Source organism: Zosterops lateralis, assembly GCF_965231275.1.
Source record: "Zosterops lateralis genome assembly, chromosome: 1".
Lineage (NCBI taxonomy): Eukaryota > Metazoa > Chordata > Aves > Passeriformes > Zosteropidae > Zosterops > Zosterops lateralis.
This window is the reverse complement of record NC_139762.1, coordinates 4,472,424-5,625,856: the sequence shown is the minus strand read 5'-3', so window position 1 is coordinate 5,625,856 and position 1,153,433 is coordinate 4,472,424. Positions and strand designations below refer to the sequence as shown.

Below are 1,153,433 nucleotides of genomic sequence, written 5' to 3'. Positions count from 1 at the left end.
TCAGGCTGACACCAGTAACTGAGTGGTGGGAAATTGTGTTGTGCACCTCTTGTCCTTCTTGGGTTTTACTTCTCTCTCTCTTTTTGTTGTCTGCCTTTTCACTACAATTATAATGATTACATTTTATTGTTAATACATTTTATTTTATTTCAATTAATAAACAGTCTTATACCAATCCATGGATTTCACCTTTTCTTGTTCCAATTTTTCTCCCCCCAACAGCAGTGGGGAATGTGAGCAAGCAAGTGTGTGGTACTCAGCCCTTTCTTCCCACTCTGGAGACCAACCCTGTGCCTCCCACAGGGGAGAGGCAGTGATGGAGGGGTTGGCACATCTGGCAGCAGCTGGGAGGGCAGTGTCCCACAGCTGGCACCCTGGGCACAGCTCAGAGCTTGGGAAAGGAGAGACCTGGGTCACCCACTAGCCCTGGCTTCTCCCTTGGCTCTCATTTATCACCAGTACAGGCACAGCAGGGCGCTTTTTTTTTTTTTTTTTTTTTTTTTTTTTTTTTTTTTAATGCAGCAAATCATTAAGAAGAAAGGAGGGAGGGGAAAATAACTCTTTTAGTAACAACTGTAAAAAGAAAAAAAAGGAGCAGGGGGGAGGCAAGCATGCAACCACAGACAGATAAATGGAGTCTGGTTACAGAACACTGGAAGTTCAGCTGGGAAAGGGGATCATAAGGAGGGTGAGGCTTAGCAAAAACCCCCTGGTGCAGGGCTGGTCTCAAGCCAGCAAAGAGCTTCAGTCTCCTCCTGGGGCCCAGCATCAGCGATCACAGACACAGGTGAGCATTTCCATTAAGTTTTTTTGGCCTTTCAAAGGACACCTGGGCTCATTGAGCCCTAATAAAGGCACACAGGGAGGAGACAGAGTGACCCTCCAAGGATGGCTGGGTCAGCATCACTGTGAGGCATTTGGAGGGGCTTGGCTCTCTGCACCAGGTTTGAGGTGGGGCTGTGGGAACCTGTGTGAGACATGGGGTACCAAAGAAATACATCCAGGTCTGTTTGCAGCAGAAGATTCTCACCAATCTGCAGCAGACTCCTTGCACAGAGTTATGTATCTTGTTCACCCTCCCCAAGATTTAGCAAAGTCAATGCCCTGAGAAGGGCTTGCTGGGTTGGCTTTTACAACATCCACCTCCTTGGGACTCAAACTGGGGTAGGCAACTGCCAGAATCTGTCATTACCCTCTTTCTTGCTCCTTGCCAGCTTTATTTTATACCTTTTTTTTTATTCCTCAGTGTAAAAGCTTCCCTAACTAGTCATTAACCTCAGTCACAGGACACAACCATTAAACATTATTGTGGCTGTAACATGGTACATTACTTGCACGCATTTCCTCCAGCAAGGAAGGAAAAAAGAGACCTGCATTAAGGTCAGGATTCTCCTGCACATGTATTAAATCAGCATCTGGCACCAAAGACCTGTTGCAAGGAGTGGGTTTGAATGGAAAGGGCATTTTACGGGAAGAGTGCATCTTTATTAATTAAACACCCAAGTGGGGAAACCCATCTTCAGTTTCATCTCAGAGAACAACCCAGGCATTCAGATCCCAAACTCAGCTGTCCCCACGACACCACAGCCCACTGCCAAGTGGGTGATATGTCCTTGTGGAGAGGATATGTCCTCAACCTCCTCAAAACCTTCTCTGTACTCCCAGCCCTTCCTGGGCTCTGGAAATAGCAGCTTCTACAGGAATCGATTTTGTGGATGGGACATAGAGGGGTTCTCTGTGCCACATGCTGCTTGTAGACACCAACTGGGGGAGGAAAAACGGCTTTGGAGCTCACAGTAGACCCAGCTTTTGCTGCCCAGCAGTGCTGCAAAGGCCCTAGGCTGGATCTCAGTCCTTAAACACCAAGAGAGGGAGGGATGGTCACTACAACCATTCCTTCATGCAGTGCCCTGTGCCAGCTGATGCTGCAATCAGCTGTCTGGGAACATCCTACATTATCCAGGGAGCCTTTCCTGAGAGGATGACAAAGCTCCTGTGTAGTAATGCACCCCACACCCCCAGCAGGTGTTTCCAAATAGGGAAAGAGTTTCAGTTTACTTTTAGACATTTTAGGAAGATTATCTAGATTTTTCCAAACCCTCCTGGCACTAATTGGTTCAGGGCCAAAAGATAAGCACCTATTGGACCTTGTCACTGTTCTTCAAATCCTGTATCACTCTCTCTATTGGCTGCAAGCCAAATTGTCCCTCCTAAAACGTTCAGTATTTAGGAAGGAGTACAAATAGAGGAGAGGCTTTTTGGAGTGTAGTTAGCAGAGTGTCAGACTTTTCATTTGCTTGCTGTAACATTTGTTATTTTTCTTTATTAAACGTTTTACTTTTCAGAACACCTCTGAAGAGCAGTCTGGCTGCAATTATTTTAAGCCAATCTGCAAAGGCTGGAACCTCAGAGATTGATACATTTACAGGTGGTTTATAAGCCTCTGACCAGGTGCTGTGACCTGTATCACTCCTGTGTGTCAGTGCAGGAGGAAACACAGCCCGTGGTGCCCTGAAGTGAAATCTCTGTGGAGGCTGCCCCGGGCTGACGGGGAGAGCTTGTGATGGGTCCTGCCCGTTTCCATCCATCAGAGGACCCAGCCAGACATGACTGATGTGAGTGGAGCTGACAGAGGCTGAGGACCACTTCCCCATCTGGGGATGTGCCACCAGGCAGGGGGGAAAGGCTGCCTTTTCACACGTAAGGGCTGTGTCATCCAGCAGCTCCCTTTTGACAGCACAGGGATCCTACAGCTGCAGCACCTGCTCCACAGCCTTGATACGAGCTCCCCTTCCACCTCGCTGCCTCCAAGAGCACATCCTAAATTGGAAGTGGCATGACATGAATGTTCCCCCCCTCCAAAACCAGGCTGACCTCCCCCCCAGGCTGGGGATCCCCTGGTGCTCCTTGTCACACAGGGATGCCCGTCAGGGGAACATGATCCGTGATTGACAGGGACTAATGAAGACCTTTGATGTTCCAGGGAAGCGATGGCTGTTTGGCAAGGTTGGCTGAGTCAGAAGAAAGGGGCAGGCTGAGGCTGGCCAAGCTGAGCCCCATCTGGAGCATTTAAGAGCTGTCTGGTCAGAGCCAGGCAGGTTGGAGGTGGGTAGTCATGGGGGGTGGTTTCATGCTGAACGCCAAATGCCTCCCCAAGTCACCGTCCCTGTCACTCACCTGGGGCCAGCACCACTGACTGCAGGTCAAAACCTGGAGTCCTCTCTTGTTCCTTGTACCCCGGGGCTGAACTCACACCTGCTTTACAGACAGAAATGGAAATGTCAGTCTTTAATCAGAGAAGTTGTTAACAAATAAGAAATCTCTTCAAGAAAGATCTGGATGTACAAATGCACCCCACACCCAGGTGTTTCCATATAGGTAAAGGTTTAAGACTCACCTCTTGTTGTTCTATTAAGGTAAAAGGACTCTATTAAGGTGAAAGGACTTTTAAGTAAAAGGTAATTCCTTCTTTTCTCTCCTGGCAATAATTGGCTCAACACCAAGACAAAAACACTGACAGGTCTCTTTACCTGTTCCTCAGAAATGTAGCTATTCTCTATTGGGCTGTTTGCCAAAAAACCCACCCAATTCATTCAATCCTTAAGGGAAAGCATGAGGATTCTCAGAGCATTCTCAGGGTGTTGTAGCAAGTGTGTGGGACCTGTCCCTACAATGTGTTCAGCTTCGTTCTTTTGTTTTTGTATTATTTTCTTTTTTTATTAAAACCTTTTTGCTTTTTCAAGACACACTGGACCATGCCATCTCGCAAAGTTATTTAAGCCATTTTCTGTGAGGTGCTGGACACCCTCAGAGGCATTGAACTCTTTCAGAGCTGAATACATCTGGCTCTTCAAGAAATTCAGTACCTGGGAATTGCAGTTAATGACCCCACAGTTTCAGCCTCTCACTGGGGTCATTGACGTGGTGAGGGAAGCACTCATCTTCATGCAGCCCCAAAATATGACTCTGCTCAGTGAAATGAATCAGCATCACCCATCCCTGTGGTTGAGCACCCTCCATGTAGGTGTCCAGGTCAGTGTCCATGCTCTCACAGACATTCTCCATCCCTGGATGTGTTTAAGGCTGGGTTTGTTGGGGCCCTGGGCAAACTGATCTGATGGGTGTCATCCTTGCCCATGGTGGGGGGTTGGAACTGGATGATCTTTAATGTCCTTTCCAACCCAAGCCACTCTAGGATTCTATGATATTATTCTATGATTCTATGATTTAAAGCTCTTACACAACTGGAGCAGCTTCAGTGGGAAAATGAAGAAAACCCTTGTTTTGCCCAGCAGTCTGGGAGTTTTCCTGGAGATGAGAGGGTAGATGAAAAATTCCTTTAAACAACAGGGGGTTTCGCTTCCTTAGAGCATGAAGATCAAGTCCATTCAGAAGTTTGAATTAGTAGCTGTAGAAACAGCCATCTGGATGTTTCAGAAGTATGTCATTTTTGTTAACCATAAATATTTTTTTCTGACAAGAACAAAGGAATATTAACAAAAGACACAACAGTATTCTTTTTGTCCAACTCTGGTGGTGACATATTTCAAATTTTTCCCCTGACAGAGTGTGTTTTAGCTACTAATTGCATCCCCATGTCCTTTCTAAATGCTTTCTTTTTGTCACCCGTGATACAAAGGCAGCAGATTAAGGTAGAAGACCAGCCCAGTTTTACCACGATGGCCAAATCTACAGGCACTGCTCATCAGCAGAACAGCAGCACTGCTCATCTCAGAAACAGCAATATTTGCAAACAGAGAAATATTTTCAACAAAAGGAGAGGAACTGAGACAAGTCTGACCAGGACTCCAAACATGACCTGCTTAAGGCAGTGATTGTGGGTATGCATACCCAGAGCAGGAAGAAGAGGACAAATGGAGATTTGTGAGGTAATGACCTTTGTTGTTTCCTAAAAGGTTTTTCCAAGATTTCTCTGCCCAAGTTCACCACATAGACAGAGCACAAGCTCGACCCAGCCCCAGCAAACAGCAAAGGACCTGGACTTTCCCTGTTTAAACCGTATACTACTGCAGTGAATAGTTCATTTCTCACTCAAGAGGAGGTTAAAATATCCCTATAACTTCTGGTGTGGTTCAGGCAGTGTCTGAGCACCCTTTTACAGGTTGTGGAGGAAGGTGGTCACTCTGGAGGAAGCAGGTTGGGATTTTTTTTCTGAGTCAGTCTTGTGGTCCAGAGACTGACTGTATTTGGAGGAATGACATGGGCATCAGCCTGCTCCAGGGGAAAGGGCTGAATGCTGCAAAGAGTCAGGGAATTCCTCTACTCCTTTCACCAACCTCATGGAGTGGAAAAAGGCACTGATGACAATTTGTCTTGTAATTTCTGCTTTGGGAAGTCATGTCAGGGTAGCACTGCATTAAAATCACCTCCAAGACCTTTCCAGAGGCTTCATTACAACCTTAGGAAGAGTTTTGGTCTAGTTCCCTGGGGGAATGAGGCTTCTGTGACTCTAGTACCTGTCTGTGCACATCTCAGACCTGGCTTTTCCAAAAATTTCCAAAACCCTTGAGCAATTTTGGCCATTTGACCACCAGTCCACAAACACATGAGGTTTGCCACCAGCTCATGAATGTGGGTGGGCAGGGAGAGGAGGGAGGCACAAGAAGCAACACAAGCCCAGAGGCATCAGCAAAGAGCAGAGAAGCCTCCTAGGCGAGAGATAAATGCTCTGGAGATGTTCCAGCCAGAGCTGGTACCCCCTGAGAGGTGGGATACTCTCTCCACAAGGCAAAAAGCTATGGGAAGACTACATGAGACCTGAATAAACATCTTCCTCGCTAAAGAAGAGGGAACCTGGCTGGCTGCTCATGATGGTTTGGGTCTGAGTCCTTCAGACTGGCCCCACGGGCTGATGGAGGAGTTCTGCCCTCCTCCCTGCACAGGCTGGTGGGCAAGTGATTCATGTCACGAGAGGGGAAATGCAAGAGCAGAGCAGAAATGAATCACCCTCCGCCGCAGGTCATTTAATTCATTCTCCCTCCAGGAGGCAAGTGCTTTTGCACACTAATTAGATAGTTCATCCTAATGGCAGCTACATGATCTTTTTCCTTCCTTCTTTACAACTTTCAGCAAAATGGCATAAAACCTGATGGATGTTTAAAAGGAAAAGGAGCAGTGCTACCCTGGAACAAGCCCCCTGTGCCATATGGCTGAGACAGGACAGTTGCAAAATCCCACAACGTGTTTGCTACGTGGGTTTTCTGCTCTGTAGTGCTCTCTCTGCTCACCGCTTCCTCTGCCCTAGTTCCCAGACTTGGGGGTATAATTATAGAAAAACAGTAACTGAAGCTGGTTTAAAAAAGATGGTCTTTTTCCATGGAAAAAAAAAAAAAAAAAGTGCTCTGTACAAAATAATAAAAAAAAATTCTTGGCAATATGTTAATTTTCTCTCTCTCTCTCTCTGTCTCTCTCTGTCTCTCTCGTTCTTTTTTTTTTTTTTTCCTTTTTTTTTTTTTTTTTTTTTTTTTTTTTTTGAGAAAAAGTTCTATCTTCCTCCCCCTCCCTGCCTACCTGTTTTTGGGAGAAAGTGAGGAGGAGAGACAAGGGAAAAACCCTATATTATAAAGTTTGTTGTTTTCAAAAGTATTAAAACATTTCTACCAAAGATGACATTTTCTAAGGAAATTCTCATTTTACCTGAAAACCCCCTTTGAATTCAGGAAAGTACAACTGCCTGTCAGAACAAAAAGAAGAAGAAGAAAAAGAAGATAAAAAAGCCTATTTTTTAAACTTTACTCCCCAAAGCTTTTGCAAGGTGGCACTGAAAACACAGACACTTCTGGGTGAGGAGCCTTGGCATGCAGATTGTGCAGCCTGGGAGGTGAGGAGTATTTCCCCCATGGATATGATCTGCTGAAACTTTACCATCATGGTGAGACCTCTGTATGGGGGCTGGCAAGGCTTAGTCTTTATGATTTCAACCACATTTTGTTAAATTAAGCTCAGGATTTGAGGCAGAGTCAGGGTCCTCATGACTGCTTGAACATCAGTCTGAGAGGCTGCAGAGCCAGCAGGGCCCTTCCACAGGCTCACAGGGGATGCAGAGGCTGCAGGACCTCACTCCTGCTGAAGGACACCAAGAAATGCCCAGGTGTAGATCTGGTGGGAGGAAGGCAGGTTTGGCCCCACAGGTATGAAAAACATCTTTATTTCCCTGAATAAAGGGTGTCTGAACAGCACAGTATGACCCACACAAGGTTTTGAGACCCCTTCAAGGAGGGTTCAATGCTGCAGGAGGGATCAGTCACCTCAGACTTGGGTCTATTCACTGCTGGGTGCCAATCCATCCCATACCAAGAAAAGCCATGGGCTGCTTTTCCTGGCTCTTTCTCTGTCATCTCCACCCTTCCCTTCCCAGCAGAAGACTGAGGATTCTTGCTGGTACCACCCCTCCATGGAGATCTCAGACCACCCCTGGGCTACATTTACACTTCCACCCAAGTGATCAATTTATTGTGGGATAAATAGAGGAATGCAGGAACTGGAGGCCAAATCTCTCATGCATGATCCATGTCCTTGGAGAAGAGAACACAGTTTTCTCCACACCTTCAGCTGGGAAACAGGTGAGTGTCCAACCCTAAGGCCACCACCACCAACCTCTTACTGCCCTGTCCCCTCCATCCAGGTGTGGGCTGGGAGGACAACAGCCTTGCAGTGAAAGCCAGGCTCCTTGCAAAGGCTTCCCCCAGCAGCTCCCACACTTGGAAGCACAGTCTCACTCTCAGTTCCCTCATCTATCTGCCTCGAGCCCTGCCCTGCCTTTGATGGATGATTTTCATTAACATCTCCCTGCCGAGGCTCCCGCCGTGCCAGCGACACAGCCTGAGAATCCGCAGAGGGCTGGGTGACAAGTGGTGAAATGTTGCTGGTCAGGCCAGAGAAAAGCTTTTTTGGGACTGCCCAGTGCTGTCCTGTGCGTGCTTGGGTGGGATTAATACCAGCCTGTCCACAGAGCAGGCTGTGATGGGAGAGGGAGGGGTTGTTCTGCTCCAGCTCTGGCTGTGTCCTGCCTCAATCCTTCCTTTCTTGATCTGATGCCTCTTCTCCACCATGGGGATGGTCTGTAAATCCCCCGGGGATGATTAATGCCCTGCTGCCTGTACATGCCCTGCATTTCTAATGTCCTTCTGCCCTCCACTGACAGGATGTGCTGCTGCCTCTGGGTCATTTGGGGGGATTGTTGTTCCCTGAGGAATGAAGTGTTTTACAGCGTTTAATTTGGTTTATTCTCGGGTTTTCTATCACCAATTCATACCATTCCAATGAGAACAATCAGCCATTGGAATAATCTCCCCAGGGAATAGTTGGATTCCCCAGTGTTGGACACATTTAAGATTCAGCTGAGCCATTTTTTGCCAAGAAAGGTTGAACCAGCTCATCATTTAAGTCCTTTCCAACCTGTGATTCTATAAAATTATCCTCTTAAAAATAAAGCAGTAGGTAAAACACTGCATCAAAATTTACTCTTTTTTTCCCCCTTTTTTTTTCTTTCGAGGGAGTGCCAAATAAAGCCTATATTTATGCATAAAAAACTTTTCAGCTGAGACGTTTGGAAGTCAAAAGAACCTTGCCAAGAAGGTGCAGAGAATGTGTTTAGGAAATGTCAGAGGTTGTGAGGTCACAAAAGGCCCCTGAGCCACACCAAGCCACACAGGAGGCACAAAGGAAATGGAACAGCAAAACCCCAGCGTGGTTTACAACACCCTCTACAATTGCTTAGCACCCATGTCTGACATTTCACACCTGAGCCTGAGCCCTCCAGCTGAACGGGAGGAAAAAGCCTTTCAGTGGGATTACAGCTCCTAAAAGGCTGATTATCACACTCCCCCAGGCTTTGATCCAGACTTTGCCCAGCCTCTCAGGGGACAGGCTCCCTAAAGAGCCATCTCCTCCCTGATTGGCATCGTGCAGGTGTCACATCTCATGTCACCAACACCACTGTGCACACACTGCTGACTCCCTAAGCACGAGCTCCAGAAATCCCAGCACAAAGGCAGGATTCCATAGGTTGAAGCAAATCCATTTGGGAATGTGCACCTGGATTGAACACGAGCTGTGCTGATCTCAGGAGTGACCCCCTGCTCCATCCAGGGTAAACACTCCCAGCTGACAGCCTCAGCCTTGCACCTCCCCCACAGGGAGCCAGCCCAAAGCTTAAAAGGCTAAAGCTCTTCCCTGGGAAGTTTTGTTTCTGAAACTTCCAAAAGTGGCACCAGTTCATGTATCACCCAGATTTTTTTTTCCATTTCTCTACCGCAGCAGTGTCTTGGCAGAAGAGCAAAGAGCCCCTGAATCCCCCTGAAAAAGGAAAAGGAGAGAAATGGGAGTAAAAAAAGGGCTGGTGGTAGGACAGGAGGGTCTGACATTTTTCCCTGATCCAGAGAACTCTGATTCCCTATGACCTTGTTAGGAGGCTGGAAGCTGCTGTTTAGCCAGAGCTGCCAGGCAGTGGTTCTGGCAGGAGATGGATGAGCTGTGGTGTGGCTCTGCAGAAGGTGCTGTGAGAGGAGACAGGCTGCTCTGAGGAGCAGCTTGGGGAAAAGGCAGCAGGAGAAGGCTGAGGCAGGACAGAAATGCCAGGGAAAGGACAGTCTGGCATGTCTGTGTGAAAGAGCCAAATGCATGGGGCTTCTCAAATAGCCAGAGACAGCAGAGCTCTGGGGTATCTTCAGGCTGAGCTGACAGCTGGCTCTGAGGGAATATGGGACCTGCCCTTGGTGCCTCAGGATCTTGATCCTGTCTCCTGCAAGGTGCTGATGGGCCCTTGGTTGTATTCCCCATCATCCACTTGGGCTGTTTGAAGAGAAGGGAGATGTGTCCTCCAGCACATCCCAGCAGGACCCCACCACACTCCTGCTGCCAAACCTTTATCCCAAACACTAGCGTCTCAAGGCAAACCCACAAAACAAAGATGCTGAAAGTTTTGCTTTATTTTTTTACTGTGCAACATTAATTACGAATTTACTTTGACATTCATTGCACTTCTAATGCCAAGGGTGTGATTTCCCCCTGCCCTGGACTTGGGTACAATCCTGCCACTGCTCTGATGTAAAAATCTGGAGTTTGCTTTATTGCTTCCCTGTGATCACTCCCAAGACATCTGACCCTGCCTTTCTCAGCTCTGCAGTGATGCTCTTGTCACACTGCTGGGTCTTTGCAGGACATCTGCAGCTGCCCTGATGTAAGCCCAAAGGAGTCAGTGATCAGAGATATTGTGCTCCATGAATTGTCACTGAAGTGCCTGGGCTCTTTTGTGTGGCTGTTTCTGAAGCAGAGGCTTGACTTTGTTTATAGCAGATGTTCACAGGCTTTGCCGTGTCAGCATCCCCAGCCTGTTCTGGTCAGGAGAAGACCTCCTGCATGGACACTTCCTAGGTGGGAGAGCAAGCGCTGACAGAAGTGTGCTTTGGGAAATAAGAAAAATATTTGCCTCTTTTGTATTCAGAGCCCCTTCCCACCCCCAGGACCTCCTGCTGGAGGGAGCCCTCAGTCCACATCTGAGGCAGCCTAAAGAACTGCAGCTGTGCTCCTGCACCAGGTCCTCTGCTGGAACATTGGTGGGGTAGACATTCCAGCTGAGAAGTAAGACAAATCTCTGGCTAACACCTGCCCTGGGATTTGAGAGACTTCTTCTTTGATATGCCAAAGGTTCCGAGTCAGTTAGCCCCTCAGCTCCTGGTCTGTAACAGAGGTATTGGTGTGCCCATCCCTCTCTGCCCGGAGAACTGTGTGAGATGCTGAGGCAGCAGCCACAGAGGTGGCCTGAGCAGTCTGGCAGAAAGAGACAGCACGTGCCCAACACTTTGGTCCTGCAGTGGTCCTTTAGGATAAAATTCAGCCCCAAATTTTTCAGGAGTGATCCAGCCCTGGTTTGATCTGATCTGATCTCTGCAGCATCGTTTGTTGGCATTTTCTGTTTGGCCTCTCACAAACTCAGGGCTCCTACCAGATGTTTTTAGCTGGGAAGCTGCATTTCCAAGAGGGTGAGATGTGTGGTCCCTCCATTTCACTGTCAGCGTTTTGCTGAACAAGGAGACCGTGTCTACAGCAGCAGATAAAAGGGGCTAAGAGCAGTGGTGCAGCTGGATGGCACAACACAGGTCTACAAACCAAACCCTCTTCCCTCTAAACCCTAACCAGGGTGGCCTCAGCCATGCTGACAGCTGAGGCTGGTCCCTGCCCTATGCCAGCCCTTGAAGAGTCCCCAGGCCCTCTCTGGGAGAGGAGGATGCTGTGCCAAGGAGCTCGATGACAATTTAACAGTATTGGCCATTGTGAACGCCTGGTGCCTGGCTTAGTGCAGAATTATGAATGTTTCCACAGAGATTTGGGGCTCCCCATTGGTGTTGTCCTCTCATGACACAGAGATCTTCAAGTGGGCACACCCAAGTGTGAACCAAGCACTGGGGTCCCACCTTTAAACCCCCTTTATGGGTCTGCACAGAATTCCTGCATCACAGAGAGCAGGATGCAAAACTTTTGTGCTGACACCGTGCAATATAAAGGGATGGTCTATCCCCACTGACTTTGCATCCACTTCCAGCAGGTTTAAAACCACAGGACCAGAGGCTGTCATACACAGTCCAGGAGCTGGACTGAGTCTGGCAAACACTTCCATAAAGCCCTGCCTCCCAGCTCAGTTCTGCTGCACAGCTCCAATTGTCTGCTTCTTTGTATCTTTTCTCCTTTCTACTTGAGAGGTGTTATTTTTCCCTGCTCAGGGTATCCAGGATGGGGTCTGGAGGGGTTAATCAGGATACCCAGGATGTACAATCAGTGTACAAATTTCCTGACTCACAGAATCACAGGACGGTTTGAGTTTAAAAAAGGGACCTTAAAGATCATCTTGTTCCCAATCCCTGCCATGGGCAGGGACACCTTCTACTTGGCCAGGCTGCTCAAATGTGTGCAAACTTACCCAAAATGCACCTCCTCTCTCAGGGTCATGACATGTGCACTTTGCTGTTCATCTCTGCTCATCCAGTGACTGTTTTTTTCCAGGAAAATCCTGGGTGAACATGGCCAGGAAAATCTGGATGCAGCAAAATCTAAACAGAGACAGGCACCTCTTGGAGTGCTGTACAACACATTTGCTCAGCTCGGAGGGGCACGAGCTGCAGCACAGCAAAGAACAGGGATCTTGATGTCTCTCTTGGATCAGATACAGACAGTAGCCTGTCTGGTTACAGAGAGCACTTTCTTTGATTAAAAGCTAATAAATATTCATCCCTCTCCTCCCCTGCCATCCCTCCCAAATCCCCAGAGACAAAACTTAGACAAGCAAAACTGGTTCATTTGTGATGTATTCCAGTGCATTGCTCCAAAACACTTGGAATCCTTCCAGATAACAGAGTGTGTCTGCAAGGGCTATGGATCACCAAGGAAAGGGACAATATTTTGCATTCACTTAAAACAAGGCTCAGGTCATAAAGGGCATGCTCATTATTAATGGTGGGTGTTGGGAAGCAAAGTATAAAGTGTACACAGATCCTTATCCCCAGCTAATTCCTCAGTAAATTGGCAAAGATGCATCACTGCCTGCAGAGCAGCAGACAGAGAGGAATTGGATGTTAAGGACAGCTCAGTTTCCCAGGAATACAGATGTGCCATCAGCTGATGAAAACTACGGTGAGGAGCAAGGGGAGAAGATATATCAGTGGTGAAGGCTGTCTCCTTTTAAGGCAAGGAAAACTAAACTCTCCCCAGGAAAGAGCAGATCCAAACAGATGCAGAGATCGTGGCCAGTGCAGCAGCGCAGCACCCGCTGAGCCCATCCTGGTGAGACACAGACTGCCAAACCAAGCCACTGTCACCCAAGAGGAGATCAGAGGAGCCAAGGGCTTATTCAGCACAGAGATATTGCTGGGGAAAACCTGCCCTGGCACAGAAATATGGATTAGATGCAATACTGTGCTGTCTCAACACAGATTTAAACCACAGCCCTGTAGGGAAAGTCCCCTGAGGGCATTAGACTGTGGTTGGAGAAGAGGTTCCCATCTCTATATGGAAGGCTATCCCATAGTTATCTCTGAAGTTGCTATAACCCTGTGTTTCTCCACTTCTTGACTTCCAGTCAGAGTATAGAGCAATTATTTCTTGGGGAAGAGCTGCCTTCAGCCTATATTGGTCAGGGGGTTTAGAAGCAATCACACAATTATTAGTAAATTAGTATTTATAGGATAATAATTGATATATAAATAGTAGTAGTGTATATCAGTTATAATAATTTATAACCACAATTATTATTTCTTATGATTCATCTAAGAATCTGCATTTTCCTGCATCCTGGGAATGTGGTGCTGGGACCCCAGGCTTGGTCTCTGCTCAGAATGGGCAGTAGAATGTCATCCATGTGCTTCTGCAACCCCCCAGCCCCCAGCTCTGCACAGCACTGAGCTGGATGCCACCAGAATCACAGTGACAAACCTCCACCCCATGATCTGCATGCATTTTAGGCACAAATAAACCCGTGTCCACTGCCTGGCCCTGTAGAAACCAATCACTTTGTGCCTTGCCTTGAATGCTCAGGCCTCAAGCTAAAGGCTGACAGCAGAAGTGGGTAGATGATGAAGTATTGCAATTTTCCAGCTTTTCTTATGGCATCCCCCAGCTTTGTGGGGGCTGTTGGGCAAACAAAAAGCAAGCAGATTCATGGCTGTGTTTCAGCTGGCACAAGCCCTGCAAAGCCCAAACCATGGGCCATTTTCTCTGCTGAGCAAAGATTTGCTTGGCACATCCCTGGGGTGGGTCCTGAGGGAGCCCAGGGTTGCTCTCTGATCCTCCAGCTGGGTCCCAGCCAGGCCCTGCCAGGACATCCCTGGTGTGGAGTCAAGCCTTGTCTCAAAAACAGCTCAGCTGATCAAAGCAATGGAGCAGGAAAAAAAGCTGGGCAACGGAGGATCCTCATCATTGAATGCAAAATCCCTCCCCAAGGACAGTATCCAAACACCCAGATGATACTGGAGAGCACAAGGGCACCACACACATGGCAAAGGGACTCTGGTCCTCAGTTTGCAGAGATCCAGGCTCTGGAGTACAAGCAGGAAGCTTTTCCTTAAAAATAAAAATAATAATTAAAAAAAAATTTAAAAATAGGGAAAAAAAAAGAAAATGCAAACCTTGCCCTTTCAGAGAACTTCCCAAGGAAATGGGATGCTTGTAGTGATACCCACATAAATAATCCCTTTTTCCAGAGCCCTCATGTCCCCTTTGCCCTCATGAGCTGAAAGAGCTCTCAAGGACAGCAACAGCCCCATGAAATACATGGCTATGTAAATAATTTATTTAAAATTATAAGAGGGAAAAATGGAAACTCTTCCTTTTTTTTCTTTTTTGTTCTTCCTTTTTGCTACTGCTGCTGTTCACTGTTTCAAGCCCTTTTCCACGTTTACTTCCCCTTCATGTGTGGGGTCAGTCAGATTTCAGCACTTTTAGACCTCTGGTAGCTTCACTTCACAGGGGTGTCCTATAACACAGACCTCAGTACTCTTGGAGATGCTCTGCATGTTTCAGGGACTCAGGGGTGGGACAGATTTTCTGCACCAGGGAGAGAGTCAGGTATAGTTGGAAATTTGTGCTTTCCATTTGCTCTGTGTACCCCAGGTTATCAGGCTGGCAAACTCCCTTACTCCTTTGCAGGACTCTCCTTGGTGACACAGAAGAAAATCTTCTGAGCAACTTGAAGAAAAGTACTAAAGGCACCTCTAGGGCTGCAAAAATGGGTACAGTTAAACCTCATGCTTGACTTCATCTTCAAGGTCCTCTTGCCATGGCAGTTCAGCAGGACATAACAAGGAAAAATCCTTCAGTAAATCTGGCAGGGGAAAAGTATATTTTGGGGGGAGGAAACTGTATCATCTCCTAGCTAATCTTTTTTGTGAAGCCTAAATGTGCACATATGTAGGTATGCATGTGTATATATATATATTTATATATATACATATGTCATATTCGAGGCAGGTCAGATTAGTTCATATGAGTAATTTGCACAGCTTTGCTTAACAGAAAATATTGTGTCCATGTACAAGCTTAAATATATATAGATATATATAGAGCTATAAAACAGGAAAAAATTAATCTTGGATGGGGACAATTTGCTGAAATTTTCTATAAAGGTCCCAGATGTATTTTTGCATTTGTTTGCAGTTTTTCAAGACCCTGGCTATGGTCCTTTTGTGTTCAGAAGGTTCAGACTTCACAAATAGCATGGTTTAATGCACAATTGTTAATGAACTTATTCGGGATTTAAACCAGCACCAGAATCTGACCCACTGTATCTATATGCAAATACACTCTCAAAAGTACTGTGCAGAAAGTGACCTGCTTCCACTAATGCCCAGATAATGAGGAAATGTGGATTTATGCCATCAGAGACACTCCCCCCTTGGAGCACATCTTCTGAGACATTCAGTCAAGGAATTGCTTCAGCACAGCCTCCAGAGGGAAGCCTCATCATAAAAAATGACATTTCTGTGTCGTGTGATGAATGACAATTGGGCTGGCAGCTCAGCTTTCATCCAGGCTGAGGATTCATCCCACCAGAGCACTGATGTCAAGAGAAACAATCCTTTCCATTTAGAGTTTGGGCCAGGCTTCAAATGCAGGGACAAAGGGTGAGAGTTTGGTTTCCTGGGAGTCCCAGGCTCTGCTGCAGCATCCTCAAAACCCTTCCACGAAGACATCCCACAGCTTAACTCCTTTGAGTGTCTTTTCACTGCTCCCAAAGCAGGCATGTCCCAGGTCATACAGCCCCAGCAGTGTCAAATTCCAAAACACAGTCCTTTTGCGCCCAAACCAAGACTCTGGAAGGTGGGCACTGGGGGTCATGGTGTCTTGTCTCATGTCCCTCACACCACCCATGACTATCCAGAAGGGCCGTGGTTTGATACAGATCCCAGCTAGGAAACACAATCATTCCCCAAACCCAGATTATTTGGGAGATGAGGACAAGTTTATCCTTCACAAGGGAAAAAGTTGGGGCACTGTTGTGTTCGTGTGTCCCTTCAGTGGCAGGGCTGGGGCTCCTACAGCTAATGAGATGGAAACAAGGGTGGGGACAGGTGTCACCCCGTGAAAGACATCTGGGCTGATGTTGCCTTTCTGAACACCTCACACAGGACTCCCGCTAGAGACAATGGGGAAAAACAGATCCCTACAAAGAGCTCCCCACTTTCCTCTGCTTTGGTGCCTGTTTTGGATGAGAAGAGTCACACTCTGGGATGGGCCTTCACATAAAAAGGGCCGAGGGCACCAAACCCAATGCAGACCTTGTACCTACCCCAGAGGTGACTGTCATATCCTGCATATCCTGCCTCAGGCTCTGAGCTCTGGAAGTCCTTGTCCCATTTTGCAGGCCTGTCTAAATTCCCCACCAAAACCAAGAACCATCTCATTCTCTCCTTGTGTTTCACTACAGCTGGGGCCCACCAAACTTGCTTTTCATCCCAGCAATTCCTGTTCATGATCCTGCACATCGAACAGCTCTGAGCTGCCACCAGACACTCCAAATGCTGAGATGTTATAACCAGCCTTATGTCACACCCTAGGCAGGCCCATTCCATCCACCCCAAAGAGGAAGACACACAAAAGTGTCAGGAAAGGGGAAAATCCAGCTGTGGTAATTCTGGAGTGCCTGTAAAAAAACCCTAAAACCAATGTAATTGGATTATTTAAGACACTCTTAACCAGTCTTTTCTGCTTTCCTGCCACTGCAGCTGGAGGTGCTGGATTCCGTCACATTTGGCAGTGTGCAGAGAAAGTTCTACACTGTCCCAAGAAATTTCTTTATTGTCAGCACATTGCAGACCCCCTTGGAGATTCCTGGGGTGCTTAACTCAGCCAAAGAGTGATATATTGAAGAGTTCTACATTTTTTAATTGCTGGCCAGCCAGAAAAAAAAATGCCTGTAGCCACTGAAGCTCTCAGTCACTTTGAAATGGAAAGTTTCCCCCTTTGCACAATCTCCCAAGTATGGCATGTGGCCTAATTCTATAATTACAAAATAGATCTGAATTGCTTCAAAGGAGCTGTTGTGTTCCAGCAGGTACATAACAAGTTTATAGTATCAGCTAATTGCACTGTTATATAAGGGTTCAGAATGACTTTTGAAACCAACAGTCAGACCTTCTAGGTATCAAATTTATATTGGTTTGTTTGGGGGCTTTTTATTAATACCTCATTTGCAAGGTAACCTGTGCTTTCTCCATCCTTTCCAGAGAGGATATAAATGTTAATACTATGCAGAAAGTGCTGGGCTTGATGAGCTGGTGCATATCATCTCCACTGACCTCAGTGGGTCATTTTAGACACCAGCAAAATCCAAATAATACGTGTAAGTCAATGGCTCAGAGCCCACGTTCACCAGAGCTGTGGTGGCACCATCAAATGGGAATTACAATGGTTTAAGCAGCTACTGCCAGCTCTTGTCCATCTTGAGTCAGGCTGGTTTGAGCTCACATGTTCAGCCTCACTGGTGAGAAGGATGTGGGATCACCCAGCTGAAGGGCAGACCTGGTCTGCCACAGCAGCTCAGTCATATCCAGCTGTGCCTTTACACCCCTCACCCAAAAAAGACATGGAAATGAAGGTGGGGTTTGCCACAAAGAGCCTCTTGCTGTTAACCTCTCTCATGGCTGAGACTCGTGAGAGCTCTGGGTCTCACAGTTATGAAAAAAACCAGATTTTTATAAAGACCTTCAGGGCTGGGGTCATGCAAAACATGGGCACCACTTCACCACGCAGCCTCAAGGATAAATGGCCAGAGTGGATCGAAGTCATCCAGAAGGCCCTAGGAGGAGTCACAGTACTTAGCAGATGGGATGAGGGACAGCCTCCCAGTTTTCTGCCTGGCTATCCACATGTAGAAAGTTCCCTATCCAGCAGGTAGCTGGGCATTACGTTCAAAGGAACTCAAATTCTTTCCTAAGCCTGAGTTCCTTTCCTCTCCTCTGATCTGGCCTACCCAATGCACATCCAAAATCCAAACCCATCAGCCCCCACCTCTTAACACCTCACAGGGCACTTCCCTGCTACAGCTACTGCCTGTCCTGGCAGCAAAGGAACGTGAAATCAGGAATCCACCTCCTCAAAGCTGCTGTGATGTGAAGGCAGCACGATGAGGGGGGCACCCTCTGACCCAGAGCACAAGTTTGCACTTTGTTATCAGCTATTCACCCTTCAGAGAGCAGCTGGGACTCCCCAGCTGCAATGGGATATCTGTGGAGCTATAACTTTGTAAACTCAGCTCAGCCTTTCAGGAAGAGATTTCTAATTTTATCCAGGCCATTCATCCACCCTTAATTTGCAAGGAAAAAAAAAAAAAAAAAAAAAAAAAAAAAAAAAAAAAAAAAAAAAAAAAAAAAGCAAGCTGTTGCAGGGTTATTATTAACTATTGGCCAAGACAGAATGAACTCCAGGCTTGGCTGACTCCCTCTTTGGTAGAGAGCAAGTGCACAGACAGCAGACACATTGCTGGTTTGCTTCCCAAGCGTTTCTGCTCCTGAGTGAGGATGTCTGAAAGCCAAAGCAGAAGGAGAACCTTCATTTCACAGGTGTAGCTGCATTGTCCAGGCTCCACTTCAGCCAACTGGTTTGGAAACTTTGGGCAGCCTGCAGTGCTCAGCCTTGAGCCATTTATAATGTTCTTGCCCTGCAAAAATGAGTGGGAAAGGTCTCCACTGGCCTCACTCAGGCTCTGAAATCAGATCTCAGACCCAGGAGAAATGGATATTTACCATTAGCTTGTGTAGTTCGTGTGTCCCCACTCCCCTCTGAACACTCACTGGGAGCTCAGTTCCTTGCAATACAGAGGGACATATTCAAACTACTCCACCGAGCACACAAGATAATCCTGGGCCTTGGAAGCAACGTTTTAGTCTTCCCCAGCACTGCTTGCCAGCAGAGATGTAAAATTCCCTAACCTGGATACCTAGAGCCAGTCAGGAGAGGATCTCCAGCCATACCCTCATATCCAGCTATGCCATTAGTCAGTCTGCCTGTGACATGTTGGCAAGAGGTGATTAATGACAAGTGTTCAGCTGTGAGAAGTCTTTTTAATAAAACAGCTGAAGTAACAAATAATAGCAGAAAGAAAAGTCAAGAAATACACATCCTTATTAGCTGAGGTGGTAGCCCAAGGATTCAAGAAAACCCAAACTATCTTAACCAGAAATATTGCAAAGGTTGTTACCTTTTCCCTAAAGTCTCCTAAAAAAACCCTCAGCTATTCTTATGCCCATTGTTGTGGGATTTGCCACTTTTGACTTTGCTGAGGTAGAGGTTTCCTCTAGACAGAGCTTTTAGAATATAATGAATACTCCAAGAGAGAGAGGCTACAATATAATATTCAAAATGCATTGACACAAGGGCACAACCATTTATCTTGGTTGAAATTCATGTAGAGCTGTCTTGATTTTATGTATTTTTGTAATTCAGGTTTCCTTTGGCAGATTATCCCGCTTTAGGTAATGTGTATCTATTTATTGTAAACATAAATACAATTATAAGTTATTCTTTCCATACAGGTGCAAGAGTTTGTGATTAATTTTTTTTTGATAGCTCTACTTTTCCCCAAATTCATCTCAGAAAAATGTTCTTGCTATTCACAGCAGGTATCCCATTGCTCCACCTGCTCTTGCTCGCATCAAGAGAGGATCCACACAAATCAGTTTGCAGCCCACATCCACCCCAGAACCTCATTCCAGGACTTCCTACCAACTCCTGGCCAAGTGAGATGGGAGACAAATCAGGTCCTGGAAAAATACACCCTGGATATGGGAATATGCAAAGCTGTGGGGCCTGGGGACTTCCATGGTAACTCTGTGTATAAACAGGACCAAACAGCTTGAAGTAGCTGCTTTCCTTGCAAGGCCCATGAACAAAGTATCTCTGTAGCTTGGCCAACACAGCAAGCTCCAGCCAAATGTAAATAGCCCGCGGGGCTTTTTGGCACTTTGCACTCTACTTTGCATACAGCTGGTAATGTTTTAAAGGCCAGGCCCAGCCAAGGGTAATGCTTCCAAGAACAGAGCAGGAAACACTTTGTGTACAGAAAAGAGTCCCAGGAGAAATCAGGGAAATCTTAAGGCCTTTTGTGTTTCTTTCTCCCTCCCCAAATCAATCAAATCATTTTTATGTTAAAAAATTTCCAGGGCTCCAGGTAGATGTGGCTGCCTTGCTCCGGGTGCTCGGTGGGAAAGGGAATATTTTGGCTTCTGCAGGCACATAAACACTTGCTGTGTGTAGGCAAGTCCTGCTGGGCACATCCATGACGTCTTTCAGGGCAGAATTTCTGGAGCTGGCTGGCAGGAGTGCCGAGTTTGAGAGACAGCATCAAGGGAGGAGCAAGGTTGTAATAAGCATCTGGTGACACTCCTTGAGTCTTCCACAGTAACACCACCAAGGAAATACCATGGTATTTCCAATTATCTGGGTATCACTCAGCATTTTGGTAAAAATTAGCAGGACCTGGGACTTAGGATGGGTTGGTGTGATAGAGTGAGGCAGTCACTACCAAAATGCTACTAAATCCCTGCTGTCCAGGGTCTTATCCTTGCAGGCAGGATGGGATTTCCCTCTTGATAGAACACTGAGGAACTGGGACTCCACTATTTTGTTTGTCTTACCACCACTATGTAGGGCATGGAAAGGACAAATCTGGCTGTCCTGCAGTCTCTCCCTGCTGCTGGGTTCAGGAGAGGGATGCAGATGAATTGGAGAGAGCAGAACCACACTGAGCATGCAAGGCTGATACAGGCAGTCACAAGGCTTAATATTGCAGCAGAAATTTTGTTATCGTGTGTTTAAAATCACTGTGTACCAGCACACACTTCTTGCCCACCTGGTCCTCTCCTTTTCAACCTGATTGTGTGTGAACCCATTTGTTCATCAGCACCATCATGTCCTAGAGGGAGGCGGTCCTTCTGTTAGCTGTCCCAGTCACTTGATTATTCAGGGTTGAGAGATGAGTGCTGGCTGAGTTAGCAGCAGCTGTCAAAGCTGGCAGCAAAAGGGAATATATGTCAATAACTCAGAAAAGGGAAGCAGAGACAACTTGGAGAAGAGTCATTGCTACACCCACATGAAGGGAAATCAAAAGCCCTGTTTATGGTAATTTAGTGTCCTTTACTTCACATCTTAGACAAATGTCTGTCCTTCCACAGGTAATTCATATGTGCAAAGCCAAACCACTGCCCTGCAGATAGGGCTGGAGCACAATGGAGGGGTCAGGCTGCAGAGGGACCCTGGGGACAGATGGGGGCTGTGTGCTGCTGTCAGATGGCACAAAGGGCTGTGCTTTCATGTCTTTGTCTTGTGGCTGCACATGGCCAGCCAGGGAACAGAGAAATGGGGGGAAAGCAGAGTTGGGATCTATAAAGAAAACCATGCATTTGACCCCTCTGGCTGGGGACACAGACAACATTTCATTGCTGGCTTTAAAGATGACAGAATCGTGTCCTCTGCCCTCAGTGTTTTTCCCCTGGACCAGATTTGACACCTGGGTGTTGGACCTTCCACAGGATGCAGAAACTCTTGTGCTGCCAGATTTCAAGGAGCCAGACTGTCCTTGGTCATGGGGATGTGATGATACACAAGCATTCAGCCAAGCCCTTCCTTGCAGAGCAGGTACCCATGGGCTGCACCAGTTATGGTTCAAGATCTCAGCAGGCTGCTGAGCAGGTCCTATCCCAAACTGCTGAGAGAGGCTGGGCTCAGCCCCAGCAAGGGCCTGCAGAGCCACTTGGCTTGTACCTATAGGAAGCCAGAATAAAGCTCAGTTGTGCCTTACTGATGCCAGAAGGATTTTTGCCTGGATGTCTCCAGGGAGTTCCAGTCCTGCCCAGCACAAGCTGCAGTATCAGAATTCACCCCTTTGCTGGTCTCAGGGAATGGAGGTGGGATGGCCTTGCCAGAGAAGCAAGCACAAACAGCTAAAAAAGCAAGATAAATATGGGACATAAATATGTGATGGTACAGGAGGCGGTACCATAAACTTATTTTATTGCCACTTGTCTGCAAAGGCCAACATAATTCACTCCCTTTGCCTCACTCTGTCATCTGTGAATAATGAGATGGCCCAAACACATGCCAAGAAATACTTCCTCACACCCCACACCTGGGTAAGGAAATAAAGGAATTGGAATTTTTAGTAATGATCAATGCCCTGGCTCTCTATATCCTGCATACCTGATGTGGTTTGTACTGATTACCAATACAATCTGGTCACTCATGTTAGTCCCTCCCCAGCTGCCCTCTGACTTAGCCCCTCTTTCAGGAGTTCTTCAGGGGTGATCCAAGTACAGCAGAGCCCAGATTCTGCAGGCAGAGGGTCACAGTGTCTCATGAACAGCTCTCAGCCAGTGCAGCCCATGCTCTGGGCTGAGCAGGTCTGTGCAAAGACAGCCAGCACAGTGGCAACACCTGTCCTGGGGCTGAATTAACCTATCCTGCCTCTCTGTGGGGCTTTTGGCTCACCACAAGCCACACAGGAGCACTCACAGAGCCAGGCTGTGCCCAGAGGTGCTGACAAGGCTTGACCTGTGCCTCCAGCAGGAGCAGGGAATCTGCCTTGTGGTTTTAGAGAATTGCAAACACTGTGCTAGTCATACTGGCAGATGTGAAATTAATATTTGCTACCCTTTTAGCTGAAAATCATCTTCTTCCTACCTGCCCCAGAGGACTGTGAATACAAGTGGTGTTGTCCTCCCTCCCTGCCCTGGCCAGCCACATGCCCACAGCCTGCTCCAGCCCCTGCATAAACCAACACACCCCAGGAAATGTGGCAGGCATGTGTGGGATCAACTGTGGCAGAGCCAGAGGGGACAGAGATGGATGAGGTTCACAGATATGCAAAGCCACAGAGAGGTTCTTGGTGCCTGTGGTGGGGCTGCAGTGCCCAGCCCTTTGCTCTGGCACAGGGATGTGTGAGATGCCAGAGCCCACATCCACACAGCCTCTGGCTCCTGAGGGGAAACCACTCCAGAGATGGAACATCTCTGCCCTGTGCTCACAGCCTGAGCCTCAGCAAGCAGGAGGAGGAGTCAGAGCCAGAGTCACTCATCCTCTGCCAAAGGGCAAAACAAGAACAAGACAGTGAACAGGGAACAGGGGTCAGCAAAAGGAGCAGGGCCTTTTTCCACAAGGGAAAATTGCTGTAATGCCACGCACAGGATGTGCAGGAAGTGCCTGCTGGATGAGGCACAGGCAGAGAGCTGGTCCCCAGCACTACTCCTCTTTCCTCCTGTTACAATCCAGCACTTCTGAGCCACCATGGTCCCAGGGACAAAGGAAAGCAGATGGTTCTTGCTGCCTTCCCACGAGTGGGTGGCAGCAGCATTTCCCCAGCTTGCTCAGGCTGCATCACCTGCTCCATCTGGGCTGAGAGCTGGAAGCTGTAAATCAAGGTGTCCAGTGGAGGTTGTAAGGGGATAAAGCATCCTCAGTAAAATTTCTCTGACAAGTAGTCACAGCTGAGATATCACTTGATGAATAGCAGCAGAATTCCCAATGCAAGGTGATGGATTCTCTGTGGCTGTGAGCAGGCTGAGCTCTGTTGGGGCTGACAGGGCTTTAGGACACCTGTCACTCGAGCAGGTACATGTGAGGATACACCCAGCCACACACCCCTGGGATGTGCCCCTACACCCCTCAGCAGGAGCAGCACAGGTGGCTTTTCTCTCCCAGCCACCCCCAGCGAGGGAGAGCTGACTTTGTCATCAAGCCATCAAACATAGAATCATTAGTATTGCTCCTATCTGGAGTACTTTACTCTGCTCCACTTCATGGTCCATGTAGATAAAAAAAGAAATAGGTAATTGCCTCATCTATCAAGGGTGGTTTCTCCAGAGCAGAGCCAACAAGCAGTGACAATCAAAATGGGCACCTCAGAATGGCTTGTTCTCTTTAGATTGGTTTATAACAGATTGAAAAAGTGTTATAAAGTGGAAATACCTGGACCATGACACCCACACCAGGTGCCAGGACATGGGGCTCACACTTTGTCAGATTATGTCCCTAGAACTGGAGCCAACACCACAGATGGGCTCTGCTGTGATGGGAAGGTTCCCAGGGGTGAGTTCAAGAGATACAGGATAAAGTTCATGTCCTGATTAAAACCAGGGACCCCAAGGGTTATTTTCAGAATGGTGGGAATGTGCTTGGTCTCATGGAACAATCTCCAGCCAAATCAGGATGTACAGCCACCCTACAATAAATCCTCATCCCCATTTATGACATGATTATAAATGTTACAGCAGGAACTGTAACAGAGAAAATAGTCCCAGATATGGCTTGGAAAAAAATAATCAGAGCAGAATGTTCCATTTCTCTTTGCTCTCCTGGAGATACCAGGAATTTCAATAGATGTGGTACATCTCTGAGATATTCTGATACTCTGCCTGCTGAGCAAGAGCCTTGAGAATTATTTGGGCTGTAAAGAAGTGAGGTTGTCATAGGCATCTTCTCAGAACTAAAGAATTGCATTTCCACTTCAAAACCACTTACAGTATCTCAAAAATAAAATACAGGTTGCTAAATTCACGTGGCTGGAGCACATATTGGGTGGGGTTCACTTTGCCTGTTTGTCTTCTACCTTCACATTTTTTTCTGCCAGCTTCATGTGCCTCAATGTCCTGACTTTTTTATCTTCCACCTGGGAACATGTACCTGGCATTGCCTGGATGGAGAGGTCCCAATAAGAGCCAACTCTCACCTAAAGAAGAGTATCATGGCCCTGACCTATTCATGACACCAATATGCCCACATTGCTCTTATCAGACCCAACACAGAATTCTCTCATACACTGGGGAAGATTTCTGAGAGGTGAGACCCATTTTTCAGCTCAAGACTTCAGTGCTCAGCAGATGTGGTTGATGGAACAGGAATTCAGGCAAAAAAACACTTGCTTTTCTTTAAAAAAGAAGTATGTTTAAACCTCATTTATTCTTGGGAAAAGTCCAGTGTCATTTTGTGAGTGGCTGTGGGTGATGCATAACTCAAGCAGCTGGAAAACCACTCTGGTTTGTACCAAGGGACAAAAATGTGCATTAGAGCTGAGGACCTCTCACCCATATTTCCTTTCTGCAAGGCCCAGCCACAGAAGCTTGTTCAGCTGAGAAGGAGAGTGATAGAGCAGCTTTGATGAGTGTCTGGTATCCAGTCAGGGTCAACACACTACCACATGCTGTGGTGATGCTCCTCCAGATACAACCTGCACTCAGCAAAAGTCACTTCAAGACAACCTCTCTAATTTCAGTGAGAGTCTTCTCAAAGAGAGCAAAAAAATTAAAATCCAGAGATATGCAAAGAAATCCACAGACTAAAATGACACCTGGGTCAGGTCCTGGTTTAGGTTCTATTAGCTGGAGCAGAGATCCAGGCTGTATTATGGGATGTCCAGACTCCCAGGTGAGGGACTTCTGAAGAGCTTGGAAGTAACTGAGTGCCATGAGCTGCTAAGCAGCATTTGGGGGCTACAAAAAGTTACCAACCCTCCTAAACTCTCTTCTTTCTTCCTTTTCTGGATGATGAGAAACTTTTCAGAGGACTGAACTGACCTTGTGCTGTTGGAATTCTGGAAACCTAGATTTAAGATTTTAGTATATAGTAATATATATGGAGGAAGATTAAGGATTTGGGGCATTGTCTAAGTCCTTCTTTTTTACCTTCTTCTTCACCTTCTTCTTCATGGGTTTGGGTGGTTTTCTGTAATTGGTTAATAAAGTCCACATTGCGAAATTCAAGTAGTTAGTTATTAGGCTTAAAGTAAAAATAATTTAGGTGGCATTTCACTATTGGATGATTGGCTTGAAAAGACCTTGTAGAGATAGAGAGGTGCTCTGTTTTGCACCTTGTTAACTAGAGGTACTGCAGAACTCATGCCTTGTGAGCCTGCAATACAGATAAGAGTTAATAAACACCGAGTCCGAACACGAACTCTGTCTCTCGTGCTATTAATCCCAACTTTGGCAGAAAAAGAAGCCAGAACCTTCCCATTGTACTTCCCTCCCTCATCCTTCCACTCTCACTGTGTCCTTCCCTGGCTTTGGTACCAATCTACAGTGACAGTATATCATTTTAGTGAGGGGAAGGATGACATTTCCTAAGCACTGGGACTTTCTGAGGTTTGATAGAGATGACAAACTACATCAGGATAAGGATCTGGTTGTTCTTGTGCGTGACCCTAAAACAGGGAGCACAAGAGACTCACATGCTTGGCAGAGGGGACATCAAGGTTAAATTGTTAGCTGGCACCAAGTCCCCAAATAGTTCCCACTGGTGTGACAATCACCTCCTTGGTGAGCACCAGAGTCTGCTGCGGGGGCTGAGCTGTATGAGCACTAAAACAGGGGTCAGCTCAGGCACTCAGGAGGATCTCAGCTGTGCTTCCTAGCAGGTGATGCTCAAGAATTACATCCTTCTGACAGACATTGAGTTGGACCTGTAATCCAAAATCTGTCACTGCTATAGAAACTGCTGCACAGGAAAAAAAAATGTCATGTGGCTGTTACCCTTCAGCACTTTGGCTTCATCTTCACAGTAACTTGCCTTGCTGCTAATATAGATTAGATTAACACTGACAAGGAACAGGATGGAGTCTAACCATGCCAGGCAGCTGAAGAGCTGCTCTGATGATGTTTAAACCAACCAGCACATTTGGAGAGGAGGTTGGTTTTGGTTTAGTGTGGAGGACAAGGCCAGCCCAAGGCAATGGTAATAAGGGGAACCTCACAGTTTCCAGGAATTTTTGCCTATATCTATATTTTTCTCATGCATTTATATGCCCTTAAAATCTGCAGAAAAAGTAGAAAATTCCAAGAATTCCTTTTATCTTTTAAGACCTCTGTCTCCAGGGTCACATCATTAACTGGAATAGGTGGAGTTACACTGAGAAACTCTACAATGAGGGTGGGGAGGCCCTGGCACAGGGTGCCAGAGAAGCTGTGGCTACCACATCCCTGTCCAAGGCCAGGTTGGACAGGGCTTGGGTTAACCTGGATAGTGGAAAGTGTCCCTGCCCATGGCAGGGGGGTGGAATTAGATAATCTTTGAAGTCCCTCCCAACTCAAACCATTCCATGATTCTGTGTTTCCACTGCAGATGCAGCTTGGAGTCTTTGTGATGAGAGAGATTGGTGTGGAGCATTTAAGTTGTGCAGACTGGATATCAAAGAGGGAGAGAAATTATTCCTGAGGGGCACTAAAAGTGCCCTGGGCTCTTTGATGGGACCTGTCTATTCTACATTAGGTCAAAACACCTCATGAATTTAAACAGTTGCTGTTTTCAGAAGGAGTGACTGCAGTAACCGTACAGACACAGCTGCCGCTTCCCAGCTGGTGGAAGAGGTTATCAAAGATGGTCAACTTAAAGAGTCCAGGGATTTGTCTGAACCAACATCTGAAAAACCTTCAGTGCTTTCCTTGGACTTTGGCCACTACAGGCAAGATCCAGGTTGGCACTACTGCACAGCATTTTGTATTGTTTTGATGTCTGGCTACAGTCTGCTTTGAATAAGTGTCCATGAAAGATGAAGCCCTGATCATATGTTGGAGTCGTTTAGGTGTTGGCCAGGGGACAAAGGATTAGGACTGGCCTTGGAAGTGCTACTTTTTTATCCCTCTTACTCCTCCTGTGCCAGGTGGCTTTGGTAAACTCACTCAACACTTCTTCTGCCACATCTCATTCGCAAGAGGAGCATTGCCCTACTCCCTCTTTTCAAGACTTGTTCTCTTTCAGTGTCAGGCTTTATCACTGATGATATTTTTCCTGTGTTCAGGTAAAATATTAAAAGATTACATCTTGGAGGGAAAAAGTGTGAGGACTCTCTTCTTCTTGGGTTTATAACCTCTTGCATACTCAAAGATTGGTGTAATTTAAATTAAAGAAGGGGGTTGGAGGAGAATTCCAGCCTAATTACACATTACAATGGTGTTGTGCTGCTTCTGGGAGACCAGCCAGGCATTTGGAAAGAAGTCCAGCTCCCAGCGGGGATGAACTGACAGGACAAAGGAGAGGAGGCTGGAGAGTAATCAGACATAAAATACAACCAGAGGAGGGTGGCCCAGCTTCAGCCAGGGACTGGCAATATTGCCCACACCAGGCAGCATGGACACAGCAGGCACGTGGCCAGCCTCAGAGGTAAATCTGGGTCACAGTGGTTTGAATTCAGGTGCTCTGGGCTGTGCCTTCACCTTGCTGAAAACCTGGGGCCAGGAGCACAGTCGAGTCACAGCTGAGACTCACTTGCCATGGGCCACCTCAGAAGTTGTTTCATCCCAACACAGCTCCTAAGAGCTCTGCTCCCTTTGGAACACTTTAGAGGCTCTTTCAGTCATCCCAGCACAGTTCCTAAGGCCTCTGCTCCCTTTGGAGGGGGCAATTCCTAAGACAGTTCCTAAGACCTCTGCTTCCTAAGACCTCTGCTCACCTTGAAGGCTGTTTCAGTCATCCCAGGACAGTTCCTTAGAGCTCTGCTCCCTTTGGAACACCTCAGAGGTTGTTTCAGTCATCCCAACACAGTGCCAAAGAGTTTAGTTCCCTCTGGAACACCTTAGAGGACCTTTCAAAGCACCATCCTAACACAGTGCCCAAGACTTCTGGTTCCTCTCTCATCAATGCAGCAGCTCTGGAGGTTCTGTCAGAACCTCACTCATTTCCAAGATGCTGTTAAAATTATCTCCCAGTTTATCTATCTTGCACAAACTCCTAGGGTAGAGGCAGGACTACAGGATCCTTCCCCACACTCTTCCTACATCCACGAGGTTTCCATGGCCAAGACCAGCTGCTGAGGGTGGTTTATAGGCACTGAACTCATGTCCCTTGCAGACAACGGTTGATCTGGACTTTCTTGGCATACAAAGCACAGAAGAGGGTGTCCTGGCAGCTGCATTTGAAAGCTCTGCTTAAGTGACTGTGAAGGGCCAGATGGACTCCAGCCCTGAAGACTTGAGTGCCCTATTTAGTGGGGATGCAGTGATGTTTTGTGTTCAGGCTGTCTCAGTGCTCTCCAGCCCTGGTTTGGAGGACTCCATCCAGGCTGGATCTCCAGATCCCTTCAGCCCAGCCAATAGACTGCAGGAACAAGTCTGGGGAGCTGAACAGTGAGGAGCTGAACACCAACCCATTTCACCAGCCCTTCAGATGTAACAATCCTTTCCAGCCCACAAGCCTGTGAGCAGAAGAGGGGAAAGGCTCCAGATTTCATTCTTAATCGTGAAAGCTATTCACACTACCCCTGTCACCCAGCATTAGGAAGGACAAGGTTCCCTTATATGGTGAAGAAGGAGTGGGGAATATCTGCAGTACATTCTCACATCTGTGCTCAGCCGAGCCTGGCAGCGCATCCTTGGGAATGCAAAGGTCGGAACTGCCAAGAGCTGTGGAGCAAAATTCCTCCACCCTGCTGGGAAAAGGGGGATGAACAGACACGGGTGGAAACACTGCAGAATGGGTCAATGCTGCTCCGTGGGTCTGTGGTGTCTGATCTGGGATGTTTTCCCCTGAAAGTCTGTAGCCCGGTGGGAAAAGGTGACTGGGAAATGTGAAAACAACAATAAGAAAACACTGCAGGGCCAGCTCCTGGAGAAGTCACTAAAATGGGGCACATAGAACCTCAAAGGAGCCAGAAGGAAACTGGTCCTTACTAAAACAAATAGGTGCAGGTTCCCCTAATGAAATCCTTCAACATCTTCTTGTCTGATATGAAGGTCAAGGTTTGAAATTGTGGAGGCTTATAAGGAAGAAGGAGGGTTCAGATAAGTTCTCCAGGGAAAAATTAACAGGACCTTTGGGGAGATCCTTCCAACAGGTAGAATTACAGATATATAGAGGGAGATGTTGACACATTTCTCTGCTGACGGAGAATTTTGGAGTTTTATATACCAATATCTCATGCACAAGACACATCTGAAGGGTTGCCAAGGCAGTTTTTGCTAATTACCAAAAAAGCTCTTCACCACATTGATTTCTCACACCCAGATGTCCAACCTTCTTTTAGAAAGGATCAGCTGTGCAGTAGAAGGGTTTAAGTTTTGCAGGACCCTTGTATGCACTTTAGAGAGACCTAAGCATGTTTTTAAGTGCAGTCCATGAGTCTGAGAGTCTGCTGGGACAGCAGACAGAATGTTCTGTTTAGGTCTCTTGTAGCTGATTGTAAGAGACACACTCAGTTTCAGAACCCAGCAATGCTGCTCATAGCCCCCCTCACCACCTCTGCCCCCAAGGATTTATGGACACTCTGGAAATCAGAGACTGTCTGTGTCAAGCTCCATATTTGAAAAACTAAACAGAGGCACTCTGATTTTCAAAGATGCCAAGCACTTTTGGTTCCTTTTTCTCCTAATGGCCTTTGTTGCTTTTTAAAAAGTAGAACACTTGAAAAAACCCTTTAACATGTAACTAGTGTTCAGGGAACATCCTGTTCCAGAACACAGCTTTACACATCAGAAAATGGCCTGATTTGCAGGAAAGGCCTTTCCTCCCATTGAGCAGTTTTTGAAAGACAGGCATCTTAAAATTATCTGGATTCAATAATCTTTAAAAAAAACTAATACCAGGCAGTAACCCATCCAATGCCACCCAGCACAAAAGCTCACCACCTCCATATCCTGGAGATTATGCAGCCCCAGGAAAACCTAAAGCTTTGTTGTGATGAAAATATCCCAGCACTCTGATTTTGTCCAGCAGGTTGTATGAGATGTGTCTGGCAGCACATTTTGTGCCTTCTCCAGGTCATCCCTTCTCTGGCTGTAAACATTTTGTCCCTTTCTGCCAGCTCTGTACCAAAAATATCCCTGTCCAAACACCCGGAGGGGAAACTGCTTTCTCTGTGTTGGGACAAGGGTGCAGAAGAAAAGTTAGGTGCTGGCTAATTAGGCTTTATTAATGAGCAGGCAAATAGGGACAGCTGCAGTAGTCATAGCTGCAATGAGGGACATGTTCCTACTTCATGGATGTCCCTTAACTGGGATTTTCTAGGAACAGCCATGAAGGATGATGGACGAGGAAAAGCAGACTCCAAGTCCCAGGAGTGAGCCAGGACAGGAAGGGAATTCCTGGACTGCCTGTATACAACCCCTGCTGTACAGCCTGGACTTTCAGGCTTTTGTTCAGACTCCAGGTATGGAGCTCTTGGGTACAGCAGAAAACAAAAAGTTCCTTTCACTGCCAGTACTGTGATGTGTGTGTGCACTGCAGGTCAGCCTGGGGGTCAGGTGTCCTGTGTTCTCCATGTCCAGAGCATGGCTGGGACACAGCCACCAGCAGGGAACAACCTTCTCAGGAAAAGAGGACTAGGGAGGAAATGGACTGGATTCAGACAGAGTTCAGGTCCTTCAACCTCGGGCAATTTTCTTACCTGTTCTGCCTCCTCCTTGGTGGGGGGATGTCAGATGTGTGATGTGCTCACTGCACACCCTCTGCTGCCACACCCAGTGGGGCAGAGAGTACAAAATCCATTCCCTCCCCCATCAAAGGCTCCCAACTCTTGTTTTTAAACCGATTTTCCCCTGGATCTGTCAGTTCTGTTACAGTCAGAGAGGGTGCCAGCAACGATGCCTTGACATGTCTGTGTTTCTCACAGTGAATAATCAAAACCAATGACATATCTCAGTGCTATGATCCTCTGAGACATCCTCTGGAAATCCACCAGATCCTGAAGTGGAACACTCCCTGATTCATACACGTAAAATATGATTTCATTTGCTCTGTGTGTGGCTCTGGGGATGCTGCAAGGATGGAGCTGCCCCCAGCCGAGGGCCCTGCAAACACATACAGAGACAAGTTCCCTGCTCCAAGGACCTTCACCCAACCTTCCACAGCTGATGGGGTGAAGACGAGGGAAAATCCTGCTGCAGAAATGCCCCCAAAAAATGAGGTGGAAGCGCCCTCTTGTGTTCTTGGAGGAGGCCGCGTGGGATCGTCGTCCAAAAATAGGTTTTGCAGAAGGAGGAAACACCTTGGCTGCCTTAAGGACAGAGGGTGGAGGACAGGGAGTGCTCCCAGTGTGACACCGTAGCTCCATCTCTTGCTGCAAACGCAGTGGAAAAGTGCAGAGGTAGAATGGAAATGGGCTCTATCACAACATTGAGATACCCAGCAAGGAGCCCACCACACTCAGGCAGAGAACTGTGGGCAGGAAAATGCCAGATGGGGGGACAGCAGTCAGGGGATTTGGGAAAATAAACTGCACAGAAAGTTAAAATTAACTACAATTATGTTTTCAGAGTATTTTTGCCTTCTAAATCCTTTCCAGAGTAGGATGTGGTTGGGAGGCTGGCTCAGGGGTGCCAAGGAAGCTTTTATGCCCTGAACCAACTAAGCTGCTCTAGTACCTCCCACTCCCCCCTCTCTGCTTGGCATAATGCCCCTCCAGGTACAGAGAGAGCAGGGAGGTGTGTAACACTGATCCACACATGGAAAAAGGCCCTGCCCAAGGCTCTGTCCTGTCCCTGGAAGTCCCTTTGCAAGCAGGACCCTTGAGCATCAGTAGAGGAGCCATGTCTTGGGCTCTGTGCCCTGTGCTCACTCAGCTCAGATGCATCAGGGGGAGCAGGGGGATGCAGGTCTCCATGCAAAGGCAGAAGCAAACTGTGGGCATGTGGTTCAGGACAACTTCCATAGTAAAAAACCTATTTGGAAAAGACCCATCTGGAAACAACACTTTGATAGCCCCCAAAATCCTACTATTTTCAATTTTCTGTCTTCTTTAAATGGACAAATGCACTTTGGGGTACCCTTGGCTATTTTACAATGGACCCTCTGATGTCAGGGGAGCAGTGAACAGCAGTCCTTCGAGGTGAAAAAACTGTAACAACCCAATATTGATTATGGAAAATGTGCAAACCTCATTACAAACACCTTATTTAGAGTATTTGCCTCTGCAGGCATGAAGACAAGACAGAAAACAGGGCTCTAAATAGAGAAACAAAGCTCAGAATTGCAAAGGGGACACAAGCAAGGAGAAAGGAGAATGAATCAGGGCTTTGAGCCTCTCCAGCTGGGGGTTTATCCACAGCATCTGTCCACAGGTAACCCCGAGTTTCCCATGCTGACAGCAGAAGTATCTGGCTGAGCAGAAAGAAACCCCCCCCCTTCCCCCTGCTGTGTGTGCTCTGGGCTCGCTGACTCCTCTCCATCAACAGCCCACAAATCCCAGAGGGGTTTTTGTCTTGTCAGAGGCACGACAAGCTCCTGAGGGCACAGGCTGCACACGCCTGCCAACACACTCCTCCATATGTCCACACTGTGGCTGCAGACAGACTCTCTCTCCTGGTGGGGACATCCCTGTGTTTGGCAGCTGTGGGATGCACACAGGCACCCCCCCCCCAATCTCTCAGTGCACCATTTCCTGTGGCCAGAGAGCACTTTCTGTATTTTGAGTTAATGGTGGCACCACGGGCTGGGTGGTTTCAGGCTTTACAAATCTATTTACATAAAATTAAAAAAAGAAGGGCTGGAAGCAATCTCTTATTTTTACCTTTTCTGCCTTCCAGAGACTCGCAGAAGCACGCCACTGTTAATAATAATAATAATAATAATGCAGAATAAATCTCACTTGGAGCCTACTTTGGTATGCAAATGCTCCCTCCTTATTTGCATCTTTCCAAAGATGCATGCAGATATGAAACCAGATCTATTCCTTAACAGTTGCATAAGGTTGGCATGTGAAGACCTTCAACATAATTACACAGGATTCAGGAATACAGCTCCTCAGTGAGGACTTGCAGGCATTAAAGTGAAATAAAACTGATACCCAGCCAGTTCATCTATAGTCTGCAAGCCCTTGCAGCCCTCTGCAAAATAAAACAAACTTCTGCACCTTTCAACCTTGCAGTTCCATCTGGTGTCTGATCTTGAAGGTCAAACTAGCCTTGATGGAAGAAAAAACAAAAAAAGCTGTTTTTTAGGCTAACATGAGCAGTTTGGAGTCCTGGCACATGCAAGACTGATGTAATTCTGCCCCATACCCCATCCCCTGGCCCAAACCCCTTTCCCTGTTCCTAACCACGCACCAGGAGGGAGCTGAGCCCGAGGAGCACCAGGAGGGAGGCAGTGACAGCTGCCAAGTGCTCTGGCCAGCTGGAGAGAGGCTGAGCATGGAGCAGGGCTGTGTGAGCCCTGGGGAGGTGCCCCAGCCCTGCCAGCATCCCTGGATCCCGCTGTGCTCCAGCTGCGCTCGGGGCCGGAGCCCAGCTGAGAGTGATGGAGCAACACACATTTTCCTCCTCCTGAGACCAGGGAAATCGGGTTTGCTGCAGAGTTTCAGCAGCAGTGCAGTGATGCAGGACCTGAGCTGCTCCTTGGCTGCAGTGGGGAGCAGCTCCCTCTCACCCAGATACAGCCCCACTCACATTCCCCGGGCAGATCTTTACAGATTTCTCACCTCTTTGCTGCGAGGCTCGTGGTCAGGGCTGGCAGGCACCAGGCATTCACACAGATCTCCCAGAGCTGCTCTCTTTCCTCTGAGTCTGCATTTTCAGGTACAAGAGTTTGTGCTGCCAAGAGTTTGTAGTGCAGGCACAGGGGAAAAAAAAAGAAAAAAATGCACAGTTGTGGTCACCAAACCTTTGCACTCTTTTCAAACAACCCAAAAATACACTGCAAACTGTGCCCAAGGGTGTGTTAACCAGGGATGCTGAGAGGCTGCTGTTGCCTTTCCCCTTCCTTTAGCATCAATCAGGGCAGTGTGTATGCTCCAGGCCTTTAAACAAAACAGGGATAAGCCTTATATTGTGTGGCTTTTGCCCCATATTTGCCCAAAGAGTACAAAAGCACAGGGTATGCACACTGTGCAGTTTGCAGACACACACACACACACACAGAGCCCCCATGGTGTCTTAGAGGCAGCCAGGAAATATTTCCTCCTCACAAGAAATGTATTTTTGCTGGTTTTAATTTTCAGAGCTTCCCAGGGGGGAAATAAAAAAAGATACTTTTCAATGAGAAACTGAAGCCTGAACAATCTGCGGTTTTGCGTTTTGCTGGGTGGAAAGAGGGTGGAAGGAACATCCACCTCCAAACACTTTCATAAAACCATCACAGGCAGTCACCCCTTTTCCTGTGGAAAGGCCTGTGAAATAAAAACATGATCAGCCCCAAAGGGACACTGCAGCCCCATACAGTCAGGATATGATGGTTTATACACTAAAGATTGAAAAGATGAGGTTTTCCCTTGAGAAAAGGGATGAGCAGAGCACTCAGCATAAGGAGAGTCACTCAGCTTTTAGCTGCATGGGCTTATTGTATTCAGAATTAAAGGTAGCTCCAGTTCTTCCTTTCTTTCCTTCTTTTTTTCCTTCTTTTCTTCCTTACTTCCACATAAACAGGCAGTTTCCCTGCTGTGATAAGTGAGTGAAGATTGAGGGGATGTGACTTATACCAGTGGAAAGGTATGGGAGAAATTAAGGGGATCTGGGGGACAGTCATTTGACTTGACAGTCATTTGACTTTGAGAACAACTCAGGAAAGTCTGGGGTGTTGACCCACAGACATGGTTGCAGCAGCGTATCCTGCAGTGTGGGGGAAAGCTGATATTCCCCTTCCAAACATCAGCATGGGAGATCCCTGGTCAATCAGTGGATCCAGGACGGGTGGACACAGCTCAAGATTCCCCCAGATGGAGACAGCCATGGCGATGGGCACAGAATCCACCTGGGAGCAGGGCAAAGCAGTTTTGGGGAGATGGGTCATGTTCTAAGAAGGGGAGCTCACAGCCCTGGCATTAAGCTGCACCACAAGAGGCTGTGAACATTGAGAGAAGTCCATCAAGGTGCAGCATCTGGCCATGGTGGAGAGAACTGACCTAAAACTGCCTGGAAGGAGCAGGAGAGAGGTGGGGGTTGGTCTCTTCTCCCAGGTAACAGGGATAGGATGAGAGGAAATGGCCTCAAGGTGCACTAGGGGAGGTTGTGGTTGGAACAATTTCTTCACCAAAAGAATTATCAGGCACTGAAACAGGCTGCCCTGGGAAGTGGTGGGGTCACCATCCCTGGAGGGACTTAAAAACCGTGCAGATGTGGCACTTGGGGACATATTTTAATGGTGGACTTGGCAGTTCTGGGTTAATGACTGGGTTTGATGCTCTCAAAAGCCTTTTCCAACCTAAATGATTCTTCAATTCTCCTTCATTCAGTGGGGGATGCTCTGGTGTGGAAAGGAGAGACATCATCAGGTATTGCTCGAGGCCAGCTCTGGTCCTCAGGAAGGTGGAGGCTGTGTCTGAGTGCAACCCCACACAGTCAAACCCCAAAAACCATCAAACACCAAAGAGACCTGCTGGTGTCCCTCAGCCTGGTCCTGTGAACCACAAGACAGTCAAATCTGGGCAGCATTTCAGGGTGTTATCTACTCACAAACCCTGCCAGGTCCTACAGGCTGTGCCAGTACTGTTCTCAAAATCAGACCCTAAAACTCTAAACTGAGGGCACCAGAAGCCTTCTCTCCTTTTCTGTGTATCAGGACCAGTGTTCCTTTCTTACAGTCCAGAATGAACTTCATTTCACACGCCCTGTGGTGGTGAGTGGATCTATGGTAACACTGATGTCCTGAGAGCCACATCCTGGCTCCACTGAAGTCCAAGATTTGCTGCATTTCACCTATTGAGGCCAAACAGGAGCTGGAGTTGGCCTGGGATGTCTCCATACCCTGAGCCCTACATCCTTTGCCATCTCTGCAATTCAACCCCCAACTGAATTTGAGAGCATGGAGTCCAAAAACCTTCAAAATTTGTATCTTTTCATTTCCTTGCGGAAGCCAGGGGCTTCTTGGAGTGGAAATTGCCATCACAAAACTCAGCAACTACAAATTTCCCCCCGAAAAATCCAAGCTTTCCACCCTGCACTAAAAAAAATCAGAAGAAAAACCTGGCAACCAGGGAATATTCAAAGGGAACATGCATCCATGGAGGCTCTTGCAGCTTCCCACAGGCCAGGCATTTGTGTTCCTACATGTTGGGGTGACACTGGAGCCCCACAGTCCCAGAGGGCACAGGGTGAGCACACATGGAGTCACCCCCCAGCACGTGCCAAGGCTGTGGAATCTCATTAAAATGGAGCAAGAAATGTGCCAGCTGCAAATGCAAAGACAGGTCTTTTCAAATAAGCCCCACTAGTTCCACATGTGCATTTGATAGATAATTTTTTTGGTTACATAACATGAAACCAATAATTATGGAAATGAGTGTGAGGATCCAGATAGTCTCCAGAAGAAGAAGGCTGAGAGAGGGAGAGCAAACAATACCAGAGACTTTGCAGGGATTTTTCCTCCCTTAATGCACCCATCCTTAGCAAACTGCTCTTGCAGAGCCCTACTCAGCAGACCAGAGGAAAGGAATTGGCTCTGGGAGCTTCATCTCCCTGGAGCTGCACAGGGCCTTCAGCTGTAGGATTAAAATCTGGCTGTGCAGTCACATATCCAACCCTGAGGCCACACAGGCAAATGGCTCTCCTCACCCCCAAAAAATGTGGAGAATGTGCTGGAAAGAGTACAAAATCTGAGTACAAATTCCCTCAACTGCTTGTAGCTGGTTTGCTGTGAATTCCTTGGTTGGGGATCAAATCTGGAGGAAACAAACATCACAATCAGTATTTTTCAGAAAGCCATTTATGCATCAATCTGTTTATAACAAATAGCAGATCTCTATTCACACCCAAACTGATTTATTTCCTCATGCTTGCTTGCACCCCACCATCCCCACTCACTCCTCTGACAAGCAGAATACAAATCTGTGTGCAGCAAAGCTGGGCACATCATTGGGTGGAAAAAGAGGAGCATCCAGGTTTTTAGTGGGAATACAGCTACCAAAACAACATTATACAATTGGGGAGGGAAAAGTTAAAAACAAAAACCAAGAAAAAAAAAAAAAAAAAAGGAGAGGTGATTATGTAAACTGCTGTCCCTGTCTGGTCAGCACAAATCTCTTGTGGGCTTAGGTCAGTCTGTTTGACCAGCCAGAAATAATTGTCTATGTTAACCATTAGTAGCTCCCAGTTCAAAGTTCCCTGCCTGTGCTCCCTGCAAGTATTCCCTCTGCCTGCCTCAGGTAAGATGAGGCACCACTGCACATCCCTGTCCATGTCCATGCTGGAGAGCTCAGCACTTCAGCAGGGAACCAGACACCAAATCTCACCTTCCAGCCTGGATGCTCCCACAGAGTATCTGACTATAGAGGGAAAAAAAAAAAAAAAAAAAAAAAAAAAAAAAAAAAAAAAAAAAAAAAAAAAAAAAAAAAAAACAGGCCAGTGTTTATTGTTCCTAGTGTAGTGCTCAGAAGATGTCCTGAGAAGACAGTGAGGCCTCAGAGTGCCTGGAATAAAACTCCAGCCCCTACCCTGGAGCAGTTCTGGGATGCAATCACAGGACAAGGAAGGGTGGGTGGTTCTAACAGGTAAAGGCGTGATCCAAAGGAGGAGAATGGAATTGGCATCATCTGCTGCCTGTGGAAGCATCTGGAGGAATTTCTACCACCTTTCTCATGTTCTGCAGGGAACCCCCCCCATTGTTTGAGGGAAAAGGGTGTGATGTGGCTGTTTGTCACTAGAGGAGAGAAAGGGAAGCTTGGATTCTTAAAACCTCCCAGCTGATTTTTCTCTCCAGGTGTCATTAGGATAGAGACACACATAAGTAACGTGGTTGTTCCCACCTTTCTGCAGGAAACAGAGAAGGTATTTGAGGCTGGCTGTTGTTTCTATCTCAGCCACCAGTTTTTAATTAGAGTTAAGGACATCTGGAAAGGCCCTTCCAGAGGTACAGTCAGTGCTAGACTGTTTGCTTCCCTTGGAGAACAGGAGCAGAGCAGCCAGAATACCATCTGTATCCCAAATATGTCAAGGGTTGCTTGACAAATGCTCCCCAATGAGCATCTGGGGACCACAGAGGTGCTGAATGATCCCCACAGCACCTCTTTACCCCTTGTTCTCTACCCTGGGGGAACTGCTGGAGCTGAAAAATCACATCCCAGCAAAGCTTCCAGTTTCTTCAAAGTAGTTCTTCAGCTCCTCACAAGGCAAGACACAAACATCAGGAGTCTTCAAGAGTGATTATTTCCCTTCCTTGGTTCTGGGAAGAAAAGTTGTTTTGGGGACTGGTACATCCAGTCCCTCCATCCTCTAACAAGTCCCCCACTGCCTTGATTTGCTACCTGGAGGCAAATCAATGTGATTCAGGCCCCTCTTCCCTGTAACATCTCAGCATGAAGAATTCCTTCCCATCTTCCCACAGATCCTTGCCAACAGAGCAAACCCAGAGCACTGCTAATGGTGAAGGCTGAAATCTCTGTGAGATGAGCAAGGCCCCCAGCAGCGACAGTAGCTGAGGAATCAGCCTAAGGCTCTGTAATCCTGGAAAAAACTGTTTCAAAACACACTTTATAACACACTTTATCTAGTGAGGGTGCCTCAGAGCTGTGCAGGGAATTGTTTCATGCAGCCCTTTTATGGAGAGAGGAGCTGGAGAGCAGTAGTCCCCAAAATAATTCACGAGGCTTTTAGCAGCCTCTATTACTCACTATTGGAAGGACTGCAGCTCTCATTGTTTCATTCTGGCAGCCAAATCCTCCTCCACTAAAATAAATAACTATCAAGGATGCATCCCAGCTTCAGAGCTTTGGGTTGCCCACAAAATTAAAATCCTTCTGTCCTCCCATCAGATTCGTCTCTTGATAATCCAGCAGCTGCTGCAGTCACTGGAATTTTCCCATTACCATGCAGGGCATCCTGCACAGTCCTCCAAGAACTGAATTGTCCATCAGTTCAGGGAGACCCTGGGAGAACATCTGGCACAAACCTGAGCATGAATAAAGCCAGGGCTCAGCTCCAGGCTGGTCTTAGGCACTGCTGCAAGGAACACAACTGACACCATGACCGGAGTCCACCATGGGGAATCAAACTGTATCTATCCACAGGACAGAGAATTGAAACCATTAGTGCTTCTCAGTTGTTTTAGATGCTGAAATAAAAGCTCAGGAAGGAGGTTTGTTCCAGTAAGAGCTGAATCAGAACAGATGGAGAAGTGCAAGCTATTATTTCCTATAGCAGTGACATGGACACTCCATTTGTTTATCCAGATATCTGCCTCGCCCTGACTCACTGTCTCCTCATTTCAAAAGGTTTCTTGCTTAGTTTAGTCATTTCTGGGTAAATTATTTCCCAATTTTTGATGTTAAGTGTAGCTTCTCTTGTTCATTATAAACCAACACAGTGATCTGCTCTCATATGTGCACTGGCTTTGCTGCTTGGTCAACTTTCCAGCATGAGGCAGAATAAATGCCGGGAAGAACTTCACAATAACCCAGTTATTGTTAAGTGAAAAGCAGCTATTTTTGTGGCCATGGTGCTTTTTGAGAGGTTGATGAGGCTACTTTTGCCAGACTCTGATTTTAATCGAACTTAGATTTTGGCTAAATCAAATCTCCTCAGAGGGTCCTGCCCTCTGTTCCCCCTAATGGTGGATTATTTAATTTCATCTGGACTCTGGCCTGCCTTTCATTTTTGCCAGGAGGAGCAGTGTGTTCCCTGGAGCTGTAACACCCCACAGAGAAGCCCTCTCCTGCAGCTCCTGCACAGCCTCCCCAGCAAAGCCCAGGGAACCACAAATTGAACTGAAAACTTTCTCTGGTTTGGAGTGTAGGTGTATGACCTGTGCCAGAGGCATCCATTTAAAAATCCCCATATTACAGGGGAGCTGATTCTGAGACAAGGTGGGGACACAGATTCCAGCAGCCTCCCACCTAAATCAGACTCCAGTTTTGGGTCCAGATGGCTGTGGGTGCCCCAGCCAGGATCTGAGCTTATCTGATGATTTTATGGGGAGAAATGAGACCTCAATAATTGACAAAAAGCTGACAGGAGGAAGGAGGAGGCTTCATCTCCTTCGCTTTTCAGTGCCAGCTCTCCAATTCAGCACCATCCCCATTTGCACATCAGCTTTTAATATTTAATTGCAGTTCTGCCAAGGGACTTTGCCTCCTCTCTTGCACAGAGGAAGGAGTCAGCAGCGTGGTGCTGGAGAGCCCCAAGGAGACTATCAAATGGCAGATCCCAGGCAGAGGGAAGCGCTCTAGCATGTAAGTGATTTTTACACAAAATCTCCTCCCAGATCACAGGAGATGGAATGAATTAATATCAGAAAAATCTCTGTAAACCCTTAGCAGCTAAGGGGAAGCTGTGCTGGCTGTGGGAACTGTTCAGGGTGGGCTGACAAGGGTATTTTCCTCGATTGCCTGTATTTAAGGGAAAGGAGGGATAGGGAATACTGCTCTCTTAACAGGCTCATTTTGCCACAAAGTAAATCCCTGGAGGGCCCTTAACCTGGAATTGTTTAATGTTAGACACCACCACAAAAATGAGAAACAACCCCTTAACAGTGGGAGGTGGGAGCCTGTGATCTGAAAGATCTGTCTCTTCTCTAACACCATGGAAAACCAAAAAAAAAGAGGAAAATTTTAAAGCAACTATTAGAAATATATTTTCCTCCCTCTGGTCTTTATTTCAGACATCTGAATGGGCATGAGAAGGGAAGCAGATATTCACAAGCTGCTGAATTACATTCTTATCCCCCCAAAAATCTGTCCCTTTTGAGTGCATCTGGAAGTGGGCACCCAAACATGGGTGGACAATGACTGGACACTGAATAATATTCAGGCCAGAGACACAGAAACTGCTGATGAGACTTTTTTTTTTTTTTTTTACAAGCAACGTGGCTTTTAGAACAAATACTTTCAAAATGTAAATACAAGTACTTAATAATCCCATGGTTCAAATGTCTGTGTCAGTAATTAAAAAGCAATTACATATAACTTGTAGATCCCCAGAGCTCTGCCTACATTCAGAAAATGAACCCCAGATGACCTAATGTACTTCCAAGTGTCAGATCAGTCACTGCAAATACAATGCCTGAGACTTCTGCTGCACATTGCTGAAGTCTGGAAAACAAGAACATTTTTGGCAGAAGAGGCCAAGGGATACTTAAATTTCCAGTAACTGTCTGAATCCAGAGCTGGTTCAGGTCTATGTGACACTGGAAACATCAGAAAAATTTAACTAATGATGCATATGCAAATTACATTAAATAACTTTTAAATTATTTAAAGCTAATTTTCTTCACGTCTTTTCTTTCCTCAAGTCTCTCACTGTCACAGAGATGAACTTGGGGATGCAAGAGAATGAGATAAGTGGTAGACAGAGTAGAAAAGACCAATTCCCTTCATTAAGTGTGATTTAATTTAACTCTTGTTTGCTTTAACCCCTTTTTTTTTTTTTTTGAAAAGTGAATTTCAGTGGTGAGGTTTGCAGATTTATCCCTGAAGACAGCACTTGTTTCACAGCCCTTTCCTGATGGCCTGGTCCCCTGAGTGGAGATGGACACTCTGAGTTTTGCCCTCTTTTCCCTGAGTCTTCACATCCAGCACCATAACCTTTGCTCTCTTGTTTCAGTGCCAGCAGACAGAAATCATGGAAAAAGCTGAGAAGCTGAGGCCAGCTCAGTCCTTCCCTTCCCTGTGCCATGCTTCCAGGAGCAATCCAGAGCTCAGGACTGTTCTCCTGAGGAAAGCTGTGTCTGTCTCAGAGCTGGTTGCCAGGTGGGTGTTGAATCTGTGGTTGCTGCTCATCTCAGGTCTGAGGGGTTCCAGGGAGGATTCTTCTTTTCCACCTCTGCAACAAACAAATCTCACTCAGATAAGATATTTTCCAAGCACAGCATCCCAAATTGTCAGGTCTCAAGTGAGAGGTGAGTGTTTTCTGTCAGGAGTGCTCCTGTCTGTTCCGTATTTCCAGTGCATTATTATGTCTTGGAAGACAAGCCCTGATTTAAAATCCAGACACACTCGACAATCTTCACTAAATATAATGACACAGAGGAATTTGCCCTTGACCCCGAGGACTGGAGCATTCCCAGGTGGACAATTAAAGCTTTTAATCTTGGTAGTTTGTAAGGTGCCACAAGGGAAAGAGCAAATGCTGGAGAGATGAGCTGATGGGGAGAAAAGAGGGGTACAGGCACTGCATCCCCTCCTGGTTTCTCTCAACTGTCTCTTACCAAAAGGCTCCAGGGAGAGTCACATTTCAGCCCAAGCCTCTTAAGGGCTGATTTCTCTTCTTGTTACAACCCATAACTGAGATCAGACCAAAAAGCTGCCAAGCGTGAGACGAATGAGATTAGGAACAGAACCCAAAGCACATCTCCCTCCATGTAAGAGTGACAGAGCAGCTGTCAAGTCTGTCTCTTGAACTTCCCCATGGGACAGTTTAGTTCCAAATATCCCAAAGATTGGTTAGTTTCCACTGTAAATAGCCATCTCTCTGCCAGGGGCTCTGGAGAAAGCTGAGAGTACACTCCCCAGAGCACAGAAGAGAAGGAAGGTGGTTTCCTCTGCAAAGGTCTCACTCACCACCGGTGTTATGTTAGGTCAAGTACTGACTTAATAAATCCCTTTACATTAGGTTAAAGCTGAATAAATTGACCTTCTGGAAAGCCTGAGTTCAGCTCCAAGCTATAAATCAGAAAAGTGCAGTAATACACCTCGTTCAAGCAACTTAAACTCAAACACATCCCCCAGCAGTGGGGACATGGATGCTCCAGGGACACTTCTGCATGGAGCCTGGGAAGACAGAGCTCACAGTGGCTCTGGCAGTGCTGCCCTGAGCTAAAACCAGCCCTCTTTGGGAGATTTCTCACATCTCTGTCACTCTTCAAGCTTGCCTTTGGAGTCTATTGGCTTTGATATTTTCCAGAGGGTAGGGGAAGGCAGAACAATATGCAAAAATAAATTCAGGCTGAGAAGGGACTCAGGTGCCATTTCCTGTCTTCCCTGCAGGTACCAGCGCATCCTGAATGGTGATAAAAACATGACCAAGCAAGAACATCTCAAGGTGAGAACCAAAGATTCAGAGCTGGTATGGGCTGTCCTCACAACATAAAGCTCCAGTTCTTGGCAATGAGAGACAAACAAAACCCCAGCATTTTCTGCAATAACTGGTGCTGTTCTGAGGACAGCCCAGGACAGGTCAGACCCAACTCCATCTCAGTGTGTACAGATGGACTGACATACATAAGACGCTCCAGGATGCAAGTTTCATGTATAATATTCAGGTTGCTGTGGAGAGAAAAAAATTGTGGAGGTAGAGACTAACAGAAGACAATCAAGAAGTGAAGGACCCAGCAGAGGATTTAGAACTGGCTTGAAAGTCATTAAGGTGCCCAGAGAGCCACACTGGGCTGGTAGGGATGACTCTGGGGTATCTCTGCCCTCCTGCACCAGCAGCTGGAGGATTTTTGATGTTGTCCTGTGTGTCTCAAATTAGGTTCTTGTGTCATCTCTGCCATTCTACTCCACCATTCTAGCACTTTTTTGGTGTTTTTTACTGTAATGGGACTTGGACATCAAGTTCATAGGTAGATTTTGCATTTAGGGGTCTCAATTCAGCATCTTAAATGGAATTCCTCCCCAGCCAGAAGCTGTGACAACTGTTCTCACATCATGGCAAAGGGACACCTCCCACCTGACAGTGTTCCTCATATTTTGATTGCAAACTCATTGGCTTAGTGTGCAGTTCTTAGCTCTGTGTTTGCTCCTCTGACCCTGCTTTGTGATAAGGGGCCTCATACAACCTGGAATAAAAAAGAGAAGATAACACGTTGGAAGCCAGATATTCTGGCCTTTATCCAGCTTTTCTGCTAAAAATGGGGTTGATTCCCACTGACCACAGAAAGATGAATTCCACTTAATTAAACAAAAGGCAGAATCTGAACATTTATATTTTCAGTCCAGGTTTCTAAGAAAAAACTGGAGATTTCTCATTAAATGAAAAAGAGGAGTTTTTTTCCCCCGCTGTTTGGAAACACATTTTCATAGAGCAGGAGGATAGAAATGGGAATAAGGCAATGATTCAAGAGAGAAGACAACCACTGGCCGTATTTTTCTTGTTCCAAGGCTTTCTTGCATGTTCATCGACAAGTCAGGAGAGTTCACTGGAAACATGCAAAACAGAAACTTCAGCAGTTCAAAGAAAGGCTAGAGTTTAAATTGTGCCCCCGACATTTACTCCAAGAAACATGAAAAGTGATGGGTTATTCTTTCATTCCACAAAGTTAGAAAACTGACAGATGTGATGCTTGAGGTAGAAGAGCAGGAAATAAGAATGTCACATGATTTATTATTGAAACTATATAAGAACTTATGTTGATGCTATGTGTTTGGGGTTTTTTTTAGCTGATGGAAGCAAGATATCCCTCACAGAACAATGCCATTCCAGTGGGGAAAAACCGTGTCCTACCTCGGAGTCATCCCTGTGATGTGTGCTCAGGAAAGCCCACAGAAGCTGTTCCCATCCCTAAGATTGGTGCTCCAGCAAGGAATTTCAGAGGACTCCTGACCAGCTCTGAAATCCCCCCGCACTGTCAGAATTCACACTGTGCTCCACTGGAGGCACCATCTCCCAAAGGCCCTTTGAGGAAGAGGGAGGCTGATTACAGCAACATCCTGACAACAATCCAGCACCTGAGCTTGGAGAGCAAACCCCACAGAGACCCGGCCTTCCTCTCCCCTCTCCAGAGCATTCAGAGGAAGGCACCATGGAGTCCTGCCACCACCACAGGGAAGGAGTCTGCTGCAAAGGTCAGTAGGTGCTCTTCTTCAAAAGGCCATGGAAATATTCTATCCTTATAAATTCCTGGACTTCGTGGTGGTGATTTATCACCCACTGATGTCAATCCCCAGGCACAGGGAACAGGTTTCCCTGTGGATGTTCATGGCTAGTGCCATCCAGCTCTGGGTGATTTAATGGCACCAAGGGAAGAGGTCAGATGTTCAATAAAATATTCCTTTCCCTGGAGGGGAGGATTTGGTAAGAATGAGCAGCCTAGAGACAGACCTGCATCGAGGAAACATGGGAAATTATATCAACCATGTTTATATCATCTGGAATATTAATTATGGATGAGATCCAATCAGAAACTATCATGTTCATCTCTTCGCTGTGTGATATCAGCCCCCATGAGGGACTGGTCCTTCACTGGGAGTGCAGCAAAGGGCAACACCAGTCACAACCAGGTTTGAGACACAAAAATCATTGTGGGAGTTGGTAAAGGAAATGGATGGATAATCTTGTCTCTGAAAGGTGGCCTCAAAATCAAAGACAGGTAGAGAAAATACCACTGAGCTCTGGAAATGAGTGGGAGCATCAAAAATCTGTGAAGCACAGCCCTTGGACAGAACAGAGCAAAGCCAAGGCTGGGTCCTACAGGAATAAAAACCCACCTTTGGCTCTGGAAAGCCTCTGGTGCTGTCACTTTCCCCACACCAGGCTTTTGTGCAGTTCCTCTCCTCTATTTGTGAGGATTTACCTGTTTCCCTGCTGTTGTTCCCACACAGGAGGGGAAGCAGTCCCGGGTCATCTCCTCGGTGCCAGATACAGCTGATGACTCAGCCACGGGCAGAAGCTGTGAGTTGGATTTATTTTGGTTTCCAGGCATCATTGCCACCCTGTTTCCACCTCTGTAGAGCTGGGAAGGGTCTGTTTGGTCCTTACACAGGGTTGTATTTCCCACAGAACCCCACAGCAGATGCTGACCAGGCAATGCTGCCTGGGGACTTGTGAGTCCTGCCAGGACTGGACATTCAGGAATGTGGCCAAGGATAGGGAGCACAGACCCCTTGACTGCAGCCCTGATTAGTCCCACTACACAGAGCTGGCAAATCCCAGCCCAGTCGGGATCTGGGCCAGTGATGAGTCCACAGAGCCATGCTGGCTCTCCCTGTGCTGTTATCCCAGAGGTTAAAAATAGCTGCTATTAAATACCAAGGCAGAAATGCATCCATGTTTAGTTTGGGATGAGTAATATCTCCCTGCACCTCAGCCTTGAGGAGAGGAAGAGGGAGAGGTTCCTTTGTACCTAACTAAGGAGCCTTGGCTGGGCTCCTTTTTGAATTTGGCAGCAGTGGTGTATCAGGGAGAGTCATCCTTGGCTTAAGATAGGGCATGTAAGTGATCCCTAATGTTATGATATCATCAGGACTAAAGCAGGTCAGAGATATTTCAAGGCAAGAGGCATCTGTCAAGAGTGAGAAATCCAAGCTTTGCATGGGAAAGGGTTGAATTTTGCCAAACTTTGCTGTTTGACTTGTGGCAGAAAAAAAAAGATCTCCAAAAATCCCATAATGACTGGATTAGAGACCACTGGATCATCCCACAATTTGTGGCCTTGGATCAGGAATCCACAATCTCCTTAAACCATGTATTTAGGATTTGCTCTTTTTTTCTTTCAATTTCTTTCTTGCCTTTCACACAAGAGGGGGGAAAAAGGATCACACACTGCCTGGATTTGAGACCCTGTATTTAATTACCCAGCTGCATGGGAAAAGAGTCTCTCACAAATGATGGAGCTGAGGTTTCCACAGCACTTCTGGGATTTTTTTTTTTTTAGTATCAGAGCACATGATGTCACCAGGCTATCTAGCTCAATGCTGTCACACTTTTGTGTGCCTCTTCCAGAGCCAGAAATGTCTTTTCCTCTGGCTGGCCAGGGGTGAATCATGGCCTATCTTAGAGCCTTACACCACTGCCCAGCCCCTGACTCAAAGGCCTTGTAATAGCCACGACTTCATGTGCTTCACTGGAAGGGCTTTGTGTGAGGTCCTTCTGGGGAGGCAATTCCATCCAGGGAGCTGGGAATACGACAGCCACCACTGAGGTATGTGCTGGATTTGTTCAGAGACAGGAGTTGTAATGCTTCCTAAAAAAGTCCAGGAGCCAGCTGTCCCAAATCTCTCAGGGACCAGACACATCCAAGGCTGTACCTGTGCTGTGTTCCATCATTCCCATGGAGTGACAGAGATGTTGGTGCTCCACGAGCCCCAGCAGTGACCAGGGCAGGTCTTCTATGGGAGCTTCACAGGGACAGCCCCAATGCCCTTCTTGAGGGATGGGAAGGGGACATTCCAGACTTGGGATGGGGAAAGCAGCATCGAGTGGTTTGAAACCACAAAATAACACAGTTTCCAGGGGCTGGGATGTCTGATATGGAGGGCAACAGCTTGGCAGTGTTCAAGACAGCTCTGCTGGCTGGAATTAGGTTTATCAGCAAACACGTGTCAGTTTGGAGCTAAATAACTGCACAAGAAGTCAAAGCATCAGTGGCTGCATCTCTTTCCAGGCACAGCACAGTCCCACCTGACACACTGCTGCAGGCCTGAGCATTGCTCAAAGGGAATGGCTTTTACACCCCCTAGAAAAGTACATTCCCAGGCAGCCAAACCAGCTGGGCTGTGCCCCTGGTCACGCTGGTGATATCAGATGATCCAGAGGAAGCTGCCACCAAAACATCACCAAGTCACTAATTAAAGAGGTCCAAGTGGCTGCAGTCTGCAGTAATGAGATTAAACTGAAGACTTACACAACAGAACAAAATTCTTCCTGGGAAGGAAGACTTCAAATCAAGGAACCATTTTTCCCAGAGGGAAATAGTTGAAAGCTTGAGCCCTTTAATATTCAAAAGGAGAAGGCACCAGCTGATTTATTGCAGGTAGAGTCTTCTGAGTACCCTGGATTTAAAAACCAACAACTTCTAGATGAATTTTGGCAATCAGAGAGAGGGAATTGTGGCCAAGGAAGAGAGAAGAGGGACATGCACACATTTGTGTATGTGTGTATTAACACTGCTCCATTATACAGAACTTCCACCTGGAGGGCACACAGGGATGTTACCTCGGTGCAGAGCAAAGATCAAACAGTAGCCTGAGGTGACTGCAAATTACAGAGCGTCCAGGCAGCCTCAAACACACCTGCAAACCCCTCCTCTCCTCTATTCTATTCTATTCTATTCTATTCTATTCTATTCTATTCTATTCTATTCTATTCCATTCCATTCCATTCCATTCCATTCCATTCTATTATATTCCACTCTACTCTATGATCATTTCCATCTCTACACAAGGGGAATTTTCCAAGCAAGGAGAGGAGGCGAAGCAGAGGGCAGGAAGCAGCGGGATCTCCCATCCTGCACACAGGGAGACCCGGGTTTAGCTCAAGGGTTTGCTTGAACAGGAGAAGCTTCATCCCCTGCTGGCTGCAGCATCCCCACGCTCTGCTGCGAGGGGGTGCGGTGCCATCTAGCGACAAGGGAACCGACTCGTTCCGCCCCCAAATCGGGCGCCGCAGGGATGCTCCGGCCGCTGTGTCCCAGCCCCGGCGGTGGCGGGGGCTGTCACCCTCCCTGTCGCCGTGACCCGGGGCTGTGCATCGCTCTGCTCGGCAGACGGGCTCGGGAGAACATCGCCAGTGAACTGGAAAGGTCTGAAAGGCGAGCGGGGGGGGAAATGCTGATTTAAGATAAAAGGCTGTGCTCATGCCAGAGACGGCTCCGAGTTCAAGGAAGCTCCGGTATTTGCCATGATAGAGGCTCCTGCAGTCAAAATAATCCTTAAAAGCTCATTTCCCTTTCAGCAGTTGCTGTTCATGGGCATGACAAGCAGGAGGTGAATGTCAGGACCTCTGTGAGTGGCCAATCTGTCCAGCTCTCACTGCTTTGTGCCTCTGCAATTCGGCCAAGAGGGAAACTTGGGGTGTTTAAGCACAATATCCATCTTGTCCCCCAACTCAAACACCTCACATCACAGATAGAAGGGCAGTAGGACATGCCACCTGTCCTCTGTCACCTCTCCCTGCCCTGCGACCGATTGGGAAAGTGGTGATCACATGCATTTTTTGGGGAGGCTGCCATGGGAGCACACAGTAATTCCCAGGGATTCTTGGAGGGCAGGGGAGGGATCAGCCTCTGCTGACCAGCCTGGCCAAGATCTGCCAACAATCAAAGCAGACAAGGCTTGTCCTTCCTAATTGGCTTTTCCTGCAAGCCCCAGTCTCTGCTTTCACTCAATCTAACCTAAAGAGCCTTTCCCTTGCTAAGACCCTCCTGCCCCCTTCACTGGGCTTCCAGCAAGAGCCTCCCCACCTCAGTCAGGGGCTCAGGGCTGCCCTTGCTCCAGGCCCTGGGGCTGCTGGTCTCTCCCCTCACACACTCAGTGCCTCTCAGAAAATCCCAGAGCCTCTGTGATTTATTTTTTCTCATTTCCTGCCTTCTAATTAATTGCTGTCTTTCAGGCAGGAGGACAAAACCCTTTCCCCAGGGGCTGTGCAGAGCTGTCAGGTAGCTCAGATCTCTCAGGGCTGCAGGAGGAGTTTGCAGGGGCACTGGTGAGGGCACAGGTGGAAGTCACAGCCCACAGCAGAGCAGGTCCTTCACCTAGGGATGGAGAGAGACAGCAGGAGTGTGAACAGGCAGCCATGTGTGCAGACAGAACACACAGATGTTGCAGATGAAAACAGAGCTCCACACAGATACACACACACACCCTGTGTGCTCCTGCCAGGCACAGGCAGGCCATGACACACAAATACCCACTGCCAGCTGCTGACTGAGCTGATTTGCTCTGCCCTTCACCTCCTGCATTTATGTCCCTCCATCCACATGGTATGAATAACATCTCTCAGTTCCCAGGTGCTGCTGTGTTTGCAGACACTGCTGCCCCTTGGTGCTCCCTGAGCAGGTGTGTGTTTGCTGACAGCCCCTGCCACCCCCAGCCCTCTGCCCCACCACCTGGCTGGCCATCAGGGGCCTGCCTATCACCCTCCTGGCAGCTCTTTTTCTGATCCTCATTTATGGAGGGAAGCAACAAAGAAGGCAGAGACCACATCAGGAGGAGGAGTGATGATCTCCAGAGGCACCAGGTTTTACACAGACAGCAGGGGAGCAGCAGCTCACAGCCCTGCAGGATGGTGAAAGAAACTGGGCTATGGCAGGGAGGAGCTGGGCCCTTCCAGGAGCTTCAGTGAAAACAGATGTTCATCTGCAGCTGGACACGTTGTGATGATGATGTGGTGCCACTTGATATTGGCAAGGAAACCACACCTCATGCTGAGCTGCAGGCTGGGGGATGTGCAGCATCCTGATACCTGCAGACCCACAGGGAAAAGAGAGGGGCAGCAGCCCCTCCAAACACTCCTGTAAAAGTTCAGTAAAACTATTCAGGAGAAGTGCATGAAAAAATTTAAACATCTCAGTACTCAAAGGGGGCTTATGAGAAGAGGGAAAGGAACCTTTTACATGGGCACATAATTAGAAGGGGCAATTATTTAAACTAAAACAAGGGGGAATTATTTAAAACTAAAAGAGGAGAGATTTAGATTAGATATCAGGAAAAAAGGCCTTTACTCAGAGAGTAGTGAGGCATTGAAATGGGTTGCCCAGAGAAGTTGTAGATGCTCCATCCCTGGAAGTGCTCATGGCCAGATTGGATGGAGCCTTGAGGAACCTGGCCTAGTGGAAGTTGTGCCTGTCCATGACAAGGGTTTGGGAACTGGATGATTTTTAATGTTCCTTCCAACCCAGACCATTCTGGGATTGTGTGAAACTGGAAAACCAGCACCAGTTTCTTCACCCTTTGCACCAAGGAGCATGGAGTGTTTTATCTCAGGTGATGGGGACTTCTGGTACTGGCACAGCCAACCCACATCTTCCATTGCCACAGGGTAATGTTCTCAAATATTCACTCTCTAAAGGTGTCAGAAAAGCAAACCAAAGAGAGAACAGCTGGGCCTGGTTCAATATCACTGGGTACATCAGTCAAATTGGTTTCCCAGCCTGCCAAAGCTAGACTCTGAAAACCACCCCCAGAGCCTTTGGTTATGTTTGTATTTACAAATTAGCTTGGCCAGGCAGGACCACCAGCTCTGGCACAGAGTTTTACCCACCATTAACATGCTAAAAATAGCCCAGCTGAACTTTGAGGGCATGGAGAGTCCTCCAGGTTTGAATGCTTTATTATTATCCCTCTCCAAACACTTCCCAGAGCAGCTACCTGTGGCACCACATTGCTGCAATGACAGGAGCAATTCTCCTCTTACCATAAAGCAGGGAGAGTGGTTGTCCTTCTTTAGTCACTTAGTCTTTAGTCACTTTCCCAAAGTGAATTTTTTTCATTCTTGCTTCTGAAAACACTGGAACTGATGAGGAAACAGAGAACCAGAAAATGTAGGTAATGCTTGTCACCTTCCCAGCTTTTCTCTTAAAACTCAGAGGTGCCAGAGGGGCCTGGCTGTGAGAATCACAGCCTGAGGACATGACAGTGAGTCAGGGAAATGCCTCTTCCCCATGGCACCACTGCCTGGATGCATCCCTGTCCCATACCAGGTTACACCAGGGGTATTTTGAATGAATAAATTCTGAAAATAAGCCAGGGCCCCCAGCCTTTCCCAACCCCTGTGCAGGATTGCTGGGACTCATGATTGACTCAGCCTGGTGGAAGAGCACTTTCACTGTTCCCCTAAAAATAGACCAAGTGGTTCATCCTCTCAACATAGCCCAGCAGTCTGAGATAAAACCAGCTGCCAGAGACCACTGGGAGGCAGTGAACAGGACCGAGGGTGTGGGGTGTGGAGCAGGGCTCCTTTTGGGATACACAAAGGGCTGCTCGGCCCTGGGTTTCACACTGATTTTCCCCTGGGGCTGTCTGAGACTCGACTCACCTGTTGGGACTACAGAGACCTCCCTGTAAGTAATTTTGGGGTAGATTAGAATGGGGTGAAGCCTTGCATGATAATGAACCTCAGACTGATCCTAAAATGCAGGGCAAAGGAGGATGCTTAGTGTTTTAAGCTATGAAAATGGTGTTGCAGCTCATGGGAAGCCATGGATTTTATTCTGCTGGCCCAGATTTGGTAAATCCTGCTCTGTGCTGCAGGTCTGCTCCATGTATGGTGGCTTTGGTTTGGTTCAAGACCATGGTTTAGGGCACCTGGGTGTGCTCTAGACAGAAACAGAGCATTGTAACTGTGTGCTTTTCTTCTGTCTTAAAATACTGAAAATCCCAGCTTTGAAGCTTAAATTCATGGAGACAGATCTTAGTGTCTACTCTCTCCCAAAAAAAGAAAAAAAAAACTTGTTATTTATGATAATATGATATTGAGCACAAACAGGGGAAATAATCTGTATGGGATCCAGTTGAGCCAAAGGAATGCTGGGGGTGGAGGGAACACCTTCCAGACCCAAACCCTGTTCAGGATTTGGGTCTGCCACTACTACCCTATAGTGGGTAGGCAGCAAAATGTGGACCGTTCAGAAGGAAATAAGCTTTGCTTCATCTTACATCCCTAGGGAACAGGAGGCAGGGAAGGATTAGTTGAGGACGGAATTTCTTTCCTTCTCTCTTCAATCACTGTCTCCAGAGAGGGTTGAGAAATGTGTTTGTGACCCTGAGCCAAACAAAGGGCTTCAGGAGCCTGTGGGGTCAGCACATTAATATGGCCATACCCCACTCCCTGTTTGTGCTCTCATGTGTGCAAGGACACTCCAAAAACCTGCATTACTAGAATATGGAGCAGATATGTGCCCCTATGTGTGTATATGTGTCTCACACATAATTATCCACTTGCCTTTTGGCTCTAAGGGCTGACTCATGGTTACCAGGAGAGCCAAGGACTTCAGGTCCAGCCCTGGGGATGCCCCTCAGTCACTGACCTGAGCTGAAAGCAGATTTTTTTTTCAGCACATGTATTTGTTGATGGCCAATATTTCCTTCTGAGATTCACATCTGGCTGATGGCTGTGAGAATTGGAGTTGTCTTCCTTTCTTTATGTCTCAGGTCTCAGGTATAGATATCACTTTATGAGAAGAGGCAAAATATAAAAAATCCATACTCTTGTTCAGGCAAAGTGGTAGATGATTCACTAGTGGCAATTAAGGGATTCAGCATGGGTGGGAATTTGTAGGAACATCTTGCAAAGGCTTTTTTCAGCCCTCTAATAGAGGCAGTATTTTATAGGATACAAAAGCTTCCTTTTGGGGGCAAACCAGGCAAGGATGCCCTAAACCTGTTAGTAAGAGGGAGAAAATCCTTCTTGAGCACTGGTGAAGGTCCCAGGGCTGGGTCTGAACAGAGTAGTAGGAATCTTTCCTTGAAGTGCTGTACCTCACTGGTATCTTACACTTTCAAGGCAACCATTTCTCTCCCCTCCCACATTCTCACTGGCAATTCGCCTTACTCAGAAACAAATGGAAATTCCAGGGAATCTCAACAGCTACAAGTGGGTTTGGGGTTTTCTCTTTAAAGGATACTGCTAAATTGGTTTGAGGCGTGACTCTTTAGCCCAAAACAGTTTTAAATTTTCTTGGCTGGCGGCGATAAAGAGCCGACAGCGGCATGGAAACACCGGGACAGGAATAGAAAGGCAATGCAGGGCCTTGCAGCTCCTCGGGGCATTTGGCATCCCTGCAATGCCCCGACGTAAACACCATGGCACGGCAAAGAAATGCTGCGAGGTGCACGCCACAGGCCTGATCCCAGCTGGGCCCTGCATCCCAGGCAGGATGTGAGGCTGGAGATGCTCACGGGGCACGCACATTCCCAAGGTATCTTTTCAGAGGGGTGAGAGAGGGCTTCCCTTAAAAGGTCTGGTATTTGTGGCATGCCAAGAAGCCCTCTCCTCAAGCTGAGGCGATTCCAGGGGGGAGCTGAGTGTTGCTTTCCGTGGGGAAGAGGGTTTTAGAGGGAGGGAAGCTGCTGTCATGAATGGCCATCCTGAACTCTGCGCTGTAAGGGCTGAGATGCTGCACTGCAGGAGGGAAAAGGTCCTGGGAGAGGAGTTAGGGATAAAAGTAGTGCTGACAGTGGGATAGGGGAGATAGAGAAACAGGGGGATGGATGTCAAGCAGGGATGTTTATCACCATCCCAGTGAAAAACCCCTCTGTGAACAGCAGATAAAGAGTCACTGGAGGGTACGAGAACGGGCGTGACCCACGATGTGTCAGCGGGACAGCGCTGGACACCCCCGGTGACACACAGAGCCGGGGACAGAGTCACTAAACATCCATTCGGCCTTTATTAACCTTTTATCAACTCTGCAGAGGGACAGAGAACGGGGCAGTGCCGAGGGCACAGTCAGGGCTGCACCCACATCCCCAGGCCCTTGGTACCCAGCCGTGGGTGATGCTGGGGGGATGCTGGAACCCTTCCCAAGGAAAGCCCAGCCCGCAGCAGTTGTCCCACGCGGGAAGGCCACGTCCCCAAACAGCAATGCCACTCGCAGCTGTCTCCCAGCAGAGCTTCTTGGCATTTTTTTTTTGGTGCCCAGAATAGAGGCCTCCACATCCCTGGATTTTTGCAAAGCCCAGAAATAGCCCCGAGCTGCCTTGGGGCAGATACTCGGCTCTGCCTGAGGCTAAATTTTCCCAACTCTTCTCAGAAGCTCTTTAAATTACCTGGGGGGGGTCATAATGCTGCTGCTGCAAAGGACTTTCCAGCTGATACCAAAGAGCCAAAAACATTTGCAGAGGTGATCAAAGATCGTGAACCTTCGTTTTGGAGGTGCTGCAAATTGCAAATAGATCTGATTTTGAAAACCAAGGGCAGGAAACAAGACACTTTTTTTTTTTTTCACTATCTCCCACCTTCTCAGATTTACAAATGCAACTTTATAGATGTGAAAATTGTTAATTATTTTGCTATAATTAGTAGAAAAATTCTAATGCTAATGAAATGATCATTTAAATCTTATTTCCTCTTCAACACAGCTGCTCTTTAGTTACATTATTTTATTTCACTTCTTTGTCTAGCACCTTCCTCTGTTTCCAGCGCTTTTCTTTTCAGCCCATTTCCCACCCCAGAAATCACCTATTAACTCTAAGTACCAGAGCTCCTCTAATAGTTGCAAGATATGGCTTGCAGACAGGGCAAAATCTCTCTTAAACTCTTTCAAAAGGGAATGATTTATATTTATTTTATATGTATTAGTCATTACATTTATGTTCTATACCAGCAGTGCTCCCCACCTCCAAATCAGGGATCTATTGTATGTATTGTATTGCTGGACAAATTTATTTGAAAGGACAAGGTGTACTCATGAAAGTTTGGAATATGAAAAAAAGCCTTGTTAAGTTGTGTGATTTTCATTAATCACCCAACTGTAATCAGTGCTGTTCTTATATCTGAGTTGGTCGGTGAGCACGAGAAAATCTCAGTACTTACTTTTAAAGGTTGATTCCGAGCCTGTATAGTTGTAACAGGTACTCTTGGACCAAAACAGTAAAAAAACACATGAATCTATGTAAAAAGAACATGTTTACAATTGCCACTCTGGCACATAATGGGCTGATCCACGGCAGAAATAAAAAGGTTGAATTTCAAACACACACAGTCCTTTGTAGGACTGAAAATGAGAGAAAGTACTGTGGTTTGAAAACAGAACAAAGTGTGATCTGGTCATCAGGAGGGAGCACCCGTGAGGGTGAGCAGGGTGTTTTAGAACATGACTGGTCCTCAGTCTTTGCTAGATTCTAAAATCCCTTCGATGCTCCCTGTTGCACCTTTGTCTCACCATTTTTATCTCCCCTCCTTCAGAAAAAAAACAGATTTTAAAATACTCTAAAGACTCCTGAGTGGGTCATGAGGGCAATGAGGAACAGACAGAGATTCTCCCCTGCCCAAATCCTCACCATCCCAGGACTACCCTTCCCTGCCCGCCCCCCCCCCCCCCCCCCATCACTGAAGCATCCCAGAACCACTCACCTTTTCAGCAGCCTCCAAACCGGGACAGCAGGGAGCCTGCCCTGCTTCCCACACCTCCCTCAGAATGTGTCCCCTCTGGCTCCACAGAGCTTCCTTGTGGACCTGGGCTGCTGGCAGAGGGGTTAGGACAGAGATTTAAACCTTTCCCCACTGAGTGAGCACCCCCAATGGGCTGCCTGGCTCCTGGATTAGGCAGCAGCAGTGGTTTCCCAGCCAGCTTTTATGGGTGCTCACCCATCCATGCAAATTCCCCCAGCCGTGGAGCTGTGCTGGTATTCAGGAGTCACTTTTGCCAGGGAACTGATTCTCTGGGGAGAAAAACTGGGAGAAGGATGGGACAGATGTGATTCTGCACATGCAGCTGCCACATCCAAGGGCAGAGGCACTAAGAAATGGGATCCCCATCTGCAGGGAGGTGTGGGAAGCATTGGGACAGGTCAGTGAGATGCTGATGTTTCACTGGGATGAACAGCAGGGATTAGCTGGCAGTACTGGGGACATGTGCAGTCACACAGGGGTGTCACACACTCCTGGGTCAGGAGGCTGAGCTGGTAGTGACTGTCTGATGGGGATAACCCATGGCTGATCCAAGGCAGGGGGGGACAACCAGCCTAAAGAGCCACAAAGCAGCATTTCCTTGTCAGTTCTCCTCCATCCCCTCAGAACACAAAGTTGCTTTCAGAATCTGGAGAAATCACTTGTTTTTCTGGCCTGACTTCCCTGGTGCTAAGGAGCTCCAGGGCATGTGTCTCTTTGCTCCTACTGACCTCTGAGAATTGGGTTTGGGTCCTGCACCATGGGATGCACCAAATGTCTGGTGGTACTGGAGCCATGCCACAGCCAAGGCATGAGATCACAGCACATCTCTGCTCCATGGCACAGGCCAGGCCCAGCAGCCAACACTGAAAACCCAAAACTGACCTGCAGAGCAGCAAAGCCAAGCAGACAGCAAGCAGGGGATGGAGGATGCTGGATTCGGGAGGAGATGCTCTCTGCAGCACTGCTCCCATCAGTGAGCAATGGAGAGGGACAGGACTCTGGCAGAAATTGCCCCACAGGGCCACCGTTTTCCCCTCTGATCTCTACATTCCTGTACAAGCCCCCATCCAATCCCAGGCCCCATTACACAACCCCCAGCTCCCAGAGCCACACAAAGGGCTTTGCTTAGCAGCTGTGTTTGCTCAGGGCGGCTGATTTTGGGAGCACAGCTGATGACATGTGGTTGGCCAGGCGACCCGGGAGACTGGTGCTGAGCTTGCAGCTTCCTTTTTTAATAGGTGACTCAGGCACTGGGTAGCTCACTGGGGTTGGTGGTGGGAGCCGGGCTGTGAAGGAGTGCCAGCAGCAGAGGTGGTGGACACCAACAGGTGGGTAGCGTTGTTTGTTCATAGGATAAAGTGGTTTAAATAGAAAGTAGAGCGAGGCAGAGCTGCCCTGTTACTGGTGAGATGGGGTTTTCTCAGGGGAGGGAGGGAGGGGGCAGAGGTTTTGTTGGTGATTTGCTTTCCACTTGTTAGGAGTTGGCTGCCAGGTGTGAGTTGATTCTGGTTCAAGAGACCTGCAATATTATCTCCAGCAGGAGACAGAGTGGTTGAGTGATTTATGGGCAATAATTGGAGAGGAAGTGAGTGAACTTTTAGATTAATATTTAAGAGTCTTTTCCCTCCCATTGCCTTGCCTTCTCCCCCTGTGTTTAGAAAGATCAATCAGTACAAACGAATACAAGGAATTGTTTTCCCCTGTTGCAAGTTTCCACGTCCTCCCTGCCTGCCTGGGCTGTGACTTAGGGGCAGAGAGGCTGTAAATCAAACCCGACCTGCACATACACGGGGCACGGGAAGAACTCAAGAAGCCCGACAGCTGCTCCTCATGGGCTCTCCAAACATTGCAGCCCCGCACACAAAATGTGCAGATTCATCCGGCGCCAGACACTGACACGAAGGACATTTTGCCGACAAACGCCAGCAGGGAGGAGCATTCCCTGTATCCTTCATTTGGACAGCAGCGCCGTCGGCCGCCGTGCCAGCCACTGGCCGGGACGGGAGGAGGGGGGTTTCAGGAGATTTTTTCCTCCCATTTTAGCTCGCAGGGGATGCTTTAATGCCTGAAGTATCGTGTTTAACACACCCGGGGCCGCAGTCGCGCAGTCAATCAGCGCGGGGCGGGATGCATCACTCAGCGCCGGAGCGGATGCCGGGCGCGCCAGCGGAGCCCTTTAGCTCAGCGGGGCAGAAATGCTCAGCGGAGCCCTTTAGCTCAGCCCGGGACAGATTTCAGACTGGGCTTCCACCTCATACACAACAAATATCACCCTCAGCCTGGTGTGCATAGAACCTTTAGCTGTGCTCCAGCATCTCCTTGGAGAAGGGCTCCAGCATCTCCATTGGGGAAGCTCCGCGCTCCCTCCCGGAGGATGCTGCGAATCCGCACCTTGTTCCCAGCTCCTGAGATGTCCCTCGGTGCCGCTCGGATGTCTCAGACGTGACAGCTCAGCCTCCCTGTTAGCGGAACGAGCTGTTGTTCTTCGGCTCTTATCTATAATTAGCGGTTTAGAGGGAGGCAGCAGCCTGTTTCGTCAGGCAGAGACCAGATTTTGTGCGAGCGCAGAGCCAGCACAGGGGGCTGGAGCGGCCCTTCTCCAAGGCAGGAGGCTTTGTGAGAAGTGATAAGCAAACACAGGGCTGTGCACAGCCTGTGCACTGCAAGAAAAATAAAAATAGTCAAAAATGAGAAGGGAAGAAGAAAAATTAAAAGAAAAGAATACAAAGGCAGCGATAAGGAAATGCCTTCAACAAAAGCCTTGTATCTAATTATATCTGCCATTAAAACAAGCCCTGTGGCCTTTCATCCATCCAAGCTAAAGGGTGAAGGAACGGGCAGCACTGACACTGTGCTATTTCCCACTGCCTGAACTGGAAATCTTCCTTCTGATGCACTATTTGTTCGTGGCTGGAGGGGCATGTTGCTTTTCTTTGTGCAGTATGTGAACCTACAGGCCTATAGGTCAGTACAAATTATATCATCTCAGCAGTAATGCCCATAGCCTGGGGTGGGAGGAGAACATTAAACATCACCAGCCCAGCTCATGGACACAGGGATGCTTTTGCTAAGCACTTCTCACCAAAATGATCAATCACAGGAACACTTGTGTCAGCCTAGGCAGGGTTCCTGCCTTGCCATGGGGTGTTCCCATCTCCTAGATGTGGTTTTCAAGACCACATCTATTTCATTTGAAGCACATTTTTGGTGCACAGAGTTGCTTCTTGTCAATTTAAAATAAAACCAGAGTAAGTTTCTTTCAGTATTTTAGAGGAAAACTTGAAAATCTGAACTTAAAAAGCAGGAAACAAAGAAGAGTCACTAGGTTTGTTGTTTTCTAATTCTCATTATTTGGGGGCTGAGGTTTGAGGGCAAAGGATGCTGGATTGGCTGCAGGGCTTCCAGTGTGCACATATTAAAAAGTACATCAGCCCTTTCCTGGCTGTGCAATAGCTGGATTTGTGGAGAGAGAACCCATTGTTCAAACCAAAAGCATTGCAAATACCTCACTAAATCTGAATGCAGCAGCACAAGCCCTGCAGAGAACGGGAGAACCTTCTCGTGTTTTTACAGTGGGAACAGAGAGGTTACAGCCCTGACTAACCTGGAGGGCTGAGTTGCACCCTATAGGTGTAAAGCTCTCTATATTATGTATTTCTGTGATGGGAGGTGGAGATAACCATCCTCACATCTGGCAGATTAATGCAAAATGAAAGTTCTTGGCTACATTTTGGAGTTGCTTCTTTCTTTGAAAACTGAAGCTCCAGTGGGGACCCAATGGGAGCTCAAGATACCAGATCTCTAAATTCAGAGTAGGGTTTGAAGGCTCTACCAAGGGCTCCCTGCTACATCCTTTGGCAAACCTCACCCTTTCCATCTCTCCTGAAATAAGCTCCCAGGGGAGATAAGTGGATATTACTGCTTGTGAGGCACACCCATAGGAGAGTGGTGTGGCCATGGAGCGAAAGAAGTAGGAATTGGCTCAAGTTGGATATTTGTAGTTCCTCCATGTCCTCTGACTTGTTCGTATTTGGTGATGGCCTTGCCCAGGGATGCAGGAATGGGGCCACCAGGTCACCGCCAAAGCATCACTCCCATCCAGGTTCAACCCTCTGCCTCAGCCATGAAGGAGATGGGAATGTCCATGTTTTTTCTCTGAACCTGAAGAGTGTGATGTGAAGTTTTGGGGGACCAGGGTGGGGGCTGTGGGTGGACTCAGTGTGAGGTGCCAGAGGCCTTGGAAAGCTCTGCTGGCCGTGCCCTCCTGTCTGCAGCTCACGGCTCACCACACACCTCTGTCTGTCCCTGTTTCAGATGATCAGGCACGGTCATTTTTAGACCCGTCAGGCAACACCAGCCACACACTTCAGCAAGGACGAGGGAGGTCCTGTGCGCCCTCCGTGAAGGAGCTGTCGGCTCGGTATCTCTCGCAGACAGCTGCTGCTGCTGCTGCTGCTGGCGCCAGCCCCGTGCAGCCGGTAAGGACCGAGCCCTCCCTCCCCAGCCACCAGTGGCATCCCAGCCATGTCCCAGCCGGCAAGTGCCTGTGGGAGGGTGACAGAGAATGTGTCTGGTTCTGGAAATATGAAGAAACACCTTTTGGTTTCCCGAAAGTGACCCTTTTTCCCTTGCCGTTTGCAAATTCAAGATAAATGTGTACAGATATATCATATATCCATGTATACAAATACATGCATAGATCACATACTTATTAAATTCACACACACACATGCCTACATTCATTAGACTATACAGTTTACTCATAATAAGATTTCCTCTTTATTTGCATATTTACATTCACATACATCTATGGAGGAAATAATTAGTACTGAGCAACATATAGGTCTGCATGCTATCCTCATTCCAACAACATACTCACACACACACACACATATATATGTACATATATGCTACATTCAAGCATAACTTTGCAGTGCAACCTCCCTGTGCTTCTCTGTTTATATCCCTCACGCTGGGATCCAGGGATTTAATCCCCCACTCCAGGCTGATCATCGGGTCACAGGATAATAGAGGTTATAAGGATTATGAGGCATTCGTTTTTTTCCATTTCCCCAGTTCCACTGGTGATCCAGGAGTGACATGGGATGGGATTTCGTATCTGCACCCTTCCTGCAGGCACATTCATGTTTCCCCACACACTCAACCTTTTATGAGGCCCCTGTTCAGTGATGCAGTTTCTCAAGTGTTTATCAGGGAGAGGTCCAGACAAAGCAGTGTCCGTTGAAAATAAATAAGTGGAGACTGCATTTGGAAAAAATTTGGTTAGAAAACAAAAAAACAAAAAAAAAAATATTTAAATTACAAAGCAATCAATCACACAACTCATAATGCAATTACAAATGCAGATCAGTTTCATTTTTTTAATATTGAAGTGTAAGGAAAAATATAGGCTAAATCAAACTTTGGAGAGATCAGTGCTAGTTTTGATTTTCTTCTCCTAATTTAAAAAAAAATATTTGGGTTTTTTGGTTGTTTTTTTTTGTTGACTGAGACATTATTAAACATATATCTGATCAATCTGGAATAAGACTGCTTTCTCAACTGCACAGAGCTGCCAAAGAACCAAAAAGGAAAATCACACCTGCATAGTTTTGAGTTCTCTGTAATTGATGTACACCTAAGTATACATAAGTATATACAAATATATATGCTGATAATGTGTCTTGCTGGGCAGTTTAATGGCATTTCTCCTCATATCTTTTCCAGAGTACTGTGAAGGACAACTCCATTCACTCTCCCCACAGCGAGAAAAAAAACAAGGTAGGAAATGCTTTAGATAAGCACCGTTATCTAACCAAATATTTGTGGCCTGTGAGTGTGATCTAAATACCCACACAAGGCAGCCAGGAGCACTTATATTCTGAATATAGCTATCAGCTGCTCTGCTGCCCTTCCCCACATTCAGAAGTTCTTCACAGATTAAAAAAAAAAAAAAAAAAAAAAATTAAAAAAAACCCAAACCCCTTATTTTAAAAAGTACATTCCAAGTACGTTGGCTCATGCGAAAGATTTGCTTTTTTTCACTCACTGCAAAATATGCTGATTTTGGTGTTCTAAATGTGGGTTTCTTTTACTAATGTTCGAAACTTATTTTTAGCCAGAACAATCTGTGTGTAACAGAGTGAAATAACACCGTGCACCATTGCTTTGAGCAACAACTAATAATATTCCGGGCATAACTCTGCAGACGTAACTGCACAGGCATGCCAAGGGTCAGCAGATCTGGTTACTGAAAGGAAAGCCACCAGGATTACAGTCTCTTTTAGACAATGATTAAAGGCTTCAGCTACCTTCCCTCTAGATGAATGCCCAGGCAGTGCAGGTTGCAGGTATTCAGTTCAGTGTTCAGTGCCCAGGATGCACAAACTGAGGAGAAAAGTTGCAGAAATGGAGGCTCAGAGGGAGACTGGACAACCACAGCCCACTCTGTTCACTTCTGTACCAGCACTGCTGTGAATTTGAGATGAGGTCAGTCTGACTGAGCATAAACAGGTTTAACTTTCCTGGCTCCAAGCTATAGGTGTTACCCCAACCTCTGGTCTCTCAGCCTTGCTTTCCTCCTCAGGCAGCACAGATCATCAGGCCTGCTGATTCCAGCAGTTTGCAAACCTTAGTTAGCCTTGTGCCAGTAAAAGTCAGCAAGTCAGAAGAGCTTTATTTAAGTCTCCAGCTGTGTAAATGTGCATCTATTCTTGTGCAAACGGTGATATGGGGCACACTTCTGAGTGCAACAGAAGAAATCATTAATCTGATGAACATCCTTCCCCAAGCCCTCTCTCCTGAGCAGTGAGTGGGCACCCCATAGTGCTACCAAAAGCTCATGATGTTACCTCACCAGCCAACCTTATCCACTCTTTTGGACATTTTGGTTCCTTCTCCCCATTTTCTTCTCAGGACCTCTTCACAAATAGCTCCTTGTCTTTCTCCTGCACCCAGATCTTTTATTCTCAGACTCTCTGTAGGTCCTCAGCCAGGGACACAAGAGTTTTGGACACTGAACTGCAGGAGGGAGAAGTTAACTTTTTGCTGATTTTTCTAAGTCAGACTTATCCTTCTTGTGGTCACTTTCTCTTGGCCACATAGTCCAAACCAGGCACCTCTGTTGTGCTCTAGCTGGACTGAATCCTGGGAACTGTACACTAACCACCTCCCCTGGACTAGAGACCTCGCTTTGCTGTGGAACCAGGGCTAACACCAAGCCTGGAGCGTGTGCAGTGATGTGATTTTTGGAGTGCTGTGTGCTACTGAACCAAAGGTATGGAGCTTACTGGGTGCATGGATTTCCCCCGTTGGCTTTTCCCTTTGCTGTTCACTCCATTAACAGCCACAGGGATGGGGGGGTGAGAGGTGATGCTGACGTTTGAAACTGTTTCCCCAAAGATGTCAGAAGCTCAGAAATCATCTAAAGTTGACGTCAAGAAAATGGAAGATGACTTGCCTCCCCCTCCAGCCGTTGGCTCAGTCCAGGTGGTTGCTCCAGGGGGTCAGGATCTCAATGCACTCCCTGTGCCTCCTCCAAAGCAAGCCTTCTCCAAGTTCTACCAGCAGCGCCAGGTGAATGAGCTGAAGAGGCTCTACAGGCACATGCACCCCGAGCTCAGGAAGAACCTGGAAGAAGCTGTGACTGAGGACCTGGCAGAAATGCTTAACACTGAAGATCCCAGTGCACAGGCCTCCGTGAACCTGGATAAAGTTCTCCCAGGAGAGGTTCAGTCCATGCGCTGGATTTTTGAGAACTGGGCACTTGACTCCATTGGGGACCATCAAGCCACGAAGAAGCTGACAGAAGAAGAGATCATCCCCAGTGGGGATGTGAAAAGCACTTCCCTGAGGTTTGAGAGCCAGTCCATAAATGGATACAACCTGTCAACATCAGCCAAGGTGTCAGAAACAGACCTTGCCAGAGGGGATGTTCGCACTGCCCGGTGGCTCTTTGAAACCCAGCCACTGGACACATTAAATAAACTGTATTCAGATGAAACCGAGGTGCAGGAGGCAGTTCTCAAGGATCCTGTCCAAGGAGGTGATGTGAAAGGGGCCAAACAGCTCTTTGAAGCACAGTCCTTGGATGCCATAGGACGCTGCTCCTCAGTGGAGGAGAAGAGCATCCTACAACTCAAGTCAGAAATCCAGGAGCTTAAAGGAGATGTTAAGAAGACTATCCGGCTCTTCCAAACAGAGCCCCTCTGTGCCATCAGAGACAAAAGTGGGACTATCCATGAAATCAAGTCTGTCTGCCGAGAAGAAATTCAGAGCAATGCGGTCAGGACGGCTCGCTGGCTCTTTGAGACTCAGCCCCTGGATACCATCAACAAGGACACTTCCAAAGTGCAGATAATCCGTGGGATTTCACTGGAAGAAATTGGGAGGCCAGATGTCAGTGGTGCGAGGTGGATATTTGAAACTCAGCCTCTGGATGCCATCAGAGAAATCACAGTTGAAGAACAGGACTTCAAGGCTTCAACAGATTTTGTCACAGGGGCAGATGTCACTAAACAACGACTGCTCTTTGAGACCCAGACTCTTGACTCCCTGAAAGGAGAAGCTTCAGAAAGTGTTGTAGCCAAAGAACAAGTTGTTGGAGGTGATGTGAAATCTACACTCTGGCTCTTCGAAACGCAGCCAATGGAAACCCTGAAAGACAATTTTGAAGTGGGACGTTTGAAGAAAGTAGAGCTTTCAGCAGAGGAGAAGGGAGATGTGAAGCAAAGAAAACATGTCTTTGAGACCTGTCCCCTTGGCAGCATCTCCAAGGCATTTGAGGAAGAAATTCCAGCCACCAGCATGGAAGAGGTAGTGAAAGGGGATGTGAAATCTTTCAAGACCCTGTTTGAGACTCTCCCCTTAGACAGCATTAAGCAAGCTGATGCTGAGCCCACCACCAAAGAAGAGGAGGAGAAGATCCCAGCTGGCAACGTCAAAGCCAACCAAATCCTGTTTGAGACAACACCCCTGTATGCCATCAAGGATAGCTTTGGCAATTTCCACGAAGTCACCTCTGTAAGCAGAGAGCAGATCATCAGCGGTGACGTCAAGAACTACAAGTGGATGTTTGAAACCAGGCCCCTGGACCAGTTTGATGAAAGCATCAAGAAGGTGGATATAATACGGGGGATCACAAAACAAGAGGTGGTGGCTGGTGATGTCAGGACAGCCAAGTGGCTCTTTGAAACGCAGCCCATGGATGTCATCCATCTCCAAGGCACAGAAAGGGAGAAGCATCCCTCAGTGAAGAGAGAGATCTCCCAGAAGGGGGATGTGAAGACCTGCAGGTGGCTGTTTGAGACCCAGCCCATGCACACCCTGTACGAGAAGGCTGAGAAGAAGCAGGAGGAGGATGGCAGCATGCCCCAAGGTGATGTGAAGTCCTACACATGGATGTTTGAGACTCAGCCCCTGGACTCCCTGAAAGGCCAAGAGGAGCAGTATTTGCAAGTCAGTAAGGCCTACAGTCAGGAGGAATTACAGGGAGTGGACGTCAAAACTGTCCGGCACCTGTTTGAGACAGAACCCTTGGGCAGCAGCACTGTCAGTGAAGGTGACCGGAAAAAAACCATGAGGTACTCCAGTCGTGTGGAGTTTAAGTCTGGAGAAGTGTCCAGAGTGAAAGAGTTCTTTGAAGCCAAGCCCTTGGACATAGCCACCAAGCCAAAATCCCAGAATGATGCTGGAACAATTGCAGCTGGGTCTGTGCACAAGTTCACGTGGCTCTTTGAGAACTACCCCATGGACACCCTGAAGGACAGCACTGAGGGCATCCAGGAAATACCTCCTGAAAAGGATGTCAAGGGAGAAGATGTTGGAGGAAAAAGGTTTGTGTTTGAGACATATTCCCTTGACCAAATCCATGACAAAGTGGATGAGACAGAACTCCAGAAGATCCAGAAAGACACCATGAGCAAAGCTAATGTCAAGTCCTGCACAATGCTCTTTGAAAGTCAACCCTTATACGCTATCCAGGACAAAGAGGGGGGATACCATGAGGTCACCTCAGTGCAGAAAGAAGAAATCATGAAAGGTGACATGAAAGGTGCCCGGTGGTTGTTTGAAACTAAGCCCCTGGATCAGATCAAGAAGGAAGAAGAGGTGTTTGTGATCAGGGCTGTCACCCAAGAGGACATCAAGAAAGGAGATGTCCAGACTGCCCGGTGGAGGTTTGAGACAGAGCCTCTTGACTCCTTCTCAGGGGGAAAGTTGTCTGTGCCCAGAACAGTGGATGATGTGCAGAAGGGAGATGTTCAGTCCAACAAGCAGCTCTTTGAGTCCCAGCAAGTGGGCCAGAAGAAGTACGTGAGGATGGTCAGTGTCAGTGACGTGCAGCGGGGTGACGTGAGAACATCCACTTGGCTCTTTGAGAACCATCCCGTGGACTCCCTGTACGGGGACGCAGAGAGAAGCTCATCCATGAGCACAGTGCAGAGAGAGGACAGCCAGAAAGGGGATGTAAAACGCTGCACCTGGTTGTTTGAAACCCAGCCCATGGACACCCTGAAGGACACAGAGGTGACGGCCAGCACTGGGGCCCAAGAAGAGATTCCTCGCGCGGATGTGAAAAGCACAACCTGGCTCTTTGAGAGCACACCCCTGGATAAATTCAGTGCTTCTGAAGGTAGCATAGAAACAGAACTGAAAGAAAGAACCATGAAGGAGACTTTAGAGACCCTCTGCACTTGCCAGGCTATCCAGCATGATGGGATCCTCATTGAAGCTAATGATATGGAGAGTGTGAAGATGGTGAAGTACCAGCTCAGCAGCCCAGGAGCTCCAGAGATCCTGAAAGAAGAGATTGTGGGAGGCCACTTGCAAAGGATTATGCTGCAGCTCTTGCACAGGACCAATGTGGAAGCCCAGAGCATGCTGGTGGAGGAGGACAGAGAGGGCAAGATCAAAGTAAGCCCATTGCAGCTGCTGGACCAGAGTGAAGCTGTTAAAGGCAGAGAGGACTTGAGTGGAGATGTAGCCAAGGCCTTACAGGGTCTCCTCAGTCAAGATGCTTCCATCAAAAAGGGGATGGTCCTACAAGAGACAAAGTCAGGATCATTGAAGATGACTCTCTACTCCCTCCTGTTCCATTCTGTCCAGCAGAAAGTTGTCAAGGGGGATGTGAAGTCAACAATTGGGAACTTGTTGGCTTCTTCTCAGGAGCAGAAAGCAGCAGCCACCATCAAGCGTGAGGACAATGAGAAGGGAAATGTCCAACTTTTTGCGAGCTGCATTGAGAAGGGAGACCTCAGCTATCTGAAGAATCTCCAGCAGGAGTCAGAGATACAATCCCTGATCTCTTCCCAAGCAGAGGAGGAGGGGGTAGATGAGAACAGCCCACGGGTTGTACCAGGGGTTAACGTACATGTCCTGCCAAATAAAGAACAAATAGAGAAAGTAATTGCAGGAGGTGAGCCAGGGGCTGTGGAGGGAACAAAAAAGGGATTTGCATGTGAAAGCATGGGCAGAGAGGGTGTGTTAGAGAGAGAGGCTGTGCATGCAGCAGGTGTGACAGGCACCACTGTGCAATGTCTTGGGAAGCCCCTGCCCACAGTGATGGGAAAGGAAGAAGTTCTGTCTGGAGGGCTTAAGGTGACTACAAAGTCAATCCAAAGGGTTGCAGATGCCAGCAAGAAGGCAGAGAAAGAAGAAGCCACCACTACTCATTTGAAGGAACCAAAAGCTGTGATACAAGGCCCATTTCCAACCCAAGTGACAGCTCAGAGGGCAGAAGTGGATGGGAAACAGCAGAGTGTGGTGCCTGGGGAAGCCAGCCAGACTCAGACAGAAGAAAAGGCCCTGGGGACTGATCTTCAGGCTGCAATGCAAAGCCTGAGGCTGGCCACAGCAGAAGCAAAAAACATTCAGCACCATGTTCAGAGCAAGTTCCAGAGGAACAGGGAGGAGGTCCACACAGCCTGCAGGCAGCAGACAGTCAGCTCACAGGGGACCATGACCCTTCAATCAACTGTACACCAACAGGACTCTTCATCCACCAAGCAGGAGAGCAGCAGCACTGCCACCAGGACCACCACCACTAGAGTCCAGGAGGCATCCAAGACCCACACAAGCGTGTCTCAGAAGAGCATAGCATCACACAAAAAGGTCAGTGCTTCTGAGGAAGTACAGGGAGGACAACTATTGAGCCAGGAAATCCAAGTTGTGCCCAGTAGAGATTTTAGCATTAAGGATGGCCTTTATACTGCCACACCCGTGAAAACCTATATAAACCCTTGTGTTGAGTCTGATTACAAAGAGCAATCAGTGCAAGAAGAAAGAGATGTTGGTGTCAGAGGGGATGTGCAGACAGCTATCAGAGCACTGCAAAGTGCCGCCACAGAACAGCGCCTGGTAGAAAAGGAGGATGTTGTCCGAGGTAATTTAAAAGCCACACTTCAGTCACTGGAAAAGTCTAACGTTAATGTCTCCAGAGGGGACTTTAAAGCTGCTATGATATACAGAAATGCAGGGCAGTCCTATTCTGTGTGTAAAAAGAAAAATGAGACTCAACTCGCTAGTAACGAGACTGCTGTAGTGGCTTCAGGGTCACAGGCTGATAATGACTTTCCTCCTCCTCCCTCAGTTGCTGTGATGAAAGCAGAGCATTGCCCACCCTCAACTAAAGCAGCAAGAGAAGGTGCCCTTCCATTACCAACCAGCAAAGATGAAGCCCCAGGATGTTCTGCACTGCTCCAGACCCCTCTTCCTCCTCTTCCTTCTCTGTCCTGCAAACCCAGTGACCAGAGTCCCGCAGAAAAGCCCAGGACCCCTCCAAAACCAGAAACTACTGCCCCACCCAAGAAAAAACCTGTTCCCCCTCCAAAACCTGAGCACCTTTTACATGAGGCACATTCTGCCTCTGCAAATTACAGCACAAACAGATCAACAAAACCCATCCCTCCACCCTTGCCTCCAAAACCTTCAGGCTTGAGAGAGATCATCAAGCCAAGGCCTTCCCCCACAGAGCTGGGATTAAGTTGCATGGAAGTTCATGAACAATCAGCCTATGAGGAGGTTCAAGCAAAACGCTGCAGTTTAGAGACATCTGTGAAGAAGTCTGTCACGGTTCAGGGTATAAACCCTGAGCAAAAGCTGCCAAAATACACTGCCAAAACCCCTCTTCAAATAGCAGAAGAAAGGTACAAGGCCAGCAAAGGACAAGGAAAGGTAGAACCAGACAGTGCTAAGACCTCAAAGCCAATCAAAAATGGAGTGGTTGGTTTTGAAGTCAAGCAGGGAACGATAAGTGATAAAGCAGCTGCTCCCAAGAGATGCCCAGGTGAGGTGGCTCAAAGACAGACGGAGCCATGCCGAGAGGAGAATAGGTGCTCTTCACCTCCAGCCTGTCCTGGCAGAGCACAGACACAGAATGTGCCAGCACAAACTGAGCCAAACACCTCCCCTGTGGGTCACAACACCCCTCCAAAAAGAGGAGATGGCGCCGCACAAAATGCCTCATCCAAGGTGGAAAGGGAAAGTGTATCCAATTCTTACGGATTGTGGGATAGTCAGAGAGTCGTGCAGCAGGTGCATGAGAGGAGGCAAATGTCTCATTCAATGTCCTTCCATCAGCAGTCAATGAGCTCCTTTGAGGAGCACCAGCAGGGAAATAGCAGGCAACAGAAATGTCCTGATAGGGAGACAGAGACACCTGCCCAGGAGAAGCCAGCGGTTATTATGAGAGAGAAAAAAAAGAGAGAAACGGAAGATGAGCGTCGGAAGAGGCTGTCAGTACACAAGGAGGAGATCATGAAAGGCAACGTCAAGGAGGCCATGGAGATCTTTGAGAACCTCAGGAGGCAGGAGCAGCTGCAAGAGATCTTGACCCGAGTGAGGGAGTTTGAGGAGGAGACAAGCAAAGTGGATGTGAAAGCTCTCAAGAGCTTCTTTGAGAAGGTCCCCGAGTGGGTTGTGCGCCAGAAGGCCAAGCAACAGAACAAGGCAAAGGAGGAAGCTGATGGTGCCTCCTCAGTGGATCTGGTTTTTGAGGACCTGGAGCGAGCAAGTGCTGAGATCCTCCACCTGAAGGAGCAGACACTTGCCCGCATCCAGGACATTGAGGAGGCCATCAAGAAAGCTCTTTATTCTGTTTCTAGTCTCAAATCTGAATCAGACATTGCTGGGCTCTCAGGGCTGTTCAAGGAGTCCCTGGGGAGCGCCCAAAGCTCTGTGAGCAGTAGCAATATCCGTAAAATCAGCATTGTTTCAAGCAAAGCCAGGCAAGAGGAAGCCATGCTGGAGACAGGGGGAGCAGCATCTGTGGAAAGTGCAAAGGTGGCAGAAAAGACAGAGGCAGCCAAGGCAGAGCTAGGGGTTCCTCGCCTCATTCAGTCTCGTGGCAGCTCTCCCTCCTCACCTTCCTACATCACCATTGAGTCTGCTGCCAGGAAACCAGCAGAATCACCCAGGACAGTACATTCCCCCCAGGATGGCCCATCACCAGACTGTCTTGACTCTCCAGGAAAGAGGGATGCTTTTGCTCAGAACAGCTTTAGCTCCTATAACCATCCCTCAGCAGGGTCTTCTGGGCATGACACAAAACCCTTAGAGAAGAGGCCAGACCCTGTCCAAACAAAAGCTGGGCTGAGCTCCATGAAACAGCACACACCTGGCAATGCCAACAACCATCCAACCAGTGACAAAGAGAAGTGTTCTCTGGACACCTCCAAAGACAGCTGCCACTGTGGGATGAAAGGCAGCTTTTCGGAGTACCGCTCCCTGAACGTCTCCAGCCCACAAAATCCACGGAGGCAGAAAAGCATCTTGGAGCTGCAGACAGGGCCTGATGGGTCCAAACTCTATGGAGCCACCAGGACTGTCATGGAGCAGTATGAGGAAATGGACCAGTTTGGAAACAAAATCATCACTTCGTCCACCACAGTCACCAAGCAATCCGAGACACAAACATCCTCCACGTGTGATGTGGTTTCCCATCCCCAGTATGAGGTGTCTGCCTCACCTGTGTTTCGGAGGTACTTGAAGAGCCCAGGTGAAGACTTCCACACCAATGGGAGTTTTCAGGAGCCAGGAGTGGTCTTTGTCACCTTTGGCAACTCCAAGCCGAAGAAATAGGAGATTCTGAAGAATAAGAGGGGACTGTATAAGACAAAAGAGAAAGGCCACGATAAACATTTCTCCTGTTTTATCCACATTACATACAGGGATTTACCTACACCCTAAGGACTTCTCAGGGCCATCGTCTTGGTGTTTGCACACAGACAGGACAAGTGCAGCCTGCCTTGACACTGGAGAACAGCCCTCACCTGGCCAACCCAACAGACTTGGTGCTGCACCACAACCCAGAGTCCTGGCACTGTTAGAAGCACAAGGGAAAAATCCATCCATGGGCACCTTAGGGTACTTCTCCCTGGAATGTTTGGTGGGAGTGGTTGGAGATGTTGGATTGGGCTTCTCTGAACTCCTGCAGAAGGAAGGATATGTAGGATCAATTAAAGAACCAATCAATCTGGTCACTGGCAAACAAACACCTTTATGGCATCTTCTTTTTCTAAGAAGGGCATCCTACACATACATATTATATATATACACAAGCTCATGTTGATGGGTGGGTTGGATAGGTTTTCTCTTAGTCATTAAGAAAAGAAAAGGAAAAAAAAATCTTGATTTGTTGTCACTCTTGGACTTGGGGGAGTTATTTATCAGTTTGTTTTTCAGTTCCTGGAAAGTGTTTGATGATACTGGAATTTATAAAGCCAAGACCTACAGCTACTATCAATGCCATTCCCCCAAAGAAAGATGCTATGAAAGATTCTTGAGACAGAATGGTTACTGCTTTCTTTTCTTTATTTCTAGAATTGTAATTTATTACTCAGTATACACAAACCCCTTATTTTAGATTTTCCATGCTTTCCTACATGTTTACTGTTTAATTTAATTTTGAGACTTTGTAAAGCAATTTTTCTTATTATTATGACTTTGTTTTGTACATTCTCAACTCAAGATTTTAGATATTTTGTGGCTTTCTTTTTTTATTTTAACTTCTATTGCTGCGTTCTGACGGTAAACTTTACCTCTAAAAATATTTTGGCCTGGTTGAGTTTCTTTTGTTCAGTGCTTGTTTCCTCTGAAAATACCTAGAAATCATCTCTTGATGGACCAGTTGAATCACACATTGAGACTGAGTCACTGGAGGGATTTGGTCTGCATCTGCTTTATGGGGTGGGTGGATCATCAGCCCTGCAGTGAAGTGTTCATACTCTTATCTGAAAAATGAGTTCAGGGTGATACAGACCCCCCAGTCCAGGGCTCTGTGTAGGTGTGTGGAGCCTGACTAGGGCCGGCACACCAGGAAAGATCTGGACACTTGTATCCCTTTCCCCCATGGGAGAAAGCAGATGAGGTGTTGGGCCCCCACAAGCCTTACAAGGAGGAGCAGCTGATCATAGAATCACAGAATCACCAGGTTGGAAGAGACCTTCAAGATAATTGAGTCCAACCCAGCCCTAACACTTCAACTAAGTCATGGCACTGAGTGCCACATCCAGTCTTTCTTTGAACACATCCAGGGATGGTGACTCCACCACCTCCCCAGGCAGGCCATTCTAATACTTTATCACCCCTTCTGTAAAAAACATTTTCCTAATATCCAGCCTGTATTTCCCTTGGTGCAGCTTAAGGCTGTGTCCTCTCATTTTGTCAGATGTTGCCTGGAGAAAGAGACCAACCCTCAGCTGAGCACAGCCACCTTTCAGGGAGTTGTAGAGAGTGACAAGGTCACCTCTGAGTCTCCTTTTCTCCAAGATGAACAACCCCAGCTCCCAGCCCTTACTCACTCACCTCAGACTGAGTTCAGGGGTGGGTGGGGGGCAAGGACTTCACTCCAGCTGTGGGGGAATGTGAGGAGCCCATGGAGGGACTGGGTGGTTTCTCATGGAATCACAGCATATCCTGAGCTGGAGGGGATCCTCAAAGACCATCGAGTCCAGCTCCTGACCCTGCACAAAAACTCCCCAGAAATCCCACCATGTGGCTGAGAGCATTGTCCAAACATTCCTTGAGCTCAGGCTGGTGCTGTGACCACTTCCCTGGGCACCTGTTCCAGTGCCCAACCACCCTCTGGTTTTCCTGACATCCTGACATCCAACATAAACCTTCCCTCACACAATTTCAGGCCATTCCCTCAGTTCCTGTCACTGGTCATACAGAGAGGAAATCAGTTTCTGCTCCTCCTCCTCATGAGGAAGTTGTAACTGCAGTGAGGTCTCCCTTTCAGTCCCCTCTTCTCCAGGATGAACAGACCAAGTGTTCTCAGCCGCTCCTCACAAGGCTTCTCCTCAAGCCTCTTCACCATCTTTGTTGCCCTCCCTTGGACACACTTTCATAGTTTAATGTCCTTCTTGTATTGTGGTGACCAAAACTGCCAAGAGGACTCGAGGTGAGGCTGTGGAGCTGTGTCCTACAGCCTGGCTCAGGCTTAGACTGCCAACCTCTGGGTCTGACTGTAGCTCTCCTGACTGATCTACAGGCAGACACCTCATTGCTCAGTCCATCAGTTTATCTGAGAATGGTACAGTAACTTCATTAAAAAGAAATAACTAGGTTGTTACAGTTAATACTTGCCTTTTTCCTCTGAGGAAAAAGAGCCCACAGTAATGAATTAGGAGCAGGACACTGGAGAGGAAGGGACAGTTCAGAGTCTACCACTCCATATCCCTAAGACCATAGTTAGGTTTTAAACAGCAGTTTCATCTTGCATTATGAACACCTTGTTTGAGGTCTTCTAGATCATATCAAAGCTCTGCTTCCTCCCCAGAAATGAGGTACATAGCCAGAATGCATTGATTTACATCTAGAACTCCATGTATTTGAAAGACTTGCCAAAAGATGAATAGGGACATAATTTTCAGTCCCACACTGAAGGCCGAGCTAGAAGAGCAGATCATAATAAACTGAGCGGATCTATTTTCAGGCAATCAGAAAAAAATAACTACTTAGACCTCCCCAATTCCTTTAGTAGGACCAGTTGCAAAAATAAAGGAGAGTTAGTTATCTAGAGATCATTTTCAAAATTTTTTCAACACTCCTTTCTTCCCCCTGTTTGTTTCCATCTCAGTTTCCATCACACGTTTGTTTCATTTCTCTTGAAGGACAGCTGTGGAGCAATTTTAGTAAGCTGCAAAAGGTTATTTGGGCAATGAAAATTACTCCATATAAACTCAAATAAACCCAAATATCCTGCACTGCCAGTGCTTAAAAATATCAATCTTATTGTTTGTGTATCTGGTTTTATAGGATTTTGAATGTGTCAAAGAGCCATTTATGAGGCTAAGATCATTTAAGGCGTGTTTCTTCCATGGTATTTCCATCAGCTAGGAACTGAAATATGATGAGGAGACAGATGCTGCATTATTTCAGCACCATACATGGCTCCTTGAGACACTGAAAGAGCTGGAGAGAAAAAACAAATGCAAAGATTTGAAACTCAAACACAAGCTGAAGGATCAGTTCACATTCCCTGCACTCCAGACTTTGCAATAATAAACCAGCAAGGCACATACAAACTTTCAGATCCCAAATGAGCTGCCACAGATTTTCTGTGATTTTGGGGTACAAGACATGGCATTGTTCACTGTTCTTTGCCCTGGTGGGTCTCTACATTCTCACACAGTAGATATTTTCAAAAGTAAGAAGGGTGGGAGAGTTATCTGGACCAGGAGGTAGTGGACATTTGGTATTGTCAGAACTGTACCTCCCTGAGGGGTCAAAGGACAAGTTCAGCTACAGGTTTGGTTCTTTAGCAGCAGTGGACAGGAAACGGGCTTCATTTGAAGTGCCCACAGAAAGTACTGCCCTTCCCAGCTCTGTCAGTCACTGGCCCTCCTGAGGACACTCAGTTTTCAGTCTGAAAGGTTCCTGCTCACCATGGAATCACAGAATCATTCAAGTTGGGAAATCTCTCTAAGACTATCAAGTCCATCCATTAATCCAACACTACCAACATGCCACTAAACTCTGTCCCCAAGGACCACATCTCCACATCTTTTAAATCCCTCCAGTCATGGTGACTCCACCACTGCCCTGCACAGCCTGTTCCAATGCCTGACAAGCTTTTCTGAGAGGGAATATTTTCTAACACCCAATCTAAACCTCCCATGGAACAATTTGAGGCCATTTTTCTTTGGTCTTATCACTTTCTGCTTGGGAGAAGAGACAACCCCCACCAGGCTGCACTCTCCTGCAAGGAGCTTTTAGAGAGTGAGAAGGTGCCCCTTGAGCCTCATTTTCTACAGGCTGAGCCTCCCCAGCTCCCTCAGCTGCTCCTCACAAGCCTTGTGCTCCAGACCCTTCCCCAGCTTCTCTCCTTATCAATAACACAGGCATTTTCAGGCTGACCTCTACAGCTATATAAAGGTTTTAACTCACACAAGGAAAAAAAGGCAACAACTGATAAGACATAATCCAGCTGCAACTTTCAGCACTGCAGTAATCATCAGTGTGCTGGAAGAGCCTTCCAGGAACACCCTGTAAGTGCTTTTCACAGAGGCCTTAGGATAATTTCCTTGCCCACAGTGCCATTCAATTGCTTCTAATCACCTCTCTATCTACCAGACCATTAGGAAGGCTTATTCCTGGGGCTGACAAATACACCTCTGAAGAGCAGGAGTGTTTGCCATGTGTCAGACAAGGAGCATTGAAAATAAATCCCCCATGAAAGAGACCAGTATCCCCTATAAAAGATTATCCCACTCTGGAGACACACTCCAGGAGCTCAGACATTCATTCCCAGTTTAAAGGAAAGAAATCCTGCTTGTTTGCTAAACAGCTCTGCTTCTTTCTTTGCTCATGAGTAAAGGAAAGCATTTTTTTTCTTACATAATACAGACATGTTGAGTTACTCCCTTCTCTGCCAGGACACAGACCCGTGTGCTGGGTGAGAGTTCACCATCATCAGAGGAAGTTCTGCAGTCACACTGGTGAAACTCACCTTGCAAGCAGATCAGTTTTGTACAACTACATAGACCTGTTTCAGGATAGATGTTTTAGATTCTTTAGAATCTTTAGATTCCCTTAACTGGACCTCCACCAAGAACACTGGGAGTTTAGACACCCATTACTTCTGTATTCAATTATAGATCTATGGTCTGCTCTCTGCAAAGGACTGGAAGAGCAGAGGGGTGCTGGGATCATTTCAGACTGAAGGAAAGACAGGGATTTTGTTTGTATGCTTCCCTCTAGAAGGAAGAAAGAAACCTCAAGATGTTAAACTCATCTTCTTGAAAGTGTTGTCACAAGAGAACAAAGATGACTTGGCCTTAATGGTATGTTCAGACAAATGGAAGTTAAAAGTTAAAAAGTTAAAAATTGGTTCCCCGTGTGTCTGTTGCAAGTGAAAGACAAGGTTTTGTTCCCTGTCTTGTTCTTTTTCCTGTCAACTCATCTCTGGAGATACAGAAACATCTTTCCTGTTTCATAGAAACACAGAGCCAGAGAATGTTTTGGGTTGGAAGGGACCTTAAAGATCATCTAATTTCAAAGCCCTGCCATGGGCAGGGACATTTTCCACTAGATCAGATTGCTCAGGGCCCATCAAATCTGGCCTTCAACATTTCCAGGGAAGGGGCATCCACAGCTTCTCTGGACGACAACTTGTTTACTCTGGTCACAGCCAAAATCTGGCCATCAGCCACTCCACATGAGAGCAGAAAGTAAACTTGCCTTTTCTTTGACCTGAAAATGCTGCAAACCAGGGTAGGAACATATGGGGGGAAATATCAAAAAACAGAGGGATCAGAGACCCCCAGCAAAACTGTGGAAAAATAAGCTTCCTACAAAGAGGCAGAGTTGCCCTGATGTGAGGGAGTGTTAGTACTCAGAGCACTGACCTGCCAGAGTTAGGCTGGGCCCAGCTGTGCTCCTTCTGGGGCTTTGGAAAACCTGCATTTTCAGATTAACTCACCAGATTAAGCTGAGCCTCTGCTTTGCACCACAGTGAGGAGTGCACAGAGACATCCTCACTGCCACCTGCATCCACTGGGTCACTTGACCATGCAGAATACCTGGAGCTACTTCTACATCTGGGCTGATAGCCAAGATTCTTTTTCCCCTCTCTCTCTCCACTAATGTGGCTGGTGCTGGCAATGCATTCCAGAGAGATTCTCTGGGCTTTTCACATAAAGAGGTGTTTGGGAATCAGGTCATGGCACACAACACAATTCAGAGAGTAAACAGAGTGGAGTAAATCCATGGAGCTGTGGAAGCTTTATGCTGATATGAGCTGCCTTTCCAGGGTTTGGACTATGTCTGTGTGGGCAGCCACGAGATGCCAGTGATTCCAGGAGCTGCACAGAGTTTTTGAGTCAAAGCAATATTTCTCACCTCACTCAAGGTTTTTAAATGATTCAGCTGAATGAACCACCTACTCTCAATCAAATGAATGTTCTTTTTCTTATCAGAGATCCAAGGGTGTTCTGTTCTTTCTGTTCTGACTGAAAATTTACACTGGCCCATCCAAGATGACAGGCAAATTGCGTCAGACAGGAATCTGAACTCTCACAATAGATCTGCAAGAGGACAACAAGAAAACACAACACAAGCAGAAGATTCAGTAAATTACTTTGCAGATGCACTTCCAGGTGGTCATGATTCAGTTATTTAACCTCACTCTCTCCTTCTTCAGCCCATGTTGAAAGAAATGTGTGCCTCCTGCCTGAAGCCTGTCTACCCCATGGAGCGTGTGGTCACTGACAAGGTCTGTGTGCACCACTCGTGTTTCTGCTGCCAGGTCTGTGGGAGGAAGCTGAGGTGAGTGGTAGGACTCAGGTGTGTTTATTTCTAAGGGATGCCCAAGTAGTTTCCATCAAATTTGTCCAAGGGTAATTCCGACAGAGCGGGATTCAGGAAATGAAAAAAAGGGCAGGCAGTTTTCCTGATTCCATCTGCCTCTCCATCACTGCAAGCTAAACTCTGCCTACCTCAAGCCTGCAGACACCTGTGGATCAGGGATCTGCACAGATGGTGGTGCAAGGCTGAGCTGAAACTACAATAAATGTTTACAGTTTAGGAATACTGATAGGGGATGTAATTTGGGTACCTCCTATGTTCATAAAATCATAAAATCATTAAGGTTGGAAAAGGCCTCTAAGATTATTTAGTCTAACCATTTACCCAACACTGTCCACCACCAAATCATGTTCCCAAGCATCACATCAAGCCAGGTAGGTTGGAAGGCACCTCTGGAAGCCTTCACCCAGCCTTTTCAGGCCCAAGGAGAGCAGGAAAGGTGTGAATGGCTTCAAGGCTGGAGGTTACACAGTCTCAGTTGGGGCCCTCTTTGAACATCTGACCACCAGTGAAAATGGTATTTCATGCATCTCATCCCAGTTGCCTGTGTTACAACTTGTCCCCATTGCCTCACATCCTGTCACTGCTCCCCTCCAAGAGCACTCCAGCCCTGTCTTCTCTGTAACCTCCCATAAAACAGAAACACACAGCCATGAGTTTCTCCCTCTTAACCTTCTCCTGGTAAGTCCTGGCTAACCCAGCTCTCAGCCTCTCCTCAGATGACACAGGTCCCTCACCATTTTAGTGGCTTTTTGCTGGATTCCTTCCAGTACAGCACTGTCTTTTTTGCTGCAAAGAGCCCAAAACTGGACAAAGAACTCTGCATGGAATCCTACAAAAGTCAAATATAGAGGAACATTCACTTCTCTAGGCCATGCAGCTCAGGATGTGGTTGGCTTCCCTGTCACCAGGGCACAATGCTGACTTGTTTTCAGCTTGTCAGTTGCTGAGACTGCCACTCCCTGTGAGGCTGCTCAAAATCCTGCTGCCCCCAGCTCTGCAGACACTTCCTCCCATCCTGCAGTTGTTGTGCCATGGGAGCCCTGGGCACTATTACCCACAAGGTCCATGCTGTGTGTACAGAGGCTGAGATGAAGTGCTGGTATGTAGCCTGGCCTGTAAATGAGAAAGGGGTTGCACATAACCCGGGCTACAGCCCCCAGAGGTGTTGCAAGGAAATGTTTAATTTTTCACGTTGTTTTGGTGTTTGAAAGAAAAATCAAACATATTCTGAGAAAGCCAACACTACTTTTGAAAGGTTTCATTCTTCAACCCCCTCCCTCCCTTCCCCACTGAAAAATGATTTTGCTGAAAGCTTGTCCATCAGTGCTACAGCTCCCCTCCCACACAGCCACTGACAACTGTGCCAATGTGTGTTTTCCAGCTTGCAAAACTATGCTGCCCTCCACGGGGTGTTTTACTGCCAAGTCCACTACAAGCTGATGGCTGGGGCTGGAAGCAGAAGTGAGATGGAAAGGCTGGAGCACCACCACACTCAGCAGGGATCACAGCCCTGGGACTGGTGTAATAGGGCCAAAAAGGCTGAAACAAGAGAGAAACCTGCATCCTTCAGTGCACAGTGTGATCTGCAGCTGGCTGAGCACAGGAACAGCAGGGCTGTCCTCTCAGGGAACAAGCTCAGAAATGTCTGGCCACCTTCAGAACCAGCCTTGGCTGTCAATGGGAAAGCTGGAAATGGAGTGTGTTCCTGGAAAAAGCCTGCACTGAGCCTGCCAACCTATCAGGCTGCAGGCAGCAGGGCAGGCAGGATGGTGCTCAGGGGTCAGGAGGGAGCAGTGCAGAAGGGAACATTCTTGCCTGGAATCACCCACCCCAAGGAAAGAGAGCAGGTGTGCTCCTGGCCCAAGAACAAAGAGCAGAGAGAAGAGACTGGGGATGGGGATGTGCCTGAGGGGAAGAGGGGTGGGAAGGTGTCCCAGAGAGTGGCTGCAATCCAGCAGGGCCAAGCCCAGCTGAAGAGAAGACCTGCCTGTGCCTCCCTCCCTCCCGTCCTGGAGCCTGTGAAACCTCTGCCTCGTTCCTCACTTGCTCCCCACCCCACACACCAAAGCATTAAACCCACCCCGAGGATGTACCCAGGGGGCACAGGGGGCTGCACTCTCACTGCCACAGAGGTCCCAGTGACACACAACAAGGTCTGTGGGTTACTGAGCACACCCAGCAAAGGAGACACAATCACAGATGACAAGCCTGAAGTGATCGTAGCCACCCCAGATACTGCAGGGGCCAAGCATCACCTTGGAGAGGGAATAAACAGCACACAGACCATCCATCTGCCAGGAGAGCCCAAAGCCAGAAACACCACAAATATAGAGCTAAAATATATGGCTGAGGATGCTGATCCCCCTGAAAATAAAGCTGAACAAGCCTGTTCCCCCTCTAGTGTGTTGAGGACCTCTTCTGTATCGTCAGGTTCCCCAGAGCCAGGAGGGCTGGGTGCGTCACCTGAGGTCACTGAAATGATGAATGAGAAATCAAAGACAAACACCAAAGAATTCCCTGGGAAACAGATGCCATTAACTTTGGGGGAAGCTATGCAGCCGTCCAGCATAAGTGATTTGCCTGGAATTGAGAACAAAGGGGCAGAATTTGAGAAGACAAAAGAAGATAAACCAACAACTGTGCCAGCATCTCTGGAACAGCCCAGTCCTGAGCATACATCTCAGGAAAATGAAGCTGAAAAGAGCAGAATCTCTTCAGCTGGTTGTCCAGACAGGACAGATGATCAGAATGTGTCCTCTTTACAAGAAACAGAACCTCAGGACACATGTGGCCCACTGAAAAATAACACTCATGAGGGTATTTGGAAACATGATACTAAATCATCTGGCAAGGATTTTCAAGTATCAACAGACACACCTCTGGAAGGAACTTGTGCCACTTGCCCCTCACATGATGAAGTCGACAACCCTAAGTCAAAGGATTCCAGGGAAGTTCTTAGTGAAAACACCTTACACATTTCTGAGCAACCAGCCAACACATCAGAATATTCCAAACTAAATACATCCTTGGACAAATCTGCAGGCCATCCAGTAGGTGAAGAAAAAGTGGATCTGAAACTTCCAGGGGAAAGCACAGTGCCTATGTCACAGAGCAAGGAGGCCAGAGGCAGCCAAGCCTGTAGAGAGACATCAGGTAAAGGTTTCAGGCTTGGGAAAAACCCCCTCATTACCCTTTTTGGCTCTGAAGACAAAGGCAGAACTCCCAAGAAAGAAACAACAACCCAGAGGAAACCCACAAAACCCCAATCAGCCCTTGCCACTTTGTTTGGTCACTCCTCAGAGAAGAAGCAGAGTCCACAAGAAAAACCTGCAGCATCCTCAGAAAAAGCAAATACTGATGGCAGGACAGAAAAGGCCCAGGGTCTCCTCAGCTCCTCCAGCCAAACAAAGCAAAATGGCTCCAAGAAGGATCAGCAGCCACAGCCTGGAAAGAGGAAGGTATTCCCTAAACATCTCCAGGAGAGCTCTGGAGGATCCCCAGGCTCTGCTGAGGGCAAGGAGACTGATGTCCTGTTGTCAGCTCTCAGCACAACCATATCACATGATGACAAATGCGAAAAATCTGAGCTTGACATTCATGACCAAATGTCTTTAAATAGCCAGGTTTGGCAGCAACAGGACAGCTGTTGGCCTCCTCTCATGCCAGCACAGAAAAATCAGAAAGAAGCTACAGGAATCTCAAATCATGGAACAAACCCTCTGCAGCTTCCTCCAGAGCTTGTGCCTGCAGCTGACAGCAGCAAAAATCTCACCACGGAAGGGAATCACCATGATGCTCATCTGCCAGGAACCCAAAACCTGTTGAGTTTGGATGCCCAGGACACAGTGGCACAGAATGGGTTATTTTTTTCATCAGATAATTTAGAAAAGTTACCCAAGGATGCTGAGCTTCAGTTTGGTAACATGGATTTCCTGGGGGGCAGTAACTTGTTCTTTTCAAGAGAACAAGATTTCCCCAGTACAGCAAGTAAAACTCCAAATTCAGATTCGCAAAATTCAGAGGCAGAGAGTCCACCTTTCTTCGATCCAAATTCTTCAGACTTATTCCAGGAAATCTCATCAGAAACAAACACCTCACTAGAGCTCTGGGACACCTCCAGCCTCTCACTTCTTGATGGGCAGGATGAGATGAATATTAGAGACCTGGAAGGGATTCAGACCTGTGAACTCCTGCTGCAGGTGGACCCACAACGCCAGGTTCCAAAGGCAGCAGAAGAAATGTTTGGAATGGGTCTCAGTGCTGAAGGTGCCACAAAAAAGCATCTCCCTACACAGGATGACAATTTTCCCTTAACAGACATGTTCAGCAGCTGTACTTCTGAAACTTCTAGTCAGGGTATCTTTCATCATTTTGATGTTGATTCAACCAAAACAGGCCAGGAGGCTTCTGAAAAAATGAACAGGAGCAGAAAAACATCAGGAGCTGAAGAAGATTATGACAGTTTGTCTTCTGAAGACTTGGAGATGTTGAATTATGACCTTTCAGAGAAGGAGTTCTTTGTATAGGTGAAAGAAAAATAGGTTAAAGAATTCACACAGCCCTCCCAGCAGCACAGGTTAGAAGATATGGGACCAAAAGTGATTCTTGAAATCAGCTGTACAATGATAAGCAAAGTGAAATGACTTTGCAAGGTCAGAAGGGCCAAGGAGGGAAATGAACCCTGGTGTCTTAAAGTCTCGGCATGTGAGGACATTGCTAAATCTGTTCCCGCTGTGCCAATGCACTCTGCTCCTCCCTGACTGCCCTTTGCATAAATATTACATAACATAAGTGTAATAGGAGTTACCAATTATACTAATGATTAACAAGCTCGAGAGAAACCCCAGAGGTTCAAAATGTGAACATGTGCACTAATGAAGAGTCATAGAGCATATCAACTCACGTTTTAATCAGCTGTCTGTAAAAAAATAAAAGATAAAGGTGTTAAAATTATTAATTTTTAAAATAGAACAAAATGAAATGAAATGAAATGAAAATAATAAAATAAATTAAAAAATAATTAAATTAAATTAAATTAAATTAAATTAAAAATAAAATAAAATAAAATAAAATAAAATAAAATAAAATAAAATACCCTAACAATCTCCCTGCCTCACCAATGCCAAAATAACCCTGGCTCTGTCAGATCTGCTGGAGGAATAAAGTGCTTAATGACTGCATCTGCTGCAAAGCAGTATTAGTGCTCTGTGGAGGGAAACTGCTCAGCATAAATCGGGGAAAAAAAGGGATATCCTTGAAATTTATATGACTCATGAAATGCTGAAGTCAGTCTCACCTGGGGGTGGGTAAAAGGGCTGAGGGTAAAGGAACTGCTGTCTCAGAACTGTGCCTGAAACCTGGGCAGGCTGTGCTTGGAGGTGGAGAGGAGGCTTGCAGAGACCAAACATCTCTCAGTGGAGCAGTGGGAAGGGGGTGGCCCTGTCACCTGTGGAAAAGGTGGTCACAGTGATGCCCCAGATGAGTTGTCACTACCAAATGACACTCACAAGCCTGATCTCTCCCTGCCAGCTCTGACAGGAGGAGGGAAAAGGCAGGACCACCACAGTCAGTGCGTGTGAATCCATTTCTCCACAATTCGCCCCAGCACTGAGGTGTCCAAAAGGGTCTCCAGCTACTGTCACTCCTGATGTGCAGAGAAAAGCCAAGTCCATGGATTAATGCATCAGTGCTCTATTTCCTGCACTAGGCCTCATTCCCAGGCAGTGGTTTCTCTTTCTGAACCTCTCTCTAGGATGCTCCCCCTCCCCTCCCTAGTCCTTGACATGGATGTTCAGGTTTCCAGCTGTCCAATCCAGGTCTTCCCTGAGACCTGCTGGTGTCTGATATCACCCCAATAGAGACTTCTCCATTTTCAAGAGGCTTTGCAAGCCTTAGTAATTCACCTGAGCAGAGCTGCTGGGCAGACAGAAATAAGCTCAGAATCCCTGCAAGTGGGACTCCACCTGTAGGGAGCCCCATTTGTAGGGAACAGTGGCTCAAGTGCTGCCCCAGCCTTTCTCCCTGAGAGATCTCCACCATGTAGGATTGACCTACTCAGATGATGGAGAAGTTATGAATACATCTTTCCATGAGAAATGTCATCTGAGGGTGACAAAGGACTGAAGCTTTCCCAGGGTTTCAGAAGACACAGTCTGTCATGTTCTTCCATGGCTGGAAGAACAGCTTTAAGGAAGGAGTCACATCAAATTCGCACATGAAACTCATTCAGATCTGGGTCACCCCCAAGGGTGATTTATAGTCATAAATTGGACCTCTGCCACAGAAAATGCTGGGGGCTGAGGAATGGGAGGGAAGACCTTGAGCCACACACAACAGGGTGAGCCTGAAGACTTGAGCTTGTTGCACATTGATAGAGAAGGCAGGACAAGGACGAAATGTCTCTGCCAGAGCAGATCTCCTCAGCCAAGTCATCCCACCAAAAGGCCAGAGATGGGTTTAGGGTAAAAGGAATCTCTTGAAGTCATGTAGCTCAGCCTCCTGCTCAGGGAATGTCTCTGAATAACAGCAAGTCCTCTCATCCAAGGATGTGGATGCACAGCTGAGTGATGTTTGGCTGTGTGGTGTGTGCAGATGACAAATGCACAGCACTGGTGTGAATTCACTCAACTCTGAGTAACATTTATTCCTCTCTTCCTTTAATCTGAACAGCACCAACCAGTATGATCTCACTCTCCAACTCCAGCTCAGGGGGTGATGCTTTCAAATCCAATATTCTTCTCCTTTAGTGACGTTCATAAGCACAACAGAGCTATTCCCACTCATGAAACACCAATCCAGGCTTGTGTGACCCAGCAGTGGTTTTGTTGGAGGCTCAGATATACTATTGGCATTGAGAGTGAAAGAATTTGAGAGGACATTTGAAATGAGGTTAGAGATGTGTTCATAGCTCTGGTAAAAGCAGCCAGGAGCTCTAGTAAAACCAACCTTTGCCAAATTACACACAAAATTTCACACACTGAGGGCAACCCAGCTACGCAGTTTACCAGGAATAAAAACAAAAGCCACTCAGAGAGCCTCCCCAGGAAGCAGCTCAGATGTGCAGAAGAAATCGGGTCAATCTGCTTTTCAAGTGATATCAGAACCTCAGGCAAAGCCAAGCTGGTGTAATTTCCCAAATCCTGTGTGCTCTGTCTGTGTGTGTAAAGTGCTGTTTTCCCTGAGGGTACTCTCTAAGTCAGGCCTATTCTAGGATTATCCCCAATAAATGGTAGTTTAGATCTAGTTTTGTGACTAACCAGGGTTTCTATAAATTAAAACAGAGAGCTTGGGACACAGCTGTCGAGACCAAATCTACTGGATTATCAAGCATATTTTCTGGTCCAGAGGAGAAGTGTTCTTCTGCTTCTCTTACATATAGTCTCCAGGATGTGTTATACAGTCATTACACTATTAATGGGAGCAGCAAATTTACTCTGTTTGCATCTCCACACCAAGTAAAATTAACCCTCATTTGTAGAATCCCAACTTCACACCTCAGACAAAAAACCTTGTGCTGCAGCAGTTGCCTTCAGGAGGCCTTGTGACACATCTGAGGCTGGAAAAGGACAAGACGTCACTATACTATCTCCAAGAGGGGCAGTGCTCTGGCACCTTTGGTCTGTTTCCAAGAGCAAGGAGGGAATGGCTGGTGACAAAGTGCATCCTGGAGGACTCCACTGTATCATCATAATGGACTGGTGTGTTAGTACAGGTGCTCATTTTATCATGCTGGATTAGGGCTTTAGTGCTCACACAGTTTAAACATTAATATTTGCCTATATAAGCCATAGGCACCAGTGCAGCCTGGCCACAGAGGTGCTCACCATGGCTGAATTCGGAGATCTTATAACTGCTGTGGGGGAGTGTGGGCTCTATCAGAAACTGCTGATCCTGCTCCTCTCCCTCCCACTACTTCTCAACCCTTTCCAAATGGTTGGCCAAGTGTTCCTGGTTGTGGAAGTCCCTTACCACTGTAACACCAGCTGGATCCGCGCCGTGGGCCCCAACCTGACAGAGGAAGAGCAGCTGAACCTCACCCTGCCCCGGGGTGCAGATGGGGAGTTTGAGCAGTGCTCCATGTACTCCCCAGTGGACTGGGACCTCGATTCTATTGTGGCCTATGGACTGAATGACACAGAGAAGTGCATCAATGGTTGGGTATACCCCTCAGAGCAGCCACCCTCCCTGCTGACAGAGGTCTGTATTTGCTGTTTGATGAGACAGGGGCATGGAAATGAGGGGATGGGAATATCCTGGCCTGTGGTTTGATCAGCCAGTGCCAGCTGTGGTGGGAGGGGATGGGAATATCCTGGCCTGTGTTTTTGGTCAGCCACTGCCAGCTGTGGTGCAATGAGGTTGAGATTTACTGCAAGGGATGGATTTTGCCTCCATCACACAGATGGCAGCTGGAATCCCCAGGGGTTGTCATAGGAAGGCCATGATGAAGATGCTTGGAGAGGGCACAGGCAGTGACCATGGGGGTGTGAGTCCAGCACATGTTCTTCTCATCCTCTGTTCTCTTTCCAGTATCCAGACCCTTGACTTCATGATGTATCTGGCTGGAGAGAACTTTCGGGCATCCCTGCCACAGTATCTTCAGCCCTGTTCTCCAGCCTGGTTCTACTCACATCATCTTCTCTGTGAAGGATATTTACCTTCTAAGTTCTTGTCACTGATATTTCTTGGGCCTCCAGAAACCTTCAGGGCTGCAACAAGACATGCCTGTGATCATGCAGTTGATCAAAAGCCTTGTTTATCAACATCCTCAACTTCTCCATTCTGCCTTATCTCCCACCTTCTAGTTTACATGGTAGTGGTCTGTCAAAGGTTGTACTTGATGTTCTTGGAGGTCTTTTCCAACCTAAATCATTCCATGATTCTGTGATTTTTCCCTCTGTGGACCTTTGCTCTTTTCTCACTTTCTCTCATTCCTCCTCCCTCCTTTCCTACCTGCCAGCTCCAGCACTTTCTCACAAGTATCTTCCTCTGATCTGGAACAGAGGAGAAAGTCCAGGCTCCGGCATTTGCGAAGGCTCCTCGGTGTCCCTGAAGCACCAAGTCCATTTCAGATGAGTCTTCTCTGGAGTTTTCAGCGGCTGCATCCCTTCCCATTCCTATACTTTTCCTCCTTTATCAGAAAAAAAACCACTGTTCTCCTCCTCTTTCCACCCTGTCCTGCCTTTTCACCCAGAGAACAAAGCTGATACAGCTCTCACCCCAAGGTCACACTACAAACAAAACTTGCCAAGTGGGACACTCCTGCAGGGGCATTTGGGCTGGAGGGGAATCCTGCAGATTCCAGCAGATCTGCACCAGGATGCAGAAGCATGCTGAGCAAGCACCTCATGTGCCCGTCCCACCATTGATTTTTGTCCTAAGTGCTCACCATGAAGGGCTCAAGCCCTTGTGAGGGGTTCTCTGCTCCCAAGGCTCGGAGCAAGAGCTCAGGCACCCAGATCCTGGATCCACCATGAACCAGAAAGCAGCTGGTGTTTGTCAAAAGCAACAGCATCTGTGTTTTCCTTCCTTCAGTTTGACCTGGTGTGTGACAGAGCTGTCCTGAGTGATGTCTCCCAGTCCATCTACATGGCTGGGCTTCTCATAGGAGCCACGCTCTTTGGGATGCTAAGTGACAGGTGAGAAAACACAGTTCCTTCCCAGAGACACTGCCCAGCACCCAGGGACAGCCTAGATGAGGATGCAGACTGTCCATGCATTGAACAGGAACTGCTCCCTTCACAGGACTCATCCCCCTTGCCTGTGATTGGGCATCCGGGGCCACCTGAGAGGTCTGGAAATATCTAAGGGTTGAAAGGAGAGGCAGATCCAGCCCTGTGGGGTGGGTTCTTCAGGAATCACAAGTTCAGCCCCTGCTGGTGTCTCAGGCTTTGCCAGAACCATGATGGGTCAACAATGATTTTTATGCACATTATTTCTTGGGATGTATAGAGGAACTATGTTCACATGGATGTCAAATCTCCTCTGGTTCTCAAATCACTTTGAATCCCTCCTGGGCTCCTCCCTCTTCCTATGGGGTATCTCTAGGTACTGACTGGGTCTTCCCTTTTCTTCCACAGGATAGGCAGGCGGCCAGTCTTTCTTATCTCCATCCTCATCCAGGCTGTGTTTGGCCTGGCAGTTGCCTTTTCCCCCCACATCTATGTGTTCATGGCCCTCAGGTGTGTCGTGGGAGCTGCGGTGTCAGGAATTATGGTTACAGTCGTATCTCTGGGTAAGTGGGAAGCCCTTGCACTGAGGCAGCAGATGTGGCCTCACAAGATACAATAACAAAATAGAGCCCAAAGCAAAGCTTGAACCTTTGTTTTTCCTCTTAGCTACAGAATGGGTCGGTGTCGCCTACCGGACAAAGGCACTGATGAACGCTCACACGGCTTTCGCCATCGGGCAGATGGCGGTGGCTGGTTTGAGTTATGGGATTCGCAACTGGAGGCTCCTGGAAATTGCAGGATCTGCTCCTATGTTTGCCCTTTTCTTCTACTTCTGGTAAGCAGGAGCAGGGAAGAGTTTCTAGGGAGTGATGCTCATAACAACACTGATGTGAGTGAGGAGGTAGCAGCAGCTCAGAACTGAGCTGGGTCCTTCCCAGTGGAGTGCAGGTGCTGGAGGAGCTGCTACAGAGCTCAGCACATCTCCCTGAGCACTGGACTGCTGAGAGCACCAGCTGCCTTGCTTCAGGTCTCCAAATGTGGCCTTTGGAGCCTAAATTTAGGGTATCTAGACCCACTGATCCCATGGGCCATTCGCTTCAGAGTTGGACTTGATCAGCCTTGTGGGTGCCTTCCAACGCAGAGGATTTTGTGCTTCTGTGATCTGATTCTGTGCTGGCCAAGGCTTGCTGGGTGTGCTCCCAGAGAAAGGGGCTGTGGGGGAACCCAGCAGGACACAGCAGCATGTCCTGGCCTCCCTTCCTTGGCAGGGTGATCCCAGAGTCACCTCGCTGGCTGGTGACCAAAGGCAGGATCGAGGAAGCCAAGAAGGTCCTGCAGAAGGCGGCAGCTACCAACAAGCGCAGCCTCCCACCAGAGCTCCTGGAGCAGGTACTGGGGGGTTCTTGTCCTCAGACACTGCCCTGGGCCTTGCAGCAGCCCCTGGAGCTCAGCTCAGCTCAGAAACCTCTCTCCATTCCCACTGGAGATGGGCATTGGCTGTGGGGGACTCCAGCTCCAGCTGAGTTACACAGGGACAAGGTCAGGGAAGAGGCCCAGCTTTTGCTGAGGCTCAGCCTGGAGCTTTCTGGAGTTCCTCATGGGGATGTGGGAAGGACTGAAATGCTTCCCTGGCTTTTGTCCTGTGAGGATTCCACAAGTGTGACTGATGAGCACAGTCTCTGTTTAGTCTGGGGGTTTCCATGCAGAAATACCTGAAGGGGACTTCCCTCCTTGCCCACCTCAAAGTTCCTACACTGGGCAGATGTTCATCCTGAGGAGCCTCTCAGTCACCACCCCCTGTGCTGGGCACCCAGGGCACAGAGGCAGGAGCCCGGCCCCACTGGGCTGCCCTCCCTCCCAGACCACTGTGACTCACAGGCCTGTCCCACTGAGGCTTTCCATGGACTGCAGATGGAAAAGGAGCTGGACCTGGGTTTCCTTTTCCTCCTCTGACTCTTTGACTTCCTTTGTTTTGAAGCTGAAGCCTGAGAAAGAGGTCAAGTCTGGAAGTTTCCTGGATCTCTTTCGGAAGAAGCACCTGCTGAAGGTGACTTTAATCATGTCATGTGCCTGGTAAGACATTCCCTGGTGCACTCTGTCAAAACTAGTAGGTGAAAGAAAAGAAGTTGATGGTTGACAAGAATAGTAAATTATTTTACTAATTAAATAGATACTAATACTAATTAATTAAAGTGATAGATACTAATACTAATTATTTAAAGTGATTTTTCGGGTAATATATATGTGCATGTCTTTATGTGCTATCATTCTACCTCCACATACTGGACCAGATTTACCATGTCTGGCCATGAAAACAAGGTAATTACCCATGATACTGTGGGTTTTACTAGAAAGGCTTGAGTAATTCCAGCTTTGGCAACCTCTGGGCCTTGGAGTAGTTTTGTGTCTATCTAGAAGGTTTGGGTTCAGTCTAGTGTTTGCTGACCATATGGAGATCCATTCTGCTTCATCTTCTGCAACTATGTCCCAGAGAACAGTCAAAGGTGGTGACTAACCTTTCTAATTTTTGGTTATAAACCCCTATAAAACCATCTGGTGACATGCTCTATTCTGCTTTCCTTAATTTCAGGTTTGCAGACAGCATTGTCTACTATGGGCTGAGCCTCAGCGTGACAGATTTTGGTCTGGACATCTACCTGACACAGCTGGCTTTTGGGGCGGTGGAGCTTCCAGCTCGACTTTCCTGCATTTTCACGCTGGAGTGGTTTGGGAGGAAGAAAATGCAGAGCATTCTCCTGCTGCTGTCTGGCCTGATATGTCTCATCCTCACTGGCATCCCTGAAGGTGAACCTCCCCAGCCTGTGAGCAGAGCTGGGAAGAGCACTGGACACCCCTACCCTTGTTCACACTCATCCTCCCATTCTCGCTCAGCTACCTCCACTGTCACAGCCCAGGATGCTTCATCCCCAACATTCTGGCTCCCTCTCACCTTGGGTTCCTTCTCCCCCAGGGCTGTGCCTGGTTTCTTCCACAGCTCCTGGCCCTTCGCAGTCAGTGTCTATTAGACATCACCACCCACTAGACGCCACCACCTCCTGGCAGAAAGATATAGCAGCAGCAGTGCTTTAAAAGCCACCATGTCTCCCTTTCTTAGATGAAGAGAAAAAGCAAATGCCTACTCCTCCTCATCTGTTTGCATATGTTTGTGCCCCAGTCCATACCCCACCCCTGCTGCTGTGTCAGTTCTCTGAGTGAGACTGAAGGTAACAGTGGGGCTTCCCAATGCTTTCTAGGTCAGGGATGTGGCATTTCCAGCCAAGCACTCCCCAAACATCTGTGGTGGCTCAGCAGCTCACTTCAGCTGCAGATCTAGAAAAGACCTCAGGAGAAATCCGAGTTTTCTTTGCCAGAGGGTATTTTCCAGGTAAGGGTATGCTGAGGATCACTTCCAATGGCCTCAGTGTTAGGTTTGCTTAGCAAGTCAAGGGCTGTCCCAAGAAACCCCAGTGCAGAGAGTTCTGTTCCCTAGTGAACCATCCACCTAGAGGTTACAGTGGTTGTCTCTCCTCCTCCCCTCAGACCAGGCCACAGTAATCACTGTCCTGGCCATCATCGGCAAGTTCACGTCCACGGCCGCTTTCTCCACCTCCTACGTCTACTCCGCTGAGCTCTTCCCCACCGTCCTCAGGTGAGGTGTCCCCACACATCAGGGCCTCCTTCTGCCATGGCTGGAGATGGCCATGGGGCCACATTCAGTCCAGGAGGGCTGACCCTTGCCCACACCTGCTCCTCCCTCCCCCAGGCAGACGGGCGTGGGGCTGTCCTCGACTGTGGCCAGGGTGGCTGGGATCCTGGCCCCGCTGATCATTCCCCTGGGCCAGTACCACCACGCCATCCCCATGTCCATCTTTGGGAGCATCCCTGTGCTGGTGGCCCTGCTCTGCATCCTGCTGCCTGAGACCCGAGGCGTTGAACTGACAGATGACACAGGGAATGACCAACCCCCAGATGAGGTGGGTACAGGGAACTCTGAAATTAAGGAAGAAAAAAAAAAATCAAAAAATGTAAATTTAAGTCAAAGAAAAACTGTCAAAGTCAGGGAAGAATAGTCTCATCTCCTCCTCTTTCCTTCTTATCTTCAGGAGCAGAAAACTAGTGAGTCTCTCTGAGACACCAGAGATGATGACAGAGACTTGGAGAAGGATGTCTGCAGATGCTCAAAGAGCAAGTGATGATTGGACAGGCATATTCTAACCACCATGAACCAGAAAGGCTGCCCACCCCCAGAAAGCCTAGACCCAGTCTAGTCTGATTCCAGCATTCTTGAAGCAGACCATGGAGGCATTGCTGCCTGGAAACTGGTCTTTCAGATGATCTACACACTATCCATGGTCACAGGGAGAGGAGATCTATGTCACTCTGCCTTTGGAACAGATGCACTTCCAAGTGTCCCTGAAACCCAGTTTGGTCATGCCTGGCTGGCCTCCCACCGTGTTCCCCAGTCCTTTGCAAGCTGGTACCCGTGGAACCATCCCTGTCGTGTTTTACAGCAATAAAGAATCACCTTTACAGAGTGGCTGTACTGGGCAAAAGCGGGCACTGGGTTTGTCCCTCCTGCACTAAATCCCTTGGGTCGTTGGGCTGTGCATCAGCCCAAGCCTCGACGTTTGATCAGGATCTCACTGCGCCCCTGTCACACACGTATTTAGCTTTTCTTTCCATGTGCTGTTGAAGTTGAGTTTCTACATGAATAATATAAATTATGCTCTGAGTTTGATAAGAGACACTTGTAATGCAATATGTGAATAATAAATGGTGTTGACTTTTTTTTTCCTACTGTTTCACAGTTGGCCTTTGTAACTGCTCTTGGCTCTGGAGTGTTTTCTACACAGAAATTATAAGTCTGTAATTTAACACGCAGATGGAAATGTGCTTTGTTTCCATCACACACAAACAATGCAGAAACAGTGTTAAAGCAGAGTGGCTGAGTTCAATAAGGATTTTTTTCTTTTTTCAAAGTCTTCCAATGAACAATCTGCATTTATTTTTTCTACTAGCAGCTGTAGAAGTTTTCTGAATTGCATGAGAATGCTGCAATTCGATGCCAAACTGTGTGGGCATTTGGACAGCTTTCCTCAGTCACGGTGAGTCTTTTACAGTGACCTTTAGTTGGCTGCTGCCAGCTCAGTCACCACGTTTTAGTGTCTGTCATCCAGTGAGTGTCATGCAAATGAAAGAAAAGAGTGGGCTCCTCTCCTCTTCTGATTTGTTTGCCAACAGAGGTTGTATTTCAGTGCCCCCCAATGAACCCAACTCCTCAAGCACATCACTACTCTCAAAGGAGGAGAAGGCTGCTCACTCAGATTTGCTGCACCCTTTGGTTTCCAATCTCTTTCTGTTCTAGTAAATGGTATTTTGATGGCTGGGATGTCCCAAGTCCAGGACAGATGTGCCTGGAGCTGATATTCATTTTGTGCTTTGGCTTTGGTGCACAAAATCACCTCAGTCATGTGGAACATGGCCATGGCTGGAGATGGGACAGGGAGTTTGCAAGATTTGGGCTTTGGCACTGAAGGGAACAAAACTGAGGAAGGGGCTGGAGCAGCTGAAGGATTTGGGGGAGCTCAGCCTGGAGAAAAGAAGGCTCAGGGGGGACTCTCTCACTCTCTACAAATCCCTGACAGGAGGATGCAGCCAGTGGGGGTTGGTTTCTTCTCCCAAGTAACAAATGACAGGACAAGTGGAAATGGCCCTGAGTTGCACCACGAGAGGTTTAAATTGGATAACAGGGAAAATTTCTTCTCCACAAGAGTTGTCCAACACTGGAACAAGCTGCCCAGGCCACTGGTGGAGTCACCATCCTTGGGGGTATCTAAAAGACATATAGCTGTGTTGTTCAGGAATGTGGTTTTGTGGTGAATCTGGCAGTGCTGGGCTGATGGCTGGAGCTAGTAGTCTTAGAGGTCTTTTCCACCCTGAATGAAGCAATGATTCTGTGGCTTCTTGCACAATCAGGAGAGCAGCTTTAATGCCCATCTCCTCAGCCATTCCCTGCTGGGTCCTTTTTTGCAAGGTTTGCTCTTCTCATGGACCTGGGGCTTCCCAGCACGGGGTCAGGTGAAAGGAGAGGGTGATGTCCTCTAGGTTGTCCTGGGTTGTAGTATAGGATGTGCACAAAGTATTCTATCACCACCTTCATGAACTGTTGAATCCAATTGTTGGAGTAGTGTCTTCCCAGGCCCCTTCCCTCTGGGCTGTCTTCTGGTAATGGCCCATCAATGCCTTGTGCATGACTCACAGGTAACTCCCTCCAGGAGTTATCTCTGTTTAATGGGCCATCAAGGACCCACTTCACAACTCATCATCCCATTGTGAGATGCTTTGCCCAGGGGGAGGAGCCAAGCATTCTCACCTGGATATAATCTGGGATTTGGGACAGTACGAGTAGCCTTTACCCACTGGATTCCCAGAGGAGCAGAGCTACCAGACCTTTCTACAGGATCACTGCTTCAGGAAGAGCACCTCATCTGGACTGCTTCCACCACCCTGCTCAGGTTGTATTCTGACTCTGTCAGTGGTCTTTTGTATTATTGCATTTATTTCATTTTATTTTACCTTTTTACCTTTCCTCTTATTAAATTGTATTTCTGACTTGGAGCCTCTCACTCGTTTTGCTTTCAAACCACAACATGGATAAAGGGAAAGGTCCAGCATCCTGACACCCCTCTGCCCCACAGCCAGGATTTCAGCACAGTTTGTTGAGTTTGTTGGTGTCACTGACACTGAAAATATGCTGGTTATCTCAATGGTCCCTGTGGGGCTCCTCTGACAACAGGAGCTGTTTTGGCACTGCTTCTGTGTCATGGGGTGATTTTGTGATGACACTCTATTCCTAGTCACCTCCCTTATGTCCAGAAATGGCTGCTGTACTTTAAGGCTGATCTGGAGGATGGGTGTGAGCTTTGGAGACTCCCATACAGGCTTTGTTCAAAGACTCACTCCAGGGTGTGCTGGATGCAGCGTGGACTGGATGTTACTTTGCTGCTGTCTGTTTCCTCCAAAGAGAAGGGCTTGAGTAATGCCTTTTGCCAATGAGAGGAATACCAGTGGGTCAAAGTGGAAAAAAACCAACTGTTTATTAACAAAGCAAGGTGCCTGCAAGGCACAGAAAAAGATTGAATAAATTCTAAACATTTATTTTCAGAACCTCACCCCCCAACACAACAAAAAAAACATCAAAATACCCAGGGAAGAAATAAACAAGCTGGCTGCTAGCATGGGTGAGAAGGCAAAAATGGTTGTGGGTCCTTTGTCTTAGGGAAGAGGAAAAGAGGAAAAAAGGAGTTCACACAGCAGCTTGGGCAAAACAGATGGGAAACCTGCTGAACCTCTGGCATCAGTCCCCTCCTCACAGCAGATGAAGCTGGTTGATTTTGGTGTCCTTTCTCTTGGTTCAGCTTTTTTTTCCCAATGTCTCAGGCTCAGAGTGGTTCCTGCCAGTCCTCTGCAAGTCCTGGTCCATCTCAGCAATTGTCTGATTTCGGACCAAAAACCAAGCCAGAAGAGTTCAAGAAAATAAAACTGGAGGATCACTTCTGCAAATCAGGGGGGAAAGTGAGGAAAGAAAAAAACAAAACTTCTTGCTTAAGCTACCAGAAAACCAAAAAAAAGTTAGTTAAGCAACGAGGTAACTGCTAATGTCCACCACACAGGACAGAGCACATCTGGGAGTGAGTCTTTAAATAAAACCCACACAAGAGCCCCCAAGGCTTGCACCTATCCCCTGGACTAACTTTAAAGTACAGCGGCCATTTCTGGGCATAAAGCAGACAATTAGGCAATAGAGCACCATCATAAAATCACCCCAAGACACTTGCTTAGCTAGCTTGGGCTTTTTTGTTAGATTAAGCAAGAAGTTTCTTTTTTCCCTTTTTCCTGGCATGGAGAGACTGCAGCAGCAATCCTTCAGCAGCTTTTGTATTTTTCCTTGAACTGTCCAGTGTGGTTTTGGTCCAAGATCAGACAATCACCAGGTGCCGATCAGGCAGGAGTGCAGGACCTGCTCTGCCCTGCCCAAGACCTCAGGAAAAGCTGAACCAATCAGAGAAAAGACACTAAAATCCAACAGCTTAATTTTCTGGGAGGAGGAGACCAACACCAGAGGTTCCACTGGTGCCCATCTGTTTTGTCCGAGCTGCTGCATGAACACTTTTTCCTTCCCTGAGACAAAAAAGCCAGTGCCATTTTCTTCATCCTGCCACACACCCACTGTTTGTTTCTTTCCCTGGCATTTTGGGGTTTTTTTTGTTCTGCTGTGGGTGTGTGTGCTGGGGGTAAGGTTCTGATGGTTCAATATCTAGCATTTATTCCATTTTTTTCCTTTGCCATGGGGGCACTTTGTCAATAAACACTTGCGTTTTTCTCATTGACATAAAAAGGGATTACTGAAGCCCTTCTCTTTGGAGGAAACTAATTCCAGAGCATTTTCTCCTAAACTTGTCTCAAAAATGAGACAACTTGTTCTCCTCAGCTAAAACCTCTCTACCCCATTTTGTCCTCATCACCTCATCAGTCTTTTGGCTCCCTCCTTCAATATGGAATCATCTTCTTTGCCTTAGTTATTCCTTACGTCACATTTTACCCTTTGCCCATGGCCTCAGTCATGAGAGGTCAGAACACTCCGCTGTGTGCAGCAAAAATGTATTTGCATTCCCACAGGTTTATGTTTGCACTCCCACGTGCTGTTCCAGCACTCCTGGCTCCACTTTGTGCTGTCACCTCTACTCATTACAGTGCAAGGCCATGTGTGGGTTTGCCAGGAGTGTCCAAAACATTGGACATCCTCCCACTTGTGCTGAACAAAACATGATTCAAGCTATTCAGGTGCTCTTCAAGTGCACAGTCCAGGAGTATTCAAACTGACAAGGTTCAGTGATCTAGAGAAGATAAAATCTAATACAGAGTGGTTGGAGTGAATCCAGATGAGGCCACAAAGATGATTAGAAGGATTGAAGAACCTCTCCTAGGAGGAAAGGCTGAGGGAGTTTGGATTGTTCTGCCTGGAGAGGAGAAGGCCCCAGGGAGACCTTCGAGCCCCTTCCATTGCCTGAAGGGGCTCCAAGAGAGCTGGAGAGGGACTTGGGACAAGAGTATGGAGTGACAGGACAAGGTGGAATGGCTTAAAACTGACAGAGGGGAGATATAGATGAGGTGTTAGGAAGAAATCCTTCCCTATGAAGGTTGTGATGCCCTGGCACAGGTTGCCTAGGGAAACTGTTGCTGCTCCATCCCTGGAAGTGTCTGAGGCCAGGTTGGACGTAGCTTGGAGCAACCTGGGATAGTGGGGGGTGTCCCTGCATGTGGCGGGAGGGGGGGGATCACAACAGGATTATCTTTAAGGTCCCTTCCCACCCAAACCACTCCAAGATTCCATGAAATGGATCTTCAGGCCACTGGAGGCACAAATGAGCTGGAAGCAGAAGTACATCAGCTGTGCTTGGATGCTTTTATTTATGAAATGAACTAAAAAAAGAGAGTCTCAGAGTACAATTTCCAAAGTGGTTCCTTATATAACTGCACATTTGGCTCCAAGCTCTTCCCTCAGCCTTTACCCTCAATTCCCTGTTTTCCATAAAAGCCTAAAGGAGGCACTCCCCAGCCTTTTCCAGGGAAAGGACAAAGGACTAAGCTCCTCTGTTCCCAGGGTACTGAAGAGGAGCAAATCCTCTGAAAAGCAGTGCCAGAAAGAAAATAGCACCACAGTCAGTCCCTCCTGGCAGGACACTGTCACATGGCACTGATTTATCCAAAACTCTGTCTTGATCAAACTGAATATCCATGAGGTACTTTGGTCCATGGAAAACATGTAGGCACGACAATGAAGAGAAAAAATAATCTGGCTTAATATTTCTTGACACTACCAGAAAAAACCCTTTAAGCTGTGAAGTCAAAGATGAAGAACCACCATATGCAACTCCCAGGCTTCATCTGTACCCACCCATCCAGTGGGAAAAGAAAGTTGGACTGAGGGACATGAGATAATATGAAGGGAAGCAGAGGAAAAACACTTTTTTTTTCTTCACAGTATAAGACACAAGCAGTCCTAAATCTTTCAAAGACAAAATGGATCCAGCAAAGAAGGAATAGATCAGAACAGAGTAGAAAAGCTTTGACATTTCCTAGAAAGCTTTGCACTTTTTTCCTAAGAGACCAACTCCCACAACATCCCTCAGTTTCCTGGAATGGACAAATCCATTTGGTCCCACACTGGAACACAGCAGCAACATATACCATGCACAAAGCATCATGACAGGCACCAATTCAAAGCCACCAGCAATAAAGTGAAAATTCTGCTGCTTGTTAGACATCCTTGCTCCCTGCATGCTGTTTCTTCCATCACATTTTTTTCTCAGCTGAGTATCTCAAATTAAAAAAAAAAAAAATTAAAAAAAAAGGAGTGTTTTTATGAGAGAATGGGATGATCTTGCTAGACAGCCACGATAAATCACTCTTTGCAAGTGTGAGATTATTTTGAGTGCTGCATCTGCTCCGCCTCTCCTGTTAGTGAGCCCAGTTCTCTCTTGCAAGTTCATTCAATGCTCTAGTGGTGTCTCTGGATAAAGTTTACAGTCTCACCTTCCTGGAGACACAACAGGAAAAATGAAGAGGAGGTGCCTCCATCCTAATTCTTGATTTCTTTCTTTTTTTCCCTCCAGTAAAAAGCACCCAATTTTCTCTGGTGAGAGCACTGCTGGACACCAGTGACAGCCTGCAGTGCCTGAGGACAAGCTACAGAGGGAGATACAGGAAGGCAAAAAAGACAAGGAAACCCAAGAACTGGCAGTGATGGCCTAAGCAGTGGGGGTGGAGAGACCCTCCTGTGCTCAGTGCCCACACAGCACTGGGCTGCCTTTATCCACAGCCACCTGCACATCCAGCTAGAAGTACGTGGTCTTCGTGCTCTCACTGTCTTGGCCGTCATCTTTTCCTTTCACCTGCCCATTCTGAGAGCCACTGGTGGCGTTTTCGTAGACCTGATGGGAGGGGAAAGGGTGTAAAAGCCAGGAAAGGTGTGCAATGAGCTGTCCCTGAGACAGGCAGCCTTCAGCAACCTGGATCCCATTCCCTACTGCTCCTGTGGACACCCTTCTCCCAGTAATACAACAAAAGTATTGGGGTGCAATTCCACCTGGTCCCATGGGGAATGAGGGCTGGGAGCTGCGAGAGGGTAAAAGCCATGAGAGGATGAGGCACCAGTATTTCCCTGAGGAGGGCAGAGGGAGGAAAGCAGAGCACTGGCTGTTCCATCCCATGGACAGGAATGAAGGGATGAGCTCCACAAACAGGATTATGGGGTACCCTCCCCTCCCTCCACAGTGGGACAGCTCCACTCCACGCCCTCCCTCCTCTGTAACTCCTAAAGAAACCCCCAGCACACGGAACGCCAAGGGGTATTCCCATATCCCCACCTGGGGCAGCCCCAGGGAATGACCCACCTCAGGCGGAGGCCGCCCGTCCCCGGTGTCATCCGGCAGGTCCGTGCCGCGGGTCTCGGGGAGCAGGACACACAGCAGCCCCCCCAGCACGGGGGTGCTCCCGAAGATGGCCATGGGGATGGCGCGGTGGTAGTGGGCCAGGAGGCGGACCAGCGGGGCCAGGATCCCGGCCACCCGCGCCGACATGGAGCACAGCCCCACGCCCGTCTGCCTGTGGGGGCGGGAGGTGTGGGCAGGGCCCGGGGCCCTCAGGGAGGGCTCCTGCCCCATTCTCCACGGCACAGGGAAGGCCCGATGTGTGGGGAGAGCTCACCTGACGATGGTGGGGAAGAGCTCGGCAGCGTAGACGTAGGAGGTGGAGAATGAAGCTGAGGCAGCAAACTTGCCAATGGTGGCCAGGACGGTGGTAGCCACGGGCTGGTCTGAGGGGAGGAGAGGGAGAGGCGGCTGCTGTGGGGTGGGGAGGGCTCAGCACCACTCCCGGATGGCGATTAGGGATTTCAGGGACAGCTGTGTCACCTGCAGGGAGCCTCTGACAGTGTCTGGGCATGGACCAGGCTGCTCTGGCTTGGTGGCCACTTTCAGTGCACTCTGCATCCATCATCTCACCTCCCCAGGTATTTAATTTTCCCAGAGCACTGCTCTGTGGATAGGAGGCCCACTGGGCTCAGCTCTGCCCTCCGCTATCATGATCAGCAAGAAGTTTTGGGGATTTTTGGAAGGGGCCCTGTGGGTTCAGCCAGGCCTCTGTGGCCAGGGTCAGCTCTAGAGGGATGTGAGCCACCCTGGCTGGGAGGACAGACCCAGCAAGGGAAGGGTTGGGGCTCTGTCTCCCTGTCCCAAAGGATGTCCTCTCCCTATGGGATGAAGTCATTCACCTTCAGGGATGCCAGTGATGATCAGACACACCAGGCCACTCAGCACGAGGAGAACAGCCTGTGTTTTCCTCCTCCCAAACCTCTGCAGAGTGAAGATACAACCAACACGGGCTGGGATTTCCACTGCTCCAAAGGCCAGCTGAGTCAGGTAGATGTCCAGGCCAAAATTGGTCACGTTCAGACTCAGCCCATAGTAGACAAAGCTGTTCACAAACCTGAAAGCCAGGCAGGGTGACACTGAGCAGGTGTTAGCCATGAGGGAATGCAGCATTGATTTCCATTGACAACATTTTGGCCAAGCCACAGCATTTCCAAGGAGATGTAAAACCAGAGGAATACCACAGGTCTGCCAAAGCTGGAAATGCTATAACCTTTCCCACAAAGTATATTAAAGCAGAAATACCTATCAAATAATACTCAAAACCACAAGGTGAATTTCTAAATTACTAATTGTCAATCCCTTCTTTTCTTTCACCTAGAAGTTTGGGAAGAATGCACCAGGGAGTGTCTTACCAGGCACATGACATGATTAAAGTCACCTTCAGCAGGTGCTTCTTCCGAAAGAGATCCAGGAAACTTCCAGACTTGACCTCTTTCTCAGGCTTCAGCTTCAAAACACAGAAAGTCAAAGAGTCAGAGGAGGAAAAGGAAACCCAGGTCCAGCTCCTTTTCCATCTGCAGTCCATGGAAAGCCTCAGTGGGACAGGCCTGTGAGTCACAGTGGTCTGGGAGGGAGGGCAGCCCAGTGGGGCTGGGCTCCTGCCTCTGTGCCCTGGGTGCCCAGCACAGAGGGTGGTGACTGAGAGGCTCCTCAGGATGAGCATCTGCCCAGTGTAGGAACTTTGAGGTGGGCAAGGAGGGAAGTCCCCTTCAGGTATTTCTGCATGGAAACCCCCAGACTAAACAGAGACTCTGTGCTCATCAGTCACACTTGTGGAATCCTCACAGGACAAAAGCCACGGAAGCATTTCAGTCCTTCCCACATCCCCATGGGGAACTCCAGAAAGCTCCAGGCTGAGCCTCAGCAAAAGCTGGGCCTCTTCCCAGACCTTGTCCCTGTGTAATTCAGCTGGAGCTGGAGTCCCCCACAGCCCATACCCAGACCATCTCCAGTGGGAATGGAGAGAGGTTTCTGAGCTGAGCTGAGCTCCAGGGGCTGCTGCAAGGCCCAGGGCAGTGTCTGAGGACAAGAACCCCCCAGTACCTGCTCCAGGAGCTCTGGCGGGAGGCTGCGCTTGTTGGTGGCTGCCGCCTTCTGCAGGACCTTCTTGGCTTCCTCGATCCTGCCTTTGGTCACCAGCCAACGAGCTGACTCTGGGAGTACCCTGCCAGGAGGAGAGGCCAGGACATGCTGGTGTGTCCTGCTGGGTTCCCCTACAGCCCCTTTCTCTGGGAGCACACCCAGCAAGCCTTGGCCAGAACAGAATCAGATCACAGAAGCACAGAATCCTCTGCCTTGGAAGGGACCCACAAGGCTGATCAAGTCCAACTCTGAAGTGAATGGCCCATGGGATCTAAATACCCTAAATTTAGGCTCCAAAGGCCACATTTGGAGACCTGAGGCAAGGCAGCTGGTGCTCTCAGCAGTCCAGTGCTCAGGGAGATGTGCTGAGCTCTGTAGCAGCTCCTCCAGCACCTGCACTCCAATGGGAAGGACCCAGCTCAGTTCTGAGCTGCTGCCACCTCCTCACTCACACCCTCACGCTGCTGTCATGTCTGCAGGAGCTCTGTCCACATCCTACTTACCCAATGCATAAGAAAAAGGCAAATATAGGAACAGATCCTGCAATTTCCAGCAGCCTCCAGTTGCGAATCCCGTAACTCAAACCAGCCAAAATCATCTGCCCGATGGCAAAGCAGCAGTGAGAAGTGAGCACTGCCTTTGGCCGGGAGGAGACACCAATCCATTCCGTAGCTGAAAGGAAGAGGGAAGGCTCAGAGTTTCCCCTGAGGCAAACAGGGTGTTTCCCTGGAGAAGAATTATTCTGGAGGTGAGGATTAAACTGACCTCTGTGCTGGGACACTGTCCCCTTGCCCTCCTCTGAGTACTGGCTGGGGAGAGATGCTCCCCAAAGCTCTGACTGAGGGCTGAGACCTTGTCAAAGTACCAAAAGACAGTGAAGATCAAGACCTGTCCTCGCCAGGGTGCTTTTCTAGTGAAACATGAAAATTTTTATTTCTTTGAAGACTTTTCTATTTCATCTTGAGATGCCCCAGGACAAGGGCATCCTACTCACCTAAGGCCAGTATTGTCATGGTGATCCCTGACACAGTGGCCCCCACGACACACCTGAAGGCCATGTACACATAGAAATGGGGCACAAAGGCAATTCCCAGGCCAAACAAGCCCTGGAGGAAGACGGAGAGCAGAATGACTGGGCGGCGGCCGATCCTGGGGAGAAACAGGGAAGACACAATCAGTGTGTGGAGAGACCCCACGGAGATGGCACAGAGCCCAGCAGGTTATATAGTGATCTTTACCATCCTGATAAAGCTCAGATTAGACTGTGGGGGACAAATGAAGCACTGTACACACATCCTGTGTCTCTCTCCCTTCCCCTCCCTGTGAGGCCATGTCCTCATAGGACCAGAGGACTTTGGTCAGGGTCCCTGTTAGTGAGAAGTGGTGACAAAATGCTCAGGGTGCACAGTCCAGACAGGCTCACACCACCTGCACCTGTGCTGGGCTGGCTTTGCACAGACCCTGGGCAGTGGGTTGTGGCTCCTCACCTGTCACTCAGAGGCCCAAAGATCATGGATCCCAGGAGCAGCCCTGCCATGTAGATGGCCTGGGCAATGTCATTCAGGTTCTTCCTGTCACACACTAGGTCAAACTGGAGAAAGGAGAAACAGATGCTTTGGTATCCCCTTTTCCAAGGATGTGAATCCCCACAGTATGCACAGGGCACACAAGTCAGAGGTAGGACAAGCCCTTGGGGCACTCTGTTGGGTCCCTCTCCCATGCACTGGGACCTGCAAGAGTGCCCCTCATCCAGCCCAGCCAACCCAGGGAGCCTCCTGGTCAGCAAATCTTGCTTTAGGTGGGCCTGGGGACAGAAGCAGCAGCTTCCTTCCTGTCAGACGACCTGATCTCCCAAAGGAGAAAGGATGCGATGCTAATTCCTGGGACAAGCACTTTCTGTTAAAGAGATGTCCTGCAACTGCCAGCATCCAGAGGGCATCAATGGAAAAAGCAACATAGAAAGGATCATAGAATCATAAAATGGTTTGGGTTGGAAGGGACATTAAAGATCATCTAATTTGAAGTCTCTTGCCATGGGCAGGGCACCTTACACTAGACCAGGTAGATCAGAACCTCACCCAACCTGGCCTTGGACACTTCCAGGGATGGGACAGCCACAGCTTCTCTGGGCAATCTGTGCCAGAGCTTCACCACCCTCACAGGGAAGGATTTATTCCTAATATTTAATCCAAACCTATTCTCCTTTATTTTATTTTAGCATCTTTCTCAGCTAACAATTGTGATGTCGGGGGTTGGACAAGACACTTTTTAAAGGACCCTTCCAAGCCAAACCATTCCACGATATTAAGTTGGAAAGGTTAACCCCTGTATGCAGAAGGATGGGGAAACTCAGAGGCAGGAGATCCCTCCAGGAGTGATTCATCTCCCCTCTAGCACCTCCATCACAGCCTGAACCCTCTCCAGGACCACACCTGGGGCTTGCATGGTGAAGCCAAGGTCCCCAACCCACATCTGCTGTAAATCCCAACTGCACCATGGTCAGGCATCAGCTCTGGGGGAACTGTGGCCATTTGGGTGTCCCGCCCCTTCCACATCCCAGCACATCAAACAGTAAATACAGACCTCTGTCAGCAGGGAGGGTGGCTGCTCTGAGGGGTATACCCAACCATTGATGCACTTCTCTGTGTCATTCAGTCCATAGGCCACAATGGAATCGAGGTCCCAGTCCACTGGGGAGTACATGGAGCACTGCTCAAACTCCCCATCTGCACCCCGGGGCAGGGTGAGGTTCAGCTGCTCTTCCTCTGTCAGGTTGGGGCCCACGGCGCGGATCCAGCTGGTGTCACAGTGGTAAGGCACCTCCACAACCATGAAAAGCTGGCAAAACTGGTGGAAAGCCACACTGAGGCAGGGGATCACGGAGAGCACCACCAGGCATTTCTGGAATCGCCCAAAATCGCCAACCGCTTTCAAAATTTCCCCGACACCTGACATTGGTGGCTGTGTCTGGGACAGGACAGTGCTGGGACAGACTTCCCAGAGGGCTGGAATTAATGTTTAAACCTCAGATAAGCTCTGCAGTCATAGGCAGTCACTGGAAGCACATCATGTAATATATTAATCATCCCTGTGCCACCCACAAACATCCAGTGTTGGCTGGAGCAGAAAGACCCCTGTTTCAGGGAACCTGGGCCACCTCCTCTGCCAGGGCCAGGTGGCATTGGCAGGGAACAGACTCTTCTCCACAGTGGCTGCAACAGCTGCATTTGCTGAACGACTCAGGAAAGCAAGGTTCAGAGAGGCCAAAACGAGCCCGGAATGATGCAGAGCTGGGAATAGCCCAGAGGAATAAAGGGAATTATGTTAATGGCTGGGCAGAACCAGAGATGAGGAAGGGCAGCCAGTTCATTGTGATTCCAGGGGATGGGAGCTGCCATTTCCTTCATCTTCTGTAGCTTCCTTATGCAACACAAGCAATCCAGGCACAAGACATCCCCCGTTCCCACCAGTTCTGGGTCACCCTGCAGGCTGGGGTGCTAAATGTGGAGAGGACTTGGGGAAGAGGTAAAGGGATGGGACAAATTTGACACAGGGCAATGGTTCTGGAGGCGCAAATGCTTAAATGATCACCAAGAGCCCAAGTCCAGCATTACTCAGCCCATCCCTCATGTAGGAAAAGCATTTGCCTGGGGCCCCTTTGAGATGTCCGTGAGGTGCCCAAAAGCCACTTGGATACTTCTGCTGCCCACAGATCCAGAAGGGCCTTGAAAAGCATGCTGGAAAACAGACCATGGATGCCCCACTGGGGTTGAGTTGACCAGGGCACCCACTAAGAACAGTAATTGTGGAGGAGAGGAAGGAGGGCAGTTGATGTTCTCACCGCTTGTGAGACTAGAAATCTTCCCACTTTCACACCAGCCTGTGTCATCCTGAGGCATTCCTGGACAAAGGAAACTCATTCCCAGCTGCACAGGGCATGCAGAGCTTGGAGCAAACCTCTCAGCTGGAGATGAGCTCTCAGGGCACCATCCTGAGTGCCCTCATAGCTCCATTTCTGCACGCAACTCCTGCAGAGATGCACTCATGGACTGGTTTGGGGTCCTTAAAGAAGGCACCTTAAAGCTCATCCAGTTCCAACCCCCTGCCAGGGACAACTGGGACACCTCCCACCAGACCATGTTACTCAGAGCCCCATCCAACCTGGACCTGATGTCCTCCCACCACCCCAAAGAGAAACACCCCAGGAGTTGCAGATACCACTCAGACAAACCCCTTCCTCAAGACACACCATTCAACCCAGTGACAAGGAAATCACACATCAAAACCCGGCAATGGACAATTTGTTCTTTATTGATTAAAAATTAGACACATGCAGTAAAATACAAAGTCCAAAAAAGGAAAAAAAGCCTGACTATTTTACATCTTTCATTATAATCTACAATACACCAAAGTTGTGAAGAGGATCCGTTTTCATTAACAGAGCATTGTCCTTAAAAGTAGGAACTAACTTAAAATTACCACCTGCTTCCAGGTTCAGATCAGAAATTTGCACAAAAACCAAATTCTTAATGACACTGGAAAACAATTATGAACAGCATTGGCACTTACTGGAACAACATCAGAAAAGACAGTTGTCTAGCACTGTAATAGCCCAAGTAAATATTTTGGATCCCTACCCAAAAGATCTGGAGATCTATAGAGCAAAACCCATCAGCTTCTTCCTCGCTTAATTTCTCCATTAAAGAACTACGGAACCTTGGGTTAGCGTGAGCTCAAGCTCTCTAAGTCCTGGCTTTGGGAAAATGGGGAATAACAATAAATAGATGCTGCATTGTTCCATTTGAGCAGTTTGAGTCCTAACCTTCCTCAGCACCAGTACACAAATGAACGAGGAGGTCCCCAGGGCATGCAGGCAGAGGGAAAATAATACTGTACCACAACTACCTTGTCTCTGTATCCTAAAGGCTCCCAACACATCCACACTGAGCACAGGGTGACGGGAAAATTGAGGTGCCAGCCTGCTCTTCCCAAGCCAACAAGCTCAATGGGAGGACACTGTAGGGAGTGCTTTGTGTCAGGCCACAGGGAATGGTGCCAACACACACCTGGCCAAGCCAGCCACCAACTCCCTGCTATTGGGCAGTCGCTTCCTCGGCTCTGGAGAGCATCGGCTCAGCACCCTGGGATGATCTCACTCCCAAATTCTCATCTTCCTCTCCCTCCCCTTCACACTCACCAGCCATGGGGCTGCAAACAGCCCATGGGGACACACTCAATATCCACCCAGAGGCTACAAGCAACAGGGGCGGTAAAAAAAGAACATGCACAATTCAGGAAGCTTCCACAGCTGCTCATAGAGAACAAGATATAAATACAGATTGTTCATCTGAAGACTTGGAAATTAAAAAAAAACAACAAAACAAAACAAAAAAACCAACAAAACAGAACAAAAGTCCTAACTGAACCTAGTCATTCTGCTCTGTTTCTGCATTGTTTGTGTGTGATGGAAACAAAGCACATTTCCATCTGCGTGTTAAATTACAGACTTATAATTTCTGTGTAGAAAACACTCCAGAGCCAAGAGCAGTTACAAAGGCCAACTGTGAAACAGTAGGAAAAAAAAAGTCAACACCATTTATTATTCACATATTGCATTACAAGTGTCTCTTATCAAACTCAGAGCATAATTTATATTATTCATGTAGAAACTCAACTTCAACAGCACATGGAAAGAAAAGCTAAATACGTGTGTGACAGGGGTGCAGTGAGATCCTGATCAAACGTCGAGGCTTGGGCTGATGCACAGCCCAACGACCCAAGGGATTTAGTGCAGGAGGGACAAACCCAGTGCCCGCTTTTGCCCAGTACAGCCACTCTGTAAAGGTGATTCTTTATTGCTGTAAAACACGACAGGGATGGTTCCACGGGTACCAGCTTGCAAAGGACTGGGGAACACGGTAGGAGGCCAGCCAGGCATGACCAAACTGGGTCACTTTCAGGGACACTTGGAAGTGCATCTGTTCCAAAGGCAGAGTGACATAGATCTCCTCTCCCTGTGACCATGGATAGTGTGTAGATCATCTGAAAGACAAGTTTCCAGGCAGCAATGCCTCCATGGTCTGCTTCAAGAACAGACTACATCTAAGATGCAAAATGAAAGCAGCAGGAAAGACTGCTAAATGTAAATTAAAAGGTTCAGCCCTCATGCCATGCCTGGCACTCATGTGGAGAGAACCAAGATGATAAAGAAGAAAAAAAAAAACAAAAACTTAAGGCAGTTTACAAAGGGAAGCTGACTTCTAACACCTCAAAGTCAAGGATCTTCTCAAAAACACAAACACAAGGGAAGGCAGCTCTCCCTCCTGTGGGTTAAGACTCCGCTTGCTTTCTCAAGTGCAAGCATTCAAACCAGCAGTTTTAAAACACACAGCCGAAGAGAAGCAGATTTCTCAGCACTCCAGGTGACCCAAACCACACGTACATTGGTGTTTCAGATAGAAGGAGAAGCAGGTAAAGAACCAAAAAAAAAAAAAAAAAAAAAAAAAAAAAAAAAAAAAAAAAAAAAAAAAAAAAAAAAATCCGTTCAGTATTAAAACTTGTGCAAAAATAGCAAGTGAAAAAAAATGAAACCACATGTAAGCAAACACTTAGGCAAGATCATCAGAGCAGTGGAACCCCCTGCTTCGTACTCAGTAGTATTTTTCTTTAAAGTAAGGCAATAATAAAATGAACATGCAGGCAATGATGTGTTGGGTCTGCATGTTTGAGATGACAGATACAAAAACATGAGAGTTGTTTACAAAAGGTGTAAACGTCATCGGTAATTTCAGGAAGGTTTGTGATCCTATTAAGGAAAATGTTAAAGCTTCTAGGAAGGGGGCTGTAGTTCAATTCTTTGGCAGTAGTGGTTTGTTTTTTTTTTTAGGCTAACAGAAGCATTACGAATATGCACATGTGGGTTCTCTGTTGGGAAACATCTCCTGGGACCAATGTTTAGCTGATGCTGAGCTGTGCAAATCCTATAAGTTTGCCATCATCTGGAATTTCGGAGCCGTCGACACCAGATGCCTGAAACAAGGAATAGAGATGCAAATAGCAACACACATGCCCTACCTTCCAGCAGAAACCACAAGCAGGTGTATCAGACAGGGTGGGAGGAGGAAGCAGACACAGGACAGCTTTGCACTGTATTCAGCAGCTTGCACTACCCAAAGTTAAAATTGAGTGCTTTTGTATTTTTGCCTTTTTTTAAAAAATAATAATAATAAAAAAATAAACAACCATTAAGGGCTAGGATTGAAGTTTTGCCAATGTCTGCTCCAACAGGACATTATATGTGCAATTACTGGGGCAAAACAAGTGAAAACTCCTTACAGGAAGAGTAAAAATTAAGAACGCTTACTGCTTCACTCTCAATAACCTGGTTACACCTTCACTTTGCCACTGTAACTCCCTCTGAATTTCACCACCTCTGAAAGATTACCCTGCTCTACTCTCAGTTTTGGCTCTCTTCTTTGACCCACCACTCTTATTTTCCTTCTTTGACCCACTACTCTTTATTTTCCTTTTTTCTTCTTCATTTCCCCATTTTCTCCTCAGAGACAATGTATCTGGACCCTCCCTCGTTCTCTTCCTCCAAGAAAGGAGTCTGTGGAAATTCTTAGCCCATCCATCTGCTTGGAAATATTTCTGCAAATGCACATCTCAAGCCCCAAAAATACCTCTTGGCAACATTTATATATATTAATTAGCACATCATCTCATGCTTATTTATGCCAGGTGTTGCTCAGAGGATACAGAGGGAGCCTGCAGTGCCTACAGTCATACAACCAGTAAGAAGCTTTGGGAAAGAAGGGAGGATATAGAGTGCATACATCAGATGCCTGCAGTAGACATCTACATGCAATGCCTTCTCCTTGCAAGGGACAACTTGATCAGTTAGGGAACAGGAATAAATACCAGTCTGAAAGTGATGGATCTGTTTGCCTGGGGCTCTTCCACAATTTTCTGCAAATTAGCTGCAACTGAAATCACACAGACATGAAGAAAATGGGCAAATATTAGGACAGGCTGGAGAAAAACATCCCAAACTCATTAGTCCTCTTTCTATTACTCAACACACTTTGAATTTTTCCGCTGACAAGGAAAGGTTTAGGTCTTAATTAGACTCAGTCTACTTAAACCTAAAGCTTTGAACTGTAAACACGTTGTTATTGTTACTACATTACTCTTTCAGAGGTAGGTATTTTTCCCAGGATGTGATGGGATCAATAGTAATAAATGCCCAACTGCATCTGGAAATCCAGTTAATTTCACACTAGCAGCTTTCCTGTGTACAAGGAACAGCTTTGCTTGCTGCAGTTGGAATACACAGGCAGTGCTGACAGTTTAAAAGTCTCACCTGCTGCACAGGAGGATACATTTATTTAGCAAACTGCTGTTTGAGGCAGCTGTTTCCCCCCATACAACTCAAGCTGGCTGCCCCAGGGAATGTGCACCTCACACTTCCTTCCCCAGCCCTAATTAAACCCAAAAAGACTGGCTCATTTCAGTCCCAGAGCTCTCTTGCACAGGACCTGTGAGCAGGACAGGCTTGTGCAGCAGTTTGGTGATGCATCCCCTGTCAGATGATAATGATTTGGCTAATGCATCAATTAGACTTCATTCTGCAATACAAGGAACATTTGCTTCACAATGTTACCAACTAAATCATCTTCTTGTGAACTGGAGGTTGCCTGCATCTTGGCACAGAACTGTCACCAGAATTGACAGCAGTTGTGCAGGGCCACTGGGTAGAGAACCAAGGCCAGAGGAAATTTTCCTATCACCCACTAATCAGGTCATTTTTAACATGCAAAAAATGACTGAAATGGTTAGAGCAGAAAAAAATAATTTGTCATTACCTATTACCAGATCTCTGCCATCAACAAGACCTGCTGAAATGAGCTCCTGAGACACACCATCTGCAGTATCTGTTGGAGAAAAACCCAAGAGCCATCACCACGGAGCAGCAATTGTCCAGCTGGTGAAGGCACCACACAGAAACCTAAAGGAGCTTCTACAAACCAAACAGCAGAAGTGCTCTTTATGAAAGACATATCAGGGTGCACACCAAGTGCTGTGAAATCACTGAAGGGCTGTACTTTAGCAATATCCATGAGTTTTATAGCAGTGCTCCAAGCCCAGCCACAACAAGCCCTTTAGGAAGGCACTGAGGACAGACTCCCACACAACAGCACAACACCAAACACAAAACTTCCCCTTCACACACTGGAATTTCCCACCAGCTCACCTTTCCCTGGGGTGAATTCAAACCGAATATCATGGAGCTCTTTATTTGAATTCCTGTGGAAAGAAGAGAATTTTATATAAAGGAGACCATTTCATGGCATGATTGGTGGCCAAAAGAGAGTGCTGTCATTGAATAACCAGTCTGTGAATTCATTGCATTCTACCCCCTCAAAGGCAGAAACTCATCACTGGGATGTGCATGTGGAAGCAGCACAGTCTGCCTCCCAACCTGACAGAGCCTGGGCCAGTCCAGCATAGGTGAGTGTCATCTCTGGTACAAGGCCATGTTGTTCCACTGCCTCAGTAACTCACATCCCTCAGCAGAGATATCCTTGGAGCACATGTTTCAGAGCAGGGAAGTGCTCACTGGCTGCAGATGCACACACATTATGGAAGTGATGTTCAGAATCCCCACTCCAATACCTACCAACAACCAGGATGCCTCCAGAGATGAGAGGCAGCTTCTTTGAATGAGAAACAGCATTGTGTGTAATGAGTGTAGAAAGATCCTTCCTTCTGCCTGTTTCTAGTGACAAAGACCAGAATCCACTCCTTGAACTGGGTAAAAGCTCTTCACTCTCAGAACTGGCTGAAGTCTGCAGTTGGGCATGAAGATTAAGATGGTCCAGCACAAAGCCAGAACCTCTGAATCCCTGAATCCTCTGAGGGAACCCAGCTAATTCCTCCTTCCCACTCCATGAAAGTTTAGCAATGTTTATACAAATATCAAAACCTCTTTCAATACACAGATTTTGCCAAACTGAAGTGAATGTGATAAACTGCTTTTCCAGGTTGCAGTTTCAGAAGAGCAGATGAAATCCAAGCTGACAAACAATTAACCACCACCCTATTAATTAAAAGGCACAGAAGAGTGCCAGTGGGCCTCTCTACAAAGGCTGATGTTAACAGAACAGATCAGTTTTGTGTCCTTACCTTAACCTTAATACAAGGTTGATGGGGACTCTCACATCTTCCTGTACCGGAGCTGCAGCAGGGGCTGTAGGTGGGGCCTGCAATAGAATTGCATCATTTTAAAGCAGGTTAACAATTCCTTGCTCTGGTTTTAAAACTAGAGATAACCTTGATCAACTATAGATACAAGTAAAAGTTTAACTCATCATTGGAATCATGGAGCTACAGTGAGAAAGACGACAGACCAATGAACTAGGAGAACTTCACACTTAAACAGGAGGGTCTCTGCAATTGCCTTGAAAAGAGTAAAAGCTGCACAACTTTGAGAAATGCCAAAATGGCAGGAGACTTCAGAAGTGTTAAATGTAAAAAGATTACTTGCTTTGCATTAAAACTTAGAGGTTTTGGCTATTCACGACAGCTTCAAGACCTCCTGTGTTTTTAATCCCTGCCCCAAACATTTGATTTAAAAACCTGATATAGCTGCATCAGGAGAAAAATTAATAGGCAGATTAGCATGTACTCTCAGTTACCATTTTTTTCCATGAGATCAAAGGCTTTAAGAGCCTCTAGCAGCAATTTTAGAGCTGCCTATTTTCAATTCTGAATTAGTTCTGAGAAACTATTGGAATGTGTAATCAAATAATCTCATATTAGTTAGCAGCAGATTTCCAGTAGGGACAATCCAGGAGTTGCCCTGCACTTGTTACAGCACTTGTGATATTTCCAGTACAGAGCTAAGTGTTATTCATTCTCCACCAAAAAAGCCCAAATAAAACAGAGAGGGGTCAGTCACCTGTACTGCCCATGCTGAGATAAGGGTTTCATACCTGCAGGAACAAGACAGACACAACACCAGACTGATAATTTAAGCATAAAAGTCTTGACCAAGTGTTTTTCATCTAGATCACTTGTTTTTTCACATGAGAAAAAAATAACCCTTTGTTTAAGAGTAGAATTTTACTCCAAGGTGCTTTTAGCCCAGCAGTGCAGCTCAAGAGCTTCTGATCACAACCTGGTATTTCTGCTGAAGCTGAAAACCACCAGGTCAGTGAAAACAAACAAGGGTTCACAGAGAAGCCCAGAGCTCTGCAAAACAGTAACCAGTGAGCAACAAGAACCAAAGGAGAGCCATAAAAAAAAAAAGAACACTGACAGAGGAAGAACATATGTAGAGCTATAAAATAGAGTACATTGACACTAAGAGCTATAGAGAAAAACACACTGACCCAAGTTCATGAAATTGAGGTTAGGACAAGATGCCAATAAATAAGATATCGGGCACTAGTGGCAGATATTCTGCTAATGCATTTCCCAAATGTCACTGACACCAACATTGCTCCAGCCTTCACTGCTGCATAAAATTCAGGGATTAAATACTGGCCTTTTAAAAGATATTTGAACGAGGTTGATTTAAGTATTAAAACTATTTTAATATTGCCAAGAATATGTCAAACCTCCACTGTTTCAGACTGTTCTAGCACATCTGGTGTAGAACAGCCAAGGGCAAAGCTGAAAGCTGCAGGAAGGGTGTCTGTTCTTACCTGGGCTGCTGCTGGGGCTGCTGCTGCTGCTGGGGCTGCTGCTGCTGCTGGGGCTGCTGGAGGAGCCTGGCTGGGTGGAGGTACAGCAGTTGGAGGTTGTGCAGGTGCTTGTCCTGCAGCCTGAGGTAGTTCAGTAGGTGCCTGTGCTGGAGCAGTGAGTGAAGGACCTGGAGGCTCAGCTGATGGAAACAGCTGCAAGCAAAAAGGAGCTTCAGTGAGAAAAGGAACTCAAGTGTTCTGATTCAAGCACCAGCTTTCCCTGAAGTGCTTGTCTGCCACATAAATCACTTAGAGAAGTTCAGTGCCAAGGGCATTCCCAAGCCTCCAGGGCACTAACGCTGATCCCAAGTTGGTCTTCAGGAGTTTAATGTGTCTTTATGTCCAGGGACCCATTCTGAACTGACATTTCCAAGTTTTACTCACCAGTAAACCAAGATACCAGCAGGTTGTGGATCTTGGACAAAATTTACACGCTATGGCAAGGCTGCATGTACATAGATGTATCCAGCTGGGATGAGAGCACCCTATTCTTCAGTCTCCCTCTTTCCTGGAATTTGAGTCCTACTTATTTTTCCAAGTAGCCATGCCCTCAGAGCAGAGCAGAGCAGCCCTGCTTTGACTTGTAGTTCCTTTCAGGAAACAAACCTCAGCAAAGCAGTGAGATAACTATCAACAACTGAGCCTTTCACCAAGCAAATTCAGAGTAATTTGGGTATCAATGGAAAGTGAATTCAGAGTTTCTCAAATCACACTAGAGAAGATTTAGGATTGGACTTTACTTTAGTCTCCTGCAAAAAACAAAACCAACCAAACAAAAAAAACCCCATATGAAATTCATTTGAGGGTGGGGAAAAACAGCTAAATGGAAGTTTAATCTCTTTTTTACCTCTTGTTATTCAGTACAGAGAAACTAATTTTGGCATGGGAGCCAAAGAACTGTCAGCTTGATGGCACTTCAGTGTGCCCTGCAGCTTACTCTGACAGGTTGTAGGAAATATAGATCATCTTCAATGCTGGAAACCTGGACAGGAGACCTCCAATGGGAAAATTCATCCCAAAGGGATTCTGGTTTTCAGTTTTGTTTTTTTTAATTTAGAATTTATGTCAAATTACAGTGCCAGAACTGTCGTCTTTCTCAAAATCTCCCTTTATAAACACTTCTTGGAAATGAAGGAAGAACGGGACAGTCCAATCCAAGACAAATTTCTAGGAGACAGCTCTGTTTATCTTTCAACACAGGTAGGGAAAAGACAGACATAGCACAGTCTCTGGCAGATAAGCTGTCCCTATCATTGAAAGATGAGACATACTAATATTCCTCATGTAAGAAACAGTTCAGAACTGAAGAAACATGATAAATTACAACTGAAGTCATGTTTGCTATCAAACACTACTACAGAATTCTTTCACAGCTCTGAGCACAGGTTCCAAACCAAAGAATTAGACAATGCAAACCAAACATCCTAAAGTTGTGTTCTGTTGGGTTTGTGTAGTTTGGGTTTTTTCTTAAGGAGGAAATGAAAAGACAGTTGTTTTGCTTAGATTATTCTTGTGACCAATCCATTACCTTGTAACAAAGAGACTTTTGCCACAGCAAGCAGACAAGACATACAACAAATATCAAAAAGAGCTCTTGACTTTACACGGCCAAGGATTCTTTTTATAGGGAGCTCTTCAAACTGGCTTCTACTTCATACAATATTGCCTTCAAAGGCTAACAAAGCATGTTTCTTGAAACAACAACAATAACAAGGAGTCATCTTTTCAAGAAGGAATTTGCAATTATAACTTACCTCGGAATTCTGTACAGGTTCTTTCACTCTGGGGGACTAAAAAACAGAGAGAAAGATGTCATTGCCTAGACCACAGTGAAGCTTTCTGACTAGGAGGACTTGTCAGAACTATACTGAACATGAGAAATCTACATAATTGCATCAAGTTACACATGTGTATTAAGATGCACGATAAAAGGGACACCACACAATTTGTTGTGACATCCAGAAGCACAGCCACATTTCACACCCTGCAGTCAGCATTTCCACAGGGGCACACAATACCCTGAGTTGCTATTACTGGTACTCATTAGCAAAGTCCAGGACTCTTGAAGATCACTCAGACTAGATCAAATTACTTAAGCATCAAGATGGGAAAATCCATTTTAAGCTACTCAAGTCTGGCAGAAAAAGACACATGGATCTGCCTGGCAGAATTCTGCTAGAAAACAAGTTCCCTTCACTTACTTAGGAAGTTTCCAAAACAACTTGCTTAAAACATACAGAACCTTTGTAGGGGGGGAGGGGGAAATCAGCCTTGCTTGTGCTGCTTTTCAGAAGAAAATCCCTGGCCTGCTCCCCCTGCCCTTGGACCCTGCATTCTGCTGTACTCTTTGTGAGAGAAAGCAGAGAACTGACAGGTGGGTGTACACTCAGCAGTGGAACAAAGAGACCAGTGGAACAAATGGGGAAAGCGCAGGTAAAGCAACGTGACCAACTTTTGCTTATCAGTAAAACAAAGGTAACACTGCACTAGCTGTTTCACATGAGCAGGGAGGAATTGCCAAGTACTCCTGGAAAGTCCTGCAATTAAGAAAGCCTGCAACTTTGACTTCCAACAAGCCCAATTATTATGTGGAGATAGGTGGGATGGTTTGGTCAGTGCTGGGAATAAAAAAAAAAAAACTGTTCTATCTCCACATCATGTTCTAACAGGTTGCTGTTTGGACAATACAAGCTGGACAACAGGACATTAAGGCTCATCATGCCCCTACTCTGAGAGTTTCTCCACTAATAGAGGCCACTACCTTAATGAGTGCAGATCAAAGCAATTTGCAACATATGACTCAGAGGCTTCTTGTGAGAGAAGTTTAAGAAGTCTTACTCCCAGAACAGCAAGTTTCAAAAAGGCCTCTGCACAGGGGTAGAAGGAACAGTTCCCTCAGCATGACTTTGTGTAGGCAGTGTCAGGGAAAAAGTCACACAGCGAGAAAGATAAAGCCTGAAATCCATCTCAGTGTGCTCAGCCTTCACCTGACAGTTACCAGGTGGGATGAAAACCATGGCATTGATCCCAGAGAAATATCCCTCCTCCACATCTGCAGGCCACAGCTGCTGCAATGTTCTTCCAGGAACAAAGACCATATCCAAGAGTACCTGGATACCTCAAGGAATTACACAAAAGGAACTTATCTGGAAGATCAGTGTGCTAAGCAAGTGCAGGTGAGCATGGAAACACTGGCCCTGCCCCTCTGTGACAGCTGATCCAGATAAATGACACACAGGAGTGCTGAGAGCCAGCTGAATATGAGCCAGCAAGTGCCCAGGTGGCCAAGAAGACCAATGGCACCCGGCCTGTATAAGGAATAGTGTGGCCAGCAGGACTAGGGCAGGGATTGTGTTTTGTACTCAGCATTGATGAGGCACCTTGAGTGCTGTGTTCAGTTCTGGGCCCCTCACTACCAAAATGACATTGAGGGGCTGGAGCAAGTCCAGAGAAGGGCAATGGAGCTGGGAATGGCTCTGGAGAAGCAGAGGGAGCCTTGGGGTGTCTCAGCCTGGAGGAAAGGAGGCTCAGGGGAGACCTCCTCACTCTCCACAATTCCCTGACAGGAGGGGGCAGCCAGGTGGAGATCAGGCTCTTTTCCCAGGTAACAAATGAAAAGAAGAAATGGCTTCAGGTTGTACGAGGGGGGGTTTAAATTGGATATTAGGAAAGATTTCTTCACTGAAAGGGTGCTCAGGGAAGTGGTAGAGTCACCACGTCTGGAGGTGGTCAGAAAACAAAGAGGTGGCACTTGGGAACAGGGTTTTGTGGTGAACACAGTGGTTCTGGGCTGTCAGTTGGATTCAACAATCCTGGAGGCCATTTCCAACCTCAACAATTCTATGATTTTATGAAACACATGGACAGAAAGAAAACTGGACAAACACTAAAAATCATTTACCTAAGGCACAAATAGGATGACTTGGGGAATTAGTGCTAACTAATTTTCGCTTGTGTAATCAAAGATGATGAGAGTAAGCAGTGAACTGTGACCACACAACTCATCACTGCACAGATTTATTGGGAAACAGAGGGTGCACAATTTAAAAACCCACAGAGCACAACTGCTTTAATTTGAATTCAAAGTTTTAAATGAAGAGAGGAAGTTCAGAAGGTCTTTATGTCCAAAAAACAATGTTGATCTAGCAAGTCACCATATTCAGTGAATTGAAGAGGTATTTCTGGCTCTGAGTATAATAAATATTTGCCTGCTTTCAGGTGCAGTCCTAGGAAGAGACATGTAAAATGCATGTTTGCACATATTAAATTCACCCTATTTTTTCTGTAAAGTGGAAACAAGTAAAAAAATCCATCACTTTTCATTTATGTAGATGATTTTATGCAGGTTAATATTTCAGTATTTTGGCACATTAAGTCAATTCACAGGGCCTCCTTTTACTTTCTGGCTGACAGCAGTAAAATGCAGGTACAGATGGAATCACAGAACAACAAAATGTTTTGGGTTGGAAAGGACCTTTAAAAATCCTCTACTCCACCTCCACTGCAATGGGCAGGGAAAAAAAAAAAAAGGTGCCACCTAGTTAACACAAGTTATTCTATCCAACAACTTGGTTAAAATTGCAGAGGGATTTACAGACAGGTAGAATTTATACCAAGTGTTTGAAATACGACCAAAAACGCAAGATAAACACTAATCCTCAATAACACCACCGTATTCATGGCAAAAATTGGCAGTTTGCATACAAGTCTTTGGACTGCTTGAAAAGGAATCAAATGCAAGTGCCCAGGCAGAAATGTAGTGAGGTCTGAGGTGCTGCAGTGCCCTTCCTGACATCCTGAAGCATACAGGTGCCCCAGAGTGCTGTGGTACACATGGGCTGCCTCCAAAATGATAATACACATCTGCTGGGAGGTAACTGAATTAAGACCTACTGCTCCAACATCCATCCTAAAGGTTTGCTGAATGGAGACCTACAAGTAAGGGCTAAGCACAGCCCAAATGAAAGTGATCAGGACAGGCAGCAGTACAAGGAAAATATATCAAAGCATCAAGAAAAAACTGCCTTGGAAAGGAGCTTGTAAACACGTGTGTCAATCTGTTTTTTCCTGCCTAAGAGGAATGAAACAAGTAACTACTGTTCAAAACACAGTAAATAGTGTTAAGCCATGGTACCCTGGGCTTTCAGACAAGATACAACAAGTTTTAAATAATCTCTGGAACAGAATTAGGGTCTTTTAGAATATTGCCTCCTAAAATTTGATCGTATTCTAGACTACAAAAGGAATTTAGAAGAATTCAGCTTATAAAGCATCAAAGAATTTCAGTAGTAGCCACCTGGTACCAAGAGATTTTCCTTGTTCACGTATAATACGAAGCTGGACACAATAAGCTCTTTAAGAAGTCACAAGAGTTGCTGTCACAAATAATGCATTTACTGTATCAAGTGGCTTTTAAAAACCCAAGCATTTCAAAAGATGCTGATAAGATGCAAAATCTTATATTTAATATTTAAGTGTCTATTCATAACAGCAACAGAAGCCAAGACTAATGAAAGAGAAATGAGAGAAGCTGTAAAGGGATAAATGCTTCAAACCAATGCTGCTTTTTTCCCTTTCATACTGAAAAGCTTTCTCTAAAAATCCCTCACTGTCTCACTAATTCAATTACAGGATGATTAAAACACAGAGTCCACTTCCAGCCACCTGCTGTAGTGAAAAGGGACCAGGCAAACCATTATAGGCAAAACACACACAGGTGACTTCTGGGGGAAAACAACCTGAGAATTCATTGTAATCTTTCAGCTGATCATTATACATTACTCCTCTGAGTTGTTAGAGGATTTGTACATGTGTTGTGAGAGGGGAAAGTGATGTTTTCTTGAGGATTTTCAAGCACAAGATTAATCACTCCTGTGACTTGAGGGATGCTGTGAGGTTTTCTGGCAGGATTAATTGATTTCAGTGTAACTGGGGGGGCAGAACCAGGCCTTGTATGTTTCAGGAATCTGCCATAAGAACAGGACCTATTGATTTCAGCTCCATCCTGGAGAGGGCAGTAGGATAAAACCTCTCCTGACACTTCCAGAAGAAAGCATCTCAAGCAGTCAGCACCCTTAAAGGGAATATCCTAGCTGCACTGAATTAGTATGCTGAGCTGGCAGCAGGCTGTCTGAATTAACATTTCCAATTATGCTGAACATCCCTGAATGAGACCAGCTGTGCCCCACCACAATGACAGAAAAGATCAATACAATTTCTTCAACCTTCAGTCTGCTTTCTGTGCTTCAGCTCCCAACTCGAGGGAAGGGATTACAGCTTGCTGTGTTTCATGCTTAAGGCCATGTGCTCCCCAAATATTTTTAGACCTACCACAACTGGAAAGCAAAACAGAGACAGTGGAGTTTGAGGACCCACCCTGAGCTGTGAAATTGCTGCTCTGCCTTCCTCACTTTCTTCATCAAGCTCATCATCACTCCATTCCCAGCCACCATCTTCAGTCTTGTGAAGACGCCCACTGGAGCCTGGGACCCTCCGGACCTGCTCAGCACAAGGACACAGAACTTACATCCCAAGTAAACAGTTTCTACAGTTGATTTTAGAAGAAATAGCACCAGAACATCTTCAGGTTCCATCACCTGCCATGCTGTTTGAATATTTTATTGAAATGAACAGCTCTACCTAGGAAAAGCTGTATTGCAGTAGTTATCATTAAAAATGTGAATACAAGCACAAAAAATAGTACAACTGTACCAGCAAGAGCCCAGGAGGTTTTCAGTACCTTTTTGGATCTTTCAGTGATTGTTGGTGCTCTCTGCAACATCTTCTCTTGTAAAAACTCTTTATTCTGCAAAGAAAAAAATACCAAACATTTACATTGCTGAAAATGTCCTTTGATGCCTTCACTGTCTCTGATAAAGTAACTGTTAAGCTGTTTCTAGCAGAAATTGGTTTACATGTTTCATCCCTATTCCCCCAAGGATATTAACCACTCCTCTGCTTTGGGCTGCAGTATGTGATGTTTCATCCTAAATACCTTTACAGTTAACAGTGACACTCTCCTTATGCAAAGTGACATGGAATTAACAACTGAGGAGCTGGATATTATTCTGATTTATTTGGAAATATCCATATTATACTGCAGTATCTGGTACCCTGCTGAGGCACTTGGCATTCTTCCACTTGCAGATACTAGACCACCTGGATCCAACCCCTTTGCTTTATCTTACTCCTGAATTTATGCCTGTCCAACTGCCAAAGGCAAACCTCAGATATCAGACAGGCTGGGATGCAGGAATCCTTCAATGCTGGAGTAAACAGAAATTGGGGCAGCAAGATTTAAAGTGGCTGAAAAAATGTACAGCATTTATGTTTAGAGAGGAAGTAAATGCAGAGACAGACTGAATATTGGGGAACTGTTATGATGCTTCATTGTATTAAATTTCCAGTTCAGCAGGCTGCTCCAGACTGGCCAATGTGGGCTCCTGAGAATACAATTTTCTCACTGCTGAACTGTGGGGCCAAACTTGTGGCAGCAGAGGAAGCAGGACAGTCCAGCCCTGTAATTTGGCTGGATATTCCACACCAGAGCAATTGGAAAGCTCTGCTGTCCCTGCCCACGCAGAGCTCCCAGAACTCCCCCAGGATGAAGAGTCTCAAGACACACTCTGTCATTCCTGATAAGTGGCTCCCAGCATTATCAAACCATACTTTCACATAACCTAGATGGTATTTAAATATATGACTCAATATAGATGTTTGTAGAAGCTGCACTCTTCAGCCCTCAAGGTCCAGCTGTCAGTTTGGCAGTGGCTGATGTGTGACAGTAATTTAACCCCAAGTGTGAACTAGCACACGTTTCCATTTCAGATGCTGGGTTAAGCATTGCCTCATTTACAATAATGTTAATTTTCTATCACCACCTATGCTAATATGTCTCCAGCAGCTTAATGAAAGCATGAAGGAGATTTAACACACAATGAAGTGTAACATGAACCAGAACTTGCAGAACCAAATGGAGAAAGGTCAGCAATGTGTAAACCATCTTGTCACTTTGGACACCAATATATGTGCATCCAGCATACAGATGCAGACTAATCAGCTGCCTAAAATCCCACTATGGACAGTGGAGCCCCAGTTAATACTGTCAAGAGCCCAGACATCAATTAAACTTGCCCTAAAGCAAATGTCTGCATTTCATCAACTGGATCACCCTCCAGAGTTCCCTGGTTCATACAATTATCAAATCACACAACACCCTGAGTCAGAGCTCCTGGCCCTGCACAGACCACCTCAACAATCCCATCTGAGAGTGTTGTCCAAATGTTCCTGGAGCTCTGGCAGCCTTGAGCCCATGACCATTTCCTGAGGAGCCTGTTCAGTGCTCACCACTCTCTAGGGAAAGAACCTTTCCCTAATATCCAAACTAAATATCCCCTGACACAGCCTCAGGCCATTCCCTCGGGTCCTGTCACTGGTCACCAAAGAGATCAGCACTTGCCCTTGTGCTTCTCCTCATGAAGAGAAGTGCAACTGCCCCTGAGTCGCACTTGTTAAGATTCCTGTCACCTTTAACAGGGCATCCAGCTCCTGTACAGATACCTGGTGTGGACAATCCTATGTAAGCATCTTAATCTGGGAGTTGAAAACTACTCTGATTAATCGGTGATGCTGCTGTGCTATGCCAAGTATGCTGTCTCTTTTTGACAGTTTAATCTGTATTCTGCCATAAATCCAGTGTACTTTGATCACACACACAAAAAAAAAGCAAACAGAATACATTGCCCATGGAAATGCAAATCCTGCCCTGTGTCACTGCTGTCTGTCTCCTGCAGTAAGACCTTGCACGTTGCATATGCACTAATCTCCAGGCAGTAATTACATAATGCTCACTGGCAGTTCACTCCAAGGCTAGAAATGGGAGTTTCCCATTGTTTTGTATCACAGGATCTTCACCTTCCATAAGACAACACGGGGTGAAATATCTTTAGGTAGCTCTTGCACAGTGGCCCCCATTCAATCCCTTGCACACAGATTGATTATAGAGCTTACTAAAATCTAAGTTACACTTGCTGCACAGTGAGACCTTTATGGTTGGACAGGGAGCCAGAATGGCACCATTACAAAGGAAGAACAAATCCAAAAGGCACTGAAAGACATTTAAATGCTCAAGAATTCCTAGATAATTTCTGTTAACAACAGCATACACAGGAGATACAGAAGGGGGATTTTATTCTGCTCCTTCACAATGACCCATTCAACTCACTCAGCTCTGCTGGCTCCAAGTGAAAGAGCCCACACTCCTGCCAGTAAAGCTGTCACCCACACCTATCGTGCTTCTGAAAAGTCCTTTCCACAGCCTCTGCACAAATCAGTTTAGGAAGTGTTTTCTTACCTTTGCTTTTGTGAAAAATTTGTGTCTTAGGAGTTCTGCTGCTGTTGGTCTGTCAATAAAAACAGATGTAGAAAAGACAATTATAAATGCTCCCTTTCAAGCCAACGGTCTTCCAGGCTGCTGCGGCTTGTTGGCATCTCGTGAGGGCATCAGCTTCTCCTGTATAATTCCCCTAAAATCAATGTATTCCAAGTAAATTTTACACCAGCAATCTTTTAAATTACTCAGTGCATTCTGAACAAGGCCTATTCTGTTCAAAAGCAATGAATAACTTCAGAGTGGTGGGGAGAACTTGCTCCCATTTTGCTGCTGAACTTGAGACACTTAGATAACAATGGGATCACAGAAAGAATTTGCTCAAAATGGAAATCACAAAATCATCACTGGAGTGTAGTACTCACCCTGTGCAAGTAACAGTTATTTCAGAGATATGTGATTAAGTATGTGTAATTCTATTAAACACAAGTGGGATGATCAACTTTGGTCTAAAGAAAATGAACAAAAAGAAACTCTTTTCCTCTTTAAGTCAGAATTCAAAATAAATACTGGAAAGTCAAAGACATCCTTTAGTCGGTTTAGGAGGAATTTGCTAAAGACTCAAGCCTATATGAGAAAGTAGCAGCTTACAGCATTTCCACACTGCAAACAGTGCTTAAATATAACAGAGTTTAATCAGTGACTTGCAAAGGCCATTCATCACAGGGTTTATTTAATCACAAAAGGCATCCATCTTAGAGCAAGGAAGCCCCTAAAATAATGAAAAAGCACTAAATTCTCTTCTCATGCAAAATGCCAGCCTCCTGCTTCGATGCCAGTGGCTGCCAGAAGTGCTTGAGGAGAGAGAACGGGTGTGCCACAACTCAGTGATTATGTATAATCTGATCAGCACATATCCCAACTTGCAAGGATAGGATATGCTTTAGAAAGGTGAAAAAATGTCATGCTGGGAAAAAAAACCCCAGCTATCAACTTTTATCAAGCACTCCACTGGATTCATTAAGCATTTCAAGTGCAATGCTTGTTAGAAGAGAGAGACTCATTGCACAGTGCGTGAGAAGCCTGTGTTCCTGGATCTGACACAAGAGGGAACTGAAAAATGTCTTCATTATTATTATTTTATGAAAGCACTTTTTCCTTTCCAGAATTAAGTCTGCTTACTGGGGAGGAAAAAAAAAAACAACCTAAGAGGTATTAAAAATGGCATGGCACACACACTATCCCCTTGGTAATATTTCCTACGTCACTGAGTAGTCAAGATACTGTTCAAGGAAGGCTGAAAGTGTCATCAGGTCACTTAAGCAATCTGTATTGATGAAAACATGTTGGTAAAATTTGCCAGTGTTTTTCCTGATTTCCCATCCAAACCAAATATTACATATAATTAAACAAGTCAAAGCGACACTGAAAGCATTCTCTGCACTGGCAAATTTTTAAAAGTTTATTTATGTAGTTTTGCAAGTAAACACATATTGCCCAACCTGTCATCTCTGATTTGTAAACACAAAGCAGTTTTGACTGGGAACCCAGTTTTGACTGGGAACATGAACTGAAGTCACCTGCTGGAGGTGGCCAAGGGAGAATGGCCCTCCCCAGGCAGTGGACTGGGATGCACTCTCATTAACCCAAATGGAAAATGTGTGTCCTGGCCAGGCATAGTGCCAGACATTTATCCATAAAAATAAGGACAGCCAAGAGAATTTGTTGCCACACAGCAAGATTGCTGTGTTCCTTGTGACTGAAAGGCTGGAGGGGCAGAGAGTATATCAACTTCAGAAAACAGAGAACATGATGTTTGTGAGCTTGGGGGTTTCTTTTGTTTGCTTGTTTAATTTATTTTAGTGTGATCCATTCTTACCTTTTTTCAGGGTCTTTCTGTAGGCACGATGAAATCATCTTCCTAAATGATTTCCCATATTTCTTCAGCATCTCCTTATCTTGCACACCGGTTTCCAAAGATGGAGGATCGTTTTGTAGTGTCAGCATTAAAACCTGAAATAATTATTGCTATTGGCAATGAGATTTTCCTTGGGCTTTGTTAGAGACAGATCTTGGGGAAAATGTATTTTAGACAAGCACTTTCATCAAGCATCTGAGTCAACAATGTGTTAACAACAAAGATGCACAATTTAAGTTACTGCTTTCCATCCCATCTCTTGGCCCACACTGCAGTCTATGGGCCAAACACAAGGCTGGAATGTGTTTTCAAATCTATTTTGTGGGATTAAAAGTGCAAGCAGAGCAGAACTTCTACCAGTTTTCTTCATTTGAGATGAGCAGTTGTTCAAGGGTTTTGAATCAATGTACTTCCCTGAGGTGTTTCTTAGCTAGAAATCAAATTAAAGGCAGAGAGGCAACATAAAAAAATACATGAGTTCACTTCCATGTACCAATGTGACAGCAGGTGAAGACATTCCTCACATAAGCACCCATCAAGCCAAACTGGTTCTTTCCCTCACATCACTTCAATATTCTGAAGGAAAGGAAGAAAATTACTCATTTCCATTTCCACTTGTCACCTACATACAGATGAATATCTATTTTTAGAAAAGGAAACAGCACATAGCACATTTAAATAGCTTTCAACAGCTATATTGCTTAGGGCAGCAAAAGCCCATCAATCTAGCTGAAATTATACAGCCCATGACAGAATTCCCTGCTTTCTTCCCCACTCCCTGAAGAGTCACTTAATGCATGAGTAATTTTGCTGCATAACAAAATTAATGCACAGTGCAATACAATTACATTCAATAAATAAAACTGAGAAGTCTTCTTGCAGGCTGCATGACTGGAACCCAAACCTCACAGAACTGGGGACTCAATTCTATCTAGCATATGACACCATTAAGTATGTGCTGTTGATACTAAATAGCTGATGTTGGTATTCAAAGCTGTATCCCGTGCATTCAAATCACAATAAACAGAAGTAAAACTTGTAGAAGCTGCTGCAAAATGTTACCAATAATCAGAGCCCAGAAGGAACTATCAGTGAAACCAGCAGCATCTAAATCAGCAGCACTTTCCCCTGAACTGCTCTTGTTCTGCCACAGCTGCTGATATTGTAGGAGATTTAATGACATTTCTGAACTACTCAGCCTCTCAACAGTCCCTGGATGTAGATGACAATTCTTCAAAGTAATTCTGTTCTACAAGAGTTAAACCTGTGCAAAGTCCATCCATTTGGCATGGATGTGCCTGTTCTCAGTTAGGAGTAGCTGGATTTCCAAGTGCCACTGTAATTGTGGTGTGGGAGAGGATGCACCCAGGCCCTGAAGAAGTGACACCCAATTCCCACAGCCCTTCAGCAGTTAAGACTTAGAAAATGGGAGCTTACCCACAGCGTCATTGACTGGTTTGGGTTGGAAGGGACCTGAAAGCTCATTTAATTCCAATCCTCCTGCCATGCACGGGGACACCTCTTCCACTAGCCCAGGTTGCTCCAATTCCCACCCAGCCTAGCCTTGAACACCTCCAGGGATGGGGCATCCACAGCTTCTCCGGGTAACAAGTTCCAGTACCTCACCACCCTCAGTAAAGAATTCCTTACTCACGTCTAATTTAAATCTCTCCTCTTTTTGTTTACAGCCACTCCCCTTTGTCCTATCACTACCTGCCTGTGTAAAACATCACTCTCTCAATGCCAACAACAGAGGGACTTGACACCCACAGGCCTCATATCCCAGGTCACTGCTCTAACCATGAGCCTTGGGGGCAGGACAGGCTCTCCACATTCTCATCCTGATCCAAAGGACCACACATCCCAGGAGGAGAACTAAAGTGGCCTTCAAGAGGGTGGGCCAAAGGGGCTTAAAAGTTCTGTGATCGAGACAAGCCCTCATCAGATATCACAAAGGAGATAAGGAAAAATCTCAAAGCTCACAGAAGGACAGGATGCTTCAGACCTCAACTAATGGGTTTCAACTCTTAACTTTGAGATGTACCCTCCCCCTGAGAGAGCAGCATGAGTCAAGAGTCAGGAAATGGAGCATTAATCAAACTTATAAAGTGACCTAAGGTTCAAGATATTTGAAAAAGAATTCTGATGTGTCAAGGTTTAAATAAGAACATTTCTTTCATTTCAACCTTAATAAAATACTATTGTTGCCAATACCAGTTTCATACTGATGTGGCACATTGAACTAGATCAGTGATTGACAGTATTATCAGTGTTAAACAAAATTAAATATTCTTCTGGATAACTGGTAACGGAAGAGGTATCAAGAGAATGTCTGAGAGGCATTAAGAAGGATTATCAATGCAAGGGAAAGGATGGCCAGCCAAGTGTCACTGGGTGCTCATAAGGTATTCTGGATCATTATTTATAACCATAAAAACATCTCTTGACTTCAGAGGCTTAAAACACACAGCACTTTCACTTAAGAATGGTGAGAGTCAGGATCTAAATAAAAACTGCAGTTTCAGATAATGCTGATGAAGTGGCGTATTTTTAAAAGGTGACTCAAGATACATCCAAGAACATCATGATCCACAAGTGCAGGTTGAAAGGACAAACTCTTCTAGGCAACATGCTAAGTTGAGAGGACAAACTCCTCTGTGTGACATGCTGGCCAAATTCTTGGAAACACCCACAGAACACACTGATCCCTTATCTTCCACAAATATCTGGAGGTCTGCTCACCTTCATGGGTGGGTATTTATGGTAAGGAGCTGCTCCCGTGGCCAGTTCAATAGCAGTGATCCCAAAGCTCCAAATGTCTGCCTTGAAATCATATCCTCTGACCTGAAAAATAAATTAGAGTATGTTATCATGTGCCTCTTGCTGTCCTACACTACCATCTCTTTCACACACCCTTTCCCCACAAGTTTGGAAAGACCAGCACTAGAGATGGAAACTATACTTTCTCCCTTTTCTCCCCGCCAGCTCCTCATACCTTCAAGGAAGTGTTTTAGAAGTCACAGTCTGTGAAAATCATGGTTGTGCACTGTACAACCAGGACTGCTCTGCCATAAACTCCACTGCAGAACATAAAGGGGAACTGGGCTACCCAGGCTCTGACTTTTGCACACAGACACAGAGAGTCATTACTGTGCAATAAAACTCTCATAGTTAATGGATGGACTGCTACCCCTTGGGACACCCGCTTCACTACACTTTTAGTCAAGCACTTAATCAACCTGACTGTAAATATGCTCCATCCTGGAACTTCATGACAAACCAGCCCAGTAAAAGCCCCTCATTCCTGCCTGCAGACTAATGTTTCCCTCCATTAATTAACAGTAGCTTCTGCACTTGACATTAAACACAGGCTTGTTCAGGAAAATTTATAGCGTTTACTTCCCCTCCTGCACAGGAAAAAATATTTCATATGCCAAAGCGGTTACTTCCTCATTATCATTAGGTAATATTTTGGCACTTGCTTTCTCCGCTGCAGGGGACAGACATTATGTACTAACTTCAAGAGCAGCTTCAAAAATCAAAGCATTTTGGTTGCTTGGGATGGTTTGTGTTTCTTCTTGCTACACTGTGGAAAAATGAAAATTGAATCAACGCAGAGCTAACAGGAGTACTGTGCTCAGCTAACCTAACAAGCTTCAGAAAGACACTCCTTGTGATGCAGCCAAAAAGCATTCCCCAAGCTACCTTAAAGATGATCTTGAATCTTGGCAAACTAACAAAAACCCCTCCTGCACTATTTGTAATGTAATACTAGTGTTGGAATGAAACTTGTTATAGAGACAGGAATTTATATCTTGCACTGATTTCTTCCACCCTGTAAGCACAACTTTCACGAGCCCTAAAAGTCTGAAATGTTTCTTGAAGTGCCTCAGTTAATGGATGCCATGACTTTGAACAGATTTCAAGTCAGTTAAATAAACAAGCACAGATATCTAGTAACATTTAAAAGAGCACAGGACAAGAAGAAATACACCGTAAGGGTGGTTTTTTGTCTTCTCACACTATTTTTAGGTTTTGAGAATAACTTTTGGGCATTTCTTAGCTCCATCTTCCAGTTACTCTTGCAGCACACCAATACACTGTACAATTCTCCATTTCCTGACAAGATTTTAAGTGTTTAGTGCAAGAGTTTTTTCATTATTTCACATAATCCTGCTTGCAAGTGAAAGCTGTAAAGCTCAAAACTGTCTGCAGCAGTTCATCTTGACATCTGTCCAATGCATTAGTCACCACCCTGCAGTTAGTTTATATCAACAACATCCATTTTTCTCATCAACTGCTTTTTTTTGCCATAAATCTGTCAAGTGACCATACATTAAAGGACAATTTCTAGCAATCAAATATTAACATTCTGAAGGAATTTAATGGTGCTGAAGCAAACCAGATGGAATTGGGTTGATAATATCTACACGTGAAATGCCAACCTAGAGCAAGCCCTCTGTCCCTCTTCCCGGCTGGATCCAGTGGCTCAGAGTGACACCTGCTGGAAGGCAGCAAGATCATCTAAGGGACAGTGAAGGATTTTACTCCAGCATCACCAGCATCCCAAATACTGCTTTAACATGATATTTACAACTGGCTAGATGTGCACAGCCTTGGTGGAGGTACTGCACTCCGTAAATAATTTACCTCCTTTGGAAACACGTTTGTGAGGAACCACTCCTCACTTTGTCACTGAAATCTTTATTGTCCATTTTTAGCGCCCTCCTTAAGGTAATTTTTCCTTTTTGCTGAGGATTGCAGCTGCAAAGAGCCTGGACCAGCATCATTAGCTCCTGGCCAGGCTGTTGAGCCCTGGGCACGACATACAGGATGGAAAAGAAAGGGACAGCTCTGATTTACCTCCAGAAACACCAGATACTCTATTTTTATTTATTTTAACTCAGCATTAAATAAAAAAATCCTGAAGAATATGTCAGTGGAGCAGTTCAGAATCAAGTTGGCAAAGACATCCCTGACTTGGGAAGTGTGGCTTTATTTTGCCCTGTTAGACCTGCACTCTGAGGAGGCTGCAGCAGCGCTGGGATGCAGCAGCCCCTTGGTGCCACCATGGGGAGCCACTGAAAAGGCCAAACATTGAACAAGCCTTTCATCAATAATGTATTTAGGCTACTCCAAAATTATCTCCATTCCTCAGGGAGTTTTAGATATTGGAAAAAAATGCACTTTATTGCACTTGTGTTTAGTTGCAATTGATTTCAGGTACAGATATACATGGGGGTCTTATTCAAGATTCTCCCAAGCTTCAAAGTATTTTATTGGGAACAATAGCAAGGAGAAGGGTATCAAGGTGGATTTACTTTAATTTAAAAAGATCCTGAAATGTTTTTGTTTAAAGAAATTTGGGAAGAAAAATGGAAACCCATTCATAGCCACTTATATTTCTGCTTAGCACACCTGTCAGAAACCCAGGCTTCTGCCAAACAATTTTAAGAGGACAAGGGATAATTTTCAGAACGTTCATGGCAGTGAACATCAATGCCATTGATAGCTGCTGCAAATGCCTTGGGAAGACTGTGGGGTATTTTTCTCTGCGGATCTTGCTCAGAAATGGGCAGCAATTTTACATTAAACAAAGTTTCCAGGTGTCCTTCATCAGAAGTCACACAGGCAAAGCTTCTACAGTCTAGAAGCAGTGGAGGACAAAAAGTGACATTTCTCCACACAAGGAGAAGAAGTATGACATCTTTTAGTGAGCCAAAAGAGCAGAGGAAGAAGGAGGAGATGCAAGCATTCCTCAGCATTTAGATACTCACAAACCAAGAGAAGTTAAAAATCTGAATGAAGTCAAATGCATGTTAATATACTGAATTAACTCCCCACTCTGACATGTCACAACTAACTACCCCAAATTCTTATGCTTGCAGATGCAGAAGAGCACGTTACTAAGCTGTGTATGTGCATATTTACCACGTGTGAAGCTATTTATATCGTACCTCACATTCATGCAAAAGGGAGGGGCAGGTTAATCTTCTTTATGCAACAACTGAGTTGTCTCATCCTCACCTTAAAGAGGTGCCCAAAGAGAAGCAATGGGGCAAAAATCTACTGAACACTTAACATTTCCCAGTAGGAGTCTGGCTGCAATATGCAAGTCAAAGAAAATCCTGTGGTTTTAAGAAAACTCTTCAGGATGTCAAATTATTAGTTAGAAATAAATATAGTCATTGCTGGTAACAGAGAATTCCAGGTGCAGATCAGCTCAGAGGACACTTGGAAAAACAATTCACCTGTTCCATAACTTCTGGTGCCATCCAGCAAGGTGTGCCCACAAAGGTTTTCCTGACTTTATTCCTGGTAATGTCACCACCAGTGGCCAGGAACGCGCTAACACCAAAGTCTGAAAAGAAAACAAAAGCAGAATTTATTAAGAACACATCCTGAGCAAACTGAAGGGCTGTCCCTTCTTTCCCCTCATATTCCCAGCCACCTATTAAGTACCAGACCATGCAGTCATGCATGAGGGGTTTCCTAATAAAGGAGGAATGATCAACAGTTAGCTAAGAGTGCTGGTACATGAACTGCCATTCAGCACTTCGCCATTCAGTTCCTGGGGACAGCAGAGCTTTCAGCTCCGGACGGCAGAGAGGAAAATTCCACTTTCCATTACAGCCCACTGGTCACATTAGCGCCTGCTCACACTCCCCCAGCAGCCCTGCTGCTGTACAAACCTGCCCTGCCAGCCAGAGCTGTATTTACATTTGCACACACACATAACTCTACTGACTCTCAAGCAGCATCCCGTGACATCCACAGCAATCAAGCTGGGTGCAGAAAAAGTGCCTTGAAAACATTTAACTGTCCTAACTGAGGTATCAGCCCCTTAGTCTGAATTTTTTATCACCAGAATATGCTTTATTTGATAAATCTCCATGACTGAAATGCTCAGTGCTTTAACAGGACCTCAGACTGGTTCCTGATGATACTGAACATGCCACAAACCAGCCCAAGCATCCCAGGGGAGCTGGGAGTCCCTCACAGACAGGGATTCACACCCTACACAGCATCACCTCACCTGAAACACCTTTTACAAACCAGGATGCTCATGGATGCCCTTTGCACTCACTGGTAATTGCATTCCTGGGAACAAATCACTCTTTTTATGTGAGAACTGTGCTGTAACCTCATGTTTTATGCAATAAAGAATGGCATGGAAAACAGAAGCTGTAAGCAGCAGCAGCATACAGGGATAGTAATGGGATAAAGTATGTTTGTTCAGAAAAGAGCATTACAAAAGATCTGGCAACCAAGTCATTCAAGAGAGGATGGCACTTTGTTTGGAGGGGAAAAAACCCAAATTACAGGGAAACCATTAACACAGAACTGTGTTTCTTCCCAATCTGCTCCAAACTACACTATTTCTGTATTGCTGAATTACAGGCCTGCAATGGGCCTATAACTCAGTATATAACTCAATTCCCCATAACTTTATCTACACACACACACTTTAAAAAAACACAGTACAAGCAATCTCAAATGTCTCAAAATCTCAAATTTTTGAGATTGATGACAGACTTGGAGGGCAAATCTCTGAAATTTCAGGTCTATTTAATATAAAACCAGGACATTATTGATCACAACTGGTTCAAAAATCCTTGAAACTCTGTTGACAATGCGAAATGTTAAAGCCTTTGCTTTGGTGGCCAGAGGAACCAGAGTTACTCCATGGCTTAAGGATGCTAAATTGAAGAATTAACTGCAACATAAGGTCCCTCCTAACATTTTTTAAGTCATGGTATCCATATGAGGACTGTCCCAAGTTCCCTCTGCATCACACCAGCAGTGCAATGAGTCACTTCTCATTAGAATTTCAATATTTGAGAAACACCTCTGAAGTTATCACTCAGAAGATGCTGAAAGCTTCCAGCTCACTTCAGCTAGAGATTTCTAGGACAGGAACTTAGTGCTCACTGAAATACTAGACATGGGTAACTGCAAGGTGACATTAAAGAAAGCTGCATAGAAATCACAGGGCTAAAACCAGCACTAACAAAAGCCTATCATTAGGATTCAGCTCTATCAGATGTGCTGTCCTGTTCTTTTCCTATTCCCAAAGGCATCTTGGCTTCCTGCTACGCTTGAAGTTTTAACACACATAGATGGATCACCCTTCCCACCAGTACTGCAATCTGAACCTTCTGGAAACCCACTTTTTGCAAGAGCGATTTTTGCTCTGAGATCTTTTATGTGAATATCCACCATCTTTCCTTTTCTCAGAAACTGCAGGAGCTCCCTCAAAGATTGAGAGTAAAGTTGCCTTTCACTGCTCATTACAGGAAGTCTCCCAAGATCTATTGTTCTAAACACTGGAGCAATTAGAAGTTCTTTTAAATAAGATAATAGTAACAGAAACTTGTCCAAGTGCCATCAGCATTTTATTGTGATGTGCTGTATTTGAACTTGCACATATTATCTTACCTCAAGTTTCCATGCAGTCATTTTGAGGGGAAAGGAAATGCCATTCAAAGCAAAAGCATTACAGCAGTAAAAATGCAAGTCCTTCACACAGTATTCACCACATCTCACATCAAACATGGGTTTATAAATTCCAGATGGAAATCAGGCCCTACATCTGCCATCTGAAGAAAGCTTAAATGGAATTAAAGTTTATTTCATTACACGGTTGATTTATTTAATGTTTTCCCAATTAATTTCCCTCATTTCCAGTGGGCTAAAACAGGCTCAAACAGCCTGTGCTACTCCCCTGTAAGGAATGACTTTGGGACCATCTTCTCAAATGTCATCTTACTAACTTTATCCAAGCCCCAGCTATTCAGATAAGAATGTGCCTGCTCTCAGGAAATATCTGCAAAGCAATAAAACAGAGCCCCCAACCACAAGTTTGGATTCAATTCCTACTTCTGAGCAGTTGGGACCATCTGCCCCTCAGTTTCTCTGCCCTCAGAAAGGTTAAAACAGAACGAGGTTATTGCAAATGAATTTAACTCTAGAAAATGGGAAAACCCATGAAATTCAGGATAGCTCTGAAATGTTTACACATTTGTACTCTTCCTTGGCAGCTCGTAGTTTATATTGGCTCTCTACAGTGATAACTGGAAAGGACTGAATCACCAGAGACAGGGAGGAATTGGAAACGCTTGGACCCGGCTTGCAGTACCAGTAACCACCACTGCTGGGGATCCACCGACTGTCACACATCCTAAAGGAGCCCAAAACCTGCAGACTTCCAGCAATCTGATAGCAAATAAGAGTCTCCAGGCTGTCTGGATGGAAGTGGTGTGATTTTTATTTTTTTTTTTTTAAGCAATGTAGAAAAGATTCATCTGTTGGAGCTGTTTCAGTAATTTAAACCAAAGATTGTTTAAAAAAAAAAAAAACCCAAAACATAAAGATATGTATTTCCAGACTCTCATATCACAGCAAAACCAATCCAAGATGAGAATGTCAATTCTCCTGATGCAGGCTCTGCACCAAATATGGCCAATTTTGTCTCTTCCAGCAGAAACGTGTTGCAAACCACACACCCTATAGGACACTCTACAATGGCACTGAAGTTGCAGAGTGGTGTTTGAAACAGCATGCCGTGAGGGAACAATTCTAGTGTATCCAAACTGTCAAACTTAAAAACTACTCTGGCCACTCAGGAAATGTAAAAGCTGAAAAGGAAGACCCATCACAAACAACTCAGCAACACAAGAACGCTCTGGCAGGACCACATCACAACAGGTACCACTGCAGGTGTGTCTCTCAGTCTACTATATTCTAGATTGTTTTATCCAATTCTAGAAGTCAGCTGTTAAAAATCAGCTGTCTCTGGCCCTCTCATATTGTAACATTATCTCAATCCTAAAAAGCCCAAGTACCTGCTACTGCATGTAGCTACTACAAGTTACATAGAAGAGAAAGAAAGGAAGAATGCACACTAAACAGCCAGGACCAAAACTTGCTGATATCAGAAGGGTTTCTACAGAATTTGGTGTGCTTGAATCAGACCCTAAAGCAGTTTTCTACTTCAACAAAGGCAGAAAAACAGAATAATTCAATCTTGACTTGAAAATCACTTTGAATTGTCTTTAAACAAAAAGCAGTTCAGAAGACAGCACTAGGTGCTTTTTTCACTGGTCACCTTCCTTCTTGTTCAGCTGTTCACCATCAGAAAATATCTGCAGTTGTACTCAGTGCTTTCCTGCAAACCTTAAAGCTTTTAGAGCACTGAAGATGAATGAACCTGGCAGCAAGAAGAGGAAGGCAGTGATAAATAGCAATTTTGTGCTGAGAACGCAGCAGGTGGTAGGACACCAGATAAAAAGAAGATTAGTGGAGAACAAGAATCAAAGGCTTCTTTCCTTTTAAAGTCTAGATGGATGCACCGTGGTATTGGATCTGTAAATACACTTTTGCTCCTACTTCACAAAGTAACTTCAGGATGACAAAGCCTGGGCTGGGTGACGCCACCCACTGCCCTCGGAGACGTTCACAAGTGGTTTCAACAATCAAATGGTGCAACATCTCTTCAGGAAACACAGAGTGTGCAAGTGACACAAAGAAAAAGTTATTTCACAAGTCTCTGCTGCAGGAGAGGCCCTAAAAGTTCTCCACCAATCATACAGAAAAATAGTTTTGGTCCTTTTTATTGAAAGGGAGAAGAGGCTCCCAAGTGTTCATGGTACAACGTAGGCTCCTTGAGTGAGCCCTGCGATCAACACTCCCCTCCCTAGTTAGATTTGTGCCTTGCCCCTTGTTCAGGCAATTTAATCTCCCAAAGTTAGAGTTTCCTAAGGGAAAGTGGGGAATGACACTGCCTGCATCATAGCTCGATGTTTATGTAGAGCGCTATTTTAGTGCAATGAATTAAGAGCAGTCAGGAACACAGCGAACCAGTGACAAGCTGGCATGGATTTGTGGAAAGTTACACAAATTCAGTTACACAAGTTTTGCCTGGCCTTAACTATCCCCGTTTTATAAATAGATAAAGAGAGAGGGGGTTAGGCAAATTGCCCAGGATCAATTAGCAAGTCCTGAACGACTTAGTGAAATCTCAATCTACTCCAACTGCTTGGCAACACGGCCTGCCCAGGCCATGGCTGGCACTGAGGGCACTGCTCGGGAGGGCACGATGAGAATTCTCTGGTTTTAAATCCTGAAGAGATCGTATTATTGTATCCACAACCAAAAAATCCACACATGAAGGGATGTGAGCTTCTCAGCCTTCAGCAGATATTTGTATCATCACATTCAATCTCAGAGGGGTGGGTGACAGCATCATTTAATATCCCAGTGGACAAATGAGGGAAAGAAAAATGTAGTCTGCATTCAGTCTCGGTAGCATGCTCCATGGCTGGAGAGTGGCTCACACTGAGCAAGCCTCATGCACCCTGGGAGAGTTTCTCCTCAGCCTCTCCCATCCCTTCCCAGTCTATCAAGATGTTCATTTCATTTCAGAGTAATTTATAGGTCCTGCATAATTAAATAAACTGACAAATGCAAAGCCTTGCTTAGCCATCTCCTGGTTTATGCATCAATACTGATGCCGATGGAGTTTTATGTTGACGGAGTGTTTTTATCTGTGCACTTTTAGACTCCAGGGAGCTGATAAATGCCAGGGCAAAGAGGTTTTATGCTCTGATTAAAAGAAATGAAGTAATTGCCATGGAGAGACTGGAACACAAAAGAACGTGGCTATCTCCATTTACATTGCAACCACTGTCAGCACAGCCCAGAACAATGGTATCTGGGAAAGAGCCCTGCTCTCTCCAGAGGACAGATTAATCCAAACTTCAAATGAGAAAGCGACACTCTGAATTGTAACAGGCTCCGAAAACTTGGTGCCAAGCCACAAGCCCAAGCCAGTGCCCTTGGGGACAAAAAAGAGAAATGTTAAGATAGAAGCAAACTGCCTCACTTTGGGTCTCGCTGGTCAGCTGGATCTGATAAAGACAATTTTCTCTTTGGTTCAGCAGATGCACTTTTTGAAAGCCAAAGGAGCGACACAGTTAAAAATAGAGTCACGAGTAAAAATAAGAGTTGGGGAGGAGTTTCAAGCTGGGAATTTGTGCAAGACATTAGAGGAATTTTTAGAATTCCCACTTCCAGCAGATGCCCCCGAGCTCACAGATCTTTCCATCTCTTTACCTGCAGCCACCTCAACTCACTGTGCTCCCACAGTAGCTTTCCCCATATGCACAAACACCAATTCAGGGTTACAAAGAGAACCTGAGAAATGTCTGACACACCTTCATCAAGTTGCTTTTTCTGTTCAGCCTTAACAGAATTGCACAGCCCAAAATTCACAGAAGAGGCTTTAATTTTCACTAGTTAGAACTGTGTGATACTGCAGCAAAGTTACTGCCATGAATTCCATACAGTGACAGTTCCAAGTAATTAAATTCACTGACACGTTGTGGAGGTACAGTCCTGCAGTGAGGTTTCCACCACTTCAAATCTCAAATGCACTTTTGCTTCCTCCCCCCCCCTTCAAAAGATTTCCAGATTGAGATGTACATTCCTCATTTATATTTGAGAATTACATTTCATCTGGGATAAGGAACAGGAATTGTGTTGAGCAGTAGGAAATGCACAGGAACACAAGGTCACAAAAGCCAAAGATTGAATAAGACCTTCTAAACAACTGTTCACAGGCAGTTTGGATAGAGGAGTGGCAGAAAGGAAGGAGTCATTATAAAAGAATGGAAGTCTTTCTTTCCTGCTACATGATTTAAATTTTTCATGTATACCAAACTAGCTCCTTGCAGGGAGGTGCCCCATTCACTCCAACCCTCAGGCTACATTCCACAGCTGATCAATCTTTTGTTTTTTATCTCGTGGTGTAACTTTCCAGCGAAACTTAAGAACCGTTTGTTTCATGGGAACGAAGTGATGTCATTCAGCTCATAATTGAAGCACTCAACAATCAACAGAATTATTCATAATATGCATTAATATTATTGTCAAAGGCAAGTGCTTTGATCTCACTGAAACATATCTCATTTTATTGGGCTTGGTTTGCTTCCAGCATTTTTTCCTCCTCAAAAAATGCCACAGAAATTCTGCTACTTCATCTTGGGTCAGGAGGCAAGGAAGCTTAAGTGTCAGAAATTCCCACAGATACAAAAATCTCATGTTATGACCAGGTCAGGCTCTTCTCTATTATTCATTCATTTATTTTCATTTCTTTCAAGTCATCAGCTGCCTCCAAAAAAACTATAAAGTACTTCCTGCCACTGCAGTGAACCCTCTGACCTTGGTTTGGTGGCCCTGCTGTGGGTGATGAAAGGTGGCAGGGTTGGTCCTTCTGCACGTTCAAAGAAAGAATTTGTAAAGAGGGAACTTTGCACATCTCACAGCGCTGCTTTCGCAGGATATGCAGAGAGATGAATTTCATCATTTCAGTGTTGCACTTATAAACCATGAGCAGTTCAGTCTAGGGAACATGTGAAATCACAGACAAAGTAAGTCCTCTGAAATGCACAGAGCTAAGACCAGTCAACCTTAAATCTATTTATCAACTAAAAATTGTTCAGCAGAAAAAATACACGAACAGGTACCTATTGCCAGTGAGCCTTAATACAAAAAAGCCAAGCCCTGACAGCCTTGTGGAAGAGAAACTCAGGCAGCCCTCTCTAGGCTGGCTGAAACACTCAGAGTGTTACAGCTTTTTGCAGCCTCTCCCAAAACAGCATCAAAAGCTCCATGAAATTACAAATCCAACGTGCTATATCTTGGTCCCGTTATGGAAAAAAATGTAGGATTTCACTGTATAAAGGTTGCTCCTTTGAGAATTTTAGAAGCCACTCCCTATCTTCCATCAGTTGCCACATAACTGAATTATTTACACCTCATTAGAAATATAACAGCAGGCATTAAGTGCACCAGGAGACTTGAAAAAAAACCAGATACTTCAGGTTTTAAACAGAAATAAGTGCCATGTCCTGTAAAAGGACTTATTGTCCTCTGCAGAGAGGAGAGCTACCTATAAAAAACTGCATTGCAACATGTTCTATTTCCTGGTGGAAAATCTACACCTTTCATTCCAAGATGCAAAGCCAGGCACAGATATTCCAAAGGAATAAACAATGCTACAGGCACTTTTCCCTCACACAATGGTCACTGCCTCATCCTGTGACTCTACCAGCAGGACAGGGCAAAAGAAGAGACTTTGTCACACACAGATATGGCTCTTCCCAATTAAACATGGGATTGAAAATTTTACACATGTACAGGGATGTTTGCCAAGCTGGCAGGATGGGACACGAGCTCTGCTCCCCAGCTAGAGGTGGCACTAGGGCTGGAAAGGCACTACAAGATCCACGGCAAGAACACAGTACTGAGGGAAAGAAGAATTGGAGAAAATTTGTACTCAGCACGCTGGAAAGAGAAGGAAAATCAAGTATCACAGGTTCTAAATGTACTCTCCAAAAATCTTGGCTTACTTAATAGTCTGCAATAATAATAATCAAAAACACAGAATAGTTTGGGTTGGAAGGGACCTTTAATGGTCATCTTGTCCAACCCCTGCCATGGGCAGGGACACCTTCAACCAGAACAGGTTGCTCAGAGCCTCATTTAACCTTAAATGTTTCCAGGGATGGGGCATAATTCTTGATTTCTGGAAAGAAGAGTGAAATCTGCAGGAACGTGTAGGAAATAAAATATCAGAAGAGGATCAGGGGACAAAACACTCCACACCATACCCTTTTCCACATGGTCTATGCCCACCCAGGACTGTTCCCAGCACAGCTCTGTTGCTGCAGCTCACGTGAGCAGTGACTGCAGCAGACATCTCCAGGCACATCTGTATTAGCTAAAGCAACTGTCTTAACAGTTTTTCTTTGCATGACTGCCTCCAAGACTTCCAGCTCACCCCAGTTTGGGCTAGGCCAGGGCAGGCACTTAAACACCCTCTCTGCCATCCAGCTCCACTGAAGTGGAGCCGGGAGCATCCACAGGAGCAGTTTGACTGGCTGATCTTTCCTTAAATGACTTTTACCATCAGATATGGCCATTTCCTTCTGATGGATCTGTCCACCCTTCTCCAGAGACCTGTGGAAAACCATCTCACACGTCAATGATAAATCAGTGAGGTCTGTGCACTCCACTTCCAAGCCCATAAACTTGCTGATGTAAAAACCTGACTAGCTCATGCCAAGAACTTTATCTGATCTATTGATTCCGAGGGCTTCACAATCAAATGATTTATATCTGCTGATTGTCCTTATTCCAAGTAATAGTATTTTAAGATAACAAGATGTAATAAACTCTCGGTTGGCTTTTCCTTTTGGTTTGTGGTTTGTTGATTGTTGGGTTTTTTTCTTTGTTTTATGAACTGTGGGGCTTTTTGAAGCCAACATTTTTATGCAGGTTTCTCCTTGATCACTAAACTGTTTCTTTGGATATCCAGTTATGCCTAAAGTTTACTCAAAGCTACCAGGAAAGTTACCTGCAATTTGCACTGAGCCATCTTCTCCAAGAAGAATATTTCCTGCTTTCACATCCCTGCAGAAAGACAAAGCAACAATAAGTGGAAGTCATTAAATCTTTACTTCAACCAACAAAAATACACTAAAAGGTTATCCTCTCTTATACTTTGTTTCTTATATTAGTATTTCTTGCCTCAAATCATGCAGAAATAGGGACTTAATTGTAACTTCAGTAGACAGGTACTAAGTATGATTTATATTTTAGGTACTACACACAGAAAACTTAAAACCCTGCAGAAGATTAAAATACAAGGGAAGTGGTTTGTCCTAGGTTCTTAGAATGAACTGAAAAGGTGAAAAGTGAACATAGCACTGGTCAGATACTCGTGTAGCCCTCTAGGAGAGAGGCTTCAAGAGACAGTGGGTGAGTCTGGTTCTCCCCCAGCCCCACATCTCACTGCTCTCCAGCCCTGGAGAAGTTCCTGTGCTTCCTCAGGAAAACAGTTTAGCCCTGTACACTGGTGAAAATCCAGAGAGCAGAAAAATGTTGTTTGCTCCTGGCTTAATGAGCTTGGTCAGTGAAAAATGTCTCCCTGTTATCTTTTTTTCTTTTTTTTAATAAACAAACACACAAGAACATCCAGCATGTGCTCTGAATGTTTTGTACTATCCTCTTTCTAGCCAAAAGCTCTGGTTTTCAGGTTAACAGCAACACTTCTCCATCCTTGAGGGGAACACTACTTTCACTGCAAACACTTTGAAGTTTTTCAGTTTATTTTTACAGGCTGCTCCACACGCCAAGCCAAGAGAAGCACTTCATACTCGACATCCCTGTTCATCAGCATGACTGCTAAACTTGCACTGCCCAGGAACCCACGTGGAACAGGAGCAAAAAGATGAAAACAAACCTAAAACAAGCAGATTTTTCCTCCACTGCCTCTGGCAAATATTCCAAATCCTTTCACATACAGAAAGAAGTCCAAAACTATTTTTTCCTCTCCTCCCTAGTGCATCATGAGAACAAAACTGGTGCGATGGCCTGGCCAAAGAGCCCCAGTCAGGCCCTGGAAATCTCCTCCTTCCTGGCTTTGCTATTCTGAAGAGGAGGCTGGGCCACTGCCAGTTCCAGGCCAGGATAATTTTAAACACATCCTCTCCAGCACTAGCATTTGTCAGACTCTTCCCAATACCCAATCTAGGAGAGTGGCATGGCAAGCCTTTTCCCCAGCACACAGCAGAACAAAAACTGTCCATAGGACAGTCCCACTAAAGGGGAACAGCAAACTGCAGCTGGCAGCACCTTTAGCCTTCAAACTGGTATTTCAAGTCACACCAAATGTACTCCTCTTGCTAGCAGTGCCCATCCTGGAGCCTAACCCCAGTTTGAAGCACAGGTGTGAGAAGAAGTACAGGAAGAATTCTAATTTGCTTTAATAATGACCACGTGTCTCATAACTTCAGTTTCATACAGATCTAATAGCCTCAAGAAGCTGACCTTCCCTTCCAGAAGCACGATTTTGGTTTTCTTTCTGAAATCAACACCTGGTAGCCACTGCAGACAGCACAGCATCAGTGGACAGTCTTAAATACATGAAGGACCAGAAAGGATTTAATGCAGAATTAAGCAGGTGGCTACACTACCCCCCTTAGCATCCATTGGCCAAATCTAACATAATGGGTGCTGTTGAGCTAATTGCCTTGGGAGACACAAACCTGACTGAGCCCAGCATTCCCACAAACTGCTCATGGTCCATAACAAGGAGGAATGGAAAAGCTCCCTGCCAATATCTAGGTAGAAGATGTCTTTGGGATCCAGCCCCAGGAGCACAGGGAGCCAAGAGAGCACAGCACCGAAGTCTGTGGTGTCCTAGGTAAGGAGCTGGCTCACAGGGTGTGAAATGTGCTTGGCACAGGCACAGCCACCTCCAGGAATCCCCCTGCACACCAGCACTCATTCAGAGGGAACACAGGGCGTTCAGGAAATTCTCCAATCTTACTGGAAATGTTTACCCACAGCTGATTCTCCTGTGACAGCCAGGATGCACGAGGCCCTGCCAGTTCCGGGTTATGGGGAAAGGAACAGCATGCATGAGGTTGCCTGTTGAAGTTATTAATTCTCTTACTGGAGTAAGAGTAATTTCCTCTTCCATCTGTACTCCAAGGCAGCCCAGGATGCTGGACCATTTCCCCAGTAAGCTGGGCCATGCACTATTGTGCAGCCTTTCCAAACTTCCCCTCTGGCAGAGCTGCACGTGTGGCTCACCAAGCCCTCACAGCAGACCACACTCGGCCATGAAGGAAGTGCCAGGGAAGATTTTTAAGGAAAACTAAGCACAAAGTCTCAACTGTCACACACTTCAAAATCCAAAACAACTCAGGCAGGTTTCACTGACGTAGCAACGGCAGCCAGAAACCAGCAGGCATTCCCTATCACCAAACCATCGCACAACAGGAGAGCAAGATGGACAGGCTTGGAATGCAAGAAGTAGCCAAACAAGCACTCAGATTGAATCCCATAGAAAAAATGAGCCACAGACTCCAGGCCCTTAACCCCCTCAAATCAACAGGCTTTCTTTCTTTATAATTTCAGCTTGGATTAATTAAAATTTACATATTTTCTCACTGGAAACAAAAGTCAGTAAATATGATGCTTAAAGCTAGTTCAAGAAATTAAAACAAGTCATGGCCACAATATGAAATCCAGGAGGCCAAAACAGCCACTGCCAAATATCCAAACTACAGAATTAATTCACCACTTCATGTGGCACTTCCTCACAGTGACCAGCCCTCTGTGAAGGTTGTCACTCACCCCAGCCTGGCACACTCCACCCCAGAGCAGCAGAACTGATGGGGCAGCCAGATGTTTGGGGAGTCATTGTTTCCACTGAAGAGTCATTGTTCCACAGAAGCAACTTCCAGCTTTCCCATTCCCCACCCCAGTGACAGTGGCTGCAGTAACAGCGCTGCAACAGCATCAGGTGAACACAGAGCAGCTTTAACACTGGGTGAGCACAAACCCCTTCCTTTTAGCATACACTGGTGCAGTAGCAGCATCTCTGAGGCAGGTTCTCCTCTAAAATCATATTTAAAATTAAGTGCATTTGATGCAATGGGGCAGGGGAAAGACAATCAGTGCTTTCCTGTTTATTTTCATCAGGAGATGCTTATAAACTTATGAGCTGAATGGCAAGAAGTTTGTTACTCCAGGATATAGTTATTGCCAAGTGTAACAATTTGAAGGCACTTCCCATTAATGTGGTAATGACCATATCCTGGGCTGATACACTGGGAATAAATGGTGTGCCTCTGGCATAATTGCTATAGTGGAAACAGGAAGCAGCTTTAGCGTAAACAATAATTATATCACATTTTAAATAAAGTTACAGAAGGCTGGAATAAACTTTCTTGTCAATAGTTTAACAAATGCTACAGTAGTTCTGGACACTCCTGCTCCACAGCTGTCATCTTCCTCTCTTCTAAAGCCTTCAAGAGCCTTTCCACAAAATAACAACCATGTTTTCATTTACCTTGTACTTCACAACCAGAGTGGGAAGAGCGGTTTGGACTTGCTCCAGTGTAGAGCTGGATTCTCCACATCAGCCTTGAAAGGTTTCACAGCAGGGCAGAAACCCTTCTTCATCTGCATTCCAAACTGGTTTAGCTTCCCAGTTTGACCAGACCAGAGTTGTATCCCATTAATGCCTCCAGGCTGGGGCTGGGCATGAGGTGCTGTATGACCAAATCTCATCCCAACAACAAAATTACAGCCAAGCTCCAGCTACAGGAGATTTGGGAGCACAGGAAAGCAATGAGATGATGCTCCCCAGTTTTAAGTGCCATGTTCCCACATTCCCCACAATTAATTTTTCAGTGGGGCACAGAGAAACTACATGAGCTGTATCCTGGTAGTTTGCTCCCACTACAGAGAGTCCTTAAAATCCCTCTAAATGATCAGATCCACCCTCCTCTGCAGCCCTCAACCCTTGGCCCCACCCCACAGTGGTTGCTACAGCCACTGCAACCACAACAGAAGGGACCTGAGCAAAGAGTGTCACCTCAGGAGCTCAGCAGTGAGAAGAAAACTGTCACAGGGGAGGGCAAACAGATAAGCCCTGTTTACTCTGCCTCTGCTTCCAACCTGCTGGCATGTGCCTGTAGAACACAAAGCTGGCTGTAAGCACAGCCATGAGTCATTTGCCCATTAGATGCAATTTACATCAACTGCAACAATAAATTTTCATGGACTGAACTCTATAGTGCATAATTTGGCACGAGGAAGGAGTGGTTGGTCCTGCCAAGTTTCATTTAAAAAAAGAGAAGGTGCAAGATGCAACAATTACTATTTTCTTTTAATGGTAATGAATAACTCAAAATATTTATGTTGAAGGCAACCAATTGCTGGAGTTGACAGTGTTCTGAGTAATTTTTAAAATACTTCCACAACAATATCTCTACATACAGTTAAATATGAGGCAATCTGTGACATTTTGTACCAAATAAGTGCTATTGTCCCTCTACCATCAAGCATTCCTCTCCCTTCAATAACATGCTGTTACCTATATCACACCTCTTCCCTTTGCCTTGTAAGACAAGATATAAAAAGCTGGTGACAGGCAAGAGCTTTACCATTTAGAGCTGCAAAATATAAACTAGGCTTGGAGTGTGCAGGCAGATCATTATTTTTACCCCCTCAAATGTCAGCACGTTCAGTTCAACATAGGAGAAGGCATTCAAGACAATTGCACTGGAAGTGCTATACATTAGCATGTCCCTGTTCTTGCTCAGAAAAGCTGTGTGCACTAACATTTTCATGCCACAGTGTTGAACCTAAAGTCCCAAACTCTTGGGTGAGGTGCAATTGCTGCCTGTTACAGAGCTGCACTGAACTGCAGAGCTGGACTCGGAAACATCTCCCAGAGCTTGAAGGTTTTCCAATGGCAGAGAGCTGGCAGAGCAGCTTCCATGCTCCCTGCTGAGCCCAGCATAAGAGGAGGGAAGAGAGGGCCAAGTCCACAGCTTGCTTCACCCCTGCTCATCCACAGCCCTCTCAGCAGGTCCTCGTGGCCACTGGCAGCCGGGCCCAGCAGCAGCAGCCAGGCTGCCATAAATTCCAGCAGGGGACCAGCCCAGTGACATGCTTTATTGCTCAGGATCAGGGAAGCACAGCAACTGCTGCTTCCCTCTTCTTCTCTGAGCTGCTCTGTGGTAAAAGACCATGGCCTCGATACAGGAGCTGAGCCAGCAGCACGAGGCAACTCATAATTAACTCCAAGACTCAAAACGGTGGAAGCATTTTTGAAGTTGCACCTTCATGGGAGCTACATAGGTGGGAATAATTAAATGCTTTTAAATTATCATTTTAATGGATGGAGAAAGTTAGATGAATAATCCAGTGTCACCAGGAATTTTAAAAGTTTTTTTGGTTGCTTTTTTTTTTTTTTTAAGCAGTCTGAAGCAAGGCTTTGAAAGGCAGAAATGACTGACAGACAGACAGTGTCTTTGCAAACAGAGCCATGTGAAGACAAAGCCCACTGGAAAGGACTGCCAGCTTCCATCACAGGGAGCTTTAAGAGTACAGCAAGTACTTGTTTTCTCCCTGCCCTACCCATAAGATCCAGGCAGATCACTCTGAGTGCAGTGAAGACCTCCTGGGAGAGATAACTCCATCCTGTCACCTGACACAGGCAAACAGAAACCTCAGTAAGGGCTGCATGAGAAATTCATCTCCCATTGCACTTCACTGTAAAAACATAAAAATATCTTTCAGAGGTTCCATAATGCACTTACTAGGTACAATCCCTCTTAATTTTCTGCCCTCCAGTGCTGCAGAACTGGACTGCAGCTTTAAGTAGAGGGTTTGGGGCCCAAGAAACCACACTCAAATTTGATTTCTTTTAGGTCAAGTCGCTCTGGCAGCTCAGACAAGGGACAACTCACTAAAGAAAGCTGCAGGAGATCTGCCTGAAATTCACTGTCATCTTGGCTGTCTGAATAGCTCCAGGGGCTGGGAAGATGCTGAGGCAGTACAGAAAGAGTTGCAGACCTTGGGCTAACTCAGTGCAAGCCTCTATTATTATGAAGTGAGACAGGCAGCAGTGTGTCACATCCTTCACTCTGTCCCTGTCTGTCACACAGCCACCGCTATCACAGCGCCTGCAATTTTCCTTTATCTCAGCAAATTATGTCCAGTTCACACTTCTCATTCCTGTGCCAACTCTGTCTCTGATGGTTTGGTGCTCTCATTAATTCCTTCTCTTTCCACGTGGTTCAAGGCTAACAGAGGATTAAAGGGAGGTGAGTTTCAAGGACAGATCCTGCCTGCCTTGGACTCCACCTCCCATCCATGGCCAAGCATCCAGCCCAGCAGCAGTGCTCAAGTAACCTCAGCTGTACATCAGTGTGGGGTAAGTTGCTCCAGCTAGATCCAAACCCTTAAGAAACAGTTTTCAGACACATCAGCTCCTTTAGCCAGAAAACAGTGCTACAAGCACTGGACTAGGCCTGCCTCCCAGCATGGAGATGATCTAACCACACCAATACTCACAGCCCCACTTCCTCCTGCATCGAGGCCTTTGCTTCACACATTCATCACGAAGCACATCACAGCTGTAACATCAGCTCATGGCAGGAAGGATCCGCCAAACAGCCCAAGCTTCTGACAACCTTCAGCAGTTACTGCAAGAGAGAAGCTCCATCTCCAACTTCATACACCACTTTTAAAGTTTCCCCTATTCTGTCAGAACTTCAGTTTTTTTCTCTTGTATGAGGAAAAGACTCTGCCCAGCAGGCTTGAAAATCAAGCTTTCATACGTTGAACAGCAGCTAAAATTGTAACAGGATTTCTTCCACAAATTCCTCTATTCAACCCATCCATTTCCTGATCCTGCTTCCCAAAGACTGCAGTGGGGACAAGGCACAAAGACCCTTTAACAGCTGCTGCATGAAAAGCAACACACAGAGTGAGCTGTGGAGTCACAAGGTCTCTTCCTACCCCTGGAGGCCCAGATATTTTTGGGACACCCTGCCTTAGTCATTGGTAAAAGAGAGAAATAGTCAAGTTAAAAGGTGGTCTTATTTCAGTATTTCATGTCAAATTCTTTCATGTGGAAGGAGGTGAGTTTGCTTCACGTGGCAATACCAGTGACACCACCACTGACATGCAGTGTCTCCTGCATGTCAGAATATTCCTAGTGTGCTCAGAAAGAAGAATTTCCAAAAAAATTACCACGTGTACATCACCCCAGTTTGAGTACAAGCTGCATCAGGTAGCAGAAGGAACAGGAATGTCAGTGATTCACACATATCCCTGCTGCGATGGAAAGATGAAAGGTCATTCTAGCAAACACAGAACCAATTTGGATCAAATTAGGCCACAAAAAATTGACATAGGGGAGCTCAAAAAGGTCTCCAATTGCCAAAGGCAATGAGCACCCTATTCTGGAGAAGCAGAATCTATCTCTATGCACACAAGGTCCAACGCATTCCCCATGCAGCCAAGGGCTGTTCCCATCTCCGAAGCCACCCACAGCTCCTGCTCAGCCGTGTCTGCAGCGTGACACAGGAGGAGAAAGTCAAGACAGACAGGGCTCACAAGAAACGTGTCAGAAAGACTTCCTTCTCCAGAATCTGTAAGATGACAGTTTTAAGCATGACCAGCATAGGAAGAAAGAGCTCTATTTTGTCCAGTCATTCCCATAAAATGGAGAAAGCAGTTATAAAATCAGGTATCTGTACAAAGGAAACAAGTCCTCTCTGAACTCCCAGTCTCACTTGGTGATGCTTTCCAGGCTACCATGAAGAGATAAATTTCTCTGTGGCAGTTCTTTCTTTGTTGCCCTAAATGTGTGTGGATTTTGTCTCACTTTTGTTTTTGAAAGTATTCTCTTTACTTTTTAATATCAAAGTTTTATTAGAACTCTGCAAGGCAAGATATAATTCAATTTAGTAAATATAAATAATTTCTTATGCAGCTTTGGAAGATTTTCAAGTGTGTTTAATGTTACCACACAAATTTAGCAAGTGGCCCTTTTCTCCTGCTTTAGCATAAGACATGAATGAAAAGACTGCAGTGGTCTCAATAAATGTTTAAAGCACCTCTACATATGCAGCTTTACATATGCAGCTTTTAGGATCTATGAAGGCCAGGAATTCTGGTGCATCAAAAGAGGGAACAATAACCAAAGCTGTCTTTTTGAAGTGAGTTATATTCACGTCATGTTTCATCACAGTAGAACAGATGAACAAGACAATTTAAACAATTACTTTACTGCTGGAGAGATGCTGCAGGAGTCTATATTGGGTGACCTAGTCTCAGCAATCTACACCAGATAAAGGCAGTGACATGAGAAAGATGTCACAGTGTTATACATGTGTGAATGGCACTTGGTTTCTTCAGAGTAAAAGCTAAGAGTCTGTTACATTTTCACTTGATACATTTAATGCTGCAGACAGTGAATGATTATTCCCTGTGGAAACACATCAAATTCAAATACTCCTGACAATTTGAGAATTGCTAGAAACCACCATTATGTGAGTGTACAACTCAGTCATGGATCACTGACCTAAACTGTCACTGCTGTTGGACCTTTGCAAGATCACCCAACCCCTATTTTCCCACTCTTCATCATATTTTTCCTGCTTCTCATCTCCATGTAGCAAAGCAGAGAGAAAAACCTAAAAATTCCTGTCCCTTTTACAAAAGCCAGGAGTAATTCTACCAAACAGCTGGGTTTTCCTTTGGACTAAACCTCCCAACTCAAAGATGCTTTGAGTAACCGCAGGACATCCAGTGACAAAGTTCAGAGGTAGGTGAGAGGGAAAGGACAGGGGGGCAAACACCTGATTGCAGCAGCCACACCTTCAGGCATCACCCTGGACCCACCTGCACCCTTGTACTGCAAGGAGTTCCCAAGAGCTGGGGCATCACCTGGAGCCACTGCAGACCCCCAGCACCCCTGTGATTTCAGCAGAAATGGCATTTACCATCAGCGGTTGAAATCGCAAGTTTTTAGACTTCAGACAAAGACTGTCTTTATCCACTCTGAGGAAAATTGCCTCCACAGGAGTTATTGTTTCTGGCTGTCTGCAGATTTGGGATTTACATCTGGTTTGTATTATCTCTCTGCAACCACAGGGAATTTTCTCTTTTTTTTTTTAACAATGAATTTCTGGATGATGCAGTGGAAGAAACAGCCATCAGGAAAACGTGCTGGTTTGCCAAACCACCACGATACACCCCAGCCTGACTGTGCAGAGAGTGGGGGTTCAGCGGCCCTTGGGCCCTTGACACTGCACAAGGTTCATTTGGGAAACAAATCACCCAGTACAATCTAGAGCAGTCTCTTGTCTTCCTTCTTACTGGGACACACAAGAGTAACATTTCTATTCTTCTGGCTTCTGAATTGTTTACAAATAAAAGCTCTAGAATTTCTATTAACTACCAGCTCTAAAGGTTATTTCTACCCATCCCATACTATAAGAGAGAAGAGACAAAAGTACACCTCTGTGAATAAAAAATTGCACTTCTCAAAGCTAAGCAACAGCCAACTTTCAAATTACTGGTGTCCTGACTTAAAATCAAACTGGCAATTAGAGGTGGAAAGGCTCCACATCCTGTTATCCATTCCTCAATCCTCCCCTACCAAAGTTTACTTCCAAAACACACTCCCCAAAGCAGGATCACAGCACTGAGAGGAGGGCTTGAAGTTCTCCCACAGTATTCCTACAGAAACATGAAAGTACAGTATTTCAGAGGCACACTGGAATCCAGTTTAACCACAATACCTGCCAGCATGGCTATCAATGCATTAATCAGCTACATGAATCCTGTAGGACAGCCAAGTTCTGCCAAAATATATCCATCAGGTCCTTCATCTTTAATCAAAAACTTGCTGCTGGTGGTGAGCTCCTGCAAAATCCCACACAGAAGTACTGGTGATGTGTATGTGCAGATAGATACACACACAGATACCCATTTTTCAGAAGTTATTTACTCTTAGTATGGGTAAAGAGGCAAAGAATTAAACTTTGATTCCCTGTCAAAACCATCCTAAAGTCCAAAAAAAACAAAACAAAAACAAGAACAAAACCCAAACCTATCAGGCATAAAAGCACAGCAAGAATATTGTTTCCAGGGTCTCTTCAAAGCCATATTCAAACAGCTGTCCCAGCATCCTGCTGTCCACATTCTGATTTTTAAGATACTAAAAACCCCTCAAACCTTTTTGTTGTGGCAGCATAGGCTGATCTAACTCAGCAGATAAAACATGTTGCTGCTCCTCTCACCCTGTAAGAACTAGAGCAGCAAACAAACTAATAGCTGGATTGCTGCCATGCCCATAGTCAAAGTGCATGCAACTCTAAACCACTTCCCAGGCTTTTTTTGTTTTTACAAAAAAACAGGACAATATCACATTTATTGTGCTGCAATAGGAGAATCTGGTTATATTTGAGCAGTGTATTATTTCACCTGGACTAACTAAAATATTCAGTTACACAACAGCTAATCATGAACAGAAGATAAGCTCAGAGATAAAAATAGGGAGAAAGACAGAGGGACCTTGTAACAGTTAATCAGCATGATTCATTTGTCAGCCTGCCATACGCAGCACCACCTGAAAAAGAAAGCCTTGAAGTTCCCTCCAATAAATCTTTTTAAGCAATAAAACCTCTTGGGTTGGTTTTGCTTTAGTTTTATTTCTAAGTCATTCATCAAACTCCTGCTAATCCCCAAATATACAAAGGAATCAGAGTCCAAATGGGGAAGAGGTACAACATACCCTGAGTGTCACCCAGCCCAGATTAGCCTGGCAGCGACCCCTCACAGCACATCAGTCTTGTTTGACTTCCATAAAGAAATGTGCCCGAGCAGATTCCTGCAGCACAGCTTCATCCCAGGGCTTCCCACTCTGGCCCCATGTCCTCAGCGCTCTGGCTGCTGCCCAGGTACTTAACTCACTTAACATGAGCCGGATCACTGGGATTTCAAATCCTCACTGGGATCACCGTGCTACGCAGGAAACCACAACAGGGACAGTAGCAGCTGGCACAGGAGAGGGAGCCAGGGACAGGGACAGGCACAGAGCAGTGAAGGCAGGGAGCTGCCAACTCCCAGATAAGGCAGGCACCGGTGGTTTTTGAGCAAGATGGGGACCATTTGTAATCAATTGTTACTGTGGTATAGAGTGTCCGTGACAATGAAACTGATTTTGTCTTCTCCTTTGTCTTTGCCATAAGGCCTCAGACACTTCCCGTCAGCCCTTGCAAGAAGAAAACAAAAAAAGCATCACTTTGGGCAATGTGGGAGACTTGAGCATTTATTCCTGAACAATGGCGTCTATTCAAGCCTCAGACTTGCTGTGGCTGTTAATTAGGAAAGTAAACAAGAAAAAAAAATATAATTTAAGCCTTCAGTAGATATTTGGCTTTCTAATCTCCTCTAGAGAATACTGTCAAACTCCTCTCCTGTCCAAAGCAGGGATTTACACTTCCACACCAAGGCAGCTCCCCAAACCTTAATTGGAAGTGGCATTAAGTTCAAGGTGGGAGTAGGCAGAGCAAGATTCAGCAGCAGCAAAATTTCATTAAGCCAGTTTTTCACGTGTTAACTTCATTTACCCATTTAAGATGATGCATAATTTAGAAGTATTGAGCAGCTCCACTGACAGAAATATGTTCTCTGATCTCACTGGTGATTTACAGCCCCATTTCTGGTCTACAGTGCGCACAAAATTACATTTGGGACCCAATATTCATCCTTTGGGCTGTGTCACCGGCCTGGCTGTCCAACTTCAGATGTGCTAATTACAGTCATTCACTCATACTGGGGCTCTAATTTTATCAAGTTGTTTTCTCCAAGGTGTAACATGAGCAGAGTTTGGATATTTAGCATAACCAGCTGAACATTTTTTCTGCTAGATGGCTGCTTGCTTTGGGCTGGCTGTTCCAGGACTTAACTAAAGCCCCTTAATTTTGACCCTTCACAGCTGATCTTGCTCTGGCCTGAAGTTCACCCCAAGTACAGCTGCCCCACACTACAGACACAATATCTGCAGTTCAGCCATCACTTGATGTGCTTTCCTTTAGAGCCAGATACTTTAAGCTGACCCAGGGGAACAAAGTTCAGTTATTTTAAACACTTCCTCTCAGAGCATCTCAGGCATGGCTGCAAGATTTCCACCTGCCTTTCCCATCAGGCATGACCAAGATTATGACCCCTAGCATTAAGAAAAATGGGAAAACCATACAGATATTCCTACGGATGAGGAAAGGTCCCAGCTGCACTACAACTTCAAATTGTGTTTTCCAGCAGCACATTCACATCTGGATAAAATGGAACACAGCATGATGAACTCCATTAAGGAAACATGTTTCATCCCTCAAAGGCATGTCAGCTTGGCTTCTGCCAACAGCCAAAACAGCTTTGCTCCACAGGTAGGAAAAACACAACTTTCCTCCTGTATCCTGCTTCTCCAAATTTCCCAGACTGCTGTGCCCAGCACAATGAGTTAATCCAAACCCTTTCTATGATAAAATATTACACAATTTTTGGAGCAGACCCAAATTATAGGGATGAAACACAAGCAAAGGGGCTGATCCACAACCACAAACTCAAACTGCAGCAATGACACAGCTCTGATTTCTTTACTGAGGTATGGGCAAAATGCTTCAATGAGCAGGATGAGAATGGTCACAGCAGGTTTGATCCAGTTCACTTCCAAATTATTCAATATGAATCATATTTTCTTCAGACCAGCAGTTTGAAATTTGTGAACATGGTATTTTTGCTGAGTGCAGTAAAACCCCACACCACACACATAAATATATTCTCTCTAATCTTTACCACATTTACTAGTTTTGCCTTTCCACTCCAGCCAGCCAAATGGAGAGCCACCTCTCTTCAATACATAAAACATTATGAGTATCTTCTGAGAAACTGAGATTTAACAGGTTTCTGCTGCTTTAACATATATATTTCAATTTCACTAGACCAGAAGATAACTAAATCAGCCAAGCAAACCAACTGCAGGTCACAGATCAACACAATTCTGTCAATTACTTATGGCAAAGTAAAAAGTTACAATGTAATTGGCAAGTAAATTGGTTTATTACTTTACTCTGAATTCCCAGAGCCACCCCAAGTCTTATCTCAAAAAAACAAAACAAGCAATCAGCTATGAAATCAAAACTGTCTCCAATAAAGACAATGATTCTTGTTAAATCAGAATTTTAGCTGAGACTGGAAACTGAAATTTGAGACTTCTTTGGAAGTCTCAGGAGAAGAATTCCACCTGAATTATTTCCAACTGTTTCTTTTCTTTTAATCCAAAATAACCTACAAAAGCCAGTCAGTTTGATTGAAACTATGAATACTTCTTCTATTTTCTAATTAAAATAACGTTTTGGCAAAAAAATTACCTTTTCTTGTGCAGCTCTAAGAGGACAGAAACCTACTCCAGCACAGCAGCAGCAATGCTTATAATGGCATTGTACCAGAAGAGAGCCAAGCTCACAAAATTCCCCAGAAAGATGAGGCTGTCCCAGTAGCAGTCTGTGGCTGGGATTGTGTATATTACCCACAAGCAGTACATTCTATTTTCAGCACATATTTAGGATTGCAAATCTCAGTCTTTTTAATGCAGAATAGATCAACTTAGCATCTTCTCCTACTGAACTACACCACACCTTAACACCAAGAGAGAGGAAAATGTGATTTAAAAACACATCCCAGACAAGACAGCAGCACAGAAACTCATGAATTTCACCGGTCTGTCAAATCACAGGCCATTAGTTAACTGGGCTTTGCCTACAGAATAAGTTTTTCCATTACTGCTATTTCCTTTTTTTTTTTTTTTAATGAAAATACTCAAATTTCAGTTTCATGATGTTGATCTTGCAGTTTACCTATATATATATATATATATATATATATATATATATATATATATGTATATATCTCAGAGATGGGAGGACTTTTTATTAAATTGCTCAACTCTGCCTGTGCAGTGCTCTTGGTAATTTGTAGCTCTGCAAGAAACAAAACCAGTGTGAGTTTTCCAGCTTTCCATCAACTACACTTTGCAGCTGAATGTTGCCATTTAGAAAGATATTCTCTATATTAGAATTTTCAACACCCCGAAATTTACTCAAATTTTTGCCTCAAGTAGTCACTGAATATAGACATAGTACATTTGAATACAAACATTTGAATTCTGCATTTTAATTAAGCTTTCACCTTTTCTCTCTTTATGCCCTCAGCAAGTTCTGGGATGAAAACTGTGCTCAGCTACTCTGTTCCAATAACATTTTATGACAAAGTGAGAAAAAAACATAAAATACCTGTGGATTTGCCCGTTTTTATGTAGGTAGTCCAGTCCCTCCAGCACCTCCTTAAGGATTGTGGCTATACAGGCTTCATCCAGGACACCAGTCTTGTGCTCTCCTTTGGCCACAATGTGCTTGATAATATCCAAAACAGAGCCTAGAGAAGAGTTAAATATCTTAGTTTAAACTAGAAGAACTGATTCACAGTTAAGTGTAATTTATCACTGTTTAATGCAAAAGTACAAGAAATTCACTGATGATGGTCTGGGTCAGAGTCAGAATTGAAGCTTTTGCTACAGAAAAGCAGCCTCAAGGTGAACTGTAAAACCCCTGTGAACACGAGCAACTGAAAAGCTATTTGAACAAGCCAAAATGTAAAATGTATACACAGAGGACTCCTGGAAGGTTTATAAGTAGATACTGATGCTACATCTGGCTTAGTGCTGAGTGCTAGAGATGCTGAAGGGGGAAATGGAAAAAGCAGGGGGCTGCCAGGACTCACAAGCTGAAGGCAACAAGCTTGACAAAATTAGGCACCCTTTTTCAGCTCCTACAAATTCTGTTCAGAGGAATAGCAGGAAAAATCTCATCTGTTAAGGGCTGGCACAACCCTAACAAGGATAAAGTGGAAACTATTAAATAAAGAACAAATGAGGCTGAATTCTGACAGTAAATCCCTTCTTCACTGTGTACAAAACTGGAATAGCTTAGATCTTTCCCTAGAAGCATGTTTAGTCTCTCTCTCCAAGCATGGTGTGAATGACATCATCTTCCATGACAAACCAGGCTTTAGAGAGCAAACCACTTCTCCAAACTGCACCCAGGAATAAATGGAAGCAGTGACTTGCACCAGGGCTCTTGTGCAAGGCCCTGCTTCTCACAGACTCACTGGGTACTGCCCTCTTTGTATTTGCATCTGGACTGAAGATACTTCTCAGAACTTTTTATTGCTCCAGCATGGGATGGCTGAGCCTCTTTTCCAAAGCCTCTGCCATTTAGCTCCTTCAAACTTGGGTTTCTATGGTTTAATGACTGGATAGGGACTAATAGGGTTTTTACAGCTACAGGCACAAAGCAATGTCAGCAGTACTGGGAAGTTCTTAAAGAATGAGAAAAGCAGGCACAACTAGAGAGCACAAATTGTAGCTCTGCCTGTCTGTGAACAGGAAACTTGCAGGGTTAAGAACATCCCAGTATTAACTCAGCTAGTTTAGAAAAGCTGAGTTCAGTTTTAAGAAAGTTTGGAGAAGTTAATTCTTCCTAACTCACAGTCAAAAAAGTAAGAGAAAATTATTTTTGGATCTGAAGAACAGAATCTCTCATGAATTTGGCCCATGGGAGACTCAGAAGTTTTACCTTGTAAATTCCTGAAGCAAGAGAAAAATACAGTGGAGGTTTTTGTTTGATATTCTTCTCATCTTTCAGGTTCAGATAGACAAAAAAACTCCTTCCTCTTTAACATTTATTGTATTAACTATCCCAATTGAATTTCTAGCCCAAAACAATCGTGCAGATCAGTTTTCCCTTAGAAGAGTATTTTCCTTTTGGACTCTCTTACAAAAGCAAAAGCTGCAAGGTTTGAATACAAACACCATGTGGAAAGGCTCGTTTTGCACAATTCAAACTGCACAGGAAACAATTCCATGGGTGCACAGTGTCCCTTAGCTGGTGTAAAGCAGTACATGCTGAGCTCCTGCAGCTAGCAGCGCCACTGTTTCTCACTTTCCATCTTCTCTGCCCCACTGGCACCAGCTTCACCTGGACATCAAGACACCCAGCAAACCCAGGACATAAATTGAGGGATAAAGTGGTTGCCCTCAATGGCGCCTTCAGCTTCCTCTTACCAAAAAAATCTTTGCTTAGCTCAAGATATTTGCAGAGGACACAATCTTAACACAGAAGACTAGAACAAAAATAGAGAAAAAAAAAAAAAAACACAGAGAAAAATGAAAAAAAAAAAAAAAAACCCACACAAAAAAAACCAACACCAGAAATGAAGTTACATAACATCACCCCAACATTTTATGCAAGAATACTCAGTGTTGAGCCTTCCTTTACCCCACCCAAGCAGAGAAATACACTCATGTTTAGTGAATTTTTATATGGATCTTAGCCAAAAGTTTCTCAGGTGGTTTAGACATACGTTGGACTTCCTGCATCAGAGCAAGAGTATCTTTACTGAAGAAAGGTAAGATTTCAGATGTTGGAGATTAATCCCTTCACTGAAATCTCACCTTTATGTTCTGAGAAAAGAATCTTTTGTTGTGTGTCATGAGGACTCACTCACCTGGCCTTCAGTCTGTCACCTTTTCACATTTAAAGAGTACATGCTTACTAAGTTTGAGGCTTCTTATTCTGGACAAGAATTTTTGTGACATCATAAAAAACCCCACCAAAAAAGCCCCTCCTCATCCACTTGTTCAGGCTTTTCCTCTGAAATGTGTCTTAATCTGGAGAACAAACTGTCACTTGTTTTAGAAGTCCAGTGAAAATATGTGGTTCTTCACGTACTCGTTTTGTCCTCTTTCCACCCACGGCTCCGTTAGCAGACTTTGCTCACAAACATTTCCCTTCTCCTGCAAAGGGCTCAGGGAACATGAGGAGGCAGATCATATGGTGCTCAAATTCATTTGGTCAAAAAAAAATCCTCTATTTAGCCAAGTTTCACCACCTGAAAGAAGGGTGGAGGGTAGACAGACAAGAGGGCATGCACAGAGCCAGCCCTGCTTGTGAAAAGGCTGATTCACACCCAGGCTATATCTGCTCCCAGTCCTGCCTGACACTTTTTAAGCGCATTTATTTTAAAACCACTTTCACATTGAGATGTTCATAGAAGTGGGGGAATTTGCCAGTCCTCTACAGGAAGAGCAGCAAAAAGGGATCAGCAAAATGCAGGAAACAGTAGAAAAGCAACCCAGGAGCCACCTTTCTGCTGGACAAAGTGTTCTTAGGATCATCCCTCCCTTGTCTGCTCAGGGTTTGGCCACTGGCACCACAGCACCATGAAGCTGTGATTTTTCCAACTCACAAATCATTAAGTTTGGGAGTCGATTCTGACTCACAACTACAACTTCATTAAGCACAGCACTAGGGAATACAAAGAACAAAGCCAAGCTGCACTTCCCAGCACTGCTCCATGCAGTGTTCCAGCATTCTGGCTCAGGACGCCTGGCATGGAGCAACAGAGTAACTAAATCCCCAAAGAGAAGCCCACAGCCAAGGTAGGAGCTACTTTGAAAGGAGAAGTCATGAGAATGTCACTGTCAAGGAAAACACCTCCTGCTAGAAGGCCAGGATTGGATTGCAGCATTAGGCTGGTAAATTCAAGGCAAAGGTGGTCCCAGGGGTCTCAGTTACATGTGTGACACACTCACCAGCCCCAGGATACAGATGAATTCCCACACCAACTCCATTACATTGGACCAAGAGATCAGGGAATCAGAATCTAAAGGAAAATTTGACTGTCTTGCAGAGTGGCCTGTTCCCAATCCTGCAATACAATAACTGCTAAAATTAACTGGAAACTAATTCAGCTGAACTGGAACCAGGGCCTAAACCACACCAGAGGATGTGCCCAACAAACTGACCACACTGCTGGGAAACACCAGCATGACTGCAGAGCCTGCCAGCCTCAAACCAGTTCAGGAGTAACTGGGGAAGACAGAGCACATCCAAACACAGCTGGATCTCTGCTTAAATGCAGTTGGACTATGGATTTGTGCTCCATGTCCAAACTGCTCAATCTCACTCTAAGGCAGAACCTATTGGCAAGAGGATGAAGTTCACACTGGAAATAAGGTACACTGCTCTGTGTTAACAGTTACAAGATTTTCAAGGAGAAAACAAATCCATTACAATGTCTCCAGAAAAGAAAAAAATATCTTTGAGTTCTCCTTAAAATAAAACCTCTATTTCACATAGTGCTATGAAGCACTCTGGTGTATATTATGCATGGCATTACACTTGATTACAACAATTCCCTCATGGTTTTTCTCATTAAAAAATCACAAGTAGCAAGTATGGAGTCACAGTACAGGAAGGTGAACTCTAAGTCAGAGAAAGAAAAAAAAAAAATTAAGTTTGACTGAGGCTGTCTGGAAAGCTCTTCCAAGCCCAGAAGGGCTATATACCAAGAAAAGACAAAACAAGACACAGAGAATAGGGTCAGAACTGGAGTCTAACCATAAATATAAATAATGCTGTCATTAACAAGGATGTTTAAAGAAAGCTGGTGATGAGCAACTGATCTCAAAGCCCAACACAAGACAAAGGAAAGAAGACAACATTTAGTGATTGATTTGGAAAAAATGCAGCTAAAACAAATTCCTGCCCATCAAATATACACAGTACAGCACATCAACAGGAAGCCTATGAGATGCTGTGCAATCTGATAAAGCATTTAGCATGACTCGTCATTCATCATCCAAATGTCTCAGTGTCCTGACACCAATGGTCATGGAAATGCACCTCAGTAAAGAGCAGCTCTCAGTGCAAACGGCACAGCAGTGGAGAGGGAAGTGGTTTTCTGCTCAAACTCAAAAGCTTCCCAGTCTGCTCCAAAAGCTGCTAATGCAGCAGCTCCTAAGGACAGCACAAGTCAGAAGGAGCCTGTATACAGATTTGCCTTCAGCTGAGAGAGCCCAACCTGTAACTGCTTGTAAGAGAAGGATATTCAGGTTTTGGATACTGACATCAGGCAGACCACTGGCAATGGACAGTCTTGAATCCCAGCAAAAGCAGTCCTGACTTGCACCCCACACATATCCAGCAAAACTGACTCTTTCAACACCATGAATTATGTACTACTCCAAAGATACCAGGTTACCTATGGCAACAAAACAAGATTAAAGTTCCATGGTTCACCACCTCACTGTTGTGCTCCTGGCACCCACTTAAGAAGCCATGCTATAAAATGGGATCACTGCAGTAACTGGAAATGCAGTTTTCCAGGCAGGGTGGAGACCAAACAGCCAGGAACTCCTCAAACCAGCTTTGCTGCTGCAGAAAACTTCTGTGTAATGGCACCCTCGGGGCAAGAAGTCCTAATTGTTCCATTGATTCACTTTCAACAGCACAACCACCACAAACGTTGAGACTTCCTGTTCCAGATCCAGAGCACGACTCCTTGACCTCACCTACACCAGCAAGGCTGTGGAATGGCGTTTAGGAAGCCTGTTTCTGACGCTTCTCCTCAGCAGAGGAAGAAAACATCCACAGTCATCAGTGACACTGCTTAGTGCTTCAGCACATTGGGGCTGAAGCAGAGAAGGGCATGAATACCTGAGCAGAAAGGAAAGCTTGTTGGGAACAAGATTATAGATAAATGCAGGAGTGTTCCAGCTGGAATTTTACATGCCCCCAGAGGAAGAAAAAATGTACAGCAGAGCGGGTTGCTATGGGAACCATATCTTGCATGTTATAACTTAAGTGACAGAACCAAGATACACTTTAAATGCAAAGAAAACTCCTCATTTAACTTTGTCTGGGAAGCAGAATGGGAAAATTTAATTTTCTAGCTTCCAGCCTGAAAAAAAAAAAAAAAAAAAAATAAAAAAAAAAAAAAAAAAAAAAAAAAAAAGGCAGGCAGGTAATGGTGCCTGCATTGATTGGCCATTCAGAGGCCTGACACAAAAAGGCTTGAAAACAGCGCTGGGGAATAACCAGACGACTTTGTGACAACCAAAATCTTCCCCAAACCCGACAAATACTGATGCTGAACAGGCTGAAACTTTGAGAAGGGGAGAATTGGCAGATTCAGTGCTGCTTCTTTTGAGATATCTCAGCATTAGCCAGTGGTTTCGGTGAGCCTGGCTGTCATTAGAGCCAAGAATTAAATCTGCACCTTGTCAGTCTCTGGCAAACACATGAAGAAAATGCATAAGAAGGAAGAACTGCTTGGATTGAATCCCCTCCTGGGACTGAGGAATACAGATACAGCTGGAGAGTAGCAAAGTAAAGGAAACAACAAGTTATACACAACAAAGGAAAAGACATAATCCTGGTTAAACCTCCTTAGAGGGAAACTAAGGAAACATCCACTTCTTGCCTCCTTCCCCCAGGGCATGTGCATGGATGCAGAAGAAATATGGAAAGATTAAAGCAGAAAACAAGATAATACAATAAAGGGAGTAAAACAGGCTATTGCTGTTGTGATCAAGACATTTATAGGAGATAATCTGAAGACAAACTAATTTTTCATGCTTTTCTTATTACAGTTAGGAGTGGCAATGTATCTACACACTTTGCATTCTGCAATCATGTACAGTCCCTGCCATCCCCTGCTTCTGACTTAGCCCATCCTTAATTGCTTGAAATTAAGTTGTGTTTCTACAAATAAAATCAAAACCCCTCCAGATGAATTAAAAATAGCATATCTCTCTCCTAAGAAAATAATTCAACATAAACATGAAGATTTCTAAGGACCTGTGGTTTATGCTTTGATCCTAACTCTCTGTTGGAATTAGGAGGGGCCAGATCAGAGATTAACACAGCAGAAGCAGAACAAGATGTCCCAACTCCCTGATAGAGAACTAAGACTTGCCTGCCTCTTTTGGTCTGGCATTCTGAACTTCAGATCAAAGGTTGAAGTAAGAAGTTGATTAGCTAATCTTAAGAACTTTCAGAAAATAAAAGGTTTAACTATTTCAATACAGCAATCTCCTTAGCAGATTTCATCAGGAGCCTTTAAGAGCACAGAATATCCAAGAGCCCTATCTGGAAATGTTTCAGTATTTAAAGGATTTGAACAGTTTAAAAATATTTTGGAGGTTTCATCTGCTGCAGGCTAGGACAGGAAAAACTGTTGTGTGATGTGGGCAAGTGACCAGAGCTGGCTGTTTCCTAGGAGCAAATGTTTTATAGAGTTATCTACAGCCATGGATCACCTGTGAAATGAGAGCTTGTTAAAAGCAGGGAGAATTTAGAAGAGCAAGCAGGTCACAGTGTAAAAGCACAAGAACAAAAGCGCAGCTGCTCCTCTTCCTACTAAAAAGCCACAGGAGTTTGAGAGCAGGACTGGGCTTTAGGAGGCTTTAAAAAAACATGAGTAAAATTCATGACAGGAGAATGCCAGGGAGGCAAAGAGCAGGTCAGCAGTTGTCTAGAAATAGCCATTGGATTTTAGTTTGGAGTAACAGTGGACTCAAAGGCTGGGGTGTCGAGTTCATGCCAAGCTTGGAACCCTACAGAGCTTTCATTAGAGAAAAGGATCTGCACTTTCTACTGAAGGGAACAGAAAACAGCAGACCCTTCACAAACGTGACACAGACACACATCACCAGACCTGAAAGGGGCTGTCAGTAACTGGACACACCAGCACCCCTGGTCTCTACCAGCTGCATCTCATCACAGCCACGTTTCTGCCATCAGCAACTCCACACCTGCTCTGGGCTCAGTGCTGCCAGGTCAGACGGCTCTGAGCAGTGGCTCCCACCAGCCTGGCTGGGCTCTGATGCACATCAGATCCCAGTGCTATCTCCTGCCTGCTGGTAACTTTCAAATATAGAAATCTCCCATCAACAGAGTACTTGTGGAGACAAATAGTTCTGTTTCAGGGACAATGTCAGTCAGGTAATTAAGGCACCTTTGAGTGCACCCTCTGGAGGAGCAAGGCACTTTTAGACAACATCAATTCATGGATTTAGAGTATTTTCCCTTAGAGACATTTCTAAAACGCTTGCATGTATGATCAGGTTAGGATTTTAACAGAAGACTGCAACCAGAGAAGAAATTAAATTGTGCTTACAACAACAACAACAAAGGTCTGCATTACAGACTGGGCTGTCTTGTGGGCTGTTTATCAAATTACTGAAATCAGTGTTTGTATGCTGAAATTAAAACTAGTTTCCGCCTGAAATCACACAGCCTGAAAGTATACAGTGACAGAAAAGAGGCAATAAAATTCTGAACTTACCCAAAATAAATTCTCAAGTGCAAAAGCCATGATCAAGATACAGAATGGACATCAGAATGTATTTCATATGTACTTATTGGGATGTACAAATCTTGTAAAACAACTAAACAAAATGAAAACATTAGGCTGGACTCTGTTTTGGTGGAGGGTTTTTTGTTTGCTTGTTTGTTTTTGGTTTTGTTTTGGGGGTGTTTTTCTTCGCTTTTGTTTTCTGGTTTAAAAACCAGCTCAAAGGTTCTTCCTGTTGAGAAACCCAGATCATTATTTTTCCCACTGGATGACAGATGACCACAAAACGAGCCACTTTATTACTGATAAGAACTAAGCTCAAAGGAATGAGAGGCAGTTTTAGAAGTGTCTCTTGTTACATAAATCACTCAGCCCAAGACCAACTGAAAATAGTCTCATTAAAAGTGAATGAAAAAGCTCTTCAGTCAGAAAGCTCCAATCACAAGTTTCTTCCCCCATTCTTAAGATTGTGCTGTAGAATTTGCCTATGAGATCTCATATGAAATTCCTGAAGCACTGATATAAAAAAGTATGAAGTAATAAATATATAAAAGAAAACAGCTGAAAAATACCTCACAAGGTATCCTCCTGCTTAGAAAGTGACAGGTCATTCTCAAAGTCTTTCTATTTACTTTAGCAATTCCTCCAGCCTTCAAATGATTCCTTTTAAGTGAGAAAACACTGACTCACACAAATGTTGGGGAGAGGGAAGAATTACACTCTTACTTGTCTGTCTTTTACTGTATGACCCTACTCTTCAACATATGCCACAGAATAAGCAGGGAGATTTCCTAGCACTGCTTTACTGCAAGTCCCCCACTAAATGCCAGAGCTGCACAAGGGTCAATTATCAGGCTGAAGAACATAAAAGCCCATTCAAAGGGAATATTAAATGAGAAGCAGGTCATCATTCACACCAGCAAGAGTCTGGTTCTGAACCAATAATTATTTTTCCAGAAATTTTCCAGTGTAGTCTTTACATCTGTGGTGCCTTGATAATAATGGTCTGACTTTTCCCCAGCTTTACACACACACACCAAAAAAAAAAAAAAAAAAAAAAAAAAAATCAGAAAAAAACCCCATCTCCACACAAAATTGAGAACAAACAGAGACAACGTTTGGAGGTTCAAGGATGAGCCTCATCATGACTCGATTCTGACAGAAAACTGCTGTGAAGCGATGGAGGCAGCTGTGCATTTTCTTCCAAGAGGTTGTGTACTCTCCTGGAAAAGGCCAAACCCATTGCTGCTGCCTCTCCAGCACCCCTGAAATGCCATTTCCTCCTGTTGTGGAAACTTTCCCATAGATACACTTCTTATACACACAGCAACACTGCTTGCTCTAAGCTGGCAGGGGATTCTTTTCCACACACAAATAGTCAGCACATCTTTAAAGACCCTTGTCTGTCTCAGAAAACAGAGGGTATTGCTTAATGACACATGAGCACATGGGACATTAAAAACCCTTTAAGACAGACTTAAGGTTGGCATGGAATTTGATTTCCCCCAAAAGAATTGCTAAAATTATCTAAAGAACACCTTCAAAGAGACATGTTTTATGGTCATTGTTGAGCTCTTGTGCAAAATGCAAACAGGTTTAGCCAGATTTTTCCACATCATCTCCTGGCATTTTACAGTCCACAAAACAGAGAAGCCAGGTTGAGGTTTTTTTTAAGCAAGAAAATAGTTTTGGGGTTTTTTTTCAGTTTTCAATTCCTTTTCACTGCAGTGCCAGGAAAATTAAGTCTTCCTAAAGACAGGCCCAGGATTTAGCAACAGCCCTTTGTTTTATCATCCAGAACTTGATTCCATTTCTTGTCTCAGCTGTAACTTAAACAGGGAGCCTGGAAAATATTATGACTTCAAATAAAACATTACTGATAAAAAATTTTCAAACTCTCTCTCTCTCTCTCTCTCTCTCAAAAAAAAAAAAAAAGCTGTTTCCCCAGTGTCTGAGAGAATAAAAGGGAAAAAACTTCCCAGAAAAAGGAAGTTTCCTTGGCTCTGTGTTAACCAGGTAATGATTTTCAAAAGCCAGTTAGGTGTTACTACTGACGGACATAAGACAAGAAGGTATTTCTGAGCTGAATGGGTTGCAATCAAATATTACTATTCATACAGAATGGCTGGAAAGCTGCCTGGTGGGAAGGGATCTGGGGGTGCTGGTGACAGGGGCTGAACGTGAGCCGGAGTGTGCCCAGAGGGGCAAGAAGGCCAATGGCCCCTGGCCTGGGTCAGCAATCGTGTGACAGCAGGACCAGGGCAGGGACTGTCCCCTGTGCTCAGCACTGCTGAGGCCACACCTCCAGTCCTGGAGTCACTTTTGGGCCCCTCATGACCAGAAAGACATTGAGGGGCTGGAGCCAGTCCAGAGAAGGGAACGGAGCTGGGAAGGGTCTGGAGCACCAGGAGCAGCTGAGGGAGCTGGGAAAGGGGCTCAGCCTGGAGAAAAGGAGGCTCAGGGGGGACCTTGTGGCTCTGCACAACTCCCAGACAGGAGGGGACAGCCAGGGGGGTCAGGCTCTGCTCCCAGGGAACAAGCAGTAGGACAAGAGGAAGCTGCCTTGAGTTGCACCAGGGGAGGTTTGGATTGGATCTTAGGAAACATTTCTTCCTAGAAATGTTCAGCACTGGAACAGGCTGTCTGGGGAGGTGGTGGAGTCACCATCCCCACAGGTGTTTAAAGGATGTGTGGATGTGACTTGGGGAGAGGGTTTTAGTGGTGAACTTGGCAGTGCTGGGGTAATGGTTGGACTTTCTGATCCAAGAGGTTTTTTCCAACCTGAACAACTCTACAAGTCTACAAAATGTCTTAATTCACAGGTGGAAAACTTAAGAGGTAAAGAAGGGAGAGAGGAAGGAGGGAGGACAGGTTTTTATGCTGCCTTTAGGGTAAAGAAATTGGACCACTCACCTCCACTAAGTAACTTCATCACCAGCCAAAGCTCATCTTTCACCACAAAGGATGTGTAGTAAGATACAATGTTGGGGTGATGGCACTGACTCATGGCTTGAATTTCTTTCTGTAGAGAAAAATAAAACATTAGCAGTTGGACAGAGTGACAATCACTCCTCGGGCACAGAAGTCATCTTCCTCAAGACACAAAGAGGGTACAAAGAAAAAGGATATCTAGAAGGTAAATGCAGAAAATGCAGAAATACTCTAAACACTCAGCCTGCATCATACTAGAGCCAAAAGATATTTTAGGGTTCTTCCTGCCTGTCTAGAGGAAGAAAAAGTTAACCAAAACACCTGTGGTGAGGCCATCAAAGTGGTGGCAATCAAAGTACCTGCAAGCAGCTACAACAGAATACTCCCAAAAATTCACTTCAGTTTGTGACCTAGGAAGTTCATGCTGACTTCTCCTTTCAGTAACCCACTATGCAACAGATGCTTAATCTGTTGAAGACTATCATTTGGATGAGAAAGGGAAATACTGGCCTCTGGGGAAAAAAGGCCTCTCATTCCTAATGTTTCTTCCCAGCAGGAAAGCAGATGGCTTAGCTCAATTAGGTTGAAGGCAAAAAGGACAGCTGCATCTTTTGTCACACTGGAAGAAGAGAGGGATCACTTTGAGATTAGAAAGTCAGTAGCCACTACCCATCAAGGACAATATGAAATAGGTTGAGATATTAAATTGTTTTGAGTTTTGACTGTGCATAGTGTTGGTTATGGGTTCAGGGTTTAGGTTTTCCAGGTTATGGAGGGGACAACACCACAGAAAACACTGATTTCATTATGCAAGCACAAATCACCAGTTTGGACAGAAAGACGCACAGTTTCTTGGCTGTCCATAGACAAAAGCCATCCACTGAGCCAAGCCTGGCACCCTGCACTGCACCCAGCTGAGCCTTTATGCTTCAGCCAAGTCCCTCAACCTGACAAATTGTACCCACCCCAGACACTCAGCCCCTGAACTTCTGCTCTCAACTACAGCAATTCCTTCACAGCACACAAGAAAGGAGGAGAGCAAGGCCCCTTCAGCCCCTGATCCTTCTCTCCCTCTAAGCACAAGACTTCCCTGGTACTGAAGTACAAGAAAGAGCTCTGAGAGGAATTCACTCGTGCCCAGGACACCCCACAAATGCAGCACATTTTCCTCCTGCTCCTGTACAGAGCTCTGCTTGTGACTGAGTTCAGAGTAAAGCCACTGCTTCCCCTTGGCAAGGCCTGAGCTGGCAATCACAGCTCCAAAGGAACAGGCTCATGTTGATTTATCCACTTAGCACTGCTTTTCAGGGAGTAGGTGCATTTGAGGAATCCAAAGCAATTGGTTCCTCTTGCTGCTTCCCCAGGAGAGGCACCAACTTTCCAGGAAACTTAACAAGCAGATTAAAGAAGAATCCTTCTAAACAGGAAAGGGTATTTGAAGAGTGGGGAATAAGCTATTCATCTCCATGAAGCACACTCTGAGTAAAAAACACTCTGTGAAAATAAATACAGCCTAAAACAATATATTTTGCTTACTCTGACAGCTCCAGCTCCCTTCCTTGCAAACTTTCACTTGTGTCAAGTCATTTTTCACAAAGGAAATAAATCAGCAACTTTGGAGTTTTCTGTGGTTCTCTCTCTGACTATTAAAATACACTACAAAAGATCAAGTGGCACCAGAGGAAAACAAGGTGGAAAGCAGCAAGCAGGACTGGTAATCCACCCCATCAGCCAGACCTGTCCCAAATCCACCACTCTCAGCAAGTATCTAGAGAAACTGGCTTTATATTTTCTCAGCTAGACCGCTCAAAATATTTTGAAGCAGTTCCCTGGGAGACCAAAAGAATAATATGAGAAATATATACAAACATTGCATATTTAATATATATTTATGTATGCTACTGGAGTACAGGAGGCAATGAGATAAAGTCTGGACCAAGTTTATTTAAGATCCTAGACCTAGATCAGATTTTTCCCATTTAAGCAGTCCCATACTACAGATTTTTTTCAGGTATTTGGTGACACTTAGTTACTATTTTATTATTATTTTCTAAAAACTTCCTCTCTCATTTACTACCACATTCTACTCCCTGGGCTGGGAAACATAGCTAAAAAAAATAGCGCAAGTCTGTCATGTGCACCAAAGCATAAAGAGTGAAAATAAATAATCACAAACCTGATCTGTGCAATTAAACACCTCTGTCAGCCAGTGGATGTGTAATACAGACAGATTAATCCACTTCTCACACAGTGTAGCACAGCTCTGAATAATTAATTGCATCACAGCCCACAATTTTCAGTGTTTTTACATTATTACCAATCAGAAGGAGCAGCAGCCAGGCAGACTTTCCCTCCCATCACAAACCCCCATTTCATTTTCAGCAGTTTTTGAGGCTAATCTCACACTGGCTACATCAAAGCTTGGTTCCTGTTCTCCCCCAAAGAGGGTACCAACATCCTGAAAGCTCAACCCATACAATTGTTTTAAGTGATAGTGGCAAATCACAGGGGCTTTGTGGTTAAAATGCTTCCTGGCATAACTGAAACCAAGCCAATTCTGTCATCCATCCACAGTTTGCTCCAGCAGCACAAATGCAGGGGCTGAAGGGCTGCAGCTAAAGCAGGAATCCCACTCAAGGATCACTGGGCAGCTCTGCTCAAAAGCATTCTTAGAGTAGGAAGAGATAAAATGCAGCAACAGCCATTTTGTGTGTAGTAAGCTCAGCTTTAATACTATCCCCAAAGCTTTTGTGAGAGTTTGCTGCTCTTCAAACACAACAAAGTCACAGCAGGTAAAGGTTTCCTCTTCCTACCTCTCTAATAAGACTGCTGTCCCCAGATAACAGTTACAACTGTGCTTCCCATATTTTCCCCAGCATCAAAATTATATTGGAAGACTGCTAATAAAAATCTCAGTGATCTCCACACCTCTGTAGTAATTTATTTGGGCTGCTCTATACAAGTTTTAAAGGTGGAAAGGCTGCTTAATTCCCTCTCTGCCAACAGCCATGGGTCACTTGTTACAGACCCCCAAGCCATCCACAGATGCAGTGGGTGATAAGCAGCTCTTCCCTCACACTCCACGGCTTCAGTGATGAGAGACAACCTCCCTGCCAATTCCCAGAAATTACTCTGCTTTCTGCTCAGCTATGGAGAATGAATTCCCGACACAAACATGTCCAGACACAGGCAATGGTTTGGAAATGGTTACATGCTCACCCTGGGTGAGATATTAAAAATATCTGTATTGTCAAATACCAAAAGCAAATAGACTGGGATTAGGTCTAAATGCCTCCATGGCTTCCATTAAGAGTTCTGACAAATGTTCTCAGTACTTCTACAGGCAATAAAAGAAACATTTCAAGGCTTGCAAAACAGTAATAAAACTGCAGTGAAGTCTAATCTAGAATCATAAGCAACATATTAGTTTCCTGTAAATGAGACATATTTCTAGATCAGGTATTTTGGATGAGGGTTTATTTGCCCACTGACAAACAATTGAAATTTGAATTAATAGGAAGAGGTAAGGCTGTGTTTTAGCTACCAGCTCAAGTTTCTTAATGGTATTTTCTTTTCACATCACCACCTTTTCCTCTGTGTTTATCTGCCCCTAAGGCTTGCTTCAGAGGCCCTTGCTCTCAAATACCAGGATAAAAATTGTGCTTTATTTAGTTTTATTTCCTACATGTTGACATGAACTCCAGAGATACAGCACAGCAGCAGAGTGCTTTCATGTGGCTTCCTGCAGCTTCAGAGGAGTCCAGAGAGCTTCAGCGTGGCTACCCTGTTTGAAAGGAATCACAGCTGTAAGAGAAGTGGGGAGGGAAAGCTTGGCTGGGGCAGAAATCAAAGCAGGTCAGATGTGATCACCCCTTGAAAACACCAATGCTTCAACTTTGGCTGGCAAAGATCTTATACCATGAGATTTCAGCTGAGAGATAAGGCATTAAAGCTGCTCTTCATCCTTTTAAAGCAGGATTTAGAGCTCCAGTCCTACAGGCAGCCATAACCATTCACATTCTGCTCCAAGTGAAATTTTAATAGTTTAGCTAAAAAGTTGTAAAATTGATAATAATAATTCATTTGCCTTTTGAGCTGGCAACATAACTAAAAATAAAAAATAAAACCAAACATGTTCTTCTACCAAAATTAACTCAAGAGACATTTTTTTAAGAGTGTGGGGGAAAGGCACAAAATCAGAGATTCTGATTCAACTCCCACTCCTTGGATTACCCACTTCAACTCCTTGCCTCAAGTGGCTACAGGAGCTAAACTGGCGTGAGTAAAGAGGGGTTAGATTAGCCCTAGAACAACAGTGGAAAAGAAATAGTTCTGAAAGGGATAAACACAGTTCATCCATTAAGTAATCTTTAGTGATGGGAACAAAACAGTCCTATGGCAGGTCATTCAGCAGTTGCCCATTTTAATAGCTTCTCTTCAGCCTCATTCAGTGGTCATTCCCCCTTTCAAACTCTTCTAAAGGAAGCAGGTGTTTCTGAACTGTTGTGCTGTGGCAATTCCTCCATGGCCATTTTTAATTGGTTTCAGCCAAAAAGCAGATGGGTGAGTGACTGTCTCTTCTCAGAGATACAAACCAGCTCTACCCACATCCTCAACTAACCTACCACTGACCCTCACAGTTGTTCAGATCAACACCCAGGACTTACAGCTCAGCAATGCTTTCAATGTGATCAGTGCCCACAGACAGCTGCAAACTCTAAAGTTCTTTACATGCACCATCTCATGCTCATCCAGTCCAAATAAAGGAAAATATTCCATGTTCAGGATTTCACTCACCATTAATTCTGATGTTTGTAGTGAACTTTACACACACACAAAAACAAAACAAAACAAAACAAAAACAAACAAACAAACAAAAAAAAGCCTAAACCAGTCCAGTAATTAAGACTTCTGTTGTTGCTGCTTTGATAAATACTACTACCAAGCTGTACCCAGCATAGGTTTAAGTCTTAAGCTGCAATCCCAACGTGCAAGGAACACGTAACACAGCAGATCAAATAACCATGCAGAAACCACATATCATTTATCAGACTCCTTGGCACTGATACTTGGGGACTTCTTTTCCCCGGAGCAAGTGTGAAGGTCCTCAGGCCTGGAAATGGAATTATAATGGCAATTCCCATCAGATGACAGACATGGATGAAACACTGTACTACTTCCACAGCAATCTGCTGCTTTGTTCCCAATAACCTTATAGTCTGCTTAATCCACTTGTAGGAAGTGGTCCATCAGATCAAAGGCAGTTCAATATCCTGTCCAAGTCTTCAAAAGAAGGTGTAAAAACCCTATAAAAAGCAGTTATACAATTATCTGCCCATAGGGTAGACTCCTGACTAAGCCTGAGCAGTTAACAGTTGGCTTATGCTTTAAACCAGGGGAGTTCATAATCCTTTTTTCAAATCCTATCTAATTTAACCTTCTCAGCTATAGGTTGATTTATTTAATCTCACGCAATGTTTGATCTCCATGTTATTGGCAGCAAGTTCCCTGGGTTATTTCCATGAAATTCTAAAGGACATTTCTGTTTAACTGCAGTTCAACTTGTTCCCTCAGCCTCCTTAACTGCCCTCTGGCCACAGCACTGAAAGAGCAGCACCTTCACTTCTTGTGTGCAACCTGTCAGGCCCAGGGCAACCAGCATCTGGAGTGGGAACAATCTGGAGTCTTTCTAGGAACAGCAACACCACATCCTCCATGCTCTTTCCTGAGCCTGTCTTCTGTTGAATCATCTTAGGGGATAAACAGGCAGCATTTTCCCCTAGCTGGGAAAGCCCAGTGTGAAATATCCCATAGCTTATGTTTCCCTCTCTGCTGTTCAACATTGCTGGTAACTGCTAAGCTGACAACCCACGTCATCTGCTGCTCATGGAGAAAAAAGTCTCCATCTGGATGAAAGAAAACTCAGCTTTAATTGCATGAAAATGAAGTAGAGTTTGTAGGACAGAGGGGGGATTTAAGGCCTTTTAGATCACTAATTCTTTAAAACAAGAAAACACATACAAGAAAAAAGGCTGGAGGCATGGTTATTTTGAGGCAGATGCTACACCACTGTTTCAAGGATTGGCAGCAGCAGCAAAGCAACCAGCAGCCCACAATAGAAAAGAGTCAGAGCAAAACACAGCCCTGAATGGAGTGCAGCTGTGAAATACAACACATGAGCAAGCAGACTGTTTGCAAACCCACACCAGTGTGGTAGTTAACTACCGTGGCTTGCAAGACAAATAAAGAAGTGGAACTTCAGTAATAAATCAAAAAGTCCAAGATCATTTGGAGACAATACTATTTGACCACCTCTCCTTAGACTCCACTCCCAGTCACACCCCTGAGCAAGAATCATTGTAAGCTACATTGTACTTCTCTGTCAGCTGAATCCCACAGGCAGTCTAGGAAAGATCTGTGAGCATTGAAAAATGTACAGGGAAAAAGATAAAAATGAAGTATGGAAATAAATTCCTGACAAACATCGCCCAATTCAGTAGCTGGGTTAGAAAGAGGCCCAGCATTGCTCCTGCTGTCCCCATTCTTTACAGCAATTAGCACTTCAGCTGAAGAACTGAATGCCCTTGACTTTGCTTGCTCATGATTCAACAAAACTGGCCCTTCCTGCATTTTCCATACCCCACAGCAGCAATAAATAAATCCAATGCATTAACCTACAATGTCATACAGTATATGCAAAATGTGCAGTTTATTTCTGACCACCCACACAGCTCAAATGTATATTGAGATAAAAGGATCAAGATCAATACTTTTAATGAGCCAAGTCATAGCACTTACTCACTCTAAGCACAGCATCTCCAAAGCAAGGACGTGGTCCCAGATTTCCTGGCCTCTGGACACCTGCTAGGCTTAAAGGAAGGTCAAGGCCACTCATCCATCCAGCTGGTGATAGAGCCACTTACTCTGCATTTCTCACTCCGGATTAACGTTCCTCTTCTCCTGCATCCCAAGAACTACAAGTCCAAACCACTAAGCAGCACAAACATTGAAAGAAGTGTACAAGAAGCAAATAATCTTTTTAAGGATGGCAGTACTGTTTGCTGGTCTCCCTACCCTCTCCCAGTGTGAGACTGTTCTACCTTCCTGGCTATGCAGCTTCTGTTGAATCAAGCTTCCTTATTCCCAGAGAAGTCCACAGTCTGAGGCATTGCAGAAAAATAATTATAAAATAATTTATGCACAACCTTCCCTTTGCTATTACACTGCCCAATGAGTGGGCAGTGCTGTAGCCCAAGAGCATCCTCCTGACTCCAGGCAGGAAAGCAGAACTCACCATAAGCTGACTGTTGTGCTCAGAGGCCTTCAAAGCAACAGAAGAATAATGGAGCTCCAACAGAAGGATAATGAAAGCCCCAGTTTCTGATTTTAACTGCACTGGGGGAGAGAAGAAAGCAAGGTGGGGGCACAACATACCCCAGTGCGAACTCATCATATTTGTCTTTGCATTTGCTTCTTAAAACAAGTACAACCTGCAACCATCTACAGTTACCTATATTTTTGTCGGGAAGGCACAATCCTGCGATATAAAGTAGTTGCTCAGAAAAGTTAATTAAACTAATTGGGAAAATTGCCATGAAGAGAGACTACAAGACTGTAAAACTTGAGAATATTTACTCTGGGGTAGAAGCAGATATGAAAACAAGATAAAAAGTAGTGAAGGTAAGAGGACATAGTGCTGGGAAATCAGGAACTTCCATTCTTCTGGCTCTTGCACTGAGAAAGAACAATGAATTAGTGATCCAATAGACTGACAAATTCAGAACAAACCCAGGGAAAACACTTTTTCACACAACACATCTACCTCAGCGACCCATGCCCCTGGAAGCTGCTACAGCTAGAACCATCTTCCACCCTTCTATGACTTTTAAATTCAAGAATATTTACAGCTACATACCTAAGCCCAGAGAAGGACCCACACCAGATTTGGTCACAAAACTGGAAGCTCTGGAGAGCTGACAACAGCAATACATTGCAGGCCCACCCATAACAGGAAAAATCATTGTGAGGAACAGGTCAGCCAGAGACTTAAAATGTGCAATTAGAAGTACTTATCTAAAATTACACATCAAGTCTGTGCAGTCTCTCTTTCTGAACCTGATGTTTTTAGCCAGAATTGGCAATTACTCAAAGCATCACAGTCTCAATTACGACATCCTGATAATGCAGTCAGGAATACCACTGAGGCAGGGCAGTATGGACAAGCCACACAAAAGGCTTGAAAAGGACACCAAGGGTTGGTATAAGGACAAAAAGACAAACTGTGAGAAGAGATCTTGAACTCCTACACTAACATGAGCCCTAAGAGGATTTGAACACAGGCCATCTTGAGTCCCACACGCAAACCCTCCACAGGAGCACTGACAGACTGACTGGGGCCTCTCCTCTTAACCAGGGCAGATTTGCCCATAATGACAAATATACCATTAGACACCAGATGGAAACTGGAACTGTGGTTCAGGTGATTTGCTGAAGATCATACAAATGTAGAGGCAGCAGGACTCCCAAATTCTGTTTCTGTTCTACCTTCTAATTGCAAGCACCGAAACAAGTGCCTGAGGTAAACTACAGAAGCTGTTGAGATTCAAGGGGACAGAAAGACAAGGCAGGATTATAAAAATCTTAGAGAGGTGCTTCAGAAGAAAAGATGGTACCAGGCCTCATCTCCAGTATTTACTTTGGAAAGTTTTGCCCCAGAGAGTTTTCTCATTCTACTGGAGACACCTCAATGTTCACAAGAATCTCTGTGTCTGCCTGGCTTAAATTCAGGGACCTTCCAGATGTGAGGTGAATGAGACAACCACTGCACTGCAGAGCCACCAGCTCACATACACAAAGAGAAGAAAACCAAGCCCATCAACACAGGAGCCAGATGAGAAAAGGGAAATTTCAGTTACCACAGCTACTGCAAAAATCTGTTTTTCATTGAGACAACCTTGAGGAAAGAGGCGCAGAGCAGCAGAAAATTACAGTGCTACAGCTCCAAAGGACTCTGTCTCCTGTCCTGAACTCAGAATTACGGGGCTTTCCATATGGCAGCCTGCAATGTCAGTGATCCCTTTAGCTGGCGTCAGTACTAGAAAGAGATTAGGAACAACAGCTAATTCATTCAGTTTTTCTCTTTACAGGTGAAGGGGAAAAATGTAAAGAACTGCAGGAATGGAAAAGAAAGCAAAGCCATTCCCTTAAATTTTAAATGTTCCGAAAACATGTACCTCTGGATCCCCCTCAAACTTCGGAGCTCTTGTGGGTACAGCAGAGCTTCACACTTGCACATTAACTCAGTTCAAAACAAAGGGATTATACAAAGTGCTGAGCTCTAAACAAACAGTCTGAAGTTTTGCAACAGTTGATCTTTTTAACATTTTAAGTCCCATATCCCAAAACCAGGACAACAGAACTGCCTCTAATGAAGTCAGTTGAGTTTCCTCACCTTCACCCCACCTCAAAAAAGATTTTTTAAGAGCATTTGGCAAAGAGACATTTCAGAAATAACTGAAATACTGAAAACTGAATAACTGCAATACAACTGCCCAGACAATTCTGATTGCATACCAGGAGTTCATCCATGCTCGTCTGACACTTCTCAAGATTGATCCGTTTAATCGCCACCTTCTCCTTCTTGGGAGCGCAGAAAGCCGCCTGGACCACCGCAGTCGCTCCACTCCCTGGGGGGAAAACACAGAGTTACCAACACTTACAGACTTCAGCAGGAAGGGAAAAAACACAGAGCTACCAATACCTCACAGACTTCAGCAGCAAGGGAGGGAGGCCAGGCAACAAAACCCTGAGTGCCAGATAGTAAAGACAGCAGAGCCAGGTAAAAACCCAGTGAAAGCGCTCTGGGCACTTTCCCCACTGTGCAGCTCCACAGGTTGGCTCAGCCACCACATCCAAGTGCTGGGCAAACTGAAGGAAAACAAGTGGATCTTTATGATCCCTTCCAGGGATCATTACAGCTCTGCAGACCAAAAACCCTCTCTAGATTCCAGCTTCCTTATAAAAGAGTGATTCTACTCATGTACTTTTAAAAGATATGTCACTGAGGTCACACATACTTTTAATCTGATGTGTTCACCCAAACTGTCAAAACAAGCCACTCTTTGCTACCGACACTAATGAGATTTTTCAAATATTTTTATGCATAAATTGCTGTTCTCATTCTCTCCTCATTTTATGCAAAGACACGAGGTGGGTTTCATTCAAGCAGGTTCAGCTCCAGCTCTCACACTGCATCAGTTTCTGGGTTGAAAACCGCAGACTCAGAACATTTAAATTCCAACAGGGAAAAAAACCCACATTTTACCATACAGTCCTTCAAACTGCTACAAGTAAGGAGTTCTGGCTTTAAGTGCTCACAGCATCATATCTTTTGGCATGAAAGGGAGTTTGCAATAGTGAGACGTAAAATCTATTTGATGTTAAGTTAATTTTGTTGGCTTCCAGAAGCTGTTGCAGCATTCACCTCATCAGTAGGACACCTTGTTGTTCTACTTTCTACCTTCATTATGGTTCCCCACATTTACACACTTCACTGGAAAGGAGTAAATCCACATTAATAAAAAAGGGGGCAAGATATGTGGGAAATAGCTTAAAGGCTCCTATTGAAAATACCTAAAAAATGCTATTAAAAAGAAATGAAAACAATTATTCTGTATTTTGGTGTAACACACCTATTTTAGCAGATTCTCCTACTTTTGACACTATAAAAACTACTTCCAGATTCTGCAATTCAGGTAAAGCACATTTTTGCAAGCTTTATAATTCTTTTTCTAGTACATTCACATAAACCAGGGGCAAAAACTTTAATTTTCAAACAAAGGCTACTGAAGCTCCCCACAATCACCATCAGGAGCCTTCTCACACCAAGTTGCACCAATTCAAATAAAATTCCAGGTGAGGGAAAGAGCTTGAAACCCAGCCCTGAAAGACAGAGGAAAACAGCTCCATTCTGAGTCCCCCTGAAATAAATTGAAAAGCTCTGAACTGTGGGACTCTGCTCCTCTAATCTCCAACCAGCACCTGCTACAGTGGAGCTACAAGACTTAGATTTCACTTTATATGGCATGGCCAGTGCACCCTGGACATCAGGATCAGCTCTGCCAGGACTCCCTGTACTCAGGAGTTTACATTTTAATGGCAGAACACAAAATGCTAATGCTGCAAAAGCTTTATTATTTCCCAAAGCAAATGGGTTTTTAAGAAGTTCAAGACTGAGGCCATTTAGTAGTTGCACACATACTGTTTTTCAGACTATTCATAGCACAAGACAAAACAAAGTTATTAGTAAAAGAACAGCAATAACAGTAAAAATATTTACAAGGGGCTTTGAAAACAAAGTTTCAGTGCTGTAAGCAGGTTCTTGAGCAAGTGACAGATGACGGAGAGGCCTCTGCAGATATTTCACAGAAAGTGCTCAGAAAGAGGAAGGGGGGAGGTTTTGACAGCAGAGTTTGGTTAGAGTGCCAGGAGCAGGGCTGAAATACACAACATGTAGCACAGAACAAACATCCCAAAAGCAAACCTCCACATGCACTCCCTGGAGTCACTCTGCCCAGCAGGTGCAGGAATCCAGCATGAAAGCTGCACACCCAGAACAAATGAATTCCCACTCACTGGGAATCCTGAGTGGCACTGACCTACTCCTCTCCACCCAGTACCTGCTTCTCTTGTTTTGTTTCTGCTGCTTCTTTGGTGGGAGAAAAAAAAATTAAAAACATAAAGGCTCAAGACAAAGAGAACAGCACACACAGAAGTGGTGACAAAAGGCAGAAGTGAGTTTGCACTTCCTACCACTGCTGGTCTCCCTACAGCAATAGCCTTGCGGAAGTCAGAACAAAAAACAAACACTTTATCAGTTCTTTGGAAAGAGTTAGATCCCAGAAGAAATGTTGCTGCTGACACATTCAAAGCACCAGTATTATGATTTATTTCTTTGGATGTCTTGGTGCATAGTAATAGAGGCTGAAAACACAAGCCAGATGCTGGAAGAATATATGACTGTGCACCTCAGAGGACTGGCTTGTCACACAACCCTTTTCACTCTCCAGTTGGTTTCTCAGTGTGTATTTTTACCTCTAAAGCTACCTGTCCTCATGAGCACAGGTATCTGTGTTCAAAGACTCTCTGGATATCTCAGGCACCCAATAGTGTCAGCATACTCTTGCTTCCCCCCACAGCATGACATCCCAGGATTTCTGTGCCAGTTAAACCCAGCTTGTGTAAGCACAACTGGCAGAGGTGCTTCTTACAGTCCAGATGCAAAATCAACACTGTGAACCAAATCCTTCACAAGACGAAGTCCAGAGCTTTGAAGAAGTCACCACACAAAGAATAGCTTTGTGGTTTATTCTTTTAGGACGTTACTACCAGAAACAATAGATGCAGCCTAATTAAAAGCAGGACCACTCATGCCACCAGGTCCTTTCCAGCCCTCAAGTCTGCAGGATCAATGCTCACTAGGACTTCAGGGCAAAAACTGCTTTTCACTAAGTGCTGGACAATGTCCCAGCCTACAGGGACCCGATTTGTTATGAGTGTATGGCATTATTCAAACAGTAATGAAATCCCAAACTAAATCCTCCCGGGCACATGGCAGGGAATCATCTGAATTCGAGACTCCTCCCATTTAATTCCCTGCTGCTCCTACTTTCCTGGCAGCTCTCTTTAGTTCGATCACCACCTGCTCTCCCCACTCCCCCCTCTCCCGCTAATTCGTCATTTCTTTCAGCTCCTCTGTAGCACTAATTATAGAGAAACAATGAAATCTCAAAGGCGTATCAAGCGAGGATTAAGCCAAACTGCAGCACGATGTGCCACAAGCAAGCTGCTCTTTGGTGGCGGCAGCAGCAGCGTGCCGGGCTTCTGGGACCAAACAAAGACAGGTTTCCATGCTTCTTGGGAGAGTTCAGAAAACATGGCAACATGGGCAATAGAGGCTTTGCAGCCACATGGTTTGTTTGTTAAATGCCACGGTGGTGAGAGAAAGAAAAGGAGAGAAGCTGCAGAGAGGATGCTGAACACATTGCTAAGTGAAAACAAGGATAGAGAGAGATGACACCAAGAGAGAGAAAAGGAGATCATTGAGGAAGTTTTTTAAAATTTAAGAGCAGGTAACAAATATATGGGCAACAATGGGAAGAGAGGAGATTTCCTGGGCTGCTAGGAACAACCTTCAATGAAGAAAAGCCCCAAGGGCAGTTTGTGCCAGGGTAGCACAACTTGGACAAACCAACTCTCCAGGCAGTCACAGATCTGCTGCGAGCAGAGCCAGCTGCAGTCCCGACAACGTGGACAGCACAGGGTTAATGTTCACTCCCCACCTCAAGACACTCTGATCAAGGTCAGTGCTGAGGCTCTTTGCCTCTCTCAAGATCAGCTTTCGGAGAAAATTTGCTCCCTGGTTAATCTCCTCCAACATAACGGCTTAGGAAAACAATGAGAACCGGGCACAGCCAAATGCTTGCTGCTTTATTCCTGAAAAGCAGGAGATCATTTTGTTGAAGGATGATGGGGACGAAAGAGACCCCAAATGGGTATTAGGATCTGCTTAATACCCCCTGCTTTTGCCACTGTAGGCGCTCAGATATAGTTCCAACCCTTAGGATAGCAGCTGCAAAATTCCTGCATAAGAGGGTCACGACCTACTTTAGAAAACACCGCCTTAAGAGGAAAACATACCCTTTCTAACCCCTGCTTCTTTCATGTTTTCTACGATTAAATGGCTCTTTCTGAAATAAAACCAACCTCTGAAAGGATTAAAATAACCCAAATAAAAAAGTCCCCAAGCACTCAGTTATTGAAGCCTGATTTTCCAGGTTATCTCCTCTGGATCCCTGGATTCATGTACCTTCAGCACCCACAGCTCCAGCTTGAACTCCTTAAGTTGAGACAAACTCCCCATGAAAGCCAAGCATGAGCTTTCAAAGGAGGCTGGATACCAGCTCTTCTACAGCTCCACAATTTACATGAAGCTTCCATTTTTGAAAATAAAGACAAACCCTCTGAGATCTCAGCTGAAGTTAAGGGAAACCAATTATTGCAAGGCTAATTGGAGGAGTGGAAAGCCAGCAGAGTGACCAGAGGACACAGCATGTTCTTACACACTTTGTCTCCAATTTAACCGAATCTCTGCAGCCACATAAGGGCATTGCAGCTCTCCCAGTAAGACTGGGACGAACTGCACTGATGCCTCTTCCCAGGCAAAGGCAGTTGAAGCCAGAGATCCTCTTGGCAGAGAGATCTGCTTAAGCAATGGAACAGTCATGCCAAACGGTCACAAGACAAGCATCAAATCCTGGCTCCAGGATAACATTCTCCTACCACGTGCAACAGCAATTTGAAGTAGTTACACGGAAGGAGGACTCACAAAACAGGGCTGCCTCAGCTTTGAATTTACTTCAGGCACCCTCAGAGATGTGAAAGTTTCCCCTCACTCCAACTCAGTTGCTCACAAAGCTGTTACAATCAACAGGGGACATGTTCCATAAGTCTTGGAGCATCAGTCCTTATCCTACTGCAGTATCAAATCCCCTCTGTAGAGGAAATATTCTTTCCCAAGGTCAAATGAACACTACAAACCATTTAGGTTTGAATGAACTTAAAGCTGGGATTTGATCCTGCTTTCAGCAGGAGGGAGTCCACCCTCCTGCTGAAAGCAGGATCAAATCCCAAGTTAGATCAGGTTCCTCAAATTCAGTCTAGTTTGGATTTTCTTTAACAAGAGATATTTCTACAGTCTTTTTGGCTGTTTCTGTGTTTGACCATCCACATGGTAAATTTTTTTTCCCCTTGCTCACTAATCAGATCTCCCAGTTTTGCTCCTAACTTTGGCCTTCCACCATGCACCTCTGCACAATTCAGCTTTACCTCCTCTAGAACTTCCCGTTAGACAGCTGAGGACAGCAACAGCTCTTCTAAGGCTGGGGAAATCCAGCTCTCCACACCTGCCCCATAAGTCACATTCCCAAGTCTCCTTCAGCATGGGGCAATGCTCATCAGAACACCTCCACACAACCCTGCCCAGTCCACCCTTCCCTGCACACACACGACCTCTCTATTTTTAAGCGAGATCTGGAATCCATCCTCCACTATCTGGAGAGCGGTGCCAGAAAGCCGCTCATGACGCAAGCTCTGTTTATAATTGTGCCCCCGGGTTTTCCTCTTATGAACAATGCACACAAAACACTTCCCTGCAAGGCTGCTCTGGACCAGGCAATGATTTTCAGGTTCCAGGTACCCCAAAGCCCAGGAGACCTTTAATGCTTTACAACCCAGGCTGAGATTTGTGTCTCCACAGGCTCGATCCATCTCTGGATGCTTCAACTCTTTGACAGCCTCATGCCAAAGAGCTGTGGGAGCCCTGCTCTGATTACTCATTCCAAGGACAATACAGCAATAAAACAAGAAGCTACAAGACTGGGAATAGAACTTCTTAGGAGTTCTTACTGAGCACAGGGCAAATACAGATCTAATTAAACCAGAAGTTAAATACCAGATTGCAAACTCAGGCCAATCTTGCACTGTTTGGTCCATTTCCTATGAAGGCAAAGTGATGCCTCTATTTTCTGTTCCTCATTTGAGGCTTCTGGTGAGAAGAGTCCTCTTGCATAGAATGGACTGCTTCTAAAAGCAAGCTAGCAAAAAAAAAAAAAAAAAAAAAAAAAAAAAAAAAAAAATCCTACTCTCGAATTTTCAGCCAACTCAGCATGGGGTGAGAATACTCCTTTCCCCAAGCAGGACTTGGTAACAGGAGTCCACTGGATGTCAAAGTCTTGCTGGCACAAGCCCCACTATTCAGGAAGAGTGAAGTAATGCAATGTTAATGGTCCTTGAATATGTTTTTCAAGCCGTCTCCTCGCTACATGTCAAATTCTTACTACAAAATGGAAGATGCAATCTACAATAACAGCTACAAATAACACTAATAAAACCAAGGGGAATTCATAACAGGACTCAGACATAATCTTAGTATTGCCACAGAGGGGGCAAAACTCTGCTTACTTGTGGAGAGGAAAAACCTTTCACAGCAAAGTATCATCTACTCAGCATGGGACTGCAGGAAGAGTGTTAACAATTCTAAAAGTGGAGTTACAGACCCAAATCAGCAGGAAGATCACTTGGGTGCTTCTAGCACTGCTCAGAGTGAGCTCAAACAGCAAGCTGGCTCTGGGTACTGCTGTCAGAGACACTGGGAGCAGCAGGAAAACCGGTAAGGGAGAATTCAGTAGGGTTTGCTCTGTGCCTGGTCGGGAGGCCTGAGGTAAACTGAAGCAGCAGCAGAGCAGTAATCCACAGACACAGAAAAGTTACAAAAGCACAGGAGTGAGCACAGCTCCCCTCCCACAGCAACATGGGAGTGCAGACATGCACCTACCCCCAGGAAGCTCCCAGAGCTGTGCCAACACAGCCACACTCACTCCCAGACACCTTTCCACAATTCATTCCCAATACAAATTTTTGGTGAACAGGGTTGCCTATGGAGAGAAGAACCAGGGCTATACACTTCTTAACAAGCTGAAGGATCACACACCCACAGCACAAGCAGGTATTTAAAACCCTGGTAAGGGAAGAGGCCAGGTTTAACTTGGTGCACCTTCTCTCAACTGGAGTCATGCAGGGTTTGATCAACAGCAGAGATGGAAAGATACTGTGTAGAGAGGAGGGAGAGAAACACTTGCTAATACAGGACAGGGAAGCATAAGCAAAGGCATAAAGCCAAAGCAGATTTAACTGGGAAGTTGTGAGGGAGCCAGATTTAAAGCCTATATGGGGGGGATGGAGGAAAACCAGCAATCCCCACAGACTACATATCACAGCATAAGTACACACTGCATGTGAAGATACCTGCACTCTATGCATCCAACAGTCCTGAAGGCTCTGTGACAGCTGAACTCTCACACCTACAACAAGACAGTGGCTACCCCCAATTTCTGATGAAAAGGCTTTAGGAACAACAGCTCAACCTCAGTTTAAACAAATCATTTTAAAACTTTGCATGCATGTGGTCAATGTCAAAATGTCACCCTGCCCCTCAGTCCAGCCTAACTCACATCACTGCATGCAGCAGGTTCATTCCCAGTTCAGGCTCACCTTGAGCACAGCCCAGTGCTGGGAACCTTCAGCTGGGTTCAAGCCAAAGGTGGCTGCAGGTACAGTAAGACACAACACCCTGAGAAAGGGCAAGGATGGGAGGCAACAAGTCCAGGCAGAGAATTAACACTTAAATACAAGTGATTTCCATTTTTCACCAGCACATCTGATGACTAGAAAAAAAAGTCTAGACCTTTTACTGAAGAACTGGAAGGAGGAATAGGAAAAAGCAGTTTTCACTCGTGAATTCCTGTTTGTTTCATTTAAATTGTAGGTGTATTGCTTTGCAGTGCTCTCTGATCATTTATTCCAGAACAGCCAGAGCTCAAGTAGTTTGAGATTCTGTGCAAGTTGTGAGGCTGAAATTTCAAACAGTAATCACAATAAAAGGGATTTCTGTTATTAATACACCATTACGTGTCTTTCTCAAAGCCTGAGAGTCTTTGCCCAATTTAGGTCAGCACCTGCAGCGTCCAATCGACAACTGATATTCCAGCATTAATTAAGTATGCTCAAAGAATTTCAGAAAATAAGGAGAAGCATATTCTGAAAGTCTGCTGTCCAATTAGAAATAGAGCCAAAACATTTGAACAGCACATAAACTTGCTGACAGTGAGTTATTCACCATCTTGACAAGGGCTCTCGCAGTTGAGAATACCACTGAAAACCACACACCACGTCCAGAGGTTTCTGCCCATGTAAGACAATGTATTTCTCAAGATTCCCAGTGCTCCATGTACAGTGGAGAAGGAGGAGAAGCCAGCAAAGATCACACAGTGCTGCCAGCACTTGTTTAAACATGCTTCCCCTCCAGTGGTCCATCAATACAGAAACACTCGATGCTGCAGACTTATTGCCCAAGTCTTTAATTCACATGCAGACTCAGAGGAAGGAATATAAACCCAAATCCTATCACTTGTAAGGAGTCCAGTTTTATTTTCAGAGCCATCAGCAACTGACGGGCAATACCCCCAGCTAGGTGCATCTCCCCACGGCCCCACTAAACTCTAAACTATAAATATAAATAAATGACATTGATTTCTAAGCTGGAGAGAGGTTAGCTACTGTAATCTAAACGACTCAGCACCAAGGTTTGTGCAGAAAGGAAGGGAAGTCTTATGGAAATTCTCACCCCACCCCACACCGCATTGTTCTCTCAAAAATCTTTCAATATCTCTTAGGCCCTGAACTCAGAAAAATGTCGTCTGTTTTCCACCTTTGGCAAACATTCAGGTTGAGAATCCTCAGACCGAGCAGGGAAATGACAGGCTTGGAGAGAAAACGGTCAGCCTGTCAATATAAAACAGGCCAGGACTGGAACAGAGGGCAAGGAATAGTGTTGGCCATGCAAAGCATGCCAGCAAGATATGTGACAAAGTTGTCACCGGGTCACTTTGCTGTTTGATTTCATCTGCAGTCACCAGCCCATGCAGCCAAGGCAAGATTTCCACTGCCTCCCTATGACAAAAAGCTGCAGCCCCCCAGCATCAGACTCCACACCAGAGCAAGAGATGCAAGGAAAAAGAAAGACCAGGGGAAAAGCCACTGGCCACAAAAGGTATCAGCAGAGAGAACAATTACCAGGGAGGAGAATCAGCCCTTCTGATATTCCTCCAAAATTTCCACTGCAAACGCCAAAGCACGGAAGAGAGGGTGGCAGAGGGTTCTGCTCTTGGCTGTGTGCCCAACCTCCTGCAGCCCTCACAACATCCCAGATCAGTCCAGACTAGCAGACATTCCATCATGCCTTTAATAAAACACCCTCCAGCTGTCCAAGGTACCCAGGTGATTTGGGGAACACCTCTGAGACCATTTTCCCCCTGGCAGTAACTACAGTAAGCTCCAAGGGCCAGTTACACAAGTGCTGCGTGACCTGCCACATTTACTTAAGATGCTATTAGCATGCCTAAATTAGATTTTTAGTTTGAAACCAATTATATTTATTTGATTTTGCGCCAACATCTCTGGCTAATTTAAAGGGCACTGCAGCTATGCAGTGTTAATTCTACACGACGGAAAGCAGGCTCAAACATCCCATTTCCAAACACAGCAACTTTAGTGGAGAAGGTTCATCCTTCCCTTTTAATCACTGTCAATTGCCTTTATGGTATAAGCAGCAATGTAAATATCATGCTGGCTGTCATCAGGTATTACCAAGGCTCAAAACACAGCACTGGTACAGTAGCCAAGCCAGTGTTGTCCTTTCTTCCCTCCCAATCTTTATCTCTGAACTCTGTCTCAAATGTAATTGTCAGCTGTAGAGGATATTTTATTTGGCCAGGTTTCCACTTAACAGAACAATCTGTCTGCTTACAGTGCAGATGTTTGATAGTACTGTGGTTATTTTAGGTAAATAAGCTTTTAAGTATCAGATATATCCTCTCTCAAAAGCTATTATCCTTTCTTTTCAGCAAATATCTTGATCTAGTAAATATTTTCTGCATCTATTAGTCTGTTCAGCACACAAGATTAGCCCACTAGTTAAAAATTACATTCTTTAACCAAGAGTAACGAGAACCATCCTGAGCCTTAGGACTTGGACAAATATCTGAGCTGAGGTTGCCAGTTCATCAGGCCTCTCAGCTGTTCAAATAAGATTTGCATTGGTGAATCGTTCAACAGGAAAACTGTTCATGCTCAAGATGCTTTTTCTGGTGAAGCACAGTTTGCTGCAAGTCAATACCAAGGTATTTATTAGCTGTTAATGCCAAGCTATTTATTAGACAGCAATTGGCATCCTCAATGACTATTTTTACTTTAGTGAAAGGATGGAACTTATGGCTTCACCTTTCAACCTGCTTGCTGCTCCTGCAGGGGGAACCTTATTGTCCCCTACAGCTCCCTGAAAGCAGGCTGTGGCAAGGTGGGAGTCAGTCTGTTCTCCCATGTAACAAGTGACAGGATGAGAGGAAATTGCAGCTCAAGTTGCACCATGAGAGGTTTGTATCAGGTATTAGGAAAACCACCTTCACTGAAAGGGCAGTCAGGCATTGGCACAGGCTGCCCAGGAAAGTGGTGAAATCACACCATGCCTGGAAGTGTTCAAAAAACACTGGATGTGGGCACTTGGGGACAGGGTTTTGTGGTGAACACAGTGGTGTAGGCTAATTGACTGGACTTGATGATCGTAAAGGTCTTTTCCTTAATCTTAATGATCCCCTGGCTCTATGATTTTATGACTACCTTGCATGGTGAGAGACAGAAAAGTTCACAAAGAAGTGGCCTAGGAAGTAAAGACAACACATCAAGTTCCCAAAGAACTCAATTTCCACTGGTAGTTTTTGTGGAATCACAAACTGGAGACATTTGTATCAACACCTTTAAGGTTTAGAGACAGCACAAATGCCAAGGTTCAGCTCTCCTGGACCTTCACAGGGAAGTGTCCTTGCAGATACAGCCTGAAGCAAGTGTCAGAAAACCACCAAGCCTCAGCCATGTGCTATGAAGGCATTGTTACTTCCCACTGTCCTGGGGAATCCATGAAGCAGCTGTTTCACCCAGCAATGACAGGGTCACAGGGAGGTTTCAGTGTTTAATAGAACGTGTGGCAGTAATTCCCCCATGTGCCATTTCCAGCGCAAGCATTCATTAATTCGGGATAGGGATTATACAATTTGGCATCAGCCAGAGCAGGGGACTGAACTCCACAGCCCTGGGAGTCCTCACTAGCTCTGTGTCTCAGCAAAATGAGTGGCAGGAGCTTTCCAGTTTTGTTCAGAAAATTGACATCACGAAATCCATCTCCACGGGTTTTGCAGGAAAGGTGTTTACTCCACAACAGAAGTATTATCTTCAACTGATGAATTTTCAAGACATAAAGATAACCTAATATTGTGTTGAATCCCCCCTGAAGCTGGAGACAGTCTGAAATTCCAAACTTCAGCTTCAGCTGCCCCACTTACCTCAACAGGTATCATCAGCTCAGAGCAGAGCTGAGCCGATAATTTTGTTAAGAAAAGTATTCTTTAAGTGCTCTCATCCCACAGCCATTAATGTGCTCTCTCACTTTCCAAACACCATCATTTTCCAATATCCTCTGCACTGTTTTCAAGGCTTCATTTTCAGAAGAGCTGGAATGAACCCCAGAACCTAAGGAAATGGACTTAAAATCCCCTGAAGACTGAAAATGAACAACAGCCTAACTCAGAGAGAATCAAAATTGAAAATGCACAACCTGTCCAACAGTAACTATGGAGCTTTCATCCAATATTTAGTAAACCATCAGTTTTACAAAACATATGTTGAAGTGCCCCAAGATGCAATAATCTCACACCCTGCCACAAGCAGCTCAACACAATTCCACATTCACAAATAGTTTTTTAGACATTTTCCTACCTGACAACACCTTCCCCTCTAATGAACTGTAAAATTTGTCAATTAGCTCTGCTCTAAGGCAAAAGCCAACTTCAATTATTCCACACAACAAGCCAGCAGAGGATACCACTGGACAATCCATGTGCTCAGTCAAATCTCTCCAGAACTGAGGTGGGTACTCAAGGTCAAATTTTCACTCTGCAGTTTTAACTTAATTCAACTCCGTGGATGGATGAAATGGGAACAGCATCCTCCCACACAGCTTTATTAATAGCAAGGTGCTAGCAATAAGAGTAAAGTTTGTCCTTAAATTACCATTCATGACTATAAAGCTTTGGCAAAACCCAAGGAGAATTTACTACAGTAAGAGATGATCACTGAAGTATTTCAATTCACACTATTCCTTAACAGCTGCTTGTACCTTTTCTTTCCAGAATGAATTTACATAGGCTCATTTCCTGCCCAAAGGAAATATCCATTGGGGAGAATGCTATAAAATCAGTCTAGCACGGAACAATGAAATTAAAGAAAACAAGAATTTTTTCTCTCCCCCACCCCAAACTCTCAGGACAAGGCAGTTGGAGCAGAAAATTGAAATCTGGCAAAAAATTAAAAACTCATTCAGAAAAGCTTTTCTGTATTTCCTCACAAATGCATTTTAATTTGACTGAGTTATCAGACTTTGAAGGTGTTGTTTCACAAGCCTGCAGTACAAGCTGTATAAAACTGTAAGGGATGGGAGGCGAAAGGAAGATTTGCCTAATATGGTAATTTGGTGAGAAAGTGAATCGGTGCTCTGAATTTACTCTGTACTTCATTCATGGATGGGATCCTTGAAGCCTCAAAGAGTGGAAGACAATCATCCCCTGCAGACTTATCAGTGTGTAGAACCAAAGAGGTCTCAGAAATCCTGGCAAGGCACATTAGACTCTAGTTTTGATGCAGGTTGATACATAACCAATTTTTTTTCCAGGATGGGACTTCTCTTAATTACAAGAAAATTCACATTAAGCAAAAATTCTGTGTGCAGTGGTGCACACCAGGAAACAACCTTTAAGAACCTCGGGGAGTAGTGAGAAAATAGACTTGGAAAAAAACTTTGCTGGTTGTTGTAGCTGTTGAGCAGTTGTGAAAAGAACTACTGGATTTTTCTTTTGTGCACTTGTATCACCACAAATCCCCACCTGTTTGTACAGCGTGACAGGACCACCTAATATGGTTAACACCAAGGAATATGCAGGCTGTGATGATTAACACGAAAATCCCACTCATGAGCAGTGTTTCAAGGCAAACGACACACTCAGACGAGTTAAGGGATCAAACTTAGGGCTAACAGAACCCCACACTAAGGTCAGTCCCTTTATTTATGTTCATGCACACAAGGGACATGAGAAATTCTCACTCAGTACCATGGACCCAGCCAGGCACCTCTATCCCTGCTGCCATTTGGCTGTAGTTACATATTTGCTAAAGTGATCTTGTCTCACTCAAGCCAGACAAGTTGGATTTTGTTCTTAGTCTGGCTCCCTTTATTATTATATGCATTATTTTGCCTACCAGAGGTTCCCCATCTCTTCTCACACACCAAGAGCTATGACCTTCTGATTCAGAGCCTGGACTGCCTGTCAGCCAGGGACCTGCCCCTGTCTCCAAGACTTTCCCATGTGGCCGCCAGGAAGAGAGACGGAATTTCACGTGTTTTTTAGAAATGTCAAGGCTGAACTCCCTTAGGTGAAGTCACAGGAAACTGCAGCAACTTTGAGAGCCAAGTCCTTCATATCTGCATCTCAGTTGTTTGATTCTAAAGGGACCGCAGGATAATAGGCTGAGCTTGTCTGGAAAGCCCCAGAATCCTGATATTTCAAAGCTTTTGCAATGCCAAATTCCACTGCTCCAACAGCTATTCTTCTACACCCACAAAGCCCTCAAGTCTGTCTCTCCCTATTAAGAAAGTTTAATAACACCAAGTTTACAAGCACTCCATTAGCATGTCCACAGCTGAATTTATTGCTGCAGAGATTTACAATGGATATTGCCCATTTTTGGGGAAATTTTCCAAGAAAATTTGACCAAGACACGGTTTGTTGCAACACACTAATACAATTAGCAGTAAGTGTTATTGCCATCAGTTTAAAGAGCTCCATCTTTTATTAAAAGATTACATCTCTAGACTCTGGCTTAGTGGGCAAGCTGCTAACACTCAGAAAGAAAAGAGATGCTGCCAAGTTTGAACAGACAAACGTTCTGGGGAAGAGTTGATTCTCTTCAAGATTTCATCAGCTGCAGGAGCAAGAAGCCTCCCAGGCACGCATTTGTCAGGCAGCCTGTGCCTCAGGTGTGCTCAGCACAGCCACACTCCCCAGCACCAGCCAAAATATTTGCATTAAACTGAAACTATTTAAATGGATTCTTGAGAAATGGAAGTGTTAAACATTAATTGGTCCAGGTACCCAACAGTACTGGAAGCAACTGCTACACAGAAACCAAGCCCAGGAAAGTGTGAACTCTTCCACAAGAAACACCCTGCATGTTGTTTTTTTTTTCCTTAATACCCTGGAATAGTGAAAGCAGCAGGATCTGTCTCTGCTCTCCCCTCCAACCAGCAGGCAAGGCTAACAACCACGTATTTTTCCCAGCCAGCTTCCTTCATCACTGCTTGCCTTTGTAAGTCCTCATTTTGCTGCCTGGTGCATTTTATCCTCCTTCCTATCAGGGCACAGACAACAGAGGCACGAAAAAAAGGCACATGCACAAGCAAACACCTTTTGCTTTCACTTCCCCAGAGGTGAAAAGCAACTCAGTTTATCTCTAATTCTAGCAGGGCAATGGTATCAAAGGTCTGAAAGAAATGAGATGTGTCAAGTATCCAGAGGAGAGGCAGCCTGGATGCAGGAGTAACTTGGCTATTCTGTTGCACTAAGGATCACAAAAGATATATTTGTCTAGAAACAAACAGCAGAGAAACTGGTACTGAGCATCTCCCACTTCAATTCCCAAGCAGACTAAGTACTGTGAATGACCACTCATTATTTTAACTTATCTACATTTGCCCAAAGTTAATTTAATGTAAGTTTTAACATAATATAAAATAACTAAGGCTTTTCCACCAGCTTTATGTGGAAAAAATGAGCACACAAAGGAAGTCTTCAAATGAATTAACCAGCCTGAATACTGGGAATATAGTGTAGGAATCAATTTTGCTCAGCAAAGCTGGGGGGGAGGAGTGGGAATCCATGAGGAAATGCTAAAACAAAACATATGGCACCAAGACTGAATCCTAAACACTCCATTTAGAGCTCAGGCAGTTATATATTGTACAGTGTAACATTTTTCTTGAATGGGTTTTAAATATCAGGCATGTGAAACTGGCTCCAGCCTGCACACAGGCACCACAGCCAGCAATGAACACCACACTCCAAAATAACCCCCAACCCCAAAGTCATCACTGGACAAGAGCCTCCCATTCCAGCCTGGTTTTTACATCCAAAGACCCAAATTGCTCCTGGTCAGCACCTCCAGGCTGCTCTTTCTCAATGGCCATGATTTCTCTCAGCACATGAGGCTCCTACACAAGCACCAGACAGATGACCGTGGACATCTTGATAAAATTTGGGAGATCAGATACCGTAATTCTAACAAGTTCCTCTCTACCCACAAAAAAAGTTCTCCCACACAGGGCTGGGATGAACACAGACAGAAATCTAAATAATCAGCCCCAAAAGATCACCATGTTCACAGGCAAAGCCCAACTCCGAAGCTACTCGAACCACAGTCATTAAAAAAACTAATCATTCCTTAAATGGTGACTTCAATTTTCAATTTAGGCTTGATTTCTGATGGGATAAGCAACTCCCACCACATCTGTTCATGCAGCCTGCACCATCCTCACGGCTGCAAAGGAATCTGTCAGGGGAGAGAGGGCACAGGAACAGAGCCTGGGAGCACTCCCACCACTAATTTATCTCCTGTTTCTGGCACGGGCTCTTTGCAGCAAAGGGGATGCTCCTAAATCAAGCAGCCACAGTCAGCACAGCTCTCATCTTTCCAAAAAAGTAGCAAAAGGAGAATGACCCAGTTCCAACCAACTTCGCTCCTGCTACCAGCATTTCCAAGAGGGATTGTGAGATCCAGGGGAACTCGCATGTGTGAGTATCTGATCAGCACAAGCAGCATGAGGTCGAATTTTTTTCAGGCTTCAAAAAGAAGACTGCAGTAATTTATATGCAATCCACGCTCAGAAGACCAACCACCTTCACAACCACAGCACAGACTATATTCTGCTTTTCAGATAAAAATTGCAGCATCTCCAAAGGCCCTATTCACCTGCAGAACTCTTGCTACTCTGGGGGTACATTTCCCTGAAATGCTTTTTAAATAGCTTCCTCTACCCCACCTGCATTTTATCGTCTTTTAAAATGAAATCAGGTTCTCATCTGATCAAAGTTCCCTGATTCAGTGTACCAGAAGTTATTTAAGCCTAAGGAGGCTACTCAGCAGTTATTAACACTAACCAAGCATAATCAACACGGATATTAATCCACACCTCTATAATGGCATGAGTCATCCCCAGTGCTGAGTAATCCTTTTTTATTTATATATAGTATTAGCCAGAATCAGGGGGGCAGTTTTACAGTAGAGGTTCTCATTGCAGGTAGGAAACTTAACTTTTTGTATTCCTGCACTTGAGTGACATGGAACCATCCACATCCAATAAAAGCCACATGTGGCTATTTTCAGGCAAAACCAGTACAAATTTAAAAAACTGGACTACAAATGGATTTCCATCATGATAAAAACAGCTGAGCTGGTAATCTCAAAATTTACTCTAAATTGTAAGAGTAATTTTTCTTTCATCAGGAAACAAGTTAAATCCTTTAAAAGCAGCGGTACAAGGTTCATCTCTTTCCACACCAGAAAGTCTCTTTGTTTTGTGCTGAAGAACCTTTACAGCTCTTCAGTAATAAAGAGAGCTTATAAAAAAAAAAAAAAAAGAAAAACAACCCAACTAAAAAACCCTTGAGGTTTACAGGAGACATGAAGCAGGAGGCAAGGCAGTCCAGCTCAGTTAACACAGTGACATTTTGTCCCACAAATCATATACGTGCTGGGAAACTTGCGTCACATCTCCATCCAGGCCGCTGGCAGACACACCAGTGTTTGAAACGAGTAAAGGGGGGGCAGGGGACAGGAAAGTTAAAAAGAGAAACCATATGTTTGCAATATACACATCTCAGTGTACACTCCATCACATGCCAAAATGCCAACACAACCTTTCACTGAGCAGGCGACATCCAGAAACTCAGTCAGCAGAGGGACAGGGGAAAGATACAGAAGAAATTAACCGGTTTTTTTCCAGATTTCTCCCCCAAGTTCTGTCAGTTAACATGAGGCAGCACATCGCCGTGCTCCTCCCAGTACTCTGAGGCAGTGGAATGTGCGTCTCCAGCAGCAAGTTCTCCCAAGAGCAGAAGTGTATTTACATTCCCTTTTGTTCCCATCTCACCCCACTCCCCAGCTACAAAGAGGCATTCACTCCTGTCCTTGATTACTCAGGTCCAAATCCTTGCTTTGTGCCCACAAAGCATCCCTTTGCAGGCTCTCAAAAGAAAAGGAAGTATTTCCTACACAGAGAAATTCAGTTCTCTTTCCCCAGGAAATGGGTGGCATGTTCTCCCCCTTCCTCCCCACACCTGTATCTGCTGCTCCTCAGGGAGGCTGAGCATCCTCCTCCCCAGGGCACATTTTCCAGAGGAGATTTAAAGGCTTGGTCTGCAGGATTACATCTTCCCTGCCTTTACAGGGAGTTGGTCTTCTCAAAGCGCTGCTGCTCCCTCTGAGCAGAGGGAGAGGACAAAGCCTGATCCCACAGACCAACAGGGATTTCCAGAAGGATTTCCCCACTCCACAGCTTTAGTTCCTTCCTACTTTTAAACAATGCTAAGAAACTTAATCCCTTAAAACAGCATTTTCACAAACTCTCCCACCCTCAACAGAAAGCAAGCCTCCCCACGAGGCAGAGATGGAAAGCCTGGGCATGACCGTGCTACGTCATCCAGAAACTTCAAATAAAAGCACTCCACAAAGATTACTCAAAGAATTAACCTCCTTCCTAAAACCCTTTGGCCAGGAGCCTGCCCTGCCACTCTCCTCCTTCATTCCGAGCCTCCGGAGGGTGAGACGGGAGGCACTGACCTTAGAGTCACCTGTGGCACCACCTCCGATGTGTCACACACTCGCCCTAGAGCAATGTATCCCTCAAACACACCCCAACAAAATGGTCGAGACAACCAATAAATCAGTACAGCAGGAGGCCTTTGGTAACTGGGCAGTTTAACGCCAAGAGAGAGTGAAGAAGGGGAAAAAAAATCATTTAATGGAGAGAGCAAAAGGGCTGGGGCCTCGAGCTGAGGACAATGAATGAAAACGCACGGCAGCAGCAAAATCCCAGGGCAAAAGGCTGGTTCGGCGGCTTTACCAAACCCCCCGTGCAGGGAGCAAAGCGGCTCCGAAACTGCCGAGAGGTGCGATCGCCCCAAAACCACCGGGGGTGCCCTAAAAGGAGAGAGCCCGGGCAAGTCCCAGAGTTCAGTCCCGCTGACCGCCTCACCCCAGCACATCCCAGACCGCACCGCGGTGGGAAGAAAAGCCCCCCAAAGAGGACCCCGTCCCACTGACTCCGACACGAGGAGACACAGACCCTGCCCGGAGGAGCGGGCAGAGGCCAGGGATGAGCCCCTTGCCAGGGGGGCGTCCCCGCCACCACCACAATTCTCTCCTGGCATGGGGCAGACCCACATATCCTCTTCCGTGGGCCCCACACACAGATGAGGAGAAGCAGCAGCCTCAGCAGAGGGGTCCCACAGACCCTCACGCCCCTCAGAGTCCCTCGCAAGGCGGGGGAACAGATCCTCTCACATCCTTCCTACATACGTGGCTGGAGGGGGGGGGGGGGGGGGGTGGTCACACAGTCCCTGACGGGGTGTGTGCGACGGGACCCCCCCGCTGATGGGCACCCCAGACCCTCACACCCCTCAGAGTGGGGGGACAGACTCCGCTCAGCTAAGGGGTCCCCCAGACCTTCACACAGCTCGGTGTGGGGGACGGACACCCTCACAGCCTCACATGGCCGAGGGAGGGGGAAGCCACACAGTCCCACTCCTTTGCGGGGTATGTGACAGGATCGCCCTCAAGCTGAGGGGGGTCGGACCCCCCCTTTCCCTCAGCGGACTCACACCCGCAGATCCGAGGAGCACCCTACGCCCTGCCAAGCCCCGATGACCGCTCACCGATGACCTCCTGCAGCTCGTAGTCATCCTTGTTGATGGACCAGGGCAGCGCGCTGGGCTCCTCGGCCATGGCCGCGCCGCGCCCGCCGCCCTCCGCGCCGCGAGGGGGAGCGTCCCCGAGGGGCGAGGGAGCGGAGAGGAGGCGCTGCGGTGTCCCGGCTGTCCCTGAACCCCGGCCGAGCCCGAGCCCCCTCCTCCTCCTCCGCCTCCTCCTCTCCCGCCGCTACCGCCGGCCCAACTCCGGCCGCCGCCACCTCCTGCACCTGCCCATGCCCGGAGCGCCTAACGTCACCCGCGCGCGCCCCGCCCGCCACGGCGGGGCTCCGCCCGCCGCCATCTTGAGCGTGGCGTGGCGACTCCCAGCCCGCCGCCAGAAGGCGACTACGCTACGGTTCTCTCGGTTATCACCACCGGCCTCAGGGGACGGGCCGGTAAGGGAGCATTCCAAAGCGAAGGACGGAGGAGGAGCCCCTAAGGAAAGGGCGGGGATGCCACACACAAGATGGCGGCTGCCACCATTGTCCCCGCCCTCAGGCACAAGGCGGGAGCGGGTGCTGGTTTAAGCGGAGCGAGCGCAGCGATTAGCTGTCCGCTGCCGGATCCGCTGCTCCTATTGGTCGAGCGGCTGTCAATCATGCGCTGGCGTTTCCAGGGTCCCTGTGCCCGCGGGGCCGGGCCTGATCCTGCGGTGAAGGCGCCCGGAGCCTGCAGGCGGGAGCGGGGCCCGGCCCCGGCGCTCCGGGGATGCACATTCCGTGTTTAAAAATAGTGTGTGGGTGTGAGGGATCGGGAGGTTCGGTATTCTCGCAGCCCCCCGAGGATGGGGAATTCTCCGCTCCACGCTGCAGTTCCAGCGTTCGTGGATATGTCCAACACCCTCATGGAGATGTCTTTTGCACTCTCATCCTGTGGGTTCAGGCTCCACACCCGGAGATTTTTTAAGCATTGTACACATATTCAGGTGTACATTTGGTGCTCATTGAGGAAAACAAATTGAAATGTAAAAGAGTGAGGAATACAAGGCTGAATGGCACCATGCACTCATGAAGGCTGATGTCTCTCCCTATATAGATATACATTTAAATTGTTAGTAGTTTGAGGATTTTTTTTTTCTGTCAACATGAAAAGAGAGAAAACAGCATCTCACTACTACAATGCCGGACTATTACAACCATCAGGAACCGACTCGGAATCTCAGTATCAGGTTTCATCCTTCTTTGCTGGTCACTGTTCTTCTTGTGGCTCCACGTCAGGCCCTTGTGTGGGTCAAAGAACATCAGTTACATGTATTTTTAGTTTATTAGGACAAATTCCTGAGATGCCTCTGGTGAACCAAGCTTTGTGGAGGGCCATTGCCAAAGGCATGGTCTGACCACAGCGCTTTCACTGGTGCTCTAATGCAGGACACCAGCTCCTTCCTTCTGCTCTTTTTTTGTGTTCTACAAAAAGCCCCACAGCCCCATCTCGCTGGCACTCCACAGCTCTGTCATAAGGCAGAACCTCCAGCTGAAAAGCTGTTTGTTTTCCTGCTCGTCTGTGTTAAACATTCCCCTGCTGAGCCATTTTTAATATTTGCTAAATATGCCTTAATTACTGCTCGGAACCGTCTCTGTGATCTTTTAACCATGTTATAAAAGGAGTTTATATAGCAATTAAAAATAGGTTTTACCCCAGAGCAGGCACCCTGGTAGCCAGTGTCGTATTTCTGATAGCTAACAGCATGTTAAAGATGGATCTGAGCCAGGCACAAACAACAAAAAGAGACTTATACACTTAATTTTACCACATGCTTTTAAATTCAGAACCATCTTTTGGATTCTCTTATTCTGGGCTGAGAATCCTCTCCCTGAAGGCAATGCTAAAACTCTTACTGCTTTAGACCACTGGAGTAGGATTAGGTCCACAATGTGCCTTGTTCTTTAAGAATAACCACAGGCTTTGATCAAAATTAAAATTTAAAATGTTCACTGGCAAGACCACTGGTGGCCACGTGAGCATAGGGAGATGAGTGCTACATTTTAGTTTTCCAGCTCTGCCATGAAAAATGGATTTCCATATTTTTAAACCCAGATCTCTCATTCACTCATAGACTTTGGCTTTCATAAATTTTGCATTTTTTTTTTAAGTGAACTCAGCATTTTGAGTCTCTCAAAAGTCAGGGGTTGCTGATGCAACTCATTCATTCAGTGGGTTGTTCCAGCCTGAGTCTGCTGAGGGATGAAAACATGGAGCTGGATTCCACAAAGCTTTTATTCCTTAGCCAGCTTCAGCCCTCCAAGCAGCACCTTCTCCTCTTTCATCACTTCTGCTCATCCTCTTTTTCCAGATTTGCTGTATTTTGCCTGTCTCGTGTAGGCTGGGAGCTCCTCAGGGCAGAGGCAATGCCTCTATTTATAAAAGAGCTGTGAAGTGGTGCTGCTGAATCAAGTGCTCTTTTGTAATAACAAGAAATTTTAGTGGAAATCTGAAGTGGAAAAGCAGCTTCCTGGTGTATCCACCTCCGCTCTGGACCAGGCTTTAGGGGAGACTGAGAAGTGGAAAAACTTCAGATGTCTTTCAGGTGGGAAGGCTGCAGCCTGAGGAAAAAAAAAAAAATTCCCTGTGGAAAAAAAAATTCCAGAGCTGGGTTTCCTGAATTTTTTGACTTCCAGTAAAACGCCACAGATCAGGGCAGGCAGAGCCCTCCTCCTCCATTGATTCTGCAGCAGAATGGAGGCTTTCTCCTGGCTCCTGCATTTCACTGATATCCTGGGGCTTGGTGTTCCACTGCCAAAGCCTTGGCACACCAGGCACACGACGCATGCTTTCACACAAAATGCTCCCCTTCTCGTAAGGCACATGGTTTCCTGCCTTTCTAGGCCAATTACTTATTGTTTCAGTGAAACTTACTGGCACTGACCAGCTCTTAGCTTGGTTTTTCCATCCATGTAATATTGTAAAAATGATGTTTAATGCCTGGGTTGGTTTTTTTGATGCTCAGCACACAGACATTGCTACCTTTAGTACCTGGAAAGGGTCCTTGATGGGTTTTGTCAGCAGGTCAAGGGAGGTGATTCTGCCCCTCTGCTCCAGTCTGGTGAGACCCCACCTGCATCCAGCTCCAGGGTCCCAGCACAGGAAGGACATGGAGTTGTTGGAGCAGATCCAGAGGAGGCCTTCTCTGCTGTAAGAAAAATAGGAACAAACTTTTTAGCAGGGCCTGTTGCAATAGGACAAGGGGGAATGACTTTAAACTGAAGGTCTGTCAGTTTAGATGAGATATCAGAAAGAAGGTTTTTTTATCATAAAGGTGATGAGGTGCTGGCACAGGTTGCCCAGAGAAGTGGTAATGCTCCATTCCTGAAAATATTCAAGGTCAGGTTGGATGGGGCTCTGAGCAACCTATTCTAGTGGAAGATGTCCCTGCTCATTGCAGGGAGGTTAGGCTGGATGGCCTTTGAACGTCCCTTTGAACTCAAACTATTTTACAATTCTGTGATCAAAAAATTCTATGTTCATCACAACTGTGAGTATAAACTAACTTCATTTACTCTTGGGTTGCAGAAAACAAATTTAAACTCCAGTTTGTACTGGAGGCCATACAGATTTCATCATTGTTGCCATGTTTATGGTTTAAGGCTCTTTAAGACACCATAAACCTCCATAAGTGCAGTGGCTCCCAGGGCTGGTGCAAACAATGGCAATTAATGTGCCTGTGGAGCTGCCTGGTACAGGCCTGGGCTGAGGGAAGCCCAACAATGCCTTTTTTATTGCCTTTGGAGCTGGGCAAGCCCATGTCCTCGAGCAGAATGCCTGACCTTGTTCCACTGCAGAATTTGCCTGCTGTTCTCTCTTCATGGAAACACTTCCAGGTTTATTGAAGGGACCTTACTCTATCAAACTGCAGCTGATTACTTAACTAAGTACAAGGCAGTTTCCTCTCCAACAAACAAAGGCAGGCACTGCACTCTGTCTCCAGGGGTTTCTTCTGGCAGCTTTGCTTTGGAGAAACGAGGTGAGGACACTGCAGTGGAGGAAGGAGCAGTGATTTCAAACCCTCCAACAGGAGCAAGCTTTTAATAATAGTTGTTTTCAAACCACAAGCTGAATTCCAGTCTAAACCACACCAGCAGGTTTTCCTAAGTGTTCCCGTGTGCTACCTTGTATCTCCACCCCATCACTGAGCCATTTTAAATTCAGCTCTGAGGTCACTTTGAAGTCAAGTAGCTGAAGGCCCGGTTTTAACAGGTGAATTCTGGTTCTCACAGGGTGTTTACTGAAAGCAGCTTTCATTCTGCAAACGCACTTCTCGTCCCAGCACCCTGCCTCTCAACAGAAACTCTGTGCTGCTCTCTAACTTCCTTCACTGAAAATATCCCCCAGATTTAAGCTCCAGGAAACAAGCAAAGAGTTTATGACCAAGACAAGTTTTTTTCTTCTTGCTCTTTTCTTCTAAGTTTATGATTTTTTTTAGTATATAAATTGAAAGCCATTTAACCCTCTCTGTAACAAATTAAAGCTTTGCTGCCTCCTTCCAATCTAATATAAAATCAGTGCTGGGCTTGAAATAATTATAACGAGATCTTGATTAGCACATACCTGAACCACCATTTAATAATAAGCCCTTGCTCTTATCTGGTTTACAATAATGCTTTCTTCATACCTCTTTGTCTTTACAGGAGCCAGTGAAAGACACTTCACATGCCTGCACCTCTTTTCACCCTGGGAATGTCACAGCTTCTGAGGACAGAAAGGTTTTCCCACCAGCCTCTTCTGTGAAGAGTAAATCTCCATCATAAAGCATTTTCTAAGCAGCTGACCAGGACAAGGATGAGAATGTGTTTCAGAGCTTTTTCCCTGGTTCTTGAAAGTGCAAAATAAGCCTGGTGAAAACAGCCAGACCCTGATGGACAAGTGGATACACTTGGCCTGACTCTTCTGAAGCTGATGAAGAGTGGCCAGGGACTGTTGGCTCAATGATATAAAGCTTTGTGTGTGTATTTACAACCATTTTGAAATTTTATTATTCAACAAAACTCTTCTAGGAAAAAATCTCAGTCTGGACATAACCCCTGACAGACCCTTGGAAGGAGATTGAAGTTTCCAGGGACACTTGGGACTTCTCTGCTGCAAAGGCAAGTGGCAGGGAGGGGTGGCCATGGCAGGATTGGGCACAGAAAGCAGCTTTTGGAGGTGACACTGCTACTCCCAGGTGGTATAGCATGGGTATTCTCTCAGCTGGGAGTGCTTGGACCCCATTTCCAGCTGGCAAACTTTGAAGAAATCAAATAAAACTCCTGTAATGTTACAGTGAAGTAAGAGGAGTTCCTTTAAAAGGCAATGAGAAAAGAAACTCTAGGAAAGATAGGACTGAATAAGATTTCATTCACTTCTTGCCATCTGGGAATAAAATTTGTGAGGGAATACTGTTCTTATCCTTATAGAAGGCAAATATCTTCTCAAACCCAGCAAAGCAGAAGCCAGGCAAGGTTTATGCTTCACATTAGCAGATTCTAGTGACATGAGTTTACAATAATGGTCTAATAGTTCAGTGTTACTGTGACTCATGGCTTATTACTGTGGAGACAGGAATGTAAAGAGATCTCATTTGAAAAAAAAATATATTTGGATAGTTCACATCCTTTCCTCCCTACTCATGAATTCCTGTGCCATTGACTGCTAGCTGCTAAAAATAGGATCCTTTTTGTGTATCTAAAGGAAAACCTAGAATCAGGGAGACAGTGGGAGGGGACCAAGGTCCTTCCACTCAGGGCCTTCAGGAAATATTTGTAATGAAAGCCCTCTGAGAATGCAGGAATGTTTTTAAAAGATGGGAATGATCTAAGAAGGTATCTTGGAAAGAAGAAGGAGATGAATTAATGAATCACAGCAGTTCCCAGCTTTGGTATTTTGCACAATAGGGGTGAGAGGTACAGAACCAAGATGCATCTTTGTCTTGGAGAAGCTATTCCATTTCAGCAGCAGGAAGCTCCAGGGAACAGCCCAGGAACAGCCTTGTGGCCTGATGAGGAGCCAGAGAGGAGCCACAAGAGGAGACTCACTAGGAGTCATTTGAAGTTGTACAAGTCCCTTAAGGACAGCAGCAGGAAAGAGGATCTGGGAAGACGTGAATAAGGTATCTGCAAACAAAATGGATTATCACCACCACCCCTTTGAAAAAGAAAAAAAAAACAAAAAAACACATGGCACCTCAGAAACAAACCACTGAAGTGTGAAATCATGCAGCAGGGAAAGCTGTCACAGAGAATCAGAAATTGATTTAATAGACACAAATTGACTGCTGCATGATTTGTGCAGATTGCTGCTTGCTAAGAGGGAGAGAGATCCACAGCTCTGGAGAGCTGAGCGCAAGCACCACCTGGCAAAAGGTGTGGAAAGCAAAAATTTTGTCACTGGTAATTGTACGTGTACTGAATGCTTCCTCCTCACTAGGGTAGAATTAAAATCGATGGCAGGATGCAAGGTAACAAAAGGAAATGACTGATCAATATGCATGTCTTGGAGCTGAAGACAAGCCCATCTGCCAAGAGCAGCCTGCTGATGAGGCAAGATTCTGAGAGGGAACCTGAAAAGCTTCCACTCCTGATGCTCAAAAACACAGCACAGCTGAGCAGATGCCAGGTGCAGTGCTAGGAGAGGTGAAGACACCAAGGAGTCTAGAGAATAACTGTTGGGAAAAGCAGGGAATATTAACACTAAATAGATTTAAAGTAAAAAATGTGATGCTTCTCTTCTTTGCCTTTCTAAAGATCTCAAAAGCTCTTTACTGATATTGAAAAACTATGGTCTTTACATACCAGTGCAAGGTTATAGAGATAATGAGACAGGGGTATTTTAAGGCCAATGTCCAATCTATTCCTTGGCTCAAAGCACTTGAAATCTCATTTCTCTGTGTATTTCACTGGGGGAGTCTCTGTCAAGTGCTACCAAAAATCAGACACTAAATCTTCCATGATTCAGTAGTTTTAAATCTGTCACCTAGATTTCTGAATACTTTGGAAAATGTTGCTGTAAAGCCCACAGCAGGGTTTGCTGTGGCTCCAGTGGGACAGGGAAGAGCACATGGAACTCCAGGTTTGCTTTCCCAGTTTTTCTGCTCCTGAGTGGTATTTGCTTCTGAGGCAACAGCCTCAGAAATGGCACATGAGCAGTTAAACACCTCAAGTCTTGCAGCTCATACATCTCATTCTGCTGACACAGACAGAAGGCAGACACAGATGAAGATCAGAGCCAGAAAAATGCTGCAAAAACTTTGTGAAAGTTCACTTCATGGTAACCCCACATTTGCCTGAACATATTCCCTGTGAGTTCCTGATTAGCATCCTAAAAAGTGGATAAAGACCTGTTTTATCACCTCATGACTTTGATTTAATTAAGAAACCACAGAAGATTGGTAGCATTGAGCCTCCATGTTCTCACTGGGCTTGGAGCAAGGGTTCTCCTGTGTTCCTGCATCACCTCCTCTGCAGAGCCCTCCTGCTCTCTTGGCACAGGTGAATAAGCAGCCACTCCTTTTAGGAGCCAGCAGGACCCAGGGCATCTTTCCCTGGGGGCTGGCACCCAGCCAGACATGCTGCTTTGCTCTTTCTCTGCGGAATGCAAGGAAGGACTGAGAGCTGTGCAAAATCTGTCTGGTCCGGGGAGGGTTTGGATGCATGACTGTTGAGGAAACACTGGCATGTTCCTCCCAGTGCCTCTGTGCTCCCAGCCATCTGCCACCTGCCTCCTCACTGGGGGTTCTCCGTGTTTGCTGGGAAGGGGAGGCTTGGAAGCACAGGATGGAGCAGCTGTGCTGTCCTTGGGCTCAGCTGGACACACTGCACATTGTCCTGCTCTCCAAGGCGGTGGGAAAGTGTGTGGAAACAGGAGGAGAAAAAACTTCCAAGCAACCTTTTGTAGAGAGCCATAGTTAAGTGTTTCATGGACAATACAGACACATTCATTCTGTCCTTCCAGTCCAGTCCCAGCAAAACCCACCCTAAGCAAGACTAGGAATTGGGGAAATAGGAATCAAAACCCCTTCACTGGCTGTGAGGCAGGAGAAACTCCATGTGCAGCTGATACAGCCTTCATGCTCTGGACTGCAGGGATGCATCCCCTGCCTTTGTGGAAACCATGTATCCAGCTGGGATAGAAGGATTAGGCTGTCTGGAGGGCAAGGGCAGCCCCAACCTCGGCCATGGCATGAGCAGCTTTATCAGTGGGAACAGGGTGAGGAAAAGGCTCTGCTAAGCTGGCTTCTGCTGCAGAACAGAAAATGCATTGTTTGTAAATCAGACTTTGGAACTGCTTAAGACTTAAACACAGCTTCAATTAATTAAACTTTCGCAGCGCAGCACAATCCCAGAGTGAATACAACACTATTCAATCCCCTGACTGCAGATTTTGTTGCAAAATAAACAAGTTTTTTCCAGGGCTGGGCTTGATAGTGCTGATCAAGAGGTTGGGTTGGGTTCAAAGTCATCTCAAAGTCCTAGTGGGGATATGAAAATGGTTGTAACACCAAGAGAAAATTACCTTTAGCAAAATATTTGTACACAGCACATGTTGTCAAGCCCCAAATGGTCTGACAGAGGTGCTCTTTAATAAGCTCTATGAGCATGTTTCCCAGCAGTGTGAACCTTGTGGGGTTTGTTTTTTATTGCCTTATTAAAATCTGTTTCCAGAATGCTCAAGCAGCATTTTCCCAGCTATTTTTTATGCGTAATTACACTTTCTTCCCTATGCTAATTTCATTCCTGTAAATGTGCCCTCTGGACCAAGCAGTGCCTCCCTCCTGGTAGCACAACTCTTCTCACATTGGTGAAAATGAAGGATGGAATTTGATCCATCGAGGTCAATACTTGACCTCTCACCCTCTCTTTCTGAAGCTGAGAACATTCTGCAGCAGTTTCACCAAGTAAATGCTGTCCTCCAATCAATGAGGAAATGGCACCAACATTCTTGCACCAAAGTACGACAGGACTGGAAATATTTCTTGAGCACAAGGGGAATGACAGCTGGAAAAGAGCTGCTGCTGCTGCTGGACCCCTCAACCCCATTTGAATCAGAGCTCAGGCTCAAATATGGGCAAGAATCATTAACTGCTCCAAACGACACAATAGGGGAGTGTGTAAAGCTGCACTGGGAGTGATGGGATGCCAGCACTTCCAGGGAATGGGACCCTCCTGGCAGGTTGCTCTTGCCAGCAGTTTCCATCTAGAATAATTTATCCAGGGATGGTTTCCATACTGTTGTCCATATGTTCATAGCAGCCATAGCAGAGACACGACTTCATATGCCCTATAGGGAACGTGGCCCTGCAAGTGGCTTCGGGTATGGCCCCTCCCATGGGGAAGAGCAGCTCGGCCTTGACCTCCAGGAATTCCTTCCAACCAACATTTCCGTGATTCAGTGATCCTTCATCTTTTTCTGTGGCAGGGCCTTGGCCCAACAGCTGTTGGGCTTCTAAGTTATTTCCCTGGCTTGGACTGACTGCGAGCCAAAAATAAAGCTGGCAGAATCCCCCGGATCACTGCGCTGTCATAATCCCTGCTGGGGCCTCCAGAGAGGGTGTGGAACAGGAGCAGCATCCCAACAGAGCCCTGGCTCTGTCCCCTCCAGCCTGATGTCCACCAGGGCTGAAGACATCCAGGATGGATTCTTCCATCACAAAACAAAAAGATCACAAATCACAAAAAAAATCCTGAGACCTGGAGAGGAACTACATGTCTGAAGTGCAATTCCTTGATAAATTTTCCTCCTGGGATGACATAACTCTATTTCTTTCTCTCCCAGGCACAGCCAACCAACCCCTCTGATGAAGTTACGTAGCCAAAACATGAAAAGAAAATAAAGAACTATCCCATATCATTCCTCACTTACACTTAATTTTGAGACATGGTTTTGTTCTTGGATACCCACAAACTAGATTCAGCCTGCTGGGTTTTCATTCTTTATTTTAAAATGTTTTCACAAGTAGCAAAAGTTTGGATTTTTGAGGAGAAAAACAGAAACACTGTCTATTTTCAGAATGCTTATAAAGAGAGATGCTTTCCCTCTTTATATCACGACATAAAATTATTATAAATATATATGTCTGTATATAAAAATAAATGATGTGGCACTAACAGATTCAACTAAGACAATTTCAGTGAGGGACAGAGACAAAATAAAAGAAACCCTGTAACATCACAATTTTAGAAATGCCTTTTTTAAAGGTGTTCAAAAATTTTGACCTTCCACTGAGCATGAAAGAGGGGAGAAGAACCCCAAATGCCACTGAACTGGGCAAACAGTTCACAACAACTACATTTTGTATAATTCACAATGTCACACTTGAAGTTATTGTGACAAGGCAGATATGAAAGTGTCAGAAGTGCACAAACTCTGGGGTTTACATAGAAGAGGATACATATTTAAAGCGTATTTTATGTTTTAGTACTGTTACCTCACTTTACCCCAAATAATTATTTTAGCCTATAGGATAAATAGTAACTTGTAATAAAGCAGAAGCCCCATAACAGTAAGACCTTCCCAGCATCCAAGCCAAGCAGAGAGAAGGGCCAGGACACCACAAGCAGAGTGGTATCAAGATCCCAACATCTTTCACCACTAACTGGAGTATGGTATTTATCTATTGGAAGTGACAAAATTTAGAAAATTTAGCCCCTCTGTTTGCTTTCCCTTCCAGAACCAGCACTTCCCCTGTTGGGTGATCACCAAATCATCGATTACAATCATCTTTTTTTCTCTGTGTTATTTTCCCCTCATATGCAACACGCCAACTCCCAAACCATCAGGACTTGGAAGACATTGCACGAGGTTCAAGCTGCCAAAATTCTCGCTGCTTTTGGTACACCTTGCTCAGAAGGAGAGCAAGGGGAAGAGGAGGAGAACCCAGCTGTGGTTTTTTTTCCATGCCAGACAGGGCTCAGTGCCCCGCTGGCCCATCCCGGCCGTGTCTCCCCATCCCAACCGCATTCCCTCTGGGTGCCAGCGTGGGCCATGGCCTCCCTCTAGTGTCCACAGCACGGGCTCCTCAAAGAGCCACCAGAGCCCTTCCAGCTCTCCAGGCAGGAAAAATCTGGTTCGGTCCTGCGAGTAATGACCCATAATTGATGTTTATAGGCTCTCCAGAGTATGAGAATTCACCGAGCCCCCGGAGCGCCTGGGGATCAAGCAGCCTTCTGAAGCTCTTCTATAATTAACATTTAACGATTATGCAGAAAGCCCGAGGCAAGCAGCTGTCTCCACTTCTGCAGGAAAGGCCCCAGGGCATTAGGACACAAAGTCAAACTATTCAGAAACCCCTCATCAACTAAACTTTCCCCCTCCCGTGCCCACAGACTTCTCACTTGTTCTAGCAAGACAGGAAGGTGCAAATGTCACCTTGGCACAATGAGAGCAGTTACTTTGGTAGAAGAAACACCCAGGTCCTGGGTCTATCCAAAAATGGCTCCTGCTGCCAGCATGATGTGCGTGAATGAGCTTCACCATGCTCAGGTCACAGGCTGCTGCTGTCAGCCAGCAGGAACCAGCAGCAGCACCTGGGCAGGATTTGGCAGCATCTCTGCTAAGGGATCATTCACTGACAGGCAGTGTGAGGACACATTTCTGTCTCAGCCCTGGTAATGCTTTGAAGCAAAGCTAAAATTGAAAAAATAAAATCACATTCAGATGCAACCTTAAAAATGTAAACTAGTAAAACATTAAGCTGTAAAATCAACATGAGTCAGTGGCTGAAGTAATGAACAAAGGGGCAGAGTTCAAGCAACTGCAGACATATAATCAAGATTCCTTTCTTCCCCAATTTAAAAAGTCAATATTTACTGTAAATTTGTTTAATATATCAATGGATCGCTTTAAACACTCCTTTGGGCAGAACTCCTGCTCTCCACCCTGGAGCACTGATGAGATCCACCAGTCACAGGATTCAAGCAGAGCAGTCTTGACGTTGCTCCAAGCCTTAGTCACAGAAATACAGTCATTATTGTGGCAGTTAATTAAATTAGGCTCTTTCCTATTAATGTAACATTCACCGCCATATTTTAAACAGCCCAAATGTCAATTTAATACACTCCTTATTCAGTGTTTAGCCCTGTGCCTTTGAGGCATCCCAAAAGCTGCTGTGTTTTGGAAGGCTTTTAAAAGTGAAAGAATTTGAGATCTAAAACCACTGAAGTGCAGACCTTGGTCAAGTCAATGAGCAATAGCAGCCCCTGCTTTGTGTAGTAAGAGCTGTCGCTGAAAAGATGTATTTTAAGACTGAATTTCTCCTGAAGGAAAAGTAAAAATTTAGTAATATTTGGGAATATTGAATGCTGGTATAAGGTCACTGAATCAAATGTGACCTGAATAGAGACAGACCTGTCCAATATGGTAAAATTCCCACAAGCTTCGATATTACTGTAGCTTTTAAAACATTGACAAAACCTGTAGTTTGAGGTTCTTGCTAAATCTTACAACAGAGTATTCCTGTATCAGACACTCTTTAAATGTGTATTTTCATTATTTTTACTGGGAGTGCTTACTCCACAAATCCTGGATGCTACTGCTCATTGACTTAACCTAGAACACCCACACAGCTGCTTTATTTCCCCTCAGAGTTGTGAGAAAGTGCTGGAGAGAGTTCTTTGTTCCCAGTCACAGGCTCCAAGCAAGGATCCAGGTTCTGAAGTGGTGGAAGACCCTGTGTCAAGGACACCCCTGGTCTGAAGGCACAGCCAGGACAGGTTACAAGAGCACCCAGCTCTCAGGGCTTTGCATCAGGGCAGCATGAGGGATTTTGCCAGTCTCATCCAGAACCATTTTTTGGTGCAAGGATTGGTGTAGTCACAAATGGTAATGAACCGTAAGATACTGGGGAACTCGTTCTTCATGGACTTGTACTTGACTGGAATCAGCCGTTTGTGACGAGCACCTGCAGGAGAGGTCACACAGGCAGAGGGTGACACAGAGCCACAGGCAGAGCCCACATCCCTCCCCACCACAGCACACACAGCACAAGTCCAGGTTTGCTCCTGACTGGGCATCATCTGATTATACTGCAACCAGCTCTCACTCTGGAGAGCAAGTCTCAGAGTCCTGATTTACTCAGGCTGCAGATGTTCCCCAATGGATCCCCCTGCTAACATGGACTGCTGGTTTTGAGACACCACGAGATGAGAATACCCCCGCTGTGACTGCTGCTGCTTGAAGGAGCATCTTCTACAAAGGAGGTTCTCCTCCTATAGCTCTCCACAGGGACAGCTGCCACTACCTGCACTGCACATGTGATGACACTGAGACCAGGATGAGGCAAATAACCAAGATTTCGTAACTGCAGCAAATGCTGGAGTAATCCACGGAGCTCCCAGAGCCTGCCACCAAACTCTTCTGTGCATTACTAACACCTCACACAAATAGGTGATGCTGTGACTTCTCTAAGCCTGTACTTCCACTCATGTTCTCACTGGCAGAGCTCAGGTCATTCCATACAGATGGAACTTCCGTTCCTGTTCTAATGGAAGATCTGATGCCCACAAAAAACTAATGAAGAACTAAAAGGACTTTTCTACAAATCTTGATGACTGGGGGCTGATACAAAGTCCTGGGAGTGTTCAATGGATTCACTGATATCATATGAAATTAGTGTGTCAAGGAAGAAGTGAATTCCTGTCTCTGCCACGAGCTTCCTGTCTAACCTCTGGCATGTCCTTTATAATATCAAGTCAGACGTCTCATCTAGAAAAGAGACTTCATATCCAGATACTCTTCCCAATTCTACATATCCTCCATACTATTAGCCTGCACTTACTCCCCAGCAACACAGACAACTATGGCTAGAGAAGAGCAATCACAACAGACCTGGCAGAAGTAAATTGGTGGCTTTTCAATTCAGAACAAAATATATAAAATATTTTTCAACCTAAGTTGAACATTCATTTCATATTTTGTTTACCTATCCACAATACTCAAGGACCCCTGCAAAAATCATAAAATGGAATGGGTTAGGTTGGAAGAGGCCTTGAAGATCATCCAGTTCCAACCCCCCTGGCTTTGGGCAGGGACACCTTCTAGACCAGGTTGCTCAGAGCCCCACCCAGCCTGGCCTTGAAATCTGCATGTTCATTACCTGTCACCTAATTCCCAGCTTTCATCACATCCTGGATTTATTATACTACTTGTCTCTTTAGCAGCAAATTTTCCTGTATGGATCTGGAAGCCCTTCATAAGCCTGACATGCAGCTCTGACATTTCTGGAGCAGGCAGCATTATCCCACTGACAGCTGGAGCAGTGCAGCACAGGCAGCTTCTTGCTCACAGCCATGTGAGGAAGGTCAAGAGCAAGGAAGGGACCGAGCACAAGTCCCTGCCTGCACAGCCAAATTATGAAGCCCGTGTCAGTTCCAGTGGTACAGTGCCTACTGGCCTCAGCTGAAGGTTTAGATGTCACTGTAATAAAAATGATAATGTGCAATTGTAAATGGGATATTTGTGTGATCTTACCTGGGGAAAGACTAAGAGCAAATTTGGTCTGGAAATCGCATTCGTCGCTTTCCAGGTAGTCATCTGAAACAACAACCACCATCCTCCGACACCTGCAGAACAAACAGGGGAGAAAACAGATAAAATATCAAATGAGATGGTTTTCATTCCCATAAACAGAAGCATGTACTGCTCTGAATTGCTCCAGTGGATAAGGACCTGGCTGTGTTCCAGTAGGAATTAACTGCACAGCAGGAATGACTGACAGATACATAGTGATGTTACACAGAAAAACCTGATTATGGATACACACTCATATACCAAAAAATGAGGAAACAGTGAAGTCCAGAGTGTCTGTGCAACCCTTATGTGATCCTGTGTCTACATATGACACACAAGGCAAAGAAAAGTGATTAAACATAAGTAGCATCACCACAGTGGCACCTCCCTCATGAACACAATGAAGCAACACACTGGAGAATGCCTGAGTCGTCCTTCTTGAGCCAAGGGCATAAAACAAACCCCATTAGGACATTTGTGTGGATTTTTGCTCTTTCACTGGCACCACGCTGCAGACATCATTGTAAAATGAATGTAATGTTCCACTACACTCACAGCTGGCCACAACAGCCACGGTTCACTTACCTCCTCTCTATAAGTTCTCCACTGATGGACCACACACAGGCTCCTGGCAAGACATCCCGATCAAATACACAGAGCTTCAGTTTGAACTCTGTTTGCTCCAGCTCCCTGATCATCTCCTGGACAAACTGGAGGTCTTTCTGACAGTAGCAGATGAAGGCATCAAATATCTCTGTTCCACTCCCTGAAACCATTAAAAATGTAGCTGTCATCTTCTACTATAAATGAAGTTCGCTCCTGTAGTGAACTTTCAAGAGCTCCCACAGACTTTAACTCAGAATCAGGAGTCTGACAGAAAAGCTCTGGCCAAACTTGCAAAGGTAATTTAGCATTTTATTAGATGAGCTGCCCTTCAGCCCACTTCTGTCCTTAATAGGGCTGGCAGGAGGTAACACACATGAGTGCCCTGGCTGCTTTCACTGGCCAGGCTGTTCACACACACCCACATTGCCTGGCAGGGCTCAGGGAAAGGAGCTGAGGTGCAGACAGGCAAAATCTGTGGAGGCAATGACATTCAGCCACAGGGGGTCTGGGTGGAGCTGGAGGGAGCAGAGTACCCCAGGGGATGCAACTCAGAGCCCTGACACCCTGGGATTTCACTGAGACTTTCATATCTATAATATCCTTGTGGATCTGGGTCCTTTTTCCTTAGTTCAGATCACAGAGATTCAAACTTCCCAACCAAAACAGCATTCAGCAATGTCCTGCCATCTGCTGTCGATGGAGCTATGGGGTGAGCCTTGAAATTTGGAAGCTGTCATTTTTATGGCTAAGATGTTAAGCCTGGTTACCTGAAGTCATATCCTAATGGGCCTGTTTTCCAATTACATCAACGGCTGGCAGCTCTTGTTTATTTAGCAGTTATCCAAATATTAAAGTGCTGCTTTTTAAGGGCAATGTTTCTCATAATTAAGTGCCTTAATACTGCTGGATAGTTTCCAACTATGTTATTTTTTTTTTCCATATCAATGTCACTACAGATACATTCCATTTTTTATGCCACTTAAAGCCTACCACAGTGAAAAAAATAGGTCAGGCTCTAAAAGCTGCTGAGGAAAGTATCAACCCAGCAGGCAGATTCAGCCCAAGAAGTATCCAGTGAAGCAGAAGGGGAATGTCTGCCAGGGCAGTCAAACTGAGGGTACTGCTGCAGGGGCACGGCGCTAACTTGGGGGTCACGTCAGGCAAAGCTGCTGTGTACAAACAGCAGAATATTGGTCTGTGGACATTTGGGGATGGTTAGTGATGTCCACACATGCAGCAAAGGTGGCCACCTGAAGCCAGACTGGCCAGCACACGTGTGCACACACCTGGCTGGCACATGCAGGGCTGCACACACAGCAGCCCACACACACAGAACCCATTTCCTCTCTCCACCCACTGCACACCCAGTCCTACTTCAAACCCACTTCCTTTTCATTCAAGGTGGTTCCACCTGCCAAAGACAGGGCAGGGAAATCACCTCTGACACCCTTCTCCCTGGGCTCCAGCCCCTTGAGCTTTCAGCAGCTGCTGCTCGGGGCCAGGCTGTGCTAAGGGACATATTTTCATGAAGTCTCCTCCCATGTGTGTCCAGTGGCTCTGTGCCAACCTGTTCCTGGGTGAAGTGTTCCCCAGGGTTGCTTTCCCTCTCTGCTCTAAGAAACAGGAAAAATGAAGAAAGCATCCTGGCCTGGGGTATGAAAAGTTGTGGGAATTATGAAAGCAAACAGGTTTTCTGCACTTCCCATGGGGAAGGTGATTCCAACATGAGGTATCAGGCAGCAATGGAAATATGGGCTCTTACCATATGGATCATCCCTGATGGTGATGCCCATCAGTTCTGATGTCTTGGGCACACTGCTGTCCACTGCTGGCACTTGGACAGGCTGGTTGGCCTCTTCCTGCTTCCTCTGCAAGTACTTCTTACAGTCCTCCTCTGCAAAAACACACAACCAGAGCAAGAGGCTCCTGTGACATGGGTTTACACTGCTGGAGTTCATTAAAACAGGAATAGCTATTTCACTGATCAGGGATGCTTGAGGAAAACCCCCTGTCTGGCTTTTTCAGTATGTAGAATTTCTCTCACCATTTTCTGAACATTTTGATGCTGCCTCCACCACCTCCTCTAGCAATTAATTCCTGAAAATCACTCTTGATATTTTAAGAAGTACTTTCTTTTACTTGTTTTATTCTTCCTCCTCCCTTTAGCTCTACAATATCCCAGTACACCTTTAATAGCAGGAATAAGGTACAGAGCAGCTCCCAACTGCTATCTGCTCTCACTGTTCTGCATTTTGGAGTATTTGAAATCACAAAATAGTTGGAGATGTTTTCATGGTCTCAGTCTTTCTGCCCATGTTAAATGCCATAAAACAAGACAAAATGGCCCCAAGTTGCGCCAGGGGAGGTTTAGATTGGATATTAGGGAACAATTCTCCACTGAAAGAGTGGTCAGACACTGGAACAGGCTGTCCAGGGCAATGGTGGAGTCAGCATCCCTGGAGGGATTTAAAAGATGTATAGATGTGGCACTTGGTGACAGGGTTTAGTGGCGGCCTTGGCAGTGCTGGGTTGATGATCCTGTAGGTCTTTTCCAACCTTAGCAATTCTCTGCAGACAAACAAGAGTTGATTCACACCCCTAGCCTTTGCCAGCCAGGACAACTGCAGGTGACAATGACTATACACACTCACCACATACAGCAGGACCACGTAAAATTTTATGGAGCCCCTGAAGCAGCTTTTATGTTGTGAACACAATAGGGATCCTCCTATCCCAAGCAGAGTAGACCTCACCACCACCCTGAGATAACTGAAGGGCAGAAACCTGTCACAGTCACAGGTGTGAACTTCCCAGTCAGGTCAGTGATGGGCACAGATCTATTCTAAACAGATCTGGTTTAAAAATAAAACATAAATCTAAATGTGAAGCCTTTGGAGGAGCGACAAGAAACTGCAACTTCTGCTGCTCTGCAATTACAGAAGAACTGAAAGTAAAAGGAGATTTGAAAACAGGAATTAATAAAAAGATAAAACTCCTTAGAGACTTTCCCTTAAAATTAAAAAAAAAACAACAACCCAACAAGTGTTAATCAATAGTGATCAGCTGGCACAGCAGAGTAAAGGATCCCTTGGAAGTGCAGGATGCTAGTGGGAGTCCAGTGAGTCCTCCTGTAACACAACCTGGCACAAGCAGGTCTGTAGGAGCCCCAGCCTGACCCCCATCCTCTGCTTCTATCTCAGCTTTGCATCTTGTTACTGGATTATCCCCAATCTAATAAGGCTCAGATCTGATCAAAGCTTTTCCTGAGGCTGAGGCATTCCCAATCTGCCCTTCTCCTCCCCTCAGCCTCCCCGGTCCTGCAGAGGAAAGAATCAGCCACATTCTTTACCAGGCAGAAGGTTCAGATTTCACAACTTTCCTCACTAGAACCCTAACTCAGTCCTACCTCTCTGCCAGCAGCCTGTTGCATAAGGTGTGTCAGCTAAGTCAGTATCTTTGAAATCATGATTAAAGTCACTTTCAAGTTGCCAATGAGTTCAGCAGTCTTAGAGGAAGGATTGGCACACAGCCACCACCTTAAGTGTGCCTTAATTCCCTTGGGAGCCAGGTTCACAATCCAAAATACTGCTGAATAGGCAAGAAGAGGGAATCATTTAACAGCATTGTATAATGCTTAATAGAGAAATGTTCATTTTTGGTGTATTTCTTCCAATTCTTCTCTCCTTGCCTCTGATTTGGGATGGATCAGTCCCCAGCTGCAAACAGCACATGATTGTACAGGTTAATGAGACTGAACAAGGATCAGGGATAACTCTGGGACCATAAAGATAAAGGATGCTAAACAACACAACCAAGTAGCAAGAAACTCCTTCAAGCTGTCCTCCTCCACCAAGCACCTAAGTAGGCTTTACATTCCTCTGGCACTCAAACAAATTCCTGAGGAATTGGAAAAAAAAAAGAATAGAAACATGAAATGTAAAGCACAAAGTCAGTAGTGTGACAAGAACAGAGAAAACAGACCCAGTAACTGTCAGGCGGGAAAGTAGCACTTTTGTAACAGGTCATGGAAGAAACAAAAATCATTGAGTTTCAGCAGGAAAGAGTACAAATGTATCAATGCAAAAAGCTTCACATCCCTGAAGATAATTCTACAGAGAAAGAAACTGCTGAGGAAGATCACAGTTACGGCAGAGCTGCTGGGACATCAACATTGATGTTTTCTGATTCTGAACTGGACCCACTGAAGAAGTTCCAGTGGTACACAAAGATGTCCCCTGGCATCAGGAAATACCATGCACAAGGTACATGAAACCTTTCCCTTTCCTTTCCTTTCCTTTCCTTTCCTTTCCTTTCCTTTCCTTTCCTTTCCTTTCCTTTCCTTTCCTTTCCTTTCCTTTCCTTTCCTTTCCTTTCCTTTCCTTTCCTTTCCTTTCCTTTCCTTTCCTTTCCTTTCCTTTCCTTTCCTTTCCTTCTGCAAGAGCTCTCAGCACCAGCAACAGGTCACAGGCCCTCAGTGCAGTCCTCAGCCAAAAATCATAAAAGAGGAACAGTCCCACAGATCAGGCTGAAGGTCCACCTGCTCCAAGCCTCATCCTGTCTCAAGCACTGCACAAAACCAGGTGTCTGGGGGGGAACATAAGAATAAAATAAGCTTACAGAAATATTTTCCTAGTATATATGTGCATTTCCATAAAATCTATCTTTAAGGTATAATCTACAATCTATTTTTATAATCTGTCTTTTGGACTATTCACAGCTAAGGAATTTCCTGAGCCACAGACAGTATTTTTGTTGAACAGCCCTTAGTGGGCTCCTCTCCCAAGAATTTACCAGTCTCCTCTTATCAGCATGACCCAACTCTGGTTAAACCTGTGATTTTCCTGCAGCCCAGGCTCTTCCCACTCATTCTGCTGGAGTCTATTCCAGCTCTGACAAAGCCCATCCACCACACTCCCTTCCAGTGGGACACACAGGTCCTGTGCTCAGGGCTAGAACCAGCCTGGGTGATCCCAATGTTTTTGTGAAGCCCCAGATCTTTTGCACAGCTGGAAGCTCCCCCAGATTTGTTAGGAACCTCTGATAAGCAGATCAGAAAGCACACTGATGCTTTTGTCTTTCCCAAAATCTGCCCTTCAGACTGTGATCTTAAGTAGGAAGAACCACAAAGAGAAGTCCTCCATGGCTTCTTGGTCAGGCTCTCTACAGGAGATGGATTTCTACATCTTCCTTTATCTCCATGAGTAACAGGAAGTGAGATTTATTACTTCCTCGTCGCTTACTCTATTATAAGCTCTATTATACAACACAGGCCCTTCAGGGAATTCTCTGGCTTTGGAAATCCTTTGGCAAGAAATTTTCCCTTCTGATGACAGCTGGGTTCCCTCTGAATTTCTCTGACCACAAAGAACACAAAGAGCCCAAAAAGAAAACAGCACAGCAGAACAGCACAAGGACCTTCATCCTTCTCATTGACCTATCTCAATTTTTTCAGTTTGCATGGATTTTTTTCCCCTGACATTATCCATTTCCACACATCCCTCATCTCCCCCAACAAACATCTTCCTATCACAATATATCCACACAACATCATAATTTTCACACTGTCCAGTGTCAGTGCGATCTGTCTCCTGGCTAACCTGGCTAAGAGCATCTTTTGACACACAGAAAAATTTTAATTGAAGGTTTGGCATAAAACAGGGCTCCAGGTTACTTTGCAGAGTTCATGGTTAGCAGAAACACAGCACATGTGTCTGCTGGGAGCCAGGTGAGACTTCTGTGAATCACAGAATGGTTTGGCTTGGAAGGGACCTTACAGTACCTCATTCCAACCCCTTGCCATGGGCAGGGACACCTTCCACTATCCCAGGTGGCTCAAAGCAGCATCCAGCCTGGCCTTGGACACTTCCAGGGATCCAGGGGCAGCCACAGCTTCTCTGGGCACCTGTACCAGGGCCTCAGCACCCTCACAGGGAAGATTTTCTTCCCAATAGCTAATCTAATATCCAATCTTCTAATATCTAATATAAATCTCTCTTCTTTTAGTTTAAAACCATTCTCCCTTATCCTATCACTATCCACCTATGCAACAAGTCCCCCTCTCTATTTTTATCAGCCCCCTTCACCTTCAGGCACTGGAAGGGGCTCTAAGGTCTCCCCGGACCCTTCTCTTCTCCAGGATGAACACCCCAGCTCTCCCCGCCCGCCTCCACAGCACACGTGCTCCAGACTTCGGAGCATCTTTGTGACTCTCCCGACAACACCGAGGGTGTCACTCCGTAATTTGGAAAGGGCTTCTCGAGCGGGATTTTTTTCTTAACCTCACCTCCACGGACCGAGCAGCAAAGAGCGACACGAACAGACAAATATGAACAAAAAAAGCAACATGAACGGTATCCCCTCCCTCCCCAGGCGTCAGGGAAGCAGCACCGAGGGCAGGCTCCGGGATTCCCGGGGTTATCCGGGATTTCCCGGGGCTCTCCCGGCTCTCCCCGTCCCCCCAGCGCCTCCCTTACCCACGCTGCCGGCCAGGTCGGTCAGGACATCATCGCGACCCAAGCGGCGCAGCACATCCAGGAGCTGCCCCACGGTGGCCCCGCCGGGGCAGCGTCCGGGCCATTCCTCCAGCAGCGCGGCCGTGGGGTCGGGCAGCCCCTCCAGCCGCCGGATCTCCAGGAAGCTGCATCCCAGCGCCTCCGCCAGCGCCGTCCAGTCCGCGGCCGCGGCCGCCCGCGGGTTCAGGTAGAGGCTGAGGCGGCGGCGGACGCGGTAATTCAGCGCTACCAAGGGCACGGCGTGCAGCTCCGGCGGGACGGGGCTGGGGCTGGGGTCCGATGGGGCTGTAGCCATGGCCGTGCCGCCTTCCGAACTTCCCCTTCCCGGCACTTTCGCTTCCCGGCTCGCCCCGCCTCTCCTCCGCCTCCGCACGGCTCGGCTCGCCCTCCCTCCCTCCCTCGCTCGGCGTGCGGGGCCGCACGGGGCTGTACCGGATGGTTTGTACCGGGCCAGGGTGGGCAGCAGGACCGCAGTGATGCTTTCCCTGTGCGCGGCATCCCCAGCGCTGTGCCCGGCTCTGGGCTCAAGGCAGGGAGGGCACTGAGGGGCTGGAGGGGGTCTGGAGAAGGGAAAGGAGCTCTAAAGCACACGTCCTATGAGAAAGGTCCAAGGGAGCTGAGGGTGTTTAATCTGGAGAAAAGGGGGCCCAGGGAATATATTATCTCTCTCTAAAACTCCCTCTTGACAGGAAGTTGTAGCCAGGTGTGGGTTGGCCTCTTCTCCCAGGCAATAAATGAAAGGGCAAGATGACAGAATCTTAAACTGTGCTGGGTAAGTTTAGGTTGGACATCAGGAAGTTTTGGGGTTTTTTTCACAGAAAGGATAATTACACTGGATTGGGCTTCCCCAGAGAGGTGGTGGAACCACCATCCCTGGAGCAGTTTAAGGAAAGACTGGATGTGGCATTCAGCTGACGTGGTGATGTTGGGTCACAGGTTGGACTCGATCTCAGAGGACTTTTCCAACCTAATCGATCCTGTGATTCTCCTGCTGGGCTTTGTCCAGACGCAGTGCCCTGACCTCTGGAGTGGCCTGGACAGGGATCTGTGCTGTGTGTCAGGAGACACTTACACCAGAGAGAACAGTGCTGTCACTAAAGCTTTTTCACTCTATTCCCCCCAAATCACCCCCTGATGGCCACACCAATCATTCCTGCCCAGGCCCCAAATACAACAAATGGTAGAATTGTTAATGTAGCCCTGACAGGGCTTATGTTCAGAATCACTTGATTTTTCTGCCTTTGGCATAACAACTTGCTCTTGTGTTCAATGTCTGTTTATTTCTCACCCAGACCTGAACCCATCAACCCAGAGTGTTCAGGGATTTTACAGTATTACAGTTATTCTTTACAGAACAGGCCCAGTGGGTCTCTAGCAGCAATAAATCCAGAACAATGTCCCATCTTTGGGGGTCAAAGTGTTCAAATCTGGGCTCCCCTCAGATGACACCATGACAGCACAAATATGGTCATCTCCAAATTCCCAAACTCTTCCAGCAAGCAGAATATTCTGCATAAAAATAAAATCCTAAAAACGGCAAGGGATCCATTTCAAACTGTTTTTGATGCTGAGTTCAAAACATAATTCCTAGCTATGAACTGAACATTTTTCAGGTTCCAGGATTGCATCAAAAACAACAGGGTACTTACTGCAAGCAAATTTTCAGGAGGAAAACATGCTGCTTCTCCAAAGTACTACAGGAGACAGAGTAAAAGAACATCCTCTGCAGTCTCTATCTATGGAGCTGTGTGGAAATGAGGAAGATAAAATATTCCGGTAGCAAAACTTTTAATTACACAACGATTGGTGGGTTTAAAACTTTAAAACATGAAAAACGAGCATAAAAAGTTTCAGTTCTGACTGAACACCTGCCACATACACCACTGGCTCCAGATTGTAAGGAGAGGTGCTAATACACAACCTCCAAACACCCACATCCAGCAAGTGTCCCTGGGAACACCAGACAGGCAAATCCCATGTTATTTCACCATGCCAAACCTGTATCTTTGGCTTGTTCAAGGTAATTAGCCATTATCCAGGCACCCCAGCAGCAAAACCTCCTGCTGAACATTCCTTCAGCCTTCAGCAAGCATCTTTCTTGCGAGAGAAGTAAAAATCTATCCCTCTGTCCTTGTGCTGAGCTGGTCCTCTCCTGCCCCTGGGATGGGGACTTCCTCCCTGTGGCAAATGACAAGGAACAGTGAGGTATTTACTGATGCTGCAGAGTGGATTTGGTCACAAAGCAGTGCTGACATCCAGGAGAATGTGCACATGGAACCTCTGCCTCCCAAGTTCACCCAAAAAGGCAGGAAGGCCTGACAGGCACTGCTCTAGGCTGGGATTTAGGAAACCAGAGTTTCTGGTAAGGTGAGCTGGCAAAGTTGCTCAAAATTGAACTTTTGCCTGATGGAGAAGCTTTTTAGCTTCAAGTTTCACCACTGCCTCATCCTGGTATCTCACTAAGGTGCTCCTGCAGAGTTCTTTCTCTCATCCCAGAAGGTTACTAATCCAGGCCCTCCAACAGAATGGATGGAGCAGAAGGCTTTGCTTCCACAAAACTTTCCACTCATGGCAAAGAAATCTGGCCTAAAAATTTGCTACTTCACCTTGGGATTAAAACCTGAAATGGGGGCATGCTTCATTCTTCACTGACTTGGTACAATGCCTAAATTTGAGCCTCCATAAAGTATCCTCACTCAGAAGGAGGGAAGGAAGATGCATGGGGGAAAGGCAAAATGTTGAACACTCTTATAATACACAACCCTTGCTTACATCCATTTCATCCCATACCCATCTCCTCCAAGAACAGCATTCCAGGCAGCAGATAAAAGCTTTGACATGTTGCAGGATCAACATCTCATTCTGCCCCCATTCTAAAGGGGAGATACACCCAAAAGCCAAAGTGCAAGGAACAGTCCCCATATTTACAGGTCTTGCTGACTCCAGTTTGGATGCACTCAAGCAGGAATTGATTGCTTTTACTTCCACCTCCTGAACAGAAAGGACACTGAGCTTTTTTTCTCTTCTATCCACCTGTGGGGGGTGGCCACACCAGTGGAGGCCTTGGAGAAACTTCATCCCTCTGGCAGGGCTGCCAGGGTATGCTCAGAAGGACATCTGTGGCTAAGCCCTGCTGACTACACAAGGGAGAGAGGCAGCAAAAATGCACATCCTTCACCCCAGCAGGCAGGACAGACAGCTACAAAATCCTGGCTGCACAGTCCCTGCTGTGATGTAATGTCAGCTTGCATTAAAACAACTTTTTTTTTTCCCCCTTTACACCTGAGAAAGAAGAGCAGAACTAACAGAAGCTGATGCAGAGCAGCCCCTGGAGCCCTCCCACCCCATCCCAGCCTTCCCAGTACTCACAGGCCTCTGGTGGATGTGTCGGCTCCACTCTGGGGCTGTCACCACTGGATGTGGGTAGGTCTCACCTAGAGTCACTCCTGCCTGGGAGAGAGCAGCACTGCTCAGGGCCCAGGGGGTGTGGATGTCTGCTCCCTTTATGCCCTGCAGTTCTGGCACCCACAGCCGGACATAATCCCCCTGCAAAGAGAACCAATGGGACAGGATCCATTCAGTGACAATCTGTGCTTCCCAGCAAGGCTCTTTCTCGAAGGGAGAGGAGCCAGATTTCCAGGTAGAGAAAATGGTGTTGTACAGCCTCAGTCACCCCTGACAAGCCTTAGCCCCTCTTGCTAAATCCTCCATCCAGAATTAGTGCCTAAAGAGACCTGGATGGTGGAGCTCACTTTCAGCACTGTCCACCTGTCCTGTTTAGGACATCATGACATGAATCACGCCCAAGAAGTGTCCCATGACTGAAGGAAAATAGGATGATCAGCCCAGCTGCACACTCTTGTGTTCCTGAATCTCTCCTATTAAACTCTACTGCTGTGTCCTCTGCTAGGACTAATTTCTCATTTCTTGTTAAATCCTGCCAGCTACAGTGCCAAAAGGCAACAGCACAGCCTGACGTGAAGCTAAGGAATAGTGTGGAAACAGGTGATCCAGTATGTGAATACTAAAAAATGGTAATGAAACACTTAACCCACTGACCAGGGAGGGTGTGGGGAGTTCCAGCCTCCCTGGGGACAGCAGCAGGTTGTTAAAGTTACATTGTCCTGTGCACAAGGGGGAACCTGCCCCACTCCTGGTGAGGAGACACAAGAACTGGTTTCGTATCCACACAGCCCATTGATCTCCTCTGCTCCCTGAAAACACCACATGTCCTTCACTGCACTCATCCTCGTAAAGCAGCCAAACAAGACTTACATTCCCATCGTAATCCAGGCCTTGTTTGATCATGTTAAACTTCCTGTTGTCCCGTGGGTCGTTGCCAATGCCAGCACTGTATAACCAGTTGCCGTAATTGCTACAAACATCATAATCCACCTTGAGAACAGAGGGAGAGAACAGTCAGGAGAGCTGGGCTGGCCCTTGGTCAATCTTCTCATCCCTCCTTTAGCTCAGGAGGAGAATTCCTGGAATGGGATTCACTCCAGCCAGACTGGGGTGGTCAGAGCTTCCCCATGTTGGTAGAGGCATCTGGCTCAGAAAAGGACCTGCATGGCTGTTTTTTACAGCTGGGATCAGCTTCCCAGGCTACTTCAATTCACAATACTTAGGTCAGTGAGAACAGATTAAAGTCCAACCAAAGTCACAGTTTCCTTTTTAAAGGAAATCCTTCTCTTTCTGCCATTATTTGGCAGACTTCACAAGTAGTCCTAGCATTTGAATGCTGATATTCCAAAAGAAAGTATTTGAATATGAGAGAAAATTCTTTCTGACCCCGTTACCCAGATACCACACACTGGCAAAATCATCTCTGCAGATCCTACTAGGCAGTTGGGAGAGAAGTCTAACTCAGACTGTGCAGACAAACCACACAGTACATGTGAACATGCAGATGAAACAAACACTGCATTTTTTCCCCCATTGTCAAGTTATTCCTTCTCTGAACAAATAAAAAGCTCTCAAGGATGCTTATATAACATGGAGCAGGGCTTTTGGAACAACACAAATGAAAGCAGGACATGATCCCATCTGAGTGCTCTTCAGCTGGGCAGGGTGGCTTAAATCCAACATCAGAAGTTTTCCAGTTGTAGGACAATTCAAACCTTGCTCAGGAGCAGAGTGGAAGTGACAGCAAGGAGGGTTTGGGATCTCTGAGCATTCCTGGGGGTATCTGTGCTGCAAAAGCAGCAGCTGTGGCAGAAAGAGCTGGTTCTCTTCTCCCCTGACTGCAGCCATAGCAGCAACCAGTCCACAAAGAGATGTTTCCAAGATCTCAGCCACTCCTTGAAGTGAGGAGCTCCATGCTCCAGGATGGCAGAGGGCTCAGGGAATGGGCTTTGTCAAGCTGCCCTTTCTCTGCAGAGCCAGGGTCAGGGTGAGCAGCAGCCAGCTCTGCTCCCTGGGCACCAGGCTTCCCCTTCCCAGCACACTTCCTCCAGCTGGTGAGATAAGGAGGGAAGAAAGATGCCATTGGAGGCCTGATTGTGTGATTAACATGCAGGAAGGCATGTGGGAGTTGAGGGCAAATCCAAGGGGGCCTGGAGGAGGCAGGCTCATTTCCCCCTCAGCCTTGCCCCTTCCTGGCATTCTCTTCTGTTTGTTTCTCTGCCTTTCCTTGGGGCCTGACCCTGTGAATGAAATCAATGAAGTCAGAGCCGAAATATTCTCAGTTCAGGACACCAGTGGCCTCTGGCCTTTCCCCTGGCTCCAGTGGGCTGCAGAGAGCTTGTGCCTCAGTTTCCCTGCCTGTCTGGTGTGGATGGCACACAGAAACACTCAGGGAGCCTTTGATGGCAGTATTGGAGATGAAATAGGCATCGCTTTCCTTCTTTTAGAGGCAAGTGAGACCAGTTTTAGTTCTGTACTGGCCTCTACCCTTCTACAGCCACGTCCCCCCCACCAAGCTGATGTTTCCTGTGTGCTGCTCTGGGGATGCCACCAGGTTACAGTAACAGAGCTGTGTGACACAAGATGGGCACAAGGATCAGTCTCTGCCACACCAACCTACAGTGGCCATCAGTATCTGGGGCTTCCCAGTGTGAAAGGGCCAGTGCAGCATGCTGAATTCTGCTTCCAGCAAGGCTGGGATTCATGTCCTTAGGAATAAATGGAGATAACACAGGCAGCATCTTTCTAGTGTGAGACCTTCCAGGTCTTTCTCACTCGTGGAACAGTACACACTTGTGGAAGGCTCTTGCTCTTATGAGGAAAAGCATCACTTCATGGAGCTCCCAAAATCCCTTTCTGAAGGATCCTGAATTCCTGCACCATGTTGTTTGTCCAAGTGCACTGCTGCTCACAGCACTGGCATGGGAGAGCACCCAGATTTTCTTCCTGAAGCCAGAGCCATGTCAGAGCCCAGCTCCAAGGAAGTTAAAAAAAATTATATTCACAAAAAAAAGTCTCTTTAAATTTCAGATATTGGCAAGGCAACTGGGCTTTCTCTGCCCATCCAGCACTCTGAGTGAGTGGAAAGTTTTCTGATTGCCAGTAGCCTCCTGTATTCCACAGATAAGACCTTTAATGTGAGGCTGATGTGAGTATTTGGCCTTTTTCAGTCGGTACCAAGAGAATCCATGGGGACTGAGGTCAGAAAAGTGACCCAGCTATTTAACTGAGCTCACACAGCTGCTGATTGATATATGAGAGAGGAATTGGTGCTCCAGTTAGCAGGGAGGCCTGGAACAGCCCAGAATGAAGAAGGATGCCTCCAGCCTCCAGGGTGGAGCTCTGTGGAAGCTGATCCAGCTATTGTCTCTACTTGCCTGTGCTTGACTAGATGTCTTCCCAGTCTACAGCCATCAATGCATAGACACTGTGCCAGCATATACTTCTTTTTATGTTCTATTTCTGGGCTGTCCTCCTCCCCAGCCTCTGGGGTGAGCAAATCAGAGCATTGTTAGCGTATGTCATGTTTGAAAGTTTTCTCAAGTGCAACAGATCTCTGGCTAAAACCCTACACAGAGGATCAACACTTACTGAAAACTTTCTAGCTACATCTTTGTTAAAGGCAGCTCCACTGTGGAAAAATTCCTTTTACTTACATGAGCTTTGGGAAGTTCACACCCTGCAAAAAGCACCTACATGGTCTTACATCAGCCTGAAAATTACTGATCATCACCTGTACCCTTCCTTATAAACCAGGGTTGTCCTCCTGCCTGTCATTCAGCTCCAGGTACACAAAGGGCCCAGTCTTACCAGCAGGTATTCAAACCATTCTGCCCCCATCCTCCAGTCCAGCCCCAGGTCCTTGGTGAGGAAGCTGGCGACGTTCTGCCGCCCTCGGTTCGACATGAAGCCCGTGGCACTCAGCTCCCTCATGTTGGCATCCACAAAAGGAACCCCAGTTCTGCCCTCTGCCGAGACAAAACACAGCACTGGGATATCAGGATGCTTTTGGGGCACTCATAAACCGGCCTGTGGTCATAAATTCATAGACATTTCCAAGACGGTGCCAGTGCACAGCAGCAGGGAAAGATTTCAGTGTGGTTCAGCTGGAGTGCAGCCACTAAGATCCACTGGAAATTAAATGGGATATCATACTGAAAATTAAGCTGGGGAGAAGTTTTGGCAAGAAGAAATATTACAGAAAAATCTCAGACTGGAAAAACAATCAGGTGGATTGAAGGGAATTTTTCAGAGTAAAATAAATATGCAGTAAAATAAATATTTATTTTTCAGAGTAAAATAAATAATGAGATGGGCCAACAACAGAAAGATTCTTGACAGATGAGTAACAGAGGGATGCACTGGACAAATCCTCCAGGGTTAGTACCTGAAAAGTAGAGTTTGTCTGTTGTTAAGGAAAAGATTTACTGTGCCTGGATGATTTATTTTATCCTGTGTGCAAATGGATACACGTGGCATTAACACGAAAAGAGATACAGAGGTGTGTATTGCACTGATTCTAATACTTTAATCTGTTAGTCCCTCCAAGTTTTGAGATATTATCCTTGCTATTGATGATATAACAACGAAGTTGTAACAACTACATAAAAGGCTGTGGGACTACAGAAGATGTGATTTAGTCTAAATCTGTTGTAACCTTGTAACCAAAAGCAAACAGAACCAAACATAGCAGGCATGGCAATCTAATACTGATAAGAAGGGCTGGTCAGCCTCTGTGTGACTAAACAGAAGGGACCAGCAGGTCACAAACACTCCCTCCTGGGCAGGAAAATCTACCTGCAGTGCACATCCCAGAGCAGGGTAACCCTGTGGGCTGCTCCTGTACAGTGCCCAGTCTGGGAAGGGAAGCCACACACATTCATCCCCTGGTGATGCCAGGTTAAATCCCAGCCATGACCATGCTGGGAACTCCCCTACAGAGACCTGAGCCAGTGTTAGGGCACCTGTGAGCCCCAAAAGACACGTGGAAAACACAACACACCCAGCCAGACCTGTGGTTTCTACTGACCTTTCCAACAGTCAAAGAGCTGAAGGTCCTTTTTCCAGGGGATCTCTTTACTTTGAAGCCCTGTGCAGGAAAATAATGACCTGCTGATGAAGAAATACTGACACAGTCAGTTATTCATACCACAACGCAGCCAGGGGTGCTTGGTTGACACAAGGTGTGAGGGTGAAACTCAGCCTCTCAGTGCCATTACAAACAAACCTTCTGCACAGGTTTACAGATGATCCAGTCCTCCCCTCAAGTGTTGCAAAGGGGTGTCTTTTGCACACAGAAGGTGCTCAAGCCCTAATAGATTTTGTCTATTTGTTTAGCTGATGTTTGCTTTTTTTCCCTTTTTTAATTAAGCATGACTCAGACCTCACAAGTGGACAGAGATGTACTCTGGCCCACACTGGTATTTTCTTTTTTCAGCTTTACTCCAGGACAATGTTTATGTGAAATCTGTTTCTGTAGCAGGTACTACACCCAGAACTACCTGGCAGAAGCCCGAGGTAACACTGGAGCTGAATCCCATTCTGATTCTTGATATGTAGTTTAATATCCAATTTCTTGGGATTCACCCTGCTGGCTCAGTTCCTGCTCTGCCCCAGGTCCTCTGGAGAACTTGGGCAAGCCTGAAGCCTGGATCCTGTGAAAGGTGGAATATCTCTGGAAACAGCATCTTCACTCTCCTTGTGTTCTCTCTGTGTCAGTGATACATATGTCAGTAATACTCCCCATATCTAATCAGATTTGGGGATCAGTGTCCAGAACTGGTGCTGAGACACTTCTGTGCTAACAGAGAGTTCCCAGCAGCACCCCAGGGTGGTGACACCAAGAGAGAAACTTTTGTAGAACTTAATTCCAACAGCCTCTTCTCTTACTTTCTCTGTTGTAAGAGAGTACCTTTCCCTCCTAAATGTGGTGATCCATACACACCTCTTAATGAGAAAATCCTTCTGCCGTACTTCAGGGCCACAAACCGAAAGTAATCCCTCCACAGCAGTTCAAACAGGACCCTGAAACACAGAGCCATCTCAGTATTTCACTGTGGGTCAGATATGATCACTGAACGAGGATTTTCCTTCCATACAAACCATCATTAACACCGTGAGGTTTATTCACAATGAGCGATTTTGGGGACTTTCCCTGTGACACCAGCTCTTTCCCCAAGCCTGCTCACTCAGCTTACAGGGAAAGCAAACTCTGCATGAATCACCTGGAAGCTTTCCTTAGCTCACATTCAGGAGCAGAGTTTCAGGAAATACGTTCCTCCTCCATCCCTAGTGGGATGTAATTCTCCACAGAGCAGGGAGAGGGCCTGGTTCAGCTTCACACTTCCACAGGAACGAGAACATTCCTGAGAGCTTTGCATTGATTTAAGCAGTAACCTTTGCAAGGGACTCTGAGACACCTTTCAAAACTGGTTTACAGTGCTCCAGCCCATTAAATTGGGTGCTAGATCCATGGAAAAAAAGGACAGTTTTATATAAAAACTTTTGTATAAAATGAGCTTCTTATAAAATGATGGCACATCAGCCTCAGAAACCTGCTTTAACTCTATGCCATATGGGAAGCACTCCGCTCAGCTGATTTTTAGACTGACAAGATCCTTCTGGATAATCTGGTTATGGAACAGAATCACAGAATTAGGGAATCAGTTAGCTTGGAAAAGACCTCTGAGACCATCCAGGCCCATCTATGACCAAACACCACCGTGTCAACCAGACCATGGCACTGAGTCCAGTCTTTCCTAAATACCATCAGGGACAGTGACTCCACCACCTCCCTGGGAAATCCACTCCCATGCCTAATCACCCTTTCAGTGAAGAAATTCCTCCTAATGTCCACCCTGAAGAGGAACACTGTCCAAATCCTAAAAAGTAGTGTCATAACACTGAGGTTCAATGAGTCCCTTGTGCAGCCATCATGACCTATAATTCATTGTACAATGACTCCTTGGGAGCTTGACAGTCTCATTTTTATAACTACTGAACACTTTAAAATGCAAAAATCACCATGGCATGGCAGCTGCCAGCAGGCTGGCTGACTGTTAGATGGAAAACAGGAGTATGTTCATTTCTTGAAATCTTTCCTTTCTTAATTGTCTTTGAAGTAAAAGAAACTTCAAACATACATTTCATGGGTGTTGGTATTTTATCTGTCATTTGAATGTTAATGAAACTGAGCATTTTGGCCAGAATGGTTGGCAGTGTTCTGCCTGCTCTTCACCAACCACTGTGCTGTTTGACATGTTGCAAATGTAACAAACCAAAATGAATATTTAGTTCCAGAGTTTGCACAGGCGTTATGGTTTGGGATTTTTTCCCATTCAGGTCTAGCGTTAGACCTCCATGAGAGCTCCAGGTTCTGATTCACAGTGTGTGGGCAGATCTGAACAAGTTCAAGGCCAGCCCAGGGATGGATAAACTGAGAGGTGAGGAGGAGCATGGGTGACAAGATGGGATGCATTAAACCCAATTCCCAGTGCCCTCTTCCCCTCTGCTGCAATGTGGTGGTCACAGCCAGGCAGCTGAGCAAACACGGGGCCACTTCTGGACTTGTGGCCATGGGACCTTCAAACACCATGAGATTTGCACGAGTCACACAGTCACTGAGACTTTTGGGCTCATATCCTCGGTCTGAGAAACCCTTTGGCTTTTATTTGTAAATCATTCTTCCTTCTCATTTAGCCCAGAACAACAACACAGAGACGGATGGTGCTGATTTGCTGAGATTGTTTTCAAAAATCATGAACCACAGTTTCCCAGCAATAATAATGACAACTGGGATTCATAATCTTTACATACAAAGTGCCTAAAGCCCCTAGGTGTCAAAGACAGAATAATAAATCTGCACTGAAAGAGAACTACAGTGCAACCCAGAGGAACCAGCCAGCAGGCACAGGATAAACAAACATTAATTATGAAGAGAGTTAACAAATCACTCCCTGTGCATGAAATGCCAGGCTCCTTTTCAGAGAAAATAAGTCATGCTGATGGTGCAAAGACATACCAGTATGTGCTCTGATTTGCTGTTCTCTCTCTCTCATACTTCTGGATCTGCTCGTAGATGTATCGAGGTGAGATGCAGCCCAGTGCCAGCCTGAAAGGAGAGGAATGATGTCCTGAGTGCCAGGCAGCACTGACAGCTTGGTGTCAGCTCAGAGGGAGGAGAGGGGCAGATTTGTGTCTAGAGTTGTTGTCTAAAACTTCTGTTTGGCTTGCAGTTCTGACCCTGACTTCCTAAATGGCTTTAGTCACGTTGTAACTTCTCTGCAACTCTTCAAGAAAGAGAATTCTCTTCCAAGAATCAAAATCCTCCCCTTCCTGAGGTATGACTGTTACAGGACTCTCCAAGCTATGGAGATAAATCATTTTACTCAAGTTTGACAAGTTTTGCCTAAATGATTTAACAAACCAAATGACAAGCCCAGAAAAGAATCTCAAATGTCAATCTCTGCATCATATGTCCTACCTTTCCTTTTACCACAAACTTCCTTATCCTATGCCCAGGGCTCCTTTTCCTGCAGAACCTCATTTGAGCAATCACAGAAGGCAAGAGACTGCTGAAAATCTGAGCCCTGGAAGGAAAACTAAGGAATCAAACTCTGCTCTGGCATTTCAACCCACTGGGCTCCTTCCATTTGTTCCAAATCAGTGCTGTTACAAGACAGGAAAGAACTTGCAGACTCCAAGCCCATCATAGAGTGTGATAAAGAACAACTTTTACCTTGCTTTTCCTAGAAATGCATTTTTACTGCCATTTCCACTACAGCTCGTGGAAACCCTGGATGTTCTAATGAATTGTGGAAAACAGGAAGAAAGGCTTTGAAGAGTTTTTCCTTAATTGCTGACCAGCTCTAATGGCCAGTATGAGATGGAAATGACTGGCTGCAACCTGAACTGCTCTGATTTTAATTACATGACAGAGGAACATTTTGGAGCAGGCATATCAGGACTGTTTGCTCTGAGCAAATGGCCAGCTTGGAAAGACTCAAGTGGAGGCCACAAATAACAAACTTCCACAGAGCCAGCAGTCCTGGGACCGCGAAGTGCCACCAGATGGAGCCATCCACTGCAACCATCAAAGCACAAAGCTCGCTGGAAACAAGAAATCTTGACCTGTAACAGCCTCAGAAATTTGGTTTTCATTGAAATACTCTCAGCTTAGGCTGAACTGGGTTCTGCTGATGCAATTCCAGTCTGGAATTAACTCTGCCTCTTCCAGCACCAGGGACTAAAGCCCCTAACTAAAAATCAAGACATTTACCTGAACAAAAGATCCTTTCCAACAGGAATAATCAGAAGTGTCTCTTCACCCCGCAGAGAGAGAGTGGCACTGAAGTGGGGTGACTTGCCCCGAAGTATTCAGGACTGGGCTGAGTTCTGCTACAGTCCCACCAACACATTGAAGCTGTGCTGCCTCCCTGCCTTTCTCTTTCCCGCAGAAAGCAAATGGTGAGTCCCTCCTGCTCCCTGCCCACACTGGTGCTCTCAGCACACCCAGCAAAGTTCTGCCTCTCTGCAGCACTTCCAGGGATGTGCAGCCTCAGAGCTGCTCGACCACAACAAAAAGGGCCAAAGAAACCACACTCAGATCCCTACCCGTGCCCAGCAACACTCAGCAGACAGGTAACACCAGTTTGGGATGGAAGCAGAAAAGGATTTTCCTGTCTCAATAAAAATCTTTACCATGGTGCGAATTTGGTTGAGTAATCCATTCCCACCAGCCCATTCCGAGTCTCCTTGTAAGAAGCAACCAGGTTCTGTGAGAGCAAAAGAACAAAAGGTTTCAATACTTTACAAACAACCTGCCAAATGTTCCTTCCTTCTGGAGCCAGAGCAATCTGGCAGGGCTGGGCTCCCTCTCACGGCTGCCTGCAAGGATTGCACAGCTGCCCAATTCCTGCCTCCAGCACACGGGCATGGGTCAGGCCAGTTTTCATTACAGCTCTGGGCTGTGTGTCACAAGCTGTGCTCCCTGCTTTAGCCTATGGCACATTTCTTTCTACAAGCACCTGGCTGTGCTGTTCCCTACCCATTCCCATCTGATTCTGAATGAAAAACCCACTAAAAAGCACCAGTGGAACTGGCAGCCTCGTTTGGGGGTTACAGAACCAGTGACAGCACTCAACACTCAGCTGCAGGAACTCTGACTGCTGTTGTTTCTGTGCCCCACATATTTACAGCAGGATGCAGATCTCCCATGTCCTGAGCATTCCATGGACAATGCAGAGGACATAGGGAAGATCAATCCCTCCTTGGTCACCTTCACTGCACAGGTTACAATTCCTAAAGGGCTGCTGCAGCTCACTGGGGAAGTCTATTTGCCTTACAAAAAACAGAAGGAACAGGTTTTCCAGCTCTGATTACGTTAATGCTTGACCAAGAAGCAGAAGCCAAGCACACTTGTATCATTTTGGTTGGGATGGAGTTAATTTTCTTCATCGTAGCTAATCTGGGGCTGTTTTGGATTTGTGCTGAAAACAGTGCAGAGAGCACACCAATGTTTTCCTTACTGCTGAGCAGAGCTCACACAGCCTCAAGGCCTTTTCTACTTCTCTCACCACCCCACCCTGAGTAGGCTGGGGGTGCACACGGATTTGGAAGAGGACACAGCTGGGACAGCCGACCCCAGCTGACCCAAATGATGTCATGCTCAGCATATAAAGCTGGAAGTCAGGATGTTTGGAGTGATGCCATTTGTCTTCCCAAGTAACTGTGGTGGAGCTCTGCTTTCCTGGGGATGGCTGAACTGAACCCACCTGCCCACTGGTGGGAAGTATTAAATGAATCCTCACCTTGCTCTGCCTGTGCACAGCAGCTTTTTGCTTTCCCTGTTAAACGGTCTTTAAGTCAATACATGACTTTTCTCACTTTAATCCTTCTGAATCTCTCCTTCATCTCACTGCCAGGAACTGAGGGAGCAGCTGCTGTAGGGCTGAGCTGCCTCATGGGGATAAACCAGGACAATGCTCCCCAAAAGCAAAGGAATGCAGGAATTTGGGAAACACTGCTGAAAGGATGCCCTGGGGGCTGTTCCAGTGAGGCACTGGGAACACCACACTTTTAACCCATCTCAGCTGTAGAGGCACTCCCTCCTTTATCCAGAAAGCTGCCTGGGGTCTGATGCTGTTGGAAATCAGCACATGTACCTCTGGATTCAGACAAGGCAAATTCAAAACAGTTCCTCAAACTAGACCAGAAAGAAGTTCAAAAACTGTCTGACAAAACGCAGTCAGCAGAAGCCTCACTCCACCAAAGCAAGGAAACAAATAGTAGCTGTCATTATTGGCTGCAAGATTTTAAACCAGACTACAGAAACTTCCCACTATTTATAACTGTGGGCAGAACTTGGGTCGGTTGTTCCTCACCCCAGTTGCAATTCCAGCCCTTCAGGCCACTTTTCATTTCTCCAAAACAGAGGAACTAATTGCTGATGACGTGGAACATGAGCATAGAAGAAGCAAATCAAGGTAAAGCAGCTAAAAAATTCTGTCCCCAGTCCCAGAAGTCAATGGAAAAAAATACTTCAGAGAGATGGCCAGTAAACTAGGTTCCTAAGTATTTGGCTTACATTCCCCAGTCCCAGAAGAATTCCTTTTGGTCTAGTTTGTCTCTCTGAAAAACTGAAATAATGCTAATTCCCTCCTCTGTAAAGTTTTATAAGGGAGCTAAGGAAATATTATTAGGAAGTGAAGTTGCAGCCTCACCCACTTGCACAGCCATGTGTACAAGGGGGAGGATGTAGGCAAGGAAATGTAAGAGTTACCGTGTCCCAAAAATAATATTGCAGCCTCATTAAAGCCTGGGTCTCTCCTCCACTGCAGGGGAAGGCTGTTCGTGGATCAGTCACAGGATCTGCCACAGAAAACACCAACACCTTGTTACCTCCTGAGAAAGCATCTCCAAGGCAGGGAGCTTAAAACTGAGGGATGTTCAGCAGTGGGGATGTCTGCTTCAGGGGCAGAAAAGACTGTGTGGTCTTCCTTTAAAATAAGGGTCATATCAAACATATTAAAAATCACTAAGAGGATGTTTCCTACCCAGCTGCAAGGCAGCTCCTCCACACAGGGAAATTTAATTTGATTTTCAGTGTGAGTGAACTGAGGCTTAGTTACAGTTTGAAGGGCATCCACTGCCTCTATGTTTAGGTAAGAGACTTATTTATCATAGAATCACAGAATGGTTTGGGTTGGAAGAGACATTAAGATCATTTCATTCCAACCCCCTGCCATGAGCAGGGACACCTTCCACTATCCCAGGTTGCTCCAAGCCCTGTCCAGCCTTTCCTGTACACTTCCAGGGATGGGGCAGCCACAGCTTCTCTGGGCAATGTGTGCCAGGGCCTCCCCACCCTCATAGGGAAGAATTTCTTCCTCATATCTAATCTAAATCTACTCTCTTTTAATTTGAAGACAAATATCTGCCTAACCCTTCAACTAAAGACAGATGCTTCTACAGCTCCTCCCAGACTGAAAGGGCCATGATAATCCAATCATCCGTAGGGACCACATTTCATGTGTCTCTCAAGCACTAGTTGCCTCTGCATTTTTACCAAAACGACATTTTTTTTTCTGTGACAGAATATAATATGCACTGCAAGATGTTTGGTTTGTATTAAGCATCAGAGCTCAAGTGCAGCCACTGCAGGTACCTACTTCACCCTGGCTGAACATCTGGGAATCTGGAGCAGCAGGAAAACACATTTGTAAAGCACATTTTTCAAAACAGATCTAAGCAGGATATTTTTAAGAACAGAATCTAAGCAGGATTTCATTAGAGCAACTCCCAAATTAAGTTTTCTCACCCTTCTGTCCGAAATCCTCCATTGTAGGGATACTCCCTTCTTCCAGCCCTGGAGCCAGGGGTTTGAGCTGATCTGCCATCCTCAGGGTTGGTCTGACCTTGACTCCAGATTCCAGGGCTTTTCGGAAGTGGGTGTAGACATCAGGTAACCTGCACAGACAGGAGCAGTCAGGCCACTGCCCTGGCCCCTCCACACACCACACACCCCTTCCTCAGGAGCAGGATGCTGTCCTCCCAGGTTTGTGATGCCTGTTTGAACACTGCCAGGCACAATAGGGGCAGATGCCCCCGGGGATAACAGCCACCAGCAGCTCAGTCCTTTGCCCAATTTCTTTCTGCTTCTGATGCAAATTGTGCCTTTTCAATTGAAGGTGTGCCTTGGTTAGGTTCACCTAACTGCTGATTAACACAGCTGATCTCAGTGTAAAAATCTACATCCCCCTGGTGCCTTTTCAAAGGGGAAAAAACAGGTATTTTCATGGTCTGACCTGTCTGCCCTTATTAAATACACTTTCTAGAGAATACCATGAATCACTCGACTCCATCAACTACACTTCAAGTGATTACTGAGGGAGCAGTGAAGAGTACACACACCAAGGGAGGGATGGAAGTAAATCATCCCTTAAGTCTCTTCCAACCCAAACTATTTAATGGTTCTATGAAGTTGCTTCAGGTGAAGTTTAGATTGGATATTAGGAAAAGTTTCCTCACAGAAAGGGTGGTCAGGTTGAAAAAAGCTGTCCAGGGAAGTGGAGGATTTAAAAGATGTGCAGATGTGGCATTGAAGGATGTGGTTTACTGATGGGCTTGGCTTAGTTAATCGTTTGATTTGATGATCTTAGAGGACTGGAAAAGACCTCTGGTCAAACACACACCTTGGCTTTATACATACAGAAGCATAAATTCTACTAGTGCAGAGGGGCTGAGTGTGCTGCTTCCCCGTTGTGTGCCTGAGCATGACAGCACTGTTCCATAAAAGCACAGACAGACTAACAGGCCCTTTCTCTGTGTGACCAGGGGACTGGGAGCCCTCCTGAGTGAGAAACAAAGGGACAGTGAAGGGTGATACCACAGAGCAGCCCACCTGTCAATAGGCCTGAAGGGAAGATCATCCCGGTGATACAGCGTGGACCCCCAGAATGTCTGAATCCTCACCCCGTGCTGCCTACACACCTGGGACAGCCCCTTCTCCACATCCAGCTCCTCCTGGGTGGCCTAGAGAACAAAACAGTGAAAACAGGGCTGCACAAATGCTGCTCCCAGATGCACAAAGACCCTGGTCCCTGGTCTTGCCTTCCACATTACCTTTATCTCTTTGCCCCATCGAGGACTCCCACTCAGGGAATCCCATCCCAGGGACTCCCCAGTGTCCCTGAGGTTAGTAACACCACAGCCAAGAAAGGTTCTGAACACACCAGATCTGCATCACCACATGGTCATGGAAGAAACCTTCACAGCATAATTTTATCATTTAACTGTGTCACTTGAGTGTTCCCCTTACCTCCTCATGGAAAACCACAGCAGTGACAGAGCCCAGCTGAGTAACCAGATCACAGACCACATCTTCCGGCTTCCCCTTCCTCACAACCAGGGTACTAAAAGACAAAATATTGGCCTGAAATAGGTTGGATGTTATTGTTATTTATGTGTACAACAGGCCATCATCCCAGCCCAGGCAGGCACTCCTGGTGTCCCAGTTTTCTATGGAGCACAGAGAGCGTGTGGAGGCAGGCAGACAGGATTTGACCAGCCTGCATTTTTTAGGAGCCCCTGAACAGAGCTTGTAAGCCTCTGGGGCTTAGTTTGTGTCAAACACATTTCTGCCACTCTGGATGCCTTAGAAAGGATGACTGGGCACAAAGCCAGGCTGTTACCTAAAAGTGAATCTGTTCATCCTCACACACTGAAGAGATTCAAGGCTGGCTGATCCACCTTGTCCAAGTTTCTCAGAGAGGTTATTCCATCCCTGGAAATATTCAAGGCCAGATTGAACAGGGCTCTGAGCCTGATCTGGTTGAAGATGTCCCCTGCTCATTGCAGGGGGTTGAACTAGATGGCCCCTAATGTTCCCTTCCAACCCAAACTATTTTATGACTCCATGATCTTTTGCTTTGCAAAGCCAGATATCACCTGGTAATGGATTCTTCAGGCCCCGGGCTACCCCAATTACGGTTCTAAAGGCATCATAAACAAGGATATCTGAGTCTAGAGATTGTGCTTAGTGGGACAGGCTATAAGGAAATGTAACTGTCCAGTCTCAGAAGCCAGGATCCATGCTGGTCTATCTCACACCAACTCCCAGGGACAAGGAAGGCTCCAGGCCACAGTGGTTAATGTAACTGCCCACATCTCAAAATTCTGCCATTCATGTTTCCCACTGTCAGCACTCTGGGCAAAGCACTCAGGGCTGATGCTCATCTGGGGTACATGAGAAAGCAAAACCCACACGGCACAGAGCCTGGATGGCTCTTTGTCCCCCGTGCAGGTGACCACAGCAGGTCACCCCAACAGGGGCTACACATGGCACCCAACTGTATCTAACACAAGGGCTGTGGCTCCCTGAAACAAACCACCACCAGAGCGCAGAGCACCCAACACCATCCGAGGCACAGCACAGGTATGTGTGTGTTGGAAAAGAGCAGGAAAACAGAAAGGTGTTATTTGCACGGCGCTTCCTCAACTACCTTCCTTTTTTCTTGAGCGTGTCCCTCAGATCCTTCACACTCTCCAGCAGAAACCTGAGCCTGTGGGGCCCCGTTTTCGGCCAGCCGTAGCAGTGGGTGCCCAGGTAGTGCCGCGGGTCGAAGCAGTACAGGGGAACCACGAAATCCGCGTTGTGCTGAGCCCAGTGGAGCACCTGGAAGCGCAGAGCGGGGCAGGCAGGATGCAGGGAGAATCCCTCCCCATCCTGCCCGACAGCAGGGCTGTCCCTACAGGACCCCCCGGCGGTCCCTACCTGGTTGTCGTGGGCGCGCAGGTCGCAGCGCAGGAGGCAGATGGCCGTGCCCGCTGTCCCCGACATCGTCCCCCTGCGTGGCCTCTGCCACCTCGCCCGGGCCGGCTCCGTGTCCCCTGTGCCCGGCCCCTCATCCCGCCCCGCCGGGGAGGAGCCGTCCTGCCCCCCGATCCCCGTGTCCGCCCCCACCGCATCCCGGGGGACGGGCCGGTCCCGTCCCGCATCCCTGGGGACCGCAGTGGGGTCCCTTCCCTCGCTCTGGGCTTCCCTCGGTCTGGAGTCCCCCGAGTGTCACCAGAGCCCTGCCCCGGCCGGTCGCTCTTATTGCCGGGTGCTTTGGGTTGTTGTTGTTGTTGGCTTTTTTTTTTTTTTTTTTTTTTTTTTTTTTTTTTTACCTCTTTATCTTTTTAAATCTCTTTATCTTTCACACGTTATCATCAGGGAACCGCCGCGCTGCAGCGCCGGGCTGAGGCTCAGCCGCAGTGACAGCGACACTGCCGAGGCCGGTGACACCGAGCCTGGCCCTGCTCTGGCCGTGTTGTGATCCTTTGAATGCCAAGGCTGCGATGCGATGGCCACTAGCACAGGAACCAGCTTTGTCACCTGCTGACCGACAGAAGGCGGGCTGTAGATCAGCAATAATTAATGTACTCGGTTCTCAGCGCTGACAGAAGTGGCTGAAGTGAAAAGGCTTTGCCTCATCCTGTGGCTTCCAGCAGCTGACTTTGGGCACCAGTGGTCACACATCCCTTATTTACCGAATTGTCCCTCAGGATCCCTTTTTTTTTTTTTTTTTTTTTTTTCCCAGCTACTCTCCGAAGAGGAAACCAAGCACAGGAACGGCCTGCCCAAGGATGTAGTGGAGTCACCATCCTCAGGGACACAGCTTAGTGCTGGATGTGGCAGTGCTGGGTTAGTGGTTGGACTGGAGGTCTTGCCCAACTTCAATGATTCTATGATTCTGTGAAATGTTTGGTTGATGTGTTCTCCAGCCACCTGCTTCCCTTGTGTAACTCCACTGATTGTCCTGGGATGGGAGAGGATGGAGAAGGGGTTAACACGTTGAAGCAAGGAGCTGGTGATGATTCAGGATCCAGGTTTACAACAGTGAGTTGCTGCAGCTCATTTAAGTACCTGAATTGCTGAAGTGGAGTTTTTGGTGAAGCCACATGGACTCTGAGCAGCTGCTCAGAGATTAAATGTGGTCCCCAAACCCCAGTGGGTCCTGGGGAGTCCTGGCTTCATGTCCATCTCCTCCGCGCCTGGGGGTGCTCTGCATGCAGCCTGCAGCAGCCGGCTGTGGGAAGGGATGTGGTTCCCTGTGTAACCCACATGACACATCATCTCCTGATGCCTTCTCTGTGCACCAAGGGCTCCTTTTCCTGGCTCAGCAGCTGCAGCCCATTGAGAACCAGTGACTCATCCCAGAGGGCTCATGTTTGGTAAGAGAAAAAGAGGAGCCAAAACTTTGGCTCATGCCCAAGGAAAACACTGCTGTCCGCTTGCAATGCTTGGAAGACAACATGTCTCTTTATCATATTAGAAATAATGAAAAAAAACATCCCAGTTTATAAATCTTCCCTGTTTGCCTTTGCCTTCATTTGGACGAGGACAAACAGTGCAAACAGACAAAAGTTGGCTTTGCTTTTGTTTGCAGTCAGGCTTCCCCCACAGTGTCTTGGTTGACATTAAGCTGGGCCAAGTCTGGCAGTGCTGACATCCTCTTGCAGCTTACTCAGAGCTGCGAGACAGCCACCCACGTGCACTGCAACGCCAGGAGCCTCCCCAAAAGGGTGTGCACAAAAAAGGGGTGCCCTGCTGCCTGCAAAGGGGGTATTTCCCATTGGCAAGGCGGGCTGGTTTCCACTAAACACACACCTCTGCAACACAACACTGAGAGATGATTTGAAACTCCTGATGTGATGACAGTGAGGAAAGAAATGTGGGTTTAACAGTAAGTCTCTGCCAGCTTTTGATTCGTATTGATATAAAAGGTGTGAGGTGTCCAGCACTGGCAGCAAGAGCAGCACAACAGACTCTGCACCCACACAGCTGTTGGATGTGGTGATCCAGGCAGCAAGAGTGGGCAGGAAAAACAGATGTCCATAAGGGATGGGCAGTTTGCTCAGGCCCAGAACCCAGATTTATACCCAACACCATTTCTGATCTTTCTGTCACATGGCTGGAGGCTGGTTCTAGCTTTTTTGCACTCTTATAGGAGAGTACAAATCCTTGAATGCTGATCATATCCACTCTGGATTCTACCCTGAGAAAAAGGATAGTTTTGGGTTTTTTTTACTTACACAGTTTCTTCTCTTCAGATTCTGCAAGTACATCTGCCTAGTCCCTGTTTCTGTGAGACCTTGTGAAATCATCCTCTGAAAATAAATGTAAAAGGGGTGTTTAGGAAAGGCAGTGTGGGCAGGAGTACTTTGTTCTAAAATTAGAAACCAGGAGACCTGGCATTGTGAATTGCAGGCCTGCCAGTCTCCTTGCCTGGATTTTCCATTCAGATGAACACAGTCAATGAGAACAAAAGCTTTCTTTTTTTCCCCCCACTGACACCTGTCTCTTTACTCCAGGATGGTGTTCCAGCTTTCCATTCTCCCTTTGGGAAGCATTGCCTGCTTGCAATACCAGCAATCTCTATGCCAATATGGAAGGAACAAGCTGTCCACTGTCATTTTTGTTCTTCTAAGTATCCTCCAAGAAGCAGCTCTTTTCCTGGAGTCCTGAAGTTAGGCAATTCATGGGATGTGGGAGGAAATCTTTGAACTTCAACCAAGTTACACAGGGGACCTGTAATAAAAGAATTGCCTATCAATGTGAACAGCAGCATGTGAGCTCTTTGTTTCTCAGAGAAAACCCCCTGGGATACCAGGTCATGGACAGACCCCAACTTCCAAGTCAGTAATCATTCAGCAGTCCTTTTCCCCTGGCATCTTTGGGTGTACTTTTTTGCTCATTAAATCCATTTATGGTCTCTTGTTTATTTCTGATGTTGAGTGTGACAGTCAGGACTGCCTGTTTTACCCATCCTGGATATCAGAGGATTGTACCTCATCACCCCTGCAGTAAGATCAGCTTTTATGGCTTTTGCTGAATAAATACAGAAACATCTTAGAAATATAGCCAGTTTTGTGACATTTCTCTTTTTTCTCCTCTCCTTCCCTCCCCTCCCATGTTCACAAGCGCCTGTGCCCAATTTCATTCACCATGTGTACCCACCATTTTAATTCAGACGGTGTTTCACCTGTCAAAAGCACAAATTGGCCTGAAACATTTCCTTTTTCATTTTGGAAGCAAATCCCAACTGTTGCTCCTTTCAAGTCTCTGCGAGAACGGCGCTTTTGCATTTAGCTTGTCATGCATGAAAAGTTTGACATCATTATTTGATGTTTTACTGATTCTCCCTCCGAGCCCTTCACAGAATCTTGAATCGTGTCATCATTAGCTGTTTTCATAAAAGCATAAAAACTCTAGGATCAACACAGAGTACAGCTCTGCTCAGGGACAGATCAGAGATTCTGTTACCAGTCCTGCCACATCCAAGCGTGTGCTCTAATGGCTCTTTGACTATGACAAGCACAGTTTGAGTAGCATGATAAATCCCATCCACCAAACACCTCTCTCTTTTCATGCATATCTGATACTGCACCTAGGACTATCTTTCAGCTTTTGGAACCATTATTAACAGTGTCAACCTGCTTTTAATGCCAGTTTCCTTCTAGAGACAATGCTTTGATGTTTTGACTGCAAAAGGCTTGGCACTCTCTTCCCTGGTGGAAGCAGGAGGACATAGCCCTGCTCCAAGGGTTCAGTTCTCTGCCTGCAGAAATGCAGCCACTCTTTCTATGGGTCAGAGGCTTTTCCCTGATGCCATTTGTCATTCTGGTTTGGAGAGGTCTTGCCATCAGAGACAGTGCAGGGACTGTCTGGCCTTGGTTCTGCTGTGATCGTCCTTGTAGGAAAACATAGAGACTGATTGCTCTTTGTAGTTCAGCTTGTGACCACTATTCATTAAATCTGTCATTTCCTCTTCTGCCTTTCAGCGGTGTTTCCTCCATCAGGAACCTAATGACCCTCTGCAAGCTCTCATCCACCTACAATTACTGGACCTGTGTAAGCTTTGCCAAGTGGTTTAAATACTGTTTAGTCTCCGGTGTCAGCTGCTGCTTGTGGCTGGGACACAGGTTTGCAACACACTCTCACCTGGCTTTTATTAGACTCTCAAAATACTAGGAAAAAATCTACTCAGGCAAAGGATCAGACTTGCACCACTGCAACTGAAGTAGCTTAATCTCAGTCAAGTGTACTCACATCCTTGGCTGATGGAATTCAACAGCGTTAACCAAGGATTTACTTCAACCCTCAGCTGACAAAAAGAAATCTCTGTTCAAGAAGCTTTTAAAGAAGGAAAGAAAAAAAAGCCGCTGTGGTTTTGTGGTCTCAACTAGACCTGGGAACATGATGTCTGTGTTATGTTCTGCTCCTTGTGTTCTTGGAAGGGATCATTTCAACCCTCTGCCTACAGCAGAAGAAATTCTGCTGTAAAATGGATGTCACATCACTTCCCTCTTGCACAGGGCAGGTTGAGTGGTGACTGCCTTCATATCTGACATCCAGCTCTAATGGCACTATTAAAAGCACAGAAAATTCTAGAAAATAATATATAGCGAGGGTTACAGTCAAATCATCTTAGATATTTAAAAACATCCAGATGTTCCTGTGCACTGGGTTAAAAATCAATACACACCAGGCATTTCAGACACACAGACTGTGACACAAGGACAAGGACTGCAGCTCTGTGTCTGCCCAGCTCAGTGGGATGTCTGTAGCAGATATGGGCACTGTCAGGAACAGAAGAAGAGGTCACAGACCTGCCATGGGTGCTGAAGAACAGCTGTCCTGCACACCCTTTTCTTCTTCACACCCCTACTGGACTGAGGGTTGATGTTGACTTTTGTTTAAAGGGGGCAGTAGTTCAGTAGACGATATTTCTGGGAATTACATAAGCACATTTTCAGGGTAATCGTTATTAGAAGGAAATACCATTTTAAGGTGTCTATTGGATTTTTCTGTTGGAGACAAACCCCAAGGAGATCACAGTCCTGCAGCCATCTTCTCCTTGCCCTGCAGAAAGAGGCTCTTTGCTGGAGATGGGAAGAACCAATATTGACTAGGGATGTGAAACACTGGCCTGCAGGCTCAGTATGGAGAACTTAGTGTTGCTCCTGCAGGTGACACTGGCATCATGGTTTGGCCAAGGAGAATGGCAAAGGAATGGAAACAAACAAACAAAAAAAGACTTGAAAAAAAAAGAAAGCCTTCACTTTCTCCACTCCTCCACTCCTCCCCAATTCATATTTACTGTCCCCACCAAACTACACCTAAAATAGCTTTTGTCTGTTGCTATTTGGCCATTTAGGTCGGACCTACCAGCTGCATGAACTTGCCTCTATTGTACTATTGCAGTTGGACTGTTGCCATCCTCCCCCCATGGGTTTTCTACAGATCTATATTTCAAAGTTATGGCTCTTGCAAAGCTCTGCTCTGTGAGTTCAGACAAGCTAAAAAAAAAATTAGTCATGTTTCCTCTAGTCCTGCTGCTTTACTAGGCTTCCTATTTGCAATCAAATTATTTTTAATTTTGACCACGTTCCTATTGTTTGCCAGGAAGATAATCATCTTATCTCGCCGCCGGGATATTTCTCTCCTTTCTCATGTAGTTTCAGATGGATTAAATAAATACCCTTTACACAAAGCACACCAAGCTGGGCAAAAGGGCATTTCACCATTGCTGGCTATCTGAAATTTAGGAAATGTCTTTTTTTTTTTTGGGGGGGGGGGGGGGAAGTTTGGAAGGACCCAGACATGCCATAACAGCAGCTGTGCTAATTGTACACTTTCATTTTTAGCCATCTCAGATTCACTTTATGGAAATTTGTGGGTGAAGTTAAAAGTTAGTGACACTGGCTTGGTTTACCAGTGCCAACAAGGACTACAGGTACAGTCATCTTGAGTTTTTGGTAAGGGAGAAGCCAAAAAATGTCTGAGTGGTCCTCTGGCTCTGGGACCTTTCTGTTCCTTCTTCCCAGATGAAACTGTATTTGGTCCATACAAAGAAGAGGGAATCCCCCACTGTGCCATCTGGCTGTCCAAGGAAAAGGATTTTTCCAGGACCATCAGTGGGTGCTTTTCTTCCCCTCTGGAGATCCCATCAAAGCTCCTGAAATGGGACTGGGTCACTTCACTGCCTTTTGACCTCTGACCTGGAGTCCTTTTTGAGGGAAGGATTTCTGCCCAGCAAAGGCCAACCACCGGGCCGCCAGCTCAGTGCAAACTGAGTGGGGAAGATCAGGCACCCTCAGGCCCTCCCAGTGCTCCCAGTGTCCCCGGTCCGTGGAGGAACTGGTTTTCAAACACGCGAGCGCCGCGCGCGCAATGGAAAAGTCCCCAGGACGAGCGGCGCGGCTGGAACCCAAACTGCTCCACTTTGTGTTTTGCAACCTTCACCCACATCCACTTTCCTCCTGCTGGATGCTGAGGGCTTTACCTCCAGCTTCCTAATTATCGGAGCGCCACGGCTTGTGTTTCACCGCAGATGAGGAAATGAGGACATATGGCTTTTGTGATAAGAGATTTATGTGAGCTGTCTGCGCGGCAACGCTGCGACTTTCTATACAAGTCCATTTATAAAACAAAACACATGTAAACAGCCAGGTTTTGATTGTTTTCAGTGATTTCTTCGCCCCTCGTGACAGATGTAAAGGGAAAAACTGGAGGTTTCCACTTGGTGCGTGCAGATAACTCCGTGGCAAATGGGAGAGATCCCACTTGCACTAAATCACTCAATGCTTCCTTTGATTTCTGTCACCTAAAATCCAGCTCCATGTGGGTAAATGGGAAGAAATACAAAGAAATTTGGGCTCGATGGCTGCTCATGCACGATCCCCTTTCAATTGTAGGAGTACAAATATTCCTGAAAAGCTCCTGGCAAGAGTACAGTAAATAGTGCAAAAAAGGCAGCCAAAATCCAGTGATTATAATGGGTGGCTTTGACTACACCCCTGTAGATTGGTTATCTTTCAAATCAAGAGACAGATTGAAGAAAAAGGGTCATAATTTCAAGGAACAAAAACCTATTATCGGTGGAGACGAAGAGCAGGGCAGTCTGGAGACACATACCTATATCCATGTCTGGGCCACGCTCTTTCCATCCTTCTCTTGTCCCTCACACTCTGCTCAACAAAAGCCAATTGCAGGGTGGAGAATCTTGGTTCTTTTAAAGGAAAGTCTCAAGGTTTTCTCTGAAGTTTCTGGAGAGTTGAGATAGAAACACAGGATGTCCATTGCGATTTTTGGCTTTCTTGCAGTCTCAGCTGCAAATGCCACAAGGACAATATTTCTTGTGCGATTTTCCACAATATTCAGGTGCCAGATGAACTCATAAATATTCTGGAATAGTTCTGACCTTACCTGAGAAAGTTTAAACTGAGCCTGTTTGCAGATAAGCAGGGTAACTCTCCAGGGCTTCCAGCTTCACACTTTTCACCAGTGTGACAGGGTCACCTTGTAAATACAGTTTGGTTTGGTTGACATGAGTTCCAAGCACGATGCACATGTGAAAAAGCTTCACAGAAAAATGCCCTACAATGACGTTTCCTTAACAACCTGCCCAGAAATCAGACCCTCTTCACTTTCAATCTGTCCCTTTTGGAGATGTTTTTCCCTCTGTTTGGGCAGAGGTGAGTCATGGAACAGAGGCAGTGTGGAAATTTACGTTCAGCTGTGAAAGTGCATGTTATGACTACGACGAAAAAAAAAAAATCATCCATACAACTCAATCTCAGTGTAAGTCACACCCAGCTTCAAAGAAATATGAGTTTAAACCTGTTCTTTTTGGTTGATTGACACTGCTGGCTGCTGCAAGCTGCTTCCTCTGCATGTCACACGTAGCCTTCAGCCTTTGTAAGATCTGAAATCTCTCTCCAGGCAGCTGTGGATGGACACAAATGTTGGGCAGAGAGGGCTGGGGGGCATCTCTTTACTCTGACCCCCTCATGGAGAAATTTTCTAACCCCTCAAGATGGGATGTTGCAGTATTCCCAAGTGTTTGATGGCAGTGCATGGAGAGTGGCTCCCTGCTCTTGGGTTTTCATGCCCTGAATCCTCTCCTCCAGGGTGGGCACTGAGCATTTTGTCTTCAAGTGCAGGACTCGCCCTTTCCTTTTAAAATATAGTGCCTGCTGCTGCCACCTACCTTCTGTGCTGGATCCTAGAAATATTCCATACGTTTAGTCTGGGAAAGAGCCCAGGATTTCTTCCACATCCCAAAAGCTAAACCCAAACTACAAACCATGAGGTCAATTTGTTGTGTGGACAGGAGGCTTTATCTGAGAAACATTTCCTGCCATGGAAAAGTTTCAAAACCCATCAAGAGAATCACTTCTTGCTGTTGCCTGGTTGTGAGGGCTTTCATACAGCAGATTTTGGCCTCTGCCCTGCAGAGCAAGTGGTCATATCATCCAGGGAGCATTTCATGAAACAGGAGATGCAGGGAAAGGTGGCTGGGAAGTCTGTGGTTACACAGCAACTGAGATCTGAACCCGACTCTCACCCTTCTCAACCACTCCATGACATTGTGATAGTAAAACAGAAGCAGAGGTAGAAATGAAATGCCATCCCTAAATGTTTATCCCCAGAAAACCTCTGCAGACCTGTGGGCATTTCTGAGGAGGAGCACAAAACCCTTAGGAATGCTGACACGTGTGGTTTGTGCCAGGTTTGTCTATCAGGCAGTCTCCAGTTTGCTCAGAACACGTGGGAAATATTTAAGCTAAATAAATGTGGCTTTTCTATAGGTCCTAACAGTAAGAGGGACACAGGAGAGCTCTAAGTCTCCTTTTCCACCTGCTTTTCTGCAGCAAACAGCAGACCTGCAATTAATTTTTGGTGAGGAGAGATCTGTCAAGTCCAGGCACTGCCATGCAGAGGTTTCAGCATCACAGGCTTGGATTTATGTGCTGACATCTCTTCCAGGCCCATCCCCAGCTCCAGTCTTCAGCTGAGGAGCAGCTCACAATCTCTGAGTAAGTAATTAGTTCCTTTTCTTCACCCTGAGACGGCATCGCTCCTGTACAGTTTGGAAACTAAGTATAGGAATGATTTCACCCACCATTCTCAGGCATCTTGATGGGAGACAAGGCCTGGCAGACTTTATGCTTTATGCTGCTGTTCAGGGCAGGAAGCAAGAAAGGATATTATATCAAACAGAAGGCATGGGAGAATTTCAGGTTAGATGGAGCATACTTAGTCACAGAAGAATTGGGCCAGTGCTCTGGGACCTGTGTTCACTTCCTGCAGGAACCCTAACACAGCCCAAAATAGTAGCAGTTAGGTAAAAGCCAAATATCTTCCCATTTTTCTCCCCACAGCAAATACTAATGCTTACGTCATTAAAGGAGAAGCATAAATAGAATAAGCCTGGGGCTGTGATTTGCAAAGTTCTTGATCTGTGGATGAACCATCAGCTTTTCTTATAGCTCACTATTACCCACTTGTGCCATCAAACTCTTCACTGAAGATGCTATCAGGATGAAATAGGCCTTCATATCCACCCAATATTTGCATGAGTCAGCTAAGAATCTGAGCACACATCTATAGGTTTTTTGTGGTTTTCAACTCACTGACTGGGACAGCACGGGGCAGCATACACCAAAGAAAGTGTCCTAGTGGGCAGTTTGCACAGTGTTCTGGAAAAAAATGGAGAGTTTGGCTCTGTGGGTACAACAGAACACCCCATGCCTGTTTAATTTCACCCTACAGAGCCACCACAGCCACTGCCTGCAGCACTTGGGTTTGCCACTGCTCTCCACTGTGCCCTCTCCACCAGGTGTCCACTCCTCTCCAGAAAGTGGCAGCCAGCGTCTGTAGGACACCTGAAACTCTGCACAGAGCCACCACACCTCTGCCCATCCTTACCCAGGCTTTGGGAATGTTTCCAAGAGCAACTTGAGCCAGCAGAATCCAGGGGCAGGTCCTCAGCACGCCCATCAGCAGAGAGCTGTTGACATCAGTGGAAACAGCCTTGACACACATGAGGATCCTTATATTGTTCAGGGACACCCTGGAATTAAAATCCCCCCAGCAGGATTCCTGGGCCACCAAGCACATTCAGGAAAGAAGAGATGCTTGGAAGAATTATGGCTTTCAGCAGTAATTGGTGTGTGCAGAATCAATTCCCATTAAAACCAGGTGGTTTTAAAGGAGCTGCTTGTCGCTTCAGTGCCTTATAATACTTGAACCTCAAGTCCTGGGGTCCTGTGCCTGGTTCCCAAGGTAAACACATGTGATTTATTTCAGAAAGGCATCTGCAGCACAGGAATTCATGACATACATCCCTGATGGGCAGCAGCCAACTTTTTCAAATGTGCCAAGTTGCCAGAATTTTATTAAAAGCTGTTAAGAGTTAGAGGGAAGGTGCAGAGGAAAGCACCCTCCTTCCCAAAGCCAGGTGGCTCAGGCTCGACTCACGCTGCTTCCTAAATGGATGAGGCAAGCTGGAGTCAGAGGTTCCTTCCAGCAACAGCTCAGTCCCCCTGGATGTGTCTCTGTGAGCTGCACAAATATTCTGGGGAGGGGGAGGGAGCGAGAGAGAAAGAGAGTGAAACCTATTCAATTACATCAAGATCACGACTGGCCCCAGTAAAATCATTTATGGAGTGAGGGAACCCGGAGCGGTTTGGGCTGGAGCCATCTGCAGTTATTTGGTATATACAGAATCGGTTTCTATGGATTTTATTAATAGGTCACGCGATTGTATACGAGGATGTGAGATCTGAATCTCTCAGGAGGGGTCCCTGGTTGGGGTTTCTATTGCCTTTATAGGCAATGGCTCAAACTTTCTTGCAGCAGTAACTCCTTAAAAACTTGAGGGGAATGGGGCTGGTTTTAGGATCCAGCTCATTTTTTTTTTTCTCTCCCACCAAAGTCTTGAATTTACTTTGTTCCTCTTCCTCTCCACAACACATTTACTAAATGGGGAAACAAGGAAATAATCAGAGAAATATTCTTACATACTTTTTCCATTGTCTGCATGAATTTTCTCTTTCCCACCAGTCTGAGGGATATCTGGTACATAACTCAGCTCCCACTTCCATCTGTTTTTCAGCCTCTTGTTGGCCCTTTTTGGGGTAATTTTGCTTCTATGCCATTGTTGGCTCCTTCCATACAGAGAGTTGAACCCAAAGGAATTTGGACACACAACAGAGATTTGGGACAGTGGGTGTAGATCAGAACAGCCCAGAGGCTTCTCTACCTTCCCAGGGAGCTGCCCAGGGAGCCCTGAGCTGTTCTGGAGAGCCAGCTGTGACTCAGGAACACTCTAAAGCTCTTTGGTGCTAACTATGGCTCAATTTTGCTTTAATTGCCCCAAAGAGGCAAACCCAAACTGAGTTATCAGAGCAATTTCTTCACATCCCAGGCATGTGGAGAAAGGTGGGCCCTGCAGAAGGCTACCCTGCTGCAGCACCTTCACCAGCATTGCAGCTGATGAAGCCCCATCTCAGAATCAAAGGGTTTCACCCCTGTTTCTCAACATCTCCTGATTTCTTGTGTCAGCCCTAGGTAGGACAGTTCACATCCAGCCCCGTTTTTCCAGAAGGTAGGAGAACTTCAGCTGAAGTGCAGAGATCACATTCCATCTTTCTTGAAAGCACAGCTGGGGATCCCATGGTGTCTCAGCAGGGCTGATATCACCTTGGGAGCACGGGAAACCTGGACCGAGGGATGGGGCATCATCCCAGTCAGCCCGCGGCTCGGAGCTGCCCCGGGTGTCCGAGCCGACCGGGGATCGGAACCGCCCCAGGGGCTGGAGCTGCCCCGAGGGTCGGAACAGCCCCGGGACTTGGAGCTGCCCCAGAGTTTCGGAGCTGCCCTGGGTGTCGGAGGTGCCCCAAGGTTCCGGAGCTGCCCCAAGGTCTCGGAGCTGCCCCGGGGGCCGCAGCCGCCCCGGTGTCGCCCCCCGGCGGCGGGGCAGGGCCCGGGCCCGCGGTGGCCCCGCTCTGTCGGTGTCTGGCGGGGCCGGTCCGCCCCCGTCCCCATCCCCGTCCCATTGGCCGCGGCGGCTCCGCGCGTCACCGCTTCCTCCCGCTTTTGTGCGCCGCCCCGGCCGAGCCGCAGCCGAGCGGAGCCGAGCCGGGCTGAGTCGTTCGGAGCCGCGCCAGGCGCTGGACCCGCCGCGGTGACACCAGCCCCGGGTGGCAGCGCATGTCCCTCCGCCGGTGACCCCGGTAAGTCCGTCCTCAGTCCCCTCCTTTCCGCGGGCGCTGTGTCGTTGCCTCCGCGAATAGTTTCGTTCTTTTAATTATTTTACTGTCTGCAGCGGTGAGCGAGAGTTTTGCAGCCGGGTCTGGCTTCCGCGGGTTTTTCTTCCTTCCTTTCCAGTCTTGCAGGCGGGAGCGTGTCCCTGCGGCTGTTTGGGGAAGCGGGGGGTCCCCCGGTGTGCCGTGTGGAGGGCGCGGGTTGCCGTGTCCGGGATCGCGGAGCGGATGGAAGGACTGAGCTGACCCTCCCCGGGGCTCCCCGCACAGCCCCGCCTGTGCTGGAGCTCTCGGGTCTCTGTTCTCCCCGGGCTGTTGCCGGGGTCCCTGTCCCAGCTGCAGCTGCTGGCGGCGAGCGCCGGGATTAGACCGCGATACCCGCTTGGGGATGCATTGGCGTCCGGAGCCAGCGGTTTCTGGATGCGGCCACCTGGGTGCCGGGTCCCTGGAAAGGATCCAGGGAGGTGCGGGGGAGCTTGGCCATCCCTCAGTGCCCTGCAGAGCTCTCCCTGCCCCGTGTGTCCGGGGCTGTGGGGATGGGATGAGCGCGGGGGGGAAGGCACGGACCCAAACCCCGGCCCCGCGTGGGGAGAGCGGCCGGCGGAGCTGGGGGAGCTGATTCCCACCTGGACGGAGCGAGCGGCTGCCCTGGGGCTGTGCCACGGGTCGGGATGATGCTCAGGAAGGGTTTGTGCTGCCGGCACCAAAGCAGAGGTGGGAGCCGTGCACCAGCGGGGCAGGTCGTGCACGGTGGCCAAGCTCTTGCTGGCCCTGACGCAGCTCGGAGAGAGGCTTCTCCCTCGGCTGCTGCTTTGATCCTCCTCTTCGATTCCTGTCTTGCAATCCAGTAGTTTTTGGGAGTGGACCTGCTCCTGGTTCGGGGAAGAGTCTTGCATGTGTTGCTGGTGCATGAACCAAAGCCTCGCTTGGGATTTGTGCAGGGCTTAAGTGATCCCAGGGATTTCCAGGGTCAGGCTACTTCATTTCTTTGGTGAGAGTGAATGGTTGGGGGGAATTTCTTTCTGTGACACCTTGTGGATTTATTTCCAGTCTGGTATGTGCAGTTTGACGTAGCACAGTGCAGGATTTGTGCATGGGGTGCAGCTCTTGGAAGCAGCTCCTCAGGTGTGCAATTAGATCAGTTGCATTTAGGGCTTTGCTCTACCTGTGTCTCAATGCCTGTGTCAGATGGCCCAATTTCCAGAATTTGACATTAATTATAAACAGGGGTTCAAGGTTTCCCAGGGCTCCCGCAGATCAGAGCAGACCTCCACAGCTGGGCACAGCCTTTGCCCTGGGAAGGGTTTGCAGCTTGTAAAAGCTCCTCTGTTGAGGCAGGACGTGAGGCTGGACGAGCTGCCAGCCTGGTGGGATGTGGATGTAAAGGACCTTTTATACCTTCCTCGTGTGAACGGGTTTTGGTGCTGCAATTTTTTCCACGGGTCCTTAATCTCCACCAGAAACCCACAGCTCTGCCCTGTCAACGTGTGCTGATGGGCAACGCATTTATTTTTCTGGAGGCTGTCAGAGCCTGTGAGGGAGGTGCACTCAGGCAGAGAGACGTGGTCTGGATTTTCACCCAGACGAAGCAACTCCGGCGCGAAAAGCCAGCGGCTGCGGCGGCCAGAGCAGCGGCTCCATCCCGTCCGGAACGTTCCTGCAGCTTGGTGCCGCTTCGTGATTTCAGCCTGCAGCTTGGACTGGATGCTCTGTGAATTTCCCCCCATTGGGAAGACGCCGGCGCAGCTCCCACGGCGTGTCTGGCTCCCTGGCAGAGCCCGTGGGATGGAGTGTGCTGCTGCTGCAGCATGGAAAGTGATGTGCTTCCAGCCCCGCTCTCCCCAGATGGACGTGGGAACGAGCGCGAGGGCTGGCAGGATCTTCTGTTCTGGTGGATCTGGCCCTGCTGTCGGAGACCTGCTGGTCGAGGCTGGAGGGAAGTGAGTCAGGGTTTGCCGTTAGAAGGGATATCTTTTATTAGACTGCTTGGGGAAGGCAGGCTGGCTTTGGAGTGCACAAGCTTGTCTACACGTAGAAGAAAGGAGGGAGTGATTTCTCAGAGTCTTGCCTTGCCTCTCTAGACTGAGGGAATAATCTGAAAGAAAATGGGGAAGAAGAAAAGAAAAAGACAGATTCAACTGTAGTTCAACCTGTGCGGTTCATCTGGCCTAAAGAAGCACATTCATCCCTCTGCAAATCTCTGGACTCTTTAGGTCCTGAGATACAGCACAGGTCAGGAACATGCATCCCATGTGCCAGGCCTTCCCAGGGGGTGGCTGAGCCCTTTCCAGCCTGGCTCCTGCAGCGAGGAGCTGTGGGAGACAGGGATGGTGCTCACTGATGCCTGACGGTTGCAGGAGGCTGCTGGGCTCAGTCCCTTCCACTCTCCTCTTTGCATAGAGCACAGACCAAGCACAGTGTGCTCAGAAATGTGCAGAGTGTCAGCTGTGCACTGGGGAGATGGAAAATGCAGTGTGGAGCTGTAAAAAGTGGAATATGGATTTAAACTGTTTAATTTTTTGTTATTTCCTCAGACGGGGAAAAAGCTATAGATGTCCCACTGATACTGAACCTGGCAGGTTCACCCTCAGTCCCCAGGCTTTATTTATTTAGTTGTTTAAGCTCCACAAGGAAATGGGTGACCAAGTGTTTTTGGTGAGTACCTCCAAGGAGCAGGTCCCCTTTCCCACAGGCCAGGGCAGTTCAGCATTTCGTTCTGGCACCTTTTCTGCCTTTGCTGAGTGCAGTGTGAGATGCAGAGAAGGTGAATGCCATCTCAGTTGTGCCTGAACCACGCTGTCTCTGCAGGCTGGCCCCATATCCCTCATGGCATGAGCCTTCATCTGATGTGGTCAGTGCTGTGGCGAGCATCAGACAGGCAAGATGAGGGGTTTTCTGTCTGTGAAGGTGCTGAGTGAGCACGCAGGAGTGTGGATATGTGTGGATATGTGGGCATTTTTGTTTGTTTTCCATCTGTCCCTGCAGTTCTGATCTGGTCTAACCAAGTAATCTTCAGTTAGTCAATAAAATGCTGCTGGTGCCCAAATCAAAAGGGTGGTCAGGCATTGGAACAGGCTGCCCAGGGAAGTGGTGGAATCACCATCCCTGCAAGTGTTCAAAAACAGGGTAGATGTGGCACTTGGGGACATGGTTTAATAGTGGACCTGGCAGTGCTGAGTTAATGATTGGACTCAGTGATGTCAGAGGTCTTTTCCAACCTTAACGATTGTATGATCCAGTCAATCTGTCTCAGTTCATCTTTAATGGCACAAGAAATTAAAAGCTGAGATCTCCTTTAAAAATCAGTGCCTTGCTCCTCAAAGGCCCTGGGGAGCTGTTCCCTGCAGCAGACCTGTTGCATGGGCATGAGGAGCATGGGAAGAACACTGTAGAGGAGCTGCAGGCAGGGCGTACCTGGCTTCCTGTTATGTTTTGGCACTGGGGATGTTGCTCCAGGAGCTTCCCCTGGAGCCCCAGGGCTTGGAGCCAGGCTGAGACCAGGATGGTGGAAGAAGCAGCATCAGCCTGGCCCATGATGAGAACCCCTGCAGCTCTACATTGTGGGAGAATGGATTGTAAGAGAATAGAGATAGTGCTGAAGGCGGTATCACCCCTGATGAGTTGCAGCTGTGCTAATTACCAAAGAGTGGGAATAGCCTTGCCCTTAACAGGTCCAGTTAGCTATGTCCAGTAAGGATGGGTGTTATAAAAGAGTGAGTGGAATTAGTTATGTGTAGAAGCAGGAAAAGAGAATGGGAGAAATGTTGTGTGGAGCTGCCCATGGGAAATTCACAGAGAAAAGGGATAAAAGTCTTGCTTTAGGACTGATGCATGCCACCATCTTTGGCGTCAGTCATTTGAGCCCTCTGTCAGTCAGGGGAAAGGTATGAAGGTTTTACAATAGGATAATAAACTGATGGTGCTGGTCAGTTTGAGTCCGCTGCTAGCTGGTGCCCCATGTGAGGAATGAGCACCAATGCCAGCACTGCATCCCTGTCTCTGTGACCAGGGGTGGGGACACACCATTGCATGTCATCTCTGTGTCTGTTCCCAAGGCACTTGGAATGACTGTGGAGGGAACCCAGAGGGTTTGACCTGGGCTTTCTGAGGCTTTTAGAGGTCAAAGGTGAAGGGTATACCTGTACCCTCTAGAAGAGGGGGTTCAGTTCCCAAATGCATTCCCCAAGCACCTTTTTTTTTCTATACTGGAAGATCCTAATATGAATGTTACTGGAGACAGAGTGGCTCAGAATTTCTGCTCTCCTGGGTTAAACCCCAGCCTGGCCACCATTTTATGCAGAACTAATTGTCACTTCTGCGAGAGCTGCTCTGGTTTTATTCTGTGCACTCTGGGAAATGATTGGGTGCAGCCCAGGGAGAAGGAGCTGTAACAGCAGTGAACCAGGGTGGAGCTGAGCCAGGGTTTGGCTCAGGAGCTGCCTGGGACAAAGTCCGGCTGGCAGAGCGCACCGTGCCCGGCGGCTCGAGCCAGATCCTGGAAGGAGCTGGCCAAGCTCCTGCGTGGGCTGCTGTGTAAACAGTGTGTTCAGGCCAGGTCCTGGGGGGGTGGGAGGATGGGTCAAGTGTTCAGGTAGTGATTAAACACTAAATTGCTTGAAAAAATTAGCCCTGGGTGGGTGGATTAGAAGCCCTCTGCAATACTCGTGGCCAGGGACTTGCGTGCTAAAGTGATAAAAAGTCATCTGATTGATAGTGGGGTGATTCAGAGGGAGAAAAAGACTTTGTACAGTCGCTTTGGGAAAATAATTTGTGAGATAAAGAAGTGTTTGTGATGGAGGTAGAAACGCCTTGGATCCATCAGTGCCAAAGGGTGCGTGTGGCCTCTGCAATGCTTTGTGTGCTCCTGTCTTGGCATGGTTATGTTTGTCTTGTTGATGTGCAAGTGTGTTGTGCACAGTGGCTTTCAGGTGCTCCCAAATCCCCAAGAAATACTGAAAACTTTGCATGTGACTGTCCTTAGCACAGGCATTGTGTGTAAGAGTGAACCCTGTGTTGGAGCAGTGCAGAGGATCAGGGGAAGATGCTGCTGCTTTGGCACATCTGGTGAGGTCTGTCCTTGTTGAGGTTGTCTTTGTCCTGCAGTCCTGGAGCAGTCAGGCAGCTGGACTGGATGATCACTATTAGACCCCTTTCAACTGAACTTTTCTATTCTATGAATCTGCATGGAAGTCTGTTGTGATGAGGATGGTGGATTACTCAAATTGCTTAGTACTTTTATGCTGCAAACTCTTATTTTTGGGGCTTTTATACTGAGCAGAGGTCATATCACCACAGTCTAGTTGTGAACTGAAAATAATGCAGCACCATCCATGGTAAATAAGAGGCCAGAAGAATTCAGCAGATCCTCGATCTCTTCACAGTGGGCTGTCTGCACCTTTTGCTCTGCAAGGTGGCAACAGGGATGCTCTATCCCAAGCCATGAGCATCCTGCAGAAGGGTGGTGGATACAGGGTGATGGGCACATCTGACTCTCACCAGCTCTTAATAACAGTGATATCTTGCCCAGATACAAATTTAAGGGCTGGGGCATCCCCTGTATGGGGCAGTGATTTGATAAGGAAGGATTATTTGGGTTAAATGGCTCGGAGAGAAGGTGTGAGGGTGAGGCTTCTTATCACAGGTGGTGAAGGTGAACAGCAGAGCAGGTGAGAGTGCATGGAGAGAAACTCTCTTAAATACCCTCTTCCTTTCAGCCTCACTCCTCTTCCTCTCTGTCACTACCTGGCGAGTGCCCTGGGGGGATCTGTCTCTCTTTTGCAGGGTCAGTGCAGTGTCATTGCAGAGGGCAGCTGATAACTCTGTTACCTGTAGCTGGGTGATGGCAGATGGAGGCTGATGATAGTGTTATCTACAGAAGGCTGATAACCCTGAAGTCACTATGCTGTGGAGTATGTGGCTGGAGGAAGGTGTGTGGACTGGGTCTGTGGGGCAGAGAGGTTTGGGAGGGTGTGAGTGATGAATAACCAGTATCTCAAAATCAGAGATCAAAGATTTGGGCTTCCTTTTGTCAAGACTGATCCGTGCATTGGTGTAATGTGGAGCAGGGCTTGTTTGATGAAGAGTCCTTCAGTTAAGATACCAGGCTGGGCCAAGCTCCTGGAGAGCTTTCCTTGCTGATGAAAAGTGTCCATACTGCAGCCTCAGTGCCTTCTGTTTGCCTTCCAGCACGAAACTACAGCACTGGTCCCTCTACTGGAATCCTGCTGCTGGTTTCCTCTTGGGGAGTGGCTTTTGGGAAACCTCAGTACCTCGTGGTTAATAAACCACTGGTTTGCTGCTCCTTGGTCTTAGTCCCTCGGTGCTGGTGCCAATAGAATAGCAAGAGTCATTAGAGAAATATGCAAGATATTCCAATTATTTCTCTTTGGATGGTGCTGGTAGCAAATAAAAGAGATAAACAGACTATTGAGCTGTGCTTAGCTTATTGCATCATTGATTTTACTGAAAGGGTCAAGGTCCAGCTCTGGATGTTGTTTCAGGATGCATTTGAGCTGCTCCAGAGCTGTGCTGTGCCCGAGGAAAAATGTTTGGGAAAGGCATCATTTTAGTGTTTTCTCTGTGTGTTCCTTCTGAATGGTGACTGTGGCTGAAGTGCCTGGGTAGAATTCATGATGGGACAAGTCCTGTCAGGTTAATTTCTTGGCTTTGCACTGGAAAACTCTGCACTTGGCTCCTGTTAAGCCCTGGGAGCTGCTCCTCCTGTGGCAGTGGCAGCCAAGGTAAGGCCTGCTGACATCTGCTGCAGCCCTGCTGGGTGTTGGGGCTGGGAGGGGACCAGCAGGGCTCCCTGCATGTGGAACCACTCATCTGTCCCACTCCTGTCCTCAGTTTTCTGCTAGGATGGCTCCTGGTGGCTTTGCTGGCTGGATCTGCTTTGCTGGTGGTCTAGGCTGACGTCTGCTTGCTGCTCTTGTGACTGAAATGAAGGATTTGAGGAACCATGCTTGTTCTTGCCTATTTTTGTTTGGATTGGGGGTGCTTACTGAGACACTGCACAGTGCTCTTCCTGAGAAGCTGAAATGTTAAAGATGTGCACAACAATAAAAAGAGAGAACATGTTTGTTTAATCATTCTAATATTTCAGCAACTTCACCTCCAGCATTACAGGTGTGAATAAAATCTGGTGCAAGCCTGGTCAGCTGTAAGGGCTGAGGGTGTGTTTTCACAATTGGCTTTTGGACTCAGCACAAAAGGTGCTGAAGATTTTAACTGTCTCCATCTCTGGATGGGAATGAGCTAGTTCTAGTCTTAATCTATGTCTAGGAAAGCCTGTGCTGGAGAGCTTCCCTTTCAGGAACCCAGTGGGGCTGTCCCAGGGAGGTGGTGTGGCACACTGAGCTTGGGTGAGATGGAGCAAGGCTTCCTGTACCTGGTTCATCATCCCTTGGGAAGCTGGTTTGCCTTTCATGCCAGGTGTTGCCAGGGAGGTGCAGTTTGGTGTCTCACCCCTGTGGGAGCTTCCCAGGCAGCAGTGGCTGTGTGGTTGCTGTGGGAGTCACCAGGAGGTGATGAAAGTGGGAAATGCTTGTGGAAGAACATGGAAGGTGTTGAACAGGATTTCCCCTTGGTGCATGGGGGAGATTCTACCATCTTCCTGTCTTGGGCTGGATTTCCAAAACCTTGGACAGGTATGGTTGAAGGGCTCTAGGCTGCACCACAGGACATCACCACCTTCGTGGCCATGTGTCGCTCTGATTTTTCAGCCTTCTGATGTTTTTGTTCTTAGACTGGAGTGTTCTCATGCACTGTAACACAAACAAAGTTGATTGTTTTCACATTCCTCTCTGTGATGGTCTTATGGCTTGACCAGTGGGGTCAGAGGTGTTAACCTCATCCCCCAATTGCTAGTCAAAGTCCAAACTCTATTTAAACCCCAAACCAAAATAAACTTTTTCTTTTCTCAATTCTCAACCTGATGGGTGAGTGTGGTTTTTTGTGTCCATCTAGTGACAGCCATGTGTCACCAGGAGTGTCACCAGGGGCTTGCAGTGGTGCCCCTGCAGCAGAGAACCAACCCAAAGAGCATTCCTGCTAATCCCTGCCTCTGTCTGTTGTTTCCCTCTCCACTTGCTGCCTGCAGCAGGCATCTCTGATAACACCCCTGGATCAGGACCATGGGGGACCCTGGCAGCTGAAGGCTGTGCTAAATGCTTTCGTGGGGGGCACAATTTGTGGCATCTCCCATAAAACCTCCTGCAGGGTACCTTGCTGCAAAGCTCTATTTTTGGGGCTGTCTCTGACGTAATCTGTCAAGACACGGGGCTGCTCTTTGACTTACTGCTGAAAGTCTGGCTGGGGATGGATGACCAGTTGCTTACCTAGCATTACCAAAGCAACGAGTTGTTGCTTTCCATGACTCATGAAAATGCACTGTAGGCTCTCTTAAGAATGGCTGAGATCATTTTTTGGCTGGCTGTGGGCATCTGGTTTCCTTAGCAAATAGCAGTGGGGGCGGAGGGAGGGGGATTTCCAAACTCGTTTCTTTGTATGTGTGATCTGGTTTTTAGAGCTCAGAAAGTACTTCATTTTAGAAAGAGGATGAAAAAAAAAAAGGACCTGTAACTTCCATGTCTGTTTAGTTTTTGTAGCATGTTTCATTTAGTTGTGGTTTGGTGTAAAAAGGGGAAAGGTGCTAACAATATTACAGAGCCATATACTGTGTTTCTCCTCTTAAGTGAGCAAAGATAGAAATACTATGAGTGATATTTTCCTTTCAGAGCAAATCTTTCTAGGGAAGGAGAAGGAAGTACAGAGGAAATTCTGCAAACAAAACTGTAAATTTTTTTTTTTTGGACCATGTTTGCTCAGGTAGGGGACTTTGATGAAGTAGAGCAGAGTCTTAGCAAGAAGTGTTTTGTTAATCTGATTGTTATTTAAAAAAAAAATTATTTGTTTGTAGACCCTGGATTCACTTGGTTGTTTTTTTCTTTCCTGAGCAATGCAAAGGCAGCAGCACAGACATCCTTGAGAACCGAGTGCAGCAAGATAAGCATTAACCAGAAGAGAATCAGAGCCCTGTAACAGCTTCAGAGGGCAGGGTGTCCCCAGGTGTTCTGACACCTCTGCAGCCAGGTTGCAGCACCCTCTGTGGTGTCCTTCCCAAATCCAGCACTGTCTGCAGGCACCTGAGAGCAGACAGAGAGAGGGGAGGGGAAATCCTGGGTAGGCAGAGGGTAATTGTTTGGATAGGGAGACTTGTGGTGCAGTGAGTTTGGTGTGCCCATCTTTGCAGGGCTGGCACAGCGAGGGTTAGGTGTGTTCCACCCTGTGCAGCCACAGTGGCCAAGTTCAGGAGTTTGATAGCTGTGAACCAGCCCCTGATGCTGGGCATGGTCTGTGCTGGTGCCTGGCTGGGGCTCATCCTGCAGCCACAAGTGTGTCCTGCTGTGCTGAGGGCTGGGGCGGGAGCTGCCCCAGGGCTGCAGAGGAGCTGCAGGTCCCTGCTGGGAGCAGCAGGAACACTGAGCAGCTCAATGGGCCGGCCCTGGGCCAGGGCTGAGCGGGAACAATGTCACTGAACAGGTTTGTGCTCACTTCCTTGTCATCTTGGAGATGAGATAATGCAGAAACCCAGAGGCTTTGCCAAGCAGCAGAGAGGTTTCCTTCTCTGCCCTGTGCGTGCCCGGCGAGCAGGAGGAGCTGAATTGCTGCTGTCTGTATGAAAAGCTGATGACAAGGAAACCCTTGGAGCTCAAGGAATGGCATGGTTGAGCTCCAGTGAGGGTGATGGATGCCAGCCCCAGGCCTTGGCACCAGCACCCTGTGCCAGCAGCTGCTGGGAGCATCACCACTGCTCAAGCCCTTTGTGTTCTCCTCCACCTTTGAATTTTTCTGCATTTTTTTTCTACTTAGTTTGGACAGAATGTGTTGCACTGCACCAGGTGGATGTTTTCTATGTGAGGAAAAGGGTTCCAGTTTCACCTTAGGACTTTTAAGGGAAAAAACACTGGAAGTTTCTGAGCTTTCCTGGCAGTAATTGGCTCAATGCCGAGACAAAAACTCTGATATGTCTCTTTAGCTGTTTCTCAGAAATGTAGTTATTTTCAATGGGGCTGTTTGCCAAAAAACCCACCTAAATCATTCAATATTTAAGGAAGAGCATGAGACTTCTCAGCACATTTTCAGGGTGTTTTAGCAGGTGTGTGGGACCTGTCCCCACACTGTGTGTGGCTTCATTCTTTTGTTCTGTATTATTTTCTTCTTTAATTAAAACTTTTTTGCTTTTTCAAGACACATTTGATCATGTCATCTTACTAATTATTTTAAGCCATTTCTGTGAGGTGCTGGACACCCTCAGCATGTCTGGGACCCTTGTGGAGCTAAAAACACCTGGTTTGGTGAGAATCCCAATAAGAATGGGTAAAGACCTCTGATTTAACCAGAAGTGTAGTCTTTAGCCTCTTTTTCTATGGATATAATGTATTCAATGCATAGCCTAGCATGCCACAGATCCAAGTCTTCCAGGTCTTAATTGTTTTGTTCCATGCAAAAATAGGAAATAAGCGTGACCTGAGGTCTTCTGCTCTTTGTGGTGCTTTGTGAGTATTTGAACATGTGGCCAAAGTTTATTTTTCTGTAGTGGTGGGCAGCTGCAGCCCAGGTGTCTGTAGTGCCATGGTGACACTGCCCCCGGCACAGGAACAGCACAGGATGAGCTCTGTGAGATCCAGCACAGGCTTTTTCAGAAGGTCAAGTCCTTATTTACAGACTAGTTTTTACCATAAGGTAAATTCCTGCTGGGCAAGATCCACCAGTAGCTGTGAATCTGGTGGTTTTGGTGAGCAGGGAATGCCAGCAGATGAGCTGGCATAGCTGAATTCCATGGCTTTACTATGCTCAGTGCTGGAAAAAAGAAGTGGAAATGAAATTTGGAAAGACATTCTGCTGTATTATTTTTTTAAAATTATTTATTTTTTTAATGGCTGTGCCTTGATATTGTCCCCCAGTGCATAATGTTCTTTTGGCTAGGAAAGCCAGTATCAGGGTACCCCAAAGGGGCTGCTCAGTTTCTAGGCAGGTGTTGCTATGAGAGCTGTATTTTTCCATCTCTAACTTACAGATGGAGATATTACAGGAACCCACTTCTCCCCAGAATTAAGTCATTCTCTGTCCAGTCTAAGGTTTCCAGTGTACACTATTGGTGAAAAGGAATCCTGGATCACATTCTTTCCTCCAAAAAAAAAATACAGATTTATTTCTTTTAAAGTAGATGCTTCTATTTCTTCTTGTTTGAGCATTTCAGACGTGACTTACACTTCTTCAGCTTCTGACATCAGCAAATACTTCTTTTTAACAAAAAAAAAAAAAAAAAAAGAGAAAAAAAAGGGAAGTGTGGATTCTGATGTAATCATGTGACTCCAGGAGCAAGGTTCTTGTGAAAAACACAATCCAGTGAGAATTTGCAATGCTCAGGGTTATCCCATTGTTCAGCAGAAAATGAAGTAAAATTTTCTACTCCCAGCTCCCTTTACAGAGATGCTGCCCCATCCCTTGGTGTCCATCTCGTTGCAAGAGATATTTAGGCTGTGTGACTTCTGCTGGTCTTTTTTATGATTTATATGGTGAAGTATTTTTCTCCTTGGCTGGTGAAATTTGCAGATCTGTGGCCTTGAGGCTCTCAGGTGCTCTCTGGGTTATGTGTGAGGATGGTCTCTTGTGGAAGCCTCGCACTCTTCAGGCATTTTAAAATCAAGAGAGAGCTCTGCTGCTGTTGTGGCATGAATCAATGGCAATGGAAATGGCCATGTAAACTGAAACACCTAAGCTGCACTGGAGCCTCTTCTCCCCAAACTCTTTGGTTCCTTGCATTTCCCTTTCTGGGGTGGTTGGGGTTTTTTGAACTTTTTTCTCACAGCCTATCACAGGAGGCTTGACCTGGATGTTTGCTGTCTGTGCTCTTGCCAACCTGCCTTCTGCAAAAGTAGATGAAGTGCCTTTCCATCTTGGACAGGAGCAGCCTTGAGAGCTCAGAGAAGCACAAGGACTCTGATAGCACAAAAATGAGGTTCCTGTGCTGCTCGTGGCTGTGGGACAGGAATTAGGGGACTTGCTTGGGTGCCTCAGAGCTCACTGAAGCTGAAAACCAAGCTAATGCAAGTTCTCTGTTGCTTAATTTTCCTTGGGTAAGCCCTGTTAGCTGTGTCTGGAGGTGTTCAAAACCTGCCTGGACCTGACCCTGTGCAACCTGCTCTGGGTGAGCCTCCTTCAGCAGTGGGGCTGGACTGGGAGATCTCCAGAGCTCCAACTCTTCAGAGATCTGAAGACCTCCAGCTCTTCAGAGCTGTTCTGTGATTCTTTGAACATCTGGAGAGCGCAATGTCTTCATAGGGCAACTCTTCCCACCACAAGCAGGCCAGCAAAGCCAGCCTGCTCCTCTACGACGTGGGAGATATTTATCCTGTGACTAAGCAGAAAAGTTAAGAGATGGAAAAGGTCCTATTAGATCATCTGGTCCACCTCCCTGCTGGCGAGCAGCTTTTCTCCCTGGTGTATATTTATTAATAGGCTGCTGGGCAGACAGGAATGGTTTGCTCAGGGCACTGTTGGAGGAGCAGCAGGCAGCCAGTGCAGGTGAGGGACTCTGCACACACATGACTCAACCTGCACGTGCACAAGCTGCTTGAAGCAACAGGGTTTTATAGTAAAAGGGCCCAAAGCTCTTGACTTGACATTCTTGGCGTGTTTGGACCCTCCCCCTTAACTTGCTGTCAGTTTGTGCAGGCATGAGCTTGTCTTTTTATAGCATTCTAGGAATAAGCTAATTTTACTTTATATTTATGATGGAGTAGGTGGCTTGAAAACTAATAATAATAGGGAGGGGGGAAAAAATAGAAGCCTTTTGGAAAGGAGAGGTCAGCCAGCTGGACCTGTGCACAGCTGGCCTGGGCTCTGCTGGCCGTGAGCTACGGTGTGCAAAGGCTCCCAGAGGAGATGTCAGAGAGGTGCAGGTGGAAATGCTATTGCCATGACAAACAGAGCAGAGCTGGAGTCTCAGGCCAGAGCTTGGGGACCATCAGCATTGCTTGGTTTGTTACTGCTTAGTAACCACAGCACATGGATTGGTTTTTATTTCGCATTCCCCAACTGCAGCTCAGAGCAGTTGGGTTGAAATCATGGAGTGTTGGGGATAAAGGGGACAAATTCTGTCCTTAATAGATCAGGGAAGAACTAGAGCATGTGCTCTCCTAGGGGATGGGAGCAGGAATTTCCTACCCAGGCATCTGCTGAACTGCCTTCTCCTACTGAAGCTGTGTTGGGTTTTGCACTCAGGATCACTGTGCTATCTCCTGGTCAACACCAGTGTGAGATCAATATTTAGGATTAAGGGTGAGAACTGTTCTGTGGTGCAGGTGAGCAGCCAACCTTCCTCTGCACCAGTGCCACCTTTTAGCTGGTGGTAGCACTTGTTTGGGCCCCAGGGGCTGTTCTGCAGGGTCTGATGATCCATTTCCTCACACCATGGTATGTTCTCTGTGGTTTTTGGAAGTGTTATGGGACATCTCTTGGCTGAGCAGTTGCTCTGTTTCATGGGGCGAAGCTCTCCCAGATCCATGGAGGAGGGTGTTTCATGGTACAGGCAGTGTCCCTGGCACCACTGGTCTTTCTCTTGGCTTGTCCTGTGGAAGTGACATTATCACAGATGACGTTTTCCAGGAAAACTTCCAACACTTGTAAAGGTCTCTAACATGGGCTTTGCCTCCCTTCCCTCCACCAGACATCTTCTAGGGAGGAGGGAACTGGAGCAGGGCACAGTACATACAGGGAGCAAATCTGCCTTATTATTATTTAATTTAGAGAGAACTTGGCCTAAAGATGTAAAAAGGAATTGCAAGCCTTGTCTGGACACCACCTCTCTTCATCAATTAGCAGCATTAAAGTTCTCAGCAGGGAGGATTAATTAGAAAACTAAATCTTTCTATTATGACAGCCTTCTGGTTTCCATTGAAATGCAGCTGGAGGACTGGAAAGGCTTCTGTATTTTGTTTTGATATGCAGGCATATGTTTCTTTCCATCCTGGAAATTAATTCTGTCTGTAACAGAGCCGTGGGAATCAATATTGAGCTGAACTGTATTTCTCCAGAGCTTTCTTCTAAAACTAGTTGACTGCTTCCCCACTGTGCCTAATAAGTGACCTGATTTTTAGAGCAGCTGAGCAGCTGGTCTGCCAGTTCAGAGGTGTTGTACAGCTGCCTTGATGGTGCAAAGCTGGTTCATGGTTTCTCAAGGGTGATGGGTTTCTCTTTTCTGAAAATCTCTCCAGGTCAGACTTTCTCTGAGCTGGACAAAATGCCCACAATGACTTTCCATTGCTCCACACCAGGCTGGCCATCATAGGAGAGGAAATTACTCATCCCACTGCCTCCCCTGCAGACTGCTGTTGGCCTTGGTGAGCTGTCATGCTCTCAGTCTCAAGTTCTGCAATGCCCTGAGCTGGGTTTAGTGGCAAGATGTGCCTTTTCCTCAGTGTCATCATCTTTTCTTCTCTCCACTGGGCTTGGGGAATAGAGAGTGAGTGCAGCAGCAGGAAACTGCAGCCTTGCACTGGGGGAGCGCATTGCTCTTGGGTGATGGCACAGCTTGGGCAACTCTTCTGGAGAAGAAGCTGCCTTGTGTGCACTGCAGCAAGGAACAGGCTGTGCTCAGGCTCTGCAGAGGCACAGCTTTGTGGGTGGGGAAGGGTGGCAGGAGAGGCAGGGCAGACCTGGGAGGCCCTGAGTGCTCTGAGTTTCGGGTGATGTGTGTGCTCTGCAGGCTGCAGGGTTCTGTGAGCACGTGGCTGTGTGCTCAGTCTGGTTCCTGCACTCTTTATGGCTCATTTTTTACTGTGAAGGCAAGTGCACTTGAGTTCATGTGATCCTGCAAGTCCAGAGGACGAGGAGAACAAAGCCTCTGTGCAAGCTGCCCCACAGCCTTGTTTCGTAACCCCATCAGCACCCCACTGACAGCAGGCACGAGCCAGCAGCTCATGGAGGCAGCACAGTCCTGGGGCTGTGCAGAAACCTGGTCCTTCTGCCCAAAACCACAGCTGGCTTTTAACCTTTGCTTGCCACTAAGCACTGACTGAGCTCTGCTTTCTCCCACTAGAGAAATCTCAATCCAGAGTTGTGTGGCAGAGCAAGGAAAGGACCTGTCAAAATTTGTTGAGGTCCTGGTCTCGCCATGTGCTGGGGAGGTTGTGCTGCTTGCCCACAGAGAAGGAGCAAATCAACCAGGTAGCTGCTGAGAGAGCAGAGGGTGGTCAATTAGTGCTGATCCCTGGGCTTCACAGTCAATCAGAAAGTCTGGTTGGGATCAATAAAATCCATCCAGGCTGCGGGGGTGAGGCTGTGGCTCGTTAAAGAGGAAGCTGTGCTGGGGGATGGCTGCAAGGGACTATTGATTGTGGCAGGCTGGGGGTAAATGCTGGGTTACAAAGGCTGGTGGGATGGCTCCTGGCATGTCCAAGGGTGTTATCTCTGTGCTCTCAGGGGGGTGTTGCAAGGGAGAGAAGGTGGGTGAGAGATGAGGTGGGGTGAGTGTGGAAGTTGGCACAGTGGCTTCAAAGCCCTGATCCTGCCACCACATCATGCCAAGGCCATGGGATGGATCTCCCTCCTTCCCAGTCCAGGGCTTGGTCACTGAGTGTTAAAATCCCTGCCTGGAGCATGTTGGATCAGCCATAAATAAGGTTGGTTATGCATTTGATACTCTTAGATGTTGAAGCCACAGGGACAGGGTTGGTTTCTGCCTGCCATTATCCTCATGAAAAACTGGGCATCCCAGTCCCTGGTGCAGAGTCCAGCTCTCAGGCCAGGTTCTCCATGGCACAAGGTTGGCTTTGCAGCTCTCTGGTGTAAAGCTTCATTCTTGGAGACTCTTTGTTTCTGATACCTGATGATTTTCTCCCAACTGCTTTTCTCTGGAAAGATTTTTTTTCTGAGACAAACACTTTCCTGATGGCTTATTTCACTTGAAGGTTTTACTATTTATTCCTCCTTCTTGGTTTCTGATCCTTCTGCTTCCTGTTTTTCCCAGAAACATGGAAGAAAGAGGCCTGAAGCTTCACTTTTCCAGATACACAGTTTTGCTTTAACTTCCCTCTCACAAAATCTTTGGTCATTTGAGGAGAGAGACAAAAATAAGGCAGTAAAAATCTGCAGGAGGAAGAAAGGACAACATTCTTCTGCATTGGTTTTTATATTATATGTTGAAATACCTTCCCTTTGCTGTGTTCACTTAGAGGGGAATGTCCACTGGAATCAGAGGGTTTCTGTAGATGTAACTGGCATCAGGGTTTCCCTCTGATTCGTAAGTGCACAGAGAACTATCTGAGGACAGCATTTTGCCCTGTGAAAAGGAAAATGATGCAGGACAGTGCTCTCCCCTAGCTGCAGATCTTCAAACTCACAGGCAGGGCTGTATGTGTAAATAATCCTGGCTCAGGTTCATCTGGGGAGGTGAAGGTTCAGGCTTGCAGGAGATGAGGATCCTTTAGACTTGGTCACTGCAGTGCCTGATTTGAAAACTTGGATTTAGGCACAGTGGGACTGAGATGGGCTTTGGGGTGTAATCAAGGTGTCTGCAAGCTGGTTCATCTCCCCCAGCTGCTGGGAGAGGTGGTTCCTCTGTAAAAAATGTGATTTCAGTAGAGACACAGTTCTGTGCTGTGCAGACCCTGATAGAAATAAGAACCCAAACAGGTGGGGAACATGTGTATTCTCTGGACACTTGCTTTGCTTGACTTGTCGGTTACATGTAAAATAGATTAACTCTGACCTGATGGGGCTGTGTTGTCTGACCTCTGTTGATAGAAGAGTCCCTGCTAATCCTTTTGATTTGCTTCTGTGTTTTATTGTTCTGGAAGTTTGAGATCTGTATGGAAAATTGAAGCTATTTAATACGCCAGTATACATTACTGCACTGACTTCAGTAAAAAGAATATTACTGCAAAGCAAGAAAAGAGACTGAGGAGAATACCAGTACCTAAAGGAGCTACAAGAGAGCTGAAGAGGGACTTCTTACATGGACATGGAGTAATAGGACAAGGGGAAATGGTCTTTAACTGAACGAGAAGAGATTTAGATTAGATATTAGGAAGAAATACTTTCCTGTGAGGGTGGAGAACCACAGGGTGCCCAGAGAAGCTGTGGCTGCCCCATCCCTGGATGTCTCCAAGGCCAGGTTGGACAGGGCTTGGAGCAGCCTGGGATAGTAGAAAGTGTCCCTGCCTATAGCAGGGGGTTGGAACTACAAGATCTTTTTTTTTAGATCCTTTCCTACCCAAACCACTCTGTGGTAACTTACTGGAGCATGCTGTCTGGAATATTTCATTTACAAAGTAATTTCTGAGAAGAGGATTTGTTTTAAGATCTCAGTGGCTTCTTTAAAGGGCTGTCATGGGTGCTAACAGCAGGGCTCAGGCAGGTTCTAAACCTCTTATTCACAGTACATGTTGTGCTAGAACAAACAGGATGGCTCAGGAGATTTTTCTCCCCTGGCTGGGTGACTGACTAAAGGAATCCTCCACTGAGCACCATGTCTTTTAAACACAGATCTCTTCTCCCTGCAACAGGTGTTAGGAGAAAAAATTCTTAAGCAGTTTTGGGGTGTCATGCCCAAAACTGGAGAGAAGAAGCCTCAGCTGATGGGTGCTGATAGAGAATTGCTTGTTGGGTTTCATGGGCTGTAGTTTCCAGGGCACGGGCTGGCTCCTTCCATGAGCTGTGCTGGTCTGTGTGTGTCACTTCCAGCTCAGCAGCCTGATCAGGAGAGGTTTTATTCTCCTCATCTTGGCTCGTGAACTTTGTCCCTTGAGCTCTCTGGGGAGATACACCTGCAAACTTGGCCTGGTTACACACTTGTCTGCAGAAAGTCCATCCCAGCTGCATTGCTCATAAACACAGAACCAGAGAATCATTTAGGCTGGAAAAGACCTTTTGACATCTGAGTCCAACCATTAACCCAGAACTGCCAAGTCCAGGACTAAACCAAGTTTCTAGGTGTTATATCTACAAAAATGCACAGTCTTAAATTGCTATTTTTTTACTTCCCTTGCATGGTATATCCTTTGGACAAGCTGGGTGGAAAATGCCATGAGGGCAGGGTCTTCTGTGTCTGAAGAGGCACCAAAATTTAGCTGTTCTTTTGTGTATCCCAGAATATGGATCCAAGTTCCAGGCCAATTCTAAGTACAGCAGGTTGAATGCTCTGCAGTGTCTAGAGAAAACTATAAGGATGAGGTTGGGATGATCAGAGAAAACCTCTAATATTCCAACCCCTCTCCCTTTGCCTTTGAATCCCTCTTTGCCAAGCCTGCAGGCTGCCTGAGCTATCAGCACACATGCATTTGTGTTCTCACCATTAAAACAATCTCATTTGCTTTGCTGTTGTTTTTAACACTACCCCTGCTCTGGCCTCTGAAGCTTTTTGAAAATAACATTTACAATAATATTTTTAACAGTTCCGTAGTATACAAAACTCCAGTGCTCTGGCAGGACTCCCGGAAACTTGCTGAAAGTTAATGTGGTCAGCTCTTAAAAAGGAGAGATTTTTTCCGCTTGACTCTTGCTTGTTAAACTCTCTGAGCCCAACATGTTCCCTGCTGCTTGAAAAAACAAGGAAAGTCCCAATTTTAGCAATGCTAGTTTGAGTAGCTTTCCAGCCGAGCCCTATTTCAGGGGCAACTGTGGCTTATTGTTATATATATATTTATATATATTTTTTTATAGTGGTGTGTTCCCTGCACCTTCAAACCAAAGTGCTAAGTGGTGCTCAGGCAGGAATAAGTAGGTGCCGCTTTCCCTGGAAGCCTGAGGATGATAAACTGCAGAGGGAGATGCTATTTGCTTGTGCCGCAGTAGTGGCAAGATATGCTGACTTGAAATCCATGTTTTGTGGTGGATGCTAAGCCTCTGTGGTGTAAGAACAACCCTTTTTGGGGCAGGTAATGCTGTAAATTCCATATATCAATAGTAGACTGCAGGTGACTCCAGGTCTCAGTGCTGGACTGCACTCTTCCTGCTCTCCTAACCCTCATCCTACATAATTCCTCACAGTAAATATCCTGGTAACTTGTTGTCTTCCCTTACTTACATCCAGGAGAAAATCACACTTCTCCATCCTCCCCTCCCTGGTTTTCTTTCTGTAACTCAGATCCACAGAGGCAGGAGTCATGGATGCACAGACCTGTCACAGCTGAACTGTTGTCTCCCTTGAGCTCAGTCTTGCTTAATCCCTTCCCAGCCAGGAGTATGGGAAGAAAAAGGAAAAACTGGGATTAATTTTCCAAGTGGATTAATAACCTTGCATCCGTCTCTCGTGTAGACACTCATACCCTGCACTCATGGAGGTGTAATGAAGCTGAGCCACTCTGTCTGCAGAGTTCAGCTCAGGAAAATCAAAACTGCTTTTCCCCTAGATGAGAGCATCTGTACTGGGCTTTCCAGCAGGTCAAGTAACTTCCAGCAGTTCCCTGAGCAGACAAAGTCTCTTGCATGCACAGCACAAACCTGGAATGCATTGCCCCAGCATCATCCCTGGAGGCCAACACCTTGCTGAGCTCTCTCACTGCTTGGCAGGTGCTTAGCAGGGAGATTTCAAGCTGATTTACAGAGTTCTGTGGGCTGTGGGAGTGCTGCAGTGGCCCAGTTTCAGCTGCTCACTGGTTTTGTGTCCCAAATTGCCAGGACTGATCAGGGAGCTTAGTGAGAGGAGAAGCTTCTTGGAACAGCATCTATAGGAAAAGGATTTTCCCTTTTTTCTTTTTTTTTTTTTTTTTTTTTTTTTTTTTTTTTTTTTTTCTTTATTTTTTCCTCCTCCCTGTTTTTTAAGGGACATAATAATAATAGGACAGAATTTGTACTAGAAACAGGAATTTGTCCTTCTGTAACAGGAAGCTGCTGGTATGTATTTTTGGGAAGCCACGGAAATCACCAGTGTTTGCAGTCCAGTTTGAAGGCTGGCTGCCCTTCGGATTGAAGAGATCTGCTTAAACAGAAAACCCTTTTTTTTCTCTTGTGTATCCATGGAGATTTCCTGCCCTGTATGCAGGGGCTGCTTTGCTCACAGGGGCTGGGCAGTGGGGTCTCAGGGGTTTGCTGTGGCAGAGGTGATGGAGAACAGCACAGGGGAGGACTCTGCTGATGGGAAGGTCACCTGTTTTTTCCAGGGCTCATTTGCACAGTTCCTGTAGGTGCTTGTTTTTGTGACTAGATATGGTTTGGAAAGATCTGGAAAGTCTCAAGAAAGACACTAGAAAAATCTATTACTGTGATAGGAGAGCTAACCTGGGCTGTCCCAGGAATTTACAGTTAATTCAGGCTGTGGCCCTCTGTGCAAACTATGCATATATCTTAATTCCTGGAAGTGTCACAGCAGCTTTGAAAGCAAAAGTGAAGGTTTGGGCTGTTTCCTGCTCTTGTTATAATCAGATGGAATTTTTGCTCTGCTTTGTTGCTGGTTTTCTGCTCCCTCTTGATTCAGCATTGCATGGACTGACCAGTTCCTTCTCAAGGTAGGATTTTTAACCATTCAAACTGTTGTGATTATTTCCTTGCCTCCTCCTTGGTGTTGAAATGGGCAGAGCAGGGTCCCTGCTGGCCCTGGGCTCTCAGGCTGAGTGCTGCTGTCCTGGGAGGCAGCAGCAGCAGGAGCACAGGGGCACATGGATGTCTCTGCCTCTGCTGCTCTCTTATCACCTTCCCTTCCTGCTCGTCTCTCTCAAAATAGGGGGGATAAATATCCCTCTGCTCGCCAGCACCAGAGCTGCAGAAAATAATTTTAATCCATGCTTGGGACCATTCTTGGTTCTCTTCATGTTTGTTGCTGTGTTTGAATCGATTTTACCAAGCCAGGAGGTTTTCAAAGTGCCTTTTCCTCCCATTTCTGACCAATGCCTCATATTTAACACTCCAAGATCCATGTCAGTGTCCTGGAGCACACGGCTCTCATTGACTTCAGGGCAGCCTGCAGTGGCTGCAGGACAGGCATGTCTTACTCCCTGTGCAAGTCTGATAAAGTTCTTGAGGTGTTTCTCCCTTTCCTTGTGCTATCATATAGGTTTATGACCAGGAAATCTGAAGGCTTATCATGCAGCTAAAGTGGAATTTGATGCTGTCTCCCATCACAGTGTCCTTCAAAAGGTGCCCATCTTTAGGTGGATTTTGCCTTCGTTCAGTCTAAAATGAGGCTTTTCATTAGTGGGCAGGACAGGCTCCAGCAGGCTCAGGCCTGCTTTAGTTTCTTGGTGGCCAGAAAACCCCAAAAAAACTTACAGGGTGCAGGAGTTTGGCTGAATGCAGGATGGCAAGTCACTGAGCCCAGTTCTGTGCTGATGTTGGGGGCAGATTAAAGGCAGAAAATCTGGGAGAGCTCTTAGGGACACACCTCCCTTGGGGGATGCACGGGGCAGTCACTGCTGCTGAGAGCTGCCTGCACTCAGCTTTTTTTCCCATGCAGTCAGAGGAAAGCTGGGCCAGCCTTGGGGAACCTTGGCTGCCATTTGGAAGGCCTAAATTTAGGTTTATGCTTTGATTCAGGGCTACTTTTCCATGTCCTGCTGTCAGTCTGTTCCCCAAGTGAGCGTTACCACACAGGGATGCTGCAGAATGTGAAGTGTTAAAGATGGGATTGCTTTAGGGTTACATTTAATCATGTAAAAACACATTAAAAATACCATGTAATTAAAATGTTCTGCTCTCGAGGAAGTACATGTTGTTTGCTCCAAGATTTTAAAGCCATTAAAGTGCCAGGTTTGTGGTGTGTTACCTTTGGTGTGTGCAGAGGAGGGCAGACTCCTGGTCTCCATTCCTGACTAAAGGTTCTCCTCTTTTGTCCTTCCTTCTCCTTCTCCTCCTGATAGTGGGTAGAACCTGTGGGAAAAGTGGTCCATGACCCTGTTGTATGAAAATTAATCTGAAACCTCTGTTTGTTACAGGATGGATGCTTGAGAGAGGAGGATAAGGCACAAGAGTCTGGGACTGGTGGAATGGAGGCCTGATGCAGGTGGAAAGATGGGTAAGAACTGGATTCCCCTGGAGCAATTAATTTTCTGCAGCCTGTTAATTTTGGTTGGGAGTACCAAGCATGGCAACAGACTGGGAGACAGTGCTAAGATGCTCTATTACATTGCTTTCTAATTTATATTTAGCATTTTAGTGGTGCCAAAATTGGACAAATTTTCTTCTTACTCTGAGTGTGATCTGATGGGTGATGTTCTAGGTGGATTCTCTTCCCAAGTGTGCCTTGTATTTCTCTGCAGAGCATCTTTGTTCCCTGCAGATCTTATCCCAAGGAATTTTCTGTTTCAAACAAAGCTTGAATATTTTGCTTTTCTAATCGGTGACCTAGATTACTTCCACTTTCTCCCTCTTCTGCTGGAATAGTTGTGTATCAGATGCTCTGTGGTGCTGAGGGAAACTGTTAAGTGGGAATTATTTATAATTCTGGAGGTACATAATGATCTTGATATTATCTCTGTAGATAAGAACTTTTTCCTAAAGAAAATTAATTATGTCAGGAATTGGGACCACTTGGAAGTGCTTACATGGCTTCCTGACCTGGTGACCCAGGAAGGGAGAAAAGATCTTGGAGGAGTCCTGGTCGAAGCTGAGCACTTCACTTGCACATTTGTAACATTTACAGAAGCTGGCCCAAAACTTTTCAGGGATGGCTGAAATGATGCTTTAAAGCAGAAGAAGAAGAAGAAGAAAAAAGGAGATATGTGTGGGAATACCAGTAAATTTAGGGTTTGTTCCTGCAGAGGTGTAGAGTCACACAATCACAGAATGGTTTGGGCTGGAAGGGACTTAAAATTTCATCTCATTCCAGCCCCCTGGAATGAGACACTTTCCACTGTCCCAGGTTGCTTTAAGTCCTGTCCAACCTGGCCTTGGACACTTCCAGGGATCCAGGGGCAGCCACAGCTTCTCTGGGCACCCTGTGCCAGGGTCTGACCACCCTCACAGGGAAGAATTTCTTCCTAATATCTAATGCAAATCTTCTCTGTCAGTTTGAAGCCATCCCCCATTGTCCTGTCGCTTTTACCCTCATAAAAAGCCTTGTAGAGATGTGATTCAGAGTTTGGTAGTGGTTTGAGTTTTGAAAATGAAAAGTGTGAGGTCACTGCCACACCTTAAATGTTGATTCTCCCCTATGGAGAAGAGTGGTATTTACCCCACTCTGGCTTTGTGTCCTTTTTGCTCTTTCTCTGTTACCTAGAAAAGAAATTTTGTGGGAAGAGAACTAAATTAAAGTTAAAAAAAAAAAAAAAAAAAAGGAAGAGAAGAGAAAGTCCAGATCTGCTTCTTCAATATAAAGAGTGACAAATTTCGGTTTAAAATCCCTGGTGACTAACCCCAAAATTTTTTAGAAACATTTTCGCTTTGAAGGCAAAAGCCACTGGTTTGTCAAGGAAATGTGGGTTATTTTAACAAGGAAAGCTCAGACTTGCTCTGAGCAGGGAAGGAGTTGCTGGCTCCAGTTCTCAGGAGGTTTGTCAACTTGGTGATTTCTTGTACAGAGAGTGGTTGATAGAACCTGCTCATGCTGCAAATGAAAAATGAGTGCACCAAGGCAGCATTAATTGTGGGAATTCTGTACTGAAGAGAGGCACTGTGGCTGGTTTTTGGGAATGGGAGCTGAATCAACAGGAGTCTTGTGCAGGTTTGGAGTTCTGCTTGCACTTGTGTGTGGGTGGAAGGTCTGTGCATGTCCCTCACTGAGATGTCATTGCTGTGGCTCATCACCCACAGCATCCACACCTGTGTGGGGTTAGATCTGCCAGGATGTATCAGATGGGGTCATGTTGTGATCCTGAGGCTGGTCTGTGGCTGCACTGTCAGAGTGAGGTGGTTGAAGTGCTGTGTCACCATCAGTATCACCAAGTGGTGCTTGTCAGTTAAAGAACTGCTGCAGTAGCTTTGCTGATGCACAGGAATTCGGGCTAAATTTTGAGGGTTTATTAGTTTCATTTCTCTCCCTCTTCCTTTCATATGTGTTTGTTTACTCCATGCATTGGGATGAGGGAGCATTTTCAAGGGAAGTGCAGGGAATTTGCAGTCACATCACTGATTTCCTTTTGGAGAAGACCACAGAGATGTGTTGGATGAGGTGATCTCTGACAGCCTGTTCCAGGTCTACCTTTTTTTTTTTTTTTTTCTTTCCAGGATCCTATTTATAGTCTGCTCAGTGTCTCAAGAGTTCAGCGCAGGACTGTTCACTCCTAGACATGTTCTAGGGAAGTTGCATGACCTTGCATGGAGGGCACAGGATGGGAAGTGGAGAGTTATGGCTTCTCAGTGTCGTGCAGTGCTTGGACCAGCCCTGAGCAGCTGTAGTACTCTGAGGCTGGTGCAGAATCTCTGCATGTGCTAGCTTGGGACTAGCCTAAGTCCTTGGCACTGAGTCCTTTTATTCATCTTGCAGTCCATTTCTGTCTACAGCCTCTCCTCAAGAGTCCAAGACTCTTTGTAATTTGATCAAATGAGTGCTTATGACACTTCTAAGGGTGTCTGTATCTTCAGTGCAACACAGTGGAAAAACCTTGCTCAATAAGTATCAAAAATTGCTGTGTTTAAACATGGCATCACAGTAAAAGTAATATTAAAAAGCCTGCAGAAGTTGGTACAAAAAGCACCAGCTTGTTTGTTGCTTAGCTTTTATTCTTTTTATTTTCAAAATTATTTAAGTATCTTCATTTGTGGTTATGAAATGCTATGTGCCTGCATGTATGTTTCTGATGATAAAAGCTCTAGGAAGGCTGATCTATTCTGCTCGCTGTACATCCATACAACTCAAAGGTTTAGGTCTTTAGCACTTTGCTGGAGTGAGTGTGACTTTTGCTTCAGCAGAAAAGGTCATCTGAGGTGTGGGAGATGGGAGAATGATATTGTTTATAGTATTGACTCGACAGAGTGTGTGTGATTGCAGGCTGGGCTGGCAGAAGGCACAGCAGCTTGCTGAGGGCTTGTTTGAACAGCCATGGCATGGCCATTCAGCCCAGCTCCTTGGGTTTTTGGGGGGCTGCTGAAACAGAGAGAACTACTGGATCCTGTCCTGTGGATGTCTCAGCCCTCCCATGCCTCCTCTTTCCTCAGTAGCCAGTGCTTTTGGTCTTCACTTCCTTATTGCTCTTAACTTACTCTTTGTATGCTGAGAGCTATTAAGGGAAAATTAATTCATGTTGAATTGCAGCACTTTATATTATAATGAGACACAGCAGGCTTTGTATGAGCTCAGGTTTTGTTGGTTTTGAGAGGTGTTAAAAGGTGCCCATGGTCTCCTCCCTGTCCTGGTGCTGCACCTGTGGTACCCAGGGCTCAAATTTAGGGTGCTCTGGGCACCTGGGAGATGTGGGATTGGACTTGCATCACATCTGGGATGTTGCAGCTGTTGCTGCAGCAACATGTTAGGAGTTCACGGGCTCAGGGCTGAGGCTGTGAGTGCTAGAAGTTGCTGGGCTGGGAGGGAGAGCGAGTTCTTTATGATCCCTCAAATAATCTTGAAAGGTATCAGAGTCAGTCAGGGGAAATAACTTGCCAGTTACATTTCTTTGCTGGGTAAACATTTTTCTCCTTTCAAGTGTGCTCAAGAGAGAGGTACAGGTTGTGGGGAGAGGTAATATCTTTTATTAGACCAAATGACAGAGGTGGAAAAAACCAGGCTGCCTTTCAGGCACATAAGCCCTTTTTCAGAAGGAGTAAATCTTAAGCTTAGCAGGGAAACTGCTGGAATAATTGGCCCAAGTTTAATTCAATTATGTTAATCCATTAGAGGAAAATTAGTGTTTGTGGAGCAAAGGGTAGAGTTAGCAAAAGAGTTGTGAAAGTTTCTTGTGGGATGGGAAACTTGGTACCTTTGAAGTGGTGAGGAGTAGCAGAGCTACAGGCATGCAGAAATCTTCTTAAATGTGGTTAGTTTTGCTTTTTAAGGGTCTGGCCCCTGCTTGCAGCTCTCCTAGACTGACTTTAATTCACAAAAGCAGATGAGAAGCAAGAGGTTTGCCATGAGCAGTGTCAGGTTTATGGTTGGGCTCAAAGATCCTGTCCCCTGTTCCAGCATCCTGGTCACTGCCTGGATATGAGGGGCAGCAGCTGTTTCCCCAAACTCTGCCCCCTTCAGCAAATCTTCCCCCCACCAAATACCACCCAACTTCAACCTAGGCATTTGCCCCATTAGCCAAGAAGTGGTGAAAGCTGTGAGGTGGCTGCACTTCTGTAGGTTGAGCTCCTGAGCTGCTGGAGGTGGAGAGCTGAGAGAAGGAAGGAGAACAACTGTCAGGGTGTCCCATGGGATATACCTGGGGCAAAATTGGCTTCTTAGCTGGGCTTTGCCACCCTCCAGGTGTGGGGGGCTGTACAGGGGACCTGTGGTGACCACTGTGCCCAGGGATGGGGCTGTGGAGCAGAGCAGTGTGTGCAGAGCCTGGGAAAGCTCTGCCAGTGGCTCCGGCTCCCGTGGAATTTTACTGCTGTCAGGGGTGGCTATTTTGGGAGTGGAGGCTTGTGGTGAACCACAGACTTAACCTTGCTTTCCCTCCCCGCTGAGCTAAACCAAACACCTTTTGGATCCCAAATCCTTTTCCATTGCAGAAGTCCCTGGGAAGCCTCTGGGGTGAGGGAACGTGGTGCCATTGAGGGCGTCGTGCCGCGGCGCTTTGCAGCTTGTCAGGAGAAATTTCATGTATGATTTGTGGCCTCACCACTGAAAACTTCTACATGTGATAAAACTTGCTATCCCAAATGCTTTGGTTTTGGTGTGTTTGCAAGGTACTGATCACTCAGGGTTTCAAGGGCATCACTCTCACCTCTCCTAAACTGAGGTGCAGTCCCAGTAGCTTTGCCTTTGCTTTTGGTTTTTCCTGGGGAAATTCACGAGGGCGGTTGAAGTTCTTCATGATCTCACCCTGGCTCTCAAAGGGGTTCTGCCATAATACGTGAATTTATGTGCCAGGTTAGTCTCTTTTGCTGTTTTCTCAATGCTCTCATTAATTAATTGGAGTCTTGGCATGTCCATATTACATTGGGGATGTTTGCTTGTTTGTGTGCGTGAGTATTTTGGGACTGGTTGGGTCCTGTCATTGGTGATTTGATTTAGTTATATATGTGATGCACATTTATCATTTTAAAAATAGCTGCTTTAGGTTTTTAAGAACAGATTCCTGCCTTCTCCTCCAAGCCCATTCCTGAGCTCTGATTTCTCTACCATTTTGCAGGGGGGTGTAAAAGGAAGGGTTGTTTTTGATCTAGACGCAGTCTCCAGTTCAGCTATGCCATTTTTCCAGTAGCTGTATGGATCACCTGAGGGATAGCATGGGGTAGAGGGGGAATAGGAGGCAGGAACTCAGCTTTACCCCAAAGAAAAGGGGTGTGTGGGATGGTGTAACTGTGCCCTAAACCCACAGATGTTCTGTTGGGCACTTGGTGTGATGGACGTCAAAACCTCTGATGGGTTTGGTTCTGTTTCTTTTCACAAAGCAGTTACTGATTGTGCTATAGAAGTGAAATTAAAAATCCAAACCAATGTCATTTATGGACAGCAAGAGTTGAGCATCAATTTTTCAGCTGGAGGACTAATAATCTCCTCCTGGTGCACCCTTTAGCATCATAATTCTCTGAAAAGAAGAAATGTGCTTACAAGAACCCCCAGCACGTCACAGCACTGGTTTTCAACGTGAGTTTGTGTGTCTTGAGCTCAAGACATCAGTGAGCGAACTCCTGCCAAGAAATCCAGCATGTTAGGAGGGTCTTTCCTCACTTCCTCCTGTATAATTGCTCTGCTCGACCTGCTGGGCTGTGCCCTGCCCTTGAGTCCTGCACAGGGGTGACCTTGGCATCCCTTGGGTGGGGCTGCAGGAGGGAGAAGGGCAGCAGGATCCAGCTGCTGCTGAGCCTTTGCTGACTTGCAAAGGGAACATGCTACACTGGTGTGTCTGCTGCACTGCAATGTGCTCTGGAGGAGGGTAATTGGATAATTTTTCTCTTTATCAGAGCCTGGACACGGCTCCAGACAGTGGCAAAATGCTTTGTGCGTGTGGGTTGAGTTTATGGAGAGGGTTGTCTGGGTCTCACTAGGTGGGTGCAGGCAGCACTCTGCTTGCAATAGATCGTGCACAGACAGCCCTTCCAAGGGGGATGAATTGCACAACAGTATTTGTAGCTGCCTGTCAGGGTGTCTGGGTCCATTCTTTGCTTGCTTGGGAACTTTTGTCACAGTCCAAATCAGGCTCCTGAACCTCTGGCTCACTGGGCTCCTTCCTAGTATTGACTGCACAGTCAGTGATGGTTTTTTTACCAATTGATCCCTTCTGTTAAGAATCAAAATCATTGAATTTAGGAAAGGCCCTTCAGATCATCAAGTCTGTGGTACCCTTGGTACCCTGGCCCCTGGTGTCTTGTGCATGGCCTGGATGCTGGTGGCTGTACCTGCCTGTCCATGGTGTGTGCAGGTACTGAAGAAACCCCAGGTCAGGGTTTTCCTTTGTCTCCAAGCTTTTTCCCCCTCTGGCTTTTGGAGAAAAAAGCAGCATTTATCTTCACAAGCAAGTTCTTTGACATGTGCCCTCACATGGGTGAGGGTTGTCCTGTTCCCTGGACCAGGAAAGGCCTGGCCTGGTGTGACTCTGACCTTCTGGGAGGGCAGTGGGCAGCCCAGGTGGCTGCTGGTCTGATAGATGTGGACTTCCAGTGCAACACGTGGGCCAAGTTTGCTGTTACCCCCTGCTCACACAGCAAACAGACATGAAAAGGTGCTTTGGCCACTGAACATTATGTGCTGCTTTGATCTTTCCTCTTGATTAAAAAAAAAAAAAATCACTGTAAAGAGCTACAGAAATGAATGAAATATCACTCCAGTGGCAGAAGCTGTGTATTTCCAATTACTTAAATGAAGAAGGGTTAAAAGGAGATGAAATCACAGTCTGTGAGTACCTGAAGAAGATGGGGAGTGTCTATTAACAGAGGGGTCTCTAAGATACAGGGGTCTCAAGATCTAATGACTAGAATACAAAGGAAGTTGTATTATTGGAATTGAGATATTTGTTGCAAACAGGGGTCACTGGAGTAAGTGCACGAGCTCTTCCAGCTGAAGCTTCCTGAAGAGGCTGTTTTGTGTAATTCCAGGTCAAGCTTGGGATGTGGAGGCTGCTAAATGAATTGCTGTGCCCTTTGTGTACAGTCAGGAAGGCCAGATCAAGTTAAGTCCTCTCCGAATTTAAGCTCGTTTAATGTCTTTAGCTCTGGCTGCAGACTCATGTGGTCTTGAGCAAGGCTTTTGTCTGTCTGAGATTTCTGTCCATCCAATGAGACACAAAACCCAGCCTATCTCCCTCTCCTTCTGACAGTGTAGCTGGAATTCCATCAGGACAGGGCTGCCCTTTGCAGGAACTGGATTATGCCAGGGGAGTGAGTCCTGTCTTTCACTTCAGGTTCCCATTGATAAGTGATAAATGTTGTATACCAGTCAATCTAAAAATGATGTATTAAATAAAAAAACAAAACAAAACAAAAAAAACCAAAACCAAAACAAAAACAAAAAAAACCAAAAAAACAAAACAAAACAAAAAAAGAAAAAAAAGAAAAAAGAAAAAGAAAAAAAAAAAAAAAACAAAAAAAAACAAAAAAAAAAAAACAAAAAAAAACAAACAAAAAAAAAAAAAAAACAGCGAAAATGAAAGGCTGATGTCTCTTCAGACCAATTCAGCATTGTCAGAGTCATCATCATGTGGCTCCATATTTACTTTCTCTGTGTTTTATTGCATTTCAGTATTTTTGTCACTGTGTATTCGAAGTCTTGCCCATTGAAAGGACTTTTACTGAAGGTGACAGTGTTTCTGAGTGGCTCCCCATCCTCTCTTCATCCCCCTCTCAGCTTTCACAGAGCTCTTCTCTCTCCCTTGGGACATCCCCAGTGGCTGCATCACCTTCTGGAGAGGTGGAGGGTGCTGCTGGAGTTTACACAGGCAAATGCACCCTCAGCATCACAGCTCTGAAAAGCACAGTGGGATCTTCAGTGACCACGAGTGGTCACATCTGTGGTTTTTCTCTGGAGCCAAATGCTTGCAGGGCCCTGCATGCTCCCCCTTTTCTCAGGAATGACTCACAGGACAATATTCTTCCCTCCTGCAACAGCCAGGACTTTTCCTCCCTCTCTTCCCAGCCCTGATTCTGCTTGGTGTGTGTGTGTGAGAGGCCCAAATCAGAATGTTTTACAGGACTCTGCTTTATTTCTGCAGGCTTTCCTGTGGGCTTCATCCAGCTGCTGCTTTTTGTTTGGGATTTTTTTTTTTTCTTTCAGTGTTGATGGAAGCAGCTTCATGGAACTACCATGAGCTGCCTCTTAGCAATGACCTATTAGTGAAGCCAACAATAACAGCAGTGTCTAGACCATCTGAACGCAGCTAAATTATTCCCTTGTCCCTTTTTCATCTGCTTTCTCTCCTGACTCTTGGATTGTTTTGGGTGGTCCGTGTTGACCTTCAGGCTTTCTATTTCTCCCTTTTTAATTTTTTTTTTTGTTTGTTTCCTGTCTTTGAGCAGTAAACTTGCTGCACTAAGGCTGAAAGTCCAGGTTCCTCTCTCCCTCACGCGGGCTGGAACCAAGGCCAATTAGCAGCCCCAGAAATGTGTGTCTGAAGGGCAGAGAGATGTGTCATCTGCTGCTGGATTTTTGGTTTCACTCCCTTGGTTGATTTTGCAAACTAGACGAATGCCCCAGATTCATACTGGTAGTGCCTGGGGCTTGCAAGTCTCAACAATCTTGCAGAACTGAAAACCTGATGAGAGAAGGAAGAGGCATTCTGGTTTTCATACAGGATCCTGCCAGAATGGATGAGTGTATTTTAATAAAAATATAAACTCTGTCTACTGGAGCTCCACTGGTCATTGCTCCCTGGGAGTGCTCTTGGCTGTCTGCTCCTGTGTGTTCCTCTCTTCTGTGTGGCTGTGGATATTTCCCCCCACCCCCAAACCTCTGGGAAATTAATATCTTTTGAAACATCTATTATTCTTGGTTGAAGTGATCCTTGGTTGGATGGGCTGGCAGTGTGATCAAACAAGCTTTGTTACAGGAAACTGATGTAAAAGGCACGAAATTAGTGTGTTGGTGGAAAGTAGAGAAGAAAGAAATTAGTTTCCTACTAAGGGAAAGAGCTGAAAGCTGAGGATGGAAGAAGAGACTTTGGGGACAGAGGGACAGTAGTAACACAATTTATTTTTATGTTTCATTTTTGCTGTCTCTATAATCAGCTTTTCTCTGTGCTGCTCTTCCATGGTAGAAATAATCCTGTTTACATGTTGTGTTGGAGATCAAGTGGGATTTGTTGTACAATTCATCCTGTCAGCCCACAGCACCTTAAGTGAATTTGTGCAAAATGATGCCAGAGTGGAGCTGGGCCAGGAGGTTGTTGGGGAGCAGGAACCTGCTCACGTTGCACAAAGATTTCCAGGAGTCTCCCAAGTCCATCTGAGCTCCAAGGATACTTCATCAGTGTTGTGCAACTCGCAGCTGTTTTGTTCTGAGCCATGGCAGAGCCTGGGGAGGTGTTTGCTGTGCAGCCTCAATGCTGCCTTCTCACAAGGCTGAGGAATATTTAGGTCCTGCCAGGGCTGGATCAGGAGAACAAGATTTTTTCCTGTCCCTTGGGCACGAGATTCCTGACAACTGGCATTTTGTCCTTGGGAGAGCCATCCATCCTTCACCATCTCCTGACTCAAACCAAGCCAAACAGAGAAGGAGCAGCCTGTGACACCCCTTTTTGCTGGAAAGGCTCGGGAGTGGCATTTGGATTTAATTATCCAGTGAGCTTCAGCACTTGTTTGAGTTTTGACTGCACTGGCTGAACTGGCTGCGTATTTCCATGGAACAAAGTCCTCCACCCTTCTTGGGAGTCATCTGGGAGACCCCAAGAGCAGTAATTAGGATGGGCAGGAGGTTCAGTCTGGAAAGGATCAGTCCCTGTGCAAAGCTGTCCCGGACAGGACGGGGAAGTGTGGGTTTTGCAACCGATGATGCAAATTGTGCTGCTGCTCAGAAGTTGCCTCAGAGCCTGGTGTGGGGAGGTTTTGTTTTCAACAGTTGGGGTTTTGGTCATAGCCTCCCTGAAATCCACAGTTCTCTTGGAGTAGAAACACACTGTTAAAAGCAGCTGAAGCATAAGCTGTTAATTAAGCATAGAAAGAAATATGTAAGTTTAAGGAAATATTGTATTCCTGCTTGTGCTGAAGTCATTTTTCACCCTCCAGCAGCAGAAAAACAACCTTTCCTGTTTGTATAGGAAGAAGTTTTATCTTATTTTGTAGCACTGATGTCATGGATGGGGATTTTCTTTTTTTTTGACAATTGATACTCATGTTTTGTAGTTAAAAATCCTGAGGTGATTTTCACAGTGCTCTTTTGCATCGGTTTTTTAGCAGATAAAGAAAGGAAAATGCTAATTTGACAATCAAATACAAGAAATAGCTTCTCTTTCCTTTTTTTTTTTTTTTTTTTTTTTTTTTTTTCCTTCAGTACCTGATTCAGGACAGCTGGACCCCAGTTTTACACCACTTGTTCTATTAATTTGATGGTTGGGTATTTCTGGAAACTGGCTGAATTTAAGCAGTTACTGAAAGTGTGTGGATTCTCCTTGCTTTGCTGTTTGGAGAGTTGCAAAAAATCAGTTCTGACAGAGATTTTTAGCCTGACTTCCTAAGAAATGTGAGTTACCATGAACTGTGTTGGCTGCACCAGTTTTTACACCTGTGTTTGGTGAACTCAGAAGTCTGTTAGAAAAATTTTGGCAAGGTTGATGTGTAGATAGAGGAGGAAGACAATGTGATATAAACCAGGGCACTGGTTGATTCCTCTCCTGGAAGATGTTGCCAGGCCATGGCCAAGAGAGGTTTGGAGGTGGGGATTTGGGTGGTTTTGTTACCAAACCAGGCTCTGTCTCTGCCTTCTGTTGGCCCATGACATTACAGACTGTGTTTTGTGTCAGGCAGTTCAGGAAACTTTTGTTGTCACTCACTGGAAAAAAAAAAAAGGGTGAGGGGCACTGTAGAGATTAAAGCTTTGGTGGAAAATTCCTGGAGGGCAGCGTAAGGGGGTTTTGTTTTTGTGGGTTTGTTTTAGCTCATCCCTCCCCCTCTTCCCTTTCCCTCCACCAAAAAAAAAAAAAAAAAAAAAAGCTTGTTTCCTTTTTTTTTTTTTTTTTTTTGTGTTGGGTATTTTCCTACTACAGAATATGTGTGGAAAACTATGCTTGTCCCAGAGGTCCTTAAAAAAAACCAAACCAAAACAAACCAACGAAACCAGAAGAAAAACACCCCCAACCCAGACTTTGGAGACGTTCTTAATGTGTGGGAGTTTTTTTATTGTTGTTGGGTTTTCTTTCCCTTGAACTTGAACTGAAAATTATCTTTTTCTTGAAGTTTTTCCTGTAGCATTTCAGGCTGTGCTCCCTGCCACCCCTCTGGAGAAACATACCTGTGTTTTTAGTAAGTAGGGAAATGTGGAAGGCAAAAAGGATTACATTTTAATGTACTTAGGTATGAATTTTATTATTTTTATCAATTATATTTTTAATATTGATGTACAGATATGTGTTTATATATTAAATATGTATATACACTTTACCTACAGGAAAATGTAGGCTTTTTCCTAAGAGTTTGATGTAGGCATTGGAGCTCATTTCTGAGCCCTGAAATGTGAGACTGGATTTTAAACATTTTCCCCCAATTTTTCCCTTTATTTCTTTAATGTACTCTGGGAGCAGAGTGTGCATGAGATGTCTTTTTCTCATATAACAGCGAGTTTTTCATTGCTTCAATGCTCATAGAACCCAGCAGGAGGAGCAGAAAAAGAGGAGATGGTGTTATATCTCAGCATGAGGATCCAGGACATATGCACCTCCCTGGGGAAAGATCCTTAATCTTTGGGTCAAGTCTTGTCTGATTTCATATGGTTTTTGTCATTTTTCACATATTTGTAGACTTTGAGTTAAATCTGCAGGCTGGTCTGGTGTAGGGGTGATTCTGTCCCTGGAGACACTCATTTTTAGACAAGATTTGTAGCTGTATTTGTATTTTTTACAGTAATAGCTGCATGTGCCTAAGAGGGAGATTTGCCTTGACTGTGTCATGAGCCTGGAGTGTGCAGTGGGTTCTCACTCCCTCCTAACGAGTGTGCCTTGTCTGAAGTCTTGGACAGGGTTCTTAGTTCTTGTGGTTGGTACTTTGCATTTAACACTTCATAGCTGCTTTAAGAGGCCACAGCCACAGGTGCCAAAGTGTTGAGAAGGAGGAGATTGGTTTCAGATCTGATGGGTCCCTCAAAGTTCTTCTGTTACTGCAGAAATCAGAAACACCATAAGGGCTCTCAGTGTCTTCTGCCAGCATTGCTGAGTTTCTATCTTTTCTCATGGATTCCTTTCTCTCTCCCCTGGTTTCTCATTTGCTCTGGTTTTGAAAGTCAGTTGTGGCTCTTGAGCACCTTTAATGAAGATGGAGGAGAGAGAGACAGGGCCACCTTTCACTAGCCCAGGTTGCTGCAAGCCACATCCAACCTGGCCTTGGACACATCCAGGGACGGGGCAGCCACAGCTTCTCTGGGCAGCTGTGCCAAGGCCTCACTGCCCTCCCAGAGGAAAATTTCTTCCTAATATCTAATCTAAACCTGCCTTCTTTCAATTTAATGGCGTTTTATTGTGTCTTATCACTGCATGCCCTTATGGAGAGTCCGTCTCCAGCTTTTTTGCAGGCCCCTTCAGGTAGGGACAATGAGACCTCATTATCTGTCTCACCTGTGATGAAGGAACTCGTATTTTCAAGACAGACTGGGCTGGGAGAGACTGTGGTGTGGTCTTGGCATGCCTCTCCTAATAGGAAGGGTTGATATTGTGTCTTTTTTCATCCATTTGAGTTGAGAGTTTGTATATGCAGTGCTGTATTTTCACTCTGCACATCCGAGGGCAGAGTTGGCTCCCACACTTCAGTTGTCTCTTCTTTTCTTGCAGATGAAGAAGAAGCTCTGAACTCTATTATGAAGGATTTGGCAGCGTTGGGCAAGTGTGGGGGGCTGCTGGACAACAACAGGAATAAAAACAGTGTCCACTCCAACAAACAGGTATGGCATTGCTTCTTCACTCCACCCCAAACTCCAGCAGACCACTGAGGTGGGCATGGTGCTTGCCATGCTGGCAGAGCAGAGTTTAAATGTTAGAACTGAGGTTAACAAGTGCTCAGCACATCAAAAATATCATAATTTTATCAAGTTATGAGGTTTATGACCTCTTTTTGATGACCTTTTGAAAGGAAGTTACAGGTATCTCTGTATCACAGAGGAGCAGAGAAGAGTAATGCCCCAAATTATTCACAGATATAACAACTGAGCTTGAAACTGGATTTAAATCTTGAATCCCACCTCAAGGCACTTCTAACTTGTTTAGCTCTGAAAGCAGCAGAACTTGTTTCAGACTGTGCAGCTTTAGGACTTGGATAAGTCAATTGTTTTCTATTGACAGCGTTAATGAAATACAATATTTATTATGTGCACATTTTACTTCAGATATTTGAAAGACAGACTGCCAATTCTGAGCTGTAGACACCCAAGCTCTTTGGGGAGGAATAATGTCATTCTTATATAAAGTGTTTAATTATGAATTACTGCTGTTTATCTTTATGCTCCTAAACCCAAACATTTTGGCCCTGTTGCACATTCAGTTGTTTTGGTGAGCAAAAAACATTGTCCCTTGAGCAATGTCAGAAATTATTTGCTGACATCAATACAATAGCTGAAGTGGATTTAATAGAATGTTTGCGTATGGAGCAAATATTATGCGAACATGAAAGTTGTGAAGAAAGAATTTAGTTGTCAAAATAGCAAGGAAAAAAGGAGAGAAAAAGATCAGGACAAGTGGGAAGCTGCTGGGGAAGCACGGCAGCAAATCCACTTGGAATTCCACCTTTAGTGCTGTGCTTCAGGACGAGCTCACAGTCAACTCTGCAACTGCTGGATGCCTAGCAAGGAGGAAAACAAATTGTCATTTACTGTCGTCATGCATTTTTTTAATGTCACTTGTGCTTCAAACAAAGAAAGAAGTCTGGGGTGCAGAGAGGAAAAATCCCTTCTCGAATCCCTCTGGACCTCCCGGCCACATGCAGACGAAAACACGTGCGCACGTCTCGTTTCAAAGCCTGTCCTGGCGGGAGCAGCTGCCCAAGCTGAATCACTGGGTTTGTGTTCAGCTCATGCTGAAATAAGTCCAAGATGTTTACAGAACTGACCAGAGAAACTCGGGGCTGGCTCCCTGCAGCTGCAGGAGAAGCAGAAAACCCAGCACAGCTTTGGGTGGTTGCAAGGGCAGCATCTTGTGCACGGTTGGTGGGTGGGGGCCGTGTGGAGCCAGCTTGAGTTGCTTTCAGGGTAATAAAGCTTTTCAGGCTTCTCTTATATTTGTTTTGTGCAATGGGGGAAAATCCCTGCTGTCTTTTTTTGAGATCTGGGCTGTTAATGCAGCACATACATAGTTAACCAGATAATTTGTCGAAAATAAGGAAAATTATAGTTTTCATTGATTGAATTCTTATCTGCATAAATTTGGCATCTTGCAATCAAATTCACCTCTATGGCCCATCCACTCTGCATCCTCATTTATAAATAACCAATGGAGGTATGCCATGCTCTGTTACCAGAGTATCAGAGAATATTTAGAGAACAATATTTATATAGAGCATTTATACTCTTAAATATAGACTATTTAGAGTATCAGATAACTATTTAGAATAGTTGGCTGCTAATTGTATTTAATTTTTTTATAGCAGGAATCAAGCTTTCCTTCTTATTAGAGCACTGATGCTTGGAAAAACACTTCCTCCTTTATGATTTTTCTTTTTATGCACAAGTGGAGTGGCCGTAGCTGCATGCTCGGGGGTGCTCAGGGTTGCTCAGAGCTCTCTGATGGAGGAGATGTGGATGGTCAGGATCCTGCTCTCCTCACACATCCGGAGCTGAGGGTTCAGACCAGCAGGTCTCAGGAGATGCAGGGCGTTGGAGGATGTTGAATTGTTGCCTCACTAAATTGGACTGGCTGGAACGCGTCTGGCTCGCGGCACGGCAGGAGGCGACTTTGGGAGGTGGGGAGTGGCCAAAGGAGGTGGAATTAGTGGGGACTTGGTTCATGTTTGTAGCTCAGTTTAATCAGCTTGTTAGTATCACTTTTAGGGCTTTTTTTCCCTTGTTTTTTAGGACAGAAATTGATGTAGGAGAGAGATTGCATTGAATATGCTGCTGTCATGCCTGTGATTTGTTGTTCCTTTGGTACTTGATTTTCCCTTTTTATTGTTTATTTTTTGCTGTGATTAGGTTGGCTGGTAGGGCTGAAGGATGCCCCGCACCTTTTCCCTTCTTGGAGGGAGAATTTTGGTGATAAAATGTCCTCTTGATCATCTCATTGTTGGTGCTTCTCATGAGGCCCTACAGCAGTGTGCTCTCATTGAGCTACTTGGGTTTGGGAGTTCAGTTAGTAGATTAAAAAAATAATATTTCTTTTTCTGTGGAAAAATGTTTTTTCTGAGGCATGGGAATCCTTTAGTCCGTGTTCCAAATTTCCACTGGAAGAAGACAGAGTTCACAACAAGAATATGTTGGCGAACTAGCCAGTTCTCTGTGGCTTGCAGCAGTTTTTTGGTACACAGAGAAACACAACTGAAGTGCTATCTCATTCCTGTCTCCTGGAGGGCTTCCTTAGTGCTCTCTTGACACAAGTTGAAATTTGAATCTTGCCAGATTGTATTCCTGGTAGGCCTGGGCCACACAAGAAAACAGCCTATGGTGATGGTGTGTGCTCCAAAATATTTCTTTCCCAGAATATTGATAGCTTTGCTTCAGTTCATCTTAAGAAATTAACATCCTTTGGCAAAGTTCATAAAAATCTTTCTTTTCTTAGTTTTCTTCCCTCACAAATGAGTTTAGAGCAAAGGCTGCGTTTCTGGATGTGCAATGCCTTGTGGCAGAACAAGCTGGAAATGAGAACAGAACAGTGAGGGTGATTTTCCTCCCTTGAATTGCCCAGGCAGCTGGCAGCAGATGTGATGACTGAGCTGGAATCTCCTGAGTCCTGGTCAGGTGTGGCAACCATTACATTGTCCTGCCTCTCTGCCTTGTGGGAATTATAGGGACTGACACGGACACCCTTTTCCTTCCTTATGTGAGTTAGAGCAGAGGCATCATTCTGACATTATTCCTAATGAAGCTTCTGCACTGCTGTTCCTCTGTTACTCCTTTAATCATTCTGTTATTCCTTGGGCATCCTCTGGCATGGCTGGAAGGAGTCTTTCAGGCTGTCTCTTGGACTGAATAAAATGTCTCTGAAGAGGGGAAGAAGGGAACAGGAGAACGAAGAATCTGCGTTGAGTTCATTAAGGAAAAAGATGAGTGGAATAAGAAGGGAAACCCTGAGTAATTAGGAAATCCTGAACAAAAGGATGGAGAGAGAAAAGAGCAATTAAATTAGCATTTATTTTGTATCTATTTGTGTGCACATCCATTCACTTCTATAAATAGCACTTGGCAACTGGCAGTATGAAGCTGCTTGTCAGTGGGCCTCTGTCATGGCCAGTGACAGCCAGCAGTTCCTCTGCTCACCATGGCAAGTTCTCCCACGGCAATTAAATATTTGTAGGAAATGTTTCTCCACGTACTTCGAACACCAGGCTGTCCTAAAAATTGTTCTTTTAGTAAATTACCTCTGGACTCTTCGCTTTTGGCAGGCTGGATGCAAGACAAGGCTTCTTCCTAACTCCAGTGAAATGCAGCTCATTTTGTAGGGCTCTCTGTGGGTCTTCAAGCAGCCTAAAAAAAGAAGTTTGCCTTTAGCACCTGTTTTACATTTGGAGGATATGTTGTGGAGGGGGGAAGATGGGGGTCTCTGTGAGGGGATCTGCAGGGATTTCCCCACCTGGGGAGCAGAAACAAGGGGCCAAGGGGGAGCATCACTGACTGGGAAAGCCTTGGCTGGAGATGGCAAAGGCAGTGGAGTCCCAAGGATTTAAGAGGCTTTCCTATGTCTGCTTGTGGAGCTGATTTGGGTGTGAAGAGGGTGACACCAGTGAGAAATCCAGCTGGAAAAAAGCTATTCCTTGCCAGGTTGGTGGTTTTAGATAAACATTTTGAAGCCTGTGATTTCTGCTGCTGTCTGAAACAGTAATGTCTGTAACAGTGAACCTTCTAGACATCATCTTTCCATTGCCCTCTGAACTGCTCAGGTGTTGGACTTGCTTCCAGAGGAGAAAAAAAAGCTGCAAAAATCCGGGGAGGGGGACTGGAATCTACTGTGCTTTCCCATCCCTGAAATGAGAAGGGGGCAATGCCAGACAATCTCTTTTGTGTCTGATTGCTGAATAACGCGGCGTGCGTGGGGGGTTCTGTGCAGATAATTCCCAGTGACGTGGATTAGTCATCTCCTCTCGCGGTCTGGGGCTGCGCTCCAACCGTCTGGCGCGAAAGGAACGTTCCACTGCCGAGGGCAGGGGCAAGCACAGGGCTGATGCAAACAACCTGCACCTTGGAGAAGTGTAGGAGTCCCCTCAGCCTGGCCCTGCCGTGCTGATTCCTCTTACCCAGAGCCAGGAGTTGAGGAGGAATCCCAACACTTTGTGGCTTTGTACAAAGGGAGTAACTCGAGTGCCGATGCTCTGCGGGGTTTTCTCGTTGTTTCCCAATCCAGTGAGTAGAAAATGAGAGAAGTGAAAACAATCCCTCTGATTACCCTGTGGCATGCAAAATTTTGGGTGTATTTCATTGCCCCTCTATTACCCAGAGGGGAAACTGAGGCAAAATAAGTGTGGGTAGATATGAGCAAGGCTGGAATGAGCAGCACCGAAGGGAACAGGAGGCCCCTGGTGATGATTTTTCCTGCCTTTCTTGACTCAGAAGGGTTAATGCTGAAGTCAGAGGCTTTGTCCCAGTTGGTTTGTGAGGCAGCTGTGGGTTTGGGTGGAAGAAATGCTCTAAAGGCCCCATCCTGGTGATGTCTCAGCATGGGTAAAGCTGTCCCCTGGTTAGATTTGACAGGAGCAGGTCTAAAAAAAGCCACAGAAGTGGGGTCTGGACAGAATGCTGTTTCTCATAGTAACTGAGTGTAGGAGGAGGAGAGGGCATGATTGGGGGAATCTTTGAATTTGTGCTAGTCTGGGATTTTCCAGAGGGGCAGTTTTAGTTATTTCAGTGACACAGGCAGGCATGGAGGTGCAGGGCTGGCTCCTCTGCTGGTTCCCTGCCTGTCTCTTCCGTTAGACTGCCTTCTTCAAAGGCTCAGCTTGGACCTGTACCCCTGGCAACCCCCTGGCTGCTCAGCAGAAAGGGTGCTCAGCATCTTCTGCTCCTCCAAAGCCACTTCCATTTTAGGACTAACTGCTTGTTTTCCTGCTCTCTGTGTGTGCTTTTATTGCAAACAGCAGTCAGCTCTTCAGGGATCTCTGCATAAGATCATGATTCACCTCGTTTGGAAACACTTTTTCCATTTTTTTCCAACGTTTTCCTTAATCTAAACCAGCACACAGGGCTATTGCTCCAGCTCTGAGGGCCGAGCTTGGCCAAGCCTGCTGGGGTACATGGTCCCCAGCCAAGAGGCAAAAGCAGTTGCCCCTTTCCCCCCCAGATTCCCATCTGAATTCCCTCTCTGAAGCTTGGCAGTTGTGGTCTTTTTCTCTGTGAAATCAGAAATTTTGAGGAAAGAGCCAAAAAAATACCTCAAGGAAAGCCTGGAAAGATGGTGATGGGTTTGTGGCCACAGCAGCGGCTTCGCTTTTTCCCTTTTGGAGGAATATGGCAAGAGCGAGCAAAATACCATTTGTTTGCAGGGGCTGGAGGAAATGCCGGTTACAAGTATTTTGGAGAAGAAATTATTGTAGAAACGAAGGGAATGGCTGTGGTATTTCCTGTCGGGGCTGTCGCTGGTGTTGTTTGTGTCGCAGCAGGGTCTGCAGGCGCCAGCCGGGCCGTGGGCTCCTCCGTGCCCCGCGGAAACGTGCACGGGGAGGGAAAGCTGCTCACTGCATACAGCCCTGGAGCCCAAACACATACCTTCTGTGCTTCTCTCTACCCCTCTTCTGCTTCAGAGAGTCAGTCACAGAATGGTTTGGGCTGGGAGGGCTTTTAAAGGCCAGGCTGTCTGCTATGGGCAGGGTCGTCTGTCACTAGACCAGGTTGTTCGATCCAGCCCGGCCTTGAACACTTGCAGGGATGAGGCATCCACAGATTTTCTGGGCAACTGTTCCAGTGGCTCATCAACCCAATGGCAGAAAATGTCTTCCTTATATCCAAACTCAGTCCAGCCTCTTGCTGTTGAAAGCTGTTGCCCTCATCCCGTCACTACAGGACCTGGTAAAAAGTCCCTCTCCGTCTTATAAAGCCCCGTTGAAATGTTGAAATAGGGTCTCCATGGACCCTTCTCCTCCCCAGGCTGGGTTTTCTCTTCATACCCTCAGCCAAAACCTCTCCTGCTTTTGTGCCTCAGTTTCTCTTGCTTGCTCCATTGCCTGCCTGAGCTCTCACAGTGCTAATGAAAATATGAAAGTATTGTTTAAATGCTCTGCCAGAGCTCAGGGTTTAAGGCTGGTGCCTGTGACTGTCCTTATCCCTCTCCTGCACTGTACTTAACACAAGCCTTTGGATGTCTCAGCTTGTTCTCCTACACCCACTAAGGACCCTTTGATTGGAGGAGAGCAGGGCTGCCCGTGACCTCATGTGACACCTGATGGCAGGGACAGTGAACAGTACAACCTGGATTGTGCAAGGAGGGGGTCACATTCCTTATAAAATTGCAAAAGTGAGTAGGACCCAGCAGCCTCCACCACCCACACCTCCTCCACCTCAACATTTGCACGCTGTGTTGAGTTGATGCTGATGGAGAAGGTGCCTAGTCCTGCCTTCTCCCTGGTTGTTCATTTGAGATGCTGGGTGCAGACTCACATGAGGTTCTGCTCCAGCACTTGGCAGTGCCCCAGGCTCCCTGTGTAATCTTAAACCAGTTGCTGCAAACCAGACTTCCATGGGTGTAAAAAATCACAGCCTGCTCCAGCATTTAGGAAGTGCTTTGCATCCCCTGAGATTTCCTAGTACTTTGGGCACTGCCCACTCTTTTTTTTTTTTTTTTTTTTCTTTAAAAAAGGAAAAAAAGTATTTGTTGCTGATAGCAATGATGAATTCAGCTTGAGCTGTGGGTCAAAAACATGAACAAGCCAAGGGAAGCTTGAAAAATTAAACTGTAATCAGCTTCTCAGACTGATAAATATGAATTTATCCCTCTTCCAAATGCTTGCAAGCTAAAGGTCTTGGTTTCTTTGAGGGAGGCAAGAGGTTAGTGTGTTTTTTATTAAAGAAAAATGTTATCTAATTAAGAAATGAAGTGGGTTTTCATTTTCCTGTTGCAGCCAATGTGTTTGTAGCTGTGCTCAGAAGCAGAGCAGTGTGGGGCAGCTGGCGTCCTTCTGCTGGCGTCGGGCCATGGCACATCAGCCTTGTTGTTGATGTAGAAGAAAAGGATGCAGCAGGGTCGTGGCTTATTTATTTATTTTTTTTTTTTTCATTTTCTTCTCTCTCTGGAGCTTTAGACGAGTGTTCTGACATTTTCCAGCCACAAGCTGTTTTTCAAAACTTGTTTGTCTGTGAAATCTGTGCTGCTCAGCACAAGCAGGCAGCGTGTGCTACGTCCCAGCTCAGTGCAATGTTCGGGGCTGTGCTGAAAGTGAAACCTGTGTTTTGAAAGGTTTCCTGCAGAGAGAGGCCAGAGCTGCGTGAGCTCTTCCCCTTCCACGTCCTGCTCTTTTGTAAGGAGAAACCTCGAGAGTTCCTTGCCCTGATTTTTTTTTTTTTTTCCTCTCTTTCTTTAGAGAAGGGTTTTGTGGTGTTACAGTCAGTGAGCCCACACTGGACAATTTATTGCCAGCATCTAGGAGGGATGAACCAGGCAGGCCTGCTCAGAGAGGCACATGCAAATAAAAACTGGCATAAAAGAGCCTGTATAGTTTCTTTTCCAGCATAGATAATCCAAGGTGGCAGTCCCACCTGTATTTGCTTGTCTCTTTAGAATGATTTGAACCAATAGGTTGGTTATGGTCATCTCTTCTCTCTTTGAGTTTTGTGCTGGTTTAGAATTAATCTGGTAGTTTTACAAGTTGGGCCTGGTTCTGGAAATGAACCTGGAGACTATACAGACTTTGTGGATCTGGAGCACTGGCTTTGGCCACCGAGGTGACGTCAGTGCCTGTTTAGCACAGGCCTCTATCACTGCTGGAGTGCCCCACTTGGTGCCTGTCCCAACACTGGTGCTTCCCAGCCCTTCCGGAGACACAGAGAATGCCATGAGCAGAGATAACAAGGATGCATTTTGGGGGATCCAGCGTGTTTACCCTGAATCTGTTTAAGCTTTTCAACAGAACTGCCTCCAGCCTTGACTTCCTGGATTTCAGTGGGTGTTTGCAGAACTCGAGGAGCTGTCAGTTTAAAAAACAACCCGGAGGGCGCCCATCCAGCTCGTTTTCCTTGTTAGAAACAAAGCTGTTTCACTGCAGCTCTGCTTTCCCTCTGAGAGGATGGAAAGTGTGCCTTCACATGCTGGCAGCCCAGGCCCAGAGATAAGTCCTGTGCTCAGGAAGGGCTGTCACCCACCCAGTTGGGAGTTATCCCTGTGAGACGCTGGTGGCGTGGGGCCGAGCCCTCCCTGGGGTTACACCTCAAGGGAGGTGGCCAGCACTTCTCTCTGTGTGGGAAGAGCTGTTTGAGGAGGCTGCTGGGCACTCTGGGGGGGAACATGCTGGTTAAGTGGGGTGACTAGACCTGGTCTGCGAAGTAAAGAGGGTTTTGATCTGTGTTGGAGACCATCGGAAAGTCCTGGAATGATCTGAGGGATGCTAGAGGGATGCTTGGCTCAGACTTGGTCTGAGAAGCTGAAGGAATGAAAAGGCTCCTTGTGGTCTTGATTGCTGCTAAATATGCACAAATAGAGGATGGGAGAAGTGGTTTTTACTGGTCCCTGCACAGCTGTATGCCCAGCGTGCCTGTGATTCCACTGGCTCTTCTTTGGGCAAATTTTATGGTTTCTCTTGAGGTGAGCAATGGGTCAGTTCAGGGTGGGCATTCACTGTGTATTGGGCCTGATACACTTTGCATTTTTTAGGTCCTAACAAATAGCAACCAGCCCTCCAACCATCCTGGCACTGTTGGCTTTAAAATCCTAGACTGTGTCTATGTCCATTAGAGAATGATCTCTTTTACTTTTTAATTCTTCACCCCAAATAATCCTGTGTTCTGGTAAACATCTTCTGAGCTTTGTTTTTTGAGTTTCCAACAGAAAAGTACTGGGGTGAAACCATGGGAAGTGCTGAAAGTGGACAGGCATCAAACACTTAACATGTTGGCCTCTTTGATAATAGTGCCTTGCTCCCAAGTGAGGTCAGGGCTATTTTCCACCTTGTGAATGCATTTTATTAAACTAACATTTATAGAGGCGAGTGTCTTCTTGCTTACAGAAGAACTCTACTTTCTGACAAGCACATTCCTCAGCAACGTGGAGTGTCCCCAAAGGCTGTGAGTCCACCAGGCAGCTTGGCCTAAATAAACCAGGTGCCTTACAGAGTTAGAAGAGTCTCCTAGAGAACTCCTGTCAGCTTTGGATCTATGAGTCAATCCAGGATGCAGTTTGGGACCTCACCATTCTCTCTTTTTTTCTTTCAGCAGCGAAGTGTCAGGATCAAGTTTGAATATGAAGGAGAGAAAAGGTAGGTACCTAGTCCAGTTCCTTGTGAACATGGGGACAAATTACCTTTTCCACTCAACAATGTCCTGCTGACTTCAGCCAGCTGCAGCTGAGCTCACAGCAGGATTCATTCCCCTAAAATCAGCTGCACTTTTACATGCAAGAGCCCTGCCTTGTCATCCTATTTGCCACAAGAAGCTCCTGGGATTTGCACGCAGGCAAAAATGATTCCAAGCTGGAAGTCATTAAATGCCTCTTTTACCAGGGACATTGGGTGCACACTTGGATCCTTTTCTCTTGTTAATTCTTGAGCCCTGCTGAACCACAGTGGAGCTGGAACTCTACAGAAACATGTCCTTTGATTAGCAGTCCATGACACTTACTTAAGATAACCAGATTTTGGGCATGGGTCCCATAAAAATAGGGCTGGGAGTTAAAGCCTGTCCGCCCTTCCCTGCTTGACATTTTCATGGAATCACCTCTGCTCGGTGACTGTGACAGGGCAGGACACAGGCTGATGGTCCAAGGTGCATGTTAAAGCCAAAGAAAATTTAAGTACTGTTGTTTTAGAGTTAGACTGTACCTGCTGTAAATACCTATAGAGGTGTTGTGTGTGATGGTACAGGAGAGTCACAGGATGCCAAACTGCATCCTCTCCACTTCCAGTCCTCCTCCCTATCCAGAGCCTCTTGCTGAAAATAAAAATGATAAATCACTGACCATTGCCTGATCTGGGTTTTCTCCCGTGGAGGGCTGCTGGACTTTCTTTTTGTACTTCACATTAGAGGCAGGAGCAGAGGAGTTGCACAAGGATTTTTGGTAGCTCTTCTTGCAGGGTAGACAAGTCCCCTCTTGGGCACAGCAGAGGAGCAGCATTTCTGTGAGTGTAAAAGCAAGGGGCAGCCTTTATGCTTTGTGATGGAATGCAAGTTCTTTCTTCTGCACTGTCAGTCAAATCCCAAATTCCAGTATGCTTCTACTAAACTGAGACTGCTGTTGTATTTGTTTGTTTGTACAGGATTATCCAGTTTCCAAGACCAGTCAAATTCAAGGAGGTGGTGCAGAAGGTCACGGATGCTTTTGGACAGACGATGGACTTGGTCTGTGTGAACAATGAGGTACTCTTCTCCTTACTGCTGAGGGGCAGCTTTGGGGTGCCTGGTGCCAACTTCAGAATTGAGCAGTGGTTTGTTCTGAAGGCCCTGATTTTTTGTTTTACTTGGATGTGAAGAAAAATAACCTTATTTTGTGGTTCCCAGCTAGTGAGTGCTCAAGAGCCGTTGTCTGGACACATCTCAGGTGGATTCTCAGACTCCAAGCCAGGATTTTCCATTGTCAAAATTATTTCAAGTTGGGCCTGTTAGGCAGGAACATTGTCTTTTCCCTGGAACAAAAGATCCCCCTCATTCAATGTGGGATGTGAGGCCTTCCCAGCTCGGGGGCAGTTGCAGGAGCGTGAAGTGCAGAGCAGGAGGGACAGTGCTGCTCACACAGTGTTCCTTCATCTAGCACTGACTTTGTCTGGCCCAAACCCCCAGCACGACGTGCACATTCTTGTGGCTGGGCCTGAAGTGAAATGTGCATCACTGAACGTTCCACCAGCAGCTCCTGTGGCCACATAAAAGCAGCCAAGAAACCCTCCCTGTGCAATCCTTGCATTTTAAAGGCTTGAGGATCTTCCTCCTCCATCATTCATCACACAGGCCTCTGTGTTTTTACCACTTTCTCTTTGAGCCCAGCACTGTGTGTGAAAGCTGAGGGCTGTTAGCAGAAGGGGGAAATCCTTGGCACCTGTTTTGGTGTGCTCAGTTTTCTTGTGAGGCATCTGGAGCCACTGGACTCTCAGGGTGGGTTTGGCTTTGGGAAGGAGGAGAGGGCCAAATGGCAAAGAGGTGGGCTTTTAAACACAGGTCCTTTTGGATCTGCCCTGACAGCTGGCTTGTTCAAGTATTACTGCCCTGACAGCTGACTTGTTCAAGTATTAATTGCAGATGACCTGCAGCCTTTGATTAAAGTATGAATGGGGAGAGAGAGGTCCTGAAGAGACTTTTTCCTTTTCTTTTTTTCCCCCCCATTTATTATTTTCTCCCTTCTGTTTCAACAGAGATCTGCTCCACAAAGAAAGTTTGTGTTCTTTTACAATAGGTACCTCATGATACCAAAGTGTCCACTGGGTTTTGACTTTGAATGCAGTCAGGTTTCTAATCTTGGGCATTCTTTGACAGCCCTCCTGGGAAAAGCCTGCCATTGAATTCTCCAGGAATGACTCACTTCATTCCAGGTTTCTTCCCACTGGAAGATGATTTCTTTCCAACAACAGCAAACAAAAGCTTAAATAATGCATTTGATCCCATGTTAGAGACTGTCTATCTGGGCATGTGCACATAGCAGGGCCATGAGCAGGCTTTGGGTACTCCTGATTTCTTAGTACTGGGGATGACTTACTGTGCTTTGTTTTCCTCCACATAAAAAGTTCCATCTCGTGAGAACCCACAACTTTGGGAAGATGTTTGAGAAGTAGTAACTCAAGGGTTGTTGCTGTGGAAACACTATAAACAGACAAGAGGGATCTTTGGGGGCATAGCCTATGTGTACACGTGGTGACACCCCAGCATCTGACCCTTGGGTCAGGGATTTGTTTGGGTGTCATGACTGCAAGTTTCAGAGGAAACATGACCACAGACTCATTGCAGTTAAATATTTCACCCTGTCTTTATGCTCCAGGGGAGCTGTGCAGTAATTCTTTGCTGCCATCAGACATCTCTCTTGCTGTGGCACCTTGTAGATCAAATTTACAGTGAGGTCAGCAGGCCCCTGCAAAATGTCACTGAGTGGCAGTCCCTGTCCTGGTGGAGGAGGTGTCCTGAGTCCAGGATCAGTGAGATGAGCATGCCAGCTGGGTGGAGCAGGGGCACACATGAATCACATCCTGGTGGGACCATGGAATCAGCAGGCTGGGGCTGGTGTAGATAAGAGCAGGGCCTGGCCATGGATGTCCCCCATGGGGCACGTCTGTGTTAGTTCTGGGCTGGGTTCATCTTTCTGAGGAGTGGGACAGCAAAGCCTGGCCCAGCCAGGGGCAGCAGAGACACCAACTTGTGATGTGACCTGGGGTAGAAGTTCACTGAACCTCCATGTGCCACCACTTCTCTTCTGAGCTCCCATTGTCTCCCCCAAGGCTGCCCCTCGGCATCATTTTGGGAACTGAGGGAGAGGTAAAGCCTGGGGAAATGGTGTAGGCACCATTATGGGGGGGAGGGAGGAGATAAAAGCATATTTAACAAACATTTGTCGAGAATGGTTGATGCCAGTTGGTCCTGCATTGGGCAGGAAGATGAACTAATTGACCTCTCAGATTTTTCCCCAACCCTGTTTCCTACAATTCTTTGGCTTTCTGCAGTATCTTACAGAGGTCTGACAGTGCTTCTGTAGTTGGTGAAACCTCAGCCTTTGCCCTCACTTTCTCAACCTACAGCAGAGAGACCATCAAGTCCCCCACTAAAACATCAGGCTCCAGGGATGCAAGAAAAAAAAAGTCGAATAAGCTCAATTTGTGCAACTTCTGTGTAGGTAAACTTGGCTGTTAATCACAGCTACTCAGTCTGTAGATCAAATAAAACCAGTTTCTGGAAATCCACCCTGGCAATTACTTCCATGGTTCTGCATGAGTCTGTTTTGAGGTTCATGCCTAGCAGATACCTGTTCCTGATATCCATATGTGCCACAGTCTGGAAGTCAAATGGAGCAGAATTTTACTGCCAGATGTGGGTAATAGGTGAAGCCAAGCTAAATACTGGCTCCAGTCCCTTTTACAAGAGGGCAATTTCTCCCTGATGTTTTTGGCTCCTCTGAAGGAGGCATGCAAACATGTTCATGTTGTGATGTTGGAGAGAGATGGAGTGTCCTACAGAACATTCTGTTCAGAGCAGCAGCTGGGGGATTGCTCTGAACACTTGTAAGGAGCTCAGTGAAGGGCTGCGTGAGCAATGGGGCTGAGCTTAGAGTTCACATTCTGCTTGGTGGTGAAACAAGGGAGAGCAGATCTCCAGCATTCTCAGTTTTGTATGGGTGAGTGTAGAGGCAGAGCCTTTGTGAACTTCAAGAGGGTTGAGCAGTGCCCCAAGGGAAATCTCTCCACCTCTACTGCTTAAGGGAGCAGGCTGATCATTTCATTTAGGAGACATACTCAGTACCATCTTTGTCATCTTTGTGGGGAATACAGGTTGTTCATCAAATATGAATGAAAAACGAGAGGAAATGAGAGGATCACAGAATGGGTCAGGTTGGAAGGCACCACAGTGGGTCATCTGGCCCAACCTCCCTTCTTAAGTAGAGTCAAGAAGAGGGAGAAGCACAGGGCACAGGATTGTGTCCTGATGGATCTGGAGTATCCCCTGTAAGGGAGACTCCACACCCTCTCTGTACAACCTGTTCAGGACTTGGTCACTGCACAGGGAAGAAGTTCTGCCTCCAGTGCAGGGGGAACTTCCTGGCCATCAGTTGTCCCATTGCTGGCCCCCAAGGAGTAGAACCTGGTCCCTGCTCTGAGCAGACAGGCACAGGCAGGGATGAGGTCTCCTCTCAGCATCTCTTCTTGAGCCTGAAGAGCTCCAGCTCCTTCTGCCTTTCCTCATAAGAGAGATGCTCCAGTCCCATAATCTTCCTTATAACCTCATCTGACCCTGCTCCAGGAGCTCCCTGTCTCTCTTGAGTCCAGAGCTGGACCCAGCACTCCAGATGTGCCTCTCAGGGCTGGGCAGAGGGGCAGGATCCCTTCCCTGGCCTGCTGTAAATGTTCTTCCCAATGCACCCCAGCATGTCACTGGCCTTCATGGCTGTGAGGCCAAGAGCACACAGTCTGGGGTGTATTTGCCTGCAGGCCAACAGCCAAACCCTTGGCAACATCCTGGGATCAAAAAGGTTGTCCCAGTTGGCTTGTGAGTGTCACCTTGTGTGGCAGCTGCTCTGAGGTGGATTTGCTGTGGCTGGTGGCAGGAGCCCTGATCACCCAGAGGGCTGAGCCATTTTCCAGGAATTCTGGGAAGCTGTTGCTCCCAGTAAGACCAGTGAGAGTGTGCTGAGAGCTGTGGCTGCTCAGTGCCTTTGGTCAGTGGAGTTACAGTGTACTTTGGCACAGGCATGAGAATAACATGTGCTGTGTTGGTCAGATCCAGTGCCCGAGGCAACCTGCAGGGGCTGAGGCCTGTTTGGTATGAGATTAGGCAGAATATCCTGGAATGAGGGGCAAGAAGTTGTGCTTTTAATCTTAGCCCAGGGCAGCAGAAGGCCACAGAGCTCCTCTGAAGTGCAGCTGTGTCGAGCTTTGGAGGCTTTGCAGGCTGTCTGCAGGACATGGTACACCACACAGCAAGGTTGGGAGGGTCAAATCCCCCGTGGAGGTATGAGGGCAATAGTCTGCCATTTCCCAGGAAAACATCAGGACTTTTTGCTGCCTGACAGACACGGCACTGTGAAGTTCTCTGTTCTTATGAAGAGCAGAAGCTGAATTTGTTCTGTTGGGAGTGAAAGAAGTGGTTCTTGGAAGGAGAGCAATGCACACCTTTCACTTCAAAAGGAAAAACCCTTTTATTTGTGGGATGTTCCCTGGCTTCAGCTGATGGCCAGACATAGGGAGCTGTGTCAGTGTGCAGGAACACAGGTTGCAGCAGTAGAGAAGGACACAAAGCATCTGCCAGGGTAAATCCTTGGGTGCAACTCACTAGTGTCTTGGAGCACCACTGCATGGCCATTAAGCCAGAAGGAACGTGTGGGGTTGTTCTGGGGCTGGGTAGCAGCAGGTCCTGCCTGCAGAATCAGAGCAGCCCCAGAGCAGCAGGCAGCAAGCCCGGGGTTTCATCCCAGCCCTCTCCTTTTCCCACTAGCTGGATTGCTGGTGTGACCTTTAAGCTTTCCCCTTGGCAGATGTTGTTTGTTGTGATTTTTTTTGTGTCTGTTCCTCAGTAAATGAGGTCTTGGAAGAAAATACTGGAGCTCGGCAAGCTGGAGGGCACGGGGGCTCCATTTTCCATCGCCTCTTCAGGTTCCTCCCTCATCCATCCCCCGATTCCCAAGCTGCTCCCTGTAAGAATCTGGCTCCTTCTGTTTACCCAAAAGTGTGACATTGCCATCCTCCGGTGTTTGTTTAATCCCTTTCAGCTCCTGATCCCACTGAAATCCCAGGAAGATTTGGACAAAGCGATGGAACAGTTGGAGCTGAGCCCTTCCCTGAAGAGCCTGCGGATCCTTGTGAGCGCTCCAAAGAAAGCGAATGTGAGCCCTTCACCTTCTCTGCTCTTTTGTGTCCAGAGTGAGATGCCTTGTTATTGTGCTGGGGAGTGGAAAGGAGTCTCCTGATGGTGCAGAGCAGAGGGCAGGCTGGTTATGAGGGGGTTCAGCCCTGCTCTGGCTCAGCTGCTCAGAAATCTTCCTGTGATAGTAGCCCTGATAGAAGCTGAGCTCAGCTCCTTTTAGCTCATCCTGTGAAGGGTTAAATACCAGACTGATCCTCAAACAAGGTTAAACCCTGAGAGAACTCCTTGTGCTTTCTTCCTAGAGATACTGCCACCATTGCTTTTCACCTCTCCTCTGTATTCAGGGTGATGCCCTGGCCCTTGCCAGGCTGGGTGGCACCATGGGGACTGTTCCCTCCACATGCTGCAGCCATGCCAAAGGCTGGGAAGAGCAAACTGGAGAATCCTTCGGTCTCATGCAGAACTGTCTGGGTTTTTTCCATCTTTATTTATTTATTAGTTTTTCCTGAGCTCAGTGGTTTTGCAGTTAAGCCTGTTAGCTTGACCTTGCTTGCACAGAGTGTCTTGCCAAAGCACATGTCGTGCTGCCCCAAGCACGGGCTGTAAAGCAGGGGATTTGTAGATGTTGCAACTCTTTCTTCTTTTTATTTCCTAGAAGTACTGGAAAGGCTGGGAGTCTTGAAACTCACAGTGCTTATCCCCATTCTGCTGCTGGTGCTCACAGCCTGTGGAGCTTCTCTACTTCTTTTGAGAGGCTTGGGAAGTGCAGGGAGCAGAGTTCTGGGGGAAACTGAGCCATCAGTTGGGGTTTCCTAAACCCTGGGTGGAAATGGGGCACTTTGTGGGAGCACAGCAGTGCTGCAAGTCAGCTGCTGAGAGAAGAGGATCCAGGCAGATTCTTGTGCCTGCCTTTGAGAGCAGGTCCATCCCTTCCTGAAGCATGTGGCCAAGCTCCTGTGTGAGAACAAATGTTCTGAGGTCATACATGAAATTATCGTAAAATCACAGTTCACTGTAGCATATGGTCATAGTAAAACCTGGCCACTACCAAGTTACCAGCTGGAAATGCATTTCTTTGCTCTTCCCTTACCTGTCTTCCCTGACCTTCCCTCTGTTCCTCTGCCCTGTTACAGAGAAGCCTCTGCAGTGCCTAGACTGCCGCTGGAGTCTAGGGAGCACGGAGGAGAGATGCTAATTTTGGGATTGCAAGTGTTTTCAGTACAGTGATCAGTCTCTGTGCCTATCAGGAGATAATGGAGTGCAGAAACAGTCTTTTATGTCAAATATCTGTATTTGCCTTTATCTGTGGGAGCTTAATCTTATTAGACTGTTTTATTAGCAGATGTGAATTGTTTGTGAATGGTTTTTGGATCACTCTAGATTACGTGCATGTCTTCTTTCTTTTTTTCCTTTTTTTTTTTTTTTTTTTTTTTTTTTTAAGAGTTCTTGGGTAATAGGGTCACAGGGAGCCAAATACAGGGTTTCACATGGTGTGTCCACAGGGCTCTGGCCATTTCTGATCATTCCCTCTGTCTGATTACCAGCTCCTGCAGCCGAACAACAGCAAGCAGCATGAGATGAGGATCTCCAGATCCATGGGTGATATCATGGGCTCCCTGTACAAAGACTCCGAGAGGACGCGCAAGTATTCCACAGGTCAGTGATGCACAGGAGTTCTGGGCTGTTTCAGCCTGGCCACCACCCTCTTCCTCCTTTTCTGTCACAGCCCTGTGGGTGTTACAGTCTGGATGGGCCACCCTGATGTCCCCCACAGTAACTCAGTGCAGTTGCTGCTCCTTCTCAGCCTGAGGAAGAGAGACTCTGCAGGTTGGGAGAGGTTTTGCTAAGCAGAGTCACTCTGAGCACAGAAGTGAAGAGAACAGGGAGACCTGGGGTGTAATTTGGGGGTGGGAAATACAGTGATAAAAATTTCCAGTTAATTTGATTCCAGTGAGCTTTATCAAAGTGAAGAGTGATGATCTGTAGAAAGCCAAGGCTGTTTGGGACCTTTGGTTATTCCTTCCCTTATTCCTTTATTCCAACCCTGTGCTGTTGTTCTCTGAGTCTCTGTCCCCCTTTCTCAGGTGGCAGGATAATGTAGCTGAGTGGACTCAGACTCCTTAGCTCCTGGGCTGGGACCAGCTTCACCACATAAAAGCCAAATTTGTGTCTGTGTGCCTTCAGTCTGTTCCTGTGGGTAAAATGACATCTGTGGTAGCTGTCTCTGGGGTTTCTCAGGGGTATGTGTGCAGTGTTTTGCAGTGGTGACATTCCAGAGGAAGGGGAGTATCCCTTTCTTTCAGAGGTGCTGGAAGTAGGTACCTGCAGCCCCTAAAACCAGGCTGGCAAATACCTGATCTCCTGCAGCCCTGCAGAGACTGGTGTTTGTAGCCTTGTGTGGTTTTCTCTTTGGTTTTCTGGGCTTGAGTTTATGCTTTCTTTGCTTTCTAAAATACTCTGAGCTTTTTGAAATCCTGTTGATCAGCTGTCTGTAGGAGCTTTTGTGTGAAGAACCTTGCAGGATTTTGTAGAGAGCAGGGTGCCTTGTGCAGAACTGGTAAAGCAGTATGTAGGACTGTATAGCAGCAGTATAATTATTTGATATTCCAGCCTGCAGGCAGGATGAATGATTTTTTCACACAGTGAATGTTCTCTGTGGGTGCAGGTTATAGGGCAATTTCTACAGATCTTTGTTATTTTCATGGAAGTACTTGCCAACCTGTAGAACTGACAGCCTTGAATAAAGTGAGGCCCTCCTTCAGAAATACACATGGAGAAATACTTCATCCTCTGTAGTTACACGGCAGTAAATACTTCCAAACTCTTCTCTGTGCAACAAAAGAGTGTTTTTCTCCAAGGACTTGCCCCTTCTCTGTTTCATAGCCTGTGCTGATAACAAATCCTGTGATTTGCTGCATCTCAGACAAGATTTATAAAAAATATTCTTCTAGGGCAGGTCCAACTTACCCCTTGTGCAGCCATGCCCAGCTCTTATTGATGTCAGGGATGGGTGGCACATGTACAAGGGCTCTCTTTGAGCCTGGTGTTTGGATGTACCAGGTTTGTCTTTTTCTATTTCTTTTTCCCCTAGCTCACATGGTATTTGAGAGTTTGGCAGAGTCACTAGATGACCCTGAATGAAATGTACACACAAAGCACAGAGTCTCAGCAGAAACTGTGCTTGGGCAAAATTTCTCTGCTGCCCTTTTTTTTTGGTACGTGTTAGGAGCAAAGAGCTGTGGCAGTGGGAGCTGTCAGTGACTTGTGAGCCTGAGCATGATGGGCAGGATTGATTTCATGTGCAGCTGTGCTAGTGGGAAGATGGGTTCTTGCGAAGTTAGGACTTTCCTGCCAACTTTTGTGCCATGCTTTGGCCTGTCCTTCCCTTTTTGGAGCTGCTGGTTCCTGACCAGCTCTGCACCACTGACTGTGAGGTGTCACTGCCTTGAGAATGCCCTGAGCCAGGGCAAGGCAGACAAAGGGTGAGATACCAGCCCTGCAAAGGTGAGAGCCTGAGGTACAAATGGATTTTGAGGGAATGCTTGAAGAGCACAGTGGAGGAATGGACATAATGAGCTGCTTTAGTCGAGGTAACAGAGGAGGAGCTCTGGGCAGCACCAGCTGTGGGATGCAGAGTGTGCTGATGTTGGGATTTACAGGGGCTAATGCACCAAACTCTGAGTCCTTGACACTTTTACCTGGTCAGGTGGCAAAAGTAACCAGCCCAAACATCAGTCATACCTGTTTCTTTTTCCATCTAAGCCATCAGTCTTGCAAAGAGGCTTCAGCCAGCCCTCTGCATGACAACAGAAGGTCACTCCTCTCTTTGGGTTATCTGGGGTCTGTAGGAAGCTCCTGCAGCTCTGCCAAGGGGGTGCTCACAATCTAGTGGATGCATTTTTGACCTCTTGAGTCAGAACTGGACGATCCAGCAGCTAGGCAGAAACTCCAGTGAGCTGAAAGGGAGAGGAGCATTTCAAATGGAGCATAAAACCCAGCGCCAGGGAACAGACAGACAGACATGATGCTGTGTTTTGTTTTCCCAAAGTAGGGGTTTCACTCAACTTGGTGCACAGTCAAAAGGCATCCTAAGAGGCTGGGAATTCTGTAGGATAAACTTCCCTTGCAGTCACAAGGCATTTCACAGTGTTTTCCTTCTGCTGTCATCAAAGTGGTTGCTATCAAAAGAGGATCTTAACTCAGTTCAGCTTTTCTCTTGAAATCACATTTAAAAAGGAGATTTAAAGTATCTTTATAATGAAAGGTAGTTCAGGGTCATGTTCCCCGTGTTTCTGAGATGTCTCATGTTTTTCTGCTGACTCTGCCATGTAAGCAGCAGCGGAAAATAATAAAACTGTGTGTAATTGGCACAAGCACATGGCAAGGGAGGTAGATGTTCTGGGGAAGATTTAGCTATTTTTGCTTCTGCTGGGGAGAAAATGTCTTCATGCCGTGTCCCTGAAAAACCTTATGCAAAGTCAATATTTTCTTTTTTTTTTCCCCCATAAACTTTTACAGTGGAAATCCCCTTCCAGTTTTTTGGTGGCCAGCAAAAGCTCAAGGGAACTTGGACTGAGAAAGGAAAACTTTTTGGGTTCTGGATATTCAGATAACTGAATAAATTGTTTTTATTTACTTGGAAGAAATGCATGCTTCAGAACATTATCCAAAAATTATTTAACAGCCCCATTCCAGCATCGCCATTTCAGTGGAAACATTTACCAGAAGCTTTATTTTACTGGGTTTTTTCATGGAAAACCAGTCTGCTGAGCCATGGCTTTGTGTGCCTGCCAGCTCTCTCCAGACCAAGAGTACTGCAGGAATTAGGGTGGGTGACACCTTCTCTGTTTTGAGAGAGGAAGAAAATCTATCTATGTGCATCATGCCAGCTGCTTTAGAGATAGAAAATAGGTTCTGTCCTGCTTATTAGTTTGAAAGTACCTTGAATTTGCCTTAAATCAAATGCTCGGAAGGATCAGCAAGGAGAGGAGGGAGACTTGTGGACATCCCACTGGAAGAGAAGAAATTGAGGGAGTTTTGACCCATCTGCTCACAGCTCCCCTTGACAGGACCAGAGAGAGAAATTTCCAGCAGGTTTCTCCCTTTCTCCTATGCAGCCCTGTTGTCCTGAGCCTGGTGTTTCTGCCAGGGCTCAGAGGAGCAGCAGCACATCTTGACGTCGTGTCCCTTGTTCGGGAACGTCATCTCAGGGCTGGGCTCCCTGTGGCTGCAGCTGTGAGTGGTGGCAGCTGCCAGCAAACCTTCCCCAACTCTCTTCCCTGGGCTTCTCTTCCCTGCTGGATGCTGCTCAGTAATGGGTGAAGTTTTGGGAAGAGCAGGGGAGGGATGAGGCCAGGGAATGCGAGGGCGGAGGGAAGCCGAGCCTGGCACAGGGGATCTGGCTGTACGTGCAGCACCACGAGCTCTGCACATACTGCATGAAAGGCTCTTCTGAAATAAAACTATCAGGAGGGAACATGAAAGGCCCTAGTGGGTGCCAGCAGTGACTGTGAGTCTCCGTGCTGTCCTGGGGACACGCTGTGCTCTCGTCTCAAATCTGTGGCTTTACACTGGTGTGTGCAGCACGGAGCAGGAATCCCTCCCCAGAGCACCTTGCTGCAGAGGGTAACCGAGGTCAGAATCTCAACCAGTGCCAGCTCTGAGTTCAGGAATCCCAAACAGAGCTGCTGAGATCTGACCAGCTCTCTGCCTGTACAGAAGTGCCTCCTCACAGCCTGTCCCATCCCCACTGGAGCTGAACCCCACAGACCCCAGGACAGCCCCTTGGGGGCCTCCTCTCCCTGCCTGTTGCTGCTGCTGTTTCTTAAGTATTAGGTCAAGTGTGAAGAGCATCTGTGATGTGTCAAACGGACACATCTTGGCTTTTCTGTCTGTTTCTTCCTCTGCCTCAGGGTGGATTAATCAGCATTATCCAATATATCCAATGTGCCTTGTGTTTTACCCACTATGAGTTAAGCCTGCCATGAAGTGCCACTGTTGGTGTCTTTCTCTGACTCCTGTTTGACATTCCTCCCCTCCTCCAGCACCACTGGAGGTTTTGTTAACAGAGCAGGATAGGGCTGGAGTGGGGAATCAATCCTGAGCTCCAGAGCTCCCAGCACCTCCCCATGCTTCTCTCAGGTGGAAGGGCATGCATGGATGCAAAGCAGCAGTAACCAATGCTCCTGGAGGTGTGAAGCTGCAAAAATTACTTTGGGCAGCACTTCTACCCAAACAGCCTGGCTGAAAAGGGATCTGCTTCACTCCAGCAGTTTCCAAGCATGCAAAAGCCTAAACAGTTTGTTTAATTTCCTTACCTGCTGGGAAATAGCTGGTGCCTTATCCCCTTTTAAAGTTTTTGGCAGGAAATGTGACTCTGGAAGGTCAAACACAACTGATCTAGGGCTGTGAGTAGTTGTTACAGGCAAAAGCTTAATGCGAGATCATGCAAAGTCTTTGTGCTTGTGATAAATCTGGTTTAACTCCCTGGGTTCAGAGTCAAACAAGGCATGTGCAGATCTTTATAAAATCATAGTCAGAGGGTTTCTGGATAACAAGTGGGTCATTGGAGCAAGAGATCCCAATAGTGCATGAGCAGACCCATGTCTCATTGCAGCAGTAACTGAAATGCACAGCAGAGCTAACATACAGCAGTCACTAAATCCTCCAGCAGCTTTTTGGGGCAAGAGCCACCCAAATGTCCTCGTGCTGCATTCCAGGTTGGCATCTGCTAAGCAAGCGAGGGGCTGCTGGTGCAGTGATTTATTCATGGTGCCCAAACTGCTCAATAGTTAAAAGTTTATTTGTTTGTCTTCAAAGAGAGGATGCTGTACTTCCCAACTGGTTTTGTTTGAGGGCTGGTGGAAAGCCAGTTCGTTTTGAGTGCTACAGCGCTCAAGAAATTCTCTCCTCTTGATCTTGGCATTACTTCAGTTGGAGTTTTTTCACTGTGTTCTTATCCTGCAGGAAATCTGTGAAGGAGAAAATAGGAAGAAGGAAAAAAAAAAGTAACTCAAAGCCATATGACTTTTATTTTTACAATCTAAGCAAGGAGTCAGAAGGAAGATGTAGCATGGGACAGAGAAATCTGTGTATCTGGTGTAAATCCAGCAAAAAGGCCTGATTTAATGATCTTTAATGCTGGTATGACACTGTTAACATTCACAGCTCCTGATGTGTATCTGCTTAAGTGAAAGGTGGGAACTCGGGTTTGTAGTGTTGCTCACACAGATGGATTTATTCCAGAGATCCATCTGGCACAGTAACTGGAATGCTGAATAGCAGCAGAAGAGGCAGCAGTGTTGTGTTGATAGATCAGGGTTGACTTTCCATGATGGGCTAGGCCCCCTCCCAGTACCTTTCTCTTGTGCTCAGCCCTGGGCATGTTGTTAGCAAATGGTAATAATGAACCCAAGAACTGGAGAGAGTGCCGCAAAATGGAAGCAAAATGTGAGGAAACACATCTCCATGTGCTTTCTATCTCCTGGAGGATGTGTGCTTTTCAGAAGTCTGCATGAAAACAAGTTGTTGTGTTGTGTGAAAGCTCACGTTGCATGATGCCGACCAGCTGAAGCTCCAGCACAGATCCACATGGATCTCTGTCAACAATTCCTTGCCATGGAGTGATGACAGCACAGGAATGGAGGGGAGGGACTGCAGGGAGTCAAGCAGAGCCAGGACTCTGCAGCTGGGCCAAGCAAGGGCAGTAAATCCCTAAAGCTGGAAAAGGCACAAAGATAGAGTGGATTGGGGGGAATAAACAGGAGGAATGGAACATCTTCATAAAGAAGCTGTGGAGTTCTCTCCCAGGTGCAAAATGGAAATCACTTGCTGCTGAATGACCCCTGTGAGGGAGCCAGTGGAAGCTTTGCTGCCTGTGCATGGGATGCACATGGTAGAGGCTCTGGGGTTAGAGACAGGGGAGACAATTCCCTTGGCCAAAAATGGGACCAACTGATCCCATAGGTCATTCCTGCCCTGGAATTTTTGGATTTGAGGGCTGGTTTTCCTTTACTTTCATGTAGGGAAAGGAGGAGAAGAAGGTATTTGAGTGCAAATAATTTTCCATATAACAAGTGTTATGGTGATGTTGCACTGAGCACAGCTGGGCTGTTTCCCAGATGCCTGGACAAGTGGCTTGCTCCAGGTGGATTTGTGGATTGTGGTTTGCTTTGAGATTGACTGACTGTAGATTGTAACACAACAGAACTCCCAGAGCTCTCCCCTTTCTGGCATCACATCTGGGTACAGTGACAGCTCTTAGGATCCAGGGTGTGTTGAAGGTCAAGTCTACTACATGTCGTGTCATCCCACAATATCAAACTCGCCCTGTTGCTAAAGCTTTGGAGGATGCCCATAAACAGCATCACACCTCTAGCTCCATTCCCATCTGTCTTGGTTTGGAAAGACAGGTGTCTGCCAGGGAAAAGCCAGAGCTTCCCTTGGAATGGAGAATGTAAACCTCTGAATTATTATAATTTTGAAATTAAGGGGTTTTCAGGCAAAGATATGGGAATAGGAATAATTCTTTACTGGAAATATTAAAAAATGTAGTAGTACAAGAAAGTAATGAACAAAGAAAGAAAAACACTGTCAGAGTCAGAACATGACCCTGTTGGTCAGGGTGTTGCTGGCAGTCCAATTAAGTCCTCCTAGGGTGACAGATGTGGTTCTGTTGGAGCAGAGATGATCTTGTAGAAGGGTAGAGTTTTCCTCTGAAGGTCCAGTGGTGGTGATATGGGTCCAGTTTTCCTCTGGGAATCCAGTGCAAACAGCCTGTCCTGGTGTTCTGAAGCTCAGGTTTTATCTAGGTAGGAATGGTTGGCTCCTCCCCCTGGGTGGAGCATCTCCCAATGGGATGATGGAATTGTATCAGCCCTGCAGTGAGCCTGGATGGCCCATGAACAGCAGATAACCCCTGGAGGGAGGATGGGTCCTGGAAGAGATAAAGAACACTGCTCCATCTGGTTTTAACAGCTGCCCATTAACAGAAGGTACCCACCTCCTCCTGCCCAGAGTTAGAAAGGATAAAGAAAAACATCTCTTCAACCAGTTTCAATAGATAGCAAATGGAATACCCGCTTTTTAGAATACATCTTGCATTGCAACCCAATACACCATCCTCACGAGCTCAAACCCAGCAGCATCTCCAGGAGCTCTGTGCTCACTGGGGCAGCATTTCTGGGAGGATTTGGTTTGGTAGGTTCCCTCCCTGACCCGTGTCTGTCTGTGTCCCAGGCTCTCTGCACACTGGCCGGAGCTCTCCACCGCCGGGCAGCGTTCCCGAGGAGCAGCAGCAGATCGCCCGCCAGGGATCCTACACCAGCATCAACAGCGAGGGCGAATTCATCCCCGAGACCATGGACCAGAATGTGAGCAGGGCTGGGGCTCTGGGGGAAACTGGGCCAGTGCTGTGCTATGGGAGCTGTTCCCACCATTAAATCCCAGCAGTGCCTGTGCTCGGGGCTCAGGCCAGCTTTTTCCAGGAATGGGTGCCCCCAGGCTTTTGACATGCCTGAGAAAGTCTGATTTCCAGGAACCCTTAGAGGCAGCAGCTGTGGGGATGGCAAATGTGCCCGGGCACCTCGGGTAACTCTGAAGCAGCTCAGATCTGGGGCACACGTATGCACCAGCTGCCAGGTCCTTGTGGCCACAGCATTCCCAGATCCCAGGACCACAAGGGAATGTGCCAAGCGACAGATTGCCTGCGATTGCAACAGCCTGGGGATATCAGCAGCTCTGGCTGCTTCCCATGTGGTGTTTCTGCCTGAGCTCCAGTTACACTTCTTGGCTCTGCCCACAGCCTCTGTGGTTTTGTGTCTCTGTCCCTCCCCCATTTATATTTTTTAACTCTCATAATAAGGAGATTGTATATTCCAGTCTCTCAGTAATAAAAAAGCAGCAAGTTCCCCAATGCTGAGCAGTACCTCATCCTCCAGTCAATTTGGTACCCACAATGAGGTGTCAAGGGACCACAGTGGGAGCAACTTACACCTCTCTTTCCATTTGTATTTCTGCTCAATCTATAGCTCTGAAGAGCTTAGTATAGATCCTGTGAAGTCAGCTGGGCTGTCTGGGCACATGTCATTCTTACAAAGCTCATGGAAACAGGACCAAGCTCCAGAGTTTGCAGGAGGGACATGGAGGGACATCTAAACTCAATCTATCAGGTTTCTGTGCTGCCCCCCAAGGATGTCCCTGGGGAGAAGTGTATTTCCTACACTCAAAACACCCACTAGCTCCACATTTGCATGCAGGCTGTGCCGGTGTTTCCATGGCAAAGCTGTGTTTTCAACAGTTTATTATACAGCCATTAATAAAATGAGAAGTCACTCCGGGTGAGTCTTGGCAGCGTCGGAGTGCAGATGTATCGTGTGCTCCTTGCAGCCAAAAGTTGGCTCTCTATTGTTTTCACATGCCTCCAAAACATGTTGGGGAGGATTAAGACAAAGTGTGTGTGTGTGCAGGGGGAGGGTCCCCATGACCCCCTTGGGTGTAAATCAGCCCAGCTCCACTGGCTGTTCATGGAGCTCCATTAATTCAGAGCCCTGAGCCTGCTCCAGATGAAGGTTCCCAGATGCTCTCCTTGCTTTTCCCCAACATCACACTGTGGGTGGCCTGCAGCCCTTTGCTGGCAAATTAAAAGCAGAGAAAAGGGGTTTGGGGAATGCTTTGGGGTTTTTAGTCTTTCCTCATTGAGCAGCCATGCCTTTCCCTATATGGGCTTTGCCTTCAGAATGTTGTTGTACTGCTGCTCCCATATGTGCCTCATGGAAAACCACTCAGAAGCCGGAGCTTGCTGCCTTTTGGGGAATGCCCCTGTGCAAGCCTGTGATGTAACCGTGGTCTTGAGACCAGCCTGGCAGATGAACAGAGGCTGAGTATGGAGCATGCTCCAATTCCCAATTATATGCTTTTGAGAAATGAGTCTGTTCCAGCTTTAACTGCTGGAAGAGACCTGGCATAGCTGGCAGAGGTGGGGAGTGGGTTCTGTCAGAGTGCTCCTCTTTGGCCTAGTGCACTTAGAAGGAGGTTTTGGGGTAAAAACTAGGAAGCAGAGAAAAATTGCACTTTGCAGTTGGGAGTGCCTGGCCAAAACAGCACGAGCTGTTTATGACAACCGGCTGAGGAGAGCTGACGGGAACAGCCTGTGGAAAGGGAGGCTGATGGGGAAGGAGGAGCAATGTGGGAAGTAGCAAAGTGTGGCTCTATGTGGTGTTTAACCCTCGTTGCTCAGCTTTCCCAGGAATGAGCTGTGGAGCAGGGGTTGGTGAATGTCCACAGCCAGGAGGGAGCATGACACTGCCCTGGCACTGCTGGCAGCACAGCATGGCCCGGAGCAGCCTCTGCTCCATGTGGAAGTGCACACAGCTCCAGGGTTTACCACTCCATACAAACCCTCTATTGTTACTAACCAGCTATAAATAACCCTGGCCAGTACAATGTCTCATCCAGGAAGCAACACAAATGCAGCTTTTGACTCACTGAGCTGGTGAGAGCCAAGCCAGTTCTTCCAGCCAAAAACCCTGATGATGCTGTGCTTATCAGTGGAGAGGAAGGCTGGGCTCGTGTGCCAGGGCAGCTCGGGAAGTCAGGAGTCCAGGGCTGCAGTCCTGGCTGTGGTACACAATATCCACTTGGCCTTGGGCACATCATTTGTGTCCTGATACATATTTTCCTTTAGTAGTGATGTTATTATTTCCCACAAATACTTCGAGCACTTTGAATCTCACTGACTTCTCTGCACGCTTTGAACATCAGGGTGCTAATTATCTTTGCTTCAGCAGATTGCAGGTGGAAAGAACAATAATGCAGAGAAGGGAACATAAATGGATGACCCTGCAGAGGTCTGCTAGTTCTGGAGCTTGGAGAGCTACAGTGCATGGTTTTACTGTTTCCCCTTTTCTTTCTCTGTCAGATGCTTGAAGCTTTCATCAGCCCCGATGACTCACTGTCTGGGAGCTGCCAGTCACTGGACAGGTCTGTGGACAGGTGAGTTGTGTGTGTCACCATGTTCACAAGCTGAACTGCAGCCTCTGCTCGGTGGCAGCATCAGTGGAAACCCCTGAGGTTTCTGTTGGGATGAGGATGCACCTGAGTAAAACAAATTTATCTTTATCGCTGAAAACCAGATCCGAGCACAGATGCCTGTGCAATGGTATGATTTGAATTGCAGTAATCTGAGACAAAGACAGCCTAGCTTTGTGTGACCAGGTTTTCTTTTTTGTCTTTTGAGATGAAAATTCTCACACAATCACACAATGGTGTGGGTTGGAAGGGACCTTAAAGATCATCCAGTTCCAATCCCCTGCCACAAGCAGCAACACCTTCCACTAGACCAGGTTGCTCAGTGCTCTATTTAGCCTGGCCTTGAACTCTTCCAGAGATGGGCATCCACAATTTCTCTGGGCAACCTGTTCCAGTGCTTCATTACCCTCACAGCACCTCCTTCCCCTCTGGCTCTCTGCAGTCACCAGGTCAATATTCCATCAACCTCTCCGTGCCTCCTCCTCCCTGGGCACGCTGTCTGCTCTCCACTGACCACTGGCAAACTCAGCAGCCCCTGTGCAGTGCCAGCAGCCACAGACGTGTCAGTCAAGGTGCTGAGGACACCAGATGAGCAGTAACTAAGTTTAGCTACTCAGCAGGAAGCAACTGGGACACGCTGTACTAAGCCAGGCTGCGATTCAGTGGCCGGTGCCATTGAGCTGGGTCCCAGCTCACACGTGCACAGAATCCGTGTGTTTGCTGCTGTGCAGGGTGAGCTGTGGATAAGACACAGTGTCCTTTTGGGAAGCAGACTTATTTTTTTTTCCGTCTGCATCAAAGATTTTCTATTTTTTTCCGCTGTTGCTGTTGCCATACAGCACCAAGGCTGTGTTCCAGCAGGCCTGCGCTGGGCTGATTGTGTAGCGTGCTTCGAGTTTTGCAGCTCTCTGTGCTTTGGATCTGTCTCAGCATCAAGGTCCATTTCCTTTTTGTGGCTTTTAATAATTTCCTGTGGTGCATTTGCTCATTGTTACGGCTGTATCGAAGCTGGATTCCTTGTGTTCCCAACCTCTTTGCCCCAGCTTTGCTTTTGCACAGATTTCACCAAGAAAGAGCAGCAGAAGGAGCCTGGGCTGTTTGTAACACTCTGCTGTGAACTGGGAAAAGAGCTTTAGGCTTTTAGCTCTCTGTTTGTGAGAGGGTGGCATGGGCTGATCTCATGTGCAAAGCAGGCAGGTGTGTTCAGCCATGGGTCTAGGAGCTGGAAAAGGCACAGGGAGGGCTGTATTATTCCAAGGAAGAGGAGTAAGTGGGACGATTCCTGCAAAGAGGTGGTGGAGCCAGTTGTTTGGGATGGCATCAGCCCAAGAGGACAGAGCAAGTCACCAGGCTGTGGGTTAGGAACAGCACCACAAACTCCTCTTTGCCACAGCAGTGATCAGCTTTGACATGAATAAGTTTTAGATCACTTTACAAAGCTGATTTCTACTCTGTGCCCAAATTGTTACACGAGAGAGTGGAAAACCTACATGCCCAGATCACTCTTTAAGAGCCTGGGGTGAAATTTGGATTGCTGAAATCCCCTTGTGGTGCTTTTTCGTCCTTTCACTGTAGTTTAAAGACCTTAAGGCACCAATGCCACCCTCTCCCTCTTGGTCTTATGAGAGGCTGCAAGTTCCCAGTAGTGGTGCAGAGTCTCTGTGAGGGACGTGGGAGGTGATGTTGGACAGAAGGGAAACCTGCATGAACTGAGCACAACTGATCAGTGCAGCTTGTGGTTTATCCTGTCCTTTCCCTAGTTTATTAATTCCATAGCCTTTCTGATATAATAAATGAATCCTTTTTTTTTTTTTTTTTTTTTCTCGTCCCTTTGCAGCCCTCCCTTTCCCCAAACCCCTGTTCCTGGAAGGAAGAGCCATCCCAAAGATGGTCTTGATTGCATGGGTAAGCACTCTTGGTGGTTTATATTTGCTGGAAAGTGTAAAAAACATATAGTAAGGAGGCTGGGTGAAGACTATTAGAGAGATGGCACTGCATGAAAAGTAATTAAAAGCAATCAAGCAAACTGGCTCCATGGCTTAGGTAACCCTTCAGAATTGACCTTGGAATGATCACACATGAATATTCCCTAAAATCAAAAGACCCAGAGCATCAAACACAGGCAGGGCTGCTCTGCCTTCATTAAACCTTCTTGGCTTTGCAGCAATACCTTTGGGACTGGTTTGGGAATCAGTTGACAGCAACAATAGTCCAAACTGGGCAGCTGGGGCCCTGAGGTGGATGGATGCAAGCAAGAAAAGCTGTTGAGAGATCTGCGTTGGAAGAAGTTGCTGAAGGGGCCATGCTCTTGTTGTATTTGCAGACCACTGCAAGGTGCTGACACACTGGGAACAGCCTTGTAGAATCAGTTTTTTGTCTCTTTTTTGTCATCTGGGAGTTGCCCCTTCAGGATCTTGACTTCCTACACAGCAAACCTCAACTGTCCAGGGAGTTACACCTCTTCCACTTGCATGAATAATAATCTGCAATAGTGCAAATGCTGTGGGAGAAACTGTATTGGTGCTTGCAGAGATCATAGGTTACTGCTTAATGACTTACAAACATCCAGCTGGTTAAATAATGGAAACTCTGTAATATTGTAATGACTTGCACTATTAAAAATGAGCAAATGGCAGCCAGCCTGTGGCAGGATAACTCATTGCTGGCCTGAGGCAGGATTTCTAGATTGAGCTGCAGAGACGAAGCTGCAGTCAGCCCTCGTTGCTGAAGGTTTTAATGCTTCCCCCATGGTACTTTGCTTTGAGACACCTCTGGGCACCGTTGCTCACACGTGGCTCACCGAGAACCTCTTGCCCTGTCCTTGTTGCTCCTCTTGCTGACCATATTTCAGCCATTATGTGCTCTTTTTGGCAATCACACTGAAGTACTGTAGAGGCCAGGAATGGCCTCCGAGGAGCGGCTGCTGGCCCCAGGCTAAGACAAACAAACAATCAGAAGGGGCTGTGTCATTAGAATTGGATGGAGGAAAAACAGCAGGTGAAAGAAGGGGGTGGAATGACAGATATTTTAATCTCAAGTTATTTGGTGCTACCAGCAATGGCTTCCTGGGTTGTGGTTTTTATTAAAAACTATGTCCTTATCTTGCGTGTCCATCCATCTCTCTCATCATCTAGTGTCTAAACTCTGATGGTCTTTAATCCCTTCTGTATATTCTATCTTTCTAGCATTTAATCAAATAAATACAAAAGTTTGGAGCTCTGGAGGTTTAAATTGGCTTTCAGAGGGGAGGAGTCACATCCGAGAAGAAAGAGGGGAGATATTATCTGGTGTTAGTCAAGTGCTGGATTTTTTTGCATTTCCCTGGAAATAGCTGATATCAGAGCAAAGGTTTTGGAGTGGATGTGTCTAGGCCTGACCCTGCTTGGCAGGTCTCTTTCCATGTTGATTTTTTGCATTTTCCAAGTGCAAATAAGATGTTTTAGTGTTCTGTCTTGGAAACCAAGCATGGTTTGTGTTAATTCCCTGCCTTGCACTTGAACAATGTGGGCCAGGGTCCATAAATTCAGCAGTTAAACCTCTGCTTTAGGGGCACCAAGGGCAGTGTGTTTGACCCTGATTTTCCACTGAAGAGTTTGTGACTGTGGGCAGATTTCACAGGGAGGCTTGTGGGGTATGCAGGGTTGTGTAAATGAACACCTTGTCACCTCCTCCTTGCCTCTAACTCAGAACACTGAGTAAGAAACACTCTGGGCATTTGATACTGAGCCGATCTCAGGAATATCTGTGTCTTCTTCCCTCCTGCCAGATTTTGACATCCCATTCTGTGAGAGGTTTGGGAAAGGTGGGACCTTCCCAAGGCAGTACCATCTCTCCCAAAGCCGCAAGGACTACAGCGACGGTAAGGAAACCATGGAGGTGATCAGTCCTTGATGGCTTGTGACAGTGCCTGGGACTGGAAAGACTTGGGAAAGAGAGGTTTCTAATAAAGGGAGAACCACCCTTTAGGTGCTTTGGGATTCCCTTGTGTATTCAGAAGGGTGTACTCTGTCATCCCTTGTGGCTCTGCTCTTGGGAAGTGCTGAGCATCTACAGCCTGTCCTCTGCTTACACCTCCTGTTTTAATTTAGCCATGGGGATGATTGGCATTTCTCATCCCTGGCAGTATCAACCTTCCTATTCCCCTAAATTGCTTGATTTTGAGGATGCTTTTTGTGACCTTTACATCAGCTTTCTCACTGAGCTGTAGGAAATCCCCAAGCAATTTCAGGGTAGCAGTATCTGTTTGCTTCTCTGTTTTAAGCCAGTGAGCTCTGAGCTTTGGGGCCCACTCCATCACCTTTTTCCTGCTCATTCTTTCACCATATGAGACTGCAGGTAGTGGGAGGCAAAAATTCCCCTGGGAAAAAATGAACTGAGGATGTGCAGAGAGAGCATATTGAGCTTTCCAGAATGAACTTCATCTCTCACTGACACTCCTGGGAAAGCAGGTCTGGCCCTGCTCTGTGGTCATTTATATGTGGACTTAGGGGATGCCAGGAATAATTTTCAATATAAATCTCTGCCTGTTCAGTATTTAATTGTGATTAACAACCAACAAACCCCCTGTAATTAAACTGTTGCAAACTCCTCTGGAAACATCTGCGTTAGATGTGATGCCTGCTGTTATCAACTCTTAAATTGAATTTTAAAATCTTCACAGGGCTTTGCTTCAGTTTCATTACACTTGCCTTTTTTAATTTGAAGAGGTGAGGATCTGGGCAGTGATGTGGGAAGCTGGTGACAGGTGGATCCAAGCTGATGTGTGTGTTCTGGCTGTAACTTTACCCCTTTTCCCCTACAGGTCGCAGGACTTTCCCCAGGAGTTACTTCCCACAGGAGAACCTGTTTCAGCTCGTCCCTTCCAGCAGAACCAAGAGCTTTACTGGAGACAGCAAACTCAGCACCTTGCAGTATGATGAGTATAGGCCCAAGTGTTGGAACAATTGTGAAAAGGGTCTGCAAGCCTTCAGCACGTCTCCTACAAAAGCCAGAAACTGTGAGTGAGCCAGACCCCAAGTGCCTAACGTCTCAGCAGAGCTGAGATTTGGCACAAAACTGAGCTATTGTGACCTGCTGAGTTACTGGACACCAGCTAAGCCAGCCGTGGGCAGACTTTGCATCCCCCCTGTGAGACACACTGCACTTCTGTCTCATGGGGAAGGTTTAATACAACACCCTGTGCCTTACCTTGGCCTTTGGCTGAGAGCTGTGGATTCAGCACTTGTTGGGTTGCATATGACTGCTTGTGTTGGACTGTCAGTGTGGTCACACAACAGAGGCTTCCCAGAAGTCTTGGGATGTGGGAGCAAATGCATCCACAGTTTCTGTTCCTTGGTTCCATTGCTGTTATCCCAGTACCCAAAGATGGGCTTACAAGCTCCTCTGATAATGCAAGACTGCCCATGCTATAGAAGCTGGTGCATTTTGGGCCTGTTTAGTGATGAATAACATCGTAGAAATGACCAGTGAGATAAAACTCCTTACTGGTCCCTGCCTGGGTTGCTGCTCAGCCATCCTGTATTCTGCTAAATGCTCCCACAGCAGAAGGGAAATTCCAACACTGCCTAAGGAAACAGTTTTTAAACTGAGGAAAGACTCTTAATGAAAAAACTTTTCTGGGATTTGTTTCTGCTTTATGCTAATACAGACTGGGAGGCTTTCCTCCCCCACCAATAGCACAAGTGTAGTTAAAACTGCTTTGTCCTGGTGCCCCTGGGAGAGAGTGGGTCACTGACTGCCCTATACTCTGTAGGATCAGCTGGACGCTGATGCTGAAGTCTCCCTGCTGTGCTCTTCTCTCAACCCTCTCCTCTCTCCTGTAGCCCTGCAGGCACCTGTGAACTGGAGGCTGGGGAAGCTGCTGGGAAGAGGAGCTTTTGGGGAAGTTTATCTCTGCTATGATGCTGACACTGGGCGGGAGCTGTCAGTGAAGCAGGTGCCCTTTGACCCTGACAGCCAGGAGACAAGTAAAGTGAGTACAAGGCTGTTCTGCAGCACTTTGGGTAATTCTTGGCTGAGAGCAGAGGTGTCCATGTCCCCAGAAAGCCGTGTGTGGAGGCAGGGTATTGTTTTCCCTCTCTGGAGTAGTCCTGAATTGCTTGTGGCACCAGTCACAGTGCTCCGATGACTTCTCTGTCTCCCATTTCCTTGGTTACACTGGCCTGCTGTGTGTCAGGTGTCATCTCTGGCAGGTCTGTCTAATATTCCTTAATTTTGTCCTTCTTTCTCCCTTTACTTCCTCCCCATTCTGCTCAGTGACTTTGTTGAAATCTCTCCATAAAAACTCTTTAAACACAAGTAGCAGTAGTAGTAACAATAATAACAATAATAACAATAATGATAATAATAAGTAAACCTGTCTCAAAGCCAAGCCCTGTCTTTCTCCTTGCCTTTCCCTTAGGGAAGTGGTCTTTATTTCTGAGCCTCATGTAGCCAATGTGTTCATGGGCAGCTTCACAGCTGCTACAAAAACTGTACCCAGCATGGAGCAGCATTTATATCATGCTCCCAAAGACACCATTCCCTTTCATCAGGAAGCCTGTCTGGTTTGTTACAGGAGGTGAATGCTTTGGAATGTGAGATTCAGCTGTTGAAGACTCTCCGTCACGACAGGATTGTGCAGTACTACGGGTGCCTGCGGGATCCTGAGGAGAAGAAACTGTCCATCTTTGTGGAATACATGCCAGGGGTAAGTGTGGTTCCTGCTAGAGATTGTCCTGAGTTGCAGAAAACAGATTTAGAGTTTCCTGGACTTTGGTGAAATTTGGATCTGTCTATCTGAGCTGCTTTATAGCTGACGAACCAAACCAAAGCAGTGGATGCATCCCTAAGGCTTGGGAGAGCTTAGGATGTGAGTCAGATGTCGTGGTGAAGCTCCTCAACAGGCACTGGGTGAAATGAAAAGCCTTGCAAGCAGGTTTTAGGTCTCAATCCTGAAGCAGGGTGTGTTCAGAGTCTGGAATCTGAGCTTGGTGAATGTGGGACATGATCCAGATCTTGCTCCAAACACTGTGGCCTGAGCCCATCCTTAAGTATTTACTGCAAATCCCTGCAGGACAAGCTAATAGTACAACTGTCCACCCACAGCTGTCACCAATTATTTGTGGCTTTCAACACATGTGTATTAAAAACAGTGGTATTCACTTGGAGTCCTCTGTTGAAGACAGAGCTTTTTGTGGGCAGCATTATCCTCTTGTGCAGGAGTGGCTTCAGTTTGTGGCTTTGCTGATATAGGATGAAATGGCCATGGGGAAAAATATCAGGATGCTTTGAGGGAGTTTAAGCAGGGACTGGAGAATGTACATGGGTGAGTTGAGCATCTCTTTGTGCTTGGGAGCTTGTGAATTACATCAGCCATTAGACTGACAGTGTAAAACTGCATAATGCTATTTACATTGCTGGAGGATGTGTTCTCCTAAGTCCCTTCTGTCCAGCTGGATTCATTCCCCAGAGTGTGGGAGAATAAACCCTTGTTTATACAGAGATTTGTAAGGTCAGAAGGGACAATTAAGTCATTTGGTTGCAAATAATTTTGGTGAGTAAATGTGCTAGAGGCTCTGAATGCATCTTGCATGTGAGTAATTAGGTGGACTTCCATGCCTCTGAGTCCCTTCCAAGCCCTATCCTCCCTCTATCCCTGTGGGCATCTTGCCTTCAGGCTCTACCACAAGGCAGAGCAGTAAATCCTGGGAATCCCAGCAGTCCCCTTGCTGGAATTCCACAGCGTGCTGATGTTTGTTAGCAGCCAGGAAACCAGCATTTGATGCTGGGGCAGTGTCCAGCAGGGCTGGAAATTCACTGTTTGTTTTTTTAAATGATAAAGCTGCGCTCTGACCAAATACAGATTGACTTTGCTGTTGCAACAACAGCTTGTCTGACAAAAGCAGCTGGGGGCTCTGGCTTCCAAGGCCAGTGGAAGTGAGGGAGTTCCCAAACCTTGCAGGACAGCAGCTCTGCAAAGCTGGGTCTGGCCAAGCTTCCAGTTCAAGACAGTCAGCTTGGCAAAAATCTTCACAGGACCAAGTTTGGGTGCACCCTTAGGTTGCCATTCTTATCACAGCCCTCAGTTAACAGCTGACTCTGTAGTTTCTGCCCATAAGCTGTTTTTTAAATTATGCTTGGAAAACAAAATGGACCACAGGCCTCAAAGAACCAGTTTCCCCTTCTTGTTTAATATCCTCTCATCAGATTGAGGGAGGGCAGGGTAAGAAATCTATTTTGATTGTGGTGAGGGAACATACCCTGCATACAGGTTATATTGAGGGGTCAGTTAGAGCATCTTGGGTGCTTCAGCAGTGCTGAGAAAGGAAAAGAAGAGGACCATCCACAGGGTCACCACCAGCTTCTTTTGAGGCTTCAAAAGGAGCCAAAACAGTAGCTGGGCAGAGCAGCAGCAGAGATGGGTGGATGTGGAAAAGCTAACACAGTTTGACAGGCTGGCTTGGAACAGAGCAGCCGCTGTTCCCAGGACAGGACTGGCAGTCTTGGAGCAACCCCAGAGCTGCAGGACAGGCAGGAACAGGATGAGTTTCCCTTCCCACTTCCCAGCTAACCTGAATACTTGAGGTAGAGCTGAGTGTGAACCCCAAATCTGCCTCTGGTTCATCTCTGCTAAAACCCAGCTCTGGTACAGTGAGACACATCCATTTCCAAGTGGCCCAGAAATACAGCTAAAACCAAGGGGATCAACCTGTTGCAGATGATAAATGGCTTCACCCCTGCTTCCTTTCGTCCTTGATCAATACCATAAAACCAGTTTGAGCCTGCATGCCTGGGTCAGAAATTCAGGGACTTGCAAATCATCTACCCTGGGTGGTTTTGTTGGAGCAGTCCCTTGTGTGGCTGGCTGCCCCTCGTGGCTGTAGGTGTTCCTTGCTGTGCAGAGTTTTGGGAGGAGGCTTTCAAAGACTGGCTCGTTATCTTGACCCTAAAGAACTGACTCTCTACAACTCCCTGAAAGGAGATTTCAGACAGGTGGGAGTTGGTCTTTTGTTGCAGGCAGCAGGTGATGGGAAAAGAGGACATGGCCTCAAGTTGCACCAGCAGAGATTTGGATTGGGTATTAGGAATAATTTCTTCACTGAAAGGGTTGTCAAGCATCAGAATAGGCTGCCCAGGGAAGTGGTGGAATCACCATCGTTGGAAGTGCTCAAAAACCCACATGGTTTACTGGTGGACCCGGTAATGTTGGGTTAATGATTGGAATGGATGTTCTCAGAGGCTTTTTCCAACCTTAAAGATTCTATGAATCTAATTAATTGAGTTGATCCTCCCATTTGAGATGGAATTCCTCATCAGTTTGGTCCTTCTCATGAGCTGTCAGTGGCACCCCTCCAGCCACTAGAGGGGGAAGAAGGTCTGTGGTGTTGGCAGGAGGAAGCTCTGACAGGCACCAAACCACACCTTCACCTCCCCGGGGATCTGGGACACCAGGACAAGTCTTTGCTCTGTTCAGCACTTAGTGGATTTATACTGTTTCTGCAATTAAGGTTTGGGGTTTTTTTTTTAGCTGGAAGATAGAGTGGCCAGGAAGGTTTAAGAAGTTGCTGTGACATGATGGTTTCTCTGGTCCTTACAGTGGGTGTGTGCTGTTTCTTTGTGACAGGGCTCAATAAAGGACCAGCTAAAAGCTTACGGTGCTCTGACCGAGAATGTCACACGGAAATACACCAGGCAGATCCTGCAGGGAGTCTTCTACCTACACAGCAATATGATTGTCCACAGGGATATTAAAGGTGAGTGGGTGATAGAGACGCTTCTTGATTGCTTGGGTTTGTTCAGCCCAGCCTCCTCTTGCCCCAGTACAAATCCTTGTGCACAGCATAGTGCTGGGATCTGCTATTTGAAGTCTTTTTGCCCCTGCCCTTCACCAGATTGAACCATGAAAATCTTGAGCAAGCAGCTGAACCCAAAATCTTGTGCTGTTTTCTCTCTCAAGAGGTTAAGTAGCCTTGCACGTCTGAAAATCTGTTGTAACAGCCAAGATCTGAGAGGCTCTGGCCTTTGGAGAGATCTCATGCTCCTTTCTGCTGTCTGTGGGTGGGCAGGAGAATCTGTTGGCCCCCATGCACTGCTCAGTTTTAGGAAGCCTGCTGAATTGAGGGGATCCTGGTGGGAGTCATCCCTCTTGGAGAGAGCTGCCTTAGGAGAGAAGGATTTGAAATAATGCGGAGTCCAGCCCCACCGCAGCCCTTTGGGCTCCCTCCTGCCTGGCTCTTTGCCTGTGCCCTTCCTGCTCTCCTCACTGTAGCCACTTCAAGTTGCTGCATCATTTTTCAGGGTCTTGTCTTTGCTTCTCACCCCAGGTGCCAATATTCTGAGAGATTCCGCTGGAAATGTGAAACTTGGAGATTTTGGGGCCAGCAAACGCATCCAGACCATCTGCATGTCTGGGACTGGGATTAAATCTGTCACAGGAACACCGTACTGGATGAGCCCAGAGGTTATCAGTGGAGAGGGCTATGGAAGGAAAGCTGATGTGTGGTAAGGAATGCAGTAAAAAACCCCCACCACTGCTACTTAAAATCAAGCAATCCTTTTGGGAAGCTGTAATGGAAGCAGCACGTCTAGAGAGTAGTTGGAAGCGGGGCAAAGGATGGAAAATAGGAGATACATGTTAGGATCAACTGTGCAGATATCCAGAAAAAAGGTGTTGTAGCTAAATTCCCAAAACAGGAGCACTCAGAATCACAGCTTGCTTTTGGAAGCTCTTGTCTTGTGTGAGTCTCATGTCCAGTTCATCCCCATAAATGCTTTTTAATTCTGGAAAGCAGCTTGAAAACAAAGCTCACTAAAAAAGACCTGCTGAGTTTTGGTGGGCATGATTTTGGCTTTCCTAAGCCCATCTCACAGGCTCAGGGGATCTTCAGTGCTCTTCCCAGATCTGCTGCTGGATGTTTGTGTGTGGCTCAGGTACAAAGACAACCAAAATCATCGGCTGCTTGTGAATGTTTTTTATCTGGGGAGGATGACAGATGGAGCCTGGAGGAGTTGGGATGACACTACTAATCTTTCCAGTATATGAGGAGGAAGCAATGTCTTCCCAGTGTGCTTTCTGTTGGGTGCCCAAGCAAAGAGGATCAACAAAAAAATAATCCTTCCATAAAATCCTTCCAAAAAAACAATCCTAACTGGGTGGGAAAACCTAGAGAGTCCTTAGCAGGTGTCTGTGTACCCTGCATCACCTGCACTGGCTGATGGGAGGCAAATGTTTAGTTTTTTAGGATCAATAGCATAGGTTTAGGATATGTTTAGTCTTTTAGGATCATTTATGAATAGAGGTGGCAGAGTATCTCTGCTGAGGGAGCTGAGATACTGAGCTGAGCAAGCTGAGGGAAACCTCTCAGGCTCTTTGCTGCTCATCCCACAAGTTCCTTCTCAGGTTCACCTCAGAGATGAAGTTGTAGGCAAACGTTTCATTCTGGCTCAGCTTCCCTGGGAACTACAGCTATTGCTGAAACTGTGCAAACTGAAGCTGTGCATGGGTTTCCCTTCAGGGGATGCTTCAGTGAGCTTTTGTGAGACTTAGTATCTGCCAGTTTTATGAGACTTAGTATCTGCCAGTTAACTTAGTATCTCCCTGAGCTTTTATGAAACACAGTATACCTGCCAGTTAAAGTGGGCAGAAAAGCCTTGAGGGGAGGCTTGTGCATTCACTCCTGCTGTGGGAGTGGAAAGTCGAGTGCCCAGGACCTGTGTGACCAGGGAGCTTCAGGGCACCAGACATTCCAGGGGTATGTGCCCGTCTCCTGCAGGTTTTCTCTTTAGGCAGATGCAGTTCCAGAGCTGGTTAGATTTGAGCCGCAGGGCCCCTTCCCCAGTCCCTGACCCTGTGTTGGCGTTTTGCAGGAGCGTGGCGTGCACCGTGGTGGAGATGTTAACGGAGAAACCGCCCTGGGCAGAGTTCGAGGCTATGGCAGCGATTTTTAAAATCGCCACGCAGCCGACCAACCCCCAGCTCCCCGACGGCGTCTCCAGCTGCTGCCGCAACTTCCTCAAGCAGATCTTCGTGGAGGAGAAGCGGAGGCCGACGGCCGAGGACCTGCTGAGACACCCTTTCGTCAACTGCGGGCTCTGAGCGCTGGCAGCGGGGATGGGAAGCGCCAGCGGGAGGCTCGGACCTCGCCCGGGGCTGTCCTGACAGTCCCTTTCTCGCTCTCGGGCTCGCCGCTGCCCCGGCCCCGCCGCGTTCGTTGGATTTTCAAGCCGCGCTCGGGACTGTCGGCGCCGGGAATTCAGAGCGAGGGATTTCCCGGCCCGTGCGGGTGCTGGACCACGTAACCTCGCTGCCCTCAGCGGTACCGGGGTCGTCCCCCTTCTCTAAGGAACTGCTTTCTCTCGGGGGAAGTGTGGCAAGCGGGAAATGCCCCCCCGGCACGGCGGCGGTGCTGGCGGCACCCCCAGGACCCGTGCGGGGGAATCGGATGCTCAGTGCCATCACCACCTTTCGCAGAGGAACAGACAGGGCCTTCAGCCAAGCCGGAGGAGATGATCCTCAGACCACAGAGTCGGGGGGGACCTGGGCGTCCCCGTTCTCAAGGGGACCAGCCCCGCTGGAGCAGCCGGCGGCTCCGGCGGGGCGGCGTTTCTCACTGTCCTGTGCCTTACGCGGTTACAATCAAGGAGTGATGCTCGGCTCGGATCTGGTGTGAGGATGCAGCAGCCGTGTTGACTTTGCCTTGTGTGTGTGTGCGTGTGTGAGTCTGGGAACAAGGGGGTCTTCTCGGGGTGCAGGAGGTCTCTGCCGGGTACGCCCGCGGACGGATGCCCGGGACCCCTGCCACGGGTTGAGGGGTGGTTAAATGGTGATGTGGTGTTTAAATGCTGATGGTGGGGGTGGGCTGGGCTCAGCAGCAGCCAGGTTGTGCTGGGAGCCATCAGGATTCAGGGGGGAGCTGAAGGGAATCTCAGCAAGGACGGCTCTGCTCATAGCCACAGTTCTGCTGAGCCATGTCCGTGCTGCTGCTCTGGGGCTGGAGGGATGCCGTCGTGTTCTGGAAGTGGAGCTGCAGGGAGAGCCCAGTGGATCTCTGTAAAACCCAACAGAGTGCCTAAAATTAGGCACTGGAGAGGACTGGTGCCTGTGAATGTGGGTGCATCCTCCTCTGGGCACCTTCTCTTCTGTGCCTTGAGGACCATTCCCAGGGCCAGGGAAGGGGGGCATCACTTCCATGGTGGTACCCAAGGGAGCAGCTGCAGGACAGTGGAGCCTCAGACTGGGAAGGTGGAGCTGCAGCAGTCAAGGACAGCTGGAAGCAGATTCCTTCCCACAGTAGGTTTGAAGTTACATGAGAAAATGGGCCAGTCAAAAGCAGAGCTGGGCTACAGACTCTGACCAGCACTACCCTGCTGGAAAACCTGGATAGGAAGGACACAGAGTCCCCGGAAACTATTTAATTAATCAATCAATCAGATCTAGGGGGATTTGGGATAAATTATTTTCACCATCCCACCTCCTCCTTCCCTGCTGCATTAGCTGTTTCCACCAACTCAGCAAGGGGTTCAAAAAGGAGTTACCAGGAGGTTCCATCCTCAGGCCAGTGTATCAGGCACAGGTTTATTTTAATGCTGGTTTTCAGTGAAAATGAGAAGTGTTGCTTAGACTTGAGGAAAGTGACAAATTGGTTGTTTGTGTGAACACATCCTTGAATTCTTCCATGTGGAAGAGATCAAGACTTTGCACCGCTGGTTATGGTGGTGAGAGCATGTCTGTATCCTCAGCTCTGAATAGAGAAGCAAGATTTAGGAGGTTGCCCAGTGTAGCTGTGGATGTTCCATTTCTGGAAGTGTTCAGGATCAGGGTTGGATATGGCTTGGAACAAACGGGTCTAGTGAAAAATTGTCCCTGCCCCATGGCAAGGGGTTGGAATGCAATGGGCTCTAAGGTCCCTTTCAACTCAAACCATTTAAAGATTTTATGATTTTAAGAACTATTTTGGTTTTTAAAAAATAAACACTGTATTAGGGCAAATTAAAAGAAATACCTGAAAGAATTCCCTGTAAATTTGTCTGAAAGCTACCAAGGCCATTTATTGCCAGGCCAGGTTCCAGGGAAGTTGAGAAGCAATGCTGGGGGTTGTGTCAGTCAGCCATGGTGGTGGTGGACAGCTCCCCATGGGGAAGGGGAAAAGTCTCCTTTTGCTGAGGGGAATGAAGAATTTTATTCTGTGAATAGGACCAAATCCATCAGTCTGGTCAGTAATATGGCATGGATGGAAACAAGCACAAGGAAAAATAAATCAGTGTTGTCTGGGAATGGGTTTGGCAGAAGAGGGTAACAAAGTGTGTGTTCACCAAAGCTAAAAAAAAAAAAAAAATCAAAACCATTTTTAAGCTGTTCTCTCTTCTTTCATTAAACCTGTTTGATTTGGGTTTTCTCAGCACTTCAGTGGTGGGTGGGTGTTTTCCTTCTTTCCAAAGATTTGAGAGCCAAATGGGGGGCTCCTGGCTGCCTCAAAATGCTCCCAGGGCCCTCAAACCACCCAAATCCTCCCGTGGATGTGTGTGGTGAGTGTGAGTGTGTGTGTGCATGTGAATGTGAGACACTCCTCAGGTGCCTTTGCCTTTCTGGTTTGTAAAACCCTTGCAGTGTTCTGATGTACAGAATGGAACTAGGAAAAGCAAATGGAATTATTCTGCCATGTAAAGTCATTTTCTGTTTGTTTGGTTTGTTTTGATTTTATTTGGCCTGTAGCGGGCCCTGCGGCTTTCCCTGCGCACTGCTGCATGTCCATGGAGAAATTAAATTCCTTTTGGGGGGTGGACTGGAGCAGGACATTTGCACAGGCTGCCCAGGAGAGTGGTGGAATCACCATTCCTGGAAGTGTGGAAACCACTTGGGGATGTGGTTTGGTGGTGAACATGGCTGGATTCAATGATCTTGGAGGTCTTTTCTAACCTTAATATGAATCCATGGGCCTGCATTTCTATTGCCTGTCCCCAGCTCACCAGTACAGCCCCTTCCCAACAGGGCAGTTCCCAGCATGGGTGGGGGGCACAGGGAGCACTTGGTGTGGCCATCCCAGGGTGACAAAGATTTGATGGTTCCTGGGTTTTTCTGGAACAGATGAATCTGTGCAGCTCTCTGAGCCAATGGTTCTGCGTGTCCCCCTTTGTCCTGACATTCCGCCTTGGACTCCCAATGCACAGGTTTTTGTGCTTCTAAACTTAATTTTCATTTATTTTCGTTTATTTATTTTTTATTTTAAAACTTTGAGTATTTTTCTGTATTTCTATTTCATCGCCATTTTTCCACTCCTCCTATTTCCCCATTTTCTCTCCTCTTCCTCCTCTTCCTCCTCTTCCTCCTCTTCCTCTGTATTTTTCTTTTTCCTTTCTTCCTCCTTTTTCTCCTGCTTTTTTTCCTTATTTTTGTTTTTTACCTTTTCTTTCCTGTTTTTCTTGTTTTCCTTTTTTACCCCTTTTTCCCCTCCTTTTTTTTCCCTTTTCCCCCTCTATTTTATTTTATTTTATTTTATTTTATTTTATTTTATTTTATTTTATTTTATTTTATTTTATTTTATTTTATTTTATTTTATTTTATTTTATTTTATTTTTTATGTTATTTTATGTTATTTTATGTTATTTTATGTTGTTATATTTAATTTTATTTCTTATTTTAATTTTATTAATGTTATAATTTTAATTTTTAATTTTTATTTTTAAATATTAATTTTATATTATTTTTATTTTAATTTTATATTATTTTTATTTTATTTTATTTTTATTTTATTTTAATCTTGGTTTATTCGGGGATGGAACGCGGTTCAGGCCAGGGGCGGGGTTATGCAAATGAGAGGGGCGGGAAATGCAAATAGCTTGCGCTCTGCCCCGCAACGGTATGCAAATGAGGGGGCGGGGTCACGCAGACGAGCCAGCCCTTCCCGGGAGAAGATGGCGGCAGCAGCGCGGCGGGCTCAGCTGGTGCTGGGGCACTTGGCCGGGGCCTCACCGGGCCCGGGGGCCGCCCCCAGGGCCGTGCCCTGCGCCGGGGGCCCCCCGCGGGCCAACAGCCCCGACGACGTGGTGGTGGTGCACGGCCGCAGGACCGCCATCGCCCGCGCCCGCCGCGGCGGCTTCAAGGTACGGCCCGGGGGATCCTGCCCGCCTGCCCCGCACAGGTGCTTGGCATCCCCGCTGGGAAAGGAGTTCCCCCTTCTGAGCCTTCCCCCCTTGCACCCCTGGGTGCTGGAGCCCTGCTTGTCCCCCTGACACTGACCCGGAGCTGCTCTGCTCTGGAAGAGTCTAAATCTTGACGTTTTATGGGTTTAATGCTGGGGGTGGCATCCCCCAAAGGAGTCGGGCATTGTGTGCCCAGGGGTCCCCAGCTCTCCTGGCAGCCCGGGGACCAGTCACAGCCCGCCGTCACCTGCCCTGTCACCTGCCCTGTCACACGGAGCAGCCCCGGCATGTCCCTCACCTGCACAGCTTGGCACAGACCTGCCACTCTTCTGCAACCTGCTTCTCCCTGGATGGCATCCACAGTCCTGGGAAAGAACACGGTGCCAGGATGACTCCAAAGGATGCTCGTTCCTTGTCATCCTTCCAAACAGATTTCCTCATGCTGGTGGTGCTTCCCACCAGCTGAGGGGTCACCCCGGTTGCTTTCACAAAATGAATGGAGGAGCTCCAGTTGCTGGGTCTTGTCACATAAATCTCTGTAGTTGTGTGGTTTTGAAGGCCCTGCAGAGCATGTTCCTATAAATCCAAGGAAGGTGAGAAAGCAGCATGTGTGTGTTACAGTGCCTGAAAGGAAACCTGGGATAAAAACATGCAGATAATTCTGTTGTGGTAGGAAAACAACAACCACTGTGAGCTGAGAAGTGGAATAAAGCTGCCTTAGCACCACTGGCCAGCCCTCTGATGTGGTCTGAGGCTGAACCGGTGACAGGGCACATACTGGTGTTCACTGGTGGTGCTGATCCCCTGTGCTTTTAGGACACGACACCTGATGAGCTGCTGGCTGCCGTGATGACAGCTGTCCTTCAGGATGTCAACCTCCGTCCTGAGGTGCTGGGAGACATCTGTGTGGGTGAGTGACAGCCTCTGCCTGGTGAAACTCCTGGTCTGCACAGCTGTGTGTAACAGGCTCCTCCTGTCCTGTGGGAGACTCACAAGTCTCATGGGGCCAGAAGGCGTTAGTGTGTAGGATTAGGTTTTTATGCCTGTCCTGTTGGTGCTGGGCAATACTGAGCTGTGGTGATGGGAACAGCTCTTCAATGCCTGTGAAGGGAATGCAGCCAATTGACTGGAATTGTGTCTTTGCACTCAGGGAATGTGCTGCAGCCTGGAGCTGGTGCCTTGATTGCAAGAGTTGCACAGTTTCTAAGGTAAGCTCCCAGCCAGACTGAGGTTCTTCCTTTCCTCCTTGGGCCATGGAGTAGCACAGGGTCAGAGATTGCAGTGAGGTTCATGAACTCCCAGGAATTACCGCAAATCACCTTTTGCCTAGAAACTGGACTTTGATCGAACACTCGGAGAACGCTGATGGCAAAGAGACAGGGAGGCAGGTGAAGCTGTTTAATCTGTTTGTGCTGCCTGTGTTGGGCCTCTGAAAGGGACATGATGTTTTGTTGGCTCCCAGCCTGCACTCTCTGTGGGGCTGCACCTCTCTCTGCTGTGTCTGGTCCCAGAACCGTGGATGGGCTCAGATCTTTCTGTCATTGCCCAGTGCTGGTGAATGGCTTTTACTGAGCTGGATCCCAGTTTCCAGATATTTTTGCTGGATCCCAGATTGCAAGTATTTCAGTCAGTTTCTGTTGCCATTGTCAATCACTGCACAACTATTACTTTAGAGCAGTGCAGTCACAGCCTGCCATAGTTGTGAATATTACAGAGATTTTCAGGGTTTCTGGGTCAGAGCTCAGGATCTCCAGGGGAGGGCTTTGCTTATAGAGCACCTTCTGAAGACAGACCCATGGGGAAACAGCACTTGGAGCCACTTGCAAATGAAGTGAGGAAATTATTTTTGAACTTTGCTTTCCCTTGGTGCAGGGCCAAATAGATCAAGAAGTGGATAAAGTGATCTGCCTGGAACTTGAGGGTTAGAGTTTAATTACGTGGATTTATGCACTCTTTGGAGCTTTGGGTTGTTGGTTTTTATCACTGAGTCTTTGCCAACACTGTCTTGTTTTCCAGTGGTATTCCAGAGACAGTGCCGTGCTCCAGTGTGAACAGGCAGTGCTCCTCTGGGCTACAGGCCATTATCAACATAGCTGGTAGGTGTTGTGGGCACTGGCATCAGAGTTGATGCCTGACACACCCCAAGGGCTCATTCCTCCTGTCCTCCAGTCTCTCTGACCAGTAAAACAGTGATAATGTCTTGTGCTGTTAGGAATTTTCTGTGTGGTGTTAGCTAAATACTTTTATATCTTTGAGTGGCCGAGTTTATCCCTAGAGAATTAACTTGGTTTTCTGAGGATGAGTTCCACTATCAGTTCCATATCAGGCGGCTTCCAGAAGGGTCTCTGTAGTTCTCTCTGGCCCCATGTTAGTCCTCAGCCCCATCAGCTCCTTGGCTGGCTCTCACTCTGGCAGGCAGGAGGGTGAGGAAATGTCCATTTGGCTGTGCTGGGTGCTCAGGTGTTTGGAATCTGCAGCTGGGCTGGAAATGCTTTTGCTCCTGATGACAGTAAGAATATTTATGCACTGCTGTTACAGGTGGCATCCGAAATGGATCGTATGACATTGGCTTGGCCTGTGGGTAAGGAAGTATTTTCATAGTGCTTGCTTAGGCTTCCTGAAGGTAACACTCTGTCCCTGTGCAATAGCCTGCCATAATTAGTTTTTTAGCTGCTCTCCACTTAACTAGCCTCTTGAAAGACCAGCAGCTCTCTTGGATAAAGAAATTAATATCCTACATGTGCTAATGAGTGTTCTGCAGACTTAAAGGATCTGCTCTGTGCTGGACACACGGGCTGTTCTGTGCTTCAGTGTTTATTTTTTGGAGGATTATGTAAACGTTAGGTTGGTTTTGGGGAAACACAAGTGACCACATACACATTCACTTCAGAAGGAGTGAAAAGAAACCTGTTCAGTAATCCTGAGGCTAAAATACTGGGTTTCTCTTTTTTTATAGTTTGATGACTCTAATCTTTCATTCATTATTAGTGCACACAGTAATGTCCACCAAGATGTTGTGCTTAAAGGGGCTGATGGCCTTTACACCCCTGGGTGTGCCAGACACTGGGTTTTGTTGTGGGAAGCTGTCTGGCCTCTGCCCTGCAGGGTCCTCCATGGGCACATACAGTCCATAAGTTACAAATAGCTTTTGGGAGCTGGGTTTATCCCAAGTCTTGCTCTTCCACAGAGTAGAGAAACCCTGGATGAAAACACAAAAGACAGCTGGGGTTTCTTTTAATTAAAACCCAGTCCTTTGCCTTCCTTCAGGAGCAGATGCAGCTGAAGTTAATGATGAAGTGTCCCATCTTAGAGATAGTTTAAATTGCTGGTAGCACTTAGTACAAGCTGTCTTATTTTCTGCTTGCCTTTTGTTTCCCAGGAGTAGTTTCTTCATTATTTATTCTTCATGAATTTGTAAGGTGCAGAGTAGAATTCAAACCCTCTTCCCATTGTAGGCTTCATAATCTAGCTTGACCTCACAAAAGCTCACAAGCCTTAAGTGATGGCTTTGCATTTCTGCAGTAAATTTGAATATTTTCAATGTGTTAATTCATTTGTGGGTCAAAGATTGCACCCTGTGGGATCCATGTCTGAAATTCTTTGTGTTGCGAAACACAAGTGGTGCAACTCTCTGAAATCTCTTTGCCATGGTTTGCTCAATACTTCTCTTTGTCTACTGCCAACCTGTTCTTAAGATCTGAGTGGTAATTTTATGTCTGTTGACAATCTCACTGAAAACTCCAGCCCATGAACCTCATTATGTTTAAGGACAAATGTGCCAGAATCATAGCAATTCCTTCCTAGCCGTGGAAACATGAGAAATTAACTGCTGACATCGGTATCCTGTTCTAGTGAAGCAAGAACCAATTGAATCTCACAATCTGTTTTCATTTCATGATAATTCTTAAATTGATGATTAAAGAGCTTCTGCTTCAGCCAGTTCTTAATTAGCAGCTGCATTTTTGTGGGATAATAGGAAAGCATGTTGTCAGGATACTGAGTTTTGATCAGTCTTAATGGAGCAGTTCAAATGTTTGTTGTGTTTAGGGTGGAAACAATGTCCCTCAGAAGTGCAAATAACCCTGGTGATATCAGTTCCAACATGATGGATAACCCCAAAGCTCGAGATTGCCTTATTCCTATGGGGTAAGTGTTTCCCCTTCCCACAGTTTAAGGGTTTATAGATGTTCTGTCTCCTCAGTGACCATAGTCACAAATCAACCTGAATGTGGTGAGTTTGGAGCTGTGTGTGTTGGCATCCTTGGTTGTGGTGGAAGATTAATGATATGAAATGGGGGGAAATCACCAACCCTGTCAAAGATTTTCTTGTCTTAAGATCAATGGCTTGTTGAGCAAGAACAGATTTGAACCTTGTTCTGGTCCTAGATTTGATTCAGGATGAGCCTCTGCCAGGAGTTCTGAGTTGAGAAGGCTTTCAAACTAAAGCCATTGCTTGTCTCTCATGTGATCTTAGTAGAAGCCAACTGCAGCTCCATTAGATGTGTCCTTGGATTAACTCTGTGATTTTTTTCCCCCAGAATAACCTCAGAAAATGTGGCAGAGAAGTTTGGGGTTTCCCGGAAGAAGCAAGATGCCTTTGCCTTGGCTTCCCAACAAAAGTAAATGCTTTTTTTGTTAGTCTTTTTGTTCTTTTTAATCTTTTAGTTAACAAATAAGTACAGCTAGAAAACACAACTTCTACTTCCTGGTGAAGTGCAGCCTTTGTGTTGCCTTCCAGTCTTTAATAGTGAGCAAAGAAGCTTGAGGGGGTCCATCCAAAATTCAGTGCCTGTGCAGGATTGTGTGTGATGAGGGAACTGCAGTCCAGAGCTGTACTGGGATTGTGTGACTGACCTCACACAAGTATCACTGGGCACACAGACCCTGAACAGTGAATGCCCTGCTTGTTTCAGCATCCAAAGGTCCCTGCCCATGGCAGTGAGGGTGGAACTGGATGATCTTTAAGGTGCCTTCCAACCCAAACCATTCTGTGTTTCTGTGATAGAACATGAGGGAACAAGTGCATGGTGAGGTATTTTCATAGTGGCTTTGGCTCAGGATCACTGGAACCTGAACGTGGGAGCAGCAGCAGAAGGAGCTTTTCCCAAGAGGGAATAGTTGAGTGTGGCTGTTCATAGAGAACTGCTGAGCTTGTGAGAAGAGTGGCTTGTCATCACTGCAGGTGTTTGGCAGTTATTTAACCCAAGAGGAAAGTTATCAGAGATAGGACTGGACTCACTCAGAGCCAAAGTCAACTGACCCCTGTATCCAGGGGCTGTACTGGCAGAGCAGTGGCAGGTGATAGGGTAAAGTTTCTGCCATCAAAGAGTTAAACTTGCTTTCAGGGCTCTGTGTAAGCATCAGCCTGGTCCAGTTATTTATCTAACACAGGAAGCCACTGCACAGGGTAGTTAACCTTTAAATTCCGGCCCTGCTGCTCAGGGAACTTGGCATGCCAGCCTTTCTCACTGCCATGGAACTGATAACCAAAAGGGTATGTGAATGTGATCCTAAGGCTCACATGAGGCAAGGGGTGACTTTCTGGCCTTGATCTCAGGATATCTGTGGAGTTCCTGACCTGTCCTACAGCAATTTGCTCCAATTCTCGCTTACCTGGGAGCATTGAGTATTTTTATTTAATTCCAAAGTGATGAAGGGGTAAAACAAGCTTTTAGTCTCCAATTTATATTCTCTGTGAAGGATTTACCTCTGGAAGGTGAATCTAAATAAGCTCTGCTTCGAAGGCTTTTAAAATATCTTGTTGATAGGAAAGGTTAAATCTACGTGGCTTGAGCTAATTTGGGTTTTGTTAATTGTATTCTGCCTGGTCATGACACTTGTTGACTGCTGATAGTTCAGGGTTTATTTATTCTCTTACAGTTGTGATGTGGCTGTACCCCTGAACAAATAAAACTTGATGTTGGGGGCTGGTGGTGGTCAGTCAGGCACAGAGGTGTTGATGGGAACAGAATGGGGATCTTGCTCTGAAATGAGTGATCCTGTGACCCAGATTTGGGGGCAGTGCCCATAATGTTGATGTAGAGGTAAAATGTTTGTCTTCCCATGAATGGAAATAAGAATTTGCCTGTTGTCTTGACCACCATTCAGTAATGATGTACCAAATCCCACCTTAGTTCGTTCTCTGTCTAACTGGTTTCCTTCACTTCAGTTCTCCTGCAGTTCACCTCCAAAATATTTTAACCAAAATATTTTAACCTTTCATCCTTTTTTTTTTTTTTTTATTTTTTTTTTTATTTTTTTTTATTTCCCAGAGCAGCAAAAGCTCAGCAGATGGGACTGTTTCTAACCGAGATTGTCCCAGTGAAGACCACTGTTGCAGATAATGAGGGCAACAAAAAAACAATCATTGTATACCAAGATGAAGGGATCAGGGCCTCCACAACGCTGGAAGGCTTGGCAAAGCTGAAACCTGCCTTCAAAGAGGATGGGAGCACTACAGCAGGTCAGCTCAGCTGTCACCTTTGTGCTGCTCCTCTGGTTTCCCTGCCTTTACTAGAACAAACAGCATGTTAATAGGTCTCTTCCAACAGGGAATGCCAGCCAGGTCAGCGATGGAGCAGCTGCAGTTCTCCTGGCAAAACGCTCCAAGGCAGCACAGCTGGGCCTGCCTGTGCTGGGGGTGCTGAGGTCCTTTGCTGTGGTGGGGGTCCCACCTGATGTGATGGGCATAGGGCCAGCCTATGCCATCCCTGTCGCTGTGGAAAAGGCAGGTGAGAGCCACTTGTCATTCAGGCAGTGCTGGGCACAAGCAAATCAGCCTCCTTGGACTGAGATTTAAGGTTATTTTATTCAAGCATGTGCAGCTGTTTGCCTCAGGAACAGTGAAGTTAAATCTGAAACCTTCAAAGAGGTCCTGCCTCAGATTGTTGCAACGAGAGTGTTTTTTTGTACTGGTGTGTAAATTGTCGTTCACTCACCTTTGAGAAGCTCAGGAGTAAATCCCTGCACAGGCTCAACAAGAGTTGATCTGTGGCAAGTGATTTAATGTTCAGTTAGTGCTGTTTTCCCTTATTCATTATGACCAATATGTAGGGGGTGGTTTGTGTTTGGTTTTTGATTTTTCTTTTTCTCTACAATTTTGTCATCTTAGGTTTTTTACCACACTTATTGGGTTAAACAGCTTTTGTAGTTGATGAGCTGATTTAGCCTGGGCTGGCTACAGTCACATGCCCACCTGTAGCTTGATCTTTCATTCTCCAAACACCCTTCAATCCTTAATCCCTCTGCAGAGAAATCACACTTAATGTGAGGAAACTTGGCAGACTCGGTGACACAATGCCACGAACTGTGACGTTTTGCAGTCTTTAGACACTGCTGTACATAAAACTTGTTCAAGTGTAGCTATCCCACATGGAGCTGAGGTTCCTCTTTTGTAGATGGAGTAGAACTGGAATTCATAGAGGGAGGCTGTCAGGCAATTACCCTCTTTGATATAGTCATGAGGCAAAAATATCTCCTTTTAACTCCTGACTTTTCTGGCCCATAGGTCTGACTCTGAATGACATTGATATATATGAAATTAATGAAGCCTTTGCAAGTCAGGTGAGTGAGTATCATGTTTGTGTTGCTGCATTGCTTGGCAACTGAGTGTATTTCAGCTTGGTCTCCAGGTTAAGATTTTTAACTTGTTCCACATATTGCATCTTCAGCCAAATGTTAATAGCATGTGCAGACTGTTTTCCTTCAAATAAAAATGAGCAGAGCATTGCTTATTCAGCTTAATATTAGAAAATAAAATGTCTACTAAGTAAGAACTGTCTATTGTCCTCTCATACCAACTTGTAACATCTGTTTCACCAGGGCAATGATTTATTGTTGGGTTGTCTGTCTGAATGTGTGTGGGCTCAGTTTGAGATGAAGTGGACAGTTTTAGCTCAGTTCTCTATGCCTTGGATCAGTTCCACTCCTCTCCCCTGAGAACAGTGGTCTAGCTGGAGTCAGGCCTCTGACCTGAAGGAGGAGAGCTGAGAACTAAAGAAGACAAGAGTATCCCCATGAAATCATTCCCTGTGTCTTTCCAGGCCGTGTACTGTGTTGAAAAGCTGGGCATTCCCATGGAGAAGGTGAACCCCCTGGGAGGAGCCATAGCATTGGGACACCCCCTGGGCTGCACTGGTGCTCGGCAAGTTGTCACTTTGCTCAATGAGCTGAAGCGCAGAGGGAAGAGGTGAGTGCTCAGCATCAGTACTGGCCTCTCACTTGCTGGGTGTGCAGCTCCCACAGGCTCAGGGGTAACCACTTTGGGCTAAGCTTTCTCCAGTCCTTGGATGAGGTAACTGTCCCTTTGGGGTTAAGCTTTCTCCATCCCATGGTTGGCTTTGAACCTGAATTCTCTGGGGCTCTCCTAGAGACATAGGAGAGCAATAGACAGCTCAAATTTATTGTGTTCTTTATTTATTTTTTTTCCCCTGGATGATGTAAACCTGAGCTGTCTTTTTCCTTAATTCCACATGTTCTTTATTTCAGAGCATACGGAGTCGTGTCCATGTGCATTGGAACCGGCATGGGCGCCGCGGCCGTTTTTGAGTACCCAGGGAAGTGAGCTCCAGTGCTGACAGAACACCACCACAGCTCACTCTCTGCCTTCCCTAGCAAGTGATTTCCACTGAAATCAAGTGGGTTCTGGGATTTGTTACTAGATCTACAAATTTTAGGCAGAAATTGTGAAGTAGAATTAATGGTGCAGCTCTGCGAAGAAGGTGAGGAAATGCAAAACCGGCACATGGCTTCCTGCCATAAGAAATCAGCTCAGATTCACGTACTGGCCTTAGTGTGGTGATTATGAATTAATATTTTTAATTTAATTGATCTCTTTATTCTGTGAATATTTCCAGAGGGAAATAGTTCATGGGACAGTATTTTTACATGAAAAATTGGCAAAAAGAGTCACTCAAAATGAAGACATCAGTCCATGTGAAAAGACTTTTCCACCATTTCCTTAAAAGGTTTCACCATTTTGTAAGGAGTTTAAAAGAACTTGTTTTGAAGCAAAGACTTGACATCCTTGCCTTTACAACTGTATCTGTCCTAGCCCAGTCAGAAGTTGTCTGTGTCTTAAATGTGTCTGTGTCCAGTGTCCCTACACTGGAGGATGGGGCTGTGGCTTGGTGCTGGTGGAGCTGCTCTGAAGCCTCCAGTGGGGGAAGGTGGAAGGAGTGGAACATAATTTCCACAGGAAATGCCTGAATGGAAATGTTATGTTGAATTGCTAGAAGCCTGGATTTGGATGTGGCCATTCCTTCTTTTACAGTACATGCCTGAGTATCAGTTTGTGTGACTCCAAGGACAATCTTGTGCTTAATCATATTTACTTACCTAATATAAAGCAAATTGCAGCATTACATTTACTGCAAGCACTACATGAGCATCAGTGACAGCTCAGTCCTTCAGTGCTAATACAAACATGTTCCTTCTTGTCTTTTGTCATCCCTTATTTCTTCTCTTGTCTGAACAGGAAGATCACTGAAACTCAGCTTAAAAAAGAAATGTACTCATTGCTGCTTTAAATTTGTAACAAACTGAAGTTCTTTGTCCTGACCTTTGTTTTTTTGCACTTAATAATACAATTGGGTTCTTGCAATACATTTGTTTCCATTTTATGATGATTTTTAGTTGAAGGTCATGATGAGTTAGAGCTCTTTGATATTTTCACAATCCCATGCTGTAGCCTGTCTCACCCAGCAATCACACAGGCCATGTGTTAGACCCAAAAAATGGAATTATTTAGAGTGGATAAAGAGCCATTAACAAAAGCCTTTTATTTAAAAGGAGTGGAAAATTTAACAGACTCAGAAGTGGGAATTCCAGCGACCTTTAGCTAAAATAATACCAAAATAATTTAAAGAGAAGTGAGAGTAAATGGGAACCATGTGGGGGGAAAGAATGAAAAGGAAGAAGGGTTCCTCCCTCTGTCACTGAAGGGGATGTTCTCAAGGCCCAAACATGATGAAACACACAGGTTGGTAATTTTCCAAGGAGCCCAGGGAAAGTTGGCTCTTCCCCTTTTCATGTAAGGCACTGAGAAAACAGCCTGGGGAATGCTGGCCTATTCACCAATTCTTGCTTTTATTATGTGTCAATGTCCATTTTAATGTCAAACAAATAAATGAGGCAAAACAAAAGCTACTTTAAGGTATGAATAGTCCTTAGTTGTAATTCAAGGCATGCTGGGCTCTGTAAAGGGCTTTGGGCTGACTTACACAGCTGCTTTGAAATTTAAAACTTTGTTCTGTGATACAGCTAAGCTTATCACAGCAATAAAAGTAACAGTACAGAGTGTGATTATGACTGGTTAAGGTACCACGAGAATTCCTTTCCTAATTTCCTGAAAACCTAAATTTCCATTCTGCTAGAATTCCAGTCGCTACTAAAACAACAGAAGTAGATGAAAATACAGGCTCAGCTCCTGACACATCTGCATCCAACCTGTTACCTTGACATTTGTCCCACATTGTCCTGCTCAATGCACCTTCCCAGGGTGCACTCCTCGCCCTCTGAGGTGCAGCTTGCAAAGCTTCTCTTCCAGCATTCCAGAAATGGTCACAACAGCTTCATAGTCAGTGTTGCTCCTAAAATGCACAGCAATAAGTTCAGTTACAGCTACGTGCAGCCCTTGTTTAGGGATGAGGTGAAAAGGGAAGAATGGTGTCCTAAGAATGCTCCAAGCCACAAGCACAGGTCACTAATGTTAGTGCCAAGTCCTCAGAGCTGTGTTCCACAGGTCCAATACAAGGTCTGTGAAAACAATGTTCAGGTCTGTGCCTGAAGACATGGGATGTTTAAAAGAATGGGAATATCATCCTACTTGTGAAATTCTGGTTTTGGTGAATAAATGAAATGAAGCTCTGCTGGGAGCAAACACCTGCATGCCTTGATGCGGGAACTTCCTCCCTGTGACAAAGTTTGAAGGGAAAAGTTTCTGTCACTCCCCTGAGACAAAGGGCAGCCAGGGGAGTCACAATTGTAAATTAACATCAAAAAGGTTACACCAACTCTAGTTTGCACCAAGCTGAAGAGCATAATTTGCCCAAGGCTAATGCCATACAGTGCTCCTGAGACTTTCTGTGAAGGACTTCTGTGTCCAAGTGCCAGCTGTTTTAAGGGCCTGAGGCAAATGCCTGTTCTTCCAGACAGTCTTTGTTTTTTTCTTCTCATAAAACAATTCCCCTACAGAAAGACCACTGATTTGCGGAGGTGAATTATTAAAATCACCTCACACCTTGCATATAATTATCTCCTAATGCCACATTGATCCCACACTCTGCTATGTGAGGAATTCTTCCTATGGAGCCCCACAGATGAGCTGGCTGCTCTACAGCAACATCTTTGCTTTCTGGTATTTCCAGGCATTTTCAGCTGTGCTGATTAGTGTATTTGTCAGACAAAAGGAACTGCTTCAGGCATATTCAGCAGAATTCCAGAAAAAATTAGGCAATCAAGAGCCTGGGGAGGCTTCTGGTCCACCATGCTCCTCTAAGTAGGGACAGTTTAGTACAGCTGCTCAAGGCTCCATCCCACTGTGGCAGCAGTAGCTCCAGTGATGGAAATCACTGGATTGTGTTCCAAGGAGCTGGAAGTTATGACCATAACTCACCTACATTTTGCTTGAAATGTCCCTGTCAGCAGTTTTCAGAGCTCACTGAAATCACTGGGATAGACTTATTTTAACTTCCTGCCACCATGTGATAACCTCCAAAAATAAGTTGTAATGGAAAATGACTTTTTTTTAAAGGAGTTGCATCTCCCTAATCAGAACAAAGAAATTCAAGTCTTTGACTCATCATAGAATTAAGGAATATTTTGTATTGGAAGAGACAGCAAACCTCATCTTGTTGCAAGCCCCTGCCCTGGGCAGGGAAACCTTCCACTAGAACAGGTTGCTCAAAGCCTCATCCAGCCTTGCCTTAAACAATTCCAGAGATGGGGCAGCCACAGCTTCTCTGGGCAACCTGTGCCAGGGCCTCACCACCCTCACTCACAATGCAGAAATTCTTTCTAATCTAACCCTGCACTCTGGCAGTATGAAGCCATTTCCCCTTGTCCCATCACTCCAGGCCTTTGTCCCAAGTCCCTATCCAGCTCTCCTGGAGCCCCTTTAGGCACTGGAAGGGGCTATGAGGCTCCCCAGAGCCTTTTCCAGGCTAAACAACCCCAGCTCTCTGTCAACAGCACACTTTCAGTCCTGTTAACTGTACCTTGGAGCAAAGCTGATCTGCAGAATCTCTCTGGTAGGTGCCTCCCCTTCACGTGCCTCCAAAATGCCTTTAGTTGGGAAAATGGAAAATACTTCCATAGACTTAGGCCTTTTCTGTTCATCTGCAGTGGAAGGGGCAAATATCAAACAAAGCCATACAAGACCTTTTGTGTGTGTACAGCAAGTAGCACTCATGGCAATACATCTCTGCTGAGCAACTAATAAATCATGTCTCAAACTGTCAGATTGTGCCCAGACTCTGCTTTCATCTTCTAATCAAGGGCAGTGATCAGTGGTCTCCATATTAAAATAATAAGACCATGATCTTCTTTCCTCTGGAGCCCATTTGTTATTAGCAGTATTAGGCTCATGCTCAAACTAAACCCATGAGGCGGTGCTGCTGCCTGTTGCCCTCAGGACTGGTTTATAAATGAGCAGAGCAAGAACTGTGAGGGTTGAGACTTGATCTTTTGGTTAGATGTGGAGTAACTGCTGAAATCGGTAGTGGTACAATAATGCCAAAAGGCAGGGGAAAGAGAGGAGGGGAAAAGCCCACATAAGTGAGAACAGAAGCAGACCATATATGTTTGCACCCCAAATCATCACATATTGCCTCCAATACTGAGTGCATACAGTCTTAATAAAAACACTGAATAGTGTTCCTCTGTAACAAGGAAATCAATTGCCAAACCAGAATACCCAGCAAAGCAGTCCAGTAGCTTCTGCAGCCACTCTGGTTATACAGGAAGACATGTTCTGTCTTGGTCTGTGCAACAAAGCAGGTCTGGAAATCAACCATGTCACAGGAGAGCTCCAGGACTGGAACAGTCAGGTAGGCAGTCACTGGGACCAGCTGCAAAACGGGGGAAAGAGAAAAGATATAAAACCCACCTCATTTTTATAAAACTTTAGTAATTTCTGCTCTAGCTGGAACATTATTAACCCCAGCCACTGAATCAAAAAGTGTTCTGTGTTCTTTCACAATAGAGTCAATTCCCATTCTACAGCCTTGAGTGAATTAAGTTGTTGCTTGTGTGTTACTTTTCTGGGACAGGTTTTCAAACCAGACACTGTGGTCTTAATGAAGTAACACGGAGTGAACATTCTCATTTGTTTTTAGGGTTTTCTGTGGAGCTGCAGACATTACAGCATCTCCTGCTCCCTCAGGACTGTATATGGCCCGCTGTGAGTCATTCAGTTTGTGCAGATTGCCCAAGATTATGATTCAGTTGACTGTATCTTAGATATGGTGCTCAGTCTTACCCAGGTCACGCCTCAGAATACCTGGTATGAAAAGAAAATAGAAGTGCTGTAGGGTACTGGGATGCTGAAGGCTGGGAAGGGGTTATAGATTTCTGACTGGAAGGGATCAGTCTTTAAAAGCATGTGGGCTTTGACCACACCACTGGAGCTCAACAGACTCAGGAGCTTTTCCAGAAGCCCTTGGGTGCTGCAGGAGGCAGTGCCTGGTGACTCAAGCATGGCTTGTTCCCTGAGACAGCACTGACCCGTCTCAGAGTCATCCTGTGACTGGGTTTGCGTCCCTTTGAGTGTCACCATGCAGAGAGCTGGGCTACCACCACCAGGATGTGACCCTAGCCTGCACAGCCCACCTGGGAGTCACCTGCAGTCTCAGCAGACAGCAGCCCCACAGCCTTTTACTTTACCTGGATGGCCCCATTTACTCCAGAGGTGCCTGTAATTCAAGGCTGAGTAAATCCTAATCTGAGTCAGAGATGCTGCTGAAACAGCCCTTTCCCAGGGCTCAGAGATCCTGTCCTGACCTCACCTGGGTAGCAGAGTTACTGTGCTCAATGACCAGATTTTGATCAAACTTCAGCTTTCTCTCTCCATTCTCCAGCTGGAGCACTTGGCATCCAGGAAGCAGCTGGGTCTCTGGCAAATGTTGATACCTAAGTAACTCCAGAGTTGTGTGGAATGACACTTTCACCTGTGGGAAGAGGATTTCCAATGACCATCACATAAGATGACACTGTGTGCAGGAAATCCAAAGTACACATTGCACAAAGGCCCAGGCACACATTTTCCCACTGGAACCCAAAGCTGTCATGCCAGCAGCCAAATTCCCACTGGAACAAAGCAATACAATTAAAGAAAAAAGCCACAGCTATTTCCTATGAATCCAGTACATGGAGATGGAGTGTAAAGGTGAACAGCTGACCTCTGAACCACAGGGGAGAAAATGTCTCCAGCAAGATAAAGGTTTTGATGGTACAAATTCCGTGTTCTCAAAGCTGTCTTAGACATATGAATCCTCTTTCTCCCCACACATGCAGAATTGAGATGTGTGTCCCCCCATGTCAAAATGAACAGAATAAAATGAGATGCACACTTCAAAAATGCAACAGTTAGTCATTCTTTGCAGGTTACCTAATTCTCTACTCTGGGACTTGGTTTCCTTTAATGTACTTTGTACATCCAAAACAAATCAAATTTTCCTCCCCTTGCACTGCCTGCATCTAATTTAAGGAAATGAGGGAAGACTGCAGTCCTTGGAAATCTTTTAATTTGTCCAACATATATATGGCTATTGATTTAAGTGAGCACCAAACCCACAGGGTTTTCTGCAGGAGTTTGCAACAGGTTAGAGTTGATGGGAAAAGCACATCAGGAACAGAAAAAGATTATTTGCAGAAAAAAACAATCTGCACCTGCTATATAGCAGGCAAAATGGCAGTAATTAGCATTTGCTAATAGACCACAATTTCCCCTGAAAGGTGGAGATTTCTATGCTGGTTGTGTTTTTCTGTGGTTCATCTGGGCCACAGTAACACACCAATTACTAAACTCTCTATTCTGGCACAGGATTATTATTTTTGAGCCTACCAGCATGTTTTGCTGTGGATAAAGTACACGTTGCGGTTGCCATTCCCTTTCCTCCTTCTTGCTGAGGGATGTTTTGGTGCTCTTTTTGGGATCTGTGCTGGAGAGGCTGAAGGGTGTAGAGGGCGTAGACAGAAAGAGCCTGAAGTACAGAGGAACCTTGGTACAATTTGTGAGTTTCAAACTCTGAGTAATTACTGCATCTCTCAAAACCTGGGGGAGAAATGATTCAGAACTGGTCAGTTTTAACTCCCTGGAGAGGTTTGTGTTGCTCTGTCTGGTCATGGAGCACCAGCAGGGATCTAAAAGATTTTACCCCAAAGCAACCCAGTATTTCCTACCTGTGTTATTCAACATTTCTTGAGTGAAAAACCAAAATAAAAGTAACTTAATAAAGTCTAAGGTTTCAAATGTCAAGGGTCACAGCAACTGAAGTGACTCATTTTGCTTTTGGACCTTTATGTCCTGAAAATCAGAACTTATTTTTCTACTTACAAACTCCTCTACAATGAAAGAAAAATTTGAATTTTCAAAACAGGCATTGTCTGAGCTCAGCTTTTCTTATTCCTGGCTGATAAATACTTGTAGTGCTTCTTTTTGTTCCCTATCTTGTTATGTGCAATATAGAAAATGAGGCTACTGGTGATTAGGATGCATTTTCACAGCCATGTGCACACAGCTCTGAATTCTCCCATCAGCACAGCAATACAAAGCATCCAAACATATCAGTGTGGGAAATACTTACTCCATAAAAAGGCCTGGCAGGTAGGAGATCACTTGCCACTGTATAAAACACCATTCCTCTGCCGTGATCCATCTCCACTTCTAACCTGAGTGTAAAGAACCAGGGCTGGTCACAGCCCTGTCCCCAGGCTGACCCATCCCACGAGGTTTCCAGCTGTGAGCACGATGGGACTTACAGGGGATGCCTCAGGACAGCCTCCATGTGTGCCCGTAAGGGTGGGACTTCATAGCCGTGACTGCGCTGCACCTTGTCAGGCACCATCCTTGCAAGCTGACAACAACATGGAAACAAATCATGGAGGAAACAGTAGCACTAAACCTGAAATGCTGCTTTGAGCACCATCCTTGCAAGCTGACAACAACATGGAAACAGAAATCACGGAGGAAATGGCAGCACTAAACCTGAAATGCTGCTTTGAGCCTCACAGACTGTCAGCCAAAACAGGATTCTGCTTGGCAATGTAGTTTGTAAGACATGATGGAACAGCAGAGGCCAGGCAATATCTGTTACAGGCTGTGGGTGATACAGATGCAGGGCAGGTTTAGATCAGATGTTGGGAAGAAATTCTTCACTCTGAGGGTGGTGAGGCCCTGGCACAGGTTCCCCAGAGAAGCTGGGGATGCTCCATCTCTGGAAGCATTCAAGGCCAGTTTGGATGGAGTGTGAAGCAGGGGGGTGGGGCTAGATAGTCCTTTTCAACCCATACCATACCATTCCAGGACTCTATTATTCAACATTTCTTTCTTCATGAATAAAAATTATTAGGGTTGTTTTTTATTGAACATTCTATTATCATTCATTCAGGTTACCTTGCACCTTTGCAACAATTCATGTCAGAGAATTGCTGAGCCATTCATAAAACACTGTTCAAGCCTCACATCAGCAATTGTTGAAGAGGAAGTTTCCCAGAGGAGAGATATGCTGTCCAAATTCACACAGGAAGGTGGATGCAGAGCCAGGAACAGGACTCAGCAGTCCTGAGTCTCACTTCTATTGTTAACTACTGTTATCAATAAAACCTGATGTTATGACAGCATTTCAAACCCTGGGCTTTTGACTGGGGTCTACTGCTCCAGACAATGCAAGAAGATGGTGACATTCCCACCCTAGAACGCTTCCAAGCTCAAAGAGAAATGCAACAGATGAACAACCCTGGTTAAGGAAGGATGTACAAGATAGCAGGAACAGGATTGTTTACACAGACTGGCCAGGTAACAGCAGCCTGTACATAAATTACAGGAAGGGAAACGCTATTCCCCGGTTACCTTTGGCCTTGCTGTGACAGTCGGTTTACCTTGTCATCCAGGCTCATGAAGCCCAGCATCAACGCGTCACAACAGAGCTCGGCCTCGGTGTCCGGGACGACGAGCGGGGTGAAGGAGATGTAAACGTCGCTGCTGCCACCTCCTGGAACCACCTACAGCCGGGAGAGAGCGTTTAGCGCAGGGACCTGCCGGGGATTGCACAAGAACCCTCGGGACTCCTCAGCTGCCAAAACTGAGTTGCACAAGCAGCATGAAATCTCCCGGGTGCAGGCTCAGGCTTGCAAGAAAATGCCTACATGTGACAGCAAAACTGACAATTACTTCAACTGCAAATATCACTGTGGCCACCTTTTAGCATCAACAGGGTTTAAACACAGTCACAGACCAACTCTCTAAATACACAAACAGATGTACACATCTGTTTGTTTTTAAAAATACCCAGTTCTGCCCACTCTTACTCCTCGGCTACCTCAGGTGATTATTCCACAACTGGGGTATATATGAAACATTTTTTGAAAAGTTACAAGTGTGAACTAAGAGTATTTTATAGTTCAGTTTAGCCTTGGCTAGTTTTTAATTTTACATGACAGCAGGGAATGTAATCACATGCACTAGCCAGCTGCAGTGGATTTTCTGAGATTTACAGGTTGACTAGATTCTGCTTTCTTTAGGTGAATTATGCAGGTTATGGTTAAATCCTGATATTGCTGCAGGCTACACCCCAAAAAACTGCCTCCACATTGAGGCACTTGTTTGTCTGACCTCTCTCAGCCTCAGCCACCTCAGAGCTGACTGCAGCTTCATTTCTGTCATCATTTCTTTTATGTAATTTTTAGCTCATTTTAACTTGTAACTGAAACCTTTTGGCAAAAAAATATTTAAAAATAAAATTGTCACACTGATGTTTTGGGCAGCCCTGTCACTCATAGTTAGATCTTTCCAATGCTGTCTTTACTTTATGCTATTCCTAAGGGATTGTGACACACTGTGCCTGTATTTGCACAACTTACTTGTGAAGCTCTGTGGGTTACAATGGTTTATCCAAGAGTTGTCTACAGAGCAGCCTGATTTCCAGCTCTGCATGTTTCCAAAGCTTCAGGCTGGATGGCTCCCACATTTCACTATGGCAAGCCAAGTGAGAAGACCAGAGATGCCACTCTGGAGTACAATTAACACTTAAGTCCAGCCATCAGTTCACTGCTCAGATGTGTAGATAGGACACTTTCTGTTGACTTTACAAACTCTTCTCATGATCGTCTCCAAAGCCTTCCAGCCTGATGTTTCACTGTTTAGTAGTCTACCTCAAACCAAACTCAAAGCTACCTCCTTCTCCTTCTCTGTCTCCTCTGCCCTGCAGAAAATGTGCTACATCTAAGCCCAAAGAAAATGTAAAAGCTTACTATCTGCCTTGGAGCAACGGAGTAGGGGCTGTCTGCAGGCACCCCCTCATGAGGTTGGATAAGTACAGAGATCATTTTCTCTCCTGTAGACTCCTGACTGCTCATTTCCTTCTCCCTGCTGTCAGAACCTGGGGGCTGCAGAGACACAGGGGTGGGGAATGGTTAAAACTGTTACACTGCAAGGGAGGAATGTGAGTGATGTGCACAGAAAACTGCTGCACTGGTCAGGAAAGCATGGCCAGCTCCAGTTTCTTTCTGGCGCAAAGGCTGGACACGTGGATGTGTCCTGTATATTCATTTTCTCATCCACAGAGTAGCTCTCCTAAAACTGCTCCTGAATTCCTTGGAAAATGTGCATGCTTGGTCCTATTCTACCTAGAGAAGCACCCAACCCTGACACCTCTGGCCAATTAAACAAACCAGCACTCTGGGTCAGTACAGTTCCCTTTGTGCACACAAGAAAGGTTAGAGCTGTCTTCAAAACAACTGTGCATGCTGAGCTGAAGCAGATAAAATGTGATTTTAATATCTTTTCTGTGAAGCTTTTGCCAGAGAAATATACAATATCTGGGGGGATACTTTCTTCTTGTCACTCCCAGCCTCTCAAGACAGTAAATTGCCACGTTATAATCAAACTTCATTTGTAATAGAGGTACCATATTGTAACAGAACCAATCTAATTTTAGCACTGGGACAAATACCTTCATATCATTAGCTGCAATTTGAAATTTGCAGGGTAGGTTCTGCTCCCTGACTACAGCACCAGACTACACTATGTTGACACCAGAAAGCACCCATGAGAAAAGCAGAGCCAAATTAGGGAGTTTTAGTTATTTTAACTCTTTCATGTAATAGCAACAGTAGTTTGTCAGTGACACTATTTTAAATAGTATTTCTTTAGCTTTTTTAACACTTTTAAGGAAAGCTAATTGCTTATAGCTCACTCTGGAAACAGATTGCTGATTCCTACAGCCACCTGCCCACATATTGCGTGTTTGACTGGGAGAGGAGTTGACATTCCTTTTAACAATCCAGCTCTTAGTTACAAGTTCTATCTCCTGTTATTGTTTTCAATCCTTCATGCCAAAAAACCCATCATGTAGCTCAGCAGCAGTATAAGAAACAGCCTAAGAACTGACCTCATCCGTGGTTTCCAAAGCTGGATAAATTCTTCCGCAGGGAATGGCAGTTGGATCCAGCTTTAACACGACCTCTGACCCCGAGGTGCTACCACTTGATGCAGCCTTGTTTCCAGCCATGTCCACAAGAGGAAAATGGTCTCCAAAGAACACCAAGAGGTCCACCAGCTTTTCATCATCTGGCTCTAGGTTGTAAACTTGCAAGTCCAGGCGGATGTCTGAACGGAAAAGGAAAAACAGGACAATTACTTCTAATCAATGAGAGGACTTGTGGCTTAGTTGGTACCAGAATATCAAGTAACAAATTTGTGTCTGGCAGCTGGATTTGTATTAAAGTGCATCTCTTGGGTTTCCCATGTTTGCTGTAAACGAAAATGATTTAAGAGCTTGCAATAGTTTGGCCACTTTCTATGTCCTAAACTGTAAAAAAAATAAATTGAGTATTTTGTTTAAGCAATTGGATTTAGAAGAATTTAAAAAATTCTTGACTTCGCTCTACAATTTCACTCAAGAGCTAAAAAGACTAAACAGAAGAAACAGATGATGCCAGTAAAGAGCAGGTAGAACATCTGATTGACCAGGGTTAGTGTTGTGAGAAATTCATAAAAACAGGATGGAAAATCCTGAATTCCCACCATTTCAATGAGAGAAAATCCAGCTACATCAAGATGGGGTGTGCAATTATAACACATTGAGTCACTCTCTTTTATATTATTTTTACTACAAACATCTTCATTAGGGAACAAGTATGCTTGTTAACTAACATGTTAATGGGTCCTTCTACTTTTATTTCTATAAGGAGCACAATGAAAGCATCAATGTTTGCTGTACAAAAGCCATCCTTACCAAAGGGGGTGGGATTGTTGAGCTGGACCCTCCGAAGCACAGGGGACCCTCCTGAGACTTGAGTGCCAAACCTGGACAGGGAACCTTGCTGTCAGTGCATGCAGAGAACAGAAGTGTCTGAAATCACTGAAGAATGGTTTAAAAGTGGAAACTGACCTGGCTGCACTGGAGTGATTCTCAGATAAGGGCATGGCCTACACTGTGAAGTACAATATTGGTTTGTTTTATCTGTCTCTTTTCTTTTTTCCCCAGTTTTTTTCAGACATTTCAGAGTAACCATGTGCAGTACTGGGGGTTCCCCAAAAACCAACCCTTATCCCTCATCCCAAGGTGCAGATGCCATTTGCTGTATGAGAGAGTTTAAACCTTTCCTTGCCACTATTGACCTCAGGGCAGCATTACTCCTGGTCCAGGTAAAGGGCCAGGGAGAAATGAACTGTGGATGATGAGAATTGCCACCATGTGCCAGCTGCCTTCTCCAGAGAGTCAGAATGAGGCTGCACTGGGTGAAATTCCGCAGCTGCAAGCCCAGAACAGAGACTGCTGGCAAACTTCAGCAGTCTTGTATGCAGATTATTTTCTAATTGTATTGGCAGAGAAAATTGTATTGATGTTCTAGAAGCAGATACTGTACTTTGACCATCACTTTGCTGACCTTCTCACTATATCACAACATGGAACAGGTGTGAATGTTGGCTGCAGTCCATTGGTATTTAATTCTCTGATTTGTCTGACAGTGTTTTGCACTATACCTGATAATGGGTGGCTCTGGTTGTGGTCCTGTCACCTGCAGGAAGATTGGACAGCCTTTCACAGTCATTTGCATAGGAATTAATTGAGGTTGTAAGTCTCCCACCTATTAAAATGATTTTTTTGCTATTAGAATCAAGATAAGACTTCAGTTCTCTGTGTTATGTTTTTTAAAAAGACTGGATGTAGCACTCAGTGCCATGGTTCAGTTGAGGTGTTAGGGCATGGGTTGGACTTCATTATCTTGAAGGTCTCTTCCAGCCTCGTGATTCTGTGTGAAACTGATTGGATTTTCAAATATTTTTGACTAGTTTCCTTTGACAGCCTCTAATTCATATGCTAATAACAACACTTCTCAGCAGGAGAATGCAATACCTCATGCATTTATCAGCTTTCCTGCTGCTTTTCTACACAACACAATCCATGGAATTGGTAGAGCAGAGCAGTGCACTGGCCAGCTCCCAAACAGATGTTATAAATCAAAACTACTCCAGTCATTTTCAAGGCACATGAAAACCTCCCAAGGTACAAACATGTCCCCCTAAAACCAAACAATTGTTCCTTACATGTTGTTGGAAGTAGTGGTATAGCAAGATTGACCCTGAATTTTTACAGAAGTCCTAAAAAACTGAAAAAGTATTTCTAACAGAAAGGCATCTGGGAAATACAACTGGTGTAAAATCTGCCATGGTAAAACTGAAGCCCCACCTACCTTACAGACAAGATTATCCTGGTACTCTCCCCACATGTTGTTGTAAGCTGTTATTTCTATGGTGAGCTGCTGGAAAGCTTCCAGAGTTCCTGTGGAAGGTTGGATATAGAAAGCTGCTCCCTTCCCCTCAGACAGCAACGCTGCTGCAAACTCTGAAGGAGCACAGCAAAGAAGCATTTAATGAATTTTGAGGGTGTGGAACAAAGTTAGTCTTTCAAAGAATACATAGGACCATGGTTTTAGTTTCTTTTAATCAGCTTAACCTCACTGACTTAGAAACCCTGGGAGCATTTACCCAGCTCTCATTTATATCACTTTACCCAAGTTCCCTTCTGCAGTGGGTCTTACTGTGTTTTTTAGAGTTAGTGCTTGCCCAGAATATTTTACATCAGGACAACCCTTCCAACAACCTGATCCAGGACTCTTTGAGATATGCGAGGCACTAACTGGTTGTGTGAAAAACCACTTTAAATCTGAGAAAAAGAAGCTGGGATTTGTGTTGACTGTTTCTTATTCCATTAGCAGCTGCCTGTTTCCCTCTGTGTGCTCTTCCATGCAAAGAATTAATTACAAAGAGCAAAGCCTTTCCACATTCTGAGTCACCTAGGCCTGCATGGAATCTGTCAGAACAGCATTTTTTTAATCTTAAGCACTAATTCAGCAGCTGAAAAGCTCTGTCTGTGGAACAGATACCAAACTCTATGGCAAGGTACCAATATATGCAAGTTTTATTTTGGATACAGAAGATACATCCACACTTCACAGCTTTTTGCTCCCATTTCCTCCCTCCCTCAGTCTCATCTGGCTCTAAATATTATCATTTTTTAGTAAAATACATCAGAAATGACAGATGGGCTGTGCTGTAGCTTTCCAAAGTAGGGAGGGTATGGTAAAGGGTTTGAGGGAGAAAAGACTGCTGCACTGGTACTGGAAAACTGTGTAGGAAAGAGGCAAACATTCTACATGTCATTCATCCTGTGTGCTGGGACCGAACTGTCACCAGAGTCACCAATTTTGTTTCATACTGTTGTTTGCAAGAAAAAGATGAAGAAGAGAGAGAAAGAAAGGGAGGAGAAAAGAGAAAAAAGCAGAAGGGCAAGAGACAGATTGACCTAATGCTTATACAATGTGGGCTTTCAAACTCAGGAATGAACTGAGGAACTAAGTAATTTAACAGTTTAGACTTCACCAGATACTCCAGCTATGAAAAGATGTGTCTGACTGGCACATTTAGTCCTAAATGTGGCAGTCATCTGGCTTTCACCTTCTCTCCACTGAAGGAATTAAGTGCTATTTTCATACCTGACTTTGCTTTTCTGGCTGCATGTTCTGTCACAGGCCCTCTTCTTTTCAACGGGTAGCTTGAAGAGCGTGAAAAAAACAAATCTGATTTGAGGTTTAATCCAGACCTAAATTAGTATTTGAGTCATTATGCAGAACAGCAAGACTCACGGACAGGCTCCTCGTTTTGGAGGCAGCAAACAGGCACTAAAATATTCAACTTCAAGTGTGAATGGAGCACTGATTCCAGTGGGATTTGTAAGAATCAGCTGACGCTTTACAACATCTTTGAATTCAACTTCAGACCCAAAGTCCAAAAGAAGCTCACATGGGCTTTGTGGTGTTTGTCCTTCATCACTGCCAGAAAAAATAACAGTAGTATTTAGACATGGGTCTTATTTTCTTATGCCACAGATGATATCAGGAGATTTAAAGATGTGCCACATGCAATGTGGTTGTGATGCACAATGTGAAATGACCATGCAATCTATGATTTTTGGCATCAGCATTTTCTGCTTTTCATTTTTTCACTTCTACCCATATAAAGATTTATTTGGGGTCAAACTTTTATCCTCTATAACACACCAATCTATCAAGTTAAAGACATATTTACTTATATGAAAAGATGTAAAGATGAGCATGTTCCAAAATATGGTCATCATTCTACATAGCAGAAAAATAAAATAAAAACCAGTCAGATATTACCTGTCAACTTCACTGCCAGAAGGTACTGAGTAGGTGACATGTAGTCCCTTCACTTCTCCAGAAATGCTCAGAAAGAGGGGTTCAGCCATGTCTTCTATGCTACAGGAAAGCATGAGGTCTTTCAGCTCACCCTGAAAAGCAAGGAATCAAGTTTCCTTGTGAATGAAGCACATATCACAGAGGAAAGGCAGATTCTTTAGGGTATTTATTTTTAAAAAGTGAGTAAAAGTCCCTGGATTAAGGCCAGAACAATAGAATTGTGAAAAGTTTTACTGAATTGTTTTCAATGTGTTTTCTGCAGCATCAGAGCTGCTTAGAAGGCAGTACTGAGGTAAAAAATTGTGGTTGTTTCTCAGCTTTGTACCTGCAGCTGTCTGTGAGCCTAAAACTGCTCCTTTACTGATTTCTGACATAATTCCTATACTCCAAATATTGAATCATAGAATCATTTAGGTTGGAAAAGACTTCCAAGATGATTAAGTGCAAACATTAATCCAGCATTGCCAAGGCCACCACTAAACCATGTTCCCAAGTGCCACAAATACATAATTTTAAATACTAACTCTGATAGTACTGCACACCTACTTTTAAGCAAATAAATGAAACCCAAGTCTCCAGTGAGTATAATGGGAACCAAGACACCATATCTATAGGAAGATCCAGTATTTAGTTGAGCTGCATTAGCTCAGCTGTTTGAATGCCCTTGTAAAGTCATTTTCTGAATTCCTGGAGTTTGTAAACTCTGCTCCTGTATTTTGCAGACTCTCAGTCCCATCAGCCCCTTTTAAGTTTTCAAATAGCAAATGTTATGAGCCTGGCTGCATTCAGAAAACCAAATATACATTATATATGCCCCTCTGCTCCATATCATTCATTTATCATCAGATAATTCAAAGTAAGGATCTGTATGCTCCAAGAGGAGTGGTAAGCATTAAGAGCAATTGTACGGCACTTCAAGAAATGAAGAAAAAGGGAACAGCTCAGATATAAAGAGGCAGGGTAGAAACTGCACACCATGTGCACTTCTTCAATTCTTGCCTTCAACTGTGGCACCTCTAACACAAAGAGCTATTGTATTTTTCAGAGATATTGTATGGGAAAAAAGAGCATGTGGGTTTGTACACAGAATTCCTTCCCTTCGCCAGATGGAGGTGAGATGAAAAAGCCAGTGCTGCTGTTTTATAAAAGTGCATCAGTTTGTAAACTCACCACAGTGTTAGCTGACATCTCTATGCAGAATTCCTTCTCTTCATTTGGGCCTAAGGTGCCACTGGCAGGGGACACCACAATGGAGCAGGAAGTTGCCTGGCTTCCAATGAGCTGCCAAACAGAGAGGACATTCAGCTTATGCTGATTCTTTCACCCTGTCTCTTCTCAAAATACCAAGTTATTCTCAGGCTTAGGACACTTTCAGGCAGCAACACGTACAGTCTGTAAAGACTGGCTCTACAATTCCCCATGAGTGATTAAGATCCTCATGCCTACATTGACTCCAATTAACTTCAGGTGTCCAGCTGAGGCTGCTGGGCTGGGAGCAGAGTCACTGTAATTCCTCTCACAGTCTCAAGCCTGGCCAGGATGAAGCCAATCTATCTGATATCAGAGCAGATGTGCCCCAACTCTCTCCACTGCAGAGGTGGGGGAGAGACAATCCTGGTGTTGGCACCTTCCCTAAGTGACCAGCATGGAAAGTACCCAGGACTTCCACTCATTGGTTCACATGTTAACAAAACATATCAAGAAAAATGTTCTACATATTCCTCTTAGGCCCCAGATTCTCTAAAGTGTTTTCCTGTAGGTTCTATACCATGGACATGCTCTGTTAGGATCCCTTGGGCACCTGGGGACATTTTGGGTGGCACTGAGGGCTTCTCTGTAGGCAACTGAGCTGAACCCTGGATGTCAGAGTAGTTCTGAATGCCTTACTGACATTTCCATTGACTGAAAAAAGAGTTCAAACCACAGCTTAAATATTGACACTAAATTTAGGGCTCCTACTCTGTAAACTGAATCCCAGTCAGAATGTGAAATTTAAGCAGAAATCAGACACAATTCAAAAGCACTATAATTTCTTTTTTTGACTAAATTAAGTGCAAACCCTAAATTGCCAGGGCACTTTGTTTAATACTCTGATGGCTTTACATCCTATCACCCCTCACATCTGCTCACCCATTCTCCCAGGGACCCAGAGAGTAACAACATAATGACATCAACTGGTAATTAATCTTTTAATAAAGCTTGGTCTAAAGCTGAAGTTCTTGCTCCTAAGCCAGTAACCAGCAATGACTACTCCAAAGATACATCAGAAAAGCTTTTAAGAGTAGTCATTATTTGTATTCCTGCAGAAATTGCAATTTCCATCCCCGTTGTATGCTTCATCTATTAGAAGAGCATTTATTTACCTTTCCCCATAAGTATTTTGTTGGCAGCAGTGTCTGGTTAAAAAGTTTACTGGTTGCTTTGACAGGAACTCCAGTATAAATTTCAGTGAATACTAGATGACTAGATATCAGGCACACTTGGGGGGTCTGAACTTCAACAAAAACAGGAAGATGACTGGAAATAAACACACAGATGGTCTATTGTTATTGTTAATGAAACGTGCTAGACATAAAACAACATGCTGGGAAGAATGATGTTTATGTTTATTTAGCAGTATTAGAAATTTGATAATTCATTGATAGGTTACACAACCCACTCTGAGTTCATATTTTTGTTGTAGGAGAGAAAACTACCTGAAGTGAAAACCAGATGTGAACCTCAGGAAAAACCAAACAAATGTTGCTTTTCCTCCTCACCTTCCTTTTCCATTTTCCACTTCCAGCTCCAGCACTGTCTGGAGACGCTGGCACTGCAATGATGTGAACTGAACTGAAACTCTGCATAGACCCAAAGGAGGTATTTGTCCAGCTGATGGCTGGATGGTGAAGGTGGATACCTGGGAGAGGAGAGAGGGAACAGAGATTTGTTTTTGACATGCGTAAAGCAAGGGTAAAATGTTGAAGCCACACAATCTAATTAGGGCTTCCCAAGTGTCTGATTTTTCCTCAGATGTGTCCTTTCTCTCTGCCCCTCGAGTCCAACCTGGGTTGATGTCAGGAAGCAGCAGAGTGCCAGCTTTGTGAAAGCCTGGCTACACAAGGAGGCAGGGCTTTGCTCCTGAGAGGAGGCCACTCAGAGCCAAGGGCACAGCAGGGACAGCTGTGCACGGACTGACAGGGAATGTGAAGGAGAAGCCATCAGCCTCAGCAACAGCACCTGCTCCCAGGCAGCAGCAAACTGCCACAAGTGGAAAAGGTTCTTGGACACAGTGGTAAGCAAAGGAGGGTTGGGAGAGTAGAAACAGAAAGAGCATCAGCAAGGAGTGGGGGTTCAGATTCCTGTCCAAGATGCTGATGTGAGTGTGTGGGAGAAGTGTTCAGCAGTCTCAGCTCTACTAAAGCCTTAAACTCTTACTTATATCAGCAGCAGCTGAACTCACTGTCATGCCGGAAATACTCCAAGTCTCTTTGGATCAGGCTGGCAGAGGATTTGTAATAAAGGGAAATAGAGAAAAAATTGTAAAGAAGCATTCAGTCTCAAAAGAACTCATCCATTTATGAAACTGTGCAGGACTAGTTTAATAAGAAGTCACAAAAATTACAACTTCTGATAGCTGGAATGAATAATACAACTCCTAATCAGAAGAAATAAAATAGCTAAGGAAGGAATACAGCCAGCTGTAGCAGTGACTTACCTCTTCATTCCTTTCAGCTAGAAAAACCTGGCTTTCTTGCATCTTCCACTGTGCTGGTACCTGAGAGAGATTTATAATCTCAAAGGTTCTTGACACAGTCTCACTCTGCTTAGTCAAACCAAACCGGAGTGATGGAACATCAATACAGAGAGATGGACCCTAGGACAGCAGGAAACAGACATCAGAATGGACACCTCTGGCAAAACTGCCTCATTAAGGAACATATATTATCTAGGATTAACATATGATTTCACTGAGAATATCTGAAAGCAAATGCACTGTGTAATGCAAAAAAATTCTGTGTGTCACACGAATATCAACATTGACTCAATTGTCACTACAGCAAAAAAACCTCCTGTTTGTAACTACCTAAGATTTCTCAAGCCATTGAGAGGGAAAAAAGCTTTATTTGGACAATGGCCAGGCCACACTGCTCATCCTCCTACAAGACTGAACTGTTCCTTACCTTAAAAGCAGCCTCAACATGCAGCACAACTGGCTCTTGACACGGCTCAACGTGACACTGCAGGTTACGGCTGACGAGCCCAGGTTTGCTTCCAGAAATTGCCAGTACAAATTCACAGCATTTATTCACATCTAGAAGAGAAAATATCAGGCTCCTGTCTCACATTTTTGTAAGAAACCACCTGCTTCAAGCATGTTATTGAAGCTTCTGGAATCAAATTAAGTCTCCTGCTGGCTCCAGAGGGTTGGAGATTGGGTAATTTTTCATTATAGTGCTCAGTGACTATAGTGTGACTGTCATAAATTGATATAATCAATTACTGTCATGTCTTCCATTAATTACTGCTTGCAAATCACAAAAACTTTACCTATGACACCAGTACGAGGTTCAACTTCCATGATCTCACAGGCTGTGATTTTCTCCCATGTGTACTTGATCAATGTTTTGCTGTTGTTCCACAGCTGAAATGATTAAAATCAATGAGACAATTAATGCACTTTAAGGTTTCAGAGCAACAAGTCAATTTGCTGAGAGCACTGATACACTGCAAACTAGGGTTTGTGAGTCATCATTTAACAGTGTCTCCTTCACATGGGTGAAAGTGTTCCCATAAACCCGAAGAAAATCCATTAACAATTCATTCCAAGAACATTCTATTTGAGACTCTTAAACTTTTCCCCCATTTTTCAAAAATGTAACAGAATTTCCAAACATAAACTGAAAACCTTTTGAGTGCAGCCTTTTTTTTTTTTTTTTTTTTTTTTTTTTTTTTTTTTTTTGCCAAAGGCTCTGTTTGTGAGGGAGATGCAAGCTCTTGAAATGTTTGGTCTGCTCTTCAGATCTAGTCAAAATATTATTTCTTAATTACAGCAAATCACTTTGTTCTCTGAAGCACAATTATCTCTAAGCACAGTTCAAATTCTTATCTTTGTAAGACTAAAAAAAATAAAATTCAAAACTGTAAAGGATGTTATTATATCATCAGTAAGTGGCTTAATGACCTCTATCACATGTGTAGCTATACTGGATTACTGGGAAGTATGAAATGGCTGCTTTAAATTGAAAAAAATAAGTTCTAGGAAAAGAAATCAAAAAACCCAAATGCTTATTAGCAGGATCTCTAAGAAAAAAATGTAAAAATCATTAACTGGGCATTGTCTTCCTGTCTGGCTCTTGCTAACAGGCCTGTTTCTCCCAAGTGAGTCTAAGATCAAAGGATCCTGAGCTGCAGTGAAGGGGATGCTGTGTGAGGGGACAATTGCAGCAGCATTCTGCCCTAGAATGGACAAAGAAATTACCAGAACCTGCAGGAAAGAATAACATCTGGTAAGCTGCAGGATTATGTGATTTTTGTAGCTCTTCTGTGCTTCCTGTAGTTCTTTGCATGAACAGTGCCTCAGTTATGAACTAATTTAATCATCCCCTGACTATTCCTTCCAGCTGGAAAACTTTTACACTACAGGAGTGACAAAGTGATAAGCAACAGGTTATCCCAGAAAAATTGAGAAGGGTCAAACTCTGTGGTATCAAGCTGGAGAGATGAAAAAAGAACAAAGGTTCCTGCCTGGAGTGTAGGGCTGAGCAGGCTGGAGAGGGCATTTCAGTGCAGACCCTCCTGCAGTCATGGCCTCCTTTAAAAACATTTCAGGAAAAACTAAAATAACACTGACTGTCTGATATCTTCTAACAACACCTATGACATCTAGTGACACAAACCACATGATGACAGTGAAGTCAAAAGCACACAAACCTTAAATGTTTTCTTGACATTTACACCAATGAAATTTTCTCCAGGGATAATAATGGCATATGGTTCCAGAAGAAGATAAAATGGTTCTGTTGAGCCTTTAACTTCTATTTCCAGCGCTACTACATCCTTTACTCTGCATTCTGGATTGTTTTGAAGCATCTCCTCTTTGAATAAACTTTGGGAGGAAATATGATAGAATCATTAAATATGTTAAACCAGTGTTAAATTGGATCCCGTCTTTTAATTGCCAGATCAGAACTGATAACAATTGAAAGTTTCTCAAGTACAGACTGTCTATGGGCAATTAGCTCAGCCAATTAAAAACTTCATTATACTTTAAGGTGTTCTTGTTGTCCCAGTCTGTCCATGAACAAGTATGCAAGTCACATACTGCTATGATAAAGAGTAATAACAGGAAACCTTGGGAAAATAAGCAGACAAAATGACAGTGTTATCTTTTTCAAAGAGAAGAAAACTAGGGCCAGGCATGTGTCTGGGCATGGGGGGAGGACATCAGAGATGCTCTTTGTACCACAACTATTTGTGCAGATAATATTCTTTATACTTGCCAATCTATCATCACCAGAAAGAAGAAAAATCCCAGTAACTCAATGTAATAGCACAGATAAATTGTGGCAACATATTTTACTGGGAAATGTTCCTCAGCTTACCAAGGTGACTGTGGGATGTCCCTGAGTACCATCTGAATCACACTGTGATAACTCTTCAGCTGCACAGATGAAGCAGAAAAAGATTTTAGTGTCAAGTAATCATTTATGTTGAAGATCAAAAAAAGATGGGAAAGTGGTTTATATGTAAAGGATAAATGATCATCATCAGAGTACTAAGCTCTGATAAACAATATTGAAACTCTGGAGTTACTAAAAGAAAACATGCTTGACTGCAAAACATTAAGCCAGATTCTGATCTCATGGTGTATGGTTCCAAGAAAAATACTCATTTTTGACATGCCTGTTATTATTTCCCCTGTATATTGCATACTATACACAAGCATCTGCAAAGGCTCCCCAAATTAAGCTCAGTACTGCTGTACTAATTGAGAAGTTTCTTCTTACTGCTCCAGAGTATTCAGCTTAATTGACCATCAATCTGATCTTGAGTAAGAAACATGACTTTTCCATCATGGGAAGAGAATGTGTTCTGTATTCTAATGGAGAGGGAGAAAAAGAAACACAAGAAACAGGCCTCAAATCTGAAGGGCAAAGCAAAAGCTTCATTTGTTTGTAGACAGATACTAATTTTGATGTATATTTTAATTCAATATATATTCTATGATTTAATTATTTTCAAAAAGCCAGGTAGTTTCTCTTCCACACATATTTAAGGTATTTCTTATGTCTATCAATCAACACAGCATGGGACATTCCCACTCTTGGGCTTTCTTTGGATCAGGTTTCTCTAAATACAGTGAGCTCATGCTCCTTATTTACAGGGACAGGGGAGCAGAAACTGAGAGAACAGCCCCCTGGAACAACTGCATTCCAACATCCTTGCACCCCTCTTTACCCACAGCTGCACACAGCATTTCCCTGCCAAAGGCTCCTACTATCCCCTTAATTCACCACTCAGCTGTTCATAGGACCCGTTTCAGGCCAAAAAAACTACAGCTGGAAACAGTTTAAATAATCAGTGTTTGTTAACCGACTTATTTAGGCTGGAGAAGGTACAAGGCACATCCCTCAAGGAGGGGGGAAGGGTCAGGAGCTGGTGGAGGAGCTGATAGAGGGCTGAGGGTGGCAACTTCACCAGCCAGCACAGCTGCAGCCTAAGGATGTGTCCACAATTTCAAAACTGTAAAATTAACTGCGTCCAGTCAGTCCTCAAAATTACATGAGATCAGAAACTGTCTCACATTTTGCAGTCAAAACATGTTTTCTTTCAGTAACTTTCTACATTTTGAGCACTGTTTATCAGAGCATAGTACCAGCTAATTAAATTTAATTTAGAAAAGTTGCACAGCAAGGATTTTATGACTTGAATAAAAATACACAGCTGGAGTTTGTAGATAGGAAGGAATCACAAGCCATACCTCCTGTGGAGTGTAAGTGAGAATAAAATCATGAGCTGCACAGGGAAGCAAAACTCCCTGCTCAGGATTTAGGGAAAAGGCTGACTCTGGGTCTTGACTGTATTTGACCTCTGTAAAGTCTGCAGTTTCTTCTGGTATTAATAGTTTCAGATTAGGCTTTGTTATCTGCCAGAAGAAGGGAAGTTCTACATGGCTGCAAAGAAGTCAATAAACAACAGAAAAGCTATGATTAAAAAAATCAGATATTTTTGAGTAAAATATACTAAGAAAATGTTCAGATCCTTTTTCCAGGTAGGAAATTCCTCTCTTTACAGATTACAGGGGTTTAACTTACCAGTTTTTGTGAGCCACAAAGCTGCTGAGGCAGCATAGAGTCAGAGTATATAAATTATACAAAGAATATGCTAATATGTGAAAGTAAATTCTATAAACGTGTGAGATATCTTAACACTTTCTTGCCTTATTTGAACTTGTCATGTAATCCAGCTTTTAGAAACTCTACAATTCTTCTTTCAAAGATCTGGGATGAACAGGACCTTTCCTGCTGACACCAGTACATTTGCCTTGGATCACTGCTGATGACCTACATCACATTCTGAATTTAATCCAAATGCAAGATGTGGTCTTTTAACATGTCAACAAACACAATAGCTCCAGATAAAATTATAGCCATGGCTCTGCCCCACTCTCTGCAATCCAGAAAAGGTTGCTTAACTAGGTTGTTTCAGCAGAAGTGTGTTCCATGGAATGTCTTCATGGGTTTGAGAAACTTGCTCACACTGACCTCAAAAATTCTGCCTTAGTAAGGCAGAGGAAAGACACTGGAATTTGAAAGTATCACTGATAAAACTGGACATTTACAATTTCTTGTATCACTTTCTGTAGCAGAAAGAAGGTTTCTTCTTCCTGCTTCTGTGGAGTTTACTCTCAGCCTGGCCAGCTTTGTTTTATACAACTGCAGACACCAGATGTGTGGGGAGTGCTGTGGTGAAATGTGGAAATTGGCACAGTCACATCCTTTGTCAGTTTACAATATCCAGTTCACCAATCACACTTTCTTTACCCAAACATCAGCCTGTTCTGGCATTATGCATCTGTGATTTCCAGGCCACAAAATAAACTGCCAGATAGTCACTGCTTGCAAACAGCAATTTACATTAATGGTCCTAAACCCAGCACTGACCTTCTCACTGCTTTGATGGTCTTCAGCCTTTATCTGCTGCAATCATACATGAGTGCATTTCTGTTAGTCTGACTGATTCTGAGCAAAATCAGGATGCCACTATGTTCAGTATAGTATAATTGTTTCTAAGGACACATTTGTTGACTTCAAATTGAATGCATATTTAAATCTTTAAGGACTGAATAGTAGCAACCATGTGAGAGTTTTAATGGGAGTTAATTACACTGGGCTCCCATTTTGATCCAGTGGAGTGCAGGGTGTATTATGACTTTTCTAGGGAGATGTCTACAGTCAGAATTTTATCTTTGGAAGCATCTATTCCCTGCACTGTGAAAGGAATGCTTATCTCAGTTGCAAATGTATATATAGCAGACATTTAAAGTCAGGTAAATCTTACCTGGGTCACCCTCTAAGTATTTCCTGCAACCATGTATATTTATGAATTTTTTGTAGATTTACCTCTATTGAAGCAAACATCTTGACCTTGACTAACGGTTGCCATAATGCTTGAACAATGTACAACATTCCTTGAACCTTAATTACCAAACAATAAGGAGCAAAAAGAAGCAAAGATTCTGCAAAGAGTTTATCAAAGGCACAAGGGTTTCTCCAGCTTGAGAGAGCAGAGTTTGACAAATGATGCCCACATCAGGATGCCCACATTGCAGAGCATTACTCTAACAGCAAATACATACGTGGAGTTCTTTATAAGCAGCCTCTTCTCCTTGGAGGTGTGTGGGTTTTGGGGCTCGAATCGTATGAGGTGCTGTGCTGTTGCATCAGTGACTTCACCCAGCTGAGCTTTGCTTTCTCCACCCGTGACAAATAAAAGCTCCAGAGCAACCAACTCTCCAATTCCTAATAATTAAATAATTAGGTATTGCTGTTTACCATCTGACTATTAACATAGTTCACATTGTCAATGGCAAATGTCATTAATGGCCATTATTGATTATATCTGGCATTTCCTCAATTTTCAGAACTCCAATGTATTAATTGTCCAATCTTTTCCTGATATTTTTATCAACATATATTAACAGAGACCTTCTGTTCATGAATTTCACACCTAGGGACTTCAGGGCCACAGCCTCAGCTCACTTACATCAGCATGGTTTCACTGAAGTGAGCAGGGTGTTTACGGTGATTGACAATGTGGCTTGCAGATGTTTTTGTGCAATATATTAAAATTAAAATAAGCAGCAAATGAAGTATTAAAAAAATCCAAAGTAAATACATGTGACAAAGTGATTTAATAAATGACAAACCAAGCCTCATGATACAGCACTCACAGTTACATTACAGTATAAGTACCAACATTTACAAGAATTTGAACTGGTTTCATTAGCTAATCCAAAGACTGCCTACCTCTCTCTCAACATCCTCACCTAAGATGTGCCCCAAATGTGGTTTATTTCCGCCCTGTTACCCCTCATGTTTCATAGTTTGTCGAGTTATCTTATTGACAGAAAAGTAAAAGAGATGAGTTGCACTTGCCTACTTGTTTTCTCTTTTATGACTTGGTGACATTTTACATTTGGATTTTTGCCTACCCAAGGTTAGGAGTTCAATGTTTTCTGAACCCAGTGTATTCCTTTCACTGGGAAGGAGCAGTAATAACAATACAAAAAAACCCCAAAACCCAAAAACAACAAAAAACCAAAACAACCAAAAAAACCCAGCAGGGGACACAGTATTTGCTTAATTCAATGACATAAAATGTTACCATCACTTCATCCCAACAATCACCACTCACATTATCTGAGTATCTACAGAATTAAAAAGGTGCTAGAAACAAACCTATGACTGTAACATAATTGATTGGATAATTATCACACAAAATGGTGAATGTTTCCTGTGAGGCTTCTGGTAAAGAAGGGAAAAACACTACCTGAAAGAGAGAAGGGAAATAGCAAGGTCTGTAACTGATTTCTCTCCCCTAAGAAACACACTTCACTTTGCAAATATTTCCTGAAAGACAGTTTTAGTGATTAGTAATTAAAAATAACACTTGCAAGAAACAGAGTCATTTTTTGCTGACATAAACCCAAACTTGCAAGGTCCAGCCAGATCATCTAAAATGATCTTACTTGTTAATTTATTTGGTGAAGTAAAAAACCTTTCTACAGCAGTTGTTACCAACCTCTACTGTTGCATTCTGCCCTGGAGCTAGCTCCAAAACAGCTGGCTGGATCCCAAAAGGATCCTGCATCACAAAATCAGCAGTGGCAGCCACCTAAGGTATTAAAACAAAAAAAAAAAGAAAAAATAATAATAAATTAAATTGATCACGTTGCTGTGTTTAAAACACAGATTTACCTGAAACAGGCAGTATAGTGTAACATCACTGTTTTACCTCTTACCATACAATTTTTTCACACATCTCAAAAGAGTGTGATTCATAAATATGGCTTAATTAAAAAAAAAGCTCCCTGCTTTATAATGACCTTGGTGAAAGCAGGAGGGAAAGTGCAGTCTCTGCAGATAAATCACAGTGTCAGAAGCCCAAATATTCATGTTCACAGCCTGATAGAGGGGCTCTGTTTCTCCCTGCTCCAACTCACTTTGAGATGGAACTGTGAAGTCCCTGGAGGGACAACCTGGTCCATCTGCTCTTTCTCCAGCACCAAAAATTCCAGTCTGCCTGTCCCATTTTATCTCCTTTGTCCATCCCACTTAGGCCCTGGTTTGTGATGGGGAGCTACAGACAGAGCAGGACTGGACTGGATTGCTCTGTTTACAGGTGCACCAAGGTCAGTGAGGGATTTTTTGTTGAGGAGGGAAAGGAAATTACCTCAAGCAATGCTAGAACTGATGGCATTTCTATCTGCTACAAGGGCAAGGTTAAAATTTGGCCAGTTTTCCTTTCCCTCATCTATGCCTCAGTTTACCTCTCCCCTGAGCAAGACAACCACTTCCACAGGAAAACCAGAGCACAAGATGAATAAACAGCCATCCAGAGAGACTGAAGTTCAGGATAAAGGTGAATTCCTGAAGGAATGGCACAATGCAGATGTCTCCAGCAAGCCTTATGGCTTCTGTGCTAATACACCAAGGCCTTCACACCAGGGCACCTACACCATGCTGGGTCCAGTATTTCCCTCCTAATCACTCACCCTGGAATCAGGAGTGGGCCAGGCTTTCTCTGGCATTATAGAGAACTTCCCAGTCCTAACTCCCTCATTTCTGCACAAAAGTGCTGTTGTTTTTATTCCTCCAACAAGGCAGAAACCACAGTCTATAATGTCAGGCACTGCAAGGAGTAACACAGAAAATCAGACTCTAGAGACAGCAAAGGCTGCTGATTAAATAACTCTTTACAGACATTACTGCATGACAACATGCCAGGTTTTGCAATCCTAAACCCCCTCAAATTCTTTCCATTTCAAAGTTGGACAGTGTGAGATGTACATTTCTACATTCATCTTGCATTTTAATGATGTAAGATGATCCTTCCTCCTCAAAGATTACTGAATGATAAAAAGATGATTTTTTTTAGAAAAGCTCTGCATAACAGGAAAGGTGAATTTACAAAAAAAAATCAAAGCAAATCTTTGCAAAAGTAATCCTGTTTGCTAGAGTTGAGGTTAGATATCTGAGAGGTGCAGGTGTACCATATCCATATGTAATTAATTTCACATTCCATGAACATTAATTAATAGCATCAAATAGTTATAATTAAATAATAATACCATAATATTTAGAATTAGTAATTACAATTAGGAGTTCAGGAATCAATAAAACACAAACCTAGAAAAGTGGCCCTTACTCACTTCTCTAATATGGTGAAAAAAAAGAGCCTAAGATGGCAAGAACAAATAATTGAGGAAAAATCCAACAGGATTACATTTTAATAACTAATAAATCTATGATAAGTGAAAATGAGATAGATATCAAAATGCAGAAACTGCACTGCCAATTTTTTCCACATTTGTTTTGTGACACAAACTTGAAGACAGTCAAACAAGAAATCCCAAGTCTGTTTAACTTTAGAGAAATTTACTATTTGGACACTACTGACATGTTAATACTGGAAGTGATACTTTAGCTTGGATTGGGATGACAAAAGGTTCTGATACTTGACTCTTCACTAATATATAATCTTCATACTCTCCCAGATATTCAGGAATAAACCGGACTGTATACTGGCATGCCATCCCAGGAGCAATCATTCCTCCCTTTCCTGGATATTTTCCTTTGGGGGAAAAATAAAAACAAACAAACAAAAAAAAGGCAGAAAATGAAAAAAAAAATTAAATCCTCCCCAAATTGGCAGTAGTATTTATGATCATGTCCTCCTCTGGAAAAGAGCCTGTAAACTCCCCCCATTTATTGCCTAAGTCCAGCTGATAAGAAGAGAAGAGCACAAGAGGCCTGGCAGTGCAAGCTGGGAATGTGAACATGTTCCAGGGAGCTCAAAAATTGCTTTGTCTGAAATATATTTCTCCTAAACACACAAAACAGTAAGGAGAAACTTAGAGACATTACCCAGTTTTGCTTTACCTCAAGACAAAAGGGCTTCCATGGAGGTATCTAACTTGTTCTAAATATTCCTCCAGTTCCTGGGGTATCACAATCTCCTTAGGCAATTTATCTCAGTGCCTAGCTATCCTATCATAGGAAAGATAGTTTTCTTAACTTTCCTTTAACCTATCCCTCTTTGTTGCAGTCATTTATTGTTATTGCTATTTCTTGCCCTCTCCTCCTAATTTTTTCAGTGGAAACTACATCTGTTCCTAGAAGAATTTTGGATAAGACTCGATCTAGGTATTCCATGGACACATTTCAATCTAACATCACTTTAATTTAGTCTTCTTGAATTCCTCATTCGACCATTTAAATCTGATAATGAGCTGCATGTGAATGGCCCTAAGTCAGCTTTCAGTTCCCAAAGAACTGAACACTGTGGGTAACAGAACATCACTGGAAAATGTTTTTTAGAGCAGGTGAATTAGATTTTTTAATGTATTAACATTTTAAAGCCAGAAGAAGAATCCTTACCTGGGCAAATGAAAAACACTGTAGCAGAGGGGGGGATGAGTCTTATGTGTTGAGCTGTTGAAGTGATGTTCCGTAGCTCTACAGTCATCTTCATTTAAAAAGAAAATAAAATGTTCCATTGTATTTATCATCACTCAGGAAAAGATTTGCAATTCCCTGATACTATTGCAACTGCTAGGAGTAACTACTTCATCATCACAACCAACCCCAAAATCCCAGTTTATTCAATAGAATATTCAACTGAACCAGACAGTATCAAAACAAAGCAGAGACTGAGAAGAGCCCATTTAGTCTTCACTGGTTTGTGTGTCAGTGGCAGGTGGGAAGGAGTATCTTCAAGGAAGTTAAAGGTTCATAAATTCAATATACAGAAGAAACTCAGACTTTTGTTAAAATTCAGGAAGGCTAAAGATTGGGTGAAATATGTAGATCATGATAGGACATAATTCTTCAGGAAGGCAGAATTAACTCTCCACAAAGAAACTTCTCACCTCATAAACCTGCCCAGCTTTATCATACAAAAACAGGACAGAAGGTGGATTGGCAAAAAATACAGGAACAAATGAGGTATCACTGAAAGATTAAAAAAAAAGGAAACATTCTCTTACTGCCTGGTTCTCTAAATACTGATAAAATGAGAAATTGCAAAATGTCTCCTTTGGCAAAACCAAAATATCATACAGACATACTTTATTATTAGGAGACTATATAAGAAATTTAGCTCAAAACATCTCTGGGTAAATCCACAGCAACTCTGTAGTGGAGCTCTGTGTGCTCCAGCTCAGAATCCAGAAACTACACACCCTTTAGTGTCTTCTGCTTTTCTTCTGGCTATGATTTCTTCCACTTTTTCTTGAGAAATTACAAGAGATTTGCCTCCATGCAGAGTATTTGGTGGGAAAAAGCGTGGGTTCTTCAAGTAATTCTGTCTTTTCTCAAGTTTGGAGAGGTACTCACTTAATTCCTCTGCTTTCCAGGACTCTTTCCTGACGTGTTTCTGTGAGGCTTTCATTTTCTTTGAAAAATAAGAGTGCACAGTGTAACATTAAACACAGTGATTTTGAGGATGAGGAAAAAGGGAGTTGCACATGTGTAATTAAAGCTACACAGCAATGAAAACTGATGTGGAAAATACAGTATTTCTCCTTTTTTAACAGAGTAAATATAATAAGTACTGGAGTCAAATCAACAATGGGTTGAAATTCACCTTTTATTGCAGAACCAGAACCAGCAACAGGCCTTACAGATCAGACAAAAATTAACTTGTAAAATGTACCTTACTTATGGTTTTAGCCTCGAGGCTGGAGTCTGGAGTTGAGGACAGACTTGAAGACACACTTTTCACACTGTCAGTTAAGGAGATAATCTCATCCAGTGAAAAAGCACGTTGTTTATGTGTCCCTTTCAGGTATCCAGGTTCTGATTCTCCTGCAATTCAAAGAAAAAATTAATTCTGTAAGAGGAAAATATGAATGATAAGTATTTAGTCTAAGCATAGGTGTATGAGTTTATTTTAAGGCTTGTTGCTGGCAAAATTCCTCTACAATTTAATGTACATTTAGAACTTACTTTGTACAAACAAAGCCTAGTACTTTAATAAGAATGCTTTTAGAAGCACTGATTAAACAGCCTGTATACATTTATATTACTCCCAGAAAGATATGTTAACCTTGTAAGGAATATGAGATTTTTCACTTTGTTTGGAATTACAATGAGAAAAAACCCCAAAACACACATATTGAAATTTGTGACTAAGTTTATTACTCTGAAATGTTAGTTTTGACTTGACTGAAAGAAAATCATTCTAATGATTCTAAAACCTTTCATCTCACATAAATAAAAGAAGTAAAGAAGTCTTGACACTGTACCTTACTGAACCTCATGTGCAAATAAAACTAATATATTTCCAAAACTGGAAAACCCTAAATAAAGAATAAAGTTTTATTTCACTGAAAATAGTTTTTGCTTTAATGTAATTGCTTCTCTTCTCTATACACAAGATGTAGTTGCTAATGAAACTGGATATAGAACACTCACTAGTACAGTTTTTGTGTCAGATGGAGAAAACTGAAAAGAAATGTGCGACAACAATTAAATATCATATTTAAGAACATATAAACTCAGTAGTTTTGAATTTATCACTTCTACTTTGAGAATATGCCCTTAGTGGAATCTTATGCTTAAAATACTGGAGTCCCTTCTGTTTTGGCAGAAAACTATAAAAATACACTCAGATCTGCTACATCTTCCAATACTTCAATTATAGAATGTTCTAAAAAGTCCAAATTACTTTCTGCTTCAAAACTTACTTTTTGGTGCTTTAGCAAGAGGTAATTTTTCAGTGATGTAGTCCTCAGGACAGATTAAATTATTTTTTCTGAGAAGTTCAGTATCCACAATCCACCGAAAAGAGGATGCCACTGCAATAGTAAAGCAAACAAACAAAAAACAATAAAAAAAAGCAAAATAACAGCCCCTTAAAACACACAGTCTTGAGCAATCTAAAGTAATGTTGTTTTTACACCTCATCCCTGTCAGGTAATATGTTTTATAGAAAATAACAGTATATTGTATAAATTATTTTATACTTTATATTTTATAGAAAATAATCTGGTATTTTAATCCCAAGACTTGGACATGCATCTCCACAATTCTAAATTCACTTCAAACCCAGCTGAGCACCCACTGGAGAAATATTTAATCTGTTTGTTGCTGCCATATATCAAAGTCTGTATGCTTGTAGTATTTAGGTTGTAACCCCTCAATCCAAATTCAATACCTTGAACATGACCTGGTTGTTTAGTTTCTCAATGTTAAACAGATGTTGCTCCACTTGAACCTCTCCACAAGGTCTTTCAAAGTTGCTCTGTTGATGTAAGGCCGACCCCAAGCTGGTGCCCAGCTACCACGTGCATGTTCTGGGGAGCAACATTCTAGAATCCTCACCTGGTGGTAGCCCCAGTTTGTGGAAATCTTCCCCTGCATCAATCTTCATCTCATTTAGAACCCTTTCCTCTTCAGCTTTTGCAAGGGCCTGGGCCTGAATGATCTCCTCTTCTGCTTTGTCAGCTTCTGCCAGTCGGCTCTTACACTCAGCCAGAAGCTGCCACCACCATGGGTGAATAAAGAGAAATTTGAGCTGTTACAGACAGATGTTTTCTATTTGCCTTGGAGAGGTAAACACAGATATATTAGTAAAACATCACCGCTACTTTACAAGCATCAACTGGCCTGTTAAAACACTGTCATTCCACAGTGACACAGAACAGAAAACACCTGTGGCTCAAATCACCCAGCATCAGCCTCTACTTTCATACACTGACAACAGCTATTGGAGTGATGACAAGATAAGAAACCTGGGCCACTGATCAGTAGGTACAGGGAAAAGTTTTCAGCCAGTACAAAAGGCATGTAAAGGGCTACTGCTTTTACTGGTTGTACCCTGTGCATGAAAAGCCAACTAGAGATAACAGTATCCACATGAAGGATCATGTGAATATTAACTTCTTTGAAAAGTTCTGTGGGAAAGTATACTCTAGTAAATTTCCATTAAAATGTCAATTGTAGGATCAAGACATGCCTTTAAATTTTATTTTACAGAAGATCCAAGTGGCAACTAAAGAGCTCCAAACTGACTTGGTTTGGACTTGTACCTTCTCTAGCTCAACTGTATAACTGTCTTGATAAACACTGTCTTCTTCCTGAGACTTAATCCAATTTGCTGCCATGTCCAGCTCAAAAACATCTCCAGTGTACAGGTCCTTAAAGGCAGTAGCCAGCACATGGGAGATGTCCTGGGGAAAGAAAATGAGAATGTTTAGAGCTTAAAGCAAGAGATAAGATGAGAAGATGCAAAGAGCTATAATTATCAAATGGGGAAAAGTACCTGGAAAGGAGATATGTGTGCACATGAGCACAGAGGTGTGGATATCTGTGTGTGTGTGTGCTTTGGGACAGTGTGTCTATGCTGCCTGTGTAGGTGATGGTGATGGACACAGTTCTGTGTGTGCAATTGTGTGTGATGGTTTGTGCAGGGTTGGGGCTGTGTGCATGGGGCGAGTGTGTGGGAGGGAGATATGAGCCCTGTACAGGGGATGTGTGTGTGTGTCAGTCCTTGTGCGGGGCATGTGTTTGTGCCCCAGGGTGTGTGCAGGGGTGTGTGAGGCTTTTTGCATGGGGATTTGTGTGTGCAGGGTTCTGTGTGTCTGAGGCTGTTTGCAGGGCGATCTCTGTAGTGGTGTGGGACTTCTGGGGACCGTGCTAGATCTCTATGTTCAGGGATATGAGAGGCTGTTTGCAGCGGGGTCTGTGTGAGGCTGTGGGTGTGTGTTTGTGAGGCTGTTCATGGTGCACTCTGTGTGTGTGATACTGTTTACAGGGTGGTCTCTGTGTGCACGGATATGTGGGCCTGAGGCTGTTTGCAGTGAGGGTCTCTGTATGTGAAGCTGATTGCAGGGGGTCTCTGTGTGCAGCGCTCTGTGAATGTGTGTGTCTGCCTGTCCCAAGGATAAGTGCAGGTCTCTGGTAAGTGAGGCTGCTTTCACAGTCTGCGTTCAGGGCTGTGGTGGTGCTGGGGACTACGCTATGTGTGTCCGTGCTGCCCAGCCCCGCTGCATTACCTGGGAGTCGGGGCCGGGGCTCCTTTCCGCCATGTCCCGCCCGGGGCTGGGCTCCTCTGGGCCGGGGCTCCCCTCAGCCATATCCACATCAGCGCTGGCATTCTCTGGGCCGGGGCTGGGGCTCCCCTCAGCCATATCCCGCCCGTCGCTGTGATCCGGCATGTCGATACTCGGGCTCTCCTCAGCCATGGCCGGCCCGGCCCCTCCTCAGCCTCCCGTTGCCGCCGTTGCCGAGTGACCGGGCGGGCGGGCACGGCAGGACCCGCCGGGGAAATGGCGGTGCCCCCGTTCCCTCTTCCCGCCGCCATCGCCCCTCAGAGCCCCGCCGGCGTTTTGGGGGGCTAAGAGCGGCACCCTGAGTGTCTGAGCGGCTCTTATCCCGTATCCTCCCTGCCACGGACTTGTGAGGTTTAAGGAGGAGAAGCCTCATGACTTAATAAGAAATGAAATGTTCTTTTGAAACCTGCGAAGGGGGATTTGGACTTTGGGGGGGGGGGGGGATTGCTCTCTCCTCCGCCGCTGTGCAGGCCGCGGGATGGAGCTGAGGGAAAACGCTAAATCCTCTCCTGATTGCCCGCAACGTGGGACGAGCAGGCTGGGCTCATCCCTAACGCTGGAACCGGGCTGGGAGATGGGAATATTCATCATTAGCCCCGAGCCATCCATCTCCCCGCTCTGCCTGCGGCGCCCGGGCTGTGTACGCTGGTTGCTAACAACAGGCTCCGCTGAATCCCCTGATATTTTCCATAGAAACCAGCCCGGTGTAGATTTTCTCCTTGTCCTGCTGCCTTGTTTTCTTTTTCCTCCCCCTCCTCCACTCTTTTTGAAGGATCCTGACCGTGGAGCCCGGGCTTCTTCCATTGCTGTCAGCGTCATTTGGCTCTATAGGGTTTTGGACGAGTTGGGCAATGTTATACCCTGAACAGAAAATAACGATGGCAAAAATCATTGAAATTTACCTACAGGTGTTGTTTCATCAGCAGATAAGCCAAAGGCTGCAGGTATAAACCCCATGGTGGAAATTCAACTTGGTTTTTTTAGGTATATGGCACATGGGCTTGAGACAACAGGGTCACAAGCTCAAGTCACAAGCTTTGGGTCCTCAGCTCACCAAAGTCTGCGTTTGGAATAAAACACCAAATTAAAGCCAGAGGCACTGCCGTGGTTTTCATTTCCCTGTGAAAAAGGGAAGCTTGCCCAAGATAAAGCTTGGCAAATCTGCAATATCCTGTTCCAGAGATTAAGGCAGAGAAATTGCAGATGTCTGACAAGGATAGGACCAGGTGCCTGTGCTTTCCAATAGAGAATGTTCACAGATTTCACAGAATCACAGAATCGCTAAGGTTGAAAAAGATCTCTAAGATCATTGAGTCCTACCATTATTCCACCACTGATGAGATCACCATTAAACCCTGTCCCCAGGTGCCACATACATACACTTTTTGAAGATTTCCAAGGGGTGGTGACTCCACCACTGTCTCAAGCCTATTCCAATCCTTGATAAACCCTTCAGCAAAGATATTTTCCTTAATATTCAACCTTAACCTTCCCTGGTGCAACTCAAGGCCATTTCCTCTGTTCCTGCCCTTATTTACTGGGAGCAGAGCCTGACCCTGCTGCACCCTCCTGTCAGGGAGTTGTGCAGAACCAGAAGATGCCCTCTGAGCCTCCATTTCTGCAGGCTGAGCCCCTTTCCCAGCTCCCTCAGCTGCTCCTTGTTCCAACTTGTGCTCTCAAACAATTTTGTTTCTGTGCAGGCTTGTAGGTTCTCGCCTTTAAGATTCGCTGCCTGCGCATTTTAACACGTTTCCATATTAGAAGTCCAACTTTTATGTGCTATTACAATCGATTTTAACATCTGTTTGCTAACTGGAACATTAGTAAAATCCAGCATTTTAAAAAGGAATTCTTTCCCAGCCTTTAAAATGGTGACAGTAAAGCAGATGTTTTTGTTTAAAACAGTATATAGAAGCACATGAAAACTGACTGTGGAAAAAACTTTCTGTACTTTCATCTTTACTGTCTTTCAGTAACTTGCCAAGCACATCATCTCATCTTAGAAGCTGGATTTTGTTTTTCAAACTACAGTCCATAAAATCTGGAAGTGAAGGTGAGATCCATCTGCCCAGAAGCCAACTGCAGGATCAGAAGGAAGGGTGTAAACCAGTGTTCCAGAGCAATGCACAGTTGTTTCTCATCTGACAATGGGATACTTTTCCTTATATTTCCATTTATATGCCATCATCGTTTAGTCAGATAAACTTAAAAAATAAATGCCAGAGTTCCTATTGTAAAACTGTTTAATTCACATAACTATATGTGTCACAGACACATTTTTTTTCATGTAAATATGATGAGCATTAAGAACAATTTTTATCAAATATCAGCCTCTTTATCATCATTATAAGATACTTAAGTTCCAGAGGCTGAAAAGAGACTCATGCATGTAGGCAATGGGAAAAAAACTCCAAACAAACCAAACCCAAGCAGCAACTTTATCCTACATTTATAGGTATAAATATACAGGTTTAAATATTTATATGTGTAAATGTGCCATGTATGATTTCTACCAAGTGTTTTACCTTGGACTTCCCCTCTGTACCATGTAAGGTTGAATTTTATGGTGGGTTTTAGGTTTGGATCGGGTGTATGGATGTGAACAGACTCCCAAAAGCGTCACCTTGATGCTTGTTGCAGTGTGGAGCAAAAGGGGGGTTTTTCTTGGAGGAAACAAATCCAAAACTGAACTCTCCAGGATCACGTGATGTGCTCCATCAGCTAATGGGCTCTCAGTCTACAGGACCAGGCACAAACTAATCTGAAACACAATATGCTCAAATGCCTGTCACTGACCTTAGAGGAATCATAAATTCTGCTAAAATACAGATTATTCTGCTTTTTAAAGCAGTCTTCCTGTCTTGTCAGGATTCTTTTCTGTATTTATTTTGGTCAGACTCCCCAGATGGTCCCCACACATTCATTGTTATCCCATGGGGACTTCAAATTTCAGGTGTTGCCCAAACCCTTTCTTTATTCTGGTAGCAACATGTTCAGAAAAAGTCCTTTTCATTGTAATCTAAAAAAATCAGAGTGCTGGAGGTGATTTGTTCTGGCATCCAGGTACCAAATGAAACTATGATGGGACAAGCCCAGCTCCTTTTTTCTCCTTTTTAAGACTGACAATAACAGAACATTTTTACATATAAAATAGCTGGATGTTATTTAAATATAAACAAGGAGCTCAATTAATGAGCAGGAGATTATGTGTACATAAAAAAATGGAAGAGTGGAACTGTATCTTACATATTTTACAAAAATATCAAGCTTCATAACAGTTTTATTTACCTCACTCCTCTTCTATCAAAAATATTGATAGCTGTTAAGATCTGGGTCTGTAAGTCAGCCAGTACATTTCTATGTTTATTAGCAATGGGCTACTGTGTCTGAATAAAACCTTATATTATTGTGAACATGTATTCCTTAAATGTGCAAACACTGGAATAGCATTCTTTCAATGCTTGTGGAAAAGTTTATACATTTATCTTCCTAGTGACCCCAAAATCTTCACTAATGTCAGTGAACTTCTTTAGGGAGGGAGCATTCATTATAGGGATTCCACTCACTTGGTGTTTGAAAGGTTTCTTTGAAATTATGAAATTTAGGACACTCTTAAAAATAAAAATCAAAGGTTTGCCCCCCTTGTGTTAATACAACAGTATGGATTAATTTAGAAATACATACCTATACATAGCTCAAATAGAAATATAATTCAAATTTATATAAATATATACAAAATAGTCTTGGCACTTAGTTAGATTAAAACAAACAAAACAAAAAAACCAAAAAGAAAAAACAAACAAACAAACAAACAAAAACCCAAAAAACCCCACCCCAAACAAAACACAAATCCTTGGGTTTCAGAACACATCAAAACTCCACATATTTTTTGACATTTTTAGCATTTTCTGGCAACAACTCCTGCAGGCTTCAGGTGGCATTCTTTAGATCTGGAAAAGCAAGGGAACTGACACTGCAGTGCTGCTTTTTGCTCTGGAGGAATTTCACTGTTTTGCACACTCGCATCTGGGGAGCAGAAAATTATTTCTAGCTATTTTTTTTCCTAAGTTTTTCGGGAGGATTTCACAAGTTCCCAAAAGTGCAGTGATGGATGATTCACTTTGACATTGCTGCCCTCCAGTGGTCCTGGTTAAGATTTCCGTGTTTTCAGGAAAGCCTTTAAAAACAAACATTGCATTAAATCTTTGTTTTGATCAGGCAACTGAGCAGGCATAAATATTTCCATCTATTCAATCTGACATATTCTCTTACCAGTGTATTGGGTAAAATGTTTTTCACTGGCAAAACTATTTATTATCTTGTAATTATTGCAGATGCAACCAAACAGGTATCACTGGAATGCTGTTCTGCTTTACATGTTACCATGGAAGTAACTCTTTCTTCTTGAAGAAGAGCAAAAACCACCATCCACAAGTTACTTTAAAACCCAAGTAAAAATTTGCAGATATTGAAAATGGAAAAATAACCTTTCACTTTTAGGTGAAAAGTGCCAAAGAGCTCAGTTTCTAAAAGCTGGCTACTCCCATTGCACTGCTTCCCTGTCCTGCTGAAGTTTGTTTTTTCTTCAAATATCCTAGTTTGGAGAGCATCCATATCTTACAGATCTGACCTTGCTGGATGTGCCGTGGTCATTTCCAGTTCTCTTGGAGACAGTCTGAAATAACCTGCAACTGGCAGTTCCACCTGGATATTTTTCATTATTTTGTGTGGGGTTATTTTGTGACTCTTTCCTGACATGAGTCAACCACGTCACTTGCTTCCAGTTTATATTTCCTGATTTTAAGCATTTCTGTGTTTCCTGTACCTAGAAATCTGCCCCTCTCTAAAACATGTCAGTGGATATCGCCGTGCTCCTGCTGAAACACTTACACTGTAATTTCTCTCAGGCCACATGGGATTTACAAGCCAGACACACCCAACAAGTAGGAGAAGCATGTGGAAAATGCATACACAAAGGGGCCAGTCATCCCTTTTTGGCAGTGTCTGGGCAGATACATCACTCTAATTAAACTGGAAATGGGCTACGCCTCCACACAGAGATCCTGGGATCCTCACAAAACCACTCCATGCAGAGATCCTGGGATCCGTATGAGGTTCCACCAATTATTTGTAAGGAGTCTATGAAAACTTACAAGCAGATTTACAAGCTAGTATGTGGTTTCTTCGTACAGATACATCTTTTGTCCCCAAATTAAATGATAAGGTTAGCATTTTCACACTCCAGAATGTTTTCCCCTGTGATCATAAAGGCTCTACTCAGTACTAGTTTTGGTAGAAATCCATTTCTTGGCACCTGTGGTGGATCACAGCCTTCATCTTGCCAGATCTTAAAGATTTTGCTGTAGAAAAATGTTTAACTGATGCTTAATAGTGCTCCTTCAGGAGCATCACTGGGGAGATGTCTGTACTACCCCAGACCTGCAGTGCAGATTCCAGGTTTGCATATATGTATGTGTATATATATATATATATATATATATATATATATATATATATATATACACATTGCACACATGGATTAAGTTTGTGTGAACCTCTTCTGTCCTGGAAGCAATCTGGCATGCCATGGCAGAACTCCACAACAGCTAATTTATGCTGCTGGGAATAACCCAGTGATTGACACTTTTTAGTAGGAAATATGGTTCTTTCTTCCCTTCTGGGTTTCAGTTCTTTTGAAAGTTTTTTCTACACAGCAGCCAGGATTTCTATAAATTCAAGAATAAACCTTGGAAAGGAAAAGAAACTTTCAGCCTGTTTCTTCTGCTTTTCTCGCCACCCTTGGGAGCTCCTGTCTGAGATCACCCTACTACTTACCTTTTATCCCTTTGTGATTTACCTGTCTGGGCTCCTTCATCCAAGCTATGGCTGTCAGCAAACCATGGCTAGGACATGTCTTGTGCTGTCCCAGTGCCTCAGTACTTTACCATGTTACCCCTCCTGTCTTGTAATCTTGTGCACAAGGAATTAAACTCATTTTTTCTTACCTTTATCTGGCAAGAGTTTTCTCAGCAAACTGTCAGACACAATTGGTTTGCAGATGTTCCCCTGCTCTCCTGGTTTGGGTGAGTGAATCAGGTGAATTAGTTAGAGGGAAAAATGCAAATCATTCTTCCATGCCTGTCTGTGCTCCAGGTGTCTGTAATGTGAGGATGTGCTGAGCAAAGCCCTTGGTTGGTAAAGGATGGGGTGAGGTCTGAATATTTGGAGTAGAAGATGGAGAAGTCTCAAAATCTGCCTCCTGTAAAGTGCAGAGCAATGAGGAACTGCCACCTAATTCAGAAGGAAAAGGAATCTCAACCCCTCTAAGAAGAACATCAGGAGAAAACTTTTTACATTTTGCCTTGAGTTATTTCAGCTCACAGAAAACTGCTAATTTAGGCCAAGCTCCAAACAATATCTTTCCTGGTGATGTTGTTTCAGGGTGATGAATAGGGTAGGTTTAAATGGATTTTTATCCCTTTATCTCCAGGAACTTGGGCACAGATGAATGACCCAGAAGGCCAGCTGAGTTAGGGTTGTATAACTGACCAAGAACATCTTGCTCTAGTTCCAAAACATCATCTCGAGAAGGCTATTTGTTCACTTTGGGACAACGTGACTATGGCTTGCTAGAGCTATTTCCAAAAGCCCTCACAAGGGTAGTTTGAAACATAAGTAAATTCATCCCAGGAAACACAATGGCATCTTCTGCAAAAGGTTGGGGTGCAGGGAGAAGACAAGGAGAGGGCATGAAGCTGTAGCAACTTGATGATAGTGACAGGAATGAAAAGGAAGATGTTTGGATTTACTAAAGAGGCCTGGTCTCATTTTTAATTTCTCCAGACTGTGTCCTAGCTCCTGTGCATTGGGAAGAATATCACTGAAAATGGTGTTTGTAGGAGTCAAGATAACTCGGTATGAGAGAAAGAAAATCCATCCCACTGGGATGGGAGAGTGTGAGAGGTGGTGATGTCCTGAGGGTATGCAGAGTCTGTCATCAGCAAAATGCACAGCTGTGTTATCACCTCGCCTTCCCAGTGTATTATTTCATTTTTGCTGGTAGGGAAAGATAAGGCTGGCTCAGCCAAAGCATCAGGCTTGTATGTGCTTTTCCATGTGAGCATTGCAGAGGATCAAAGGCAGTGAGTTCACCAGCCAGAGGAACTGGGACCTGCCTAGAAAATCAGCATCTTCTTTCCTGCCCAGGATAGCTGGGCACAATCAGTGGTACCTTTTTACCATGCCCAGGAAATCATGAAGCAAGGTATATGTTGTTTCCATTTACCTTCATTTATTGCCATCCAACTGGCCTTCACTGCAGGCACTGAGACAAGGAACAGCCCCAGTGTGGAGGTCCCAAAATCTCTGGGTTTTTTCCCCATTATGCCCTGCTGTAAACCACACCTATCAACCCATCTATTAAGCTGATTGTGTTTGTATCATAACATATCTCTGGGTAGGCTGCTCTAGGGGCTACTTACATTATACTTTAACATTTTAGGGCTTATTTCTAACACAGGAGTTTCCCAAGGGTTCTGAGTAAGGAAAGGTCTCTCCAGGGAAGGTTTTGCTCTTAGATCAGTGCTGCCTGCAGTTGGCTCCATGTCATGTAAGGTGCCCAAGGATACACAATACATGTGCCAGGGTCTGGCAGACATTGGTCCAGGATCTATAGGCAGCTTTAGGGAGTAAAAACAGGTGGCCAGCTGGGACATCCTGCAGCACTTGAAATGACATGGAGACTTCTGTGTTTACACCAAGAGCTGTTTTTCACAGTGGTTAAGTTCAAGGAGCAGCACTTTTCCCCCTTCCAGGAGCACCCAGAAACTGCCAGCAGTTTCTCTAATTAAAAATCAAAGTATGATTGCTAAAGTGTTACACTTCCACATGAAATTCATTACAGGGTTGATTTTGACCTGGAAAGAGACAGTAACCTAATACAACAAGTGCTTGCATTTGGGGGCTTTTTTTTTTTTTTTTTTTTTTTAATTCAGTGGAATGGGTAAATTCTTTTTTTCACAGCACTTGGCCTTAAAAATACACACTCCTACATCCCCTCAGCAGCACAGAATTATCCCTGATGCATTGGAAAGTGTAAAAAAACCTTCAAAATCTCATTTTAACCTGAGCTGCAGCTGGCACCTTGGAATGAAATACATCAGGTCTTCATCCTGAATGGAGTTGAATACAAGGCATAAACCAGTGAGGAGCATGTCCCATCACGTCCTCCTGGTTTGTGTTCGTGTGCTGAAACTCCACTGGCTTTCAACACTTCTAAGTGAAACTGTTCATTCAGCAGCCAAAGCTGGTTGGTTGGGTTGTCTTATGTTTTGGCAGAGCAGCCCTTTTTACCTTTCATCCAAAGGAGATCCAACACTGATAAAAAGCAGGAGTCTGTCCGCTATTTCCGTAGAAAAATAGATGTCTGACAGGGATTCTCCCCTTCTGCTCCACCAAGCAAGTGGCCAGAGACAGCAGAGAGGGTGAAGTTTTCACGATTCAAGTATCCCATGGTGGGCACAAGGATAGGTGACAGCATAATTCGGACGAGGTGAACGAGGGAAGCCCCGAGGAGCTTAGGGAGGTGCCTGAGGTGCCACTGACTCAAAGGCAAAGGACAGACAGCACTTGCAGAGTTGTGTTCTCTGGTTCTTGTACAGCCCACAAGCTCGGAGCTGGGATCCCACAACAGCAGTGGGGCAGCTCCGTGTGTGACTTTCCGGGAATTGTTCCCAAGGCACATCCGCGCTCAGTTGCACAAACCAGGGCTCCTCTGACCGGAGCGGGGACGTGTCTGTGGGAAGGCTTCGATGGCTGAGGTGCCTGACAACAGGAGCAGGAAGGAAATGAGTCATTCAACCTTTCTGCTTTGGCTGCACCGGCCTTGCAAAATTGATGAGGAGGCACCAAGACCCAATAAAATACTTCCTCAGTGGGCAACTTTTGTGGTTCTTTCTACATTCTGATATCCTCTTGGTGTTTTCTTCTCCAAAACCCAAATAACACCACTGGCCAGAGGAAGGAGGCTGTATTTGACTCTGTCAGGTGTAAAAATGTGTGATTTTGGAAGTGGAAGTTGTACTTTAATATATAAACTTGAGTTCTACTTTGCATTTTAAGCAAAGGTTCATTATTCCCTTTGTAAGAAAGATATAGAGTGTGATCTCAGACTTAAATCACCACCTTTCTGAAGGGTATTTATTTTGAGGTACTTCAGCATCTTAATTTGGTCCACTTCATCCTTTTCAAAGGCTCTTCTCTCTTCAGTGACAGTTTATTGAACTGTGCTCCTTACTTTCATCTTATGAAATGAAACTAGATCCAATGAGAAGCTAAATCAGAGGTGATGAATACTCTTTTTGAATACTCTTTTTGAATACAGTTGATGAGATTTTACAAGTTCACCCTTTTATTCATTTAGGAAATATCTTAATCTAAAAATTAATCTAGTAATAAATTGCCATCTAGTCTAGGTTGGGGGTTTTTTGGCCCTATGTATCAGTTTGTGTCATTCTCTTCATTTCATGTTTGGCTGTTCAAAAAGTATGGCTAATTATAAATTAACACAAAAAATGCTGGCTGTCCATTAGGACCAGGGAGACACAGGAATTCCTTGCATACCTTCTGCATAAGCATCTGCTCTGGAGATGTTAGGAGTTCAAGAACATTTTCTGATTCTGCATGACTTGTTCAGATGGAGGTGGAGGCAAGTCTGATGTCACTGTGTTTATGTGAAGTGTAGTTTTAACTCTTTGGGATCAGAAATAAAAGTGCATTATTTGTAACATCCCTGATTACCTGTTTTGCACACTCTGGAACCACAAGATCCTCATGTGCAGTTTAAACTTGTGGGGCATTCTTATATCTAGTAGAATTTTCTATGATACAGAAAATATATTTTAAATTTTTCTATGATTCCATCTTTTCTGAACATTCAAAAGTCATGTGAACTGGCTACAGTGAAAAAAGCTGCAATCAGGTAATGATCTGAACAATTGCTTCTAATTATTGTGATTATCCCAGTTGCAGGAAATTAAACTGACAGATGAAGTATATTAAAAGGAGCCATTATGACATTAATCATCAACCCTTAGACATTAATCATTAACCCATAGTTAACCTGTATAACCCAGTGCTATGGGCTGGAAAGAGGCAATGGTGCAAGAAAGAAGAGACACACGTCCAGCATTCCTGCAGCAGATGATTTGGCCTAAGGACTGTGGTCCTTTAAGGTTAGAAGTGAGTTTGCTGACCTGGACATCAGTGGTTGTGAGGCTTGGGGTCTGTGCTCAGCTGTAGTCTGGGATCAGAGAATCAAAGAATCACTAAGGGTAGAAAAACCTCTGAGATCATTTAGCCCAGTTGCTACCTCACCACTAAACCCTGTCCCTGTCCCCTGCTGCCACATCCACATGGCTTTTGAACATTTCCAGGAATGCTGATTCCACAACTTCCCTGGGGAGTCTGTTCCAATGCCTGAGCACCCTTTAACAATTTTTTTCCTAATATCTAATCTTAACCTCCCCTGGTGGAACTTGAGGCCATTTCCTCTCATCCTGTCAAACATCAGAAGGAGCCATTAATGGATAAAAGTGGCAGGACCCTGGGACCAGTCTCCTGCTGTTCTTCTTTCCAAACAGAGATAATCACTCCATGTAATGTTTTCATTGCAGCAAGTCTAGTACATCATTAGTTTCCCCAATTAGGTTATTGTTTCTCATTCATGCAACAATAACTTCATGTTAATGGTCAGATTCACAAAAATCATTTCCAGAGTTATAAATGATAGCATTGTGTGCCTGATCCATAGTGTTTACTGATGCACTGAACTGAGAGGCTGATGAAATGAATGCACCATGTTTTTTCTGAGCTTCTCATTAACTGTTAATAGATGAGATTTTCAGAGCTTTAAAAGAAGTCTCTAGGGTCCCCTCCCCCCAAAAATCTTCCTAAATGTGCTTTAGACTAAATGTACTTTTCTGTACAGCTCTCTGGTAAAGACATTTTCATTCTCCCAAAATCAAAATATTTAAAGTCAGGGAATTTAACATAAGAGGGCCTACTTAAACCTACATTTGTTAAAGCATGGAAATGCATAAAAATTACTCCCAGAGACTAATAAAATCTGTCCTGTAGTGGGAGAAATGAGGTAAACAAATGTGAAATAAAACTTTCAGCACAAAATCAGTCTGAAGACAAAATTGGTGAAATGTCCAAATACTAAGGACTGTCGACTGATGTAAAATTATTTAACTGTCTCTTTTATACTGAAATTCCAAGAGTTATAATGAACTCCTTGGAATAAGCAGAGGAACCTAGGACTTTAATTTCTATATCTTATGCATAATCTTGCTTTTAATTCTATTTTCCTATAATTTTTCAGCCTGAAATCAATGTGAGACTTGTTGAATTGGCAAGTCTCTAAGTCTTTAATTGTAATAAATGACTCCTTTGATTGTTTTATTGCTTTATTTGGTGGTTAGAACTGATCTTGATGACTTAGTCTAAGTGAAGGGAAAACCCTTCAAGATACTTAAGATACACTAAGTCAGGTAGGCGTATTTCTGGCTTAGCAAGTCAAATTTATCTTCTGCTCAAGCAGAAATACCTCATTAATTTTAATGGGACTCACACAGGATTCTGCCAGCAGCAGGTCTAGCTTTACACATCCCAGCATCTGTTGCTTCCTTTTCCTGTGGCCATGTACAGCTCTCCTAAATGGGAGTAACTGCTGCAATAAATGGTTTAAATGCAGATGTATACATCAATATCATTTACTCTGAAGGTACTTTGGCACAGGTGTCTGTGGTGATAAACAAGGCATCTGGCTGCCCTTCCTGTTTCCTGAGCTGCATGATACTGGTGTTAATTCCATTCCAGCTGAGCTTATAAATGACAGTGAATTAATCTGTCCAGGGACTTGTCCATAAACCAAATAATCTCACTGTTCTTTTGGTCATAAATCCCATCCATGAGCTTTTTTCAATTTATCTCCTCAGAGAACCCGATTTCCAAAGGTGCTGATCTCCATCAGCTCCTGCAGATCCATGAGGCTGCTCTTCCTCACAGTTCAATGTGTTCCTTGCATGTGAGGGACCAGCAATTGCTGCAAACCTGGGAGTGCTGGGAAAATTTGCCAAAAGGTAAATATTGGGTGGAGCAGACTCAGTGGCAGGATCAGTCCTAGGAATCCCAGGTCTTGCATGGGCAGGGAAGTGCCCAAGCAACAAGAGCTGTGTCCACCTAATGAAAGAGCACTGATAACCAAAGAGTAATGATTGCCTCTACAGCAGGTGAGTCACTGGGGCACTGGAGCTGGCCTCCCACAGGGGTGTTCACACTCCTTGGTGAGAGTTCTGGCACTTCTCAAAATGTAAAAGGCAACTGACAATTTGACATTTTTCTGTCCATCAACTATAGACCGGTTTATTCAGCCTAGTGGAAGTATCCCTGCCCATGGCAGCAGGTTGGAATGAGATGAGCTTTAAGATCTCTTCTAACCCAAACTATTCTGTGATTCTGTGAATCTATTTATATGAGAGTAGGATTTAGAGAGAATTGATCATCTGAGGATGGTAGCACACCCCATGTAAAACAGTAAACAGACTGGGAAAAGATATAAAAAACCCCATTTCAGTGAACAGCTAGACCATAAGTAAAGTGTTTGAGAATTCCTGTCCCACTTCTGCATCGACATGAACTCTATTTAATATGACATTTTCCTTTGTGTCAGTTTTGGTAATTCTCCTGCTGACAAAAACAGCCCCACGTGGCTGCCAAAGCTCCCTGCTGGCTGTATAACCCCCAAATGCTTCCTACACTGTAACCATGGCAGAAATCCTGAGTCCTTTTTGCACAGCAAACAAAGACCTTTGCTGTTATACTTTGGAGAGGTGGCTGGGAACATTTCAGTGGGGTGAGGAGGGTGTGTGTGAGATTCTGAAGGGCAGAGGGAGCCAGGAGGCATCTTCTCCATTGGAAATAGTCAGTGTTGGGGCGGTGTAGCATTCCTCTGAGATGAAAACCTGCTCCTTCCACTGTGTGCAATTAAGTCAACACTTGAGTCATGCTTTCAGAGTGGAGACAGGTAAACTGCTTTGCTTTAGGTTTGCTGTGATTTATGGTTCACTGTGGAATTGAACCCTGCAAACATTTTTGTCTCTGAGCTTTGAGGCCAGTCTTTGCTGCCTGGATTGGGCTGTGTGTGCAAAACAAAGGAGGAGAATGCAGAGGGGTGTAGGAGTGAGAGAAATAGGAGATTTCCTTGACTTTGGAGAGCTCCAGTTCAGCTGATGATCTTGGCACCTTTGCATACAGACATCAGTGTTGGAGGGTGTGTTACAGAGGCTCCTCACCCAGCCTGCCTGACATTTAACTCCTTCCAGCCTCACCTCTGTGGCTGGAAGGCAAAAGGGCTACTCAAGATGTGTCCTGGCTTTAGGCCTTGTCTCTCAGTAAAATATCACAGCTCTGACCATGTAGTTTTCAGGTGGCAGCTTTGCTTTGGGAAGGCAGTGCCAACCCCCAGCCTGTCTCCAGGCCTAGAAATGCCTTGACTTTGTGTCTCTATGAGCACAGCAGTGATGGTGTGGACCAGAAAAAAATGCATATTCACATGACATTCTTAAATTGCTATATTATTCTTAGAATATTTTTTATTAATAGGTTTTCTGCAGCTCACAAGCCCAGTAGCTCCTCATATCTCTTTGGGTTTTTTTGGCTTTGGCATTATTCTGGATGTATATTGTTTTCAGCAAGGCAAAGGAAAGGGAATTCAAGCATATGCAGAAATACAACTCAAAAGACTATAGCCTTCTAAAACAAAGCTGTGATGAGACCTGTGCTGTGGATCTCCAGTTCTGGGTGTTTGCTGCAACATATCAGTGCCCTGATGATGACTGCTGTACTTTCTGATGAATGCAAGAAGTGCAAGATTGTTAGTGCCTGGCTTGTTCTGAGCACACACACACATCAAGCCCATCAAGGATTTAGAAATGGTGATGTTTTAGCCTAAGGTGGCAGAAAGGTCCCCAAGTGCTCCAAGCAGCCTAAGTAGTGATGTGCACAGAAGTAGGGAGAGTAAATGGAATTGCAAAAAAGTGAAAAGTTGGGCAAGGTTTTGTGAGCCCTCCTGACAGGCACAATTTGGATCTGGCACTGGGGATATGGTTTAGTGGTGAACGGGTTGGTGCTGGGTTAATGTTGGACTTGAAGATCTTGGGAGGTCTTTTCCACCCTTAGTGATTCTGTGGTTCCAGCTTCTAGTTCAGCTCTGACCATGGAAAAGGCAGCATGGCAAAAGGTAGATACAGTGGGCTCTCATGAAGGGGCAAATGCAGGGGATGATCTTCAAGTCTCAAGGGATGATGGCAGAGAAGCTCAGTTGTGTTTTCATGGTGAAGCCCTGTCCAGCCTGAGGTAGTGATGGCTGTGTTCACAGCAGAGTGATGGTGCTATGAAAAGGTTCTAACCACAGGATGGTCCATGTCATTTCTGGGAGTAATGGAGCTCTCTCACACTGTCCCCTTTGCCACACAGGGCACAGGGACACTGACCAGTCCATCTCTAAGTGAGGACTTGTGCCAGGCAGTGTGAGGACACAATGGGGTGTGACACAGAGAACAGGGAAGGAGTTGCTACAATGCCATTTGTGTCATCACTTTCAAACTGCTCTTCTCTCCTTTTCCTCCCTTGTGAAAACCATCATGTCCTCACCACCTCAGCTTTTCTGGAGTTTCCAGTCTGGCTGGCTCCTCCATCAGCCTTCCTGTACACTCCCTGCAGTACTCTTCCCCATCAGCTGAAAGGGTGACAGGTTGTGAAGTGTCCTCCCAAAATCCCCCTACCTTGAGGCTTTTAGGGCTGTACCAGGAATCTTCTGGGTGCTCCCAGCTCCTGTGCTGCTGCCAGTTTGCCCCATAGGAATCACTGTCTGTGAGTTTGAAAAAGGAACATTCCTTCCTGGGCCCTTTGGAACGTGTCCAGCAGGAGATGAGCCCTCCCCATGCCAAGCTGGTGACTGTGAGGTAGAAGTGCCATGGGGTGAAATCTCTGCTCTTTTTTGCTCCATTTGTTTGACTTTGTTAGTTTTGTTCTAGCATGAGGAGTTTTGCTATATTAAGGCTGTTTTCTTTGGGTGGTGGCAGCAGCCTTGTATTTGTGGACTATAAAACTCTCTGAGAGCAAGGTCTGGGCTCTCAGAGGAGCAGCCCAGTTCCTGGCAGGGAGGGACAAACTGTCCCAAAGGATTTTTCACCACATGTTTTCTAGATCTGTCCCCGTCAGAAAGAGACTTCTCTCTTCTGTTAGTGGAGCTGCTGAGAGGAGAGAGCTTTGAACCTGTCAATAACTCCATCAAGTGTTTGCATCAGGATAACCTAAAAACCCAGAAACATACATAAACAATAACAAACCAATTACTAAAAAACCATTCAAGTAGAGGGAAACTTCATTTTCCCCACACTGGTTTCCTTTCCTTTTCCTCTCCCTGTTTGCCATCATCATCTTTCTACCCTTCAAAGACACCTAATTCAGGAGGAGGGAACAGAGTGGAAGAAATCAGTTCCACTCACTAAAAGCCTCAGGACAATGCAGTTTTCTCTGTCTCTCTGTCTCAAATGCAAAGCTCATAACTTTTTTTTTTTTTTTTCTGCCCTAAGCTCATGCCTTTGCGAGCGTTTGTGGTTACAGTTTCTATTTCTACACTGGCAAGTTCTAACCGACTTAAAAAAAAAAAAACAACACCAAAAAACAACCTTGTGAAAAGAATTATGCCTCCACCAGCATCTAAAAGCTCACTAGAACTAAACTCTGACCTGTGGCATCTGCTTAAGACCCTTTCCTTAATTTGCAGACCACCGAGGATGAATTCAGAGCACAAAAATGTGGCAGCCACAGGAAAAGCAGCCTGTCTGGGAAGCTCCAGCAGCAGCAGCAGGGGCAGGAGGAGGCCGGGCCAGCGGCGGAGACGCCAAATCCGAGCAGGGAGGAGCCAGGAGCAGAGAGAGCGGCGCTTTGGCCGCGCTCCGTGCGCTGGGCAAGGCAGCGGCGTGCGGATGCGGGAGAGATAAATGAGGAGTCATAGCGAGGACGCAATTCCAGCCAAGGGCAAGGAGCAGCCCCTCCGGAGGGAGCTGCCGTCGGGGATCGCTGGATAGAGGAGCAGGGGGAGCCTGGCGGCTCTGGCCGCCGCCCCGCAGCAGCGCGAACCCCTGGGCACAGCTGCTCGCCCGAGCGCTGCTGCTGCTGCTGCTGCTGCTGCCGGCGGCTCCCGCTGCGGCCATGGAACCGAATGGCACATTCCTCGCCTGCAACAGTAAGTCTGGGGAAGTGCTCTTTGTGTTTCAGCTCTCTTATCTTGTCCAAGAGCTTTATTTTTTTTCTCCTCTCTTCTCCTCCCTTCTCCACTTCCCCGTTCTCGCTTTTGGATGTAATGGGGCGTTTCATCGCTGTTACAGAGAGAGATGACGGATTTTTTCTCTGTGATGTGTTGGTAGGAAGGGTGCCTTGGCTGGGGAAGCATCTGCAACTTCAGAAAAGTGGATCCAGATCTCCTCCCCTTTATGGGAAGCTGAGAGCGGGATGGGCGCTCTGCTGAATAAACTCTGCGGGCTCTGGTGGAGACAACAGAGCTGTGGATAAACACCTGGGCTCAGGGGCTGTCCCCAGGACACTGCGAATATTAAGTACAAAATAAGTAATGTTTCTAAAAAAAGAAGTTCTCTCTGCCTTTGCAGCAAGTGAGATTTAGGAAGATTCTATTGGTGCAAAGTCTGTGAGGCTTGTCTGATAGACAGGGCAATGAAATATCCCCCCTTATTCCCTCACCTGACTTTATGTATTGGTTTGTTACCACTTCATTGTATTTTACTGACTCTGAGGAGCAGAAACAACTCAGAGCTGTGACAGCTATAGGTTGAAATAGAATATTTCCATCCCCAAGAAATAGGAAAAGCCTCCAGTACTTCTTCTATTTCTTAAAATAGGTGCTTCCTTACTATAGATAAACAATAAACAAAAATAAACTGATAGAGCAATAAGTGATTACCCATGAACATAACCATTTTAGTGTCACCAGCATGTAACACTATGTGAAAAGACTCCCCCAGGCTGATGAAATCTTCACTCTGATTTTCCCAGATGGTAGAAATCCGACAGGAGGGTGAACCAGAGGTTAATGTTATACTTTTTGTAGGTATCTCATTCATTATACAGCCACTGGGGAAAGAAGGCTAAGAAACACATCTGGAACTGTTAAAACATTTCCCATTTTGGCCTGTGGGTTATTTTTCAGTGAATATTATTTAGTCCTCTGGGTTTAGGAACCAGAAGAATTCAGTGGCTGGTAATCTATTTTTTTTATCTGAAGCAAAAAAATATACAAATGTTGAATGAGCCAAGAATTTCAAAAAGTATTTACTGACATTCCTTGACACATAACACACACAGACACAAATGCCAAAGTCACTCCAAATGCCAGACTACTTAGACAAGAGGAGTTGCTCACATGTGGACTTCTTAACAGGATCAGACTTGAGCTATGTGGTTTGTCAGAAATTTCTGATACTCTGAGTTGTTGTTATGCTTTGTCCCTGGCTCTATGTTGAAACTTAGGTTCTTTCAGTTTTTTCAGTTTTGGTGGGGTTTCTTCCCCCAAAATAGAGACAACAACAGCTGTATTTACCATGTCAGAGTTAATGTGGGCTATTAATACTCTTTCTCTTGCCTTGTGAAGTTGGTTTGTTTCTGAACTGGGAGCCCTTGTCCTCATAGATTGTAGAATAGCTAATTTGTATGATGCCTTATTCTTATACACTGACTTTTCACCCAAGACACTGTGCACATTGTGAGGGGAATGCCCTCTGCCACAGTCCAGGGGGAGAATCAGCTTGTAAAATCCTACAAGACAGGCCTTTTCCTTGTTTCCTCTGCCAGCGAGTCCTCAGGATTAACATCTATATTGAAATTTCCAAATGAATCATCTCCACCTGCCCTTGGGAGCTGGGAGCACTGAGGAGGCTCCTTCTGGACTTCAAGTTCCATGGGTGGAGGTAATGCAGCTTGGGATCAGCTGGGATCTGCTCTCTGGAGCAGCTGGTGATTTTGATCTCCTTTCCCAGCAACAAAATGTTCCCAGCACACACCTTTGATGCAGGTTGTGCTTGATGCACTACGTGGGAGTTTTGTGTGCCATAGTTCCCCATAGTCCAGGGGAATTTAGGATACTGACACATCCCATTACATTAAACAGTCAACACATCCCTCTTGCACACAGGACAAGTAAAATCCACTTTGGGTCATTTTTATTTTGACACAAAAGCTGCTAAATTTTCCACCTAAGCAATGTCTTTTAGTAAAATTAAAGCCCACAGTTGGTTCTGAGATCGTTGCGAGTGTGTAAAGCCACATCAGGGCCAAAACTAAGGGCTAGAGGATGCTTTAGGAAAAATAGATTTTAATGAGGAAATGAGAAAGAAAGAAGAGGGAAATGCAGTCACTTGGAAAAGTGCTGCAGGTAGCAGAGATGAAAAGATTCAGCCAACTACGGAGAAAAGCAGGAGGCAGAGGTGTGTGAGGAAGAGATGGTTTGTGTAGGAATGGAAACTCAGCTGCCTGGATAAGCAGTGCTGGGAGCCAAAGGTGTCAATGATTTGGGAGCAAAGTAGAGTTTCCTGTATAGGGACATCAATTAAAAAAGGTATTTTGGAAAGAAAGCTGCAGATAAACACTTGGTGATTTGATCACACAGGGTAGGGATTCAGCTGGGTCAGCACTGGTGTCTCTAAGAAATTTTAGGCTTATGGGATCTAGACAGGAGGGTTGTATCCTGTCTTCTCCGGGCCCCTTGTTGGCACTGTAGATAATTAAATACTGTAGACTGACCCCCAGCCATGGGTCTCTGAGGTCCCTCCTGTGGGTGGAGGGTCTCAGTCCTCACTCAGCCACCAGACCAGAAGGCTGCCGACCTTGGTCAGATCAAGGTGTTTCTTTTTCTCTTTCTTTCTTTTATGTTTCTTTTTTTTTTTTTTTTTCCTTTATGCAGGCAGAAAAGATTTTGACACAGTTTCTTCTAAACTGAAATACTTCCACACTTTAAGTGATCCAGCCTAAACACTGTGTGTGGGGAAATTCTCACACCTCAGGCTTCCTCTCACATGGTACCTTTTAAAGCCCTGTATTGAGGTACCACACAACAAGTCTCAATGGCTGCTTTTGGCTAGAGTTACAGAAATTCCAGATAAATCCCTTATGGGAAATTAAAAAAAAAAAATCCCCTAGATTTGCATAATTCAGTTGTGCAATTTAATTATTGCACAAATTTTGCCCTGCTACAGAATGTTGAGAATGACCTGCCTTTTGTCTATGAAAGAAATTTCAGCTCCCGAAGAAAATGTTGAGAAAAGCTGTTAACCAGCCTTTAAAAAATGAGGCTGGGACCCACCTACAACTGACTTTGGGTTTATGAAGAGAACATCATCATCAGCATGTTCCCAGAAATATGACTTGGGAGTTGGGCAACTGAGCTGCCCAAGTGCCCCTCGCTGCTGATCCTGGTCCAATCCATCAAGTTGATATCCTTCTTTTCAATTACATTCTTTCCACACCAGCTACTGAAAAAAGCTGTAATTTATGGGAAGCCAGTATTTTTTTTACACTCTCTTTGCAGCCAAATCTCTGTGTGCACTGAGATGAAGGGACCAGTGGAAACAGCAAACCAAACCTTCAGCCTGGTTTTGGGTTCCCAAGCACGATGAACTTTAGCTGGGTGTTTTGTTTTACCTGCATTTCATCAAGTAGCCTTTGCTGGGTCACAGCCTGTTCCCTGCACTAATCCAAGCTCCCTGTGAGGGACCTGGACTGGCAGGAAGATGTATGAAGGTTTTCACTAATAAAGGTCATGATTTGTCTGTCTGTGAAATGTCTGAGCGGGCGGCCAGGGCTCTGCACTGTTTAATTGCCAGCACATTCCCCAGCCTGGTGTCAACCCACAGCAAGCTGGCAGATGGCATGGTCTGGGTGATGGCATGGTCTGCAGCCCTTCCCAGTGGGCACTCTGGATATAACCAGCCTGTTCTGGGGAAGGATGGGCTCCGTGGACTTGTCAGAGCTGGAGGAGGGACATTTCTCCTCCCAGAGACCATTCAGACAAGGTGAGGCAGCCAAAGGAGATGGAGAGAAAGTGGGGCTGAGAAATGCTGGGCAGGGTGACAGTGCTGATCCCATCACACAGCTTCTGGCCAGTGTGCAGGCAGAGGGAGGCTTTAGGCAGTGACTGGAGGACAACACAACACGAGATTTGGGAGCACTCCTCCTGTATGAATTTTTAAGGTTTAATGTATATGGTTTCTGCCCCAGCTCAGCAGGACCTCTCAAGCACTCTGGAAAGGGAGTGGGGAAGAAAAGCCAATGTAAGGAAGAGGAGGAGGAGGTTTGGTGGTGGAGAGGCCCGTTCTCAGTGTGACCACAAGGTGGAACTTGGTACATACCACATGCTCTGAAGAGGCACCCACTGGGAACAAGCAGCAGCATCCTTGGCCAGGGATGCACCTCTGCATCTGGACTCAGCACCCACTCCCTGATCTCCACTTCCCCACAGGGAGCAAGAAGGAAAGTGCTGGTGTAGAGGATCCACAGGCATTTTTTGCTGGAAGGGAGAAGCTGTGCCAACAGCAAGGCCTGGTCCTCAGAGGATGGGAGGTGCTACTGGGGAGAATAAGCTGAGAGCAGTGAGTGGTGTCCTGGAGGCAGCAGAGAAGGAGGAAAGAGGGTTTCTTCAGGTGGAATATGGCAGGGCATGGATGAAGTGAGGAAGAACAGACACCAGAGGGAAGGAGAGGGCAGGTGGGACCCTGCAGATGTGGAAGACACCTTTCTGTCACATTCTTTAGTAAGAAGAATGGCATAATGTAAAATAGACCTGTTTTTTTTCTTCTTGGTAACAGGTACAGAGCAAGGCACAACCTTTGGCCTCTTTAGGGGGAAAATCTCCCCTGAACATGACATTTATTATTTGATATGTAGTTCCCATAGGCATTACTGGTTCTAATTTTCATCATGTGCATGATGTGATGGGGAAGTGGTGAGGTCATCACCAGCAGAGGTATTTTAATTCTGCTCCTAAATTATCACAAGTCTGGGCAAATAAGCAGCTGAGTTTTGTCATGTCATTTTTGTCAGTGTGCTCTAAAGAGACTGATCAGAATTAGGGCTGCACCACTTTTGGTGTTGCCTAAATATGATGGTGGTGGGAGAACAGTACAGCCCTAAGTGAGAGCTCAAAAGCCAACCTCCTTCTCCCAGTGTGAAGTGGTAACAGTGCTTCCTTAGCTCCTTTGTGAAAGGATGTGATGGAGATTAATTAATTTTGGAAAATCATCTCAAGAGCAGCCTGTGGATTGTAGTGTTCTCACACAGCCCATTTCCTACCAGACACTGCAGCCACTCCATCTGCAAGTGCCTGTTTCCTGGATATTCAAACACTTTGCTGACTTTGGGACCATGTTCTGACACCCTCATTCCCATTGATTTCCATTTGCTCTGTGAGTAATCCAGCTGGAATCAATAGGGTGATGAGCACAGCCCCAATCCTGGGCACGGGGACATGGGTAACTTCCCCCATGTGACCAGGGCCATTTATTTAATTGGGATTGGTCATATGGGTAAAATTGCACGACCCACTGAGGTGCAGTTACCTGCAGTGAATAAGGCTTGAAGAATTTTTGCATGAGCCATTTGCAGGAATCACTTCCTCCCGTGCTGGAGTGTGATGGCAGCATCGTGTAACATCAATACCCCTGTCACAGTTACCCATCAGGCTTCTTCTGTGAATTGTGACATTGTCTTTAAACGACCTCAAGACCACAATAAATCCAGCTCAGTTATTTCCCAAAGCAGGGAATTTCTGTCCTGATTATCTCATCTTCATTTTAAAAACAAACTGATTTGAACGGCTTTACATCTCTGAAACCCTCAAACAGCAAAACTTTCACATTGCTGTTCTGGAGATGTATGTAAACTCATTGAATGCTGACCCTGTGCTTTGTGTGTGAGCAAACTTCAGGGCTAAGTACAGTAAAATTTCCAAGGGCATGGAAAGCTTTGAGCAGAGCTGTCACTGGCACTGCTATTAGGAATTAATGAGAAAGTGAAGCACAGGGGCTTTGTGTGTTCCCAGATCAATCCCTATGGGATGCTGGTTGCTGCTGAAGAGGAGAGCTGGTGTGTAGAAGCAAATTGTTTTGCTAAGGCAATTACGGGAGACTTCCCCACTCCTTTAATTAGATCAGTCCTCTCTAGCATAATGTGAAATATGGGAAGTGCTCAGAGACTGATAGCTAATAAATATCATCCAGCCATTACATCATGGTGCTTTACCTCCTTGCCAGGGCAAAAACAAAGCTCCCAGCTCCCAGGGGAGTGCTATGGAGATTACAGCTCTGACCTCCAGCCCCTGTCTGTGCAGGGAGGCCAGAAAGGCTGGAGGTGTTTCCCAAACACCCACTGACAACCTGGCTAACATACTCAACAATGTCCCATCCAGAAATTGCCTTTATTCTCCTTTGTTGTCTGTGATCTGCAGTGGCTGTGTGTAAATAAAGAGTTATTAGCTGTACTGCTGTTCAAGGCCATGCAATGGCTCTGCCTTGTCCCCCACAGACTTTCTCACCTGTGGTGTATGGCAGTGATTGATGACTCTGACCCTGTCCTTGTGTTGGTCAGACAGCCCAGTCCTCTGTGCTTCCCTGTGAGGGCTGGTGGGGCTTCCTTGAAACTACGGAGAAAGAAGGGGAAGATGTCTGGATTGACAGACACCAGAAACAGAGAGAATGTTTATAAAACCTGTATTGAAAATGATGGGGCTGGTGATGATGAGCCTTCATTTAGGTCTAAAACAGTGACGTGTGGTTTGATGTCAAGTTTCTTGGGTATATGCTGATTCTGCACTGAGGGACATTCACTCCAGTTTGACCCATGTCCCTGCAGTACCTTCTCCCTTACAGCAGCAGCTTAAAAAGGCAATTAAAAAAAAAAAAAAAAAAAAAAAAAAGGAAAAGTCTGTTACGAGGTGTGTGTATAGCTGCTGTTTTTCCCTTCAGAAAAAGTCATGGCTAGGGAAGAGATGGATTTTAGTGCCAGATTTTAGTCCCAGCCATTGCCAGGACAATGGGGAATGGCTGTGAGCTCCAGCAAAGGAAATTTATACTGGTCATAACAAACAAATTCTTCTGAGAACACCTGAGCTCTTGTACAGGCATCTAAATTGGCTTTGGAGTCTCTGTCCCTAGAGATATCCAAACTCACCCGGACAAGGCTGCAAACAACCAGATCGACCTTTGAAGGTGACTTTACTTTGAATGGGTGCTTGAACGAGAGAGCCCCAGAGGTTCATTCCAGCCTGAATTATTCCGTGATTCTGTGTAATCAGTGACTTGTTAAATCCCTGAGGGGGCTTATTCCTGTACCAGAGTGCAGGGTAAATCTGAATTACAAGAATAAATCCAAAGCTATGCAGAAATGTGGGGTCAGTGACTCACCCGAGTCGCACAGGAAATCGGTGGCAGAGAAGACACTCTCCGCACTCTTAGGAAAATACTCTTCCGTTGGTGGAAAAGGAAGAGCATTAAAACTCAGTTTCCGAATACCTTTTGGGCCACATCTGCCCTGGCTGAGAGGTGTTTTAGGCACCGTGCTCGGCGCCCGTCAGTGCGAACAGAAGAGAAAGGGTGGAGCCAGCCAGGCTCGCTGGGATCCAGGCGTTCGTGGGCAGGACAAGCCGACAAGCCCAAGGCACTGATTAGGAGCCACAAACAGTATCTGCGACTTCTCCAGCCTCTGGAAATGATGCGTAAAATCCCACTGGCGTACGAGCGGTGGAAAACTTGTTTCCTTCTACCTGGGCAGCTGCCGGCAGGCTCCCCGGCTTAATTCTGCATCCAGCGTGCGAAGCGGGGGGAGAGACTTCCCAGAGTCCCACCCCCGGCTGGACTCTGCCCTCCCCCGCCTTGCTGTGCTGCCGCTGTCCCGCTGCCTGCGCTCGCTCCTTGGAGCCCCGTGTGACAGCGAGCCCCCGGAGCTGCTGGATGAGCAGGGATCCCTGCAGGGGTGGCACGGCCCCCCAGCCCTCCCGACGGCCGCCGCCTGTCCCCGAGCCCCGCACTGGATCATGCAGTGCATCCGCAGGCAGCCCAAGCGCACCGTGTCCCAGGAGAACATGCTACTGGAGCAGAGCCGTAGAGTGGCCGCGCTGAATGGCATCAGGCTGGGTAAGGGACGGCTTGGGCAGAGCCTGGGCACCGGCAGCCGCTTCCTTTTTCTTTTCCTTGAGCAGAGGCAGTGCTCCACCCTAAACTCCAGGGTTAAATCCCCAAGGTTTCCTTTCCTTTCGTCTGCCTGTAACCACACGCCAGATGTGTGAATCGCTTCGTTGGAGGCATCAGAGAGCGTGGGCAAAGGCTCGGTTCCCAAATCTCTTGTTGGGCTTTCTGAACTGCCTCTGATTGAGGGTGTTGAGGGAGGGCAGTGCCCTTCTCCTGCCCAGTTTTAGCCCTGCTCGGTGGCGTGTTGCTTTTTACTAGAGCCCAGGGAACCACGCAGGGGCTGCTGATGAAAGAGGAAACCCGGGGAGTTTCATAACTTTTGTGCCTGGCTATGAACTCATTGCTGGTTCCTGCTCTTTGTAGGCACAGCCCAAGTGGATGTGTGTTCCTTGGTTCCTGTGGACACAGAGGGTGGATGGAAGTGGGAAATTAGCCATTTACCCACCCGAGTTCCTTAGGTTTTACCAGAAAGGCTTTCTGCCCTTGTAAACCAGCAAACCTGAGTTAAGCCTGGTGTGTAAGCAGGTGGGAGGGGGAGAGCAGGCAGGAGGAGACTTGTTTTATAGCCACTGTAATTAAGTTCTATCAGATCAGCGGATTTGTGAGACCAGTGCAGCAATACGGATTATCACTCCCATCCTAATTGTCTCCTCAAAGCCTGGTTCCTACCGTGACAGTTTCTGTTTTATTGGGCTTCCTGCTTGCTGTAAACCTGAGCTAGATAAAGCAAAGGTTGACATTTCTGATGTCTCAGTGTCTGAAGCTTCCTAGTGCAGTGTATTAACATGGTGGTTATTGTGATGCTGTGTGTGCTCAAGGTGCTCCTACCTTGGCCAAACATGATTTTTCACTTTGAACATCACTGTGTGCTGAATATATTCTGTTCAGGAAGTGTGTGATTGATGTTTTCCAAGTAGGGAGGTCCTGACCCTTGAAAGGCACTCTGGAATTTTGCATGCTAAGTGTGTATTTGGTGTTTTACAGAGGATGCTAAGCAAGACACAGTCTTGGCCCATGCTTCAGGCAGGATTTGCACATCTATTTCAGTGCAGTGGTTGTGCTTCTCATGCTAAATGTTGTTGTATAGTTGGGAGTCAATATCCTTGTCCTGCTGCACAGTATTTTTTAACTTTTAAATGATGCATGTGTACAATGATTCTGGTTTCTTAGATATGAGTTTTCATTGCTGTGAGATGGAGCTCTGGACCACAAACCTCCTCAGCTTCAGGCTTTGAGCAATCTGGTCTAGTGGGAGTGTCCCTGCCCATGGCAGGGAGGTGGAATGGGAGGACCTGTAAGGTTCCTTCCAACCCAAACCATTCCATGATTCTCCATGGGGTTGTTAGGAAGAAATCTTCAGGTTTCTGCTGGGAAAAGGTGGGGTTTATTTCTGGAAAGCAGTTCAAATAACCAGCTGAGAGTAATGTCCCACTGACACATCAGGGGTGTGTTTGTGGTTTGTGTATCAGCAGAGTGTCTTATGCTGCATCTCTGGCCTAACAAAATGCAGGTAGAAACAGAGAAGTTAAGCGACTCACCCAAGAAAAGAGTCTGTGCCAGTGCTTGGTTGGGCATAGGAGGCAGAGCTTGAAGCACTGGGGATGAAGAAGGGGAATTTTGACCATGCTGTTACACTGACTGGGCTGTGCTGGTGAACAGGGTGAAGGGCTCTGAGCTCCAGCTTGTGTCTGAACTGTGTGGTTCAAGCCTGGAGGAGAGGAATCTGCCCTTGGCCACCACCTTTGCCCACCCACATTTGTCTCTATTGCATTAATGCAGCTTTTTGGGGATGTCCAGGTAGCAGGACAAGCTACAATACTGTACGCAGGGTCTGTGGAACAGAACATGCTCTGGTTAAATGGATTTCTCATTCCACACTTATGGACATAGGCATCCAAAGGATTTGGTGGGTTTCCTGCTTTCCTCATCATGTCACCCTAGGGTGACACGTCCTCCTCCTAGTCCTGTAATGATTCCTCGAGCGGTTGGGATCTGAAGAAAAATGAGGAATCCAGCTGGGAACCAGAATAGAAATGTGGGTGAACAGGGAGAAGGGAGAATTTTGTTTCCTCTCCAGGAACCTTAAGGGGAGGGATGTTAGTGAGGCTGCAGTCTGTGCACCTGGAGGACCTTTGCCTTAGAGCAGATGCCAGCTCAGGAGAGCAAGAACCTGTGAAGGTATTGTGGTGTGTGTCCTCCCTCTGGATGATCCGGCCTCTCATCAGCCCCTGGGAATGCTGTCCCAGGTCCCACAGCTGCTTCAACTGGCCACCCTTCTGTGCTTTGCAGGAGACAGCTTTTTTTTCTACTCTCCATGATTATTTTTTTCTGAGGTTTTCTGTGGGGGAAGCGTTCAAATTCCCATCTTAGGAACCTCCAGACCACTCATGAGATGAGAAGCCAAGCAGTGCTGTAGTGGGGAAGACAATTAATGAGATACCTGATTTAACTTTGAGGAAAGAGAGAGGCCAAAGCCACCTTTCTGGGATCTCCAGCTTCTACTCTGATGCTTTCAACTCTGGATTTTTCAGCCTGGTTCAGCTCTGGGCATGTTCCTTGAGCTCTGCAAAACCAATAAATGGTGTGAGCTGCTCACAAAGTGGACACTGGACACCCCCAGTATTTATCTCTGATGTAAATCTCTAAAATGCTCTCTTTAGGCCACTGTATCCCAGTTACAAACTCACAATGTTGGTTTTTGCTGTTGCTACCATGACCCACATTGGTGCCTTGCAGCACCTGGCACTTCATTTTCCTGTATGGAATGTCAGGAGTCTGGGAATTTGGCCACTGGGATCTCAGAGTTTTGTTTTTCGAGCAGGCTTGAAGTGATGCCTGGTAGTTTATTGACTTGCCTTGTTTAAAACCAGTGATTTGAAGCAGCTGTTCCCCCCAGAGAAGAACCAACCCAATGTCACAGGGGACGCTGCAATGAAAAAATGTTATTTGTGAGACTCCACACTATGTATAGTACTGAGGAATTTCCCTGGAGGTGAGTGTCAGGTGGCTGCAGGTGCCCAAGTGGCTGCCTGCATTGTCAAGGTAAGGTTGGAAAAGTTTCCTCTGAGCTGGGATGTGCATGGTCAGCACTGCAGAGTTAAATGCTGCTTCACCAGCTCTGAACCAGCCTTTCATGCAGTGTCACAGAACTGCAAGGTGCCCATTACAGAAAGCCCAGGATGTGTTTCTTGTGTTTTATGCTCTCACCCTCCTCAGTCTACGTGCTTCAGATCTGTAATTAATGGTTGGTTTGAGGAACAGATTCTCCAAGGTATTTAGGTATGTGGAAGTCATGCACTGCTGAGACACTCCAAACCATGTAGAATGCCAAGTCTGTGTTTTCAGAGTCTCAGTAGGTGCCTGTTTCCTCTCTAGATGTCTTAAGTGCTTTCCTGAATCTAGGTTAAGTTGTGAAATCCGAAGTTCCCACAACCAGAAGGTTTGGTTGTTATTATTTGACATTTCATCGGCCTTGCAGTGTAGGAAAGACAAAGACCCTTTGGATGGTTGGGCAATGAGGAGATTGTGGCTGCTCCTTACTGCTGCCTTAGTGATCTGTAGCTGCCTGGCACCAAACTTCTCTCTCCTGAGCTTCATCTGATCTGCAAAATTCCCACGTGGATAGGAAGGCACTGCTTGCCAGAGGAGGATGAGAGATATCTTTGTGTACTCCTGTTTCCGCAAAGGAAATTTTGTTGCAGAATAGATTTGAAATCACTTGAAAGTTCCTGACAGCATTCCAGTTACAAGTTGTACAATTTTCCTTTCTCTGCTTTTACTGTTCTGTTGTTGGTTTTGTTGCAGTTTTTGCATCCCAACAGTATTTGCTGGGAAGGAGATACTTTATCTTTATGAAACACCTGAGAATTATAATACAAAGTCTTCAGACTCAATCTGAGAAGCAGACAAGGCTTCAGCCTCTTTTGTGATCTTAAGTGGTATGGAGGATTTCTGGGTCTCTGCTCTGCTCTCTTCCCCAGACCTGGCTGACCCTGTGGAAGGGAAAACTCTTTGAGCATCACTTCTTGAGCTGTCTCTTAAAACTTTACCACTTCTGTTTTTCCACAGGCCTCAAAGATGACAAGGACCTGAAGTTCCTCCTGAAAGGCAGCCAGCTGCTAAAAGTGAAGTCAAGCTCCTGGAGAAAGGAGAGGTTCTATAAGCTCCAGGAGGACTGCAAAACCATCTGGCAGGAGTCAAAGAAGATGCTGAGATCCCCAGAGTCACAGATCTGTGAGTAAAGTTTGCTTCATCAGAGGTGCCTGGGGTGAACCAGGACCATTATGTGATGTGGAGGGAGGGTTTGGAGCAACCAGAGCAGGTTTTTCATTCCTCCTGTGACTCCACCACAAACTGAGTGATGCTGTCAGCTCTGGGACAGCCACGAGGAATCTGCCGTGTCAGGAATGGTGACATTGCCCAAACTCATGAGCTGCTGCCTCAGATGTGGGGTGGGCTGTGCTGGTCTCAGCAGCCCTGCCTGCCTCTGTTTCCTCCCCAAATTGTTCAGGTCACTCAGGTGCCTGAGCTCTAATGCTCAGTGTGAGACATGGGATGAGCATTTGTGGTGTGGTGTGTGGCTGTGGCTCCTTTCCTGCCTGCAGCCCCAGGGAAAACTGGCTTTTAAGGCTCACAAGGGAACTGCAGAGATGTGGAAATCCAAGGGCTGACAGGAGATGTCTCTGGGGGGAAAGAAACCCTATTCTCATCCTTGTCTTGGAAACCCAGGATCTGCCCTGTTGTAAAAAGTCTAGACACTACAATCACCATTATATGGCACAGGAAAAACCATTCTGTTCCAGCAGCACCCAGCTTGGCACTGTAACTGGGACCCCAATTGTGCAGTCAAAATGGAATCAGGCAGGGTGTGTAGCTGTTTATATCTTTTTTTCCTTCTCATTCCATATTTTTCTGACACATTTCTCTGTATTTTCTGACATTTTTTCTTCCTTATTTCACTAATCATTGTGGTCTTGTAAATCTAGGAGGTAAATTAGTAACATGGAATATCTTTTATGGCACGTTGAATGTGTTAATTACACAATTCTTTTTGGTAATGATCACAATTAACAAAATGAAGGGTGGGTCTTTCAAATTACTTCCCTTCCTCCCACAAGCAGTGATAAGATTTCCAGTAGGAGGAGTAAAGTAGCAGGGTAAAATATGTTAGATTTGTAACCCTGATGACCAGAATCTTCTCACAAGACCTTGGGCACCTCATTTAATCTCTTTGTGCATCCTTCTCCACACATTTTCTTTCTCTTCCCTCTAACTAACTATAAAAGGCTTTGAATAATAGAATCACAAAGGTTTGGGCTGAAAGGGACATTAAAGATCATCCAGTTCCAACTCTCTGCCATGGGCAAGGTTGCTCCAAGCCCTATCTAGCCTGGCCTTGGACACTTCCAGGAATGGGGCATCCACAGCTTCCTTGAGCAACATGTGCCAGTGTCTTGTCACACTCTGAGTAAAGAATTTCATTCTAACATCTAATCTAAGTGTCTCCTTTTTTAGTTTAAAACTGTTCCCCCTTGTCCATCACTATCTGCCCTTGTAAAAAAAGTCCCTCTCCCCCCTTTTTTATAAAAGGGGAAGGCTGCAGTGAGACCTCCCCTGAAGCTTTGGGTTGGAGGCTGTGCCCTCCTGGGTGTTTGGATGCCCAGCCTGGCAGGGTCCTGAGCTCAGCTGGGCTCTTCAGATCTCCCAGTTCAATAACTCATCATAAGAACAACAAATAGAAAGTCCTCAGCGAATGTTTGTTCCCTGGGAATGCCTGCTCTGCTGAGCTGTCCCATATAAAACCAAAGTCCTTTCCCAGATAATATATATCTTTCTTTATATAATATATTTTGCTTATATATCTCAGTCTAAATCAAATAAGGGTGTGAATTGAGAAGAATGACTTTCAGAGCTCCCTGCTCTGAGCCAGCAGTTTCCAAATTATGGGGTCTGAGAGCACCTACAGCAACAGTTCTGACCCCGCCTAGTCCTTGGAATTAAATGGGAAAGGATCCTTGTGCTGTGGCTCCAGGTACCCTGTTGTTTGCCTGGAGAAGCTCTGGTGGATCCATGGCTGTGGCAGTGGCATGGAGAAGGGTGAAACTGTGACTATTTTCTAAAGAAGGATTTATTACAAATCCTTTGAGCTCTGAGCACAGGCTGGGGGTGTGTCTGTGTGGGTGTGGATTTACAGCACTCCAGATACACGTTGGTAACTGGGCACAGCCAGCATTGCCACACTGCTGGAGACAGGCAGTGCCACCGTGGGCAGGAGAACCTGCTGTGCCCTGGGAGTGTCCCCAGTGACACTCAGTGGAGGTGGAGTAATGTGACCTGGTGGCTCACAGCACATGCCTTGACACTCCATGCAGGCACACCTTTCCCAGGGAAAGATTCCTTTTTTTTTTTTTTTTTTTTTTTATCATCAGGATAACAGCAATGGAGACAAGTCAGTAGAAGCAGAGCTTGTCCTCTGTGAAGGCAAGCTCTGGGCAGGCTCTGGCCAGACTGGCGTTGCACGGACACTTGCCTGGCTGTGGGATGTGGACAGGCTGTGTCCCACATGCTCCTGGGAGGGTGTGAGCCTGTGCCTGCATTTGTGGTGCCAAGCTCTTGGGAGGGTTGGAGGGACACCTCAGGGCTGCTTCCAGCAGGTGCTCCGGACACACCTGAGCCTGGAAGTCAACAAGAGAGATGAATACTGACTTCTGCCGAGTCCTAAGCCATAATATCAAAGAGGTCCATTTTCATAAAATCAGAGATTGGTTTCGGTTGGAAGGGACTTGAACATTTCCAGGGATGGGGCAGCCACGGCTTCTGTGGGCAACCTATGCCAGGGCCTCAGCACCCTCACTGTAAATAATCAATGCCTTATAGCTAATCTAAACCTGCCTTCTGGCAGTGTGAAGCAATTCCCCTTTGTCCCATCACTCCAGGCTCTTGTCAAAAGTCCCTCCCCAGATCTCTTGGAGGTCCTTTAGGTACTGGGAGGTTCTCCTAATGTCTTTCTGGAGCTTCTCTTCAGGTTGAACACCCTCCAGCTCTCCCAGCCTGTCCCCAGAGCAGAGCCCTTGGAGCATCTTTGTGGCTTCCTCTGGGCTTGCTCCAACAGGTTCATATCCTTGGAGGCCCTGGAGCTGCAGTACTGCAGGTGTTGTTGTATCATAAGAGCAGAGGAGAGAGACAAAATCACTTCCCTCAACCTGCTGGTCATGTTTCTCCTCGCCTTTCTCTTTTATTGATCCTCTGAGACCTTCCGCTCATGAGTCATCAGAGTGATTGCTGTGTTTGAGTTTCATCCTGGAGCTTTTAACTTCACCAGGCTGCTTTGGGTCCAGGTGCAGAGTGGATTACCCCTGGCTCATGTTGTGGCCTCTGGCAGACTCTATCACCACGTCTGCCTTCTCACTTGAGCCTATGTGAGGGCTGTCACATCAGAGGAAGAGTGTAGGGTCATGATTTGAGACCCAAAATCAGGGACTTCAGGGCGAGTCTCTGCAGAGGGTCACCCTTCCTTGTCAGCAGACACTGACTTTGCTCTGCAGGACAAAACCTTTCTAAAGCTGCAGATAAGCTCCTTTTTCAGGATGGAAAAAAGGATGAGCAGAATGGAAACTGGGAGGTTTAGCAGCAGGTCTAATCTTATCTGCAGCATTGCTGACAGCAGTGGATGCACCTCAGAGGAGGGAGGTCTGGGTAGTCAAAGGGTTATGTTTTTGTTTGGATAGTTTCTTGTTATTCCTGTTGGTGTTCTTATGACCATGTGGAAAACCTTTTTGTAAACCATTGTGTGGTGGATCCAGTAGATAAAATTGGGGACTGGCAAGGTTAGACAGGAGAATCTCAGATGTTTGAAGTTCAAAAAACCCCAGTTATCAGAGTTGTGACAGAAACAGATGTTGCCTGGATCAGATAGGTGGAGTATAAGCAGTACCTTCCTCTGTCATCTTTATTTTAAACAACTGGGAATTTAAATTAGATGCTGTCTTCATAGTTGCATTACCCAAAAAAGACTTTGGGAATAAGCTGTTCTTCCAAAATGGTTTCTGATCTGGTGAAATAATCCAGTTTTTCCTTTTTGTCATTAATTCCTTATTTTTCAGTGTGTTCCATTTAGGCCCCAGGGTATTTTTTTTTTCCAAAAGCCTTTGAAGCAACCTAAGTCATTTTTCCAACAAGCATGTTCTGCCCTGTGTGAACTCTCTGGTTGCCTCCAGCAGAAACACAGGGGTGCTGGGCACAAGGACTGCTCAAAAAGACCTTTAAAAATCCATTTTTCACCACAGGTTGCTCCTTCCTGTGGCTGAGCTACAACCAGACCCACAAACACATTGCTGCTCTCATTATCCCAACTGATGTGTAGGGCCCTGGGAGGGTAGATCCTTCTTTGGCCCATGAGGCTTTTACAGTGCTTTCTCCCTGGCCTCCAGAAACAGAGTTAAAGTGGCTGGATTAACACTTTTGGGGCAAAGAAAAGATTTGTGTGAGGGAGCTGGAAAGCAGTTCCTTGTGAGGCAATTCACTGCTGAGCATCACTGTGGTGTGAGGGAGGAGAGCCAAAGGGGGCAGAGCAGCAGCCTGCCAGTAGCATTGTCTTGTTTAGCTGTGGTCAAATATCAGATCTCATGTATGTGAAAAAAAAAAAAAAAGAGCAAAAAGGTATTTGCTACTTTCAGTGAAATTGATTTTTGAAAGTATTTTCTTAAACCAGCTGTAATCCCTAGTGTGAGCTCACTTAAGCCAGACTCAATCCCTTTAAAAACTCTCTCAACTTGGGGATTTGTGGGAATGGTTGAAAACTTTCCAGTGAATCATCCTTTTGAGCAGTAGGTGGAGAAACAGAGTATTCAAAGGCAGAAGGAAAAGGCTGAACGAGACAATTAAGTTTAGGGGTGCTACAGGGGGGGCCCAGAGATGGTGCTTTGGTACCTCCTGCACTGTGTCTCTCCTGGAGGCTCAGGGAGATGACGTTTTCTGTGACAGCCGTGAAAAGCTTCACACACTGAACCAGGGATGACTCACTGGTTGAGTCACGAGCAGTGAAGTCAAGAGAGAACGTCAGGAGTTGTAGCTGAAATATTTCCATTTCTGGCCAAAAGCTTTACGTAAAAACTACTATTGTTGGGGTTTTTTTTCTTTTTCTGTGTTTTTGATTAAAATTATCAGTTTTGGGAGGTGAGCTAAACTCAGCTGCACTACTGAGTGTTGCAAGTGGTGACTGTATTATAGCTTAAAAGTCATGAAATTGTTTTTTTTTAATCTGATGATTAGTTATTCTCACTATTAGAAATGCACAGAATTTGTTTCTGTTTCTCTGGTTTCTGGCACAGTTATAGGCTATTTTTGCTTGGTTTAAACATAGTACAAAAGGGTTACGTTTATAGCCTAGTACCAGTGTTCATCAGAAAACTTTTCCCTTTGCTTTTGGCTTGCTGTGAAATTTATGAATCTCCTTAAAATACCATGCAGTGAACACACCATACCACTTTTGTGGAAGAATAAATTATTGTCTCCATTGAATTAATGTCCTGAACTTGCTTGCAGAAAGACAGGAAGGATATAATATTGCTCTGTGTTTGCTTGAGTCAAGAAGCGAAAGCCTGAAATTGTTCCTGTTAAGTGTCTAAAGTCGACAGAAACTCTCAGCAACCTGTGTGCACACAGCAGGTAGCTGGCTGCACCGACAGCTTCCTTCTGCAGTTTCTTGAGGAATCATTGCTTTTGTGGTCAGACGTGTATTTATCCCTGGAAAAAATATTTGCTGATGCTGAATGCGTTATGCAAGGCGGCTGTCAGCTGTGAAAACAAACCCATCTGTCTGTCTGTCTGTCTGTCTGTGGGCCTCATCAGCTTTTATCAAAATCTCTCAAGCCATCCAGCACGTCATTTCAGAGGCAGAGCTGCCTGTTTCTTCGATTGAGTTTTGAATCAGGCCACCGCGGGCGTCGCTGGGACAGTTTTCATCGCAGGCAGGCGCTGACAAATATTGACCTTTTTTCTACGTAGCATATGTTAAATGCAAAGGCAGAAGTGTTGAGAGCCTCAGAGCCAAATTTAGTGATGCTGCGATGGCAGAGGAAGTAGGAACTGGTCGCCAAAATAGTTTGCAGGGCCCTGGTTGTGTGGAAGGAATGTAAATAGAAATCACTCTCTTTGCTTCAGTGCTCCATCATGGGTAAACTGAAAGACTGGGTAAGGACCTGACATGAAAGGGTATTTCCAAACAACCTGTAAAATTGCCATGTGCATTGTGTCACTGGTTGCCAGCTGATAAACACATGCCAGCAATGAGGGCAGACTGCTGTGCAGCAGATCTCGAGGCAGAACAACCTGCTGAGCATGTCGGTGGAGGGGGAGTGGGGAAGAGAATGGATGAGGAATCAGCAGCTGGGACCTGCCATCGTTCACACACAGGGAGATCAAAGAGCAGTGCCGGCAGGGCTGGGGAGGCAGGGCACAGTGGGGCTCATGCTGAACCCACCCGTGAGTCATTAAGTTCGAGTGTCCCTCAAGGATGAGGGTGATGGATAGCCTTTGGTGTTCCCAGCCCAGGGGCTGACAGTGCTCCAGCTCCTGCTGATTGTTGAGGTCCTGATCCCAACTGTGCTTGGCCATTAGCATCAGCCACCCCTGGTGAAACCAAAATCAGCTGAACGGCTCTTCGCGGGGTGAAACCAAAGTGAGAAGCAGCACACAGAGCACACTCAGCATGTTGTGAACTCCATGTAGTGTCTCTGCAGGATGGTCCTGAGGTCAGCCAGCAGCTTTCATCTGTTCCTGACAAGATGCTGAGCCGAGGTGCAGCTGGTGAGGGTCTGGCCTCTCTGCAGACATGCAGGATGGTGTGCGGGCTCTGAACGGCTGAGCGCATTTCTCATCTGCATTTCTTGACAGTAAACAGGAGTGACTTACTGAGCCAATTAGAGTGGGATGGATTAATTTAGTGTGACTGAATGCTGCATTGCACACATCGCCTGTTACTGACAGGGGGTAGGATGAAAAAGGATCTGAGTTCTTCCCCCAGAGTGAAAAACTGCCCCCTTCCCTAAGGAGTTACCCAAGGAAGGCTGTTTTGGCAGTGCCCATACAGTGACCCTCCTCTCCCACTTCATCAGCAAAGGCACAAGAAAGGAGAAACACCCCCCAGTCCTTGTCCTTCACATGCGCAGTAGTGTGCAGGAGGTGCAGGTTCAGTTTCTTACTTTTTCTCTTGACAAAATGTCCCATCTCAAAGGGCTGCCTGTCAAGCAGGAGGAAAACAAAGGGATTGTTCTCTGTCTTTGTTCCTCCTTTCCCTCTGTTCCTTAGGATTACCAAAGAGTTTACTGTTCACGCTCCCAGCACAGTCTGGACATTTCAGTTGTGGAGCAGTGATGAGAGAAGAGATGGAAAGGCCAGGGCTCCTCTCTCAGACAAGTCCTTTCATCATTAGGAACGTTGTCAGGCTCATCTTTCTTGCTCTTCTACACCAGAATCATGGAGTGGCTTGGGTTGGAAGGGACCTTAAAAATCATCCAGCTGATTTCCTTTAAAGAGGTATTCCTTCTGCATGAGGAGATGAGTTTGCAAGTGTAACACTAGTCCCCTTGAAAGCCATGAACAGTGAAATCCCGATCAAGAGAGATACCCAAAAGATGCATGTTGATAGCTTGAAAATACCATGGCTGTCAAAAGAATCCTGAGGGTCTGAGTCATCCCTGCCTGCTGATGCCAGGGGTGAAAGAGGAGAAGGGTGCTGGGCTGAAAATCAGCAAGGGAGAAGCACAAGAGCAGGATCCAGTGGTGAAAACTGAAAGAAGGGCTAGAAAGAAAGTTGTCAACATCTCCCTGGGAGTAGTTCAGACAGGAGGAATTTCACTGGCTCCAGGGAAGGCTGCTGGATGTCCATGTCAGTGGGGAGCCTTTGGCTGTCCGAGCAGCATCCCCAGCAGCCAGGAAAGCTGACCAGGATGTAACCTGTGTGAGTCGGTGTCTGGAGGCCAGGAAGAACACAGCCTTCCTTGTGCTGTGCGTCATCTTTTGGGCTCTCTACAAACCACCTCTTCAGCAGACGCAAGCACTCAGGAGTAGATGCAAACTTTCCAGATTCTCTTCTGCTTGTGGTTATCTCCCCGCTGTGGCGTGATGGGGAAGGAACAGGGAGGCTGCAGGGAGTTGTGATTGATGGCTGTTTGCTGTGACTGTTCCTCTGCTGTGAAACATCTCTGTCCCCCAGTTATTTTTTGATTTCTCCTTGCAGATAGCTCAGCTGAACACACAGTTTGGGACTCCTATTAGAGTAGTGTTGCTGCCTGGGAGCAGCTGATAAAGTACTCATGCTGGGTTAAGATTTTCCAGAAAAGAGATAACTTTAACAGATGGCGTGGGCTGAGTCCTTTGGCTTCAGCTTTTTTATTGATAGATGAAAACAGTACACACAACCAAGCTATGGAAAGCTATAAAAAGTGTCCTTCCTTACCCTGTGCTTTAACAGTTCCTGTGGTGATAGTTTTTCTCCTCTCTTGTGTGACTACAATAGACACCAGTCCTGCTCTTCAGCCTTCCTTGTACCCTTTCTGTATTGAGGAGCTCTTTTATCTCCATCATCCTCTTCTCAGCATGCTCTGAAAAGATCAAGGCAGCCCTTCCAGACACAGGTTATCAATCTTTTTTTTCCTCCCACACAGCTCTCTTTTCCACTGGATTCATGCAGCCACGTAATGGTTTCCAAAGAATCCATTCTAAATTTCCAATATTTAACATCAGATTTTCTGGTCTTGGAAACACAAGGCCATTGCCAACCCAAAGTTTAGGGGTTGATTGCACAAGCAGACTAAGGAGCCATTCTGCAGGACAATAACTCTTGTGAGCCAAGCAGTGGTAAGGAGCTGGCAGGTGAAGAGGAATAGCAGGATGATCCTTCCACTCCACTGCCATAAGCAGAAGAGACCTGGAGAGGAGGAGAATCCCATACTTACAGACTGTCTGCATATGAGATGCCCAGCTTGCACTTCCTTTCTGGTCAAGGGTCCACTGTAGCCATGGATTAAGGGCATAACTTATCTTATCCTGAAGTTTTTGTTTGAATAGGACAGAACAGCTATGTTCCAAAAGCTGCTTTATTTCCCACTGGCTATAAAAGAAGCCTAAATAAACTTTAGACTTTTTGATTGAACTGAATCTGGCCGAACACAATGAGATATTTTACATTAAAGGTGAAGTTCTACTTCAGGCACCACTATAATTTGATTAATGCCCTGGTTAAAGGGCAAGATGACCAGGAAGGCCCAGCTGTGGGGGAATTTTTTCTTTTTAAGCTGGTTTTAGTACTTAAATCCATGAACTTTCACTTGAAGGTAAATTGGCCAGCTAACATAATTCCATAGCAGCCCATCCCAACCCAACCTTTTCTTCCCCTCCCCTCAGCTGATCAACTGTTGGCCTTTAGGAAGTGATAATCAAAGACCACACAGAGATAACAGCTCATAATTGTGAGGGAAGAGCTTTGCCAGCTCCAGGGAGCTCCTCATGGTGTGTTCTTGTAAAGGAACCAAACCAGCAAAGTGCTGTGGAAGGTGTTTGACCACCCCAGAGTTTGATGAGAACTTGAAGCAAATGTTAAGTGTTGCTTTTGGAAAGTCACTGATTTTTTGAAGACTGAAATTTTGGATGGTTTTTTGCAGGATTTTTTTTTCCCCCAGCAGCTGAGCATTATCATGACTGCTCTGGGAAAAAACAGGAAAGTTTTCAAACCTCTAATGAACATCTGATAAATTTTGGATAATCCCAAGGCAGCCATGCCAAAAATGTGCAGGTGGATACTGAGTTGGGTTTTTCTACAGTGTTGACTTTGAATGAACTGGGCATTTTAATGGTGAAATGGGTGTTTAAAGCCAAGTTTCTCCTATTCAGCTAAACTTTGGAGATATTTTATACTCATGCATTGCTTTTTAACAAAGCTCCAGACCAGGTTGCTCCAAGCCCTGTCCAACATGGCCTTGAACACTTCCAGGGAGGGGGCATCTACAACTGCTCAGGGCAACCTGTGCAGTGTTTTGTAGATATAAGAAGTGATCCATGAAAGATAAAAAGAGGCTGTGGGTGCTGCTGGGAGCTCGCCTGATTTCAGCCCAGTTTGAGGGCACCAATTGCTCTCAAGGGCATTTTAGAGTTGTCTCTGTTACTTATATTTGTTTAATAAAAATCTCTTCATATGTTGCTCCTTCTGGATTGCCTTGTGTGTGTATTTTGCAGATTTGGGGCAGTTTCAGGGTTCATTTCCACTAGCTGAAGAGCAGAGATGGAAGTGGGGAAAGATGATCTTGAAAACAGTGATCTTGAACAGATTTCTTACAGCACAGAGGATAAATTCTACCCTTGACAGGGGTTAGGGTGGAGCATGGGTGACACCAGACTGCTCTGAAGCTTTGGTCTTTGCCTCCTTAATTTGAACTACAGGGACTGAGAGGAACAAATGAGATCTTAAATTTTACCTTCTCACTATTTTTGCAGCCTAAAGAAGGACAGTTTTGTTCCTTACCTTCCTCTTATTGAAGTCACCTCTTATTTTGCCTGGATTGTGGACTTCTCATCCCTGGAACTGTTCAAGGCCAGCTGGATGGGGCTTGGAGCAACCTGATCTAGTGGAGAGTGTCACTGTCCATTTCAGGAGTTTGGAACTGGATGATGTTTAAGGTCCCTTCCAACCCAAACCATTCAGTGGTTTTAGGATTTTCCTGTGGGGTGATGTTCACAGGGAGGCACAGCTCCACTCTCCCCGTTCTCAGGGGAAATGAGTCAAGGGATGCTCAAGTCAGGGATGCTCTGAGGAGTTGGAACCAAACTCTTGGCTGTGATTTGTGTCTCATGAACAGGATATCACAGTATGGCACCTACAGCATATTCTGCTTCTTTATTAAATAAAGAACATGGAGAAAGAGGTTTTATTTTTAAAATTTCCTGCTCTTTCTGGTCCTTTTGAGTTGAATTTTCTTTAGTACCAAAGCTTGGGGAAAGGGAAAGGAAATCCTCCAGAGGCTTCAGGAAAAGAAGAGTAATTTTTTAATAACCATCACTGAGTAGAGATAAGGCTGCCTGAACCCCTGCTGACAGCAGGCTCTGCTTTCTTTCCACAGTCTCCATTGAAGATATCCGGGATGTGAGGTCAGGCCATAAAACAGAAGGTATGGAAAAATACGCCAAGGATGTCCCAGAGTATCGCTGCTTTTCCATCATCTTCAAAGACCAGCGGAAAAACCTGGATCTCATTGCGAGTTCAGAGGATGATGCCAACCACTGGATCGCCGGCCTTGGGAAAATCATAGCCCACAGCAACTCCATGAACCAGAAACAGAAACTCCAACAGTATCCTTTGCCTTATAAAGTGATTAATCATGGACAAAGATGCACTTGTCTTTCCATGTGGGTGGGGATAGTAGACTAACCTCCCTTTTTTTCCCTTTTGGCCCTGGGCACTGGGTTTTCTCTTGCACTGATTTTGCACCCAGGCAAGCTCCCTGGTTCCCAATGCTTTCCCCCCTTGTTTTACAATGATACCAGCAAGAGTGGAGTCAGGCTTAATGTAGCTCCTTAAGCAAAGAATTCTCTCTTTCATGGAGCTCCAGAGAAAACAATCATTATTTTTTTTGTGTTCTTCAGGGGTCTGTTTCACTTGCATTGCAGTAAACTCCAGGACAGGCACTTCTTGGCAGGGCATGAAAAGCCTGCACTGTTAACCGTGTTTCTTGGTAATACAAGGAGAGGGAACTGATTCTCCTCTTCTCACTGCCAAATTTACTCCAGGGTGGCTCCACTGACTTGAGTGAAATTACTCCTTATTAGCCTCAGCATGGGAGGAAGTTTTGCCCTGAAAAAAATCTGCAGTTGCTCTAGTGGCAATGCAGAGATCAGAAAGGAAAAGGCACAGAGCAGGAAAGGAGAGTGAATTCATTATGAAATGGAGAGGGGTTGGTTATTGGGTGAAATCCTGACTCTGTTGAGTTCACAGGAAATTTTCCCTGGGGCTGCATTTCACTCAATAAGTTGCTTTGCAAACAGAGGTCTCATGTATAAAAAGAGAGAATATCTGTGGGTGCAGTTTTGGATGGATTTTCTTCAGTCCCTGCATGTCTGAGACTCTGACCATGACATGTGAAGCTGTTTTCTGATTTCACTCTGGTTGGACAGAGCTGCAGCAGTCATAAAATACTAAGTTCCTTTAAGCTTCCCAAAGGTAGATATTCAGCTATCAGAGAGGAAAATAGACACTGCTCTTGGGGAGAGAAGGCTGGGTGGGCTTCATGGCTTGTTTGACACCAAACATCAGAGAGGAGAGGAGATGCAAAATCCTCATCTGGGAAAAATCACAAAGCTGGACTCAAGTCTGAGCAGGCACCAGGAAGTCTTGCCCTCAGTTAAGTCTTCATTCCATGTGGGTTCTCTGCTGGGTATTAATGTACTGATGGAGAAGGAGATGGTGCATAAATACTGAGCTTTCATCAGGCTTTACTCTTCTGTGGGCTCTCTGAAGTCTGAGGAGCATTTGCACAGCCACAGTGCTGTTCATTTAAAGGAATCAGACTCCATTAGTTCTGATGTGCCTGGCATGTCCTGTTTATCTCCTGCATTATGAGTATCTTTTTTGGATGGTTTTTCAAGCTCTGGGCTGTAAGGTCACTCCTCAGCCACCCCACAGTGTGTATGTAGGGGAAAATCTGGGCTACAGACAGTTTTCCCTGGAGCATATCAAGTTAAATATATTGCTGAAAACCTTGCCCGTAAGAAGAGACAAGATTGTTAAGGGGGGAAAAATAACAATGACATTTGCAAAGGAAGAAGGCTGTAAATTTCCAGCATGGAAAAGTGCCTTTCTGTCTTTGGAAAGCAGAATCGAAGCTAAATAGGGTGGGTAGGCAAACCATATTTCTGGAAGAGTAATTACTGTGCAGTGCTGGCTTCCAATCTGGGCTTGTCTCAGGCCATTTAACGTAACCTGGAATTACAGAACAGCATGATTTCTCATTTGAAATTTGATGATGTTTAATTAAAGCCTGGGATTTTAAATTTAGTCTGCCTTCGCTGGGTTGGCTTGGCAGCGTGGGCTTGCTCAGATCTTCCTTAAACCTCAGGAGTGTTCTCTGCATCTGTGAGCAGAGAAGAGGAAGAGTCAGGAGATGAGAAGTGTTGTGTCCCCTGCCTGTCCCCCATGACTGGAGAGTTGCCTTGCAGGGTATCTTTTTCAGCCTCCCAAAGCCTTGCAAAACAAGTAAGGAATGTGCAAGTTCTTGAAAACAAGGATTGAGAGGAAAAACTCTGCTAGTTTCAGATGGGGCTCGTTCAGTTTGGAATTTAATGGAGTTGCCTGTGGTAGAAAGGGACTGGATTCAGTGTCTTATGTATTTTTTCCAGTCCTATATTCCTACACAGATAAAACTCCCACGTGCTTGATGAGCATTTCTGATGTTCTTATACACAGAGTTCTGTTTTAATAAGCCTCAGATTCAACCTTGCAGCAGGCTGACATAGGTTGTTTAGCAAATATTGCAGGTATGTGTGCAGGAAAGGCTTGAGACCAGAAAATACAGAGGACTTTTCATTGGAGCAGGGTGGCACTGTCTGCTTCGGTTCTGGGGTTTATGTGTGAGCTTTTCTTCTGGTTTGAAAGCACTTACCAGAAGTTCTGCACCATTTCTGTTCTGAGCACATTCATGGGATATCTGCCAGATAGAAACCAAAGAGGGATGACTGAAACTAAGAGAAAACTGGTAGCCCTGGAGCTGGCACATCCTTTAAAAACAAGAGGCAAGCTCTCCCTGGTTGTATACAGAAATGGGAGCAGCTTCTTCCTAGTCCACTCAGGCCCACAGAGGGCGAGAAGGTGAATGAAGGATCCACAGCCAGGACTGAAATATGGTGTTTGTACCAGACAAGAGGACTTTCAGTTGAAGTGCTTTGTTCATCCACCTACTCTAAGCTCTCCCAAAGCTGAGGGGATCGAGATGGATGGGGAGTTTGGATATTTTGGGGCCAAAATGCTGCTGTTTACTGAGATCTCAGTTGTCTGTAGTCTCCTTTTCCTCTCTTTGCTGCTTGCCCTTGCAGCAAGAGGGGGTCACTGTGTGTGCCTGGGCTCTCCCTGGGCTCTCTGTTTTCCCTCCTGCATTTCTCAGCCTTTTGGGAAGGGATCTAAGGGAAAAGCGTCCTCCATTCACAGGTAGGACCTGGCCATACTCTTTTGCAGATGCATTTACTGCCCACATTTTGCCTTCCAGAGAGGACTTTGAGTACGTGCTTGACCTCTGGGTGCTCATTATCAGAGGAAATTATGCAGACTCTTAAAAAAAGTGGGTATTTTTGCAGTGGTTAGCACAAACCCAGCAGTTTCTATGCACAAAAGAATAGTTTCTGTCCACCCCTACTGCTCACCTCTGGCTGTGGCAGACTGGATTTCCTCTTGGCTCACCCGAGTTGGGTGTTCCTCCTGCCTGTTGTTTTTAGGGAGGGCTGGGAAGGGGACCCGAGGTGCAGGGTCAGGTGAGAGTGGGTGGCACCAGAGTGACAGTCTGAGCAGACCCTCTCTGGAGCAGAGCTGGTGGAGGGGCTGTTCTGCACCCCAGGGTGGGTGTGGTGTGCTGCCAGCACAGCATCCTCTGCTCCTGGGAGCTTCATGACTCAAACTGGACTTTCTGGGAAGAATCAGTCCAAGCCAGACCCTGGTTTGGGGCTCTGGAGTGTCCTTGGGAAATGCAGCCTCTCTTTATTTTGGTTTCCATGTCTAAAGAAGGGGAATATTACTATTACCAGGCTAAAGACGGATGTGGGGTGAGGTCATTGCTTAGCACCTGCCAAGATTTTTAAAGTCAGAAAGTTCAGCTTTCCATGAGACAAACAATACTCACTAACAGTTTACACATATCTCCATCACTGGGAAATACTTCAATGCAGGGGTAGCTCTGGTAAACGCTGTTTCAGGGTTATGTTTACAGCCCCTAAGGCTGTTAATGCCCTTTTTGGGGGTCATTTTGAAAGGGCCAGTTTAAATGTTACAACACTATATTCCTCAGCTGGTATTTGCTGATCCTGAGCTTTATTCTGATTAACATTCATATTAGGCATTCTTTTTTAAGTTTTTCTGGAGTGAGTTTGAAGCATTGTTTCCTATGTGAGACATGGAAGGTTATTCTTGGAGATCAAGTTCTTACTTTGATCATTTTTTTTTCCTCTTGAAAAGTAGATATTTTTCTGGATGACCTTTCTTATTTGACAGTAAAGCAAATTAGACAGTCAATTCCATGATGCAAAAAGGATGGAGTTTTTTGGTATTTAAAACTGCAATGTGTCTCAGCTGTCTTACATTACTTTAGAGACTGAAAGAAAATGGGGGATCCAGTTTGGATTATCTGACATCACATTAAAGTCATTCTTATAGCAGTTACTCCAGATGCATAGAAATACTAAAGTGATTAAACCCCAAGCTTTTATGAAAAGTTATCACAGTACAGCACAGTATCAGACCCTGTGCATTTCATCAGGGGAAGAAGCCAAGACCCACAAAGTTTGCTTTGATTCCACTCACAACAAAGTTCTTAGGAGATATAGGTAGAAATCCCTAAAAATATGTTGAAGGTGAGTTAAAAAATTATTGTTGATGCTTCTTCTGAAGCTCAGTGTTCACTGTGACACACTGAATATTGAACAAATCCATGACAATGAGTTTACCAAGCTTCTCTTGGGAGCTCTTTTCATTCTTTCCTTTATCCCCTTTTAACTGTCTGGAGCAGAATGTACTTTCTGTCATAAAAGAGAAATCAAACTGTTTCTGGCTGCAGCCAAAAACTCCTACAGGGTAAAGAGAGCTGTTCCAGCCTTGGCCAGATGGTGAAAAGCTTCTCCCAGGTCAGGATCAGTTGTATCACAGCACATTCTCCTTCTGCCAAGGCACCATTGTGCCCTGTGGGAGCAGAAGGGGAGGTGGTGTCAGCTGCTCAGGGGGCCCACGCTGATTTACAGCAGCTGGAGAGGTGGCTCAGAGCCTTTTGGAGAGGATTTCCCCCCTGCTATGTGCAGCAGAAGGTGTTTAGGTGTTCAGGCTAGGCACTGACCTGGAAAGATTTCCTTACATCCTCCCGCAGCTGGATTCACACCTGCCTGAGGAAAGCTGACAAAAACAAAGACAACAAGATGAGCCTGAAAGAGCTCAAAGACTTCCTGAAAGAAGTGAACATTGAAGTCGATGACTACCATGCCAAGAAGATTTTCCAGGTAATGGGAGCAAGCAGAAAATGAGTTTGCTGAGGTCAAGGTGTCGCACAGATTTCAGCTTGGGTTGGAGACCTCACCTAAAGTGAGCCCTTGGCTTTTTACCTTGTACCAAGGAAGGACTGTCAGGTTTTGGTGCTCAGTAATTTATTGCTCAGAATAATTGATTCCCACTAAGTTAGGCCAGCACAATGCTTTTGGTGAGCCTGTGTTAAGATCTTTCTTCATAATTTTGCCACGAAGCAGAAAATGAGATGCAAACATAGATAATGCAAGAAAAAGGGAAACAAAGTTGAAGTCCCAGGGGTTTCAGGACTTTTGCGTGCCACAACTGCATGTCAATGCCTAAATCTGGCTGAATTTTGTTTGGTTACAGTTGTGAACCCAGATCCTCACCTTCTCAGAGGAGGAGGGTGCAAAGTGACAGGTATAAACAAACAAAACCCAACAAAAACCCCAAACAAAAACAAGCGAACAAACAAAAAGTGCAAATTAAGGAAAAAGACCTTTCCAGATTCGTGATAGATACACAACATTGCACCCAAGCCTGGACTAGTCTGATTGATTTAATGCTCCCAAGGCACATTTAATCTGGTCAGGGATGTACACTTCTAAATTCCCAAGATTCAGCTTGCTGGCTGAGCCTATCAGAAGATAAGAAAGGGATGAACATTTCTCAGTTGTTAAGCTTTTGGTTTCTCTCTAGAGAATCCGTCCTGCTGAGGTGAGATAAAACATCTGGATGATTTCCAAACTTCCATCCTGTCTGAAGCAGGATTTGAATTTATGGCTGTGCAGTTTCAGAAATGTTTTTTCTGATCAATGGTAAACATGTGGGTGGTTTTGGGCATTGGGCAGGAGTTCTCCTGCTCCTCCGTGTCAGCAGGCAGCCTTTTCCCAAAGGAGCTCCAAGCTTCCTAATCTTTGCTTTATAGATATCTTTCTCTCTGGTATCTCCTCAAGAATTAGGGGGAAGCTCATCAGCAGATTGTCACCTTAATCTTTAGCCTTCTGATGATTATTTACGTATTTTCCTTTGGAGTCTCTTAATACAATGTATATTGTTTTCATTCCTCTCGGTGATGGACTTCTGGATTGACCACTGGGGTCAGAGAGTTGTTCCTCTCATTGACCAATCCTTGACCAAATACCAAATACTATATAAACCCTAAATCATAATAAGCTGCCTTCTTTTCCCTGCTTCTACCTAACAGGTGAGTGTAGTTCTTTTCGTGTCCCTAACTGCAGCAGCAGATCTTAAAGAATTTCAGCTCACAAAATATTCCAGCTGTACTGCCCACTCTGGCTGGTGTATCCCATCCTTCATTCCCTGCCCAGGAAGATCCTGGAAGAGTAGAAATAAGGCTGGGAATACATTGATTGAATTGCATGTCTCCACTGGAAGTAGTTGCCAACACTTCCTTTGCAGTCTGTGCAGGTGAAGCCAGTAGGGACCAGGGTGTGAATCTCCTTATCCTAAAGCATACATCTCACATATAGGAGATGAATCACTCCCACATCTTCACACATCAACAACCTGGAAAAATCACCCTCGGTTTTTTTTGTTGTGTTGTTTTTTTTTTTTTTTTTTTTTTTTTTTTTTTTTTTTTTTTTTTTAAATTTTAGGGGCACAGCCTCCTCTTATTTAATGGACCTCTTCTACTGTCACAAGAGTTACAAGGGAGCTCTAGGAGAGGAAACTTGATGAAATTAATCCTTTTTGCTGAAAGACTCTGAGTAATTGCTAAACCTTGATTCAACCCGTTGAAATGCAGGGAGTTAGTTGAAGTACCATCATTAGGCAAGTAATTGTTAAGTTTCCTGTATAGCCACTGGAAAGAGAGGCTCTTTGGAGGTTAATTCAGATCTCCTGAGGGCTGATTTGCCTCCAGGAAGGGTCTGTCTTGCTCCTAAAGCAATTACATTTCCAGTTTGCATCCTGACTTAGCTTAGATGGACTAGGGCATTACAGCCTATTAAAGGGTGATTTTTTCTGTCTCAGAGAGTTTTTCTTCATTTACTCACAGGAAGGAAGTGTGATCAGGGGCTCAAGTGGGGGCTGCAGGGCACGTTCTCACATTATTCTTGCCTTTCATCACGACTCTCTGTCCACATCTAGGTTTGAGACACCTGAGTTAAGTGTACTGCAATATAACCAGAAATTATGCAAAGTCCTGTCATTCCTCTCTTCATTTCAACCTGAATATTCATTCTGATGCATGAGAAAGGTGTTTTTGCTGGCAGGCCAAGGGTCATTCAGGATTCATGGCTTGTGGTGCATACATGGGAGGTAAAACATGGTATTTTGGGATGAGATTCTCTTTCTAATTTGGACCTCTTGTAGCCAAAGAAGAAGGAACCTACTTTTAGACTGTGCATCTTATCTGTCCTGAAGTTTGACTCTGGTGCCAATGCTATTGTCCTGTTTTCATCACAGCCTTTATTGGCAACTAATGAATAAACCTCCCCAGGCACGCCACTTAAAATGTCAGTTTTCTAGAAGAAATATCATTTTCCTTGTCATGTCTTAAAGAAAAGAACATTTGTAATTCACAACATCCCTGCTGTCTCCACCAGCTGCTTTCCCTCTTTATATTCCTTTTGCAGTTGCTAAGCATCATGCTCAGCTTAGCTTGAGGGATCTGCCAGAGACACAGCACAGGATCACAGACATGGAAGACAGCAAGGAAAAGGCAGTTCTTGAACTCTCAAACCTATTTTGGAGGTGTTTGTAGTACTGAGCATGTCACAGGTTGTCCCAGCCCTGAGAGGAGTCCAAAGCTTCTACCCAGCAGGTTCTGAAATTAGGACAAGTTGAACTCTTTTTTTTTCTATCACTCCAGTTTGTGAAATGCTAGGCATCATGATAATGTTCTTGGTTTTATATGTGCTCCATAAACAGATAGTGAAGGATTTGCAGGGGGTGAAAGTCCCTCCTTATCATCTTGGGACACTGCCAGAGCCACCATGGCCATCACCGAGATCACTGGCAGAGCCAGTTTGAGATTAGTGTGATGACTGGTTAAACCAAGACAGGCGTTTCCATCATAAAAGCCAGAAAAATAGCTTTGTCACAGGGGATCAAAGATGGAAGGCAATTTAATTCCTCTGGTTTGACAAGCTGAAGAATTCTGCTAGGAACAAACAATAAAATTAATAGCAATATTTGCTGTGGGGAAAAAAAAAAAAGGAAGTGTTGTTTCTGGTGAAAAATTGAACCTGGGAGTATTTTAAATAATCTGGAAAAACTTGTTATTGGAAAAGCTGTATCCTTCATGGAGACATTAACATGTGTATCGCAAGCTCCCCATCTTTCATGGTCAATCAAGTCCTTGGCTGAGGTGCTCTGTCAGAGATGGTATCTACTGGAAAAGTTCAAGCCCCAGAGGAAGATGGAGAATTTAAATTACAGTTTCTTGTGAGAAGATTTTATCTGATTTGAAACCTGTGGGGATTTTGTTATGTGGCAGGTTTAGATGAGAATGGAAAATTTCCATGGAGAGGTGAATTTTTTCATACTTAAACATGCACATGTTTAGCAGCAGTGGGGTTTGTAAGTTGGTTTTGATGCCGTCTTTGCAAGTAGCCCTACTGTGAGTCTTGAGATCTGAGCCACTTAGGTCAAAGGGAGGGTTATTTCCACTTAACTTACGGGATTTTTTGGCTACACTCTCTATAATTATTTAAAAGAGCTAATTATTTCTCTTTATCCCTCCTGAGATTAAGAACTACATTTTTTTTATTTTTTATTTGTGCTTGGATTATTTTGAGCTGTCCTGACTGAAGTCATCTCACCAAGTGATGGAACTCAAGGCTGGTGCTTTCGAGCACACTGATAATGTACAAATACTAATAACTGTAACTGTTTTATGACTATTGGCCTTGTCAATGAGAACCACTGTCACTGACCACCTGCTCCTCACTCACTGGCCAGTAACTCTTTGCAATTATTTTGTGTTCTGCGTTGTGTAGCCCTGGTGCAGATTACGGCTGGCCTATGCCAGAAGGAAAGAAGGTTTTCACTCCTTCTCCCCTCTACGTTTACAGCACTGTGACAAGTCCAAGACAGAGGCTCTGGAGGATGATGAGATAGAGGAATTTTACAAGATACTGACAGAGAGGAGGGAAATAGACAGCATCTTCCAAATGTACTCGGACCCAGAAGGGTTCATGTCCTGCCAGAACCTGGTGAGGTTTCTCTATGAGGTGCAGCAGGAAGAAGATGCTGTCATTGCTGCCCCTGCCTTGATTCAGAAATATGAGCCCAATGAAAGAGGTAGGTTGAAAACTCTGGCTGATTTGCTTCAAAATCTTGCTTTTTTGATGAACTATGAATTGCATTGCTGGTGGTTTTTTTCTGTTGTTGTGTGTATTATTTTCCTTCCCACAGCTGCTTCTGAAAAACCACTGTCCTAGGGGAGCATTAACAGCTCTAGGAGAGGAGGGCAGAGGAGATGCTGGGAAATCTCTCTCTTCAATTTTATTTTGAGTGCACTGAACAGCAGGAGAGGGATTGATAGGGGTTGGGCTAGAGGATGATGAAAATCCTGAGGGAAAGACTCAGATGGGTTATTCAGATGCCAAGACCTCATTGTGGGTTTTCAAGGCTGAGAATGTAGCAATATTTGTGTTCTCCAGAAGCTGGAGTGGAGGCAGATGTCCTTGATGGTGGGCACCTGTAAAGCCATCTGCAGATGGGATCTCTGAGTAGAGGCCAAGGAGGTGACAGCTGTTTAGGAGTTAGTCACTGAACTGTCTGTCTGCTCAGATTGGGGGTGAATCATCAGTCTGGAGCACCTTGCAGGGTGTGTTCCAAGAGCCAACTCAGAATCATGGGCTGGTTTTCCACTATCCTGCTCTTCCTTCAGGAGAGGGACAAGGTTTTGCAACTGTCAGGCTTTAGGATTAGCTCTAATTCAGTCCCTCAAAAAGGGGAGTAATTTTATATTTCCTCTTTTCAAATCATGTATTTCATTGGATAATCTAGACAGGATTTATCTGGCTGTGTTTAGACATCTGACAGCTTCTCTGGGTTTGCATAAAAAAACCTTGAAATGCTCAAATGGAGATTTCCATGCTTTAAATCTCTAGAGACAGATGAGGTAAGGTCTGTCTTTGACACTTTTAAGATGTTATCAAGGACAGTAAGTGTCATAAAAAGCCACTCTTGTGAAGGGGCTTTAAAAGCCCTTTCAGGCAGCTGAAGGTGTCATCCTTGTCTGGAGAACATCAATGTCTTTGCTTTTACTGAATGCCTGGGGAGCACATTTTGACTCTGGGACCTCTTGGAGAGCAGAGGCACCATGGTGAAGGTGGTGGCACGACCTGCTGGCATCACATTCTCAGTGTGGGGTTTTCTGTCTGTTTACCTGGCAGCCAAGAGGGGCAACGCCATGACCAAGGATGGGTTCCTGATGTACCTGCTGTCAGATGAGGGGAACATATTCAACCCCTCCCACAGGAAAGTTTACCAGGACATGACCCAACCTCTCAGCCACTACTTGGTGTCATCCTCACACAACACCTATCTCATGGAAGACCAGATCACAGGGCCAAGCAGCACAGAGGCCTATATCAGGTAAAGAGTGTGTGTGTTTGTGTTTGTCTGCCTGGGTTTGGGAGGTTAACCTCTTTCTTTCAGAAGAAAGTGTTAAGCATGAGTGTCTATGCTGATGGCTGCAAGGGATCAAGAAGCAATCTCCCACCAGACCAGGTAATATGGGCTGGCCCCTGTTTCCAGGATGAGCTGTTTCCAGACTAGGTTGGCTGTGCCCTCCTTTTCACAGCTCTTTGCCCTGGATCCCATCTGGTGTCCACCTGAGTGCAGTGTGTATAATTACTACATTTGGAAGCAGTATAAAATATCTGCAGCCACATGGAGCTGGACTGCAGCCCTCTGGCCTGGTGTTTTCAAAGCATGATGCTGAGGGAGTGTTGCATTCCCCACAATGTGGCACAAGGCATTTACAAGATGTAAAGATTCCTGGGATAGAGCTTCAGGTGTGTAAGGAGCCAAAATGATGCAGAGTGTCATGGTGCTTATGTTCTGTCCTGCCTTTTGGGAGAGGCTCATGGCAGGGACTGTCCCCACAACCATGCTGGGGTTTATTTTGGAGAGTCCTAGTTGGAGCAATCAAAAAAAAAAAAAAGAAAGAAAAAAAAAAAAAAAAAGAAGTGGGATGTGAGCTGGTAGAGCAGGGTGAGTGATCAGGAGAACTTAACACCTGGTCCCTTTTTAGGATCTCAGATATTCCTCCCACAACACCCCTGCACAGAGCATGAGGCGTTGCCTGTGTCTGCCTTTGACAGACTGATGTCTCATGGCCAGATGGGTGCAGTGACCTTTAGTAATTTGCACACCTACCTTTCATTGCTCCTTGTTTTTATCAGGTGAGACAGTGTTTCCTTATGAGCCAGTCAATGGCTGCACTTCTGCCTTTGTTTATGACTTACCTTGTTCTCAGGACAATGACTGACTGGACCCACAAGGTCAAAAGTGTCGAGAGTGAAATCTGGCACAAGTCACTTCTCAGTAGCTCTTTGAATTCATCTTACAGAGTCTTAAAATTGTAGATGTATGTTTTGATTGTAAAACAAACAAAAAAATCCCATTATTCTGGAACAGATTTCCCAGAGATGCTGTGGATGCTCCATCATTAAAGATGTTCAAGACCAGGCTGGACAGGGCTCTGAGCAGCCTAGTCTAGTGGAAGATGTCCCTTCCCGTGGCAGGGGGTTGGAACTGGATGGTCTCTAAGGTCCCTTCCAAACCAAACCAAACCATTTTGTGATTCTGTTGCAATGAGTTAAAGGAGTTGTGTAATCTGAAATGTTTAGGGAATTACTATAAAAGAGACGAGATCAGCTCCTAGATAGATGGGGGGTGGAAATTTACATTTGAAAATAAATTTAAATGGAAGTATAGATATGTAGAAGTAAGAATTTCTCACAGAAATTTATTCTGTAGACTCAGTTTTGGAAACTGGCCCTCAGCAGTCTCCTCAGCTTTGGTTGAGTCCCCATAGCTCTCTCCTTCTCTCCCAGGATTCATCCCTCATATCATATCAGATCTAGATGAAGAAATCATGTCATCTAAACTTTGAGACTTGGCTTCTAAGGCTGACTGTCGTTCTTCCACTTCAGCCACTCTTGATTTTCTGTTCTCTTCACCATCTTTGGGAAAGACTTGGGGCACAGTCATCAGTGTCCTTTCTTATCTGGCACTCACTATGTCTTATTCTTTGGATAATTCTGCCTTGGACTTTCACTACCTTATTTCTCAGATCCTTCTGTGCTTTCCTTGCTCAACCTTGAGCTCTCTTTGCTGACACTGATTTCACCCAATCCCATCCTTCATCTGCTTTCCTGTTTTTCCAAGCTCCTTTCTTCTCCCTTGCTCCCTGAACTTCCTGCCAGTCTTCCCAGGCAGCGTCTGTGCCTGATGTGCCCTCACCTGGGGATGGAGCAGAAGGTGTAGAACCCAACCAGGTCCCTTCTTTGTTTCCAGAGCCCTGACCAAAGGCTGTCGCTGTGTGGAGCTGGATTGCTGGGATGGCCCCAACTCAGAGCCCGTCATTTATCATGGCTACACTCTCACGTCCAAGATCCTCTTCAGTGATGTCATTAAGGCCATCAAGAACTATGCATTCAAAGTAAGGATGAGGGACTTCTTCTCACGTTGCACAACCCAGGGCTGACAGTAGATCTCTTCCCTCCCAGCAGAGAGCAGGAGCAATGAAAGCTTCACCTTAGCATTTCTCATGGGGACAAGAAGTGTCCTTCTGTCTGAGCATCCATGCTCTGCTTCCTGCAGAGATCCATTCCTGGGGGTTGCTGGACAGGGAGAGCACCATCTGAGGATGAGTTTGAACCTGTGCCAGTACAGCTGCATCCTGGATCCCACTGTGATGAAGATGATGCCCATAATCTTGAGCCTTCCTGGTGGGAAACGCCAGCAAGCCCATGATTTATGTGGCTTTGATGTCTCAGGGTCTGTTTCTTGTTTAGAAGGACCCATGTGCATGTTTTGGATGTGAAGGACTGCTTTTATTCTGCTTTAAAAGGGATGAGCAGGGCTGGAGTCTTGTATGGCAGCAGGCTTCAGAAAACCTTAGGTCTGTCCAGACTCACTGGACTCTGCTGTTTTCCTTCAGTGCACTTGGGAGCTGGTGTCACGTTTTGTTTGGGGCCATAATAGAGTGACAGTGACAATAATGAAAGTGCCTTCAGTACACAAATTGACCTGAGGGGCACAGGGAACCAGATCAGGCCTAGGCAGGAATGGAGAAAGGATTGATATCACTTAAGGATATGAGCAAACCCTGTGATTTCAAAGCCTCCTTCCCAGTCCTTCCTCTGAAGGTGGGTAGGAAGGTGCTCTGACCCACAGTGCAAGTGGAGAATGGAGGCACAGGGAGTGCCTTCTCCACTGGATCATCATCTCTGGAAGGCATGAGCACAGCTGTGAGTAACTACTGCACAGTTAAATTTGTCCATTTTTAACAAATCCTTGCTTTAGGATAATATCAGACTCTCCTGCTGACACACTCATTCCCAGAGAAAACAGCACTGGGGCTCATACCAATTGCTGCAGACTGGTGAAACTGCAGAGCTCACTGATGGTGTGTGTGGCTCTCTTGTTCCAGACCTCGCCATACCCTGTCATCATCTCCCTGGAGAACCACTGCAGCGTGGAGCAGCAGAAGGTCATGGCCCAGCACATGACCACCATCCTGCAGGACATGCTCCTGGTTGCCCCAGTCGATGGAAACAAATCCCACTTCCCCTCCCCAGAGGTAAGCAAGGCCACTCCAGCACTTCCTGCCTTCTAAGGGTTGGACAAAAGGGAAGTTTTTCTTCTTGCTGAGTGCAAAGCTCAAAACTCAAGGGGAAAAGCACTGCAAGTAGCCTGAAGGTATATTAAACACAAAGCGTCCTGCCACTGAGAGTGTCCTGGGGCAGCCACTGGGAATGGCCTGGGTTGGTGGGGATGGAGATATCCATGGAGGGAAAAGAGAAGCTGGAGGCTGCCTAGAGATGCCCCTCTTACTCCCAGGAATCAGGGCAGCTGTCAGACTGGGAGCTGAGCCCTGGACTTGCAGGAGGAAAGAGATACACAGCCCCCAACAGTGGTCCACCACTTTAAAATCATTAGCTGACAGAAAAATCTGGAAATGGAATCTTGATATGAAAAATATGTCTCCGAAACAGGAGCCAAAAGGAAATATTCATCTGTTTCCACGCATATGGTTTGTGCTTGCTTTCTGTCTTGCTTTCTGTCTTTCTTTCTGTCTTTCTGTCTTTCTTGAAACAGACTCCTGTATGGTTAGTTGCAGCTCCCTTTAAATTGCATTTCTTTGCTCATTCGCCGAAAATTGGATGAACATGCCTAGTCAGAGCTGGAAGGAGTTTATGTGTGAGATAAAGCTGGCAGTCAGCAGGGGAGAAAGGAGAGGAAAACAATCCACTCAGAATATCTTCTGTATTTGTTCTCCCTCTTTATTTATCTTCTTTCCCTTTCTGACTTTTCCCCCTTTTGTTTGGGAGTGTCATGCCTCATTTGATACAATGCCTGGCACAGAGGGAAGCTGCTCTGGGCTGGTCCCTAAGCGCCAGGGCAATAAATTAGAATGAATTGTAATTTTTACTGCTGCTGTTTCAGCAAGACCTTGGCTCTGGCACAGACAAGGTGCCTCCACTGGGAGAAGTGACTCTCCCAGGGTGAGGACACTCCCAGCACAGAGATCAGTCTTTGCAGGCTCTTACTGAGCTGGAAAAATATGTCTTCAGTGTCCCTTCCTGACTTGCTATTTATCCTGGTGCAGGATCAGGAAAACTGCTGATGGCTTTTCAGCTGATGGCAATGATATGATGAAAGAAAGGAGAAACACCAAGCAAAGCAATGTGTGATTTGTGAGTGTAAGGGGATGACCCCAACTTCCCAAAGATGTTTTTTTCCATGCCTGTGCTCATCTAACCTCCTGATTTTGATTGCCTGAACAGACATATGGCCCCAAGCTGAACACAATGCCCAGATCTACCCTAGGGAATGGATTTGGGCTGATCTGCTCCATTGCAGGGATTGATCAATTTAGTTTAAACAGAGAAAAATTGCCAGCGTTGCAACACCTATCCTTTTCCTTCTGGTACTTTTCCTCTGCCTTCCTGCTCTGTGGAGTAGGACAATGCAAAAGGGCTGAAATGCAGATTTTTTGGGGTGTAAAATACATTGAAACTGAAACATGAGGGGAAAAAACAAACAAACAAGCCAGGATTCTCTTGGCTTTTCCACTCCCTTGTGAAGTTGAAATGAGGAAACCTAGGACAAGAAGGTATTTTTTTATATCAGGAAAAGGATGGGATCTGCCAGTGGGCAAAGAGCTGGAGGCTGTAAACACAAACAGTCAAAGAATTGCTGCCGATTGTGTCAGCAGGGCAAGGTCAGTAATTAAAGGAAGATTGACACGGTTTGGATTTGTGCTAACGATTCACACCACAGCCCAGGGCAGGAATCTGATTTATTAGGCTCCATTCAGGAACAGTGTTGGGCTACACAGATTATCTAAACATCTCCCCCAAGCTCCTATCTTTAGGTCCCAATAGTGAATTAAAGGCTGTTTAATTTGATCCAGTCTCTGCTGCTGGTGGGTTGTTGCCCTTCTGTCCCATCCCTGATCTGTCCAGGGCTCTGCCAGGGCCCCTTGCCCCTGTCCCTACATCCCAGCTAGAAATGCTGCAAAGTCACAGTCCTAGAATGAGACTAAAACTGTTCCCAGTGTTGGAACTATTCAGTGTATCAAGTGTGTCTGAAACCCCTACAGTTCTTTGTTCCTGAAATTCCTTCTTTATGAGGACAGTGGCTTTGGGCTTTACCCACACGTTTTGTGTCAATGTGGCTTCAGATGCATCTGCACATCTCTGTTCCACCAACCTTGGCCCAGCTTGTGTCAGTCTTGTCTGCAGTGCATCTCCTTGCCTGAAGTTCTTGAGCTGAGTTTCCTTCAATCCTCCAAAACCCCCTTCAGTAATGTGTTTCTTCCCCTTTGCTGGAGACTCTCTTCATCCTCTGGTGCTGCCCATTGCTGGTGCAACAGTTGAGTTTGCAGCTGAAGGACATACACAGATGGAGATGTGATATCAGTTATTGCATCTGATTTGCACATCTCCTCGTGAACGTGTACATGTTATTCCTCACAGCTTCTCAGAGGTCTGGAGAGGTGGCTATCCTCACCCTGAGAGTGGGATGTCAGTGGCAGTGCTCAGACCCTGTGTATCTGTGTACCCGAGCACTTCACTTAGGGCTCCTTAGGAGAAACAGTCAGAGGAGTTGGAGGTGTGGTCCTCCTCCTCCTCAGTGTTTGTCCAAGCAGAGGAGGAATCACACCCTGGGAGTGTTTGGTTTTCTCTGTTGACTCTAAAGGAGGTGTAGAAACCACAGAAAATTTGTTGAGGTGGATCATTTTACAAGTCTTCCATTCCCACTGAGAAGAAAACTGGAATTCAGACCTTGCTGTGGCTCTCAGGTTGCTCTTAGGGGCAGGAGGCTTTCAGGTAGGATAAACCTGTGTATGCAGATCTTTTAAAATCCTCTGCTCATTACAGCTCTGCTGCTTCTGATAAGATCAGTGCTTTCCCTTAAGATGGTTTCCATATCCCAGTGTTGTCAGAGCCATTTCACCTGCAGAGCTGAGCTTGTTCAGTGTGCAGTGGGAAAGGTGGGAGAGCAGATGAGCTCCACTTCAGGGGGACTAAGGAATGCCATTTATAGGGCATGTGAAGAAGGGCAAGAGTTGCATCTGTTCCAGCAGCCACTCTACTGTATGTTCTCAGTGGAGTCCAGTGTTCTTGTAGCCTTTCCTGAGGTTGTTCTCCACTCTGGGCTTCCCACAGACATCTGGAATGGCTTTATGGTCTGCTTGGAGGACATTTACTGAGTATTTCAGCTATTGCTTCCCCCTAAGACAAGGGATCTACTCAACAGAGCTGAACTGATGAGCTGAGTGTCTTTTGCCTCAGGCTACAAATTCTTAATATCACATGAAGGGGAATCAAGAGGGATGGAGCAAGGACATGTATGTGTTTGTGACTGTCTGTATCACCTTATTTAAAACCTCAATAAAGAAGATAAATTCTCAGATTTAGGACTTTGCTTCCTCTGCAGGGGAGATTCACTGCAATGCTATTACAGGATAGCACCTTTTGCAGGAAATGGGGATGAAAATGCCTCTCTTTGGGGTGACTCTCTCCCCTTCTTGTGGACAAATAAGCAAACGGATCTCCTCTGAGTTAGGTGGCACATGGCCTGCTTTTCCTTGTAGGCATAGGAGCAGTGTCCTGTGCCCTTGGGGAGCATCTGCACCATATCCAAGGTTTCCCAGAGGAAGCACAGGCTAGATAGGAAAACAGCAGCACTGAGGTCCTGCTGCAGGCAGCCCTGGAATGGGTTGTGGTGAGGAAACAGTGAAGGCTGTGTTGCTGTGCCTTCCTTCATGATGTTCTTCAGCCATGAAGGAATTGCACATCCCACTTGCTGTGCAGGATGAATGGGAGCAGCTTAAAAAGCTTAATTACCTGCTGGTAATTAAGAATCAAGCAGGCTGCCCCAAATACCTTAACTGTAGCTCTCCACTGCTGAGCTGTGAGAGGAGGCAGTAACATTTATTGTGAGGCATCAGAAAGCAGAGGCAGATAATGTATTAAATACAAGAATAGTATCTGCAGCCTGCAGGGGACAAGAGGGGCTCCTCTTAGCCTTGCACTGTCCCCAGTCCAGTTCTTTCAGGCTTGTCCATCCCAAATGCTGACCAGAGCCTAAAAGCTCACACAGAACTGGTGGAAGAAGAGTGTAGAGCTGGGTGTTGAGGCAGGAGGGTGGGGAGGGACATGAGGGCAGCAGGCTGAAGTCAGGCTCTGAAGATGAGCCAACTCATCTCCCAGGCGTGGATGTGAAGAAGCAGAGCTCAGCTCTGCCTGGAAGGCTGGGAGGATGGTCTGGGGATGGGGAGGAGGATATTGCTGTGCTCTGACTGCTCCTTTTGAGTGACAGGGAAAGTGCCCCAGTGTAAACAGTTCATTTGTGGTAGCTGAATAAAAATGCTCTTGGCTGCTGCCTCAGGTGCCAGTGTCAGATTTCTGCTCAAACCCAGCTTCATCCACAGCTTTGCCAGGTGATGAGGAGTGGGGCTGGTCTCTGTGAAGATGTGATGCAATTTGCTTGAACCCACAAAGGGTGCAAAGGGGAAATGGTGTCCTTTAAAAATGCCTGTGTTGTTTTATAAAAGATTCTTGGTTTTTCACAGTCCTGTTATTTGAATGTGGTGGGGTTTTGTTGCTTTTGCTGTTGCAAAAAAGGTAAATATAGGGTGTTGCTGAGGAAGGGGGAACGTGCTACACAGGCTGAGGGGTTGTACTGGCTAATTCCAAGATGGCATTTTTCTGAAATAACTCGTACCCTCCAGAGCCAGGAGCACCAAACACATCCAGGTGGCAGCAAATCTCCTCTTCCTGGAAGCTGCCAAGTCTAGTGGTGCTCTTGATTTTAAGGCAAAACCCACACACCTGGAAATAGCCCCCAGTCACCTTTCTCAATATTCCTCCCTGTCCCAAGCATTATTGCTGCCTTGTTTATGCTCTAAGCCATCCCTCTCCAGGCTCCAGCCTTTCTCCCACAGCCAGGGATTGCACAGAGGATACATCAGTGGTGAGGGGTTTCATGTGAACCTCGAAAGAGGCTGAAGAGAATGGGTTCAGCACAAGGAACGTGCTCTCTGGGCTCCCTCTGCCCCCAGCTGTGGTGCAGGGGCACATGCTGCTGCTGTGGTCAGTGTTGTACCATCAGGGCAGGGGCAGCAGAAGCTGTTTCCTGAAGAGGATGTAGCTTTGGAAAGGGTCTGGAAACTCCTCCTGAGGCTCTCTCACCTGCTAAATGCTACATGTATTAAAATTCCATGTCTGCTGTGCATGAGGCACCTGGCCAGAACTTATTGGACCTCTCCCCTCATTAAAATGTCTGTGGAGCAGAGGCTACACTGCCTCAGTCCCTGCTTGGATCTCAAACAGTTTCCAGAGTTTTATAACACAGGTTTATAACCACACACTGCAGAGTGAGGGCTAGGTTAAATAACAGGCCACACAGAGGGGCAGAAATGGTGCCACAAATTTCTTCCAGCAGCCCAAAGCTCAACCTTGTTTGTTGAGCAACATTTCAGTCTTGAAGGTTAAAAAGAAAAAAAAAAAAAAAAAAAAAAAAAAAAAAAGAAAAAAAAAAAAGTGTATTTTAGTTGTCTTTAAAAGCACAACTGTTTAAGTTGTCTGGTTGAGGGGATGGTCAGCTCTATGGCAGAGGAGAATCACTGGGCTCTCTGAGGTTTTCAGACTCATGGCTTGTGGTCTCAGAGGCTGGGCAGGGCCTCAGTGTAAAAACAGACTTATTTTTACCTGTGTCTCTGGCTAATAACCAGTCACTAATGTAACTATAAAAATCCTGGTTGCAGCTGAAGGATTTCTTCAGGGTGGGCCAGAACCTTCTCTAACCACCAGGTTTTTGTCCACTTTTCCTTGTGCAGCAATTGAAGGGGAAGATCCTGGTGAAAGGCAAGAAGCTGAGCAGGCAGGAGGACCCCATCAATGAGAACAACAACCTGGAGGCTGAGGATGTCTCTGATGAAGATGAAGCAGCTGAAATTGAAGATGAATCTGTGAAGACCAAGGTAGAGCAGAAGGAAAAGGTAAGTGAAAGAAGAAATCACTGAGAAATCACTTTTTAGGTGGGTTTTGTACCACACATAAAGAAATAAAAAAAGAAAAGCAGTTGAAATACAATTTTTCATGTGTTCCCAGCCAAGACAGGTCTCAGTGTGGTTTCAGCTACTCAGCTGGGGATATGTAAGGGTGAATTGTTGAAATTGCTGGGATCCTGGTGCTTGCTCAGTTTAATGATCCCTGTCCCAAGCACAAACAGAGATCTTGCAGAGCCAGCCAAGCACAAAAAGTGGCTTCTTTCTCTAAAATGAGACTGGAGCTCCTTGCAGCAAGGACAGACCATGTAGCATTTATGGGAGCAGTGGAAGGGCACGTTTAGCCTCTGTCTTATTTCCAGAAACCTGTTTGTCATGAGGCAATCATGACTTTGGCTTTTCCAGTCACATTTTGGGATATGCCTGCACCCTCAGTGGCTGTTTGTTTCTGACCTGGAGGAGGGAGGGAGGAAAGGTCTGTGGGGAAGGGGTGGCCAGTTATTAAAGCAACTGTATGATGATTTCTGGAAGGAAAAGGCTGACCTTTACGCACGTGTTCTGCCCCATCATGTGAGGAAATGGATTTTTCCAGCGTGCAGGTCCTTGTGAAGCCCAGATCCCTCACAGGGTGGGTTCATAGGTGACACAGACACATTCAGCCCCACTGATGGCAAAGCTGATGGGTGTTACCTCTGGATCTGGTCTGATCTATATTTCACTTTGATGAGTTGCTCACTCTTTTCAGGTCTTATTTATTTCTGTGATCTCTAGTCAAAAGGTGTTCATTATTTTGACATCTGTCACTTTTTCTTGGCCCTGATGGGAGCTGGGGACTCTCACTTGCACCAATGAATGTGGCTGTGGAGTAGGAGTCCTCAAAGCATTGTGACAATTTCCTAGTTCAAGGGGAAAAGACCCTCAAGCTCTGTGGAGGCCAAAACACCCTTCTCTTCCCTTTATTTCCATGTTTGCATTCCTGGGACCAGGACAGTATGGAAAAGTCATTGCTAAGGCTCTGCTGTAAAGTTCAGCACGTGGAGACAGATGTGGGTGCTGAAATACAAATAATCTTGCAGAGAGCAGGAATCATTTACAAGGAAGGAAGGGTATCCCACCAACGAAGGGGGAATCCTTTTCCAACCTTTACTACACAGGGTGACACAGAGGGCACACCAACCAGCCACTGAGTGTTGAGATTGTGCTTCTTTTTGTGGTGAAAGTGGTGGAGAAGAGACGCCCCAAGGGGTCCTATAGGGAAAACACAATTACCACTTTTGAGCACAACAGCAAAAACTCCCCACAAACCTCTCACTCTCCTGTTTTTAGAGTGACACCTTGAAGCTGGCCAAGGAGCTGTCAGACACAGTTGTCTACTGCAAGAGTGTCCACTTTGAAGGCTTTGATGACCCCAACCATCCTCGGGCTTTCTATGAGATGTCATCGTTCTCAGAGAGCAAAGCTCTGAAACTGGCCCAGGAGTCTGGTATGTGTGTTCTTCCCTCCTCTGTCCCTGCTCCCTAAAATGGGGCAACTGCTGGTGGAAAAGGCATCCCAAAGACATGGGTTATGATCTCTTTGGTCAAGCATGTCACTGAGAAAAGTGGGAAGAACTTAATATCCTCAAGGCTGTTACCAAGAAGGGCATTTTTGCAGGTGGTTCCCATTCAGCCAGACTTGCCAGGCAGAGGGGAACACACAGCAGCAGCTGGAAGAGATAAAAGTAGCCCCAGCACTGAAAGGGCCATGTTCTTCTGTTTTTTCTTCCACTGTAGGAACCAGTTTTATTCATCACAACATCAGGCACCTGAGCCGTATCTACCCCGCAGGCTGGAGGACGGATTCTTCCAACTACAGCCCCGTGGACTTGTGGAACGTTGGCTGCCAGATTGGTGGGTGTCACTGGGAGGCTGGAGGGGGTCTGGGTCAACCTGACCTGGCTGTGGAGGGGCTTCAGCTGAGGCAGAATCTCAAGCCCTTTGCAGCCAGAGACTCAGCAGTCACTGGGAGAAACCAGCTTTTCAAACAATGCTCATTTTCCATAGATCATTTTCTGTCTCGGCACAAATCCATTAGGAGAGGCTTTTCTGCACATTAATGTGCAAATCCCTGCAATTTCACTGTCAGGAGAGTAATTGGCATTTAACAAAGGAGGAGGGGACATGAACTCTGAGGGTCCTGCAGCCCCATTGTGGGCACAGGTAAGCAGTGCCCTTTTTGGCTTCAGGACAGTACTTGGGAGTTACCATCAGTTCCCTTGGAGTACAGGAAGGCCAGACCTGAATTCAGTATTTGGGCACCCAAAATAAGATTTTTCAGAAGGCCTGAATACTTTCAGCTCCCAGGAAAACCAGTGTACTGCAGTTATCAAAGTCTTGCTGCAGGTGGAAAAATAGGGGAGTGCCTTAAAATGCTCTCAGCCTGCAAGTATGGCTGGGTATGAAAGACGTAAGGACCAGGATAAATTTCTGTGTCTTAAGAGATGTCTTAGCTGTTGCTGAAGAGTTTAAGATCATCCTTGAGGAAATCAAGGGAGGCCTGAGGAGCTGCTGGGGTCCATGTGCACTCCCTGTGTGGTTTCAGTGAGGCTGCTCACAGAGACTGTTCCAGGTTTTTCATCAATGCCTTTGAAAAAGGTATCGACAAACTGAGAAGAATACAAGGAATGTGCCTGGTGTTAGGACAGCAGTGAGGCTTGATCTATTTTGGGCAGCAGACAATAAAGAGGTGATTTGATCACAGCTTCCGTGCTGCCACCTGAGGAGTTCAGACAATGAGGAGCTCTCTAGTCCAAACAACAGAGGCATCGATGCCCTTCGGGGTGGCAAATGAAAACAGGCAGATCTGGGCTGGAAAGGAGGTTTTTTTAATGAGGCTAAGTAGCCAGAGAAATGATCTGAAAAGGATTTGCTGGCTTCACTGCAGGAGAGAACTCCTTCAGCATAGAAATTAAGAGATTTATCTAAAAGATGCAGTTGCTCTAGGTAGCATAAATTCCTTGCAGGACAATTTTTGATCCTGGGGAAGGCAGGATGGCTGTAATGGCTCCTCCTGTCTCTGTTATCTCTGAATGCAAGAGATCCTCAGGGCTAGCAGCCTGTGAGGGTCAGAGTTTACCACTGCTCTTTGAAGCGTGGAAAAGCCAATGTTTATGTCCATGAAGTGCAGTTTCATGTGAACAGAATTAGCATGAAAAGATTCCTATTGATTTATCTGAGTGACTGAAGTTATTTATTTATGTTGCAGTTGCCCTAAATTTCCAGACAGCAGGCACAGAAATGGATGTGTACCAGGGTCGGTTCCAGGACAATGGGTTTTCTGGGTATGTCTTAAAGCCGGAATTCCTCCGGGATGAACAAACCACATTCAATCCAAAATCCATCACAGAAGGAACATGGGGGACAAAGAAGAAGCTCCTGCTTAAAGTAAGAATAGAAGTCGGGAAACATCTCAGTAACATCCACTTTTGGGGGGGCGTGTAGATTGTACCTTCTCCTTCTTCTGGTCCTTCCTTCAGTGTTGTCCTGACCCTACTGATTTCCCACATCTGGGGGCTCTCTTGGACTTGGATCCTCCAGGGATCTACTCACATGTTTAATGTTGGGCAATAGATTAATGACAATATCCACTGTCATTCCAGAACTGTGCAGGCAGACCTGCCATCAGCAGTCACCTCTGGTGTTCCCAAGTACCAGCTGAGCACTGTGGGGACAGCCAGAAAAGTTGCCTGTCCCAAAGCCAGCTGGCTGGGCTGGAGCAAGGTTCCTTAGTGCTTTAGCTCATGACATCCTTCCTCGTGATGCCTTGGAAGGTTGACCTGAAACAGAGACTGGACAGAGCTAGAGAATAAAGTAGATATTTATTGAAAGGCCTCCAGGATCCACCTTGGGCAGGACAAGAGCCTGGCCAGGGCTACACCCAGGGTGGACCAAGAATGGTCACAAAATGGCTCACCAGTCACGAGGTCTCACATTTTTATAAGTTTTGGTCCATTTGCATATTGGGGTTTCATTGTCCAATTCCAGCTCCAGGTGGTGAAGTCCCATCCTTCTTGTTTTCTCTCTTCAGCCACTGTTGTTTCTTATTTTTTTATTATATTGCCTGAAAGTTGTCCTTGGTGTGCAGCAGGAAAAGGATTTGTTTTGTGTCCCTGCTCTGTGCAGAGAGCTGAGTGACACTGAATGTGAGGCTCAGAACTGCACCCCTAGACAGCACAGAATCTGCAAATATGAAAGCTAAAACTTAAGGCATTACTCTGAAGGATGTCACACAGCACTAGCTCTGAAAGGGTGGAAAAGGCATTCCACCAGCCTCTCACAGCAGACCCTGCACTCCTGAGGAAGGAGAGGGAATCTTCCAGGGAGCCCCCTCTCCCAAGTGATGTCCTGACCCCTTCCCCTGTTTCCTCCACAGATAATCTCTGGTCAGCAGCTGCCAAAGGTGAACAAAAGCAAAAACTCCATTGTGGATCCCAAGGTAACGATAGAGATCCACGGTGTCCAGCAGGACAACAACAAGAAGCAGACCAAAGTCATCGAAAACAACGGTGAGGGGGTTTCCTCCAAGCTCTGCTCCCATGAGCAGGAACCTTTTCTGTTCATTGGCAAGACTGCTGCCCTGTGGGCAGAGCTGCACAGGGCACCCAATCCTGCCCACACTGAGCAGATACATGAGCTGCTCTGCTTCTGTTGTTTGGAGACAGAAATTCCCTGTAAAACAACATCAGCCACGTGAGTTCTTTGAGGCTGGCTGCCAGATTTTCAGAGCTAGAGCTTTGGGAAGTGCTCTTTATCTTCATCCAGTTGGATTTTACCTAGTGTGGAAGTATTCTCACCATGATCTTACCAGAGGAAGCTTCTTGTGGGGCTGATTGTACCCCAAAAGTGTCACAAACGCACAAAAGATTGACGTTGCAAGGAACTTCAGAGGTGTCTGTTCCAGCCTCTGACTAAAGTAGGGTCACACAAAGTTTACTCAAGCTGCTCAGGGTATTGCCCAGATGAATTTTGAATATCTGAGGACCAGTTCTTACCAGTCAGACATGGCTGTGACTTCCCTCAGTGCACTGAGGGTTTGAATATCATGGCCTTCTGCACAAACACACACACTCTGCTTTTTTGTGTGGAGTAAGAGCCAAGCACTGGAAAGCTGGTGCATATTTTCCTGCCTGCTAACAATGTTTCCCTTTTCCTCTTTCCTGTTTGAGTAAATCTGGCCTGGCTCCTAAAGCTCATGGCTATTTCCGTCACCTACAATAATTTTTACAGCCTGTCAAGTGAAAGTTGTACAGGGAACATTTCAGACCTGCCAGGCCTGTTCCTCAGGGCTGCTGAGCACTCCCAGCCCCATGGCCAGCCCTTTTCTAGCTGGAACAATACTGGAATTACGCTGGAAAGATAAGTGCTGCCTTGTGGAAAGCAAATCAAACAATAAAGACACCACAGGCCCATCTCAGCACCTTCAGGGCCACATGAAAGATCTTTGTCTCCCATTGAATCACTCACAAACCCTGCATGACCAGCAGGCTCCAGGTGACATTTTGCTGCCCTTGGTCTCTGCTCTGCACAGGCAGTAGGGTTTCAAACAGGATGTGCTCTCCTGTTTGCTGCTGGGGAGTGGTTTATTGACACTGCACCTGCCATGGCCTGGAGAGAGGTCTGAGCTTGCTCTGCATTTCATGTGTGCCAGTCTCAGTTTTGTTTGCTTTGTGATTCCAGGCCACATGACCCTTATCCAGACTTGATGATGCTTTTTGTAATCAGACACTCCTCATTAACTTTTCTTGCAGATGGGGAACTTGGGGCACAGAGTGGTGCTTAGATGGATGTATCTCAAGCAGTTGGAGAGGTTTAAGGTCCCAGGAGGCTGTCTCAACACAAAAACACAGCTTTCCTCTCTTCCCTCCCCTGGTTTAGGGTTTTAAAAGTTTGCATCTGGTCCAATAGCAACCAAAGACATCCATGTACCATCCAGCAAGAGCATGGGAAGCAGAGCTGAGTTCCTCCCCTCTCCTGCTCCTCACTCCTTTCTAGGACCAAGGTCTGCAGTGAACAGGCCAAGCTGAAGGATTTATTAATTCCAGGTAGCAAATCACAGTATCAAAGCTGGGAACAAGGCTCTTGGCACCTCCTGAGAGCCTTGGTCTAGGTCAGATTAGGGTGACAGTCAGGAAAAGTCTCCATTTGTTTGCAAACACCTCAGACCACCAGTCTTACTGCTGACATCTCTGACCCCCATCCTCGTCTGTGTTGCCCAGGCTTTAACCCAAACTGGAATGAAGACTTTACATTTGACATAGAGATCCCTGCACTTGCCCTGGTCCGGTTTGTGGTGGAAGACTTTGACATGTCGACCAAGAATGATTTCATCGGGCAGTACACCCTTCCCTTCACGAGTCTGAAGCAAGGTAAGGCCCTGCTGCCTGCTCCTCACAGCCACTGAGCCCTTTGAGAAGCTTCAGTGTCCTGGATGAGTGGTCCAGATCCATCACAGCTTGGGTCAGAGTGGTTTTTTTGGGCAGCTGTTAACATTGTCTCTAGGGGAGGGTCCCCATTGTCACCAGAGGCCTTGGGCACATTATGTTACCCACACTCAGAACTGGGACCTGCCTGGTCAGGATCCTGTGGGAAACAGGGAACAAAATGCTCTGAGATAGGGAGATGTTTGTGCAGGGTCTTGGCAAACATTAGCAAATACTTTTCCAACTGGACTAAAGGCCATTTTCCATCTGTATCTCTGCTTCCAGGTTATCGCCACATCCATCTCCTGACCAAGAATGGAGACCCGTACTCCTCCTCCACCCTCTTTGTCTACATCAATATCCAGGACTGTGATTAGCAGCCTGGCTCCTCCAGGCCCCAGTGAGCCTCCTTACAGACCTGGAAGGAATTCAGAGTGTGAACCCTGCCAGTGCCAGGGTCAGTCCCCAGCACCTTCCCTGGAGCAGCACTTGGTGCTCCATAGGACCCCTGATGTGAAACAGCCATCAACCTTCTCCCTGCTGTGTGCTGGAAACACCCTAATGCTGCTGTTGAGATTAATCCTTTTGTACCTGTTTGACCAATCCAGCTGTGGTTTTAGTTCACTTTATTTCGATTTTTTTTTAAATGTTGCTTTTAGCGAGAGGATAGGGACTCCTTTCTTAGTGAAGTACAGCTCTTGGGTTGGGCTCGGTCAGACATCTGGGCAAAGCACCCAACATCTGTGCAAGGAAAAGTCTCCCTCAGCACTGCAATCAGTGGCCAGGTGCCAGGTGACTTCTTGCAACTGCAGGTGTCAGGCATCTTTCACCATGTGAAGTTCCTAAACGGGGACACGATTCCCCTCCTTTCTGTTACAGATTAAAAAAGAAAGCTGCACTACAAAGCCCCATGTTATGTAACCCCCGGTTTCCTTTTGTGTTGTAATAAAAAATACATGAGCACTACTCTGCCTGTGTGTCTGGCTCTCAGCCAGGCCACTTTGCATTCAAAGCCTGGCCCTCATCCTGTGAAGGAGAAAGAAGCTGCCGAACAGCAGATTTCCCTCTGACCCAAAGTGAAACCCACTCAAAGGGACCTCAGAGAAGGTTTTTTGCCAAAGACAGTGGAAACATGCTCAACTACCAGCAGGGCGTTTTATCTTTTTTTTAATACAGTAAAACTTTGTGTGTGTTTTTACAGAAAAATGCCATTTTTTAAACAGAGAGGAAGTAGATGTTGTAAGTGCTAGCAGGTCCCAGTTGCACTGTAGAGGTAACCCAGCACGAGAGTGTTTTGAAAACAACACAGTATTTATGGCAACAAGTGATTTGTCTTCAAGTAGAACTACAGAGTTAAGGGAATATTGTTGAAATAAAATAATATATATTTTGAAGTGCCAACTGTGTTACTAACAGTATGTTAGAATATTAAAAGTTTAAAAAAAAATTCTGAAGCGTTCAATTACTTGTCACTATTTGCCTCTTTGTCCTACTTGAATGCAACATACATGAATTTGGAAACAGACCTGCTTAATTTCTTAAATTATCAGGCTTCCTGGGGGTTCCCTGGTGGTGGAAACGAGGGGCTGATACCAAAGATGTTAATGTCTTTTTACACATACGCTGCTCATCTTATTTTTTTAGTCCAAAATAGCCTGGATTTAGTGATTCTTAGGCCCACTCCAAAGCTGGGTTTAATCCTCTCTGGAGTTTGTTATGCTGCAGTGAACATTGCTGGACACATTGATTTTTCCTCTTGACTACAATACTGTGTGATGTTGTAAACCATTGCCAGATTAAATGTGAATTAAACCCACCCCTCAAAGGCTGATATTGCATTAACAACCAGCCAGGTGGAAGAGCTCAAGAGTGGCCATTGAGGCAGAGCAGGGGGCTCTCCCAGGTCACCTCTGGGATGGGGTACATTGTTGGAGACATGTTTGAAGGCCAAGGATGGAACATCCTTGACTCCCACCCAAGTCTGAGTGCCTGAGTTTGGTCCCTGCTCCCAGTGTGCTCCCAGCACTTTGTTTTAGAGAGCCATGGGATGAAAAGCATAGGTGAAGGTGGTAAGAAGTGCTTCTGCCCCCTCTTGTATCAGCACCAGCTCTTGTGGGGCAAGTTAGAAATTCTTCCCTGTGAGAGCAGTGAGGCACTGGAAGAGGTTTCCCAGAGAAGTTGTGGATCACTGGGAACGTTCAAGGCCACTTTGGCTGGGGCTCTGAGCAACCTGGGATAGTGGAAGGTGTCTGTCCATGGCAGGGCATTAGAACTGGATAATCTTTAAGGTCCCTTCCAATGCAAACCATTCTGTGATTCTGTTCTGTGAAGTCAGATCAGCCCCCTGGGTTGGCTGTGAAATTATTGCATTTTTTGGGTGGCAGGATTAGATTTCAGTTGGATTATTGAGCTAAAGCCCTCACCTGCCTGCTGTGGCCAGCACTAGAGAAGTGGGGGACCAGGTGGCCAGGGTCAGGGTGGGCTTGGATGGATTGCACAAAGAGGCTGGGTTTTCCTCTGCCTGTTTTGCACTTAAAGGTAGGCAAGATCCCTGGGAAGAAGAAACATCCCTTATCAGGTAGGAATAGTTGGGGAAAGCTACTATAGCCAGGTGGGAAAGGAGCTGAGATGCAGATGGGTTGGGCAGAGCATGATGACAATGCTGCAAGGTCTCCTCTCTCCCCAAAGGAAGGGACATGGTCCATGTTGTTGCCAAGTGAGCTCATCTCTGAACAGATTAGGAAGTGCTGGAGCCCCACTGGAGCAAAGAGCTCCGGGGAAAAGAGCAGCAGAAACAGGACATGGCCACCAACATCACAGCAAAAGGCACCAAAGAGAGGAGGTGGGAGAGGATCTTCCCTTTAGAAATCAAGAGGCAGGGAGTGCTCTTCCATGAGGAGTGCAGCAGCAGTTTCCATCAGGCCCAGGTATCAGAAGGGTCCATGGTCTGTGAGATCCCAGGCTGGTTCTTGAGTGCTGGTAGGAGTGCTCCACTCATGTTGGTGAGTGTGATGGCAACAAGAATTAAAGCTATTTGCAGCAAACTGGCCTAATCTCTATCATCTATATTTTGGCTGGTCTTCATGTGATTGTGTGAAGGGTGTTAGGCCCACAGGTAGGTGGCATTCCTGCATCTTACTGAGGAGCACATGCAATTCAACAATTTGGGAGCTGGCAGCAGCACTCCTCAGCGAGGCAAGGCAAATATTGCTGATTCCAGCAGTGCCAACAGAGGTTGAAACATGGGGAATGTGCACTGATTGCATCTCTTGTGAACACAACAGGAGCAATCACACAGGTAATTCAGCTGATTTGTGTCAGTGCTTGATGCTTTGCACAGCGAGTTCCAATGGGTTTTGGGCTGGATCCTCAGGCAGAAATGGGATGAAGTGGTGGTAGGAACAGCAACATAACTCAAATAAACCCCAACCCCATTGTTAACTACCAATTCATAAACACAAAGTTCTATCCAGAAGACCCCATCTCCTGGAAGTCCCTGCTCCAGCCCAGTCAGATGGTGACACTTCAGCACAATTATGTGGTTGAGTGAGAGCTCTTTGCTCCTCAATCAACAGCCTGGAGCTCCCCAGCTCCATGCCCACATCCCTGCAGCAGGGCTGGGCACTCAGGCCACCTGCTGAACTGCCAGGTACTGCTGCTCACTGGCAATGCTCCTTCAGGAGCAGGCTATGTGTGCATAGGGGGACAAATGGCCCAAGCCACATGGAGTTTGGGAACAGAAGGGGCCCCACCTCCTCAGATTGTTCTTTTCTTAAAAAAAACCCTCCAAAATCCCATTGATGACCAGGTGTTTGAAGGATCTGTGGCCCCGCAGAGCTTTTATCTGCTGCCATCTTACCCCCCCATGCTGATCAAGGACACTTACAGTGCTGCTGCTGGATGTTTATTTGGAATCACTGATCAGGCTGGAAATGGAGTAAAGCTGCAAACTCACATTATCTGAGTTTTTAAGGCCGTGTTTCTTCTTTTAGTTTACAGTTTTACCCCATAATCACTGATTGCTCACATTTCCCACTGCCCTCCCCAGTCAGACTGATCCCATAGGGTGGAACCAGCACTCTCAGCCCCATGGACATCACAGGGATGGAGCCCTGATAAAAGCTTCAGTAGGACACCCTCTGCCTCAGGTTATATCCAAAACCCAACTGGCCTCTGGTCTGTGGGCAGGTGGACTCTGACATTCACCTGGCCGTGGTCAGGGAGGCCAAGTGAGATTGCAGATGTTGTCTGAATGAGAAAAAAAGTAGACAGAGTCTTCTCTGGCAGTCAAAAATCGACATTTGTGTCTAGCCTTTAGTGCCATCATCCTCTTGAAACAGATCAGCTAATAAATATACTCTTAATAAGTGCTTTCCCCCCCGCCCCAAACCAGGTTCTCATGTGTTCTCATGTGCCCTGGGCTATGCATGTTAATCTGGAACTGATTCTTGCTGTTCTTTGGTGAGTAGTTTTTCTACAAGGTGAGAAGTAGCAGAACTGTCTGGTTCTGTCACTCCACAGATTACCCCATCGAGCATCTGGCTACTCCACTACCTTTTTCCTGACCTCAAGGCTCCCCCTCCATCCTCTTAGGGCTTCGCCCTCCTGTCCTCACCCAGAATTTACACAGCAGCTGCAAATGGCCTTTGTCTTGACTAACTTTAAACTTCTACAAATGAAGGAAGAAGATCTGGCCTTGTGCACGTGGCAATTTGCAAAAGGGAGAGAAAAGATGAGGCTACAGTGGAGTTGTGTGGCACACACTTGTCTTCATGGCTATCAGCAAAAAAGTGTCAGGAAGAAGCAAAAACATCCTGTCAAGCTGTTCCTGAAAAAAGGTTTTGCCTCCTAGGGTTCTGGGTTTGCAGGGAGAAAGGAGCCATCCCCTGAACAGTGGCTGCTGGAATAACTGCATTAGATTGGGGTGCTGGGTTGGGATCATTGAGCAAATGCCTGCACTTCTTTCCTGCAGCTCCTAAGGGAGCAGGGCCTGGTCCCAGAGTCATCAGATGTCCCCTGAAGTCTCAAAAGAGTCCAAATTGTTTCTTCTCGTTCTGCTGCTTCCATTTGGGCATCTGGTAGAACTCGTCCTTGGACTTCCCAAAGATATCGTGGAAATCAGCATCGGAGAGATAGCACTGCAGGGAAGAGAGAGAAAGGACAGGTCAGCTTTGGCTTTTGCAGAGCCTGGGACACCCCCACAGCTGCATCCTCCCTCTCCCCATTGTGCCAGTGCTGACCTCTGACTCCACACCAACAGCTCCTGTTCAGCTCTCTGTCCTCGTGGTGGGAAATGGAACATCCCAGCCGACTGTTCCTCATCCCACTTAACAAAGCACCAGGGGAATAAAAACCCACCAGCCCAAAGAGATGTTCCAGTTTTGAGGAGTTTGCATGTTCTGGCTGGAATTTAGTCCCTGCTGATCATACTGTGGCCAGGACAATTTATGGTCCACCAGGGAAGCTCTGCTGGCCAGAGTTTTGGGTGGTTCCTTAGGCAGTGATTCACAATGAAAGCATCTCCCCCTTGTTCAGTCCCCTCCCCTAAAATGTTCACTGGAAATGTTCATTCCCATCGCTGGAGAGATGAGGTTTGCAGAAAGCAAACCCTCATCAGAGATACTAAGAAAGACCCTGTGGGAATGGGAGGTTGAGATTTTTCCTGGGATTTTGGGTGGAAGAACCCATGTAGAGCCCAGCTGTGGATCGTGACTCTGGCTGTGGGTGCTGGCCTTTGCCAGATCTGTTGGGCAAGACACTGGTCAAACAAGGATTACAGGGAGTACAGGGAATCAGTCCTCTGTCCCCCCCATCAGTTTGCTTGGATTCAGCTGCAGCCACTGCCAAAATCTTTGGGCTGACTGGAAATCTGGGATGCGTAATTTCTTCTGAAATTGAAAACTGCTGAAACACAAGCTTTCTGACAATTAAAAAAAAAGACGATCAATCCTTTCTGGGAGGAGTTTCAAGTGAAAACATTCACCTATAGCTCAAGTAAAAAGCAAATTCTGGCTTTGTTCTCATCTGTGTCACCTGTCCCTCTGAGGACAGAATTTGGGTGGCAGAGCAAAAAAAATTCTAGCAGAAGAAAACATTTTCTAAAAACTACTACTTAAATTATTTTTCTTCTGCCACAGAAACCCCATAATTACTTCAGCTAGGCTAAAACCACCACAAGGTGTCCCTGTCCACAGCAGGGGGCTGGAACTGGATGACCTTTAAGGTCCCTTCCAACCCAGCCCATTCTACGGTTCTATGAACTTCCTCACACAAAGCTCCTGCTTTTGGTGACACCTGTATGCCCTTGAGTCTGAGCAGGACTCGGTAGTCTAAAGTTCACTTAGTCAGCTCCAGGTTAAGCTAGAAAGGCATCAAACCAGCAGTGCTGTCACCTCTTTTTTAGTGGGATCCACGCCTTCGGGAAGTTCATCCACTGTCCTGTGCATCAGCACCTCTCGGGAGTAAATCCCTTCCCCGTTGGGCACAGGGCTGCTGTGGCTGTTGTTGTTGCTGTTGTAGTTGTTGCTGTAGCTGTTGCTGTCACTGTTGCTGAAGTGAGATTTGTACTCCGAGGAGGCATTTGCTGTACCTGAACCAGCCAGGTTGCTCGTGCTGAGGGTTCTCTTGTTGAGGCTGAGGTTGTTCAGGTCCTGCCAAGTGGAGGAAAACACGTCGTGATGAGATGCTCTGGCAGAGCAAGTTGGGGATGATCCCAGGATCTTTCTGCTGGGGTTGTGGGGGACTGTTTCTGGCACAGACTATCTCTAGCTCCAAAGCAGCAAGGGGAAAGTCCCAACTAAAGCGTTAGTGCAGTGCCTCCATAAATGCTACACCTTGGTGTTAGGACTGCTAAAAGCACACACTAGTGAGAGCTCTTACAAAGAACTGAGGATACTTACAGCAGTCTCATTCTTCTCAAGATAACATCAGGGGAAGGCACATGTGGGATGACAGAAGGTGAGGTTAGAGGTCTACCATGTCTAAAACACCTGAATTACCTGCACACCCCTCCCTGATGAGCCATCTCTCCTCAACCAAACCTGCCACTTCCTTCCTGCTTTCATCCTGACCCTGCTCAGGGCAAAACTGACCCATGTGACAATGGCATTTGGGACTGTTGGGACCTCATTTACATTGGAGGATCCCCCACTGGACTATTCCCTTCTCAGGGGACCCTTATTTGAGATCTCAGCGGCTCCACCATTGTAAACTACTCACAAAACACTTAACTGCACCCTCTTAGGGCTGCACACACCTGAATTTCTTCTGCACTGGAGCAGCTGGACATCTTGCTCACAGATGCCTCTGGGCAGGACTAGAAAAGGCTCAGGAGGTCTGGGTGTACTTATGGGTGATTTATCACATCTCCCTTGCTTCCCACAGAGGAGCACAGCTCTGATGTTGGCAGCCTGAGGTTCCCATCCCTGCCCTGATCCTGGTGTCTCCTCCTCTGTGCAAACAGGCAGGGGGATGTGGTGGTGTGTGAACCCAGGTGTTTCCTACTTGTATGGCCAAGACACAACTCACCACTTTGATCTCGGATATGGCCGACACGTCTCCCAAGCTGTTCTTCATCTCCTCGTAGGACTTGCCATCCTAAGAGGAAAGAGAGAGTTGTGAGAGCCATGGGCTGCCTTTAGCCCACACTGCTGGTCTCTAACCCACACTCCTGGGTCAGGAGATGATGAATTTTAAAGCCCAGTGATGGCCACTGATGTGGCAGCTCCTGCAAACCTCAGCCCCTGCAATCAGAAGACTGCCAGAATCTGAGCTTTTACTTGAAAAGAAAGAAAAAAAAATGGACTTCAGGCTTTGAAGTTGGACAATAACAGGTGAAACCAGGAAATTTCAATTTGCAGAACGTAAATGAATAGAAATAATATTTACTGCTGGATTTAAGTATTTTTTAAATTTTTGATGAATCTTGCAATGCCTGAAATAATATTAATTTTTTTCCAATTTCCTGATTCATTCAGCTAAAACAACAGACTTTTTCAAAGACTCAAGTCCTGTCTTCTTGTAATTAGGTGCCATTTATTACGAGATACCTCTTATTTTCTATTAAAGAAATGGAATATGCTAGATCAATTGGCAAAGCTCATGACTGTGTTTTCCTAAGCAGCCAGGAGATGTCAGTTCTTAACAGAATCATCCAACAAAGTTTCCCAACAAGAACAAGCAACACAAACACATGGACTGCAGAGAAAACAGATTTAGACCCAAAACTGAGCAAAGAACACACACCAGATGTTTCTGGGATGTCAACAGTTTGGATGGCTTGTCTGTAGTTGCTGAAGCTGCCTACAGGGGATATTTTTAGAGGCACATATTTTATGAGCTGTATCCTTGTTTTTCAGCAGCTCCTCGGGAAAAAAAAAACTAAAACAAACCCACAAGTTTTGACTTTTTTCGGAGCATCAACATATTTTTAAGGGTCATTGTGAGTTGCTGTCTTATCTCTCCAGATCCAGCTGTCAAGACTTGATCCACCACCACACGGATTGGGAAGAAAGACAATGCAAACCCAGATACAGGAAATAAAATATCTCTGTAAGAGTTTTCCTGCAGCGTGAAGTCCTGGGGAAAGAGGGGAAAAAGGAATTTTTCTTTCCCAGTCATCTCCTGGGGCAGTTTTCCATTTCTGTGTAGGGAGGAGCTGGTATTTGTAACTCTGCTTTTGAAGGCTGGTGTTCAGGGACCAAGGGTGACCTTGCCCAGGAGCTCCTGGGCTTTCCACAAACCTGAACATTAGACCTGTCTGCTCACATCTTTCATTTCACCACAGTTTGCCCTTAAAGCTGGGTCATAAATTTGTCTCTGAGGCTGCATTTTCAACAATGAACTTCTCTGTTGGTTTAGTTTTTTTTTTTCCTTTATGATGTGGGTGGGTCTGTTTTCCCTCTGAACTTGATTTTACAGCTCAGAGTCCCCACCTCTTTTTGGCTGAAATCAAAAACTTGATTTGGAACCTTCTATTTACAAAAATATGAATATTGTGAATTCAAGCACATGTGCAAAAGCCTCAGTTTCACCACACAGCTACTTTTTATTGGTGAAGGAGCAGAAGCTGCTCAGACAGCACCAGGAACTCATGTCCCTGCCCACGGCAGGGGGTTGGAACTGGATGATCTTTAAGGTCCCTTCCAACCCAAGGATTGGTTCCACAATTTTGTGAAGCTCAGGACATGTCCTAGTGAGGTTTCACTCCATGCATCCCATATTCACTGACACCACCACCCTCCAGGCACCACTGAGAAGTCACAGGGCTTCTGCAGCAACTTACACTCCATTTGTAGGGGTCCCAAGCGTTGAACCACCCCGTGAAGTTGAGGGGTTCATAGCCCTGCTTCACCAGGATGATGGGAGTTGCCAAGTCCCTCCCAGCTGGATGAGTCTTGAGATACTCCTTAGCTGAGGCAATTGCCTCGTTCCTCTCCTGTGCGTTGGAGGCTTTGCCAACCCAAAGGAAAATCTGCAGGGGGAGAAGGTGTTGAAGGTCAGTGAGGCATTAGAACCTGTGCAGGCACAGCTGTTTGTTCTCCTCTGCCAGTGGGAGCACAGATAAGATTGGAGATGTGTTTTCCCAATAGTCCCCTGTGATTCTGAGCCCTGATTTACCCCCAGCCAAAGAAGATTTTGCTTTTGAGACAGGCATGCAGCATAAATATTTCAGGTAATGGCTCTTGTACATTTCAAAGTAGCTGAACCCAGTCTCAGTCAGAGATCCAACTCAACAAACACCAACTTAAAGCCATAATCTGTTTGAAAATATGCCTGAGAAAGGGAGGAGGCTTTTTTTCTGACCTCTTCCCATGTGTCCAGCAGCATGACATCATCTTCATCCAGGTCCTCCTGGCAGAACCCAACCACCTCTGTCATGATGAACCGACCCGTCTGGTTGGAGCACTCGAAGAGGCGAGGCTGGTACTGTGTGCTCTGCTCCTGGAACCTGCCTCACGCACGGCAGGGGAGGAAAAAGAAAGAAAGGTGGAAATCTTTCCCTCTTGGCTTACAGCAGGGCCCTGAAGCTACTTGTGGTGGCCTTGAAGGAAGAGGGGGAACATGGCAACACTCATCTAAAGGTCTGAAAGTCAGCACTGTCAGGTATCAGGGGATTCTCAGACCATTTTAATGATTTTCAAAGGTAATTTTTTTTTCTCCACCCAAAAAGGCAAAAGCAGAGCCCTTCTCTCATTGTGGTGATGAGCCTGATGTAAGGTGAAAGACACACCAGATCTTTTTTTTTCAAAGGAAACTATCACTGGCCCAGAGAGCTGGAGAAATCCCTGTTGTCCAGAAGCAGATCTAGTCTGGTGATTCTCCTGGGGCTGCTGCTGATAATGGCTGGAAATGGAGCATGTGGCTCCTGCAGCCCTCGGGATAATATATGGGATAGGCTTACTGGGAATAAAGAAGGATGTAGCACAGCCTTGTCTGTAGGCTTTGGACCTGTAGCTCCCACTTCAGAACTCCTGGCCCCAAAGCCAGGAAAGAAACACCTTGGTGTGGTCTCTGACCAAGGTCTTGGTGATATTCTGGCTTCCTGCTCCCTTTATTGAGGACACAGTATCAAAATTTTCACTTTCCTGAAAAGTTTTGATCTCTTGCTTAATGTCCCCTTGCCAGGCCCAGAGTAACAAGCAGGTCACTGTTACCTCTTTTCACTGGCATAAGGTGCTTTGCCTCCCAGAGCTTCCCAGAACTCTGCTGGCTCCTGTCCTTCCAGAATGGTGTGCTTGTCCCGCCTGGAAACGATGTCAGCCACCATTTTTGCCATCTCCCTCTCATCTCCACTGCATCCCTGTGTTCAGGATAAAAGATTGAGGTGCAGTTAGGGGCAGACTGGCAAATCTTATCCATGGCTGGTCCTCCAGAGAGCTTCAGACTTGTTTGAACTGATCACTCAGAATCCATTTCTAGTCCTTGAAGGGACACTTAGTGCAGCCAATGGCACCTAGAGCAAAACTCACAGAATGACAGAATGATTTGGGTCAGGAGGGACTTTAAAGATCATCAGGAACACCTTCTACTTGAACAGGATGCTCCAAGCCATATCCAACCTGGCTTTGAACACTTCCAGGGATGGGGCATCCACAAGTTCTCTGCTTTGGTTTGATCTACCATCTCATCCTGGCACACAACACAAGATAAATGAATTTGCTCTCATCCTGTCTGATTCCTTACAGCTGGAAAATATGGGATGATTTATTCACATGAGAGCTGTATGAACATCTACAATGAGGTGAGGGGAAGCCCAGCATGTAGAGAGAGGGCTGTTACTGCTGACCCTTCACAGACAGAGCCCTTTCCTGGGTGCACTTACTTCCCTCACAGAAACATCAAATCATTAAGGTTGAAAAGGATCTTTAAGATCATGATGTCCAACCATCAGCCCAGCAGCACTAAATCATGTCATCAAGTGCCACATCCACACATTCTTTGAATACTTTTGACTCCACTATTGCCCTGGACAGCCTGTTCCAGTGCTTGACATCCCTTTCTGTGAAGAAATTTTTCCTAATATCTAGTATTAGGAAATGTCTAGTATTAACCTCCCCTGGCACAACCTGAGGCCGTTTCTCCACTGAACTAATGGTCCACCTGCCCAAGGAATCATCTCCATGACCTGGCAGAGGCAGGAGACTCCAGCCCCATCTCAGCAACTTCAGATTCCTTTGGCTGCCTCCCAGCGTGTCTCGCTGCAGAACTCACCTTCCCACACCACAGGTAGCAGACTTGGCTGGTGGTGAGCAGGAAGACATCATTGGAGTTGAGGGAGGAGGCTCGGGCTGGCACCTCTGTGGCTTTGGTGTTCACCTCATCCGTGCCCCTCACCTGGAAGAGGCGGATGGGTGGCTCGGGGGAGCTCTTCTGAGCCCGGCTGGTGCCTCCCTGCAGAGACACAGAGGGAAGAGTGGTATAAGGAGGTGAGGAGGACACACACACAGATCTAGGGTGTGACTGATTTGGAGAAGGCTCACAGCCCTGCCCACTGTTGCAATGATGGGCCATGGTTCTGCACTGAGTGGGTGAGGAGATGCAAATATCTTCTGATTCCAGGTCAGAATGAAACCCACATGGCACAACTCCCACATTTCTGCCTGATTTCTGAGTCTTGACCAGCTCCCATCAAGATCCTCAAGGTCCATGTGAGCAGATCTTGGTGTCTGTAGAGGATGTGCCATGTAAACTGGGCAAGGCATCTGTACCCTGATTTCCAGCTGTGCTCACCTTAACTGAACATCTGCCATGGAAACCAAATAGTGGGACCAATACTGAGAGCTGAGGGCCATTCCCCTCTCCTAGAGCCATTTGGAACTTCACCACAAGTGTCAGCAGCCAAGGCAGCAAGGGAAGTGGGTAGTGGGTTGGTAGTTATGTTTTATAATTCAGGCAAGGACAATTCAAATCATGTTTGTAGGATATTTTGAAGGATCCTCTCTGGACAGCAGTATTGGTAATTCATAGGATGACTGCCTTATTCTCTAAAGTATTTTGGGACGGAGTTGGAATGAACCTCACAGGTCACTGCTGGAGCTCAGGGGTGGATATGGGGGTACCAAATACCTCTGAGGGTCCAGCCCTTGCAGATTGGCTTAAAGTAATCATAGCAAGACTGCTTTTCAGAGGTGTTTTGTAAAGTAAAAGGTTTAATATATGAAAAATAATAAACATTACAAAAACAAAAGAAAAAGACAAGCACAGGTGTCAGAGAAACCTCTGACACCCTGCTAAAATCACTCCAGAAAACCCCTTAGTTCTTTTATGCTCCTTCTTTGGTATTCAAATGGTTCAGGCAGGCCATTTGATCCCTGGTCCAATGAAATCAGCAACAGGTTTTGAGCTACACTTTCTAAGCTCAATCAATGCCTCTGTGCTGGCACTGAGCCAGTTCCAATGAGAAGGGCACAGAACTTTCTAGTTAAACTTCCTAAAATGTCTAAAGGTAAACTGAAACTCTTTCCTTACAAAGAGATGCCCACTCAGGGGTGGGGGATACTTTACTACAGGTGGACAGTTGAGTTGGATCAGCCCAGGACTGTATTTACTCAAACAGTGTTCAGATTGCTTGAGGAGTACCAGCCATGTCCCCTGTGCCAGCCTGTGCAGAGCTGGCGGGCTCCTTTCCTGAATATCAGCCCATTTTTATTGGACTATTTCCACTGCAGCTGCCAAGCCACCCTTGGTGCTGCCACCTCCCAGAGCCACGTTACCTCGTAGATGACCAGCCTGCCCTTGAAGATGGCCAGGAAGTGCCTGGGCTCCTTGCCCATTGTCACTCGCACCTGCACGGCCTCGTCCCCATATTTCTTGTCCAGCTCGATGGCATTGAGGGCACAGGCAGTGATTTCATCCACGGAGGCGTGGCGGCCCTGGGGGACAGGGAGGTGACACAGTGTGATCAGAGCAAGGGTAAAAAACTTCTTCACAATTCAGCACTTGCCAATCCCAAAGTGTGTAATATCATGAGATTGGAATTAAAACTTCCAGATATTTAAATTTCACTGGCATTATGGTTTTGCAGACTTTAGAGTCCCATTTTTGGAGCTTCTCTCTGCATGAAAATATACTTTAAAAAGGAGAGCAGAGATGCTCATATACTCTAAGAACTGAGCCTTTAATGGATAATCTGAGTCCAAAGTTTGACCTCAGCACTGTAAGCCCCATCATCCTTCAGTCCTTCTGTCTGATTTTGCTGGTGCTCAGTCTGATGGCAGCTTGGGATCAGTGTCCATGCTACCTACAAAGGACAGCTTGGGATATTTAAAACTGATGAGCAAAGAGTATCTGAGTTCTTCCAGCAATTGCTTCCTTCAGCTTTAGGCTTGTATAGCAGGCCCAGCACAGTGCCCTCTGTTCTGCTTTGAACCCACCTGCCACATGTAGAGGACGTAGTGGGGTCTGCCTGACCTCAGGTAGGTGTACAGGACCAGGTAGCAATCACCCCCATAGAACTGCCCATACGTCTTGGGATTCACTGGCTGCATTTCCAAGTCCTCAATCCTCCACACCTAGGGAACAAAACATCTTGGTTAGCAGCAGTGGAGTCAAGGTGAGGACAGAGCACAACCCTTTGGCTACCACACCACTGAAGCTTCAGGTGATCCCACAGGTCCCATCACTGGTCACCAAAGGGAAGAGATCAGTGCCTGTCCCTCGTGAGGAAGCTGTAAACTGCCAGGAGGTCCATCCTCCATCTCCCCCAAGCTGTAAAAACCAAGTAATGCTTGGAAACAGGCTGATTATTGCACCCTGTGTCAGCCAGAGGAGCTCTCTCACCTCAATCTCCCCGGAGGCATCGTCCACCATCCTCTGCTCAGCTGCAAGCTCAGGTCTGGCGTGGAGCTGGGTGGTGTCAAACTTCACCTGCTCCACCTTGGCTGTGTGTGCCGGCAGAACAAAAACAAGGACCGGTGAATGCTCAGCACACAAACCCTTCCATCATCCTCAAACATAATCATTGTACAGCAAGTAAAACCCGGTTCAGGCTTACAAGAAGCCCCTCCTGCCCCCAGTAAACCAGCACTGACTTTGGAATATTCAAAATTTGGAATATACAAGAGCTCACACACTTCAGTCTTGATCTGTTACAGGTTGGAATTGGCCAAACTGCATGTTCCAGTGATGGCAAGCTGGTAAAAATACTAGTAGTCTCCTGACTGAAAATTCTTAATTTTTTTTTCCAAATCTATAAATATTTCCCTCCTTTTAAAATGCTGATTTCAGAAATAAAATGCCTACATTTCTCCAGCTCATGACAAAGAAAGAGTGTTATTTACAGACAGCACAGAAACAGAGATGGAGAGAAAAGAGAGAACTTGCAAGGGAAAGAGATTTGCGGCTCTCAAGCTGTTATTGATGGGGACGTTCAGCATCTCTGTCACCTTCCCATCAGTCATCAACAAGTTCTCTCTCTTTGGAATTGTTTGCTCTTTGGGGTTAATGCATTGTAATATTCCCTTCAGCAGTGTGATAAATACACCATTTACACCTGGTGTAAATACAGCATCATTCCACTGACGTCAGGAGGTGACTGGATGGATGCCAGTGTAAATGAAAGCAGAACTCCTTATCAGGCTCAGCATTAGCCCTTGATAACGGAAATTCGGGATTTTTGCAAGTGGGAAATTTTGCATACAATTGTTCAGAGGGGAGGGACCTCTACCAACATTTACATTTAGAGGAAGAGGCAATTTGCTTCATGTAATAAAATCCAGCAGACCTGAACATCATTCAGTACATGAATCCTTTCCATCTACTCAAGAAGATGGAAAATAGAAGGCACTAGAAGACTGTACATTGGATTTTCAGGATCCTGAAGGCAGGAGACAGTTGATGTGAATGATATTTTCTCAGCTTAGCACAGGTAGGAAAGACAGACCCAGGACCAATGTGCTCACCAATTTTGCCTGTAGTGTAGACCTTGCCCAGCCCTTGTGTCTCGTTCTTTTCTGTCCACCTCTGGAAGAGCTGTTTGAACATGGCTGACTCTGCTCCATCATTGATCACCTCAACGTTGGTGGATGAAGGATAACCTTTGGCTTGGATAAAGCCCTGGTGGGGTTCAGAAAGGTAGTTTTTACTTTTTACAGACATGAGAAGACGCATCTGGACCTGAACCAGGTAGAAGAGTGAGTGTCGCTCACTGAACACAAGGCAGGATTCAGTCCAAGATTTGCATTCAGACTGATCAGAAGTAACTGAATGCTCTTGCTGTAGTATCCATGTTTACTTCTGTCTTTAGGGGACTGAACCCTACCCCTACCCCCTTTTTCTCCAAACTTTTTGTCCCTCTCTAAGCCAGGAAGACTGTCCTGCCTGTACCCTGGTAGAGAGCATGGGAGTGAAGGGGTGGAGGCAGCTCAGCACCCCCAGGGCATGAAGTCTGTTCTGAAGGGACTAAACTCTCACTAATATTTTTTCTTATTTTTTACATTTTTTCCCTAAACCTGCATAATTTCTTTGCCATAGTGCTACCACTGAGTTAAAAGAATATTTCAACAGAGGTGCTAGATACAATATGAGTGGGAGGAAAAGGTTCTGCCACAATGCCAAAATCCTTGATCAGTTTTGGGAGCTGCTCCTGTGTTTATCTCAGAAGGCTCCAGGATGACCCGAGGTGCAGTGCTGGCAGTGGTCTGGGGAAGGAGCCTGGTTGTGGCTCTCTGAGCCTCCAGCTTCTGCTGTAAAAACTGCAGCCACACACTGCCCTCAGGGAAAAGCAGAGCAGATGGTCCTTCCATCCCTCCCACCTGCCACACTGAAAGAAAGACACATCTTTTGTTCTACATGTGTAGCTCAGGGCCAGAATTTGCAAAGATGATTTCCTACTAAAATGAGCCTGAGCCAAGCTCTTGAAAGGAGCACAGAGTGAGATAAGTTTTAAGGCAAAGTTTTTTAAGCTTTTCTTCTCTGAGACAATAGGTGCAATCCTTTTGAAGCTGGGTGTCTTCAGGTAGGACCTCACTGAAGGTGGAACCACTGAAGTTCAGTATCTCTTAGTTAGATCTCACGGAAAATGAAGCCACTTATATTCTTCCCATAAGTAAATGTCTAATTAAAAGCCATGTTCTCTCATAGCCTTCACTTCAACCCACCAACCTGTAAAAAACCCCCAAATACCCTACTTGCTCAGGCTCCCCTGAGGCTAATTTTTTCTGAGAGGAAGAGTTGAGAAATGCTCTGACAGAAAATAACACATGGACGTCAGAGCCCTTTTATGCACCTTTTGAATATGAATTTGACTAATTGTATCCTGACCCTGCTGATCCCCTCTGACTCCATCATCCCTTGAACCAACAGTTTCCAGAAGTTCACCATTTACTGTGTAGAAAAGTATTTTATTTTATACTTTATTTTCTTTAACCATTTATTTCTCTTAGTTTTAGTGGCAGGTCTTACTCCTAGCACAATTTGATGACTCACAATTTTGTGTTTATGTCATCATGCCTCTCCTAGACATTTAACTTCTCTCTCTGTTATTACACAGGCCAGCTCCCCAAGACCTACACTTAATTGTAGTTAGTGGTCAGATCTAGATCAGCACATATCAACCACCCACAATATTATTTGCACTCTATTACAACTCACCACAGCTCGAGTGAATGCTGCTTTTTTCTCTTCTGGGCTGGAGGCTTTTCCTCTCCAGACATAAATTTTGAATCCACCTTGGTCTAAAATGTAGCAGTCCTGAGGTTAAACCAAAAAAAAAGGAAACAGGAAAAAAAAAAAAAAAACAAACCAAAAAAAAAAACAAACAAACAAACAAACAAAAAAAAAAACCGAGACGTGAAAAGCTCTGTGCAGGAAAAGCTCATCATTTGTAGCCTAATCAGGTTGGATCCTTCCTGAATATTTAGAATAGATGTATATCTAGCTCACCTCTCTGCCTTGCAGAGTTTTAACCCTGGTGCAGCCACTATCAGAGGTGACAGAGAATTAATTTCTTATGGTTTATAAATTGAGCACAGCTACCACTAACCCCACAGGGCAGGGGGTTCACAAGTGTGGGCACACCAGGCCCAGGCTGCTGATTTATAACTGTAACTAGGTAAAGTATGTATTTTTCTTAGGCATTGCTCAAAACTGGCTATTACCACCTCACAGGAGGTGTTCTCAAACCAAAACCACCAGCAGCTCTAAAGGGAGCCAGGAGAAGTGTATGCTGAAATATCAACCCTAGTCTGCTGCTGCCTGCATTTATGCCCAAATCTGCTACTAAAGGAGCAGGAAAGGTCCAAGTTAGACATCTTCTGCTTGAATATTTTGTCCTCACTGAGATCCCTGATCTGGAGCCCAAAGTGTTGCATTGCTGTGAACGCAGCAGGATCCCAAACCCAAAAGGGATGAGAGGCGTGTGCTGAGCCCATCCCCACTGCTGAGAGCTGGTGCTCCAAACACACCGTGGGACCAAAGGCTGCTCCTTTTTCAAACTGAACTATGAAAGAAGGAAAAAGGCTTTATGTGTGTGCAAAGGGAGGCTGAGATTTTAACAAGGCTGACATCAGGATGAAAAGGGGAGTGGGAGCCTTGCAGCACAGTGCTGCGTTGGAATAGGCTGGTCTGCACTGCAGAGAATTAAGGATGAGCAATTCTCTGCCAAATTTTAGTCAGAGGAAAAAGCCTATGTTTTCTGAAAAGCTCTGCCCAGAGGGTCTGTCAGGAAATCTCCTTCCAGGGTGGGTCACTGAGACCAGCCACTTGCTATGGCAGGAAAACAAATCTCCGTGAGCAGAGTATTTATTTGCTCAGGAGTCAGCAGAGGGAAGGCTATCCCTGAACATCAGGTATTCGAAAGCCTTCATTCCATCTGGAATTTATTCCTGGTATGCAGCTCTCCCTCACTGTGATTGCCAAGCTAATATAATCCTTGGCTGAGAGCATCAATTTGCCATCTCTTCTTGGAACAGCTTCAACACACCACCTACCTCCGGCTGCCGAGATTGTAGCAGGGCTTAGCTGTCCTAACCTAACAGCAGGGCTAAGCTCTCCTAGTGATGGAAGGCCTGATAATTTTCAGGAAACAGGTGCTCAGCTGAAAACAAAGTGAGCCACAGCCACCTCTTCTCCCTGGAAAGGCCACTCTGGCTTTGTCTCACCTCGTGCTGGAGCAGATCCTGCGTCAGGGGCCGGGTGGCGATCTCCTGCACCACCAGGTCATTGTCCTTCTCATAGACACTGCAAGACAGAAGGCACAGAGCTGAGCTAGAGCCCAGAGAGCCCTCCGTGGGCAGGGCCGGGGTTGGGAGCACAGCCAGGACTCACTGGTAGAGCCGGACATTGGCTTTCTGCAGCTCGTCCGCCTTGGTGTCGGGGGTGGCGTCGCGGAGCTCCCCACGCCGCTCGCCCAGCACCATCCTCATGATCTGCATCAGGTCCGGGGAGTCCCTCTCGTTGTCAATGATGCCAATCTGAGCACGGCCGCCCCTCTCGCTGTCCCTGATGCTCCGAGCCAAGGCAAGACCCTGCACAAGGACCCGCAGGGGTCAGTCCCGACACACACCACAAACCCAGTGAGCCCCAGACCCCAAGCAGTGACTGAGAACCAACAGCCCAAGCCAGATTGCCACAGCTCTCTGAAGCGCCTCCAAATTCAGCTATTAAAGAAGCAGATATGTCTGTATAATGCCTGATTATTAACTAACTTATAGGAAAATATTGCTAATTGTAGTTGCTGCTGGTGCTGCTCCTGCAGGGCACAGGGGTGTGGGAGCCACAATAGGCACTGTCTGTGTGTGGCTGTGCACCAGCAGGTCCAGTGATCTCCTGGGATGGTCTGGAGGAGAGGTGAACACATGCTGAGGCCAATGAGGCAGGATGCTGCAGAGCTGCAGGACCCCGGCCACCCCGCGGTGACGTTTTACATTTAAATGTTTCAAAAAAATGTGGATGTCTTCTGTGAGAAAAGCAGCGTGAAATGTTAAGCAGCTAATTAGGCTGAAATCTCCATCTTCAATTGAATTTTTTTCTTTGTTCCCATGACACCTTCTGCAACAGCTTTGAAAGACTACTGTCTTTATTAGAGATAGGGAATGACCCACCTGAGGCCTGAGATGAACCCAGCAGCCATGAACCTGCTCCCCCCTTCCTGTGCTGGGGAATGATTTGTATCTTCAGTTCCACAGGATGTCCACTGTGCCCCAAAAATGACATTCCCTGTGGAGAATCCCCCTCTCCCAGTGGAGATTCCCCTTCTCCCAGTTCATCAGGGGACACCACACACAGAGCAGACCCACTTGCCTTTTAATATTATAATGACCACAAGCTTGGCCACCAGCTTTGCTGATGACCACTGCTGTATCTTGCTTTATTATGTCTCTGTATCTTGGTTCCTGTATCAGTAAAATAAGGATAACAATCCCTTTGCAAAGTGCCTTAACAGCTATAGATCTGACCTATCAGCACCTATCAGGGTTATGTATCCCTGCCTGTCTCATACTGACCAAGCCAGAATTCCCTGTGGATGCTGTAAACAAAAAAAATGAAAATTAATCTATCCTGAGGTGGTTATTGAAGCTAAACCTACTGGAGCTGCTGACTTTCTAATCCTATGCCATGCAAACAACAGGGCACAGAGGGATGGAGATGAGCTCCAGAGGGAGCTGGATGACTTTCTGGGGCTGGAACTAATGATGTGCCCTTGGCTGCCTGTGAAATGCAACCTGAGGCCAGGTCTGAACTGGAGCAAGGCAATTTCATGGGCCTCTAAAACCAGTAGATGGGCAAGTAGAAAATTTGTCACTATTTACATCATCTCCATGTTGTTGTTCTTAAGATTTTAGCTGTGAAAACACTGTGAGTTTTTTTTTTTTCTTTTTTTTTTTTTTTTTTTTTTTTTTTTTTTTTTTTTTTTTTTTTTTTTTTTTTTTCTTTTTTCCTAGGCATCAAAAAAATGTCACATTAAACCAAGTGGCTTTCATGTGTACTCACCCTGGATTTCTCAGCAATGCTGCAGCTGGGTCCATTCCACTGGATCAGCACTTTACCAAGGTCCAGCAAGAAAACATCTCCCTTATTGAAACTGTCCCAGGAGAGTGCTACCTGTCACAGGGAAATGAGAAAGTTTGGCAAAGTGGGGGGGGACAAGGAAAGCTGCAGGTGACAAGTCACAGCCATGGAAAACCTGTCCCTGGGGATGTAAGAAAGAGTTTGCAGTGACTGCTCATTCTGCTGGCACTCAGCTCTTCACTGAGCACAGTGGCTTCTCTTGTGGTAACACCAAACCCTCAAGTGAGGACTTGAAAACTGCCATGAAATAGAAGTTCTTGAGCAGAAATGAGATACCCACCAGGCAAATCTGCTCAAAAATGAGTGAGGGAGGAGAGGGAAGGAGAAATGAGCCATAAGAAGGGCAAGGTTTTCTTCTTACCTCTGTGGCTGACACGTGCTTCTTGCCCTTGACATGAAGAAGACGCTTGATGTTGTACATGTTGGTCTCCACATGCTTAAATCCTGAAGCCACTCCTCCCTTCTTGTAGCTGTTGTGCAGCAGAGAATAAAGAGTTAGTGCTGGTTAGAAAATACCTTCCCCTCTATCCTCTGAGAACACCCCAAGCTTCTGGTGGCAACTAAAAAAAAAAAATCTAGAGGCAAAATAACCTCAAAGTCCTAAAACTGCAGCGACAAATGCTGGGCTGCCTCACTGCTGTTCATGGTTCTTATTATGGTGTCTGTCTGCCTCTTATGGGTGTTGTGTTGCTGCTGTGTACACAATTATACAATCATAAAATCATTTAGGTTGGACAAGACTTTCAAGAGCATCGATTTCAAGCATTAAACATCCTGGGAGAAGATGAACAGGCAGGTCAGGGGTGGCAATGGAACTGTAACACAACCAAACTGAAAATCCCACTGACCATGGCGGTGGCATCCCAAAATTGAAATATTCCATAAGCATTCAATTAAAATATGAAACAGGCTTGGCAGGAAACAAACTTCTTGCTAAAACTTTGTTTTCTTCAAAATAGTTACTTTATTAAAAGCAGCTTAGGCAAGAAACTGTCGTCAGAAGCAGAACAAAGCTGTCAACAAGTACAGGACACTGTCTTTCCCTCAGATTTTACCTCCCAACTTTTTTCTTCCATCCTTGAACACACACTTTGCAGTAGCCACTCTCAGCACTGTTATCACCTCGTGCCACAAGGCCATCCCCTCTCTTGTGGCAACTTTGCACAACCATCAGAGGGTTCAACCCCCCTACAGGAAGCCCCAAAGCCCTTTTAATATTTTTGGAAAGTCTAATCCACTCTTATATATCCTAGAACATTTTAGAAAACAGATCTATTGTTCACACTACAGTAGTAATTGACACAATGCAACTGCTATTTAGGGAAAAAAAAAAGATACAATTGTTGATTGTAGTTTTTGCCATGTGGGTAATAGATGTATTTTATTATAACTGGAAAAGTACTGGCTAATGTGGTCAAAAATGTGACTCACACCACTTTAGACTTGTTTGGCCCAGCTTAAGATAGCCACAGAAGGATGCTCGGGTGATTAGTCCACCTGCCAAGATGTGGAAAGAGCTTGCTATAATTTCTCACTCTGCCTCAGACCTCCTCACTGACCATGGGGATGTGGTTTAGACCCAGATGAATCCTAATTCATGCTGATTTCAGAGGCAGATAGGTTTCCAAACAGACTGGTTTTGAGGGTCTGATTTTCAGTCCTTCGTTGTCCCTTGCTCATCTTTAAGATGAGGCTTAAAGCACTTTAGATTCATCAGGAGATTCATGAGAGGTTGTTGAGCTGCACAAGACAGAGATATCCAGCCAGGCTGGGATGGAGGATATTGACCCCGGATGGGTTTTCATCTGCGTTTCCTTCAGCAGTTTGAAACCAAGGCACTCAGGCTGTTCATTGCCAGTCAAGATTTTCCTTGGAGGACAGTGATTGGAGTCCTTCCAAAAACCCCAGAGTGAGCAAAGACCCTGGGATTGGATTCAATATATCAACATATCATGTATTCAACAGTATCTTTTAGACGACAGAAGTTCAGTCACTTTTTCCTTCCTCAACACGAGTATTACACCTAGTATGAGCCAAATCAGCACTTCACTTTAAGGTGGATATTAGTCTGAAGTGCTCTGAATGGGCACTTGAAAGTCTGTGGAGGAGAGAAGACCCTGAGGTGAACAAAAGGGAGGTTAAGATTCAATTACTGCAAAGATCTGGGCAAATGACCAGCGGAACAGAATGCCACGGCTCCAGACTGGGTGTTACAAATGATTCCTTCAAAATGGGAATTCTTTGCTCTGAATTTTAACCAGCATCACTGCTGACCTGTATTGTAGTAATGCACCCCTGACCTAGCAGGTGTTCCCACATTAGGAAAGGATTTGGGTTTAATTCTTTGTTTCACTTATAAGGCAAAGAACCAGAAACTTTGATGCTTTTCTCACCATAATTGGCCTGGTTCCAACACAAAGGCACTTGTTGGATGGTTTGAGCTGTACCTCAAGAACTGCAGCTATTTCTCTTGGGCAGCATGCCAAAAATCCTACCTTGATCATCACACACTTAAAGGCAAACAGGGAGACTCTCATGGCATTTTCAGGGTGTGATAGCAGGTGTTAGGATCCACCCTGCACGGCTTTTACTCTTTTGTTTTGTATAGTTTATTTTCCTCTTTTCCAAACACCTCTGATCATGCTGTCTGGCTATTTTAATTTTTATTTAATTTTTATAAGCCAGTTCTGAGAGGCTGCAGGCAACCCTCGGGGTGTGATGCACCTTTGTGGAGCCAGTAACATTCTGGCCCCATGCAGAAATGCATCACTGTATTTTTCACATTTTTGAGGTATGGATGCCTCAGATGTAGAGAAGCAGAAGGAACCCCAGGGGCCACGACCCACCTCAGTGCAGGTGTCCTGGGGTGACTTTATGATGCTTGTATCCCCAACTGTCTGTTCTGTTTATGTTGGACATTGTATTCTGTACCTTTCAGACTGGTTCTGAGAGCAAAGGGGATGGAATAAGAAACACAGGATTTGTTTTCAGAAACTGCAGTCATGCTTCACATTCTGCTCCTGGACTGTGCTGTCTGCAGCACAGACAGACAGCGGGACAGAGATAATTTTTTTGCTTTTAGTTTTTAGCTAGCTGAGGCAGTGAAGCTCCCTGGACTGTTCTTTTCTCTTTTTCTTGGAACTGTTTAAACCTGCTCTGGACTGAAAACCCAGGAGAGCATCAGCAGCTCACACTTGCAGCCCACTGGGGCCCAGGATGCATTTTCCAGCCCTGGAGGAACTGCTAAGGGACTGAGTGAGCTGAGCTACCCACAGCAATGACTTTCTGAGTTTTCCATCTCACCTCAGAGTGACAAGAGGTTTTGTTATTCCATATTATTCCTTTTTTTGTCCTTGCGGACACTCTGTTTGTTAAATAAACAGCTTTTTCCACTTTTCTCTAAGGAGATTTTTTTTCCCGGACCAACTGAGGGTGAAAGACCTGTTCGGGTTTGCTTCCCAGAGGGACGTCACTCGGGAGGTTTCCTCCCAAATTTTCCCTCAACCAGGGCAGCGCAGGTCATTTGGAGCTACTCACATGATGCCGTTGCGGAAGTAGCTCTGGAAGGTCTCGGACTCGTGTCCCTGCACCTCGCGGTGCTGGACGGGGCTGCCCCCCAGAGCCGTGTCCAGCTGGGTCACGTACATGGCCGCAGCTCCCTGCTCATCCTGGGAGGAATCCCTGCCAATCCAGTAGTGCAGGTCCACGGAGGAGCCACGGGACGTCCTCTTGGTCTGCAAGAGGCAGGAAGGATAAGTCCGGGTGAAGGCGCGGTGTTGGAAGTCTAGAAACTTGGATTATGGGATTTTATAGTATATAATATACTACACTATATACTATATACTATAGTATATAGTAAATAATAAATAGTAAACAGTATATAGTATAGTATATCTATAGTATATATTACAGTATAGTATAATACTATATGTATTATATATGTATATATAATGTATATATATGTACTATATACATATATAGTATAATATATATAGTATATATAGTATACTATATACAGTATACTATATATAGTGTATATAGTGTATATAGTATATGGTATATAGTATTACTTTTATCATTTTACTGTTACTATTACTATAGTAATACATCTGAGTTAAGATGGAGGATTATACACATTCTCTAAGTCCTTCTTCATGTTCTCCCTTCTTCTTCATGGGTTTGGGTGGTTTTCTGTAATTGGGTGAAGAAGGTCTACATTGCGGGCCTTGGGTGGTCATTATTGGGTCAAAAGTAGAAATAATATAGGTGTCACCCAATTATTGGGTAATTATCACTTAAATAACCTTGGAAAGAGTGAGAAGTACTCAATTTTATCTCATTTCTCTAACTTGCTAGTTACAGCTCATGGCTTACAAGTCTGTAAATAGAAAAGAGATAATAAACATCCAAATCTGAACACGAAACCTGTTTCCTGTGTATTAATCCTAACTGTGGAAAGGAAGAAAGGAAGCAAGAACCTTCACAGCCCAGCCCATTTTTGTGTTGGAAAACCAAGTGACTTTTCCCAGTTCTGCCTTTCCCCTGGGCAAGGGGAGAGAGGACAAAGCCTCAGGTACTCTCTGGGAGCTCAGCCTGGAGCTCTCCTTATTCAGCAGAGCAATTTATGGATTTTATAAACTGAACTGAAGGATGTTTCTGTCTGATATTCTTTTATAACTCCCATTATCAAGGAAAACTGAGCACCTGTGCAATTAATGTTTTCAGCTTGTCCTACTATTGTGTATTTTGATATTAAGATATAAAGCAGATTCTTCCCATAGACCACCTTTTGAAATGCAATGTGCACTGCTATTTATTTGCCTGGAGATGCTACCCTTTCTTTCCTGTTGTTGTTCTCATAGCACATGACAGAGCAGCACAAACCATCTCAGAATTCCTGCTGACTTGCAAAACAGACGTAACTCCAAATGAAGCTGAGCCAGTGTGTGCATGCTGGGATTCATCTTATTACAGAAAACTCCAGCAGCCTAGAAAAAGGAAGCAAGCAGGCTGAGAAGAAGGTGTGCTCAGTGTTATTTCAATTGTGCCAGTTATTTTTCAGTACCCACTGTGTTAAATCCCATCATGGACACCTGGGAAAGGTAATGAAAGCTCATTTTATAAGCTGGATTTGACACTAAGTTCTGTTTATTTGCTTTGTGCAGTAATACCACAGCGAAGCACAGCAGAAGGAGCTGAATAAAATACAGCTCTGTTCCTTGGGCACAGGTAATTAATTTGTGGAAAAATCGCTCAATTTAATACATTGCAGCTGAAGATGATCAAAGGCCCATTGTCCCACGGACAATCTTCATTTGAAGAGGCTCCAGTAAAGAAGCAGAATGCAAAGATGAGTGTTTCTACCCTCCTATCTTCCAGGAAAAAGGAGAATAGTGGGCTGATGAAGGGCTCTTCTGCCTGGGGAAGTTGTTTCAACACAATCTGAGCCTCTGAGCACCAAAATCCATATTTACACTGTCAGCTCCCTGCAAGGACTCCATTGTTCTGCTCTAGGTGTGTGTTTGTGGGCCTGTAGCTCAGGCTTTCAGCACTCAGAAGGTGCCCTAAAGGCCTGTGTGTGGGGCATTTGAGCAGGAGACACATCCTGTGCTGCTGTCCCAGCCTGCTTTCCCGTCCTGGCATATGGTGGATGTGCAGTTGGTTACTGAGGGGCACTGGGGGTGTTGCTGCCTCTCCACAACAGAGATGTTTGCAGGAGGCAAAATCAGACTCAGGAAATGGGAAATGCTGCTGGTTTCCACCACATGGATGGGGTTTGGTACAATGGGACTTGTCTGGGTTGCTCTATGAGATGAAGGGATTTGGAAGGGATTTTAGGAGGTGAGTGTAACATATCATTGTCAGGCCAAAATCTGAGAACACGAGGCAGTTTGCAGAGAGCAGAGCTGGTTCTCAGCAGTCCTTCACAGCCAGCCCAGGTTCAGATGGTTGCAGGTAGGTCTGGACCAAATTTGGGTGGGGCTGAAGTGTCCTTAAGGGACATGAAACAGGCTGCAGAGCCTCTGCTGCTTACGTGACACACGACATGGAACATCTTCATGTCCCACATCACCTGCTAAAAATGAGACCCTCCAGCTGGTCACATCCCACATCCCCCAAGGACTCCCATAAATCATTTAAATGTGGGTCCTGATTGAGTTTTCCAGGAATGTCATTTTGCTGGTCATTTTGCCATGCCTGGGCATGACTCAGTTGATTGGAAGATAAACACTTTTAATGAATTACTAAGTTAATAGCTCCTCTGAAGTTCTGATTTACTAAACAGACAGTGTTGTCACAACAGCCACGTGAAATTCAGATCCATGATTAGATGGTGAGCACACATGCACAACCACTTCAATAGTGCTCTTTCCACAGGACAGGGCACCTAGGAACCAAGGCAGACCTAAACAAAAAAGGGTTGAACCAGTTGCCCAACAGAGACCAGTGTTTGCTGTCTCACTTACGTGCAAAACGATGTAACAGTCTCCTTCAAAAAAAGTCCCATAAGCTTTTTCAGGTACAGGAACCATCTTCATGTTCTGTAAGGAAATCAGAGTTGGGGTCATTGCTAAAAGTGAAGAGGCAGGAGTTGGTGTGTATGAAACAGAACAGGCTGGGGTGCACAAAACACTGAGGTGACAACCAGGGTTTGGAGAAGGAAGAATCAGGGCTGAGTTTGTGAGCTGGGAAAAGCCACTTCTGGAGGGAATATTCAAAATACTAAGGTGTGAGAAGAGGAAAAGGATGATTTTGCTGGGACAGGCTGACAGGTTTGTTTTACTCTCCCTGCCTTTCTGCAATCCTGTGGGTTTAGACCTGGGGGTCAAGCTGAAGTGCTCCAGAGCTTGCATTTGTAGGCAATTTCCCAGCAGAGTGAGCACATCTCATCCTAGGTTTAGTTTTGGGCACAGTCTTTTACTCAGTGCCCGCGAGCTCAAGGATAACTCTCAGCACTTTGTTAGGATAACCACTCTGCTAGGGGCTCAGGACAACCAACAGCACTGAGAAAAGACAGAATTGTGGACATTGATGGTCCCTCACCCCTCCCTAATTGCAGACTTCCTCTGGCACAAGTGCATAATTAACCTGCCCAGCACAGGTGCCTGGCTGTGCCACTCACCCATCCACACGCAGCTCCTGGACTGGAGCTGGCTCTGAGGTTCCCTGAAATTAGAGACACACATTCTTCTGCTGGCCTGACTTGTCTCCCAGCATACCAGCTTGACCCCTGTGAACCCACACAGCTCTAATTACAGATCCTCTGGAAAGCAGCTCAGCAAAGTGCTTTGGAGAGAAATGGAAAGGTGAAGACCTTGTGATATTTGGAACATGGTTGTGACCTGCTGAAAATCACTTGGAGACATTGGATTCTCTTCCCAGTGCTCCCCTGAGTGGATTCGGCACCTCAGTCTAAACCCACTCTCATTGCAGGGGAATGTTCTTGGTGAACTGGACTAGAAAAAGGCAGAATTGAGCACAGCTTGGCTCCAATCCAGAATCAGATACCACCACCAGCAAAAAGGCAACTTCACAGGCTGCAGGATCTCTCCCTGCAGTGACACAGAGTAGGAAAGGCAAGGAAGAAGTACAGATAGACTCCATGGAATGCCTTTGCTGCAAAAATAAGTGTCTTCCCCAGGCAGCTGCTGGTGGGGACTAAGGCCACCTGTGGATAACCCAGCTTGGTGAAACAGGGAAATTCTGCTGTGTTAAAGCAGCCTTGCACTGATTCCAAAAGGGGGTGAGAAAAGCCTCCAGTGCTGGAGGAATGATTTCAGTCCCACCACATTCCTGTTTCCTTAGTAAATACTATCATCTCTGTTTTACAGAGCAGGAAACCAAAACAATAACACGCTGAACATTTCATGGGGAAATACTGTTTCCCACTGTATCTTATCTGTAGGACCCTCTTTTCCCACACAGATTATTGCCAGAATTCATCTTCCTTGAAACATAAACACACAGAAGTGCAGAGGACATGAGACATGACTGTGACAGAGGACATGTGCCATCACTCTTGTCCTACCTCTATGCCCCATATCTGCAGTCCCAGCTTTCTCTCGATGGGTGGGAGATTTGTGTCACCATCTGCCATCCTGCAGTCTGAGCTGGAAGGCAAAGGAAGAAGAAAAACCCAAAATAATTATATAATTAGATGCAACAGTGAGTGTGTTGGTCAGCTGGGTTAATACAGTTAGAGCAGGTTTAATACAGAAAATCCACACTTGGAGGTGTCTCTGTCTCTTTGCTATTGAGAGTTAGGTGGGATGAACCCCCATTCCCAGGCTGTCCATGCTCAGGAAGGTCTGAGCAAAGTGTAGGATCAAAGCCCAGCAAACACTGGATAGGACATGGCTGTTTGGGTGGGGGATTATTTTCCCTGGATTTGAACAGGTGGAAAGGATCCATTGGACCTGACATCAGGACTGGTTTGTTCCCACTATGGCACGAGGGGTGGAGGGGACACGAGTGGACCTCCAGGAGTCCTGTGCCTTCCTGGGTCAGGCACTGGAGGTCAGGGCAGGCCAGGTCTCCTGGCCTTGGGGCACTGGGAGCCCAAGGAATGAAGCCTTTCTACTTCAGGACAATATTCAGGTCTAAACTGAGACTAAACTGAGACAGGTATCTCAGGGCAGAGCTCCCAGCTCCATGCAGGCACAGCAGAGCACAGACTGATCCAATCAACAACCAGAATGTCTATTTTACACAATCCCAGCATCTCCCTAAGCCCTCCTGCCTGCATGGGGAAGAAGCAGGTTTCAGGTTGCCCACACAAAGGTGTCTGAGAATATTTGAGATATTTTTTGTGTCTTCAGCTGCCCCTCTGATGGGTGGAGGTCTCCAATCTGTCCTCTATCATATCTACCAGTTGTGGGGGAAAAAAAATTACTATTCTTAGCTATGTTCCCTGTTCCTACTGCTGAGGCTTTTGCTCAAGAAACACCTTCTTAAACCAGCTTGTTTACAGGACAACTTCCTGAAGGAAGTGAGCTTCCAAAGCAATGTACATAAAAACGTGGAATTACATCCTATTAGAGCTGGCTCAGCCACGGGACAGGGCAGGGGCACAGTCCACATCAGCCTTTCCCCTATGAGCCAGTCCTGCTCACAAACCCAGGCCAAAGAGAAAACACAGCTCACTGCTCTTCTGCAGGAGGGGAAGAGCAGAGATGTGATCCCTGCCAGAGGGTGTTTATTGCTCGTGTTACGGGCGCTGCGTGTGACACACTGAAGTCAGAACAAGTGTCGGTCACCCTGAAGAGTTTGAACTCTAAGTAAGAGCACAAAAAATGCTGCCACAGGCAGGAACATTGGTCCATCCAGACCTCCCACAGCTGCCAGACCCTGGCTCCTTGCTCAGGCTGCAGGGAGATGCAGGTGTTTCCTGGAGTGTTTTGAGCCCAGCCCCAGCACCTCGCTGTTACCTGAGCAGGCACTGACAGTGCTCAGCAGCAGGAGTCACAAGTGCTCATTCCTTCCTGAACACAGAAGGACTGTAGGAGATTGAGTCCATGTGGCCTCAAGAACACATTCAGCGACCTTCAGCTCTCTCTCAGATCCTCCAGAGAGCTTCCAGGCAGGAAGACAAACAGCAAGGACAAAAAAAGACATTTTTCACTTCAATTCCCAGAAAGGTGATTGACACCCACGCAGATTAAAAGCCAGATCCAGGAAGATATTTCAGTGTCCACAGAGGAGACAGACACTGCTCTAAATGGTGTCCTGACTCACTTACAGCCCTGGAGTACAGGGCTGTCAGGAACTAAATACAAAAACATGGTCTTAGTTCAGATCTTTAGCCAAAAGACCTTTCCTTTATTTTAATATCACACTCAAAAGGTCTCTATCAAAGAAAAAAAAAAAACAAAACAAACAAGTGAAGCCTCCTTCCCTCAGCCATCTTTTTAAATTATTTAGGGTTTTTTTTCCTTCCAGCATCAAAACAGGAAGAACCTGAAAACAAAGGCAATAAAGACATTTATATTTGAGGGCAGTGAAGTTTTTTAGCTCCACTGACACTTCTCACTGTGGAAGGCAGCAGGCGTCCTGCTCTCCTGCTAACAGCTCAGGAAACCAGCAGCTGGCCAGCTGTGAGACACATCTGGATCCCTGCTTCTCCCAGCATCCCAACCTCTCCCAGAAAAATTAGCCCAAAGGATGCTGAGATTCCTCTGCCCACAGGCAGTCGTGTTGGACAGAACCCTCTGAGAGCCAGCACTGCTCCACAGATTCCCAATCAAACATATTTGGCTAAAAATGAGGCTCTTGGATCTCCTTCTCTCCTGGGGATCCTTTCTCTATCTGAAACCTCACAATTAGTGCTGACCCTCCACTTTTCTGAGAAATGGTGTCCTTCCTTTCCTCCTCAGTGCTTTAGCTGGGGCAGTGTGAATCACAGACAAGGCTGTCTGTTCCTTTGGACTTTCCAGCTTCTTTTGGTTGGTGGCCAAGCTGGAAATAATAGGAATATGACCGATACAAGCAGACAGCTCATTTCATTAATGATTTAAAGTGGGGTTTTTAATCAGATGATGCCATAATTCAACTCCTGTCCAGATATGAAATCTGGTATTTATGGAGTGAAATCTTCCCATCTGCGCTGAAATAATGAAGGGCAGAAACTTTTAGCATTTAAAAAGAAGAAGAAGAAAAAGAAGGATATTAAGTCTTGGATCGTTCACTGTGGGGTTTCAACAGCAGCGTCTGGGGCAGCCCTTATCTCAGTCAAACCAGTTTTGCTCAGCATTAGGTGAAATGCAAATTGGCAAGCACTGAGTCAACTGCCTCTGGGGCAGGAATTCACCTGGGAAAATCACTGGTTATGGGCATGGATTTGCTTCCCTGGGCAGACACAATTTACCTGTGAAGGGAGGAGAGAAGCAGCTGTAGCTCATCTCTCTGCCCCCACATTAATAACATTAATAACTACTCCATCTCCACCTCCAGGGCCAGCCTATCCTATTGCCACCACTGCCAGGAAAATCATCCTCTCTCCATGGGAAGAGGAGAAAAGTTCACCCCATGAATGTGGGCTGAGAGGTGCCCATAGCAAAGGCAGCTTCTGGCTTGGAGCTGCTCTGCTGGGTCATCACCACTTGGTTAAGGTGCTGTAAATTGAATTGCAAAGATCACACACTGCTTTTGGCTGAGGGCAGAGAACCTGGAAACCAAACGTCAGTGGCTGGCCCTTGACTGGATGTTACAGCCAGGGGCACCTGGAGCCTCCTCCAGAGCTAAAATCAGAGCTTTTCCTGTCACAATCCAGGTGACAAAGCTGGTGGGTGAAGGCAGATGGGTCTCCCTTACACCCACTGCCCTTCATGCACTGCCAAAATCACAGCAACGCTCCTGCTTGCTAAATCCAACCCTGATCCCCTCTCCAACCAGCACAGCCCGGGGAGAAGCTTTGCCTTCAGGAAGGACTACATGACTAATTAAGTGTCAAGGTCACTCCCAAGGCTGGTTAATGATTAATAGCTGAGGTGGAAGTGCCAGCAATCACTGCTCCCTTTGGGTCAGCTCAGTCCATGTTGGGAACCCAGACCTAGCAGGACATTTCTCCAGGCAGCCTTGGGCTGTTTGGGTGGGGAGGAGAAACCAGGACTCAGAAAAGGGACAGGGGAACATTTCAAACTCCTGGAGCACACTCTGAATTCAGTCTGCTTTGGCTTGCCTGGGTTTTGGCCCGTGCTTGCTGGGCTGTAGTCACGGTAATAAAAAACCCCCAGTGAAATGACTAATGCTCTGTACAGCTTTGGGAAAATAGGAAGCAGCTGTGGCTCCAGCCTTTCCAGGCTGAAAGGCCTAATTATTGGGAATGCTTGGACTGGCATTAGATGAGGTAAAGCAGGGGCTGTTGAATTGCTTTCATTGTCTCCACTGTAGTTGGGCATCTGGGCCCAAGTAGGTGCCATTTTTTTGTTTGCAGAGAGGACAGTGGTTAACTCTTGTTTTGTCCAGAGGAGGGAAATTCAACACTGGAGTTCCCTCATGTGGCTCATCAGCTACAACAGCTCAGGAGCAGCGACTGTCCCTACTGAGTGACTGTCCAGAAGTTCAGCACTCAGCCTGGGTAAGCTGAATTTTACTCCTCTGTTGCAAGAGGAGAAAAAACAGCTTTTATGCCACAGGAAAGTCATGAGCAATGGGGCCAGCAATGGGGCTTGTCTTCTCTCTCATGTTGTCACACACTCAGAGCTGTAAGACCTTCCTCCAGCCCATGCTGGATGTGCTGGAGCACAGTAGTGAGGGCAGGGAGCAGGATATGTATTGTGGGGATGGGAAAAGAGGAAAAAGCACAGCTCAGCTCATCTTCCTGCTCCAAGTCCTGTGAGGTCCAGGTTCAGGATCTCAGTGTGGCCCTCCAGCCAAGGACAGGGCTCTGCCCAGACACGCCTGGGTGACCACAGAGAGCACTTCAGCCTTCTTGGAAAGGGCTGTTGCCTGGCAGCTAAAATTACGTAAAGCAGGCCTTGAAATAAGATGCTATTTCTGATCATGGTGGGCAATTAAACATTGGAACAGCTTATTAGGGAAGCTGGCAGGCTTGGCTTTCCTTAATGTCTTTGAAATGAGATGAGTGAGTGGCTGGGCTGGGCTCAGCTCCTGGGGCTCTGTGGCCACGAGCTGCTGCTCAGGTGCTGCACTTCCAGCAAGCTGCTCCTTCCCCTGGGCCTGCCAATAATTTGGCCATCCCACATGGATCGGCCCTCATGCTTCAGCCACCTCCACTGGGCAGAAAAGATCCCCTGTCCAGGCTACAAGATCATCAGGATGGACCTTGAAAAGGTTTGAAGGGCTTTTTCAGACTTAAGTAGTGCTGGATGAAAACCCGAGATGGGGCATTGGATGGGATGGACTGAGATTGTGCTCCTCTCCTCAGGGTCAACGACTCTGGAGATAACAGGGGACTTCACTGGTTTAAGAGGGGCAGATTTTCCCCTTTTTCCATGAATGGTTGCCAGGGATCACCACACCACTGGTGTTTTCTGCTCTTTGCTCGTGGGTTGTGATGCTGAGGATGCTGAGCCTGTTCAGGGTTAACGTGAGTGAGGATACAAGGGCCTGGGATGAAGAGATGGCTTAATGTAAATGATGGCCTCTTAAACTGTAAGTGCTCTACAGCCCAGGAGAGGTTTTTGAATTCCCTATTCAGTAAATTTAAAGGATGCAGAAACCTGGATTCACCTAGCCAAGGAGTTTCCCAGGCTCTGAAAGAGCAATAACCATTTTGCCCTGTCTGAAAAAAAGCTGTCCAGTGTTTCCTGGACCCAGTTCCTCTGTCTCTTGAATCCTGGAAATTTACCCCACCTCCAACCACCATCCCAGGCCTTACAAGAAACAGACCTCTGGCTTAGTGTGACTTCTTATAACTTGTGCCTTCCCCTCCTGCCCATTTCTGGCATCTCAGACTTAGTAGCAGATACTTGGTCATTCCCAGAAAACCACTGAGGCTGTTGAGCTTCATCTTTCAGCTCTTTATGAGGATGGACCTTGCACTAATCCTCCAATCCTTCCATTGTTCCTAATATAAAAGCAAAAAGCACAAGGAAATGCCAGGCTGCTGGGAAATAACCACCTTCCCAGCTGCACTAACCCTCAATCTGTATCTCATCTCCCTCTTCAAATTCCTCAGAGGACATCTGATTAAGAAGGGAAGGCATCTCTTGATTTATCTCCTGACTTTGACCAGTCCCTGCAGCTGCATTTCCACCTGCCATAAATTCTAGCTCAACACCTCACTCCATCCAGGAAATATTGCTTATCTCTCCACACTGCTCTTCATGATCCTCCTTGTCCCCTTCTGTTAATCTCCCTGCTGGTGCTGTTCCAGCAGCCTGATCTTTAAGCAGATGCTCTTGGGAAACTTGATTTGTAAGAGCAGATTCTTTTTTCCGCAAACTGCTGCTATTTCTGAGTCCTCCCTGTAAAATTTTACCAGCTGACTGCCTGTCCTGGGAACGATGGAGCTGCATTGTCCCAGCAAACAGGAACAATGCACTGACAATTAAATCACAACTTTGACTACAGCCACAGCTCCCAAGTCATGTGGCCTGAGTTTCCACATTCACCAGGATGGATGTGGAGCCCAGGGCTCGGCAGTGACTGGCTCTGGAAAAGGCAGAGCCACCCGGCTGAAGGTGGGGCTGGCAGATCTTGCCTTGGTGTCCTACAGAGAAGGTCAGAGCACCCACGCAGCTCCTGCCTGAATTCTTTCCAAGAAAGTCCTTCTTCCCCAGGATGTCTTTGAAAGCAGAAGGCTCTTCCAGGCAGGCAGGATCTCTGCAGCCCTAAAAGACTCAAAGCTTTCCCAAGCAGCTGCAGGAATCTCTCCCTGAGATCAGCCCCTGTGACTGATAAGAAACTCTTGCTGTACAAACCCACCTCTCTGAAGATCCATGAGAAAAAAACACCCAGGCACATTAAGCTGTTAAAAACCTTCTGCATACAAGCCCCCTGCATTGTGCTGGTGTGGTGCCAGGGGCATTTTTGTCAAGTAATAAATTTTGGCTTGGTGCACACCCCCTTCAGAGGTATCCATTGCACCTCCAGCCCCTCTCCATGGGGTTTTTGTCAGCAGCAGCATGGAGCCATCCCAAGGGAAAGGTGAGCAGGTAGCTTGCCAATTCATCAGGAACAAATCTCTCCTTTCTTTTAGCTCTTTCTCCTCTGCTGAAAGGCAGAGATTCCTGGCTCAGGACCAGCATTGCATCCAAAGGCAGGGCTTCATGCCACAGCAAGGGCAGGAGGTGCACGCAGGAGGAAAGCAAAGCCATTTTAGTTCCTCTTCCTGGTCTTCAGGGAAGTGGTTCAGGTTTTAACTAACTTCTAATTACTCATCAAGGGCACGAAAAAAGTTACCATCCTCTTCCACATCAGTGGGGTATGATTTAACCCCATGGCTGCAGGTTAAATAAAACCAGAGCTGAGACATCAGGGAGGAGAGAAAGTGCATTTGTTCACCTGTGCAAGAGTGTCCTGGGAAGCACCTGCTCTTCAAAAGTTTACAGGAAGGAGAAAAACTAAAAAAAAAGCATTTTCACAGCTGAAACTGAGGAAAAGGTCACAGCTTCCTAAGCAGAACCTGGAGTAAGGGGAGGAGAGGGTGTTGGAGACTGGGATTTATCCACCTTGTCTTAGACATCTCAGTTTCAGCTGCACAGGTCTAAGAAGGGGTTCCCCTGGGGGGTTCCCCTCATCCTGGTGTTTGTTCCAGGGCAAATCCAGTGAATCTTGGACATGAGGGACTTGGCTGTTCCCTTGGCCTAACAGGAAAACCCCTGGGTGGAGAGCGCAGCTTGCCACACTTCCCTCCTGCTCTCCCAGAGTGTGGGGGCTCAGTCCCACCCACCACGCCCTAAGATTCTGCCAGCACAAACTGAGACAAATACCATAAATAAAACTCCTTTAAACCCAAGTGCCAGTGCCCACCTGGCCCATCCTTCTCAAAAAACAAGTCTAAGAGTTGGGATCTTTGCTGCTGCACGTACCAGTTTTATATTTATTGTAAGAATTCACACATGTGTATGAGTGCAAAACAAAAAGCAGCTTTTCCCTTGTGCCACAGTTTAATGAGTGCAGTTGAATAAGCCCTTGCCTTCAGGATCTTTTTTTTGGTGGTGATGGAGCAGGGGAGATGCTCTGCCTCCACTCAGACCACCTGGAGAACTGGTTCCAGAGCACTGGCTTCCCAGTGGAAAGTGGCAAGATTAATATTAACTACCAAAAAAAAGGGACTGTTTCATTTTGTCCCAGTTCAGACCTGCAAGCATGACCTCAAGCTTGGGAAAAGAAACCCAGGACTTCCATGAAAAACAAAACAAAACAAAACAAAACAAAACCAAAAACAAAACAAAACAAAACAAAACAAAAAAAAAAAAACAACCCAAAAAAAAAAAAAAAACCCACAAAAAAAAAAAAAAAAAAAAAAAAAAACCCAAAAAAAACCACCAATCAGGCTTCCATTTTGGTTTGCAAATGAAAAGCCCTGGACCTAAGCAGGTGCTCCTGTGGGTGACTCTGCATTTCCATCTCTGGCCCAGTGAGATGTAACAGGTTTATTCAGGGGAAAGTTTTGTTTCTCAAGCAGCAAAGGGAAGCTCATCCCTTGTGAGTCTTGGCTGACACAACTCTAATGAAAGACACCCGACCTGTGTCAAAACAAAAGGAGACCAATGAACCCAGCCCAAGCTTCCATTGGGATGGTGCTGAGTCAGGCTGTGAGTTCCCTTTTCTGAGCTTTATGGTCTTGGAAACAGAGCCAGTCCTCCCCAGGATCCTCTCTGAGTGAAACACCAGCACCACACACTTTTGTAGTAGCAGTCACCCATAGTAGTGTTACCCTCCAGGCTTGTGCTGACACCACACCTGTGCTGTGTTTGTCACTGTGTCATCCAGCCCTTCCAACCCCAGGGGAGCTGTGAGGCTGCTCTGGGCTCTCCTGGGACTCTGGAGGGGCCACTCAGCTTCTCTGGGCAGAAATGAAAGCAGAGACATCAGCACGTCACCTGCACAGAGCCAGGTGAATAAAACATCCTTGAAAACATTGTAAAAACAGCTTTAGGCAGAGTCACTCATCCTGTACAACCTTTTCCACCTGGAGCTGCCAAAGGGAGTTTTGTCTGAGCACCACTCAGGGAATAAGGCATCTGAAAGACTGGGATGGGTGGGATAGCAATGAAGGACAGTAATTCAGGCTCTAGCACACTCCCAAAGGAAAGATGGGACCCAGAAAGTCTCTAATCCAAAAAAGACCATCATTTCCAGCACTTCCTTTTTCCTACCCTGTGCAGCTGTTTTTGTAAGAGCAGTTTTAAATAAAGGGCCAGGCACAAACCTCTCCTTTCATCCCAGGGCATGGCAACAGGACATTTTTAGGTAGAAGAGGTCGACTGCTCTGAATAGCTCAGGAACTGCCCAGGATGGATCCAACCTGCAATTTAACATCCTCCATGTGCCACATCCTTGACGTGGATATAAAGTAATAACAAGTTCCCCTGTTCCTGCAGCCAGCACTGCCTCAGATAAGGCTGGAGAGGCTCAGATAAAGACAGATAAAAAACGAGAGGGTTTGTGTTACAAGCAGAGATCCTTGGAAATCAAGGCAACTAAATTGGATACACATCACCCGATGCCTGGACTTTTCAGAGTGAAAGAGGCCAAAAAGACTTTAAATTATAATATTCACCCCTTTCTGCATCCCTTTCACATCCAGAATGGGTGGAAATACAGTAGAAATGTACAATCATCCAGGATAAACCATAATTAGGCCCATTTCCAGGGCTGTATTATATGCAGAGAGAGCTCCTGAGATGAGAGGTTTTAATGACTTGTGGGAGAGTGTTTCCCCTTGTGAGTGAAGGATCTGTTCCTCTGAGGGGATAACAGAAGCTGAAGAATATACACGAATAAACAAAGAGCTGGAGCAGAGATATTTTGGGTGTGGTGTGGCCACACTGGAGTCCTTCCTTGGGCAGGTGGACCCTTCACACATGGAAAGCCCAACCTGTGGCTTGTGCCAGCCCAGTGAGGATCTCAGAAGGCTGACACAAAAATGTCATGAAGGAGGGACCTTGAGGAGGGTCAGTGGTGGCACTAGTGTTCCCCAGGGGTAATAAAAACACAGCTGGGGCAGGTAACACTGATGCTTTGGCTGTGCCCTGAGCTCCCTTCACTGCACTGACCATTCCAGGGCTCTGCTTCCAAGTGGGTCAGCACGTATTTAACTCTGTGGAAACTGAGAGAAGGCTTTGAGTCCAGCAGGATGTGCCCAGCACAGGGCAGAGCCCCAGCACATTCCCAAGCATTGGGAAGGTGTCCAAGCCAGCCTCCTCCTCAGCTGGGGATGGATCACCCCAGGATGGGGGGTCCATAACAGAAAAGATAACAACTTCCATGCTTAAAGTCCAGAAAAACTTGCACAGCTCCATAGAAAAGACCAGGAGACACTGTGAGCATCTTCAGCATTCCTGGCTATGCGAGAGCAGGGATTTATTGACTCAGCCTAAGCAGAAGCCCCAAGAGACAGGAGAAGGCAGGAGATCAGGGTGACACTGCTCACAGCCATGGCACAGAACCTTTGCTCCCAGCTGGGGGACCTTGGCAAGTGCTGCCTCAAAGTCCTGCCTGGGAAAAAGCATCATGAGACCGTGAGAAGGGAGCTGGAGGAAGATAAAGGCATCCTGTTTGTGCAGGGAGGAGGAGGAGGGGAGGCTCACCTGGCTCTGCCAGGAGAAAGGTGAGGGAAGACGGTCATTGGGTTTGTTGTTTTTTTCTGCTCTGCCCGTCCTTGCACTGCCTTCCACCTGGCATCCCTGGGGAACGGTAAAACCCCGCGGAAGAGGAAAGCCAGAGTGCCCTGCGATTGTCTAATCTCTACTCTGCAGGCTCTAATCAGCCCATTTAACCGCGGTGTGTAAAAAGCACCTGGATGATTCACCGCCTAAGTGCTGCTCTGGCGGGGCCAGTTTGCTTCAGCTGCTCTAACACTTGTTTACATCTGCGCTAGGGCAGCCTTGAATAAGCGTGAACCTCCCACAGATGCTAATTCATATCAGCTCTCCTTTGTGTTAAATATTTATGTTCCTAATAGGCACGCCTAAGAAAAATACTGGCAAAGTGAGCCTGCAGCTCAACTCCATTACAACTCAATTTTACCTCAGTGCAACTCGCATCTCCAACGAGCAGGATGAGAGAAACATTCTATTTCCAGAGCACAGCAGCCCGGCCATTAGCAATCTGCCGATCAGACGACAATAAACCCCATGGACGAGAACTTCCAAAAACTTTCCGCGGCTGCCTGCACCCAAAAATGAGCCCCAAAGGCAGGCGAGCTTTGGGCAAATCCCCACGGCAGCGAAACGAGAAACAATCCAGGGCCAAACAAAACTAATTGTTAATTGGGCGCTGCAAGAAATCAAAGCCAGGCTGTGCAGAGAGCTGAAGGAAAAGATGTGTCGGAGCTGATGCGGAGCCCGGACGGGTTCTTGGCAAACTCAGAGCTGCCTGTTCCAGCCCCAAACGATGGAAATCAGGGTGGGCTCCTTCCACAGACACATCCTGGCTTCTAATAGGGGAGGATTATTTTTATTTATTTTTTTTTTTAAGCATGAAGCATATTAATTGTCTGTCTCTTGCTATCCCACATCACAAAAGTTATTAAACAGTTCTGGCCTTATAGAAGCTGGCAGGGATGCAGAGAGCGGCTTACCTTGCTGCCAGGTGTCCTCACAGGTGTCCCTTCTCCAGCGCCTTCTCTCCTCTTCACCGAGTTCCAGGACACTTTTTGTTCACTGTTTCTGCTACCTTGTCAGCTCGGGAACAGCTCTGTTCGGTAATTCAATCCTCTAGTTAACCGCAGAGACACTCCTACCCGGAGATCACACCCATTCCCAGGCTCACGGGGGGACAAAGAGGGAACCGGTGCGGGAGAGTTTCAACCAACTCTCTGTTTGCATCAAATATCCGCCGCTCTGAATGCGCTGAATAATGATTAAGTGCTGCTTTCATTAAAAAAAACTGTTTTGTCCAGGTTTAGGAGGGCACAGGAGGGATTTATTTTTTTTTTTTTTTCTCCCTTTTTTTCGTCCTCTGCGGGACAAAGCAAGGTGCAATGCTCAGTGGTCAAAGAGTTCCAGCTCCAGCCGCTGGCTCTGACTGTCCCGAATTTTGGCAAAGCTGTTCCAAGGGGAAAAGTGCTCGGGGGAGATCCCTGCTCTTGCCTGCAAGGCCGAGCTGGGTGTCCCTGTGCTCACAAGGAGCCCTGGGGTGAGGGTTAGTGACTGGGATGGGGATGTAACAGAGCACTGGAGTGTTTAACTGGGCTGCCCTCCCAGGAGAAGAGTAATGATAAACCAGCCAGCCCTGGCAGTGTTTGCCAAGCCACCTTCAGCAGCAGGAAGCTCTGTGTGTGTGGACACTTGTAGCTTATTGCTAAGAGAAGAATTACCTGTGAAGGATGGCAGTAATATCACAGCCACTGGAGGCTGCCTGATGTCACTGGCTGGGGATGACCCGAGGAAAAACCATCTCCTGGCATTCCCAGCTGTTCCTGCCTGCCATGTACATGGTACTGCTCGCTGCTGATGGAGAGAACATCCTGTCTGGAGGAGGCAGCCCTTGGGACCTTCATCAGTCACCAGCTCTGCTTTTGAGGCACCTAGGGCTGTGTCCAGCTGTGCTCTGCACATCTATGAGGATGGAGATTTTGAGGGACCCAGGGCTGTGTCGAGCTGTGTTCTGCACATCCCTGCGGATGGAGACTTTTTGGGGGGCCCAGAGCTGTGTCCTGCTGTGTTCTGCACATCTCTGAGAATAAAGACTTTTGGGGGATCCAGGGCTGTGTCCAGCTGTGTTCTGCACATCACTGAGGATGGAGAATTTTGGGGGACCTAGGGCTGTGTCCAGCTGTGCTCTGTACATCACTGAGGATGGAGAATTTTGGGGGGCCCAGGGCTGTGTCCAGCTGTGCCCTGCACATCTCTGAGGATGGAGAGTACACACAATCTCTCAGGACTGGGAACTATCCAAGGCCTTCCCTTCGGATACATTTTTCTCTTGTCACTTCCTTAATTTTCTAAATTAGCCCCCACAATCTGGAAATAAATATGAATCAGCTCACCAGCTAAACCAGGTGGCTGAATAGGTTTAAACCACAGTTCCCACAGGTCTCATCCACTGACCACTGTCAGACCTCAGGGACCTGTAGTGGGAAGAGTGCCCAAAATACCAGTGACTCTGCCTCCAGACCAGTGTGCCACTAACCACAGGGAGCTGCAAACCAGGGCGTGGGCTGGACCTGCTTATTCAGCCTGGGTGTGCCCATTTCTGAGAGGATCACTGCAGAGATCTCAGTTTCACGATTTGAGATGCAAAACCAACTCCTAGCAGGTGATTTCTCCCTTTATGTCTGCAGGCTACAGCTCATAAACCTGTATCAGCCTTCACCTTTCATTTTTCATTCTTTTAATTTCATTTTTTCCATTTCATCGTGCTGAGAGTTTGTCTGTTGCAGGGGACAGAGGAACAATGCTTTGTGTTTCCTCCAGTCCACAGAGGATAGGGACCTGCAACAGGTTCTGCTTTTATCTTACCAAGGCCACTGGTGGCCCCACACACCAACAGATCTGGTGGGAGGTATTGGAAGGTGGGGTGAAAACACCTGGAATCTTGGAGGATCAGCACCAAATTATGTTGTTTTCCCCTTCCCCTTTTGCCACACAGATTCATTATCCCCAGAACCAAGGACTTAATTAATAGTTGTGTATAGGTGTTTTTTGGTGCTGATGTAAATCAAGCCACTTCCATGGCTGTGGCTGCACAAATTTGAGTTCTTGGAAGGGGCCTGTCATTCCTGTACCCACAGCTTTGCTAATGCACTTCAGGCTCTCACACAGGTGATGTCTGAGCTGCCTGCCCTCTCCTCCTCTCCATTAGTGCCACAGTGAAAAAGCAGTAAATTATCCTGTTGAGCTTTTAAGGAGCCCAGCTCTGCAGAAATATGTGGAAAGCAGTTTAGAACAGTCAATTCCAAGGGAAAAGAAGATCTTCATCATAAAACATGGGCTCATTTAGTGCTGAGCTGTAGGCACTTTTGTTTCCTGCTGATTCTGGTCATGCCATGGGGTTATAGAGCAGAAAACATTATTTCCGAACAGTTTAACTCAGTAGTGGTGGAAAACAGCAGAGCCTGACTTTGAGATCTGAAACATGATCTGAGATGTCCCTGTCCAGCTGTGCCTTCCATGTGCACAGCTTGATCCACTTGTGTCCTGGTCCTAAGCCTTGCCCTGGCATTCCCAAAGCTCAGAGACCTTGTGGTTTGATACGTTTTTCGTGCATGCAGGTGGCAGATTGAGGCTGTTTTCAGTGTCCCAGTGCAAGCCCAAGACACTGAAAGCATTGTCACAGCTCCACACTGGGAGGAAGAGTGCAGAACTGCAGGCTCAGGGTTTGGCAGCAGAGTGGCCCAACATCTGCCTCAGCCTGGAGCATCCCTCATGCCTGTGGACAAGGTTGACATTGTGCACGGGGAAACAGGCTCTGCCAAGGATGTGTTTGTAAAATGACACATTCCAAAAGTATTTCCAGCCCACTTTTGGGTATGGAGCTCTGGGAGGAAGAGGGAAGGGCCAAGCCCTGCAGATGAGATAACACAACAGGGGCCTCATGCCTTGGAAAAGCAAGGGAAGGAGTTAAAAAAAACTCCACAGGCTGCTGGAAACACTGGTGCTTCATCCATCAGTCTGAGGTTAAAGATCCTGACCTGTAGCAGCAAAAGCACTGAATGAATTTCTGAGAAGCTTTCAGGAGAGCTTCCCTTGACCCACAACCCCAGCAAGTGACATTTCAGTCAGTGCACATCCCTCAGGTTGCCTCACTCAGGCATTTCTCTGCCCTGTAAAATAGTGATGAAGATGAAAATGAAAATTAAAATCTGCATAGTGCCTCTTACAGGTGTAACTAGTGACCTGATGGAGGTGGATTGGGTTATAACCTACTGCTCCCTCACCTCCTGTGCTCCTGGGAGTGGGGGAAAAGTTGAGGAGGCAATACAAATGCTTGTGTGCTGACTGCAAGATCATCTCTCAGATGAGACCTTATCACTCACTACAACCCCCTGACAGGAGCTGGAGGTTGGTCTCTTCTCCCAGGTAACAAAAGAAAAGAGGAAATGGTTCCAAGTTGTGCCAAAGGAGGTTTAGCTTGGATATTAGGAAAAGAAAATTTCACCGCAAGGGTTATCAAGGATTGGAACAGGCTGATCAGGGAAGGGATTTCAAAGATAGAGATGTGGCACTTGGGGACAGGGTTTAGTGGTGGCCTTGGCAGTGCTGGATTTACAGCTGGACTTGATCTTATGGGTCTTTTCCAGCCTAAATGACTCTGTGATCCTGTTCTAGAGCTCTGTTCTAGAGCACAGAGCAGCCCATGACAGGCACCAGGGTGCTGGTTAATGGTTACCAGCAGCAGATGGGAATGTCTTGGGACAGGAGAAGGTGCCTGGGCATTCAGGTGAGGAGTGTGGCTGTGCTGCAGTGCACACTGTGCTGTCACACACCTCTCGAGCCACAGGGAGTGGTTACATCCTCCTCTGGTCACCTCCTGTCAGTCAGTGCACACAGAGAACTCTCAATGGTCCTCAGGAGCCCTCCCAGCACAGCTCTGGGGCATTGCTGTGCACAGAGTCCTGGCACCTGCAGGCTCTCTGGGGAGGCAGGGGCAGGATGGGGCCCTTCTGAAGAAAGGTGTGGCCTTGGCAAGCCAAGGGCACCAGAGTAAATGCTGATTTGGGGCAGGAGGAGCTTTGGCAAGAGCTCTGGAGCAGTTCACCCTTCCAGAGCCAGAAGCTTGCAGCAGGCTAACACAGGAGCAGTCTCTGACATGGGGTTACAACACTCAGGCTGAGCAAACCTGTAGCTGCTGCTCCAGTTTATTACTTGGCCATGCTAGTGCAAAATCCATTTAAAACCATCTGTATTGGGCTGTGGACTGGAGATATGGGGCTGGTGTGTCCTCAGGATGGTGGGCAAAAGTCCCCCCCTGAGAGGGAGAGACAGAGGTGGTGATTTCTTGCAGCATTGACAGCAAGGTCTGACAGGGCTTCTGGTCAGTCTTGAACCCTCTCCCTCATCCTAAAATGTCTACAACCCATCCTTGAAGGTGGATGCACAACTCTAAGTCTCTGCTAGCCAGGAGGAATACCCCAGTGAATATAACTGCAACAATACTGATAGAAGGGCTGTATCATGTCCTTTGGCCTGTCTGTGGGAGCTCTGGCTGGAGGTTTTGCAGAGGGACACACAGCAGCTTGTTTTTCAGAATTACATTTGGGAGAATTACGTCCTCCTAGTCATTGGGGAGGAGGTTTATTCCAGACTTCAGGTGGTGAACAACTCCTGTCTTGGAGCAAAAGAGCTGCTCTCCCCTTCCAGGAGGTTAATTTGCAACTCGCTGGGTTCAGGGGAGGTGGCAGAGGAGGGGCAGCTGTCCCTGCCTGTGTGCACTGCGGGCGTGGGCTCTGCACCTCTCCCTGTTCCATCCCGCCCGCCACTGCCAGGAATCAGCAGGTGCACTGAGAGAGCAGCTCAGCCCAGGTGGGACCGTGACGTGGCAGCCCTGGCTGCCCTCCAGCCACAGGAGGAATGCAGCACAGGGGCCCCAGGCCAGAGCTGGATGTGTTCAGACCGTTGTTTTATCTGGGGAAACTTCCAGAAGCACCCAAATCCCCTCATTGCTGTCAAACCCTGCTCCTAATGCTGATGGGCACAAGATGTTCTTTGGGTTATCTCGCTGCTGGATGAGGTTTGTGCTAGGAAAAACTTAGGTTTGCTACTGCAGAAAATGAACCTGCTTTTCCAGAATGCTGAGAAGCTTTAGGGAAGTGTTTGGTGGCAGGGAAGACTCAGCAGGAGCTGACCTTTCAGGGAAAGAGATGGAGTCTGATGAGGTGAGTTTTATATCAGCTTCACAGAGTAACCATGGGGAACAATGCGCAGGAAAACAAAGCTGTGCTGCTCCTGTTCCCAAGTGTTTTTCTCAGTTGTACACAAGCCACAACTGGCTGAGCAATTTGGACTATCAGCTGCTGATTCTTGATATTAAATTACAATCTTCTAGAGATCTTAAATCCTGATTTAGGATTTAATCCCAGGAAAGGCATTGTGGGAGCCTTGCACTGAGAGGTTTTCCAGTCCCATGTCTGTCTTAAGAACCCAGCAGTGATTATTGCTTGCCCTGATAGGGATGATAGCAGGGAGGGAGCCCAGGATACACACAGAGGTTTTCCAACCAGGACCACTGGCAGGAACTGGGTAATAAAGGCAGAAACAAACCCACACCACCCAAACACAGGCCTGGCAACTTGGTAATGGTACCCAACATCCTCCTGATCTTCCTGTCACCCTCCTGTCCCTCAGCCACAGAATCATTAAGGTTGGAAAAGATCTCTGAGATCGTTGAGTCCATCCATTCACCCAGCACTGCCAGGTGCTCCACTAAACCCTGTCCCCAAGTGCCACATCTACGTGGTTTTGAACACTTCCAGGGATGGAGATTCTACCACTTCCCTGGGCAGCCTGTTCCAATACCTGACCACCCATTCAGCCGTAGTGTGGATCAGATGTTTCCCTTTGAGCAACATGTGCACCTTGAATGAAAGACAGTGAGAGAGGAAGGAAAAAAAGCAGAGTGGATCAGTAAAAACAAACATCCCTATAAAGAGAAGAGTTTTGCGAATTGCTGTACAGATAGTTTAGGAGGTTTTTCACAAAACCTCAAGGGCTCTCTCTCAGCCCTAATGAAAACCTTATGAAACCCAGCAAATTCCAGCACACTTTGGTCAGGGTCATCAAGCAGAATCTCTGACATTTCCAGCATCAGCTGAACCCAGCAGAAAGGAGACATTTCACAGGCAGGGGAGGCTCAGCCCTGGTGCTGGTTAATGGGTGTGTGAGCCTGACAAAGGTCATCCCGTGGAGGAGGAAATCACTTGTGCCATGGCAGTGACAACCCTTGAGGTTCAGGTTCCTTGGAGCTGTCTTTTCACAGGAATCACACCATGAGCAAGCAAGATGAGGGATTAATACCTTCTTCTAACATGGGAGCTGAGGCAAACAGAGGTTATTTATGCCTTTTGGACAAGATTATATGGGATGTCCCTGCAGGAACCAGAAAGTTGGCTCAGTTTCCCCACAGCTCACCCCCATCCTGTAGGAGAGGTAGCCTGGGTTTCTCCCCTGCAGGGTACAAGGCTGCTCCTTTAGCACTCAGTAATCCAACTGGGTTTTAATCTCAATGGTTTTACTGTGGGCCAGGATCACTGGATGCTGACGTAGCTGTTGGACATTTTGGCTTTGCTGGTGAAGGCAGCTGAAACTCTCACCCTCACTGTTTATTTCCTTTTTTCCTTATTTCCTTTTTTTCCTCAGGCAGACCAGGAGTTTTCACAACTGTGGGAAACCTGGTTGCTCCTGTTGGTGCCCATACCCCAGTGCCCACAAAATAACTCCACCCTCCCTTGCAAACTTAATTTTTAACCCGTCTCATTTCAGTGACCAGGCTGCACGTGTGAGTACAGAAAGTCACCGTGTGCTTGGGGGTGAAATCCTGAATCCCTGCCTTTCCCAGGGCTCACCAGCCTCTCCCGTGAAACTGTAGGATCACAGCAGCTGCCAGTGTGTGGTGCCAGTCTGGAGAGCATAGGGGATGTCCTTGTCCTGTGTCAGGTGGGAATTGTGCCCTACGTGAGAATCCAGATTTTTCTTAGGGACTTTTGACTTTGCTCCCCAAAACAGAGCAAAGATTTCTCCAGGACAGGCAGTCTGGCAGCTGAGCTGAGTTCATCACTTCTCTTGTTCACATCTGCTAAACAGAGCTCACGGATCCAGCTCTGAGGAGGTGCAGGAGTGTGAGGACAAACCCTGCAAGCTCCCAAGCCCAGGAACCTGCAGGCAGAGCCGAGGTTGTTCCTGCATGGCCAGGGGGACAGCGGGTGGCCAGGGCTGGGACTGCCCAGGCAGAGCCATTGTCTGCAGGAATGCAGCCCTGCCTGTGCCAACCAGGAAGGAGCCTCAGAAATCCACCCACCACCCCTAAAGGCTGGGAAAGTGCCACCCTCCTGCAGTCACCCCTCCCTGCTGTGTGCAGTCCCCAAAGGGCGCAGTCACAGCCCGTGCCTGATGTCCTTCCTTGGCCCATTACCCTCCACGTCAGAGCCTGGTCACGTCAGGCTGCTGGAGGAGCTGTGCCACCCCTGCTGCCAGCACCAGAGGGGTGCTGATCCCCATCACAGCCTGGGCTCAGCTGATGGATGGACAGCAGGCACTCTGCTGGGTGCTGTACACACCTCCCCGTGTGGCCTGTGCACTTTTGCACATCATCTCCACCCCCTTCCCATGGATCAGCTCAAGAATCACAAGTTGGGTGGGCTGGAGTGAGCTGGATTAGCTGGGACCCACAAAACTTCTCAAAAATGGGAGATAGAACAGTTAAGGCTGGAAAAGGTTTCTAAGATCATCAACTCCAGGCATTTACCCAGCACTGCCACGTTTACCACCAAACCATATCCCCAAGATAAAGTGCAAGTCTGATTTGTGTTATTGCAGCTTTTCAATGAGTGAGGAATTCCAGCAGCCATTTTTTAAACAACATCACAGTCTATAGACTTCAGCTGCCTCCTCAGAAATTATCTCCATAGAGCCCAAGCCAGAGTTCAGCCAGAGCTGAACTCCCAACTCCTGTATCCCCTGTCCCCTCTGGACCACACCTCCTGCTGTGCTGCGTGTGGAGTTAAAAACCCAGCCACAGTCTTGGGTGCCAGCAAGGAATGGTGTCCCCCAGCCACCCTTGTGGGTGCATGACAGGCTGGAGAGGAGCAGCACTGCTCCTGAAACCCTCTAATTTTCATTGCAACAACGCTGATACACCCAGTGCTTCCCAGGATCCTTTTGGGGTTATTCCATGAGAGTAACTGGGATATTCGCACGGACACCACCCAGCACTGGCTCAGAGCTCAGCTGAGCCAGGAGCCTTTTCCCAGGAAGTTCTGGTTACTGTGTTTGAACACCAAACAAGAAGCTCACGTTACTTCCCTGGAGGAGGGCCGGGACTCCTTCTAATACAAGTGAGAGGTTGTCCTTGGGGCATCCCTGTGCCACTCCGCAACAGGAGTTGGCTGGATTCTTGTGTCTCCTTCCTACTTTTTCAGGACTCACTCAAAGAGCTCATCCTGCAAAGGGCACTGTTGTCTCACCTATTTTTGGCACGAGGGGTAAACACAAGAAGTTGCAGAACTTGCCTCCCTTTACGCCCAGGGCTTGGCTGATTTGGATTAAACACATTAAACCCAATGGGGCAGATGGACACCAGCACACAACACAGCACAGCACACCAGGCAGTGACCTTGCTCACCAAAATCCCCTGGGGACAGGCAGGGATGGCCCCAGTGACAGCACCAGGCATGTGGTGACATCGATGTGCACTGGCACATGGGCCCTCCCCTGTGTGCAGATAGAGGAATCCCTCCCTTTGCAAACAGGGAGGAGAAGGAGGAGGAGGATGGCACTGAGGAAGGGCAGGGCACTCACACCTGAGCAGGAGTCCTGGCCCTTGAGGCAGATCTGCTGCACCCACTCTTGGGTTGAGGATGTTTTCTCTCCTCAGCAAGGATCTGGATGAGGCTGAGGATCAGAATGAGAGTGGGACTCGACTCCTCTTTGCTCAAAAATTTTGCTGGGGAGGACTTTTCCAGACCACATTCCTTCCACACAGAAATCCAGCTCCAGAAGAGGATTTTGGGAGAGGCCCTCAAACGATGCCTCCAGGGCTGCATTCCTGTGCTGGTGGATGAATCATTTTCCAGTCCCACAAGGAAAGAGCCCATCTCTGATGCACTGAAGGCCAGGAACCAGTCGAGGGAGGGGATTGGAACAGGCTGGACGGGTTTCCAGGCTTCAGGCAGCTGAGTGAAGCAAGGAGAGCAGTTAGCACTGAGCACTGTGTGTGTTTGCACATCCCTGCCCATCCTGCTCCTGGCAGCTGCAGCCTTTGCTCCTCACGGGAACTGCAGGGACACAGGGATGAGGAATTGCAGGGACACAGGGATGAGGAATTGCAGGGAAAATAGGGATTGAGAACTGCAGGGACACAGGGATTGTGGAACTGCAGAGACACAGGGTTTGGGGAACTGCAGGGGACACAGGGGTTGCTGCTCAGATAACCTGCCTGGGGAGCAAAGGACCTGACATTTCTAAAGGACTGCACTTTACACACAGAAAATGTGTGGTCTGAACAACTGAAAAAGCAGAGGTTTCTCAGGAACATTTTTGCACTTTGCACAGAAAATGGTGATTATTCAATAAAAGCCCACGCCCCAGCTCTCAGCCATTTCAGCCAAAATCCAAACCACTTCAAATCTCCAATGACGCAGGCTTGAAGTTATTTCCTTCCATCCCCTTTCTTCTCTCCTAAATCAGCCTTCCCAGCTGGATTGCACTTCCCAAAGTCTCTAATGCTCTTCACTGGGCTGCTTTGCACCTCACACTCCCTGAAAGCAGAGCAGCAGCAGGTGAGTCCTTCCTGGCTGCTGGGAGCTTCCACAACATTTGCTTTTGAAGACAAATCCAGATGAATTTGTGCCAGAAAATTCCAGCTGCAGACGTTCTTGTGGTCCGAAGAGGAGGCAGGGGTGGCCAGAAGCCTGATAGTGACAGGGTGTGTGCTTGTTCGGATCAGGGGTGTCCCCACTTGGACAAGGGAAATGGGAAGTGTAAAGGATTCTGAGGAGGACACACAGCTCCTGCCCAGCCATGTTTGGGGTCTGCAGAGTTGGGTGCTGCTGGAGCCAGTGGCTGGGTTTGTTGTTCAATATCTTCACTAAAAGGAGCTCACAGATGCTGCAGGTATCTTGCTTTGGCATTCATGTTGGAGAGAGAAGTGAGAAGAGGTGGGGAGAGGTGAGGAAGAGGTGGAAGTGAAGAGAGAAAGAGTGAAGAGAGAAGAGAAGAGAAGAGAAGAGAAGAGAAGAGAAGAGAAGAGAAGAGAAGAGAAGAGAAGAGAAGAGAAGAGAAGAGAAGAGAAGAGAAGAGAAGAGAACGTTCAGTGGTGAAAGATCTACAGGAATCATCCACCCCAGCTGCAGCATGTGCCCTTGCAGCAGAGATGTATCTCTATGGTTGTCCTTACACATTGCTGAAATCTTGTTTTTGTGTTGAGAATTAATCCTTCTTTTTGATGTGACACAAATCAGACGTCCTGCTGAAAGCCAGGCATTTATCCTGGTAACAATTTTCTCCCTCTTCTAAAATCCTAGGGTGGTTTTCATTGGAAGGGACCTTCAAGATTGTCCAGTTCTAACCCCCTGCCATGGGCAGGGACACCAGAGGAGGGAAGAGCCTCTCTGTGGTGTTTTTCTCCAACTGTGTTTTCCCCACTCTGTTTGTGGCACTCCTAGCCCACTTTATCTCTGATTTCTGCCCCAGGGCCCACTGGCACTGATCACAGCTCCCATCAAAGCCTCTCTGGTATCCAGCAGAGCAGCAGCATTTATTTCCCAGTTTTTATACAACTCTCCCTTTGAAAATCCCCTTCCCCAAATGAGATTGAGATTTTTTGGGGGGCAATGGTTTGTTGTTTTAAACTTGTGGTTGTTTTTCCTTCTGAAGCACAGCACAGGTGATCCATCCAGACCTTGTCATTCATTACACAGGATCATTCCATCTTTAAATTTGGAAAAGACCTCTATGACCCCTGAGTCCAGTCTTTAACCCAGCACTGCCCAGCCCACCACTAAACCCTGTCCCCAGGTGCCACATCTACATGTTTTTTGAACACTTCCAGGGATGGTGACTCCACCACTGCCCTGGACAGCCTGTGCCAATGCCTGACCACCCTTGTGGTGAAGAAATTTTCCTTAACATCCAAACTAAACCTCCCCTGGCACAACCTGGGGACATTTCCTCTTGTCCTATGGCTTGTTACCTGGGAGAAGAGACTGACTCCCACTTCATTACCACCTCCTTTTATCTCCCTTCTCTCTGTTCATGTATTTGATCTGCTTGGATTCCTCACTCAAGGAGATCTCCCTGCTCACACCTCTGATTTCAATCATTCCCAGGGAAAACTCTCTTCTGCTCCTCACAGAGTTTCAACTGCAGATTGTTCCTCCATGGCTTCAGAGACTAACCCCTGACACTCTTCCCAGGGGGAGCATCAGTGGGGTGTGGCTGTATCCACGGATCCAGTGACAAGGGATGTGATTTTGCAGCAATGTTTAACACAGTGCCTTGTTTTCATCCCCCTCCAGCTCCACAGCTCAGTTCACACAAGGCATAACCAAATTCTCTCAGGAAAGGGTTCTCCCTGGGGAAACTGCTTCCAGAAATGATCCTTGGGAAACCCTTCCAAGCTTATGTAGCTGAGCTTGGGACAGGAGGGTTTAGTTCTTTCCAGGGAGCTTTGAGCATGACTAAAGCATTTTTTACGCCCCAGATTTTCTGTAAGCAGCAGTTCTGGCCAGGCTGGGGGAGCTGAAGGATGAGCAAAGCCACATTACAAACTTCTAGTGGGCACAGAGATCATCTGGAGCAGGTGAGAGCAAGGGAAACACTGACCTCAGCCTGCCTGGTGGGAGCTGCCCCTGCCCATGGCAGGGTCTTGGAACTGGATGAGCTTTAAGGCCCCTTCCAGCCCAAAGCATTCCATGATTCTATGAATGACTTTTTGGCTGTTCCCACCCACCTTGGGCTGACCTGAGATGGGAGAGGCTTCTTCCACCACCGTTTTTTCCCAGCAAAAAGGCACCTGGATGTTATTTTCCCCCACTCCTGCACGTTCTCCAGATCAGACAGGCAGGGTTTGATGCAGGGCTTTGAAGCTGCTGCCTCGGCTGCAGATCTGAGGGCAGCTCCAGTACCTGACAGCTTGTGCTTCCCATCCTCCCTCCTTCCTCAGCCTGATACAGTCATTCTCCCCTCCCACCTTGCACTGTGCAATTTTAAATAGAGCATCAGGATCAGCTCTGAACATGCAGGAAAACAGTTTACAGACCTGGACATTTAGAATTCAGTCTCTCTCTCTCTCCCCTTCCCTTCCTTGAATAGTGGTTTAGGCTACCTGCAAGCTAAAATTGAATGTTCTGAGGCCACATAGAGCTCACTGGTGCAGCAACAACCTTAGTTTTCCCATCTCTGTGTTTCTTTCATTACAGCAGTGCAGCTCTTTTTTAACAGCCTCAAGGCTGTTGGTTGATAAAAGCAGTAAAGCTGTAGCTGCTGCTCATTTAAAGAATAAAAAAAGAAAATAAAATAATAATTACACAATTGTTATGAAGTTTGAAAATGCTGTTGACAAAATGACTTTTTTTTTTCATTGTTCCAGAGCTGCTGGAGAATAGGAGAGGGGAGCAGAAATGTTGAGGTTTTGATAAAAGAATTGGCATTTAAAAAGGCAACTCAGAGCACTCTGACCCATCTCTAATTGCTGTCATTCTCAGCAGGGCTGTGGCAGGTGGGATCTCTGAGAATCCCAAAATGGTTTGGATTGGAAGGGACATTAAAACTCATTCAGTCCCATCCCCTGCCATGGGCAGGGACACCTTCCACTATCTCAGGCTGCTCCAAGCCTTGTCCAGCCTGGCCTTAGACACTTCCAGGGATCCAGGAGCAGCCACAGCTTCTCTGGGAACCTGTGCCAGAGACTCACCACCCTCACAGGGAAGAATTTATTCCTATTATCTAATCCAAATCTTCTCTATTGCAGTATGAAGCCATTCTCCCTTGTCCTCTTGCTCCATCCGTTGTCCCCAGTCCCTCTCCAGCTCTCCTGGAGCCCTTTCAGGCCCTGGAAGGGGCTCTGAGCTCTCTCTGGAGCTTCCCCTTCCCCAGGTGAGCACCCCCAGCTCTCCCAGCCTGGCTCCAGTCCCTGGAGCATCTCCGTGGTCTCCTCTGGACCACGTTTTTGTTGTTTTGGGAGCCCCAGAGCTGCTCCCAGCAATGCAGGAGGGGTCTCACAAGGGCAGAGCAGAGGGGGAATCATCTCCCTCCACCTGCTGGTGCCAATTCTTGTGATGCAGCCCATGATGTGCTCGTCCTGCTGGAGGATGAGCTGCTGCTCCCTTTATTCACAGAGGTTCTTAATGATCCAATTTCTGCTTCACTGATAATCACCCATCAGTTCTCAGGAGGTACCTGCTCTAAAGCTCAAAGTGATATTAGGGAAAAGAACCCACCATTATGACTAATTAGTGGCTCTGCTTCAACATTTCTGACTGTCTCCAGGATGGAGCTGATACCTATTTTGGTGGTGAGATCCCTAAAAATGGGTGACAGCACACAAACCCAGTGCCTGTGTGATCCAGCCTGTCAGCAAGCACATCAAATTCTTTATTTTAAAAAACATCACAACAAAGTGTCACAGCTGACAACCTGGTTATGAAAAAGTTAAAAGAAGAACTTGATTTTTTTCTGTAAAGTTGAAATTTAGACAATCTAAATCAGACAGAAAATCTGGCTCCCTTTGCTGCCTGTAGCTGACTCATTGTGGGCAGATAAAAAAACATTTATTCCCCAGCACCCAAAGACTTTCAGGAGAACAAGAATGATGTGGAATCAAATGAGATGAGGCCACAACCTCTACAGAATATAAAAGAAAATATGTTATTTGTGGAATGGTTTTACCCCTTGGACAATGAGGTATAGATAATTTCCTTCCCTTTCACAGGAGTGAAGGTGAGAAGTGTCTGTGCCCCAACAGCATCCAAGGAACTGAAAGAATTTGAGGAGAAACTGGATCTTGGAGAGACCCAGATTTAACATCAAGCCATGAACTGGAGCCTGACCTTTTCCCTGGCACACTGGAAAAGTCAAGAGATCCCTGTCAAGGAATTTTTCTCCTTTTAATTTAAATTTTCCACATTGGCTGGGTTACATTCATCAAGTTACACTTTCATCCTGCATCCCATGGGGAAGATGGATTTGCAGATAATCTGATTTTTACAGCTGAGAATGTCTTTGTTTTGCTAACAGAGATGGAGGGGCTTCTCTTGCAGCATCACTTGTAGCAGCATCACTTCCCCTCAGCTCCAACAGCCCCAGGGCCCTGAGTGGCTGGAGCTGCCTGGAGGGGGATGATGATAAATGGGAATCACAGAATCAAAGAGATCTGGATCATCTGGTCCAGCCTCTCATGGAAAGGGAGCCAAGGTGAGGTTTTCTATCATTGTCCAGTCACACCTTGAAATCCTCCAGCCATGGGGACTCGACCTGGGGAAGTTGCTGCCATGATTCTCACTGTAAAGATTTCTTGTGTCAAGATAAAGCCTTTTCTGGGACAACTTGTAGCCATTCCTTGTTGTCTTCTCCATGATTCCGTGTGAAGAGAGAGCCTCCATCCTCTTTGTAGCTGAGATGAGGGGCCCCCTGAGCCTTCTCATCTCCAGGCAGCAGAGACCCAACTGCTCTGGTCTTTCCTCACAGGGCAGGCACTTCCAGGTGGGAAGGATCCTGCCAGGAGTGCAGAAGGCCAAGGAGATGGGCTGAAAGGGGTGGCTGATGGCTTGGAAATCTCCCCTTTCTCCCAGGAAACCCAAGAGTGTGTTGAGAATGTGACAGCAGATGCTGCAGTCACTAACAGGGAGAGGCAGCCCTGAAGGTGTGGGGTCCATTCCCTGGAAAGTCCAACCCTTTTGGTTCAGCCTCTGATGCCTTAAGTTTCAGCTTTCATGTATTTCAGACTCTGTGGTGCCCAGGGGTGCAGCTCTGAGCTGACAGTCAGTGTCACTCAGCTCTCTGCACACAGCAGGGACACAAAACAAACCCTTGTCCTGCTGCACACCAAGGACAACTGGCACAAGTGTTCAGGCCCAAAAGCACAAACAACGGTGGCTGAAGGGAGAAAACAAGAAGGATGGGACTGCATCACCTGCAGCTGGGATTGGACAATTCAACCCCAAGGTGCAAATGGACCGAAACTTATCAAAGTGTGAGACCTCGTTTGTCCATTTTGTGACCATTTTGGGTCCACCTCAGGTGTAGCCCTGGCCAGGCTCTTGTCCTGCCCAAGGTGTGTCCTTAAAGACCTTTTAATAAATATCTGCTTTATTCTCTAGCTCTGCCCAGTCTCTGTTTCAGCTCAGCCTTCCCAAGGCATCACCTGGCTCCTGTCCCTGTGCCCCCTGGCTGCCCCGTCCCCTCGCCCCCACACCCTGGACACGGGCAGGGAGCGGAACTGGCACAGGGAATGTGCCTTGTCACACACCTGCCAGCTTGGCACCACTTCCATTTCTTCTCTTTTTTCCTCTCCCTCCTGGAGATTCAACATTTGTCCACAGTTCTCTCCATGTATTTCAGTCAAAGCTCAATTTAAAATGATGTTGCTTGGGAAAAAAAAAAAAAAAAAAAAAAAAAAGGGTGAGCAGCAAAGCTTTTGGAGGAAAAAATGGTTTAGCATATTAGGGGAGGTTTAAGGACATAATTTAGAACTCAACTATTTGAGAAATGCTGATTTCTCTCTTTTATTTTCCTGTGCTGATCACATATTTGTGCATTTTAATGGAAGAAAAAATAATCAGTGACTAGAATTATCATGAAAACTTATCCTGTATTGAGGTGTGGAGCCACCAGTTCCTTTCTCAAAGGAAACTCAGGAATGATTGGGCAAATGAAGAAATTGCTTGTGAAATACCAAAAGGGATTTTTGTACCTGAAGGAAGGCATTATCCATGGACCTGTGGAGCACAATCCTGCCAGGGGACTCACACATCCAAAGCTGTGGTGATGCTCTTCCATGAGATGTCTTTTAAATTTCCTCTAGGGCTCCTTTAAAGGGCAGCGCTGCACGGCTGCACCATCTCGTGGTGTGACCGGGCCCTGCACGGCCAGAGCCTTTAAAACCCTGTTTTTTTTCCCCAAGACTTCCATCACAGACACATCAAAGCCAAATGGTGCCACTGCCAGACCATGCCACGGCTTGGGCCACCACAATCCAGAGACACAAAAGCCCTCCAGACCTTCCCCCTTCATGCTCCTTTTTGGGATGCAACAAAACCCCCAATTGTTTCCCAAGCATCACCATTCCAGGTATTTCCTGCTCCCTCTGGTTGTTATTCCAAGCAGATCAGGGATCAGACCAGTGGGTCATTACTCATCTGAACCTGCTCTGAGTGACTAAGATCTGTTACAGAGGATTCCAGTGAGACCAAGGTTTGGAGGACAAATCAGAAGGAAAGTTAAGAGTCACACAGAGCTCCAGCCCCGTGATGCAGAGCCCAGGGCAGGACCTGTTTGTGCTCAACCTCAGTTCTACTCCTACACAGCACCTGGTCCCTCCCAGCTGAGACTCTTTCCCAACCAAAATGATTCTGTGACTAAATGGGTTCTTCGGGTCTTGGCAAAAAATCTTCCCCTCTTCTTCTAGATGCTTATTTGCTTGTGAAGGGAAAAGATGGCCCATTTCAGGTGCACTAAAAACCCTACAGATAAATTTTACACAGATCTCTGGTTCTCACTCTCTGAGGGTACAGCAGGTATTAACCATAGGATTAGGTAGATATTAGGAAGAAACAAACCTAGCACCATTTATAAAATAATTTCCCTATTAAAAACACACATGAAAATGCCAGACTTTCACCTTTCTGTGGGTTTATCTTCCAGCAACCACCTTCTCCAGCCAGATCTAACCTGAGGCATGTGCCAGGTGAGAAACTGCTTCCCATTGGCACCTGGAACCAACTCAGCTTCAGCAGAAGGGCAGCTCCCCCAGCTTCTCCTTTCCCTCAGGGGATAAATGTGCAGACTGGGTGAGCCCAGACCTGTGCCAGGTCAGCTGCTCGACATCAGCACTCCCAACAGGCACTGTCACCAGTGACACAGAGGTGACACTGCAGCCTGGGACAAAGGCAGCCATCCTGATCCTCTCACAGCTCCATTTATCCCTAAAAACCCAGGACAGGCAGGTGAGGAACCAAACTGCTTCAGGGATGTTGGGAATGTCATACAAGGGGTGCTGCCTGCAGGGACTGAAAAGGGTTTGTGCACATCTCCTCCTGCCCTCTTATCCTCTCCCACAGTCCAGGATCCTGCTCCTTTCCCCAGCTCCATCTTTCAGGCTTCAGTGCCTTTGGAAAGCAGCCAGATGGGTTTATCCAACCCTCAGCAGGTTAACCAAAAGGAACAGGAGCTGATTTCTGCCAAGTCTGCTGCCAGAGGAAGGCAGCCTTGGTGTTCAGCAGTCAAGGCTTTCATCTTTATTAAAGCCCAGCAGCTCCCAAGAGCTGTGAGAAGAATGGAATGAGAACTTTCTGGCCTGATTCTCTGAAGTCTTTGCTTCCCCCTCCCAATGCTCCCCCCATGGAGAATGGCATGTGGGCAGAGAAAGGGGGATTTCTGGGAAGAGACCTGAACTGTTTGCATTATCAGGCATGAAGAGAATGAAAAAAAATAACACAGATAGTTTATTGTCAAAACTGAATCAAAGCATGAAAAAAAAAAATTACAAGGTTACACTGTAAAGAAATTTGGTTTTCATCACAAAAGCTCATTAAAAATCAAAGAAAACAACCCATTGTCAAGCCAGCAACTCCCCAACAACCCCCCCGAGCTTTCAAGTGCAACATTTATTGAAAGGCTGTGAATTCAGAGGTGGTGACATCACATTTGTAGGGACAAAAGGATCACCCCTCATTATCTGGAGGGACAGAGGTTTTCCGAGGGGGTGACACGTTTCTGGCTGAGCGGTGACTCCTCTGTTCCCCTCTGAGCAGCAGCAGCAGCTTTGTCCTTGCTGGAGTCCACCCTGAGGTGATGGGGCTGACAGGTGCCAGCTGTGCTGTGCTTGTGTCCAGCTTTTCTTGCCATTTCCATCCCCACCAGGCGTGTCCACGTCACTAAATCAAAAGGTGAGTGCAAAACCCAGCAACACCGATCCGAGGAGGGCAGTGGAAGTCACCATGGGGGACGTGGACACAACCACAGCCACCACCTGCCAATATGTTTTACCTCATTGTAGCCACGGCCAAACCTCACCTGTTGATACTGGGGTGCAGCACTACCCTAGGAACCACACTGCTCCCCGGTTGTCCTTGGAAACACCCCTGACTACAGCTCCAATCACAGACACTCCACTCCCAGCACAGCTCCTTCCCAACACAACTCCTGGGAGCTTCCCAAGGCTGAGTCTGCCAACCTGTCCCACCCAATGGGTTACCCACAGATCATTCCTTCTCCAGCAGCTCCAGCAGCACCAGAGGAGTCAAGGAGAACTTTGCCTAGGCTCCTGCCAGCCTGGCTGGGCTGGGCTGGTGGGAAGTCTGGATGGCAAAGGTCGCTGGCTAGGGAAAACTGCTGGAGGCTGCATCCCACCTGGAACAGCCCCATCCCATCCTGCAGGGAACTGCAGAGCAGTTGGCTTTCCTTCTGAGTCAGAACACAGCAAAAAGGGGAGGAAAATCCATTGGAAAGCCCACAGGTGTATAGACTATTGTGTATTCAGTTCTGCAGACACTTGGTTTCTGTCAGCACTGAACAACAGGACCTTTCTCACCACCATAAATGAGCTGTTTTATCAATTTTGAAACATTTGTTTTACCAAGTGGAAAAAAAAAAGAAAAAAAAAAGAAAAAAAAAAAAAAAAGAAGAAAAAAAGGCATCTTTATCCTAAGTAGCAGCTAAGGAGATTGGTAAAATTAAAAATAAAACTAAACTAAACCAAACCTAAAAAGAATCAAAAAACCTGACCAACCAGTACAAAGTAAAGGCAGGCAAGGTCATTCCAATTGATCACAAAACTAACTAAAAAATATTTTAAATTATAACTAATGTGCTATCTTGAGCCAGCTGCTAATTCCAACAGGCCTGAGGTTTTATGCTCATAAAGCCATCAATAATATGTGCCTTTTCCTAGAAAGGAAGGCTCTGCCTAAGTCTTACTGTGTCAGATAAAAAGTCCCAAAATAGATTTTTCCAACCAAAGAAAGTGTTTTATTCAGATATTCATGTGGATATGGCAGTGATGTTAAGAACAGCTATTCAAGTAGCTGAAGTAAGCCCTTCAAAAGAAGTCACACAGCTTTGAGACTTGAACAAATTATTGTATGATCTCATCCAAGAGATCTAAATAGCTGGAACATCTGCAAGAGTCGCCACCAATTTATTTAGCAGAGTTCATCAGTAGTTCATCATCTCTGTTTGCACAAGCAGGTGCCAGGGCAGCCACTGAGGAGTCCTGCACGTGGCTGAGGAAGGAGAGGGGGAGGAGGGTGGCACAGAGATGGGTGATTTTACCCTCTAACATGGATGTGCATTAGTAGGAGTGAAGTCCCTGCTGAATCAAGGCAGTGCCTGTTCCTGAAGGAGAAGTGCAGAAATGTTTGGTTTTTTTTTCCCAGAGAAGTATTACATGCACAAGTAACTACATTGTTAAATTTTTTTATTTGTGACAGTAAAGAAAACCATTCAATACCTGATTGACAACACTCCTCTCTCCTGCAAACACTCATATGGTTATCTGTAGTGTTTCTCAAGTATTGCTGGATTGTTCATTGCATCAAAGTGTAAACAGCTCCATCATAAGGAAAAAAAAAAAAAAGGAAAAAAAGAAAGAAAGAAACATTTCCATTGCTTACTCCTCTGTCGAGGAGCTCCCAACAGATCTTTAACAAGAAATAAGAGAGTCAGCTGGGATTTTACAACATCATGTGAAACAGAAAACTGACAGCTGGTTTTGCATAGTTAGCCCAGAGATTTTCGAAGCAATTGCCCCACGCCAGTCTCACCTGCCGCCCTCCTCGCCCCACAAAGGCAAAAAAAGACATCACAGCACCTTGGAATCAGAGGCACAAACTTGTTTTTGTTTTACAAATAGGGCTGTGCGGAACTGTGGTTTATTAGGTTAAAAACAATCTGTCCAACAGAGGGTTACGCCTTCGGAAGTCACAGAGCTACAGATTCTTTTTCTTGTTTGTTTGTTTTTTTTTTTTGTATTTTTTTTTTTAACACTGAAATTTCAAAAGCTGCAACATCAGCACACACCAGTGTCATTTAGATACTTTATTGTCCCCAACCAGTCTAATCAAAATCATGCTGTAAGAAAAGTGATTGCGAACACTGACAACCAAAAACGTCTCCAGGTGTTGAGTTTCTTCCACGTATAACTTTCGCTGTTTGAATAAAGACCAAAAGGGCGGAAACAAGAAGAGACAAATTATTCTTCCAAAGCTACCTAAATGAACACAGCAATTATTGTACATTTGCCACCAGCTCCCAATCCCCAGCCTGCCACGTTTCCTCCTGGTGTGAACGAGGATCCTGCGCACAGCCCTAAGGTTACAAATGGCAATTCCATTAATTGTTGACGCTTCCGTTGGATTTCGAGGGTCTAAGGCATTCTTGCCCTTACAGCTTAATTTAAAAATACCCATATACAGGCAAAAAACCCGTTTTTTAACCCAACATAAAAAGGACAACGGAACTTCAGGCCAGGCAGCAACTCTTTAGAATGACCAACTTTTTAACAAAAAAAAAAAACAAACCAAAACTTTTTAATATTTCCGTAATATTCTGGAAATAGAATTGAAACCCAGGGTTTCTAACAGCCCTGGTAACCTGCATGCAGTAACTGCACTTCAAAATATGCAAGAGATTTAGGAAACAAGGTGGGTTTTTTTACCTATTTGATTTTTTTTTTTTAATTTTGTATTTAAAATACAATCAAATACCCGTATTGCAAATTTTACAAACATTCCACTCGTTCTCTGACTTTATGGACAGAAAATCTATTGCTTTTTTTTTAGAATCTAGAAACTCTAAATATATATATAGCGTATGTATATCCACGCAAACTCAGCACTTGAAATTTCAAGTATGATGATAGTGTCAAAATAAACAACTGGGACAGTTTGATCCCTTTGGCCAAATCTCAATACCCAGGGGAGTCCAAACCTGATTGCAGAGCACTCTGAGTTTTATTTCCATAGGAGTTGAGTGAACTAAAAAAAATAGAACTGACCAGAACTTCTAGAAAATACTCTTAATACTAACAGAGATCAAAGCTGTGCTAAGTTTTTTTGTCTTTGTATTGTCAAAAAGTGTCATTTTAATGCTCTACTAAGTTACAGTAAGTTGGGTTGTTTAAAATTTGAGTGTTTTAAGAGCCAAAACAATACAGTACAAGTGTGGTTGTACAGAACATCATCAGAACCGTTCCTCCAGAGGCTGGTGCAGAAGTTCAGTTGCCCATTCTATGTGGATTTGAAAACAATACAAGACACTTTAATAATATAATCAACATTCATTCACAGACTTAAGGCAACTGGTTCATGAAATCGCTGCTTCCAGAGATGCAAACGGGTGACACGGTTTGTCTCACGTCCAACAGGTCACAACTGTCACACGGCCCTATCTCGTGGGTTAATTACTCATTGTCTGATTGTTTGGTCTAATGCTAACGAGAAAAAGTCTTTGAATTTCTTCAGCCATTCCTCTCATACCTGCACGACTAACTACAACCTGAATACTTCCCTGCAAACTGCACTGGGGCCCAGGAGCCACAGGCACAGTTGAAAATACTGCTCAGAGAACATTTTTTTTTTTTTTTTGGCAGCTTACGGTTTGATTACTCTGGAGTCAAATACAAAATTAAACCATCTTAAACTGAAAGTAAACGTTAATGGACTAACCAGAATCCATACGTCCTTTTTTTTTTGTTTGTTTTTTGTTACATTTTTAAACAAAGTAGGCTTGTTTTTTCTTAAATTTTCAATTTTTAAACTCGACAGTTTGTCCTTTCATTGTGGCACAGATTTTATACAGTACTGAGGTGATGCCAGCTGGTTAAGAAAAAAAAGGGTGATGCCGTACAGACTCACGGGCGTGACGGGACTGCCTCCAGCACCCCTGGAGCACAGCTGGAGCACAGCTGCACTGCAACAGGGAGGGCTCAGCTTGACACTGCACCCACCACAACCCACTCGCTGCCTGTGCAGACTGGCCTGCCCCTCTCGGATGGATTTGTTAAGCTGCTTCACCAATGTTTTTTGAGACAAGGATCACAAGCCCCAAGTCCATCGCAAAGAAATTTTGTTTTTTTCCCCAAGTCATCAGGACTTTTCGAGGAGAAGAGAAAAGGCAAAGGGGGTCTATGATTCAGAATTTAGCACAAGGCTAATTAGAAGCACCAAATAGTCCATTTAGTCTTCTCTGATGACAGCCAAAGGCAGCTGCACTTTTTTATGTTTGCAGATTTCTGCTGTGGACAATAACTAAAAGGTGACATTGGAAAGGGGGGGGAAGAAAAAGGTATGCCTTGTTCTTCAAAGGCATAAAATGTTTAAAAATAACTCATCTGAAAAGGTACCTATGGCACTGCAGAAGATGTTAAGCAAGCTCTCAGATTCAAAGATGAGCCTAACTCAACTCCAAAGCCAGAGAACCAATTTCAGTCTAGGCTAATAACTTCTGCCCTTCCAGCAAGACTTGATATAGCTCCTAATCTGCACCTTACACCTTGGGGGAAAAGAATTACACAGATCAAAGGTGTGGGCAAAATACTTCCTGCATTTTCATGTATCAAAGATAGGAGAGGGCTTCACCTTAATTGAAAAAAAAATTAAAAAAAAAAAATCCTTTACAGGTCACCTTTAACTGGGTTCTCTGGTATATCAGATACCAATGGATTAATCCATGGGGTGGGGTTATGAAGCCTGCATTTTATTTATTGCCCAAGTTTGCAGCTTACAGAAAATGTCTCATAGCACAGGCACAGTGGCAAAAACAGTATAACAGCCGATGGTCAACTCCATTTGGTGAGTATACAGTAGCAGCAATTAAAAGAAAAAAAGTACTCCAAAACAGCTCAATGTAGATCCAGCTTACCCAGATGGGTTGTTTTTGAGAAAAGAATCTTAAAACTAATAAATAGATCTCCTCGCTGTTCTCCCAGGATAATGGTTTTCCAAAAAAAGAAGAGGCATGGCAGTTGTGCGTAAGCAGAGACAGCAGAACTTCATCTGTCTGGAATTAAAGGTGCTTTAAGGTCTATCAGCCACCTCGTTTTCTCAACTCCATCAACTCCCTAAACGCTCAAACAACTGCAGATATGTTTTAAAACTGTGCCCAAAATCCTCATCAGTGAAAACCACCACGTGAATGACCCCAATTCAGCCCTCCCACAATTCAGCCTGAACCTTCTGAGCATGACAAAGTGTAACACAACTTAATGTCATCGTGGAGACAGGAACCCAGCATCTTGGTTTCAACTTTTTTCCTTTGTTATATATTACAGTGCTCTATAAATTTTTTTTTCCTTTTTCCTTTTAAAGCATTTAGACAATACAAGACTAAAAGATGTCTGGAAATACGTCTTATACAAAAATGAATTTTTTTTTTATCTTAAAATAACATTCAAAAAGGCACTTCATTCTGTAAGAAAAAATTCAGAGTCAGGTCAACTGCTCTAAGCAGGGGGGTAAAATTGTCTGCATAGTGGGAGGGGAAGAAAGGGAGAGAAATTCAACTGCTGAAATACAAGCTTCTTTTTTTTTTTTTGGCATGTTTTAAGAAAAGCTGATCCAGTAAAAGATGTCCATTTATGAAATTAATTAAAAGAGTCCCATTTAAAATAGCTTTTTTTTTTTTTTTTTTTTTTTTTCCTTTAAAAAAGTAGTCTGAACACGTGACCTTAGGAGTCAGGCTTCTGAAGGCTTAATAGCATCACTCATGATTGTCCTTCGTGTCCAATGTAACAGGAAGATCAAGAGTAGCACTTCTGACAGGGGTGACCTCCCCAAAGCTTACATTTGAAAGAGCTGAAAGAGATGGAGACAGCCTCTAGCAACTGCAATCTAGGAGCAGGAGTCAGTCAGAGTTAAGGGCTACCTGTTGCAGAGTTTATGAAGCATACTGTAAACTTCTTCCTCTTTGCTTAGTCCTTCAAAGAAAGGAATAAGATCTAGCAGCTCTGTGTCTGTCATGTCATCAAACCAGGACTGCACAGGCACCTGAAACAAAGCAACCAACAAACACTGAGAGGGTTTCATGATGTACAAGACATGTGAGTTTTGTCTGTGTGGGTGTTCTGCAACCATCATCATCATCATCATGATGCTATAATAATAATCATGGCAATTAGCTACTCATTACCATTCAGGTGGAGCAGCAGGTTCAACCCCAAGCTCAACCAGGACAGCTGACCTTCACCTGCATGTCCAGGTGACCCTCATGACCCCACCCTGGGCAGCTCTCCTTAGTTTGCCTCCTTGGTATCCAGAACAGACTGGGAGGCAGACACAGGTTATGAAGCTGCACTGACACTTTATTTACAGGCAAATCTCTTTTTCTTTTCTTTTTTTTTTTTTTTTTTTTTTTTTTTTTTTTTTTTTTTTTTTTTTTTTTTTTTTTTCCCTTCTAAGAATTATCAGAGTGAGTCACCAGGCACAGGCAGGCAGCAACAACCCCTTCCAGCACAGGGTTTGGAGGAAATGTTTAACTGAAAGGGCAGACCATTGTTCAGGGTAAAATGTTAGATCTAGTGAGTGGGTTCAGAAAACAACACACATAATAATCCTTCTGAAATATGCAGGCTGGGTTTGGGGAAGGTGTTCTGTGTATCTTCACTATGGGAGCACACTGAGGTCTTTTCAAGACTATCTTGGATCTTGTTACAAGCTCTGGTTTCTGCAGAGACTCGAGTATCAGTCAGCCAGCAGCACTTTTCTATACATGACTAAACCACTCTGACAAGGCCCTTAATTTCATCTCCCAAATTTCTACATCTCATTATTTTCTTGGCACTGATTTCCAAGATACCAAATGATGATCTTGGATCAGGTTTTTAATTTTAACCATGAACATAAATTAGAGCTGCAGGTCCTGGTTATTATAAATGGCAGCTTTAAACCATGTGTGGCACCAACCAGAAAAATGTTTTCACCACATCACTTAGGGCATCACAATATTAGGATCTGAACTTGAAAGCTGACTGTTGGAAGATAAATAGCTCATGTTACAAAAAGAAAAAAAAAAAGCTGTTCTGGAGAGGCAGAACTGTGCAAAGCAGTGTTCTTGATAAAAGATTTCCTACACTGATTTTAACAGTTCACAAAGAAGGTAGCCTAAAAACATCAAAGCAAACAGCGCACAGCCCGGTTGTCTAAAAGTCAGCAGATCGAAGAGCTCCAGCTTCTCCCCTGGCAGCTAAAGCAGATGTGAGCAGCTGTTCTGGCTGCAGCCATGGATGGAGCTCCCCAGACCTTCCCATCAGAGCTCTGGAGCCAATACAAACAGGCAGTGAAAATGCACATTGCTCCTCACTGTTCTCTCCTAAAGAACTGCTGCCTGCCCTTTACCCTTATTCCTAAACCTTGATGAACTTGCTGACTAACAGCTCTAATTATGGAGTTAGGACAAAAATAATTGAGATAGCAGCATAGCAACACAACAGATCTTGATTTTTTTTTCTTTCTCTTACCCACAAATGCAGATCTCAGCAGCAACCAGTAAAATATTAATTATCTTGCCCAATAAAATAATATTCACACAATGAAAAGAAGACTAGAGTACCTAAAGAAGCTCGAGCAAACCATTCTTTCTGTAATCATTACTCCAAAGAACAAAATCTGTGCTGCAGGGCAGCTTTGTTTCTTAGAGCTAGGTCGATTTTTAAGGTTCCACACCACTTGGTATTTCTCAAAACTGCTGGACCTCAAGGCAGCAGCCAAAGCTCAGAGCACACGAGCACTCATGGCTGTCACACGCTGTCAGGATCACTCTGCCCAAGTCCTTCACCATTTGGCACAGAACCCCAGAACCCACCTGCAGCCCAAGAAAACACAGACTCTGACACAAGCCAGTGCTCTGAAAAGTCTATTTTCTGAACCAGGAAATCTGGGCGAGGGCCAGAGGAGATGAAAGTTACGCTCGAGTGCTCGAGATACTTACTGCATTTTCAGGATGGAAGATGTAAGATGCAGGAGAATTATCTACTATAATAACTTTACTCAGCTCACGGCCCAGTCGACTCAGATCCTTCACGTAATTCCCTCGGTGGAAAACACAGGATTCTCTAAAGAGCCTTGCCCTGAACACACCCCAGCGATCCAGTAAGTCGGCTACTGGGTCTGCATACTTAAAAAATAAAGCCAGAAACATCAAATCAGCAACGTGCAGATAAGGCTGATCCACAGAGGAAAAGAAGGGACACAAAATAATTTTGGATAAAATGCCCTTTTTCTCCATTTTTCTTCCCTGCTCCTTGTTAATTAACTCACTCGCCTGCAAACCTGAAGTGATTAATAAAGAGATAAAGCAAAAGTAGGACAATTATCTTTCTAGAGAAGGGTAACTTGCACTCTAAATGTTTTCTGTGATTTATTGATTAGGTTTTATTCTCAGGGCCAACTTAAGGGAGTCACCCAGAGAGTTTTCTAGAGGTTGATGGATCCAAAGATCTCATCTACCATTATCATAAAACCAGTCAATGCTAATAGAAAATCAATATGAAGCTTTTCCCCAGCTGATTTGTTTCCATGTGCCTCTGAAGATAAACTGCAGTGAACAAATCTGAGCCTGATGTGGCTCTGCCAAATGATACCCTTGGAGCAACTGGGTCAGCAAGACTTTTAAGATTACCAAACTGCATAATTAGACTCCAAAAAGTCAGCCAAAGGTGTTATTAATAAAAATACTCATGTACAATACCAGGGAAACTCTCATTTTATACATAAGCTGATACTTTAAGTGAGGCACAGCTTAGAATCCAACAATTTATATAAACTGATCAAAAAAACCTATCCAAATAAATTCAAACATGAATAACCACATACTTGAAAATGGTAGTTATTATTGCACAACAGGAGTTACCATTTTCCTCTATTTTAAACCAAGAAAAAAGAAGTCTATGTTGAAATCCATCATCTTTTGATTATGAAATAAGACACAGAGTTTCAGTATGAAATTGGGGCAGTATTTATAGAGTTTTTTCAACATGACTGAAGAGTATGTGGTAAAGAGAATGCAGGGGAAAAGGCTTTATAGAAGATCAGGGTCCTGTCCCCTTCCACCATCTCTGCACTAGGCTGGAGCAAAAGCTTGCCATGCTAGAGCACTATTTAGAAATAACCAATATCATTTTACAGACAAGACACCACAAATACAATACACTGAAGGGAAGTGAAGAATTCCAGATCAGTCTACTACTGTAACATCTACCACAAAAAAAACTACCTACGAGCCACTACTGCTACTGCAGAACCAGAGGGCACAAAATATTCCTGGGGATGTTTCAAGCTTTGCAAACAAAAAGGCCTCATTTTCTAACTCTAGGTTGCAATTACACCTTGACAGACCAAAAAACCCGTGGTTCCCAATTTCCAGTGAGTTTCTGAGTCACTGGTTGATGGTGTAGACAGGGTTTAATTCGGTGTTTTATTCCATGCCCAGCTTTAATGTGCTGCTCCACTCGCACGCTATTTGTTCTAATTTCTCACTATAACCATGGTAACTTGTGAGCCTTTCATATTGGCATCATGAGCAATGCATGGAGGCTACATTATGAGACAAGCCCATATGTGATGGTGTTACCATGGAAACACTTACCCACACACTAGCAGACAAAGTACACACTGTCAGACAAAGAAGCAGAAAAGAAGGGGAAAAATTAAGATAGTACCAACTGTGGAAATAATTATCCATAGAAAACCCAACCAAAAGTCCACTGACCAGCACCATAAGGGTTAAAAGAGATGCAGGGGGGAACAAACCTTGGCTAGACTGGCTGTGAAGAGTACACATTCAAAAAGCTCTCCCATCCTCTGAAGAAACTCGTCCACATGTGGTCGTTTCAATACATAAACCTGGAATGAGAATTGCATTTGGGTCAGATGGTGCTCAAGGAAAGGGAAAAAAAAAAAAAAAAAAAAAAACAAACCAAAAACAAAACCACTCCTGCAATCCCAGCACTTAAAAGAAAAGTTAACAGGGAAGCAGTTCAAATGAAATGCTGTGGAAAAAGAAAAGCATGCAAGATAAAAGTAGAGATTGAATAATGAGAGATTGGCAGGGACGGGCTGCCAAGCCCCTGCTGATTATGCAACTGCAAACACTGAGCATCATCAGGAGTGGGGTTCCTTGGAAAACCTCACTAAAGGCAAAGGGAGACAGGAGGGTTTTCTCAAGAAGGGAGGATTTGGATCTCTCCACCAAACCCGCTCTGGTGCTGGAAAGCTGAAGAGCTCCACAGAAGGAATAAATCTGATGAAGCCTCTGTGACAGCAGGAATTGCACAACAGGTTTTGTTCTGTGGTTGATTCTTCCATTTCTGAGATCCCAGGTGCTGAGTACCATAACTCACTATGCAGAGTGACCAAGCCCTCCAAGCTCTACAGAGAACTTTTTTTTTTCACCAAAAATCTTCACAGCACCATGCAGAATGCCTGAAAGTGCTGGGTTTGAAACCTGCTGACAAAGTCTACAGCATCTCCTAAAGAGGACCTTGCCAAAAGATGGCAAATCCCCAGGATTTCTCTCCTCTTCAGCATCCTGCCTTCAGCAGTGCTCTGCTGCCTTTTAGCACTGGCTTGGCTGCCTGCTGTCAAAAACATGATTAGCAGATATTAAAACCTCCCTGCTTCTGACACAAGATGATTTTCTGCTCACAGAAGATACCAAAACAAGGGAACTGCTGTTCAGAAAGCCTGGAAAAAAGCTCACAATACACTGGGAAGCTGAAGAGGGGAGTCTGCTTGAGAAATATTTATCTGTCTTGTTTGCAGTTAGATTAAAAGTTTGAGAGAAAACATTGGCAGCATTTTATCTTCTTTTGTTTGGCAAATAATCCCTAATACTGGAAATTTCAAGTGGAGAAGTCTGGCATAGAGCTGAATTCAGGAGGAATTGCAAGACTGATGCTATTTCAGGAATTTCATTCTTTGATATGTAAAATTAGATTAATTGTATGTATTTTGCTAGATTCCTATTAGTAAGAGGGAAAAAAAAATCAAGGTACCCAGAGAAATAGCCTGAAGGAGAGAAGTATGGAAACAGCAGCTTGAACTCAAGTGTAACAATTAAAGCCTTCAGCAAAAGAAGGAAAAAAGAAACTGTGTAATTGAAATTGAAAACTTAAATTTGAAAGCAAAGGTTTTTTTAAAACACATATGATGGAGCTGTACCTTAATGACTAAAGTAGAAATGTTAATTTTCCCCTTTATGCAACATACATATCATACCATGAAGTCTTTATCTCTTTTAAGTTATTTCTATGAAATTTATCTAAACTGTTTCTGGCCCCATAAGCATTAGAGTCAAACTTTGATACAGATAACAATTTATAACCCAGACTTTCTTTTTTTTTTTTTAAACAACCACAGCAGCACCTAACCCATCAAATAATTGTGACATTTTATGGATTAAAGACACTTAACAGATGTACTTCAAGACCACTCTCTTTCTAGATAATTACAGCAATGTTTCCTGTATTTCACCAGGCCTAAACCAAGTAACTTCCTCATCTTTAACAATGCAATTAATTTTCCATTTAATTCTTTCTACACAAAGTTGTGCTGTAGTATTTCCTCTCCAAATTCTACCTTTGATTTTTTTTTTTTTAAGACAGAAAGACAGCTGCAGTCCCTCTGCATTTGGGAATCCAGTATCCAACTTCCCAGATGTGAGACAGCAGGATCCAAGTTAATAATTAAGTTCTCCATTCTTCAGCCTTAAGTTTTATTCCTACACTTATTTCTGAGGGCACAAAAAGGGGCACCTCAGAGTCTTTAACATCATTCTTAGAGAGTAAGTGCTGGGATTTAATACTCATTTCCCTTTTAAAGCCCAGTGCTTCCAGCCTCAGCAGAAGAAGTCTCCTCTTTGCTCTCCATCCCTATCTCTGCCCCTGTCAGTGAAGTATTTCCACTTGGAATGTAATTACAAACTCCCTGCCAAGGATCTGAACTTTGCTGCTTGCAACACAACCCACCTCCTCCATCAGGAGCACACAGTAAATCAACCCCAGAGCTCTGAGCCACAGCCTGGGCTGCATTTTGCCAGTCTTTCTATAAACACTCATTTGGCTGTTTTTAGGACTCCTAATTCAGGATTAGCTGTGAATACACAGCATTTTTAGTTGGATGGTCTCCCTTCTGCAGTTTAGGGCTCCTGATCCACCACAGAGCACTCACAGCCTCCTCTACTTGAGTTTCTCCTGCTGCTTTGCCTTAAATCTTTCCCTGCTGGGATCTGGCCAACAGTTTGCTGCTCATGTTAAATGCCTAATTAATAATAAATGTCGTCTCTTAAGATAAAGTCTCACCAAATTTTTCTCTTGATTATTTCCCTCTGTAAAAAAGTCCCAATTCCTTTGCCTTTTATTATTTTTTTTAAACAACACTATTTTTTTTTTTTTGGCAGAACAACATATCTTAATACTCTGGATAGTTATTCTCCTTGAAGTTTTCTTTGAGAAGTCCTACTTAGAGCCTGGAAGCAACTCCAAAATGTACTGGTATCCTGGGCTACAAAATCTCTTTGGTTTACTCCACATAAAAAGCTTTCTTCAGCTGACAGTGCAGCTCTTTTCTCCTCTTCCTTCTCATTTGGAATTTTTTCCCTTTACTTTGTTAGTGGCTGGACTTGAATGTCAATGCTGCATGGTTATTTGTGGCTTGGCTTTCTCCTCCATTGCCCGATGTCTTCAGTTGAAATCTCTAGACTAACTGGCTCCTGGCAATTTTTCTGAGATTTATATACTGTCTTCAAGGCAAAAAAAAAAAATCCATCCATTTTTTAATTTATTTTATGCTCACTTATTTTTTCCTTATCAGCAAGAATTCAGAGGAATATAGTATTTTTTTATTATTATTTAAAATGAACCCTACTCAACAGTTTAAGCACAGATCAGGCACTAGGCATGTTTCCACAGGATTCTTAGAGCTGCTAATGGCAGAACACAAGCAATTATCTTTAATTGTTTTCAAGCATTTCATACTTCCACATGAGTTTTCTATACCTCAAAGCAGCCTCAACCTACAGAGAGACTCAGCATTTGTGAAACCCAAAGACAAACCCATCTCATTTTCAACCAATTTAACAGGACACATAGACTTGCCTCTCAAAACCAGCTTTACAATGAGGAAATCTGCAAGTAATGACCAAAGAATCTGCCCATGACAACTCCAAACTCCTGTAATGTCCTGTTTCATGTCTCTTCTGAGCAGTGAGCAGAAAATCCCACGTGTCCCTCGTGGTCCTGGGTCACAGAGCTGTGGCCATGTCCCAGTGCAAGTAACCAAGAATAGGCCAGTTAGCACGGATACAGCCTATCCTGGATTACTTGAACCAGGCCACAGCCTTCTGTAAGAAAATCTGTGAATTCTGTGCTTTACAGGAAGGAAATTTATTATTCTAACAGCCTTTCCCCCCCATCATTAAAAAAAGAAAAACAATTTTGCATATTATGTTCAAAGTATAAATGCCAAATGTTCCTTCAGCTTTCAACAATTAAAAATAAGCAATTAATTAACTCCCCCCTCACCTCAAGCAACCACGTAAAAATTAGTTTTACTCAATAAACAAATTCTGTTTAAAAATTAAATTCAAAGTAACAACCAAATCAATCTCTTCTTGGCTGCTCTCTTTATTCAAAAGCAAAGCACAAAGCCATTGGAATTCAATTTGGATGAAAGATGAAGGACAAGCATTCCCTAAAACCCTTCACCCACTGGGGATTAAAGCTGTATTTGATGCAGTTTCTGATCTGGGGGCTGTGCTCACTCTGCTCTTGGTCAGTGGGAAGCAGAGGATGTGCTCCTGCAGAGTTAAATCAAGGTACCAAAGAGTGAAGATCTCCCTCCAGCACCACTTCCACTCCCAATGAGCCTCCTCTCAGCTCCAACACTGGATTTCCCACCTGTAATTTGGGAGAGCAGGACCAGCTCTGATCTCCTTTCACCCAGAGTGGAATGAGAGAAGTGGCCAGAAGGGTCAGCTTGCACCAGAACCCCCCTTTTGTACCATCACTCCCAGCACAAAGTGTGGGATTCTCCCCTGGAACTTCAGCTGCCCCAGCTCTGCAGAGGCACCCAGAGACCCACAGCAGAAAGAAAAGGAGGTTTTTTACACTTGATTTATTTCCTTCTTAAAATAAAATGACAAACCCTTTCAAAAGATAAGGTAATTTAGGCTGGAGAAGAAAAGACAGGAAAGGGAGAAGGGATGTTAAGAAAAGCTAGTTTTTCATCTAGAGAAGCTCGTTTACCCAAGCACCCTTTAAGATGATGAATTGTTCTCCCTATAAAAAAAAACCAAACAAAACCCAAGAGTCTTTCTGACCTTTGGATTATAAATTATATAAGGGAAAACAAATTCCCCAAACTGAAGACATTATTTTCTTTAAGACGTCTGCTGAACTGCAAAAAAAAAAAAAACAAAAAAACAACCAAAAAACCCAACCAACATTTACCATGAAAAAACTTGTTAGATAAGTCAATCTCAAAACTCTTTCAGGAGTACAGCAACTCAATTTGCCACAACTTGTATTTTTTGGTACATGAGATCTGAACATTCCCATACAATTTCAAATTTCTCTACAAATGGGCACCTTTGAAATGATGTTTCTCAGTTTGTTTCCACTGGGGTTCTGCCTAAGGCAGAGTTCAAGGACAATAAAAAATCTGTCAACCTCCTGCCTGAAAAGGTACCAGGCTCACTGGTAAAACAGAGACATGCACTATGGACAGTGTGGTTCCACAACATTTCCCACATCCTGGGGTATTTTGCACAGGTGGAAATGTTTCTCTCAAATGTCAGTGATTCATCTTGGAGTTTATAAACCGCTTAAGAAAATGGACACGCATTACACAGATGACAAATCCTGATAAATGACAGAAATTGCTCAGATCACTTCGTTTATGTTCTAAGTGACTACAGAATTGCAGGTTTGAAGTGGGAACAGGTTGTCAGAGCTCTACAGCCTGTGCTAATGCACATCAGACTCAGCCAGAATATCCATTTTTTGCCCTTTATCACAAAAAAGGCAGAAACAAAACAAAAAATCAAAAGATTCCTGAATGTCAGCAATGGTACAAGAGGTATTACACACACAGGCTTTGCCTATTCTGTGTGCCCCACAAATTACCTTTACTTCAAGAATCACAAATTCCTTACAATTACCTTCATTTTGACCATCCAAATGTGCCTGAGGTATTTTAGAGGTTAAGAACTTGAAATACAAAGAGTGAAGCAATTTCCCTGAAAATCATGCAGGGATTTTCCAGCAAAGCACAGAGACTAATTTCACTTGACCAAAGGAGAAGTAGATGCACAAATCCACTCCCTTTGTACCCAGTTGTGGGGTCTTTGTTTGTTTGGACAGTTTTTGTTGCTGTTTTCTCTTTTCCTCCACACAGAGTCATCTCAGGTGTGCCAAATTGCATCATTTTTGATGAAGAATCTGAGAATTTGCAGCAGGGAATGGAAAAGCAACAGGCTTTTGATACTGTAAAGCCCAAGCCTTTTCTTGGGCTTTGTTTCAAAATGTAAATAATTATGTCATCCTGACAAGGGAAGTGATCACAACTCTAAGCCATTAAAAAATTCACTTTCAAAAACATTCTGCAAAATTCTAAGAGAGAGAATTTGTCTGTTCTGCAGCACCAAACACAACTAAAGCCCACATCAAATGAGGATTGAAAATCACAGATCTCCCAAAAACATCACTTAAATGCTGTAACCATCAGCTCTGGTGAACATTACAGGGGGAAGTACCCTAGATATTGAATTTTTCTACATAAAACAGTCACAGTGTAAAAACTACCAAAACAGCTATTATTTTAAAACATGTTTCAGTCTACTGACTGATATTCAGTAACCATTTTAAGAGTGACAGATACATGAAGAGTTTCCATCATAGGAAATCAGACAAAATTGTGAACTAACTTTATGATCCACCAATGAGTACAAGATCAAAATATACAAACCTTTTTGTCCAAGCAGAAATATTCCATAAAGATAATACACAAACAACATTTCAGAATTTAAAGTACTTAAAATTCCTGTGAAATCACATCTAGGGCAGGTTTGCTCCTCACTAACTGTAACATCCAACACCCACCAGAAGATACTTCAAACAATTTACAGAGTTCATGTATCAGAAAGGCTCAACTTCACATTAACCTGTTTAATTCATCTGCAGCAAGAACTTCAATGTCTGCCTGAAGAGGGAAAGTAACAGCACTGTAATTTATTTTATTCAACCCTTCAGACATGATTACTGATTAAAGACATCAATCCAAGATACATGGAGGGGACTGATCTTCAAATTATGGGTGTTTTCATTTACTCAAAACCATTTCTTAGAGCCTTGAGTGAAGTTCTTAAAGAATTAAGACATAGAAATGAGTCTCCTCATGATTTTGTCCAGACCTTTCAATTATGCTGAAGTATGTAACTCCTATCAGAGGAAATTGAATTACTTACAGGAATAAAAGGGAACAAATTGAACACAGATTGCCACAAAAACCGAATAAATGTCTGTTTTTCCTTTATACTTTCGTAAAGTATAAATGACCTTTAACACATGAGCTACCAACAGGTATTAAAGCCAACCTATATCCCCTTTGTGTTGGGAGGGAATAAAAAAAATGCAGTGTTCAAGCAGCTTTTTCTGGGCCCAGCAATGTTTGAAACTCCATCCTTACATCATTTCCTCTTTGAAAATGTTTTAAAATTGACAGAGAGTCGAGTATTGAAGTCCTGAGAGAAAGACTCCACCTGACCACACAGGGATGCCTGTCTGCATTCCAGAATACACAGCTTCCACGCTTTGTAAAAGGAGAAATTATTGGATATAAAGCAGCAGATGGAGGAAGAGAACGTTCTGGGACTCAGGACACAATGTTGAAGGAAAAAACCAGCACTTACCTGATGTATGGTTCCATCAATTTCAACAGGAACAATGAAATCAGCATTGCTAATTGGCTGGAAAGAATGACAAGGAAATAATCAGCATTAAAAATAAGATCTTCAGAGGGAAAAGATTTCAGGGGCATAAAAGGGAGGAGAACCTACTTCTGAGGAACAAGTTAATAATCATTATTGTCTACACATATCCACTCTCTGTGCTCTTACACAAGTCAGCAGCTCACAGTTTTAATTCCAGATGCTGCACTTTCCTCTTCTCTCCTATTTTTAAGCTTCATAAAATCTAGCACACTTCACTGCTTGAATAAACCCCTATTACCACTGAGTGTGTTCATCAGGAAAATATCTCTTTGGATAAACTCTTCCATCCAGCTTTTGTGGATAAATGACCATCAAGAAAATCAACTGTGTACTGCACACATTCTTACTCGAGGTCATCAACTGGTGACTAAATTAAAAATACAGACAGTGGAAAAAGTCAAACCTAATGGTATTGGTCATATCTGAATCAGCAGCTGCAGCAAGACTTAAGTTGTACAGCTAAAGGATTCTAAACATGCCAATACCAATCAACCTAATCATGTAAAACTGCATTTTAATTCCAAAGGGAAGAGCAGGCACAATCTGCCCAAGTCCTTGAATCCGTTTTTCCAGCCTGTCAAACACAACTGAATTCTCAAGACTTGCTGTGAAAAACTGCTGGACAAGTAAAATTGCCTTGGAAAAGCAGGAAAGGGGCCTTGCAGACAGTCCAGAAGCACATAATCTAATCTTGGCTAGACAGCAGGGGTAGCTGGGAACAGGCTGCTGCCAATATTTACTGGTTCAAGGGGACACCACACTTAGGTACAGCTCTTGCACTATGCCCATTCTAAAAAAAACAGTCATGTAAACATGCCTGGCTGAAGCCTGGAGCTCATTCCATCACCTGCAGCCTGGAAATGGCTCAGACAGAGCTGCCAAATACAGCTGTAACATGACTGATTAACAGCCAGTATCTTTCATGGATACTGCCCAGTCTGTAACTGGAATTACCAAGCCAAGGCTGGGAAATATCTTCATCTGCTCTGTGAGATTTGTACAGACATTCCCACCTGGAGCAGTCAACAGGCTGATCTCAGGAACCACCAAGTAGATGCCCCTGAAGTATCTGTGGGACTGGAAACAGACTTTAAACTCATTCAGGAGGGGCAAAGGTGTGCCAAGAAAGCAGAGAAGCAGCTGAGGTAAAGTGACTTAAGAAGCAGATCACAACCTGGGGAGTCTGAACAGGTGCTCTGTGAAAAAAATGGTGGGAAAAGAGGATCCTGCAGTGTTAACCTGCCAGCAGCACTTTGATCCCACTCCCTGAATAAACCAGATTCTAATTCCACTGTCAAACAACCTTCCTGCCAGGAGAGCAAAATGACCACAAGAATTTATGTGGAGGGAAACACCCTTTCTCAGGAGCAAAGAAAGAAAGAAGATGGTTTGATCTGACACCTGCAAGTGCTGGGTCTGAGGGCACAGGAGAGGCTATATGGAATCCTCTCATCCTGACCAGCCAGGATTGGCAACCAGATCTCCAGAGCAGCTGCTGGTAGTGAATTCCATCCTCCTGCTGACCCCCTGTGCTGGTGTGATCTGAATAATTCCTCAAATACACACAGATCAATCTAGATTTTTCTTATCTGACACTGAGCAATTTCCCCTTTCTGCTCTGGAAAAAGACAGAGGGAATGTTCCCATCTGTCCCCTGCATGAAGCCCCTCAGATAAAGAAGATCCTCTACAGCTCCAACAGCCACAGAACAGCTACATAGAAGTCCTGATGCTTCACCTTAAAATGAAACCCAAGTGAATTGTCAAGAAGCCTCAGCCACCAGTTTTCCAGTGGGCGCCAGCTCCCTGCAGACTTTGAAGAGGCTTGCACACACTTGAAGGATTTATGTATGCATGACTTCCCTCAGCAAGAGAAATACTCTGCAGCAGCAGGAGCAGCAAAAGAATAGGTCACTGCAAGCTGCTGAGGTTTTGAAATCCACTGATAGAACTACAGCTTTTACAGAATTTAATCCTAACAGGAGCAACATTAACCAGATGCCAGAGAAAAACTACATTTGGTGAGAGCAACTTTGGTTTTTTCTAACAAATACAACTCACCCTCACACTCTGTAACCAAACTACTCCCAACTACACATTTGCTTTCCCCACTCATGCTTCGGGTATTATGTTGCCTTCTTGCTGGTGGCAAGGAAAGGAGCCTGGAACTGGAGTTCTGTGCTCCTCAGGGAAGGAAAAGAGGGGAAAAGTCTCCAGCAATTTGCTGGGTAAAGGTCTGTGGCACATCTGTGCCTCCAGTGGGAACCACACAGACAAAACATGGAAGGAGGGAATGCATCTCCACTGAAAATCTTCAGCTCAGAAATGCTTCTATTAAAAAAATAAAAACAACCAAAACTTTCAGCATTTTAAATGTTCTGAAGTTGTTTCACTGCCAGTTTTGAATAGGGCTACATTCCAGGCTTGCATGTGGTTTAATACATTTTCTACAAAACCGTGTTTACATCTCCTTGATTTAATAATTTATAATTTTTTTTGCTTCTATTATTGTTTTATGATGGGAATGATAACTGTCCTGTCTATCTATTCCTTTTTTACTCTTGCCAAAGAACCCCGAACTTTCTTCCTTTAATATGCACCTAACATGAAAGACCAGTACCTCCTTAAAGCTTCACAAATATGCAGGGGCATAAAAAGATGAGAATTACCCTCCCTCAGATGTTGCTGCTTTCATAAAGAGCACTTTAAATATTCTGCCTCTCTGGTTGTGTCAAAAAAACCCATGCAATCTGCATTTGAAATATGAAGCCTATTTCATAACAGAATTACGAATTCTAAAGTATCAGATGTTTTAAATAAAGCCTTTTGTACTAAAACTCTCAAATTTATGTATGCTTTTCCAGCTTTTAAGTGGGGACCTACCTGGTTAGAGCGGGCATGTTTTAATGGAAGAAAAACCCCTCCAAATACCCCCAAACCCCTAAAAACTAAAAAACTACAGAAGTAACTTGACTATCCAGGCAGAGCAGGGTGCACACAGGTGTTCAAATCCCTGCTCTGCTGGAATGAATCGTTATTTTTGATGACAATTAGTGGTCTTAATTCAGCTGAAGAATTTCCCTTCATGAAACAAAACCCAAACAGCAGCACTGGACAGTGCCAGCCACTAAACAACTACATTCATTTCCTCCAGCACTTGGTTTTCTCTTACACAGCCCCAATCACAGGGTTTCATATTGAAATAACACCATTGTAACCCTAACACTCAAATACTGCACAGACTCCAACATCTGCCCAACTCTACTCGCTTCACACAAAAAAGGACCATTTTCCTTTCCCTCACACAGAACATTATTCAGTGCTCATCAGAAAAATATTTTGGTTTCTCTTAAATATCTACTCAACGGCATTGAAATACCCATTAAATATCATTTGAATGAATGGGAGGATTAAAAGGAGCCCTTTAAGAAGCACTCTGCAAACCTCAATCCTACAAGAGAGATCTGCAACTGTGTCAACCATTAAATATGCATTTCTTTACAATGGTTTAAAAAAAAAAAATAACCACCTAAACCGAATCTCGTTTTGTTTCAAAACCAGAAAAAAAAAATCACAGTACAAAATTACCCACAGCACTCAGAGAGCAAACCTGTATTTTTACCTTTCAGGCAACAATAAGCCTAAATGCTTCATTTTTATTACACAAACTAGACTTTTAAATTCAGCTTTCCCTTCTTATTTTTGACTCTCGTTTAAATAGGAGGGCATGGCTCCTCCCTTCCCAACGCAGTGGTTTTTATCTTCCTAAAAAGTTCTCCAGTGCAAGTTTAGTCTGAGTACAGAACACAAATATGGCACTGAGGCTGGGAGGTTCCTGTACACCACCATAAATTGTTTTATACCATCAGGCACAATAAAGACAGAGAAAAAAAAAAATCTTCATTTCAGTTTGAGGCACAGAATATTTGTTTCTAATATTTCCATATAAGGTTTTCTTGAAGTCAATAAAAGAGGCTGCTGCCAAATTCTAACCACAACATGAATTACAAGTTTGCATTTTAAATACTGGCAACTAACAAGTGAAGGACTAAAAAAGTGGAGTTGATGCTTGCAGTGAAAAAAATGGAGTGCAAGCACCTAGAAGACTGTAAGGGTGGTTAATCTGGTTTGATAAGAGTAAGGTAACATTATTAATTCTTACAAATTCTCCAATCCATGTATAAAACCACCAGATGCTTTATCAGTATTAGATATACTAATCAGAAATGTTATCAGTATCCTAAACCAATTTAGACTCTTTGTATTTCTAAAGTCTCCTAATTTCAGCCCTACTTAAACAATAGAAAAAATACCAGTACTGTCACCACCTGCTGAACTCTGAAGGGTTACAGAAGTTGCTTCTTGAAGAGGACTGACTCACCAGCAACACCCAAATGGTATTTGCTTTTCTGCTCTGAAAACCAAATACCTAAAAACAATTACTGTATCAGGACAGAAGCCTGACCTGGAGAACAACAACATCCTCCCGTGAGACAGAAGAGCCACCACTGGTGCCCAAAATCTCCTGGTTTAAGGCACATCTAACTCAGGATAATGCTGTGCTGGTTCTCCATTCCCCCACTCTAGGTATGGCATCATTTCAACTGCAAAAACAAAACCCAATTTTCAAAGCAACAAATTCTGGATCAGTCCAAAACACATGGTGGAATACTCAAAGCCATGAAGTCAATACCTATTCCCTGTTGCACTCAGTGTGGTTTTCTCAAAATCAGAAAATAAAATTAAAAAAAGCAATCTCTGTTGTTACTCCCCTGAGAGCTAAATTAGGATGAATAATCACAGGAGAGGCAATGAGGACTCCCAGGCAGAGGATGTAAGAGGAGTTCAAGTGTTAAGAGGCTTAACAGTTCCTGCAGCATTCACTGCCAGATTCAAGCTGCAAGAGATCCCTTTTAAATTTACTTACCTTAAATGAACTGTGCACTAAAGTTTCATCTAAATCAATGACCACACACTTCTTCCCATAGTCTGATGCTGTCAGTTCTGGCAGGAGGTATTTAGCTGGTGGCTATAAATAAAAAGAAAAGAGGAAGACAACAAAAAAAGTAAAACCTCTATGGAAAGGGGACCCTTCTGTCAACATTACTATTCTAGTAATTACTGGGAGCTGGAATACATGACTTGAAATCAAATGCTTTTCTGGGCTCATCCCAAGTTCATGTATGGGTATTAATGGCTCATGCAACTGCAATACCCATACAGACTTTTCTTTTTTAAATTTGAGACTTGTTTAGAATGACCTCCAAGCACTGGAAATTAAAATGGTAAAACACCACCATTATTAAAAAAAAAAAAAAAAAAAATTTAAAAAACCCATAAAACCAGGATATTTGGTACAATATCTTTTTCCAGTGGCTCTTTTCCCAATGCCTGGTTTTGGTTGCTGTTGTTATCCTATTTCCAGCCAATGCTATTTGCAGCCGTATCAGGCTGATGGACATTTACACAAATCATTATTTCTGTTTGCCATGGAAAATGCTGAAATTGAGGAATCCATCCTGATGGAAGACAGCATCATTACTAATTTTATCCTCCAGGACATGTCTTCACTCCTGTTTTTACCACTTAGGAAGGGTGGTGATCAACTTCCATGTGAATTATGCTCCCAGTCAAGGTATTAAAACTGCAGTGAAGAAACTAAACTGGGCTCTTCTACAGCACACTGCCCTAACTAAAAATGGCACCAATCCCATGAATTGACAATTTTTCTGTAAGCAATGCAGACAATCTCATACTTTTTGGATCATTTCCCACTTCAACACCCCAGTTTGCAATAAATATATGTTGCTTTAGACTTTGGTACTGGATACTTTCTGAAATCACAGAAATAGGAGAGAACGCTTCCATTTGGAGCTGAAACATTGCTGCCACTTGTTTTTTTTTGATGAAGGGAAAGGATTAGCTTTACAGAAAAGTATCAGCAGGGAGAAGTATAAGACTGAGAGGAAATTAAATTAATTTACACTTGGATACACAACTGTAATTCCATTATTTTCCTATCTTTTTATCTGTTCACTGTCACTCTGGTGAAGATTCATCATTTCTCATGGGTTTGCTCTTTCCTGTGGCCCTTTGCAGAGGGGCTGGCAGAGATCTGAGGCCACCCCTGTGCAGGCAGGGGTGACACACAGGAACCTCTGGACATCCTCCAGAGCCAGGACTGATTAGCAACCACTGGCTCAATTCAAGTGTCACCTTGATAGATACTGGCTAATGATGCCTAATAAACTCTTTACATGAAGCACCTAACAAATCAGATTCTGGACTTAAATTAAGTGTTTTTAGCTAAAGCAGGAGTTCTTGGGGGATTTTTAGGAGTCTTCACTGAAATTGATTTAGTTTCTTGCAATTAACATTGACAACAGATCTCTCAGCCACCCAACTGGAAGCTGCCTACAAACCACTTGTGCATTTCGTCTCAGCACATATCTGACAACCACCTTCAGATTAAAACTAGAATGAGGCATTAGCGTCTGCCTAATGCCTGCAAAGGCTCCACTCATCACAGCCACCCAACCAGGCTGGAATTTATCCAACACTCTGGCCAGGTTATGGACAGTCCCACAGCTGCTTCAGCTCCACCTTTGCTTGTTGGCAGCTTAGGACCAGACCTGAAGAATTTTGGTCTCTCCCTCCTATTCAAAGCCTAAAAGGTATTTAGCACTCCATCTCAGTTTTTTCATATTAAAAATGATCCAAACTTGCAACCTAAATAAACTAAAAGCTTACTGAAAGAAAAAACCAACCCATTTAAAAACAATAATCTTCAGAATCCATGTTCCAATACTTCTTGTCTTTGAAGATGGAAAAAAAGATAGGAACATACCAAGAAACCTTGTTTTTTTAAAAAATTATAATAGTTCAGTTTATGATTGTACTCAAAACTCTTATCTCCTTTGAATTTTTGACTACATTAATCTGCACAAGCAGTTCAAAGCCAGAAATTCCTTCTATGTGAATTCCTTATTCAAACATAGATATAGATGTTTTCAAACTGAAAATATCTGCATCTATGGAAAGCATATGGAAATATATATTCTTCCATATGAAAATGCACATATGAAAAATACTAGCACTGTCTTACCACAGATAATCTTTATTTTTTTAGCTGGAAACTGTTGCATTTGTCATCAAGAACAGGATGGGCACACACCAAGGACTACAAAATGCAAGAACTTTCATCTCTGAGAGCCCAAATTCCCTGAATGCATAGTGAGGTGACCTGTGACTGTTTTTTTCACCCAGCTGCCCCTTTGCTTTCTCCAAAGCAGTGGCTGGGAGAGGCACAATTTACCTGTGGTACCTACACAGAGATTCTGGTTCCTGCTGGAGTTCCTCTCCCTTTTCAGCATTGCTTTAGGAGATCACGTGCCATCACTGACCTAACTCGATCTAACAAGGGCACAACCAACTCTCCCACAAGCTTTGGCATCTTGAGCTCAACCTGATCTTGTTTCCTTAAGTTCATACCTCTGAAGAGGAGAAGAAATTGATTTTCCATTTCACAAATTGCAATTCTGTTGCCCTCAGCTGTGAAAACATCCACCCTCTGATAACAGGGATCAGGAAATTATTCTGAAGCTGAAGTCACTACAAGTTGTGAGGCTGCTGAATAGCTGCTGTAGGACTTGGGAGCAAGGGAGGCATTTTTGAGGCTTTTAGGAACTTGAAAGGATTTGTATGCCAAGTTATCAGCCCATTTGTTTTGCTATTCAAGCTTTCTGATCTAAAGCAATTTCCACCTGTCAAGGGCAGCAAAGCTTTTAGGCAGAAACAAGCATTATTCAACATTGTGTTTTAATTTTCTCTCTAATGGAGACATACCCAAGAAGAGTCCTAAATACCAGATTTCCAGCACAGTTAATAGTGAATAGTTAAAAAAATTTCATAATGTCTTTTCTTTTTTTACACACATCAGTTTAAAGACATCTGAGATGATTAAGAATATTTAATTGTGGCTAACAGCAACTCTTATTTACTAAGCAACACTCCCCGAAAAGGCTGCAGGCTTCCACAAAACTCAGCAGAAAAATTACAGGTGGTTGGTTATCTCACTGGTTTGCACTTCAATTCCAACAAGACACAAAGTGTACACAAGTTAAACTAGTCACTGTGTGGGATTTAGGCACTCCAGCCAGGTCTCGTGGCTGATCAGCTCAACAGACCTTGTAGTGAAACGACTGCTGCACTGCTTCAGTCCCGTGGAAATAGTAAATTCCCTAAGGAAAAACAAACAAAAAAAAGGGGATGGTGGCGGCAAGAGAACAGGACTTTTGGTTGAAGCATAAACAGCTGGTCAACACAAATCTCGCAGAAATTCACTGTACAGAACAATCATCAGCTTTCCTCCCTGCAGGTCTGTATTTCCCACAGACACAGGTATCAGAATTAATAAGCCCTTTTTTTTTCTCTCTCTCTCTCTCTCTGTACTGGTAGTGTATTCAAGCCAGAGTGCAGCACATTAATTTAGTGTTTGTGTCCTCCTCAGCTCACACACTCTGGGCTGCACTCTGCAGGGCTAACAGCTTCTCTCAGCAGTTATGTGCAAAAATGCTCTTACAGGAAGATAAATTATTCTTTCTTAAAGCACAGCTGCCAGAAGATGCCAGCTCCTCTTGTGGAACAGGCAGTTCCCAAAATTTCTTGTAGAAAAAGTTATAATAAGGATTCATCTTATGTAGGTGAGGACAAGTGGGAAAAAACCCCCAATATCCCTGTGCTGAGATTTAACTTCTGCAGGGATTCTGAGGGATAATTTTGATACCACTCATTAACAGTGGAATTTTAGGCTGAACAAAAGAAATGGACACTCCAACTCATTTAAGAGTTGTTTAGGAGAAGCTTGACATCTCATTTAAGATGCTGCATGTGCATGGCTCTGTATTTCCATTTACCTCTTCATTCAAAAGAATATAAAACAGTGAAGCTGCTCTGGGTCTACTTTGATTTGGGGGTTGGAACGAGAATCTTTTAAAGTTCCTTCCAACCCAAACCACTGTATGGTATTATGATTTCTCTACCATGATCTTTTCCAAACAAAGGTGAATAAAATCCATGAAAAAACAGGTATCCTGAGCTACATTTAACAGATTTTTAATCAGGTCTATAAAAATATGTCAGCTGGGAACGTTTAGGGTTTGCCTTTTTAAAAATTTTGTGTTTATTTCAGCCCTAAAAATAATTAATTTTGCAGTATTAGGAAAATAATTGATTATGCTGCTGTTTAACCTATGCCTCATCTGGAAACAGCTTCAAAATACAAGCTACAAACACGGTAAAGTTTATATTTAAAAAAACTCCAAAGTAATGCTGGTTCTATTTTCTGAAGAACCTAAGTTGAATACTTCTTGTTTAAGCAGTCATCTTTCTCAATAACCAAGCAAAAATTCATATCAAGTCAGGCTTTTAAATTCAGTGCAATTAATACAGGACAAATCTGATTGAGCAGAAGATCCACTTCACTGAACTGCACACATAAATGCAAATAAAAGCAATGCAAAAACGCACATAAAGCAATGGAAGCTTTCAAACAGGTGACCTCAGCACACTGCCAGGTTCAATACATGATAAAAAGCACAATAAAGCTCCAGAAATCCTCATATTTTGACTGGAAGCTTCAATTTGAAAGTGGGGAGTGGGCAGAGCTGTTTTTAGAGTCACTCAGGAAATCTCTAAACACTTGAGCTGACAACATTTGCAACGAGCCCTGTGAAAAGTAAATGTCCACTTAATTGTGCCCAAGCTCTGTGTCTGTTTAGAAGATTTTTCTCCTAGTTTGTACAAGACATTGGTGTTCACACAGCCCAGTTCTTATCCCTAGGTAGCAGGGAATCCAGAATTTCTGCCTCAATGTATCTGAAACACAAAATGAGAGCTGTTCTTGGAGCAAACCTTTGGGCTCCAGAGCTCAGGACCAACACCCCTCCTATGACTGGCAGAGCAACACTTTAATTTTAGGTGTTTTTCCTACCATAACCCTGCCATTTCCCTTCCTAGCACTTCCTCCATGTGCAGCTCCCCTTGTGCCTTTATTTAGATGATGACACAGTGCTGCTGGCTGGTTGCTGAGAGCCAGCAGCACTTTGATACTGGGGGGTAAATGTCACACCAGCGCCCAAGGGCCAGGGTTGCCTGACAACACTCAGGTCCTGCTGCAAGAAGCAGCATCAGATGGCACTGGGGAAGGGGAAGGAGTGTTTAAAGTCAGCTGCTCCCTCAGAGCTCTACGTCATGACTGCAGGGATAAGTTAATTTTACTGCCTTGTTAGTGCTGGGAATGTGTGACTGTAAAATTACAGCTGAGCTTAAAAAAAAAAAAAGGAGAAAAGAAATATATCCCTTGTGAATTACTCCTTTTCCTACCATTGCCCAAATCTAACAGAGCACTGCTTTAACATTGCAAAGACAGTGTTCTAACAAAGCACCTGATTTAATTTCTGTACCTGTCAAAGCTCTACTCATTTATCCTTCCAAAATTTTGTTCTGTTTGAATTCTTATTCAGTCAGTACCTACAGTCACTCCTGGGAAAGGTTTTTATTCCAGGTCAGAGCACAGCCAGAACATGCTTCATGTTCAAATTATCCCTAGTGGAGCAACTACAGCCACCTAACAGAATTTGGCAGGTATGTAAAAAAGAAAAGTAGTTTGGAAATCAGAATTTTCTGATTTACATTTGAGGTTCTCTATTCCTAGACTTGCAAGAATACAAACCACATGCATGCCCATGCCTGGCCTGCATATACATCATGCATGAGCCACATCAGAAATAACAGGGAAGCAATGGAGAGGAATTTCCAACAGCTCTCAAATCCAAGAGAAGCTGTTGGGAGAGGGAAGATGTGCACAGGGACAGGGATCTCCTGGCACTGTTGCACTGCAGAACAGACAGGAGGTTTCTTACAGGAGGCTTTGGAATGCTGAGCTACGTGAGAAGGAAGGGAAAGAAGAAAAAAGAATGGCATCTTGGGGAATTATCCAGGTCTTTAAAGGCTACCAAATATCTCAAAAACAAGAGGGCTGGGTCATTATCTCCACACATCAGCACTGCTGTTTTCTGGGAAACTCTAAAATGATGAAGTGTTGTAAACAGCAAAGGAGCTCAACAACAACAACAACAAAAAAGTATTTTCAGTTTTACAAAGCCTAAGACTTCATCCTTGTAAAAAAAAAAAAAAAAAAAAAAAGAGCAGCTCTTTGACCAAAAAAAGGTTAAAACTAATTAAATTAAAAGCTTCAGTTTTTTTAATTCCTTTTATTTAGCTTTGAAAAATAATTCAGATGCCAAACAGCATTCCAAGTTTAATACAGGGAAGATAAAGAGAAATATTAAGGCCCATAAAGCAGCAGCTGATACCAAGAGCATCATCTCAAACAAGTGCAGTAATGAGCAATAGTCAGTGTGCTCTGTTTTCTTAACATGACTTATTTCAAATAAATTACACGGTTTCTTCTTTTCAACTGGAATATAGGGGAAAATGAGAGGAAAAGGTTTTTGTAATTGTGTCTCACATAGTGATGATGAGTCACCTTTTGCCTCTATTAAAATAAATAGTTTTCAGACTACTTCATGTGTTTTCAAAATGCTAAAAATCCAGATGAAACCCAGATAAAACCCAAACTCTTCTTTCAGTCCCTGTAGAAGAACATGCAGTTCAATTCACCTCTGGGGATACAACATCACAGACAGAACATAAAATCCTTTTGTTAACATGCAACACAAAACAGACCTGTTAGACTGCAACATAAAATGAATCAAAGCAAAAGTAATGAAAATTATTAAAAGAAAAAGGGATAAAAATACATACACTTGGTATAGGCATGACCTGCATCTGGTCACCCTGGGGAAAAAGAAAAAAAAAAATCACTGTAAGGGTAATGGCTTTTAAAGGGTAGAACAAAGGTCTGGAGCAGTAAATGTAGCACTCAAACATTTTAAACCAAAAGTTCAAAGTATTCAAGAAACCAGGGTAAAAAAAAAATAAAAAAATAAAAACAGGATTTTGCATTTTAGTTGCTGAAATGATCTGTTAGTATACTGGCATTTATGATTTTTAGGAGACTGGACTGATAAAACCCATGCTATGATTAATAGGAGATGGCAATAAGAAAGTACCTGTATTTACTGGAACTTTTTCAGCTTTAAGATCTACTCATGGGTATATTTGTCAATTTTCACTGCAGCAGCAAGAGGCTGAGCCAGAGCCAGGCAGCAGGGCAGAACCCCATTCCTTCAACTCAACTTCATTTGAGACAACTGACTTGAAAAAAACAGTCTTTTCACTTAGGCAACAGCAAAATGCCTGAGAATGGCATGATGATGTTAAACTAATCAAAGGAATCCAACTTTCTTCATCCAGCAGTACCAGTACTGCTGCCATGGTCTCACTTTTGCACTACACTTTGGAAGAAGACAGGAAATTCTTGGCCAACCTGATCTTTCCTCCTCATCCCCAGACATCCAGGAACAAGGAGAGCTCCAAAATGGACGAAGCCCAGCTCAAATGAGTAACTCTCACTCAAACTCTCACTCAAATGTGTGAGATTCTTCAAGCTGGAACTCTATTTTCTAATCTTCTCTAATCCTTCAAAACCAACTTTGTTTTCTGATGGGAACAGCACATAAAAAAAGGAAGCTGATCCTTCTAGCATAAGATGTTGCTTGGATAGATGATTTTATTCTTTAATATTTGGACAACACAAGCTCTGATCTCCAGCAGAGGAACTGTTGAAAGGGCTGTTTTCAACACTAGAACAGCCTCTTCCAGCTGAAGAAGCCTCCTGCTTATTTGTTTTCAAGTCTACCAGTGTTGACACATCACTGACAAACAGAAATAATTCTGTATTATTTTTAAAGTTCTCTTTTTTTAGTGCTGCTCAGCGATCTTTACTGAAGTTTGCCCAAAATCCTGAGAAGCTGAAGGAGCAAGTAGAGAGCAGCAACTACCATGGACTATCAAAAACTTGGCACAAGTAAAAAGTACCTGATTTCTACAAAAAACACACACAGAAGCTGGGAAGAATCCAAGTTTTCCTCAGGGTAATAGCATTAAGAATAGAAAAAAATATAATTCAGTACATTAATGTCCTGTTAGTGAAACTGAGTCCATGAGAACCCAAAACCAAAGCTGCTGAAGGACTTTCCTTACGGTCTACCTAATTCTTCTCACAGAATTTCTTAAATTAAAAAAAAAAGGGGGGGGGGGGGGGGGGGAAACAAACAAGTTTCTTAAGAGGAACCCTGAAAACACCTATGCAAAAAATCAAAACAGTAGTAAGAGTGATGGAACAGGAAAAACAAGCAGAAAGAAGGGCAAGAGTCTGCTGGGAAAGCAAAAGTGTTCATGAACAGGCCAATGCTCCTTAGAAACAAACCTGCTCTGGGAAACTTCTTCCAAGTGTCCTGCCTCATTTCCTACTGCCTTGGAACAGGAAGGGAAATGGGTCATAACAGCACCATTTGAAGGAGATGACGGATGACTGCATTTGTTGAAGGCTTTCCATGAGCTCTTGATGTTGGTAACAGAACAAAGCTGTTCCTAGAATGCCAAAATTTCCCTATTGTATCCCAAAGACAACCCAGGAACTGATTTGTCCCCAGCCATTGAAATCAGGGGTTTTTAAGTCATGGCTTTTATTATTTCCACGCTATATACAGATGCAACGATAAATCCTATCTTTTCCTTTCACTGTATGATTTTTAATTTGGAACAACAATTTCCAGCACTGTGCTCCTCACTGACACGGTCTATGGCCATGTGTGGCCTCAATGAGCACCAAGTGACAGGCCACACTATTTTGCTTTCTTTCAGAACAGTCAGTATTCAAAGATAAGGAGCTATTTCACTTTAGAAAAGAAGCTGACCAAAATCACAGATTTATCCTATTAGTTTCTTTAGCACAAAGCTTGCTCTAGACCATGACAAGTTCTTTAAAAACAGTTATTATTTGACATTTTGAGTGATCTGACAAACTCTCAAGCTGTATCTTAATAAAGCAGACTTTTTGGGAAGCAAAGAAGGTCAGAATGAGTGGGCAAAGAGAGGAACCAAACATAGGTATGGAGAGATCTTGTTTTTTAAACACACCTTCCATACCACATCTTGATGGTGGCCAACAGAACCAAACATATGGAATTTTCTTGCTCTGATCAGCAAAGATTAAGCAAGAGAAAATGTGCAATGGTTTTACATCAATTTTAACTTATCTTCCTCCACACTGGAGAGTGATTTCCATGTCTGCTCAGACAGCCTGTCACTAATGACATCCTCATCACAGAGCCCACACTCCTGCTGCTCCTCGAGGTCCCCAGCATGACTCAGATGCTGCTCTGACCTCAGGAACGTGCTCCCCACAAGCTGTTTCCCTCATTTTGCTGGGCCATTTTCATGTGGGACAGAGAGAAGATCCTTTTCTCTGTATTGTGTAATAAACAGAGATCCCTGAAGCAGAGAAAAGTGTTGGAGACACGAGCACAGGACATCCACACAGCTCTCCAGCATCACCTGGGAGATGATGGCATCATCCAGTGGGGAGAAGGAACCCCAGCTTTTGGAGGGAGGTGGTAATTCAGTGACAGGAAAAGCAGAAGGGAGCAGCTGCTGCCCCCAGAAAAATCCTCCTCCTAATTCTGTCTTCTTCCCTGTTGAGTGTGGATCAAGAGCTTCTCCTCTAACCCAGCAAGTATAAAAATCCCTTTCCTCATTCATGCTTCATCTCATTAACTGGAGCCATCTGCCTGATCTGGATCTCAGTGTGAAACAAAAGCAAGGATGACTCCAGTGGAAGTGGGTTGGGAGTGAAATGGCAGAGTGCCCACAGACTTGTCAGGGCTCCCTCACCCACCACGACTGAAAGCAAAGGGAAAAAAGAGTTTGTAACTTGCTTTTCTCACCTTTCTCTATCTGGATTCCCCCTCCAAGCCTGAATGAATGAAATCTGTATCCACAGACACGTCAAAAGTCAGCTAAAAAACTTACCCAGAAGAAAAAAAACTTATGTCCAGAAAATACAAAAATTGAGTCAAGTTGCTAACTGAAGAGCAGAAATCGAGATTTTAATTTTTCCCAAAGAAAACAAACTACAATTCTCTCTCCCAGCACTCTAAATAATAATTAAAAAAAAAAAAAAAAAGTGGATGGAAGGTGTTGGGAAGCTGCCTGCTACTGAAGAGGCAGGAAAAAATGAAAAAGGAGTTGATGAGGTTGAGTATTTTGTGCTCCCAGTGACACATCTGGCTCAGCACCGTGCTGCAGGCAGGCTGATATACCCACTGTCACAGATATCACATCTTACAATGCATCTTCTGCTGTGCTGAATAGCTGCTCTATTTGAAGGGAAACAAACATGCCAGAGTTTCAGTAAATACAAGTTATTATTGAAAAAAATGTTGTATTGAAACTTCAGAGACAGAATGGACCATTGATTACCAGTATTAGAGTCACACTTGGACAAGCAGCTGCTCTGTGAGTAGAAGGTTTAAAAGTGAACTCAATACTTTAAAGAAGTTTTTGGGCTTTTCTTTCCCCCCTCCCCACTTACAGAATAGAATTCAGCACTGAAAATAACTGTATAATCAAAACCACATTTAGTTTGGTGTTTCTTCCAATCCCATGAAGAAGTGACAGAACACTTGACGTGTCAAGCACCATCAAGTCACATCATGAAGCACTGATTAATCTGAAGCACTGATTTCACTTTTTTTTATTAGAGCCAAATAACAATAACAACAGTAAGAATTGTCTCATGCATCACAATTACTCTGGAATTTCAGTGCTGTGTTTTCTTCTATTTCATAGAATACCCTCCCCCTCTTTCCCTCCTTCTGAACAGGTCAACATTTACAAAAATCAAAGATTCTTAATTAGAAGGAAGTTGGCTTATCACATCAGCTTCAGAATGTGCCAGAAGCAACAGAGAACACTGAATTCCAGTGAAACCAGCAGAAGCTTTCCCCATTCCTTTCCTTCCTCTGAAGTCTGTATCACCAGTTTTCATGTACCAACTCCACTGAGCAGCAAAGACATAAGGGAAGCACATCCAAGCCATTTTATACTCATTTCTAGTGGTAACTGCTTGACATCATTGCGCAATTTTCCTTGTCCAGTTTTTAAGGAAAGGGTCACAACACATGAAGTGACTGGGCCTGGCCAGAAGTGAATTATTTATGTGATAAATAATTAATAAAAACATAAAACAGAGAGCAGATTTAACTATGTGACCATTTGAGCAGCAGCTTAACAGAATTTAAACAATTCCTACCTGGCAGTGAAACTAATGAAAAAAAAGAGCTTAAATGAAACAGCAGAGGAATTTAAGCAGTGGGTTGTCAGGTTTCATTTTCTTTCCTGAGAGGCAATTTTGTCATTCATTGGACATTTCATTTCACCAATTTAGAATCCAATGCCCACTGTTGCTTCCCCCACCTTACTTATTTCTGAATGTGGACACAATGCTCAGTGTAACTCCATCAAATTCAAGCAGCCTGCACAACTCTGAAACAGCTCTCCTGGTAAAAATCATCAGTCTGACAGTGTAACAATATTCAAACATATTCGAGTCTTCAATGCTCCTCTTTATTTCCTTATAAGATTTTCCTACTTACATTGTGTTAGCACTCAAATAAAAACAGTATAAACACATATAGAGCTTATTAATTTTTAACACTGCATTTAAAACAGCAATGTCACAGACTTTTTTGACCCCAAGAACCACCTAAATGTTTAGTTATATTGATTTCTTCTAAAAAGATATGAATATCTGAGTGCCTTTCATTCAGTTGAAAATAAAACACTCTTTAATTAAATTCTATTCAATATATTCTTTGATTTTTTTTTTCATCTTGTAAGTTTAGATCTGGTAATTTTAGGAATGCTGTGATTTGTGTCCTGGTCTTGTGAACAAGTATTGCACAATTCTACAACTGCTCACTGAGGCAGCACAGAGTGAGGGTGAAAACTTGTGTGGACACACATGCAATCTCTCAAGGCAGAAGATATATTTAGAAAATAATTGTTTTGCAAAATGCAATCTGGACACTACTGACTCCAGACCATTTTAACTCACGTTTTTCTACAGAAAAAAACAAACTTGGTTTTATGTTTTAGTCTCCACTGAAGTCCCATTTTCTCTCAGCTGTAGTTTTGCCAGCAGCCTCACTTCTACCTCCTTTCCATTCCCCACCATGGTGGAAAGGAAATTCTAGTAGTTTCCCTTTTTTTTTTTTCCCCTCAGATGAATGTGTGCACACATGCTACACACTCCTCAGCTTTCCCTTAGGCACATCCAGGCTAGATTTCCCTCCTTTCACTCAAAATGTACCTTGGCTGCCTGGAGAAGTCTAAAAATACCTGTACAATCTCTCCTCCTGGCAGGATTTCCAGTGCATTTTACCTCTGTGAGAGCAGTTTCAGCAGGAACTGTTACAGTTCAGACTTCACCTCCACACCTCCATCACTTTCATCTGCTCTCCTTCCCTCTCTCCCACCAAACAGTTCCTTGCTCTTTCTCCTTGAGTTCTTTTCAGAATTCAAACACAACCAGCAAAATTCAAACCAGAATAAAATGGACTGGGAAAGGGAAGTAAGGAATCAGCTGCATCAGACATGAAAAACTGAGTGAAAAGCAGAAGGGTAATAAAACCATTGAGGTATCTCAATTTCTGCCATTTTTCTCCTATATTTGCAATCTCAGAGTCCTGGAAACTGTATGGAAAACTTGGCATTCCTATGTTTACCATATTGAAGTGCATCCTTCAGTTCATAACACAAATGCTCTCAGTGTTATCATATTTATAAAGAAGATACACATTTGTGTTGCACTGTTTGTATTCTGTCTGTATTTGCATCCAAAATCTCCATCCATTCATTTGACTCATTAAACAAAACTTAATAACCTGGAAAAATGTCCCAAAGCTGCTACCCCTGGACTCAGCATGTATTGAATATATGTGGACTGCTTAGAAGAAAAAGGTTTAAATAATAATGGTACTTTTGATTTGATTTTATGTCACAGAAAACTTTTTAAAGTGATGTTCAGAAGGTTCCACCATTCTCCAGTGAGACACATTTTAACCTCCCTGTAATCAGGAAAAGGAACCAAGTTGTGGGGACAACTCAGCAGCTGAAATTTTATGAGAAGTCTCCATTATTTTTAGTGTCTTAGTCAGGCTTTAAATGCTGGTTGCTTATAAAATGTAGAGTGCCAACACCCATAACAGAAATATCAGTTTTATATTACAGATGAACAGACAGTATTAGCAATCCACCATCAAACCAGTCATTTTTTTTTTCCTGTAACTCACAGCTGTTCCCCCACGAGGGAAATTTATCAGGACAAACCTTTGGAAGCAGAATTAAGTCTTGCTTACAAAACACCCACATGACAACCAAGTGAGACAAAAATCCTGACCTTCTGAAGTCCTCCATTCTCCTCCACCAAAGGAGGCAGAGCACTGGTGCTGTTGGTAGATGGTGGCTCGACATTGTAGTCACGAAAGCAGCAGAATAAGGTGCTAAAGATACTTCGACTCCTCTGCTTCTTCAAGCTGATATTACATTGGGACACTGGAAAAACAAAAAAAAACATACAGAAGAAATATAAATTCATGTGGTACAGACCTGGTTTTCCAGATTACAGCACATGAATTGAAGATGTAGAGGTTTTATACCCAGAAATCTTTATCAAATCTTAAGATTATTGAGATTTTCCAGCATATTGAAACCCCTTTTCTTCTTTTTTAACATGTTTTTTTCTCTTGCCAGACTCATACAGTGACATCCTGGAACTCTGCATGATCACACTGAGACAACACAGGGAGTTTTCCCAGTAACATCCAAGGTGGATACTGTAATTACACAAAAGAACTTGCTGCTGAAATTTGTCTCTGGACTGAGGAAGGGAAGAGATCTAAAAACCAGAGATTCACTCAATGCCTGCTGTAGGGTTTCTACACAACTACACACATCACAGGTGGAACATTCAGAAGCCCTGCAAGGGTCAGGAAAAGCTCTGAGATGTTTCTGAGTTTCCTCTGTAGCTGTCTGACAACATTGCTGGAGGACAGAAGACACGACACAGAGGCTGCAGGAACAAGGGTGGTAATAAAGAAAACAGGAGCCCTGGCCTTGACTTTCAACTTGCTTATTGGTCTACCAGGATAAAAATAACCCTGAAGTGGTAAAAGAATTACATACAGCTGAATGAAAGCAAGTGCAGCATTTTTAAAAGCAATAATTTAGAGAAAAGAAATGCACATGAGACATCTAGGGATTCCCCTAAGAAAAAAACCTCCTGAACACACATTAAAATTAAAAAAAAAAGAGTTGGAGGAAAGTTTTAGAATGTTTTAAGTAATGCTTGATTTGTTCACCAAATATTTTAATTATCTATTACCATACTTGTAGATAATGTTTATTTAGAAGTATTTCTTTCCTACTTTGGGGAGGAAATGAAACCCTCTCCCACCCCGAAGTTAGAGGGTAAGTGAAACTCTTGGTAAGTCCCATCATTTCCATATTTGCCAAAACAGTTTTCCACTTTTAGGCAGTGAGCCCTGCCCAGGTTCAGTTCTTAATTGCTCTTAAGAGCAAAGTGTACCAATACCAAAAATTAAATGGGTTTTATAGACTTTCACCAATTTAAAAACTGCTCCCATAACAGGATAAAGTCAGAACTGTGCAGAGATTTGTGTGCTTAAAAAGTGTTTCATTACTTTAAAAGATATCTGTAAACTGAAACCAATCCAGCACCACTTATCAATACTCCAGTTAAAGAGAAAACATATGAAGAACTCTGGCCACTGGTGCTACAAGTTACAGAAAAAGACTAACTCTCAAAATGTCAAATTCTGTTTGCAACAACACAGCTTTAGAAATCCCCCCAAAGATACCTGGCCAGTTGGGAAGGACATGTTCAAAGCACTCAGAAAAAAAATGGTATTGCAAGCACAAGCAAGTTAGTTGCAATATAATCCTGGCAAGGAGAACTCCTTTCCGACATTAAAAATTGAAATATGCTGAAATTAGAACGGGAGGAACAATGCTGTGTGTCCTGCTGCCTACAGCTACTGCCACAGAAACCTTGCTAATAATTTCTGGTTTGTTTTCAGTCTCCACTTAGAAATTTGAGGGCAAATTATCTCATTTGAATGCAGGTATCACTTACATCAGGGTACTTAAATTCCTAACTCACAGCCTCAGCTGCACAACAGATCAATGGGAGCACCAAAACCAGTCCAGAATTAATACTTGTATTGTCTCTACTTACTGCAGAAAGAGACAGTAAATCGTCTAAATAAACAGTCAAAAATCTCTAGACAAAAAATACTGATTGGTCCAAACCTTCTAAGAATACTTGGATCCAATAATACTTTTAAGATTTGGCCACTCCCTTTCACTTACTGAAACATTTTAGTAGGAAAAATAATCTTTCATGTTGGGTTTTTAGTCTTCGCAATTCTGCCATTCATAACACAGTGCTGTTTCAAATAGGTCTTTCCACTAATTTAGACACTATTTTAAGGGATTTTCTTTAATAAGGTATTATAGAGACTTTACAGTGACTTAATTAATGATAATTTAGGATGCAGTAAGGAACAGAAGTTTTCAGGTGGCTTTATGTGCTGTGCTACGTTAGAATACAAGTACTGCACACACAGAAAATGTTTGCACCCATAGCTCATATTTAGCAGCTCTGACAGTGTTGTGCATCATGGAAAATAGTTTCTCCTTCCTTAGTTACCCTGAGCCACCTGCAATCCACGTGCTGTCTGCTGGATTTGCTTTCCTTGAAGCACTGACAGCACAAATATAACAACTATAAAAGTTGTTGAAAGAAGCGCTGAGGTTGAATTACCAACACAAATTCGGGCACTCTGGATGGCAGCACATTTTAAAGAGAAAAAGAACTGCTGAGGACAAAACCTGGCATTCTTTAAAAGCTCACAGGTGAGACTAGGTACTGACATTTATGGAAAGGTAAATGGAGTTATCCAAACTGCAAGTTTGAGCAGCATCCAGCACATGGAATTAAAAAAAAAAAAAAATAAAAAATTTTCTTTTCTCCTCCCTCCATCTGTTAGAAGTTCCAACCTCAGTTTCTGAGGCTGATTTCCCACACCCTCCCCAGGCACACTGAACCATCATTACCCCACCACACTGAACACCGAGGACACTTCAGTGACGTTTTCCATCTCAAACCCTGCACATGGAACACGTCAACCCTGTCTCCCAAAAAAAGCCCAGGCAGAACAACCCCACAACATGCAAATGTGTTATCTGTGAAAGCAGAGAAGACTGAGAGCAGCAGGTGTCTGCAGGAGGGTTGAAGAAAGGATCAAGGTGAGGCTGGAGAGATGCTTTCCCCTCCCACCACCCCAAGTTCACTCCAAGTGCAGTTTAAGGACCTCCTAACCTGAACACACCAAAGTGTGTGGGTAATAATCCTCAACAAATTCCTCTTTCGTGGCTCTGCTCCATCACTTTTTGACCCTACACCAACTTTTAGAGCCCAAAGTTATCATATAGCAGGAAGGTTCGCAGTTCAGATGCTTCAGAACTCCAAGTAATCCTTGTTTCTTACCTTTCTGCAGTCCCTAATTTGTGTTTTTGAAGCAGGAAGAGAGGGATGAAAGGAAGAAATTCCACCATGAATTTATACACCCACTCAATGCTTTGTTCTCTTGCTTTTCTAATAATTCCTAGTATCTTACTTAAGGTTTACAACAAGTGAGCACTGGGCTATTGTGATTTTTCAGATCTGATTATAACACCAAGATATCTTCATTAATAGGGATTTCAGGCACCACTGCAAATATAAATCTAGAATTCTTCTATCTTCCCATGCAGAAAATGTCACATGTATCTACATTTAATTCCATCTGCTATTTTAAAGGCCAGTCATTCAAAACCACGCTGCCTTCCTACAACTTTTCACAGTTGAGTTTTAAATCCATATACAGATGCACATATAAACACACACATGTATTTACATGCACCAACAAATACATAACCTTTTCCCTCACTAATTTTGATCACTTTATTTCCTTTTCCATATGATTTAAGGCCACACTGAAGAGGAGAGTGCACAGATCCCACGCTGCTTTGCCAGGGATCTCCTGGAGGTCTGCACGAGCCTTCAGTGAAGCACTTGGTCAAATAACCTGAATTTGCAAAAGTTTATTTGCAGCCAGGGTCAGAAACTGGAGCACAGTTCTTCCTGTCTAGAAGAGATGGAACGCTAGGGCAGACTGCCCCCAGTTTAGGGTCTCACCTGTAATTTCCAGATGCCATTTCTAAGGACAAACCCCACTGCCCATGACCCCGGTGCCACCCACTGTTTGAGGGTACATTAATCCCTGAATTATCTGGCATCCAAAGACATTCCCAGAACTGTGCTTATGAAGTCCTGTGGCAGGTCTTAACAAACTCACAGCACTGCTAAGGCTGGGGAGGGGCTCAAGGAAAGATAAAGGCAAGTTTTAAAATTAATTACTGTAATCACATCAGCTTAAACGGGAGGTGTGGAGCCACACTGGGTGGTTTACAAGAGAACAGGGAGAAAAAGGCCATAACAAACCCCAAGTATTACCACACTCAGGTATAATAACTCAAATGTTCTAACAGAAATTAATACAAGAGGTGCTAACAGAAGTAATCTACAGCATCTCCTCCAAGCTCCTTTCATACAAAGCATCCTCTGGAGGCAGAAGGGTTGTGCTGCTCTCCCACCAGGACACTTCCAGCAGCACCACAAGTTACACAGCCAAGAAAAAGATTTTCCTCTCATACACTGTATTCTGAAAAAAGTTTAGGGCTTCCCCCATTGGATTCTGCTGTAGTGGTGTGAAATTACAAAAGCAGCTTCTTCTGCAGCCACAGCACCACAAACCCCTCGCTGCTGCTGGAAGCCACCTCAGGGTGACTGGAAGGCTCCAAGCCCACCCTCTGCAGCCAGGAATGAGCTAATTACCGCTGAATTTTTCCTAATTAAATGAATGCAATATCCAGTTCTCCCAAATAACATAAACTGGGTAATGAGGAGACTTCCCTGCTTACAGAAGAACTTGCTAAATGCAATAAAATGAACATCTGGGTATGCTGAGCTCTCACCATAAGTTTGTTTACAACACAGGATGGGAAGAGGCGAGTCAGAATTAAGTGATATTAAACAAAGCCTTTCTTCAAAGGAAGCAGTTTTAAAAGCTAAACACGATTAGAAATGCCTGATTTCTCCAACTTCTTAAAAGGGTGTATCTGATCTTCTCAGAAAAATGAAATTTTATATCCCACATGCCTCAAGATAGAAACAGTGAAGTAGAAAGTCATCAACTTGCTGACACAGCTCCTTTTTTTGTGACGTGACCAGGACAGAAATTGTTTTACAACACCTGGCGCCCAATCTGCATGTGATGCTCTTGTAACTTTGGTTTTAAAATGCTCTTTGGAATTTATTATTGAAAGGTTTCATCTCCCAAGTAAACTTTACAGCGAATACAGCAATAAAGGAACTGTCACATTCCTGAAACAACCACCCACAACCGGTTTAACCTTCAAGCATGTATAGCCCAAGCTAATTGCTTTGCTTAAATTCAGCATGTTATACCCCAGAATTATCTTAATTTCAACTGAAACTGGCAATCCTTCTCCCCCCTGCAGCACAATTAAGTAAAAGTAAGGTTTTGGGTTTTCCACTGAAATTATTACTTTGAAGGGAGAGATCCCAGACCAGTTCAATGAAATAAAAATCTTTCCAAAACATTTGACTCTCCCTCTCCACCAACCTGTTTCCCAGGCATTCCATTAGTAGTTTGCTCTGGATGGAGTTGATTAAATAGTTATGGGCAAGGAAAAAAGCTTGAATATATACCTAAGGCAGGTGGGGACATGAGGGAAAAATAACCAAGTAACTTATTTTTATTTTTGAGATAATTTCTTTAGGTCAGTGCACTTGGATCTGATTTAGGAGTCTTTAGGGAATTTCAGGAAAAAAAAAAATAACGTTTCTCATAGTAAATGATTCCATGATGGTTTGGAAAACAAGCTTATGAGCTGCACCTGTATGCTTGGATGAAACAGCTACACAAGAACTGCCTTTCCTGTAACTTATCCTTCTATCTACTTATTCTAACAGAAGCTATCCAGTGGATATTAGAACACTACAGATTCACTTCCATACCTCCCAAAGTCCTCTAAAAATACAATTTCACCTAGTACTTAAGACAAAAACATCATCAGGATGGATGATAATTCATCCATCAATTCAGGCAAAGCTGTATGAAGAAAAAAAAAATTCTACCTAACCAAACAAAGCTTTGGAAATTTTTCTGTTGCAGCAGCTTAAAACTAAAAAAACCAAAGCCCTTATTTCGCCCTACATCAATTATTTATTACAGTCCTCAAATCTGGGTGGATGAAATGTCTGCTCTTGGTTATTGGATGCTCATATTTTAAGGATCAAAGGTAGTGAAATTCTAAAGTCACTTTCAAAAGACAGGACTGAGAACTCAGCACTGCTGTCTCTGTAAGGGCTGTGATGCCTCATGAAATGTAGCCAGTAAATGTTAAAAAACACCAACCGCACACAGAAGCCTCTTAAATGACAAGGAGGGATAAGAAACCATGAAAAGGCTCAAAACAGCACAAGAACCTGATGGATCTCAAGGCAAATTCCAAAACCTTAAAGCTGTTGCTGCATTTCAGCCTTCACACTGTGGTTTGGCTGGGCACATATATAGATATATATGATGGTATAACCCTTATATATGTGTCAGCTTCCCATATAAGCCACGATTTAAACATCTTCTGCAGCATTCCACAAGTGAGGAGAGCTGCCACTAGGAAAGATCATGTAAAAATAAAATTCATCTGTCAGAGCCCAACTGTGGCATTTATTCAGCCCCAAGACTGAAGGCAGATCCACGGCTTCAGGGGCATCCACATTTCAGAGTGAAGCTGAGAAGTTAAATACTGCTTTAAGAACCCAATTAACCTGCTGAACCATGTTCTGAGTGAAATACCTTCAAGCTCAAATTAAGCAGAGCAGAATTTGGCCGCCTCCTTCCCTGCTCCAGTGCCTGACAAGCTGACAGGGCTACACTGAGACCACTTCCAATTCTAAGAGAAGCTGCACGTGTAGATCTGTATCTCCAAAGGACTGAAAAGTAGGGCTCCTGTAATCCAGGAAGGAACTAATTAACGAGCAGCACTTTCATTTCTTGTGCCTGTATTGCTTGCCACTGAAACAGCTACTGGGACAGAAGATGGATGAGAACACAAAGGGGAAGTCAGGAGATGCTCCCCTCCAGTAAATCCCCCAGCAAGAGGAGCCAGGGAGCTGCTGTACCTTTGCCTTTGGCATAAATACCTGGGCAGTTCTTAAAGAGGAGCAGAATGTGCCCATCCAGCCTTGGAGCAACCAGGATGGATGTGCCCCATTCTTCGAGGATTACCTGTGGACACTTCCTTTTCACACAGGACTGAAAAGCTACTGAACACACTAAAAAAGGATATAACAATTTTTTAATGCACGCATACACAGCTCACAGTAAAATCTTTTCCTAGTATTTTCTCTTTTTTTGAGAAGAGTGATAGCATTTCACAGGTTCCAGAGCAGCTTCTGAACACACATGCTCAAAACATACATCTGGCTTAAAAAGTAAGTAAATGATTAAATGAGTAAATAGCCACGCCCCACAATCACCCATCAGCTGATAGGCTGGAACACGTACAAAGGACCAGAACCACTTAAAAAAAAAAAAAAAAAAAAAGAAGTAACACACTCATCTGACACTACTCTACACTCATTTCACACTACACTCAAGACCAGGCTTGCAGCACTGGAGTTCAGTGCTAGCTGGCAGAAGTGATTCAATGCCAAGCTTTCTGCCTTGAAATCTTCCACTCCTGGAGGGAGATTCATGCAGTGCAAAAGCAATGCTTCAAACCAGTTTAAGGGCAAAGCAAAATACAGAAAATAATGAGAAAGTAGCTTCAGTGCCACAAGATTGCCATGGTTTGTAACTGGGTGGTAAACCAAGCTAACTGAAGTATGCAAGCAATGCTATGGAGATGTATTATGATACAAAATAAACAGAACTTTCTGCTGTGGCATTATGGAGCCATCTCCCTGTCCCTGTAGCACTTCAAGCATTTTGTCTTACCCCAATAATCTATAAATATTACAGAGCAACAGCCACAGACTGATACATTTACAGCACTGGCACGCCATGATGGTTCACTTTAAAACTGGTATTTTTTGTGAAAAACAAAGCATTTCAGACTCTGCAGTGTTTCTCTGCAGTTTGAGCAAGGCTGGAGCTGCTGGCTCTGGATATTTTCCCAGCGCCGAGGTTTGGAGGGGCAGTTGAACAGGAAATACTGCGCAGTCTGTGCATGCATTACATTCCTGTCCCGCCCCGAGCAGCCGCCAACAAACAAACCTTTCTTCTAGTAAAAGAGAGAGAGAGAAAAAAAAACTACACTGCACAAAGTTCACCAGCAGATGTGGCCTGCGAATCCAACCCAGCCTTTTCTGCTGATAAAAAGAATTCGATGTATTTGCAATGTTGGTGTAACGTCACGGTTTGGTGAGGCTGGATCAGCAAAGACCTGGCGGTTTAAAGCTGCAAAATCTGCAGTGCTGAGGTTCTGTGAGCTGCTGCACCCACAGCAGAGGGTTTCTCTTGAGGAGGGTTTGCCAAATATTAGCAGCAGCTTACAATAAAAAGGATTGTTTCATTCCCATTTTACTCAGCACTTGTTTTCCACCATCAGTAACGCAGAGCGACCAGATCAGTTCGTGCATCTCAACTCAATTTTGGATTGCTCCAAGTTTGGCCTCTTCGGAAAAAAAAAAAAAAATCTGGCAAATATTTAATAATGATTTGTTAAATACTTGGGAAGGAAGACAAAGGAGAAACAAACAAACGGGACCAGGAGCAGCACACGGGGTCAAAATGGCCGGATCTTGGTTTGTCAGTCAAGGCTGATCTCTCCTGGCCCAGGGAGAGGATCCACGGGAACGGCTGGGAAGTGAATGTAAACAGGCACGAGTTTATAGAGCAGAAATATGTACAGCATCCGCTCTGCCCCAGCTTCTGCTGACGTGGGACATGCTGGGAAAGGCAGGGGAGAACAACTTGCTCCATCCCCAGCAGCTTCAAAACTCAGGGAAAAAAGCAGGAACAGGCAAGCAAAGGGCGGCACCTGGAGCCATCACACAACTCTGGCAGTAACTGCTACCTCTACACATTCGACTCACAGCTGAAATGATAATAATAATAAAAAAAATTTTAACTTTTAAGAAAGAGAGATAAAATAAGCTACAGAAAAGCCCTTGTGGGAGAGGGTTTTCTTATTGCACAGGGTATGGACAGACAGGACGGACATTCGCATGTGGTATGGACACATACACAGAGCCTTCTGCAGCCCCAGGCCACGTTATCCTGAAGAATTCATGCCATGAAATTAGTATGAAGTTACTGAAGAGCTGTAAAAACCTCTTTTTCTGTGCTCCACAGGCACCACACAGTGTGTAAAACACCAAGTTACGCACCTTGCCACACAGCTTTTACCCAATTATTGATTTTTCAAGACAAAGAGAGATCCAAATCTAAATAGTATTGCAGGACATGGTACCTATAATCAGCTAGTTTCCTTATCAAATTTGTTCAGTTTAATAAACTGATCTTTAGAGGGGCTTTAATAGGGTTTACTTTCCCCCACTGACCAAATTCAGAGCGCCTGGGTTGTGAAGTAAGGCTGAGCTTCTTCCTGCCTCCTGCCATGCACAGGTTGACTCAAATTTAAGTGACAGCCTTAGTTTTTGTTTTTTTTTTTGACTTGAGAAGTGTAAGACAAGTGGTTCATCAACCACAAAGGTAGAAGAAATTCCTCTACTTCTTCCCCCCAAAAATATCACTACACCTCCAACCAAAGCCTTATCAAAACCCTGCTCATCTGAGAAGAATAAGCTTAATGTAATTTTCCTAAATATAGCCCAAAGATGTTCCCATAGAGACAGCAACATTCTCTATGGTACTTTTTGCAGCAAATACTTCAGCAAGACATCAAATCCAAAGCATTAGTCTATTTTTGCAAGCTTTCTCCTCTCTTTCCTAGGAACAGCTCTTCTCTAACAAATTCATCTTGCAGAAATATGTTAAAGGGTGCTCCTCTGCAAAGAAAAGTTTTGTTTCTCCATTTTGCCTTATGAATTTTTCATTCTCTCCCTGGGGATATTTTTGGGCCGGGCTACAAGTCTAATTCCTGCCAGGCAAATTCACTCATCCAAAGTTTGCTCCCCAGAAAGATACATCCCCAATAGCAAAAAATCAAACTGGGACATCTTTTCTGCAGTTCCTTTGATTTCTGTTTCTAAACCCCATTTATTTCTCCCAACCCACTGGTATTTTGTGGATATTGAGTGCAGGTCTCATAAAATATTCACCCTGTGAGAAAATACACATCTAAAATGATGCTGCTTCTGGCGTCATGTTCTACAGAACCAAAGCCATTTACATCATGTAAGTTCTGGAAAAGATTCTTAATGGAGCAGGGAACAATGTGTGACCACGTATGAAATATTTACCTTGTTTCTTTGCAAGAAAAATAGAGGTGGCTTAAGCTTCAAAAAGACCCTGACTTAAACGGAGATGTAGATTTATTTGGTGTGGTTACTGTTTTTCTCCATTCCTCCATGCCCCTCCCCAATTTTCTCTGTATTATGAAACCCAGATACAAAGGAATAAAGAGGAATCCCACTCATTTGGAAGAGGAAACTTTCTCTGAATCACTTTATTATCTGTGCTTCAGTCATTCAGAGAATCTCAAAGTCACAGCTGTTTCTAACAACTAGAAATGCTCTTAAAATCAATTTACAGGCATCATACAACAAGTATCACTTAGCAGGTTACTCGAATCCAGCCCTTCTGGAAGCAAAACAGAAACATCAGGTTTTGATTATAAACTTATTTGTTGCAGGGATTTCTCAAGAAGAGGTCTGGGTTATACTGGAGTGTATCTTCTGGGATGGAATCTCAGTTGGAGAAATTGTTGTCAAGGCAATTTCTTCTCCAGCTTTAGCTTTCATGAAGCAGATTTTACCCTATCTTGGATTACTCTTCATAAATTCTTTTTTAAAGATAATTACAATATTTATAGACATGTAATACAAATGCCTATTACAGAGAGAAAAATGTAATTTTATTTGCTGCCTTCTTCTTCAAGCTGTTGAATCCACCCTCACCAGTTAAGCTGGAAAGAATTTTGATCAATTTACGTTTTCAGTAAAACCTACACATCTTCTGTAACTATTTTAGATCTAAAGTAATTACAATATCAACCACTGTGGGTTTTCAGTTCAATTGAAGTGTCACCTGCAGAACAGCAGCTCTGCCAGGTATCTCTTGACAAAAAAATTGAAGCTGTAACAGAGCATCTATTGTTACACACTAAGTAAAGAAGTAAGGGAAAAAAAACCCACATAAGCACATTGCAAAATCTCATTAATAATTTGCTAAGATATCTCGCACTGCCCTGGTGCTGCATCTCTCCTTCACTTCTCAAACTCCTTTTTTTTTTTTTTTTTTTAATATTAACTCTGTTTTCAACTGATCCCAAGAAATAAGTTGAAAAATATTCAATCCTAGCTCTTCTGACCTTGTACTTTGGAGTCATGAGTATTTTATCCATTCGGCATTCCCAGACCATTAAAAGCAGCACATTCCCTTCCCACCTGGAAATATGATATTTAGAAAGCTAAAACTAGATTAGGAATGAAACAAAAGACACAGGAAACTGCAAGCTTTGTATGATAAAGTGACTACAGTTTTGACAAAAAATAAAAGCAGTGAAACTTGATGAACTTCCAACAATTCCTTTCTAGAATAAAGCCACAGTTTACAGTCTGTTGAGAAAGTCAGCTAATAAAATTTATTTTTTTAAATTTTAAGAGTAGGGGTTTTTTTTTAAAGTCATTTTGGTGTCTCAAACAAGCACTCAGATGCCTCCACCAAGCTGACAATTCAGCTGCAGGTTGGAACAGCTGCAGACATGTTTAATTGCCTCTCCAAATACCCACAACGTCGAGTACTTCTGACCTATTTAAAATATCCTAAACTTTGTACCAAAGGAATGCACAAGATTTAATGCCCATGCTTCAACTCCTGACAATCCTGTGGCACTGAGAGCAGCCCACTTGCTGTTTCACAGAGGAGGCATGAGAAAGCATGAATAACTGAGAGCTGTGTAACTGAGGATATTAAATAACCACTGTCTTCAGAACTACAAGTTTAGAAACATTAAAAATAAACTGTTTCCTTAATTATATTAGAGGAAAAAAACCCCAACAAAACCAGTACAGTAATTTTTTGCTGCTTACTGGAGCAAAAAGGATGATGATGATTGTAACTGTGTGGCTCCATTCTACAAACCCCAGTCCTGTTATCCCCAAAGGCCACAAACTGACCTTATCAAAGGTAGAGTAAAAGGGGGTTAAAAAATTGTATTTGCCTGACCCCATTAACAAAGCTGAAACTCTTCCCTAGCTCACTTCTTCAGCATGTGCCTTTGTGCTAATTTTAAGAGAGAATCCAGGCATGAGGCAAGAGAAATTATTCTAATTCTGCCTCTTGCCCAAGCCCCAGCCTCTCTTAGCCTACATTCCTGCCCAAGCTGTTTATGCAGAACACTTCAGATCAGCTGGTCTCTGCCCAATCTGGCAAAAACCCCTGCTGTTCTCCTCCAGCACTGATGCAGAGGCAAGGGTGAGTTGTGTGTTTAGTGCATAATGATGCAATACTATCCCCACTGCTTTGCATCCTTTCTTGGCATGAAAGAGCCAGATTTTCACCATTTACATTAAACAGATCATAGAAGCCTAAAATGGCCAGGGTTGGAAGGGGCCTTAAGGATCAGCTGATTCCATCTCCTGCCATGGGCAGGAACACCTTCCACTATCCCAGGCTGCTCCAAGCCCCATCCAACCTGGCCTTGGATGCTTCCAGGGATGGGATGAGAGATCTTACAGCCCTGTTGCTCTCAGAGGTAAAGAAAGCCAGGTCTTGCAGAGCACATTTCATCTCCTAGAGAGGCAGGAGCCTTGCCCTACCATCAGCACTTTGAATAGCAGAGATCCCACCGGGGCTCAGGGCAGGGAAGCAGCTGATGAGCTCAGGCAGGAGCCCCGAGCAGACAATGGATCCAGCACATTTCACTGCACTTAGCTCAGATGGGAAACCCCAGGCATGAGGACACATAAATGCTCCACCACATTAAGCCTGTACTTACAGATACACCCAAGCACTTAGAGAGCCATCCTGAGCTCTTGCTCCTGCTCCTCTCCCAGCAGGTAACCAGCTCCAAGCTGAGGGAGCCCCAGCCAGCGCTGACACCCGGCATCGCTCCTCTTCAGTCCCTTCCAGCTCTCTGTGCTGCTCTCATCCCCTCAGCCTGTTCCCCTCTGCAGTTCAGGTGTCTGCAGGTGTTCACACAACAACCCCCTGCCACGTGGGCTGTAACTCAGGCTGAGGCAAAGAGGGGCACAAAACCAACAATTTCTAACTGAAAACCCTCTGGGTGCCTCCACAACCCCCCAGCTGTGTGCAGCAGCAAAGCTGCACTGAGGAAAGCAGTGCCTTAGACAGTCACACCTGCACAGCTGGGTGTGCTGTTTATCCTGATAGCTTTAAAAATCCCTTTTGGCACAAATAGTAAGTATTATGTTCTGTACCATACCACAGCACAAGCAATCTGAAAGGCTTTTTTTTCTGGCTACTGGCTGAGCGCTATCGGTTTGGGCAGAGCCCACTTGGCTCCTTCTGCCCAGCCCCAGCACATTCAGTGAATTACTCAAATCTAAACAGACTCTGCATTTGAATTGCTCTCCCAAAGCTCTACAGAGCTGCAGCAGGAAAGCTCTGTATGCACTGGCACGCCTGCTGCAAAGCAAGATAAATATCTGGCACCTCTCCTGCTCCTACATAACCAAAATGAGGACAAATAGCTGCATTATTGGCTTCATTAGGGCCTGTCTTAGATCTTATTTCTCCTGGTGACATAGAAAAACATGACAAGGAACACACTGGAAAAGGTTGCCCAAGGAAGCAGTGAATGCCCCATCCCTGGAAGTGTTGGATGGGGCCTGGAGCAACCTGGTCTACTGCAAGGAGTCCCTGCATGGCATGGGAGATGGAACTGGATGATCTTTAAGGTCCCTTTCCAACCCAAACCACACTGGGATTGTGTGAAATCCACGACCCAACAGGATTTTCCCAGACCAAAATCTAACAAATACCAAGAGTACAAATCTGGATGCAATTCCTGCAGTGCTGCAGGGACATTCTCCTTTCTGCTCAAGAACTGCACTCCAGTGACAAGTGAGCAGAAATCAAAGCCCAAGTCCCCTCCCACAGGTCCCCATACACGCAAGGAACTCCAGCCCTACAAAATAAAGAAAGCAAGGTCCAGTGTGTTTGAGACACTCACTGCCAAAAACCTCCTGCCAAGACCCAGCCAGCTGGTGGGGGGAAGTCTCTGGGTAGTAATGGGTCTCGACACTGAAAAAAAATTGGTTCGTTTTCTTGTTTTAACTACATAATTACAGCTCCCAAGTAGTTTCTGTGAATATTCTCCTCACCCTCCAGGCAGCTCGGCCTCCAGCCCAGCTGACCACAGCAGAGCTCACAAAGCCAAGCTGATAAGCACTTGTAGGGCACAATGCATCTGATTTGTCTACACCAGAACCCACCCTAAAAATGCCAATATAGTTTTTCTTCTCTCCCCTGGGAAGCCCTGATGAACAGCTCAGCTGTTTATATTGCAAACATTTACAGTTAAGGGAAAGATCACCATCCCCCACACCACTGCTTCGGTCTTTCCTGTAAGTCCCTCGAGTTGGCCAACACCAGGAACAGTCCAGCAAAACTTGCTTATCCCAAAAAATGCTGCAAAATAACCCCTTCATTTAATCCTTCTGCTTCTCTGCCCAGTGCTACTATTTCCTGACTGCTCCACACTACTGATCTGCATATCCAAAACACAAATGGAAAATGTTGTTCATAAGGAAAACAAAACACAGGGCTAGGGTTTATTTAACATGAAGTTCCTCAGCAAGACTGAACTGGGAACTCTGGACACGCAGCACAGTTTCCTGCAGCTCTCAGCTACTGCTTCCAGGATTCCTGAGGAATCCTTTGAGTTCTCCACGAGGTGCTGCGAGAAAAATTTAACAGAAGAGTGTTTGCTCCAAGTATTTTGTGTACCAGCTGAAAGACCACAATACAATTCCCAAGGGAAAGAGCTTACACAAACAGGGCAAAGCTTCTGGATGGGCTTTCACAGCAGTTTTTTTTTTAACACTCTTCCTTCCTCCTGTCGCCCAGAGGTGAAAGTGGAAAGTTTTCTCAGGCAGAGGATGCCTTGGCCACTGAGCACTTAAGCAAACACATTATCCACAAAACTTAGGTTTTTTTCCTCTCTCATTTTAGGAAATCCAATTGTTCAAAGGCCTTATTTAATCAGCTGGTGTACACTTACAGCTGAGCCCAAGCACTGAGGAGGCTGTTTCAACCCAGCCTCTAATGAAGGATGAGCACAATTTCCAAACACCTGTGACAAGCCACAAGTCAAAACAGGCTTCCAGCACCACCTGATAACACCACAAGGTGATTACAACACTCCTGGGATGTTTGTACCTGCTCTCTGGCCACGGGTTTTAAGTTTCCCACCACTACCCTGCATCTTCTCTTCAATCCCAAAGATTATTGTATTCAGGGTTAATATTAAAAAATGGCAATTTCTGTAAATCTGAGACATTCCTCCTGTTCTTTTGCTTATGGTACTCCTGCACCAGTTTGTAATTTACGTAACTGAAAGTTTCACAGCAAATATTGAAGAATGTGGCTCCAAGTATGTATCAAATTGGTATTTTCTCTTGCAACCCCAAGTTTTGGACACTCCCATCAAAAGGAAAGACAATGAAAAGTTCCAAGTAATGACAGAAGGTATTAACTGTTCCAAATGACAGCTGGGGACGTGGAATTGAGGCTTACTAAACTCTGGATCAAGTGGCAAGAAGACAACACTGCATTGTACTTCTTAATAGGATGTATGTCCTGCAAAGCACAGGGAATAAGGTCAGCCCCACCCATGAAAACCAGTTCAAGTCTAAAGAGAACCTGATGCACTTTTCTGCTCCACTCCCAAATTTCCATCTTTTGGACAAGCAGCTTTCCAAGTTTTTGTGCAACGGTTCCCTGTCCATAATTTTTTAAACCCAGTGTAAAAACCAACTGCAGAACATTTTCTGCTTCAGTTTTATTCTTAGGGAAGGCACACACACAACCTTTTAGTAGGATCTTGGGGCTGAATATATATTAAAAATTGAGAAGTGCTCATATAATTTAATAGTAGGTTCTAGAGGAGCATTTAGCTTGCTACATCCTAACTTTATTCCCTTATCACACAGAGCAAATATTCCTGCTTTATCCAACGTCTAGAAATGACATTAGCCATATCTAGGAAATCCTGCTACATGAGGTCTTAGCATTTAAGCAAAAATTTAAGTTATGCCTTAATATAATTGTGGTGTTTAGATATTACTGATTACTGATATTTGCCTTATTCATAAACTAATTGTTGTGTAAGATTTAGCAAGGCAACGGAAAAATGTATCTCCAGAGTTGCTTAAACATGCAACTTGTTTTTTGTTCCTGGAGTCATCTAAGGCAACTAAACCAATGATGATTTAGGAATGAGAAAGTACAAAGGGAAAAGAACATCAAAAATTATGTCACTTGGCTTATACTTCTTGTTTATAGTTATACCACAGCAGGAAACATAATTACGAACATCAGTTTGCACTGGGTATAAAATATTCCATACTGAAGAGATGCAATGTGTTACATAATACTACACAGTTTCTCCAAATTCCAAAGCTCACACACGTTTTTCCTGCCTTAACAACCCAAAAGTACACACAGCTCTGCAGGAATACATGGTGTGCACATACACACATCTGCAAAACCCAGCCTGAAAGGGGCACAAGGAACAAAAATATGCAGCCCTGCCCTGTAGCAAAACCAGAGGCAATAATTCTTAGACATGGAGTTTAAAGCAACTTCAATAAACAATCACTCCATCATTCTAAAAAGCACATTCTAACTGGAATTACCCTGATTTATTTTAGGAATTGAATTCCAGTAATGTTGTACGAATTATTCAATGATTGTATCAGCTAATTTTCAACCAAATTCTGTTTTCTTTTCCCTGAGGAAATTCCAGCAGTACTTGCATGCACCACACCAACATTAGCAAGAGCTACAATCCTTTACATTTTTTCTTTTTTTTCTATACAGATAATGTATTCTTCAAGCTCATTTCACCAAGGGGAAGGAAAAAAGCTTTCAGCTTGGCTTTCCTCATGAATAATACATTAAAAATTTAATATTAGAGCACAAATCTTCTTTTTAAGCCTCCAGAAACAGTACTATATTTGCCCTATTACTTTGAAAAGATTCATGAACATATTTAAAGAAGGGTAAATCATAAGCTCCTGTTCTCCATAATTAAGCTGCAACAAAATATTTCACCATTTATCAGCCCAATTCTGAAACAATTCTGTAAAGCTTTGTAACTGTCATTAAAAAAGAGAATCCCTTACCGTATCCACAATAAGGAGTGTAAGACATTTTGTTCCATAACTCAGTGTTACAATCTGAAGTGGAACAAATTTTTTTTTCAGCCATTCACAAAACCCATTTTTTTTTTTTTAACATGGAGGAGAATCCTGATTTCAAGGAGGCATCTACAGTCCACGTTACTAACAGCAGATGTAAACAAAACCCAAACCTACAAGAAAAAAACAGCTGCAAAAATGATGTAAGGGAGGAAAGGGAGGAAAACAAGTGCCTGATGGAAGGATGAAAACTTCTAGGAAGAGGAGAGTCCTTCTAAGAACAGCAGCCACATCGATCCCGTGCCACTTGTCCAAGCCCTGACTCTGCAGGCTGAGGGCTCTGCCACGGCCTCAAGCTCCCGAGCCCTTCTCAGGCTCACACAAAAATAAACAAACTGTGGAGCACAAACCCAGATGTTTCAGGAATCAGAAAAAGCAGGAGCCCAATCGTGCAGCTACGGGAGAAGTATTTTTAAATGTTCGTGTCTGGGAGGCAGCACCGCCGGGGCTCAGCTCCCTGGAGGCTTCAAGCATCTTCTCCAGGAAGCCAGCAGAGAGTTCATGACACTGTGAGGAACTGGACAAGGTGTCCTCTGAGAGAGGAGCACACACACACTACAATCTGCAGCACAAAGGACAAACAGAACCAGCACAAACTTTGCTTGCACTGTTTAGGGCTGGGCCGCCAGTGCAGCCTCAGCACAGAGAATGGATCCAACTGTCTTAAAGGTTTTTTTCCAGCCTAAATGATTGTAGGATTTCCATGCCTGGTGGAAGGATGAGCCAAATGGAAGAGAAGAAATGGCCAAAAGAGTGTTTTTTCTTTTTTTTTTATTAAAATAATAAAGAGCTGGAAGAAATGTTACAAACTTGGCTGTAGGGCTGCAATTACAGATTTCAGCCAACCATCACCTCCCCCCAATATCCTTTCAAAATAACTTCTAATTTCTCTTTAAGGTATTGTGTTCCACATGAGTTGGGGTATTCTGCTCATTACTACACAAAACAGTAGGAAACAAAAGTTTTCTTCTCCACCTAATTTATTAGAATTTTTGAAATTATCATTAAGTTATTTCCATTCAAAGATTTCACTCTGGGTTGGACTTCTAGGAAGCTCTTCCCATACCCCAGAGAAAAGCAGATTAAAGGTGCAAGACATGGCAATCAGAGACTCTCTCATGCCTCTTCTGCACAGAATTATCTACAAACACAGTTTGTTGGTCTGTTCCCAGATCACAGATTGTGGAAACGAGCTGCAAACCCTGTCACAAACACATTTCCAACCCAGCTTTCGAAGGGAAGTGAATTCCAAGCAAGGTTTGGAATCGGCACCATGAAGTTGCTTCGTTTTGCAATGTCCATGAAAAAACTCCTACAAACCTATGCCTCTTCCACTAAAGACCTGTGAACTTCTTGTGTTGCCTTTTTTCCCCCACAAACTTCTGTTTTCCAACTTCCCTCTCGTTGTCTCAAATACAAAACCCATAAAGAGGTCTTGCACCTAAACCCTCTCAGAAACAAACTCCTATTGCCTTCTGAGCTGTTAAATCCACGAGGAGCTCTCTCAGCCAGCTCCTGTGCTCAGCTTTCCACTGACAGTGACTGTCCCAAAGGTCCCTGGTGTCCCAGAGCAGGAAGTCCCCCCAGGAGTAGCTGGCAAGCAGCGCCCCGATCCACACAGCCTATGTTTGTCCATTACCCTTTTCCTTTTGGCTGCTGCCTCGGCTTCGTGAGCTCCTCTCCCCTTATACAGGAAGCTGGGGCCTCAAACTTAATCCTGCACATTCAGTTCTCTGCTCTTCCAGCTACCACTACAAATGTACTCTCCCAGAAAGAAAAAAAAAAAAGCACAGAAAGCTCTCGCAATCCAATCTTTGCTCAGCTTCTCCACGGTGAGATTATTTCTCTTTTTTTTTTCTGGGAGAAAACTGAAGGAAAGATTAACAAATTCCTGCAGCTGAACAAACACACTGAACGTTATTCATCAAGACAGAGAGCAGATAATCCATATCTAAAAAGGTACAAACAAACTTTGCAACACCGCTATGAGCAGAAAATCTGGAATGTCCCAAGATCTTTGTTCAACAGGTTTCAGTGTTACTCATGGGGCATTTTCACTCCTGTGGGGTTGGGGAAGCAGCAGCAACAGCACTTGCGGGAGATGGGGAGGAAGATGGAGGAGATGTGGCTGAAAGAAGACTGAGCTTGGCCACAGCAGCCTGGGAATCCAGAGCATCAGATCAAGGAAGCAAAATGAGGAAGGAGTCATCTATAACACTAAATCATGTCCCTTTTCTCCAAAAGCTGTTGAGTTTCTCTGCCTGCTCGCCCCATGCCAGCCTCTGGAAGTTTCTTTCTCAGCCTAAAAGAGTGAACCTTCTTCTCCTGTCTCTTGGCCATTACAACATTGCCAGGCTCACCTCAGTATGTTCCAGGGGGAAAAACCCAACTAACCAAGCATCATATACTGAAACACAGTGTTTTGTAATGTTATTTGTGTGTGCGTGTCCCCTCCCAGCAGCTTCCTCAATTCCTTCTTCCTGAACCTCATAGCCTAAAATAGAGCAAAAAAGCCTTCCTGTCATCCTTTCCAATTATTCTGGCGCTTCCTCAATTACTGACTGTGGGTAAAACTCCTACACCACACATAAAGACATCTGCAATTTGCTTAAATACCTCCATGGCACTTTGGAAGGGCAGGATTGCCTGGATCTCAGACTGTTCCTTCAGCTGGGATTGGAACTCCACCACAACTTCTACAGGGTTTATACAAAATAGTTTTACAACATTTAAGGTGCACAGCAGCAAATTGCTGTTTGCTGTTGTACCAAGTGTCTCATCCAAAGGAGCTGATGCCTCTTTAATGTCTGTGGTTGGCTGAGGAACAGCAGCTACTCATGGAAATACCAGGGGATGTGCAAAGAGCACCACAAATCAAGGGTGCCTTAAAGCCCCCTCCTTAAAATCGAGGCATTCTGGAAAAAGCATTTAATATGACTAAGTAAAGCTTCTTTCTGGAAAGGGAGGGGAGAATGGGCACTGCTTAAAGCACCAGCTGAAGTGATTTATTTCAGGTTGTCTGAACTGCTGATTCAAGGTGCTTCCCATGGTAAGAATGAACCTGATGCTTTTAAACCCTCACTCTTTGTGTTCAACTACAGATGTAATAGTTAATAATGGAAAAGCAACAAGAGGTGGGAAGAAAGGAAAAGTGACTATACCTGGAGTAACTATGTGCAGAGTTAACCACATCAACACACTTTCTCTATACATGAAAACATGTATGTCAGTGTCAACACTACTGTGATTTCTACTGGCAAACTCACTGGTGAAATGCTATGGTCACACCAGTCATGGAAACCAGGGGCAGATATGTAAATAAACAAATAAAAAAATCAGGATATTCCCTTCCCAGGACAAAAAAAGAAGACATTCTCAATTTATTCAGCCTTTTATTGCAGGTCAGATTTTCTACTCTGCTTTCTCCCAGTTCCTTGGAAAGCTCTCAACTCCAAATCCAGAGGACAAAGCTTCACACAGCAGCTCAGAGAAGTCTTTCCAAAACAGGGTACAGCAGGACGACTTCACCATTCCTACAAATCAGCTGTCACGTTGGAATGTGTAAACAGACATATATCTCTTTTTTTTCCTTATTGCTACGTGTCAGATCTGACTACGACAAATACCTCAGGATTTTCTAAGGTCTAGCAATGCTACCAGTTGTCTTCTTGTTCTCAGTTTTTGCAGTGATTTATTCTACAAAAACTTGAAATAATCTGATTAGACTAATATGAAAAACACACTGTTTATGTTTTGCTCATCCAGTCCCTTTCTATTTTTAGTGGAAACATCCAGTATGGTTTCTATTTCAGTACCTGCAGTTTCAGAGTCTGCGCCACTGCATCACCCAGGTCACCAATGACTGACCAGACCTGGACACTCCCACCTGCCACATCCCTCTGAAGGCCAAATGATACATCAGCAAAAGTTTCTGCACCCATTTTATAGCAGTTTATATGCAGACCAACATTTTTCTACTTTATTCTTAGAAAGCTTCTTTTCAGCTCGTGGCAATCTACTCATTTTCCCTCCCCATGTTATCACATTGCAGAATTAAGTTCAGTCTCTGTGGCATGGTTTATTTTTGAAAAGAAAAATCTGCTGGGTATTATTGGCTTCCTTGGTTTCCTGCAATATTTCTCAAGTTTCTGTGTTCCTTTCTGAAAACTGAAATTGGAAATTATGAATAAGGCAGCCTAAGCACTATTTTGGTTCGTACAGGGTTTTTTTAGAAGCTTATTTACTCTTCCCAAGGTGTCAAAGGTAACAGCTCAGAGTTCTGAAGTTGTACAGTTTCACACCACCACTAGGCATTCAGTGATTTAATTTACCATCTGCTCCCAATTAAAGTCTTAGCCAAGGAGTGATACAAGCTGCCCTCCCCCCAATTTAATACAATATTTTAGTGTCAGAAGTTGGTGACTTCCCTTTCCTGCTGAGCACCAAACCAAATCCTTTGTCTTCCTTTCATTACTACAATACTTTGCCTTCTCCACAGCCACTGCCAGGTGCATGGTCTGGGAAGCACAAGTCAGAGAACATTAAAAATTAATTAAGAAAAAATTAAAAATAACATCCAAAAAATATCAGGGAAACAAAAATATTCTTGCTCAAACCATCCCTACTAGAAACTAGGGCAGACTTTTCGCAGGCTTCCTTCCTTCCTTCCTTCCTTCCTCTTGTGCTGGAAAAACTTACCAACTTAGCGAACTACTATATTTTCTATGCTTCATCTGAACTGGCACAGCCTGTGCTCGTCTCCACAATAAAAAACTCTATGAAACTGCTACATCATCTTAAATCCTATTTTTCTTTCAGGTTTGCATCTGAAGGAACTGAGTCATGTTCTCCAGCTCCTCAGAGCTTACTGAAGTTTCTCACCCTGCAGCTCAGTGATTTTAATGTTTTTGCTCTTTCTGTCTCTGAACCTCTGGTAAGTGTCACCACTTCAGCCACCCTTTCTGAGCCACCTCCCACTTTTGTCCTGTGGTGCCTCCTCACCTGTGATGCCTTTAGGATCTCTCTCAGCTGCCCTTCCTGCATCAAAGCCTGCTGGAATATGAGAAGGATGTGCTGGACATCATGCTCTACAATGTACTCTTTCCCCAAGAGTCTATTGCAAAAAAAAACCCCAAAAAACCACTTCACCAGCACCTTTTGTGGTTGGAATCTCTGCAGCACTCACCCAGCACAGGGCACATGCTAAGGGCAGGTACTTGAGTGAAGGCCCAGTGAGGCTTTGTGAGGTTTTCCAAAGAAAACTCTTCACTGCAATGTGGCTGTACTGACACCAGCAGAGCTCATTTTCCAGCCTGTTCTGCTGGGACACACAAGCTTTAATGAAACTTGTCCACTGCAGCAGCTCTCTGGTGCTACCATTTATTTGTCAGCTTTGTTATTTCTCACATTTCATCTCAATCTTCCTTTCTTGGTAACCTCATAAATGAAACTCAAATATAAATTACTGTGTCACAGAGACCCTTCACAGGACTGCTGGGTGCCTCACCACTCAACAAGAGCAGGATCCTGAATGTGAGCAAGGGCAGAAATAGGGTACACTGTAATCACAGCATAGGGCAACAGCCTTCAAACAGCAAATGCAAATGTCACTGATGTGCTCTGGATCCTCATCACTGCTCCTCTCCATGCCAAGCACACCTTAGTCCACCCTTTAACACGTGCATGAGTCTGAACACAGATCAAGACAGACTCTTCCAGCATCTCCAAAGTTCTCATGCAGCGTAAACAACAGTCACAACAAAAGCGCAAGGGCCTGTTGGAATGAATTCAGAAGAGGTCATGAAGATGCTCCAAGGGCTGGAGCAAGGCTGGGAGAGCTGGAGGTGCTCACCTGGAGAGGAGAAGGCTCCAGGGAGAGCTCAGAGCCTCTTCCAGGGCCTGAAGGGGCTCCAGGAGACCTGGACAGGGACTGGGGACAAGGGATGGAGTAACAGGACACAGGGAATGGGTTCCCATTGCCAGAGGGGAGGGTTAGATGGGATTTTGGGAAGAAATTCTTCCATGTGAGAGTGCCCAGAGAAGCTGTGGCTGCCCCTGGATCCCTGAAGTGTCCAAAGTCAGGTTGGACAAGGCTTGGAGCACCCTGGGATAGTGGAAGGTGTCCCTGCCCATGGCTGGGCTTCAACCCAAAGCATTCTGTGAGACTGTGAATAAAAAAGTGTCACCTGTCACAGGTGCCTGTCCACACTGAAATCCCCTCCTGTACAGACCCTGCATTTTCCTGCCAGCAGAAGATCCCTCCTTTCACAATCACAGCTTTTACCAACCACATCTGCCACAGCATGTGGCTCACCCTGATCCTTTCTCACCGATGCACAACTCAGATATTTAAAAACCTTAGGGGATGGACCTGACTTTCCTACCAAGACAATTTTAGGTTGTATTTTTCAGAGTTTAAGAATTGCCAGAGAGGCAGAGTAGCACACAAAAGTGATCTGGAATTCAGCACAGGTCCCCACAACCTCTTGACACGGAACATTTCCCCTCTGATCCAACATGGGCCAGTTCTGCCCAGCTGCTTTTAAGAAAGCTGTCACTGGGACCAAAGCTCCCCTCCTGGAATTAACTATTTTTCTTTGGTGGGTGGTTTTTTAAAGGTGGGTTTTTTTTGCTTGTTTAAGCATTTTTTAAATTAATTCTTAATTTAAAATGCCTGTAAGAGAGAATTAAAAACAACAACCAACCTTCATGCCATTTTGTAGTGTTTTTAAATGAACTTTTAAGGACAGTGTGGTAACTTTGGTGGACATTGGTAAAATACACATGTCTGTACAACACCTATGCACTTCCTTACAGTTCTCCTTACACATAGGATATAAACTGGTCACCAACACTTTAATCAATATTAAACACCCTTAGAAAAAAAATTAAAAAAAATATGGTTGTCCCAGGCTGATTTTTTTTTTAAACACACTATTTCTGAACATTACTTTGTATGTTCAACTGTTTGTAACATTAAAAAAATTGAAGACCTGAAGAGTTCAAGGAGTGCCAAAAAAAGAAGAGACAGAATGTTCCAGGGCAATGATGATAACTCAGGACACCAATGGGTTCCCATCACATCTCAAGCAATAACCACAGTCACCACACAGCAGAGCTGACAGAGGAGGTCCCCAAACTTGAAAGAGGCTCTTGTAACAACAAATGTTCCTATCACTACACTCAATCTACACCATCATTTGACACAGGAATGCTCAAATCTGTTCTGCATATCTATTCATGCCAAGCAGATGAAGAGAATCACATTTGCAGTGATGAATGAAATTACTGGAGGCACATTTGTCGTGTTCTGTGGCGCTGGTGACATGTTCATCTATCAGGTTTTCAACACAAGCAACCACCCTTCCATCATGAGATGTCTTATTACACACCCCAGCTAAAGCAACCACAACAATCAACAGCCTGTTTGGCACATCTGTCTCCACAGGTGGGTCATGAAATCAGAAAGAGAGTGGGGAGAAAAGGATGAATCCTAAGTGGCACTTGCGAAGGTGATGGTAAAGAGGTCATACTTGAGAAACTTCCACCCTGATGATCCCCTTTTTAAAGCAACAGGGCTGCAAACCCTCTTATGGAAGACATAAATGCACATTAAGAACACAGTTTTTTGTGGACAGAGGTGTAAAAATAAATACTAATCACACTCCAAACACACCACTTGTTTTAGGGAATGAGATGCCACCAATCAGCAGCGGCAGACAAGGATGGACAACCACCAGGACTACACCACAAGACTCCACACTAAAAAAGAAATCCACGTGTTTCAAGAACTTCTGAAGCATCTTTTCTGAAACACTTCATAGCACAGGATTTCCAAATGCTTCTACTCATTGAACTTTAAATGGAGCACTGCTAGTAGACAGCCCAATGTCCTACATTTTTTGGTACTAGTCAATACAGGAGCTGAAGAGAATATACCACTCATGGAAAGTCAGAAGAGGAACAACCACCATCTGTTCCACGTGGAAACACGTTGTAAAGGCAAAGTCCTATGAAGCATAAAGAAAAAAAGAAAAGTTGTATAGTTTAAGTTTGTCTTTCTTCTGCCTAACACAGCTCCTATTTAAACTCTGGTTATAAAGAAAGTCAAACTCATGAAGGGACAGATGAGGCTGCAGCAGGTTGTCACATCACAGAATCACTGAATAATTTAGGTTGGAAAAGACCTCCAAGATCAACGAGCCCAACCATTAACCCAGCACTGCAAACCCACCACTAAACCCTGTCCCCAAGGCCCACATCTACACATCTTTTAAATCCCTATAGGGGTGGTGACTCCACCACTGCCCTGGCAGCCTGTTCCAATGCCTGGTAACCCTTTTGATGAAGAAATTTTTTCTAATATCCAATTTAAACCTTCCCTGGTACAACTCAAGGTAGTTTCTTTTGGTCCTGTCACTTGATCCCTGGGAGAACAGGTTGACCCCCCCCACCTTGCTACACCCTCCTCTGAGGGAGTCACAGAGGAGAAGAAGGTTCCTCCTGAGCCTCCTTTTCTCCAAGTTGAGCCCCCCTAGCTGCTCCAGACCCATTCCCAGCTCCATTCACTTTTCTGGACACACACCAGCCCTTCAAAGTCTTCCTTGTATCAAGGGACCCAAAACTGAACACAGGATTCAAGGTGCAGCATCCCACTAAAAAGAGGTTTGTTTGTATATGCAATTCTGTTCCATTCAAGTGAAGTGCTTAACTCCATGGATACAACACACGTGGATTAGCTGCTGGGGTGTTTTTTTTTTGTTTGTTTTTTTTTTTTTGTTTTTTTTTTTTTGCTTCATGAGGCTCTCACTGACAGCAGTTTTGCTGAAATGAGCCCCACAAAAAATGCTGGAAAAAGCAGCAGAGCAAGTGCACAGAACGATTTCCAGCAACATGTCAAAAAATACACTGTCAAAGATTAATTTCTTGCCTCCAAAAGCAAAGACTCTTTTAACTGGTAATCTCCCAAACTGCAGCTATTAGAGAGACCTTGATTAATCCATACCAGAGACACAGAGCACAAACTATTATAAAATGTACCAAATAGTGCTGATAAATCAGAGAACACTTTCCCTCAAATTATGCAAAACCAACTGCATGGATTAATTTGATACCAAAAGTCCATGTTTTGAATCATGTGGCAAAAATGGACAAATAATCCACCCCCACAAACACAAGTTTTACTGTAGATGGCTTTGCTATCCCATAACAGAGAACCCCAAGACTAATCCATTTTCAGAAAAATTTTTGGCTTTTCTAATATTTTTATTTACTTTATTCTCTTGACTAAACTGCAAGACTATGCCCTGCCTTCCCCTGCCATTTCACTGCACGAGAATAAAGCCTGTGCCTTATTATGCAGCTTAATGATATGTTAATCTTAAAGCAAAACACTGAAGGGAAACACTAATACTCTCCCCAAACAAACAAACAATCAGAAAATGTGCCATTGAGTGTAACAGAGCTGTTTGCCCGAATAATGTGAGAAACCCAAGCAGTAATTAACACAAATTGTTTGAGAGAATTAACAGAATATAAGGAACCTGCCATCATGATGCAGTTTGCACTTGGCTTCTAATGGACTAGCTGGTGTTACAGCAATAAAACAAAGGGCACTGCAAAATGTAAAGCTGAAGCTAAAAAAAAAAAAAAAGAAGTGTCAGAATTTTACTGGGAGATACAAAGGGAATTTTATATCTTTTTCTTTGAAGACAGGATTCACAGGGATTTGTAATATGAAGTACAGATTTTCTACAGGGACATCTAATTTTCCTGAATCTTCTGCATTGAAAAATAACATTCATGGTATTCTGATTAAATGATGATGATGATGATAATAATAATTCTCGAGGATGTGAGAACAGCAGGCTGTATGAAGCATTAAGTTATTTTAGGACTCTACAGGTCCTGTGATAAAATAAGACCACAGAGTCTTATAGGTGAGAGAACCTAAAATATTGTTGTCCTACATGTCCTGGGAAAGTCAAGCAGCAGGAAAATTATCCTATCCACAAAAGCTTAAAAAAATTAAATAATAATAATAATAATATATATATATATACACACAAAAAAGCTCCCAGAACTAATGCCATAAAAAAATTCCTCACTTAGTCTCAACAGTTGTTTTCTGTATCCTCAGAAGGAAGATGTGACTGGCAGCTTCAGCAAATAAGAACAGACAGAAGGGAAGAAGGGTTGAAAACGCTCCTCAAACCCAAATCACCAAGGTCTTCTACACTGCCATTCCCTCAAAACTCAACCTTCTCTACATGAAACTCCCCCAGATACCACCTTACAGCATAACCTCAAATTCTATCTTAAACTGTTATTATATATTTAGCAAAAAAACCCACCAAAACCAACACCATTAAAAAAAGGGAAGTAGTTGTCAGATGTAAATTTATTTAGAAGTAACCCATCATTTAAGCTTCTTGTTCAGGAACACTGAGCTGTTTATGGATCATCATCTCACTTCTGGAGGAGGCCATAATCACCTTGTGCCATTAAAGTCCTCACTCTCATTTTCTGTACAGCAGGAACACTTTTGCCCAAAGCCTCCTCACATTCACTCTACACTACATGAGCCATTCTCATACTTACTGAAATTATAAACACTCAGATTCTGTGTGTTTTACAGAAAATATATCAAAGTTCCACCCAAAATTGCTGCAGGATAGTAAGAACAGATGAATTTTAAAGCAGAGAAAGTAGGATTTCAGAGGTATAGAATGTCATCTAAATTCTGAATGCAAACTTCAGCTGAATTCAAGGCTGAAGATGAATATACACTATTCATCCTCAAATCATTTTTCTGGATGCATCATTGAGCAAATAAAACAAGTTGATAGTTAAACAGTTTGTATTTTTCTGAAACACTCAGTAACTTGGGTAGAGAGTCTCAAGAATCAGTGTGTTAAATCTTTATCAAAAGAGTGCTGGAAAAAAGGAACATCCCTTTCAAATGAAGTGACTTCACAATTCTGAGGAGGCTTTGACATGTAGTACGACTTAGCTGAAAGTGGGATTTTTTTTTATTCTAGAAAACCTTAAAAGCTGTGCATGCACAACAGAGCAGCTACTTCCAACAGATGATTATACTAAACCAAAAAAATGGCTCAGATGAGAACATGACAAAATTGTTATTATTTTTAAGGAGGAATCTATAGCCATACTATCTTCACAAAATAAATGTAGCCAAGGCAAGTGTGAGGATAGAAAAAAGCACTGGCTTTAAACTGAAAATCACCACAAACATTGTGGAGGAGAAGGACCTTTGCAGATGAATTATATTTAAGTAAACACAGAACTGCCTGAGTAAGAGGGAGACACTGGACAAACACGCATTTTATTACTCTTTTGCACATCTAGGTTAACATTTTAGGCAGATACAGCTACTGAGGAGGTTACAGAGAATGTGGACTGAGATTTGTGGAGGTACAGACACAAGGAGCAGAACAGGCAACAGATCCAAGTTGCAGAAGGATGAATTCCTCCTAAATATTAGGAATTACTGTGATCAAACACTCAAATACGTTTCCAGACAGGCTGTGAAAACTCCAAATTTGACTGGAGAATGCTCAGAGCAGCCTCAGCCTTGCTTTGAACAAGGACCTCCAGAAGACCCATCCAACCTGAATTCCTGGACAGTGCCATGAGCCTGGAACCTCCTCTCACAGTAACTAAGCCAAAGGTAGGCAACAGGTATTTATTTACCTACACTTGTTCCATGTGTATAACAGGAGCACAAACCAACCCTCAGCTACTTAAAGAATTATACACAAGTATTTACAATGGCTGAAATAACATTAATGGATTAAAAATCCCACTGCTTTTAAAAAAAACAATCCCTCTAACATTAGTCTCCCAGTCTTGTATGAACAATAAGCCTTTCCTTCTATATTCTTCTCTGCAGCAGAGAATTAAAGCTTAGTAATTTTATCTTGAAGACCTATACTGCCAGGGAAGAAAACCTAAAAAAGTCTTGTGTGACACCTGAAAGGAGATTCCTTTTTTTAAGCTGACATTTACACCCTACTGAATTCCTTAAAAGCTTTCCTCCAATTTTTAGTTACCTTGCTCTCCTTCTTCTCAGTTTTCTCTTTACTGTAGAAATACTGGCCTATCTTCTTTTTCTAGATCCTAACTATTCAAGCATCTTCATTCCCTTAAATTACTTCCTGGGACATTAACAGTAGAGGTAGAGCAAGCAATCTCACAGACTGCCAGTGGAAATAAAATCCCACCTTGCTAATCACTGATCACAGAGAAAGGGTGAACAGTGTTAGAATTTCACTAACTGCTAAATGTCCCATAAATATTTCCTAAATTGCAAGCTTTGATCATGAATCTTACCCTGCCAAGCTCCAGCAGTGAGCTAGATTTTATCCTTAGTGCCACAGACCAGCCCCACTAAAATCACACCACTGAGCTCACAGCTGAGTCGGCAGAATGATTTAATCGAGTCCTAAGGGAGAATTTCAGGGCAGGAGTTTGAAGTTGGCTGTAAATTCAACCCCCTCCCAACCCCAAACACAAATACCTGTGTTAATGCCTCCCCTTGAACCAGAGCTAAGCTCACACAGACTCCTGCACAAGGGCCAAGGCACAAATACCTTCAGGATGAGACAAGATTCCAAAATATCACAGCTCTAAGTTCACAAGAGGAGAAGGATGAGTATGAGGGAGACAGAAGCCATGGGAACAGCTCTGCCAAGGCTTCCCCATTGCTGCATCTTTCTCTCCACTGACAGAAGCACTTTGAAGACCAAAATCACTGCAAGTCCAATGAAATTCATTAAAACAATATAAAGTATTAGCTCTAAACAGCTATGAAAATTCCATTTCACTACAAGAGCAGGAAATTTATGCTTCCTGAACACATTAGAAGAGAAATATAGCACAGAACAGGACAGTATAGAATTCTTCTAGTGGGATGCAGGCTTTGGACTCTTTTTTTCCATTAGCAGTTCCCTGGACTATCAAAATTTATAGAAAATAAATCCAATCAGAATCCAGTGTTCAGGTGATCTCTTCCCTCACTTCACAACAGCATTCCCATTTCCCTCTACAGCCAGTGTGAAGTCATTATCTCAGATGAATCCCCCTCCCTTTTCAGAACTGAGTATTGATTTTCCTCAGACGCACAGAGAAAAAGAGCAGGAAATGCTCTTCCTTCAAAGTAAGCAGGAAATGAAAAATTTCTTACAAAGACTTTTCCTGAATAATCACGCAAAGTATCCCAATCTTGCAAAAACAACTTAATTCAGAAACAGGCAATTAAGATTTCGTGGTGATGTTGAAGGATAAACATAAAAAAAAAAAAGTTGGTGGTACTCACTCAGGAAGGCAGCTGACAAAATCCATCAGACAAAGAATCAGGAGAGGTGATATTTCACCGAATTCACTCGCAGCTTTTTGCAATGGGCGATTTGCTAACATCCTATAGAAACCATGCAAGCCATCCAAAAGGGCCCTGGAATAATGCAGCCTTTCCATCACCCTCTATATTGTTCTCCTGGCTGCGTAACAGACACAAGAAGTTTCTCTACAGTGGCAAAACAACGAGCCCCTGCCGATGCTGAGATCAGGTTTGCCTCTATGGAGTAGAGCGGCGGGACTTCGCTGTGGTGTGAAACTGCCACAAACCCCAATTTAAATGCTCTGCCCCGAGCTCATCTGTGAGCCAACGACACAATTCCTACCTGCAATGGGGAGAGCTTTGAAATCTCTGCCATTTTTACTGAATTACTGATGAAATTCACCCAGGTGTTGGGGGTTTGGCAGCGCTGATGGGACTTCTGAAGCACCACGTTACCTAACGCCGCTCCCAACGTGGGGGTTTCAAAATCTGAAAGCTCATTTTAACAACCACCCCCGAGGCTGCTAAACCCAGAACACCACCACCAACCACTGAATTTCTTCTGCCAAGTTCTCCCCTCTTTTTTCTTCTCCTTCTCCTGCGAAGAGGAGCTAAATGGTGGCACTCTGCAAGCCCGTATCCCTGGTTACACCGCGGTGGAGCCAAACCCCAGCGCTGACACGCAGCGTGACAAAGCTGGTGACAAAGCTGTCAAATTAGGATTCTGAACTCCATTTAACTTATCTTTGCACAGAAGTCAGTGAAAAATCTGTACAGGCTTCTTCACTGTTAATGGAGTCCCCAAGATTCATGTCACCCTAAAGCAGACAACATCAACAGTGGGATCAGCTGCATCCTACAGCACTTGTGTTTCCTCCACCAACTTTTAAGACAAATCCACTTTATTTACATGCACACAGGACAAAGTCACATTTAAAATTTTATTATCAAGTATTATTTTATCTAAAAAAACCCACCAAAACCAGTATTATTTTATAAAAAAAACCCCACTTCACCAAAACCTAAAAGCTATTTAAACACATGGAACAAAATGGAAGATGCCCTCACCTCAAACTTTATCAACCAAAAAAAAGGAAAATTCTCCTGGTTCCTGAGCACCTGGTAAGGAACAGGCACAGCCATATTTCCTTTTTTCAGATATGGAAATGGTTCCAGCAACAGTCTGAATACTTGAATGAGAAAGTCCTAGCAGATTTTTAAGTATTGCATTATTTAGGACTCCTCTAAGCAAGCCAAATGACTGAACTGAAAATACCAATGATGGCAGAAAGCCTTGTCTGGAAGACAATTATTGCCAAATTAGGAGGCTCAGAGATGAGCAGGACACTGCCTCTTTCACTCATACATCCACAGCTGAGGGACAACAGAACATCTGGCTCAGCTTCTCCTGAAAAAGGCTGAAATGGATACACAGTGGTGTTTGTGAATAAACACAGGAAAAAAAAACAAAAACAAACCAACAAAAAACCCCAGCCAAAGGGCAGAGGGGAGTTAGTGATGGGGAGGGAGTGCCCTAGGACATCTCCTGGCACCTCCTGGCTCCACTCAGGGTAGGAATAATGCCATGTGGTCACCTCAGTAATCAAGAAAAGTGGCATTTTTGGCCACTTGGACCAAAAGGCAGCTCATGGTCTGGAGGTACATTGGTATTATTTCCTGTGACTGTTCCAAGGACTGCATTTATCCTCTGGGAAGTGCTATAAATAAATGGGATGTTTTCCAGAGGGAAGGGCGTTAGTGGTCACTTTTACCCAAACACTGCTAGAGAAGTATCTTCAGGTCCAGCACCCAAGCCCTCCCTTTGGCTGACAGGTTTTAATTGTTTCTACAAGAATTAAAAAAAGTGACTTCTCTAGCAAATACTTGATAGTTCCTTTCACTAGAACACAAATCAAGAATTTAACATGTTTATGTTAATTTCTCTTGCTCATTTTTTTTTTGCTATTATTTACCATGCAACACAACTGATTACAGAAAAGTTAATCCATGAAGACTTTGCATAGAAAACAATTTACAGGTGTTTTAGTTGCTTAGTAAACTTGAAATTTGGTGGGATTTTTAGACATGCTTTTGGATACTGGGTCCAGTTACTTTATCATCTGAGGATAATATTCAGTATTTATTTTGTTACAGCACAAAACCATCAAACCTCAATCAATGTCTGATTGCTTTGCATGTATAAATAGAAAACAAAACCAAAAGAGTTTTGAAAGACATCTGCCCACTGGACTTGGTAGTCACTTCCACAACTGCAATGCTTTATCAGCTATTTGAAAATACAGGATGCAGCTTCCCAGACAATCACAGTTGCTGTACACATATGGTCCTAATTAAAGCAAGAAAACCAGTTTATTCCTGTAAAACACTTCCTAGCAGCAGCAGCTGCCAATCACCTGATAACTCTGAGCGTGTTTTCCACTCAGGATTCTTATGCCTTTGAAACTGTGTTGTTATTATTACCCAGAAGAGAAACCTTTACTGACCTTATTAGCAGAAGAGAAGATGAAGCCATTTGTTACTTGAAGGCTTTCATACAAAGACCACCTACAGTGGGACCTAAGAAATCATCTTCATAACAAAAATTGCAGAGTATTTTTATTTTAAAGAGCAGCATGTATTGGGCTGACAATTACTGGAAAACAGTTTAAAAACAGCACCATGAAGTTTTGTTTTCCCATCTGACTCCACCTGGTATTTTAAGTGGCCAGTGGAAACATTTTACTTCAGCCTTTCACCATCAGCAATAGAAAAAAAAATCAAGTTTGTTTGTTTGTTGTTTTTTTTTGTTAATTACTCTGTATATTGTTTGCTGAAAAAAATAATGAATTTTCCCTATGAATTTCTAAAATTATTTCAAGTGAATTCCAACACCCCCTATCCACAGCACAAGGATAAACAAAGCCTAAACTAAACAGATATTAACCTTAACAGGAATTCAGGATTATCTCAGCACATTATGCAATGAATCAGCCCAGACATATTTTACTCTTATCTGTCTTTTAGTGCCCATTGAAGGCATTTCCAAAATAAAACCAGGGTTACTTTTATGTTTTGGTACAAACATTACTCAGAGAAATGCACACCTTTGTACACCAGCATCCCCCTTTCTCAAGGGGCTGGAGAGTGGTTTGTACAGGCTGAGTGCCAGGTCACCTTGCTAAAAATTGTACTGCTGTGTCCTCCTGGTCACCACCACAAGGTCACCTTCGACATTTCCAGAGGTAGTTTCATACTCACAGCTTATATCCCTGCTAATATTACTGGGAACGCTTTCTGTGCTTTATTTTGGTTTGCTTGATTTTATTCCTTGGTGAGGTTTGTGTTGGTTTCCTGTTTTCTTGGATTTAGGAGCACAGGCAATTAATCTTTTATGCTGCAAAGCCATAATCGATATTTTTAGATTTACAATTTAAGAAGATTCCAAGTGTTATTTGAGGAGAGTTTGGTGAGACAAATAATGTTGGGTGACAAGGGAAAGAACCAGAACCATCTGGGGCACCAGAAATTCACCACTGTGGAACCTGTATTTGAACAGAACCAACTGCACAAGGTTAACAAAGTTTTGTACTTCAGGGCTTAATCCAGAAAATACACTAAATGAAAAGGCAGAGTTTCACTCTATTTAGGACTTTTCCTGAAAGGAATATTTGAAAAATTATAAAGCAAAACCTCCTGATTTTTTTATTTACTAAATGCTACTCTGCATCCCATGGAAACAGCACTTGGCTGAGGGATCCAGGGACACCTGGTCCTTAGGAATCTGCTGAGGTTGTTTCCTGCATCTGGGCAGGTTTGGTCTGAAAGCTCATTTTTCTCCTTTTAATATTATTACAGTTTTGTATCATGAGGTAGTAACAGTATTTAGCTCTTACCTTTAAGATAAACAACTGACTGATTTAAAGGTACTGGAAAGAATCCATCACTGCCACAAGTGACATTTTTAAAAACATTCTGCTCTCAGAGCTCCCTTGCCTGCCAGAACGATGCTGAACAGGTAATTTATGATGTGCAGCAGCAACAGCACAAGCAAATACAGGCATGAGACCCAAACAGATTCTTATTTCAAAACTGACAAGTTTGATTTCTAGTTTTGCTCAAATTTTTGTCTTTTCCCCATCACGATATGTTTACCAAAGGGAAAGTGGAGGCAACTGGAGGGTAACATGTTGGGCACCAGCAAGTATGAAAGATTTATAGGGGAAAAACCCCCAAACTATCATAATACTAACACTGAATGCTCTTTGTAGCAATACGAGTTAGCATGTCAAGAATTTGCTGGAGTGTTTCAGATTTCTTAGAGGGCAGGGAGGAAAAAAAAAAAAAAAAGGCATTTGAATTTCAGGCTGGAGTTTGCATTAAGCTGTCAGTTTTATCATGGTAATCTGGAGCCAGAAACATTCATGTATTCAATCCACTCTAAAATTCAGAAGGACACTTCCTGGTTTTTCTTAGGTTTCACTTTCAATCTCCATTAAACCTCACCATACATCCTTCTTTGACATATTTAATCTCAACACAAGAGGGAATCTTCCAGAAAGACAGCAAATCCTGCAATGTGAGGAAAAAGGAAGCCCACAACCATGCACTCACGATAAACCCGATTAAACAAATCCAGTTAAAATCTCATTCCTTTGTGGATAAGCACAGACCTCTACACAGATGCAAATTGTTTTCCAGTTATGCTGTAAACCCCCTCCTTCTGGGACTTTCCAATTTATGTCAATGTGTAATTAGCAAATGAATTGCTCTGTAGATTGCATTCAGTATTCTTCTCCTTTTCTTTTCTTAATTCCCCGACTAACATAACCTTCCCCCCTTGTCCACTTCCAAAACTCTCAGAATCATTTTCAACTTGTAGATTCTCAACAAAATCAGCTTCACATCACAAAAATTAATGAGAACTGGCAGCTGGCCAACAAATGACTTGGCAAAGGTAATCATCCTCCAGCAGCCATAACCCAGCACAGGAAAGCTGTCAGGGAGTTCAGGATCAATACAAGCACAAACACTTGAGGTGTTCAGTTGGTCACTATGTAATGAAATTTTACCCTTCCTTCCTCTACTGCCCCATTCCCTGGAAGTGTTCAAGGCCAGGCTGGATGGGGCTTGGAGCAGCCTGGGATAGTGGAATGTGTCCCTTGCCCATGGCAGGGGTTGGAACTGGATGAACTTTAAGGTCCCTTGCAATCCAAACCATTCTGTGACTGATGACACACAATTCACAAGCTGAAACAACAATCAGTACCTTTATAATACTGGTTTTCAGTACCTTTATAAGGCTGCATCAGTTATAACAAATGCAAATTGCTGCCAGCTAATCCTGTTTGGGAACTCCCAGATAAACAATTTTGGAAACCATTTCTTCACGGGTTATGCAGGTCACCTAAATGATGCATGAGCAAACATTTCCTTTAACCCAAATGGGACATTCTGCCTTTCACTCTGAACCCACGATGTACCCCAGGAAGAGCCCTGGAATACTTCATTATTCTGCATCTCCTCCCTTTAAATACAGCAAAACATCCACTGGAGGTGATAAAAGACCTTCATCTTCCTAAATTTCAGCACGCAGAACATGTCTTCTTATAAAACAGCTCCTACACCACCCTGGCCAACTTCCCAGGAGACAATCTGTCCCTACAGTATTGTCCAGGGTTCCTCCTCACTGCACCACCTCAGCCCCAAACATCCAGTACAGCTTCTCACAGAATCACAAAGCTTGGGAAAGATCTCTGAGATAAGAGTACAACCATCTGACACTCCAGAATTATCCCTGGACACAGCCACCAAAGGCCCCAGCCCCTCCAGCTTCAACAGCATCAGAGCACAAAGAGGCAGCTGTTGCAGTTCCAGATCTTCTGATGAGAAGATAAAAAGGCAAGAAAGCAAAACAAGGCAAGGGAGAGAATTTTTAAAAAGCCCAAAAGGTCAAAGATTAATCCCAAAAATCCGTGTGAAATGCATACTTGAAGTGTTTTCCCCGAAATGCTTCACTTTACACTGCATTCATCAAATCCTTAATGTGTATCTTTAACCAATTTTAGTTGAAAGAAGTCTCATAAGCCCATTTCTTTAAAAAATTTAAGGGTTTTGTGAAGGTGTAATGAGATACTTTATAATTGTACCTTCCTCTCCAGGCGGTAAATGTTAGACCTTTCTTTGTGCTTGGCTGAAGCAAGTACATAAATGATTAAATATTTTCTAGGAATGTGTCACTATTGACCTCTCCTCTGCAGAATCCCTTTATCTGACTATCACTAGGAAAAACTGGCAAACCCCACACTGCAAACCAACTCCAAAATCTAAACCCACCACTCTGAGCTTTACTGAGGTGGACGTGCTGCAGAAACACCAGGAGGCCACGAGAAATCTCTGAGAGCTGGAGAACCTCTGGCATGGAGACAAAGACAGGCTTGGGGAGAGAGCCAAGCCTGGAGAAGAGAAGGCTCTGGAAGACCTCAGTGATTCTCTTGGAAGACCAAGAGAAGGCACTGGAAGATCAGTGCCTGAAGGGGCTCCAGGAGAGCTGGAGAGGGACTTGGGACAAGGGATGGAGGGACAGGACACAGGGAATGGCTTCGCACTGCCAGAGGGCAGGGTTAGATGGGATATTAGGAAGAAATTCTCCCCTGTGAGGGTGGAGAGGCCCTGGCACAGGTTACGCAGAGAAGCTGTGGCTGCCCCTAAATGCCTGGAAGTGTCCAAGGCCAGGCTGGCTTTGGAACAACCTGGGCTAGTGGAAGGTGTCCCTGCCCATGGCAGGAGGTGGAACAGGATGAGCTTTAAGGTCCCTTCCAACCCAAAGCATTCTGTGATCCTGTGAGAGCTTTGCTGTAATCAGATCCCTGGTAACCACATGTATGTGCACTCGTGGGTAACGAATGCAAATATGTAAATATTCAGGCATGAAAATACAAGACAGCTTTTGTGGACAGAAATAAAGCAGCACTCTCTGCCAATTGTTAAATGCACACTCAGAATGATTTCCTATAAAATTCTTATATTTTAAAAAAACTCTTTACTAACATTGCTCCATAAAAAACCCCACCTGGATTTTTCTACACCTGCCCACTGTAACAGCACCTTTGTGGCAGCATTTCTTTATGGGGATTATGAGGATGGAAGCTGATTTATCTATCCCAAAGTGTTCCCAAAGGCAGGAGCTCATCCTCAAGAGCTGGAAGCACATCCCTCCATCTGGCTCCCACAGGCCAGGGGAGGAGTCCCACACAACAAGGGAACGGCCAAGCTTTGCAAATCATCAAATAAACAAGAAAGTTTCAAATTTTACTGCTGATTACAGCAGGCCAGGAAACAGCAAGATTGGTTTTACTGCCAATTCCACCGGGAATGCTGGAGGACAAGTCAGGAAGCAGAGAGCTGCGGGGGTGGGGGAGAGCATGGCAGGGAATAAAAATCAATACTTCACTTGCTACCAGGAAAATAAGGTTTGCAACAGTGGCAGCAAACAAATAGCCAGTTACACAGCAGAGAGGACCTGACTTTAAACAATATCATCTACATGCAAACTGTAACTGCAGGCTGAGGTTCATGAAATATTTGCCTCCTACAAACCTGCCCTGATATTTTAGAAACATTTTTAAAGTTACATGCGCATTAGATTGACAGATCAGGCATCCATTATTTGGGGCTGCTCCTCTGTACAAAACAGGTCCTGCAGAGTCTTATTTTCCCATCTGTCAGGCTTTAAAAATATTAATAAACATTCAGAAGAGACTAACAGTTTCTTGAAAAAATAAATAAAGAAAAAAAATCTCATTTCAAACCCCGTGACACCCTCAGGATCCAAGTTTATCATATATTTATTCAGCTTTAACTCGCTATAAATTTCCTAGATAATATAATTCTCGTTTCTAGTGCAGCCAATCACTTCTAATAATTGGGTTCTTCTTTTTACAAATCATACTTTATTATCTTGTACAAAGAAAACAAGAAGTGGCACTTTGCAAGTGATCATTTTGATAACAGGCTGAATAAAGCCTACAAGCTTTAGAGCAGGACTTTCTCTGCTCATTTGGTTAAAGTTGGTATTTTTACTGCTAGTGCCTGTGTTGCACAGTAGCAGCTGGCACTGAAAGCACTGGACTGTATACGATTCTTGGATTTATTTTTTTCTTGTATTATAGAAAACATTCCAGAAATACAAAAAAAAAAAGGCCAAAATTACACCACAGAGATCACGTGGAACATATTTTCACTCAGATCTATTTAGATGCTACTTATGCTTTCCATATTCATCCCATCCATGTCCATTTTATGCCTCAGCCTCTCCAAGCAAAAATAAAGCAAGCTCCCCTCCAACTCCAGCAAAAGCAGAATTTATAGAAGATTAACATTTCCAACGTGAAACTCTTGAAAGTGTCTGTGATGACATTAAAGCACAAAAGGCTTCTTTCCTCTGTGCCTGGGTACAGCTCTGAGAGCTCAGTAAACAAGTTAAACCCAGTGAGATGTCACCCTGTTTGAGCTGAGCACTGGAAACACAGCTGAGATCAGGAACCTCCACTAGAACCAACACATGGAGACTCGGGAGATGTTGCTGAAAGTTTCTGGGAGGTTTTTCCAGCCAGGTTTCCCCTGCTGAGAAGCATGGGATGGTTGAAAATCCTCACCAAGCAATCCAGATGTGATTTTTATAAACATCTCAACAGGCTTGGCCCGTTGTAAGTTTTATCAGCCCTTCTCTTGTTTCAGCTGGGAAGATTTCATCCCTTTCTGGAAATGATTCTGAGCTGGGATAAGGGGGCAGATGACGGGTGGGCAGAGACCCTCAGACTCCATCAGGGGAGCACTCATTGCTCAGGGGAGGTCAGGGCAGGTTGGGAGCCCACCCCAAACACCAAAACTATTCCGTGTCCCACTGCCAGCCTCTGCCTGGGCTCTACAGCCTCAAAAGGCAGGATTTCACCCTCTGCTGTGCCCCCAAAACAGGCTGGAGCACTCTGGCAGCTCTGTGCTCCTTCCTGGTCCTACAGATACCCACATTCCTCACTCCTCTCCCAGTAAGATATATCCCCCAGGCAGGGAGGAGAAAAAGGGATGAGCCACATTTTCCCTCACTGATTCACACAGTGAGAAAAACCTAAGGAAGAATGTAGATAATTAGACCTGTCTTTGCTTTCCCTATTTTTTTTTTTTTAAGAAAATGTTATCTCTTGTGGACAGAAAAACTTGAAAAACAATTGTCTAATTCTCTGTTGGCTGGGCATGAGTAATGGACAAATTCAACCCCTAAGTTATCAACTCCATATCCAGGACTGCCTGAAACTGGATTTTTAATTGAAAATGTAGAACTTAGTCCCAACTGTGGTGGTCATTGCCAACAACTCAAAATTCAGCAGATAACAGAAGTGCACTCACTTACAGAGGGAATAGCTAATACTTGACATAAATATAAAAACTGTGGGATAGATCTAACCTTCAACCATTTTCACACTGGTAATAGTAACTTTTACATGACAGTCAAACTCATAAATTAAGTGTTCCATGATGGGAAAACAAGCTGCCCACAGTCAAACCTATCTATGAGGGCAACAGGAACGTCCTTCACAACAATGACCAAGTCAGGGAGTTTTGTTTCTCTTGGCCTTTTGCCTTCCCAGCATTTCAGTTTTTATCCCTTTAAAGAAACAAAAATGGACTCGGTTATCCAGAGGCTTATTTGGAATGTTCAGCTTAAAACTCTGAAAGCTGAAGCGTGGCATCGATCACACTGCATTTTACTGATTATGTCAGAAAATGCCATTTGCATTTCTGAATACTGAATTAACAAAATGTAGGTCAACCTTGTTGAGTTTCTTTTTTTTTAAAAAAGGCATGTTAAACTTCTGAACACTTTAGTTAAATCACCGCATTGAAACCAGTATGAATTTGAGCTGACAACAAGCACTGTGAGGAAATTATCACACTGCAGGTCACAAACTGACTGAGTATTCGATATTCAGGCAAATTATCATTCCCATCTGCCAAAGCACTTCTACCTGTTAACTGCGACCCTAAATCAAATCTTGGGTTACTACAGGTTACTACAGTCTCCCTGGAACATAAAACCTACTGTATGGCTACTCTGGTTTCATATAACAGCTATGTCATTAGTTAATGATTTAAAATTTTACCCTCTGTGAGCAATTCACATTCCAGTGGATTGCTGGAGTGGTTTCCACATATTTTTTTTTTTTTTCCTCCCCTTAAAATGCTACTTTAGCCTTAAAATTCTGAAGTCAATATTATAAAAATCTGTTGAGACAATGTCTCAGGATCATTAACATATGTTCAAGTGTTTGAGTACTCTGAATCCTGGTGATGTAATGGCAAAAAAGTACATTCAAAGTATTTTCAGCTATATTCAAAACAAATTTTTTAATTGAAGACACAATTGAAGACTTATTTTGGCTTTAAACTTGAGATCTTCAGAACTCCTCGTTTAAAATTATAATGAGTATTGCTCTCATTGCTGTTTTTTCCAGCTCTATGTGAAAGAAAAAAAAAGTTTGTGGAAACATCCTCAGGGACTCACTCACACTGTGATTTAAAAAAAAAACCTCTAATGGTTCAGGTTCCACTGTGAACCTTTTTCAAATACTTTATTGCAGAAGACAATTCCCATCTGAAGGGACACTAAAACATTCTGTTACTCTAAATAACTGAAAATAGACACTCAGCTGACAGGCAAATTTTATAGAAGTCAAGAAAGATGTATCTGAAGACAGAAAACAAAACACCACAGCCTGAGGGAGGTACCTAAAAGACTGGACAATTCTTCTCCTCTATTTAACTTGGCACTTGGAGACAACCAAGAATTTGCATCATTTATGAAGATCAAATTAATGCAGGTGGGTGAAAAAAGGGAAATTCACTTCTTTGGACTGAATGCCTGCTGCCATGCCCACTCTCAATGTGACACTCAGAGCAGCTCTGTCAGCACTGCTCAGTTTTCTGTACATTTAACCACACAGGTTTTACATTAGAGGTCCATGAGTAACAGGAATTTATAAAAATAAAAAAATAAAATAACCAGTTGATTTTATGTGTACTGATTTACAGAGATCCAGACTTTCAGTTTTTCTTCGTACTTTTTATTTATACTTTTCTTAGTTGCTCATATTTACCCCGATCAAACAAACCTCTTTCCACATACTTAGGTCTCCATTTTAGCTTCAAGTTTGTTAATGTTCCCAATTTCCAGAAGTGCCAGATGACCACAACATAACATATTTCAGCAAAGAACTACTACTTCTGTTACTTAAAAAACTAACAGGGAATTGAATTCTCCATTAATTTAGTGTTCAAAGTATTTGCAGGCACCTATGTATCACTTCCAGTTGGGAGAATCTAAGTTTCTATTTCCCAGAACTGATTTAACAACACCAAGATAGGGACCGAAATCCTCCAGGAGCACCAACACCACAGGCATTTGAGAACATTACAATAATAACAATAATAAAATAGGATTGTAGCAAACCTTCCATGCTCAGCTTTCATTTTGACAGACAACTAAATCCAGGGCACCACCATGTGGCAACATATTAGGGAATGGCTCACATACCAAGACTTGGTTTTTTCCACCTTCAAAATTTTTTTCTATTTCTTTAAAAATAAACACTAACAAATCCCTCTTAGTGTTTTTAAGATCCCCCTGAACAAGTTGCCACAGCTTCACTCTTCTCAAAAGCTATTTTTTAATACACCTGGGCTAGCAAGAAAATGCTTGAGGATTTTTGTCAAACACAGTATTTACCTAAAAACTGCCCCAGGACCAGAGAACCAGCTCTGTTTCTTGCCAGTCTCGCACAGGAGAAATCTGGCAAAAGCCTAAACTGCACATCGAATTCTTTTTAAAACATAAATATGTTTTTTAAAAAATATAATCGAGTTAAACGCTGGTCTCACATCTGATTAAAAGCCTAAAAAACAATCTTGGGAAAAAAAATCAAAACTTTGGAGGTATACACATGCATTATTTAGCAGCTGCTCAGTTACTCTGGAACTGCCTCTCTCCAGCTTAACAACAAGAAAATAATTTTTTTTTTCCACAAGGTCTCAACAACCCTAAGAAAACCCTGATTCCCCCAAAGCCACCACATGCCACTTAGTACCCTGGAATTTACTTCTGCAGCCAAACACTAAACTCAGAGGAAAAAAACCCCAGCTTTTCATTAAAGTGGACAGCCTTGGCTCACACACAGCACAGCGCTGCTGCATTTCACCCTATCACCAAATCCCAGAATTCAGGCTCAGCTGATTCTGGATTTCACGAAACAGAGAGTTAATTCATTATGCCTTAAACACATTTGCGAGCCATTTTGTACCGATCCACTTGAGCCCGAGCTGAATTAGCAGCCAAGACTCGCTTAGCCCCGGCCTCCTGCTGGTGCCTTATCTGGATTCCCTATCTCCGCTCCGGGCTCTCGCAGCTCAGCGGACCCAAAGGCTCTGCTAAAACCGCTCGGAAATCTGACAGAAAAACGGGTGACTAATGTGCAGCCACGCCAGGGAGGCAGGTAAGAGAGAGAGGAAAGGGTTCCCGCAAGCTCCGTACCTCGAGCACCGGGAAAACCTGTAGTGGAAGAGGTTGGAGCAAGCAGAGCTCTCTCCTTGCACAGCCCAGCACAGACAGACCCGCGGTTCTCCTGCTGCAAAAGTTGCTCTGGAGTGATTTGAAAGTCTTACCACAGAGCTCATCGTCAATCCAACGCATGCACTGGAACCACATTTAAAAAAAAAAACAACCCACACACCCAAAAAGCCGGAAAAAAAAAAAAAAAAATAAAAAAAAAAAAGATCAATCACCTCCTGCTTGAAGATGACGCTGGAGTTTCCTCATCTCCAACTCCAGTTCCCCTCCTGCCCCTCTCCCCCAGCCCAGCCCAGCCAACACGAAGCCTGAAAAGCTCCTTCTCTGCAACCAAGACCATCATGATTTTCTGCCAAAGACAAACCAATAGCAAGAACACAATGCACATTATGCAAGTTACTGCAGAGTTATGCAAGTTAGATGCATATTTTCACTTGCTCTGCCGAGGACTCCGAAGCCACTTGTTTGATGCGGATGCCTCCTCTTATTCCAAGCTGTCAAACCTCCCTCTACTTGTCTCAACTGGCTTTTTTACACTAAAATTTCAAGCAGCTGCTATGGGTATAACGAAGCCCTTCCATTACATACTATAACACAGGCCATTAAAACCACAACATCTGAGCACAGTATCAGATGTGTCTACTCCAAACCAGGTCTTAGGAGACGTGGTAGGCAGAGCACAGCACCTTATTTACTGTGGATACCCCCATGCTTCACACTGCCAAAACACAGGAAAACATCAGAAATCTCTTGAGCCAAACAAGGCCTTGTGGTGGAAGTACCACCTCACAAGCAAAAGGAATTAAAGAGTTACATAAACATTTCTATGCTGAAATAAATAATTTTTTTGTTCAAACACCCGCCAAACCTGACGGCTTTTTTTTTTTAAATCTACCTCCCATACCTCCACAGTCAGCACTAGAGAAGCCAGAAGACAGATTTCACATATGGCTTCACAGTCAAAAGTAACTGGGAACAACTTCTCCAACAATATAGGAGCCCTCACTATTTCCAAGATGAGCCACACCAGCTTTTTGGGCACTAAATCCATCCATTTCAGGGGGAGATCCATCAATCTACCATTTCAGACTGCTCAGAGATGTGACCATACCTACACCAAGGAACACAGACATAAGTCTTCGTTTCTAATTTCTGCCCTTTCTCCCCTATTTACCAGCACTGCCAGTTACAAAGCAAAGAAGTGACACTCAAACAACTTCCCAAGGGCGTGAACAAGCCCCCAGAAGCTGAAGCCTCCTGCTCACCCACCAGACACAAGGAATAAGCACTTACAGCCCCAAGACTGCTTCAAGCTTCTGAAAGCAAACAAGATTAAGGGCACTCGTCAACATCCAGACTTTTTGAGGGAAGCAGCTCCTTTGGCCACGCTGGATTCATCTCATTTGGGACTAAAACCCAATCCAAGTGTGATGCCTTACGCAAGCAACAACTATTTATCCAAGGAGTAAATAGAGCCTGCTTTTACAAGTAGCCTGTGTCTCTTTCTGAGAAGCACAAGCAACGTCCAACAAACGTGAAAGCTGCACAGATTCTGAAATGGGAGGGGGGAGGAAAAAAAGGAAAGAAATCTGGCTTAAAAAAAAAAAAAGACAGAGGAAAAGAATTTAAAATCTTTACAGCGGATATGTCAAACCTTTCCAACACACCCAGAACAGGTATCTCTTCCCTGGAGCTGCACAGTGACCACCTTAGAAAGTTACCTCCCCAAACCTCGGGGAACAGGAGTGGTTTTTTTTTAAATGACTGATGAAATCCGGTATTTAAACACTTTTAACAAGTTCTCAGCTGTATCCAGCAAGCAGTTTCAGAGACCCTTCACACAAATACCTTCATCCCTCATTAAAAAAAAAAAAAAAAAAAAAACACAAAAAACCAAACAAACCAAAAACCAAAAAATCAGCCCAAACCCAACAAGCCGTCCACTACCCCCAGCAGCCTAGAGAGGATTATACGGTCACTGAAGAATGCAGAGTTGTTACTACGTGCATTTTTAAACAGAGGAGAGGGAAAAAAAAAAAAAAAACAAAAACAACAACACCACCATTGAGAAAGATAGGAAGCAGCTCACCTTTATCCTGAGTGCAGGACAGGATCTCCTCCTCTTTGGGGTTAGTCACCTGGGTGATAATGGACGGGTTGTCCATGGAAACAGAGTGAGATTCCACCTGGCTATTTCCCTCTCAGAGGCAGGCTTGTGTGCGGGGGGGGGCAGGGGGGTGGGGGGGAACGGGTTTGTTTGTTTTTTTTTAAAAAAATCAAGACTGAGGCTCGTGTTTGAGAAAAAAAAAATAAAAATAAAAACTATCAGAAAAAAAACCCCAAAACAACCAAAACCTCAACAAGCAACACCTCCAGGAGTAAAACCGAGGGGAAGGGGGTGGGAAGGACGCCAAACGCGATGCCACCGCGGCCTCCTGCCGGCGCCAATTCTGCACGGCGAAAAGGGGGGGGGAATAGCGAGCAGACCCCCCCCCCTTTTTAAAAAAAAAGAGAATTAATCCAATTCACCCTTCCGGGAAGCCCGCCGAGCGCTTCCCCCCGAGCCCCCGCCGCCTCCCGAGGCGGGGGAAGAGCCCCCCGTCCCTCCGCTCCGCTCCGCGCCTCCCCCCCGGCCTCACGCCGCCCCCCGCATCCACCTGAGCCGCCCCTACATACCCCCCCCCGCCGCCCGCCCCCGCGCTTATCTCATCCCCGCGCCCCCCTTCTTCCTCCTCCCGCGGGCAGCGCTCGGCGGAGCGACGCCGGGCCGCCCCCTCCACCTCCTCCTCCACCTCCTCCTCCTCCTCCTCCTCCTCCTCCCCCCCGTTCCCGGGTCGCGGGCGAGGAGGGAAGCGCGGCGCGAGGGGAGGAAGGGAGGGGAAAGGGGCCGAGCCGCTCCCCGCGCTGCGCCACAACCCGCCCGCCGCCGCCGCCGCCGCTGCCGCCGCCGCGCCCCGAGCCCGTGAGCGCGCCCGGCCCGCCCCGCGCCGCGCCGGGTCCGGAGCGAGGGGCGGGAGCGGCAGCGCCCGGCGGTGCGCGGTAAACAACGGGGCGGGGCGGGGCGGGAGCGGGCAGCGCGCTCGGCACGGCGGGGGTGGGGCGGGGGGCGGGCCGAGGGGCGTGGCTTAGGGCGGAGGGCGGGGCCAAAGAGCCGTGAGGGCGCGGGGCGGGCCCGGCCGCCATTTCCCGCCCGGGGCTGCGCGGGAAAAAATAAATCACGGAGTTGGAGTTGTTTAAGTGGGAGAAGAGGTGTGGGGTTGAGGGGGTTCGACTCGTGGGCGGGCGTTACTGTGTCAAGCACTGAGTGCCACTTTCGGGCTTTCCTTAAACACCTCCAGGGATGATGATTCCAGCATCTCACTGGGGCGTCCTATTTTGTAATCTCTAATCAACTTTTCTATGGAGGAATTCTTCCTAATGTCCAATCTAAACCTCCCCTGACACAATGCGAGGCCGTTTCCTCTCATCCTTTCCCTTGGAGCAGAGCCCGACCCTCTCCCTGGCTGTCCCCTCCTGTCAGGGAGTTGTGCAGAGCCACAAGGTCCCCCCTGAGCCTCCTTTTCTCCAGGCTGAGCCCCTTTCCCAGCTCCCTCAGCCCCTCCTGGTGCTCCAGACCCTTCCCCAGCTCTGTTCCCTTCTCTGGACCTGAATGTTAACAGGTACAAACCATCTGATCAGAAGACGTGTGGAGTCAAGTATTTTTACAGATGACTGACTGTAAGGTGTCTTTTTCAGAAGCAAGTGTGCGGCTCAGATCACAGAATTACTCCATTTGGAAGTGACCACAGTGGATCATCTGGTCCCATTTCCTGCTCCAGCAGGGGGGACATCAGCAGAGCCATCCAGAGCACACAGCACAGGATTGTGCCCAGATGGCCCTGGAATATCCCCAGGGAGGAGACTCCACACCCTCTCTGGGAAATCTGCTCAGTGCTTGGTCACTGCACAAGAAGTTCCTCATGGCCAGGGGGAACTTCCTGGCCATCAGTTCCTGCCCAGTCCTCTGGTGCCATTTCTGGACCCCACAGAGCAGGACCTGGTCCCTGCTCTGAGCCCTCCCTGCAGACAGGGACACACAGGGATGAGGTCCCCTCTCAGTGTCTCTTCTCAAGGCTGAACAGCTGCAGATCCCCCAGATTTTCCTCATAAGAGAGATTTCCAAGTCTGTTAATCTTCCTTGTAGCCTCTGCTGGACCCACCCCAGGAGCTCCATGTCCCTCTTGTACGGCAAAGGCACCAATTTGCTTCTCTCAGAGCAAATACACTCTATTTTTTTCCTAAAAGGCATGTCTGGGTCTCCAGGAATTCCCAGCACTGCTGCTCACTGGTGCATGAAGATGTAAACTGTGGTGTACCTGTCCTGCTCCCACCCTCCTCAGTACCTGGAATTACCCAGGGCCATGGGCTCAGTGGTGGGGAAACCCACTCCAAATAATGGCTCTTTTGTGGCGCTGCCAGAGTGTAAACCCAGGGGAAAATCTTTAAAAAAGCATGGGGGTGTATTTAACATAAATAAGGAATTGTAACCTCCTTTGCCTCCTAGAAAAAAACCTATTGTACATTCAAGCCTATACTGTAACCTTGCTACATTAACGATAGATATAATTTTATAATTAATTAATTAAATGGGGAAAATCCTTCTGAAGCCAGCAAAGACCCAGGCAACATGAGTTTTAGTAAGACTTGTTACAACAATCTTCTTTTTGCACTAAAAGAGGAAACCACTGACCATTTGCATTAACAAAATATTTATAAATTTATCTATGAGCAGTTTTACCTAACAGTAACAAAACCGTGGAATTGACTCCCCATTCCTGAAGTGTCTAAGGCCAGGTTGGACAGGGGCTTGGAGCAACCTGGGATAGTGGAAGGTGTCCTTCCTGCCCGTGGCAGGGGGTTGGAACTGGATGATTTTTAAGGTCCTTTCCTATCTCAGCCATTCTAGGATTCTGGGATTCCTTTCAGCTGCCAAGCTGGATTGCAAAAATGACCATTGTGTTTAATTCCAGCAATTTAAGCAGCTGTTTTTGTTACAGCTCTTCCTCGCTGTGAAAGAAGGCTATGGGCCCAGCCTCGAGGAATTTCTGCTCTGCAGCAGTGCCACATCCAGTTTCTGGAGAAAATAACAGCTCAGGGGCCTTGTTTCATTCCTGCAGTCAACAGATTTAAACATTTTTCTGTGAGACTTCAAATCACGGCATTCTTTTCAATGTAGAAAAAGTCATTCCAAATCTACCTGTGCTTTCTGTCTCCCAAACTAACACTCCCTACAGAGCAGTGCAGGCAGAGATACCTGTATTGCAGGTTTCTGGGACTCGTATTTTAGGTTTTCCTGTCCTACTCTTATGACAAACACTCACACAGGGAATGAGTGCGATGCCACTGCTCGCATTGCATCCAACTGTGCAAGTTCCAACCTGCTCCTCAGCTTTGGCTTCTCCAGACAAGAGTCTTGCAGTTACAAACAGTCCCTCACAGGCTGGATCGGGCACAGAGGAACAGGAGTTGGTACATGTTGGCTGGTGGAATTAGGCCTGCTGCCTGTGAAGGCTAGGAGCTGCTGCTCCTGAGCTATTATGCAGCTTTTATCACAGTGCTGGTTATGTTGTAACCCTGCAAGTGCTTGATCTTTTACCCGCCCAGGCACTGCAGGCATTTTTAATTATCCGAGGGTTAATTTGCATAGGAGCTTTTGCTGAAACAATAAATTCATACCTCTGTTATTATCTGGTATGAGTTTCTGTATCAATATTTATATTTGGGTAAAACCAAAGAAGCTTCCTGCTACCATTAAGACAAAAGAATTGCTTCAGAGCAAGTTCAGGAGTCAGCCAGCACTAAGAACACCTTGCACTTCTTCACAGGGAGAGGGAAATTGTAATGTGTGGTGGGAGAACATGTGTTCCAGTGCCTCTTTTCTATGCCGGGATGAGGAGACAGAAACATCTTGTCAGATGAAAAGCACGTTTTGCAAGGCTTGACAAATACAGTGTTCACCTGGAGCCAATGTGGTCTGTGTGATTTTAATGCTGGTAAGATTGTTTCTGCAACTCGTGTCGTAAAACTCCAGTGTGTGTTCATCTTCGTCAGGAATTTGGTATTTGCTTCAGTTTACCGAGGGAACTGCTGTTTGTGGTGACATATAAGGGGGAATCAGAGTGAGAGGACGTGCCAGGAGGGGTTGAATCTCTCTCCCCGTGCTTATCCCTTTGCTGCTGCCACGCAGCTCCCTCACCCCTCCAGCCTAAGGTGGAGAGCAAAAAAGCAAGATGTTGACAGCACACAAGGAGCAGTAGAAAGTCCATACTCTTGCAGGTCAGCGGGAAGCAGAATGGAAGCTGAGGAAATGCAGCTGTTCTTGCCCTGGCAGCACTGCCGTAACCTCGGAAACAGGTCCCTTCCCCTGGGCATGGGATCAGCCTCCCCCACCCCCACCACTCCCCTTCCTGTGCCAGTTATGAGATGTTACAGAATCAAGAGCAATTCATGCTGTATCCTTTCTGTTTTTACTTTAGGTACACTCTGAAGCGTGCACATTATCTTCTATCTATGTTTCTTTGTGTGCTACATGAGCTAAATCCTAAATAATCCCATGGAACAAGGGAATGGTTTCATCTCCCTGTCACAGATCAGAGGTGGAGGTTCAGACAAAACAATACTTAGCAGGGAATTGCAGCACCAGCTAATAGGAGATCCAGGTTTTCATCATGACTTCTGACATTTGTCCTTGCTACTAAAATGTGTCCCTTTCTCAATGCCACAGGATGTTTTATAATGGGGGGGAGGGGACATGTTTTTAGCAAACTGTTCTACATTAAAAGGAAGCACTTATTTTCATTGGTATCAGCTCTGTGAAGTCTTGACCCTGGGCCCACAATGGGAGTTTTATCCTTGACTTTAATGGGAGAACAATCAAGGTCTCATGATATTATATCCTAAAGAAAGGAAAATACTGCAGTTTGTATCAATAAGATAAATGTCTCATACTTAGTGTAAGCGGCTATATTCTTGCAATAAATGGTTTATTAGATTGATTAAATGTCTTAACTTCACCTCAGCTATTAATCACTTTTGGCAGCTGTTTACTGCTTTGTATACTTTGAAGTAATGGACATTATTCCTTAATTATCTCATTGCAGCTCAGTCATTGTTTCCTAAATAGTGCCATTAGAATGGTAAATTGCAACAGTAAAACAGTGTCAATAGGAAGTTATGAAGTTCCCATTTTATGATGCATTCATAAAGTTAACTCAATCTACTCAAAATGTGGCTGTGATTTCCACACAGTGACCCATTTGCTATGACAGAAGGGATTCTGATGAGAAAACAGTTGAGCATTAAGTGTGCTGGGACACTACTTTTACCCAAGTAAAACACAGCATATTCCCTATTGGAATATATGTGCATATCAGAATTTATTAAACTAGTGCTCGTTTGATCACTTTTGGTCTCACTGAGTGCTGTGAATTGCGAGGATTTCGTGCCTTTGAATACAATGCATTTATTCCTGGGGAAAAAAAAGGAGAAAACTCCAAGCAGTGCTATCATTTAGATGTTACTATTGTCATTCCACAGAAGGGTAAGAGAGAACCAAATAAATTAGAAGAAATGGCTGCTTTTTAGTTTTATCTCCAGATCTGGCAGCAAGTCATAACGTAGCAGTTGTACAGCAATTTCCATTCTGAGTCCCTTTTTCAGTCAACTGTAACTATCCTGAACTTTAACATTATGAGTTGTCTGTTTCAGGCTGAGTTGTTTGGGTGGAATCAGTATTACTGTCAATCTAAGAAAGTCATGAAACTGGCTTTCAAGTACTGTAACAGAAATTGTCTCTCTTCTTTCTCTCTTATAAAGGTTTTTAGGGAAAAAGTAGCGTTGGAGATTATGAGTTCTTGTGAGTTTTTTATTCTCCTGGGATTTTTACTGTGCACACAATAGAAAATGTTGTTCATTACCTAGGGCTAAATTAGTGCTGCAGACACGGTGAATGGGTTTTTAACTAACATTAACAATTTATGTTAAATCCCAAAATTCTGTAGACTCCTAATCCAGAAGCTTTGATTAAGGAACCCAACGAAGATGAAGCCTGATTGTGCCAGGTGTCAGACACCCCCAGGAGAAACGATGCCTGAAAAACATTCGACCCAGAGGGAAGCAAACATATGATTAAAATGCCTGGCTGTAATTTCAGTTCTGGGTTGAATTCAGCTGGTGATCCACGGCTGGAAGGCTCTGAGGGCTCATCACCAGGTGACCTACAAGTGACATATCCAGTTCTATCCAGTTCTACCTAACTGCAAATGCTACACCTTTGCAAGGCAGCCTGCTCTTTTTTTTTTTTTTTTTTTTTTTTTTTTTTTTTTTTTTGGCAAGCAACCAAATCAGGTTCCATCCAGCCTTGTCAAAGGCTGCTGAAGTATCCCATTCATGTGCTCATTGCATCTTCTCCTTCATCTTGTCAAGCTTAAACAGTCTCCTGCTGTCCTAACGTGCTCCTCAACCTCTTAGAGCTGGAGGGGAGCTGCCACTGGGGATCAGCTGGTGCAGACATTTGTAAAGTTCTCTCTCAGTCAAACCCAGGTGACTGAAGGCAACAGGTTAGGTTCTTTAGCCCAAATAATTTGCCCTAGACCTCATCAGGGCTTACTCTGAATCTTTCGAACTCCAGAAGCAGTAGCACAGGGCCAAAACCCAACCATTTAGGAGGCAACAGCGACTTCAAGCAGTGCAACTACTTGTTTATCTGCAGCCTTAGACCATATTCATGCTACAGAGATGTGGTGAATGCCCCATCCCTGGAAACTTTCAAGGTCAGGTTGGATGGGGCTCTGAGAAACCTGATCTGGTTGAAGATGCCCCTGCCCATGGCAGGGGGGTTGGCCTAGGTGACTTTTAAAGGTCTCTTCCAGCCTGAACCTTTCCATGATCCTACAACCTTTTGATGTTGGTGAGCGATGAGAGGTGGGACATGTCAACAGTAGCAAGGCTTGACTTTTGATTGTTCTGCTGTTTCACTTGAGCACAAGAGTGGAACAGGATAAAAGGTGGCTTTGCCCTTATCTGGTTACCCATTGTGAGCACTCTGTTCTCCAGTATCCTGCTGCAGCATTCCTGCCAATACAGCCGTAGAGGTTTGGTTTCCATTTCAGTTTCACTGGTTGTCAGAGAGTTTATCTGTGAAATAGATATAACAACAGCTAATCTCGTGTTATGGTTCCGTGGCTGTTTATAACTCCTATTAATAGCAACTGTGGAAAGCCTGAGAGTGGATTTTAGAGAGCACTGGGGTAACCAGTTACTGCACATTCCCCTGAGGCTATGTAGCATCAAGTGTAGCAGCTTGTCCTTTCCAGACTAGGTCATGATCATCTTAACTCTGGCATTCCCTATCTTTTGGGGATTTGACTCCATGCATGCTCTTGGTAATTCTTTCTGAGACGTGATTCGGAAGCAATTGATTTTGCTCTATGATTTATGCTTATAAAGATTCCAAATGATTTGCAAGAGGCTCCATAATTAAGCTCTACCCTGTGCACCAGCTCCAGTGGGGATTCCACAGCACTTAAAAGGGATTGGCTGGACTTTCACTGGAGGGGAATAGGATGGGCCCATGATGCTTTGAGAAGTCTTAGAGGTTCATATTTTTAAATGCTTCTGAATGTTCAGCGTTCTCATTCCAACTGCTGGTAGCCTTTTTTAAAAGTGTGTGTTTTATCCCCCAAGTGTGGGAAATGTTCACATAATACCTGATTCAGTGAGGCATTGACCATTGTCACATATGAAACAGGACAACAAACACCTTCTTACTGATAGATACATGATAGTGTTGCTGAGTTAACAAGAGCAATGGTCGATACATGCCAGTTGTGGTTTCCCATAAGGCACAGCAAACATGGGAAGATATTTGTCTACCTATTCTAGGGGAACCAGCTGATGAGCTGTGAGAAAGTTCTGGCTTTGTGGAGGATGAAGCGGGATAAGAAAGTCATGACAAAGGCCTGAAACAGCCCTTGGCAAGGACTTCAGGTCATCCTGGCACACGGGAGCAGTAATTTATTCCAGGAGTCACTGCTGAAATCATTAGTGTGAGCTACGGAATAAAGCAATAGTATGAATAAAGGCAGCAGAATCTGGCCTAATTGAGAAACAGAAAAGGAGGAGTGAGGAACACAAAAGGTCTTGTAAGTGCAATGTCCTGTCATCTGAGTCAACTGATAGTCATGGTAAGTAGCCATCTAATTTATTTTTTAAAGGATTCTTCACAGGAAAAACCTGCTGACTGCTGGAAAAATAAAGTCAAAACGATTAAGAACTGTGATGAGAAATTCTAGTCACTGCCTAATTCTTTGCCTTTCATTTCAAATTGCATAAATGGTAACTTAGCTTTTGGCCTCATGCCTGGAGAAGCACCTGAGAACACATCATTGCATCATCATTGAGAGTCTATTGGCCTTTTTTAATTATGGGCTGGCTGTGGAAAGTGAAGTGGCTTGGTTGGTTAAGGCTGATACTAGACCCTACTAGCAGTGAGTGACTACCACAAAAAATGCTGGCAAGGAAACCACAGGCACTCTTTGAAGCCTTTGGAGCTATGACGCTTCCACTCGCATCATTTGTCCAATTGAAATTTCATTCACATGGCTGCTAGTGCAACCTGAGAGTGTCAGGAATGTGAAAGAGCATTTTTCATGATGTGGTGTGGTCTGTGTGGCTGGAAGTGGAGAAATCAGAGTCAAAGTGGGGAGGTTTGAGTGAAGGAACGAGGACAGATTTATGAAAGGCATCTGTGAATTCTGTACACAAGCTATGAGGGGAAAGTGTAGATGGAGGAAGTGGTAAGGCAGAGAAAAGGAAAATGAACTATAGAAAGAGGAGGAAATAGGAAATCCTTGAAGAAAAAACTCCTATCAACTCTTGACATTTCAATCCCAGTCTATTTCCCCCAGAAATTCAAATGCAGGGTAGTCTTCAGCACCTGGTTCCTGGAGAGCTGCAAAAAAACCTGGTGACCTTGGTTGGGAAAAGGATCTTTAGATATTGGAAAAGCAGAGATGATTTAATGGAATTCTGTGGCTGTCCTTGGAAATAGTAATTTTGTCTTCTCCAATTGTCTTTTTTGCCTTCTGTGTAATAAAAAGGAATCCAGTTCTGAATGCATGAGGGTCTCCATATAACTTTGCTTTCCTGAATATGTAAAGCAACACAGGTGCTGCTGCTTGACTGGTTTCTGGTGATTCCCAAAGCCAGTGGCACTGGCCACCCACCAATAGTTTGGAGCAATATCCTCCACTTTTTACTGTAGAGTTTGTATTCCAGTAAAAAGGCCATGAAAAACGTTCCCTGATAAATATCTACAAATAACAGAAATGTCTAAGCAACAGGAAGAAGCATTTATGTAGGATGACCAGGATGAAATTGAGCTTAATAAAAATATTTGATTGTGAGATCAAGATAATTCAGTAATCCTGTCAAAACTAGTCTCATTGTGCTGGGTTCTGAACAAAAAGTAGTAGGAAGTGACCCACAGCATAAAGATCTACAGTTTTAAGTGTCAAAGGAAATATAATTTCCTGTGGAAAACTGAACCATAGAAAGAGTAATTCAACTGCAATTACACAGGCAATTTCTGGCAGGGTTGGGACTACCCAGTCTGCTCCTTCTCCTGTCTGAGGCCGAACCTACCCTTTAAAAGCTTGAAAACCAACCTGGTAAAGGCACAGAAAGGGCTGTGGTCTGATAAGCTGTGCACCCCTCCTGGAAGACAAGCAATGTCCATAATTCCTGGTCCTATCCCCCAGCCTTCCATCAGGAAGAGGAGCCCGGTGTGAATCAGAGGGATGCGGGAGCTCGGCGCTGTGAGCAGACACAAAGGGCTCACGGAGCGTGCACGATGGCCTCATGCAAGCACAGAGCAATCGTTTGTTAGGAAGGTGCCAAGTGTGAAAACGTAACCGATGCTGGGTCACTGGGTCAGTGGGGAGCCTCCGCTTGTTTATTTTTGGATTCGCCATCCCAGCAGGATCCCGCTGAACTGAGATTCTCACAGGAGCCATTCCCAACCTAAAGCCTGTCCCAAGCCACCAATTTAACGAGTGCCAGGGTTGTCATGCACAGCAAAGACGTGGCTGAAGTGGAAGAAAAGAGGTGCAGTGCTCTCAGATGAAGATGTGTGGGCAGCAGGCCCGTCACAGCAACAGTGTTGAGTGCTCCAGAGACTGATATGCCCTGTTAATTCAATTAATTACTTCTTCAGCTTGGTTGAGAGATCAGCCTGTGAAGTATAAATATCTCAAGCCAAACAATTTTTTCCTTGTTTGCTATGGGTAAAGTGTTCTACACATGGCTGTCTGTCAAGTGTTCAGCTGCAGCACCTGCATTTTGATGTTCCCAGGTGATTTTCTCCAGGCTTCACAGGACAGCTATCCTATATTTCACTTCCCCTTGGGTCAGTAAATGAAATATTTTCCTTGCATACTTGTGTTATGTTTAGTTTGGGATATATTTATGACTGGGTACAAGTCCAGCTGCTATTTAGAGACTGTGATAAAGCTGGAAAACAGTATGGCAGTGTGTTGGTCCAAGCATCCCTTGCAATGCTTTGCCCCTGGCCAGTCCTCCTGCAGCTCCACGCATCAGGAACATTCTCCATCCCATTTGCATGCAGGGGAGGCTTTGAACAGCCTGAATTTCCCCCTTGGCTGAAGGCCCTGTACAAGATCCACACACTGTTTAGGTTCTTTATGCATTAGCTTTTACCAGAATAGTTAAATAATTAAGACAGTCCACTGGCCAATACACTGATAAATGAATTACTCAGGCTTCCATTGGCTGCTATTTATGTGACCATGTGAGTTGTTGTTTGCAAGTATTTAAACAGATCCAGCTACAAGTGGGACTGGTGGAGTCATGGAGGGATGGTACTTTTTGGGAGAGTTGGGTTTTGGCCTGGTGGGGAACCCCGAGGTCTCTCCCTGAGGAGGAGTTTGTGGTTCAGGGGTTGGGGTTGTATTTGCCTGAGCCTGAGACAAAACCAACAAACAGCTCTTAGGACACCTGCTTGACCTGTACTGCTTTGATTTAAGGAAATTAAACTCTACCCCATAGAGAAAGAGCTGAAATCCTGCTGCTTTTGGGAATGTTATTTCAATGTACTTGTTCAGTGAGTTGGCCTGGTAGTTTACAATTCAGAAACCCTGGAGCACTTGTGAATTGTGAGGGAAGTACACTATTCATTATCTGCTGTCAGGCATTCATCATGCCAGCGTAAGCTTCAATCCTCTCATCAGGATGCAGAACATTACTTATGACCAGTCACAGGCCATGAATAATGGCTTAACGAAATGAACAGTTCTCCAGCAATTCAAATCCAGGTTTGTTAATCAAAACTATTCAGAGCCAGATTCTGGCACCCCCTCAGACACTCTGAATAACACCTACCCCCAGTGCACCCTCTTTGGTTTTAATTGTATTTATAGTTTAGCAATTTTATTTATTTTTTTTACATCTGGCTGACCTCACCCAACAGGCTCATGGAAAGAGCTGAAGTTTGCCTGCACCAAAAGAAGTAGTTCTTGTCTCATTTTGCCTTAGCACTTGCTGTAGAAAACCACTTTGGCAGTGATGACAAATCTGCATGTCTTTTCCAGATGGGATTTCCATGCTGGTCAGCAGCTAAGCACTGCCTAAAGCTAAGCACTGACTTAAACATGTCTTTTATTCTTTATGTGGGGAAAATAAGTCGAGTGACATATTCTTTATGGGACCTCATGCACAGCAGTAAAATGGCAAGGCCATATTCATCCATGAGTAGGATTAGGCCCTGTTCTGATTGGTCTTTCACACCAACAGCAGTTCCCTCTTGTATATTGCCAAACACACTTCAGGCTGCTGGAAAGTGGAATATAGCACTCTGTTTGCAACCCAGTCCCCAAGTATTCCTCTACAAATGTTCAAAGCAGCTGGCAGCTCAAACTCTCTTCCCCAGTTGTAGGAGGCGTCTTAATTTTTTTGGTGTTCTGAGCTATGCCAAGGAAGCTGGTACTTCATTTCCAGAACCAGGGATTGATTAGGTTGGAACATTTTTTACATGGGCAGATAGTGATGGGGCAAGGGGAAGTGGTTTTAAACTCAAAGAGAACATGTTTAGATTAAGTATTAGGAAGAAATTCTTCCCTTTGAGGATGGTGAGGCCCTGGCACAGGTTGCCCAGAGAAGTTGTGGATTCCGCATCACAGGAAGTATTTGAGGCCAGGTTGGACTGGTCTCGTGGAAGGTGTCCCTGCCCATGGCAAGGGGTTGGAATGAGATGGTCTTTAAGATCCTTTCCCACCCAAACCATTCTCTGATTCTGTAACTCAATGAGTTCATTAATGAAGAGCTTTCTGGGCAGTTGATGTAAGGTAAAGCCATGGAAATATTCAACTGAGTCTTGTATCTCTGATAATCTCTTGGCACTGTAAATCACAGCTTTGACTGTCATTGCACATATCAAGTTAAGACCCCCAGGTGTGGTTCCCCAGTGCTGTTTTGGGGTATGGGACAACCAGCAGATGTGGAGGTGTAATGATATGTTCAGGATCCTCAATGCATTCCAACTCCTCTAATAGGAATAGTTTCTTGGGATGAAACTCCCCATGAGACTCTCAGGGATGTAGTTACCAACTTCCATTGTGGTCAGACTCCTCTATGTGTTTGAACAGAGCTCTTTATTATATTTTACATATTCATTTTTTAAATGGTTTTCAGGGCATAATCTTCCATAACCAGTTCTTCTTCCTTAGGATCATATTTTGGGAAACAGCCCCAGCAGTTTCACCCCTGGAACGTATCTCCCCATGTGATTAAAATGTTGGTCCCTTTGTGTGGGTGAATCAGGGTTCAAAACGAGGAAGAAAATACCCTCTGGATCCATGTCAGAGGATCTCTCTATCAGCAACGTCTGGTGCAGGGGAGGCAGGGCTTGCTCTGGGTATTTTTTCCACCAGATTACATTTTGATGCACTAGCTGCAAGGAGTGGGAAGGGAAGGAGCAGGCAAAAGAGAGAGAAAAAAAGAAAAGGCTTTCATCCAGAGAAAAACCAGGAGTGCTTATCTCTCCCTCCTCTGCCTTGCATTCACTGGCGTCAGCTCTTCATCATCTCTTTCTTCCCTCAGGGGTATAAATGTTGGCATCTGTGGGGGAATAACCCAATACAGGGCTTTGTCTCCTATTGGAAGTTTTTCAGTGAATTTTCATTTTGGCCATTTCTTTTCTTCAGGCATTGTATGTTCTTTATTTGAGAAAACAGAGGAAAAATGCAACCCAAACAACATTTCAGTTTCTCCGGCAAAGTTTCTATTTTGATTTATTGAAAACTTGTCCAACCAGTTATTTATATTTTATCTGTGAAAGACTCAAAAAATTTTCAACCGAAACAGATATTTCCATGGAAACGTCCATCTTTGATGAGATGTCGTTCCTCAGATGTTTCAGCTGAAGAATTTTGTCAGTTCAGGCAGAAAAAAAAAAGAGTGGGGGACAGAACAAAGACCAAGCTCCCAGGAAAACATGCAATGCTTCAAGTTAATGGGCTAAAATGTCAGCTGGTAAACTGCCATAAAGCCAGAGAAGTCAACCAGTCGACCCGAGTCAATGGAGCTATGCTAATTTACACAGAGGATCTGGCCTTAGATTTTAATAGAACCAGCCTAGCAAGCTGTTTCTCTGCTTACCCATCCTCCTCCCTTTTTAATAAGCTCTCAGTCATACTTGGCCTATCCTTTAATAATTCACCCTTCTCTTTTCATGATCCCTCTTTCCTCTCTGGAGATAATGGGATGGGATTTTCTGCTCGCAGCCCTCACAGAAATATTGTAGACAGGTTAAACTCAGCACAGCTGGCTACTGCCTTCTAAATATCCCTCGTGCCTCTTCCTGGGCTCTGATATCCATCTTCTCTTTGGTCTTTACTTAGCCAGTGCCAACAGACTTCAGTGCAATTTGCCATATATTACGAGGCAGTGCGTTGTGCTGTAATCTATAGATCCCGGGATATTGAAGTATTAAGCTCACAGAGCAATCAATTACTTTAATGGGAGTTGTGTGCGTCTGGCCACGATTCTGGAAAACAGATCTATGAGATAGCTCCAGGACACAATCCAGCCTCTGGACCAAGAGGCTCCTCTACTACTGCAGAAGTTTTTCTAGCTTGAGGCCAAACACAATTGGCAAGATGCACGTTATGGGGTTTTTTTTGTTGTTGTTCTGTGTAACTACAGTATGAAAGTGTGTAACTGCTAAGACCTATGTAACTGCACTAAATAAATACTGGATGATAACCAGTTACTCAGTTGCAAGTTTCTTACCCTGTTCCCTTAAATTTTTAAAGACCCACCAGACTACTTTTCTTAATCTAATTCTAGTTTCTTGGTGACCATGTTGTTCCCTCTTTACTGCTTTAGTTAAACACAACAGAGAAGTGTTGATGCAGAAACACTCCCTTGCAGACCTTAAAAGGCTCGAGCATCTTGGAAGATCCTCATTGAAAAAGGAATGACATCTGATTGTCTCCCATGGAAGTAAATAGCTCTGAGTCCCCAGAGAATGTGAGCCCTTATTTTAAGTGAAATATTTCAAATTCTTCAGTTATTTGTACCTGCTCTTGTTCACACGGAGGAGTGAAGATACCATGCAGGGTCCTGTGTTGATTTTTCAGACACCCAGAGCATGGAGCAGACCTTTTGCACACCTTTTCCCAGAGTAACTGAGATGATGTTTGATTGTTCCAGGTACAGAACTGGTAACTCTGTCTTCCAGAGAAATAAAAAGTAATGTGTGAGAATGGTTCCCTTACTGAAGCCCTGTGGACTTTGCATTGATTAAATCAGAGTTTTGGAACGACAGAAGTGTGGTTGATGTAATTTGAATTTCAGCTCAGCATTTTGATTGGCATTTTTGTGTAATGACTTTTCCTTATTTGTTGAGTTTAATTGATGGTTGTTGCATTTATTCCTAAAGAACGTTGCTTTAATTAAAAAAAAAATCTCTGCTCTACGGAAATTAATATTCCCCATCTATATGGCACAAAAGGGTGTGTGGCGAACATAGAGAATAATTAGTAGCTGTAGGAGGAGAACTTATGAGAAGATGATTATGAATATGTAATAGAGGAAATAGACTACAAGGAAATTAAACCAATAAATTTATGAGTGAATAATTGACCTCTGAGTAAATACGAGCATTTTCTCAACAGCCACTTGATGTGTTGTTAACTACTCAGTGTGTCAGAATATTAACCACCCTTTTAACCAACCAGTTCCTTGCTGTTGGCAACAACTCTCTGTGTGGAGTTGCCTTCCTGCCTTGCAGGGTGATTGCTTGCTGCATGCACGGTGCCATAAACACACGTGGTGCCAAAGATTTTGGGTAGGTGGGAGAAAGGTCATGATCTGTTACACACGTGTAAATCTACCCTTAGCCAAAGGAAATGTTTGCAGGGAATAATTAAATCTGCTGCAAAATTATGCTGTTCAAATTGAGAGCAAAATTTTATCAACTGCCACCAAATGAAGTCAGGTCTTTCCACTGTTAGGGCATCGGCCCAAAGCAGAGATTTTCAGAATTGATGATGAAGTTTCTAAAGTTGATTTTCAAAATTTTCAAGATTTCCATTTTCCCTTAGATGTGGTGACAAATTAGGAATTGTGACTTCAAAGAGTGTAGTCTAGAGATGTCATCTTGTTCCCAAGGAAGTCCCAATATTCTCCAAGTGAGAGGCCTGAGTGACAGATGTGAGCAGATGCATTAGCCAGAAAAATGGACCTGATGATGTTTGTGTTTAAGACAACATTCCCAAGAAACACAGAGCATCTATGAGTAAGGGCTAGGCCTTAAAACTGAGTTGTGAGATGTAGTAAGTGGTGTCACCACTCCCTGAAGAAAGACTAGCTTTGAAGATCCTGAAATCATAATGATAAAAGATAAGATGGTGGCATTTGTTTGTTGAGGAACTTTTGTATTAGAATGGTCCCTGGAGAATGAGGTATAATGGATGTATATTGAGGATAAAGACTGTTTCCATTCCAGAGAGACAAGCTATTCCACCTGGTTAGAGACCAAATAAATTGTGAAATTGCTGCCAGTTTTACACCAAATAAATTGAAGACAAAGATGTGATATCAGTAGAGCTTTGCATTTCCTCCTCCTTCTCATTAGCTGGTTAGTGCGCCAAACATTTTTTGTGTCCTAGAATAGAGGGCAAGTAGTTATCTACAAAATTTAATGATCAACTACAATATGTGACTGATTGAATCAAAAGGGTAGTGTGAAAGATGAGGTTCACTTGCTGGCCTTGGCCTCTTTGTTTGGCAAAGAGAGATAAGAAGACAAAGCTCAGTTTTATCAGAAGTTAACAAATTACGAAGTAGAGGAAAATCTCAAATCAGCTCTTTATTTTCTGTGATCCAAGTAATTAATGGACTGTGTTTGGATGTGGTAAAAGACCAAACATAATACAATTGTTATCACCCCATTCATCTTTGCTGGAATGTGGAGTGGTGCTGGGAGGTGCTGTCTATATCAGGGAAGAACCAGGCAGAGCCTTTGAGCTGGAAGGGAGGTGGACACTGAGTTCTTTCTCCTGCTTGGAAAGTCTCATCTCCAAAGATGTAGTCTACATGAGCCCATACTCAGAGTCCCAAATCTCACCCTCTTCTGTCTTGCTGAAAGTTAGCAAGTTTGAGGAGTTCAGTTTATGAGCTGTAAGAATGAAATAAGAAGCTATTCCCAGAGGAAAGAGGTGGATATGCTCCTCTTCAGCACAGCCTTCATCAGCAGCAAACACACCTCTTTCTGGAGAAAGGAGAACAACTCATAAAATAGTAGTAAGTAATCCAGGAGAAAAAGAGATCCACTAGGATTTTCCATTATATACTGATGGGAAGGTTTTAAAGTATACATCTACAATAGTGGAATAGTTTTGTGCCCCTAGAATTTGCTTTCTATTGTTAGAATTATCCCTGGCACAACTTTTGGCCCAGACCACTTAAAACTGTCCCAAGCAGTCTCCAGATGGTGTTTGGAAATTCACATGGTTGAGGGACCTTTCCCATAGGCAGTCTGGATGGGGTCACCCTTTTCTGCAGGCTGGAGAGCTCTGACACAGCTGGACTGTGGCAGTTGGCTTCTGGACCATAAAATGTCCCCTGGTCGAAGTCAGTCCACTCCAAGAGGAAGCCAAAACAGACATTCAGATCCTTCCTCAGTTTCCTCTTCAGCTGAGAACAGCTGGGGTAAGATGGGAAAGGGAGAGGGAAGGTGGGAGAGTTCTTACACAAATCATCCACGTTAAAAATTACAAGACTGTTTGGAAGACCTGCCACAACCTGAGTTGAAGTTTAGTACTTTCTGGAGCATTCTGCTTTTTTTAGAGTGTTTGTGGAAAATACAATGATGAAGAGTTGGGATATAGGAATTGAGGGTATATTTTGAGGCTCTGTGGTTGTGCCCTGTTTCAAAACAAACAAACAGCAGCAAAGGCTTAAAGGTCAAGTTCAAGCTGGGGGCTAAGAGTGAGATGCAAAAGGAGGGAGCAGCAGTGCCAGGAAAACATGCTTATGCACCTCTTCTAACAGGTAAACACATATTGATCTGGCTAGATAAACAAGCTCTGTAGAGATGAGAACGGGGTTCTGCAGAACTAGAAATCTGATACTGGATGAATTTGATTCTGAAGCTCCTGAGAAGGGACTTCTGCCAAGGTGAATCTGGCTGTATGGGCAGGGAAAGTTAGAAACTAGGTGGGTACAGAAATCAAAAGATGCAATGAGATTATCCATAGGAAGATACTGGAAGAAGTACAGGTTAGCCTTTTTGAACCAAGATTAACGATTTCTAAGTTGTTAGATACTGTCTTAAATGTTCTGCATCCTAAAGCAGTGTTAAACATAGTGGGCCCATTTCATTTTTACTGACACAAGTGAGAAATAAACCTCTCCACTCACTTGAGCTTCTGCTGCATGCAAGATCAAAATCAGAGCCAGAGGCATTTGGAGTCTGAAAGAAATGTTTTTTGTTTTTGATGTCTATTTTTGCTGCCTCTATTTAGAGCAAACATAGCCAGGGCTGCAAGTGAATACAGTATCTCTGAAGAGGTGAGTTATTCCCAGCCAATCTGTAGTGGCAGAATGTGGTACCTTATGGGTTTGAAATAGACCATCCTCATTAACTACATGTTGGGCCAAACCCCGTTAATTTCTACAGCCCCTCAGGGCTGAATTTAGCCCATTAGAACAAAGTGATAATATCATTGGAAGCTATTTTTGTGCCCTGTGCTGCAAGTTGGGTACTATGATACAGCATAAACCAGCTAAAGCCAAGATGTTTTAGGCTTTGGGGCATTAAATAGTTTCTTAGTATTTATCCATGCTTTTCTCAAGGGTTCTGAACAGTACTAATTAGTGTACATAAATGATGGCTGAAATTCAGGGAGAATCTCAGCAGCAGGTGTGTTGGGGGTACTTGTGGTGTCTTCAGAGCCAGGTCCTAAAGGGCTCTGAATTGAGCTGTGTGATGTGGGGCAGTGATCTGTGGGGCTTTATGAGTCGTGGCTGTAGAAGGCCAGTGATATGGAGTGAAGCAAAACTAGGCAGGGCTCCAGGCAAGATTCCTACTAAAGTCACTATCATGGACCACCTAAAGGCTGTCAGATTGTGTGTTGACCCTGTTTTAAATTAGAACAGGAGAAATTTAAATAAGATAATAGGAAGAAATTCTTCACTGTGAGGATGGTGAGGTACTGGCACAGAGAATTTGTGAATTCCTCCATCCCAGGAAGTGTTTTATGCCAGGTTGGAAGGGTCTTTGAGCAATCTGGCCTAATGGAAGTTGTCCCTGCCCGTGGCAGGGATGTTGGAATTAAATGGTCATTAAGGTCCCTTCTAGCCCAAACTGTTCTGTGATCCTAAAACAGATGGCCAGACTCCTTCCCAGAAGGGGCACAAGCAGTTGACAAACCTGGTCTCTGTGCTACTTCTCAAGCCCTACCCTCAATCTGTCATTCCATTGGCCACTTGTGGCTTTTGACCATCTTAAATCCCTGCTACACCTCTCGTGAGCTCAGGAGAACCATTCACTGCGGGGGATTAGCAACACAAACAGTACTCATCAAACTTGCCCCAAAGGTCCCTCAGTGTTCCCAGCTCACTGTCCCTTCCTCCTGCAGAGGTGGAGCAGGTGAAGGCGACATGTGACAGTTTGTTGTTACCTGATGCTCTTCCCCTGTGTCGTTATCCCCGTGGCAACACGCCCCGAGCCGGCTTTGCACCTGCTGGATAATTGCACTCTCGGCTCGCTTCAAGATCGGGCATGTGAGGCTTCAGCCAGGCTGGGAACAGCTCCACTGGAGCAAAAAATCCGGTTAAAGGGAGAAGCAGAGCGGGCGCTGAGCTGCTGAGTCATTCCCCAAGCCCTCCTCGGGTAGCCTGACACCAGCGCGGAGGATCAAAGGTGAGGTGACCTTGTGCATCGGAGGTGAGGCAAAGTCCTCCTCGGGCTGGAATGTGCATTAGCTCTGGAATGCAGACAGGCAAACACTGCCACTGTTAGCGGCTTAAGGCAGGGGTCTAAGATCGTCTGTCTGAGGGGAAAAAGCTCCACATGTGTCCAAAGCCCAGGGAAGTCGGTGGAAATACTCCCATCAACTGTGACTCAGGTGCTCAGAGAGAATATTCTTGGATCTGTTCTTCTAACCAGAGCTGTGGTTAGCCTGGGTGATGCTTCCTTTTGGTCCACTCTGTTTTGAAGCTGGGTGAAGCTCTTGGAAAGCCTCAAAACCTCCCTTTAATTTGCTAAATAGGAAACTTTAATCTCATCCTGTAATTCCACAGTCCTCATTATGATCTCCAAAGAAACATTAAAATGGATTGTGTTTCAAAGATTATTGTTTCTCATCCCATCTCCAGCCCACTCTGTTTATTTCAGTGGACTAAATATCAAGGTTGTTGTTTCTGGGTGTGAATCCCTGGTTCTGCCCTTGCTGATTTCTATACCCTCTTCTGGCCTTAGTAATTAAACCAAGCAAGCTTTTGGCTACTTTTAGAGGATTTTCTGGCAAGGCCTGTTTCTCTGCCTTTTCACCTGGATCCAAAGCAACAAAGAGCCCAGTGCTGTTTGCCACCTCTTCTCCATTTCTCTGAAAGGTGTAGGACAGAGAACACAAAGGCATTGGCCAAGATGAAAGAAGGGCTCCTGTTGTCTGGTTAGATCCCTTGTTTAGTTTTGGGCTCACAGGTGCTGCTACATGGTAAGCAAGATTCATCTCTCCTAACTTCAGACATCTGCAACGTGGACATTTACTTTTGAATAGTCATCCTGGAATACTCCCTTTACAGTCCAGCAATGTACCTCATCCTAAAATAGACATTTGCAACACTTGTACTATTGGCTTATGCCCTAAAAACCCCTGGTTGTCTTCCTGGACTCTAGTGGGGTCTATCAAATAAGCTCAGAGAAAGACATCTACAGCTGAGGTATTCACATTTGGTCAGAGAGCCTCAGGTTCAGAGTGTAGTTTTTACTGGATCTCAGATTTTAAAACAAACATCTGTTCAGTCTATTTTCCCTTCAGTAAGTCACCTTTGGAGATGGATTTGGCCCCTTTCGAAGATGTGATGTATATTCAGTTCCTAAAAGTCTGCAAATATGGCCCTTTGCAGAAGTCATGCTTTTGCAGGTTTCCTGCCTTGGGACATACCTGTCTTTCCAACCATCCTCTAGGATGTATTTTTAACAGAATATAAATGGGAGGGTTTTTCTTCTTTCCATCATTTCTTGGGGTACCACCACTGACCAGTACATCCATGAACCAAGAAGCCACCAGGGCAGATGGACTTCCACAGTCCCTCAAGGTACCCTCTAAGAGGAACTTTTGACCAGGGCATGTAGTGTTAGGACAAGAGGGAATAAGCCTAAATGGGCAGAAGTCAAGTTTAAATGAGATATTAGGAAGAAATTCTTCCCTGTGAAGGTGGGGAGGCCCTGGCACAGGTTGGCCAGAGGAGCTGTGGGTGACCCTGGATCCCTGGAAGTGCCCAAGGCCAGGCTGGACAGGGCTTAGAGCAACCTGGGATAGTGGAAGGTGTCCCTGCCCATGGCAGGGGGTGGAATGAGATAATCTTTAAGGACCCTTCCAACCCAAACAATTTCATGTTTCTGTGATGTCCCCATGAGTGAATGTACTTTCAGAACAGGAGGGCAGCATCTGGATCATGCCTCATAACACACTGTGGGATCCTTGGGATGAAAGAAGCTGCATAAACATAAACTATCTCCATTGATTATAAATGACAAGGAAAGGGAAATGTGTGATTTAAAGCAGTGCCAGCTCTGGTTTTGCAGCAGATAAGCAGTGATGGGGCTGTTGGTCAAACAGTGCTGCTCACTCTTCTCTGCTCATGTTCAGATGAAATGCAGGGGAAGGATACTCTTTCTATCAATGCCACAGAGATCTGAGTGTTCCTGTATGTCTTTCCTACAGAGATAAAGACATGGACACTGCTGACATGTTACATTCCCCTTATCTGGGGTGATTGTGCAATCCCACTGGTGTAAATCTACTGCTTCCTAGCATGATGCAAGCAAGCTCTGCCTCTGCAAAGATTGGGAGCAGCTTGGCATGGCCCTGCCCCCCACAAAGCAAGAGGTGTGACTTGTCAGCAGGAAAATCATGGAAGCAATTCTGCAGGAGGTGACAAAAAGTTGGAAGTTAATGCAGGACTTTCCAGGAAAGCCCCATGCAGTCTCCACAGCAATTCCTCCTCTCGCCCTGTGTCTTATGTAAGGTAACAAGAGACTGACTTGCTCAGCTGGGCAACCTCCCGAAATTCTGGGCAGGGCTGTCACGCTGCAGGCTGCTGCTACATGATCCATCTTGGGAAATAGAGGTCCATCAGGAGCACTTCCAAATGGTGTGTTTCCAGGTCCTCCTGACTTGGGAACTTTGGGAATGATTTTTTACCTCAACCTCAATGATTTTTCATGCAACTTCAGGGGAATAAGTCAGTGACCCAGTGCTGCTTTGGATGTCCCATGTTAGCAGGGACACGAGGCTGGCAGGTTCAGGATGGAACCTGTGTGATACTTGTGTCCTTCTAGAAGCAACCAGAAGCCAGATGAGATACATGAGACATCCCAAAGGGCTTGAAATGCCTGTTTTTAGGCAGCTGCCTTCCTTCCTGCACAGCTACACCCTCTGTCTCTACCAGAGCTGGGCTGTTTTTGCAGCAGTGACAGAAGTTCTTTCAAGGTGGGGTTTAGCCAAACTGTTTTAGACACCTACTTTAGTGAGTTGCTCCCTAAACACCACAGGCTGTCATAACTAGGCTCCTGTGACTGTGAAGGGAACTCAAATTTAGACATTTACATGCAATCAGCCAAACTCCGTCCCAGATCTGGTCTGTCTCACACTGACATTAACTTAATACCAAGAAAACAGCAATCTACAGACCTGATTTTGCTTGTAATTACAGGAGTGTTGATGAGATTAGATACAGAACCGCCACTTGGCAGTTGTCCCCCAAAGTAAGCTCTGACAGATCTTCATTATGGCAATGTTTTCGTGGCTCCTTTTGTAAAAACAAGAGTTTCAGTTAAGAGTTATTTGTTTGGATTCAAGCCAATTGTGAGCGGCTTCAGTTTTAACAGGGTGTCCCACGATGCTTTCAATTACAACGAGGTGAGTAAGAGATGTTTTGGTTTGCTAGCGATGCTGAAAGATAATTGCACACGTCTATATTGTTCCTGATCTAATAAAAAGTTTCACTCCATCCCAGAGAAAACATTTCAGTTCGACTCTTTAAGGGTTTTTCACGTTAAGAAGAAAAACAGAGCGAAAGGAAATCTCTGAACAAAGACACATTTCATAGTGAAATCCATCTCAAGCAACTTATGTTTTTTAACTCTAAAATGAATTCACTTGGCAAAACTGACAGAAATTCACAGTGTTGCTGCTTTCTTTCACCAGAAAAAAAAAAGCATTTATCCCACCCAAAACACGCCCACACTGTTGCAGCTGCAGTGCTCTAAAATCCACAGGGCTTTGGACCCTTGCTGGCAGGGCTGGGGACACTGGGGTGATCCCTGCAGGTTTTTGACAGCAGGCTGACAAAGGGCCCTTGGATGCCTTCTCTCCATGATACTTCCACAAGGTAAATGTTCCTGGTATTATTTGCAACACAGTCATATGTCACAGCAAATGCCAGGTACAATAAGACCCAGACAGCAAAACAGATGAGGGAATTCCTGGCATTAGTTCTGGAGCAGTTTGGGACTGGAACAAGTGAAAAAAATACAATTTTTCATAAAGGGAAGTTTCCTGTAAGTAAAAGAAAATCTCCCCCATTTCTCCCCTCCCTTCTTTCTCCAGATTTTTCACCAGGGAGAATCCGACTGCTCCAAGTGAGTTGAACCAGAATTTCATTTTGCTGAACTGGCCTGATTTGGGATGCAAACCACCTCTGAAAGGCTGAAATTTCCCATGGGAGTGGAAATTTTCTGAATTTTGCTCATCTCTGGTTACTGCTTGCACAGAAATGGCCTAAAGCAAACAAACAGCCCTCTCCTGGAGCAGCCAGCAGAGCAGCCTGGTAAGTAGGTTAATTTGGTTGGGGTTCCCGGGTGGCAGCTCCTCGTCCTCTCTCCTTCCCGGGGAAACCTGTGCAGTGATCAGCTCTGCAGACAGGGCAGTGACAAGCCTCCCTTCAAGGCAAAAATAAACTTCTACATTTATAAGCTCAGAGATCCTTCCCTACAGGAGTCATTCCCACCCCAGGGCAGGCTGGTGTGGCCTGACACAGCTCTGCTGGCCTCAACAGAGCACCCCAGGTAAAGGATCACCTCATTCTAGATGTGAAAATATTCCATTTTAGAACAAAGCCAAGTCATCAAAGGATTTTTTTTGGTAGGCTCTACAAAGCAGCTCATAGCCCAGATGGGAATTCATAGCTGTGGTTGGTTGCTGAGAGCCTGCCAGCTGGTGATGCATCCCTGTTGGTGAGGTATCAGCATATTATTGGTGAGGATCAGCAAACGTGCCAAGGCTGGGAGCCTGGGGGGATGAGAGATGGACATGTGTGAGAGGCTCTGGATGGAGACAGCTGTTTCCTTCTCGCTGCCTCTGCCTCCACAACATGACTGCAAGGAGATACCATCCACCAGAGCTGCTGAGAGGCTGGGGCAGGGCAGCTGTGGGGCAGCTGATGGGGAGAGCTGGACCCCAGGTGCAGTGCTGGAAGGTTTCTATCCATATCCACAGGGCATGGGATGTAGGGGCAAGTGATTGCCCCTCCCTGCAGCAAAGACAGATATGCTCTCTGAGCACTGCACTGTGGTCCTGAAGTGTTCATGGCCTGCCATGCCAACCTTCAGCCTTCCTGTAGCCCTTACTTCACTTCTCATCTGGGGAGAGACAAGTGCCCTGCAAACAATTAACACTCAAAATCCCCCAGTGAACTAGGGAAGAATTATTTCCTCATTTTTACCTGTCTGGAAAATGACACAGAAATTAATTGTCTTCTTCAAGGTCACTCAAAGAGTCAGTGGAAGATTTGAAAATGGGACCCAGGAGTCCTGACTGCTGATCTTTTCTAACCACTAGATACCTACCTTCAATTGCTAGAGAACCTGCTCTTAGGCTTTACAATTTTGATTAAAGATTAAAAAAAAAACATTGAAGCTTTAAAGGAAAAATAATTCACTACAACTTTACCAAGTGATGTGTGACTGGGCACAGCCCCTCTGGGAACACAACACTGTTTAAGAGGAGCTGCTCAGCTCGATGCTCTGCATACACATGAGGTCCCAGGCTCGATGCCAACAGACACAGGCACAGGTCTGGCTCCTGCCACCACAGGCAGCTCAGGTGGCTGCCAGGGCTCTGCTTGCCCACATCCAGAAAATGAGGTCCTGAACTGAAGCAGCAGCAAGCTGTGGGTCTACACCTCATGCTGGGCTTTGGTTGTGTTATTGTGTTCAAAAGCAATTTAGCTGCTAAAGAGGAGCAACCAGGGCTTTGAGAGTAAAACATGGAGTTCAGTGGGTGCATCTCCTGCTCTGAGTGCAGAAGCAGAGCAGTGAGTTGGCTCCTGGCTTAAAATCGTCCTGTGAGGGCAGAAAGCACCTTCCACCAGGCTCCTCATCCCCTTCCCTGGGCTCCCACCCCATGGCCCTGTGCTCCCTCAGTGCTCAGCGACCCAATTCTGATGTCACCTCATTTCTTCTCCCACCAGTGCCCAGAGACCCCTCCCAGCACCCCCACAGCTCTGTCCTTGAGGCAGCCCAGCCCCACAGGTGCCCCATAGCAAGGATAATGAGGGGAGCAACCAGCCCCTTCATTTGCTCTTGCCTTCTCTGACCTCGCTGGAATCACCACCTCCAAGCCCTCCATCACCATCACCATAACCTATCCCAACAACTGGCCCAGCAGCCTGACTCACTGTTACCCTCTAGTGCTGGACCAGCTGGGAGACAGGCATCTCCCTGGAGAGCTCAGTGCTCCAGGCAGCACTGGGTTGTCCTCTTCACTCCCAGACACCCAAAATTCAAGTCCTTGCCCCAGTGACTCATTGTAAAGTGCTGACTTTCATCCCTTGCATGGTTTGCTGAGCCACTTTCTCTGCTCTTACATCCCAGACAGGCAGATTTGTCACCCAGCTGTTGGTAGCTTGGACAAGCCCTTTGGTTCACTTGATTGTGTGAAGCCTGCTGTAGGTTTTGTTCTTCCTTCCTTTTTATTTAGGGATCTCTCTGTCATCTCGGGTTTTGTTCTTCAGACCTCATTTGCTGTGGTTTAGTGGAGGGACCAGTAGCAGGCTTGCCCACGGAGAGGCTGACGGTGAAACGCCTGCCAGGAACAATTAGGGAAAACTTGTTCTGTTGGAAACTCCTATTTTTATAGGGAAAGCAGAGTTTGCTCCCAGTCTGCACCAGTAAGAGCTCAGACTCAGGAAGATGGTGAAAACATTAAAGCCCTCTTGATTTTTCCCAGCAGTTTCTGAGAATATTGACATTGGATTTCAAGGAACCAGGATTTTCTCTCTCTCTTGGGCAAGGAGGGGTTGAACATCTTTAGAGCAGCCTTTGTGGACAGGGCTGAAGACAGCTAGGATCTGGCCAGGGTGGAGTGAGGGGCTCAAAAGGGGGATGGCTTTCCTGGGGAGAGTGGAGAAAAAGAATCCCTTGCAGCAACAGCAGTTCTAACCCTCCTCCCTCTCTGCTTTCAGGGGAGGAGGGTTAGCATTTTTCCCCAGCAGGATTTGTCAGTGTTGGGCACCCAAATGAGAAGCCTTCTTGCCCTAACCAGGCCACAGCCCTGAATGCCAATGATTCACCACTGGAAATACTGGTAAAGCTACTTTCCTTTTCACGGTTTTCCGTTTCTTTTCTTTCTTAATGAGCGCCGCCAATTCCTTATTTCACACATGCCAACATGGATTATAACTTGCTCCTCTGAAAAGGGGCCAACAGCCACATTGGCCACGGGCTTGACGCTGTGTAATCAAGAGCTTTCTCTGGCTCCTGACACAGTTGGACCTGTTTTGCTGATAAGCTGAGCTTGTTTATGGCCATGCATGAAACGCAGCTTGTGGTTTTCTGTCCTAGTGCATCTTGTTTGACTCTATTTTAACTTCACTGAGTGTTCCCGTTGATAGAATAAACATTGGTATTCATATAAATCCTTTACCCTTTGAGATCCTGTGATAAAGCACAGGAAAAGTGTCTTGCCTGCACTAATGAACTGAGCAAAGCAAACAGCCTGGACAATAGGTAAGGATCATTTGGAAATTTTATGGCCAGAAACAAAGTCTTTGAGTCTGAACATTTGTGTGCACACACCACAAAAACTCACACCTGTATTTATGCAATGTATCCTGCAATGCATTCTTGAGTAATGCGTGTGTTCCTGGAAAACATACACTTGTCTAAATGGAGGTGTATGGGGTTTTTTTGGGATGCTGTGAGAATCTGAGGCATTCACACAAATCTGGCAGGAAATGTGTACAGGCCCCCTCCCTCTTGGAGCAGCTGCTGAAAGCTGGGCAAGATAGCCCCAAGACCCTCCAGAGGTGTGAGACAGTGATGTGTTGTCAGCAGAGCTGAGCTCCCTGCATGGTATGAAGGGGAGAGTTCAGAGATGGAGGCACAGCTGGATTACAGTGTCTGCAGGATGGTGTCCAATGAGCAGTGGGTGCCTGTCCATCCTGCCCATGGGCCCCAGGGAGTGATTCCTTTGGCCAGAAGAACAGCGCTGTTGGCTGCAGTAGGAGGGACTCAGGTTTCTGAGCACTGGCATCTTTTAATTTGCGATATGCTCCAGCCTGTCCCAGCCAGCACATGCCACGGATTCCTCTGGCATCTGCAGTGGCAGACTTGACAAAGGACTTAAAGGAGGCCCAAGTCTGGATGACATCAAATTCCAGAGAGATGAAAGTCTCCATAGGTGCTTTATCACATCAGCTGGCAGATACGTGTGCAGATACCCAACATATCTAAAAAGCACTGGGCACTCGGTTTGGAAACAGAGCTGAGCATCAAAATTGGAGTTCATCTCTCCCAACTACACATTTCTAATATAATTATACCTAATGTAGCTCTCCCAGCTCCTTTTACCATAGGTGGTAGGAAATGTGCACTCCAAGGGCATGATTCATCTGCACACTTTTAGAAATGTCCTCTAGAGAGATAAGAATAACCCTTTGGTTCTCCTGAGCACCTTGACTAGAACTCTCTAGGGTCTAAATGTGCACATCAAGACAGAGTTAGTGTTGGCTTTTCCCTGTGGATACAGGCATTAATCAGAAGAATTGCATCTTCAGGACATAGATAGTCCACCAATTCCTTTGATAGATATTCTCTGTGACTGGTAATTATCTCATCTGAATTTGCCTGGCTCAGTTTATGTCCTGCTTCTCTTCTGCAGATTGAAGGATCCTTCAGCACTGCAATGAGTCACATATTCTGATCTTCCCATTGATAAAATGAAGAGCTGGAGCTGCTCAAGGCTTTGACAGATTGCTCAAAATCCTTGAGAACTGAGATAAGATATGGTTGAGCACATTGTTTCCATCAATGAGGACAAATGGAGCAAATTATTAAGTAATTCCATGTTATGAGATAACTGCCTTAATAGCATGATCATGGTACAGCCATCTATGACAAATCAGAGCAAAGCTACGTGCAAGCTGCTTGTGGATGGGAGAGTTTGACAGTATATGGGAGTGTGTGTGCCCAAAGAGAGTCAGAAGGACCAGAAAGACGGGGTAGAATATCCACTGGATGTGGTCACAGGAATGCTGGTAGGATTTGCTGAGAACATGGAGAGAAGGGGCACAATAATTCATTTTATTTTCACATCTTGAGTTATCTGGAAAACAGATTAGAGCTGTGAATTTAGAAACAGCCTTCAGTTCTTTCTCATCATTTCTAGAGGAAGAAAAGGATTGCTCTGCAGAGGTCTTGATCCTACTGTAAATTCGCCTGGTGGAACATGGAGTTGCTGTGCCTCAGTTTCTCCCTCTGCACAGTGGAGCTGTAGGATGCTACTGAGCATCTCTTCAGTTGTGGGGGTCTACCTGGTCTAACTCAGACCTCTGATGGTGTAAATCAATTCCAGTGGTACCCACTGACAGGGATTCTGGCCTGCAGCTTGCAAAGCAGCCAGACATTCCCATGCAACATGAATCCCACCCCTGGGGCAAAACCCACTCCCAAATCTGTGAGCAGGAGAGGGACTTCCTTCCTGGAAACATCACAGTGTTACCCTGGAGGGTGGGAAAGAAAAGAAGACCACATACTGCCCTGTTTCTGGGCAGAGTTTAGTTGAATTTTAAACAGCCTCATTCTAACCTCCCCCCATGACAGCAAATGTCACTTGCAAAGTGTGTAATTTGTGCCTGCAGCTTCGTGTCACTTGGGTCACACACAGACGTGTGCTCCCTTCTCTGGGCTGGCAGGATGGAGGTTTGGAAGCATCCCACTGAGGCACCCACAGATCCAGGGCCTCTCCATGGCTAGGGTGGGATTATGGGGTTTGGGGAGGTCTGAATGTCCCCACTGCACCCACAGTGAGCCCAAACATCCCCACTGTACCCACAGTGACCTCTGTGCATGCACGGCTCAGGGCACTGCTGGCACCAAGTGTCTGCATCATCCATATCACCAGCTGTGGGGGCCTGTGAGCCTGCAGGGTCTGCTGGGGGAGAGATTTCCTGCTTTTCTTGGGCAGATATCCCTTCCTTTGGCCTTGGGCTCCTGTTCTCCCTGGCTGACAGACCGTTCCTCCCTCCCTCGGCGTTGGCAGCACAGACGGTGCACGCAGCAGCCTCTTTCCCAGCCTGGCCTTGCAACCATCCCTTCTCTGACTAGAAAGATGACACTGCTGGTTGTTCTGCCTCCTACCAACCCCACCTGTGCTGGGAGGGAGCTGTGAGACCCGTGGGAAGCCCTTGGCATCTCACGTTGTGGCCTATTACAATGGGGGACCCTTTGCAGTTCTTCAAAGCTACTCTGACAGTGCTGGGGTGGGCAGCTGTGCTGCTCACTGTGCTGCAAACTCCTGGGCATGCCCTGGTTAGCCTCAGCATTAGGCAAGTGCTTCTTCTGTTGGAATTATTTAAATATCAAAGAAAAGCCCCAGTCCTCAACTGTTTGGTCTTTTCTCACAGTGAAACCTCAGCAGGGTTGAATAACTCCATGGCTCCGTCCAACTAAAAGAGTGTTAAACAAGTGTTTCATCATTTTGGGAAGTGAAACTTGAGCTTCTGAAGTGAACCAGCCCAGCAGATGCCTTCTGAAGCCTGTTTGTAACTTAAGCAGGCACATGGCTCTGCTGGAGGTCAGGGAGACGTCTGTGAGTGTGCCCTGATGAATGAGAGTCAGGAGCCACTGGTGGGTGATCCTGTGAGGCAACTCAGTTGCTGACTGAATTTCAAAGACAACATGAATGAAAGGCTCTGTGGCAGTCTCTAGAAACTCCTGCCTGGGCTAAGGCCCCATTTACCAACCAAGAATAATGAAATTGTACACCTTTTAGAAGGCACTTCAATATCTGCTTGTGCTAAGTATTTTAGGAAAGCCAAATACTGCTACTATAATTTATTCCAACATCAGAAATGTGTCCACACCTCATAGCCAATGGATGTCACCACAGAGCCCTGACAATTCCATCAGCTAAATGATGGAGTGTCCATGGAGTAAAGAGGAGTTTCCATGCCTCCCTAGCTGTGCAGTGTGAATCTGAGTGAGTCTGAGTGACTCACTCAAAGCTACCCAGCAATACATGGATGAGCCAGGACTGATTTCAGTGCCACAGCCCTTGAGGCTGTGCCTGCACTGATCATCAGGTTAGCAGAGCAAAGCAACCCTTGCAGAGAAGGTCCTGTCTTGTCTCCATGCAGAACTGTGGTCATGCTGGGCAGTGAGCCTGTGGCCAGTGAGTTTCCTTCATAACAATATTTTATTCTTTTTTCAGCCCAGTCTAAGCTTTTGCATCCCTGCTGGAACCCAACCCATGTATGTAAATACCTGTGACAGAGAGAAAAGTTTCCTCTAAAATATTTTCAGGATCTAAAATATTTTTATAGGTTCTTCTACACCCTCTTCTTTAAGGTGAAGTGTACACTTTGAACTTCCATGGGGAAAGGAACAAAACATTTCCGTTTAAAAGCCTGGAACCGGGTGAGGGACACTGGGCTTGCCCAGCTCCACCGTGTGTGAACAGGAAAAGAGCCGGGTCCTCATCAGATCTAATGCCTGTCCTTAATTAGACAGGCTTTAATCTGTGGTGATTAAGTAAATGAGAGCTCAGTGGGAAGAGGGAAGGTGCTCGGCCCGTGGTGAGTCACATCCCTGGTGGTGCCAGCCCCAGGGCAGGAGGAGCAGCGGATGCTCCTGCCCTGCCTGCAGTCCTCAGGCAGCACCAGGCTGAGCTGACAGAGCAGGCTGGAAAAGCTTGTCTTGTTGGGCTTTGGTCAGACATTAAGAGAGGGCTTCAATTTTTCAGGCACGTCAACCTCGTGTGTTCCATGATGGGCAATGAAAAAGAGTTTTGTGTCCCAGGGCTGAGCTCTGCTGGCCCATCATGGAACTCAGGTCCACCAAACCTTGCCAATCCCCTGATGGATCTGCTCCTGCTCCCACTGGAAACATTTGACACCAAATCAGCTGAGGTAAAATCTAGATCTGTAGAGGGAAACCAAGGTGGGTTTTTTTTTTTTTTTTTGTTTGAGGAAGTATTTTTCCTAATGATAGTTTTTTTCAAGCACTTTGCATTTTGTTATTGCATTGTTGAACCCCTTTTTAGAAACCAATGAATTAAGGAGGGACCCTCTTTGCAAGGCTTTTTCTCTTTTCCACTCTGTGCTGTAGATCTGCTTTTCAGTGGGTGCCACTCATAAATAAATCCTCCCTTTGTCATCTCCTCCTTTAAGCCAACCCAAGGGACCTACATAGCACTTTAGCAAACCATTATTAAAGTCATGGCAAATACAAACCCTTGATGGAGAGCTGTGGTGTAGGAACAGATTGCCCAATTTTCTTAGAGCAATGGAGATGTGCGTGTCATTAATAAAACATCTTGTTGTATGGTTTTTAATTATTTTTCCCATCTCAGTGGAGATCGTTACCTCTGCTCACATGAAAGAGCAGATAACTTGATGAAGGTTCTTGTAATAAGCATTGTTGGAGCCATCATCTGCCAGAGCATCTTGGTAATTAATGGTTTGTTTAAATTCCAGTGCATAATTGCCTTTGCGTTCTTGACTGTGGCTGTTGCTTGGATCCTAATGGGACATCTGTAGGGAAAACAGGAGGGCAGTGGGGGTTTAATTAATTACAAGTGCTCATCAGCTAGGTGAGCTTCAGCAGTGTCACATCCCAGAGGTGACACCTGGAGAGCAGCTGCCATCGCTCAAGGAAACAGAACCTCTGCTGGGAATCTGGGCTGGGATCTCCCAGCAATTCAAAGTGCCTTGGATTTGGGGATAAGACTAAACACCTCCTGAGCTAAGATCAATGGTATTTTTTTTTTTTTCTAGTGGCTTCTCCAAACACTAAACACCATCCTGTGAGACAGCACAAGCTACCTGTACAGGCAGGACCAGGAGATCTGATTCTACTAAATATCTTCTGGACCAGCTGGCATCTTGCTCCATTAGCCCACAGTCCAGCTAGTACTGGGCCCCAAACCCCTGCCCTCACTGGGCTCTTTCTCCTCTACAGAACAACATGAGAAGACCTTTGTCCTGTGTCCTTCCTGTAGCCCTGCAAATTATTTGCACCCTGTTTCACCTGATTTTATTGTGAGACCTGAATTACCTGGTCTTGAGTTCTCCACTCCCAGCTCTGATGCTTGGTGAAGTAAATAAGTGCAGACATAAAAAAGGACTTTGAGCCTTGTAAATATGGAAGAGATTTTGAAAACATGATCCATGCACAGCTTGAAATTCCTGGAACATCCTGGAAAAGAAGCATCCTGCTAAAACAAACAAACAAACAAAAAAATGGCAGTGACATACATCTCAGGAGATGCAAATCCTGAGGAGAGGAAAGGGACCAAGGGGTCTGCTCACACTGCTTTGAGGCCAAAGAGTCATGGCATTAGCTGTGTCGGGACTGTCACTTTGCAGCCAGCAAAGCATTTAGTCCAATTGCAACTTGACAAATCCTGAAGTGCAAAGCTAATTTCAGTAAATGCCAATTGCTAGATGGGTGCACATCCTCACTGAAGAGGTTAACACTGTTAGCTGAGCAATAAAAGCATCGCTGGAGACCTCACCCTCTCTGTGCCTAGAGAGTAAACAGTGAGAAATTCCTCCTTGGAAGGTTGTCAGTGCCACAGGAGACAATGGCTAGAGCTGGGATCTCAAACAGTAAATAGAGTTTTTTTATACCTCGATGACTTAATGACCCATAAGAGCTTTCATGGTGCTCTGCTGTCACCAGTTCTCATGCTTTAGGACAGAAAGAATCCTGGTGTCAGGAAGGGATCTCTCCTCCACTGCCACAGGACCCCATAGGTGACCAAGGAGAAGGTGCCTCCTGTAAAACTCCCCTCTGAGACACCCACTACCAATTCCTGCCGGGTATTTAATTTCTCAGCCAAAATGTTGAGTAGCTGCTAATTCCAAGATGACAAGTGAGCAGCTCAGAATTGTATTGTTGATTATTTTTGGGAAGCCCCCTGTTACTGTGGTGACAGCCACAGTAGTGGTGAAGGAGTGAGTTTGCTATCTTAAATACCTTTGTGGGCACTTCTGTGTGTGAAAACGTGCTGTGTTCCCAGCTCCCCTGGCATCCAGCTGTGGCCCTGAGCCAGTGGAGCAGCACAAAATGATTCCAAGTGATGACTGGGAAGAGGGTGAGCATCACCAATGGTGACTGTGAGTGAGCACCTCACCTCACAGGGTAGAGGTGTACAAAATATCCAGCATGTCAGAAATGCTTCCTGGGGATGTTCCCAGGGAAATTGAAGCTCTGGATATGTTGGGATGGTGAGAACTCAAAGAGGTTCTCTCTTCCCAAGGTCTTGTCCTTTGAGAGATCATCAAGCAAGAATCCCTTTGTGAGTTACCATGGGGGAGTCAGCTTGCAGAATAAGGCCTAAATTTAGCTGCTTTTGAGTCACAGAATCCTTAGAACAATTTAGGTTTGGAGGAACCTTAAAGATCATGTAATTTCAAACCCCCTGCCATGGACAGGGACATCTTCCAGCAGACCAGGTTGCTCAGAGCCCCATCCAGCCTGGCCTTGGACACTTCCAGGGATGGCAAGGAGCAGCAGCATCTCTCCCCCTCTCAGGCTTCTCTCCTGTGTTAACTGTCATCCTCCTCCTGTTTCTGCAAACACTGTAATTCGAAAATAGAAAAAGGAGAAGAATGAAACAAAACAACTGCTTAAAAAGCCCTGTTAAAAAAAAAAAAAAAAAAAAAAAAAAAAAAAAAAAAAAAAAAAAAAAAAAAAAAAGGGAACCTAAGATATAATTATGTCTCTTGGATGATATTTTCCTCTGGAAAAATACTAAACATGTTCATGTGATGTTCTGGTGTACAAGTATCTGCAGCACGTCTCCCTCTTGCTCTCTCCTCTTCCTCCCTCTCTCTTGCTCTGTGTTCCAGGAGCTGCCAGCACGTTCTGCAGACAGATCCAGAGAGCTCAGATGTGAACCCACAGCCCTGCTGGCCTCAGATTTAGGGATCACTCCACAAACATCACTCCACGAAACCCACGCAACGTGCTCACAGCATTTTTTAAAAAATACATTTTGAACCCTCTTTTCACCCTAATTTCTGGCTCATTTCTGAGAAGCTTTGATGGAACAGAGGCACTAAAGGTGTTGAGCCATCCCTGACCTGTTTCTCCTGAAGGTGGACAAGCCCCAAGAGCTCACAGAGCAAGGCAAGAGCATTTCTTTCCGGGATGATGATGCGAGCCCAGGGGTTGGATTTGGGGGACAGAGCACCATGGTTTAAGCCAGGTCTAAGTGAATCAGACACCAGAAGCTTCTCTAGCTCGGTGGCACAGGAGCAGACAAACAATCCCCCCCGGCTACCCTCGCTCCTGCTCTCATTCCCTGCCTGGACCAAGCCCGCTGCTAATTGTGCTGCCAAAGTCCTGCGGAGGCTTCTCCTACCACACTCCTGGGGTTAAAGGATCCAGGGCTTCATTTATTCACTGTTCTCAGACCCGAGACCTGCGCTTTCCCTTTCACTTCTCCCCCGAGAGAGGTTTGCAGCAGCTGAAATTCAAACCCGGCAGCAAATGACCATGTTCTGCACTAATTTAACACGAAGCTTCGGGTACTTAAACATTTCTCCAGCTTTTGAGCACAAAAGTGGCCTTTTTTATCCCCTTTGCCACCATCCCCTCTGTTATTCAAACCCCATTCTGAAAAAAATTGAGGAATGAGCCATGTTGCTTGTTCCTTCCTGGCACATTTCATATTTGAGGAGCAGTTTTTCCACCATGCTGCAGAAAAAGACACCTCTGGACACAGCCCTTAGCAGCCTCCTGAGAACCCAAGCTGGATTTAAGGCTGGTGAGAAAACCTGAAAGGAGATTTGTGTCCCAAAAAACCAGTTTAGGCCTGGAATATTTGCAAATCTCAGTTCTGGGGGGCTGATCATGGCTCTGGTGCTGCTCTGTGGGGTGAAACCTCAGCACAGGAGGCTGGAGTCCTCCACAGGGTTGGATGACCCCATAAGGATGCAGCCTTTGTATAAAGCTCTTTTTATCTGTTAAAAACTGAAGCCTCCCATCTGTCACAACACTTCTGAGGCATCATTTTCTTTTAGGTAACTCTTAACCTGTCAGAAAAAGTGATGGAGAAAGGAGCAGACCTTTCCCCAAATAGGGTGTTGCTCAGTGAAAAGTCAGAGCCAAAAAAAAGCACCAGAGATGCCAATAAAAAATAGGAAAAGAAATGTTTTCATCTTTTTAAAAGTACATATTTTTTTTACCTGTTATTTTGAAAAAGGTGCTTAAAATCAACCAAAGGCTCTTCCTTCCAGCTGCAAAGGTGTCGTCCTAAATTAAAGCTCCCATGAAAATTCAAGCCGCCTTGTCCTCACCGGGGTTTTAAATTGAATTAGTCAACTGAATTAGGAATGCTCTTTGCTTTTCTGTGTTTGGTAGTGGCTGATAAGCCTGCAGCCACAGAGAAGCCTGGGTTTGATTCCAGCTGCTGCATTCCTGTGTGTGGAATTGGTTAACCATGTGCAGGAGAGCCCTTCCGAGCCAGGCCCATATTTCCTCCATAAATGATACTTGTGACAAATACCTGGTGTCATTGATATTCCATTAGTTTCCTTCAGTGAAAGATCAGACAGCTTTAAAAAGCCAATAAATTCCCACAGATTGTCTCTGAAAGGGAGAGAAAAAAGATTCCTTGGCAGGCCACACACCATTAAGCCCGAGCAGTGAGCAGTGTTTTATGGCCAGCAGGGCTGAGGTCACTACTTTTGGATGGGTGCAATTAAGATTCACTGAAGCTACCAAAACCTCACTATTCTTCAGGTGCTGGGGCAAAGACACCTTGTTCAGACAGCAGCAGCTTCAGCTTGGAGGAGGGATGTTCTGCACTGCTGCAGCTCCAGGCTCTGCTGGCCCTGGGAGCACCTCCCAGTGCTTAGAGGTGCAAACCAGCACAGATCCACAGATCTCACTTTTTTTTTTTTTTTTTTTTTAGGTTTTTGAAGATCCAGGGAAATGTCTTTGAAGCCAGAGATTCTGTTTGCCTTGCAGACTAGAGGCCATTTTTAAAAGGGGTTTTGGAGTGTTGTTAAAACTCTGCAGCTGACAATGTGCCCACCTTGTGGTCACCACGTCTCTGTCACTCCAGAAAATTTCTCAAAACCATGTGGATTTCTTTCTTTGTATGCAGACAATCCCTATGTGCAGTATGAAATGGCAGCAGCTTCCTCATTGCCCAGTGGGCTCAGGAAATCTGGATATTTGCAGGTTTTGGGTGCCATTTCCTGGCATTTGGGTATCCTTCCATCCATCTATCTGTTGAAATGATTTCCCCAGATCTTGCTCTAGCTGCAATCCTCCAGCAAGTCCTTTGTTCCCACTATTCTGCTTATGCCTGAAAAATTATGTCATTCATGCCCAAAAATATCTTTTTTGCCATTTGCACCCAGACTTTGAATTTCAGGAGCCATTGATTAGGCATTGGGGATGTGTTGATTTTTTAATTTTTTAAATATTATTCTCTACAGGTAAACCAAATCTTTTTTAGCTAAATACCAGAATAAATGAATATGCAGAATTTTTTCTCTCTCCAAACGAATGCTTTGATGAATGACTCATTCCCTTTGTTACAGTAGAATTGTTGGAGCTCTGGTGTTTTCAGGCTCTGAGCAAGGCAAGGTTGGGAGGAGGAGTTATTGTCTTTTATTAGACTAGATGATATAGTTGGAAAAAAATCAGGCAGGATTTCAGGCATGTGATCCTTTCCTTCAGGTTTGGAGCTGCTTTTTGCTGCCTTCAAGCTGACTGCAAGTTAAAAACAATCATTGCAATATTTGACTGGGTTGAGCCAAAGTCAGTGCAGTTGTCCTCAGCTTTTCCTTCCTGACCTGGGAAAAGAGTCCTGGAGTTCTGTGCCAGCTTCACCTCCTGCTAAAGCTCTTTATCATTTCACCCATTAAATGATAGCAGCCCCTTTGAACATATTTACCCACAGGTCTGTTTGGCTTCCAGTTGCTCCCTTGTACCTGATAAATAAAATCAATTGGAGATAATGAATGGCATTTCAGCCTTCTTCCTCCCAACGTTTGGATGGAAACCCAACCTTCAGGTAATTCAACATTTCATACAACATTTGCACAGGACGAAAAGGAGGGAGGGGCAGATGATGGAATTTAAAACTTCTCTATGAAATAATTTGGTTGCGGGGCGGGGGGTGGGGTGTGATATCCCCAAGTTTACAAACCTCTGAGTAAACCTGTTGGGGAGTCTCTCTCTCAGAGCAGATCCTGGGGCTGGAAAACTTTCCATTTGGGGAAGGAACAGCACAATGAGGAGACACCCCAAGCATTTTGCACATCCCTAGCTGCCAGGAGGAAGACTTCCAGCCCCCATCATGACACCTCACTAACACAAGGCTGTGGGTGATGCTGTCCCCAGGCAAGGATTTTGATGGATTTTGGGGGAGATGACCAAGCAGAGCCCCAAAACCCTTAGGGTTTGCACAGGCACTGGTGGTTTTCAGGCGAGGTGTCTGCTCTGGGCCAAGCCAGGCTCTGCCTGTTTGTTTCAGCCTGGCTGGGTGTGGGAACGCTTTCCTCCCCCTCTCCCACTGCATCTGAGTCAGAAAGTGTTTGAAAATCCCAGGTTTCTGCCGTCTCCTGCCATTTCTCCCGCTCTGGGTAACAGGAGGCTGAAGGAGAAGCAAACAAAGGCGCCCTTATGCTCTGGAGAGCTGATGGGTCATGAAGCAGCAACTCCTCCTCTTCTCCTGCTGCCCTCGCGGGAATCTGCCCTCCCCATTGTCTGCAGCAGCTCCAGGCACGTTAAAGGCCTTGGTGTGGCTGTCACATCCAAGCCAGGGCTGGGGCTGAGAGAGGGATGTTTTTTCCCATTATCCAAACTGCAGAACACGTCTGAGCCCTTTGCTGTGCCCGTGCTCTGTGCTTTCCCTGCTGGGCTTGGATGGGTGAAGAGGTTACAAAGCCAGGGAAAAAGGCACAGCAGGCACCTCGTTACCCTGCTCATCTGCACTTGTGTTCTCACTCCTGTCTTAAAATCATCTTGCAAGGTTGTTGGAGGCAGTTTCTCTTTTTTTTTTAATGTTTGTGTAGCAGTGAGCCCTACAGGACCCTGCTCTGTGCACAGGAAGCACCATTTTAACTGAAAGAGTGCCACTGTACAGCTGTGAGTCCAAGGGACAGAGGATGGCAGCTGGTTTATTTCCAAAATCCATTGCAAAAGCAGGGACCAGATCTGACCTCATCACAGTCTGCAGCTTCCTCATGAGGAGAAGAGGAGGGGCAGGCACTGATCTCTTCTCTGACCAGTGACAGTATCTGAGGGAATGGCTGGAGCAGGATGGAGAGAGCTTTAGGCTGGATATTAGGAAAAGGTTCTTTCCCCAGGGGGTTGTGGGGCACTGAACAGGCTCCCCAGGGAAATGGTCACAGCACTAAGCCTGATGAGACTGGATTTAAATAAAGGGAAAGACACCTGAGGGTCTATACAAGGCAGAGCAAATCTGGGACTCTTTTTCTCTACCTCTCAGGACTCCCATCTACAAGCAGGGATCAACCCCTTGCTATTTTGAAATTTTAATTTTTTTTTTTTTTCAAATAGTGGCTCAGATGCATAAGGAACTGCATCGAGCTCCTGCTGCAGATTTGGGCTGTCACAAGAACACAGGGAAAAAAATCACAGGCTCTAGGTAGAGTCCCTGTGCATGTTCATGTTGGTGCCTGGGAGAGATGAGGAGAAGAATTTCTAAGAGATCTGCTGAGGAGATTTCTGAAGGCATTTTCAAGCCCATGGCCTTGTCAGTAGACATTTCAAACCCTGTGATGGCCAACAAACCTTCATCCCTGTGCGGTGTCCTCATCTTCTTTATATAAACTCAAGCCCCAGGCAAGGCCAGCTGGCCAAGCAAACACACACAAATTCCTTCCTTCCTTCCCTGCTTCCACCCCGCACTCCGCTCCATCCACGGGCCCGACATGGGGCCTTGGAGAGAAAGGTCAGTACCATTTGGTGTCCTCTTACTTTGGCTAGTGAAAGGGTGTCTCTGGCTGTGCAGCCTTCTAAAAATAAGCCAGGCTTGCTGAGAGGTTTTACTCCTCCACCACGCACAGGAATGAAAGGATGGGAGAGGTTGGAAAGGTGTCGGGCGATGGAGGCGTCCAAAAGCTGCTTCCCTCCAAACCACACATATGCTTCCTCCTTTGTGTGAGCATCCTGCATGCTGAGAGAGGGGCAGAGAGGAAAGGAGAGGCCTGAGAAAGCCTCTCTTGCCACTGGCATGGAATGCAGACGTGCTGGAGGGGGCCACAAATGGATTCCTGCCCTGGTGAGCAGGCTGGCAGCAGGGGCTGGGGACACGGGCACGATGCCTGTGAGTGGGCAGGGTGCCACCACGGCTGCAGTGGGGACATGGAGCAGTGCCAGCAGCCTGAGAGCGGCTTCCAGTGGTCATGGTTTGGGGGAGACCTCCTGTGAGAGAGCCACGGGCTGGTCAGAGTTATAACAGCTCCTGCACAGGGGAGCTGCTGGGTCAGGATAGATACAGGGTGTAACCCTTTGGGAAGAGGTCTGCCTGCCAGGGGCAGTCCCTAGGACAGGTCATCAAGGGACATTTCAGGGCTTTAATTCCTTCAGGATTTTGAGGGGTCCAACAGCACAGAGCAGGTTGCAGAGGTGGCCATAGCACTGATATTTTAGGTCCTGGTGAGGGGCTCCCACCACCAGAACTAGCCAGTACCAACCATTTCACTTCAGTGTTCATCTTCATCATTTTTTTTTTTTTTTTTCCTTTGGCTTACCATGCAAACACATCCTGTGGCAGCACTTCTCCTGTGATTTTGAATACTGAATCCAGCTTGATGTTCTATGAAAGGCATTTCTCACTTGATTTTTCCCAGGCAATCCTGCCTCGACCAATTAATTGCTCATCTAAGCAAGCCCACAAAGTGTGACAAAGTCAGCAAGAGATAGCGGAAAAATGTGCCAGAAAACCACAGATTTAGCCTGGCTTTCAAAATCAGGAGAGGGTTTCCATCATGTTTATGGGGAGCTTGGAAGTTTTCATCCTGAATGTTTCATGTAGGTCCCGTGGGTAGAAGGAGGGGGATTTCAACCCAAAGGAGTGTGAAGAAGGTCAGAGGAATGGAGAGCCAGCCTTAGGAGAAGGAACTAAATTCTCCTGGTGTTGTAGATGGATTTTAGTCATTATATGAGCAATATTATATTTTATGGCTGCCTAAAACAGCTGATTGTGGGATTTGAGAAATCACTGGCCATATATTCTACGCTGTAATCAGGAATTAATCTGGCCAACTGCCCACAGCTCTGTGATTGCATCTCTCCAAAGAGCCTTATAGTATTCCTTGAGGTCTGGGTGGATGGCAAACACTGGGAGCAGTCATCAGTCTCTGACAGAGCAGAGCAAGAGATGGTGACGATAAATAAAGTGGAGGTCAATCCAATTTCCTGTGATGGGCCATTTGTGAGAGGGAAAGGGGTTTGTCTGTGTGAGAACCACCTGACATTGTCCAGGCAGCCATCCTGTTAACCATCCCCTCCTTCAACAGGTAAGGGTGTAAACGTGCCTATCCCAATCCAGCTGGGATTTTACATCCACAGCACAAGTCAGGCTCAGGAGCTGTGGAAGTGAATATCAGGAAAACACAGTGGTGGCCTTCTGGATGTGTGTGAGCCAAAACCTGGGGAAAACCTGTTCATGGGAGAGGAAACTAAGAGCTCTTCACTCGGTTCCTTCTAGATAACTGCAGTATGGGCAGCACTGGTGCTTACACTGGAGGACAATTCATCCAGCCTGTCTGAGCTGAAGAGTAATAATAATAAAAAAAAAACCAAACCCTTGGTGATAACCTGGAAGACTGCTGTTTTCCCCAGGAAAACAAAAGATTTTGCTGAAAACCTTCTTCCCCCCCCTGTTTTTGACATGAGTCATCAGGAAAGGGCCGTGCTGGGCTGTGATTGCAGCTCTCATCCCAGCTCTGAGCTTGGGGCACTCCTGCCTTTCACTGTCTCCTCTTTGTAAGATGGGGAGATTCATTAATGGCTTTATGCTGAAAGGGGGTAGATTTAAATTGGATGTAAGAAGGAAATTCTTCCCTGTGAGGGTGGTGAGGCACTGGAACACATTGCTGAGGGATGTTGTTGAAGCCCCATCCCTGGAAGTGCCCAGGCTGGATGGGGCTTGGAACAACCTGGTCTAGTGGGAGGTGTTCCTGCCCATGGCAGGGGGTTGGAACTGGATGATCTTTAAGGTTCCTTCCAACCCAAACTTTTCCATGATTCTACGAGTCTATGAATCATATATACAAAACATTGCAGGGCTCTTCAACAAGCATTTGACAACCACAGAATGATCTTATTAAACGTGAGTGTTGACTTGGACGATGTCCTAACCAACATTCATCTCCCGAACAAAGCTGAGGTGAGCCAACTACTCTTCAGGCTATAAACAATAGCTGTGGTGGGCAGGAAGCAATGCAGGCAACACTTCCAATTCACAGCTCAGCCATCACTTAGAAAACACCTTTGGTCACAACCAAACAAAGCTCCCAAAAGCTGATTTGATTCTTCTCTACTCCTCAGTCCCTACGTGCTGCTGGAAACCTGTTGGGGGTTGTGCTCTGCAGAGAGGGGGGAAAGGCAGCCAAGGGAAGCAGTACAAAATCTGCCTCTGGAGGTTCACTTTGCAGGGAGCTGCAGGGACTTTCACACACGTATAGAAACTTATTAATAATAAACAGAGTCCTCTGGAACATTCCTACATGCCGGGTAGGGGTTAGTCAGGGAAATCTAGCAGATGAGGAGAGAGGGACTGCGAGGATAAACGGGAATGTTGGCGTAGGGCTGTACCCAGAGGCTTGAATCTCTGGAGGAGGGGATGGGGAATTGCCTGCCCCCGATTCTGGAGAGCCAGCCCGGAGATCAGAGCCAACAAAGGCTGTTATTGCTGGCAAGAGCAATGAAATTAAAGAGATGTTTCACTATCCATCATCAGGTGTGTCAGTTTTCAACACTTAACGGCTGCAAGTTAAAGCCTTTCTCGGCTGCATTTCCAGTCATTGGCTTTTAATTTCGGGCACAAAGGAGAGAATTACACTGGAAGTACTGCAGGTGAGATTTCCTCCCTCCTGCCACACATTTCCGAGGCAATGCATCGGTAATGAGACTTCATGGGCAGCGTCTTCCTTGCCAAAGCAGAATAATGAATTCAGTTCTTTACCTGGTTGCTTGTCCAAAAATCACTCTGGGCTAATGAGATAGAGACTATGCCAGTCCTTTCCTCTGGTATGTGACAGCCAAATGCCACACACCAGATCACATCACCCCCCCTCCCTGCAGAGCTGGGGTGTCTGAGGGCCAGGGCACCGTGCTGAGACCTCACCAGGAGCCTGTGCCTTGTGCTCAGCCTCTCCAGGTGTGGTCCCAGGCTTTCCTTTGGCATCCCAGGCTGAGGAGCACATACAGCCATGGGGCACAGCTCAGCTCAGCTCAGCCCAAGCAGTGCTGAGGAAACCCTGCTGCAGCCTTTGCCGTAGGTTCAGCCCCCGAGTGAAGAAATGAACAGAAGAACCACACTGAGGGTGAGAGCAGCAGCACATGGAGCATGGGAGGACTGAAGAAAAGAGCCCCTTCACTTTCACAGCCACATGAATGTGTGTCAGAGAGAGATGCAAGCTCCTTTTTGGCATTTGTCAGACAACAGCAGCTTTTCGAGGCAGCATCATATGGATTTTCCTTTTATAACCATCTCTCCCGTGGAAATCCCCATTGGTCCCTGCTATTCCAGCAGAGGAGAGCGTCTAATTCAGCTCGTTTTCCCCCAGGAAGATCCAGCTGATTGTGCAATAGCAATGTGTACCAGCACGTTAATGGTGCTTGGCACCTTCCTGGGCTGCACGGGAGGCAGGGGATATTGCTGTCATTATGGAATTAGTCATGCTGGAAACACCGCGGGGTTTGTTTAATCCAAGGAGAGAAAAGAAAAGGAATTGGTGGGGTGGGGTGAACAGAGGCAACAACGGCAGCTTTCTGAGCCAGGCAGAGAGGGAGCCAGGGCAGGAGCTGGCACCTCTGCCAGCCAGGGGATGTCCCAGCAGCTCCCCGTGTTCCGGGTGCCTGGGGGTGCCCCTGGGCTCCAGCCAGCTGCACTTTGGGGATTTTTCACCATGCAGGACCCCAAGGGCTGTCTGGCTGGATTTTAGCTGGTATAAAACAGTCAGGTCACTGCAGACCCCTGTGGAGGGAGGAGGGGTCTGGAGGGAAGGACCCTGCCTTGCCTTTGCTGTCCAAGGGGACACACACACAGGTTTCTGGTCACACACTGGGGATGCTCTTCTGTTGGTGAGGAAAGGAGGATCCAGGTCAGTGCTTCCCTGCCCTGTTGCTCTCCAGCTTTTATTGCAACACTGCTCCACAGTCTGGCATCCTGCATGTCCCCTCTGCCTCCCCAGGCCTTTCTGGGGTCAGGCACCATTGTCACACACTTCCCCTCACATCCTCTCCTCTGGCAACAAGGGCACAGCTTGAGGTGATCAGCCCAGTGACCTGGGTCTGAGCCTTGGCTCCTGACCACCTCCAGGCCCAAAGAAGAGCAGTGCTGGCTGCAGGTGCCCTGTGAGGTGCATCCAACTCCTTCTGACCATCCAGGAGACATCTCTGCAGGTGAGCTTGCAGCAGCTGAGACCCACTCTTGCTCTGCTGGCTCTTCATCCCACCTGGGGCTTCAGGCACCTCTGTTCCACAGCTGCAGTTGTGTGCAAGCCCTCCCCATGCCTCAGTGTGCCAAGGCACAGCTGGGCTTGTGCCAGCTGGAGATTGTCTGCCTCCAATCTCCTCCTCCCAAGCCAAGATTTAATGGTTTTGCAGCAAACTCAGTGGCTGCTTGTCCCCCACCTGTGCCTGCAGAAGGGCTGCTTAGATTTTATGTGCTGTCAAGGGGCTTCAAGTGCTGCCAGCTGAGCTGGTCCCTACAGGGCCAGGAGGGGTTTGGAGTGGACTGAATTAATGCACAGACAGGTCTCTAAAACTGCTGTGAGACACTCCTCAGCCCACAGGAAACACTGCCACGTGTGATGCCATAGGGAACCAGAAGTCTTGGCCTAAGGAGAAGGGGTGGCTGCCCACACCATACCCCCTCCCATGAGTTTTCCTGCTGGGTGCAAGGTTCCTGACAAGGGACAATTTCTACCAGTTGCTCCTGGTGCCACAAGAAAACGTCTGCAGCAAGGCTGGCTGTGTGGTGGAGCGTGTCCCACCCTCTCATTTTTGAGGGACGTGGAGCAGAGCTCCCACCAGCAGCCTCCTCCCTCCCTCCCTCCCTCTCCCCCTCACTCGTGGCCAGGGGGAAGCAAGATGCGGTGGGGATGTGCTCTCCCTGCTGGGTACTGCTAATTAACATAAGAAACAGAACCAGAGGCTATGAGGCACCGAACCAGAGTGTAATTAGCTACGTGGGATTTGCTAAGTGTCTCAGCAGCCCGGACAAGCAGCAGGGAAGCTCAGGGCCAGCCTCTGTCAAGGAGCTGCTGTATGACAACAGAGCCCCCCGAGGGTGGCTCAGAGCTGCTCTGGGCCCTTCCCTGGTCCAAGGCTGTGTTGGGATGTGTGGAATGGCCAAGCCCCTGCTCCCCACCCCAGGTTGCCAACAGCACAGACATCTCTCTCCTCTTCACTGCAGCTTATTTAATATTTTTGCACCCAAAGTGCTCGGGAATACCCGAACCTGCTTTTGAGCATTTGTATGTTCAAAAGTCCAGAGCTCTGCTGAGATATTTTGCTGCCTGTGTTTCTTTTTCCTCCTTTTCTCCTTTGCACTGGGCTCTGCACAGGTGCTGTCACTGGGTCAGTCAGTGGGGATGGGAGCACCCAGCTGGTTTTGGGGTCTCTCCTTGTCACCTCCATCTGCTTCCCCCTAGGCACAGGGGGAGGGATGCCCTGATTTCATCATCCCAACTCCCTTTTCCAGCCATGGAGATCTTGTGGATGCCAAGAAAAGGGTGTCCAAAAGATGCCAGGTGAAGCCCCTGACCTCGCCCACTGAGCACCCAGTGACATCCACAGGTGTCCACAGGCAGACCCAGACAGGTTGTCACACCCCTCAGGACTTGGGGACTTTAGGGACTGTGAATCCAAAGTAGAAAATCCTTTATGCTGCTTCTGGTCCTCATGGTCACCTTGTGATGGGCTGGATTTAAACATGCCTGGTTGAATCTATCCTTTACTGGGATAATAAACCCACCCATTCAAATCTCTAAAGGCTTTGGAAGCCACAGACAAAGAAATCTATCCTCAAGAGGCAGTAGGACACCTCCTCTTTTGGATTAGCCAAAAGGGGACAAAAATAGCCTCAATCCCACTGGAAGCCTGAACCTGGGTTGTGATTCATGCCCTGGCTGGCTGCCCACGAGGTTTGCAGAGGAATTTGTGAGTGGAGCTGGCCCCAGCTACCCTGAGTGCCTGCAGGAAGGATGAACCCTTCCTGAAACATGCCAAGGCTTGGAAAGGAGCATCACGTCACGCCTGGCAGGAGGAACCTGCTCCAAACATAATGCAGCTTCTGTTCAAGGCTCCCTTTTCTATTTTTATATGTGTGGAGTGGCGTAAAATGTGCTTTTTTATTTTGCTTTTAATGAAACCCTGCCTGCAATGAAACACAGAGCAAAAGGGCTGGAGCCACGCTGGAAAAGGGGTGATGGGGAGAGAGAAAACAAGGAACAACCAAAAATCTCTCACCTGCTGATGATGTTACAGGAGATGTTTGGTCCTGTTGCTGCTCTGTGTGTGCTCTCCTGCTTCCAGCCTGGCAGCCCTTGCCTGTCCTCCAGGAAAAAAAGATTCAAAATGACTCATAGGAGCAATGCTGACCCATTGAGCAACAGCAGGGGCTTAATGGCAAGGATCTGGGGTGAGTGGGACAAACCCTGTGACAGCTTTGGCACTGAAACAATTCTCCTTCCCAGGGCTTTTTGCACTGATTTTAGGCATCTTCTTCCTTATTCTAATCGAGGAGAAACAGATCTGTATGGCCAGAGATCAAGAAAGTCCCAAATGAGGGGAAAAAAATTATATTCACTTGCTTAATATTTGATAAAATCCAGTTCTGTCTGAGCCCAGGGTGATTTGGTTTAACCACAGTGCACAGAGGAGATTTTTTACATGACTTTGCAGACAGAGGCTGAGTCTCCTGGGTCACGCTGTTATCTCATGAGCAATCACTCTTGTCCATGCTGGGGTAAATGAGAAAAAGTTGGGGATGAGGGAAGGGGCTCCAGGTGCAAGGGAAACCCCAGGGATGGTTTTGAATGACAACTGATTGCCTGCACTGAGATTTGCCCAGAGGGTGAGACGTAAGTGCTCATCTCCTTTGCACACAGGGTGGGAGATTCTTTAATCATCCACCTCACATCCCCCAAAAATTAATAAAAAAAATTTCCTTGGGCAGGAGAGCTTCATCTTTTTCCCATTCCATTTGCTTGCAGTAAATAAAAGCTGCTCCCTGCTGCTCCTCTCTCCTCCCTGATCTCTAGTGTTTTTCAGCCCAGAGTTCTGCAGCTGAAAGCAAAGGAGATGGGATGGGGCTTTCTGCAGGACAGATGCCACAGGGGAAGACAGCACATGTGGCTGGGGTGGGACTCACTTTCCAGCTGGAGGCACAGCACTGGGGCCCCTGTGTGGGCTCTCATCTCTCAAACCCTCTTTCCTTCTCTTTTTGGGAGAGAGGATCTCCCACCTCCCTCTGGAGGGTGAGATCTCACCTGAGGTGAGGGTCACCCAGATGTGGGCAGGACTGTGCCTTGGTATTTTGGTAATTAATAGACTGAGTGACTGCAAATCCAGTCAGTTCTCACCTCAACAAGGTCTGTGGGTCTCTGCTCTGCCCTTGGCACTGGGAACTGAGGAGAGGGGAATGGTCAACAGTTACAGCTTCATTTTGCTGAGGATGATGCTGTAGCTCACTGCCTTGGAGAGTCCTGGAAGAGCCTTTTAATCTCAGCTTTTAAGGGCTTTTGTCTCTGTCTTGAAAACACATCTGCTGTGTCTGTGTCACCTAACCAAGACCAGGGCTGGAGCCTGGGCTCCTGTGGTCATCCACAGCCTGATCCACAGCATGTGTGCTGTCCCAGAACAGTTAATTCCCCACATAGGAGGTGCCCAGTGTCACTGCCAACGTGCAGGCAGGACACTGGAGCCCTCTTTGGGACAGCAGGAAGGTCAGTCAGGTAAAAATGTTGTGTACAGATTCATCTCTACGTGGGAAAACAGCATCGTCCCCACAGTGAGCCAAGGACATGGTCCCCCTGCAGAATTTCCTGGGCTTTGAGAGTAGATGGATGTTTTGGGAACTGTGATCCAAAGTGAAAATAAGCTGGAAGAAAACAACCTGGGAGCCAAGCCCAGTGGAGTTCCTTAGTGCCTCATTAATCTCCTGAAGGCTGTGGCCAATCTGCCCAGAAATACACAGAGAATTTCTCCTTTGGATTAAGCACCAACTCCTGGCAGGGACTTGGACACCAAGGCTGGGTTTATCTCCACCCCCCATGTCCTAAATCACTGGTTCTGAGCTCCATCTCACACCCCTTGGATCAGCTTTATTTTTTAGTGTAAAAACAAAACAAGAGCTGTAATAAACAGATTTAGGTCCAGGTTGGGTTGTTGCAATGGGATGGGCAGAGCACAGGCATCTCTGCTGGGCACTGTGGGCAAGGGGTTCATCCCACCATCCCCTCCCACTGATGCCTTGAGTTTTAGCTTTTATGTTTTTCAGACTCTGTACTGCCCAGATGTGTAGTTCTAAGCCTCATAAAGTGTAAGTAAGCTCCTTTCACAGAGTAGGGAGACAAAACAAATCTTTTCCCTGCTGAAGACCAAGGACAACTTTCAGGTCCAAAAGCACAAACAATGGGGGACTGAAGGGAGGAACAGGAGGGATGGAACCTCACAACCTGAAGCTGGAATTGGACAATTAAACCCCAATAGGCAAATGGACCAAAACTTATAAAAATGTAAGATATCATGACCAGTCAACATTTTGTGACTATTCTAAGTCCACCCTGGGTGTAGCCCTGGTCAGGCTCCTATCCTGCCCAAGGTGTATCCTAAAGGCTTTTCAATAAATACCTACTTTATTCTCTAGCTCTGTCCAGTCTCTGTTCCAGCTCAGCCTTCCCAAGGCCTCACCATGGCTGGTGTGAGGGTGGGTGAGACCCTGCAGCTCACAGGCTGCTTATGGTCACTGCTCATCCCCTAAATCTTCTCTAAGGGGGAATTTTTGAAAAGGATTTGGGGAAAAGTCCTCTTGTTTGTTTATTTGTTCCCTCCTCCTGTCTCTGGAGAGAGAGAGGATATTTTTGAAGTCAGTCCAACTCCCTTATTGCCTTGCTGATACATTTCTCCCCATCCTCACTTTGAGGAGGAGTTGAGACAAGTGCCTGATGCTAAACCCTGGGATGTGGAGGGAGGCACTGGGAATAGGAAAGTGGTGCTGGGAAGGTGCACTGCCACTCCTCCAGCTTTTCCCTCTGGAAGACATCAGCACCAGAGGCAGGGATGGGAAGCAGGTGCCCTGAGGAGTGCAGTTCTGGGGATCTGTTGCCCCAGGGTGCTCACAGACCCCCAGGCTCTGCAGCTGGTCCCCTCACCTGGGCTCATTCCAAGGTGCTCCATCAGCAGCTCCTCTTCCCAGAGCTGGAAAGGGCAGGGGATTGTTTTTAAGGAGGCTTTGCCTTGCTGGAGGTTTGCCTGGTGTGAGCAGAGCCCTCCACCCTCCCTGCAGACAGGGCTGCCTGCCATGCACTTCCCAGCTCCCTCAGCACCAACAGGTTTGGGGATCAAATATGGAATTGTGGATGGATCACTGCCATGCCCCATTTGAGGATGGAGAATCCCTACAGGAAGGCACAGAAAAAGGCAGCAGAGCCTCCAGCCTCACTCCTGGAGAAAGTTTGCTCTCCACATCCTCCAGGGCACTGCATGGCACCCACTGGGCTCTCCTTCCTCCCACTGAGCACCAAGGCTGGGCTATTTGGAAGGCTCCTTCCCCCCACTCCTTCCCAAGGGCTCAGGATGTGATTCAACCCATCCCAAAGCAGAGCAGATGATTCACATCCTCCAAGCACCTGTATCTCCTCATCAGCTCCAACATGAGCCTGGGATGGAAGCTGACCTGACCATCTTTGGGTGCTGGATCAGGCCCTTCACACTCTGGAAAAGTGAGCAGCACCTTGGCCTTGCAGGAATTGAAACTACTGGATAGAGGATTGATCTTGCAAGGTGCAGCATGTGCTGGAAAACCACCAGTTCTGCTGGATTTGGGGCTGCTCTGTGCCCTGACTGCCTCATCCATTAATCCATGCAGCCTGACAGGACATACCCTGTTTAAATCTGCTACCCAGCTTTAATTTTTCATATTTCTTATGCTGCAATTTATTTTTTTTCCCTGAGAAATTATTTAGGCAGATGGCTGAGCTTGATATTAATACACTTATTTCAACATTTGCATAGAGCATCTGCTAGGGAAAAAAAAACAACTCCTAAGTTCTGCAGGTTTAAAAAAAAAATATTTTTTTCATCTTCAACTTGAATTCCAAGAATCTCAGAAGACGACCACCCATTCTAAGAATGCTGACAATTTTCATTTATTATGCCAGTAAGATGGCACTCCACTGAAATGTCAGTCACTAGCAGATGATTTGGAAGGGGAGAGGGAAATGAATGTGTGTTTTACAGAACTGATCAAGTCTAGACAAAAAAAAAAAAAAAAGGAAACTTTGAAAAGCAAGATCCTCAAAGGGTGGCCTAGACAGAGCTGCTGAGAAATTACATTTTTTTCTCTTAGAGAAGAACTGACAGTTTGTCTAAATCCCACATACCTCTTTCTTCCCTGGTAAAATAACCTCCCACAATAATTTTAGATTATTAATTTTTTGAGCTAGCCACAATAAAAATAAAACCTCATGATGTGGTTCATCACTGCATGTGAAGAAGGAGACATTCCCTTCTGGATCACCTCCCTATATTAAACCCCCAGTGCCAATGCTCTACTTCCACCCAAAGGACTGTCCTGACGCTGAGTTATTTAATTTCTCCCTTTTATGACGTATAAAAGGAGCAAAGTCAAATAGTAAATATCTTTCTGATGTTTTCAGCTGGCCTCCACAGCACGGGGTCTGTCCTGATGAGCTTTAATAACAATGTCTGCCCATCCCTGAGAGCTGTAGGTCAAGCTCAGCTCTCAACCCAGATGTGCATTTGTGTAATTGCCTCTGCAAAAGGGTTTCTCTCTGCTTTAATATCACATGGGTTTAAGAAGGTGGCAGTTTTTACTCTGTCTTCCTCATTATTCCCACTCAAGCAGCACAGAGGGTGCAGCCAGGCAGCCAAACTCCACTTTCTCACTTGTGATGGAGATTGATCTCACTCAGGAGGTCTCAGCTGAAGTGGAGTCACCCAACCCTCAGCCACGTTGATTCTGGGCAGTCTCTTTGATTTGGAGTCACTCTGGATTTGGAGCTTCACATTGCAAGGGCAAGAGCAGCTTTTGAGCTGTACTCTGACAGGTTTTCCCTTGGTTTGATACATCCCCACATCCAGCATCACTCCAGTCTTGGGTATTACAGCGAGAGGCAGTGTCATAAATCACAGCATATACATGCTTTAATTATTTTGTCAAAATGATTTATCAGCTCTAACTCACTGGAAAGTACCAGGCTGTACCCATGGACCAGCCTTTTCTGCTCCTTACCTGTGTTAACTCTGCCCAGCACCTCTTCCTCCCACATCCCTGCTCAGGGGATGCTGCTCCCCTGAGTCTGGCAGCTCCTTACCTTGGGAACAACTGTGGGAACGGACCTGGCACTGCAGGGATATTTTCCAGCTCCAGCCAATGTGCCTCTGCCAACCTTCCCAACCTTCACATTCCCACCCCAGGGTCACTCAGTTTATCCCATCACAAACTTTTCTGGCAGGATGTCAGCTTGGCCAGAGCAATAAAGATTTGCAGCCACGGCTGAGGCAATGCCAAAAATACCTGGCATAGCAGGCTGCATCCCAGAGCACAGGTAAGGGGGCTGTGATTTACCTCCCTTGCGTGAGGGAGGGGAGAGCTGCTTTTTGAACATTTTCTCAGTGTTTTTTTTTTTTTTTTTTTTTTTTTTTTTTTTTTTTTTTTCTTTTTTTTTTTTCTTTTTAATGACCTGCTTAACCCGTGGTTGAAGGGTGTAATTTATGGCTCCAAAATATAGCCAGGGGGTTCACGGCCTTCATGCTTTGGCTCCCTCTGCTTTATCACCAGCTTCATTCCTCACAGTTTTGCCTGACAGCACAAGGGCTGAGTGCCATCAGTGGTATGCAGATAAAAGGAGAGGGGAAAGGCTTCCCCTCAAAGTCCAGCGCCGCTGGAAGAGTGGAAGGGAGGGGGGCAAGGAGGGGAATGTGCTGGGGGAGGATCTGGAGAAGCTGTGAGATGCCTCTGGAGCAGGCACTGGGAGATTGGCAGGGTGGTGATGGAAACCAAGGGCTGGATGGAGCTCCATGAACACTGAGGGGCAGGAAAATCACTTTGGCACTGGGATGGTGGGGGTTTCCCATTTTCCAGCCTCTCTGTGCAGCCATAGGGATTTGCTCTGACCTCTCCTGCTCCAGCCTCAGCCCCTGCAAAGTGAAGAGACCCTGCAGGAAAGCTGAATCCTGAGCAGGTGAAGGTAAGAAGGCATCCCTAAGCCTTCCTTCATGGCAGCAGTTTGGAGGGTCAGAGTGAAGATGAGCCCCTTTCCCTCATCCTTTGGTGGGGGAACTCTGCCTTCCCTGCTCTGCTCCTCCCTGCTGAACTTCTCCCCTGCAATTCCAGCAATTCTTATATTTAGATGAGAGGTAACATGAGGGATTGTTGACATGACAGAAGACTTGTTTTCTCCTGGGTTTTCCAGTCAGGAGCAGAGCAGCAAAGCCTTGGGACTGGTTATCTCCCTGCAGACAGTCCCAGAGGAGGCTCCAGCTCCTGGAGCTGAGGTCCTGCACGTCTTCAGCTTTCCAACCTGCTGGGATCCAGGTTTGTCAGCAGCAGTGGGGCCAGAGCTTAGTCACAGCTCTCTGCTCTGAGCTGAGGGATAAGGTTTTTCCTGTATTTCTCACCCCAGCTCCACCACAGACAGAATTTCAAGCCCCTGGAAAATGTTGAGTGGTGGATTCTCTTTATGCCCATGGCAAATCCTTGAGGAAGGTTGAGGCCAGGCTGTGGAGAGTCATCCCTGCCCAGTCCTCTCCCTGATCTCCATACACCCACTCAGAAATTAAACCCATGCCACTTTGCTCCCCTCATGCTTTTCGTGGGAGTCCATACCCAGAAATGTGCTCCCTTGCTCTGTCCATTTCCATAATTAAAGCAATAAGCAGTGGATATGATTTAAATCAAGCCTGAACTCTTGAAAAGCCACCTGTGGTGTTAAAAGCAAGTCAAAGAGTGTGTTAATAGGAGCGTTAACGTTTCAGCCGTGCAGAGACAGTGTTAATTACAACATTCCCCATCAAGCAGGGTGTTTCAGTGTCCTTCAGTGAGCAGGCAGTGGTGATGGCTTTGGGTCTGAGTGCTGGGCTCAGCAGCAGCACAGGTCAGGAGGGGAGCAATGCCAAGCTGGGCAGGCAGAAAGCATGGGAGGGGTGGTCTGATTTGCCAGTCAGATCCCATAAATGGAGTATTCCACCCTGGGTCCTTGAACCACGGGCTACCTGCAGGGTAAGTGGGATTTAAACTTATCTTTGGCACACAGAAATCATCCCAGGACAAGAGAGTGGACTAAAGCATCTTTTACGGCACCAGTACCACCACTCTGGGGAGAAATTCCTGCAGGCTGTTTGCAGCATTTGCCACTTCTCTCTCAGGTTGTCCGTCCTGCTGTAGGGCCCCACTGATCTCCTCTGGCACAACCCTGCAGCTGGTCCTTCACTCATGAGGTTGAGTCCAAGTTATTGATTCCATTTATATCCTCTCTGACAGGCAGGAATCATTAAAGGTCTGTGAAGGGGTTTTCCAGCAGAAAAATGAGCACAGGACCCTCTACCATCAGTCACTGCTGTCCCAGGGCTGGTGCTTTGGGATACTTGAGAACAATTTGGACCCATCCTGGCTCCAGAAGAAGTGCAGATGTGTGAGGATGTGCTGTGCCCAGCTCTCCCCTGGGCTGCTGCAAACACCTTTACCCATTTACAGCCTTCCTTTGCCCAAGGACTGGAGAGCTCAGTCCATGAGCAGCTTGACATTGATACTGCTCGAAGTGGAAAGCTGAGCAAAATAAAAACCAGGAGAGGTTTACATTCTGCAGTGCCAAAACGTTCAAACCAAATAAATTTGTCCTGAGTTTACTGTCTGGAAAAGCATTTCAAAATGCTTTGCTTTTCCAGACTGTTGTGATGTGCCTGCTCACATGTGCACAGGGACAGGCTCCAAGGAGAAATAATAACACCAGGACCTTCTCAGAAACACCCTCAATTAACAGCAATGCTTGGCACATGCTTAAGATTAGGCATGTGCTTAAATCCATCCCCCAAGAGCACAACCCTCAAACATAGTGGGGAATCCATCCTGGAGCCAGCCAGTAACTGATTCTTCAGAGCCATCAGCTGGGACTTAAAACATGTCCTCAAGTGCTCTGCGAGGCAGGGGCCAAAGTCCCACTGAGTCAGCTCAGTCTCCGTCTCTACATTTTTAATTAAATTCCATTTTTACTGTAGGAAAAAAAGTGCTCACCAGCAGTTGATTAGAGCTTTTTCAGGTCTTTTGATCAGCATGGGACAGAGGAGATGTTCAGTCTGTCATTAAACGTCCTCTGATGGCTTCTAGAAGTCATACATCTGTCTTAAAAATGTGATATATTAGATTTCTCTTTCTTCCATGCTTGCTGCTTCATGATTTCACCTTCTCCAAGTAAACCTTCAGTGTATATGGAGGATGGAGCAGTGTTTCTGCTTGCTCTGCCCCACAAAGTCTGTGTTCTATACAGCACAGATCCTGTTTCTGCAGAGTTTTAGGGTGGTGGCGTCCTCACCCTCACTATACACATGCAAAATGGGGTGAAGAACAATCCAAGGGCATGTAAAAGTTGGTAGCACAGCTGGAAATTGGCATGCTTTGACAGCAAAGCCCACTGCTTGCTCCTCCCTCATAAGACTCTGGTCTCCATCCCTCCCCTTCATTCAACACCTTAAACTACTGATTTTTTCTCACAGGGAAGGTGTTTTAGTATGTGGAGAGCCTGGTACTCTGATTGTTTCTTTGGGATTGCTTTACCACGGCTGATTAAAGCCCTTGATTAGCCCTTCCCTGCCACTGACCACAGGGGCAAACTTGCTGTTTCCATCCTGGCTGCTTTGCCTGTGCTCAGACTCTCCAGGCATCTCCTCCTCTCCTGGAAGTTCATCACTTCCTGGGTATCCACACAGACTTTATTCTTCACACTAAGACAGGTTGAAAAAACTTCAGTTTCTTGACTGCTGTCCCCTTGGCCTGCCACTAAATATTCTTCATCTTAGGGTATGCTCTTGAAAAGCATATAGATCCAAGTGCTGCCTCTCAGGGCTGCCATTTAGCTGAGATCTATGTGTTATTATTCATCTCTCCCCAGAAGCCAGTCCCACTCACCAGCGTGGCTGGATTCCCCTGTTACACATAACACCTGCCTTTTTCCCTGGGTGGAGGTGTTATTTATTGCCTCTTGCCTGGCTGCAGTGAGGATGAAACCATCCCAGCAGCTCCCAGGCTGCTCTGAGAGGTGCAGTGGCCTCGTTCCTCGGGACTCCAGCATGAGCTGTGGCTGCCAGCGAACACCAGCAGCAGAGATGAGCTGTGGGCACAAACCATGCCAGACTCACCAGCTTTCCCAGACTCACCAGCTTTCCCCAGACTCACCAGGCTTTCCCAGACTCACCAGGAGACCACGAATCACCTCTCACCCCGAGGGTGAGGCAAGGGCTGGTGGTGGTGATGGGATGGGCAGCAGCACCAGAGGGAATTTCTGCCATGGCTGCCACAAAGAGGGTGAGAGCTCACTCCTGTTCAGCAGTGCTTTGAATTTCATTGATGTCAGCAATAAATTCACTCAATCCAGCTCAATTAACACATTTCTGGGACCCCTGAATGCACACAACAGAGTGTGCAAGACTTGTGGACCAAGCATCATGATCAGAAGATGAACCCACATCCCTTTGTCTCCTGCTTGGTCCAGTTGTCTCCTTGGTACTTCCACCTACAGCAGGGGAAATATCAGCCAAGCTGCAGGCTGTGACTCTCCAAAGACTCTGCTTCATGGGACAAAGATTCTGATCCTTTCATTGCAGGGGTAGGCAGAGCAACAACCTCTGTCCAATTTAAGCATCCTGTCACCTCCCCAACCTCACCAGAAGCCAATTCACAGGCCTCTTGCTGCCTTGCTACTCCCAGAAGCCTTGAACCACCCCAAAATTGAAAGCCAGACTTTACAGCATCTTGAGGAAACAACATCTCCATCAAATTTTGTTTCTAAGGAACAGGATACATGGGGTACTTTGCCTGGCTGGCTGCACTGTGCAGGGCTGGGCTGTGTGGTGCAGTGGTGCTTTTCCCTTTTTCAGTGTTCCTTGCATAGATGAGAGACTCATAAAATCATCTTAAAAACCAAAATGATGTGTCACACACAATTTTCAGCTTCAGGATCCACAGGCTCATTTAAATGAAAAAAAAAAAAAAAAAAACAAACAGATTGGGGAAGCTGGGAAACATGAGTGGGGAAATTGGAAAAGCAAACTCCAAATTGTACACAGGCTTGTTACCAAATGTCACCACCCCTAAAACAGACGAAGAGAAGGAAAACCCAGGGAGAGTTAAATCCCTTTGCAGAGCTGAGAAATCCAAGGCTGCAGAGCCTGTTGTTCCCCTAGCACATCGATTTGGGATGAATACTTGGAGACACAGTCATTTTCCTGAGCAGGACGTCAGCTGCTTAATGCTTGTTAGTGCTAATGAAAATCATACAGCCCGAGCTGTGCTCCAGCCAGGAATTCCTCTAAGTGCTGCCATCTTCACTGTCATCTCGGGGAAGCTGCAGGAGCAGAGCCTGAAATATTGAACTTCCAATCGGTGCCAGCTTTAAACAAAGCAAAGCCATTGCAGAGAATGCAGAGAAGTTTATTGGGTTGCCCTTGAATTTTATCCAGCTGGATAGGCCAGGCCACAGTCACCTGCCTTTGTAATGGTCCTAATAAAAATGAAGAATTCTCCACTGGATTGCTAAGAAAACTCTGGGGTGCCTGCAGGGGGAGAGCTCCCATCCTGCCAGGCACCCATGGGGTCCTTGTCCCACCAGCCTCTACAGGGATGGTGACACACCAGCCCTGTGCTGGTCTCTGCAGGGGACAGTAAAGCTGGTGGAATCACCCCCTTAAAATGACTCAAACCTTTACCCTTTGTTATCTGCCATGGGCAAGAAGCCAGGTTAAGGATTTTTTGGTCAGGAGTGCCCAGACCACAGAGATCACACATTTCCTCTGCAATCTTGGCCAGTCTATTCACCTCTCGGCCTCAGCTTCCTTACTTTTAAAGTCTAGGCAGTAACAGCCTCTTAGAGGAAGGAAGTGTGAGGATTTGTATGTTAATATTTGTAAGACACTAGAGGGATAAGTTGAGAAGCTCCATAAAAGTGTCTAGCAGTGATGAGTGATGATTTTTCTGGGCGTATCTTGAATCCAGCCCAGGCTGCTATTGTTCCCAGAGCACCTGTGGGTACCAAGCATGAGGAACACATTCCTCAGCTGCACGAAGATGGGGAAAATGGGAGGCAAAAGGAAAATCTCACATTGCTCCAGTGGGTAAAACCTTCACTCACAACTATGCATATCAAATCTGCACTAAAATCTGGATTAATTCCCAAAGATTTTTTCCATTTTCGGTCTATTTCTTCAATGTTTCCTTTGGTGCCCATGCTGGTAGCTGGCTGGGTGTGATGTTTTCCCTCACTTGTTCCGTGGTGAGCGATCTCTGAAGTGTTGTGGCTCTCCTGACAGGTCTCAGCCTCAGCCTTCATTCCGTGCAGGCATGGGGCTGAGAGTCCCTGCTTGGTGCAGTTGCTCTGTTGGAAACACGAGCTGAACAGCAAAGGTGTCGAGGGAGAGAAACCTGAACTTCCCATTCACGTAGCTGGGAAGGGAATTTATTCCAAAACATGCTATTTTAGGCCTTATTTCTGCACTCAAAGAATGAGACCACTGTGAAAAAAGAAAAAGCTTTCACGGAAAAGTGCCTGCCTGTTGGTGGGCAGCAGAAGGTGATCCATGACTTTACTAATGAATAGGGTGGTGTTCAGGAAACAGAATTTGAAAGTGTTTTCCATTCTAGGAAAGCACTGGCAAGGCCTGGCTCTTGCAATAAGACATTACTTCACTTGCTTAGCTGGGGTGATCTATTGCTTTGCAGAGCCACACAGCCTTGCCTGTGGGTGCAGCCACAAGGACAGAGTTGGGAGGAACTTCTCTACTTGTCCTTCTGGATGAGTTGCCTTTTCATGCACTGATTAAATATGTAGCACTGTGGAAAGCCTGATTTTCTGCATGGCAGCCTGGAAGTCTTAGGCCCAGGGAATAAAAAAGATCATTTATCAACGACACCTCTTTTTACCCTGAGTCCTGGTGGAAGGATCAGCTCCTGGCTGTGATCCTGAGAGCTCGGGAGAAGCTGCAGAAGTGCAGCAGGACCAAAAGCAAAGCACAGGACCTTGGGATTTTGTCCATCTGTGATGAGATACTCTGCTTGAGCAGCGAGGACTGGAGAGGCTGTCGCTGCAGATGGCTCACACAGGCACCTTTGCACTCCCTGCCTCCCCGGTGGGCATGGGGATGCCAACAACCACACAGTCATCCTCTCCTTTGCTGCCAGGGTGGCTTGAAACTGGTGTGAGAGCTGGGCCCTGGCGTGGTGACAGGGGCAGCAGTGACACCATCCTCGAAAGAGAGAGCTGCTGAGGACATGGGAACTGCTATAAATAACCCGGTGCTCGCTTGTGAGCCCGGCAGCCTCCACGCAGATGGGCAGAAATTTGCCTCAGGCCTGCATCCTGAGAGTCAGGGCTGTTCAGGCTTACCTGTTACAGAGCCAGCAGGCAGAGGAGAGCAGGGTCAGGCCAGAATGTTGATTTTTAAGGCTTGTGAAAGGTGGATGTCAGGCCTTCCGTGTACATATTTGCACGATGCAGAGGCAAACACCAAACCAGCTGGAGCCCAGGGCAGCCCAATCAGGAGTCCTGGAGGGTACAAGACAAGGTCTTCTTGCACTTGGAGGAGACAGCTTGTGGAAACAGATCTGCTCTGGCAGAGGCTGGTTTCTGTAGCTGGGAAAGGAGTGTGAATCCCAAAGCAGAGGGCCCTCGGTGAAGCGCAGCTCTCTGCCAAGGATTCCTCCTCCCTCCCCCTCTCCCTCCTCTGAGGCTCTGACACTGGAAATGGTCCTGCTGATTAGACAGTGTCAGAGCTGCCGGGCCCCAGGCTGGAACATGGAGTACTGTTCTGATGCCCACGTTTTCAGGAGGAAGTTGAAAAATTGAGGAAGGTGCCAAAAACAGCCACAAAAATGATACACGAGCTGAAAGGAACGGCTTATGCGAGACTCGCGCAGCTCGAGCTGTTCAGCATATCAGGAGAAAGATGGAGAGGACATTGAAGCTCATAATTACCTTCTCTCGAACAAAACCAGGTATTAAGTATGTCTTTAATCTGTCAGAGAAGCCATAGCAGGAAGTGGCGCTGGAGTGCACAGTCAAACACCAGCCAGAGAAAAGGATTTGTGTATTTCCCTTAACTGTGAAGGTTAAAACCACTCTGAGGAGGGGACTATGCTCCTGGGATCCAGGCAAAGCATTTTCTGATCATGCCACCATTTCCTGGATGCTGGACCTCCAACAGATTGGGTCTGCTGGGTCCTGGAGCTTGGAGGAGAGAATTCAATGATCCCTCCTGGCTTGAGGCTTTCTCATCATTCCCAGCAAGGCAGGAAGAAGGAGACCATCTGTCCAGTGGCCACAACCCACACCACAGATTTACCACTCAAAGCAGGCTTGTATCCTCTGACCAAAAATACCAGCCCAAGGCCTGATCCCCAGCTGCAGACCCTGATGTTCGAAGGGCTGGTGCCCAAATGTGGTGGGGTGTGACACTGGGTGTTTTTCTCCTTTGTGCAATGAGAGACTGCAAAAATCAGATGAGTCTTGATCCTACTGTGGGCAAGAGAGGTCAGACAGGCCCTTCACCCACCTGTGACAACTTTCTCTGGTGGGACTTCCAAGCTGGTGCCCCCATGAGAGGCTGTGCATGGAGAGCCATTTGCTTTTGCTCTGTGGCCAAAGCTGGGTTGAAAATAACTCCAGGCTTTGCATGATGCAAATTCAGCAGCAGCCCCCAGAAATAGGCAGGACCCAGTGGCGTGGTTGCACATACCTCGGTGGGGCAGGGCTGGCCTAAAATAAGGGCTGACCAGAACAAGAAAATGACCTACTGGAAACAGCCTGGCCCTGCTCTGTGCAGGCCCCATTTCCACCTGTGTAACGAGGTGTAAAACATTCCCCAGTCGAAACATTAACTTGTTTATATGCTGTCTCTGACTAGGTGTAAATACTTACTCAAGGCACGGACAAGGGAAAAAATAATAATAATAATAAAAAAGCGCTTTAAATACTTTAACATTCAAGAAAAGTACTGTGTGTACCAGGAGTTTCAGCGATCATTCTGGGAGAGCCAAGCGCCTGAGCAAATTAGCCTTGGATCTGAACAACCTTGCAAACGGCTGTCTGAGAGTGAGCAAATACCATGTTATTAAAGACAAATGAAAGTAGCAATTCAGCTGAAGGAGACAAAGAGTTTTGCTCATGTAGATGCTTAATAATTTTTTCCTGCGAGCACCTCTGCGATCAAAGCCGATAAGAGCCAAGCCTCCTCTATATTCATCGGCCCTAAACGATTGTTTAGTGAAGGTCTGATGCAAATTGCACGTGTCACAGTCCCCACCGCTATCTGGAGCCCATGATTCATTTCAGCCTGAAGATTATGGTGCAGTGTGAGCCTTGTTTGTTCAAGAAATGCTCCTGTTCTAACCTCCTTGGAGGGCTCCATTAAACACCGCGCTTCCCACTTCGTCAAGAATGTGTCTCCTATTTCCAATAAACACAGCAGCAAATTAGTTAAGGGAGAGGGACCCAAAGAAAACAAACACACTTGGATCAGAGGCTGGAATTTCTGCAGCCTTTGAAATTCAGGGGAGTTTTTGCAGCTGGGGAACACAACACCAGGAAAGGACCGTGTCACACCATTGGGCCAAGCACCTGGGAAAGCCAAGGCCAAGGTGCTGTGCCAGGGCACAGTCACTCACCCCACGAGGCCACATTGCTCTGGATGTAGCCACAAGCCCATGAAAACTTGTGCAAATGTGTTCCATAGGGCTTTAGGCCCCTCTGGGGTACCATATAAATTTCCTTTCACAAGATAATAAAGAGGCAACACGCTGCCCACTTTCCCTTCCGTGTGTTTTCTCCCTGAACCTGCTGCCAAGGGAATTTCTGTCCAGCAGGCTTCACTGACACTGCTCCTCTGGTGTCACTGCTCAGAGCCCGACTCCTCCACATGGATCTGGTGCTGAGCCCTCACTCCCATCAGCCCTAAGTTTCCAGTTGAAGCAATCTCTGCGTGGAGCCTGCTGTGCTCTGGCTCTCGAGATAGCTAATCTTGCCCAGGACTCCTCCTAGCAACAAATATGTTTGTGCCCAATGTGATAGTAAACACCAGAGGTGGAGTGAAAAGCATGCAGAGCCAGGAGAGCTGAAGGAAGGGGCTCCCTATCTTGAGCAGAGTAGCTGGCTTGGTTTCCCTTCTTTTAAGCTTGGGCTGGTTTCATGAGGAGAACAAGGCATCAAATATTTCCCTTTCCTTGTCTAAGTGCGTCAGATCTTTAATTCTCCGTGGGCTCTGCCAGAGGCAGCAGTGGCTGCCATGGCCAAGTGAGGAGTGTGGTGCATGCAGCAAACACACAAAACTCCTCTCAGCACTCTGCGCATTGTCAGGATCCTGCACCTGTATCTGATCAATCCTAATTCTGCAGCTTTTTTGATGTGGAAGAGCCAGAAGCTGGAATCACTCCTTTTTAATGTACCCTGACCTGAGTATATGGCAATAATTGTTATATATTTTACTTATTACATATATAGAGATGTGAACATCTGAAGTGCAAAGCTGTGATTTATGTTTCCAGCACAGCTGGATCCAAAAAACAGAGAGTACAGCACATTCTGTCAAACCCAGCTTCCCAAACTCCAACCTCAGAGCTCTGTGCTGATGAAGTTGTGGCCAATCCATCAAGATTAAAGAGGGTCAAGGTCAGATTTACACCCACTGGGTCCAATCAATAGCCAGCTAAGACCATCGATTTCATGGCTGTTCAGCAGAGTGGGATCTCAGAGGCACTGGAGTGAGCAGGTTCTCTCCTGCACTCACTGCATCAAGTGACTCAGGGATCTGGATCTCTATGGCAAAGCTGCTTTTCCTCCGTTTCTTTAGGAATTGCATCCCAAGAAGCACAGCGTCCCTGCCCATGGCAGAGGGTTGGAACTAGATGATCTTTAAGGTCCCTTCCACCCAAACCATTCTTTGATTCTGTGAAGAAATATAAGCCAGACTTCAAGAAGATGAACCCACAGACTCTCTGGCCCCCTCCCAGCTTCTTCCCTGCCTGCCCTGCAATGATGACAGCAGCAAATCTCCATGAGGTTTTGTGGGCACCTGATCCTCTTCCACTGCTCACCCCAGGCAGCCCAGCCCAGCTCAGATCTTTCCTTCAAGGTTTGGCTGAGCTAGTTCAATTCATGACATTGGAAAAAAACCCTATTCTTGTCTTTTTTTCCTGGCAAAGTTCATTTTCTCCCTGAAGCCACTCACGGTGGAGTCCGGGAGCCTCAAGGGAAGAGGGAGGACAGCAGAGCTGGGAGTGAGGGAGAGGAGAGAGGGAGGGATGGGAGGAGAAGCAGGACCTTTGTCTCCTCCCTGGGTCCCAGGTAATGGCACTTGCAAGTGATTTCTATCTGTGCTCAACATGGGGCTTCATGTATTGAACATGGGATTACTCACTCCAAGCTCTTTTACCTCTTCAGGTTCTGTGGAGAAGAGTTATTCTCTTGCCCTATTAATAAGAATCTCCATTTGGCTGCTGCCATGCTGGCACTGCTCCTTGGGGCCAGCTGCTCTTGTCCCAACACAGAACTGGCTCTGGCATTGCCCCAGGTCTCAGCCATCACATTTCCCATGGGAGAGGACAGATGTCCATTCCTAACTCTGCTTCTGCCTGCCTGGAACCACAGTGTCACCCAGTGTGACATTGCCTGCCTGGAACCACAGTGTCACCCAGTGTGCTGGGTGATGGTGAGGAAAGAAGGGCACAGCACCAAGCCTCCAACCCAGCAAGGAAAACCCTCTAACCAGCTCCAGGCTGCCTCCCATTTCCAAGTGGAAAATCTCTTCACTGTACCTTCTCTTCTTTGATCATTAGACCTCCAGCTCCCATGACTTGCAGCTCAAACTGTGATAATTCGGAGTCACAATTCCCCCCACCTCACCCAAGTGCCTCCTCCTCTGGATGTTTTGTCATTAAAAATCTTTCTAACTTTTGGCTAATTGGCAGAGGTTACGTGCATGCTTCAGAAAAGGAGTAAATCATTATAACCTCATGCCTCTGTAGTCAATTATAGATTGTTTTCCCAGCTCAGCTGATTTGGCAGGCAGCATTGCAGTAAGAAATGAAAGCCTTGAGCCAGCGTGCCTGACGTCTTTGCTCGAGAGCAGCTCAAACCAGAACCCTGCACCTCAGCCCCCACCCCAGTCTGGAGAGGAATGAGCTCGGATGTGAGCCTTTCCCAGGACTGTGCAGATTGGGAAAGTCTCTTACTCATCCATTTGTTCCCTTTTGCCCAGGTCAGAGATGCAGCTTCTCCAGTGCCACCAGCCTCCAGTCCCTCCAGCCCATCTCGGCAGGAGGGGATGTTCAGGTGCATCCTCCCCTCCTCTCCCTGGCCCTTGGTTCCCGTTCTCTTGTGCAGAGGTGAGATTCCCTCCTACCTGGACTCCACCTTGACCTTTGTGTCTGAGAACAAATGCTTGAGGAACATCTGGGATTTGTGTTCACAAAGACTCTTGTTATCTCTCATACTCCAAGAATTATTTTACCAGAGCACTGCAATTTCTTGTCTAGACACCTCCAGTGACTGTGCAGGGGCTCAAAACCCAGAGAAGCAACAATGGACTGAAGTGTCTGAATGTTCCTTTGGCCACTGCCACTAAACAGAAGCTAAACTATTTCTTTACTCTTCAGAAACCTGAGAAAAACAAGGTATTTGTCCAAAAGGCAGGACTCTGGAGCATGTGCCAGGACATCACTAGGCAATGTCCAAGTGCTCTGTTTACCAGCCCACCACCTGCCAGGGCAGTGCTGATTGTGCAGCCACTCAGGGAATGGCAGAGGGAAGCACTTTGGGAGGCTGCTCAAAGCCAGGGCAGGCAGACAGAGCCTTCCCGACCATCTGCTGTGGAGTTGAGTGTGGTGCAGCACAGAACTGCAGCTGCCCCTGTGGACGGTTGGGATAAACCAGGATTTCCAGCCTGGTTTGCTCCACGCTGGCTTTCACAAGTCAGTTTTTGCTTTCACATCACATCCTGAGCGTTGTCTGTGCTGGCAAACCACCCACCCTGCATTTTCCCCCCTGACTCCCATGGAAAGGGCTGGATCACATTTTGGGGCTTCCTGGGACACATCACCAAGGCAGTGCTGGTTCACCACATGGTCTTGGTGCCACTTCTTCTTGAAACTTCAGAAGAAGTTTCTGGGTGGGCTGGACCTGAGGCTGTGTGTGGAAACCTGAAGAACAGAATTCACAACAGATCTCAAAGGTTTCTGTGATTGGAATCTGTCAGTTAAATGGACAAGCTGGAAAATGGCTCCTGACCTGGGATCTCCTGCTGCTTTTGCTGATCTTATAAATGAAAACTTGAATTTTCAGCTTGGCTGTGAAAAAGGCATATGTCCTTCACCTTACTCGAGGTTCAAGAAGATGTTCATGGACACAGAAAACCCAAGGGCTCCAGACATTTGGCAGAGTGCTAAAAGTGCCTCTAGCCCCTGGAAAAAGACCAAACCCAAGCCTCTGAGGCTTTTTGGGAGCAGCCATTTGCTCCATAGTAGGAGTAAAGAATTAAGTGGTTTGGTCCACTTGGCTTACCCAACAGAAAATTACAAGGCATTGAATATCTTAATATTGATGCATCTGACAGTATCTGTGCAGGGAACAGATTTTGGAGGACAGGTAGCCCTTGCTGGGCAGTGCCCAGAGGGTGAGAGGCAAAGCCAGAAAAAAGCAGGAATGAAATACAATTTTAAACAGTACGAGTGATTAACCAGTGAAAGTGCTTCCTTACAACTGCACACAAAGCCCTTAAATCACGTCTGGATGTTTTTCTGGCTGATGGACTGTAACTCAGCCAGAGGTGATGAGCCTTTTGAAGCATTCCCAGATAAAAGGCCCTGGGCAGGAAGAGGTGAGGGGATGCAAAGAGCAGCTCCATCTGCTGCTCCTGTTCCCAAACATGGAGAAAAGCAGAGCACTCTGAGTTACCTCCACAGTCAACGAGCCCAGCACCGTTTTCTTCTCTAAATCTATCACATCATTTAGGGCAGAAAAACCTCATCCTAGAAGTGTCTGTTTTTCTTCATTAATCATAAAGTGACTCTGGGGCCAATGGATGTGAGGCATGGGGCAACTTGAGGGTACCTGAAGTTAAGGGAGGAGCATCCTGCCTGTGTCAGGAGCAGGATCTGCCACAGGATGGGTTCTGTCCTCTCCTCCCCCTCAATTCCATCCTTTCTCTGAGGTTTTCAATCCCCCCTTCTGAAGGGCTTTGAAGGAAATCTTCCTTTGCAAAGGCACTCAGTGAGGCCCCAAGCTCACTTTGGGGTTTTTCCTTTAGGACAGCAGTGTCCTAATAATATCCCCAGCACAAAGCACAGGGACACTTCAGGAGGAAAGGAACACGAGGTTCTGCTCTCTCTTATTCAAACACTTCTAAACTGCAGTGCCAGTTCTTTTTACCAAACCTTTTTTTAGGGGAAAAATAAAAAAAAGGAAATTCATCATTTCATATCCAGAAATGTCATGCAGATTTGCGTCAGCTTTTGTTGAATTGTCTAAAATAACAATTTATTAAAAAAAAAAAAAAAAAAAGAGTCTGTAGGAATTATGTTCAATAAAATCTGATGTTTGCCTGTCAGGATTAAAAAAATCAAGAAAAAAAAATCACTTACAATTGCTTTCTTGTTTTTAGTGTTTGCCTAATTCTACCTTTTACAAGTGTTTCAAACCTTTCAAAATTGAAAGAACTCCCTTAGTTCCCAGCTAAAAGAAATGCATTCTTCAGCAAGTTTTTTTTTCTTCCTTATTAATTGATTGGTTCTCTTCAAATTTTTCTGAGAATTGCATTTCTGGTCAGCTTAAATCTGAACTTTCAGTGAACTATACCAGTCACTGAGCTGCTTTATCAGCTTAATTAGTTAACGAAGTGCTTGTTATCAGTACCACAGGATTCTTTGACCCAAATTCCTCACACCTAGAAATGTAAATAATCCCCCCCCCAAAAAATAATTCCTGAAAAAAATCACATCAACTGATTCACTTTAAACCCACCTAGTGGGTTATATTTCTTGGCCAGTCAATATTGATTTATTTCAGGCAGCAATTAACCACTCTGTGAGTAAGGAATGTTTTATTTTTTTGTCTGTGACAATATGTAGTTGTAAAGAGGGATCGATACTGATCCAGCCAAACCCCACTGCACTGAGGAATTGCTGCTGTTTGCATTTATTATTTATACTGTTTCGGAGGTATCCGAGTGCATTGTGTGCCTGTTGATTTAAAAGTGATAAAAGATCCACTTAATTTATGGATTTTGGGGAACTTTCTCTCCCTGCAGAGCACGTGTGCCCTTATGACAGTGGTGAGCACAACCCAACCTTCCTCCTGCCCCTGGTGGGGCCTGACCTGGCCTGATTTCCAGGGAAAACTCTGCTGGACTCAATGATCTCAGAAGCCTTTTCCAACCTTGATGACTTTATGATTTTACAAATTCAAACCACTCCATTTTCCCTGCCCCAGCACCTGCCACCAGCTTGCCTTGCAACTGGAGCACTGAAAAATCAGGTTTTGGGGCAATTGGGAGGCTTGGAGCTGGTGTGGCTGTAGTTTTTCTGTCCTGGTACCACTATATCTGGGTGACACTGGTGTCTCACCCCTGCACCTTGGTAACACCAAGCAGGCAGGCACCATGTATATCCTTAAAATCCCACATCACCCAGAGGGCAAGAGCCATGCATCCCACAAGAGCCTGTATAACCCAGCAGGAGAACACCATATATCCTAAAAATAGCCCATATAAGCTATGAGGAAAGGACCATATAACCTAAAAAGAGCCCTTCGAATGAACCAAGGTACACAGTTCTTTTTTTCACTCCCTTTTCTACATCCCTGAATTTTCTGCAGGGCACAGATTGCAGCAACTGCTGTTGTTGGGAAGCTCCTCTCTCCTAAGGAGATCTCCAAAGTAACTCCACATTACCTTCAGTGATAAAAGACTCATAATTTTTCTTTTCTTTAAATACAGCAGCTGGATGTTCTAATCAGATGGTATCAGGTGATTTAAGGTTGTATTTTTTTTTTTTAAAGCCCCTCACATTATTTATTTATAGTGTTTTTGCTGCTTATTCCAGCTAGGAAAGATTTTGCCTGAGGGTTGATACAATAGCCTGCACAGTGTCTCACAAGCAGGCAAACACAATAAGCAGGCAGACACAAGAGTAAACTCTTGCCACATATTTTCCTCCTCATATTTTACTGTTGTGGGATTAGAGTGTTTATGTTAGATTTGTTCTCTGTTATTTTCTTCCCTGTGCATGGTGATTGGAGAGCTGCAGTGTGACTCAAGCACAAAATATATCCTTTAAAACTTACCTTCCACTCATGGCTTCACGCAGTGCCTGCTCAAAATCCCTGGCTCTTGGAGCCTGGTGATTATTTATCAGTTTAAGAACTTTTCTCCTCCTTCTTAAATTTAAAAAAAGAAAAAAGTTTCCCTCCCTCGTGACTGGAGAAAGCCGCTTGAAAGAAACTCATCTGTGAAAACAACTGACATCCATGGTCTTTAAAACCCTGTGGTTTTTTTCCAAATCCAGTCTCATAATTTCTCCTTGCTGGCTGCAGAGAGGGAGATCTGCCTCGTGATCCTTGGTCCTCGTTAGTGGCACTGTCACCATTGTCACGGGTGGGAAGGAAGGTGCAGCTCCAGCACAGAACACCGGCGCAGCATCCCTTGTCTTCCTTCCTGAGCCAGGAATCCCCATGGGATTCTTGACATATCCAGGAGGATCCAGGTCAGCCACCTGTGGAAGTCGAGCCATGGCTCACCAGGAGTTTGAGTTAAATGATGGATTTTTTGGCACTTGGGAAGTTGTCTGTGTTCAATTATTTAATTAACACTCTTCTATTCATCTGGGATAATTATATCAATATCAGAGTTAATTACAAGTAATATTTATAGTGTCACGCTAAGCTATGTGTGCTTTTGGAAATAAAACGAAGCAATTCTTAATTTACCAGAAATGCAGAGGGGAAAAAAAAAAGAAACATGACAGTGATCTAATAGTTATAAACAAAATGTGTCTAAAAATACGTCCAGAAACTGGAATTGTTGTATGGAGGAAATATCAACATAATGACATTTTTTTCTTAAAAATACCAGAAAAGCCTCGGAATAGCTGAACTTTTTGCAAGTAAATGTGGGAGGCCTGAAGTGAGACATTCCAGAACTTGGGGGTTTGCCTCAATTTACAGAGGTGGGGAGTGAACAGAAAAGGTGAAGAGAGGAGCAGTAACAGCAAAACTAAAAAACTCCTCAACCAAAGGAAATGTTTCTGGGTGCCTGGAGCTGCATCGAGGCAAGAGAAAAGTTTCTCATGGATGAGTTCTGCTAAAACTGTAAAGCCCTTGCAGGTGATTTGCAAAATCTCCCTGTCCTATGGCAAATTTTGTGTGTTGAGACAAGATCCACCTCCACCCAGAGCGTGCAAATCCCTCCTGTGGTGGTGACACAGAGCCCTGGGCCAAATTGTGTGTCCCCCTTGCCTGTCCTCCCAGTGCCACAGCAGTGCCACCACCCTCCTCTCCATCCACCAAGCCCAAGAGCTGCTGCCTGGGTCATCCCAGCCCAGGAAAACCCCTGATTTGTCCCTGGAGAGCAGAGGAGAACTCAGGGGATGCAGCACCCAAGGCTTGCAGACTGGGAGCAAAAGGCCAAACCCTTCCCCACAGAGAGATTTGATGGAGCAAAATTTTTTAGTGGGAAAAGTTTAGGAGATAAGAGCTTTGAAGTCAGTGGGAGTGATTTACACCATCATGTGGCCTTACTTGTAATCCAAACAGCATGAAAAATAGATATCTGGAGTGGCTTGGTTGCTTTTTTAAAAGGCAGATCAACTGTTATTACTGGAAAAAGTGAACAAAGGTTCAGGGGCACAAGGACATCTTCAGCCTTCAAAGTCTGAAACATTTCTTTAATTTCTTCAGCGGTCTCAGATAAATAATTCCAATGTTTTAGACATTCAACTATGCAACATTTAAATAATAACATGTCAGTAATAAATAAAACTATGTACAATATCTATTCTGTTCCTATAGAATTAAATAATAAACCTGAAACATCATTTATATTTATATTATTAGAAAACCAAACATTCCTTATTAAAAAAATTAAAAAGCACACCCACACAGACCCATAGGTACAAGTTGTCCATGTTTTTACTTCTGAATCAAAGAGCTTTGAAAACTTTGAGGTCCAACCTTGGAGATGCCCATCATCAACCTCCTTTGAAGCTCTTGAGGACTGAGGGCACCTGAATTCTTGCAGGAAAAGTCTCTGAAAGTTTCTGGACCTCAATTACAGGAGGAAAATGGAATGAGTTAGGAGTACTGGGTCGCTGGGTCAAAGTCACTTTGCACTTCATTGAAATGAAGAAAAAACGAATGAAATAAAATGTGGGAGAATTGTTTTTATTGTTAACTCCCATCTTCAAAATGCTGTGGCAATAACAAAAGCATCCTCCAGCACACAAAAGAGAAGAAATAAAGGTTAAAGCTGGGTGGAACTTTATTTTTTTTAATTTTTTATATATATATATTTTAATCTTTTTACTTTAATTGCCAGTTGTGATGACAGGGAAAAAAAAATATATATGTAAAAAGAAAGAATAGCTAAAAATAGGTCAGATAAAAGGCAGTATATCTAGCCATAAATTATCCAGAGCCCAATAAAAGCTTAGTGAATGAGACAGTGGAATGTGTGGGGGCATGAAGACATAATGATATTAAATTAGAGCTTGCCTTCCAAACTGAAGAGGGCTGTGAATTACTCTCATTTAAGAGCCTTGCAGTAATCGATAGCGGCTTTTGCTGCCTGTGGACAGAATCTCATAAATCCCCTTTGATTCTGAGTGGCTGTGCAGGAGGAACAGACCATGGATGCTTCAGGAAAGGCAGGAGGAAGAGGAGATCCTCAGGCCACAGCAGTACCTGGACTCTCCATTCCAGCTCGGATCCTCTCCTCCCTCCCACCCTGGCTCCCAGAGGGTGCTAAATCTGCTAATTGCTGTGCCATTGCACTTAGGAGGTTAAACACTTCAGAGCTGGAAGAATTAAATCTCCTTGAAATCCTCTGCCTACACCGTGTGCTCCCTCCAGCTGGAAAACATCCCTGCAATGTAATTGAGTCTGGGTCCTCTCCTGGTGTTTATACCAGGGCAATTCCAGTGTGTAGGAACAACACAGTTTCCCTACACATAATTTGGTGATCTTCCAGTGAGTGCCCAAAGAATCCAAATTATTTATGTCTGCATCCACCTGAATTTATCAGAGCACCTTCTCATGAGCCCCATCCTTTTCCACACAGGTACTGCTTGTTCACAGGTATGATTTCCATGCTTAGAAGTTCCTACTCTTCTGAAACTTGCCAAGAAGTGCTGGTGCCTTGATTTTTAGGGTGGGCTACAGTAGTTTAGGGTTTTAGTTTAGGGTTTCAGTAGTGTGAGAGGTGTCTGTGGGCACAGAAGGCCTGCAGAGCCCATCATCCCATAACCAAGGCTTACTACAAAGCTCTTCCTGAGCCCTTCTCAACTGAAAACCAAAAATAAAAGTAAAATGTGGTACAGGAAGAGAGGAGGACACACAGAGGGAATGTTCCACACCCTAAGTCATAGAATCATTGGATCACTAAGGTTGGAAAAGACCTCCAAGATCACCCAGTCCAACCACTAGTCCAGCACCACCCTGCTCACCACAAAACCAAGTTTTTGTCCCCAAGTGCCACATCCACACAGCTTTTGAACAATTCCAGGGACAATGATTCCACCACTTTCCTGGGCAGCCTGTTCCAAGGCCTGACAACCCTTTCAGTGAAGAGTTTTTTTCTTATAGCTAATCTAAACCTCCCCTGGCACAATTTGAGCCCCAGGGAGACTCATTGAAGGCCTCCCAGAAGGAGCTGGAGAATGAGCCATGCCTCCTACCATGGAAAAAGGTGACAAACACCAGCAATCCCAGCAAAGTTCCAGGATGAGCCAAGCTTCACTGCCTTCCTGGGATATTTGCATTGCCTCTTGGGTGTTAATAATTACCAGGAATCTGCTTCCAGGGCCATTACCTTGGGCAATGGGCTCCTCTTCCTGGTGGGTTTAGGAAACAAACCCTCAGCACAGATGGGCATGACCCTGGAAGGCACAGATGGACACAATCCTTGGAGGAGATGAGCAAGGAAAGAGCTCAGCTTGGCCACAAGAAGGAAAACAAACACTTGCTTTTGGCAATGGCAGTGGGCAGAGGAGTTATCAGGAGCGTTATCAGGATCTGGGGAAGGAAATTGTCCAACATCCCTTGTCCAGCTGGGGCTTTCTCAGCCCTCAGTGTGAGAAAGCAGAGGCCCATGGTTATCTGCATTCCTCTCATTCCACCAACAAAGTCTCCCTGCGGTTCATTTCCTCCAGAAAGGTATTAGGGAATATTAAGGGGATAGGAATCTGCTCATTAAGGACACATCCAGCAGATCCCTCGCTCGCAGAGGAAAGACTGCAGGGCTTAATTTACTCAATTGTTGATGATTGATTAGCAAGGCCTTTTTAAAATGCTTTTGATCCCCAAGTCCCCTCATTACAAGCGTGGCTGGGGCTGAAGCTTTGGACTATTCCCAAGTAATCTGGGAAGCTGAGAGAGCTTTGAACAAGTTTTTTATTAATATTGCAATCGATAAGCACAAAGGGGTGGATGAAGAAAGGCATTTTTCTGGATTGAATCCACCTTGCCAGGTTTTCCACAGGCTTGGATGGCTCCAGTGGGCTGCTGGCGCTTCCCACAGCTGAACTCTGGGTGTGCAACAGGCCCTGTGCACTTGTGCCTGGCCACAGCAGTTGTGGAAACACATTTTGGATCTGCTGAGGCTGTCACAGCTCCTTGGGTGTTGGGAATGTGTTTGGAACACTGGGCTGCAAGGGAAGAACACACGTGGCAAGGCAGGCAGGGCTCTGGGATACACAGAGGGCCCCAGGTCATGCTGGTTTTAAATGAGGCTTTTCATCTGATGTGCTAAAATTTTATGCCTCTCACAGTGAGAAGGTGGAGAAGTTCAGAAACCACTGAACACCCTGAGGAGAGCCTGTTCTCAAAGAGAAATGTCTTTTCTCCAGTCTGAGTCCCCAACCAGGCAACAAACATTTCAGTGAGAGGAGGGTGGAGAACAGGCAGAGAGATGGCAGGACAGGTCCTGCCACAGGAGGTAGAGAAAACACCAGGAGATTGGCATGGAAGAGAAAAAAAAGAGAAACCCTATGTGAAATTGTCCTTGGCATGTATCTTGTGCCTCAGGCCATCCTTAGTCTGATCCCTCTGAATTTGCATCCAGACAGCCTCCAGATCTGACTCCAAAATCATGCATTTGAAGGCTGGCTGGAGTCTGGTCTACTCAGGAGACACACGTGGTGCCAATTTGGACTCGGGTCCCCAGAGCCTTGTTTGGTTACAGAGCAATTACAGGTAATTCCTCAGACACCGCCGACCACGTGAGACACCCTGAGATCTGCTGATGAGAGGCCTTTTGTAGAGAGCAGGCATTCAAACCATTATTAATCAAGGTCTCATGTCTTCCCACCTGCTTCTGGTTGTCAGCCTGGCTTCCAGGTGGCAGCGAGCTGTTCACTCCCACCTCCAGCAGCCCTCTGGACTCCAGTGTCCACCAGTGTGAGAGTGGAGAGGATCCTTCCCGAGCTGTGTGTGCAGCTCTGCCCTGTTCATTCACACAGGTAAAGGTGGGTGCGGATGGTTCAGAAATCAGAGAATGCATCCCACTCACCTCTCCTTAGATGGCTCCAAGCACCACTGTTTGTCTCTGAACTCATTGTCCCACATCTCTCCTTCAGTCAGTGAAACAGGCACTTTCAAGACATGATTCGTCTGCTCTGGTTTAGATGCCAACTCCAGGATGAATTATGTGCTAGTCTCCATTGCCCAGACTGGTTAGACAGATCTGAATTATAAAAAAAAAGAAGAATGTTCAGGTTTAAAAGCTTAGAGGTAGACATCTACAGAGGAGATAAACCAAATGAGATGCTTCTTAGCACAGGCATGTGGATGTTTCCTGCAGCTGGAGATTGGCAAGGTCTGCTTTGGACCAGAGGACCTTTCCTAGCAGAGATTCCCATGAAGAATATTAAAAACAAACCTCAGACTTCCCTGGGTACAGTCACCTGCAGATTGAAGAATAACTCAATGCAGCCCCATGACTGCAATGCAGTGACCAAATTACCTGAATTTGGGTCCTTGTGTGTGCTGAGGACTTGGGTAAAGCCATGATACTCCTCAGAAGGAAATCACTGCCCTGTTTTTGGTGTCTCCTCTCAGCCTGAGGAAGGTGTCCTGTAACACCTGCCCTGTCTCATGGCAGAGGTGTGAGCTGTGCTCCTGGGTGAGGCCACAGCAGTCACCTGTGCTTTCCTGGAGGCCTGTCCATGAACATTTCCCTCCTGGAACGACCTGCTGGCAGCCAAGGCAAAAACACAGAAGTGGCCATGTCTGGCAGGGATGGGGTGGCCCTAGGGGAAGTTTCAGGCAGCCACATCAGACTTGAATTTGTTGTCATCCTTGTTTTTGAAGCTTCTCAAAGTTTTAGCAGCCACAGTAATGCTCCCACAACTTTTAATGCTGACAGAATTTTAAAGGACTCAGTGCCTAAGAGCTGAATCCCAACGTGCACAGCAAGGACACTAAAGCCCAAATATCAAGGTACCAATCATGTTCTTGTAGCTATAGTGACTGAAGTCACTACGAAAACATACAATAGCCTTTGTATGAGCAGAAAATGGGAAGCAGAAGAAATGCATTTCTGAAAATCATCAGCAAGGTCTCTTTGCCCAGAAAGAAGTGCTGTTAAAGAGAACAAGGAAAGGGCAGCACATTCAACCCTCAGGTCAATTCTCCTTCAGACTTCATCAAGAGTTGCATGTCTCTGGTGAATGTGGCATTTTAGGTACCATTGACCAGACACAAAAGAAAACACATCTCCATCTCTCCTTGGCAGACCCTTAAGGTTTGTTGCTTTTCTTCCATTTCCTTGGGGCCAGGCAATTACCAGACCCTTTAGAGTTTCACTTTTGGGGAAAAGATGCTTTAGGTTCCTATGGTGATGAAGAAAATGGTCAGTATTGAAGATTTAGAAGGACCATTTTTGATCAGTGGGAACACCCAGCTTTCCTGAGGGGGGATGGGATTGGAGTCATCGTTTCAAATGGTGCGGTTCGTAATTCTGGACCAGCATTGCCCAAATCAGCATCCTGTCCCCCCACCACTCAGCAGTCTGTACAGGCAGCTGACTTAAATGGTAGAAAAGGTCAGGTTTGAGCTGGGAAAACACAGATAAAGGCAGACCTGAGGAAGACTTCTCCTTGCCTGTGACAGCCCCATAGAGAGTAGTGAGGGCAAACACACCACATACTGTTGGGTGCTCTGGAAAACACTCTGAGCAAGATGAGCTGATTGACAATCAACAGGCTGACTGTCCTCTCTGGCCTGCTCTGGTGATCTCTCACCAAAACACTATTTTATCTTCCTTTCAGCTCAGAAAGCTGATTCTGTCCTTCCTCATGTGAAGCTCAGCTCTCAGTCCCAGCTGGATGTCCTGAGCACTCATTTTAGGTGATTAAGAGACAAGTCATGCTGCAACATTTCTCCATGGCACAGACTCATGGGATGCACACATCCAGCTGGACAGTAAGTGAAACTTCCAGCCTGGTTTTGCATATTAAGGTGATGTCTACAAGTTACATTAATTCTGGGACAAAATCTGCCTCATGGGCAATGAGACTCATGGGCAATGAGACTCATGGGCAATGTCCATTTTCAAAGCCCTCTCTGTCCTGGTGGGATTTACCTCCCCCTACACATCACTGTAAAGTGCATCACTCACTGAGTGCATCCCAGGAAATCTCAGTTCACAATCAGTGCCAAAGTCAGGAAAACTCTGGCTGTGTTTTTTTCAGCATTTAGGTTAGGAAGGGCGTTGTAAGATGAATGTTACTTGAGAGGAAGATCCCCTTATCCTGAGCTGGCTGCAAATTTGTAAAGAGAATCTTCTCCTGACCCAAGGAACTCTCTGGAAAAAAGGAGGGTGTATCAGCCAGAGTAACAAACAAGATGCAAGGCAGGACACAGCCTCTGGACTTTGTTCCTGCAAAGTTCAGATCCTCCTCAGATCTTCCCACATTTGCTCCTCTGAACCTGAAATCCTGTTCTGCCTGTGACCTTGGCAAGCAGCTGGATCCAAAGGCTCCTCAGTTCCCTCTCTGCAGGACCAGGGGCACCAGCACTTGTTTGTGCCCCTGGAGCTCTCCAAATGCTTGCAAATTGTTCAGACGCCGAGTTTGATCCAAACAAACTGAGCTGGGGGTTGTGTAAACTGTCTACGCACATAAATCGGGACATTCAAGAGGGGAAGGGGAAGGTTTTGTTTGTGTATTTTTTTATTGCAGGGCATAAACAGGCAAATAAATAATTTACCATGTGATCCGTGTTTTAAGGCAGCCCAAATCCATCCCTGCTGTGTCTTTCAGAGCCCTGTTCAAAGTCAGAGACAGGCAAGGGAGCAGCCATACATTTATTTTATTACATTTATTTTATTGTTCTGCAATAAGCAAACAAGCTCAAATGAGTAGAAAGCAAGGATGGGAAAGAATGTGGCCATTCTGTTTTCCCAGGTCCCAGGAGGAATTTCTCTGTGTTTTTGGACTGGGGTTCATCTCACCAGGCTTTAGATGGCCACATCATGGATGTCTGCTAAAGGACAGGTCATGGTTGATGAAGGCTCCCTTGGTGGAGAGGAGAGCTCATTTCTGCAGCATGAGCCACCTGATCTTGTCTGAACTCTTTTGGACAGTCAGATAAGCATCACTCCCTGTCTTCTGGGGAGAGCTGCAGCAGGGCCATGGACTGGCAGTGCTGGTGGGATGGGACAAGAAGCTCAGAGGGAAGGACAGGCTTCTGTTTGTTGTCTGGTGGCTCCAAAATCACAGAACTGGACTCCTGGGGACTGCAGGTTTAAGGGAATTATATTTCAGCACACCCAGGTAGGGCTAAATCTGTAAATGAAGCAACCAGAGAAGGCAGGGTCTTTAAATATGCTTTTAAAGGTGGTGGGAATGGAGATGCAACTTAAAACGTGGCTGAGAAGACTTTTGTTGGACCTTTTGGTCTCCTGCCCCTGGGACTACACTGGGATCCATCTGGATTAGTCAACAGGGTTCCCAACAAGGGTTCAGCTCACCACCACTACAAGCTGGGGTTGTATCATTTCAGCCCCAAACCAACTAAGAGACAGGAGGAAAAACTAGAAACACTCAATTACCTGCTCTGAACCAAACCAAGAAGAAAGGGATGCTTGGACACAGACCCTTAAAGCTGTTAATGCAGAGTTTGGCTCAGCATTGGTATTTGTGTAAAATTGCCCATCACCTTCCCAGGGTGTCTCAGCATCACAAAACCTCGGGTTTTCTTAACTGTATTAAGGAAAACAATTTCCTTTCCCTCCCACCTCTGACTTATCACCTGGACTAGGATCTTTGGTGCTCTAGAAAGAATTCAAAATGAAAGCCACAAAAGAGGTCGGAGTTTTCTCTGGAAAATCCCAGCTCATCATGTCAAATGCCTGGGGTTGTGCTGCAAGGAAACTCAGTGAAATGCAGGGAAAGGAAAGCCCTTGTTCATGCTTCAGTAGGTCACAAGGTGCAATAAATGACCTTATTACTGCATGCAAGTTTGTGCCCTGGATCAGTTCACTGGCTCTTGGAGTTTGGTTATTCAGTTACAGAGCAATGGCTCTTGCTTGTGCCTTTCCAACAGGCTTCTGAAAGAAGATCTTGATTTTTTAATTTAGACCAGATTTGTCTCTTTTTAGGAAAAAAAAGCCCACGGTATCTATGGCACAAGGCACTGCCAAACCTATTTTGTACAAATTCTCTCCTCATCAAGGAGAGGAAACAAGATCCTGGCAGGAGAGTGGGTGGATGAGGTCTCCCACAAGATCTCTGACCTAAAGGTCAAAACCCTTTAGTCCACTGTATTTTGCAGCTACAGAATTCAGCTTCCACCTAGATACAGCAAATGTTAGCATAGAACCACAGAATCATAGAAAAAAGTCTGGCTGGAAGAGACCTCTGGAAATAATCCAATCCATCCCCCTGCTCAAAGCAGGGCCAACTTCAACAGTTGCTCATATCTTTACACTTCTTCAGCCTGTGCTCAGAAATAAAGTCTGTGACTGAGTTTGTTCTCCTTCAGCAGGAACTGTGTAAAAATTCTGCTTTCCAAGACCTAATCCAGGGAGATCTTGGCAGCACAGCAGACTGGGTGACTTTTCCCTCTATATTTCCTCACTAGTATTCTAAATATCATCTGAATTCCAGCCCCACAACTTCAGTGGCAGCCATTTCCTTTTCCTTCACACTAAAGTAGCTGATTACCCTCCAAACCAGCCCAAAGCTCTGAATGTCTCACCTTGGGTTGCCCAGAGTTTAATGCACTTTCTGACACTTTGTGACATGTTTAGACCTGTGCTCATCCTCCATTTCCAGGCAAAGCTGGTGCATGCTGCGACAAGAATTGTATAAATAGTGACAGGTCAACATCCTCAGCACCTGATTTTTGCTCAGAAAGATGGGAAAGCATCATCAGAGATTGAAAACATTGGTGTGTACTCTGAGGGAGAGAGTGTGAAATCCATTCTGCAGACTTGGCTTCTCTTGCTGTCATACTGAAAGTATCAACTCTGCTTTCATGGCCCTTCCTTTTATTCCCATGTTCACTCAGGTTTGAACTAAGGATTATCCCCCATGGCTGCATCCCATGAGTGGCATTTATGGTCCTTCTCCTCCTTCTGTCCAAGGAGCTCACAACAGGGTGAAATGTGGGAGCACAGGTCACCAAAAGGCTGCAGCACAAAACCTCTCCTACAGGTATCTCAGTCCTTCTGGGTACCTGAGGATGTGGTGGGTGGGAATACTCAGCTTACTCTGAGGAAGAAAAGCTGGAGGGGGTTTTGGTGTTAATGAAAACATTTTCCTGGCACAGATGGAAGCGAAACCTTGAAAACTTTTAGTCAATTCCTGAAGCTTTGCTGATGTGGCCTTCTGGGTCCCACCAGCAAAGCTGGTCATAAAATCATGGAATCACAGAATATCCTGAGTTGGAAGGGACCTATGAAGTCCAGCTCCTGGTCCTGCACAGGACAGCTCACAGACTCACCCCCATGCCTGGAGCTCTGGCAGCCTTGGGGCCATGACAATTCCTTGGGGAATGTTCCAAGTTCCGGTGCCCAAACATCCTCTGAGTGTGGAACCTTTTCCTGATACCAAACCCACACCTCTCCTGACACAGCTTCGGCCATTCCCTCAGGTCCTGTCTCTGGTCACCAGAGAGCAGAGAGCAGTACCTGACCTTACTCTTCCCCCAGGAGGAAGCTGCAGACAGTGGTCAGGTCTCCTCTCAGTCTCTTCTTCTCCAGGCTGAACAAGACCAGTGACCTCAGCTGCTCCTCACATGGCTTCCCCTCTAGGCCTTTCCCAATCTTCAAAGCCCTCAAGCCTCTCGGTGATGCCTCAGACCAGGACTTGACCCATAACTGGCATTGTCTGTTCAATGTTTAAGTCCTGTTAGAGCTGTGTCAGATAAATCCCTCTGCTCTTCCCCCCACTCCAATTTATCAACATAACAACCTCATCAAGGAAAGACACATCCTCTGTTTTAATCCAGCAGTTGGTTCTGAGGACATCAGGGTCCCCAGCACTGCTGGATGTAGTCAGTGCTCTGAGAGGTTTGGGAGAAGCCCCTGGTAAAAGCAACACCACCTTGGGTGGAACAAAGGCTCAACAGCAAAGCTCGTAACACACCATAAAACGTCCCCCTCCAAACTCTGAATTAAACACCCACTCAGCTGAAACGTTTGAATGATGAATATCATCATCTGGGGGTGGGGGGGAGGGAGGGAAATCTAGGCAGCTTTATTTTTTCCAGCGCTACAGAAAGAATTTCCTTCCTCCTGCAGATGTGCAGCCGGGGCGCTGGAAACAGTTCCCCGTCAAGTTGGAGCAGCTGGACTCATGTGTCACCAGGCACTGAGACTCCAGGCCTGGGCTGTCAGCTCCACTATTGAAATTAATGGGCCAGACTATTTACATTAGTGGAAATCATCCCATTTAAACACATGTATGTTATGCTGGGTACACAAGGCAACTGCAAACTGGCAGCGTGGAGGGAAGGGGAGAGGGTCGGGAGGAGGCAGGAGGGAGAGGGAAATGACAGGGTGTAAAAAGAGAAAATCCTGGAGAGGGGAACACATCCTCAGGGGAAAGATATTAATTTGATGTAAGAAAAGCCAAGAACTGATGAGATAGCACTGGAATGAGAGAGAGAGAAAGGAAGATAGTTATATATATGGATAGATGGATGCACAGATATTTAAGATGTGTGTAAGACCAAGCTTGGCGTGGGATTGTATCAGTGCCCCAAACGCCAGAGGTCATTTGGATCAAACACTTACAAGGGTCAAAAAAGCTTTCAGCAGCAACAGTGAACTTCAAACCACAGAACAAACACAGTCCAGCAAAGGAATGAGCTTTTTTTTTTTTTTCCCTTTCCTTACTTAGTATTCAGGAGAAGCAGCATTTTTCTGCAGCATTTAGAGAGAGTAAATAATCAGGAACATGCTGCTGGAGGAGCTGGGAAAGGGCCAGCGAACATGGGTGTGAGGCAGGGCAATGGCCAGATGCTGGAAGGGTTCCCCATGTGCAGAGGAGGACAACGGGGACTTCTCACACCCCACAGGGATCCAGAGCTGCCAAAGTGGTTTGGGACCCTGAGGTCTTGAGGGCTGGGGTGACCTGCAAGGTCCTGCTGGGCTGGAGGAGCCTCCAAGGCCAGTCTAGGCTGGGGAATAGTTCAAGGCTTGACAGAAACCTGGCACTCCCCCAGGAGAGATGAGGGGGATTTCTCCCAACCTTTGATCGATCAAGAAGTATCAGTATCAATACTTTTAAGACAAATATTCTTTTTTTTTTCCTGAAAATAAACAACAAAAAAAGGAGATCTTATCATTAAATCAGATGTACCATCCTTCAACAAAGGGTTTAAAAATGGAGATAACCCAGAACTTGGGTTATCTATGACAATTTATAAGGGAAAGGATTTCTTCATCAAGATTGTTCTGTTCAATCCCTATTTAATTTCTTTGCATTCAGAAACATGGAGCTTCTGATCTGGGAAAGAATGCTTTTTTTTTTTCTTTCCTATGAAAAAGTTGCATTTTTTTCACAGTTCTTCTCCAAAGCTGCTGCTGCTGCAGTGAAACAAATCCCCTTCTCCTGCCTGCACTGGTGGGGCAGCAAGATGAGAGCAAGGGGCTGGGGGCCCATCAGGTTTCCCTGCATTTCCCTGCAGTGCAGCCATGCAGGGGAAAGCAGAAATGATTCAGAGGTTAAACACTGCCATGGAGAAAACATCAGCCTCGCCTGCAAGTGGAAACTCACAACTCCAGGAGCGTGTAAATGCATTTTTGTTCTGAAGGAGTTGGTGTCACGGGGGTTGTCTCAGCTCTGGGGTGCTGTGAGAGGCGGCTGCTGGAGAGGGAAGGGTGGCTTGTGAACAGATCCCACTATTCAAAGGACAGGCACTAATGGGCCAGGAATGCTGCAGCTGTAAAACAGGGAAAACAAAACAATTCTGTTTTGCAGAAGGACCTCACCAAAGATGACTCCAGCGAGCACACGATCCACCGATCCATCACCTCCCAGAATCCCACATGAGAAGGTGGGATAATTACTATAATTTTAATGTACTCCATGATGATTTAAATACACTGGGTAAACTAAAAATATCCTGCTTTTCCGTGAGGGCGCTGACTTTCTGAGGTAATGCTGCCCCAGAGCTGCTGGTGGTTCATGTGCCAGCCCCTTCTATTACCCCTCAGGGCACCATAAACCTCGTCACAGCTTTGCCCAGTGGAAAGTCTTTGCCTCCTGCATTTTGCACACCTCTCCTTTGGAAAAAAAAAAATCCAAAAAACCCCAATAAATCCTCTGCTCTTTCTCTTGTGGTAGATCTGCAGAAGGAACAGAGGATGGAGAAGAGCAGCAAGGGTGGGAGCAGGGATCCTGGGCCAGCTGAGTGCTTCAGCATGCTTGGAAGTGTCAGTGAAGCAAATAGTGTGTTTCTAACACAGTCCTGAGTGTTGAAACGCTGCTTAAATTGCCTCCAGAGCCGACATGAAACCCAAAGATCTGGAAGTATCTCCCGTGATTGATTGAGTGGCTGATTGATTTGATTATATATATTTTATATGTGTGCGTTAGGGCTGGATTTGGCTGTCTAAACACCATTTCCCAGAGCCAAGTTAGAAGCTGTGGGGTATCCAGCCCCAGACTCCAGCTCTTGCTTCTGAGGACTGCTTGTCTTCCCTCAGCTCTGTGTCTCTTTGCCAGCTCTGTGGGATGTCTCAGATATACAAGGGCATCTCAGATGGCACCAGGCTCCTGTGTGTAGGCACAGAATCCCACCCTCTGAGTCATTAAGGCTCACAGAGATCATATTTTCAAAGTTTCCCTCCGCAGTCACTGGGATCAGAACTTTACCTTAAAAATAAACAACATCCAAGGCCAAGAGTTTCCTGGATAGTCGATTAATTTTTGTGGGGGTTGGTTTGGAACTGTTCTGAAATCTGATCCTCATTGTAAAGTTGGGAATCTTGGCAGCCACGTCAAGAAGCAAACTGTGTATATTTTGCCTAGAATTGTTTCCACTATATAACCAGGAAATAATAATAAAAAAAGAGCCTCTTCTCCTTTAATTTATTTGCCGAGGTCTTCATGGGTCCCTTGCTTGTCCCCCATCATGCTGGAAGGAAGGAAACCTAAGATGAGGTTGGTTCTTGCATCTGTGCAAACGCAAAATTCTGAGATAGAATCAACGTGACTGTTCATGTGAGGTGGGTTCAGCAACACAGAAGTTCACTGGACCATTCCTGTGGATATCTTGTTTAATAAACGAGGTAAAACCTGCTTCTTCCCTGGATAAGGGATCCAGGCTGAGCTTTTTCTAGTGCTGGGAAGGTCTCAGACTTGGAATTGCAGAGGTTTTGGGTCTTGGAGAAAGAATGGGCACAAATGGGTCACTCTGGACTGTCAGGTTTTGTGTTCATTTGTAGGGTTTCCTGCAGGAGACCCACAGGACAAGCCCACAATGAAGGAAACAAAGGATTTCACAAACTCCAGCTGATACAAAACCAGTGACCTTTGTTCTGCTCCTCGGTTGACCACTGAGAAATTATTATTGCAGAGATAAAGATCATAAATTTTTGTGCCTGGCTTTTTTCCTAGATCCTGTTTAACAGTGTTTCTTGGCAGTTTCTTAGTAGATACTTTTTAGCTCTGGCTCTCTTCCTGGAGCTCTGGCAATTAAAAATATTAACATTCAGCTTTAAAAATAGCAAGGAGTGGGTATCCAGCCTCCCCAGATGAACACCCCTGAGTGTGGGGAGAGCCTTCAAGGATGCAGAGCCCAGAGCTGAGCCATGCAGACCATGGAGAGGCTGCCTGGTGTCTCACTGCCCTTTCCAGTCCTCAGTCCCAGGACTTCCTCACCCTCTCTTCACACCCATCCCTTCCAGATCTTTCACCCCTTGGCTGGTTTACACAGAAACTCTCCTGTTGACAGGATGTCCCTGTCTCTAAGTGCTACAATTTAGGCTGTTTTGCTCCTGGGTAGAGCCACCCACCTCTGCTGTGTTTTCCAGGATGCTGAAGTATCACTGTGCCTGTTGAGCTGGGAAGGGAAAAACCAACAAACAGCCCTTCTCCTCCCTCTGCTTGAGCTCTGAGAGTGTGAAGTGGAAGTGCCCTGGCTGGTGATTTAGTTCTGAGCTTCCCTGCCTCTCTTGGCCCCTCCAAAATACAGAGGAAACGCATTGTTATCCACAGATCCTGAAAAGATCTCCTGAAGAGAGAAACAGTTCCCTCTGGGAGGAATATTTTAATCTCTGCTTCCCTCCTCACTTCTCCATCAGCAGTTGGCAAAAAGGTGTGGGAACAGACCCACCTGTTAAGTGAGCACAGAGAGAGACAAGGGCTGTGTACCCCAAGCTTCACTGTGAGTCCCTGATGTGTGTCCTTGATGTTACCCAGTGAAACTTTTCTTCCAGCTCATTCAGGGCACCCAGGAAGTGCTCTGGACTCTCATTCTCCAGCATTTCTCACTGCAGTGATGGTTTCTCTGTTGAGGAACATAAAGCTCCCTCCTGGGAGGGATTTGGACAAGGCTCAGAGTGGGCAGAAGCTCAGGCCAGGACATGGAGGGCCACAGAATTCCTGCACACTTATCCCAAAGGGACTCATGGGGCTGAAGCACAGCAGGAAGAGCACTGGAGTGAAGATGTCCAAGCACAGAGAAAGGAGAAGCTTGAGCAGGGCACTGGAGGAGCAGGGGGTCTGCAGCTGATATTGGGAAATAATCAGCAAAGGAAACCAAGCTTTCCCTCAGGAGCCTGCAAGAGCCAGCTGCCAAGGACAGCCCTGCAGAACTCGCTGGATAGAGCAGGAATTTTGATTTGGAATCCGTGATAGCCAGGACACAACTGAGGAGAATTTGAATGTACAAATAAGTTTGTAAAGTACGGAGTGAGGGCGCTGGAAGGGATGTGACTTGAAGGGCAAGAAAAGTCCTGCTCCTTCCACTGATCAAACCATGGGTCCCTGAGCTCACAGAGCTCCCAGCTTCTGGGATCTCAGGGATTGTTTTGGGGGAAGGTCAAAGGCAGCAGCTCAGAACATGCAGTACTGAGCAGAATTTTGGAGCCAGAAGAGCCATTTCCAGTGTGGGGATGGCCTGTGCCCCTCTCCTTCTGGCCAGGCAGTCAAGGGTAGGTTCACAAAGCAACACCTGCAGGAAGAACCTCAAGGAGAAACTGTCATTGCTCTGCCAAAACCTGGCCCCCAAATTTGGGCATTCTCCATGCAAAGGACAGGGCTGAACACCTTGGTGAGGGTGAACCTACAGGTTGGTGGTGGTGGTTATGAAGGGGGAATTTGGGGTCTCTAAGGCAGGAGTGGGAGGCAGCAGTTGTGCAAATACCGATGAGCTGGTGAGTGGAAAGGAAAAGAGGTGGTTGTAGTCACCCTGTTTTGGGGAAGGACAAGGTTCCCAGCACCTGTGGATGTCTTTACCCCTCTCTGTGATAGGTGGTGATGACAACTGTCCCATAATTTTAAACAATGAATTATTTGGTCTTGAAAACTTGACCTTTTAGCCCTCAATTCTTTGAAATCAACAGGAAGACTACGGCACTACCTCCCAACACCCAGTGCTCAAGGCGACGCCTTTCACCAGACATTTGAGGTTTTAATCATTTTTGGTTATTCCTCATAATTTCAGTTAATAAATCCAGGGTGGTTACAGTGATGATTCATGCAGGATGCATCCTGTTTCTTCTCTCCCACATCTCTCTGGCAAAAAAGCTGCTATGGATTAGGAACCTTGCCCTTCATTTTTGGAAATTGCTCTCCCACTGTAGCCTCCAAATGAGAACTGCTGTGGTATTTCACTCTGTGCTATTTCAGAGCGCTGCCTCCTTTGATGCAGTCATCATCTATATGGAAAAGAGGTGTGTGCAGGAATCAATGGTACAGTTCAGCTGCATCTGCATTAGAAAGGCATAAAAATGAATGAAATGCAGGAACTGAGATGTGCTCTCCTCTCCCAGGATGCTGTGCTAAATCTGCACTTCAGAAACAACGCCAAGGCGCTTTCCGGGCTGCAGAGCCAGGAGGGTCCTACAATTTCACACCACACTTCCCACATCTCCATTCTCACCTCTGGTGACTGGAGCACGTCGAGGTTTGTCTGAGATCCCTGAAAGTGGCATGATACATCTTTCATCTGTTATTTAAAAGGGGTTTATTTTAATGGCTGGTGGTTTTCAGTTTCTGGAAGAAGGCTGCTCTTCTCTGTGGAAGAGGCAACAGAGCAAACTGTGCCAAATCAACTTAATACAAAACGATTGGTCCATGCAGCTTTAGACATCTTAAGAGGGCCCTTTGCAGGAGCAGGACTAATTTTCTGCTTTGAGTCTGCTCATCTCACCAGCTGGGATGGCAGAGCCATACATCCCAAAACCTCTTCTGCTTCTCTATCTGATCAATTAATAAACACAGCAGTTAAAAGACGAAGCCAGAAACCCTCAGAGGAGCAGATAATCTGAGCTGCCTTCCTTGTCCTTCAGTAACAGTGAGGGGAAAAGAAAATAACCTTACTTTAACCCAGCCTAATTCCATCTCCTGTTGCTCCTCACATGAACACAGGCTGCATCTCACTGAGAGGGGGGACCACAACACTCACAGCAAGCACTGGTGGGGAGTTTTTCTCTCTGGGATGCTCAAGACTCTGCTTGTTACAGTGAAAAGCAATGGGAACTTCTGGAATACGATTCATTTCATCCCCAAACTGACATTTAAAATAGGTCCTGTCAGGGACTGCCATTTTCTCACCCTGGCTCTAAAGGGAGCCTGGGCACAGCTGTGGAGAACTCCTGTGAAAATCCTGGGCGAGGTGAGTCTCGCCCCTTAACTGGAGGGACCTGAACATGTTCTTTAGCTTCCTCTGTGGACTGTGGAAAGGAAACAAGCCCAAAGAAGAGGCCATGAGGCTTTATCAATAAAGGAGGACACGAGGGAGCTGGAGAGGGGCTTTTGACAAGAGCATGAAGAGACAGGACAAGGGGCAATGCCTTTAAACTGGCACAGGGGAGGTTTAGATGAGTTGTCAGGTGGAAACCCTTCCCTGTGAGGGTGCTGAGGCTCTGTCACAGGGTGCCCAGAGAAGCTGTGGCTGCCCTTGGATCTCTGGAAGTGTCCAAAGCTGGGTTGGACAGGGTGTGGAGCAACCTGGGATAGTGGGAGGTGTTCCTGCCCATGGAATGAGATCATCTTTAAGGTCCCTTCTACCCCAACTCATTCTAGGATTTTATGATCGTTGCCCCCTTGATCTCCTAATGAACTGATAAATACTGGAAACAGAAGAGGCTGTTTTGGGCACATCTTTGCATTCCAAACCAAGCTTTAATGGCTGAGTGTCTCTTTGCCCTGGTGTTTTCATGTGATGAGGAATGGAAACATCCTTGCTGCTGTTTAAGAAACGCAAAGAATTTCTCTTCGTTGTCAAAAGCACAGAAGAGAACAGGTAGAAGAGGAAATGAGCAGCCAGCTCTATCCAATATTAACAGCTCTGCAGCCCAGGAGACATGTTCAAGCGAGTTTATCTCCCCTCAAAAAAAACCTGGCAGGTTGAGTAAAAACATTTGGTAGAAGAGTGACCCCGGGGAGGATGAGATACCTTCTGCATAATTATCTGCAAGCCAGGGTTTGGCTCTGCTGGATGTTAATCTTTCACACACTGTGGAAGGGCCAGAGAACAGCCCTTGTGGTGCAACACATGAATGGGAGGGTGGAGGAATGCAAAGTTCCTCTTGTTTTGCATGGTTCAGGATCAAATGCAGCCAACACCTATCGAGGCACAGAGAGCTGTGCCTTATCACCAACTTGCATCCTGTTGGCAATCACAGCACCCCCAGCCTCACAGCTGAAACTCCTATCACACCATCTCTGCCGTCAGGATCGTGTAACTAAAAGGTGAAGTGGAGGAAAAAAAAAAAAAAAAGCTTGAAATGCCAGGAGAGCTCTGAGCTTTGATTCAGCAAAGGCTTTGAGGACATGTCTCATTTAAATGAGCCCTGAAACTGGCTCCCATCTATAAGCCTTAGGAAAATTCTTATGAAAATAAACCATGACTATTTCTCCTCTCAAAAAAACAAAACCCAAAAAACAACCCACAACAAACTAGAGCCAAGTCCAGAGTTATGAAAATAATCACCAATAATTTACAGCCTAATCAACTGTGGGAGATACTATTGGTTTCTACAGGAAAGGCTGTTATCTCCCAGGATCAATAACCACCTTGTAGTAAAGCCTCAAGGTGCTGGCAGGGGCAACCACAATCTTCCCTGCAATTGTTGCTCAGCTCCTATTTATGGGAGTGTGGTCACAAAAACCAGCTGCAGGAACAAATTCAGAGCTGGCCTAACCTGCCACAGAGTCTTTGGGAGAGGCACCCACTCCTGCTGAACCTGAACTCTTAGACTCTTAGGTAAAAAGAAAGCACTTAAGAAAACACCTTTTTTTTTTTTTTTTTTTTTTTCCTACAAAAAACCTGCTGTCTTAGGGGGGAATTGGGTGATCCTGGGTTTAGCACGAGTTTGGGATTCTCTATCAGTGACATCATTGCAACTTTCATTTCCTTGGACACTGCTGACTGCACCTTGTGCTAAAAACATCCCCTTTGGTGTGACCCTTAGCCTTAGTCTTCACCCTGCGACTTACATGGGCCTTAAAGAGATAAGGAATGGACACCTACAGCTGTAATGAAAGAAATGAGGTGAAAATACCACCTCGCCTTTGTGAAGAACACCTGGCACTGGAAAATGCAGGAACCATGGCTCAGCTATCACCCTGTAACTCTTTACACTGTGGGAATTGTATCCTTGAACCTCAGACTACAGGGCAGGAAGGAAGAGAGTGGCACTGATCCAAGGTTTGATAAAGCCCTGCCTGTTTGGAGTCTCGTAAATCCAGCAAGGAAGCAGAGTGAGGGGATTGTCCCAGCCTGCTCTGTCCTTGTGAGACTCCACCTGCAGTCTTGTGTCCAGCTCTGGGGCCCTCAACACATGAAGGACATGGAGCTGCTGGAACAGAGTCCAGAGGAATCCATGGAGCTGCTCCAGGGGCAAGAACACCTCTGATCTGGAAGGACAGTTGGAAGTGTTCTCCTGGAGAAGAGAAGGCTCCAGGGACACCTCAGAACTCCTTCCAGGGCCTGAAAGGGTTCCAGGAGAGCTGGAGAGGGACTTGGGATAAGGCAGAAAGACTGAAAGAAGGCAGGTTTAAATTAGATATTAAAAATAAATTCTCTTTGAGGATGGCAAGGTCCTGGCACAAGTCGTCCAGAGAAGCTGTGACTGCCCCATCCCTGGAAGTGTTCAAGGTTGGATAGGACTTGGAGCAACCTGATCTAGAGGATTAAACCCCACATGGCAAGGGGTTTGGAACTGGATGATCATTAAGGTGGCTTAAAACCCAGCCCATTCTGTGACTCCATGATTTAAGGTGTGCAGCTGGAAACCACAGCTCTTGCATGGGTCAGTGTCACCTGCAGGGGGGACATCAGTGCTCAGTGGATGGTGACTGGTGGATGAGCTCACAAGTGCAGTTCTTTTCTGCAGAAAGTCTTCACCCAGACAAGGTTCCTCCTGGTCTGTGAGCTGGTCACCCCAAAATTTTTCCCCCAGAGCACTGGCCATAATGTTTGTTGGCAGCCAGGGCATTTCCCTGCTCCCTGCCTGCTCTGCCTCTTGTTTTTGGGTTTCCTTAGGGCAGAGGAGGCAAAGAACTTTCCCTCCTTTCCCTTCTCCCACAACATCAAGCACAGAGACACGGGAGATCTCAGGAGGCTCATCCCTGCCTTGCAGAGGAAGGAAGGGCCTTGTGCTGTCCTTTGGTGCTATTTTCCTTTATGCCTCTACTAAATCTGTCCCCAGGGCTCAGGGCAGCCCCAGGGCTTGGCAAAGGGGGTCTGTTTTAAGGTTGCCACAGTGACTGCCATGGCAGCATTTAAAAATGGCACAGGCTGTTATTTAATGCCAGCTGGGCAGGGATTGCAGGGAGGGTCAGTCAGTGACCCCAAGTGACCCATTAGAGATTGACAGCCCTTTGCAGGCAGCAGGATTGTCCTTGGGGACAGGCTGGGAAGGGGGAGATTCACCCTGAATCCACAGGGAGATGAGCATTTTGGCTGACTTTTTGAGGAGTTTCCATGAGAAGGACTAAAAGTTTAGGCCAAGCATGGCTGTGACCAAAACTGGTCTCCAAGAACAAGGTGTTTTATCTTCCAGCAGAAAAACCTGCTTTAATTACACATATGTAGGAAGGAGGGAAAGCAGAACTGGTGATAAGAAATGTGCAGCAGCCCCAACAGAATTAGCTTAATTTCTCCTGTGCCCTTAATTATCTTAGAGGAGGAAGGGCTGGAGGGATGTAAATGGTTGGGGAGGCAAGTGGGAAGGGAAGGTGGATTGCAAGGCTCTCCAGACTTCCCCAGCTCCCTGAATCCTGCAGCCACCACCCCAGCATTCCCCAGGGATGGTGTTATCACTGCCAGGGACCATCCTCCAGAAAAACAACCTGCAATGTCACCTTGGGGTGCACCTGAGTTTGGTGTGCTCAGAGAGGGGCTCTGCACCTCTGTAAAAGCAACAGGACCTGGTCAGCTGTGGACATAATTTTGGTAGCTCCACTCTAGCAAAGGGCAGACTCGTGCCCAGTGACAAACTGAATGACAGTGGGCAGGCCCTGGCACAGGGTGCCCAGAGAAGCTGTGACTGCCCCTGGATCCCTGGAAGTGTCCAAGGCCAGGTTGGACAGGGCTTGGAGCAGCCTGGGATAGTGGAAGGTGTCCCTGACTATGGCAGGAGGTGGAACTGAATGTTCTTTATGGTTCCTTCCAACCCAAACCATTCAATGATTTTGTGAATAATAAATCATCAGCACTTTAATAGCTTGGTGGGATTTGTACATCTGCATATGACTGCATGTTATTAATTCTGAGGATGTATCAACAAGGCCAGTCCCAGGCTGTGGCAGTGGGTAGAGGAGGGAGAACACAGCTGCCATGGGATGGGGAGGAAGGGTTTTGCAGCTCTTCCCTCCTGAGTCAGCCACACCATGCACAGGGTGCTTGTCCTACTGTCCCCTCTGCCTTCTCATGACACTGCCCTGATATTCAGGGATGAGGAATCTTGCCCTGCTTTTCCATTTAAGGTCAGATTTAGTCCTACCTATCTGTTCTGTCTGTCTTGCTCTCCCTGCAGCAGGGACCACACCCTCACTCAGCTTTTCCACACTCCATCCAAGCTTTCCTAGGACAGCCAAAACCACTGGGTTTTTCTGTAATTGCCTAAGGGTAAAGCTGTTTCTCCAGGCAGCAGGATGGGAGGCTCTGGGGGACACAAAGCTCTGTGTGTCCCTACCTTGGGGTTTTTGGTGACTCATCCAGGCAGGAGGAAGATCCCATCACACAAGTGGCCTCATAAATACCTCTTCTAAGATCAATCATCCTCCACTAAGGAGATGCTGGGGCAGTGGGGATGCTCATAATGAAACAAGAAATAAGGAAATCTGTGCTTGTGGAGGGAAATGTTCATTCATTCAGGTGTAGTGTTAATTATGGCCATGACATGGGCCTGGTCTGCATCTCTGGAATCTCCTGGGCATGACTCAGGGGCCAGCACAGACAGGGAACATCCCCAGCCGGAGGATTGTGAGTATCCACTGGGTTGGGTGTAGGGAGAAGAGCCATAGTGTTGTTTATAAATACAGAGGTTAAAATAAAAAGGGCAGAAAATTGTCAGGCATGATAAACAAGTCCTGCTGCCATCTCTCTGGAGAGTGTCTGCATCTGCATCCTCCAACCCATTATTAGTTAGCAATAAACTCCTTCCCAGATGGAGGTGCCAGCATTACCCTCCCAGTGAACCCACATCATTTATTGAGTCATAAAATCACAGAAGCACAGGATAGTTTGGGTAGAAGGGACCTTAAAGCTCATCCAGCCCCACATCCTGCCATGGGCAAGGACACTTTCTACTATCCCAGGCTGCTCAAGCCCTTGGCCTTGGACACTTCCAGGGATCCAGGGGCAGCCACAGCTTCTCTGGGCACCCTGTGCCAAGGCCTCATCACTGTACAAGATTCCATGGGACAAGGAGTAGTGACTTCCAAGTGAAGAAGGTTTTTATCATAAGGGTGGTGAGGGACTGGCACAGGTTCCTCAGACAGATGATGGGTGCCCCATTCCTGTAAATTTTTGAGGTCTGGTTGGATGGGGCTCTGAGCAACCTGATCTTATTGGAAATGTCCCAGGGGGACTGGACTAGATGGCCTTTGAAGGTCCCTTCCAACCCAAACTATTCTACAACTCCATGACTCTATGATTCTATGGCTCTATGGATCTATGATTTTGAAGTCTATGAATTTATGACTCTATGACTCTGTGATTCTATAATTCTATGATTCCACGACTCTGTGACTCTCTGATTTTATGATTCTGTGACTTTATGACTCTATAATTCCATGATTTTATGGTTTTATGATTCCATGACTCTGTGACTCTCTGATTCTATGACTTTATGACTCTATGGTTCCATGAATTTATGACTCTCTGATTCCATGATTCTATAATTCTATAATTCCATGATTCTATGACTCCAGTCCCCTCCCCACAGGCTGCTCCCACCCCAATACCTGCTCTGCTCAGTGCCCCATGGGCTGGGAATGTTCATAAGGGGAGGGGAACAACCCCAGCCAGTCCTCAAGACAAGAAATTCAAGAGTGTTTTCCTCCAGACCACCCAGGAAATAAGTGCAAGATCAGGATTTGGGCTCCCAGCTCCATCCTCCAGCCCCAGGCTTACACCACGAAACAAAAAAAAAAAACCCCAGCCCTAAAACCAAAAACATCTGCAAACCACACAGTCTCCTGCTAAAAGATTTGAAGAGATTAAATTATGTTAAACTCTTAATCCTTCAGCCTTTCCTAAGGCCCAGCTCCACTTAAAATCAGAAATGCAAAGACCTTAACATTGAGCTGTAAGAAAAACAAACTACAGTGATCGTTTATTTTAACCCACAAAACTGCAAGAACAAGCAATTACCCTAAACCTACAGCATTCTTGGGAAGAGAACTGTATATAAAATAGGTTCCTTATGACTTTTTGGGCCAGCTCTGTAAATTTCCTTTTGGAATTTCTGACACAGAAAGGAAAAGGAGTTTTTTAACTGTATCTGTGAGAAGATGACTTTCAATTTCCAGAGTAGAAGCGTGAAAATAAAAACTTCCATGTGAGCTGATAAAGCTTTAACTTTGCATATCTATCTTGATTCTCTCTGTGAGTACATCCATAAAATCCTTACAGCTGGGGAAGGATAGGCCTTTAAATAAAAATGCTGAAAAAAATCCTTAGTGGAGGAGAGAGTACAGCCTCTTTAATCATTGAATTTTGTTTATTGCAACAGATTATGGATCTGAGAGGAAGAGAATTCGAGAAATAATTATGGCTTTAAGATATAACAGGACAGCCATTATGAAGAGCACAGAAGTTTGCTGTTTACAGGGGAAATTGTGCTAAAACTGCTGTCCCCAGGTTTTCAGGGATGGGAACTGAGCCCTGTGAAATATGATGGAGCTCATTGCAGGAGCAGAGGCAAAGAGGGATTTGTGGAACATGAGGGGGCAGTTTTTTACAGTGTTTTTATGGAGACAGACTGCTTTAGGACCTCAGCTGAGGCACCAGTCCAAGGCAACATCCCTCAAAAACCTAAATTCTCCTGCTGGGGGAACAAAATCTGCTGGCACTCAAGGTGATGAGCCATGAAGTGGGAAAGCAACTCCTCCCCTTGTTTGCACCAGCATAAATCAGGAACAGCTCCATTGATGTCCAGGATCTTGAAGGCTTCCTCCAGAAGCAAAGGATCAGACCCAGCCATGGACTGTGGTGGTGCTTTTGGCTTTATGGGAATGTTTTAAAATGTGTGCTTTGTTGTACTGCAGCAGAACATCTTATAAAAAGGCCATGACTGAAAAGAATAATTTTAATAATGGGGAAAAAACCCTGAGTTTGAGTCAACAAAAGGACAGCCTGCATTGGGACTGTCAAGGCAAAATGACTCTTCAGACTTATTCTTCTCTCACACAACTGAAATAAAGAGGGAGTTGTGCTCAGGTGATAGTGGGACTAAATCATTGTAAGAAAACATCAGGCCTGAGATTTCATTCCTCCCAGCCTCAAAACCCACTGCCTCCCACGGGCTAGATTGTGCTTGTATAAGACTTTCCTTCTTGGCTTTTTTGTGCTGATTTATATTTCCTTGTAGTGTGTTATTTAGCCATAAGTTATACCTTTGTGCTGTAGCACATCCCCTGGTAAGGAGCTAGACAAAGAAGGAACCTGTTTTTTTCTTCTTCTTTTTTTTTCTTTTTTTTGTCTGTAGTGATTGGAATAAGGGTTTTCTCCATATATCCTAGAAGGAGGATTTCCAAGTCCTCATGCTCAGTGGGAAACAGGAACAGAAACTCCTGGTCCTGGGAATAAGGACTTCCCAGCACAAAGAGGCCATGCTCTGGGTATCAGAGGAACTCACCTACTGCTCTCCAGAATGAACTTTAGAAATAAAAAAGGAAATACTCAGTGTTTTTATTGACACATTACACCATACTACTTCACACTTGATTGCTTCACTTGTTCATCACCAAGGTCTCCAAACCAGATCCTGATTGTGAGCTCACATGAAAGGAGTAAAGGAGAGTCACAAAATCACAGAATGGTTTGGGTTGGAAGGGACCTTAAAGATCATCCAGTTCCACTCCTTGCCATGTATAGGGACACCTTCCACTATCCCAGGTTGCTCCAAGCCCCATCCAACCTGGCCTTGGACACTTCCAGGGATCCAAGGGCAGCCACAGCTTCTCTGATCAACCTGTTCCAGGGCCTCACCACCCTCACTGGGAAGAATTTCTTCCTAATATCCAACCTAAATCTCCCCTATTTCAGTTTAAAGCCATTAACCTTTGTCCTATCCCTACATGCCCCTGATTTGGGTGGAAGGAGATCTCTGGGGGTCACCTTGCCCAAAGCCTGCTCAAAGCAGAGCTGTAGCAGTGGACAGCTCTGAGGTTACTCTGAATGGCTCAGAGCCTGAGCACTGAAACTGCTCAGCCAGCTGACAAGGGTGACTGTGATTACTACAACTATTTTTTTTTTTTTGTTTAAATCATCTGAGGATTAAGAAATATTTTATCTTTTAATTAAGAATCAGTTTTGTTTCAGATTGCAGCATAATTTAATTTATTCAGAACGTTCCTAGAGTTAATTGACACCAACCCATACACAATGGCACTTTCTGTCTTGGTGCATTTCCCAGTCTCCACCACCCTGTGGTCTGTGCAGCCCACATGGAACAGGCACATGAAAGAGGAGATCAGTGGTGCCCTGAGGCTGCTTCTTGCACCCTGAAGTCACATTGATTTCAAAGGAAAATCGGATGGGTTGCTGCAAGCTGAGGTGCCTCACAAAAGGACACCTGAAGCCAGTGGAGAGTGAAGAACATCCACACATGTTGGTTCATGGCCCATCTAACTCTGGTCCTGTGTCGACCAAGGTGTAGCCCTGGTTTGTGCCTGAGATGTTTTGGTTTTCTGAAATTCCTTTCCCAGGGAATTTTCTGTAAACAAGAGACGTGTTTTTGTAGCAGCAAATTTGTTTACATATTTTCCCTAGGAGGGACTTCTTCTTCATGTCCCTCTGGTCTGACCAATGTGATTGAACTGGTCTGTGTAGAATAGTATAAAAGGGGCGACACTTCCCAAGAATAAAGGAGTCTTTTTCAGCCTTCTGAAGTTGGAATCTTTGTGTTGTCGTGGTGTAAAACAGTGTGACAAGGGTTCAAGAGTCAAAGAATTGAGCAGAGGATCAAGAACTTGGAGAAGAATGTGAGAGCAGGGAAAACACCCAGTGGTGTTGCCTGGAGCAATGAGTCCTGGGCTCACTTTGTGCCTCTTGGACTTCCAGAACTTCTGTCCCTGCATTTAACAGCCCTTCAGGAATTTCTCTCCATTGAGCTAGCTGAACACTGTTTTCAACCTGTAAATGTTTCACACTCACTCCATGAGCTGCAGGGGAAAGGATATTGAGGCATTTTATTGGATGTGGGAGCTGAGGTCAGTGCAGGCTGCAGAGTTAAATCTGTCAGCACAGGGTGGCAAGCAGGTCATTCCCTTTCACTGAAAAACACTGAGCAGAAATTGCTACAGAAATCAATGAGGACACAAACCAACACTGAGCAGCTCAAGAAGGTGAGGACCCAGGAGACAGCACAAACACTCAAGGGTTTAGATGGTGTTGACCCCAGATTTAGGCTGGCAGCAGGGAAATCCAGTGCTGAAGAGCTACAAAGATGGTCATGGAGTCAGATGTCACTTTTCAGCAGGAACTGGATGGTTTCATTCTGTCCTAAGTACACCAGGTTCCTGTGCAATGTGAAGAGAGTGATTTGGTGGGGGCCTGGCAAAGGTTCCCAGAGAAGCTGTGGCTGCCCCTGGATCCCTGAAGTGTCCAAGGCCAGGCTGGGCAGGGCTTGGAGCAACCTGGGATAGTGGAAAGTGTCTCTGTCCATGTCAGAGGGTTGGAACAGAAAGATCTTTAAGGTCCATTCCAAACCATGATGTGACATAAAATGCCTGGGTACCTTCCCTTCTGCAGGTTAGTTACAGTAGGCTCAATTCAGTTTTGAGCTCCAGATTTGGCATCACGTATGGGGGCCCCATACACAAAGGATCAGGGATCTCTTTCTGCTGGGATACCCTGGATTCTCTCTCCTGATGTCCCACCAGAACTCCAGGATGCTGGAGATGTTCTGTAGCCCTCGCATTGAGCTGACAGGGATATTGCAGCTCCCTGGTGGCATCTCAACTGCACCACTCTGAGTGAGCAACAAAACCAAGCCCCCAAATCTGGGGAGAGGATTGCCAGAGGAGCAGCAGGGTTTGATCTCACCACTCTGGTGGCTGCTTTGGATCCTCTGCCTAACCCAGGTGTGAGGTAAAAAGTGCATATTCCAGGCAATCTGCATGGAGTGGACTCTATTCACCACAGCCTTGAGGAAGGATGACTGTCTGTGCAGGAGACAGGGCACACCCACTCCCCATGGGATGCACACAGGATGGGGGATGCTGTAGTGGCTCCAGCTGTGCACCTTCAACATCTGTCTCTTCACACATTTGTCCATCTCCCCTTTTATTTTTATTTTTTTTAAAGTTTGTATGACTTCACACATCAAGACAATGTGATGCTGTGGGAAATCTAAGCACACTGGTTTTAACCCAAATAATTTCTTATTTTTATTAATATTTAATATTAATATTAACTTCTAATAATTATCTTTATTAATTATTTAGACTTTGTATTAATTTTTAACCCTGAAGCAAATGGACAGGCCTTGGTGGGGATGAGGATCTCTTTCAGTGCTGGTATCATTTTATATGAGCTGTAAGTGCTTTGATGGCCTGATTTAAACAATTAATACCATTAAGTATTTAATTAAAAAGTGAATAATTAATTATATATGTTCATACAATAGTAGTCATGATAATACTATTGCTAATGAGCAATAATTAACGATGGGTTGTATTTGGAGAGGCAGTGACAGGACTGACACCTCTAATATCAGGAATGTGCTCTGGGAATGGTCAAGGGCATGGATCAGTCCTGGCTGTCCTTTAGGAGGGAACAGGGAAACCTTCCTGACATTGCATCCAGCCTTTCTTTACCTTCCTTACCTCAGCACCACCTTCAAGGATTGTGGACTTGTGAGGGCTCCTGGTTTGAGCAGAACATGTGTTGGGAGCAGGAGGTGGGACTGGAATATTCCAGGGTTCCTCCACCCTCTCCTTTCATACAGCTGGGTCTGGCTCCCATATCCCCATCCCTCACCAAGCTCAAACACACCTCTGTGCTCCCCACAGCAGAGCTTAGAGAAACTGAACAAGAAACACTCGAAACCCACCCTTATCCATTTCTCTGCACCTCGGACACTGCAATAACATATAAATAATAAAAATAATAATAAAAAAATGCCAACTCCTTCCCCAAGCACAGGAGTGGTGAGTCTTGCCAGGGACTGGTTGTCACCAGTCACTCACTGTCTGTGTGTGTGTGTGTGTGCTAACACAAGCTGCTCCTCTCTGAGCTGAGGGCTATAAATAAGAATTAAATAATGGTAGCTGCAGTAGGGAAGATGATGGCAGTGTTATTGTGATAGATAATCCATGCTGGACCCTTTTATGGGCTGTGGGATGAAATGTGAGCTTTCTACACAGTCAGGAACAGCTCAGGGAGCATTTGGAAAATTCCGGGGGAAAAACTGATTTGATTTTTGGCCTTCTTCAGGGAGGAAACTCACAGGACATATTTTCCTGGCTGTGGGAGTAGCCTGTGAGAGGGGTAACATGTTCTCCATACGTATGTCCCCGTCTCACTTTGCATCCTCAGGAATGCAAGGTTAGCAGGAAAATGCAGCTGGGAATCTGTAATGAAAAATTCTGCCGACTCTTCAAAGAGCATCTCTGATCTCTTTCACAGGCACACTCAGCTCCCAAAGAGATGCTGCTGACGTGAGGGGCTTCAGCTCTGAGAGCTGCAGGACCACACTCCAAATGGAGGAGAAGTGCTGGACCTGGGGGAAGAGGCTGTTGGGAGGGGAGAAACATGGAGCTCTGGGTGCCAGTAGGACAGGGCATTGCTGGGGTTGGTATTTTGGGGTGTTGCACCTGAGTAACAATCATCCCTGCCCATCCATCCATCCATCCATCCATCCATCCATCCATCCATCCATCCATCCATCCATCCATCCATCCATCTATCCATCCATCCCTGCAACCCCCAGCATGGTGCAGAAACCCCTCCCCAGAGGCTCTCAATGACTTTGTGCTGTGCTTTTTAACCTCTGCAGTTTGTTCTCTTCAATTCCTCCCAAGTCTCCTCCCCTTTCCATGATCCAGTGGCCAAGGTTGCTGCTCAGAAGAGGATGGGAGAGGAGAAGGCAGGAACTGGCAAGATAAAGTGTTTCCAAGAACTCCTCCTCCCTCCTGCTCCCTACTCAGAGCCTCTGTGTTAAATCAGCAGAGGTTTTTTTGCCCCTTCTCCTTTCCCCAGAGGCTGCCCCAGGACAGCTCTGCTCTGGGAGTCAGAAGCCTTCTTGTAACCACTCAATCTCATGGACTCCCTTTCAGCTCTTTTGCCCTCAATTTTGCTCTGCCTGATCTTTCCTGTTTACCCCTGAGATAACTGTGCAGACAGCAGCTGCATCCCATCCCATCCCAGCTCCCATTTCAGTAGACTAAGCAACCTTGGGGAGCTCTCTTTGTGGGGCAGGAGGTTCATGGATCAAAGGCCTCACTTTTGACTTGCACCAGGCAATTTTCCCTAAGAGCAGATCTGTCTTGATCTTATTAACATAGCTCACAAGAGGGGAAAAATAATGGAATGTCCTTAGTCCTGGTGATGCCAACCACAGACACAGAAATGGTGGGGATTTTGTTCAAATTAACTGAAAAGGAAGATCCATCATGGCATCAAGACTTGTGGAAAAAAAACCTTGTGTGTTCTTTTTTTTTTTTTTTTTTTTTTTTTTTTGCATGAGCAATCCCATTTGTGGACTGGCTGCTGGAGGATGAGGGCTTTCAAAAGTTAATTGATTAGAGGAAAATCCCACCTCCTTAATAGTTATTCAGACTCATTTCATATTTTGCAGCTATTACATAGTTATAAAGTAGCTGACAGAAAAGCCCCTGTATTACAGATGGGAAAACTATTTCTCATGAAAAGATCAAAGCCCCAGTTCCCATATTTGAGCACATTTATCAATAAATCACATGCCAGGATAAGAAATTTCAGTGTCAGCTTTCTGCTTCCAGACCAACAAGACTGAACGACTACTCAAAAGCAGAGGGTTTAATTTTAATTAGATTTTCAACCATTTTCAAAATAAGGATATACTGACAATTAATATTCTGTTCAGCTCTGTCATTTATTCAACCTTTTCAAAGAGATAACCCCTGGCTCGGGATCAGCTCTGGATGGTCACTCTTAGGAGCATTTCTTCACTAAATAGGAGCTTATTTCACTGAGAAGTTACGCTCCTGTGGTGACAATCCATCATTGCTCACAGGACTGGTGTTGTCAGTAAAACCTTATTTACTGCTCCTCTGACCAAATAAAAGCTTTCCAAATGGGCAAAAACACACACGTCTCTAGAGAAAATGAGAGACCTCGGCTTCTGGGAACAGCTCAGCCAACCCTCCAAAAGTCTGAAAACACTTTTTACAGGCTTGTGCTACTGCACAAAATAAATCCAGCCCAGAGAACCCTTGATCTGCCAACAGCACCATCAAAGTGCCAGCACAGTTGGAATCAAAGATCTCAGAGGTCTTTTCCAACCTTAATGATACTGGGATTCTAAGAAGGTCAGTGAAAACTATTGCAAGGGTGACCTTCCCTGGAAGGAGAAAATGGGGGAATTTCTTGATCTCCAAGATTCGTGGAGGGAGAGATCTTTGAGCTCAGCTCTGGGTCAAGGCTGGGTAAGATACTGCAAAGTGACAATTCCATTTCTCATGGTTTTGTCTGGAGTCTCAGGCTGCCAGGCTGGTGGTGGGAATTCCACAACAATTCCCCTGGGAATTTCACCTTTGACTTTCACGAAGGTCTCATATTATTTTTTCCCTTTATGTTTTTACAAAACTCCAGTCACAAGTCTGTGAGGGTGTGAGAATCACAGATTTCCATTTTCAGCTGAAAGGCTCTAAATGTGACTTTTAGACATGCAAGCACAGAAGAAACTAAGAAGAACTCACAATTACTAATTTAATATCTCAATCTGAAGAGGGGCCCTTGAATTTTGTCTGCTCGAGGCCAGCAAAGCTGCTGAGGGAAGTTAATTTTTAACCTCCCTGTGGAGTGTTCTGATGGTCAGGAGATGTGAGGTGGTTCACCAGCCACCTGTCTGCATGTCTGTGATATAAATGCTTGCACTGAGAGAGGGTCACAACCCACCCCTTCTGGCTTTCTGGTGCCATTTGAGGTGGCCCAGGATGTCCCACCAGGCCAGAATGGCACAGATCTTCTGCAAGTCCTAGGCCAGGCTTGTCACCCCCCTGTCCTGCATGCTCTGGAGCTTTTTCAGTACCACTGGCTGCTTATGTTGAGGACTGAATTATTCTCCCATAAACAAGTCAACCTGTTTATCCTGCAGCTGACAGGGACACTCCTCTCTCCTGTGTCTTGCTGTGCCCATCCAGCCTCTCAGGACTGAGTATGAACAAAAGAGCACTTAACTGGTGCTGAGGAATCTCTGGATCTTGCCTCTTTGGTAAATAATTCACTCTGTGTGTGAGCAGTGAAGGACACCCTCGGTTTTCCCTGAGGATCAGATGTGAGAAGGAAAATAAGAGCTCAGCACCGGCCTTGGTGGGGCCCTATGAGACAAATGGTGATGGTCTCCCATGGACTGTGGACATTTCATCCCAAGTGCTGCCATCTCACACATCAAGAGCTGCATCCTCACCCTCCTGTGCTCTCCAGGGGGAATTTGGGGAGTCCTCACTAGAGCCTTTAGAGCCTCAGGAAAGAGGACAACTTGAGGAGGAGGGAGGACCAGGCATCCAGGGCACTGCTGGAAAGCAGATGGGGCTGAGCACAGAGACAAATGAGCTTCAGCTCACCCGAACCAGCCCATGGATCTGCAGCAGGAGTGGCTGATACAGCTGCTGTCCTTCCCAGCTTGGACAGCTTTGACTGTGGGGGCAAAGCCCCTCTCACCACTCAGGCCATGAGAGAGATGTGAGGGGATGAAAAAAGGGAGCTAAACCCTCCATCTTTTGCAAGATCTGACCATCCTTTTCAATTGCCTGACAGCTGTGAAACCTTCTATTCCCTTCTCCATCACATTGTCCTGCTCATAATTATTTAATCAAATCAACTTCTTCTCCTCTCTTTTTTCTGCTGCAAGTTTCAAACCAGTCAACCCCACTCTGTGACAAATCTGCCTGAAACCACAGCAGCTCCTGCATCCCCCCCGTGCCTGGCCTGCCTGTTTTTATTGAGTGCTTTCTGTCAGACACACACATATATACAAAAATATATATTTTTATGAGCCTTTATTTTCCTCCCAGCACTATTTTCTTTCCACCGTCTTGGTTTTTTCTCCCTCTCTGGCCTCCTAGGGCCATTTGTCACTCTTTGGATGTTTTTTTCTTTTATCAGGATGTTTTCTCCTGGAACACTTCCCACCAACGCAAGCTGCCTGGCCCATTAACTTGCAGAGTTCAGCTGACAGCCTGGACTCCAAGGCCCATTGCCTTGTGATACTGAGTGTTTCTGAGCTGTAGGAATTAGCTGGTAAAATGACCCAGTCACATGCACAATAGGAAGAAGAAATACAGTTCCAGGGTACAATAAGATAATAAATTTTGCAGCTGTGCTCAGATCTTTGGGTTTTTTTTCTCTCTCACTCTCCCTCCTGCTTTTCACTCCTTCCTCTTGTGTGATAATCTGATAAATGGTTGTGGAAGTTTGACTGTTTCTTAGCTGGAGCTTTATTGAAGCACTTGCCGCTGCAGACAAATCGTGTTAAATTTCTCACAAACACACCAAAGCCTCCAATCCATCGTCATTCATGGAGATCGATCGGGCCCACACTATTGACACAGAAGAAACACCTCTGAAATCTTTGTTTAAGCACTCAACTGGTGCCATGAATTATCTGTATTTAAATTAGCAAGCCCGCATTCGAGGATTCATTATGCTTCCCTGCTAATTGGGTCTTGCTAATGATCATTAAACTGACGTCCCCCACCATCTTGTTAGCTGACAATTTAAAGGGATCGTAAAAGGCAGCCAGCAGGGAGGCTGCACAATTCCAGAGGTTGTTAATGGCTCTGGAGCTGGTTCAGCTGAGTCTGTGGTTTGATGCCAGCTCGACATGTGTGTGTGGCACAGGAATATTCGCTGTGGCAGACACGGAGCTGAAGGAGAAGGGGACACGTGCAGGGCATGAGGTGATGGCTCCTCAGTCCTGTGGAGATGAGGGATGCTGCTGTGGATGCTCCAAGGTCCTTGTGATGCCTTAAGCTTCAGCTTCCATGTATTTCATGTTCTGTGGTGCCCAGGGGTGCAGCTCTGAGCTCACAGTCAGTGTCACTCAGCTCTTCACAGAGCAGGGACACAAAACAAATCCTTGTCCTGCTGCACACCAAGGACAACTGGCACAAGTGTTCAGGCCCAAAAGCACAAACAACGGTGGCTGAAGGGAGAAAACAAGAAGGATGGGACTGCATCACCTGCAGCTGGGATTGGACAATTCAGTCCCAAGATGCAAATGGACCAAAACTTATCAAAGTGTGAGACCTCGTGACCGTTTGTCCATTTTGTGACCATTTTATGACCATTTTGGGTCCACCTCGGGTGTAGCCCTGGTCAGGCTCTTGTCCTGCCCAAGGTGTATCCTTAAAGGCCTTTTAATGAATATCTACTTTATTCTCCAGTTCTGCCCACTCTCTGTTCCAGGTCACCCTTCCCAAGGCATCACTTGTGTGTGGTTTATACACTGACAAACCTGAAGGCTTCCTGGGCTGAGGGGATTCAGGCTAAGAGGCCTTGGTTAAGGGGATCTTTGTCGTTGTCCACCACTCAGCTCACCACAAAGTTCATTATTTATCTCTGCCTTCCCCCCAGGGTAGGGGACATTGCAATTAAAGTGCACAGCGGAGGAGTGTGGGGGGTTTGTGAGCCTAAACCTCACAGAGAGCCCAGATGGGAGCAGGTGATGGATGACCCTGGCTCCTCTGGGGAAGCATTTTCCTACAGCTAATGCAGCCCTGGGGGAATTCAACCTTGCACGGGCCATCCTATGGCTTCTGTAGGTCACTGCCCCCTGCTCAGCCTCTTCTCAAGATGAAATTCTGCCTCTGTGCATCCTGAGCAGGACTGAGACCTGCGACACACACCCACCGACCACCTTTGTAAGGGGAGAAAACAGGCTGGGCTTGAAAAAGAGCAATTTGAATTTTGAGCAATGGTAAAAAAAAAATAAAAAAAACAGGCTGGGTTTGAGCAAGAGCAATTTGAATTTTGAGCAGTGGTAGCTCCACGTTAATGCAACCATAGGGATCTGACTGGGATTATCTCCTTGAGCACCTGGATGCCCACAGAACTGGGGCAGTGCTGCGCCCTGCCAAGCCTCCTCCAGGTGGTCAGTCCTGGCAGCTGATGCCCTGAGAGGAGAGGAAAGCAAACGACTCAGGTGGTTAAACCTCCACCCCGATGATTTAGTGATAATTACATACTGAAAAGAAAAACGAGCGGCTGTTTGCATAGCAACTGCAATATAACTGCAGTGTAATTACAGTTCTGCCTCAGAGGGATTGCTGGCCCTTGAGAAAGCTCCTTGTCCTGCCTCTGCTCCAATGTGCATCCCCACGTGGGGAAGCAAGGGAAGGTGGGCAGCAGGACACCTCAGGGTGATAAACACACCTCAGGGTGTGGGATGCGCGGTGGGGTTTTCAAAATACCTGAGCTGTGGAAGTACCCACGAACTGCTGGAGCACAAGTCCTGGGCTGTGGAAGGTCCCCCAGGAGAGGGCTGGAAAAAGGAGCAGATGAAGGTGCCCTGGTGTAGGTCAGACCACACACCAGCTGTTCCAGCCAGGGAGTGTTAAGGGGCAGATATTCCACATTTAGGGCAGAAAGGCACAGAAACACTGTGTGTGGGTATGTGTGGTTTCTCTTTTTTGTTTGAGATTCCATGTGGCTGGCAAGCCAAAGAACCAGGGCAGGAATGTCATAGAACCATAGAATGTTTTGGGTTGGAAGGGACCTTTAAAGGCCATCTAGTCCAGTCCTCCTGCCATAAGCAAGGACATCTTCAACCAGACCAGAGAATACACATGAGGAGAGGACTGGAAACCCATCCCAGATGGACCAAGGCACACTTCAGATTCCTTAGGCTTAGGTACTTGAGCCTGAAAAATCAATGGTTCCCACTGAGCAAAACCCACAGACCAGGCTGAGATGGAGTTGCAAGTATAAATTCCTACAGAACTTTCTGTGGATGATTTTAGTTCCATGGCCCATTTAGAGCCATGTACCCATGTATGGATCCTCCCAAAAAGTAATGCAACTTTCTCTCTTTCTGCCAAATGAGTGACAAGTCAACCTGAAAGTGTCCCACATATTCCTAAAATTTTCTTGGGGTCCCAACACAGAATAAAGTGCCAAGACATTTAAGTAACAGCCTCCCCTTGAACTACAGATGGTCCAAAAAGCTGAATATCCTCCTCTGTCAATCCTGAGCTGAGTATTTACCACCTTGGGGAATTCACAACTGGTATTAGGTGACAAATCTCAAGAGGTTTTAGGTGTCACAGCTTTAATGAAGCAAAAATGAGAAGCCCTGCAGGCTTGCAGGCACCTTTTGCCCTCTCAGGGGACCAGAAATGTCCCCAGAGTGGGTCTGGGGAGGAACCACATGGGAAGCTGGTGGACAAGGGGGACATCTCCAAGCACATTTGGGGACAGTTGGTCGAGGCCCTCGACTGTGCAGACTCTGGTTGTAATTTATCCCAACCCAACATAGATGTGGAAAATAGGGCAGATGAATCATGCCCTAAAAGTGTCTGTTTGTGCTGACTACAAAGGGAGCCCGGGGTGACCAGCTCTGCTGGAAACGTCTGCATTGTGGATACATGGAGTCAGGTGAGAGAAATCCCACATCTCCCACTGCTCCATCTCTGTTTCTTACCTGGAACACTCACTTCTCAAGATAAAAGGCTATCCCAGGCTCCAGGGCTACCTAATCCTGCACTGAGCTGCTTAAATAAATGACAGCAGTCAGCTGAGTAGGAATTCCTGCACACTTGTTTGCAAAGTCAAAGTCAGTTTTGAAGCAAGGCTGTTTTACTTTAGTGCAGTGGACAAGAATTCAGCAGAAATCTCAGAGCTGAATGAGAGTTTTTTAGTGCAGCCAACAGGAAGATGAGTGATGCAATTGCCCCACTCTTCCCAGTCTTTCTTATTCTCAGATTAAATTCAAACTATTGTATTCCACCCCAACAGTCTGTGCTTCCCACAAGTTCTTGTGCTGACTTACACATATTTCCCTCATGAGAATTGTGGTGGGGGTAATGGGAGGAATTTGGGTTCTTCTCTCTCTCCACCCCAAACAATCCAGTCCTGTGCTTTTCCAAGAACAAGCAACTCATCTCAAGGCCTTCCATCAAACCGAGCCCCAGGCAAAGTGTTGATAAAACGATACATATAAATGTCACCAAATTAAACCTCAGGTAGACTGGTGATAGAAATAATACCTTTAAATGTCATCATTTAGGTTTCATGCTAAGAGTTGCAGCATCTTTCCCACTGGAATTTGCAAACTGAAGGGGACATCAATGAATTGGTTTCCTACATCTTCTACCAGAGCATGTGGCTCAGACCTTATGTTGAAACCAATTCAATTTGTGGTGGATAGAGGATTGGGTTTTGTTGGGTTTTTGGTTGGTTTGGGCTTTTTTTTTTTTTTTTTTTTTTTTTTTTTCTCCTGGAGAAGGAAGGGGTTTGAAGAAGCAAAGAGGAGAAACTGGGGAGAAAGCATCAGCCAAGGCTGGTTTGACCACGCAGGCCTGACGACAGCACGGGCTGTGATGTATAGACTTGTGCAGTAGGAAATGGACTGGAGCCACGACAGAGCATCTGTCAGATGATAACTCCCAGTCATTTGCAATCTGTGCTGGAGGCAGACCAAGGGCCTGAGCCAACACTTCCAGTTATCCAGGCCTTGTCTCCGGGCCTTAACTCCATCTTCTTTACATCCCATAGAATGAGGCTCTTCTGCTGCTCTACTGTAGCACAGCAGTGACATCCAGGGGCCATTTCATCTGCTGTGGAGATCAGCCTACTGATATCCAAGATCATATGTACCTCAGCCAAAAACCCACTGAAGGAGCTTGGAAAGATCCCCATCAACGTCAACAACTCTTGATCCATCTGTTTTCCTCCATTGCTTTTAGCAGTTAGCAAAAGAAGGGCTCTCGTTCCCCATTACCTTTGTAGCTACCTTTTTTGGATGAGTAATCTAAGAAAAATCTCCCTGTGCCAGCCTTCTGTTCAACACACACAGTGACTTTGTGTGCTGTGATTCACCCAGTTCCCCAAATCTCCCCAAAACCATGACTTGTAGCAATAAACAGAAGGTCCACCCACATCTCTGGGTCCATATTGGCAAAACCTCAAGCTTCTGCACCAAGCCCAGTCATTTTACTCCTCCAAAGTTGGGGTCAGCCAATTACCAAGCCAAAGGCCACCTTGATGAGTGAGCAGTTGGCATGAAAAACCTGCCAACCTTTAGCTATGTTGGATGCTAGGAGGTCATCTGGACTTTGTGGGAGAAGCCTGACCTCTGCACAGCTGGCTCAGATCTCTCACTTGGATTTTATCTGAATTTCCCAGACTCCATCTCATTACAACTTTCCTTGATGCCATTTCCAGGGCTTATACCTGTGCAGATGTTGATAACCTGCAGTAAAGTCACTTCATTTTCCCCTTGGATATATTTTTCTCTCTCTAAAGTAAGGCTTCCAATGCTTAAAATCACTCTGGCAGGAATCTTTGCTGTTTCCTTAAGATCTTTTTTTGGACATGTGAACATCGGGACTAGACATAACTTTTCAGAAATGGTCTCACTAATGCTGTTTACAGAGATAATATCAGTTCAGCACTCCCACTTCATATTTGCCGTCTGCACAGCCAAGGATTACTCCAACCTTCTTGGCTAAGGCTTTGCTGGGAGTTCAAACACCAGCAATTGTCTACCAGGACCATTCCAGTTGGTTCTGAGTCACTGATTTCCAGGATGTCTCTCTCCCCCTACACACATCCCCTACGGTGTGACCCCCATCACTTGCTCCAAAACATTGGCCTTTTCCTGTGGCCACACCAAAAAAGAATTTTCAGTGATCCCCACTTCAGCCAGAAGCACCTGCCTGCACCACCAGGCTACTTGCCACCAACCTTGTTTTCATCTTCTCTGCAAATTTTACCTGCTTTGTGTTTGGGTTTTTCTTTTGAGGTTGGCAAGTAAGGGGCTGCTGCTCTGTGGTGGTTATTGGATCACTCTCCAGCTATTTGCTCCTTGCATTTTTCTTCCTCCCACTTTCTCTCAGCTTTCACTTCCCCTCCCATGCTTTTTCTTCTTTTTGCTAGCATCAGTTGGTTCTGGTTTTGTTTTCTGAAGGTGGCTTGTTTGGCTCAAATCACTGGCACAATGGCAGATGTTTGGGTTTGAGGGGAGGTGTAATGAAAGAGGATCACACTGAGAACATGCCCTGCATGTCTCTGCTCTGCCTAGACCAGATGTGCACCATGTGGCCCAACACAACAGTCATCAGGCATTGAAATTGAGAATATGAAAATATTCCTCAGAAAAGAAATGCATAAAGCTACCAGAGGCAGCTCACCAAAAAATCTCTTATTCTCAGCAAAAAGAAAGGTTTCCCAGAGCCCAGTAACTGTTTTGATAACCCTTCCACTGGTGTAGCAGACTACTAATAAATAGGTAGCAAAAGAAATATTTTTCTAAAGGCTTAACTACAGCAAGGCAAGCATTTTGTTCATTTTAATTTTTCTTCTTTTTTGGGGGGGCTTTCCTGGGTTGGGAAGGGCAGGCTGGAGACATGGACTAAATGTTTACAATTGAAGAACAAATGGAGATTTTGCATTTGTATACTTAATTCCTGGTTGAGGTGTACTGGGCAGCAAGAGAAGAGACTGGGTGGGGGGAAGGAATTAAATTATCTCTATAAATAATAGGTGTTATGTACCCAATTTGAGTGGAAACAGGTAACAAAAAACCTCTCACTGGAGCCATGTTAATGTACAAGCAGAAGCTAGGCTTTAGGGTTTTCTTATTCAAAACCTTTTGCATTCCTTAGTTTCAGCCACGGAGAGAGCTTCCTCTGTAGAGGATGCAATCATGGAATCATAGAATGATTTGGGTTGGAAGAGACCTTAAAGATCATCCAATTTCAACCCCCCCTTCCATGGGAAGGAATATCTTCCACCATCCCAGGTTGCCCCAACCTGGCTTTGAACACTTCCAGTGATGAGGCAACCAAAGCTTCTCTCGGCAACCTATGCCAGGATCTCAGTGCTCTTCCAGCAAAGAATTTCTTCTTAATATCTAATCTAAATCTGCCTTCCTCCAGCCTAAGGTTATCCCTCCCTTCTCCAAAGTCCCTCTCCAGCTCTCCTGGAGCTCCCTTGGGCACTGGAAGGGGCTTTAAGGTCCCCCAGGAGCTTTCTCTTCTCCAGGCTGAACAACCCCAGCTCTCTCAGGCTGTCTAGGATAAAATTTCATCATCTTTTAATGGCTGTAAATCTCTTACTGCCATTCATGTGGCTCTGCTCCCCTCTCTGCAGCTGGAGAGCGGAGGCAGGGCAGGTTCAGCCCAAGGTCCTGCAGACAGCCCACGGATGATGATGGAGGAGGATGCTCAGAGGAGATGGATGGATGCTCAGAAGTTGGTGCTGCCACTGCTGCCCTGTCCTCCCTCCTTCCCTGCCTGACCCTGCAGCAGTGCATGGCAGGAACTCGCTGTCCCTGGGCTGAGACTGGAGACTGAAGCAAACATTTCAAAGGACTGTTCTTCTATTTAAAAGCGTATCTCCTTTGGATCGCATAAAAAGCTTTTCAAAATAGCCAGCATGATTATTCATGACTACTCGTTTGCAGCAGCGCTTGTTTTCCATGGCAGCACCGATGAGCTCACCTGAATAAAGATTTTTTGGGGGAGAAGGGATGACTGGAGGTTTTGCACAAGCCAAGATGTGAGCTGGAATGGTCCCTCTGCCCTGGGCAAAGAGCAGAGACCCATCCTGGTGCTGATCCAGCTGCTGCTGTGCCCTCACACAGCTGTGCACTGGGAACTCATCCCTGCTTGCTTTATTTACCAGTATCCAATGAAGGGAAGGTTGGGGGCACACTGGGTTTTCTAGGGAAGCTCCTGATGGATGGGCACACCTGATGGAGGGATGATGACTCCTGCCAAGAGAACCTGCAGCGATGGGGCTGTGCAAGGAGGATGCGAGAGCCCAGGTCACCAGTAAAACCCAGCCCAGCTGAGGATGATTTCCCAGCAGGCAGAATGTCCCGTCTCCTCCTGCTGACCCCTGGCCTCCCTGTACTCGGACCAGCAGCAGTCCAGGCTGCCGGGACTGGAATTTCCTGACTCCAGAGACCTCGGCAGCGCTGCCGCAACACCCACTGGAGTCTCCTTTGCTTCCCCCTGGTTTTGTTTGTCTGTGGTTTTGCACAGGGGGGACAAAAAGCAAAAAAACCACGCAGCAAGGGGAGGTTTCCGGGAGCCCTGGCTCTGCCCCGCCCGTCAGAGAGCAGCCAGCGATATTGGGCTGCTTTTATCAGGTTATTGCTGCAGCGCGTTCGGGTGGGAGCCGCAGGTTTTCCAGCGGCAGCTGCGAGCAATGTGGCGCAGCCCAAAAATCCAAGGCAGGGTTTGCCGGCGCAGCCCGGCGCGGGTTGGGCTGTCTGCTGCGTGATGTAACCCCTTCCTTTAATTTGTTTTCCAGAAAATTCATTTGGAGCAGCAGCGCACTGCGAGCGGCTTGGCAGCAGCCGGGGGAAGCGGGCCGGGGAGAGCGGCAGCTGTGAGCGCTGGCCAGAGGGATGGCGTGGGGGCTTTGCTGCTTTCCCTGCCCGGGAAAAGCCTTTGGGTCGGCTCCACAGAGAGTTACTCCCGGTCACTCGCTGTGTCGAGCTCCAGCACAGTTGTTTGTATGCCCCAGAGTGCCCAGCACACAGCACTGTGCACCTGTGGATGTGACAGTAAAAGCAGGGATAAATAACAGCCCAAGCGGGAGCCAGTGCAATTCAATCTGTATTAAGTGAATGCAGTTAAGTGGGGAAGGATTCTCAGGCTGGCTGAGAGCTGCTTTCCTTTCCTCTCTGGGTCTAAAGATGCACGTCCAGGCTAAAAGCATTTGGAGGATACAGCACAGAGAGCTTTGCCTGCTTGTTCTGCACCATTTGACTCTTTATCTGTCAGATATGGAGGGAGCATGGCTGAGAGAGGGAAGCACGAAGTGTGCCAGCTACAGTGGGAAAGGCACAAACTGGCAAGTGATCTGCTTGTCTTTGTCCTTCCTTCCTTCCTTCCTTCCTTCCTTCCTTCCTTCCTTCCTTCCTTCCTTCCTTCCTTCCTTCCTTCCTTCCTTCCTTCCTTCCTTCCTTCCTTCCTTCCTTCCTTCCTTCCTTCCTTCCTTCCTTCCTCCCTCTTTCCTCATGCTTATTAAGATCCCACTGACTTGTGCTGAGGTTCAAAGCCCTGTCACATCTTCTCCTTCTCTTGGAAGTCAAGGGAAGCTGGGTTGTTCTTTCCCATGGGCTCAGAGCTGCAGGGGACCCCCAAGGCCATCATGCCCACCTGTGGCTCCAAGCAGAACCTCACCAGGTCCAGCCCTAAGAGATGTTTCTGTAAAAGAAGCAACAACTGATGTTTGCTCTAAGAGACCTCCCCAACCTCCTGGCAGCGTGTCCTGGTCCCTGCTCAGCCCTGGCCAGAAGAAACTTTGCCTTATCCCAGATTTCCCTTGCTTGTAGCATGTCCCTTGCCTGTCCTGCCCTTCAGGGACGTGGAGAGCAGAGTGTCCCTTGGTGTCCTCTGCAGCCTTTCAGGAGCAGCCCTTGGCCTGTGTGCCATGTCCCACACGGGATGGGGAGGTCAGTTCTGCATTTCCTGGCAGTGAATGTGTGAAGGAGTGTAACTGTTTATGGGAAATGAGGTTCAGGCATATTTTCCTCCCTTGTGCCATCCCGAAAGTCTCACTGGGGTCATCAGGGAGAGGACTACTGGGGTAAGATCACTGGGAATCATCTCCCTAACTTCTTCCATGACTGCTGACCCTAAGGCTGGAAAAATGGGCACCTTACTGGTTCCAATGGGATTAATTTAACATGTGCCTAAGTGCTTTGCTGGAGGAGGCCAGAGGCAGCTGCAGGGGGACACTGCAAGGTGGGATGGGAGAGCAGCTGATGACTTTCCTGGTCTCTGGAGCTTGGCAATTGCTGGGCATTGTGGCTGAGCACTGCGGGTGAGCAGGACAGAGCAAACTCCTCCTCACTACCTTGCTGCAGGTCACCTCTTCCATAACTCACTGAGTCATTTCCCCCTGCAGAGAAGGACAAGCTGAAGAATTTGGTTGGGCAGATTGTATTTTTTTTTCCTTTTGGAAAAATAATAGCATAGCATTTCCTCTGCCTTGTCCTCTCCTGTGCTGTACTGGTAGCTGCACTGAAGTTGATTGATTAGTTTAATAACAGTCAGTTGATATGCAGCCATAAAATTATGCACTTTTACTCATCAGGCTGATTGAACTCCTCTGCTGACTGTACAGGAGCAGAATGGCAGAGTTAAAATAATGAGGGAAACAGCCAAGGGAAAAGCAAGCGTGGTGATGTTATTGTTTTAAAGCTGAGGAAGAAAATGAGTCCAGGGAGGAGCTTTTCCAAAATAAACACCAAAATACAGAGGGAAAATGTTAAGATGTAATTAGCATTGGTACAAGTGCCATTAAATGTCTGCTGGAGTTGGAGAGCTTCTTTTACACCCACCTGGTCTATTTTGGAGTTTCAGGAGGTTGGGGCTGACCCTGTTGAACATCCCCAGACCCCTTGTCCTCAGAAAGGGTGAGAGGGGCTGAGCCCTTTGCAGGGTGAATAAACCCAATGGGAAAAAGTTTTCACAGTTTGTTGTTTAGCTTGGGGCTGGTTTTGGTTGTTTTGTTTCTTGCTTTTTTTTTCCTGATTCTGGCCAAGGAAGAACGGATACAAGGATGGAGCTGGGAAAAAACACGACTGGGAAGGGATTGTCCCCTCTGCCCCCAGGCTAATGGCCTCAGTGGAGAGGAGATGGTGTGATGGGGAGTACCAGGGCTCCTGCAGCCTGGCCTGGCAAGGACAGGACTCCTCTCAGTGATGTCCCCGCAGCCCTGAGCTCTGCTCTTTGTGTTCCTGGGCACCAGGGAGCTGCAGTCAGCCTCTGTCCTGCAGGGTGTCAGTCACGCTCTCCAGAGCCACCAAAGGGAATTGAAGGTTCCCGCTCAGCCATGAATCAATATTCAGGAACAGGCAGCAGCGCTGGCTGATGAAAAGCCACACAGCCCCCATCCATGCATGGAGAATGGCATTTAATGCTTTATATCCCAATAAAATATTTCCCAGCACCCCTGCGTGGCTAGCTCGGGTGACAGGCTCCCTGTTTGTCCTGCACACATTCATTTTATTTATAAGATCAATTTGTCTGGAATAGGTCAGTCGGCTCCTCGTGCCCGTGATCCCTGTCGCTCCCACTGCTGTGAAACATTTTAATTGAACCTGCTCACGTGCTGTGCCCCCTGCACAGGGCTGGAAGCCTTGACCCCAGGCTCAGTCTCCATCCAGAATGCAAAACTAGTCAGATTTTTCCTTTGGGGCTCATCTCCCTGGAGGAGGGGATGGGAACAGGGGAGGGAATAAGTGGCACTTGGTGTTTATTTTCTCCCATAGAAACGCCTGGCGGATGGTTGCACAACTCTTCTTGCCCTTTCTCCCTGGTTGCACCCCATCCAGGTTGTTCCTGGAAGCAAGGCTCTCTTCCCTCAGTTGCCTCAAAGGGCTTTGGGTCAGGCCCTGTGTGGTTGTTGGAGATGACACACTGACACACCCAAGGGTGCTGCTCCTCCAGCTGTTTATTATGGTGCCCAAGAACCAGGAGTGAGGTTCTGGGTTGGTAAGTTCAGGGCTGGAAGCCTTGAACTCTGTTTTGTCTCTCTGTTCTCATGGGTCTGCCTCCTTCCTGGCCACTTGTGCCCTTCCTTGGGCTCAGCAAAGTGGAGGCTGCACCTGAATCCAGAGCACTGTGGTGCTAAGGAGCAGCTCTGACTGTGGCTCCTCGTCCTCAGATGTGGAATGGAAAAGATAAACACAAACTGTGTTGTAGCAAAGACTTTGCTTTTGTTCATCTGTGTCTAAAGTAAAAACAGACCCTGCAAATCACTAATAAAATGTCTTTCTGCAAGTGCAAATCTTGGTAAAAGCTGTCAGGGTTTCTTTATGCAATGGCGTTTGGAAAGCTAAATTTAACTGCTCCTTCAGGCTTCCCTCCCCTTTCTTTTGTTTTCTGGCAAAAGCCCCATTACCAGGATGGAAAGTTTCAGTATTGAAATTTTCCATTGAAGTTTTAAAAAACAACCACCAACAACCTTTCCAAAAAACCCAACAGGAAAGCCTACCGAAGCTTCTTTTTTCCCCCCTGTCCTTATGCTGAGCAGGTGCAAAGAAGAGCCCTTTCCAAGGTAAAGAATGGCACAGGAAGAAAGTGTAAGAGGAAGCAAGGGAAGGTGACATGTGGACAGGGACTGCAGCAACAAGCAATATTCTGACTCAAAGGATGCTGCAAACACATTGTGCATGCTCAAAAATACTTTTCAGCCATTTTTAAACTGCTTCTTGCCAACTGAGAGGGGAAGCCTAACAACGAGTGCCTGGTTATTCCTGATTCCTGCTCTTGGCAGAAGATCTGGCTTGATGACCTCCTGAGGTCCTTTCCAACCTCATTTAATCTCTGATCCTGTAAGCTCAACTCATTGAGCTCACCAGGGTCCTTGTGCAGATTGCATTAAGGATGATGAAGGGAATGTGGCAAGTGAAGAACTGAATGAATTCAATCCACACTGAGCATCTTCCTCCAGACCTGAGTATCACAGAACCACTTGGGTTGGAGAAGAACTTTAAGGCCACCAAGTCCAACCCTAAACCCAGCACTGCCAAGGCCACCACTAAACCCTGTCCCCAAGTCTTTTAAACCCTCCGGGGTGGTGACTCCACTCCTTCCTTGGCAGCCTGTGCCAGGGCTTGGCACAAATTGAGGCCATTTCCTCTGCTCCTATTGTTTGTTACCTGTCTGTACCCTTCTGTCAGGGAATTTTGGAGAGCCAGAAGGTCCCCTCTGAGCCTCCTTTTTTCGTTGAGGCCCCACAGCTCCCTCAGCTTCTCCTCATCAGATTTGTGCTCCAGACCCATTCCCAACTCTTCCATTCTCTGGAGATGTGCAGTACAGAAAAGGAAGGAGACAAGGAAAGGGGGAAAAGGGAAGGGAAGGGAAGGGAAGGGAAGGGAAGGGAAGGGAAGGGAAGGGAAGGGAAGGGAAGGGAAGGGAAGGGAAGGGAAGGGAAGGAAAGGAAAGGAAAGGAAAGGAAAGGAAAGGAAAGGAAAGGAAAGGAAAGGAAAGGAAAGGAAAGGAAAGGAAAGGAAAGGAAAGGAAAGGAAAGGAAAGGAAAGGAAAGGAAAGGAAAGGAAAGGAAAGGAAAGGAAAGGAAAGGAAAGGAAAGGAAAGGAAAGGAAAGGAAAGGAAAGGAAAGGAAAGGAAAAATGAGAAAAAGAAAATAAGTTTTGCGAATTATTTTTTAAAAAAATGTTTTTTGGAAAGCAGAAAGAACGTTGTGTGAGGCAAAACGCAGCTCTTCAATGCCCCGCTTGTGCTCTCCCCTCTGCGGGGCAGCTCCGTGGCTGCCCAGCGCTGCTTTTGTTTTCTTCCGCTGAGTGACCTCCCGGTCACCGCAAATGTCACCGCGGCCCGAGGAACTGCGGCCCCCACTGCAGCCCCTTCCGGAGGGGAACACTCGGTCACCGGACGGGAAACTTGGCTGCAAAGCCCAGGGAGAGCAGAGCGGTGTCAGAGAGAACCGAGCCTGGGAACGGGAGGAGAGGGGGGTGCTCTCAGTGATCTTCATTCACCAGCAGAATTCCCCGGCATTAATTCTCCAGGGACTGCAAAAACATCCTCAACAGCCCACAACGCCCCTGTCAAATGCCACCTTTGGAAACGGGAGGGTTTTCCCGGGTTGTTCCACAACCCAGACTTTGCCCCATCGTTGTTGTGATCAGTCTGGAGCTGCACAAGCAGCACAGGGTCTTCCCCAGGCGGCTTCCCCAGTTTTATTCTGTGGTTCACATTTGGCTGCAGCTGAGATGGGCACGTTAAAGCCACGATAAAGCAAATATTTGCTCAGCATGGAGAGCTGCTGATAGGTAAAAATTGCCTGGTGTTACCCTCAGCATGCCTTATGTGGCACGAGTGGGGATGCAGGGGCTGGAGCCAGGAAAATCCCAACCTCTGGAGGTTCACAGGCTGTGAACCAGAACCAGTACCAGGCTGTGAAGGTACCAGTTGCCCCTGTGGGAGCCCATCTTCTGGCTCACAGCTCCATTTGCCACATAAACAGCACAGATTTCAAAGTATCAGGCACTGCATTCATCTGCTTAAGCCTGGCTGAAATCCTGATGGAGCAGCTGATGGGGACCAGGAACCTGTTGTCCCAATTTCCAGCAGGAATCCAGAATGGACCAGATGAGTTACAGCACCCTGCAGGTGCCTCTTTGCCCCCAAGGCCTGCACACAAGGTGTGGTGTGAGGAATAGAGACTGCTGCCCTCTAAGTGTGCCCTAATAATTTGTCAGCATCGCTGTTACCGAAGCTGCCTCCTCTGGAATACAAATTCCCTTGGACCTGCTTGCCAGCTCTCTGCTGTGATCACATTCTTCTCCCCGAGGTCAGCCAGCCCTGTATCCTGTATCCTCTCCCCTCGGAAGCAATCCTCAGCTGTAATGAAGTCCACTCCCAATTTTAGCTTTTGTTTGTTAGCCCTCTCCCTGTGATAAATATTTATTATCACGTTTATTATCACATTATTTTGGTGACTCACCGTCCCCGACTTCCCAGCATTGTTTGTGACGGGAACTTCTCTGTACCTGTTTCATTAACACCCTGCAAGGAATAAACTTTACCTCTGTCTCCTGTTGACTCAGCCCTGCAGCTCCCCAACAAAACCCTCCTGCCCCTCCTTTGGGGTGAGTTCATGACCTGCTCTTTGTCCACTGTGATCACTTCATCCTTTTGCACTGTCACTGCTCTCCCCATGAGCAGATGGGGCTGTCCTTTCTTTGAATGTCACTGGCCAGCAAACACTGGTCCCAGGGCAACCATCAATTTTCCCTCCGGTGCTGAATTAATCCACAGCCACCATCCTGAGGTGCCCAAACTGAGCGATTGCATTTTTGATGTGTGGTAGTGCACGTTCAGCAATGGCCAGCTGGGTTTTTAGAAACACTGATGCCATCTTCCTGCTGCAGCACAGCTTTTTTCAGGCTGAAATCTCTGTTAACCAAAGTCTTCTTTTCATTTCTACAAATTAATGTCAAGAGCCTCTTCCCTCCTGAACTGAAAGGCTCATCACAGATCCCTGCCACTGCCCACTCTTGGGTAATGTTAGTGCAAAGATGTAAAGGCATGGGAGACTCTCAGGCTCTGAGGTATCAATAAATCTTAAAAGAAATGGGTATTTTTTTTTATTAATAGATGTTCTCTGCTCCCTTTCCTCCCTTTCATCTTCCTCCACGCTGCAGCCCATTACTGCAGCATTCCACTTCACCTGAATCCCTCATGTCTCACCCCAGAGTCCCCCCAGCACTCTATAAACTACTGGAAATCTCTCCTCTGTCTGGCAGAGCTTCGATCTGCTCGTTACACAAAACCCAGTTTTGTTCTGCTTTTTGCCTGCTTTAGTCCTGCTCGTTTTGTCATCAGTTCAGCACCTTTTTGTTTGCATTCTCTAATCTCCAGCCAAATAAAAAACCCCCAAGCCTGTCCTACCCTAGGAGCTGTCAGCTCGCCCTGTTACCTGCCCATCTTTGTCTCCTTCCACAAACCCAAGATTTTCAGCTGCTGCTTGCAGAGGAGGTTGCTCACACCAGTATTTTTTGCTTGCTTTCCCAATCTCTCAGAAAAATCTCCCAGCTGCTCCCCCCTTCAAATTATTCCTTTTTCAGACTCAGGGGTTCTCTGCAGTCTGTGCTGACCTGTGTAACTCCATGTGATGCTCCATCTGTTGTTGACTTCTTTGTGTTTACTTACTGAGGGGAAACTGAAAACACAATTTCCAGCTCTGGCCAGTGTTCCTGCCATTCCTCAGAAATAAGATCTGCCATGGATGGAGCTCTGATTTTGATCTGCTCAAGCCTGTGGCTCAGCCCCAGTGATGCTGGCTGAGGGAGGACATGTGAAAAGTGTCCTGTGCAGTGCTTCATCTCCTGTGAGACACATAATTCTCTCTGTCTCATTCTCCATACTGAGATGTCAACAGCTGAACCTCCAGTTCAAGTGTATTTATGCATATTTATCCCTGCATGGCCAGTGAGGTGTATTAAAACCAGTTTATTTCAGAAATAGCATCATTTTTCCTGGCGAGGGAGAGCAGCTTCTCTAATTTTCTGTGCCACTTGTATTTTTGGGCTTAGCGAGGCAAAGTGCCAAGGAGAGACAGCCTGTTTACCTAAGAGCAGCTAAAAGAGCTGTGTGGCAATCAAGGTATTGAGTGGGTTGGGCTGAAAATAGATCAGCTTTGGGAAGGCTTTGATCAGAACTGTTCACTGGGGGATTGGCTGGCCGTGAGCACCAGTGAAAGCCTCCCAGGGAATATACCCCCCTGCACATGTGCTGAGCAAGGTACACACTCCTCCCTCCATGAAACACACCATGGAATGGGAGTCATTATCAGGAATGTGGCCATTTTTTTTTCCCTCACTGGGAAAACCTCTTTTGGAAGGGTGTTTATGACTTCATTGGGATGTCACTGAGTCCTTCACCTCAACCTTCCTCAGAGAATGACTGTTTCACTCCTTGAAGCTCTCCTGAGCTCCCACCAAACCAGGCTCCAAATCTTTCCCAAGCTGTTTTGCCTCTTTTTTTCTTGATGAGCAGACATGCCAAGCCCAACCTACCCGTGTGATTACCAAACTATTTGCCTACAGCTTCACATATCTCACTTTATACGGCCCCTTGTGCCAGCTCTTCTCTCTGGGCTTGTCTACATTGCAATTTTGGCCCAGGCTCCAGGTCTGGCGTGGCTTTTGGCATCCTGACAGGCAGGATAGATTACAGAAGAAAGGGTTTGGGCTCTTTTGGTGGCTCCAGGAAAGCTCTCACCCCGAGACAGGAGAGCATGAGCACAGACCAGGCTCTGGCTTTGAAGGTGTGGGATTCAACAGGTTCAGTCACAGGCCCTGGGCTCAGCTCCAGAGAGAACAAACAGCATCACATCTCTGTAGCACTTTGTTCAGGAGTGTTCCACTCCTTAATTGCTGTATTTTGCAGCAGTTGAGGCACTGTGGGCTTTTTTCTTTGCAGTTTTCCAGCTGCAAACATCAGGGAGAACAGGCCACTGTGCAGGGATCCAGCACTGTAAAACCAAGGGCTCTCCTCAAGCTGCCAGCCACAGAGCTTGTTACAGACTCTGTGCCCACTGTTATCATGAAAACCATGGTTACTTCAGGAATTTTCCATTTCCAGGGCTGCCAGGCCCTTAGTTCTGCACCTCATCAGTGGGGGAGAAATAACAGCACCACCTCAGGGTTGTTTGAAGGCTGCAGAGCACTCTGGGTCCATCCCTGCTCTGGGTGACAGTGCTGTACCTGTCCCCAGCTCTGCTGATGTTTAAGGCTTTATCAGACTCCACAGGAAGGGAGTTGAATGAGGTCCAAGCAAATTCCTGAGGTTTTCCAGCCTCCTGTTGCATCTGGCACAATCCAGCTGAGGAGCTCAGGGTCACTGGCTCCAGGCCTCCTCCTCCTCCATGTCACGCATCTTCCAAAGGCTGGGGTTGTGTTTTACTCTGTAAAGGTATTAGAAAATTAATTACTCTTTGAACACAATGATGCTGCCCATGCCATTCTCCTTGCAGATTTTGGGAATTTCCTTGCTATCCACATCAGTCCTTCCCTGGATCAACCAACAGCACAAACCTCATTAAACCCCACACTCAGTGCTGCATGTCTTACAGCTCTGGGAGACTCAGGGAAGAGAAAACCCAACTGCTGGCACATTTGGGTTCAGAAAGAGGAAATCAGAGTGAAGAATTAGAAATGGCAGACTTTTGCAGTGCCACTGTTTTGCTCCTGGGTTCATGATGCTGGGCTGGATCTGGAGTGAAGCTGAGCAGATTTCCAGTGGAATGAGGATCATCCCCTCAGTGAGCCCAGAGGGGTGAGATCCTCACCTTTGGCTGCAGTTCCATGGAAAACAAGATAGCAATGAAATATGTGACCTTCCAGCCACCAGCCTGAAGGTCCTTCCTGCCTGATGGAGGAAGCAGCAATGGGGTTTTTCTGTCTAGCACTGACTACACACAGGGCTCTGTTTTCTTACTCACATCCTTTAGTTAGAAGTGAATGTGAAAGGCATTTTCAAGCTTTGAAATGTTGAAAGCCTCGAAAAAAAAGGGCATTTTCAAGTATGGGGACCGTGTATGGGTTTTAGCTGATGCCTGAATACTTTAGGGGTTGTATTTTGGGATGTTCCTTATGCTGCTGAATCACAGCCCAGACACTGAGGTTTGAGAACTGCTGGTTATGGGGAGATGGTTTCAGACACTGAGGGAGAAGGTTGGGAGGCACAGCATGCACTTGGGATCAGCTGACACTCTTCAGTTTGTTAAATCAGGTAATCTGACCTTAAATCCAAGCCTGTAAACGCAGCCATGGAAAGAGCACTTCCAGGAATAGGCCATTTATCCTGTCCCTGTGCACAGAATTACAGCAAGATAATAACTCTGGGACATGGTTTATTTCCCTCTGGTTGCTGTGCCTTCTGGATGCTCAAAAGAAGACTTTTTCTTGTGGCTTTTTAATCTATTTTTTCTTGTATTTAAAAAAAATATTTTTAACCCTAACATTGGCATTCTCTTAGTCACTGATTCAAAGGGTTTCAGTTTTAAAATGGAGAAAACAAAGGAAACTGGAAATATATCAGTGCTGCCTCCGTGGGAAAGGTGCCTGGCAACATCCCAGCCCTGCTCTGTTCACAGCATCCAACTTTTAGCTTCTGTCTCTGTGGGATGCTGGGACCGACTGCTCATCATTATGGGCCAAAGTACCCAAACCAGCACATCAGCTACAAACCCCAGCCCCTGCTCCAGCACATTGTTAGCACCCCTAATGAACATTGTGTCACTGGAAATCCCAAGTGCCCAATAATTCCTGTGTGAGCAAGCAAAGGAATCAGCCCAGCAGCCAAGCTCCTGACTTGTTTGCATTCAATGTGCATTTAAAAGCAGGCAAAAAAAAAAAAAAAAAAATAGTGTGAGTGGATAACATTCCTTGGAAAGGCCACTTGTATTTCAGATCACCTCAGCCTGGTGTCACATTCAAAACTTGCCAGCAGATTGTGGAAAATCATTGCAGGGCTATCAAAGCTCAAAGAACAGCCCCAGTCAAGGACCCTTTATTCCATGGGGTTTCCAGGCAGGGTTTATGTAGTTGACATAGGGATCACATTTATTTTCAGGAAAGAATTTCAGGGAGGAAAACTGGTAGGTACTGAAAGCAGCTTTGTGTCCTGCCATGAGACTCCAAGCAGGACACCTGGGTCCCTAAAAAAACCCCAAAACAACAGGATCCTATTGCATCCTCCTGATCCCAGGGACAGCCATGAGTGGCTGATGCTGAGGGTTGTCTCTTGCTCCACTGGGTCACAGCTGCAGCCCCTGGGTGAATCTCCCTGTGCTCCCTTTCCAGCCAGGAATGACTCTTTTAGGGCACAGCTCATCTCACCCCTAAGGAGTCAGCTGGAATAAATAAATAAAATTCCTACAAATCCATCTTGTAGGCTGCTCCCTCCTGCAAGGATATTAAACTTTTTTGAGACCCCTGCCTTGGCCAGGGGCTGGGGGAGAGGAGCAGGACAGCTCTGCTCATCCAGGCAGGAGGATTTGGGAAGTCACAGTGCCCTGGTGATTCTATGCAAGTTTTGTCCATGTGATGCTTTTCAAAATTACCAGTAAAATCATTGTTTCCTTTAATTTAATTGCTTTCTTTAATCCCAGAGGTGGAAAGGGGGGATCTGTACAGCCCCTCAGTGTATTTATATCCACCATTCCCTTAAGTATCCCCAGACCAGGGAAGGATTTCTTCACGGCTCCTGTGTGGCCAGAGATGTCCTATAAAGTCAAAGTGGGAAGGGATGTCCACCTCCTCCAGGTAAATTAAAATTATATCTTTTACTCCTGCTGACTTTCTAGCTGCCTCCTCTTGGTCTAAAAGCCTGGAAAATTGGGGGTTTGGCATAGACTGTTATGGGTACCATACCCAAAGTATTCATCAGCACCTTGGGATGAAGTAGTCCCTGGCATTTTTGGCAGGAAAACAGGCAGATGTGATCAGACAGTTTCTCTGTCACTTCCTGTTCTCTGTTTGTGAACCAATGGATAATTTCCAGCTTTGTTTGATGGCACCTTTCAATTCCCAAAGAATTGAAGCTGACAAGGTTTGTGCCAACAGGCAGCCAGGTATAGAGGGAAGGAGAGGGAGAGAGAGAAAGGGGAATTGACTATTTCTGGGACACAAGAACCCATCCAAGGGTTTAGCCTGAACTCTTACAACCAGGGAAGACCAGGTCATGTATGGGATCACTCACTCCTCTAACGAGTGGCTCCCCAAGGAGCAGGGAAAACCTGCACTCACTGTGTCATCTCAGACTGGTTTGAACAGGGGATAAGACTCACAGCAGAACTTCTCTGGCTTAAACTGAGCCCTCCCCATCATCCTTGTCCTGTGTGGACAAGATAACAGAGGCACAAGGAATCACTGGCAAGTGATTTGAAGTCTGATAGTTCCAAGTGATGGAAAACACGAGTGGGCATTGGTGTTGTGAGGCACTGACAGCCAGACCCTGCCTCAGCACATCAGGCTTCAAATTCTGCTCTTGTTTCTGTGTAAAGCAGCCTGTCCCTGTCCAGGCAAGAGCAGGGACAGAAGCCAAGCCAGGCTGCAGGTACTGAGGGGACAGGAAAGAGCAGCTGTGGGAAGCAGCAAGAGTCCAGCCCAGACCATCTGCTGCTGTTGGATTAATCTCTAACCTGTGCTCTTAGCTGGCCAAGGGAAACTTGTTAGGCTGAATTTGTATCTTCAGCTTCAGGTTACAGCCTGGCATGTTAAAATAAACCATCCCTGACTTCGTGTTAGCTTAAAAAGCTGGGCTGTGGATTAGAGATCGAGAAGAAATCGTGGAAGGAGCTGTTTGTGTCCACCAGTGAGGGGAGGAGACAACTCTGTGCTGCCAACAGCTTGAGCATGGCCAGAGCACCTCCTTGAGAAAAAAAGAAAGGATCAGAGGCCTGGGATAAAGCAGTGTCTGAAAAGAGCCTTGGACCCATGAGGAAAGGCTCTTTTCCGCTCTGGGATCAAGCGTTGTGTGCTCTGAAGGAGCAAATTTGAAACATTTTTTATTCTCTCGTTACTGTTGTTTCTCACGACTGCTGTTTGTCTTGTGTTCTCTTGCAAACCCTCCCTCTACCAGAGGAGTAGCAATCTTGAAAACTTTGAAGTATTGTGGAGGAAGGAGATTTTTTTATTTTATTATTATTTTCTTTTTGAAAACATGAAATAAAAAAATAGAAAAAAAAATTCTAAAAAAAAAATTAAAAAAAAAAAAAAAAAAAAGTTTTCCCAGCCAGTGAAAGGTAAGGAAACAGAAATATTTGGAGAAAAAAACCTGTCTCCTAGCTTTGTTGAACGCTGGAGAAGGAGAAGATGGATGAAAAGCACCAATAAAAAGCAAAATTTGAGGAGAGGACTTGCAGGCTGCCTTACTGCTCATCCAATTCCCCCGCAAACGGGGCCGGCTGTCTCACAGGATGGTTTCAGGTAACATCTCCCGAGCCTCCTGACTCACCCGCGTGTGGGTTTTGGATGTGCTGGAGCTGAGCTGAACCTGCCAGGCTCTTACAGTTTGCTTTTACACACATGGAGGAGAGCTGGGCTGGTTGGACCGAGCTCTACAAAGCCTCTTTCTAGGAAAGGAGCTTTGCGTAACAGAAGGGGAAAAATAGGTCGTTGTCAAGGTTTAGGGCATTTGCAGAAGAAAGTAAACAAGTGGTGCAGCGTGGCCGGGCTAGAGGAGAGAGCAGGATCCGCTCCTGCTCTAGACAAGGCTGGGCTTTGAAGGAGGGTTTGGCTGGGAGCAAAGTCAGCCTCGTGTTTACGGCAGCGGGACTCGAATTCTCCACTTGATCCTTGGCAAAGTGACCCATCCCAGGGCCGTGTCCGGGTGCGGGGAGGAATCACCGCCCCACAGCACCCCAGGCTTTGGGTGCCAGAGCAAACAGGGCCTGGGAATGGCTGTGGAGCTGCTGCTGGAGGGGGAGGCTCACAGGAGACAGAGCCAGAGCAGAGCCAGCCCAGGGACACTCGGATAGAAACAAAAAACAAGGCAAAAATTTAACAACCACCCGCCTCCTGCAAAAGCACCGCAAAGTCCTTTAACAAACGCCCTCGGGCATCATCGGCCAAGCGAAAATCCCACGGGAGATTTTTGGGAGGAGATCCAGCTGCCTCCCTGGGTGATAGAGAACAAAATTACCTTCCCCAGGGCTGGGGGGAGAGGCTGGGCACCCACCCAGGCACAGCTCCGTGCTGTGGCCGTGCCCTCCCGGAGGTGCCCGGGGTACAGCCTGTGCCGGAGCTGCGGCACCGGGGGGACTCTGCGGAACATCTGCCCGGCCCCCGCCGCCACAGCCCGCCAGGACATCTTGTTTGTGTTTTTGTGCGGAGCACACTCCCAGCGGGTTATGTCAGAGGTGAGGAATGCAGGGCCACCCTGTGTCATGAGATCAGACTTACATTTTTAGGCCGAGCTCTTACCGTATTTGCTGGGAAGCGGCGCGGGGGCCCCGCAGGGGTGGGAGATTCCCCTCCTTTCGCCCGCATCCCGCTTTTCCAGCCCTCGCTCCAGCCCGGCCGGGTGGGGCGGATGGGGCCCGTCTGCTGGAACAAGCTCTCCCTCTGTTCCTCGCAAGGAGCAAGAAAGGAAACGCAGTGAATTAAGGCGAATGAAAAGGCGGCAGTGAAAGGCGGCCGGGCGCGGTGCCAGAGCGCAAGGCGAGCGAGGGGAGAGAGCTGGTGGCGAGCTGCTCTCTGCTGCCAGCCCAGGCAGCGGCACCGCCAAACTCACCCGGGAACCCACAAAACATCCCCGGCCCGGGGGGTGAAAGCGTGAGGAGAGACACGAACCCACGCAGGGCCAGCGAGGAGGCTCCAAGGGCTCGGAGTGAAAGCGCTTTGAGCCAAAACACAGCCCAGAGCAGCGGCTTTCCCCCGGTTCTCTTGCTGGGAACCAACACTTACACCCCACTTTTTAAAGATTTCTGGGCTGTGCTGCTGTCCTGAGTCCTGCTTAAGGAAAACCGGTGCAAAGCAGCTCTGCTGATGTCACAGGGGTGGCTGTAGTGCCCCTTCCCGAGTTTTCCGCCGTAAAACTTGGAGGCTTCTTTGCAGCTCTGCAAATCCCACGTAGAGTAGAAAGGGGGGAAGATGCTTTGATCCTTGTCCCACTGCAGAGAAAACTCACCAAGGCAGGGTCAGACCCTGTCACAGGAAAGGCTTCTCTTCTCTGCTCTGGTGGGGCTTTTATTTTCCTTTATTTCTTTCTTTCCCCCCTCTTTTTTATATGTATATATTTAAATTATTTTCCTGAAATAGCTACAACAGTAGATCTTGAGATCGAAAAACCCCAAAAAAATGAAGATAAACACTTCCACAGACCATATCCAAAATGCTGCTGCTTGGTATTTTTTTTTTTTTTTTGGTTAGTTTTGTTTTAGGGTTTGTTGTTGTTGTTGTTCTGTTTTGCCCTGCAGAGGGTTTTGACACGGTGGTGTTTTGTTCTGTGTCAGAAGGAAAAACAAACCCTGAAATACCAGAATCTTTCACACAATGGGCTTTCCTTTCTCTAAACATCCCTGTGAGCTGGGCCTCTCACAGCTCTCGACTCTTCCCAGAACAGGAGAACAAATACTAGGAAATCTGGAGGGATGAACTGCAGGGATGAGCTGCAGGGATCTGGCAGCACCAGCTCCACATTATTCCACGTCTCCAGTGCTGGCTGGTCCTCACCTGCAGGAGGCAGGTGAAACCTCCAGGAAGTGCTGATGGTTCCTACTGAGAGTTTTCTGCTGTGCACCTCAATCTCCCTTTTGTGTCCCTGTGAGACGTGACAGGACAATTTCAAGTCCTCATTTCTTGTCCTCTGGCATCTGCTGTTTGTTGTGTCACTCCCCGATTTCTTTGGTCATTCTACCATAGTCCCAAAAGCCTGTTTGGAAAATTTTCCCTTTTGTGGAATGAAGATGAAAATGCTGATTTTAGGTCCTCTCCAGACTTGTGGTGTCTTGAGGAAATGAGAGAGGTGACCAGCAGGGACAGAAGGGACTAGCAGAGAGCTCCAGAGGACCTGCAGACCCAAAACCTTCCCCTGTTCACCCACAGAACACAGAGGTGATGTGTTGACAGGAAGGGGCTGCTTGCTGCCTCATAAAAATAAGGAGGGAGAAGCGCTGGTGTGGGAAAATGAGGCTTGTTTAATGGTTTAGGAAATTATCTTCTCTTTCTTCCCACTCTCTTTGTCTGCCTTGCCCTTCATAAAGTCGTGCTTTGATAAGATTTTCTTTTTTATCATCCGGGGTAGAGATTTCGGTTCATTTTCCCTGGATTGAAAAAGGAAGGAAAATGGGGCTTCATGCAGCATTTAGCAACACTGAACCAGAACCAGGTAAGACCTGGAGAAGGGGTTGCAGGTTGATCCAGAAGACTTTAAATGGCATGAAGTAAGGATCTTGGCTTTCATTAGATTTTTTTTCAGCTGCCTGAGATGTTTTAAGAAACAGAAATCTTCAGTAGCAATGATTATATATATATATATATATATACATATATTTAGATTTGATATAAGTTAAGTTCTACTGCAGTGAACTCATTTTCTTCTGTTATGCTCCTTCAGTTTGGGGGAAAAGCACTGACATTGCTTAGCAACCTTTAAATCATTTTGGTAGAGCACAATAATGTGGGAAGGACAAAGTTGATGTCTGTTACCCTGCCCCAGGTTACTCCCAGATATGAACTTATCTGACCTTCTTGTTTGCTTCTAATCACCATTGTTTTCTGAATTGCAGTTCAGCATCCTGAAATCGTAGAATATCTCAGGCTGGAAGGATCCCAGAAGGATCCTAGAATGGTTTGGGGTGGAAGGACCTTAAAGATCTTCGTGTTCCAACCCACCTCCCATGGGCAGGGACACCTTCCACTATCCCAGGTTGCTCCAAGCTCTGTCCAACCTGGCCTTGGGCACTTCCAGGGATGAGGCAGCCACAGCTCCTCTGGGCACCCTGTGCCAGGGCCTCATCACCCTAAAAGTGAAAATTAACAAGGATCAACAAGTCCAACTCCCTGCTCTTTGTAGGACTGCTATAAACGAGCATTGCTTGACTTTAATGTTGGGTTTTCAGTGCCTCTGCAGCATGGCAGAGCACCAGGCTCTCTGGGGAGATCCCACAATACAAGGCAGCAAAATCTCCATCTGACCCAGGCAGGCAGCTGCTTTGCCTTGCTGCAGCTCAGCAGTGGGATGTGTTGTGCCTGCCAAAGCAGATACTGAAGGTTCTTTCTTTCCTAATTGTCACTTTTCCTGTGACTGCTTCGAACACAGAACCAAGGAGCACGGAAAGAACAGTGCTTCCCCTGTCAGGGATGGGGTGGAAAAGGCAGAAAAAAAATACTAAAGGAAGAATGTGGTGAAAGGCACCACAACATCCAGAGGCTTGACTCTGATTTGCTTGAAGCAGTGTAAACAAGCAGGTTACAAAACTTGGAGCTCTGACTGGCGCTGGCACCAGAAAAACAAGGAAAACATGTTTTAGACCAATTATACTGTAGAAGATACGTGAGATTTTCAAGACATCTAAAGCCATCAGCATCAGGCAGTGCAGTAATTTGACTTTTAGGGCCAGATGTAAACACCAGGCCTACAAGAACCAGATACTTAAACAGATATAAAGTAACTGTTTTATTGTTTCTAAAGATTTTGCACTGTTTGAAAGATTACCTAGCCCAAGATCTCTCTGCTGCTCTTCTAACTTCCCTGCTGGGATGCCCTGCAGCTGGCCCAGACTCATCTTTCCCATGTTCTTTACTCATCTTTCTGCTCTCTGTGCTCCAAATCTCAAAATAACTCTGGCATTCCATGAAAATTTCTGCTGGATTCTCCCCCAGCCTTTCCTGACCTATGGCCATATTTCCCCACCCTTAGTAACCTACATCCATAATAAACCTCTGTGCTCATAATCAGGGCAGGACTGCCCTGCCTTGTGCTCCTTCCTATGAAACTCACTGGAAGAACATCCCACATCTTGGACTCTTGAGCAACTCAACTCACCTACACAAAGGAAATGAGGCAGAGCTGGTAGGTCTGAGCAAAGGGCCCAGGCCAGCCCCTGTGGAGAAATAGGACAGGACTTGGAGGAAGATCTTGTTCCTTGATGTTCTCCAGGTACCCACTGGGAGCCAGGCAGAGTTTCCTGGATTTCACAGATTCAGCTCTCTGTCCCTCCAGGCCACCTCTCCACTGGTCCATCACCATATGGTGACTCCCCATCCCATGATGGAGCAGGTTGTCCTGATTCATCCTTCCTGCTTCCCACAGGACAGGGAGAGAGCCACAGAAGCCAGTGGTGGTTTTGGTTCTCCTGAGCTGTGATTCATTGCTCCAGCCCTTTATGCTCTTACATCTTTCAGGGAAAAAGCAGTGATCAGTATAATGCTCTATCTTCCTTTACTAATCAAGCCCACACTTCAGCTGCCCTACCCTTCCCAGGAGGGTGGAGATCTGGGAGATGGGAAGACACCTGAGAAATGATCAGTGGTGCTCCCACTCCAGAAAGGGGTGTAGGAAGTTTCAGGCAGCCTCAGCATGGTGATTTCATCCCCTTCAGCAGGCTCTTTGCCAGGCATATCCTGTCCAGCTTGTACTGGACAGACTGGCAACGAGAAGAGTCAGTGGCAGCCAGCTCCAAATGGCCAAGGCCAGCCTCTTTCCAGTGCTCAGGAGCTGATTCATGTTTTGGTTTTCTGCCCCACCCAGTCCAGAGTGAGTTCAGCACATCCCTCTGAGCTTCACTTTCCTGCTTTTAAGGCTCTCCCTCCTTCAGAGACATTCTCACATTCATGGCCCAGCCCAGCTGCCACCAATTCTCTCTCTTTTCCTGGACTGGATACCAGGGCAGCAGCCAGGAGCTCGCTGGCTTTGTTTCATCATCCTCTAGGAAAAAAAGCTGCTGATCCTGCTGGTGATGTTTCCTCTTGACCATCTGGCTCAGCACAAAGACCTGGTGTTCATCTCCAGCCCTGCCTCGAGGGTAAAGGTCCCCTCTGAGGGCCACTGTCCCTACAGGGCACTGCTGAACCTGGAATGTGGGAAGTGGGGCTGTGGGAACACATTCCTATCCCACCAGCTTTGTGCCACCAGGCAATGCTCAGGTTTGGTGTGGGTTAAGAATCAAAACCTGATGGTTTCCCCCAGGACTCATTCAGGCTCCTGAATGATGTAAGCATTTGTCGTCCCTCTCCTTAAATAACTACAGAGCAGAGCCAAATGGGTTTTCTCTCCAACAGATGGGCTGCTGACAGGTGCTGCTGGAGGCTGAGAGATGGAAAATCAAGGATGCCCTGATATGGTCTGTCACTAGCTTGAAAAGAAAGAAAGAAAAAAAAAAAGCAGGTGAGGTCTGGTCTCCTTATTCTGCCACATTATTCAGATGCTCTAGAAGTATAAAACCACAATATTATTGTGTTAGGAAAATATTATCACCTTGTCTTAAAGGCAGGGAATGGAATATGTTCTAAAGATGGAAGACTGGGTTATGTCCTTTGGGACAAGGAGGATCTGCTTCCATAACACAGGTCCCAGGACAAGCAGGGTTCAGTCAGAATGGCATTGTGTAAAATAACACCAAACAAAAGCTTTTCTTTGTCCCTAAATAAGTAATTTCTGTGCTTCCTTTGTGGTTCACTCTTAAAGGCTTGCTGAATCCAAGGAGGATGTGGTCACAGTCATTGGAAACTCCAGATGCTACAATATAAAAACACAAATCAGCATTAAACCCACATTTTTAATGAGTTAAATCTCATGTGCTTTCACTCTATTTTTCTCACAGGGTGATGGCAGGCTGCTGCAGTTTTCATGTCCCTTGGAGAACATTTGCCCAGTTCCTCAAAAATCTCCCCCTTGATGTTTTTTGACAGGATACAGTCTTTTGTTATTTACTGATGTCACTGTAGCCTAGGAGAGAAATCAACAGAGTCATGAATTATAGAGTATGCTTGTAGGACATTTCACTCTGCTTGATTTAGTGTGAAAAAATTCCAGATAATTAGAGATGAGTTCAAGTTACAGCACTTCACTTGTGTCTTCTGAGTTGCCCTAAGTGGTGAGGAGTGTCTGGGTTGAGTGTTTTCATGGGGGTCATTGGGAAGATGAGGTCCTTCTGTGTGTGGGTCTCAGTTTGGAGGAACCCACTCAGGAAACACATCAGACTTTGAAAAAGCCCCTCAGAATCCCCAGGGTGAAAGCATCACATGGTGTTTTGTGGGTTTTCTTCAGCTTCAGCTGTGGCATCCTCCAAGTGGCCCTTCACCTGCAGGTCATTTCCATTCCAGCTACCACCTTCTGCTGCTGAGCACTTGAGGGATAAGGAAAGAAGCATCTTGGCCTGGGTTTTTGAGATCTGGGACTGCTTGGACATAAAATGTACCATCTCTGCAAAGCTTTCCATCAGCATCCTCATTTAGTGTGTAGAAAACTCCAGCCTTCCACTCAAATTAAAAATAAACCAAAACCAAAACCAAAACAACCAAAAAAATGAAAGGGACATGGGAAGAGGCCAGTCTTGCTTTCTCCTTGAGCAACAAAACCCTTGCCTCAAAGCAAAACCAAAGTCACTTCATCATGATTTTGGAAGATGATGTACAGTGCTGTGGTACAACAGTGAGTGGAGGGTGTCCCTGAGCACACAGCCATCCCGGGGCACAATTAGGAGAGTTAACTGGACTTTTCCATCTGAATGCTCCATTTATTGTAAATAACCACCATTTTAATAATAACTCATTGCCTGCTGGAAGTCCTTCAGTAATGCCATTGTCATCTGTGGGCACTGGAGACTGGGGAGGAGAAGGATGTGTTGGTTATTTGATGGACTCTTTCACAAGGGCTTCGTTCAGTTTTCGTCCATGTGCACAAAACACCACAATTTGGGAAATCCGGGTGGACTTTGGCAAGGTCCTGTTCACACACCCAACTACAGCACCAAACACACTCCTTAAGATCATCAAGGCACACACACCTGCCCACCCTTGGAGTTTATAGCTCTAACTGTTGGTTAAAAATCTGAAAAGATTAGGCCCAATATGTGGGCATTGGGCCTGAGGGATGCCTCAGGTTGGGTTTTGAAGGTTTAGCTCATGATTTTTAACTCCTGGACATCACAGAGGCAAATGCTTGGTTTGCTTGCAGTCTGATGAACCCCACGGTTTCCAGCCAAGCACTTGACCAATAACTGCATGACTCACAAGGAAAAATCAGCAACAAGAACAATAAAAATCCTTGGAAACACAAGCAGACTCCATTACCCTGTAAAACACCACAATGGCACAGTCAGTTATGGAGCAGCCCTTTTGCCACCTGGGAGAGAAGGAGGCATGGACCTTCTTTGGATGTGAAAGTAAAACTCTGCTTATTTCTGTCTCTTCAGGCTGGGTGGGACAAGAGAGGCATCAAGAAACTAAAACCAGAGAAGGAACAGAATGAATATTTAAGGAAAAAAATGGCAGCATCTGGCAAAATATTTTCTCTTTATATTCCTATTTGAGGTAATGGTTATTCACCACCTGAATGACTCCTCTCAGGAAGTAAATCACACAGTCACAGGGTGGTTTGGGTTGGAAAGGACCATAAAGATCATCCAGTTCCAACTCCCCCGTCTCCCCCGTGCTCAGTTGTACTGCACATGTGACGGGCTGAATGGACAACTCAGTCCCTGGGGTAGTGTCTGGTGACAGGTGGCTTTGATGAGACAGAGGAAAGCCACTCATGGTGGAGGGAAGCACTTGGGGTCCCAGCTGGTTCATGTTTTACATGCAGTCATAAAAAAAAAAATCAAACAATCATTTAGCAGATGGAGGAAGGTTTTTTTAAAACCAGAGTTGCAGCAGGTCATGGCCAGTACTGATTCCTTGCTGTTGTGGTCAGAGATCCCCTCTGATGCATGGTGGGGACTCTCCTATCCTGTGCTGATGTGACCTGGAAATCCCTGTGGTCTTGGAATTCCCCTGGCTCCAGGCCCATGCAGGGGGGTGAAGGCACTGATTGCTGTTCAACATCCTGTCCCACCAGAGGCTGGATGGAAAATATTGATTTCCTTTCAGAGGAGGCACATTCAGAGATGCATTTACTGACGGCTTGTTACTCCTTGGGGGCAAAGGGAATGCAAAGACACAGCCCTGTCATGTTGAGGGCTCCAGGCATGGAGCAGGAAGATGTCACTGACACAAGGCTCTATAACATGCAAGATCTTGGTTTCCTACACTAAACCACAATGCAGACTCCTGCCTCCTCTGTCAGCCACCATAGAGCCAGCAAATATTAAGCTAATGCTGTCTCCACCAAGGTGCTGACAGTCCCAAGGTGAAATCTCTTGCTGCTCCTTCTACAAAAATGTCACACACTTTCTGGAGGTGTTTTCAAGCTAAGGTGCCCTTTCAGACCTGAGCTTCATGGCTGGGAAGAAGCCCCCTGGGATCAGATGGGGCAGAAAAAATCATGACTAAGCAGGCACGAGGTGTTTGACCTGGTGGCAGCAGTAATTGGCTCAGATCTGTTTGGCTCGTGGATATTCACCAGTGCTGTTGGCAGTGGGATGTAAGAGCCTCACCAGCCCTTGAGGTGCCACATTTTTCTGCCCATGGATGCACCTTTTGAAGGAGGTTATTGATCTTTCCCATGTCATTGCTTTGAGTGATGGAGCAGTGAAACACCTGCTCTGCAGCACCTCAAGAGGAAGCCCAAAGACTTGGCTCTTCAGAAAACAGCCCACACTCACCCACTTGAAGGACAGAGGCTCCTCTCTAGAATTTCACAGCCACTTGGGAACTTGGGAACCTTGAGGTGGAAAGCACCTCCATGGCACGTACCTGGAGGAGCACTCTGTCTTCTCTGGCTGTAAGAATTTGTCTTAACTAAAGATTTTCAATTAAAAGTCAAGACTGAATTGCTGCAAAGTGCCAGAGACAAGAGTCATTAATACTGGAATGCAGGTTTTAAATAATTTTTAATATGCTCTGCAAGACATTCATAAAAGGCCCTTAATCAATATGCACTTCAATTCCTTGCATTAGGGTTTGAGGAATTTAAATTCATTGCAGAGGAAGGGTCGAGAAATCATAATGAATTTCCATCAGAGCTCTTATACAGCCAGACCTAGGAGATCTGCAGAGTCCAAGCTGTTGGGAGGGCGTGACCAAATGGGTCAGACTTTTTGGTGTTCCCAGTCCCTGGAGAACGGGTGTTGTGGCTTGTCGCAGATTTGGAAGCAAATTTTTGAGTCCCTGTTGGTGACACCAGCTGTAATTTTGCTTGGCCATTTCAGCCAGTATCAAATATTCACTGGCAATTTAAGTGTTACCTGAGCATCCCCCGGTGAGAAGAGCAGAGAGGATGAGGATGAGGATGAGGATGAGGATGAGGATGAGGATGAGGATGAGGATGAGGATGAGGATGAGGATGAGGATGAGGATGGGCTGAGCTGCAGACATCAGGCCTGCAGGTGCTCATGCTTGGGGACCCCAAATCTTTACATGCAGCATTCCTATGCCCTCACAGATTTGATAACTCTACCTGGACACACACAGGGTTTAGTTTTGTGGTTGGTGCACAAACAAAGCCAGCTGATACTCCTCCTTCCCACTGCCATCATCTCACAGCAGGAGCATGGAGAGCTCTCCCAAGGTGAGGAGGAACAAGACAATCCAACCCATCCAAGAAGACGCTGTGGCAATGCAGGTTTGAAACTAAGCCTGTGCTAAAGCATTTGGCTGGATCCGAGCCAGAGGTGCAGAAAAGAAATTTCCAGTAAGGAGAAACCTCTAGGAAGAACCAAACCCTAGAGGAAGCTCAGGGTGAGGTTTGTGCTTCCTATTTCAGTCTAAAAAAAGCCCTGTCCCAGGAGGGGGTGAGTTTCAGTAACATCCAGAGTGTCTCCCACACACGCACACCAAATATTCCAATTCTTTGCATCCAGCACAGGGGTGAGGACAAATAAAGCACATGGAAACGCCACATGCAGATGGACCCTCAGAACATCCTCCCCTGCAGGTAGCCCAGGGACAGAGCAGCATCACCCTTGGAACGGCTCACAGGAGGAGCAGAGGTGGTTGTTGCAGCAAACTTGACCCCCAGAGATGACAAGAGGGCCTAGGGATTTATCCCGTGGCTATCTGCATGCTCTGTGCCATGGGTTTGGATTAGGGCCAGCTATTTCTCTCACCATTTTATCTTGGGGGAAGGCAGGAGCTGGGGGCTGTGCCCTAGGAGCAGGCTGGACGCAGCCACACTGTTTCAATGGCTGAAAAAACCGCAGTCCTGTAGAGGAAAGCCAGGTGAAGGTATTTATTAGAATCCCTCAGGCCCTGCTTAGTTTACTGCCAGCCTAAAAATCCCCCAGTGCTGGGAAATCAGCTTGGACCTCGAGTGCACATCGCTGGAGCTCAGCCTGCGTTCGGAGGGTGCATCTGTCTGATTTTGCAACCCCGACGCTTGAAACGAACTAGGGAAAAGCAGGCAGCCCTTTGGAGAGGGATAGGGGAAAATAAAAAAAGGACAGAAAAACAGAAGGAAACCAAAAGCGCGGGCGGGACGGAAGGGAAAGGAAAGGCAGGATTTTGTCTCGGGAAGGCGTCGGAGCCTCTGTCCCCGCCGTCGACCCGCATTGCGAAAGAGCCTTTGGCTCGGGCTCGGGCGCCCCTCGGTTTTCCAGGGGATGCCGGCACGGAAAAAGCCTGTCCCGGTGGCGGCTCGCAGGGCGCAGCGGGGATGCCGCGGCTTCGGGAGGCCCCGGCCGGGGCGGGATGCGGCGGGAGCGGAGCGGGAGCGCAGCGGGGCCGTCTGCCATCTAGTGGCACCGGGACACGGTCCCCTCCCTGCCCCGGCCCGGGGAACCCCCCGAACACAGCCCAGCCCCCTCCGGCACCCCCCGCCCACCGCCATCCCTTTGCATGCGGGGGAATCGCCTTCGGGTTCGGGGGGTTCCGAGGGGATTCTGCCGGCGGGGCCGGAGCATCTGCCTGGAAAATGCGCCGAGACGTAAATGCGGTGGAGCGTGAACGTGTTTGCGAACTGAGGAGCCGCGGCGATCCCAGCAGCCATGGACTCCTGCCTGTGGCTCTCTCCCCCTCCCCATCCTGGACCTTTTCCCCTCCTTACGCCTCCGCGAAGGGTTTTTCCTCCTTTCCGTCCATTAAAAGAAACACCCTATGGCAGGAGCAGGGCTCCCCCCTCCCCTCCATCCCTTCGCATTCACTGCAGCTCCCTCCTGCCTCCCATTTTGTGGTCTCGTTGCTCCCCCACTGCTGCTGGTCCCCATGGAGAGCGGCGGGGGAGACTCAGCCACGTTTCTTCTCTTCCTTCTGGTATGTCTTTAACACCCCCCCAGATCTTTCAGAGGTGCTGACACCTCTCTGTTTCTGCACCCAGAAGTTTGCAAGCTGAAAGGGAAGGAGAGGGTGGGGTGGGGGGTGAAGAGTGATCCTCCCCCCCCCCCCCCCCCTTCTTTGTATCTTTCTGGAAATTCCATCATGCAGAAAATCTCCCCTGTTGTGCTGGGAGCTCCCCTTTATTTTGGAGGTGACAGTGTCCCATTTCATACCTGGGGAAGGAAATGGAGATGGGTTATGAAAGGCCACCCCACAAGGGGATGGAGTAACACACTTTGTAGATCCCATCCTGCCCCTTCAGGTCCTTTTAAAGGGGTACAGAGAAGAAAACCAGCATGGACATATTCAAACACCCCCCACCAGGATGCTTATCAGGTGCAAAGAGGCACAGAGCTGGAATCAGATTTAAAAGGAGAGGGAAAGCTGGGCCCTGGGCAGTTGGGAGATGTCAGCCAGTGGGGATGGTGTGCCCAGGAGCAGCAGTGGTTCAGCCACCCAAGGGGTGTCAAAGATGATGCCAGCAATGTCTCCTCTTGGCAAACCAGCACCAGACACAGAGATCATCTCTGATGGAGTGGGTCAGAGCAGTCTGGCAGCACCCCAGCACCCAAGAGCATGGGGAAGATGGCACAGACACACTGTGGGTTTGTGCCCACAGGCCCTCCATTGGCAGAGGATGCACAAAGCCCTTCCCATTGAAATCAGTTTGGAGGTCCAACCAACCCCAGATGTGACCCAGTTCTGGGGGGGAGTTTGCTCATGGTCTCTTGTGTCAGCTGTGGCTGTGTGCAAAACCCTGCCTGGTTTTCCTGCCATCCTGCACAGCCTAACAAGGATCCAGCAGTATGCCTTGGATCTGAGGACTCCAAATCATCACCCTCCATCTTCAGCAATACCATCGCTAAAGGGGCATTTGGGGTTTCCTTGTGTTCTCCCCACTCACCCTCCTCTAACCTTGCTCCAAATATGTGTTCACCCTCCTTTTCCTTCTCTGTTTTTTTTTTTTTTTCCTTTTTTTTTATTGCTTTGTTCTTTTATTTAAAAAAACCCCTCAATACAACTTCAGAAGTTCAGATTGGCTGCACAGTCCAAACCTTCTGCTAGCCCAGAAGGGCATCAAATACATCATTTGGATTTATTTACAAGGACAGGTCTTGCTCCACAGGTGCTCTCAGCCAGATGCTTCTTAAAGTCCTTTGTGTGAAGTGCTGCATCCACAGTTAGTTGGGAATGGGCAGGGAGGAGATCTTTCTGGCCCTTGTGTTGAGGTTGCCCCTTACCAGCTGGTGACAATGCTGGGAACTGGTCCCAGGCAATGTTTTTTTTCCAAGGAGAGACTTTGCTGGGGTCAGCACCCTGTGCAAGGCAGGATTTTATCCTGGGGAAAAGGCTCAAGGCACCAGTCTGGTCCATCTCCATCCTGCAGTGTGCTGCCCTGGGGACCAAGCCTCTGCCACTGAGGAGGGGAGGAGACCTTCTAGGAAGAGGAAAAAATGAGATTTTTGAGAAATGTTGCTACTCAGTACAGGTACCTCAAGTGTAGCATAGGAGAACAGAGCTGCCCCTGGTCACTGGGGTTTCCCATCTCCCAGGGTTCTGCCCATGTTTCCTCTTCCCTCCCAGCTGGCTGGGATTCTTCATTCCTCCACATGAGCCAATTCCTTCCCAGGCTGATTCCACAATCTTCACATCTTAGCTCCATGGCAAGCTAGAAGGGGACTGCAGAGCCAGTTCTTACACTTTTATCAGCACAGGATTAATTAAAAAAATAATTCAGAAATAGAAAACAGCTCGGCATTAACCTCATGCTAGAGCAATTTCCAAGCAGGTATGCCAGGGAAATAAAAACAGCAATTTGCAGCTAAATAAAAATAACAGTTAAGCATTTGAAACACAAATGCACCATTCAGGAGCGGCAGATAAATATTCAGACACGTTCATTAGGAGGTTGAGGCTGTCTCTCAAACAAACAGACAGGTACAAAATAGCAGCCTGAATAGTCCAATTACGCCAACATTGCATCAGTGCCGATGCTCCCGGCTCCGGGAGTGGGAGGGGGAGAAGGGGAGAGGGTGAGGAGGAGGAAGGCAGTGGGGAAAACGTGTGTGGGAAATGTTTTTTTGGTTTATTTTATTTTATTTTAATTTTAAATTTGCCTTAAATTTATGTTTTATGTAATCCGGTGTTGGGATTCTCTTCCAGGGAGGGTTTAACTCCCGGGGATGGGAAGTGGCACCGTGTTTGTCACGGCTCCTCTGCCCGACGTGGGCTTGGCTTGGCTCCCAGGGAAGACCCCCCGCACTGGGGAAAGCGGGGCTTGGCCTCCTGCCCGCGGCCCTAAACCCACCGTGCACAGCCCCGGGGGCAGCGAGGGACGGCCCTGGATCAGCGCAAAGCAAAACAGCACCGAGCCCAAAAGCTACAAAGCCTTTGGAGCTCAAGTCCCGCAGCTGATCGAAAAAACAACATCCCGCCCTCAGTCCCCCGCCATCCATCCATCCATCCATCCATCCATCCATCCATCCATCCATCCATCCATCCATCCATCCATCCATCCATCCATCCATCCATCCATCCATCCATCCATCCATCTTTACCCCGGCCAGTCCCTGCCCCAAGGCTGGGGACACGCGCTGGGATGTGGCTCTGGGACAAGGGGACACTGGCGGTGGCTGTGCACAGTCCTGGTGTGAGGCCGCGGGGATGGTCAGCGACAGAGGGGTGTCCCCAAGCCCAAGGAGAGCCACACTTTTGGGGGTGACAGTCACCTGGGTGGGGACAGGAACCACCCTGCCTCACACACACTACAGGGGGACACGAGATGAGCCCTGCTGTGGGGCTGGGGATGCTCAGGGACAATGGGGTGTTCCCCACACGGGGACAGCGACATTTCTAGGGGTGTCATTTACCACCTGAGGGGGAGCAAGGACCACCCTACCCCATACACCCCACGGGAGGTGCAGTACTCTTACCGCACACAAAGTCTGCTGTGGGGTGTGCTCAGGGACAGCCCCCAACCCCAAGGACAGCCACACTTTGGGGGTGACATGTGTCACCCGTGGGAGCGGGGCAGGCCTCACCCTGCCCCGCACACAACTTGGGAGGGTGTAGCACTTCCCATCATACCCAAACTCTTGTGCGGGCCGGAGAGGCTGCCCAGGGGTGTCCCCCTACCCTGGGGACAGCCGCACTTTGGGGCTGTGTCCCCTGTGTCCCCACAGGCAGTGAGGGGTGACAGCTGCCGCCGCCTTTCCCCGCTCCAGCCGCGCGGGGGCGCAGCGCTCCCCCTCACGGGGAGGCCGCGGGAGCGCGCACCGGCCTCGCCGCGCCTGCGCGTGCCCGGCCCCGCGCGTGCCCCGCGCGCTCCCCCTGCCGGCCGCGCGCGCCCTCGCCGCGCCCCGCGACCCCGCGTGCCGAATCTGCGGGCGCCAGTGCGGAAAGTGCCGCGCCTCACCCGCGCCCCGCTTTACCCCGGCCCGCGATTTCATCATGCGAGAGGCGGGCGCCGCTCCTCCCGCTCCTCCTCCCTCTTCCCCTCCTCCCTCCTCCTCATGCCGCTTCCCCGTAGCGTCCTGCCCGCCCTGCTGCGCCGCCTCGCCCGCCCGCTCCGCTCCGCCGCCCCCCCCGCCATGGACGGCCCTCAGGCCGAGGCGCTGCTGGCGCCGCTCCGCAGCGCGGTGCGGCAGCAGGTAAACGCGCCCCGGCCCCGCGGCCCCGCCGGAGGGGCTCGGGGGTGTCGCCGCGGGGGTCGGGCGGGCTGTGGGAGGTGTCCTGGGCTCTCCCGCTGGGTTTGCCCGCCCTGCGGAGGGGTCTTGGCGCATCCCCGCGGGCGCTGCGGCGGCTCCGGCTGCGGGCACGGCGCGGCCTGGAGGGGCCCCCCGGGTGTCCCCAATGGGTGTTCCCAGCCCGGCGCCGGCCCGCGGGTGTGGGGTGGCGCTTGGGGCACAGGCGGTGCGGGAGGGTAGCGCGTGTGGGTTTCTCCCTTATGGCTCTTCGCCGTCTGGAGCTGCTGGATCTGTGCGTCAGCCTTACCTGGGTGTCCCCTCCCGGGCTGGCGCTCCCCGTGCCCTGCCTTAGGGCCCCTCCTCGTGTCTCCCGTGTTAAACAGCCCCCCCAGAAGGTTCCCTCGTCCCTTTGGGGTCACGCGGTGATGTCCCCTTAGAGCCGAGTTTGTGCCGCGTTTCGGAGGTGAATGACGTCCCTCGGAGTTGCATATTTGCCTGATGCAGTAAGGGATGGTGATTCCTTTGCCTATTTTCCATTTCATCATTGTGATTAGTCTAGGTGGGTGATGTGTCCTTTTAGCTGGGGCTGCATCGCGTTCTCTTCCCGTCTCCCTCCTTTTACCTCTATCATTCTTATTACCTGAGAAGGATTTGGTTCTCTTTTCGTTTCCTAAATAAATCCTGGCACTCCGGCTGTGTACGGTAATGGATCTTGTGGAGTTCCTTTCCCTCTCCTCACCACCTGCCTGTGTGTCCCCCATGTGCCTCCTTTAAGTGGCTGAATCCATATTTTTCACCTTAGCTGCACACCCAGCTATGCCTGTGTCCCTCGTATTCACAGATTTGTGCGTGTGTTTCCCCATTAAATGAGTGGATTTATGGCCCTCTAATTATGCCAGCACTTCAGTGAGTTTTTATTATGAATCACTGTACAGCATAATGCCTTGGCAGGAGAGCTGCTTGTAAATAAAGTGATGATCTCTAGAACCAGCCAGTTTATTTAGTTTAAAATCCTGGGTGCTGTCATTCGAGTACCAAGGCACCCCTCCTTTTCAGAGATTGAAACAGGGATGTGGGGCACCAAGGGAAAAAAATATTGTCCAGCTGGGGCCACACATATTGTGTTGTACAACTGGCTGTAGTAATTCCCAGTAATTCCCACAGGAGGAAAGGGAGGGGATAACAAAGATCGGGGTGCTTGATGCCTCTGGATGCAGGAGTCTGTGTCTGGCAGCTCCAGGAGAAAGTGGTTTAATTAAACCTAAGGGACTGAGCCTATGGAGAGGGAGCAGCCTATCTTCCTGCAGCAGTGCCTGATGCAATAAGCTGCCGTGATCCAGGGGTGGATCCCTCCCTGCTTTGCTGGTCTGTGGGACAAAGCTGCAGCAAAATTTGCCACATCGAGTGCTGCTGTGCACTCCTCCTCTTGGGCAGGGCTCGAGATCGGGGCTTTAATTAGATTGAGTCCTGTCAGCAGGCGTAATTATTTGCCTCAGTTGTGTTTGGTTTTTTCTTCTTTTTTTTTTTTTTTTTTTTTTTTTTTCCCTTCTCCTTGCGTATGTCTGAGCACTCTTACTTATAGGTCAAGACAAAGAGTTGCTGTGTGCTGCTTTTGGATGCTCAGAGCAGGGTGAGGGCTCTGTTGAGTCAGCAGGAGCTGCTTTGCTGCTGCCTTGATGTTTTTCCACTGCCGACCCCCCTGGCTCAACAAAGGCAATTTGGACTTGCTACTTTAAAAGAAAAAAACACCAGATGAGATCCCTCCCTCTGCCACGTTACCCAGGAATGGCAGTTGCAGTCCTCAGCCCCAGAGTGAAACTTTCACGTTTTGGTTGAAGTAGTTAACAGAAAGGAAACAGCAGATTTCTTCTGTTCGTGTAGCTGATGGGGTTAATCCTGACAGGATTCCTATTTTTCCTTCTTCTCCTAGTGTGTGTTTCGATGCAGTCCTTGGAAACTTCCTTTTATTAATAAAATGAGCCTTTGAACCCCTCAGTCTCTGGAGCACTTTTATCTTTTCTAATCTGATTACAGAATTGCCATCTGTGTATTCTCTTCCCTTTACTTTCTCAGTTACCTGTAATGTTTATGTCAGGAAAGTTCAGAATTTAGGGAAAAAAAGTTGATGTTGTGGAAGTGTAATCTCTGTGGATTGTGGGGGCTTTTTCCTTCTTTTTTCCCTTTTTTTCCCCCCTTTTTTCCTCAAGATATACAAGGTGCAACAAAAATGCTGAACTTGGAGCATCCCATTTTTAGAACATCCCAGTTGGAGTGGCTTTGACATCTCTGTGCTTTTTCCTCCAGCACCTTTGTCCTTCTCAGTAATTCAAGCTAGATCTTGGTGTTGGTGAAGAAGAGTGGACTCAAAGGAAGACTTTTATTTAGCTTATCTCCAGGAGCAAGCTGGGCTTGACAGCTGAGGATCATGTTGATAAAAGAACCCTTTTGGGTGTGTGGGGATTGAGCACTTCCCTGGGCTGAAAGGGGAGAATCATCCCCACAGGGCAGAGAGACCTTTGTGGACTCAGGTCAAGACCTCCTGTAAGGCCACTGCAGGCTTTTGCTGCTCTGAAATATTTAGGCTTTGGGTTTTTGGGATTTTTTAAGGTTATTTTTATTTTTTATTGTTGATTTTATTCTATCTCAAAGTTACTGAACAAGTTTTAAAAATAATAACAATTTTTACTCAGAATGCAGCATTTTCATTGCTTAGACATTGGGCTGCAAATATCTGTCTTCTGTGAGACTTTCTGATGAAGATTTATGTCCTTACTGGCCAGTTTTGTTCAGGTAGAACAGAGGAAAAGAAGCCTGAAATGGCCATAAGCTTTGAAGAAAAGGGAAAGGATGGAAGGGAGAGAAGACTTGTAGAAGGAGAAGGAGTGACAAAGCCTGTGTTCACCATCTGAGAATCCACTTAGTGCATCCTCAAAGACAGAAACCAGGAATTTGTGGGAATGTGATGCACATAGAGGAATATAATTCCACAGGGAGGTTGAATAGCAGGTCTGTGATTGAACAGTTGTGTGGGGTGGGCGAATTTCCCTAATGGAGTCTACTCTGCTAAATCTTAAAAGTTGTTTCTCACTTTCAGCCTCTGGAGACCTGTGTGCAGGCTGGACAAAAACCTCCTTTGGGGTTGCCAGGGAGGATGGAAGAAGGAGAGGTCTCATCTGTGGCAAAGAATGAATCTATAATGTTCTTTTTCCCCTAGGGAGAGCTGGTGAGGAAGCTGAAGGAAGAGAAAGCTCCCCAGGTGGACATAGACAGAGCTGTAGCAGAGCTCAAAGCTCGGAAGAGGGTTCTAGAAGCAAAGGTGAGTCTGGAAATTAAATTCTGAGCTCCACAGTTTTGTCTGAAAAGCCTTGAAATCTCTTCTTAATTCTTTGTTACAGGTTTGGTCTAAACAGTCCTAGACTGAATCACATCTGAAGTAGTTTTACAGGTTTCCAGCTACTGGAAATTCCATTCTTTACCTGTTTCACTATTTTCTGTTAGTATTAAATCAGTGTAGAAACAAATACATGTGAGTTCAGGTTGCCCAGTAATCAAAGGTGAAATTGAGTGTATATTCTTTAATCTTTGCTATATAGATTTTTTTGTGTGCAGAGTGAGAGCACTGTGGTGAATTTTCAGATTCTTTCTGCACTGAAATTCCCTGTCATAGAATGTGTTTATTTAGAAACCATCCATTTTGCTACAGTAACAAAATTTTTGTAGATGTTTCAAGGAACCTGTAGTTCTTGTCAGCCTTAGAGGTGAAATTGTGTCCCTTTCTTTAAGTGTAGCCATGTTCTGAAAAGTCTTTGTGCAAATTAAATGATGGAACTTGAAGCTTGTTGTCTTTAGATCAAGAAAGAAGTAAAATACACTTTCTTATCCTGTGAGCTTCCCTCCCCTTCCCGGACTTAAGCAACAAAAAGAAACTTTTGAAGCTTAAAAACAGTCAGTTGTGCACGTTCACCCAGGTTCTTTCTAATTTCTATTTCATGTAAACATCATTGTAGTTGTGCCTGGGTGGTACTCTTAAAAATAAATGAATTAATGAGCAAATACAGTTACAGCACTTCTTACAGCTGCCTGCCTGTGAGAATGTGAGTTCACCTGAACTGAAAACCATTGACCCTGTTTGTCCTGCAGAGTCACATGGAATGAACAGGTGCTGCTCTCTGCCAGCTCTGGCCTTGTGGCTGCCTGTTTACATGCATTGAACCCAAGAAAATGTCATTTTTTACTGGGTATTCAGCATAGGGACTGAGCTTTGAAAACCATTGCACAAAACCTGCATTGATCACTAGGTCATGCTGGAGGAAACCCTGTCTGGATGTTCTCCCAGTTTTGGGTACCAACCCTCAGAAGCCTGGGGGGATGTCAGCAGGCAGGTGAGGAGTCCTGGACTCCCTGTGGATGTCACCAGTCAGATTTGGAGTTCTGGAGTCCTTGTGGATGTCACCAGTCAGGTTTGGAGTCCTGGTGTCCCTGTGGATGTCCCTAGGCAGGTGAGGAGTCCTAGAGTCCCTGTGGATGTCCCTAGGCAGGTTTGGAGTCCTGGTGTCCCTGTGGATGTCACCAGGCAGGTTTGGAGTCCTGGTATCCCAGGGAGCCCCACCTCAGTGCTGGAAGGTGCCTGTAGGATGCAGTGGGGAGGTTTCTGAGCACTTACACAATTTGTGTGGGCTGCCAGTGCAAGGGTGACCTTGCAAACGCAGCATCTGCCCTTGGGAGTGCAGCACTCCAGTACTGGGAGTGTTTCTCTCCTGATGCTGTTCCCAGCAAGGATCACAGTCCCTTCCACCTTTTGGGGAAGGCAGCAGTGGTGGTTTTCAAGCCCTATGGTTTCTACTTGAAGATGTCAGAGCAGCTCTGAATTTGAAGCTTTGAGTGGGGTGGAGCAGTTGAGTACACAGAGTACAGTGCTTTTCAAATTAGACTATGTTTATTTGTCATTATAGATGATAGAAGAAGGGAAGTTTGAAATAAATGGACACACAGTACTTCTTGTTACCCAAAGGTTTTTCAAAATGATAGTCTGAGACACTGAGGAGGATATGACTTTATTGAACTTAACTCTGCCTTAATTATCAAAACAGCCTTCTTGAAGGAAATCTTTGAAATCTGTTGACCTCACTAATGGATTAGATTGTAAAAATCAGAGGTTTTCAGATAAAATAGTGAGTCTGCTCTTAAACATTTTAGCAGTATCTTGTCAGGGCATTAAGGCACTCCCAAGTTTTCTGAGTGCAGAACTAAATTTTACAAATAGATTTTCCTTGCACAAATACCTAAAATCATCCCTTTGGCCGAGCGTGAGGATGATGGTGCTTGTAATCTTCATAGTCAAAATACTTCCATATGAGGAACACATACATAAACCTGAAAGGTTTATATATGCCAAGAGTTAGATGTGTGCAGTCTGAGATGGTCACTTGAAGCCCTTTTCATAGTCAGGAGAGGGAAGATGGTCAGAATTGCTTTGGAAATTGGCATTTTTTTGCAGTGATTGTGAAGAAAGCTGAGGATAACACACTCAGGGAAAGTTAGGTCACGAGTCCACCTCAAGTGTTTGAAATGCTGCATTCAGATCAGGATGTTCATAATTGAGCACTTGAATCTCAGTGGAAAGATTCCTCTTTGGAAAATGAGGATGTTGACAGGATACCTTTTCTTCAAAGTGGTCTTTGCACTGGTGATTGAAGAGGATTTCTCCTCCTGCCAGAATCAGGAGCAATTAACTGGTTTTGTTTTGCCCGACTTACAGGAGCTGGCCTTACAGCCCAAAGATGACATCGTGGACAGAGTTAAGATGGAAGACACTCTCAAAAGGAGGTTTTTCTATGACCAAGCCTTTTCTATTTATGGAGGTATGGCTTTGAAGAAATGGACATTTTAATCCCTTTAGGCAAATGATCTGGTCTTTCTAACTGGGTGAAGTGCTGTACTCTAGCAATGTTATATTAATTTGGCGTACAAGTTTGTTTTTTTTAAGTTTGCTTTAACTTTTCTGCTTGAGTCTGTCAGCCTTTCAAAAATTCCCCCTTCCTGAAGTGTTTGGGTTGATGGGGCTCAATTTTTGTCTTGTGCTCTCTGAATGGAAATGATTTGACTTCAGGATGCATGTCCTGAGCATTACATTGGTAGAAGATGGTTTCTTTGCTGAGAGGAGGGTGTTTGGGGCTTAAGGAGATCATCAGCTTATTTATAACCATTCCTCTCTACCTGAGCTTCTCTTGGCAAATTAATCACAGAATATTCTGAGCTGGAAGGGACCCACAAGGATCATGGAGTCCAGCTCTTAAGTGAATGGCCCACAGGGGGACCAATAATGCTCAAACCCTCTGTGAACTTTAGAACCTGTTCCCTGAGTGAACTTTGCCAATGACCTTTATGGCACAGGTGAATAAATGTGGCTGTTAAACCTCTTCAGATGGCTGATATGAGCATCTCAGGAGGCAGCACAGTGCCTCTATGGTTACTTGCTCTTTCACCCAAGGTACTAAATTAAACACTCTGAGTTGTTTTACTGGCTTTTTTTTTTTAATCTTTGCAGCTGCACTGGTGATTTGCAGATATGTGTTATTTATTACTGACAATAACACTGCTTCAGCTCGTGCATGATCACTTCCGTATTCAGATTCCTCCTTCACATAGATTGCTCCCACAAAACTTTCCACAAAGCAGAATCCATTGGTGGAGAGAATGTGGTTTTTAGAGTCAATGGTTGCAGGAGTTTATCAGTTTTAGATTCTGTCACTACCCGATCCCTCAGTGCTCTGCAGCTGAACTGTGCTTCATGCTCATAAAGTGAGACCAACTGATGGAAATGCTGAGAAGGGAAAACATCTCCTCCAAACAGTGCAGCTTTGTACAATCTCACACTTCTTTTTTACCTTCTCCTCTTGGCAGGAGTTAGTGGTCTGTATGACTTTGGGCCTGTTGGGTGTGCTTTGAAGAACAACATCATCCAAGCATGGAGACATCACTTCATTCAGGAAGAGCAGATCCTGGAGATTGACTGCACCATGCTCACACCTGAGCCAGTTCTAAAGTAAATATGGGTCTTTTTTTTTTTTTTTTTTTTTTTTCTTTTTTTTTTTCTTTTTTTTTTTTTTTTTCTTTTTTTTTTTTTTTTACCTGCAGCATGTAATCTCTGGTCGTAGGTGCTTTTTACAGTGTTCTGTAAAATTACCCACAGCGATCTTGAGTCTGGGTTACCCAATTTCTTACCATAATTAGGTGCCAGTGTACAGGTCATTGTGAGAAGCTGTTGTTCTAAGTCAGGAAAAGCAGTGACACTCATGTTTGAGAGTTCAAAGCCTCCTAGCAGTCCCATTGGGTAAGAAATCGTCATTATTTCTTTTTCTAAAAGATTTAAGAAGACAAGAAAAAGGGCGGAAGTGTTCATGCAGCTGAGTTATAAAATGCTGGGAATATCTTCACCTGAATTACTGGTTACTCCTCAGTACTGCAGCTATGTCTAGTTTTGATCATGATGCAGTTCCTGAAGGCAGTAAGTGTCATCTTTGTGACACATTTTAGGATTCAGATGTATTGAAACATCCCACAGATCATATTTTCTGAGGGGTGATGCTGCTTAACGTGACTGTAATCTGAAACAGGAGTGAGCCTGCAGTTTTTGAAGGATTTCACTTTGATAAAGGTCTGTCCACTGGGATCACACAGACCTGGGGCTGTCTGGTGGCAGCTGTCACAATCCTTGTTTTGTGTCATCTCTTCCAGGACTTCTGGCCATGTAGACAAGTTTGCTGACTTCATGGTGAAAGATGTGAAAAACGGGGAATGTTTTCGTGCCGATCATCTCTTAAAAGGTTTGAGTTTGTTCCAAGCCAGGTGGGCCTGGGGATTTCTTGCAGTGGTACAAGCACTGGAAAAGAGAATCTTTTTCAAGGAAAGCCTGCTGGTTCATACTTGTGTTTACAGCTAATTAATCATACCTTACCAAAAATGCCATAGGTTCTTTTAGTGTCTTAAATGAAGTTCAGGATCCCTGGTGAAAACACAATTGTGTCCCTTATTGTAAAATCCAGTGTCATCAGGCTATGAAAGATTACTGTGTTGTCTAAACCAAGGATTCCCTATATAACAAAATTCCTGTACTCCACTGCATTCTGGTCTTAGTTTTCTTGAATTTCAGTTGCTTTTTTAAATACTGAGAAACAATTTATTGCTGTGAGTGGTCAGAGTATGTTTTTCCGATGAGAGGTCAATTACATGGCAGTGGATGACTTTTATGTGTCCCTTAGAAATAGACCTCAGGCATTTCTTTGATTTGCAAAATCCTCACAGTTCTTCCTGGTTATTAAAATTTGTTTGGAAAAACAAACCAAGAAGGTCACACGAAGGAATCTCAGAAATAAGAAGCCTGTTTGAAAACTTTCTCATGTACAACTCCACTGTGAATGAAAGGATTGTTCCACTCTGCTTAAGTGAGTTGTGCTCTCTGGTGTTTGAGCCTTTTTCTTGAAATTCAAGTATGCAGGACGATCTATATTGGCATCAAAGCAGTTTTCATGATATTCATTAAGAGGTTTTTTTGTAAAAAAATCCAACAACTTCAAAAGAAGCCCTTCCAACCTTTGCCTCTTTTGCTGAGCAGCCTCATCAACAAGCGTGTCCCTGTGTTCTGCAGCCCCTCCCTGTGAACAGCCACCTGCTGTTCCTGCCAAACTGAGCTGTTACTGACTAAAAGCTCAATTTGCTGTTTTCAAACAGGAGTGGGGAAGTCTTGGCATCACCTTGTGCCTTTGTGTGTCAGGGAGGATGTTGTGCTGTAACGTGGAATGCAGTCCAGCCCCGCTGTACCAGCTCTGGACCTGCCTCTGAATAAAGCCAGCCTTGCTGCTTGGGATCAGCCATTTAATTTCTAGGCTGTGTAATAGAAAGGAAGAAAAGGACTACAAAGCCATTACTTGGGTTTAGAAAAAAAATACGGGAAAGGAACTAGATAAGAGTGTGTTGTTTTCCCTGTGGCACACCAGTACAGTGAACTGTAGGTCACCACTGCCCTGAGGACAGGACTGGAATTACCCTGGTGGACACTGTCAGGACAAGTTGTGGACATGACTGAACTCATGCTGGAGGATCTTCCTGAGCTGGGGTTAGTGATGGAGTTGCAACATGAACTCATGACCAACTTTTCTTACAGCTCACCTGCAGAAACTGATGTCTGACAAGAAGTGCACAGCAGAGAAAAAGGCAGAAATGGAAAATGTCCTAACACAGGTGGGTTCTTCAGGGAGAGGAGTGTGTGATAGAATCCAGGGGCAGTGGCTGTTTTCTCTTCCTGAAGATGTTCAGAAGTCTTTACCCCAGAGATCCTCTCAAATACTGAAAATTTAATGGTTAATAAATACTCTGAGCTTGCTGGTGAATCACATCTCCCTCACTATTTTGGAGAGTTACTCCTCTTATATTAATGAATTTCTTGAGTGTTGGGTTGTTAGGGCTGAAGCTCAGTCTTGGAGTTGGTCTGCTCTGTTTCACTTCATACCCTGGCAAAAAGCTTTTACATTTGTCAATCCCTTCTGTGGGGTTGTCATACAAAGGAACAGAGATGGATCACAAATTATGTCAGGGTATTTTTTTGAGTCAGCTCAGCACTGATTTACTTTGTTCTGAAATTGTCTCGGCTTTGAAGCACTGGAGATTTGTTCCTCTGTCTCTGGCACCCCGCAAAGATTTTTTCCTGTGTTTACCATGAGAATAATTGGTGCTCAGGCTGACATTCCTGAACAACTGTGCAAACATTTGCCTTTATTTTTTTGTTTTTCTTTTAATGTTCTCATGACTTCTAGGATAAATGCTTCCAAAGCCATGCATTCAATGAATGTTTCCTTCCAGAAAGAGAAACATTTTTGTCAGTGTTTTGCATCACTGAGCAGCTGTCATTAGGTTTTCCACACTACAACCTTAAACTTTGACCATCCTTTAGGGAAATATCTCTACTAATAGAGTATTTTTATGTCTTATCTTTGGATATTTTTTCCTGATATATGAAAGATCATGACAACTAGAAATGCAGAACAGCTCTGAAAGGACATCTAATGCACAGCTTGAATATTGTGTTTCAAGCAGCAGAAGAAAGAAATGAATGCAAACAAAGCCCTGAAGAAATTTTAGCTTGCTTCTCTCTCATTGCTGTATTTTTTTTTTGCTCCCAACACCATCCTCCCCATGTTTTAGCTGAGTCTGTTCAAAAGAATCTGTTCTGGTGGGTGGTGGTGCAGTCCCAATGACTTTTCTTCTGCTTTGCACCCACACTTAAGCTCAGACTTCCTGTGGTATGACTAAATCCTGGACCTATTACTAAAATGGGTTTGCAAATGTGCAAAGTGTATTCTTCTGTCACTGGTTCAAACTGTAGCTTGCTTGAAAATTCAGGTTAGAAGGGAATATTTTCGGCAGATGATTCAGAGCTGTGGATCACACTCAGTAAAAGATAAAGAGGACATTCATTCCTGTTATCTTGTCTAGTGATTAAAATAATTCTGTTGTGTTTTGCTATTAGTTGGACAATTATGGCCAGCAAGAGCTTGCAGATCTCTTTGTGAACTACAATGTGAAGTCCCCTGTCACTGGGAATGACCTATCCCCCCCTGTTTCTTTCAATCTGATGTTCAAGACCTCCATTGGGCCTGGAGGAAACATGCCTGGGTAGGTGCTGATTTCATTCTGCTCACACTCTCCTTGCTCTAGAGATCATTTGGAATAAAAATGAAATCTCTGGAGTAGCCTTCCTCTGCCTCTCAGTCCCAGCCTCCTGTGGCAGGTTAGCATTCCCTGGAGGCTTGGGGAAAGGCAGGAGAAACAAGGGGCTGTTGGAGAATCATGAAAATGCTTAAAGCACCCAAAATACAGATCTCAGCTGTGCCCTTGCTGGTTGGAGTAGTTTTCATAAAGCCAGTTAATGCTGGTCTCCAATTGTCAGTGACTTCATGGCTGTAAAAAACCTACTTCAAGACACCTTGAGGAAGGAGGTAAAGTTTTTTCCCCTTCAGTCTATTGCTTAACTTTTTTTTTTTTTTCATTTATTTAATTTTTTTTTTGGTCTGGAATTAAAAGTATCGAGAGAAAAACTTTCACCTGTAAGTTTTGTGCAACTGTGGCTTTCTCCTTGCTTTCCCCACCCTTAAATCTTCCTGATTTTTCCTCTCCCCCATCTCCTTTCAGCTATCTGAGGCCAGAAACTGCCCAGGGAATATTCCTCAACTTCAAACGTCTGCTGGAGTTTAACCAAGGCAAATTGCCTTTTGCTGCTGCCCAGATTGGAAATTCCTTCAGGAACGAAATCTCACCCCGCTCCGGCCTTATCAGAGTGAGGTACTGCCAACTTCCTCTTCCAGCAGAAGGGTGCCTGGGAGCAGGGAGCATCTTCCTTTTCTTCCAGGGTTTGTGCAGGATTGTTTCACTTAGTGCTTTCTCCCAGAGGAATCCTGATTATGTGCCTGGTGAGTGTCAGGCTTTACAGATGAACTCACAGTTTGGATTTTAAGTACAGAATTCTAAGATTGGCTTGTGAGAAGTAGAATCTCTGGAATAGTTGTTGTATTAGAGATAAAACTCAGTTTCACTGACAGAGTTTGGCTTCCATCATAGTCTAAAAGAATCATGTCAAAGCTGGCTGTGTTCTCTACAGGACTTTGCTTGTTTAATTATGTCCATGCAGTTTGCTTTGAAACTGAAATCAAAATGTGATTGACATTGCAGCAATATTTCCTTGTCTCAGTCCTGCAGATTCTGCAGTTCTACAGCTTGCTCCAGAGAGGAAGTTGGGAGATAACCTGACTCAGGACCAGTGTTTGTGTCACAAGATCAGTCAAGCTGGAAAGCTCAGGGTTACTGGAAATTACTTTCAGTTCTATCTTTGGATAAAAGTGATTATTGCCTTTCACTAGGGATAAATATCTGTATTTAAACTGATCTATCCTAATTGAAAATCTCTTCCATATAATTTGGAACAAGTGCTCCATGCACAGGCTGTACATGTTGTAAAATTGGTAGTTGATTATTTTGTGGTGCCATAAAGTATCACTGAGAAGCCGTGACATCCTTAGCACAGAGGGAACTCAGGAATTTCCTCAGTCCTCCTGTTCTGTTTTGCTCATCTGGAAATGAGAACTTCTCTCTTTGAAATAATTTTCAGTCAGATATAAATGATATGCTTGTGGCACATTTATTGGAGACTGTTATTATGCAATCACAGCAAATTACACCCTGATGGCTGTGATTTACAGTTAATGATTACCTAGAGCTTTTTTAAAGGTTCTTGATAATGAGCTAATTCAGTGGAAAATGATTTCAAGCAAGAAGGCTCAGAATCAATCTCTGAGTAAAGATATATTAAAGACAAGTTCTTAAAACAGAATTCATGCCATTGCTGTGTGCAGCAGTATCATTATCTTCAGGAAATTACCACCTCACCTGGTTATTTTTGGCACCTCTGACAGGAGTTAAAGCCACTGATTTAATCAGCAGACCCTGTAAGGAACAGCTGGTTTTAGTATGGGCATCACAGCAGTGGGGAAAAACTCCAGAGAACTTCTGGAAATACTTCCAAAGGTGGTGTTCTCTGCTCTGATTCACAGTGGTGTTAACCACGGCCTGGAGAGCTCTAGATGGATTTGTAGAAAGTTTTGTTAGGAATTTGAAGATAAAACTAAATCCAGTGATAAGACTGGTTCATGTTCCAGTCTGCCCATTGTCTTGGCTGGGTCTGCATATGATTTTAAATGACTGGCTTGCTGTCAGAGGCTGAAGCACAATGGCTTATTAGGGTCTAGTGCATAAAATACTTAATGTGTGTTTGTTTGTTTGCACTAGGGAATTCACCATGGCAGAAATTGAGCACTTTGTGGACCCCAGCGAGAAGAACCACCCCAAGTTTCAGAACGTGGCAGATCTCAACATCCTCCTGTACTCGGCCAAGGCGCAGGTCAGCGGGCAGTCGGCGCACGTCATGCGGCTGGGAGACGCCGTCCAGCAGGTAACGCTCCTCCTGCAGCTGCCCCCAGCCTGCTCCTTACAATATTGCTCTCAAGGCTAAGTTACAAACTGCCTTTTTAAAATTAGGCCTCTGAGTGATGTCTCTGTCCAGTCCCTTGTTGGTCTGAACACAGGTAGTGCAGTTGAAATGTTCTGAATCTGGGACTGAGGGTGTGGATCAGCTCTCTGCACTGGGCTTGCACAAAGTTTGTGTTGTGTTGGTGCCAGCTGGGGTTTGCTCCCAGATATGTGAGTAGATTCTCTTCAGTGAATCAGTGAGACTGAGATCTAGGCCTGGCCCTTGCTACCAGAAAAGTGCAGGTGGTGCTGGGATAGGGGTTGGAAGCTGAACTCCACACTTAGCTAGTGAAGAGGGACAGTAAGGAATATTAATACAAGCAGTATCTGGGAATCTCATATTCAGCTGCTGACCCCCATGAGTACGTGACTTGCATAATTAGATGAATCACTACCTGATTCATCTCATTATGAATGGGTTGATTTACCAACCTCCTCCACCCCATTTCCTCCAACCCCCAAATGAAAAAAAAACCCTGAAAAAACACCAAAACGCTGCCTTTAAAAAATATAAACAAAGCAAAAAAATCCCAAAAACAAGAGCTGAAAAAAGACAAAAAGAACACCATCCCTCTGTTGTATTGCAGCTGTGAACTGTAGGGTGCAGCTGTTGTAATGTCAGTGACTGCACTGCTGCATACAGTGGGGTATTTACAAGTAGGTGATCCTCAGAGCCAGTGGGTGATGAGTCCTGGAGTGACAGTAACTCACTGTTGTGGTCAGATGGAGATGGTACCAGTGGCACGAGGTGAGCTTAAAGAGATATAACAGCTTCAGGGGAGACAGAACTTAAACACAGGTTCTCTCTGTAACATGTCAAGTCGCCTGCAGAAGTTGAACAATGACTTTGCTTCCTCAGGAATTCATATGAGTGTTTTCTTCTTGCTTTTCCTCCCTGCAGGGTGTGATCAATAACTCAGTTCTGGGTTACTTCATCGGCAGAATCTACCTCTTCCTCACAAAGGTCGGCGTGTCTCCGGAGAAGCTGCGCTTCCGACAGCACATGGAGAATGAGATGGCTCATTATGCCTGTGACTGCTGGGATGCAGAGTCCAAAACCTCCTATGTGAGTGGGCAAATTGGAAACAGCAAGGGGAGACCCTGTCAGATCTGGTTTATATCTGGCTTTTTGAAGTTAAGGCTATGAGTCTGATGCGTCTGTCCGGCTCCATGTTGGTCTGAGCACACACAGTGCAGTTGAAATATTCTGAATCCAGGACCAAGGGGCAGGTCAGCTCCCTGCACAAAGTTTATGAACTGTTCATGCTGCTTTGGTAGGTCCAGGCTGCTTTGCTGGAGCCTGAAGTAGCCTGGGGACACTTCACTGGTCAAATTTCATCTGGAGTTAAAGGAAACTGGGTCCTGATTCTTTCCAAAGACTGTAACCTCTGTAGCAGCAGTGGGGAAGGATTTGTTTTGCTGGAGGTGTTATTCTAGGGCAGATTGCTTCCTGCTTGAATGCTTGCTCTTCCTTTCCCTCTTCCATGCTGTGAGAAATGAGTTCACTCCTGCCAGTTCAGACAGCTGGTGCTGGAAGAAAAATTCCTCAAGGATTTGTTATCATCTTCCTGCTGAGTCATTAAGAGCTTTTTCATTCAAGCCTTGTTGAATGCCTTTTTTTCCCTCCTGTATTGTTGGTTGGGTTTAGACTGATCACTAGTGATGTTTTGTTACAGCACATTAGAGGAATAGCAGCCAGTAAAATTCTACCAAACTTAAAATTAGAAAAAAACCAAACCTCCTGCAGCTCAGATGAGTGATTTGTCTTCATATAGAAAAGACCTGGAGAAATGACTGAAGGATTGGCTTCCTCTGAATGTCCATAGCTGGCTTCCACAAGTTCACAGCCTAAACGGAACATTGTGTGGACCACACCATGTAAATAAGATTATTCAACTTTGCAAGCCTTGTCATGATGATTAGGACAATGCTCACAGAGCAGGGTGTCCAGAAGCTCAACAGGAGTGAGCACAGCAATCCCAGGGGCTTGAAAGGAACACCTTTGGAGCTGGACACAATGTTTTGGTTTGTTACTTAACTCTGACCAAAAATGTTTGTATCAGCTGGCAGCACTCAGTTGTGAGAAGGAAAATGGTCTGAGTAGCTTAAAATCCATTCTATAAATTTACTGCATACAATTGGGGTGAGTTAAGGGATTTTAAAGATACAACCCACTTCCCATGGGCAGGGACACACCGGTAACCTGTGCCAGGGCCTCACCACCCTCACAGGGAATTAATGTCTAATCTAAACTTGCCATCTTTCAGTTTAAAGCCATTTCCCCTTGTGCTGTCACTCCATGTCCTTGTCCAAAATCCCTCTCTGGCTCTTGGAGCCCCTTTAGGCACTGGAAGAGCTTTCTCTTCTATGGGTTGAACAACCACATAAGCCTGTATTCTGTGTTTCCTGAGAAGTATCTGTAACACCCTAATAGCTTAATTTCTGTAAAAATCATCCAAAATACCCTGAAACACCACAACTGTCAAACACAGGGATTTTTTCTGTTTACTGACACCCTGTTATATGACTCCAACTTGGAAAGCCATACAACATCTGGCTGCCTGTACATCTCACACTGATGTGACAGTGAGTGGGAAGCAGCTGCTGAGCCTTGTCTTACATGACAAGGAGTCTGTTAGGAAATCCAGAGGGAGGTTGCATTTGCTGCTTCACCAATGCAGTGTGAATGGTGTTCTGAGATTCCTCCTTGCCATATATGCTGAGATATTGAACTAAGAGCTTCCCTTCCATGTGATCTGTGTTGTAGCAGCTCCTAAGCCAGGCTTTTGGCCATTCCAGTGTGGGTGATTCCCTGCTGTGTGTCCCATGGCCACGTAGAGCCCTGGGGACATGATGCCTTGTGTGCCTGTGGCATGTGAGTGATAGGACTGTGTGCTCTGGCCCGAGCCTGGGCTGTTGGCACAGGGCTGTGCTCTGCCAAGCCATGTGGAAAAGCTGGCCCTGAACACAGGCACTGGGTAGATGACTGATCGTTTCCTCTGGAAACAAATGGAATCATTCAAATGAGGGAGCAACTGGTGAGGGAGGGCTGCTTATTGTAACAGAGCTAATTATGTAGAAAAAACAGTCATGGGAGCAGGAAGGGCTTAAGGGTGAATAAACATATTTGATGGTTAAGTGGACAAAAAAGTGAGTTGGTGAAAGCTTCCAGTTTTGTTTTTTCAGGGTTGGATTGAGATCGTTGGCTGTGCTGATCGTTCCTGCTATGACCTTTCCTGCCATGCCCGCGCCACCAAAGTTCCTCTCATAGCTGAAAAGCATCTCAAAGAACCTATATCCTTTCAGAATAAAGCAGCTTCTCCTCAAATGGGAAGGGATTGGACAGGGAGATGTCTTGGAGGTCTGCACAGCTCTGTTTCAAGTTACATCTGTATGTTTAACGGGGAAAACCTACAACTACAGGCCAGCATGACTTTGGGAAGTGACCTGGAAAGAATTGAGCATTTGTTACTCCTTTCCTCTCTTGGAGGGAAGTTCCTTCATCCAGTAGTGGAGAAGATGTCTTTGTGTTGTGTAGCAATTAACTTTGACATAATGAAGGAACCAGGCCCTGCTTTCTGTCCTCACAAGCTCCTTAACTGCCTTGTACAGAACAGTCAACATTGTTCAGTTTGAGGCAAATAAGGGAGCCATTGGCAAAGCTTACAAGAAGGATGCCAAGGTGGTGATGGAATACCTTTCCATGTGTGACGAGTGCTACATCAGCGAGATGGAGCAGCTGCTCAACGAGAAAGGGTGAGCTGGCTCTGTGTGTGTGGTGCCTTCCTCTGACACCCTGATGTGGGCTCCAAAGGGCTGCTGCATTTATCTGAGCCACCTGAAACCAGTTTCCTTGTGAGAGCAGGCTGTGTGGGTCATCTGAGATGTTTGAGTGCTGTCCCTCTCACCAGGCATTGCTGGTCACCCATCAATATAGCCCTGGGTGTATGCACATAAATATTTTTTTGTCTATGTGGGAATGAGCTGCTGGCTTTAGTAGAATCATCCCAGAAGAGGAACAGTTCAATGAAATGGGAATTGTTTACCAGCTTTCCCACTCTGGTTTGAGAGTGGACCAGGACTGACTTAAAACTTTAAAATTAATAAAATAATTCTGTGACTGATGGAACAAAATAGTTAAATGAGAAGCAAAACTTGCCTGAATATCCTCCAGTGTTTAGTGAGCTTCTTAAGGACCTGTTACAGCATTTGATTTACTGTGGCAGGAACTTGAATGATTTTCTTTGACCTGCCTTCCTAACAGCACATGCAGGAACTAAAAATATGAGAAGTCTTTACAGTTGTCAGATTTGGCTGAAGCAGGCCAACAGCTGTCTGTGTTGGGAGAAAGCTAATGGTGCAGTAACAAAAAAAATTAACTTAATTTCCTGCTTGAAATGGTACGAGGTAGAATCAATGAATACATTACAGAATGGTAACATTTACATCTTTCTTTCTTCCCCTGAGCTAAAGTTTATTTCTTTTGCATCTCTATGAATGCGAAAGTGTAGAAAAAACCAGTAGCACTCAAAATGGGCAGAGAAATTATTGCAGAGAAGAAACTTAGTCCATCCAGAATCTCCCTGAAATGGTTCAATAGATGATTTACAAGCAATGTCCCTGGTTTATTGATAGTCCAATGCTTGCTTTGTGTGCCTCCCTTTTTTCTCTTTGGTGTGTGCTTAGGCTTCATCCTGAGAATTTCCCAATTGACTTTACTTCAGGCTGTTAACCACAGCTAAGTTCACTGTGATTCTGAAAACGGTTGCTTTTAATGTACATGTAGTGATTCTATTATTAATGCAAATTTCTTTTAATGGGTATGGTACGTGTTTCTTTTGTCTCTGGGGTTTTCCCTGGCTTCTATCATCCCACTCTGAGTCAATCAAGTGACACAACTAAGGAAATAAAACTTGTTTATTGCTGTAGCTTTTAAATGACTTCTTTTTCTTTTGCAGGGAATTCACTGTTGAAACTGAAGGGAAAACTTTTCTATTAACAAAGGACATGGTTACTGTGAAGAGGTTTCAGAAAACATTACATGGTAAATTTGATCCTTTGTTGTTTGATCATCCTCAGGATACACCTCCAGTATGAACTTTATTGGTAGCATTGTCCTGTTAATATTGTAACACAGCACAGGAAGAATGCCAAATGTAATTTCCTTGAAATTTAGGAGTAAGAAGGCTTTCAGAAAGTCAGTGACTGCACCTCCACAGAGCTTTTGTCCTGATACAGAAAATGGGGCTAGAGGGAAACTTTCCAAAATGCATGGATTTAGTTCCTCAAAGAAGCCAGAGAAAGGGCCCTGAGTTGTTTTCTACAGCCTAAATATATCCTATACATGAGCTAAGTATGAATCTCTATTTCAGGTATTTGTATTCAGAGCAGAAATGTTTAATCTTTTATTTCCATGTACTCATCTACACATAACCAGCACTTCTGAGCAGAAAGCACCAGCAGCCACGTTTTATTTCTTGTGTCTAAACACGTTTTTAATGGTGACGTGTGTTAATTTTGTGTTCCAGTGGAAGAAATCGTCCCAAATGTCATTGAGCCCTCGTTTGGCATCGGAAGGATCATGTACACAGTGTTTGAGCACACATTCCGCATCCGGGAAGGGGACGAGCAGAGAACGGTGAGTGCCCCCCAGGCTGGGCCAGCTGCAGGCACCTGCCTCCCCCTGACACCCAGGGAAAGGGCTAAAATAACACTGCACAGTGCCCAGTAGAGATGGGAAAGCCCAGGTGGGGTGTGGAATTGCTGTTCTTGCCAGAGTACATGTCATTTTTACATGAGAGCCATGTATACATGAGGCTCTCGCTGGATTACTGGCAAGGAGGTGAGAAATTCCTCCTTCTGGATCCACACTTGGCAGTGTTCCATTGCTCAGGGAAATGCATATCTTCAGTGTTTAATTTCCTTTCTTTCTGCTGCTTTTCCTGGAATCATACTTCTGTGCAGCAGGATAGACGATGGCCTAACTGTTTGCTCAGTCTCCTGGGAAATTCAGCCTTCTCTGGTTCTGGACACCCCTAAAACCTTGGCCTGAAGCTTTGCTGTAGCAGGGGCCAGAGGGAAGTGTTTGTTACATACATTCCTCCAGCCAGTGCCCAGGTGTGGTGCTCTGTGCCATTGCTGGTGGCCCATGAGAAGCTGGCTGGAAACTTGGTGCTGCTTCCTGCTTGTTGTTCCTGGCTCCTGGACTGTGTTCATAAAAAAAGAAATAAAATATAATAAAAGTGCTTCTTCGTGTCTCTGGGTGCCACAGGATGTGGTACATTTATGACTGGGGCAACAAGGCTCAGGAGCCCAGAGATAGGACACAGTTAACTTTTAATCTCAAACTGCTCCTGAAGTATAAAATACTGAATTTGCCTTTCTTCTAGTACCCATTTACTTTCTATGTAGCCTGGGCTGCTTTATATTGTGGTACATCTCACATGCATTGCTTGTGTCCCTTTTATACCTTACTGATTGCCAGGAAAGATTTTATTATTTTTCCCTCACTTCTGGCACATTTTTATTTTCTGAGGGTGTCTGTGAAGGGTTATAAAAACCTTTTTGCTGCATATGCTCCATGCGTGTGGAGTTTCAAACAGGAAATTTGGGTTAGACTGTGCATAACACTGAATCTCCTGGAAAGACACTTCCACCCTTAATTTTTCTGTAATTCAGATGAAGTTAAATTTTTTTAGGAGGGCTCTAATAGACCTATTCTGGTGGGAGGTAACATTTAGCTGTTGGACATAAGGGGGAATGGAGGCTGAAGAAAACCAGTCCTGCTCCAGTGGTGTGAGATGTCACTGTTGATGTCTTAGAGTAGGGCAGAGACTCCCCCAGAACACTCACCCTGCCTCCAGCCTCAGTCAGAGCTTATTCTCACCTCCCAAGAGTCTGATCTAACCATTAAACTTGTATTTACTTGTGCTTTTCCTTTTTTCCACAGTACTTCAGCTTCCCAGCTGTTGTAGCACCGTTCAAGTGCTCCGTTCTTCCTCTGAGCCAGAATCAGGAATTCATGCCTTTTGTCAAGGAATTGTGTAAGTGTGTTAAGCACTTTGGGTCTGATGGGACTGTGCACTGGGCAGAGAGGTCTCTCAAAATAGCATTGGGATCTTGTGGCTCTCCAAGTGTACAGGGAGAGTTGACCTGAACCAGCTTAGTATCCACAAGCTTTGGGTATCCATCAAACTCTTCAGCTATACCCAAAAAACCAACCACCATGACCATCCCTGTGTTGGTTTGGAGTGCAAAAGACATGGCTTTTTTTTCTTCTGTGTCAAAATTAAATCTTTCCCACTGCTTAGGAGAAGCTGGAGCAGTGGAGAGTTTTGTTTTGTTATTAAAGTTTGCTTTGCTTTTATTGGCCACCTAACTTACTGAGTCTGTCCCAGAGCTGCTGAGCCTGCAACCATTCTGTCAGACTGCCCACTGCTAGTGGGCATTGTGGAGAAAGATAGGGACCATAAACTGGACAGATGAAGGGTAGGAACAGGGGTCAGCACCAGTTCTGCCTGGGACTTTCTCTCCCTGCCCTGGATGTGCCCTGCACACTGAACCTGGGGTTTGGAGTTAAAGCAGTCATGGCACTGATGACACGGGGAAAACTTGGTGATGTTGCGTCTGGGCTGAGAGTTGTGGTGTAATGTGGAGTGCTGAGAGAGCAGGGTGGATTTCACCCTGTGGCCCTATAAAAAGTTGGGTTTTTATCTTCTTTTCTTTTAGAGCTGGGATTAAATGCTTGGGAGACGCAGTGTTTGTGTTTGGACTCAGTTGTTTCTTAATTCTTATCTGTAGCACAGTCTCACAAGTTGTGAGTTCTGGCCACCAAGGTAGAAAATGGCTCTGTCTCTACCTCTTTCTAAGTTTTTTTAAGCACTAATTATCCAATAATGAGATGACCCCTACATAATTTTTGCTTTTAACCTAATAACTAACCACCTATGGTCTGCAATGTGGACCTTTTCACCTAATTACAAGCTACCACCCAAACCCATGAAGAAGAAGGTGAAAGAAGAACTTAGCCTACACCCTAAATCACTCATATTGCTTCACATATATTGCTATATACTAAAACCTTAAACTCTTAAGTTTTCCACCCTGTGATATCACACAATTCTATTCAAACTCCACACCCATAATCCCAGTGCTAGCACTCAGTTTTGGAAGCCTTTTCCACGGCCTCAGGTGAAATGTAGTGCTTGCTTGAGGCTTGAGGGTTATAGGGCCATTTTCCAGGGTTCCAACAGTCCTACAGATAATGGAACATGGGGTGTCCTGTCAGAGTCAGACTGGGGCTCTGAGGTGCCGCGGTGCCTGCACCGGGGCTGTGTGTGATCCCTGCTCTGTTCCCTGCAGCCGAAGCACTGACCAGGAACGGGATCTCCCACAAGGTGGACGACGCCGCGGGCTCCATCGGCCGGCGCTACGCGCGCACCGACGAGATCGGCGTGGCCTTCGGCATCACCATCGACTTTGACACGGTGAACCGCACCCCGCACACGGCCACGCTGCGCGACCGCGACTCCATGCGCCAGATCCGCGCCGAGGTGAGCCCGCCTGCTCCCTCTGCCTCCGATGGGTTCTCTTGAATTCTGTATAAGGCCAGCATGTATTCAGCCCCACAAGGGTTCAGCACGCTCTGAGGGTGGTCAGCAGCCTCCCAGAAAGGGTTTGTGAATAATTAGCGAGACTGCAGTGTCGCAATGAAGATGCTTGACTCCAGTCAGAAGGCAGGAGAAATCAGAAGGTTTATTTACAATTCATTCAGCCCTTTTAAAACACGGTGTGCTAAGAAGGCATGTTATTGGTCCATAGGATTGACACCTCTCCCATTGGCTGAGTAACAGAAATAGCAAACAACACCTGTTGTTATGGGAAAGGAATATTGTTTACACAAGGATATTTTGGGAGACAGAAAAACTGTTGAAAAGTTTCCCTTGAGAAGAACGAGCTCTTCTCAAGCTCAGAAAATATCGAGTCCGCACTGCAGGATTGGGTGTGTTTTGAAAAGGCAAAAAGGTTTTAATTAAGGAAGAAAATAACACCAAACAAAATTACAAAAAGCCGTGCACAGTGCAGGGAATACTCTAGTACCAGCTAAGATACACCAAAAATGCCTTGAGTGACTCTGCTCTTTTTTAAGTATGTAATGATTTGGAAGAGTCTTTTGGCAAGCTTCCCAGTAGAAACAGCTACAGGTCTCCAGGTACATTTCAAAGATCCAACAGGTGCCTCTGTGCTGGCACTGGGCCAGCCACAATGAGGGAAACACAGAAGTTTCTGGTTCTTCTCTCTTAAAATCCTGGGGTAAAACGGAAACTCTTTTCTTATGTGGAAACATCCAATTGGTGATGAGGGTGCAATGCAGCACTGATCTGGCACTAATCCTTGTGGGTGCACCCTCCAGCTCTGTAGCAATTTAGCTGTTGTGAGAAATCTCTAGGAACAGACACTGGTCAAACAGAAGATGGTGTCCCAGCTGATAAAATGAGCAGAAGCTTTTTGTTTTTCTTGCATGTAGAGGTGTTGATCTTACCTGAAAGCCATGCCTTGTGCTGATTGCACTGCTCTTCAGAGTGGCTCTTTCCAAGTGAAGGCTGCTGAGTTAAAGCATTGACTGTGTTGTGTGTGGCTTTCAAAGGCTGGGCTCCTTGTAATCCACAGGCACCAAAAGGCAGAGCATTGGGATTTGCCTTGCAGCTGCTGTTGCCTGTGCAGCACCAGGGGAGCTGATGAATCACTGCCCCAAAGCTGTGTGTGCCCTGAGCACACTCTGCCAGTGTGGTCATAGTGCAGATTGGAATAGCAAAAACCTCCCTGTGGTGGGGCTCTATCTGCTCAGAGCTGTGGATCTGCAGTCTTGGAGGGTTTTCAGGTTTTTCTTTTCTCCCTGATGCTCTTTTCTCCCTGGCCTTCACCCCAGGCACAGGAGGAGACGGCGTTCACCCATGAACCTGAGTTGTAGCTCCACAAAGGCACCTGCAAGTGCCTGGAGCTGCTGAGCTGGCTGGGGTTTGGCTGGCTGTAACAGGCAGTGCCAGTTCCTCAGGGCACCCTTCTGTCTCACTGTCACCTGGGTGACCTCTCACTGCTGACCAGCAGAGATGACACTTTGCTCTCCTTAATTTTCTGCAAATTTTCAGCCTGCTGGCTGATCCTTTGCCCCATGACACTGTGCTGTGAGGAGCAAAGGAAAGGCAACTTGCAGCTTTTTCTGTGCTGGTCTTACAGTAGGTAAGGCCTAGCTGAATTCTGACTTTTACAGCATCTTTTGGATATGTGTGGGGTTTTTTTTTCCTTCCCAAACCAGCACATTACCTTGTTTTGGTTGAACATTTCCCTTCTGGATCACCCTAATAGGAGAGTACAGATTGATCTAAGGCATTCTAATTAATGCTTTTCTTCCCAAAAATGATCTTCCAGTAGATATCTTGTACCTGTTCTATTGCTGATGTAAAAATTGCCCACATCCCCAACTATCCAGCTTGATTTTGTTGACTTTGTGTTTCTTATGTCTTTGTGGCTTTTCCTGCAGATCTCTGAACTTCCTGGCATCATCCGAGACCTGGCCAACGGTTATCTCACCTGGGCTGATGTTGAGGCAAAGTATCCACAATTTGAGGGACAAGAGACTGGCAAAAAGGACACAATAGAGGAATAAAGAAAAGGACCTGAAGTAAAATCCTGTCAAAATGTCCACTTTTTACTGTTCATGTTAATATGAAATAAACTTACCGTGTATTATTCAAAGCTGCATTGTTTGTGCACACAGGGACTGTTTGGGGTTTTTTCTTTTCCTCAATTGCTGACCAGATTTAACTTTAAAAACTGAAATAATTGCAGCCCGCCCTGAAGGTGTTACAAATAAAACCACCATTGTATATGCCTGCTTCTCTGTGTTCCTGCAGCCTTGTGCTTTCTTCAGAAATGCCCCTTTTTTCTCTCATCTTTGCCCTCCTGTTAGGGCTGTGGTGTTACAGGTCCATGCACAGGCTTTCATCTGGGTTTGGATCATCCTGGACTCTGGTGGAAGATGGTCCCAGTTGCATGGGCTGTGTTTGTGATCACAATGCCAGTCCTTTTCTCCACTGTGGCTCAAGCAGCCACCTCAGGAGATGGGTTCAGTACTCTTTTTTTGGCTGCAGGTGTTTAAGACCTGTATTTCTGCAGAATTGGGAGCATTTCTGCACGGGAGAGCAGAGCAGGGGTGGAAAATCCATCCCAGTTCTTGTTCCTGCTGGACACGGTCAGGTTCCTTGGCTGAGGGAGTGAGCAGCAAAGAGCTGGCAGGGTTTTTTCATTCAGGGTTTTCTGGCAGTGAGGGCTGGGACCAGAGACTGCCCTGAGCAGGTGGGAGAAGAGCCAGGTACCCTTTCACTTCCCTGGGCACTGGAGAAATTCCAAGCCCTGTGCTGTTGGAGGACTTTGGTTTGGGGGAGCCTTAAACCCTCCTGGCCTGGGTCAGGTAGGAGAGGCCTCACACCTTGTCTTGCAGGCTCTCATCCCTCTGAGAAATCCCTGGGCTAGAAACCTTCCCTTTGGAGGGTTGGGAAGTGTTCTCCAAGTTTTTGCTTGGGTTTAAACACTCTTTTAAAGATGAGTTAGAAAACAGGAATCCTGGGATGGTTGGGGTGTGAAGGGATATTGAAAATCATGCAGTTCCAACCTTCTGCCATGGGCTGGGACACCTTCCATTATCCCACGCTGCTCCAAACCCTGTCCAGCCTGGCCTTGGACACTTCAGGGATCCAGGGGCAGCCACAGCTTCTCTGGGCACCCTGTGCCAGGGCCTCCCCACCCTCACAGGGAAGAATTTCTTCCTAACACATCATCTAAACCTGCACTCTCTGCTATTCCCTCTTGTCCTATCACTCGAGGCTCTTGTCCCCAGTCCCTCTCCAGCTCTCCTGGAGCCCCTTTAGGCACTGGAAGGGGCTCTTAGGTCTCCCCAGAGCCTTTTCTTCAGATGAACACCCCCAGCTCTTTCAGCTTTTCTCCATAGTAAAGAGGCTCCAGCCCTCAGAGTATCTTTGTGGTCTCCTCTGGACTCACTCCAGCTGCTCCTTCCCATGTTGGGACCCCCAGAGTTGGACACAGCCCTGCAGGTGGGGTCTCACAAGAGCAGAGTATAGGGCAAGAATCCCCCTCCTTGCCCTGCCTTTGATGCAGCCCAGGATACTTTTTTACCTCTGTACCTTTTTTACCTGCCTGCCCTACTTGTCAGACTCTGGTAACAGAATCTGAGGTCTGATCCCAACCTTTCTGCATCCCGAATCAGGATTTGGCTCTGTCAGCTGCAGGAGCACAGATGCTCTTTGGGGAGCATTAGCAGAGTTAGCCCCTGGCATCAGCAGGTCTGACACTCAGCAAGGAAAAGCTTTAAAAAAACAAGGATGCAGAAGAGGATGCTTGAAACCATCAATGGGATTCATGTGACTAGAAGATTTCTCTGTGCTGGCAGCTGATGCCTTCTTCAGCCTGGCAGGCAAACAGCAATTAGGGAAGTTTTAGCTAAATTTCTCCAATGCCAGTGCCGGGAGCTGCTCCCATCCCCTTGTGGATACCCCATAACTGGGTGCTGTGACTGACCAGCAGTCGGTGACACAGAAATCTCCAACCTCCTCCAAAAGTACCTGCAGAAAATAGCTCAGAAGAGACTGCCTGATGCCCCTCTGCCTAAAGTCACCGTGGGAGGCTCTGCCCTTGTCCTGCTGCTGCTCAGCACTGATGGGAGCTGAGCAGGGAGCACCGTTCAGCCAGCACAGCATCTGCTTCCCAGAAGAGGGGGCTGTCAGGCAGAAAATAGCGAGAGGAAAGATGGTGTTTAAGCACTGAAATTGGTTATTTTTAACTCTCCTGGGTGTATCGGTTGTGATGCAGCCCTGAACTTCCAGCACTGCCCGGCTCTAATGCTTTTTGTTGATTCAATGGCTGAAAAGGCTGTTGCAGCGTGGATTTTAATGCAGGTGGGACAACAAGCCTGTGAGAGGCTCAGAAATGTAACTCGTGGTAGTTCATCCTCAAGGGGCATGCACAGAACCCTGCCTGGAATGAATCATGGAATGGTTCACATTGGAAAGGAGATTAAAACCATCTTGTTCCCACCCCCAGCCCTGGGCAGGGACACTTCCCACTAGACCAGGGTGCTCCAAGCCCCTTCCAACCATCCCAAGAGTGGATGTTGTAGTGCAGCTGCAGAGAGTAAGTTGTTAGAAAGTTGATACAAAGTTATGTTATAAGTTAATGAGGATGGTGGGCTGTTGGTTGGGTGAGTTGCTGTGTAAATTCCCTTACTGTCGGGTATGCCGCTGCTGCTCCCGTCCCTCCCAGTGAATCACTTGAGGCCATGAGGATGACATCACCGAGTATTCAAATGTCAGATTCCCATAGGATTTAGGGGAGAGGGAATTCGCCTGGTGGAGATTCTTAAAAACAACGAGCCACGACCCCTGTACAGGTAAAAAGGCTGAAGTAACACTCCTAACCAGAAGGGTCTTTGGACGACATCAAGGCTCTAGTCAGGACTCCTCACCTTCACCATGGTGAAAAAAGAGTTTTATTTTTTTAAAATAAATTTTAAGAGATTTAATAAAAAATTAAGACAATTAGCAGATAAAAAAAGTAAAGTACGGTTGGTTGGGTGACTTGGCGTGCAGTCAGCTTCACATTTTGCTGTATTAGAGATATTCTTTAAATACTTCTTTTATTGTATTAGTTTGTGCATATTTATATTTTTTATATAAATTAGTTTTTATATTTTAGGAATTGTTTTGTATGGGTTTTTTTTTTTTTTTGGGTTTGCTTTTTTAGAGTATGTGTGTTTTGTGGTTTTGTTTTTTTATTACTTTTAGTTTGGGCTTTGGTCTATACTTTTTTTAGATGGTAGATGTTGCTGGTTGGTATATTTGTAGTAGAGTTTTTTAAATATGTTTATTGGATGTTATTTTGACCAAATAGACAGTTTAAGCCACCCTAACCAAAGTAAGTCTGGAGTGACATGGGGACCCTGAGCCTGACACTAGCAGACGTTTTCATGTGGACTCCCCTGAGGAAGGAAGACCCAGATCTGGTGGGTGACAGAGCTGACATCCTCCTCCTCCACACCGTATCAGGAGGGGCAGTGGTGTGTGCTGAAATCACTAAGGAGCTGCTCTCGTAGCATTCATAACACAACCTCTGTGATTAGCAGAGTCCGGAACACAGTTTGGCTCATTCTCAAGTGGGCTTTGCAAACAGGTGTCATGAAACCTCTGTTTTTGCTCTGCTGCTGGAATGGGATGCTGTGGAAAGGGGTCTGGAGTTAACAATGTGAACTTTGCCTTGCTGGTGTGTCGCAAAAATCTCCCTGATAAAAAATAAAAAGGTGATAGGCTTGACCTAGCAAAGTCGGCTCCAACAGATGCACTTTGGAAGATCAGCTGAAACCTTTTTGATTCCTATCTTTGCTGTGACCTGCAATTCACCCTCTGTGCCACACAGGCAGAGTTTAGTATTTATAAGCAGGGGCTGCTGAGCCCCAGTCTCAGTCCACATGGCTCTGCCACCCTCATTTCCATGTTCCCATCCGGGCTGATCATGTAACACCTCTGTAATCTGCAGCCATCTCCCTGCACGGGGACAGGAGAACATTGCCCATTCATCTCATAAAGCTCAGAAAAATGAAAAGTGCTGGCAAACCACACTGGTTTTATTCTAAGTTACTATAGGATCCTTTAGGTTGGGAAAAAGCACTGAAATGGTCAGGTCCAACTGTTAACCCAGCATTGCCAAGCCCACCACTGAACTTTTGGTGGAAAAATTGTTTCTAAGATCCAATCTAACCCTCATCTATCTCAGCTTGAGGCTGTTTCATTTTATCCTCTCTCTTGTTACCTGGGACAAGGTATTGACCCACCCCCACCTGGCTGTCCCCTCCTGTCAGGGAGTTGTGCAGAGCCACAAGGTCCCCCCTGAGCCTCCTTTTCTCCGGGCTGAGCCCCTTTCCCAGCTCCCTCAGCTGCTCCTGGTGCTTCAAATTCTTCCTCAGCTCCATTCCCTCCCCTGGACACACCCCAGCCCCTCAGTATCTCCCCTTGGATGACTTGGATCAGCTGTGGATTCACACAGTTTGGGATCACTCCCACTTTTAGGAAGTGTTTGAAGAGGAGGAGTAAAATAGAGAAGTTAATTTTCTCTTCTAATACAGGAAGTGGTGAATAATTAATACAATTAGTAGGTGACAACTTTGAAAGGAAAGAAGGAGGAAAGGTCTCAGTATGTGGGCTGTTCTTCCTCTGCTTTGCATTTTCTGGTGGCCATTGGCTGGTCTGGCCCTTGTCTGATCACTGCATATCCTTGTCCCCAGTCCCTCTCCAGCTCTCCTGGAGCCCCTTCAGGCCCTGCAAGGGGCTCTGAGCTCTGCCTGGAGCCTTCTCTTCTCCAGGTGAGCACCCCCAGCTCTCCCAGCCTGGCTCTAGAACACAGGGGCTCCTTGGAGCATCTTTATGGCCTCCTCTGGCCTAGATCCATGTCCTTCCTATGCTGGGGACCCCAAAGCAGGGCACAGCTCCACAGGTAGGGTCTCATAAGAGTGAAGAAAAGGGGGAGAATCACCTCCCATCTTCACTCAATACCCCTGAGCTTTATTTTCCTCTGAGCAGGAGCCCCTCAGTAATTTTCCAAATCCCACAGAGCCATCTGCAAAAAATACAACGATGAAGAGCAAAGCCCACAGCTGAATTTTCTGCTCTTGGGGGAAATCAGATATGAAATAATAAATATATATTATATCCTCCAAGCAAAACCCTGCTGGTCACTAATGCCCACAGATTAATTGTACTAATCCTGTGTGATGGAGGGGAGGTGGTTGGATACTTGGCACTGTTTTGGTCCATTGCTTATGAAACTCCATCTCTGTGTTTGAGAGAAAAGACTTTACATAACCCTAATCACTCAGATAAGAAAAGGACTAAACTGTCCCAAAACATTTTATCTTCTGCACAGATGCTGCCTATGAATTTTGACTTGATTAAATAAACACAGCAATGTAATATTTTTGTTCTGAATAACAAATGTCCTTTGTGGGGGAGAAGGAGCAGAGCTGCTCTCTCGACCAGCAAATGGACATGAGGATTGATGGAGGCTGGAGGATCCAGAAATTCACCTGCTCAGTGAAGAGTTGCTTGGAAAATGGTTAAGGAAGCAATCACAGAGTCATGGAAGGGTTTGGGTTGGAAGGGATCTGAAAACTCATCCAGTTCCAATCCCCTGCCATGTCCAGGGACACTTCTCATTTAGGTTGTCCCCAAACCCATCCAACCTGGCCTTGGAACATCCCACAGGGCCACCAAGTGAGATCTGGCTCAAAGATGTCCCCAAAGGAGTATCCCAGGTATCTCTGTTTGTGACAGATCTTTCCAGAGTGATTTACACCAACATGAGTGAGGACCCTGAGTGTGCTTTTCCAGGTGTTTATAGGGAGACTTGGGAAGCTAAGTTTCTTCTCAGTGATTCCTGTGAACCCTCAGCCTGACACAACCCCCCTCAGCTGAATCAAAATGAGGATGATGGTTTCTTGGTCCCAAGTGGATGCTTCTATCTTAAGCTCTCACTTCCCTCACCCTAATCCCATTCAGGATGACTTGAATCTGATAGCACTAATGTGCATCTTTCTCTAGTACAGCTTTTTATTGGAAAAATAGAGGAAAATTACCTTCAAATCAGAGCACATACAGAAAAAATCTAGGGGGAAAAGTGAGTTTCATAGCTGGAGGATCCTATGCAGAAAAAGCATGCTGGGATGTGATGCTAAAATAAAGGATAAATACAAAATGCAATTTATTTTGTTCTGTGAACAGCAAACAACACACAACACTGGATCATATATTATTTCAATCCTGCTAGTTACTCCATGTCCTGCCCAGCTACCTTCTGCCTACCAGTTAATGAAAATAAAGTCATAAAAAAATACAACGGAGAAATTCTGTGGGTTATACCAGCCTTTCCACCCTCCTGCCTGCAGCAGCAGCCTCCCTCAGAGAGCCTGCAGGCAGAGCTCCATCAGCACAGCCAACACTGCCAGAGGGGAGGTTTTGCACCAGAGGCATCTGCAGTGCTGACCCCGTGCACCAATTGTGTCTAATAACTAAAAACTCCTGGCTGTTCTTCCCAAATATATTGGATTCTGTAGGCTAAAATCACCATGGACCAATGGGGATGTCTCACTCCAAGCCTGGCTCCCCTCTGCTGCTTTTGGAGACACACCAGAAGGAGTCCTGGAGTCTGATCCCAGAGCCATAATTTAAATGGAGCAGAAAAATCACTTTCCCCATCTCTTCGGTTTTGAATAAGGAGTGGCCAACTCTGGTGTTTACATCAGGAGTTCAGGGGAGATAGAGAATCACAGAATCACAAAATACCCTGAGTTGGAAGGGACCCACAAAGATCATTGAGTCCAACTCCTACCCCTGCACAAGACACCCCCAAAAATCTCACCCAGTGGATCCACAACCACTGAGGTAGGGAAAAACACATCAATTCCAAACTTTCCTAATTTTCTCACTTGACACTGGGGAGACTTTCAGGTGAGAGACTTTGTTATGAGAATTTATCTCCATCCACCCCACAGCTGTCAAACTTCTCTAGAAAGCCCCAACCCCATCCCATAAACATGAAGCTGCTCCTCTCTTCCAAAATTGTATCCAGCTAGGCCGTGCTCTCTCTCTAATTGCCCTCCAGGGTCTCATTTGGAAGATGCTGAGGCAGAGCCTTTTTCTCCTTGTATCCCTGCTCCAGGAACACAGTCTGGTACTCATCACTCCCAGTCCCCTGGCTGGAGAATCCATCACCTCATCAGGGTGAGGAGTTTTGCCATGATTTTGTCTGTGGCCGCCTCTCCACCATCCCGGCTCCAGTTTGTTTGTGTGCAGAGGGATTATTAGCAAGACATAACGTGGGCAAAAGAAATCAGTGAGAAAAGGGACAGTGGGTAATTTATTCCTCGCTGTCATTTTGTTCCTGAAAGAAAATCCCCGAGCCAGGGGCGAGGAGGGGGGGACTGGGGGGTGAGAGCTGAGCCAACCTCGCTGTGTCTGCAGCTTGCAGAAATAGGGCAGAGCTGTGCAAAGATTACTGGAGCAAGAACATCTTGCACAAAACAAAAGAGGCTACAAAGCTTTCAGGAAGCAGCAGGCCTCCACCACGGCCTGTTTCCCAGTGAATGGATTAATTCCCTGCTTTTCAAGTGATAGTTCCGTGTATGTTCATGTTATCACGGTCTCTTATCACTCTGCCTGTTTAGAGCTGATGAATTTACAACCAGCGAAACAAAATGTAGGGCAAAAAAAGCCAGTTAAAAGGACAGAAATGCTGAAGGGGATCTTAAAAATCAAACAGATCTACTGGGAGAGAAAAAGTGAGGGGAATGCAGCATATCAAGTCTGGCAAAAAAATGTTTGGTGTCCTGGTGTTTTAGGGAAGTGCAGTGCCCATGCTACAGCAGGTTGGAAATGGCTTCTTTTTTTTTTTTTTTTTTTTTTTTTTTTTTTTTTTTTTTTTTTTTTTTTTTTTTTTCCACAGTAGTTGTCTTTTTTAATTGCTATTTGTAGGCAGCTCAACTGAGCTGCTTTGCATTTTAAATTCCCAGCAGGTACCTCCGTGTTGTCCATGTGGATGCTCTCACTCTGTTCATGGGGCTGAGCCCCTTAGAGCTGGGCAAGGAAAGAATCACAGAATTCATGGAATACCCCAGGTTGGAGGGACCCACAAGAACCATCGAGTCCAGCTCCTGGCCCTGCACAGGACAGCCCCAGGAATCACCCCATGAGCCCTCCTGCTCTCCTCTTCCATCACCTTTTTGTCCGTGGAGCTCAAAACTCTTTGCAAAAAGAAAATGCAGTGAGGGGACCTGATACAGTCTTACATGTGGCCAGAGTGCAATGAGCCCCCTGAAGATGTATCGAGTCTGAGGATTGACCTGCAGCCTCCCAGAGTGGTTTAATAACAGCCAAACAACTTCTCTGGACGTGCTTTGTAAAAGAAAAGATTTTAATAATGACAAAAATAACAAACAGTATCAAACAAAAGAAATATAAGTCAAACACAGTGTAGAGAGGACTCGTGCACTGGCTAAGACAGTCCAAAAAAAAAATCACTTGAGTACCTCTGTGCTCCTTCTTAAGCATGCAATGATCAAGGAGGGGCAATTTGTCTTGCTGCTGACAGAAACAGGTACAGGTTTTGAGAGATATTTCCAAAGCCCAACCAGTGCCCCTGTGCTGGCATTGGGTCTGTTGCAATGAGGGAAGAACAGAGAGTTCTGATGCTTCTTTTTTAAAAGTCAGGGGTAAAACTGAAACCCCTTTTCCTTGTTTGGAATAATTTGTTTGGATGTGGAAATGCACTGCTACAGGACTTGAAAGAGGATGTTTGGTGTGACAGTGACAGAGCCCAGGTCAGCATCCACTGCCTGGCAGGGTGAGGTAGAGTCCAGGAGAATTGTTCCTTCCTTGTGTCTGGGAGTCTCCCTGCAAACCCCCAGCTCCCAGGGAAGCCTGTTCCTGGCAGCTCTGAACCAGCCTGCCTGGATCAGGCTGTGGCTACACCCAGCAGTGCTGATGTCTTCAGAAAGCCACAATAAATCCGTGCTCTGCCAGCCTGGGGCAGCTCCTGGAGCATTGGGTGGCTGCTGGACATGTACTGGTTCAGGGTGAAGGGAACCCTAAGCCACCTCACTGAAAAAAACCAATAAATATATATATATTCCTGTGCACAGCACAATTTTCTCAACTCTCATGGTGAAACTTTTATCCTGAGCCAGAGCTGAGCCAGGGATGGGTCCCATGGCAGAGCTGGATGATGACACTCCAAATGGAGTTCACCTGTGTGAATGCAGGGCAACGGAGTTCATCTGTCTGGATATAAGGATGCTGTGTGCCCCCAGGGCTGGAGAAATGTCCTTGGCCTGGCTGAACTACACAGTCACAGCCACTCAGCCTGGCTATTTATCAGTAGCACCTTCCTCTGGCAGTACAGGTCAAAATGTTGAGGATGCACTCTCAGAATGAGGAATTTTTAAAAGAAATTATTATTAATTCATTCATTACTAATTAAAAAAAAATAGTACTGTAAAAAAGGAGTTCAGTCTGTGTTGGGCACTGCATATTTTGCAGTTTGTGTTTTGTGATTTCACACATGTGTCACTTAGAAGTCAAAGCAATTTCTCCTGATGTCATTATTCAGATTAAATGAGTCCACAACTACTTCAAAGGATGGGATGGGGGAACAGAAGGATGAGTGTGTGCCTCTGACATACCCTGCTTGTGGGATTTTGTTGAGATCCAACGTTTCCCTTAGTTTTCCATTTCCAAAATTAGGCCGAAAAAAAAATACCTGTCTTTTAGAGGAATTTAGTATCCTCAGGGGAAAGAAATTCTGTTATATTTGAAATTTGAAATTTGGGAAACACATCTCCTGTTTTCCTTTCTTTCACTCTGGATCATGCCCTCTCACAGTGGATGTTTTCACATTCTCTTTTCATTTTGATTGGTTCTGTTGGTTTTTGGTTAAGGATGTGTGGTGACACATTGAAATTGTTTGTTGAAGGACAAGGCAGAAGAAAGGAGGCCTCAGGCAAAGGAGAAGGGAGCTCTCCTGACATCTGTGACCTTGTGCTGCTGCCCAAAGTACATTTCCTGGGGATGAAATCATAGAATCATGGACTGGTTTATGTTAGAAAGGGACCTTAAAGCTGACTGAGGCCACAGATTTTCCTATGGCCTCACTCAGAAGATCTGCAGGGGCTGACAAGGCAGAAGCTTTGGTGCTCTGATGGAGATCTCTCACCTTGGCTTTGTTCCAGCACAAGAAATCCCTCTGGAGGGAGGGGCTGTGCTCTGGATCAGGAGATGGAGGAGCTGGTTCCAAGCACACCTTGAGCTCCACCTGGCCCCACGTGGCTGTTTCCCCTTGGCTCTGGATGAGATGAGAAGCAGCCAAGGTGGTGGTGGTGGGCAAATACTCCTTCCCCACGGAGGCTGAGAGTCAAATCTGAGCAGGTAAAGTTCATTTGGAAGTGTGAGATACTCAGTGCCCTGATGCTCACCCAGTTTTCATCCCTCCCCTCACTCCCCATCCCTGGGGACATCAGATTCTCCACAGCCTGGGATTCTCCAAGCAGTTCTCATGGGAACTATCCTGTTCTCAAAGGACAAGTAAACATCCCAAGGCACTTCTCTTGGAGCAGATGTTTGCTCCGGAGCCAAGGACCTTCTCGTTCCCACCACAGCAGGACACGGCAAGCACCAGTTGTGTCCCATTGAGCACAAGAGGGGCTCTCCTGACCAAACACTGCCCACCACAGCCTGTCCCCAGCTCCAGCTCCATCCAGACAGGTCATGCTGAATGCTGGGGACACAACTGATGCTGAAATCATACACAAAGATTATCAATGAGGTGATCCTTGGCCAAATTCCTCCTGAATTCCATGGAAAAACTGTGCCTACCTTGTCTCAGGACAAGCCTAACTACAGTGCAAAAACAGATTTCTTTTTAAAAGCCATCAGAGCTTGGATCTGTCTTCATTTACATGACTTTTACCCAGGTTTAACTCCATTGGTTTCAGTTTTACCTGTTCAATTCACTGTAAAATGTGGCTTTGTGGGCATCCTTTTCCTTGGTGACAGACTGCTCAGGGAATCCTTACAAAGCTGGGTTTCTGTTACACCTATGCAGTGCAAAATGGGGCAAAGCTTTGGATTTTAAACATTTTGTTATTATCTGGGAGCCCTTTTAATGGATTTAGCAAGAAAAGGATGAAGGCTGTTTTGCTACTGGGAGGATTTGGCTTTGTTCAATCCTGGTGTCTCTGCCCATGACAGGGAGGTGGAACTGGATGATTTTTAAGGTGCCTTCTAACCCAAACCATTCTGTGACTCTGTGATAATCCCCAGTTAAACCCATTTTGTTGCCACTGGTGCACATCCGGCTCTGGCACTGCTCACCTGTTGCAGTGTGGAGAGAACAGAGTGTGCTTCTCTCAGTGATATTTATGATAAAACCCCCTCGAAAACCAGAAAAGACGCTCAGTTTTTCTTCTTTTCTTTAAATACTTATTTATTGAGGAGATATTACAAACTGTCAGCCTTGATTTTCTCCAGAAGGTGGGACTGGACACAGTCAAGGGTGGAAGACCCAGTGATGTCCATGAGAGCTGCTGGCATTGACTCACTGCCCTGTCTGTGCAGGGACAAAATAATAGAGCTGGAAATCCTCTGCTGGCAGTTCCTGTTCCTGGCAAAAGTCTCTGCAGCCTGGCTAATGGAAAGGAAATAAATGCCATCCATCATTTTGTCCCCACTGACAGGCTCTGCTGCACCCCTGCCCCTCAGCAACTCCAACAGAGGCTGTTTTGCTTTGTCCAGTTTATCTCAGCCACATTATTCCCAAGGAAGTTTCCCAGTCCTGCAGAGAGGTTTCTACACATCACAGGGCTCAGAATCATTTTTCTGACAAGAGTCATCCTTAGATTTCCCTGGAACATCCTAAACTTGTTGGTTTTCACCCATGTATTTGCCTTTTCTATCCCAAAGTGAATTTCCACCAGAGCAGAGGGATTTGAGGGGAAGCTTTGCATGAACAATTTTATCCACAATTTACAAGTGAGTGGCCTGAGGCTCTTTTTGAGGCTGTCAGAGCTTGTTTTGCTGTTTAAAATCATGCCCTGGGCCTGCCCTGACCATATCAAAGCCTGAGGGAGTCCAAACACCACAATTATTCTGCTTTTAGGGTTTGGCAGCTGCATTCAGTGTCGTGCTTGAGCCACCATGACAAAGTCAGACACAGCACAGGGGTGTGCAAGCAACAACATGAGGAACCCAAATGTGTGATTTTGCTTGGCCAGAAAGAAACAGAAAGAAATACTGGGGAATTGTGGATTCTGTCCACATCTCCTCTTCACCAGGGACTTTAAAGACACAAAGATCCACCTGACCAGGGAACACTCAAACAAACCAACAGCAGTGAGTGATAACAGCTGCTAAATTGTCTGTGTTTTTGAGTAGCTGCACATTCCCCTTTACACCGGGGAGAGGAAGGGAACACATCCCTACAGGGAAATAATTCCCAGTTCTCTAGTCCATAAAGTCTGAAGAGTTTTTCCACCTATCCCTGCTGCTTGGTTTGAATTCCCTAAATCCATAAATTTGAACGCCCAGTAGACTCCATATCCCATCAAGAGCATCACAGTGACAGGTAGGTCAGCAGGTGCAGAGCCAGCTCAAGTTACTCAAGCTGCTGAAGTCACTGATGCCTCTGAGACTCGTGGTGGCAAAGCCACCTGCTCATCAGGGATGTGAAACTTCCCTTCTTTTCCCATGCTACCTTCCCATGAATCCTGCCTGGTGCCAGTCAGCAGCTCCATCAGCCAGCCCCACCTGGGTGTGTGGCACCATGGAGGGGGAGAGTTGGGACAGGACAAGGAGAGGGGCTCACCTGGAGCAACTGGAGGGGTGGAGACTGTTTGTGTGGCTTCTTTGCTTCCAGAAGGTTCTGGAGGAAGGGGCCAGGATTATGCCGTCCCAGTTGTGTCAGTGTCCATTTGTCCACTGGGGCACAATTTACTTTATTCCAAAGTGGACACCTCCAGTAGGGCAGAGGACTTGCACCCTCAGAGCTCCTGTTTCTCTCCACTGGCATCTGCATTTTCCCAGCCCAGCTCAGCCTCTCCTCCAAACAGACCAGATCTGCCTGATGTCCCCTCAGACTCATGCAAAGCCCCAAAATCCAAGGAAAGAGAGATCAAACATTCTGATCCCAAGGCTTTGTTCCTGTGGTGAAATGCAGACTCCAAGCATTTTATGTTCATGCACAAAGTGTTTCACAGACAAAGCTCTGACAGTTTGACAGAGTTAGGCTGTGTCCAAAAACACCTCTTGGTAAACTCAGTTTGGAAGTGGTGATGCCTCAGCCTGAAGAGTCTCCACTATCCCAGGGAAATCCACTTTGGAAGTGAAGCTGTGCCATCGGCTGCCTCTGCAATGCACCACTAGATGCCAGTGAAAGCCCTGCCTGGTTCTCCCACTTAGAAAAACCTCACCCTTGGGACAATTTGATTGTTATATTGTGGGGATTTTTTGTTTGTTTGTTTGTTTGTTTTATTTTGTTTTTGAAGGTGATGCTTCACTTTTGGTCTAATAAAGCCTTTTGTATTCAGGCAGCAGGTATAAATAAATGTGTGAATGTGTTCTGCTCACATCCTCTCTCTATTTCTCTCTCCATTCCTCTGTTTCCCAAATATATATTATAACAAACTTGCCTTTGTTTGCTCTTATTTATACAAGAATTATTTCCCAGTGTCTTCCCAGACCAGGATCTCAGCCCCAAGCTCCTTTCCTCATAAAACACCCTAATCCTCCAAGACTTTCACCTGCCAAATCCCCTCTCCACTGCATCATGGTTTGATGTCCTGATGTGAACAGTCATTCCAGGAAGCACAGATGTGCTGGCATGGCATGTCCAAGCCCTGTCCTCCTTTGGGACATTCATTCCTCATATCAGATCAGCAAAAGGCAAGAAATAGGTCCAGCTTACCCATCAGTGGGAGTAATAACCTGGAAGAACAGATCTGTACAGAATTGGGAAGGGATCAAGGAGTAGAAGCAAGTTGTTGCAGTGGTGCCTATAAGCAGCTTGCAGGTGTTTGGTGTTTGGTGGGAAGGTGAAATGAATGAAACTAGGAAAGAAATCCTACATGGGGAACGGGTAAAATAATAAATCTCACAGCCCTGTGCACGTGCAAATTCTGTGCTGCACTTCCCTGGTGTAGAGATCAGCACAGGACTGAAATGATCTCACATTCTGCCTTACAGGGCCTGGAGTTCTGCACTTTGCAGAAAATTATCTGTCCCATTTTACCCCCTGACATTTCCACAGCTCTAAACCTTTGAGCAGCCACCAGGCTTTGCACACACCTTTCTTTTTTCACCTGGTTGTGCAAGCTCTGAGTGGCTTGGGCTGTCCCATGGGCACTCAGAGTGAGCACAAGGATTGGCAGTTGCCCAGGAGGGATGTGAGAGTGTGTCCTTCCACCCTCTGATGGCAGAGCTTCCCCCAGCTCAGGAACACCTTTGGGCAGGTTGGGTGTTGGTGCATCCTTCTCCTCCAGCACCTGTGCACCTCTCTGGAGGTGCCTGGAGCTGGTTGCCATTGGAGACAAGACATTGGAATTGATGGAGAAAAGGTCTGATCCAGGCTGGAGATTTCTGTGTAGCTTTTTCAGACAACCCCTAACCCATGTTTGACCATCCAGCTGCATCTGACAAGGCTACAAAGGGGAAGTGAGAACTAAATTTAAGCCAAGCTGTCACATGCACCAGTGCCTGATTAATTATACAGCAGAATAAAAATGAAATTTGGCAAAATGGAGGAGGATGGGTAAACGAAATCTTCGCTCTGCTTTGGAAGGAAATATTGCCGCGGGTTTTATTAAAGATGCCACAGTTAATCACATCAGGAGGCTTCAGGGCAAGAGGTGGGATGTTTTGCTGGGCACACACAATGCAGGGGGGATGGACAATTGGGTGTGGGGAGATAAGGCAGCAGGGAGCCCAGTTATTTGTTCAGGTGGGCCTGTGGTTGTTCCTGAGATTTGCAAACATGAGAGGTGCCAGCTGAGGATGAGGGAGCCCCTCGCTGCCTTGTTACACTGTGGATCGTTTTTGTTAATTTAGGAAACAGCTCTCACAGCAAGGCAAATGTGATGCAAGAGAATGAAGTGTTCAAAATTACAACTAATTTTCTATGCTATTCCAACCCCCTGCTTTTCTTTAATTGCTTTTGGGCATCTGATTAGCAAGGAAAGCTTTTTTTTTGTTTGGCCTGCATCTCTAACAGCTTCGTTGTGCAGCCCAAGCCCACAGTTTCCCCTCCTGCCACAAGGGAAACAACTGCAGTGTCTGTGGCTGCTTCCATATCCATCAGATTGCTCTGATAAGAGCTCAAAATGAAAAACTGGTGTAAGCACAAATGGCCCCAGTGCTGATTTCAAGCCTGGACAGGTCACAGTGACTTATCTACCTCCTACAATCAATGGGCTTCTTGAACCTGAAGTTGGTTTTGTTTTCTTGGGGAGAGCTCCTGGTCACTCCATCCGTCACGGGGGAGAAGGAAGGATTATGGCTGTGATGTCTCCAAAATCAGAACCCCCTCCTTGCCCCACTCACTCTGCCCCACGTGCTGGCACCACTGTGGGACTGATCAAACATCTCCAAGAGTTTGAAGAGGTGAGCAGGGAACTGGGATGCTGCAAGAACATGGATACTTCACCCTGCCCCAGTCACCCTTCATCCCCTGGGGTCCTGCTCTTTTTGCTGTGGTCACAACTTTCTATCCCAAAACTGCTGATAAAACCCTGATAAAATCTTGCACGTGGCCAGAATAGAATAAGCCACGTGAAGATTTATCAGATCTCTGAGGGTGTCTTGCACTTCTCAGAATGGCTTAATAGTAAGCCATTAATAACTTCTTTGGACATGCTTTGTGAAATAAAAGGTTTTAATAATGACAAAAATAATTAACATCATCAAACAAAGAAACATAAGTCGAACACAGTGTAGAGAACACTCTTACACTGGTGTGGCAACCCCAAAAAAGCAATTGAGCACTGCTGTGCAGTCCCTTTAGTATTTGATGGTCCAGGTGGGCTATTTGGCACCTTGACCAATGAAATTGGCACCAGGCTTTGAGGTGCACTCCTAAATCCCAATCAGTGCTCCTGTGCTGGGACTGTGCCAATTACAACGAGAAGGTTATGGAAAGTCCCAGTTTAACTACCTTACATGTTCTAAGGTAAGCTGAAGCTCTTTCCCTTTTATAGAAACCTCTGCTCAGGTGTGAAGATGCATTCCAACACTACCCCATTATAAGACACCATGAAAACCTGCAGCTCTATGTGGGGATTCACCAGAGTGAGACAGACTTAATTAGCATATCTAGTCTGGTGACTAGGATGCCATGGCGAGGACAAACAGAACTTTGAGCTCATGAGAAGATGGGATTAGAAACCTGCTTAAAGAAGAAGATTCTATCAACCCCCTACGATGAAGATGTTGAAAAATGTATGAGTTGTTTGTATGATCTTTTAACCTAATTATTGTAGCAGAAATTATTAACCTTACTGAAATGGTATATAAGTTCTTGGAAAACCTGAGTAAAATCAGATTCTGATCATGGTCAGTCTTCCCGTCTCTCCATCAATCGCCGATAGCTCTAAATGTCTAAATGACATGCACGAGGCTGAACAGCCCTGCTGTGAGCACAGCAGCCTTCCCAGGGTCTTTCCAACACAGCAGCTGCTGTCCAGAGCTCTTCCTCTCCTGGTCTCATCCTTTCTCCACAGCAAACTCCACAGGTCCTCCTTGCCATAAACCACCTGCAACAAAGTTGTGGCTGCTCAAAGAGTCCTGCCTGTCATCTGCTGCCTTTCAGCCCCCACATCCCACTGAAAGGCAACCAAACGTGTATCCCTAGGACTGGCAGGTGTTTTCCAAGTCCAGGGAACTAAAGTGGAGTCTGGGCATGAGCCTGTCCTGTGCTGCTGCCTCAGTTTCCCTTGCTCTCAAAAGTCCCTGCAGCACAGCCAGGCTCCCTGGTAGGGAGAGAAGCTTACATTCAGTGGAGGAATTTCAAGGGTGTGAATCATCTGCTCTAATTGAGACTTCTGCCTTAGCCTGGGGTGGATCACACCTCTGCCCCCCTGAGCTGGTTTCTGCAGGCTGGGCTCTGGCTCAGGCAGGGATGTGCAGATCTTGCCGTGCAAATCCTGATGTCAGGACCAAACTACAATGTGCTGCTGCCTCCCCTCTTCTCCTGCCCTTTCCCAACCCCTCTCCTCTCTGGGATGTGTCAGTGGGGACTAAAGGCAAGGGACAGGTGTGAATTTGCTCTCCAGGAGGGCAGGGAGGTGTTGTGCCCCCTCTGATGTGCTCTGGTGCACACAGCCCTGGGAGCTGTGAGCAGCTGTGGGAGAGCTGCTGAGAAATGTGTGATCAAATCCCCAGGGCTGCCCTGAGTGACAGCTCTGGGAGAGAGCTGAGTCTCTGTGTGCATCCCACACACACACCCCTCATCTCCCTCTCCACACTCTCTGACAGGAAATGTGGTTTATCCTAAGATAAGAACACTTTGGCTTTAAACTGAAAAACCAGCAGGTTTAGATTGGATATGAAGATGAAATTCTTCCCTGTGAGGATGGTGGGACCCTGGCACAGGGTGCCCAGAGAAGCTGTGGCTGCTCCTGGATCCCTGGATACATTCCAGGCCAGGTTGCACAGGGCTTGGAGCAGCCTGGGATGGTGGAAGGTGTCCCTACCCATGGCAGGGGGTGGGATGAGGTGATTTTTAAGGTTCTAACCCCTTCCATGATTCTATGAACACCAAGTGTGTGTTGCAGAAGGAGCTGTTTCGATGCTCCTTTAAATGATGCATTCCAGGGGTGGGGGAGCTGAGGTGTTTGTGATTGACTTTGTTGAAAAAGAGGATAAAATGCTGCTGGACTCTCGGCCAACTGGGCAAACTGGTGTGTCCAGACTGCATCTGTGTGGATCCCACCCTGGCATCCCTGCAGGGTATGTCCAGCTCCAAGGCAAGGAACACTCACTTCTGGACAGGTGATAAAAGGCACTAAAATCTGATCAAATAGAGATAAAATCCTAAAGTAGCTCCATAGGTGCCTTGCTGATTTGTAAGTGTGTGTTCTGCAAGATCGGAGAGTGTAAACCTGTGTGTTTCTGGCCAAACCTGCTTATCTTATAACCCTTTAGACACAGATTTTTGACCAAATCTGAGACTAAGAGGCTTAGACTTCTCTAAGAAGTTCAGACAGTAAGGGAGCGTCACAAAAGCTTGTAACTCAAAGAGAGGGACCATAGCACAACGTTAATCCATAATAATCTATTTTAAATAAAATAATCTATAATCTATAATCTAAACTATGAAGATGATAGGGTAGTTCTTTAGATATTGCACCGGCAATACTTAGGTGCTGTATTAGCAATAAATCCAATCATAATCACCCAGATATGAAAATCATTGTGTCCCATTCTCATGCCTGACCAAGGGCCCTCACTTGGCTGCTCTGCTGATCTTCCTCCTGCTTTGCCTTCCAGTGCAGAGAATATTTCCTTCCTCCTTGCTTTACTTCTTAGGTACATCCTCCATGCAGTAAAAATATACCTTGGGAGAGAAGCACCACTCAGTTCTTTGGACCAAGGAAAAGAGTAACCCTGAACTGAAATGCTCAGCTTGTGCTAAAAGGACAAGTTTTCTCTAGTGCAGGGCAGTTATTGTTTCTTTTTTCAGCTCCCTGATCCCCTCTATCACCCTCCTCAAGACTCATTCACTGTCCTCCGCTTGAGAAAGGATAATCAGGATTTCTATGTATAAAGTCTACAAGACTGAATAAGGATAATAAATTTGCTTTTACAGGGCAGAAACACATTTTCAGAGTGGTTTTATCTATCTGCAGAGGATCAACAAGCTGGTGGAGAAAATAAAACAAGCAAAGCCTTTCATCATCTTTCATGACTTCCTCAAAGGCCTTGAGTGTAATTCACAGATGCATTTATTTAAATTACATGGAAAGCCATCTTTGTCCTTCAAAGCCCAGCTGATCTTGTGTTTAGGGTGAGTTTTAGCCAAAACAGCCAGAAAATCCTTTGGATTCCTGCCAAAAAACCTTAAAAATCAAACTTACAGGTAAAGAAATAGGGTGGAAATCCTTTCAGGAGAGTGTGGAAGCCAAATGGTTTGGGAAAAAAAAGTCTATGAGCCCTTCAGCTCCAGGATATTTAAGGTCAATAACTCTTGTGCTCCTGGTGATTCACCCACCACCCTGAGACACCCAGAGCATCACTGGTCCTTGTGCATCCCCAAAGCTTCACATTGCTCCTGGTTCTGTGAGAAAGCCAGCAGGGAAGGCTCTTACAGCTGTTCATAAATATTTAACATCTTGCCCAGGTGAGCAGCCCTGGTGAAAGTGCCCATGTCCCCAGAGCTCAGGAGTTGGCAGTGTGAGCTCGCAGCAGCCACAGGAATTTGCTGAGTGCCTGCTCAGGAGAGAAGAAATTTTTGACATTTAAAGTCTTGTTGTTTTGTTATCTTAAACTGCCTTTGGAGGTGGAGAAAATAAATGGTATACTGGTTCTTGTGTTTTAAACAATACTTCAAAGGAGAGGAGGCTTTAAAGGAGAGAAAAGAGGGTTGGGAATGAAAAAGCCCAATTTTTTGTTTTCCATTCAGCCAGGGTGGGCTGTGATGTTCTGTCAGCTCTGGAGCTCTGCATGGCATAAGAAACACCTTCACTCATCTCTTGTGCTCTCCCATTTTCTTTGGAGCAAAGACAAATCCTTTACTTGAAGCAAAACCTCGAGCAAGCACTGGCCTGCAAAATTAACAAACTCCTGACACTCAGCACCAATCTTCTGCAAGAGCAGAGCAGATGTGAGAACAGCCCAAGCAGCTTTGTTGTTTGAAGGGGTGATTTCATTTGCTGTGCCATTCAAAACTCTTGGAATCAGCTGGTTTGAAACCATCAGAGTGGAGTTAGAGACTCGTTTATCATCCAGTAAACAAGAGAAATAAAAGGGGGGTTTGTGCTGATCTGCAGTGTGAGGCCTCACATTAAACTCACCTGCAATCCTGGGGTCAGTTTTGGGATCCTTACAATCAGAAACACATTGAGGGGCTGGAGAGTGTCCTAAAAAGGGAATGGAGCTGGGGAAGGGTCTGGAGCACCAGGAGCAGCTGAGGGAGATGGGAAAGGGGCTGAGCCTGGAGAAAAGGAGGCTCAGGGGGAACAGGAAGGTGAAGCCAGGTGAGGGTCAGTCTCTTCTCCCAGGTAACAAGAGGTAGGACAAGAGAGAATGTCCTTAAGCCATGCACAGGGAGGTTTGGGTCAGATATTTTAATAAAATTTCTAAACGTGTAGTCAGGCATTGGAACTGACTGCCTACGGAAATGGTGGAGTCACTGTCCCTGGAAGTGTTGAAAAAACATGTGTATGTGGCACCTGGGGACAGGGCTTAGTGGTGGACCTGGCAGTGCTGGGTGAATGGCTGGACTCCATGATCTCAGAGGTCTTTTCCAACCTCAGTGATTCCAAGATTTTATTACAAAGGCACAGCCGGTATCAGCATTACACTCAGAAAATCAGGATATGACACAAAATTAAGGGCAAGTTCCAGGGGTATTTCTTCCCCTTCATTGAAGAAAAGCCTCATGGAGCACCCAAGGACATCACTGGCACCAGGGTCTGTCTGGCTTCCCTGGGAATCTGGTATTGCTGCTCTGTGTCTTGGGTTGGAATGCAAGATGTATTCAATTTCCTATCTGTTGAAACCAGTTGTACAGGTGTTTTTCTTTATCTCATAACTCCAGGGGGGAGAGGATGGATGTCTTCTGTTAATGGCCAGCTGTTCAAACCAGCTGGAGCAGTGTTCTTTATCTCTTCCACCACCCACCCTCCCTCCAGGGGATATCTGCTGTCCATGGGCCATCCAGGCTCACTGCAGGGCTGATACAATTCCATCATCCCATGGGGAGATGCTCCACCCAGGGGGAGGAGCCAACCATTCCTACCTGGATAAAACCTGAGATTCAGAACACCAGCACAGCCTGTTTGCACTGGATTCCCAGAGGAAAACTGGACCTATATCACCACCACTGGACCTTCAGAGGAAAACTCCACCCTTGAATAGGATCATCTCTGCTCCAACAGAGCTGTCACTGTCCACATCTGTCACTGCAGGAGGACTTGACTGGACTGCTCCCAATAACCTGAGCAACAGGGTGTCAGGTTGTGTTCTGACTCAGAGAAAGAAATGAGGAAAAGTGTTGTGTTGTTTTTTGTTTGTTTGGTTTTTGTTTTTTTTTTTTGACTACTACATTTTTAATATTCCTAGTAAAGAACTGTTATTCCTATTCCCATATCTTTGCGCGAGAGCCCCGTAATTTCAAAATTATAATAATTCAGAGGGAGGGGGTTTACATTCTCCATTCCAAGGAAAGTTCTGGCTTTTCCCTGCCAGACACCTGTCTTTCCAAACCAAGACATCTGGGTTGAAACAGAAATTCAGAACAATACTTGTTTCCCTACCTCTTCTCTCATTTCTTTCTTAGGCTATATATAGATTTACTTTGGTGTGTGCCCTGGGCTGTCCATGGTGATATCAAATTGTTCTCTAGGAAAACTGAATGAAGCACAGCAGACAGATTATTCCTGGATTTAAAGGGATTTCACACAGAATCACAGACTGGCTGATGCTGGAAGGGACCTCTGGAGGTCACTTGGCCCAACCTCCTGTCAAGCAGGGCCACCTAGAGCTGGTTGCCCAAGACTATGTCTAGATGGCTTTTTCATACCTCCAATTTCTGCAATTTTTAGTAAAAAACCCCAAAAAAACCAAAAAACCAAACCAACCAACCAAACAAAAAAACCCCACCAAACAAACAAACAAACAAAAAAAGCTTTTACACTCTGTATTTGTTTTGGTTTAGGGTAAATTTGAGAGAAAACCTTTGAGTAGGGTATTTTTGGGAAAGCAAATTTGAACGAAACTTAAATTCAGACAAACACAATCCAGAAGGCAGAATGCAGAGGAAAAAGTGCAGTTTCTGCCAACAAACTGCCCTCTTCTTCCTCCTCCCCCTTTGCTCCTAGAACTAATCTTTAATGTACAGGACATAATATCCAACATAAACAAAACAAACAATTGAGGATACAGGCATCATAAAACCACCCTAAAACACACTCTAAGAGCTTTCCCAGCTTAAAAAAAATCCATCATATTGTGGACTCCAGAAAGAGCCACTGCAACCCTCTGATACAAACGTTAATTGTGTGACAATGAGGCATTTAAACCTAACCCGAGCACTCATCTCCTGCTCTGCGGGCTGAGTTGGTGGTTTGTGCTGCAGAGCTGGGAACAGGAGGACTCTCCACGCAAGCACAAAGCCTTTGCTGGGAGCCAAGTGCCCCATTGGGCTCCTCCTGTACTCTGGGCAGCTCAGTCCCCTCTCCACTCGCGGTTGTATAAACACAGCCATGTCCCTGGGTAGCAAAGTGCTGGGAGCAAACCAGGGGATGGCTCGTGTTGGAAGGAGCAGATGGTGCTTATTAATGGGATAAGCACCATAAAAACCTTTGAAGTGCCAGGGCTTTGTTGTTGTGCTGTTGGAGCCAATGGAACTTTAATATGGGCTCCTGCTGGAGTGGAACCAGGCTCTCTCTGTACTGAGAGTCTGCTCTTCCAGTCCTCCAAATGTGCTTAGGTCAGAGCTTTTGTGCTCTGGTGCTTTGTGGGGTGTTTCAGGTTAGCACCAGTGTCTGCCCTGCTCTGTGCTGAGTCCTGGGCCAGGGCATGGAGCACCCTCCTGGCAGGAATCTGCTCAGCCTCCAGACCCAGCAGGGCTGGTGTTTCTCTTCCTACCTGGCCCTGGGAGTGTTCCAGGCCAGGCTGGATGGGATCTGGAATAACCTGGTCTAGTTCCAGGTGTCCCTGCCCATGGCAGAGGATTGGAAGGAGATGATCTTTAAGGCCCCTTCCAACCCAAACCATTCTATGATTTTGTGATTCTGAACCTGCTTGTGGTTGTGCCATCCTTGGCAGCTGTGTCTGATCTGCTGGCACAGGACAGTGGGATCCTGCTGTCACACCAACCAGAGCTGCTGTCACACCAACCAGAGCTGCTGCACTCAGAGCAGCCCTCAGGCACCCCAGCCATGCCTGGGAAAACATCCCAATGCAGTTTTCCTCTCCTCAGCCATTCCTGGGCAGTTCCAAAGCTGTGGCACTTCAAACCCCTTCAGCCCTCAGTCAGCTTTGGATGCTCCTTGAAGCCCTTTCAGGGACGCTCCTGCTGCTCCCTGGCAGGGGATTGGGAAGTGAAGATCAGTGTCATGATGATCTCCAGTTTCACCAGTGGGGAAAACATGGCCCAGAGCAATTTTACCTCATGTTCTAAAGCACTAACACACTGCTGGGAATAAACCCAAGTTTCCATCCACTTTCCTAGATGGTGAATAAGGGAGGACAGGACATCTAGGCTACAGTGCTTTAATTCACTCTTGGAATGATTTAAACAAGTTTTTTTATTGTTGTTAGTGACCAGCGCTTTCTGAAAAGCTAAACAGAAATCAGTGACTCATCCTGGCTGGGAGCATCCCTCTCTTTTGTGTTATTTTGGCACAATTCTGCTTAGAAAGCAGTGCCACTGCATTTCTTTTGCCTGCATGAAGAAAGCTTTATCCAAACGAGCCAAACTTCAAATCTTTCTTCTATGAAATTAAGTGGTCCCATTATCCAGGGATGTCTAACACCTGCTTGGAAACCTCCAGAGATGAAGAAGCTCCAGCCTTCTCAGTCAATAAATCCTAGTGTTCATTCCAGAAGGAAGCAGAATTTATGTCACAGCCTTTCTAATGCTGGGTAATGAGCTCCTGGGAGGGCTGCTGGATTGTGTCTATTTAGTAGAGCACTAAATTTTTCAGGGTGCTTTTGCAAAGTGGAAACGTGGTGTGTGTGAAACAAATGGGGCTGTTTGTCCAACAGCAATCCACAGAGGTGGCACAACACCAGCCATGTGCTTGGAGATGATTCCCAAGTTTCAGCTCCATATTTCTCCTGCTTGCTGCCTTGTCTTCTTCTCTCAGCTCTGCTGCATCTTGCTGTGAAACAGATCCCAAAACTCTCCCAGCTCTGCTGCATCTTGCTATGGAGCAGATCCCAAACCCTCACAGCTCTGCTGCATCTTGCTGTGAAACAGATCCCCAAAACCTTCCCAGCTCTGCTGCATCTTGCTGTGGAGCAGATCCCCAAAACCTTCCCAGCTCTGCTGCATCTTGATGTGGAGTAGATCCTCAAAATCCCATCCATGCTGAGCAGCACCTTGGGATACATCGCATCTGAGCTAACTTCAGACAGATTTGAGGCAGTTTTGCTCATTTCAGCCCCTCTGTTGTCAATAAATGATGGGATTTAACCCACCCCAAGGAAAAGAGATGAAGTTGCCCTCTAGAGAATCCTATTTCTCTGCTCTGACTGTAGAGGGACTCTGGACATCTGCCTTAGATTGGACAGCCAGACCGCCAAAAGGAAGGGAGATAAATCCTCTCCTCGGTCTGCAGAGAGTCTCCTTGATATCTGTGAGGTTGGTTTAGAAAGACAATGTGGATTTGGCTCAGTGGATTAAACATAAACATTTCACAATTTCTGAGATGTTCTGCCCCAGCATCTTCCAGCTTTTTCCCCAGGGGAGCACAAGTCTCTAAAGGCTCTTTCTCATGTCTCTCTTCCCTCTGTGGGTATTGAGGCCATCCAAAGGCAGTAAACACCTACATTTCAGCATCTAATTTGAATATTAGAGCAGGTGAACTTGCACTTGACAAAACCAGGCCAATTCTGTGTGATCCAAATGTCCTCACAGATGGGTATTTTCACTCAGGAGGCCACTCTGCTCACCAAGGGAGCTGCAGAAAACAGGATTTTCCTCACCCAAGGGAGGACATTTGTGCTGGAAAGTTGTTTCTTCCAATAACTTGCAGGCTTTGACCTCTTTTTTTGAGGAAAAGCATCAGTCAGAAATAAAGATACTTGTCAGGATTTAGAATTCTCAGGATATTTTTATCAGTAGATGGAGAATTTTTTTTTTTCTCCAAAGCAAAGATAACAGGACCTGTGAAATCAGTCAGATTGGAGCTCATGTCAGCTGCTCCTTAGAGGTGCTGGTTGAACATGCCAAAGTTGAAACACTTGAGTAAAAACTCTTTCTAAAATAATGAAACCTGTTAAAAAGGATTTAAGAAAAAAAAAAAGTTTGCTCTGAATTTATCTTTTAAAAAAAAATCTTTTGAAACTTGAGATTCCCCGTAATAATGGGATTTCAAGCAGTGCAGCAGTGAGTGAAACAGAATAACTGAGGTTTTCAGGAATATCAGAAGTGCTTAGTCACACTGCACAGAGGAATTGAGCGTCCAGAGAGTGAGATAAATCAAGGCTCCAGTAAAATAAAGCCAATATTAAGGAAACAACTATCCATCCTCACAAAGCAGGCAGCTGAGTTAATCTGTGTAGAGTACTTTGCTATAAAAGAGAAAAAATATCTTTCACATCATGATTTATCTGGGCTGTTTTGGCTCATGTCTGAGCTGTGCCCTCCCCACACTGACCAGGTCTCTGCTGTTTTCAGGAGGTCTGAAGGAGTTAACTCAGACGGAGGCAAATTTTGACTGAATTTCACAGGTATTTACTGTCCAGGTTCTTTATTTTTGAGTGAATATTCCTCCCTCCAGCTGCCCCAGCCTTTCTGCATTGGTCATTTTGCACAGAAATGTCTCTGCTCCTGTGTTTGCGGGTCCCAATCAACCATATTTTCATCTTTCTTGTTTTCCTCCGGATTTTTATTTGATCCACAGTGATTACAGGAATGTGGAAGGAGAATATTCCCAACTCTACTTCTGCCTTGTCTTGGAATTCCTTCATTCATGAACTAACAAAGCACAAGTGGTGTCCCATGGTAATGGATGTGTGTGTAAGCTGACAGGGAGGAAAATGATGGTAATTTGTAGGTTGGGAATGCAGGGAGGAGAGTGCTTTGCTTGTCTTTCCAGAGAGGAGCTGTTCTTGTTATCTGCACTTGGTGATGACCAAGAAATATGAAGCTTTTCCCTGTGGTTTTTTTTTTTTTTTTTTTTTTTTTTTTTTTTTTTTTTTTTTTTTTTTTTTTTCTGGGGGATGTGTAATCAACAAGGGGACTTTTGTAGCAAAGGGCTGTGGAAAATTCATCTTCACGGCTCTAAAAAAGTTAAGAAACTCCCAAATATGTAATATCTCAGCTCTTCTGGGTTATTTCATTCCATCTGGCCTCCTTCACATACCTAAGGTTCTCCCAGAAAGATCCCTACCCAGTTTCCTCCTTCTCATTTCAAGCAGCATATGCCAGGCAGTTTGTGGAGGAAAAGGCTGCCTGTGAACCTTGGTGGGTTCATGATCCAGAGAGGTGATGATGGCAGCTGACACGCTCAACACAACAGAACCCATGAGGAACAATCCCCTCAGAGGCTCCCCCACAAATCCCCAAAGAAATTTCTCAGCTCTGGTGACAACATTTCTGCTGAGAGGGGAAGATTTTTAGGGAAAATATAGAATCACAGAATTGTTAGAGCTGGAAAAGTCCTGCAAGATAGAGTTCATTAACCTCACACTGCCAAGTCCACCACTAAACCAAGTCCCCAAGTGCCACATCAAGGCACCTGATGAGCATTTCCAGGGATGGTGATTCCAGCATTTCCCATTCCCATCCACCTGCCAAACTCCCAACTCCTCCTCTCTTCCCTTCCTGAAGCCCAGGCAGTGTGAGAGGAAGGGCCTGTCCATGGGAAGCTTACCCAGAGTAACTCCAGCTGAGCAGAGCAACCTCTGGAGCATCAATCTGTGCCCCAGCACTGGGGATTGCAGACTGGAGATTGGAAACTCTTTCCAGTATCCAATTTTAAGGTCTGTGGGGAGCTGGAACCACTCTCAGCATTGCCAGCCCTGCATGGCTGGTGCCAAGTAGTGACAGAGTTGTGTCCCCTTCTCTGAAGGGTCCTGCCCTTGCCTTGCTTGAAGCTTTGTCTGTGTTAGGGAGGGGGTGAAGAGGAGCCATGAAACAGCTGAATCTCTGGTCCTTTGTCTAGTTGAGAACTGTTCTTCTGTGCCAGAGCCCTCCTCTGGGAGGGAGGAAGGCTGATAAAATCTTGGGACATGTCCAGACTAGAATGAGACATGTAAAGATTTATCAACCCTCTGAGGGTGTCCAGCACTTCTCAGAATGGCTTAATGTAGTGAGACAGCTCTTCAGAGGTGTTTTGTAAAGTAAAGATTTTAATAAAAGCAAAGTAACAAACAATACAGAAATAAAATGAAAAGCTGAGCACGGGTGTCAGAGAAAACCTGACACCTTCCGATGACACCCCAAAAAAAGCCCAGAGCACTTCTGTGTTGGTCCTTAAGTCCTGAATGACCCAGGAGGGTTCTATTGACTACAGGTTTTGAGAAACATCTTAAAGATCCAACCAGTGCCCCTGTTCTGACACTGAGCCAATTACAATGAGAAGGTTTTGGAACGTTCTAGTTTAACTTCCTTACGTGTTCCCTGATAAGCTGAAACTTTTCCCCTTGTATAGAAAACACCTGCTTGGGTGTGGGAGTGCATTGCTACAGAAGGTACTTGCGTGTGCTCATCCTGTGAGTGTCTGATGGGAGTCTGAGACTTGCTAGGAAAAATCAGAGAATTGTTCCAGAGAAAATCTGAAGTCCAACAGCCCAGGAAGTGCCAGTGCCATGGTCAGGTCTATGTTATGGGATGCAGGGAAAAAGGCACCACCAAGATATATATTTTTTCAGCAGTGTGGGCAGATGGAACGTTGGGTCCTAAAAACCAAACCAGGTGTGCACAGTCCAGATCCTTCAGCCTTTTCTCTGAATTATGCTCTGAGACTCTTGACTCTCTGCTTTATGCAGCCATGCAGAGAAGGAAGTAATTTAATCAGTGCAGACAGCTAGGTGTAGCCAGCAGGAATCCGTTCTTTTCTCTGCTGCTCATTGGAAATTAGCATTAATTGATGGTCATTAGCTGAGAAGTTCCTCTAATCAGCCAACTCTTTATCAAGATTTACATTAATTCATTCTAGAAATCATAGTCAACCCCTCTGCCTCGCCATCACCCATGGCGGTTGAATAAACTGGAGAAAAACGTCAGATTCAGCCCCTCTCCTGCAGAAATCAAACCCACATCATCAGCTATCCTTTTTGTCAGCCATTCATGGGACTTTGTGGGCTCTTGAGATTTCGTGCAAGGGCTTGACAAAATCTTGCTTCAGAATGGACCCTTTAAAATGCCTAAAAGTGATGCTCAAATTTAACAATCTGTAATTTTAACAGATGCCTTTGTAATTAATTATCATCAGGAAATCAAGTCCAAAAACTTCCACAGGATGAGCTGAGTTCCCCAAGCATGAGTTGATTATCCCACATAATACAGGGAGAGCATGGAGAGCCCACTTTTCCTCTTGCAAGACCCTTGTGGTGCTGTGATGAGACAGAAAACTGTTCATTTTGGCAGGTTTTGCCTGTGAAATCCCCAGACAGAGAACACAACAGGAGCCAATTGACAACTTCAGCAGGTTGTGTCTGCTTTGGCAGTGATGTTTGCAGAGAGGGTCAATCATTCCAGCTCCCAAACACACAGAAGGAGTTGAAAAAGAAGAGAGTTGAAAAAGTGAATGTATTAGAATATGGAAAGATTGAATTTTAGGGCTGTTTGCAGTTGTATGCAGGTTGTAAGAATCACCAGCCAAAAGTTTATGTGCTGTTCTCTGCAGCAAACAGCCCAATTTATAATTCATATTAGAGGATAATATTTAATGTGGTGATTTTTTTAGGGATGACAGGGATGTATTTCTATTTTCTCTGATTCAGAAAAAAAAAAGATGTGGTGATAATAATTGCTTAAAGGGAAAGTTGAGACAAACTCTCCCATAGGAAGACAACAAAACTTTAACCTGCTGCTTCCAGAGAAAATTCTAATATTTTGCCTCCAGAGATCATTCATGTTTTAAGAGATGGATCACTGAAGAATGTTTTTGGCAGAAATGAAGAAGTCAATTGAGAGATAAAAGACAATGCTGCAGACACACTTTGCCTATGGTTTCTGCTGAGCAGTAGCTCCCAGACCAGCACACATTGTTTTGAGGAGCCCTTTTCCTTCTCACCTTTGCCCTGGGGTTTCCTTCTCCATGGCCTTTATTCCTTTGCTCCCCTGGAGTTATTATTTATGTCTCTGCAACACTCTCAATTTGTAGATCCCTCTTTGTGAGAAACTTTTGGCTTTGATATGGTTTTGGAGGAAGGGGAAAATGCAATTTTTGCATTTTTTGGCAGGGTGCCACTTCACAAGTGTTCTTCCTTTTATCACTACTTCTTATTCTTGCCTGAAACAAGTGACAGTAACAGCTCCCTGACAGTAGGAGGGGAAAACTGTTAGCTTGAAAACACAGTAAGCTTCTTTAAAAACACTGGTGCCTCTTTTGATATATTTTTTTACATACGAGACCCACTGCTATAGGATTAACCCAGATGTGAGATCCGTGGTTTTAGGCAAACAGGATGTTTTGATGAAAAATGGAGATATTTAAAAGTGAGGGAGATGAGGACAGGGGGTGGAATTACTTGGGGGAGGTTCCTGTGTTATCCTTTGAGGAGTCTGTGATGAGATAATGTGTTAGAATTCTGTGCCTTTGTAGCATATTTTCCTTATGTGTAGTTTATGACATTTTTAGGTTCCAGCCGGGAGTGCCACAGGAAGGGAGGGAGATCTCAGTGGAAAACAATCAGTCACCTTCCAGGAAGGACAGCTCACATGGGAATGTAGAGAAGGAAGTTATGAGAGAGAAGAGAAGAGAAGAGAAGAGAAGAGAAGAGAAGAGAAGAGAAGAGAAGAGAAGAGAAGAGAAGAGAAGAGAAGAGAAGAGAAGAGAAGAGAAGAGAAGAGAAGAGAAGAGAAGAGAAGAGAAGAGGTGTCTTGGGTTATATAACAAACAAACAAAAAAAGTTTATTCTATTCCATCTGTTGAAACCCGGTTGGGGAGGTGTTTTTCCTTTATCTGTTGTTACTCCAGGAGAGAGGGGGTGGCTGCCTTTCTGATAACAAGCCAGCTGTTAAAATTGGGTAGGGCATTGTTTCTTATCTCTGTTCATCCTCCCATTACCTCCATGGGCATATCTTCTGTTAATGGGCCATCAAGGCTCACCAATGACATCACACATTACATCATTCCATTGGGAGATGCTCTACCCAGGGAGGAGGAGCCAAACCATTTCCACCCAGATAAAAAGGAGCTACAAGTGTCACCAGACATCCAATGTTCCCACAGGACTCCCAAAGGAAGACTGGACCCATCTCTGGGCCATTTTCCCTACAGGACCATCTCTACTTCCAACAGGACACATCTGCCACTCCTGGAGGGCTGACTTCTGGACTGATTCCAACACCCTGACCAACAGGGTGTCAGGTTGTATTCTGACTCTGTCAGTGGTCTTTTGTATTATTGTTTTTATTTTATTTTACTTTTTTTTCCCCCTCTTCCTATTAAATTGTGTTTCTGACTTGGAGTCTCTCACTGGTTTCACTTTCAAAACCACTATAGAAGGACTCACCAACACGATGCTGAAGGCCATTAAAGGACAGAAGAGGAGCTCTAGCCCCTGGCTGAAATGTTCCGCTTCCCTCATACCTCCATTTTATGGTGTGGGAGCTCAGAGTACTTTCTAAACAGTCCTATGAAATCCTTTTTTCCACAGCCCTGACCTGATGCTGGCTTTTCTCTGGTCACCTCTGAGCCACCTACTCCATGTAAAAACAGAATGGGCTGGAAGTCCTGTCTTGTGACTTACAGGTCTCCTGAGCCAAGGAATGCTGAATCCTGGATAAAAGACATCATGAACCCTCCCATTGGGAACAGAAATCTCAGAAGGGTTTGCCTGAATCATTGATGATAACTGGGAAGGAGAAAACAAAATGTCATTGTCATGCAGCTAGAGACAATCACCCATAAGTTTATATTTTCTAGATTAGAAATTGGTAAGAAGATCTCACTCATCCAAACCCAGGGTAGGTAATTTGTGATCTAGAAGCGCCAGTTTCTCTCTGATGACCTCAAATGGGCCTGAAGTGTCTGACTCAGGTGGTGAGTGGAGGTGGCTGCCTTTGGAGGTGACAGGACAACTTGTGGGGGAGGCAGAGACATTTCAAAGTCCAAACTCAGTTTTTTCATTAATTAGGTGTCCAAGTGCTGTCCCTGGAGTACAAGGGCTTGATTCAGTCAGCTTAATGGGAGCTGCTGGAGATTTCTAATGGTGTCAGCTGTGACCTCCTGGATCAGCAGCCAGGCAGCATGATCTAAATTGTCTCATTTAACACCCAAAAATAAGGTTAGAGAGAGATTGCCCCGAGGTTTCCATGGGCTGAGAAGGTGAACCATGGACCTGACCACTGCACTCAGGTGAGAGAAATCCATGTTGGTTATGAGCCACTCTGTCACTTCATTCTGCAGACTGTCACAACCTTCAGCTTGAGTGTTCCAGAGAAGGCACCATGAGTGCTCCAGTGCTGGAGGTCACTGCTGGCCTGATCAAAATCTGGGTCATTAAAAGTAAGCAATAAATATTCAGCAAGGGCTGAATGTCTCCCCAGCATAATATTTCATCTGAAGAAATGGCACCTGAGTGTTTCTTCTCCTCTCTCTCCTCAGCATCCTGCCTTTGGAATCACATTCTGCCTGGTCAGCCTGTTCCTCTTCTGGGCTTCTGACCAGCTGATCATGTGGAGAGAGTAAAGCTTAATTGCTCTGACCTTGACAGAAGTATAAAAGCACAGGAAGAAAGGGATGAAAAAGGAGCCACGTTCTTCACTTGTTAGTGTCAATTCATAATGGTTAAAATGAGCTGACTGAAATGGTTGCATTTAAAATGAGGTTTTTTTTATTATAATCTCTCTCAATAGAAGACTAAATGGAAGGTATATTATTTTTCTTCTTCCTTTCTTTTTCCTAAAGCAGAGAATAATTTTTTTCCTTCCCAAACAAAGAAGTCTTATTGTTCAAAATCCTAACTAGCAGAAAACATCTATTGTGCTATGTGATTGCAGGTATTATCCTTTGTGTTTAAAAGATACAGATACGTTGAAAAAAGCAACAAGCTCCTAATTTAACTCTTTCCTGAGACCAAGATCTTCCATGTCTCTGAAAAAGGAGATGAACATGCTCTTGGTGCAGCCTGTTCCTGCTCTTGGTGCACCATGATGTGAACAGGATGGATGTGTCTCACCTCCTGCTGACCTCCAAATGATGTCTGGCAATTGTGTGAGAAAGGGAGAGCTGACCTGACTCAGGGGGAATTGTAACTTGGAGTTTTCCAGGGTTTTTCACCCCAGATTTCATTCCTCTTATATGTCCCCAGCTGGTGCTGCTTCTCAGCAGCAGATTCTCAGGAGCTGTGTCTGGCTTGGTAGAACTTGTGATTTACCCAAATGTGGTTGGCCAGTTTTGCAGAGGATATTGCCATTGAAATATTTCCACCCCCATTGTCATGCTCTTGGAAACCTACTCCAGTTGGTTAATTTTTTTTTTTTTTTTTTTTTTTTTTTTTTTTTAATTGCCTTTTCACATAAATTTAATTGCAACAGCAGGAGAGCAGCCCCAGAGCTGGGGCATCCTGTCTCCCCTTCCAACCCAAGCAATTTCATCCTAAACAGTGACATTGTTGGATTCATCCTTAGTTTTGGCTTGGACAGCCTATGAAGAGCATTTCAAAGAGTAATTTGTGTGCCATTAATATTCTATAACATGACTCAGAGATGTAGAAGACTCAGCAGACAGCTGGAAACTGCAATTGCCAAGCAAAGAAAAAGGTGCTTGTCACCTCTGCCAGTGCCAATAGTGGTATAGTGGCTCCTGGGATTAGGGTTTATTTGGGCTGTGCTGATATTTAGTTTTTGTGAGTGTATTTAATATAAAAACACCCCATTTTATATATATATATATATATATATATATATATATATTTTGAATGTATGTAAGACTATATGTGGTAAATAAGAAATAGAGAGACAAATTGTCACCAACCCATCCATAAAACAACCAGCAATGATGAACACCTCATTACATCCCTGCTCTGGGATGAGACACTCCGCAGATGCACACAGGACCTGCTGCCTTCTCCTCCGAGTCACCTTCCCAGCAGCTCCAGTCCCCTGATCTCTCTGCTCCCAAGAGGGGACTATCTGTGCAAGGTGCATCCCTCCCCTGCTCTGTTCTGCTTTTGAGCCTGTCCTCCCAAAACAGGGACATAGACACTGGGCAAATGCTTTTCCAGAGCAGCCTAGAAGTTTCCCTAGATTTTTTTCTCCTAACAAGATGAGATTCTCTCCAGTTCTCTAAAGCAGCTCTGGAAATGTGGGAAGATAAACTCTGCTGGGAGTCTACCAGCAATTTCCCTAAAAGAAATTGATCCCAGCTTCAAAGCCCTGATGGAGTGATGGTCTGAGAGGCAGTGGTGACATTGCTACTGCAATGTTGTGTTTTTTTATTCCTGGAGAAGTTTTATATATTCAAGTATTGCATGTCTACAATTTTCCCATTTCACCTTGCAATTGATCAGATCCTGCCTTGTAGCCTTCCTGCCTCTGGGCTCCCCTCATTCCTACATATTCCTGCATTCAGGAATACTGAATCCTGGATAAAAGGCATTCATGAACCCTCCCATTGGGAACAGAAATCTTGGAGAGGTTTGTCTGAATCATTGATGATAACTGAGAAGAAGACAAAATGTCATTTTCATGCAGCTAGAGACAATCACAAGGACAAGCACAAAGAAGATCTGGAGGTGCAAGAGAAATAAATATATCCGTGGAACCACGTGGAGCCCTCTCCATTCCTGTGACCCTGTGGCCACGTGTGCTGTTCTCACGTTTTCACACCAGAGATTGGCACAATGTAAATGTGAGAGAGAAAAGCCTCGTGCACAGTCACAGCTCTGAAAATCCATCCCGTGAACTGAGGAACAGAGTGGGTTTTATTTGGTTTACTGGAGGACAGTCACTTGGAGCAATAGGCTTGTGAGGGGAAGTACAACAGCATTTTTACTGCAGGGATCATTAATTACCCCACAGAAATGAGTGACCTTCACCTTATCATTCTCTGTGTCTGATCAAGAGGAAGCCTGGTAGATGGAAGTGGAACTGGACGTAGATAACTGACAAGCCTGCTTTAGTTTAATTGCAGATTAAGTGACTAATTGAAGAATAGGGGTTAAATTTTACATTAGGGATTAAATTTTACCCTGGGACTTTTTCTTGCCTGCCAAAGAGATGCCTCCAGGACTTATATGGGCAGGTAAACATGGATTTCTTTTTCTCTGGCAAGGAAAATCTGTTGCAGTCTGGAAGGTGGAGAACACCTGAAAATGTTGTGTCTCCAGAGGAGAAAAGAAGGAGACCATCTAGATCTGAAGCTCAGGTCCCAGGGGGAATATGGGCTCAGCATTTCCCAGGCTGACTTATTTTCCTTCGTAATTCTGACTTTCTGGATTTGGAGCTCAGGGACACATAGTTTGGAGCACAGGACTGTGTCCATTTCCATGGATGTCTAAGTAATGAATCAAGGTCTTCTTAGTGTTTCAAAGTATTTAAGGGTGGCTGCAGAGATGGAGATTCACTTTTTATAGGGAACCAGATGGGAAAGATGAAGGGTGATGGGTACAAGTTACTCCTGGGGAGATTCCAACTGAACACAAGATGAAAATTTTTCTCAAAGAGATCTATCAGCCAGTGGAATAATATCTCTCAGAGAAGTGGTAGATTCCCAACCCTGGACACCTTTTTGATTCTTTTGGACAGAGTGCTGGGCTGTCTTGTCTGGATTCTGCTTTTCCCAAAAAATATTGGACCAGATGATCCTTGAGGTGTCTTCCAACTTGATATTTTGTGATTCTGTGATGTGTAGGTTGGGATGAGCTGCCCAGTTGTGGATTTCTTTGTTATTTCATCCTTATCCTGGGTATGTCTAAGCTGTTCAGCCTTGTGCAGAGCTGCATGGACGTGGCCTTAGGGACCCCTCAGGGAGCTTTTGCTTTGTCTTTTCTCCTTCGGTGGTTTCCAAACTGATGCAAGGATCAAGCTAAGAAGAGCTTGTGGGAGATTCTACAGCAAAACAAAGCTCAGTCTAAAAATATTTTCAGCCTCAGGCTGGAGTATTTAATCCAGGTTCCAATGAACTCTCCCTGTGAGTTTCTCAGCCCCACTCTGGTTTGCAGAGGGAGGGCCAAGGGCTTTGTGTCCTCACACCTGTAAATGACTCATGAGACCAGAGACCACACCAGCCTCCCTCAGCACCTGCAGACACGAGCAGCTCCAGCCATCAGAAAAACTTATTTTTCAATGTTTTTGTTGTTGTTGTTGTTTTTTGTTTGTTTGCCCAAGTTTCTGTTGCCTTCCTTCTGAGTCAACACTGACCCCAGACAAAAATAAACACGAAACATTTTGCTTTCTCCCCGTCACTCAAACACATCACACTCCCAGACATACATCCCCCCTTCCCTGGCAGGCATCCTGAATTCCATATGCATTTGGGACAACAAGAAAACCTTGTTTTCCTGCCAGATTTAGCAACTGGTTACAATCTGTGTGATTGCTCAAAATCACATTGAATTTTGAAGGCTGAGTAGCAGCTTGGAGGGATTTGCTTCTGGAGAAAACATCCTGTGCACCCAAGAGTTTGTTTACTTTCTATAGACCCACCAGTTAATTTAATAAAAATATTTCTACTTCCAACTCTTTTTGTGGCCTATGAACCTTATTCATGATAGCTCTTCTGTATTTCTCACTGCTAATTTTAGTCTGTTTTACTAGAAAGTACTGGCTGTGCTCACAGGGGTCAGCCTAGGCCAGGGACCCCTTCACAGTCTGAATGTCACTTTGGGGTGTGTGGGAACCCCTTTACCTGCACTAACAGGGTAAAGCCACAGCTCACAGTCCAGGCAATGTGACACCTTAGTTCAACTCCAGGTTTAAAAGCTGTTTTGGCCAGAGATTGATTCCTTGATATTCATCCTGGCTAAAGAGCAGCTCCTGGATCTGCCATGAGGATAAAAAACCAGATGTTTGGCTTTACCTCATGGATTTTGCTCAGGCTTTGTGCACTGATCCCAAGAACCAGCTGTGAACCCGTGGCTGGAGCAGAATCATGTAATTTGGTGGACAGAGGGGAAGGAAAAGCAGAAGGAGGTGAAAGAGGGAGGAGTTTGATGGGTTTTATTAACTGAGGTGGTGAGCAGGATGGAAAGGGCTGCAGGATGGCATTTATTTGTGGTGTGGTAAAGGGAAAATTCCCTGGGGGTTCTACAGACTCCAGGAGTTTAAACAATTCAGATGGGAAGGTGGGAGGCTGCTCAGGAGGATGGACACTGTGCATGAAGGGCAGGGCAGGGAGGTGGTAGAGCAGATATTTGGCACCAAGCTGTGGAGCTCCAGTGAGGGAAAGCAAAGCCCAAATGATTGGTGTATGAAAGCATTCTACAGTGAAGCCAAGGCAGGTGCACTAAATTCTGCCTTTCCCTGAGGATTCTGTGGTGGGATTATCTCATGGAAAGATTTAGGAGTCTCTCTGGCACAGCTGGATGGCAGGAATTTCCCCCAGGCACCAGACAGGGCATTCTGGGGATGTCTTTTATCATCTAGAGGTGAGTGGGGTTTTACTTCTCCCTGGGAGCACTGGCAGAGACTGGGGACCTGGGTGACAGACCAGCCACATTCTAACACCCTGTCTCAAACCTGGGTACATTTTTCCAGAATGAAAATACAGGGGGACACATATTCTGTGTTAGGCATCCTATTGTGCTGGTGCTGTGCTAAAATCTGGGATGTATTTAGAGCACACAGGGATGGCTACAAAGACACTGCTGAGATTTCTGAGAATTATATTTGAGAGCACCACCTCCTGACTGCAGGGTTTGGGGTTTTCAGTGGGTTACTCCTATCAAAGCAACTCCAAACCACATTACTCTTTTGATTGCACTTCTTGAGGGCATTTTGGTGCTGTGGAGTCAGCATGGATCTCACACACAGCCAAGGACTCACAGTGCAAGGATGTGCCCTCTAGGCCTTGCTCAGAAAAGTGACAACAGAGCATTTGGCTCAGGACCAGGTTTTCTAACAAGTCAGAAATGTGCTGACAGCCACGGAGGTGAGACATATGGTCCCCCTTCCCTCCTTGTCTTCTCCAGTGTCAATTGGCTTTCCCGTGTGTTATAAAAGACTCATTGCAATCATAAGGTCAGAGATGGGCCTTTTATCAGACTCTCTTCCTCTCCTGGTGGCATTTTTTTATGTTGCTCAAGGCACTCTGTGCCATAAAGTCCAGGGAAGGACAGGTAGAGTTCTCAGTGGCATTTATTTTGGCAGGGAGTTTCTCAGCAGTTCTGCTGCTGGATGGGTGAGAAAGCACTATCCCAGCAGGAGATCATTAGTGGATTTTGGCTGTGTCAGTGTGAGGTATCACTTTGCTACCAATAGCCATCAGGCCCTGAAGGCTGGGATGGAAACTTCAGAAATGTTCTCTTATTGCTGCTGAGTATCCAGCTGATTGTTCAGTGTCACAGGGCAGGGTGAGCTGCCAATTTGCTGAAACAATTAAAAAAACCCCAACCCAAAACCCCATAAAATCCAAACAAACAAACAAAAAAAAAAACCCACAAAAAAAACCACAAAAAAAAAAAAAACACCAAACAAAAAAACCCAAACCCCACAAAACTAAAAAAAAAAAACCCCACAAAAACTCAAAACTAAAAAAAAAAACCTAAAAAAAAAAAACAAAACAAAAAACACCCCCCCCCCAAAAAAAAACCAACCCAAAAAACCCAAAACCCTTGCTGAAAAGAGTTATTAACAGTATAAGGTTCTGTAAAGCAATGAGGTATTTTTGAGCATCCTTTTCTGAGCTGGTTTGACATTTTTTAGTGGGGTAAGTGGCTCCTGATTGGACGAGGCGTGGGTGAAAGCTGCTGCAGGGATGAGATAATGCATCGCACAGCTTGTCAAACTCCCCGCTGGTGCCTGGGTTGAGTCAGGCTGGGGGAGTGGTGGGGCTTCATGTTTGGCTGGGCTTGTTTGCAAACACCTACTTGTGCACTCTGAAACGCAATGAGAAAAACACTGGAGGAATTTTTGGGGGCTGAGAATGCAGGGAGCAGCTTGGATCCTCTTAAAGGAGAACGGTGGGAAATGGCTCCAAGGGACGTGGCGGCGCCTGTGAGCTCCTTCTTGGGAAAGCTGCAGAGAACTGATTTATGAGGGTGTTTTGACATTGCAAACTCCTTGGAGAGCTCCTCAGCCGGCCTGAGAGGACATTCCTGAGAAGGAAATAGCTCTCTTGAAAGGGGAAAAGCTGGAGACTGCATGACCTGCAGGGGAGCTTAGGTTATGAGAGGGCTTGCACAGGCAGAGGGAGATGCAGGGGAAGGCAGCAGAGACATCACAGCCATGCTGGATCTCCATCAGGGGTAGCACGTTGAGCTGGGGGACAGACAGACAGACAGACAGACTGACCCTCCCCAGAACCAGCAGTGGCAGTTTCCAACCCACAGAGGAAATTTCCCAGTGTTGGTTCATGGGTAACAATAACCCCTCAGGAGACCTCACGGAGCTCTTTGGTCTGCAGAGAGGAAAACTGTCCCCAGAGCTGTGGAATTTTATCTTTGGTGCTCTCTTGGGGATCTGGGTCTTTTCATGAGTTTTTCAAGATGTTTGGAGAAGATGCCAACTCGGATTATCCTCAAGGAGGACTCACAGGTGTCTTTTTGGAGAGGCTAAAGGGGATGATGAGGGTTGGGAACAGGAAGACTAATCCCTGCTTGAACTTGCAGAACTTTGACTTCTATGTCTGCAAGAAAATGGGGAGAGAACAGAAGACTCCAGTCCAATGCATCCAATGGCCCCTTCAGCACAGATTCTGCAAATCCAACCAGGATTTCAGACTCAGAGGTAGAATGGGAACTAGAAAGCTTCTCAATGGAAATACAAAGATTCTCAAAGCTTTCATGGCATAAAACCAACCTGGGTAGGATGGATCATTTCTCAGATTGCATTTCCTGGATTCTTTGGCAGCTACTGGCTCCTGGCAGATGTAAGAGAAGAATCAAGGGAAGACTGTTCTGCAGCACAGTGAGGTGAAACCAGGCTGAGCAGGGACTCCATGACTGTCCTGCTTTGCCCTGGGGTTTTCTCAGAGGCAATAAACAGCCCCTGGATGGTGTCAGGAATGTGACATGTCCAGCCTGAGAAAGGGATGCCTATAGGGAATGGCCTCTATCACTGAGGCATTTCTGAAGGGACAGAGGAATGGATGGTTTCTGTACACATCTGTAATTTGTATTGAGCATTTTGCATTTTCACTTGGTGCACAGCAGTTTAATGCATTTATTTGGGTCCTTTTGCCTTGATTCCTTTTAGACCCTAATTTATGTTCCATTCTGAAGGTTTAGCACTCACTAAGGACAGCTAAATGGGTGATGTGTCTGCTGCATAAACCAGAGAGGAGCCAGTAAACCTTTCCCTCTGAAATTCCTGCTGTCTTTTAATAGCTGAACATCAAGACAAACCCAGTCTTCAGCCTCAGTGGGTGTCTGCCTCACCCCATGATTTCTATGTGCTTTTATTGGGATTGGCTCCCAGACATCTGAGGAAGATCCTTCCCCTGAGATTTCCAGGAAATCACAACCTTGACTCATTCTTCCCTTGTGGTTTCCCGGAGATGTCCATGTTCCTTCTGTGGCTTCAGAGCTGATGTCCCAGCCCAGGCTGTTCAAAGGACTAAAGAACAGCACAACTCCTCCATGATTTCCTTTCATGATCCCTGTTTCCTACACATTCCCCATTCCTAGTGAAGGATAACAAATACCCTGTCTGTCTATTTTTATACAGCAGAACAAGGTGCTTGAACAAGCAGGATTTTCCACGCCGTGTTGGAGCTGTTACAAGCTACACAAATATCACTTTACTCCAAAAAAAGACCCACTCACAGCTTGGGCAGGGATGGCCCCTGAAGGTGGGGAAGTGAGTTTGCTAATTTTGGAAAGCTTGTTGAATCCCAAATGTTTCTGCTGGGATTGCCAAGGGCTTGCCCTGCAAACTGGGGGTGTGCACGTGAGTGAATGCAGTTACACTGAGCCAAAGCTTCCACAAAGCTCATTCTGGGCTCCTGATTCCTCCTGCACAGAGAAAATGTCATGTAAAATGCAGACTCCATCACTGTTGGAAAGTGCCACTGCTCTGTAATCTCCCTGAACTGGGTGTTGGTGGCACATGGGTTATTTCAGGCTCCTTGGCTCTGTCTTTATCAGATCCTTCACTTGCAGTGAACAGGATTCTCTTGTCAAAGCTGTTTATCTCCTGTTTTTAAAGAATGAATCAGGGAACAATCTCAGAGGCTGGATTGTATTGTGGGTTTACTTTTCTGCCTGAAACACAAGGATCAGGCCAGTGCCTGTGGCAGAGCACAGATCCAAGATGGACATTCCCCTGTTCCCATGGCTGACGATGGCTGGCAGACAGAAAGGTTGTTAAATGCTGGAATTAGAGAAATTTCTCTTGCTTCGTCTCAGCTAAAAATGTCCTATTAAATCCAGAATGGCAATTTGAAGATGGATCAAAGCATTATGACAGCTGCCAGCCTTTGATCTAGAATACTTCTGTTGGAAAAAGTGGTGGAAGAAGTACAGCTGGTAGATTGGTGGATAATGGATTTAAAATTGCACATACTGTCAGACCTAAAGAGGCTGGGATTTTTTGGCTGGGAACTCTTGCCCTCTTCCTTTAGATCACAGTGTGTTGATGCTCCAGGGAAAATGTGTCTTCAGGAGCAGTTTCTCAGCTGCATCAAAGCCCTCGCCAACTGGAGATATTTAACAGGACCTTGAACTGGCAAAAAGAAGCCTTCAAGACTATTTTCCCTCCTTTTACTGTAGCCCAAAATCAGCAAAACATTTTGATGCAAGAAAATTGCTGTTACTGCCAGTTTTCTGGCACATGTTGCCTGTGAGTATCAGCTGGGCTCTTTCAGACCAGGCTGTGCTGGGGTGGTGGGGGGAAAAAACAGATCAGGCAAGAAAATCCATCTGAAAACCTCTGGAGCCAGGATGTGAGAGCTCACCTGGAGAAGGGAAAGCTCCAGGGAAACCTCAGAGCCTCTTTCAGGGTCTGAAAGGGCTCCAGGAGAGCTGGAGAGGAACTGGGGACAAGGAATGGAGGGACAGGATACAGGGAATGGTTTTAAACTGAAAGAGGGTGGGTTTCAGTAGAAGAACGAAGATTTTTCTTTCATCAGAAGGAAGATTTTTAGAGTGAGGGTGGTGAAGCCTTGGCACAGGTGCCCAGGGGAGCTGTGGCTGCCCCATCACTCAAGGCCAGGCCAGATGGGGATGGAGTGACCTGATCTCATGGAAGATGTCCCTGCTCATTGAAAGGGGGTTGGGCTCTGTGACCTTTAAAGGTCCACTCCATTTCAAATTATTCTGTGATTTAAGGGGTCTCTGCCTAAACCTGGACCAGTCCCCTCTCAGCTCACTTCCTTACCATCAGAGAGAAACAGACTCTTACAAAGGCCTGAAAATCTCTTTCAAATTCCTCTTTTGGATGAGATAAGTCATGCTCTGGCCTCCTGATGATGCTATCTGGCTCTCTGTGGACCACAGGGCAATTAAACAGAGAACTCTTCTCTGCCCAAGGTCAGTGCCAGCAGCTGGATGCTCATGCAGGATTTCACTGCCAAACTGGACAGTAACTTGTGTCCAGTGTGGTAGAAACAACTGACTTTTGACAAAGGCAGCTTTTCCAGATAAACCATTGAAGCTTGGACATAAAAAAGAAGCCCTGAAGCTGCTGATTCAGGCAGCTCCAGCCTTTCCCTGCCTGTCAGGGCTGCAAGTGGTGCTCCAGCAGGAGGTTCAGCTGATGGATGGTAACCCTGTGTTCCATCTCTCAGCCTGATGTCTGGGGAAGGCTGAGCTGGAACAGATACTGGACAGAGCTGGAGAATAAAGCAGATATTTATTAAAAGGCCTTTTGTCCTTGGGCAGGACAGGAGCCTGGCCAGGGCTACACCCAAGGTGGACCCAAACTGGTCACAAAATGGACAAACGGTCATGAAGTGACGTGCTTGGGGACAATGACAGGTCACCTAAGATCACAGATCCTATCAGATTTTGGCTCACTGGGGCTAAGAGGGAAAGAAAAATGCCACGTGGAGGAGACTGAGAACATTCATTACACGGACACCAAAGTCCTGATCCAGTTGCCCAGAGAGCATTGCCTGCTATTGGAGGTGTTTGAGGACATGGTCTCGCAGTGGACCTGGCACTGATAGATTTTTTGAGCCTCAATTAATTTACAATTTGATGATTCCATGCCCCAGGGAAGCCCACTTGGGTTATTACAGCTGCCTTTACCTGTCCTATCTCCCAGCTCCATGGAGAGGTCTCCAGTACTCTGGGGTATTTCAGATCCAATGTGTCCCCAGTTCCAGGTGGGAATTCAACTTAGGATAAGTCACCTACAGTATAGAGATCATCTCAGATCTCTCCACAGACACTGCTTTTCTCCAGGAGGACACCAGAAATCTCAGTATCCTGGGATGAGGCAGGACACACCTTTAAATCTCTTCTATGACCTCAGTTCCCATGGAAGTCACCCTTGGATTATTCTATCCAAATATGATCTCTTAGGATGTTTTATTTCTTCATTTTTAATATATATTTTCAAACAGCCTTGAGCACTGTCTATTTATAGTCAGAAAAGTGCCTGAAGCACAAGGTACAGTCTCTAGTGGTGCTGTTCACAATAAATAACCTGCATTAATCAGAGATGAAATACAAGGTCACCTCTTTGTTCTGACTTTTACTTAAATTTGGCTTCACTCCACACTCTGTTGCTTCTTTCTTAGAAAAAAAAAATAAAATTAAAAAGTAAGAGGTGTGTGAGTTGCTGTGGTGCTCAGTTGGGTTATGCTTTGTCTCTTCCAGCCCAGGAGAAGGAATCATGCAGAGAGGAATTCCTGCAGTGGTACTTCCATCTCCATGGCCTCATCAGGAAAATTTTAAATCCCAGAATCCCAGAATAGTTTGGGTTGGAAGAGACCTTAAAGAACATCCAGTTCCACTCCCCTGCCATGGGCAGAGACACCTCCCACTCTCCCAGGTTGCTCCAAATCCTGTCCAACCTGGCATTTTCTTATCCCTGTGTACTCTGTGTTTCCTTGGTGTCTCAGACAGATGGATTTGTAGACATGCAGATAAGGGAGGTGGCAGCTCCCAAAGAGCTGGAATTGCTTTGTTTCACTGGAACAAGGGGTGGAAGAACAAAAAAAAAGGGCAGTGAGCATTTCTTGTGCTGGATCTCCCTCTAGTCCTCTGTGTTCTTTAAATTAGAGCTGATTCCACAACCAAACTCCCCCCGTGGTTCACACCAGAGATATTCAGAGATAATCCTGTGGGTGTTCAGGGAATGTTTGGGGTGAATGCTGACATAAATCAGCAGGGCTCACTGGGGTTATAATGGAGTAAAACTGTTGAAGTGAAGAGTAATGAGAGTGACATTTGCCTCTGGTGGGGGCTTCCCGCTCCTAGTACAGTCTGTAAAGGCCTAATTCACACTGGGAATGGTCCCAGGCACTGTCCGAGGGTCTCATTCCCTCAGCAGCACTCAGGCATCTCCTGTCCTATAGGATCTCTTGAGATATTCCTTGGCTGCTTCCTCTGAAAGTGAATGAAAATGAAACTACAGATAATGAACATGCTGAATATTTGCGTTTCTATTCTCTCTATTTAATTTCATATCCTTTATCCCTCCAGAAGAAGGGATTTCTTCTCTCCTTTTAGTCAGTGATTGCTTTACCCCTATTGTTTCCATTGAGGACAGATTTTTAAAATATTCTTTTTCTCTATGTGCTTTTCCCCATGTAGAATCTCTGCACAAAATATATATTGCAATGTTCAAGTTGGCAAAATGAATTTTGTAGTGACAGTCTGATTCAGGAGCTGATTTCCCCTAAAAGGATAATCATGATATCATTAGCAGTTTTCTCCTCCCACTTTACACCACTCTGGATCCAAGAGGAGCTCCAAGGAAAACAATAGATGTGATTAATCATCACATTAGACCGAAATAAAAGTGAAGTAAGACCCCAGTGAAATAATCCAGGTGGATTTAAGCAGGTCCAGAATGTGGGAATAAAAGGGGAATTCATCTCACCTGTGCCTGTGAGAGGACAGGTGAGCTGTGACCTCACAGTGCCTGTTTCTCTCCCTTTTAACTCAGTGAGAAGCTCAAAGACTCATTTCTACATCATGGACATCCCACAGGAGCTGGGATGGATCCTTCCATCCAGCACCAGAGGATGTGTCCTCACTGTACCTTCAGCAGCTGGTGGAGTTTGTCATCTAAAGGGCAAGGCCGTGTCCAAAAATAACACAAAATGGGGTTAAAGTGACTAATTATAGTTTATTCTCTCCATCAAGGACAAAAAGAAAGAGGAAATCAAGGCACTTTTGGGGGTGGCACTAAGACTTGTTGAATGAAGACAGCAAGATCTGCACTTCAAATTTATTTAAGGTTTTATTTCAACATTAACCAGATTCTCCTGGCCAAGTTTAAATTAAGACAGGGCTAAATTACAGAGTAACCACAGATTAAAAAGTAGAATTTTCTGATGAAACTCTAGAAAGCAGCAAGCACTAGAAAGAAGAGCTGACTGATGGAACTCATTTGTTTTGCAAATTCTCAAGGGATAAAAGTTATTTATACCAAAAGTTAATTTGTTATGACATTCCCAACATTGCCCATTTTTGCATGTTCTTTTTTCTTTCTTTTTTCTTTTTCATTTTGAAGATCATTCTTGTTTCCAAAGTCTGGATTAATATCCATTAAAAATGGTAAAAGGGATAAAAGTTTAGAAGACAAAAGTGATAAAAGTTTAGAAAACTAACATCAAAGTGAAATTTCTTTTCCCAACAAGTTCACGAACATTCTGCAAAATGTTTTTTTCCACTTTTTCTCTCTCTTTGAAATGGTCCTGGTGAAGTTCATTTGTGCTATGATGCAATGACAGGTTTCCTGGCAGACAGAGCTGCTGCAGCCATGGGGAGGGAAAGGATTTTAGGTTTTGCTTTTTCCCCACTGAAGCGGCTGAGAGTGAAATCCAAAACCTTTGTGGCAGCAGGAATGACTCTGCCATCAGCCTGGAATGATTTGGGTTTGGTCTGGTTCAGCCACAGAGTGGTGCCTGAGAGTGGAAATTCTGAATAAAATCTGGTGAAGATTCATAGTTTTTATCTCAAAGTGTCCACTTTTCTGATCCCTCCCATGTACTGGGAACAAGGACAGGAGGAAAATGTCTGAGATCTCATCCAGGGGTTAATGATACAGTTCAACACACAACACAAGAGTGTTATGAGCCATCTGTAAATGTATCAGTCTCTGAGGGTCCAGCCCTTGCAGATTGGCTTAAAATAATCTTGGCGAGACTGCCCTTCAGAGGTGTTTTGTAAAGTAAAGGGTTTAATAAATGAAAAATAACAAATGTTACAGAAAACAAATAAAAAGCCACACACAGGTGTCTGAGGAAACCTCTGACAGCCTGCTAGAAACACTCCAAAAAGCCCCTTAGTTCCTTTGTGTTCCTTCCTAAATACTGAATGTTTTAGGAGGGACAATTTGGCTTGATGCCAATAGGGAGAGGTGCAGGATTTGAAGAACAGTGGCAAGATCCATCAGGATCTTCTCTCTTGGCACTGAGTCAATCACTGTCAGAACAGCAAAGACATTTCTGGGTCCTTTACCTTATAAGAAATCCAAGGGCTCAGTCTCAAACCTTTCCCTATATGGAAAACACTTGCTCAGGTGTGCTCAGGGTGCTTTTACTACAGGTTAACTTTTGGCAAAAGAGAACTTTCCATAATAAAGGTACAGCTTTCTGGAGAAGCAAAACATTGCTGGGAGCTTGTTAAAACCCTGGCAGGAACTTCAGTCTCCATGATTCTCACCCAGGCTGCTCCCAGCCTCGGGAATATGGCAGAGCTTTCAGGCTGCTTAAAAATCAACCACTGCTACCTGCACATCTCCTCTGCCAGGAACAGCACAAAGAAAACAAGTGTGGAAAATGTTATTACAATTAATGCCTCTTTTATCACTGTCGTGGAATCATGGAATGCTTTGAGGGACCTCAATGATCATCCAGTTCCATCACCTGCCATGGGCAGGGACACCTTCCAGTATCCCAGGTTGCTCCAAACCCCATCCAACCTGGCCTTGAACTTCTCTGGGTAGATTATTAAAATCTGCAAAACCTGTTGATGGATTGATTATGTAGAGATATTTAATCATATATTCCTGATCTGTAGAGAAAGAAAAAAAAAAAAACAAAAACAAACAAACCTGGAGAAAGATGTAGTACTGGGATTTTAGGATCCCAGATCTCTTCCAGCTCAGATTTGGGCATCTGCTGAAAGTTCCTGATTGTTGTTGTGAAATTAGACAAGTATGAAATGGCCACGAGTCAGTTAAACTCACTGATTTCTCCAAAATGCTACAAATAAAATGTGCATCTGTGAAAAAGGCAGAAAAGAGGTTTTCATCTTTCCTGTGTCTGACTCTAAAATGCCACTGCCTGTGTGTTTACTAATTCATGTCAAACCTTGAATTATTCCCTTTTAATTTTATGGCTGAGCACTAATGTGAGCAGCTAATTTTTCTTTACTTACAGTGAATTTGTGCTGGAAAAACACGGGCCCATAATGACTCTTGATCCAAGCTGTGCATGAATTACCCAACAAACCACAACAGAAGACTGGAGATAAATCATGTTTGGCATCATGTTTTGTTCACTTTCTTGTTCATGAAGGAAGCAAGTAAATTCACTGAAAACTGCAAGATCTCTTCTGCAACATGTGGAATAATGGTAAAAATTCTCTGGTGAGCCAGGGGATCTCATGTGTAAAAGGCATTATTAAAGGGTATTAAAACAGTGTATTGAAACCATTTCCAAATTCTCTGCCATGGGCAGGGACACCTTCCACTATCCCAGGTTGCTCCAAACCCCATCCAACCTGGCTTTGGACACTTCCAGGGATCCAAGGGCAACCACAGTTTCTCTGGGCACCCTGTGCCAAGGCTACAGCACCCTCACAGGGAAGAGTTTCTTCTCAATATCCCATCTAATCCTGCCCTCTGACAGTTTGAAGCCATCCCCTCTCCTCTCACCACCTGTTCCTGTTGGAACCCTGGGCACTGAGAATTTTAGACTTTCTGTGCTGACAGGCACTGACCCCACAAGAAAACACTGAATTTCACCTGAGACTGTGGAAAAGGCTTCCAAAATTGAGTGAGAGCACTGGGATTATGGGTGTGGAGTTGGAATAGAAGTGTGTGATATCACAGGGTGGAAAACTTAGAGTTTAAGGGTTTAGAATACAGTAATATATATAAAGCAAGATGGAGGATTTAGGGCAGAGGCTGAGTCCTTCTTTTTCACCTTCTCCTTCATGGGTTTGGGTGGTGTTTTGTAATTGGATAGAAAAATCCGCATTGGTTATTGGGTTAAAAGTAAAAATAATTTAGGTGTCATTTCATAATTGGACAGTTTATCCTTAAAAGGCCTTGTAGAGAGAGAGAGATGGGGGCCATTTTTAGATTTAGGTAGAAGTGCTGTAGAACTCATGGCTTGTGAGACTGTAATTTAGATAAGAACTAATAAACATCTGAGTCTGAACAAGAAATACCATCTCATGCATTTCATCCTGACTCTGGCAAAAAAATGATAAAAAGCAGCATGGTCCCATCTCTATCTCCACAGCAGGGACTTCCTTCCAGCCACGTGCCTGCTCCAGGGGTTATGGCACATCCCAGTCCCAAAGCTGAGTCAGTAAAGCCTCAGAGTTGCTTTTGATGGACTTTTCTTCCTTCACCTCTCCAGCCAAGACCAGCAGTTCTGCTGTGAAAAACTGCACTGTGACTTGGGAATGTTTTCCTTGGCACTTTGTGTGCATTACAATTATTTTATAGCTTTTGCTGTCTCTATTTTTTTTTTTTTCTTTTTTACCCCCCTCAGCTTAACCCTACCAGAAAAAAGGGGATGTAGAAAACACATATGGGGATACCTCATCCTGGTTGTCCTCCTCAGTGAGGTGAATCCTGATGGAGAGGTGGGAGCTTCAGCTGCCTGTGGAGAGGGGCAGGAATTGAACTGTTGGTACCTCCTCCTGCAGCAGATTTGAGATTTCTCCTTAGCTTGGGACAGAGGTGGGCCAGGAATCCTGTGGAGTTGTCATAAAGCAAAAAAAGATATCTGGGAAACTCCCACCTTTTGAAAGCCTGTTTAGAATCCCACACACCAAATGCTCCCTGTGTGGCAGCAGCTGCACGTTTGGCACAATCTCTGCAGGGTTTGAGGTGAGTCTTCCACGTGATTCTGGATGCAGATGTTAATCTGGTCCTGGCAACCAAAGCATCCTGATCTCAGCAGTGGCACAGATGGGATACATGTGCCTACTCCAGTGGTGCACACACTGCTGTGCCAATAAAACTGCCTGTGAACAGTAAAATAACCGAGCTGAGACAGTTTCATTGTTCAGCCTGTTGATTCATTTATGAATGACTGATGAGTAACACCACCCAGAACGATGCTGCTGTGCGAGTGACAGGGAAAAACATCTGATCCTCACTTGCTGAACCAGGGACCAGGAGGTCTGATGGGTTTGGTTTTTAACTGACTCTGACTGCCCAGCATTTCAGCTTTGTGCTGCACACGGGATGCTGCAATAGTTCACAAGGAGCCCGTCCCATGTGAACCACAAACATCTCGTGGCTGGGAGCTCCTGTCACTGATTTATGGCTCATTTATGGAAGGAGGCACAGATGAGCTGTGGGGCTGCACAGGCTCGAGGCTTTCCTCCCAATCCCTGGGAGCACAGTGAGTTGGAGAGGCTGCAGATTGGAGCTGCTTGGTTTTACATCCCTGTCTTTATGAGTTCAGCAGGAGAGGGAACTGCATGGCTCCCAAAGATTTATGATGTTGGCAGCTTTGAGAAAATGTTTTTGTGCAACTTTTTCTCTTTTTCTTTTATTTTTGCTTTGCAAGCAACTTCCCAATGCTTGTTTGCTGAGCAAAGTGAATATGTGCACATATTGAAAGCCTGTGCACATCAAGAAAGGGAAAACCACGAGGATGAGAGGGGCAGCTGCTTTTAACACAGTGAAGGTGAGCCTGGAGCACAGCACAAATGTGGAGGAATATTGCTGGGCGCAGATTGTTCTCAGTGAGTGTGCAAAACATGCAAAATGAATTATTTTATTAAAAGGAGAAAATGCCCATCAGCAAAGCTGAAACAAAACCTTCAAGCAAACTTAGTGGATGCTCATGTCAATCTACTTTGTGCAGATAATGCATCTTCATGCACAGGATGTAGCTCAGGGCCAGTGAAAGCATCACTCTCCTCCAAACCCAGGATTCAGTATTTTCCTTCTAGTGGAAGGTGTCCTTGCCCATGGCAGGGGTAAGAATGAGATGATCTAAAAGGTCCCTTCCAACCCACTCCATTCTGGGATTCCATGGATCTGTGATATTTGTAGAAGATCTGTCAGAAATATGTCAAAGAAGTTCATATACACTGAAAACCACACAAGCACCCACACACAAGTGTGAGGGTGTTTATAAAATCAATTGAGTCTGACATATTTCCAACAGAAATTCCTGTGTGCACCAGGTTTCAGGTGTGGATTGAGTTGTGCAAAGCTGTCAGTTTGTGATGGGGTTTTATGCATTTTGGTGTTGCACATTGCAAGAAGAGCCCACACTGTGTGAGCTGCTCTGTGGACAGGCACTGAGGGAAGGGGTAATTCTATGATTTGTGTTTGAGGTTTTTTTTCTCCAAAAGCTGATACAATCCTTTTGTTAAAGAGAAGGATTTTTTAATCCTTAAGTTTATCCTTCTGAAGTACCTGAGCACAGGTACCTGCTCAGGGCTCTGACCAACCTGACCTGGTTGAAGATGGCCCTGCTCAGTGCAGGGGGTTGGACCAGCTCACCTTTAAAGGTCCCTTGCCACCCAAATTCTCCTGTGATTTACAGAACTGAGGCCAATCCCTGCCTGGCTGCTGGACAAGGAGCCTTGCAGGGAGACATGGCAACCTCAGATCTCCCCCATGAGCAGCTGGGCTGCCCTTGTGCCCTGCACTGCTGTGTTGCACACAGAGTCAGCTTTTCTGTCCTGCGGGGAAGCAGCAATCCCTGTTTCCCAGGTCGAGGGGATCCCTGCTGTGCCAGGATCAGGGCTGATGATCCACTGGCCTCTGGCTGAACTGCTGGGCTGAAAGCCAGCAACCAGCAAAAGTCAAAATGAGTCAACCACCAAATCCCAGGCAAGGCAGCTGAGGGACTTGCAGGATTTCTCCTGTGGGAGGGCACTTTTAGGCTGGCCAGGATGGGGATGATCCAGGTTAACCACTGTTCCCTGCTCAGCCTGCACAGGGCAGCTCATCAATCCCGTGCCAGGAATGAACACAACCCTGAGGACCCTGAGGACTCCCTCCTGCTGCTCCCTGTGACCTGTCATTTTCCCACCTCAGCAGCCTGAATCACTGTTTTGGCACCTGCCAATCAGCAGAGTGCAATTAATTGGTGCAGCCTCAGACAGGAGGACAGAGGGGAGATGTGGCAGGAGAGTCATTTCACAGCCTTAGGATGGTGCTGAGCACACAGAGCCCTCCTGGAGGCTGGTGCCTCGTGAGTGTCTGGGAAACTCATTAAGGTTTGAGGAGTTCTTCTTTAAAGCTTTGGCCCCTCAGAGCACAAGGTCAGCACAGCACTGCTCTGTGGTAATTACACCAACCAGAAGGATTTGCTTCCTCCTGCACTAAATTAGCAAGTGGAGGAACTTAGGAAACTGATGTAGAACCCAACAGGATTATCCAGGTGATCCAGGTTTTTGTTTTAACCACATATTTTACCAGCAGTAAATTTGCAGATATTATCTCTTTTCCAAAAGTTTCTCCTGAGATGTTTCTTCCAGCTCTGTGGAAGACACACATGAGAAAAAGGAATAAAGTGAATTAATCTGTGAAAATCTGAAGGATTTGTGTGAAACCTTCACACTCATATCCTTTCTACAGGGTAGGGATACTCAGATGACTGTAATCTCAAAATTGCTATTTTTCCTCCCCATGGACTTGGAGAAGAGCCTTGTGGTGGCTATCTGCAGGAGTAGGTACCAATGAAACAGTGAGTCTGACCAGAGACCAGGGGGGTCAGAGCATGGCTCTGTCCCTTCACAACTCCTCTCTGCCCAGCCTCCTGCTCCACACTGTCCTGAGTGGAGCATTCAAAGAACATTTTCCACCCCAGACCCATTTCCTTGAACACACAGCCTTCTCTCAGTGCAGAGCATATCCCCAGGGGTGTGATGCTCTGCTGGAAGCTGGAGCTGTGTGTTCACACCCCGTGTTCAGGCCCCAATCCCCTGTACACATACAGTGATGGCACCCAAACCCAAGCCTAAACTACTGCATCCCAGTGACTGCAGCACAGCTGTCTCCACTGCAAGCTGGAACTGGGGATTTAAAGACTTAAATAGTGCCAGAGGGAAGCAATTAGCCCAGATCCAAAGTCAGCTCACACTCACTGCCCCACGCCAGTTGGCACACGCGTGGTCTGCAGCGCTCAGCACTAAAAACATTTTCCTGGAAGAGCTTTGGAGAGTCCTGCTTCAAGCACTCGAGTGCTCAGAGTTGTTCATTTCCATAATGACTCACTGAACACGAGCAGCTTTGTTTTCCTCCTACACAATAAAGCTGCAAATCCAGAGTAATTTCATCCATTTTCTTCAAACGCACGAGAGGCCACGGCCACACGTGTGCACAAACACACACAGACACACACGTGCACGGACGTTGTCAGTCCAACAGATCCACCACCGTTTTCCTGGCACAGCTGAGCTGACACTGCTCCTGCTGATCCAAAAGCTGCATCTGAATCATCCCAGACTTGTGCCATAAGTGATTGTTTTGTTGAAAGAGATGCACGGCTTTAAAAGGCATCACAAAGTAAAGAGGAGAGTTTTTTTTTCCTCTAAAGAGATGTGACTTTTTATTCATCTTTGCCTTCCTGCCAGGAGACAGCAAAGGAAAAAGTTTATTTTGAAGAGAGGAGACATGAGCATGTTTCCAAAACCCCTGAAGTGCACATGAAAAAGAGGCAGCAGCCAGACTCTGATCATGTTCATTCTTCTCTTGTCTTAGAGGCATGACTGACAATATCAGGACTAGGATGACGGGACAATCCAGGTTGTAAGGCACCTCAGGAGGTCTCCAGTCCAAACCCCCTACTCACAGCAGGCTCAGAATGTTGCTCAGGGCTTTCTCCATTTGGGTCTTGAAAAACCTCTGAGGATTTTCCCACCTTCACTGGGAAATCTCTCCCACTGCTTAACTGCCTTTATGAGGAAAAACTTTCTCCTTGTATCTCATCTGGCGTTTTGTTACAGTGTGCCTGTTGTCCTCCTGCCTCAAACCACTGTGAAGGGTTTGGGTCTGTCAGCAACCTTGAGGTACTGGCAGGCTGTTGTTAGCTCCATCCAAAATCCTTTTTTTTTTGTTCTGAAATTAGTCCTTTTGCATCTCTGCACACGGAGAGTGCTCCAGACCTGAGAATCTTGGGTGTCCCTGTGACTAATCTTGCTTTAGTTTATTAGTATCTTCTGTACTGGAGTCACCAAATTGGGCACAGCTTCTGGCTGTGGTCTAAGGAGTGCAAAGTAGAAATGAATAATCATTTCCCTCAAAACACCCCAGACCTTTGCTGCCAGGTCACACATCTGGTCTGGGTTGATTTCAGCATCCATGAGCTCCCTGGGTGCTTTTCCACACTGCTGCTCCTCAGCCAAGTCCTCACCTTCAGGAGAGGGCACACATGGCCAAAGAACTCCCTTTTGCTGCCCAGGACATCTGGGGAATGTCTCAGTAGCTCTGCTCACAGGTATTCTGGATAATCATCAAACCATTCATTCACTGTTAAAAGGCAAGATGAACATCACTCAGTGCAAATTCAGAAATGTTTGTTTTCTTGACATGAGGGTGTGTGGCTCACCTCCAGCATTTTTATCAAGGTCTAACCAGTCTAAAATGGAAGGTCTAAAATTGTAGTTGTTGCTTATCTGTTTTGCTCCCAGGTGTTTTTCTTCTGGACTGATTTCCAAAGAGCTAAACTCAAATGAATCAATTTCTGAGCAGCCTCACACGGTGGGATGGCATCAGCAGCTACTCTGGCTGGTTCCCAGGAAAGGTGAGCATTTTGTCATCCCAGCTTGGATGTGCCAAATGCTGCTGGTGACAGATGTTAGCTCTCCACCTGTGGGACCAGCCAGTGCAGCAGAGACAGGAGCAGCACCATTGCTGTCAGGAAAGTCAACTGTGAACTTCTTCCAAAGTCCTGTGGGTGAGAGCTTGCAGAGCTGAAAAGGTTATTTTTATTTTCTTCCAGCTGCACAGTTTCCTTGGGTAGGTACCAAGTGCAGTGGGAGATCAGCCACCTGACTTACTAAGACACAGACCAAGTTTAATTGTCTTCACCTATTTATTTGTCTTAAATGTCCAGTGAATATTACTGTAAGTGACACTAGGGGCATTGCAGCAATAGCCCAAAACACTGGCACAAAGTGGGTGCCCTGGCACTGATATATTCCAGTGCTTCACTGAGGTAAACTTTAAGCTCTAAAGGACCCCAGAGTTAACCATTAGTTCACTGCTCCAGCTACCAAATTTCTTTCCAACTCAGACCTGTTCCATGTCTGTCTGCCACACTCCTGGCAGCACCAAGAACCTACAATTTCAGACAGAATCTGCTGCATTGCAAATCCCTTTTTTCATCCCAGCATGGCCCAGAGCCAGAGCAAACACAGAGAGACTCCCTGTACATATTTCTAACCTGTAGATGTATCCTACCCATCAAACACAAGTGCCAGGGACTGTGCATTGAGACTGTGATGAATAAAAGCACTGACCTGGTCCTATCTCATCAGGCACTCAAATGTCCTGCCTCCCTCTGTTATCTCTTTGAGGCACACGAATCCAAACAAGTCAGGAGAGGAAAAAGTTACAAAATGTTTACTTAAATTTGCTGTTCATTGCCAGCAAGCTCGAAGTTGAATATGACTGAGCTGTTAGGACAAACATCCCCCCCTCCACCCTCCCCAAAAGCAGGGGATTTATAACAGTGTTTTCCAAGAGATTTTCCAGCCCCTGAAAACTAGAGCAACATAAATCTGGAGGTTTAAATCGAGCTTGTGCTGAGAAGTTCTATAAAACATCTGAAGAAAGTTCAGAATAAGCTTGATAAAAATGGAAATAGCATAATTACTCCAGCTCTGGTGAGATGCAGGTGATGGAGAATATACAACACAACATTTTTCTTACTGTTGTGGCAAAGCCCAGTGGAGAGACTGCAGAGGGACAGGGATCCAGTGAACGACCATGAGCTGAGAAGGGAGGCAAATCTTCTTGCATTTAAATGCCTCCTTTGTTAGGATTTTATCATGAGGTTGTTCTTCTTGGCTCATTATCAAACAGGATTTCCTTCCCTGATCTTAGCTACAAAACCACTCTCAAGACAGGTGTCCTCTTCCTTTCCAGAGTAAAGAAAATGATGCCTGGTTTTATTGAAACCAACCCAGAGTAGTGTTTATTATTGAAAATATACAGTATTTTTGAACATCACATAAAAAGCCTGGTAGATACAACTGCTCTAGTTGAAAATGCTCAAGAGATACCTTTGTGCAGCACGTAGCATTATCCTCAGAAAGCAAACATCCTCTTCTCATCATTATTATCTTTACAGTGCTTCCCTTTTGTGTTTTTTTAAACCCAGAAAATGTTGTCCATCCCCACCCCAATCCTCTCAGCTGAAAAAAAAAAAACCAAAACACTTTCCAAAGGCTCTCCACTTACATTGTGCTGGAAGCGTGGGGCTAAGAGGAATGAGAGTATTTTGTAGAGGTACTTAGAGCTACTCCTGTCCTTTGAAAATCTGTGTAAGAGCAGGGCATGGTGCTTGCCAGGCAAAGTGCCCTGTGTGGAACAGTCCAGCGATGCCCTGACAATCCCCAGTCTGTCCAAGAGAGAAATGGGGAAGGCAGATAAATTCAGGCTTTTCACACCACCTTTCAGCTCTTTTTTCTTGCTGCCACGAGTTCTCAAATGAGAGTTTTGAGGAGAAGAAACTTTTTACAAAGAAAACAAGAAAGGGCTGGGCTATTATACACCAAACTGTTGAAATCGTTGGGACTCAATGTACAAGGGTGAGATGGGCAGCGTGTTAAAAATAGTCTCTGTTCACCGTGATACGAAAGGGGGAATAAAAACAAAAATTAAAGGAAGGAGAAAAAAATTGATTATTCCTGCCAGTGTGCTGTTTTAAACTTTGCACTGTGAACTTCCACAGGATGCAGTCAGGGTTGAACCCCTTCCTTCATTGAATCTGTTTTACCACCACCAACTCCAGGAGGCTTTTTCCCGGTTGCCTCAAAGCAGCATCACGGATGTGGGAGATGAGAGGGGACGGGCCCCTCACCGAGAAGAGACCAGCGAGGACAAAAGGAGGAGAGTTTGCAGAGAGGGGCTCTGAGGACAGGAGGATCTGAAGGCCACGGGGTGGTGGTGATGTTGGTGGTGTCTCTGTCCCCGAGGAGGTCACACGGCCGCCGTCTGTTTGATGCTGTGGAAGCTGATGCGGGTGGGGGACGTGGGGATGGACATGGCTCGTGCCACGCGCACCCGCAGGGAGTGGTGGTCCTGCCAGCGGTGCCACCTCTTCCTGGCGGCAGAACGGACCTGGGAGAAAGACATAGCTGTGGTTAAAGCATCCCCCAAAACCCCCAGCACGGTGTTTCCAAATAGGGAAAGGGTTTCAGTTCACCTTCAGACATTTTAGGGAGTTTAACTAGAAAGTTCTGTGTTTTTCTCACTGTAATTGGGTCAGTGCCAGCACAAGGGCATGGATTGGGCTCTGAAGAGTGTAACTCAAAGCCTGTTATTAATTTCATTGACAGCAGGGCAGGTTGTCCCTCCTAAAACATTCAGTATTTAGGAAGTAGCACAAAGGAACTAAGAGGCTTTTTGGAGGGTTCCTAGCAGGGTCTCTAAGACACTTGCGCATGGCTTTGCTTTTGTTTTCTGTAACATTTGCGATTTTGTTCTTTTTATTTATTAAAATTTTTGCTTTACAAAACACCTCTGAAGAGCAGTCTCACTCAAATTATTTTAAGCCAATCTGCAAGGGCTGGACCCTTGGAGATTGATACATCAGCACTAAGGAAGTGAGAGGCTTTTTGGAGTGTCTTACCAAGGTGCAAGAGATCTCTCAGGCACCTGTATGCAGCTTATTGTTTGTTTTCTGTAACATTTGTTATTTTGATATTTTTCCTTATTAAACCTGATTTACAAACCATCCTCGAAAAGCAGTCTCACTAATTAATTATAGCCAATTCTCTGCAGAAGGCTGGGCCCTCAGAGACCGATATATTAGCACATGGCTTATTACACCCTGGCCACTCAGTATCACACAGGAGAGAACATGGAGGGAGAATTTCAGGTGTCCTCTGTAAAGGGATGGTGGACAGTGCTGAGACAATGTTGTCAAGGCACTGAAACACACAGGTGATGCCTTAAGCCTCTAAAGGGGGGAGATGATGCCCTAAGTTTTAGCTTTTGTATTTTCCAGATTCTGTACTGCATTTGTATATAACTCTGAACTTCATATAAAGTGTTAGCAAGTTCTCTTCACAGCTTAGCCAGACAAAACAACCCTTTTCCAGCCCGAGAACCAAGGACACCATTGCAGCTTCAGGTCTAACAAACAACAGCAAATTGAGAGAGAAATCTGGGAGGATGGGACTTCATAACCTGTAATTGGACAATTAACCCCAACATGGAAATGGACCAAAACTTATAAAAGTGTGAAAACTCATGACTGGGTGCCCATCTTGGGTGGAGCCATGGCCAGGTTCTTGTACTGCCCAAGGTGTATCCTTTAAATGCCTTTGATTAAATAATAAACCTACTTTATTCCTTTAACACTCTTCAGCCTCTGTTCCAGGTACCCTCTCAAGGCATCACAGAGACTGAATGGGAGCTTCTAATTCACTGATATTCTCTTCAGTACTTGGAGAAAAAACATGACTTTTACTCACTTCTTGTCTCGTATCTGGTATCTTAAGTACCAAGATAAATCTTGGTATTTGATCTTGATCTTAGATACCAGAGCATTTCAAACAGGCCTGAACATCTGCAAGTGAATCAAGTCCTCAGGATGACTGGACCTGATGGATCCAAGGTCTGTCCAAGACCTGATGGAATTCTTGAAGAGCCCCATCCTGGGGGCCCCTGCTGCCCCCCTTGTGTGTGAAGAAGCACAGGGGATCTAACCAAGCAACACAGGCACACGTGGCCCAGCCCCTGTGAGCACCTGTGATGCTCCACAGCAGCAGCAGAAGGTCATCCTTGAGCAGGTGCTGACCAATAGGTCAGATGAACCTTGAATTTAAGTGTATTTTTTTTTCATGGAGCATAGAAAGAGCACAGGAACTCTGGCTCAAATATATACATCTATAAGCAAGAGAAAAACAGGAGAAAGGAACCCTTAACCTCAGACACAGTGGGAGGGAAGGCTTGAAATACTAAAATAGAGCAAATCCCTGGCAGAAAAGACTCAAAGTCATAACCTGGCATGAAGCATTTGGATCAATTTCTGGATATTCTTGTTGATATCTGCTTACTGTAGAGAGGAAAGCAATTCAGACCCCTAATCCAGGGAGATAAATAAGCCAACAAAATTAGGTGAGAGGAATCTGGGCCCAGTTTCCTGGAGAGTCCAAAGCCTGTTGTATTCTTGACACTTGGAAAGGATGCTGATGTTCTGCTGCCAACCTGAAATCTGGTGAACCTTGACAGAAGCATTGTTACATAAAACTTCTGTATCAAGCCAGAGCCTCCTTTACCAAAACCACATATTTTTACCAAGAGGGGTTATAATAATGTAATATAGACATTGCACCTCAACTATTGACCTATAGATCTCCTCCTGACCAAGACAGAACCAGTCAATGAGGGGATGATTCATCTCCTTCTAAAGCAGGTGTTCAAAACAGGCCAGAGATTCATGGTCAGATGGAAAATACTTACTTCACTTAATTGGTTATAAAGTGAGTCTAGACAACCAGCTCTATTTAAGACGTCTGGATTATAAATTTAGATGAGTTCAGACAATATTGATATCTAACCCCGGATATTTTTTAGTCCTTAATGTACTTATTTCCACTGCATACCCCAAAAGTAAAGGATTGTTTCAAACCTCGTTTTACCATGGACAAGGGGAACTTTGGGTATTATCAGCAGTGATGCTGTTGTGGAGGAGACCACAAAGGGATCAGCTGCCATGGCAACTGCACAAGGCCTTGGAGCAGCTTTCAGAGCCTGTGAAGCCCATGCTGGCACAGGTTCTCAGCTCTCAGCACCTGGGTGAGGTCAATCAAAGCCACCCTGGGCGTGTCTGTCACCACCACTGGTGCTGCAGGGAAGGTGGAGACGAGAAACAACTGCCCAAAGATGAAGAGTCACTGCTTTTCTTCATTTCTTTGAAAGCCTGGGGATTGTCTGCCGGGGCTCTGTAAGGGCTACTCAAAACCCAAAGAAACACACACGGTCTCCAACCTCACTTCAGAGCAGCTCAAACATCCTGAGGGTGCTCAGGTGAGTTGAAGAGCTCCAGGATTAGAGGTGTTTCCAACCCAAACCACACCCTGTCAGCTTTAGGTGGCCCAGATGAACAGAGTAAAGGCTTGATGGCTAAAATATAGAAGAGTTCATAAGGAGGACACAGAAAGGGGGAAACTGCTCTCCTTCTCTTGGCTGGTTTCAATTTTCACATTTCTGGGTGGGCTTCCAGAGCCCTGGGCTGTAGCACTGCTACTGAGAAACTGTGGTCTGGCAGCAAACAATCCTCTCTCATCACAGCTTTGTCCACGAAAAACCCTCCACAGCTTTATAAGTTCCAGCCTGGAAAACAGTTTTGCAATTGCCTCTTTGGTGCCTTTTCAGGGGAATCCTGTACCTGGAAATGTGACTTTTCTATCAGAGCTCTTCTAGAAGGCAGAGATTGGGCAAATCAGAGCAGAAGATTTCTTTCTTTGGTTGTTTTCTCAACTATCCGTGATCTGTGCTGCTGCCACGGTTGACATGGTGGTTTTAGGTTATAGCCTGGACTCAGTGATCTCAGACTGATTTCCAACCTAGTTGATGCTGTGATTTAAGACAAGCAGCTGCAGATTTCTCAGGCAAGGCAAGGAGAAAGACATGATGGATTTCTTCTAATTTTGAATTAATGATTTGTTTCAATATAAATAATAAAAGGTTTTTTTAGTAGGGGTCAGACAGAACCTAATGAAACAAAGAACATGAGGGAACTGGAGAAAGAGAAGAGAGAACACCCAATGAAAGGGGAATTAAAGACAGCACTGTCAGGAAGAGCATGATCATCATGAATGATTTGGAGATGAGAATGAGAACAGTGTGGTTAAACAACAGTGCAGAGGGTTTCTGGAAGAGCCTCTCATTATGGAGCAGTAGCTCCAACACCTCTCTGCCAGTTTTATGATGGGGTTTGGTCAGGTTATAGAATGAGCTGAATGCCACAGTTATACGGAAGAGCAGAGTCAGGATGGACAGACATCATGATGGACTGCTGACCATCATCCCCTTCTCACCAAACTGATCTCCCTGGCTCACTGAACCCTCCTGGGAAAGCAGGAACACTGGAAAGCTGTGCCATGGTAATATACTTTTCTGGAAGTTCACTACTTGCAAACCTACCATGGTTCCATCTGGAGTGGCAGAGAGATCCTGGCTCCTGATTCTGGATGGGAGGGAGGATATAATGCACACCCACAGGGAAATCCATGTGCCAGAGCCCATGCAAAGAGGGAGGCACCTCCCCTGAGAGATTCACACCTAGTCCTGGCCAATTATCACAGGATCACTGAATGGTTTGGGTTGGAAGAGACCTTAAGTTCATCTCATTCCAACCCCCTGCCATGGACAGGGACACCTTCCACTGGACCAGGTTGCTCCAAGCCCCGTCCAATTCCTGGATCCATTATTTATGTTTCCAATCCAGACAGTGGAGAGAGAGAGACAATTCCCCTGAGGATGGCACTTGGATATGTGGGATGGAACAGTCCTTGCTCCTCTGGGTACAAATCCAGCTTAACTGAAGGCTAGGCGCCTCAGGCAAGTGTTTTAAGCAACACATGAAGTGTCAGACCACTGCCACGGGAAATTGTCCCATGAAGACCTGACATGCAGAGGATGTTGCTTCTGGAATGCTCCTTTCTCCCCAGATGTCACCAAAAGCTAAGATACTGTCAGAGAAAAATTTCTTCCTGTCTTCTGCAGTGAAATTTTTTCTTTTCTGAGCAACCAGTGTGAAGAGATACTTACTCAGCCAATGAAGCCAGATTAGATTTATCATTTGTGCTTCAAGCCAACCAAGTCAAAAAGAGCCACCTGGAGATAAAGATGTGAGTCTAAACAAGCAGTTGGCTTTTGTGATATGGTTTGAGACAGGATTAAAAGAAATAACAAAAATGCTGTCTTATTGTACAGCTGGGGTCATTCCTAATGAACTGGGCACATGGAAATGGCATCTGCACTTTTAAGGGTGAGGGCAAAGCATTTTTAAATGACAGATTAATTAACTGCAATTAGTATGTGACCAGAGTGTAAGCAGAAATGGTTAAGATCAAATTTCTATCTTGTACTTGAACTCAGAAACAAAATTCTAGCTTAACTTTAGGTAAGAAAATAAAAAAAACCTGGCTGTGGCTGCTGTAATAAGACACCAAATAAAGCTGTTGCACAGTGGAAAAGAAAAAGAAAAAGAGGATGAAAAATACCAACTATCAAATATGGTTGTTAATCTCTGGAAGAGCAGCCTCCTCTATTTATTTATTAAGCATTCCTAGAGTCAGGAGCATGCCCTAGAGCCAGCATTAGCACATTTATGACCTGAAATTGCCAGCAGTGGCCTGTAACAGCCCAAGGATGCTCCAGGCTGTGGTTAGAGCTCCACAAGGAGTCTTGGGAACACAAATTATCAGCCTCACCTCTGTGGAACTTGAGTTGCTTGAGAGGACCAAAATTATCCCTGCTCTGAGCACAGAGCTGGGCGCCTGTGTTGACCCTGGGTCTGTCTTTTTTTTTGCACATAGGTCCTCTTCGAGAATTGCCTTTTTCAGCTCTTTCTGCTTTGTGTACAGTGAATAATCACAGTTTCTGAGCGTGTGGTCAAATCAGGTTTGCCAACATTATTTGTGCCTACAGAGTGTGGGCACTGCTTTGGAACAGTCAAGAAAAAGGATTTGGATAATGGAATGAAAGCAAATCAGTGGGTGACAGTTCTTCTCTTCTGACAGCATCACCTAACCAGGGACTTGTCAAACTTTTAGATCATATTAAATAAAAAAAAATTGTTAGAAACATCTCTTCCCTCTCCTCCACAGCAGAATAATAAAAATAATGAAAGAGATGGAGAGAAGGATGAAAACATTTAGAGAAGGTTTTCTCTTGACAAGATAAACATCAACTTTGTACTGCTCTTATCTGTGCTAGACACTGGCTAATTTCTTGCAGCCATCAACTAGAAATGAGCTGACAAAAGAACCTTGAGCAACATCAAAAACCAGATTTTGGAAGAAATGTCGTGTGTCATTAGCAGAAAGGAATAAGTTTTGATCCACTTACACAGAACAAAGAGGCCCATTCACCTGGGGCTTTTTGACATAATAATACTAAAATATAATAGTTATGTAGGTGTATGATAAGAAAAGCAGGAATAAATGAGCTGCCATGGTAATGGAAGTTGGAATGAGGACTATTGGGATCCTCTGTCCCCAGGGGACATCCCTCACCTGGAAGTGTTGACAAATGAGGGCCAGACAGACAGCAGGTCCTCTCTGTCTGTAGAATAATCACAGAATATCAGAATGGTTTGAGTTGGAAGGAATTTAAAAATCATCTCATTCCACTCTCCTGACACCGGCAGGGACACTTTCCACTATCCCAGGTTGCTCCAAACCCCATCCAACCTGGCCTTGGACACTTCCAAGGATCCAGGGCAGCCACAGCTTCTCTGGGCACCCTGTGCCTCCCCACCCTCACAGGGAAGAATTTAATCCTAATATCCAATCTGTATATTCACAGTGTTCAGTAGTCTGTGACTGATTAAGTTCTTGCTTTGCTCAAATGCCACTTTTTATTTCCAGAAATCCTGATAAGAAGGCAAATTAATTAAATGAGCAAGATTTACATAGATCTCGATGGGCTTTAAAAAAGATTGATTTTCTTTTTTTTCTCTGAAAACAGGTTGCAGTGGTGAATTTAACAACTTCCACCTCCATTTAAGCACCTTTTGTGCTGTGTTTCAGATCCTTGTTCTGCAGTTGGAGGTGACTGGAGAGTAATTTTGGACTTTTAAATAACTTCAAACAGCAGTGCGAACTGTGGAAGGTTGATGAAGATTGAATCCATCTTTTTGTAAGCTACAGATGGACAAGAGGGACTTCCAAGCAATGTCCAGATCAGCAAAATAGATCTTTAAATTCCAAGGCACTGGTCTCACTGAGCCTGACTCTGCAGTGAAATTCACTTCCATGAGATTTTTGAAGTCCTGGCCTCTCCCTGTGTCCAGCAGAGACTTAGTAAGGCTAAAGGTATTGGCAACACCTCATCAAAAAGAGACAACTAAAATAGTTCAGTTGAAATCTGCCCTCATTTGTGTGAATCACTGCCTATAAATGAAGCTGAATGTGATACGCTCAGCTGGTTATGTGCATGTATTAGGTGTTTAAGATTTTGGGGGGGAAAATCTCATCCATTTCTTAACAGAACTTAAATAAATATAAGGTGATGCCTTAAATGGTAATTTAGAAGTTTTCCAAAGGTTCAGGGTGTCTCTCAGGGAGGAGGGATGGCAAATGCTGTATTTAATAGTAAATGCTGTGAAGCAGCTGTTGGTCAAACCTCTCCAGGTCCTCGGAAGGATCAAGCACAGAATGATTTGAAACAAAGACACAGAGTGGCCTAAGCACAGAGACTCCATGGCTGACACACCTGTGGATCTCCAGGTGAGGAATTTTAATGCTCCCAGAGAGACAGGAGTGTCTTCATCCATGTTTTTAATAGATAAACTCCAGCACTGAGCAGCTGCACCTGTGCCCTACCCTGCTGGTGTGGCTTTGCAGGGCTCCCACAGACCCAACACCCCTCAGGCCAAGGGTGCTCATGTTACCATCACACAAAATATTGAGCTGAACACCCCCAGGAAGATGCCATTGTCAGCAGTTAATCCTGCCCAGGTCAGCAAGGGATGTAGCCAAAACAACCTGCAAGGCTCAAAGGGAACAAAACCAAAGCTTGGGTAGAATGTTGGGTTTTGTTTCAACAGGTACCCCACATCACACCACTGTTAATGTAACATTGTTATGGGGTTGTTTTTCTGCCCCCAAAAATTATCCTGCTTAATTTGTCTGTAATTCCCCCTTTTTTATTTTTGTTTTTTCCCCAGGGTCTTTGGCAGCAATTCTTTACAATCTGGGGGTATTTTCACAGCACCTGCCAGCCTGGGATGTCAAAGTTTATTTCTAAGACCACAGCAGTGAAATTTTGTTATCATAAATAACAGTTCAAGAAGCTACAACAATTCTGACTGGGCATAAAGATCTGCCACACATTTTTGTGTATAAATAATTGCTGCTCCTTTCTTCTGGGCCAAAAAGGACCAGAACTACCCACAGCAGAGGGAGTCCATGGGTGCACCCAGCCCACCTCAAGCCCCTGTGGTTTTTTGGGTGCTCTGAAGTCACCCTCACATCAGCAGTGGTGTGATGACCAGGAAAATGGGATGGGGAAGGACTCTCAGAGCAGATGGAATTGAACTTTAGCCCTCTACTCCACCTCCATATTCATATTTATTCAGAGATTTTAAGGAATGTTTAATAGATGTCCTTTGGGCTCGGGATGAATAATGTGGAGCCTGGCTGGGCTGATGGGCAGGGGGATGATGAGTAACCATTCCAGGGGTGACTCAGAGTTGGCAGTTCTAATGAACAGCCTCCCAAGATGATCAGATCAAAGGAAGCCACTTCGAGCTTAATAGATTTTGAGAGACAGATGGTGCTTGGCTAAAGGGTCAAGAGAAAAAAAATGAAACATATTTATCCCTGCCTTGCACCTTGTTGTGAGAATAATTTACAGTGGCATCTGATCTATTCCTCTGTGATGATGTTTTCTCTCCAAGCCAGCTAATTGCTTTCCATTTTAAATGTCATTTCATAGATGCTTATTGATATTGGTCAGATAACACCGAATCTGAGTCCTGAGCTAAGAATTCAGGCTCTAAAAGGATGTTTTCAGACTTAGGTCTGGCTGGTTATGTGTCCATCCAGGATATGGATAGAAATGAAGGATGGGCATTTAATTATGGACACAGAACCCATGAATTATAGAAAAATTAAGGTTGGAAGGGACATCAGAAGGCCTCTGGTCCCATGCCATGATCAGAGCACATCCAGCACAGTGGTTTTATCCAGTTTTGAGATTATGTCAGGGTCTTATCAAGTAATTTTGAGCACGAACAAGGACAGAGATTTCAGAACACTTTTGAGCTCTTCTTCCAGTGCTTAAAGATCCTTATTATTACATTTTTTTCTTCCCTGTTTAATCAGGATTTGCCTTGTTCCCTTCACTCAGTTTCAGAGTGGACGTTGCTCTTCCCTGAGCAGCCCCTCATCAAGCACCATCCCTCTAAAGACATGGGTTATTCTCAAACACTGTCACCTCCATTCTCAGCTCTGTGTTGGGATCTCCCATCATGGCTGATAACCTTTCCAAGGATCACAGAACTCCCTGAGGGATCTAGTGGTCACTGGAAATTGCATGAAGCACCCAGTAACAAGAATAAATGATCCCTGGAGGCAGAGATTCTTATTCCTCCGTCATCCTCTTGTTCCCATCATCATTGCTGAGGTAGCAGGAGTGGAGCCAGACCTATCTGGGATATGAAACACTATAAAAGCACTCCTTGCCTCTCTCTGAAATATTTTAGTTTGTCTCAGGAGAAAACCATCACTGTTGAGAAGGTGTGGCTAAAAGGTAGACACGACACCAGGAAGGGAACTGGGTGGAAGATCCATCTTCCTCTGAAGAAGCTTCATCTGGAATCAGTCAAAGGTAGAAGAGAAATGCTGGAAGTGCTGCACCCATCTTCCCCTGAGAAGAAGGTGCACATTAAAGAACTGAAACAAAAAAGTGACCTGCAGTGAAAATTCTCCAGCAGGAGTTGTGTGGGAACGCATTTCTCCAGCACAGTTTCAAGGCATTCACAGAATCACACAATCATTGCATGGTTTGGCTTGGAAGTCACCAAGGCTTGGATTAAATCTCATCCAATCCCACCCCCACCATGGGCACCTTCCACTATCCCAGGTTGCTCCAAGCCCTGTCCAGCCTGGCCTTGGACACTTCCAGGGATCCAGGGGCAGCCACAACTTCTCTGGGCACCCTGTGCCAGGGCCTCACCGCCCTCACAAAGAATAATTTCTTCCCAATATCCAATCCAAACCTGCACTCTCTCAATTTGAAGCCATTTCCCCTTGTCCTGTCACTACGTGCTCTTGTGAAGTCTATCCTTGTTCCAAAAAAATTCCATCCTAAACTTTTTTTTTTTTTTTTTTAAATCCAGTGTTATCTGAAATTAAATTCAGTCTTATGATTAGTAAGTTGACTGAAAAAAATTTGGAGGAGCATCTTGTTTTTTGCAGTCATTGAAAAAGAAGTTCACAAGCTGCGTTGTTCACTCTTCTGAAGTGGCATCCAACATAAATGCATACAGATTTTTCATTATGCCAGTTTTCATAACATCTCAAATTCTCAGAAACCTCTCACTGTCAATTTTCTTGGAAGTCCAGAGATGCTCTTTTCCACTTGAATTAAATGAAATTTGCATATTTTAGCCCTCTAGTGTTTCTCTATGTCCAAAACCAGATAAGTCTTTTCCATAAATTCTCTAAACAAATTAATGAGTCAAGTGCCAACGGCCCCTTGTGTCCATCCATGGCACACACACTTCATTCAAAACAGCTTCAGAACTTTTCAGAAGCAATAAAACATAAAAAGCTGTAAACTTTTAATCTAAACTGCTTTTCCTCCATGGATTCACTGCAATAATTTGTGTATAAAGTGTCAGCTCGGAAAGAGGGAAGGGAACAGAGCTGGGGAAGGGTCTGGAGCACAAATCTGATGAGGAGCAGCTGAGGGAGCTGAGAAAGGGACTCAGCCTGGAGAAAAGGAGGATCAGGGGGGACCTTGTGGCTCTGCACAACTCCCTGACAGGAGGGGACAGCCAGGGGGGGGATTGGGCTCTGCTCCCACCTCACAAGTGATAGGACAAGAGGAAATGGCCTCAAATTGCAACAGGGGAGGTTTAAATTGGATCTTTGGAACAATTTCTTCACTGAAAGGGTGGTCAGGCATTGAAACGGGCTGAAAAACAAACTGTGGGAATCCCCATCCTTGGAAGTGTCAAAAACTGTAGATGGGACCATGGTTCAGTGGAGGGCTTGGCAGTGTGTGGTTAATGGTTGAACTTGATGATTTTAGATTGGTTCTTTGATTTTCTGATTTTTTATCTCCAGCTGAGGGGCCTGACACACCCTCTCTCACTGCAGCCAAGAAAGCCAGTCCAGAAGCTTTGTGAAACACTGTGTTCTGTGGAAAAGAGGGCAAGGGAGGTGACTGCATGCCCAGGGCAAATGTCCACTCAAAAACAAAGGAAATAAACTCATCCCCTTTAAAATTCTTTGCAAATGGACTACAATTTAATGGCTTCACTTTTTCCCTTCAGTGATGCCACATCTATGAGACCAAATCACTGAAAATCAGGACATTTTTTGGTGGTATCAGGTGTTACCAAGGTGTCACTTTTGGTTAGATCTCAAGGTATGTTTGTTTAAATCAATGGAAGTCGCAGAGGAAAAACCTCTCAGCTGTTTCATTTTCCAAACTTCAAAGACAGAACTCGAAGGGACAAAAACTGCATATAAGAAAATCCCAGAATCCCAAAATATCTCAGTTTGGAAGGGATCCATGAGGATCATTGAGTCCAAGCCTTGCCAGCTCTGTAGGCAAACTCTTCTCTGGAACAGCTTCTCACATTCTGAGTGTTTTTAAGATGTTGATTTTGATCAACATCTTTTAGTTGTAGAGAGGTTTTGAAGCTACACAGACTGCAATGCTCAGATATTGTGGGAAGTGGACTGAGGGATACAGCATAAAGCTACCAGAGCCAGCAGAATTTTCCTCTTTATTTTCAGTTCACACAGGTTTGTTAGCACACAGAGTTCCATTTCCTGTGATTCTATCGAAATGCAGCCTTAAGTAATTATTTCTGCCATTTGCTCAGATTCCAGTAACTGCGATTAACACATCCCCTGTACCCAAACCAAGTGATTTTCACATCAGATTGAGAAATAGTCTCAACATTTACTAAATCTCTCTGCAAAATCTCTATGTGCACTTTAAAATACAGGCAGTAAATTCATTGCACAATTTCCTTTCCTCATAAAGGGCTGGGGTTAATTGTAGCCTCTCCTTATTCTGAGAAGATTAAAATCCAGCACAACTGTGCAAAGGCTGCATCCCATTCCAGCCCTGAGAGGAAAGGAATTTTGCATGGGTCCCTCAGTGGCTGCTGAAAACAACATCACCCCTTCTCCTATATTTGCTATTATTCTCCTTCTTCCTGAAAAATACTTCCTGATGAGAAAACTCAGTGAAATCACACACTGAGCCTCAGGAAAAAAAACCCCAAACAAACCCAAATCAGGGTTTTTAATGTGGTTATTTAGGCTGTAGGGAGTAGAACATCCTTACAGCCATTCTTTCACACCTGAGGAACCCACAGTGGTGTTTCCTCTGTCTTCCACTGAATAGCAGTTTTTAGTCCCACAGCAAAAGGAAACACATAAATTGTGAAGGGACAAGTCTCCTGGACATGAAGCAGTTATTGAACATCTCATGAAGGATATTTTGAGTTTTTTTCTGAGGACAATCCATAATTTTTGAGCTCTGCTACACACAGTTACTGGCAGTTTGTAAATACCCAGCGGGATGTGTATCAAATATGGGGTTGCAGAGATGCAGTTGAGATCACAGCATTATTAAAGCCTCAACTGATGGATTTTCCAGGCTTTTTGCTTGTGTCATCATTTGGAGCAAGCCTGGCTCTGTGGGGAATGAGTAACCTGATAAAGACCATTCCATGCATTTAAGGAACCCAGCTCTGCTCTAACTGGAAAACCTGAAGTATTTAAAACCTTCTGAGACAGTAACTTATCAGCCCATCTACCACAGAGACAGGAACATCAGCCTCACTGAGGAGATAATAACAAAGCTTCAGTGATATCTATGAAACTTTCAGGCTACTCCTCAGAGTTTATTTTCCCCTTTTTTGAGCAAAATCTGGCACCTCATGGGGATTGAGTGGCATTGTCTTCATCACCGCTCCTAGTGGAGATGCCTGGCTGGGAGCAGCTCAGCTTTTATTTAAAATAGTTTACTGCAAGATGCAAATTTGTGCTCTGGACAGTGTGATAACACACTCAGAAAGCTCTGAATATTCACTGAGTTTGCTGCTTTCTTCACTGCTGTGCAAAGGTGAGGCTAGACCAGAACAGGCAATTTTATCCTTTATGATGTTCCAAAAAAAACTTCTCCCAGTACATTAAGATGAGCCCATAGCTTTTTCACAGTTTTGAAATAGACAATATTGTAATATTTGGGGGGTTTGGACTAATGTTATACCTCAAAGAAGCAGTCAGAGAGTTGTTATGATTTAGTTAGTCAAGTGGAAGTTGCACATTCGATGCCAAAAAATGCTACAGGGAAGCATTTCCCTCCCAAATTCAGCTTTTGTGGGTGCCCCCATGCCAGCAGGGTGTCTGGGCATGCAGTGGAGAGCCAGCCCAGACTGCCAGCAAAGATTGGAGCTGCTCAGGTGAGCAGATGGAGGTGTCTCTTGTAGCCTAAGCTGAGGAAAAGATTAAAAAGCAAAAAGGTTGTATTGACTGGCTTGAATTACTGACACAGAGCCATTTGAGATACCACCTGGTTTTCCCACATCCCAGCCAGATGTGAATCTTCTCCAGATGCTCTATCAGCTGTAAGAGCCACACAGATACCTCAGATCCTCTGCAGCCTCCCCAGCAGCACCAGATATCTGAGCTTAGGGAAATGAATCGACATCCCAAGCTGGGTGTCTCAACCTTGGAGTGACCTCCTCAGAAATGCCTGTTCCCACAGTGACAGCAATGTGACACAGCTGGAAAATCACTCCTGGGATCATTCCAGATCTCCCAGTGGATTGTTATCAAGGCCTAGAAGTGCATGAGGTGAGTAATCCTCCTTTGACAGGCTCTGATTATGTCTGAACTCATCAAAGCTACAGGAGATGGGAAGTTGGCTCATGGCTTTGGACAGACAGCTTCAGACTGCTGGAGGGAAAGGGATATTTGGATATTTCTCCCAGTAAAAAGGGCTGAAAGAATGCCAGAACAGCCAAAAGAGTGAAAACCTGCTGTGAACAGCCCACAGCTCCAAGTCTGAGTGCCACAAAAAGGATGTGGGGTCACACAAAGTCCTGACTGGCTCTAAGATCACATAAGCCTGAGCTCCAGCCCCTGATGGTCACTAGGACACAAGTGATAATAAAAAAAGGAAAAAAGACATTTTAAAAGCCTCCTGTGTACAGGAAGATTCTCCTTCTGCTTTAACAGTGCACACCTGATGAATATGACAAATAGAATCACAGAATATCCTGAGTTGGAAGGGATTCACAAGAATCATCCAGTCCAAAGTAAATCTAAATATAGTTCTACAGGCACCTGTATTTTGGAGGAAGATTTAAACTCCCTGTTTTTTTAAGAGGCAAATGGAATGGTGACAATTTATGGAAGGAAAGTTGGAAAGAGAACTGAGAACTTTGCTGCCAGGATATAAAAGTGGCATGTGCTTAAGGTGAGAAAACTGAGCTGCTCCTTGTTAACATCACCTCAGAATTAATAAGGAAGAGGGAAAGTTATTAATGCAAAATAAAAGAAATACAAAAAAAAATTTAAAATAAAATACTGCTGCTTTGCAGCCATGCCCATTCTTTCTCATAGCCCACAATGAAATTAAGAAGCAGCACAAACAAAGTTTATACCAATACAGCAGGAATAATGAAATATGGAATTAATTTCTGCAGAGACTAAAATTTTAGCTGGACAAAGATGACACACTTTAATGCAGGTCAATGAGACACTGACAATGTAAGCAGGGGAAAAAATTGAAATCTCTCACACTTTGAGATCAAACACTGAGGGATATTAGTGAAGCATTTCTTGCTTGAGTAGTAGTACCTCATATTAATTCTGATTTTATCTGTTTTCAACCCTCTTTTCTGAATGCAACAGGCACTGATCACTCAGAGATAATGACCCACATGGACAAACTCACTCAGCTCCGCATGGCACTATAGAAACGGGTCACCTGCAGCAGATCCTTAACAAGAGCCCAGCTCAGGAGTAATTAACTATGCCCAGAAATCATATTTTTAATTAATGAGGAACTTCAAAGAAGTCTTAAGATGAAGAACAGAAATTTTATAATCTCAAAACTTCTTTCCCTCTGCCCCAATCTCACAGGTAATAGTCTGAAACTGATAAAGTTTTGAAGACAAAGGCTGGGAAATTCGGGTGCACATTAAGAGCCTTCTACAAGAGAATGCTGGGACTGTGACCCCCAGTAAAAACATCTCAGGCCTCTGTAATCAGGCACTCAAACAAATCCCACCTCCCAAGGGTGAATTACTTACCTCACCATTCAAGAAGCAGTAAAATACTGACACGAAGAAGCCCTGGAAAGAAGAGAAAGCAGTCAATTATTAGGGAAACATTTTAACACTTCCACTGACAGAGGGGACTGTCCCTGCAGCTGGGCTACAACATCTCTACTGTGGTGATGCAATCCCTACACCTCCAGCAGGTGCTTCCAAATAGGGAAAGAGTTTAAATAGGGAAACATGTTAAGAAGTTTAGCTGGAAAGTTCTGTGGATTTCTCTTCATAATTGGCTCAGAGCCAGCCCAGAAGTGTAGACTGTAACTGGAAATATAACTCAAAGACTGTTGTTTCACTCATTGGGCCAAGGGCCAAAAAGCCCACCTGGGCTGTAAAGTACTAAAGAGAGAGAACAAAGGAACCCCACACTTTCTCGAGGTGCTGTAGCAAGCAAGTAGTTTGTCTCTGTGCTGTGCTCGGCTTTGTTGTTTTGCTTTCTGTATTATTTTCCATCCTTATTAAACCCTTTTGATTTTTCAAGGCACTCTCCATCAGCCATCTCGCTCATTATTACTCTACAGCATCCAATTTCTGAGACCCCTTAGAGGACCTGTCCCACGGCTGGCAGCTCTGGGGGTGTTTAATGGCTTTAGATGGTGTCATGAGGGCAAGAGCATCATCAGAGTGCTTAAATTCACCTGAGCTCAAAGGCTCTGTGGAATCTGCTGTGACTAAACCCCTGTAATGACTGCAAAGGTTGGAATTCCTCTGTGTGGAATTCTGCCCGTTTTGTTTTTCAGGGCTCTAATTATTTATCACCATTAAGGAGAGACTCCCTGTGCTTTCTTTCTCTCACACATCTTCATAGAACTAATGAGCAATGAAGCTTTTGTTTGAGACACTGAGAAACAGCAGATTAAAAAATACAATCAATTTTAGGGAATGAAAACTGTGGAATTATTTCACAGTTAAAGGCTAACATTCCTTCCTTCACAGGTTAAAAGGGACATTTTTTATTTTGGATATTCAGCTGTGATTTGTGGTGGGATGCAACCAGTAAAAACAGTAACTCAGCCCTAGATTTGGTGTATGTTTGTATCGATGTTCTGGGTTCTAGAGCACTTGTTCCTGCACACAGGAGGAAAAAATATCAATGTCAAACAAATTTCCACCCTGGTTCAAGAGGTAAAGCTGCAGGACACACCTGGGCAGAAAGGAGTGGCTAAAGATCCTTCAAGGTCTTCAGTTGCTTTTGAGTTTGTGTCATATTCACAGAGTTGGGGCAATTCCACATCTCCATCCTGTCAGAACTCCAGGTAAATTCAGGGGAGGGGGAAGATGGTGCTGATGGCTCAGGGAATGCACCAGAGCAGGCTGGGCAACACAGCTCAGGTGTGTCTGAAACACTGTCCCTTTCCTCCCAGCTAAATTCCTGAGTTCCACCAGAAGTTTGTTCAGTGATCCATCCCTTGAGACATGAATTACCTTTGAAGGCAAAATATTAGGAATTTCTCTGTATGCAGCTGGTTAATGTTTTGTTGTCTTCCTATGGGAGTGTTTGCTTCAACTTTCTTTTAAACCAACTGGTCCTAAACTTATACTCACCATGTCTTTTTTTTTTTTTTTTTTCCAAATCAGAGAAAATAGTTAAAATAAATTCCTGACATCCTTTAAAAAAATCACCCCATTACATAACTTATAATATTAATTAAAAATTGGGCTGTTGGCTGTAGAGAACAGCACATAAACTTGTCTGGAGACTCTTACAAGCTGGACAGAACAGCAAGTCTAACAGGTAGGAGCTGTTTCCCTTTGGTTTAGTAACACTGAGTCCAAGTTTCAATCCACTGTGTGCTCTGGGAACAGAGAGGCACCTCGGGAGGGGGATCCCTCATCTTCTCTCAGGCAGTGGAATGAAACATCTTCTCTCCCTCAATTGATTTTATGTGAGGAGCTGAACAAAGTGCTGAGTTAGGGGAGATGAATCCCTCCAGCCCACACCTGAGAGGGTTTTCCTCTCCACATGGCACACCTGTACATCTATAACTCTATGTGTGAACTAAGCTGAGCTATTTGCAACTAGTATTTCTATCACAGACTTCACTGCCTGAAGTTTCATGGCTGAAAATCACTGAGGATTGTTTCAGCTGATCCAGCTCTAAGCCTGCTCTCTTACCTGAAAAGACTGAAGGAAGGAATTGAAATAGATGAAAACAATCTGGGAAATGTCATCCTCGCCAGGGTTGACAAAGAAAAGCATGTAGGTGATGCCAAGCAGAGGCAGGAGAACCAACGTGGCCTTGACTGCCTTCCTGTGGGCAGGGAACAGAAAACAAGTGAGCACAGGGAGGAACAACCGTGTTTGGGAGTGGAAAGGAGGAGCATGGAAAGAGTGACAGCCTCTGACCACTGCCTGTCCACTTGGGGAAGCCTTTGAATCCTGCTGTTCCCCCTCTCAACACTCTGAACTCCAGGGGGTGAATGGGAGCCTTATTTATATCCCTCTCTTTTGCTCTCTTCCTCCTTTTCTCTCCTATCAGTGAGGATAGAACCCCCCAGATTCTCTCTCTGCAGGTTTGGTGAGTGAGAAGCCCTCAGATTCTCTCTCTGCAGGTTTGGCAAGTGATTTCTCACACTTCAGGGAAGTGTGATCAGTGCCCAGCTCAGCTGAGACCACTCTGTGCCCACCATGGGATTTTTATTTGCAGTGGAAACACTTTCTGCAACACCTGCCCGCCCAACTCAGCTGCTCAGGGCTTGTCTTAGGAATCACAAATCACAAAGCAGGTGCTGAACCAGGAAGCATCAGTGATTAACAGAATGATTAGAGGCTAATCCCTATTCTTGGTGCTGTAACAGTGTCTTGGGGTGTCAGCTGAGAGCAGCAAGTCACTGTACTTGACACTGTGCAAACACAAAGGCTGAAATTTGGCCAAGTCTGTATATATCTCTGAATAAAGCCAGAACAGGTCGATAAAGACAGGAAGGGGAGCACAAAACCTCTGCCAGTGTCAGGATAAAGTGACAGCCTTAACCAACCAGCTGGCACCCAATTGAAAACCTGTTTAGCAAAGGGTTGCACTGCTCTGCTTTAGAGCATCAAGGCTCACCCCAGGCTTTGCTGGAATTCTAAAGGTTTCCATTTAGGCTGTGGAAAAGACAATTCCCTCAGAGAGCCTGCAAGGATAAGATCACTGTCATCTGTTCAGGAATAATGGCAGCTGCTGTAGATTGATTCACTCTCATGTCTTTAATGCTCCCCTGCAAGCTGCAGAAGGGATAAAAATGTTCTGAGCTTTGAATCAGGGCTTTTTCAAGCCAGTTTTAGTTTTATGGCATGAGGTTTGAGCAAGAAAAAGGGGTTATTTTCCCCTTCATTTCTCAGGAAATGTGCAGAGAAGGGTCTGAACATCAGACCACTGCACTGACTTCACTAGCAAAACCCTGACAGGAGTAAAAGGAAGGAATCAGGCAAAATAACAAAGCCCATTAGTGCAGCAAAACTGCCTCCAAAGTCAAGAGCAGCCTGATTTGAGGGACATCAGGAGATGCAACTCAGCTTGAGATGCTGAGATTTATCCAGAAATGAGTTAGAGTGACTGATCCCACTCCACAAAAGCTGTGCCATTTCCTACTGCAAGGACCTGTTAGTCTGTAAGTCCTCCAAATACCCTGCAAGATACTCCGAATGACAAGAGAAGGGCACTCAGCACCTCCTGGTGTCTGAGGAATTGCTTCCAGACTGTTAAGGCTGATCTAAGCCCACACTGGTGTCTGAAGGGGCAAGGCCACCTTCCACCCTGACTTTTCATTTCTGCCAGCCCACTGCTTGGGGGGTTTTGCTGGGTTTGGGAACTGATTTACCTGAGAAGCCAAACCCAAATGAAGGCAATGATTAGTTGAGGATCAGTTCTGTGATGCAGGCCAGTGAGGGGTTACACTGATTCTGGCACCAGCTAAAAGGAAGGGGCACAATCATCCTTCATTCCCCTCCCCTACATTTGAAATGGGGCATTAAATTCCTGTATGCACAAATTAATCACAGAATCCCAGAAGGGTTTGGGTAGGAAGGTTAAAGATCAACCAGTTTTCAGCCCTGCCATGGGCATGGACACCTTCCACTATCTCAGGCTGCTCCAAGACCCATCCAGCCTGGCCTTGGAGACTTCCAGGGATGCAGGGGCAGCCACAGCTTCTCTGTGTCAGGGTCTCACCACCCTTACAGGGAAGAATTTCTTCCTGATATCCATCCAAACCTGTTCTCTGTCAGTGTGAAGCCATTTCCCCTTGTCCTGTCACTCCAGACCCTGGTAAATGATCTTTCTCCATCTTTTTGCAGGCTCCCTTCAGGTCAAAATGAGCTCACCCCACAACCTTTTCCAGGCTGAACAATCCCAATTTCCCATCCTGTCCCCACAGCAGAGCTGCTCCATCCCTCTGACCATCCTGGTGCCTCCTCTGGACTGGCTCCAGCAGCTCCAGGTCCTTCCTGTGCTGGGGACCAGCACCTGCTCTGTATACACTTGTGTACATATAGAAATTGATAAATATTTCCTCACAGGAGATCAAATCCTTCAGATTTCATGGAAGGGAGGGGATCCCATGTGTGTGCTGGGGCACGTGCAGCCTTGAAGTGAAATGAATGGACAGAAAAAATGCAGGCAGGCTTTTCTGGAGAGCCTGCACAGATAAATAAATACTGTGGGCAGATAAAGAGATAAATTTATGAGCTCCATCAACAGTGGCACCTGGAAAGGCAAAGCTGGGACAAGGACAGGACAATCAAAGCAGAGCTTTGTTAGCAGGAATCTCAAGCTGACTTACCTGTACTGGATTGTTTCTGAAGTGGTCGAAGCTCTCAGCTTTGTCATTAAAATCCTCACTATGTTAAATAAAAATACAAAATTTATCTGGAAAAGAAGGGAGAGAGAGAGGAAAAAAATGCAACCAGTCAGTAAAATAATAGCTTACAGGATGTGATACACCCAAAAAGGCACCTTTTACAGTTTCAATCTGACTCAAAACAGCCTTTGGCTTTACCATTGATTGCAAAAGACTCAGAAGTTTACTAGAAATATCAGATTATACAGCAAACATCCAACAGCTCTTCATGTTTCCAAAACAGCAGTGAAAATGGTGTACACCATTATTGCCCTAAGCTTCTTTTTACTCCCTTTTTTTCTGGGTGCAATGAGGAACTAAAGGTGAGGTTGATGAGTTTGCCACTCCCCTTTTCAATCTGCTGAGCTGGGTAATTATTATTTGTTCTGCAGCCTCACCACTGAGAATTGATATTTGCCCTAATTACTCTTGTAGCATCTGCTAGTGAGTTTCTTGCATAGAGCAACCAGGAAATTAAAAAGAAAACCAAACTGAAGAGAAGAACTGATTTGTAGACTGTGATCAGTGGAAGGATTTGGCTCTGAGGAGCAGCTTTGGAGCTGCTTTCAGAGCACAAAGCAGGGCAGCTTACAAAACATGGGGTCTGTCCCAAAGTTGTCAGAACTACACAACTGCTGAGGTCCCAGCACAGCTTGTGATAAAATATTCACTTCACACACAGTTCCAGGGTCCTGGAGCTCCTGGCATTTTTCAGCCCCGTGAATGGAACAATTCTGTGATTGACATGAATATTTACAAACACCACAGCTGAGCTGACACCTGAAAGGTGTTCTCAAAATATGCTCCTTTTTTCCCCCCCATGCTATGGGGTGTATTTCAATGTTTTTACATATCTTGGCATCCATCAGAGCATTCTCTGTGCCTCCTGCTACATGGCTCAGAACAAATGGAGCAATAAAACACCTGAGCAGACACTGGGAGACTGGCAGCACTGGGAATTATGTAAACACACTACGTGAGACACAAAAACGCTGTTCTAGGAGTTAACACAGCATTTTTAGAGATAATTTCCTTACAGAGCAGGGCCCTGGGGAGTAGCAGAAGTAAATAAAACAATGCCGCTTGTGTGTTTGTTCTGCTCAGAATTGGTTTTGTCATATTAAGAGCTTGAAGTCAACTGGTTCACGCTTTATTTATCAGAGACAAAACAAGCTCCATATCTGTGGTTTGAGTTGAATGTTAAACTTCTCACACTGGTGACTGCACTGTTCTCCAATAACAGAAAAAGAAATGTTCAGGCAACCTCTGCCTGAATGGAGGTGACCTTCACCCACAGAAAGAAAACTTCCCCCTCTGAAATTCTGCTCCTAAATCTTGAGGTTCTCTGTCAGCTCAGAGTCATGTTTGGGTTATTCCTACCAAGGATGCAAAAAAGGCACCAATCCAAAAATGCGCCAGTTTTGCAATTGTAATGAGAAGAGCCAGACTGATTCATAGATTCAAATGTAAGAGCAAATTCCATGTATTGGTCAGACTGATCAATGGCAGAGAAAATTCCAAATATCAGTTGGGCTGATCAATGGCATTTATTGTGATGAACTGGGAAAGACATTTCAAGTTTCCTGAGTCCTACTTCAGCGTGACAACATCCTGCCATCTGAACTGGGAATTCAAATTGCCACAGCCTGCATCAGAAAATTAGGGATTCTGGCCTTTTCTGAAATTCCACTGCAGATGTGTGATTCATCAGTCCAGAATAATTGCTCGCTGAAAATTCTGGGAGTTATTTCACCAGAAACACTCTCATTCTATTAAAGTCTGTTTTTGATTCTCCCAGTTTGGCTGCCCAAGCCCAGCGTAGAGCAGCACCTGAGGCACCCCAGCATCCCTGAAGTTTGTGAGTGGCACTGGCACATTTGACAAAAAGCTGGTGAGAAACCTCAGCTCTCTCCAGGAGCACCAGGAAGATTCATCAGTGCTGACTTTAAACTGCCCAGGTGTCAGAGAAAACCCTGCCAGGACATTATTTCTGATCACATTTTCTAGGAAAAGGTAACAGCAGCATTGGCCACTCAAACTAAACCCTCCTCCTGAGTAATCTCAGTCTTCAGAGTGACTTTCCCTCAGTCTTCTTTTACCAGTCTGCCTTTACCTGCAAACTAGAGAATTGAGGTCTTTTTAAAAAAGGCTGGTGAATGGGACAGGTGGAAAGAGTATCCTGAGCTGGAGGAAAGGTACTGGAAAAATGGGTCTCATGTACATGCCCAAGGGGTGATGGCTTGGATGCAGAGGACCATCAAGACAGGAGCATAAAAGGAAGTTAGAAAAATAATTCACAGCTTCTTCTAGCTTTAGAATCTCTTCTAGAAGGTGTGAAGCTCCTTCAAGGCTTGTTTTTTTTTTCCACTTTCTCTTAAGTTTCTCTAAGCTGTTGCTGCAGCAGGACAGGACATGAGTGCAGCCCTACACACACAGCTCCTGCTGCTGGCTTTATCCCAAAGTTTCTCCAGGAAAAGGAGTAACTGATTCTTCCCCCTCCTAGATTTAGTACCTAAGAGAGAAAAGCCAAGTGACTTGGCCTTGGCTATAAATCAATTCCATCCCAGAGTGAGGATAAGGAGAGCAAGAGTATAAGGAACTGAGCTGGGCTGGCATCATTTCTTGTTAGATTAAGCAGTTGGTTATCTCAAGATCTATTTGTATCCACTGGAAAGAAATGGAAATTTTCAACAGTGGTTCATTTGCAATATTTTAAATTAGTGGTTTTGGACTAACAGGGCTTGGACTTGAACCAGTTGCCCACACTAATCTTCCAGTGATCTTCAGGTTGCCCAGGATATCCCACATGAGCTCCAGTGAAGTGAATGGGGCTGTGTTGACAGAGCTCTGTGACATTACAGTCTGTGGAAGCTTAAAAATGTCTTGAGGCACTAACATTTTGTCTCTATTAAGGTTTCTCTGAGAGATCCTTAAGACTTGGTCACCCCTACAATGCAGATCTTAGCAAGGAAAAAATCCAAGGGAAAAGATGAAAATGTGGTCACAACAAAACATTTATTTTTGGTTTTGCCTTCTAGAAGCACATTTCAGTGTGTTTAGTTTAAATGAGCTCTTAAAAAAAAAAATTCCATTTCAGAAAGACACTTGGCTCAGTAGAGTCTTTTAGCAGCACTCAGAGAGGTCTGATCTGAAGATTAATTTTCAGTGCATAATCAGATGAGGTTTTAATTGTTTGTCCTTGCTGGGCCTGAGACCAAAGCTCGTGGGGATGATGGGGGGAGTTTGCTCAGGAGAGAGGACACAAGCTGGGAACCAAGCAGGGAACAGGCTGCTGCACACAGCCTGCAAGAGCTGAAGGCTTGGAGATGAAAATGGAGCTGTTTGCTCAGCTGGAGAGAATCCACACAGTTCTAGTGGCTCCCAGACTGAGCCTGATTTACAGGCAGAGAAGATGAAGCCTCTGGTGTTTGTTCCTCAGACAGACCACAGTGTTTCAGGGGAAAGAGGATCTCACTCCACTGCAAAGTGAGTTTTCCTAGAAAAGAGCCTAAGTGCTGCATTGACCAAAGTACACAATTATTTGTCAAGGACTTTTTCATTATTATTGGAGCTCTGTGTCAACAGATTAATTCCTCAGAGCCAGGCAGCTCTAACAAAACCCACACATCGCTTCCACAAATGGAGTCTCAGCAAAGGTCACTTAAGAGAGGTAATGATGACAGGCAGTGCATCCTTTTTATTTCTCTTTAGGCTTATTTTTTATTTTCATTCATCTCTGTTTATCCATGTTTTCTGCTTCCTAATGGAAAACATAACCAAGGATTTTTACCTTGACATTTACTGGTAGATGAAATGAATCCAAAGGCCAAGTTTTAAGGACAGAATAAAGTGGCTTATTTCTTCTTCTCCTTTATTTATGCCCTGCTAAGAATATCATTATTCCTGGAATAAGACCCTCTCCAACTACAGATGGGAAAGAAGAAGTTTTCGTTTCTTGCCAGAAGTTTAGTCTTTCCATTTCTAAGTTGGGATGAAAATTCAGACCCCCAAAATGGAGTTACAAGCTAGTGCTCCAAAAAGTATTTGAGCCATCTGTTTTGGCACTGTTGTATTAGAGCCTGAACACACAAGCCCAGAAACTCTTCTGAACCAAAAGAAACTTTTCTGTAAATTATCTTGGTGGGAAAATTTTTTCTCCCATAAAAACCAAACTCCACTTGAGAGGAAATTTATCTCCCTTATCATGATGAAATAGCCAAAGTGCACAGAAGAGGCAGTGCTGACTCTGAGGGTTTCTTTGCAGTTTCCCCCAAGCCCAGGAGTTTGAAAGGAAGGTCATTAAGCTCTGCTCTACCTTTTGAGAATTTAATGAACTGCTGGCTTTTATTTTGCTCATTTTCTGCTGGGCTTTGTATTTCATGCTTCACAGAAAGCTTGTGCTCCTGTGCTTCCTAGAATGTTTGTTCCTCTTCGCTCCCAGGAACTGTAAAAATTATTCGATTTGGACTTCATGTTTTTATGCAGTGTTGTAAAATCACCTCAGGGTTAAGTAACCCAAATTGGGATCAGAGCAATCCTTTGAGCGGGAGCTCTGGATGTTGCCATCCTGACCTCTGATGAGCACTCTGCCAGTTAATTAATGCTTTGTTTTAATTGTTCTACCATGCTGGTCTGACCTGATCCTCAGACAGGGCTTTGTATCACAGAAGTTTCCTTTTCAAAGGTCACAGACACCACAATGAATCCTTTGGGCAAAGGGCTGGAAAACACTTTTATGTACAATCAGGAATAAAGAGATGTGATTAAGAAGAATGAAGATTTCACAAACAGAAGTAGAAATTTCAGAGAATTTGTAGAGTGGATGTGGTACTGGACACCTCACTGGGCACTTACTGACTCCACAATTACAGAGTATAAACAGCAGAAAGTCAGTGCTAGCAATGGTGGCAGAATTTGAGATAAATTCTGGATGGACTGTAATCAAAGCAGCACATTATCTCTGTGCTCTGTGCAGCTTGAACAACCTGCATGCAAAACAGCAGAAATTTTGAATAAAGTCTTGCAAGAAGAACTTGGGGATGTCAGCAGGTCATGAACTGCAAACCCGCAGCAGTGGAGGAACTGCTCATCTTTAGAGGAAAGGAATTTCAAAAAATCAATAAGAAAAGTAATTTGATCAGTGTTTGAGAAAAAACACAAGCCATTCAGAGAGGAAGGAGAAAGGGAAATGAAAAAGATCTATCAATAATAATAATAATAATAATAATGAAATTTCAGTCTCTGAACTGAACAATGCAGAAGTGGAAGCAGAAGTGTGAAGAGAGTCAGTAGAAACTACGAAAATATTCAGAGAAGCAATTGTATCAGCAAGGAGGATGCTTACACAGGACTAGGGAATGTGCTTTTCAGCAAAAAAAATCCCATAAATGAAATGCCTCCAGCTATATACACAGATGAGATACTTCTACACATGAAGTAGTGAGTGAGAAAACTTTGATTTCTTTAGAAGATCAGAAAAACTTCAGCAATGTGGACTGTGGTGTTCCAAATGGAGCAGGACACATCAAAAGATGTGAAGGCAGTGACAGGACAAGGGGGAAGGGCTTCAAAATGAAATAGAGTTGGTTTAGATTGGATATTAGGAGGAAATTCTTCCCTGTGAGAATTGGGAGGCTCTGGCACAGGGTGCCCAGAGAAGCTGTGGCTGCCCCTGGATCCCTGGAAATGTTCCAGGCCAGGTTGGACAGGGCTTGGAGCAATCTGGGATAATGGAAGGATAACTGTCACTTATGAAGACTTCCTTTTTGTCAATCAATCAGCTGATTTTGTTGATAAGCTTAAGCACCCCCACTCTCTGATGTGACAAACTTTGAAAACACCTTATCTTTCCACAGCCTTGGTTATGAAAAACTGAACTAACTCAGGTGTTTACTGAAGATTTTTTCCTGTCATGGCCTTCCAGAGCATCAGCCAGTGGTTGCTACATTGAGATACTGATATTCCCCATGAACTGAAGCTGCTCTGGCCAAATTCTTTGTAAAGAGGAAAAAGGTGTGAAGGGAAGAATGACTTGGCTTGTGAAGTCCTGTGAAAGTGTCAATATGAGGACAAGGGAGATCCAGTGGACAACCCTCTGAAAGGAACTCAAATTCCAAACTCCAAAGGTTCCCATAGAAATTTGGCTGTTGCAGGATTGAAGGGAAGAGCTTTATGCATAAGAACACAAGGAAAAAAGGGCAGGAATACATATCTGTATATATATATATATACACACACACACACATATATATACATATATATTATTCTGAATTCTCAATGGAAAGAGGCCACCAGCAGATCTGTGCTGTTTCACACAAATCTCAGTGATCTATAGAAGTGATTGAAGAACAGGCTGACAGATTTTGAGAGGCATCAAACTGCTCAGAACAGCAAAAATCAAAAGTGATTGCAAAGAGCTGTCCAGGGAGTGAGTGATCAGGCAATAACCTGGCACAGGAAATGACCTGATGTGCAGGTAACACCATGGGGGAGACAATCTCAGCTTTACATGGAGAGTTATGAGCTCTGGGAGTTTTCATTCACAAAAGAAATGCTGGAATTACACTCACTGGATCCCTGAAAACTTAATCTCAGTTCCCAGCAGAAAAAAAATGAAACAACAACAACAACAAAAAACCTGGAATTACTGAGAAAGAAAATAAACCAGGCAAGAGGATGCTGATGTAAAAATCCATTTGTGTGGTCACACCTTGAATACTGGGGCCAGCTGTGATCTTGCCAACAAAAAAATGCTGCATCTTTAATGAGAGCATATCATGAAGACCTCTTGGCTATCTGTGGTTTTCTCTCCTGAGCAAAATTCCACGCTGAAATAAGGACCCTTAACTCCTCTACTTGTCATCCAGGAATCTCAAAGCAAGGGAGGATAATTGTGAAATAGATGATTTTAAAACAGAGAATCATTGAAGTGGCTTTATAGCTGGGGAAGCTGAGCTTTGGGCAGCAATCTAAGTCATTCAAAATTCAATAAATGATGAAGGCAGAGGCAGAAGTGAACTGCAGGTCCTCCCCCACCCCAAACACCCACTCACTGCAGCAGCTCATTGGTTGTAGTGAATTATTTTCAACCAGACACAAAAAACCCCAGAGGTTGCAAAACTGTTCAGTTCTCAAGCACAAGAGGGAAAACAAAATCTATTAAAGCTGAATTAAAGGTTTTGGGGAAAGAAAAAAATTGATCTGCCTGCTTGAAAAATTGAAAATTTGAAAAATTACAAATTTATACAGTCTTAGCTCAGAGAAATATTGCAGAGCAGTTCACAGCTGGGGTCAATTCACAGCAGAAATTACTTGGGGAAAACCCAGCTCAGGTGAAAGTGCCTCTGGTGCCTTTTCTCTGAGGTTTGCCCTCTGGCCCTGTGGTGTTTTCGTGGTTTACCAGATCTTTGGTGGTTTTACATCTAAAATTGAACACAAGAAACATATTTTCCTTCATAAAATCAGGAGGAAATTCACTTCTCTGGCATTTTTTCCCAACCCTTTGCCCCTTCTTTAGATTCAGAGAGGGGTGTGTGATTAAAACTCAGTGATGTAACTCTGAGAAAAAAGATCAGAATTAAAAAACCCCATTGTGCTCATTTGAAGAGAAAATACCTAATAGAGAGTGTTTTTCTAGTTCCCTCAGAAATTAAATTTCAAAGCATCCAATGTGCTCAATTATTAATTCTCTTGTGGGATATGTACAAGTCAAAATCCATTCAGGGATGAAACAAACAAACAAAAAAATGTTGATTACCTACATTTTCTCCCTCAGATATTTTGTCAATAAAAACACAGGCTTCTTGCCCAATACACAGAATCAGCATTTATATTCAGTTGTATTTTTTTCTAAAAATGTCTCTGAAATAGTTTCCCTGTTTTCAGCCCAAGTCAATCTCCAAGCTCCTTCTACAGACAAGTAGAAAAATCAATCTATCTATCAATCAATCAAACAACTCTACTGCCCCATTCAAAGTTTTTGTACCCGAGAGACAACACATTAATGTGATCTAGACATGGATTTGAGGGCTCCTGCCATGAGCAAAAGCCTTTCTTAGGTCAATCTTTATTTCCCAGTGAGGCTTAGAGCTCCTGCATGACCTGTTCCTCATGTTACGCCATCCTGTGCTGCAACAGCTCAGTGCATAGAGGTAAGAAAATGAGAAATCAAAACCAGTGGAAACAACTTTTGACAGAGAAAAAATCCTTAAAAATATCATTTAAACAGGATTGCATCTTTAGAAGCAAGTTTTATCCCTCTAAGAATATTCAGCACTCTAACCATATCGCCACTGTTTGCAATGATGCTTATGGAATACACAAAGACGTGTCCAAGAGGTCACCAAAGCTCACCTGAGCTGGACACTGAGCTCTTGGCTCTTCACTCTGAAGTGAGTGAAGCCAATTTTAACTGTTCCAGGTGCAAGGAACTGCAATTTCATGGAGTATTTACAATTTCAGATTTTAGTGTTAGTCCTCTTTTGCAAATAATACTAATTTCTTCTTATAACATTAGTGTCTCTTTATTTTTCCAGCAGAGGCCTGGGATAGTTGTCTCACAGAATTCTCATAGAATGGTTTGGTATGGAAGGGACATTAAAGCCCATCCTGTTCCACCCTCTGCTGTGGGAAAGGACACCTCCCACTGTCCCTGGATGCTCCAAGCCTCATCCAACCTGCCCTTGGACACTTCCAGGGATCCAGGGGCAGCCACAGCTTCTCTGGGCACCCTGTGCCAGGTTCCCACCCCCACAGGATAGAATTTCATCCTATTATCCCATCTTAATCTACTCTCCATCATCTTCGAGCCATTCCCCCATGTCCCATCAAGACTGTGGCCTGTCCTATCTGTTCTTTCACCAAACACAGCTGGAAAACCATTTTAATTCCTCATTAGTTGAAATCCAGCTCATGAAGAGTGACTGGGAGAGGTCACAGAGCTGTCCTGTGTTTGAAATCCCTGTGTTTTCCACTTGTTCACTGGAGGGAAGAGGAAGGCAGCACTTTGTCCCATCTGTGCTAAGGCAGAGACATAATCACACCTGAGGGTGTTGATGCCTGGCTGTGCTGCCCTGAGCAATGGCAGATGCCAAATTTCAGTGCTCTTAATCCAGCACTTTTCACAGCACCCTTGAAAGGGTCAGTGACTCCAATAATAAGAAGTGATGCTTCAATTATGATCTGCATTTTGAATTTATCCACATAAGGATTAAAAGAATGAGCATGTCAAGTGGCTTTAAGACATTGTGGGGTTGTGAGTTTTAATTAGAAACACTCCAAAAGAGAACTGACAGTTCAAATAAAATAAAATAAAAATTAAAAAAAAAAAGCAGGGGAGCAGATTTTAGGAATCAGGAGCTTTCAGATTTGCTGTTTAGATTTTGTTTGCACAGGGATGCTCTCCTCCCCCAGCTTTCTGAGGGGAATAACCCTAAAGTGAGGGGAGGAAGGGCTCACCCTTGTGTTACTTCTGTAAATTGTATCAGCTCCTTTCCACTCCACAGTGCAATTACTGCTGTTATCCCATTAGTGTGATTATTAGTGCTGTTATCAGCACTCATTAGTGCTGTTATCTCATTAGTGTTTTAATTAGGGCTCAAGTAAAGGCAGGCCAGGGTAGGAAGGTTCAATTCACAGTGTCAGGTCTGGGCTCTTCAGTCACCAGCCCAGTTTGGAGGGGTCTCAAAGCTGTTCCAAATTAGAGGCAGATATAATAATACAAAGTGGCAGCCCCCAGCTATACCTTCATCTTCCAGTCTCTTTGGAGTCTTTAAATATTTACAGTGCTGTTCTGGGGAGAAAAAAGCTATTTTCATGACTCTGTGGTATGTGTCAGAGATGCTACCCAATGTTTTTAAACATCCTGTGGACTAAAGGGGTTATAGAAAATTCAGAGTCACAGATTTCCAGGCAATGATGTGAAACCCAAGCGCTCCAAGTATCACAAATCTCCCATCTTGTGTTGCCTAAATAGGATTTGTTTGCGAGGGAATCTCTGTATCAGTGAGGTCAATTCACTGTGAGGCTTTCTGGTTTTGTGATGGCTCCCTCAGCAACACGGATTATATTTTGTACATCACACCCATTGTTATTTCTCTCCTTAGAACATAAAGAAAAGAATTTTTTACATAAAAATATCCTCCTGTTATGGTGGTTTTTTTTTTTTTTTTTTTTTTTTTTACTCTTTTCAGGTGACCTTTTTGCTGTATCTTAACAATGAATACAGAAATAAACTCTTCTGCTCTCAGGACACACACTCAGATCAGCTGCTGAGCAACACAGAAACTTTTTTTACCCTGAATCCCATGAACAGGGCACTGACAAGGTGAGAACATGAGGCTCCTTAGCCTGGAGGAAGCTGCCACTGGTGCCTTTTCAGGAGCATTTGCACCTTCCCCGTGGGTGCTGGAGTGACATAAGGGACAGCTCCAGCAAACCTTGGTTCCCTAAGAGAGGGGAACCCACTGAACCCTGAATTTGCTGTTGGTTCACCTGCCTGGAAGAGCAGAATCCTTTTTTTCAGCTTTGTCCTTACTAACAGCTAACTAATACTTTCCATCCACACTCAGTTTTGGGTTTTTTTTTTTTCTTCTAGGAAAGTACCACTGTGCTTCAGCTGGAGGCTCAAAATGGGTTATGAATGAGCTTCCTCCTCCCTCTGCCTACTCCTGGTTGGCACAAGAGATGGAGTGTTGGGTAAACAGATAAACAGCCTGGTAAGCGTGGGCAGCACTGGGAAGGAAACTTCACAACAGGAAATCCAGAAACAAACACACAGCAGTGATGGTGATGTAGAAAATGGAGGTGGCTGTGCAAGATGCAATTCCTGACTGTGATTATTATATTTTTCTAATTAATGTGTGTGACAGAATTGCTGCAGCTTTCATGAGCTCCAAGTGGATGAGCAGATATTGTAATGCACGCCCTTGGCTTGGAACATTTTTCCCTCCTGCCTCTCAAAACCTTGTACAAAGGCAAAGAACTGCAGAGGGAGGAGGAAAGAATGGCCCAAAGCCAAAGAAACAGCCAAAAACCCAATGACATCAATTCCTGGAGTGTTATCTGCCACTTCAGAGAACACCTGAAGATGTTTGGCCTTGTTTGTGTTTTATTTTCCATAAAAGCAGATGTGGAACATGACAGATGAAATTTCCTCTGGCTGGGAGACGGCAGAGTCCTCCCACCCACACAAAACACTTACCAGGAGAACAAGGATCACTGGCCCTTGGTAGATGTAGTCAATGTATTTCCCTGGCTCTTTTCCAAACCAGCACCTGTAAGAAACAAAACAAATAAGAAAACAATTTGTAAAGGTAGATTCACTTCTTTTAGACTGCAATACGAAGGACATTATAGAGAGGAGTTCCTTTATTCACTGCATTGTTTAATATATCTAAATAATCAGCAAGTAATTGAATTTTCTGCTGCACATCACCTGTTGCTGGCACAGATCTGAGCCCCATTTCCCCTCCCATTAAAATATTTTTGTTCCCTCTATGGTTTTGGCTACTGCCTGTGTAAATATTTACAAGAAATATGAGAACCTGCCATAAGAAGGATAGAAGAGATGTCTGAGAAAGGGATTAAATAAATATTCTGTGTAAGAGAAAAATCCCCCTGTTATCCATTGCAGTGCCCAGAGACACATTCCACAAAGTAAGGGTTGTTAATTAAAGCAAATGACTCAAGCTGCATGGAAATGCTGTCTAAATAAAACACTGAATGGATATGGAGCCATCCCATTGGCTTTGAATGAATCTGGGGACTCTGAAGGGCTCAAAAATCATGTAGATGTGACATTTGGGGACATGGGTTGGTGGAGGAGCTCGCAGTGCTGGATGAGTGGCTGGGCTCCGTGATCTGAGAGAGCCTTTTCCAACCTTAATGACTCCATGGCCACCAAAGCCAGCAGTCAGAACCAAATTCCTGCTCCAACATCCCCTTCCAAACTGTCTGGGACAACCCAAAATCGGCTGGGAAATGGACTCAGGTGAAGTGAAATCACAGGTGAGGAGCTGAGTGGCCTCAGAGCAGAGAGCCTGGATGTGCCCAGGGAGGTGGTGGAGTCACCATCTCTGGATGTGTTTAGGAAAGACTGGATGTGGCACTGGGTGCCAGGGTTTAGTTGAGGCGTTGGGGCTGGGTTGGACTCTTGGGATGGACATCTGGGTTGGATGATCTTGGAGGTCTCTTGGAGGTCTCTTCCAACCCAGTGGTTCTGTGATTCTGTGTCAATGTGACCAAGCCTTGCCTTGACTTCCACTGATTCCAAGTGTTTTTCCTCTCTGCTGAGTTACACAACAAAAGAACCCTGTGATTTCACAGCAACCCACATGGCCACTCACTTCATCCCTCTGCACTGAGAATAATAAATACATTCTGTTTATGTTGGTAAATGAATGAGAGACTGGGCTCAGGTCTGAACTCGCACCATTCCATTTTCCTTGGGATAGTTTTGGTCCAGGCCAAAAACTAACCAAGCCCAAAACTATTCCTGGGGAACAAATCTGGAGCTGGCAGGAGCCAGAGGACATTCCCAATAGTCCACAAACTGTAGCTCTCCCGATTTTTTGGAGGCCAAGAAGGTTTAATAATACCTTCTGTGAATTATTCCATGCTGTTTGGAAGTTGAACCCCAGGAATTTTTCCAGGCCCATCTAATTTAGTATTACAGATACAGCCATGGGGTCTGGATCCAGGATTCCACCAAGCAAAGACAGCTTTGCATTCATAATTCCTTAAGGCTTAGATCATTGGAGCTCTAGATCCCTTAGGAAGTAGATTTTGGAGTTCAAGGGTCTGAGAGTTTTCTTCTCTGTCATGGATACCCCATAACAAGTCTATTCAGTGAAAGTTATGCCTTCCTCCTGTTTGCTTTGTGAAAGAGATAATTTAGTGCCACTGGAGCCATGGAAACAAGGGTAATTCCTGAGCCAGGGAGGCCACAGAGCCACATCTGCACTTTTACAAGCAGCAGGATGTAAAAGGGATTGCCTCAAAGAGGTTGGAGTCTGTAAGAAACAACCTCAGGAGTCCAGGGGAAATGAACAGGGATTAGGAAAGCTCTGGTTCAGGTGGGATCCTTGGGGATCACATCATACCCTCAAAGCCCCTCTCCAAAATGTGTTTGCTAGAACAGGAGGAGCTGCTTGGCCACTGCAAGATGCCTGAGTGGACAGAAGTGCTGAGGTACCAGCTGGAATCAGGAGCACAGTTCAGTACCTCACAATTATTTGCCTTTTCTTGGCTCAACTCCTACATCCTTTAAGTTCCAAATGAATGAGGGAGCTTTGAATGTTTTAGAAATGTGAATGATGACTGCAATTCCCTGGTGCACTGGCTGAAAATGAGTGTGAATCAATAATTTTGCAACTCATCTTCCAAAATTTGGGCCTGAGAGCAAGACTTGGAATAAGTACTTCCTCCAGCCAAGTTATCATCCAAGAAGGATCCCCAGGGCAGCCTTAAATGAATGAAACTGTGTTTTTTGAATTTCATTTTTTTTATCTAGCTGGAAACACATGAAAAAAATTTACAAGATATGCCAGGGCAGGAAACAAATTTCTCCAGAACTTGCAAGATCTACAACATTTGAGAGAAGATTTTGAAAGGTATTTTGGGAGAACTGGTTTTTTACTGCCTGAAACTCAGAGAACTAAAGGAATCAAAGAGTTCCTGGGAAGCTGGCTGCTCTAGCAGAGGGACTAATACAAAGCAGACTGAGGCATGTGGCAGAACTAAGTGGGCTAGAAAAAGTCAGCTAAGAATTTGGAACTGAGCTGGTGGAGCACAAATGAGGTTCCAGGGCAAAGGCTGCTTGTAGTTCTTTGGAACTTAGACATTGCTTAGCTGGAAGACCAAAATGCTGAAATTTATTATCTGAAGTCCAGTATCAGACCAAGGTTGTGAAACAAGGTTGTGTAAAACACATTTCTGTGGAACAGCACTACTTAATATTCTTCAGGGCTCTCTGATAGTTCTTTATATAACCAAACCCACTAGTGGTTTTGTCACTACTGTTAATTAGATCTCCCTAATGTTCTTCCCCTTAACAAATGTCCATTGATGAAATTACTGCAATAACTCTTAATAATTGTGTGTGTTTTTTTTAAAGTGAGATTTAACAGGAGGGTTTTTTTTTCAGAGTTGCCATATTCTGCTTAAGAACTGATAAACCCCAGACAGGATATTTGCCACAGTACCAATTCCAGCTGCCTCACTGTGCAGAGAATGATCTCTATTAAACACAAAGATTAAAAAGTTAGGTTTAAGCATTTTCTTAACATTCTTTCTATTTTGAGCTTTTAAACTACGATGAGCTACACAACCTGAACCCCAGTTCAACCTCCAAACAACTTCTCAGACAGAGAAAGAGGAACTTCCCATTTTTCCTGAGTTTTGGGCAGTCCCAAACAGTCCTGGAAGCTGCAGCAAGTCCATGTTTGCTGCCTGTGGACTTGATATTTTTTTGAGCTTGAGAAGAGCTAGCTCTTCTCAAGGGAAACTTTTTAACAGTTTTTTTTTTTTTTTTTTTTTTTTTTTTTTTTTTTATTTTATTTTTTTATTTTTTTATTTTTTTTTTAATTTTTTTTTTTCCTAAAACGACCTTGTGTAAACAATATTCCTTTCCTACAACAACAGGTGTTGTTTGCTATTTCTGTTACTCAGCCACTGGGAGAGGTGTCAGTCCTATGGACCAATAACGTGTCTTCTTAATGCAGCATGTTATAAAAGGGCTGAATGAATTGTAAATAAAACCTTCTGATTTCTACTACCTTCTGCCTGGAGTCAAACATCTTTATTTCATGTCCTACTGCAACAGCTGCCTGTGTCCAGCTGGCTGGGTCTGACCTCCTGGGAGCAGCACAATTCCCCCAGTGCTCAGGACAAATGGACAGAAGCTCTGGCAAGGAGCAAAGTCAGGAGCCTGGGTTTTAGGAGAGGAACTTCCAGCTGTGTGAAGAATTAGTGGGTGAGACCCCCCCTGGGAACTTGTCCTTAGGGACAGAGGGACTAATCAGACCTGGAAGCTCTTTAGGGACATTTTTCTTTAGGAACAAGAGCTCTCCAATCCCAGGTGTAAGAAATCAGGCAGGACAGGCAGGGACCGGGCAAGGACCAGCTCCTCAAAGCGAGGAAGAGGGAAATGCACAGCCAGTGGAAGCAGGAATATGTGACCTGGGATATCTTCTTTTATCTAAAAACAAGTTTTTATTAGTGTTTTATTACAGCTGTTTCAGTCAAAGTTTTCTTATTTTTTTTAAAAAGCCCTAAACTATGCAAGTTAGATAAGCGTATTTTAACAACACTTAGGATCCTTTAAAATTAAACAATACTTAAACTTAATATGAATAAATTTTGGCAAAAGAATCTTAAATTATATTAACTTAATAAAACATACATGTAATAAAGTTTTAAATTAATATGGTTTGGATGTGTATTCATCTCCTAATTTGTTTAGAGAGCCACACAAACACAAATATTAACATCACTTACTGTTCATTTTCATAATACAGCTTGCCAATGGCCCAGGCAATGATGATTGGACAGGGAATACCTGCAGGAGCAAAAAAAATTAGGAGTTAATCATGGATGGATGGATGTGTCCATGGTACCAAACTAAATTTAGATTTGTGAGGAGAGTCTGAGTTAATGAATGGGAGACTCTAAATAATAGTGGTCCTATCTTGGTCTGCTTGAGACATCCCAAGTGCTAAGATCTTTTAATTTAAAAATGAAAAAAAAAGATCATCTCAACAAAACTTTAGTACCAGTAAGGGAAATTAATAAAAATATTAACAAACACACACATAAATACCAATATTTCCATAGAAGTGGCCAGAATAATTTTGGCTGACTTAAAGGCAGTTTTGGTCCCTTTTCATCTTCCTACAGCTGATACAGCAGAATCTTAAAAGACAGTACTTAGAAGTGGGTGTTTGGGTTTTTATTTCCCAGGCTCCAAGAAGCTTCTAAACACACTGGGATCTCTAGGTGAAGCACAATTTCAAAACTTTCAACAATTTTTTTGAGTTCCTTATGAAACAGGAATGTGAGAAAAAATAGCTTGATATCTTGCAGTATCAGAATTCTTGGTTTTTTTTCTCTTTCTGAAGGATCCAGCTACTTTTAACTTTACAGACATCACTGCACTCCCTAACAAGTGTTTGTGTTAGGCCGTCTAAACCAGCTGGTGTGAAGGGGATTTGCTGGAGGAGGAACCTGGAAGGGAGGAAGAGTAAATGGAATTGGCCTCTTCACTCACACTCAGGCAAGGACCAGACCAATGTAGAAATTAAAAGGGGAGATTTTTTCCTCTCTCCATTCTCCCTTTAACTTCTCACCTCAGGAAAACCCAAACAAGGCCAACCTCACCAGCTCCATCCCCCATTCCAAACTGCAGCTCCATGTCTCTCTGAAACCACTGAAATCACCCAGGTGAGTGCCTGGACAGAGCCCCAGTGACTCTCACGAGGAGCTGCTTCTACCCCAGTGAGAGGAACAAGACTTAAACCCTCATGCAGGAGCAGAGCTGGATTTGTCTCTAACACAAATTCTTCTCTTTTAACCTCCCTCTTGCTGCCCCTTCTGTGGAAAATGGAGGCTTTAAAGGGATGGGAAAAGAACCACATGTCCTGGGTTATAGGGTAGGATGTACACAAAGTATTCCATCACCATCTTCATGAGCTGTTGGAACCAGGTGGGGCAGTGTTTCCCAGGCCCCCCTTCCTTTGGGCTCTTCTGCTCATGGCCCATCAATGCCTTGCCCATGACTCACAGGTAACTCCCTCCAGGAGTTATCTCTGTTTAATGGGCCATCAAGGACCCACTTCACAACTCATCATCCCATTGGGAGATGCTCCGCCCAGGGGGAGGAGCCAAGCATTCCCACCTGGATAGAATCTGGGATTTGGGACAGGACAAGCAGCCCTTACCCACTGGATTCCCAGAGGACCAGAGCTACGAGACCTTTCTACAGGATCACTGCTTCAGGAAGAGCACCTCATGTGGACTGCTTCCAGCACCCTGCTCAGGTTGTATTCTGACTCTGTCAGTGGTCTTCTGTATTATTGCATTTATTTTATTTTATTTTACATTTTTTTACCTTTCTTCTTATTAAATTGTATTTCTGACTTGGAGCCTCTCACTCGTTTTGCTTTCAAATCATGATACCACAACACAGGGGATGGAGCTGAGCTGCTGATCTTTAACCTCAGCAAGGAGCACAGGAGCTCTGACCTCCTGCTCCATCATCCCTGGAGGCTCCTGTGCCCTTCAAATGTTTGTGTTTTGTTTCATCCTGTTCACCACAGACTCAAAGGGCCTGGTGCACTCATTTCCCCATGTTCTTGGCAGGAATGGACAGAGAAAATGGTGCCATGTCCTCTCTCCTGAAGGAAAACATTTTACTTTTCCTTGTTAAGTGAAGAACAGGGATTTGAGAATAAGACTGGTAAAAAAGTGTGTATGAGGGGGCAGAGCAGAGCCAGAATGCCCCCAAAAGGTGGCAGGAAAGGTCTATTCAACTCACAGCACTCCTACATTAGTAATGAGAGACCCAGAGGATTCTGACAGAGGTAGGGAGTGAAAACACCAGAGATCAAACCAGTCTGTAAGAAGGTGATTTTCCAGTTTGCTGAGAGAATTGAAAACTACTGGGGAAAAAATTGAATCAACTCCCTAAATAAACACTTTCTTTCTACTACAACTTCTCTTTCCTCCCATTTGATTTTGGATTGAATGACATATTTTGTTTCAATGGCTGTTTCTGCCTTCAGAACTGCAATCCAATTACTTCTGCAGAGAGGGAGAGGCACTTCTGAACAAAATGTCATTCTGCTTTCACAAAAAAAAATATTGGTGACTTTTTTCCACCTTTCTTCCTTCAACAGAAAAGAACTGCTAGATTTACTAGTTCTGTTTGACCTCAGATTTTCATCCAAGTGAAAAAAATGCCTGCATGGGGTTTGTCCTGCCAAACATCTCCTGGCTGGGTTCAAAACATGGAGATGTTGGTTGGGAAGGATCTCTGAAGGTGTTTGCTCCAATTTCCTGCTCTGAGCAGAACTAGCAAGACTCCCCCACCTCAGTCAGGCCTTAGCCTGGCTGAATCTTTAATAACATCAAGGTTAGAGGCTTTTAAGTCAAGTGTTTCAATGTTCCACCATCTCCTGGCACATTTTCTGGTTTCTTAACATTCAACTGGAACATCCCAGTCTGCACTTCATGGATATTGTCCTTTTTTATAACTCTGTCATTACCAAGCAGAATTTGGCTCCATCATCTTTGTAATTATCTTTCAAATCACTGCTGGTACCAAGCAGACCCCTCCTCATCTTCCTCTTTGCCAGATTAAAGGAGCTCAGCTCCTTCAGCCTCACATCACAGCTCATGTCCTTTAGATCCCTTATCACATTTTCAGCTGGAGAATCTCCACTTTTTCCACATCCCTCTCTGACCTCAGACACCATAACTGACCATAGCATCCCAAAGGCAGCTTTGCCACAGCTGAGCCTCTGAGTAGCCCCCAGGACAGTACAAAGACGATGTGTGACTCTTTGCTAAAGGCTGTTTTCCAGGAACAAATCCCTCAGCAGCTGCAGAGCTGGTCTGGCAGATAATGAGGCTCTTTTTCAAGTCAGCTCCACACTTAGGAGTGTCTGTTCAGAATGAGTGGTCCAGATTTCACCCCAGAGGGATTTATAATATTCATTCTTGCCTCTCTTTGTCTTTAACACTTTAATGCCAGCTACCACAGAACACCAAAAGGTCACTTACACCATCCTATGAAGAGAAAGACCCATTTCCTCAGCTTATCTGTGGAGTAGGTCATCACTATGGCGGTGTGTAAGTAGCAGCCTTCCACAAACATCCAGAAGAAGTTGGTCACCACAAAGTAATTGTAGACAGTGGTAATACATCGACACCAGGGCTGCAAAGGGAACAGAAAAGAGTATTTTAAAATCATGGTGAGAACATTGAAAAGATTCTGTATGTTGTTATTCCCTTAAAAAAAATCAATGGTGGAATTCACCCACAGGATGCAGATTTATCCTGTGGCTTGGAATCACAATATTTTAGGTGCTGACAGGAACTCCCAGATCCATCTGTGACCTTTTGCTGAGGCTGGCTTTGACCATAACATGCAGGATCTGCTGTACCTAAACCTGTCTGGAAAATTCAGGTTCCAGGAGAAGCCTCCAAGAGGAGCAGGTCATTTGACCACAGGTGAGCTGTGTCCATGTCACAGTCTTGCTTCATTTCCACTGAGGGAAAGCAGCATGACTGATATTTAAAGAAAAAAAATAGTTTAAAGTCATGTTTTTATCAACCAGTTTATCCCCTCTGTTCCTGCCACTGGTGCTTCATTCTTTAAATCACAACATGTCACCTCTGAATTTTGCCACAGTCTCAACAGGAAATTTTTGTGTCTCAGTGCAGGAATCTCCCCAGTGAGGAGCACAGCTGTGGGAGGCACAATTAGCTCCAGCTGGGAACATCCCAGCAATAAATCACAAGGAACTGAGGGTAATTTCCATAGTGTTGTTCACCCAAGTCTGGGAAAACTTCCTTCTTACCAAGCCCACATCAAGTGCATTCCCTGAAGACAACTCTAATTACCTGGGCTCTCTGCTATCACTGATTTTGGTCATTTTGGTCTCACCATTCTCCAGCCTTTTAATTAACTTTAGTGAAGTATTTGCAAGTTTTACTCTCAGTTAATTGTATTTTAGCCTTCACAGGCAGGAGATATTGATGGTCTACAGGCAGCCAACAGAGCAACAGATGCACCACCAAGCCCAGTAAAATTCTGAGGTTTAAGAATGTACTGGGCAAGAAGCACAGTTAAAAAAATGACAGCCCATCCACAAGTGGTGAGCACTTCTGCCTATTGAATGGAAATAAAAAGAAGAAACCTTTTGGATGTGTTAACACTTTCATTTCTGTATTATTTCATTAATATTTGAAATTTAGTTTGGCCTCACCCTTAAAATAGGATTAAAGTGCAAAACAACCCAGAGGAAGCTGAAACATTTTGTTTTCAAAAGCTTGTTTAAACCAAATTTCCTTCCCTTTCCCTTTCCTTCCCTTCCCTTCTTGTAAAAAAAAAAAAAAAAAGAATTATCTCCAATCCATTTTTTCTGTGTCAGAACTAAGAGGAACTGGCCAGTGGATTGGGAAGATTCTGGGACAGACAGAGACAAATACAAATAATGGTGGTGAGAGCTCCTCCTGCATGACTTCCATAGGAAACCAGGATAAAATGAATTTTGAGTAAGTCCTTGTGGATTTATTAATATTGAACAGCAAACCAAAACTGCAGAGCTCATTAATTCACACCTTTCTGTTTATCTGACTGAGGATTCTTGATCCCCACATGTACCCAACATTAGACTCCAGATAAATTCACCAATTCCTTCTTGAATTTTTTGGTAAGCATTATAAACTTAATGCAAAATATTTCCACATCAATGCTTCTGTATCTGTTATTTAATCTCCACTGATCAGCACAGAAGGGATCACAACAACAGCCAGAATAAATGATGTTCCCATTCATTCTGGAGGTGTTATTTTGACTGACTTATCCCACAATCACATAACAAAGTTATTACCAAGCTTTTATAAAGCACCTTTCCCAAAAAGGCTGCAGAGAATAGATGAGTTAATGAAAACTGGGGCATGTGGTGATCCATCCTTATATTTGCAGATTTATATTTTCATTGTCACTTTGTGCTCACATTTTAAGAGGTATTTGAGTCTTGTCTCCAACAGATTTTTCCTAAATAACTGTAAAAAACCTCAATAAAGATTTGCAGCATTATGTGAGAGCAAGTCACACAGCATGAAACTGTTGAGCATAAAGCTCATAAACTTCATCTTCTGGAATGTGAGACTGTCAGAAACACAGACAGAGCAAACACTGAATTAACACAATTTACATTTTCTCAAAGGAGCCTCTGGGTGAATAATAATAGAGATTTATGCACAGACATCTTCTTTATGTGAGCACTAATGACTTCTCTGTTTGTTTTCCCAAAGCAAGGGACTGAAGTTCAGATGTCAAATCTTAGATTTGAAGAGCTAATCAAGGCTGATGAGTGCCCAGCTGACATTGAAATGAAGAGAAGCATGGAAATCTCTCTTAGCACGTGGATAAGTGTCCCTTACAATATTTATACAAAAAACCTCAGCACCCCGAAATCTCCAGGGCAGGGCCTGGCACCTCCCAGCACTCACTTCATTGCTCTCATGGATATTGTGGTCTATCATTTGAAGCAGAAACCACATCACATTCCTCAGGATGAAGGTGGTGATCAAGTTCCAGTGGATAATATTCCGCAGGCATCTGATACTCCTGAGCAGGGAAACACATTTGAGTGAACATATATAGTGAATATACACACACATCAATAACTATATAAAACAAATGAGTAAATTCTGCTAATTGCACAGTTTATCCCCCTGCAGTCCCTCTGTTACTCTATGAAACAGCAAGTTCGTGTTTTTGCAAAGCCATGCACAACAATTTGTCTTGACAACACAACTGAATCAATTCAAGCAAGCCAAACAGAATCTACTGGAAAAAATATAAACAACACTCAATTCAAAACTAAAAATCAAACACTGAAACTGTCATTTCATCTTTGCTTATTAGTTTTGCTCCCCTTCCCTCCATCTCTAGAACAACTGGAATTGATAGAAAACCTTCTGAACAACCAGGCTGTCCTGGAGGCTGCTGAGTTGCTCACAGAAGGAGATTTAGTGACAATTATTTGTGCTGGAGTGGCAAAGCTGGAGTAGTTTACATTTGGTTAATTCTCGAACAGGCTCACCTGTGTCAGCTGGAATTAATTCAACAGGAGAGCACGAACTGCCTGGTTTTCAATCCTGGGCTTAGCTGGCTGTTCCTTAAACAAGGCAGAGCTGCACATCCTCCTTCATCAGGAAATATTTGTGTCTTTTTTTAGTCCCTCCGCAGCCCCCATTCAGGTGCAATGTAAATTATGAGCACAGTGTAAAATATGAGCTACAGTAAACTGGGACACAGTGCCATAACACAAAAGAGGGCAGATATGAAATACACTTGCTGCTGGAGGCAGCCAGGGCATGATGCTATTGCCAGCAAACAAAGCATCACTGAAGCAAGACAGAGTTACTCGTGACAGGTTCAGTCATTTAAGACCAGAACATTTCTCTTCTGATTCTTTGTGAACTGGTAAAGGATGGCCAAGTGCCAACTTCCAGTGCTGCAGTTACAGAATCTTCAGTTAAATGATCTTTTCTCAGCTAAAAGCAAACCACTCAGTTTATGAAAATCACTTCCACAGGGTTTCAAACAGCCAGAGCACTTCCTGGGATTTGGCAGTGGCTGCATCGGGCTCCCTGCTTGCCAGGGAAGCTGCCAGATAATGTGGGACAAACACAGAAAGTGGCTCAAAGCTGCTCAGCTGGAACTGACTAATCCCACCCCAGGGACAGCAAAAAGAGACTCACCATCCAGTTACCAATTTTTTGTTGCCTCAGGTCTTTTGCACGGCAAACAAGCCACTCTTCTCAACAACAAACACAATTTTCCTACCATAAAACTCACTGTATTTTTCCTAGGACTAAATTAGTCTGTCTTAGGGCCAGAAGCAGTTTTGTTGTGTCCTTCAACCTCACAAATCTCTCAGAGATTTCAAGCAATTCAGCAAAAAAGCAAACAGAAGACCTCCCACATGAGAGATACTTACAGAGAGACACTCAGAGGTGTAACCCTGCTAAGCCAATGTTAAAATGGCCTCTGAGTTTAGCAACTCAGGCTGCCAAAATGAAACTGGTTCTGAGCACCTCAGTGACTCATGATAATCTGGAGAACAAATCTCCAGCTGTTCAAACTCTTTCTCTTTTATTTAAGCTACAAATTCCCAAACTGCTCTCGGACACAGCAGACACGTCTCACTTTGAGAATTTCACTTTTAACAAAAGGCTGAGGTTCAGGGTTTGGCTTTCCAAGAAATGAGGAAACCAAGTTGCCCATGCTGAGCCCCAGGAGAGCTCCTGGCTCTGGAACGTCCTGCTCAGGGCTGTCCTCCGTGGATCATCCTGCACAGAAATGTCCTGCAGCTGCTCTTCACCTGCACATTTTGTTCACTCCCTCCAGGTCAAGAATCAGCAAATGAAAGGGTGAATTTGAAACATTGCTTCTAAGGAGAGAAGGCAGGGGACTAAAACAAAGGAAATTCAAGTCAAACTGTGAGTTATTGAGATGAAATTAATTGATTTTGAGAGCTCTAACAAACAAAAGAGATCTGGCACATTTGCCACCTGAACATATTTCTTGGCAAAGGTAAGATAAAGGAGTGGGAGGAAAAAAAAATCCTTGCTGCAGGCATCCATTTAGATACAGACATATTTAGATTTTTTTTTTTAGTGTAATCATCCCATATGTTTGAACATCACTAGATCTGGCTAGGGAAAATCTTACTGCCACAAGATTTACAGCAGGACATTGGACTGGACACACAAGGAAACAGGATCAAATGAAGAGTTGTAGATTTGTGGTTCATAAACAAGAGTTTTTTCCCCAGGAAGATCCCAGTCATCAAAACCACATTGTCTTCTTTGTCTTAAGACAAACTCAGTGGACTTGATGACCTCAAAGGTCTTTTCCAACCTTAACAATTCTATAGTTTTGTGTTTTTATCTAGTGCCTACATGATCTTTGCCCTCCTTACTATTTCTTGGTTCCTACTGGTTTTTATTTCTTTGCCCATCAGTCTGCATCCTTCAGACCTTTAGTGATGTCTGTCCAAGACTCAGAGCAAGAGGTTCTGCTCTGTGTTGGAAGCACCCAATTTTAACAGATAATTATCAAAACACTCCTTGTTTTTCAAAAAAGCCCCATTTGTTGAGGGAAGGTGTGTTCCTGGTGTAAAATTAAGTAAAATATAAATAAAGCCAGCAGTTGGAAATGACCAAACTGAAGCCTGAAGCTATGGCTTTGGACATGAAACAGGGACAGTTGGCTCTCCTGTCCCACTGCCTTTTGCAAAAACCATATTCTGGGTATGTGAGTAATCCCACACCAGTGCCTCATTCCCCTTTGGAGACTCTGGGTGTTTGGCCTGGATGGTAAATAGAGGCTTTCACTGCTAAAAAGTTTCCTGTCTTTGGGGCTAACAGAGCCATGAAAGATAATCTGAGAGATGTCTGAAAGTGTCACAGACTTTCTTAAATAACTCAGGCAGTAATGTGACCCCAGGCACAGAATGTTTTTAACCTTTTCCTTTTTTTTTTTTTTTTTTTTTTGGTTTTCCTTTGAATTTTCTTTTAATAGAAATCCCAACACCGAAAGTTTGTTATTGTTCACAACGAGCCCAGAGCCCATAGTTCTGCCTCCTAACTACCACTAGCACAGAAATCACAGTGGCAGTAATGCAATTCACAGCCAAGGGCAGGGAAAGCTTGAGAAATAACTGTGTCAGGTTTGTAGTGGGGAGAGAGAATCTGCAGGATAATGAAGTGTCTGGAGGCTGCAGGGCACAGCAGTGCAGGGCTGCAGTCCATGGAGCAGGGGAACAATCTCTTGGCAGCCACCTGAGAAAGCTGCTCTCATTTTCAGGCACTGCTGCTGAGTGGAATTATTGTAATTTAGTCGGTGTAAAGCATCTGGAGGGATAATGAGGAAAGGATCTCCTCATTCCAGGCTTTATTCACATGAGACTGCTCTGCTGGGCACAGAATTCATCCCTGCAGCCAGGCTGGAGTCTGAGGTGGGCACTGAATGAAGGACATTTGCCAAACTGGGCAACAAAAGTGCTGAACAACAGGAGACCTGCAGCACAGCTAATGCTTGCTGGAAGGACAAAGCTGACCTTGTCATACTCATTCATCTCAAAGCCCGAGGGAAAAAAAAAAAAAAACAACTCAGAATACTCATAGGAGTCATTTATCCTCCACAGGTCTTTTCCTGGCTCTTTGCAGATAGAAGGTAGCTAAAATTTATGAGCCTTAATTTAAATGTAAATACTCCTGTTAGTCATGAAAATGACCTGTCCCATTTTGAAAACTTAAACACTGGTATCAGTCTTCTATGACAATGAGCTCCACAGCTCCTTTCTCCTTGATTAATTACTGCCTTTGCTCTGTGGAGTGGAAAAGCAACCAAGCCTGAGCTCCAGGAGCAGCAATAACTGCCCTCACAGGCAGCACAGGAAAGAAATTCCTCTGATGCTGCAACTGGCAGGAGGTGGAATTTAAAACACATTAAGTTGTGTTACAAGTTGGTGAATGGAGCTTTTCTGGAGGCACAGGGGTTGGCATGAATGACTTCCCTCAAAATCCAGAAATTTGGGGTTGTTCTGACCTCAGGAGGGAGATACCACAACCTAGGGTTGGTGGCAATGGAACCTGAAGGAAATGAGAGCACAGAGTTGCCTCTTAAGAGGGAAAGAGTCACAGGGGAGAGGGGAGAAATGGGCGCTGACGAGGCTGGGTGCTGAACTCCTGCTTCAGACACAATTACAGCACTGCTGGGAAGGAATTGTGACTTACAGAGCCATTCAGAGTTCCCCAGCCCAAAGGATCTGATGATAGAAGGTTTCCTATTCATCTTCATGTCAGGTAACATCACTTTATGCCATTTCCACTTGTTTTACAAGCCTTGATGTGTGCTGAATGGTGCAGGAACAGCAGCACAAATCACCCCAGAGATCCTGAAGGCTGGCACATCACAAGACACCACAGACTGAGGTTACAGGCTTCAACTGAGGAGGAATTAATTATTTCCTGTATTTCCTTCCTACCCTAATCCTTTTCAGACAAAAAATCACTTGTCAAAGCTTTGGCTGGACTCTTCTGCTAGCTCTTCCCTGGTGCACGGGTCTGAGGATGGATGGAATAAAGAGAGAAGCTGCAGCAGTTCCCTCACCACAGACTTAAAGACTGAGGTCAGAACATAAAGACATAAGAACTTCATGTTCACTCAGACCAATGTGCAATTTAGTCTGGGACTCAGTCCCTGTGGAGATCAGTAAAAATTAATTTGGGAAAGAACATTGGAAACAGGGGAGTTGAACTGCAAGTTGTTCCTTGCTCTTACCTCCTTGCTCCTGGCAGTCAGAAGATATTCCTGATTCTGAAACTGCATTTAAATGCATTAAATGACCTCGCTGGTGGCCCCAACTCCTCCCAGGAGTCACTGGACTTGTGGTTTATGTTCTCTGGGGTTGTGATACAGGTTAGAACATGGTCAGAGTGTAATGAACCAGGTGTAAATGTATCAATCTCTGAGGGTCCAGCCTTTGCAGGGAAGTGGCTAAAATTATTTAGTGAGACTGCTCTTCAGAGGTGTTTTGTTAAACAAAAGGCTTAATAAAGAAAAATAACAAAATAACAAACATTACAGAAAACAAATGAGAAGTCACACACAGGTGTCCCAGAAACCTCTGACACTTTGCTGAAAACACCCCAAAAAGCCTCTCACTTCTTTAGTGCTCCTTCCTAAATAATGAATGTTTTAGGAGGGCCCATTTGGAGGGACAATTAGGAGGGACAACCTGGCTTGCTGCCAACAAGGAGAGATAGAGGATTTGAAGAACAATGAAAAGGTTTAATAGATGCTTCTCTCTTGGCCCTGAGCCAATCACTGCCAGGAGAGTATGGAAAAATCTAGGCAAACTTCCTAAAATGTCTAGAGCTAAAGTGAAACTCTTTCCCTCTTTGCAAACACCTGCTGGGGGTGTGGGGGATGCCTTCCTACAGGGTCAGACCACAGATTACTCCACTAACATGATAGATTGAAGAGCCCATAACCTGTTAGTCACAGTAGAACACCTTCATCTGTGTGGGCTCCTCTCCTCTGCTTGTCTGCCCACTCCCAAGGGCTGGATGAGGAGGCATTTCCTCACAAATGCACCCCCTCCTGTCCTTTGGGAGCTGCAAGGTGAAGGAACAGAAAAAGCCTGGATCAGGATAGCAAGAAACTGCTCATCCATGGACTGTGGGAGGAGTGCTTGGTGCTGCACCCTGCAGTCACACAGTTCGTGCAGCGATTTCACCTCTAGCTGTGCCTGACAGCAGATTTTGGGCAGGAAATATCCCCCTGAAATACAGCAAGGTCAGACAGGCACAAGCAAGGGCTGTGTGCCACCCTGAGCGAAGGAGCAGGCAGAAGGAAAAGGATTTCCTTGAGAAGAGAAAAGGACAGACAATTTCTGACACGGAGAGAAAAGATATTGCCACTGGAGGCATCTTGGCTTTGTAAATTAAAGTGTTCATCGGTTCCTCATAATTTCTTAAGAACTACTGCTTTCCATGCTGAATAACCAGACACCTCCTCCTGAAAGGGCAGGAGTTTCTCATGAGGGTCTGATGGCACAGGAGTCCTGCTGTGGGTTTGAGCAGAGGTGTCCTCATACCCTCATGTTTTCATGTTTTCATATCCTCATGTTTTCGTGTCTTCATATCTTCATGTCCTCATATTTTCATGTCTTTATGACCCAGACAACTGATTAAAGGATAAGAAACACAAATACTGTTCTCCTCTATCCTTCCAGTTGGAGAGAATGAAGGAAGGAAGGAAGAGAAAGTGCCCTGAGCATGGTGTCACCAGGAGAATTTTGTGGTTTTCTCGTCATGGGTGGGTCTACATGATACCAAGCCTGTTTCAAAGGTTGGTGATGTGAGGTTTTGGGTAGAGGAGTGTAGCAAATGACAGCACACTCTCATAGGAGACTGAGTTATGAAGGGCCGGGCATTATATTTGCAGGAATTTGGGGACAACAGTAGCGAGGCTTGTGCAGAGAAGGGAAATAAAGCTGAGGAAGACTCTGGAGCAAAAGTTTGATGAGGAGCAGCTGAGGACTGGGGGTGTTTAGTCTGCAGAAAAGGACGCTCAGGGAGGGACTTCCCACTCTCTAGAACTCCCTGGCATGAGGGTGCATGAGGGTTGAGCTCTGCTCCCAGGTAATGGGACAGGATCAGAGGAAATGGCCTCAAAGTGCAACAGGGAAGGTTTAGATTGGGCATTAGGAAAAATTTATTTGCTTAAAGGGTGATCAGGCATAGGAAAAGCCTGCCCAGGGCAATGCTGGAGTCACCATCCCTGGAAAGTGTTAAAAAACATTTTGATGTGGCACTTGGGGACAGGGTTCAGTGGTGGACCTGGCAGTGCTGGGGTAATGGTTGGAGTCAATGGTTAGAGGTCTACTCCTAACCTCAACGAATCTCCATGGGCCTATAGGAAGATGTGCGTATTCCAGGGAATCCAGAGTCCCAGAGCCTGTCTGTGGCTGTGCTGGCCAAACCAGATGAGATTATCTGGGATGAGCCCCCTCTCACCACACACACAGAGCACCTGGCTCAGCTCTGCAGCAGGCTGGACATGAAGCAGCAATTAAAGTGAAAGCCAACATGCTTTTCCTTGGCCTTTCTAATTAGTAAATCAAGAGCCAGGTGTATTGTGAGAAACTGCACATAACAACAACCCCTTTATTTGATCTGAGAACAGACCATGTTTTTCCCTGATTTGGTTTCCTACCACCACCACCCTGAACTGCCTCTTGAGCAGGGTGTCAGAGCTGGGCTTCCATGAAGGAAAACAGGGGAAAAAACCCCAAAATTCTCCAGCAGCTGACTGCAGCCTGGCTCAGAGGTGGGCCCAAAGAGCTTCTGATTGTTGGTAGAGAGAGGATGTCCTGCTAATTATTTCCACCAAATGACCTTAATTGTGTGATTCGACAGAGAAAGCAGAGAAATAGAAACCCCATTCTTTTGCCTTGCAAAATTGTGAGATCTGGAAAGGCAGAAAGAAAATCACATCAACTCTTTCTGTAAAGGTGGCCTCACTGATTTCAGAAATGGACATCTATAAATAGCCCTGGTAAAACTCGGAGTAGCTTTCTGTTGATTTATTGGGTTTTTTCTCACTCTATCCATACAGTGGTATTTTTCCTCTGGGATGCACAGAGCCACTATTTTCTGATTCGAAGCATGAGACAAACAATTAGCATTAACAATCATAATAATGTGCCAGAGTGGTTGAAAGCTTGCTGAATTAGTTGAATCATCTGCATAGAAATAATTGCAAATGAGCACTTTATTAAGGAAGCTTGGAAACCTTCTATTAATTCATGTAGTATTCCATTAATAATGATGTTCAATTAAGACTGCTGTCCCTAAGTCTCTCTGGAAACAGTTGATAGGAGAAATAGGAGTGCACTTTGCTGGAGCCCTTCCCATTCCACGACTGGAACACGCCAGAAGGAGAATCATGGGCAATACTTGAAAAACCATTTCCCCTCTTTAGTCTTTTCTAGGGCAGGCAGAGCACATGTACAACCCATAAATGGCACGGAGTGGGAAGAATACCTCACAGCAAGTTACTTCCCAGGCTCTGTGCCTGTCAGGGCCTATTTGCTTTCACCCACATGGAAGCCTCCCCTGAGGTCCCCATGGTTTCCCCTGTGTGCTCAATCAGTGCACATATTCTGGAGCCCCTAATGCTTCCAGATGGGAACAGCAGCTGGAGAGGCTGGCAGGGAAAATCAGCTCGTTGGTGGCAGTTGCCTGGGGGAATGTAAATATTCCCACAGGAAAAGCAAGGGAAGGATGGGAGCCTGGAAGGAAGTGACAGCTTTATCACGAGGACAGGAGTGAAATGTTCAGGTGAAGGAGAGAAGCAGCAGCTTCCATGAGTATTTAGGATGTGCAGAGACCCTAAAAATAAACCCACTGTGGGACCGTCTGTGCATTTGTCTTTTCCAAAGCTTCACTCTCCTCCCTTCAAGCCAGTTTTTAATTGCAGGACATGGGGCATCCTGCCTGCTTTAGACACAAAGGCTTTTCAGCACTGATGTTCCAGGGGTGGGGAGGATGCAGCCAACACAACACACAACAGGCTGGGCAGCCCCAGACTGCCTGTGCTCACTACTTAAATAAAGGATAATTGAAACCCTGAAACTCCAAGAACTCAACTCCAACCTCGACTGGGCAATCAAGTCATCCACTGGAGAAAATTCCCAATTTTCACAAGAATGATAAAAAATACAGATGACTTCATTTAGTGCAGCATGTGATTGTGGCTGAAGAAGATAGAGGAATCTGCTCCCATTTGCTCCACTAAATGGTGGTCAGATGCCAGTAGTTTTTGAACGAAGAGAAAACAGGGCTGCAAAGTATCTTTTTGAGCAGAAAACACCTTGCAGCTCAGGTTTTATGACACAGGTTATAGTTATCATTCCACACTGTGGAAAAAGGAATGTTTTCCATGGAGATTGACCACTGCAGTGGGATTGCACAAATCAGAGACAGGACTTCAGAAGGCAGACAGTGAGAGCTCAGAGTAGTTGATCTGGCTTACAGCTACTGTTTGGGAAATAAGAGTGCATAGCATGTCCTCATTCATAATTCCCTTATGGGATTGTACAAAAAAAAAAAAAAATCTGAAACCAAATTAATTTAAATTACCAGCTAGAGAATTCAAAGGTTATGCTTTTTTTTTTTTTTTTTTTTTTTTTTTTTTTTTTTTTTTTTAACTTTAAATACAATTACACAATTAGCAAAGTTTATTACATTATCTACATATAATCCTGTGGTGATAAACCAAGGAGGAAAGTCTGAGCTGCTGATGCTGCAGTTCACACTCTCCTTGGCCTCATTTACACCAAGACATGGTGTGAAATACTTAATTATTTTGGAGCATTTGGCCAGGAATCCAGGAAAGATTGGAAAGCTCCCAAATAATAATTCCTGTTCTTGGTCTAAAATCCTCATTCTGCTGGTGCTCACTGGGCATTAGGAAATGTGTCCAGCGGTTCAGCCTGGGCACATCCCCAGGGAAGCTGCTGTTCCCATAACAGGCAGAGGAAACCCAGAGGCTGCCAGGGGGGTCCATGGCCCATTTAGGGGGGACAGAAACATCCACCTCTCCTCTCTCTCATGTTTTAGCTGACAGAGCAATGTGAAGCAGCAGAATTCACAGAACCATGGAATTGTTCAGGTTGGAAAAGCCCTCCAAGATCATCAAGTCCAACCATTGACCCAGCACCACTAAACACTGTCCCCAAGAGCCACATCCACGTTTTTTGGGCATTTACAGGGATGGTGACTCTGCCACAGCCCTGGACAGCCTGTTCCAATGCCTGATAACTCTTTCAGTGAAGAAATTTTCCCTAATATCCAACCTAAACTTCCCCTGATACAACTCGAGGCTGTTTCCTCTCATCCTGTCCCTGTTCCCTGGGAGCAGAGCCTGACCCCCCTGGCTGTCCCCTCCTGTCAAGGAGTTGTGCAGAGCTACAAGGTCCCCCCTGAGCCTCCTTTTCTCCAGGCTGGGCCCCTTTCCCAGCTCCCTCAGCTGTTCCTGATGCTCCAGCCCCTTCCCAGCTCTGTTCCCTTCTCTGGACACCCTCCAGCACCTAAATTATCTTTTAGATTAGGCAGAAGAGAAGGTTCCTGAGTTCTGAAAAACTACAGTGGGGTTAGTGAGGGACCTACACATGCAATTCCATGGGTGAAAACTGAAATTGAGCCATTTAGCACTTGAACAGCTGCAGGTGCATGAGGTTCATAACTCTAAACATCATCTTGAAAACATATTCTCTGATTTTCCTTCTCAGAGATGACTCAGGATATGTTTTTTTTTTTAAATCAAATTGCACTCCTGAACATGATTCATATATAAACTGCACAGATCAACTTTGCTTTCCTCCTTTCTCTAAAATCTTGGAAAAGTTGCAATGTTTTCTCCACTGTTCCCAAAACCACCCCATCATCATCAGAAGTAGAACACAGACAAGTTTTAGCTTGCCAGTCAACATAGATGTAGATCTTGTAAGAGCAGTTCTATAATCAGAATTCAAAGAAGTTCATGTCCATCTCCAAAAACTCACAGCCAAACTCTTGGCAGCAGCAGAAATACACCAGCAGTAACATATTTCTAGCACAGGATAGGAAGTGGCCTCCAAACCTCAGGTCAAGAAAGGAACTGGGCAAAAGCATTTCATAAATTCCTGATACTCAAGTTTGATTCCAACTTAAATTTTCTCCTCTGCCACACTGCTGTGGGACCCCTCAGCTCTGTGGGCTGGAAATCACCCTTTCATATCCGCTCACCAATCTGTCTGTAGAGCACCTATCCCATTTTTTCTTGCACTGACACTGTCCTTGATCATAAGCACCTCTTCAGTTTTCCAGTGTTTATTGAATGGTGATGCATTTACAGACAGCAACAACACTCCTCAGTGGCCTTCACTGTGCGAGGTGACAATACCACCATTTCAGATGGAGCTTGTGAAAGCTTTCACATTTTAAGAACAGAGCTCTCTGAGCACACTTTTAATTACTGGTATTATTCCAGGAGCTCATGAGGGCCCTGCTCTCTGGGGTTTTGTTTTGTGTGGGGCAGGCTCTATACAAAGAGTCTACAGAACAAGTCCTGCAGATGTGAGATGAAGAGAGGGGCGAGTAAAGGCAGTGAGAAGCAAAGGCAATGGCTTGGGGTTAATCAATAGCCAAAGTGTTTCTAGCCTTCATCTGAGTTCATCAGATGAGGCTCTTCACAGAGACTCGGGCAGTACAGGCACTTCAGATTTTCTGTATTTAAAGATGGCCTCATCTTTAAGTTTGTCATTTTACAGAGTTCTGTGATTTTCATTCCTGCCTTTCTCTGTGACTTTATTGTGGACTGTTAGAGGATGGGACAGAGCTGTGCTCAAACCCACAGCCACTGCACCCAGCCCATCCCAGGAGTTATGGTGAAGTTTAAAATTGCCATGAGCCTGAATCATTAATGAAGGCTCTGCTATTGAAGTGGCAGCTGGAACAGACTGAACTGGGCTGGGTGGGAAGGCAGGAGATGAGGGGGGACATGGAGCACTGACATGAACTCTGTTAGGTGATGTCCTGACCTGGGACTTTGCTCTTTCCTCTTGCTCCACAACAAGAAAGGATTGTGCCTTAGATGTGGAGCCTGCTCTGCTTTAATCATATCAGAAACCTCATCCTTTTAAATGCAAACCAGAACTAATAGTGCAGATCTCCTTCCCACCTGAGATATCCTCAGTCTGCAGGTTCTGAGAGTTGTCACATCACTTTGCTGTATGAAACCTGCTCTGTACTGATGCTCTGCATTTCTCCTGACAGGTTTCTACAAATCATTTAATCAAACTTTTCCATCCTTACAGAGGCCTGCAGCAGCAATCCTGCCAATCCTGCACCAGACTGAGGAGCCACAGGGTAGTAGTCCAAAGGAGCTTGGAACAGGAGAGGATAAAGGAAAGTAGACAGGAGATGGTTTGGGGAGGAAAAAAAAAGTGACTATATTGTTTTAGGAAAAAAAATGTTCCAGTCTTTTGGGGAGAAGTAATATGTGGGATTTAGGCAATCTGTGTGTAGTCATAAGAAAGAATGGGGACGCTGCCCCAGGCCTATGAGAAAAAAAAACAAACAAAAAAACCCAAAACATATCAGATGCTTTACTGGGGAAAAAGAAAGAGCTAAATTTAAGGGCAACAGGAAAGCAGAATTTCCCTCAAAACCTCAATTTGCTTTCACTGCCACCATAGTAGTAACAAAAGATGTTATGACAATGTTTGTGGGTTTGGTTGTTTTTAGAGCTGCCTTTATCCAGCAAGGACATGCCATTTTTAATCTCCAGCCTATCTTCCTGTCAGCACCATCCTTTATTGGATTCAAAACTCAGCAGGGACGTGGATGCTTCCCAGAACAAATACCTTTTTTCCCCTACTTCTTCTCTGATAACCACTGCACAAATAAAGCTTCTTCTGATGGAGTCCACCCAGGTCGCTGCTGGCCACTGCCAGCACATTGTTTAATAACAAGTCAGGATTTTTAAAAAGGACTCCTATTCTACCTCAGAGGATGCTTTAAAAGCACAGCGATGAGGGAAAATCAAAGCAAATTGGGTTTCTGCATTATCAGCAACAGCAAAGGAAAAATGTGATTCAAAAGAAGTATTTTAATCCTTTGGATTTTTTTTATTATTATTATTATTTTCTTTTTCTTCAGCTTGATTGGTATTAGTGATAGCAGGATTCCTCCTTTGGAAAGTTTCTGCTCCAGCAGTGTGGGATTGTGATTCAGTGGGATGATGAGGCTGAGTCAGTGGGAGCTGCCTGTGTGCACCTGAGGGAGGGAGCAAACCTTGACTATTAATGAGAACAGACAGACTGTGAGAATCCCAGCAGTGCAGATCCATTCAATAACACCAAGTGAAATGCCCTGAACGAACCTCTCCAGGGCCTGCACTGGAGATCAATCCACCTCTACAGCACACTTCGTGCACAAATTCTTTGCTTTTCCTTCTTAGTGTATTTCTTTTTGCTTGTGAATTTGTTTGGCTTTGCATGGTATACAGACAGCACAGCTCTCACAATTTTAGGACCACCTACATTTAGACCTTGAGAAAATGATGTTGACTTGGACCTTCAGGAGCTGCCTCAGTGACTCACTGGCATTCAGCCCCTGTGCCAGCAACAATCAAGCCCTCTCCTTCACTTTTTATCATTTAGGTGCTAAATGGAATGTTTACTGGCTTGTTTGCCATTGCTTGGGTTCAGACGTGACAGAATTGGAGAAAACAAGGCTAAAACGGGTCTTGACAGGAAAAGGGGGCCCTGGCTGAGCTCTCATCCCTTCCCAGTTGTGCTGGGGTCTCATGGACACAAATGGCAGATGATTTCATCACCTGCTGCTACATCTGAGATCTCAGTGTTCAGGGCAGTAGGACTTTTCTACTAAATGGAAGGTGGAGGATGTGAATGAAGGATGAAGCTGCTTGAGGAATTGAGGAAGAAAGCAGCTGGGTGACAGGATAAATTTGGAAAAATAGGGTCGAGATCCATTTCCTTCCCCCTTCCCACTTCAGCACAACTGAGGACTAAGCTGGAAGACTAAGTCCCACCGGACTGGGGCAGCACCAGTGATGGTGAAGCTCATTTCCAAAAGCAGAACACCCTCCCGACCAGCTGAACACCACAGAAACACCTTTTGCCATGCCAGACAAATATTTCACTTGCTCCTAAAACCCCCAGAGTGAGAGATCTCAAAGCCTCGCCAGCAGGAGAGCAGGTGTGCTCCAGCCTCCCCCTTGAGACAGGGCTGCCTTTGGGATCCACCTGCACTGACAGAGTAAAGGAAAATCGAGCAGGTCATGGGGGAGAAGCATAAAAATTGGGAGCAGATTAAAACTTTAATCTTCCTGGAAGTCTCTGTTTTCATCCTCAGCAGGGACTCACAGAGTGAGGTAGATGGATGGAGTGGGGCAGGAATAGGGAACTGGCAGATTTCTACTTTAGGTCAAGATCAGGAGGAGCTATCAGACTGCATTTTTTTTGGCCAAGAATAACCTAAATTCTTTCCTTTCACCCAATTTCATCATACTTTCTTCCATCCAAAATAAAACAGCATAAAAAAAAAAAAAAAGCCCCAAATAAAAGAAATTGATTATCAAAACTGAATTGTTCTTGGGGCACTTTATAGAGGTAAATGTGATGAAGATGTCCATAACCCAAAATCCAGGTAGCAACAACCTGCAATGAAACATGAATTTGGGTTGCCTTCACTGGAACATCTCCAGAACTTTGGAAAACAGATGTGTATGGACAGACCCTGAGGAATCTCATGCTGGTTAACTCTGGCTGCACACTGGGCACGTTTTGCATGACACCATGTGAGTTTGAAAAGATGGACTATTGCAGTTTTGGTTCCTGCCTGACATGTTTTGGTTCCTGAAATTCCTTTCCTAGAGAATTTTCTGTGAACAAGAAACATGTTTTGGTAACGGCAAGAATGTTTAACATTTTTCCTCTAGGAGGGACTTCTCTTGATGTCCCTCTGGTCTGACCAATGTAATTGAAGAAGTTTGTCTCCCTGTCACTAACCAAATTAGTCTGTATAAAAGAGTATTAAAAAAGAAACACTTCCAGAGAATAAAGTAGTCACCTTTTCAGCTTTCTGAAGTCAGAGTCTTTGTGTCGTTGTGGTGTACAATTGTGACAGACCCCCTCAATTCACAGCATGTACAGGGAAGTACTTAATTGCCACCACTCAGTTGTTGCTTTTAATGTTGAAGCTGACTGCAAGATTTAAACCTTAAAGTTTAAATAATAGAAGAACAATTAGGAAGAATTCAGCTGGGCCACCTCCGTGTTTGAAGCTGGATTAATTTATGCCATCCTACCTATATTGTTTTCATTTACTCAAGCATTTAGAAAAGACTGAGCATAAAAGCAGGGAATATAGTTACTTCAATGAATAATTTGCATTCTTTATCCAGTGCAAATTAATTCAGGTCTCCAGGCACTGTGTTTTATATGCACTGTAGAGGGCTTGAAATGGAAGTTTAAATTGATGCATCACAGAAGTTCCCATTTAATGTTTTAAGGTGTGGGGTTTTTTTGTTTAGCATAGATTATTCTGTTTAGAGATGCTGGAGTGCAAGGAGATTCCTATTATTATTAGAAAAAGCCTTGTTAGGAATGCTCAGAAGATTTAGCTAAGACTTTAGGGATGCTCTGCTCCAGGAAAACAGTAATTCTGTCACTGTCAATCATCCTGTTGTAATCCTGGGCAGGGGGAGGATGTCCTCCACCCACAGTTTATCCTCTGCTAAAAACAAGGTTTTTCTAAAGGATTATCATTGCACAGTGGTCAGTAGAGCTGGTTTTAAGTCCAGGTTGAACTTTCCTGGACAACACAGCAGGAATTATACAGAAATGCTAGTCATGGAACCCAAGAAATAATATATTATTAACCCACCAAGCCATTCCTATGAAAATAAATTCCTGTGACTCAGGCTGTGGACATACATATGATGACTGATTCACATCTACTTGTATTGTACTAATTTGCCTTTCCTCCTGTCCTTCCTCTACCCTGCAGCCTTAACTCTGCTTTCACTGACATCTCTTATTGCCAAACTCCCTTCTGCACCCTGGACCAGATCAGGGAAGGGTTTCTATGCAGTCTCCTTGATCTGCATTCATCATTTCATGAGCACTGCTGGGCACTAAACTTCACTAATGATGTTCCCTTTTTATTTAAGAAAACTTCTAAGCCCTTGAATGAAAGAAAACCCAAAATTAACCCAAAGCAAAATGGAAAGACTTCATTCTGTCTGTCTCCTTTGGTTTAGATCTGGGTTTTAGCTGTCAGTGAATGCAAGTTATTACCATGTTCTGCCTAGTGAGAAAACAAAACTTGCCCCCAAAACTTGCAACTTGACACACTCAGATCCCAGTCTCCCTTAATGAAGAATGCTGCTCACTGAATTTTTTTTTTTTCTGCATCAATAAATCATGTTCAGTTCTTTCCCTGAATCCAAAGAGGCTTTAGCTCCTACACTCAGGAGGAGCTCATCCAGCACATTAGTCAGCAAAACCACAGAACGTAAAAGCCACAACCAACCACTTTGAGGACCAACCAGGACCTGCACAGAGTCATGAGAGGGCTGGAGCAACCCAGAAAGCGTCACCCAATCGAGTTAGAAACATGCAAACACATTACTCACCTCAAGCACAAGAAAAGCATAAAGGCAACTATAAGGGCCCCTACTGAAATACAGTGCCCCAGGTAGTTTATGATGAGAGCAATCTTGTAATGGAGCGCATACTTCCTCTGGAGGTAAAGAGATAACAGGATTAAATCAGTGTCAGTCTCCAAGCACTGGCATTCAGGAACAATTTATCACTTCAGAAAACAGTCATTACTTTGCTCAACTTTACAATGACATAACAGTCCCAAGGCTGATGCCTCTGTGTAAGGCAAACAACATTGCCCAGGCACACAAATACAGGCTTGGTGTCACTTCAGTTTGGGTTTTGTCCATGGTTTCTTACAAATATCTGCAAAAAATGTTATTTTGTCCCCACTTTTCCCCTTTTATTTTTTTTTCCATTTCCTCAGGTTTTCTTACTTTAAACCTTTGTCATTTTAGGCAACAAACCTACCAAAGACACATCGCCTCAGAGTTTCAAAAGTTACAAAACATTATTTTCTTAGGAAACAGCATGGTCTTAATGAGCCAGGTTATGCCATTTTCCTACTCAAATGGCTTGGTTTTTACACAAAAATGTCAGTAACAATAAATAACAAGCCCTTCTCAAACAAGCAGATTTTCCTCTGAGGGACATTCCTTGCAGGCAATGCAATCCTTGATCTTTATCCTTCAAACCCAGGGCAGAACCAATGCAGACTAAAAGAGCTGGAACCCAGTGGTGTCCCTTCAGTTCTGGGAGAGCCTGACAAACATGGGATCCTGTTGTTTTTAGCAGCAAACAAAATATGTGGTGAAATTTCCTCTATTGGTGTCTATTTCCTGGGATGTGGGGGGATTGTTGGCAGATTCTTGATCCTGCTCCCATCTAAATCAGTGAATTTAGGGATTTTAGTGACTGAAATTTGACCTTGCAGAAACATCTTTATTGGTGGGCTGCTGTTGGCTTTGGAGAAAGAAGAAGCATCTCCTCTCTTTGCCTGGCTAGGAAGAAGTAGAAAGACACTATTCAGAGAAATATTGAAGCTGGCTAGAAAGAGGTTTGCTACTGGGACACTAAATGCCCTGAAAAATATATTTATTTATTAGTTTTGTCATTTATTTCTTTTCAAGTTAAGCAGATCTTTCCCCACGTTGGGATGTTGCCCTCCTTCAGAAGAACAAAGCTCTTAAAAACCAACCACTTGCATTTCCTCCCTTGTGATAAAAATATGAAAGTAAAATCCTACAAATGGCCATATTTTAAAAAAAAATTTTGGTTGAATTTCTTTTTTTTTCCTCCTAACAATTTCCCTTAACATTTTACTCCAGTGAAAGGAATTTGTCAGTGAATGAATGTTTGGCTGAAACTATAACCAGCAGCTGTAGTTAATCTGTTCCATTGTTCAGTGAAGATAAGCATCTTCCAGCACTTTGCCAGAGAGCCAGGGAGCTCTCTTGGAATCATTTTTATGATGAAACCTGCCTGTATCTTCAGCTCACAGTGTAATGTGCTGTTTCTGGACAGAACTCAACCACACAGAGTATTTTTAAGTCTATTGTAAAATCCCCTAAAATAAACCTCCCCATCCACGGGCCCATTTTCTGAATTGCCTGGAGATGAAAAGAAAAAAACAAGCAACGAAAGGAAGCTGAGGAATGCAAATTCCAGCTGTGTTTTATTTATCCTTCAGTCGAGGGGACACCTGAAGGGAAAGAAAACTCACTTGACCTGATGCGACTACCTGTGCAATGCTGTTTTATTCAACAACGCCCTGGCAAACTGCAGGGCTCATTGACTCTCCTGCTAATTCACAGAGCCAGAGGATCACAGAACATCCCAGGGGATCCAAAAGGATCATGGAATCCAACTCACTGCTTCTCGCAGCACTATCAAAACCCAAATCCATCTGACTAAGAACTTTTTTCAGAATTGCTCATTTAGTGCTAGGGATCTCCTGGAAGATGGCAAACCTTGGGTTACAGCACGAGGTTCCTGCTCGTTAAGCCTCACCCTCCTTTTTGGCTCCTGACCACTATTTTATCTTCACTCAAGCTTTAAGATGCGGTTCAAAACATGATAATACTATTCGGAAAAACAAAATTATTCAGCTCCTCTCTGATGCACTGATGCTAAAGGAAAAAACAGGCACGAATTCCGTATTTTCTGCTTCTGACGCCAACGAGGTTTCCCGAAGGCAAATTCAAATGTGATAGAAACAAGAGCTGCCTCGGTGCTTTACGGAAAACCAAGCTGACAGGGTGGCAAGATCACTCTCCACCAGCCGACATGCAATCTGCATCTCTGCTGGAATGGGAGGCAACACCTCCAGGGCCGAAAAGCACGTGCCCAGAACAGCACGTGTGTGTTCCCCAAAGCTCAGCTCACGTAAAACACTCGCACAGCTCATTTCTGGCTCGCCCTCTTGGACAGCGCTACGTTGAAAATGTCAACAACCTTCTCGTGTTTCCCAATATCCTCCTGCTTTCAGGAAGATGCTTCACTTCACTAAAACAAAGATTTAAATTCTGTTCAGGCTTAGGAGGGGGGTTGTTAGATAAGAAATGAGCTAGAGAAGGAGATCATAGGATCCTGGAATGGTTTGGGTCAGAAGGGACCTTAGTGATGGTTCCTGCCATGGTCAGGAATGCCAGCTACTAGACCAGGTTGCTCAGAACCCCTGACCCGGTCCAACCTGACCTGCAAGACTATTAGGGATGGGGAATCCAGAGATGGGGAATCCAGAGATGGGGAATCCAGAGATGTTTTTACCCCCTGACAGCAGCTCACACCACTGCAATCCCATTCCATGACATTAGACATGACAATCGTTACACCAGGCAGGGCAGAGGTGTCTCCCACCAGCTCTCAGCAGGTAAACTGAGGAATGACAGCACAATGTCTTTACCTGCACTTGCCTTGCACATTTAAGGCATGCTGGGCTCCCCAAAGGCAGACTTCAGGCTAATGACAGAGTCATTCTGCCTAGGGCACTTTTCTCCTTGCTGCAGATAGAATGTGACTGCTTAGCCTGTCCTAAACAATTCAGAGAGTGATCTGTGATTGATTTTGAATCAAAAACCACCTAATAGCAGCACTCTTAGACCATCTGACAAGGATCTTGGTTCCTCTAACAGAACTTACTGACAGGCCCTGCCAGTGTTTACAGCTCATGTCTCCCTGGGAGGCTCCACACGCCATTGCCAGTCAGCCACTTCCGAATTCCTCCTGGTGCCAGGATGATCTCAGCCCCAGCACAGCATAAGGACACCTCTCCACAGACTTTCAGAAGCAACTGGGAAGTATCTTTGTCATCCCAGATGACTCTGAGCTCACTGTTTTCCCATTCTGAGCCAGCTGGGAGCTGCTGTGGCTGATGTGACCGTGCTCTGTGCAGGATACATTAGTCTGAGCCCAGCGTGGTGCTAACTCAGCTCCTCAGCTTGAAGCCACCTCAAAACATCAGCAGAAGCAAATTCATGTACAGCTGCCACAGACCACAAGACCAAAGTTCCTGATTTACAGCTCTTTTTGGAGGCTAAGATGTATCTTTTGCTGCCTTAGACGTTCACTTTTCTTCTAAGAAGAGCAGAGATTTGTGTTGGATGCAGTGAAGGCCCTTTCAACACAGGAGCTTGTAGGCTGAGGGGAATCTTTCCATTTGTCACACATCGTGCCACCAAACAGCCAGCTGGATCAAAATTGTTTCTACTATCTTGTTCCTGTGGCTGGAACTATTTGTTCAGAGGGTGAGATTCAGTCTGACAGGAGGACACCAACACTTGGGTACCCACCTAAGGCAAGGGTTAGAAGCAGTTGTGCACATACAGACACCTTGTGTCCCCTGAGGAACACTGTGGACACTACTTGTGATTCCAGCTGTACCAGCTGGACTGACCTCCACGGCTGCTGCTGAATCAGAAATTTTAAGGTTGGAAAAGACCTTTAAGATCATTGACTCCAACCACTTCCTCAGCACCACCCTGTTCACCACTAAGCCCTGTCCCCAGGTGCCACATCCAGGAGTTTTTCAGGGATGGTGACTCCACCACTGTCCTGGGCAGCCTCTTCCAATGTCTGAAAACCCTTTCACTAAAGAAATTTTTACAAATATCCAACCTAAACTTCCCCTGGACCAGCCTGGGGCTGTTTCCTCTCCTCCTATCCCTTGTTCCCTTGGAGAAGAGCCTGACCCCTCTGGCTGTCCCCTCCTGTCAGGGAGTCATGCAGAGCCACAAGGTCACCCCTGACCCTCCTTTTCTCCAGCCTGAGCTCCTTTCCCAGCTCCCCCAGCTGCTCCTGGTGCTCCAGACCCTTCCTCAGCTCTGTTTCCTCCTCTGGACATGAAGGACACAGGTATTCCAAAGGACAGTCACCTGCCAGATGGATGGAGACACTGGGGCATTTTAAACTAAATCACTCAACTACATTTGAGGAACTAAATCTCAGTCAGAGCAGAGTTTTATGATCTACTGCCACAGGTCTCAAGTACAAGTGGAGCAATGATGCATTAATATAACCCAGTGAAAGTGTGTTCACTGAGCTGATGCTCCCTAAGACTGACCCACAGCTGAAAAAACCCTAAAATTTCTATTGCTACTTTACCAAAATTCTGTCATGAAGCACAGGATTGATGTTGAAAACTCCTCTTTCTCTCCCCTGTTATCAATCACTGAATTAAAACCATGTGATTCTTTAGCACTCTGCCTGTGAGTGGTCAAGCTTAAAAGCAGTGCTGTTTTTTTTCAATTAAAAATAAACACAAATCACAGGGCATTAACCCCTGACTGATGTCTAGCATTTGCTAAACTCAATAAATAGCAACAGACCCACTTGTGCACCTGAATCTCACCTTTAATCAAAATGGAGCAAATCTGTGGGGATTGTTCCTTTTTTCCATTTTTTTTTCTGAGATCACAAAGTATTCATCTGTAACACTGAGCATTACGAGAGATTTCAAAAATATTCACAAATATTAATATTTGCAAAGCTTGTCACAAATCTTTAAAGATCTAATAAATGAGTTTTTAAGCCTCTGTAAGCAAGGGTGGGGGAACATCTGCACTTTCATCTGTTTAAGAAACATGCTATTTAAGGAGTTTCAGGCTATCACCATAGCTGCAAAATTTTTAAAAGCAAAAACAGAGCAAAGGGAATAATCCTGTCCTCTAGTCACAACACTTCTCCAGCCTCTTCAAATAAAACCCCTCTGTATTTGCTCATACACAGCCAGCCACTGTTGGGAGCCATGCAAACACATGAGTGTTGTTAAAATGCAGCAGCATTTTCCTGAGAGGGTGCAGCTCACTGCTCCCAGCTCAGGTTTCCTGTACCACCTAAACCCCAGCACAGACACTGAGTCTTTGCCTGGCTCTGCTCCCTGTTCTCCAAATCAGCACTGGCTGCTCCACATCTCCTCTCCTGACCACTTTTTAAGACATGGTCTGTCTGTCCCTCCCAGTCCCCCAGCTTGTGCTGGCCTCAACACTCCTGCAACAATACACTGGGATGGTTTAGGAACCTGATTCATCCAAAAACATGACCCAGCAGCAAGTTAGTTTTTCATTTTAAATGGGAATGAATTTTAAGGAGGGGCTGCACTGGGGTGGTGCCAGCTTAGGTTGGCCTAAATTGCTATGGGAGCCTCCTCCACTATGCCAGAACATCTTAAATGTCCCTCTGGGTGGCATCCAGGTACTGCCACAACTTTTCTTAATTCCTGGGAGCCTCTAGGAAAAGGAGGGGGGATTAAATTAGCCAGGAGGTAAGAACAGGTCCTCCTCAGCAGCTGGTGTGCTGTTATTTGTTTTCTGATTCACTGGTGACAACCCACACTGACCAAGCACATGGATCTTACAGGATGGATCTGCACCACAGCCAAAGCACATCCCAGATTTTTGGGGGGCAGCACCACGCCAGAGAGTCCCAGAGGACTAAATGTGAGATCTCATCTTCCTCCTCTCTGTCCCTGGCATGGCATAACTTCAAGGACAAGATAAGCTGAATGAACCCCAAAACAAACCAGTCTGAGCTGCTGGGCTCCACCCTGGCTCCTAGAGGGAAAAGACACTCCTGGCAGAGACAGCACAAAGCCTTTGTGGGGTTGCGTCCCACCACAACACTCAACACAGGAGGAAGAATATGAAGGTTTTGAAGGCTTAAACTGTGTGAGGGTGAATGTCTATGATGTCTCTGAGACATCTGGAAAGAAAAGGGATTTGCATAATTCCTCACAGCCTTTCTGAAGGAACTTAACCCCATATGCTAATTTAAATCTGCCTAGTCCTGCTCAATCTCCTAAAAACATCTGGGTCCTGAGTCTACTTTTTATGTATTTTTTCTGTTGCTGCCCCTTTACATATTTGCTTAAGGAGAAATGACATTGAGAACTGTAAAGGTCAGTTGTTGATGAGACCTCAGAATGGGCAGATATAGGGTGGAATCAGCTGGTTGAACTTATTTTTTAGTGCCAAAGAGGCTTTAGGTCTTATTGCTATTATTACTAACATTTACTGTGGCAGCTGTAGGCTCTGAACAGAGCTAGGAAAAATCTGCATAAACACATATCATCAGGGACAGAGCGAGATAAAGCATCCATTAAAAAAAAAAAAAACATGTTGAGTAGGGGATATGGAGGGAGGATAAGTGATTTGCCACAATTCACAGGGAGGTTTTGTTGTAGAGACAGAAATGGAATCTCTCTCAGAAGTCCCAAATTAGCAGGTTAACCTTAAGTTTAGTTTAGCATTCATTTATGCTGAGAAATGTCATTGAGAAGAATGAAGGGAAAAATACAGACCTTGTCATCCAGAATAGGCTCGCACTGAGAGTAGTTTATCTTGGAAGCCCATGTCCCATTGCCCAGGCATTCTCTGTAGGCATTTCCTGGTACAGACCAAAATAAAAGAGAGATGAGCACTGTGTTCTGGACTTGAAACAGCCTAGACATTTCACAGGTTCAAGAAAAGATTGACAGAATGGATTATTTACAAGGCAAATCAACTGTGAGGACTGGAGCAACCCACTGAGAGGAGGAGAAATAAATAACCAACACATCTACAGACAAAAAGTATTTAAAGGTATTTATATTAATAGCTTTTTCTTCCAGAATATGAATTCAGAACACAGCAAAGGAATGAGAACATTGCAACTGAAACCATTCCTGGTGTTTTCCCAAGGTGCCAGTTCTCAGATGATGAGTGAAAATCACAAATTACTGAAACTGAGATTTAATTCCCAAATTCAACATCACCTTGCAGGGCTCTGGGAATTACATGTGGCAATACTGGGGTGAAGAGGAGAGCTCAATTTCTGGCAAGCACTCTCTTCATCCCAAGGAATTCTGAGAGAAAGCTGCACTTTTCCTGTACAAACCTTCCTCCACTAATCAGAGGGACATCCAATCCCAAACCCAAGAAGTTCTTAGGTTTTTTTTCTGTTCTTATTTTAAAATGTTTCTTAGAAACCAGAGAATTAAAATAAAACAGGAAATCCAGAAAGATCCCCAAAGGACAAATAAAGGCAACTTCCTGATGCACTCTTTATGATGTTGTTGCTGCCCTTCATCCAATTTCTTTTTGGGCCTTTGCCATGGTCAGTTAGTACAGGAAAATCAAACGGTCCTAAATGTGCTGCTGACACCACCTTTGAAAAAGGTAAAGAGACACCAGCCTTTTGAAAAGGTGCTTTTGAAAAAAGTAAAGAGATTTTTGAAAAGGTGCTTTGTCTTAGAGAGAAGGGAATTCAACTAATAACACTCCCTGCAGACGCTCCACATGACACCACGTCCACACGGATCACTGAATTTCACATTGCTTTTGTCTATTTGCATTTTTCCACTGTTTCTCTTTGGAGTGATGAAGCCAAAAAAACCCAGAAAGTCTGAGTGGAGTTTAGGTGGTAGGATCTGATTTACATCCTTAAAAGCCCTCATATTTGTCCCCTCCTTCGGCCAGTGCTGAAGCTCTCTGTGCAGAACTGTTGCTGATTTTGAGCCTCTGTAGCAAACTCCTGACTCTCCAGATGAGCTGATGCTTAGTCAGATGTGGAATCCCACTTCCAGGATACTGCTCATAGGAAACCCTTATTTTATTCATTCAAACACTCATTTTACTCATTCTGACTCTTCATTTTCTCTGGTTGTATCCCTCCAGCTCAGTTGTGGAGAGCACAACCACAATCCACCCTGTGAGGCACTGGGAATGTACAACCCACATCAGTGCAGCTCTCTGAGCTGTCACTGCACAGCTCCCACACGGTGAGGGGATGAACAGGAGGGGGGAAAATCAAACTCTCAATTTCTCTAGTCCAGCATCTCCTCCGCTACCAGTCACTTCTCAGAAACAACAGCAGCAAGCAGATGTGGCTTCTGCAAATCTCTCATTCCAAACTCTAGTTGTCATTATTAATTTATACCCCATGGTAAAGGTTTCTTTCTTTCTTTCTTTCTTTCTTTCTTTCTTTCTTTCTTTCTTTCTTTCTTTCTTTCTTTCTTTCTTTCTTTCTTTCTTTCTTTCTTTCTTTCTTTCTTTCTTTCTTTCTTTCTTTCTTTCTTTCTTTCTTTCTTTCTTTCTTTCTTTCCTTCCTTCCTTCCTTTCTTTCTTTCTTTCTTTCTTTCTTTCTTTCTTTCTTTCTTTCTTTCTTTCTTTCTTTCTTTCTTTCTTTCTTTCTTTCTTTCTTTCTTTCTTTCTTTCTTTCTTTCTTTCTTTCTTTCTTTCTTTCTTTCTTTCTTTCTTTCTTTCTTTCTTTCTTTCTTTCTTTCTTTCTTTCCTTCCTTCCTTCCTTCCTTCCTTCCTTCCTTCCTTCCTTCCTTCCTTCCTTCCTTCCTTCCTTCCTTCCTTCCTTCCTTCCTTCCTTCCTTCCTTCCTTCCTTCCTTCCTTCCTTCCTTCCTTCCTTCCTTCTGTCTTCTTTCTCCCTCCCTCCATCCCTCTCTTTCTTTCTCTCTCTCTTTTTCAATGACATAATGCAGCTCTTTTAGCCAGCGCTTTAAAAGAGAAACATCTCATTCAGTGGGTAAGAGCCTCACCGGAGGCACCTGGAGGAAGCAGCTCTCGTTCATGCACTGTGTGCAGAAAGACACTGGATTAAGTTCAGGTTTTTCTAAATGATTGTCATAAAAAAAAAATAGAAAAAAGAAATTATCATAATGGAGAACTCCACTGTAGAAACAAACAACAAACACTCAACAAGAAAAGAACACTACCATGATCTTTCTAGGGCAACAAGAGCTAATAATAATAATAAAAATATAGCTATTAGCACTATTTTTTTCCTCTCTGAAAAACAATTGCATAAAATTTCATTTTCCTAGACAAATGACATACACAAGAAAGTATGTCAGTATATTTTCTTTTCTTATAATTTCCCCTTCCTTCCTGACTTTACTCTCAAAAAGGAATACACACAATAAAGACCTGGTGCTTGCAACATAGGATTATTCATTCTCTGTGTGTACTTGCACTCGTATAACACAACTGGCCAAGGAGATTTAATGTTCATGCAAATGAATAAGGAGCAGTAGATGACTCAGGATGGCGCAGGCAGCACTCAGCTTTGTGCACAGAGCTCCTGACACATCATCCAAAATTCACTCCTGCTCCTCAGTCTGTGGTCTATCCTTCCACTTTAAAGATGTTGATTTCCGTCTGTTGTAGATCTGTGGCTCTTGGTTTCTTCTGCTTCATCATCACTCCAGGAGACAGGCAGGGAGGTAAAAGGGAACTGCCTGAACAGAAAGGAATATCCAGGAGTGCTCAGGGCTTCCAGCTTTCTCTGGAGGTATTTCAACCCCTCCAGGCTACAAATGCATTGTCCTGTTTCCCTTGAGGGCTGACTCAGGGGTGCTGATCAGAGTTATATTCCACCAGGAAAGCCAAGGACAGCAGGCAGAGCCCAGATACAGAACAAGAGCAGCAGCAGCAGCATTTGAAGCTCTCATGAACTCCAAGTGGATGTAAAAGGGATCTCCACCCCTGAAAAACTTCATTCCACGTCACAAAAAAGTAGGCAAAAGATCTGAGCATGGCTACAGCAAAGCCTTGGCTGGAATACAACTGGGATATCCAATCCTCCCTGACTCCAGCTCTTGGGGAAGTCCAGCTCAGTCTATTATTTTATAGATCTTCACAGAACATATCCAGATAAACAATCAAACACCTACAGGAATGTCTCATTTTTCTGTATTTATACACACACGCCCACACACCCAAGCTATGTGGAGCCTGAACTTTATTCTTAGTGGAGTAAAACCATTTAAGAGCAACTGAGAAATCCAATTCAAAGTTCCTTGAATGCAGAAGAAAATTAGTGTTGCATTTATAAAAACAAAACCCCAGTTGTGATATCACAACTCTGTCTGTTTTCAGGGCAAACAGGACTTTTAAGAAACTTTGGCCTATTTGTTGTTTCAATAAAAAGAAGCTGATCATCCCAGATTTGAGCGCATATATCAATAATAATTGATAAATATTAAAAATATTAAAATAATAATAAAAGAAGATTTTTATCTGACATGGAAGGACATGTGAGAAACTCACAGACTTTTATTTATTTGTTTTGAAGGACTCATCACACTCTGGTGTTTGATAAAGTGGGGAGACATCCAAACTCTGTTTCCAGTTTTCCCCTAATTCTCTTTAGCATTCCTGCAACTCAGCACCAGTATTACAGATTAACTCTGGGAAAACTTGCATGGCATAAGAGCAGTTTTTCACACTTCAGCTCAAGAACGTTTACCCTGAACAGAAATGTGTCTTTTAGTCATCTAAAGTCATGTAAAATGAATTCCACCCTGATTTATTACAATTTATTAACAACACTGCCAGACACTCAGTGCATGTCTAAACAGAAAATGGAGCAGCAACATCCAATTGTTGTCATCCCAACTGTGATTTGTCTGCTCCTTGGAATCCACTGACATATTTTTGCTGTGAGGGTGAGAGAACACTGGAACAGGTTGCCCAGGGAGGTTGTAGAGTCTCCCTTTTTGAAGATAACTTAAAAACTTTTTAAGACATGCTCCTGGGCAACTGCAGGTGGCCATGCAGGGGAGTTGGACCAGATCTGAGCCACCCTGTGGTTCTGTGATTAACTGCATAAAATCATCTTTAAAACACAGCTCAAGTACAATGTTCTGCATCAGTTTATGAGGTAAAACCTTAATTTCATTTCTAACTGCAGATGATGTTGCATTTCCTCATGGGGTATGTAAAGCCAAGTGTTTGATGAGCAGCATTTTTGTATTTTTCTTTCTTTATTGACTCTGTTGAAGAACACAAAGCCTTTCAGGTAGAGGTAACTCAATATGTATGGATTGGGCTGGGGGCAGGCTTGTGTTCAGTCAGTAAAAGTCCATTAAAGGCACAGCACAAACAGGAGACAGGAGCACTGGGTAAAGGTAAGTGGATGTCATTCTCAGCAGGAAGTTCATCACTTCCTCCCAGTCATTAGTGAATGAAATACAATTCTAGACACTTGAAGCAGGCACTGCTGTAATGGATCTTGTCCCTGACAACTGGAACTAAACTGGTTTTGAAAGAGATTTAACTTGTCTTGCCATGTTTCATGTAGATGAAGCAAACCTTTTTGACAAGGTTTACATTTCCAGTTATCATTAAAACGAAAATCTGACTTCTCTGGCTATTTATGCCTTTCATCTCCTGGATTCTACAGAGTGGCCATGGAATCTTGAGACAAGTTCATCAGCTACTAGAGTGAAGGGAATAAACAGAAAAATGAATAAATAAATAAGACATTTTGTTAAGCCCTGAGCTGAGGGTATGTGACTGCTTTGACAACTTACTGATCCTGTCAGCTGAGCTGAAATGAAAGGTCCATCAACCAGAAAACCAGAATTCCCACTGAACGCACTCAGGGTTTTGGGAAGTGGGGTTAGGAGTGACTGTGGCAGAGACTCAGAGGTGCAATGAACACCTTGCAAGAGCACAGCGGGTCATATCACCCACCTCCTCCCCACAGGACTTGTTCAGTGCAGATTAAAAAGTGGAAATCCCAAGAATTTTCAGTAACATTTTGTAAAACTATTACAGACAGTCTGGTAAATCTCTCCCTGTTATTCTTTTTTGTTGATATCCTATATCTATATTTTTTTCCTCATTTTTTAAGACAACTATTGAACTGGTTTTCCCATGTACTGCCCTCTGACCTAGCTGAGCAATTTGCCATCCTTTTCAGGGTAGGTTGGTGCTGCATACTTGCCACACGTGGAGTTCAACCCTGTAACTTTACAATATCAACTTGCAGCCAGTCTTGTCCACATCTCACCAATCCTTTCCTACTCTGGCTTCAGGGCACAGCACAGCAGCCCATGGTGCCCCCAGCACCATGAAGGTGTTTATACCAAATTTTTCAATGGAAAGCAAGCCCAAGTAAGTGAGGTTTTCCCCTAGATATAAATTAAAATAGTTTCTGTGATATGCTGGTCTGTAAAATCAGGAGAGACAGTAGAGAGAATCTGCTTTGTCTCAGTGCCACGGTTAAAGCTGGGTATCATCTTCTGAGCTGAATAAATGGAGTTTGAAATACATAGTTTTGGGGCAGCAAAAATCACTTGACAGGTTTGGTAAATGGAAATTGGACCCGGGTTTTACCAACCCTGAAGAAAAAATTTAGATACATTGAAAGAACATGGGAGTAAAACAACCCAAAATATCCCAGTGGAGAATGTTGTAGCCCAGGAGTTGTTCACAACAAGGAGTTCAACTCTGGTCTCTTCCAATATTGGATTCCATGAGGAATTCCAACCCAGTTTAAAGGATTCCTTTTTTACAGGGGGTTCCAATCACTGGGACATTGCAAGATTCTCCCAGTGTCTCCTCCAAACAATTTTTATTCATTTAATGTTCAAAATAAGACATTTTGCTTGGTATCAGGCAAAAAAATTCCCTCTTAGGTACTTATCCACCATGATGCCCAGTAAATCCAACAGAAACTGCATGATACAAATTCCTGAGATTGGATGCCCAGATTTCATCGGAGTCAGATCAAATGAGACAGAAAAAACCCCATGTTGCATAAGGCACACATCACTTCATTTATAGACTATTCTTAGCCCCTTTTCAAAGCCTCAGAAAAACAGCAAGCTTCTAAAAACAGGGGCTGAATCATGGGGCCATAAATTATTTATTCAAGTGCCGCCCTCCTTCTTTGGTGCTTTATTTTTTTCTGATTGTTGCAGTGACAAGCTCGAGCCAGGTAGGATTCACAAAGCATCAGGACAATTGCTTACTATTTCTAGAAATTCTAAGTGACAGCAGCATAATTGTGACATCCAGAAGACTGGAAAAAATAAAAAGAATCTCTCTCCACATATTTTATTTGTGAATGAGGGTTATTCTGACAAAAACAAGGAGAGGGAAGAACGGGTATCCAACTGATGCTTATTTCTTCAAACATCGGCCAACATCAACCTGAAAGCAAAGAGTTTTTCTCTGGATGTCACAGTTGGGGTTTTTTTGAATTTGTACAGAAATATAATGCACTTATAGGAGAGTCTTGGAAGGCAAATCAATCATAATTTAGGAAAGAAATGTTCCCCTAGAAAAATATTTCTAAACTCAGCTCTGTCTGGCTCAGCTTGATGTCCTCAGGCTTTCAGGCACATTAGGAACCTTGATGAGCTTTCTATTGTTTTCTTTTGCCAAGAAATCCTAAAAAGGTTTACAAGAAGCTTGAGCAGCCTAATTATCCTCACTTGCTGCATCGATTTCCCATCTGCTGAAGAGCTCAAGTGATTCACCCAGGTCACAGAACAGGTCAAAAGCAAAGGCAGGAACAGAACCTCTCAGAAAATTATAAGTGCTCCAGGCTCCTGCAGAGTTTAGAAAAATTTTTCTCTGGGTTTCTAGCCCAAGGCACCCTACAAAGATTGAGGGCACTTGAGTTACTGAGTTCTGTTTGTACAGAGGATCACAGAATATTCTGGGTTGGGAAAGTCTTTAAAATGATCCAGTTCCACCTGCTGCCATGGGCAGGGACACTTTCCACCAGACCAGAGCAGGTTGCTCCAAGCCCTGTCCAAACTGGCCTTGAGCTCTCCTTGCCCCAAGCTGGGGCTCCTGGCAGCAAACAGTGACATTAGAGAGATCCTACAGACTGAACTGTGCAGAACTGTCAGCAAAGTGGCTCTTTTCAACCTTGTTCAGTGAAATACCTGCTAGTGTAAAACTTCTCACAAAAAATCCCGCACATTCTGTTTGACTTTCTGATCCCCACATGGTTCACCTCACGAAACATGATTTCTTGCAATATTTTTCACTCCTCATGCCTCCAGGGTTAGCAAAACCTGCTTCACAAAATGCAACTCTTTTATAGTAAATACTCTGTTTCTTCACTGCTTCCTTTTGAATTGTTTCAGGATTGAGGTGTGGGCAGTGGCAGACAATTCCCAAATTTGCCCTTTCCCAAGACAACCACCAGAAGGATGATTTGGGAATCATCCTGGAAGCTCCCCTCCTCATCCCAAATTGCTTATAGCTCCTGTGATAACTCTCCTATTAATAACTGAATAATAGAAGAATTATTATTCAATTATATAATGATCATAATGATTATCCCTATATGACATTAATTTCCTTAAGAAATTATTTCATGGCTTGTGATTGAGCAAACTCTTTGTTCTGAAATGTCTGAGCTGGGCTGGTACAGAAAAAGCAGAGGGAACCCCAGAAGAGAGGGAGAGAAAACCAGTGAAGCAGCACTGCAACCAGCAGCACTTGACAGTTTAGGAAGGACGTTGAGATGCTTGAGAATGTCCAGAGGATGCCACGAGGCTGGTGAGGGGCTTGGAACACAAACCCTGTGAGAAATGACTGAGGGAGCTGGGGTTGTTTATCTTGGAGAAAAGGAGACTCAGAGGTGACCTTATCACTCTCTACAACTCCCTGAAGGGTGACTGTGCTCAGGTGGGGTTGGTCTCTTTCTCCAGGCAGCAACTGACAGAAGGAGGGGACACAGCCCTAAGCCATGCCAAAGGAAATATAGGTTAGATATGAGCAAAAAGGTTTTTACAGAAAGGGTGATAAAGTACTGGAATGGTCTGCCCAGGTGGAGTCACCATCCCTGGATGTTTAAAGAAAGACTGGATGTGGCACTCGGTGCCATGGTTTAGCTGAGGTGTTAGAGCTGGACTGGACTCTTGGAGGTCTCTTCCAACCTGGTGATTCTGTGAATTCTGTGACAAAAGCTTGGTTAATCCTGCCTGCAGCCTCCTAAAGGCTTTATGCAATCTGCAGGTAAATCCCTGAGACAGCACTCCCCAGGTGCAGGGGATGCAAACACACAACCTAAAGGTTACCAGTGAACACCTCCATGTATCTTTAAGAAGAAAGATGAAAGAGGGAGATCCTCAGGTTATCATCTTTCCCCTTCACCTGGTTTTCAGCACAAGGAAAAAAAAAAAATAAACAGAGGAAAAAAAATGCCCAACAAAAAATAAACATCAAACCAAACTCCCAACCCAAACTTCTCCACTTCTAGCTGAACAGAAACCAGAAATTGTATGACTCCCTAAAAACCTGTTGCAAAATAAAATTCTGGCATTTGTGCTGGGCTTATTTCCACATCCAGTTACTCAAATTAATCTCTCCTGAAAGGCCATGTATCACACACAAAAGAAGATGCAGAGACATCACTTGTACTTCAGCAAGTCACTGACACTTGGACTGCTGGAAACTACAAGAACACCCAGTGCTGGAGTCCTACAAACTTAGAATTTGGGGTTTTAATGTACGGTAACGCATGTGAGTCAAGATGGAGGATTTTAGGTGCTGTCTTTGTCCTTCTTCACCTTCTTCTTCATGGGTTTAGGTGGTTTTCTGTAATTGGGTGAAAATGGTCCACATTGCAGGCCTTGGGTGGTCATTATTAAGTCAAAAACATAAATAATATAAGTATCACCCTCGTATTGGGTACATATCACTTAAATAACCTTAAAAAGAATTAGAAGCTCTCCATTTTACCTCATTTTCCTGGCATACTAGGTAGAGCTCACAGTGTGTGAATCTGTAAATACTTTAAATAGATAAGAGTTAATAAGCATTCCTAGTCCATACTCAAGCTTAGCATTTCCAGAGTATTACTCACCCTGACCTTAGCAGAGAAGAAAAGAAGGGAAAACTGTCACAACCCAGAAGAGTTTTTCTTCATACTCATCCTATTCTCACGTTGCTCTCTAAAGATGAGCTCGAGATTAAGACATTTAAACTCTGATGTCCTGATGCAGGTGCTCATGTGTGAGTGAAGGTTACAGTGTCCACGCTGCCACAGAGACATCCAGCACTATCTGAGGTCGCCTGTCATGTCCATGGTATCCACTCAATCCAGCCCATCAAACTGCACTAAATTCCCAAATTTAAGTTAATTAATTGATCCCAAGATTGCAGCCAGCACAGTCTAGACAGATTCAGCTATCCATGGCCATTTACTTTATGGAGCTGAATTTTCTTCCATTGACAACAGGAGGGATTTAATTGCCTACAGCAAATAGAAGCATCATCACTCCTAAATTTAGGTGCTTGGGGTAAACAAAACACTGGCCTGGATGGGCCTGTCATTTGATGTGGAACAATCACTTTGTGTTTATTTTAAAGCCTTCCCTCATTTGACTCGGGGTAATGCAATTGTTTTAAGGAGCAGGCTATCATCCAACTTGTGTTTGCAGGGATCATGCACAAATAACTAGGAAAGATTCCCCAGCCCAGAACACTTCCACCTACACGGAGAGGGAACTTCCACCTACACAGCTACTTAAAAAACACACTCGGGAGAAAGGTGTAGTGTAAGGAAATGTTCTTCCTGCTGGTTAATCCAACAGGTCATTAATTCTCCCTTTGTTGTGTAGTGGCTGTGAATTCCTGCAGAGCACCAGGAGGAGGAAAGGCATCACCCAGGGCTGCAGCACAATTTGTTTCTGAGCCTGACAGACCAGGAGAGCACAGAGCCATGAAACTCCCTCCCTAACCCCCTTCTGGAAGGCTGGCAGGGCACAGGCTGGTAATGATGTCTGATCTTTATGGTAATTGCTTCTTAGCTGAAATTCAAAATTCAATTAGTCACCTGCCGTAATTACTGAATGCACAGAGAGATGGCAATGATAATGAGAGGTGTAACTGTACTTTATTACCTGTAGTAAAGCACGGTGGAATTGAGAAGCACTAAGATCTGATTAACAGTGGAAGGAGAGGGAGGGGAAGGGAGCTGGAGGCTGGAGTTTAGGACAGATGACTTGAGAAGACAATTTGCACAACCTCTTGAAAGAAAGGGGTGTGTGCAGCCTCTCTTTTAGTTTTTGCCTCAGCAAAGTGGAAATGTGGGACAGTACTCTTCTCACAGAGCCTCCACTGCCTGGAATTTATTCAGGAATTTATGAGTTGCAGTCACAAAAGCAAAGCAGAGCAGCTGTAGGAATGGCTCATGATGGAGCACAGAGTCAGTGCTCACTGCAATAATCCTGACCTGCTCTCAGAACTCTGTAAAAATAATGAGAAAGGTGGCAGAGAAAAGGAGGGATGAGAGCAGGTTCCAAAATGCACCCATTTGTGTGATATTTGCCTGGTGAGGTTCAAATAGCTTTAGACAAGGAAATTCACATGAAACCTCTGGTCCAGCAGCTGTGAGAGGAAAGCAGCACACAGGAGAGACAGAAAAAACGAGCAATCCAGGAAAGTGAGAGAAAATACCACACACAACAGAAGGAATGAGCTAGGTTAAAAGGCCAGGAGGATCAACAAAACCTGATTTTATTTATATATATATATAATATATATTATATATATATCTTATTTTTTATATATATATCCCTGAGTCAGCACTGGGGGTTTGCCTACACCACAGGAATGCCCACCAGGAACCACAACAGTTGCTTGGCCTTACAGGGATTTTCCTTTGTTAGTTAGTTTTGGTTTTTGTTTGGTTATTTTTCCCATTTCAAACGGTTGTCCAGATCACACATCCAGCATTTTATAAGAATTCTCTCCTTTCAGAAAATCACAGCCCTACAGGATGATTCAGACAGGTCCCGTCACACTTGCAAGTCTTGGGACACAACATACGCTGCTGTCAGCTCGTGCTGTGTGTGGTTGCCAGGAAGCTCCTCTGTGTCTTCCCCAAGCCTAAATATTCATCAGGAGAAGGCAGGCAAGAAACAGACTGTCTGCAAGACAAAAAAAGCCTGCAAACATCAGACGGGTGACCATTTGCCAAAGCAGCCCCTGGCAGCTCTCAGAGCTAAGCCTAATATAGGAACATAAAAAATTCCAGATGTTTCTTGGCAGATATGAGCCCATTTTGCTGAACCACATTTCCCCTTCTAATAATGTGAGTTTAGAAAGGGGATGAGAACGAGGCAAGTTCTCCCAGTTTCTGTGAAGTGAACCTAAGGTGCTTGAATACAACTCCTTCCCCAACCACGCAATTTTACAGGATGAGCAAAAGATTCAGCAACATCAAGAGGCTGAATTTTGGCTGTGGAGATTGCAGATGTGGAGGTTATAAATAGCTTGTTTAGGCAATCACAGAGTAGGTTTGTTTTAGATGAGAAAGTAAAGTCCCTGCAGATGCAGGGAAATACAAGAATTCCAAGTCTCAAAATTGTTTTACAGACACTAATAATGCTACATTTTCTGTGGGCTGTCCCTGCACATAAACTCCTTCTCCCACTGGGTGAAGAATAAGGTTTAAAAACAGCTCTTGCCAGGAGAAAAGCAACACCCAGCTCAGAATTTCTTCCACAAACAGAATTTCAGCCACAATGAGGAACAGGAAACTTTCATTAAAGAAATTACAATAAGGAGCACTGGGATTTTGAGCTCCAATTTTGCCTTCCTCTCAGTTTTTCTCTTCCCATCCTTGAAAATAGTGCCAAAAAGTTTATTGAATTAATCATCCAACACAGCACTGCTATGGGGAACTCAGTGTCCAGGGATGCTTTATCTGGTAAGAAGGGCAGCAGGAAATAGCTGAGTTTGTAGATAAGCAGTTGCAAGGCTAATGATGCACCTACTTGGATTTAAAAGTTCACCAACTGCTTAAACCCCCCAGACTCCCCTTTCCATACTTTATATTGCTGCTTCCATTGCTGCATTTCTACACTTTCCCAAAATACAACATGGAATATGAATCATGTGCCAGTCCCTCCCTCCAGGACAGCATGTATTGAAACTTAAAGTGAGATCAGAAACCTGAGAGAAATAATATTTCATATAATGTTTGCTAGTGCTGCACAGACACCAGGAAATTTGGTTTGCAGGTGATATAAAAAAGGAAGTGAAGAAGTATGAGATTAATCTTGAGAGGGAACTATGAGTGACTATGTTGTTCTGTAAGGGTTCTTTTCAGGCCCACAGTGCCTTATCCACCAGAAAAGGCAGATCAGAGATTTGCCTTTGGCTCTCTGAGAGTGAAATGGGACTGCCTGCACTGCTCCTGGGTCTCTGTTTCAGCCCAGCTTCCCAAGACATCTCCCAGCCCACACACAGATGATCCTCCACAAGAGATTTCCCCATGCACAAGGAGCTCAGTGATCACTTCTTGGCCAGGAAGACCTTGAATAATCTTCTGCAAAAGGCAGCTGGAAAAGAGGTAAAAAGGCTGTTCCCCTGCCATAACCTGATTAATACAATGCATCCATCTCTCATTTGGAAATCCTGCTGTTATGTGGGAAGGTGCTTTCTTATCACCTGGCAATTATTGTCTCTTGGGGGGTTTGAAATGGCATGGGAGGGAGAAAGGGGATTTTAAAATCTCTTCTAATTTTATAGCACATAAAACACTGTCAGCACATGCCGTGACAGTCTAAGAAAATCATTTCACCAGCTTCATTTCTTGGCTAAACTCCCTGATGAATCTTAAGATCCTGAACATATTTCAAGCAGGAATGATAAGTGGGCCATCTCTGAACCATCCCATGTGGTTTTTGGGTTCCCTGCAGCCTTGCAAACATGGTGTGGCAGCTCCAACATCATCACACACATCTTTTAAAGACCCGCATATATCTGTGATCTCAGTGCTGTCTGTACCACTCAAACAGCTCTGGGAACTGCAGGAAACAGGGGTATTAATTCTCCACGCAGTTCCATGATGATAAGGATGTGGATGGAAAGAATAAATCATCTCATGTTGGCATTGAACACTGCACAGCTCTACATTCAGGACACTGATCTTAGACCTGTCATATAAATCTCCTCACAATACAAAAAAGGACAGAACAGCCCAGCCCACCCCAATATTCAAGACCCCTTTCAGAACACTAAAATGAAGCCTGTTACTGTTTCAACTCAGCTCAGTGTTTTCCTCAACATTCTTTTCCTTTACTTCACTTTTTTCCTTTTTTTTCCCCCCTAAAGTTGGTATGAAGATCTTTTCTTCAAAGCCAGAACTGAAGTTTTTAAACATCAAATTTGCTGGTTTAACCAGCCACAGATTTATGTACCACCTTCCTGGGACATTGTCCTGACATAAACACTGGCTCCAGGGATTTGGAAGCAGAACAATAAATTTGATCAGGACTGAAATGAAACAATAAAATAGGGAAGCAGGGCAGTCTTGTTATGCCAACACCATCCCTAAAGAAACACTGCTTCCAGCAAGGACATAAACCAAGAACTGGAGGTGGAGGAAACATTCCAGGTGTTCCAAAGAGGATAAAAGAGTTGGTGATGCTTCAGCACTTCCCAGATTTAGTTTAATCCAGGTAACTGCATGAAGGGCTAGAAGGGAGGATGCTGCAGAAAGCTCCTGTCATTCAGAGCTGAATTTCCTTGCTCCTTAAATACCTGCTGGTTTCTTGTCATGCTGACGTGGAAAATGGGCACGAAGATTGGTTGTTTACAGTGACAATGCAGGAGAAATTTTAGAAATTTGATGAAAAAAAGTGGTGTCTTAAAAAAGATTTACCATCTCCTTTCAACAAAGAGAGCAATCAGATCAGGTAAAATATGTTTGGAAGTGCTCATTCACCTCAGAGAAATGTTTAGTGCTCATCATTCACTTCCACTTAGCTGTGACTCTGCCATTTAGACATTTACTGACTTTGGTAACAGATTTTCTCAGATCTTCTCTTATGACAAGAAAAACTACTGAACACTCATACATTACATCTTTTACACTGAGGCAGGTTTATCCTCAGTGCCATTTTGGTTTTAACTACAAAACGAGCTCCCCAAGAGTAAATTGATTGAGCAGTATTTAACCACTAGGTAGTCAAGTGAGGACTGCTTAATTGATATTCTCCTTGGTACCGACCCATAAAACCTTAAATCCCAAGCTTGCCATAAACAACTGAAGTGAAAAAAAAAAAAAAAAAAAAAAAAAAAAAAGAGAGAGAGAGAAAAAAAAAATAAAAATCCCCCTACAAACAACAGGAAAAATAAAAGATGCTTGAATTGGCAGATGAACTGCTTTGGACTTCAAAGAATCCAAAGTGCACGAAAAAGAGTCTGAAATTTATAACACTTTTCAAATTAATTCAGTTTTAGACTTCCCCTGGCAAGTAATAATGAGCTTCTGCTGACTTGTATATCAAATGTGGGAAAGGTGATATGGTGATACTAGAGTTGTTTTCTTTGATAGACCAATTAAGAGGTAACTTCATTATTTTTTTAAAGGTAAGAGTGAAATATCGATTGCATCTGAAGAGCAGTGAATTATGTTTTATGGCAATAAAACCCTCCTGTGCACATCATGAATGGAGTACAGAAAAGCTACATAACATTTTTGAAAAATATCCTAGCTTGGCAGTTTAGACCTACTTTTAATTTAATGTGAACATGAAAAAAATCTGCAGTGCAACATAAAACCTCTGCACAAATGAGCATCCAAATCCTCAAGCCTCCTCTCTAAGAAAAATAAGCAATTACTTAACAGTTCCACTGGAAATGCTCATTTTGGAGCAGTGCCTCAAGGGATGAAGTAAGTGCTGTTCTATTAAGCTCTGTTTGTTCCCTTTTTTACCCTATGAATTTTATTTTAAAACACTGCAGTAGGGAGACCCAGCCTGTGTCCAGCTGCTCTGTCGCCTCCCATTCCCAGAGCAAAGCCAAATGGCAAAGACCTTCTGGAATACCTGCAGTTCTTCCCTCAGGAATGCATCTGCCAGCCCAGAAAGAATGAAATTCCAGAGGTGGGCTAGACCTTATCTCTAGACAAGATAGAAAGAGAGGAAGAAAGAAAAGGGGGAAAAAAAGCTTTTAAAGAAGTAACAAAATATGATACAAAGGTCCATAGTGCTACAGTCTAATTATCTGTTCACAAAATACACCTAAATAATTCTGTAGGCTTCCTCTTCTGCTTGTAATGCAGTGGTGCCTCTCTAAGCCCATGCAAGGAGCCCATCTGTCTTCAAGATGAGCTAAAAGGCTTTCCTCACCTGTTTTGAGTCACAGAAACAGTTCAGATGTGGAAAACCTCTGGGATTATTCCTCAAGATGGGTATGTTCAGAGAGTGATTTGGTCCTTTCACCTTTCTCAACTGACCAGAAGTGGAGTTGAGAAGGCTTTGAGGAGTCATCACTCAGAGATGGCTCAAGTTCAGTGAGATAAAGCCCACCTCATATGTACAAAATTCCCCTTATTCTGGATCTTGAGGTTCAGTGCTACGGTTTTCCAGCACAAGGCTTAGAAAAATTCTACAGTAATAAACTCTAAATGAAACTTTACATTCTTTCAGGATGAGTTGGTGTGGCAGGGTCACCTGAGGCACACACAGACCATGCAGAAAGCCACAACCTGAAGAGAATTTAATACTGCCTGAGCCTGGACTTTGATCCCTCTATGACTTTAGCAGGTGCAGTGATGGATTAATACCCACAGAAGAATATTTTGAGTCTTAGGAATTAGAGTCTCTCTGTTGGAGTGGCATCTGGAGGTTTTGTACAGCGCTGGCTTCATTTCCAGAAGCAGAAGCCTCAGGCAGAGACCCAGACCCTTGTGGTGCTGTGATTGACTCTCCAAAATTCCTGGGAGCTAAGGCTGGGAAGGAACAGTTGAAGAACAAGGTGCAGAATCCAAGCCAGGCAGAGAGGAGACTTCAAAGTGCCCAACAAAAAAAAAAACCCAGTCACAGATCACAGCCCAAAAGAGTGACGGCCACAACAACCACAGCAAGGATGGCATTTACATAAGTGCTCCTGACTCTCATGTAAAGGAGGGCAGTGAAGGTGGGGAAGGGTCTGGAGGGGAAACCATACGAGGAGAGGCTGAGGGCACTTGGCTTGTTCAGCTTGAGGAGGCTGAGGGGAGACCTCATTGTGGTCTTCAACACCCTCATGAGAGGCAGCACAGAGGCAGACATTGATATCTTCTCTCTGGTGATAAGCCCTGAGGAAATGGCTTGAAGCGGGAGAGGTTTGGGTTGGAGATCAGAAAAGGTTCCTCCCCCAGAGGGTGCTGGGCACTGCCCAGGCTCCCCAGGGAATGGCCAGTGCCCTGAAGCTGTCAAAGCTCCAGGAGTGTTTGGACAATGCTCCCAGGGATGCACAGGGTGGGTTTTTTGGGGTGTCTGTGCAGGGCCAGAAGTTGGACTGAATGATCTTTGGTCCTTGCAGCTTGGGATATTCTCTGATTCTATAAATCCCATCCATAACAAAAACAGAGATTTTCCATCCCTGGGAGTGTTTCAGGCCAGGCTGGATGGGGCACTGAGCAGCCTGGTCTAGTGGAAGGTGTCCCTGCCCATGGCAGAGGGTTGGAACTGGATGATCTTTAAGGTCCTTTCCAACCCCAAACCATTCTGTGATTCTCTGATTACAGAGTTCACAGCTGAACCTTCATTTCCCCTGCTGTGCCTCATAAAGAGAAATTTCCCACATAACAGTTCCCAAATGAAATGTTAGTGAGTAAAAGCTGACTTTACTGTCACACAGCTACAACATCCTGGAGTAGTTCCCAATAATGGCTTTTAAAATTAAATGATTACCAAGATTTTTTTTTTCCTTCTCAGCTATCTGGTCTTAATTATATCATGTGAAATGAGATCATTTGATGCACCACCCTCAAACTCTTCTCCTCTTAAAATAGAATCTAAATCTTTCTATAGATAGAAGGTTCTTTAAGTAATTACACATGAAGTGTTTAGAATAAAATGTCTCTTCCTTTCCTGTGCACGAGGATTTATCTTTGGATTAATCAACAGAAGGAGGTTAGATTATTCTAATGACAGTACAAAGGTAATTAAAATTTGTTCCCGCTATTTTTGAAACACAAAGGAGATGCAACATACCTCATGCAACAGTTTCTTCTGGTCACCGTAATTTAATTAGCTGTTACATGACTGCACATCATGAATATGTCACAAAGAAACATTTAACTTGAGAGAAATACTTAGGATTTAGTTCAGTCTGAGAGAAGACAGCTCATCATCTCTTTAAACACATTTACAGTGCAAAATGCATATGCCAATGACTCCAAGGGCTTCTGTTACCTCTGTACTGAAATAGTTTATGAAAACCACTCACAGGATGCTTCAGACTGCAGGAAATGCTGCCTGATTACAAGTGACCACAGCCGGTTTACAAACTGTCCTTTATATCTATTTTCTTATTTTTTACCACTTTCTTTCCACTTACATGTTTTTCCCTCCTGAAATAGTGTTGTTTATGATCTGTTGGCGTGACTGCTCTCAGAACTGAAGCACTGAGTTACACAGAACACATCTGCAGGAGGGTTTGGGGAGCCAGAGAGCAGCAGTGTAACAGACAACCTTCCTGGTGATAACTGAGAGGGAATTTGATTCACAAATGCTGCTGAAATGGCAGAAATTGAAGTTCCTGAAGTTGAATGGAGAGCATTTAGTGAAGGAAAGCTTGGGAGGTGTCACAGTACAACTCCTTAACAATCAGCTGATGGCACCAGACTGGAAACTGAGATCCTCAGCTCTGGAGCCACCTTAGAGAAGGCAGAAACACTCATCACTGTGGGATTTATGCCAAACAGGATATGCCACATCAAATGACATCAGAAACTTCAGGGAAGTTTAAAAATGTTTGTAGGGAATGATGATGCCCCAGATTAGTGACTTTGTTTCAATGGAAAATGACTGATTTTGATATTCTTTGAAGTGAGACAACTGAGCAGGAATTTCATGTAAAAATAACATCACTTTAGTCTGGTGTCTCTGTTTTGGGAAAGGATATCTGCTACAGGCAGAGAGAATTACTTCATGACTTCACTGAGATAAAAATGTCTCTGAGTCAGCACTCTGAATCCTGACTGTGTTCTGAGACTGAAACCCAGGGAGTGAATTTAGCTATAAACCATGGGCTGGATTTAAAACATTTCCACCTGGTGTAAAATACAGTCAGAGATGAGATTGAATAAATTTTCCAATTCAAAATTCCATTCAAATGCCCCAGCAGTTTGCCTTCTGGAAGCCTCTTCCTAGGACAGCAGCCTGTGCTCAGCCCTCATAACTATATTCCCAAGCTTGAAGAATTTAGAAAGAAATTTATCAGGATGAGTTTTCCTGCATTTATTTGATATCCCCCTGAGGTGGGATGACCCTGGCTGACTGCTGGGTGCTCATCACACCTCTTGTTCTCCACCTCTCCTCACCAGGATAGGGAGATAAAATAAGATGGAAAACTTGTAGCATGAGAAAAAGTCACTTTAGTGAGGAATTAACAGTTTAGTTAATTAATTCGGCTCTGTCAAATGTGGGGACAGCTCGTGACCACCTCTTCTCAGAATAACCACTCCTGCCTTCCTCTGCTACCAAACCTTTGCCATGTTAACCCAGTACAGCTCCTCTCTTTCCTCCCAGTAGTTGCCTGGGGAAAAGTATTTACCAGAATTTGTTTACAGCTTATTAAAAAAAAAATCTGGTCTTTAAGCCCCACAGCAGTGCCAGCAAAATGAAGCTAATTTTACCATCAATAATCTTGTCCACACAGAAAGAAGCAAACAGGAAGTGCTGGTTTAATAGTTGGACTTGATGAGCTTTTAAGGTCTTTTTCAACCTTAATTATTCTATTATTTTATGAAGATTGCAACAAACAGCACCACAGCAACAAGCCACAGTGTTGCAACAAGCAAAAATGATCATGCAAAAAAGAGATGAAATCAAGTCTTCTGTGAATCATTTATTTGCTTGTATTCATGAAATTCATCTGAGCATTCAGGACACCGCTACTACTGCAGCTGAAATCTACCTATTAAAAAAAAAATCTTCGTGGATGTATTAGCATTTCCAAAAGAACACAGAAACGTCTGGAGATTTTTTTTTCCCTCTCAATGATCTGATGGTCTTATTTAACTCTTTTATGCAAACTTTCTCCTGCCAAGCTCCTTGCCAGAGCCCTGTGTCAAAGGCAGGTTTGTGTGAGCTGTTATTACATAGCACCACTCCCTCATTAGAAAATTACATGTATTATGTGCAGCAAAATTGCACAATCCGTGTAATTAGCTCATCTCAGTGACTGCTGGCAGGGGAAGCAGCTGGGAAGGTGGGGCAGAGGGGAGAGCTAATGACACCCATTCAGGAACAAGGATTGCACCTGTAAAACCGCCTGGCTGCAGCTCTGTGCCGTGTCCCAGAGCACAGCTGGGATAACTCTGACTGGAGCCACTCCAAAGACGCTGATTTATTGCAGGTGTTGCCTGTGAGCTGCAGGAAACCAGAGGCTCATTCACAGGTGGGTGTGTGGGAGCTGGGAGGGAGCAGAGACACAAACAGCTCCAGTGTGAGGCTGTCAGACCCAGTGTGCATCAAACCCACAGTGCACAGGAAAACCTGATCCCTCTCCTTTCCTATTTGGTTCTCCTCTTCTTTCCTTCTTTGTCCTGACAGTCACTTTGTTTCTCCTACTACTCCTTAAGTACAAATCCTGATTCTGCGCAGGAACGCATTTCCCACAGCCAGCAAGTGTCTTCCATATCGGGAAAAGTTTGACTCACCCCTTGCATTTCTTAGAAGGTAAATAACCCAGAAACTTTATTGCTGTCCTGACAGTAATTGGCTCAGTACCAAGAGAGAAGCACCTACTGAACCTTTTCGTTTCAAATCCTACACCTCTCCCTATTGGCACCAAGCCAAATAATCCCTCCTAAAACATTCAGTATTTAGGAAGGAGCACAGAGGAACTAAGAGGCTTTTTGGAGTGTTTCTAGCAGGGTGTCAGAGGTTTTCTCAGACACCTGTGTGCAGCTTTTCTTTGTTTTCTGTAACATTTTTTATTTTTCATTTATTAAACCTATTACTTTACAAAACACCTCTGAAGAGCAGTCTCTCCAAGATTATTTTAAACCAATCTGCAAGGGCTGGACCCTCAGGGCTTGATACATTTACACTTGGTTCATAATACTCTGGCTACCTGCTAAACTGTATAAATTCTGCAGTTTTTGGAGCCAGGATGAAGCTGCTGGTTTCACTATTGCTCCATTTCTTGCACTTGCGCGCTGCTGACCCTGTCACTCCCTGCACTGCTCATCACACCCAAAGTGTTCCCTGTACCCATGGGGCTGACACCAAGAAGCTTCAGGGAATCAATACACTTTTGAGTATTCCCCTTCAGGGAATCAATACACAATTGAGGTTTTAGCTTTTTATTTAGGTTTTAGCATGAAAAAGGCAATGCAGAGGCTGATCAAAGGCTGCTTCCTCCTTTCCTTGTCTCATATAGTTTTGCCTGAGAGTTTGAAATTCCTCTTCATCCATGCTACAAAGTTGCATGATGTATTTGAAGTGTGTTTTCAGAAAAAAAGAAAAAGAAAAAAAAAACACCTCAGCTAATGGAAAACAAAGCCCATCTCCACTGATAAAGCAGGACAGTTCACTAATTTATCTTCATTGGATCAAGGAGTGAAGCCAAATCCACTGGAAGGGACCTGACAACAGGATATGTATTATACTAGAAAATGTAGCCTAGGAAACAACCCTGCATTGCAGAGAAGAGCAGCAAATAAGCTGAATAAATGTGATTGTGATAACTGAGCACTTCATCTGGCACACAGAAAACCTGCAGGTGCTACAGACCAGCAGGTCTGCACCAAGACAGCAAGGCATGAAAACAGAGACACAGAGCTGTAAAATCTTATGGGTAAACTCACAAATATATCAGTGACTGCACCCATCACTTACACAAATGAAATATCCAAGCTCATGGATATTTCTGCAGTTCTGAAGGTACTAATGAAAGTATTTCTGGTTTTCCCAGACCACACAAAGGGAAGCTTTCCATTCACTTCACATCTCCATATTGAGAACAGAAGATTTTTACTGCTGAAAGAGAGACCTGGAGAGAATAGTTTTAAGACACTGAAATCCAGCTGCCTGCTTAGCACTTTGTACATCCAAAAGTCTTTGTATGGAAACTCTTACAAAGCACTGCAAAACACAGATTCTCTCCTCAAAACTCTCCTGGCTCAGTCCCCAAAGAAATTAATGATGCTGAGGAATAAAGGTGACATGTTAGCAGGGAACTTCTTGCACTCTAAACCAAAAAAGAGGATGAGAGAAGTCTTTCTAGAGTTGGAAAGCTTCAGAGTCCCTGAAATATTGGAGTTAATTTCCAAAGGGCAGGCCTGAAGGACGGGAGCCTGAGGCAGAGACCAGCTGCAGGGCGTGAACAGGTCTCATCTGCTGCCTGTTCTGACAGGAACAAGTTGGGAACTGCCTCCATCCCTTCCCTTTCACACTGGCACAGCCACAGCCGCTGCCTCTTGGCTGCTGCAGGGATCCAGAACAACCCCACCCCGATGGGCCAGATGGATTCCTGCCAGCTGAGGCCAGGGAACTCCTGGAATTCACACTGAAGGCAACACAGCCAGAACCAGAGTGGCTCTAAGGGGCTGACAAGACAGGCTGTGGTCCTGCCTTGTGCCTGCCCACCAAACCAGGGGACAAGAACATCCTCTGAGAGACAGAAAGGAAAATAATGAAGAAAACCAATTGTGAACATTTCTTTCCCATTGAGACACGGGAAGGGAGAAGGTACTTAGGCTGAACATGCTAAAAATCAAGCTGCACGTCCCCTTTTCATTTACACTTTGGGCCTGACATTTCCTTCTGTTGAATTTTAGTTTGCTCAGAGGCTCTGGTGGCCCTGCAGTCAGGAACTGTCTGTTATCCTCTGCTGCCTGCCTTGGATGTGGGACAGCATCATCCTCATTCTTTACATCTGGTATTTAACCCTCAACTCCCTTCTCTCACCTGCTGTTCTTTGGGATGGCAACTCAGATTTTTGCCTGCTGTGCCACAGCTGGCAGTGAGGCACTGAAATTCTTCCCCACAAATGCTTTCTGCATGCCTCCCATAGGTTTGCCCCACGCCTTTCATGACAGAGGTGTCAGATCTAGGTGATCTTTAAGGCCCCCTCCAACTCAAACCATTCTTTGATGCTATGATTTGAAACTTCCAGCACACCTAAAGTTCATCCCAAGAAAGCTATTTTTATCCAGTCCTTTTACCTCGAGCAGAGAACTTCCACGAATGAGCCATCACTGAGTCACTGACCTTTCAGGATTAAATCAAAGCAATTAGCCCTGTCTTTTCCAGCTGATTTTCACTGAGGTAACATGGCAACTAGACAAACATCAGTGCCCCATGAGTATCACTCGATTCCCCTTAAAAGCAAGCAAAGGATGAACTAAACCACTTTAATGGTGCAGGAAATTCACATATTACACATCAACAGGTAAATGGAATCAAAACAAGAGTCTGGGACCACTCTCACTCTGATGCACACCTGGTAACACAAGTTCCTCATATAAAAAACACCATCACCAAGCCACAGGTGTTCATGAAAAACAGCTGGTGAGAGAGGCCACTAAAGGATTTATCTGAGATCTGTAGAGATATCACAGAACCACAGAAATGCCTGGTTAGAAGGAGCAGCAGAGTTCATCTGGTCCAACTATTGTCATACCAGGTTTATTTTCACCAAGCAAAGCCAGAGCTTCTTCAGCTTCATGCTCAGAATTCCTAGAAGTGCTTCATTTCATGAAGGACATGATAAAATCCCAGTGAAGTCTTCAAAGTAATTCATAAACCTAAAGACTCACAAAGAGCTACCACAGAGAAATCAATTTCTTTCCCTGAGATTTCAGGTGAGTTTTAAGCTCAGGTGCACCAGAAGCTGAGTGCACACACAGTCGATTTTCACCTGGTCCCAGAGCATCAGTGACTCATTCACATCTACCCCATTCATGCCTCTTTCTGTGCCTGCTCAGGGACTGGGAAAATGAGAATGGGGTTGGATAAAGAGCCTAGGAGAGATGATGCACTGAAGTCACACAGGAAGCAGGCAGGTATCTGACCACTGAAAGAAGTGATGAAAAAATAACCCCCCAGATTCTCTCAAAGCCCTGTAATTGCAGGGAGTGTGGTCAGGTGCTCATCTGTAATCCCAGGAACTCAGCCACAGGTTTGCAGCTGAGATCTAACAGAGAATCAGTAAAACAAGAATCCCCAGGAAAGGCTTTGCACCTGGTTTGCTGAAAAATCTAACTGTTGATTAGCTGTTGTGGTTATATTTCTAGTTTCAGGAGAGCTTTTTACATATTCCCAGGATAAAGTGAATCACACTGCTGTGGTGTCTGTGCTCTTCTGACACACTCACCTCACTGGGTCAGCTCAGAGATCCTTCTAATCCCCCTCAGCATTCACTGAAGGTTTATTCCTTCAGTGCTCATGGAGAATAAAACTGCTGTTATTGCTGTTGCTGGATTTTTTTTTCCTCCCAGGAGAAACATGCTGTGAGCAGGAGAGATGAAGGGATTAAAATCAGATTAGGGAAAAAAAGAAATCCAGACTGAGAATGGGTTTGCAGGTGGACAAGGATGACTTAACTGTGTGAAAAGATCTTTGTGAGGATCCTTTAGTTATCCCCAAAAAGGAGTAAGAAGCAGCAAACACCAGTATTCCTGCTGCTACAGCCACTCCCTGGAACTGGGAGATGCAGTGAACCACCACAAATGCACCTGGATTTATCCCTGCTCCATTTGAGACAGGCTTGGAAACAGAAAGCAGATCCAAGAGGGGATTTGTTCCCTGACTTTCACACTAAACAAAAACCTTTTGATTTCTGGGCTGCTAAGGAGACTTCCTGAGTCACAGGTAGCTCTGGTGCATCTTCAGACATTAATTTGGTAATTAATGACATAGGGGCAAGTGGGTGAGTTTATACGTGATAATTATGTGGAATGGGAAATTTAGAAGTTTGGATTAGATGGTCAAAATTTACCAAAATGTGAGCCTATGGGATGCTGTCTTTCTTTAATACGAAGTGTCCTCAGTGAAGAATGAAAGGGGGCTCTCTCTACAAAGACCTTGTTAGCTGGTGATGGGGTCACTATCCTCACCCAGACAGGTGCACCCCTGCCCAAATCCCTGCAATCCCACCCAAGATACCACCATCCACATCCTGAAAAGACAAATAAGCCTTTGATGAAAAGGACTTCCCAAAAGGGCTTTCCAAATTTTTCTCTCTCCCCAGAGCTCCTGGGACAGAAGAACTCCCACTAGGAAGGAACCCATGAGGAGCTTTCTCTGTGGAAAGCCAACACTGGAAATCTCTTTGAAGGGCCTTGCTTCTCACTCTCCCTTTCATCCCCAGCCTTCCACTCTGCTGGCTTGCAAAGGAATAGGCTGTCCCCTCCTTTTGAATCCTAGAAATCCATTTCCAGCACCCAAACTCCAATTTTCCCCACTGGCTCCCACACAGAGATCAGTTTTCAGTTGTTCAAGTGTGTTATGGTCAGTCCAGGAACAACAATCTTTGAAATCCTTCTGCTTCCAAACTCTGCAGCAGCTGCTCCAGTTGCAGAGCAGGAGTCGGTGTGGAGACTGAAGATCCTGAAACAAGTCCTGACTAATCATGATGTACTTTAAAATATACAAATGCTGATGGTTTCAGGGATTACTGGCACAATTCAGCAATTCCTAAGTTAGATAAAAATTCTTAGAAATGAGAAAAAGAATCCCAGGGAAGTCACATCTAAGTTTAGTTAAAATGGTGATGATGCATTAGCAAAGTAATTTCCTATTTTCTGTGCTTGTCTCATTTCCATAACACATTTTCTGTTTTCCAAAGCTCCGTTTGCTCCCTGGCTGACTGAGGAGGATGCAGCTCCTCTGAATTAATTCCTCTGTCACAGCATGGTCAGGGCTTTCCAACCACCAGGGGTTTGGGACAATAAAACCAAACTGGGAAAAGGCTCTTCCTTCTGTCTTCCCAGGGAAAACTCTCCATGAGACTTGAGATTTATTTTGGTTTTTTTAATACTGGGTTTCTTTTCCTATAATTTGCTTCAAAGTATTGCTTCTCCCAGCACAAGTCTCATATGGAGCAGTATGTGGCCCTCTGTTATTCCCAGCACAGCAGAGAAAGAAGTCAGCATAAAGCAATCCAAGTTTTATTGATTTTATGAATTTGTCCCAAGAGCTACCAATTATGAACTCCAAGAATAACATCTGAGGGGAATGAAAACCGCACTGAAAAAAAACCAAAAAGAAAATATCTACTAAAAATCCATTCCTCTTCAATTTCCATGGGAAACCTCATTTCTCATCAGCTTCTCAAGCTGCTAAGAATGGCTGTTCTAATCTGGGCGTCAAGTCTGGATATTGGGGTCCAAAAGTGAGTAGAAGGTTCCCTTTCCCAGGACAGTAAACTTTGAGCAAAGCCTTGAAGGACTGTCAGAGCCTGAGAATTTTATTTGGACAAGGATACAGCCTGAAATCCTGTTCTTCCAAAACACAGAAATTGCAAAGATCCACCATTCTGTGAGCAGCAAAGATACCTCTGTGTCATGGCAGAGCACAGAGGGAAACCTAAAGAACCTAAATCTGACTAATTTATTGATTTATTGTTCTGCAGAACACAAGCAGGTCACAGCTGAGGTGCTGTTGCTCCATTGTTAACACACCTATGAGTTATTCCTGTAAAGTGGGAGCACCTGGAGCATCTGTCAGGGAAAATCCAACAGTCCCTGCCAGGGGACAGCACCCAGGCAGAGTGATGCAAAGGGCAGCGGTGCAGTGATGAACAAGGTGTGTCCAGCCACCAGCAATCCCTGCATCATCCAAGGGCAGGCTCTTGTGGCCTGCTTAGGTTCCTCTGATAGATTTTGGCTCATTCCTGAATGGCTGCTCTGTATGGCTGCACATCCCCGACCTCAACACACCTGCCTCGGCACAAAGCTCAGCACTGCCCTTCCCTCAGCTTTTCAGAGCAGCCCTGGTGAAAGAGGCACCACCCACCCCACAGAAGAGGGGACACATCCTTCCCCACTGTGTCCTTGTCCCTGTTTCACCTCAGTGAGGTTCTTTTGCCTGTAAAACCTGTGAGTGAAATAGAAATGAAGGGCAGCTTTGAGGTGTGATCATGGCAGGCAGGAAGACAGTGATTGGTTGGAGTTAGGTTGAAGGACAGAAAACAAAAGGACCCAAGGATGTAGCCCCTCTCCACCCTGTCAAGGCATCAGGGAAAAAGTAGATAAGAAAAGTAGTCTTTAGAATATAGGATGATATGGTAATATAGTAGTTCTCATAGGCTGCATGCAAAGTTTGTAGGTTTTGTATCTTGTGCCGGTTGGTTACTGCAAATTAGAATATTCAACACAAAAGGAGATATAACGTACTGTAATAAGGACCTCACTCTCTTACCCTCTTACCCTTCTTATCCTCTTGCTCTTACCTCTCTCTTACCCCTCTTAGGTTTTTTACCTCCCTCACCTCATACCCTTTCTCTCTCCCTTTCTCTTTGGGGCTTCCCTCCAGCCGAGGCTGGTGGCTGAAGGCAAAGCCCTTTTTTCGCATGACCCTCGCAATAAAACCATATATTTTTATAATATCTCAGGTCTGCAGAATTCCTTCTCCTTGCCATCTACAGATGCTTCTACATTTGCTGTGCAGCAGGCTGGGGAACAGCTCTGCCCCAGAGTCCAGGGTGACCCTGCAGCCAGCCAGCCATCCATCCATCCATCCATCCATCCATCCATCCATCCATCCATCCATCCATCCATCCATCCCGCAGGTGACGCGGAGCAGCCCCTGGGTGACACTGGCTTTACCTGCACTCTAAGTGACACCCTGTGGCTGGCAGGCGGAATGGCGGGTGACCGTGGCCTCAGTGACACTGTCCCCCAGCTTTTGGGACAGCAGACAGAGGCTGGGAGCCACCGAGTCACAGAGAGTCTCAGGTGTTCAGAAACTGGAGAGAACAGCCCCATTCCACCTCCGTGGCTCCACCTCAGCCTCCCACGGCTCGTCTGGATGGGAAATGGGTCACAACAAAACAAGAAATCCTAATCCACAGGAGAGTGTTCACACTGGGTGCAGCTGGGTGGGATTTTTCCTCTCATTTTGATACAGTAAGAAGAGGATTTGTAATGTATTTCATTCTTTCCCTTCCCCATCTGCCCCTGAGCCATTCCCTCTTCCTCCCCGTGCTCCAGAAACACACATTTTTGCAACTATCATCTAATTCCAAACTTGTGGAAAGAAATGGACTTCAGTCCATCTGTTTGCCAGCTGGAAGTCACTGCCAGCTTAGACAAGAGCAACTTCCAGAGAGATGGATGGGGCAGTGGCCTTAGGGAAAGAAAGAATCCAAAGAAGCCTCCAAAATAATGTGGGCAACCCTTTGTTTGCTGACCCCCCCGAAGGCCCAGGGTTAAAAGCCCTCTCCAAGATGTGCCACTGCTCAGGTCTGACTGACTTTGGTGCAAAATGGCAGCTGCAGTTCCAGTTCTGGTAAAGTCTGGGTGAATTTTGCCTCAAAACCCAAGCCTAAACTGAAGAGAACCCAAATCAGTACCAAAGGTACAACAGGACCACAGCAAGCCATCTCATAACTCAAAACATCTCATCTTGCTAATTAGCAAAGCACTAAAGTACAAATCCATGTTTAGTTGGCTGGAGAAAAGGTCCTTGAATGTTGACTGAAGTAACATTAATGATCTCCTTATTTTACTACATGCAATTAACTTGTGTCTCAGGCTCAATGAAGAAATCACATATTTTACATGATGATAGTAGAGGGAGCAAGAAAAATGGATTCTTCTCATTCCTTCTGGTAAATATTTTTTCCAACACTTTTCCCCTCCAGACTGCAAAATCAGAACCATCTTGTACTATAAATTATGCTTCACAAAGGAAAGAAAAAAAAAAAAAAAGGAAAAAAAACTTGGGGTGAAACAAGTGAAGCCTCTCCCATCTGTGCATGACTGAAATCCAGAGCCTCCCACTGTATTTGCAGAAGATGTGTGTATTTGTGTTTCTCTTGCAAAACCAGCGAGAGAAAATGAACAAAAATGGTTGAAATCTTTGTCTGGACACAGAGCTATTGGAGACAAGCTGACCTAATCAGCTGCAGATTTGATCTCCTCAGAGAGAACCTTTACGAGCTTAAAAATGATGTTTTATTTCCTCCCCCAGAATTCCAATTCTGGACTTTTTTTTTTCTTTTTTTTCCACAGTCGAGTTTGTTTCATTTCTCATCAGTCTCCTTCCTTTAACTTTCATGTACTCTTGACTTCCTAGCTGAAAATACTGTGTTTTACCCCCCAGGATGGCTGATAAATGGTTACTGCAAGGCTGCAGACCGTTTTTTAAACTAAAAACAACAACAAAAAAAGTATTTTTCTAGTGACTCCATAACTAAAATTGGCTACGAACCATTTGTTTTTATCCCAAATCCTCCGTCATTAAACAGTGGGATAAAAGGTTTCTAGATATCTAACAAGGTTATAGAAGATAGATGAGGTGAGAGTAGCTTTAGGGTTTTAGAGTAATTTTTTTCGGTCTGGAAATACACATGCATGCCCATGATGGGCATTTTATTTCTCTCCAATAATGATGAAAAGCCACCAGGACTTCAGGAGTCTCTGTCATTTACAGCAGGACTTCGCTGTCAAAAATGTGGCCTTTACAAACCAAGCCAGAAAAACCTCTGGGGAACAAGTAAGTCATGTGAATGTGATCAACAGAATTGGTCAAGACACTAAAATACATGAGATAAAACACAAGTGAAAATGTTAATTGAGCCTCTGGGCCAGCCACTTATAAAAGTGCACATTTCTGTAATTATCAGGACAGAGCTTGCCCACAAAATATGAACAAGACTCTGAGACCAACGATTTCCTAGCAAGGCTCATGTTTTATATGCAGGCTGGAGCCACATCTCCAGAACTTTAAACAATAATTAATCAGAAGGAAAAGTAGCAAAGGTTAGATCTCCATAAAAGAATGGGGTTTTAATCCACGAAAATTAGCTTGTTTAAAAATTGAATCATCCCTTTAAACCCTTTCAAAAGAGGGGAAATGCAAACCAGAAGAGCTGTTAATTCACTTCTTCAGTGAATTAACTGAAGAACTCAGCCCACGAAAGATTATTTCTCTGTGTTCAAGGTGAGACAACCATAGAAGTGCAGGAATTTTTCTCTCAGTGTGGAGCAAGCCCTGCTAACAGGTACAGGTGTGCCAGGGGCTCCTTCCCCTGTGCCCATCCACATCAACAACAGCCCCGTTGCTAAGCCACCAACCCTCTCCAAAGCCTTCTCACCAGGCAGATGGATGTAGGGCCAAGGAAAAGGTGCTGCACAGCCCCTCAAAACAAGGAGGAACCAAGTCCCCATCAGGGCAAGGTTAGCGGGGATTATGTGCCTGTTTTCAGCTGCACAGTCCCTGGAGGTGAGGAGGACGCTTTTTGTGATAACCAAAACACTCCTGTGAAGTGGCTGTTTCAGTAAAAGAGCTGAGAGAGAGAGGGAGGGGGATTTGCAGGCAGGAGTTGGAGCTCCAGAGACCTTTTGTTCCTGTCCATCACAAAAGCAGTTTGATCTCAATCCCCAGGTGTGGGATCAGACCAGCACAACACACACCCAAGGATGAATTCAGCTGCCTGAACACGGGCATTGGATCATTTGTCACTGAGCATCTGCAACACCTGTGTGGCCTGGGAGATTAAACACAAAGCTACAACAAGGCTGGGCTCTCTGAAACAGGAACAAAATACCCCTGGGCATAGCCAACAGCACCATCACTTCTGCAAGGGCTGCTGAGCTGAGCTCTTCTTTTAGGCTGAGCTCAGTAACTCCCTAGGCTTCACTCCCCTTCTGTCAATTAGAGCTCCACTGACCTGTATTAGAGCTTAAATACTTAAATTAGCTGCTGATATTACTTGGAAATACCTATATTTGTGAGTTTTAATCTGGAAGACCTTCTAAATGTCTCCAGCTCCCGCAGAGCAAAGTGAGCAGCCCGTGATGGATGGGTGTCACCACAGAACCCTCCCCCTGCCACACCAGGTATTTGAGACAAACTCAAATCAGTTGAGGCTACAAAAGTCAACACTTTTTGTCCATCAGATGAACATTTAATCCTGGATTTTCCCCTTGCACAGGGAAATCTGTAGGGGAAGTGTTAATGTAGGCTTACTTTAGCCTGCAACATGCTCTAAGTGCATGCTTGAGCGGCTGCTTTTGAGCAAGCAGCAAAACCAGACTCATTACAGGCCATTTGCTGAATTAATCAAGCTTCAGGATATCCTAATAAGTGAATTAATCTGTTTCCTAAAACAAGACTAAAAGCTTCACACTGTCAAAGCACAAACACATCTAGAGGGCAGCAACGACATTGTCATTTCTCGCTAAATATAGAACCTGAGCAGAGACAAGTGCAGTCACACACTGCACCAACACAGACTTTTATTTTTTGCCTGTTTCTTTTAATTTTATTTTTTTCCCACTTTAAGAACAAAAATTGCAAGGTTGTAAGTGGATGGCATAATTTTCAGATCCTTGGTCAAAGAGCATTTTGCCCATATTCACAAATCACACCGCAGGGTAACCAGAGTGTGATCTGTCAACATGACTTTATTTCCCAAACAAAGAGGGAGAAAAAGACCCCCAACACATCACCAAAATAACAGAATGTCAGGGATGAAAAATCCTCACAGACTGACAGACTTTGTTTTACGAATGCAGCTGAAACTTATCTGAGTCACTCAGCAGCTCCCAGGAGACACAGAGAAACACAGACCCAGGCACAGAATCACCACGGGAATTTCTTGCAGTTAGGATGGAAATATTTTATGCAAACAGTTTATTCTAGTGTGGCAAACAGGAGGAGAGTTTTTAAAGCCCAAGTTCTTTCTCTTAAGGTTTTGTTTTTTTTTTTGTTCCTCAAATGCTTTTTCTTTGAATTTGCTGCCATTGGCAGGGTTTGATAGCATTCCCCATCTGAGTTAGAGTGAACATCAAAGCCTGAGAGGTGACAAGATGGACACAAAGCAGGGGAGGTGCATCCAAAGCCTTTGATGAGCTGATCTGTGCAGGGACCTACCTGTTTCTGTTTTTGTCTTGAATTCCATCCCCTACTTGCACAGAGACTACAGTGAGGTGCAGAAATAACCCCGTGAGTACCAAAACTCAGCCATGGATCAGTGTCTTGTGCTTCTCTGAGTTTTTCATGAGCTTTTCATACAGTTTGGGCACTTCCCAGTCTGGATTTTTCAGTGTCTACAATGCAAAAGCTTTCCTTGACAGGGAATGCTGCTGCTGGGTTCATTCCCTCCAGCTGGTGAGCTGCTTTCAGGAAATTGGTGGGAAATTGGAATCTTTGAGAGCCTGATTTCTAAAACTGGAAAAGAAATCACTGAAACCGATCCAAATTTTTTACAGGCTTTTTACAGATAAACAAAATAAACTCTCAGATTTACAAAATATACTCACAGATATACAAAATCAATGCAAAGGAAAGCTGTAGTCACTAAAAGGTGGCAGCTCATGAACATGGGATACCTGATAGTATAATAAATGCTGAGTTACAACCTAGAGCTGGATAAGCTCTTAGTAGAAGAAAGGCAATGCAAGGTAGTTTTTCTAAATTGGTCTGATTTTGCTCTCAAAAAAAAAAAAAAAATCAGTAAAATACAACAAACCACAATTTCTCCCTCTGCCTCATCAAAATGCAAAACAAAACAGAACTACATGTCCTAGGCAGAAATCTTATGTTGATTCAAGCCATCTCCTATCAGACCTTCATTCTGAGCTGTATTATTCACATCTGAGATTTGCAAGATCCATTTCCCATTCTTTAATCAGTTGTCTGTGCTCATTTTATCATCTGCACGGGGAACACAGCTGAGGTTTTCAGCACAATGAGCCTGATCACAAATGAGGCAGCCCACAAACCAACCTGGTGAAATCATTCAAGTGGTCATGATGTGTCAGTGTCTGGTTTTCCCAAATTCTGGACGTGCTCTGCATCGAGTAATAATATTTTTTAAATGCTCAGAGAGATTGCACCTGTGTATTCAAACCTTAACCTGCTGTCCTACTGCTTGTCCAAGCTTTAATCACTTAACTGCTATTTCCCAAGGAGCTACTGATTCCAAAAGTTGACCAAATTTTGATATAATCCTTCCCTCTGTTTTCTGCACTGTAACTTGGAGGAATTAAACACATAGAAGTGTCTAAGATCAAGTGGAGATAGCTATTCATATTTTATGCTGAAAGGAGAAAAATATCAATTTCCTCAGAAAATAATGCTTTAGCATTTCAATAACATATTGCCATCAGTCTTTCATTTAAATAACATGCCACTGTTTAAAAAGCAGAGAAAACTTACTAGGACTGCAATACAAGCATCAGCCACCACTGAGAAGGAGAGGAGCAGGGAAGAACTTTAAATCAGGTCACTGATGAACTAGTGAAAGCATCAACAGAGTTTATAAAAACCAAACTAGGGTGTTTAATGTTTTTGTTTTTTCTTCCACACGCAGGAAAAACATTTAAATTCTTTCCGCTGTGTTCTGCACTGCCCTTAATTCTCAGAAATTTTCTTCTGGTCTCAACTGAGACTTGTCCAAGTAGTGAACTACCTGCTGTAAGCAAAGCCAGCATCACCCAGCCCACTCCAGGTTCCCTCCTATTTTCTTGCAAAGACCCAGGTCTGAGATTAGAGGGCTTTAGGATGATTTTGCAGTTCTCTTTTACTCTGCTCAAAGCCTGGGGTGACAAAAGCTCATCCCTAAGGACAAATCTGGCAGGGGACTTTATTTCACAGAACTGACACACCAAACTTTTGGCCAGTTATCTGACCATGATACCATGAGCTGGGGAAAGAATAAATTCACTTTCTGCAAGTTTAAAAATATGATATAAAATGTCAAGGTTGCTCTTTTATGGGACTTAAGGAGAATGCTTGCCCCACAAAATTACCACTACCTGCAAATGAGACCATCAACATCCAAGCAATAGTTCAGAGTGAAACATGGAATGAAATTATCCCTGCAGTCAAAACCACACTGAAAAAATGCATGACAAAAACAAGTGAGTGCATATATTTGGAATTAATATGTTTAAAAACTCTTAATGAAAGGTCCAAAGGGTATTGACAGATAAGCAAAAGGAAATGAGTGCCTGGGTCCCACAGCCTGAATAATAAATTTGTAGTGAGTCATCATGATTGTTTACTTTGAAGAATAAAGCATCCAGGAGATTTCTAAGGAGCCCCCATGCTCCCTTGCTTTGAATATGATTTGCCTCCTAATTTCCTCTCCTGTCTCCCGTGCAGAGCTGATGCAGCTCCAGCCCCAGCAGCCAGTCCTTGATGAAGTTGCTAAAACAGCTTCCAGCCCTCAGCCTTCTTTCTGTTTGTTAGATACAACTCCCAGCACGGTGTGAACCCCTGCTCACACAGCCAGCCTGGAAAAGGGACTGTCCTCCAAAAATACAGTTCTTAGGTGTTAGCACTGAATATTCCATGAGCCAAAGGGGTTGTGTAATTATCCAGGTGGCTGAGGCACTGCTACAAACACCCTGAGCTCTACGTAGCTGCACATGCACAAACACACAAAGCACAACAAATCCTCCTCAGGCTGCAGAGGAGATTTTCTGCCTGGATCTCCCTAAATGTACTTCAGCAAAGAGGAAACAGTGTCCACAACTCTGGGCTTTTGAGAAATCTGCATCATTACAGGCAAGAATTTTGAAAATACAGGCTGGAATGTGGAGGAAATGTTGATTCCCAAGGAAAAAAAAAAAAATTTCCTTAATGGAAATATATTTTGGGTGTCCCCAGGCACCTTCTGAACACGAGATCTGCGGGAGGAGAAAAGAGTTTGTACTTACTCGTGGTGTTGTATTTGATCCCATTGAAGAACTCCGGGCAGGGTCTCTCCACGAGTTCCCCCGCAGAGGTTCTGGGCCAGCAGGTCCCGATCTGGTCCGTGGTGGCATTGCAGTACGGACCTGGGGTGAGAGGAACCAGACAGAAAGAGAAAAGAAGCAGTTGAGAAAGCATAAAAAAGCACTTTGCATCACAAAACAAACCGAATCTCAGCGCTTCTAAAGCTTTTCCCGAGCTCTGCACCAGGTAACAATTCCTACCATCAAAGCCCAGGAAAGGGACAGAGGAACTCTCTAAAAAAGTCTCGTGTAGACGATCCAGGAGGCTGCAGTTCACATCAAATTCTTCCAAGATGAACTGAGAGATGGTCACATCCATTATTCCCTCCGGGACTGCTGGACTGGATCACGCTCCTTCACCCCTTTCTGGTTGTTTTTGTTTTGGTTTTTCGGTCCCCTCTTCTTTTCCCCCCCCTTTCCGGAGCCAAAGGAGCATCAAGCTGCGGGCACCCCGCAGTCTGGTGTGTGCGAGCCTCTCCTGCTCGCAGCGTGCTGACAACTTGGCTGAGAGTCTGCGTCTGTCTGTGTGCAGTTCAGCCCTCCGAGCTCTTCTTCCCTTTAAATCCAGCGGCTCGGGAGCCAATGGGATCGGGCTGAGCCCGGGGCGAGGGGCTCACGTCTCCTCGGTGTCCCTGGGCTCGCAGCTCCCAGATGCCGCCTCACTTTGCCAGATCGCTGTGCTGCTGCTGCCGCATCTCCCTCCCTCCCTCCCTCTCCTTCTGCCTCTCCCTCCCTCTCTCTGACACACAGTTTTATTGTCAGCTCCAGGGATGAGCACTTTTGCAAAAAATATACTGGCTGCAAATTAAAGCCAGGGGGAACAGGAAAAGCCATCAGAGGAGTAGAACTCCTCGGTTTTTTTGTGGAGCAAAGCAATTCCTGCCTTTGCTGCATGGAGCTGAGGATGAGCAGGGATGCTGGGGCAGGGTGGGGGGGAAGGAGGGACCCAGTTCAGGAGCTGCAGTGCTGGATGCTGTGCAGGCCTTGAGAAAGAAGAGAAATAATAAAAGCAGGGATGAAGGAGATGATCTGATAGAGGTGCTGGAATAAAGGAATCTGGAGGAATCACAGAAAGTCTGGGTTGGAAGAGATGTTAGAGATCATCTCATTCCAATACCCTGCCATGGGCAGCAACACCTTCCAATAAACCAGGTGGCTTCAAGCCCTGTCCAGCCTGGTCTGGAATAAAGAAATCTGGAATAATGACCCACAGAGGAGGCAGAGTGGGGGGAGTAGGGAAGGGTTGGGAACCCAGCCTGGGAGAAGGCACGGAGGGAACACATCTTTCAGCCACTCGCACAGATGGGATGGGTTGGACAGTAGAGCAGGGCAAAGCATGGAGAGTCCCAAAGCAAAGGATGGATCATTCAGGTGACAAGGAAGAAAAGAAATGCTCCTTTTGTCTTCCACTGGTAGGAGAGAGCAAAGTTTCCAGAAAGGATGAGCACCCAGGCTGACCAGAAGCAAGAGGAGGAACCTCTAAACAAGAAAACCCTGGTGTGGGGAGAGAGGGAAGAGCAAAGGGCTTGACAAACAGAGGTCAGTGTGGGGCAGGATGAGAAAGGTCTGGTGAAGGGGAAGGAGGAGAAGTTTGGAAGGAGATTGGTTATCTTTGGGAAATCAAAGCTCAGCAGAGTGGCAATTGGGTGAAGGTCTGTCCTCTGGGACGTGCCGGGGAGCAGCTCAGACCTGACCAGCTTTTCTGACTTGCTACACCAGGCTATGAGGAAATCCCTCAAAAAAAGTGTTGCTAAGGAGCATCATTAATGATCACAGATGCAGAAGGATTTTGGGAAGCAAACAGAAACTTGTTTCTGAAAGGGAGTAGACCAAGATCAGTAGATATGGAAGTGGCAGAGAGGAATGCAGAAACACAAGTCAAGGACAGCAAAGATAATTTGACAGAAAGAAATGGATCCCCAAATTAAATATTTATGGTCTGTTCACAGCTTTAGATCAGACAAGGTGTTTACACTGAGCTCAAAGCAGTGGTACAGGACTTCCTATAACATTTGTACCCACCCTGCAAAGGCCTGGACTTTTCTTTTATTCATATTTAAGACTGAAGGGCTTTATTCTTTACTTTTGGAGGACCAAAAGATTTGTGGCATCCAAAGGGAGGAAAAAGAAAAAATAACTGGGTTAGAACAACAAATAAATTAACAACATACACTGAGGAGAGAACTAGCCAGGATGTTACTCTGCCATCTGGGAATCTGGAGATTTTCTAACATTTTCAGATTGCAATGGAGAGAGGGGAGGAGTGCCACTGTGGTTTTGGGATAAGTATTTTTATTTGAAATATGTAAAAACCCACGAGAATAACAAGTGTACTAACTCTCCAGACACTGTGATATTCTGAGGCAAGCAAATGCATTTCTCTGCTTCTCTCTCTGGAGCCTTGATCTCCTTCCCAAGTGAATATTCCCAAAACTTCAGCCCTTCTGGAGAAATCTCAATTGCAACAAATTAACCCTTATCAACACCAACAAATCTCTTTGTCCTGGGCACCTCTAACCCCAAAAAGCAGGAGAGAAATTTATTTTAGCATCACTCATGTAACATGACCACCACCAACCTACTGGTTGGCTTTGAGGAGAAAACTGTTTTTCTTGAACTTTCAAGAGTGAGGGATTAAGGGTGCTCTAAACCCCCTTTTCTCCTTCCTGACAGTGCAGTTGAGCTCATAAAATTCCTTGGTGCTCCTCAAGCTGAGCCCCTCGGGGTGGCTTTGAGACCTTTTCACAGAACAGCATCAGAAGGTGCCCAGTGGCCACTCCCACACAGGCAGAACTGAGCAGTCAGCAGGACACTGGGCCAGGATGTTGTAAGATTATTTTTTTTCCTGCCTCTGCTGCCTCTCTGCAAGAGAAAAATCACATAGCCTGGCCAAAAGTCTTCATTTCTCACCTACTGTCTGCCCTCTCTATTTTTTCACACTGTTTGTTCAGCACACTGGAATCAAAATCCTGGTCGGAGGCTCTGGGCACTGGAGTTTCCTGAATTTTTTGAGGAATGCATCACTTAATAAATTACGAAAAGAGAATGACAGTTTCAAAAAAAATGTAACTACTTTTAAATTTGGTAAATGTTTCACGTTCCTAAATGCTGCCCTGTGTTTTCCAGCAAAAACTCTTGAAGATTTTTCAAATGGTTCAAATATTACAGAGTCAAACACTAAGCTGGATTTCATTTCAGTTCTGTTCTTTATAGTGGTTAACACCTGAAACAATAGCCCTGAATTAAACTAAATATTTTTTCAGGATCAGGAGAATGATTTCTTCATTTAAGTGAGAAGAGCTAGAAAATCTTCAATCTAAACTGATTTCCATCTTTTCAGTTCCAACGTTAGAAAATCAGAAGCAGCACGCGTTGTACAATCCCGTTGTGTTCCATATATTTAATAATAATAATAAAAAAACCTGCTGCAAAAATAAATATAGAGGGGATGAATGCTGAGGATTAAGTCTGCATGAAGAAAACAATTTATTGTTCCTCAGTCCACAAAACAGCACCATTTTTTAATAATCCCAGTTCTACTGTGACCTCTTGATGAAAAACTACTTTTGCAGCTATCCCTGGGTACAATTAACCACTTCATCAAAATTTCCCTCTGACTGGGGGTCTAGTGAAATCCGGGTACTCCCTCAGTTGGACTCATTTGATGTGAAAATGTTGTTCTTTATGCAAGAAGCAAATTCAATTATATGAAAGATTGACAGGAATCCTTCAGCAGCTGACACTGCTGCCTCTCTGCCGATGCCATGATGCACTCAACACAAATCAGACCTTGCCAGGCAGCAGAGATCTGCCTTAGAAATTCCTCAGCACCCCAAGAAAGCTGTGATTTGGTTCCTGGCAGGCAGAAAACCTTTTCCAGCTTCAAAATGGGCTCGATCCTGTGTGCTGCTATTCACTGGTTGGTTTGGGTGCATGTGCAAGGCTCTGGAAGTGAACAAGACAGACAAATAAACCTGTCCACACATAGAGAGCTCAGTAAGACCCTTCAAAGAGGGCTTACTAAAAGGTCACCTACAGTTCTTCTGGGAAAGGAACAAGCTCTGCTCATAAATGGCAATGGAAACCTCTGTATGTCAGCCCTCACACCACTGTTACACAGCTGCTTTTTTCATCTACAACCCACTCCAAGCCACAGCTGATGGAATTAGCCAGAGCACAGCTTTTCATTTGCCCCACCAACAGTGAGTAGCAAAGATGAGCTGTGATTATCCAGTAACATCAACACTCAGCTCTAGGCAGACTCAGGTGGTCACTGCAAGTGTTTGGAGAGGGTGGAAGGAGCTCCAGAACCACCTGACTTCTCCTCAGACACTCAATCTACACAAAATCAAGAAATCCTCCTGTATTTCAAGACCCAGGATGATTATTGTGAGGAGGGAAAAAAAAAACAAAAAGGAAAATCAACCCCACAAGCTCTCTCCTCATTTCCCTTCTTCAGAGAAGGAAAAGCCACTGCATTCAGCCTCCCACTGCAGTGACAGTTTTATCACTCACGTTCTCGATCTGTCAATGTGAAGAGCTCCTGCTCCCCAGGCACAACACTCACCCTCTGTTCTGCTTTGCAACAAGGCTTAGGGGCAGGAAATGCACATCATCATCATGAATCTGGTGACACCAATGTCCTCTGTACCTCAGTGCCACTTGGCTTTCATGAGTTTTACCTCATCACTGTGGAAGTATCACACCGAGTCACGGCCCCAGTGTTGGCTCTTCAGCTCTCCTCCTCCTAACCCAGGTGTGCATATCCACATCCAGACTCTCCATCTAATGGATAAACTGCTCTGTTAACCCAGTCACGGAGCTGTTAGTTCTAAACATGAGGCTGGAGGGTTTCAAATGGCACAGTAAGTTTTTTCTCATCTCCTTTTCCTCTCTGAAAAGTGTCCCTTCAGTAATCCTCTGTTACTGCAATGACCTTCCAGCACCAAACTTTCAAGTTACTGGGACTATTCAGCTTGGTAACGAATGTAAGACATTGAGGAAAGCACAAATTTACTAAAGGGGCTTCTGGGCCACAAACCTCAAGCTGCACCGCAAAACTGCTCTGACTTCTCAAATGAAGGGACAACACGATCATGGTCTGGTAGAATATTTATCTTCCCATTCCAGGTGTGTAAATGCAATTTTCAGAGTGGGAGAACGTTCAGACCACAGGGAGTAAGGTAATTCAAGCAACAAGAGATTGAGGACAGCTTCAAGGTCTCCACAGACAGTTCTAGACTGGCTGTGGATATGTCACAAATGGCTGACTTCTCTGCCACCCCAGCCCTTGGCACCTCACAATGAATTCCACTCTGCTACAGGAGCAGGCTGCTAAAGAAAACCCCTTCTCAAACTGAGGGCTACACTTTTAATCAAAATCTGGTCTTTTCTGCACCTACTTGAAATTTACATTGAAAGTTCAGAGTTGAAAATTGTATGTGGAGAGGAAGATTAGACATAGATACATAGAGATCTTTGTTTCAGCTGATCAACTCATTTGTTAGAAACAGGAGACATCCTTTATTGCTAGAAATGAGGTATGACTCCACTGAGCAAAGATAAAATTAATAAATGCAGGCCCGTGGTGATGAATCTTTGCAGCTTCATTGATGCTAGAAAATATTTACTGGGAGTGTAAAAAGATCCAACAGCATAAGTAATAAATGGCTTGTAGCCATTAATTATTTATGCTGTCAAATCAATATATTTCAATATAATATCAATATATTTCTTTTGGCACATGAATACACTTGTCATTTTCTACAGCTATAAAACCTGTGTGAGTGAATCATGTTACATGAGACAAACGATGAGACACTGCAGGGAGATTACAATGAACACAAAACACACAAAAGAACCAACCTTGACACACTAATAAACTGCCAGAGCTGTTTTCCTTGAAGTGAGGTGTTTTAGATGAATGTGCAGAGAACATCATCTACTGCACATAAGAGCACAGCAACATTCCAGAGTAACTCTGATTTTATACACGGTCGAGTTCAGAGTCAGCTCCTCACAGAGACACACAACACAAAGGAGCCCATGTGATACATTTATCTATGCCTGGCAATGACCTGGTGCTCTGTTTACAGCATAAACACACACAAAAAAATAGCAAAAATAAAAGGGGGTTGAGCCCCATCTGAATGAATGATGACCATGAGGATGTGTGTCATTAGTCCCACTCTTTCTGTTATGTTACAATGGGACCACTGCCAAAAGGGATGAAAAGATTCAGGGGTCTTGTCCTGTTCTCTTCCTCACAACACATCAGCCATGAAACACCTTGTGGCTTAATTAAGGATATGCCAAACTTTTGCTCTCCTTGCCTCCCACTCTGCTTTGTTGTGCTGCCTTTCAGAGCACGCTGGGAAGATCAGAGCAGCCTTTCCACGCATCATAAGCCGGATGGATGTACAGGAATAAAAGACACCGAAACGTTCAGAAGTCAATCCCTCATTTCCTCTGGGAACTCAACAGGCACTGCACGGTGCCTGACTCTGAAACATCAGGTAGCTCAGAAAGCACAAAGAGAGAGAAATAACACATAATCATGCTGCTCTAAAAATGACCCAAATCAGACGCGCCAACAAAACCAGCCTGCTCCAAATTGCCAGGATCTAATCAATAGACCTTCCTCAGCAACTTTAATGGAAGTAAGAGAACTAATCCTTTGGGGTCTGGGCTCTGCCTACATGGCCTGGCACACATGGTAGCTACAATGTTGTGACTCCCAGTTTTAAACCATCCAACTCCTTTTTGCTTGGGTTTTCTTTGAGGAGCACCATCAGTCTGGCTTTGGGACCTTGGACTAGTGGCTTCTGTAGTCCTTTGAGCCCAAGCCAAGTGGAAAATAGAGGACTTGTAACAGATTGAAACATTGCAGAGTTACCAGCTCTTGAGATTGCTCTGACTGCTTTCCATGAATTATCAAAGCTGCCATTGATGGGCAGGCAGGATCTAGACTCTGATTCCACTGCTCCAAAATGTGTGACCTGCAGGATCTCAGGTACTCCAGCATAACTGGAATAGCCACATGAGGCTGGCAGAGAAACTCAGGACCTTGGGAAGATCCTTCTGAAGCAGCAACCACAGTGCAAAACCACAGTTTTGTCCTCAGGCATCTCAACTGCCCTGAGACAACACTGGGCAAAATGTGGGCTTGTCATAAAAGGGAAGAATCCCATCAGCAGAATGTCACAGGGAGTCTTTCATTGTTATTACTCGGGCTTTACTCTATGTAGTGGATTTTTATTCCTTGGGTTAACTAATTTAAATCATTCATAAATGTGGCAAACCTCCTAAAACACAAAGAGTAGCACAAGCAGTAGCCTTGTTGAGCAACTAAAGTTTTCCTGACAATTTTCTCCCCTTGGCTGAACTGTTATGTTTGTAACACATCTCAGAGAATTTACTAATTTTGGACACATCTCTTATGGTGTCCCCAGTGCAAATTCCAGAGATGCCAATTAACTGAGGTGTGCAAACCAAAAGAAAAAAATAAGAACTTTTGCCATGAGACTCACCTGATGAGATTGATTTTGTCTTCAGCTCTAACCAATACCCTGAGTAGATCTTTGCTGCCTTTAAGAGGAACCAATTTGGATTGATGTAAAAGTCTGCATTAATCAGATTAATCCCATTCCAGATGCCCTGAACAAAGACCAAATTATTTGCTGAGCTCTTCCCCACTGGCCTACCTCATCTCCCTGGAGTGTTTGGCAGTTGTGATCCCATAAGTTTGGGCTTATCACTTCACAGGAGAGCAAACAAAACTATTTGAAATAAAACACATCAGGAATAAACATGAGAATAAAAATGTCCTATTAGGACAGGACTATCACAATGCCAGCAGCATTATGTTTTGAGAACCTAGATTTAATGGAATTATTTACCAGAGGAAATCAATACAACACAAACACTGTATAAGATATTTTCATCTCTCTGCCAGCCAGTACTCAGCAAACACCCGAGAAAATGCCTGCAAATGAAGTGGCAGGAATCATGAGCAGAATACTGACTTTCAGAATTGAGACAGTGGCTCTCAAACACATCATTTTAACCAGACAGTGAGGAAGATCTAGTCACACCAGACAGCAGCTGGAATGATTAGGCATGAAAATGGATTATCATAATATTATTATGGCCATGATAACTGAGGAAAAAGAAGGTAATAATTGCCTGATTTGTGATTTTCAAACTGCTACTGCACACATTTGCAGCCCCAGAAGAACAGAGAGGATGTCAGAACATTAATTCTGTTGCAAGAGCTTGTGCCTGTGCCTGGAATCAGTGACCTCACAAAATTTTGGATATCTCCTGGGATTAAAAAATCCCTCTCTAGCTCTCCTCCCTAGCTTGGCTCACTACTCCTAGATGTTTTTACCACCAGGGCCAGTATTTCTGATTCTGCAGTTCAGGGTATTTCAGGCCTTGCACGGTTTAGGGTATTCGAGAGGTCCAGAGAAGCAGAAGGATTCATCTCACCTAATTCCAGCCACCTAAAATTTGGGTGTCTAGACTAAATCAGGTTCTCTAACGGTCTCCAGGGAAATGGACCCTTTCAAAGAATGATGATTCATTTAATTTGAAGACAAATACCTCCTTCAAATTTACAACTCTTAGATAGTCTACTTAGTAGGATGTTATTCACCCCAAGGTACATTTGCACTTTGGAAATAGCTCTCACCTGCAAACACGTCACATGTCTGAGATGGGTACTGGAGTTTTATTTATGTGTCAGACAGAAACTGAAAACTAGGACTTCATGCTGCTTTGAAATGCACACATATTTGTTTAAATACTATGTTTTATTTGAATTTTAACGATCTTGTATAAAACTTATAGAATCCTGTTATTTTATATCATACATTTTGAGCAATCTGTAAATTGTCTGTGTCCACTTTATGGCCAACAACTTTCACAATAAGTATAAAACCTTGGAAAATAGCTTAAAGCCTCAAAAGCCAAGTTTTTTTCTCTTCTTATCAGGACTTTGGATATGCAGATCTCAATCTATAACTGGTTCCACCAGCATTGGTTATAGTGGATTTTTTCAAAAGCCATGGATCAAAGGAATTCAAAGCAAAACAATTGAAAACTGAAATAAGCACCAACATTGAAACAGATTTATTTCAGCATAGATGTAAAACATGGGTAAATGCCATCCAGCAGCTGATAACGGGTTAGAGATTTTAATAACAGGTGCAGTAACAAATTAATCCTGGGAAGTGGGGCACTCCCAATCTGCTCGACAGCACAGCTGGGTTTCTTTCCCCAGGATGTGCTAATGTGGTTTTTATTTGGAAAACTGCACGTCTCACCCCAATGAATATTAAAGAATGAGTTTGGGGAAATCACGTAACATTCTGATGAAACATTTTGTCACTCATGTGCTCTCACACTCAATTGCAGAGGCAAGGCAACAACATCTTATTGCTAAGCAAGTGATGCTCCTCTTCTGGACTCATTACATCTCCTTGTTACCCTTCCAAAATCTCCAACCACCCCTCAGAGTGCTTGTCCACAATGTTGCTAACTTCCAGTTATCATAAGCAGATGTCAAAATCTGTGGTTGATGCCTGGAAAAAAGATTATTTTTCAGCACTTCTTCCCTTCTTCTGTTAATAAGATCATCAGAATCATCATTTACAGCAATATTTCAGGCTGGTCATCACAGCTTTACCTCTGGGGGCTATGAAATGAAGAAATAACAATTATTAATTTTCTTTTGAAGAGAGTTTTTTTGGCAGTTATTGCATTCTGAATACTAAGAATTACCTTTGTGAGGCCCAAGTTCTTTTCATTTTCAATTCCTGTAAAGATATTAAGTATAAAAGCTATCAGTTCATCACTAAAGTTTATCCCCTTCAGGCAAATAGCCCTTTTTTAGACTGAAATAACAAAGGAAAACACACATATTATTTCACTCACAGAGTTTTTCAGGTGCTGTGCAATTCCTCTGCATCAAAGCACTAATGTAAGAGGGGTGTAAGTCATCCCTAACAGGGCTGGAAGTTCCTACCTCTGAAATATGCAGCAGATATTTCTGCCCCCGGTTTCTAGGCTGGTCTGGCTCCCTGCCATAGCTCATCCCTTTCCCTCGGCCACTGGAGGGCTCTCCTAATTCTTCATTACTGCAAAGGAAATGTCTGATTGAGGATGGAAACACCGCTAAAGAAAACCTGCTCGTAGCTACCTGAATGCAAAATCAGCAGCTGTCAAAACAGCAAGAGTTCTCTGGTTCATGTGGGAAAAGATGCGTTTTACTGTCCTGCCTTTGGCAGCAAAAAGTGTTGCTACAGTAAGAGATGGATTTCCCTGAAAAGAAAAGTTCCCTTTCCCCACGAGTTTATGAATTGCACAAGATATTATGGGTTTGAGATGGCCAGCAGTGTTTGCCTTCATCACCCATTCCTCCCCACGCCGCCTCGTTTCGCTCTGAAATCACTGCACAGCTCAATTTCTTTTCCAACTCAGTGTGATTTCAACCCTCTGCCAGCTCATTTCTAACTTATTTCCCACCCCAATACCAATTTCCTGGGCTGGTTCAATTTGCTTTTGATGGATCAATCATCTTATCCCTTTCATATTAGTGCTGCTCCTGTGGAAAGAGGAGAGTGTTTAAGGTTTTCCATTCCCCTGTGGGTAGAGGGATATTCTGCCCACACAGCTGTGAGTACCTGCAGACTGTTGCCAAATGAAAATTTCTGACTGGTTCTTTTTTCCCCCCTGCTTCTTTTGGATCAAAAGGGCTGAGTTAGTTAAACCTAAATTGTTTTGTGGAAATAGAATGATTTTTTTTCTATTTTCTCTTAAGGCCATATCAAGTACCAGAATAAAAGACAAGTAGTTTTGATCACCCCAGAGTTACAATTTGGGATGAATTCTGCCCTACACCTCTGTCATTCACTGCTCACCCAAACCCTTGGGTATATCTTGAATCAAAATCAATTTTGTCCCCACCAGCCAGGGAGGTGGATTTTGCTGTTATCCTGGTATGGCTTCTCTGAGTTACCTTGAATATTTTTAATTCTAAGTGAGATACAAGCCAGCCAGCCCATCAGGCATGGCAGAAAATACTTCATTTTCCATGAATTAGAAGTAGTTTTAAATAAAGAGCCCTGGCTGTGGTCATTTTATCCCAAATCCTTTGAGAGAGTCTAACAGAGATAGAAAAAAATACCACTGGATATGGGACAAATGGATTTTCTTGGCCTCTGTGGCTCTCCTTCTGTTTTTGAATATAAAATTAGCCAGAATTGGGCTAAAACATCCTAGGGGTCATTTAAACCACACCTTAATTATTTAGTCTGATTTGCACTGGATTTTTAGCTTGCCAGGTGACCGAAAATGTCAAGAAGAACAAAGGTGTAAAATTTTGAGCAGGAATTTACGTCAGTTTCCCAGATTTTTTTTGAAATCTGCAGCTTCCCAAATGAAATAAATGGATGGGATCCTTGAATTTTAGATGTTGGTAAGTGTTCAAGGCCAGGACGGACCTGTTGGAGACCTGTTCCAACACTTGCAACTTCCTAGAAATGGAGTCTGAGGTGTCTGACTTAACTGTGGTTGTCTACATTATGCATATTTAACTTTTTAAAGCTGAATTCTTTCTGCACCTCTATTTTTTTTATTTTAGATATTTTGATTTATTTATGTACTTGATTTATTTATATGCTTTAGTATTATTATGGCATTGGAACTAAATGAACTTTAAAGTCCCTTGCAACCCATTTTGTGATTATGAGCAAAGGTTGTTATTTCTCCAACACAGTCCTGTGAGTTTAACATTAAAATTCCACTCTCCACAGAAATCAATAGCTGAGTGTTCCCCCACACCAAGAAAGCCATAGTTTCATTTAAATTAATTTATTACTTTATGGAGACGAAAGAACAGCCCAATTTACCCTCTTCAGCTAAAACGGAAAATAATCATCTTCTTATAAGAAGCTTCTTATATAAGAATAAACAATTTACGGTCTTTAGAAGAAAACACCACCCCTCCTCAGCAGAATTATACTGGATTTTATGGATTGTGTTCCCTAAAAGTCTTTGCTGGAGGCAAAACCTGCAGAAAATATAAACTAAGCAGTCCATAAAAATGTGATAGATGGGCACTGCTCATGCCAGCACTGCTCTGTGCTGCAGCTGATGTGGCTGGGATCATTTGTCTCACTTTATGGTCTGCAGAGGAGCTGTCAGGGCACAGAACTCTCCAGGTCCCCTTAAAAGTCAAGAGGGATCCAGTCTGTGAAGTCACTGGACTCTCTGGGATGATTTCTGTCACCATAAAGGAGACACTTAAATTGGATCAGATAAATTGTCTTCTAAAAGGGTTCTCTTTCTCAGCATTAACAATGAAGACAACTTTGGGCTGACCTCGTCCCTGGGACACGTCTGTGCTGTAAATGTCTGAACTGAGGGACAGGAATTCCATCTGTAGGGAAAATAAAACTGGAATCAGGCCTGGAAGATCTTTCCTGTAAAAACAGCCTCAACTTTGTGCAGAGTTGAACTCTTCCACCGAGGCTTTGCTTTGGCTTCTGTCTTTTGTACAATTTTCTGTGATGATTTTGTTTTGGCCACGGAGGAATCCCGTTCCTAACCATGATGTTCTGTACCCGCCGTGGGGTCCCTCAGCCCTGGAAGGACAAGGAGCTGTTGGAGTGAGTGCAGAGGAGGCACCAGGATGAGCAAAGGGATGGAGCCGCTCTGCAGTGAGGAAAGGCTGGGAGAGCTGGGATTGTTCAGCCTGGAAAAGAGAAGCTTCAGGGTGACACAGTTGTGACCTTCGAGTACCTGAAGGAGCCAAGGTTTAAGACTGAACGGAGAAGCAGCTGCCACGGGATATTCCAAGAAAAAAATTTCTTTCAGTTCCCCTGAGGAACTAAGGGATTCCCAAGGAGTAAATACAATTACAGCCAGAGTGTTTACTGTTCCTTTCTGTTTAGGAATTTCCAACATGACGGCAATGATGCAAAATTTCCCATAGGCAAAAATTTCCCAAAGACAAAAAGCAAACTTAAAAAAAAAAAAAAACTACTTAAAAGATTATTACCTCTGCTTGCTAGTCATTGCCTAAGTGAGAGTAAACCAATTTTTACCTTTAGGAAATTCCAAATCATGCAGACTTAGGAATCTGTTTCATTTTCAACAATTACTGCTAGAGGTTTAAAAAAAAAATTTAAATTGATTTCCAAAAGTGTAAATGTTTTCCTTTACCAAGGGAAAAATTTTTACAAGCTTGGAAAATACATTAATTTTAAAAAATCATATTAAATCCAGAAAGGGAAAAATGTCATAAAAATCAATTTCTTCCCGTTATGTCTAATCAGAAAATGATTAGAAAATGATTAGAAAGTTAGAGGCTTGTCTGAGTAAATTCGGAGACTTTCACCCTTTAAAATAATGAAGATAAAACTCACTCTCCACTGTGGATGCCTAAAATTAGGAGAGAATAATTCTGCCTCTCTTTTTTGTCATCATCTTCTCTGCTTACATTCATTTTTTGTGCAATTAAGGTACCATCAACATTTTGCAGCCCTTGGCTTGCATTATTATGTGTTTCTCCAATAAACTGAATAGTAAATATCCAAAGAAATTGCTGTTCTGAACAACAGGGGTTCAATTAGGGAAAGCAGCGAGTTCATTTTGAAGAATGATCCAGGAATTATTGGAATCATTTGTGTGGAAAGGACCTTTACAATCATCAGATCCAGCCATAAATCCAGCAGTGCCAAGCCCAGCAGTCAGCCATGTCCCCAAGTGCCACATCCACACAGTGACTCCACCACTTCCCTGGGCAGCCTGGCTCAATGCTTGCAGCTCTTTTGATGAAGATTTTTTTTTTCCTAATATCCAATCTAAACCTCCCCTGGTGCAGCTGGAGGCCGTTTCTTCTTGTCCTATCACTTGCTGCTTGGCATATAACATTTATTTTCCATTGCTGTGGGCTTCTGCTTCCACAATTTGTGTGCCGCTGAAGACCATTTTTGGTGATTCATAGCAAAGGAATCCACTTTAATGCTGAAAAGACACCATTTTTTGTGCCATCAGCACACTTTGGTGCAGATTATGTAGTTCAGAAACACAAAGGAAGGGGCTGTTCAGCTTTCTGGTCCTTAGAACTGGAATGGTTGTTAAAGTGCAGGCAGAATTCTTTGAAAACCTTTCAGAAAACATTTTGTCAGTTGTGAGAGGGACAATTTGAGTCAGATGATAAAGCCAGGGAGGGTTGAGTTGTGTTACTGCAGCTGGGAGAGGAGACACATCACGTCCAAAGGCAAGGGAACAAGGATAAAAAAGATGCAGAGTCTGTTTCTGGTCTGTTCGTGCTTCAATCTCAATATTTTGTCTTCCTGGAGAGGGCCAGGTCACCCAAGTGTCTGCCTACCTCTGAACCAGCCACCAGTCTTGGCTGATTCACAGTCAGAAAGAGGCATCTCCAGAGGGATGTCTCCTGTTAGGAGCAAATCACAGGATAAAATGAATTGATTCATGAAGACATTTGTATTCCTTGCTGAAAGGTTACCAGCTCTTCTTGGAAACCTTCATTTTCTATGCCTGCTTCTTTGTAAATCCATGTAAACTCTGCCTTCATAGATTCCCAGCTGCTTTCTATTTTAATAGTTTTTCCTTTCTTTTACTGTTTCAGGCCATTAATGAAAGCTTTTAGGAGACCAATGAGTTTTCATTTTCTGCAGTTCTAATCTCAGAGATGGAAACTCCAAATCTGTCTCGTGGTTATAAATCAAACTTTTATTGTTAGGATTCATTTTCTCATTAGGATAGGACCTAGAAGCTTAAACCAGATCAGGATGTCTCTTGGGATAAACACTGCAGATCTCAACATAATCAGAATGGAGGAGAATTTTATCCTTTAAACAGTAAGAGTTTGTTGTTGCTTGTTTGACTCCTTCCTTGCCTTTGTATTTACTCTGGAAAGGATGTGCCTCAATGAGATTTTTCTTCTCTTAACTGCTGCTCTTAAAACTACATCAGTCCCAAACTCATGGGTTGTATTAACAGTACAAATGTAAATGCTGAAAAATTAAAATCTCTTTGCTATGCAAATGGAAGACACTCAGCAGAAAATCCCCCAAATCAGCACTTTGCAGTAACTGGGTATTTTCTGAGTGCTTTGTAGGAACCTGGAGATGCTGAGTTCTTGGTCCTGAGCAGTTAACTGCTACTGGGTGTAGAAAATGAGGCAAAATGGGTTGGTTTAGTGCTGTTGTTTAGCTAGTTGGGTGTTACAGCCTCCCACATGCTTCAGCACAGACCATGGATTTGTGAAGTCAGCAGGTGCAGTTATGGGATACAGCTCATTGTTTCTAATTATTTCTTCACTTTCCTCTTAGTTGGTGCTATTGGTTGGTAAAAACAAATTGTAGAGTCATAGAATGGTTTGGGTTGGAAGGGATATTAAAGAAATTTAGTTCTCCCCCTGCCACGGGCAGGGACATCTTCCACTACCCCAGATTGTTCCAAGCCCTGTCCATCCTGGCCTTGGACACTTCCAGGGATCCAGGAACAGCCACGGCTTCTCTGGGCAACCTGTGGCAGGGTCTGACCATCCTCATGGGAAAAATTTCTTCCTAATATGCACTAATATCCAATATAAACTTCCTCTCTGGCAGTGGGAAGACATTCCCCCTTGTCCTTGTAAGGAGCCTCTCTTCATCTTTCTTGTTTCTTCTTAAAGCACTGAGCTTGTGCAGAAATGGCAGCAGGAGAAGAAAAGCCTAAAAAGTCCCAGATTCCCATCCATCCCCTGATCTTCAGAGCAAAGTCCAGCTCTAGATCCTGCTCCATCCCACCTCCACCACCTCCATCTTCCCAACAGCCCAGCAGGCTCTGTAAGATGAGTAAGGACTGCTGGGGACACTTAGGAATCTGGAACAAGAGGTAGAGTAGGATCTGAGGGTCCAAAGAGGAAGATGGAGTGAGAAATGGATGTCTTATATCTCAGGAATTTGTGAAGGAGCAGGAAAGAAGAGGAAAGAGAGTACAGGAAAAATCTGGAGAGGAGGGGAAAGACACACACTCAGGTGTGCCCCAACTGCTCAGCCCCTCCCCATCCAGTGAAATTTCCAAATGAGCACTGAACCTTTACTGTCTGAGGAACAGGGTCTAGAAGGTGAAGGAAAACACTGACTCAGACTGCACTGACACAAGCAGAAATAATCAAAGAGCTTTGGAATGCAGCACTTCTGCTGCTTATTCATGGACACCGTGAGAAATTCCAGGAAGAGAAGTGCTGGATAGACCAAAGGCTGTCATGGCAACAAGGTTAGCAGCACTCCTGTCACACCTTAAACCCTGTAACTGCGTGTGCTGAGGTGCTTGGGCAAGTTCTCTTTGAGGTAAATCCCACAGCTGACCCCCTCCGAGGCTTTGTGCCAGAAGATTCTGCAACACTTCAGTGAGGTCTGCCAGGACCCAAGTGACTCAAGAGCTTTCTTTAACTCACTTGGGCTGTGTTTCAGTTTTCCTTGGCAGGTTTGATCACGTGTTTGGGACTTTGCAGCTAGTGCTCAGATCACGCAAAGGATCAGGTAAGAATTCTGCCTTGCCCACATCCTTATTCTCTCCCGTGACAGCCTTGCCCACCTTGCCTATTAATTAATGAAGCAAATATATTTACTCTATAAACACACCACAGCATCCACCTGATGCTGTTTTCCACCATGACGACACAAAGACTCCGACTTCAGAAGGCTGAAAATGACTCCTTTATTCTCAGGAAGTGGCTCCCCTTTTATACTGTTCTACACAGACCAATGTGACTGGTTAAAAGACAAACCTCTTCACTCACATTGGTCAGACTAGAGGGACATCAAGAAGAAGTCCCTCCTAGGGAAAATGTGTAAACAAATTTGCTGTTACCAAAACATGTCTCTTGTTTACAGAAAATTTCCCGGCAAAGGAATTTCAGAACACCAAATATCTCAGGCACAAACCAGGGCTACATCCACCATTAACATTTCCATATCAATAACCAGCTATATCATGGCACAGATAAAGAGAGCAGGTGTTTTTATAATGCTGATCACTTTCCCCATGCTCCATAAAAACCTTTTAAACACCATTTTTTGTAGGGCATAAAGGTGTTTCTGCAGCACAAAACACACCAACCACTGTCATAACATTTATATCCTATTTTCTCCACATCAAAATATGCAAGTGGCACATTTCATACAGGAGGAGAGTGGTTATTAGAGCATGGGGAAGACAGGAATTTCAAAGCCAGCTCCAGCTAACGCTGGGATGTTGGACAAGTTATCTTCACTGCCCTTACTTGACCTTCCAGTAATCACTGCATTATTCACTGTGAACACCTCAGCACTCCCTTCTCCAGAGTCATCTCTTCTATTCCCTGGAACTTCCCACCAGCCACCAAAAATTTCAAATGGAATCCATTCTTTTAGCATGGATCATAACCATGAGCCTCACCTTTGGGGCTGTCAGCGTTTCTGAGGAAGATCAAATGAAGATATCAACACTTGAGAGATGCAGCTAAAAGCAAAAGCAGTTGCACCGATCAATTAAAAAGCTCTCAGGTTGTGCGTGGGCTTGCCAGGCTACCACAGAATATTTAAAACTTTTGCAATGCAAAAATGTCAGCTGCTTGCTTTTAATTGCTCTGGGTTCAGTCCCAATCAAGTACTGCAGGCAGCCTGCAGAACAAGAATGCCTCAAGTTCTGATATTCCTCTGGTGACTGGCTTTGAGTTCTTGGCAAATAATTTCATTTTTTGTCTTTCGCCATACATAGAACAGAGGTAAAAATATCCAACCCTCAGCTTCCGTGGATTCTGCTTTTGCTACGAGTTTTTTTCGAGTTTTAAACTACACAAAGTTAACCAGAACAAAGTATTTCTGTTTATTGTAACACTGGAAGCAAGAAGTAACTGCAAAATTGTGGACTTAAAATCATGCACCCCAGTCAGGCCTCCTGGAATGAGATAAAGAGTTACAAAGTGCTCTGAAATCTGCAATGCAGATCAAAAATCGAGTATTCTTTGCTTGTTCCATCTGTGGACTATGGGACTGCAGAAAAACAAGGTAACATGCTGCATAGATTTTTTTTTTTCCTTTACTGTGTGTTTTCCCCAAACAGACATGTTTATTTCATTGTCTCGTGGATGTTGATGAAATTCTGATGATTTTAACAGAGAAACAGAAGACATAACAATTTTTACTGTTCATGTTTCAACTGCTGCCCCTGAGCTCTGTCTCCCTGCTGAAAACGGTCATAAAGTCTTATCCTCCAGGTAGGGGAAATAATAGCAAAAAATTTAATAACATGTATGGCTACATTAATTTTCATTGTCATTGTGTAAAAAATAATTTCTTTTTTAAAAGGTACATCTACTGGGTGAATTTCTGTATCACTCATCTCAGAGATTTGTAGCACAACAAGCTATTTTACAGCAACCTAAAAAACTGCATTTTTTCTGCTAGTAAGAATTTTACATTTGGATCTGAGAAGGTTTTGTAAGAAATTAAATAAAAGAAGACCAGTAATCCATCAAAACAATGTGACAGAACACCAGCCACATCTGAGTGAACTGGGCACTCACCCAAGCAGAAGTGACAAGTACTTTAGGTGGCAACAGTGGCATTAAAATAGCTTTTCCCTCCTCTGAAAATCAAGACTTTTAAAACCTCTAGGAGTAACAGGGGAAAAAAGAATTGGTGAGCATCCTGCATAAATAAATGTGTAAATTGAGTTTATTTATCCATGAAGAAAATGGAGATCTGTGCAAAGTTTTAAATTAACTCAAACAAGAGAAGAGATACATTTTTCTGGAGAGAAGACAACAAAAAATGCTGATGATACTCCTAAATCCTAGAACTGGGAAGTTTACCCAGTGGTTACTGGAAGGATAGTTTCAGCATCGTGAATTTGGTTTTTGAAATTATCAGATATTGATATATATTTATATATGTATATTTTTATACATAGATAGTATAGGTATATTTAACAACCCACAACAAACTGCTCAGATAAGAAGCTGCTGATCTTAGTCAGAAATCTTGTGTTTAGCTAATACAAATTTTAAAGAGCTGATGATGCCCACTGAGGTGTGGCTCCACACTGAGGATTCATCTGAAGATTTCACATCCACCTTCACAGGGACCAGCACTCTCCTTGAACAGATTAACAGCAAAATTGCAAATACATCTCACTTCTGATATTAACTCTTTCCCCTTTATTTACACAGGAGGCAGCGAGTAATAGTCTTCCACCTGCTGTGGAATTACCTCAGGGATACTTTCAAAGAAAGAGCAGGTTCTTAGGGGAATGATTAATTTCCTGTAACTCTGGATATTGCAAAGTAGGCATCTACGGCTGAGCAGGCCTTAGGCTGCCTTTAAACTCAATAAATAAAAATAATAAAAAAAACCCAGGCTTGTTTAAAAATACCAGAGCAGTCCTTTTGGTTCTGCCTGAGGGTCTACCTACGACATCTTCCAGTCTCCAGCAGTGGATATTTAGGGAACAACACAGAGACAGGAGATAAATGAACACTCTCCCAGCTCCCATGTTCATCCCAGAGGATTTCCTGCACAGGACCAGGCTTCTCTGGCATGGTAATAACCCCCCGTGTATTTCACAGTGACAGCAGGCAAGAAATTGGCTTCTAAATGCTTGGCCTGATGTACCAGGGTTATCTGCACAAGGTGGAGAGTCCAGAGGGTGAAGAAGGAGCCTTGAATCAGACTCCTGTTCAACATCAGTAAAGCTAAGACACCACCCAGCACTTTATATACCCTTGGCAACCTGTTTCTCATTTGTGTCACCTCTTAGCTCCTGCTGTGTGCAACCTGAAATATCTGCATCCATAAACAATCCTTTTGTCTGACCATTTATGCACAGCAGTAGCACGACAAAGAGAGAATGCATCTGCCACAAATAAAGATGCACAGAGGGTGAAGTGTTGAACAGTTCAAGCCCGAGTGGCTTACATAAACCATGTTAACATTTTCCATTATCTCTTTCTTATACAGCCAGTGTCCACCCTCTGACAGTTTAACGAGCAAGATGAATGCCTGGAGGGGAAAAAAAACAACACTTATCGTTCTTATTTGGTAATGGAATAAGAAAGCTGAGCAATGTAGAGCTGGAGCTGTATAGGTTGCTTTGCATTTTGCCAAGCTTTAGTGCTTAACTATTTTTGTGTACATGGGACAAGAGGCTGCCCAAGGAAGTGGCTGAGTCACCAGCCTGGAGGTATTTAAAAGGTGTAGATTTGGCACTTGGGGACAGGGTTTAGTGGTGGGCTGGGCAGTGCTAGACTCAGTGATTTTAAAGGTCTTAGACAATTCTGTTGTTCTATGGTTCTGTGACTATACAATAAGATGTCCTCATCTCAGAGTTGAAAGCCAAGGCAAATTAATTCCCTGCATAACAGAGTTTATTCATCAAAGCTCAACCAACTGATGCAACCCAGAGCTAAACAAGGACCTGCCAGCTCCAACTTTACTGCAAGTGATTTCTTCAAGCTGAGTCTCTGATCCATTTTCTGTGTTCAAATTCTAGTCCAGGGTAAGCCAGAACAGCACCTGCAAGTATGAAGCATCTCTTCACTTTCTCTTCCTTAAATCCAACCACTGCTGGATTCTCCAACACCTTTGGGCACAGACTGAACACACAAAGAATAGATGGTGGAAGGTCACCCTCTGTTTTTTTTGCTGTCAGTAACTGCTAGTGAAGGAAGGCAGGTATGATTTTATACACAGAGGCCTAAGACACATGGAGTTTACCCTCACAGGGAAATGGATGGAGATCAGCCTCACCTTGGTCTGGCTTTGTGGTGAATCTGGCTCTGAGTGTGGCCATTACAGCCCTCCAAAAGGAGCATGGAAACATCCACTTTGTCCAAAGCAGGAAGACAAAGGTGAGACCACAACTGCGTGTCAACAAGAGCACATCTAGAGGTTCATTCCTAACCTGGAGAGTCAACTCACTCATGGGTTCATGGGCACTTAACTGAAATCAGAAACAACAACAACAAAAATTGCCTATTCCACCCAATCTCTCCCATTTCCTATCAGCACTGCAGACGTTGGACATCCTCTGAGCCACCCATCCTTCAGAACAGTGCCAGCTCTGGTGGGCTTACTCTTAGATTGCCCAAGGAGTTATTTTAACCCTTGAAGGGCTCATCATCCCCCAAACCTAGAGAGAAATGCTGATTTAAAGGACAGGGGGTGTTTTCATTTAGGAACAGACATACTGAGATGATTCTGTGTGAACAGAAAAGGCACTTGATCTGTTCTGTAGAACTCAACAAAATGAGAGGTTCTATAGTGTGTATTGTTATCTATCAAGGGTGCAAAAAATGGTGTCTAATTCATAAACCACTTTCAGCAAATGGTATTTATTGTACTAACTGTATAAATTCAAAGATTTGGTATATTTGATGGAGTGAGGCATTGTAACAGTCACTACTGAGGGTCTGCTGGGAATGCACCAGACAGAAGTGAAAGAGCCAGGACTGAGGTGTGCCACCCTTCTGAAATATGAAAAAATAACCTCAGTGGTCTATTCCCAGGGTCTTTACATTCCTGTGTAATGTAAAGTCCGAGGGCAGATTCCTTCCTTTGGAGCTTTACTGAGGTTCTGCAAAAATACCTTTCCACGGGGTCAGGACACTGGGGCAACTTCTCTCTGAAACATGTTTCATGCTGAGCATTTTACAGCCTCCTTTACACAGCTTAGACATTTGTTGTTGGAAGAACTCATCAGCCTCTGGACACCTAGGATAAATGTGGGAACCTTTAGATGTATTTATCTATCTCAGCCATAAATCATTTACCCAGAAAATAAAACCCAAACCCCTCATAAATATTTTGTTTCTACAGCAAATGTAGAAATTAGATGGGCTGCACAGGGACATGGTTTGGTCATGGTCCTGGTAGTTTGGCATTAATGGTTGGACTGGATGATCCTAAGGGCATTCTCCAGCCTAAATCACAGAATAATTTGATTTGGAAGGGATCCACAAGGATTATCAACTCCAGCTCTTAAGTGAATGGGCCATACAGGGATCAAACCCACAACTCTGGCAGTATTAATTTTTTTTCTCTTACTCTAATCATCCCCTTTAGTGGACCACAAAACTTGGACTGTCTACAGTTTCTTAATACACAAAGGATTTCCATACCCTTGGTTTGGAACTGTACCAGACTTGAAAAAATACAACTTTTTACGTTTAAATTTTTAAATTACAGGGGCAGTAATACAAATTGTTCAACAACAATTGTGCTGTCACCTTTATTTTGGGCAGCACAAGCAAGCAGAGCTAGACTGCCTGGTATGTCATTTGGGGCAGTGGGAAAGTAAACCAACATCATCACCTCTATTTAAACAGTGCTGTTGCAACATCTGAAAATAGGAAGGGCTGGGGAGGCTGCTGGTGTCCAGCACGAGTGGTGATGGTGCAAACATCAGTGTCTGAGGTTATTTTTCTCTCTGGCAGCAGTGCCTGGGTGCTGTGGATGTGACCCTGTCCCCCAGGCAGCTGCAGGAGCAGCGTGGGGAGCTGCAGGCTGACGCCAAGGGAGTGAAAGCATATGTGAAAATAAATAGCCCATCCAAGTCTCATTGGAAATGGGACTGCTCATTGATGTGGCCTGCTGGGAAAATCAGGAGGGAAGCAGAGAGAATTGCTGCCATACCATTACTCTGGAGGGATATTTAGGGATGTAATGATGCCAAACTTCTGTTTCCAGGAAACAGACTAGAGTGATGTACAGAAATAAATAACCCTTGGAGCAGAGAGGGGCTCACCTTCGCAGTTCAGGATGGAAAACAAATTATCAAATGTGCTTGTGTGTCATAAAACTTTCACCCACTAAAAGGATCATTGATTCAAGAATGATTGATTCAAGAATGATTGAAATTGATTATTTAAAACTAACAAGCCAGCCAAGAACAACACTATTTATTCATTCCTAATTTTGTGCTTCTGAAGTGCTGGAGGAGCCTCTAGAATAAAACACTGTCCCAGCAACTGGGAAAATGATGGCAAACTCCAAGTGAAGTCAAGTTACCTGGTGACTTGATGAGCATCTTTGATGACTTGTGGATCTATCCCTGGGATCCATCCCTGGATACATTCCTGCAACACCCACCAACACTTTCCTTAAACCACTTTAAGCACTTTCCTTAAACCACTCAGCTTCTCCAGAGACTTGAGGAAATGAAACAACACAGGAGAAGTGGAAGCCTGAATTTGTACAGGTGGAATCCTGCACCAATCAGAATCAGGATGTTTACACCATTTCTGTGAGACAACAGCCTTTCACTACAAAGTGACCAGAATGAGGGCAAGGAACCAATCCCCAGATCAAGAGGATCCAGTCAGCAGGAGGATCAAATATTTCTTCCTTTCAGTGCACCCCAGGACTTCTTGAAATGAAATCCATGACATCTGATTTACTGCCTCTCCTTTACTGGATTGTCTGAATACACTTAAACACCATAAATGCAAACTGCACCCTTAAACTGACTGAAGGGGAAGAAGGAGAAGAAAACCAGAGAATGCAATAATTTGTATACTGACACAGCACAGTCACATTGGCCATCCACATGCTGGCTTTTTTTTTTTATTTATTTATTTTTGTTTGTTTGTTTGTTTCTTTTTTTTTTTGTTTTTGACAAAATTCCTATTTTCAGATGAATCATCTTTTGACAAGGTCTTAAATATTTTATGGTCAAATGTGTCAATGGAACAAATAGGGGAATCAAAAGATTTCCATGCAAAATTAAGTAGGATCAGATGCAAGCTGAGACTTGCAGTCTCTTGTGGAAACATGTAAGATGGGGAAGTCAAAGGATGTGAAGGGAATAATGCAGAAACATTCCACAATGCAGAGAATATCAGTGTGAACTGAGGACCTCTGCTCTCTAAGTTCCTATAAAAATTCAAGATATAACTCAGAGCCTGTATCATACAGATATAATAGCCACCTGCTCATCCTGGATATCACTGTAATTCTAGTCAAACTAGACCAAGAAATTACAACATCAGAAGCATCTTAAGCTGAGTTTCCCCATAAAAATAAATTCTGCCATTTCAATCAATTCCTCTTATATATGAAAGCAAAGTAATAATGAATACAATTTTTTTCTTCAGGTTCACAAACACAAAGACACTCCCCATCTGGAGTGGTGCATTTTCCCCATTACCCAGATCTCTTCTGGATTGTTCTATGAACCCAGGAACTCCTGCTAGGCCGTGGCCTTTGTGAAATGAGTCTGGTGGTGAAGTGTGCCTTGACCCCATACCAAGGACTTCTGTGTGTCCAGGGTGGGAGCAGAGACCATGTTGGGTGGGGAATGACATTGGGAATATTCAGTCATCCCCTGACAGCCTTGGAACATTCTTTATCTTCCATTGTTACTAGAATTTTAAAAATCACATATCTACCTACTGGAATTTTTAAAATCAGTAATCACCTACCCAGATTATGGCCAGGATGGAAATTTAGATACCTACAGGAAGTGTAGTATGAATGTTGCCATCTTAGCTCTATGACTGCCTGTTGTAGTTGTAATAAATTCTCCTGACAGCCTCTGTAAACATTAAATTAGTCAGTGATTAGGAACTGCTAAAAATCTCGTGATACAAACCTCAAACTGCTGCTGGTTCAAAAGTCATGTAAAAATTCCATCTGTGGTGAACTGGTGTTTTTACAACATCCTATTAAGATCACCTTTTGCTGGGATATGTTTGATGGTGGTGCTTTAGGTGATACTAATTAATTTTATGTGTCATCTTTTAGATATTGACCAGGTCTGGGACTAAGACTGGACTGAGCTGCACCCAAGCTCTGTACAGAGTTTAACAAGCAAGGGAAGTCTACTCTGACCCTCATGACTCAGGAGAAGGGTCCCTTTTACCCTTTTGCATTTGTCATCTCTGTGTAAATCATTCCATCTCAATTCTAACTCGATTTTCCTCTGTGTGTTTCATCCACGTAAGAAGTTCTAAAGTGGACCTTGACACTGAACTTTGCTAACTCACACTTTTACAAATTCATGCTGAATATACTTTTGCTAATGGCTTTGATGGTGATTCCATAACGACCTAAACCACTCATTGACAACACTATCAAGCTCAGAACTGAATCCAAGCAATCCTGAAGGTGCCATCCAGGGATTTTTCAAGGAAAAAAAGGCCCAAAAGAGAAAAATGAGTTATGTTGCTTTCCAACTCTGAGAAAGTATTTCTTGGTTTAAATCGCTTTGGAATGAATTTACAATGCCATTCTCTCAGCCATTCTGTGAAATTACCCATGCATTACATTCTCAAAAGCATTTTATGCCATCTGTTTGGGATACTTAGTGTGAACATATTTGGGGGGTGAAATTAGTAATTATAAGAGGAGGAAATTAACATATTGGACTAATTAACAGCATCTTCTGGAAAAGAAACAGGGAAGATAACGAATTACAAAGCTTAATGTTTACTGTTCTCCTGGCTAAATAAAGATTCTTCAATATGGCTGTCCTTGGGTTTCTTTTCTTGATTTTTTTCCCTTCTAAAATATGATATCTGCACTGTGTCAAAGAACAGGAGCCAGAGAAAACCCTCACACACTGCAGGCTCTGTGGTCTGGCTCTCTCCATCCACTCTGCTGAATGGAGCTCTCCAATGTTCCTGTGTGACACATCCTTGTCATTATCAGGATTCAAAATGAGGGTTGCAACACAGCTCATCTCATTTTGGACACTGAAATATTAGAGCAGACTTAGTTACAGAAGCTCATTAACCTTGGATCCCAATAAAGAAAAAGCATTTCGTTTCTGCTCCATTTTAGGTTTTAATTCAGGATTAAATCATGCTTTGGTCTTTAACTGTACCAATAGAGCTCTACTGACCATGAAGAGATGGTAATTATATTTCAGACCTCCATTTTTAATGAGAATGGTCATAGGGGAACAGTCCAGACTGTTTAGAAGATCCAGTTTTCATGAAGCACAAAACCAACATGTCATGGTGAGAACCCCCATGTTCTTGCTGAGGATCCACCACACTGAAGAAAGAACATTGGTCCATGCTAAGCAAAAAACTGAACTTTTGTCTCTAGGATTTCCCAAAGTTCACCTTATGCCTACACCTGAGGCTGACCATGGAGCAGATTTGAGGTTTACTGTATTTAGGATTTATTACGTGTATAAACCCACTCTCAAAGCACAGTACAGGATTTCTAAGGATCATAGGAAAGTCTGTCCTAAAAAAGCTGCAGGTTGCACAGGATAAAAATCAACTTCCACAAATTTCAGAGCATTGCTTTACCTCTGATCAATGATATCTCACAAAGAGAGTGGAGTAGAGGAGAGGCTTCTGTGGCTCTTCCCTTCCCTTTTCCCATTAAAATTCTGTTCCAGTAGCCACACTCCACTGGAGAAGATGCCCTGTGCTCATGCATCACATAAACAGCCCAGAAAATTATATTTTGTCAACAACTGAAAAATAAATTGTTTGCTGACTTCTAAGACAGCCTGACGTGAAATCTGTGGGGTTTTTTTCTAAAATAGAAGCTCTGCACAAGGAAAAACACTTCATGAATAAATGGCAAGTTTTAAGATAATATTTACAAACACATTCAAAAGGCAAAGAACACCTTAAAAAAAGGTCCAAATATAGAACCTCATTTATCTTCCCTTTGGTTCCAGCTAAGGAATGGAATAGATGGTCATTAAATTGATATAAACAAATCTGCTACACGAGGCAGAGCTGCTCCCTGGAACACAATGGCACCAAGGGGCAGAACTCTGGCCAGATTCATAATACAGGTCAGCACACCCATTTATATGCAAATTGAGAGGCAGTTAAGGCACCACAACTTTCACACTTCAGTCTGATATCTAGATCATCTTATTGTCCTTAAGGAATTGATAAAGTCAGAATAAAACACCACGACATATTTCACAGAGAGATTTTTAATTCCCTGAGCCTCCTTTCCTTTGCCATTTCCCAGGGCTGGAGAACTGGCTGAATGATAATACCTACATTAGATTTTAAACTCCTCCCTCCATGAAAATTCACCAGGGGGAAAAAAAAAAAGTGAAGAGGAAGGGAAGAAATTTAATTTTCCCCCCAGAAGCACCATTCATTGCAGCACATGCCCTCAAGTCCAGCTGCAGTGGCTCTGAGTGTGCTTCTCTCACTTCTGAAACAAAGCTGGGTCCAGTTTCACATCTCTTACAGCATCATTTTTGTGCTGGTGTATTTTAGCCAAGAGACAAATGCTTTGCTTCTAAAAACTGCTCTGGATCAATGGACAAGGCACTTCAACTACACTAATCTTCAACTACCACATCAATCAGTAAATATAGCTAATACAACAGATTTAACTATGAGAAAGAGCTGTCAGTAGTTCCCCTGAAGCTCTCTCCAGGTGTGTAAAACTCCAAGTTCTCTTTCCTAGTCATACCACTGCACATTGTCCCCTAAGAAAAGCCAAGGCCAGAGACAGTACGTTTATCTCAGCAGGAAAAGATGTTCCTGGAGCAAGGACACTTTGAAAATGGATTCTCCAGTAACGAGAAGCCACCAAGAAAAGGAGGAATAAATACCTGTGACATTGGCGCGGGCTGACAAAGCTTCGCAGTACTTTTCCAGCAGAACAGACAAGGGCAGGTTCACAGAGGATTCACAGTGGAGAACTATCTGGATGGACAGAAAGAAACCAAGTAGGTAAAGCAGCAGCCTAGAACAGACTTTCTCATTCATGAGTACAACAACCCCCAGCAGACTCAGAGCAGTTCCCTATGGGTTAGACCCACACTTCTGAGGGCCAGCCTGGCAGAAACGTGGCTATAATAATGAGTGAGATAGCTGATAGAGAATGCCTTGAAAAATCAAAAGGGTTTTAAGAAAGCTGGAAAATAATACAAAAAACAAAACAACAAAGCTGAGCACAGCACAGAGACAAACTCCTTGATTGCTACAGCACCTCAAAAAGCAAAAAACCTGGAGTTCCTTTGTTCTCTCTCTTTAGTACCGAATAGCTTAGGTGGGTTTTTTGGCCCTTGGCCCAATGAGAGTAACAACAGTCTTTGAGTAACATTCTCGGGGTCCAGTCTACACTTCTGGGCTGGCTCTGAGCCAATTACAAGGAGTAATTCACAGAACTTTCCAGCTAAACTTCTTAACATGTCAAAAGGTAAAGTGAGACTCTTTCCCTATTTGGAAGCACCTGCTGAAGGTGTAGGAATTGCATCACCACAGTTCCCATTCATGATTTACTCAGGTACAGACACCCTCTGATGTAGATTTGTGGTTATACTTGCTCGGCTCCAGGGCACCACATGGAATTCACCTCACTAATGCAAAAAATTGCAAATTAACCACCCAGTCTGGATCTCTCCCTGTGGGAGCCGCTCAATATCTTTAACAAAGCTCAGGATCCACTCTGTCTCACTTAAAAGTAGAGATATGAAATAGCAAAGTGTGAATCACATCCCATTAAAGGTCATGTGTTGAGTTTTTTCAATGAACTTTTAATTGGTATGTGAGTGCTAAAGATCCCTGCACATTCAGGAGATGCAGCAATTGACAAAGGCAGTTCAGAGGGCTTGGAGAAGGTGTCTCCATGGAATATACAGGATAACTGGGCATCCCTGTAAGGTGTCCTGTGGCTTTTTTTAGCCAATGAAAGATACACAAGTTTCTGACCCTCAGCATTCAGGGCTGAGCCTTCTACTGAGGGTAAATAAATGAGACAGAGCAGTAATGCCAACATGGGCACTTTGAGAAAGCTGCAGGTTCAGTACAAGGTAACAGTGCAACCCCAAGTAAATTTTAGGAAACAGAGTTGGAAATCAAAGCAGATATTTTAATCTTCACACTCAAAATGAAATCACTGAAGTGCCCAGTGCAGACAGAGGAGAGAAGCCCACAGATTTGTACATCAAAATATAGAGCCAAGTTGGGATCCTGCCTGGAGCAAGAGAAGCTCTTGGAAAGCCCTTTAAGAAAGGTAGAACAAAACGTGGCAGAAAAATTCAGGAGTAACAAATCAATGACAGAAAATTCCATTTTCAAACTATGAAACAAAATCTTTCTGAGTGTTTCTGAGGGGGATATAAAGCCATGGTAACACACAAAATGCCTTTGCTGTTCTATTTACACAGAATTACTACAGCACAATTCAGGCAGCTTTACTCATGGAAACAACCCTACTTCTCAAAGGCTGATGTTATATTTTGGTGCTCTAAGGTGTGTTAAGTGATTGAGGAACTCATTTTATGCCACCGAATTCTCTGTCACTTGATAAAAAGGAGGGTAAATGCTCATTTACAACAGAATCCATTGGCAATGTTGGTCTCTAAAGAGCAACTGTTCTTTGTACAGCACAGTTTTCTACCTATTTCTCACTTTGGTATTTTACAAAATAGGAAGTGTTGAAATTCAAACAGAAAGCCTTTCTTAGACTTCGTTATTTCCATACAAACTCCATGAAGGTGCTGTTTCTCCTCCAGGGAGGCTCAAAACTCTCATAGCAAAACCTCCATGCATGGTCAGGTCAAGGAGATAAAGGTGATGCTGCTGTGCAGACAGGTACAGATTCCACCTCCTGAGGCTCAGAGCTCCCAAAACCCAGACTCTGCAGTGGCCACATCTCATGTCAGACCCAGCCACAGCAGAGGCTGTGATTTCTTCCCCTCCATCCCTCACCCCCCTCTGGCAGCTCCCAGGCCAAAGCACTGCCTCAGTTCAAAGAAGAAACCTGAGCCATCCCCGTGTACTGTGTCCAGCTGTGCCCGCCCCGAGACGATGGGAAAGAACAGACAGAGGTCAAGCTCAGCACAGCCTGGGCAAGAATAGGAAAGGTTAAATGTCACATTTGCCTTAGGGTCAGCTCAGGTTAATTTGGCTGGGGGGGAAAAGTGCCTTCCACATATTATGTTACTTTTGGTTTCATTTTCTCCCCGCTAACCACAGTCAACAGCCTTGCTGTGCGTAAAACTCTTTTTAAATTTTTTTTACAGTATTTAAAGCAGACAAACCCCAAAAGACAGAAAAATCTCTGCTTACAATAATAAACAGCAAAACAAACAAACAAAGAGAAACATTTCAATAATGTAGAATTGTAAAGATAAATAATTGGGCCCACGACTGCACAGAAATTATATTTTGAAGTGCTGAAATAATTTCTTTGGGTCACTAATGCATGACTTTACTCAAACTGCATTTCTCTTAAAACAGCTATTTCATAACCTCTGCCCACCAAATCAGTTCTTTTTTGTCCTGCAAATTTACCTAAATAATGCACAGAAATGTCCAACTTAATTCCTCTGAGCCACTGTGGGCATTTATGAACAAATAAAACTAATGTGCTGAGCCAAAGACTGAGGTGGAAATGAATCCTTTACTTTCCAAAGCAGGGACACCAACTAAGAGCAGGCAAGCTCTGAATCTTCAGGAAACAAAATAAAAATACAGAGCCTTTGGTCAACTTCCCATTCACATCTGAGAGGACTTTGGGAAAAGGATGAATTGCCCTGATGTGTCTGTCTGCCTCTCTCATGGGAATTTTGTTGGACCTTTCCCCTTGGACACGGTCACTGTTCTTCATTAACTCATGAAAGATCTTTATCTCTGTCAGAGGACATCAACTATGAGACACAAGACCCTACTCTCAGTTCCCACCAGAATTTGTGGTGATTTCATCCAGGCTAGAGAGAATTTGTAACTTCATTTTAAGAAGAATTAACCAAGAGTCTTGGTTTGAAATACTGAGTTCCACTATGGAACAATGTAGAAATATAAAACCAAATGAACACCGGTGCTGTAAAATTCACCTGCATGGGAGAAATTGTTTTCTCCTCTCAAACATGGAAGAAATGGCTACAGGAATATAAAGGAATGGCTTTGGAATATCAACCAGCCCCCAAAGCTATGGATAGGATCCAAAAATGTCAATACAAGCACGGGGCTACCACAGAGCCACAATGGTAAATTTAAATATCTCACAGTCAGTAGCAGCAGAGTGGGTGAAGGCAGCAGGAGTGAAAGCTGGAGGGAAAGACAGAAATGGAAAAGGATGAGCCACAACAGAGCAACACCCCTTGCCAAGGTGGAAGTGAGTTTGGAGGCAGTCACACATGGAGAGATGAACACACTCCCCTGTCCCATTCTCACACAAGAATTCCCAGATCCCATATTCCAGTGCTCTAATAAAAGCCACTTGTTAGGCCTCCCTGTCAAACATCTGCTGGTGGCCTGCTGAGAGGTGCTGACATCTGACACGGCCTCAAAGCAACAGAGCAAAAACGCTTTTTAAAAAAAATGCAGTTTCTAGTACTCCCGAGGCCCCAGAGAAATCCATCCCATGGAAGTACAACAGCATCTCAGCAGAAAGCCACTCCCAGAAAAGCAGTGGCATTTGTATTGACTAGTTCAGACTTCAACACAGAAATAGCAGCGGCTGAGCCGATCACACAGGGATTCCTTTGGAATTCAGGGAGAGAAGCAGGAATTTTCCAGATGCAGCTCATCTCCAGTATTTTAAATCTTTAATTTGGAATGACCTCCCCTGACTGCATCAGCTGGGTCTTATGCACCATAATGACAGAGTCACTCAGATGCGTCCTTCCTAAATTTTCCTTAGACACTACAAAAAGGAGAGGTCAAAACATTCCTAGAAATGATGGCTGCAGAAGACACGAGCACATCACCATCCTATTTAATCATCTGTGCTCTTTCTTTTACTGAGCAGGATGAAGTGAGTGACCTTCCAACATGGAAAAATGTGGGAGTGATCAACACAAAATGTGCTCAGTCCACAGCTGACACGGGAAGGGTCTGTCTCATGTCTTCTTTACCACACAAGGATGAAGTCTCATCCTGAACTATCCACTGTGCTCTCCACAAAGCCAAAGCAGTTTCCACTGCTGAGAAACCACCTCTGGCAGTGGCATGGATCATGTCAGGAGGATGCTTCTTCCTACCCTTCATCTCTGGGACCCTCCACTGCTCTCCTACTTCAGCTTTTCCCATGGGTTTCTTTAAAATATCTGAGGCTGCAAATGCTACCTTGTTTCAACATCAAAATTGCAGCAAGACTGTCTTCAGCACACAGAAAAGCTGCTGCTTAATACCTTTGCCCCAGAACCCAGAGAAAAAAAAAAAAAGAAAAAAAAAAAGTGAGTGCAAGGGAAACCTGCATTTAATTTTTTGTTCTTCAATTAGGCAATGCAAATAAATTCACTCCATCTCCACAATGAGATTGACTTCTCACTCTAACTTCTGGGAAGGACATGCTCAGAACAGTGGCCCAATTAAAAGCAAAAAATTTGTGGTTTGTGCTCATAGAAGGCATTTTAGGGAAACACAGGCATCTAACTTCATAATGAAAATGTAATTAGTGAAAGAGCTCAACACGGCAAAATGAAAGTGAAGCTCACACTTCCTTGACAAAATCCATCCTCTGTTTGAGCACAGTTTCCAGGGCAGGTGGGCATCTGGCAAGTTCTGCATCACTGGTGTGGGCAAACAGATGCTTTGGGAGAAAAACCACCAGATATTCCTTGGAATGCTGTTATAACAAATGCCAGTGCTCATCTGAGCAGCTCTTTCCTTCTAAGAGAAGGCAACACATGGGAGAGAATGAGGAGAGCTGAAATATTTGCTGACTACTAATCACCTGCAGGAATATGCACAATCAGAAGAGTGAAAGCTGCTCCTTCAGGACAAAACCAGAGATTAACACAGGAGAGGACGGGAAAATCATCTTTACAGTGGCCAGGATGGGTTTATATCCACTGCCATGTGATTACTTCATCCACAAGATGCATCTTAAAGAGATGCTTATTAAAGAACAGTCCTCAGAGGGCCAGTGTGTGTTGGAAATACTTTGCTTTTTGGAGAACCAAAAAGGTCAGCCCTCTGCATCAAGATGTTTCTAGCCTTTCTCAACCCAGAGACTTAAAATCGCTCGTGCAGCAGCACTTGGCAGTGTACAATTGTTTGGCTTGGCTTCACCAGAAAAATAATTTCCATTTGGGATAGAAAGTCTAAATACAAGTTTTCACAGGAGTCTGCAACCTGAAACCTGAGCCAGCTAAGGTTACAGTAAAGGGAAAGACTCTGAGCACAGTTCAAGAAAAACGGGCTCCTTTTCAAGTCATCCTTCAGCTCTTTAAACTCCCTCTGAGTTAATCCAAGTGACTACACAAAACATTGCTACTTGCTAGAGAACACCAAATGCTCCAGGAGACACTGCTCCATGATCTTAGAGGCCAGATGTATTCTGCAGCTCTTCCAGGAAGTCTGGAAAAAAGACTAAAAGTCTGCACAGAATGGGAATTAGGACCCCAGTTCAATAAAGCAACTGAACACATGCTCAGTTTTAAGGCATGAAATGAAATCAATCTTTATGCAAAAATAAATTAAAAAAAATCCTTGAGCACCTGCTACACTGAGCCCACCACTGAACTTCTCTGTTGTCTTTGAAACTTGGAGATCTGCCTTCAGTGAGCACTGCCTACATGCTCTGCTGAAGCAGCTTTTAGAGGGGAGGTTTTTCATCCACTGAAAGCCACGCAGGTGCTGAGGGATTTTCTGAGTCATGAAATATAAACCAAATCTGGTTAAGGCCACCCATGAGTTGGACTTGTCCAACCAGGTCTCCAAGCCCTTCCAAAGCAACCTGAGATGTTAAAAACAAGCATAATTACATTTGAATCCACAAGCTGCAGCTCTCCTGAAATAAAATTGTTTAATGGAAAGACCTTTCATTTTCACATCCTTGAAGAGCTTTGTTATTCATTCCCCCCACCTGTGGGTATCATATTCTGAGCCTGGAAGGGGAGCAAGCCCCTCACAGCACTCCTGCCTTCATGTCTGCCCTCTCCTTAAGTCTACAAACCCATGAGTAATTCTTTCCCACCCAATTCCCATTCCTGTGAATCCTCTCAGCAGCTCCAGTGTGATTTACCTCAGCCACCCTATTCCAGCAGGCTCTGTTTGCTTCAGGCTCCCCAATGCTCAGTGGCAAAAGGAACCACTGTCAAGGAACAATTCATCACTTGTGTTTTAAACATGGACTCCAGGATGGGATAACCATGCACTGGAGACAAAACACTCAGGGAATCCAGAGCAGCTCAAGTTTAAAAGTCATATTTACCCAAGTGAATGCCAATATCTCACCTAACTCTTACCTACATGCAGAGCTTCTGCAAGGATCATTCACCCATCCACTGTCACCTCTGCTACTGCACCTCCAAGGCTGCCCTTCACAGGCTCTCCCAGCTCCAGCTCAACAAATCTGAGCTCCTAATCTCTGTTTTTCAGGTATTTGCCACCCAGAAAAGGCAAAACCCCATCTGGATTAAGACTTTATCAGCCACTGATATCTGCTCAGCTTCCCATGGAATGCCAACAGTGTATCCTCTGTATCCTCCACAAAATCTTCCTCTGACCCAAGATTTCCCGACCGGGATTTAAAAATGAGCCAGTGAGGTGGCACTGGGTATCAGCAGTGAACTTCCTCTCCACCTTTCCTTAAACTGTTAATTCATGGGCTGGAGCCCACTTTTAAATTTGAAAATTTATCACAGTGAAATTTAACTCCAGGTCTGGAATTATCTTTCACTACCTAAAGGGGAATCACAGACTTTTCTCCAAGGAGTCAGATTCCTCTCAGGAGCTGACAGCAGAGCATCAAGACAGGCATCATTCACAAGTTGAAGTGAGGGAAAATCTCACAGAACATAAAGAAAAAATTATGCACCATGACAACGACTGAGCATTGGAAAAGAGATGGTGTAAAAAGACATTTCAGAGATGTTGTGAGAGCTCCATCTTTGCAGATTTTCACAGCCCAACTGGATGAGAATGATTTGGTTTTGGAATTAACCCTGCCTTGAAAAGTGACTGGACAAGGGACTTCTGGCAATCCCTTTCAGCACAAATTATTCTTTCATTCCTTGGTTCTATATGATCTATAGCCCCTATGGCAAAAAAAAAAATCACAGGTAACCATTACTCCCCAAACCTTTCAATGGGCAATGCAGTAAACAGCTTACAGACTGTATCTTGAACAATAATCAGCAATCCAGATACTCTGAGGTTTCCTTTACTCACACTTCTAAGATTTTTATACTCTGTTCACATAATCATAATTAAAATATTATGCAAAATACACTATAAGAAGACATTTTAAAATTATTAAAGATGGAATTTTATTTTAATTTTTTTTTTGAAGGAAAGAAATACTGCAAGTCTGACAGGACTTCAAAATCCTCATGAAGACACTTGTTTTGATGAAGTAGGGGATTTTTACAGCATGGAAGGTGTCTCATGTTCAAAGTGCACTAAACACCAGGTGAGTTTTGAGGTAGGATGAGGAAAGACCCTCAGTGCATCTGACTGGAAGCACATCTGGTCAAAAACACTTTCCTGAGCTCTGAGACACCATTCTCAGCAGCCAGAGGGACACCCTGGGCTTCCTCTCTGCTTTGAAAGAGCCAACTGATGGCAGAAGGAGCAGCCTGGTCCCTGGCAGGGATATTGCTCACAAAACAAGGAAGCAAACAGGGAGGAGCTGTGATAGCCACACAGCCCTGTCGTGGCTCAGGAGCCTCTGCTGGCCTGAGCCCCCTGAAACCCAAACCATGCCCAGGCCAGGGATCTGCTCCTGCCACTCAAAGGGAATTGATACCTCAGCCAGCAGAGCCTGGCTGGCAGCCCCACAGGAAACCTGTTCAAGCCCGTCAGAACACTTCCTTCCCTTTCCTTTTGCCTCCTTTCCTCCTTCCTTCGTGCTGGAAAAGCCACCCTTGCCAGAGGACAGCACTTCCTAAATTATGGCAGTGCAGAGATAACAGCAATGAGCAGTTCCCACATCCCAGGGACCTGGGGAACAGGAACAGGGATTATCCCACAGCCCTGGGAAGCAAGTGGCTCCTCTCCAGCCCTCTGGCACTTCAGCTACTATTACCAGGGCAAGGGTTTAGCATTGCAGTGAGGACAGCTAATGTATTTTAATCTCCATCTGCATTACTCACTATTTACTTTCCCGGCATACACAACTTAGAGTGGACAGTCACTCAGCCAGCATTATGGAAAAGTTTATAGAGCTTTAATTGGCTCTGTTTAATTAGTTTCATTTTCTTACGACTCCATGGAAGAAGTACTTTTCAGCTCTTGAATTATCAAATGGATTTTCTTTCTTGTTTAGTGAAGACATGCTGAATTTCTGTGCAGGGACATGAGGCTTAAGGGATGTTAGGAAAGGGCAGATTCCCAGTTCTGCACCCACTGAGCTCCACACCAGAGCTGGGGAAGGAGCAGCACAGTCCCAGCACCTGAATGTCAATGTTGGCTCCTCTGCACAGCAAGGCGGGACTTGGGAGGCAAAGATCAGGACAGGACACTGAAATCCATCTCTGTGAGGTGGTTTTCTCTCTCCATCCCACAGCCCTTTCCAAATGGAGCAGCCTTTTAAAAGATCCAGCAGCTCATTTCCTTGTGAGAGCCAACGCAGATGAGCCCAGGGCCAGAGAAATGAACGGTGCTTACCACAGAACGTGCTCTGTGTCAGAGAGCATCGCAGGGAGCATCTCACAAACATCCCCACGCTGCCACCACGAACTGGAAATTAAATTTTCATGTGTTTGGACGTGGCTGACGAGATTCAAGCAGACAGTCACCTGAAGGACAGTTCTGTCTGTCGACTGATCTACTCTCTATTTGTCTTCTCCTGTGACAAGGACCTCAGCCAAATTTATCCAACTTCTCAGAGAAGAATATTAAAACCCTTTACCCAACTCTTGCCAACTTAAATCAAATACAGCTACTTTCAAAGCTGTTAAGATTAAAAGACTTATTAGCGGTAAAAGAAAGCAATTCTGTATAAAGCAATAGTTTGTTAAAGCGAACCATCATGATGTGTTTAGTTGTTATGAACAGGAAGATAAGGAGGCAAAGATAATGTTGATGAAATGCTTTAACACAGGCCATTGAGCATCCACATGAGGCAGGGAGGTGAGAGTGGCTCGCTGGACAGCTCCAGCTTTACATCCAACAATTAATGTTTGCACTTTAAGGAGGAGCAGACTACACTGGGGATTAAAAGTGGTGTAAATTACAAGAAAGAAGGACATGGACTCGATCTGCTGCAATTTATAGACGTGGTGTGGAAAAGAAAATTCCCACAAAAAAAGCCATGTTCTGGATAAACTTTTAATCTGGAGTAAATCAGCTTTCCCCCTAAATCTCCTTCTTTGGGTTTTTTCAGTGCTGCAAAACCTGAAAGTGATATAAACTAAAAAGGAACAGATTCAGCAGCATGTGCAGCCTGTTGTTACCACCCACATTTCCTCACCTCCCCCTCTCCCCAAAAACCAAGATGTGCAGAACTATTAAAAGCATCTAGAAATGTGCAAATGTTTGTTCTAATACAGTATTTTTAAAATATTTGGTTTACTGATATACGGGGCACAATGAAAATAAAAAGAAAACAGAGAAAAATGCATCCCTAATAAGTCCCTATCATCCACTACCCTTTTTTTCTCATGGTGAATCTCTCAGTTCAGCACACCAGCAGCAAGAACCTGCAGTAATCCCTGACATAAAGAGAGCTGATCACCAAATTCAAAGCAATGAAGAGTTGGCCTTAGAGGAAAACCCCTCCCTGGGGCGCTCACGGTGAGCCCAGAGTTATCACAGCACTCTCCATCTAAGCAAATAAATCAAGCAGCGCAAAGGTCTGGTTTAAGTCCTTAATCACCTCTAACTGTTCAATTTTTAGAATGGCTCCTGGCCACATTTCTGCCCCAAGCAATCTGGTGGTACCTCAAAACAGTTCCTGGGAATGATCTGGGACCTAGGGAGCACCATGCATGGAGCAGCTCTGTGCACAGTCTGCACAGCATCTCCCTGATTTAGAAGCTGAAGGAGCTCAATCACATGAGCACAAGTCACTCTGGCATTTTTTTTTTCTTAGGGCTGGAGAGTTTTCCTGGAGATATTGATGTAGCAGTGGAGTTAGAACCTGTGAGGCTGAAATTAAAATTCTGCACAGCCTGCAAAGAGATCCCTGCTCTCTCTTCCTTCACAACCATGCTCTGGTTTGGAATATGAAGGTCACAGAGTTTAGAGGACTTGATCATGACTTTTCCTCTGCTCTTGACAGGATAATAATATGTAAGCAGATGCCTTATATGCACAAAAGCTAAAGCTGCTTTCTTGCTGGCTAAGGGCAGGGATGAACATCATCACTGAAATGTTTTATGGCAAAACTAAAGCCAGCCAACACCAGCACACAGCCACCTCCCTCCAATATCCAGTAACTGCCATGGGATGGTTACAGAATAAACCTTGACAAAGCAGCTGCCCCAGGAAAGGCTTCTCCTGACGAGATGTTTATGCTGCATTAATTCACAATTGGGCTGAATTTTGGCAGCCTCAGACCAGGAAAACTATTTAACTTGTCATCACTGGCTGATACGCTCACACTGTCCCGGCTCTTTTAACAGCTCCAGGAGAGCAAATAAATGATAGCAAGCTTTGCTTTTGGTTTTGATGAATAATCCCCCCCTCTCCCAATTCCATGAACTTAGCAAAGACTTTATATAAAAATGTCCTAAGACTCATTTGCCTTCATTTTATGGTTTGGTTTTTGTTTCTCACATTCAGTTATACGTATTCTCAAGCGTCTCATTCGTCCAGAACTCCTTTAAGAGAACATAAATCTCAGTGCAAGTCTTCACCCTTTTGCTGACCAGCCCTGTGAAATCTGTCAGGTCATTTGCACCAGCATTTTCATGTGGCAGATCTAATTCTGTACCAGAAAGTTGCCTCATCCCGTGGGCGTTGCAAACCTGCAGCTCCCATAAAACACAATTGCTCGGCTGCTGTGAAAAGTTAAACTCCCCTAACTGGGTAAGGGCCTGCTCCCACAAGCAGCTATTCCTCTCCTCAAATCCACAAATGAGAATAAAGTCACTGACTTTGAGTCCACTTTTGAGTGTTTTTGAGTTAAACAAGAACTTAAGAGCCTTGGCTTTGAGCCAAAGTTTTAAAAGACTGCTCTTAAGCTTCGTGGTGCAAAGTTCTCTCCAGCTATAGAGCAGAGATCCAGATTTACTGACAACATTCAGAGATTAAAACACTCCCCAAAGGAGCAGCAAAAGCTTCTGCTACAGCTGGAGCAACCAGAGCTGTTTTCTGAAGCTGAAGATTCAAAATGTTATTTCCCACACAGGTATACGCCAGCCCCTGTCAGATACCAAGATGTTCCACCCAAACAAGCTCCTCTATAAAAAGAAACAGAAATACACTCAGAGTTCACATTTCTTGGCCTAAACACATTTTATGGAAGCTTCACTTTTTGATCCTTATTCTACTTTTTTTTTTTCTCCCTTTCTTTTCAGGCAGTTTTGTTTTAAAAGCAGCAACACGACACGAATTTGCAGAAATAATCCAAATGCAAAGCTGCAGCAGAACTGGAGACCTGAAAAATCCATAGATTACATCAACAGGGAAATACATGACATTTCTTGATTCATTGAAAATGGATTAGTCTGACTAAATACTCAATACCTGAGTACTTTGGATAACCTCACTGACACTGAGTCTCACGCTCTAGAGACAAACTGAAATATTTTTATGGACCTAAACAAATCAATAGGAGAAAACACAGACTGGGAGAGAAAAGGGACTAAGAAACAAAGATCAGGAAGAAGTGGTTTGAGGTTGAAAACAGCAAGTGTTGGCACCCATGCCACTGTGATCCCATTTGCACTGATCTCTTCCTTCTTTTGGGGATAAAAAAACCTGACACTGGCGGAGGTGAGAAAGTATTCTCTCACTTCTAAGAAAGCTACTGAAAAAATAAAATTAAAATTAAATTGTTGCTTGCCTCTGAAGCATATTGTTGACCTGGCTTTTCTCTTTCTTTCTAAATTAGAGAGGGGAGAAAAAAACCAGACAAACCCCCAAAATAAACAAACGAAACCCCAAAAAATAAACAAAATACAAAACCAAAGCAAAATAGACAGAACTTAGGCAAACAGAACAGATTTTTCTTTCTTTATCTAAGGAAATGTTCAAGATAGACCAATTACGCTGCGGTTCAGAAGGGTCACTGACACTTAAAAAGCTGTGGGAACAATCCTGGACAGGATCAGTGTCACTCCTGCTTAACCTCTCACATTTTCTTTTCAAGTCTGACTTCACCACACTCGAAACCCTCGCTCAAAACAAACAAGCCATCCCAATAAAGCACTGGGGAAAGCTTTTGAAGTCCAGTCCGACAGAGGCCAACCTGATCTCCACCCCATCATCCCAGCGGGATGCCGGTGATGGAGAAGGACCACGGGGAAAAGGTTTCACTCCGGAGAAACTGGGAGCAAGTGCTCGGCTGTGTGTGCGTGGGCTGAGCCCTGCCCATCGCCACCCCTGACTGCCGAGCCCTGCCCGAGCACACGGGCCAGGAGAGACACCGGGAGAGAGAGAGAGAGAGGCCGGGGACACCGGGCACCGGCAGGGAGAAGGGAGATGGGAGGGAAAACCCCTTCCCGCTGCGGCGAGGAGCTGCCACCCCAATGGGGTCCCTGCGCTGGGACCTCTCCTGGCAGGCAAAGGCGGCTTTTCACAGGGAAGGGGACGCTAAAAAGGGCACAGGGGCTCTGGGGAGGGGACTCAGAGGCGGACGGGCTGAGGGTGTCTCTGAGAGCACCTGTGATGGAGGAGGAAAGGGCTATGGGGACTCCACCGAGCAGCACCTGGGAGCGAGCGGTGTCCCGGGGCCGTGTCCCGGAGCCGGGGACGCACCTGCAGGAGGGCGCGGGGCACGGTCCCCACACGGAGCCCCGAGCGCCCGGGGCTGTCCCCGCTGCGTTCCCCGCGGCCCCGGGGCGTTCCCCCCGCTCCCTCCCGATCCCAGTCCCGGTCCCGGTCCCGGTCCCGCACCCCCCGCCCCGTTCCCGTCCCCGGCACTTACGGGCAGGAGCAGGAGCGCGGCGGCCGCTGCCGCGGGGAGGCTGCGCTGAGGCGCCCGCCCCGCCATGAGGGCTCGGGGGGTGCCGGGGCTCAGCCGGACTCTCGGCGCTGTCCCGGCGCCGGCATCGTTTACCCCCCGCCTGCTGCCCTTGACCCCGGCCCGCCGGCCCAGAGCCCGAGCCTGGCGCTGCCGGCGCGTCCCAGGGCAAACCCCCGGCAAGGGAGAGAGGGAGGGAGGGAGAAGGGGGAGCCGAGCCCGCCCTCCGCCCAGGATTCCTCGGGGATGGAGGCGGCGGGGGGCCCGACCCTCAGGGGCTCCGGCAGCGGCGGGGACCGAGCTGTGCCCCGGCTCCGAGCGCCTCAGGGGTTCCCTTCTCCATGGGGAACTGGGGAAAAGCGGGGCAGCACCGCCCGGCCCGTCCAGCGGCAATGGGGAGCCCCTTCGCCCAGCCCGGAGAGTGATGGAGATCCCTCTTCCCTCAGCGATGGGGACGCCTTCCACACCAGCTGCCAGAAATAACGGGGATCCTCCTCCGCCCTCCCCTATACTGGAAATTCCACTGCCTCCGAAGTGTCCAGGAGCAAGAGGATTCTCCCTGCCCTGCGTGCTTTGGGGGTAATTTTCCAAAATTATCACACAGAGCCCCACAGCCCCCCAGGAATATTAATAATCCCTTCACCACCACCCCACTCTGCCAGGCATTAGGTAAAATGTTGCCTGAAAACTTTCAGGAGCAACAGGCTTCCCCCACTGCCCAGGTACAAGCTGCATTGTGCACACAGTGCATTACAGGTGTTGTGTAAAAAGAGGGAGAGCGGCTCTTTGCTTGAGCACACAGCAATAGGATGCTTTTTAAGCTAAAAGTTCAGATTAGATGCTAAGAAAAAATCCTTCCCTGTGGGGATGGGGAGGCTCTGGCACAGGTTGCCCAGAGAAGATGTGGCTGCCCCATCCCTGGAATTTTCCAAGGCCAGGTTGGAAAAGGCTCAGAACAACCTGGGATAGTGGGAGATGTCTCTTCCCATGGCAGGATGGTTGGAACAGGATGATCTTTGAGGTCCCTTCCAGCCCAAGTCTTTCTATGATTCTATGGCAGCCTACAAGGCTGGGAAGGAAAGGAAGAATCCTCCCTAATGTTACTGTGCACTCTGAACCACCTACCTGTCCTCCAAGAGTAACGGGACACTCCTCAAGCCCACCATGCAACATTACCAGGTGTGATCAGGCCCTCCACCTCCAAGATTGTGAGCAGCAAATCTCCCATCTTCCCCTGTACTCCAGGGCAAAAAAGTACTTTTTGGTCACCAGATTCATCAGCATGCCTTTCCCAAAGTCTCCAAGGCTGTGGGGCACCTCCTCTGCTATTTCCAGCTGCCATGGGAAGCCCTTTTCCCCAGCACCAAGCCTTTTAGGACTCCCCTTCTATCCAGGCAACCCCAAACCTGCCTGTTTGGCTGATCCTTGTGCACTTGGTTTCTGAAACAAAAGACATTTCTCCTGCTTTTTACAGATATTTGCCAGGCTAGACCCCTGTGCAAGGAAAGGCAAAGCAAGGTCACCCCTCATCTTCCTGCTGGGCTGCCCAAGGAGCTTCTGGCCTTCTGATTGCTCTGGAGTAGCTGTTGATGATGGGGGAATTGGAATCTTACAGATTTAGATGCTTCACCCTATAGGGGCCCAGTTCCTGGGTCTAGCAGAGTTGTCACTCCCTGCCCTCCATGTCCAGTTGGGCCTCTCCATACAATGGATGTGTCTGTGGCATTGTTAGGAGTGGGCATCAGGCCAAGCCCTGGGCTTCCCAGTGCCAGCAATGAGCCTGACAACATCATTTTCCCCTCTGCTCCACCCCATGTGCCCAGAGGACAGGCAGCTGTGTGTGAATCACAGTTAGAACCTTCCCCCAGCCACAGCTGGGACTGTCCCCAAAAGCCCAGCTGTGTCCTGAGGCTCACAGCCCTCAGTGACAGTTCTCGGGCAGACAGGACCAGCTCCTTCCCAGCCCAGCTGGGTTTCCTCAGGGAGCAGGGCCATACCCTGCCTGTGTATCACCTGTTGCCAACTGTTTCCTTCAGGGACATGGTGCCTTTTCTTCCTTTTCCTCCCCAAAACAATGCCTTTCCACAGCCCTCCTTGTTGTTTGTTGGGTTTTTTTTTTAAATCAAAATCAATTGGTATAAAAGGTCATAGTGGCACAGAGGAAAGAGTTCTAGCAAATTCTCAGGGTTTGCAAAAGCTTGGCAAGATGCAGAAATACCTGGGCATCCTCCTTTGAGGCCTTGCTGAATATTTTGCTCTGTCATTTGCTCAGAAAGGCATAAAACAACTTCTGAGTCTCTCTAAAACACCTACAGCAACACTTGCATCCCTAATTTCCTTCAGGTATCTCATTTAGTACAGCATGAACATCACAGCACTTACAAACACTAGAAAACTTGGAATCCTCCTGAGAGTTTGGCCACAATTCTCACAAAGCAGAATTTTTTTCCCTTTTCCTCTGGTTATTCAACAGTTTGAATACATGTAAATATTTAAGCTTGCCTGGTTTTCCATTTTCTGCCTGTTGCACACCAGCATTTGTTTCCTTTCATTATTAAAAGAAAACAAAGCTATATCCCAAAGCTGCATGCTTCCAATTAATATGAGTTCGTTCATGAAAATGCAAAAGGGAGGAATAAATCCAGCCCTAAATTTTATTGCATTTAAACATCCACCTCCGGGACTGGAAACTCACACGCGACAGGATTCCATGAACTCATGGGAATTGGTAAAAGGGGCCTGGAGCTGCCTGTGCACAGACATCAAGTGTCCTGGAACCAGGAAGGTTTTCCATGACTTTCTCTTATGATTTATCTGTGTTTATTGCACTGTCCAGAGCCTCGTAATCTTAAAAGTTGTATTGAAACAGAACAAAACAACCCCAACGTTGTGACTATCTAAGGATTAAACAAATCATTCCCATAGTCTTGTGCCCGAGGCTTTTCCCCTTCCAGCTGGGTTGCAAAGTCCTACCAAAAATTTTTGTTGTCTGGGTTGCTTATAAGGTCACTCCCCTTTGGATACTCTTTTAGGGTAGAGCTCCTGTTGCAGCTTTTCCTTCATTTAGGGGACTCTTCTCCCAGTCACGTCCTTTTATAAAACTTGTAGGATCATGAATCCTACTGGCTGGATTTATGGGTGAGGTTGGTCAAGGTGAACATGGAAACAGACGTACAGACACAGATACCCACACACTTGTGTGTGGGAAAGGCATGAGAAATGTAAGCCTTATTCTTTCAGGAAACACACCAAGAGCCCTGAGATCAATACTCAGAGACTCAGGAATGCAGGAACAGACAATCCTGGATCAGCTGGATGGAGTGAGTCTCCACGTGGGATCATGGCAAGGATCCAATCGCTCAGTTCTTGCCCAAATGACTTTCAGATATGGCTTGCAATCATCCCCATACAAGGATAACCCATTTTGGCTTGCTTGGTGGTGATTTTTATTCCTCTTTAAAGCTCCTGAAAAAACTTGAAGTCTAAGTATTCCCACTGCTGTCAGTGGTGAAGCTGTACAAAAAGAATCCTCGCTGGAGGAAGGGCATGGCCAGATCTTGGTGTCACATCCAACACAGCAAGGTCCTTGCTGTGTCCATAACCCTGAGGAATTTCTACAACCCAATGAAATAACTTGAAAAACAGTTTTGATAATAACCACAAGCATCACAACAAGACATCAGTAACCAAAGGGTGAAATCAGGCTGAATTAGGTGCCAACTTTGCCTCTCTGAAACACTGGAGGACCTCTCAGAGGGATGTGTTTCAGTTAAAGGGAAACATCAGAAAATATCAAATACATCCCTCCAGGTGAGTTCCAGAGCCCTGCTCTATGGGTCCCCATTTGGGGACAAATTGAGTCCCCATTTGGGACTTGGATAGGTATTAGGCCTCTTGTGCAGGATCTGAGTAAATCCAATATTAATTATGTATCAGATGTTTTATTCATCCCCTAAACTAATAAAGTTAGACCTCTTCCAGAGATGTGACAGCTCAGAACAGCTACAATTCTCTGGAAGTGTTGTGCTGCCCTGTTCCCTCCTGACTGCATCAGTTTCAGCTCTGTTTCAGAGTGGCAGGGGAATTGATCTGGGCATGCCAGACCTGGAAAAGGCCAGGCTGGGAGAAGGGATGGGAGGAGTTCCCCCTTCTCCTTGCAGAATGAGTGAATGCCATGATGACATTTGAAAGCAGAATAATTTCTGCAAGGGAGGAAAGTTAGCTGGAGGGTTCTTATTAATTATGAATGTGATGGTTTCCTGAAATAATGGTGGGTCAGGGCTGGTAACGAGCACAGCTCAGGAAAACACAGATTACTCTGACAAAGCAAAGGCACGGAGCTTCCTCCTCTTCAGTAGGTCAGTATTTGCAATTGCACTGGAAGGATGAGGAAAAAACAGTGGTATTTAAAGAAAGTTCCATTGTCTGAAATGGTTCCTAATAGTGAAGTCTCTGGGGTGTAGTATAAACCTTGGGAGTGGGGAGAAAGAAAGAAAATGAGCTGAAAGCATCACCCCTTCGGCATAAAATAGATTTTCTGGCTTTCTTTACTGTGGAACTCTTGTGACCACTGTATTCCCATGGAATGATACAGGGCTTTTCCTGGTGCTCAGTGTTTGGCACATCCTATTGCCAGGGAGATGCAATTGGCTCTTCACTTCCCAAGGGCACCACAAACCCCAGGGAGCACCGAGCCCATTTGGGCTGGGAGAGTTGTTCTGGTGGCTGCAGACCCTGCCAGGTGTTCCCCTGTCCCCAGACAGCTGTGGGACAGCAAAGCTGCCACATCTGGGGACGCTGATCTGGGTACTTGGGGCTTTCAGGTGCCTTGCTCCAGGCTGGGAAGGAGAGCTGGCAACCTGGACACCATTCAAAGTTCCCTGGCAAAGCAGTTGCAGAGATAAATTTAAAAAATATGGTGGGATGTATTATCAAGAGATGTTTCACCTTAAAAATGGAAGAGGAGGGAAATGCGTCATGAGAGGAATCACCTAATTTGGGTTCAGAATTTCAAGCCACACTGACTAAGTAGAGCCACACCTCTAAGTAGATCTGACATTTTGGTGGATTACTCTAAGTAGATCTGGCATTTTGGTGGATTCTTGGTACAACTTGATTATTTCCACAGAAATAACTTTTAAGTTATTTCTGTGGAAATAAATCTTGTATTTCCAAATAGCTGAGAGAAATGTGTGATTCAGCCTCTCTTTTTCACTCTTTTATCAGAAATGCCTTCTGCATTTTGCATTTAGGTTGCAGTGTTTACCTGTATTTTATCACACTGAAGGAGATCTGGCACTGGACAATCAAATGAAGACTGAGACAATTCCTGCATCCAGCTTTAATCAGTTGTGATTACACTAAAATCTGGCTCATGTATTTTCTGCTGAAGTTCTTTCTTCAGAATGCAATTTTTAGGATTCTTTCCTAAATTTTACATTTGATTTCCCCCTTGACAGGCAATGTCTTCATACAACGCTCACTCTTCAAGGGATGATTTTTTAATATCAGCAGTCTTAAAGATAAAATAAATAACACAACTTAAGGGATAAACCCCCAGTCCTTTTAGCTTGAAATTGTTTATAGCTTACTCTTGATGCCTCAATAAAATGAATTTTTATTACAAAACTTTTGGGAGCATAAAGCAAAACTGGAAATTTTACTGTTTTGGAAGGAAATTCATAGAACTTATTCCTCTCCTCTTCCCTTTCCCTTCCTCTTTGGATCTTTCTGGTTCAATATTATGTCTGGAATTTTGGGCTCAAATAAGTTATTCATCTTTCGCTTGCCCTTACGTGCTAGAGTAGCTTTCATTCTGTCTTGAGGTTCAGACACCCAATCTAATCCTGCAATTTAAATGTTACTATGGAGAGGATTTCTCTTGTGGGCTGAGATAAATAACTGTAGGTGTCTCAACATTTATCGTAGTCAGTGGAGATCTAGGGAAGCCAGTGAAACCAAAATGTACTTTTCCACCAAATGAGGATGTTTCTTGGGGCTCACTCTCATTTCTGACAAGCTTCATCATTGCCTGAGAAACTTGCCTGCTGCAGTGCAGCTTCACCAGACAAAGTTTTGGGAGAATCCTTCCCTTTGAGAGGCTGCTCTGAATTCCTTGAGGTCTCAATTGTTTTAGCAGCTGAGCTGACAGCAATTTCTGTCCCCAGATCTGCCAAGTGGCTTTAGGATTTCCTTTTGTGGGGTTATCACCCAGCATGTCAGGAATTTCCTTGGAAGACCTTTTGCTTTTGGCCAGTGCAATGTTTGTTTTATTTCTTGCCGTCATCTGACAATGCTGCTGGCTTACCTTTTCTTGTGAAAGGTTTGAAGATCACTTATTTTTCTCTTTTTTTCCCCCCCAAGAACTGTTTGCAGGCTCCTTGGAAGCTCAAAGAGCAGCAAATAAACAAAAAATTTCATGATATTTCTTGTCGTTTTGCCTGACGCTGTCAGTGTTAGTGGAGAGTATTGGAAATTGGACTCAGCAGTTGGCAGGTGAATGAATCAGAAGCAGTTTTACAAATATTCATTTGTCAATCACAGCAATAATACTCCAATTTTACACTCTGTAGCCATGTGGCTTTCAGTGAATCCACATTGGAGGTGCACACAGGAGAAGAACCAGGCTTAGCATGAAATGGGGATTTTCTGCATCCACTTGTCTAGAATTCAGCTGCCAACATAATTTATCTCTCTTTATCTCTAGCCTAATGGAGCTGTGTCATCCCTGAAGAAAAGCATCACTCTTTTCCCCAGGAATAGCTGCCTTCTATTTTGGATCGTGCTTGCTGCAGGTTTTTTTTTTTTTCTATTCTGAGTGTTTGAAGTGACTCAAAGCATGGAGGCAAATATATTTGTGTTACTTCAGCCTTAAAACTAAATATCACAGAATCCCAGAATGGTTTGAATTTGAAGGAACCTTAAAGTCCATCTAATTCTACCATGAGCAGGTGGAACTGCTCATGCACCATGAGCATGTACCTGTACCATGAGCAGGGACAACTTCCACTAAACCAGTGCATCCAACCTGGCCTTGGTCACTTCCAGAGATGGAGCAGCTTCTCTGGGCAACCTGTGCCAGGGCAACATGTCCTAAAAAAATGAGAATTAGGCATCCCTGTGACTTAGGACTCTCAGGTTGGACACATATTTAACCCTTATCCTGAACGTGACCAGAAGGTTTGTTTTTGCAATTTTCCATTACATTGGTACATAAACTGCTTGCAAAAACCTTGCTGCCAAGACACTGCTAAATAAACAAATAACTTATTTATCTTCTGGTGGAAAGGAGGAACAAGGGACTTGCACATCATGATTTTTTTTCCTTTTTACTTCAGCCGTCTCAGTGTCTCAGTGTTGCGAGTCACTGGAGCCAGCAGCGGCACAAAGCTCCAGGTGGTAAACAGTGGGTCTATGTTGTTGATAAATAGAAATAGATGCAATAGAAATAGAAATAAATGCAAGCACACAGACTGAATACTAAGCAGAGGTTCCTGTTAGCATTTCAGTCTCTGCTTAAGACATTCACAAGATGTCCAGTATGGGACCCTAAACTTTTAACAAGGATGTAGGAAATGAGATGTCAGTTCCTAAAACATATTATGGCTCAACAAATTACCATCATTCATCAGTAGGACTGGGCTGAAAAAAAGACATAATTCATAAAGTGTCTACAAATGATTGGATTTCCCCATTCCCCCTTTGCAGTCAGTGGACATCTGAGCAGCACAGTCAGAGCAGTCCAGCTTCACCCCACAGCACCCTAAACTCAGTGTCTATGGCCCATCTGAGCACTCACATCCCACTTTTGTCTGTTTCTTCCCTTGTCTGTGAGGAAAGCTGAAACCAGTGAGTTGAGATGAGAATTGTAGGTAACTGAGATGAGGTGAATCCCATGAGTCCCACCCAATCCTTAGTGACAGAAGAAATCACCCTGCAGGAGTTTTAATTTGCCATATACTTTGCTATTCCTCATTGCCACGGGATTAGGACAGTACACAGTGACTGATGCTCTGGCCCCACACCTTTAAATCCTCACTGAGAGGCAGCAGCTTTAGGCATGAGAGCATTTGATTTCTGAAGCCTGTCTTGTTCACAGCAATTAATTAGTGCCACCTTTGGCAACACTTTCCTGTGATGAACATCTGGCTCCCAGAGTGTGAATCAAAGCTGCCTGTGCTGCCTTATTGTACATGAGAGCTCTTCCAGGCAGGAGAGCTGGAGGACCTGTTAGTCACTCATGTTAACACTCCTCTAAATATTGCAACAATCAGCCTCAGCAGTTTCAAAGGGTCTGAAATTCTACAGAAAAAATGTTTTGCTCAGGCAGTACCTAATTAAAACACATGCTGGTGGGCCTACTGTGGCTCAGCCAGGAGTGCTTGTCTTATTTCCTCTGGCCTGGCTGACTGTCAGTCAAAATCCCTTCCCAGAGCAGATTTCTGTATTACATTTCTTTAGCTCACAACTTCTTTTAGGCAGAAATTAATGCCTTGTTCACACTGCCTTAGATTAGGATGGTTCGGCCTTTTTGCGGCTGCACGTCCTGTGTTAAGGTTGGAACCTCTCACCTGAAGGGTCAGATGAAGTTAGCAGGGGATCCTCCATTGCCAATAAAAACAATTTGGCGTTTTGGACCCACAAAATCCATTTCTAGCTTTACCCCAGTGTTTCCATGGACACTCAGAGAAGGTGGCAAAGTGGGTGGACTCAGCCTGTGGATTAACCAGGAAAACATCTCATGAAAATATAAAGTCACTCTAAAATTCCACCACTTATTCATCTTAGCAGAGCTGAAGCTACCCAAGCACTTAGAGAAATTTCCTTCCAGTGCTTTAAGGAAAAGATTTTTACGCTGGTTGCTCACCACTTTGCATTTCTAAACCATCTTTTCATCCATCTATTCTCCTATTTTTCTAGTCCAGCCTGTACTGAGCTGCTGTGTCAGCACCCTTTGCAAGCAGCATTTTTGCGAGTTATGGTAGCAGGAAGGGGATGAATCATTTCATGTTTATTTATCAGAGAGATGGTAATAAAGAATTTCCTTTTGCTCAGAAATTGAGTTTTCTGGGTCTTGCTTGTTTGTCAATAAATGCTGCTTTACATCTTGAGGCATGCAAAGAAAAGGAAGAGATTATTGTCAATGCAAAGGCAATTTACCCTCTAATGAAAACAGAGGTAGAGAGATTAAGCTAAAGACACCTGCAGTTGAAATTCCTCAGGGTGTGTAATTTTTGTCTTGTGTTCTTTTTTTAGGTGGAAACCAAGCCAGACACTCTCTTTCCAGATAAACTGATAGGAGCACTTGACTGAATCTTGAGTTTAATCCCAAGAAAAAAAAAACCAAAAAACAATAACAACAAAACAAATTCTAGTCTGTGTAAGACCAAAATTTTATGTCTAAAACAGTTTAGCTTCCTTTTGACTTCAAGAACAGGTACAGAAGGTGTTTGACAGACTTAACCAAGGCTTTATTCAGTGTCATTTGAAATCTTTACAACTACTGGGTAAAGCACATAAGGATGGACAGAATAATATTCCCCAAATACCTGCAGCTGTCAATATTAGTGGCTGAATGACAGACAGACCCCACAGATCTTTCTTTCCAGCCAGATGAAGAAATTCAGGATGCTGGTGAGATGTACAGATACAACTCATGCCCTGAGAACAATGGCTCCTGCGCACCAGCCTGGGAATCTCTGATAGGTGTGAGCATAAAATTCAACTGGGCTACAAAACCATATCATCCTTATAGGGCTTGAATTAAGATTTGGATACGTGTGCAGGTGCTCCACAAGAATTCCAAGTCTTTCATTATTCCATAAAAGATATAAATCTTGAAATTCCTGTACATGGAGGCAGAAGGAGCCAGCAGTAATGAATGAAACCAGCATTGTCTCTTACCATGCTAGCACATCTCTTCTGATCCAAATTGGAAAGAACTCCAATGTATTCTATATTATTTAAGGAAAAGAGATTTAAAGAGCTCCTATCAGTGCCACAGGGAGCTAATGTATGTAAAAAAATAAGTTTGAGTATTTTCTGTACCTCATTGGAAAAATCCCTGAGTCTGACTGGAAAGTCAGCCCTGCTTTGAACAGAAGTGAGAGTGAACATCTCCTGGGGTTTCTTCCAACACAGGTTTAGCTACGATTTTGTATTTCATTGCAATTTATTTTACATTTTTCATTTGGGAAAAGCCTTTGTAGAAATCTTGATGGGGCAAGGAGTGAAGTGTGATTATCATCAGTAGATTTTGGTCCTTGTTAGGTCACCCTCTACCTGTGTGTGATTTATACCAGGAGCCAGGTGTTGCATACATGGGCTTTCTATCCTGCTTCCTCAAACACCTGGGTTTGCTTTCCACACACCTCCCTCCCAAGGATGGTGTCAATCCAATAGAGCCTGGGAAAGTAGAGTCAATTTTATCTGACTAAATTACAGAGAAGACAAACAGAGTTCACAAAGCCCCAGAGTGAAACACAGACAAAAATTTCTTGTACTGAAAGAAAGGAAAGAAAGAAAGGAAAAGGCATTTATGACACAGGGGCTTTCCCAGAGCTGAGTGAGTCTCCAGAGAATGCTGCCTGCTTTAGAGGATTCATCCCCTTGATGTCTTAAGTTTCAGGTTTCATGTTTTTCACACTCTGTGCTGCCTAGGTGTGTAGTTCTGAGCCTCACATTCAGCTCTCACTCAGCTCTTCACAGAGTAGGGAGACAAAACAAATCCTTTTCCTGCTGTTACAAGTGTTCAGGCCCAAAAGCACAAACAATGGTGGCTGAAGGGAGAAAACAGGAAGGATGGGACTGCATCACCTGCAGCTGGAATTGGACAATTCGATCCTAATATCCAAATGGACCAAAACTTATCAAAGTGTGAGACTTTGTGACTGTTTGTCCATTTTGTGACCATTTTGGGTTCATCTTGGGTGTAGCCCTGGCCAGGCTCTTGTCCTGCCCAAGGTGTACCCTAAAGGCCTTTTAGTAAATACCTGCTTTATTCTCCGGCTCTGTCCACTCTCTGTTTCAGCTCAGCCTTCCCAAGGCATCACCTTTTTCTGGCATAGAACCACACCTGCCTTGTAACTACTGCTACAAACAAAACCCAACGTATCCCTTGACCCCTCTGTCCAAAGGAAGCATATTCTCCTACTTCAATCAGCAATTAAGATTAAAACAGGCAGCAGGCTTTCTCCTCCTGGGCCAGTGGGGAAACCCTTTACAGAACAAGACTGTAGGATACATAAGTAAAGCTTAAACCCAAGAAAAGATAAATTTAGATAAAGCTGCCATCTGCATTTTTTTGATCAGCTACTATGGTGGTGAGTGCAGCAGAGGAGCCCTCCCAGCAGTGCCTGAACCCCTGTGGTGCTGGCTTCAAAAAGAGCTTGTTTTTGACAGAATTTTTCCTCACTGATATGCAAGGAGACTCAGAGGAATATTTAGAAATACCCATTTCTCCTCCTTTTGTTCATAAGTCTATGACTTGGCAATGCTGGGTTAGTGGTTGGACTTGATGTTCCTAGAGGCCTTTTCTAATTTAAATGATTCTATGATTCCAATGATTCTGATAGGTGATTGTCAAAATGCAAATGGTAGATTTTATCAAATTTTCCAAAGGTTAGGATAGAACACTCTGCATTCTCACACTATGTCAGTCTCTCTGTGTAGGAAGCCCATTGATTGCCATCCTCCCCTCACCTCTTCCCATAAAACAAGACTTACACTGTGAGACTTTCCAGAACATGCAGTTCCCATAATCATCAGAAACTGACAAAGCAGCAGTTATCTTGATTCTTGGATTCAGAAAAAAACCCCAAAACATAAAATGAAGGAAAGACCACCTTTGTTTAATGTCAAGGGCACGAGAGCCAGGAATTCAAATCCCACACTGCTGACATGTTGTGTTTTAAGCTAAGTCTCTCTTCTCTGCTTTCCCTGCTTATAAAGTTGGAAAGAGCAAAAATGCTTCTGTTGTTACCATGAAATTCAGCATCAGTTTGCAAAGCACGGAACGTGTGGTGTTTATAGCCACAAACAATATTTTTGTGCTTGGATGGCAGGGAGGAAGCTCCTTTCCACTGCATGGTGGGTGCACCAGCTACTGAATTTATTGGAGGTGAACTAAAGGCAGCTCTGTGTGCCTTTGCTACACAATAATTGAATGTTGAAAGCACAGGATATTGGCTCCTCACTTCATCTGACCTGTGGACAACACTGGGACACTAAAAAGGGTATGGGGACCAATTCTTGCTTTTCTTTCAGCCTGGAGAAGAGACAGCTCCAGGGAGATGTTAGAGCACTTTCCAGTACCTAAAAAGGCTATAAGAGAGTTGGAGAAGGACTTTTTACAATGGTGTGGAGTGACAGGGCAAGGGCTAACAGCTTTAAACTGAAGAAGGGTTGATTTAGATTAGATATAAGAAAGAACTATTGTATGAAAGTGGCAAAACAGTGGCACAAATGATCCATCCATGGAATTATTCAATGTCATGTTGGACTGGGCACTGAGCAGCTTGATGTGGTTGAAGATGCCCCTGCTTATTGAAGGAAGGTTATACCAGATGACCTTTAAAAAGCCACTTCAAATCCAAAGTGTTCTGGGATTCTTTTTCTTTCAGTCTCACCTTTGAATTTGCCATTTCTGTATTCTTACAGCTGTTGTGTTACAATAGCTACTGTGAGTCAGGACCATTGGCATAAGGCCACCAGGATTAATGTAACCAAGTAATCCAATCTTAATGAGGTTTAAAAAGGAGCTTGACGGTAGTTCCAAAGCACTTTTTAGACGTATGGCTTGTCTGTGATTACTGAAGCATGCAAAGAATGTTATTAATAGGTCTGCAGTCAGGTGAATAGGTCTGGATTAATTTCATGTAGCAACAGGCAGGGGTGACTTAAGTTAGTGGAAACTTCAATGAGAAACATGCTGATAAACTTTCCAGGAGCTTGAGGAAACAGAGCCATGGAAAATCGATCAGGGTGAAGGTGTTTAGTAAATGTTTGTATCTCAGATTCATCCTTTGAGCAGATCTGCTCCTCTCATCTCAGTGGCACAAACCCCCGCTGGCAGACACATCCTCCCTGAAATCTGAAATTGTGTACCTGGCTGCTCAGCTGGGAGAAATAAATGGCTGTGAAACCAAATTGTCTGCAATGAACACAAAATGCAGATGTAACTGATTCCTGGACAGGTCTGTGTGAGCACAGCAGTTTCACAGCTCAAGCAGTGACCCTTGATAGTTTTGTTTTACAAATCTTAGTTCTCCTGTGGCAAGAAACAGTGAACAAATGTTCCCTGACCACTTTCTCCAAATCTTTCAGTCTCCAAGTCTTTCAGACACCATGGTGTTTGCAATAGAGTCCATTTTAAAGCCAGAGAATACAACTGTGAGACAAAAATAGGGTAACCTAGCAAAAGCCCTTGGTTTTGTATTTGCCATGCCCTTCTGCGGTCCACTGGCTAAGGGATTGTCCTGTCCTTCTCTGATAGTTCAAGGTCTAAGATCAATAATTCTGGTTGTCTCAGAATTGAGGAGATAATGACTGCCAGGTTCCTGCATCCGAGTTAAAAGTTCAGTGGCTGAAGACGGGTTGTCAGTACATGCAATAACACAAACAGTCATTTTGTAGAGGACATAAAAGCACACAAGTTGGGTTTTTTAAAAATAATGACAAAAATCCAGGCCTTTATGTGAACATCATCTAAAGCAGAAGAGAGATAATGTGCTGTTGCTGAAGCAAGCAAGGTTTGCTGGAATTATTCTGCTTTCATGGCCAGTGAGAATATAGCTTCAGAATTTTAAAATGCTCGAACTACCGAGCCAGATCTGGCCCTGACTGCATGCAAGAAAAGGCAGGAATTCTCATCAGCCTCAGTGGGGAGGCTCTGCTTAAAAGCTGAGTCCCAATCCTGCTCATTTGTTTTCAAGGAATAAATGCCTCTCAGTCAGTGTATTTTACACTGATAGTAAATTCTGCCTTCTCAGTGTCTGAGCTTAAATCCAGAGACTTAAGCAATTAACGCGGGAATGCTCCTTAAGAGCCAAGGCATTAAGTCTCACATTAAGGATTTTGTACTGCATCTGTGCTCCCATGATAAAGAGGCACCAGGTCAACTGCTGCTCTAAGCCCTGTAATTTGTTTATGGATTCATTAAGGCAGAACACAAACTGCAATGATCAGTCTGCTCCCAACTCCCCCCCAGGATTATTATAACTCTTTTCGGCATCCCACAAGTTGTGCCTTCACTTTTAGAACTGCAGATCATCTGAAAGAACCCATCAGAAACATTCCTATGGAATTTCCCACGAGGAAATGTCAACCTGTCAAAAGAAAATTGTATCATGGAAATATGTCAAGTCGATAAAACACCGTGTTGAAAAATCAGAATAGAACACTTCCACAGAAATATTCTGCTGTCAGTCTTTCAGGAGCAGCAGGGTGTGATTTCCATTTTAAACTAGCTTTTATTTTTACTTTATTTCCCATGAAAAAAAAAGAGAGCAGAAATCATGGAATCACAGATCATGGAATTTCGGAATGGTTTGGGTTGGAAGGGATTTTATAGATCATCCATGGGCAGGGACACCTTTCACTTCCCAGAGTACTCAGACCTAAATCCAGCCTGGCCTTGAACACTTCCAGGGATGGTGCAATCATAATTAAACATTTTTAATGCCCCCCTCCAAAAATAACATCCAATGCAATCGTTGATTTAATTTTATGGGAAAATTTGTTTCTCTAGTACCCATTGAAAAATTGAAATTTTTGTTTTCCCCTGTTGAGAATTTCAAGTGAAAAAGAAAATCTCTTTCTCTCTCAGGTTTTAATTAAAACATGTTTCCCAAATCAGAAGTGGAATGGTTAAAGTGCATGCAATGGTGGGAGGTGCTGAGGACTCACTGTGTAGCTGTGGCAAGATATCCTAATTTAAGAAAAGGGGAAGATTATTTGAATTCTCCTTCCCTGTTAAACTGGAGAGAACAACAACAACAACAAAAAAGTGTATTTTTCACCATAATTGAGCACTCCCAGAAAGAGAAAGGAAAATGTGGAATACACAGGAATATTTAGATTTAATAAGGAAACCCAGAATCAGTATTTTAATAGCAAGGGAAAAATCATATAAGAAAAAATTGTGAAGGGTTTTAAGATACAAAGACATGTAAATACCAGCTGACCTTGGGATTCTGGGTGACTGCACAAGAATCTCCACGGACACAAACACCTTCACTTTGTCAGGTGTGGGCTGCTACCAGGGCTACTCCAGTGGAATAACCAGCATGAAATGAGGTTGATTTTAGCAATGAAGCGAGAACACATGATTTAATCCATGTGTAATTTGGCATATTTTTTCTTCTGAAACTGGTTTGCTTTACCCATGGGTTTGCCATGGTTGTGAGCCCTCCTTTCTGTGGGAAGCTGTGCACGACAGTCATGGAAACTCATCATGTCCCAGGCCACGTCCCTCTTGATGGGAGCAGGGATGGGTCAGCTGGAAAGGCTAATTAATCTGAGTGGAACATCCTACTAACACAATTGTATTGTTTCCATGTCCAGAATTAGTTGAGACTAGACTGAATATCTCAGCCTTGGCAGAATGTGGATATTTCCCAGGAGGCAGATCCATAATCTATCTGCTGTCAGCTATCATGAAAATATGTTATTGCTTTCCATATAGGATCAGGAGCAACAGCAGTATTCCACAGATTCTCTGGCATTTCTCCTTCCCAGATTCAGAGTGTATTTAAGGCTACGCTGCTTTTTTGGCTCAGTTATTTTGTTTTGTGGTGGTGAAAGAAAGTGTGGGAGAAATTCAAAATGGAAGAGATCTCCTCCAAGACTGAGGGACTGGAATCTTTCAGTAAGAAAACCAGGGAATGGAGCTGCTGGAACTTCTTGAGCAGATTGTAGAAAGAGGTGGATGGCACACAGGAATTTATCCTGGGGTGGTTTGGGAAACACTGAGTTGACAGAGCCCTGGGGACACAAATAGTCTTGTTCTTTATAGCTCAGTCCAGATGACTGTGAGGGAGTCACCACAGCACAGCCTGAAGGAGATAAATGCATGGATTCCTGAGGTTTAGCAGGAGAAAAATATGGTAATCATCAGAAAAAAAATGAAGTACACAATAAGAAAATCTGGATTTTCCAAGACTTAGGAGTCAAACTATCCATGAAGGCTTCATGCCACCTCCTAAATAATACCTGTTATGCTTTTCAGAGATACAAATTCCAGTTTGCCTATTTGGTTACAGGATTTCGGCAGCATCAGGTTGAATTTCACTGACCTCAACTTGTCGCCTGCCCTGCACACAAGAGCAGGCAGATCTTAAAAGATCCTAAGGAGGGATTGTCTAATTCAGTTACTCCCTTCTGTGAAAGCAGTGTGTATTCCTGCTATGGAAATGAAATGGCAATGAATAACTGGTATTCCAGTTTTCAGCTGGGGTAAAAGGTTTCTTTGAAGCACAGTTTCATTTTAGGCCATGAACCAAGTCAGACCCAGGAAAATATGGATGTTAGATTTGATGGGAGCTGCAGGTGTCTGAGCTTGTCTCTGCTCCCTTTATAACCAAGGGACAGAAAGAGAGTCCTGAGGGCACTGAGGGGCTTTACCAACCCCCCCTGTGGACACCACCTGCATTCCTCTCCAGTCCTGGTCCTCCATCCTTGGCCTGAGTTATGCTGGCTGAATATCTGCCTTTTGCCAGTCCTGGCTGTGTTTGGACATGGACACCACTGATCTGGACTCAGACACCTCCCACCTTCACCTGGGACCTGCCTTGTCACTTGTCACTGTGGGCCAGCATGGCAGGGACAGGATTATTCAGACCTGATCCAGCCTTGGCTTCCTGCCTTAACCTTGGACTTGCCTCATCACCATGAACTTGCCCGAGGATTTTGGACTTTTGGCTGAAGCTCAGTGCCATCCATCCCTGGGTTGGCCCCCCTTTGGGGTGCTGCAGGGCAGGACCAGGGTTGGTTTATCAGCCTCAGTTCCTGGCTCCCTCTGCCTTTGGAAGCAGCTGCTCCCTGCTGTGGGAATTTTAGAGCTTTCTGCTACAACCTGCAAATGCACCAGGGGAGGAAAATCACAAAAACTGCCAACCTCCCCCCAGAATAGGGAGTAATTTTTCTTTACTTCAGATCTGGCTTAAATAGAGTCTCGTAGCTCCAAATCCCTGAGGCGACCAATTCCACCAGCCAAAAACCTCATCTGTGGGGAGGGAGAGGCATTTATAAATGAAGGAAATAAAAACTATCTTGCGCTACTGGGTAGCAGTGATGGCAAAATTGTGGAGCAGTTTAGAGAGGAGCATATATTCAGTGACTGATTAGAACTTCCCCTCTGAAGTACTTTATAAATCTAACTGATAAACTTTTGACCTTTAAGGCAAACATTACTCTACCAGTAGGTCAAAATAAAAGTTAAACACATAGCTATTATTAACAGGTATTTTTCCCCTCTCTCTTGCTTCAGCCAGGAGACATTACCTGAATAAACTCAGGCTGATCACATTTGGATATCCCTACACAGTCAGCAAATGCAAGAAGTCAGTTTGAAAGAGGATCATAATTCCTTTATTCCAAGAAACAGCTGTTTAGTTCTGTAACAAGATGAATGAAATTTGAATTTCTTGGCACTTACTAGAAGAAGAGATTATGCTCTCTAATTGTTTGGGTTTTTTTTTCCTTTAAAGGCCGAGCTGATGATAAGGCTGAAGAATATTTGCCAAAACAGCCTGAACCATGGCAGCAAGCAGTATTTTCCAGATTAAATCCCAAAGTTTTTAAAGTCTATGATCAAAAAATCCATTTACATCAGCCTCCTGAAAGCAGTGCACCTGAGGAGCTTTTTTTCAGGTGATATTTTGGACAAGTGAAAGGGCAGAAACAAGCAGAAAAAAGGTTTACCTGTGTTGGCCTTTTTTTTCCCCCCACCTCAGTTGATTCAGGGATCTGGTTTGTTGAGTTGTAACAGCTCCATGAGGGTGCAACTGAGCTGATATGAGGAGGTGAAAAGTGAGGGAGCACAAAGCATCCTTGCTGCTGCAGAAAATGCCATATGGAACCAGGACTTCTGCTTGGATGAAATTATCACACCTCTGAAATACAGATCACAACGAGGGTTACTGACAACCCAGCAGGTAATGAAACAACTGAAAAAAACAAAACAAAACAAAACAACTAACAAAAAAAAAGAAAAAAGGTAGATTGTTTATTTTTTCCTCCTTTCATTGTGCATCATAAATCAGGCTTTGCATTCATTGCTGGAGAGCCTTTAAAAGGCTTTTAAAAAGGCTTTAAAAATAACAAACAAATAAAAACCCAAACCCTAAAAAAACCCACTCCACTGCCAAGTGTCATTCATTAAGCTAAGCTAATCTTGACCCTAATTATTAAGAGCTAATGGAAAGTTACCCAAGAACTATTATTATTTTTATTGTTATTGGGCATAGCAAGTCAAACCAGCCCTGTGCTTTAATACTCTCTGTTTCTTGGGCAGTTTCTGGTAAATGCCCAGATGAGAAGTGATTTTTAAAATTGATCTTGTCAGTGGTAAATTCTTAGAAACCATGAAAAGTCTTCCAAAAGGCAGGGTTTGAAGATGCTTATTTACAAGTTTATCTGTGTATTTATAGGGAATTTCTGTTTTTCTTGCACCAAGTGTTCAGGACTCTCTCCATAACCAGTCAGGGGAAAAAAAAATTAAATTGGAGGGCTCTGAGGGTTTTCTTCTCTAAATCTCCTTCAGGGGTTTTGTTACAGAATCTGGAGAATGAAGTGAAATGTGAACTCTTCGGGTTCTCATAGTGCAGGGTGTGAGTTGACAGCACTGAATTGTGGTGTGGTATGAAATCCTTGTCCTCTTCCACAGGGGTGGGTAGCACAGAGTGATCAGAGAGTTTCTGCAATAAATCATGAGTCACTGATGGCTTTGTGCAGTGTGCCAGCCAGGGAGAAGCAGAAAGCTTATTTGATCAGGTTTTCATGGAAATATAGCCATGAAAATTTGAGATTTAGAGATTGTTTTATTTTTTCATCCAGGATATTCCTGCCTTGACTTGATGCTGCTCTTCTCTCCTAACAACCCTTTCCATCCTGATGTCCTGTGCCCACTGTCTCTCCATTGCAAAAATAATAATTAATATCATCTTCCTGCTTGCCCAGCTAGCAGAACACACAATCACACTTCCTGCACTAAGTCATCTGTTTCATAAGACAGCTCTCCTTTAAAAATAGCAGTGTGTGTTTGGGAACACTGCCTGCCTGTCCCTGCCATAGGATCCTCCCTCACCATTGCGTTTCCCATTGTGTCAGCACGAGGCTTTTTGACCCTGAAGGTGGAGCCAAACTTTCAAATTCTTCCTTGAAATCCCAGCAGCTGCAGGACCCTCATGGTGAGTGCTTTAGTCGGTTTATTTTTAGAGAGGCAGCTTTAAACAGTCTAAATCTGTCCTCCTGTGCCCAGGAGCAGCTCGAGGTAAATTCCGCGAAGTAAAGGAAGCTGAAGATACTGAACCAGTGTGTGCAGCAGCAGATCCAGGCACCACAGCTCCTTTCCAGCTCAAGTCGAGAGTCAGACATTGCTTTTCCTGCTGGCTTTATGCAGAGGATGTTTCACCACTGTGGTGAGAGTAGCACAAAATAAAATTAGGCAGAAAAATGACACCTCTTGCATTGGTTTCACCAGGAGTGAAGTCAGGCTGTTTTCAGCTGAGCATCAGGGGAGATGAGCTGTCTGAGGAACTGGAGCAAAGCAGAGAACAATCAGGGTGGTTCAAGCCCACAGCTGTGCCCCAGATGTTGCTCCAATTACCTTACAAGCCAAGCACTGTGCAAAGCTTGAAGTGGAAACCTGAACAGACCTTGAAGTCAGGGGAATTTTTTTTCCCCTCCTAGATATTTAATGCAAACAATCAAAGGGGAATATTCCTCTGCCTCCCCTTGCCATGGCAGATTCAGATATCTACCTCCAGGGATCCTCTGGACTCTGAACCCTATTTTTGTGGCAGTATTTAACTACTACCCAAAAGTGCTTGAATCGAGAGGAGAAAGTGTTTCTGCTGTGTTCTTCTCTTCAGCATTTCCCATTGGTCAGAAAATGGTGCCAAGTTTGAATATTCTCAATGTCCCAACACTTATCCCAACCTTGAATCTGTCTCTTTATCACTAAATTGTGCCCTGTGCCAGTAGGCTGATATTTTAACCTAAACAATCTTCCCAATCTTATGGATTAAAAAAAATCATGATATCTCCTTAGTTTCTTTCATAGTTTCATAACAGTCCTTCAGCTCTAAATTAGGCAGATTAAATCAGGATATTTGTTTGTACTTGCTAAACCCCAAAGCTCACTGTCAGCTCAGAATGCTCAGTTTGAAAGTCTAATCAATCCTGATGTTTTTACAAGACACTTCACACAAGATTCTTGGAAAGGCGTTCCTCAATCCAGTGGATTATTGAATTAATTGTCAAGAGCAATGGCATTGCCGTGCACAGATGGGAAAGGGAAAGCAAAACAGCTCAGTGACTTGGAACCCAGACAGCCCCCTGAGGATATTAATGTCACCAAGTCCATGAAGGGATTATATGGATCAATAAAAATAGAAACAGTCAATGTCGTGTTGAAAAAGACAAAGAAGGTCAAGCATAACTTGATCAGGGCAATATGGGGAAAGGGAGCATGAAGGGAATTATAACACATTCATCAACAGTGAACAAATACCCTTAGATGAGTGATTTATCCTCCAGTTTCTCTTTGTAAATTGCCCTGGTCCAACAGTTATTTCTCATTTCTCTTCTCTCCCCTTTCCACCTCCCCGAAATTCCTGTCCAAACACTTGAGAAAGTAACTCCCAGCCTTCGAGCTGCACCCCAGCAGTTTGTGCCAGAATGTCATGTGTGACATGGAGGAACCAGCCTCTTCTGAGAGGCCGTGACAGGTTTCTGTGTCCCCCTTGGAAGAGGATGACTCCTCAGATGAGTTGTCCTTGGATTGCAAAGAGCCACGTTTACAAGCTGAAAGGAGCAATTAGCAGTAAATAGTCTTTTCTGAATAAGGAGCTTTTATGCTCCTCAGAACCAGGTTTAATAGAGGAACAAGCAGTTGTTCTCTGCTCCAAGCCACCAGAGCCTGCTGGAGAGGGAGATGTTATTCTGTGTGATGTGTTCTGCCACTTACAGTGAGATGTGCTGGGTTTGCTTGGCCCTTTCTAATCCCAGAATCACAGAATGCTTCATGTTGGAAGGAACCTCAAAGATCAGGCAGTTCCAATCCCTCTGCCATGGGCAGGAACACCAGGACAGTTCTTTTTTTTCTCAGGGTTGTTTTGCAATATTCATTAAAAATTAGCTGTCCAGCGCTTTTTTAGTTTTCGACAGTGCCCTGGTTATCAGTGGGGGAAAACAACAGCCCTGCTCAGGCACCTGTAGATAATCCTGTGTTCTGTGGGTGTAGATAATCCCCTGCAGCCCTGGGTTCCATCAGCAGAGTCCCGTGTCTGTGGTGCCCTCCACACTTGCTGTAGCATCCACAGAACCCCGTGGTTGCTGACCAGCTCTGGGTGAAGAATTTGGACCAGCAGTGACCCCAAGCTGACATCAGGCAAGAGATTCAGCTCTGCTGCAGCCACTCCTTGTCCTGCCCCATACATTTGTTGAGGATAAATGCTCACAGCAGTCCCGGAGGAGGTGCAGCTCCCAGCTCCCTGTGTCCTGCTGTGGTTTCCCTGCACTCAGAAAGGCAGGAATGTCAGACAATTTAACGTGTTGGCAGTTCTTGGCCTCGTTGGACAGGCCAGAGTGGCTGCTAATCAAACCTGAGCCTGGTGCAGGATTATTGCAGCAGATCTCCTGACAAATTTCCCTCCAGGGTGCTGGCAGGATCCTGCAGTGATAATACCAACAACAGCAGCCAGTCCATGTGTGAGTGCCTCTGGCAGCCTCGTTTTGCCTCCTCCCAGAGAGCTTTTTCCCTGTTGTGAATGTGTTTATGAAACCAGGATGTTGTTTCCTGGGCATTGAGTCTTTGTATTTCCAAGAGCTGTGACTGGCTGGGAGAAGAGCTGTCATTTCCCTATTACTGCCAGCCTGTTCAGACACACACACCCCCACACAATCTTCTCTCCTGGGCAATGGTACAGCTGTTCTTTTATCTCTGATAATTGTTTTATTATTGTTATTCAGCTGACATGAAAACCATGTGGCTGAAAAAAAGCAGAAACCCAAAGCAGAGAAAATCTATAGGACAGTGAGTAGATGGCAGAAAAAAGAATTCTTTAACTAAAGTGTTCTTTAGATGGTGTTGATTGATTAAAGGATAAATCAGCACCAGCACACCTTGGTGACATGGGAGTGTGAGTACAAGTCCCTGACCTAAATCTGACAGGAGAGTGATTTGAATTGCAGTCCCAAAGCTCCTGGGATGAACAGTGAACTACTGCTCCCTCAGTCAGACCCTTACTTGACCAGACATTACCGCCCTGTTGAAATGCTGTGCTCATTTCCATAAAACACTGATAGTTTTGAAGGGAAAAATTAAATTGCCAGGATTTTTTTTATCAAACCTTCTTAGGATCACAGTAATCTCTCTCAGAGCAATCACTTCCAAAGGCCATTTATCAATCTAATTTATTTCCTGGTCTTATTTACCAAATAAGAAGGGTTCTGATATGATTTAGTCCTGTATATAAATATTATCAAAGCTGCAGCACAAACCAGAGTCCTGCAAATAGATATGTAAATGTCCCAGAAATGGTTTCTTTCCTGCAGTTGAGAGGTAATAAGTGACAATTCATCACTCTCCTCATTGAACTTTTGACAGGTTAACAAAACTTCTGGGACACCGTGGAATCCAGAAAGAAGACAGTGAAATAAAACAGCTTTAAAGTGGTCAAAGGAGTACAAGTCTGATGAGGAGCAGCTGAGGGAGCTGGGAGGGCTCATCCTGGAGAAAAGGAGGCTCAGCAGAGACTCTGAAGTTCTCTAAAACTCCCTGACAGGAGGTCTCTTCTCCCAGATAATCAGTGAAAGGATGAGAGGGAACAGCCTCAAGTTGTGCCATGAGAGGTTTAGATTAGCTATAAAGAAAAATTTCTTCACAAAAAGTGTTGTCAAGAACTGAAAGGGGCTTCCCAGGGAAGTGATGGAGTAACCAACACAAAAACAAACCTAGCAAAACATTTCATTCAAAAAAAATGCTACAACAGGAAGTTTCCACGGTGTTAAAGTGACTTTTTTCTGTTTTCATCTGGAAAAAAAAAAAAAAAAAAAAAAAAAACCAAAAACAAAAACAAGAAGATTTTTGGTATATCAATCTAGCATCTTGAGATGTTTCAGGTTTTTTCTAATGGTGTAATTTCATAAAACACTCATTAATTTAAAAAATATCTGTTCTACTGATGGTGCCTTTCTAAGTGTGACAGGCCCAGCTCTCTTCCAACAATGACAGTGTTGGATGTGGCACGTGAGGATGTGGTTTAGTGGTGAACATGGTTAAAGGTTGGACTTGGTGGTCTTAGAGGCTTTTTCCACCCAAATGATTCCATGATTTATGAGGCTGATGGTTTCTGGGATGGCACCATCCCAGGTGTTTGTGGGGTGATCACTACCAAGGAGCCCAAAGGCATTTACTCACCCAAACAAAAGCACATCAGAGTCCATTAAAAAAAAAAAAAAAAAAAAAAAAAAAAAGAGGGAGAAGTTACATTTCCTGTCCATGTAACTGCTGTGTGTGCAGCCATGGCCTGTGGTGTGAGAGGACATCACCTTGTCCTGAAATCTGGGGGACCCTGTGCCACTGAACTGCAGTGCTCAAAGGGTTGTTTTCCTCCCTGTTCATCACTTGAAGAAGTGGATGTGGGAGACAGCTGGCTCAGATTCCACACCCACCCACAACAGTAGCATTTTGCTGCCTTAGTGTCAACAGTTGACAAGCCTAAATTCAGGAATAGTGAAAAAGTTGAGATTGTTATGCTGAGAAAAAACCTTTATTCCCCTGCAGGAGTGATGCATAAGCCAAAGGTTAGAACATTTTATTTCAGGGTGCACATGGAACATGGAAATTAGATTTTTAGCAGTACTAAAAATAAGTAAACTTATTAATAAGGAGAATCTTTAAAGAGCAGAGCAGATCGAGTACATATGTTTTTATTTTTGATCCTTTTATCTACAAAAATGCAGGAGATGTTCAGCAAATATTTACTCCTGGTTTTAAATAAACCCTGGTTTATCCTGATATTCCTGCCATGTTTCCTTTGTGCAAACAATCCAGAGAATGAATATATTTGTCAGATCACATCTGTCAGAGATTCTAAATCTGCACTCTCTGTACAAGCATTTTTTTTCCATAGGTTTGAACACAGGCATCAGAGCTCAGGGTATCTCAGGGAGCTGCTCTGCATTTTGGTTCCTTGCACAGGGAACAGAGTTTTGAGCATGTCTTTTCCTCAGGGAATAATTGTGTTTACAAATTTCAAATATGCTCCCTGCAAACACACTTGAGCACTAACCCAAATTGTTTTGTTCCCACAAGCACAGCAGATGATTTTATCCTTGACATTGGACTGTCCAGTTAGCCCCTCTTTTTTTCACAGCTGCTCTGTGTTACCTCACCACCTCCTTGCAGCAGAGAGAGAAACAAGAAATAGTTCATTACATGGCATCTGACACAGAGAGAGAAAACACATGGAAAATACAATAAAAATATTCCAGGTCAGTCATTCAGGCTGTTCAACTTCAAATCAATCGAATTACAATTTATCCCACAAGGAAAACTTGCCACAAACTTCAGTTCAAGCTGGATCTCCTGCTCACCAGGCACCCCGTGCTTCAAACCAGGCTTAATCACAGAAAATTGGATATTTAAACCAGCTTCACCTGGCAAAAATAGCTAGGACTGGACTGAAATTAAAAAACTGACAGCCATAAGGCACTGGGAGACTTCTCTACTCATTGCCAGTAGGACCAGCAAGATCCTTTGGAAGATTTCAAATTCCCGAGTGGATACTAGGTCAGGCATAGAGACAAGTTTGGAAGAACTGACCTAAATCTCATCATTTTCTAAGGTTTGTAGACAGCAGACAATAGGATGGACAAGGTAAGAGGGTTCCTCAGAAGACAATAGACTTTGGGTGCTAAAATTTAATTAACATTTATCACCAAAGAAAGAGTTTAATGGAACCACATTCTTTCTTTGAGAAGAACTGTAGGAAGAGAAAGCCCCAAATATATTTTCTGTCCATGATGCAAAATTGTCTCTTGTTACAAAAGAAACCAGCACTGCTCTCAACCATATATTGGCTGTTCCCATCAGGGAATCAGCCTGAACTCTGTGCCACTCTGGTAAGGGCTTGGACTGCATTCCTGGCATCCACTTTTGGGAAAAATGGAAGGAAATGAGCCAAATATCCTCTCCACATCCTCATCTCAGATGTGGGATGTGGTCCAGGTGTAGAGAACAGGCCTGGGCATGGAAAGGAAGATGATTTTCTGTGACAAGCAGCAAAAGGAAAAGTCTGGGCAATGCTGTCCTGCCTTCATCTGTCCTCATTATCACACATCATTTTATCTATACCCAAAAAGTGACAGGAAATTTTCAGCAGCAGCAGGACCAACACGCATTCCTGAAAAACTTCACAAATATCCTATGTAATAGCAATCCTTTACTGACAGACTTTTCCAGCTTCTGACATTTAACCTGTTAAGTGACATGTGTCTCTTAGGTACTTTTTTTAATCAGAATGTCACTTAGAATCCACTTAGCACTCTGAAATCTGTTGATTATACCACATGGATGTATTTATAACCCAAACCTGCAACAGTCACTTGATAAAGAAACCATCCAGATTGTCTACTCAGTCCTTGCTGGTGCATTAACTCTTTGCACAGACACTGTGTGACACCTCTTTTTCTCCTCTTTCTTTGCAACTTTAAATGTCAGACACTCAATTAAGATGATTTAAAAAGTGACAGTGGATGAGATTTACCAGGCCAGGTGATCAAAGTGCCATTTGAGCTTTTTGCCTGGTTTCTCTGCATAGATAATGGGAAGGAAGAGCTGCTTGCTGGGCATTATTCATCTCACCCTAAATAGACTTTTCAAACCTGACAGGCGACTTGTGCCCTGAAAACTCTCATATCTCTGCAATGACAGATGAAGCACCAGGTAATGTTCTGAGCTGTGGATCTCCACAGCCTTGCCCATTTTAGCTGTGTGGTTACAGGGTGTGCTCACAGCCCCGGGGCTGCAGGAACTCATTTATTTTGGTGTGTGCCTGTCAATGAAGGGAGTCTGGAATAATTTGTATCCCCCTGCCATTTGCCCTGGGATAAGAACAAGTGCACAGACATCTCAGATGACTCTGATAACCTATTAAGCCTCGACAGCTTGATGGCATTTCTCTAAGTCCTCAGGGCAGTTGTAAGAAGGGAATATGAGGAAAGGTCTTAAGTTCTGTATTCTGTTCAACAAGGCTCTCTGTGAGCTGTGGGGAACAGAAGTACAGTGTCAGCCAGCAAGATAAAAGAACACTTTTGCAGCTGTTATTCCTTGCCCCAAATCACACACCAGCTGAAAAACGTATTTGGCCTTTCTCCAGAAAATAACAACATCCCCCCCGATAAATCCTGACTAAGGACATATGTTAATGTGTACTGGAGATAAAAAGCACTTACAGCAACAGCTCTGTGGGTTATAAAGGTGCTGTAAGAGCTGGGCTCCATCACAGGTGGTGTTTGTTGGACAGGAGGCAGTGAGGAATCTGGTCATGATTCTGTTCTGACCTCCAGGCTGTCAGGAAAATATGTTGGTGAGGTTTCCCAGGAATTTCTTGTACAAATCTTGAGGTGCTGAACACTGTTTTCCTAAGATTATCTTGCCACGTGTGGTGTGCAAAACTAAGTTAAGCAATGAACAAAGGGAGGAAAGATTCAGTGAACTTTGCAATGATTGTTTAGTATGAAGATGGGTTTATAAAATGTCATGAACTTCTGCTGCTTTAATTCTCTCCTCCCTGCCTGGAAGGAGCCTGTGTGTGCCTCCAGCCTGAGCTCCTGCTTGAAGCAAAACAAAACTACCAGCATGAGATGGAATCAGGTGTGGTGAGTCTTGGATTGCTGGGCCAAGGATGGAAATCTGAGCAACCCATTCCTCTGCTCCTTCCCCTGCTGATGGAAATGTCACACCCAGGGCCCAGCCTAAGCTGCCCAAGCTGCAACTTGAGGTTGTTGCCCTCCATTGCCTGTGGAGGGAAGTTTGACTCTCATATCTCACTTTCAGTGTCAGAGCTCTCCTCCTAACTTTTTTTTTTTTGCTACAGCCACAGCATCTCAAGTTCCTTCCACACTCCTCCACCAGGGATATCTGAAGGATGTGATACTGCTGAGGGTAGTGATGATCCTGTGCCAACAGCAGACTTAATGTGGATTATTAACAAGTAATAAATACAAAATATTAAAATTGATATGTATAAACAATTAAAAATAATTAAGTTGTCAGCTGGACAAAGCCCTTTTGGTCTAAGAAACTGCATTGTGAGGGTGACTTGGACGTGCTGTACAGGGGCTGGAATAACCCTTCAGCAAGTGACCAGGTCAAGTTCCCAACTTAAGGTTTTGAGAAGAAAACTATGAATTAATTTAAATAGGAGGCCTTTAAAACAAACTATGTCAGTGTTGTTCTCTCCTTATTCTTGCAATTTTAAGTAACGTTCACCAAAAGTCACCTCAGATTGTGAGAGCTGACATAACTCAATATCCAGATCCTCCTCTGTTCGTGCAGGAATATCCCAGCTATGACTTAAATTTCCTTGGAGTTGCACCATGTGTATTCTACATCTCATCAACAAAAAAAAATTATCTCTGTCTGCAAGTCCTGTGTGCACTCCCACAGTATTTTTCAGTCTCCTGATGGAATCTCCCTACACTTTTGCATCCTCCTCTCCAGATTTACTCTATTACAGCCTAATGGGTCCAAAGATAATGGGATTTCATGTGCTGATCACATCCCCCTCACTGGAGTCCCTGCTGTTCTACTTTGCAGGATTTATGTCCTTCTCTGCTTCTTATCACTTAATTTCTTTTTAAGACAGGAACACCTGCCAGGAACAAGGATGTCAGATGCCATTAGATTCACAAAATGCCCTCTGCTGATATAATAGGTTACTCAGTAATTACCCTGACTGAAATTTCCACCGAAATTTAAAAGCCATATGGATGCTCGATAATGGACTTCTCTGGAGTCAGTTCTTTCTTTGTCGGTTTGTTTTTCTTTTTTACCCTCTTATACCAATATGATCTCATGGAAACTTTCCTGAAAAGTCAGATTTTCAACCCAGCAACTATTAATTTTTCAAGACCACTTTTGGGAGTGGGAAACAGAACCCATTCACACAAACTTCTTTCATCTGCAACTTCCACAAAGACATTCCCATGTCTTGGGCTCCACCAAGCCAAGAGTGACAACTTCCCGGCTTAGGAATAATCCATGTATTTTCTAAGCCACATAGGTGGGGAAAGATAACCAGACTCAGCTGTTGGCTTTGACAGGGTTTCCTTGGAGTTATTCCCATTGCACTCACCTGAGCCCTGCAGCCAACACCAGCTTGTGTGGCTCCAGCTTCCCTGTCCACCTCAGGGCCTGGAGTGGGTGTGGGCTGAACAAGATACTGATGTTTGGTCCTGATTAACCACCTCCAGGCACAGGAATGCTGCTTGGGAGCTGGGGGAGAAAATCAAGTGCTCACTCTGTGCAAGCAAAATGAAACATCTGTTTATAGTTGCTGTCCCAAAGGAATTTTTCTCCTCTGGTAGATTGTTCCACAGTCTTTCCCAGATCACTCAGCTTTGCTCTCCATGAGCACCAGGCAGTTTCTCAATGAAGAACTTTGCCAAGTCCCATTCCCTGCTCTGCTGTTCTGATTCCCACACCTTGCTGAAACCAGCTGGTCAGTCACCTTTGATGGACACCAGAGTATTTCCGATCCACTTAATCCCCCAAATCAGGGCAAACTGATAACACAACACCCTGGTGCGATGCAGGGCTAGAGAGGAAGCACCAACCCTCAGCAGATGCTCCAGGAATAACCAAGAGGAACCAAATGTTCTCTGGAGCTGAGCAGTGAGCAGATGCTGGTGGAGACAGCAGAGTCAGCTGGGAGCTCCCTGGTGTCTGTGTCACACAAATGCTGCTGGGTGGAAAATTTCCTCTCTAAGAACAGATAGATCTCTGGGCAAAAGTCTTTTCTGCCACTGCCCACAGGAGGAGTGTTGAACAGCTCCACTCTCATGGGCAGTTTAATGGTGATGGGCAGAGATCACTTGAGCACTCATTTGAAGCACTGGCTGGAACAATCAGGAAGGCAGAACCTTTTTACTCTTGGTTTTACTGCCTAATGAGACCATCTGCAAAATTAACTCAGCACTGAAGTTCAGTGAAGGAAGAACAGACCTTTAAAATCTCAGATCTTTGCTTGTGACTGAAAAACAGACTAATATCAATTAAATTAAAGGAATAGTGGGAAAGAAGGAGAAATACAAATCTGTTGTTGCTTTTTGATGCATCTGCATCTTGACTGGGCTTCGAAGGCTTCATGGATGTTTTCTTCTAGCAGGGAAAATAAAGAGACAGGAAACTGGGTCCATTTTTAACTCCCAAAAAAGCATCACCAGCACACACAACATGCACCCCTACCACAGTCATGAGGTTGAGTCTACCCCAGAGCTCACCAATTACAAGTTTGCTTAAACACTACCTGGCCCAAGCCCTCAAATACCTCTCTGTAGTCTTTAAACAAAATCCCCTCAAACCTTTAAATCCACAGCAGATTCTTCCACAGCATTACAGACAAAACCCAAGGATAAAGAGTGGCATTACAGTGAAGACTTTCTTCCTGGAGTCTGGCATTCCTTCCCTCATTGCTATTCCTCCCTCAGGAGGGCTGAAGGGCTCTAAGGAGGCACTGGAGCCTTTCTCAAGAGCACTGCATGGATTTTGTAGAGGGCCAGCATGTGCTGTCTAACTCAAGACAAGGAAAACAGGCATGGGAAGGGGAAGGAATCTCTCACTTCCTAAGGGAGTGAGAGATTTTATTCTGCTTCTGTACTTGGGACTGTCTGAGTCTCTTGAATTTCTGAAGTTTTCCTCCAGCACCACCACTCCACATGGACCCATGGCCCTCTTCTAATTTTTAATGCTTTCATGTTTATCTTGAGGCAAAGAGAGATTTGTAGAGGGGAGAGAAAAGCAATCATCCCTGCAGAGGTGTGTGCTTCCTCACCCATTTTGATTGAATTTTAACAGCACAGGCTGTGCTTGTAGCTGGTGATCTCGAGCAGCAGCCACATCTTCCTGAGGGCAGGAACAGCTTCATTTTATCCTGGTGTGAAGATCACAAAAGTTTGTGGCATAGTAACAACTTAATCTGCCCTATTCATTGGTGGAAGACAGTAGGTCCTGTCACACTCAGAAAGGCACCATCAGTAGAACAGATATTTTTTAAATTAATGAGTGTTCTATGAAATTACACCATTAGAAAAAACCTGAAACATCTCAAGATGCTAGATTGATATATCAAAAATCTTCTTGGTTTAATTTTATTATTATTATTTATATATATATAGATTTTTTTTCCAGATGAAAATGGAAAAAAGTCATTTTAACACTGTGGAAACTTCCTGTTGTAGCATTTTATTTATTTATTTTTTTTTTGAATGAAATGTTTTGCTGGTTTTTGTTTGTGTTTATTTACATTCCCATATATGTATATGTAGAACATTTGTGCCAAATTCTAGTTATAGGGATAATTTTAAAGCATCCATCCACATTTCCATTGAGAAACCTGGGAAAAACTGTGTGAAGCGACAGGATATTCCTCAGTGACTGACACTTCCTTGTGCATTAAATCAGTGAATTAAAGAGCTTCAGAAAATAGTGCTTTATGAAAGAAGACAAGAAAACGAGGAGGAGAAGATAAAAATAAATTAAGGGAAACATGTCCCCTATTTCCAAATGAATTGGGTCAGACTGGGATGGAGTTAGCCATCACATATACAGATCAATGTTGTGTGTATTCCAGTTTAATGGATTAAAAAAGTTATAAAATTTCCCAAATTTCATTATAAACCTTCTGTTGGAGCCATAGAGGCTGAAAATTTCAGGCTTTCTGTGTTAAAAGATGCCGACCCCCACGCAAGTACCACATTTGACTTAAGGCCTTGGAACAGGATTCTGAGGTTGAGTGATACCACTGAGGTTGTAGGTGAGTAGTTTAAACAGTATTGTGTGATCTCACAGGGCAAAAAACTTAGATTTAAGATTTTAGTTTATAGCAATACATGTGAGTAAAGATAGAGGACTTTAGGCATTGTCTAGATCCTTCTTCACCTTCTTCTTCCTTCTTCTTCATGGGTTTGGGTGGTTTTCCGTAACTGGGTGAAAAAGGTCCGCATTGCGGGCCTTGGGTGGTCACTATTGGGTCAGAAATAGAAATAATACAGGTGTCACCTTGTTATTAAGTAATTAATGCTTAAATTACCTTGCAAAGAGTTAAAGGTACTCCATTTTACCTTGTTTCTCTAACTTACTAGTTAGTTAGAACTCACAAGTCCTGGGTCAGTAAATAGATAAGAAATAATAAATCCAAGTCCAAACACGAAACCTACGTTTCCTGTGTATTAATCCGAACCCTGGCAGAGAGAACAAAAAGGCAGAACCATCACAGCCTTCATAGAAAGATCAGAAATGCCAAAGAATGTAATAAAATATAGAATATAAATTGACCAGGGACTCATAACAATTTATAATAATTTAGATTGGAAATGAACCTCTGATACCTCTAGTGCAACCTCCCACTGAAAGCGAGTTGGGTTCAAGGTTAAGGGAGACTGCCCAAAGCATTTCCCAGCGGAGTTTTGAGTATCTCCAAGGATGGTGATTTTCCTGTTTCATTTCCAGCTGGCTCCCTTTCTTCCCAGCATGTGCCTGAAACTCCTGATTTCCAAGGCAGGAATTTATCAGTGGCTGTTTGACCCAGGCACAGAAACTTTGGGCACTCAGGTGTGGACAAGCACAGAATTGGACTGTTCATGCCCCTGAATTGTTATTGAGCTTCTCTTAAATTTTCTTCTTCAAAGGTCTCAAAACACTCAACTAATAGGTAGATTATAAACTACTAATAGGTAGACTATAAACGCAGATTGCTGACTAACGATACATGGCTCTCCTTGGAAAGCTTTTCCATTTCCTTCCTCATTTCCATAGCAGGAATCAGAAGACAAAATTCATCTACCAAAAGTTGCTGTCGTGGTTTGAAAGCAAAACACGTGAGAGGCTCCAAGTCAGAAATACAATGTAATAAAAAGAATGATAAAAAGGTAAAATAAAATAAATACAATAATACAAAAGACCACTGACAGAGTCAGAATACAACCTGAGCAGGGTGGTGGAAGCAGTCCAGATGAGGTGCTCTTCCTGAAGCAGTGATCCTGTAGAAAGGTCTGGTAGCTCTGCTCCTCTGGGAATCCAGTGGGTAAGGGCTGCTTGTCCTGTCCCAAATCCCAGATTATATCCAGGAGAGAATGCTTGGCTCCTCCCCCTGGGCAGAGCATCTCCCAATGGGATGATGAGTTGTGAAGTGGGTCCTTGATGGCCCATTAAACAGAGATAACTCCTGGAGGGAGTTACCTGTGAGTCCTGGGCAAGGCATTGATGGGCCATTAGCAGAAGAGCCCAAAGGAGGGGCCTGGGAAGACACTGCCCCACCTGGTTCCAACAGCTCATGAAGATGGTGATAGAATAAATACTTTGTGTACATCCTACACTACAACCCAGGACAGTTGCCCATAACTTCAGAAGCCCCATTGAGTATTTTTGACTCTCGGATTGCTGTCCCAATCTCCAGACAGCATTTTCCATATAAAATACCTATAACAATCCTAAATCTAATCTATTAAGGCACTTAAAGAAGAGCTTAAAACCTTTGTTTAATCAGAAATAGTAACCTGAAATAATACATAAAATAGTCTGCCCACACTGGTGGAATAAAGAAATGGATCCTACCTCATTGTATGGAATTTGGACTTACCACCAGTCAGTTAAGCTTATTTTATGATAAGAAGATGAAAATTATGACAGAAAAGCTCAGTGATGCAGTGTGAAATTATAAATGGTTTTACTTCACAAAAAAATAGTGGAAAAGAAACCAAATCATAGTGATAACAAATTCTTCATTTCAAAGACCTATTCCCTACAAAGAACATCAGTGTTCAGGAATAAAATTAGGCAGAGACAGCCAGATAAACATCTGCCTGTATAATTCCTTCCTGAACCGTGTCTGACTCCAAATCTCAAAATGACCCTTAAAAATTGCAGATGCATTATCAGGGTCCAGAAAAAGTAATTTTTGTCTCAGGTAGTGGGGAGTTATGTCAAGTTTTTATTTAGAACTTCCTCTGGTTAAAAAAATCCTGTGGCAAACAGTTTTGGAGGATCAGGAAATAATCCAGTGGTACCTGGATCACTCGTGATGTTTCTTACTGGACTCTCCCTGCAGGGTAGGGACCAGCAGCTGAAGCAGAGCAGTGGTGTTGAGGTGGTTCTAGGGCACTGGAAGCTGATTTTAGTCCAAATGGACAACACTGGGTGATGAGAATTGTAGAATGTGACAGTGGAAAAACAAAGCGGGAAAAGAGCAATTGCTCTGGTGTGTGAAATGGAATTCCAAGAGCAAGATGATTTCTACAGCAATAAATAAAATGTGGATCCCTCCAGGAAGTGGCCTTGGACCCTGCCCACCCAGGGGCTGATCTTGGACCCTCACCTCTCCAGTTCCTTGTGCACAGACAGGTAAGGAAGCAAACGGGTCTCTCAGCTGTCTCTAGAGGACATGAAATGAAGGACACACTCACAGTCAGTCGTCAGGGCCAAAAAGAGAGGAGTTTATTTCTCAGCCTTGATTTATATTGATTCTGGACAATGACCAGGGATTGGAGGGGAAGGTTGCCACCTCTTCCACCACACTGGTCAAACTAGAAGTCCATCAATTGTCCTTCCTCCAGAGAGGTATGTAAACATCAAGAACAGTTTCCAAAACATCACTTTTGTTTACATGAAAATCTGCGAGAAACTCCACTACAAAAATGCAAACACCAGAATGCTGAAAAAGATCAGGGCGACACTCAGCAGACCCCCAGACCTCATGGTCTCACTGGCTTGGATCCCTTTGTTCCTCCAGCAGCCAGCTCAGCATATCCAATATCCAGCCCAGACTTTTCTCCATTCCAACACCTGGCTTGCAAGTCTCTTATCTCCCTGACCTGCCCCTTTATCCCACTGTTTTTCCATGCTTCTTCCTCCCTAAACCAGCCAAAATATTCCTTTCCTCTCTAATTCCTCCCCCTAAAATCCTGCAAGGAGCCCCTTGTCTCCATCATCTCTTATCACCCAACACATGGGGTTGAGGCTCTCCTGGGAGCCCTGGGACCTGCAGGGTCCTGGGACTGATGCTCTGTGTTGATTTTGGGGTCTGTCACCCTCCCAATGTTTCTCTGTGCTCCTCTGTGTGCAGGGTGAAAGCCTTTAACCACAGGAACTAAAAAGTCTCCTTAAAATCGATTGTCTCCTTATCTGCCCTCAGTTACTTTGAAGGACACTCCTGGCTCTTCAGATCTGTGGGGTTTTTTTCCAACAATGAAATGTCTCTGTGTCTCTCCTCCCCCTTTTTATTGACTGCCAGAGAAACACACATTAATCCCAGTTCATTTTCACACGAGGGCTTAGATCCTTGAGATATCTGTGTTGCAGACTTCTCTGGGCAAATTGCCTGAAAGCTGCTTCAAAAACCAAAACTACCCCCCTAAAACCCCCAACTATCCAATACCCCAGACTTCCTGCTCTCAGAAATATTATTATTTTCTATATATTCTCCTTGGTCTGCAGACAAGCACCACACAGATGTTCAATTCCTTCATGCTGCCATCCATGTTTAGAGAAAGCTGCTTTCCTGATGAGGCTATAAATTACTTTATTCTTCAGCAGATGCTTATTTATTGACTTGCCTTTCTCATGCATCAGAAATCCCCCCAATCTCTCCCTGGAGAAACAGACATCTCCTGCTTGTCATCATAGTGATTCCTTTTTAGGAAACCTTCTTAGGAAACTTTTTTAGATTTCAACAGCCCCAAATTCCCATCCCCCTTGGCCCTAAATGCCCACTTGTTCTTGCACATGCTGCTGCCAGTGGGAAGGAGCTGGGGAATGTATGATTAATCTCACACCCCACATCTCACACAGAAATCAAGACGGTGTTGTTGCTGCCTACTCCTTTCTGGTGGAGTCAGACTGTGGCAACAAGCAAGTGAAGTGGGGGCCATGTGCAGAAAAGTGGCTGGGGATGGTCATGACATGGGGCCTAAGTCACAACTGAGGTCAAATGTCCAAGGAAATCCTTGACTCTTTCCTCCTGAAATGCAGTAGCTCCTCTAATGAAATAAAAATCTCTCCTTTAGAAAAAAAATAAAAATGCTTTGGACAAAAATCTCCAGCAGAATTTGGGACTGAGTATAAGCTTTGGGTAGAGCAACATCTAACCAAGTTTTAAGTACTTTTATCTGTTATAGCTTTGAGGTGTTTTTTTTTTTTTTTTTTTTTTTTTTTTTTTTTTTTTTTTTTTTTTTTTTTTTTTTTTTTTTTTTTTAAAGCTTTACCTACAGATTAGAACCTGGTGACGTATTTTTAAAAGTTCAGCCGGTGTAGGATAACTCATGGCCTTTCAAGAAGAAAAGAGACACAGCCAAATAATCACCCATTTAGCTAAATCCTCATTAAATGCTTGCTGCCCCTGGGCCTCAATGAGATTCTAACATAACCCAAGCAGGAATCAGTGGATCAGGGAACAAAAAACAATTCTATTTTTAAATTGATAATTGAAATAAAGCATCTCAGGTGGTTTGGAGTGGTTTAAGAGGATTTGATGTAAAACCCTTCCTTGTGCTGGTTACCCACAGCTCCACAGTCCCACTAGCCACCAAAGAGATGAACTTGGGGCAGCACTGAGTAAATCCTGTCTTTATATCAAGGGGAGTGATAAATAAAAATGAACTGACTGGTAGGACTTATGATGAATCTGCTTAAGCTTTTGAACCTTTTTTCACCTGATTCCTACTTACTGCCCATCAAATACAACCAAATCCCAGATGTCTCTAATTCCAGAGGACGCCAATGGCCAGCATTTAGTGTGTTTTCATTTTGCAGATCCCCATTGCCTTTGATTTGCCTCCTCTCTGGACTTTTCTCAGTCTTCACTCTGCTGTCGACCCCGTGGCAGACTAATGCAAATTGGTTGGAATTTATTCCTTCTAAAAAAGTACCAGACTGTTGTGGTGCATTTTGAGTTTTCTAAAGTTCTGTATGGTTTTTGTTATTAAGTTTCTGTAATAGTTCATCCCTACTCCTACCCCCCTTTCTCAAATACCTGTATTTTATCCCCTTGATAGCCCTCTCCCTGCCCATTGTATTCTTCCAGTGTATCTTATCCATTGACACACCCTAGTACTTGATTGCTCTGGCAGAAGTCAAGTGACTCAGCCCAGTTTCAAGTTCCCCACACCCCTCTTACCCCAAAATGGCCATGTCAATGCACCCTGTACCTAAGTCACTCCCCCTCATTTCCAAAGGTAATGCCCCTGTACTTAAGGGCAGGTAAGAGCCCCAAACTCTGACTCACTCTCAGACACCGGTGCTATCGCCCTGAATAAACACCTTTCTTACCACCAAGTGTGAGCTGCTCCTCCTTCCAGCCAAGATCATGTCTCAGTCTGAAATCTGGACCCAAAAGAATAACTCGTTTACATGGTATCTGAAGAGCAGGGCTGGCCAGGAGATCAGCTCGAAAGAACCATACCAGACCAGCACTGAAACCCATCTGGGCTCAGCCTGTGGCTCCACTGCTGACTTTCTGTGAGGGCTTGGTAGATCTCTCAGCTTTCCTCTTTATCAGCTTCCCTTTATCAAGTCTGCTGGCCAGAATTATGAGCCCTGTGTGATGGGAGACATCTCTCACTGTGTTTCAGCCCCACATGGGACCTTGATAAAACCTGATAAAAATACTTTCGTAGGGCACAAAATACATTTTCTGAACAAATGAAAGCTGGTGGCTGGTGGCCTAAAGGTGCAGATGTTCTTCTCAGCTTGAATAACTCATATCATTTTCCTTAGGTCATTTATCTCTTTTGGAGATGACATAACCCAGGTCAGGAAGAAAAAGTAATTTTGGATTTCCTTGCAACAGAGGAGGGTTTGGATGGGATGTTTGTCCAGCTACTTCCTCAGAGGGAAATATGAGTGCTCTTCATTTTACATGGGACTACAGATGCTCTGAGTTTAGGATTGCCAAAAGGGTCTTTATGAGCTGTGTACTCATTAAATTCCCAGTATTATTGAATTTGTGGGTCCTAGGGGGGAGTGTCTCAGCCAGGTTTGAAAGACCTTGGCTTGACAGTGAGAGCTGACACCACTCACAGGGGAGGACATCAACCTCCCCCACCACAACACTGCACCCCTTGGTTTTTGTTAGACCCCTGAGTTCAATTAAAACCAGTCTTTAAGCTCCATAATTTATGAGGTTTGTCCCCCTTCAGTTGGTGACACACGAAAACTGAGGATGAAGCCTGGGAGAAGTTGTGAAGCAGGGAAAGGAGCAACCTAGGAAATAACAGGGCTTTTTCTGCTGTAGATGCAATAAAACCACAAATAAATCACAATATACAAATAAGGCAGCACAGGATTGCAGATGTTGGCAATATTTTCACATTCTTACAGCTTCATTGAGCTGCAGATGGATGCCAGCCTAAGGTGAGTTGCTTTTCTCCATTAAAACACAAAGCCTGTGCTTTACACTCCTCTATTTTGCCTTTCTCTCTCCGTTGCACAGTCAAATTAGCATCTTCTTTACTATTCTGAGTTACATTCACCACTTGAAGTTTAAAATATATGGGATAAGTGTGCGTTAAGTGGCTGTCTGTGCATACAGATATATATTATTATGGGAGATTCCTGTTTTTCAGCTTCACTTTGCAAGCACTAAAATCAGCTGTACATTCCTCGTTCCTTAATTTGCATGTTTACTTGCAGTCTTACATCTTTTTTATTAAAATTTACTTCCAGATCACAGAACATTGCCTAATCACCAAGCTGCTTGTACTTAATAAATCATCTCAACCTCCAACTGGAGATGTGTTTTTTAAAGCAGATTTTAGCCTCAATATTGAAGTTTGTCTAATTAGCTACATTCTGGTGTTTTTTAAAAGGAACAGAATAGAAGACAAGAGGAAAAGGCCTCAAGTTGTGCCAGGGGAGGTCCAGATTGGATATTAGGAAAAATCTTTTTTACTGAAAGGGTGGTCAAGTGTTGGAACAGGGAAGTGATGGAATCAGCAACCCTAGAAATGTCAAAAAATTGTGTAGGTTTGGCACCTAGGGACACGATTCAGCTGTGGACTTGGCAGGGCTGGGTAAGTGGCTGGAATTGGTGATCTTAGAAGGCTTTTCCAGTCTAAACAATTCTTTGATTCTGTGACTGGTGGAGTTTTAAGTTTGAACTTAAGAAAATGAGGGTTGAGCTGAGCTGACCATGTTTACTCCAGAGGTTGCTGTTTAGGGCTGGCACTGAGGTTACCAAACTCTTTCCCCTTCACACAGGTGCATGTGAGGCCTGATCCTACAGCCAGGTGAGCTGTTTGGATCCCAGAGAAAGCATTTTTCCAGACATCTGTAAATTCCCTTCTGCAAAGAGCTGCTGGGCTTTAAAGAGGTTTATTGTAAATCTTCCCTTCCTTCTCTTCCAACACCCAATAACCCTCTTTCACTACGGATAGAACCTTAACATTAGGGTGCTAAAAGAGATTAATTTTAATTTTTGAAACAAATCAACCTCTGATGTGGAGTGGCGGCAGCATATTCCTCACACTCTTGGTGCAGAAGTTACCACTCAGACCACTTCCCTGAAATTCCCTCATATTTAGACTTTTTCTTGTTCCTGTATTTTTATTTTTTTATTTATTCATTTAATATATTTTAAAAATTTCTTTTTCATGCCTGTTCTCCTGTCTTTTAGTTTCAGAACACATTAACCTAAGAAGGCAATACAAGGAAGAAAACAGGTATTTAAGAAAATACCAAATTCCAAAGCTTGCATGAAATAACACCCTGCTTGCAGGAGTAATTTTTGCTAAACAGATGCAGTTGGGAAATGAGGCCTTATTATCAGGGATCACAGTTAGTCCCTGCACAGTTTAGCAGCCACATTTGTGTTGACCTGATATTTCACATTTTATCCACGTCGTGCTGGGAATTCAGAAAAAGGGTGAGAGGGGGAGAAATCCCTCTCCATGTTCACAGTTCATTATACATTCAAAATTCCTTTGAAAGCCTCTCACACTGAATAATAAGTTACAAAGCTCTCCCAGTGCTCCCTGTCTCTGAGGCCATGGTACAAATCATTTCCCAGTAATTATGGAGGGAAAAAAAAAAAAAAAAAAGAAATTAATTATACCAATTTTAAAACTCCAGAATGACCTTGGAAAAACTTCTAAGATCAGCCAGGATGGTGTGTATGTTGCCCTAGACTGAATCCCACCTTTGTTATTCCTCAGAAGAATTGCCCGGTCTTTCCCCCAGTGTTTCTTACAAAGATGGAGCTGAAGAATTTGGTTATTTGGCTTCAGCATATAACAAACAGAATATACAGGATGTAAAGGGAGAGTCTGGGGAGCTTCCCAAGCAGCATCTCTCCCATGGATTTGTCCTTTCTCTGTTCCTGACCTACAAACTTCCATCCACCCATTGCTGCCTTCACAGTAGGGCCGTGTGATCTGCTTTGGCAGAAACAAAAAACCCCACACAAGAAACAGAGCTGATTTGCAGGATCAGCACTGCCCCGTCCAGGCAGAGCCATAGGATCCTCCTCCAGTTTTGGGGCTTACCAGAGAGGGGTTGAATTCTCCTGTAACATCTCAAATCTTCTGGAGTGTGTACAGAGAAGGGAACGGAGCTGGGGAAGGGTCTGGAGCACCAGGAGCAGCTCAGAGAGCTGGGAAAGGGGCTCAGCCTGGAGAAAAGGAGGCTCAGGGGGGACCTTGTGGCTCTGCACAACTCCCTGACAGGAGGGGAGAGCGAGGGGGGGTCAGGCTCTGCTCCCAGGGGACAGCAATGGAATGAGATGAAGTGGCCTCAAGTTGCACCAGGGGAAGTTTAGGTTGGATATTAGGGAAAACTTCTTCACTGAAAGGCTGGTCAGGCATTGGAACAGGCTGCCCAGGGCAGTGGTAGAGCCACCATCCCTGGGGTGTTTAAAAGTGTAGATGTGGCCCTTGGGGAGAGGGTTTAATGATGGATGTGGCAGTGCTGAGGGAGTGCTGCACTCAGTGATCTCGGGCAGATTTTCCAACCTAAATGATTCTGTGAGTTCATTACTCCAAATAATTGCTCTTGTAGTTTTAAGACAGAAGTTTCCCTTTGTTTCCTGGGTGTTTCTCAAGGCAGGAGGACTCTTTGCTCCAGCCCCAGAAATGGGCACAGGGTGTTTTCACACAAAAAGATCCATCCCTTTGATAAACCCCTGGTAATGTCAGTAGATCTCCATAGCCAGTCATGAACTGTCAAATGAAAAACCTGAATACTGACCAGCACAAAATTGTCTAGTCTTCTGTTGTGGGTGAGGAACTGCACACAACATAACCAAAATGACACATTTGAAGGCAACAGAAAAGACCAATTTTCCATTTGGTGAACACATCAGTGCAGGAAACCAGTTGCAGCAGGGCACACACAAGCCAGGAATAAAGGAGTAAAGGAAGATTTAGGGAGGCACATGGGATATCCTGCAGTATGACAACTATTGCATTTTTTTTTAAAGCTGATACAGCAGATTAGAGGTTGGGATAATGAGGATTGTGGGCATTATCTGACATCCCAAGGCCCTACTCACGTGACAACTGGTGATGATGCTTGAAAGAGGCTTCTGTAGCTGTGATCCCAGCTCACAGCCCAAACCACTCACTTCCCTCATATTCCCTTACCTGTGATCCTGGAGTACCCAAGGCAGAGCTTGCCCCATCCCTTCCATGCTCACCTTGGTGGTGCCAAGAGCTGGGCAAAAGCAGATGCTCCACACATGTGCCTGAAATCCAAGGAGCTCTTGGGATCCCACTGCAAATCTGGGGCTCCTCTGCCAGGGCTGCAGTGGTGTCTCACTGAATCCTAAGGTTTCACTTGGATGCTGAGCAGCCTCAATGAGGTCACAGGAACCTGAAATGACTTAAGTTCAAAATCCAGCTGTCAGTCACAGCAGGTGACTCAGAGGGAGGAAAACGCCCATTGTCACAATGGACATAAAGCAGGAAACTCAAGGCAAAGGCTATGCCAGACCAGAGGCAAAGAGGGCATCCAGCAGTGGGACTCAGCACCTCCTGCTTTTCCAGGCAGCTCTCACTTCCCGTATTCCACCTTCACTGTTTCCCCCACCATCCCATTTTGACATCCTTTCTGATGGTTTGACATCCTTCCTGGTGATTGATTTGAGCTATTCTTGTTTCATCAAATTAAAGGAGAGAGAAAATACAACAAGAATTAACCATCCATCGCTCCTTGCAGAAGGCTAAAAGAGGCTTCCTGTAGAAATCTATGGAAAATAAGTGTAAAAAGTCACTAAAGTGGGACATAAGACACACAGTGATTGACAAAGGGCTTTTGTTCTCTTTGGTACAACAAAGTCTTTCATTTTTTAAGCACAGAATAGTCAAATATCTCACAAATGTCAGCGGTGCTAAATTAATCTTTTGTTGTTTCCTTTCTTATTGTAGCTGCTGCTTTTTCAGGCCCAGGTGGCTCTGCCTTTTCCACAATTTTAGATAAAACAAGAATCAACTGGATGAAGCCAGCAGGTTTTGAAGATGAGAGGCAGGACAGAGTTCAGTTTAAAGATAAAAACAATGCCATATTATTTGTCTTCAAGGGGAAAGAACAGTCCTTGGCTCTGCTCAGCCTGGGCCCCCCAGTTCCAGTCAGGTGGAAATTGGTCCTTGGAGCTTCCCATGGCCAATCTCACAGCAGCCCCTGGGCTTGGATTTCTCTCACCACTGCAAGGGAACCCACATTTCTCATTCTGACCATCCATTTTCAAGCCTTGTGCCAACTTTCAAGCACCTAAAGGAGAAAGTTTTGAACTTTTTGACATTTTTGACGTCAAGGTTTAGAGGTGGAGAGGGACTGGAGATTGCTGTGAGGCACAAGAACAACCCATGACCTTCCAACTCGTGTGACAGCACCAATTACTTTATTATTTTCTTCCCTGGAATGATCTATTTTACACAGCAAATTGCTTCAGAATACTTATTTTCCAGAAATCTTGTGAGTAAGTCTTATTTTTTTAAAAGTCAGACAGGCATTTACAGACCTGAGCTCCGCTGAATATCAAAGAGATATGAGACTCATTTCAGCACACTTTAATGTTTAAAGGTATATTTTATGGCATTAATTCCACCACTGAGATTGTTGGAGTTGTGTCTTGCTCTGGGAGTGTTCCCAGCAAGACCCAGTGGTTACAGAGGCAGTGATGAATTGTTTTCTGTGATGTAAATGGCACAGAATTGGGCTGAATGTGTCCAAATTCATGTGTTTTTGTAAAAATCTGAGTCAATTACTGACATCCAAGTATTACAGTAATGACCAAGCCTAGCAGGAAACAGAAAAAATCATAGATTGAGTACAAAGAATCCATAAACAGCAAACTAATAATATTGTGGCTTTATTTAAACAACGTCCCAGAGTGAAAAACTGCAGTAAATGTGTTTTGACCTTCGTCATGCATCGTTCAGTCCAAAAGGAAACGTTTTCAGTGTTTATGTGTTAAATTTCACTTCTCCCTGGTGAGGGAAACAAAAATGCCGGCCAATAAAATACTCAATAAACTGAGCTTCCAGTAGGCCGTTTTTTAATATAATAAATAACTAATTTTTCAAAGTAAAAGCTTGAATTATCTTAATTTTAGCCTTCATTTGTCTCAGTAAGAATAAATCAAGTATCCAGTGAGGACAAGTGACAGGTGAGAGCTGAGCAGCACCAACAATAGTTCTGTAAGGACCTACATTTTCTCAGTTTAAGATCCAGGGAGTTGACTGAGGCTGTGAACAAGCATGAAGCAACCATAAAGGATCATCTCCCACCTCCAGCTACCATTAATCATCTGCAGTTTTTGCACCTCCTCACCCACCCAGTCATTCCAGGACAGGGCTAAGCCATGGGAGGTGCCTTCAGGAGGTGCTTCCCTCTCTCTCAAGTTGGCCTTAGAGAGCCTAAAGGGGCAGCTCAGACCCCAGTCCTGGAATTACAGGGTGTTAGCCCACAGTATCCTACTACAGTACAAAACAAATCCATCTTTGTTTCTACTGTTGCTCTGGGCCAGACCCAGCAGTGCTGCTCATTCCATCCCAGGAAAACCCGGCTGGTTACATCTGGAATTCTCTAATGCAAAGCTGGCAGTGTGGATCTTTCAGCTCTGGGGATAAGCACAAAGATGCAGAATTTTAATTTTAATATTTTTTTTCTTTTTTTTTCCAACCATCTGAAATGAAGAAGTGAAGAGGAAGTCAAAATTAATTTGAGCTCATTTTGAATAATTTCATTTGAACTGAAATTAAATGTTCCATGAATGTAAGAGGATTAAGCCAATTGTTTTTTGGGTCATTTTTCAATCTAAAGCACTGCTTTCAAAATGAAATAGCAGAATGTTTTGTTTAGCGAATCTGAGAGCAACACATTGCTCTTCATGCTCTTTTTAAAGATTTTTTTCAGTCCAAAAGTTATTTACCAAATTTGACCAAGAGCCAGACATAGCTTTAGTCTCTCTAAACTTTATTTTCCAATAAATTCACTGCCTAGTTTGCTGAAACATTTTCAAGACCTAAAGCCACTTCTCTCTTTCCTAACCTTCACAATAATTGTGGTTCGCACAGAGCGTTACTAAAGCACTTAGAACTTGTTTATGAAAACATAAATGAGTTGTAAATTCACTGGATGCGGTGGCTTGGGAAAAGTGAAATAACAGCAGAGCAGCATCAGTGTTAATGCTCAGCACCCTCTGATGAATGTTAACTCACAACCAATCTGCTCCACCTCTGTGTTTCCTGGGGCGGAAAGTGTGAGCAGACCTTTTTTGCTCCCACACTTGGTTTTCTCGAGGGCTATAAAATTGCAATTTATCTCCAGAATAAACCCAATCGCTGAAAAAAAAAAATGATTTCTTAGTCACTTCTTTATCCCAGTTATTAATACTTCTTACTAAGCTGTCAGCTGCAGCCTGCTGAGCAATCAATAATTACGGCTCTCTTTACACATTCAACAAAAAGCCTCCATAATGAATGGCAGTAGCAAAGGTTGCTGTCACTTGAGAACTCCCCACAGAATTGGGTTTAAATATTGTAATTCCATCTGCTCCTTCTCCTGCTTATGCATTTCTGTGGCTCAGGGTGATGTGCTGGAATCCAGGCAGTAACTTGTTATTGATGAGAGCAATTATGGAGAGGGAAAATATATTTCAATTCCTTTCTGGAATACTTTAATGAACACCAATGCAGGCAGAAAGAAAAAAGATGTCCTAGTGTTTTCATAAAGGCACAAAAGGAAATAGAACCGGTGCCTAAATTAGACAGTTGCCCATGGAGGTTATCCTAATTAATATCAGTGATTTGTCACAAATCAGCTCACACAGTAATTGCTGCTGAGTCCAGAAAGCCAAAGGGATTGCTCAGGGCTGAGCAATGCACAGGTGATTTCAGTCTCCAGGAGATTGGAATCATTCCTCCCTGCACTGAAATCAAACCTTTTTGTGGAAAGAGGAGCATCTATCTCGAGCTCAAGGGCTGGGGAAGGTGCTGGGGTGCCTGGATTGCCAACATCCATCCATTCACAGAGAGGACTGACTGCATGCACTTGCCCTGAAGACAATACCTGTCAATGAATGGCATCCTCTACCACCACTGCTCTCCTGATGCCAGCAAGTGAAAACTAACAGCTCCAACCATTAAAATCAGTCCACAACTAAAGGGGAGTTAATAGTGCTGCCTGAAGTCACATCGTAATGACTTTTCCTAACTGGGAAACGTGTTCTGCAAAATCACATTGTTCTCAGTGACATTTGCACTGATCATTATTCATGAAAAAAAGGAGCATCTCTCTGTATTTTCTGTTTTGTTCTCTACCACTTGTTTCCAGCTCTGCTCCAAGAAAGACCTCCAGGCACCTGTCTCACACTGCCTCATGTGGGGTCTGACCAGCCAAGAGCAGACAGGGCTCTTCCAAACCACATGGGAGAGGTCTGTGCCTTTGCCTCCCTATTTTTTCATGTCAGATGGAGCTGATTCTAAATTAAACTTCTGAAGATTTCTGTTCTGAGAGGGGAACGGAGCTTGTCTGTGTCATCAGAGAGCAGCACAGACAAATGGAACTGCAAGGTTTGGGCTCAGAAATGGTGGGGCTGGGTTGAAATTCCCTGCTCCAATATAAATGCTACCCAAATTGAACCTGTTCTCACCTGTGGTGGGACCACGATCCTGGGAGAGAGGCAGAGAAAGGAGCAACCTGGGTAAAGCCCTGAAAACTAATTAAAACCATGGCATAGTGATGGAAATGGGTACCTGCTCTCTGAACAATGAAATTCCTTTATGGAAATAAGGATAATGGCTTTCTTATCCATTTTAAAGGAGGTGTGTAGAGTGGTGCACCCAGCAGGGAACAGGTGCATTCCCTGGGAATACATCAGGGTAAGGAAATGAAGAGCAATGAGGATGAGCATTGAAATGAAATCTCTTTCAAAGGGCTCTTCCCCCTGAGTCCCTGCTACATCACCTGGCATGTCACACAGCACAGTGCCATGGCAGGGCCTGTGGAGTGACACCAGCAGAGAAATAGTGTGGGGGGACAGAATCTCAGAATCACAGAGTCACTGAATGGTTTTGGTTGGAAAGGACCTTAAAGTTCTTTAATTCCAATCCCCTGCCATGAGCAGGGACACCTTCCACTGGACCAGGTTGCTCAGAGCCCTGTGAAGTTGTCCTTGAAGACTTCCAGGGATGGGGAATCCACAGCCTGTCCGTGCAACCTGTACCCAGAACATTTGACTGGCTCAAGGGTGACTCCATGGGGTCCTGTAGGTCAGCCAAGCCTCAGCCAAAATGGTTTAGTTACAGCTGAAAGCCTCAGCGTTGTCTTCTTGTGGCAATTAAAACTCCTGCAGTCAGAAGAACCTGCAATAAAATAGGGCAGGGAAAAGAATTTAAAAGCCATATTTTGCTCACACAGCTCAGCTTGAATACATTTACACTTTCAGAATTAAAGGCTTTTCATTTCTCGCCTAAGTTTTAGCATGTTTTCCGTAGTGAATTTATGGCTGTGAGATTGCCTCAGCTAAGAATTGCTGGGAGTGAAAAGCACAGCTCTCTATCCAGCCAGTGCCATGAATAATGTGTGCATGTGCTCTCACATAAACCCATGTGTGCTGTTGTCATTTTTGTACATTCTGAGATTTATGGAATGCAAAATGCAGTCCCTGAATGCTGGCACTCCTCACCAAGAATAAAATCCAAGAGTGAAAAATGTATGGGAATGTCAAAGAACAGAAAGATCTTTATCAGGAAACATGTTCAGGAAATACAAGTTGGTCACCTCTGAGGAGGTTTCATTTTGGGAATCCAGAATCATCAGTCATCTTTCATCCTTAGAAGTTGCCTTTTATTTTTTTTTTTCCTGGTAAATATAGAGAGCACACAGACACACACACACACAATCACAGAACTTCTTTAAGGGAGGATTTTCAAAAAAAAAAAAAAACAGCATAAAGCAAGCTTTTGCCAGCATCTTTGGTACCCAGTTACTTCCAAATCTTTTTGGGGACCTGAGGTGCCTAATGCTGCACACTGCAAGTGGCTTCACGTTGGCCACAATTCCTGCTCTTAATATAAATGTTATGTACCTACAAATGACAGATGCATGAGAATGAAAGGTCACTTTTAGTGGAGCTGAGATGTGGTACTCACTGACAGCTGGTTAAAAAAACAGGAGAATGAAGTAAAGAACATGGAGAGATTCTGAGTTATCCTGTTGTCTGGTCAAAACACAACTCTTCTCCATAATCTGTAACCTCAGACAAATGATTTCATTTCTATATATGCTGCATCTAAATAATTTCTTAACCCATAAATGTCTCTGTCTAGACATTTATGAAAACAGTAATTTTCGATCTGTAAAGCAGAGAGAGGGATGGTTCCATCTTCCAGAGTATCTTGGGCACACAAAAATCACCCCAATAGAACCATTCAGGCTCTCGGTTCCCAGTCAGGACTTCTCTCTAAGGATCTGCAAGGCTGAGGTTTGAGGCTTCAGTCATCTGAGGTTGAATAATGGGGTTTTTCCTCCAGCAGTAGGATCCAGCTCTTGGGCAGGGACAAGAGAATTGGGATTGGATGATCTTTAAGGCCCCTCCCAGCCCAAACCACTCTGTTATTTTGTGACACAGCCAGAACAGGAACAAACCACAATGGGAAGGGATTTCCTTCCTTTCTAGATTTTCTCTCTCTGTGCTAATATGTGAAATCTTCCTGTAGAGGAGACATGGTTCAGTCTGTAGAGGCTGGATGATGTGGGAAAACCAAATGGGAAACACCAAGGATGATATCCAGGGAAAAGGCACACCAGGCTAAATTTTAGTTACACATCTCAGCTATTCCTGGTCACATCACAGTGTCTGACAGGAGAGATGCAATGCAGCAAGTTTTTACTTTTTCTCTTTAAACCAACATCTTTCAAATTTCCATGGAGAAACAACCAAGAGCTGCAAATGTGATGTATTTTTAGCAATTTTTGGTGAGGGCATCAATTAGGCAGGACATTATATATATATATATAATTCGTATAATATATAATGTATATATATAATGTATAATATTTTTTTATATAATACATATTATAGAATATATAACATTATTATGTTACAATAATATTAAGTATGAAGCCTGACAAAAGCATAATCTCAGTCAATCACAATTTAATTTCAAATCCACACATTTCCTCATAAATAGATATCTCTTTTCTTCAAAGATTTATTTCATATTTGTCCCATGCATAGCATGGGTTAGGCTGAACTTGGGGCCAAATGTTCAATATTTGAGTTCCTGAAGTTAAATAGATGAATTAAAACAAAATATTTGAGTCACTCATGGTTGCTTGAGGCACCCAGTCTTTTATATTTAAGAGGGTTTTTACAAGTGGGAGACAGGTAAATATTAAAATGTAAAGAAATGCTCAAACTGATGCTCCTTTTCCCATCCCCTATCTCTCAGCCCTCCTTTCTGAGTCCAATCTCAGATCCTCCAGCACTGGAAACTCCTCACCTCCTGCTCCAATCCCTAACCCTACAGTATCATGGATTTTCCATCCAGCCAACACCTTTAATTAGCCCTCTGAAGTTATCATAAAGACCTTTAAAATAGGAAGATGCTAAATGCTGTTATCTAACACAATCTCTCCTTCTCTCAAGAGGTTAAGACCTCCTGAAGAAGCTGCTTCCTCCAAGGAAAACAAGAGAGCCATGGATTTTTACACCCATTTCCAGCTCCTGGTCCCCAGCTCTCCAAATCAATGATGTTTCCTAATCTGGCTACATCAGTGTTTGATATTCCTGGTGAAATCTGTCACTACTTCAGCCTGAAAATAGCTTGACCCAGTTTGGTGGAATGGTTCTGAAGAGGATTTCAATGTTTCTAAAAATTTGTTGTGTTTTTTTCCCCCTTTAACTGGTTGAGTAGTTTAAAAGAGAGGGGCAGGATACTTGTTTGTCAGCAAGTAGTTTCCCACCTTTTGAGGGTTTTTAAATAAAAGATTTATTTTTAGAGTTAATAATGTCTTAGTTTTTACAGGCATACTTGTCAGTGTACTGAACAAAACCTTCAATAATAATGTAATTTTTTGTGTGTGCGTGATTTCAAAACAATATTAAGAGAAGCCTTACCATGAAGAGCTGCTAATGTGTCTTTAAATTGTACTTCTCATAATATCCTGGAACCTTTACCAGCAGATAATAATGACCTGCTTTGTGCATGGGATATCCTTTATATTTACTAATCTGAAACACTTTTAGGGCTTTTGTTTTAGTTTCTTTGCAAGAAGGAAAATAGCCAGAAACACTCCAAAGTAAAAATAAAAAAATCATTTTGCTACCAGACCCTGAAGGGCAGTATAAGGGAATTTAAGAAAATCATATGGGTGACTGGAGGATGTCATCCTGTTTATTTATTTCTAGTTCATGCTTAGGGGGTGAATGAACAGGAGGTCTTGTCCTGCACCAAGAATATCCAGAGCAAACAAGGCAGGGCCCTGGAGGAGCTGCCAGCATGAGCTCCAGGACAAGCATGGGGCTTGAAGAAGAAGAATTTTACTAAAAATTGAGATGAAAGAGCACCCAAGGATTGTGTGGGATCTCAGTTTTGTCACACAACAAAAGCAGAGTGAGCTCAGCCCAGCAGCATCCTTTGGCCAAGTTTTTATCACTCTTGTCTGTCTTGGTTTGGAAAGACAGGTGTTTGCCAGGGAAAGCTGGAGCTTCCCTTGGAATAGAGGATGTAAACTTCCTCCCTCCAAATTATTATAATTTTGCAATTAAGGGAGCTTTCAGGCAAAGATTTTGGAAGAGGAATAACAGTTCTTTACTAGGAATATTAAAAATACAAACGTAGTAGTACCAAAAAAAAAAAAAAAAAAAAAAAAAAAAAAAAATCAAGCAAACAAACAAAAAAATCTTAGAAGCACTGACAGAGTCAGAACACAACCTGGCGCCCTGTTGCTCAGGGTGTTGGTGGCAGCCCAATCAAGTCCTCCTGCAGTGACAGATGTGGTTCTGTTGGAGCAGAGATGATCCTGTTCAAGGATGGAGTTTCCCTCTGAAGGTCCAGTGGTGCTGAGATGGGTCTGGTCTTCCTCTGGGAACCCAGTTCAAACAGGCTGTGCTGGTGTTCTGAATGTCAGGTTTTATCCAGGTAGGAATGGTTGTCTCCTCCCCCTGGGTGGAGCATCTCCCCATGGGATGATGGAATTGTATCAGCCCTGCAGTGAGCCTGGATGGCCCGTGGACAGCAGATATCCCCTGGAGGGAGGGTGGGTGGTGGAAGAGATAAAGAACACTGCCCCAGCTGATTTAACAGCTGCCCATTAACAGAAGACACCCACCCCCTCCTCCCTGGAGTTATGAGATAAAGAAAAACATCGCTACAACTGTTTTCAGCAGATTGGGCATAGAATACATCTTGCATTCCAACCCAAGACATTGTCCCAAAGTCACATTGTTTCATCAGCAAACTTCCAGGCAGCCCTAAGCAGGTTACAGAGGATGATTCAGAGCCTGCTGAACTCAGCAGAGAGGTGATATTTAATTCTGGGAGTGGTGATATTTAATTCTGGGAGTGGTGGTGGGGAGCACTGGTGAGGGAGGGAGCACCACGGTGGCTGGGCTGGGGCTTGCTGGGAAAAGCAGCAGCTCCACGCTGCTCTGTGTGAATAAATCTCCATGTCTGATTAATTGAGCACCAGCCCTGCCTGCCTACACAGTTCAGATATTTTACCTGAGATGGCAATGAACGATTCCACACCCCCTGTTTACTACCAGCAGCCCCTTGTGCTGCCAGCAGGGTTGATCTGTGAGAACACGAGGTCGCAGGGAAGGGTGTGGGTGTTGCATTGCTCTGAGCAAGCACCAAACACAGCAAGCCCCAGCGCACAGAAACGAGGAGCCTTGATAAAAGGGATTGGAGCACAAGGGGCAGAATGCAGAGAAATTCCACTTTACCGCTACAGATGCAAAAAAACCCTGTTGATATGAAGAAAATAATAATCAAATGAAAACCTACATATTTCTCATCTAACAGACTTTTTTTTTTTTTAATGTTCCTCTCATAACTCATCTTAATTAACAGAAAATACTGTGCAGGCAGGTGTAGGTGGACAGTGGAAAGGACCTGGGTTCCGTTTTCAGCTGTCAACAATAAACTTCTAGTCACAGCCCGTCCTACCCAGTGAGCACCAGGGTTTTGAAGTCCTGTTTAGCAAACCACAGTCCTCACCAAAATGTCAAGAAAAAACCCGCAGGATTAGCAAGAAGTCAAGGAAAATGTGGCCCAATTGGAAGTGTTCCAGAGCTGAGTGACAATAATAAGCAGAGAGAAAAAGACCTGGGCACAAGGGAAAAATAAAGGAATTGCAGGTGTTGGGTAAACAGAAAAATAAACTGAAAGGGCTCAAAACAACAGATAAAATAGTTACTTTGATAAGTTGCTCACAGCTTGGCCTCACTTCTGCATAGTTCTCCAAATTTTGTGTGCTGCTTTACTACATCTGTCTGTTGTGGTTCAGCCTGTCTCCTTCTTTAAGAACTCCTCCCAAAGATGATAAAAAATAACCCACAAATTGAATATATACTGTGTCTTCCCCTCAGCTCCCTCTCTCTGAAAAATCAAAAACCTCCTGCTTGGGACTTCCACTCCCTTGGAGCTCCCTTTTAAAAATTCTGATCTCATCCCTCAGGACTAGATTGGGTCACTGCTGTTCCAGGGGTGCTGCACAGTTTATGCTCTAAAAGTTCCCCTTCCAGCTGAAGTTTGTGATCTAGATTTTATTTGCATGGTAGAACTGACTTCTAATTAGTGATTTAAATGCTCTTCATAATTTTTTTCCTCTTGCCAGTTCTTCTTTTAAAAATATCCTTAAAATCTTCAATGCTTCTTGTTCCTGAGAGCTGCTTTCACATTGCACTTTTTTTGACATGAAACCATTTTCCAGTCACACCACTGGACTCTTTGCATCTCATCAGAATCAACGTCTTCATCTTTGAATCCTTCTTGTCCATTTTCCCCGAGGAGAAGTCCAATAAAAGAAAGCCTTTTTTTCTTGCTTATCTCAGAGGACTCTGGCCAAACATTTCCCCAGTATTGTAATGTCATTTTTGGTCCTCCAGCACAAGCCAGGATGGCTGGAGGAGATCTTCATTACCCTGCTCAACCCATGAGGCTCTCCTGCAGACTTTCACGAAATATTCCAGATGCCTTTTGTCTCCTGAGATATTCAGTCATTTTAAGGGATATGAGGCAGTGATTTAGAAATGCACTGATTCCCTTCCAACCCCCCAAACTGACCTTTACATTTAATGTTTCACTTTGTCATGTGCATTAGCAGCAAATTATTTCCTCCCACTGCACAACAGTCCTTGGCCCTCTAAACTACCCTTAATGCCTTCTTAACCTCACTCTGGCAATGCAGAGGGAAGAGCAGACACAAGACAAGCTGTCAGATTTTTAATTCATGCTGAAAAGTGCTAAGTGGGAGCTGGAAGCATCAATTCCATCAGACTGGAAGAATGGAATTGATGATAAACCCTCCACCAGAAGTGACCTGAAAAAGGGATTATTTTCAAACAAATATCAGGTCTGACCTTCAGCTTGGCGAATTTCCTGTGCTTTTGCCCTCCATCATCACTTTGCCCTCCACTCTGCACCATTCACTCAAGGATGTGCATTTCAGATCACTGCCCAACCTCTGCCCACTGCCTTCTCAGGAAACATGAGCAGCCTCAAGGTGTGCAGGAGCTGCTTCTGCCTCCTGAAATCAGCAGAGTTATCTCCAAACTTGGGTTGTTTGGGTTATTAATCCAGATTATTTGGGTTGTTCTGCTTTTTTGAGGCAGCTTTGTTCCTCTGGCAGCCTCTTTGATGGGCAGGTGTCCTGCCAAGGCAAATCAAGAAGTGGGATCTGAGAAGCCCAAGTTCCTCCAGGCTCTGCAGGCTGTTTTCTCTTGCACCAGCCCACCACAGCCCACCACAGCCCACCAGGTGGATTCCAGAGCCACACCCGTGCCAGCTGGAAAGCCACAGACACTGAAAATAAAGTGTTAAGCTGAGAACTTCCTGCTTTTTTTTTTGTCCTCAGTGACCATTGGTTGGGTTTCTCACCCTCACCCAGGTGCTGATTTTTGCAATGCTTGAAAGAAGTTCTCTGTTAAATTTCTTGGTATTCAAAAGTTGTTGGATGAAAGTGAACAGGGGGACAAAGAGCCTCAAGAAGCTGAGTTTGCTTAAGGACTCAGCTAAAACAGGCACTTTCACTCTGTTCACCTGAAATCTGTTGAATTTAAATGATGACAAAGTCTGAAATTGCAGCATATTTGAAGAAGTCTGCCTGGAACTGAACAGTCTCAAAACTCTCAAAACTATTTTGATTTGGGAGTTTGGCTTTTTACCTGACCCCACGTGGCAATGTGGAAAACTTCACTGCAGCAGAAGGGAAGGCAAATCCACTGAACAGAAAAAAAAAAAAAAAAAAAAAGGAAAAAAAAAAAAAAAAAAAAAAAAAAAAAGAAAAAGAAAAAAAAAAAAAAAAAGGAAGGAAAATGCCCTGTGAACATTTAAATTGGACTCAAAGCTTTTAAGGATAAATGGCACTGAGGAGAATGGAGGCCTTTCACAGCTGGGCCAACATTTCAGGGATGCTCGTGGTGTGTTTGGTTCTGCTCAGTGTGCAGGGCCGGGGTCACAATGGTCACTGCCACCTACATTTCACCAGTCCCAGGTTCCAGATGCAGCTGCTCAGTTTCCATTTCCCCACTGTTACACTACACCAAACAAATGTTTCTGAATAAGGAAAAGGGGTTCTGGTTTTGCCCCTGACATTGATGGAAAGGCACCAGAACTTTGTGTGTCCCTCTCACCCTGGTGGGCCCAGTGCCAGCACAGGGGCACTGGTTGGGCTTTGGAAATGTCTCTCAAAACCTGTGGCTGTTCCTATTGGCAGCCAAGTTAGCCCCCTAAAACTTTAAGTATTTAAGAAGGAGCACAGAAGTGCTCTACATTTTTTGGACTGCCTTTAGCCAGTGCAAGAGTCCTCTCTACACTGTGTTTGACTTATATTTCTTTTGTTTGATACTGTTTGTTATTTTTGTCATTATTAAAACCTTTTCTTTTACAAAGCAGGTCCAGAGAAGTTGTCTGGCTATTATTAAACAACTCTGGGAGGCTGCAGGTCAACCCTCAGACTTGATACACCTTCAGGGGGCTCATTACACTCTGGCCACATGTAAGACCATATCTCACCACTCCTGTGTTTTTATCAGCTCTTCCCTTGTTAGGCTTTTCTCTGTTGAATCTATGTCATCCTTGGATATCAAAACCATCCCCTGTCCTCATTTTCGTGCTTCTCTGCTGCATATCCTTAATCTGTTAATGCTCTTTTCTGCTGCACCCTGGTACTGGGAACATCCACTTTTCTTCCCCATAAGACAGAGAGATCTCTTCTATTGGATTTTTCTCCACGCATGAGCAAAAGATTTCTCACCTGATGGGATAACCTGGGCCTGGTATTCAAACTCTCCTTTTCAGACCTGCTGGACTGGAGGCTTTCCTCCTGTCATGTCCTGCACAAGTAACATCTCCTGGGGAGTTTAAAGGTTCAGTTTGACCCTTGGTGATGGGCTTAGAGGAGATACAGAATGAATTAAGATCAGTCTGTATGAATCTTCATTAGCAATCAAGGAAATCAAGAGATTTAATATTTTCAAGCAAAAGTCTCAAACATTTTTTGATATAAGTACTGTGGAAAGCCAATTTTTAGCTTGTGCCCCGAGTAAGGGGTTGTTTCTGGAAATATAAAATCTCTGGTGTAATTAAAATGACTTTAGTGTGAACAAAGCCAATCCTAGAAAGGTTTGGGTTTAAAGGGTCCCTAAAGATCATCCATTTCCATCCCCTGCCATGAGCAGGGACACCTTCCACTATCCCAGGTTGCTCCAAGCCGCATCCAACCTTCCCTTGGCCACTTCCAGGGAAGAAGAGTCCACAACTTCTCTGGGATCAGGAGGATTGGTGCTTCTTATTCCTACATTGGATTTTGTCCTTCCCTGTTTTACCTCTGTTCAGCACAGCCAGCTGGGAAAAGCTCATGTTGCTTCAGAAGTGCCCAACACCTCAGAGTACCTGAGCTGATGTGGCAATTACTTTTCCTGGCATTGTTGTCATGGCTTTTCTTTGGTTGTGTTTTTTTTTTTTTTTTTCCTCCCCTGGTGCTTTGATTGTATTCTGTGTACAGCTGCAATTACTGCACTGTTGAGCCTCAAATGGTAGACTGTTAGCTCCAAATCCCACTTACAGACAATTTAAATTACAGGGTTTTAAAGCTGCAGTTTGTTCTCGTGATTAAGCTGTCATCATAACTTGTAAGTCACTTTGGGGCTGAGTTTATGCAATTTGGTATAAGTAGCATGTGCAAGTGAGGGCCTTTATATCAAAAATAGTGGCTGTCAGGGAGAACTTAGTTGCCTCTAACTCTAGTAGGCTGGAAATGCTGTGGGAGTACTATGGGGAGAAAACTGTGAATTGAGTTTTCCTGCACTACAGCCCAGTGGGGTTTGCCTGGAGGAAGAGGAAGGGAACTGTGTCTCACCACCACTTATGCACAGACCCAAACTGCCAGACAAATACCACAGGGGCTGCAGGAAGAAAGCAAGAAAGGGAAGAGTGAAGTGAATGAAAATACCATGAGCAAACAAAAAGCTGTTCTGCAGAGACCAGACCATATGTGGGTTTTCAGGAAGGTGTGAGCTGCTGTGCTCATTGCTGGGAAATGCAAAATCCAGTCACCTGGCAGAGGTGAGGCTGACACAGCTTCAGATGCTGCCTGCAGTGAGGCTGAGCCTGTATTCCCACACCCAGACACAGGGACTTTACAGGAATTCCCACATGGATGTGCCCAGGCTGCTCACACGGGGCAGGGCAGGCAGAGAGCACAGCCCTGACACACTGAGAGCAGCTTGGTGACACCCTGGAGCTCCTCTCACCAAACTCTGCTCCTGGGGAGGCTCAGGATGGAGATCAGGGCAAGGTTCTTCCCCCAGAGGGTGCTGGGCACTGCCCAGGCTCCCCAGGGAATGGGAACATTCCCAAGGCTGCCAGAGCTCCAGGAGTGTTTGGACAAGACTCCCAGGGATGCCCAGGGTGGGATTGTTGGGGTGTCTGTGCAGGGACAGGAGTTGGGCTGGATGATCCTTGTAGGTCCCTTCCCGCTCAGGATATTCTGTGATTCTGTGATTTTATGATTCTAATTAGGATAGGAGTCTGTTTGTGTAATGTGCTTATACAGAAAATGTGAGTCTGTTTGTGTAATGTGTTTATATAGAAATATATACATAAATATATATATATTCATAGATTTGTTTTGTTAGCAGAACACACACACAAAATGTGAATTCCTCCAGTGGTTGTGCTCAGACACCAAGTCTATCCAGCAGCTACTCCCTGGATCCCAGTTTACCCTCTTGCTGTCACCTTGATTTAAGTACAACTAATGAAGTTTTATCATAGAATCACACAGTGGTTTGTGTTGGAAGGGACCTTAAAGCCCATCCAGTTCCACCCCCTCTGCCACAGGCAGGGACACCTCCCACTTGGCCAGGCTGCTCCAAGACCTGGCCAGCCTGGCCTTGGTAAGGCCATAAGATCACCCTGGTACCAGATGTTGCCAAAATTAAAAGCTGCTTCTTTCTCTTTTCCAAGGACCTCCTCCCCTATTGAGAGGCACTGATGGAAAACTGTCCTGAGCAGCAATTTACACCACAGGGAATGGGAATTTTATCCCCAATCCTACTAAAGCTGGAAGTCAGCCTGCACAACCTTTTCTTTCCAACCTCAGCTTCTTCTGTGTTGTGATGCAATGAGAGAATTGAAAAGTTTTTTTATTTCCTCATGTCACCAAATTTTGCTAAGGACACAGAGATTGCTTAGTCATCTGCTGATGTTTGGATGTAGAGGTTGCCACATCCTGAGCTGTGTAAAATCAGGTGGGTTTTTGGCTAATCTGTGGGTGTGCTGAGCTCTCCAGGGTGGTACAGCTGCGCCCTAAGCCAGGGAAGTTCTTTCTGCTTGAGGTGACAAGTCCAGCCTGGAAGAGGTGCTGCCACCTGCCCCACATGTGCTGCACAGCTGAGGATGTCAGCAAGGCTTGGCTTTGGACACGGTGGGAACACATTCCCTTGTTCTGAAGTCTCTGTCTGCAGCCTTGTGTGAGTCCCATCAGTAACTCGGGGATTTTTCTGCTCTCTTGCAGATCAGACAGGTATTAATCCCTAGGGATGTGCTGGGGTAAGGCTGGTCTGGAAAGGTGAAAGGGAATAATATTTGGCATTAATCTGGGTGCCACAATGTCACTGACACACTGAACTCCCCAGGGGTGCTGGAAGAATTTCCTTGACATGAGCCGGAAAAGCAAAGAAAAATCTGTGCAGATACCTGATCTGTCACCAACCTCCTGCCTGTCTGAAATGCACAACAGGGCCAAACTCCTTCCACTCCTTGTTCTGGCAGGACTCTGAGCAGCTTGCAGGGTGGTGATGCCTTAAGTTTCAGCTTCCATGTATTTCAGACTCTGTGGTGCCCAGGGGTGCAGCTCTGAGCTCACAGTCAGTGTCACTCAGCTCTCTGCACACAGCAGGGGCAAAAAACAAATCCTTTTCCTGCTGCACACCAAGGACAACTGGCACAAGTGTTCAGGCCCAAAAGCACAAACAACGGTGGCTGAAGGGAGAAAACAAGAAGGATGGGACTGCGTCACCTGCAGCTGGGATTGGACAATTCAACCCCAAGATGCAAATGGACCAAAACTTATCAAACTGTGAGACCTCAAGACTGGTGAGCCATTTTGTGACCATTTTGGGTCCACCTTGGGTGTAGTCCTGGCCAGGCTCTTGTCCTGCCCAAGGTGTATCCTTAAAGACCTTTTAATGAACATCTACTTTATCCTCCAGCTCTGTCCAGTCTCTGTTCCAGGTCAGCCTTTCCAAGGCATCAATGGAGACCTTAAGTTTGAGGTCCTTAAATTTGAGACCTTAAATTTCCTGGTCCTTCAGGGAGAGGCTCTGCAGAGCAGTGCTCACGCAACAAGACAGTGCCCTGCCCTTGCTTTCATAGAAAGGGAAGGAGAAGAGCACAGGAGACAGCAGGTACTGCTGAGATTTTTTTCTCCAGGCATGTGTTGGTTGTAAGGGTGTCAGGACCACCTCCACTGCTCCATCTGCCACTGAGTTTTAACAACCTGATGTATCCCTTATCCCAGCAGGGATATCAGAGGGGAAATGGCCCTTGAATAGAAAGGTTTTAAAAGCTGGATTTTAAACAAGCACAGCACCTGCAGACAGCTCATTGTTTCATGCTTGGCTTCGTGCTTGGAAGCAGCCCACCCTGGGAGTGAATTTATTCCATATCGCCCATTCCTGGTGTTTGATGTTTAGCAGAGTTCTGCAAATCTGCTCGTGCACCAGCTTTTTATTAATCCTTCATTGGCTTTGCTGTGCCAAATGCTGACATTTCATTAAAAATAACTGGTCCATGGAGAGCACAGGGCACTCATTCCAAGAAGCCACAAAGGTAAATTTTATAACAAAGCCTCAGCACCGGAGCAGCAAATGTCTGCTGTCAGAGCCCCCCTGAATGTGCTGCATTGGAACTCCTCAGCATCTCCTGTGTGCTCCTTCTTGCAGAAAGCCTTGGGAATGATGCAAAAAGTGCTTAAATTCTGTGTCAGCAGCCACACAGATGGTCTCTGTCAGGCCACAGGCTGCCCACAGTGTGTTTGCCTCTCACCTGCTCCGTGGCAGCGAGACAGCGACGGTGCAGCTACAGGAGGGCTCTTGCTTTTAATTCAGGGTAACATATGAGCTCAGCCTCCTCAGCAAACACAGCACAGATGGGAAAGGCTCTGCAGCCTTCCTGCTCTGAAGGGAGCCTTTTCCACAATGCCTTTCCAGACTGAGGGCAGCGTCCTAAATACAAATAGTCTGATACACATTCCCTGTGAGAAGGGAATGGGTTTTATGGAGTTAATGAAAATACTGGGCCACAACAGGAGGAAATGGCCTCAAGCTGCACCAGAGGAGGTGTTGGAACCCTGGGCACTGAGAATTTCAGCCTTTCTGTGCTGAAAGGCACTGACCTCCAAGCAAACATTGCATTTCACCTGGAGCCGTGAAACAGGCTTCCAAAACTGAGTGACAGCACTGGGATTGTGGGTGTGGAGTTTGAATAGAAGTGTGTAATGTCACAAGGTGGAAGACTTAGGGTTTAAGGTTTTAAGATATAGTAATATATATAAAAGAAGATGCAGGTTTTAGGACATAGGCCAGTCCTTCTTTTTCACCTTCTTCTTCATGGGTCGGGGTGGTGTTTTGTAATTGGAGAGAAAAATCCACATTGTGGGCCATGGGTGGTTGGTTATTGGGTTAAAAGTAAAAATAATTTAGGTGTAATTTCATAATTGGACAGTTTATCCTTAAAAGGCCTTGTAGAGAGAGAGATGGGGCTCCATTTTTCAGTTTGTTAGGTAGAAGTGCTATAGAACTCACAGTTTGTGAGACTGTAATATAGATAAGAATTTATAAATATCTGAGTCCAAACAAGAAATATCATCTCGAGCATTTAATCCTGACTATGGCAAAAAGAAAATAAAACACAACAAGGAGGATTATATTGGATCTAAGGAAAAAATTCTTCACTGAATGAGTAGCCAGGCATTGGAACATTTTCTGGGAAGCTGGTGGAATTGCCATCCCTAGAAGTGTTCAAAAGATGTGTGGCACTTGGGGACATGGATTGGTGGTGAGCTTGCAGTGCTGGGTTAACATCTGGACTCAGTGATCTGAGAGGTCTTTCCCAGCCTTGATGATTCTATGATTCTGTGATAAATGGAATGCCAAGGAAAATGGCCCAGCCCACATAAAGCATCTCCAGCAACGACCCTGGGATCCTCCACCATGTGTGGATGCAGTTTAGGTACAAGCAGCAACAGGATACACAGGTCTAAGCCAGGGACTGAGAGATTTTGTCTAAATTTCCACCACACAGACCCAGCAAGGGCCTGCTTGATGGGGATCCCAGCAGGAACCATTTATCCTGGTTGTGTCCATCCAGGCTGTAACACTAGGCAGATTTTTATCAGCTTTTCCTCTTGCCATGTGCTTTGCAGCAAATATTCCTCACTCCTTGCCCACTTTAGGATTTTCAGTCTGCAGAGACAGAGGAGACCAAGGACAACTGAACCCAAAATGTGCCATGCACAGATCAAGGACAGCACATCTGACTGCAGCTGCTGCAACAGTTTGATCCTTTCTCCTACAAACATACTCTGGATATGGGAATAAACAGGGAAATTTCATATTTTTTGTTCAATTCTGTTGTTTTTAGAGGACCCAAGTGTGGGTCCCAGCAACTGTGTCTGTGACAATCCTGCAGCTCTGGAACCTCCCTATTATTCCCTCACACCAGCTCCTGTGTGGTGAATAATATACACTTTATATACAACATACATATGGGCAGGTACACAGGTCAAAGCTCCCTGACAAAACTTTTCATTCAAGGGGAGCTGAACCAACAGAATTTCAGAGCCAGCAGTCTGGTCTCTCCATGGGCTGGAGTTGAGGTCCTTTAATCACTAATGATTTTTGTATCAAGGATAAAGTGGAAAAGAAAAACACCCAGACACAAAATCCACTGAGTGTGGATGGGAGCACGCAGAGGACACAGCCCCACAAACCAAAGGCAAAGAGTGAGTCTGGAGGGAAGCACGAGACAGTGGTCATGGGTTTTAGATCTGAGAGACCACAGAGTCAATAAATCAAGAAGAAAGGAGCCAAGAGCTCCAGGAAGTGTGAGCAGAGCAGACAGGATTGACTGGGGTGTCGGGTCTGTCTGGGGTCTGTGCAGAGTGAGGGGTTTGAGTGAGGGATGCCACACCAGCTGCTCACTTCAGGGAAGGACACAAATAGATCCAGAGCTGCCTGGCATTAGCACCAGCCTTTACAAATGAGCAATCCAAGCACTCTGCTGAAAGCCCAGCACTCTGTGGAATTCCAGTCCCTGTCCCTGCCAACAGCCTGTCTTGCCTCTGGCTCTAAATGTCAAGACTCAAGGGACCAGGTAACACATGGAAAATGAGCTGTTGCAGCCCTGGAACAGAGAGAGCAGCCAGTGCCATTCTCACCACTCTGCTGTTGGTTGCTCCCAAGGGATTTGTCCTTGCATGAATCCCTCCAGTCCCAGGGGAGAAGCAGCCTCCTGGGAAGAGCAGCACTGGGGGTTTCACATGAATGAGCTGTGTTTGTTGGGAGCAGCACAAGAACAACGTGTGATGTCAGCCTCGACAGCCACTTTTCCATCCACATCAGCCGAGTGTGTCACCCCAGGTCCCACTGCAGCCCTGAGGATGTGCTGGAAAGATTCCTCCCTCTGCCTTGGCACCAAAACAGGGAGAAGGAAACCACCAGGAGGGAGGTGAGCACGAGTGAGCTGGGACAGCAGCTGGCTCCAGTTCGACAGCAGCACCCCACTGCTCTGTGACAACTCCTTTTGCTGAGGTCATTTTCCATTGCACACACGTCCAAAGGCAGATCCTCATCCCAGCCTCCTCCAGAGCTGCCTGGATCTGCAGTTATGGGGAGAGTGAAGTGACACTGACATGTGAAATGGTGAGCCTGAAATGGCAAATTCCAATGTCCTTAGGAATATCACCCACTCTAACCCATTCAAGGGGATACATCATGCTGCCTTCCCTGCTTCCCCCTTACTCTCATAATCTCACATCGTTCACCTTTTCAAGACAAGAGCTGAAAAGGCTGGAACCGAAATCATCAGGCTGAGGGGAAAAAACCACCACATTTCAAGTGTTGTCAGCACCTAAAATAGTCTGGATTGGGGTTTATGCAATGGCACCAACAGCTTAAAAATGTGTGTGTAGTCACACGCAGCCTGTGCACAGTCACCACACAGCATGGCAGCTCGAGGAGATGGGGATTTATTTAAAAAGCATTGGGAAAACCTGCTCAGCTTCAGTTTTCTTATACACAACTGGAGCCACAGGATGGTGTGGCCTTTTAAAAGCTGAGAGGATGCACATCAGCTCCAGATGTTGCTGCAAGTCTGAGCTATAACCTGAACTTACAGGATACCCTGGAATTCCAGGATACTCTGGAATACTGAAATAAGAATTGCAAACTTGGCTTTGTCTCATGTGGTGTCATGGGCTTGATGAGAATATCACAAGTGGAGTCAAACATCTCAGCTCTGTCCCTGGAGAACATCTGAATTTAAAGACAGATGTATTTTTGCCAGAAAACTCCTTTTTTTTTTTTTTTTTTTTTTTTTTTTTGGAACATGCCTTTTCTAATTAATTTTTATTTCAACATATCTCACTGAACTCCAGCTTAATTGCCTTTTGGTACTGACAGTTTGCAAAGACAATTTGGAAGCAGATAAATCTCTCGCAGTTGGTTCTGAAACCGAAGAAACAAGAAATAGCTTCAAGTCAATTTTAGTTTTGAACAACTTTAAAAATGAAAGATTGCCACAGATGAGACTTTTATTGTGGAGTCTGATTTGTGAACTCAGACTGTTTCTTCCTTGAATATATATATATATATAACCCTCAGTGACATTTTTATGGCTTGATATTTGCTGAAAGAGGCTCAACTGACACAGTTACATGTATTCCAAAGAGCCTCGTTAGGACACATTCCCTTCCCTGCACAATTTTAATGACACCATGCCCGTGGTATTTAACTGCTGTGTCCGTGCAGTCTGGAGTAGGAACTGGGTTTTCTGACATCAGCAAGGCCACTCTGGGGAGTTTTCTGGTTGAAATCAGCCCTGCTGAATGGGATGGGCAGGAGGATAAAGCTGACAGAGAGACAGGGAGGGAGAATGGAAGTGACCAACTTTTGACAGGAGTTTTTGATGTAGAAGCTGGGGCAGGATCTTGGTTGTGTCCACCCAGTCCTGACCCCAGAGCCACCCTCAGTCCTGAGAAATGAGAGTTCATCATGAAAAGAAATCCTCATACAAAAATCCTGCTCATGTTATCCTAAATGGGAACATTCTGATGGAACAGGAGGAAAAAGAATAAAAAATAACCCTGAGCACACACAACACACTTGGATCATCTCATGGAAGCACAAGGATTCTGGGGTCTGTATAAGAAAACTGGGTTTTCTTTGCATGAAGACACATTCTGGGATAGCTTCCTCCAGCTCTCCATGTGAAGGAGGTTGTCCTGGCTCTTATTTGCTGCTGGAATTGTTTGTGTAAGGGCACTTGGCACCAGGGAGATATGGCCACTATTCCTCAAGTTGTTGGCAGCTGCCTCAGAGACAACACTTCCACTGAAGCTCCAGACTCTCGAGCTAAAATTCACCTTTGGGTAAACAAAAGCCTCTTTTCCCCCTGTCAATGACCACACACCAAAACTGAGAGAGCTGATGTGGAAATACCTTTTACAAGGTCTGCTTCTCCCTGTTTTGAGAGTGGAAGAGGCACATAGGTGTTTTTCCAGCCATGCACAGGGGAATATGTCCCCTGTGGAGGTCTCAGATCCCACATTTCTTCCCCAATATTTGGGAATTCGTGCCAGATACCTGGGAGCAAGGCTTAGCACATCATTCCTAGGAGGTGGGGTGTGGATATCCAGGGCTGGTGTGAGCTCTGCCCCAGGCCGACACTTCAGGGAAGTGCCAAGAGCAGGCACATTGCCCAAAACATTATTAATTTTACAGCCAATCAGTTTTCAATGTAATTCTTTCCTGCTGAACTGTAATTTATTTGTGATAACAACAGCTTCATTTCGCTGAATGGCTTTTTAATGCTGCTAACTATTAAAAAAAAAAAAAAAAAAAAATTAATTTTACCACGTGTCACCCCCTCCTTGTCAGCTCAGCAGTGGATTATCCTGACTTGGATTTATTCCTCCAGGCCCTGAGTGTGGATGTGGGATAATGACCAGATGGTTTACCTGAACAATAGAGATTTACTAGAATAAAAGGACAGGATGACGTCCCTGTTTGCTTTCAGTTATCTGCAGGATTGAGGACTTTTTTTGTCACAGCATCCATCACTGACAGGCACCAGAGAGCTGGAAATTAAGCACATGGAAATAATAATCACAGAGTAATGGCCTCCTGGCTGGGCTGAGCATCTGCTTGGCTTCCAGCTCAGCTGGTGAGAACTCTCTGCTCTGAAGCAGGAATTCATCTGGCTGGATGGAGGCATCTCTGAGGGAGTGGTGCCTCTGAGTTTGTCCTCCCGCCTCCCCAAACAGCAGAGTCTTGGGGCTGCTCCTGGTTCTCTGTGCCCAGGGACTCTTGTAGCCTCTATTTTGGAATATTCCCAGGTCTCCTGGAGCTGCCCCTCAGTGAGGCAGCTCCTGGTCTGGCCCAAGGACAAGCAAAGACTCCCCTGGACTCTTATCCCAATCCAGACATCCCAGTGATGTGACTGTGCTCTCTCTGGTGTCACTGTCCTGCCCCTGAGAAAACCTTTCCCTACTGCAGAGCCCACACTGTGGTGGGATAAACCCAGAATAAGCAGCCTTTATCTGGAAATTGCAGGTTAGGGGAGCAGCCCCAAAGCCCTGCAGGGCCCTGCTCAGCCTTGCTACAGATAAAATCACAGAATCAATAGGTCAGAAAAGGCTTTTGAGATCACTGAGTCAAACCTGTGACCTAAAACCACTTTGTCACCCAGACCGTGGCACCGAGTGCCCATCCAGCCTTTTCTTGTGAGAAATGGATTTGTGGAGGGTTCTCAAAGCCTGACTGAAAGCTCACAGAGTCTTGTACATGTGTGTGCAAACTCTGAGATAAGTTGTGCTGACTTAGAAGGGCTGTGGGATAGAGAGAGAGAGAGAGAGAAATTGAACTGGAAACAAGTTTCAAATGATGGCCTTGCAAACACACCAGATATTTTTGAGAATTAGAACTGTGAAAGATGCATTGTAGCAAGACCATATGGGGTAAAATAACAGATGACTGGTGTTAAAAGTATTAACAGCATTGTGTGTCAAAAGCTGATAGGCTGAAAAGCATTTATAAAGTATTGTAAACAATAAATAGTTTGGCTTCTGATAGAATGGCATTGAGTTTTACATCTCCTGTGTCTCACCCTTCTACGAGATTGATAATGGAATAAAATCTTTTAAAAACACCTCTCAGTTGCCCTGTCTCTGTACAGCTGGGTTTTCCAACATTTCCTTAAACACCACCAGTGATGGTGACTCCACCACATCCCTAGGAAGCTCATTCCAACATCTAATGGCCCTTTCCATTAAGAAATTCGTCCTAATGTCCAACCCAAACTTCCCCCTGGCACAGTTTAAGGCTGTGTCCTCTTGTCCTGTCACAGAGAAGAGGCCGACCCTCACCTGGCTACAGTCTCCTGTCAGGGATTTGTAGAGAGTGACAAGGTCACCTCTGTGTTGCTCTGATTTTTTTGAGCCTTCTGATGTTTGCATTTTTGTAGTAGAATTTTTCATGTAAACAAAGTGATGTAATAGTAAACTGTCTTTTTGTTTATCATTCTTCTATTGAAGAGGGATAATTGATAGACTTCTAATTTGACCAGTATGGCTGGAGAGGTGGCAACCTCATTGTCCAATCCCTGGTCATTGTGCAAAATCTATATAAGCCAAAGTAGAAAAATAAACTTCCCTCTTTTTGCCCTGACAACTTGACTGTGTGCATATCATTCTTTTTGTGTCCCATAGTGACACCCCTGAGCCTCCTTTTCTCCAGGCTGAGCCCCCCCCCAGCTCCCTCAGCCTCTCTTTCCCAGACTAATCCATCCATTCTTCCCTTTTTATCCCAGTTTCTCTCTCAAAATTACCCTTTATTTACTGTAGTTCCCATCTCAGGCAGGTGCTGCTCTAGGACCACTCTTCCCATAGTTTCCAGTCCCAGTAAGAGGAAAAACCCTCTGTCCACCCTGCTTTTTCTCACCCATTTTGGCAGTGGAGTATTCAGGTCTAACCACTGCAGATTAACTGGGCACCTCTGCCAGCTGCAAAATGGCAAAGGACTTCAGCAGTAAATAAAATTAACTGGGATTTTCCACCACATGGATCACACACTGAATATTGCAGGTGCTACTAAAGCACTGTCCAAGCTTGAAGTCACTGTTAGGTGACTTCAAGCACTGCAGAAGTCCAGTTCTTCTCCTTTTCCTAAAACCAAGGCTGTTCTTCCTCCCTTACACCCCTCAGATATTCCTGTCTGAGGTCTGTGCACTTAAAAGCACAGACATCAATAAAAAAACACCTGCTTTGGCATTGCCCTTAGCAGCAAAGCACTAAGTGTAATTAAACATTAATACTTTTCTTATAAATCCCCCCAATACAAAAATTAATTTACTTAACAGGGAGATTAGAAGCTTCAAGAAAGTACAAGTTGTTATTAGTCCTGATTCCTGTCTTTCCCTTATCTTCTCTTTACACAGCAGATGAACAGGGCTGAAAATTAACCTTGCAAGGCTTGTCTGGCTCTTCCCAGGCCAAGAGATTGCCTTTCATTTTGGTTCCAGGCATGGAGCCAGGCTGTGATCATTTTTAAAGGCTGTTTAGCTGAGATAAGTCATGTTTCTGAGTGGCAGCATTTTCAAAAGGGTTACACGTTCTGTAAGACCTTAAATCAAATTTTCACTTGTGGCTTACGAGCGTGGGAGTGGAACATCCATTTACAACAGTGTCCCAGGCCCCCAAAATCGGATTCAATCAGTGGGAGTCATGTCCCTTTGAAGATCTGGGTCCTGCAAGTGCTGATATTCCAAAGATTTGACCCACCAGCAATATCCTGCACACTGTCTGTCCTGCCTGGGTGTTGATGTTCCTCAGCACAGCATTGGTGGGGGGTAAACAGAAAGCAATTTATCCCTTAGGAAAGGAGGAATTCAAAGCGGCTCCTGTTTACTCTCACTGTCTCCTGGGAGGCAAAGACAAGCACTCAGACAGGTGTGGAGCAGGTGATGGAGGAGTGAATTTGCATAGGAGCCCTCGGGCTCCCAAGTGACAGTGCCATCATTAAAAAACAAGATGCTTGCTATTCCTCAAAATTATTTACTCAAGGTTTAAAATGCATTTGTCATTCTGATTTAGTGGGAATGGTTTTAAAACATTTCACAAACAGTAGATGTGAACTGTGGGCCAGATTAATTTCTGTGCTGAGGCAATTTGCATTGGGAAAACTTTCTCAGCAAACTTTGCTGCATCCTTGTTTTGTTTCAATCTTGTTCCTCTTTTGCCTGTTTGATGAAATTAAATCGTACCTTTAAAAAAATGTAGGTGAGAAATGTACACCATGGCTCATGTGAGGAGACAAATTAGTTATTTCAATTATTTGGGGTCGGCTTGAGGATCTAAAGGTGCAGTTGTGTGAATTGGGAATGATTAGAAAATTCATCTCTGCATTCCAGGTCTCCCATGGTGGGGCCTTTTCCTTTACTTAGATGGAAAAACTTGAATTTTTAAAGTCACAAATTGCTCCTGATAATGTGAGTAAATAAGTCCTATAGTGAATAATAATCCAGCCACTGTGTGGAATTCCTCAGGATTTTGACAATGATGCTGCATCTTCAATGCCAGACTGTCAGAAGGATGTGTTGACATCAAGTGACTTCACCAAGGTAATTTTTCATACTCTACTGTGGGGATACTGGGAAAATAGACTCTTTAATTAGGCCAGATGTGAAAAACTGTGGTCGTTTAAGGCCTCCTGTTCTTGTTTGAATCATAAAATCACAGAATGGGTTGGGTCAGGTTGGGTTGGGTTGGATTGGGTTGGGTTGGGTTGGGTTGGAAGGGACCTTCAAGATCATCCAGTTCCATCCCCTGCCATGGACAGGGACAACTTCCACTATCCCAGGGTGCTCCAAGCCCCATCCAGCCTGGCCTTGGGCACTTCCAGAGATCCAGAGGCAGCCACAGCTCCTCTGGGCTGTTTCAGAGGTCTCAAATATCTGGTGTATTTCAGGTCTTCATTGAGAACCCAGGTGTCCACTGAGGAAAATGGTGGGAGGGCTCTTTGTGTTATTTCTGAAGAGAATTAACGTGGAAGTTTAAGATCTGGGACACTCCAAGGCCTTCCTGCTGTAAAACCCTGAGGCAAAAACAGAACCAGACCACAGGAACACACTGTTGTGACCTTTCTCTGAAAACAGCAGGAAAAATCCAGATCTCTTTTCATACCTTTCTTATATGTTTTGCATTTATTCCTATAAACTGAGCCACAGGCTTTAAAAAGTTTCTCTGTTGTCCTGCCAGTACTTGCAAAATAGATCAATTCTACACCAGGGATTGCAAATTTTGGCCTTAGTGGATGACAAATAAAGACATGTCCCTCTTTCATGTGTCTATCAGACAGACTGGCTGAAAGATTAACACTTTTTAATAGGGTTTTTTTTTTTTGTCTTGCCTCAAATCACAAGCACTTCGGGAAAAGTGAGTGAAACATTTCATGGCAGGGACTTGGAAAAAAAAAATCCCTGCCACTCCTCTATCTCCTCAAAACCACAAAGAGACCACGCAGGCAAAGCTGAATCTTTTATTTGTTTGTTTGTTTTTGCCTAAAAAGGAAAAGGCAGAGTATCTCTGCAGTCCAGTAATGAGTTTTACATGGAGCAGCTGGGAGCCAGAGGGCAGTGATGCAATGGACACTGGAAGGATCAGATCAGCAGCTGGAGCACTGACACCTCTGGTGACTGGCAAGACAAATGTAAATGTGATTGCTCTGGGGGATGATGAGGCAGTGTGTAATGCAGAAGCCTGGCTGTGTTAACCCAGAGCCTTGCCCTTTCCTGGGTTATCACAGTCAAACTTACAGCTCCCAAGGCAGCACCCCCAGGCTTCCTGGATTTGGGATTTACTGCTTGAGGAGACAACTTCTGCCAGGCTGGGGGAAAAAATCCCAGCTTTTTTTCCAAATCTCTGTGTGACTCCTCGTTTTATAGGGCTGGAGTAGAGCTGCTGCAGCCTCAGTCGCTTTGTGTTTTAGTTATCACTGGGTTTTACGAGTGCAGAATGTTTTCCCATTTATTGGATGCTCTGCCTGGAATGCAGCAATGGATTCTTTATTGAGCACAGCAACACCCCCCTGCAACTGCTGGTGTGGTGTTTGCCCAGGGATGAGAGGATGGGCCCCAGCTGTGTCCCTCCATCCAAAGCAGCCCCAGCCTTTGGAGGGATCATTCTCTTTCCCAGAATATGCAGAACTGCAGCAAGTCCTGTCAGGGCTGACCTCTGCATTTCTCAGATGGGAAATAAGGGCCCATTTCATTCCTCAGATTTTGGAAGGCAACTTACAGGGTTGTAGTATAGGATGTGCACAAAGTATTCTATCACCATCTTCATGAACTGTTGAATCCAATTGGTGGAGAAGTGTCTTCCCAGGCCCCCTTCCTTTGGGCTCTTCTGCTCATGGCCCATCAATGCCTTGCCCATGACTCACAGGTAACTCCCTCCAGGAGTTATCTCTGTTTAATGGGCCATCAAGGACCCACTTCACCACTCATCATCCCATTGGGAGATGCTCCGCCCAGGGGGAGGAGCCAAGCATTCCCACCTGGATATAATCTGGGATTTGGGACAGAACAAGCAGCCCTTACCCACTGGATTCCCAGAGGAGCAGAGCTACCAGACCTTTCTACAGGATCACTGCTTCAGGAAGAGCACCTCATCTGGACTGCTCCCAGCACCCTGCTCAGGTTGTATTCTGACTCTGTCAGTGGTCTTTTTTATTATTGCATTTATTTTATTTTACCTTTTTTCCTTTCTTCTTATTAAATAGTATTTCTGACTTAGAGCCTCTCACTCATTTTGCTTTCAAACCATGACACAGGGCAATGGCTGAGCCCCTCACAGAGTCACAGAAATATTAAGGTTGGAAAGACATCCAAGATGATCAAATCCCACCTTCCGCTTAATTCCACAGTGCCCAATAAATCACAAAGTGCCACATCCACTCGTTAATTCAACCCTTCCAGAGATGGTGACCCCACCACTTCCCTGGGGAGCCTGTCCCACAGCTTGACCACTCTTTCAGTGAGGGGAGAGTACAATATTAACCTCTCTGATGTTAATATCAATATTAACCTCTCTGATGGCAAACCAGAGCTTCAGCTCCTGTTTCTATGAACATCTTTAATCACTTGGGTCACGAGCTTCTCAAACCAACATTTTGGGTATACTTCCAAAATCCAATTAACTCAGCCCATTCCTGGGGGACATTTTTTCCGTATAATCAAGGGATGCCTCTCAACTGTTCCTGGAGTTGACACAGGCTGACACCAGGATCTCCAGCTGATGAGCAAAACTTGGCTGGGAGCAAGGCAGGACAATTCCCCTGTCACTCCCTCACATAAGATGCAATCCTAGGGAGACCAAAATTTCCTTCCAAATAAAAAAGACATTGTTCTAAGCCAGGCCCACTGCAACTACCAATTTCCAAAAATTAGATGACACTGAAGTCCTTTTTCACAGGCAATACTTTCCCAGCTATAACAGCACAGCCTTTGCTGCTGAGTTGGGTTTTTTTTTTCCCTTTTAATTGGCCCACCTAGGGGTTGAATAATCTGTCATCTTATATTTCCTGTGCTCAAATTCTGCTGGGGCTGGCAAGCAACTATTTTACAATGCATTCTGTCTTGCTCCTGGAATAGCTGGGAAGTGTTTGAAGGTCCTCAAGCACACTGGGGAGCCGGATCACCTTGCATGATGACAAAGAAAGAGCAATTATCTCCAACTGAAGCTGCAGGCAGGAGTGAAAAATAAATACAGAATATAGAAAACATGCCAAGGAACCCACTGAGCTGATGGAAAACTTTTTTTTTTTAAAGGAGCCGATTGGTTATAGAGCACCATCTCCCTCCAGTGCAAAAGAGAAAGAGAGAGCACAGATTGAGGTTTGTAATTCCTTTTGGGAAAAGGAAAAAAAAAAGCAACACCTTTTAATTGGGATAACAAAGAACAGCACACTGTGGGATTCTGCTCTGTGAGTGCTGCAGGAGAAATGATGAACAAGTCACCTCTATGCCTGATCTCAGCACAGCTTTCCCTTGCACACTGACAAGGTGTGGGAATGGGAAAGATGTATTCCATCCTATGGAATCCCATCCCTGAGAATGGCTGAGCCAGGGCAATCTGGGCTTTTCAGAGCTGCCACTTCACCTGCTGGAAAGGGAATCTTTACCTCAGAGTAAGGACTTTTGTTGTGGTATGGCTGGACACAGCTCCTGGGATGGAAGTTGTTGTTTTTTCCATGCTTTTTTCCCAGCAGGATCAGATACCAGCAACTGTCCCAGTGCACAAATGCCCAGGAGTCCCCACAGAGCAGGGCTCATTTTTTGGCACAGCTGAGTTTCTGCTGGCAATTCCACTGGGAACATGTTCCACCCTGGGGTGAATTGGCTCCCACTGTCTCTTCAAACATTCACCATAAGAAAAGGCCACAGCTCTGAAGAAAATGAATGTGGTATTAATATTCCTTAAGGAGGGAATTAGAACAATTGTTTTCCTTGGGAATTGTTTACAAAGCATAGCCAAGTGGGGGTTGGTCTCTACTCCCAGATAACAAGGGTGAGAGGAGAGAGCCTCAAGTTGTGCTATGAGAGTTTTAGGTTGGATATTAGGAAAAATTTCTTCCCTGAAAGGGTGGTCTGGCATTGGAAGAGGCTCCCAGGGCAGTGGTGGAGTCACCATCCCTGGAGATGCTCAAAAGCTGCGTGGATGTGGCACTTGGGGACAGAGCAGGGTGGTGTTGGGTAGTGGTTGGACTGGATGATTTTTAGGATCTCCTCCAACCGTAACAGTTCTACGATTCTGAGATTGTGGGGGCATGAATCCTGGACCTCAGGACCACATTGTCACACAAATAAATTGCAGTGATATCAGCAGAGTCAGCTGGTCAGAACACAGTGCTGATGTCACCAAGGTCTTGGGTTCCATCCCTATATAGGCCATATATAAAAAGTTTGACTTGATGATCCTTGTGGGTCCCTTCCAACTCCAAATAACCTGTGAAACCTGTGAAAAATTTGCTGTGAGACTTCTGACCTCTCTGTCCAGGTTCTGGGAGGGCACCTCTGGTGAGCAAAGTTTAAATGGATGATGGACAGACCCTGGACTCCCTTATCAAACATGTTTGATCCACCAATATCCAATATAGAATTAAACCTTCTGAAATGCAACATTTTCTTGCTGCCCCATGATTTTTTCTCATTTTCCTCAGAAGCCAGCAAGGCTGACTACATTTTCAGGTGAGCTCAGGGCAATATCTCTCAGTGTCCAGAGTGTTTGGACAATGGTCTCAGGCACAGATTATTGGGGTGTCTGTGCAGGGCCATGAGTTGGACACAATGATCCTTGTGGGTCCCTTCCAACTCAGGGTATCCTGTGGTTCTGTGATTCTCTGCATCTCTCACCACATCCAGGCTGAACAGAATGGATTCTGCCAAATGAACGTGGAAAATTCCCACAAGGTCCCAGTTGTTTCTGTACCTGCAGCCTCCAGGTGTGTTCTGAGGGCAGCACCCAAGAGCAGCAGGGGAAGAACCAGGCTGCCTTGGTGCCACGAGGTAGCAGAAGGGGATTGCTTACCTTGAAGCTGTGTGAAATCAGATTTCCTGAGCTGAGTTTCACACCCAGCAAAGTGCAGAGCAGATGGCAAGGCCTGTGTCTCTCAAGGCAGATCTATAAATTATGACCTCTTGGCTCACTAGAACTGCCTGCTAATTCTGCTGCCCTCCTAACCTGTGCCAAGGGAAATGGATGTTAGGGATGCAAAACATGCAAAACACTTTATCTTTCTGCAATTGCTGAGCAGTAAATATTTCATCTGCTGGAGGGAGAGAAAAAGGTAGGAAGAAATCTGTGGAATTCCCCTGTTGTGGATGGTTAAGGCTGAGGCTTCTCGTGTTCTTCATCAGATTTCTGGATGCTCACTCCAAACACGTTCTCTTTGAGCTCAGATACAGAGACAGAGGGGGATGAGTTTGTTTGTAGGTATTTATTGTTTGACAGACGCAGAATGTCTTACATGCTACCTCTGGGCAAGCTTCCCAGATTACATCAATTAACCAGCCTGGGTGCCACAAAAGAAAATTAAACCTTTTAATTCACTCCATGTTGGAAAAACAACAACAACAACAACAACAACAACAACAACAACAACCACCCAAAAACAAACCAAAAAAACAAAACATGTACATCACTGTGTAATTATTCTGATTTAGTGTCTGTAGGTTCACCTACGAGCAGAGAAATGATCAGTTCTCAAAAAAGCAGATTTTTCATATGCTGAAGATGGCCTTCCACTGAAGAAATTTTATTATGGGCTAATCCTTTCCAGCAGCTTGAGGTGGAAAGAGATTCCCACTGGTAAGAAGTTATGGAAGTTCACCAGCATTAAAGGCTGGATGGAGGATGTGGGTCCCCTATAAATAGTGCAGGATGTAGGACTGAACTTGCCATTTCCTGCAGTGGAAAGAACTTTTCTTTCTCAATGCACCACTGAGAACAGTTCAGCCCACTAATTTAATTAGAAGGGAATTTACAGGCAATTTTAGGTCTAAGATGAAATCCTGGCCCCACTGAAGTCAATGGGAATTTTGCCACTAATTGCACAAGGATTTTACTCCATGTCTTGGTGCAGAGATGCAGGGAAAGGGAAAAATGGGAGAGAAAATTAGTGAAGCCTTTGTTGGCCTTTATGAGAATTTAGCTTGGTAAATTCTGAGTGAGCAGGTGTGAGGGCAGCTCTTAACAGGGAGAAATTTCTCCACTGAAAAGCTGATCAGGTGTTGGGACAGGCTGCTCAGAAGGGTGGTGGAGTCATTATCCCTGGAAGTTCAAAAACATGGATGTAGCACTTGGGGACAGGGTTTAGGGGTGAACACAGCAGTGCTGGGTGAGGGGTTGGATTTGATGATCTTAGAGGTCTTTTCCAACCCTAATGATTGCATGCATGGGGTTTTACCCACACTTCTGAGGGCCAGCCTGGCAGAAACGTGACTGATGTTAATTAGCGAGACAGCTGATTGAGTGTGCCTTGAAAAATAAAAAGGTTTTAATAAGGAAGGAAGATAATACAAAAAAAAAAACCAAAACAAAACCAAAAAAAAATAACCAAAGCTGAGTGCAGACCAGACACAAGTCAAGTTTCTTCGTTCTCTCTCTTTAGTACCTAACAGCCTAGGTGGGCTTTTTGGTCCTTGGCCCAATGAGAGTAACAACAGACTTTGAGTTACATTCTTGGGGTCCAATCCACACTTCTGTGCTGGCTCTGAGCCAATTACAATGAGAAACTGTCCTGGGTTGTAGTGTAGGATGTACACAAGTATTTATTCTATCACCATCTTCATGAGCTGTTGGAACCAGGTGGGGCAGTGTTTTCCCAGGCCCCCTTCCTTTGGGCTCTTCTGCTCATGGCCCATCAATGCCTTGCCCATGACTCACAGGAAACTCCCTCCAGGAGTTATCTCTGTTTAATGGGCCATCAAGGACCCACTTCACAGCTCATCATCTCATTGGGAGATGCTCCGCCCAGGAGGAGGAGCCAAGCATTCCCACCTGGATATAATCTGGGATTTGGGACAGTACAAGCAGCCCTTACCCACTGGATTCCCAGAGGAGCAGAGCTACCAGACCTTTCTACAGGATCACTGCTTCAGGAAGAGCACCTCATCTGGACTGCTTCCACCACCCTGCTCAGGCTGTATTCTGACTCTGTCAGTGGTCTTTTGTATTATTGCATTTATTTTATTTTACCTTTTTTCCTTTCTTCTTATTAAATTGTATTTCTGACTTGGAGCCTCTCACTGGCTTTGCTTTCAAACCAGGACAGAAACCCACAGAACTTTCCAGCTAACTCCCTAAAATGTCAAAAACTAAACTGAGACTCTTTCCTCTTTGAAAGCACCTGCTGAAGGTGTAGGAATTGCATCACCCCACCATGTCTCTGTGATTCTGAAGTGTCCCTAAGCCCTCTGCCTGCCCCTCACCATCCCTCCCAAGACACAGGAATGTCAGAAACTAGAACAGCCTTTGTTAATATTTAAGTTCAGAGAAAAAGCCCCCAAACCCTGGTTGTAGCTCTAGTGATCAAAGCCTCAGTGTGTGATAATTTCAGAGGGGCACAGAAGGTCCCACCCTGCCATTGCTGTCTCTAAGGAGACAAGAAACGAGACTGTCTTTGCAAACTCTCCTCCTGCCACGCAGCCGAAATAAAGATTTTAATTTTACTTCCCTGCAGGAAAGCTCTGATTTAAATAAATTATAGGTGTGCACTAAAAGAAAGAACACCCCCCTCCCCTTCTGCACTTACAGAAAATTTGCTTAAATAACAAATCTGCATAAAACTGGGAGATGCTGTCGTGCCTGATAGATGATCATGGGACAGCCCAATTGCATTACCAGGAAGGCAGTAAACATTCTTGCCCCCCTTTTTAAAATAAATTACGCCCTGTTAATACATGTTTTGCTTCCATAATAATGCCAAAAATGAAATTACTGGTCCTGCATCAAAACACATCAAAGCTAAATGTGCTCGTTTTCTCTCGCAGCTGCTGGATGCTCCCAGCTCTTCAAAGACCATTTCCTGGGACTTCTTGAGAGCCTCTTCACAGTGAGTCACCAACAATAACTTGCTTCCCTGGAGATGTCTGCTGGAAAGCAGAATTTTGGGGAAGCTGCTGAGCTGAGGGGAGTTTTCACAGCTTCCTCACAGACCTACTGCTGTTATTCCCCCCAAGCTCTGAAGTAAAGATGCACCACAAAGGCCATGAGAGGATGGGGCCAGCAGAGCCTCTCTGTGGCCTCTGTAACCTCAGGATTAGCAGAAATCATGGAAAATAAAGTAACTGAGGAGTCATGACTTTTAAAGATGTATTAACCAGTCAAATTCCCTGAGTTTTTCCTGTGTGCAACCCAACTCCAGGGTGAAGGGGAGCCTGGTGTGTGGATGTCCTGCAGTGGGAAAACCCAAAGGAAGCTGTTCATGTACCTGCTCTATCTGGTGACCAAAGAGTCCTCTGAGGCTATAAAGACCAAAAATCCATTTCACAACTGTTTTAGGGCAATTGAATAACAATTCTACAGGCCCAAAAGTTGAGCCTCTGGGATGTTTGAATACTGATGCTGATTATCAAAGAGTGGCCAGAAAAACTGTGTGCAGCCACAGACAACAGGTCACTTCTTTAGGCTTTGTTCCTTTGAGTGGGGCAGCTCCAAACTACAAGCCAGATGTAAAACACAGGACAATAAAAATATATGTGAAAAGGAACAAGAACTTCTGTGGAGGAGGCACAGGGTTGGAAAACTGGAGTTGGAAGCTCTATGGTCACCCTGGTCCTTTTTTTTTCCAGAAGGAGGACATGAAAACAAAAAGTGAGTTCCATCAACTGAAATCATCTCAGGAAAACTGGGAAGGATTTGAAGACTTTGTAAGAAAATTGCAGCCACTGCCAGGCCACAATGTCACTGGGGTTTGTTATCTGCAATATTGGATCACAAATCTAAGATGTCAAAGACCTACAGAAGAGCAGTCCTAGGCAACAAAAAAATAATCAATCCTTGGACAAAAAAGCAATCTGGATCATATTTCTATGATACAATAAGAGTCTTGGATGCTAAGCAGTAGAATAAATGAAATAAATCAATAAAAATGAGAGCTCAGGTCATTCTCTTCTGGCCCACTTCAAATTTGCATTATGAGCAGAGGGAGTGGGGGTGAGAGAGAAGAAAGGATAATTACACAGCCCTTTCCCAGTTCTCTGAGCTGCTCCACTCAAGTGACAAAACAGAATGACCTGTGGAATTCAACCAGAAGCCATTTGGGTGACAGAGCTGTGTTGTCTTGTGGCACCTCCTGATTACTGTGGTCCCAGGGACACATTAATTGTGATGGTCACCAGCAGGGGACTTCTTTCAGACATTTGCCATTGAACATTGCTATAGCATTTCCCAGTTAATAGGAAATAGGATTACAAGATGGTTCTTTCCCCATGAAACATTGACTTCTTCCCAAATACACTGGTGACAAACTGAGCATGATGCCAGCCCAGAGCAGAGGGAAGGAGAAAAGAGGTCATTGCATGAGAGGCAATTTCAGGTGGACAGACCCTGTTATTTGGGGTTTTTAGCTGCCGCTATGGGTTAATTCTTGAAAAACACCATGGTTGTATGTGTTGGCATTTTAGGATCCAATGGGATGATTTACCGGTCTAATTAATGAATATGTAATCAATATGATGAGCTGGGAAATTAAGACTCATAGGCTAAGGGTCATATTTCAGATTCAGTGGATGATGCAGTCAGGTGTGGGCCTGATATTTCTGGGTCTGAGAGATTTTAGCCTACTAACAGCTGCTAACTTTTCCCAAGGAAAAATTTCTCAGGAAAGTTTCTTCCCAAAACAATCTTGGCAAACAACTCTTCTTTCTCAAAACAATCTTTCTCCAGGTGGTGTTTTGCTGTTTCTCTGGTTTAACCCATGGGATCAGAGAGGTGTCGTTCCTATTCACCAACCATGTTCAGTATGTATGGGAACACCTTATAAAATGTAGTAAGAATTAGACAATAAGGCCTTTTTTCTGTACTCTTTGCCTTCTGAAATATTTGGAGTCTTTCTTTCATGTCCTACAGCAACAGTCAGGGGCTCAGATTTGCCACGTGGAGGAGGTGAGGCAGTTTGGAGCTGCAGATACTGGCAGTGGGAAAATTCTGGATCTTTCTCCATAGGGTGATTCTCGATCATGAAAAAATAAGTTTAATGGGAGGATAACACAAGGTCAAGGGCTGTGGGTAGGGGAAAGAAACCCCTTCTGTTATTTCTGATTCAGTATATCCCAGCATTAAAAAAAAAAAAAAAAAAATTAATTCCCCAGGGAAGCAGTGGCTGGATTGTAACATCACCTCAGAGGGGACACAGCTCTGTTCAGGTCTCCCACTTCATGAAGAGCACACGGGGATAGTGGCAGCTCATTTCCTTCCCCCTGAACTCTCCTGGCTGCATTTTATTGCTGTTCCTCCACCTGAAGCATTTGGAAATGCATGAGTGGCTCAGGAAGCTCCATCCCCAGACCAGGTGAACCCATTTCACTCCATCATCAGGAAGCAATAAGGATGGTTCTCTCCATGCATAGGAACAGATTTCTTTTACCAGAAAGGCATCACCCCCTCTAGAGAGAGATGCCTTCATTAGCTGGCTCTGCTCAGCTTGACACATTTCTAACAGCCCAGACAAAGCCAGAAGAACAAGGAGCTTCCAGCTACAGGGTCTCAGCTGGTGTTTGACACTCAAAGCATGTAAGTAATAATCAAGCTGTGCTAATTTCCAGCAGCCAAAGAGCTGACCTTAACAAGGCATTTTTTAGGACTATTTCCTATTTCTCATATGGACAGGACTCTTTGCCTGATGGCCAGGAACTGCAATTAGGTCTTTTTTTACTCAGAAGTAGTGAGAATTTGGACTGGTGATGAAATCTTGGTTACCGACTGTGCGAAGCCTCTGCAGAGCTTCCAAGACTGTTTGCAAAAATCCCACCAGGCATCAATAAAAGTTCAGGGCAACATCTCCCACACAACTTCAGGAGTAGTTCACAGCCTTCCTACAGTGCTGCAGCTCTCTCAACAGGACTGGGGAGAGTTTTATCACAATTGGAAGGACTGATGACCTTGGAGGTCTTTGCCAACATTAATGAGCCTATGATTCTATCTTACAATTCTAGATATTTAACCCTGAACTAGTAACAGGAGTTAAATTAGCAATTTAAGCACAAAGCAGAGCCCTCCTTCCTCTAGGGTAGCTCTTACCCTGGCTCACCTCATGGCACAAATCCCAAACCTGGGGAATAAAGAGCAATGAGCTGAGCAGTTTAAAACCCACTGGGTATTAGAGGCTGGTTTCCCACAGCAGAGCCGTGTCTGGGGAAATCTAATTTACTCCTGTGGAGCAATGGGTCTGAAGAAAGGGCAAGTTTACTTTAGATTTTGAGAAGAAATTCTTCCCTGTCAGGGTGGTCAGACCCTGGCACAGGGTGCCCGGAGAAGCTGTGGCTGCCCCAGGATTCCTAGAAGTGTCCAAGGCCAGGTTGGATGGGGTTTGGAACAACCTGGGATAGTGGAAGGTGTCCCTGCATGTGCCAGGGGGTGGAACTAAATGATCCTTAAAGTGTTTTCAAACCCAAATCGTTCTGGGATTCTACAATTCTAAGTAAATCACTTTGGAAATTAAGTCATGAATTCTGCAAGTGAAAAGGGACAACCCTGGTATCCCAGCATCCAACACCTGACGATATCCATTAGAGCTGAGCTGGGCTGTGGGGCCAGCCTGGGAGAACTGCAGCAAGTAACAAAATTGATCCTTTTTCTGCCTTTCAGCTCTGATAAATCACTTTAACATTGACTCTTGCTTAACCAGACATGATTAAGAAGGTGTGAATGTCACCTTTGAGGAATGAGGGGAATTGCTGAGAGTGTTTAAATTGAAAGAGTCAGCCCAGAAATGAGTCTGAGTGCACATTTAGATGTGCTAATCACACCATCCTCAGTGCCTGGCTGTGACGTTTCATTCTGAATTAGTTTTGTGTTTCAGATGAACAACAGGATCCTTTACTCAATTACAGCAGCACTCCTGATGAGTTTGTTGACATATTTGCTAATTTTCCCATGGCAGTGTGTTTTGGAGGGTGCACATACATTATTAATGAACTGAAATTGCCTGGTGTTCCCTCAGTTGTCTTTTACCCAGGTGTTGATCCCACTCAGAATCAGACTCTACTCCTGAATGGAATTTCCCCTTTGTTTTGCCACTGATTTTGTTCTATTAAATGATCCTGGCATGTTAAAAACACATAAATAAATAAATAGATAAATAAACCCCCCAACCTCCTCTCTAATTTTCACTCTCCAGACTAGAATTGCCATGGGAAAGATCTTTCTAAGAGTTTTGATCATGCTCTACGTACAAGTTAGGCTGATTTCAAGCAGAAATGGCTGATAAAGTGCATTGAATTGCAGGAGGCAAGAGTTTCACTCCTCCTTCTGCCACGGCCCCCTGGAAAACCCTGGTCAAGTCACTTAAAAGATATTTATCTACCCTAAGTTTAGACTTTGGCCTAAACAAGTTTCCCAGGCAATGGAAAGAGGCAGCTTTCTCCAAGGAGAGGTTCAGTTGATGCTAAAATGGGAGGGAGAAGGATTAATCACCCACTGGAAGAGTCTCTGTGCCTCTAACTAACACTCACAACAAATAAAAGAAACAAGGCAAACAAGCTGGGTAAGGTGGAACAGGTGGCTGAGCTGCCACCTCTCTCTTCACTTCCAGAGAATTACAGATGAGTCACACAGTTGTGAGTGAAAACCAGATTTGGTCAAGTTTTAACCATGAAATATCCTCATTCTGGGCTTTGGTTTGATCTGACTGATAATTTAAGACAGACAGACCCAAAAACAAACCTGGAAAAAACTCTCCAGTGTAAACTCTCTCCCAAACATCTTTGTTCCCAGCCAGATCCAGTTACAGGCTCTGAAAATAAATCCCACTGTTAGGGGATGCAGAAAGGAAAATTTGGCCGCAGGAGCTCTGCAAGAGCATATAAAGAAAAAAGATGAGATGGGAGGGAAAAGACCTTTTCAGAAAGGATTTAACAGGAAGATGTGGGAATGTGCAGCCCTATTCAGCTCCCAGTTTAGCACCTATTGTAATCTCAGGTGCTGTGGGTGTTGCAGTGTGGATTTTGGGTTTTCTAAAGTTCTGTATGATTTTTTATTATTGAGTTTCTGTAAAAGTTCATCCACCCCCACCCCCCTTTCCTTAATCCCTGTTGTTATCCCCCTCTATAGGCCTTCCTCTCTCCATTGTACCCCCTCAATGGCCTCTCCCAGTGTATTGTACCTTCTATTGTATCTTATCTATGAACACTCCCTGACAGAGCCAGGTGGCTCAGCCAAGGCTTCAGGTATCCTCCCACCCCTCTTGTCCCAAAATGACCATGTCAGTGCCCCCTGTACCTAAATCACTCCCCCTCATTTCCATCACTAACATCCCTGTTCATAAAGGCAAGTAAGAGCCCAAATTGGGACTCACACTCACGAATAAACACCTTCCTAATTACCACCCAGTGTGAGTCTGCTCCTTCTTCCAAGCAAAGTCACGTCTCTGTCTGAAATCTGGACCCAAAGGAATGATATGGTTTATATGGTATCTGAAGAGCAGAGCTGGCCGAGAAACAAGCTTGGAAGGACCATAGTGGGTGGATCCTGCCCAGCCTCAGGAGCCTCTGCTGCTTCTCCTAAATCCTGTCACCTCCCTGGGAGCCACCTACAGGTCCATGTGTGGGGCAGTGCCACCAGATACCTCTACTCAGGGAAATGAGTCCAGCCCTGGAGAGCCCTGGAGCTCGTGGAATTCGGCTCCTTGAGTTAAATGGGGATTATTTAAGGACTGCCTGAGCATTCTGGGATGCCCAGATTTCAACCAACTTTCAGCAAGTTGCAGGAGTCTGTGGGAACATGGGAAGTATTTTAAGCAGGAGGAGGAATTCTCAGTGCCAAAGGCAGAGGGAAGCATCTGGGCCCCAGAGCAGATTGTGAATTTTCACTCCGAGCTGAATCGAGGCTGAGAGTTGTGCAAATCTCACAACATTTTGGTCCAAAGTGGTGGAAATAGGCATTGTAAAACTGTCTCTAACTGGCACACTGATAAATTGTTAAATCTTTCCCTGAGCTCAAACACATGCAAGTGCAGTCCAGGTGGAATAGACCAAATTAGGTCAGAGCCTCTCGAATTCTCTGCATCTCTCTGGCACATTTAAGACACCAATCAGACTAAGCCCAGATAAGCCTATCAGAGCTAACAGAACTTGGCTAGACTTCAGCATTCATCATACTCTCCACAGAGTGACTAATAAAATCAGATTATTCCATTATGGCATTCAAATACATTCATATCCACCAGGTAAATAGAGATTTTGTATGTAGGGCTTGTTGCAACATTCTGATTTTCATTCACATTATCATTAAAGAGTATGAATGAGGTCGCTGAAAATTAGAGTTTTTCATCCTAAGGAAAACACTTTAAAATTCCATTTCAGGCTGCACTGGTGCCAGCTATTTCCCTCTGACAAAACTCAATGTTATTGTTTGGATTTTGCTATTAGCGAGCAGGAAATGTCCGTGTCAGGGAAAAGCTGTTAATTTATTTTTGCAGGGCTTCATCCAAGAGCTACATTTCTGCTGGGTACCAGATTCCACTGAATCGACATGTTTAACTTAAACTGATATTGTCTCAGGTTTAAAACACACAAAATCGTGAGTAACAAGGCACCTTCAGCAGAGTGAGCATCACCTCTCGACATCAGCCCATTACTGTGGGCTTGCAAACAGGCTGGGTGCATTTCAATTGGGGATTTAAACTGCACCAGGAATTCTCTTTGCTGTCACTTTGCCTTGAATCCACATTTGGAGACGGCAGCAAACATTTCCACCTGAGACAGGTGAAATTCAGTTCTGATTTTTCTACTTGGAACCAAAGCCAAATGTGCACACCCTGGTGATACAGGTTAACACGTGGCCAGAGTCTTATAAACCACCTGTAAATGTATCAATCTCTGAGGGTCCAGCCCTTGCAGATTGGTTTGAAATAATATTGGTGAGACTGCTCTTCAGAGGTGTTTTGTAAAGTAAAAGGTTTAATAACAAATGTTACAGAAAACAAAAGAAAAGCCTCACCCAAGTGTCTGAGAAAACCTCCAGCACCCTGCTAGGAACACTCCAAAAAGCCTCTTAATTCCTTTGTGCTCCTTCCTAAATATTGAATGTTCTAGGAGGGACAACCTGCCCTGCTGTCAATGAAATTAATAACAGACTTTAAGTTACACTCATCAGAGCCCAATCCATGCCCTTGTGCTGACACTGAGCCAATTACAATGAGAAAAAAACAGAACTTTTAAGTTAAACTTCCTAAAATGTCTAAAGGTAAAGTGAAACTCCCTATTTGTTAGCACCTGCTGGGGGTGTGGGGTGCATTACCACACCATGGCACTGGGTAGGGCAGCCCACCTGCAGTGTGGGCTCATGGCACCTCCTTTAGGACAAGCCTGGGGGTCTCCCTTATAAAAACCTTATTTGAGGGAGAGTTGAACATCTCTGGAAAGGCCATGGAAGATGACAGGGTGCAGACATTTCCTGTGCCAGTGCCAGAATCCCTTGGAGAAACAACCAGTGCCACACAAAATAGACAAAATGGCTCTTAACAGAGTGATGGTCTTTGTTGGAGTATGAATCCCCTTGGGCCAAACCCATACAGACCCAGGAGTGCCCAGAAATGTGAGGATTGAATTAGAATCTTCAGAAAAACTAAGATACATAAATCCACACACATGAAGCAGAAATGCAAGTTTAGTTTTAAATAAATAGAGGATTTTTAAGTGCCTCAGCAAATAAGAGGCTGAGTTAGTTAATAAGAAAAGGACCTAAGATCTGGTTTGATGTGTAGTGGCATTGCCTTTTGCAAAGTTAGTTAAACTCTAGTCATAACAAAAATCATGCAGCCTTGCTGAAAATCCCTAGCTAGAAGAGATAGAGCTGTATGTGTAGAATTTGTGTGAGGATTTACAAAAATTGTCGCACACCGATCTCAGCTTAGGTTAGGTCCAACACTGTTGTAAGAAATTATTGTTTAAGCCTGATTGGCTAAAATTAGAATAAAATGTACTACTTTGAGAACACACACATACAGGACTCATGGAAACACTGATGCTGCTGTTGTTGCTACTGATAAGATACTCAAAGGACACAAACTACTGTGGCCTCTACTGCTGCTGTGGCTGCTGCTTCTGCTTGAGACTTAAAAACTTCATGTTAGAAGGCTTCTGTGTGCTGATGTGGACTCTGATAACTTTGCCTTTGTGGGTCTGATTTAACAATGCAATAAAGGACTTCTTTTACAACTACTCATTGCCATAGTCTTCAATGAAGACACCCCAAAAACTTGACAGGTCATTGTCACAGACTGGGTTCCAGGAGCTGCCTGCCCATCACCCCCTTCCTCTTGTCCAGCTGGATGAAAGTTTTTGGATCCATGGACACAACAAGATGTGGAGATTGCCTTGACCTGCTCTGCTTTGGTTTGGGACAGCCCTGAAGCCCCTGGGAGCTCTGCCAGCACAGGAGTGGCCGTGACAAGGCTTCTGGAACAAACACAACAGGATCCCAAAAGGATTTAGAATTTAGTGGTTTGTATCAGCATCCAGGGTCGGTTCATAATTCCAAGAGAAACAGATTTTGATTTCTTTCCCTTCTTTCCCACTCTAAACACATTTGTGTTCCTAAACCAGGTGATATTCTAGGCAGGAAGAAGGGGAGTCAGCTTCTCTCATATTGGCAAATATACCCCAACTCCAATATTAACAACAGCAATTTCAGTTTTTATACCTCCTTCCAGTTCTATCCAAGCTCCATCAGTATATATTTATCGAGTGATTTCCTCACTGCAAGCACTTTGAGGTGGAACTTACCCACATTTGTAACATATTTGGAGTTTTTACCAGAATCACCACAAGCCATTTTGTTCCAGCTCTTTGATCTTGTGCAGGGTTTCACATCTATAAAATTTGATTGCAATAAATTGACTGGAAGATGCATGTGCAAAGCACAGAACTTCAGAGAGGTCATAAAGTGAGAAAGGACCCATATGGCATCTTTTTATGCCTCTACAGAGCACAGATTTCAGGGATAATGGGTGCTGGATTAAATTATCTCTTGGTCAAATCAGTGGAATAATAATAAGAAAAACCAGCAAACAGGATCAAGTCACCATTTGTCCCTTTGGGTGTTAATTCCAGAAAGCCACAGTGGGAGGATCAGAGTGTTTGGATCCTTTAATCCCTCAAGACAACACCTTTAATTTAAAGTGCAAAGCCCTTCCTTTTCTGGCATACAACACACAATTCTATTGTACTTACCCAGATGGGAAATTCACTTGCCATCAGCTCTCTCAAAACAGCCTGTCTTTGTCCTCCCAAGTGTGTCCTGCAGGAAAATAACATTTGTACTCATGGATTTATCAGCATGAACCACAGCTGAATTTCTTTTGGAGTTCTCTTTTCTTGTCAGGTTACACCAGCATTGTAAATCTCTTGTGAAAATGAAGAGTGCTGTTAAAAAGGAGTATTTCTTGCTTACCATTGCTCCAGCTCGAGTTTTGTTTTCTTATTCCTTCCTGGCCCAAAGGTGTGTTACCCTGAGGCTCCTTAATATCTGTCACGTAATTACTGCTGCTGGAATAACAGGAAACCAACTCAACAACGCAAAAGGAAGAGAATCTGGGAGAGAAACAGCTTTTAGAGCACAAACAAAACACTGCCCAGCCCCATCACAGCTGCATCTAGGGGCAAACTTGTGCTGGTGTTAGTTTCAGCCAGGTCTGGACAGAAGAAATTAGACACAATGGTATCTCATTTGGACTTGGTTATTTATTTCTTATCTAAAGTACAGTCTCATGAGATGTGAGCTCTGTCTTACAAGCATGAAAATGGCTACTTCTAACTCATTTCAAGGACCTTTAAACAATAAGCAACACCAATTAAAATACAACACTTTTTTAAATTTATTTTTTATTTATAACCCCATTAAAGATCACTCAGTGTCAGCATTGAGGGCCTTCACTAATCAATTAGTAAAGATCACCCAAACCTGAGAGGAAGGAGGAAGAAGTGAAGAAGAAGGACTCAGGAATGCCCAAATCCCTCCATATTGTCCCTTATACAAATATTACTATATTCTATATCCTAAAACCCCAAACCCTAAGTATTTGACCCTGTGACATCACACACTTCTATACCACTACACACACACACTCCCAGTGCTGTCACTCAGATTTGGAAGCTGTTCCCAGGTCAAAGGCAGTGCCCTCCTGAGGCTCAGCCCCTGTCAGAGCACAAACTGGATATTTTCAGCATCCAGGGTTCCAACACAAACCCAGCATTGGGGCAGGTGAGCATTAAACAGCACTGGGAGGGGTGTTACAGGGCACTGCTCAGCTCCCTGACACAGCCAGTGCTTTCCCAGAGTTCTGGCACACAGCAGCCAGGAAAGGGCAGAGCATCAATCTCTGTGTGCAGTGAGAGCTCAGGGAATTTAGTACTGAGAGGAGCAAAAATCAATCCAAGGATCGAAGGCAGTTCAGCTCCCTGTTGTTCAGATCTCTTAAGTTTTCACTTGGATGAGCACAGAGCTGCCTTATCCTCATCCTCCTTTATCCCCATAATGGGGATGCCATGCAAATGGACACTTGTGTGAGAGCTGGGCCAGAGGCACCCAGTGAGTTCAGACTCGAATTCAGCAGCGGTTGACCTGCCAAAAGGGATGTGTCGAACTGCTAAAAGGCATCCCTGACCCTCAAGTGGTCCTTATGCAGCCCTCTGCAATCCCTTGAGGAGGTTTACTTCAGGATTAAAAGGCTTGTAGATTGGAGAGAGGTGTTTGATCCATTTCCTCTCTAGCTCCACTTCACTCCTGAAGATCTTTCAGTGCTGATCAGGTTGCCCTAACTCATGTTTGAGCTCGGGTTGTGGTGGATGTAATGGAATTGATCTCACTGCAACCTGCAGCCCTGCTCAGCTCACCCTGAAGCAGATCTTTGAATCTGATCAGCTGAACTGCCAAACCGTGGCAGGGGGCTTGGAGCTGTGTGATCTTTAAGGTTCTTCCTGACCCAAAACATTCCACGGTGCTCTGATTCTCTGACATCCTTCCCTGAATTATTATGGGCTGTGGGGCTTGTGCTGAATCCAGAGATACTGTGGGATGGGAAAGGGCTCTGCTGCAGCCTTGAGGATGCTGAGATCCCAGTGCAGCACTCCTGGAAGGGGCAGGGACAGAACAAAGCCCCCAGGGGCTGCTGCCTTTGCTGTTGTGGACTCAAGCACAGCCCTTTTCTGCCTGCAATCCCCAACACTGCCTGGAGACAAGGAGAGAGGACTGTGAGCGAGAGGACAAGGCTGCTGTCTTTGTCTCAGAGCTGAACTCCCATCTCGGAGGGAGAACAGACAGGGCCTGGAAATGAATTGTTTAAAAACACAGCACAAAACCAATTAAAGGGAACAGTCCCAGCTGATGAGTCCTTGAAGTACCTCAGCTGAGAGTACTCTGGCAGCTTCAAGTGCCCTGAATTGCAGCAGCCAGTGGCAATGGCTGGTGAAGCAGCAGGGAACAGCCACAGATGAGATGCTGGATGTGGCTGATATTGCCCCATCAGTGACCCCCTGTAGCATCTTGATGCCTTTGCTTTAGCAAACCAGGATGCTCGAGGTTTGATGGGGCCCTAATCAAGCCCAGGTTTCACTGGAGTTTCCTTGAGTCTCTTCCTGGGCTTTTTGACCGAATGGAATGTGAGGCTTTACCACAGCTGTGGATTTGTTGATGCTCAGTGCAACCAGAAATGTTGGATCTGTGTACACCAGGTGAGAATTAAGCCCAATCCTTCCTGAAAATATCATAATTCCCACATTAGACACAGACCCACACGTTGGCCTGCCACAACCACTCCAGCTGACAACAACCCAGTGGATTTAACACGCCAGACTCAGAATTAACTCCCAAACCTCACAGAGATTTTTGTGTGAGACCCCGTGAGGCTTCACTCCATCTCGGTGTGCCCTCTATCTCGACAGAGGAAATGCCACATCTGGTGCCTTGAACCATCTGGAAACAGTTTTCAGCTCTCTGTTCTGCCCAGAATATCATTTCCTTGAACTGTTAAACACATGTTACTGTAGTGGTTTCATAAATAATATTATGAAATAGTTCAAACTTCATTTAAAACTTTGGATTCCAAAGTTAAAAGCAGGAAGTCTGGACTGTGTAAGTTATTGTTACACTCACCTGTTTTGGTGTTGCCACTTTCTTCGATTTTTACCACAAAAAAAAATAAAATTAGTAGGATTTCCTTTAGAGATAGTTTTCCAAACTGTAATGTTCATAAAGACTCATGAACTTTCTGTTGAGCCCCAGTTCCTGGCAAACCTGTTGAACAGCCCAGGTGTGCTTCAAATTGGAAGCAGCTTTCTCAATAAAGGTCATGAATACCTTGGTAATACCTTTATAACCATCCCAGCTTTAGAAAGATTTCTGGGGAAAATTAAGTGCCTAAAGGCTAAACTGTATCCTGTCTCAGAGCTCCCACGTTAAGGTCATATTTAGAGGGTATAAATTAGCTGTGTCTGTTAGTAGCTCTCTGACCTTAAACCTTCAGTGTAAAATCCTGTAGTTTTTGGCTTAAAGCAAATTAGAAAAACACAAAGCAGGTAGTTAAGTGGATAAAATGACAGAGCAGCAGCGGCACACAGATGTTGTTATGTTCCTGCAAAGACTGTCCTTTGCACCCTCCAAGCTGTCTTTTCTTCTCATCCCCCAAAATATGCATTATATTTAACATTAAAATGAGAGCTTGCAGCGCCGGGTATCTTTGCCCATCTGTTTCTCCTCTGAAGTGCTCAGTATTTTAGGAAACTAATAAAAATAACAGAGTGGTAAGAGCCAAGTTTTTGCCGAAGGGACTGGTTGTTTTGGAGCTGTGCTGGGAGAACTGGCCCCTTCCCAACGAGGTGCACATAAAAGTCCACCCTGGGCTGGGTTATGACAATACCCCAGCCTTGCCTGGGAGCCTATAGAGGCAATAAAGCTGCTGGCTCAGCCTGCAGGGAGCTTGGGGCCAAAGCTGTGTGCAGTGTGCTCCTCCTGAACGCTGCTCTTTGAAGTCTTTGCAGATGATGATGATGTGTCTCTAAAACTGCCTTTGGGACTGATCCACTGAAATCACTCAGAGCTTTTTCCATTTCCTCTTTGTTTAAGCTGTAAACACAGGGCCCAGTGTCTCCTTGGGGGATGGAGGGAAGGATTTGGCCTTTTCTGAGCTGTTACTGACCTCTTACCTCCACACTTGAAGGTGCCTGTGACAGAGGGTTCAGCTGCTGACTGAGGCTGTTTTTGCTCCAGGCTGAAAACTTGGATGTTCCCAGTTGTGGTTCTTCTCTCTGGCTTCTCCCTGAACTTCTGATCCTGGCTCTGCTGCTTCCCTCCCCTCTCCACTCACCTTCTCTCCACCCAAAGCTGTGGTATCACCTCACTGACTCCTTCCCAACCCTGGCACACTTGTCCTCTAAGCACCAAGAGGAGGAGAGCATCCTCCTCTTGGTGGATGAGGAGGATGAGAGATGAGGAGGGGAGGGATGAGGAAGATGGAGGTGATGACAGGATGGCATGAACTGGCTCCCTGGATGCCTGTGGGGAGCAACAGGCACCATCAAGGATGTCCTGCTCACTGTCCTCTTGCAATCCTCTCCAAACCCATGTTTAAGACCTTGACCCTCAGCCCTGTCTGGAATTTCCTCCCGAGGGAAGGAGGAGGGGCAGGCACTGATCTCTTCTTCCTGGTGACAGTGACAGGACCCAAGGGAATGTCCTGAAGTTGAGTCAGGGGAGTTTTGGGTTGGAGATCAGGAAAAGGTTCTTCCCCCAGAAGGTGTTGGGCACTGAACAGACTCCCCAGGGAATGGGCACAGCCCCAAGGCTGCCAGAGCTCCAAAAGCATTTGAACAACGCTCCCAGGGATGCACAGGGGAGGATTATTGGAGTGTCCTGGGCAGGGCCAGGAGCTGGACTCGACCTTCTGGCTCCCTTCCGGCTCAGGAGACTCCACAATTCTACGCCATCTCCAGCCCAAAGGAGCACAGTCTTTATACTCCACGACCTGGAGCAGGTTATGTTTGGTAGGTGGAGTTGCTCCCAGTGGCCCTTCAGGGGAGCAGAGGTGCACTTGAATGGATGCTTCAAATACCTGATTAACCTGCAGGAATGTAGGACTCAAACCTCAGCACAAAGAGCCTCATCCAAAGGTCACTGAAAAGTCTGACCTGAACCACAGCTGGGGGAGTTTTGCCAAAAGCCAGAGTCGTGCAGCAAATAAAGATCACTTATGCTGATTCCTGCCATTCCCACCTTGCTGCTTCCATTAACACTCTTTCCTCCCCTCCTTTCCCCACTGCTTCCTCTCCTCTTTCAGCATAAAAAACGAGCCTGCCAGACAATGCATTCACAAGTTAACACAGTGCAACAGACTGCGACTACATTAAGAGCAGCTCACAGGCAGGTTTTACATCCAGGCTCTGGGGAACGAGCAGTGAAATAGGAGGATGGAGCTTGGCACTGCTGTGAAGCTGAGCAGCCTCAGCTATAAAAAGAAGCCTTTTACACAGATATATAAAATGAAATAGCATCTGAAAGCCTCTCTGCTATTGGAGAGAGGGTTAAACAGCAGCACATGAGCACCAAGCTGGTAGGAGAGCACCTGGGTTGGACATATGCAGAAGGAAGATGTCCAAAGGTCAGGTCAGCCTCAAAGCAGCCCTGCAGAGGGTGCACCCAGGCTCAATGAGGGTTTATCTGGGCAGGAGAGGTCCCAGGTCTGGTTTGCTCCTCGTGGGCAGGTGCTTCACCCATGGCTTTCCTCCTCTGTGGGTTTGGAAGCTGATTCAGGATGAAATGTGATCATATAACCATTTACTGCTCTCCTCTAAGCGATTTAATGAGCTGTGGTAACTCTTTGTACAAACCACAGCTCCAGCAGAGGTGACATTGCCCAAAACCACTCACATTGTTTCAGGATCCTGGGCCAGGACTTCAAGCAAGGCTTGAAGTGCAGAGGCTGTGGAAGTGTGAGCAGCAGACAGGGCTTGTCACCCATCACCCATCACCCATCACCCATCATCCGTCACTTCCGAGCATCTGTCAGTTCCCTGCTGCCCTGGGTCACAGCCCAGCAGCTCCTGGGAGCAGCATTTCTAACTCAGAGTGTCTGGAGTTTGTGTGGAGATTTCAGGAGTTCAGTCCCTCAGCTCCTCAGCTGCAATGAGATTTTTTTCTTCTCAAAAAACAGGGGCCTTGATGCCTTGAGTTTCTCTCTGCCATCCAACAGTGGATCCTGATATTTTTGTGTTAAGTTTAAATAACCTCTTAAACACTTTGCTCTTTCTTTTGGAACTTGCAGTTCTGGGTTGCAATCAGGTCACCTCTCAATCATCTTTCTGACAAACTGAAGAGCCTGAGCTCATTAAATCACTTACCAAAAGTGCTTTCCCCGGCCCTCTAATAATCTTATGTATTGATTCTCCTCCCTGATTAGTTTATCCATATGGTGACATCAATAGATCCCATGTGGGTCTGACCAGTGCTCCCACTTGAAGGTTTTTTTTTTTACCCAACTGCTCCTTTCCCCAAAGACATAAAAGATGGATCAGACACCTCCCTCCAAACCACACAAACAACTCTCAGTCTGTGCCTGCCAGGGCACACTGAACTGTTCAGATTTATACCCACAAGATTGTCTTCAGAGTCATTGTTTTCAAAACACTCTGTGTTCTCCAAGAACTACCTGCATTCTTCGAGGCAGCAGATTGCATTTGTCTGCAATAAAAAGACCATTTGCACAAGCCTCACTGACAAGCAGTCAGAATTGCCCTCTCCAAATGTCTTGTCTTCATTATTATTTATAGGTGCTTCATCATTTTGACACCCACAAATTTTATCGGCTGTGATTGCATATTTACTTTGGGATCATTAATGACACTGTTGATAGTGCTGGGCTCAGAGCCAATCTTGTAAAATGCCAGTAAAGCATCTCAAAAAGTCATTACATTAGCTACAGGAATGCTGTGGCCCTTGTTCTTAATCATTTCAAAGTGTTTCTATGGATAAGAATATCTATTCACATGATCTATTGCTCATTATTGCCCAAAATATTGCTCAATATTAATTAAAAGCATTTGAAAGATGCTTTGGAGTATTTATGCACAAATCTTTCCAATTTCCCTTGATCAAGTGTCCGACAGACCCATGTTCAATAAAGCCATGCTGGCACACGGGGTAATTGCATTGTGCCTTCACTAATCAAATCATGTATCAGCTTTTCCCTAATTCTGCCCAGGGCTGGAAATCCAATAAACTGGCATGTAGTTAACTGGATTATTTGATACTTAAACTTCTAAAATTAGGTCCTTGCTGAGTTCTCAAAAACTGCTGCGACACATGCTATTGAATCCCAAAAAAATGTAACATTTCCAATTGTTTAGGCTTAATCCACTCTCAGAGATGCTCTGACACAGGGGCTCTGTCAGACTGAGCTGCAGAGATTGAATAAAAGCTGCTCCCAGGTCCTCAGCCACTTAAACACCTTAACACAAACCTAACTTTGTTTATCTACCTATATAATTCTATAATCTGCTCATCACCATAGCAACCCAAAACACGATACCCTCAGCACACCACAAATAACTACATTTGGAAGGAATCTTTCCTCCAGAAATGTCCCTGCTTAGCTTTTGCATTAATCTCCGTGGCCACTCACTTCACACCAACGCTGCAAGCTCAAGGAAGCACAAATGTGTGAACTCACAGCCACAGAAGAGATTTCAAGAAATATCTGACACTTACCACTTGAATTTATGGATGAGTTAGCCCGCTTCTCTCACTGTGAACAGTTTTGTCTCACAGCTTTAGGGAGCTCTGCTCACAGCCCAGGATTTGCACACTCCCTCTCAAGAGAGCAGAAACACATCTTGGGAAATTAAAAGTGTTTTGTGACCTTCTTTCTTGGTTGGTTTTTTGTTGATTTTTTTTTTGCGAGTTTATGTCTTTTTAAAATTTTTATTCTTTTTAAACAGAAAAAATTCACTCTGTAGAGAAAGTCCAGAGCTAGAGACAGTACAAAAGAAGAGTTATACTACTATAATTGAATTTCACTCTCCTTAAATCCAGCTCTATTGGGACTTTACTATTTCATGGCCATCATGGCCATCATGGCCAAGATTGTCACAGAATGGTTTGGGTTGAAAGGGACCTGAAAGATCATCCAGTTCCAAACCCCTTCCATGGTTCCCTATCCCAGGTTACTCCAAGCCCCCATGTCCAACCTGTCCTTGGACATTTCCAGGGATCCAGGGGCAGTCACAGCTTCTCTGGACACCCTGTGCCAGGGCCCCAGCATCCTCTGGGTAAAGAAATTCTTCTTCCTAAAATCCAACCTAAATCTCTCCTCTTTTAGTTTCAAACTGTTCCCTCTCATTCTATCATTACCTGCCTCTGTAAAAAGCTGCTCTTCTGCCTTTTTTATGAGCCCTTTTTATGTACTGGAAGGCCACAATAACCTCTCCCAGGAGCTTCTCCAGGATGAACAGCCCCAACTCTCCCAGCCTGTCCCCAGAGCAGAGGTGCTGCATCTCTCAGACCATCACAAGGACTGAGCATCTCCAGAAGCCACTATGCCCCAAAAACCCAGATAAAAAGCAAGAGTGGATAGAAGTCAAGGCTTAAGAAAAAGGAAAGAGGGGGAAAACAAATCTTTGGAATATATTGTTTCTAAACTTCTTGATTCAAACTGCAGCTTTTAATATGGCCTTGGAGCCTTAAGTTTTTGGCTTCCATGTATTTCAGACTCTGCTACCCAAGAGTGCAGTTCTGAGCCTCACAGTCAGTGTCACTCGGCTCTCTGCACACAGAAGAAACACAAAGCAAACCCTTTTCCTGCTGCACACCAAGGACAACTGGCACAAGTTTTCAGGCCCAAAACCACAAACAACAGTGGACTGAAGAGAGAAAATCAAAGGATGGGACTTCATCATCTGAAATTGTAATTAGACAATTCAACCCCAATATGCAAATGGACCAAAACTTATCAAAGTGTGAGACCTTGTGACCGTTTGTCCATTTTGTGTCCATTTTGTGACCATTTTGGGTCCACCTTGGGTGTAGCCCTGGTCAGGCTCTTGTCCTACCCAAGGTGTGTTCTGAAAGGCCTTTTAATAAATATCTACTTTGTTCTCTTAGCTTTGTCCAGTTTCTGTTCCAGGTCAGCCTTCAGAAGGCATCAGCCTCTGGCTAATTAGAGAGGCAAAGTGCAAAAACCAGAAGAAAACCTTTCAGTGACTCTAAAGGGAGGCAAACAGCACACACATCACTGGAGTCACAACCAGGATGAGAACCCAGAAAGGTTCATTTAGGCCTACACTCCTCTCTCTCAAACATTAGGAAATGCTTTTGATCCTACATAAAGAGGCAGAACTGAAATCCATCCTCTCATTTCTCCCCAGTCTAGACACAGCTGACACACCCACATCCACCAGGAGAAGACAAATCCTCAGCTAAGCCAAAACACTGTACCAGGAGTTCTCACTCAAGGTATTCCATGGTAGAATTTCCATTCCTGTCATCTGTAAAATCTGGATTAAGAGCCTCACACACTGTGGGGCAAAGCTGTGAGGATTAGGGAAGCTCTGAGCCATGCCCTGCAGACACCATGCCCTTGCCCCAGAGCTCACTGTACATCGCCTTTGATCCTGCTTTCAGGACCTCTCCAGCAAGCAGTTATATAAATAAATGTCAGGCTGCATGGCTGCATAATCATATAGAGCAGGAAGAAGGCACAAAAGCCCTCAGTAAAAGGAACAGACCCTTTAAATAATTTGTATTAGCTGGAGTGTAGTGAAATATTAAACTGAAAGAAATGGCCTCTAGAAGTTGTAATCTTGCCCTTGGTGTCAGTCCCTGTGGGTAAGGACATGCTGTACCCTGGTCTGAATTTTGATTTCTGGGCAAGCTGCTGGTTCTTCAACCCAGCCCAGGCCAGTGACCTCCTCTCAAAAGTGGTAGGAAACAGCAGGTCTTGGAAAAGTGCAGATTTTTCAGCAGTTCAGAAATCCAGATTAACAGCTGGCTTTAAGCTTGGTTCCTGGAATCACAGAATGGTTTGGGGTGGGATGACCTTAATGATCATCTCATTCCAACTTCCCAAACTGAACATGTGACCCCAACATTGGTTTGTGAGTTTTGAACCACTGTAAACATGGATTAGAGTTCTGAACACTAAAACTATGGCCAAAATGAGACACCCAACACCATCTGCCATCATTTGGTGAGGAAAGATACTCCAGGTCCTTATTCCTGAGCTTGGAAAGAGGATTCCACATCTGCCATTTCTTCCAGCACATGTTTCCCTCAACAATATCTATAATCCCTCATTGTTACAGAAGTTCTACACTACAAAGAGAAATAATAGGGAAATAAGAGAAGTTTAGGCAATAAAGGATTAAAAAGAGAGCTGTAAAAGAATGCAGGCATATTTCAAGAAGAATTCCAGATGAAATACACACAGAAAACAGAGGGATAAGATGAGGGCAGGAGGTCAGGGTTGCTGTGGGGAGGGGACCAGCTGAAGCCCTGGCACAAGGCTGACTGCTGACACGTGCCAGCATTAACAACCACTTTGTAGAACAAACACCAAAGGGCATCTCCTGGGTTTCTGACTTGCTCATTCCCATCAGCAGGGCACTTTTGCTGTCAGTGTTTCTGTCCATAATGGCCAAACCCTCCTGCTCAATTAGTTCCAGGTGGCACCACTGTAGGAATGCACCCCACACCCAAACACATATTTCCACATAAGGAAAAGGGATCTCAGTTTTACCCCTGACTTTTAAGGAGAAGCACCAGAACTTTCTGTTCTTCCCTTATCACAGGTGGCCCAATGCCAGCACAGGGGCACTGGTTGGGCTTTGGAAATGTTTCTCAAAACCTGTAGCTGTTTCTATTGGCAGCAAACCAGTTTATTCCTCCTTAATCCTTCTATACTTAAGAAGGAGCACAGAGGTGCTCAAGTACTTTTTTGGACTGTCTTAGCCAGTGCACGAGTCCTCTCTACACTGTGTTCAACTTATATTTCTTTTGTTTGATACTGTTTGTTATTTTTGTCATTATTAAAACCTTTTATTTTACAAAGCAGGTCCAGAGAAATTATCTCACTGTTGTTAAGCCACTCTGGGAGGCTGCAGGTCAAACCTCAGACCTGATACATCTTCAGGGGGCTCATTACACTCTGTCCACGTTTAAGATTGTATCACACCACCATGGACAGGGCTACCTGTCCCCCTGGCTCTGCCCCAGCTGGGTGAGAGCTGATTTTCCTGGGGGCACATTTCCATGCCAGCACTGACACCCTCCTCCCAATATTTATTTTCCACCCAGAGACTTCCAGCTTCCTCTGCCAGTGTCATTCCCACCACCACCACCACCAACCACAGGCTGATAGCCCCTTTGGCTCCCTTTGGTTCCACCAGAGCAGCTCTCAATCCACAAATAACACATTTGATGGTGATGTGTGGGCAGGTTGGCACAGGGGGCAGTTGGTGGCTGTTGTCCAAAGCTGACAGCCACTGTCCACTCCCCCAAACCTGTTCCTGCAGACAGACACCCACCTCTGTCCAACCCAGAGCTCGGGGGCTGTCCCCAACGGTGCCACTGTGTCACACATGGCTGGGATGGCTGAGCACCTCTTCTCTCTGTTTTGTGTTTATTTCCTGGCTCAAATCTTTCTATTTGTTATGTTTGGCTCAATGCCACGCACAGCTGAAGAGCCAAAAAGCCGAGGGCAGAGGGCTGCTATTTCACCTTGGATAGATGGGAACTGAAGTTGCTCTTGGCACTGACTTGAGGCTGCTGTGAATAAAAAAATATGGAACCTGGTTGCCACAGGGCTGTGCTCTGCTGGTTCTGGTGATGGGTTTAATCGGGATTACCTGAGTTTGAAACAGCAGCAGGAACAGCAGCAGGAACATATTGTTTTTAGGAGTGTTTTGCTGAAGTGTATTTAGAAATGCTGTGGTGGGTTTCGATTATGGTCAGAGCAAATACAGGTTCCATAAATGAGTTAAAAAAAACCCCCCTACCAACAATGAAACAATCTGATCTCCTCAATATCATCTCAGTTTTGCCCTTTGAGTACAGAACTGCACAAAATACACAAGTCTGATGTAATAAGAGAGTCTGAGAAAGTCAAGGATTTTAAATCTTTTGGAGTTTTCTTAATTTCAAGAGCTGTAGTCCCTTAAGTGGTTCAATCTTTTCTTGCCTTTTGTATAAATTTTTAGAAACACAGCAAGTGTTTAAGGTACATGTGTGATATTCACAAAGAGCAGAGTGAAGTTTTGTAGATGTTCACAGTGTGAGAAAGAAATTATAAAATAATTTAATTTTTTATAAGATGTTTTTTTATCAGGAGACCTCAAAGACAGCCCTAAAGCAAAGGGCATCATCTTTTGATTTACACAATCAGAAACTTCAGCACCATTGATTTGTGCAGCATCTCCCACCTTGCTCTTGGAAGAGCCACAAACACAAAGGGTGACTGTGGGGTTGAATTTATTGCTTTAACCATCACCCAACATGGCCCCTCAGACACCTCCTGCCTACAAAACCTGTACCTATCTCGTTCTATCTCGTTCTAGAGGCTATCTCAGCCTCTATCAAACCTGATTTGCATCTTGGCTGATGGAAGCAGCTCCCCAAAACCCTGTGGAGCCATATCTAGGTTTGCCAGATGAATATCAGGCCCTCAATATTTCATGTTAATGCATCCCTGCAATTCACCACGTCTGTTCTAAGCGTTCCTTAATCTTTTATTACTTCTGCGTCAAGGACTGCAGAATTTTCTGGCTTTGTATAATTTCTCAGACGTCTGAGAACACCAAAACATTCCATTTTAATTCCTCTTTCTAATGGATAAACACTTAAACCCGTTCCCAATCAGTTAGCCTTACTTTGAGGGCCAATCTCTGAATAAGCAGACTGTGACAGAAAGGAGCTCTGAGATCTGAGTGCCACAGATGCCTCCGGGCAGATTTAGACTTAATGACAGACAAACCCAGCTCCAGCCAAATCCATGGCAGCCTGTTTTCATCTGAGCACTCAGCAGGAATGAAATCCCACTGGAATCTGGGCTGGGGGTGGGACTGGATGTTTTCACTCTTGAAGAAGAAAGAGGGGAAAAGTCCAGAATTATTGAAGTCATTTAGAAGTTCTGATCTACCTTCCAGGAGGTGTCTTTGTGATCCTTCCCCAACAAGTTCTGGGTCTAAAACTGTTGTATGGACACGGCAGATCCTGGGACAGGTGGCAGAGACTTGTGTCAGTGTGCAGTGGAGATGTGGGGAGAGAATAAATGACCTTTAGTCCCCCAGATACCTCGTTAATCCCGAACTCCACATTAATGTTGGAAATGGGCCATGTGCTGGAAAATCCTTGTGTGACCCCAAGAGCCTGAACCACACAGGCAGCCCTGTCAGGAACCTGCTTGCCCACAGTTCCAGACTGCCCATAATTCAGGGGTTTGTGTTCTGTGTTATCTTTTGCAATAGTATTCTGGAATATTGGCCCAGAGGGCTGATCTAACTTCTCCTATGTGGATACCCTGAAGGAAGCACAGTCCTGAAGGGACACATGCAGAGAACAAGCTTATAAATGTGATTTTCTATATGTGAGGAAGAGCCTTCAGTTTTCTCAGTAGGCATGAAGTCCCTATTTCCTTTGCATAAATTATGCAATGTTGCAGGCATTACTCACATTTCAAAATTCAGCAAGTTCAATGGATTTTGACATTGTTGATTTTCTCCTCATTGCTTTGATTTATGGTTAATCAAAATAAATAATAAATTAATCATAATGCCATAATGATTAATGGCATTAAAGCCCATTGTATGGGGATTGGAACCAGATCCACCCTGGCTAATGAAAGTGCACCACGATCCACTGGGTTTTAGCATCTTGATTTATTCTCCAGGTTGGTTTGATCACTCCACAAATTCCGTGTTCAGTCAAGGCATTGGGCAGCAGTTGCCAGAGGAAGCCTGTGCTTGTCAACTCATTCCTCCATGAACTCAGCAGATATTCTTTCCAGCTGGAAAAATCTGAATTGTTTCCATTTTCCTTCCTGAAATACCAGAAGCAATTAAAAAAGTTTACTTTGCTGGGCTTTCTCAAATCTATCCTTTTCCCTTCTGCAGGTCATCCCTCTCTCTCACAGGACAAGAAAGCTTAACCCAGAAAGCAGATTCACCCCAGGCAAAGTGGGCTGTGGGAGCAACTGTGAGGTGTAGTTAAAAAATAATGAGTGGTTCAGATGTGCACAGTAGAAATGAGCATTGGGATACAGCTAAATAAATTACAGTAATGGTAGAAAAAACAACAACAACAACAACAACAATAATAATAATAATAGTGGAATAACTCAATAAATTACTCTTCCTTCTCCTCCAGATGTTTCACAAATGACTTTGCCTGTAACTGGAAGTAATTTCCCTCTGTCTCCAATTCCCCTTTGGCTCCTCATGCCAACATCATATCCAGGTTTTCCGGATATATTGGATTTTTCCACCAGCTGTCACAGGACAGCATCAGGATTTTGCCCTGAGCTGCACACGTGTGTTAGGTAAACCCTGCACACCCAGAGAGGTGCCAGAGTGATTGAGGAGAAACTGGACCCAACCCAGCATCAATTATACCTTTTGAGATGGAGATGGAGATTAATTTCCCCTCTCTTCAGCCACCTTTGGGCTCACATCTTAGACTGCTGCCAGGATTTGACAAGTACAGTGACAGCAAATGATGCACAGGTAAAATGCAGCCTGCTTTGGGAAGGCTGTGGGAAGTTATGATTCCTTTCCACATGCCTCCTGCATGAGGAAAATGTTGAGAAATTTGAGTGAGGGACATGAAGGTGGTTTGGGATCTACCAACCTGGGGGATGTGATGCATGAGGAGAGCCTGGAAGAGGTTTTTTCAGTCTGGAGAAAGCCAAGGGGGATCTAAATGACTTGTCTTAGCTCTCAAATAGGGGAAAGTAGAGATGAGGAGCCAGACTGCTGAGCAGGGCACAGCAGATGGACCTGAAACAGAAATTACAGAGTGAAGGAAGGGAAATTCCCACCTGAAAAATGAAAACTGCCATGGCAGTGGTAGAGCATGGGAACAGAGCCTCAGAAAGGTTGTGAAACCCCACAGAACCATGGATTGGTGGGGATTAGCAGGGATTTCTCCAGACCTTCTAGCCCAACCCCTTTTTTATAGCAGGGTCAGCGACAACAGGTTGCCCAGGACCATGTCCAGATGGGTTTTGAATATTTCTAAAGATAGAGGCTCCACAACCTCTTGAACCAATGTGTTCCAATGTTCGATCACAATGTTCAACCAACAATCATCCATGGAGATTTTCAGAACTGCTCTAAAACCTTGAGCAGCCTGGTCAGGGGTAGAAGCCAGCACTGCTCTGGGCAAGATTTTGGGAACAGACAATCTAAGGGCCACTTCCAACCCAAAGAGTTTCGTGATTCTCCAAATGATGACCACAGACGTATCAAAGTTCCAGCATTATGAATTCAAAAGTCCATTAGATAAGACGGACTCCAGCTAAAATAAAATAAGGCATTTTTATTGCTATGAAAACCCAAAAAATGCAGAGTTAGGAGATTCCTCTACACTCATTCCTGGCAGCAACATATCAAGAATTAGCTGTTTCCCAAATTTCACTCCAGCAACTTCCCCATCATCACCTTGATCCTTAACTTTCCATCCTATTTTTTGTAACAGTTCAAGTTCATGAACTCCAACATCCCCTGTGCCTCTTAGCCGTAAGTGCACAGTATTATTTTTTAAAACCAGAAATGGATGAGAAACATGTGCAAAGTAAAAGAATAATGCAGAGCAGGCAGCTGGGGTCCTGCATCTGACGTGTGTCCCACTGTGAGGAACCACCTGGAGGGGTACATGACCTTAAATTTGTGCATTTGTGTAAGCAGGGTAAGGTTGGGTGAACATCTGGATTTGGACTCACCATGGCCCAAAAGCACTGTAAAATAGGACTGCTGTGAAAGGTTATGGTAAGTCTTAACCATGAAAAAAGCTTAACTTCTACTTAAAAGCTCTTGATTTTGTCCCTGCTGCCAGCTGCTCTTGGAAGAGTAGCCCACACCTGTCTTGTTTGTATCAGTACCAGGGTATTGCCCTACAAACACTGATAGAACCAGTCTTGAAATTATTGGCTATTTCCCTCCAGGACAGTTTGGGTTGGAAGGTTAAAGACTCACTTGTTCCATCCCCTGCCATGGGCAAGGATGTAGCCCTGTTTCTGTGCCTGAGGTGGTTTGGTTTTCTGAAATTCTTTTCCCAGGGAATTTTCTGTAAACAGGAGAGATGTTTTTGTGACTGTACCTGTGTTATTCATTCCTTTTCCTAGGAGGGACTTCTTCTAGGATGTCCCTCTGGTCTGACCAATGTGATTGATGAGGTTTGCCTTTATTTCACCAATCAAATTGGTCTGTGTAAGACAGTATAAAAGGGAGACACATCCCCAAAATAAAGAAGTAATTTTCAGCCTTCTGAAGTTCAGAGTCTGTGTCGTTGTGGTGGAAAACAGTGTCACAGGGACACCTTCCACAATCCCAGGGTGCTCCAAGCCCCATCCAGCCTGGTCTTGGACACTTGCAGGGATCCAGGGGCAGCCACAGCTTCTCTGGGCACCCTGTGCCAGGGTCCCAGCACCCTCACACTGAGAAATTTCTTCCTAACACCTCATCTAAACCTTTCCTTTTTCAGTTTAAAGCCATTTCCCCTTGTCACATTACTTCATGCATGCCCTTGTCCCAAGTCCCTCTCCAGCTCCCCTGGAGCCCCTCTAGGCCCTGAAAAGAGCCTCAAGGTCTCTCTGGAGCCTTGTAGAAAGGTGGAGCTAATATTCCATTTTTCTGAGTAACTTTAAAACAAGGACAAAAAATTATACTGACTCCACACACTGTTAGAGCCATGAATGCACTCACTCCCAAAGAATAAGCAACTTTAAAAATATATATTTAGGTACCTACTTGGGAGAGAATAGAAATGAAATTCAGAGAAGCTCATTATCACAGGTATATAGACAATGAGGCAGAATTACACACATCTGCTGAAGACAAAGCCACTGCATTGATTCTTTTTCCATTTTCTAGGTATTTAGCAGCTATTTAACCTTCTTTGCTGAGAGGATGATACCTGGAATTTGCATCATTTCTGTGTCTGCCCAGTACAGTTAGTGGTAGAAGGACTGATTTTTCAGCAGCAAGAGCACTGAGGTAACACTGGTCCTTCAATAAGTGCTTCAACAGCTGCTCTTAGAGCTACTTAGAAATTTCTGTGCAATAAATAGCACATTTTCCCTGAAAGCAGAAGCCTCATCATTTCCATGCTCATTCAGTCTCGAGGTTTTTCACCCATGCTGGTCAGTTTTACACCCAGCACTGGTGCCCTGAGTTACTTGGCAAAACTTCTGAAGTGAAAAAGTTGATAATAACTGAAATAACTAAATAGATACAAAAAAATAACTGCCAGCACGACTGCTGCTGGCCAAAGGTCCCTTCCAAATTGTGCTGCAAAATTTAAACTGTTCCAGGGAAGGATGAAGAGACCCATTAATTCTCCTAATTAATGTCAGCATCAGGGATCTTGCTGAGATGGGGCTTTGTTGCTTGGGTTGCTGTAGCATCCTTTGGAGATGGTGCCAGAAGAAAAGAGTGAAGGAGAGTGAGACAGGGACAGTTTTTCTTGTTTTATACTGGGAGACTCAAGGGGCAAAATGATTAAAAGGCTTCTCCAAAGTGTGACCAAAAAATCTTTCAGGCTGACAACAGAGTCCAGACGTCTTTGGTCTGTTCAGAGCACAGCTAAAGGCTCTTTGTCCTTGGCATCAACCTGATAAAACTTTTTTACTCTATTTTTGCTCAAGTCAGACAGAAAATTCCCTCTTTTGCAGCCTGAAGCCTCCATACAATACGTGGAAGTGTCTGACAACAGCCACAACACACGGACTGCTCCCCACCACAGCCCCAGCAACATCATCACCCCAGTGCTGCTTCACACACCAGCCACAGCCTCATCTCAAAGTCCTCTGCAGGGAAAAAAAAAAAAACAAAAAACAAAAAACAAAAAAAAACAAAAAAAAAACAAAAAAAAAAAAAAAAAAAAAAAACAAAAAAAACCACCACCTTTGCACCCACCCTGTGACCCTCTGAGTTTTTAGGAGGCCTGGAGTAGCTGAGGAAGGGTTTGTAACTGATTCGGTGCTGATCCTGCCTTTAAATGTGAGCTGCAATTGAATTAGTGCTGGTAATTTTCTCTCCTCTTTATAGTCACTGTTCTCCAGGCGGCCTGGAATTTGATCTCCCAAATTCAATCAGAAATTTGCCACCAATTTATCCTTGCAAAAACTACTGGGTTCTCCCCCTTTTTTTTTTTTTTTTTTTTCCCTTTTAATGCAACCTTGAGAGCTATCTCATCTCATCTCACAGCAGCAAAATTTTACTGAAATTTGAGCTGTAACAACCTATTTCCTCAGAACTGTACTAAAAATCTCATTATTTTCTCCCTCATCAGAATGGCTTGAGCAACTATATTCAGAAAAATATCTAATGTGTCCCTTGATGCAAACCCAGGCACTCATTTTCTACATCTTCTCAAAAGTGACATGCCAGCCCTGGAGCAGAATGAGGGTTCATGTGGCATCAAGAAAACTCTGCTTGGCCAAACATGAGCATCTCACCTGACCACATCCCACCATAAATATGATTGTTTTAAAGTGATACCACAGTTAGTTCCTAATTTATTATGTGAGTATGATAATAAATGATAATTCCTCAAATCAAGATATAAAATATTCAGAAAACACGCGTTTCTCAAACAGAAATGTCAGACTTGGGGATGAAACAGTTGAAGGAGTTGAAGGAATTGAAGAAATGAGACATGTCAAGGAGCCTAACTCCAAAAAACCCTCAAATTTTAAAAAAGCATTCCTCCTTCCCAAAACACTGTCATGCATAAATAGCATTGACAGGAAAACATTGCAGACAAAGAAAGTTGAAACAAGGGTGATGAAGCTCAATGTTTCAAAACATTAAAAAATGTCATTTCTGTAACTCCTAACTTCCAAGGAACAAATTTTTTTTTTTTATGTTTATGACAGAATTGATGGTGGTTATGCCTCACACAAAAGGAATAATTGAGAGGATGAAATGGTGCTACTCCAAGTGGCTGCTTTCAGTGCAGGGCTTGAAAACAAAACGAGACAAAACAGCAAAATTATTGCACAGTGATGGAAGTGCATCCAAGTGGTTTGTTTGCCATTAAAAACTTCAGTGCTAATAATGGAATGAAAACATGACATTCTGAGGGAGGCTTTCCACACTCCAGGGCAGCATTCCCACCCCCAGGCCCTTTCCCTGTGTGTGGGTTGAGGGGATGCTTTTCTGTTTGTTGGGAGATTGGGATGAACGAGGGGTTTTCTGCAGGGAGAACTACAGCTGATGTCTTGGGATTTTAGATTTTATATTCTTCCGAGCCTGAACTGCTTTAGTGTATAGCTCTAAAACTCCATAGCCTGTCAACTGCTGTTCTCCCATTTTATTCAGACAAAACAGTTCCTCTCTGAGCCTCAAACTCAAGGGCACCTCACTGTGTGAGGTTCCAAGAGATGTAATCAGCAGTGAACTAGGGGGGAGAAAACTTGGAGTAAATGACTTTATTACCTGAAGCTGTAATTGAAGGATTAACCTCTGGTATGTAAATGAACCAAACTGGTAACTGTGAAAAACTCACAACCATTGTCCATCTTGGGTATAGCCCCTTGGAGGCTTTTGACTGCCAAGGTGTATTTTTTGAAGGCCTTTACTAAATACCCACTTTTATTCTCCTAATTTTTTCTACTCTCTGTTTGGGGTAGCCACTCTAAGGGATCACACCCTCCCAAACACCTCTACCAGGGCACTGTGGGGCACAATCGCCAGTAGGAGAAGGGAATACAGGTGACCTCACCCCTGATAATTAACAGCTGTGTTATTTACCCAATACAGCCTTGCCCCTGATGAGTAACAGCTGTAGCCAATAAGGATGAGTGAGATGAAAGAGGGGGTGAGTTGGTCAGGGGAGGATCATCATGGAGGAGGAACTTTAAGGAGCATGAAGCAGAGTCCTGAAGAGAGAGAATCCGCTGTGAGGTCAGTCTGGGTCTGCAGTTGAAGCCTGTTGTTGGAACCTGCAGTCACAGTCTAGCCAGGCAAAAGCCTGCAGTCGAAGTCTGCACACTGATCCCTGCAGTCACAGTCTATCTGAGTAAAAGCCTGCAGTCACACTCTGCAAACTGATACCTGCAGTCATAGTTCAGCAGGAAATAACCAACAGTCAGAAGCTGCAAGGGAAACCTACAGGAGAAGCTGGCTGCAGCCAGGGCCAGTGAATGGCTGGAGTTAAGATGACTCAGCCATGAAGAGGAATAAACCAGGTCCCTTTTTATGCTGTGTTTAACAAGAAGTCTGTGCCTCAAATTATTTTTTCCCTCTAATAAGAGAGCTGCTGCAACCACCCACCCTCCTCAAGGCTCCAGCTCAGTCTTGACACCACGTCCAGTGTGAGATATCCCACCCAAGAATTCCCTCCTGGCAAGCACATCCCAAAGGCCATAACCCAGAGGGGTAATTGCTCCAGGCCTCACAGCCATGAGTGACAAGGGCAGTGTAGAGATGGTTTATTCTGAGCACAGAGAGGCCAGTTCAGGTGACTGATTCTGTGCCCACACTTGCACATGGATGCATTCACACTCCTGTTACTGTGAAAAACAACCTCATGCTGCTACTGGAGGGGAACAGCTCTTTTGTGAAGCCTCCTGTGGCCTGCCCAGGCTCTCAAAGACTGGAGAGTGCAGGAAACTGATGGATTTGGGGAAATGGAGGCACCCACACTTCCCTTCCCAAGTGGTGCCTGGCTGAGAGCAGAGATGGGTGGAAGAGGTCAAAAAATCCCCATGATAGAGCAGGATGGCAGAGAGAGAAAGAGGCCAACAGGCTGTGCTGGGATAGCCTGTGATCCTTGCAGCTCCTCAGCAGGGCTGATCTTCCTGCAACCTGCCCAAGCTCCAGGGAATGAAAAGGTGCAGGGTCCATTCCATTCTGCTCCAGCAAGCTGCAGAAACTTAATTTAATAGATTTCACTTTCTGCACCTGTCTTTCCTTCTTTGTTCTCCCTGAGAAGTTATCACAAGGGCAATCCAGAGGGTTGTCCAGAGAATGATGTTCTCATGCAGCCCTAAGAACTGTTCCACCAGGGAACCCAAATCTTACAATTTCTAATCCACTGTGCCATGCCACAGTTTGAGAGGGTGATAAAGAAGTGCAGATCTCAAGGAGAGAGATTTTGTGTTAAGTTAGTGCATCTGAGGCTGGTTTATCCTTGCTTTTATTTTTTCTTTTCAACTGACTCATTTTCCACCTCATCCAGCTCCCCTTGTGCTCTCTGTGCTCAGCTGCCAGCTGTATGGGGCAGGCACTCCCAGTCTGGGCAGTTTTCACACCAAATAACCACACAGCAAGAATGAGAACACAGTTCCTGAGGCACAGACTGGTTTTTGTGTCAGGCAGCTCCTGCAGCTTCTCACCAGGGCACAGATTGGAAATTCTCCATTGTCCCAATCTCAATTATTATAAAAAACTAGAAGAGATGAGGCAAATTCTGATAACAGAGTCAGGAGAGCAGAAAAATTAGCTGCTCTGAGTGATTCATCCTCTCAGACCACTGATGTAATCCCTCCCAAATTCAATTACAGCTAATTAAAAATAATTCTCTCATCTGAGTTGATCACTTGTGGTTCCAAGTTCCAGTTAAATCCTGCTGTAACAGTGGCCATAAAATCCAACACTCCGAGGGAAACGGCAAGGTCTGCTCTGATGCAAGCAGGGTTAAACCATAACACACTGAGCTGGCAGATGGGTCGCAGTAAAGAAAGATGGAATTACAGTCCTGAGTATCCCAGTCCCTTCTCCTTTTGCTCTCTCTGTGCCCCCAGCTGAGGCTGATTGCCTGAGAGAAGCAGCACTCCACACAGAACTTCATACGGAATCACATCACCCCATGTGTAAATGAGGGCTGCTCTGCAAACGGTTTTAAAGCCAAACATTCCTCTTCCCTGTATTCGGTGGGATCAGATCCCACCCAGCTGTAGGAGTTAGACATCCATATTCTGCTCTCATTCACTGCACAACAGTCCAGGAGGCGGCCACAAGTCATAAAGCACCGTCCTCTGCTTCCTGCCCCGTGGCCAGAAGTGCTGAACTCCTGGGAGTCTCTATTAGCAATTCTTTTATTGTGTTATGTGGATAATAAACCAACTACTCACCCGGCTTTTACTGACAAGACCAACTACAGGACTTGCAGTAGCAAAACAAAGCTGCTGTTGGCTTTCAAGCTGCCAAGATCAACACGAGGAAGAACGGCAGCAACAGGGAATTTATCATGGAAGAACATGGTTCAGGAGGGAAAAAAATATTCTGGTGTTTTCACCCTCAACTCAAGCAAGACTCGCTAATGACTGACCTTATTAAAATATTGGAAAATGAATGTTTCATCCTGTTTTGATTGTTTTCTGGGTGTATCAGGGCATAGAAATGCTTCTCAAAAATGTGATTATCCCAGGAGGAGTCATTGCTCTCTGACATCCCTTCTTGAAGGGATCAGAGAATGCTACTAAGAAGACAAACAGAGTGGATCTCCAATCCAAGGAAATAACACTTCACAGGGGAAATTTCCTCTGGCTCTTGCAGAGAACAATTAAGCCATGTTGCACATGATGTAATTATACACATTTTTACCACCTTTTGTGTCTTAATCACTATTACAGTATGCTTGGCAAGGCATCACTCAGCAGCTCACAATCACAGCCTTTGACTGCATTATTTCATTCATTAAATTATGAAAGCAGCCAAAGAAAGCTGCAAACACAGGCTCTGGTTTCTGGCCAGCCACAGCCCTCCAAGCACACCCAGCTGACTGCAGGGGCAGCACTGTTTACTCATTCTAAATGAATTGCCCTCAATTAGGCTGCACAGCATCTTTTTGGCACGCTCCTACAACAGCTGAGAAAATGCAAGTGTCAGTCCTTGGGTAGATGTTTTCTTCCTTTTTATGGGGTGGGTTTTTTTGGTGTTTTGAGATGAGAAGAGAAGGTTCCTCCACACTCTCAACATGCTGTGTTGTCTTCTTCCCAAAGGAGAAACAGGAGTAGATCACAAAGTTATAAAAAAAATTTAAAATATTCATTGTGATTTTTACATCTTCTGTCCATGTTGTCCTGCTCCAAGCAAGGCTCAGCTTTGAGCCTCACTCAGCTCTGGCAGAGCTCTGCTGTCAGGGTATCTCTGGGGTTCCTCTCTCACACAGGATCTCCTCAGGATGGAAAGGAAGTTGGTCTTCTGCACCTGCCCTGGGGACAGCACTTTTCACAGCCTTTCACAGAACTTGGAGGAATGCTAAAGATTTCAGGTCGCTTTCCTGCATCATCTTCCAAATCATGTCATCCTAATAAGGGTACTAAGGATTAACAGATTGGAAAAAAAAAAAAAAAAACACCTACAAAAAACATTGACAGGACAGATGGAGAAAGACTTTTAACAAGGGCATGAAAAAATGGCTTTAAACTGAAGTGGGCAGGTTTAGATTTTATGAAGAAATTCTTCCCTGTCAGGGTGGGAAGGCCCTGGCACAGGGAGGCTGTGGCTGCCCAATCCCTGGAAGTGTCCAAGGCCAGGCTGGTGGGGCTTGGAGCAACTTGGGATAGTGGGAGGTGTCCCTGCCCATGGCAGGGGGTGGAACTTGGTGAATTTAAGGTTCCTTTCAACCCAAACCATTCTGTGATTAAGAAAACATTACCTTTCCCAAACTATATTAAAAATATGGTTGTATAAATTATAGAATAGAATAGAATAGAATAGAATAGAATAGAATAGAATAGAATAGAATAATTCCAGTTGAAGGTGATTTACAATGCTCATTTAATCCAGCTGCCTGACCAGTCCAGGGCTGACCAAACTCATGTTAAGGTCATTGTCCAAATTCTTCTTAAACCCTGACAGTCTTGGAGCACTGACCACCTCTCTAGGAAGCCTGTTCCAGTGTTTGACAACCCTCTCAGGAAAGAAATGCTTCCTCCTGTTCCATCTAAGCCTCTCCTGGCACAGCTTTGAAGGAGAAATTGTTAGTTTTTCACTAAAAGAATCATAATTCTCTCAAGCACTTGACAGTCCCTGGCACATAAGGCCAGATCAGCTTTTCTCCTGGAATCAGACTCATTCCTCCATCTTCACTTTGCTGTCAGTTTATTGCAGTGATGAAAAAAAAAGGCAATGGAAAGAAATTCAGTCGTTGCCAGTGTGATACATAAAGCATCCAAAAAAATGAGTCTGAGCCAGAAATATTTTAGTTCTGGAGCACAAGGAAGGAGAAGGTGCCACCTGGCTGCATCTTGCCTGCAAAGAAGATACAATAATCTTACCAAGAGCCCTGGCAGTGGTGAGGTTAGAGGAGATACAACCAGAATCTGGCAATATATTAAGATTCTATGGCTAAACCTTTCACCAGCTTGGTGATATGACAAATACCAAAAACATCAAAATGACATATTTTCATGCTTTAGGGAGCAACTCCAGCTGGTACCTGATTTGTGACCTAGGAAACAGGAATTAAAAAAGAATCCATACTTTCTGTAATAGTTTTTTATACCTCTCCATCATTTTGGTTGTTTTTATACCTCTCCATCATTTTGGTTGTTTTTTACACCTCTCCATCATTTTGGTAGATTCACCTTTCCCTCATTTTGCATATTCAACCAGGTAAGTGCAGGTCTTCTCATTTTATATTGCATCCCAAAACCAGCTGCTTCTCCCACTCTCCACATCCTCAAGTCTTCATGAAAAGCCTCCTCTGCTCCTCCCAGAAGATATTTTCATAGCAGAAAATCGAATCACAAAATTATTCCACTCATGGTTCCAAAGTGTGCTTTAAGTGTGGTATAAATTCACTTCCCAGTAAACAGAGAGGGCACCATCACTGATGTAAACTACAAATGTTTAGACTCAGTTTGATTCAGAGATTGATTGCCAAAACAGAGAGATGCTTGTAAATAAGGAAATTTAACAAATGCTCCTTAATAAATAGTTGGGGGTAAAATATCTGCAGTTACTGGTCTGTTAACACTCTACAAGTGATTGATTATGGACTTATGATAATGGTAGTTCATTTTAAGAGCTTCTGCAGGGATGTAAATCAGCTTTAATTAAAAGATGATATGAAAAATCACTTGTTGAAATATGAGTTTGTGAATAAAATTCAGTGATAAATTACATGGTTGGTTTAATTGGAAAGAAAGCGCTCTGCCACGCTTAATTCAGCTCTATTTATTTTCACATAAATTAATGCACTGGAAGCTTTTTAAGGGTAATTCTGGTATGATTTAAGGAAAGAGGAGTCTCAGTCTGTGGCTCAGTAGTGGCACTCAGACAATATGGGAGGATTTACAGGACTTGAAGTGGTGCTGAGGAAGCACATCTGAAATACAGCAGCGTGTTCTGAAGGATTCTCATTTTAGCAGGGGCACAGAATTTCTAAAAGGCAACCTTTCTGTTTAAACATTTGGGATTTAGGAAGTCCGAAAACACCAAGAGGTGTCTTTGGTGGGTTTTTATTGGATTTCTTCCCCTTAATCCTAATCCTACTTCTATGCTAAATGCAGACACACCAGGGAGCAACCCCAGGCTCTCAGAGAAGCCCCTGGTGAATGGGCAGCTGAAAACCCTCTCAGTAAAGAAATGCTTCCTCCTGTTCCATCCAAGCCTCCCCTGGCACAGCTTTCAACGAGAAATTGTTACTTTTTCACTAAAGGAATCATAATTCTCTCAAGCACTTGACAGTCCCTGGCACATATGGCCAGATCAGCTTTTCTCCTGGAATCCTTCGAGATGTAAATTGGAGGACACACGACACAGAGACCTGTCTCTACTGATTACAGAAATCCAGGAATGAACCAAATGCGGCCTTGACTCCCAAAGGAGCTGATTTTTGCCTCTGCTAGAGGGCCTGGGAATTAACCAGCATAGTCAATCACAGATCATAGAAAGCAGGGAGCCAAGCTGGTTAACAGGCTAGGCTTGTCCTAGACTTGTCCCTCTTTAATATGACAGACTCTGGAGTGATTTTTTTCCCCAAAAAAAGTAAATGAGATTTTTATCATTTAAATCCCATCAGGGATTGAGTGGCCCTGTTGTAACAGGAAGGATTCTTGTTTTTTGAAATATGTACAATACCTATTTTCTGCAAGTCAATACTCCTGGGATAACTGGGCATCAGAGACCTGTCATCTTGCCATCCATATATTTCATACCAAACAACAAGTTTTCAGTTCGTTCTGTTCTGAGTCCGATACCCCAAAAATATTCCTGAGAAAGTATGCAGTCCAATAATGTGGGTAAATAAATCTTTACATGTTTAGGCAGGACTGTTTTCTGTGCTTGATTTCTATTGCCATAGCAATTTGCAGTGGGATGGTTGGTACTGAAAAAAAACCTCCTCAGCAGAGGAGCCATCACAGTAAACAGCAATAAAAGAGCTGCAGTGTTAGTATCTAAAAGTAAAAAAATGCCAGCACCTTGTATCAACGTGGTCAGAGGCTGGCAGAGTTCAAGGAGTGTTTGGAAAATACTCTCAGGCACAGGGTGGGACTGTTGGGGTGTCTGTGCAAGGAGAGAAGTTGAACTCGATCCTGATGGATCCCTTCCAACTCAACTAATTCTGTGATTCTTACTTCTGCAACAAGCTTAGGGTCTTCATATAGGTCCTCCAGAAAAAACTGTGGCTGCCCCTGGATCCCTGGAAGTGTCCAAGGCCAGGCTGGATGGGGCTTGGAGCAACCTGGGATAGTGGGTCATGTCCTTGCCCATGGCAGGGGGTTGGAATTATGATCTTTCAAGTCCCTTGCAATTCAAACCATTCCAGGATTCTATGATTTATTTTACTTGCCGTGGAAATATTTTTGTCTGGTCCTTGATGCTCAAAAAAGCAGAAAAAAGCCATTTAGAGTTCAATTTTTGGAGGTAAATCCGTGATTTGGAGTGCCAAGAGGATACAATTTTGATGTTTTTTAGACTAGATCTGTCCAGGTGTGGTGTAGTGAAAGGTGTCCCTACCCATGGAGGAAGGAGATGCTCTTCGCTGTCCTTTCCAACCCAAACCATTCTGGGATTGCTTTAGCTTTCAGTGGAATATCCTGTTTAATTGTTTGGTGTGACCAAAGATGGGTAAGAAAACTGAAATGTGAGCCAAGAAGCTTCAATTTCATTGATTTTTCACTCTTCTTAAGCTGGACAGTAAGCTCCAGCTGCTCAGTGAGCAGAGTGTATCTCATTGGATCCCAGCTGTTCTTCCATTTCCAGGAGAGACTGGCACCTCCAGGAGGTGCCTCATCCCACCTTTTTGAGGTACTACCCTGGGGCAGATGGCACAAATCCCTCACCAAATCCCACCTTCCTCCTGCACTGGCAAGGCTACCCAGCTCAGCCATCCAGAAATTTACCTTGTTCCAAGTCATTGGATTCCTGTTGCAGGAAGAAATCCATCCAGCTCCCTGAGTCACCTGATGAGTTGTGATGTCCTCAACCCACTGGATTCACTTTGCAGGGAAAAAGCGGCACCTGCACAGTTTTTAGATCTTGCCTTTGGGGTAGGAGCTCTTGGAATAAAATCCCTCTTGATTTGAGGGCAGGCTGGTTTTGGTACTGATCTCATGGAGATGCAGAAAAGCCCATTATTAGTTCTCCCAGCATGCCCGTGAAAAAGGGATACTGAAATGATTGAACACAATAAAATTGTGACTCTGTTAAACCCACCTGGCTCCAGGAACCCTTTTGATGTGTTGAAAGCAGTACTAAAGACAGAAATTTAGCTGGGGGCTGATTTCATTGCCAGGGGAACAAAATGCCACATGTAGGGTGTGACTGGGACCCTTCACTGGCACATCAGGAAGGGCCAGAGAAGCCAAAGCCCTGCTGTGTGATTTACAACAGACATTTTGACATTTTACAGTTGTGAGGAGAGTCAGAAAAATGCTGGAGCAGAATGTAACAATGGCAAGAGACAAATTTCCTGTAATTTTTGTATTTTACTATTTTGTTTTCCAATATATGCACTTATTCTAGAGTATCCTACTGTTTAGAGAGCCACAAAGTGCTGCCAGCCAAAATGAAAGAGGACAGAATGGATCAAATTCAAGCCGGGGTCGATACTGCTGGAACAAGCAGTTGTTTTGAATGACTAGAAGTGGAGAGAAAAATAGGAAAAAACCCCAAGAAGTTGGTTGGAAATTGAACTCAGATTGCTGATAAAGGGCTCATTGAGGTCTTTAAATCATTATTGTGGATCTCCTTACTTGTGTCCTCCCACTTGTCCTACACTTCTCTGGGTACTGAGGGGTTTTATGTTCCCAGCATCTCCAGTTCCCTGCGCTGCTTCCCCAGAGGTGGCTGGGCCAGAATCTAAACTGGCTCTTCCCCAGAGACCAGCTGAACTTCAGGGAACTGTAGTACAGCTGAACTGTATTTTTCAGGCGTTATTTAAACACTTCCAGCAAGACTTTCCTTTTCAAGACCTGATTTAAATCAAGAAATCTTTGTTTTCGGTAGCGTTGCATCATAAAATTAGGCAATTACTCTTGTAAATCTGTCAGGGCTCTAAGTAATTATCTAATTTAGAGCAGTTAAAATAAAAAAGGCAGGAAAATTCCATTCTCTGGGGTAAGTTACTTAGAGGAATTAACCTGGGGGATAGGGATGTCCTGATGAAATCTATTCCATGGGGTGAGTTGGGTCAGCAGGGAAATATCCATGAATATATGGCCAACTTGAAATGAGTGATCCTTTGGCTGCAGTCATCCTCCTTTCCTGTTCCAATTGCAGCAAATTAGAAAGGTTTGTGCAAGGAATCAAATTCTTGCCTTCAGCTGTCTAGACAAAGGTTATGGGGAACACAAAACCAGACTGAAAGGACAAGAGGCAACTGACACAAACTGCACCAAGGGGAATTTGGGGAGGAATAAGCAACAGCTTTTTTCAATGTTAGGATGGTGCAGCATCAGGACAGGTGCCTGGAATGTCTGTGGAACCCTTGTCCTTGGGGATTTTCAGCACTCAGCTAATAAAATCCTCAGGCCACATGAACTGATTGGGAAGTGTGTCCTGCTGGAAACCAAGGTTGGACCAGGGAGCTCCAGAGATCCCTTCCAACATAAATGGCTTTGTAATTCTAACAAGCACAGACGCAGCTCTGTAATTCTAATTCTGTAATTAATTCTGTAATTTTAATTCTGTAATTCTGTAATATTGTAATTCTTACAACCTTGTGAAGCAAAGGCAAGGTTGATCCAAGCAAGACCCTTCACTGTGTCGAGCTGAAACCACAGGAACAGCGTCTCTCCTGCCAGGACTGTGGAAATCTTTCAGCATCTGAGATGAAGTTAATATTGAACCAGAATTTATCAAAACCATGGGTAGAGCAAGTCTCTGGTGACATTTTCACGGAATCACAGAGTGGTTTGGTTTGGGTTGGAAGGGACCTGAAAGAACACTTTGTTCCACCTCCTGCCATGGACAAGGACTCCTTCCAGTATCCCAGGTGCTCCAACCTGGCCTTGGACATTTCCAGGGATCCAGGGGCAGCCACAGCTTCTCTGGCACCCTGTGCCAGGGCTTCACCACCCTCACAGGGAAGAATTTCTTCCTAATATCTATTCCTAATATTTCTTCCTAATATCTCTTGATAATATCCTCATCTAACCCTGCACTGCTTCATCTTAAGGCCACTCCCCCTTGTCCTGTCCCTGTGTGCCTCTGTGAAATTTCAGGCTTTAGCATCATGCTTTCAAATAACTGGAAAATAAGGAAAAATAACTACAAACGTTTTAGAGCAACTTGCACACACAGACACCCTTCTCCTTATTCCCCCCAACCTCTGTGGGGTGTTCACTCAACAACTCCTGGGCTCAGATCTTGCTGCAAAAGCAGCATCTGACATCACTGAGAGCTTGTCTCTGACAGCAAAGCTGCTGCTGCTGCTGCAGAAAGGTGCCTTCTCCCCCCATGCAGCCCTATAGCTGCACACTGGCAGCCACAGGCATTCCAAAGTGTCCTTATTTTTCACAAGGCAGATGCACAGTTTCCCAGCCAGCTCTACTTGAGAGAGTCCCTAAACCTCCCTCCATCTGCTCCCCGGGCGACAAACTGTGCAACCTTGTATGAGGAGCTTGGCTTGGTGCCTCCACCAAAAAGAAAAAAAAAAAAAAAAAAAAAAGAAATAAAAGAAAAAAAAAAAACAAACCTCCTCCACTTCAGCTAGTTTTAGTATCTATAATTAGCTTCCCTCAAAAAACATGAACATAAGACCATAGATATTTTTGATAAAGCTTGAGTGATGATCCTAAAGAGAGCACAGGAATATCTCAGAGCCACAAATGTTTCAAAGCTTCCTTCTGGACGTTTGTAATTTATAACAGGCTTCTAATATGGAAGGCATGCCTTCAGTAGGAAGGGAAACAGGATGAGAAATGTTTGCTAGGGCTGCTGGAAAGGCAGGACACAATTTCCATTGGAATTTTACCTTTCCATTCCCCGCAGTGAAAAATTTTAATGTTTCACCAGAGGAGCAAATTCCAATACCTTTGATGGCTGGGCAGACCTCAAGGTCTTCATTCAAATGAGATGAACATGTGAAGTAAGAGCATCCCTCAGGCACAATGCATTTTAAATCCAAATTTTAAATACCTCTGAATTTTGAAGAGATTCAAGGTTCAGGGACAGTCTGTTACAGGAGGGAAGAACACAACTGACATTGGAGACAACACAAATTTGATATCACAGAATATGAATGCTCTTAACAGCCAAACATTTTAATTGTAGGTTAACTGAAGGGGAAACATTTGGCCTTACTTCTTCTCCAGAATCTCCATTAAAAATAATTTTTACTTCCCCCTGCAATTTCACTGTACCTAATTTCAGTTGAATGTTCCTGTTGTAATCAATCCCTGCTCCATTTCCCAATCCAATGTGAATGTTTTCACTGAACAATCCTGTACCACAAACAAAACCTCCCCACACATCTGGAAGGGTGAAGCAGAGGCTCTAACAATTAGACATTATCATTAAACAACATCACTCTAATGAGAGCAGTTGTTCAAAAAGAGGAAGAGCATTGTTAGAGAGGAATAAACACCCCGGGAAACAGAGCAATGAAAAGAAGCAACACTCACATTAGCAACAACTGTGACCTTACAGTCCTGCTGGAGTAAATAGAAATTTGCTCATGCATAAACATTAGAAGGGAAATGTGCCTCGATAAATAAAGGATTAAACTTTGGGAGCACCCACAAACAAGAGGAGAAAACAGAGAGGCCACAGACACCTCTTTGGAAGTGCGTGAGCAGCACTGTTCTCCTGTGTTCACACCCCGCTCCTGGGAAACCTCTGTCACTGGGAGCTTCAGGTCCATGAGGATTTCTCCCAATTAAAAAGTGGGGAAAGTGATTGGTGAAATGGTAACATCCAAACCAGGTACCTCTTCTTGAGGCTCACCTGTGCAGCAAAACCTGTGTGACCCAGGCTGGTGCAGGAGAGATGGGGATGAGCTGTAAATTCTGCTCCGGCTCAAATAATGTGCCCTTAATGGGTCTCATTAAAATTATTCCTTACTCAAATTACTGAATCTTTGTTTCTAGGGTATGGGTGGAGGTCCTCACCACCAGAACTGTTGTTAAGAAGAGAGAATCCAATGGAAATGAGGTCTGCTGGGTGCCATTAAAATGAGAAGAGAGGCAAGGTTTAGCCAGGCCTGTGCACTGCAGATTTTCTTGCCCCTTCTTTTGAAATATCCAATATCCCAGAAACACAGAATCACAAGAATGGTTTGGGTTGGAAAGGACATCAAAAATTATTAGTTCCAATTCCACTGTCAAGGGCAGGGACACCTTCCACTAGACCAGATGTGGATAGATCAAGTCTAAACCCCAAGATTTATCCTCTTGGTACACCAAAACATGGATTTAAGTCCAAAAGCTGAACTCCAAACCTGCAGTTAGGTCTGAGTCAATTAATCTGAGTCAAATGTATTTTAGAAGACCATGTGGGAACTTGCCATTCTCCAGGACTGGGTTGCAAAAATGGAATAAAATTACCTTGTTTTTGAAGGCAGCAATGCTGAGGGCTGAAAAAATGGCCAAGACAGCAACCACAAAATGTCTTTTCTCAATATATTTACATACACATGACCACATGCACAAAGCCTGCACACTTATGTCTGACTTCAGCCTTATTCCTCAATCCAAACATTAACCATCTTCAATTATTTGGTAGTGCTGCAGCTCTCAATAAACTGAATTTGTCACACACTCTGGGTACCAAACCCAAACAAGTTTGTAAACTGCTGGACTGGAAATCATTCAAATCACTGTGTAACAAAAGACTGGGATTCCTGCAGGAGCCTGGGACACACAGACTTTAGCTTGGCTCTCAGCAAACATCCAGGCATTCCTTTTTTTAGCAGAAGTACTCATAAGAAATTAGTTTGGAGATCTCAGGGGTGCATATTTGAGGCTCCAGAGAGGATCTGTACACACACAAGAATGTGATTCATGCCAGAGCTGCTCATCCAATCAAGGAACGGAAATGCTGCTACTGCTTGTGGTTCATTTACCCAAACGCTCCCAAAATACCACAAAGGAAATTTAGAATAGTTGGGACCACTGCGACAGGGAAGATATTCCAAAAATGCATGATCAAAATTCTAATGCTGCAGTAAAACTCCTGTGCTGTTCTCAGAGTGGAATAAAAGAAAAAAAGTTGCGTTAAGTGGGTTCCCAACACCTGCAACTGTTACTGGTAGAGAGGAAAAAAAAATAAATTGGGTAAGCAGCAGATGAAGATCTGTAAAATCAGCATTTTGTTAATTCCCTACTGAGAAAATAGTTTAATTCTTATATAAAAATTACATTTCAACTTTAACCAACCACAAATTTGCTGTGATATGCTGTGATATTCTGTTGAAAGTTTCTCTTTTATTTATTGTTAGAACATGAGGAGGCTCGGCTCTACAAAAAAGCCTCTGGAAAAATGAAACCATGAATCAGGAGCTCTCCCTAGTGTTTCAATATCAGACTGCAGTGAGAAGCTAAAAAATACTTCATATTTTACTTGGTGCTTTCATAAATCATTTTAGCTGTGCACCTCGTCTGTACAAAAGCCAAAAATTCCTTGCTTAAGCTCTGATTTCTTTCTGTTAGTACTTGACAAATGCTTCCTCATCTGCCTCCTCCATTTTACAACAAAATGGACATATTCCATTGTTTTAATGCACATTTTGGTGTCATTTAATTGATATCAAATCAGTAAATTATAGTTTATTTTGCAGGCTCCAAGGACAGCAGCATTTACCATGGACAATCCTTAACAAATTTTTTAGTGAGGATTTTACTCTAAAACACAAGACAGAAGAAAGGAGAGGGGGAAAAAAGCAACAGCTAAAAATCTGAAGCATTTAATATGGGATTTATACAAAATTCTCAATTCATTCATGACCTGGTTTTTAGAAATGAGTCCATTTACATAAATACAGCCTACATGCAGCTGTCTTTCTAATTTTTCTTCCTCTTTGTGCCTTTTAGATTTTAATTCCCAGTAAAACAAGACATTTTAGGCAGACAGGTCAATGCCAGGGCATGTAGGGACCAAAAAAGAGGGAATGACTTTAAGCTGAGGGAGGGCAGGGATAGATTGGATATTAGGGAGAAATTGTTCCTTGTGAGGGTGGGGACACCCTGGAACAGGTTGGCCAGAGAAGCTGTGGCTGCCCCTGGATTACTGGAAGTGTCCAAGGCCAGGCTGGATGGGGCTTGGAGAAAACTGGGATAGTAGAAGATGTCCCTGCCCATGACAGAGGGTGGGACTGGACAATCTTTAAAGTTTTTTTCCAACCCAACCCAACCCAACCCAACCCAACCCAACTCTACTGTCTTAGAATGGAGACAGGTGTCTGCCAGAAAAAGCCAGAGCTTCCCTTGGAATGGAGAATTTAAACCCCTTCTCTCCAAATTATTATAATTTTTAAATTAAGGGGCTTTCAGGCAAAGATATGAGAATAGGAATAACAGTCCTTTACTAGGAATATTAAAAATAAAAATGCAGTGGTACAAAAGAAAAAGGCAAAGAAAGAAAAAGAAAGAAAACACTGACACAAAGTTAACACTAAAAGTTCACACCAAAAGAGCACAACCTGACACCCTGTTGTTGCTCAGGGTGTTGGTGTCAGTCCAACCAAGTCCTCCTGCAGTGACAGATGTGGCTCTGTTGGAGCAGAGATGATCCTGTACAAGGGTGGAGTTTTCCTCTGAAGGTCCAGTGGTGCTGAGATGGGTCTGGTCTTCCTCTGGGAATCCAGTGCAAACAGGCTGTGCTGGTGTTCTGAATCTCAGGTTTTATCCAGGTAGGAATGGTTGGCTCCTCCCCCTGGGTGGAGCATCTCCCCATGGGATGATGGAATTGTATCAGCCCTGCAGTGAGCCTGGATGGCCCATGAACAGCAGAGATCCCCTGGAGGGAGGATGGGTGGTGGAAGAGATAAAGAACACTGCCCCACCTGGATTGAACAGCTGCCCATTAACAGAAGCCATCCACCTCCTCCCCCCTGGAGTCACAAGGGATGGGTCACAGAAGAGAAAAAACACCTTCCCAACTTGTTTCAACAGATGGTGATCGAATACATGCTTTTGGTTACATCTTCCATTGAAACCCAAAACACCAATTCAAGTGAATTCTCTTGTGGGATTCCATGATCATGCACTCCAGCCTAGAGAAGAGAAAAAAAAAAAAAAATTAGAAACCAAAAATAAACCCCTGGTTTTTACAGAGCCTGTCCCCTGTAAATTGGCAAAGTGATCCTCTTCAAGAATAGGACAGTAAGTACCAGGAGGAGCAGGACAGCAAACACTTCAATTCCAACAGAAGTATGCACTGGGGTGAAAATTGTGAGAGAAAAGAAAAAGAAGGAAGTGTCGAGCCTTTGAAAACTACAAAAAGAGCCTTTAAAAACTACGGTCGGAAAAGCTTTTTAAGCAGAGATGTAAAATCTTCCGCAGTTTGCTCACTGCTGAGAGAAAAAGAAAATTAAAAAAAGGCATTGGGCACGTAGCCCACAGCAGGTGAATTCCTTAATAGTCAGAAAGTGGTTGGACATTTTAGGGGAAGAAAAGAGTGTCTTGCAGCATGCAGAGCATCGAACAGCCACCCTGCAGAGATGGCGGGAGAACATTGGCATTTTCCTGAGACAAAACTGCTCCAAAGATGCAGGAAATTTGTACTTTCCCTTTGAAAAGGGACAATAGGATGGCACCAGGAAGAAAAAACACTCAGAGTGCCAATGCCTCAGTGTTACTGTGTATAGACCAAACAGAACCGCAACAACTTGGAATAAGGTGATGATAATTCATACCTGAATTCAAAACCCACAGGAGGAGGAAAAGCTTGAGATGGACTCAGAAATTTGAGGGCAAAACTTTGGGAAGTAGAGGCCTTTGGTCCATTCTTCGCAGTGTTTTGATGCACATTTTGGTGTTAATTAATCAATATCAAATCAGTAAATTACAGTTTATTTTGCAGGCTCCAAGGACAGCAGCATTTATCATGGACAATCCTTAGCAAATGGTTAATGAGGATTTTACTCTATGGCTTAAGACACAAGAGAAAAGAAAGGAAGAGGAAGAAAAGCAACAGCTAAAAATCTGAAGCATTTAATGTGGGATTTATAAGAAAGTCTCAATTCATGACCTGTGACTAAGGCGGGTGGTTGCTCCATCTTAAGTCCTTCTTAAAAAACCCCTCTGAAAGGCAAAAAAAAAAAAAAAAAAAAAGGAAAGGGATCAAAATCTCAGATCAAAATCTCTTGTTTCTATCTCAGTTAGAACAACTGGACAATGTAAGAAGTGATGCTCAAAGATAAAGGTTTACAGAGGAGATATAAGAGCAAAGCTAGTCCAGAGTGGGGGCCTGACAGATCCCATCAAAGCCAGCAAAAGAATGATGGGGACAAGGAAACATTTTATTCTGCTGACAATGACACACACAGAGAAAAAAAACATCTCCTGTATTCTTCTGATTCACATTCTTGTATTAAACACACCTTGTATCTTGAGGGAAAAAAATCTTTAAAGGGAAAAAGGATGTTTGAAATGTGAATTGACAGCCAGAGCATGTGTTCTGTCCCTCTGTTTTATTCTGCATTTTGTTTATTTCTCAGCCTATGTTATTGTTTAGCACTGGATTGGAGTTAATTATTTTCTTGACAACAGTGCCAGTTCCTGTTTAAATACCAAAATACACTCTTGATTTTCCACTCAGCCACGTTGGCTGGTACTGGAGATAATTCAGGAGCAGTGAATCTTCCCACAAAATTTCTGTGAATCTTTGAGGGGCAGAATGTTGTAGGAAAAAGAAAATTATGTGAGTCACCAAACTCAAAATGCTTCTGCTGAGGTCTGTAAGAAGTTGGGCCACTGGGATGAGGTTTAGCCACATGAACAGACCATGAAAGACTATTGGACACAACATCAGAAACTGCTGAATAAAAATAACAGTGGAAAAGTGGAGAAATAACACCGTGAGGGGTGGTTGGATTTCTGCGAGAGCCTCAGCAGACATCAGGACAGTCTATAAGACAGGATGGAATAAAAACAAGGAGAATACAAGGAAAACAGGCTGTCAGCTCCCATGGAAGGGTTGCACAAAGAAAGAGCAGCAAATCCTGCTGTTAGCAGCTGCTGGGCGAATGCTCCAAGCACAGCCCCGCTGTGCAGCTGCATTGATTCCATATTTCCAACAGGATAATGGCCAACTTTTGTTCATAATTATTTTCCAAGCATTAAGGTGAGACAATTGTCTCTGCCTCCTGCTTCCTAACACCTTGCATTAGCAAATAGTGCCAGAGATTTTGACTCAATTAACTATTTAAAATGCTACATTCACAGGGATATGACAACCTGATATTAGGAAACTAATAACAGCTTTGTACCCAAAAGACACATATGGCATTACACACAGGCTACACTTAACAGTGATTCAGGATCCCAGCAGTTCCTTAACAACAGGGCTCAGGAAGAACAAGGTATCCATCATATTACAACTTGAAATACTACAACAATATTATAAATTACACAGCTGATTCCTCTCAAGACCTTGGATGCAATTATAAAACTCGGTGGTGGGCAAGTACACATTGTTGGCTTTCATTTCTTCTAAGAAATTTAATTTTTACCTGTGTTTCAGAACTTTTCTGTAATGAAAAGCTGAGATTCCCATTAAACCAGTCCTCCTTTGCCAGAGGAGTGAGACAAAAAGATGGATGAAGCTCCAGATTGAAACAATGCCACAGCTCACAGTTTATGAGTTTTACAAAGGGTGGTGATGCTGTATTTCAAACTGTGTCTGGCAGTTCTGTGATTACTTGCTCACTGTTTGTTATTCTGAAATACTCAGAACTGCACAGAGAAGGAGCCAAGGCCACCAGGCAGTGTAAAAATGAAGAGTTTTTGAAGGCCTGTCCTTTGTTCCCAATCCTCCTAAAACTGATGGGGAGAGAAGAATGATGGAAAAAAACAAAACAAAACAAAACAAAAGCCTGGTACTATGCCTTTTCTTTTCCACAGAATAAAACAGCTTTTTAATCCAGCATCAAAACAGTCTTCAAGGAAATATTAACCAAACCACACTAAAGGAATCCAAACCAACGTGACAGTTATCAAAACAGGTCTTTTGATTTGTTTTTAATAATAGGGTCTAAAATAACAGGGGCTGTAATAATAATGGCTTTAAACTAAAGTTGCTGGGAGAGAGGAAGCTCAATCCATCCCATTCCTCACATCCAACAGAAGATGCTCAGTGTCTGGAGAGGGATCACAGTCAGCAGGGGAGCTCCTGAAGGGCAGGACAATGGAATTCCAGCCACTCCAGACAGTGAGGCTTCATCAGGGATCCTGCTTAGTTGTGGCTGCCCCTGGATCCCTGGAAGTGTCCAAGGCCAGGATGGACAGGGCTTGGAGCACCCTGGGACAGTGGAAAGTGTCCCTGCTCATGGCAGGGGGTGGCACTGCATGGGCTTTAAGGTCTCTTCCAACCCAACCCAACCCAACCCAACCCAGCCCATTCTGTGGTTCAACACTGACTGAACAATACGCAACAAGATAAATTGAATTCATGCATGGCCCAGGCAGATTCTGCTGGTTTCAGCCAGCACAGCAGCAGAAATTTACCTGGATATCAAAGTGTTCAGGGAGTGGGAGGTATTTCAGTGTTTTTTCCCCTTATTCTTCACGTCTCGTTGTGACAGGTTAATTTTTGCAGCACTGATTTACAGCAGCATTCCCGAGCAAGAAAGGAGTGTAACAGCTTTCAAGCATCACTTAAACATCTCAACCTTGAAAAGCTTTCTGAAATTTCTTGCCATTATTGTTTTTCTCCTCCAGTCATTTCTACCTTTGATTTCCAACACTTAAATGAAGGTAGGTCTGATAAACAGAGGCAACAAGACTATTCTTGGAAAATCTTCTCTTTAAGTGACAGATTCTCTGGAGGGAGATGCCAGAGCAGGCTCCCAGAGACTGCAGCAGCCTCAAACAGCCAAATTCTGCTCTGCTTGAATTACTAGAGAATTATATATGTTTGCAGCGTAACAGCATGAAAATGTTATAGGAAAAGAAAAGTGTGGAAGAACCCTTGAGGCAAGAAATCCCATAATCTAATTCCAGTTCATCACTGGATCCCCGCCAGGGCAAAGACAATGACCAGGAAATGCTGAGCACAGAAAGTGCAAATTTTGGACTGAGAGCAGTTAAATCACCTATACCCAAAATACAGGGTCTGTGATTCTTCAGGATGAGATGCAAACCCAAAACTTCTCAAAGAACCTATACAGGAATCCACAGGAAAGATGCTGCTTTGGATTTAGACTGGATTTAGACAAGTGGTGCTTGGAAAACAGTTCAAGTGGAATCACTGGAAAAGCTGTTTTCAAGTGGTGCTCACAACAAAATTGGGTTGCTGTAGAAAAGAGCTGATGAGTGAAAAAAGCACAAGATTGAAAAAAAAAAAAAAGTGAAGAAGTGGAACAATGTAGAAACAAGACTATTAGACAAGAAAATGATGAAGAGAACAACTCCAAAAGCAGGAACTGTCACATCTACAAACACTACACAGAATACTGGGTTAGAAGGCCAGATAAAACATGGACAAAAGGAAAAAAAAAGAAGAAAGATAATCCAATTAATTTTTGCTCGCTCAACAGGGAGTTTAGGAGTCTGAAGGAAAAGGTCAGAATTTAAAGAAGTGGAAAGCTTGCCCATGTGCAGAGAGCAGAAAAGCACAAAACGTGGCAGGTCAAAGCTAAACAAGAAATTAAGAGGATGGAAATTAATTTGAACAGCATCTTGCAGTAGGCACTCAACTTCATGGTAAGAAGTTCTTGAAAAGCATTAAAGCAGGAGGCCAGCGAAGGAATCACCGGGAATGTTTGAAGGAGAAAATGTAGCAAAAACACTCAGTGATTTCTTTACTGGGCTCTTGTGACACAGACCTTGGGAGGATTCCCACATCTCTGACATACTTTGCAGTGAATCAAGAAATATTGGACCAAACCAAAGCTGTCAATAAACTCCCAGAACTGATTCTGATTCTCTGCAATGTGAACCTGCAAAGCTGCTGGCAAGGGTGGGTCACCCACCCCAATAATATCTTTCTTCTTTTAATTCTTTTTTTTTTTTTTTTTTTTTTTTTTTTTTTTTTTTTTTCAGTGTATCAGCAGTAATTTCCTGTATCCCTGGTCACAGTCAGCACAAACTACTGTACATTTTAAAATAAAATGTACAATTGTAAAACTGAAATGGAATTTTTTCTAATCAATACCTGCACTAATGAGCCAAGTTCAAGCTAAATGCAGCATTTTGCTCAAACTCTAATTCTATAAATTGAAGGTGGTGTCACAGCCTTCAAGAGCTTAAGAACCACTTTAAAAGACTCTGTCAATTATTTGATAGAGATTCTTTCCCAGTACAATATTGCCAATCTATTTCTCACATCCAAGGTTAATTTAAGGCTTAAAATGGAGCATTTCAAGCACTGTTGCATTAAATAATAAAGAACAAGGAGAAAATTATTCATGTGAATAAAGAACATGAATCACAGAGGAGGGAAAATTATATCTATAAAATGCAGACATGCAAAGATCAGTCTTTTATATGAGGTGACACAAAGGAAGGAAATTTAAATTGTAGGGTGAAACTATAGCTACATACAATAATTTATTTATTTTTTTAAGCAGCAAAGAATCTGGCTCACCACAGATTCTGGTCCAATCAGTCAAGGTGCTCCCAAAGACATCCAGAAAACCTCTGTAAATCCACTCATGTGCATCTTTATTGTCAATTCACACTCTGAGAATCATAAAACCTCCTGAGTTGGAAGTGACACACAAAGCCTGACAAAGTCCAGCTCCCAATCCTTCCTTCCAAAGATCTCAAATGACCAAGAACACACAGAAAGAACACTAACAAACACTTGCAAGTTCTGCAGGAGAACCCACCTCTGTGACAATTAGATACAGGAAGGTCAGTCCCAAGGCAATTCCAGGGAACACAAGCATCACAGAGTCATGGAATGGTTTGGGTTAGAAGGGACCTTTAAAGCTCATGTAGTCCAACCCCCTTGCCATGATCAGGGACATCTTCAACCAGATCAGGCTGATCTTGTTCAACCTGACCCCAAAGGCTTCCAGGGATGGGACATCCATTGCTCTCTGGGCAACCTGTTCCAGCTTCTCTCATGAGGCCACAAAGGGCAGTTTCATCCTGTTCCCAAAGACATTTCAGAAGGTGGCCAAGAATCAAAACACTTATCTGCCCACATTAGTGGTGATCAAGACTCCAAACCATTTCAGAGCTCCTGCTTTGGGGTCTGGAACCTGGATGTGGTGCCAGGGCCAGATGACAAAGAGCCACCTCCCTGTCCAGGGAGATTTGCTGCTTCCCCTGGCCTTGCATCAGGGGTGCTGAGGAGAAGCTTCCAGGCTCATCCAGCCCTTGGCCACTTGCTGCTCCTTTACAGGGGACAAGGGAGACCATGAGAACATCAACACAAGAGGCCTGAATGACTGTAGCTCTGTGATAGATTTCAGGGTGCAACAAAGGAGTTTAGAAATGCTGCCAAGGCACATGGAGATGGTGTCAGAAATGCCAGAGGTCTCCCACGATTCACGTTTTTAGAAGATTTTAAGGGCTCAAAGAAGTGCTGCTTCTCTTACACCCGTGACTGGGATCATGGCAAGGCTGCTGTCCAGCACCTTTGTGGGCATCCAGAGAGGTCCTCAGGCACTGATGAAAGATAAATGCTTCAGCTGCTTCAAAAAGAGGCCAAAAGTTCTACCCAGGGACCCACAAACTGCTCAGCTTCCCTTTAGTTTGTGGGGAAATGGTGAAATGAGTCCTCCCAGAACAGATTTCTGAGTGCATGAAGAATGGTGGTGACTGGGAATAGTCTGTGGGAAAGGACGTGGAGGTCTCAGTAGCCAACACGTGATGAGTCCTGGCACAGAAGCAGCTGACAGCACCTAAAATGAGCATGGCCTGTTAATTAAGGAAAAATACCTGAAGGGAATTATTCACCCCCTTGGCTCTGAGGGGTTTAGATCACACTAGGTCACAGCCCCATGATGTCACACACATTTTTGGTACCCTGGTACAAGGAGAATAGGAAGTTTAGGAGTTAGAAGGGGCTGGCTGTGTGCAGGGCTGGCCAGCATGACTGACTTTGTGCCTGAGGTCAGTGCAGTCTGTCCTGTGTCCTCATAAAGTTTTATTTCCAACTACTGTCCCAGGGAAGTTATTCTCTATTCTGTGGCTCTGTGTATATTCTGTGTATATATGGCTCATTTGTTTCTTTCTCGTGCTTTTAACTAATTTCCCCCCCAACTCCTGTGAACAAGCTAAGGGATGGAACAAAAAGAGACAGGCAGTAGGAAAAGAAACAACTGTGGACCAAAAAAAAAGTTTTGGCAACAAGGTGATCAACGAGCTTTCTTGTTCATCACCACAAATACCAGTCAACTCCTTTCCTGTACAAATGCTGATTTGTACGGTCCAACTCCACTATTTACAAAAATGCCTTTTATTCCCAAAACGTTGCTGGATTTCACATTTAAATTTCTTTTACTACATTTCACTTTCTGCTGTGAATTGTTCTGCATTTCTATAAAAATTCACAGGAACATTAACTAGACAAATAAAGATCACCTTAAACAGAGTATAAAACACCAAGCTTAAGTGCAATTATGTTCTCCAAAACACAGAGAACAAAGGAGTCGACAAACTGCAACACACACCTAGCTGTGCACAATTATACAAGCTATACATAATTACTTTAGTTCTAATTACTTTGCATTAGCATCAGGCATTATTGTATTCCAAATTCTCTAGCAAAAAAGTTGTCAGCCAACTACAGGTGCCTCTTAAAAGCCAGAGCTATTACACTCATTGAATGTTACCCACTCTGGAAAATAATGGTATCTACAGATACCACAATGCTCAAAAAAGGCTTTAAGGAGTCTTTCCATTTGCTGGATTGCTGGAACTGTCAAATTACTGGAAGCACCTCCCTTGGCCCCTAAGCAGAAGAATGTTTTTAGACTGTACATGATCAGTAGCTGGTGATGCTGAACCAGCCAAATGGTCCTATAGCTGCAGATGCAGTGTGACAGGAGGTGAGCTCCATGTGCCTGCCATGAGTGCCACCCACAGGGACCCTGGAGCTGGGACAGGGATCCTGGAGCTGGGACAGGGACACTTGTGAGCTCCAGGACCGATTAAAACCAGAAACCCACAAGGCAGCCCCTGTTCCTGTTGATTATCAGACCTGCACAGACAGGAGTGCCACGTTCCCAGGATGTGGCTGCTCAGCAGCCCTTTGGTCAGACAGAGATTAGGGATTTTATGGGAAATGTGCCTCAGGAATCCCTCTGGGAAACTGGAGCAGGTGGGATGCAGCTGATGGGTAAGAAAAAAGTGATTTTTTTCCCAGTGAAACCACTGCAAGCTGGTTTCTTGTCTGTGGATTACAGAGCATCGTGCTGCCAAATTTGGCTTGCTGCACTGGAAGGGGCTGTCACTGATATCAAGGAGAATAATCAAGCCTTGGGACCACAAGGATGAGGTGGGCAGGCACCCTTGTGCTTCAAGAGCATCACACCTCAGCAGATACTGCACCTCAATGCAACCAAAATCATTCTGAAGGCCTTGGGGAAACGGGAATCTCAGAGAATGTGAATCTCATCTCCAAAAAGTCCTGCAGGTGATTAACACAAAGCCTATGGTCCACCACAGCAGCTCTGCAGAAAGCTGAACACCTCAGGCTCAGCTTAACTTGGCAAAAGGCTCATTTCTGATGACAATCTGCACAACCTGCCCTCCAGAAGGCATTTCCCAGGGGCAGGGATGCAGCTTGCAGGGCTGGAGGCTGGAGGAAGCAGTGGGCCACAGCCCTGAGACAAATGCAACAACACTGGGAACACGTACTGTATTCCAAAACTCAAGTCAGAGAAGCTTAACAAAACACCTGGAATTATTTAGGGAGCTCTGAATGGCAAACGACACAGCAAGGCAGGTCAGGCACACTGCAGTGGGAGCTCCAGCCTGCACCTGACATGATCTTGGAGCAGAACCACTGAAATACCTCAAACTCTGACTGATCATCTGTTCAGCAGAGGGATTTGGATGGGTACAAGGCAAGGAAAGGCTTTCTGGGCTGTGTACAACTACTGAATGTGGGTGAGGTAAAAGACAGAGCCTGACTCACATCAGAGGGCTCAGTTAAAAGTGTGAGACAGAACAGCCAGGAGCTATAGCAGGGGAAATTGAAACAGACAGGACAAATTACTCACACAAGAGTGGCCAAATTTTGGAAGAGGTTGGCCAGGCTGTGGAATCCCAACACCCACAAGGAACTTTCATGAGCTCCCCAGGCTGAAAAGTGCCACCACAATCTCAGCCTTGATCACATTATATCACTGCCTAATGTGGGTATAACCTGAAAGAAAAGGCTCAGCTGATGAATCTCCCACCCCAGACACTGCCAGTGTGAGAGATTCAGCTTAACTTAGCATCTGTAATATTTTTTTGCCTTTTTTTTTTTTTTTTTTTTTTTTTTTTTTTTTTTTTTTTTTTTTGCCTTTTTTTTGGTTTGTTTTTTTCACAGTTGTACTCAGAGAGAGCTGCTTTACTAAGGGCAAGCGGATGGTTGGTTAGAAGTTGCACTGGCACTGGAGCATTTGACTGCAGGTAACTATGTATAGTTCTTAAAAATAAAGAAAGGAATCATCACAAATCCTTATCTCAGAGCCGAACATCCCTTAATTAAACATTTTAAAATTTAAAAATTTTATTATTTTCTGTTATTTTTTATCATTACAATAATGTTATTGAGATAATATTATTAATATAATGTAAAAGATTGCATTATATTATAAATATATAATTTGTGTTATATATAATATAACATAATATAATATAATATAATATAATACTGTACAATATAATACAATACAATATATTATATTATTTCATATTATTTCATATATTACATATTTTTAAATATAATTTTATATAGTGGAAGTTGAAATTATTATAATTATAATAATTATAATGAAATTATATTAATATTAGGATTATAAATTATATAATTTATAATTTAATTTTTTTCCAAATTTGTTTTAAGTTTTCTTGTTGTTGAGGTTTTTTTTGCTTGTGGTTTATTTTTTTAATTTTATTTTAATTTTTTTTTTTTTTTTTTTTTTTAAATTCTGCCCCCCCCCCCCGTTCACTACAACTTCCCTCCATCCCAAATCTCCGTCCGGCTTCCTTCCTTCCTTCCTCCCTCCTTCCCTCGCTCCATCCCCAGGGGGAGGAGTTCTCCCGGTTTCCGATGACATGGTGGTACCCAGGGTAACCTCCCTGCGGGCTCCGTCCCGCCGCGGGCAGCGGCGATGCCGCGGGGCTGCCACGGCCTGAGCCGCGTCCCCGCACCCCAAACCCGCCTTTTGGGGTAAAACATGGACAACGCCTTCGTGGAAGAAGTGGCCGCATCACTGGTGAGAGAGTTTCTCAGTAGAAAGGTAAACTTGAGTCGATTTTCTCCCGGCTGAGCCCCGCTGGGGGTGATGGCACCGGGGAAAAGGGGAAGGGCTGGGGGGATTGGGGGGTGCGGGGGGTTTATCCAGCCTGAAAGCAGCGGGGTGGGAAGGGTGGGAGGCTCTGGGTGAGCGGCTGCACTACATCTCCCACAGTGCCCTGCGATTGCCGGCCATGGAGCTGCTTCCTCCTGCTCAGGGGGAGCCCGTCCTTAACCCGCACACGCCTGCGAGACTGGAAATTAAATCAGGAAACGCACTTTCAGTTTGGTTTTTCTTATTGTTTGCAGGTGGTTTTTTTAATTTAATTTTTTTAATTTTTTTTTCCTTCGCAAATTGCTTACTTTCCTGTTGTCGGTCTGTTTGCAAGAGTCATACAAAGCCTAATCACTAATTTTTGTTGTTGTTAAAGCAAAAGGTAACAGTTTTAGAGACTCTGGTAACATGAATTTTAATCCCCCCCAGTTTTCAGTAATAACTCAACAGAAAACCCAGTTGTTTGGCGAGGGAGGAAGGGAATTGAGATAAGGGGAGGAAAGAGGCCATTGTACCTGTCACAGATTTAATGCTATAAAGCGAATTTTGGACTACACAGGGATGCAGGGAGTGTAGGATTGAGCAGACTGAGCAGACTTTCACATTTCCATGTAGCAGTGCTTATTACTTTGTATTTATGTTCAGTCCTTAGGAAATATTGCTGATGTTGGACCCTCTGTGTTAGCAGTGAGTTGTCTTATATCAGAAATTAAACAACCACTGACTCATTATGTGTTAATGAGACTGACAAACCTCGGTCTCATGTTTTGCAACCCATCTCCAAATTCACATTTTCAAAACACTAATAAATCCTTTGTGTTTCTTCTTCCCCCAGATCTTTCATAGACATCAGAGCCTAGGGACTAGCACAGGGATAATGATCCTTTATTTACCACGACTTGCCCTTAATTTCATAAATGAGCCAGACACTCTTGTCAGCAGAAAAAAAAAAATTCCTTTGTTGTGACAATAAACCTCCACAGAAGGAATCAGGGCGTTCTCTCTCAAAATAGTATCCTTGTGTTGTACCACTTAAACTAGTTTGGGGTCCAACTCACAGTAAATCAGTAAATCTCTGCCCCCAGAAGGTGAGATGCCCGTAGATTTTTGTCTCTGAGGTGCCCATGGGTGCTCACCACAGACTGAAAGTCAAAGTTTGAAGACCCCAAATGAGATCTGACTGATTTTCTACCTGAGGCTGGCTGGAATAACTTCAGCTCAGGGCTATTCATGCAGACCATCAGTCTTAGGAGGCTGTTTAGCAGCTGAAGTCACCTGCAATGGAGGTTTTTGTTTTTTCTGTGTTTAGCAATTTCCATCTCACGTACCCACCTTAATTTTTCACATCCATGGGCTTCTGTAATTCAAGATTGTGCCATTACAGCACAGGCTCTGAGGGTCACCTGGGTACAAACTGCTGTCATCCATGAGTTTCATGTCACACTCAACGAAGCTGAGAACCAAAGCTTTGGGGTCTGACACTTTTCCCTCTCAGGGTTTGAAGAAAACCATCACCACCATGGACCGGGAGCTGCCCCGCTCTGAGCTCAGCATCAACAACAGGAACGAGCTGCGCAATGTCCTGCACCTGCACTCCTTGTACAAGCAGAACAAGGTGAGGGAATACCTGGCACAGTGGGAGGTATCCTTGCCTGCCCATTGCCATTTGCTGCTTTATATACGGCACAGCAGAGGAAAATAACACTTTTTTGTGTTTGTTATCCTTGGAAATGCAACATGAACAATTCACTCGTAACTTGAGGCACCACAATGCTTTTGGTATCTTCATATAAGTCTGTAAATGCCACTTCAGAAAAGCCTCTCCCAGTGCAGAAAAGGTGCATTCTAGCACAGTTTCCACACTCTGGAATATTTAGCTAAAATAAGAGTCAGAAATCACCGTGGCAGGTTGCTTTTTTGTGTTGTGCTTCCTTCCCTTAACACATAAGCACCTTTGAACTCCTGACATTCTCTAGCTGCCATCTTCCAGTTCCCTGGGTTGTTTGTCAGTCCTCCTGGGATACACCCACAGGTAACTTCGGGAAGCAGATAAAATGTTCAGTTGCTGTACAGTGTAAAAATAATGCCCTGCAGCCAGATTAACACAGCGTTTCAATAGTCACCAAGAACTTTATTTCTCTTTATTTCTCTTTATTTCTCTTTATTTCTCTTTATTTCTCTTTATTTCTCTTTATTTCTCTTTATTTCTCTTTATTTCTCTTTATTTCTCTTTATTTCTCTTCATTTCTCTTAATTTCTCTTTATGATTTCTCTTTATGATTTCTCTTTATTTCTCTTTTTGGCCAGGCGAAGGAGAACCCACTGAAAACACTGCTGGAAATTATAACTAATTACTTCCTGGAGCACCGTGGGACTTCCAGGAGCGCTGGTTCCAGCTCTGCTCTGTCAACTCCTCAGAGTAAGAGCTCAGCCTCCCACCCACCCGACCTCCTGGATGAGGATCATGGGAATGCCAGTGCTCTGGATGAAAGCAAAACTCAGGTCTCCAGGTAAAGTCTGATTTATTTCTCTTTGCCCTGTATATTCACTTATTTTTTCTTAATGAAGGGAAATAATGTTAATTTTCTTATAATTTATCTCTTGAGCTTGACGTTGTTTCATTAGTTATCCTTGTAATACAGAGCTTAACTTTCCAGATTATTAAAATCTCCTCTGCAAGCCACCCTTCAAAAATGATCTTTCATGTTCCCTGCCAATTATAAAGACTGATAACCTCAATTGAATCCTTCAGTCACTGAAGCACATGGAAATAGGAGATTTCATGCCTTTTACATTGGAAATAGTGAAATTGAAGCAGGTTTGGAGATGAAACAAACCACCTGTGCTCAAACTACAGGTTTATTCATGCCTTACATAGGCAAAAGCAAGTTTTACTGTCTTAAATTCAGACCTTGGAGAATACTTGAAAATAGTATATAAGTAAAATTTTCATTTATTGGTGCCTCAAAGAGGATTAACAGCCCTGCACTCCCATAGACAGCTTTTAAAATGGGCACAGAAGTGTGATTCAGCTTCCCAGCCTCCCCCCTCAAGGAATTAATCAGGTTTTGTTCTTCATCCTAAATGCAACACGCTCAACGCAGACAAGTCTGAGCATCAGTGCATGAAAAAAAAAACAACCCATGAAGTCATTTTATATAGAGGAAGAAAGCCAAGATGTTTTAAGTTGAGCTCAGAAGCAACACTTGAAAAGGAGGCAGTGCAAAGGCTTTTTCCTCTTTTCTTTTTTCTTCCCCTTTTTTTTTTAAATCCCTTTTTCTTTTCCTTTCATGGATCTCTCCCCTAGAGGAGTCCCTGACACTGCTCTGGGAGGGCACAGCAGCACCCAGCAGTGCTAACCTTGGAAAGGACCTTAAAGATCATCTCATTCCATCCCCTTCCCCTATCTCAGGTTGTTCCAAGCGCCATCCAACATGGCCTTGGACACTTCCAGGGATCCAGGGGCAGCCACAGCTTCTCTGGGCACCCTGTGCCACTCAGGGTCTCACCATCCTCACAGGGAAAAATTTCTTCCCAATGTCCCATCTAACCCTGCCCTCTGCCCTGAGGGTTGCCCTCACTATTGCCATCCCCTTTGGGCAAGAGAAAACCAGGGATTGCCAAGATCAACCAGCCAGTGCCTGAAATCAGTTTTAATTTCAACTCCTTGTATAACTTTTAACAATGCTTTCAGGGGTGGAGAGTTTAATCAGACAGGACTCTGCTCTGGGTCCTTATTAATGAGTCTATTTGCCTTTTAACTTTGCTCTTGGAGGTATCTGGGTCAGCAGAAACTGATGCCTTGGGAAGGCTGAGCTGGAATAGAGACTGGACAGAGCTGGAGAATAAAGCAGATATTTACTAAAAGGCCTTTAGGGTACACCTTGGACAGCACAAGAGCCTGACCAGGGCTACACCCAAGGTGGACCCAAAATGGTCATAAAATGGACAAACGGTCACAAGGTCTCACACTTTTATAAGTTTTGGCCCATTTGCATCTTGGGGTTGAATTGTCCAATCCCAGCTGCAGGTGATGCAGTCCCATCCTTCTTGTTTTCTCTCTTCATTGTTTGTGCTTTTGGGCCTGAAAACTTGTGCTCAATTGTCCTTGGTCTTCATTAGAAAAGTGATTTGTTTTGTGTCCCTGCTGTGTGCAGAGAGCTGAGTGACACTGAATGTGAGGCTCAGAACTGCACCCCTGGGCACCACAGAACCTGAAATACATGAAAGCCAAAACTTAAGGAATCAGTGTCAGTCTGTAACTGTTAAAACACTAAAGCAGGACCCCTTGGCAATGAGGGGTTATGTGGAGTAGCAGTCCTTATTTTTCCTGATGATTCCAGAGGCAGATCAGGCTCCCTTCAGTTTCCATCCACAGCGTGTCCTCACCACACAAGACACACTCCCGGAAAAATGGGTTAAGGAAAAGGAACATCTTTGTGGTATAAGATGTTTCAATTTATGGAGTTGCTTTACAATGAATTAGGATGGAGGAAAACATCCCAGAGTGAAAAACAAGTTCTGGGACTTGTTCCCCTTTTATTAAAGAAGGTGAGTATTTTTGGGTTACACAGAACATAAATTTATAGATGGACACAGAACTGGGAATTACTCAGTAAAATAACTTCCGTCACAAAAGTGCTTCTGTTTTTGGACTAAAATAAGTGTTCTACAGCTGAGCAAAGAATGAGAGGGGTCAGCAGAGTCAGCCTAAGTTACAGGAGAACAGAGGTTGGGCAAAAGTGTTAACCAATTTTCAAACAGATGGAGAAGGAATGGGAACTGCTGGTTGTACCTTAGGACCTGTCTGATAAAACAAATAAATTGTACTTTCTACTGTGATATACAATCATACAATCACAGAATGGATTGGGCTGGAAGAGAGCTAAAAGATCTTTTCATTCCAACCTCCTGCCATGGGCAGGGACACCTTCCACTGTCCCAGGCTGCTCCAAGCCCCATCCCACCTGGCCCCTGGATCCCACCTTCCAGGGATCCAGGGGCAGCCACAGCTTTTCTGGGTATCTTGTGCCAGGGCCTCCCTACCCTCACAGGAAAGAATTTCTTCTCAATATCTAATGTAAATTTCCTCTCTTTCAGTTTGAACCCTTTTTTACACCAAAATAAGTAAGCATGGGATTGTGTTACCCATATTAGAACTAATAATAATGATAATAATAATAATAATAGTAGTAATATAACAATAATAACAACACTGTGACACTGTGTAATAGTGGCACATAATAATGATACTGGAATAATGTCCTGAAGTCCTACATCCAGATGTTTAGGTGAAAAGTGACTGCATTTGATTACCATTTTGAGATAAAATGTAACTTAATTTGACAGCAGTGTTTTAATTAGCTGGTTTTATTAATTTACTTGTTCGTTACTTTGTTGTTTCAAGCTTTTTCTCTTTTTTCTTTCTAGACACGATATTGAGAATCCATTGGATAAAATCCCTCCCTCCAGAAAACATCAGCACAGAAGTGAAAAATGCCACACGGGGACAACCCACAGCAGTAACTTACCCACTGCTTGTGACAAGAAGTTAAAGGACAGTCGAGAGGATTTAAAAGCAGCTGCAGTTTCTGAGGAGCTGAAATCCACAGGGAAGGAGAAGTCAAGGCCCAAGGCTGGTCTCATTGCCAGAGGAATGATGGCTGGACCAGTAGCAAGTCCACCAGAGGTGATTCCCAACACTTTACAAAATATTTGGCTTGCCCATGGATTTTCTATCCAACCTACTGGGATAAAAATCACTTGCAAGTAATGTTCAAATGGCTTCTGCATGTTAATCCATTATATCTGCAGGCTGAAAAGAAGTGGTAAGTTAGGGAAATTGTTCTGCTTCATTCAGAAATTCAGATACAGCCACTGCAGGCAGCCACCCCCTGCCTGTCTGTGATCTCAGGTCACTGAATTCCTTTATAAATCTTTCCCATTCTTGAGCCCTCTTAACAGATTTGGTTTTCTATTTTACTATGAAAATTGCTTTGTTACTTTCACAGTATCTGTTTTACTCTGGTTTTTCCAAGACCCCACATTTAATCAGTAGCAGTTTTGGAACTGAAAAATATTTTCAGTTCAAAATATGTTTCTGAATTGATCAAATCAGACCATATTCCATCAAGAAGTGCTCCTGAAGCACAGTTAAAAATTTCTTGCCTATTTTTCTTCCTTTATGCTTCTTTTATATAATGACAGAGATTTTTTTCCAATGTAAAATTAAGCTTGTAATAACAAGAAATTAAAATATTTAACTGTGACATTTAGGTAGTACTGAAGAGCATATGGAAATTCAATGAATTAGTTGGATATTTATAAATATCTCTGATTTAGAAGTAAGGACTAGATACTTGTAGTGGTAGATACCAGTAAAATATCTGATATGTCTTCATTTCCTGAGCTGGATACAATCCCAAAATTTAGCTCTTAGGAGGTAATTTTTTGTTGTTCTTGGTAAAACCATGTTTTAATGGTAGGTAGCATTTTCAATACTGGTCAAATTTTAAGTGAAAATCTTTGTCTTATTACTGATTTTTTAAAAATGCTGATTTTGTACTGCTTTTATAAGCTGTTTCCTAAAAAAACCCCGAATATGTTAGCTCAGAAATCAGTGCTGGAGCTTTCCTTTGCTTTTTTGTGTTTATTTAAAGATGTGAAAATTTTAATCTGTGGCTTTGATGGCACTTATTTCCAGGATCCCTCAAAAAGGAGACTTTCCAGACGATCCACGAGCATCAGCAGCACAGCCCAGCCCAGGGGTGAAGAGCAGGAGGACCATGACACTGATCTGCAGGAGAGCAAAGCATCTCCAACAAAATCCAGTGTGGAATTTGCATCAAAGGCTGTGCTAAGCTCACACACCAGTTCTGCCTCTGAAAAGCCAAGGAACAGCCCCAAAGATCCAGATGACTTTTTTTCCAGGCTGCTGTCTGAGAGAGAAAAGGCCAAGACAGAAGAAAGAAAATCTCTTCCAAGCTCTGGTGCAGACAGCAGTGAAAAAAGCCTTAAAGTGAATGCCCCTCACAGACATTCAGGGGCTGGGAGAGAAAAGAAGGAAAGGTCCCTCAGGAAAACTGAGAGTCGGTTGTCAGGCCACAGGTGAGAGTATTTCTGGGAATATTATGATAAAATGGAGTTTTTATTATTGTTCTGCACTGTTTCATGATATAAAAGTTTTAGAAGTGTCTCCCTCTGAGACCTCCAAATGTATATTTTTGGCTTTTCTCTCTCTTATGTTCTTGATTTTTTTAAATTTTTTTTCTGGGTAAAATTTAAGAGTGGGGCCATGGCATTTTTTTATTTATACACTAAAACTGCAGCCAGATTTCTTAAAATTATTATTGGTATTTTGTTTACCAGTTTTATTTCTTACTGAGACACCATATGTGGAGACCCTCTTGAGAGAGAAGCAATTCTATATTAGTTCTTTCCACATTTATAAGTTAGGGGCTGTGGGAATTATCTGACTCGGGATCTGCTGGAGCTGCAGATGGGCCAGGAGTTGCACTTGCTTCCTATCTGTAACCAAAAATTAAAATTTAAAAGAGCTGCCAGCATTCCACAGTGTGCTGGCTCATTTAATTTGTAAAAGATTAATGTGTAATAGGCCAAAGTACCACAGTCTAAAGTCTTAAAACTCTGGTTTCACACAGCTTGATGGGCCTATAAGGTAGTGCTGCCCCATCACTTCGTCCTTTCCACTCTCAAGATGATTTTTTTACCTCACACTCAGCTTTTGTTGAGGTAAAGTAGAAAGCTTCAGTGGCCTTTGGCAGCTCCCCAGCAAAGCTTAGAATATTGAGTGTATTCCTGATTTTGGATAATCAGTGAATGTTTAGTTCATTATGGATGAGCCTCAGAGGCATGGATGGAATTCCTTGGGAAGACTGTTGCAAAAAACCCATTAAAAAGTCAGATACAAACCTCACTGGTTAATGGCTGGGTCCTACAAGGGGGTCACAACAATCCCAGCCAGCCTCACAGGCTCAGGAACAGTGGCTGGAAAGATGCCCAGTGGGAAAGGGCCTGCGTGTCAAGTTTTTATTGTGTCTTCATTGAAGACTATGGCAGTGGGTAGTTGTAAAGGCGAAGTCCTTTATTGCATGGGTAAATCAGCCTCATGAAGGCAGAGTTGTTACAGTTTGTGCCAGTAAAGTGCTGGTGTCCCAAGCAGAAGTGATAACATCTTAACAGCAGCAGCAACGTCTGTATCCGCTCAGCACTTTATCAGTAGCAACAACAGCAGCATTTTGTGTTTTTTTGTGAATTTCTCTGTGTGTGTGTGTGTGTGTGCATTCTCAAAGTAGTGCATTTTATTCTATTTTTGGCCAATCAGGTAGAAACGTGAGTCTGGTATTGCCTTGTTGGGCCTATCTTAAGCTGAGATTGATGTGCTACAATATTTGTAATTCTTACACAAATTCTACACATACAGCTCTACCTGTTCCATCTAGGAATGTTTTAGCAAGGCTGCATTATTTTCATTATGTCTTGAGTTTATCTATCTTTGCAAAAGGCAAAGCTACTGGGTTTTAAATTAGGTTTTAGGTCCGTTTCTTACTAGCTACTTCTGTCTCTATTTTAAATGAAACTTAGATTTCTACCTGATGTCTGTGTGGATTTATGTATCTCAGTTTTTCTGAAGGTTCTAATTCAGTTCTCACATTTCTGGGCACTCCTGGGCTTGTGTGGGTTTGGCCCAGGGGGATTCACACTCCAGCACCTTGGGGTGCTGGTGACAGGGGCTGAACATGAGCTGGAGTGTGCCCAGAGGGGCAAGAAGGCCAATGGCCCCTGGCCTGGGTCAGCAGTAGTGTGACAGCAGGACCAGGGCAGGGACTGCCCCCTGTGCTCAGCACTGCTGAGGCCACACCTCCAGTGAGGGGCTGGAGTGAGTCCAGAGAAGGGAACGGGGCTGGGGAAGGGGCTGGAGCGCCAGGAGCAGCTGGGAAAGGGGCTGGGAATGGGGCTGAGCCTGGAGAAAAGGAGGCTCAGGGGGGACCTTGTGGCTCTGCACAACTCCCTGACAGGAGGGGACAGCCGGGGACAGCTGAGATTCTATTATTTTCGTGCTGGAAAAAGCCCATTCTTCATTCACGTAACTTATTTTACACAATTTTCACAGACCTCATGTGCAACTTTATTGGTTAATAGTTTTCTTGCCAGTTACTCTGTTGGTTAGTAAAAGGTATTTTACTTGTCTATCAAATCTCTCTATTCTGGGATTATTTACGTATATTCTTTACTGATTCTCATGGGACAAATCCCTTGTTATTGCAGGAGCATTTCTTTTTCAACCCAAGAATAGGTTATTATGCTAATGAGTTTTCATACCAAGATTGTTTTTCCATTGGAACTTGCAAATGACTTAGAAGAAGTGACAGGCTAACTTTGGCAATTTAGCAGAGCAGGCCTGATATTGTGAGGCCTTTCTTTTATAATTCTTTTACCTGTCATGACACTGGGGGTCAGGCTCTGCTCTCAGGGAATAGGGACAGGAGGAGATGGAATGGTCTCAAGCTGTGCCAGGGGAGATTTAGTTTGGATATTAGGGAAGATTTCTTCACTGAAATGATGGTCAGGCATTGGAACAGGCTGACCAGGGCAGTGATGGAGTCACCAACCCTGGAAGGGTTGAAAAGCTGTGTGGATGTGACACTTGAGGACAGGATTTGACACTTGGATGTGACACTTGGGGACAGGGTTTGGGGGAGAACATGGCAATGCTGGGTTACTATTTGGACTCAGTGATCTGAGAGATCTTTTCTAACCTAAGCCACTCTGTAATTCTGTGGTTCACTCAGATGTATTTGGACATGCTGACACTTCCCAACCTTTGGCAGCAAGGGCTGAAAAGGAAGAAGCTGGGCTGGGAGGGGGGGGTGACATTCTGGGCAATGTGCTGCCATCCTGTCTGTGCTCCATCCCTGCAGGGAGGGATGGGAAACAGGGATTGGAAACAATTCCCTTCCCTCAGAGAGCTGGTTTGGTCTCAGCAGGAGCAGGAGAGGGAGCCCTTTCCTCAGCAGAGCCTGTTTACAGAACAGCACGGATTGGTTCATTACGGTGTGAGCTGCAGCCAGCAGAGCATTTGAATCCCTGCTGAGCTCTGAGCTCCTGGAAGCACCCACAGAATCCAGCAGGGCTGCTGAGACTCCTGGAGTCCAGTGGGAGGGGATGCCTTGGGAAGGCTGATCTGGAACAGAGAGTGGACAGAACTAGAAAGTAAAGAAGATATTTATTAAAATGCCTTTAAGGATACACCTTGGGCAAGACAAGAGCCTGGCCAGGGCTACACCGAGAGTGGACCCAAAATGGTCATAAAATGGCTAGCCAGTCACAAGGTCTCACATTTTTTTAAGTTTTGGTCCATTTGCATATTGGGGTTTAATTGTCCAATTCCAGCTCCAGGTGATGCAATCCCAGTCTTCTTGTTTTCTCCAGCTGCTGTTGTTTTTGTTAAAAACAAGGCCGAAAAACTGGAATAAAAAAAATAAATTCGCCAATCGTTTATTGTAACAAAAGGACTATGGGAACAACAGAAGGGTCGGGCTAGTCCCGAACTCTTTATGACAAACCAGAATAACAAACTACGTATGGTACCGTAGGGGCACTTCCCCCTTTAGGGAACAGTGTCCCTCAGAGAAAAGGCACTACCTCAGGCTGTCAGCCCCTTTTATCTTCTCCCGTCTTCCCCTGATTGGTGGATTTTGGATCTTTGAGATGATTTGAGATGATTGGCTCATTTCCCAGAGTTCTATTGGTCCTTAGTGAGAGCTTCTCTGGACCAATCATTCTTTCCCGCCTTGGAATGATTGGTTGGTTGTGTCCACCAATCACTGACCTGGAGTGATGTCCTGATTGTGATCCTACTGTGAGGGGAGAAGGATCCCTCCTTTCTTATCTCTCTCTCTGGCAAATACTCTAACAACTCTTTAACTTCTTACACTCCTGCTATATAAAACTTATAGTGACAATTTATACAAACCTGCAATCGCGACTATACAAAATGTATAGTAACAATTCATATAAAGCTAGAGATGGACTAACACTTATGAGATACATGAACATTCCTGACAGACACGTACAAAGTTGGAAACGGAAATGGAAACTTATAAGATACGTATCTATACACTTAGAACTAAAACGTCTAACTTTAATTTTTTTTTTTTAAATAACACTTTTGGGCCTGAAAACTTATACCAGTTGTCCTTGGTCTTCAGCAGGAAAAGGATTTGTTTAGTAACCCACTCTGTGAAGAGATTTTACCAGCACTTAATCTGAGGCTCAGAACTGCACCCCTAGTCAGCACAGAATCTGAAATACATGAAAGCTAAAACTTAAGGCATCAAAGGAATGGAGACCCCAAATAAACACCCACTATATAAGGTCTGGCTCTTTTAAGACTTTTATTTCCCTTCAGCCAAATCCTGCAGTGTTTGGGAGCCCTGCAGGTTTTGGCCAAAGTGATTGAGCATTTTAAAAAATGAAAAATTACAATGTAGGGATGGGCATTTGTCTGGATCCTCTTCCATTCTCTATTACATGAAATAAATGCTAATCTAAGTATTTAGATGAGCAACTGGAAACCTCTATAGGATTAACCACAGCTGGTTCATTCACAACATCTGCAATTCTGGTTTTGTTTCCCATAGGAAACTAAAGATAAATCTAATTTTTCTTTTCTACTTTACTTTTTGATTCTCTTTTCTCCCATGCCAAAAGGGCTGTTACGGCAAGCAAGCCGAAGGCATCCTGTGCAAACATATGAGAAAAAATTGGAAGTAAAACTGCTGCCAAGCTTTAAAAGAATACCTGGCCATCAGAATATCCCAGGGAAATGCAGATGCACAGCATTTTGACTCACACCTTTTAACAAAAGCAATTACAGGGGTTAATGATGGTTCTTTATTGTCATGATTGTATTTTTTTGCCAAGTCATGAAGGGGTTATTTCATTAAAAAAATATAACATGCTGTAGACTTGGCTTACCTACACAGATTCTACAGGCGAGGTTTATTTTAGAATTTTTATTTTTAATTAATCTATGAGAAAAGCAATATATAGGTGGCAGCAAATCTTCATTTATCCTCAGCTGTAAGCAGGCAGCAGCCAATTTAACTTTTCAGTTCACAGAATCCCACAAGACCAGGTTGGAAGGGACCTCAAGGATCACCTGGTCCAGCCTTCCTTGGCAAAAGCACAGTCTAGACAAGGTGACCCAGCAGCCTGTCCAGCCAAATCTTAAAAGTGCCCAGGGTTTGGTAATTCAACACTTTTCCCTGGGGGATGGTTCCAATGGCTGATTGTTCTCTTGAGAAATTTTCCTCTGGTGTCCAGTTGGAATGTCCCCAGGAGTAATTGGTACCCATGGCCCCATGTCTTTTCCATGTGATTCCTTGGAAAAAGGGAGTCTCCATCTTATTTGGAGCCAAGGTTTAAATGTTGGGATGTGGTGATGTTATACAAACACATTTATACAGAAATATGTCAGTAATTCCTTCATGTTCCTTCAGAGCAATTTTATTTAACCTAACAAATTTTAAATTACATTTATGTCTCAGTGCCACTTCACTGGAGAATTTGGAACCCCTTTTGGGTCATTTTGATGCTGTTGTTTCATTGTTCATTTTCAAAGGAGTATTCCCCTTTTTTTCGTGAGTCCCTGTTCTTCTCAGTTATGTGCAAGGCCAAGTGAAATGTGGATTATTCACTACTTTTTTCTTTGTTTGTTTGTTTGTTTGTTTTTAAGAGATTTTGAAGGGAATAAACCCCTAAATTTAAAAGTACCCAGTGCAAGTGACTGATCCAAGATTCCACCTAAAATTTGTTGTATCTGTGGTTTCTTGAGATTTGTAGGCACTTGGGAGAAATGATGTTGAGGGAACATAAATCAGGTCACAGGGAGCAAATTAATAAAAGACTTTCCTGAGTCTTTTATCCTGGGTAGATCCTTGAATGGCAGCAAGGAAAGGTTCTCTGCTTCCTTTAATGTCTTGAGGTAGGGTTGGTCCAGGTGACCCCCAAATCATCCTGTGATTCTCCTTGGTGCTGAATCCCCTCCTGGAGAGGAATATTTATCATAAACCTCAGCACACGGAATAAAGAACGAGTGGAATGAAATTCATGAACTTTAGAAATTGTAAAAAAAAAAAAAATGGGTGTTGAAATTGATGACTGTCCTTGCATTAAAGAATTTCTATTGCTTTTCTGGAAAAAAGCCATGATGAATAATGATCTTTTTGGGAAGGTTACATGGGTTAGAAGGTCAAGATTGCCCCATTTCACTGCTTGAGCAAACAAAATTGGGGAAAGGCAAGAAACTTTCAGAACAGTTGAGAAATGGTTCTTTTGTCTTGACTACAAAGACGTGCTGCAGTTGTTGCTTCTGCAGCCCCTGAAGTGTTTTCTTAATTTTCCATTAAGTCTGTCAGTGCAAAGTGTGGTGGTGCTGTGGAAACCCTCCAGTTGTCAGCTGAATAAATAATTTTTGGGTGAGTAAATCCGAACTGGCAGTTCTGCAGTGGGGTGGAACCACGTTTTGCTGAGTTAGATGGGCAGATTTGGTCAGTACAGCTCCATTTCTCTTCTGGTAGTTACGAAGAAGAGCATGTGATGCTTGAAATTCTGGTTTTCTCATATAAAGCCAACCAACTTCCCTCTCCCAGTTCCAAGAAAAACAGCATAAAATTTGAATCAGAGCACTGAAATCAGAAAAAAAAAGAGTAAAAGTGGACCAAGGGAACAAAAGGACTTTGCAATCAGGACCTGAAGTTAAGAATACTTCCTAGGAACTCCAAGGGAATGGCTCAGAATCAGAAAAGCACAAAGAATTGGGACTACCATGACGCCAGAACAAAAATTTCCTGCTGCCATTAGCAAGGAGAGGGATGCAGCAGTGAATCCCATTGTCCAGAGGCAGGGATGTGTGCAGTTCCAGGAGCAGGGAGGATAATTGATTCTGCACTCATCCTTCCATTGTCAACAATCCCCTGAATTACCCAGCCCTGATTGCTCCTGCCTGAGCCCCTGTGCCTGGCCACCAGTGCTACTGTGCTGCTGCTCTCCTGCCAGCACTCTGCCAGGGCATCATGCCTTAAGTTTTGGCTTCCATGTATTTCAGACTCTGTGGTGCCCAGGGGTGCAGCTCTGAGCTCACAGTCAGTGTCACTCAGCTCTCTGCACACAGCAGAGACACAAAACAAATCCTTTTCCTGCTGCACACCAAGGACAACTGGGACAAATATTCAGGCCTAAAAGCACAAACAACGGTGGCTGAAGGGAGAAAACAAGAAGGATGGGACTGCATCACCTGCAGCTGGGATTGGACATTCAACCCCAATATCCAAATGGACCAAAACTTATCAAAGAGATAAGTGAGACCTCGTGATCGTTTGTCCATTTTGTGACCATTTTGGGTCTGCCTTGGGTGTAGCCCTGGCCAGGCTTTTGCCCTACCCAAGGTGAATCCTTAAAGGCCTTTTAATAAATATCTACTTTATTCTCCAGCTCTGCCCAGTCTCTGTTCCAGGTCAGCCTTCCCAAGGCATCAGTTCAGGGGTATTCCAGGCACCAGAGACTGGTTTGTGGCTGTGGAAATGGGATTCAGGTTCCTTTTCCAGCCCAAAGCTGAGCCTCTCCCATGCACTTTGTCTCCACCACCAGGAAAGTGCCAATGAGCTCAGAGCCAGGGATTTTCCTTCTGCCACAGTCTCTCTGCTGAGCTCCCCACAGCTGGGCACTGCTTAGTGCTTCCCATTCCCAAAATATCCCTCGTTGTTTGGTAAGAAGCCTTTTTCTAGCACTGCCCTGCATTCTAACATGGACAGGGCTGGGTTAGGGAATTGCCATAGACACCAAGTGGAACATTACTCATATTTCATAGAATCTTAGCAATTATGGATGGAAAAGAACTTTTAGGGTCATTTCTTTCTATGGCAGATTAATCACTGCTGTATATATTTATATCTGCTGTGATACTTTTTCCAGGTTTTGTGTAGTCCAGTCTTAAATGACTCAAGTGACACCTCTCCCCTGATAATACATTCCACTTTCTATAGTTCTTATTTTAAGGAATTTTTTTTATTGTATTCATCTTCCGTTTGCTATTTTTTGAGTTGTTATCCATAGCTGAAGTGGATTTTTTGCCTGGTGTTCCTGTTCCTTGCTACATATTCACCTCTGTTAAAATACTCTAAATATTTTTCATGTTCCTTTAGGCATTTTTGGTCTGAAGCTTGTACTGTCTGCTAAATATTTTTATCTTTCCTGCTCTGAATTTTTGCTGTTGTTTTTCTGTTAGGTTTTACTGATTTGTTTTCTATTTCCTTCATGTATTTAAGGGTGTCTTACATTGTCACACTGTGATTCTCAGATAACAGGGCAAGAATTGCCACCTTTTGCTCCTGGCCTGGTCCTGAGCATTATAAAATCACAGTACGGATGAACCCGTTGTGTTAGTAAAAATTCTGCTTTTTCTCAGTCATATGCTCCAAAAAAAAGGCCCTGAAAACTTCTTTATAGAAATAAGAAATCCCTAGAGGAAAAAAATAAAGATCTTTAAAGAAATCCCTTAAATCCTCTAAAAATATTTTCAGAGTTGTTTAGTTGTTTTGGTTTTTTATTCTTTCAGACATCTGACACTCTCAAAATATTATTGTATAAGTATTATAATGACCATAAAGCTTTCAAAATATTATTTTGAAAGCATTATGGTCCTTAAAGGATTGATATTCATGCTCTCTGTTAGTAACAGGAATAAAAAAGCTTATTTTCTGTGTGAGGACTGAGCCAAGAGCTGCCAATTATAGATGATTGAGGACCTAAAACTGTAAAGATCCTCTCCTATCTTTTTATCCTGCATCATCCCCAGCCACAATCTGGGCTGATCTGCATGAGGAGATTGGCAGAGAACATTGGCCAGGAGTTTCTGAGCAAGTCCTGAGCAGGATTTGGTGTTCCCTCAGTCAATGCAAGCAACAAAGCAGAACACAAGCAACCCAGGAGGTTTCTGGACTGCACTCATAATTTCTTGACACAGTGAACCAGGGGAATTCAGTGCGTATTGAAGGTTAATATGTGAATGTCTCATTTCACAAGAAATACTAACTAATGTTCCAGTTTTAATGCTATTTTTTTTAATTGAATTTCCAACTGAAATGAGAAATAGTTCCAGCAAAGCTGGGTAATGTATATTAGTTACCTAGTACTTTTGCTTGGCTTCAGTCTTTCCCTACTGTGCATTTTGGTGTAAAAGTAAGTTTTCTGGGAATATTCTGTATTGTTTGCCTGGTGGGCTGCAGTGTTTTGGTGTTATGCACAGAATCGGTGTGTGGGATGGCATGGATTTGTCTAAAATAATACCTATGAAAACAAAATATAAAGGCAAATTGGTGAGTACTAAAGTTTTGATCCTGGGAGATGTTGAGCAGTTCCTAAAAGTCCTCACCACATGGATGTCCAGTTCTGTGGAACGAGGGCTGAGCTCCCGTGAGGGCTGGGTCGTTTTGGACCTGATCTCATTTTAAAGCAGCCAGAAAGCCCCAGATTATTCCAGGATTCTCAGTGTGCGTGTGAGCAATGCTTGAGGAATCAACTCACTTTTTCCCACCGTGAGAGGAAGAGGATGCATTGGGCATTTCTAGAAAGTAGGAGTTGAGTCAGAGTTCCGGACGAAGGAGCGGAAAGGAACACGGGGCTGGAGCAGCCCAGGAGTAAATTACGTTGGCACATTTCCTTTCACCTTTGTCTGGGATCTCTGCCTTGTCCTTCAAGCCACACTTTGCATCATCTCCAGTGCTTTGGAGTGATTTTGGAGGCAGGAAACACGGTAAGAACAGTGCTGGAGCAGCCCAGGAGTGAATTACCTGGACACATTTCCTTCTGCCTTTGTCTGGGATCTCTGGTTGTCCTTCAGCCACCCTTTGCATCATCTCCAGCTTCCCCCAGTGCTCTGGGGTGGGTTTGGAGGCAGGAAACACGGTGAGAGCAGTGCAGCCACACCTTCCTGGGGAGAGGAACCAAACCCTCCTGGAGGGGTTCTGATCCCTTACTGCAGGGAGTGAGTCTGGGTTTGACTCATCCAACCGGCAGCAGAGGAATGTCTGTCCAACAAAACGGGCTCATCCCTGGGGAACATGGATTTGACTCGCCCATGGATGAAAAGAGAGATTGTAGTTGCCAAATCAGGGGTGAAAACCTCCAAGTGCCCTGGAGTTGCGTAACACCTTTTATAACATAATGCTTGGACCGGAAAAAAGGGCCTAAAATAAAAGTTGTAAACTATTGTGACTTTCGTGTGGTGCCAATGGATTTATGGCAGCAGAGCCTGCGGCCCAACATCTGTGGGGCTGCCATTTGCCCTTTTAGTATTTTTCCAGCACTCCATAGGAAGAGGCACTTTGCAATTACTGGAAATGACAAATGGCTGCTGTATCAATTCTTTATTTTTGGAAAGGAGGTTAATCTGGAGAGGTCCGGCCTGTTGCCTGGCATGCAGTCAATCAGTTGAGAATTTGCATCAGAGGATCATTGACGTGTCTTCAATTCAAAGTATTCCATGACTCTGTGGAATTACTGTCTCCTTAAAAAAAAAATCAGTTCCGTCCAGGTAGCACAAGGAATTTTTTTTTACCTCTATTTATCCCTCAGATTATTTTGCCAGGAGGTAAAATCTCTGTGAGCTCACCTGGAACCTGTTTTTTGAATTCACCTTTTTTTAATAATAAAATAAGAGAATATCCCATCCTCAGTGTAAGCTTTTATCTCCCAATTTACCAGCTGATATTTGTTTTCAGGAAGATCATTTATATTGCTGATACCTGTCAGGTTACAGTGGTTTGGACTGTTAAAAATCTGAGGTTTTTGACAGGAAATGGAAGACCACGAATATTCCACATCCTTAAAAATTAAATGGCCTAAGAGTTGAAGGCCCAAACCAGACAGAGTGGGTATTTTATGGATGGTGAACAGAGCAGAAGGTTGGATTCATCTCCACTGATGTGAACTGATTGAGTGCCAAAATCTGGGAACCCTTTTCTGTGCTTCATGTACTGTCCTGTGGGTGCTGTGCATTTTTATTGAATGGAATTTTATCTCCTTTTAAAAAAAATTTTAATGATTTTTGTTTATTTTGCTGACAGCAGTTTAGAGTTGCTAAACGTAATGGTGAGTTCACACAGGTACTGAGGTGGTACAGGTTCACAGGTGGTACTGAGCTCCTTGGAAATTCCAGTGGGAGGATGTCATACTCCAAAATCCCTGGTGGAGAACAGTAGGAGCAAAGCAGCAAAGCAGCTCAATTTTTATTATAATTCTGATTTTGTAGCTGGAAATAAATATTCATTCATAGCCTATGGATGAGTTTTGTGTTCAGGTGAGCCAAATTGATCAGGCACTTCATCTTGTAGCTCAACCTGTGATTATAGTAATTCTTGTTTTATGTACAAACCTTCTCAACTAAGATTTTGCATTGTCACAGTTAGTCAAATTCAGCAGGACAAATGCAGATTCATGTGTAAGGGAATTTATTTATATCAGAAGTGACCACTTCTATTAGAAATGACCCTTTCAATGCCAAGTTTCTCATCTATCTGTTTAATATCTGTCAGTGTTCACACATCTATCTGTCATTGCTTCACCAGTTAATTTTTCATATTGCAAATGTTCAAATTAAATCAGGTGCAGGTCTTCACTAAGAAGGAAATTTGGGGAAATGAAGTTTATGAGCCTGTGTTACCTTTGTCAACCAGACTTGCCAACATGATAGAATTTATATTAAATCCTCATGACAAGACCTTTTTCCTGTAGAAAAATACTGCCTGGCATTGACTGTGATCATGCCCTTTGCATCTTGCTTGTAATAGTTCTGGTTTTATAATTGTGCCCCAAAGCAGTGACAAGCTGCTCCACACAGAATGGCCTTTTTCACCCTTTTGCAAACAGCAATAGAGGTTATTTTTTAATTACCTACTCTGCAGATTTTACTCATTCCAAGAATATTGGATATTTCTGCCTATTCTGCATCCAGTAGAAAAGCAGCTGTAATCTGGCAGTGAAAATGGGTTTTACCACCTCAGTCACCCTAAAGCCACTAATGTTTAATTTTTAAGCCCCTTTGTTTGTTTGACCTCTTGTGAGTGTTGGTGTAGATAGGAAATGGTGGAATGCACATCCATTATTGTGCCAAGGAGGTCCCTCTCTGTGAATTCAGCTCTTCTCTGTAAATCCATTTTCCTACAATGCTCAAGGGCCAGAGAGGAATGTTCAAATATTTAGAGAAAGTACTGTATAGTATGTTTAGAATGAAACATATTTTCTTCCTGCCCCATTTTCCTGCTGTGATGGATGACTTCCCCCTTCCCTAAGTGTTCCAACTGAATGGTTTTGCACCTACAATAAATTTTCCTGGAACAGCAGCCCTCTACTGAAATGGAAATTGCAATAAATGTCCTGGCTGTTTTGAGAAACACAAGTTCCCCTCAAGGAGGGGAACCTCCACCTGCAAAAATACCCCACTTAAGCAGAAAACACCCAGCATTAATCTTGGATGTCAGCGCTTTCCTCAGCTTGATGGGAATTCTCAGCCTTGGGCATTCAGAGCACTTTGCATCCTGGGCTTGGTTCTTCCTGCAATGGGTGTAGGACCAACATCTTTTAGACTTTCCAGAGAGAATTAACACTACAAAAACTGGTGCCAGGTGGGCTATATGTTAGTTGTACCATGGGTGACTGTGTTTTCATTTATAAATTGAAAACATCATGCTGTATTAAGTGTCAGTATCAGAATCACAGAATCACAGAATCTCAGAATCACAGAATCTCAGAACCACAGAGTCACAAAATCACAGAATCACAGAATCTCAGAACCACAGAGTCACAAAATCACAATCACAGAATCTCAGAACCACAGAGTTGCAAAATCACAGAATCACAGAATCTCAGAATCACAAAATCACAGAATGGTTTTGTTGGAAAGGACCTTAAAGTTCATTTATTTCCAACCCCCTGCCATGGGCAGAGACACCTCCCACTAGACCAGGTTGCTGCCAGCCCTGTCCAGCCTGGCCTTGGAAGGTGTTAAAAACTCTTGCAAAATTAGATAGAAATGGATTGACTGGGAAGGAACACTAGAAAAGAAGGGAGAATAGTGTGCACTCTCAGACAAAACAAAAACGTGGCTTTTGGTTAGGCCTGAATGACATGACTTGGCTGAAAAGTATTTTATTGGTGAATTTATTGTCATTAAGACCCTTTCCTTGACCAAGATAGAAGAAAATAGTAGCAAGCAACTATGGGAAGGGAATCTCAGCTGAAATTTGTGTTAGGAAACACCAAGGAGAGATCTGACTGTGCTGTAAAATATACCACAATCAACTGTATTAAATCCTATATCACATAAAAATACAGTAGTATTCAGTGGGGGCTCAGTGCTGCTTATGCCACTACACAAATTTGCTCTCAGCCCTCTTATTTTTATTGACCTGCTGAGCCTCCCATTTATTTTTACCTGCAGTTCCTAGAACGTGGGTGATTCATTTCCATTCTGTCTGGCCTGAATCAGGGCCACCCACGTTTTCATTGCCTCAGCCCTTTAACTTATTTATAGCTGAAAAGAGAAGTGTTACTGTTCTTATAGCACCAAACACTATCTGTGAGAAAGCTGCCAAAAACTGCCTTTAAGCTGGGCAAGTCCTGAGTGTGATATGGCAGTGTTCTGGTTGTATTATTTCATACTCTGGAAAGGAAATTAAGCTCATGGAAAGTATGTGGCATGAGCAGTTGTTGCTGTAATATCGTGCATACAAAGAATGTTGCTGAGGAAATTATTCCATACTATTTTTGAAAGGATTGTCAGTGCAATACCTTTTTTCCCCAAAGCAAAAGCCAATGATACAGTATTGCTTTTTTGGGAAAAAAAATAATAAAAATAAGAAAGTCCATCTTTAGTGTATTTAGAAATAGTTATTCAAAACTTTTCCTTGATTCTGAATTTGAATTTGTTTTGGTGTGATTTCAACAGGAAGAATAAAACCCATCTAGTCTCCAAAAATCTCATGTTTTATTTCAGCTCTGACTTCACAGCCAGATTTAAATGCTTAGTCCTTTTAGTAGTTATTAATATGAATTTTAACCTTTTAATTGTGTCATACACAATTAAATCACCAGAGGAGTTGAACAACTGATCCCTCTTAGTGGATTAAAATAATACCCTGGTAAAGGAGGCAGTCTAAGACCTATTCCCACTTTTATTATTTGGATATTTCCAGTAGTTTAATTGAATCTAATTTGAATCTTATCCTGATCCCTGTCAAGGATGTGAATTTTATTTATTAAATTAAATGAGATTGATGCTGTAACAGGACTGACACAACTCTGTTCTGGCTGCTTTTCGTGATGAACTCCTGGAGTGCAGCTTTCTTCAACTGATAAAGGCTTTTCTCTAGGACCATTTATTTATTAGACCATATATTTATATATAAATATATAAATGAATATAAATATAAATATATATGTGTATATATGTGTGTGTATATATGCACACGCACACAGATAAAAGTTATATCCTTGTGTGGGAACGCTCCCTATTTCTTACTGTTTATTCAAACAAACTTTTCTCATTTAAAATGAACATTTTGTCCTTCATTTCTTGATTCATGTAGGAAGTCTCCAACATTCACTGGCTATAAAGAAGACCAGATGAAAGAAGTCCTAGAATTGGGTAAGTTATGTCAAGTTTCAGTTTGGCTTTCCCGTCTTTTTATTCTTCAGAGCAGCTGTGGCCAAATAAATACGTAGGAGTGGCTTCTTTTGTAACTCACAATTGATTTAGAGCAATTGCATTTGTTATAAACTTTTAGATAAGACAAAGAAACCATTAGGAAGTAATCAAACAAAGGCTGGCTCGTGTATTTTTATCTGGCTAAAACTCTATTTTCCTTTTTATAAAGACAATAAATGTTAATTTTCATGTTGATGACCCCCTAGCCCTGAGTGTGCTGGGGAAAACAAATCTGTCCATCCAACACTTGATTTTTTTTTTCTTTCTTTCAGTTGATGTTGAGGATGAAGAGACAACTGGAGAAGTTAATAAGACTCCAGATCTTTCAACACTCTATATGCTTCAGATAGTATCAAAGGCAATTGATATTTCTCTTGCAAAAGTAAGACTAATTATGGTAAATATAACTAGATTTGTGAGGCTGTTATTTGAGTTTCCTTAGCCAAAGCTGCAGTAGGTTGCTCTTTGTTGGACTTTTGACCATGTGCGTTATTCCTGAGAATATTCCTTGTCCAGGTGACAAAGTAATTTAGGGTTGCCTAAATTCAGAAAAGGACCCTTGTGCATCAGCCCATTTGAAGCACAGGTGACAGCTTTAATTAATTCAGCTTGTGTTATTTCCTTAATGCCTCTAGTCAGTTATTCATGTGCTTATTCTCCAGTCCCTTCAACTGACAGTGGTTTATTATTCCCCTGTCACTGTTTCTGCCTTGCTTATCTCCCCTTGTTTTGAGCAGAGATGAAATTATTAAATACTTTTCCTTCCCATTCAGACAGAGGAGAAAAAAAACCCAGAGCAAATAATGAGAGTGTCTTCCAATTTAATTTCTAGCTCAAAGAGCTTGGAGTACTGTACCAGCCCTGAGTAGTCTTTTTTTTATTTCCTGAGCTCTGCTTTAGCATGAATGCAATTTATTCAGTGTGCCTATTGCTGGAAAGTCGTGGTCTGCAGTTGTTCAGGGCCAAAGTCTGGATTTGTGCCACCTGAAATACAGAAATCAAACATTTAATTAACATTTATCTCTTACAGAGTCCTTTTCCCCCTTTTGTCACCATTGGTTGCTCTTCCAGCTGTTGAATTTCAGGCAATGTTCTGGGATGCTTTCATGGGAAACGGTGCCCCAGACATCAGACATAAATATTTTCCAGTGCTGAGCAGCTCCCAGCATTATGAGTGGAAGGAATATGGCAGGAAAGGGAAAATATTGCTCCTTTTCATTGGGCTGTTGCTATTTACAGTATGGATAAAACAGAAGAGGGCGGTTGCACAGAGTTAGTCATTGCCCTTCCACACTCCTCCTTTCTTTTCTACAAATTACTGTGTTTTGGATTTGTTTTTAAAATGGGATTTTTTTTTCCTTTCTTTCTTTTATAGGAATTAAAAAATCTTCTGTTTGGCTCTAGTCTTTGTTGCTTCAGCGAAGAATGGAAAATCCAGAGTTTTACATTTAGCAATATCCCACAGCTAAAATACGGCATTGTGCAGAAAAAGGTACTGTAAATTCCTTCCTTAAAGTGATCTTTGCTTTTTAGACTGACTTTACAAAGGCTGTGTGTTTCAGCAGTTAAAAAAAAATAAATTTCTAAAGACTTTTTTCTTTCTTTAAACTCTGATTACCAGTGGATGTTGTCACCTTGTCAAGTCGTGATGGGAGACTTGATGGGGGAAATTTTGAAGGAGTTGCAGAAAGTGTGCAAATGTGTGTGTTTGGTGGGGAATCATTCACAGGGAGAAGGAGGAGACACTGCAGCTGAAAGCTAGTGGTAATAAAAGAGTAAAAGAGCCTAAATCAAGGGTGGAGTTTAAGAGAAAAATGATAAGTTTTGCCAAACAAATTTAAGATGCAGCTTGATCTGACTCAAAATGAAGTGTAGCAAGAGTTGCCTGGAAAACCACACAGAGATTTTTATTTCCTGAAGATGGGGTCAGGTAATGAGGTTCATCCCTGAAATAAAAGGAGAAAACACCCTGCAGGTGACATCACTGGCACTGCTGCTGGGCTCACCTCTCCTGCAGCCTTTCTGTAATTCTGACCTGCAGCCACAAGATCCCAGATCCTCCCTACAACGAGGTTTTCATCAATTCCCTGGCAACATCCAGCAGCTGGATGGATCTGGGATGTCCAGCAGGTCCCTGTGGTGACCACAGCTGGTAAAACCATTGACTTGGGCCAGCCTGGACAGCATGTGCCCAATCCAGAGGGATTTTTTGGTGCTCTCTTATCCAGGGCCAGCCTGGACAGCACATACCCAATCCAGATGGATTTTTTGGTGCTCTCTGATCCAGGGCATTCAGTGACTCCTCTGAGCTGTCCCTGTCAGCCTTGCCTGAGCACCTGGCTCACAGACAGTGCTTCTCCCCTCTCTGCTCTGTGTTGCTCACCTTGATTTCACAGGCTCAGCCCAGGGACCACCCTCGTATCACAGGGTCATGGAGCTGCCCCCAAAATCCAGCAGATCCCTTGGAAGAACAGATCCTCCCCAGCTGCCTGATGCTTTTGTGCCAGCCCTGTGTGCTCCTGGGCTGTCCACACATGGTCTCTCCCCTCAGGATGTGAGGAATTCAGTAAATTCTTGCAGGCTCCTCTGTACAAAACACTCATTAATCCTCTTGTGCTGATGCAGAAACTCTTTATCTGGCCTGAGAGAAGTAAACCATTCTACTTAAAGAGAGGACAATGGCTAATAAACATGTCATTAAGATGTTTAATTAACTTACCTCATCTAGTTAAATATTTCATTAGGCTGATGATCTCAGAAGAAAGCTGCTTATCTTACAAAGCCTAGTGGAAAAAGGAAAAAGGAAAATTAAATCTTAATTTAAACTCCAGAAGGAGCCGTGGCAGTGGTGGTCACTGGCCCACAGTAAATGTTAGTTTGGTGTTTCCAGCCTGGGGAAAGGATATCTCATCACTTCCAGCCACTCACTGCCCATTAAATTCCCCACCATGAATTCCAGTGCAGGAATAGTGTTTTGCTTGGGTTGTGCCTGTTTCAGCTCATTAATATATTTCCTCCTCACTTCCAAAATTCTGTTCAGCTGAACAACTGTTCGGTTCTTTCTTATGTTGAGTTTTTGTGGTGCTGTAAGAAGATATTTAGAATAAATCCTGTAATTTCTTTTTTGACTTGGAAGCTCTCCCTGATGGACTGACACAAACCTTGCTTTTCCCCTTGATACATTTCAGATTATTCACTTGTTCAGTTATTTAAATAAATCTAGAGAGGCAGAGTATGTATAATATAAATGAGACATGAGAAGGTGTCAATATCTAAGCTGTTTCCCTAATTCCAGGAATTAGGTTATTTTCTAAGTTTTATTCTGCAATTACCTGCATTTAAATGCTTAGTCCTTCTATTAGTTATTAATATGAATTTTAACCCTTTAATTGTGTCATACACAATTAAATCACCAGAGGAGTTGAACAACTGATCCCTCTTAGTGGATTAAGATAATACCCTGGTAAAGGAGCCAGTCTAAGACTTATTACCGCTTTTATTATTTGGATATTTCTAGTGGTTTTAATGTCTAATTTGAATCTTTTCCTGGTCCCTGTCAGGGGTGTATATCTTATTTTATTTTATTTTATTTTATTTTATTTTATTTTATTTTATTTTATTTTATTTTATTTTACTTTATTTTACTTTATTTTTTAGGTGAAATGAGATTGATGCAGGTCCCCTTCCCTTGGTGCTGCACTTAGGACAATCAGAGAATTATAACTGATCCTTTAATCACATTGCTGGGTGAAAGCAGCAATTCTGGCTGCCCTTTCCCTTCTGCAGGGTTTGGAGGGGAGTTTTTTGGGTGGCACTGTGGTGTCTGTGATGTCAGCCTTGTGTCTGCATGTAGCCCAAACCAGCTACGAATCTGCTTTCCTTAAAATTTAAACTTAATATGGCATTTCTTGGTGTTGTGGTTTTATCCCTCTGGGACTGATAATTTGAATGATTCAAACTTTCTTAGCTTTCTTTCTGTTCCCCAGTGAGAGAGGGAAGATCTGAGGTGCAGAGGGCTGTACTGAAACCTGAAATCTTTGTTTAGTGATGCAGGAGGGAGCTCGGGGTTGCTGAGAGGAGGTACAAGAGCAAGGCTTGTTTCCAGTCCTTGCTAAACACTCAGATTTGATTTCTCTCTGAAAATTAAACTGCAGCTTGTTGGAACCCTGGAAGCTGAGGATTTCAAGCTTTCTGTGCTAAAAGGCACTATAACCCTCAAGCAAGCACTACATTTCACCTGAGGCTGTGGAAAAGGCTTCCAAAATTGAGTGACAGCACTGGGGTTATGGGTGTGTAGTTTGAATAGAATTGTGTGATATCACAGGATGAAAAACCTAAGAGTTTAAGATTTTAGTATATAGTAATATATATAAAGCAAGATAGAGGATTTGGGGCATAGGCTGAGTTCTTCTTTTACCTTCTTCATGTTTTGGGTGGTGTTTTGTAATCGGGTGTAAAAATCAGCATTGTGGATTACAGATATTTATTGAGTTAAAAATAAAAATAATATAGGTGTCATTGTGTTATTGGACAATTAGTGCTTAAAAGACCTTGGAAAGAGTTAGAGACACAACCATTTTTCACTTTGTTGGCTGGAACTCACAACTTGTGAGACTGTGCTATAGATAAGAATTAATAAACAACTGAGTCCAAACACAAAAACGGTGTCTCCCAAGCATTTAATCCCAGCTCTAACAGGAAGAAAAGAAGATAACAAACCCACAGCAGCTCAATAGGGAGATTTTTAATTTGTATATCCCAGATTTAAACAAACTCCCACATTTCTTTTGACATTACAGATGCCTAGTAGGTCTTTTCAGGAAAAATAGGCAGGAACCACAAAAACACTTAAACCCACTGATTTTCAATGGTTTACATGGAACCCCAGATCAACAAGGAGCACTGTGGAGTCATGGCTGGGAAGAGAGAGATGGAAGGATGGCTTTGGGCTGGATGGGAGCTTACAGGGGTTTTTTAAGCATCATCAGGTTTTTTTGCTCATGGAGTGTCCCCTTTCTCTCCAGGGTGGCCCGTGTGGAGTTCTGGCTGCAGTCCAAGCCTGTGTCCTGCAGCAGCTGATCTTTGCAGACACCAACAGGAACAAAGACACCCGGTAAGGCACTGACAGTTCAGAAATTCTCCTACAGAAGTCAAAAAACCCCCCTTTATTTTCTGCTGCAGCCACTCAGGAGCCTTTTGAGCTTGAATTTACTGAGCTTCTTTTTGTTTCAGAGAGAGAGAGAGAAAGAAAGCAGCATCTGATTTACTTGTGTTTACTTCCCCTTGGAATGTAGAAGTTGGTGTCATGTTGGTGTAATTGCTTGTGATTAACCCAAGAACCTCTGCAAAACTCAAACAGCTTGAATTGAGGCCAGTGAAAATTTTACAGCCTCGAGGTCCTCATGGAAATTGGATTTCAAACAAAAAAAAGTAATCAAGGTTTGAAAGACCATGAAGTTCACCCAGTGTTTGACACTAAGCATCTCAACAGGGTTGAAAAATTAAAGTTATAACAGGGTTTTTTTTTTTTCTTGTAGCTGTATTTGATCATTCCTGTTTAAACTCCTTAATGGAATTTGAATTTATATTCTGTGTATTTTCTACTTGCTCTAAAGGAATTTTGTTAGGTGTTGCTGCTGACAGGGAAATTGCTTGGACTGCTATAATAATAATGTACTTGTCACGTTGCTAAAGGAACAGGGGTTACTGAATTAAATTCTGGAAAATAATGCCTCAAAACTAACTTTATTACCAGTTTTCATGCATTTGCCTTTTGTTTTCAATAAGACTTTAAGTCCATTACAAAAAAAAAAAAAAAAATCCACAAAGCCTCCTTGTGCCTTAAAGGAACAGAATGTTTATTAGGGAAAATTATTTTACTGGTTTGTGCTGCCACCACCTTCTTTTATTTGTGACCTCCATTAGTCTGACATTGATTTAATTCAAAGAGAAGCTTTCATTCTAAGATCCTTTTGAATCAAAATATTCCTCTTGTATTAAATTTTGGCCTTAGATCCCCATTTTTCTGCTTGGTACTGTGCAGGAAAATGCTGTGGTCTCTGTTGATATTCCTTAGAGCTCTCTGGCTTACCCTTAATGCAAATTCATTGTTTGGACTGGTTTTCATCAATATTGGAAAGAAACAGGTACATGTAGAGCATCATTATTTGTCTTCAGCATTCAGGGTGGGAAGTGACAGAAATGATCCTGCACAACTTCAAGTTTCTAATTCAGATTATGATGAGGGCAGACTTTTCAAGGTTCTTGTCTACATAAAAGAAAAACCTCAGAAACTTTCTTGCAGGAAACTCAGTGCATACTTAGATTTTATGAGCAGGAATCTCCACGGAAGAATTATTTCTGGTTGTGAAAACCAAGAATTTCTTTCAGCTTTGAGGACAGCCTTTGATCATCTGCTCCTTGGTCCCTTTGTGTCTCAGGTCATCCTTAATGAAAACAGAGATGTTAATTTTCCTCTTCCAGCATGGTTCAGAGATCATAAATGAAATAAAATTATGTGGCACCCAAATAAGTGGATGGAGGCCAAGTTGTTTAAACTGGGTGTCCCAACTCGTGCCAGCTCCAGCCTGTCCTGTTTACTTGGCAGAATTTGCCTCTCTTATTTTCCCCCTCTTATTATCCACATGGTTTTAAAAGATTTTTGTTTTTTAGTCATGAGATAAACATAATTTTCTTGTGCTGTGTTTGCCATGGGCAGAAACGTCCAGCCGGCAGAAGGAAAGGGAAGTCTCAGAGCTTCAAACGAGAGGCTAAGTATTCCTGTCTAATTCTAACCTGGATTTTCCAATTATCAACCCCTGCACAGGAAGTGTTTGATTTCAGGCTTTTTCCACATCCAAGGAATAATTATCATGTCTCCTTCTTCCTCTGCTGCCTCTCTCAGGCACAATAAATTACTTGTGATTCCCATGAATTTCTGGGGGTCTGTATTAGAGCACAGGCAGAGATAAGAGAAAGCTGTGATTATATTTTTTGGGGTTTTTTCACTTGAAAACTCTCTACCAATTATTTCCCATATCTCACATCCTTCAGAGAGGGAAACATTCTCTAAATGAACATTATATTCAAGGCTGACATTGAACTTGAAAGTCTGTTTAATTTTTTTGACGCTTGGTGCTTCTTGTTTAGTCTTTTGAATTATTAGATCTTTTACTCAAACAGTGGGAACAGGTTTTGTCCTCATCTCCCATGCTGGTAACACTCTAAAGCTGATAAAATCTGAATTTCAAAGGCTGCCATTCTTGAAGCCACTAGAGAAAACTCCCATTATGTTCTTCCCAGGGGCATGGGATCTTTTTGCCACTTCTTCAGTCTCATGGATATTGAGTTTATTCTCAGGTCTGCCAGTTTTCCACTTTGTGACTAATGTTTTAGGTCCTGACTTTGGGGTGCACCTTATTTAAAAAAAAATATAGCAGCTTTTATTGCAGATAGTACTTTGGAGAAAGGTCAGTAATGAGTAAAAAACATTGTGGTGTAGATTTGTTTAAAAGGGTTAAGAAGTAAAAACTTCAGAAAGAAATGAAATATGAATGCCTTTAGAAACTAAAGATCATGTTTAAAACATAATCCTGTTGGAGAACATTGAAAGTTTTATTACAGATTTCAAGGTGAAGTAGCTTCTCTTGTCAATTATTTGCCAATATGATGTTGTTCTCTGAAGCATTTACTTGCTTTTTTGTCCCAGCAATTAAAAGTATGTTCTGTGGAAGAGGAACTCTTTCTTTTAGAAGATCAGGATGTGATAACAGATCTGTGCTTAACCACTTCCTGTTGTTCATCATACCTCATTTACTCTCCTCTTGATTTTCATCCATTGCTTTTAATGATAAAACCAGTTCTATTTTAATCATTCCTTATAAATCAGACACCAGCTTAAGTAATGATCTCCTAGAATTAAAGACTGTGAATTTCATCACTTAAGTTCACCTGTGTGACAGGAGCAGTGCCACAGACCACAGAGACAGCAAGTTTACAATTATTCATGACTATCATTAGGAGCAACATAAACTCATAGAGGTCCCCCAAAAAGCAGCACAGAGCTGTTAACACTTGGCTTTGGTGAATTAATGTCCTTCCAATGCCTGTTTTCCTTCTGACTTGAGAAGAAACCCACACTGTGCCCAGATTGTTCTGCATCAATCTAAAGAGGGTGTTTTTCTCCCTACATCTCTCTTCAATGGGTCTGATTATCTTCAGGGCCCAAGGTACCTTCTTAAATGCCTAAAATGAGGTTTCTCCTCAGAAAATGGTTCCAAAAAGCCCAGTGGTGACACCAATTGCATCTCCCTGTCGAGAGCTCTGTCAGTGCTGGGAATTTCAGTCCAGGGTGTGCAGGGAGGGCTCTCCTGGCCTCTCATTCAGCTCTTCATTCCCAGAGAAAGGGGGGATTCAGCTCCACCTTTCCACCTGGAGTGTGTCCCCAGTGACAGCACCAGCTGCCTCTTCAACTCAAAGGATTTTTGGCCATCCAGGTTGTAGAAGAGCTGAGGTACCTAAATAATGATTTTTTGATGCCGCTCACCGGAGCTTTGTTACTAATCATAACAAAACTGTTTGATTTTTGCTCTTTTAGGGACAAACCTGCCATTAATCTGTTTGCCCTCACATTTTGGTGCTTGTCTCTCACTCCTTTTTTTGCAGCTGTCTCCAGCCCTCAGAAGCTCACAGGACCAAGTGCCTCTCCCTGGCTCTCGCTGACGTTCTGTGGCGTGCGGGGGGCCACGAGAAAGCCCTGGTGGCTCTGTGAGTAGGAGAAGCACTTTTAGTCACTATACACTGCCCTTGCACCACTATCTGCCCCAAATCTACATAATTTACAGTAAAAATGCTTTGTAGGCTGCACTTATGCCACCTAAAACAGCCTAAGGATCAATGCAAAATGTGATTTCTGCTGCCCTGGAAGCTGGGACAGAACAAGTGAAACATTCTGAAGTTGCTGTAAAAGATCCTGGGGATTTAATTGATTATAGGGATCCTCCAAAATCTTTTTATTAAGAGTTATTTTTCCAGATGCAGCATTCTGCTCCTCTGTTGAAGGATATTCCATTATGGCTGGGATTAAGCTCCTTTTGCTGTATTTGCCTGCTTAGTTTATGTAATGCAATTATTAGGCTGCTTGTACACAAAACATCGGACTTTTAAATCCCTAGTTTTGGCTGCACTAGAATCTAAAGGATATTTTTAAGTGAGTCAGGTTTTGTGGCCATAATTAATTTCCTTTATTAGATCAACTAAGATCCCTTCAAAATAACAGAGAGGCTTTGGGACACAGAAATCCTGCATAAACCTGAAATAGAAGCAGCAAATTCAAAGACATTTCAAATGATATTTCACATATTTTACACCTCAAACCTGCTTCCTCTGTGATATTTTATGTATGTTCTTCTGCTTGTTTGAATGTCATTGCTCTAAAAATATTTTTCAGTAAGAAACTAACATTAACATATTAAACTTATATTTATCCTCTTTCTGTATGGAGAAACTTGTAATTCATGTTAGACTGAGAGAACACAGCAGAGATAAAGTGTTTGTTTCACTGGTACAAGTTTGATTTGCAGTATAAACGTATTTACAAGAAATATTTTTTTTAAAAGTCAATAAAATAATAATAATATTGCAAATCTATTGGCACTTATTTTGACTTATATAACATGTTGATTTCTCTTTAATGCCATTTTCTTCCTTTTAACATGAGTTTTGTCTGGATATCCCCTTCAGGCCATCAGGAAGACAACAGTTCACTCCCACAGGGAAATACAAGGCAGATGGAATCCTAGAAACTGTAAGGCTCTGTGTGACTCCTGTTCTCCAGATCCCCTTTCCTGCTTTCCCTATTTCAGTTCAATCAATCTGATTTCCCTTGCTGTCCTAACTCTTTAAAATCAAATTAGTTATAAATAAAAATAAAATCCTGGCTGGCTCTGAGTTGTCCCAGTGGCTGTGGGCACTTGGACTCTCTGAAATCTCTTTTTTCTTTTCCATTTATCTTCCAAACCTAAGAACTTTGCCTTCTTTTGAAGACACACAGTAAAAATGAACATGGGCCCTTCCAATTGACCATGAGCATGAAAAGGCACTATTTTCTTCTTGTCTTACACAGAATTCTTTGCCCTTTTTCCCCCCTCCAGAAGCTCCAAATGGCAGAACACTTTCCAGTTATGCCTTATTTCCATGTGAGGCTCTCAGATGGCTCTGCAGGCAGTGGTGCCTCCAGCCACGCTTTAGTGGTTGCAGGAAATGTTTTTGGCCTCTTAAATGGGGGAATGGATGTCTCAGAAAAACCTGAAGATGGAAAAACAGGCAAAGAATATTGAAGTGAGGGCCTGGATCTGTGAGCTCTCCTGGATTTCGTGTTAAATAGGAATACTCTTATTTTCTGAGTGTGATAAATGCCTCACCATGTAGGTACAAACCCCTAAGCTTGTGGCCCATGCTGTGTTTTCTAAACCTTCAGTGTTCTTCTGTTCTAGGAATTGTTTTTCATTGCATAGACAATGCTTAAAATTGAATCAAAGTTCAAGAAACTTAAAAAAAAATCAAAAAGCAGCAATGAAAAATTCAGAATATGTGAGGTGCTGAGGTAGAATTCTATGCCAAATGACAGCAGTAAGAGGCAGACTTCATTAGATCTTTGTTTCTTTTTGTTAGTTCACATCTTTACAGGCAGTTTGAAAATTTTGGCTAATTCATTTCAGCTTTCAGGTTATAAAAATGGGTTCCTGTTTTTATAAGTCACCTTTTTCCCTTCTTGCATTTCTTCCCAGCTGATACTTCACAGTGCCACAAGATATGAGGATCTGATTGTATTTCTACAGCAGAATATTCACCAGGTACCGTGTTTAATTATATATTAATGAAACAAATGATGGTTCAGCTGCCAGCCTTTGTGTCTATGAGTCTCACACAGTTCAGTGTGCTCTGAACACTGTTTCTAACATTTTGTGGACTTGAATTTTAACAAACACAGCAACAAATTTAGCTGTGGCACAAATCACAACAATTCCTTCTGCCTTCAGTTTTATTTGCATTTCTGGGAGGACTGGGCAATAAAATTTATACAGAACAAAGAAAACAACACCAAAATCCCAGACAAACCAACAAAATGACACCAAAAGAATACCTTTTTCTTTTTCAGTTTGAAGCTGGTCCCTATGGATGCATCCTCCTGACTGTGTCTGTCATCTTGTCAAGATCCATCAACCTGTGAGTGCCTCTCTAGCCCTGTTTCATAAACTGCATGGCAGAGTGGGCTGTGAAAAGTGAGGAAAGATCCATGGTGTGCTTAAATCTCTGGCCTTTCTAATCTGTTGTGATGTTTGCTCTGATAAATGTGGGGGAGTTGTGCAGATTTACTCACCTAAGCTTGGTCTTTCTTGTTGTATACACACACTTTTGTGTATAATTGATGATGTTTTACACTACAATGACACAGAGCCTGAGCTTCAGAAGGCTGAAAATGACTCTTTTATTTTTGGGATGTGTCTCCCTTATAGACTATTTTACACAGACCAATTTGATTGGTGAAACAGAGACAAACCTCTTCAATCACATTGGTCAGACCAGAGGGACATCAAGAAGAAGTCCCTCCTAGGAAAGAAAGAAGTTTCCTCCTAAGAAAGGGAATGAATAACACAGTACAGTTGCACAAATATCTTTCTAGTTTACAGGAAAATTCTTAGGAAAAGAATTTCAGAAAACTAAAACATCTCAGGCATGGAACCAGGGCTACATATAATTATAAATATATATATATATATATATATATATATAGTAGTGATCAATCCACCACATGTGATATCAAATATTCCATCTAAACATCAGGTATCATGCCTGAGATGGTTTTTTGTTCTCCCTGCCTTGCCAGTTTAAGCAAGACTCATTTTAAGGGTTATTTATTTCTCATACTTGAAGTATCTTAGGTAGGGGAGAATAACCTCACTGTGATGACAGCCCCAGTCTCTCTATCAGTGATACTGACAAGGAAAATCCAGGGTAAAATGGATAAGGCAGCTCATTTTTCAGTAGTTTTAAGTAATGTATGACAAATCTGGTTTCAGTTTATTGCTCCAATGAATATTCTGAGCTCTAATTCATGGAAAGTCATCATAACATCTTTAAAAACCCAGTGAGGCTTGCCCAGGCACAGTGGCATGTAATTGAGCTTTTATAGACAGACTGAAGGTGTTTCTGTGATGCTGTGAGTGTCAGTGGGTCAGAACACAAAGGGTTTTCTTCGTTCAGTCAGATTTTGACTTCTGTGAGACCCCCCAGGAGCAGGGGGAAGCTGCTCCCTGCCAGTTTGCAATAACAAGTGACACGGAGAGAGCAGCTGCACTTGAAAGCAGCACGAGTCTGATTTATTGGAAGCTTTTATTTCTCACAGAACTGCATTGTCCTGAGCAGAAACAGCAACTGAGTCCAAATTTGAGATCCACAATCAATTGCTCACCTGCTGGGATCCCAGCAAGTGTTTGCAGATTGTGGTTTTTTTGGGTTTTATTGTAATTTCTTCCTTTCTTTTGCTTGTAGTAACACTACAGCCCTTGGCTTGACTCCACTTTTGTACTCTAACACAAATGATGTGAATAATTTCAGGGCATATGCCATTTATTCTCATGAATTCTCATTTTTTTCTTAGCTGATTACAACAGAGAGGTTCAGATCAGTAAAGTTACTTGTGCAAGTAATGATCTGTAGGTTCATAATTGCTGCTGTCTGCACTGCTTTGCTTGCTATAAAAATGATAAATATTCTTTAATAATTTAAGCAAGGATATATTCTCCCTCATCACCTCCCAGTTCCTACCAGATGGATTATGACAAGGCCAATCAATCATCTGTGTTTTTATTTGGGAGGAGCTGTGTCTGAAGTGAACGTGGCAATCCCTTATGGTGCCTGCTTGCATTTTCAACTATCTAAATATTTTTACAGATCAGATCCAGAATGTCAGAACAGTTTATGAAGTGCAGTTCTATTTTGAGGAATTGTCACGATTTCCTCACAAAACTTCATTTTGAAGTACTGTTTCTCCTCTAGCTTGTACTGTGTAAGACACTGCATTGGTACCTATCTTTTGATGCAAGAAATGGGATTTTTTTCTGCTTTTAAACACAATGGAAAATGTTTTTAGACCTTTGCACAAATTTTTCCTAAGAAGTGCAAACTGAATTTTGTTTATGTAATCTTCAGTGATCGATTTAGCTGCCTATGTCACCCTGCTTCTCTTAGGATATTAAAAATATCAAGACAAATAACTCCTGTGCTGATATCCTCAAGAAATATGTTCCCTTCAGAGAGTGTGAGCAGCATGGTGAGCAATTATTTACATAACTGGCATAGTTCTGGATGAACAGCTGAAGACAAACAGGAGTTGGTGGAGATAATGGCATTTTCAGCCAGTAATAGATCTCCATGGGATTGTTCTGTCCCAGTTCTTGGGGTTTTTTAACAGAAAAATCAGCAGGTTTTTACGAAAGTAAACTCCATGGAAGTTCAGATTTTTGTGTGCACATTGCACTAAAAAAAAAAAAAAAAGATGATTTAATTTTAGTTGAGGAGTTGACAACACTTAGATTTTTCCTGTTTTGAGTGTAATTATCTGTCTTAATGATCTTTATTGCCCAGAGAGGCTGTGGACTCCCCATCCCTGGAAGTGTCCAAGGCCAGGCTGGGCAGAGCTTGGAGCAGCCTGGGACAGTGGAAGGTGTCCCTGCCCATGGCAGGGGGTGGAACTGGATGGGCTTTAAGGTCCCTCCCAGCCCAAACCATTCCAGGATTTTATGATTTATTTACTTTATATGTAAATATTTGCATTTAGGCCTTTAAACTCAAAAAAAGAGAAAAAAGTCATTATTAATTTGGCTTTGTTTGGGTGTCTGTCTTAGAAGGACATAAATCATCTCCTGAAGTGCTCGGTTATCTCCCCTATAAAGTGAGAAAATCTAAATAACCTACACATAAAGAGATTTTACACTGCAAATATCAAGTCGTGAGATGAAATCTGTTTTTTAGTGACACGGCAATGAAAAATGGGAGATAAAACCTTAACAATGCAGATCATTATACATGACAAAACCAGTCTCAACCTGTGCTCACCTAGTGATGGGCTTTAAACAGGCTGTTGTAAAAAAAGGAGAGAAATCCTGGCACTACCACTAAAAATTGAATTATCTGAACACATCAGTTCAATTTCCTGTGATAGACAAGAGATAAATCATGTGTTAAGAGTTGAGAACAGAATAAAAACACATTAATGGCTTCAGATAAATATATGGTCTTCCATATTTTATCTTGCATGTAGTCCTGTCTCTCCAGGCCAGTAAAGTCACATTAATACTGGAATAGAATGGAAGACAAAAACAAAGCTTCCCTTTAATTTGCACAGATAAAAAAAATAATTCTTTTTTTCTTCACTAATAAAGAGGAACAACTTGGAAGTATTCAAAATTCAGGCACCTATGACAAGGTTGAATACATTATTCCTCAGAGTCCAAAACCTTGGGTGCTATCAGGGCTTTGATGTTAAAAAAAGCACAATTCTAATTTTTTTACACAGCATAACTAACTTTCAGTACTGGGAGGTGAGGAGGCCAAAAGTATCAAGAGGTTCAGGTAAATATAGAGCAAGTAATGGAAGGTGCAAGCTCCAGCATCCCTAAACCCCCTGGCCTTGATATTATCTCCATGTCCCCCATTTTTATGTTCTGCCTCGATGTTTGCTGCTGCTTTCGTGGTCCAGCTCCACAATTTTTACATTGTTATGGATTTTCCCTCACAAATGGAAATTCCAGCTTTCAGCCAGCTCTGCTGGGCAGTTGTTCTAAAATCACTGGCAATCTTAAGTATTTTTTTATTTCAGGAGGGGACGCATGCCAGGAAATGCAGAGAGTTTGTGCTGCTTTGTAGATTTTGGGTAATGAGTTTTTCATGCTCCGAGCACTAACGATCATCACTGCCTGAGCTGATAACAAATGACCAGAGAGGAGTGAGAATTCCTGAGGAAGTTGCTGAGAACGCGTTGTTGCTTCTGGTACAGGAAGGAATGCTGGTTCCTAACAATTGTAACCTGTTTTGGTTTTTTTTTAATTATTATTTTCTTTTTAAACAACCAGTGATTTTTTTTTTTCAGTCATATTATAGCAGCTCAGGGGACTAATCTTTCTGAGTGTGTAAGATGTGTACTGGGATCTTCATGTTGATGAGAGCTACAGGATACAGATAAAAAAATACAGATATTTTCCATGCTTGGGAGTGAGAATGAGCTCAAAAGTTGGGCTGCCAACCCCCATTGAGCCTCCCCACTGAGGGCAGGAAAATTGTGAATATTCAGGAGTGGTTTTAATGACAACTGGAGTGATCCCCACAGTCTGACTGGATTTCCAGCCTGCAGTGGGACTGCAGCACAGCTTTCCCTCATCCTCTCCCAACCCTTCCCCTTCCCTCACTGTGCTTAGCCTTTCCTGGAGTGGGATTCATCCTTTGGATGCACTCACTGGATCCTCAGCTTTCTTTAAATTCCAGCTCCACACCAACCCTGTTTCCACATTTTTCCTAATCAATAACTGACTGCACAAAAGCATCATTACCAGAACCCATGAGAGCAAAGAACACGTGGAAGGAGAAAAAATTCTTTGGGTAGAATCTCTCTATGGAAAAGCAGTGTATTGCCATTTTCAGGCTACCAGGAGACAATGCACAGAGCCTGATCTGAAACACAGGCTCACTGTGTTTGCTGCTCACAAATCAAAATTCCACCGTTTGCATCACTTTTGTTGACTTGGAGATACTTCACCAGGATACTCTCCAGCCAGGATTGGTCACTGGGTGTCTTTTCCATGTTTTCCCTGAAGTGTTTCTGTGAGAATGAGTAAAACAATGGCTTTAGCTGTGGGAAAAATAAAGAAGGAGGCTGATTTTGTAAGTCAGGAGGAGGCTGTGTACTTCATTAGGGTTGGCTGCTCGTAAACCTTGGGAAATACACGTCAACATCTTCCTCCTTGTTGTGATCCCACAACTCTATTAACCGCACTTCTGTAGTCCTTACTGCTCCAGAAAAGGGTTTTCAGACCTGTTTCAAAGTTATCTGTGCTGTTCCCATTTTGGTGTTGGGCAATTTTGGTTGTTTGGAGTCAGTTGTTTTGTGTGTTTCATTATTCAATTTATTTATTTCAAGAGCCAGTTGTTATTAAATCAAATAAATCACATTATAACTCCTTATCAGTGTAGGATTTCTCACACCCAGTAACTCTGTCCTTGATTATTACCAATTCCCCTCATTGTCTGAAATCTATTAATGAACAATTTTTCCCTTGAGGGAATCGAATGAGTAAAATTATGTTGTTCTGTGCACTTACTCTTCATTCCTGTGGTACTGTTTGACCTGACTGGAGAAGTTAAATCTCCTTAATCTGTCATTCTAATACATCTTTGAAATAAAAACATGCAGAAGCACCAAATCCTGTTAAATGCTGCCCATTATCATGCCCTTTACCCTGGTATCTGTTCATCATCTTGGGTTTTTTTCTGTCATCATTTGTCTGATTGCAAGCAATCCTATGGGAATCTTCCTCTTCTGATCCATTGGCAAATTAGTTTGCCTTTTTTTTATTTATTTGCAGTTTTAACAGTTCTGTCTGCCTTTACTCACCAAGAGAAGTTTTATAGAGATGTGTAGCAGGAAATGATCATTACTGCAGTAATCTGTATCAAACCATTCTTTTTTCTGTATCCTTTCCTATATCCTTTCTGTACCATTTACTGTAAAATAACCCCAATTCCGACACGTAACTGGACCTTAAATCTCTCTCAGTCATGCAGGAGTTTGAAAAGGAAAGTGATGCTCTGCTGGCTCATGAGTTGTGGGTGGAACAAAGGGTCCCCCACCCTCCATCCACTTTCCTTTGCTGACACCTTTTCCTGTCCCAGAGCCAATCTCTAATTTGGAGTTCCCCTGACATTCACCTTCTCTCCTGTTGGCTGAAGAGAGGCTTTCTGTGAAATATCCACTGGGCTGGGCCAGGGGTAAAATTCCAATTCCAACTTGGCATGAAGGATCCAATCACTTGGGGCACTCCCAGCTCTTGATGGAAGTAGATTTATTTTTTTTTTTCTGTGAGCCAGTTTTCTGGGAAAACCTTCTCAGGGGTAGTTTCCACTCCACTTGAAAGTGCCTGCGAGACCAACTGGGGGAAGTTTGTGTGAGTTTTCACTCAGGGCTTGCAGTTATGAAATATAAATAGATGTCATCATGTTTTTTACAGCTTTTGGTGTTTGAAAAAGACAGGGAAGCTGCTGTTCTTGAGGGGAAACAGCTGTCAGTTATGTTGCAGTGCTAAAAAACAAGGAGGTGGACACAACTGAAAAAAAAAATTGAGAATCTCAGAGCTTCCAAGAGCCATTTGTGATTTTGCAACGTGAGGGAAGCAAGTTAGATTTCCCAGGAGCAGGGAGAGGAGCAAAGAGGAGAGATTTTTTGGCATCCAGAGCTTGGTAGGGGAGAATTGAGCCTTTTTTTTGTTGGGGTGAGTGAACTGTGCCTCCTGCTCGATTGGTTACATGCAATTTCTAATTTTCAGGACCTTCCCTGCCTTTGAGGGCCTGTTGAGGGGATTGGACAGAGATTCTTGTAGCCAAAGTGTTCACTGGGCAAGAGCTGCTTGCAACATTTATCAATAAATGCAGAAAAATGAAGCACATCTTGCAGCTGCCAAAAAGGCAATAAAGAAGAGAGTTTGCTTGAAAGAATTTAATGTTTTTCCAAAAAAAAAAAAGGCAAGAATAGAGGGATAATCAGTGACAGTCTTAGCAATATTTGTGGGAGGATGTGAGAGCAAGATTTGAAGCTTTGTGCTTTCCAAAGGGAATAGGCAGTGGAATATATTGATGTGTGAAATGTCACTTTCTACTGCTTGAGAGAGAGGGACAAAAGGTGGTGGGAAAAGGGGATTTGGAAGACAAGATAGAGGAGAGTAGGGTCTTCCTCAAAAGAAATGTGTAGGATTTGCCAAATAAAATGTGAACATAGGAAGCTATTTAATGTTGTAGGTAAGGAAAGTGACCCAAGTGGAAATGTGACCATGAAGGCAAAGAAGAGGAAAGGTTGACTCAGGTTTGAGGGTGTTTGAAGGACAAGAAACAAAGGTTAGTGGTAAAGAAAAATGAGTAAATGAGATTCCACTCAGGAAAAAAGGGAAGAATCAAGAAGACTAAGAGGTTGTCGTGCTCGTTCTGTTTGTTGTCTTGATAGGTAAGGGACTGGGCAACTGGGAAACAATGCCAAAAATAATAAATGGGGGAAAAGATGGAATTTGCCCAGGTGGTTGAGACATGTGGCTCTTGTCCACTTGGTAGGGAAATTGAGGAATTTCAGCTGTGTCACCAGCTGGGCTCACAGAACAGAAGTGGAGGACTAGAGACTGAGATGGGCAGCAGGAAGGTCTCTTGTGGGAATAAACCCAGATTGTTCCTCTGACACGTCCAGCTCCTTGTGGAACAGATCAGGAGAAATCATAAAGCTGAGGAAGTGTAGAAAGGGAAGATTATTAGTTCATTCTCTGGGGAGTTTTTTACTTCTTAAAATAGTGCAGAGGAATGAAGAAAGTGTGGTGAGCAACAGCCTTCTCTGTCATCAGTGGTCAGAGTCTGGTGTTGGAAAATGGACAAAAAATATGGTTCAGATGAGGTCACACCTGGGGAAATGGAACAACAAGTGATTTCTTTATCATATTAATACAAAGATATCAGGAAAAGACCTGAGGTTTGTGTGTAGAGTGGAGGTGGCTGATGGCAGGAATTATGTAAGGAATGCTCCAAGTCTAAATTTAATATTCTGCTTTCAGTAAGGAGAGCAACACAGTGCTCAGCAAAGTCAGCCTGGCTAATTGGAATTTGTACTAATAACTAAGTCAAATTTGTGAAAGTGATTTAACCTGAAAGAGTGCTGATGGCTACACAACAGACAGGAAAAACTAAACCAGGTATCTTTATACCTACACCTTGTTCCTAAATTTATTCAGCACTTTCGAGCTTTCTCTTGCTTTGCCAGACTTTATGAATGGACCTGATCCTAAAAGCTTACCTTTGTCATGCCTTATTTAAATGTAGGGTAATTAGACTTGCAGTTACAGGAGCAAGTAGAGAATTGTTAATTAAAGTAAAAAAAAAAAAAAAAAAAAAAATAGAATAAAATTAGTTAATGAAGACCTAATAAGAAAATTTTATTTGATATGTCAAATAAAAAATCGTTTACTAATGTGAAAATAACACATCTTTTAAGAATTCTAAAGGTGATAAGAGAAGAGACTCAAAAGTGTTGTTGGTATGGGGAAGGTAACTGATGGAATTTGTCAATGATCAGTCGAGGATTAAATATGTTTTATCCCCTACAATAATGCTGGAAAAAGGGAGTGGTGTGCTGATGGAGTGACCTGATGACTGAAAAGCTGAAAGGCCCTGTCAATACAGAGAACAAATTGTGCTGTAAAAACAAGCTGGCTTAGCCTCACAATGAGGGCAATAAAAAAGGAATTCGTTTTCACTACAGAAACTGCAAGATCTCGTAAACAGATTCTTGCTCACTACTGTGCTGGGGGGGGTTCATCAGCTGTGAGTGGCAGGATGAGGAGCAGCAGAGCTCACAGTGACTCTGAGCCAGCAGTAAAAAACAGCCCTGGATCTGCTCTGAGGGTGTATCAGCATAAATAGTTTTAGGAGGTGAAGAAATGTTAATGGATTGTGCGAGGCACTGATGTGTCCTTGGAGAAACGCCGTGTCAGGCTGGGTTCACACATTAGAGCTGGGGGAAGTGTAGGAAGAAAAGCACAGAGCAGGGGAAGAAGGAATCTGTTTTACCAAAGAAGAATTCTAGACGAATGAAAGTTTTTAATGTTTTCTAGCCTTAAAAAAAAGCAAATTTTGAGGTGGGGAGTAACTGCTAAAAACTGGGATGGTGGTGGTTGTAAATAAACAGGAAAGGCAGAGAAAGTTATTTAATTTATAAAGATCAGTGTGTAAGGTGTGTACTGGGATCTTCACGTTGATGAGAGGTACAGGGTACAGGTAAAGAAATACAGATATTTCACAGAGTGAAAGTGCATCAGTAAACAGCCTGTTGAGTCAATAAACCTCATCAAAGCATGAGCAGATTCCAGATTCCTCAGCTACCACTGGGAGAAGTATGGAAAGCCAAGAAAACAACTAAGAGAAATGTGGATTTCTGTGAAAGAGAGTGACTGGAATGCAGAGATCATCTTCTCTTCTCCCTCTCCACAAATCTGCTTTATCCCATCATGAGATGTGGCTGCAATCCATGATACAAACATGGAATATTGTTCTGGGGAGAACCTGAGGTTTGTGGGTTTAATGCCCCTTGGGTCCTGCCCCTGTAGGATCAGGGAAAGTCTCTCCAGCCTCTTAACCTGTGTTTGATAGGGAAGATAGGTAAGTCTCTAAGAAATGCAGTGAAGGATCATTCTGCTGGAATATTTTCCATGTTTCCAGCAGTATCTCCAGGATTTCCCAAGCTGGCAGTTGTCTTTATTAGCCCTTGATGAAACCTCCATGGATTTCTCTAAACCTTTGAATCCTTTTGGCCTCTACAACCCTTGTGGCAATGAGCTCCTCAATGTGTTTTGTGAAAGAGTATTTCTTTCCTTTTTTTTTTTTTTTTTTCTTCCTTGAATTGCCCAGCAAGTCTAAGGAGTGCTGTGGAATTCATATCATGAAAAGTAGTGAGGAAAAGTTCCTTAACCATCTCCTTCCCATTGGAACATCTCTTGGAGTCCATCAGTTGTGTCCTGCTGCAGTGAAATGATCCTGGGCTCTGTAACCTTTTCCCACAGGAAAGCTGCTCCAGTTTTTACCTGTGGTTCTTTCTGACCATCAGAAATTCCTCTGATCCTACAATATCTATATTCTCAGATTCTGTTGAGCTAAAATCTGTAGTTAATTAACTAAGAATTTTTAATTGGTTTGTCCAATTGAGGAGTCTTCTTCAAAGAATGACTACAGGGTGGTTTTATTTCTATATCAACCTTATTTATCATTTCTCAGCTTTTAATCTAAAAAATAATAAAAAAAAAGTCTGTCTTGAGTACCAGAATATTTGTGATTTATTCCTCCAGTCCTCGGTACTTTGCAATTTGATGGCCATGGCCAGGTTGTGGCAGGCTCCTTTTACTTCTCAATTAGAGAAAAGAAATTTTTCTGTATTTTCTTCCTCTACTCTGTCAAATACCTAAGCAAGGTCACCTAAATTGCTTTCATGATGTACCAGTTCCTCTCCATGTATACAGATTTAAAGAATTCCAGAGTGGTTGCCTGCTGATGTGTTCATCTTTAGGTATAAAAACCAGTGATATGAATCCTGCCCTGAAGTGACTGATCAACTTTTTCGTCTTTCCAATCTTTTTGTTTCCCCTTCCTTTCCTTTAGTTAATCAAAGCTTTTCAAGAATTCTTTTGAGTTTAGGGAAATAAAGTATATTGATTAAAAGTCTGCAGAGGTGTGGAAGAATAAATGTGATACTACAAACTGTAGCAGTGACAAGTAAATTGTCAGATTTTGGCCAAATTTCAGCAGGTTACTTTCACACATTCAGATTATTCAGCTGTTTGCTGATGGGTCAATGTGGTGAGACAGATACAGATTTAATATCTTTGCTTGTTCTGTTGCACTCAGGAGGACACTGCAATCAGTCAGAAAGATAATTTCTTTTAAAAAATTAAATAGTGGGTTGAATATGCCAATAGACTAATCATTTCCCTCATCAGATCTATCCCTGTGAAATATAAATACTTCCCATAGTTTGTCAGCACCCTGGAGCAGCAGAGCTGATGAATTAACCTGCATGAGGACCTCAGACCATTTTAAGAACTTTATGAAATTAGGAGATATGTGGCAAAAGTGATAAATAAAGAATAAAGCCACTTCCTTGGTTTCCCTGGTCTGAATCCCAAATAAATTTTTATTATTTTTTTTAAGAGACGCTCTTCCCTTCTTCTTTGAACATTCATTTGAAACCTTTGCCATGTGCCAGTATTTAAGAAAAAAAAAAAAAAAAAAAAAAAAAAAAAAAAAAAAAAAGAGATATTCTGGAACATTTACACAATAAGGCAGTCACCCATCCTGTCATTTTCCACATCCCCATTGTAATTATTTGAAATCCTTATGCTTGAAGATGAGTTTTTTCCCCCCCTCCCAGCCCCAAATCTATTTTGGGAGTAGACTTGTAATTGTGTGTTTGTTAATGTGACTGTCTGTTGCCATGAACAAAGTGAGGTCACCAATTTTCTGTGGCAGCTTTGCCTCAGACTTAAGGACTTTAAACCAGCCAGCACTTACTCAAATGCACGACTTTTTTCTTTTATATTTTATTATATTTCTATTTTTATTTTATTTTGTTTTGTTGTGTTATCAAGCCAAGCAATGCCTATGGCATGAACTGACTCACACTGTGAGAGTCTGGGATTATTCCTACTATTACAGTTTGTATGGGACTTTTGTATTCAATATTTAATTTTTCTCCATTGAAGACTTGTCAAGAATTTTCCTGGAAGTAAATTGAGAGTAAATGTACATGAAGCATTTGAAAGACATCCCTTTCACTTAGTTTTTGCTAAGGAAAAGTTCATCTGATTGCAGGTTACATTATATTGGAGATTTCAGTGCTAAAATATTTATATTTTGGATTTGTATTTATGCAGTTTTAAAACTTTATTGAGTCCATACAGGTCACTGAAGTGTATTTTATCAATGACCCATTAGTCATTGATAAAATACACTTATCATTTATAATGTTTTATATATATATATATATATATATATATATATATATATATATATGTAATTTATAATGACATTCAAGTTTCTTCTATCAAGTCTTAAGCTTAGATTATTTTTGGTGGGTTTCTTTATGTCCCAGAATAGATTGATTTCTAAGTAGATTTCTCATAACTGTCTAGAAGTCAGCAAATTGTGTCACTATGGCTGTGACAATTCAGAGCAGTCAAAGGTTTGGCTCAGAAGAACATCTGTCCACCTTCAGTACTTAACATCCTCTATAAACACATTATTTATAACTTGAAACAAACAGGTACAACCAGGCTGAAGAGAAACACAGGATCACCTACAGGAGGATGGAGAGAAAATGAATTTATAATATATAAAGATATTTTTTGGAAGGACTTTCAGGCATCCCTACCTTATACCCAGCAGCATTAAAAAACATGAAAATATAGGTATAATTCACACCAGCTGTATTTTGGTGATTTATGTCATGAGGAGATTTCTCCAGTTGCTATAAATTTTTACTCTGAAGCCACCTCATGCATCTTTTGGTTTCATCACGTAATGAGGTTCATTTTGTGTGATAATGTGAGAAAAAAATGTTTGCTTGCATGAGTGCTGAAAGGACAGTTAAGCCTCAGGATAAGGGCTCACATTTACTCTTTTTTTGGAGAAAAAGGCTTGAATAGAAATACTTTTTTAAAGAACAGTACAAAGTGAATAAACCACATGGAGCTGAGTTTTCCCATGTTATTTAAGTTCTTTGAGCATATTAAGACACATCCACATCCTGTAAATATATCAGAATCCAAGCTCTGTCTTCCCTCGTTTCATGCAGGCATAAAGCACATCAGACACATTACAACTAAAACTAAAAATCAAGCTGGGTGATCTTATAAGTGACCTGAAATTTAGCAAAGTCTCATTATCAAGTTTGGATTTGTATCAGCACAGGGAATGATTTCTGTTGAAAACTGCGCATGGAACACATACTTGATTTAAAATCTTTATTCAGGAGATTTAAAAAATCAATATCTTGCTTTCTGCCTGGATAATTTTTTTTAACAGACTTTATAATATTACCAGGAGAGGCAAACCCCACTGTTCTACTCCAGCAGCCAACATTCTCCTACCCCACTCTCCAGCTGAGATTATGAACTATCACAACACTGGAAAATAGTGATAATACAGCACAAGAAAGGAATATTTACCATTAACACTGTTGCATTTTAGTGTTTATTTGCTGATCTGTGCCTCTGTTACAGCAGCACATGGAGTGTTGGGCTGTAAATTAAAAAGGGATTCACGGAGTCAAGCTATAAATCGTTGACTGATGGTCACTGGGATACTTAAAAGACTCCTGGCTTCAAAGTGATGGAGTTTTTGTTTGTTGTTTTTTTTCTGTTCTAAAGTGATTTAAAAATTATAAATGGGAAATTCCACGCTGTGGCATAAACGGAAAAATTCCATATTAGAGATAAATTTATAGGTGATGTCTGCATTGACATCTGATAGCCAGGACAGCAGAACGAACAAACACTTCCCATTTCCCCATCACCAATGAATGTCTCCACATTCACTCCCGTTTCTCCCAGCAGAAACCAGTCACACAACTGTGACCATCTGATGTTTTTACAATGCACCGAGTGCACTTGCACCTGAAACACAGCAAACACACCTGCAGGGAGACTTGGGGAACCTTTGGGATAGGTGGGAGTAAGAACCGTGAGCGCGTTGAGTGGAGGTGTAAATCCCTGACGTGGGTTTCCTCACCGGCGGGGCTGATTGCAAAGGCAGATGTCGTTCTCCTCCTGGAGGAGCCGAGATCCACCTCCAGACTCCCAGATTGTTTGTGCCTACAGATGGAATTAGAGCTTCCTGCCATTGTGTGCGGCGTATGTCCCCTCGTCCCCGACTGACGCATGTTGGACCCTCTGCCCGCGGCGCTGGCGAGATGAGGCCGTTGCTAAAACTGAGAAATGGCCAAAATCCAAAGATTTTTATCACCCCATCCATGCCTTGCAGTGGTGCACGAGGGAGTTTTCTGTGTCACGGGCACGCTTTCCCCGGCCTTTCCTTTGATTTCACACGGGCAAGAGACGTCAGTGGTACTTTGTTATGTCTACACCGACCTGTAAATTGTCTTTAAAATAAGTGTTTTTAAAAGGGATGAAATATGCTTTTTGCACAAGGGATAAAATGTGTTTTTCTAAATGGGAATTGTGATTCCATGGCTATGACTTTTTTCTTAATAATTTTAAATACTTTCAGGGCTATAAACCTTGAAATTATACGTTGCATTCAAACAAATCCTAGGAGAAAATAATTATCTAAAGTTTGGGAATAGTGATTCCACGACTATGTCTTTTTTCCAAATTATTTTAAATACTTCTAGGACTGTAAACCTCAAAAATATATATTACATTCTGATTTTGGCATTCAAAGAAATCCTGTGAGGAAATAATTATCTAAAATTTGGGAATTGTGATTCCACAACTATGTCTTTTTCGAAATTATTTTAAATACTTTTAGGGCTGTAAACCTCAAAATTATATATTACATTCTGATTTTGCCATCCAAAGGAATCCTGTGAGAAAATAATTATCTAAAGTTTGGGAATCGTGATTCCATGACTATGACTTATTTTGAATTATTTAAAATACTTTTAGGACTGTAAACCTCAAAATTATATGTTACATTCTGATTTTGACATTCAAAGAAAACCTATGAAAATATAATTACCTAAGTTTTGGGATAAAGACAGGAAACGTCCTGGCTTTTTACTTATTAAATAAATTTTTAGTGGAGCATGTGTAGCAATGTTAAGGGGAAATGTCCAGCCACCTTTACCCTGACCACATCAATTCAACTCCTACTTTGTCAGGAACAAAATATTTTCATTTTAAAACAAAATTAATTGTACCAATTGTCAAGAAACATGGATATTTGTATGCATAGATTTGCCAAGTCAAAGGAGAATGAGGAGCCTGGATGTGTGTAGAATAACTAAATCTTAAATGATCATTATTCAGGCATTCTCTCTACCTCAACAGCAATATCAACATCAGGATGGAGTCAAAACAATTGAGATCAGCATATTTTATACTGAAGGAAAATAGCTTTTTTATGACCCATAGAATTAATCAGTGAGTTTTATTGCCACAAGTCTCCCAGAACACAGCACATTGCTTTTCCTCAAACCTAGATTAAACATTTATTCATGTGTAAAATAATGTTTGCAATTCCATTCTATGTGCAGGATAAAATATAATCACAGTTAAAACCTTTATGGTTTAGGCCATCAACCAATCACTAATTCAGTAATTCCAGGAGTTTAGGGAGAGTGAACTTGGTTTGGGGACACATTACTCCATAATTATGGGCAATGGAATTTCAGACTTTTCTCTTTGGTGTCACAACATATAATTAGGGGTCACACAGCAGCATTATAAATGGGGACACCTACAGGGATTTTGTTGGTTTTTTGGGGTTTTTTTCCCTTCTTCTTTTCATGGACGATGTAGTGTATAGATTGCATGGATATATTAGAAGTATTTATGGTGGGAATAACAAATAGCAGATCTTCTCTGAGTACTGGAATAGGTTGCTCAGGTGCTTTGTGGAGTCTGTCTCCTTAGAGAGGTTTAAAAACCATCCAGATGTGAACCTGGGAAATTGGCTTTAGGTGCCAGAGGTGGGGTGGACAAAGGGACCTCCAGAGTTCCCTCCCAACCTCACCCATTCTGTGATTCTGTCACACAAACAGTGCAGAAATTTCTAATTTCTGAATTTCTAGCTAGTGGTGACAATGACTTCCTTTCTCCTCTACAGCAGTTCCCTTCAAGCCTAGCTCTACCAAACTTCTACTTACCAGAAGTTTAGTTGAGATATTATTTTTTTATTTTTTGCCACGTAAAAAATCACCTTGAAAGGACTCAGAAAATACAGTGCTGTATTTATGATTGAGAAACAGTTTGGCTTTGTTTTTCAGTCAGATTTAGAGACATCAGGCCTAATGAAAAAAACAAAAAACAATTGTATTTAAATTTAATTGGTTTTAAATGTGTGTTCTCAGGGTGCGCAATGACTTTGATGTGCTCACAAACCGCCTGATTGGCAGCCACGGCTACTGCACCCAGGTGAGTTCAAGGTCCAGTTTTGGGGGTGTCCTGTGCCTCTGCTGGGAGCTGACCTCTGGGAAGAGAGGGCCTTGCTTAGTTTTAAGTCACAGAATCATAGAATCACAGAATGGTTTGCGTTGGAAACCCAAAATTCACCTAAAAGTTCATCTTGTTCCAACCCTTCCAACCTTCCACTATCCCAACTTGGTGCAAGCCCCATCCAGCCTGTTCTTGAACATCTCCAGGGAAGGGGAGTCGACATCCTCTCAGGGCAGCCTGTGCCAGGGCCTCACCACCCTCTCAGTGAAGAATTTCTTCCTAATGTCAGCTAAACCTACACTCCTTCAGCTGAAGGCCATTCCCCTTGTCCCATCACTCCATGCCCTTGTGAAAAGTCCCTCTCCAGCTCTTTTGCAGCCCCTTTTAGGTGTGGGAAGGCTGCTATGAAATCTCCACCAATTTCGTTTTGTTTTTTTCCCTTATCCTCGTAATGTCAAGCACCTTCATCCTTTATTCTTTTTCCCTCGTGTTTTGGCACATTCTTGTCTTTGCTTTCAGAGGTTCTGCTTTCCAGGCTGGTTTTCTGCCCTGCACGTGCCTGTACCTGTGTGTCCATGTGTTCACACTCCTCTCATCTGCTTCTTTGGGACCCCTCAGTTGATTTCAGTGCTGAGATATCACTGTGTTCCCTCCCTGCCCTCTCCGAAAGGTGCCTGAGGTTCCATGTCTGATCCTACAGCTCCTCAATGATTCCAGGATCCTATTTACTGCCCTTCTGGCTGCCAAATACAAGCTTCTTATTCCTCTCTTTTTGCTGGAGGACTTGTGCACTGTGGCCACACAATGATTCCTCAAGAATGTGGTAGAACATCAGTGATGGTGAATAAGAAGTGCAAAAAAATCAGTAAAAACCTATAAATTCTGGGGAATTCTTCAGGAGAAACACAGAACTGTAATTGTGTGCAGTATTTTTAAATCCAGTTCCAAACTGGCCATACCAGAGTTATTCATGTCTTTGGGCATGGTAGTTTGCAGTATTTTTTTTCTGGAAACTTTGTTATTTCCTCTCCTGTTTCTCACCATATGTTATTTATTAATAGTGAGCTAGTTCACTGCTGCAGCACAGTCTGCTCTTAGCTCTGATTTCATGCACCCCAGCTGGCCTTGGTGGGTTGTTAGCTGAGAAAAATATCCCATAGCTCTGTTCTTGAACTTCAGGTACATTCCTATGTGCAAATGCCTCCCCATCCTGTCACAGGTATTTAGCCTCTGGCACACCCCTGCTTCAACTGGAGAGGAAATAATCAGCAATCATCTAGTAAATATCAATATCTTAGTGATCTGGGTCCATATGGGTAAATGTCTTACTGAAGGAGGCTTTAGTTCAGCCAGAAATAATCGGTGAGAAAGAATCATGATTTGACAAATCTTGTCCAACATAGAAAACACCTCACTTAGAACATCCAGAAATGTCACTGTACAGGCTTTGGGTTTTTATCATTCCTGCTGTACTTTTCATTGTGGAGAAGAGGGGACACCAAACCAACAAACCCCAAAACCAACACACTTATGAGATGTTTGAGAGTTGGATGTGAGAGTAAATAAATTATCAGCAGTTTTCCTCCAGAAGGATGAAAATTGAAAACTCTTCTAATATTGGGACTTCAGCAAAGCTTTCACTACTGTCTCTCACAGCATCCTTTGAGACAAAAAGTCCAACCCACAGCTGGAAAAGGTTTTTTACCCCCAGAGGGTGGTGAGGCACTGCCCAGGCTCCCCAGGGAATGGGAACATGCCCAAGGCTGCCAGAGCTCCAGGAGGATTTAGACAATGCTCCCAGGGATGCACAGGGTGGGATTGTTGGGGTGTCTTTGCAGGGCCAGCAGCTGAACTGGATGATCCTTGTGGGTCCCTTCCAGCACAAGATATTCTTTAATTTTATAATTTCCTCATTTTACTTTGACTTTGACCAAAAAATCTGTAATCTCTCTTTGGGAGACTTTGACCAAAATATCTGGAATCTTTTTATAAGCAATTTTAATCATAACCATGAACCTAAAGCCACTTCATAAATTAGGGGTCATGTACATGTGTAACTTCATCAATCCTGAATCAGTCTTGTGCTGATTAACTCCTCTTTGGTTTTTGTTTTGTTTTTTTCTTTATTTTAAACATGTTTCAAAAAGGAATTGGTGAACTTGCTTTTGACTGGCAAAGCCGTGTCCAATGTTTTCAACAATGTGATCGAGCTGGACTCTGGGAATGGCAACATCACCATTTTGAAAGGCATCACCAGTCGCAGTGACATTGGTTTGCTGTCCCTGTTTGAGCACTATGATGTCTGTCAGGTATGCTTTCCATTCTCCTGGTTTTGTTTAAAAAAACCTCAATTACTTTTAAATTCAGCTTGGAGTTAAGTAAAGCAGCAAAGAATTCACTGACTTGGTTCAACTTATCTTTTCTGTGCTATAGTGGTGGTTCTGTTACCAGTAAAAAAACAAAAAAATACAGTTAAAAATTACAATTAAAATATCTGTTAATGCAGTGGGATTGTCCCCTTTAATTGCTTTTGATAGTCATATTTTAATTGTAGTCATAATGAAAATGAAAAGATAGATGAAAACTTTCAAAGGAGTGACAGGTATTAATTTACCTCAGGAAAAACCTGTGTAAGGATTTCACTAGTTCTCCTTCAACAGGAGATGGAGGATGGCAGGATGGACTTCTTTTCCTAAAGACATGTTCTACCCTAAACAGCCCATCTTGTGTTTGATGCAGGAATATTGTTTGAAATTCTCTTGCTTTTGTTAGATATTTGTAGCAGTCCCACCTGCATTTGCAACATCAGCAGCACCTCTGTAAAAGTTTGAAAGTGATTAAAAGGGTTTTTTTTTTGTACTGATCTGATCTAAATGTGCGACTGAAAACAAAACTTAACTCCTTCCCCTATGGCTGAAGTCAGCTACATTCTCCTGCTACTGGCAAATTACAGTTTTTGTTATTTTTAATTAGCACAATCATTTACATTATTCACAGGATTTCAAAAGGTTTGAATTCAGTCAATACACCTTATCAGTGTGCCCAAATCAGATTAATTCAGAACAGACTGGACTAAAAATAAATAAGCTTCTGTGTCTAGTTCGTGCTTCTTTTTCTTTTCTATAAACAGTGTGACATTTAAACCCTCAAAAAATGATTATGCACCACTCCAGCATTTTTTTCCATTCTCCAGTGAGGAAAATGACTCGGGAGTAGCAAAATGGTAAATGAGGTCAGGGCAGGTAAGAGCTATTTCTTACCCACCTGCCCTCTAAAAATAAAATAAGTTACCCAGAGATTCAGACACCATTTTCCACTTATTCTGCAAATTACATGGTAGAGGGGATCTGTTTCTGATCTGCTGGGCTCTTGCATAGGAACTGGATTCATGAGCAAGGATCTGTTTTTCCAAGCCAGTGACTTAATCAGTCACAGAAACTCCAGTAGACGTAGTTTCCTTTTTTTTTATTAAGTCTACACCAGTTGGGCATCTGCTGCAAGTTGTCCTGGTTTTTATTAAGAACATCTGGGTGTTCTCTGCATTTCAGTTCAGAGGCAATGTCTGCTTAGGACTGGCACAAAAGTCACATTCTGGTGGATTTTGGCCCCAAACTGGGGAGTCTCCACTAGTCTCCTCAGGCTTCAGCGTGAGGGGCCAGATTCTGTTTCCTGTTATAAAACTTAGAGCAGTTCAGGAAAAATGAAATGTCAGTGGCAGTTTGCAGAGGTGGAACTGAGAATAGAGTTTGTCTTTCAAAGTGACTCTTTTATTCCTCTCAGCATCCAATTACAGTGTGGCTCTGAGGCTGGTAACTGAACCCAGCCATGGAAAAGGACTGTCATTTTTGGTTGGGTTTGTTTTTTGTTTCCAGGAGTAAGAAAATCCTGAGCGTGCTATATGGTGAATCATAGACACTGGAGTCAGAAAACTCCCTTTAGGTCACATCCAGCCAATCTCTGAGGGGATAACTCAGGATATTTTTGTGTCCTGTTATATAGCAGGGTTTCTTTTAAAAATCTGTATCCATGAAGTTCCTGCCTTTCTGTTCAGATGGCCATTTTTTCATTGATTTTAGTGCAAATAACTCTGATCTTACAGTTTTTCTCATCCAATTTTCTCTACTCTAAAACATGAATAAATCCAAATAAAGATTTGCAGATCCTTGTGAATTAGGAGATTTTAATATCTACCACACAGTGCCTGTGTTTGGAAATCCTATTAATAAGTCAGACTCTTCATTTACTTAGTTTCCTCTAATTATAATTTTACTCATAATCCAACCTGCCCCCTGAACAATTCATCCCCATCCGCTGGGCATTTGCAGCTGATGTAACAGTGCCTCCCTTTTTTATCAGCACATCCTGTCCAAGGCTTGTTTTTATTTCCCTGCTCTAGACTTGTTCCAACTTCACCAACACATTTAGGACAGGATATTCAAGATTCCAGGCTAGATGCAGTGAATCCACATGGAGGAAGACTTCTCTACCATTTAATTTCATTTTTTCTATTTCGTGGAGCGTTTTTGTGTGTAATCCACAATTCCCTTGGTGTGGCTTCTGAGTTGCAGATACTGTGAGGGCATATGAATTAATCCTCAAACTCCAGAAGTGGCAAATCCAAAGAAAATTATCCATCCCCTTTTCCTCCAGTGTTTGCCTGAAGAATCCCTCTGTTCCCCATCCATTCTCCTCCAGTGGATCCTGTGTTATCTTTACTGATGAGAAAAACGTGTGCCCCAAGTGATTTGTCTGGAGTTGTTAATGTTCAATCATCACTCTCAGCCCTGACATATCACCAAACTCCGTGGAGTTTGTTTTTTTTGCAGTGTAATTACTTGCTGCAAATTGTTTCCCAATGACAGATGGATCCATTCCATCTGTTTCATGTGCAAACGTTTATTTTCACAGTGAGATTCTGGATTTTAATGGGGAAGAAAAGCAAAAATTCTGATTCTGCTACTTTTCAGTAGGCAGTTTACACATCTTTGAGTTTCTTTTCTTTGTGCCAAGCCCCTATTTAAGCAATATCAATTCCATGTGATCTTACACATTTAATTTAGGAGCCCAAATTGAGATTTTAGGTTTCCTGGGATTTATTTAGAGCACGTCAAGCAGCAGAAACGTTTCCACAAGGAATTACTGGGGCTTTCCTCTGCCTGCTGAGCTGCAGCATCCAGCAGTTCAGTCTCAGGGAAGCTGAGTGGTTTCTCTCAGCAGGAACAAGACCTCAGAGAAGGGAATGAGGCACAGGAGGAGTGGGCAGGACCAATTTTGGCACAAGTGAGGAAAATCCCTGTGTTTAGGTCAGAGCCTTTGGCCTAAGTGCCACGTTCAAATCGCAGGTGAAAAGACTTTTAGAATGATGAAATTCTTTCTTTCAAAATGTCTTGAGATGTTAAAAGTAGGAAGAGATGGAAACAGAGGCTCCTCATGTTTATGCCAGGTCATTAAATAACAGTGAAAAAGGGAAAAATAATCAGCATTCTCAAGTAATAAATGCAACAGATTATTATCCGTATTATTATTCATAACTTACTAATTATTTTATAATGTTAATAACCCATTAACAAAAACCACAGTGCTAATTAACAGGAATAATGATAATAATAACAATAATATAGAGCATTTACATGCCTACATTTCCTATCAGCAGATCTGTGCTTTGCAAGAGTGGTAAATGTCATTTCCACATTACACAGAGGTGTATAAATAGGTGAATAAAAGTCAAAGTGTTTACCCAGTAAGCTCCTGGCTGAACTGGGATGAGTCTGAATCTCTCATTTTAAAGGCAGTGTGGTGCTGGCTGATGAATCTCCCCATCCTTCTGAAATGATTTTTGAAAACACTTCAAGGGATGTGCTGTTGTATGTGAAGAAACTGAAATATTCAAAGTTATTTGTCTCTTTTGAGCTTCTCTCTGATCTGTCTTTGTTTTCACCAATTCTCTCCTGCTTTAGCCTGCCCTGTCAGCTAAACCTGCTGTTGTCTGACCTCCAAATTCCCCCCAATCTGATTCCTGACTGTCCCAGCCCCTGCCTGAGCTCCCAGCCCTTCAAGGGACCTGCTGCTTTTATTTTTTACTTCTCTGAAAACGGAGAGGGCATTGACAAAGAAGCTACTGACATTTTCCCCCATTTCTTTTCAAAAAGACAGAGTGAAGCAACAGAAACAAACAGAATTTATTCATTAAAATTCCACAGATGGGAAATGTTAGTTTTGGTCCTTTTGAAGAAACCACTGTGTGCTGTGACAAGATGAATTTCAGCACACATACTCTGTCTCCTGGCACCTCACCTGTGTTTCTGCCCTGTGGGGTGTCCCTCCTAAAACCTTCTTCCCATGGAGTCCCCTAAACAATCTCTTTTCCCCATCAGATGGGCTGGATTCGAGGCAGGCCATTGAGTGGGATTGTGGAGGGGAAAGTTTAAAAGGAGATTTTTAACCTCCTCGTTTGAGCAACCAACCACAAAAACACACAAAATGGAAACTCACGGTTGGCTTCAGTTTTCCATTTTTTTTCCAGGAATGGGGGTAAATGTTATGCCCTGCAGATGCAGCAAAGGAAGCTGCTGTTTATGTAAGACTTTAGTGAGCATCACTGTGGGCAAAAACATGGAGTATATTCAAATTTGACTGAAACAAGGCTGACAAAGCATCGGCCTTTGAGAAAGCCTGTTCTTCATTCCTTGTTTTGACATCTCCCTTTCTAGCCTGGAACTGAAATTTTCTTTAATGAAATCCTATTGTCCTCTGAGTTATGGTCAGTTATTTTCTCAGAGGCCAGTCACTGTTGCTGGGGTATTGGCATTGCTTCCCTATCAACATCCTTCCAGATGAAAAAGAATCACAGAGTTTTTAAGACAATAAGGATAATAAACTCCACATGTTTAGAAGAGCTCTGTGTGCTTTGCAGACAGGTAAAGCAGAAAATGGTAAGCCAGGTATTTTCCACGTCTCTCTAGATTATAAACACCTGCATTTGGATCTGGATTTATCCCATCTCACTTTAGGTGCTTTTTAGGCTGAAAATGCTTCAGGTAAGAGTTCAGCTGACTCCCTGCGTTGCTGATGAACAGGAGGGTCTAAAATTCTGACAACACCCATCTCTTGCTTATTTAATTTTACAGCCAAAGCCCAAGGGCTAACCTGCATTAGAGGGCCTAGAAATAAAAGCAGAAGTGTTTTGTGGGCTGAGTCCTGCCCTGTCCTTGTCATTGCAGTGATGTAACTCCCTGAAGTGGGATATAAATTCTGTGTGTAGTGAAGAAATGGCAAAATTTCTTCTTTTTTTGAGACATTCCAGAAGAGCAGCTGGGTGGGACTGAGGTAAAGAAAAGATCTTGAGGCTGCCTGGAACCCTGAGGTCTGTTTTCTTTTTACACCAGGGCAGTATAAGGGAACTTCAGTCAGAAGCCAGTGCTTTCCAGGAGTCCCTTCGTTGTTTTGGGAGTCCTGGGATTTAACACACATCTCTTCCTATTCTTCTCCAGTCATGTCTTTTTTTTTTTTTTCCCTCAGTTCATTATCAGAAAGGTTTTCTTTTCTACAAAAAAACCCAAAAAACCCAACCCAAACCAAACAAAAAAAAAAACCCCAACAAAAAAACCTCCAAACAGATAAACAAAACAACAACAATAAAAAAACCCACCAAACCAACCAACCAAAAAAAAAAAACCAACCAAAAACACCTCCCAAAAAACCAAACAAAAAAGGATCCAAAGCTGCAGAGAAATTACCTAAGGCTCTAACGTAGCAGTAGTTTTTTGCTGTTTTTTTATAAATATATGGCTAAAAACTCCTCCGTTTCTGTCTCTCCTGACGTAGTGCATGGTCTGAATGTCAGCTCTCATAAGCATTCATTTTATTTTTCTCAATCTGATTGAAATCATGTATTTGGCATTGGCTGTAATATCCTTATAATATATCCATATATTATCCTTATCCTTTATCCTTACATTGTCCCTTAATGACCTGCAAATGCAGCAGTGATGGGGCTGACCTGGTGTTTCAGTGGGGTCACTGGTCCCCCAAGGGCTGCTGAAAAGGTGTGTCTGATTTTACACCACTGACACTTCCCTCTTTAACACCCCTGGAACATTGTTCAATATTCATTCAGAAAAGGTCACTGCAGCTGTGGGGAATGAAACACTGACAGAACAAACAATGGGCTGTTGCCTGTAACTCTGAAAACTCTGTGTAATTATCCTTTTGCCTGTCAATCCTGCTGGATTAGGTGCTACCAGAAATTCCTCATTTTGACAGAACCCGGGGCTTTGTGGAGCCATTACACACTGTGATTGCTTCTCAAATAAACATCTCTAGCAGCTGTATTCAGGGAAAGAAACATAAAGCAAGGAATGATTGATTATAACTGGAAAATGAATAGTAAAGTCCTACAAGCAAGGAGATGAAATTATTATTTATTATTTATTATTATTTATTATTATTATTATTTATTATTTATTATTATTATTATTTAAGTGATAAAACTCCTGGAGAAAAATGCCATCAGATTGGCCATATCCAGTTACCCTGCTTGGTTTTAGTATCACATTCTCTGGCTTGTTTCTTTTGGAATACAGATTCCAAGATTTGGCCTTGTTCAAGGGACAAATCAGGGCTCAGTGGTGAGGTGCCATCCACTCACTCTGGCAGATCTGTTGGAATAGTTCTCCAGCAATAAGTATTTGTCTTGGTTGAATTGTAGGTTGAATTTCACCATTGTGTGGATACACACAGATTCCAGATGGAGAATGAGCCCATGGAAGGTGCTGGCTTTTGAAAAGTTGGTGTTTCTCAAAGATCAGAACATTGTCCCTGAAATTTATGAGCATTCTGGAGGGCTTTATAAGGGAGAGGATCAGGGTTAGGGAAGTCTCCATAGGAATTGAAAACATGCAGCATGAAAACACACCTCATTCATTCCCCCCTTACTTTCCTTTTGCCTGAAAATGACGAATGAGCCTGCTGGAAAACCAGTACTTGAATAGTGATAAAAACACAGCCATTGAGCTCTTAGCAAAATAATATTTCATAAAAAGGATGCAAGTCACATATCCCTGATTTGCCTTTGGAATTCATCCCTACAGATGTTGGGAAGACACTGGAAATGAGGGGTCTCTGTCAGGCTCTTGTTGGATGACACAGAAACTCTGCTGAGTTTGAGGGGTTTCCTCAGGGGTCAGAACACTGGGTGTTCATGCCTGTTCTTCCATGTCCTGTTTCCAGGTTTTATTCCAGGTGTTATCCAGTATTGCTGCCACCAGCCGGGCTGGTCAGGCAGCTGAGGAAACACTCAGGCCTCACCAGCTGTTAAATGAGGGCACAATTCTGTGTATGGGGAAGGGTCTGGAGAAGCAGCCAAAGGAATCCTCATAGTGAGGATTGTCCTTACTTTGTCAGCAGCATGGCCCATATTGTATTTTGTACAAAACATGTTTTACATCAGGGAAGCTGAGTGGTTTCTCAGCAGGGACAAGATCTTGGAGAAGGGGATGAGGCACAGGAGTGGGCAGGACCAATTTTGGCACTCACAGGGTGAGAAAACCCCTTGTGTCCAAGGCAGCAGCTAATCCTCAGCTGGTTAAATTGATGCCACCAAAACAAAGACTTCTCCCTTCTTCTGGGAGAGGAGGATTTGAGCTACAATATTTTTAGACTGTCTAAGTTGTCTCAAAGTTCACGCCCTTGCTGCTTTCTGCAAGCATTGTAATTGAAAAGTTCACGCTTTTGGAGAATGTTCCTACAGCCCTCAATCATCTGAACAGTTTGTCCTGGCTTCAGGGGGACAGTTCATGTGAGTGGACGTGGCTTTGAAAGTTCTGGATCTCTCTCATCTTTGTCAAATGCTGTTTGATGAAGCCGGGAAGTTCTCTTTTGCAGACAAACGTAGGAAGAACACATTTTTAGGAGGAGACTGGCTGTTCTTTTTGGCTTTGGTTTATCTGCATATTAAAATATGCATGTTTATGAGACTGAATCTTTTCATCTGTGTCCTTCTAATTTGCCATCTTTTGTTGAAACTGCATATTTTCTTTTTTGATAACTCCCGTTATGAGTGTTATTGGAAGCTTTTAAAAAACTCTTTACTTCCGAGCCAAGAATTTACATGAAAAGCAGAACTGTTGTATAAAAGGCTGTTTTAAATAGATATTAGCAAAGTAATGAGTCAGGGAACAGTTACTTAATTAGCTGGAGACTTGTTGTCTAACATCAGAAGAAATTCTCATTGTGGAAGGCAGCTGAATTTCCACTCGTAACACTTCAGCTATAAATTCTAAATGTCCCTCAAGATGAAAAGACAAACCTCTTATCACTTAGGGTGCTGGTTAGAGTTTTGATTTCAGCAGAATTAATGTTGGCATCTGCCTTTTGGCTTTTGCCATTTGCCCCTGTGCCCAGGGTGAAGGACTGAGGGCTGCACTGTAGGCGCTGCATCCACAAATCTGTACCTAGAAATCATGTATTAGAACTTTTCTGTTAAAATTTCCTCAGTTTCCATTAGGGCTTTTTCAGTGAATAAGTCCTGGAAGCAAAATGACTAAACCCAAAATTATTTAACTGAAAACAAAATGTTTAATTTCAGATTTCAGTTTCCCTAAGCAATTTCTCAAAGGTACAAAACCCAGCTGCAGTGCTGCTGGTATCCCCTTCCTCCATTCCTTATAGATTAAATCCCTTGGGTACTCTGGTTTAAAACATCTGTGAATGAATATCAAATTTTTTATGGACTTTTGTAGAGAATATTGAGGTTATTTATAAATATACTTTAAAAATAAGGACAAAGGCTTAGAAAAGGCTTTCGTTAAAGTTTTATTTTCACATGAGCAGATGTCATTTTTAAGAATAACCAACCAAAACAAATACTTCTGTTATTGCTTTCTTCTATAGCTGAAAATACATGTTTGGACTGTGAACTAGAAGGTGATAAAGTGAAGGGAATATGTTACTTTATTTACTCAACAAAAGATTCTGGGCTCAGTTGAGTTGCCCAGGCAGGGATGTCTCAGGGCACTTGAGATCCTGTGAGTCTCTTACCTGGTTTCCAGTCACTGCTGAATGACAGCACAGCCTCCCACTGATCCCATGTTGTATTCCTGTGGTTTTACAGCTGTTGCAGAGAACATGCTTCCTTTTGGTTCAGTTCATCTGGGGTCTAATCTTTTAGCTGTAAGGGCACTACGGCTGCATTTTATTACCTGCCATAACTCCAGGCCTAATAATTGCATTTATGCTCCATGATTTACCAGAGCTGTACTGGTCTGCTTCACCAGCAGTCTCTAATGAACCTTCATTCATGTTCATAGACTAGAATAAATAAACGATCTTACAAATTTTATGTTTTCCACTGATGCCTTGGGAAGGCCTTTAAGGATACACCCTGAACAGGACAGAGCCTGACCAGGGCTACACCCAAAGTGGACCCATAATGGTCACAAAATGGACAAACGGTCATGAGGTCTCTCACTTTTGTAAGTTTTGGTCCATTTGCATCTTGGAGTTTAATTGTCCAATTACAGCTTCAGGTTGTGAGGTCCCATCCTTCTTATTCCTCCCTTCAGTCCACCATTGTTTATGCTTTTGGGCCTGAAAACCTGTCCCAGTTGTCCAGCAGAAAAAGGATTTGTTTTGTGCCCCTGCTGTGTGCAGAGAGCTGAGTGACACTGACTGTGAGCTCAGAGCTGCACCCCTAGGCACCACAGAGTCTGAAATACATGGAAGCTGAAACTTAAGGCATCACCACAATGAATTGTTTCTCCCCCCAACCCCAGTGATGTTTTGCTATTTTGTATTTTTCTTCTAGGTTGGTTGTTACTTGAAGACCCCCAAGTACCCAATTTGGCTGGTCTGCAGTGAAAGCCACTTCAGTGTGCTTTTCTGTCTGGAAAAGGATTTGCTCAGCGACTGGAAAACGGGACGGAGGTTTGATCTCTATTACTACGATGGCTTGGCCAACCAGGATGAGGAGATACGGCTGACAGTGGGTATGAGCATCTCCCTGACTCTGCATTTCACCTCTGGGGAGGCAGAAAGGAGGATACAATAATAGAAACAGTGATGGTTGCAGGCAGTGAACGTTAATTTGTGTGCTGTTGTCTGATTTCCATCATTAGTTGTGTGATTAATTATATTTCGCAAGGAGGTTTTGAGGATAAGCTCTTCAAAGGGTTAAATGTGAGCATGTGTCACTTTATATACACTGGCAAATCTTCCAGTGGCACTGGTTCCCAAGGAACAGGTTGTGATCTCTGGCTTATTCATGGTCCCAGGACTATAAAATATATTTCACACTCCTATTCTCCTTCACATCCTCTCACGTTGCTTCTCCAGGCAGAAAGTGCAGGTCTCCAGTTCCTCACCCTAAATGCCTGTAGGAAAATGAGCAGAGAGGGTGAGGAAACATGAAATCTTTGCATCCAAGGCAAGAAGATGCCAGTAATCTGCTAAAAAAGTTTAGTCTCTTACCTGGCTGGAAGCACAAGCCCGCAAAAGATCTTCCAACTTGTTACACTCCTTCTTTCAGGAAGCCATGCCAAATTACACAGCTGCTTTTACAGTAAATACTTCTTCAACTGGAAGGCATTTGGATGAGTATCCTGATCCTTAGAAAGCACCTACTTCAACACATTCTCCACCACTAAATCCCTCTTTACTAATAATATCCCACTCACCTTTTGTTTTCTTTCCTTTGGTACATTTTTACAATCTTGTCTGTGGTTCTTTGATAACCAAATTCCTTCTCAACCTTAAGGAGCCACTCTACTGTAGTCTGCTCTTCAGAAACAAGTTGTCTCTATTCCTTATTTGCAGCCACATCCAGGTTTTTGCACAGGATGGGAGTTGTGTGTTCTGCTTGAGTCCGTGTGGCAAAGTTGTTTCTGTGCTGGGAGTGCTGGGGGTTTGAGCACTTCACGAGGTTTGGTAGTGAGTTCAGTCAACTTTCTGCCTGTTATTTATCCTTTTATTTTAAAGGAAATCCCTGTCATTCTGTTGTAAGGGCCACATGATATATCAGCTCCAAGAATGATCAATTTTCACAGGACTGTAGTTGCCAACTGATTCCCACGTCCCAGATAAAAGTGACGTGGATGATACAGCTCAGCACAGGACTAGACACACATTTTTTCTGTTGTGTTATACCACAGAACATCTGGCCCAAAACAGGTATCCTGATGTGTCTTTCCATCACCAGGAATGTTTCCAAAATCAAGAGCTGCCAAACCCTCTAAGATCCCTGGCTGAAAAATTGCCCAGAGCACATAGAAATTTTTCCCTTTGCTGTCCAACCTGTCATGGCATTTCTTTGTGTTTCTCCTCAAAGCCAAAATGTGCATGGACTTGTAGATATCTCTTTGTTGTGGCCATAGCCCCTTCCAGGGATGTGTCCCAGTAAATCCTTTTTGTTATCTGTGAAATTATGCAAGAGGCAGTAAAAACACAAATATTTTCATCATTCCACAAAAATGCTGGTCTGGTTCTGGCTGTGCAGCAATCCCTTGCTGGGTCTGGAGAAAACTGTAATCACTTTACATCTAAAAGAATAACTCTGGCCAAACATCTAAACTCAGCACATAGGAGCAGATGGAAATATCAGAATGCTAAATATTGCTGGTATTTCCCCTGTGGAAATCCCAGTAAGAAAGAGATGATGTTTAGGCAGTGTCACCTGGAGCTGCAGCATCAGGAGCTGGGTGCTGCCCCAGCCACATCCCCCTGCTGCTGTTTGCTTTTCTTGAGCAAGAAGTTGAATTCCTTGAAATGGGAATCTTGGCTATAATTAGGTAAAATTACCTTCAAGGTCACATTTCAGGAAATATTGAAGACGTCGTGCTGGGCGAGAAAGGCAAAAAAGACAGAAGAGTAGAATTACATTTTGGGAGTAGCAGCAATTGCTACTTTATATTAAGAATTTGCTCTGCTTCTCATAGTTAATCATTTGCCAAAATGTAGACAAGAAACATTAAGTTCCTTCATAAAAACAGGTTAATGACATCAACATACCATCATAAAGAGAGGAAAATAGTAATAAATCTTTCCATTGGGGTAGAAATTTTGGATAGGCAGAGAAGAGTGGATTGGCACTCAGTTTCTCACTAATTAAAGGGTAGAATATACATATTCCTTTTCTTTTACTCTTAGATACACTTGATGATACTTGTTTTCCTATTTTTTTGTATGGAAACAATCCATTCAAATCTTCTGACTGGAAGAATTCAAGTCTAAAAATGACAAAATTAATTGAAGTTGGCCATGAGTGAGAGAGGCAGCCACACCTGCTGCCACGGCTGTGGTCAGGACAGTGGCTTTGGCTGCACCAGGAGAGGTTTAGAGGAAAATTTCTTCACAGAAGGGGTTGTAAAGCTCTGGAACAGTTTGCCCAGGGAAGTGGTGGAGTCACCATTCCTGGAGGTGCTCAAAAAACCTGTCGTTGTAGCACTTGGGGACATGGTTTAATAGTGAACATGGTGGTGGTGCTGGATTTACGGTTAGAGTCGATGATCTTAGAGGTTTTAGGTTTTATTATTCTAAAATTCTGTTACAAACTCTTCAACATTGTGATAAAAAAGGGTCTTTTAAACTTAAAAGATTCCTGTGTGCCTCTAAGTTCCTGAGGATTTGGAGGAAAACCACCAGTACTTCATGTACTCTTAAATATTGCCCGTTTCCCTCTACTCCAACCCTTGCAGCCATTCAGGGTTTTGTGCATGTGTTTGTACCCATCAGATCAGCACACAAGGGAGAGCCAGGTCCTTTCTGTGACAGGAGAGAGCCAGGTGGATCTGAGACTGGCAGTGAGTGGTCAGGACAATCCCCTCCTGTCCTGTCTACACCAGTCTCACCTGAGCAGACCCAAATCCTGAGCCCTGCCTTGGCACCGTGCACCGCTCATGGCCGATCCATTGGCTGGGCAACAGACAGAAAAGAAGAAAGAAAGAAAAAAACAACCCAAACCCTGCTCTGCTGCAGTTTAAATGTCTGACTCCAAAACAGGAAACAGCTGAGCAGACTGACATCCAAGCTGGTGGCAGGATGTTTTGTCCCTGGGAAGTTCAGCTCTACTTTCACTGTTGACAGATGCCGTGTCTGAGACAGTGACCTCTCTGTTTTCCCCGGAACACTGCAGTGGCCTCTCCATCCCCAGGGAATGCTCAGAGCCTGGGGAGGCTCCCTGACATCCCACACAGCATCATCCTGCCTTGTCTGTGCATTTCTTGCTGAGCAGTAAAGGGACAATCTTCTATTCCAGGGTGGAATAGTCCTAACCCACTTCAAACTGGGCTTGGGGTTTCCTATTCAAGTGTGGCACCACCGCTGTCCTTAGTGTTTGAGTAACAAAAGTTACTCAGTAATTACAACATCAATTGCAAAATAAAAGCCTCATGACAGCCCTGCAGCACATTATTTCATTTTCTAATCTGTGGTTTTCCTTGGAAACATTTCTCTATGAGCAATCTAACCTGGCTCAGGCATGGTGATCAGTGGTGGATGTGGCAGTGCTTGGACTCAAACCATCTTTTCTGTGGGGTTCTGTATGAAGAAAAGGTTCCCCAGCCATGAACAATGTCTGTTTTGTCTCTGCAGATACAACTCAGGTGTGCCCTGAAAATAAAGAAAATGACCTGACTCCTCCACTTGAGCACTGTATTAGGACAAAGTAAGTGAAATTACAGTTTTTCATACATTCAGTTGTTGAAACAAGTGATATATGTGAGGCTGGAGTGTCCAAAAAAATATTTCAGCAAGTAAAGCTGAAAAATTAATGCTTAATGGCCCAGTCTGTGATAATATGTTTTACACATTTAATTGTGTGTTATTTCAATTAACATTGAACTGTCCAAGGTGTTCATTCTTGGAGGAACCTTCACTACATCACCAAGAACTGACTGAGCCAAATTCAGCCTGAGAGCACAGCTTGGTTGCAATAATCTAAATTTAGATTCCCAAAAGTGCTTGATTGCAGAGGTACAATGAGAAAATGAGACAATTTATTCCATTTTCTGAAGAACAAAAGGAGGACGTGGGTGTTATTTTCAGTGCATGAAGCCCCATTGAACAGCCTCAGTTTTCTCCAACTGTGTGTGCACAGCAGAGAGTTTGTCAGGACCACAAAACACCAGTTTTTGTGCAGTCATTCCTGACAGGCCTTTGCTCATTTTCTCTCCTTACCTACAAGGCTAATTCCTATCGTATTGGGATTTTCATGGCCACTTTGAGGCCTGTATAAACAATTCATCCAAATCACACTGAAGTTAATGGGAACATTTTCGGCTTAGTGAGACATGAAAGGAGCAAAATGGAGAAATTTAACTGGGCAGAAAATTCAGCTTTATATCAATTCCAGCAGGGCTTTGGGAGTTACTGTCTGAATATCTCTGGAGCAAGAAGTGAAAGCCTCATTGTCAGAGACCATAACATTTGTTAAATCAGCAAGCCAGGCAGCTTCAGGTTTCTCTTGCAGTTTCCCTCCTGTCCTTGCTATAATTTACTCTGCAAAAAAAACCCAGCAGAAAATAAATAAAGGAGGAGAGTGGCTGCCAGTGTATTGATCAGAAAATCAGTGAAAAGTAGAAGAGGCATCCTGCAGGGTGACAGCAGTGACATCAGTCCAGCCTTCCTGCACATACAGATTTTATTGATTCTTCATTTCCATAAGCATGACTGCAAAGTAAAATAAATAATGTACAACCTCAGAAAACCCCACAGGGAGAATAACGCATGCAACTGCTTAAACTCTTAGAATATCTTCCATTCCTGGCATTGTGTCAGAGTTATACAGTGTTGGTAGTGCTGCTGTTTGTTTATTTTAAAGTTCCCTGCTTTAATCTGCCGGAGAGGTAAATTACCAGCAAATTCCAGTGTCAGTGTATTTTGTTTGTAGCGTTCTCAGCAGTGTCTGATTTACCCTGGCCAGTCTGGCTCCTTGTTTTCAGTGCTCTCCCTTTGCTTTGAGGGTGTTTATTTAAGTGTGGCCTCGCTGCAAAAGGTTTTTTATGTTGAATTTTTTCCTTTTTGTTCTAAGAACTTTTTCTTCCAACTATGGAACAGCATATAAGGAAAAATAAGAACCAACCCAAGTAACCAAAAGTTTTGCAATTTAGGGGATAAAAAAAGGAATTTTTTAAGTCATACAACTGCGGAAAACTCTCCTAAACTAATTTTTAGTAAAGCAAAGAGCTGTTACTTATTTTGATGAAGAATTCATTATGAAGTTCCGTATCAGACTTCTCTCATCAAAAAATGCAGGATAATTTCTCAGGCAGAGTGGATAATTCCACACTCTGGAACAATCAGACCTGAGACAATTAACTGTCATTAATTGATTTGGTTGTTAATTGAGAGTTTTCCTTCCATTCGCATCCCTCAGTTCTGGTTTAATCCATGACAAGCCCAATACCTGAGCACCACCAACCTGTGAGAACCACACTGAGTTCTGGGCCTCACATCTGCCTTGCTCTTTGTTCTCTGACCCTCTCCTGAAGGGAAAACTGCACTGCTAATAGACTGGTTTTGCATTTAGTTTTAAATAATAATAATCATCATCAATATCATTATTATTATTATCAGAAAATAAGGGTTGTTTTGCTTCTGCAGAAGGAAGAGGCTCATGTTTTCAGCCCCTGTTGTATAAAACATCAGAAGAGTTCAGTTCTGAGTTTAAAAACTCTTCAGCTGGCTCTGGAATGACCAGTGACCACCAGGTATCAGTGTAACCTGCAGGCCCCCAGAAAAAGGACAAGTAAAAGTGCTTTTCTTGTGGCTCTCAGCCCCAGACATCTGTGGCAGGAGTCGGATTCTGGTCCAGGGATGTCTGGAATGTGCATCCCTGGGTTGTTTTGGGAGATGCCGTGCAGACAACTTATCCTGTTCTTCCCTGAGGAATACTCTTATATCACAGTCCTGATCCTCAGCAGTGGAGGAAATAACATCTGTTAGCTCTGCCTGAGGGGAACCAAACTCTGATCTGCTCTTATAACCTGAATTTTGCAGCATTTTTTGTTAACCCTCTGTGGTACTGGGGCTGTGGGATCCATGAATTCACCTGTTGGCTGTGAAGTGAAACACCCAAAAGGAGTTTGGTGGATGAGAGAAGAGCAGAGCCTGGGCATTTCAGCCTGAATTATTGATGTGCTCCAAAACAATAAACAAATTATCAGCACAGGAGATGCTCACTGAGTGCTATTCCAGACTGAGCATTGTTCAGGGCCTGACCTGTTCCTCTTCAGTTCCCGTTAGCTGTGTGACCCTTGGGTCAGGTTGTACTTGGAGCAGGTGGGTCAGATGTGGTTTTCCTTTTGCTGATCTGATAAATTATAATTGAATCAGCAGCTAGAAAATGCCTCCCATTTGAATTATTACAGGGGATAGTTTGGGGAAGTGATCACCTGCATTGTGCAGGAAGTTTTGTATCTGTTTGTAAATAAAAGACTTTTTCAGCATCTATCACTGAGATTCCTCACTCTTTGACACCTTTTCTTGTGCAGATGCAAGGCGGGGGGGGGGGAAAGTTTTGGAGCTGTCTCATAGAAGCAAACAGCCAAAAGCTGCTTTTTGGTCTAAAAAATGGTTTGAAAATAAACCCAGGAGATGAGGCTTGTTCTGAAAGTAACCTTCAGTCCTGCTTCAAAAATTATGTTCTGTTTAGGCTCTTTGTGGAAAGCCTGTTTTAACAAAGGCCAGTTCCTCACTGCACAGTGATTAACAACAGCTTTACCAAGAGCAGAAATGGTGTCAGCAATGTGAGGAATCCCACAGGGCACAGGGCAGGCTCATTTGGTGCCTTTTGGCCCCTGTAGATCCCTCTCAAAGCTTTAATCAGCCTGGTGAGATAGAAAGTTGCACCTTGGGAAGATTGCACTCAAAGATAAGGGATGATTTGATGGCAATACCTAAAAAATCCCATGGGGACAGCAGGTGGGAGTTGTTTTTTTTCTCTTTGGTTGTTTCAGGGTGACATTCTGAGCCTCTGACAGGGACAGCTCCCACCTCTGGCAAATACCAGACTTAGGTTGAATAACCCCAGATGAAACAAATTTTGCTTTTAATTTAAGACATGGGACATCTCTGCTGTGTATTCCTGCTAAGTATTGCTGGGATGGAGACAATCTCTCTGCATTTTTTTTTTAAATTTTAATTTTCTCAGCAAACTAAAAAAAAACAAAACAAAACAAAACAAAAAAACAGAAGGAAAAATTTCACAACAGCCCTCAGATGGTCACTTCCTTTGAGACATTGCCCTGAAGGATGCAAGAATTCAGCTTTTGGTTTTGTTTTACACTTAATTGACTTGCTCAGCACAAGGGCTGAGCTGCCATACCCTTGCTGACACATCCTGTCCTCGGTGACAGAAGGAATGTGGCACTGGCAGCTCACTGTTCCCTCCATCCCTTCACCAATGTCTCCCTACCCTGAGACAGATTTTCGAAACAGATAAAAGTACTCAGCACTGGCAATGCAACAGTTTAGTTCCCAGGAAATGTGGTCCATGACCTTGCAGATGAAAAAAGCCACAACCAAGGGTGAATTTATTCCATGGGGGATGAGTGAACTCACTTTAGGGAGGTGACTGGGGAGCATCATCCTGATTTCACCACGTTTTGGGTCAGATCTCTGTCTTTTGCCATGGTTTGAAGACACATTTTGTGGCAGATTCAGGACTGATGGCATCCTTTGCATTCATCCTCACATTCCTGAGGTGGGCAGCTGAGCTGTGCCAGGAATGAAAGACATGGAAGGTTCCAGGGCCACCTGGGAATGCTGTTCTCAGTTCATCTTCAGTGTCATTCTGAGAGAGGAATTAGGGCAGAGAAAAGCAGAACCTCAGCAGAGGAAAAGCAAAACATCACCATTAAAGTGAGCCATGGAATTCTTGGAGGAGCCAAGGTCAGGAGCAAAGGCTCAGTGAAGTGATCCAGGCACAGGGTCTCAGAGTCAGGGAGCTCCTAATCAGAGCTGAACAGGAGGGTGCAAATGGCCTACTGACAACTAGGAGTGAGTATTTTCGTTATTTAGGGTTAATTCTTGTACCCATCTTGGGCATTCCCTGATTATTCTGTCCAACATGAAGGTCTCTGTTATGAATCAGCTGCTGCAGAAGACTGTCTGTTGCCCGGAGAGGCTGGAGGAAGGGTCAGGACAGAGACCTCCAACCTTGGCACCTAAAATCAGGGGGTACAATTCCCTCACTTCTGCTCCATTCCCTTTGGGACGTGATTAGTTACCCCAAACAAGGCCATACCAATCTCATTGAGGTTCCTTGAGTGATTCAGGGCTGTGGATTTACCTTTCCAGTGATGAACTGATGGATGTAAAAATGATTTCATTTCTAGGTGGCAAGGAGCTGTCATCGACTGGAACGGCACGGAGCCCATCTTGTGACTGATGTGACCTGCACTTTCTTTGGGAGGATCAAAAGGAAATGACTGAATGAGCACATTCCTATTCCCACCAATACAGGAAATAGGGGCAGTTTGAGATGAGGAAGAATGACAAGGTTTACAGGCTGGCAGAGTTTCACCTCAGTCACCTCGTGCTTCAGATATTTTGCTTTTAATATAAACAACACTTGACGTAAATTCCATGTCACTGCCTTCAGCATAAAGCTCCTGAGGGCAGGCTGGGTTCCCACCACCAAACCAAGGTCACAGATGAAGCAGTGAAGTCGTCAACATCCCCTTGAGGACTCCTTCTGGATCCACTCTGTATCCTGCAATTGTTTGGAAGCATCTGATGGGAGATGCTGAACCCAGATTTGTCTCACTTTACAGCCTTCTCTGTCCTGCCTTGTTCTTCCTTGAAAAAACCCCAGTGCCACTATAAGGCATCATCCAAGGAGTATTTATTCACCTTGTTACGTGGTGTTAGCAAGCCTAAGTAGGTTGGTGACCATCTGGGCTATACCAAGTTCTTGTGTCATAAATTTGCAGTCAGGGTTGTGGTTGTGTGTTACCAAAACAATCCCATTAGTGCATTCCCAGTGCTGGGTGCAGCTGCTGTGTAACAGTGCCTCGTGCTGATATAGCTCATTTTGCTTTCTGGTGAGAGGCAGCTGTATCAGTATCTTCACACTGATGCCCTTATTTCTACACCAGGGTTTATTCACACGCAAGTGACAGGTCAAGTCTGTGGTTTGCTTCTTCACAACTGCAAGGAAACAGGAGAGTTGTTAGTTTTGAAACTCAAATGGTGCCTATCTGTGATAGGTGCCAGTTTCCATGGTGGAATAAAATGCATGTTCTGGAATGAGGTGCTGGGGAGATGGACCCCAAGGTACTGAAGTCACAGTTGGTACTCTGATTAATTCTGTTTTAGCAACACTTTACCAAAATTGGAGCAAGGTACTGTAGAGGTAGTTGGAAAAAATGCCTTGGGGGAAAAAGGCAGATAAATGGTGTTTCTAGAGGTATTCCTCTCTCTTGGGAGTGAATATTTAATGAGAGTTCAATAAAGGACTTTAACTTTCTGATGTTTGTTGTAGCTTCTTCCTGGTCAGTGTGAAAACTCCTCTGGGTCATGAAAAATGAGTGCAAAATCAATTTCCAGCAAAAATTCAGTGTTGTTTTGGGTGTAGGGTGCAAACTGACTGTGCAAATGGAGATCTAAGGGAATTAGCACTGGAGTTAGATTTGAAAACCAACATGGATATAAGTTACAAAGGAGTACCAGAAAGGTTTAGGTGGCCTTTGGATGAAGATCTGCCTCCACCTTTGCTTTCTGTTCACATCAAACTGTCTTAGAATCACAGAATGGTTTGAGTGGGAAGGGAGATTAGAAATCAACTTGTTCCACTCCCCTGCCATGGGCAGGGACATCTTCCACTATCCCAGGTTGCTCCAAGCCCCATCCAACCTGGCCTTGGGCACTTCCAGGGATCCAGGGGTAGCCACAGCTTCTCTGGGCAGCCTGTGCCAGGGCATCATCACCCTCACAGAGAGGAGTTTCTTCCTAATATCCAATCTTAACTTGCTTTCTTTTAGTTTAAAGCCATTATACACAGTAAAGCATCTCATGGTTCCATTTATTTTAATTTTATTTATTTCAGTGTACTAAAATCTGTTTGGTTGAGATCAAATAGACAAACTTCTTAACACTTTGTGAGATACAGTTCTCCCAAAGAGATTCAGCCTCTGAGACATCATCAGCATCACATCCACACTCATTCCTGACTGCTGACCCTTCCATCCCTGTGTGTTATGGGATGTGTTGGTGCTGTCAGCTGCAGGTGGATTCAATGATGCCTTTAAGATACTTCAGCTTGAGCTTCAGTGTTTCTGGGAAGTCCTAAACAGCCAAATATCCCTGATGCAAAACCTTTTTCCCCTCTTGAAATCTGTATATTCTATAGTCCACATTTTGTTTCATGAAACAAATACAGTTTGATTTTCCCACCTGCCTCACAGGGCATCCATCATATAAAAAATTGAGGGGTGCATTTGGACAGAAAACACCGTGCAGATGACAAATATTGGAAGAGTTTTGGAACCAAAAAAAAAAAAAAAAAAAAAAAAAAAAAAAAAAAAAAAATCCCTTCTGGTTTTTCCAGTCTAGTAAACCCAGACCATTTATTTCAAAGCTTTAAGCTGTGTCAGACTGGAGATAACCTCCCACTCCCTGAGAGCAGAGCAGCACAGATAAGGGCTCAGCTGGGGCACAGGCCAGATTTGATCTGACTGAAATGTGGATGTCTGCAGTGCAGATGTGTTCAGGGGATCTGTTCTCTGTCCAGAGCTGGGGAGATACCAGGTGTGGGGTGGCTTTGCTTTAGGATGAGAAAAGTTGTTCCTACAAAGGGAGCCCAAGAGGGTTGTCTCCAGTGGATCACACCCATGAAGATGTAAAGACTTTTAGGGTGTGAGAAAGAGGATAGACTGGTTGGAAATTGTGGTTTATGGGTGAACAAGAGTGAGGAGAGATCCTGAATTCTGTCCCTCTTTTTAGAACAGACTCCAAAGAACTTTGAGGCTCCTTTATCACTGGCTATGGAAAATATTTTTGTTAAAACAGATTTTTCTTACCTATTATCTGTCGTTGTGTCCTTGTATATTTGTTTGCAAAGTCCACTGCCCACCTGAGAGTGAATTAACTCCAGATTCACCCATGCCCTCACTCACAAAGGAGGAAAAAAAGAACCTGAACCATGTCCCCAAAGCACCTCCTGGGCAGGGCAGCTCGGCAGTGCTGAGCTCCTTCCAGCAGCTCCTGGAACCTGAGAGCAGCAGGTTCCTTCCCCAGGGCTCAGTCCTTACCAGGCAAAAAGGAATGGCTCCTTGGAAAGGAATCTGCAACCAGAACATTAATTCAAATCTAAATACTCTCAAAAAGTAATGCCAGAGCACTACCTGGTCCCTGCCTGCATCAAGACTTGGATGTTTTTATTCAATGTAAAGCACCAGAAATTATTTCCCTTAAGACATTAAAGGGCTTTTTGGGTCAATCACACAAAGCAATGCAAAATGTCACGTGGCAGTACAGAAATCTTTGCCCAGATCTGTGTAGAAACACATCCTCTTCCGGCAGCGTGCATGCAATCTTCTTAAATTATATTTTCCTCCTCATTGTTTCTCCTTTTTTTTTTTTTTTTTCCCTTCACTTCCCAAATAATGTGACTTCCTGAAGTGAACAAAACAGTGACCATTTGATAATTGAGCATTAAAAGACACCAGTGACGTTGGCACTTGGTCTGCATGGTGGGACCATGTCATTTTCTTTCTCTTCATGTCATTTTCTTTTCTTCTGTGGAATAAAAAAATTGCACCCTGTGCTGAAAATTGACCCCTTAACTAACAGCAGACATGGCTTATTGTGTGTGGAGATGAATATGGAAGCAGAGTCACTATTTTGGCAGGGTGTCACACCTGCCACCTTTTTACAAAATGTTTATTTAGCTTTGTCTTTTACAGAGTGTCCCATACAAATGAAACATTTAAAGCAATGGTCAGGCAAAAGCCTGGATTTCTCACTAATTTTTTAATAATTGATTGGCTAGTGGAGATTAATCTGGGAGATTGAGTTGTGAGTGTTTCATGGGCCTCATCAGCTCAGTGGAAAAATAATGGCAAGAGAGAAAAAATGATGGTTGTGGGTAAAAAAATTCACCATTTTATAGACCTTCTGATTTTTTTTTTAACGTGCCTGTCTTTATTCTGGTTAAATCTGGGAAAAGATTTAAAATAAGATGACTGATCCCATGAATGATTCCCCACAGTCACCATGGGTTTGGTTCCCAGGTAAACTAAAAATGACAACTTGAGCCTCTTGCCTTCAAGTTTTCACTTTCCTGGGGCAGATTTCTATTAGTTTATGTTTACAGTGTATCTAATGGGCTCATTTGAAATGGCAGGAAATGGTCACTTCAGTAATCAAGAGAAGCTGAAGAGCCTGGAAGAATGACACCACCATAAGCCAAGCTTTCCATCAGGGATAAGTGGTTTAGGGGCTCTGAGGATTCAGTTGCAGAAAGTGAAGTACCGGGAGAAGGCAGGATTTTTTTCTGGTGCTGACTGGGAGCTGCATAAAAAACCAAAGACATCAAACCACTGTGTTTTGGGTGTTTTTTTTTTGTTTTTTTTTTTTTTTTTTTTTTTTTTTTTTTCCCTGAAAATACTTGCACCAACCTTTTGAAGTGGTAAAATTGTTGGTTTTTCAGAAGGCCTATGTGATTTGGGGTATGATTGCAATACCATAACATAGTTAAAAACCACGAATTTCAATTCTTTTGGTAACTCTGCTTTATTTTCCTGTCCCAGGGTAAGTTTACCAAGAAGGGACCTGCCCTGAATTTCACATTGTCACTATGTGGGGTATGCAAAGTTATGTTTTAGGTGATAAAAACTTAAATCCCCACCAAAATTTTTTCCTGTGATAATTTGTCTCATCAGTTTGTGTTTCTAGAAATGTCAAATTTAAGAATCAAGCACCAAAGCCTTAATGTGCATCGCTTTATTTTATTTTTCATCAAAAAGACCATGTAGGAAACAAATTTTTTTTTTAATGGAATGAAAATGGTTGCTCCTGCATCTCCCTATGATTCCATCTGCTGCACCTCCTGAGGAAAAGTCACTCCATTAAGGACACTTTGTGTACACTCACACCCTTCATTGATTTGTTTTCATTGGCTGTAAAATAATAAATTCAACACCCGCTCTGAAATAAGGAAACAGTTCCTCTTAGCAGCCTTGTTTATAAAACTAGAAAAGGAAAAAGGGCTTAATTGGGTATTTTATTTGTCATTTCAAACAGGGTGGGGAGGGGTTGTTGGTACAGTGGAAAACAACCAGATTTTGTGACATCCCTCACTGGTAGTTGCTGGCTATATCATCAAGGAATCAAACACAGATTTTACAAGGAAAAAGTTGTGTTTTTTCTAAGATAAATAATTATGAATACTTCAGCATTTCTAGTTTTATCTGCTGTGAGGTTTTTTTCCCTTAAATTTCATTTTTTTTCCAAAGGAATTAGGGGCAACTCCAGCTGTTGATCCAGTGATAGCACTGAGGCTTTTCCAGACTTTCACATCAAAGCACTTTCTCTGTTCTCTGGCTTTTGGACTCAAGGTAAGTTCAGGTGGTGTTTCAGTGTTTTCCATGGCACTGTGCACATCCCAGGCATTCCACATCTTTGCCTAACACAGATTAAAATGTTTTATAGCAACCCCTGGATCTGGGTGCCTCAATTTTTAAGGGCAATTAATGAAAAAATAGAGCACAATGAGTTGGCTGTGGATGGCTTGAGTTGAGGTGGTGTCTGGCAGAGATACCCAAAGGTGATAAATCTGACTTCAATATGGTTCTGAGGCTGAATTCCAGCTGAGCTGGAGTGAGTCCAGAGCAGGTCCATGAGGATGATTAGAGGAATAAAACACTTCTCCTTTGAGGAAAAGCTGAAAGATTTGGAGTTGTTCAGCCTGGAGAAGAGAAGGCTTAGAGTTGAGGAGAGCTCAGAGCCCCTTCCAGGGCATAAAGGGGCTCCAGGAGAGCTGGAGAGGGACTGGGGACAAGGAATGGAATAACAGGACACAGGGAATGGCTTAAAACTGACAGAGGGCAGGGCTGGATGGGATATTGGGAAGAAATTCTTCCTCGTGAGGGTGGTGAGGCCCTGGCACAGGTTACCCAGAGAAGCTGTGGCTGCCCCATCCCTGGAAATGTTGTCTGTCGTCATCATCATCATCATCATCATCATCATCATCCAAATATCTCCTTGCAGGTGTTTACAGGGTGGATAGTGGATATCTACATCTACACCAGTGATTCAGGAATATCTTGAAAGCCACTGGTGAGAAACAGGCACTGGTGGACTTCAGCCACCTGGTCTGGTTTAGGTGCTACAGAAGGAATTGCATTTTTCTCTTCCCTGCCTGCTGCTCTCTGGATCTCCATGGGTTACAGTGATAATTGGAGGAGTCCAGGATGACTGATTCAAATGAATCCCACGATGTGTGAATTATAAAGCCTGAAGAGAAGGAAGTTTTGTTTATGGAGCTTGACAGAACAAGTGAGTGAGATGACAGATCAAAGATTATTTCTGCACCATCCTCACCTCTGGCTTCCACTTCACAGCTTTCACCTGTAAGACAGAGGATCATCTCTGTGGAACAAAGTACAGGGCTGAGTATCAGGAATTTGGCAGCTTTTGAAAAGGAGTTGCTGATAAATCAGGTTACTCACGTGGGCACACAGGAGCTGTATCAGAGGTGGGGCATGGAGGGTGTTCTGGACGTGAGAATCTGTAAGCACAGATTTCTTGTAGAACAGCACTGGGGCTGTGTCACAACCCTAAATCCTGATAAAACACCCAAGATAACTGTACCTTGTGTGGGTGTTCTGCTTGCTCCCTTATCATCATCTTATCGTTTGGCAAGGCCTTCCAAATTAATCTAAGAAGTATTCTGGGCATTCTGTAAAAATACTCTGTGCACTGGAATTCAGCAAATATTTATTAATTGACAAAACACCGGTGAAGAATGTGTAACCAAAAAAAGAATACAAGTGCTCAGCTCCTCTCTGTAAAATACACAAAGGATAGGAGGTTAAAAGTTACATTCCACAAACATACCTTTTGCTGAGCTATACTTGCTTTGGTGAGTGGTGTGGATGGGAGCCAAGATCTCCAGACCCTGAGTTCTGAATCATTGCTGCAGGGAGAGTGGAAAAATGTCCCTTGTGGCTGAGGGGAGGGAGCAGTCCAGGGTCACCACCTGTGCAGGTCTGTGGGGGCAGCTCCCCTGAGGATGGATGGGTTTGTTTCCCAAGAGATGTGAAAATCCAAACTGGAGATCACAGGCATGGAGCAGCCACTTGTTTGTGGATGAGCTGTGAACACGTCATGGGTCACATTAGTGGAGTTTTGGTAGGTATTAAATCCTAAACATTATAAAAGCATCGTCATGGGGTGGTGGGTGGAAGGTGCAACAGTAAATTAATTCTAGTATCTCAAGTCAGAAATAAAAATCCACCTTAAATATTGGACATGGAAGATGATACAAATTGCTTTACTCTGAGGACATCACCAATCACTGGCTTCTCTGTTATCCAGATTATTTTTAATTTGTGATGTAGTTTTAGGCCTGTCCCTCAATTGCATTATTGACCATCAAAGTCAGGAGAAAAACATACTGAGGGCCAAGCCCATTCCTAGTGTAGATCTGAAATATTCCAGAACTGTCTGGACACAATCCTGTGCCATGAGCTCTGGCATGACCCTGCTGGAGCAGGAGATTGGACCAGGTGACCACTGTGGTCCCCTCCAATCTGACCCATTTCTGCTGAAATCAGCTAAACACCTGATTTTCAGTGGGCTCCACATTTTTCTCTTTCTGATGGAAGATCACTCCCTTGCAGGCTGTGACATCTTTGGCTGAGAAAACCCTTCATGGTCGGTGCCTTTATGTTTTATTGTCGGTGATCCATGGCCGTGTTCCTGTTTTGAAGTGGCTGCAGCACGCTGCTGATGAGATCTCAGATCTGCTATCATGGATTGTTTACATTTGGTCAATGGGAGCAAAAACGGGGGAAAATATCACAATGGCAAATTGCAGCTGGTAAATGTCACTCCCAGGCAGGGTGACAAATGAGTAGTGAGTGCTCTGCCATGGCGTGTGAAGAAAGCCGGTTTTTTTACGAGCACTTCAATGCAGAGCAGCTTTATTATGACTGACATCCTTCTCAGGGCTGAATTCCTATCACCATATCCTTCCTGAGTCTCTCTTGCTCAGGTCAGTGCTGTGAAACAATCCAGCATTTCTCAAATTGTTATTCCAGTTTGCAAACCTGGCAAACGCAGCACATGCGTTGGAATCTGCTCTGGGTTTGTTCGGGTTGGTTTTTGGTCAGTAGCAGATGGATAAAATAAGTGAAAATATGAAATTTGGGCTCTTAAATTTTTTTTTTTTTTCAGTATGAAATACACCTCTGGACACACAACTGTTGAGTCATCTGAGAGAAAAAAAGAGGCATTTAATAGGTGCATATTGTGTGTGCTTTGAGAAATGCATAAAATCACAGAATATCCTGAGCTGGAAGGGACCCACAAGGATCAAGTGCAACTCCTGGCCCTGAACAGGGCACCCTAAACATCACATCACATCATATCACATCTCTGTGTGCATGAGTAGAAAGAGGAATTGGAACTATAATTATTAGATTTATTTTCATTTTGAGTAGAATCTATATAATCATTCAATAAAGAGTAGTGCTGAGAAACCCACAAATTAATTTTTAAAAGAACAGTGAGTGAAAACAGAGGGAAATATCATGATGAGTGATATATTGAGAGCTATATTGAGAGCTGTGAGGAAAGGCTAAAAGAATTGGGATTATTCAACCGGGAGAAGTGAGTGACTTAATTGCAGCCTTCCAGTCCCTGAAGGGAATCCTGAAAGAAAGATGGAGAGAGACGATTTACAAAAGCTTAGTGTGACCATGAAAGAGGGCAAATTTAAATTGGATATTAGGGAGAAATTCTTCCGTGTGAGGGTGGGGAAGGCCTGGCACAGGGTGCCCAGAGAAGCTGTGGCCACCCATGGATCCCTGTAAGTGTCCAAGGCCAGGTTGGACAGGCTTGGAGCAACCTGGGATAGTGGAAAGTGTCCCTGCCTATGGCAGGGGGCTGGAACTGAAGAATCTTTAAGGATCTTTCAAACCCAAACCATTCCATGATTCTGTTAGAGCCTCCTCTAATAGCACCAGCCTTGGTTTAAACATCTGGTGCTCTCTAAATACATATTGCCCCTCTGCCTCCTCCTTTCAAGTTTTCTCAGCTGCTAAGAGCAAAGAAAGGCACTTTGTAACTTGAAGCATGAAAATTGCATTAATTTTTACTCTCTTCGTGTTTTTTCCACTTTACATATCCTATGTTTAATGTGTAACTGAAGTAACTTCTTTATTTTGTGGACAGCAAAACGTCAGCATGGTCTGCGAGGAGAAAGGTGATTTATGAGGTTTCCAGGATGCAGGGAACAGGTGACTTTTGCTTAAAGGAAAAAAAAAAAAAATCATGTTCCTGGCTTAAAAAAATAATCAAGTAAAAGTAAAGCCATAGAGAGAATATACGTTATCTACGATCGTTCCAGAAAGCGTTTCCTACAGAACAACAATTACAAGTCATTGTGAGTCCCTTGGGAACAGCAGTCAAAAACATCAGCAGTTAATTACTAGAACTTCCTAAATCAACCTTCTTTGGCATGACATGAAGTGAATGAAAGCAATAAAAGCAAGGAAGTGCATTGTGCTTTGTCCTGTCCAACTCCTGTTCGGACAGGCGTAGGTCACAAGCACAAATGTAACCAGGCATGAATTGTTGGTTTTTTTGTTGTTGTTGTTGGGCTTCTTTTTAATATCTTAATTCTTGGCCTTGGGTTAAATTAAACCAGTGTGCTGGAAAGGCCAAGGTAAAATGCAGGGCCAGGTCTTGAGGCTGTGTAAATCCTCTGAGTTATGCCATGGCCACACCTTCAGAGCAGAGTCCCTGCTCCAGTAAAACATCAAAGAGTACAGAAAAAATGTGTCCTAGAGTGGCTGGTGAAATAAAGAGAAAACTGAACAATCTGTTCTTAGTGGGGTTTTCAGGGCTGTGTGTTGGGGTGCTGCTAAATTTTCTGATATGCAGCTTGGGCAGGTGGAGCTTTTTCTTTGCCTTGACCCAAGTTCTGTGGTTGCTAGGGTGAGTCTAGAAGGAAGAGATACCCTTAGCTATGGAAAAGTGAAAATATTTCATGTGGACCCTGCTTCAAAATCGATTTCTTTGCTCCAAAACCCGTCTGAAAGGTCTGGAATATTTCTCTGATAAAGCAGTTGCTGCTGGTTTTCACCAATCTCCTCATTCCTGCCCTTCTATCTCACAGTGGGGTGGAGAAACCATTTCATCAGCTGATTTGGTCAGTCTTCCTGGGAAAAGGAGCTCTGAGTAAGGATGTGAATGGGGCACAGTTGTCAGCATCACACGTCTTTGGCTCAGAGTGAATGAGAAGGAAACTCAGAAATAAAACTCGTGGCTTAATTGGAGGGAGGGAACTGCGGGGAAAGGCACAAACCAACAAATGGAACAGAAGCTGTTTATCAGGAAGAGGTTTATAGGATCTTAAATCTTCACAGATGTGGGTGAGGAGAAGCTGGTGACTGATATAGGGTGGCTGAAAGGAAGAGAGCACAAGATGTTGGCCGGATAGGGCTCCCCAGACCTTGGGAAATTATTTTTGGATCAGCAGTTGTGCAAGTCACGCTTGGTGCCATGGAAAGGCTGGCCAGAAAGAGCAATAAACCAGGCAGAATGCTTCCCTAAGCCATTAGCATTGCTGATTAACAGCTAATCACCAGAAACCCAAAGGCTCAGCTCAAGGAGCTACAATTAGGTGAAGGAAACCCAATAATGTGATTGGTGCCAGTGGAGTTCTCTGTCTCAGTCACTTCTGGGGCTGCTGAGCAGCTGAGACCCACTGGGATATCTTGGTTTGGCCAAAGAAATGCTCCTCAAGGGGATCCTGAGAGCTGTGGGGTTTATTGCCCTCACAGGAACAGGGATGTAAAGGAGGAGGATTTGAAGATTACATAAAACTCACTTGGGATGATTTCACAGGAGCTGTGAGAGTGTGTGAAAGTTATTATGGGATATTTAGAGAAGGACCTATCAATGTGGCTTGGGGAGGAGCAAGTGTGGGAAAACAGAGAGATGAGGGGATAAAAGCTGTAGAACAAGCAAAAAACCTGGGCTGGCCACACTGAGCTCTTGCTCAGCTCAGTCTGCCCTGTCTCCTTATTAAACTCCATTTCCAGGTATTTTCCTGGGCAAGGGGCCCCCTCAGGTTTGTGTGGGGTCTTGGGGCCAGCAGCTGGAGAAGGGAATGTGGCTCACAGGGCTTGTGTGCCTGTGGGTCCAGGGACTGGAGAGACCAGGCTGTGGGTGTTCCCTGAGGAGCTGCACTCCTGCACACATGGACATGCCTGGTTTGCTGAGGGAACTTCAGCCCAGCTGGGGAGAAGAGAAGAGATCTGTGAGCCAGACCTGGCAGAGACCATGGCCCTGGGCAGATACTGGAGGGGCCAGAGGGTGGAAAGTTGGCTGGTGGAGGGTCTGACGGTGTCAAGCTGCTCCTGGGGAGGTTGTGGGGTGAGTGCACTGCTGTGGGGACACACAGGACCTCAGCAAGCAGGGCTGAGGGATGTGGAGCTGTGGCCACATCCACTGGGATCTCAGATCCGAATGCCTCTGACATCCATCATCCTGACTCATGGTCACCCATCATCATCATCATCATCCCTCTGATCATCACTGGACTTTGGTGCTTGTGGTGATTGGATTTCAATTATGGCATGAGTCCTCAAGGGAGAGACCAAGCTCTCGGGTACCTGTTTCAAGCTATTTTTAAAAAAGGAAATATTATGTTAATACTTTTGTAAGGTTTTAACAGCATTAATGGACAGCTGCAACCCCCTGGGGACTCCCTGTGCTCTGAATCTCTGGGATTGGAACCTCTTGCTCCATCCACAAATGGTCCTGAAATGACTTGTAGGACATTGTGTGCTGACCTCAGCAACCCAGGGAAATCTCCTTTGCTCCTTCATCCCTCTGCAGACATTTATCACTCACATCACCACCACTCTTGGTCTGGGGGAGCTTCAAATTTCCTCTTCCATGAGATCATCTCTGTCTTTTTGCTTTCCAAACAATCCAGATTATTTTTTTCTCCCATGTTTCTACAGATCTGGAAGTGTTTCAGGCCAGGCTGGATGGAGCTTGGAGCAACCTGGTCTAGTGGAAAGTGTCCCTGCCATGGCGGAAGTTGGAACTGGATGGACTTTAAGGTCTCTTCCAACCCAGCTGTTCTGGGATTATGTGTGATTTGGTGGCCAGTGGGTTTCTGATTTAATATTTCCACTCATCTTTTCCATTATGAAGATGAGCAGTTATGAAATGCCAAACCAGTGCGTTGTGCCTCACATCCAATACTAATCATAAGCCCAAGATTAAATGCCAGGTGTCCGAACCAGTTTTATTACTGATTTTTAGTTCCGTGGAACCCCAGTGAAACTCTGACACCAGCTTCTGCTTTGCTGTGAGTTTTAATTGCAATTAATATAAAAATATTGTCATTATCAAAAAATATCCAACACCTAGACAGATACAAGCAAAGAGAATTTGCATTATGGATAACTTTGATCTGTGATCAAAATCCCAAGGCAAGCCACTGCCAGAGCCTTACAGCAAATGAAGATCCAGTCTCTTCTGTTCTTTATCTTCAGAAATATTTTATGCTTAGATGTGCTTACCTGCTCTTCACCAGTGCATGACTTGTATTTTAATCTGTGGTTTGTGCTTTTCAGTTTTTTGCTAAGGATTTTAAAAAATAAAGGACTTTTTCTAATGAACACGCTCATTAACGTGACTCAATCAGGGTTTCCTGGGAAAACTTGTGGCCCATTGTGCCTGTTGTGCTATTAAACTCTGCAAGTCAAACACAAATTTTAAGTGTGAAAACAGAGAACTGGAGAAACAAACTCAGAGAAGTGATGATTAGCCAGGAGCCAAGAGATTTTATATGGATTTAAGTCAAAATCATAGCTTACCTGTTTCTTGTAATCACTTTTATGTTCAAAACCCTTCCAGCTGAAGCAAAGTTGCATTTTGTTTACTGCAGCTTGGGTCTGCTTTCCATTTTATACCAAAAATGAGAAAAAATGAGGTAAGAGCTTTACTTTTCCATCCCCTCCGACAAGTGTAAAGTTTTCTTGGGCTGTGAGGGTGTGTTTGAAGAGCTGCTCTGGTCTGAGCACCCCTGACACAGATTGATACCTGAGTATCAGAATTGTGTGAAATGCTGCTTAAAACCTGACAGAATTTTAATTTTAATCTTGAAACGTTTTATCAGAACTCTTCACCTGGCACAGCTTTTAGGGCCAGATGAACGGATGGCCCATCCTGACCCACCTTTTGGAGTTGCCTTGGGAATACACAAAAGCAGAGCACAGCACACCAGGTGAACCCTGACTTCAGAGACATTTTCTCTGTGCTCTTTCTGAGCTTGCAGAGTCTTTAACTCCTTTTCCCAGCACCATGATCAGTGTCATTTACGCACGAGGAGCCCTTTGTGATCTCAGGGCTCAGCAGGCTCTTTTCCAGAGGGGATTTTTGAGCAATCCCAGGGCTGTGTGTAGGAAACGGCCTCTGGTGACATTTTTCTCCTTTTGGCTCCAGTGCCAGCCTGTGCCAAGGTATTTGCTGCTGTAACAAATAAACTCAGCCACGGTGCAGTTGCCCTTTGTGTAAATTAGGAGTGAGAAGGGTGAATGCTCCAACATCCTCCAGAGCTGGGGTGTGAAACTGCTGCTTCATCCAAAATTAGCAGCATTTGGCAGCCCCAACTTAGCCTGCACCTCCTTCAGAAAGCACCCATGTTGTAAATGACATCAAGTTATTATTAAATTAAAAGTCACTACCTAAAATGTCCCGTCTGCCCTTCTGTAATTTGAAAATGGAATAAAGAATATAATGACAACAGCAATACGTGATTGCAATAAAGGGAAGGGAAATTGGGAGAAGAAAGAAAATAACCTCAAACTTCAGATAACTTCAAGTAAACTGCCCTCATCTAGTTGTCTTTTGTTTACTTCTGTCCTAATATGCTTAAGGATATTCAGGGAAATCTTTATTGATTGAGTTTAATTTTTGAATTCCTATTTCTTGACAGAGTTTCCAGTATTTTATGGAGTTTGAGAACAAAATTGAGTTCTTTGTACTCTAACATGCAGGATCCCATTGCAAAATAAAAAGCAAAATTCCCCTGTGATTTTGAGTGGATGCTGTAAAATTAGAAATGAAACAGTTCAAGACCAGGTTGGACAGGGCTTGGAGCAACCTGGTCTAGTGGAAGTTGTCCCTGTCCGTGGCAGGGAATTGGAACTGGGTGGGTTTCGAGTTCTCTTCCAACCTAAAACATTTTGGGATTCTTTCAGAATTAATCAAGAAACTTCTTGCCTTTAATACTTTTCAGTATCCAACAGTTTCGTCTCTTAAGGACCTTCTGTCCCTACTGGCACAAGGTGTTTAGAGTAATTCATAGTTGGCCCTTACAGCCCTAATTCCTAATTATACATTCCTAATTCCCAGCTAACGAGCCTGACTGATCTCCATCCATCACTTCTTTGAGGAGAAAAGTTTTGGCATCAGATTGAATGAAACTCAGTGTGAAAGATAATGTATGCCATTAAAAGATTTAAAAGTGAAACTCCACCCACTCCTGTTGAAATCAATATGATCCGATTTCAAAATGAAGAGGATTTCACTAAAAATCGGCTTTGAGGTATCTGGAATCAAATAAAAATCCATAATTGAGAATAGGTTCTTGATTTGGTAGCTCCAAAAACATGAAATAAATAAATACAATAGTCTTAAACCAACTGACTGTGTGTTATTCCATTGGGCTGGTCTATTTCAGCTGGAGTTTTACAGCCGTGGTGTATTTTCAGTGCTAAGTCAGTGATGGATGGTTCCTCACAAAAATAATCATACTGTGTTTTTCAGATTAATTAACTGGCTGAGCAATTACAGATTCCCAGACAACACGTAGCCTTGACTTAAACAGAAAAATTCTGTTCACTTCATGTAAAAAAAGAAAAAAAAAAAAAGTACAACCATTTGGCTGCACAAAGATCTTGTTTTTTATCTGTTAATTTGGGTTTCCTATCAGGGAATTAATGTCTACACCCATGAAGTTTTTACCAAAGAAGGAAAAAATGCAGAGTCTTTAGCCAGGTGAAAATAATCAGTCAGGACCTGACAACTGAAGGACTGTTTACCAAGGTTAGCAGGGGAAAAAAAAAATGTTGAGAAAACTTGGAACTGAAACAACCAAATCTCTGATTCAAAATGTGAATGTGAAAAGAGCAGTGCTGAAAAAGCAGCCTGTGCCAGGGGAAACGGGACCTTTCCCTGCCACAGGAGGCACAGGAGGGTCATTAGTGGCTAATCACTCCTCTAACATTCCCTGGGAAGCACTTTGAGGAGAGCACCTCATGCTCCTCGTCTCCTTTTTAGGGAAGCAGTGTGGAGGGGATGATCCCAAAGCCTTCTCTTGCCAAGGAGCCAAAAGAACAATTTCTCTGTATTTAATCACCCTCCTTAGGCTTGTTCTGTAAGAGTAAGAGGCAGGAATTGGTTGCACACAGCTCACTTTAATCCTGGAATCTCCAAGACATCCCAGCTTCCTGCTTTCTAAAGGTATTTCTGAAAACTTAATCACATTTTTAATTGGTTTTCACAATTTTAGAGCTGCCAGGGTAATGAGAGCTTTGGGGACTGTTGTTATAATGACAGAACTCCCCTGCTTTCTCACTTTGTGCTCGGAAGCAGCAGACCAGGTTGAACCCATTTCCATTTTGACGTCTATTCGAGATGTCTCAGTTATGACAGAGCTGCCTTAAGCCTTCAGTAATGTCCAGAGACATTTTATTTCCAAAAGACAGATGTAGATTTCACGATTTCACATTCCCCTCTAATGACTGAATCATTAGCCTGAGCCAATCATACCTTGGGCAGTGTGGGCAGCACACAGAGGGAGGGGATTCTCCCACTCTCAGGTGAGACCCCATGGGCAGAGCTGCCCCAGCCCAGCACAGCAAGGACCTGGAGCTGCTGGAGAGAGCCCAGAGGAGGCACCAGGATGAGCAGAGGGATGGAGCAGCTCTGCTGGGAGGAAAGGCTGGGAAAACTGTGATTGCTCAGCCTAGAAAAGAGATTTCTGGGTGACCCAGTTGTGGCCTTGCAGTGCCTGAAGGGAGCTAAAGGAAAGATGGAAAGAGACATTTTACAAGAGCCTGGAGTGACAGGACAAGGGGGAATGCTTCAAACTGACAAAGAGCAGGTTTAGATGAGATATTAGAGAGAAATTCCTCCCTGAGAAGGTGGAGAGGCCCTTAAACACATTAGCCAGAAAAGCTGTGGCTGCCTCATCCCTGGAAGTGTCCAAGGCCAGGTTGGACAGGGCTTGGAGCAACCTGGGATAGGGAATGGTGTCCCTATGAAAGGATAAAAGATTTTAGATCACTTCCAACCCAAGCGCTTCAGTGATTCGTAAAAGCAGCAAGAGCTCGTTGTCAGACAATAAGGTCTGAGTGTTTGGCTTCCATGTTTTGAATCTCAATGGCCCAGATTTTTCTTTTCTAACAACTTAGATGGGAGCCGGTAAATAATGTTCAAATTCATACTAAATATAAAAAAAAATGTTCTGGAAACTCATGGTACAACAAGCCCAGAAGATGCCTTAAAATTCTCCCTTTTCCGTGTCTCTCTGCTGATATTATGTTGTAACCAAAACTCAGTAACCACAATCTAAACTACACCACAGTACCCAGCACGGATCATTCCTATCCATTACTGGCTCCACAACAGTTTGGAAATTAAAGCAAAATAATATTTCCCTTTCTCTTCCCATACATCAGTGGTTACTTCTCATTAGGTTTTATTTTACATGTCAGAATAAAACTTGAATGAGGCTCCAGAGTGCACAGAGTCCCAGGCAACACTTCAGTTTTATTAAAATTATTTGCATCTGTTAAGATGCATATGAAGATTAGTTGATTCTTTTTTTCTCTTTCCAAAATACTTGGCATCAACCTAAGTGATGGAATTTAGAGTTCTGACCCTTCAGACTCCTGTCAGCAAGCTGAGGATAAAATTTGCTTTGGGGTTATCATAGCTCTGAAAAGACTGAGCTAGTTTTAACATGGTATTGTTTGAATCAGTTTGCAATCAAATAGAAAACCAAAAATAGAATAATGGCTCATATTTTTTAATGTAAGCATCTGAGATTTCAATTTTTTTGGCATCATATAGACCAGCACTCTTGTAACATTGAAAGGCTTTGTAGATTATTCTCTTTTTCATTTACCCAAACAGGTTTGGTCAGAGTTGTTGAAGATTTTTACTACATGCTTCTGAAAAGATATGGTTTGGCAGAAGGTCTTACAGGGAGGCTTGAAGTTAAACAGAATTCTGTGTGCAGAGAAGATCTGCCTGTTCTCGACAGGTAGCTCTTGTCAAGGACCTGCAGGTTCAGCTCAGGTGATCCCTCAGAAGTCGATTATTCGGGTTTGAAACTTAAATGTTTTGGAAATCAGCCCAGAACTTGCAGCGTTTAAGGACAAAACAAAATAAAACAAATCAAAACTTTCTGGAAGTCACTTCTGAGGTGATCGCCGGGTTCTGTGAATTTAAAATAGAACAAAGCTGGCTTAATTGTGTTGACTGGGTCTGAAATACCACGAATCCTACGCCTTCCGCACAATCCTGGCAGGTTGGTGCTCTGTCCTGGCCAAATCTCACTTGTACCAAAGAAGGAAAACATGCAAAAAAATGTTTTTTTCGTGGAATTAGTCAATTTTTCGCATGTCAGGAAAGCTACAGATGAAAACTGAAGTGGGTTTGCATTTGTTCAAAAGTAGATTATCATCAAAAGAACAGAGCAGAAAGAAAAGGCGGTTTTGCTTTAGAAGTGAATCTATAACTTGTAAATACAACTTTGACAACATTTCAGTTTATGTTGAGCTGATTCAAATTATGTGCTCAAGTTTTATGCAATATTTGGCTTCCAGAAAAAGAGAGAGCATTAAAGTGGGAGAAAAATTGAGAGACAAACCACAGGCTCTGCCTAGAAGTGCAGAATGTGCCTTGTGATTTCTGTCAAAGGTGTTTATGAGACTGTGTTATGTGCAGGTAATTGCAAGAATCTGCCACTAAATTCACTAAATGAAGAATTCTGAGCATTTCAACAGTGCTTGGGAAAAAAAAAAAGCTCTTTTAGATAGAGTACAAATAATATTTAAAGAAAAGCAAAGCAGCAAAAGCAGAACAGATTGTAAATGAGAAATGTAGCCCAACAGAACTCCAGCAAAGCGTGCAACAAGCAAATCTTCAGCCAGACTGCCTCTGACAAAACGCTTTCCCAACTGCTCCCAACTATGTGCTTTTCTGCCAAGGCACATGAAGCAGTTCATTAGGAAGAAATGCCTTTATCTATTGGCCCAGAGTTGGGAATGTAGGTGGGGTTACACCACTGTGTCCACCACAGAAGGGGCCAAGCTCCCACGAGAGGTGAGCTTTGTTGTGTGGTTGCCCCTTCTTGTTCCCTCTTGCCTTTCATGGTCAAACCTGCCACTTTGGCTTCTCCTCACCCTTTTCCCTTTGGAAGTCACCTCCAACTATGTCTCTCCTGCAACCCAAATCTGCTTTCCCGGTTCCATGCCTCACACTACAAAACAACATTTCATCAAAACACATTTCTAATTAATAAGTGCTGGATTTGGTCCCGCCTTGGAGAAAATGTCCAACTGATTTGGGTGGGAGGAGGATCAATCTTTGTTGTGTTCTTTTCTGTTAGGAATGTACCAAGATCCTGTGAAGCCTAATCAAATAAAGGGATTTGTCTCTGACAGCCTCTCTGTCTCTCCTGAGTCTTTAGGAGGCTGCTCAGTTCATTAAAAGCACCTTGGAAAATGTTGCTCTTGGAGACGGCGAAAGGCGCAAACATGATTAGCTGCAGATGAACAATTTCTTTTTAAAGATCAGGAAATTAGAATCCAAGCTTTGGAAATCTTTTCTGCTCTGTGGCACCAGCAGTTCCTTCTCACTGCACTTGGGAAGGATTATCTGAGTGATGATTCTTTCCTTGCTGTGTGTTTCGAAGTGCACCATGGCCAAGCCAAGCAATGCACACCAGCACTGCTCTGTCAAGAGAGTCGTGCTCTTTAATGGCATTTCTTCCTCATGAACTGGTGTAAGATATTCTGCTGGAAACACATATTTCCAGGGCTGGAAAACCAAGGAAAGAATGGCTGGGAGTGCACCAGAGCATGTGCTGGATTGTGTAGGAGCTGCCTGCTGCCTTTGAGTAGATATTTTCCTTCTGGGAGGTGCTCATGACCAGCGATTTGAGTCAACAGAAGCCAGACCAAAAACAAAATTGGAAAAATCTTGTTTTTTCTTTTTTAGTAATACCTACAGTCCAAACCAACCTTTTGTCTTTTTGTCTTGGGCATTTTACACTTAAGCTGGGTTTGTGCTGTTACAGATGACCAGGTCCGGGCCTGCAATCTTCCATAGTGACCTCCTCCCAAAACATTTTCGTTCCATACCATTTTTCTCTTTCCCAGAAAATGCTCAGAGATGTTTCAAATACTACCATGGGTCAGAGCCTGTTCCCAGAAGAAGGTGTGGGTGAGGCCACTCTTTTTTTTTTTCACATGGACAAAAGTTTTGCCATATGGCCATAAGATGAATCACACCACTTGCCTTCAGGGCCAAAGAACAGGTCCTGGACAGTTTGTCCTGCTTGTTGTTGGTGTATCCTTTTGTAATCAGAGAAAGGGCTTGCCTTTTCATACTTAAAATCTCATCGGAAAAGAAAAGCAAAAGAGAAAAATAAAAGAAATATTATTTTCCAGATGGTACAGAGAGATTAAAGACATGTTTGCTTAGTGCAACGGAGCATTGTACAGATGTCCTCGAGCTAGTGCTGACCTGTGGTTGATACATGCTCACCACAGTGATGAATAGAATATTTTTCTGGCCCGTCAAACTTTAGAAATCTGCTTATATAAACCAAGGACCACTGAGAAGACAGTCAATAGAGTAGCAAAAAGACAGTTGAAAGGAGACATAAAAGGAGGACACTTTATTATAATCCTTGTATTGTATCTGGAGTGTGACTCCAGCAGGTTTGGCTCCATGCAAAACCTCAGCTGCTGAGCAGTTGCTGGTGTCATTTTCTGGTGGCATTTTCCTGCCTCAGAATTGCAAGTCCCTTCAGCTTTTCACAGAAGCATCATCAGACCACAGCAGTGCCTGTGATGTCCATTCACCACCTTTCTTTTTTATCTCCTAGAACTGTAAGTTTTTCCACCCTGATAGAGTTCTGAAAGAGTCTGAATCCTGACAGAACAGCAACATGAACTCTTTAATATGAAAATCGAGTATTTATGCTCATCATGGGCCATTCCACCCTTTTTACAGAAGGACACCTCTAATCCAAGTGTTCTGAAACATCCCAACTCAGCTTCCCTTTGCTGTGGGTGGAGGAACTGGGGATTTATGACCTCGTCCTACAGTAATTTTAATGCTGACCATATTTCCTTGATTTTTGCCCCTTTGCCTTAACCACTGGTAATTTTCCCTAAAAACTTTCTGGCTGAAGACTCATTCTATATCTTGACTGTCCATCCAATGAAATATTTGTGACTAAATTTATCTGCCTTTTAAGTTGTTTTCAAATTGCCTTTAGCGTGTGATGTTTCCTTATCTTGGACAAGAGAGAGGAAAAAGGAAGGAGGCTATTTCTGCCATCTCTTTCCTCCCGCAAGAAACCCTCCTCCCCCTTCCCTTCTCCCTGCCTTCCAAAGCTTTTGTTCACTTAAAATTAGCCCTTTGAGGTGTTCTTGGGAAAATCAGGCTGCGCACGGCGAGCAACTCCCTGTGGGGAGGTTTGTTGCAGTAAACATGGGGCAGAACCTCGGTGAGTCACCTGGCAGGAGGGACAGGGCAGTAGGAAACCCATAAAGAAACATGCCACCACCACCAGGGATACCTCAGTAAAGCCATTTCCCATCCCATCCAGGCATCCCACCAGCAATTCCCTGTGAGCGTCAGTCCACTCGGTAATTAGCGGGCACTGGATGCCTGGCTCTGATCTCATTGCCATTGTTTGACCAAAAGAAGGATTCAAAACAAGGCTTGGGGCCAAAAAAAAAAGGCCTGGAATGCTTTTAAAATTCAGGTTTTCTTGCCCCCACGCTTTTTTTTTTTTTTTTTTTTTTTTTTTTTTTTTTTTTTTTTTTTTTTTCCTTCTTATTTCTCTTGCAGCTTAATTTTAGTGACACCCACTGGCCAAGGCTCAGCTGTAATGAATCCCTGGTAGCCCTGGCTGGCTTGGAGAGAAGGTATTGTTGGCCTGCAGTGCATCAGAGCAGTCTGATCTATCTGTCTGCCCACACCTGCTGCTCGGCTCAGCCACCCAGAAATTCCTGGGAGCACTGCTGCATCCAAAAATGCCTCTGCTGCAGCTTTTCCCCATAAAGGCATTGCAGGAGGGATGCAGCAAAACAAATTATCCTTTGTCAGCCTTTGATGGAAAAAAAGGAAAGCACGCGGGATGTTTTATTCAAACCACCTGTCAGGATCTTTCACAGAAGCTGTGTGAAACGGGAAGGAGAAGAAATACACAAAATGACCTTTCTTGGCATCTCCATTATCTGTTTTGTTGCTCTGCAGTGGAACACGTGGATGGAGGGTTTGTTCTGCAGGAGAGGGAGGATGGCAAATGCTACCAGCCTGTTTCAGGGGCTCTGCTGGGTGGAAGGTTTAGAGCAGCTTCTGACAGCTTTGAGGACAGAGGGAAAGGGATTTATTTGATATTTAGGTGGTACTTGGGCAGCTTGGATGATGAACTTTTTTTCCTATTCTCCTGCTTTTCTCTACATGTTGATCAAACTTCAGGTTCTGGGAATCCCAAACCTCACCTTTCTAACACTGCAGATCTTCACTGCTTGATCTTAAGTAGATCTACAGTGCTTGCCTTGAAACACCAATGACTTAAAGCTTCCTTACATTAATAAAACCTTGTTTTCAACGAGTAAATGGGAATTTAACTCCAAAGTCTTGGCGTGTCCTGTAAATGAGACACATCTGGTGCCATGGCATGAATTTATCACCTTTTTTTCAGCTCGTACCTTCAACTAAGCCAGCTCTTGTTCTGGAGGTGGAGCAGGCAGGGCAGCACAGACCTCAGCATGGGGGAATTGTTCTGCCAAGGGGTGTTTTGGTCTGGCCCATCAGACACCCACCCCACAGGGCTGGCATTCCCTGCTCTGGGAACAGGACATGGCTTTGAGAAGCTGGATAAATGGGTGGACTGTTCCCCAGCAAGTGCCCATTCCTGTGACACTGGAAGTTTACAGCTCATGGTGGAAATGGGTATGTGTTTGCTGCCCCACAAAACTGAAAGCCTTTCTTCAGCTGGAGCTGGATGTTTTATTGATCTGGTGGAATTTTGTGGGTTTATGGCATGGACACGCTTATCACGAAGGAAAAAAACACGGAATCAATGGTAGGTCTGATATTTCATCCAGAATAGAGCACAGAACCAGGACATTTCATATTACATTTTCATCTTCTGTTTTAATAGACATCTTTTAAATTTACATTTTAAAACCATCTATAAGTTATGTTCCAAAAAACCCTAAAAACTCAAAGACACAAAGAAAGCATGTATCACCTGTCAGAGCTATAAAAAATGAATAGTGTTTTAAAATCAAAGATTTTATAAAAAGGAATAGATATCAGATCTCTGAAGTCATGCATGTGTACACCACCAAGAAATTATTTTCTGATTTAATTTTTAAAATAATTTCTTAATTTCTGAAGAATTTTGCATTAAAAAATTAATTTTGCAAATTTAGCATTTCAGAAGATCAATCAAATATGGTAAAGAGAAACAAGCAGAAAGCCATGCCTGAGTGAAAGAATAACAAAGTAATTAAGGACAGCAAATTCTTGTCTTGAGGTAAAGCAAACAAAAAACCAAACAAACGGGAAAATGAACATAAAAAACCCAAGAGGCTTCATAGGCTGACACCTTGCAATGATGAAGATGAACCTACATTTATGTGAACAAAGGACTTAAATTCAGGCAGAGAAAAGAAATGCAGAACTCGACTATCTATGGCTGAATTCCACCAGATTTCCATTGTGATGACTAATAGAAGGTGAACTTCTATCCAGAAGAAAATTCCATCTACCTTGAAAGAATTCTGCTTCTCCTTCCCATATCTGGTGGGAGGAGGATGAGTCCCATGTCAGTGTTTCTTCTGCCTCCAAGATTTTACATAGAAGAGCTGTTTGTGGCTCTTATTCTGATGACCTTGATATCTGGCTCTTATTCTGATGACCCTGATATCATGCATGGTAAATATTAAGACTGTTTAGGATTTTTTTAAAGGGAAATTTTCTCAGCTCTTGAATCATTTGCCTTCCTGAGCACTGAAATTTAATGTCCATTGATATTGCTGCCCAGAACTGTGCAGCCCTGTATAAGGTTATGAGGAATTATCTTCCTTTAATACTTGGAAACAAACAAAAAAACCCAAAAAATAAGTTTTCCCTCTTCCCACACTTTTCTTAGGATATTTTCCATAACCTTTTCCTTTCAGGAACAGACCAGTAGATTAAACTTTTTCCTTAATATCCCTGATTTCCTGTTGTATTCTGGTCTCTCTTGAGTCACGGCCCTCTACTGACTAATTGAACAGGATGGACATTGTGACATTGAGGCTCAAGGCAAAACACAGACGGGTTCTGTTGTTATCTACATGGGAGAGATGAAGTTGAGGGCTGTCATTGGCATCACCAAGCACTGGCATCAGTCCTAGGTGGGATTGGGAATTGCTGTTCATAGCTGGTCTCTGATGGGAGCTTGTTGACTCCAATGTGAGCACCTTTCTGACCACCCTGACCAGCTCTTCTGAGCCCTTTGAAACCTCCTTGCTCCATCCTGCCTCGCTGTTGTGTACCTTGGAAATATTTCTAGGCTAAGCAGTGGATGTGTGATAGGTCAATGAACTGTAAACCACCCACTTAGAT

The 1,153,433-nt window shown here is 44.7% G+C and overlaps 15 protein-coding genes and 2 long non-coding RNA genes across 43 annotated transcripts; 10 read left to right on the top strand and 7 right to left on the bottom strand.

Moving 5' to 3' along the window:
* Positions 1-40,940: 40,940 nt before the first annotated feature.
* On the top strand, positions 40,941-83,461 carry LOC310908557 (uncharacterized protein). Of its 2 annotated transcripts, XM_083859707.1 has the most exons (9): positions 40,941-41,074; positions 42,444-42,589; positions 43,826-43,880; positions 45,221-45,625; positions 46,382-46,451; positions 60,924-61,087; positions 62,337-62,390; positions 78,250-78,374; positions 79,798-83,461. In XM_083859707.1, the coding sequence occupies exons 2-9, from the start codon at positions 42,462-42,464 to the stop codon at positions 82,940-82,942; spliced, it is 4,146 nt and encodes a 1,381-aa protein (XP_083715833.1). In that variant the 5' UTR covers positions 40,941-41,074; positions 42,444-42,461; the 3' UTR covers positions 82,943-83,461. The 2 variants fall into 2 exon arrangements, with proteins under 2 accessions (XP_083715833.1, XP_083715834.1); XM_083859708.1 differs by lacking the exons at positions 78,250-78,374; positions 79,798-83,461 and adding an exon at positions 63,593-63,782.
* XIRP1 (xin actin binding repeat containing 1) lies at positions 64,011-72,654 on the top strand (the record flags this gene model as incomplete). The annotated part of the gene is made up of 1 exon (XM_083859695.1): positions 64,011-72,654. The coding sequence occupies one exon, from the start codon at positions 64,011-64,013 to the stop codon at positions 71,682-71,684; it is 7,674 nt and encodes a 2,557-aa protein (XP_083715821.1). The 3' UTR covers positions 71,685-72,654.
* A 984-nt stretch (positions 83,462-84,445) lies between the features above and the next one.
* LOC310914265 (solute carrier family 22 member 13-like) lies at positions 84,446-93,319 on the top strand. 4 transcript variants are annotated; one of them, XM_083870308.1, is made up of 10 exons: positions 84,446-86,612; positions 87,948-88,051; positions 88,493-88,647; positions 88,751-88,919; positions 89,353-89,473; positions 90,063-90,157; positions 90,675-90,889; positions 91,625-91,733; positions 91,848-92,058; positions 93,106-93,319. In XM_083870308.1, the coding sequence occupies exons 1-10, from the start codon at positions 86,241-86,243 to the stop codon at positions 93,109-93,111; spliced, it is 1,557 nt and encodes a 518-aa protein (XP_083726434.1). In that variant the 5' UTR covers positions 84,446-86,240; the 3' UTR covers positions 93,112-93,319. The 4 variants fall into 4 exon arrangements, with proteins under 4 accessions (XP_083726434.1, XP_083726433.1, XP_083726432.1 ...); XM_083870307.1 differs by lacking the exon at positions 93,106-93,319 and adding an exon at positions 92,188-93,055; XM_083870306.1 differs by lacking the exon at positions 93,106-93,319 and having other exon boundaries at positions 91,848-92,180.
* A 4,216-nt stretch (positions 93,320-97,535) lies between these two features.
* Positions 97,536-104,658, bottom strand: LOC310914306 (solute carrier family 22 member 13-like). 3 transcript variants are annotated; one of them, XM_083870368.1, is made up of 10 exons: positions 104,245-104,658; positions 103,149-103,252; positions 102,656-102,810; positions 102,165-102,333; positions 101,623-101,743; positions 100,932-101,026; positions 100,419-100,633; positions 99,854-99,962; positions 99,541-99,751; positions 97,536-99,078 (listed from the first exon to the last, which is right to left on the bottom strand). In XM_083870368.1, the coding sequence occupies exons 1-10, from the start codon at positions 104,614-104,616 to the stop codon at positions 98,983-98,985; spliced, it is 1,647 nt and encodes a 548-aa protein (XP_083726494.1). In that variant the 5' UTR covers positions 104,617-104,658; the 3' UTR covers positions 97,536-98,982. The 3 variants fall into 3 exon arrangements, with proteins under 3 accessions (XP_083726494.1, XP_083726495.1, XP_083726496.1); XM_083870369.1 differs by having other exon boundaries at positions 99,541-99,747; XM_083870370.1 differs by lacking the exon at positions 99,541-99,751.
* Positions 104,659-108,488: 3,830 nt separating this feature from the next.
* Positions 108,489-194,203, bottom strand: OXSR1 (oxidative stress responsive kinase 1). The gene is made up of 18 exons (XM_083880964.1): positions 193,936-194,203; positions 174,800-174,912; positions 165,209-165,317; positions 154,390-154,531; positions 140,073-140,128; positions 130,906-131,015; positions 127,397-127,498; positions 124,616-124,749; positions 122,761-122,809; positions 120,148-120,213; positions 119,784-119,906; positions 115,163-115,198; positions 113,370-113,561; positions 111,847-111,923; positions 110,915-110,967; positions 110,526-110,594; positions 109,582-109,646; positions 108,489-108,690 (listed from the first exon to the last, which is right to left on the bottom strand). Exons 1-18 carry the CDS (start codon positions 194,003-194,005, stop codon positions 108,616-108,618), a joined length of 1,641 nt encoding a protein of 546 aa, XP_083737090.1. The 5' UTR covers positions 194,006-194,203; the 3' UTR covers positions 108,489-108,615.
* A 9,663-nt stretch (positions 194,204-203,866) lies between these two features.
* On the bottom strand, positions 203,867-235,623 carry MYD88 (MYD88 innate immune signal transduction adaptor). 3 transcript variants are annotated; one of them, XM_083882793.1, is made up of 15 exons: positions 234,739-235,623; positions 234,467-234,639; positions 233,284-233,377; positions 232,867-232,997; positions 231,784-231,932; positions 230,746-230,834; positions 228,666-228,739; positions 226,987-227,076; positions 224,911-224,990; positions 223,996-224,055; positions 222,777-222,934; positions 219,837-219,956; positions 218,931-219,107; positions 210,812-210,943; positions 209,099-209,209 (listed from the first exon to the last, which is right to left on the bottom strand). In XM_083882793.1, exons 1-14 carry the CDS (start codon positions 234,802-234,804, stop codon positions 210,842-210,844), a joined length of 1,563 nt encoding a protein of 520 aa, XP_083738919.1. In that variant the 5' UTR covers positions 234,805-235,623; the 3' UTR covers positions 209,099-209,209; positions 210,812-210,841. The 3 variants fall into 3 exon arrangements, 2 of the variants coding, with proteins under 2 accessions (XP_083738920.1, XP_083738919.1); XR_014592400.1 differs by lacking the exon at positions 209,099-209,209 and adding an exon at positions 217,560-217,739 and having other exon boundaries at positions 210,862-210,943; XM_083882794.1 differs by lacking the exons at positions 218,931-219,107; positions 219,837-219,956; positions 222,777-222,934; ... (8 more) ...; positions 234,467-234,639; positions 234,739-235,623 and adding exons at positions 203,867-206,836; positions 208,405-208,496; positions 215,523-216,079 and having other exon boundaries at positions 209,029-209,209.
* Positions 235,624-246,930: 11,307 nt separating this feature from the next.
* On the top strand, positions 246,931-324,716 carry LOC310912470 (mitogen-activated protein kinase kinase kinase 3-like). 4 transcript variants are annotated; one of them, XM_083867062.1, is made up of 17 exons: positions 246,931-247,031; positions 268,997-269,076; positions 282,050-282,159; positions 291,772-291,812; positions 292,809-292,908; positions 297,947-298,060; positions 299,586-299,697; positions 307,279-307,412; positions 309,959-310,032; positions 311,906-311,973; positions 313,835-313,927; positions 314,870-315,064; positions 315,891-316,039; positions 316,625-316,756; positions 319,673-319,802; positions 320,373-320,550; positions 321,916-324,716. In XM_083867062.1, exons 2-17 carry the CDS (start codon positions 269,073-269,075, stop codon positions 322,142-322,144), a joined length of 1,863 nt encoding a protein of 620 aa, XP_083723188.1. In that variant the 5' UTR covers positions 246,931-247,031; positions 268,997-269,072; the 3' UTR covers positions 322,145-324,716. The 4 variants fall into 4 exon arrangements, with proteins under 4 accessions (XP_083723188.1, XP_083723185.1, XP_083723187.1 ...); XM_083867059.1 differs by having other exon boundaries at positions 291,769-291,812; XM_083867061.1 differs by lacking the exon at positions 246,931-247,031 and adding an exon at positions 249,094-249,293 and having other exon boundaries at positions 291,769-291,812.
* A 1,228-nt stretch (positions 324,717-325,944) lies between these two features.
* On the top strand, positions 325,945-335,790 carry ACAA1 (acetyl-CoA acyltransferase 1). The gene is made up of 12 exons (XM_083861223.1): positions 325,945-326,148; positions 327,004-327,097; positions 327,338-327,395; positions 328,204-328,283; positions 328,726-328,768; positions 330,235-330,333; positions 330,726-330,806; positions 332,460-332,650; positions 332,739-332,918; positions 333,695-333,750; positions 334,230-334,375; positions 334,675-335,790. Exons 1-12 carry the CDS (start codon positions 325,960-325,962, stop codon positions 334,748-334,750), a joined length of 1,293 nt encoding a protein of 430 aa, XP_083717349.1. The 5' UTR covers positions 325,945-325,959; the 3' UTR covers positions 334,751-335,790.
* A 116-nt stretch (positions 335,791-335,906) lies between these two features.
* Positions 335,907-369,079, bottom strand: DLEC1 (DLEC1 cilia and flagella associated protein; the record flags this gene model as incomplete). Its single annotated transcript, XM_083873344.1, has 38 exons — positions 335,907-336,776; positions 338,403-338,523; positions 339,101-339,254; positions 340,191-340,352; positions 341,249-341,458; positions 341,991-342,075; positions 342,166-342,260; positions 343,285-343,407; positions 344,656-344,790; positions 345,795-346,012; positions 346,641-346,711; positions 347,393-347,496; positions 348,103-348,254; positions 349,405-349,463; positions 349,555-349,740; positions 350,089-350,219; positions 351,298-351,408; positions 352,491-352,644; positions 352,887-353,026; positions 353,825-353,983; positions 354,291-354,421; positions 354,658-354,751; positions 356,041-356,215; positions 356,712-356,770; positions 358,091-358,283; positions 359,969-360,131; positions 361,071-361,157; positions 361,410-361,506; positions 362,387-362,523; positions 363,292-363,465; positions 364,272-364,359; positions 364,763-364,844; positions 365,075-365,286; positions 365,548-365,699; positions 366,581-366,691; positions 367,218-367,374; positions 367,925-368,065; positions 368,891-369,079. The coding sequence occupies 38 exons, from the start codon at positions 369,077-369,079 to the stop codon at positions 336,668-336,670; spliced, it is 5,121 nt and encodes a 1,706-aa protein (XP_083729470.1). The 3' UTR covers positions 335,907-336,667.
* Positions 369,080-384,916: 15,837 nt separating this feature from the next.
* On the top strand, positions 384,917-435,657 carry PLCD1 (phospholipase C delta 1). 2 transcript variants are annotated; one of them, XM_083880395.1, is made up of 15 exons: positions 384,917-385,262; positions 397,333-397,497; positions 408,378-408,606; positions 413,373-413,502; positions 417,547-417,775; positions 418,876-419,077; positions 421,007-421,151; positions 422,145-422,294; positions 428,064-428,225; positions 429,561-429,717; positions 430,007-430,123; positions 431,478-431,656; positions 432,645-432,777; positions 434,488-434,637; positions 434,977-435,657. In XM_083880395.1, the coding sequence occupies exons 1-15, from the start codon at positions 385,229-385,231 to the stop codon at positions 435,066-435,068; spliced, it is 2,274 nt and encodes a 757-aa protein (XP_083736521.1). In that variant the 5' UTR covers positions 384,917-385,228; the 3' UTR covers positions 435,069-435,657. The 2 variants fall into 2 exon arrangements, with proteins under 2 accessions (XP_083736521.1, XP_083736520.1); XM_083880394.1 differs by lacking the exon at positions 384,917-385,262 and adding an exon at positions 392,958-393,210.
* A 3,413-nt stretch (positions 435,658-439,070) lies between these two features.
* Positions 439,071-475,008, bottom strand: VILL (villin like). The gene is made up of 20 exons (XM_083880385.1): positions 474,413-475,008; positions 463,229-463,310; positions 461,667-461,741; positions 458,737-458,933; positions 455,561-455,669; positions 455,122-455,232; positions 453,457-453,656; positions 453,291-453,369; positions 451,783-451,881; positions 450,093-450,246; positions 448,972-449,072; positions 448,566-448,703; positions 447,906-448,064; positions 446,404-446,583; positions 445,347-445,492; positions 444,496-444,640; positions 443,975-444,163; positions 442,219-442,287; positions 441,084-441,341; positions 439,071-439,829 (listed from the first exon to the last, which is right to left on the bottom strand). Exons 2-20 carry the CDS (start codon positions 463,295-463,297, stop codon positions 439,716-439,718), a joined length of 2,592 nt encoding a protein of 863 aa, XP_083736511.1. The 5' UTR covers positions 463,298-463,310; positions 474,413-475,008; the 3' UTR covers positions 439,071-439,715.
* Positions 475,009-479,169: 4,161 nt separating this feature from the next.
* LOC310907600 lies at positions 479,170-1,024,077 on the top strand. Of its 3 annotated transcripts, XR_014589664.1 has the most exons (4): positions 479,170-479,297; positions 486,190-486,288; positions 487,459-487,583; positions 488,419-489,505. It is a non-coding gene; the product is annotated as an uncharacterized lncRNA (long non-coding RNA). The 3 variants fall into 3 exon arrangements; XR_014589662.1 differs by lacking the exons at positions 486,190-486,288; positions 487,459-487,583 and adding an exon at positions 1,024,024-1,024,077 and having other exon boundaries at positions 488,419-489,406; XR_014589663.1 differs by lacking the exon at positions 486,190-486,288.
* On the bottom strand, positions 494,062-574,054 carry CTDSPL (CTD small phosphatase like). 5 transcript variants are annotated; one of them, XM_083857851.1, is made up of 9 exons: positions 573,498-574,054; positions 528,111-528,265; positions 521,510-521,542; positions 517,870-517,923; positions 514,611-514,712; positions 509,604-509,660; positions 502,448-502,540; positions 500,628-500,813; positions 494,062-498,688 (listed from the first exon to the last, which is right to left on the bottom strand). In XM_083857851.1, the coding sequence occupies exons 1-9, from the start codon at positions 573,571-573,573 to the stop codon at positions 498,563-498,565; spliced, it is 882 nt and encodes a 293-aa protein (XP_083713977.1). In that variant the 5' UTR covers positions 573,574-574,054; the 3' UTR covers positions 494,062-498,562. The 5 variants fall into 5 exon arrangements, with proteins under 5 accessions (XP_083713977.1, XP_083713980.1, XP_083713978.1 ...); XM_083857854.1 differs by lacking the exon at positions 573,498-574,054 and adding an exon at positions 572,526-572,613; XM_083857852.1 differs by lacking the exon at positions 573,498-574,054 and adding an exon at positions 571,624-571,965.
* Positions 589,952-601,684, top strand: LOC310909709. 7 transcript variants are annotated; one of them, XR_014590154.1, is made up of 7 exons: positions 589,952-590,269; positions 592,609-592,892; positions 596,809-597,028; positions 597,196-597,266; positions 597,347-597,456; positions 599,663-599,784; positions 601,360-601,684. It is a non-coding gene; the product is annotated as an uncharacterized lncRNA (long non-coding RNA). The 7 variants fall into 7 exon arrangements; XR_014590155.1 differs by lacking the exon at positions 589,952-590,269 and adding an exon at positions 590,564-590,677; XR_014590156.1 differs by lacking the exon at positions 589,952-590,269 and adding an exon at positions 590,966-591,019.
* Positions 711,269-735,413, top strand: GARS1 (glycyl-tRNA synthetase 1; the record flags this gene model as incomplete). The annotated part of the gene is made up of 17 exons (XM_083859407.1): positions 711,269-711,406; positions 714,657-714,758; positions 717,201-717,303; positions 718,346-718,487; positions 719,180-719,268; positions 720,606-720,682; positions 721,968-722,113; positions 722,630-722,779; positions 724,280-724,442; positions 725,421-725,585; positions 727,706-727,814; positions 728,131-728,275; positions 729,478-729,563; positions 730,048-730,157; positions 731,469-731,562; positions 732,881-733,071; positions 735,060-735,413. 17 exons carry the CDS (start codon positions 711,269-711,271, stop codon positions 735,183-735,185), a joined length of 2,136 nt encoding a protein of 711 aa, XP_083715533.1. The 3' UTR covers positions 735,186-735,413.
* CRHR2 (corticotropin releasing hormone receptor 2) lies at positions 789,870-930,661 on the bottom strand. 3 transcript variants are annotated; one of them, XM_083882073.1, is made up of 13 exons: positions 930,590-930,661; positions 917,211-917,304; positions 889,551-889,670; positions 855,264-855,349; positions 848,500-848,606; positions 832,224-832,341; positions 829,764-829,917; positions 826,482-826,542; positions 822,187-822,259; positions 810,930-811,015; positions 808,282-808,417; positions 806,142-806,183; positions 789,870-791,011 (listed from the first exon to the last, which is right to left on the bottom strand). In XM_083882073.1, the coding sequence occupies exons 1-13, from the start codon at positions 930,653-930,655 to the stop codon at positions 790,871-790,873; spliced, it is 1,284 nt and encodes a 427-aa protein (XP_083738199.1). In that variant the 5' UTR covers positions 930,656-930,661; the 3' UTR covers positions 789,870-790,870. The 3 variants fall into 3 exon arrangements, with proteins under 3 accessions (XP_083738199.1, XP_083738200.1, XP_083738201.1); XM_083882074.1 differs by lacking the exons at positions 917,211-917,304; positions 930,590-930,661 and adding an exon at positions 889,809-890,101; XM_083882075.1 differs by lacking the exons at positions 848,500-848,606; positions 889,551-889,670; positions 917,211-917,304; positions 930,590-930,661 and having other exon boundaries at positions 855,264-855,322.
* Positions 1,024,078-1,060,014: 35,937 nt separating the features above from the next.
* MINDY4 (MINDY lysine 48 deubiquitinase 4) lies at positions 1,060,015-1,130,778 on the top strand. The gene is made up of 18 exons (XM_083857840.1): positions 1,060,015-1,060,514; positions 1,062,061-1,062,180; positions 1,062,873-1,063,075; positions 1,065,996-1,066,254; positions 1,067,269-1,067,672; positions 1,082,234-1,082,292; positions 1,082,625-1,082,734; positions 1,083,728-1,083,844; positions 1,087,377-1,087,465; positions 1,091,017-1,091,118; positions 1,092,094-1,092,157; positions 1,093,140-1,093,205; positions 1,093,511-1,093,578; positions 1,109,234-1,109,297; positions 1,111,466-1,111,627; positions 1,121,122-1,121,302; positions 1,124,901-1,124,973; positions 1,129,646-1,130,778. Exons 1-18 carry the CDS (start codon positions 1,060,452-1,060,454, stop codon positions 1,129,692-1,129,694), a joined length of 2,253 nt encoding a protein of 750 aa, XP_083713966.1. The 5' UTR covers positions 1,060,015-1,060,451; the 3' UTR covers positions 1,129,695-1,130,778.
* The last annotated feature ends 22,655 nt before the right edge of the window (positions 1,130,779-1,153,433 follow it).

What these genes read in the sequence shown, in the direction of transcription:
- CTDSPL (XM_083857851.1), bottom strand. Translation starts at nt 573,573, where the DNA reads ATGGACAACCCGTCCATTATCACCCAGGTGACTAACCCCAAAGAGGAG. An exon ending in AGAATGGAGGACTTCAGAAG is followed by an intron (nt 521,543 to 528,110) that starts GTCAGGATTTTT and finishes CTTTTTCCCCAG; the next exon opens with GGTGACCAGATGCAGGTCAT. An exon ending in TAGTGCACAGTTCATTTAAG is followed by an intron (nt 509,661 to 514,610) that starts GTAAGTAAATTT and finishes CATTCTTTCCAG; the next exon opens with CCAATTAGCAATGCTGATTT.
- MYD88 (XM_083882793.1), bottom strand. Translation starts at nt 234,804, where the DNA reads ATGTCGGGGACAGCGGGCACGGCCATCTGCCTCCTGCGCTGCGACCTG. An exon ending in GCAAATCAGAGCACATACTG is followed by an intron (nt 224,991 to 226,986) that starts GTATGTCTTTGC and finishes TCTGTGTTTCAG; the next exon opens with GGTCCTGTTTGAACTGCTGT. An exon ending in AAGGATTTTCTCATTAAGAG is followed by an intron (nt 224,056 to 224,910) that starts GTGTGTATGGAT and finishes TTTCCTGCACAG; the next exon opens with GGCTTCAAAGTAAAGAGATC.
- LOC310908557 (XM_083859707.1), top strand. Translation starts at nt 42,462, where the DNA reads ATGGAAAAAGCTGAGAAGCTGAGGCCAGCTCAGTCCTTCCCTTCCCTG. An exon ending in CTCAGCCACGGGCAGAAGCT is followed by an intron (nt 46,452 to 60,923) that starts GTGAGTTGGATT and finishes TCCCTGTTTCAG; the next exon opens with ATGATCAGGCACGGTCATTT. An exon ending in GCGCCAGCCCCGTGCAGCCG is followed by an intron (nt 61,088 to 62,336) that starts GTAAGGACCGAG and finishes TATCTTTTCCAG; the next exon opens with AGTACTGTGAAGGACAACTC.
- CRHR2 (XM_083882073.1), bottom strand. Translation starts at nt 930,655, where the DNA reads ATGGCGGGGCGGGCGCCTCAGCGCAGCCTCCCCGCGGCAGCGGCCGCC. An exon ending in AGCCTATTCTGGATGACAAG is followed by an intron (nt 848,607 to 855,263) that starts GTCTGTATTTTT and finishes CTTTACCTCCAG; the next exon opens with AGGAAGTATGCGCTCCATTA. An exon ending in ATATCCATGAGAGCAATGAA is followed by an intron (nt 829,918 to 832,223) that starts GTGAGTGCTGGG and finishes TTCCCTTTGCAG; the next exon opens with CCCTGGTGTCGATGTATTAC.
- LOC310914265 (XM_083870306.1), top strand. Translation starts at nt 86,241, where the DNA reads ATGGCTGAATTCGGAGATCTTATAACTGCTGTGGGGGAGTGTGGGCTC. An exon ending in GGTTACAGTCGTATCTCTGG is followed by an intron (nt 88,648 to 88,750) that starts GTAAGTGGGAAG and finishes TTTTCCTCTTAG; the next exon opens with CTACAGAATGGGTCGGTGTC. An exon ending in CTCTTCCCCACCGTCCTCAG is followed by an intron (nt 91,734 to 91,847) that starts GTGAGGTGTCCC and finishes TCCCTCCCCCAG; the next exon opens with GCAGACGGGCGTGGGGCTGT.
- LOC310912470 (XM_083867059.1), top strand. An exon ending in GTGTCCACTCCAACAAACAG is followed by an intron (nt 282,160 to 291,768) that starts GTATGGCATTGC and finishes TTTTTCTTTCAG; the next exon opens with CAGCGAAGTGTCAGGATCAA. An exon ending in GGAAGGAAAGCTGATGTGTG is followed by an intron (nt 320,551 to 321,915) that starts GTAAGGAATGCA and finishes GGCGTTTTGCAG; the next exon opens with GAGCGTGGCGTGCACCGTGG.
- PLCD1 (XM_083880394.1), top strand. Translation starts at nt 393,111, where the DNA reads ATGCAGTGCATCCGCAGGCAGCCCAAGCGCACCGTGTCCCAGGAGAAC. An exon ending in ATCCCCAGAGTCACAGATCT is followed by an intron (nt 397,498 to 408,377) that starts GTGAGTAAAGTT and finishes TTCTTTCCACAG; the next exon opens with TCTCCATTGAAGATATCCGG. An exon ending in AGGTAGAGCAGAAGGAAAAG is followed by an intron (nt 428,226 to 429,560) that starts GTAAGTGAAAGA and finishes TCCTGTTTTTAG; the next exon opens with AGTGACACCTTGAAGCTGGC.
- VILL (XM_083880385.1), bottom strand. Translation starts at nt 463,297, where the DNA reads ATGGCAGATGGTGACACAAATCTCCCACCCATCGAGAGAAAGCTGGGA. An exon ending in GCTACCTGTGGTGTGGGAAG is followed by an intron (nt 445,493 to 446,403) that starts GTGAGTTCTGCA and finishes TCCTGAACACAG; the next exon opens with GGATGCAGTGGAGATGAGAG. An exon ending in GGGACCCCTACAAATGGAGT is followed by an intron (nt 442,288 to 443,974) that starts GTAAGTTGCTGC and finishes CTTTCCTCTTAG; the next exon opens with GATGGCAAGTCCTACGAGGA.
- LOC310914306 (XM_083870368.1), bottom strand. Translation starts at nt 104,616, where the DNA reads ATGTCAGGTGTCGGGGAAATTTTGAAAGCGGTTGGCGATTTTGGGCGA. An exon ending in CACCCTCCCTGCTGACAGAG is followed by an intron (nt 103,253 to 104,244) that starts GTCTGTATTTAC and finishes TCCTTTCTCCAG; the next exon opens with TTTGACCTAGTGTGTGACAG. An exon ending in TTTGGGCCTCTGAGTGACAG is followed by an intron (nt 102,811 to 103,148) that starts GTGAGGAGCCAC and finishes GTTTCTCCCCAG; the next exon opens with GATCGGCCGCCGCCCAGTCA.
- OXSR1 (XM_083880964.1), bottom strand. Translation starts at nt 194,005, where the DNA reads ATGGCCGAGGAGCCCAGCGCGCTGCCCTGGTCCATCAACAAGGATGAC. An exon ending in CGAGCTGCAGGAGGTCATCG is followed by an intron (nt 174,913 to 193,935) that starts GTGAGCGGTCAT and finishes TTTTCCCCCCAG; the next exon opens with GGAGTGGAGCGACTGCGGTG. An exon ending in AACCTGTACAGAATTCCGAG is followed by an intron (nt 113,562 to 115,162) that starts GTAAGTTATAAT and finishes TTTTGCTTGCAG; the next exon opens with CTGTTTCCATCAGCTGAGCC.
- ACAA1 (XM_083861223.1), top strand. Translation starts at nt 325,960, where the DNA reads ATGGCGGCAGCAGCGCGGCGGGCTCAGCTGGTGCTGGGGCACTTGGCC. An exon ending in GCTGGGAGACATCTGTGTGG is followed by an intron (nt 327,098 to 327,337) that starts GTGAGTGACAGC and finishes CTTTGCACTCAG; the next exon opens with GGAATGTGCTGCAGCCTGGA. An exon ending in ATGAAGCCTTTGCAAGTCAG is followed by an intron (nt 333,751 to 334,229) that starts GTGAGTGAGTAT and finishes GTGTCTTTCCAG; the next exon opens with GCCGTGTACTGTGTTGAAAA.
- MINDY4 (XM_083857840.1), top strand. Translation starts at nt 1,060,452, where the DNA reads ATGGACAACGCCTTCGTGGAAGAAGTGGCCGCATCACTGGTGAGAGAG. An exon ending in CAGTAGCAAGTCCACCAGAG is followed by an intron (nt 1,066,255 to 1,067,268) that starts GTGATTCCCAAC and finishes ACTTATTTCCAG; the next exon opens with GATCCCTCAAAAAGGAGACT. An exon ending in TTGTCAAGATCCATCAACCT is followed by an intron (nt 1,093,579 to 1,109,233) that starts GTGAGTGCCTCT and finishes GTGTGTTCTCAG; the next exon opens with GGTGCGCAATGACTTTGATG.